At 35.6% G+C, this 990,000-nt stretch overlaps 2 protein-coding genes, 2 long non-coding RNA genes and 2 other non-coding genes across 7 annotated transcripts; 2 read left to right on the forward strand and 4 right to left on the reverse strand.

Annotated features, from left to right (window-relative positions):
• Window positions 1-59,673: 59,673 nt before the first annotated feature.
• Window positions 59,674-949,057, forward strand: LOC138690952 (neuropeptides capa receptor-like). The gene is made up of 5 exons (XM_069812542.1): window positions 59,674-59,707; window positions 478,088-479,065; window positions 539,879-540,242; window positions 880,925-881,139; window positions 944,950-949,057. The coding sequence occupies exons 2-5, from the start codon at window positions 478,544-478,546 to the stop codon at window positions 945,973-945,975; spliced, it is 2,127 nt and encodes a 708-aa protein (XP_069668643.1). The 5' UTR covers window positions 59,674-59,707; window positions 478,088-478,543; the 3' UTR covers window positions 945,976-949,057.
• LOC138690951 (uncharacterized) lies at window positions 162,475-168,293 on the reverse strand. The gene is made up of 6 exons (XR_011329719.1): window positions 167,943-168,293; window positions 166,823-166,979; window positions 166,498-166,748; window positions 166,110-166,235; window positions 165,676-165,883; window positions 162,475-165,429 (listed from the first exon to the last, which is right to left on the reverse strand). It is a non-coding gene; the product is annotated as an uncharacterized lncRNA (long non-coding RNA).
• On the reverse strand, window positions 237,003-237,075 carry TRNAN-GUU (transfer RNA asparagine (anticodon GUU)). Its single transcript has one exon. It is a non-coding gene; the product is annotated as a tRNA-Asn (tRNA).
• TRNAY-AUA (transfer RNA tyrosine (anticodon AUA)) lies at window positions 599,867-599,938 on the forward strand. The gene has a single exon. It is a non-coding gene; the product is annotated as a tRNA-Tyr (tRNA).
• On the reverse strand, window positions 691,957-694,754 carry LOC138690953 (tigger transposable element-derived protein 1-like). Of its 2 annotated transcripts, XM_069812543.1 has the most exons (3): window positions 694,553-694,754; window positions 692,712-694,022; window positions 691,957-692,583 (listed from the first exon to the last, which is right to left on the reverse strand). In XM_069812543.1, exons 2-3 carry the CDS (start codon window positions 694,012-694,014, stop codon window positions 692,102-692,104), a joined length of 1,785 nt encoding a protein of 594 aa, XP_069668644.1. In that variant the 5' UTR covers window positions 694,015-694,022; window positions 694,553-694,754; the 3' UTR covers window positions 691,957-692,101. The 2 variants fall into 2 exon arrangements, with proteins under 2 accessions (XP_069668644.1, XP_069668645.1); XM_069812544.1 differs by having other exon boundaries at window positions 692,712-694,754.
• LOC138690954 (uncharacterized) lies at window positions 903,996-904,596 on the reverse strand. Its single transcript, XR_011329720.1, has 2 exons — window positions 904,391-904,596; window positions 903,996-904,304 (listed from the first exon to the last, which is right to left on the reverse strand). It is a non-coding gene; the product is annotated as an uncharacterized lncRNA (long non-coding RNA).
• Window positions 949,058-990,000: the final 40,943 nt, after the last annotated feature.

The raw sequence follows: 990,000 nt of genomic DNA on the forward strand, positions 1-990,000 counted from the left end.
TAAATTTATAATTGTGTTACATTTGGAAAAGTTTCATTAACAAAGAACCAGATACCAGCGAAACAAACCTTAGGATGGCCTTATTTAGCGCACTTACCTCATACGCAAACAGGAGAATTTGGTGAATCGAGAAACATTTGGAAAATAATTTCTTCGGGGCGAGCTTTTTTTTTTTGCGTTACGTATGTACAGGACTGAAATAACAACTAGCTGCACTCTTCTTTCAAGATGAACAGTGCTAAATAATGTATAATCCTTAAAACTTTATTGTCTTAGTAGGTATGTGATTGAACCCGGAACTTGTGATCCACTGGAATAAAGATAAATATTATTTCGTCGAGCAAAAGTATTATAGACTCTGGACTAAATTTCTCCTCTCTCGAGTTTTAGTAATACCTTAGTTGGATACTAAGTGGCCTCTGAGGCGATGAGCTTATCACTTATCCCTCTACCCTCTGTCGGCAAATAAGTATAACTAAATTCCCTGGAAATATTAAAACTTCTGCTTTGAGGGTACCTATGCTCCGACTACGGAATTAAGGGTTCATTGAATCAACGAATGGGCAAGAGAATAGAGGTTGAACAAAGATTATTTTCAGCCTTGTCCAAGTCCATGTCTTCTCTTCTTCCAGACGATTTAAATGGCCCTTTCTTTCCTTATGCTGGGAGGTTTCAAAGCAATAGTTGATGCACAAAGACATCTTGAATGTTGAGCAAAATTTGTACACTTTACTTCCATTTTCTACCCCTGAGTTAATGTTGAAAATAATTAATCGAACACGCTTTCAAACACTAAAACATCAGAAGCACTCCTAGAAAACCTACAACACGGATGGTTTATGAATAAATTTCCCAGAATTTTGCCGAGATCGGAGTCTGGCAACTAATTCAAAATTCGTCAGATGATCGATTGTTTTAGTCTGTTATTTCTCAACGCTTTATTATCTGCTAGGTTACTTAGCGTCGATCAGATCGGTTGATAGCGAGATGGTATTTGACGAGATGTCGCAGAGAATTCGCCACGAATTTTCTGATATTAACCTTAAAGTTGGCGAAAACCTTGCAGAAAATGCAACCAGGTAATCAGCTCAAACAGTAACCGAATCTATGCCCGAACACAACTTCGGATAAAAAAACACGCTTCCGCCTGAGCTACGCCGGTGGTTCCTGCTGATTACATTACGACTGAATTTTGAGATAACAGAATAATAACATGGATAAGATTAGGAAATTTTGCTGTACGTAGTACAGAGTGAAATTATGCTTTTTATACCCCTGAATCTTATATTCTTCAGTTGAAATTCGGTACGTTCTTCAGGGAAAGAGTAGAAGGTCAAGTACTGAGCTTTCATAATGCACTTCTTCTTTACAGCGCGTGGAATGTTAATGCAAGCCGCTGCGTCGAGAACAAATCGTCCCTTCAACATGCAATGAATCGGAAGAGGAACAGATAGGTTTCATGTTCATCTTACCCGCGAAACGACAGTGTAGGGGATCTTTTTTACGAGATTCGATTCCAGAGCTACTTTCGCTCTCGAAAGTGCGACTGAATTCCAACGGCCTTTTACGTAACCTAGACATTTCTCGCTGTCATACTTGGATATTTCATGTTGCAAATTTTAAATGTTATTTAATAAACTATATTTTTCCAAGTTTAAGAAGTTATATGGAGCTATTAACACCATATGCCGGTGGACTAAAGTAGAGGCAGAAGAAAAAGGCGGTTTCTTTCATACGGAAAGTACTTATCCTACACTTTCTCTAGCGGTTTATGACCTGAACAAAGATATCTTCCTGTCGTTGCGTTCTAATGTTAGTTATTGACAAATGTTCATCTGTGATACTACTGTGCTCTTTAAACGGAAAAAGAACACATTTTATAATGGATCTTTAAGGAGCAATATATATTTTGAACTCCGGAGCCTGAAGTTCATATGGACGGACAAGACAATAAACCGCAATGTCAAGTTCGAAGCACTAGAGACATGTATAATCCCAGTTTTGCTATACGGCTGCCAAACTTGGACATTGTCCGAGAGATAACGCTCAAGTATACAAACATGCCAGAGGAAGATGCAAAGAAAAATACTGGGCACCACGCTACGAGACAGAATGACAAACGAAACACTACAAAGACTGACGAACACTACTGACGCAGAACGAGCCACGGCAACGAAGTGGACCTGGGGGGACATGTGGCGAGACTACACCAGACAAGATAGACCCATACAGTCACGATGTGGGACCCCTGCGTCGGAAAGAGAGGACAGGAATGACCACGGCTAAGATAGTCTGACATGTTTACCAAAGAGGCGGGGAAACAATGGTCGAGGACAGCAAAGAACAGAGTTTTGTGGAAAGAACTAGGGAAGGTCATTGTAAATAGATAACGTAATCAGTGTTAAGATATGGTAAATAGTAAAGTCAGTATTAGTGAAAGTGTAAGATAAGTTTTGTAAATAGTAAAGTCAGTGTTGAGAAAGTGTCAGATAAATAGTTCAAATAGCAATCAGTGTTTGTCAAAGTGCCGGTGTCAGTATAATGTGTGTAGTGCAAAAAAAATGAACAAAGAACAGAGTGCTGAGACTAGTTAAAGTTGAACAGGGTTATTAACCATGTCACAAAAGTAGTATACACGACAAGCTAGCCTGGATTGGCTCACCAAGCGAGTACACTTGAGCCATCTCTGTCGAGGGGGGTCTAACCCCATCACAGGACGCCTGTGCCCAACATGGGACATCATGGCTAACATTCATTCATTCATTCATTCATTTATTTTGAACAGGGCTTCCTTTGTAAGGAAAATAAAAGTAGAAGCAGTTCCGTAGTTAGGCTGGTACGGCCGGTATACCGTACCATCTAAAATAAAAACTTGCTGTTACCGTACCAGAAAAAAATACATAGACTCGAAAATATATTGTGTTTACGCTATAATAATCTTTAATAGATTTTTAAATGGAGGATGTTAGCTATTTGAAAAACATTTTCATTTTGATATATGGATAAAAGTAGCGGCTGGCATCTCACATCCTTTGCTTAAACGTTTGTCCATTCGTTCTTTTATCGAAAACCATGATCTGGCACTTCAGGAGTAGTTTTGATTTGTTAATTTCAACTTGCATACCGCCGTCGTATTTCTATAAGTAATTAACACCAACTGTGTGGCATGGCGCATCAAGAAATCTGCTACAGTGATTCGCTAATTTGAAAACTTGCATAGGTGCCTTCGCATGACACTAATTTTATGATGTAGCGCCCCAAGTATTCTGCTGCACTGATTCACTAATTTTAAAACTAGCTCAGATGTAATGCTAGCAGTTTGCTAGAAGGGGGAAATATTGTTACTTTTCGTGCGTTCATGAATCTTGAGTCTAGTTATATATTATAGATTTTACTGCAATTTCAACTAAAGAATGTGAATGAGCAATACTGAAATAAACGATATCTGCAATAAGAAAAGGAATACTCTTCTAGTAAAAGAGTCCTTAGGTTTATGTTCCTAAAATGTGTTGGGCCACCAATGTCAGCGTTTAATTTTTTACCTTTAGGCCTAGGCAATTCAGGAAGAGAAAAAGGAACTGGTTGGGTCACTGACTGAGAAAAAACTGCCTACTGAAAGATGTACTGGAAGGAATGGTAAACAGGAGAAGAGTTCGCGGCAGAAGAGGATATCAGATGATTGACGACATTAAGATCTATGAATTACATGAGGAGACAGAGGAAGGCAGAAAATAGGAAAGATTAGAGAAAGCTGGGTTTGCAGTGAAAGACCTGCCCTTGAGCATGACACCGAATGACTGAATGAATTAATAGCCTATGCAATTGTGGCTTCGATCTGGAAGGAGGTCTGCAGAGGCCATTGCATGACGAAGAAGTAATCTTGGAAAAGAAGTATAAAACGAGTCCATACAGAGTCTAGTCTGACCAAGGAGATTTCAACAGTACCCCATAAAATTTGTTTCCAACTACAGCACTGGGTAGAAGTCAATTTAACGAAGACTGTATGAAATATTCTGACTGAACGTTAGAAATTAAAAGGCGGCAGTTTCTTTCTCCATCCAGCTTCCTTACTTTGCTGATAGATGCCGCTGACCAACATCTAGGTTTAGACTGCATACATTTCTAAAGGTCATGTGAACAAATCACGAAACAATATGAGGAATTGGATAATGGTATCCGATAAATCTTTTAAAACTATTGTATTTGTGGAATGTAAAAGGAAAAAATTGCTATGATTACGTACATATAGAAGATAATATTATTTTAAAACACGATTAGCACACGATTAGGAAACGACCAGAGAGTCGTACTTGCGTCCCAAAGACATTGTAGGGCATCTCGATGTGACCAGTGATATTGCCTTATACTATCAATATAAGGTGGGTGCTCCTGTTATGGCTATGTTCCTGATATGGCCACCCCGCTATTGTGAGTTAGTTAACCAAACAATTTGCTAAATTGCTGCAGCATCCAGTGAAAGGCCATCCTGGCATGTCACTTGATCGTTTTCCATCCAGCCAGGTTGAGCAATATGGCGTCTGTTGCCTGTTTTGCGGTTTTCATGTGACCTCTTCTTATTTTTCTCTGATAAGTCTCCTTTGTTTTATGCATGTTTTTCAAATACTTGCCCATGAAAACCATCGTACTCCATTCAGTTTTTAATGTTCTGTTGATTGGTGTTGTCGTTGATGGCGTATCTTTTACGAGTTGTTCATAATCAAACGATTTTCGTGAAAGCTTACCTGCTCCTGATATGGACATATTAAATGTACCATGGCCATATCAAGTTCATTTCACTTTTACTTTTTCGCCTGATAAATTTACTTGCCTTATAGCTGTGATTACGCAAAAATTTTGTATTTTAAGAAAAACAACTTAATTTTTTATGGAAAAACCTGTTTTCACTACACTTTTGAACTTTAAAAAAGATTATTAAGTGTCATGTTTATTCCTTTTACACCAAAATTATTTAATTTTAGCACAACTGCGCTATCAAACTGAAAACAATCACAATTTATAGAACATGGAACAAGGGTGGCCATATCATGTGCACGTGTTTCTGATATGGCCAGTAGGTAGACTTTTGGAATTTGGGAGTTTTTGGACAATTAAAGCTATTTTTATGGGGAAAGGAAATTGTTTTAAGAAAGTCCATTAGACTAAGAACGAGTAAGAAAAAAGTGGTTTACATTTTTTTCAAAATTGCGGCTAGAAAAATTCTCAAACCTTAGCATGGCCATATCAGGGACACCTACCTTAGTATTTCTCTGCAGAAGCAGACAGTTTAGTGATCATTACTAAGGAAAGGCTCTGATGAATCCAACTAGATTGCATATAAATCACTAGTTCGTCCAATAATGGAATATGGTGCTGCATATTGGGACCCTTACAGATTAGAACATATTAATACACTGGAAAAGATTCAAAAACGGGCTATCAAGTGTTGTCGTAATAATTCACAATTAAAATGGGACACACTCACGGACCGGAGAACGCGGATTCGATTATGCCCAATGTTCAAAACATACAGAGGCGAGCCTGCCTGGAGAGAAATAAAAATAGATTGCAGCCGCCAAATTACTCTTCAAGGAACGACCACTCATAATATAAATTGAGGGAAATAAGACAGAGGACGGACACTGGAAAGTTTTCTTTTCTCAGTCGTACTATCAGGGGCTAGAATGCTTTACCTGCAGACTTACTAAAGGCTTTACCAATAACCAAAATTGTATTTAAAATTAGGCTTAAGGACTTTACTAATAGACGGTAGTATATTATACACACCACTTAAAGGGTGTAATTTATATCTTGTTATTTGAAGTATTCTACCAGTGAGGAAGTGTGTTGTGTCAGTCAAGTGTGTAGTGTCAGTGAAGTCTATTGTGTAAGTGAAGTGTGTTGGTGTCAGTGAAGTGGCTGTGCAAATTATTTGAACAGTGAAATGGTTAGAAGTGTTAGTGAAATCAGGTAGAATCAGTGCAGTGAGTGAGTTGACAGCGAAATAAGTGTAGTGCCGAAAGGTACTTGTGCAGGTATGAACCTGTCACACTCGTGGGTCTTAGTTCGAACTTAAGGTTAAGATACAAATTAGATTTACTTTAAATGTTACTTTAAGTGACCATGCTTCATTTAATTTAGGATGCTCCTTGTTATTATTATTAATTATTATTATTATTATTAATTATTGTTTTTATTAGTTGTGTTTATTATTAATTGTCATTATTGAGTGTTTTGAAAGGCATGTTGGTCCGACAAGTTAACAAGTAGACGAAAATAAAATATCATAGGTCCTTCAATATCTGTCTATTTATAAACTAATGTATAATACAAAAGAATACATTAGGTTACATACATAAAACACATATGCGACTAGCGCTTTCGCTATTAAAATAGCATCATCAGGTCTGGCTTGCATATTTTGTACAGTTATTGAAGGTCCTTTGATATTTTATTATTGAGTGTAATTAGTTACCACTGCCACCGGGTATATACCCATTTGCAGTGTGAATAAATAGGCCTACATACATACATACAACATACATACATATATACATACATATATACATACATACACATACATCATTAAAAATATTTTTATGTACTTGTTAATTGACTGTCTTCCTTCTTTCTTTTTCCCTCGTATTCTTCCTTCCTTCCTTTTTTTCTATTTTCTTTTTCTTACTCTGCTTAACTATCTAGCCTTACACACCACTGCGTGTAGGGGAGGAAGATTCATTTGATCGTACACTAGATATTTCACACATGCGAGCCTCCATGGGACGCAAGACCTTCGTTAAGACATTACAGGACAATCACAAAACAACAAACAAACACCCAGTCCCGTGAACGGAAGAAAAAATTATTCCATTGCTCACGATGGGAATTGGACTTCAAACCACTTTGATAGACAGCGGATGTGTTATACTTGAGTGTGTCAACATAAAATGAAAGTGCAAATTATAATAATTACAGTAAGGGTTTACTGTTATTTACTTTCTAGATCCGTCTGTTTCTACTGTTATTTCTATGTCTTGAAGAGTTACGAATCTGTGCAATGTGTCGCAGGTGGGAAAGTCATAAAAGGTACTTTAAAATAGAGCATATCCACTCTTTGTTTATTGGTGGCGTAAAAATTATTACAGTTTTAATTTTACAGTCAGTATTGCGTGTCCTCATTATGCGAAGTTTATATCCAGACTTCCCAGCGGCTTCCATACCTAAAACGATGTACGTTGTCTGGTTAAGTGCAGTAGGAGTTATCGGACAAAATAATGATATCCAAACAAGGGGGAGGTACACCATTGGTCTGCAAAAATTTAGTGAAATTTATTTTTTTCTTATATCTCAGCTACTATAAAAGCTAAATGAACAAAACTTTTCATGCTTAATATACATACATTACACTTATTTGCAGAGTCATCAATATCGATTATCTAACAGAAAGCAATAGGAAAGATCAACTAAATTCATTTCTAGCATATTTCAATTTAATTTACACAGTAAATTTTCCAACCAGAATGCAAGAGGATTCAGCTACTGCAATACAATTGACAACATATTTATCGGAAAATAAAGAATAGGTATATCTCAAATAATCCCAATAATTAATGGTCTTTTGGATCATAATGCTCAGCTCGTAAATATAAATATTAAAACATCATCAAAAATACCAACTAAAGTGAGAGTCATAAATATAAACAGAGAATCATTAGACAATTTTGAAAGAAACCTTAAAAATGAAACAAGGGAATCAGTATATAGTCAAAGTGATATGAACAGTAAATTCAACGAGTTCCATAAAAATTTCTAAATATTTTTAATCCAGTTTCCCTGTAAAGTGTAAAAATGCAAAAATAGATGGATTACACAAGTTATTAAAATCTCGTGTAAAATCAAGAGATCATTATACATACAGAGCAGAAAGCAGGGAAATTTTACTTGAAGCAAGTAAAGTGATTGATTTGGAAGTAAACTCCGAAAAGACAAAGTATATGATTATGCCTCGTGACCAGAATATTGCATGAAATGGATATATAAAAATTGGAGATTTGCCCTTCGAAGAGGTGGAAAAATTCAAATATCTTGGAGCAAAATAACACTAGGGGGGAAATTAAACGCAGAATAAATATGGGAAATACCTGTGATTATTGGGTTGAGAAGCTTTTGTCATTTAGTCTGCTGTCACAAAATCTGAAAGTTAGAATATGTAAAACAGTTATATTACCGGTTGTTCTCTATGGTTGTGAAACTTGGACTCTTACTTCGAGTGAGGAACAGAGATTAAAGGTGTTTGAGGATAAGGTTCTTAGGAAAATATTTGGGGCTAGGAGGGATGAAGTTAGAGGAGAATGGAGAAAGTTACACAACGCAGAACTGCATGCATTGTATTCTTCACCTAACATAATTAGCGACATTAAATCCAGATGTTTGAGATGGGCAGACCATGTAGCACGCATGGGCGAATCCAGAAATGCATATAGAGTGTTAGTTGGGAGACCGGAGGGAAAAAAGATCTTTGGGGAGGCCGAGACGCAGATGGGAGGATAATATTAAAATGGATTTGAGGGAGGTGGGATATGATGATAAAGACTGCATTAATCTTGCTCAGAATAGAGACCGTTGGCGGGCTTATGTGAGGGCGGCAATGAACTCCGAGTTCCTTAAGAGCTATTTGTATTTGTATATTATATAAGAATTAAGGTAGATACTAGTGAAGTGCTCTGTGTGGACTGTGGTATTGTATGAGACATTACGACGAAGCGAAGAGAAACGACTAGAATCATTTGAAATATGGAAATTGAAAAAAAAAAAAATGAAGCTCATATTCGGAGACTAAAAGAATGGTAGATAATAGGGAAGAATGAAGAATGCTGGGTTTGCAGTGAAGGAACTGCCTTAGGGAGTGAATGGATATAAAAAATTCCGATGTTATTTATAAACGTCTTTGAGAATATCTAGAAGATACTAGTAGATTACTGATTGCGGCTTAGATAAAATATGAAACGAGACGTTTATTGCTGGTTTTATACATTTTACCTTATCTGTCTGAAGTTAAAAGCATGCAGTTTATGGGCGATAGGTTAAATAGATTACAAACTGTTCAAAATAATATTGACATTATCGGTTCAGTCTTCAAGTTAAAGCTTCGAACGCTATTTTTACCGATGTGTAAACGAAATTAATAATACGTGAGTTATAAAACTCACTTCTTTTAATAGTAGCACTCTATGTTAAATCAATGCATGGGCTTCTATGAACTTAGTATTTATGATTAACAAAATTTAATGAAACCATTTTATTTATTTAATGATTAGGGACTGAAAGGCAGGCTTAACCCTACGTTCGTTTTATAATTTGCCTGATATAATATGAAAATAAAATTAATTTTGGTACGCTACGGTTTTAATTTTTTAGATACACATTCATTTAAAAGAGGATTTCACAAATCGGCTTCCCTACAAAAATAACTGATATAATGACTAGGTTATATTACATTTACTGTTTCTTATGTTAAAAATAGAATTTCTCATGTATTAAATCATTTATTATTTGATAATAAAACTGTTTTAAGGTCATCATCATCATTACCATCATCATCATCATCATCATCATCATCATCATCATCATCATAAGCCCTATTTCACGATGTAGATCCTCGGTTCTGTTTCGGACTTACACTTTCCTCCCATCTTTCTTACAGCTTCCTAATTCACGACGTCAGAATGCTAATGTTACCTTTACATTTTTACTTTGCTCTAGAGTATGCCATTAGGAAAGTTCAGGATAACAGACAGGATTTGGAATTGAACGAGTTACATCACCTGCTTGTCTATGCGCATTACGTGAATATGTTAGGAGAAAATCCACAAACGATTAGGGAAAACACGGAAATTTTACTTGAAGCAAGTAAAGAGATAGGTTTGGAAGTAAATCCCGAAAAGACTAAGTATATGATTATGTCTCGTAGCGAGAATATTGTACGATATGGAAATATAAAAGTAGGAAATTTATCCTTTGAAGAGGTGGAAAAATTCAAATGCCTGGGAGCAACAGTAACAAATATAAATGATACTCGGGAGCAAATTAAACACAGAATAAATATGGGAAATGCCTATTATTATTCGTTTGAGAAGCTTTTATAATCCAGTCTGCTGTCAAAAAATCTGAAAGTTAGAATTTATGAAACAGTTATATTGCCGAATGTTCTTTATGGTTGTGAAATTTGGACCCTCACTTTGAGAGAGGAACATACGTTAAGGGTGTTTGAGAGTAGGGTGTTTAGGAACATATTTGGAGCTAAGAAGGATGAAGTTACAGGAGAATGGAGAAAGTTTAACAACACAGAACTGCACTCATTGTATTCTTCACCAGGCATAATTAGGAACATTAAATCTAGACGTTTGAGATGGGCAGGGCATGTAGCACGTATGGGCGAATCTAGAAATGCATATAGAGTGTTAGTTGGGAGGCCGAAGGGAAAAAGGTCTTTGGGGAGGCGGAGACGTAGATGGGAAGATGATATTAAAATGGATTTGAGGGAGGTCAGATATAATGATAGAGACTGGATTGATCTCGCTCAGGACAGGGACCTATGGCGGGCTTATGTGAGGGCGGTAATGAACCTCCGGGTTCCTTAAAAGTCAGTAAGTAAAATGAACACTTAGTTTCCTACGTCATTAATTTGTTACACTTTTCATAAAATACATTTCTTATACGTATTATTTGAAGAAAAGTTTTCAGAACATGGAAGGGGTGAGAGTAAGAGGAAGAAGAATAAAGTGCATCAGATTTGATGATGATAAGGCGTTGTTAACAGAAGAGGAGACTATGCTAGTGGAGATAAATGACAGCTGTGAGCAGCATGACATGAAAATAAATGCAAACAAGACGAAGACCGTGCTTACTAGAAGCAAAATAACGAAGGTAAACCTGCGACTTCTAAATAAACCAGTATAGTAAGTCGACAGCTTCAAATACTTGGGGTGTACTATAAGCAGTAACATGAGCTGCTACAAGACATCAAAAGGAGGATAGCAATGGCAAAGAAAGCTTTTAATAGAAAAAGGAGCATCTTCTACGGACCTCTGGAAAATGAACTAAGGAAGAGACTAGTGAAGTGCTTAGTGTGGAATATGGGATTGTATGGAGGAGAAACATGGACATTACGACGAAGTGAATAGAAGCGACTAGAAGCATTTCAAATGTGAATATAGGGAAAAATGGAGAATTTCAAATGGCCAGACAGAATAAGCAATCAAGTTGTGTTGAAAATAGTGGGTGAAGAAAGAATGATGCTGAAATTGATCAGGAAGAAGAAAAGGAATATTTGAGTCACTGGCTGAGAACAAAACTGTCTGTTGAAGGAAGGAATGGTGAACGTGCGAAGAGTTCAGGGCAGAAGAAGATATCAGATGATAGACGACAATAAAATATATAGATCACATGCGGAGACAAAGAGGAAGGCAGAAAATAGGAAATATTTTGGAATGCTAAATTTCCAGTGAAAGATCTGCCCCTGGACAGAATTAATGATCCTCAACCTCTTTTTAAGTTTTTTTTTTTTTTTTGATTACGCATGTTTCGCTACCTTATAGTAGTGTGAAAAAGTCATAATTTTATGATATTCTAATTGTGTTTCTTTTCTTGTTTGTCATTTTAGAAATTTTCTTCAATTGACATAGGTTTTGAAATCGATTTAATTTCGTTTCTATTTCTCTGTTTCCGTTGTATGCCGTATATATACACACATATCTCAAATTTGGTACCTGTACAAAAACATTATCTTCAATTAAAATTTCTGATCATAAGTACGAAAATGACCTGTACATTACATTGTTAGATTGGTCCTCATACTGTCTGATAAAATTGAACTCTTTGTATATTAATCATTGAAAGAGAATAAGACTTATTCAGAAAGAAGAAGAAGACACGCTCTTAGTCCTTTGCTTTGATAATATCTGTTTGACGTTATTATCATAGTATATTCTCCAATATCAAGTTTTTATTTCCTGTCCACCTTATATCAGATCGTACTATTGATTTTGAGCATATTCGATTAATGTTTTAATATAATTCTGATCTTAATTTTTTTAACTCTCTTTCTTCCATTTTCTATAAATTTATTTCTACAGTGCATTCCACAATACTTTATTTAAAAAGCTCAATTCTTTTGAAATGCCATAATTTTTCCTAACATCTAATACCTCTTAATCGGCTATCGTCCGTAAAAAGTTAACCTCAACTACTTGTATCTTTCGACAATCTTCCTTACTTGAGATCATAATACTCTGTACTCATTTAGCAAGTAGCCCTATTGCAACAAGTTCCTAAAATTTTATACTCGCGTATATTCTATTTAGCTTAAATAATGTTCTTTGTAAGTCATATTATGATTCTACAAATAGTAACTCCTAGACGGCATATAAGCCTTTAAGCCTACAAGATTTGTTAGTTTACGTAATTGAATGTTAAAATATATCATTACATTAAGTAAGTTATAGTTTAAGAATTTCACGACGCTTCACTTGATGCCGAATTTTAGTGTTATTGCACCATTTTTTTTCGCAACAATTGCGGAATCCAAATAAATATTAAGAATATATCGAAACTCAAAATCGACTTATTACCTGCTGATTTCTTAAAATATGTCTGCCTTTTTACAACGGGGAACGCCTATTGAGTGACGTCAAATTTCCATGTAATTCTTTTGAGCGAAAGCCTTTTTGAGTGACTTGGAAGATTTAGAGCGATAATTTTTTAATGAGCTGTACAGACTGTACAGCAGAACCTTCATTACATCACTTTAGTATGTACGCTCTTCTTAGAGATGAAATAGATAAAACGTACTCCGTATTTGTAACCTTTTCTTCTTACGAATAATTATGAAGAAAATAATTTCGCGGGTCCTCGTGTAAAGGGGGTTAAGTATGAATTGGCTAAACTGAAATAAGTACAGATTTGAACTATCCACAAATACTTTTCTCTTGTGTTAAAGGTCTTAAGTTATTCTTCCATCTATAATGCAGTTACAGTGCTCCATAGTTTGTGACAAAGAGGTTTTGTTCAGTACCAAAGGAGAGAAATTTAGATACCTTACAATTTGACTTAACCCCCATTACACAAGCACCCGCGATTTGACATTTTATCCAAGTACATTTCTTGTCGATTTTGAATATTCTACCCATAAAAACCAAATACATACGTGGAAAAGAAATCAGGATATTTGAATACAGGTTTTATTTATAACAAGCATGGTACAGGAAAATTGAACAACTTGGTTTAAGTACACTATACATGAACAACAAAAGTCAATATGGTAAATGGCTTAGGCATACCCTATATTTGGCTTTTCCTTTTATATCCATGTGAAATTGGAGGTTATTTGTATTTGCTTTCAATTAAGACGACTCCACTTCTCCTGCTGTAACATTTATGAGATTATTTTGTTGAAAACTATACTTGAAAAAACCAACATTACCTCAAATGGAAAAACAAAACGTGTGATGATGCTCACACAGAAAATATATGGGAGTATTTCACAGCAGATTCAATTCCAATTTTCATTCTCCTCAACCAGATATTATTTTGACATTAGAAGTACTGAAAAAATGTCAGATGGAAACTTATCTAAAAATCGACGGGGTTGACGATGTTGTACCAATTAAACCCACAATGAGATCAGTGCTACAAAAACTTCAGAATTACATAAGTTATGTCAAGAATTTAATCTGAAGCTACCAGTACGTGAAACTTATATCATTTTTAATACAAACCAGTAGTAAAGTGATTTGCAAAGAATATTAGCACGTATGGGCGAATCCAGAAATGCATATAGAGTGTTAGTTGGGAGGCCGAAGGGAAAAAGACCTTTGGGGAGGCCGAGACGTAGATGGGAAGATAATATTAAAATGGATTTGAGGGAGGTGGGATATGATGGTAGAGATAATATTAAAATGGATTTGAGGGAGGTGGGATATGATGGTAGAGATTGGATTAATCTTGCTCAGGATAGGAACCAATGGGGGGGCTTATGTGAGGGCGACAATGAACCTCCGGGCTCCTTAAAAGCCAATAAGTAAGTAAGTATTAACTAATACTACAGAAGTATGCTCCTTTTTATCAACATGCAAAATTTTCACCATTCCAATGATACAAACTGAATGTCTTTCAACGTAACGTAAACATCGGTTTTGATCACTGAGGGCCATATTCATAGACATTCTTAGCGCGGGCTTCCGGTGGATGATCAGCGAACTAACGTTTTTCGTATTCATAAACCAGTGTTAGCGATATGATACATATGATATGAATCCTGTACAAGTAATCAGTCGATAGCCAGGGCTACTTTAGCACGCTCGTAGCGCGGGATAGCGAAATGTCTATGCATAGCACCCTGAGAGTCGTAAGTCTCTGAAAATGGGAAGGAAAATGTTGCGTTTAACTCTCATTATGTACAATCCGTAGTAGAATTTTAATTTTAATAGTAAATTATCGTTGCTTGCAAGAAACTTCTAACTTGGCTCAAAAGATGCTGTTTTCGCCCAAAAGATAGTCCCTTTTTACATAATGTTTGTATGTATAATTGAAACAAATTAATATAGACCTAATAGAACAATGTAACTTCATTTATCAAAATATTTCATTATAGTGATGTTGAAATAGTGAACTTTCATAATATTTTTACTTAAACTAAATAATACGTTTAATGTTTTGAGTTACAGTATTATAAATTCTATATTGTTTTAAACGTTAAATAGTCATTTAAGTAACTAATAAAACAACATAATTTGAAAAAATAAAACTGACATATGATATTCAAAATTAAACATTAAAATAAATACAATATTCAAGAAGAATTAATAAAAGACACTGACCCCGAAGTATATAACACAATTTACCGAAATTTGTACCAAGAAAATGCAGTATGTAATGAGTTCAACTTGTAATTTACTCTCTCATTTTTTATTATATTGTTTGAAATAATATTCTCCTACATTTAGTTATATTCTATTTCTTTCTTAAGTTAATGATGGAGTATATACTTTTACATTATAGAGTGAAGTAGAAGGCACAGGTGCTTAGTGCGAAACATAACAAAGTTCCGGATCTTGCAGACACTCAAAGAGATTGTCTTGTTACAAAGTTTTGCCTAATTAAAATGTATTACTATAAAAAGTTAAGTTTGAAATTCATGTAAGAAGTCTTGAAGTCGCTCGCATGTTCATTAATTCGCAATCTCAGTAATTCACATAAACACGCTCACCATCCCATCCCCCTTTACTTACTTACTCACTCACTCACTAACTCACTCATCCAACAAGATCTAAATGTAATTTTTTTAGTTGTTTATTTAACAACGCTGTATCAAGTACTGGGTTATTTAGCGTCGATGAAATTGGGGATATCGAGATGATATTTGGCGAGATGAGGCCAGGATTCGCCATAGATTACCTAACATTCGCCTTACGGCTAGGAAACATCTCGGAAAATCCAAACAAGATAATTAGACCAAGCGACAATTGAACCCACGCCCGAGCGGAGCTCTCGATAAGAAGGCGCGCGCCTCTCCCGACTGAGCTATGCCAGTAGATAAACGCGTAATGGTAGTTGTAGTTCTAATATTTATTTATGCCAGTTGATATCTGTTCTTAATATCATGTCCCTGAGCAAAATTAAGACAAGTTTAGCTACATTTAATTCTAGGAATCAAAGAATTACAGTAATCTAAATCGAAGTAATTGCTAAAATAATAGAGAACATTTATATATTAAAATAAAAATCATATATTAGAAATATTGTATTTTAGGAAAGCTCACAGTCTAAGCAGTCTATTTGACAATCGGGGTTTTGAAATTGGTAAATGTCTTACAGCGCCTTAAGGTATGTTAATATTATTTTCATACTGGAATAAACACTTTCAGTCAACAGAACTTTAATAATTTTATAAATTAACTTTCGGATAACTATAAACAATAAACAGACTATTATAAATAATTCTTTCTGTGCATGACTACATTTTATTGCCTAGGACCGAAATGAACTTCGAAGATTAATAAAGGTATTAAACTCAAGTGTAAAAGCTATGCCTATATAAAATTAAAGTTTGTGTCGCTAGAATACAAAATTATTCTATTTTGACACAAATTTTGGCAATGTTATTTTGGAACAAAAATTTGCATTAACAACTATGGTGAAATATGTATTTCGTATGAAATTGGAAAATATATTAGCAGTAAAAATGCAAATTGCAAAGCAACTTCAGCCTGGAATATTTGAGCCTGTGAACCGATTATGCCATCCCTTCTCTACCTTTGTTTCATACTTAGATCGCCAAAGGCCCCTGCGGTGTCAAGATAAGTCTTGGTGAGAAATCTGCTACCCGAATAATACTGTCCATTAATAAGACGAGGTACATAAATGACTGATAATTTTGGCTGGAGTCCTCTCAACTATGTGCAGAATTCTTTTATGTGACGTAAATAGACGAAACAGCACTTCCGATCTATTGACCTTACCAAGTTGCGAAGCTGAGAATTAGTTGACCACACAGTGCGTTCAATTTAAAACCAACCTCGGTAGAGAACATTAGAACATAAAGGCCTTACTCCCTATGTCCCCCTCTCCAACCTCTTCTCCCCCTGATCCCACCTTCATCTTCAAGACTGGAATGTCAGATATATGTGTGTGTCTAATGCCTACCCCTTTCACTTAAGGTGATTCGGGTTCCATATATTACGGATAGATGACAGAACTGTGACCCAATTATTCATTTTATTTATTTATTTATTTTTATTATTTATTTAACCTAGTAGAGATAAGGCCATCAGGCCTCCTCTTCCCCTTTACCAGTAGATTACAACTACAATATTATGAATACAAATTACAATTATAATTACAATTAATATTAAATTTACAGATACAATAAAAATCAAAGTACTAAAAGATTAACTGATTAATAAAAGCTAGACAGTTTATTGTAAAAGTTAAGAAGAGAGAAGCATTTCTTTTATTCATTAAGTACAAATTAAACCTACTCTACGCAGTAAGAAAATACTTAATAAGCTTGCTTTTGAACGCTACTAAATTCCGACAGTCTCTGGTGTCACTGGGTAGGGTATTCCACAAGCGCGAGAGCGAGATTGTGTATGATGAGGAATACGATGATGCCTTATGTGTTGGTATGGCTAGTATGCGGCTATTTTGCGTGCGTGTGAAGAGATTATGATATGATGACAGGGAACTGAAACGGGAGGCAAGGTCGGTAGGTAGGAGTAGAGGTGTGAAGGACATGGATAAGGAGAACAAGAGAATGAAAATTTTTCGTTCGTTAAGCCGTAGCCAGTTTAGAGTTTGGAAGGATGGGGTAATGTGGTCAGCGCGACGGACATCGCAGACGAAGCGAACACAAAAATTATGAACACGCTGTAATTTTTGCGACTGGTTGGCATTGAGGTCAGTCAGTAGAAAATCACAATAAATGAAGTGGGACATTACTAGTGTTTCCACTAGTATTTTCTTGAGTGATAGCGGAAGGAATTTTCGAATGATGTTTAAGGAATGTAGTATGGAAAGCACTTTTTTGGTAATATGGGTTACTTGGTTATTCCAGTTTAAATCGTATCAGAGTAAACTCCAAGGTTTTTAACACAGGAAGCAAAAGGGATTATTGTGTCGTTTAACTTGACTGGAAGAGCAGGAGTAATATTGCATAATAGACGTTGTTGCCCCACTAGGATTGTTTGTGATTTTCTTGCATTGAGAGTCAAACCAAACTTTCTGGCCCATGCAGATATAGATTCAAGGTCCTCGTTAAGATTTTGTATTGCGTCATTGAGTGAGTATATTATAAGTTGCACACCCCTTTGGCGAGCCATGTTATGCTTGATGCATATATCTATGAAGAGTTATGTCGTGTACTAGATGAGTGTATGTGTAAGTGTTCCTGTAAGTGTAATGTAGGGAATGGGTGGGGATGATGGTGAAGGTGAAGAAGGGAGAAGGGAAAACTCGGTGCCGGCACGTAGCCTCTCCTGTCGAATGCAACCAAGGGGCCGCCAGACTTAACGTCCCCATCCGACAGACGAATCACTATCAACAGTGACATATACCTTCTCTTCATATGCAATGCGGATAAATTTGGGATTTAACCCAGGCATATTGGTGCACAATCTAGTGATTAGAAATTGTACACCGCCGTGTGTCCTAGTCCTGAGGTAGAAATTTTACATGAAAATTTCTGACCCCGCCGTGAATCGAACCGGCTAGTCTGGAGGTAGACGCGCTTCCACAGAGCTAACTCGACGGACGAATGTCAAACATTAACGTTCTAACAATAGACCTATATTATGTTGAAATGTACGTATAATGTACCAGTCCGGTTTTAAATTGAATTCAGTATATGGGGAGGTATCCTTTCAATCACTGACAAAAAATAAGTTTAATGTCGTAAATGAGAGTGACCTAATTAATTTAATTAACTGCCACTTGTGACATGAGAAGAAATATATAATTATGTGAAATCCGTCTGAAAGCTCATTACATGAAAATACTGTATATACATACGTGTCCGTTCGTTAGTATCAAAAACCCGTCATTTAATTAGCATATATCGGATGGAGCTCTGAAATATGAAAAATTAATTGCAAGACGTAGTCTGAAATTTAACTAGGCTACTCGTGTGTTCAAATCGACTTCTTTGTACACAATACAGCATAGATATAAACATTGTAATTAGCTAACAGTTACGTTACAATTCCCAGAGGATATCATATTTGACAAAATTCCGAGCATGTGATTCATTTCTTTTATTTTACTGACAAAGATATGGCAAGCAAAATATTTATATTTATAAAAATCACTGAAGTAATTAACACCGTCTTCAAATCCTCCCAAGTTCAAAAATATATGAGGCTAAAAGTCTATAAAACACTAGCACGACCAGTTCTCACTTGCGGCAGCGAGGCAAGGACGATCAGAAAAGCTGATTAGAAAAGACAAACAGCAGCTGAAATGAGGTTTATGAGGTGGATAGCGGGATGTTCATTGCTCGAACACCGTAAAAATGAAGACATACTGAAAGAACTAAAAATGGACCCTATAGTTCATTTTGTTCAACAATATAGACTTCAGTGGAAGAAACATATTGAAAGAATGGATCACAGTAGATAGTCTAGAGTCTAGACAAATTATTGCCTATGTACTAAGAGGAAAGAGAAATTTGGAGACCACGGAAACTCTGGCATGAGACCGTAACGGATACAATAAGGTATAACACGTGAAGAATATGATGATGATGATGATGATGATGATGATGATGATGTTCAGTGTCGCAATTGCCACAACTTTCAGTTAAATAGTGAAAGATTTAATATGTTTGTCAAATTCAAACTAAATATTTTAATTTGTACTTAATAAGAAATCATCAAAATCATGCAATAGCTAAACTGGAGAATTGGTGTGGGACAGTTAAGATGTCAACCTAGTAGGTACGTGTTAGGAACATGATGGAATATTATATGTGAGTCTTATAACAGGGCTTATGGACGCTGTGAGTATTTTCGCATAAGACGAGTTGTTTTCGCGATCTTAATAATTTTTACTGCTTAGCCGAAGATTGCCCCTAAATATGTCTTCGTCGATTTCAACGATATTCCCTGGTGGATCACAATATATTTATCCTTTTTTCCTCTGACAACTAGAGTCCTGCGTTTGGTTACCTAAAGCCTCCAAGCAACCCGCAACAGTGTAGGTATGGAAGGAGTATAGCTTGACGTCATCCAACGCTATTTAATTCCGGTCTGTTGCTCAGTGAACATAAGAAAAAGAAAACAAAGCTAGGCAATCGGAAATGAGTGCTCCAATAGAAGAATTGGGTAGCGAGCACGTCATTAGGAAAGAATAACATGTATTTTATCAGAAATAAGGAGACATTTTGCATTTAAAACACTTGAAATGTTTACAATGTAGTGTGTAGAGACTCGTAAGACACTCAAAGTAATATTTTTTAAGTTTGAGCTGAAATATATATATATATACATATATATATATATACATATATATATATACACACATATATTTTTTTAATTTGTTAATTCCTAATTTTAAATGGATCTAATGTATCTAGATGTGTTTATGTGTTTTTATTTATTGTTAAAATCAGGGGTGCACAAATTCCGGGTGCCAGGTAGCCATGACGACAAAAATTATGTGGCTTCTGAATTGTTTCAGTTCAACTTTTATAAAACTTCGATTTCTTTTATGACACTACGGCTAATTCATAAGATTAACAAAAGCGGTTGTAGGAAGAAATTCGAATGTGCTCTTTAAACTAATACCGTTACATTTGTTACGCTTCTCAAGATAATTGTCCTACATAACTCCAGAGCGTCTCAGAGCGTGTGTTTGCATTGCATAGATATTTAATGTTGTTTTATATATTTCAGTAAATGTATCTTTATCTTAGCTCGAATGGTATCCTCATTGAATATCTGGACGAAATATGATGGCTAGTTTCGTCCATCCTGAGTAAAACTTATGTTTTGTTGCATATAAGCTGCCTTTAAATATATGCTTCATTATTGTTATTAAATCCAAGTGGTATTCTTGTTGTTCACTGACTTACACACAGCTACACGAATAAACAGATGTAGATACGCGGTACCTGTGCATGAAGGACGACTCATGATCAATGTACATTTAACTTGTATTCAAAGTAACCAACGCAGGACTCTACTGATAACGTATTATAATATGTTTAAAAATCCGTATTTTCTTTTATTGCATTAAAAAACCACCACAATACTCTCTAAACTTTCACTTGACTACCGGTGTCATTTTTTAAAGAATATAGTCACGAATTTTACTAGCAACATATTATAGTTTCTATTTTATTTCACGTGACTCGGTACGGCCCGGTCACTAGTAACGAACATAGCCGGCGCTGCTGTACCACTTGTATTGTCTAGTTATTCCTGTGCTACATTTCCTATATATAAAATACAATAACTATATATTTGTTATAGACATAGATAACAGGTACTGAAAGAGAAGTCTAATATTGGGCAACTGATTGCAGCTAGTGTAGATTTTGCACATGCGCCAAGTCGAATACAGCCTGTGGCTCCGCATTACCTGATTATTTACTATAATTTGTTTTACGCAGTACTCTTGGATATAGTTAAAATTTGTTTAAAATATTTGTTCTGGGCAAAATCCAGTGTGACGTAAAGCATATATAGAGTCTAACAAGTTGTTACTTCTTTCATATTCGGTGGAATTATCGTATGTCGGTGTCGGTAAGAGTTCCCGAGTAGCTCAATGGTAGAGCGTTGGTACGTTAAACCAAAGGTCCCGGGTTCGATACCCGGCTCCGGAACAATTTTTCCCTCGAAATTATTCAAATCAACTTTACAGGGAGTTATACCTGAAATCTTGATTTGTATCGTAGCACAGCTCGGATAAAATCATATTCATCTCTAGTGACCCTGAAATTCTATTTTACTCGTTCAAATATGTTTATAATACACAGAAACAGCACTTTTGTCGATAAGCGTCCATCATGGAATGAAGAGAAGTATTGGCATTTCCCCCACATTTCGATAGTGTACTATTAATAAACGCGATTATAATAATACAATTCATAACTTCATTATTCTTTTAAAGTTCACTGTTTAAAATTAAATTAAAGTTATGTTTAATCTTTAGTTTTAATACAATTTAATTAATAATACTAGCATTGTAATGACTGGGTTTATGGGTGTGTCACTCGCGCATGGTTCGCACAATCTGTACCCACAGAACCTTGGGGTCGATTTCTAAAACGAGGTCTAGACCACGGCCATGGCTTTAAATCGCGTTTGGGTTTTTTAAACGAGATCTTTTTCATTTTTCTGAGCCATGGCTCGAAACCATGGTCTGAAGTAGAGACCAGGGCGGGGTAGGTTTAAAAACACGGCTTCATGTATACAAGCTGGAGATAGTAGATCAGCTGGATGATTATCATAGGAAAATCTGTCTCTACGTTATCAAATCACCAGATTAGAGTGATGAGAGACAGGGATAATCCTTTGTAACTATGTAACAACGATAATTTCAGACGAATATTTCGATTTTCGAAAGAATCAACACAAAACTGAGCAAGAACGCTAAATAACAATCTGCAACGAAGTGCAAGAGGCTGCGGGTTGGCAATTTTTTTTACACCTTCTTGTTGATTTCAGGAAAGTAAGATATAATATTTTATATTAATTATAAATTTATGCCCATAAGACTATATAACTTAACTCTTAGTTTATACAGTAGTTTTGGACATTTTATTTAATACTCGAAATTGATGTGGGCCTACAAAAATATAAAGCAAACGTGATTTTGTCTTGTTATTTTAAGTTTTATGCTACTGGGGCTTTCCACGTAGTACTAGCCTAGTATATGTGAAAATAGAACCTTACTACATTTTAGTTTCAATTGAAATTTTAATCCAGTTAATATTTAGGTTATTAATTCCTTAGAACCGGGTTTTCAGGTAGCTAATGTTGGTAGTAGTTATGAACAAGTAATAAACTACAATATAAACGATCAATTTATGCGAATTATTATTTGTGCAATATCATTCTGGTACCTAAAAATCCGTTCCCTGTTAAATATTAAGTAATACTAGTATTTTAAACGCACATATATTCTGTAAATTACTAAATAAAACAACACCTTAGCTGAGAACAAAAGAATGTGACTTTGTGCAATTCAATATAAATATTAATCCCGATGTTCATTCCTTTCCAATATCGACTGTTTACAAGAATAAAAATCGATTCTAAGCTTCGTTACCATATATAAAACCCACGAACCTCGGTTTCTTCTCAAGCCGCGTCTCGACTTCGTTTTAGAAATCGCATAAGAATTCAGACCTCGATCGCGGTTTAAAAGCCGAGGTTTGGAACCACAATTTCATCCGTGTTTTAGAAATCGACCCTTAGTGTCTCGCTCAAAGTCTCGAAAACTGCTACCATAATGAATAATTCAGTTTCAGATTTACTTTATGCCTTTAAAATATATTATATAAGTCGGACCTTCTATAACTAGTTCCAACACAGCTTAAGAGAGGAAGACGGATGTACCGGTAACTGACTCGACCTCCCTCAACATTACGAATGAAATGTTTAAATACATTTTGTGACAAACAAAAATTCTGTTTTAAATTACACAGAAACAATTTATAGCTGTCCTCTATTAGTTAGGCCCTTCACACGCTGCACCTTCTTCAGGACTACTACATTCCTTTATTCAATTTCATTTTTTTTACTCCTGTACATCAAAGACATTTGCAATCTTACGTGTCGTTCCCCTGAGACACCAGCAATCTCAGCTAGTCGGTAAGTTTTTGTAGGTCATTCTTAACTTCAAAGAATTTGGCCCTTTCATCTATTTCGTTCTCTTGGGATTTTGAAATAACATAACATATTGAAAACTACCAGACGTCCATGGCCATAAGAATGTGTCGTTATGGCGAATCCTCGGCCTCATCTCGCCACATACAATCTTACTGTCACCAATTCCATCGACGCTAAATAACCAATAGAGATTATGGAGCTTCCGATGGATTGAGATTTAGAGAGCAGCATTCAAGTTAAATGAAGCTGACAAAATGGATTCCAATTATTTAAATATCTGTCCGAGAATTCTATTCCTCAATTACTTTTATTCCCTACACTTTTGATCTGTATGTTTGGCTCAACATACAGCTGAACAATTATTATCTAAGATGAACACGATCAAGCACAGGTCACGTGCTAGGAAAACAGACTATATACCTATAACTTTGTTTCAGTTTTCTATTGTGTTCTTCTAGTTTAAAACCAGATATTAACAAACTGGTTCAAAGGAAGAGGTGTCAGAAGTCTTCGAGATCATCTCCGTGTACACATAGTAAAGGTGTATTATTTATTTAAAAAACTGCCCTCCATTGAGTGTGGCCCTTACGGACTCAGTATATCCTCAAAAAGTATATATATATATATACGTATGTAAACATAGATATTGAAATTAAAAAAGAAAGAAAGAAGGAAAGAGAGAAAGAGAGGAAAGAAAGAAAGAAAGAAAAAGAAAGAAAGAAAGAAAGAAAGAAAGAAAGAAAAGGGCATGAAAAATACAATTGCTACTACCGTGACACCATGTGATTAATCAGGATTTCTTTAACACTGTTATCTCAATGCCACCCCTCAGATATGTTGGCACAGCAAATTGCCGTCGAAATTCTTCTAATAAAGCTGGAATAGCCTCTCGAGAACCTATGAGAAAGCCGAATACCTCAACGTGAATTGAGGAATATTTCAGATTGAAATACAGTAGTTGACTGTAGGCTCATAGATCGACTTCTTCTCATGGTGGACCTCAGCTGACTGATGACATCCTACTTCAAAACGTATCGTGGGGTCCACAATGATGCCTTGTTTAGTGTAAGCTAAACTAACAGTGTAGCATACATGCAAATTTGTTATATGTCCGTAAAATATTCATTTGTACATCAATATTTTCGGTTTGTTGTTAATATTAATATTTTACATGCTCTCAAAATAAGCTGTGGAACAATGGCTCAATATAATATTTTCTAATTGTTACATTAATGTTACAATCTATGAATGACTATTGTTAAAAAGTTGTTTCGAACATTTACACACGTTCATACAATCTGATTCACAATAGAAATAAGTAATTAATTACATAGTAATATGTCAGACTCAGTATTATATGCAAAAGACGTCCGTCAAAGATCCAACGAGCAAGAGGAAGCAAAACTTGTTACTTTACTCTCTTCGGTAGCCCAAAGAATAGTCATCATGGGGTGAGGCATAAATAACCCACACCTCCATGATCAGTCGCCTTTGACTGGCAATGATTGCCTTGGCCTTTCCAGAGATGGATCCTTACACTTAGGTTTATATTTATCAATTGTGCTCTCTTTAGGCCTATACGTGATAATTGTCCAAATCTGACAGTTGGCCTGAATAGCATTCATGAATCCCAAAATGATATGTGGGCTATCCTGCATCAGTCCTGACAAAACCAGTTTCCATAATTAAAGGAAGTTCACACACGGCTGAGGCTGAAAAACCAACAACTGCAAGCTTGTTATGTTGCATATCTTTACATAGAACTTCGTAGGTTCACAGCATTACTATACTACGTCGGCCTACTACTCCGTAAGTAAACAAATGAAAATACATCTTGATTACACAACTTTTAACACTGTATCACTTCGGAATATGTATGGTAAGACTTTCCTGTGTTAAATTTCAACGTAGCTCGTTAACATGTTTCGACTTATTTATGGGTCATCTTCAGAACTGGTCGTTTTTGGTCTTGGCGCCACTTGTTCTGTTTCCTGTGAGGGTGTGTTCCTGTGGTATAGTGTAGAGTCAAAGAGTGTGTGTTTTTTGAAGTTGAGTTGTGTGTTGAGAATTTCGTTGGGGTGTGTTTTTGTGTGTCTGTATATTTCATATTGTTTTAGTGTGTTTAGTTTCTGGCTTTTTGGTTGGATGTGTAGTATTTCCATGTCTGTGTTCATGTCTCTGTGGGTGTGGTTAGCATTTGTGATGTGTTCTTTATATGTGGAGGTGTTTTGTAATTTTGTTATGGCTGTGAGGTGTTCTTTGTAACGTGATTGAAACGATCTGCCTGTCTGTCCTATGTAGAAGTTGTTGCAGGTGTTACATTTGAGTTTGTATACTCCTGTGTGGTTATATTTATTTGGTTGTGTTATTTGTGTGTTGAGATGTTTTTGTAGAGTGTTATTTGTTCTGTATGCGATGTTGTAATTTAATTTCTTGAATGAGGTTGCAATTTTGTGCGTGTTTTTCTTTTCGTATGTTAGTGTGATGTATTTTTTTGTGTTCTTGTGTTTGTGTTTTATTCTTACGTAAGACAAAACATAATCACAAAAACATAATCCAAGGAGCAGAAGGAGAATGCAAGAAGAACAAGGGAAAGACAAGGCGAACAAGGGATAGAGAAAGCGAACAAGGGGTAGAGAAGGAGAACAAGGGAAAGACAGAGATTAGAATGGTAATGAAAGGAAAACAAGTGGAATACTATGGGTACAAGGGGAATGTTAAGATAACAAGGGAAAGACAAGAAGAACAAGTGGGCGTACAAGAGGAACAATAGGGATTGCATTTTTACTTGACAGTCAATTAATATGTTTTCCCCCCATACGTAGAAATTCGAAATATTTAGTTATACGTAAAAATTTTGAAGGGGTATGGAAACCTTAGCATGGTCTCCTTCACAAGATAAATAATAATGTGAGTCCCATGTGTTAGATTTGCGACATATCAAGAACCCCTTTACTGATAGAGAGCTCCAAGCAAACTTTGATGGTCATTTGGTGCCCAAGTTAAATAATTTCTAAAATTGAATACGTCGTTAAATAAAATGCAAATACTGTAGGCCTACTTGCTACTAGTGCTGCTACTATTATTACACTTTCCTGTCGGCAGTCGAGCTTGTGGCTGCTGGATTTTGTTTTACTAGAAGTACTAGCAGAACACTTTTACCGACCATAAATATACAAAAAATGTAAAATTCACTTTATATCTGCGAGAAAATCTATTTTAAGACGTTTTATCGTCTTTTAATAATTCATCCCTCTTCGCCGAGTTTCATTCTGCGTACTAAATAGCTAACGATAAGCATATTAACTGCTAAGTAACGTCACCGAAGCACATGAGAAGCAGTAAGCATACGTTCTCAGCATCTTAAGGAGTTGATAGGTCGTAATCACGTTCTAGTCGGCTTTCATGCCGATATTAAATTTTATACGAAGTTTAATAGAGATATTTTGGAAGTTACGGCTAGTTAAAATTCCCCACATTCAGCTACAATAAAATTGAACTCTGAATTCTTCAGTTCGTAGTCTATCTAATTCTGTCACGGAAATGTTACAAGTATCAATGTTTACTTTGAATATCTTTCTTTTACCATTATAATGCCATATTTTTGGCGTCAATTTTCACGAACTGAAAGAAATATGCGAAATCGAAATTTTACTATTGTGTACCCACTTGCCTGTGATCGGTAATAGGCGCAAACAAATTATTGTGACATATTCTTGGGCTTCTTTCTTTGAAGTAACAAATAAACAGTTAAAGATTAATCAGGAACCCGAACAGCCCATGAAGCATCAAGACCTATAACCCTCAGAAGAAGTGAACGATCATCCTACCAGAACGTAAGTATCGTGTGGTGAGCAGGACGATCCATCTAACCTTTATATCTGGTTTTCGAAACCGGATTCCTTTAACTTTCGTAGATCAGTATGACAAATACAGATTCTGGCTCAGTAACCATTCTCTAACGCGTAGGTAACCAAAACCTAACATGCAACTGCAAGAGTAAGATATCCTTATATTGTTAAAATTACTCAAATTGAAAACTTTGCTGAACTAGTCCTTTATAAACCTCTGTTCTGCACACTTCGGCCAGTAAAATGTACGTAGTATTTTAGGTTCTACCACATCGTCTAAACAACGAGATTTTAGCGCACTGACTGGTCATATTTTCTCCATGCCTAACAGTGTGAATTCTTCCAAAATTGTCACAAAAATGTTTCCCTTTCTCTTACAGGAACATACCAACAAACAGTTTTCCACAGCCTATGTTTCTTAATCCATTCTTTGAACGTGTCTCTATTACTTTAGGGAACGTATTTCTGTAATATTAATGAGAAGTTCTTTGATTTCGATTTCACTTCTAACGTACCCTTTCGTGGGACATCTGATGATTCTCTTACACTCCTTTTAAATAACCCATAGCTATATCCTTTAATTAGAAATAGCGTAGGGTAGCATAAGAGGTAGAATTTTACAAAATTAAGAGGGCCAATAGATGTAATGATTTTTCTGTGCACAGTTCAAAATCACGGATCGGTTGAAAAGATCTGGAACGCCTAGAACAAAATGCTATTCAGACCAACCTGTGGTTTGAAAATCTGGTGATCGTTACGGAGCTGTCTATACCATTTCTGTAATATCTTCAGGATTATAAAATTTGAACTATTCATGTTTTTACATTCCATTCATTCCCATAAAGCAGTACGTTCAGTAGAACGTAGCCTATGAGGATAGTGACAAAGGTCAACACTGCGCTCTTTATTTCTTCTACCTTTCACTGATAGTCTAACACTGTGAGACGTAATTACCACATATAACATTAACTTAGTTCTCCTTGAGACTTTACTGCTCCACAAAATGTAAAAGTTTGAGTGGAAAAATAAACTACGAATTTTTTTCAGCACGTTCGCTGGAAGACACTTGAAACCTATAAAGGATGGAAAGAATAGATGGCGTATAAAACTTATATGACAAAAATATTGTGAGACGTCAAAAAATAAGTGTTTTTAAAAATGAGGACTATAATAACAGTGAGAACTGTGAATCTCTTGATAGCAAATGAAAACCCCTGAAACTGATTCCACTTTATATACTTCCGCTTTTTTTAATCCTTGTTATTGATACCGATGCGAAATGTGGGTCACCAACTTTTCGCCAACTCGTATACTTTTACAGTAAAGGAAAAGTAAGTTCAAAGGGAAAGGATATATCCGCCCATATAAGAAGATTTAACTTCATCATATTTACGATGTTTAGTATAGGGAACAAGAATCTCCACTAAGTCACTACAGATTTTTTTTTTTATTTCAACGACCAACAATAATATAATTTTTAACATATTGCGAGAGATACATTACTCATATGCAATGCTTAATTTGTTATCCGTCTTTAAAATTCAAGTTTATCACATATACATGGATTTAGACCTACTCTTCATCATCATCATCATCATCATCATCATCATCATCCTTAACGAATTAGGCCTCTGTAGACCTGCTTCAGCCCCATCTACTCTTCTTCTCCATAACTTATATTTTTTGGATGGCGTTATCACAGAATGGCACGTGCATCTCAAGGGATGACTAAGAAGAAAAGTACACTCTTAAATACGACATGTTTGTTTCCTGCGAAGTGTCAACGTTGTATTTCCATACACTGTCTACCTTCAAAGTAATATTACACACAGATCATCACCATTACCATCATCATGAACTTCGTTTTAGACCATGCGATCTGTACCGATAATCTAGGAAAGATGGCATTGATCCCTCCATTGATGTCTTGGTCTCTCTTCACTTCTGTGTCCTCTTGGTCTATATACTGAGGCTAATCTTGGAAGTCTCTTAATTGTCATTCTTTGTACAAGGTTCTTCCACTATTGCTGATATTGATGAATTTCTACGGTTATACAAGGAACTTGTAATGTTTTTCGGATATCTACGTTTCTTTTATGGTCCAACCTCGTTTTACTCGATAACGATCTTAAGAAACGCATCTGAACAGCTTCAAGTTTCAGTGAATTTATTTTATTTAATATTCCAATTTTGCTTCCATAACTGAGTGCTGCTTTTGACGTCATGTTATGTGGTCTTAACTTTGCATCCACTGTCATCTGTTTACAAAAAAGTCTTGTAATAACTCCATTTTTTATTATATTTTTGTAATTTGACATCTAGATCAGTTCTATGTTCTGCAAATAAATTTTCTAAGTATGTAAATTCAGAAACTTGTTGTATTATTTCCCATCTTTTTATTTTCACACGTTGGATATTTTTCCCACACATTACCATTGTTTTTGTCTTTGAGGTGGACATTTTCATGCCTTATTCGCTTCCTATTTTACGAGTATATTATTGATGTACTGCAATCTGCAGTCCGTCTTCAGAATTTAATAAAAAAGTACCTGATTATCGTTAATAGTATTGTTTGGACTGATTTGTTCCTTGTTAGTTGTATAGCATTATTGACAGTTTTATTCCATTCTTTAAATACCCTGTTGGTATGTATTCAATAAAAATAGAGATAACCCATAACCTTGTTGGTCACCTTTACAGGTGTATATGGGTTCCGATATTTAATAATTTGTTAATTTTATGTGAACTTTTGAATTCTGATAATTTATTACATCATAAGCTTTGTATTGTCTTTATTAAATGTTGATCTATGTGTTCTTTCTCTAATATGTTCCAAAGTTTGTCTCGATTTAAACTGTTGTATGTCTTTTCAAAATCAATGAATATTAGATGAAATTCCCTTTTTCTCTTGAGAATAATTTGTTGAAGACTAAATATGGCATCTGTTATATATCCCTCCTTCCTGTAGTTATATTCGTCTCTTAGAATTAGTTCACTAGTTGCTGTTAGACTAGTTTTAAATATATTAGCATGAAGTTTGGAAGCCCTTGACAGGAGCGGAATACTTCTGTAGCTCTCAACATATATTAATTACTAGATCAGTTTCCCAGTATTACACACAGATAGGAACTGACTATACAAATATCTTATGATAAACACCAAATATTCTATTTTAAAAATAAATAATGTGAGAGAAAAAAAATCGTTATTAAAAACGTATTACATAAATTAGCATTGTTTCATTCAATAACATTCTTATATTTCCTACTGATATCTCATTTATTTCGGATATTAAAGTCCACAAATTTATTCCTCTAATCGAAGCGATTAAAAACATACTGAAGGAAGTAAGGAAATAAATTCTATATATTAATGAGTTTGTTTGTTTTATCACCTACACTTAAAACGCGGGAGATTGATCACAAAATAAGTGATAAAAGAGGTTTCAGAGATTCACTTACTAAAACTCTTAACAGACTTTAGTGAAGAGATGATAAAAGAAGCAGTGACAAGATATCAGATTGATGTTACTTTCGATATCTAATGAATAAGACATTTTGTGGAGAAATAAAGCAATCATCACGTGTGAAAATTACACTAGTCTAAATTGTTCTTAAATGGTTTATTTTAAGGCTATTTATCAACTAATGGTTATCTAGCGTCTGGTCGAACTGGTTGGCGAGTTGGTATAGCGCTGGCCTTCTATGCCCAAGGTTGCGGGTTCGATCCCGGGGGCAGGTCGATGGTATTTACAAGTGCTTAAATGCGACAGGTTCATGTCAATAGATTTACTGGCATGTAAAAGAACTTCTGCGGGACAAAATTCCGGCACATCCGGCGACGCTGATATAACCTCTGCAGTTGCGAGCGTCGTTAAATAAAACATAACATTTAACATTTCTAGCGTCTGAGTGAGATGGTGACAATGTTAGCGAAATGAGTGCAGGGTCAGGCGCTGAAAGTCATCCAGCATTTGTTCTAATGGTTGAGGAAAAACCCCGAGAGAAACCTCAAACAAGTAATTTATCCCAGCCAGTATTTGAACCCGGACCCGCTCATTTCGCAGTCAGACATGCTAGCCGTAACTTCACAGCGGTGGATGTCAGGATTTTGAAGAAATAGAGAACGCACAATTATAAGAATCTTAGTTAGTACAAGGGACTGGACAGGACTAGTCTATGATATTTTGTGATCCCTTTCTGATGATGATGACTACGATAATAATCTGGAAAATACGGCGTAGTACTAAAGTAACTATACTTACTATTTTATATTGTCATGTTATCAATACTGTTTATAACAAGTGAAACTTAGAAACCTCCAAAATTAATATTTTAATTTTTCTTCCCACCACACGTAAAATTACTAAATTTATTTCTCGTAAAGAAATTGAAAATAATAATATTAAATCATTATTTGAAACTACGATTTCAATTTCATTGATAATATTAATAAAGGGAACTCAAACAATCTCAGTCTTCATCGTAGCTCAGTTGCCAGAGCGCTGGATTACGGTGACTGTTGACTCGAGTTGAAATCTCAGCGAAGGCGAAGTAGCTGTTCTGATAGACAAAGCAAAGATCATGAGGGCTTTGACGTATAACTACGTATTTCTCTTTACTACATAACCTATAGAGGCATAAATTGGAATTTGACTGCCCCATAAAAATGCAACTCCCTCTCTTGTTCTCTTATTATTACCCTTGTTCTTCTTGTATTCTCCTTGTTCTCCTTGTCTTCATCTTGTTTAAATTGCAAATTAAATTACATTCATTTAAATTATATTTTAGCCTATATCAGCGTCGCCTGTGTGCCGGAATTTTGTCTCGCAAGAATTCTTTTACACGCCAGTAAATCTACTGACAAGAGCCTGTCGCACTTAAGCACATTTAAATGTCATCGACCTGAGCTGGGATCGAACCCGCAACCTAGGGCACAGAAGGCGAGCACTCTATCGACTGCGCCAACCAGGCCGACTTCGCCTTGTTCTCCTTGTGTTCTATTTGTTCCCCTTGTGTTCCCTTGTTCTCCTCACATTCCTCTTGTCATCCTTGCATTCTCCTTCTTCTCCTTACTTTCCTCTTCTTCTCCTTACATTGCCCTTGTTCTCCTTAAATTCCTCTTGTTCTCCTTACATTTCCTTTGTTCTCTTTGCACTAATCATGTTCTTTTTCCACTTCCCATGTTCTTGCACTTCCTTTTGTTTCCTTGCATTCCTCTTGTACCCTTGTCTTCGCATTATCGTTGTATTCTCGTTGTTCTCCTTGTGTTCCTCTTGTTTTATTTCTTATATGCAGCATAGTAAAGCTACGTACCTGCTGAAGTTTTTCTCGAGTTTCTCTCGTCATTCTACTAACACTTTCACCAATTCCCTTTTTATTATCATGTTGGTCTCGAAAACTAGGCCACAACTCGTATTTGTGTGACGGGAATCGATTGCCTGCAATAGCGGGTGTTGCTCACGGTTTGTCAAAATAATGATATATGGCAGTGGTGTTGGATTATACCTATATCCAGCTCTAACATAAGCCCCCCTGGATGTCTTCCCTAATTGAGGAGATCTATGAGCTAAGGCAAAACAGCGCCAGAGATATGATCCACGAATATGAATAATTGAGAGCAATATCTAGTATAGAAGATGGTGGGGAAGACTTAGTAGTGGTGCGCTACTCATTCCATCATGTGTGGCCGAAAGCCCATTTTAGCTGAACTGCTTAAGGCAGCGTTTCTCAAACTATGGTCCGCGGACCACCTGTGGTCCTTCAAAAAAGACAGAAGAAAAAATAAGGTTAAAACGAATTGCATATCACACTATAGCAGAAAATCTGAGAGTTTCAAAATGACACATGGCAATCGCCTTTCACTTTTTCTCCCAGTACTAATATTTTATGAAATTTCTTACCCTACCCGTCTACCCACTTCCCACTCTACTCTCAGCAACAAAAGAGGGATTTAAAGCACTATGAACGTGACGTTTCCCGCTATCTTTTCCCTGCATATCTGGCGCCGAGCCTGTAATCCAGCCAGGGACCACCCAAATTCATAAGATGACCAAATTATCGAACCTCTTCATGTGTTGATTACTTTCTTAATAGTTTTGCCGACATCCAGTCTGCACATTGAAATGAGCACATACTGTACATTGTATACCAATAATAGAACGTGCCAAATTGCATCTTTACTTGTTGAAAATCGAGCATGTTTCTGTATTAATATTTTATTTGTTTTTCTAGATGGCGATATAACAAATTTATAGACTCCACCTATTTTAAAATCCGACAGGTTGACTTTTTATACTTGCGTCTTTCGTCTCTATGTGCCGTTTCAATTTCATACACTGGTTTGAAAGCACTTCGTAACAAACAACGCACCGAGGTTTTGGTTCACTCTCATTGCCACACCAAGTAAATCCAAGTTCCAAATAACACTTGTTATATTTACGAAAGTATTTTTTCTTAGAATAGCTACCACTGGGACTAGATATTTCTTTAATGGCACTATAATTAATATATTTCTTCACACTCAGCTTCTGAACTATTGGCACTGCCTAAATGAAGCGTATCACCATGTTCCTTTCTTTCAAAGATCCGGATCGAAGCCAATTTTCCATTAGTTATAATGGGCACTATTTAACAGAGACATGGACAACTACTAGCGTGTACCACATAAGAAGGATTTCAAACAACCAACAGCTAACAGGCAAGCGATGAATCAACAATGCATAGAATTTGTTACAAGTTACTTGCGATTGCCTACAAAAAGCATAATTACAAAAGTATTATTATTATTAATTAATTCTGGTATTAAAATATGCTACAAGAATGATACATTTTCTATCAAAGGAAACATGAGTAAGGTGGTCCGCGGAACTGTTCTGACTTAAAAAAGTAGTCCCCACTTCAAAGAAGTTTGAGAAACGCTGGCTTAAGGATATCCATGACCTTTAAAAATTAAATATATTAACTCATGTTTCTCAATGTTTGTAAAAAAGTGAACTACTTTAGTTAATATGTATGTGGAATAATTTATATTTGACAACCAATAGCTAAGTATCTAATCACATCTCCTTTCAAAAGTTCAATACAGAGAACAGTCAAAGTAGAATTCATAGAGAAGGTAATGTTTAAATATGTTTTCTCAGGATATTTGAATTTCTCGCATCGCAATACCATCACTGCAAACTAATTAACTGTCACCTCTATCACAAGTGTAGGAAATAAAAGGAAGCATTCGTACTGAGTCAACTTTAATAGGAGACGAGTACAATCGGAGCATACAGATGTGAGCCTGCCTGGAGAGAAATAAACAATAGGTTGGAGCCGTCAAATTACTCTTCAAGGAACGACCATTCATATAAATTGAGGGAAAGGAGACAGAGAATGGACACAAAGTCTTCTTTTCTCAATCGTACTGAATGCTTTACTTGCAGATTTACTAAAGGCTTTACCAATAACCAAAAATGTATTTAAAAATAAGCTTAAGGACTTTACTAATATACGGTAGTATATTATACACACTAGCTATTAAATATGTACATTTTCTTGAGTTAACGCAGCGTATTTGAATTAGCCAGTATAGGGAAATATTCTGAACTTTTTCGAAATCAAACTAAGTCATGAATTAGTGCAATTTTGAACAAAAATAAACACGGGTCTATAAATTGTAAGATATAAACGTAAATGCCACAAATATTTCGTAATGTCATATCTGTGTTGTGACGGATGTGGTACAACGTAAATTACTCAGCTAATCAGCTCCAAAATAAAGATTTCGATTTTAATGCTCTACTGAAAAAAGTAGTTTTTTGACTAAGTCGGTTTTGGAATCCACCTCTCCATTTCCAAGAGACACTGCAACATACTAATGTTATACAGGGACATCATTTTATTTTTAATTCAATTTTTATTGTACCTGAGTTCTTTAATGTACTTCACTCCCACCCCTTCTACTAATGTAGTTCAACCGTCCTCCACACAGATCCAAGACCGCATATACTGTACAGTCATAGTAGCCTTACGGCCATAGTAAACAGTACGTTCCAAAAATATGTTCGCGTTTTCCAGTGACGAAAGAGCTTTCAATATTGAATCATTTTCCATTTGCCTACGTCGCGTCCCTGTTTCCCCCACCTGCTTCTATTCGCCTTTCTGTAAATGCTAGTGGCTGGGCTGTCTTAGCTTTTTTCTGAGAACATTAATTTCTGTTAGGAATTGGACGTCTACATAAAATAAACAACTTAAATAAAAGGGCCTCGTTAAGTAATTAACTGTCACGTGATTTCCTCCCTTTCTACGACGCTGCGACGTAACCATTTGGACGGACAGTAGATAGCATGTCTGAGTAATTTTATCTTTTCGGATCGGGCATAATGAAGATTGAATTTACAGTACGTAAGGTCTCTTTTATAGAGTAGGTACAGAATTATTTCAACTTGAGTTAGCCTACTGATACGAAGTACGAACCTGGTAATTGGAATTACGTACAATAGTCTATAGTGCGATAATATGCACATTAGAACTGAAGCCTGTATCGAAATGAACGGCCACCATTTTCAAAAATGTGTTTAAATATTCATATTATGATTATTTTTCAATTTAAATTCATTCTCTATAGTGTATGCTATTGTGCTGTAGACAGTATAAAATACACTGCATAATGAATACGTCCGAATGGATAGCTTAGTTCGTGAGTAAAAGCACTCATTGTTAATACTGTACTATATTTTGATTAAACAGAAACTTAATGAAAATTATCAAACTCAAATCGCGATATTTCCTAGTTTATGTAAGTGGATGAACTACTTTTCTTCCTTCCTATACCTAGTAAAGTGATTTGTTTGTATTTTACGTCAGTATCATCGAACTCCAGTCGTGGAAGAGTGTAGCAAACGGTGTTTCCGGTTCTTAATAGTTGATCCAAAGGTACGTATAGCCAGGTTAATATTAGAAATGTTAGTAAAAATAAAATAATGTCCCTGTACATAGGCCTATATCGAAAATAAATAAATAAATAAATAAATAAATAAATAAATAAATAAATAAATAAATAAATAAATAAATAAATAAATAAATAAATAAAATATATATATATATACTTTATTCAGGTTTCGAAGAAGATGGTTTCTCTTAATTGGTGTCTTTCCCATGTAAATTCGGCCTGAGTAGTGTAGTCGGTATAGCGCTGGCCTTCTGTGCCCGAGGTTGCGGTTCGATTCTGGCCAAGGTCGATGGCATTTAAATGTGCTTAAATGCGAAAGCCTCATGTCAGTAGATTTACTGGCATGTAAAAGAACTCCTAAGGAACAAAATTCCGGCACACTGGTGTCGCTGATAAAACCTCGGCAGTTGTGAGCGTCGTTAAATAAACCATAATTTTTCCCGATGTAAAGTGAGCTATTCCACATGTTTTTTCTTAGCGCAGTGTTTTTGGACTACTATTATACTACTCTATTCGTAAGTAAGGGGCTTACTTATTAGACTTGTCGCTGTGGAGTAACGGTTAGCACGTCTGGCCATGACACGAGCGGGCCCTGGTTCAAATCATGATTGGGGCAATGTACCAGGTTGAGTTTTTTCCAGGATTTTTTCTCAACCAATTGAAGTAGAATTGCTGGGTAACTCTCAGCATTGGACCTCGGACTCATTCCGCCATAATTAATTCACATATCATCATCATCATCATCATCATCATCATCATAGTCCAAGTTCAGTTCACAGTTCGGCGTGGTGTACTTGTACAAAGACGCGGCCGTTTGACTACCCAATCATTCAAAGAATAAGAGCACAATAAGCCTCAGGCTGCAGTCTAAGCCTTTGGGTCCCTCCTCCGTAGAAGAGAAAAAAAAAGCCTCACAAATTACTATTTCAAACAAAATAAGCTCAGCCAATTTAAACATGCATTAAATGTTATGAATGCTTGAGATATTATTATTGTTTACGTGGACCACACGTGACGTAACATTGTTAACACAGACTTCAATAAACGCAGCTATGGCTCGAAAACTGAAAGCCGACAAACATATCCATAGCAATCTTTACGTAATGTATTAGGATTCACTAAACTATATCGTTCTGAAATATATATCAAGAGAAATATTTTATCTGGAACATCGATTCTCTCTCTGACGTCATTGTAACGCCCTTATTTATCATCTTCCTGCTGTTAATGACCTATAGGATCTGTGGTTTCTATTTTGTCACGTGATCATACTTGGAACAAAGGACTCGAAATGAGGGGTTCGATGACAGGATATTTGTAACGTGGGCTCGCCATTCCGCCGCAGTCTAATCAGTCGGAACGGGGTCTGACATATTATCTGGAACTCCAGAGCGGTTCTCGTGTGAAATATGAGTGGACCTTCCTATTATTCAAACTCGTCTTGTGTATCTCACTCCAGTACTTCTATTCTAGTGTAATCTTTGGGGGATTCTGTCTATACTGAAGGATTGGCATTTACGGTATGTCGTGATTGTTATAGGAGCAGCTCATGCTTGGCACAAGTGAAACTAGTTTTCATTGATTTTTCATGAGATTTCTGATAGAAAATTGGTTATAATAATAATAATAATAATAATAATAATAATAATAATAATAATAATAATAATGGTTTATTTTAACTGGCATAGTTAAGGCCATTCGGCCTTCTCTTCCACTCAACCAATATGATAGAAAATTACTATAATGCTGTGAATATAACATAATTAATACAATACAATACAATAAAATACAATTCAAAGCAATACAATACTACAATACAAGATAATATAATATATAATTAATATAATACAATGACAATTCTTTCCATCTTCACAACACCAATAAAATAATTATGTAATAATAATAATAATAATAATAATGATAGTCATACCTAAATTAAATTAAATTATTAAACTCAATCACAATTATAACTTCAATTTGACTGCGCCCGTAAGAAATCGTTTAGCCTTTTCTTAAAAGTGGTTATTGTCTGGCAGCCCCTAATCTTGAGGTAGAGAATTCCATTCACGGGGGACTGAGACAGTAAAAGAGGATGAATAGTGGGATGTTCTATGGGCAGGAATTGCTAGGATTTGGCTCTCCTGTGACCTGGTGTTTAGATTGTGATTGGAGGATAAGTAGTTAAACCGGGAACGAAGATAATTTGGAGTAGAAGTGTGGAGAACTCGAAACAGAAGAGAGAGCGAATGAAGTGTTTTACGGTTACTAAGTTGCAGCCAGGATAAAGATTTGAACGAGGGTGTAATGTGGTCAAATTTGTAATTTGGGTTTCCTCCGAGAAATCCGGTTTCACATTCTACTTCTGTGTCAAAATGAATCATTTTCTCCCTTATGAACATTTCATATTCTGAATTCTGAATAAAACAATATTAAAATAAGTTTGAAGTTGTAGAGGTAAAAATAATTTCTCAATTTCCTCACGTGGGTATGTTGTATATCGACAAATTCACGAATGTACGGAACATAAAACAACACGCTTTCCATTTTCGTTCTGTTTACACTATTTTCGTTAGCCTCGATTGTAGGAGAGTGGCAGCCGCTAGTAACTAACGGTACAGAGAGGCTTTGCTCATTCTACAGGGACATCATTTTATTTTTATTTCAATTTTTATTGTACCTGAGTATTTTAATATGCTTCACTCCTACCCCTTCTACTAGTAAAATTTTACACGTCCTCCACACAGAAATAAGGTCGCATATGCAGTTAAAGTCGTGTTCCGGTCATAGTGAACAGTACTGAGAGAGTATAGTACGTTCCAGAAATATGTTCGCGTTTTCCAGTGATGAAAGAGCTTTCAATATTGAATCACATTTTCTCACAGGTACTGTCGTCCGTTTGTCTACGTCGCATCTCGGTTTCTCCCACCCGCTTTTCCTCGCCCCTCTGTAAAGGCTAGTGACTGGGCTGTCTTAGCTGTTTTCTGAAAACATTACTTTCTGTTAGGAACTGGACATCTAGCAACAACTGTTTAAAATAACTTAAATAAAAGGGTCTCCTTAAGTAATTAACTGTCACATGATTTTCCCCCCTTTCTGCGACATAACCACTTGGACGGACAGTAGATAGCATGTCTGAGTAATTTTATCTTTTCGGATCGGGCAGAAGTGAAGATTGAATTTACAGTAGGCCTACGTAAGGTAATCTCTTATAGCGCAGGTACAGAATTATTTCAACATGAGTTACTAGTACGAAGGACGAAACTGGTAATTGGAATTAGGTACAATGTCTGTAGTGCGATAGTATGCACAAAAGAACTGAAGCCTGTCTCGAAATGGAGGCCACCATTTTCAAAAATGTGTTTAAATATCCATATTATGATTATTTTTCAATTTAACTTCATTCTTTATATTATGCGCTAATGTGCTGTAGACAGTATAATATACACTACATAATGAATACGTCAGTGGCTCAGTACGTGAGTAAAAGCACTTATTGTTAATACTGTACTGTATTTTGATTAAACATAAACCTAATGGAAATTATCAAAGTCAAAATCGTGATATTTCCTAGTTTACGTAAATGGATGAACTACTTATCTTCCTTCCTATACTTAGTAAAGTGATTTGCATCATCGAACTCCAATCGTGGAAGGGGATAGCAAACGGTGTTTACGGTTCTCAACCGTTAATCCAAAGGTATAGTCAGGTTATTAGAAATGTTAGTAATAATGAAATGATGTCCCTGTATATACAGGGTAGGAGTAATAAGTCTATAACTAAATAGATTTTAACACTTATTCCTTGGATAGAGTAAAACAAAAAGTGCTGATACAGTATTAGTCCCAAACGAATACTCTCTCATAAAAATTTCCTAAAATATTAACACTCTTTTACTCGATAAGTACTATACGTACGATTCTGAGTTTTACTATTATATTAGAGAAACTGATAATGAATCATTTACTTATTTGTAGTTTTTCAATAAAGAGTACGGTTTTCTTGCAAATTAAACAAAAATATTAACAATATTGTTATATGCAGTTAGGAAGTCTGGAAACCCTGTTAGATTAACTGAAGGACGAACTCTGCTGTTTCGACCGAGTGCATGTGTGCTTTCAAACGTGAGCCGGCGACGCGCTGTTGCCAAAATACGCTGAATATCAGACTTATTTTCTAATTGGCCATGCACTTAATTAAAAACACTTGTTTTTATTTATTTAAATACATTCCCTTGCTCCCTTCAATCTGCATAATTATATCACTTCCATAATGTATCTTGGATGTGCTTTTGAAGTTTCAAATGAAATATATTGTCAGAAGTTTGAAGACTTTTAACTACATATAAACATAACACAATTTTGATGACAATAACTGTAAGAAGGCAGAGGATGAGAACAAAATGAAACTGTATAAATCCATAGCCATCTTGATTCTAATACATGACAGTGATGCATGACCGATCACAGAAATATGATCAGTACATTGAAAAGGATTAAAAAATATATGATAAATAGTGATATAGTTAAATAAATAAATAAATACATACATAAATAAATAAATAAATAAATGAACAAATAAATAAATAAATAAATAAATAAATAAACATAGGGCTCCTTCAAAAGATTTTCCGGTTTCGAACACATGTAATTTACGTTATAATGAATCTGAGGTACACGAAAATAGTGCCAATGGAAAGAGAAACTCAAGAAGTTTGGTTTCTTACCTTAAAGATGTTCAATGTGTCCCCCGTTAGTAACACAGCATACATCAATGCTATAGTCAAGTTCCACATAGGTATGCGGATTTTCCGATCTCCAGATTCTGAGGTTATGTCTGAGAGCCCCTTTACACTAAGCAGGCTAGAATATGCTAGTTTTACTATTTACATAACGATAAAGATTTTAGGCTTACATTGATCAAACATATTTACACCATTTTACACTATTTACAAAATAAGTAGGCTATAGTATAATGAAATAAAATACCTTTCATTGCAATACACAACACGCAACATAAGAGTGTAAATAATGTCTCATCAATGTAGGCCTACATTCTTTATGGTAGTGTAAATAGTAAAAATAGCGTATTCTAGTGCACATGGCATAAATAATATACATTGCAAATATTAGTGTAATTTGTTAAACTGGTCCATGTTTTTTTTCTGCCCAACTTGACCAAACTGGAATCGCGTAACTATCAGTCAAGCACTTCGCTTGCGAAATGCATGCTCGTTGTCTATTATTACTTAAAACTCTAGTTAATACTTAATCTTGTAGTCTCGTGGGACAAAGTACAGTCTCTACTTATCATAATTCTCAAATCTGTCCTCTTTTAGTTAGGAATTTATATATTTATATAGTAAATAAAGACCTAATTCATAATAATTAAGTATTACTATCTAGAACTGGCCAGTTTTTGTATTGCAATATGTAAATTTTTATATCGAATATAATAAATCGAATGAAATTCAAGTACTCATTTTCCGAAACAAAATGTGTCACAAACTATCTGCGCTATTATCATAAAAAAATTTCGTTGGCCTAAGATCGAACACCAGTCTTTTGTTAAAGTAATTAATAACTGAGTACGGTGGTGTATCTTTAAGGAAGCTTGGACACATTTCCCTGTTTTATAGGCCTACTCCAAGAAAGAACATTCGAAGCGCATTGAGGTGCAGCTCCACGATTTCATGGCCTCGGCACAGGAAGGGGTATTGTAGTCGGCACCACGCTCCAAGCGCCTTTTATTCCACACGTAAAGCCGACACTTATTATGACAGCAGGTTCAGTGGACCTCAAGTACGTTCTAAAAGTTTTGCCAGCGAAAAAATATCCCATCTCCAACCAGGATTGAACCTCAATCTTTTCATTTCATAGCCATTTTCTCTACCAATTAAGCTACCCGGGCTCCCTAAAAGGTTATAAGATTGAACTTGTACATTCGACTCAGACTTAACTTGATTTGTGATTATCCTTCTTCACCTTCAGAACTCAATCAGTTATGGCAAGGTATGCTTTCAAGAAACCGGTTGACATAAATTTAGCTTAACTTGCCCAATCCCAAAAATGGTGTCTTGCTGTAAGTTTTATCGTGGCCCTCAATTTTCTTAACGAAGCAAGCGGCATGTAAATTCAAAGACGCTGATATATGAACACGTTAAACACTGTAATTTTAATTTTATACTTAATTGGAAGTTATGTAGTTGATACACAGAAAAATAATCACAAATAACCATTCTGTTTACTTTATATTTTTATCTAAGTTATGTAAAATAATGAATCATAAAACTTTCACGAGAATATTATAGAAATTAACCTTGTACCTTATTTTCAAAAGTTGTAATAGTAATCATGATTTATTTTCAAGGAACAAAGTGTCCTACCCTCCTGTTTACAAAATAATAAAACAAATTAATAATAACATACTTTTCGAGACCTGAATCTTAAAATACAACAGGCATCTTGTAAAAATCACCTTTTACAGTAGTTCAGTAAAATGTAAGAAGAAAGCACTGGTTATAGTGTTCTCTTTGTGAGAAAATTTATATAATTTCAAGATATTAAATTTTATCCATGATACAAATTTATAACATATATTATTTTATTTTCGATTGTGTTCAGAGTACCATAATCAATAATACCGTCTTCTTGTGTTCTACTACTGTGAAATGGTCGGGCATCTTTTTTAAGGTATATGTACACCCACAAAACGCAAAAAATTATGAAAAATTAGAATTAAAAAAACGACTATTTTAATAGAGAATTTTCTCCTCTTTAATTTGATATAAGAATTTTCGATTTATGCCTTATGGTTTTTTAGATAAGTCCCATTTTCCAAAATGCTGCGTCATCAGCCTCGGTCACTTACTTCTGGAGTGCATTACTTTTGGAGTGCATTACTTTTGGAGTGATCTTCGTAGCAGTCAATCCCCTCGTCCAGCATTGCTTGTAAAATAAACTTCTTTCTAGTCCCGAAATAGATGCATAGATATCTGGGCATGATCATTAGATTGAAAAAAACTTTTTACATAATGAAGTAATTTATAATCTTTTACTATTAGTCATAAAACTGTAAATTCGTGTCAATGATGTTGTACGTAATTTTAATAAGAGTCCAAAAGTAGAAATTACAATTCTGAGGAGGATGGGCATAAACCCTGGGACAAACACCGTCGCAAATTTTGTTGCATCAATGGAAATAGGGACAAAAATGCCAAAAAAAAACATTCAACACCTGAAGTTAAAACAAGGCGGAGGTATTTGAGAGGCAGAAAGAAGCTGAAACTGGACAGACATGAAGCTGCTTAAGGGGTGACATATGATGATGGAGTCTTCTAGGCTCAAAGTTTATGGCTCATTTCCTGTAAATAGTAATTTTAGAATATTTAATTCTTTCAAACATATCTCAGTCAAATATGGCTATACCAAGACGATATTAGTGCCATTTTGAAGCTTGAAATGTCCCCCAGTGCCTGACAATTAGTAAAATAACATTAATATAATTAATAATTATCTATTGATTTTTACATGATTTATGCAACATAAAATATTATTGTAAGTTACATATATGGTAATATTTAAGTAATGTAAAAACAAAATAAAAAATAGCTCTATGTCAGGAATTAAAGAATAGTTTTATCCATAAAACAGTGAAAAAAACTGTAGCTCTATCTTAAAAACTGCATGAGCTGTCATGTTTCAAGTTGTATGTCAAAATTGTAAACAAAATAATTACAAAAAAAAATAGATATAATTTCAAGGGATCTATTCACTTCATTCTCTTTCTGGTACCATTCTCAATTGTATAAAAATGTTACAGAGCAAAATTATACAAAACAAAATTTGTTGTATGTAAAGGTGTACATATACCTTACGTTAACGTAAAAAGTGAAATTTATTTTAAGAATTGAAGAATGGGGTTCAATATTGATTATAACGAATTAGATAGTTTACTAAATAAATAATAAATATTATAATATTACTTGCCATGTGTTCATACTAGATGGTGTGTGTCTTTGAGCCTCACCTTATCCTTCAGTGCCTTTTGCAATGATAACATAATATGTTTAATTAAATAGAACAATAGTAATGTTAAAGAAAAATCGTTTTCAACAATATTTCTCTTCTTTCTTCAGCGAAATTCTTCCATCGTTGTTGCACACATATCATCATACCCACAAAATACATCTTTGGCTGAAAGGCTAAGAACTTTTGGACAGTTTAACAAAGATCGCACGGATCGGAAAAAGACAATCTTTGCTGTAATTGTTTTGTAACCGCGTTCACTACATATCGTATCGCATGCATCGGTTCTCGGTAAATCCGTCCACGTTTCTGGGATGGGCAACTTTTCTGATGCGTGCGATCACGACCTTCTTTACTAAATCAATTGTAATTGCTCAACTGTTGATATCATGTTATGTCATGTTCAGTGGCGCACCAAAATGGAACACCGAAAGCTTATTTCTTTTGTAGAAAACTACAAAGAATTATATAATTTAAGGCATTCTCATTACAGTAATCAACTGGTAAGGGACAAGAATTGAGAAAAAATTGCTAATGCAATGAAAATAGCAGGTGAGTAGGTCATATCAATCATTTTATGAGGAGATTTTTTTCAAAACTTAACAAGTCCAATATACGAAAATATACTTCAGAGGTCAAAAACTTACTTTTCTGCAATGAGCAAAATATGTTCTATGGCGAAATATTAAAGATTTTTTTTTTTTGCAATCGATTCGTATAAATTTTGACGTCATATGTTTTCGACAGATGCATAGGGAATCCGATGAGGTGATGAGGTAGAGATGTTACAATGAACGCACTCCACGTAAAATATCTGATCCGTGCGATACGTCCGATGAGTGCGATACGATGTAGTGAACGCTTACCTTAACAGGTCTCTTTCCTTTTAATCCATAATGTTCTCGGTCCCTCAGTGTTCTACTATGCAGTTGGCTAATATTTATAAACTTACGGTAGATTGTCGATTTCTACACTCTGTAGTTTGGCAAGAATATGTTAATTTGATCTACCTCCGTTTCTCTGGGCAATATTCCTGTACATATTATTTCATTCTTAGGCTCTCAAATTTATTCATTTTATAATTCTCTTGTTATACGAATATAGTAATAGCATATTCATTTTATTTTAAAATGGTGTTTTATTTTTAATTTTCGTATTCTTATCAGAACGCAACAAACAATTTGAATCTTTTTCTAATTGCTGTTTCAATCATTCCACATCTTATAAGTTTATTATCATGATTATAGATTGAAATTTATCTAGAACTTAGCATACAAGACATTTTAACCTAATGAAATATCTAGTTCAAAAATGTATAATTCTGTTTCCATTGGTTTTGGTTGGTTTTCGTTGGTTGGTTTTGGTTGATTATGGTTGGTTGGTTGGTTCATTTACTCACTGATTAATTGTCATGATTGATTGATTGATTGATTGATTTATTGATGACTGGGATATTCAGATATGATCCATTTCTAATTCACGAAGTCCGATAATATGGCATTGTGAAAAACTTCATGAAGACATTGTTAAGATGGAATTCACTTCCTCGATGGCTGATAATTAGCAGAATTTTATTGTAATGTGGACGACAGAAATTAACAAATCTAGCCTGAGATCTTGTGATCCAGGGACTAGATTCATTTACGTACTTTAAAATTCACCATACGGACTATCTGCCTATACTTTCCTTTAAGACAATAGCTCTAACCATTTTTATCTATCTCAAACATCTATCAAACCGATGGTGGTATCGTGATTAGCATTGCCTACCTTGTATTTTGGAAATGTGGGTTTTAATTCCGATGACAGGCCATTCTTACTTGGAAATTTCGTGATATCACAAGTATCTCTATACAAATTCCGGATAGTGTCAAATTACAAAAGGGCCGGGACCCGCTTTCTACGCCATTCTATAGCCATTAATCACCATGCTTCAATACAACAACCGTCTGTCTCGAACGTACCTCACTAAAATGGCCATTCAATCATCGAGGACAACTAAATATATATTATTTTTAATTAATATAAATGAAGAAATTTTCCATTACTGCAGGAATTTTGAAACTGTATTGCAAGATGCTCTTTTACAATAAATTAAACCTTACCAACAGTTCAATAGCAAATTCGATGACAGGATAAAGTTTAAGATCTGAGTTACTGTGAAGATCGTTTGACAATTGGTGTCGTCTTCCACAAAATAGTAAAGGAATGGTGACTTACAGTGAAGATCCAAAAAAAACTCTTGGATTAGTATCATCCTCAGAGTGGACCAATTCCATCAAGATATCCACAAACATCGCAGCAGTACGATCTGTACCATGTCGTTCTTTCCAAGATCAAAATTGTCGCAATCTGAATGCAGCGAAGTATAAACCCTTGGATAAGTTTTGGGTTATTACCCTAAACAAGAATTACTGAGCAACAATCGCCATCATATACTGAGAAGCTTCATTGCAACCACTATCCGGGAGGCATAGAAGGCTTACGAAAAAGTGAACTGCTTGGCTTAGGTTGGGTCAACCAGAAAAGAGACATTATTATAGCCATCTGCAGTCAAAATCAAAGAAGCCTCATTTTTGATCCCATTATCCTGTTTGAGAAGGATGGTCAAACCAATCATGTTAACGACGAAAAGAAATCTATTTACAGTCCATAAATTCCTCAATTTTATTTAGTAAGAGATACAGAATGAATATTAATACATGGGAAGTGAAAGGAATTCTTTTTGGTGCTAGAAGAACTTCATTTAAATTGAATAACAGAATCTCTGCTTTCTCTTAAATTTTCTGACGAGGATATTAACAAAATATTTCTAGTAGTATAATTGAAAGAATGAATGTTAATTTTACACAAACACTTATATAACATTACATAATATTATTATTTATTTGGCGTGTACGTGGCGGATTATACTGGATTGCTGTACTTCGGAGCTTCATTAGTGGCACGATGTCTTTCGCAGAATCATATGAATCGAGAGGATATCACACTTACAAGAAAGGCGGTTCTTTCATTTCTCATGTTTAGGATAAGTTACAAATATTCAGGACGCGAACTTAAATATGTACATTCTTAAAATAGATCACCTGTTATACGAGTTCAAAGAACACAGGTTCAGTAATCTTCAAAGGATGGAGAAAAATCTCAATATTTTTGCCACTCCTTTTCATGTTTAAATTGAAAATGTTATCCCAGAATTGCAGTTAGAGGTACTGGATTTGCAGAATGATGACTTCTTGAAAGCAGAATGTGAAGGTCTACTGGGGGTAAAATTTTTCAAAGATGTCCAGTACTACATATCCACTGCTTAGACAATTTGCTTCAAAAATGAGTACCGTCATTTCCCATAACCATGGTCCTGGAACATAACTATTGTCCACGATATAACTATTAAAATATTGTACTCCATAACGTAGTACCTCGTTTATCTATATTTTTGCTGTACTGTAGTTTGAATTCAAGTCACTGCAGCTATCTACGAACGGTCTATGTTACTTCTACAATGATCTTTGAATGGTTGCATCGTGGACCATAGTTGTGTTCCAGGACCATAGTTATGGGAAATGACTGTATGTATTCATCAACCTACCAGTGCGAACAGCTGTTTTCTAAAATGAAATTTATAAAGTCCAGCCACAGATCCCACTTAAGCGATGCTCATCTCCTTGCGCAACTGAAAATAGCATGCACAAATATAAATCCCAATTTCGAAGAAATTGCTTTGAAAAATGATTAATTAAATATCACGTGAATGGACTATTCTAATTGCATATGGTAGGTAGGAGTGTAGTGGCGCAACTGTCTGTAAATCCGTCACTGCACTGTAGAGTGCAACCCCTCCCACAATATGTAGTTGCCATTTAAATCCTGTCTTATGGATTGCGTTCATTTTGCCCACCACTGAACTATAGGAGCATTTTTTTTCATTACTTATATTATATTTTCTCACAGGAGATCACTTTCGATGTTTTTGTACTAGAATTGATACTGAAGTTAAATTTAAACAAGTAGGTTACTATATTTAAAAATAAAAAAAATGTTTAATTATCCTACTTCTGCTAATTTCCTTCGAACTAGTCCCTATTCACATCGTGATAACCATTACTGTCAATACTTACGACCAACTGATATAATTTATTGTTTCTACATCTGTCAAACACAGGTTAATGTCAGTCACGTGACTGAATTATTAAGCAAGTCAATTACTCATGGAACATTCCCCTGCTGTGCAACTAATACATCTGTAAAAATCATGCTAGAAGGTTGTTCTGTCCTTTACAGTACTGACTGTCGAGACAACCATGTGTTTGATAAGTTGACAAAGAAGTTTAAGATAGTGATTTTAATGTGTTATAAACGGCAAGGATGTTTAAAATTCCTTTCCACATTTTCCGTGACTTCGATACAAGAGTAGGCCTATTATAGAAAAACAAGTAGAAATTACGAGCAAATACAATTACATGATGCCGTGGTGGCTGATTCTGTTTTGTATTCTAGGTAGGCTATAAGTTTATCCTTGTTAGAACACAGTTCTTAACTCAAGGCTCTAGTAAATTTTATAATCTCAGAAACTGCACAGAAAGTCAACTATTATTTAATGAACACTGAAAAATTGACACATTTAGAGACAATAATGGTGATGGTTATTATTGTTGTTGTTATTATTATTATTGTTATTATTATTATTATTATTATTATTATTATTATTATTATTATTATTATTACTACTACTACTTACAAGTGGCTTTTAAAGAACCTGCAGGTTCATTGCCACCCTCACATAAACCCGCCACTGGTCCCTATCCTGTGCAAGATTAATCCAGTCTCTATCATCATATTCCACATTCCTCAAATTCATTTTAATATTATCTTCCCATTCATGTCTCGGCTCCATAAAGGTCTTTTTCCCTCCGGCCTCCCAACTAACACTATAAGCATTTCTGGATCGCCCATACGTGCCACATGTCCTGCCCATTACAAACGTCTGAATGTAGGCTAGGGCTCCACTAGCTGTATTTGACAGCTGTTGTGAGCTGCAGACTACTGCCTGAAAATGGAATACACGCCAAACAATCTAGGTGGCTATATGGGCAGTATTTCACTGCGCCTAACAGAATTACGGCGGCAGTGCCAAGGTCTACTGCCGGAGGAATAGAACATGTTCCATTTTCATGCCGTTATCTGTCGCCGAAGCCTGGCTCCACTGGCCCTAGTAGTCAGCTGGCAGCTGTAGTAAAACAGTCTACGTTTCGCAGTGCTTGTAGTTGTGTCACAATAGTATTGTTGATTGATTGTTTGCAATTTGTAAAATGGAGCTTGATAGTCAGCAAATAAATTATTGAAATTGAGAAATATTCCGTACTGCAAATATGGGTTGCCAACTTGTTTTGAAGAAAATACGGGAGATTAAGGAATCGACAAAATTTCGAATACAAAATTGACAAATATTCCGTTCAGTTAGCTACTAAAAACAACTTTATTCTACACTTCGCCAGCTTGGCTTAAATTATGAGTATTTTGAGACAGATTTTTCTCGCGTAATCGTTAAAGTCGACTGCAGTTTTCAGCTCTGATTTGATTAGATGGGTCGTGCTCCTGTTTCGAACGTCTGTCCAATTGTCTATAAGGCGAAACACCCCCTATGTATGAGCATTATTACTTGGTATGCTTAATTATTTACTTACAAATGGCTTTTAAAAAATCCGCAGGTTCATTGCCGCCCTCACATAAGCCCGCCATTGGTCCGTACCCTGTGCAAGATTAATTCAGTCTCTATCATCATATCCCATCTCCCTCAAATCCATTTTAATATTATCCTCCCATCTATGTCTCGGCGTCCACAAAGGTCTTTTTCCTTCCGGTCTCCCAACTAACATTCTATATGCATTTCTGGATTCGCCCATACGTGCTACATGCCCTGCCCATCTCAAACGTCTCTTCCTATTATCTCCTAATTATGTCAGGTGAAGAATACAAAGTGTGCAGTTCTGCGTTATGTAACTTTCTCCATTCTCCTGTAACTTCATCCCTCTTAGCCCCAAATATTTTCCTAAGACCCTTATTCTCAAACACCCTTAATCTCTGTTCCTCTCTCAAGGTGAGAGTCCAAGTTTCACAACCATACATAACAACCGATAATATAACTTTTATATAAATTCTAACTTTCAGATTTTTTGACAGCAGACTGGATAACAAAAGCTTCTCAATCGAATAATAACAGGCATTTTCTATTTTTTTTCTGCGTTTAATTTCCTCCCGAGTGTCATTTATATTTGAGTCATTCCATCTCAAATCAACAAAATTTCGCCGAAAACCTGTGGCGGTCAAATTCCAAATTTGAGTGAAACTTAGTCTGAACAATGATTGATGTATCATAAGAAGGGAAAAACAGTATTTTTTTTCTATGAGACAGTAGTTTTCTAGAAATGCTCAATTGAATATGCGGGGGTGTACATACTTTTGGCGCTCTGTCTGAAAGGAAAAAATTTAATTACAGATAGCTACTGCAGATAAATTCACGAAACTTCTTCCAGTTATAGTGGTGTTGTATTGCCTTATTCTGACTTGTGTGACATCTTGATCTACTGTTTGACCTTGGCTGAAATGTAAATAAAATGTATTTTTTTCAAGTATATTTTCTTAAATTTATTGTGTGAAAGGGCACATGGAAAACATTATGCAATTTTTACAGAAGATTATTCATTATCTTTAATTTCAGTACAAATAAAACTGTCTTGTATTTTCCATTCTTGGAAGAGATACAACATTTTTATCATTGACAGGCATAATTGACAATGAATTTTACTGACTCTGATCCATGATATTTTTATTGCATAGTTAGGCTTATTTCCTTAGTATACTTCATGCCTATTTTATTCCAGGTATATCAACGAATTTACATGACAATGAAACTGTGGAAACTCGCAAATGTCCGTCATCTAATGGTACATATGAGTAGTTTTTTCTTGTACCAGGAATTCGTACAGAGTTATTAAATAGTTCCATAATTTCCTCTTCCGTGACACAAATGTCTTCTTTATCGACATAAAAATATTTCACTCCGGCAATATGTTCATTTGCAAATTTGTATAGATTTTGACTGTCAAAGTTTGGTCCATATATGAACGCTGAAAGCTGCCTTTTGTTGCTAATCTTTTCGTTGTTTCACCAATAGCATCACAAGGGCTTTCCCATGGCTTGTGGCAAAAAATTCCATTTTGCATCTATTCCAAAATCATTTTTATGATGAAATAAATTAACAAAATTCTTCCTGTTTTTATACTGAGATGCGGCTCCGTTACTAAAGTAAAAACAATTGCTTCACATTCTCGTCTAATGTTTTGAGGTGTTAAAATTTTCTGAAAATGGAAAAACAGTCACTGTACATAGGCTTGGGAACAGTTGATCTTTTATCCTGGTGCACAGAAATAACTACCGGGCGAAGAGTCACCTGGTCATTTGTCCAGTGGTAACCTTGAACCACATCTTTTCGGAAAAATCAACCAGTACTACACATTCGTGTTTTTTAGTGTTTCCTTGCACTGCTTCAAATATTGGGCCTGATTATGAGCAGTGAAGCTATGAGGACGATAAATTACCCATATCTTATCAATGAGCTTTTCGACGAATTCTTCGAATGGTGTAACAAGTGTTTTCAATGTACATCGGTCTACTGTCACCTACTGCTAATATTCACCGCCCTGCATGCTTTCCTCACTTTCCAGTAAGAATTCATGTGTTTTTCCAGGGCCAGGACATTTTTCACACCGTGATAAGGGTTCATTTTGTGTAGAACAAGCCAGAATTTGAAGAAGACTTTTTCCATCCATTCCAGGAACTATCAGTATATATTTTAAACTTTACACCATGAGTCTTACATGTTGGTGTATTGCACACACGCACACTGTATGTGTTCCTTTTGCACCTGCCAGTATGCAGTGTTTTGGATGCAACTCGGCAAATTTGTAAAACCCAATAGAAACTAAGGGGTTTTTCTCGCATAATAATGTGTACAATTCTTTCAAGTTACACAATATTAAACATTTTTGCACCTAGTGTCGTACAATAGAATCTGCTGTAGTCTAACAGACACAAAGTCCTTTTTCCCAGGACATACGCGACTGTAACCATCATCTTCATAAAATTCAACTACTGCTGTCTTAACATTCTCAGGCACACGATGGTAAGTCTTCTTTGTGATGTCAAAGAACAAACCACGTTATTTAGCCTTTCTTACAATACATTCTGATACGCCATATTCCTCAACTACTTTCTTTAATGACCAGCTTCATGGCGCAACTGAAACTAGTTGTATTTTCTCTTGAACTGTCAATGCCGGTTTGTAAGCAACTTATAACACAGTCAAGGAGGTCCTTATAGTCCCTACAAAGTGCAACCAAATCTTTTTCTGAATTTTTTGAACTCGAATCCAATGTAACCTGAAGGGTTTTTTTCCAATCTACCTTAGATAGAATGATGAAGCTTGTGCTAACTTTCTCTTCCCAAGAACAACTTTTTGTTCATTGTTGAGCCTCCTCTGCTTAAAGGGTGATATTCCTACGTGAGAAATTGATAAATTTATTGACTCTCGCTCTTTGTCTGGCGATACTGAGAATGGCTGATCGTCCATTAACTCATCAGAATCATCACTATTATTCTGTAATCTTGTATAGCAATTTGTACATACACACTGGCCAGGTATGAGAGAATTTTTTCTTTCTGTCGGCGAGGTCTTCTGTTACCTGTCGTAAACCCTTCTTAATAACCGTCTTATATCTTCTATATGGATCACAACATTTTCGTCCAAAGAGATGTGTATATTTGTTACTGCAGTATATCTTCAGATGATGATAAATAGTCTCTAGCCCTTCATTTTTCTCAGTCTGCATCACATTGTCTATCTTGATCAGGCAAGGTTTTCACGTCCAACAAGGCAATAGATTGGGTCTATGTTAGTTTGTAACAACTATCCCCTGTCAATATTGTCCTACAGAACAAGAATCCATTTTCTTGGACACTATCTATTCTACTTCTACCGTCACCCATGAAATACACTGAAATAGAAATGTCTTAAGATCAAGCTACTGTAAAGTATGTACAACTTTACAAATAACAGCGCACAGTTTTAATTCACTTACCTATAACCCAACAGTTCTTCAAATGATAGATTTACTGATGATACCGCTTAATTCCGACACATGTTTGATGTATTACATCCGAAAGTGAACGTTACTGTACACAACAGGCATGGCAAATACTGTAGTTTGATTATCCCGAGACAGACAGTGGAGTGTTGTCACTTCCAAGACATGTTTAGTCATGCTCAGAACTCCGAGCAGGTTTCAACATGCATGTACGTACTTAGTTGCCCAGACGGAAGGGAGGCGAAATACAAGTTCAAAATTTTACCATGTATACAGAATGCTTGAATGTTTTTACTACTAAAATTTCGTTATTATTTCACCTTGCCTTTATTTTCAATACAATATGAAAGTATTCACCTAATTTTTATATATTTCATTTTATTTCCATTATAATATAAACTTAGTTTGTACTACTTTGTCACTAAATGGTACAAAATGTTCTCTAATATAATTGTCACTAACTTTGACAGAGAAATTTTCATTCATTTCTAAGTTATGGATTTTTTTTCCGAAAAGGCGTACACCAGTATCGAGGGATGAAGTACTGTACAAACACGTGCATATAACAGAAATGAGTAGGACTTTGCACAAAATACTTCGCCTGTACTCATAGTCAATATTAATGAATAACTGGAACAATTTTGACCAATATCCAAAAAAGTTGCGCCACAGCCAATTCGTCGATTTGACATGGAATGACTCATTTGTTACTGTTGTTCCAAGATATCTGAATTTCTCCAATTCTTCGAAGGATAAATCTCCAATTTTTATATTTCCATTTCGTACAACATTCTGGTCACGAGACATAACCATATACTTTATCTTTTCGGGATTTACTTCAAATCCTATCGCTTTACTTGTTTTAAGTAAAATTTCCGCGTTTCCTCTAATCGTTTGAGGATTTTCTCCTAACATATTCACGTCATCCGCATTGACAAGAATCTGAAGTAATCTGTTCAATTCCAAACCGTTTGTGTTATCCTGAACTTTCCTAATGACATATTCTAGAGCGAAGTTAAAAAGTAAAGGTGATAGTGCATCTCGTTGCTTTAGCCCGCAGTGAATTGGAAAAGTATCAGATAGAAACTAGCCTATACGGACTCTGCTGTAAGTTTCACTGAGACATTATTATTATTATTATTATTATTATTATTATTATTATTATTATTATTATGTAATCATTCATTAGCTCATTATTGTATAAAAACTTGCGCGATGTGGAAGGAAAGTCATGACATTTATTTCAAAATATGCCATCCTAAACTCAGATGAACAAATGACTAACAATATTTATTTTACTTTTTAGTCAATGTCCTTTAAAAATCTAATTTTTTAAGTGCTCTTTTTTCAGAGTCAGCAATTAACATGTTACGATATTTTGTGCAGAATGTTGTTCAAAAGTAATAATATTTTGTTTCCTCCTTCTTTTATTATTAATCCTTAAGTAGTCGCACGAATTGTTGACACATATAAGAAACTGTTAACTACATTATTGAGTAAGCCCGTACTTCTGAAACTTTCAGTATCTTTCTTAGAACTGGTAAGGCAACAATAACCGTAAACATGTTTGAAATCGCAATTCGCATACTCGAGATAATAACGGTTTAGTTCTAAGTGGTGTGGGGTGACGAAGTGTTACAACAAAGCTTCTATTGTAAATAGTGACAGTGACTAAATTGACCATGTTTGTGTAACAAATAATATAACTGGATGTTATGTGGTGAGTGTGTGCACAGAAGAATCAAGAAAGTGGTCAGAAAAGGGAGATAAATGTAAATTATGATTAGCAGTAAATAGACGTTCGAATACTACATGTGAACCAATATTGAAATATTACCATTACTGTACATTAAGTATAAACATTGTGTTAGGTATTAAAGTATTTAATACAATTGTATAAATTAAAAAGAGGGATATTTTAATTGTTAACCAAAGAATAGCCCATCAGAACCCATCATATTTGGGGTGTCAGCAACATCCAGCGCGACTCTTAATGTTAAAAGTTAGGCACGATTTCTTAAGGGTTAAGTTATATTAGTTATAGTTTATAAATTTATTTAAGTTATTTATTCGTCTATTTTTTAGTGTAGCATTATATGGGGAAGAAACTTGGACTTTACGACGAAGTGAAGAGAAACGAATAGAAGTATTTGAAATGTGGATATGGAGAAGGATGGAGCGTGTGAAATACACAAACAGAATAAGAAACGAAGCTGTGTTAGAAAGAGTGGGCGAAGAAAGAATGATGCTGAAACTGAACAAAAAGAGGAAAAGGAATTAGCTAGGTCACTTGTTGAGAAGAAACTGCCTTCTGAAGGATGCACTGGAAGGAATGGTGAACAGGAAAAGAGTTCAGGGCAGAAGAAGATATGAGATGATAGACAACATTAAGATGTATGGGTCCGCTATACTGGAGAATTACCACGGTATCTTTGAACCGTGCCGTTACGTTTAGCATCAAATTTAACTAAATACACAATCTCGCCAACATAAGAAGACGACGTTGGTCTGTGGCGTCATTGGAAGGAGAAATTTGTTTCTTTTCTTTCTCTGCCTCCTTCGTTCTGAACATTACTGAGAGATAGCATCACTGTTAGCTGCAATGTATATTTGCGCAAATATATTGCAAGTAGATTACGTGACTTATTACGTGACTTAGATGAGAGTCTCGAGACAAAACAGTTTTGCTATATTTCTTTTTTTATTAAATGTTAAGCACAGGAACGCCATTTCGTAATTTCATTTAAGAAACAAGCCAAACGAATTATCTTTGCATCAAAAACGGATGCTCCCTGGACCAAATTATCGTATTTTATAATTGTTTGAAACTTATTACGTGACTTAGATGAGAGTCTCGAGACAAAACAGTTTTGCTATATTTCTCTTTTTATTAAATGTTAAGCACAGGAACGCCATTTCGTAATTTCATTTAAGAAATAAGCCAAACGAATTATCTTCGCATCAAAAACGGATGCTCCCTGGACCAAATTATCGTATTTTATAATTGTTTGAAACTTATTTAGTCGGCCATGGCCTTTATGACAGTCTTCGTTTCGTAATATTGATAAACAATAATAGCCCTATAATGAAAGCGGTAAATAATTTCATGGCCCCTAATTTTTTTTTTCGTAAAAGGCTAGGTATTTTTCTCTAGGCCAGAAATAAAACAGCAACGCGGTCATAATTACATACTTAACGCTTTGGCGAACATTAAACGCAAATTTACTTTCCGTCATTTGAATGACATTCCGTCAAACACGCCTTTTTTCATGTTCATTTCCTTGTGATAACCTACTTTAAGATCTTACTACATCTGCATTTCTTTTAACGCATTCAAAACACCGCCGTTGTACTACATAAAACCTTGCACTTGATTAATGCAGTGAATTATTTAAGAATATAATCGCGAATTTTACTACCACCATTTCGATTGTGGTTTGTTTGGCACGGCTCGGTACGGCCTGGTGACTAGTGGCCAGCGAGTAAAGTCGACTATCGATATTGCTCTGCCATGGGTATTATCCAGTTGTTCCGAATTTTCGTACATTTTGTTTTCTGCAATTCTGGTTGAATTATTTTTGCAGATTAAGTTGTCTTCATTTTTACACCAACGTTTTTGATAAAATTCACGGTAATAGTAACTAAGGTCCGGATTCAAATCCTGGTTAGGACAAGTTACTCGGTTGAGGTTTTTCCGGAGTATTCCCTCAATCAATTAAGAGCAAAGTGTAACGTTCGGCGCCGGACCCTGAAATCATTTCGCCGGCATTATCACCTTCATATCATTCAGACGCCAGATAACCACAGTAGTTGATAAAGCATCGTAAAAACGCACTAAAACAGTAAAGAAATCGTAAACTTGGATCCCGATGCAATCCCTAAGCAAAGTCTACTCTATTTGATGGATGTCTTCCTCGTCACAAAATGGAAAAAGGTAATAAGACGCTTCGGACTATTTTGAGATGTTTAAGAAAGATATTGATCTGCAGCCTTCACAGATTGTGTACACTATTTTCATCAAAAGATATAATTAGACAATTAACTTTTGCACACAGTTATAAAGTTACTTAAATTTTTCACGTAATATGATGTATCACTGGCAAGAAGATATTAAGAAATTATATTTTTCATCAAGTATATTAGGGATGTTTTAAAATGTTCGTTACTCAATTTATTCTTCAGAATCTGATGCTGGTGCTATTGTGACTACTCTCAGCGCATTTAGAACTGACGGATCAAGGTCACGTACAAACTTACAAACCATGCACGATTCACTGAACTGAAAACTGTGAATTGAAGCACCGGTAATCCCTGCTGTCCCAGCTGACTAAAGTTGATCAGAGAGGTCCAGCATTGAGAGTAAGGACTTGTGGCAAATGCAGTCCATTGCTTGACCTTGATTCGTCAGTTCGAAACGCGTTGAGTACACCTGTTCTTTATCAAAAATATTCTTGTGGTGGAATAGCCTTACAATGCTCTATCCACTTCTAAAATATATGCTGCGAAACATTTTTGCCATCTTCAAAGGAATAATTGTATAGGCGATTTTAACCTCTTGATCATTTTGAGACATCCTGCAAGATTCCATATTGAAGACCGCTGTCTCCGCTCTGGATCAAACATCAATTCACCTCTCAACACATGCGATAATGCTATTGATAAATTTTAGATGAATCTGCAACAAATTTGTGCTTCCTAATGACGAGATTTAAACTATTTTTTTTCTGAAATTAATTTATCGTATGGCACCTAATTTGCACAGACACGTTTCAGTTTTTAAGAAATTTTCTTATAATTTATTGAGACCTTCTCCATTTCTAAAGAAAAATAATTATGTTGTAATGAGTAATTTTTCAACTTCTTACATGTTCATCCTTCACATTCGTTTTGCTACCGTTATAATGTTCGCAATTTGAAAACTTCAGATCTTTTGAATAAATTTTTACCTGAGATCTGAATAAATAGATAATTCCTTAAGAAAAATACAAAATGTTAGATTATGTCTTAATTTTTGGGGTGTTCTTATACTAGTAAAACGCTTAATTTCTCACAGGATTTTGGTCTCTGTATAAACATCAGGGGTTTTGACATAAGCATAAGGACAAAAGTGAAACATCTCTTTTGAAGGGGTATCCTTAAACTTTTGGTAGAAGCAGTATATCATATCATTGTAAAATGTGGTATCTATTTAAAATTAAATCAGTTGTGTTTTTATGTAACTAAAATAGTTGGATGTTTAAATAATCATAGAACATCTTTTTACAATTTTTATTATTATCATCATAATTATTTCATTGTTTTATTATTATTAATTATATTCGTAACCCCCATTAACTGCTCTTCGGACTTCTAGGGGGTCGTAGCTCCACCCACTGGTTGAGAATCACTGTTTTAGATAATACCCACTTATCAGTAACTTGATTAATATGTTTAATGTGCATGATTCTGGAATAAATTAACTCTACATACGGAAAAGAAAACAAGTGTTTATAGTAATAATTTTGAAGAAATCGTTGTAGAAAAAGGGACGGGCAACTGCATGCCAAGCAGAGAACCTGGGATGCATGAAAATATGTAAGTATTTTTTTTATTGAACCGCAATATTTCCTTATATCATATGTAAAAAAAGTGAAAATAAACTAAAACAATATTTTATAAACCCTAGAAGCCTCGTGTCCAATTATCACTATGTCCTTAAAATCTAAATCCCTTCGTTAAACTGAAAGCTTAAACAACTTCCTGTTTTTATGTTATATTTTAAAGAAACAACATTTGAATCGATATAATATTTTATTAAATGAAGACGTGGAATGAAATATGCATAAATTTATGTATAAAACGAGCACAGTAAATTATTATATTTTATGGTTTGTTGCGTGTGAGCCTAGCCAAAGTTAGGAATTTATTAATACTGAGACCTGAGGTTGTGATAGCGCAATTGAAACAGAACATTATTATTCATGTGATATTTATACAATTTGAAAAATAATAAAATAACAATTTAAATCAATCTCTACGCGTAATATAAAGTAATATACTGAAACGTCCACACTTGTATCTATAAAGACACTGCATGTTTGTCTTTGATGTTCACTTCAACACCTATAAAATATGAAACTATCTTAAAGACCTGACGCCTCAGTAGTTCAAGACACACTAAAGATGACACGACACCAGTGCCGAAACTGTACCGTCTGTCAATAAGGTTTATTACATTTTTAATAGTTTTAACACTTTTATAGTTTTAAGTTTTTTAGGAAAGATTTATATTTTATGTGTGTCTTTCCTTCGTTCTGAAATCTTTAAAAGATGTTTCTCTTCTTGCAGGACGTGTGTGGATTTACCTTATTTGGACAAATATCGTAAATGTGAGTAGAATGAAATTTGTAGTTAACACATTACTTTCTTGAACCGAACTTTAATTATCAATTTCGAGTTATAATTTTATGTAATGTATTCAACATTTAAAAATTGTACTAAATATTTATTAATGCATTATTCGTATTATTTTATTATCATTGCGTTTCATTATTAGGTAGCGGCTTGTTACTTTATTATTATTATTATTATTATTATTATTATTATTATTATTATTATTATTACATTTTCAAGCACATACGAGTATATATTTCGCTGCTGGATTCTCAATAACTTATTATCGCACTCTATTTTTAATATTTGCATTACTATTACATAAACATTCGCACATTTTTATATAATGATAATAATAATAATAATAATAATAATAATAATAATAATAATAATAATAATAATACTTTATCTCCAGAACAAAGATACATATTGATTTTTTTATATAAGAACTCTCTAGCACCACCAGAAAGAGTAAGTTACATATTCGTGCTCAGAGGGAATTCCACATAAGTTAATGTTAAAACATTTTATTGAATAACAGAGTAAAAAGTAATAAAAAAAACAGAAGAAGAAAAAACACATATCGCAATAACTGAACTTTAAACTTTCTCTGTTAACAGTATTTTTAATAGATTTTTTTAAATAAGGAACATTAGCAAATTGTATGTTTGGGAATTAATCTATTATCATGTTATAAAGCCTTGGACCTAAGCTGCTCACTTACTTACTTACCTACTTACTTACTTATGGCTTTTAAGGAATCCGAAGGTTCATTGCCGCCCTCACATAAGCCCGCCATAGGTCACTATCCTGAGCAAGATTAATCCATTTCCTATCATCATATCCCACCTCGCTCAAATCCATTTATCCTCCCATCTACGTCTCGGCCTCCCCAAAAGGTCTTTTTCCCTCCGGCCTTCCAACTAACACTCTATATGCATTTCTCGATTAGCCTATACCTACTACATACCCTGCCAATGGACCTATGTTGCTACTGTGATTATATGCTACAGTTGTAGTACATTTAGGAACTGCCAAGCATCTGTTGTCTGATCTTTTGGTTTTATATTTATGTGCATATAAATTAAATATGTTTCGGTTTTTATGTACGAAATTCTGTAATACATTGTTATAAATTCGATGGAAGTCAAATACTTTAAATTCTGAATACAACAGCTCTGTAGGTTAATCAAGAGGTTTATTAAGGCATATTCTGATTATTGTTTTCTGTAGTAGAGTTATTGGCATGAGGGAGGAATTATAAGCACTACCCCATTCTATAATGCCGTATTGTAATATAGCTGGTACTAATGCGAGATAAATCAATCATAAAGTATGGACAGTCAAGTAATTCCTTAGGATGACAAAATAGTGAATAATTTTTCTTAATCTATTGCACAGAAAGAGAGCATATTTATCCCAAGTAAATGTGATTCCCTAAGCAATGCCGGTAGGTATATAAATGAGATAACTTACTTATTTACCTAATGATAGTACGCACACCATAAGCTTTAGTCATACGCTTTCAAAATAATTATTGTTATTGTTATTATTATTATTATTATTATTATTATTATTATTATTATTATTATTATTATTATTAGTATTATTATTACTTTTATTTTTATTTTTATTATCATTATTATTATTTCTGTTATGTAAGCAAAGATCTGTACATACCTCGGAAAACAACAACGCCGTAAGAGTTGCTATGATCCATAGTCCTAAACGTTCTACCCGTCGTCATGTAATTTCACTTGGCTTGTCAAACACCAGTAGGCCTATACGAAGAATTCTTCATAAGGACTTAAAAATTCAACTAGTACAGATATTAAAACATGCTGATAAAGTAAACCCCATGACGTTTTGCCAACAATTCTTGGATCTAAATGTTAACGAAGACATTGTCCACAATATGTTGATCAGTGATGAAGCTCATTTTCATCTCTCTGGATACGTCAATAAACAAAACTTTCGAAACTGGTCATCAACTAACCCTTATGAAATGCATGAGGAACCATTACACAGTCTCAAAGTCACAGTTTAGTGTGCAATAGCGTCATTTGGAATCATCGGTCCTTATTTCTTTTAAGCCGATAATGTGATATGTGTTACTGTAACATCACAGCGATATGTCCGAATGATTCAAGAATTTTTATTTCCACAAATTGCCAATAATAAGCCTCTCATCAATAGAGATACGTGGCTTCAACAGGATGGTACGACCAATCACACGGGATTTGAAGAATGTGTGCAACGGAATGGGTCCCACCTCTGGAATATAGTGTTCAGAAAATAAGAATATCACGAGGTACAGGTAAATGATATTATGTATACTTTACATGTAAAGTGAAAGTTTCGTTTTAAAGTAATCGGTGAAATATTTATTCAAATTTTAAAATCACCCGTCTCATTGGCTCACCTTGTATTTATATATAAAACAAGAAAAAAAATTACATTCCCAAAAGTAAATCCTTTCCCACGAAATCATGTAAACAGCTCGCCACTTAGGTATACTTTCTGCACTGCATCATATAGGAATGGGATGGGTGTGGGAGAAAGGAGAGAATAACAGGAGGAATGTATGGCATATTGTGAAGATGCGTTTAATTGATATCGAGAGGCAAGAGATTGAGCTCCAATGTTCGGAAAAGTCATCACTACATTTACAATCAGATCTCATGCTTAAATGGGGGAGGTGTGACTACATAAACTCTTGTAACAAAGACAGCAGAGCAGGTTTAGCGTGGCTAAGATTGGGGGCATTGAAGGGTAATAAAATTTTCAACGAAGAAGGGGAGCGCCTTTGTTCGCTTTGCAAAGAAAAGGACTCCTATAAACATATTTTATTACAGTGTGTCGAATTGGAACATGTACGGAGAAAATATCTACCACCCTCGATGCTAAGTCAGAATAGAAGTTCGCTTGCATGTCTTGACCTCATGGGGAATAGAGAATGGGAACAAAAGACTGGATTGTTTCTCTTGAAGGCGAGAAAGATTAGAACTTCAGCTGTTGAAGTTTGTGACGCGAACTGAGAAATGCATAATAGCAACCACCCAACTGTACACGTTTATGTCTTTTAGGATAGGATATATTATATAATGTGTTTTATTGTGCCATTTCCATTTTAATATGTGTGGTCTTTTAGAGAGTAGTTGGATGTAATTATAGGTGGGGGAACCTACAAAGGAGGGCTTGTTTTGGGTACAAAGCAAGTACGGTCATGAGACCCGTGCATTGGATTTTAGAGAAAATTATGATAATATAAAATCTGTAGCCTATATATAATATTACTCAATAAATCTATCTACTACTACTATCTGCACATGGACCTTACTTCTACGCTCGTCATGCACACAACAGTACAGTCACAATTTCACATGCTCAGTTGAGTTGACCGTCGCTGCATTAGATGAAGCTTGAACGTTCTAACGACGATGCGATGTATAACCTCCAAGACTTTACTAACGTCATAAAATGTCTTATATGATAGACGCCTGTATTCCCTCGACTCTCCGTCCAATATTCTGCCTCAGCTTGTAGACCAAACTTCTCATATCTGGCTTCCTTCACTTAAAGTTTCCTTGGTTATTGTCTTTTGCAGGTGTCGAAGAAACGATTCCTCTTCTTTCTTTTAACAGAGATGGAAAATACCGTTCGAGATCACAGATGCGGCACAAGGGAAAGTTAATACGGATCTGGATTTCAGTTTTCTTTATGCGTGCTGCCATAGTAACCTAATTCCACTTTGTGAAATAATTGAAATAACGATTTGGCAGAAACTGAGAAATGGAATTGAAATTCATGCAGCCAATCTCTAAAATGGTAACTCAATCTGATTATTAGAAACTTAATTCCTTATTTGAAAACTAAATGTACCCCATGTCTGACAGATCTCCGCTCAATTTAGAATCTCTATCCGACGTTTCATTTTCCTGCATTTGTGGAAAGTAGAGATGAGCACTGGGCCGTCCGAGACACAGTGTAATTTGCGTCATCATATCATGTACGCCTATATCGTCCGTTGCCCTTACTTCGCGGGCTAAGTAAAGTACACTGCATCTCTTAAGGGGAGAGGATGGTATTTTTTAGTGAAAAATGAGTAAATTTTCAAAAAAAATTCTTTAAAATACTCTGTGATATGTATGGAATGCATAGTATAAAATTTTGTGGGTATTTGTGCCCTTATCGCATGTTGAGTCGCCATTTTTAAACTTCCTGCGTTATGGATTTTTAAATCACACGCCAACTTTTATCGGTTTCCAGTAACTTCATTTTTTTTGCTACATTGCCAGACAAAAATGGATATAATTTCTGAACTATTAAAGATACATGCATGAAATTTAGAACACATTCTTTAGACTATTAGGAAACCTTTCTCCGTAACAGAATTTTGTTAATTGATTTCATTTTAAAATTACGTCCGTTTGTTTGCAAGAAAGAAAATCAGAAAATTGTTATTAAATTTTAATTCTTTATTTTACAAACGTAGGGACTAATATCAAAATTCTGTTACAGACAGTTTGTAGAACATGCTTTTGCAAATACATTGCAAAAAACCGTTTTAATCTATCTTTAAAAACAGTTTAGATATATCGGTTTTAGTACAATCCTGCATTGAGTATATTTTTTTTTTTTCAAATTTGGCCCCCCCAATAATTTTTTTGATATTCATATTTGGTTGAGTTGCTACAGCTATGAGCTCCCTACATACAAAAATTAATATTTTACACCAAATATGAAAAAAAGTTAAAAAAATACCATCCTCTCCCCTTAAAGGGATATAGAGCTGCAAATTCAGTAGTACTGTAACTTAAAGTGAACGAAATATAATTACATTGAAAATGTTAAATTATTATTAGAATGAAATATTGTATTCACAAATAAAAAAGTGTCTGCATAAAAATTCAGTTTAAAGTTGTTTTAGTTATAAATAATGTTGTGGTGTGTGGAGAAATTTCCGGGCTTATACCGCATTGTCTTGGTGCTGGTGGCTAACGTTTCGACAGTTGCGTTGTGGTCATCTCCAGAGCAGTGGAGTAGTATGTGAGCTTGTACACAAGCTTAGCCTATTCCACTGCTCTGAAAATGACCACAGCACAGCGGTCGAAACGTCAGCCACTAGCACCAAGACAACGCGGTATAAGCTCGGACATTTCTCCACACACCATGTACACCGGCCGCGGAAGCCTACGCCAACATATAAATAATGTTGTTAATGTTATGTATTTCCTTTTTTAAGCAATGTAAAACATGCAGTTGTAAGTTAAAAAGCAACATTATTATTTCATATAAAATTTGTCTTTACTGAGCGTTTGAAAAGGAATATAAAACAGAGCTGGAGTGATACTGATATGGAGCCTAAATTATATCATTAAAAATAAAATAAAAACTTATAAAAACCAAAATAATTCTAAAAATAAATAACAAAAAAATTAATCTAATAAAACAAATTGGCATATTACTGCAGTGGCGAATGTTCATACTAATTCAATTATTTGACCTTCCAATAAAAATCGGACAATAAGAATAAAAGACGACTATAACGATGAGGAGAAATAATTCAGTGCCACGAGTAACAACTTACTTAACCACAATTTTTCGTTCACAGATAAAACGTCCACTCCACATTAGGAACTTCGTCCATTTTATTAGCTGTCTAATGTCTGTAAGTAATAAATTATCTCCTTAATTTTTACAGCTAAACAAGCATAGGCAAAGGAATTGTGTTTGAGAAAAATTTTCCGGTTATATAATAGACCTATGTATATTCAATTTTCATTAGAAAATATAAGTTTGTAAATAAGTATAATCCAGCATTTTAAAACTACAGCACGAAGAACAGACTCGGATTTAAAGCTACAATTAATCTTAGTGGAATTCAAAATTAGTTCAATAAATACCGTTCAAGTTTCGTTCCAAAAGTATGGCAAAGGGATGTATATTTCTTTTCGTTAAAACATTTAGCTTCACGAAGTAAATCTTGGACTTCGAGAACATTTCCTAAATGATGTCATTCGCATTTGCTTTCGTCGCCATCTGATCCTTCCTCTTGTTTCAATGGAAGATATAGAAGATAATTTAGACCAAATAGCAGACAGTTTTGAAGATGATGTCCACGATCTTTTTTGCATACTTTGAGACAATATATGCAAGAGGCAGAAGATTTTCACTCGCACTTTGGAATGTCTATAGCCAAGAGACAAATAGAGTACAGAGTACTAATAAATTATGTAGAAGGGTGGCACTCCAGTTTTCAAAAAAATCATTGCGACATTTCGGCACACATTGAAAAATATCGTTCGGAAATACAAACGACGATTCTACAATTATCCGCGGGACACGTAAACATCAGATACCATCTTAAAAGGTAGTGTACATCCTGAAGCAACGGTAGACCCTAACTATATCAAATATATTGTAAACATAACAACATTAAACTTTATTTGAGGATCGTAAGTTACAAAATTAAATTGTATTCGATAGAACCACAAGGAGAAAGAGAATATTGATAACTATTGGCAAATCTTTTGACGAAGAGACGATTATTCTTAACATGGAATAATAATAATAATAATAATAAAGTCTGGGAACAATGAATATGTTATTATCCAATTAATAATGAGAATAATTGTTTGTAGTGTCAAAAAATTGCAATTTAATTTATTTGTTAATTCTGTATTGAAGGATTGATGTAATGTTGCATAAACTAAAATAAGAATTTATATATATATTCGAATATGAGCAAGTTTAATGTGGCAATACTGTTATTTTCAAAATAATAAGACTAAATGACAAGATTATTTACAAAAAATATGTTATATTATGCATAACGTAAAGGAATATTGTGTTGCAATGCATTATTTGCAGAAAGAATGGTAAATATTATATAAGGAAATAGTAATAAATCAATCGATATAAGAGGACAGAAAGAGGAAGGCTATACAGTCTTTGAGAAGGGCTCGGCGTGCACACGAACTGTGGAGGAATCGCTGCTGTCTCCAGACAGGCCTGCGTGGTCTCCGGCTCACAAGTAAACATTCTGATGTGGGCAGATAAAAAAAGTTAATTTTTTTTCTTTCACCACATGAATAATGTCAAAAGAAATTCCGGTACAAATTTTGGTCACTCGACTGCAATTACAAGGGTCGTAAAAAATTAAATTCTCCAGGGATCGTTAACAGAAAGAAAACACAATTTCATTGGAAAAAATTATTGGAGCAGACGCAGCAATTTTTAAGCTGTTTTTAACATAGTCCCCACGGGAATTGAGACATTTTTCATATTATCATGGGATCGACAGAGAGGTGCAGACGGCTATCAAACGCTGGTTCCCATCCCAGGCGGCTGAAATCTACGACACAAGGATACACAATTTGATCCCATGGTATGATAAATGTCTCAATTACAGTGGGGGATATGTTGACAAATAGCGCAACGATTTGTATCTGTTTCAATCAATCTTTCTATGCAATTGTGTTTTTTCTGTAAATAGCCCCAGGGAAAGTAACTTTCTGGACGACCTTGTAATTGCGGTCGAGTTGTCAAAATTTGTATAAGCACTTATTTTGACACTATTAGCATGGTGACACTATTATCTGCCCCCATCAGAATGTTTGCTTGTCAGTGGGCTACATAGATTTCGTTGCATCGAGCACGAACACATTGAACCAAGAGTTCACGGGAACCGCGGCCAGGCTTGGCGATCTTACTACTGTAGAGGTAGTCGTTTGGAGGATCACCGTCTGCCCATGCTCATCTCTAGTGGAAAGTCATTTTTATCATGTTGCCAGGCCATACTAAGATCGTAGAAATAAGGTAACCGAGGGTAATAAGGTCCACCTAAGAAATAAAATATTCTTATTTTGAACCGGAGACATTTAGCAATTTTTAAATAATGCAATATAATATTTATATAGTAATGTTATAATACTGTACTTCAAAGAAATATTCAAACCGACATATAAATGCTGTGAGGAGTGAAAATTAGCATCATATCACTGGGTCTTATATCCTGCAGTGACAGATTATAAGGTCCACATTAAAGAATATAAGTATTGAACATAATTTGGGCATACAAAGTCTTCAGTTTTTTTCCTCAGTGAGACCTACACATTCATCGTGCACCCAACATTCACAAGAGACACACATATGCATATCTGCAACAATTATCTTCCCAGACAGAACACATCCGCGTCTCCTGAATGTTTACAGTTCTGAAGTTGATGGCTCATTCAATGCTCTTTCTGCATTAGTAATTCGATCTTTCGTTTGCTTCATGTCCTGCAAAAAAAGATTGCGGTTCAGAGTTTGAGCTTTATAATTCAGGGACTTCCATGAACTTGTGGGCGTTTCCACGTGTTTATTTCATGGGCCTTATATCCTGCTCCGTCACTTCGCGCCAATGTTTGGTTATGGAGTGCTCATATGCTCATTAGCGAAAGTTTTACGGTAACCCCAAACATTTTAATGTTTACACAATAACGTGCATTTAATATTGTATTAATAACACACAGTAAACCTATAAAGTATCTGCTTACATTTTGTAAAATTTTATGAAGAAAGCAGAAATAATCACACATAACGTCTTGTTGCCACCAGTCAGCTACAAACAAGAACGAGAATCTAATTTCTTTAAACCTCACTCGAATGCAAGAAGAAATATGTCTCAAGACTTGTTGCTTTCTTTTGCAAAAGTGTATAACTAATGGAAAAACTAGGTAGTGGGCCTTATAGCATGCTGGGCCTTAATAGCCCTAGGTACCTTATTAACAAATTAATGACAAACATGAATAAATTAAAATTCATCTATCGATGTAGCCATGCTTCGCCTGTAAAATGTCCAAATTAGGGAATTCATTTATATAGACTTATACGTGCATTTATGTTACTATTGCCCGCATACCAATGGATTTACACTGCAGTATTCAGGGAACATATCAAACACCACCCAAAATGTAAATAAACTATATACCAGAATGAAGGATGAGACAAATAGGACATATGAAACGACTTTTGGTAAAATGAGGACGGAGAAAGTCATTAAGGGCAGCGGGCTATGAACAAATACAAAAATTATGTATCTATGTATTTACACTGCAAGTGGGCAAACACCCGGTGACAGTGGTAACTTAATCATACACAATAAAAATAATACACAATCATTACAAAATACACAATAATTATGGCAAAATATGCACCAACACTTTTGACAATATCTACCATAGTATTTGTGGTAGCCGTACAAAAATTTAACCGCTGAATCTTAAAAGAATGCTGAATTGAACGGCTTATTAGTTCACTTAAATTAGATTATTAATTTGTCCTTTCCAATTTGTTTAATTGTTGCAAAAAGTCGAAAATATACTTATACATAAGAACACATAGGCACATTTTCTTGATAAACTAATGATGCCATTGGTGCTTAATTTTTACCGTATCTTATATATTGCCTCATGATAGTGAAACTCAGTTTTCATTTTTATAACTTGAACTTAGTTGTCTCCCGTTTCAGTTACCTGTTATCATATCACAATCTCTTCACACGCATGCAAAATAGCCGCATGCTAGCCATACCAACTTATAAGACATCATCGTATTCATCATCATACACAATCTCGCTATCGCGCTTGTGGAATACCCTACCCAGTGACATCAGAGACTGTCGGAATTTAGCAGCGTTAAAAAACAAACTTTTTAAGCATTTTCTTACTGCGTAGAGTAGGTTTCATTTTATCCAATTGTAAAAAAAAATATCATTCTTCTTAACTTCTACAATAAACTGTCTAGCCTTTATTAAACAGTTAATCTTTTAGTACTTTGATTTTTATTGTATTTTGAAATGTAATGTTAATTGTAATTATAATTGTATTCTTAACATTGTAGTTGTAATCCCCTGGTAGAGGGGAAGAGGAGGCCTGATGGCCTTACCTCTACAAGGTTAAATAAATAAATAAATAAATAAATAAATAAATAAATAAATAAATAAATAAATAAATAAATAAATAAATAAATAAATAAATAAATAAATAAATAAATAAATAAAATACATGCTGTGAATTTCTTTTACCAAGCTGTAATGCCTTAAAATAGTTTCTTATAGCTTTATGTATATGTAAGATCTGATAGAAAACTAGGACCAATGAGATCATTAGTTTACCAGGAATTTGTACCTACGTGATCTTATGTTTTAGTGTATTTTCGATTTGTTGCAACAATTAAACAAATATTATTTAGGACAGATGAATAATCTAAATTAAGTACGTCATTCAATGCAGCTTTCTTTCGAGACTCAGTGGTAAAATTTATATGACATACACTGCTCGAAATACATACAGGGTGATTCACGAGGATTTACAGTCCTTTACGGAGCTTATTTCCGAAGACATTCTGAGCAAAAAATGTCATATAAACATGGTTCCTATTCTCAATATTTACAGAGTTACGTTTCGTTATTGGAACGCATTGCTGTGAACGCGTGATCTTGGTCATCGTGTAGTCAACAGCCAGCGCGAGAGCTACGGAAATCAAAGATAGCCATATGCAGTTACGTACAGCGACGAGTGCCGTTCACAAGCGTGCGGCCAAGTGTACTCAAGCGGACGGCGACTTTTTTTTTTAAATGTGTTGTAAACTCTGCAAGACTGTAAATTAGGATGCAAATTGAAGTGCAATTAATTAAATCGGTGGAAGTGGTATGATTTGTAATAATTGTTGTGATAAGTGCGTAAGAATCATGTATTTTCTAGTTAGAAATAGAAAAATATGTCTGTACGAAGCAACTAAAGAGTTCACAGCACATTTTTAGTTTCATAATACTTGACAATTAAAGAAGTGATACTTCTGAATGGTTCATTCTCTATTTGTATTATTCTTTTATCTTCAAACTAAACAAAAAAAAACGTATTTTACAAATAATTTTAAATTAATGTAACTCTGAAAATATTGAGAATAGGAACTATGTTTATTGGATTATTTTACGACGCTGTATCAACATCTAGGTTATTTAGCGTCTGAATGAAATGAAGGTGATAATGCCGGTGAAATGAGTTCGGGGTCCAGCACCGAAAGTTACCTAGCATTTGCTCGTATTGGGTTGAGGGAAAACCCCGGAAAAACCTCAACCAGATAACTTGCTCCGACCGGGATTCGAACCCGGGCCACCTGGTTTCGCGGCCAGACGCGCTGACCGTTGTGGACAACTATGTTCATATGACTTTTTTTTGCTCAGAATGTCTTCAGAAATAAGCTCCGTAAAGGAAGGAAATCCTCGTGAATCACCCTGTATATTATACCAATAAAAGACGCATAGAATACATAATGAGAATGGAAGAAAATTAGATGACAACAAAATCACTTGAAATAGAATATACAGTTATATACTAATACGAGAAATTGCAAAGGGCATACACTTAACATCTAGGTATCTTACAAACATTAAATCTAAACACGAGCCATCTGATATTGATGGTGTAGTCTGTGTCGAATTCATATGGAAACATCACTTCATAAATTCTAGAAATGCTTTGTTTTCATCTTTGATCATATCTAAATAAAATTTAAGTTACCAGTAATCACTGGCATTGGAGAATAGCGATTGCCGGCCATTTCTACTCACATTTTAGAACCCTTCAACTCAATTGACACCGGAAGGAGAGTTTTACTTCAGAATCCAAATTGCTACATTTACATGGTGTTTTTTCTTAAATTGAATTTTAAATAATTTGCCTTAGCCTACTAATATCTCCATACAGACGGGAATTCAGTTCGATTGAGATTCATGTGGATTCTGCCGATATGGCTCTGTACATACTCGGCTGTGATTTGTCTCGACTGCTTGCGATAGCGGAATTGTTGCCATCAATTTAGTCATCAGTTAGCCTGCTTTAGTAATAAATCAACCAATGTGCAGTCCTCCCGCCTCTCCGTGTTCGCTCGATGCCGCTTTATTTTGTTCTGTGTTCTCCATTAATTCTTCCCGCAACCGAGTCTTATAGAATTTTGAATATTTTCTTCGCAAATATTTCGAAAGTTGGAAATGCAAACCAAATTTTTATGTGTGCGTGTTTTTTCTGTAATTTCAACTATGAAACACTTCCTTCTACGTTATTTTTCAACTTTATTTTGTAGTGTAGTCCGTTAACGAATCGACTGAATGGTAAACACACATGTAGTTCCTCCGGTTTCTGAGTTACTACTGCCAGAATGGGCGAAACGTGGTAATTTTTACCTTACGTTTGGCCGCATTCCTCTCTTACCATACGAGCGCGACTCGGTATGTCACCCACCGCAGCACGTTTACGTCCTCGCCCTAACGTGTGATACTATTACGGTCCCTTTTCGACAGTTACAATGCGAGCTACAAGCGTTTCAATGCTCACCCTTCTTTTTCGTCGTACGCACAATAATCCGTACCATGCGCGAACAAAGACGTACTCTATGTCAAAAATTGCTATCCACGAACTAGGAGTCTGTCTTCATATTCTGGTAAATATTGAGAACATACTGTTTTCGTATTTCGAGTGCCAAACTTAGAATATTTTATTGTTATATCAGTGTATAGGTATACAGTAGGCTACTCTAAGCCACTGACAACCAGGATACGTGAATAATATGACAATCACCGTAACTTCATTAAGGAAGTGAATCACCTTGATTTTTTCGTTGAGAAAACGGGATGTGTGCAATTCTTGGTTCAACTTTGGATTCAGGGATGAAATACTGCATGTAGGTCTTTTCATCCTGTCGCCATACAATGGGCAGCTTGGTACAGCGTACTGTTGGGAACTTACTTACAAATAGCTTTTAGAGAACCTGGAGGTTCATTGCCGCCCTCACATAAGCCCTATCCTGAGTAAGACTAATCCAGTATCTACCATTATATCCGACCTCCCTCAAATCCATTTTAATATTATACTGCCATTTACGTCTCGACTCCCCAAACACTCTATATGCATTTCTCGATTCGTCCATATGTGCCTCATGCCCTGCAGATTTCAAACGTCTTGATATAATGGTCCTAATTATGTTAGGTGAAGAATACAATGCGTGTAGTTCTGCGTTGTGTACTTTTTTCATTCTCCTGTAACTTCATCGCCTTTAGTCCCACATATTTTCCTAAGTACCTTATTCTCAAACATCCTTAGACTCTGTTCCTCTCTCAAAGTGAGAGTCCAAGTTCACAACCTTACAAAAGAACCGGTAATATGACTAATTTATAAATTCTAACTTTCAGGTTTTTTGGGAGCAGAATGGACGATAAAATCATCTCAATCGAATAATGACAGGCATTCCCCAAACTTATTCTGCGTTTAATTTTCTCCCGAGTATCATTTATATTTGTTACTATTGCCTGAGATATTTGAATTTTCCACCTTCTCAAACGATAAATTTTCAATTTTTATAATTATTCCATTTATTACTATTATGTCACAAGACATAATCATATACTTTGTGTTTTTTGAGATTTACTTCCAAATCTATCTCTTTACTTGCTTCAAGTAAAATTCCTGTGTTTTCCCTAATAGTTTGTGGATTTTCTCGTAACATATTCACGTCATCCGCATAAAGAAAAAGCTGATGTAACCCGTTCAATTCCAAACTCTCTCTGTTATTCTGGACTTTCCTAATGGCATATTCTAGAGCAGACGTCTCAATAGGGCCTTCTCGGAGCACTTCCTCCTCTCTCCATTTTTATGTAAGAGTGGAACAAGATGCGGGAGCAGTTCGTGTATCTCCGGATGACGTCATTGATCGCGTCGTTTGAATAGACATCTGTAACCGCTACGATGTTGTCTCCATCTCCGAGGAAAGAATGTACTTATATGTATGAAGAAGTAAAAGCAAGTTTCAGTGGGTAACTGTTACCACTTCATTCATCAAAAATTGTTACCTAATTTGAATCAAGACCAGTGTAACAAATATGATGAAGTACTGAAGGACTTGAGAAAAGAATTTCAGACCAGATTTAAGATTTGAATAATTCTAATTTAAAATAATTGTGAATTTCTAAGATGTTCTGGTTATTGCTAATTATTGAAAAGATTACGAAACATATTATTTAACTGTTATTGTAATTAATATATTAATATCGACGTATCGTAAGAATACGTACCTTAACAACAAACAAGTTTAATTGTAATTTAATTATTATTGTTTAATTGAATTTTATTTTATTAAATATAGTATAACCTTAAAACAAAGAGAAATACCAAAAATCATTTACTAGAAATGAAGTATTGTTGTCGTCTAGTCAACTGTCCGAAGAAAGATCTGAACCTCACAAATGATACCAACAAGGCACCACTTATGAGACAACTAGGCCAGGAGATAATGGGGTAAGGTGGCCAGTTCCTTGTGCTTAAATAATTACGTAACATGTATGGTTCTTCATGCTTCTTTTTACTCATTAGTCGTACATAACTAAAACATAAATGTATTATTATTATTATTATTATTATTATTATTATTATTATTATTGCAAACTACTTAAGAAATTTTATTCCTTCCGAAAACAACCGTCTATTGTGACAGTACAACTCAAAAGTGCAGCTTTGTGGAATTTCTCCCGCAACAGTTACAACTTAGCTCACTTATGCGGGTGACATGAATCACATGAATCAGCGATCGGCTATCTTCGGGTATTGCGCTTATCTCCTCAGCTGACTACGCTAACTACATTTGCCCTCTGTAACAACTTTTTATGCTTTGGCCTTGAGACGCCTGTTCTAGAGCAAAGTTAAAAAGTAAAGGAGGTAGTGCATCTCCTTGCTTTACCTCGCTATCAATTGGGAAAGCATCAGACAGAAACTGACCTATGCAAACTCTCCTGTACGTTTCACTTAAATACATTTTAATTAATCGAACTAGTTTCTTGTGAGTGCTGGAAATATTGGAACGAATTCATTCGATTTATTCGATTATGAAAATCATTCGAAATATTAAAGAAATCACTCGAATGACTTCTGAGTAATCTACCAATAGTCTTCAGTTCCCTCTGTAAAGAAAAGTAATTTTTTAATGACAAGCGATTTGTCCTTGAGTGCCTCGTTTAAATTTAAATTATGGTTTATTTAATAACGCTCGCAACTGCAGAGGTTATATTAGAGTCGCCGGTGTGCCGGAATTTTGTTCTGCAGGAGTTCTTTTACATATTAGTAAATCTACTGACATGAGCCGCTCGCATTTAAGCACACTTAATGCCATCGACCAGGGCCGAGATCGAACCCGCAACCTCGAGCCAGAAGAGCAGCGCTATACCAACTGCGCTACCGAGGCCGACTTGAGTACCTTGTGTCGAATCTTCAATCAGCAGGAGCGAAAGAAAAGGAGTATGCATTCTCTCTATGCACGAAGCGATAAGATTCCTCAAATATAGGCTATTAGTGCTCATAGGCTGTTGCATATTTGTGTCCCGAAACGTGAGCTCACATGATAATTTCACCATCCACGATGATATGGTATTTCCTCCAAACGTATATAACGCTTTTTCATTGTATTGTCAGTGAACTCACTAACTCAGTTCAGTACCAGTATTCAAATAGTAAGCAGCGAACTGCAAAATGAAGCGCACCGGTAACGTGAGCATTAAAAATCCTCGGTCCTTGAAAGTGCACTGAATGAAAGATTACATTCGAAATGTATCTCAGCAACCGAATGAATATCTCTTAACCTGCGCCACAATTTTTACAGAATTGTACGTTTCGAATGATTTCATTAGAATGAATTCATTCGAAACATTATGTATTTTAGTAATAGAATAATCATTCGATTGTAAAAATCATTCGTTTGTTCCCACTGATTTTCACTTAATACCCAGATAAGAAGTGAATTTCCACGGAATCCGAAGTAAGAGTAAAGACATGCCAACGATGTCGATATCGATGCCGGTATCGCTACTAAAACAAAAGCATAGAACTAAATGGAACACTGCACGCTAAAGCTGTTTGTCTAACGATGTCTCGCACAATGAAACATTTTGTTTTGTATGGTTGACAGCCGTGATGTCAGCGATACGGCTAACAGTATGATAAGTTTGTTAAAAGTTATCTTTCGCCATCTATATACAGCCATTGTCGATGAGAATCTATACCATAAGTATGCTTTAAAACTCCTTTGCAAAGCATTCATGGAATCTTTATCAAGATCGAGTAGTGATAGAACTTGGGAGAACTTCAGTTTTACTGGGGTATTATAATAGTTACCTAAATTATGTATTACTATTTCTTTAAGTTGAGATATTTTACAAGAAATTTACGTTTTTTGGAGTATTAGTAATGCCCCCATGATGTACTTTTTTTCAATATGGGTTTTCTTCATTAAATGTGAATGAACTGTTAATAGTATATTATGCAACGGGCCAATAATGATAGCAATTAAGACGCAACTATGTTTATGAAGAACCTAAGCGAGTTTCATAATTTTTATAACAGTGTCTTATTTATCATTATAGATAAGATAGGTCTACACCTGTGGAGTAACGGTTAGCGAGTCTAGCTGCGAAACCAAGGGCCCAGGTTCGATTCCCGGTCGGGACAAGTTACCTGGTTGAAGTTTTTCCGGGGTTTTCCCTCAACCCAATATGAGCAAATGCTGGGTAACTTTCAGTTTTGGACCTCGGACTCATTTCACCAGCATTATCACCTTCATCTCATTCAGACGCTACATAACCTAAGATGTTGATAAAGAGTCGCAAAATAACCTACTAAAATAAAAATAGATAAGATAGATACGACTGTTAGTGACATTGAAATAGTGAGCATGCGTGTATTTTCAATGTGTTCTCGACTATTGCAACAGATGGCACGAGTGTGGCTTTTCAGAGTGTTCCCGAGTAGTGCAACAGATGGCAGGCGTGTACGCCGTATTTATTTTTTGCAGACCTGGTTTAGAGATTTTAACCTCGAAGCAACACACATTAAAACACAGGAAATAAACTCAATTCATTAGAGTATTAAAATTAATATGAACTGAATTTGTTTTATTTTAAATAGGCCTACATGTCGTTGATTTTGCAGTTTGTGAAATTTATCTGGAGAATGGCTTCCAGTAGAATGTTTGAAGTTGGATTAATATTTATATGAGTGATTCGATCAATTTAACTTTCAAAACTCGCGCCTGCCCTTATGTATTGGTGCTGTCAAGGCTTCCGGGTTGTTGTGCATACGATATTAATCAATATCGTAAATATCGCTCATGCTTAATTGGAAATCGATAGCTGCAATAACATAATGGATAGCAAAACTTTAATGAATGTCATAGAGATAAAGTTACGTCACATGTAATTAGCGTATTAGTGTGGTCCAGTAAAAAAAATTGTGATTTAAAAGCGTTCAATAACGATAAATTACTCTGACGTAAACTTTTTAAATGTTGTGCCACAAATTACATTTTGGAAATCTTGCATTTATTGCAAATTATAAAATATAATAGTGCAAAAACATCTAAATTTTCCTGCAAAAGTCCTAAATTATTATTTTACGTACCAAACAGCCAGAAGAAATATTTCAGTAAAAATTGTATTAGGATTTTAATAATTGCATGCATTGGTCCATTTTTGTATCTAACTGGATTAAGAATGTAGTCAATAGTAGCTGCAGTCATCCGAAGATATTCATGTCATCTGTCAGAATGATCTTCCAGTTTCTGATACAATTGATGAAATTTACTGTAATTTGTCGCTGTAAATGCGCACACTATACAGCCTACTAATCACAGTAGTAACACTGTGGCAACTTCCAACACTGCTGGAGTATCTCATATTTGTCCGCTCGAAAAGAAATTCAAAGATCTGCACTCAATCAGACATCATGGAGACAACGGAATTTCACTTACACTTACACTTACCGTACAGCTGTCAAAATAAAAAGTGACCGCTCTCTAGAAACTAAGTTCCCTTCGGGTCTCTCCGCTACAATTCCGATACAGGCGATGTTACATGTTGTTGGACCACGTTGCCTGATATATACAGTTATAATTAAAGTTCTGAGTGTTACTGTTGTAGCGTAATGGTAGGTTTCGGGTTGGTATTCGTGAGGTCGTGCGTTCTAACATAATCTAGTGCCTTTTATGACTTTTTGTTTTTGAGAGAGGGAAAATATAATTGCTCCTGTCTCTTTTATAGCTATTTTAGTAATTAACGTCAGGTTCATGAATATATTAAGCCATGACTTTATCATTATTTATTATAACATTATGGCCTCAAACGGAAAGAAAGAAAAATTATATTTAAAAATATTTTTCGTGGCACAAACGAAACAAACTTACTGGCGTATTGGGAATAAATTTGAATAAGGAACAAAAGAAAGTTTCCTTCCCAGGCAGGATTCGAACCACGAAAGTCTTAGTTACCAGTCTATCGTGCTCTGGAGTGAACAAGGCTCTGAAATCAGCTACAAGGTTCGGTCCGGTTTTTTTTTGCCACTACTGTAGGCATGCCGAGTGGGTTGCTATCACTATCGCTAGCGATGTACTGCTGTCAAAAAAAGTGGCCGCACTCGTGAACAGCGAATATTTTCTAAGTGTCCGCATTCGTGAACAGCGAATATTTTCTAAGTCCATTTCGGATAACGGTTATGTTACATGATGCATGCGCTTATAGAAGCAGTTTCAAAATTAAGATGTTTAAGCAAGAGTCGTTCACATATGCGTCTCGTAAAGTAGTGATAGTGTGTTCGGTTAATTATTAGAAGGTTATGAGTTCGAGCCTTGTTTAAGTTATTTTTTTTATCGTTCTTTAGTGATATGAATAATACTCAAGTTATCAGTTAGGTAATTATCTATAATTACTGGTTCTGTCCTTTCGACAAAAAACATTCTAAAAACCCCCGATTTTTGCCCCAGAAATTAAATCACTTGGAAAAAAATGAGCGGAAAACATTGAAATGTCGAAAAAGTTATATATAGAAAAAATCTGAAAAATCTCAATTTTCGCAAGTAAATTCAAAATACAAAGAATTCACAAAAACAAAACAAATTAAATATAGAAAACTTCAAAAATACACTTCAATTTATAACAACGATCAACTTAACATTCCTAAGTAAATATAATTTAATCCAATCTAAATCAACGACGAAACAGTGCAGTAAGTAACTACGATTACTTACTCTACATTAATGAAGAAGTGGATACATTTCTTCAGCTTCCATGAAAAAATAATGCAGACTGACCACAATTTTCACATATGTATTTATCACACAAAACACCATGGCAACTCTTCTTCATCCTTACATAACCATTAAATTTCGTAGCACTTATACCGCAACATGCACACAATTCAACATCACGAAACGTAGAACAACACGCATCTCCCATAGTCACAATTAACCTCAAAGTGACGGACAAAAAAATCGAATGTCGAATTAATGTGACGTCATCAAATATCGACTTATATACGCCCATCTCGCAATACGATCTTGCACGGAATTGTTAATAGAAAAGCTAAACTAACCAAACCTAACCTTCGTATATACAAAATTTGTAATCAGAGCACGAAGGAAACTGCTTGATTTGATCTGAAATGTACACACGAAAATAAATTGATATCACAATACTTTAGTAGTAGTAGTAGTAGTAGTAGTAGTAGTAGTAGTAGTAGTAGTAGTAGTAGTAGTAGTAGTAGTGGTGGTGGTGGTGGTGGTGGTGGTGGTAGTAACTTAGTAATTGTGATGTTAGTGGTGGCGGTAGTAATGTTGATGGTGGTAGTAGTTGTAGTGATAGTGGTGATAGTAATGTTTGCGGTAGTGGTATTAATAGGTGATGTTAGTAGTAGTATTAGTAGTAATATTAGTCGTAGTAGTAGTAATAGTAGTAGTAGTAGTAGTAGTTGTAGTAGTAGAAGTGGTAGTGGTGGTGGCAGTAAGGTTGGCGGTAGTAAGGTTGGTGGTGATAGTGTTTATAGTGACAGTTGTGGTAGTAATGTTTGCGGTAGTGGTAATAGTAGTGGTGATGGTGATGTTAGTAGGAGTAGAATTGGTAGTGGTAGTAGTGAGATTGATTGTGGTAGTATACAGACCTGTCCCTACTGTAGCCCTTATATGCCAGCCAACCAGAAGTAAACAACAGCATCTACATGACGTAATGAGATTGTTGTGGTATGGGATTGTTGTTACAAGATAGCTATGATGACATACCACACTATCTTGCTCATCATACATTGTAAGCAGAGTTCTAACAAAGAAATAAAGCGTTTTCGGACCCTTGTTCACATAACAAATCTTCGTCCTATACATGTGAGGGATATTTCATTAAAGTTTTGGCATACTTGTTTGTTTCAGCCTGTATAATCTTGCGAGGATTCTGAGGAAGAAGCCAGGAAAGCGATAGCGACATTTGATTTTTTTAACAACGCCGAGATTTAGTGCATGGAGGAAAGAAGAAGAATGTAAATGTAGCTTCATGTTAGATATCTGCATATTTATGGAATCCAATCTGTTCTCTATAGTCAAATCACTCAAATCCCCTTGAGCAATGGCAGAATATGCGCCCCCGTATTCCCTGCATTGTACGAACAAGCCAGGACTTATTTATTGACTATGTTCAGTTCCTGCGAGCGTTCTTCTCCAAGGCTGAGGCAACCATAACCAAAAAAGAAATCGTCTGTCTCTAAAGTACTTGGAGAAGTTAATGCTAGGGAATCATGTCAGAAAAGGAGTGGTTATCTTAACTGAGGTCGGTTTTCTTAGTTAATTAGAGTTTTCTTAAGTAACGTAGCCTATCTTAGAAAATAAAATGCAATTTTTTTAAATATTGTTGATCTGTATTTGTAGTTGTTTATCGATATGAGCAAATATCTATAAGTTTCTTTGGATATGCGATATTTTGCTTAGTTATTTGCAGCTTTAGGCAATTTTATTCCGGATTTTTTACACCCTATTTGTGATAACATTTGGAACATTTTTTTGTTTTATGATTGTTATTAATTTTACTATTTTGGCAGATAAGTGCGATGGATTTAGAATCTTTGAATGTAGATTTATTCTCTAACAACTTTCTTATCTATATATAGTTTTGAAGCTACCTTAAATTCTGCCGGATAACGAAGGATAATATCGATATCGATATTTTCTTATGATATTATAGGTTTATTGATACTTGTTATGGCTTGGTTATCGATAGCAAAATATCGTATGGAAGGTTGTATCGCAACGTCGCTACATATATTCTTATAAACCTTTGGTGCTATTCATAGACATTTCGGTAGCCCGCGCTACGAGAGTGCTAAACTAGCCCCAGCTATCGACTGGTTACTTGTACAGGATTCATATCATATCATATCGCTAACTCTGGTTTATGAATACGAAAAACGTTAGTTCGCTGATCATCCACCGGAAGCCTGCGCTAAGAATGTCTATGAATGTGGCCCATAGAGACCAATGGGGCTATAGGGCTTAGCCCACTTGATACAGAACACCTCCCCTCTCCTTTTAGGTTTCATTCTTGTCATTCAGTATTTCCTTTTGGTACAGTTAACTGAGTTAACGATCTTCAACACTCCTAACCGCCACTTACAAACTTAGGCGTGGTTTAACCGTGGAATGAAACAGTAAGATTTGGAGCAATAATGTATTGTGGGGCATAGAGTACCCAATAGATTAAAAATTAATGTATTAGTACTGCGCACTTTTAATTTGGTGATAAAAATAGGGAATAACATTTTTTTTGGATTAATAACAACCTGAACAGTTACATTATTGTCTACAATTACAAAAATAAATAAATAAATAATAATACACATTTAGATTAAGAAAGAAAAGAAGTCGAAATCACATAGTATTCTTAATTCTTTTTAACACTGAGCGTAATTTTTAGTTCACTACAGATAGGTAAACTATGATTCTGGCCCGTTGCAAGTAACAGTGGTATTCGTGTCCTTAGCCCTACATGAATAACAGTACAGACCGAGTCATGACAACTCGGCGACGAGAACTAGGGGAAGTAATAGGAGTAGTGGGGAGAGTTCCGGAGTAGAGATAAGGGGGAGCGGTCAGTAAAGGAATGCAGTACATCTTAATTATACCAGAAACATACCGTTCTACCGCACGCATGACAACTGATCGCTCCGAAGGCGAATGACTAACCCAAACACCCCTTGGCGTAACTAAATGGACTCGCCTGACCAAGGCGCACATTTCCGTCAACTATCAGGACTAAATAATAGTACAGTCCTCAAAGTTACATAAAAAGAACACTTGGGTATGAGATGCAACAAACATAGCGTTACACACAGTAATGAAAAGTCAAAGAAGCTACTGAAACAAGCAACACTTAAGCTAAAAGTCACGTAGGCTTCCAGTAATCAGAGCTACCAATATTAATTTACGAAAGAAATAAAATAGGCTTGGGACAATATAACCCAAAGTTTCAATCCATGCTTTTCAACGATGCATTATCTAGTCCTTGTCACTTAACCCTAGAATGAATATATTTTGTTGCCATATCTTTGGATGGCTTTGAACAGCTCTCAAATCACAAGTGTTCTTAGAGTAGTTTCCACTCCTCAGTAGGCTGTGAGTTTCAAAGCAGTACACACGTTTCACGAGCTTCGAGGGGCAATTAGTAACCCCAGGTACACAGGTATGTTTGTAAGGTTTTATAGCCCTTTTTTGTCACTGTGTTAGTGATGGATGTAAGAGGTAATGATATAAACTGTGATGTACATTCGTGTGCTTAACAAGCTAGATTTGTTTTATATTCTCGCGCTAAAGACAGGAAAACAAAAATATTTTGTGTGAAGTGCAACAAACTGGCGTGCACAGAACATAGGAGAGATATCTGCGTTGAATGTGCAAAATGAAGATGTTCATGTCCTGCAAGCCTCAAAATAATATTAAAATTATATTCAAATTATGCAATATTGTTAAGAACATGTCTCTTATAAAAACAGTATATTCAATTTGTAAGAAAACTGTAATATATTATTACATATTTCAACTATTTATTGTACATTTTTAAAATTCTTGTGTGAAAAATAACTGTGTTACCAGCAGTCTCTATGTTTTAAATATAAAAATTATTACATAATTTTATAATTGATCAGTTACCAGCAATTGATATTAGAAGAGAAGAATTCGCTCCGGCGCCGGGGATCAAACCCGTGACCTTTGTTCTACGTACCAAGTGCTCTAACCATTGAGCTACGCCGAAGTTCAAACCACAGCACCTGATCGAATAATGACAGTGGATTTAATATAAAATGTCAACATACATTTCGAACTTGGAGTCAGGCCACAAAGGGAAAAACATTGAAGGAGATGGATTCGATCCGGTGCTGTGGATTAAACTTCGGAGTAGCTCAATAGTTAGAGCGCTTGGTACGTAGAACCAAGGACTCGGGTTCGATCCCCGTCGCCGGAGCGAATTTTTCTCCTCTAATATCAATTGTTACCATAACAAATGTATTCTTTGGACCAAAAAATATTAATCTTTACTTAGAGGTATCAGCAATTTTTCAACCACTGATCTTTCCATTATAAAAATTAAGTTCAGAAATTCTGTAATTTTGTAATTTTGTGAAGTTAAATTTTCTTTTCAACTTCCATTCTTTTTCATAATCCAAAAATTCTTGCATAATATATCCATAAAGAATATAATACTAAATAAAAGCCATGGCACACAATAGGCCCAAAAGAATATGTGGGATGACTAGTATACAACCAAAGTTGTCAAAAAAGGGTAAGGATTAATACTCTATTATTAGATTTCGGGGTCTTATGGACCAGGCCTAACAATCCTTCTAACCGACACCAAGCTACTCCTGTATACTTATGTATTCTTAACTTTCAGTCCATTTATTTGAATTCAGGCTCTTGGTTTTAGCTTTACAATTTCTTCGCTTTCCAAGCTTATGTCTTGGATACTCCTGCCTGTTGAGCTAACTTTAATATTGTTTTGGAGACTGTTGTAGCTTGCAACTTATGTCATCAAGTTATATACAATCAGGATGAGAATTTACGCGCCATCATTTTAATGAGTTGGTTTATCTCACTTTTTCACTAAATTCTAGATTGTATATTAGGATGGTCGTCGAACACAATGATATTTCGTAAACATACAGCACAACACTTCTTGTAGGAAACCTGTTTCCTAGTGAACGCTTCGTAACACTGTTACCCGGTACTTAAACTTTTTTTTTATAACCAAAATATCATATCACTTACTTACAAATGGCTTTTGAGGAACCCGCAGGTTCATTCCCGCCCTCAGAAAAGCCCGCCATCGGTTCCTATACTGTGCAAGATTAATCCACTCCCTACCATCATATCCCACCTCCCTCAAATCCATTTTAATACTATCCTCCTATCTACGTCTCGGTCTCTCCAGAAAGGTATTTTTCCCTCGAGCCTCAAAACTATAGGGGAAACTCGGCTAATTCCGCTGTACGGGTAATTCCGCAGTAGTACATATATGATTTTACTGCGGATTTACAATAGCGTGATCGTAAGTTTTGAGAGGCTTTCAACAGGAGGCATGTCCTCTGCAGTGCTATAGAAAAAAAATCAAGGATATTGGTCGACACCTCTGTCGGCAATACAGTGAAACGTCGAAAGTTGGCTGTTTGTCGTTTTTTGCTACACAGCTGTAAAGAAAGTGAGCATTGTTACATATAAATTGATCCTTTTATGTTACTTTCATAATGTATTTCATAATTATTTACGACTGCCGAAATAGCCAAGTGCTATTGCGGATTTATCCGCACTGTTGCGGAATTACCCGAGTTGTTCTTTTTCAACTATAATGTATGTACAACTAAATATATTTGCATTTTAATAGGTCTCATCTCATTTGATAATGAAAGGTTTCGGCCATGTCTACATACTATGATAATATTTTTCAATAAACATTTTGATAAAAATATGACAGACTTACTTCTTAATATTGCGGAATTAGCCGAGTCTCCCCTATGCATTTCTGGATTCACCCATACGTGCTACATGCCCTGCCCATCTCAAACGTATGGATTTAATATTCCTAATTATGTCAGGTGAAGAATACAATGCTGAACGCCGTTGTGTAACTTTCTCCATTCTCCTCTAACTTCATCCCTTTTAGACCAAAATATTTTCCTAAGAACCTTATTCTCAAATATCCTTAATCTCAGTTCCTCTCTCAAAGCGATAGTCCAAGTTCCACAACCATACAGAATAACAGGTAATATAACTATTTTATATATTCTAACTTTCAGATTTTTTGACAGCAGACTAGATAACAAAATCTTCTCAACCGAATAATAACACGCATTTCCTACATTTATTCTGCATTTAATTTCTTCCCGAGTGTCATTTATATATGTTACTGTTGTTCCAAGATATTTGAATTTTTCAACCTCTTCGAAGGATAAAACTCCAATTTTTATATTTCCATTTCGTACAATATTGTGGTCACGAGACATAATCATATACTTAGTCTTTTCGGGGTTTACTTCCAAACCTATCTCCTTACTTGCTTCAAGTAAAATTTCTGTGTTTTCCCTAATCGTTTCTGGATTTTCTCCCAACATATTCACGTTATCCGCATAGACAAAAAGCTGATGTAACCCGTTCAATTCCAAACTCTCTCTGTTTTCCTGAACTTTCCTAATGGCATATTCTAGAGCGAAGTTAAAAAGTAAAGGTGATAGTACATCTCCTCTCTTTAGCCCACAGTGAATTGGAAAAGCATCAGACAGAACCTGGAATATCATATCACTATCTAAAATAAAATTCAAAAGAACTATATGTAATAAAATCTTACGTGAAATTAAAAGAACTAAATCCAGGATTAAATAATATGTTACTTTTACATTTCCTTATACATTCCTTCGATGTGGTGCGTAAATATTATTATAATAATAAAAGTAAATACAATTTTCAGAAATTTAAATTCCTGAATTGTTTTAAAATAACTCAAAGAATTTCCACACATTCCTAAGGAAGAAAACAAGAATTCCATTTTAATAACACAGCATAGGCTTAAATTAATTAATCGTACAAATTCTCCTTACTTTCTGTAATGTAGATCAGACTGGCCTTACGTATATCAAGTCCCTGATCTGTCCAACGCTGTCACTTTATAAATTAAACATCACCATTGCTATAAGTACATGGAACAAATGTTGAAGGTCAAGATAATTATCCTTTAGTTCGCTTCCATAATGGGGATATAGGCGATTCATGTCAAGATTAAGCACAGTAATGTGAAAATAAATTATCTAAATGCTCTTTACTTAATGTCCGCACAATAGGCTGCCCAATGCATAATTAGCTAATAAGTTACATCTAACAGAAATACTACAGGCATAAAAAGTTATTAATCACCACTGTGTCCGGAAAGACTTGACTATTAATTACGTTTTTGTTGTAGTTTACATAGATAAACCACATTACTCATACTTATCATAAGCCTCATATTTGATCTACCATAGTGCAGTAGGCCTACTAAAAGTACAGCTGTAGTTCGGCAAACGTGTGTGCAACAAAAGAAATGCCCGTAAGTATCATGTACTCACTACTGGAATGTGCAAATGAGCGGAAGCTGCATTATAAGATTTTCTTTTTCTGTGATATCTTCATTATTTCTATAACTTATGTTCGTTGGTTTTCTGAGTTTAAGGAAACGTTGGACAATTGGAATCCGAATCTATAGCCAACATAAAATTTCTCTTGCAGCTCTTGCGTATATATATATATATATATATATATATATATATATATATATATATATATATACATATATTTTATTTAACGGCACCCGCAATTGCCGAGGTTATATAGCGTCGCCGGTGTGCCGGAATTTTGTCCCGCAGGAGTTCTTTTACATGCTAGTAAATCTACTGACATCAGCCCGTCACATTTAACAGACTTAGGCCTAAATGCCATCAACCTGGGCCGAAATGGAATCCGAAACCTCGGGCACAGAAGGCCAGAATTCAACAATCTGTGCCACCCAGGCCGACTATTTTAAAGTAACCAAGGGAAATGTCACGCCGAGATCAACGATTATACACGCATGTTATAGTTAATTTAAGCATACAGGGTGATTCACGAGGTTTTACCGTCCTTTACGGAGCTTATTTCCGAAGACGCTGAGAGCAAAAAATGTCACCTAAACATGTGTCCTATTCTCAATATTTACAGAGTTACGTTTCGTTATTAGGACGCATTGCTGTGAACTCGTGATCTTGGTCAGCGTGCAGTCAGCAGTCTGCGCGAGCGTTATGGTGGGTTTACACGTGCATGGATATACTGGCGCCAGTTAACACGCCAGTCGTACTTTTGCGCCAGTAAAGGTTTACACGGGTTTCTTTATTTTGCCTCGAGTGAGGCTGCTACCTGAATGTTGCACGAGGACTAACATGTCAAGTGAAGTTGAACTTATTCATAGCGCTTGCCTAATAGTCGTAACTTTGTTGGTTGAGGAGATGATTTCTAACTTGGAATCAAGAAAAGACATAAAAGAAGATTGCATATTATGGGTGAAAATGTGGATTATTCGGAGGGAGAATTTAGATATATCTGCGAGAATTGTAAAAGAATTTTCAACAGATACCTACTAATGTTACAGATTACAACAGACAACTCTGATAATCTACAACATATAATAATAATAATAATAATAATAATAATAATAATAATAATAATAATAATCCGTGGCGACACAGCCCATGAAGGGCCCAGACCATCAGCCGGCTGCTGCCCTCACGTTCGCATGCCGAAGCAGAGGTGACGATCGTCCAACCAGAATGGAGGTATCATGTGGTTAACACGACAGTCCCCAGCCGTTATAGCTGACTTTCGCAACCGGATTTCGCTACCTATCGTAACTCCCAAAGTGCATCACGAAACTGGGTGGGCACCGGTTCCATACACTGGCCGAAATTTCATGAGAAAATTTCTTCCTTTATAAGGACCAGAACCAGCGCGCATTCCGTAACGCGAGTCCTAAGCAGGATGCCTTAGACCACTACAACATCTAGTAGTAAAAGTTTGCTACCGATGACATAAAAGATGCTTTACTTCCAAAATTGAAATCGGAAATTACATTGGCATAGTTATGTACAATAGAAATAAATTTAATACAGTTATATGAAAAAAAAAAAGTGTTCATATAACCGTATTAAATTTATTTCTATTGTACATAATTATCCCGTTCATGAACACTGTTGTATCTGACCTAACTTATGTAATTTAATTACATTGGCATCTTTAGCAACTGGAAATTATTTTCCTTCATTATAAAATTTTCGTTTTTACGCTGTATGTATACATATATCTGGTGGCGTGGAAGGGCTTCAACACCACCGGAAGCTTTGAATCTCGCGCCACTATGTGGCAACAGAGCTCAGAAAAAGAGCAACAGAACGTTGCTACCGGTTTAGTCGGTTCATAACCTGCTTTTAGTATAGCAAATCCATAGTTTCACTGTATTGTTCTTTTCAAACTGTTCTTTCCAAATTGATAGGATTAAAGGGAGAGGTCATGAACAGGAAACACGATATTGCAAATCCATATCCGGTGATAGAGTTTAACCTAGCCTATTTTTTTTCTATTTTAGATGATATTGTATGAAATGTGGGGGACGGTGGATAGTTTTGGCAAAATTATTGGAAAAAACGAGACTGCCCGAGAAACACCCTCTGCAACGATCAACAGCAACGTTTACTTTTTCCACCACAATCACGACCTGGCCGTAGATCGAACTCGGAAGACCGGCTCACTAGCGCCTGAGCAACAGGCGCGGCATGATAAAAAAGATATTGACATTTGGGTCAAGGGTCTCAATTTGGTCATATCCTGTCGCCGTCTCTTAATAATAATAATAATAATAATAATAATAATAATAATAATAATAATAATAATAATAATTATTATTATTATTATTATTATTATTATTAGTATAATTATAATTATTATTATTATTATTATTATTTATTTATTTATTTATTTAATCTGGCAGAGCTAAGGCCAGTAGGCCTTCTCTTCCGCCCAGCCAGACTCTAATTCTAATTGAATACAATTGCTTACATAGTTATTACATTAATATCTAGACCATAAAACAACAACCTTTTAGGTGTGTTTGCAAATTATATGTAATACGCTTTGTCAAATCTGGCAACCTTTTCATAAGGGAAGCTAAATTTATTATTATAGTGTGACAATAATAAACATTGGTAAGAAATAGTTATAATAATAATAATAATAATAATAATAATAATAATAATAATAATAATAATAATAACAGTAATAATAATAATACAGTAATAATAATAATGAGATAATTTAAATATTTATCTGTGATATACAATATAACCATTAAACATTGAGAAACCTGAAACAGCTATTATTGTTAACAAGAATTGTTACAAAACTATTTCGTTAGCCTATTCTTAAATTGGTTTGATGTCTGACAGTCCCTAACATTACTCGGTAGGGAATTCCAAAGCCGAGGAACAGCCACAGTGAAAGAAGATGAACATGAGGATGTTCGGTGGGAGGGAATGGATAACATTGAGGAGTGTTGTGATCGTGTCTAGGTTATGATGGGTGAATAAATTTTGAAAACGAGACGCAAGATAGACAGGAGTGGAGAAATGCAATATGTGAAAGAGAAGGGAAAGACAGTGGATTTTCCTGCGATCTTCTAGACGGAGCCAGGACCACATTTCGAGGGATGGTGTTACGTGATCAGCCCGGCGAATATTGCAGACGAAACGGACGCACATATTATGAACACGTTTTAGTCTCTGCGCCGAAGTAACGCTTAGGTCAGTAAGCAGAATATCACAGTAATCGAAGTGGGGCATCATGAGTGTTTGCACTAATATTTTTTTAATGGAAAAGGGTAGAAAATTCTTCTCTTACGATACAAGATTAGAATACTGCCAATGATGTGGGGCGGGTTGAGAAAACGCAAATGATATTTAACTTCCCAACTCTGTTTATTTATCTCTGTCGTATTTCCAGCCATTAGAGTTTAAACATTTAGAACCTTTAGGACGTCTTTGAAGATAAACTGCATACATTTCACTTAACATATCAATATTAAAAATTATATAAAGTTAGAGGTTATTTACATAACTATTCTCAAGATGTGGACATGTTTCCATTATTAGTAAATACTAAAAATTATACCTGAATTTCTGAAAGGCATAATCATTTGAATTTCTTTATTTATACTTATGTTAGAAACATTGTCATATACATCAAAACTTCTTTTATATGTATCACACATTTACGTTTTTTTTTTTCTTAATCCCGGGCAAAATTCCTATACTTTCCAAGTTAATTAATTTCGGTTATAAGTATTTTAAATTCCACGAGACACCAAGCGTCATTTGTACGTTCTAAACCATTTATTCTCGCAATTAGGTTTGCCGTGAAATGGTAAAAACCCAAAAATGCAGCGCATGTTGGTGCCACGAGTTTGCGATCGGACGCAGCCAATATCTGCATTGCGCTCGCGAACTATGAGCAGACTCGGAGAGCGCAAACCTTGTGTAAGCTAGTGTACTGTAATGAACGGAACTGGTTTATAGCATGTTCTACAATTCTGGACTAACTCCTCCCAGAACTCGCGTATAGGCGCAAAATAATAATTTTCTCGTCTCTCCTGTCGCGTTTCCTTATCATCGAACCTGATACACGACAAGAGAAATTCAAATCTTTCTGAACTCATTGCCGCTTTATATCTGGGGCCACATAAATATGTGTTTAACATTTCTCGCACAGAAACGTGGTTATTTTTTAGCGCTGCAGTTAGGATCAGAAGTCCTAACAATGCCTTAATTTCCAGTATACAAGTTTTCTGCAGGGTGTTAGTTGGTGATGGATATTTTACTCTTTTTCTATTTCCTCATTTGTGTGATTCGCCATCATTTGAAGCATTTCATTAGTCATAAACAAAGAGAAGGCTTCCGTAGGACTATTTGCCTCCTTAGTATGCCCTAAAGGAGCCTGAATGAAATGAATTATATTTATGCATGCTATTCGACGAGATGTCTTTCCCACAGGGTCTGTACACCAACGATTGTTATTTTTTCCAGTTAATATTTTCTTTGGTCGCCTAACTAAACGATATTTCATACAAGTTGAGAGGATGCGAAGGCATTTCTTTCCCCTTCTACTTGCCTTGAGTCCGTCAGAAGCAGACCGGTAGCTTTAACCTCTTATACCTGCACCCCCAAGTTTTACAAACAAGAAAATAAAATCTGTTTTTATATGTATTTATTTATTAAATAATTTATTTTTCTGGTGTAGTTAAGGCCATCAGGATGACGTTGCTATACATACAGCATTAATGCCCGTTTGGGTCAGACCACGTTCAATATCAGTACCTAAGTACTAATGGTCGCTTTGTCTTCCAACTTAAACAATTTATTCTTCGACATTCTGATGTTCACAGTTCGAAACTGGAATCTAATCTGTCCATGTAGGTAGTAGGCACTGACCGATTTCGCACCTCTTCCCATTAGAGGTATGTTACTATGTAGTCGCCCTTGGAATTTCCCCGGGTTCACTTTTATAAAGATGCGTGGGAAAGGGTTAAGGACCATTATACTGTAATCCTACTTGTATTTACCCTTTGGTCATCACTCTAGTCTCTTTTTACAAAAGGAAACACTTTCTCTTCCTATTCTTCTAATAACCTCTTTTAAAGGGGTCAGAAGTAAACCTTCCTTTATCCCTCACTGCGTACACTATTCTCTTTAACATGTTTGAAACTGCCCAGGAAGTCTAACGAATCCCTTGTCAATCACTTAACGAGTAGGAGGTTTGAGATTTTGTTCTGAACATAATCTTGGAAGTTTGTTGAAGAAAGGGCTTCTTTAATTACCATTTTGGCAATTTTAAAATTACATTTTCTTGGGAAAGTTCTGGTTTAGATTCACTATATCCGAAGCGAGGGTTCACTATAAACGGAAATATTAACGTACTTTTTCATGTGTGCGGGTCGGGACTAAGGATTTAGGTTCACTGTAGCCTAATGTTCACTATTACTGAGTTAACTATATCCATAGTTAACTGTAATAAGTAGACTTCGTGGAATTGCCACAAGAATCGTAAGGTTTACTATGCACGCAGTATAGACTGTATGAGAAGGGGGCGTGGAAAGGATAGAGTATGCCTCTGATGTAAACACTGAGCAGTATTCTCCGGTTATAATAAAAGCTGTATCCTGCATTCAAGAAATATAATGAATGATCATTGAAGTAGGAAATGTCTAAACATATAAATACACAATTATTTTGTAGTGAGATATATTAACTCTTAAAATTTAATGTAATATACTCGCATCATCCTTGAATATGTGCATTGCAGATAAGAGTTACTTACATTTTGAGCGACTGCAAAGTAATCTCCTCCGATGTCACTCAAACAGTTTTTATATTGGGAAAATGTACGTTCAACATCACACGATGTAATAGGTGGATATTTGAAGAACGGAAAGTCACTACTTTTTAGTATACCAACTTCAGACGTCTTGTCGTGACCTGATGGTACATCATTTATAATACGAATTTAGCAAAAATGTTTCTCAACTTACATTTCACTTTTTCTGAAATTAGTGAATTGTTATTTTGGATAACGGTTTGTGATACTTTATACAATATATTAAAGGCTACTGAGAGTTGTATTTTAGACGATTCTAACACAGTGATGCTTTTGGACACGATTTTAAAATTAGAATCAATGAACAGAATATCTTCCAATATCTGTTCAGAAGGCAATGATTTTACAGCTGCAACAGCGGAATTGTCTGTGCTATCCAATGCATATTTTAACCTCCATTATTTTGCCGTAATATTCTGCATAATAAAAAACAGTATCCAACCACGTTTTCCAACGGGTCAAGACTGGCTGCGGGGGTAAGGGTATTCCAGGGGCAATTGTTTGGAACAGCAACACTCTCTTTGTAGCATGTTTGATTGAATTCTTGTCTGCACTGAACAAATGTTAAGCTTTGACTATTCCAACCACAGTAATGCAAAAACATGTGCTTACATAGGTATACATTAGCTGTAGCTGCTCTATCTATTTGGACCGGTCACATCTCTAAACACGAACTGCTTATACTACGAGACCGGGAGGTCGCTCACCTCTTCTATACTACCTTACGTCGGCAACCTGATTACGTGCTGCGTGTGGCAATTCAACGAAGTCTAGTAATAAGAATAATGATAATGATGATAATAATACTAATAATAATAATAATAATAATAATAATAATATTAATGCCATGTACATGCTTATGCTAGTGTTGCTGTTGCTGGTACTATTACCTTCACCACCACCAATAATAATAATAATAATAATAATAATAATAATAATAATAATAATAATAGCCGCCCTCACATAAGCCCGCCATTGGTCTCTATCCTGAGCAAGATTAATCCAATCTCCATCATCATATCCCACCTCCCTGAAATTAATTTTAATATTGTCCTCCCATCTACGTCTCGGCCTCCCCAAAGGTCTTTTTCCCTTCGGCTTCCCAACCAACACTCTATATGCATTTCTGGATTCGCCCATACGTGCCACATGCCCATCTCAAACGTCTAGATTTAATATTCCTAATTATGTCAAGTGAACAATACAATGCGTGCAGTTCTGTGCTGTGTAACTTTCTCCAATCTCCTTTAACTTCTTCCCTCTTAGCCCCAAATATTTTCCTAAGCACTTTATTCTCAAACACCTTAACTATGTTCCTCTCTCAAAGTGAGAGTCTAAGTTTCACAACCATAAAGAACAACCGGTAATAATAATAATAATAATAATAATAATAATAATAATAATTATTATTATTATTATTATTATTATTATTACAATAATAATAGTAATATTAATAATAATAATATTGCTATACTACTACTACTACTACTACTACTACTACTACTACTACTACTACTACTACCACCACTCTACCACCACGACCAATAATAATAACGTATATACAAAATAATATATAATGTAATTAGTGAGGTATATATTTTTATGCGATATGTTTAAATTTATTTCGCGTCCAAGCAATTTTGATGAAGGAGATGTGGTGAGTTATTACACGATGACAGACATATTATTTCATTGCGACATTATCGCGAAAATTGTATACTTCATTAAACACCAAAAAAACGAAGTTTCAAAAATGACAAGCGAAATTTAACAAAATTATCATCTTAAAAATACGGCTCTGCTCATGACTAAGCGTTTCTTCAGAAAATAATGTTTATGAGACAACAGGCAACAATAGATTGAAATGATAATTTATACGATGTTCTTTGTGAAGAGAACTTACTGTACAAGCCACTTGACAGCGGTGCTCGCAACTATAAAGTTAAGATGTTCTGTAGAATTATTGCCGTCATATTCTTGCGCTATAACGACTGAAGACTGAAGTCCTAAATTCATAACTGAAATGTTGACATACTAGGGAGGCACGTGAGGTCAGCAAGACGCCAGTGAGACAATACAGTACCAGTACATAAAATCACAAATAACTATTTGAGATCCCAAGTCCTTGATGCAATTTGAACCTCTTTCTTTTACGTAGCGATATAGCTGAGCGTTTAATTGAAATAACTTCGAGATTTTAAAAGACAAGAGCGTATGTACTCAACTGCTACCAACTGCAAAGCAAATACACTGGAATGATTTCATTTAGAGCACTGTAAATCAAATTGTGTGGTCTTTTGAGGTCAAGGTTTGCACAAGTGTGTTACTAAATGAAGCAGAATCATAAATGAAATAAATACACGCTCACATTATTATTATCATGTGAGAGACTGCTGCAAAGCGCATACGAAACAATTACTTTGTACAGATGTCAATTAAGAATCTGAATTCCGAGGAAAAAATCCCCTGTATTCAAGTCGTAAATTCTGCTTCTCCCATTGTCTTGATTTGTTGTTCGTATTTAATTATCTCTACTATGCTTCAGACAAGTGCTGTACTATTTCCTATGCAGCGTAATTGAAATGTAGTGCTCTGAGAAAAAAGAATAAAACGAATGAGTGTGACATTTCTTGAAATACAACGCATGTAGACGACAACGCCATTACAATAACCAACTTGATTTCCATTTATTTCTTTTGCCTTAGTTTATAAAATATAATTAATAAAGAAAGTACAATTACAGTGAAAAACAAATTTTTACTTCTTGTCTTGCTCCGAAATTAAAATAGGTGAATATTACTAATATGTGTGCCATAAATCTGAATTTAAAATCCAAATTGCTCCATCATGTACCATTTTCCGGCGAAATTCAATTGAATTTTTTTATAAAAAAAAACTTTTTTTAATTTTTCACTGCTACTGGTAAAATTATAACACAAGAGGGATTCAAAATTCCTCATAATACTTGAAAAATGTGTACTGGATACAAAAATGTTGTTACGTAGTTTAAAACACAACAACAATAAAAATATTTCATGCGTACAATGAAAAAAATCTAGGAATTTGAACTTACATTTAAAAGAATTTTCTGAATGGCTTCTGTTTATAACTAGATTCGGGACTGCGTTTACAAGGAACCAACTATAGTCTGAAAGCATGCTGGATGATGATGATCCTTTATATCGCCTTTCCATTTCAGATATTTCTCGATGAAATCTTTTCCCATGCTCGTCGCTTACCGCTCCAAGGTTAGGAAGAAAGAAATCCAAATGGGAATGTAAAAAGTGTATTTCGAGAGACATATTACATCCCATTTTCTCATATGCACTTGGCATGGTTTTCACAACAAGTTCTATGTAGTTGTCAACCCTAGAATTTCGAAGGAAATTTGAGCAAACATCTTTGAACACACACCATGCCATTTTTTCTGTAACGAAACGTTTTCCTCGAACAAAGAATCAGCCATGACTTTGTGAAATCGTGGACTGAAGAAAATGCCCTCTTTTAATTTACCTTCACTCAAAATGGTAAACATTTCTTTTAAACACTGAAAACCACACTCTTGTTTGTTCATTGCGTAGTCCTTACTTTGAACTGTTGTGAAATTTACTGGATAGAAGGGACCAATATCGGTTCATTTATTATAAGTACAAAAGAACATGCCAACAACCGGAAATAAGTCATAAACTCATAAAATGCATTAGCTTTTGTTTTGGTTTACAACCCCCAACCCGCACCAGATGTTTCCTGGGGGAACGCTTATCGAAAAGTGAAATCAAAGTACATCTTAAAAACCTTATGTGTTACAAAGAAAAGAGATCCATTTTCGGATTCAGCGTACATCAAACCACAAGGGACACACTGTTTTAAGTCGCAGCAAGATTCTTGTTGTTCAGTGTTATCTCTTAAATTTTCCAGTATACGATATTCAGGATGATGCACTGGACTTTATGTAGGTTCTGGAAAATGTTCTCGAAAAGAACGAAATTGATTTACATACAATATTACCTAAATTTTGTTAGCTTTCGAGCACTCTTTACGTCATAATTAGGCTTGTAATGCTGGGGATCGATAGGGTGCGTTACTGCGGTTTCAAGTTTACTATCCGTTCACCAATCACTACTGTAGCATGCGTACACAGTGTACCTGCTGAATAATAATGCCGATCAAAAAAATTCAGAGAAATGCAGACCCAACAGAATCATCAATGGCCAAAATATAAATGGTAATGTAATATTTGGATTGAATCCTTAAGAATATCCTATAAAATTAGGAATTACACATTTTATCTTCAACATGCTCATGTAAATAATAATAATAATAATAATAATAATAATAATAATAATAATAATAATAATAATAATAATTATTATTATTATTATTATTATTATTATTATTATTATTATAATCAAGATGCAAGACAAGAAAGTCTGTGCGACCGACCGTTGAGTCGTATCGAATGAGGATAATAATAATTTTATTTGTGGTATTTTCTATCTAGGATTCTATCCGCCCCACATCAGAAATCTTAATTCGCTCCCTGTTGGTAGTGATATATTGTGAGTGATAAATCACTTTCTTTGCACATCGAACAACTCGTTCATCCTTAACGCATCCTCATGGCTTATGGTACCGCTTACCGCTTAAACTGAAAACATGTTCCTCGTACGTGAAACATGTACGCCGTTTCAGTTTTGCGCAATGTATGCAGACAGTGTAGGAATCTGCCCAAGGCAGGCTTAAATGAATAATAAGTAATAAGTATACCACCATAATTATACGGTACTCATAATACCATCAGTCTTTATAAAATGGGCAACTTAACCCATTCTGACTCTCCTGAGAATTTTCAAATCAATACTAATTAATCACAAAAATGGAATTCACTGGAAATGTGGTTAGGATTACCCAAAGTAACCGCTTAAGACAACACAAGAAACTGTAAAAACAAGACATATTCAGAGGCGAAATTTATTGCATATAAATGTTCTTTATTGCTTGGAATCATACTTCACTCTCTTGGTTTTGTGGCTAATAAAGCTGCCTCTTGAATCACAGTCTATATTTGTACGTATGAATAAATATAAGTCCATTTTGAATCTTGCGTACACTACTTTTAACACTTGAATATAATTAATTGATTAACTAGCGGACGTACTCGTGTTAATTATGTAAGATTTGTACGGCTTACAGCTGTTTCGGTGCTTCACTCACCATCCTCAGAGCCTACTAGATCTCGGCGTCATTTCGAACTTCTCTGCCTGTTTGATTGTTGAAAGGTGTGCACACAGTGCAACACTAGCATATTTCGATATCATTAACTTATACACTAATATATCAGTTACGTTCCAACCCTTGAGGTGGACGGACGTCTCGTCTCAATCTTGTTGAGCAGCGGTGTTCCGACTACTGTGCTCGCGGTTTGTTGTTCTTGTTTTGTTTGAATTATTTTTATTAGCAATGGCAAGTAAAATCTGTAGGAAGAATACTATTAAAGCAGTGTTTAATAAAGATCAACAACGTCCTACTGCATACGAAATACACCAATGGTTAGAAGAAAATATCAACGTTCGAGAAGATGAATTGGACACATTACAACTAGTGAGTAAACAGAATGCAGTGTACATAAAATTCAATAATCAACTTAGCTACGAGAAACATCTTCAACTACACACCGGAACTTCAACAATCCAGCTAATGAATGGTGCAACAACAACTGTAAACATAACAGCAGGTGAGTTTGATACTACTACAGTTAGAATCTTAAACGTGCCACCAGAAGTGCCAAATGACAGAATTATGCATGTTTTGCAAACTTACGGGAAAGTGCAAGAAATAATAAATGAAAAGTGGTCCAAAAAATATCGATTTCAGGTGGATACTGGTATTAGACTAGTGAATATGCAAATTAACAAGCAAATTCCATCTACATTATATATTGCTGGCTATGAGGCTTATGTTGTCTATCCAGGTCAAGAACAAACTTGCTTCCTTTGTGGCAGTGCATCTCATATTCGCCGTTATTGTCCTGGTAAAGGTTCGCGTCAAATTGGGAATAATAATAACAGACCCTTTCTGATGAGTGATCTTCTAAAACCGATACGAGATTTGCCTGATGAAAATCATCCTTCGACCGTTCTTCCGATCTCAGAGGAGGCAACCACCAGTGCTAGCTCGCGTACGATTGAGCAGAATACTAGAGAAGATGGACAAGGTGGACAAGAGTTCACAAGAGAAGATGGAACTTCTACTGAAACTACTACCAGACCGACCATGTTATTAGGACAAGACCCCATACAAGACGATATAGAGAACAATCTCGTTGAAATTGAAGATTCTGATACTATAACGGCTGATGAGGATGAAAGTGACACAAGTAATGGACAAATTTCTAAAATATATATTGAAGCTAAAGAGCCTGGGAAGAAACGCCGTAAGAAAAATCCTGAACTTGATCAAGTCAAAAATGATGGTCAATCTACGAACATAGAAAAAAATAAAATACTTGGAAACTCATCACAACTGGATTCCCATATAAAAGATGATGGAAATCAAGTTAAATTAACAAAGGGGAGCAGTAACCAGTCTAATGCAATAACCAGTATACAGGAATCTCGGACGCGGATGGAAGGTGATAACTGGAGTGACGAAATCGAAATTGAAGGGAAGACAATGGAAAGTGAAGTAGACATGATTGATTCACGAACTGAAACGCATGGTTCAAAAAAACTAACGAAAGTGATTACGAAACAACGTGTACATCCCTACAAGTCTGACGAAAGCAAGTCAGGCACTTTACACTTACGGAAAGCAGATCAATATTAGTCTTCATGGCTTCGCCGCTAATTTATAGTGTTATTATGGCACTGACTTTGACTATTGCAACGGTGAATTTTAATAGCACCTACAAAAATGAAAATGTTACAGTCTTTTTTAAATGTAAATGATATAGACATTGTTTTTTTACAAGAAATCGTATGTGACAGTTTTTGCTCAATTTATGGTTATAATTCATATATCAATATTGGATCGGAATATTTGGGTACAGGGTTCTTAACTAAATCCGGGTTAAATTTGGAGAATATTGAAAAACTCCCTTTAAAAAAAAAATATATATATATACCAATACAGGACACATTACAGATACTAAAACAAATGCTCATAGACAACAACACACCACAAGAATACATCGAAGAAATCATCGGAATCACAGACATCATAACAAAGCAAAACTATTTCACACACAAATACACAAACTACACCAATACATAAACAAATTACACCCAAAACTTCAATACACACTGGCACTTGAAAACAACAACTCCATAAATTTCCTAGACATCACCATAACAAAAATTGACAACAAAAACACCTACAAAATATACAGAAAACCAACCACCACCACCACACACATACACAACACATCTAACCACCCCATACAACACAAACATGCTGCATTCAGGACAATGGTACACAGATTACTCAACATACCCATGAGCCAACAACACTACAATGAAGAAGTGAACACAATCAAATACATAGCACAAGAAAACGGTTACAATCCAAACATAATAGACAACATCATAAGAAAGACAAAAAAACTTAACAAACACAAAAACACGCAAAACACAACACAGACACAAGAACACAAGAAATACATCACACTAACATATTACAACAAAAGCACACATAAGATCGCATCTTCATTCACAAAGCAGAAATACAACATAACCAAAGCTCGGAACTTGGGGACTTGTGTGTCGTGTGCATGAGTAAGGTTACATGTACAACGTACACAAAGCTCACGCTGCAAGTGCTCAGGGACAGTCGTGTGTACTAAGAAAGTGGTCACATCGAATGACAGGAAGACGGACGAGGAAACTGTGTCGTGTCGAAGCCAGTGACATTCAGATAATTAATTAGAGGTAAACGGTCTGTTTGAAAATAAGAAAATACGTATTATTCGAATGGGTATTGTATACGTTAGAAAATATATTTCTTAAAATTTAGGTACAGAATTTCGTGGAGGAATTCTGAGGAGATACATTATTTTCTTCGAATGGAGAGTTTATATTTTGTAACTTGTGTCAAACACAAACTAGAGATTGGAAACGGGCATTTATTGAAATACATTGCAGTCCCTTAAATCGGTGGAAAATTTGTCCATAGCCATGATTTTTTATATGTATGTATGTATTTATTTACACTGCAAGTGGGCAAGCACCCGGTGGCAGTGGTATATACAATATTAACAATACACAATAAAATAACAATACACAATAAAAAACAATACACAATAAAAGTCGTCATAGTGGAACCTTCCCCAGTAGTGAGATAGAAATTGAAAACTATTTTCGAGACAAATTTAGGATACTTATCTTTCTCAGATACGAGATCAGCTAGCAACTACTGAAAATCGAACAGGAAACAGTGACAGTGAAAACATTCAATACTTTATTTCGGCCTAAGACTTTATAATACAATTACAAACCATTTTCCAAATTCGAAATTTTTTAAAATTGAAGCTTTTAAAAAATAAATTTGTAAAATTATCCACGATATAATATAATATTAACAATGTTTTTTTTTTTTTTACTTTTTATTTCTGTCTACTATATTCTTGTTTTTATTGAATATCACTGACTTCTGTCGAATTGTCAATTTATATTAAATGTGTATTTTTCTCTCTTTTTCTCTTTCTTCTTTATTCTTGCTCTTGTGTTGTATTTATTGGTTTGAATTAAGTTATTTACTGTATTTAGTAAAGTGTCCTTGTAAATTTTATGTTATATTATTGACTAAGACCACACCGTACACGAGCCTGGCTCTTACGGTAGTGGCTAGATACATTTTTGTTTTATAAATGTAATTTGTATTCACTAGGTAGCTAGTTAAAATAAATAAAATACAAAAATTAATTTTGCTCCCGTCACTTCATGTGACGTGGAAATAAGTTTCTTTCGTTTCAAATCATGTTTAACTAACAGACGAAGAAGGCATGGGTTCGAAAAATATTCGAATGTATGTAGTTATACACTGTAATAAAATATACAGAGCAGAACTGTAAATTTGATATATTTTGCATGTTTGTTTATATATATGCTATAAAATTATTTTTTTCAACCTACCATAATATTATCATTATGTTGTTCCAGCCAGGAACCACTTTTATAGCAGACCTTACAGTACCTCTGTGCTGGAAGCTGGAGTTTGTTGACATTGAAGTCCGGTCGCTTAGCCACGTTCAAAGACACAAGTCCCGAAGTTCCGAGCTTTGAACATAACATACAGAACAGAAAACGCACTACGCACTACAAAGACATCTCAACACACAAAAAACACAAACAAATAAATACGACCACACAGGTGTATACAAACTCACATGTAATAGTTGCGATAAGTTCTACATAGGACAGACAGGCAGATCATTCCAAACACGCTACAAAGAACACATTAAAGCAATAACCAGAGGACACAATACATCTACATATGCCGATCACATAACCAATGCTAACCATACATACAGTCACATAAATGCGGACATAGAAATCCTACACATACAACCCAAGAACCAAAAACTCAACACACTAGAACAATACGAAATATACAAACACACTAAAACACACCCCAATCACATTCTCAACACACAGATCAATTTCAGTACACACACACTACTTGACTACACACTTTCAACAATCAAACAGACCCACATAACAGGCAGAGAAGTTCGAGATGACGCCGAGATCTAGTAGGCTCTGAGGATGGTGCGTGAAGCACTGAAACAGCTGTAAGCCGCACAAATCTTACATAATTAACACGAGTAAGTCCGCTAGTTAATCAATTAATTAAATATAAGTACAGTATTTAAAATATAAAAAGTAAATGACAGCTGGGCTGGGGTTAATGTGTAAATGTTATTCTACCTGTACGAAAAGTTTACAGATTCAAATTTGTGACATTGAAATTTAGATTTACCACCCCATTTTGCTCTACAATACCGAACTTTTCATAACAATATACTGTCCTTGGTAAATTTTAGGTTAAGGTTACAATCATAGTAAGGTTGCAAGGAAATCGTAGACTTGCGTGTTTATTAATTTATCTCAGCAGCAGCGCCTAGGCTCCTGCTGGGAACTTCCTGTTTCTGCTTGCTCCAGTTACGAGACAAATGGGCAGATGTCAGAACTCAAGAGTCGAGTCGGGGTCAACGCTCAGCCCGTCCATCTTCTGCTCCAACGCTTTATTTCCCTTTCTTTGATGTTCCCTGTTGCATTCCCACTGCGGCGTGTAAGCTATCTCTCCCAGTTGCGGAAACTTGAGTCGATCTCTTGATGTGTGGGACACTCAGAGCAAAGAACTGAGTTTCGTTAGGTTGTCATCAAGTCATTTCTAACTCTGAAATATGCTAATGTTACCAAGAAGAAGAAATTATTATTAATATGATTTCTAATCACCACATGGCTTAGCGTACACATGTGTTTTTGGATAAAGTACTCGTATGTTGAATACATTATTACTTCTGAGACATTGGCAGAGGACCCTATATTTAATTGATTTTTGACAATGATCATTTCACTCTTATGTTTAGGAGAGACTGTTGTACTTTCAGCATAGTGTACCTTTGAACGTTTTTTGTTTTTTAATTTTTCCTGGTATCTAGAGAACTTGAACTGAAATAGATTGTAGAGAAAGCAGCTAAGTAGCTTTGGTCGTAGTTTCGGTTTGATTTATTTAAAAGTGTGAGTTCTGTGGACGAAAGAATTTTTTTTAGTACCGAAAGTAAACATTTCGTTCATTGATATGTGTTTTCTAACACAAAATCAGATTGAATAATTTCGAGGGAAAAATTGTTCCGGAGCCGGGTATCGAACCCGGGACCTTTGGTTTAACGTACCAACGCTCTGCCAACTGAGCTACTCGGGAACTCTACCAGACACCGATCCAATTTTTCCCTCTATATCCACAGACCTCAAAGTGGGCTGACAGCTGTCAAGCAACCAACGTTGGATCGGTGTCTGGTAGAGTTCCGGGTAGCTCAGTTGGCAGAGCTTTGGTACGTTAAACCAAAGGTCCCGGGTTCGATACCCGGCCCCGGAACAATTTTTCCCTCAAAATTATTCAAATCAACTTTACAGGGAGTTATACCTGAAAGCTTGATTTGCATAATACACGTCACTGTTCGTTAACAGAAAGCCACAATTTAAGTCACACAGAGTTAGTGTGCACTCAACGTTGGTTGCTTGACAGCTGTCAGCCCACTCTGAGGTCTGTGGACATAGAGGGAAAAATTGGATCGGTGTCTGGTAGAGTTCCCGAGTAGCTCGTTAGCAGAACGTTGGTACGTTAAACCAAAGGTCCCGGGTTCGATACCTGGCCCCGGAACAATTTTTCCCTCGAAATTATTCAAATCAACTTTACAGGGAATTATACCTGAAAGATTGATTTGCACAAAATCAGATTGTATTTGTTACTATCAATCAAGTACATTATGTTGCCTATCATCTGGTGAGTAATAACATATTTTAATTTCCATGATTTATTCGAATCTTTAGTTTTGGGAGCACCCTCTTGTACCTTCGACACAAAACATCTTGTACCGTGCAACATGTTCCAAGGTACACGATACTATCGGTTTTTGTTCTCTTTTATTTTAAGATCATGGCACAAGTAAGTCTGAAGTCCCCCAGTTAATCCGGATGCCTTGAAGAAAACTGTTGAAGCAGTTATTGATCCTCCAGGAAATAAAATCTCAATCAGAGAAGCCTTCCCTGGTTTATGATTGCAAATACATTTTAAATATGATTTTCATTTTTTATACCTGTATTCCATCTGTTCCAAGGTACAAGAAGATATGTTCCAAGGTATATGAACCTGTTGTACCTTTGAAAATATTACACATCCCTTCATTTTATTTTTTTCCATTATTAATAGATATGTAAAACAGGAAAATACACAAAGGAAGTTGTAAAGGAATCTTCAATAATTATTTCAAGCATTTTTTCATTTAAAAAATTTCATTTCCCAAAATTAAAAAAAAAAATAAAATAAAATAAAATAAAATTTGAAAAGTGTTTAAAGGTACAACAGTCTCCCCTGCTTATTGAGGTTAGTTTATAAATTGGTGTTCGATTAAACAATAAAGATTAAAATTAGGTTTAGCAAAATTAATAAAATTGTACTTACAACATGTTTGCGCCAAGTTATGATTTCATTATAAGACGTCTGTTTTTGCATTGTTGAGGTTTCTCACATTTCACATAACCTACACCACCCCTGGGCATAAAGGGGAAGGGACAAGGAAAGGAGAATCCCCGCCCATGTCCCTTTCGCATACACCGCTATAGAAACTAACACACAATAAGGCACTGTGCATCAGTGCTTTATTTTAGGCGAGAAGCGAGAGCCGAAAATTCGTAAAAACTATGATGCCTGCCTTATATAACACGTCTATGAGTAATATTTACCTTTCTGTCTATTCGTATCAGTCCGAAACATAAGTGTTTCAGCCAGGGAAGGTGGAGTGAGGAGTTACGGAGTAGTCTGCAGTGATTCGATTGCGGTATTAGCGACCAGACCGACCTACACAATAGAGAATAGACTAATCAGTGACGAAATATCCATGGCGTAGACCAGCACAAAGCCGAGCTTCCGCCTGAGACAAAAATAGTAATTATTATCATTATTATGTTGTTTGTTGTTAGTCCACTACTCGAAGACAGGTTTTAACCTCTCTAAGTGTCACCAATAAGACGTCACCCATGATACAACAAATCAGGAAATAATGGAGTTTGCATTATTATTATTATTATTATTATTATTATTATTATTATTATTATTATTACTAGTGTTATTGTTATTATTATTATTATTATTATTACTACTACTGTTATTGTTATTATTATTACTGTTATTATTATCTTTATTAATAATAGGCTAATAGCAGTCCTTAATTGATGATATATGCCCACCTCCATTCTACAAGAGTGGCCGAGAAGCAAAGACTATGTAGAGTACACCACAGATGATGGATCTACATTACAATCATATTGATTGAATCAATGATGAAGAAGGAGAATTTTTGGGATGCACAGATGAAGCAGATTACCCTGCGCTATCCCTTGTGTTGCTTGATGACGCCATGTGCTATGAATTTAGTGTGAATGGACTGGGATTTGAACCCAGCTTGTAAGTCCAGCGCTCTGACATTAGCCACCATGATAGTGTAGTATATAGTAGTAGTAGTAGTAGTAGTAGTAGTAGTAGTAGTAGTTGTTGTTGTATCTTCAGCATGTTCCATCTCCCGTTGACTGTTCCCTTCATCTCTTTCTTCGGCCTCCTCAGAAAGCAGATCTTTCGCGTACGATGCGCAGTGTGCAATTTTCCTAATCTACGAAATACGACCGCTCCTTTCCTAATGTAGGTGAAAGAAAATCAAATTTAGACTTCTTTAGTTAGGCATAGGTGAATAGGACTTCCATTCAGACAGGTACGCTCTTACTAATGCAACTTCGGTTTCAAGTTTGTAAAGTATTTTTTTTACAGTAGAGTTTAAATATTACAATTGAAAAAGAAATAAGTTCTCCAAATATAATGTGAGTTTTAATATAGCTGGTCACTTCAGATTACAACAATTATTTTATAATTTAATACAGCATTATTTAGCGTGATGAATCCTGTTTTAAAGTTTGCGCATTCTTGCGCGTTTATCAGTTTTTTATCAGTTTTGCGACATCACAACAATTTGGTGTCAGAACCAACGCGACGTAATATATGATGATGATGATGATGATGATGATGATGATAATAATAATAATAATAATAATAATAATAATAATAATAATAATAATAATAATAAGTACAAAAACTGTCATTTACATTAGCTTCATAAGGATATTACGAATTATATAGGAGAAAGTTAATTTCTTTAAACTATTCATTCCTATCTGAAGTGTTCATTGTCTCCAAAGCTACATATATTTCAGTATACATCCTCATCAAACATTTCATAACCTTAAAGAATTCATCCCAACGTAGCTGAATGTTTAGTATCTTACACTTGTGACAAAATTGTTAGTCAGTGTCTTTATATATTACAAGATGGAGAGTCATAAACAGACTTCAGGATAAGCTACGTCGCTTCTTTTTTTATTTTATGGCTTCAAGGTGGTCGTTATAGGAAGTGATGCTCTTTCAAAACGCGTGTTTTATTTCGACAGTCCCCTACTTCGACCTGTCTTGTGTCTAGCCACTATCTACTAGCTGTTTGCGTCATAAAGTAGCTAGAGAGAAGATGTAAATGCTGGTAGTTATACAGTCCGCCCACACTCCACCCCTAACTGCCATTACAATGCTGAGGTCGGTTTATCTAATTAGTACAGGCCTCCCTGTGCACTCACCTCTCCAGAAGCTCTTGCTTTTATGGGCATTCATCAGCTTCATGGTTAATAGACTACTATTCTGAGACCTGTTCTCAGGTATGGAAGTGAAGCTTGGACCATATGTAAATGTAATGAACACAGAATCACTGTCACTGAAATGAAGTTTTTAAGAAGAACCGATGGCTATATTACTCGTAGATTATACAAGAAGAAAAATTTGGATATTTTGAAAGAATTAAATATTGACACAATTTTAGAGAAAATTTAAAATTATAGAGAGAAATGGACATATATACTCAGGATGCTTATAACAAGGATATCACCAGGTGGCCCGGGTTCGATTCCCGGTCGGGGCAAGTTACCTGGTTGAAGTTTTTTTCCGGGGTTTTCACTCAACCCAATATGAGCAAATGCTGGGTAACTTTCGATGCTAGACCCCGGACTCATTCCACCGACATTATCACCTTCATCTCACTCAGACGCTAAATAACCTAAGATATTGATAAAGCGTCGTAAAATAACCTACTAAAATAAAAATAAATGAAACAAGGATACAACTTCAAGCATTAAATTGCTGCTCTTTTGGAACAAGATTTTTGTACCGCCCGCTGAAACGATGGGGTGAGACCGTAACAGACACCAGGTTTAATACGCAATAGGAAGAAGAAGAGAGACTATTCTGAACATTAATACTGTCAAAAAGTTTGAAACTCAAATATCAATTTCGGCGGTGACATTGAATCCGGTTTTCGTAGAAACAATCGCAACAATCCATGACACAGTATGTTTTTCATTTTCGTAGTCACCTATTCTTCAATTATAAATAGACTAACTTTAACAAAAGAAAACAAAACTAAACCTGGTAAGGTTTATTTTGTCTCAGTAGCAATAAAACCAAGTCCCTTCAAATGAGGGTGGAGATTATAGGAGGGTTGTAAATTTTCAGGATTCCTTTCAAAATCTTGTTAATGTACAGGCTGCCGGAACTCAGTTTCTTGAAAGGCAAGCTCAAGTGACGGAACTACACAGTACAAAGAGAGATATTTTGTTATTTTGTTTTGTGCTACAGGATGTATCAACTAGTCCCTTCCGTCACTGGATGGATGGACGGCACCGCTCCACTCCCCCATCCCCATAACAACACAGACGAAGTAAAACATATCTCCTTTCTCTCTCTTTTCACAGTGAGACAAGATACATCACATAGCCTTTAGCTCCAAAAATTTAAAATTAGTCTCAATAGACATTACATAAAACTAAGAATAAACAAGAAACTGAAAATAACCTAAACAATTCAAAACTAACTTGGGATTTGAACAAATGAATGCCAACCTAAGTAAACCAAAATTAACCTAAGAACCTAATTTGCATGAGTTAATACCTCTGGAAAAGGAGCATTTAAATGGGCAACAATATTAAGAATTAAGAATTAGCCATGAAATCCCGTGAAGGTCAACGGCCTCCTGACTATGCAGGGTGACTTTTCAAGCAATTCCCTGTTAGCCACTCCGGGAATGATGGTCACTTTTGTAGTGTAATAGTTTTAAGATTCTGTCTGGGTTAACACTGAAGAATCCATTGTTCACTAGTCACTGATTGGGTTGCAAGTCACTTTGTGATGAGCTTCCATTGTAGTCAATCTTTCGCTGCTCTTGACCATAGATGGCCGAATCCTGTTCTGAGTTTGTCCTCCCACCGTGTCTTCTGTCTGCCAACGTTGCGTTTGCCAATCCTTGGGTCCCACGTCGTAAGGATGTGTGTCCACCGGTTCGTGTTGAGTCGCATCACTTGTCCTGGCCATTTCTTCAGCTTGTCGGCCGTTTCTGCTGCGTCATTGAGGTTTGTTTGACTCCTTATTTCTTCGTTGCGTAGTCTGTGTCTGAATGTGACGTTAAACACCTTCATCTCCATTTTTTTGGCACTTTCGTAGCATGTCCCGCTCTCTTTCCATTAGAGACCATGTCTGTGCTCCGTACTGCAGAACTGGAAGGATGCAGCAGTTCATGACTCCGCTTCTTAATTTTAAATTGTAAGTCTTGTCTATCCGTTTGAGATGGGCAAGGCATGTAGCACGTATGGGCGAATCCAGAAATCCATATAGAGTGTTAGTTGGGAGGCCGGAGGGAAAAAGACCTTTGGGAAGGCCGAGACGTAGATGAGAAGATAATATTAAAATGGATTTGAGGGAGGTGGGATATGATGATAGAGACTGGATTAATCTTGCTCAGGATAGGGACCAATGGCGGGCTTATGTGAGGACGGCAATGAACCTTCGGGTTCCTTAAAAGTCAGTAAGCAAGTCTTGTCTGTCAGAATGAAACTAAGGCTCCATAATTTCTTCCATCCGTTTCAGATTCTTCTCTGAGTCTCGTTCTGTCGTCTATTCTAAGAAGGATTATTTTGTAATAAATAATAATATATTGTACAATATACGATTGTGAGAATTATTACATAAAGAAAATAAGTAATTTTTTTTTTTTCAATTTTCTAATTGTAAATATCTGCATGACATGATAGCAAACACCCATAATCAAGCAGGTTTTTTTTTTTTTGTTTCATCGAGAGAATTATTAGCCTTCGTTAACCAGCGATAAATATATTTGTAGTAATTAAAGTATTGCCTATTATTGTGCACATTTACATTCCTATGTCTCTGAATTCACAGAATGTAGGCTCATATAAAACGCTGAAACAAACCGAATAAATCTGAATGGCAGAATGAACACGTGTTTAGTGTACAGTAATAATGTAGCATGACAAGAGCTTTGAAGCGATGTTGTGAAAAGTATTCATTAACTTAAAAAATAATGACAATTTCAAATTATTCGTTCATTTCATAGTCTTATCAAATATTATGCTAATCCGAAGCTGTGCAGTTACAGATTAAGCCTTGAATTTTAAAAGTGTAAGTACACAAAAATGAACTTTTTTGTGAGAGTTAAGAACGTATAGAAATTATAGTGTTGGTTTATTAACACGAAGCTCTAATAAATAATAAATCAATACTTATACTACAGAGTGATCCTCGAGGAGGTATCGCCACTTACGGAGCATATTTTCGAAGACATTCTCAGCAAAAGATATCATACATGGGTTTATTCTCAATATTTTCGGAGTTACACTAATTTGAAGTTGTTTGTAAAATAACTTTTTATATAATTAGTATTAAGGGTAAAAAATAATACAAATAGAGTATAAACTTTTCAGAAGTATTATTGCTTTAGGTGGCTAGTGTAGACAATATAAGTAGCCAAAATATGAAACAATGAACAGGATAGCATTATATGCAGGTGGAACTGTGAGCAATTGCAAATGTAGGATACTTCAATGTTGTGGAATCGAGTTCAATGCAATGATATATACCTCAACAGACGAAGAGATTACCAAAGAAAGCTTTAAATAGGCCACATTTCAAGTTACGTTATCTTCAAATGCGTATATTTTCTACTACATTGCAAATTTTCGTGTGGATACTAAATTAACAACTTCCGCGAATCGCACGGAATAAGTTACGGCTGTGCTTTCTTCAAAATTAATTCTACTTTTCAAAAGTGTATATAACTGACTACCATGACTGTGGACAATATCTTTGCTATATGTTCAAGGCGACTTGAAAATAAGGTACAGAAAGTAAATTTAGTCGGTACTATTAATGTATAGAGAAAAATTAATTCATCTGTACCGTCAAGTATAATCATTATTTAACAGATTTATTAATCAGAACTGAAGTACTAAAGACAACGATAAAATTAATAGTAAATTGTAACAGTATCCTGTAATTTTGTATGCCATATAGATCCACAGAGAAGCGAGAGCATTAGAATCCCATATTTTATAGACAATCGTATTTATTTATTTATTTATTTATTTATTTATTTATTTATTTATTTATTTATTTATTTATTTATTTATTTATTTATTTATTTATTTATTTATTTAGAATATTAACGTGTAAAACAACAGCACAAGGCCAATTAAAGTTTAGCACGATACAAAACAGAACAAAACAACAAATGATGATGAGAATGAATGATGGAAAATGGCAATGAGATGAAATACAAACAAATAATAGTCTACATCAATCATAGATCAAATAAAAATTATAAAATTATACAATAAGATAATTGAAATAATGGAATAGTCTATATTAATCAATTGACCAAATGTAAGAAAAAAAATGGACAAATAATTATTAAAATTAGATCAGTGAGTTAAAACTCAAAGATATACTACACATTAAATGGATCCAAGTTGAATCCATGCAAATTAGCATAATATAATATAATAATAATAATAACAATAATAGTAATAATAATAATAATAATAATAATAATAATAATAGCAGCAGCAGTAGTATTAGTATTTGTAGCCGAAGTAATAGTAAAGATGTCAGTTTTCTGTGCTTACTGTCTTTCATTGCAAGGAAATACCCCTGATATTTATTCCTCTTAGACGTTGAAAAACCCCGGGACCTAAGTTCAATAAAAAATTGAACATCTCCTTGTAAGAAACTTTCAAATTGTATCTGTGCATAAACTGCATTCTGTTTATATTGCTATTTATTTTTGGTTTTCGTTGTTTTATATATTTTTTTCCTTGTTTTATATACCATCTATGGTGGGTTCTTATCACCAAAGCATGGTTCGTCCTCAGGTTACGAATAGAGGAGACGGCCTCCAGATATGGAGGGTAGCTGCGAATATATTCAATAAGCAGTCGTGGACAGCCGATATGGAATGGTTCTCCAGCTTGGGGTTTGGGCGAAAGGCTAACAACCCATCACCGTAAAAAATAACTTTTTACGAAACCACGACATAAGCCTTGGAATGGGACTGATTCTCTGGCACGACCACAGCAAAGACTGCGAGCTAAAGCAAGGAGATACACTATCACCTTTACTTTTTAACTTTGCTCTAGAAAATGCCATTAGGAAAGTTCAGGGTAACAGGGAGGGTTTGGAATTGAACGGGTTACATCAGCTGCTTGTCTATGCAGATGACGTGAATATGTTAGAAGAAATCTATAAACTATTAGGGAAAACACAGTAATTTTACTTGAAACAAGTAAAGAGATAGGTTTGGAAGTAAATCTCGAAAAAGAAAAGTGTATGTTTATGTCTCGTGTCCGGAACATATTACAAAATGGAAATACAAAAATTGGAAATTTATCCTCTGAAAAGGTGTTAAAGTTCAAATATCTTGGAGCAACAGTAACAAATATATAAATGATACTCGGGAGGAAATTAAACACAGAAAAAATATAGCAAAATGCCTATTATTATTCGGCTGAGAACCTTTGTCATCCAGTTTGCTCTAAAAAATCTGAAAGTTAGAATTTATAAAACAGTTTTATTACCGGTTGTTTTTCATCGTTGTGAAACTTGGACTCTCACTTTGAGAGAGGAACAGAGGCTAAGAGTGTTCGAGAATAACGTGCTTAAGAAAGGAAGGAGGAATAATAAATATTTCAGGGGTTGGTAGGACTATTCTAAGTGGAAAGGTTTATGTGAACAGGCGTCCAATTTTGTAATGAGTGAAGAGATACAGCTGTTTGAATATTACTAATAACTAGCGTTCAAACTGTCAGGGTGGAAAAACAAATAACTTCCTGATTACATTTATTACTTGCTTCCATGGTATTAATATATTTGAATACCGTAGTTAAAGTAATTGTTCTAAAATTCCACCATTGACTTCAATGCACACTTCGAATCGGGATAGGCTAAATACAAACTGCTCCTCCATACCCATTATGAACAATACTTCCCTCAGTCGACCTCAGAAGAGCAACGACTATTCGGTTGTATGTAGTCAGTGCCACGCAGTAATTTGTCTTTCCTTCATACCCTTTAAGTGTCCACACTTGTGGAGTAACGGTTAGCGCGTCTGGCCGCGAAACCAGGTGGCTCGGGTTCGATTCCCGGTCGGGGCAAATTACCTGGTTGAGATTTTTTCGCAGTTTTCCCTCAACCCAATATGAGCAAATGCTGGGTAACTTTCGGTGCTGGACCCCGGACTCATTTCACCGTCATTATCACCTTCATCTCATTCAGACGCTAAATAACGTAAGACGTTGATAAAGCTTCGTAAAATAACCTACTTAAAAATACCATTTAAGTCTTGTTATGCGTAACAATTCAACAACTATACGGGGTGTTAAAAAAAGTATCAAATATTTTAGGAGATAGTATGCATCAAAACAAGGAAATAATGTCTAATTAACATGGGTCCTACAACACATACTTTCTGAGATCTCAATACTTCCTAATAGGAGGTGCTTAATGTGACGTCCATTCATGAGAATGCATTTCTCTGCCTTACAATACAGCAGACTACCAGATAATCATACCGTAGTTGACATCCCTGGCATGGAATAATGATACGTCTCAAGTAATACTGAAAACAGAAGTCTGGTTGCGGATATGAACGGGGTCCAGCAGAGATGATGTCGTGAATTTTCGTAATCAGCATGTGTGGGCTGATGAAATTCCCCATGCAGTTAAAGAAACAAGGCATCAGCACCGATTCTCAATCAACTTATGAGCAGGCGTTCTTGGGGATAGATTAATAGGACCATACGTGCTACCAGAGAGATTAACTGGGGATCGTTATCAGGACTTTCTTATTAATGCATTAAAACAAATTTCAAAGAGTGTGTGATTCCTTACCTGACATAATTAGGAACATTAAATCCAGACGTTTGAGATAGGCAGGGCATTTAGAACGTATGGGCGAATCCAGAAATCCATATAGAGTGTTAGTTGGGAGGCCTGAGGGAAAAAGACCTTTGGGGAGGCCGAGACGTAGATGGGAATATAATATTAAAATGGATTTGAGGAAGGTGGGATATGATGATAGAGACTGGATTAATCTTGCTCAGGAGAGGGACCAATGACGGGCTTATGTGAGGGCGGCAATGAACCTCCGGGTTCCTTAAAAGCCAGTAAGTAAGTAAGTGTGATTCCTTACCCCGAGGGGGAGAGGAATGCATTGCCATGAATGGAAGTAACATTGAGCACCTCCTATGAACAAGTGTTCAGATCTCAGAAAGTATGTGTTGTAGGACCCATGTTTATTAGACATTATTTTCTTGTTTTGATGCATCATAGCACCTCCTAAAATATTGGATATTTTTTTAACACCCTGTATCTCCACACCTACTAGAAACGTGCTGTACAGTGTCTGCCGATATGCGTGGTCATTCATAATGTTCCTCATCACTAGGGCAGTGACATCGGTATATGTGTATTAGTTTGAGGTGAACAAATGATGTGGGACAGAATGTAGTTGGTGTTTCAAGTACTGTCAGCGGAAGCGAATTTGAGACACGCTTAAGGAAGCACGTTCCGTATTTTGTATACATTATTGCGTATTATAAAATCAAGACAATACAATTATTGTATATAAAGGTTAATATCGGAAAGGTCTAAAATGTTGGTGAGCTTGAGAAATCATACTTAAATTGTAATAAATGTGGTAAAACGTAAGTCTGAAAAGAATTTTTTTAGAGTTTTTTAGAAATGCCGAAAAAGTATATGGCGTACAATTTTGCTTTCCCTATATTTAACTATTACATTAATTTATTTATCACATCTATTCTGTACCTTACTTTTCTTGCATGTTGTCGCCTAGTTTCGGTTCCTGCTGCAATGAACAACATTTATTTTCAAAGTTTCAAATGAAAATCACCGCCGAGTGTCGGATAGTATAACCTTCTATGCGGAAAAAATTGTGTTCTACGTCGGCTGAAACTAAGGGCCTATATGTAAAATATTTCCCATCATCCATTTCTACATCAAGTTTATAACAAGCACACTTGTCATCTGACAAAACTCTAGCAATTTTGCATAATGTATTGAAACCACAATTTTTGTTATTACTGTGTTCATTTTCGCACACACATTTTTGCTCATATCATCATACGCCATACACGTTTTCGGCATTCCAAAAACTGTAATGCAAAACTTTAAATATTAAAAAAAAACATCTTTTCAGATTTATGTTTATCACATTTGTGACAATTTAAGTGTTATTTCCAACAATTATTCTCTATCTCAACATTTTAGATCTTTCCGATATTAACCCTAATATACTGTACAATGACTGTATTGTGTCGATTTTATATACGCAATAATCGTATACAAAACACGGAACGTCCTTGCTTAGGCGTGTGTCAAATTCGCTTCTGCTGCCATACTTGAAACACGTAGACTAAATTCTGTCCGGCGTCGTATGTTCGCCTTGAAACTAATACAAATATACCGATGTCACGGCCCTACTCATCACACACATTGCCGATGTGCTTATATTGGTTTACAAACAGACGAATGTGTGCCCTTTTTGGGGCTGGTTTATGGAATTTACGGGTATATTTGGCTCTGGTGTCTTCATATGACAAGCCACGTACCCGTGCACAATTAATAATGGCAACCCATTCTTCCGTGGTAAACATCATCCACTACGCTAACTGCAGCCGCAAAGAAAATAATCATGCGTTATCATGGATATTGTTAGGGACTTTAGAGACACGCTGTATTATACGAAAGTAGTGGTAGTGGTATAATGAATACGTCCGAATGGATAGCTCAGTTCGTGAGTAAAACACTTATTGTTAATATAGTACTGTATTTTGATTAAACAAAAATCTAATGAAAATTATCAAACTCATAATCGTGATATTTCCTAGTTTACGTAAATAGATGAACTACTTTTCTTCCCTTCTATACCTAGTAAAGTAAAAGGTATAGCCAGGTTAACATTAGAAATGTTAGTAAAAATAAAATTATATTCCTGTATTTTACGCGGATGGAGATAATAACGTTGTTTCGAGTGTGAAATTTTCTTTCATTCATCAGATTAACTAATGATCAGATTGTCGTTTATGGTGTGTAAGATATTCAAACATTTAAAAGATAGACTCGTTTCTTTCATACATTGAATATTAATGATTGTATCTTCCAGCATTACAGCATGTTTACGTGAAAAAAACACGTGCACTTTACACAGGTGGCTCCACTTTAGTGCCTGGATGGTTTAACAATTTATTTACATTAGGAACTCATAAAATTTCCTAACTTGTTACTAGCTCTTTGCATATTTTAACGAAACCTATGCATGTAATGTGTTTATAAGTAAAATATTCTTCAACATCTCATTCAAGAGCTATAACTGACATTTAACAGCATCAAAATATTCAGTTTTGGAGGATATTTTATTATAAACATTGTTCATGGTTTCACATTTTCTAGTCTGATTTACTTAGCTAAATAAGATAGTACTTATTTTACAAAATTATTATGGGTGTAAACCAAGGCAGTAACATTCATCTCTCATTATTCATTTGTTCTAATTTTGTTTTTATACATAAATATTTGAGTATAAGTAGGCTACAGCTAGAAGGCCCAAATATCGCCCATATTAGGAAATTTGTGGCTGAAAGGTGTAGGCCTACTTTAGTCACATAAAATGAAAAATAACTTTAATGTATAAATTTGTATTTTAAGTAACGTATTACAAGGTTAAAGGTTGGTTACTAGCCATTACAATCATTAACAGACGTACATTCTGAATCTATTACATTTTGCTCCTTTGAAACTAATGTTTCAAATATCGCCTATTGATTAAAAGTAAATATACTGTTCTAGTTTCAAACCAACAGATGTAATAACAGAAAATAGATACAAATATACACTGCAAGAAAATAGTTGCTTTTGAAAAAGCTCATTAAGATACATTCTGGAATAAGTTACATGTTTGAAAACTAATGACAAGAAAAGTTACTTGATGCATGTTATGCACAGGTATGATTATTTGTGCTTTTTGTTTGTTTTGTCGCATTTCTCGTGTACACACTTATAATACTTCATGCACCTTAACCAGGATTCAAAATGTATACTAATTGAGAACAAAATATGGCGAATAGCATTCAGCCTCATGACTCTCGCTAATATTACTGTTTTCATCGTCAGAAATAGAGCTGTCTGGCGTGGGCTTGCGACTTCGTTTCTTCACAGGGGGATTCTATTTTAATTTATTTGATGGTGGAGTCTTTTCTAGAGATTTGAATGGAGAACCACTAATGAGGGCAGCGGATCCTCTTCTTTGTCCATCTGATGAAGGCACAGGAAGACAAGCAACTGGTCTCTGAGTGTCATTGGTTGTGGCAATGGTCTAGCACTCTGTTGGGCCTTTTCCTTATTGATGGTTTGCTCACTGATCAGGAAATCACTTTCTATGAAAATATCTGGATTGTATGGCAAAATGCCAGTTGCTGTAAATTCATTCAAGCCACTTCCATCGTTGCGGCTTTTATGAAAGTCTTTCCTACAAGCTGATCGATTTGAAAAACAGTAACTGACCGAAATGGATGTGAAGAGAGCCAGTTTCCTACCTCCTGGGCATAATAACTTAAGTCTTGAATGGCTACATAAAGTATCTGTCCAAGTAATTTCAGCATTTTAAAATTTATTTGATGAAAATGTGGTTTTAATCTTGTGAGCAATATTTTTACCAAGCTAACAGTGTGATGGAATTTAATTTCTAATGCACTTCGGACCTAGAAGGGATGAGAGGTTTCCCACTTCAACTTCACATTTAATATGAAAGAAAGATGAAGGAAAATAACGGTAAACTTGCTTTCTGACGTCATTATCGGGTAATATCTTGTATTTAACGTGTGATAGAAACAAAATAAAAATCCCTGTTTGAATCTGCGTTTTATTTGAGAGTTGTATCATATAATCGTAAACTAGAAGAGATATAATATGATTTCGATGAACTCATATCTCGCAGTGCAGTTAAAAACTTTCCGTGACGCAATCTATACGGCATATCTCATTTTCAACAATTCATAAAATTGTTGTCAACCTTGGTGCAGTTTACCTACATCCATTCTTTTCGGTGATGATCAGTATGATCCAGTCGACAAAATCTGTAAACAATTCCTAAACTTCGGAAGAATGTAATCTTCTCCTCATTGTAGTTACTTTAAAAGTACGAATTCTCACAAAATATATTGTTTTACTGTGGCAGGATTTAAGATTAATCGTCTCATTTGTGATATTTCCTTGGAGAAACAATTGCTTTTGTATTGTATGGTGAAACTTCCATATCAAAGGCATAATTGGCTCATCTTACCCTTCATCAACATTGTAATCAGAATAAACTCTATCACAATCATCACTATCAATAACATGACTTTTCACAGAAATTCATTATATCTTCTATTAAACTGGTCTGCGTTTCAAAATTTTTTTTCTGCGATGAAGGATTTTGTAACTGATCTTTTATGTTCCTTGCATGCTGAATTCAAAAATATAACTCATTTTGCTCAATAAGGTCAGGTTTTTTACTAGCTAAGATTTTAGTTGGTATGTATTACAAAAATAAAACGTAGGTATAACAGGTAAGAAAATATCTTTACTGTCACTAAAGAGACTTTTAAATTCACATCAGATGTGCATTAAATATATGATATAGTACATAAATACAGTTAATGTGAGAGAAAGGACCTTTTCAAGAAATTTTATTCCTGTTCCAGACCTTGAAAATCACACTTGAAATTCGGGGCATAGCTTGCAACTCTGTATAGTGACAACTCAGTAGGAGAGGGAGAGGGGTGAAACCACCTTATTTCTTGAAGCTCCATGCAGTCTGGCTTGAGCTTTCTCAGTGATAAGACTGATTTAAGGAACGTTCTTACAAAATTAATACAAAGTACGAGACTCACCCAGAACGATTTTACTACATTTGTGGTAAAGTCATCATGTCACATCGAAAATTTAAAATCGCTCCTTTTGTGACAATGTACGAGTATGATGCCTACTTTGGTGTCAAAATTGATGATGAGGACAAACCTTTCGCCCATCGTGTGTGCTGCACTTTCTTCAACGCATCTGGGAAGCAAGACTAGTCTGAAACCAGGTTCACACAAAGTTCCGCCAGAAGCTCTCGTGGATCCTCAAAAATTATATTTTCGCCACTGCACATCAAATTTGGCCTAATGGAAATTTTTTTCAAGACACTCAACAAATAAAGTAGAGTTCTTGTTGCCTAAGTCAGAAGTTTCCAAACTAATAGCAGGTATTTTTTATGGTCCTCAAATCAGGGAGCTTATGAATGATGCTAAATTTGATGATCATCACCATAAAGAGAATAGAGAGGGGAACGCCTGGCTCACATTGAATTCTATTATTATTAACTTTCTGGGCTACCATAGAAGCCCAGAGTACGAACATGCTGTTGAGGAACTCCTGCATAACTACCATGCTTTCAGTGTCTGTATGTTCAGATAAAGATGCACTTCCTCAGCTCGAATTTAGATTACTTTCCTGAAAACTCTTGGGAATACAGAGAGAAGCAAGGCGAGCACTTTCAAAGAGACATTCGAGAGAAGGAAAAGAGGTACCAGGGTCGTTGGGATGTGAACATGCTTGGTAACTATTGCTGGTACCTCAAGAGGGATGTTCCAGAAGCAAACCACACACGAAAATCTTCGAAAAGATCCTTCCTTTCATAATAATGGTGTTCGTGTTTTATTCCATATGCATATTTTATTATACATAGTGATTCAATGACTAGTTACAAACACTTAGGGATGATAGAGGAGACAATATAATTATGAACAACTTTCATATAGGAACCTATGTCCGCAAACATTCCGTTTGGTAGTTACAAGTCAAGATATGTTAGTCAATGCAACCAGCTAGAATCGAACTCAGGAACATTCTTTTGAAGTTTGGTTGCGACGACCTGCTTCTCCAAACGCTGGTGATTTCTCATAAACATGGTATAAGCTAGTTGACAACGTAAATTATATTTTTACTGATTAAACATTGAAACTTCCATTGCCTTTTGCTCTTGATAAATTAAATGCATATCAGCAACTTGCGAGGACAGGCAAGATTAAATCAGTACCCTAGACTTCTTTATAGCGCATGTACTTCTAAAAGTCCATGTTACTAATATGGATTTATACTGCAAATTCTTTCGTGAACCAGTCGCTTGTATTACGTCCATATAAGTATTAGTGACTAGAAGGAATTCTCTATGCGTGTGGCATCTACCTACGTGAGATGATTCGTTGTTTAAAAGGGCAATTAATATAGAATATATATATACACAAATGTACAGCAAATGAGAACCCACGATGATGTAGTACATTCTCTTAAAATATATTAAATATTTCTGCTAATACTAAATATACTTATAGCAAACATCTATCCTGTGACCAAGATTTGGCTTGTCATACGACATCTGTGTTGTCGCTTGCTTATACATGTTCAGATTTTTGATAACGGAGACATACAATGGTCATTCGCAAAACATGCGAGATATGTTATGGGGTTCCACAAGTAAAAGTGAGAAATATTTGCAGTTACTTCGCCACTTTTTTTTTTTTAGGAAAGTAAGGAATGTTGATTATAATACTTTAATTTGCCGATCTTAAGAATTTGGTGGAAAAGACATTTGTAAGTACCTTAGGCCTATATGATTGAACTGCATAAAATTTGCATAAGCCTGAGGTAATCATGTATATGGGTGTACAGAATTATATATAAGTTATGTATGTTTGTGTATATATATAGACATATAGCAAATATACTGAATATGTATTGCAGTGTATGGGATCGATGCCCAACCAGTGTCGTTAGGAAGTTGAAGAGCTACGCTAGGTAGCGACTCCGGTTTCGAAAACGAACTAAAAGTTCTTAGGGAATCACCTTGTTGACCACGCTATATACCCTTTCTGGTTGCATGATCGTTCACATCTGCTGAAACATATGGACGTGATGCCAGCAGTTGGCTGATCGGCATTGACATTTCATAGGCAACTGGCGCCACATTTTACTATTATACCTACCAGTGGCTGGTATTTGATATTTGCGTCATTCGCGCAGTGTCCCCCTCTACGAGGCACATACAGAAACTATAGTTTTCGCGGTGTACTCCAGTTTCCCCTAACGGGATTCAATACTGTCCCATTAGTCATCGTAAATGTAATTATAACACAAGCGATATTGTGCGCTAAGTGCAAGTCTCTGCGTCAAAGAATCTACAACACATATACATACAGGCCTATATAAATATATTCAAACCTGACATAAAATATGTTTAGCAGTATATACACTATTAGAATCTGATAAAAATAGAGAGTTGCTGTTTAGCCACCTTTGGCGAAATCGAAGTTTGGCATTGGCTACCTTTAAAGAACACTTCGAAGGTGCTTTATTATCTTCTCAAGAGGTTACATTTTACGAAGAGGAATTAAAGTACCTACAAGAGTGAAGGAAAGTAATTTTTTCTTTATAACAAAAAGAACAATTTGTTTGTATACATCTGAAATTTGATTAGTTTAATATATACTAGTCAACGATGTATGGAATAGAGGGTGAAAGGGACTTGCCACCCTACCCCAGTTTCTCCTAGCTTATAAGCCTCATGAGTAATACCTTATTGGTGTCACTTATGAGGTCCCAACCTGTCTTCGGACAACTGACTAAACAACAATTCCAAAGAAAATAAAGCTCGAAAGCCTAGTGCCATTCTTCTCCTAGAATACATAAATGCGAGACACTGTACAAAATATCCGAAAACAGTAGTGACAGAAGCACAGTGTTTAACTAACTTAATAAGATTGTCATAAATAAACATTGTTCATATTGACAAATATTTTGTTTGCATAAATGAATTAGAAGATAAAAATATATCACGACATGCGGTGCGTTGTCCCTAACAATCACGAAACCAGAAATACAAATGTTTAATTTGAAATTTCATGCCATTGCGTACCAAGTGGGTATACGCTTCGGTTTGTTTTCAAAATAGGAAATGGAAAATTCCTTCTATTTTTTTTATATTCGCATCAAATTTCCACAATGTTGGTATTTATTTCTACAGGGACATCATTTTATTTTTACTTCAATTTTTATTGTACCTGAGTTTTTGAATGTACTTCACTCCCACCCCTTCTACTAATGAAGTTCCCACTCCACACAGAGACAAGACCGCAGATAGTAAGCAGTACTGAGTTACTGAATATAGTACGTTCCAGAAATATGTTCGCGTTTTCCAGTGACGAAAGAGCTTTTAATATTGAATCATATTTTCGCACAGGTACTGTCCGTTTGCCTACGTCGCATCCCGATTTCCCGCACCTGTTTCTGCTCGCTCCTCTGTAAAAGCTGGGCTGTCTTAGCTCTTTTCTGAAAACATTAATTTCTCTTAGGAATTGGGCGTTTATGTAATATTATACAGCTATTTAATTTAACTTAAATAAAAGGGCCTCGTTAAGTAATTAACTGTCACGTGATTTTCTTCCTTTCTACAATCCTGCGGCATAACCACTTGGACGGACAGTAGATAGCATGTCTGAGTAATTTTATCTGTGCGGGTCGGGCAGAAGTGAAGATTGAATGTATAGTACGTAAGGTACTCTTTTATAGAGTAGGTACAGAATTATTTCAACATGAGTTACTAGTACGAAGGACGAAACTGGCAATTGGAATTAGATGCAATAGTCTATATTGCGATAATATGCACAAAAGAACTAAAGCCTGTATCGAAATGAACGGCCACCATTTTCAAAATTGTGTTTAAATATTCATATTATGATTATTTTTCAATTTAACTTCTTTCTCTATATTGTACGCTAATGTGCTGTAGACATTATAATATACACCGCATAATGAATACGTTCGCATGGATAACTCACTTCGTGAGTAAAAACACTTATTCTTAATACAGTACTGTACTTTCATTAAAGAAAAACCTAATGAAAATTATCAAACTCAAAAGCGCAATATTTCCTAGTTTACGTAAATGAATGAACTACTTTTCTTCCTTCCTATACCTAGTAGAGTGATTTGTGTTTTACGCCAGTATCATCGAACTCCAGTCTTGGAGGGGGAGCAAGCGGTGTTTCCGGTTCTCTAAAGGTATAGACAGGTTAATATTAAAAATGTTAGTAAAAATAAAATGATGTCCCTCTATTAGTGTGCTGTACATGATCAGTAGATTTCGAAGTTCAGGTCCCGAGCGGGTAGATACAGGTTAACTGATAGCGGAGTATTTGGCGGAGGTGGGGAGAACCGATTAGGACTTGTTTACATTTTCCATCTATCGGATCTATCCATCGCGCTCTCTGTTTAGGTCTGGTTGGAGGTTTCATATTAACACTGAAACTGGGACAACGCGAAGTCATTGCGATGTGGAAAAAGAAATTCAATTTGAACAAATAATTAAATATACTGTATATTATTAAATTCCTTCAAAAAAAATAAAAAAGAAAGAATACTTACAAAGATAAATAAGTAGGCTATATCTAATTTGAAAAGCCAAAAATACAGTCTTAATTATGGACTAAAAATTTATGACATGATTTTGAAGTACCTATATCTGTATTAAAAAATTGTAACGTATAAATCCAAATTAGAAATAAGAGTTATTTGGAATACGTAATAATTTAAATTAGTATTAATATATTATATTTTACATACTACTATATATTTTAAATAAGTAACTTGTGAATTTGTGGTAGACTACCGTTACTTCGGTTTCATTCGATTCTCAGTTTACTCTATTTCGTTGTCAAATTAACCTACAAACCTTTCATTCTAATTTCTTACTAATAATAAATTCTTACTAAATATTATGTTAAGTTATTTTCATTTTGAGTATGTTATATTCACTTCTTGGTAATAATTTATTAGGCCTAGGCTAATCTATGCCCAATTGTTCCCACGAACACGAGTTTGGGGTTAGATTTATATTAAATATAACCTAAGGGCCGTATTCATAGACCTGTTTAGCGCGGGCTTCCTGTGGATGATCAGCGAACTAACGCTTTTCCTATTCATAAACCAGTGTTAGCAATATGATATGATATGAATCCTGCACAAGTAACTAGTCGATAGCCGGGACTAGTTTAGCACGCTCATAGCGCGGGCTAGCGAAATGTCTATGAATAGCACCCTAAATGTTTTATCTAAATGTTGTTTATAAATTTTAATTGTCATATATAGTAATTAGCTTATCGGCCCCATCATGCCTCTTAAATGTTGTTTGTTTTAAAATAATCTTATTATTTTCACACAAAAGTATTTCTGTTACTTATATTTTATAATTACTGTATTTATGTCGCTGTTTTTCTTTATAGGCCTACTGTATCGTAATTTTGTACGTTATTTATGTCGCTTCTTTTTCTTATATTGTAATTTTGTTTATGTACAGTTACAAAAGATGTGTGTTCTCATATCGTAATAATAAATTATTATTATTATTATTATTATTATTATTATTATTATTATTATTATTATTTATTATTATTATAAAAATTGTTACAAAGTACCTTTGTATATAGTAGTATTATCTAGTATAACTCTTTATAGGCCTAAGAAAAATGTTACGTTTCTATTCAGAGAGACGATAATACTCATACAATATATTCTGCCCAACATAATATTTACGTTTGTCTTTCAGGCGAACGTTTAATTTATTGCATCAGCTCCATTCAACTGACATGATATGTATATGAGGGGAAAGGACTACATTGCCATCTGCTTTGTGAACACTGCATTATTCTGTGTGTACTTAATTTCAGAGTAAACATGCCTTAACATCGAAGTGTAATGGTTACATCGCCGAGTCTGTTGTTCTAGTGCGCTAGGCTTTCATCAAGGCGTCCTGGTTTCAATTTCCGGTCAGGTCGTTATGGAATTTGTGGTGAAAAAACAGACGTTACAGAGGATATTCTCGGGGTAATCCCTTTCTCGTCATTCGAACAATAATCTCCGCTTTCCCCTACTTTCATCTCTCAACTACAATTCTAAAAAAAAGGGGCTGGGGTAAAATCTTGGTATTAGCATGGATTTTTGATACTGTATATGAAGGATTTGTGGCTGAGTCCTGAGATTTATCAGGTATTGATCTTAGAATGGGATCTGGTCCCTCAGGGCTGAGGTAGGATGGCCCACCTGTCAGTGGCAGATTAACCAAATTTTATTAAAATCATTTTAAGGACGTTGATAATCATCGCATATATCGGGCTCAAAGTGGGTTAGTCATTAATGGATGCCTAAGTGTACTCATCCATCCCGGGTCCGACTCTCGAGATCCAAGTCAATCGAATGGATATACTGTATGTGTATATAGTTATATACAATAGAAGTAATATAATACAGTTGTATGAACACTTTTTAATAATTGAATAAAATTAATAAAATCGGTTAAAAACCATACATGTTTCGGAGGAATGCACCTTCATCTCCAGTGGTAGTACCACGACGCTGGTACAGATATTCGACCGCGTAACGTAGCTTAAGTATGTGTATATAATGTAAGAAATCAGAGTTAAAACCTTCTGACGAAGAGAGTCAAGATAGAAATTTTCATGAAGCCAGTACTTCATTTCAATTGTTAAACATCCGCAGTGTTTTCACTAATTAAAAATTCTAACTTCTCTAAACCGAGAAACCTTAAAATTATTATTAACTTATGTTTTTGTGTTGAAGTTTTTTTATTAGTTTGGAATTGTAGACAGAACTTTATTAAACTTATTAAATTTTATTGGCTTCATATTCAGAGAAAAAGAATGACTCAGCACTTAATGTGTATCGCGATCTTGACTTCAGATCCATTGCAAAAGGTAAGGCAGCTGGAATGTTCATAATCGTAACAGTCTCGTAAAATTTTGTGAAACTAATTTCTGAAGAAAGACACAACATAAGAGAGAGAGAGAGAGAGAGAGAGAGTAATTAAGCAAATTAAAAATGTACGTAGCGACAATATATGTTTGAGAACGAGTTGCCTGAAGCTGTCATTGTCAGATGATAATGTTATCGGAGTGCGCACAAGCGAAACAAAGAAGATGAAATTGCTACATCGTCATCTCTGTAGGAGTATACCATTGGCGACTTGATCCGAGTAAATGATGCATGCTTTGTTTCAGGCCAGTAATGATGCACTCAAGACTCATCACTTGTGACTGTCCGGGCTCGTATATTGTCTCCATCATTCCTTTCGCTTGGATCAAGTAACCAAGCTGTTGTACGTTTGCCTCCGTGATAATCTCCACTGGCCGACCAATTCGGTGTTCGATGTTGTTCACCATTCATAGGATTTCTGCACCCAATTGCAGACTGCTTGACGTTACAGGCAATCCTCAACATACACCGACAGCATTCCTTTATGAACGTCCTTCGCTGCCAGAACTTTTCCCTAGAAAAATCGCACAAGGCAACGCTACTCGACAATGGTATACTCGTGTAGAGTAGTTAAAATCTCATAGCTGCTGCTTCTTTGTTTTGATTGTGCTGCGTGTACCCACATTATCACCTTGACACCTGAATAATATTGCCATCTATCGATGACAGCTTGAGGCGCCTCATTAAAAGTGCAGGTCTCTATTTCGATTCGTAACCTACTGCTTCGCCTATGTATAAGGAAACTGGTATTTGTTGTAGATTCTAACTTCTTGCTTAAGCAGTAAGAGAATTTAAAATTCTAACAAAATCGATATAAATGTTATAAATTTCTTAAGGTGTAAGTATGAAATCCATTGGCAACCTTTATGACAACTGCGAGATTAGCCAAGCGTCTTTAAACATATTCAACGTCAGGTACAATTCTAATTTAAAATCCCGCCACACAGTCTTATAACCTGCATATAAATATCATTAACACTTAGAACTATTGTGAATATACCTCTATACTTGTATATTTTCCTACCCTCTTCTTATACTCGTCTTTTTTGTATTAGTATTTTTTGCACTTTTATTTATTTTAATATTACTTCTGTTTGTGTATTGTATTTATTATGACCTTAATTTCACAGCATTAAATATACAAACAAAGAAACAAATTATCCCATTCACCTTCTCCTGGACGACAAAATCTGCTGACAAAGCAAAAGAATCCCTCACTCAATCAAATGAAGTCATATCCGTACGTCAGTGTTTTCCAATCTTTTTCGCTTTGGGGAATCTTAGACATGTTTAACTAAACCTTGGTTTCAAACACGTTACAAGGAATATATCACAGCCATAACCGAACCACATAATAATTCAATCTACGCAGAACACATCACAAACTCAAATCACAACTACAACAATATAGACACTGACATGAAAATACTACACACCCAGAAAAAAAAAACACACACACAAACTTGACACTCTAGAATAATATGAAATTTACAAACACACCCACAATACATCAACCTCAACTGAATTTCAAAACACACACCATTTTCGACACAATTATGAACACACCCTACACAACAAGAAACCAGAAGATAGCGCTGGAACTCATTAGGCTTCGGAGAATAACGCAAACCACGTCGAAACTAGTCAGCCAGGATATTAAAATAATATTAACACGATAAAGCAGTTATTTGCTTGTTGACTAAAGTATTCTGTTTGAGATATCTCACAGATTAATCCCTTGAAATTAAGCACATGATTTACGGTTCACCTCATGGACTATGTACACAGTAGTCGGCTATAGCTCGAAAACAGTGTAGGCCTAGATGTTGTACCATTATTAATATATTTTCCAGTTCCAAAACATCTCATCTCATGAAATGTGAGAGACGTTTGGAGTGTAAGTAATTACCAAAACCACTGGGTGCATTTGTGCGTGTAAATAACCAGTTATCCTAGTGCATGTAATATCTATAATTATGTAACGTGCAGTGGATAGAGGAGTGTTTTCCAACTGATGTTGACGGTTAGTTACAATGTACGATAATTCAGTCAAGTATTTGAGCAAAACGCGCTTGAGTAAACATTGCGATTATTATACGTCATGCTATAGAAATTACATAGCTGAGCAAAGAGAAACGTATCTTGTTCCTTTCAAGCAATGGTCGAATCCAAAATAGACTATATTGACACGCTGGTAATATAGAACTAAAAAGGAAACAATATTTCTTCTCCTTGTTTAAAACAATCAAAACCAGTCTTTCATTAAGAAAACAAGTTCCCCAAAAAAATTCTAAAACACATTATTCTTCAAGTTATTAACAAAGTCTGCAATCTTCAACGTAAATTGAATGTATTCTACGAGTATAAATGGTTGCCATTTCTTTTCATGCGGTTTTATCCATAACAATGAATGACTACTTTTGCACTACAAGTTTTAATACGCAGTAAAATATGTGTTGTGCATGGAGAACAAACATTTCATGGAATATAATCTCTCTTAGAGCATGAATGTTTGTTACTCTCACATTATCTCTCTACGATGCCCCGGCGTCTAAAAGCCAATTGCAATAATTCACTCGCAAACGTATATCACCTCCTTTAGAGCATGCACTGAGGTATTGTGACTGATCGGTTTAAAATGTAGTAAACGTGTTGCGTTTTTTGCAGATGATACACATACACCAGCCTGCAGAGCTAATTTTTTAATGAATTTTGTGACGAACGGAGTCAATGTCATCTAACCTAGCCTGTTTCGAAACTGTTCCGTTTCTAGACCGTTTTTTCTTTAACGCCAACTCCATTCTCTAATTTCTTCACTGACTTATGTACTGCCTGTTTCGTCGACGGTTGAGTATTCAGAAGTTTCGCAACAAACACCATAGAAACCCGGCGTGGCGAGCCGATTCATACTTATAATTAGGCCTCGGTCTTGGGTCACCGACTCACCAGACTGAAGTTTGGAACTCACGGAGTACAAATCTGATAAAGGGGGATACTTCATTTATGATGCAGATGGAATTTTGTTCCCCAGATGAATACACAAGTTAAATTATATAAGTGAATATGCAAAACTCAAAGGAATACTTGCAGTTGATGTGTTTTATTTGTGTAGAAAATTATTTCAATAAGGGTTTTTTTTTTCAGTAGGTTTATTTTACGACGCTTTATCAACATCTTAGATTGTTTAGCGTCTGAATGAAATGAAGGTGATAATGCCGGTAATATGAGTCCAGGGTCCAACACCGAAAGTTACCCAGCATTTCCTCATATTGGATTGAAGGAAAACCCCGGAAAAAACCTTAACCAGGTAACTTGCCCCGACCGGGAATCGAACCGCTCCACAGGTGTGGCCTTTCGATAAGGGTCTGAAGGTTAATTTTCATTTAGGCCTATCTCCAAACTCATTTTTATGACTTATCTCCCTTTACCCAAACAACACAGAAATGACGTCATGACCCGTGAAGTAGAGTGGTAGTTCGGGAGTAGGTTACAGTCAGTTTCGTATCGAAGTGCCTTACCGTCTATCTTATTGCTGCTTGGTGTGGTTTCGTGCAAATGAGTACTTGAGACCCTGTGAGTAAACAAGTACTATTTATTTATTTATTTATTTACTTATCCGTATTTGTGTTACTGTTAATTTCGCTATTTTTATAATTCACAGTACTGAGGAACATGTCGAAAATTAAGGGCACCAAGCGTTCCCTTCAGAATGAAGTTATAGAGAAGTTTGGAAAGGAATATTTTGGTATTAAAGGAGAAAAACATTGAATTTTACAAATTGTGCAAAATGATACAACAAATGAGCCGTTGAGAGCAGAAGTGGTGTAAGTCAAAATTGGGTAATGGTGTTTAAAATAAAAGTTCTGTAAAATAAAGCGCAAAGTAGCAATTAATATGTCATTCGTGCTATCCACTGACTATTAATAGTTTAAATAAATTGAATATTAATTGCTACTTTGCGTTGTATTTTACAGAATGTTTACTTTCTCATTATCCATTTTTGACTTGCACCACTTCTGCTCTCAACGGCTCAAATACTAGAACTCGATTCTCTGAAACACTGTAATAGCAAAAGGTACATGAAAAATATTAAATTGCACAGTCAAGACAGGCCTTCAACATCAAAATCAGACATAGAGAATCAAAAAGAATTTAATCGAGATTCGTGTATAATGTTGGTACATGCCTACATCCCTTTTAACAAAGTAGAAAATAAATATTTCAAAGTGTTTCTTAAAAAACTTATTTTGAGTGAATACAGGAGATGCTTTTCTTTTGATACATTGCGAATGTGCCTTGTAATTCGATGCAATAAATTGTGAAGAAATGTATTTTACGTATATTTTTTCCTTTTCTTCTCACACACAGAAAATTATAATTTTATGTTGTTAAAACATGTATAGTATAATGTGAATTGGAATATGTAATGCTAGATAATTATTTTCTGTACTATAAATGCAGTGCATATATTATATCTGTAAACGCGAAAATTTAGTTAGTGCCCTACTCAATGTTTACATGTTAAGTAAGGAGTAACTGCACTCTCAATATCCCATTTCCCTCTATCTACACAATACAGTCTTTCGTAACTCATGTTTTGGTATCCTGAACCAAGAACTGTTTATAATATTACTTGCACACTCTTTATTCTGGAATCAAACAGAGAATCGTTCTATGCGGTAGGTATCTCACACGACACTGCACTGACAACAATCACATAATTGCACAACACGCATGGACGCGTCCAACTTGTAAGAAAGTCGGGGACCAGAGTGCGCGGCTGCGGATAGACTAGCGACGGCTGGTTCGCATGTTGTTGATTGATAAATCAAACTAATAACAATTCTGTAGTTGTCTCTTATGCTACTCATTTATGGTAAATTTCACAATCATTGTTCGAGGAGAAATATGCGAAAAAAAAAATTAGGAGGCAAAATTATACATTATGATTTCTAATTTTAATCCAAAAATATTTTCTAGTTAAAAAAAAAGATTATTTTAGTTTCTTTCAATTCAAATCACACTGTAATTGATTATATTGGCACGATGTGATCGCCCTAATAATTGACTTCAATTCCTCCCAGTTGATGTATGTCACTCAGTTGTCAATCACCAGTGTATTTATTTATGCTCTCGTTTACAGTCGACGAGGTGCTGGTGCTATGTCATAGTCAAACTACTCCGTATTCGTGAATATTAATCTCATATCATGTGAAGTTAAATATATCTGAAGTGACATAATTAGAGTTTGGTTACCAAGCCTCCAAGCGACCCACAACATTGTAGGTATAACGTCTCTGAGAGCGTGTGTTTGCATTGCATTGATATTTAATATTGTTTAATATTTAAATATATCACCTTAGCTCCAATGGTTTCCTCATTGCATAACTGGAAGAAATGTGGTGACTCCTGAAAATAAAGGGGCTGGCTATTTTTAGTTTCGTCTATCCCTAGTCAAAATTATGTTTTATTGCATATAAGCTGCCTTTAAATATATTGTGACAGCGACGTGAGAATCGAACTCACGACCAGCGTCCCGCATGAAAGCAGATCGCACAGGCTCCACGGAACATTGAGTGACGTCGCGCGGTGGAGAGAAGAGAGAGGGTGTATTACGTCACGCGACGAGTTTGCGCGCGCATCTGGTGCTGGTAGAGAGGAGAGGGCCCTGGATTTCTCTGGAATGCCATCTCTAGAGACGGGTCGAACTTTCGAGGCTACGTCGCTGTAGTTATAAATTACGGTCGCGAAGGAACGACAGCAGTTTCAGTTTCTGAGTTTTCAGTTATTCAGTCAGTGAGAAAGCCAGAGCAAGGAAGCCAGTCTTGTGTACCGGAGTTCGACTCGAGTGTGCGTCCGCATCTGCGTCAGCATCCGAAGGCCTGAGTTCGAGTGCAGTGGACCGCAGTTGGAGGACCTGAGTTCGAGTGCAGTGGACCGCAGTTGGAGGGACCCGAGTTCGAGTACAGTGAACTGTCTCTGAAGGTCTGTGGTTCGAGATACTGTGAACTCGAGTGACTGAGATAGAAGAACTGTGAACTGAGAACTGGTAGTTCTGATTTGTAAATAGTGCTTTGTAAATATTAGTTAAGATTAACAGTTCATTGTTGTGCGTAATAGTCCAAGTCAATTGTCATTGTCGTCGGTGGAGTGCTATAACGAATACTGTGTGAGTGAAGATCCAATTGTTGACGAGAGCGTTTAAGGTGAATTGTAGAAAGGAATTAATGTTGTGACGAATAAATTACATTGTTGTTACTAAATAAAATTCACAATATACTTCTTTTTTGCTGTTATTAAATCAAAGTGGTGTTCACCGATGTACAAACACAGGTACACGAATAAACAGACGACACACGGTACCATGGCATGCGGGAAGATTCCTTGGTCCACTGAAGCGTTGAACTATTGACTTGCAAACCTGCTCTCTGTTCCAAGCTAGGGTCACATCGGCTGTATGGAAGACGTTTGAGTAACGATATATTGTTCTACTGAAAATGTGAACGAGATTAATATCCTGTGTAAATAATGTAAGTTTCCTAGCACTGTGTGTGTGCGTGCGTGCGTGTGTGTACAGTTTATTTATTTGGTTTCTACTTAGTAAACGTTTCAATATATTTAGAAAATGTATTATTCTATTACTAATCTAGGGCAAATCACAATATAGAGAACGTAGAAGCTCCGCCCACGACCCCTTCCACTTTTCCCCTACTAGCTCAACAGACACACTACGTGATAGGCGAGTGTTGTGTCGAATGCACATTTCATGTGGGTGGGGATAACTTCCCCTACTGGCGTTCGCTATATTGCGATTTATTCTTAACCTATTGTTTTACATCATTTCTGTAAATGTTACACCCTGTGTTATATTTTATAGGTGTAAATGATGTAAATATGTCAAGAGCAATATTGTATCAATGTCAATCCATATATATGTGACAATTTGTGTAGTTGTATATAAACATAATTATGTAACTATCTGTGCATTTACAAATGTCCCATAGATCTTTCTTTTTCCAGAAATGGGAATATGGGTTTGAAGACGAGTTTGTTTTCCTTTCCACTGTACCTTTCTATTTCTATGAGTAGCTGTTTTGATCGTTGACGAAGTCGCATCTGGATGGTCATACCCTGCGTAGGGCGATAGCGATCGGTACGAAGTTCCTAGACGTGATTATTAACCCCCAAGCCATGTACCTTTCCTCCTGAATTACCCTGTATATAAACATTTTGGGTAGGCTTATATTGTTTTGAAATATTCCAAGTACGGTGAAAGATTCGATAAACTTGCTTACAAATAGGCTCCGTATTCCAGTTATCTAAAGACTGATGTTAAATACACATTGGGTATATAGTACGCCGAACACAGGTAAACCAACGGATAAGAATATAAACAAGCAGATCGTCGCTGCGTGTTCGTGGAGTACAGTCAATTCCAGACATTCTGTAGTTATACTAGTAAACAGATGCATGCTTGAGCCGTGATGTTCATTTTCGTCGTGAGTTTTGCAGTGAATAATAACATGCGTTCGTAAGTTACGGAACTTGAACATATGCGATGTCGCTTGAAATGATTTTATTTTGCAAGAGCACATGGCATTATTGGTGCATGATGTAGTACGGTACATGATATTCCTATTGTCTAATATTTTCTCGTGTTTCATTTGGTTATTGCATGTTGCTCATCACTGAAAACCCACTAATTTTCTACGTACTTTTCTATTTTTATTGGGTTATTTTACGACGCTGTATCAACATCTCAGGTTATTTAGCGTCTGAATGAAATGAAGGTGATAATGCCAGTGAATTGAGTCCGGGGTCCAGAACCGAAAGTTACCCAGCATACTTTTCTCTTAATTCCCTAGAATGTAGCTTATTCAATTTATTAATTGGGATGTTGGGACTGAACATCATGGTAGGCTACACAAATCCATGCTAAGCCTCGAGTTAATATCTCCATTATTTTCAGATTTTGATGGTAGGCCTACTGGTTCTTTTGGATTACGTTCAACACACTTTCTGTGCCTTTTCGTATTGCAGTGTCTGTCAGTGTACTGCTTTTGTCACCTTTACGTTTATTTTACAGAATTTACATGTAATGTTTCCTATATTGATAGTGAAAATATTAGTTCAAATATCAACTATGCCCTGCAATATTACACACTTGAGCGTCTTACTTAAAGCATTTTACCTCTGCAATGAATCTTCAATCATCTACAAAGATTTCGTTATTTAAATACTATGACTAGCGAGAATAGTGATCGATAAGACACTATGACTGCGTCCCGATTTTGACTTTCTAGAGTAGTGATCGTCAGCATTCGCTGAAATGGGTAAAGTGTCACGATTGCATCGTAATATGCTCCGTCGTGCAGAAGGAAGAGGTAGGAAGCATACCAGTCAGCAGCCAAGGATGCACGTCAGTGCAATGTCTTATTCATGGGTAGCCCGAGGGTGCACTGTCTGATGACCGCTGTTCTAGAGGAAGAGGGCAGAGGATGCGTAACTATTTTGTATACGAATATACCTGCGCTATGACGTCACATGTACTTCGAATCAGGAAATTCATTCCAATTTATTGTTAGCTGGAATACGGAGCCTACTTATAAAAATAATTATTACTCAAGGTTTGGAACCTTGGAATTCAGTATCATTAGATTTTATTAAAGTTTTTAACTTCCTGTTGTGCAGAACATTGTTTTAACTGGGTATTATTGCACTTCATGTACCATGAAAGGCACAAAAATTGTCTTATTAAAATAATTGTTAAATGAATTGTGAAACAATTTCCTATATATTGTACATTCTTAGTCAACATTTTTATGGAGTATCACCGTCCCTGATACTGAATTTACGTATCGAGTAGTTTTCAAGTTCCTACATGAAAGAAATTTGAACTGTCCAAATAATAAAAAATCGGATAGAAATCCCTTTTATCAACTATTCAATAAAACATATTAAAGAGCTTATCTCCGTTAATATTAATATTAAAATAATATAAACTAAAAAGGTAGAACTATAGTATATGAATATATCAATTAAATTCATCGCCAATAGCTAAAGGCGGAATGTAGGAAAAAACCTATTTTTTTCCTTGATACATACAGGTTAGAAATTTAATATTTACATTTTTCATGGAAATATAGTTATAAATAAAGGGGTTTTATAGTGCCTAAAATGCCTATTTCGACGTTAGTGCATATTTTTAAGTTTTTTTCTTTATTTTTTAATCATTTTTCGTAACCGTTCACTGTTTTTCTTAACATTCTGTACCGTTTACATTCCAAGACGGATAAAACTCCTTCCCAGCAGTAAACGATACGATAGAGAAGTACCTCCGGGCCACCCCTTCTCATTCTTACAATCTTTTAATCCTAAAATTCCAACTTTCAGTCGGCCTGGGTAGCGTAGTCGGTATAAAGCTGACCTTCCCTGCTCGAGGTTGCGGGTTTTATCCTAGTCCAGGTGAGTGGCATTTAAGTATGCTTAAATGCGACAGGCTCATGTTAGTATATTTACTGGCGTGTAAAGAACTCCTGCGGGACAAATTATTATTATTATTATTATTATTATTATTATTATTATTATTATTATTATTATTATTATATCTTCCTCTGTCAGCAATTTAACACAAACTCGCTGGGTTGTACCCCAATAAGCATTCTCTTACATTCCAAGACAGATAACAACCCCTTCCTTTTTTCTCACCATTTGTAAGTATGGCAGTGAGCGATACAATAACTACAATAGATGCTGATCATCTACTGTGAAGCAAACTATGGAAAAGTGATTGATGAATAAAAAACACTATCTTAAAGACAGAATGTCTTCATATTGTGTATGCATGTGTACCCTTGTAGTCCACACCTGTGGAGTAACGGTTAGCGCGTGGCCGCGAAACCAAGTGGCCCGAGTTTGATTCCCGGCTGGGGCAAGGTACCTGGTTGAGGTTTTTTTTTCCGGGGATTTCCCTCAACCCAATATACGAGCAAATGCTGGGTAACTTTCGGTACTGGACCCCGGACTCATTTTACTGGCATTACCACCTTCATCTCATTCAGACGCTAAATAACCTAAAATATTGATAAAGCGTCGTAAAATGACCTACTACAAATGTACCCTTGTAAAATGTGAAATGTGTGGAAGTTTCTTTTAATCCTAGAATTTCGCGTTAAATAAATGCTGAATCTTATAATATTAGTGACATTTTTTATTTAAAAAACCTATTTTTATTTTATAAATGAGGGAGTTTAAGAACCTATTTTAGGCGTCTAAAATGTCTAAAATTCCGCTCTCTACTCATAACTGTAATATACGAGTATAGGCCTAGCGTTTATGAAATTCTAAGTGAATGATTTGACAAAGTGGAAGAACTTGAAAGAAAACTGACGTGACCTACTTGAAAGTACTTTCCCTGAGTCCTTCTGTGATGAAAACTCTTGAGAAAAATTGGACGGTATAGTCTGTTCCATGATTCAAATCCGGGTCTCTCGAATAAAAGCAAATACTCTAAACGACAGCTAAGGTGAGTCCGCAATTTAAAACAACACTGAATAAGAAATAGCAAAGAAATGGCATACTGAATTACAGAGCTGGGTCCATAAAAGTACTTCTTGCCTTATATAGGCCTATTCAATATTATTTATATCTGTTGAACTTGACGTCGTAAAATATATTTATGTTACTGCGAATCTTGCAACATGGACGAGTGTTTACGTAGAACGTGCTCGCACACGCTGTCAGATGACATAACGCATTTACTACTAACTGGTCAGACAGTTGTAATCGGAATATTTAGTATAGACTTCATAGCCTTGACCGGAATAAAAAAAATTTCTCGTAGTCGAACTGTAAGAATAAAACTATATTCCAAACTGATTTCTAGCATACCGGTTACTTGCTTCGCTGCTGATAGCATGCAAGTGATGTACCATGAAAGAACTGCAGATGCACAACTAAGTTCAAATACAATAATCCAGTGTTTTTGGTAAACTTTATGTATTGTCAATTTTTATTCCAAGTTAGATAATAAATGAAGCTAATAAATGTATGTTTATATTTATGTATTCAAGTGTTTGTTTCTTCGACCATTCTTCACAGAGATGAAAACTATAAAATATTTCGAAATATGTATGATAAGACTTTCTTGTGTTAAATTCTAACGTACATTGTTTACATGTTTCCACCTATTTATGGGTCATCCTCAGAACTGGTTGATGGTCTTGGCGCCTCTAGTTTTGTTTCCTGTGAGGGAGTGTTCGTGTGGTATAATGTAGAGTCAAAGAGAGTGTGTGTTCTGAAATTGAGTTGTGCGTTGGGGTGTGTTTTAGTGTGTCTGTATATTTCATATTGTTCTAGTATGCTTAGTTTCTGGCTTTTTGGTTGGATGTGTAGTATTTCGATGTCTGTGTTGATGTCTCTGTGGGTGTGGTTAGCAACACTAGAACAATATGAAATATACAGACACACGAAAACACACCCCAAAGAAATTCTCAACGCACAACTCAATTTCAGAACACACACTCTTTGACTCTACATTATACCACACGAACACAACCTCACAGGAAACAAAACAAGAGGCGCCAAGACCAACAACTACCAGTTCTGAGGACGACCCATAAATAGGTGGAAACATGTAAACAATGTACGTTAGAATTTAACACAAGAAAGTCTTATCATACATATTCCGAAGTGATACAGTGTTAAAAGTTGTATAATCAAGATGTATATATAAAATATTGTTGTTACAGTATTCTTTCTTCATAGACCATGATATCAAGCTAACCAATTTTCGTTGTAATCATGGGACATTCTTACATTATCCAGGGTTTCTTCCGTCATCCAATAATACCACGAACTCACGCTAGTTGTACAGTATAAAATTTGTATATTTTATTGAATCGGACATTATTCTTCTCACTTCAGGTTAAGCTTATGTGAAATATTACTATACAGGAGGTAAGGAGTATAAGTGCCATTATTTTAACTGATGATTATTCATGTCATAAGGAAGAAAAAATGTCCTCATAATTTTTTTTCTAATTGCAATATTTAACAAATTTATTAAACTTTACATATTAGACGTTTGGGAACGTTGCTGGATGGACAAGTACACAGTACAGCGCAAGCGGGTACAAACATACCGGTACAAAACAGATCGCCGTTGTTCCTGCAATAACTCCTATGTTCAAAATATACAATTTTTCAGTAGGAGGAAAAAACACATTTATTCATCCTATAGCAGCCGTACATAGGGGATTGTGAATTCTTACATTTTCGAAAGAAAGAAATATAATTACATATAGGAGATTTTATTTTCTGCTGTATCACTATTTATGTTATTTAATAGAGCAAAAATCTGAAAATCGATAAATATGTCACATAGGAGTTATTGCAGTAACAACGAGATGCTCTGTTCTAATATAGGGGCGAACCAGGACAGCACTGTTGTTTACATAAAATGAACAGCAAATACAAACTTTCAATCTCATTAATAGAACATTATGGTAAATTTCCATTTTATTTGACAATATTGCTCCATTTTTATTGTGCGTCTAAATATAAACAATTATGGTTTTCTGCACAAAATCACACGAACATTTATTCTAATACAAAATTTTAATCTCTCCCGCTTCCGCTAAGCAGTATAATTTTTTTGTGATTTTCTAAACGGGGTAAAAGACTCCCAGTTTCTAATAATCGTTGAGAAACTGCTGCAAAAGTTCGTCGATTAGGTAACCTTCTTTGCGGAAAACGTTGACGGTACATCCTTCTTGCCGCACTTGAATTACGACGACTTTCTCTATACATTAATAGCATGTGATATTCCTGAACTGTGAATAACATTGTAAGTTGTTTATCGAATACCTGTACTGAACTGCTATCCGCTCGCCAGGAGATCTATGGACAGGGAGCTTTAACTCACAAGGAGAGGACACGCTCTGTATATCACCGAAATAAGATTGTGTGAGATGAAAGTACAAGAACTACTGTTTAAAGTCATACCTGGTATGGGTGGCGAATGACCACTCGTTTTGGAAATATTGGCTATTGTTTGTGACATACTTCCGTTAGGTACCTAATAGGGAAGCATTAGACTGTGTAGCAGCGTAGTTCGTATGGTTGGATGCTGAGTTGTCATCCAGGCAACCCCAGTTCGAATCTGAACTGGTCCTGTATTTTTTCTTTTAATAATGATTTTTATTGTGATCACAGTTATCTATTTACATACCTATATCATATTTCTCAATGTATTGAATGGTTCATCATGTATTAAACAAATTACTAATTAACTAACATTTTGTTGTAAAGGATAAACAATGAAATACTGCTCACGTAGGAAGGCAAGATGTGTCACTGGTGTCTGTTCTATTTCTGTAGCAGCTATTCCATTTCATTTTGTACCTGATTCATTATGATGTCATAGAAACACACAAAACATACATATTTCCTGCACCATGCACAGAAAATGAAAGAAGGTTGTCCACAGTCACACACATTTTTCCGCACTTCTGCTTCGAAACAGATATCCTTCACATTCATAAACACTTCTCGTTCGTTTATCAATTTTGATGCATACCACGCATATTTCAACATGGCTTTGAATATAGGAACTGACAACTGAAAGTGAATTAAATAATAATAATAATAATAATAATAATAATAATAATAATAATAATAATAATAATAATAATAATAATAATAATAATAATAAGCTTTAGAAAATGAGAAAGCATTAGGATTCGAACTCGGGGTGCCTGGATGACAACTCAGCATCCAACCACATGAGCTACGCCGTTACACAGTCTGATGCTTTCCTATTAGGCACCTAACGGAAGTATGTCACAAACAATAGCCAATATTTCCAAAACGAGGGGTCATTGGCCACCCATACCAGATAAGACTTTAAACAGTACGTCTTGTACTTTCATCTCACACAATCTTATTTCATTCGGTGATATACAGATCGTGTCCTCTCCTTGTCAGCTGAGCTGTACGTCTGTGCAGAGTAGTCAGCTGCATAAATCCTGCTGAACATGTTGCTACGTGTCTTACGCCAGAATATTAACAAATTTAAGCATGCAATATTATTTAATTTCACGAAAACATAACAGAAGACAAAAATATTTATTTAAACTAACATTAACTCTTTGTTAGATATACCTACTGATGTAACTGTTTTCGTAGTTTTACTAACGATATAAGCAATATAATGCAAATAAAATCAGGAAAGAAATATTTTTTTTTCTGGGAAAACTATCTAGTTTTGATCCTATGTTGCATAAACATTTTTTTTATTCTGTAGCCCGTCCCCGAAGACTGTGAAAAGGACGGGGCACTTATACCTCTTACACTCTGTATAGATTGTCTGTTTAGAAAAAGAAAACAGCTGTATTCTCTACTACTACAGGGTTTGTATTCTGCTGAGCAAAAGTACAGGCGAACACGGAAAGAAAATAGCCAAGCGTGGATTCGGTAGAAGTTGTATTGTATGCAACAATTAATTTTCATTCTACAACTTCAAAAAAAGAGCTATTATTAATAAAAGTAGGCCTGTGCACAATAACAAATCTGTGTTATTTGTGACTTATTTACTGTCAGCAGAGCTGTTACAATAAGTAACACTATACTTCTTGTCCACCACTTCCCTCAACCAATTGAAGCAGAATTGCTGGGTAACTTTAGGCGTTGGACCTCGGACCCATTTCGCAATCATTAATTCACATATCATCATCAACCATACAGTACAATAGCCCGGGTTAAATTCACAGTTCACGGTGTAGCGTGCTGTACTTGTACAAGAGCGCGGCCGTTCGGCTACCCAATCATTCACAGAATAGGAATGGTAAGCACAATAAGCCTCAGGCTGCAGTGTAAGCCTTCGGGTCCCTCCTTCGTACAAGAGGAAAAAAAAAACACTATACTTTCGTAAAGAATCAAAACCAAAGCTTTTCGACGTTCCTTATAGGCCTATTATAAATTGATCAATATGCAGGATTGTCGTCTAAGACACTTTTCAATTTATGTTTTGTTAATTCAGCAACAAAATTTGTGGAGACAAATTTTCAACAAATTGTAGTGAATCAGACAGTGCTATATTTGACTACTCAAGTTTATTGTTAAAGGCACAGCATTGAAAACCTGGCCGATTAATTACAAAGTTTCATAAAGTTCTTGGTGATTTCAACTATTTCAATAGCAACCTTATATTTTCAGTGTGTGTTTTAAAGTAAAATCCTTCTCTCCTCTTTTAAATCTGCATGTCATAATTTAGAAAATATTTTTCTCCTTTTATACTGAAATACGTCCACAATTTTATACAAATGATACCATCTTCCTCGTATCTGTTTTCAACAAGATTAATCAGATGAAGTGGCAGGTCTTAAAAATGTCTGTTCATACGGTACTTGTAGTAGCATGACTTTGACTTGTTTACAGACTCGATGACTGAGGCATTGCTCGTGGAAGGGGAGGCGCTATCTAATACTCTGTGCATTGAAGTTTTCAGTCACAAAGCAATAAAATGACAAAATGATATCCGAGGACTAATTCATAACAATCACTTATATTTAATAGACCTATTAATAAAACTTAACTTTTTGCAAATTCATTCAAAGTGAATGAAAATTTCTCAAAATTACAAATTGATAAAAGAAATAATTCAGAAAATAGTAGTGCGTTTTATATGCAATTAATAACACTTCTCATATCCAGGAACTTCGGAAATAATTATCGGATAAATCTTAAAAGTACATTTAATGAAAATGACCATCTTAATAAACACAGAAATAGTTCGATAATTTGTCTCAGAAAAGGATTATTTCAAATGTAATTCGTGTATTAATAAAACAGCAAATTCACATTTATCATAATGGAAATAAAGTCTCAAATAAATATTAAAATTTTTATTAGTACATTTTTCATTAATACCTAGGGTTACACCACCGCCTCCTCAACCGCATCCATGCATGCTATGGCTGCTTATACTGCCTGCTCATTCAATGGTCAAACATGTAACATGAATATAAAAAATTGTCGCTAGTTGCCAGCTCCCAACGATCAGTGACGTCGCTTGTGGATATAGTTTTTATGCTTTATGTTTGTAGTATGGATTAAAACATTACTGTTTCGCGACTCTAATAGCTTCTTCTTTCTCTTCGTTAATCCATTATATTCTTCGATCTTGAAAGAACAATAAAACCAGAAAACTTTTTCTGTGTGGAACTTCCTTACATTACTAAGTAAGTAGAATTTTCACGAATTTATCCACAAGAGTTTCTGACACAAGTTTCTGATAGTTATTATTCCTAACACACAATATATCACACTGTCACAAAATGGAACAAGGTTTTTCTTTTTCCATAATTTCGAGCAGATATACGGATAAACATAGCATACCTACCATTTCAGCGAAAGCATTGTTAGAATGGTCTTATGAGCAGGCAGTATAAGTAGCCATCAGATGCATTCAAGCAGGTGGTGGGTTACACAAAGCCAGGACACACTTTAAATTGCTTAAACTTTGTTAAAAATTTTTATTTACTTAACTATTCTATTACGAACATTGTGGGGTTAGTTTATGTGTAAATCGTTAATAAAACTGCTATTTTTTCTTGCTTTCTCTCTTAATCTTTTTCTCATACTCTTTACGGCAGTAAGAAAAATAGTGCTAAATATCTTGGATTTAATAAGTAAAACCTTATATTTTCTCAGAATTAAAATACAAAATATCAGGCCAGTTTTGGTTTGCAGGAACGCAACTATTATCCATAGGAACAAATTCTGTAATAACGCACACGAGAATAGCTTGTAGGCCTATAAATTTAATTCGTTCCCTTACGAGTAAATATTATCAAAGCAATCGGAATTCAGCAGGTGAAGATAAGAGTATCCATCATTAATCCTGTGTGATTGAAAAAAACATTCAATTTTATGAGAACATTAATTCAACAAGGCATTCAGAAACTTAGTGCTTATACTTTCAACAATCCTTAATTATTTATTCCACTTTTACATATGCATTTACTAAAATTAAACATGAAATCAGTGTTGTTAAATCTTAATAAGGATTGTTTTTTTCTCTCTCTTTTGCGGACTGAAGGATTATTGCAACTCTTAACTATACGAAATGCACATTATTACAAATAATATATCTAATCGGTTATAACGACTCCGAAGAGAACGCCAGTTTACGTTCGTTATATCCGATAGTCCCACAAACCGGGTTTGTTTGTTTGTTTATTTTTTTGGTAACAATTCCGTATCTGTAAATTTTAGGCTGCACACTTATATGTTTAATGAACAGAATAGAGTTAAAACTTCAAGAAACGTAACAGAAATACAGTATGTAAAGTATTTACAATACAGTATTAGTGGAGATGGATTGAAGAGGAATTTTTCTTCTAATGTTTATACAGTACCTACAGCAATAATACGCCAACCAAATATAAAAACCTATAATAAGTGAGGAAAGAAGTAGCAACAATGTAAATTGTTCACTAATGTAGTACATACACGGTCTTGGCTAATGGATGAGATAAAATGTTCAGAATGTTTTAAACTTACTGTAGGTGCTGTATAGTATATCTCTTAATAGTGGTGAATGACATATTCTCGTTCCAGTTACTGTATTACAAAAATTACGAAATTAACAGGTCCATTGATCAGCAAATTATTTGCTCTTTTTCGCTTAAACCATGTATCTTTGTGCTCAGATGATCTGGGCCGCTTGATTTTTAAAGAATTGTGTTCGAAAAGAGACTGTATTTTCTCTTTCTTCTTCCAAATTGTAGAAATCGTTGAGTGTGATGCACCCAATTCCTTCGCGATGCTAACGTTTGTTTCCCCATTTTCTAATCGCTACATTACAGTATGTGTGACTTTTCTTCAGTATTAAACACTTTCTTTTTCTTTTGCGATATCTTCACAGAGATGCTTATCTTGACTGTTTAACAGACATAGGCCTACTGATTTGAAATCCACAATTTAACTGAAAACAAGAGTTTGGAAATAAGCGTTACATTGTTGTCAGTAATATCCAAATACGTAACAAACAAAAATCAACATTGGACGTTATACCCCACAAATTTCTCCGAAAATGTGATAAAAATACGTCGTTTTATACGATAAGTTGTAATAAGCGATGGCGTACTAAGCTATTTTTTTAAGGAGAGTCTGTACCCTCATCCCATCAATGTAAAGCAGAGTAATAAAAGATAAAGACAGTAATTTTAGCCTGTTACATAAATAATACTTGAAGAATAACCCCTAAAATTTTCAAATGTGTATCTTATGTAAGTCCTGAGAAAAGTGCACCTAAATTAGATGAAATTTACATTGCTGGGATAGGCAGTACAGACTCCCCTTAAATATAGTGTTTACATAGGATTTAGACGGGATCGTTTGATTTCGCCGTTATAGCCAATACGGCGTTAACACTCAAGTACTCGCGAACTATTTTGTGACATAAGTACTCGCGTGGAAGTCAAAATGACCCCCAAGCAAGAATACAAATTAAAATATAAAATTCATAATTCCATGTAAACTTTTTTGTTCATATGGGTCATTACTTGCCAAAATGTTCTTAAGTAATAATTTGCAATTATATACAACAGAAAAGTAACACTGTAATACTTGTGGACTGATTTGTAACATTAGCAGTCGCGTGGGGGTTAGAGTAACTCCCAATTAAAAATACGGATTAAAATACGAAAATATGGTCAATGTGGAGTATCCACCGCCCACTGAACGAATATTGGTTAAACGAGCGTTGAGCCACTTCCGCCGATTTTGGAATAGACACCGACGCACTTAGGTTAGGTTAGGTTAGGTTAGGTTAGTTTAGGCTTTTATTATCCCGTCAAGATGAAGGTGAAAGCTATTGAGTGTGATTTTTTGTTTCCTATGTTGGCAGTTCAAGTGCGTCGGTGTCTATTCCAAAATCGGTGGAAGTCGCTCAACGCTCGTTTCAGCCGAATATTTCACACTTTTATCACTGCTAATGTTGCGCTATAAACCAATTTTCGCAAATCTAATGTAAAAGACTGCCTACACAAGCAACAAGTTATACTAAATGTTTAGGATTAGTGTAAAACTGGCCTATGTCTCCTATAGTGGGCATAAGTAACATTCACCAAAAACATCCTGGTTCTAGCTCATAAGTATAATTATTTGCCATAATCTTCTAGAGTAAGAGATTTCACGTATAGAATCACAAAAATAACACTATACTACTTGTGGACTAATTTATGACATTACTAGTCGCGTGGTGGTCAAGAGGACCCCCAGCCAAGAAAATTTAAATTAACACAAGAAATGACAGTGAGAGACTGGAAGTTATCATGTAGTCTATTGCCGACATCCCTTCAGAAAGGTACTGATTAGCTGGGCAATGTAGGCAACAGCGTAAAAATAATACAAACCAAAATATAACACTGGGGGTCAACATGACCCCCACGCGACTACTAAAATTTTAAAAGCGATCTTGTTTTAAACTGCATTTAGATACTCAAATAACGACGAAAGAAATAAAATTCAATTTTCACAGTAAATGTAACGAAATAAACATAATTTTAAAGGAACGAAGTGGAAAATATGAATTAAGTAATTTCCTTTTGACGTTCCACCACTTCTTGTCCACAACAAAATTCATCCTACCTTGCACTGCAGGAAGATAATACGTGCCTTCTTTCTTGCAGAACTGCACGCTTAAACTTGTTTCTTTTTCACTCGCGTTGCACGGACTGCGGATCCTTAAGTCAATGTTTCCACTCCTAAATTCGTACCCTGAGCACGACATGGGCAGCGTCTCAACTTTGACTCTCGGCTCGGTCGGCAGTCGAAGCCAATCAGCGCAGCGGCCTTGTACGACAATCGGGTCGTTTCTCTAGGTTGACCGTACCGACGCAGTCTTGAGCCTAATTCCCGTAAGGAAGAGTGGAATGACAAATTATTATCCATCGGCTCATGGCCATCTTGTTCGCCTAGCATCCGGGAATTCTGATGTTGACTCCCGTTGACATATATCCTTGTTCTCGATTTTAGTTATTTTATCTATAGACGGATAGGCTATTCTTAGTATCTGTTTGATTTACACCCTTGCTGAGTCACTAGATAGGTTTTCTGCCAAAGCTTTTTTTCGAAATAATAATTAAAGTTGTACAGAGTTTATATTTAAATACATCCGTAAGTATGGAAATTGGAAAAAATGGAAACGAAATATATGTAAATCAGGGAGTGAAACAAGGTTGCCCTTTATCCCCAACACTTCTTAAAATTTATATTGACGCAGTCATTCGTGAATGCTAAAGTATACCTTTTAAGAATTTTATTATTAATAATTGCATTTTAAATATTATTTTATTTGCTAGTAATCTGGTCATTTTTAATGATTCGGAAGACGGTTTGCAATTAGCAACAAATAAACTTATAATAAAGGAATATAATTTAAAGATATCATCAGCCAAAACCACAACTATGGCCTTTATAGGTAAATACCATTTAAGAACTAATTACCTAGGGTGCAATGTATCATACTGCCAGAAAAACGATATAACTTATAAAGTGAATAAGTTCCAAGAAATGTGTCGCACTATAAGAAAGATCTTAGAACATAAAGCTTTGAAGTCCACCGAACTTATTTTTTATAAAGTTATGCCAGTCCCTATGCTCACATACGGCAGCGAGAACTGGACTTTGAATAAATGAGACGGAAGGAAAATAGAGGCTGCAGAGATGAGATTTTTGAGATCGGTTGCGGGGTTTACTCTCTTAGAACATAAAAGATCTGAAGACGTACCTGCTGAACTTAAGATTTTTAACCTCAATGACAAATTATTACAATGTAAAAAAGACTGGAAAGAACATATTGAACGTATGCATGAAGACAGGTTCCCAAAATTACTTTTGAACTACACCTCAGTTGGAAGACGGAGTATAGGTAGACTGTATAATAGATGGGAAGATTAATTTCTCTGAGAAGGAGCGGACCAAATGGCCCAAACCTTGATGATGATGATGATGATGATGATTTTCTGAAGTATTGTATTAGTCTACAAGCCAAGAACAACAAAATATAGGTCTACCAATACGCAACTCAAATTATCTGTTGTTCCCCTTTCCACTAGATACCACATATTCATCCATTCACAGTATTCTACTCAAGTGCAGATCTTTCACTGAAAATCCAGCTTTCTCCAATCTTTCCTATTTTCTGCCTTCCTCTTTGCTTCCACATATGATCCATAAATCTTAATGCTCTGAAATTTTCATCTGCTCCGAAATCTTCTCTCGTTCACCATTCCTTCCAGTGCATCTTTCAGAAGGCAGTTTCTTCTCTTCCAGTGACCCAACTGATCCCTTTTTCTCTTCCTGATCAGTTTCAGCATCATTATTTCTTCTCCCGCTGTTTCCAACACAGCTTCGTTTCTTATTCTGTCTGTCCACTTCACATGTTCCATTCTTCTCCATATTCACATTTCAAATGCTTCTAGTCGCTTCTCTTCACTTAGTCGTAATGTCCATGTTTCTGCATCATACAATGCTACACTCCACACAAAGCACTTCACTAGTCTCGTCCTTAGTTTTTTTACCAGAGGTCCGCACAAGTTGCTCCAGTTTCTATTAAAAGTTTCTTTCCCCATTGCTATCCTTCTTTTGACTTTCTGGAAGCAGCTCATGTGCTTATAGTACACTCCAAGTATTTGAACCTGTTCACTTGCTCTAGTGCTTCATTCCCAAGTTTATCTTCTTTATTTTTCTCCCTATAACCATGGTCTTCGTCTTGTTTGCATTTATCTTTATCCCATACTACTCAAAGCTGTCATTTAGCTCCAGTAGCATATCCCTTAGTATCATCTCTTCTGTTCACATTGTCATATCATCAGCAAATCATATGCACGTTATTCATCTTCCTTCTACTATCAACCTTCCCATGTTCTGAAAACAGTTTTTCACTAAATCCTCCAAGTAGATGTTGAACAGGGTTGGTGATAAAGGGCATCCTTGACATACTCCTCTCCCTATTTCACCAGATATATGTTGTCCCATTTAGAGACAGGTTACTTACATGAAAGCGATATTTTCGTTCTTTTGTCCGCCAACTGTTGCCATGATTTCTTCTGAACTTTCTTGAAATATATTCTGAAGTGTATAGAGTCTTATGACATGGGGCACAACATATGTAATCTTCATGAGCAGATAGAAGAAAAGATGGCATTTTTAATAGATGTGTTTGAGAACTGTTTATTGTAGGCTACTCTCAGAATGTTAAGTCGCAGGGGAAGTCACATGACAGTTACTTACTTTACAGAGTCCTCTTCTTTAAATTATTTTAAACTGTTGTGTAATATTACATAGACATCCAATTTCGAACAGTTTAATATTTTCAGGCAAGAGCTTAACACCCCAACCACTAGCCTTTACATAGAGACCAGCAGAAACGGGTGGGGGAAATCGAGACGGAACATAACCACTCGGTTCGACAGTACCATGAATATGAATAATAAATGTCCATTCAGGTACACAATAAAATAAAAAACGACTTAAATTATTTATATAAAGCACAAGACTTTATTAAAGTTGTACAATAGAAACGCTGCAGTAGTGAGGATTTTTATAACGATGTACCTAATATTGAAATTGTTCAAGATTTTTATAGACCTCATCTTATCACATTGCTCTCTTTTCTACCAGTTGAAGTATGTTGCTTTCCGAGCCTTTTTTTTATCAATATTGTTCATTATTGTTATTATTTTTGTATGTATTGAGTAGTATGCTTTGTCTATTATAGGCAGCCACTGATTGGGGAAGCTTGTGAAGAATAAAGTCCCATCTTCATGTAAGTTTTTGCACTAATCCAGTAGGTATCAGGCGCAGGCCTACTAAGACAAGATTGAAAGATAACATAGATGAATAATTATAATGACGCCGGTGCGCTAGGAAGTCAAGAATGGATGATTTCAATTCTTAAAGTAAAAGTATGAAACAAATTTCTGCGACAGGCCAAGGAATATTTTATTGTTATGCTGAAGTTGTGATGGTGATGATGATGATGATGATGATGGTGGTGATGATGATTACGATGTTGGCGATCATGTTTATATAATTGGACACAAAATTTAACTGTGGAACCTTCGTTCCGAAGAGTTTGACGTAAAGATGTGTTGTAATAAAATTACTTTTTAGACAATGGAGATTTTTTATTATCTTGTTTACTTTACGACGCTTTATCAACTGACATGGTTACCTACCGTCTGAGTGGGATGAAGGTGATAATGCTAGCAAAATGAGTCAGCGCCGACAGTTACCCACCATTTGTTCTAAATGGGTTGGGAGAAAACCCAGGAAAAACCTCGACTAGGTAACTTGTCCCAACCAGAATTTGAACTCCGGTCCGCTTTTTTCACGGTCAGACACGTTAACCGTTACCGCACAGCGGTGGACGACAATAAATTCCATAAATGTAGTTAAATAATTTATAAATTACACTTAATATTGTTTTCACAATTGAAAATGTCACTTTAATTTGAATTAGTTTTACTTAAAATAGATATATAATGAGTAGAGACGCGGGGTAGCGTCGTGGTTAAGGCGTAGCGCTACAAAGCCGGGTTCGAGTCCCGATGGGATCATTAATATTATCCATTGATTTAATCCTTGCGGTTGCTCTACTCAACCTCTAACAGAAATTAGTATCGGGAACATTTCCTTGCGGACAAAGCCGGCAATCACGTAGAATTTACATCTCTATTATAATTCATGCTGATTGTCGGCCTTAACCTCCAGGCATTCTGTGGATCTCCATGTGGCTGACTTTACCTTTACCTTTAACAGGTAGGGATACAATTACAATAATGTAGTTGCTAAACAATTTGTAGCGTCTTCTTAAGGCTCATTCACAATGAAAATTAAACATAACGTAAGCGTTAACTTAAGAATGTAAACGTTACGGTAAAATCAAGTCATTCACGATGGGAACACAAACATAACAGCAAACATACTTGGTAACCATGGAAACATAACAACGACGCCATTTCCTCATATTCTGTAGTATACTTCAGCGCTCCACGATTGTGTTCTGTTTGCAAATCACGTAAGCATAAGCATGAAAGTTTGGAGTTTGCAAACTTCATGTTAACGTCTTACGGTAATGTTTATGTCAATGCTTATGTGAATCATTGTGAATGATCTCATTTGATAGCCTGGGCTCAAACTTCTGTGTTTATGATACGTTTATGTTTAATTTTCATTGAGAATGGGCCTTTAGAGTAGTAATAATTTTATTATGTGGGTGAACCGTAAGTAATATCATAATTGCAAGGCGTTATTCCTTGAGTTATTTAAAACAAACAAGTTTAATACAATTTTGCTCCTTTTGTGCTTCCTTTTCGAAAAGAAAAATATTTTATATGAAACATTTCATAGTGTATTTTGGGAAAGCTCTGGAATTAATTCTCAATAGGCCTATACTCAATGAGTTTAAGAGAGGAGTGTATTATGGTAATAAATTATTGAAAGAATTTTATTTTTGTCCTTTAAATGTTGAAAAATTTGACCCAAACTAATGGACGTTTTCGTTCCTCAAAGAAATTTTAAACCCTGTTGCGCTGTGACAACACTGTAAAGCTGTCGAGGCAGATGCAGCTCGCGCAAGAGCTCATGTATGCAAGGAATGAGTGTGACAATGAGATCGATTACTATTCTGAAAATTAAATTAGGAGGTAACTATTTCTAACTGGCTGAAGAAAATGCTCGTAGTACAACAAAATGAGAGTTTTAAAATCGTTATTTACATTTGTATAATGTAAAATAAGCTTTTCGTATTGTCTGTTTTCACCGAATATTTAATTAAAATTAATGAAGTCGAAGAGTTTGAAAATAAAGTTATTATTTGTACATCAGCATTATAAACAGTCTTTATCTTTAGTGAAAATCGTGCTTAATATGCCACACTGTCGTACTAGTGCCGTAAAATTAATATTACCATAACAACCAAAACGTCATGAATTCTATTAAAGAAGGCATAACTTGTATTATAAGGTTAAAATTATGAAACGATTTGCCAGTGCTATATCCAGGCAATATTTAATATAAAGGTTGATTCATTATTACGTATAAATACTATGTGTGTGTATTGTAGAGGTGAAACTATGACTGAAACGTTCTATACAACTTTTTCTCAAAACCTTTAATTCCAGAGTCCCAGTAGATGGCACCTATATCGCAGTAAACTGCATAGGCATTACTGTTCTCCACACATTTGGTGTGGTATTGTGGAGAATCAGTTACTCGGACCTGGAGTTCTTCCTCCGCGGTTGAATGGGGAAATCTACCGCGTATTCTTGGAACCCGAATTGCATTGTCTGCTACATGATATCCCTCTTGCAACGCGAGTGAACTTATGGTTTATGCACGATGGTGCTCCTGCGCATTACTGCCGCAATGTATCTCAATGTTGCGTATCCAGATCAATGGATAGGCCGCGCAGGGCCAACTCCTTGGCCAGCCAGATCACCGGACATGAACCCTCTGGACTTTACTTTCGGGGCCCCCTGAAGTTGTTAGTGTATGCCTCTGCTGCACGTAACGTAGAAGTATACAACAGCGAATTGAACATGCGTGTGGAATTGTTCGTAATGAGATGAACGGGCTGTGTAACGTTCAGAGATCACTAAGGCGGCGAGTACAGTTATGTCTCCAAGTTGAGGAATAGCACTTTGAACATGCATTACACTAAGAATTGTGCAAATGTGTAAAGTCTAGAAGAAATTGCTTTACATTCTTTACTGTGTTTGGTTTTAGTTCACAAATCGTGCATAAGTAGACTGCCGAGGATATGGATTTAGTGACTTTGGTTGTTTTTGTACTGAAGTCCAAATTCACTGTATGAAAGTGATAATTAGTTTACATTTGGTGTGTTATCCTTTCTTTGTTTGGGAGCGCAAGTCCACGCAAAATGGCGTTAATTCTGGAATTAAAAGTTTTGAGAAAAAGTTGTATAGAACGTTTTAGTCTTAGTTTCATCTCTACATTACCCACACAAAGTATTTACACGTAATAATGAATCACTCTATATAATATCTGTCATAGTAACTTCTTTTTTCATAGATCATGATATCAAACTATACATCATTACAAATCGGGTGTTATTTCTTTATTGATATTCTTTTACTATAGTGTCGTACAAAAAATAGCGTTTTAAAATCATTTATGCTATACAATAATTATATTACACGCTTGTTTCATAATACTACTATTTTAATTTTGTTCGTTACTTCAACGTGAAATAAGCATATCGTATTTTATATTTTTTTTTCCTTTAGAGTTTTAAATGTTTTAAAATTTTGTTTTTATAACGTGAAATAGCCTATGCATAATTATTGTTCACGATCTCTATAATATTCAATTCAAATGGGAGTGTAGAAATATTTCTTAATCTTATTCATTCTATTTGAAGGAAACGTGTCTAATTGCCTGTGTTCTCTCAACATTTAATTAAAATTAGGTTATAAAGTTTCTTTCAAATTGTCAAAGATTTTCATTAACTTGAAACAAGCCGTGTTCATTCTCCGTACTCTAACACAGTTTAAACACAAAAATTAAATGGCATATCATCTAAATTTTTTCTTACGAGTTTAAATGCAATGTACATAGCATGATGGCATTAACTTCCAACAATTCAGGTGGTGGGATTTGTTCAGAGCAACACAACTCCGAGCTGGTTGTAGGGTGCAGCATTGCAAATTCTCAGAATTCATTTATTTTAAAATGCATGTTTTTTCTGGAAAACTATTCAAAATACAGCAAAATGGTATTTGACTTTTTTGTTGCTCCTTACTCAAGACATGACCAGAATTATTGATATTACTTACGGTTCAATTTGTATATTCCAAACTATCCACCTTACTTCAGATCTGAAATAATATTTAGAAACCTTGAACTATATCACAAATTTTATGTCTATTACAGGAGCTACGGGATCTTAACGGCACGTTGATGTACAGTAGTGGCAAAAAAAACCGGACCGACCCTTGTAGCTGATTTCAGAGCCTTGTTCACTCCAGAGCACGATAGACTGGTAACTAAGACTTTCGTGGCTCGAATCCTGCCTGGGAAGGAAACTGTTTTTTTGTTCCTTATTCAAATTTATTCCCAATGCTCTTCCATTTCTGGTAAAATTCATGTTCTGGGAATAATAATTTAATCAAGTACCGGTAATAAAATATCGCTGCAATCCAAAAGTATTGGGAATTAATTTGAATAAGGAACAAAAACAATTTAGCAATGTGCAACTGTGTACATTCGTAAATAATTGTCAAACATTAGTTTGTTCGATTGTCAATGAAGCAATGTTTGTACTAAGAAGAAATTCTTTCGACATCACATGATGATAGTGATGCGAATTTTAAATAGTGTATATTTATCATAATTTTGTTGTGTATTATCTTGTGACTGTTTACTATTTAATTCATATTCCACTTCACATCGTTTCGAATGTGCAAGTTTCTTTTCAAGAACATTCTTTAGCTTATTTCAATCCTTTTACTGTTATCAACGGCTGGTCATATAGAATTTGAAATTCTTTCATAACACGAGAGTAAATATTGTTTACGCATGGTTGTTGGAATTCGCAATTTTCTAGAGGTATACTTTTCAATCAAGTTTAAAATATGCATTCTCAAGTTCATTGAACGGAATATTAGGCACATGTCATCATCAGATACAAGTCACAATAAAAAGTCGACTGATGCGAAAGAATCAATAAGCAATTTCAAATGTTCTATGTGTCTTTTAGAATCACAATATTTTTGTAACTCATGATGTTTTTTTTAACTTTTATGTTCAACTTCCACACTTTATACAATAATATATTTTTGTCTTTGGCTGAAAAATAATCATATCCGGAATCTTTTACAAGCAGAGACAAAGTTACAGATTTTATTGGCAACATTTTAATAAATCTTCACAGTACCTGCCTTCACTACATCACAACTAAACTCCTTACGAAAGGTTTATTTTTAATTGATTAGGTACAGCTTACAGCAGTAAAATTTCTGGAAATATTCAACATTTTTTTCCTCCATTATTGTATCTTGTACAATGCAAATTGGTTGTGTAAAACACTGTCCTTCTGATATATGAAGAAAAAAATACGATTAAACAAAATTATTTATATGCAAAATATGCAGTTCACTGTGCAATGATGAAGCGTTTCCCTCATAACTCATAATTGTTAGCTTTTTAAAGTTCTCTCTCTTTTATGTTATGGCTGAAACACATGTTTACAATATCGTGCTCTTTCAACTACATTCCTTAATAAATATATTTTTTTCATTTTGTGTTAGAAGAAAATACTGATATTTGACCATTTTGTAAAATGAATTTATTTTTATCAGACAATCTATCAAAGATAGAGAAGTGATCTTGGATCATATTTTAGATATGACATGCATTAATACACACAAGAAATTTCATCACAGGGTGTTGGATAGTTTTTTAGTTATGTGAGAAACGCTTCATCACTGCACAGTGAACTGAAGTTTGAAAACAAAAATGTAAATAATTTTTTTAAATCGTAAAATTATTTTTTCATAGGTACAGCAGAAGGACAGTGTTTTACAAATCCCAATTTTCATTATTGTACAAGATACAGTACTGGAGGAAAAAATGTTGAATATTTAAAAAAATTTACTGCTATAAGCTATTCCTAACCCCTTAAACAGAAAATAGGCATGATGTGTCGAAACAACCTATTAGAATCCAGTAAACAATACAAAACTCGCACCCATTAAACTCCGAATGAACAGAGTTCCTTTCACGTGACGTATTTTATTTTGCATACGAACCTGAAGGTACATGAGTCAAGTAAACAGTTAACGTCATCCGATATCCTGTGTTCCTTAAACTTGTAGTCGCAATGTTTTGGTGTCTCAACTTGGTTCCCTAGTGATGTGTTAAAAGAAAGAATTTGATATTAAAATTTGCTAGTTACCAGACAAACAGTACTATTACAGGAAGTGATTCAGATGGATAAGTCAAAGGAAAATCCTGAAAACGAAAACTCGGAACCTATAGATGTTCATCTTAGACCTAAAATTTTAAAGATGTCTTCACTTCACCAAAGACTGTTGAAGATGTTAATACTGCGGAGAATACTGAAAACAGAGGACCATCATGAAAAGGAAGAGGAAAGAATGCCAAATCGTGATTATGACGACAGTGACTGTGACCCACCATAACTTGTCGCACTCAGAGAGTACGGGTAGGGGAGGAATTATCGAACCGAATTGAAATTACTTCCGGAGTCCCACAGGGGAGTGTCTTGGAGCCTCTTTTATTCCTGGCTTTTGTAAATGATCTGCCAGTTAATATCTTGCCTAGGGTTCGCTTATTCGCGGATGATTGTATGGTATACAGGGAAATAAAAAGTTATGAAGATACTACTCTTCTTCAGACTGACCTCAATAGAATAAACGATTGGGCAATAGCCAACAGAATGAAAATAAATTCTCTAAAGAGCAAAGCCATCAGCTTTATAAGGAAAAGAAATAAAATAGTCGCATCGTATACGTTAGTGGGTGAAACCATTCCGGAAGTTAACAAATGTAAATACCTCAGAATAACATTTAGCAGCGATCTCGGCTGGGGGGAACACGTTACGGACACAGCGGGAAAAGCATGGAGAGCGTTACACTTTGTGATGAGGGTACTAAGAAAAGGCTCTGATAAATCCAAAGAGATTGCATATAAATCACTAGTACGTCCAATAATGGAATATGGTGCTGCATGTTGGGATCCTTACAGATTAGAACATATTAAGACACTGGAAAAGATTCAAAAACGGGCTCTCAAGTGTTGCCGGAAAAATTCACCATTAAAATGGGACACACTCATGGACAGGAGAACACGAATTCGATTATGCGCACTGTTCAAAACATACAGAGGTGAGCCTGCCTGGAGAGAAATAAAAAATAGGTTGCAACCGCCAAATTACTCTTCAAGGAACGACCACTCATATAAATTGAGGGAAAGAAGACAGAGGACGGACACTGGAAAGTTTTCTTTTCTCAGTCGTACTATCAGGGACTGGAATGCTTTACCTGCAGGCTTACTAAAGGCTTTACCAACAACCAAAAACGTATTTAAAAATAGGCTTAAGTACTTTACTAATAGACGATAATTATACACAGTATGTAAAGGATGTAAATGATATTTTGTTATTGAAGTGTTGTATCGGTGAATAATTATGTTGTGTCAGTGAAGTGTGTTGTGTCAGTGAAGTGTGTTGTGTCAGTGAAGTGTGTTGTGTCATTGAAGTGTGTTGTGTCAGTGAAACGTGTTCCTGTCAGGGAAGCTTTATAGTTTATAGTGGCAGTGCAAAGTATATGAACAGTGAAATGTCTTTGAAGTGTTAGTGAAATCAGGATAGAATCAGTGAAATGTGTCGTAGTTCCAGTGCAGTGAGTGAGTTGACAGCGAAATGAGCGTAATGTGGAAAGGTACTTGTGCAGATATGAACATATCATACTCGTGGGTTTTATTTCGAACTTAGTTTTAAGATACAAATTAGATTTATTTTAAATGTTATTTTAAGTGATAGTGCTTCATTTAATTTAGGATATTCCCTATTATTATTATTATTATTATTATTATTATTATTATTATTATTATTATTATTATTATTATTATTATTATTATCATTATTATTATTATTATTATTATTATTATTATTATTAATTATTGTTAGTATTAATTATTGGTATTATTAAGTGTATTTTTAATTAACAAGTTTATTATTGTCATTATTGAGTGTAATTAGTTACCACTGCCACCGGGTATATACCCACTGCAGTGTGAATAAATGCATACATATTCTGAAAAGTGTCAGATCGTGAAATGTAAAAATGAAACTTCTAGTATTTGCGCATTGTCTATTGTGTTTAAAGCATTCAAGTAAGAATAGACACTGCACTTACCATCGCCCAGAATAGTCTTCTGAACAACTGGAAGAATTTAAGAAATCACCACGTAAAATGTGTTTTAAAAGTTGTTAGGAATAGTGAAATTCGAAGTGCATCTTAATCTCTATCTGTGTCTCTATACGTTGGACGGTAATAGAAGAGAAGTTGTGTTAGAGAAGACTCATCGTGAGAACAAGAGGAAGATGGCTCACAAGAAAAGAATTCTAGGTGAGACATATTCTAGTCCCTAAATGGGGAGAAAAAAACTTTTACTAGCTCGCTCATTAAAACCTCGATGCAAAGATAAAATATGTGGAAAACAATGCAAACTTCTAATAGACAAAGAAAGACAAAATATGTTTTCATGCTTCCAAGAAACGGAAAATCTACAATTGCAACGAGTGTTCATTGTGCATCATATGAGGAAAAACCTAGGAGATGGAGCAGATTAATTTACAGACTGCCTTACAAGAATGATGTTGTAAACGTAAGTAAATTAATGTTTCTGAGCTCTCCGGTAATTTCAGAAAGGACAATTTGCAAGGCACTGGAAAAGAGGACTACGGAAGGTATAATTGCCCCGACAAACGTGGAGGTCGTAATGAGAAACTGAAATTACAAGATAAGCTGCTTAGAGATTCTGTTGTTGCTGACATAAATAAGTTTCCACGAATGGAATCTCATTACTGTCGCAATTCCTTTTGGGAATACTCAGCTCCAAAACTTTCGGCTGAGAAATACGAAGATTTGTAGGAATTAAGCAATGGGTATACTATATTTTCAATAATCATTTCGTTGTGTTAATTTAAGGCTTTTGTAACTTAAAACAAATATATGCTTACAATCTTTATTAATTGATTAACTGAAGTGTAGTTTTTGTTTTTGTAATCTGAATACATATTTTTTATTCAATTATAAAGTGAAAACCAGTTTTTTTCTTTGTGTAATTTGAAAGTCGTTAATAAACATAATATTAAGTTCTTTATAATACATTTCCTACTATGTTCTTGTTTAAAATAAGTTGGTATACCTGTTTATTTTTATTTTTTCATTTTTTATAATAATATATTGTATTCATAGTATAAAATATTAAAACTTAATAAACATAATAGATATATGAATAAAATAAAGAAAAAACAATACAGCTCTAATAATAATTCTATAAATCATTACTATAAAATAATTATGTGTGTGAAATAAGCTCCTTGCTATGGTGACATATCACCAAATAAGGCATTCAATTGAGTGCGCTCCTTGTATAATGGCAATTGACTTAATAGGCCTATATGTCAACATATATATCGAACTTGGAGTCAAGCCACAAAGGAAAAAACATTAGAGGAGAGAGATTTGATCCGGTGCTGTAGATTGAACTTCGATGTAGCTCAGTGGTTAGAGCACTTGGTACGTAGAACCAAGGACCCGGGTTCGATCCCACGAATTTTTCTCCACTAATAACCAATCAAGGCAGTTTTGTTCTAAATGGTATTATAATTCTGGAGTCTATGCATAGAGCTTATCAAGAGTAAATGTCAGCCCTTTGAATCCGTGTATTAGCTATGACATATCAATTTCTTTATTTTATGTGTAGCCCTTCGTTTAAACACGGTTTTCTTTAAACTGTTCTCTTGTAAAATTCACTTTTTTCGTTTACTTCTCTTCGTCTTTTGAGCGATGAAGTATATATTTACGATAAAAGAAAAACGAAACTCTTACAAACATAACATAACGGCGTAGCTCTGTAGGCTAAGGTGCATGCCTACCGATCCGGAGTTGCGCTCGGGCGCGGGTTCGATTCCCGCTTGGGCTGATTACCTGGTTGAATTTTTTCCGAGGTTTTCCACAACTGTAAAGCAAATGCCAGGTAAAATCTATGGCGAATCCTCGGCCTCATCTCGCCAAAAATCATCTTACTATCACCAATCTCATCGACTCTAAATAACCTCGTATTTGATACAGCGTCATTAAATAACCAAGTAAAAACAATTCCTAATAAAAGACTACCATAACTATTCCTGTAATCCTGGAGGAATTAGGAGGTTTAACAGAACAAAAATCACTTTCGGGGAATATCAATCCAAAAGCCGAAGCAAGTCCACTAAGCCTAAACTTATATTTTGAAAAAAAAAAAAAATGAGGCTGTTTTCGCCATAGCTAGGATTCTATATAACCTTACGAAATATCTCTTAATTCGAGTCTACAGTATATTAGCCAGGCATCAGCCTAAGCTACAAGGGATCTATATTGAAGTTGATAAAATGCAATTAATCGTTTCAGAAAATTATGAACTGTCAAAAAGATGGATGATTTTAAATTTGCCCTAGGCTATTGTTAACAGAGATCTCAACCGAATGGACTTAGAAATGTTTCAGTTTTCGAATGTTAAATCATTTTGTCTGACTCTACAAGTAAGTAGAAACAATTGCACATCAGTTATCTCCTTATTTATCCCTGAGAATCGGGAAACAAAAAGTTTCTTACTGTTAGTACTACAGTAGAGCAGTGTGTTAATATACGTGAAAGAAAAGAAGATGAAATATCTCCCATTATAAATCATGAAGAATTTACGAGCATGGAATAGTGATGGTAAAATACATTAATAAAACTTATTTCTTAGCTATTTTCTCAACCATTTCTTGTAATTCATCTCAGTGGCGGATCCAGGATTACCGTAAGAGTTAGGCTAACATTTTGACGTGAATACCTGTTTCAGTTCGTTCCAGAACTAGGATGTTATCGCAGAAAGTCGACCGACACATTTTCAGGCCTGTCGCGCTTGTAATATCTAAACTACACGACATAATCCAATGAAGTAAACGGCAATTCACAAACGAAAAATCAATGTATCCAATTTGACCTTGAGGCGGAGGGTTCGCAAGAGAAGGGAATTTGAAGCATGAATTGGCCAGTCGCGCTGCAACCGAGGGAGTGTAACTCAAGAATGCGAAGCGATAGAATGTTCACAGTAGTGTCAAACGATTTGTAACGAACAACGATCTGAACTGAGTAACAATCATCAGTCAACAAACTAAATTGGAATCATTAGTGAGTAAATTTTTTAGTAAAGAGGGAAAATTTACAATATCGAGGCATGTGCAACTCTAATTGGAGCGGGCGTATAAGTCTCAACGCTCTGGAACCACATGGAATGAATTCCCACTGCCTATTTTTAAAACAGTTTCACCAATGATGTTACTGCAGAATCTGTCAAAACTATATAATGTAATTTGCATTTAAAAAAACTCATATTGAACGTCCTGAAGTCACAGTACTAACTGGTAAGGAAAAAGGGGAAGGCATGTTTATCCCTGCCGTACTGTTAATATCAACAAACTTGACATTCACTTTGAAGCTTCTCCATTTTCCAGTCAGACTCCAATTGCAATGACAAGTAACAAGACCAAGAATAGTCCCTCGAATTTGCTGGCGTTATTTTAGAAAATTCATGCATTTCTCATTACATTATTGCAGTTGTTGGAAGTATATAATAATGATAATAATAAAATTATTATTAAAATTATTATTACTATTATTCAATGAAATTGTTAATACTGATTAAGAAACAGTTCGTCTTATATTTGTGAACAAAGTTAACTCTAAACAATTTCAAAGAAAACGGAGATGAAATATATTTAACATTTGATGAAGTAAACGTAAACATGGTCAATTCATGCAAAGCGATAAGAGGAGCTGAGGTAGTTGTTACAAAATATTGTGAATAAATGTATTACAAATATCATTTATTGTCATCTTTCGTCATAGTTATTCATGCAGATTTAGAGTCTAGTGCCCTGTAGGGAAAATATACATTATTTGTCCAAAACTAGGAACACACACATTGCGGTCTTCCTCGATCGTGTGGCCAGCATTGCGCAGGGCCACCGCTGAGACAATACAGGATAATACACGACAAGAGACACAACACTAACCCCGTGGACGGATGATAAATCTGATGTATTCCATTACCAAGTTGGGTTCCGACCATGGATCGTTTGAGTGAGAAGTGCGTAGACTATTCACAGAACGAAGGTGGCGAGGCAAAATTAATTAATATAAGTAAATTTCTGTACTTTTTAATTTGGTTTAAAGCAGAGACTGAAATACTGGTAAAAAATTAACATTATATCGGTTCTATTCCACCGAAGTCCACTTTTCCCATTGACACCTAATCGATCACATTCTATATATGAATACAGAATGTTCAGAAATGGACTGTCAAATGAATAGACCATTAAAGCTAAGGGAAAATGTATGTATGTGTAGAAGACTCGTTGGAACCTCATAAGTGTCACCAATAAGTTATCACTCACGAGGCAACTAAGCCAGGAATATAAATATTAAAAATTATCCTCTTTCAATTTTTTTATTTTTGTATTTACAACACAAAATTTGTGCTTAGGCAGTAAATGACAATATTATAGAAGTGTACGTGTTTCTATGGTCCCTATAGTAATATAGGTTTAAAATTAAAACAAGTAAAAATCTCCATTATATAAACTGAACTACTTTTTGCCACATCAGGAGTTAATATTACACAAAAACTCAGTTGTAGTCCGTACTTAGGCAGCATAGGAAATATTATACTTCATAGTGGTAATTGATTTGATATTTTATATTTATTTATACCAAATTAATTATACAAAAACACCAGAAACATTTTAATACAAGAAATATAAAGATTAATACACAGAAATATTATACTCGTATCTACAGTGTTTATGTATATATATGTATATATATATATATATATATATATATATATATATATATATAAAACAAAAATAAGAACATGAGAAGAGACTTTATACATACTGTAGAATCAATTGAAGTAGGCTCATCGCAGATAAGTAGATATTTAATTTTACAATTGAACTTAAAAGAGGAAATTATTGAAAATTCAGGGTGTATTTTGATTATGGAGCTATTTAATCTTGGTCCTAGACTAATATTGTGTTTTAAACCTATCGTTGTAAAAATTGTTGTTCTTTCAAAGGTAAATTTACCTTATATCTTGTATTGCAAATGTAAGAAATTGATAGGATAAAGATTGATATTATCGTGATATGAGTAATGAGATAGGTTGTTTGAAAATGTATTACAATTTTACCGAGCGAGATAAAGACCGATGTTTTGCGACAACGTTTTAAGGATTGTTTGTAGACAAGTTGCTGCACAAAACCGGTCCTTCTCTTGCTGAATAAAACCGTGATAAGCTCTCAAACACAGTATCACGATATTACTCGTATCATAGTTTACCAACCCTTACCCTATATTGGCCCAATATATACATTTTTTTGGAAAAACTTCAAAACGTAGGCCTATAGACTTTAAATTCGGAAAAGATTAGTTTAAAAGGGTAATAAGTAGATTTTTAAGCATATTTTGATTATGCCTTATTGTAAAATATTTAGAGGATCCATAGATTTGTTATAAGCCAGTTATAACGGCTGGGGGGTCATCGTGCTAACCACACGACACCTTCATTCTGGTTGAATGATCGTCCACCTATGCTTCGGCATGTGGACGTGAAGCCAGCAGCTAGCTGGTCGGTCATGGTCCTTCATGGGTTGTCGGCTCTCGGATTATTATTATAGATTTGTTATGTTACATATAGTGAGGATCACGTAAGTTCAGTTCCCAAACAGCAAATATTTCCGCCTTGTCAGTGTTGCCAACTGTTACCAGATATCACCACATGTAGTAAAATCACGATCCTATGTACTGAATGACTTCTTTACTCACCGTACTTTACCTTAATGTTGGAAGGTTATTCTAAATAGTTTCAATAATAATGAGAAATGTATTGCTATGTTCTATTCTTTTATTCCTTTACATTATTATTAGTATTAGCATTAATAGGTTACTAGACGTAAATATACAACAAAGTATAGTATATAATATTCAAGAATCAAATCTGTTCCAAGACCAATTAAATTATTGTCACTTCACTTCAAAGATTCCAGCGTACATATACTGTACTTCCTAAAGGTAGATAAATTAATAACCAATTGACTTTTGGTTGGAATTCGAATGAACTTCTGATTATCTTTTGAAATTAGTAAGGAAATGGATAATACAACTATGCTAAAACTGAAATAATAATAAATCAACTTACAAAAATAATTTTGGTCCTTAAAAGCCATAAGTAATTTCACTTCTAGATACCTTTTTAAAGATTTCATTTGTTTGTAAATTGCTTAATAATGCTACACTTACACTTATTATTTCTGCAACTCCACGTCTGTCATTGAAAAAATGTATGATACATAACTGTGAAGTCTCTTTTTGGCTCTTGTGTCCTAAATTTAAATAAGAAAAAGCAAATGATTCAAGAAATGTGAGCTGGTGAAAATTAAATACTCAATTAATAAAATAATTACTACCAAAAGAATATTTTATTAATTCTATACAAAAGATGGATTACACAGAACAGATGGCCAGAAATCATAGATTTATACACAACATACAGCATGAAACGATCATCAAAAAATGCTTTTTGTACACAATAACATCTTTCAAACGAAGTGAAATAGCCAATAAGTTCAATAAATATTATGCTAATAAGTAATAACTATAATTAATAATTATCTACAAGCTGTAAAAGGGAATAAAATAGTATATTGTTGAAATTAGGGGGTTATGGTTTATTACGTGTATTTATAATTTTAATTACTTTTACTACATTTAATTATATTTTAATTTCTATTAGATTAGTTGGTGGTGTGGTTATTAGTTTTATCTGTGTACGTCAGACTATTAAGGAAAAACTGAAAGAAATATTAAATCTACTATCTACTTTATATAACAATATTTAATCAAGAACTGAATATTACTATTAATTTAATAACATAAGACCCAAAACATCTCCAAGTCCAGACAATACTCATGCTGATTTTCTTAAACATGTTGGCAAACAAGCAAACTCACTACTTTTATCTTGTAATCTCATCTAAAATACAATATCTGTCTGGAGAAAATCTATCATAACATCAATTTTGAAAAGCAATTATTCAACTAATATCTTTTCGAGTTATCGACAGATACCACTTACTAGTATGATAGCCAAAATTATGGAAGAGATGATTTCATAGATTGAATTGGTTCCTGGAATCTAGTAACTAACTTTCATTTTATTGGGTTGACTTTAGAGAATTGCATTCAACAAATGGACAGATTTTAAATTTTAGTCAAGATATTAAAGATATTTTAAACAGAAAACAAAACAACTTAACAATTTTAATTTATTTTCAAGGATCATATGGCTCTGTAGATATAAATCACTTAAGAAATTGCAAACTTAGGGTGTCCATGATAAAGTGTTACACTGGGTCAGTGACTTGATTATTTGATTCATTGTCACAAATATGTAAATAGAGACAGATTCATCTGGGCTTCCCACATTGTTGTTTTCAGGAATACATTTTCCAATATTAATGTCGATGGTCTAACTAAAGAAATAGATCTTATGATAATCTCATCATTTGCAGATAATATGGTTGTCTAGAACAAAAAATCACAGTCCACAAATATTAATAAACTGAGCCAAAATCCCAACAGACTTTTTGACTCTACTTGGAGAACTCAAACTTGCTCAATTAAGGGAAACTTTACTAATAAAACACAATCCCAAGTTATTTCAAAATGAATAGTATATAAGTTAACTTTAACAGATGATGTTAAGAAATGTGATACTTCTCCAGACATTTTAAAAATCATTAGAAACGATAAATGATCTGGTCAGTGAGTGACTACATACAGTATTTTTTATAGATGGATCCTGTTTACCAAGCCATAGATGTAGTGGTGTTGTAGTACAATACCAGTATATTCCCTTTTACAGGGAATTATATTCAAACACTTGTTTGCCCCATTTTAACCGTGACAACGCTTTTTAGCTTTTTAAACATTCTGGTTATTGTATTGTGTTTGTGTTTAGTGAAAGATTTTAGATAAGGGCGCAAATAGCCATAGTAGCTGACGCGCCCTTTTTAAACGCCACTAACTAACTAACTAACTAACTTCAAACACTGACTAATTTTGATAGTGAAAATTTAGATACACTTTTAAGCTTACAAAATCTCCAGTATCGACTTCATAAATCTGAGAAGGCTGTCATACTATCAGATTCAAAATCAGATGTTCTTGCTGCAGTAATGGACGTAACAGCATGAAATCTCAATATTTTACAGTGTTTTAATATTTTAAGCAAAATGGTCGAATTACATCGACGACTGGTACTTCCGTGGATCCATGAACTTTATGGAGTGGGAGGTAATGAGGTAGCTGAAAGGTAGCAAAATTACTGTAAGGTTATCTATACCTGCATCTTACCACACTGTTAAAAGAATAACAAGATCAGAACATGACAATGTGGTAACAAAAATCGGAATGATTCTAAAGCAAATGAAAAAATTGCAATAGGCCATCCGGCGTCTGCTCCACGATGGAGGAAAATCCTCAGAAGAAACCAACTAATCAGACCAAATGGGGGATCCAAACTACCCTCGAGTGCAGCTCTGAATTTGCAGGCCAACGAGTCTACTGACTAAGCTACATTGGTGGCTCCACTAAAAATATGAAGTACATGGCACTCAGATTATTAAATTGACAAACCTAAACAATTATTCATCAGTTAAGCTATAAAATATAATACATAGCAAGCAAGTTAATTCAATTTAAAAGTATAAACAATTCAATCAGTTGAAATATACAGAAACTGATAATAAATATCATGCAAATTACTTCACATTACAAGCATAAACAATTCATCACTTGTGGTATACAGCCTACTATTTAATTTACAGCACATACAATTCATCAGTTAAGCTATAGACCTACAGTCTACTATTCAATTTACAGCATATATAATTCATCAATTAAGCGAAACAAAAATATAGTACAATACATAGTAAAAATAATACACCTAATTTAATAACTGAACTTCTATGAAAATCTACAGTGGCAGTACTCATATTATCACAGGCCATGATTGTCTCAAATATTTACAAAGAACTGATATTTCAGAATCTCCCCATGCCATTTCTGAAATCTCAATGAAGATATGGATCATTGTCTTGACTGTTTAACTTTACACAGCTTTCAATCATCTGGTTAAATATTGGAGTGCAAGATAACAAATGACATCAACTGCTGAACACTTGGTATCAATCAACCAACAACTTCATTACATTAAAGGGGAAAAAAAACTGAAAGAATTAATTGTATATAGACACAACACATAAGACAAGGCAGCTTCAGAACAGTAATTGGCAAGGCTCTGTTGTTTTAGGATTCTTATGTAGATTCAATTTCACCTGAAAGAAAAAAGTAGCATCTATAAGTAGTAGTAGTAGTAGTAGTAGTAGTAAAGATAATAATAATAATAATAATAATAATAATAATAATAATAATAATAATAATAATAATAATAATGACTGTAAAGTATGGAAATTAATATTGCAATGTAATATCAAAAGGTGATTTCACACCATCAACTCTTATCATTTAGTACAACTCTTATCATTTAGTACAACAAATCTATTATATTCAGTTGCAATCACCAGTAGCTGTTCTTTCCTCCATTTTGTTGTTGGCTGATTTTTCACAAGTCTGCTATGATATGCAGCACTATCCATGACAATAACGCATTGCCCTAATGTTCTCAGGTCAACAACTGTGTTTGCACCCACTTCTCAACTACAGTGCTATTCATAGCACTATGGTAGTCCTGACTTTTCTTTCAATTGCATGAAAAAATTAAATCAGCACCTGCAATAAAAATTATACCTGGGCATATAATTACATCACATGAATTCACAGCATTTAAATAAAGAAAATAAAACATAACATAACATAACATGACATGACATGAGATCCTCTTTGGTGAAAGGCTTTCCCACGTTTTTATTTAGTCACCAATTTTTATATTTTTGTACCCTGATTTAAAAAATTACTCTTGCCAAATTTACGTAAAATATAAATCAATATAACTTACCGAGTATAAATCCACCTTTCGTTCCGGCATCTAATCTTCCACCCTCATTTGTTGGTCTATGAATAACACCATTCATGTCACTGGAAACTTCACCTGGTTTATTTCATGAATAAGTGGGTGATCATACTTAAAAAAACAGAGAGAGAAAAGCAATTCACATTGACACTCTAAGAGACACAAAAATTTTAAAGACAGGAAAACCATTCAAGAATTTTATAACTAACCTCTAGTTATAATATGAAACTATTAATTGCAAAACATGTTGTTCCCACCTGAATTCATTACTAGTAGCCTATATTAATTGCAATTTCATATTCCACATAAGTGTTAATCTATTTGTTAGTAAAAAATTCAATCACTCAATGTCTCACAATACATTGAAATTTACCATTCATAAAAATCCAAGTCTCATCCAAGAATACTACGGGTTTAGGGTTCTCACGCTCCACATTTCTTATATATTCTCTTAAAAACGAATAACATCACTTTCTCATACATGTGTATAAGGATCCCCTTTGCTCCATAGAAATTTCATCTCTTTCAAAATTTTTTTCACCGATGATAAGGATACTCTAAATAAATATGTTTCATAATCATCATTCATATGTTCCAGAACTTTTGCTGCTGTTAGTACTTCCCCTGTAACAGTAAATGAAAATTATGCCATAATTACATTGCATAAATCAACACAATAATTCCTGTAACTTCCCTACCTTTATGTAACTTGTCATAAATAAATCTCGCAATTGCATCTTCCGTAAAATCATCAGCATCAGTCACTGGATGTTTACGTAGTCTATGTTTTCCTAGTGTCACGAGTGGGGTCCCCTTGTGTGAATTGATCACTTTCGTGGCTGTAGTTAAGCCAAGCTGTAATAACAAACAATAACATAATACTTCTAAAAATTGTTATATCATAAAATTCATGCATAATACCAACATTTACAGCTATATGAATAGAAAATGATCAACATGTTAGGTTGGGTCTACGATAGGTTTAAGTAGGCTAATATTTACGTAATTCTCCAGAAAAGCTACACCAAAGAAGGCATAATTTTATTTTGTTTAATTGATTTCTGTGATATTTACATAGTGATGAACACGTGGTTTTAGTGCACAGCCACAAATACTTTCAGCACAAAAATCCTTTGACACTTACCTGTATATTCTAATGCATTGTTGTAGTCCCTCCCTCAAACTTGTTACTAATTACCAATATAACATGCGAGAGGTCCAGGACGAAGAGAAATGGTTAGTTTCCCAGTAGTGCGTCCTCATCCTCTCGAGTGTTATATCTTAACAAGTACTTTGGGTGGGGTAGCTTTTCTGAAGAAACACCATATTTAATATTACTTAGACCAGTCATGAATAAATTATTCAGCCAGAGTCAACGTTCCTATGCTTTATAGAGTATGTTATATAGTTATTATATAAAACTGAATTATTTTTAAGCACCATAACAGGCCAACATTCATGTAATATTTGCTGCAATATCAAGTTAATAATTACAATATGACTTGTATTTTCTTCGGCCGATGTGGCATGTAAATTGTGATCTGAACGGTTAATTTAATACCAAAAGAGAAAACTGGAAATTTACTTTCGTGCTGTTTGATTACTTGTTCGTCTAATTTGTAAATGTATTTAAGCTATCACCTACTGCAGTATTACAGTATCTTAAATGTATTTAGTTTGGCAATATGAAAATCACTGACTTGATTAAACATTAGGCCTAACCTAAAAATTTGTTTTGTTTGACCACAATCATGAAATTATTAGTGCAAACTCCTAAAACTGAATACCACTTTGAAATGTATGCTTAAGAATACTTACTCCTAATAATTGTCCTATTCTGGTTGTAATTGCTGTCTCCGTTAGCATAATTCCTTCTTCATTACCTTCTTTCTTCAACTCATTATACACGTGAACTACAGATTTCTGAAGCGTACTCTGAATGCCACACATTTTCTTCCTTGGAGGAGTCACTGCAACACTATTTCATTTTTTTGACATAGTAATAAAAATCTAAACACGAAAGAAATTCATTAAAATTTGAAATAATATTTCTATCCATTACCCACGTGCATTATCACGCCCAAGTATATTATATTCATTCGTACTTATCTGACTATTCTTGAATTATAACCACAACGCAACACATAACATAACTATAATGTATTAATAATAATACTAATATTAATTAATTATTAATAAGTTCGAATTTCACTATCTTCCAGTAACCGGCTGAGAAATCTAGTACAATTTTAATTTCATGGAACTCCAGTACCGGCAAATATTGTCGATATTTGCCTCAGCTGCCAACATACCGGTTACAAAATCACTACCATTTATAGTATTTGTCAGTATCGAAATTCGAAACGAAGTTGGCAAAAGAAAATTCAACCTTCAAACTAGAAAATCACCATAATCCACTAGCATTTGTAGTAATGGGGGAAAAATGGTTAGGTTTCACCCTTAGGGTATCAAGTTACCTGGTCTTCCCTATACACGATGCTGATGATTCGTAGATAATTCACCTCAAGAGTAAAATACTTAGAAATATGCTACATTGCGAAACTCAAAAGTGTACAACATATTAGAGAAACGCCAAGAAGATCTAATCCCACAAATTCTTATTGCATGCAATACTACTAACCAAACACAAGTAAATCAATATACCAACGTAACAAGCTTTGTTGCAAGGTTCAATTCCTGGTCACATATAGAGGATGAATCTTAACTAATGTCATTAATTTCAAGGAGTTATTCTTTGATATATTTCAAACAAAAATTATTAATATAATTTTGCTCGGTTTTGCTTTCTTTTCGAAATAAAAATTATTTTATATCAAACATTTCATAAGGACTTAGCGTATTTTGGGGGAGCTACTGAATTAATTCCCAATGTGCTCAGCTAATTTAAGAGAGCAGTGTATTATGATCATGAATGATTGAAATAAATTAAGTTTTGTCATTTAAATATGCAGATATTTGACCTGAATAGATGTAACTTTTCTCTTGAATTGACCGAGCATATTGGGAATTAAAACAATGGCTTTTCCAAAACACTCTGTGAAATATTTCATATCTAACAATTTTTATTTCGAAAAGAAAACAAAAACGAGCAAAATTGTATGGAAAATTTTTGTTTGAAACATATCAAAGGATAACTCCTTGTAGTTAATGACATTACTTACGGTTCACTCTGTATATCAGTTTGGCCATCCCCAAGTTATGAAATGGCAACATATCAAAAGAACCACCATTTTTAACGACCATTAGATGGAAGCACAGTTGCTCCATGCAATTCCACAAGGGTTATAACGTGACTTCTTTTGCAGTCGAAGTAATTATGTTATAGCCTTACGTGGTGTGTCTAAAAAGTTTGGTGAATGGTGTCATATCTGAACGGCAAATTGGCGCATGTGCTTGCGCATGCGCATGGTTCTTCAGAGACTTGGGGAGAATCGATACACAGCATGCAATGCATGTGACTGGCAGTGTAAACAGACTGCGACCAATTGAACGTAGTCAGTATGAGAGGAAGTGTCACAGCGCAATAGAACAACGTGTAAACATCAAGTTCTGCTACAAATTGGGGAAGACTGCAACAGAGACACATGGAATGTTGGTGCAGGTGTACGGGAGGGAAGACGTGAGCAGAAAATGTGTTTACGAATGGTTTAAACGCTTCAGTGAAGGGAAGGAAACAATTGAGGATGAGCCACGTTCAGGTCGGCCATCGACAAGCAGAACCCCAGAAATGATCGAGAAAATGCGACAAATGCTGGCACAAGATCGGCGACTGACTCTAAGATCGATTGCGGAGGAATTGGACATTAGCAAGAACACGGTGCACACCATCGTCCGCGATGATTTGGGTAAGCGGAAGATCTGCTCCCGATTTGTGCCCCACACGCTCACAGACGAGCAGAAAGCAAAATGGATGGAAACTTCTGGTGATTTCATTTCCATGTGTGACCAGGATCCATTGCTTCTGAAAACCATCGTCACGAGAGATGAGACCTGGTACTACCAGTTCGATCCGGAATCAAAACGGCAATCGATGTCATGGTGTTCACCGACTTCCCCGCGACCAAAAAAAAAATGCCGTCTGCAAAAATCCAAGGTGAAAACACTGTTGATCGCCTTCTTCGACAACAACGGCATCATCCACAAGGAATTTGTTCCTGCAGGTCAAACCATTAATGCTGCATTTTACCAGTCCGTTTTGAACCGATTGCTACAGCGTATCCGGCGGGTTCGGCCAGAGTTGCACAGGACTGTAAAATGGATGCCGCTCCATGACAATGCCCCTGCACACTGTGCGATCCGTGTGCGCCAATTCCTGGCTCAGAAGATGGTAAATGTTCTTGAACATCCTCCGTACTCCCCTGATCTGGCTCCTGCGGACTTCTTTCTGTTTCCCCGCTTGAAGGCGGCCATGAAAGGTGAACGTTTTGCGGACGTGAATGCCATCAAATACTAAAAAGTTCGGTGAATGCTATCAGAAAACAAACAAAACAAAGATACAAACAAATTTTCTTTATTGCCCATCAAAATAGTCGCCACCCGCTACAACACACTTTTGACAACGTTCGTACAGCTTCTGGAAAGGTCTCCTGTGGAATCGATCGCAGAACGTCTGTCACACGATCTTTGATGGCATTCACGTCCGCAAAACATTCACCTTTCATGGCCGCCTTCAAGCGGGGAAACAGAAAGAAGTCCGCAGGAGCCAGATCAGGGGAGTACGGAGGATGTTCAAGAACATTTACCATCTTCTGAGCCAGGAATTGGCGCACACGGATCGCACAGTATGCAGGGGCATTGTCATGGAACAGCATCCATTTTACATTCCTGTGCAACTCTGGCCGAACCCGCCGGATACGCTGTAGCAATCGGTCCAAAACAGACTGGTAAAATGCAGCATTAATGGTTTGACCTGCAGGAACAAAATCCTTGTGGATGATGCCGTTGTTGTCGAAGAAGGCGATCAACAGTGTTTTCACCTTGGATTTTTGCAGACGGCATTTTTTTTTTTTTTTTTTTTTTTGGTCGCGGGGAAGTTGGTGAACACCATGACGACATCGATTGCCGTTTTGATCCGGATCGAACTGGTATTACCAGGTCTCATCTCCAGTGACGATGGTTTTCTGAAGCAATGGATCCTGGTCACACATGGAAATGAAATCACCAGAAGTTTCCATCCATTTTGCTTTCTGCTCGTCTGTGAGCTTGTGGGGCACAAATCGGGAGCAGATCTTCCGCTTACCCAAATCATCGCGGACGATGGTGTGCACCGTGTCCTTGCTAATGTCCAATTCCTCCGCAATCAATCTTAGAGTCAATCGCCGATCTTGTGCCAGCATTTGTCGCATTTTCTCGATCATTTCTGGGGTTCTGCTTGTCGATGGCCGACCTGAACGTGGCTCATCCTCAATTGTTTCCTTCCCTTCACGGAAGCGTTTAAACCGTTCGTAAACACATTTTCTGCTCACGGCTTCCCTCCCGTACACCTGCACCAACATTCCATGTGTCTCCGTTGCAGTCTTCCCCAATTTGTAGCAGAACTTGATGTTTACACGTTGCTCCATTGCGCTGTGACACGTCCTCTCACACAGACGACGTTCAACTGGTCGCAGTCTGTTTACACTGCCAGTCACATGCATTGCATGCTGTGTATCGATTCTCCCCAAGTCTCTGAAAAACCATGCGCATCCGCAAGCACATGCGCCAAGTTGCCGTTCAGATATGACACCATTCACCGAACTTTTTAGACACACCACGTATGTGATCAAGGGTTCAATATATTCATTTTAAATCACTTTTCTGAACATAAACGTCGTTCTTTACTGCCCAGTGACAAAGTTCTTTATTGTAATTACTGGTGATCCGTTTGGATATGAATAAAATAAAAACACCGTAAAACATTTACTACTCAACTTCATTTGTTGAAACTTTGTGCATACAGCACTGAAAGATGGGAGATTCCTCAGAGCTCAACATGACCTCCTTTGCGCACACTGCACAACTCATAATGGTGATGCAATTCAGCCCATGTCCGTTTTAACATAAGAGGGGTGATTTGTTGAAAAGCTTGAGTAATTTTTAATCTCAGACTATCAATGTTCCTGGATTTTTGTGAATAGATAATGTCTTTGACAAAACCCTATACGAGGAAGTCAGGAGGGGTTAAATCTGGGGAGTTTGGGGGCCAAGCCAAGAGATAGTTATGTTTCTTCTGCGACGTCCTGCATATTTTTTTAACACAGAACCTGTTTCTACAAATGTTCGATACCATAACATTATGGAATCGTATTTAGGTGCATTACGCACACCATACTCTCGTCGAAATTCCCTTTGAACTCTTTGAACTCTCTCAAATTTAGCATACCAAAGAACACATTGTGCCCGCTGTTCATTTGTAGTAGCCATTTTAATTATCTACGATTTTCATTTCTCCTTTCAGATTGTTCATGGAAACTGACCCATCTTTTAATCATAATATAATCAGCAAGAAATCTTTCCTACCATAATAATAAATTAATATTATCTATAACCAAACGGATCAGACTGTACGTTAAAAAAAATTAAAAGACAGTTATATTCTGTACTTAAGTTTCTCTAGCCTTAAAAATATTTATTTATTCACTTGAAGTTCTATTTTGAAACATTCTGTATAGTGGAATAGACCAATGAACCATTTATATCTCGGAATTAAAAAATTGTAAGAATTTTTAATAAAAAAAATAATAGAATGCTTCGTCCGTTAATCGGCTCTATAAAGCGTTGGAACATCAAAGGAACAATGATTAGCTTCCGAGCCACTGCTCTTGTTCAATTAACTGAGAAAGTATACTTAGCCATACATAATAGGATTCTCCCCTTTGTTAAGCTGCCCAGAAATTTCCTTATTCCACCACAAAAGCACCTGCGGCAAACCGGTTGCATCTGATGGTGGACAGGAGCTGGTTCTAACTAGTAGGAAACGGAAAATACGGGTCAATGACGAGGTACGTAGCTATAGATAACGCTAGCCTCATTGTCTTGTCATAGAGAATTCACTTCGGATCTGCCAAGGAAGACAAGTTACAATTTCTTAATTGCAGAAATAATTTGTTGTGCTTTTCATGGCTATCGCTGTGTGCAGATTATATTTCACTATAATTCATAATGGAAGGGTTCAGAACCATAGTGGGCCAAACGCGATTTACTGAAGACGTAGAAAACAAAGGTTAAAATTAAGTTATTACCATAATTAAATGGAAACAGATAGGAAGTTATTTAAAGTATACACATGAAAACTAAATGATAGTCAATCTTCATTAAACTATGGTATTCACTTAACTTTAACTCTTGCTTTCTCCATTTTTAATAAATGGCGCTTGGCTCACTATGGCTCTGAACCCTTCAATTCTTTACCCAACAACCCTTTTCAATTATAGATACGACTAGTGTTAAAACAAGGTGATATTATACAGGGCTTTCATTGCAAAACATCCCAGTCTAAATAAACTATTTTTTAAATTTAATCTAATTTAAACAAAAAACGTCAATCTAGATATTAAGAGTGTTATTTACACTTTAGGTTTCATTCCTTTATCGATCCCTTTTCAACTTTAAAATAACATCTCTATAATATGATTAAGATACTTAATTTTGAAACACTATTCAAATGATCATACATCTCATTAATTTGTTTTCACAATATCTTTTGTTCTCTATCGTCACTTCGCACCCTGGATTGTTGGTACTGTTGATTAGGGCTGAAAAGAATAAAATTACAAAGACAATTGTTGATTACAGGTTAGTTCAGATATTTACCCAAATTAATATTGAGGAATATTATGGTTGAGAATAAATTATAAACCTACATTTAAAATTTTAAAACTTGGCAGAGGATGATAAAAGCCGAAGTTTGTATTTGTGTTATTATGTACGGTTTTGATACTATTTTAATGCTGTGTAGAACAGTTCCAAAATAGACTGTATTACTGTCTAGGAAAATTTGAAGCACATTTCCACTATTTAATTCAGTAAATTTCATTATGGAAATTTAGCAAACTTCTCAAAATTAACTGTGTTTTATCCTACAACTAATTTAGAATAACAACAATTCAAATTAACAGGCGACAATAGAGAAAAAATAAATGAAACAAACGAATGAGATATATAGGTATGGAATTAAAAAATGAGCAGAGTCTTGGCAGCGGACCTTCTCTATGTAGGTAACAAGCTTTGCAAGACTGTCCAGAAGTAGTATACATTTAGGCTCCCTCGTTAGGCACATGAATAATGCGTTGTATCTGGAACCTAGTAAAATTAAGTGGCCCAAATTTTGCTTCTGACTCTGTATATTATTATTGAATACTCTTTCAAATTTAAGTATCGTCAAATAGGGGTGTCATTTAAAATTTCAAATGGGTTGAAGATCGGTGAGGTGGTGAAACCTGAAATGCAAACACTGGTTTGAAACTTCCCTTTCAATAACAAAATTAGCGTGCTTTCATTTAAATTAAATTTAATTGGTATAAATAATTATTATTCAGAATGGGAAAATTGAAAATGAAAGCCTGGTATAACAGCGATAATGGAACATGATAAAGTGTTAATGGTAGAGAACATCAAATTGTTTCTAGACAACTGCTCCATAACCGCCTTTTCTATTAATATTTCCTCGAAATACGGGGTGATTCACGAAGTTTCACCGGCATTTAAAGAGGGCCTTCCTGAGTTCAAATGGAGTAAAATATATACTGTAAGTAAAAAATAGGGCCCATCTTAAAGTTAAGTCGCTACAGGTTATTCAAAACTCGAACTTCGAGACAACATTTAATAATATCACTACAAAACACACAAAACATTGATAAAGTTCCCATTCTTGCAACTGCTTACTTGCAGTAAACTTCATTCTGCTTATCAATTCTTAGTTTTACAAAAGGATTTTCAAACGTGTCTCCTTATACCGCCACACACTTGGTCATACCCTTATGAAACGCGCGCGTCGCATTCCTTAACTTATCCTTTCCTGATAATTTCTGCGGCGTCCATAATGCACAGAATTAATTCTTCACGTACGTTTAACTTAATTTGGTACATAAGATCCTTCATTCACATAATAAGCAATATTTAATCATAGGATGTGAAATCTGGGGGAACTCGGTGGCCAGGGATGAGGGCTTTCGCGACCAATCCAACGGTCTGGTAAATACTGGTTTTGATGATCTCTCACGGTGAGGGTGAAATGATCAGGTGCCCCATCAAGTTGGAAGTGCATATGAACATCGTCTAGTAATTGTGGCAATTCGTTTTGTAGAAAGTATAGGTACATGTCATCATTTCAGTTTCCGGGTAAAATGAATGGTCCTATTAGCTAATCATAAAGAACACCACATCATATATTTACACCAAATCAATGTTGAAAATTCGTTTTCTCCGTGACTTTAGAGTTAATACATTATCTGTCCATTCAAGTAAGTTATTAATGACATCCAGTGTCAATTGTGACTCATTATTGAACATAATATAACAGTAAAATTCTCTACTATTTCCGCTTAACCTGGTGCAGAACTCGACACGATGAGCGTGATCTTATGGCACTAAATGTTGCACTTCTTCAAGATGATACGGTGAAAGTTCATTTACATGGAGTGTCGTCCATTCATTTGACTAACACCGAGTCGCTTGAGCTATACGTCTTGTTGAAGTTCGAAGACTGCGTTGTACAGGTTTGAGAATGTTTTCTTCTTCTGCTACGTCATGTTTTGACACCTTTCATACTGGATACGAATACTGGAGTGTGAACAAGTTTGCTTTAGTGTATTAAATGTTTCACTAATAGTCTTAGAATTTCAAATTCTACGATTAGGATAACAACGGTGACATTTGGCAGCAGGAGCTGTTGCATTTCCCTCATACACACCATAAATAAATACCATATCGGGATATTCCTCATTTTACATTCTATCTTGAGACAACTAACAAGCTGCTAACTTCACAATGTATGACCGTCAACGAACATGCGACAAATGATTCTCGATGCATTGCAAAGTTAGCGCATGAGCTGATATTTGAGAGCTCTACTCACACTAACACGTTAAAAATATTAATGATTAATTCTAAATTATGTAGATAAGAAAAAAACTTTATTAGGAAAATATGTTTCAAATCACTTCAGGAAATGCTTTATTAGTGGCAGTAAAACTTCATTAATCATCCTGTATAGCTATAATGGAATCGTGTACGCTTTAGGGTCTCAGTTAATTTGTTATTTCATGCGTAACAAGCTCTCATGTTGAATAATAATTTGTTAAAAATTTTCACTTACAATAGCCTACAAAAAATTGCCAGATATTACTTTGGTTCTTCCCAAATATTTATGTCAATAACTTGACATTTGCCTCTAGTAATCGTCATTCAATATTATCATAGAGCTAATGTTGACGATTAAATCTGAATTTGAACAATAATTTATTACAAATTTTCACTTACACGCGTTTTGCCAAATATTACTTTGTTTCTTGTGAATTGTGGAAAGGTTCCTTCATAAATATATACATCAATAACTTAAGTTTTGATGAAGTTAGATATTATCTCCAGTCATTCTTACACATCCCAATAATCTGCAAATTCACGTCCACAATCACTAAATTTCGACCCATTTTCATTTTTTTTTTTTTGCAAGGAAGAAATCCAACTTTTCCATATTTGAAGCAAACTCCACAACCACAACTAATTACTAAAAATGGAGGGAATAAGCTCATTTACTAATGTCACCAACTCCCATTGTTATGATATAAATGGCAGTGGCGGACCGGGGTCCATTTGTCGCGAATTCTAAGCTCAAGACAATTTCAGAAAATGGAATATTTCCTAAAGCAAAAGAGAAACAACCTGGATTACAATGCCTGCACAAACTCTCACAATTTGTTTAAACAAATAGCAATGATTGCACAAGAATTCTTTCAGATATGTCTAACTCTATCCCAAATTCACTGATTTAATACAAACCATTCTGAAACAATTAATTGTTTTCCTACAAAATATATAATTTTTCAATCACTTTGATAACAGAAAAATGTTTATATAATGTACAGTTTGGAAGATAGACAGATTGGGGTTGCAGTAAAAACTTCACTTTTCACAGGCATTGGGCCCTGTATACACATAAGGGGGTTTCACCTAAGTATAAGGACACGAGTGAAACATCACTTATGGAGGGATGGCCTTAAACATTACAGTCATCTGGCACCGCAACATAAATTCCGATACATAATAGTGACTTCACTTCTGACTAGCTATTTTAGTTCAAAAGAGATAGACAGACAGCAAAATTTAGTTTATTTTCCACCTATTTCCTATGTTTATGTATATGCGTATCTCGCACGCTAATCCAGGGATCTGGAGTATCATGTTTGAACGCACGAGATTATTTTGCATTACGATTTAAAAATTCTTACCCGAATGAGATGGATCGCTGAAATTTATAGGTGTAAAACACGCAGGAAAAATTATTTGTTCTAAAATACATTTGCTATTCACTTTGTGTTAATTTAATAGGTACGTATAACGTATCTCTGGTACACCAGTACGCACATTCTGAAAAATCTATCGTTGGCATAAACAAACGTGCACCTCATTGTTTTCATTATCTGTCCTCTTCACAAAGGGTATTCAAATGCCGTGGATCGCTTGTCAATTTCACTCCAGGAGAGACACGCCCATGCCATAACATGATGTATATCAGTCGTGTTCAATACCTGTTTGAGTAGTGACACAGACTTGTCGCATCATGTACAGATAAGTTCTTCTTATGGCGCGACAGACTTTGCCTCCAAAATCATCTGCGACTGACACCCACTGTGTGGTTTGAGTAGGGTAGTAATTCATTTTATTTCGCCTCTGTTGTTTCCATTTAGATCCGTCCATATTCCGAGGCTTGATGACTGGTTTCTGAATATATAGGGTAAGATCATTAGTTCTGGATCGGTACTAGTTGATCAAACTGCCTATACTGTCAGTTTCTCAAGTTAGCGGCAGATGTCTCTTGTTTTACGTTTGGAATAAAGTCACTGTAGTTTGGTAGCCATGGCAGCGGGGTTTCTTGGAAGTTTGGAATGAGAGAAGACATAAGTTATGACGCAGTAGTGTTTTCTCCCAATACTAGCAGAAATTTGAAGAGAAAAATAAGATGAACAGAATTGAAAATCTGTAATTACTTATGTATATAATTCGGAGGCTCCAAATTTTCTCAAAAGATGGTCATAGGTATAAATTTTGCAGAGAAAAACTAGGACTTCACTAGAAGCTTTCAGTCTAAGCCTGCCGGTAAGATTTTATACTCTTGGAACGAGATAATTAGCAGACTGGGACGCGCGCCAAATTTAAATGCACTTCCAGTTTATATTCGTTAGAAGTAAAATATTGGAGTTTTAAGTGTACATAAATGTCTTAATACGTTTTGAATATCATGGATCTCATTTGTCTAGAGAAACTTTAGTTTTAGCAAGAGAAAGTGATGACTATTTTCTAATGCTTCTTTATGACACAAGGCACATATTCCAGCCCTTGAATGTTGGTGTTTTTGGTTCACTCAAATAGTCTTTCTCTGAAGAAAGAATTCACCAAAGTGATGTGTGAAAATAAAAAAAAAGGATATATAAATAAATACGATTTCAGCAATGTAGTAACTCAAGCCTGGAAAAAAGCAATTAGTCAGCTACAGACAAAATTTTGAGTGGATTTCGAGGAAGTGGTGTCTGGCCCTTGGAGCCTTCTGCAGTCAACACTCATTGTTCGAAAAGCAGAAATGATTCCACTCTTGTTCATGCTAGGCGAAACGATGAGACACAACCCGGATGCTCATCTAATGTAAGAGAAAGAAGAAACTCTCCAGCTCGCCAGTGGCTCAGATGATAAAAAAACTTTTTGCACCAGAAGAAGACATTGCCAAACACTCAAGAAAAATCACTATCTCGCACCGGCACTCGAACCCGGGTTTCTAGCTTTACGCGCTGGCGCTTTATCCACTAAGCCACACCGGATTCAAGTTCCGATGCCGGATTGAATTCCTCTCATTTTAAGTTCTACCGATTTTTGACCATATGGAAACGCAGAATATTACTGCACTGAAACTCCTTATTGTACTTTGGTACTTCATAGTAATATGATATCACTGAGCTGCACAAACTGAACATAGTGATATTGAGACGGGAAAAATTAAGGAAGAACAGTGCATTCGTTTTAGGCTACTAACTAACTAACTAACTAACTAACTAACTAACTAACTATCTAACCAACCAACCAACTAACTAACTAACTAACTAACTAACTAACTAACTAACTAACTAACTAACTAACTAACTAACTAACTAACTAACTAACTAACTAACTAACTAACTAACCTACCACTATCTAAATATTGTAGGACTGGTTCAAAATGCCAGCTGATGAGTGTTCCTTGATTCCTGTATCTTCCATGTTTTATACTTCTATCTTCCGTTACGTTTATGTCGTTATTAAATTAATTTACTACTACTCGGGTGATTCAAGAGGAGTTATCGCCACTTACGGAGTATATTTCCACAGACATTTTGAGAAAAAAATGTCATATAAACATGGGTCCTTATCTCAATATTTTCAGAGTTAACACTAACATGAAGTTATTTGTAAAATACGTTTTAATATTTTAAGGGTAAAAGAATATTATAGACAGGGAATGAACTATTCAGGAGTATCATTTCTAATTGACTAGTATTCTGAAGTTAAAAATTTGTTATAAATTCCATAGTTGGTTCATACAGATATTTTTTTTTCGATTTTAACTACAAAATTACATTTTTCTGACGCACTTATCACAATTGTTACAAAAATCACGCAACTTTTGGGAATACTTCAAGATTATACACTAGAACGCAAAATTGAACTGTAAATAATCAACTTCCTAAAATGTATATTTAGATTTCAGATTTTAGATTTTATTTAATGATAATCTATACTAATAAAAAATCTGTAGCCGAAATTTTTCTGGTAATTTTCGATTTTCTAAAGATAATTGGTCCTAACATATATAATTAACCACCCTGAAACCGAAAATCGCTTTTTTGAAATTTTTGTTTGTATGTCTGTCTGTCTGTCTGTATGTTTGTTATCTTTTCACGCGATAATGGCTGAACGGATTTCGATGAAAATTGGAATATAAATTAAGTTCGTTGTAACTTAGATTTTAGGCTATATGGCATTCAAAATACATTATTTAAAAGGGGGGTTATAAGGGGGCCTGAATTAAATAAATCGAAATATCTCGTTTATTATTGATTTTTGTGAAAAATGTTACATAAAAACGTTTCTTTATAAATAATTTGCGGTAAATTTTATTCCTTGAAAAATTTTGTTAGGACTGATATTTAATGAGATAAATGAATTTTAAAATTAAAATAACTGCCATCTAAGGCCGTTTAATGAATTAAAAAACAAATGACTTCTTCTATAAGGGGCCTTGGACAGCAACAATCGAAAGCTATGAAAGATAGCCTATAGAGAATGTTTCTGTGTTTGTACGAAGTAATATCGGAAGCTAAATTAACCGATTTGTATAATTAATTATTATTTCACCATTGGAAAGTGTAGTTTCTGTAGATGGACATAATGCTATAATGTTATTACAGTAACTTCTGATATAATATAATATAATATAATATAATATAATATAATATAATATAACATTATATAATATGTAATATTATATAATATAATTTAAGTTATTTGAAGGGTTGAGAACCATAGTGGGCCAAGCGCCATTTACTGAATACGTAGAAAACAAGGGTTAAAATTAAGTTATTACCATAATTCAATGGAAACCTATAACAAGTAAAATAAAATATACACATTAAATCTAAATGATGTCAATCTTCATTAAACTATGGTTGCATGTAATAAAAATTAAGAAACAGGTTAAAGGAATTGTTATTGCACCAAATGAGTGGTCTCTGGACCAAAATGATCGCATTTTATTTATTTGGATGCAATTTAAATTAAGTAACATATTAAACGATTTATCTTTCTATCAAATACGAATGTTCCCTGGATCAAATGTCCTATTTTAATTATGTAATTACTTTATATTTATTTCTAATGGGTGCAGCGGAGCGCACAGGTACAGCTAGTATATACATAAAAAACGTTTCATTAAAATACCCCGAAAGAGCAAAGCTCGTGTTCGGGGACAGTTCCGTTACATAGATATACATACAGTACTTAGTAGACAAAATACTTAAGAGAAAAGGTCACATAAATATGATAATAAAATTAGTAAATAATAATACTATTAATAACTGAGTGAAAAAAGAGACGATGTTGAGATTGGTGGATTAATATTAAATTATTATTAGGAGTATAATTAGTGCAGGTCATGTTGATATAGTAACCAAGATAAAATTGAAAAAAATATACTTGGGATAGAAATAAACTTGATTTACAATACATGGTACATAATATATAAATACAGGGAAGTCTGTCACATAAATTTTTTAATTCTGGATCTGAAAATTTCATTGCTTAAAGTAGTCAATTCTGGATGAAATTTTATTATCGAATTATATAGACGTGGACCATAATTTGTACTGTGTAGTAAAGCAGCAGATGTGAAACATTCAGGTTCAACTAATTTAAGAATTTCATTTCGTCTTGTATTATGATCATGTGGCTTAGCTACAAATTTCATTCTATTTTTATGATAGAATTTCATTAAAGAATATTTATAAATTTGGTCAATTCTAAAAACATCCAATTAGGAATGTATCAAATTTGTTTGATAATCCAGTCGCCTTTTCAAATAAATTTTGATTATACGTTTTTGCAACATAATTAGAGGAAAAAGAGCAGTTTTTGTAATGCTTCCCCATCCAGTTAGACCATATTGGATAACAGATTCAACTATAGCGAAATAAACCAAACGTAAAACATGAGTAGGCAAGAAATGGCGAAGGTTTACAAATTTGTAAATTGTTTACGTATCCTGTTACATAAAAAGGTTATTTGTTTATCCCATTTCAAGTGCTGATCAACAATAATTTCCAGGTATTTCACATCTACAGATTCTTTCAGGCAAGGGAATTTACAGGTTGTAGAGAGTTTACAAAATGAATTGTGGATTATTAATTTTAAATGAGAAAGTGATTTCAATTTGTTCAATCCAGAGACTGTTAAAGAACATGGCACCAGAGTAGTTTTAGTTATATGAGGTAACAAATTTGCATCAAGCCAGTTTTTGATCACATTTATACCTACATTGGCATGTTTATAAGTGTCCTCCCAAGTTAAACCACTGAAAATCACCACCGTATCATCAGCGTAAGAATAACAGGAGCCATTATGTACTTTCAAATCAATGTTTAATAAAGCATTAATATATATTAAAAATAGAATTATACCTAAATGATTTATAACAATCAATTTTTGTGATAAATGCGTAAGAATAATGTAATTTTTAGTTAAACATTTATGAAACAAATCTGTACAAAGCACCTAAAGAATTAAGAACACATTTTTAGCTTCAGAATGTTAGTCAATTAAAGAAATGATACTTCTGAATAGTTGATTCTCTATTTGTAATATTCTTTTATCTTAAACCAAAATACAAAAGATATTTTACAAACAAATTCAAATAGTGTAACTCTGAAAATATTGAAAATAGGACTCATGTTTATATGACAGTTTTTGCTCATAATGTCTTCGGAAATAAGTAACAATGGTGACACTTTTGATCAGAGGCTTCACATTCCCATGAAGACTGATTCCGCTATGGTTAATTGATTGGCTTGATTTTCTCCGAGGTGTTTTTTCTTCAAGCTCTAAGGTGATCGTTAGGTAATCTTCTGGCGAATCCTCTATCACATTTTGCATCAATTGATAACTGAGAATTTTATACATCATAGTTAAAAACCGATAAAGCAAATTTCAGACATCGGCATTCAGCTAATCTGTAACGCAATAACAGACTATGTGCATAGTAAACGATATACCGGTAGGTATCCTTTTGAATGTTTTTTTTTTTTAATGTTAAAAGAACGGAGCAAATAGTATCCTTCCATCTTTATCAAAAGCTTCTCTCTCTATTTTAAGGATATGAATTATACCACAGTCTAGTATATACACTCACGAAGCTCATTACGTAGTAAATATGCATCCATAGATAGTTGCTATCCACTAGGATCGCTACTATCGGCTCATCACAGACAATGTGAAATAGTACCTGCACAGTCTATTGTTCCTAGTACCCTTATAAACTCAAGCTTCGTGACTGTATATACTAGACTGTGGTTATACTGTTCAGTTGCCATGAAGACGCATGAGGGCCATGTAGATAAAGTTACATGCTTTCCAACTCGACACTGGAATGAGATTATGGGATCAGCATAACAGTGCGACCACCCTTCAACTTCCGGGAAGGACCCGATACTTAGTTTGACAGAGGACGAGTGTACCCGGAGAATTCTGAAAGTTTTTGCAATGAGGAAAATAATATTACTAGTCGAGATCGAGAGTCCATGATCTTCCTGTCGTAACCACTTGCTCTATCAACTATATTAGTCGGCAGTGTATTAACATATTGATCGTTAGAAATAAGCAGTTTTCTATACCACGTGTTGTTCCTTCAAATTCAGAATACTCATTCATAAATATAAGCACCAAAATGTTGTCTTCTTCTTCATTTGCTGCTTCCAGCTTCATTGTAATTAGTTGTCCGTTGTGATTTTGCCAGTTTTTTATCAGACGAAGTATAAAGAGAAATTAGACCAATTATTCTGTAAGAAATTTATTTCAATATTTTATATATGTTTTATTTAACAACGCTCGCAACTGCCGAGGTTGTCAGCATCGCAGATGTGGCGAAATTTTGTTCCGCTGGAGCTCTTTTACATGCCAGTAAATTTATTGACATGAGTCTGTTGCATTTAAGCACACTTAAAATTTATTTCAATATTTCCGTAAAAACTCGTCCAGTTTTTATTATCCGTGATAATCATGGATTCAAGCTAGGTGAATGAAAGTTTATGGGAAATAAAAATATCTTTTCTTCGGAAGAGAAGCAACGTTTATTATTCTATGTTACATACTACACTTTCAAAACGTAATCATTGTTACTGAATGTAAGATATCTTGACCTGTAGGCGTACAGAAAATAATTTTAATTGTGCTACATGTGTATTCAAGTTTATACCACTTTATATACATGTCTTCACTGCGAGGACACATATCTAAAACCATACTACAAAATCAATAATAATAAATTAAACGTCAACATAAATTTCAAGACAAAAATGTTTTTCGAATCTATTAAATACATGAGATGTATCAATAGTCATATAATATATTAATGATAAAATTTTCAAGTTCAGAATGCAATCAAACTTCCTTCATACTTAAATTACCTGCAAGTTATTCTATAGAAACAGATGTTCCCGGTTTTTATTGAGGTACCTTTATTTCTATTCCGTCTCCATCTTTGTATCGACTAATGAACCGTATCCATCGCAATGGTGTCGTGGTCTAAGGCATCCTGTCTAGAACTCGAGTTACGCAATTCGCGCTGGTTCGAGTTCTCATGAGAAAGAAATTTTCTCACAAAATGTCGGCAAGATATACGGGACCGGTGCCCACCCAGCATCATGACGCACTTAAGGAGCTACGATAGGTAGAGAAATCCAGTTACGAAAGTCAGTTATAAAGGCTGGGAGTATCATCTTGCTAACCACACGATACTTCCATTGTGGTTGGATGATCGTCCACCTCTATTCGGCATGTGAACGTGAGGCCAGCAGCCGGCTAGTCGATATTTGACCTTAAAGGGCTGTATAGCCATGGTTTATTATTATTAATCATTATGATGATTATTATTATTAAATATTAATATTATTAAATATTATTAGGCCTATTATTATTATTATTATTATTATTATTATTATTATTATTAAGCGACTATGTCTCGTGACCAGAATGTTGTAAGAAATGAAAATATAAATAATGGAAATTTATCCTTCGAAGAGGTGGAAAAATTCAAATATCTTAGGACAACAGTAACAAATATAAATGACACTCGGGACTGAAATTAAATGCAGAATAAATATGGAAAATGGCTGTTATTTTTCGGTTGAGAAACTTTTATCATCTAGTCAGCTGTAAAAAAACGTGAAAGTTGGAATTTATAAAAGAGTTATATTACCGGTTGTTCTGTATGGTTGTGAAACTTGGACTCTCACTTTGAACAAGGAACAGAGATTAAGGATGTTTGAGAATAAGGTCCTTAGGAAAATATTTGGGGCTAAGTGGGATGAAGTTACAGGAGAATGGAGAAAGTTACACAACGCAGAACTGCATGCATTGTATTCTTCATCTGACATAATTAGGAACACTAAATCCTGACGTTTGAGATGGGCAGGGCATGTAGCACGTATGGGTGAAAGCAGAAATTCATATAGAATGTTCGTTGGGAAACCGGAGTGAAAAGACCTTTGGGCAGGCCGAAACTTAGATGAGAGAATTTTGTTCAAATGGATTTGAGGGAGGTGGGATATGATGATAGAGACTGGATTAATCTTGCACAGAATGGGGACTGATGGCGAGCCTATGTCGGGCGGCAATGAACCTCCGGGTTCCTTAAAAGCCGTAAGTAAGTAAGTAAGTAAGTAAGTAAATAAGTAAGTAAGTAACCGTATTTTCACGGAGACCGAATAATTTGGATTCTCTAAGCGTAAATAATCTCGTTTTCGACTTTCAAAGGGTAAGAAGTAAAACTGTTGTTGGCATTCATAACGGACTCAGAATGCAAAGTTTCCGCCAATAATCTGTTCTTAGCTTTTAATGACATTAGTGGAGAACTCTGATAGAAAATGGGTGGAAACACGTAGACTCATGATTTCTCGGGTCCACAATCTGTGGATAACGTAACATACCGACGAACATGTACGAGTTACGTAAATGAAAATTTGTAAAATATTCCGCGACTAATCGTGAAGAGCCAGTAATTTAGATATTAAGACTATTTTTGATATTTTTCTGCCAAGTTAAAGCATGCTAATGAAACGAAAATTACTCGAATAAAAGTTTATTCTTAATCTGCTTATAACACAAATGAAAAACAGTAGTTTTACCAGATATATACTGCGCAACTTATATGATCATACAAAATATGATCGTTCCGTATAGCGTAAATTTTTCTACGTCCACCTGCACACGACTAGGGAATTGTTTTAATTACTTCGTTTTACGACGCTTTACCAACTGCAATGGTTATCTAGCATCTCAGTTATATGAAGGTAATAATGCCAGACAAATGTATTCAGGGTCCAGCGCCTAAAGTTACCCAGAATTTCCTCTTAATAGGTTGAGAGAAATCCCAAAAGAAACTAAACCGGTAACTTGTCCCAACCAGGATTTGAATCTGGGGCCGCTCTTTTCACGGCCAGACATTCTAACCGCTATTTCACAGCGGTGGACTGACTAGGGAAAGAATGTTTAATTTGCTCCTAATTTATCGTTTTTATGTCTTGTATAACAAATTATTCCACGTGTGTCCCAAAGCTCTCACAAAATCATACCATGTCTTCCGAAGGGGACATAGCTTAAAGTTGTCGGTCATTTTTTATATCTATGATGATATATAAATAGCAAGTACCCCTGCTGTTACAATACTTCTTTTCCATTATCATTAGCGTTCACATTACAATCAATAAAATAAAATGGAGATCTCTGACTAAATATTTCTGATTTCCTTATAAAATCAGGGAATATGGAAGTAAAACAGCGTTTTACAGAAGTATTTCTTGGTATACAAAATCAAACGTAAAGCTTTAAATGTTAACCGAATATCGATTTCCTCTTTGTTCAGGAATGTTACATTTTAGATACATTTTGGATAAGTAACTTATCTGTTAATTATTATTTTGCGACAATTGTTTTATTAAACTTATAAAATTGTCACCAATTACCAGCAGCAGAAATCCTAAACGTTTTTGAAATGAGGCAGATCTCAGTTGACAACAGATCCGAAGAAGTAGTATCTTCGTGGAAGATTATCATAGCATTATCTTACAATCAATATTTGCAGCTAACAGCACTCGACTCCCCTCAACATCAAAGTAATCATAGTTATCTAGTAGCAGATTCCATTAACATAAAGGATATACTGTTCAGCTCGATCACCTTGTCGCTCCTCACTGGTTACCAAGCGATCCTAGGGCATGATTTCAGAGATTACTTTGGTTTCAGCTGCCACCTTCATTTCACCATATTTACCCGTTGTTTTCAAATACTTTATCAACATAGGTCAACAAACGTAGAAGTCATCACACATATTACATTGAAATACAACATATTCCGTTGTATTAAATATACAGAGTGGAAGTGAAATAATCTTCCAGCTTGAAAGGGACGATAGGGACGATAGGGTACACGTAAATGAATAGAAAACCTACATTACGTTTTGTGATTACATGCACGGTTAATTAGAAGATTAAGTTTGAAGTTTCAGCAGTCCGACAACATCGTCGCTAATACAATCTACTCGTGATACAGACGTAAGAGGTCAACGAAACTCGGTGAGTCTCCGCACGTAAACTGCATTCTGCCAAGATGTTGCCACTCGCTCGCTTCGTTCAATGGCTTGACTTTAGAGGTTTTAAAAATTAAATTCACATAAAAATCATTCACGCTATTGAAATACGCCAGAGGGATACAATATGCTTTATTAGATTTCCTATCGATATGGACTAAATCACGATCCTACCCGCAATAGTTACCCAATAAGAGATTGTTAAACATTTGGAAAAAACAAAACTTTTTTTTTCTGAAAATATTATGAACTTTCCACTAATATGATATTAAAGTTTTTTGTTACATATTATAACATAAGTTATTGACTCTGGAAATCCGTAAGGCTACTTCACTTCCACCCTATATATACACAGTGAAAGTAGTATAACTGTGTGGATTTCAACAACTTATTCCTCCGATAGAGTACAACAAAGAATCCTAATACTATATTAGGCCCAAATCAAAACTTTTCTCAGAAAAAAATGTTCCCCTAAATATTAACACTGTTTTACTCGACATGTACTATTCATACGATTCTGAATGTTGTTATTAGCATTAGAGAGGCTAATAAGAAAAGATTTATCCCCCTACAAATTAAATAAAAAGATTAAAACGTATCGTTATTTCCTGCTATTAGGCAGTATGGCAATTCTGCTGCAGGAGGAAACTCAGTTGTTCAGACAGAGCGGTGTATGCTTGTATACATGGGCCGGCGACGCGCTGTTGCCAAACTACATAGATTGTCATCCTAATGTTGTAATTAACCATACAGTCAATTACAGAACGCATAAAGCTTCTCATTTATTTTAATATAGTATTATATTGTCCCTTCAATCTCTATAGTTATATCACTTCCATCCTGTTTATGTGTGTGGTGCGCGGTAAAAATTGACGTAAGTCAGAAATTGGTTGATTTGAGTTATGGCGTCCACATGAATACAAAGCAATGCACTTATTTAGATTGTTAATGATGTAGAAACGTCAGAGTTACAGCCCATTATATTTACTTTCAACTCCCATTTTCCCTATTCTTCAATCAATTCCTTCATTATGTATTAAATAACTTCATATTACCGTAATATGTCTACTTGATGTCCACCGCTTTGGAGTAATGATTAGCATGCCTGACCATGGTACGAGCGGGCTCGGGTTCAAATCCTGGTTGGTAGACTACAAGTTACCTGATTGGGTTTTTCCGGTGTGTTCTCTCAACCAATTGAAGCAAAATTGATGGACAATTTTCGGCGTTGGAACTCACACTAATTTCGCCATCATTAATTCATATATCATATTCATGGTGCGGCGTGCTGTATTTGTACAAGTGCGCGATCGTTCGGCTATCCAATCATTCACAGAATAGGAGTGGTAAGCACAATAAGCCTCAGGCTGCAGCGTAAGCCTTCGGATTTCTTCTCCGTACAAGAGAAAAAAATGATTATTTAATCAAAGAATATATTATTTCCTTTCCTACTGGCACATCTATATATTTTTACTTTTGCTTTCCAAAGTTTTAGCATTTGTTCTAGATACCTTTTGAATAAAGTTCGTGAGGTGCAGCAACCTTGTCTCAGACTTTTGTTTATTAAAATAAATTTCCTCCTACTTTTATACAAGTTGACATACCTTTATATCAATTATTCACTGTTTTTATGATTGTTTGGTTAACTGGTGTTGTCTTTCAGACCTCCCATAACTTTCTTTGTAATTTACTCGTACTATCATAAATGAACTTTCGCTCTTCCAATTTGTACTCCATTGCCACGAACTAAATTGAACCGCACTGAATGACGTTTGCTGTATAGACTACTAATGCTCTAATCTTGACGTCCCTTTATCCTTTATTATCTACCCATACTACACAACACGAAACCTTTCCATGCTCGATACATGAGAAATGTACTCACCATTTCCTCGGCAGGAGCGCTCTAACTACAACAGTCAAAGCTATACTGCGTTCACCTGAGCGAAATCAGTTTCCTAAAGGACGCTCTGTATTATGTTGCATTAAGTCCAGCACGCTTAATTATAATTCTTCATATATAGCAAATAGATTAAACTGAATCATATTAGCGCTAAGATAAGTTATTACTTTTTCGCGTAGGCTTTATTTTTACATATATCTAATTAATAAACTAACACTAGTCTTTAAAATTTTACTATTGCTGTAATTTCTTTAATGTATTTTAAATATTTGAGTGGAAGAGAAGGCCTTATATTCTTAAATCTTTCAGCGAAAATAAAGCATTCTACATTTTACGTCGCACTCTATCGTTTAGCATGTCTTCTAATAAGTTATTTTGCTTTCATTCTAGAACGTCGCATTTCAATTGAGTACCTACTCTAGATTCAAACGTAGTACGCCGCATTCCAATGCACTGTTTTACTTTCATTTCAGTACGTCACAATTCAATCCGATATGTTCCATCTCAATGCAACACATCTCATTCCACTACCAATCCACTAGGTGATATTCTAATCCAGTTCTTACATTTCAATACAGTATATCGCATTCGGATGCAATGTGTCGAGATCAAATTCAGTACTTATTCCAAAGCACTACTTTGCTTTCAATCTGGTATATTACCTTCCAGTCTAGCATGTTGTATTCACTTATATCATGTCGCATTCCACTGCATTTCCACTCATTTTTAGCTTTCCAATATATTACTTTGCTCTATAAAACATATAAATGCCTTTCAAAATATATATTGTATTAAAACATACAAATTATAGTTCCAATATGCTATTTTATTACATTAAAATACATTTCATTGTAATATAAAGGTTATTATTTTATAATGCGGTATAAAATTACAATTCGTTTACATTACATTGAATTTAAATTAAGTATATTATATTCCATTCCATTTTATTGCAACATTCCAATACATATTATTGTATTCTAGTACATTATATTTCATCCATATACATTAAATTACATTATAATATGTTTTTTCAATACAGCAGTGTATGTTACATTAGAATGTATTACATTGCCATTAGAATGCATTGTATTGCATCAGAGATACATAACCAGTTAATCACAATACAGTGTCATGTATATGGTACTCTGCCGCATGAAAATATAATTCACACCCATTAGTCCATTAGTCTACACTGCAGTCTAGTATAATGCATCAGCTTATAATAACCCATTAGTGCTCAGAATTATTTTCATTTTTTCTACATTTTTTTCAAATATACCTGATCTATGCATTGCTCATGTAATGGGTAAAATAGTAAACAAATTCAATATGCATCAGAAGATGTTAAAATTTCATGGCAACTTTAGTTTCCACTGAGTAGGCCTACTACAGAGAATATTTTCATGGCGTTTAAAATCTAGCTCACAGTAAATAAAATTATCATTGAATGGAACGAAATGAGCACACTTTTGCATACTGTAGTGCTCACTGACAACTAAAGTTGCCATACGAATTCACAACATTGTAGAATATACCCACAATAAAACTATTGTCATAAAGTAACTTTAAAATATTAAGTAAACATTCTGAAATGCATTTTAGGAAAATTTGAAGTGATGAAGTAAGATTTAATAACAGTGAATATATTCCAGTTTCATGTATGTAGACACACTCAAAATCACTACAGAATTTCGCGTCTGCACTCACAAAAATTGTCTTTGAAATAAGGATTGTGCCTGAGATGACGGGAACATATATCTAGAAGAGCTCTCGTCACAAAAAAATAGTGTCAACCTAATATTACGTTTATTAACATTTTTTCTAACAAACGACAACTAAAGTTGCCACTGAGCACTAATAGGTAAAAAAAACATTACATTTTATCCGACCACATTAAATTTAAGTGTAATGTAAACCTCGACATTTCAATACATTTCATTGGAACATTAAATAATTCCAGTGTACCAATTTTGTACTAATATAGTCTCTATCATATTGTGTTCAATTAATCCACTTCACAAGTATTAAACCATATTTCAAAGAGAGACTGGTCCACCACTGTGGAGGAACAGCACGTCTGACCTGGTTGAGGTTTTCGGGGTTTTCCCATTAGGCCTAAGAGCAAATGCTGGGTACCTAATTTTCAGCGCTGGACCCTTGACTCATTTAGCTAACACTTTCACCTTAATCTCACTCAGACGCTAGATAACCAGAGCTGTTGATAAAGCGTCGTAAAATAACCAACTAAAAATAATAGAGACTGTAATTTACTCGGGCATATTTTATGGTCCAATTACATGGTTTTATAATTGAAAGACTTTGAGAGGCCATAAGAAAGTAGCCCTGTCTCTTACTCCACGAAGCGCTGGTAACTCGAAAGTTTCACGGGAATACACCGAACGAACGGAATAGTAGAAGATCTGGCGCGATAAAGGTTACAGATTTAGGAATTATATCAGTTACAAAGAATAAATTAGATGTATCATTTTAAAATTTCAGCACATGGCTTTTAATGGAAAATACAGTATCAGAACTAAAATTATTTTAAATGAAACACCTATAGAACAGGTCACTAGTTTTGAATACTTAGGAAGTGAAGTCACTTATAAACACACAAGTGAAGGTAGAAATAAACTTCCAGTGTTTTAACAGATATGCGGTACAATAAATAGAACACTGAAGGGTAAATCAAGAAAAGACACACAAATAAAGTTTTATAATGTAACAGCAGTACCAGTTCTGTTATATGGATCAGAGACCTGGACTCTCACAAGCAATGACAGAAAGAAATTGGAAGCATCTGAAATGAAGTTCCTAAGATCGGACAAGGGTTGCACTAGGCTAGATAAAATTAAGAATGACGACATAAGAAATGAACTAAATGTGATATCACTGGAAGAAAAGATTCATAGTTTCAGAAAACAGTGGATTGAACATCTAGAGAGAATGGATAGCAACCGAATTTCAAAAAGAATATTAACATATAGACCAAAAGGAAAAAGAGACTAAGGAAGACCAAAGAAACGTTGAAAGGAGTCACTGTGAAACCGGAACAGGTTTTAAGTCTAAACCCTGAAGTGAAGAAGAAGAAGAAGATGATGATGATAATGATGATTTTGAAATCAGAAATTTAAAATTGAGATCTAAAAGTACTATATCAACTCATACCCCAGTAAATCTGTGTCTCCATATGTATCCTATTGTTTTATTGCCCCTTATAAACGCTGATGTACTATCATTGCTTCAATTGTATTTAGCAATAGAATAAAAGTCTAGCAATCAACAGTTTTCTGTGTCACTTAGCCCAGTATTCCTCCGAACTAGATGCTAGAACCGCCCAATCCAGTGTCCGAATTACAACTGGCTAACAAGCAGAAAGATGCCACCCAAGTGTTGGTCACACATCACATGTACTTTATGCGACTACGATTCTTCCTGTTGCATTATCGACGCTGCTATCCGATCTCATTAGTTCCAGGTGTTTCAAAGGGTCATGCACCTCTACACGGTTACCTACCTCAAACACAACATCCATAAACACAGCTGTGGGCGTGGTGAACACGTGAATAACTTACTAGCTAGTGATACATCTGTACTGAACTCCCTAATGTAAAAAGGGCTAAGCTGGTCCGTTCCCTTAATTCTAGTTACTTGCGAATGGGATTCTATTGCATTCCACCTCTTTCTGTATCATCAATTCAGTCATAATTTTGATCTATTTCAGCGATGTCAAGGTCAAAAGCACGTACTTGACTCTACGTGCGATCAAGTCGATAACATGTCATACTCATAAAAGACAACAAGAAATCAAAGCATGTTTTGCAGCAGATGCCTCAATAATAAATGCAATGAATTATAAAATAGTAAAACAAATAATAAACATAGACTATCCTTAACTTACACAGTTGCAGATGATAATTAGTATCTAATTAATTGTTATATGATTATGTAATTATACAATTATTAGTACATAAACATTACTGTTGTGTTTCAAATTAATATAAAAGTAGGATAAAATAAATCATATGACATTCTGAACCTATAAAAATTAAATAATAGGCCTACAACAAATTATAAACATAATTCTCTTTAATTCTGCAATTTCAGATAATGAGGCTTATCTAATTAATTGTTATGTAAGTGTTACATAATCATGCACACATTATTATTAATATTATTATTATTATTATTATTATTATTATTATTATTATTATTATTATTAACATTATTAATTAGTAGATAACGTGTTACACTCATACAAAAAGACAACAAGAAATCAAAGTATATTTTGCAGCAGATAACTCTCTAATAAATAAAATAAAATTTTAAAATACTACAATAAATGACAATTTAGACTCTCCTTAACTTATACAGTTTCAGACAATTATAATTAGTAGGCCTATATAATATTTATATCGTTGTACTTACTTACATACTTACTTACTTACTTACTTACTGGCTTTTAAGGAACCCGCAGGTTCATTTCCGCCCTCACATAAGCCCGCCATTGGTCCCTATCCTAAGCAAGATTAATCCAGTCTCTATCATCATATCCCACCTCCTTCAAATGCATTTTAATATTATCTTTCCATCTACGTCTCGGCCTCCCCAAAGGTCTTTTTCTCTCCGGCCTCCCAACTAACACTCTATATGCATTTCTGGATTCTCCCATACGTGCTACATGCCCTGCCCATCTCAAACGTCTGGATGTAATGTTCCTAATTATAGGCTATCAGGTGAAGAATACAATGCGTGCAGTTCTGTGTTGTGTAACTTTCTCCATTCTCCTGTAACTTCAACTATCTTAGCCCCAAATATTTTCCTAACGACCTTATTCTCAAACACCCTTAACCTATGTTCCTCTCTCAAAGTGAGAGTCCAAGTTTCACAACCATAAAGAACAACCGGTAATATAACTGTTTTATAAATTCTAACTTTCAGATTTTTTGACAGCAGACTGGATGATAAAAGTTTCTCAACCGAATAATAACAGGCATTTCCCATGTTTATTCTGTGAATATATCGTTGTAATGGTCTAATAATGTAATTATTAGTACATAAGCCTACTTATCTGTTTTAAACTTAGACAAATGTAAAAGAAATCCTAGAACATTGTATGTTTCAAAAAATATTTAATAGACCTGAATTAAATAAACATATAGTCTGTTTAATTTACGAGTTTTAGATAATAAAGTTTATCTCATTAATTGTTCTGTAATTTTTGTATAATAATTTACTTATTATATGCACATCATATTTAAAAAAAATAGATTCCTGACTTCTCGTCCAATTCAGAACCGCTCTTCCTGCTTTTAGCGAACACCAATCTTCTTAGTGTGCCCGGCGAAATATTGTATCCTGCAGCAATAGTAGCATTGTCCACATATTATCATCTGATAATCCTGATCCCAATTTTGATTTTATGATGTTCATAAGCGAGAAAAATTGCTCACATACGTACGTACTGCCAAATATAGAAATAATTTGTACGCAAATTTTCGTACTGCCGGATATAGTGTGGAATTTAAAGGTTTGTAAAATCTGAGACGATCTTGATATTTCAAGAGTCCAGTCAGCCTGGAACTTACTGTACGACTTCCGCTCTATCGTCAATGTCTAATATACAATCCTTGTGTTCACTAGTGACTTGTACCTGCGTGCACTACGTGCTCTGGGCAGCTCATACGGGCAGTAAGGCACGCCTGCGCTCTCGTTGACATCACCGATCTGTTTCATATATACTAGTACAACTCGTTCTACTCATTTCATTCCTTTAATGGGTCAAGTTAATTCCTTCTCCTCATTAAAGTTACTTAATTATGCAATTAATTTAAGCACATTTCCTCATTTAGCACCTATTTTACATTTATTTTATTTTATTACATTCAATAATTCATCAACTTAATTGAATCACTCATTCATCAAAATCATTCTACACATTATAATTATAGTCATTCCATTCACTTTACTGTTTTAATTTAATTTAATTTAATCACCGAAGTTTTAAATAATTTCAATACATACATGCACACTATTCAATTTAATTTATTGTAATTATTACGTAAATTCAAAATATTCCAACGATTCAATTCAATCCATTTCAATTGTTAACTGCAATCCATTCAAATAATCCAGTCAATAAAATTGCACTAATTAAGTTCGATAAATTTAATAGAAATTTTTAGTGATCCTGCTTAATTCAGGATCATGTTTCAAAACATTTTACTCATTATTCCATACAATACATTCCAGTCATCTATTTGAGTCAATTAATTTCATTACCGTACATTATTATTTTTATTTAGACTAATTCTCTTCTTCAGACGCAAATAAGCAGTGCCTCAACGCTCTTCGGTCAAATTAATAAAGATAAAAGAAGAGACTAAACTAAGTTTTTTGGTATAGGGAACCAAGCAATGATCGTAAATGCCTATTTCAGGCGCCACTAGATCGTGAACGAGAAATACGTTTGAGGAACGTTTTCGTAAACTGCTTTGGTTTTAACACAATTTCTGCAAGTGACGTTGACCATTTATTGGATCAACTTGCCCATGAAATGCACGCTTCAAAAGATACTGAGTGGCGAGCAGTAAGGGAACAACAATTATACCCCTATCACCTTCTAGTGTTCTGCAATGTTCGAAGATGCGAGAAGCAAAAAGACATTGCAAACTTGATCTTATTCCATATGAAAAACTATTTGCAGGAATCAGTTAAAACATCATAGGATTGGAGTGGAGGACAATGCATATTTTATAACGAAGTGGAACAAACACGAAATGCCTCTTTCTGCAGAGCGAACATCGGCAAATATCAAATTTTGCCATATCCGTCAAACTTGAACCGAACATAGCGCCTAGGATGCATAACGCTATCACCTACTACAGGTGCAAGCAATGGGGCCAAATTATTTCGCACTCAGAGTTCAGTCCTGTCAATCCAGTGCTGTGTTACTGTACCGAACTGCCTACAGTTTGTACTATTCACAGATGAGACCTGTTCCACCCATGATGGTCTTTTCAGCAACAGTAATAACCATGTCTGGAGTGACGAAAATCCATTTACTACCCTCGTGCTGGTAAACATCAACGATTTTATCATATCAACGCGAAGTCTTAAATTGTACAGGATCACTTAGTATAACATTATCTGCTGCCAACCCCTCTGAATGAACCACATTACCTGCAAAGATTATGTTATTGATTTGCAAGCTAGCGTCACCAAACATCGACACGGTAGGCAGTTGTTTCTTATGAAAACCAAATTAACTTACAAAAATGTTTCTCAAACGTTTTTCTCTTAAGGATCTCGTAGAGCCTAAGTAAGTAGGCATTTCCGACCATTGGCTCCCTATCTCAAAAAACTCAGTTTAGCCTCCTCTACCATCTGTATTATTTTGACACAAAAGATTTTAAACATCCGGTGTACGGGTATGTATTAATAGTGTATAATATATTCACGCAATCATCCTATTTCAGAGCGACGCGCCGAAGCTGTAATTCCTTTTGCAACCGTAGGCATTGCCCTTGATGACTCATAGGAAGTTAACTTCATGACACCGTATGACGATGATGATTAGAGCATTCATTTTTAGCCCCTTACCATTTAGTTGTGTGCACATGGAGTTCACGTCATTTTTTGTTGACATCAGATCGAAGGGGTGGAGTACCCGCTGGGACACACTGGATACGTACACTCGCATTAATATAAAGGTGAGTCACTTCTGTTAATCATTCTTGAGCGAAACAAATGAACTTCAACTGTTGTAATTGATAACTAAGTGCATGCGTAAAGTATCGAAATTAAAGCTTCTCCTGCGATCACTCAAAACAGTTTGTATTTTAGAGAAACTTCTCTCACCATCACAAGACGTAACTGGAGCGAACAGGAAATAAGGAACGTTACTGTCTTTTATTACCCCTTGTGCCAGTTTTTTTGCCACAAAGTCGAATAACCTGGGATCTTGTGTAGGACGCCTTTAAGTTTATTCTTAACTATTTCGCCAATAGTATTACCTTTTACATCTAAACATTCATGTTTCTTTCAAGTACTTCTATTAAATTAAGGGCGTCTGATACCTGCAACACTTAGCGGTCGATTCTTTGTGTATATATTTTCCAGAAAGTCCTTAAAGTAACTATTTTCGAGCTTGTGAAATGGTATATTACATTTAACCATCATTTCACATAAATCTCTGTAAAATTCCGAGTCCTTAACCTGATTGTCAGTAGAGATGGACGATTGTTCATTGCCTACCCTGGTCAACAAATTTACGTTGTAAATATGTTTCTTTAAATTACATGTTGTTTCAAGTGTTTACTTTTACTTCCCCTTATTTACGTCTTACACAGAACACATGTTATAGAGTCGACATGTGTCTTTATATGTTCATTTTAAAGTCCTCTACAATCTTATTCAAACGAATATTATGGAATATTATAGATTTATTAATTTGTCATACAGAATAATATATGAATAATAGAATTTTTCTCCTCAAATATTAAATATTAATTATTCAAACAATCCTGTAAAGAACATTTTGCTTTCGGCATTGTAAATGCACTGATCTTGTACAACTAAAGAAACTTGATACGGTACGTTCGCTGTATGCTCTACATGGACGGTCTGTCTTACAACTCCGCAACTATTTTGTATGTGATCCGTACGTACGCAAGGTCACGTGACGTTATCCATACTCCGTACAGCTAACTTAACATTCGCTGTCTGTCGTGTTATGGGGCTAAAAATGAGTGTCTAATGATGATGATGATGATGATGATGATGAAGATGATGATGATGATGATGATGATGATGATGATGATGATGATGATGAAGATTAACCGAGGTTAAGGATAGCAGTAGCACCTCGCGGAAACATAACAAGCACCTTTTGTGTCCACCATAAACTCCACTTGGACCCAGCGGTACACGAACCAGGTTACCAGGCTAGAATGCAGATGGTTTAGTCCATACCTGCACAAACAGCGCTCAACGAGCGCGTGCGCTCGTTCGGAGCGGGAGAGCTGTGTTTACCGCTCGCCGAAACGGAGAGGAAGATAAGTCAGACTTGCTATAGGTAGAGGAGAGGGAAATGACCACTCATTTATCTAGTGGAGTGCAGTGTGTAGGCCTATTCTCAGTAACTGTTTCATGTTGCTTACCTACTGCTACAGTACAGTATGGAGGAATCTAAAAGACGGTACATAACATTTAACATTTAACGATTTACAGCTCGAACTTATTGATCTTCAATGTGACTTAAGGACTAAAGATCGTTTGAATAATATTACTAGCCTGGTTGAGTTTTACAAGACTAAACATTAGCAATAATATCCATGACTACATAGGCTGGCTGTGAAAATGATTGCTATGTTTGGCTCAACATTTATATATGTGAGCAACTTTACTGTTTTCTATAATCAACTTTAATAAAGGCAGACATTGAACATCTGTAACTGATGTTTCATTACGATCAGCAGGCTATAGTTCCTTTCAGCTGCCAACAGCATAAAACCTCGTTTTGATGTACTGATAAATAAAAATATAACAAAATGATATTATACATTTAAGTAGCTATAGAATTTCTATTACTTCTGTAAAATAAATATTTCTTTATTAATTAATAATAGTCCAAGATAGTTTTGCAAACACTCAACGGGAATTCATTTCATGAACACTCTTACTAGTACTATCTTTTGTGTACATTTTGTACGATATCACCTCTTCTTCAGTCCACCCTTATACAGAGCGCAGCTAATATCTGCATTCCGCTCATGAGCTGTGAGACGGCTCGGAGAGCGCAAATCTTGTGCAGGCCTGGTTTAGTCGCTGGGCAAGTTGTTTATAGAGAGAGTTCTATGCAGACCGGTCCTACTCCAACTTCTACCTAACAAAATCTGTTGTCAGGCGGCGAGTGGCCGTACGCCGGCATACGTACAAGTCCGTGCATGCTTCCCTACGCAGACCAGTCCTACTCCACCCTCTTACCGCTTAGATTTCTCGGGACAGAACATTATTACATGGGATCGGTCTCCATAGGAACTGTCTGTAAATAGCAGTATTAGTTTTTAAGTTTTCATAGAAATCAAGGTAGTAATTGTTATTTTCTTTAGCCAAAACTTGTTTTACAAAGTTTAAAATATAACAATAATGTAAAATTAATAAGGAAAAGTTTCCGTCGTTGTCCAATGTTCACTTCTTTATCAATATAAGGCATTTATTTTTATGTGTAAAATTTGATCCACATTGAACCATACAGTTCAAGTTATAAACTTTATTTTTAAAACCTGCACTTCAAATTAATATACTTCAGTAAATGAAAATAATATCGGCGTTGGCATACTTGGTATACCTTACTTTCAAGCCATAACAGGAGACGCGCATGGCGAAAGTTCTTCAAATTAAATTCGTCCTAATTGAATTACCATGCAGACGTTCTATAGTTCTCTGCGAAGATCCATTAAAATAGTAATATAATTAGTGCGAAATCACTTACAAAGGAAGATTCAGACCTTATGGAATCTTTCGTGTAGCAGCATGCATGTGTTTACAGGGACATCATTTTGTTTTTACTAACATTTCTAATATTAACCTGGCTATAACTTTGGATTAACGGTTGAGAACCCGAAACACCTTTTGCTAACCCCTGGAGTTCGATGACACTGACGTAAAATACAATCAGATTACTTTACTAGGTATAGAAGGGAAGAAAAGTAGTTCATCCATTTACGTAAACTAGAAAATATCGCGATTTTGAGTTTTATAATTTTCATTAGGTTTTTGTTTAATCAAAATACAGTACTTTATTAACAAACTGTAAGTGTTTTTACTCACGAACTGAGCTATGCATTTGGACGTATTCATTATGCAGTGTAGACAGCACATCAGCGTACAATATAGAGAAAGAATTAAATTAAAAATAATCATAATATGGATATTTAAACACATTTTTTTTTAAATGGCGGCCGTTCATTTCGATACAGGCATCAGTTTTTGTGCATATTGAAGCACTGTAGACTATTGTATCTAATTCCAATTACCATTTTCTTCCTTCGTGCTAGTAACTCAGGTTGAAATAATTCTGTAACTACTCTATAAAACTGTACCTTACGTACTGTAAATTCAATCTTCACTTCTGCCCGATACGAAAAGATGAAATTACTCAGACATGCTATCTACTGTCCGTCCAAGTGGTTTTATCGCAGAGTCGTAGAAAGAGGGGAAATCACGTGAGAGTTAATTACTTAACGAGGCCCTTTTATTTAAGTTATTTTAAACAGTTGTATAATGTTACGCACTGCCAAACTTCGTAACAGTCTCCAAATATGCCAAAGAAAAATGCTGAGAAGGATACTAGGCTTATCACTGAGGGACAGAGTTCCAAACGAAGTGCTACAAAAGATGTCAGCAATTAAAGATCCAGCACTGCACGCCACTAACACCAAATGGAAGTGGGGAGGCCATGTTGCACGACTTAGAGACGGAAGATGGACACAGAAAGTCACACTATGGGAACCCCGCATTGGGAAGAGATCACGCGGAAGACCAAGAAGAAGATGGGCCGACCTCTTCAGTGAACGTGTAGGAAGCCATTGGTCAAGCAAAGCAAGACATAGGGAAGACTGGAAACCCTAAGAAGATAAGTGAACAGCGACTAAAACCAGTGCGACAGAAACAAGAGAATAATACCAAACAGTGCAAAATGTGAACCAAGTGAACAATTCCAAGGTCATAAACATTTCTTACGTGGAGTAGCTCACAGCGTGAGATAAATAGAGCTCTTTGCCCTTAACGGGATATTTTTAGGCTAATCTTTGCATTTCATAATGTTACGTAGACATCCAATTCCTAACAGAAATTAATGCTTTCAGAAAAGATCTAGCCTTTACAGAGGGGCGAGCAGAAGTGGGTGGAGGAAACTGAGATACGACGTATGCAAACGGAAATATGATTCATATTGAAAGCTCTTTCGTCACTGGAGAACGCGAACATATTTCTGGAACGTACTATACTCACTAACTCAATACTGTTTATTGTCTGTGACCGTAAGGCGACTTTGACTGCATACACGGCCTTAGTTCTGTGTGGAGAACGGTTGGAAGTTTACTACTAGAGGGGGTGGGAGTGAAGTACCTTCAAAAACTCAGATACAATAAAAATGGAAGTAAAAATAAAATGATGTCGCTGTACATGCGAATCTATCATCACTCCGCCAATGATAGCTCACTTTCACGTTTTTAGAAAATAGGGAAATGAATGTCAGAGGCTATACATAGGCCTACCGCTTTGGCTCAAGCAAAAGTGCTTCCAGCTATAAGAAATAGAGAAATCGATTTCGATTCCCTGCAAATGAGATGAGATAGACCATATCTCCATATGTACTGTACAACCTTCACGTTATGTGTTATTTCCTGTTTTTTTTTTTTACTGTGGGCGTGCGCCAGTCCATTATTGTAACACTTAATAATGATATTTAGGCCTTTATGATAATGATCACAATGGATTTTCTTTGCATTTGTTTAATATTACCCCAAAATTCTAGATACTTGAGGAGAAACCGAATGTAAATGGAAAAGAATAAAATAAGGTTTCATTCTTAAGTGAAAGGGCTTTAAGAATATGATAACATTATTTTAATTTTTTTACCGCAAACAGAAACTAAATACTCCAATATCTCATATCTGCTGATAGATTTGATATTCAGCGGAAAATTTGGAAAAATTAGATTTGCACACACAGTTCGTGACATCACAGTCCATGAAGAATCAATGCCGACCAGCCGGCTGCTGGCCTCACAGCCACATGATTCAGTAGAGGCGAACGATCATCCAAGCAGAACTGAGGTGTCGTGTGTTAGCACTGTGATCCCGCTGCCTTTTTCGTCACCGGATTTCGCTAAGCATCGGAGCATCCCAAATTATCATGATGCTGGGTGAGCACCGGTTCCGTATACTGGCAGATATTTCACGAGAAAATTTCTTCCCCATGAAGATTCGAACCAGTGAGTATTCCGTAACGTGAGACCTAGGCATGATGCCTTACCTTAAACCACGAGGCTACGGCGCCGACGTTTACACAGGAAACCCCAAACATTCATTACATACAAGCCATTATGGAAGCTTGAAGACTCATAATTATTAGGCTATATGAAGTTCATGTATGTTAGTATTCGAATATCATACTTTCTGATTTTGTTTTAATATATTATAGCTTTACCACAGTCTAGTACATACAGTCACGAAGCTCAAAACGTAATAAATATGCGCCCATAGATAGTTGCTAACCACTAGGACCGCTAATATCGCCTCATTATAGACAATGCGAAATAGTACCGGCACAGTCTATTTTTCCTAGCATCCTCACAACTCAAGCTTCGTGACCATATATACTGGACTGTGGTCTTACATTGTATTAAAGAAGATGTTCTAATTCATATTTGTCGCTATTTTTCTGTAGATTTACGATAAATTGATTACAAAAACAATGAGATTAAACACTTTCATAGTCGATATGTACTCTTTTCAACTCCCTTAAAAACGAAAGAATTAAACTAACAGTTGTAAACCTTTAACGAAAACTAGTCAACAAGGGATGACATCATAATTTTTACAAAACATATTTTCTTTTCAGATTACTACACTAATTATGTTAATTGTACCACACATAATATTTTCTTGGAAATTTGCAATTATTCCCGAAAAAAAGAATAAAAGAAATTCTAAAAATGTGTTAAAATGAATGAATAAATGAGCCTCTTTTATCCCGTGAAGGGTTAAGGCCCCCTACAAAGAGAGAGCTCGGTTTAGAACTAATGTGGTGAGCTAGTCCATAAGAGTTACCTATAATACATCTTGAGTATAGGCTACATCTTGAGTTATACGTAAGTACAAGGTGGTTATAATTAAACTGACAGTATTCAGTGTGGCACAGTACCGACTCTAATGATCGCAGGAGTATGAAACCTCGTAGATATGCTAATTAACCAATGCGCTTGCAAACTATGCCAAAAATAATTAGTTACAAGTCTCACCACCAGGTGTAAATATGGCGCTGTAAACAGTCAAAACATGCAATTGGCTGTAACTCTGACGTCAGTATGTCTTCAGGTTGCATTGCATTCAGCGTATTCCGAATCTCACCGGACCGGTGGACAACAATGACGTCACGCTGCAGCGAAATAGAAACAAAACTGCTGGAAGGTTCGATGGCTATCGTGGCGGCTGTACAAGTTGTTGTCTGTACTACGCTAGCAAGATTTTTCGAAATTTCCGTACTGTCATCTCGTTCAAAGAAAGAGAACATAAAAGATTTATTTTTGAACCTGTAGCAATAACTGGTCTGTTGACATGTTCGCTCATAAGCCATTAAGATATTGTTTTTAGGTTGTGTTCATTACAAACAATAGAGCAGAACCAAAGCAGAACACACCGCCATGACACAAGAGCGCGCGATGTCATTCGTCTGCTAATTCCCGACCTATACAAGAACCAATCAGATTCACTGATGGCAGCTGATGGAGACTGCCACCACCTCTGCAAGCTGATGGAACCGGTGCGACACCAGTGGAGCATCAGTGACGTCAACGTTGAAATTCTAAACATCGTGATGCTATCAGATTGCTCAGCGCTGATATTCGGAATACGCTGTATTTATCTGTTCCCTGTTACTTGTTTCCGTTAGTGAAGTGAATGTTCGTTGAAAATTTAGAAGATTGAACTTTTCCTTGTGAAAAACAATGACTGTTGAGAAGAGAGACCTTGCAATGCTAGTGAAGTTGTTTTACCAGATTGACAGCAATAGCAACGCTGCATTGCGGGAATATCGCCGACAGAAACAGTTGAGAACAGATCCCACGTCAATTAATTTGCTGAAGAACATGATGAAAAAATTGGAGGAAACAGATGAATTAGGTCTACACCAGGGAGAGGACGGCCTGACCTAAAGACTATAGAATACAAAGACATGTCGCTCTGATTTCACCAGATATGCTGCGAGCAACGTCGACCATGCCGTGTTACGGATGCAACATAGGCCTATTGCTGAAGTGGGAGGCCATGTTGAACAGTGTTTGTAACAATACTTCCTAATAAATGTGTCATTATCATTTGTTTGAGCTTTCCTGGCTTTTTCCTGCGCCCATACCACGTTCTGACAGAGCAGTGTATATTAGAGGGTACCGCATTCTCGGCGGCGGCGGCCATATTTACTTCTGGCTCGGCACAGAAGCGTAAGGAGTTATGCCAGAAGGAAGGCCATTAAAGGCGATATCATACATGTTGTGATTAATTGAATACAGGAGACAAGGATTAATAAACATTATTGTCATAGTAAAAAACTCATTAGAGATAATACTTCATTATTTATGTTCCGTCCATTTCTATAGGAATAACATCAACAATTATCTACTGCAATTCTCATACCAACACTTCGACAGCCATTGTTGTAGTGCATTTACTACAACAGACAATAGTTTCTTAACAATAAATCCATTCTAGTCCTAAAATACAGTTAAAAGGCTTTTTCAAAGGTATTATGACCAGTTGGAAACGTGTGAGTTGAAGTGTTAATGAATAAAGACTTCAAATCTTTTAGTGTCAACTTATTTTCTACCAACGTTTCACATTTTTCTGCATTTGGAATTATACCAAACACGAATTTACAAGTGTATACAAGTGATATTTCCTTGTACGAATTGAGAGTCACTAATGTGCTTACAATTTATAGATTCATCCCTGTTATCAGTTATTAGAGATAAAAAAACAGTTTTCACAAATACTATATAACTTATTTTGTTTTATTTTGTACAAAACTGATCTCAACAAATACTAAAGAGCTTGTTATTCACTCAAGTCAATATTTCTATTTTCAGTTAAATTACAATTCAGTCCAGGTATGCTCAAAATTGTAAAAGCGCCGATTACACGGATGATACTGCACTGCATAACACACACAGTGTAGGGACTGGGCACCGCAACTACATTGCATTGTACATTGCAACACCGTCCGTGGCATAGTTCTTACACTCTTACAAATACGGGTAATAAACTGAATTTGAAAATGAAAAGAGTATACACTGTAACATTCAGTTATTACATTATTTATTACACAGTAATTAATATATTTATGCTATTATTATATCATAGATAATGTTATTTTCATATTGCACCACACATTGCGGTCTATTCAACATGTGCATTCTTTTCTGCAAGTAATCGGAAATCTATTTCCAACGAATTTACTGCAATGCGAGGCTTCAAAAGATGCTCATCTGTTAATCGGGATCTATGTTTGGATTTAGTAACCTTCATTCTCGAAAATAATTTTATTTTTCGCACACATATGTCAGGCAAAGGTAGCTAACATAGTGGCAGCGAATAAGCTCATCTTGGGATATTTCGTTTTGTTCATTTTTCTAATAATTCTATTCTTGTCAAGTCATATTTCTGAATTTAGTTCAGAATTCTACGTTACTTTGTAGATCAATTAACTCGTCCTGGAACTGCACTCTCACGAATTGTACTAAATTTACTATGAAAGGATTAAAAAAAGATTAATATCACTCTCCATACGTTCAAAATCACTAAATCTATGTTCTGTGAATTCACATTTGAGCTGTTTCAGTAAGCTACAGAGATATAATTAACTATATTTTGTTCAGGCACCATACATCTCTTTACAAGTTAACCATCCGTGAAGGGTTTTAGTGCCTTAGCTAATTCTCAACATACTACATAACTTGCTCCTAAACACAGACTCTGAATTGTTCGACTCTCTTCAATGTTTGACCTTTCTTTAAGTGCTTTCAATTCTTGAAGCTGTAGTGCACGTTGCACTCCTGAAAAATTATTTTATCAAAACATGTATTTCTGCTGGAATAAAATCACTACACTAATAATAATAATAATAATAATAATAATAATAATAATAATAATAATAATAATAATAATAATAATAATAATAATAGTAATAGGCCTAATAATAAAAATAATAATAATAGGCCTAATAATAAATATAATAATAATAACAATAATAATAATAATAATAATAATAATAATAATAATAATAATAATAATAACGTTGATATATGAATACATATTACAGAAAACAGCATATTCTGGGTGGCAGACCCTATAATGTTGTTTTATGTTGCTCAGTAGTATTCCTGACAGGACCTTACAATATAGTAAACACTTAATGTTTTCACCGAACGTACAACAGAAGTAGTGTTCCTCTCACACTGTACGGAGTGATCGTTTGTCATTGTCCCGCTCTGTTCGTACGTTTACTAAGTACTTGAACTGCCTTCCGCAGTCATCCGTCGAGCTTCGAACGAGGAACAGCACGCTCTACATTGGAAGGTCGCGATTACAGAACGTAATCGGGAGTCAGAGAATGAGCATACCTGATTTAGCCTATATCAATATCTTCACCGAACCTTTCTGTTTCGGGTTTACTTACATCTGTACCATGCTTCGTTTTTGAGAAAAACTGAGAAATCGTAATGCAGTTTTGAATTCTTTTGCATCCGAGATTGGATTTATGGAACGGACAGTGGATCTATCTAGCATAAGATATTTGAAGTTCGCTTTATTAAGACAATTTTCTCGAAAATCAAGAATTGTTTTTGTTACCAGTATTATACCAGTTTTGAATGGTTTCCAACGTTCGCTTTTGCCCACCTTGATATTTTCAATTATAAATATTATGTCATTACTTTTAAGGAACTCGGAGGTTCATTGTCGCCCTCACATCAGCTCCCCATCGGTCCCTATCTTGAGCAAGATTAATCCAGTCTCTATCATAACCCACATCCCTCAAATACATTTTAATTTTATTCTCCTATCTACGTCTCGGCCTTCCCAAAGATATTTTTCCCTCCGGCTTCCCAATTAACACTCTATATGCATTTCTGGATTTGCCCATACGTGCTACATGCCTTGCTCATCTCAAACGTCTGGATTTAATGTTCATAATAATTATGTCAGGTGAAAAATACAATGCGTGCAGTTCTCCGTTGTGTAACTTTGTCCATTCTCCTATAACTTCATTCCTCTTAGCCCCAAATATTTTCCTAATTAACTTATTTTCAAACACTCTTAATCTCTGTTCCTCTTTCAAAGTAAGAATCCAAGTTTCAGAACCATACAGAACAACCGGTAATATAACTGTTTTATAAATTCTAACTTTCAGATTTTTTGATAGCAGACTAGATGACAAAATCTTCTCAACCGAATAATAACAGGCGTTTCCTATATTTATTCTGCATTTAATTTCCTCCCGAGTGTATTTATATTTGTTACTGATGCACCAAAGATATTCGAATTTTTCTACTTCTTCGAAGGATAAATTTATAATTTTTATACTGTATTTCCATTTCGAATAATATTCTGGTCACGAGATATAATCATATACCTTGTTTTTTCGGGATTTACTTCCAAACCTATCGCTTAACTTGCATCAAGTAAAATTCCCGTATTTTCCCTAATAGTTTGTGGATTTTCTCCTGACATATTCATGTCATCCGCATATACAAGCTGTTGTAACCCGTTCAATTCCAAACCCTCTCTGTTATCCTGAACTTTCCTAATGGGATATTCTAGAGCATAGCTAAGAAGTAAAGGTGATAGAGCACCTCTTTGCTTTAGCCCACAGTGAAAATATTATGCCGTTGAGAAAATCAATCATTGAATTATATTCCTTATCTTGTTTCTGACTTAATGCTAATTTTGTACAACGACAATTGATTACACATTGATTAACTGCACAACAACACGGCATCCTTCAAGATAACAATGGAATATCACACTAGCAACCTGTGTTCCTACGCAAGTCTTGCGTTGTACAGTCTTTCCGCAGGAGTAAATATGACTGCCGTGTCGGCATTTGTCTGATCAAAAGAATGCGGTACTCTCCAATATACACTGCTCTATGTTCTGACTGGTTATAGTGCCACATCTTCACCTGGTGGCAACATGTGTAACTAATTACTTTTTGGAAAATTCGCGAGCGCATTGCTTAATTAGCATATCTACGAGGTTTCACACTCCTACTATGATTATAGTCAGTGCTGTGCCATGCTGAACATCATCAAGGTGATTATAATTAAACTGACGGGGTTTCAATTGCTGCACAGTTTGAATTTTGTAGGGATATCAGTGTAAAATGCACCGCAAAATCTTATGAACTGTTGACCAGTGGAGCGACAATTCACGTGACACAGCTCAGGCACTTGTTGCAGACTTTAAGTCGTGTGTTGCAGGGTCAGCTACAGCTACAGAAACTTCGTCAACGACTTCCATGGGGATGGGCCGCCATCCTCTCTCTGTTGCGACATCTATTTCACCTGTTTCCTATAATTTTTTCATAATTTTCTTCAGCCCATTAATTGACATGGGACCTCTTCTCAACTGTTTCTGTCGGCATATTCCCGCGATGCAGCATTGCTATTGCTGTCATTCTGGTAAAACAACTTCAGTAGCAGTGCACGGTCTCTCTTCTCAATTAATAGCCATTGCGTTTCACGAGGAAAATTTGAACCTTCTAAATTTTCAACGAACTTTCACTTTACTAACGGAATCAACACGAGTCACCAAGCAACAGGGAACTGAAACACTGAGCGTGTTCTGAATCTCAGCTCTGGGCAATCTGATGGTATCACAGTGTTCCGAATTTCGCCGATGGCGTGACTGATGCTCCACCGGTGTCGCACCGGTGCCATCAGCTTGCAGAAGTGGTGGCAGTCTCCATCAGCCGCTATCAGTGAATCTGACTGGTTCTTGTATAGGGCGGGAATTAGCAGACGAATGACATCGTGCACTGTTGTGTCATGGCGGTGTGTTCTGCTTTAGTTCTGCTGTATTGTTTGTAATGAGCACAACGTAAAAACAGTATGTTAATGGCTTATGAGTGAACATGTCAACGGACCAGTTATTAGGCCTACTACCGGTTCAAGAAATAAATTGTTTATGCTCTCTTTTCTTTGAACGAGATGGCAGTACGAAAATTTCGCAAAATTTTGCTAGCGTAGCACAGACAATTTATACAGTCGCCATGACAGCCACCGATCCTTCCAACAGTTTTGCTCCAATTTCGCTGCAGCGTGACGTCATTGTTGTCCACTAGTCCAGTGAGATTCGGAATATGCTGAATAAAATGCAACCGGAAGAACATACTGACGTCAGAGTTACAGACAATTGCACGTTTTGACTGTTTACAGCGCCATATTTACACCTGGTGGCGAGACTTGGAACTAATTATTTTTTGCATAATTCGCGAGCGCATTGATTAATTAGCATATATATGAGGTTTCACATTCCTACGATCATTAGAGTCGGTACTGTGCCACGCTGAACACTGTCAGTTGAATTATAACCATCCTGTATAAGTTATAAGTTTAGTTCACACCTGTAGTAGTTTCCTTTTTTATACAACACTTTCCTACGATATTGAAGCTATCGCTACAACCTTTCCTGCTAAAACAGACACTTGTTTCGGCACTGTCAACTATTCTTCTTGCACACACACTCGCTTCTATTATTTTTAGCACAGGCACTCGTTTAGACACTGTCACATCAGGATTATTTACTCAAACAAGTTATCGGCACTGAGTAGTATGTACTTTCTCTCCGTATTTTGTCACAAGGTCTTTTGTAGACTTCTCCATTCGCGTCTACTCCTTGTTGCCCTGGACCACTGCACATCCGCGACGTTCCTGAAGAAATTGGCCCATGTAGTTGCAGGTCTGCGCCGGTTTCTCCCGCCGATGCGAGAATTCCACATGGCAGGGATATGCGTTCATCTCGAGTCTCGCCACATGGTCTCCCCATTTCCATTTTAAACTGATGGCACTTTGTGCCACGTCACCCGTGTTGACAAGTTCTCTTATCCTGATGTTGGGATTTTGTCTTTGATGGATAGTCCTAGGATTTTCCGTTCCATCTTCCTTTGGCAGACTTGGATGTATTTCTTTTGGCTATCAGCATGTATTTCTTTTGGCTATCCGTCAGGTTCAAAGTTTGGCAGGCATACAGTAGAGTCGGGAAAACGTAAGACTCAAGTGCTTCGAATGTATGCATAAATAATTATTCAAAATGATGATTTTAAATTAGTATATATGATTTTATCTTTAATTATATGTTAATAACGCAGCAGAAAGACTAACAATTTCAAGTTGTTTCATACTATATTCATCTATCAGAATTCTAAGTCTCACATAATTCTTATAAAAGCAACGGACTGCAGAAAGGGGTAAAAATTCATATAAAGATATATATGATCACTTAAGAGGTGTATTAATTTAAGTTTGGGGAAAGCATATGGTATTCTTTCGAAATTGTAACTATGAACTCCTTCGAAAATGGAAGAGTTTAAAATTATCCAAGACATGGTAATATGTCTCCTTTGATGTCTACATGAGAATGAAATGCAATATCCATGGCCTAGAATCGGACTGTTCCAATTCCATTTTACTATATTTTTTTTCAGGAGAGTTATTTTAAGCTAATGGTATTCAACGCTTCATGAAACAATCTGGAATAGCTTTATAGCAACCTTATGGAGAGGAATATTTACAATTTTGTTCGATTCATATATGCAGACAAGAAATGGAACACAATGAAACACAGATTTCTCTCTTATAAAAAGTTGCACTTAGAACAGTCTGGTTCTCAGCCATTGATATACCTCTTATGCTGACCGCATTCATACTCAGAACTTTTTCCTAAGAATTTGGGTAGTCACTAAAGAGCAAAGAGAATGGTACCACCAAGATAGTTCGACGAAAAGAAGGTGTTATTACTAGAGTCCTGCGTTTGATCACTTTGAATACATGTTAGGTATATGGTGATCATAACAGCTTCGCATGGTAAGAAGAGTACTACTAGTCAAAGCAGTTCAATCTATAGGGATGCAACTCCTCAACGCAGGTACTGTGCGCTTACATCTATTTATTCCTATATCTGTATATCAGTGTGTATAAGTCAGTGAACAAAGGAATAGTATTTATGTACAAAATACCATTTGAATTTAATAACAATAATAACTAAATATTTAAAGAGAGCTTACAAGCAATAATATATTATTTTTATAAGGGATAGAAAATACTCCAAAATTTTCAGGAGGTAGCCCCTTTCTTTCAAGATCCACTACATTTTGCTCACACATGCAACGAGAAAATAATTCTAGTTTAAAACGCGAATATGTTTATGAAACTCGCTTGCGCTCGTTTCATAATTTTCATACTAGCGTCTTAATTACCATTATAGGCAAGAGGCATACGATAGTTGATGTTCGATCATACTTAAATGTGTAAGTTTTGAGTTTTACAAATATATTACCTTGTTACTTTAATGATAATTAAATGATGTGTGTATTTTCAACGTGTTCTCGACTATTGCAACAGATGGCACGAGTGTGAGTGTCTTTTCAATCTGTTCGTGAATAGTGCAACAGATGGCAGGCGTGTACGTCGTATTTATTGATTTTTTTGCAGGATTTGGTACAGAGATTTTAACCTCAAAGCAACACACATTAAAATACAGGAAATGAACTCAATTTATTAGAATATCAAAATTAACCTGTACAAAATTTATTTAATTTCAAATACATGTTGGTGATTGTGCAGTTTGTGAAATATATCTGGAGAATAGCTCTCAGTGAAGAATTTGAAGTTGGGTTAATGTTTGTTTTAGTGATTTCATCAATGTCACTTTCAAAATTTGCGCCCGCCATTTTGGGTTGGTGCTCTGAAGGCTTGCGGGAAGTTTCGCGAACGATAGTAATGAATATTGCATAAGTTTATATGGAAATCGATAGTTGTAATAACATAATGAATAGGAGTACTTTATTGTACGAGTATATCATTAAGATAGAGTTACGTCACATATAATGAGGGTATTATGGTACGGTGGTGCAAAAACAATATTAAATATCTAGTCAGTGTAAACAGACGCTCTCAGAGACGCTCTGTGCTCTTCATAGAAGCTATACAGTGACAGTATCTTGAGATGCGCAAGAAATATAACAAAATTAATCTAAAACGCACATTCGAATTTCTTCCTACAATCGCTTTTGTTAATATCAGGGGTTTATGTATTAGTCGTAGTGGCATAAAAGAAATCGAAGTCTTATACAGGGACATCATTTTATTTTTACTAACATTTTAATATTAACTTGCCTATACCTCTGAATCAACGTCGTTTGCTACCTCCTTCCACGACTGGAGTTCGATGATACTGGCGTAATATACAAACAAATCACTTTACTAGGTACAGGAGGGAAGAAAAGTAGTTCATCCATTTACGTAAACTAGGAAATATTGCGCTTTTGAGTTTGATCATTTTCATTAGGATTTTTTGTTTAATCACAATACAGTACAGTATTAACAATGAGTGTTCTTACTCACGAACTGAGCTGTCCATGTGGACGTATTCATTATGCAGTGTATATTATACTATCTACAGCACATTAGCGTACAATATTCAGAATGAAGTTAAATTGAAAAATAATCATAATATGAATATTTAAATACATTTTTTTAAACGGTGGTCGTTCATTTCAACGAGGCTTCAGTTCTAATGTGCATATTATCGCACTATAGACTATTGTACCTAATCCCAATTACCAGTTTCGTTCTTCGTACTAGTAACTCATGTTGAAATAATTATGTACATACTCTATAAAAGCGTACCTTACGTACTGTAAATTCAATCTTCACTTCTGCCCGATCCGGAAAGATAAAATTAGCCTACCCAGACATACTATCTACTGCCCGTCCAAGTGTTTATGTAGTATGGTCGTAGAAAGGGAGGATATCACGTGACAATTAATTACCTAACGAGGCCCTTTTATTTAAGTTATTTTAAACAATTGTATGGGTATAATATTACGTAGACGTCCAATTCCTAACAGAAATTAATGTTCTCAGAAAAGAGCTGAGACAGCCCAGCCACTAGCTGGCGAATAAAAGCTGGTAGGGGAAACCGGGATACGACGTAAGCAAATGGCCGACAGTACCTGTGCGAAAATGATTCAATATTGAAAGCTCTTTCGTCACTGGAAAACGCAAACATATTTTTGGAACGTACTGTTTACTATGACCGCAAGGCTACTATGATTTGTGTGAAGGACGGTTGAACTTCATTAGTAGAAGGGGTGGGAATGAAGTACATTCAAAAACTCAGGTACAATAAAAATTTAAGTAAAAATAAAATGATGTCCGTATACAATTTTGAACTCGATAAGAAAATACATTCGCCACATAAAAAATTTAGCAGCCATTGCTACTGAAGTCCAGAATTTCTCTATCCCTGATTTTTACAAAAACTAAAACGCATCAAGATACTATAGATCTAATTAAACGTTGGAATTAACAATTAAAGAAAGAAACATAAATTTCAGTACAAACTTAAAATAAACAAATTATGTTGACTGCGTGCTTTACGAGTATCTACAAATTTCAGTGAATGAGTGTAAATGTTTTAAGTGTTTCATATAAAACATTCTCCTTCTTTCTTATAAAATACGTTTTATTCTTTCCTAATGAAGTACTGGCTACCAAATTCTTCTATTAGAACACTCATCTCCAAGAGCTTAGCTTTGTTTTGTTACCGCATGTTCAGACCTGAAATATGTAATATTGGATGCTGTCGAGCTGTACTTCATGCATACCTACACTGTCGCGGATTGCTTGGAGACTCTAGGTAACTAAACGCAGGAATCTAGTCGTTACAAATAAGACTTCTACTATATTGGCTAACTAGTGTTGGATACTACTAAAGACATCCTCTCTCTGACAGAATAGCAGAATAATTAACCTCCTAAAACAATTCCCTAATGTCCAGAAGAGAGTGATTTTTGAACATCTAAATCCCAAATACCACTAAGACAAAGTCAGGAAGCTAAATTTTAATTTTATTCATGAATGATGTACAACTTTATGTTAATTTATCAAATAGATAGGAGTGGTCAAACAAGGACAGTTGTTGAGTTCACCAGCACAATAACGTTCTGCCAGACGAGGTCCCCGAAATCCGGTAAAACGAGCCATAAGATGCTTTGAGTTGAAGGACATAAAATTAACAAACAAAATACACAGACTTAAACAGTAATTGGCGCTGAAAGATTCTGATGGGTTCTGGGAGTCGTTGACCTCCAGCGAACGATGTTTGCTTATTTTCTACGTGTAACGGTAACATTTTATGTAACCGGTTTGTGCAAATTGTGGACACTTTCAGTATACGTACCACGTGTAAAATTTAGAAATAATTTGTGACAAATTTTACGACGTATCCTTTTGTATCCTTCACATACGATATGCAGTCTTCATATTAAACATTGAACTACTATCCGGTTCTGTTCAGTGACATGTTTTATACAAATATGGAGACAAATTTAAGGACTCCGTTGGAAACATACATAGAAATGGGAGCCTTTAATGATAGTTTCCTTAAAGGCGGCAAAGTGGTTTATTTTTCTTATGCTTTAGCCCATTTCGATATTTCTTATTTTATTTACTGCATGCTCCATTACTTTGGAGTAATACTGCATGCACTGTTTTATCAACATGCAACTCATTAATTTAAGACGGGTAAACAAAAAAACTATTCGGGCTGAAATGCTTTGGAATGCTCCATTTTCTGCCCGATAAGTAGTTATCTTTATACCTCGTCCTCTACAGTAGATATTCCTCTCTGTTTACACAAAGATCGATAGAGGCACCGAAACCCTAAAAGCTTTCTATTTGCCTACAGGAAATATACATAGATCTATGAGAAACGGCAGATCACAGATTAGAAAGATGCAGAGGAATGCGTAGTGCAGCACAGTCGGCACGCATCTCATAAAAGCTTCTTCATGCTGCACTGTTTAGGGATGCTCCATGTCCCGCCCTGTGTAAAAAAACGTGCAGTGAGAATGCTTATCTAAACATCGCAATAATTTGTATGTGTTGCGTTTCACTCCAAAATATCACTAAGCTTACCACTATATTCGAGGTTCGCGGGTTTAAATCCGGCCTATGGTTATTGATTCTTATATATCTTGATTACACAACTTTTAACACTACATCATACGGGATATGTATTATATGTCTTTCTCGTGTTAAATTTTACCGTACCTGGTTAACATGTATCAGTCTGTTATGGACCATCTTCAGAACTGGTTGGTGCTGGCCTTGGCGCCTTTTGTTTGTGTTTTCTGTGGGGGTGTGTTTGTGTAGTGTAATGTGGAGTCAAGGAGTGTGTGTATTCTAAAATTGAGTTCTGTGTTGAGAATTTCATTTGGATGTGTTTTTGTGTGTCTATATATTTCGTATTGTTCTAGTGTGTTTAGTTTCTGGCTTTTTGGTTGAATATGTAGAATTTTCATGTCTGTGTTTGTGTCTCTGTAGGTGTGGTTAGCATTTGTGATGTGTTCTGCGTATGTGGAAGTGTTTTATAGTTTTGTTACAGCTGTGATGTGTTCTTTGTAATGTGAATGAAATGATCTGTATGTCTGTCTGTCTTATGTGGGAGTTTTTGCAGGTTTTGCATTTGAGTTTGTATACACCTGTGTGACTGTATTTATTTGTTTGTGTTGTGTGTGTTGAGACGCTTGTTCTGTATGCGATGTTGTAATTTAATTTCTTGATTGAATCATCAACCAGTTCTAAAGATGGCCCTTAATAGGCTGAAACATGTTAACCAGGTACGGTAAAATTTAACACGAGGAAGACATATAATACATATTCCGTGTTGTTGATTCTTTTAAGCTGAATGAAATTGTAGCAAGAGTCTTTAGGGAGAAAAAAATAAGGGCTGACGTTACCAAGCTGTTGATTTACAGAAATTAAAGACACTCCCTAAATCATATGGCTTAAGGTAAAATATATGTAAAATCAAAATTCACGTGTGTTACTTTTCATTTTCTTCCATCGCTCTACATATTATATCTTATTACAAACCATGAATAATCTATCAATCAGTCTCTTGAAATATAATAATAATAATAATAATAATAATAATAATAATAATAATAATAATAATAATAATAATAATAATGAATATAAGTGTACATTTCTTACGTAGTCTCATATTGTTGTTGTTTAGTCAATTGTCTGAAGACAGGTTTGAACCTCTTAAGTGACATCAGTAAGACATCACCGATTAGTCAACTAAGCCTTGCCTCCTGCATTGCATACATTGCTGAATAGTAACATATTTCATTAATCAGACAGAATTCAGATGTATGCAAACAATTGTTCTTCCTCTGACACATATCAAGTGAGATGAAGCACAATTTTTTGTATATATCTGAAGTCTGATTAGTGAAATATGTTATTAGTAAGCGATGTATTCACCAAAAGACTGTTGCAGTGTATTGAGAGATATAAGTATTATCTTTATTAAAACAAATTGTTTTAGGCAAGATCTAATGTCTTATTTCAAAGAACAGACTATTATCTTGGGGATCTGTTCAATATTAGAACTGCCAATTGATATTCGTACATCTTAGATGACATTAGTTAGGGCACTCGGTTATGTTTCTTGAATAAAAAATCTCTTCCCCAAACATTCGGAACTACTACTGTAACTATTAGCATGTCTGATCGTCAAACGAGAGGGTCCGGGTTCAAATCTTAGTTGGGACAAATTACCTTGGTCAATATATTCATTAAGAGCAAATGCTGAGTAACTTTAGGCACTGAATCCTGTACTCATTTTTCTGACAATAAACCTTCATTTCACTCAGATGCTAGATAACCAAAGCAGTTCATACAGCGTCATAAAATAACCAATTAAAAATATCGAATTTTTTGCTATAAAAATTATAAGCAAACTAGGACGAGCATTAATTAAAAGTGTTATGATTTGTTGCTTGAGACGCATTTCATGAGAGCGGTCTCTAGCCGAAGCCGTAGAAGTACTGTTGCAAACTTTTAAAAAATTGTGGCATTGTTAATAAAGGGAAATATCGTCTCTTGTCACTTAACCATCCCCTTAACTCAGCCAACCTAACCTTGTCACACTCCTCGCCTCCTGCCCTTGTGGTACAGGAAAAAAAATATTCCTCTTTATATGAACCTTCATTATACACTACTGTTTGTGAAAAGTGTAACACCCAGAAAGAATGGCCCGAACGACTCCAAACTCGGGAGATGTGTAGAATAGTGTACCGCCAATAATAATTAATTACGTTTCCAGTGAGATGGCGTATACATAGGTCCAACAGTGACGTCTCATGTGTCACCAGCTAGGTCAGTGTTATGCCTTGCTCAGTCAGTGCAGAGCTTCCAAACGAAGTGCAAACGTGAAAGCTAGTGCAGGTAGTAGGCCAGTGACAACACAAAGGAGGAGAGTTCTACCAGCGCTGTGAATCGGGTCTGGGCATAGTTTAGATGGTAAAAACATTCAGCGCGCCAAAAATTATTCATATATAAATCTGAAAATCACAGAAACTTTATTAAATTGTAACTACCTGCATTTCAGACATATTATACATTTTTAGTAGGTTATTTTACGACACTTTATCAACATCTTAGGTTATTTAGCGCCTGAATGAGATGAAGGTGATAATGCCGGTGAAATGAGTCCGGGGTCCAGCACCGAAAGATACCCAGCATTTGCTCATATTGAGTTGAGGGAAACCAGATAACTTGTCCCGACCGGGAATCGAACCCGGGCCACCTGGTTTCGCGGTTAGACGCACTAACCGTATTCCACAGGTGTGGACAACACATATTATACATGTAGGCTATGTGTTATAATATGCCGGAGCGCATATTTTAATGACTTTAATGTGTATCGGGTCTCGACATGGCTCAGATCATAAGAGCTCTCAGCGCGCCAAGCTGAAGGTCCTGTGTTCGATTCCCGGTGCCGGAACTAATTTTTCTCCTTTAATAAAGAAATAAATAATAAATAAAAATTCACTTTGTAGCTGGAGAAAACTGCGGAGAAAACCCAAACCAGGAATTCGACCCAAGTGGGAATCAAACTAGCATCAGAATGCAGCCCAGAATCAACATGAAAACGCGTCTTATCGCCTGAACTATATCGGTGGCTCTTTTATTTTATTCAATAGTTGAAGATTTAGTTGTCACAATCCGCCATTTCAGATATCATTTTTTACACGTATAGGTTATACCAAGGAATTTATTTAGTCTTCATTCCATACAAAGTGACTGCATATAAACAAATGCACGTGTTTGGATACCATACTATTGGTTGTAGACAAAGAAACTCTTTATGGCGCATAGATTGCTAAATTAATTAGTACCCAGTCTGAAAACAGAACCTGTTATACATTATCGAAGACTTAATAGGAAACGTGCTGGTTTTCTAAGTACGTAAAGGAAATACCGTACATGGAGCAGTTGAAAAATTAATTACTAAGACTTTGAAGAAAAAATGTAAATTTTAGGCCCGTTGTAGGGAACGTTATTGGATATAAGATGACATGCAGCTGCACCAACACTCCCAACATAACCCAAACACAGGAGATGGGAACATAGAAACCAAACAGCGGTCGGGGCGCGAAAGGTTATTGTCTTATGTTTATTGATATGCGGAGCCATCTTGTATGGAATGAAGATTGGAGTAAAATATCGGTCGATTGAACTACATTGTAGAAACGAAATGTTAAACTGTATAAAATGAAAGAGCCTGCATTGTAGTTCAGACAATAATGTGCGTTTTCCTGTTGATTATGTGGTGCGCTCGGATATGGGTTCGATTTCCTCTTGGACTGGTTACCTGCTTGGATAGTTTCCTACGTTATCCAACCTTTAAGGAGAAAGTTAGGCAACCACGTGGAAAATTTTCGGTTTCATTTCGCCAAATAACATTTCTCTATCACTACTTCTATCGACGCTAGTTAATAACCTGGTAGTTGATAAAGCTTCCTTAAATAACCGACTAAAAATAAAATAAAAAGCTCTTTAGTTTCTCTGCACTGTTTTACTAATTGATAAGAATATCATAATAATATTCCATGCGCTTCGACTGTCTGATTGACACAGGATCTTATGTCCTCTGGTCACAATTTCTTGCTTGCAGCTTCACTGCTGGAAACATAAATCTGTTCAAGTGACCTCGGCTGATACAGCTCCAGCCACTTATTTGCCAAATTGGGTAAAGGAGGGTCGGACAGGCGTCGTCCAGACTGCTGGTGTGTTAGTTAGCTCTGACCTTCTCATAGCAGACACTTCCCTTCCTACCTGTAGCGCCATTTCTCTTGAACCATTTCGTTCCCCCGCCAGTGTAGTCGATTTCTGCAAAGTGGCTTTTTATGTTCTTGCCGTTTTACTCGTGCTGTACGGCTTGGAATTTCACAGGTCCGGCTATTGGATTGCTACAAATTTATTACATCACAAAGATACCGTATATTATTTTAAATTGAACTATGTCGATTTCATTTCCTTATGTAGCAACAAAAAACCGCGCGAATGAGGAGAAATTAAGCCACTTTGTAAAGCGAATTCATGGTGCACATTTTTTCTGTTCCTGGTACTTACTTTCTTTCTTACTTATGACTTTTAAGGAACCCTGAGGTTCATTGCCGCCTTCACATAAGCCCGCCATCGGTCCCTATTCTGTACAAGATTAATACAGTTTCTACCACCATATCCCACCTCCCTCAAATCCATTTTAATATTATCCTTCCATTTACGTCTCGGCCTCCCCAAAGGTCTTTTTCCCTTCGGCTTCCCAACTAACACTCCATAGGCATTTCTAGATGCGCCCATTCATGCTACATGGCCTGTCCCTCTCAAACGTCTATTTATTTTATTTATTTTATTTATTTATTTATTTATTTATTTATTTATTTATTTATTTATTTATTTATTTATTTATTTATTTATTTATTTATTTATTTATTTTGCTAATAATTGTAACATAAAATATAATATATAAAGTAAAACTTTAGCTCGCCCCTGACAGAGTAGAACTGGTGCTCAGGAGCGGATTCCTGAATTGAAATTAAGAAGTATATAGTTGTCTTATGTCTACTACTCAGTAAGTATATATAAATTTAAATTTACAATTTTTCAATTTTTATAAAATTCATACATAACTTTTTTAATTTAATACTAAAACTATTAGATTGACAAGATTAGGATATTTAAATATAAATTTGTTATATATTCTTGGGCCTAAATTACTACTATGATTAAATATTGTAGCAGTGTTGCATTTTGGTTCAAACAATCTTAAAGAATTCCTACCTTTTGTTTCATAACTATGAGAATACAATTCGAAATTATTTAGATTCTAATGTGTGAATTTTATTAATACAATATAATAAATTTGTCTTATGTTACATAAGAACATTAAAGTCTAAAAACAATTTTTGAGATGGAAAATCAATAAGTTTTATGAAGACATATTTTAATTATTTTTTTCTGTTTTCTATTTTCTGGATTTAATGTTCCTAATTATGCAAGGTGAAGAATATAATGCGTGCAGTTCTGCGTTATGTAACTTTCTCCAATCTGTAACTTCATCACTCTTAGCCACAAATATTTTCCTGAGCAACTTATTCTCAAACACCCTTAACTTCTGTTCCTCTCTCAAAGTAAGAGTCCAAGTTTCACAGCCATACAGGACAACCGGTAATTTTTTTTTGAGGAGAATGGATGACAAACGCTTCTCAACCGAATAATAACAGCATTTCCCATACTTATTCTGTTTAATTTCCTCCCGAGTGGCATTCATATTTGTTACTGTTGCTCCAAGATATTTGAATTTTTCCTGGTAGGCTACACTGAAACTTATTTAAAGCAAAATCGCAAAGAACCAAATTTATTTTCCTACTTGGACGAGATTCCGTATTATGAGGAATATTACAGAAGTATTAAGAAATGATATGTGGATGCAGAAGTAAGTAGTGTTTTTTTCACCAAAACACTGCGTTATCTTCTGTCATTTGGTATTTATCCTTGAATTTTTGCGGATTTGAAGAACGTTTGTGCCTTTTGTGGACTAAATGGAGTGTCAAATGCAAAATAAAAAACACTTTCGAAATATTCCATTTGAATTTAATAGTGGAACTAAGGCAACGGAGGCGGCTTGAAACATGGTTGAGAATACCATCGGTGAAAGCACTCTAAGAAAATGGTTCCGTCGTTTGAATACTTAATACTGCGTGCAAAAGTCACCTAGTGTCCATCTACAAAAGATAATGTTATACGTCTGGTAGAATAAAGAACTGCTTCCCAGGAATTTAACCATAAATGCTGAAATTTAATGCCAACAACTCAGATCCCCTACGGCCACAATTGAAGAAAAACGACTGGGAACACAGCATCAAGTACTGCTACAACATGATAATACACGTTCGCACTCCGCTAACATGACGAAAGCAGCTGTTCAGGAGCCTGATTGGGTGATCGTTCCACATCCCCCATATTCTCCCGATCATTCTCAGTTCTTCACCTTTTCCGTTCTCTATCCAAGAGTCTTCTTGATAAAGAATAAAATGCATTACAAACTTGGCTTGACGAAATTTTTTAACTCCAAATCAACCCAATATTATTAATTAAGTCGTCCTATAGGTCTATGAGATTGTTACTTGTTCGTTTATGAGTAACGCTCGACGAGACTAGCTAATTTACGTAATGGCGACATAAATAACATAGTATTAATTTACTATTATTATTATTATTATTATTATTATTATTATTATTATTATTATTATTATTATTATTTACTATGCGGTCAAAGTACAAGCCGTATCAAAAACAGGTCGCTGCTGCAGCTTTCTTATCATCACTTTGTAGTTCAATTACAGACCTACCGACCTTCATGCAAAATGCGCGCGTCACCTGCAATTAAATTAACTCACGATTATCACATTTGACTATACAGTACTATAACCTTTAGTTTACTTTGACGAGTCGAAGACGAACGATAAATTACTGACAATTTATAAGTCTATGCTTTTGGAGTAATGAAGTATAAATAGTAGGCAAGGAATGTGATCAGGTGATTTAAAAGGGAAATTCGTAATATAAAATTCTAAAAGGAGAGGTATATGCAGGAAAAGATTTGTTTGTTCCGGGATGAAAAATAGACTATATATTAATTTATGGAAAGATTCAGATTAACCTGAACATAAATGGAACAGCATTCAACTCTAATTTGAGATGAATTTAAACGAACAATTATCGAAGTAATACTTCACCAGCTAACAGAGGAATTTCCTTTCATTATTCATGTTTGTTTATTTTTGGACAATATGCACCAAAAATAATCTTTTTCATCTCTGATTTTATAAAGCAATGCTGCTACATTATGATCTGCCGTTTTACTTGTCAAGCTTGTCAAGAACTGACTCACTTGACACATTTGCGAAAAATTTTAAGAAATAAAATTTACTCAACTTTTCAATTGAGGCGCTAAGAATAATAACGGCAGATCCCAATCGAAATTCAAATTGAGAAAAATGGCATTTTATGTTTGTGTTTAAAGCTCTGCGAATTTTTAACATTAAAACTTCAATTTCTCAGAATTTGTTACATATGGTGTTCAAAGTTTATCTACAATTTCTTGAGCCTTTGTCGTTATTAGATCACCTATTTTTTCTGCTGTTTATTTGAATATACTTACTTACAAATGGCTTTTAAGGAACACGCAGGTTCATTACCACCCTCACATAAGCCCGCCATCAGTCCCTATCCTGTGCAAGATTAATCCAGTCTCTATCATTATAGCCCACCTCCCTTAAATCTATTTTCATATTATCCTCCCACCTTCGCCTCGGCCTCCCCAAAGGTATTTTATCCTCCGGTCTCCCAACTAACACTCTATATGAATTTCTGGATGCGCCCATACGTGTTATATTCCCTGCCCATTTCAAACGTCTGGATTTAATGTTCCTAATTATGTCAGTTCTGCGTTGTGTAACTTTATCCATTCTCCTGTAACTTCATCCCTCTTAGCCCCAAATATTTTCCTAAGAACCTTATTCTTAAACACCTTAATCTCTTTTCCTCTCTCAAAGAGAGAGTCCAAGTCTCACAACCATACAGAACAACCGGTAATGTAACTGTTTTATAAATTATAACTTTCAGATATTTTGACAGCAGACTAGATGACAAAAGCTTCTGAACCAAATAATAACAGGCATTTCTCATATTTAATCTGCGTTTAATTTCCTCCTGAGTGTCATTTATATTTGTTACTGTTGCTCCAAGATATTTGAGTTTGTCTACCTTTTCGAAAGATAAAATTTCCAATTTTTATTAGTTGAATATAATATATGGAAATTAAAACACGTATAATTATGAGTTTTCTTTTTATTTATATGGCCTAGTACGAATAATCTATATATATAATTGAATCGAAAACTTTAAATTTTACTAAATAAATCCAAAGTGAATATTAATGTCCAGTAAAATTATTAGTGGGCACCATGATATTGACTACAACGCCATAAACTTGTAGGCCTATTGGACCCAAACAAAAGCCCACGCAGTTGGGATATGCAATTTATTCACTGAGAAAGCTTTCTTTCCCACTAAAGACTAATTTTCAATGTGGAATATGAGAGCTTTGGCATATCCCATTTATTAATTTGATACTTCATCACATGGAAGGTAAATGGCAGGAGCATACAATCGTACATCTATCTCAAAATTCGAGGTCGGTTGGGATCTGCCGTTATTACTCTGAGCTCCTCAATTGTCTCTTCCTTGTCAATTTGTCACTAATCAAAGTAGTCGTTTTAAGAAACCGAACCCTGGAGTCGCAGTACGAGAAATGTGTTAATACTTGTGGCACTATATTATGTAGTAAGTTTAACTTCTTTCTTTCTATTAGTTTCATTTAAAATATATAATAGTTAAAGATAATAATATATTAATACTAATTCAAATTACATATTCTAAATATCTTCTATTTCTAATTAGGATTTATACGGTATAATTTGTAAATATAGATACCAGTACTTCAAAATCATGTCATTATACATTTAGTCCATAACTAAGGCTGTGATTTTTTACAACAACTGTGGCGCATTTTGCTATTTCAAATAAAATTACTTATTTCTACTCTAACTTTTTGTGGAAGGAATTTAATAATGCATATTTAAAAATTTGTTCCAACTGAATTTCGTTCTCGACATTGCAATGACTTCACGTAGTTCCAACTGTCCCAGCCTTAGTGCTAATACGAACGAAACCTCCAACCAGACCGGGAAAAATAAACAAGTCCTAGCCTGTTCCTCCACCTGCGTCCAAAACTCCGCTATCAGTCAACCTGTACGGTATTTCCTCCATCGGAATCTGAACTTCGAAGTCTAGTTATGAGATAAAATTAGAACCGAGAAGTACATATGCTCTGAAATAGTCAACGTTTTATCCTGACATGGCCATTATCAGCAGCAGAACTCTAACATCCTCCATTTTCTATAGAATTTTGAATGACTTGTATTATGTACGAGTCACTGAGGAGCTGCTATGGCGATAGCACAATGGCCCCATATGAACGGCTGCAGTGCCTGTGTGTTTGTTCAACCCTCCACCCTCCAAACAAAACTTATTTGCAACTATTACCTAAGGCTTGCTGCCAGTAAATTATTGCGGATATCTTGCTCGACACAATCATGTGAACATTAAACCAGGGAATTTTTGTAGTTACAGTAAAACTTGTTTAAAGCGGAACGTGAAAAAGACTGAAACTTGCGCAATGCGAACAAAAAAGTGTTCTAATCCCGGCAGACACGAATTATTAATACTATATCGTTATTTATTTTATACATTACAAATCTGTCGAATGCAGAAACGCAAATAAATATTTCAGGTCGTTGTCGAAAACTATTTCTTAGGTATTATTATGATGTACCGAAGTAGATATGAAGTTCCAGTGCAGTAATTATGCGTTTCCATATAGTGAAGTATCGGTAGGACAGAAAACAATTCTCTCTGGCACCAGGACTCGAACCCGGGTTTCCAGCTTTACGTGCTGGCGCATTATTCACTAATTTTTCTCCGTTCTATCTATTCTTCACCGTATAGAATTACTGCCTGAACCTCTGTGCCTACTGTCACATATACTGTGACACGGTAGGCCTACACGAGGGTAGGTGAACAAAGGGGAACACAGTAGGTAGAACTTAAAATGAGAGGGATTCAATTCGGCATCGGAACTTTAATTCGATGGGGCTTAGTGGATAAAGCGCCAGCACGTAAAGCTGGAAACCCGGGTTTGAGTCCCGGTGCCGGAGAGAATTTTTCTCCGTCCTACCGATTCTTCATCATACTTCTTAGATATTTATTATAAAGCAACTAAAACAGTCCAAATACGATTTTGCATTTTCGGCAGCTCTTTTAAGCCCAGGCAAATGAAGAACAATATTATGAGCTCTTGTTCTAACATTGAGAGCTCCTGGTTATTTTCGCCACTTAGTGATATTATCTTTCCCCGTTTACAAATTGCCATTAGAATTATCGCCTTAATTTTCATCACTACTTTGTTCTGACTGTGAATTATGTTCACTTAGGCCTTCAATGATAATGTTTGGTAAACAGTTTTCATCATCACTTTCAAGAGTGATGTCTTCTCCTCTAGGTATAGTAATTTCATTCAACCACTGGCATATTTTTTCCTCTGCAGCCTCCATTCTGTCTACAATAGGACATGGAGTGTAAGGAACAATGTTTTTGAAAGTAAATAAATATAAAATAATAATAAATCCACTGTTGACTAAATATCAAAGAAATACATCTATGCATATATATTCAAAAATACTGACGTCAGTACTCGCGCGGCATACAATTGTAATTCACTCATAAACTTGTATTACTGTGGCACACAGAGCAGTAATAACTACGTTGAAACTGATGAGAAGTCTCGAGCATACTGTAACTGGAAGGTACACAAGCGCTGAAGTCAGCAACACCACAAGCAATGGAGCAGTGGCGGGATAACTAGCAGTGAATTACAATAGTAATCCGCGGGAGGACTGGAGGGTTAAAGAAGTATATACTGTTAATTTGTGATACTGGTACTTCAATTTACATTATTTTATTCTCAGTTTGCTCTATTTTGTTATCAGGTTAACCTACAAACTTTCATTTTGACTTCTCACTAATATTAAATTCTTACTAAATAGAATTCTACACTTATTCATTTTAACCATAATATTATCTTCGTTTCTTGGTAATAAGTTTTACTCATACGAGGGTTAGGTTTATATTAAATAGAACATATTGTTTTCTAAATGTTTCATCTAAATATTGTTTCTGTTATAATAATTTAATTATTTTCATCCAAGTCTATTTCTGTGACGTATGTTTCATAATTACTGTGTTTATATCGCTTCTTTTCCTTATTTTGAAATTTATGTAACCCTGCAATTCCAAATGGTATGTGTTCTGATATTCTAATAATAAAGTATTACTGTTATTATTATTATTATTATTATTATTATTATTATTATGGGTATTATTATTATTATTATTATTATTATTATTATTAAAACTGTTACAAAGTACCTTTTTAAATAGTATTGCTCTGTATAACTGTTTATAGGTCTAAGAATAATATTACGTTTCTACAACCTAGAGACGATAATGCGATTTACTCCAATAGACCAACGTAATATTTACGTTTGTCCTTCAGGCGAACATTTAATTGTTTCCTTGCTTGGCCTATATTGTTCCATCCAAGTAAAATGATGTGTGTATGAGGGGTGGGATTACCTTGCCAGCTGCTTTGTAAACACTGTATTATTCTGTGTGTACTTAACTTCAGAGTAAATGTTCCTTAACTTCGAACTTTAATCAAAACTTGGAGATTTAACTCTGTTACTGTGCGTAAACTTATTTAACGTTACGTCGATCCCATATCACATCGACGATGAATATGAATGTGAATATGATTATGGACTATTAAATTCAATACGAGCATGATATAGAATACTTCTATCAGCACGAGTGCGATTATAAGGATCAACATGAGCACCATGATGATTAAGGGTTAGAATGAACACAAATTTGGGGAAGGATATTATTTTGAGAATGAATTGATGTCCTGAATTCAAATGTCGAAAGGAATAATTTAAAAACTAACATATAAAAACTAACTGTCGAAAGGAATAATTTAAAAACTAACATATAAAAACTATTTTATTCACCGACGACCAACTACTACTAACGGAGTCAGAGAATACCAACAAAATTCAGTTATAATTCTTAATAATATAACGAAGATTAGACTATGATATGAAAATATCATTTACAGCAGAAGAACCAAATCATAGGCCATACATGGTACGTATCAAAGACGAGAAAATATGGTACTGGGTGACAAAAACATCTGAAAAATCTCATAATTCAATATCTGAGATGAAAGATAAGAACTGAATAAGTGAATGGTGATACGATAACAAATAAAAAGAAAAAGAAAGAGATTGAACGGATGTATCAAGAAATATTTTGGAAAAATAAGAGAATGCAGATAAAACAGAGATTGTGCAATACGGTCTCCTAAGAAGCCACGAAATAATATTATGGAAATTAAACATGGACAAAATCAGAACAACCGTTCAGATGCAACAAAAATCACTTTTTACTATTCTTATTTGGAAGACAGCAAGGAACAGAATCAGAAATCATGATTTTCGAATGTAGCTCAGGTTATTAAATATAGTGGCTGTAATATACAAACATCAGAAATAGTGGAAAGATCTGTCATGAGAATTTCATCTTGTAGATTTCCTAAGTTAGAATAATTGTATAAATGTAAGGCAACCTAAAATTCTGGACGATCTCAAAAGCATGGAGCGATCATATGCCTTCCTTGCGAGTTTATGTCTCGAAATATTAATTGCAATGAAGAACATGGACACTGTGTCACCAATTGGACATGGTACAAGCACACATAGCTAAACTAATTCAAAATGTATATATTATAAATATTTTAAGGAAGGAGCAGGACAAAGTCATGACACACTTCCAAATACCATAGATGCAAGATGATTACCGCGCTCAACGGTAGTTCTGTGGTATAGAAATTCTTATTGAGTTACCATTGTTTTGCTATGGAGAGCACTAACAATTTTTGCTACATTCGGGGCCGTTTTATTTGCATAAGTTTCACACACTTTTTTTCGAATTATATTACGACTAAATCAATCAATTACAAACAGATATGTTCTCTTGTTTTGATCAGACTTTTTGGCGTGGAATATTTTGCTACATCTAGCGCAACTCGTACTTCCTTAACGTACACACACGCCTGTTATTCATCTTTATAAATAAGTATATTACATTAAGTTACAACCTCGATTAAAAGAAATATCAAAATTGGTTTCCTAATATGAGGTGATAGAAATCCCTAATATGGAATGGGATTTCTAATGTGAATATGCACATAACCACAACAATTTCAATTATTGCACTAAACAATCCTCAAATCATATTATATTTTAATTTTAGGTTAACTTCGGCTTTGTATTCTGGATGCTATTGGTAAGCCGTAGATGTCGGCCAGATGTCCGAAATTGTGGAATTAGTAGTATAAATATGATCGATTGATGACCAAAGTAAAAGTCACAGGTTCAAACCTCAGCCGATAACAATAGTTTATTCTCAATATTTCAGTAACTCACTTTTTGTGTCTATAAGTTTTGTTTTCTTTTTAAAATAACATCTTCGGGTGAGGATGAAAACTCAAACTGAAAAAATGCACTTAATAGGCCTACATCTAAAGTAGTAATGTACAGATCCAACTTAATAAGTTAAACATTGATATAATCTTAGACAAAGATGATAATTTCATAGCTTATTCCAATTGAAATATGTACTTGTGATTTTTTATTAATATAATTATATGCAGGACAGTAAACAAGGAATTCGTGTTTTATAAAATTGTCCCACAAAACTTATACGAGTATAATACTTAGTTTCATTTCTTGAAAAATTGAATATATCGAAACACTAAAGCTAATAAAAATCTATAGTGTATTTTCTTTCCCTGCGTATCATGGGTGAATCAAAAGTCTGGAACAGTGGCGGCTCGTGATAAAATATTGTGTCTGTTCACAATTTTGTGGTTCCAAAATCGAAGAGAATTTTAAATCGTACGTTTAATTCAATATGAAATGTCATGATTCCAATGTTTCATTATTGAAAAAAAACCGTATATAAATTAAAAACAACATATAATAATAATAATAATAATAATAATAATAATAATAATAATAATAATAATAATAATAATACTAATAATGAAACTCAGTCTTTTTATTTCCAATTTTTCTTGGTAAGCCAGTTTACCCAGTTCTTTACTGGTCAAATTTACTTGAACAGAATTCACTGTTTACGTTTGTTAAAAATGAACCACGGTCTCGTTATTTACAAACGCGTGTGTTCAGTAATATATTTTGATTCACAACACACTGATACACTATAGCCCATACCAGTACTGTAATCCCACTCGCATGGATTACTATAAATACATGCCAGTAAATATTATTCTTAAATATTATACACTGCCATACAGATACTTAAATTCATACCACTACCACAGTCAGCCAGCACGTATTTGAAAGCCAAACTATGCTATTATGCCGACACTGAAGTATAGTAATTCACAAACTACACTCTCGTAGCAGCACTGTACACACATCCACGTAAGTAAACGTTCCTACAGTCAGATGCTGACATCTACAGGCTATTAAATTTCCTCCTCGAGATATAGCACGTGAACGATAGGCATCGCTGGACCTGACATCTGTAAGAGAGATACTCATCTTGTTCACTTAACGCTTTGTGCTCTTGACGAGTCATAAGCGGCCAGCTAAAGACAATTTTCTCCCGCGCATGCGTGAAATTCCTGTAACCAACTCGAAAAGAGCACGGCTTGTACGTGAACGGATGTTGCCAAGTTTACATAAGAAGTTTATGCAAGATGAGGGAAGTTTAAAATACTCGATTCTGATATTATACATCCCCACTACGTCAATACGGCATCAAATAACAAAACTAGTCGTGCATTAATGGAAACAAGGTGTTCACGTGCTCTTGTGCTCTTATTGACGCACCGCCACTGGTCTGGAACCATGTAAATATCTTCCATTTGCTTGATTTTCGGTTACTATAGGTGTTACCAGTATATTTGTAAGACCAAATGCTCTACCAGTGACACATTCGATTCTAGTCCTCAGCTATCTCAAAAGCCGCCATTTTGAATGCAAATTTGAAAATTTAAATGGAAAGGGGGTAATGTACGTACCCAAAATCATGTGAAATGTTCTGGGAAAAACAATGGTGCGATCCGTTTTGAGATATCTCTAATCGTTTTCAAATTATTTAAATATAACTGTCATAATGACACAAACATTAGTTACTGCATCTACAGATATTTTGTAACATGGTACAGTATTAAGGAGACTTTGAAAAAGGTGTTTATATGCAATTCTGGTAATTAACTTTTCCTGCATTACTGATTGGTTAACCTGTGACAGTTTCAATGCATTGTTGTGATCATTTGAAGCTTTCCTTAACAAATTTCTTGATTTTCGTGATGACATTATCGAAAGAGAAAAGAATTGATATCATTCTTCTTTCTAGTGGGTTACGCCACAGAAGCATTACAGCAGATTGGACTAACAATTCCCTGGACATTGGATTGGTCGACGTGGACCAGTAGAATGGCCGGCCAGGTCTCCACATTTAACATCCCTTGATTTTTTCTTTTGCGATTACATAAAGAGCTTGGTAGGATGAAGAGAATATTGAGAATGTGAAACATTAAAAGAACCGTATCATTGAAGCCTGTGCTAAAGTCATACCGGAAATGCTACAAAATGTTCTATCCACATTCTCTATTATATCATATATACAGGGTGTTTCCAAAATACGGGGCATAATTTGAGGTATGTATTTCTCACATGCAGACAATCAAAATAGTTCATTACAACATGTGTCCGGAAATGCTTTATTCCCGAGTTATGGCCTTCACAACATTGAAATTCACCGGAAAGTTTTTCTTTCCGCAGGTCGTTGCCGTCAAAGGAGACATTAAGAGGGCACTCTGACAGTTCATTCCGAGGCGAAGGTTACATTCAGTGTTGTGTAGGCGTTAGACTGTGCGACATGTATTCAAATCAAGAGCTGGCAGAGATACACTTCATGTACGGTAAGGCGGACGGCAATGCTGCGCTGGCTCGTCGTTTGTACCAGGAGAGGCACCCACAGCGACAATGTCCAGATCGGAAGACATTTGTACGTCTCCATTACCGTCTGTTCGAGTATGGAAAATTTAACTCTCCTGATTTGGGAAGGGGACGACCAAGATCTACAACTCCAGAAGTACAGGAGGAGGAGATTCTGGAGGCTGTGAACATGACTCCTTCTATCAGCACACGAAGGGTAGCGTTGCAAGTCAATGTTCCTCATACGACTGTCTGGAGACTGTTGAAAGAGTATCAATTGTATCCTTATCATTTGCAACGTGGACAGGCCCTGTCACCAGCAGATTACACTGCACGAGTTAGGTTCTGTCAGTGGTTCTTGCAGCAGTGTGGTGTAAATCCGAACTTTCCTGCCTTAGTATTATTTACAGATGAAGCACAGTTCACACGAGATGGCATAACAAATTTTCACAATCAGCATGTATGGGCGTATTAAACCCACGTGCAACTGTTCCATCTCATCACCAGGTGCGGTTCTCCCTCAACATGTACGCCGGTATTATTGGTGATCGATTAGTTGGACCCCATGTACTTGTAAACAGACTTACGGGGCAGGCGTACACAAACTTCCTGGAAAACACCATACCTCATGTTTTAGAAGACACTCCACTGATCAATCGTCAACACATTCACTTCTTGCATGATGGCGCTCCTGTACACTTCAGTCGTACGGCTCGCCGGTATTTGGATCGAAGGTTTCCTGATCGATGCATAGGTAGAGGTGGCCCAATTGCTTGGCCTCCACGCTCACCTGATCTGAACCCTATCGATTTCTACTAGTGGGGCCATTTAAAATCATTGGTTTATTCGTCTCCGGTGCCTGATTTGGAATCCCTTCGGAATCGAATTGTGGCATGTTCTGAGGACATACGCAATGCTCCTGGAGTTTGGGATCGTGTTCGCAGGTCAATGAGACATCGATGTGAGGTCTGTATTCAAGCAGGAGGTGGTCATTTTGAACTTCTTCTGTAATGACAACGACCTGCGGAAAGAAAAACGTTCCGGTGAATTTGAATGTTGTGAAGGCCATAACTCGGAAATGAAGCATTTCCGGACACATGTTGTAATGAACTATTTTGATTGTCTACATGTGGGAAATATATACTTGAAATTATGCTCCGTATTTTTAAACACCCTGTATATATATGTCCACACCTGTGGAGTAACGGTCAGCTCGTCTGGCCGCGAAACCAGGTAGCCCGGGTTCGATTCCCGGTCGGGGCAAGTTACCTGGTTGAGGTTTTTTCCAGGGTTTTCCCTCAACCCAAGATGAGCAAAGCTGGGTAACTTTCGGTGCTGGACCCCGGACTCATTTCACCGGCTTTATCACCTTCATCTCATTCAGACGCTAAATAACCTAAGCTGTTGATAAAGCGTCGTAAAATAACCTACTAAAATAATATATATATATATATATATATATATATATATATATATATATAGATTTTAGCTGATTGTGCATGTGTGGATTACCACGTCCAATCAGTTACATAGGCCTATAACCTCAACACCGCCATCAATATTTCAAAACACAAACTCCCAAGGACGCCACATCACGTGATAACAAATTACTTTCCACTTCAAAAAATCTTAACACACAACCTAGTTTCAGCTCATAAGCATAATACTAACTAGCCTCTTCTTCAAATAACTTGTTGCAAAAGCGCTTGGTTTCTTGTAACTGGCTCTAAACTGGACAGCTACTACTCCGTCGTACTGGCTAAATTGTCAATGAACAATGGAGTGAGTCCTTGCGTGCAAAACACATAAATTCATAATCAGAAATGATGCAAACGTGAATATCTGTGAAACTCTGGACTAGATATTTGCAGCATAAAATCTTACTATCTTACTAAAAGTATACAATTTTGCAAATAATTTTGAATAATTTTTCAGGAAAGTCTATGATATACAATACAAAGATTAATTGTTTTCAGTCAATGACTTTACTTTCTATATGTGTAAGGTACAAGTTCTTATATTACATAATTTAATACTGTATTAACGTTTTCGTCGGTCATGCCGACATAATCAGATACGACCTTTTATGCTGCACTATCATACTTGTGCCTATGTAATAAAAAAAACAATATACATTGATAAGTTTAAAACATATTAAAATCAACATGGTTTGGGAACATCAATATTTCTTTTCTCATGTAAATGTGCCCTTATTGTCAATTAGTTAAAAACACAAATGTGTGATTGCAATACATCTAAAGAAAATTTGCAGGTCTTCACTATGTAAAAATCTAAAACTGATAATAATAATAATAATAATAATAATAATAATAATAATAATAATGATAGTAATAATAATAATAATAATAATAATATTTTACACTTATTCCTTCAATTTGTGTGTCAGTGACCTTGTATGTCATTTTAATAAGAGTCCAAAAGTATAAATTAAAATTCTGAGGAGGATGGGCATAAACCTTGGGACAATCACCATCGCAAGATTTGTTGCATCAATGGAAAATAAGGACAAAAATGTCAAAAAAATTTCAACACCTGAAGTTAAAACAAGGAGGAGATATTTGAGAGGCAGAAAGAAGCTGAAACTGGACCGACGTGAAGCTGCTTAAGGGGTGACATATGATAATGGAGTCTTCTAGGCTCTGAAAGTTTGTGGCTCATTTCCTGAAAATAGTAATTTTAGAAACATAAAATTTACACTGCCACACGTTAAAAGCGTTAAAATTGTTTAAAAAGGTATTTACCTTCGACAGACGGCCCGTTTCGACGCTATTTGTCGTCGTCTTCAGTGTCTCTTGAACCACTGCTGATTTTGGCTCTGCGATGTGCAGTTGTCAATGGTAGGGGTGGGGGTGTGTTGTTCCTATGGTGGGGGTTGGCTGTCTGTATGTTATGACGTATTATGATGTCAAACAATGTGTGCGTATTGAACTGTAGTTGCATATTAAGTATGTAATTTGGGTGTGCTATTGTATTCTTATATATTTCATATTGTTCTAGGATATTTAACTGTAAACTTTTTGGTGTGATGTGTAAAATTTCCATATCTGTTTCTATATTATTGTAGTCATGATTATTGTCGATAATGTGATCTGCATAATTTGATGTAATGTAAGGTTTGGTTATAGCTTTAATATGTTCGTTGTATCTTGTATGAAAGGATCTTCCTGTCTGTCCTATGTAAAAATGTGGGCAACTATTGCATTTTAATTTATAAACTCCAGTTGAATTATATATATTTGAATGTTTAGTGTGGTTATTTAAGTATTTCTGTGTTGTATTATTTGTTTTGTATGCAATTTTGTACTTTAGTTTTCTGAATGAAGTTGCGATTTTGTGGGTATTCGTATTGTGATATGTTAATGTTATGTATTTATTCTCGCGTGCTGTTTGTGTTGGTTTGGTCTGTTTTTGTTTTGCCTTTTTTATTAGTGTGTCTATTATGTTAGGGTTGTATCCATTGTCTTGTGCTATATATTTTATTGTGTTTAATTCTTCCGTGTAGTTGTCTTTGTTCATTGGTATATTAATTAATCTGTGTGTCATTGTACGGAAAGCTGCATGTTTATGTTGTATGGGATGATTTGATGAATTGTGTATATGTGTTGTGGTTGTAATGGGTTTCCTATATATTTTGAATTCGTGTCTGTTATTTGTTTTGGTTATGGTGATGTCGAAACGGGCCGTCTGTCGAAGGTAAATACCTTTTTAAACAATTTTAACGCTTTTAACGTGTGACAGTGTAAATTTTATGTTTTTAACAAAGTGTTAACGAGAACTTTAATCAATGAGTAATTTTAGAATATTTAATTCTTTTAAACAAGATATCTCACCCAAATATGGCGATACCAAGAAGATATTGGTGTCATTTTTAAGCTTGAAATGTCCCCTATTGCCTGACAATGAGTAAAATAACATTATATAGTTAATAATTATCTATGGATTTTTTACATGATTTATACAACATAAAATATTAGTATAAGTTACATATATGGTAATATTTAATTAATATAAATTAAAATAAAAAATAGCTATATGTCAGGCACTGAAGAATAGTTTTAGCTATAAAACAGTGAAGAAACTGTGGCTCTATCTTAAAAACTGCATGAGCTATCATGTTTCAAGTTGCATGTCAAAATTATAAACAAAATAATTTTTATAAAGAATTTAGACATAATTTCAAGGGATCTGTTCACTTCATTCTCTTTCTGGTACCATTCTAAATTGTATAAAAATTTTACAGAACAAAATTATGCAAAACAATTTTTTTTGTATGTAAAGGTGTACATATACCTTAAATAGTAGGTTTGCTTAGCACTCCGTTATGACCGCCTTTCACTTATGGGAAAGTCTGGTACTAAATTTGACAGAAGGCTGAGTGAACTTCAGGGCTGGTCTAAAGGTTTTAGTAACGAGAGAAATCCTGACAACCAGGATTGAAGAACTGATTAAAAATCAATTATACTATATTATGCACAAGAATTTGCATTATATTACTTCCAAATAAATGTCATATCTTAGTATTTGCTTTTCAAAGGTGATGGATGCAGGAATATTCAAACTCGTCTGCGCTTAGCATCTAATTGTTTCCAGCATCCATGTACATACTAACGCCACATGTGAAACTATGCTACTGGAAAACACGAGAATTCGTCTCCTCCAGCTTACCTTATATGTATCGAATTGCTGCTCTGAACTATTTCGGGCAGAAATATCTAAAATAGTCTCCGGTGTAGGTCTGCGGGTTACAACGAATGTCAAGAATGCTTTGAGAAAGTTTATGAACTGAACTGTTGCGGCTGGAACTTACACAAAACGAGTTTTAGTAAACAGCAACTTTGTTAAAAGAAGAAAAAATTCCTGAATCGACACTTTTTTCTGTAATGGTTTCGAAAATAAAAATATTTAATTTATTTTTCTTCAGAGAAACTTAATGGTGGTAATTATAATATATTTTTTTACTTTAGTTGGTTATTTAACGACGCTGTATCAACTACTAGGTTATTTAGCGTCGATGAGATTGGTAATAGCGAGATGGGAAAACCTCGGAAAAAACCCAACCAGATAATCAGCCCAAGTGGGGATCGAACCCGCTCCCGAACGCAACTTGAAACCGGCAGGCAAGCGCCTTAAGCGACTGAGCCACGCCGGTGGCTAATTATAATATTAGTTCAAGCATATGTAACGGGAACATAGTTGAGTAATTTCGAGGGAACAATTGTTCCGGGGCCGGGCATCGAACCCGGGACCTTTGGTTTAACATACCAACGCTCTACCAACTGAGCTACCCGGGAACTCTACCCGACTCCGATCCAATTTTTCCCTCTATATCCACAGACCTCAAAGTGGGCTGACAACCGTCAAGCAACCAACTTCGAGTGCACACTAACTCCGTGTGACTTAAATTGTGGTTTTCCGTTAACGAACAGTGACGTGTATTATGCAAATCAAGATTTCAGGTATAACATAGTTTCCTTTATACAGATTGAAGTTTTATCTTAATCAGTGGTGGGATCTTCTGAAACTCATCGTCACTGGTTCTTGTAAGTATTTTGTTAGACACAGTTGATGATAGATAGGATGTCATTCTGTACATTGTTATTTAGTGAACTGTCCGAAGACAGATCTGAACCTCACAAGTGGTACTAACAAGGCAGCACTTACGAGGCAACTAGGCCAGGACATAATGGGGTAGGATGGCCAGTTTCTTTCCCCCGCCTTTCCATACATCGCCAATTAACTACATATTACACTAATCAGACTTCAGATGCATACACACAATTGTTCTTCCTCTGAAACATATCGTCAAGTGAGATGTATTGCCTGATAACAGATGTATGTATGTATTTATTCACACTGCAAATGGGTAAATATTCGGTGGCAGTGTCGTAGGCCTGCATATCAGCCAGAACGTCAATCACAGGTAATTTTTTACATTAAATTTCCAAAATCTAGTAATCTGACTGATCGCCGAAAGCACTTCAAGATAAAGTTGATTATTACCTTGAGTGGTTCAGTGTTTACTATCATTAGTACTGGGCATGAAGTTGGATTGGAACTCGGTTGAAGGCAACGTAAATCCTTACGATATTATCACAGTCTAGTATATACAGTCACGAAGCTCAATACGTAATAAATATGCATCCATAGGTAGTTGCTAACCACTAAGATCGCTACTATCGCCTCATTACAGATAATGCGAAATAGTACCTGCACAGTCTATTGTTCCTAGCACCCTCAAAACTCAAGCTTCGTGACTGTATATACTAGACTGTGATATTATCCTTGGGAACGGAAGTACAGCCTGTGAGATCGTGCCGCACAGTCTGCATGTAAAATATGTCTGACTCAGACTACATTTTCTTTAAACTTTATCTAACTAGTATGCTTTGCGAAAAAATGTCTCTGAACGCCTACACATCCACAAAAACTACAGATATCTGTGTGAAGCAATATTCCGATCAATTCTACAAAAATATCTGGTGACCAACATTCCGAATGAAATTACAAATGTATTTGTAAGCCAACGTCTCATTCCGGACAACAGTAAAAGTGTTCATACAGCACAAGGGCTCCATTTAGACATTTTAAGGTCCCTACAATACAACGTCTCGTTTTAGACTATGAATGTATAAATGTCCCTGCACCATAAGGAATCTATAGCCTATACAATGTGTAAGAGGTATAAGTGTCATTATTTTAACTGAAGATTATTCATGTCATAAAGAAGAAAATATGTCCTTACATTTTTTTTTTTCTAATTGCAATATTTAACTAAATATTAAACTTTACAATATTAGACTTTTGCAACGTTGCTGGACGGAGAGGAGGGGATTTAGAAGTATACAGCACAGCTCAAGCAGTGGGGAGGGTGTTTAGAAGTACACAGTACAGCTCAAGCGAGTACAGACATACCGATACAAAACAGATGCTTTGCAGGAGCGGACCATGAGAATACTATTGTTTACACAAAACGAGCAACAAATACAAACTTTCAATCTCAGTAATAGAACATTATGGTAAATTTACATTTTATGTAACAATATTGCTCCATTTTTTAATTGTAGGTCTAAAAAATAAACAATAATGGTTTTCTGCACAAAATCACACGAACTTTTTTTCTAATCGAAAATTTTAATCTCTCCCGCTTCCTTAAACAAATTTCTGGCTGTGTAATTTTCGAAACGAAGTAAGAGACTTCGAGTTTCTAATAATCGTTGAGAAACTGCTGCAAAAGTTCGCCGATTAGGTAACCTTCTTTGCGGAAAACGTTGACGATACATCCCTCTTGCCTCACTTGTATTATGATGACTTTCTCCATAAATTAATAACATATGATATTCCTAAACTGTGAATGACATTTTAAGTTGTTTATCGAATACCCTGTACTGAACTGCCATCCGCTCGGCAGTAGATCTATGGACAGGGAGCTTGAACTCAGCTGACTCGTACTTACAGACCGATTATTTAGTCCTGACAGCTCAGCGACGCGAAAGAGGGGAAGTAATAGGAAAAGTGGGGAAAGCTCCGGAGTAGAGATAAGGGCGAGCGGTCGGCAAGGGGATGCAGTACAGTTTAAATGTACTGGAAACATACCTCTCTACCGCACGCATGACATCCAATCGCTTCGAAGGCAAGCGAGTAACTAACCCATACACCCCTTGGCATAACTAAATGGACTCGCCTGACCCAGGCGCATATCTCCGGCGACTGTCAGGACTGAATAATCGTACTGTATGTCTGTGCAGAGTACTGCCTGCTGAACGCCAGAATATTAACAAATTTAAGCATGCATTTTTATTTAATTTCACGAAAACGTATTAGAACACACAAATATTTATTTAAACTAATACTAACTCTTTGCTAGAAGTATCTACTGATGTAATTGTTTTCGTAACTCTATTAACGATATAGGCTAAGCAGTATAACCCACATAAAATAAGAAAATAAATATGTTTCCTGGAAAAACTATCGAGTTTTGGCCCTATGTTGTATGGACATTTTTGATCCTGTAGACCGTCCCGGACGACTGTGAAAAGGACGACACTTATACTCCTTACACCCAGTATACTTAAAATGTCTCTACACAACGTCTTGCTCAGTCTGCTGAGACTTTTGTCTGCCGACCCGGAGTTGCGCTCGGGCGTGGGTTCGACTCCCACTTGGGCTGATTATCAAGTTGGTTTTTTTCCTAGGTATTCCCAATCGTAAGGCAAATGTCAGGTAAGCTATGGCGAATCCTCGGCCTCATCTCACCAAATATAATCTCGCTATCATCAATCCCATCGACGCTAAAAAAACTAGTTGATACAGTGTCGTTAAATAACCAACTAAAAATACATCTCAATTCAGACTGCAAATATCTCAGCAGCATATCTCAATTAAGATTATAAAGATCGCTGAGAACAAAGTCATATATTTGTCATTACAGATATCTCCGCAGTAGAACGTCTCCAATGAAACTATAAAGCCTTGGTTTCTCTGAACCAACGCATGCGACGTGGAAGGTGCGAGGCCCGTCTCGCAGAAATCCGGACTAGACGAGAGATAGTGAGTGGTTTCTATGGCTGCAAGGTGCGCAGACCTTGCATCTCGCAGTTATAGAAACCACTATCTCGAGTAGTTCGGATTTGTGCGAGGTGTGTCTTGCACCTCGCACGTCGCATGCGTCGGTTCAAAAAAACCAAGGCTTAAATGTTTATACAACACAACGTCTCGATTGAGGCTATAAACGCTCGTACAGCACAAAGCCTCGATTGAGAATATAAATTAATGTGCAGCACAATGTCTCGATAGAGACTATATCCCTGCAGTACAACTTCTGGATTAACACTACGAGTATAAATGAATCTGCAACACATCTCGATTGAGATTATAAATGTCGCTGCAGCAAAACGTCTCGATTCGGATTCTACATGAATATGCAGCACAGCGTCTCGACTGAAACTATAAATGAATCTGCAGTATAACGTCTCGATTTAGATTGTAATTAAAATCTTTGCGGCACAACGTCTGGATTGAGATTAGTACTCCTGCCGTACGTCTCACTAGAGACACAGTTCATTTTAACAGGAAGGAACTATTGTTGTCGTAATGTGTAAATACATAAGCCCCTCTTTTGTAAAAAGGAGACAACCAACAAATCATTAATTTTACTGTACAAGCAAAAAATTTATCTTAGCTGAACTTCTTTCTTTTTTGCAAATGAACCATTTGTGCTATCAAACTCACATAATACAAAACAAAAACTTTTCTTAGTTGCAACAATGACATCTTTCGGATTTTTTTACATAACAGGGATTATGCAATAGTGAGTTCCTCAAATTTTTCCTCTTTTATTTCGTTTATATCAATGAATGAATTAATGAATGAATGAAAACCTAATATTGAAATCAATACGTGAAAATTATGTTTGCTTCAATTAGAGAAAAATATTTTTCTTCACCGATTATTAAGATCACAGAAAGACTTGATGAAGTATGCAAACACTTTTATATTACTAAGCGAAAACACGTGCGTCTCTATCAACCTTAAAACATGCATTCTTTTTGTCGTTGCATTAGGTAGATTCTGATACGGAATAGCCTATCACTACTATCTTTATCTATTAAGTAAATCAGCGGTCGTCAGCACTCGCTGAAATGTGCAAAGGATAAGCGGAGCTGTCCCGTGTGCCCCGTCGTGCAGCAGGAAGAGGTAGAGAGCATACCACTACCAGCTACGAGTGCACCATGGTGCACTGTGTTTTCCGCGGGTAAGCGACGCTAGCCCCAGGGTGCTCTGTGCTGACGACCGCTGAAGTAAGTTCTGCAGCGGAGCCTTCTTTTAGTCTATACGCCTATTTATATGGTAATATGGTAGAATTTAATACCTATATACTGTAGTTATTGCGTTTTGTAGAGTATATCCCAGAATAACTCAATTTCAACAAACACTACATTAAGCTGATGTTGAACAAAATCCCCTCAAGAGGCCCTGCAGTACATGGTCTCAATTGAGACTATATTCCTCTCTGCAAAATAATATTCTATGATATTGTACATATATTTCATAGACAAAACGACGTAGATAAAGTGTGAAGGAATTCACCTTTAAAAGTCGAGAACTTTAAAAATCCTATGAAGGAAGAAAAGTAATTATTCATTGATTCGAATTGGGCCTGAAGAATTCCGGTCTCTAAGGCGAGGAGCTCTGCAATCTACGATTAATTAATTACACAGGCCAACAAAAAATTAACTTTTTCCTTGATGCCTTGGATTTAGACCTGTTCTTGGGGTTATTTGATGCGCTGATTCAGAAAATGACATTGGCTAGGCCGTATCAGCTCTAGTTTCTTAGATATTGTTGAATTTATGTAATAATTATATAATTTGTATTATAATTCTATTTTGTTACAAAATTATCTGTAATAATGTTTGGATGGTTTTCTTGAAACGAAAAAAATCATTTTGATGGCTTATTTTTTTATTGCTAATATCACAGAAATCAATTAAAATAATCATAATTATCCCGATCTACCGTTAGCTACGAGATATGTGCCGTACTCTCATCTTTTACTATTTCACCCTCCCATGAGTTACCACAGCTCTCAGAGGATGGATCTTATATGTCTGATATAGCACAAGGTGAAGAAAGTGGCGACAGCGACACTGATTTTCAAACAGCTTCACATATGAACGCTTTGACCAGAACAAGTTGAGTGACCTGATTAGGGACTGAATCTTTCTAAGGAATCTTCTGAATTGCTCGCCTACAGACTAAAGGAAAAGAATGTACAGTTGTCAAAAAAAAAAAACAAAAACAAAAAACAAAAAAAAAAAAAAAAAAGTGGCCGCACTCGTTAACAGCGAATATTTTCTAAGTCCACTTCGGGTCACGGCGATGTTACACAATGCATGTGCTTGTAGAAGCATTTCCAGAACTATGGAATTATTCCTTATCTGCGTCTCGTAGATCAGCAGGAGAGTGCTCGCTTAATGATTCGAAGGTTGTGAGTTCGGGCCTTGTTCAAGTTTTCATTTTATTTTTAATCTTTCTTTAGCGATATAAATAATATTCAAATTATAATTTGTATTCTGTTATCGTTCTTTAGCGTTATAAATTATATTCAAGTTATCGTTATATTCTGTTTTCGTTCTTTCATCGTATGATGACGCAGAATATCTGCATGTAAATATCATATGTACTTCGGTACATTAAAAAATATATAGTTATAAATAATATTCAAGTTTTTTATATTCTGTTATTGTTCTTTCGCGATATAAACACTCTGAATTTTATATCAGCAATTATTATAATATAACTAAACATTTTTCTTTGTAAAATAGGTTATTTTATTTAAATAATTGATTATATATTATTATAATATCTTATATTAATTAAACAAACCGATATGTATCATTTATATCATTTATATTCTGTTATCGTTCTTTAGTGATCTTGTATAAATAATATTCAAATTATTTATATTCTGTTATCGTTCTTTAGCGATATAAATAATATTCAAGTTATCATTTATATTCTGTTATCGTTCTTTAGCGACATAAATAACATAAATTTAATATTATGTTTGGAACAATACAGTTGCATAATACTTGTGTTAGTTTTATCTTCTTATATAATTACATTATACTATCTTGAAACACAATAAAATGAAAAGGAGTAACGAGGAATTGAACTTGAGACGTTGACATCTAAATTCCGAAGTTCTTCCGACTGAACTACGAGAGTACAAGTGTAGAAACATTTGCGGAAAAATTGGCCCAATTCTCCTCCAAGATTTTCTAATGATTTGTAGACGCTTGTCCGGGATGAGGGGGGAAAAGGCTGATTGGGATTCCCCGGTATCTGATCGGGACAAAAATCCTGATAGAACTAATATTTAACTCTTGCGCTGAATTTCGGTGAAGTTCAGAGGGCCCAATTAGTCGTCAAATCCACTCTCTTCACCTCCACGGTGGGGCCCCCTGGGATCTATTAAGATTCGAAAGAGACAGTGGTGTGAGGAAAGTAACGGGAAGTTAACGCATTTATCCTTTCCAAGAAAAACTACAAACACGAGCAAAGGAAGCTTTTAATAGAAAAAGGAGCATCTTCTGCGGACCTCTGGAAAGAGAACTATGGACGAGACTAGTGAAGTGCTTTGTGTGGAGTGTGGCACTGTATCGGAAAAAAACATGAACATTACGACGAAATGAAGAGAAACGAATAGAAGCATTTGAAATGTGGATGTGGAGAAGAATGGAGCGTGTGAAGTGGACAGACAGAATAAGAAATGAAGTTGTATTTAAAAAAAGTGGATGAAGAAAGAATGATGCTGAAACTGATTAGAAAGAGAAAAAGGAATTGGTTGAGAATAAACTGCCTACTGAAGGATGCATTGGAAGGAATGGTGAACGGGAAAAGAGTTGGGGGCACAAAAAGACATTAGATGATAGACGACATTAAGATATGTGGATCATATGCGGAAACTAAGCGGAAGGCAGAAAATAGGAAAAATTGGAGAATGCTGGGTTTGCAGTGAAAGACTGTCCATGGGCAGAACACTTATGTATGTATATGTGGTGCCATTTTTGAAATCAGAGAGTGAAATATACTCAGAAACATGTCTAACATTGGAGGCACCAAAGTGTGTGTAGGCCATGTTATTGAAGATGATGACTGGAATTGATGAATTTTCTTATATGTAAATGGCCGTTAAATTTGCTTGGAACGATGTAATTCAAGAACAGGAAATTTTATTGGTTACAAAATCTCCAACGTTGTATCCATAGCTTTTACATTGTGCCATAATTCCGGCTTTCACATTGATTTTTTAAACGAAAACTTCTGGTTGATAGGCCTTGTTTGCACTATACTGTATATGTCCAAACACGAGTTGTAAAGCTTTTTCTGTTCTGAGTTTTACTTTTCTTTTAGAGAAAGTCATATTATAACATTATTATTAGGGGAAAGTTGCCTTATTTGTATCATTTTACACATTTTATTTTTTCTAATTTTAACTGACAAATGTTGAATCATTTCAATAGCGACATCTTAATTCCTGGTATGTTGGGAGGATTTTCCTAAAAAGAAAAGTTTACTTCAAGTTAACATAAAGTCATTACGTTTAGTTTTCTAAATGTCTGCAATGAGTACAAATTAGGCAACTGGTTTCCTAAATTGTACCATTGGGTTCCTAAATTATACCACATACATCAGGGAATCAAAGTTCTTGCTGTGGATGGTGTGGCCATCAAGCAACAGCAATACTGGCCTTTCTTTGGTAGGATGGACGGAGGAAATGAAATGTTGCATCCATTTGACGAACAATTCAGAGTTGATGTAGCCAGTTTCCGAAACTGTAATAATAATGACCGGTAGAGCACCAACAGACAGATCATAATCATGGGAGGAACATATTGACCAGATGCACTGGCACATCGTTGTATTCACTCATTTTTCTCTGCTCGATATCACACCCACTTCTTTCTTGCTTTTCCTCGCTACGATTTTCTGTGTCTTCTTCTGTACTGTGGAGAAGCCACTTTCGTCCACATTGAAAATTCTCGTGGATTCCAATTTGTATCTTTCACTAATGTTTTCCAGCAGATCGAATAATTCATAGACACGTTCCTTGTTGAACCCTTTCGCTCGAGCCATGGGTGTTGCCTCTGTCTGGCTACACAATTTGGGATACCTCTTCAGATAGGCTGTGCATAATACCATTTCTTGAATGCTTGGTCCTTTTCACGATTGAAATTAAGTGGCAGTCCATTTCTCTGAGCTATATCAAAAGCAAGGTTCCTAACATCTATTGGAATTAATCCAAACATCATTTATTCAAACTTTAGATTGTGATTTTCAAGTTCATTTTCAATTTCTGCCGGAAATACTGTGGTTCTTCCAAACGATTTCACATCTCCATTAGCAATTACGTTTTGTTTTTCGCATGTTTTAATATTGTAGGCTTAGGCACATTGTACATTCGGGCATATTCATTTATTCCATGATCGCCATTCATATATGCAGCAACAGCAAGATTTTTGCCATTCTGGAATTAATGTAAAATGCAATTATAATTTGTTACAAAGGAAGAAACTTAAAAATGCCAGAACATGAAATGTGAAAATTATTCGATTAAATTCTAAATGCATAATTTATTGTGTTTATGTTATTTTTGTCACAGTAATTTTTATTATTTGTAATGAACGCTTCACATGACTATTTAAATTCAGAATTGAATGTGTTTTATTTCCTAAAATCAAAAATTGCAGTATTATATTCATATTGAAATGATTAGAAGTTAATAAATTATAATTTGCTGATTTAAATTAGGTATGTTTTTCTTCATACGTAACTATAATTTCAAACATATTTAATGAAAGTTCCCTATATTGTACCGGTACATTATAGGAAACTGAAGCCGGTACAAAATACGCAACCTCGCCATGTTTTCTTTGTTAAATTCTTGCTGCTTAACGGTTTCTAACAGAAGTCTGTAACTTAATGACAGTTACAATATATAAATGTAGTTTTAAATAATATATAGCATTGTGGACTTCCACTTACCTTTCGGAAGTAATTGTTGTAGCCAGGTAGCGCAAAAACTAGATTGAAACTACCTGAAACAAGTTTTTTCACTTCACGTTTGCACAAAACAACCCACAGGCTTCGTTTCTCATAAAATGGCATATTTGTAGATGTAGTTCACAATGTTTGACGTAGATGCCAACACTTATCAAGTAACTAATTTTCAAGACGGTGGTACAATTTAGGCAACGGTACAAATTACGCAACTCTCTCCTATTGTTATAACTATGATCTGAACTTATAAATCTTAGATGTAATAATATATAGGCTACATTAGTAATTGCAGTGTGTATAGAAATATTGTAATTTTTTATTCATATGAATGGGAATACTATCATTGGCTCCACAACTTGCTATTTATAATAATGACTATATCCTTTAAATTTCATTTAAATTTAGCAGTCATTCACGCCGTAAGAAATGTCAATACTCTAATCATATAAATGCTAAATGTCTCACACTGTCTAACGTAAATATACCGTAAATATTCAGAAACGCATACAAATCGCAACACCTGTCACTTCCACAAGCCCTCATACATGAATCTCGTGTCTTTTGACGTCAATGTTTATCCTGTTTTTCATTGAATACGGCATGGCCTCTTAGCCATGTGCTCTACATATTCCTTCTAGAATGTGAATGACTAGCATACCGAAGAGGTTCCCATGGATAGAAAGGAGTTCAGTGGAAGCTGTTGCGGTTGTAGTGAATTGCTCTCATAAATACACGGACCTTCTACTCTCAAACCTTAGCTCTTGTCACAAAGCCTTTCAAATGTGTGAGAAATATTGTGCAACACTTTCCCAATACAGATATTGATTAGTGATTATTATTCTTACTCCGAATCTCGACAAGCTGCGATTTTATTACTGGTGATGGTACTCTATTTCTCCGAGTTGGCTTGACTGCTTGTGTTTCTAATTAAAAATGTGCGAATCTGCGTTCGACTCCTTGCTGGGGTGTGGAATTGCAAGTGGAAGCCCTTCTCTCATCTTCTCTTTGCCCTTTGCCAGAGGTGTATTTTAGACCTGGCGGAACATGGCTGCGCCAAAGTAATACTTTCGAGGTCGACCGGCACCAGAGTACTTTTCTAATAAAGTTATCATCAAATTTTGCATATGAGGACCGTTTTTGCAAAACTTGCTTACTGAAAAAAAAACTAAATTTTACAGGAGGAACAAAACACTGTAGTAAGCAAATTTTGCTGCTAACTCTCACTTAGGAGAAAGCAAGTTTTGAAAAAACGCTCACACTTTGACACACTAGAATGAAGAGAAATAATCCAATTTTACTAAGACGCCTTTAACATCATGTAGAGACCTGCCTTATGTTAACGAATCCATCAAAATCTCAATTTTGCAAATTTTGCAGTTAGCAAGTTTTGCAAAAACGGTTCTCATATATAAAAAGTCATTTTTTATTCATATTTTAACAATTTCATAGTGAGGTCTACTCTCCAGACCTAACTAACAACCTCTTTATCTAGATTCGAAGCCATATATTTTCGACTTAAATTCCATTATTGCAACATCCCTATCACATGATAGAAAAGAATAACTACCTACTAAAAATATTTGTAACTTCTTTCAAACTAGCTGGCCGACACAATTGAAGGGTTCAGAGCCATAGTGGGCCAAGTGCCATTTATTAAAAACGGAGAAAGCAAGGATTAAAGTTAAGTGAATACCATAGTTTAATGAAGATTGACATATCATTTAGTTTGAATGTGTATACTTTATATTATTTGCTATATGTTTCCATTGAATTATGGTGATAACTTCATTTTAACCCTTCTTGGTTTCTACGGTTTTAGTATATGGCGCTTGGCCCACTATGTATGTATTTATTCACACTGCAAATGGGTATATAGGCCTACCCGGTGGCAGAGGTAACTGATTACACTCAATAATGACAATTAATAATAAACACAACTAATAAAAAACAATAATTAATAATAATAATAATAATAATAATAATAATAATAATAATAATAATAATAATAATAATAACAAGGAGCATCCTAAATTAAATGAGGCATAGTCACTTAAACTAACATTTAAAGTATATCTAATTTGTATCTTAATCCCAAGTTCGAACTAACACCCACGAGTGTGACAGGTTCATACCTGCACAAGTACCTTTCTGCACTACACTTATTTCGCTGTCAACTCACTCACTGCACTGATTCTATCCTGATTTCACTAACACTTCTAACCATTTCACTGTTCAAATAGTTTGCACAGCCACTTCACTGACACCAACACACTTCACTTACACAATAGACTTCACTGACACTACACACTTCCTCACTGATAGAACATTTCAAATAACAATATATCAATTATATCCTTTAAATAGTGTGTATAATATACTACAATCTATTAGTAAAGTCCTTAAGCCTTTTTTATGGTTCTGAACCCTTTAATTGTCGAAGAGATAATCAACATATTAGGCACGAAGTAATTTCCGAACTTCCCCGAATATCCATAGTCTCATCCCACATACACCTGTATGCAGTATTATTGTTACTGAGATGCGCCCCGAAGTTGTAGGCTAACAACTGAGTTGCCTACTACAGAACATGTTGGAATAGACTACATTAGGTTTGATAAAGGCAGCACTTGTTTTCAAGTCTATTGATGTCACAGAAAACTCACTAGCTAGTAATTTAGAATCTGCGATATCTGTAGCCATTATGCTTATTGCATATTGGTATTTTCCATAATAAAGGGTTTGATACACATGTGCTGCTTCACTAGACCCATCATTTGCTGCTATTTTTAGAATGAATTCATCACACTAGCGGCAAGTGTCCACTGTAGGCCAATGAAAAGATAGCTAAGGGAAATCCTTTTAGGGAACAGACTTATAATATTTGTACGAAAGTTCAGTTGATGGATGCGACTGTTTGAAAATACTGAATTGTTGTTTGTTGTTTAGTCAACTGTCCGAAGACAGGCCCGAATCTCAGAAGTGATACCGAGAAGGCACAACTTATGAGGAATAAAATTATGCCAGGAGATAATGGGGTAAGGTGACCAGTTCCTTTCTCCCTCCATTGCATACATTGCAGACTAGCTACATATTATTACACTAGTCAGATTTCAGATACATTCAATTATTGTTCTTCGTCTGACACATCGTCAAGTGAGATATACTGCCTGATGATAGATGTGCTTATCAGCCAGAACCTCAGAGGATAAAATACTGAATACTGTAACTTGATATGATTTAGTTTTGGTATTTCCTTTCTTCCGTATTCCCGAAACTTCATCTTCCATATTGAGCACAAATTTCATTAAAACTTTATGCACAAAATACAACCTACACGCTTGTAGATGTGACTACTATGTCGGAAAAATAGTATGTCGTATTGCAGGTAGAGGCAGCGGCACATAAACTAGCACTTTTTAAAAACTAAACATTGTATTAGTCGGCACGTTAGAAGTGTTAAAATTTAAATTAGGTTATGCACGTTAGACTGACGGCCCGTTTCGATGCCGGTGCTACGCCATCTTAAGTTTCCTACGAACTGCTGTTGTTCTTGCTGATCTTGAATTCTGCTATTTGCATTCGTCTGTTGTAGGGGTAGGGGTGGGAGTGTGTTGCTCTTATGGTGGGGGTGGTTGTTTGTGTGTTATGTATTATGATATTGAATAAAATTGTGGGCATTGAATTGTAATTGTGTATTAAGTATATGTTGTGGGTGTGTTATTCTATGTTTGTATATTTCGTATTGTTCTAACATGTTTAACTGTGAACGTTTTGGTGCGATGTGTAAATTTTTCATATCTGTTTCTATATTATTGTAGTCGTGATTATTGTTGATATGTTCTGCGTAATTTGATGTGATGTAGGGTTTGGTTATAGCTTTAATGTGTTCATTATATCTTGTTTGAAAGGATCTTCCTGTCTGTCCTATGTAAAAATGTAGGCAGCTATTGCATTTTAGTTTGTAAACGCCAGTTGAATTATAGGCTACTTATTTGTATGTTTGATGTGATTATTTAGATATTTCTGTGTTGTGTTATTTGTTTTATATACTATCTTATCCTCGTATTTTAGTTTTCTGAATGAAGTTGCGATTTAGTATGTATTGGTATTGTGATATGTTAATGTTATGTATTTATTCTCGCGCGGTGTTTGTGTAGTTTTGTTCTGTTTTTGTTTTGCCTTTTTTTATTAGTGTGTCTATCTTGTTAGGATCGTATCCGTTGGTTTGTGCTATATATTTCATTGTGTTTAGTTCTTCAGTGTAGTCATTGTTCACTGGTACGTTAATTAATCTGTGTGTATGACACTTTTTATTATCATTAATAAGAACCACTTCTGCAACCTACTGACACTTGGAACAAACGTAAACTATGCCCATGACATGTTGAACTTGACAACATCAAGAAATAAATTTCCCCAAAAATGTCACTTGGAACGTTTGACATTTCCACCCTTCAATTATATGAAATCAATAACGTTGATATGCTACCATTCATCGTAACATTCTTCCACTGTCATTTGAAAGCATTCTTTGCAGTCGAAGCCTGCTTTTTGTTTCATAACATATCACGCTGCCTAATAATACAGGGACATCATTTTATTTTTACTTCAATTTTTATTGTACCTGAGTTTTTGAATGTACATACTTCACTCTCACCCCTTCTACTAATGAAGTTCAACCGTTCTCCACACAGATCCAAAACCGCATACACAGTCATAGTAGCATTACGGTCATAGTAAACAGTACGTTCCAAAAATATGTTCGCGTTTTCCAATGACGAAAGACCTTTCAATATCGCATAATTTTCCATTTGCCTACGTCGCATCCCGGTTTCCCCCACCTGCTTCTATTCGCCTCTCTGTAAATGCTAGTGGCTGGGCTGTCTTAGCTCTTTTCTGAGAACATTAATAATCTGTTAGGAATTGGACGTCTACGCAATATTATACCCATACAATTGTTTAAAATAACTTAAATAAAAGGGCCTCGTTAAGTAATTAACTGTCACGTGAGTTCTTCGCTTTCTACGACTCTGCGACGTAAGCAATTGGACGGACAGTAGGTAGCATGTCTGAGTAATTTTATCTTTTCGGATCGGGCAGAAGTGAAGATTGAATTTACAGTACGTAAGGTCTCTTTTATAGAGTAGGTCAAGAATTATTTCAACATGAGTTATTGATACGAAGTACGAACCTGGTAATTGGAATTACGTACAATAGTCTATAGTGCGATAATATGCACATTAGAACTGAACCCTGTATCGAAATGAACGGCCACCATTTTAAAAAATGTGTTTACATATCCATATTATGATTATTTTTCAATTTAACTTCATTCTCTATAGTGTACGCTAATGTGTTGAAGACAGTATAATATACACTTCATAATGAATACGTCCGCATGGAAAGCTCAGTTCTTGAGTAAAAACACTCGTTGTTAATACTGTATTGCATTTTTATTAAACAAAAGCCTAATGAAATTTATCAAACTCAAAATCGCGATATTTTCTAGTTTACGTAAATGGATGAACTACTTTTCTTCCCTCCTATACCTAGTAAAGTGATTTGTTTCTATATTACGCCAGTATCATCGAACTCCAGTCGTGGAAGGGGTTAGCAAACGGTGTTTCCGGTCCTTAATCGTTGATCCAAAGGTATAGCCAGGTTAATATTAGAAATGTCTGTAAAAATAAAACCATGACCCTGTATAATGCGCTTCCTATAACGTGTATTTCAATTGGCGCCAAAACTCTGCAGTGCTAAGTCTCCATGGTCACAAACTACAACACACAAATAGACCATGAAGGACATCATTGTCATTCTATTATGACAAACTCAAGGACTTTCAATTGAACTGCGGCAGCCAGACAAGGGCGGTCTCTAACGGCGGCGAGAAGACCTTTACAGCGATTCCATGTAAGGAGTTCAGAACTTGTGAACAGCTTAAGAAACATCACACGTGTGGCGACTTGTACAGGGTGTACTAAAACAAACTTAAAGCTATTAGTGTTTGCAAAGGGATACATTATGTATAATTCGTTGCATAATATATCAATATGGATGATCTTGTGTCGTTCTCAGTGAACAATGCAAACTATGCTTGTTATTAAATATGATCTTCTCGGGTTACAAATTTTCTGAAGACATTTTACTTAAGAAAAATAACATTCCATACCCTGGTTTTATTTCAAAGATGTGAAACTAGAAATTTCTATCGTAGATTTACATAGAATAAATAATTTTGTTCCTGAATGACAGTTTTAAAACTAAAATTTACCATTAATTTCTTGTTTAGCTCAAAATTCAACTATCCTTGTTACTTTCTTCTCTAAGCTTCCTAATTCCGTCTTATAGATTTCCTTTGATTGTAAAAAATTACATTCAACAAATTGTCGCAGTAGAAAACCTGGTAGTTCTTTACTGCTAATATTTGTACATATTGTATCACCAAACAAAAACGCCATAAAGATTTTTTGCATCTGTATATAATGCATTTGCCTATATCTAAAAGCGCCACTGCAGTTGTGTCTCTCTCTCTCTGATATGTTGACTTTTACGAGTTAAGTACGAATTCTGTGCGATTTTACTTCCGTAGAATAAATTTGTCATGTAAACTGTCATCATATAAGCGTGGAATAGCGAAAGAAATGCTATTGAAGTTGCTAGTTATCAATATCGTCATAATCATTATCATTATCATCATCTTCATAATTATAGATTATTCTATATTACTGGCAAATCTGACTCGAATAAAATAAAACTTCCATTGAAACTATGCAATTTATTATATTCTTTTATGTCGTCCTCTTCTTTAAGTGTACTATTACGCCAATATATATATATATATATATATATATATATATATATATATATATATATATATATATATATATATTCATTCATTCATTCATTCATTCATAGTGTGCTGCCCAAGGGCAGGTCGTTCACTGCAAACCTAGCATTCTCCAGTCTTCCCTATTTTCTGCCTTCTTCTTTGTCTCAGCATATGATCCTTATATCTTAATGTCGTCTATCATCTGATATCTTCTTCTACCACGAACTCTTCTCCCATTCACCATTCCTTCCAGTGCATCCTTCAGTAGGCAGTTTCTTCTTAGCCCATAACTAAGCCAATTTCTATTCCTCTTTCTGATCCGTTTCAGCATCATTCTTTCTTCATCCACTCTTTTCAACATAGCTTCGCTTCTTACTCTGTCCCTTTGACATGCTCCATCCTTCTGCATATCCACATTTGAAATGCTTATATTCTCTTCTCTTCACTTTGTTGTAATGTCCATGTTTCTGCCCCATACAATACTACACTTCACACAAAGCACTTCACTAGTCTCTTCTTTAGTTCTTTCTCCCCAGAAGATGCTCCTTTTTCTATTAAAAGCTTCCTTTGCCATTGCTATTCTCCTTTTGACTTCCTGGCCGCAGCTCATGTTACTACTTATAGTACACCCCAAGTATTTGAAGCTGTCCACTTGCTCTACTGCCTCATTTAGAATTCGCAAGTTTACCTCCTTTACTTTTCTTCCTATGACCATGGTCTCGTCTTGTTGGCATTTACCTTCATCCCATACTGCTCACAGCTGTGATTTCGCTCCAATAGCATATTCCTTAGTAACATCTCCTCTTCTGCTAACAATGCATATCATCATCAAATCTTACACACTTTATGTGTCTTCTTCCTACTATCACTGCTACCATGTTCTGAAAACAGTTCTTCATTAAATACTTCAAGTAGATGTGGAACAAGGTAGGTGATAAAGGGCATCCTTGTCGTATTCCTCTATTTCACTTCTTTCTGACAAATTTTTTCCTATCTTGACTTTCACTTGTTGTTTCATATAAAGGTTACTGAACAGTCTCCTCTCTTTCCAATCCACGTCAATTTTCTTTAGGATCCCCCTCAGTTTGTTCCAATCCATTCTGTCAAACGCCTTTTCTAGGTCCACAAATACTATAATACACTTCTTTATTCTTCTCTAGGTCGGCTATCTTTCGCCGATTCTCGTAGCAGTCCAATTCCATCTGTCGTACCTTTTTCCTTCCTGAAACCAAACTGCTCTTCTTCCAACTGTTCTTCCATCTTAGAATATAAACGTCGATTCAGTATTCGCAGAAGAATCTTCAGCGAGTACGATATCAGGCTGATAGTTCTGAAATCGTTACATTTCTTTGGATCATTTTTCTTCGGTATTGGAAGCAACACTGTCTCTGTGAAATCTTCAGGCCAGTCGCCTTTCTCATATATACATGTATATGTGGAGTATTATATATGTATATATAACTTATATACACACACGCGCGCGCACGCACGCGCACGCACGCGCACGCACACGCACACGCGCGCGCACGCACGCACGCACGCACACACACACACACACACACACACACACACCCCCAGCACGACAGACGAAAATACATGAAATAAATAGCTCAACAACATACCATGTACATATCTTCACAGACAGCAGCAAAATCGAAGACAAAGTAGGTGCAGGAGTAGCAATATATGTAAATAGAACTCTGACAAAGAAATTTAAGTACAGACTACATCAAAATTGTTCACACAATCAAGCCGAGGCTTTAGCCATTTTGAAGTCCTTGGAACAACTACAATCTCTCCTCAACTGTACTAACGACAACAAAACAGCAGCCATTCACACTGATAGCAAAGTGACGCTTGCCTCACTGAAGAATACTGTTATACATAGCCCAATAATAGAAGAAATTCGAAGGAAGATTCGCCAACTTAAGGACCTCAACTGGACAATTCACTTTGGATGAGTAAAGGCTCATATTGGCATAGAAGGCAATGAATTGGCAGACAGACTTGCCAAAGAAGCAGCCCAAGATAGTGAACTACCTATAATCTATAACAGGAAACCTGTAACATCAGTCGTCACTGAGCTGAGGAAAGAATGTCTTCAAAAGTGGCAGAGTCAATGGCAAAACACAGAGAACGGTGCCATATGCAAATTATTCTTTCCAACAATAGAACAATGACTAAAACTGAAAATCCCCATATCTCCAGAGTTCACAGCACTTGTTACAGGGCACGGGAAAACAAAAGCTTACCTTCATAGGTTTAAATTAGCAAACGATCCAATGTGCCCCTGCAGCCTTGGAGAGCAAACTACACACCATCTCATCCAAGAATGCAAAATATTCGAAAGACAAAGGAAAATTCTGAAGAACCAGATTGTATCTAGCGGAGGGAATTGGCCAACCACTTACAGTAACCTCATAGCAAGATATACAAATGTATTCTCAAGATTCATTAAATCGATTGACTTCGACAAATTGCAGTAATACCGCGAGTCAGATGAGATGCAAATGTATCATATATATTTTTAAGTCTGCAGAATTAGAATTTCAATATAAAAGAAAAACTCAATATCACACTTGTATATAAGTATTATACAATGTATATATATCAAATAATAACTGACGTAAATATGTTTTAGTTTTACTTTTATTTTCTTTTTGGGATTAGACATATATATAAGTAACAATATACATCCATAAATTAGAGAAGGATAAAAAAAACACTACCTACATTAGATAAAACAATCACCTCCAACTTCGAAAGTGAATAAATTTTAACCGCCTCTGCTAAGATAGAACATACAGCTAAAAGAAAACTAAAACATGTAATATTACTTTTGTAATGGGGCATGTTGTGGCAAAAAAAAAAAAAAAACACACACACGCACACGCACACACACACACAGGGCTATTCATATGTCCGTGAAATATTAAAAAAAAATGTGTAACTACTAAACTACACAATGGATAACAAATTATTTTACACTAAAATAAAAAGAAACTCTCCAACTTTCGTTACATACTTTACAGGTGCTCAATGTATCCATCTTTGCTGATACGGCATACATCCATTTGGTAATCCATCTCGTCCCATACACGCTCCAGCATGTCACGGTTGACCAAAACCACGGCAGCTGTAATTCGGTGGCGAAGTTCGTGGAGTTCAGCGGAGGCTCATAGATAATATCCTTCACAAATCCCCACAAGAAAAAATCGTCCACACCTGTGGAGTAACGGTCAGCGCGTCTGGCCGCGAAACCAGGTGGCCCGGGTTCGAATCCCGGTCGGGGCAAGTTACCTGGTTGAGGTTTTTTCCGGGGTTTTCCCTCAACCCAATACGAGCAAATGCTGGGTATCTTTCGGTGCTGGACCCCGGACTCATATCACCGGCATTATCACCTTCATATCATTCAGATGCTAAATAACCTAGATGTTGATACAGTGTCGTAAAATAACCCAATAGAATAAAATAACAAAAAGTCACACGGAGTTAAATTGGGTGATCGTGGTGGCCACTTCATTAACGCGTCATCTTCTCGTCCTGTGCCTCCGATCCATCTCTGTTGAAAATTTTGATTGAGATATACTCGCACGTTGCCGTGATAGTGACATCTTGCTGAAATGTGCAATCATTGCTGTCTTCATTAAGCTGAGGCATCAGCCAATTTTGTAACATATCCTAGTAAATCATCCCAGTGACGGTGAGCTCTACAAAGAAAAATGGTCCCTACACCTTCTCTTTCGAAATCGAACAGAAGACATTCACCTAAGGTGAGTTTCGCACATGCTCTAAAACTGCGTGGGGATTTTCAGTCCCTCATATGCTCACATTGTGCCGATTAACTTTTCCGGATAGATAAAAAGTTGCTTCGTCGCTAAAGATGAGCAAGACAACGAAACCATCTACTTCAAATCTTTGACGAGGTCCTTGCATATTCTAAGAGACAGTGGAGTGTGGAGGTCCATTTGTGCAAGTCAGTGGCTGTAAGCGTAGCAGAGGCATTGACCTGTGTAATAAGCAGGGAACGGATTTATATGGACTAAAAATATATGAAATATGTAAATATATATGTAGTTATTTTTACCAAAATATGGAATTAAATATGGATTTTTACCAAAATATGGAATTAAATATGGACTTAAAATTATAAAAAAATGACTATGTACGTTAAATATTGGTACATTTTAATCAAACTAAACAAAAAATATAATGGACGTACCTTATCTTCCAATGTAGTTTCAACAAAACACAATTTTTATTGTCTGTTACCATAACAATAGGTTACAAACATTTCTTTCAAGTGCTGAAAAGTGAATCTTCTTCTATTGTCTCTGAGGATAGATTTATACTGACTAAAAGAGCGTTCGACGTCACAAGAAGTAACTGGTACATAATTCAATTTCACAATGTCTGCTGGGGATAAGTCCAAGTTAATCTTCACTGTTGATTCACCACTCATCACAGCAACAACCTTTTGTAGTTCTTCATATCCAGGGTTTTTTGAAAGTACAGTGTCCACCTTAGCTCTTACTGCATCTGCAACTTTACCTCTACCACGATTCAGTTGTTCCACAGTACTATTTATAATTTCAAAACTTTCAGATAGTGAAAGGTGCCTATTTTGGAGACTTTTGAGCGTTTTTATGATGCATGAAAATGTATGCTGAATGTGAGCTAAGTCTTTCTTCACACTTATGTCACAGGTAACTGTTTTCGCAGTATCAATTGAGACTGCATCTTCAGAGTCCAATGCAAGGAGAACATTGTTAATAGAGTCTATATGTTCGGCATAATATTCAACTGCTTCTAGCCATGTACCCCATCTAGTTAAAATTGGCTTTGGTGGCAATGGAATTTCAGGGTACATTTCTTTCAACACGTTAACTCTACTGGGAGCTTTGAGAAATACTTTTTTCACTGATGAAATCAACAAATCTACTTTAGGGAAATTGTCTCTGACCACTTCTGCCACACGATGAAATGCATGCGCCACACAAGTAAAATGAGTCAATTTAGGATATACAACAGATAATGCTTGTCCAGCTTTGACCATATAAGGGGCAGCATCGCTAATAAAGAATAACACATTATCGTACATAATACCCTTTGGCCACAGGATACCCATAGCTTCGTTGAACAGTTTAACTATAGTTTTGTTATTGCACTTTTCTAGAACATCACAATGTAAAAGAATTCGTTCAGAATATTGTTCACTTAACAAACCGATAACTACATTACCAACAAGTCTACCTTCTTTGTCGGGAGTCTCATCAATGGAAACCCAAATTGAACTATCTTTAATTTCATCTCTTATCTTCTGTATTGTCTCATCGTAGATGGATGGAGCATACGTCTTCCTAAGTGTTGACTCATCCGGGATTGTATGTTGAGTATATTTTTCAAGGAATTCCCTGAAGACCTTATTCTTTAGTTTGTAGAGAGGAATATCAGCAGAGATGAGAGAACGGCACAGGTCGATGTTAAACTCAGATCTTACATTCGATGTTGTTGGTTGTGTTAAAAACAATTGTCTCTGCTTGGAATTTAGTTGTTTGTTGGCCTGATGTTTACTAGTTGTAATGTGTTGTTGCACCAGGAACTTTTGTGTAGATGATACTGCACACTGACACAAATTACAAAATAATATTTTATTGTCAGTTGATAAACCATCTTCTTTAAATTCTGAAATGTAACTTGTTAGTTTTGATTTTAAATTGACTGAATGACGTACTTTTGGCATATTTACCGTCTTTATAGTATGATTTACAAAACTGAACCTATGTGTACTCTGACTGGCATTTAACTGTTGAGCTGCACAACTGAAGTCTGTTAAAAATTTTAAATTAAATTAATACAGTTTTGTAACTTACTTTCCCATTGTTGATAGGACTGCTAATTTTCAAATAACTCTGATGTTAAAGGGATTACTGAACATGTGTTTAAATCTCTATTGTTGAAATGTATTTTTAAAAGTTAATGGAATTTTGTTTTGTTTTATTGTTAAACCTAATATAATATGGACTGTTTTATATGAAATATGGAAAATATATGGAAATTAACGAAAATATGTACTAAACTCTAAAATATGGAAAAATATGGAAAATAAAAGTAGGATTTTTCAACCCTACACATTGTGAAACATAAAGATAATGCAAAATATAAATTATATTAGCTTTATAAGTAAATATGTATTTACATATAAATCCTTTCCCTGGTAATAAGTAAACGAAGGCGGAGTGAAATGAAGGATATTGAAATGCAACAAGATTTAGTAGCACTGAAGGAGACTATAGCGGAGATGACGAAGAAGATGGAAGAAATCCAACACAAAAATTAAGATTTCAAAAGCAAATGGGAGCACTTAGAGGCGGAAAAGAGGAGAAAGAATTTGATATATTTTGGAGTAGAAGAAAAGAAAAAGGAACATAGTAGTAAAACATTCAAGAAGATAATAGGAGTGTGCTGGGAGAGTTTTGGAATGGATTTGAGCGGCGGACAAATTGTGGATGTATTTAGAATAGGGAGAAGAAATCGAAATCGCAATCCAGATCAAGATACTAGTGAAATTCAAGAGTATGATAACGAAAGATAAGTTCGTGAGAAACAGAAGGTTGCTAGGGAACACTTCCATCAGAATGGACAATGATTGGAGTTATGAAGTAAGGTGAAGAAGACGAGTTTTGGTGCCTTTCCTGAAAGAAGCTAGGAAAAGCTTTCAATTTGCAAAACTGTGTAGAGACAAATTAAAAATTAACAATTTGATCTTTAGTGTACAAGAATGTCTCTAAAGTATTAAGGAGCCGGTAGTAGGTTCGGAAGAAATGGAGAGGAATAGAAGATTCCTGAAGGAGAAAATTAGGGGATTAGAGTCGAGGAGCATTGGAAATGATATCAGCTTGGACAACATTAATGAAAATAGCAAGGCAAGCACGACACAGAGTTCATCAGACAGACATGGAATGCGGAAAGAAGCAGCTTTAAGCGATCTAGAGAAGCCTATGACATCATCTGAGGAGGAAATATCAACACGTAGTAGAAATCTACAAACGCGTAAAATTTCCTGCAATCAGCATTTCGAGGCGATTCCAAGGCGAGTACATACGTGAGTTGCGGAGTCAGGGAAAAACAACGACAAGGCAAATGAAGAAAAATGGAACGGATCCAGGGAGCAGTGATGAAGGAATAAAAATGAATAGAAAAAAGAAACATTACGATTTAAGAAGTTGGTGTAGTGGGGACTTAGTGGGGGAAAATACAAGAAAATAGTAGGGGAGACAAGGATATCAATAGGAAGTGAAGTGAAGTGAGGGAAGGATATAAGTGTGGGGGTCAGTAGTGGTGAAGTGGGGGAATATAGGTGGATTGGCCGGTGAACGAGAGGTGACAAGATGCATTTAAAGAGAACATAAGTGGAAGAGAGAAGGAAGTAAGTTATGACTTGCATAAATTTGCTATGTAATAAGGTGGGATGGCACTGTATACAAAATATCCGAAGTGTCATCTCACCGAAAGTAAGTGCTTAACGTCAAATATATATCATATCATATCATATCATATCATATCATATCATATCATATCATATCATATCATATCATATCATATCATATTTCAACAGACAAAACATTTGCTTACGTTTAGTAAACGCCATTTTGCTACTATTGATAACTACTGCCACCTAGCGATAAATCATTGATACTAAACGCGGGCTTTTCTTATTAAAAGAACTTGGAGAATTTCTCCCTCTAACGGCATATCAATTATCATGATCTGCTGTGCACTATCTTTATTATTAAACTTTAAAATGTTTCACGGACTTATGAATAACCCTGTGTATTGCGGAGACTAAGGGGAAGGCAGAAAATAGGAAAGACCTTAATAGCAGCATTCCGTCCCTTTGTAACTGCAGTAGGATTGCCAGACTTCCTACAGTAATGGTATTAAATAAATATGTGTTTGAATTTTTATTTAATATGCAAGAAAGCCGTCCATTTCATTAAAAAACTGGAATAGGATATATCTTTCCTTATCAGTTGCTCTAATGATAAGAGTAAAAATCAGAAACGTACGGATAGTACATAGTGAGTAAAAAAGTGATAACATTTAGGGAAAAATTAATTTTTCTCAGAAAAGTATTCATTTGCGACTAATATGTTATTGCAAGTTTTTCTTTTATTCTACCCAAGAATTGAGCTGTTAAAATCTGCACCCTCTAAATTATGAGGTCGGGAAAACCCTACACAACAGTTGCTGCACTAAGCTAGCGAAAGAATTCTTCTGCTATTTTGCATTGTCAATGTTACTTAGCTGTCTGAACTGTATTAAGAAATATATATTTTTAATCGTGGTTGGATATATAGCACTGCAACGTATTTTCGTCGTTGAAACATACAGTATCAATTGAAGAAGTTTCATCAAACACTATCGCACTATCACCCATTTCACTGACCGACGTTATATAATCGCACAGTTGATACATTGTCGTTAAAGGGGACTTAAAATATTTATGTTCAGTTTTCTCAAACGTTGACAATCATTCGCCTCCAGCTTCGTCATTGATTATGTGAACAATAGTGAGACTAGTTTTTGTTTATAATTTATTTTTAACTCTATTTGTTTCACCAGGCCTTAAAATCGTACACCAATGTGAAAACTGCTTAATATATTACAAAATCTTAAATAGGGTGCTACATATTATGTCTCATCAACATTCGATTAACCAGCAAATTATGCAATAGTCATATCAATCATAAATATTATATACGAGTATATAATAATGAGTAAAAAATTGTGCAGCGTAGTTAACCTCAACTGCTGTCATGTTTTATCCATACCTGCACAAAAGTTAAGCTATCAATACAAGAAATCAGTTCAAATTTCTTTGATAGCGTTAAACCTGTGTATGCTTCATGCTTCAACATTGTGAATAGACAAAAAAAAAAACAGTAAAAACACTAACTTTTGTAAATACAATTATGAAGATCTTCACAAATGTTTTAACTTCCAAGTTTTTTCTGTGGGTAAGTTGGAGAGGGACACACACACACCAGTGGCGGCTCGTACCGGATAAATTAGGTGAAGGTCAATAGAATTCTAGGTAATTTCCTGGAATCGTTATATAGCCGTGACGTCGCGAATGCTTTTGTAACCTATACGATGGTCATATTGAATTAATGTAATATATTCACCATTTTCTTAAGTTTTATGAAAAGCACAGCATATAAAATAAACAAATTTTCAACATTTTCGGAAGCTACGTCCCCTTAATTACGAAGAATTCACTATCCCAGCAAAACTTCCGCACAATACATACCACAACATAATAAAACAACCACAAGTCCCCATGACATAAAAAAGACAAAATCTAACACATTTTATACAACACATCAAATTAAAAGAGTACACAAGAAATAGGACCCATAACAAAATTCAAAATCACAATCATAATCGTAAACTGTATTCATATTTTAAATCAACTTCGGAACATGCAACTTCCGATATAAGCTTACCTATCCAGTAAAATCAGTAGCTACAATTAAATCAAAGCAGTATTCTGTTGAACAGAAAACTTACACTTGAACGGAAAAGAAGGGGGCACTAGTAATTTCATCTCTTACAAGTTCATTGATGCATTTAGAAATACAATCAATTATTTCATTTTGAATCGTTTTAGATTTCCCAGAAAGAACAGGTCTAATTTTTTCATAGTGATTTCTAATTTTCATAGGGCCAATGAAATGAGAGCCAATAATTCTTTGAAATTCCCCCTGTTCTGTGACGAAATACTCTCATCATGACCGCGAAAAGCCAACTCCTGCTTGCTTAGAAGCAATACCGTATCGATTGCGGTGTGCATTACCAGTCTATTTAAACATACGTTTTCATTAAATTGACTTACGTATAACCTATAACTTTCCTTTAGTGCATCCGCAATGGTGTTCATGTTCTTCTGCAGGGCCTTTAATTGCAAAATACATTTAATGTGTTCAGCTGAATCTGCATGGCTGTGAAGACCGCGATTGACATTTCTGAAATCGCAAAATCCAGTTGAATTCCAAGCGGGTTTCTTGTTCCCCAGAAGAAGACAAGGCCAACAATACAACTTCTCGTTTTAGTGACTCCCACATAACCAGTTGCAATCGGCATACCACGAATCTTGAAACTGAATATTGTATGACCGACCACCACTTTTCACTTTTTTCATAGTTATATTAATGTGACTTGTTCTGCGGTATTTTAAAATATCTTGCTTATCTTCTGCACACCAACGAGAGAACGGTGTCTCCAAAAGATTACACACTTAATCGTTTAACGAATTCATGTTTTCATCGCATTAATACACGTAGTAACACCTTCACACTTCGCTGCACTTATCACAACAAAGAATACGTAAAGCGAAATCGTTGGTCAGCGCGGGTCAAATGTACAACGTAGTTTCAAATGTTATGCCAACTTTCTTTATTACAGGGTACTCAAATTATTTCAAAATCCATACAAAACATAATATTCAAGAGATGCTAACGTTAAAAAAATACCAAAATATATACGTTATATTCTAAATTTAAACAATATTTAACTTCTTTGTAGAATATTTTATGTTTTCTTATTTAGTTGCAAAATATTACAGTTTGCCACCCTGATCCAATGTTTGGACGAGAGAGAGATTCTGTCTTTCAAGAATAGAGCAAGGAGATGAATGCCTGCTCCACAGACCCTCATAATAGCCTCGCAAAAGGGACCGGTAATTCATAGTAAGCAACTCGTTGTCATGGCAACCGGGTGTGTTTACTGAAGGCCAAAAGGAAAGTCTCATTCGGACCTTCAGCTGGTCTGCTAGCCACGTGGCCTGGCTGGTGAGGGGTTCATGTGAAATGCTGCAGTGAACGTTAACTGAGCGGATTAAGCCGAACAAGATATTAAAAAATAGAGCAAAATATGGTTTAGTGAAGGATTCATTTTATTTTAATTTATTGATAAAATATATTTTATTAAAGCACGAAAAAAGGGGTGAAGGTGGCCTTCATGTACTTCACTTGAATAACCGCCACTGACACACACATGTGAACAATAGCGTCTGACATCCCTCTCGGTGCTCTTGCACCATTGGATAATGGTACGAAACTGTTAACTTGTATATAGACCATTTGTTATCTCGTGAAACCTACCTGCTCTTGAGGGGAATCAAAATGTGGATCGACAAGCTTCCCTCCCTCGCTAAGCTTCTGCCTGCAGCTATCTAGCCCATTTACTCCTACCATAAAGTTCTTACCGTAATCTACGGCGCCCCTATGTGTTTCTTTCACGAGATAACCAATGACCTATAACAACCTCTTTCTGTTCCACCGGTCTAAGCTCACAAGCCCTCAAACCTTACCAGTCCAAGCTAGGTAGTCATTGTCTTTAGTGAAGAGCGCCTGATTGTTATACGATTAGCAAACAGTCTTGTCATAAACACGTTAGTTGCACATGATTTAATCCCTTTAATCAGGTTTTAATACGAGTATAATATTGTATTATTTTCGAGTCTGCCGCTGTGGCCATGTGAATAGTATTTGCGCTTCCTAGCTTCCCAACTAAACGGCTCGAGGTTCGATTCCCGGTGTAGGCAATTGAAAAATTTTATCTTCCGTCCACGGGACTGGGTGTTTGTCCGTTGTCTCATGATGATCTGTGAAGTCTCAGCGGTGTTCCTGTCGTTCCATTAGTAGGAAGGTCGCATTTGTGAAATATCCAGTGTACGCTCAGATGTATCTCCCTCCCCTACTCGTAATGGTGTAAGTTGGATAAAATGGGAGGTTAAGCAGAGTAAGAAAAAAAGGAAGATCATTTTCGAACGCTAATTATTTTCATCAATAGAATGAGAATATTAATAATGGTTCCATTATGCGCACAATTACAATTTCATGTAAATCACAGAAAAATTAATTGCATGTATTTACTTAAGTTAGGTTATTAAAGATTGTATTAAGTTGTCCTACAGAATAACATCTGTAATATTGACAATTAATATTTGAGGAGAAAAATTCGCCCCGGCACCGGGGATCGAACCCGGGTTCTTGGTTCTTTGTACCAAGCGTTCTGACTACTGAGCTAATCCGAATTCAATCCACAGCACCGGACCGAACTCTCCTCCTTCAATGTTTCCCTTTGTGGCCTGACCCCAAGTTAAGCATATACGTTGACGTTTTATGTCCAAGTCAACTGCCATTGAATTCAGCGTAGCTCAGTGGTCAGAACGTTTGGTACGTAGAATCAAGAACCCGGGTTCGATCCCCGGTGCCGGAGCGAATTTTTCTCCTCAAATATTAAGTTAGGTTATGTTAGCTCACGATGGCTAAGGGCGAGTTAGGACGATCCTTTGCACGTCGCCCATACTGAGGCCTATTGTGCGCCCAGAATTGTATGGAATGAATGACGATGAGTGTGTACCAGCCCACTGGCCGCATGTAACCCCTCACCCGCTCACCCAATGGGAACCTTCTACCCCCCCCCTCTAAGTTCATACCGCCAAGGTGATCAAGCATCTATTCCAACTATTCTTCTAAGTTGTCGAAGCGTCCTTGAAAGTGCTCTTAAGGGATTAATGAATCCTGGCAGAGATATTGTGGAAGGCTGGGAACCCAGGAACGGTTGCGGAGAGGATGCCCCCTCCTATAAGCGGATGAAGACTTGCGTCTTGACCTGGATATCTCTATTGAATGAGATGAAGAAGATGAATGATATAAAATGAAATCAAAATTCTTTTTCTACACGGAATGGGAAGGGAAATGGACCGTGGCAATGAAAATTCCAACCCGGCATTTGCCTAAGTAACTGTGGATAACCATGGAAAAACCACAGTCAGGTTGGTCGGCCCGGAAATCGAACCACGATCCTCTCGAATGGGAGTCTCAATGTATCTACTTAAAAGTACGACGTGGAAATATAGTCAAGTTATTTAAGTTTAAAATAATGGATTTTTATTGAAATTAAAAAAAAATGTAGGCTAATTCAACTAGCTGCGTATTAAATATTTTATTTTTATCACGAAAATAAACTAAAAGCAGTAATATTAAAGATATTTTTATCAATTTGTCCTACAGAATAATATCTGTAATATTGACAATTAGGCTAATATTTGAGGAGAAAAATTCGCTCCGGCACCGGGGATCGAACCCGGCTCCTTGGTTATACGTACCAAGCGCTCTGAATTCGGCGTAGTTCAGTGGTCAGAGCTCTTGGTACGTAGAACCAAGGACCCGGGTTCGATCCCCGGCGCCGGAGCGAATTTTTCTCCTCAAATATTAATTGTAAAAGTAGTAAGTTAATATCATTCACAACATGACAGAAGAACTGAAATTATTTCGAAAAGGCGTAAAACATAATCATAATCGAAAATATGTGTCATCTTTGTGAGAGTCATGTTGGTTTTTGAACTTCACTGGGTTCTTCTTGCTACCTGGTATGAACATTTCGCTCACTCTGTACAGTACTTGTAGCAGTGACATCATTTCTTGGACTATTGTATCATTTTCGCTCGCTTGTAAATCATTTCGTAGCTAAGGGCACGCGCAATAAATAAACTTGTCTTGGAATGTTGTTTTCAACTTGTTCGGAATGCCATTAACGTAAGCCTGAGATTTCTGATAGAAGAGAACTGTCTTGTAATAAATTTTTATGTACGCTGGAGGGTGTACAAGTCCAGGAGACATGTATATGTTATTTTCTTTTTCTGACACTTTATCATTTACAGTATTAGTGCTTATTTGTCTTTCAGGTCATTTTAACCTTAGTTATTAGCTTTACTGTCGTCGTGACGTATGACGCAGCATCTCCGTCCAGCATATAAATATAAAACCAAAAGATCAGACAACATATGCTTGACAGTACCTAAATGTACTACAACTGTAGCATATAATCACAGTAGCAACTTCGGTCCAAGGCTTTATAACATGATAATAGCTAAATTCCCAAACATACAATTTGGTAATGCTCCTTATTTCAGAAAATCAATTAAAAAATTGCTGTTAACAGAGAATATTTAAAGTTCAATTATTGTAATATCTGTGTTGTTTTTCTTCTTCTTCTTCTTTCTTTCTTTCTTTACTCCGTTATTTAATAAAATGACTTACAATTTTTTGGAATTTCCCCTGAACACAAGTATGTAACTTACTCTTTCTGGGGGTGCTAGAGTGTCTTTATATTAAAAAAAATCAATATGTATCTTTGTTCTAGTAATAAAATAATAATAATAATATATTATTATTATTATTATTATTATTATTATTATCATCATCAAGTTTTTTTCTGTGTAAGAATCTTTTTTAATCCCACCTTATGGCGCTTTTTTTTTTGCTCAGTCCTCAATTCACTCAGGAGTTACCGTAATGACTTAAGGACATATAGCCTATGTCCATCTAGAGGAACTACTCTTTCCATTTGTGGAAGAATCATCCAAATCGGTTAAGTAGTTTTGAGATTATCTCATACACACTCTCTCTTCATAATATACTATATAATAGGTTAGTCTTCGGGAAATAAACATCACTATTAGCTTCCGTTGTTTCAGTGTGTCAATTTAATTATTTACACTGTTAACTTTGTTACGGTTCGTCACACAAAGTCTACACACACTAGATATCTTCAGAACCATCGTACAAATTATATTCGTTAATTATTTTACTGATTCGAATGTAAAAGACCTTTGCAGTCACATAGGAATTGCAAATGCGTTACAAAAAAACGTGACAGAGAGTATAGTACACAATTTTCAAATTCTTATTCTTCTTCACAACTAGGCAAGACTTAAACCACCAGAACCTGTTCCATTTCTCAAGACTTATCATTATATCTTCTTTCAGACTTTCAACAGTGATATCCTACATATCAGCGTATTCCGATCCTCGGCCCTGAACAATCATATGGCATTACGGAGTTCCGAATTTAGAGTTGACATGACTGATGTTCCAGCGCTTGTACATCAGTTTCATCTGCTCATAGAGATGGTTGCTAGGTTCGTCAATGAATGTGATTGGTTCTCGCGGGAATTAGCAAACGGTTTGTGTCCTAATCTGTTGTGTGTTATTCTGCTCAGTTATTTCTTGATCAGCACATTTTATGAGATTAAACCAGTTAACTGTTTACTTCTGAATAGAGCTCTGCTTTTCATTAAGAACGACCGACCGAGAGTCGTGATATATGCGCGGTCGGTCGCTCGCTCCTTATTATATGCAGTAGACTGCTTTCTGAGTGTCCTGACTCTGCAGAAAGCAAAACACTAAGTGAAGTATCACGGACACTCGCTCATCTCGATTGCTTGAAGTGTATGATAGACTCAAAACTGTCTTCGATCGATGTGTTTATAGTATGCGCTGTGGAAATGTTAAACTGCCTGATGCCCTATCACCTGATTAGTGAACCTAGTAGGTATACAGGCTATCAGATTGAATAAAAAATACAATAAATACCTACATTATAAATTAACAAAAGAATAAATTTAAAATAAAATTTTAACAAACTACGTTGTCTATAAGAAAATAAATACAAAGTATAAGCAGCACTAAGAAAAGATAAAAAAAAATATATATGTTAGTCTTTATAGTTAAACGGAACAGTTAACTTATAATATTTTGTATGTTTTATATTCGCAATGTCAGAGGACAAAATTAAATACATTTAGGAAATCAAGGAGGAAATTCTAGTTCAGATTGAACACAAATTCTTAATTTTAAAACCAAATCCCAGTTTTTCCATTGATTCTTTTAATTTTGGAATAACTTCAGCAGGAATTTTGTTTGCGCCATCCTTGATACTTCGTGAAATGATCGTTGAATGTGGAATAATGGAATTTGCATACACCTTAACATAAGTTGCCCCATCGTCAATAATTCTCTGCTATTAACTATCGCTTAATATACATTATTGTAAAAAATGTTAAACAAGTGAACATGTAGATTTGGTTTATTTTTATTAAATTCTGTGACTGAAATAGATCTTCTGCTTTTGAAGAAATTTGAGGCGCATCACAAAATCTATGTTCTTTTTATGCAATCACATATTTACTAAGCTAGCTATATTAAACATTTTCGTTACTGATATGAGTTCGACAAGATGGATGCTGAATAAAATTATTGATAATATAAAGCATTATTTCATTTAAATATTTGTATTATTTAAAAGTTATGTTTCTTCAAAGTGTCGATTGTGAATAGGAAAATGGTAACTTTATACTTCCCAAAGCCAACTTTGATCCAAAGTCACGTCAAATAACCGTCTAAAAAGACTATACGACAAGTATTAATTTTTCTTCATGATTTAAAAAGAACATTCTATCAGATAAAATATGGAGACCATGCACAGAGGATGAAAAATAACCGCATTCTACTACAAGTAAGCATAAAACGAACGAGAATAAAATATGAGACCGGAAAAATGTTTAATTATCTAATCTAAGAAGTTATTATAATGATGATTATGATGTTAATGATTATGATTACGGGGCTAGTAATTATCATTTCTATTCACCATTAGCCTACATAATCTACATTTACGGATTGACCTTTTTGGGCCGTGTATTCCTCATACGAAGGAATATTATCTACAGTATCTATTAGTCCTCCTTCAGGGGAGGGCACGGACTGAGACTGTCCTCGCACACAGGCTGCTCGGGAAGGCCCAGGATGGAAATGATGTACAGTTTCCCTAGAAAAGGATGAGACGATTGAATATTCCTAAGTCTCAGATGTAAGACACTGCGCATGATCAGAGACCAGAGCACTGATACACAAGATAACGAATATTGAGTTACTCAAATTCAGGCTATTTGGTTTGTTACTAGCATCGTTCCGAAATTCACTTCAAAAACTGCAAAAAATATGATAATATTACGTAAATAAAAGATAAATATAAACATAAATCGTGTAGTTAAATCGACAATGGACCTTCATGACTGGATCGACACTCCGCACAGAAAGGAAAGCTTTCGTGTCGTTTCAATAGCTCAGACGCTAAAACTCCTGCGTGTTGTGTAGAAGAGTGCGAGTTCGATTCCTAGTCTACACAACGACTTTTTTTTGTCCAAATAACTTTGAAATAGCTAAATAACATTGAAATAGAGTTTTAAAAAGTCCTCAGATTAAGTGTTAATGATCACATACAATATAAAATTACAAGTTATAATATTATAAACGTTAATCTAATGAATGCATTTATACATACACACATACAATGTAAATGCATATATATTAAAAACTAACAATTAAAACGAAATTAAAAAATATTCCTAAGCCAAACAGACAAACTTTTATAAAGGTTTAGAGTCCTTCGGCTATGTCATTTGTTGAGTAATTATTACAATATTTTATTAGTAGCTTTCCCATATGTGTAAGAAATGCACTCGCACAAGAACAATTTTTGTTAAAAGTGTGGCTTTGGATTATTTCATTCTCACCCCATCAGTTGATTTTAACTATTTTATCTACGTGTTTGCAATAGTGCATTCAATTTTATTCATGGGGCTAGATCTGCTGGCCGTTTGGTCGGTGTCCCTGGAAGTACAGCCGCGAGGGGGTTCATCGTTACCAAAATTCAGGGGAGGTCGAAAATCGCCCTATTTCTGGGCGTCCGCGGATTTCTTCATTGGAAGAGGATGCTCTCTTATTCGACACAGTTCGACTGGACCCCTTTCGGACTGCTAACGAAATAAGAGCAGCATCTAACTTTCCCGGCTCTTCACAGACTGTGATCAGCAGGTTGAGAAACCGCGGTATCAGGAGCCGGAGGGCTGCGCAAATGGAAACATTGGGAGAAGTACAAGCTGTCAACCGTCTTGCCTTCGCTACCAATCGAGTGGATTTCGTTTGGAGAAATGTAATTTTCTTCGACGAAACAACCATCTCGAGTGATTACGAAGGACCTGTCCCTGTCTATCGTGAGGATGGTCTCCGACATGATCAGCGCTATGTGCACCGACGTGAAAGATCGGGGCGCTTTAAAATATCGTGTTGGGGGTGGATGTCTTTCGATGGACCTGGCATTATAGAACGATCGATGGTCGGTTTAATGCGGGAAATTACGAGCACATTGTGGAAAATATATTCCTTCCTTCCTTCCTTCCTTCCTTCCTTCCTTCCTTCTTTCCTTCCTTCCTTCCGCCCGAGAACGTTTTCCAGAAGGAACATTGCTGTTCCAGCAGGGTAACCATCCCGTGCACTATGCCGCAAGCATTCAAAGATGGTTTCAAAGGAAACTCGAGATCGAAATCATTAATTGGCCTCCGAAGTCACCTGCTTTGAATGTCATCGAAAATTTATGGGCGGAATTGAAAAAGAGAGGATAGCCACCTATGCCCACCGACGCCCTCGAAATCGAGACGAATTGTGGGATCAAGTTGTTGACACCTGGGAAGATCTCGCCGGGGATCAGAACTTATTCCACAATCTCGTGACATTCATGCCGGATCGACTTAGAGCTGTAATAGAAGCTGATGATATGTGGACAAGATTTTAAGTTAACAGGTCTCTTTTTGTTTTTTATGATTTATGTTTGAGAAAGAATACTTTTAACTTCCAAGTAAGATTTATTTTTTTGACGAGGTTCAGCCCACTTGTAAGACTAAAAAATTGGGCATAAATTATTCCATATTTTTCAACAAATTAGATAGTCGAGGAACTGTGAACAAATTAATTACACTTCAATAAAAAAAAGTTTTACCTGGGATCGAACACGAGACGTGTCGGTTATACGGTGGAACCGACAAGCTACTATATGAGCTACCGAGACAAGACAGTGACAGCAGCAGTCCAGAATGTAGATCCCATAGCAGGCATTTGCCATTCGGTACAGAGAAGCAATGATATTTTGTTACCCGAGCTATATTGTGAAATCGTGGCCTTAAATGGCTGTCTTCTTCGTGATCCTTATTCTGGTCCTTGTCCTTGTGGTCCTTGTAACAATTCTTGTTCTATTTGTCATGGTACTTATCGTTACGTCGATATCGAGTGAACCGCGCTGTAGAACTTTAACTTCCGACGAACAAGAATCGTCTCATTCTTTTTAAGGGTAACTGTACATGTCCTAAGGCCCCCCACGCTACAGATCTTCCTGCATGCCGTCTCCGAACTTCCCTACAGCTCACAGTACGTGATCCCTTTATCTTTCCACGCAGGTCTCACCGCGGTCCCTCAACCCCGATCTCACGAGTTAATGAGCCCAAGGGTAAGCCCGCGGGGCAACGACAACAAGGGTTCATTAGACTCTACAGTGGAGCAAGCCCGAAACCTAGGAAAGAAACGCAGGTGATGATGAAAGAGAGGGAAGTGTATTTACGATAGCGAAAAGAATCCGAGGTCCAAGGCTGACGGTTACTCAGTAATTAAGGAGTGCTCTGCAATAACAAGGTATGTATACTTGGTCAAAATTAAAGTGGCCGGTCTCTTGAGCAGCGAAAATTTTCCAAGTCCCTTTGGGTGAGCGCGCAGTTCACTACTGTAAACCTCCGCTCGCCGCTTTAGTTAACTGCATAATACAAGGCGAGGGTTTGAGCTACCTCCACAGCATGCTTCGAATCTTCGTAGTTAATTTTTTTGTTTTGTCCTTTCTTTTATCCTTTACAACTCATTTTAGTGTAATAAAATAATTTTGCTTAAGTCAATTCATGTTACTTAGAGATAATTACAAAATTGGTGAAAATTTGTGCTTATTATTCCAGGAAATCAGGATATAGTTTGTCATCAGAATTATGATTTTTCTTCTTGTTCATAATTACTATGTTTAGGCCCTGATGATCATGGATTTTGATTACTATAATAATCATATTCCCTGTAGCACAATTTGCAAATTATTTATTGCCAATTATTTAATCGTCATCATATTTACTGAATGTTACCTAGGCAATATTGCAAAGCAGCAGGATTAATAAAATAATTAGCACAGCATTTTAATATGAAAGCTCCTAATTGTAGTCTTTAATGTTACTTCCATCTAGCGTCAAAAGTTTCTATTAACACGAAAAAAGTAATAAAGCGCAAAGTATTCATAGCATTAAAAATGACGAAAACCTGTTATATTTTCACTGATGCATTTAAACGGCAACAAAAAAAGTTTAGTAACTCCACGAAGATTTGAACTAGCAACCTCACGAATTTTTAGCTGTCGCTCTACAAACTACGCTAAGAATTTTACTGCAGTCAGAATCGCATTGTAACGAGCAATGGTCATACTCCACTTGAGAACCTGTTATACAGCATATAGTGTTCTTGTTGCAATATTCACTTTTTAAACATTCTGAATGATCTGTCTGTTTTAAATCTCGTATATGAATGATTTTCTCGAAAGATTTTAGTGATTAATAGTTGTGTTCCCCATTATAACTACTAAGAAAATATACGCAATCTTTTGAAAAAAGCCTGACTGTCCCGAGAGCTCACAGAAATACCCGATTCGAACTTAGTCTTTCAGACGCCGGCCACTTTCATTTTGACCAAGTGTACACATACCTCGGTACAGTCGCCACAATTAATGTATCAAAATAATAAATTCAATAACGAGATTTTGACGAGTAATACAAGAAACTTATACATATAAACTATCAGTAATACTAATTTAAAAATGCAGAATTGCGAAGGTCTTTCTTTGTTAATGAAAACAATGTTACTTTTACTTACTGCCAAACACCCACTTCTTACACATACATTGTTATTGCAGAGCACCCCTCAATTCTGCGTCGATTGGTTGAGGAAAAACCTTGGAAAGAACCTCAACCAGGTAACTTCCCCAACCAGGATTTCAACCCTTGACCGCTGGCTTTACGGCCAGACAATACATACTAACCGTTACTTCATAGCGGTGGATATCAGTCAATACAAATAGCAAGACTCTGTGGTCGTGTTGTAGGTTTAACTCAATGCATAGGACAACACAGTACAGTCCGATATCATGGATGAATATATAATAGGATGCGAAACTTACCGAGTTTCCCGTAACACATACTAGAGGCGCTGTTGTAGAAAATGATCTTCCTGACACCTGTTAGAGGGAGGGGCGTTATTACATCTAGCAGCGCACCAAGTAGCGAAAAGAGTAATTGCTCCATGCATTTAGCAGCGCACCTGATGACGAAAATGTTAAACTGTGCAGAAAGTATTTCCTCCCACCCTCATCGATATTCAAAACTAACCCAATTTAAAATAAAACATTTACATTTTTATTCCTCACAGCAGCTTCTACTGAAAATTCTTAACGGAGCCAACAGGAAGATAAAAGATACGATCTATTTTACACTACCCAATTAAAATATAACCAGACACAGACAAAAAAAATAAAGCAAAAGGTAAGATAATTGGGATTGCATTCTTTGGGTATTTATTGTACAGCGCAATTGAAAAGTCTGCAAGAACTACTTAGATAGTTCAATTTAATTACTATTACTTTTCAATACATTCAACAACACTATTTTACAACGTCCATAAACATCACTGTTTAACATGCATTGCTTATACACACACGTAATATCACTTTAGGTTCACTTATTAGCAAGTTTCTGTCTGCCATCTTGGCTCCTCGTCGAGTCCTCGAGCAATATCTCGAACGGATAAATAGAGAACTCTGGGTAATTTACCCAACACGTAGTTCTAATGTTCACCACCTACGACGTTGGGCGCTGATCATCTTATTTAGCCCCCCACTGCCAGATGGTGCTGACCGCAGTTTCGCATCCTATTATATATTTATCCATGCCGATGTTCTGAAGAATGAACACATGATGAATAGGACTCAACCACATTATGGTCTATGCTGCCATGTGGCCTATCAGGCTCCTGTGAAATACACATCAATATACAAAGTTGTTCACTCTAAAAGCATTATTGTAACGATGTATCCCATTCCCGAGTCTCAGCTCTGCGTTGTGTTTCGATAAGTATTAACACAAATGCTAAAATTCAGAGAGTGTTCATTGGGTTTGTAGTCATTAATGATGATTGGATAACCGATAGAATATCCGCTGTTGTCTTTTAACACTTCGATGAGTTTAGTTGTACTAGTAAATTAATTGCGCAAACACACGATGGGCTACAACTGATTTTACCCCGGATTAAATCCAGATGCCCCCAAATAATCCTTCCTGTTTGTTATGCCCATTATTTAAATCTGATGTTAAAAGACTAGGATAAATGTCAAATCATTCAAATCCTTTTTGAAAATCTTTTAAAAATAATAATTTATTTTAACGTTGAAAGTTTATATATATATATATATATATATATATATATATATATATATATATATATATAAATATATAGAAAATGAAATGACTTTTGTAAACGTTTGTTGTTAGAATCCATTTAGAAGATCAGTATCATTTTACAGAAAAAAGTTGTTTGAATAAAATTTATTTTTATTGCAGAAAATAAAGAAAAGGTCCCGTTACAATATTTGTGAACTCACTTTGCACCTTATTAACATAATGTGCAAAACTCAGTTCTTTGTCTCAAGCAAAAAGACAATCACTCTTATATTGCCCGGGTAAATCATGGCATCCAAATAATTCACAAAAACATAATCGGTAAATATTTTATAGCTATTTCTTCCATGTCACGGATGTTACAAATTAGTTAATGTTCTTCATTTTTAAAATTAAAAAAACTGTGACATTTCAAAGTCAAAATATTCACTTGAACTGTAAGATTGCTAATTGTTATTAACCCAATCTGCTTAAAATAAATGACAGAAAAATTATAGTACAGAGTAAAAAGTTCCTTGATGCTTGAGGTCTGGAATTAACAGTGTAGGCTCTCAAAATATTTTTCAACAATAACTCCTTGAAAAACATACAATAACAGCTAATCTCTCTATGAGTAAATGCTTTAGGGAAACAAAAAGTACCTATTACCTAATGTTTTAGGAGAAAAATTCGCTCCGGCGGCGCCGGGGCTCGAACCCGGGTCCTTGGTTCTACATACTCTCAATTTGTTGAAATGGCTGTTATGCGCTTGACACTAGAGAAATATGGTCATTCTTTCTGTTAATACAGTAAAATAACTGCATTGCACTGGCGCAGACAGCAGAGAACACAGACCACTGAGCTACGCCGAATTCAATCCACAGCACCGGATCGAACTTTCCTCCTTCGATGTATCCCTTTGTGGCCTGACTCCAAGTTAGGCATATATATGTTGACATGTATCCAATGTCAACTGCCATTATACTAGGAGTGCACTCAGCTGAGTGACTTGTTGTCGGGAATCCGCAGTTATTATGCACTGCTAGCTGAGAGAATATTATCTATATATTAATTAGTCTTACAGTGTTAATATTACAGATAAATTCTGTAGGACAAATTAATATATCCATAATATTCTCTCAGCTAGCAGCGCATAATAACTGCGGATTCCCGGCCAACAAGTCACTCAGCTGAGTGCGCTCCTAGTACAGTGAAACCTGCCTTTGCGGTCACTTCATTTAAACGGCCATCTGGCCAAAAGGCCAATTTTCTCTGGAACCAATTGGATTTGCCATATGATCAATACAAATTCTCTCTTTATTTAGCGGCCACCTCATGCTTCGGCCAGCGGCCGGGGTCTGTTTGGATTGGAACCTGACTCTGAGTCATTCCACGTCAAATCGCACAAAATTATACAAATTTTGACCTTCATATTTCTGATTGCGTTTATATTTTTTTTTACCAACTCTATGGGTCTAATAAACCAACAAGTATACTTTTATTTCCTCCTAAGTTTACATGTTTATAAAATATTGCATGTTAAAATTCGTTAAAAATGTCGCACAATCCAACATTTAAAGCGTCATATTTCCGAGGATATTTATGTTAATTGTTTTTAATGCATTTAAAAGCTTAAAGTACTGTCTTTTGTTAAATATTTACTAACTAATTTTAATATAATTATTACAAATATTTTTTTATGATTCAATTTTTAAAAGGTAGACATCAATGTGAAATAGCCGTATTAAAAATCTAAAAAAATGCCTACTAGGTGCACTGAAGTATTCTTAATAATTCCAGAAAAAAATCCCAATTGGATCTCTAATAGTTTAATGGAAATTTAATTACTTACGACGCAATGTGTAGCGGTCGGTGCAGCAGCAGTGGACGGGAAGCGTTGAAGCGCGCTGGGAGGTTTATCGGCGCTGGATGATCGACTGAACGTTGCTAGATTACACCCAGTACGGATCAAGTCACTCGAGGAAACAGTGCTAATTTACTTATTATAATATCCTCAAATATTTGTACATTATGCTTTTTAAACGTTTGCTTTCATTCACACTACACTTTAAATTTTCATTCGCCTATCTTCTTTCTTGAAAGAAAATTGTTTTACTAGGCCTAAATTTTCAGTTTTTGACAACGGAATGAAAGAATGTAATTTTAATGTACCAGTTATTGGTTTTAGATTGTGGTATCTGGTCTGCAAATTTTCAGTGTGGTTTTTGTGCTTACTCAATGGACAAAATATAAATGACACTTTAGAAATGTTTTTTGTGACCAATCAAACAGTTTTTTTTTGTTGATGTTGTTTTATAGGATCTTGTATAGGCTGCTCTCGTTGCAAGTCTTTTAACAGTTCCTCCAATGCCACCACATGGACTTTTAACATGCGACGTTGCAAAGAAGTGTCATTCAGCACTAATTCCATAATCGTCTTCATGTAAGCAATTATTTTTAAAATTCTTTTTGTTTTTGTATTGTTAACTTGATCCATCGGAAAAGTAAATTATTTTTTTCATATCGTTGAATTCTTGCTTTAAGAAGTTGATTGCTTCGGATTGAAAACAATGAAAGGAATCGGTGTCATGTTTCATGCTTTCTGAGATGACGACAATATTTTTGTGACGAATTTCTGCATCTTCTTTGAAATATACTACGAAAGGATGTATTGTGTCTTGGCATTTTTCCAATGCACACCTTGTACTAAATCTTGTATTACAAATGAATAATTTTCAGAAAAGTCTGCAATAAGCCTATGTATTTTTCAGATTGTACATTTTCTTTGCATTCCGTCAAAAATAAAATATGGCGACTTTTGAAGGGATGACGATGCATCTTCTACATGAAAAACTTTACTTGCTTGGAAGCCTTTTATCTTCTTAAACTTTTCACGGGGGTGTCGTTTTCGTTGTAGTTTCATTTTCTTGATAGGGGATTCTATTGACATCAAACTCTTGTTTAATTCCTCAATATTGGTGATTTCTAGCGCTGTATTCATAGATCTGCTAGAATAAGAACTGGGATAATCACTCTCTCTGCCCGCACTTTTATTTGATTCATGTTTACTATTATCACAAGAACTACCGGCTTCACATATAATTTCATCTGACCTATCTGGAAGTTGATAGATTTTTTACGGAACGAATCACATATTCGCACATTCAAAGACTCCTTTAAATTGAGCTTTATCAATAAATCGCGACTTATGCGTCTTAGTGTTTTCTTTTTAAAAGCGTGATTAGAAAGGTCAAATGGATTTAAACACTTGTTATATATTACGCGTTCTTTACCGTCACTGATGTTGTATAGAAGTCACGTCACTCCGTGAAATTCAAACCCTGATTGATTATTTTTCTCTTCTGTATTTTGTCTCCTGCCATCTGTTTACTGCCATAAAGTTTAAGTATAAACATGAAGCATTGTGAAGGGCTCCCCCTCTTAGCTGTTCTGACAATAATAAGATAACTTTTGATATTTACTGTTCCTTAAGGTATTGATCATTAGATGAATGAATGCATTTCTTTCGTAGTGTTGCGAGATCAGATATTACATGCAACGGGGGATTTCGTAAAAATTGCCGCCGACAGCCTTCTAGTCTATCTATGGCTGCAAGTAGTACATCAGCTGGGAATCGCGAGCGCGTGCATGCCTCCGGAAAATAAATTGTTGCAAATGTATGTGTGGAGATCCCACATTTCTAAATGCAGTAGTTAACAGATAATACATCAGGGAACAAGTCTATAATTTTCTCAGATTTTTAACTTGCCTATTTAATATAGTAATTATGCTTTGAAAAATAATTGATTAAAAAATACGCCAAATTTTAAATTTATTAGTGATAGGCCTAAAGTGATAAAAAATGTTACATTTAGTCTTTAAATGCGCCAAACCGCAAATCTCAATTATTTGTAGACACAGAGTTCCAAGTGAATTTATGTAACAGTGCGCGCATAATTTGCGTAATTTCAGATAGTCATAACTACACAAATAATTAATAATTGTGAAAATAAAACAATACGGGTCTCATTATTTGATGTCTGGAATTCATGAAAAAAAATTCGACCATTTCCGAGAAGGTCGTGTTTTATGGCTGTGAGATTTGATGTGGAATGACTCCTATAACAGTCACTGTCCAACGAAAAAAAATTTTCACGGATACTGTCTGACCTATTTTTTCGATGGTTAGCGGACAGAGAGCAATATCACGAGTGCAGTAGCTAAGAGCGTATTCCGAATCTTACTGGTGAGCAATCCGATGGCATCACGGTGTTCCGAATTCCACCGATGACGTCATTGATGCTCCACCGTTGTCGCACCGGTGCCATCAACTTGCAGAGGTGGTGGCAGTCTCCATCAGCCGCCATCAGTGAATCAGATTGGTTCTTGTATAGGGCGGGAATTAGCAGACGAATGACATCGTGCACTGTTGTGTCATAGCGGTGTGTTCTGCTTTAGTTCTGCTGCATTGTTTGTAATGAGCACAACGTAAAAACAATATGTTAATGGCTTATGAGCGAACATGTCAACGGACCAGTTATTACTACCGGTTCAAGAAATAAGTTGTTTATGGTTGTTTGAACGAGATGGCAGTACGAAAATTTCGCAAAATTTTGCTAGCGTAGCACAGATAATCACTTACACGGTCGCCATGACAGCATCGATTCTTCCAGCAGTTTTGTTCCTTATTTTCGTTGCAACGTGACGTCATTGATCCCACCGGACCGGTGAGATTCGGAATACGCTGCAAGTGTACAACAGTACACCCTCCATATCTTGGGGTTAGTTGGTTACTGTTTTGTGACTCTTTTTTTCACTTTCCATAACGACCCTGCACAGCTATAAATTCTTACTCGTTTTTAAAGGATTGAAACACGGACGTTTTCTATCGAAAATGTCAGAGTCTGTTTTAGGTCAGTAGTTAAACATTCGAATTTTTTTTCTCCTCTTTACATCTTTTCTATTTGGACCAGCTTTTACGAATTTTTCTTCTTTCCATTCAGTTGATTCAGAGGAACTGTAAAGTTAGTTTGAGAGAGAAATCATATCTAACAATAATCTACTGTCGGTGACTCAGGAGAAGACGAGAGCGGACTGAGGAGGAAGGGATGTGATCAGATAACGTATGACAACAATATTTGTACTGCAGTAAGCGGAAACATTAGGTCTCCTTCTGTTCAACGTAGCTTTAATTTCCATACTCATTGTTACTTATGTTTCCTGCACGAGTAATAACCTGGCTACTGGGATGCTTATCTGAGCGATGTTTATAATAATCAATAGCGATAGTCAGGAAGGTCACATTCTTTCCGCTGGCCTTCTCCTGAGTAACGGACAGTAGAGTGGTGGTTAGAGGTGAGACGAAAAATAATTGAAGAAAGTGAGAAGGGAACATCTGCGAGAAAAATTGCAGAAATATTCAAATGTGGAAGGACACAAATAAACGGTATAATTAAGATGAAATATTAAAAGAATGGGAGGAAAATAAGAGAGAATCTGTGTTTAGTAATGTGAATGATTTCGTTTCGAATGGTTCAAGTGTGCGAGGGCAAAGAAATTGCCAGTAAGTGGGCCTATGATTCAAGAGAAAGCTCTTGAAATTGCCAAAGAACTCAATGTAAGAAATTTTGTTGCTAGTAATAGGTGGTTAGAGTGCTTTAGAAAACGCCATAACATTGCATTTCGTTCTGTGTCTGGTAAAGGAGGTGACATTGCAACCAATGTTATTGAAGAATGGAAAAAAGAGACTGCCTTCAATTCTTGCGGAATATAATAATAATAATAATAATAATAATAATAATAATAATAATAATAATAATAATAATAATAATAATAAAGAGAGAATTTGTATTGATCTTATGGAAAATCCAATTGGTTCCAGAGAAAATTGGCCTTTTGACCAGGTGGCCGTTTAAAGGAAGTGACCGCAAAGGTAGGTTTCACTGCAATTATATTTTACTATTTTCTTGCCGTATACGATTAAAATTCATCACTAGGGGCCGTACTTTGTCCTAGTACGCAACGAGATTAAGTAATACTGTAGCTTAGTTTTTAAGTGAACGGCTTGCGCGCGTCTAGCAAGCGAAGTACTTGACTGCTCATGCAATTCTTGTTTCGTAAAGTGGGGTAGTACAAAACATGGACCAATTTAACAATTAAACTGATATTTACAATTTACCTTATTTACACTATGTACACTAGAATTCGCTATTTTTACTAGGCTATTTACACTATAATAAGAAATGTAGGCTTACATTGATCAAACATTATTTACACCAGTAAGATTATATATAGTGTAGTGTATTGTAATGCAAGGTATTTTATTTCATAATATTATGCCCTACTTCTTTTTTTAAAATTGTGTACAACAGTGGAAGTAATATTAGATCAGTGCAAACCTTCATACTTTATTATAATGCAAATAGTGAAAATGGCGTACTTTAGTGTACATAGTGTAAAGGACTCTCAGATTTGAGCTACTTTCAATAGCCAATTGTCAGGAAGAATGCTTTTCGTCTCTAGAATATGATCTTTTTTTCAAATGTTACTTTTATAGACTATTTAGATTATATCAATTTTCCTTCACTGTGTTAATCATTCCTTGGATCCTAATTGTCGTATTTAATACTAAATTATAATAATAATAATAATAATAATAATAATAATAATAATAATAATAATAATATTATTATTATTATTATTATTATTATTATTATTATTATTATTATTATTATTATTATTATTTCATTGTTCTCTGTATTGATGTTATTTATGCAGGGTCTTAAAAAAAGAAGGCCTATCCAATATTTTAGGAGGTGCTAGTATGTATCAAAACAAGAAAATAATGTCTAATAAACATGGGTCCTACAAACCATACTTTCTGAGACCTGAACACTTGTTTATAGGAGATGCTCAAGGTGACATCCATTCATAGCAATGCATTCTTCTGCCCTTCGGCGTAAGGAATCACGCACTCTTAGAAATTTACCATAAAAAAGTGTAGCAGATTTAGGTTTCGGAAACGAGCAGGCCAAGGTTTGAGGTCCCCCAATCAATCCAGTGGTCCTGAAATGTCAGCGTCAGGTGCTTACACACATTGCGAGAAAATGTGCTGGTGCGCCATCGTGCATGAATCACATCTGTAGTCCTGCTGACATGGCACATACTCCAGCAAGGTAGGCGTTACTTTAATAAGAAAGTCCTGATAACGAGCCTCAGTTACTCTCAGTGGTAGCATGCATGGCCCTATTAATCTATCACCAAGAACGCTTGCCCATACGTTGATTGAGAATCGTTGCTGATGTCTTGTTTCTTCAACTGCATTGGGATTTTCATCAGCCCATACATGCTGAATATCAAAATTCATAACACCATCTCTGCTGAACCCCACTCATATCCGCAACCAGACTTTTATTTTCACTGTTCCTTGTTACGTATCAGTATTCCATGCCATGGTTGTCAACTATGGTATGATTATGTGGCAGTCTGCTGTATTGTAGGGCATAAATGGACGTCACATTCAGCACCTTCTACGAACAAGTGTTCAGATCTCAGAAAGTATGTGTTGTAGGATCCATGTTTATTAGACATTATTTTCTTGTTTTGATACATACTGTCGCCTTCTAAAATATAGGATACTTTTTTAACACACTGTATTGGTATGTATTTTTATATTGGTTGAGTGGAAGAGAAGGTCTTATGACCTTAACTCTGCCAATACTAGTAAAAATAAATTAAATAAATAAATGAACAAATAATTTAAATTGTAGGAAATGTCACAGTATTATCTATCTTTATCAGTAAAATGCATTTTCAACAGCCTTCGAGGCGTAGTTTTCTAGTTTTGAATCACAAATAGAACGTCAACTGTCCCACGCACAAGATGCAAGTATTCCCTGATAGTATCTGTGCCACGCGTCGAATAATGACGTCAAGTCAATATAGGCTATGAATAACTCAGCTTATCTCCGTACGCCCTGGGAGAAAATACGATCCCTATTCATCACATCCTTCAATAATGCGACACATGAATAATTCCACCAGCTCCTCGTGTTACCTCCGTTGCGTAAGAATGTTTGTACGGCGAGCATCATATTTAATTCATAGATGGTCAGTGAAATGCGATTCCTGCGATTCCTACACAAAGTCAGCACAAAAAAAAATATGTTACGATATCTTGCATCGTAGTCGTGTAAGGCACCACTGACATTTTTAGGCTATGGTTGAGTCATATACAGAATTAAGCGTAAGTAATTAATAATTTCGAGAGAAAAATTGTTCCGGAGCCGGGAATCGAACCCGGGACCTTTGGTTAAACGTACCAACGCTCTCCCAACTGAGCTATCCGGGAACACTACCAGACACCGTAAGTAATGTCATTAATTTCAAGGATATTCTTTGAGATGTTTCAAACAAAAAAGTTTAACACAATTTTTGCTCGTTTTTGTTTTGTTTTTGATATAAAAATTGTCTTACATGAAACGTTTAATAGTGTGTTTTGGGAAAACCATTATTTTAATTCCCATTATGATCAGTCAGTTTAAGAGAGCAGTATATTATGATAATAAATTATTGAAAGAATTTTAGGTTTGTCCTCAAATGAGCAGGAATTTGATTCAAACAAATGTAACTTTTTGTTCTGAAAATAAATTTTGAAAAATTACTTTTGTGCCAATCAAATCCATGTAAATTTAGAGGACAAGCCTAAAATTAATTTAATAATTTATTATCATAATACACTGCTCTCTTAAATAGACTGAGCATATTGGGAATTAAATCAAAGCTTTCCAAAAACAAGCTTTGAAATGTTTCGTTAAAAAAACACAATTTTTTTTCTCGGAAAGGAAGCAAAAACGAGCAAAATTGTATTAACTTTTTTGTTTAAAATATCTCGAAGACTAACTCCCCGAAATTAATGACATTACTTACGGTTCATAATGTATAGTACTTTATGCATGTTTTCATGTTGGTTTCTCTGAATTGCAGGGATGGATATTTGCAAGTATTTTTCCATATTCAAACGAAGTAATTCAACTCATAAAGCTATATACAAAGTGGAACATTTATCTCACTACATAAAAAAATGGAGATTTTGCACTTACTCGTATTTCCTTCCCGCTTCTGAGGTAAGAGATGTGAAACTTGTGCAGAAAATCTGAGACAGTCTACCATAGCTTATTTGTTATTCCAATGATTGGACATGAACAACAAAATCATTACAAATATTACAATCTGCGCTTCATAAGAAAAGGAAAGGCGTTATTGGGAACCCAAATCTGCCACTAGCAATAAGAATTCTGCCACATGCATCACATATTTCTGTTCTGACACTGCAAATAACATTAATAGAGGTAGGATCATATCCGCTTCGAATATAGATAAACTACAGATTTCACCAGATTTAGAACATGAGAATCCACAGCATTTCACTCTTTTAGAATTTAATTATTTGGTAAATGAATTGATTTTTACAAAAGAAAAGAATGAAATATTATTTAGAGCAAAAATAATTAATTTAAAAAAATATTTTAGTTTCTGTCACAACCTTTTACTAATAGAGAAATCGCCAGTGAGAATACAAATTTGTATTCATAAATATGGCTTCACTTATTGATTGACTGATCGAGTGATTAATTAATTGGTCTATTGATTGACTGATTGACTAATAATAGGTACTAAAAGACAGACCTTTATTTACGCCCATCAGAAAAAGAGATGTAACGTATAATTTTGTTCACAATAGGAATAAACTTGCTACATTGTCAATTAAAGAAACTTATCAAAAAATGTTAGTTATACATTGTTTAAAATAAATCAATAAGTGAACACAAATATTACGTGTACTGTGACCTAGTATGATATTCGAACAACAAGGGTGGTGTAATAAATTTCCTTATTTTGTATGAATGGGGCAATAGAGCTAGGAAAAAATACTGGTCAGTAATAAATTGGCCCTAAAGCAAAGAATCTGTGCCGGGAACGAAGAATCTAACATGTCCCTCATTAATTCATTTACAAATACTTTACCCTTTTTATATATTAAACTAGAGATAAGAAAAGTAGTTTTTCATAGATTTCAACGGAAGTGATCATTATTATTAATACTTCGTTCGGAATTTTCCATTTTCGAATGCAAATGTGAGGAAAACCATTTTTGAAGCACATAGATTCAATAGCTCATTGCTCTATTTAAGAATACAATGAACGACTTCAAGCTTCAACGGTGGGACACATTCAAGTATGTTATCAAGAAGTTTCTGGGAAATGTTAAGGACCACCAATATGAGCTGATACAACAATATTACAATACAGCAACTGTTTTATTTTTCGGAGAAGGGCCCGACAGCTAGTACCTCAGCCTGAAGCTTATTATGCGAACTTATTATTTTGTGGGATGATTGTTGGAGTCCTTAAGACCGCATTACTGTGAGTACGTGATTGACTGATTGGTGTCATCTTATCGATTCAGCCGCAGCATCAAGTTCTCACTCGGAGACCGCGTAGTTAGGAGCGCCCCTCCATCTCCCTGTTGATATTCTGTCGCCTCCTCAGATCGATGGCATTTGTTTGCAATTCACGTACTACATTCTGCTGCATCCTATATTGACTTCAAGATCGTGGCACCATTTACCAAGGCGCCATCTATCCAAGGGAGCTACACTCTCTGGTTTACCGTAGTCCGCTATGAAAGCTCTTACGCCTCCTGGGATCTATGCAACTCCCCAAGACAGATGACATCTGTAGGCCAATCACAGAGTGCCTAATCTTCTGATCGACCTGAAACTATTGAAGATGTGAGATGAATTTGAAATTAATGAAGGTCAAAGTGAGTCCGAGGTTCAACGCCGAAAGTTACTCAGCAATTCTGCTTGAAGAGATAGAGGCGGAAAACCGCAGATAAAACCTCAACGAGGTAACTTTTCCCAACCAGGATTTGACCCCAATCCGGTCGCTTCACGGTCAACAATGCTAACCTTTACTGCACAGCGGTTGACTTGTAACAATTATGCTCAAAAAGTTACACTCTCTAGCATATTATGAGCTTGAAATTACATCTGCTGCACTTCCATCTCTACTACTTCCCAAGAAACTTGGTGACATCAGAAGACCAAGAGGGATTTAGATTCCATAATCACATGAAAGAAACGTAAATGAGGTAAGAAGGTCAATTTGACGTCTTCCTGATGGCTGACTACCATTTTCGTTAAATCAGAGATAACGCTACCGGCTAGTTGATTCGGAGCTGCGTTCGGTCATGTGTTCGATTTTCGTTTGAAGTGATAAACTGTTTAGGTTTTCCCAACTGTAAGGTGAATGTCAGGTAATCACATGGCGAATTCTCGAGTTCATCTCGCCAAATATCATTTCGATATCACCAATTTCATTGATGCTAAATAATCTAGGGATTGATATAGCGTCGTATCCATCCAAAATAAGAGATAACCCTCATCAGGATCACAAGAGGAAGTCGAACTTATCGTTCGTCTGCAGTGAAGCGGAGGAGGAAATAATTTGCTTAGGTACATTACTTTTCAAACTTATACGATTATTTAAATGATTATACAGGAACATCATTTTATTTTTACTTCAATCTTCATTGTACCTGAGTTTTTTAATGTACTTCACTCCCACCCCTTCTACTAATGAAGTTCAACCGTCCTCCACACAGATCCAAGACCGCATATACAGTCATAGTAGCCTTACGGCCATAGTGAACAGTGCGTTCCAAAAATATGTTCGCGTTTTCCAGTGACGAAAGAGCTTTCAATATTGCATCATTTTGCATTTTCCTACGTCGCATCCCGGTTTCCCCCACCTCCTTCTATTCGCCTCTCTGTAAATGCTAGTGGCTGGGCTGTCATAGCTCTTTTCTGGGAACATTCATTTCTGTTAGGAATTGGACGTCTACGTAATATTATACCCATTCAATTGTTTAAAATAACTTAAATAAAAGGGCCACGTTAAATAATTAACTGTCACGTGATTTCCTCCCTTTCTACGACGCTGCGACGTAACCACTTGGCAGGACAGTAGATAGATAGATAGATAGATAGATAGATAGATAGATAGATAGATAGATAGATAGATAGATAGATAGATAGATAGATAGATAGATAGATAGATAGATAGATAGATAGATAGATAGATAGATAGATAGATGGATGGATGGATGGATGGATGGATGGATGGATGGATGGACGGACGGACGGACGGACGGACGGACGGACGGACGGACGGACAGACAGACAGACAGACAGACAGACAGACAGACAGACAGATAGATAGATAGATAGATAGATAGATAGATAGATAGATAGATAGGTAAGGAAGTAAGTAAGTAAATAAACAAATAAGTAAATAAATAAATAAGTAAATAAATAAGTAAATAAATAAATAAGTAAATAAATAAGTAAATAAATAAATAACTAAAGTAATAAATAAATAATAAATAAATAAATAAATAAATAAGTAAGCAAATAAACAAATAAATGTATGAATGCATGAATAAATGAATAAATAAATATACAAGCAAGTAAGTAAACAAATAAATGAACAAATAAACAATTAAACAAGTAAAAAAACAATTAAAAGTAAGTAAGTAGGTATGGAAATAGGTAAACAGGTAAATAGGTGAACAGATAAATAGATAAACAGGTAAATAGGTAAATAAATAAATAGACAAGTAAACAAATAAATAAAAAAAAAACAAACAAGTAGTTTCAAGATTTTATACGAAATATCGTCGGCTTACATCTAAAGCCCCGAATTATTAAATCTGTGTAGCCAATATTTTCAAAATGCGTCAATTGATAACAACCTCGTAAGTCTGCAAATGTTTTTATATCTTATAAAGAAATACGTAACAGTGTAATATATTAAAAGTATAAGACGTTATTTTGCTCTTTTTTACGATTTTCTTAATGCAGTTACGAGGTTTTGCAAGTAAGTCGACGATATGTTAAGTTCCAATTTACTGCAGTTGTCTACATGTAAACGAGCTAAGTTAAACACGGGGGAGTTATTATGTTAGAGATATGATCATGTCCATAAGTCTCAGAGTGTTTAACCTACTTCTTGCGTTCTTAGAAGAGGTTGGAATCAAGCTAAACTTTCAACAAGAGGAATTAGCCACTAAAGACAGAATATATTAGCTTGGCTATAGTTTTAATATTTAAAGTGTGATACAACCATAAACTTGTTTCACTTTTTGGTGAGTATCGTCTTACAACTGCCACTTGAGAACACGTACAATCAGGTTTACTGAGACAATTCAACTTATTTTAACGTAGCGACTTCATTACATATCTGACAAGTGTACGTTTTTTTTTTTATTATAACTCATACTATGTATACTACGGAGGTTGTTGTAGATTCTGTAACTGGTATAGCACAGTTCAGTCAACAAAAGAGTTATTTTTTATAAGTCTCACTTTTAATATTTTTAATCATGTTTTAGTCAACAACTTTCGCAATTGCCGAGTTTATATCATCGCCGGTATGCCGGTTCTTTTACACGCGTAAATCTACTGACATGAACCTGTCGCATTTAAGCACACTTAAATGCCATCGACTTGGGCCGGGATCGAACCCGCAACCTCGAGCCACCCAGGCCGACTTCTCAATTTTAACGTTAACGTAATAACATAATGCAGTGATCATCAACTCGCGTATGAACGGGCGCGGGCAATGCTTGGTTGATGCGTGCTTACTGTAGCGGGCAAAGGACTGGTTTGTGACGTTGCGTTGTAGTGAACAGAAGCGGTTCTTGTCATCCATTCAAACAAGAGATGTGAGAAGCAGAAAACACTTCAAAACGTGGGCCACACTGAAGAAATACAACTTACAGATACATTATACAACTCACAGTAACGAAAATGGCAGATACGAAGATGAAGAGCATGCAGCATTAATTCAACAATTGAACAAAAATGAGCTAGAAGTTGTTTAAGATAATAATACTAGTGAATCGGGCATGCAACTCAGTTATAAAATTTCACTTTTAATAGTAAGATATTAGAAAGCTTTTAAAGATTGAAAATTTGAAGAATGTTTAATTACAATTGAAGAACTTTTCTCACAACAAGTATAGGAGGTACAACAGAGGTATGTGAGGTTTTAACCAATTTATTCTTACGTTTTTTAAGGAGGCTATCTATTGTGTGTTTCAGAAAGCCATTATCTTGAGCAAGAGATACAATATAATTATATTCTTTGTCATAATTCTATTTATTTAAAGGGATTGTTAGAAGCCTATCAATAGGAATCGGTATTTGCTAATTTTGTGCGTTTCTGGGTGGTTAGAGGAGTTATGAATCGAATGGTTGGTGGAAGTTGGTTTTCTGTATATATCAAAATTGAAACAAGAACTTTTTATAAAAATATGAAGGTCCAATAAGTTTATGGATCTATTAATAGCTGGCTCAGAGGTAAATTTTATGGCAGGATTCAATTCATTAAATGAGCAGGTAACATTGTCTGCATTACAATGATTGTCCTCGTAAATAAGGAGCGTGTCATCCACATATCGTAAATAAGTGGAAATATTATGCTTTTTGAGAAAGTGTTGTATGTGCTCTTTTTCTAAATGTTGCTGGAAAATTTCGGCTAAGAAACCTGAAAGGAGGTCCCCCATTGCAACTACTTGGGGTTATTGATACAATTTATTATTAAATGTGAAATAATTTTGATTTAGGGAAATGTTAAGTAATGATATTATTTGATCTATTAGTTTCTGATCCAATTGGATATCAGTAAGCATTGTTCTTATTATATTCAATGTTTCAGTAACCGGGATATTGGTATAATAAGTTAGAAATATCAAGTGAAAGCATTTTTATGTTGTGTGACGGTTTTAATTTTCCAATTGTTTTCGCCAAATGTGCAATGTTCTGTATGCTGTAGATGTTTTCTAATGGGATGTACTGTTTTAAAAAATTATGTAGAAACTTACTTAATTTTCGATTAGGTGCGTTGCGACTATTTACTATTGGTCTCATTGCCAATGGATTCTTATGAGTTTTAGGCAGTGCTTTTAGAACAGGTGCTTATGGATTGATTTGTAGGTATTTATTCGACGCATTAGACTGAATGAGGTCAGAGGAGTTTTTCATAGCTGTTTTTATCTGCTTATGAAAATTTTCAGTGGGATCTACATCGCACTTATCATCTGATAAAATTCTTGCAATTTTGCAAAATAAATTGAAACCACCGTTTTTTTGTATTACTGTGTGATGTAGAAATTAAATTGATACAATGAAATAGTTTACATATGCACCCTTCAGCTGATGTAGAACGCAGTTTTTCCGCATACAAGGTTATACTATCCGACACTCGGCGGTCATTTTCATTTGAAACTTTGAAAATGAATGTTGTTGTTTATTGCAGCAGGAACCGAAACCAGGCAAACAACATGCAAGAAAAGAAAGGTACGGAATAGATGTGATAAATAAATTAATGTAACTGTTAATACAGGGAAAGCAAAATTGTACGCCATATACGTTTTCGGCATTCTAAAACTGTAATGCAGAACTCTAAATATTAAAAAAAAAAACATCTTTTCACACTTATGTTTTACCACATTTGTGAAAATTTAAGTATGATTTTCAACAATTATTCTCAACCTCACCAGCATTTTAGATCTTTCCGATATTAACCCTTATTATACAATAATTGTATTGTCTTGATTTTATAATACGCAATAATCGTATACACAACACGGAACGTGCTTGCTTAGGCGTGTGTCAAATTCACTTCCGCTGCCTGTACTTGAAACACGTCGACTACATTTTGTCCGGCGTCGTATGTTCACCTCAGACTAATACAAATATACCAATGGCACGGCCCTAGTTATTATATTATCGCTATGAATAGTAACCACAGCTTTCAGTCACATTTCCAATAAATAAATAAATATAATATATCGTCAACAATACTGTTTAATCAATTTCCAGCATGTGCACTTTATAATTTGATATGAAAGGTTTATTCCGCAAAGAGTTGGAGTATGTTTTTCAATTTATTTTACACTTCCTATCGGAGTAAGAAATACTCGTAATAAATTATACCACCAACAAAACCAGTGATTAATTTTGTTTCAACAATGAATAGGTTTGAATATATTTCTTTGCATCGAGTCTGATGTGCTTCTTCAGATCGACTTTGATGACATCATGAATGCTTTCTCTGTGAATAAAGTGCGAAGGAAATTTTATAATTCACAAGTAAGATCCATGTATTTTGATTCCAGTAATTTATTGTTTCTGAATTGTAACATTTCATTTAAAACTAATTTAAACTACACATGACCTCTATAATAGCTGCTTATAAACTATTTGTGTGAGTTGGGGGATGGCACATTTTAGCAGTGCCTAGAGGCGGCACTATACCTAAATGCGGCCCTGATTTCGAGAATATATCAACTCTTGCACCAGGAAGTTGATTTCGGTATGTCCTTTTTTCCATCCGTTCGTGTTTAGTTTCTATTTTAGTTGGTTATTTAACTACGTTGTATCAACTAATAGGTTGTATAACGTCGATGGAATTCATGGTAGCGAGATGGTATTTGGAGAGATGCCATAGATTACCTGAAATTCTTCTTACAGTTTGGTAAAACCTCGGAAAAACTCTACCAGGTAATCAGACCAAGCGGGAATAAAACCCACGTCCGAGCGCAACTCCAGCACGCCTACCGTATGAACTGCGACACTGGTTTTGTGTTTAGATAAAAGATTACATTTCATAACCGGAATTCCAGATGAATTTATTTTGAGATTGCGAATGTGAATAAATACCTTCCACTAATTAGTAATAGAAATGGTTGAGACAGAAATTCAACATCAGAGTTGCCGAATAAGAGCATTTCCTTGAATTTTTTGTTACGGTATCTTTATTATGGGCAGTATAATACTTTCCCTTTATGCTTCTACGATGGCAAAACAAAATATTTTAACGGAAATACTGTTTTATTTTCAGCAAGATTAATGTTTCCATAAATATGAATATACATTGTGTGGTTCTATGAATATACATATATTCCGTGTAGTTGAACAAGAGAGAGGTCGAAGCATCTCGAATTGCCGTCCCACATTCCGGATTTCTTTGTTGTTTTCCGAGGCTATCCATCTCCTAGTTGACGTGAAGACGCGCTTTCTTTCTGCCGTCCCCTCTCCATTTCAATAGCAACGCGATCGTCTACAGGAGATATCGATCATCTTGATTCCTTAAGACGAGAATAGATGTCCGGCGTCTCTGCATGTACTTTATTTTCGGTCATCGGCCCCATCAATTCATTCGTCTTCATTAATCTACTAAGGAAACGCTCTCGTTACAAGGCCTATTCGCATACGAAATTGACTGCGTCTTGCTATAGTCCAGTAAAACAGAGAGACTAATTAAATAGTACTGAACAATAAATGTTCTTGAGTTATATCATAAATGAAACTATTTGAATCATATACATAGGGTATATGAATTCAATCAAAGAAATTAAAACATAAAATTACTTAGTCACACGTTAAAAAGTGTTAGAATTTTTAAAAAAAGGTTATATACCTTCGACAGACGGCCCGTTTCGACGTGATGTTACGTCTTCATCAGCTATAACCAAACCCTACATTACATCAAATTATGCAGACCACATTATCAACAATAATCATGACTACGATAATATAGAAACACATATGGAAATTTTACACATCATACCAAAAAGTTCACAGTTAAACATCTTAGAACAATACGAAATATATAAACATACAATAACATACCCACAACATATACTTAATACACAATTACAGTTCAATACCCACACATTATTCGATGTCATGATACGTCATAACACACAAATAACCAGTCCCCACCATAAGAGCAACATACCCCCATCCCTACAATGGACAAATGCACATCCCAGAATTCAAGATCACCAGTAGTTCAGGAGACACTGATGAAGACGTAACATCACGTCGAAACGGGCCGTCTGTCGAAGGTATACAACTTTTTTAAAAATCTTAACACTTTTTAACGTGTGACTAAGTAATCTTATGTTTTTAACAAACAAAGTGTTAACGAGAACTTTAATCAATGAAAGAAATTAAGATCGGAGATGCACCTTTCGCCAGTATAATTTACTGCATTTCAACATTTTTTTCCTCAGAATCTATAGATCCTCTGGAAACAAAAATTGACTTGCTTAATATACATTATCTGTACATTATCTGTACATCAATAAATAATTTTAATGTTTTTGAAAACCCAATAGTTATTTTTTTGTATTAGATTTTTTTAAATTTTAAGGATAAATTACTCAGATATTTTAATTTTTATATAATTATTCTTTTGATCTATTTTTAATAAACATGTCTACAACTTATACTAAAATCTGTAACATGTTACTTTTAAAATATCTTTAATTTTTCTTTCATTTTATACTAATTTCTTTTCGAAAAATAGTGATAAATGAAAATAAACTATTCATTTTATCTTAAAGATTTTACTAACATATATGTTCTTCACGATAGGGACCGATGGCGGGCTTATGTGAGGGCGGCAATGAACCTGCGGGTTCCTTAAACGCCATTTGTAAGTAAGTTTGTAAATATGTTCTTCACATTAGAAAACTTTACACGCATACAAAGTTTCATTAAGATAATCGTAAGTATGTTTTGTGTTGTCTTTTAAACGCTCTCCGGGTTAAAAGAAAATTTCAAACATTTTTCATAATTAAAAAAATTAACTATTGGGTTTTAAATAACTTTAAAATTAATCAGTAATGTACAGATGATATATATATATTAAGCATGGTAATTGTTGTTTCCAAATAACCTATATATTTGTGAAGAAAGAAAGATGAAATATTAGTAAAATTATACTAGCAAAAGGTGCACCTCCCCCTTTAAACGGATTGTTGAGGGGTCCTAGGAAGGTATTTTGAAGTAGTGAACCTGAGATCCACAGAGCTGATCCCCCGTCCGGGGAGGCCCTCCATGTCCTTGTGTGGTCAAATAAGTATGTATGTGATCCACAGTTTAATTCCTCTCCCGACAGGTCGCGGCCCTGTAAGGCCCGTGTGGCGTGGGTCGTGTAAATGAACCTACAAGGGAGAGGTTAAACTCAGGGAAAAAAAGAAAGAACCTGAGATCAACCGGTAAAAATTTGCACGTAATGGCGTGAAATATTTTTTGGGCCAGTACGCTACTGATTGAAGTACTGGAATTAAAAAAAAAATTAACGCTATGGGATCGAACGTACGATCTTTTTGCCTCAGATATCACGCGTTATTCGATATACCAAAAATTAAAAACAAATAAAAAATAAACCTAATAAAACGAATTGATTACAATCAATTACCTCTTATGTAAGATATATTGAATAAAGCAATACTTTTTAATACAACCTAACTTCATACAGGTAATTCTCTTCTTAAACAGGTACAATAACGAAAATGAAAGAAGATGAAACAAAAAGAACTGCAGTGGCGTACTGTTTTAATATTTTCCGAAAATTTTACATGATATGTGAAAGCAAAAATTTTGAGAACACTGTTGATTAGTTCTCAACACTGAGCTTCATCCAATTCCAATAAGATCCGAAACCATTCCATATCATTCCATACACCTATTTCATTTTAGGTACTACATTATGAGTATCAAATGAAAACATCTTTAACAACTAGTAACTTACAAGCAAGCATTCTGATGGGGGCAGATAAAAAGGTGAAATTTTTTTCTTCCAACATGTTAATATTGTCAAAAGAACTACTTATACGAATTTTGGCCATTCGATCGCAATTACGAGGCCTTTCAGAAAGTGATTTTCCCTGGTGTCTTTACAGAAAAACAGCACAATTGCATGGAAAGATTTATTGAAACACATACAGCAATTGTTGCGCTATTTGTCAACATATACCCCGCTGGAATTGAGACATTTGTCATACCGTGGGATAAATATTTGTATCCTTGTGTCGTAGAAGTCAGCCGCCTGAGATTGGAGCCAGTGTTTGACAGCCGTCTGCATCTCTCTGTCGATCCTATGATTATGTGACAAATATCTCAATTCCGGTGGGAAATATGTTGAAAAATAGATCAACAATTGCTGTGTCTGTTCCAATAAATTTTTCCAATAAAATCGTGTTTTCTTTCTGTTAACGGTCCATGGCGAACTTATTTTTACGACCCTCGTAATTGCAGTCGAGTGGACAAAATTTGCATAAGCACTTCTTTCGACATTATTAATATGGTGAAAGAAAAAAATAACATTTTTATCTGCTCCCATCAGAATGTTTGCCTGTCAGATAGTTTTCATCGGAAACCCTGGGTTCCTATCTCAAATTGCTCGTCTGCAACGTTTCTATAACCAGAAAAATGTCTTCAGTTGAATTCTGAAACATGCCTATTTAGTGAGCTAAATTCGAAAATCACAATAAGATTTTAATTTATTGCTTTTTGAGAAGATACTGTGGCAACCCTGCTAGAAAATTCTCGTTGCTTCGGGATTCTAGCACGCGTCCGGCGGAAGGGAGGGCGCGCAGGAGGCGCGAGAGACAAGGCCAGCGTCGGTGAGCACTGTGGCGCGGCGTGGAGAAGGGAAGGAAGGCTGGCCGGCGCGAAGCAAGAGGGGGAAACTGGAAGTTTCGAAAAGCTACGCTAGCCGATTGTTGTAACGAAACGTCCAGAGATGGAAAAGACGAGAACGTGTAATTTATTAATAAATAGAGGAGCGAGCGTGAAGCCAGTTTTAGTTTGGACAGCAAGTCAGTCAGTTATTGTGAAGCAGCCTTCGAGACCGGGGTTCGAATTGAGTGGGTCCGCAACTGTGACAGCGACCAGGCGGAAGCAACGCATCCGGAAGTCTTGAGTTCGAGTGCAGTGGACTGTCTCTGGAAGTCTTGGGTTCGATATACTGTGAATTTGAGTGAATGAGCTAGAAGAACTAACCAAGGCAAACGAACTGTGAATTGAGAACTGATAGTTTTGGTTTGTAAATAGTGCTTTGTGAACATTAGTTGAGATTAGGAGTACATTGTTTTCTCAATAATCCAAGTGAATTGTCATTGTCGTCTGTGGAGTGCAATAACGAATAATGTGTTGCTGTGTGGAGTGAAATACCCATTGTAGACGGGAGTGTTTAAATTCAGTTATAGAAAGTCATTCTTGTTGTAAATAAAAGTAACATTATTGTTTTTAATTACAAGTCACAATACTTTCAACACACTAATAATAATAATAATAATAATAATAATAATAATAATAATAATAATAATAATAATAATAATAATAATAATTTCGTTCATGAGAAAATAAAAATATTGAAAAATACACATACCTTACAGACTGTGATTCCTCGTGTATTTAACATCACGAGTTTCTTTCATCACCTATCAGTATTAATTAGCAATCATGGACATGTTCCATTTACTCTAATAACGTGTTTCTCGGATTCGATATGTTCGTGGAATTGCTCGTCATTTTTGCCTCTTGTTTTCCCAAGGTATGCAGGAAAGAATGCAGTGCAAGTGAAGGAAATGCGTTCCGAAACACACGTCGCAACTAATTTTGTGAGTCATCAAAATATTTGCTAGTAATTCGCTGTAGTTTAGTGCCTTTTTGTTTCCGAGGAAATTCCTTACGATTCATCGGGAAATTATCCATGTAAATTTCCTCCTCGTCCTTGAACATTCCATTCATATGTTTATTAATCATCAGGATTCTTATTTGGAGACCTACCAAAACTCTTTCATTTCACATTAAAGTAGTTTAGTTGGGAAATTTATGATAAAAATACCTAAAGACTTCTCATTTTCTTTCTATTCCCTTCGTCGTTAGGCCGAATTAAATAAATATTCGTATGTAATCTGGTAGTGACTATTTTACTCTGGTGTATCCGTGGTTCGTGGACAACATTCTTAGCTCCTGGTTTAAAGTTTTGTCGAAAGGGTCATGACTTCACAGAGAGCAATAGTATATTGTGTAACTTAGCTAAAGACCGACTTTGATGGAAAGTACTTTCAAATCTGCATATGTACACCACTTAGCCTATGTTTATCATAATTTATAAAGCTATAGCTTTCAGGGTAACTTTTCAGGAATCTGTCAAATGATGACTCTTGTGGAATATGTAGAATTCCCAGTGTATCTACAATACCATCAACATTCTTATAAATTGTAAGGTCCTCTCGTGCTGGGAAATATTTCTCCAACGGAAATGTCGAATTCAATGAACGGATATTTTAAAATTTTCTTCACGTATATTCTACTGTTTAAGTCTTGTTCTTAAGTAAGACTAAGGGCTGCATTCAGGAACTTCACTTCAACTTTACTTTCACTTAAATCCGACTTCAGTAGGTAAAAACTCAGAATTTATATTCAGAGCCACAACTTAGGCCTATATTTAATTGTAACTTAGTCTAAAGCTAGTAATATTGACGATACGTGAAGACCAACCTTAGGCTAGGGCTCCACTAGCTGTGTTTAACGGCTGTTGTGAGCTGCAGACTACTGCCTGAAAATGGAATACACTCAAAACAATCTAGGTGGCTATATGGGCAGTATTTCACTGCGCCTAACAGAATTACGCGGCAGTCCCAAGGTCTACTGCCGGAGGAGTAGAACATGTTCCATTTTCGTGCCGTTATCTGTCGCCGAAGCCTGGCTCCACTGGCCGTAGTAGTCAGCTGGCAGCTGTAGTAAACAGTCTACGTTTCGCAGTGTTTGCAATTGTGTCACAATAGTATTGTTGATTGATTGTTTGCAATTTTTAGAATGGAGCTTGATAGTGAGCAAATAAATTATTGAAATTGAGAAGTATCCTGTACTGCAAATTTGGGTTGCCAACTCCTTTGAAGAAAATATGTGAGATTAAGTAATCGACAAAATTTCGCATATAACATTGACAAATATTCCGTTCAGTTAGCTACTAAAAACAACTTTATTCCACACTTCGCTAGCTAGGCTAAAATTACGAGAATTTTCAGACAGATTTTTCTCGCGTAATCGTTAAAGTCGACTGCAGCTTTCAGCTCTGATTTCATTAGATGTGTCGTGCTCCTATTTCGAACGTCTGTCCAATTGTCCATGAGGCGAAACACCCCATATTTATGAGCATTATTTACTTGGTATGCTTACTTATTTACTTACGAATGGCTTTTAAAAAACCCGCAGGTTCATTGCCGCCCTCACATAAGCCCGCCATCGGTCTCTATTCTGTGCAAGATTAATCCAGTCTCTATCATCATATCCTACCTCCCTCAAATCCATTTTAATATTATCCTCCCATATATGTCTCGGAGTTCACAAAGGTCTTTTTTCCTTCCGGTCTCCCAAATAACATTCTATATGGATTTCTGGATTCGCCCATACGTGCTACATGCCTTGCCCATCTCAAACGTCTGTTCCTATTATCTCCTAATTATGTCAGGTGAAGAATACAATGCGTGCAGTTCTGCATTGTGTAACTTTCGCCATTCTCCTGTAATTTCATTCCTCTTATCCCCAAATATTTTCCTAAGAATCTTATTCCCAAACACCCTTAATCTCTGTTCTTTTCGCAAAGTGAGAGTCCAAGAATCACAACCATACAGAACAATTACTTCATATGCTTAGAACAGGCCTCCACAAACAGCGCTCAATTAGCGCGAGAGCTCCTTCGGAGCGGGAGAGCGGTGTTTACCGCTCCCCGAAACGGAGAGGAAGATACGTCAGAATGACATAGACTTGCTATAGGTAGAGAGAGGGAAACGACCACTCAGCTCTCTAATGGAGTGCAGCCTATCTTAGTAACTGTTTCATATTGCTTACCTACTGCTACAGTACAGTATGGAGGAATCTAAAAGACGGAACTTAACATTTAACATTTAACAATTTACAGCTCGAACTTATTGATCTTCAATGTGACCTAAGAGCTAACGATCGTTTGAATAATACTACTAGCCTGGTTGACTTTTACAAGACTAAACATTAGCAATAATATCCACGATCACACAGGCTGGCTGTGAAAATGATTGCTATGTTTGGCTGAACATTGATATTTGTGAGCAACTGTTTGCTATAATCAACTTTAATAAAGGCAGACATCGACATCTGTAACTGATGTTCCATTATGATCAGTAGGCTACTGTTCCTTTCAACTGTCAACAGCACAAAACCTCGTTTTGATGCACTGATGAATAAAAATATAACAAAATGATATTGTACATTTAAGTAGCTATAGAATTTGTATTACTTCTGTAAAATAAATATTTCTTTATTAATTAATAATAGTCCAAGATAGTTTGCAAACACTGAACGGAAATTCATTTCATAAACACTCGTAATAGTAGTTCCTTTTGTGCATATTGTGTACGAGATCCACCCCTTCTCCAGTCCAACCTTATACTGAGCGCAGCCAATATCTGCATTCCGCTCATGAGCTGTGAGCCAGTTCGGAGAACGCAAACCTTGTGCAGACCTGGCTTAGGACAAAATTCCGACATCCAGTAGAACTAAAAGAATTTAGCTGGATATTCCCTAAGTTTGTGATGCATTGCAGCAAACATGCCTTCATGTTTTCTGTTACTTAATATTGGATGGTCCACACCTGTGGATTAACGGCTAGAGCGTTTGGCCGCGAAACAAGTTGGCCCGGGTTCGATTCCCGGTCGGGGCAAGTTACCTTATTGAGGTTTTATTCGGGGTTTTCCCTCTACCCAATATGAGCAAATGCTGGGTAACTATAGGTGCTGGACCATGGACTCATTTCACCGGCATTATCACCTTCATCTCATTCAGACGCTAAATAACCTGAGATGTTGATAAAGCGTCGTAAAATAACCTACAAAATATATTATATATACAGGTTGTTTAAAAAATACGGGACATAATTTCAGGTATGTATTTCCCACATGTAGACAATCAAAATAGTTCATTACAATATGTGTCCGGAAATGCTTTATTTCCGAGTTATGGCCTTCACAACATTGAAATTCACCGGAACGTTTTTCTTTCCGCAGGTCGTTGCCGTCAAAGGAGACATCAAGAGGGCACTCTGACAGTTCATTCCGAGGCGAAGGTTACATTCAGTGCTGTGTAGGCGTTAGACTGTGCGACATGTATTCAAATCAACAGCTGGCAGAGATACAATTCATGTACGGTAAGGCGGACGGCAATGCTGCGCTGGCTCGTCGTTTGTACCAGGAGAGGTACCCACAGCGACAATGTCCAGATCGGAAGACATTTGTACGTCTCCATTACCGTCTGTGCGAGTATGGAAAATTTAACTCTCCTGGTTTGGGACGGGGACGACCAAGATCTACAACTCCAGTAGTACAGGAGGAGATTCTGGAGGCTGTGAACATGACTCCTTCTATCAGCACACGAAGGGTAGCGTTGCAAGTCAATGTTCCTCATACGACTGTCTGGAGACTGTTGAAAGAGTATCAATTGTATCCTTATCATTTGCAACGTGTACAGGCCCTGTCACCAGCAGATTACCCTGCACGAGTTAGGTTCTGTCAGTGGTTTTTTGCAGCAGTGTGGTGTAAATCCGAACTTTCCTGCCTTAGTATTATTTACAGATGAAACACAGTTCACACGAGATGGCATAACAAATTTCCACAATCAGCATGTATGGGCGTATGAAAACCCACGTGCAACTGTTCCATCTCATAACCAGGTGCGGTTCTCCTTCAACATTTGGGCCGGTATCATTGGTGATCGATTAGTTGGACCCCATGTACTTGTAAACAGACTTACGGGGCAGGCGTACACAAACTTCCTGGAAAACACCATACCTCATGTTTTAGAAGACACTGCACTGATCAATCGTCAACACATTCTCTTCTAGCATGATGGCGCTCCTGCACACTTCAGTCTTACGGCTCGCCGGTACTTGGATAGAAGGTTTTCTGATCGATGGATAGGTAGAGATGGCCCAATTGCTTGGCCTCCACACTCATCTGATCTGAACCCTCTCGATTTCTACTTGTGGGGCCATTTAAAATCATTGGTTTATTCGTGTCCGGTGCCTGATTTGGAATCCCTTCGGAATCGAATTGTGGCATGTTCTGAGGACATACGCAATACTCCTGGAGTTTGGGATCGTGTTCGCAGGTCAATGAGACATCGATGTGAGGTCTGTATTCAAGCAGGAGGTGGACATTTTGAACATCTTCTGTAAAGACAACGACCTGCGGAAAGAAAAACGTTCCGGTGAATTTCAATGTTGTGAAGGCCATAACTCGGAAATGAAGCATTTCCGGACACATGTTGTAATGAACTATTTTGATTGTCTACATGTGGGAAATACTACCTGAAATTATGCCCCGTATTTTTTAAACACTTTGTATAGGGTGTATCCGCCATTTTCTTTGATGGAATTTTCGAAGACTGCGAACCACCACTAGCAAACATACAATCACCTTGATAAATAGTGTGCTCATTTTCACTGCAATTTTTGCTTAATCTTGTAGTACACAAGGAACATCACAACGCTGTTTTCAGCTGAACAGGAGTGGAGCCGGGCCAGAGCAGAGCGGAGCAGTAGACTACGGCTTTCACACGCAGAAAATAGTAGAGCCACCTTCTTGCAGTACAAATCTAGGCAGTAGAATGCAGCTCACAGAAGCCTTCAAATACAGCTAGTGGAGCCCTAGCCTTAGGGTCGGTTGTATAAAGACTAGTGACTGGAGATTAATTTAGAATTAAGTTCAGAAAATGAGCTGAGATTACGATTTGGTCACGTTGTATAATACTGAACTCGGTTTACATTAATCTTGTTCAAATCTGATGTAAATTCTGAAAAGTGGACGTTGGAACACAATAAAACAAGTTAATTACGAAATTCGTTTGCCCGTTTGATAGTACGCAATAATTCAATCCAACTTCCAGCAGCCGTGACAGTGTAATGACTGCACTGGACGAGTAAATTATGGATGGGAATGTAACTAAGAAACAATGATCTGCAACTTTGTCGCAAAAAGAAAAGATTGAACTGTTGGATATAGTTCTATTAATATATATATATATATATATATATATATATATATATATATAAAGTATCCAATATTTTAGGAGGTGCTAAACAAGAAAATAATGTCTAATAAACATGGGTCCTACAACACACACTTTCTGAGGTCTGAACACTTGTTCATAGGAGGTGCTCAATGTGACGTCCATTCATGGCAATGCATTCCTCTGCCCTTCGGCGTAAGGAATAATGTACTATATGAAATTTGTTTTAATAAGTTAATAACAAAGTCCTGATAACGATCCCCATTTAATCTCTGTGGTATCACGTATGGCCCTATTAATCTATCACCAAGAACGCCTGCCCATAAGTTGATTGAGAATCGGTGCTAATGCCTTGCCTCTTCAACTGGATGGGGATTTTCATCAGCCTACACATGCTGATTACCAAAATTCACAACACCAGCTCTGCAGAATCCCACTTATATGCGCAACCAGACTTTTGTTTTCAGTATTCCTTGCGACGTATCATTATTCCATATTATTGGTGTTCAACTACGATATGATTATCTGGAAGTCTGCTGAATTTTAGGGCAGAAAAATGTATTGTTATGAATGGACGTCACATTGAGCACCTCCTATGAACAATTGTTCAGATCTCAGAAAGTATGTGTCCTAGGACCCATATTTATTAAACATTATTTTCATGTTTTGATGCATACTATTATCACAGTCTACTATATACAGTCACGAAGCTTGAGTTTCGAGGGTGCTAGAAACAATATACTGTGCCGGTACTATTTTGCATTGCCTGTAATGAGGTGATATTAGCGATCCTATTGGTAAGCAACTACCGTACCTAAAGTTTGCATATTTACTACGTATTGAGCTTCGCGACTGTATATACTAGACTGTGCTATCATCTCCTAAAATATTGGATAATTTTTAACACCCTGCATACAAGTTGGAAGTGAAATAAACTTGCACATTGAAAGGGACGATAGGGTACGCTCAAATGAATAGAAAACCTATGTTACGTTTTGTGATTAAATGCACGGTTGATTAGTAAATTTAGTTCGAAGTTCCAGAAGTCTGGTAATCTCGCCGCTAAAAGTCTCCTTTCGTATCGCAATACAGATGTAGGCCTAACAGTTTAACGAGCTCAGCGTACGATAACTGTCTCGCTCTCCCTTCTCTAGCTACAACGTTGCGATGTGGATTGCATCGTTCAATAGTTTGAAATTATTGGTTTTTGAATTAAATTTACACGAAAATCGCCCAAGTTATTGAAATGCGATAGAGGGATAAATGATTGTTTATTAAACTTTATATCGATATGGACAGGAATCATGATCTAATTAGCATTAGATACCAAATAAGAGGGTTTTAAACATTTCGGAAATAACATTTTTCTGAGAAAACTATGAACTTTCCACCAATATGGTATTACAGTTTTTTTTTTTTTTTTTTACATACAACATGAGTTATTCGCTCTAAAAATTTGCAGGGTTATTTTACTTCCATCTTATATGAAATATGAAAAGCTTGAAAACCCATAAGGGCAAAGGTCTCCTAAAGGAGTGTACAGTAGAGTGAGCTGCAGATCTACTACACTTGGGGAGCCAGTCCAAGAGAGCTTACATTATACTTACAAATTAAACACAGAAACAAACTATATAAACTAAACACGAAAAACTATACAAGCTAAACACATAAATTATACAAACTAAACACGAAAAACTATACAGACCTAACACATAAATTACATAAACTAAACACGAAAAACTATACAGACTAAACACATAAATTATACAAACTAAACACCCACAAAAAACTATACAAACTGAAAAAATAAATTATACAGTCTGAACACACAACTATCCACACTAAACACACAAAGAATTATACAAAATGAACACACTAATTATGCAGTTTTAACACACATACAAACTAAACACACAAAAACCTATACAAATTGAACATATAAATTATAGTCTTAACACACAAAAGCTATACAAATTGCACACATAAATTATAGAGTCTAAACACACAAATAAACTACCTAAACTAAACACACAAAAACAATAAAATTAAACACAAAAATTATACCAACTAAATACACGAACTGTACCAACTGAACACGGACTCAAACTACCCAAACTAACAAACACAAAAATAACTATATAAACAATACACAACTATACACAGTTTACATAATGTTCGTAATTTTTTCCAGTCTTTTCCGTGCCTGCCTGTCCCTCGCTGTCTTTTCTCATCCATCCTATGTCTGTGTATGTGTGCGTGTGTGTGTGTGTGTGTGTGTGTGTGTGTATGTGTGAATAACCAGGACTGAAAATTTATAAAGTCCAAAGAGGCAAATTTTATAGGAGACAAAAGACGTTGTAACTACATTACTTTCTGTGAAAAAGTAATGACTGTGGATTCATTTTATAGAGTTTTCATACTTAAAAATGTACCAGAAATATTATTGCAGGTATGTGCAATCAGGATGTATTTATGAGGGTTTAAATGACCTGAACTTGCATCTTTTCGATTCTGGGACATGATTAGTAGGAACTGTGGGTGTCATGGGAAGTTTATATTTGCACTTGATGTCTAAAGAAGTATTTTATTACTACAAAGCGAATGATTGAATACAGATTAACTCACTACATCAGTAAGTTAGGCATTACTGCCATCACTGGAGTTATTCTCATCTTCCTATGACGGTAATGAGTTGTACAAGTTCTGTGCATCCTTGCTTAAATATTTACACAACGTCTTTGTATCATCCAGTTTGCAAGACTTGACATGCTGCCTGTTTGTGTACAATGGAGTGTTTGGTAGCGAGATCACACCTATGCTTACAAATTCAGAAGTACTCACACGGCTCACCACTCATGTTCTCTGATGATTTGGCCTGAAACTTGTGTACACTAGTGTAAGTGAGTACCTTATACTTAGATATCGTTAACTTTCAGCCATGCTTGTGGTACCTATATATCATTCCATTTAAAGAAAATACAACAGGAGAATAATTATTAAGGAGCGGATTTTTCACAAAAAAAATATGTAAATACATATTTTCAGGAAATCTATTATAACACATAAATCTTGGAGTTTTTTACTTAAATAATTTTTTACAAGAACTTTTAAATATTTTAAAACTAAATCAATTATATCACTCAGAAATACGTTATCTTTTTAAGAATTCTTGGTTGCTTCGTGTTTCTATGGGCTGTGTGGTGTATCCGTGATTCTTTTTTTTAATAGTATCGCCTCAAGTTCTGAGAACTGCTAGGCAGCACATCAGTGTTATATGAGAATAAATTAACATGGACAAGAAGGAGAGATTTTGCAACACATAATTATGAATGTTTATTGTTGCTGAAGATGATTTCATTCCGCGCTTTGTTTGTGAAACACAACGGATAAGAGCTCGGGTATAAACATTATTTAATTTAAACAAATTTCTCGCCTCTCGTTCATGCCTATGAAGTGAGGAAATACATCTTGTTGTGATTCCAAGTTATCGGACCATAAGCATAAGCTGCGTAGTGTAGGCCTAGACGTGGTGGGGTCGCTATAGGAAGCTTTTCTCCGACATTGTCAGTCAGTAGCTAGAAACATTTTTTTTTACGTTAAGACGTGTGTATATTAGCCTCTTAAAATGCCTAAAATCAAATCGAGTTTAAGATAGCATCTACAGCAATATGTAGATGAATTTAACAACAGTTTTACTACCGACGGAAAAGTGTTATTTTGCCAACCATGAGGTAAATGAGTAAGTGCAGATCAGAGCTCTCAGGTAACCCAACATTTGTCTGGAAACAAGCACATTGCCGCTTCTTCACCTGTGCATTCACGGCAAAACAGTAGATATAAAAAAATGTGTAAAGTTGCTCAAGTATTGGAGGGTGTGCCTGTAGGTGAAACTGACGGTGTTTGTGTTTGTGACATTCCTCTCTTTAAATATGCACGTCTGAAGTCCTGTGATGTGGAAAGATCGTTTTCACAGTATAAGTCGTTGTTCAGAGATAATCGGCATGCATTTGTGATGGAGAATTTGGAGATGACCTTTGTTGTTCACTGCAATTCTCGGCCAACTACTAGCACTCAAGTGTGGTGGGTGAGTATCTAGTAACACTTTTTTTTCCAAGCTAAGTAAGGTATTTTTGTCATATTTAAAAGAAATATATATATTTTTTTATTTTTAGCAAGTATTTTCGTACTTTTTAGCACATAAAAAATAAATATATTTAAATTTTTAGCACATAAAAATCCGCTCCCTAAATTATTCTGAGCATGAACAAAATGTATAGAAGAAAAGAATCTGATTACAAAGCAACTTGTATCTGTAGTAACACATGGTGCTCGAAATGTGGCTTAAAAAGGTCTACTATGTTGACTAACGTGTTATTTAAGAGCGCTGGAAATAAGTGAAGAAATAAAATATTTACATCTTATAACACATCAAACTCACTTAGATTCTTTTACAATGTTCTCCGTACAAAAATATCATTAGGACTATCTTAGGTTGCCTGCCGCTACTTAGCCTTACAATCAGTATATTTCCGAATAATTATTGTTTTTAGTTCAGAAAACAAAGGTCGTGACTAGCAGACGAAAATTTACGAGTTGTATTAAGAGTAACAAATTGTGACGTATTTTCCTAGTTTGTTGTTGCACAGTAAACATTAAGGCGAAATAAAATATAATTTATCGATCTCGATTTATATTATGTCATATGTATTGTGGTTTGCGTCCAGTGATGTCGTCTGGAGTATAAATCTACAATAAGAGACTAACTAACAAACCTTTTTTTCGAGATATTGACCATTGAATTAAATTTGACCATTAAATTTAATATTTTATGCAAGAAGTATTGTAACATTTATACTACTTATTACAAAAATAGCAAAAACAATAATAAAAAGGCTGACCGATTTTTAATAATTAACCAGCAGTTGATTTAATATTGCGAAGCAAAATAATTAAATTAATTTTATGCGGAGTGCATCAGATATCGCATTTTTTATTTTGTTTCTGAAGTAATTAATAATTCAAGCAACAATTCATTTGTACAAATATCTCAATTTTTTTTCAGATTGTCGGTAGTTCTACTGTTGCATAACTCCATCAAATTATTATTATTCCACTGCTTTTCTTTCGTATTTCTAACATTCCTTTTCAAACTCCTCTTTCCACAACATACGAGTAAGTGTTCGCTTCCGAAATGATTGCAGCGAAATTTGTATATCCCTACTGTAGGCGATATTAACAATATGACAAAAATAGCGAATCTGAAGACGATGTAAATTATGATAATGTGACTAAGGGCTATGAACTGTCACTTCTTACCATCAATATGTCAATAAAAGTTCTACAAATACGTAACTAACTGGTTGTCCTTTCCTCTAATGCCCAGTTGCGTGCATGGAGCAATATATTTCAATAGATTTACTGTTGTATATGAATTAGTTTATGACTTCCTCAACAGTGAGATGAAGAAAGAGACAGACAGACGCAGAGAAAGAAGGAGAGAAGACTTGGTGATAATCGTTACGGGTGCTAATCATAGACATTTCGCTAGCCCGCGCTACGAGTGTGCTAAACTAGCCAAGGCTATCGACTGGTTACTTGCACGGGATTCACACCACACCACACCACACCACACCACACCACATATCATTTCGCTAACACTGGTTTATGAATACGAAAAACGTTAATTCGCTGATCATCCACCGGAAGCCCGCGCTAAGAATGTCTATGAATGCGGCTCTACAAATTTAACTTACATCGCTTGGAACTTTAGACCCTCATATACGGTTTTCTCCTAGCATTTTAATTCCGGCCTTCTCATCTAATTTCTGGTCATCACTGACTTCGATGGCAGTCAGGTTTATAAAAAGAATATGTTTAACATAAGGTTTGAATAAATAAAATTGATCTCCCCTCTGGTTCCTCTTCACATTTCTTAAAATATACTGCCTTTGGAGCCTTATTAAGGGTCAGTTCTCGTTTTCTAATTCCTTTGTGAGATAGGACAGCTAAAATAGTTATAGACGGCAAAAATGTAGAACAAATACAGATTTTAAATACTTTGGATGCAATGTAAGTTATTATAAATTGAACCTAGGACTGGAAGAAAACTTACAGAAATATTACACTCATAAGGAAACATTTTGAAAGATACATGTCAAAGGATGTTAAAATAAGATTTTACAAAGTTTTGTCAAATCTTACCTGATATTATGGTGTTGATGCGTGGACTTTGAAAACGCATGATAAAAGGCGTATGAAATAGCACAAACGAGAGTCTTTAAATCACTTGCATTAGTTACAGTTTTAGATATAATTAATTAGAACAGTGAATTAGGAATAATTAAAAATAATGTTGTAGAGAAATTAAAGACTATAGAAAACAGTGGCTGCATCATGTAGAAAGAATACTCTTAGATAGCCTACATTACCAAGACAAGCACATATTTATCATCCAATGGGGAAGCGTGACCTGGGTTGACCAAGGATGAGATGGAAGGACTCAGCTCAATTAATATAAAACCAGAACGAATTCCCTTATTTGTTAGATCAGTACCCATACAGCTATTAGTAACGATGATAATTTTTTATTTGGTTATTTAACGACGCTTTATCAACTATGAGTTTATTTAGCGTCGATGGAATTGGTGATAGCAATATGATATTTGGCGAGATGAGGTGAGGCCGAGGATTCGCCATAGATTACCTGACATTTGCCTTACACTTGGAAAAACCTCGGAAATACCCCCAACAAGGTAATCAGCCCAAGCGGAATCGAACCCGCGCCCGAGTGCAACTTCGGATCGGCAGGCAAGCGTCTTAACCGACCGAGCTACGCCGGTGGCTATGATGATAATGATGATGATTAATAAGAAGAAGAATGTGCAACTGCTTTGAATATGTATGAACATAATAACTCTGCATAACGATGCTGATCTGAGGGACACTTCGGATTTTCGAAGTACGTAAGCTTTGAAAAATACTCCATTCTGTCAACGTGTTTGTGCGAATTAACATTTTCAAGCATGAAATATTTGAGGAACAAGTACTGGTCCAGACTGACAAACTGCAACTTCGATTTTAGCCCAAAGATGGCACTTTCAAGTTACGAACCAAAGTTTGTGAGCAAGGCCTCACACACATTATTTCCTCGCCTAAATTTATGGTTCTTCAATTTTGAACAACATCTATTTTTACTTTCCTGGTAATATACTGTGCCTCTAAAGAAAAGAAAGGTACATCGTTGCCAATTGTAGATTTTTGAAGTACGTAGCTCTCGTTTGTAAAAAGATTGACGAACTAGAGTTCAATCTTACAGAATGAGTTTCCTCTGCGTTTTCGATTTGAATGACCATTTATTTCCCTTGTGTGATTAAGAGTAGAATGAAATCTTTTGTGCATTTTTTGTGCGTCATTCATCTTGCAAAACTTATATTCTCAAGAAATAATCAGATATTGAAATCCAATATTTTCATAGTTTCAGTTGTCAATTGTTGACATTGTTACGACTTGAAGCACACGAGTGATGAGTGCTAGGTATTGTAACACAGCGAAAGTTTGGAAACATAACATACCTTCTTTAAAAGTTCGTAAACGATATACTTAATATACTGCTCCTAAAACTGATAGTTTTCTATATTACTAGTGGCTTGTGCAGAAAATACTACAAACTAAGTTCATTAGACGATCAAATAAACACTTTTCAGATTTATTTTCAATGAAGAATACCAGACATCCTGAAAGTTATTTGCTTCAATAATATTTAAAGATTCTCTCGAGCCAATACTGAAGAGAACCACACATATAAATATCTACACCACACCGCCATTAAATATATGAAAAAGACACAACCCCACTTAATTAATAACTGTAAAAATATTTCATTTTTAATAATATTATTATCTTACGTAAGTTTTATAGCTTTCAGTAACATATAATATATATTATATAGCCGCCACTCAGTAAAATATAGAAATCAAATTCTAATTTAAGTAATTTTCTACATCTACTTATAGAACCCCAAAACGTTTCACTTTCATATCATCAATATAGTATTAATATGTATAATTAATGAAAAATAGTCACATCATGGCATTAACTACAATAATATTTCATTTCTAATGGTAATAATCTCATCAAACCACCTCAAGTTTTGTAGTTTTTAATATCCAATACACAGCTGTACCCAGAAAATTACACACCACAGAAACGAACCTGTAAATTATTTTTAGTAAGTTAAGTTTTTAATAACCAATTTAATTTGAACACTATATATGTCAGCATTCTTGCCTTCGTGTAATATTGTTTACTGTAGCGTGTGTTTTGTTTTATTCTGAAAATGCAATTAGCTAGTTCTCAAAACTGACGACAGATGGATTTTGGAAAATAGGAAAATTGTGTTGAAAAATAGACATTTCACTGAGAACTACTATTTTTCTGAAAAAACTTTGAGTTCCAAGCTTCAAAATGAGGAGTCAGTTATTAAAATCCATTAAACCGTTTTCCCGTAATTTCCATTACCAGTTCAAATTATATATATAGATGTAACACAGTGCATGAGGATCGGCAACTAAAGGGAAATTAAGAGGTGGAACTTAAACTGAGACTATTCAATCCGTCATCGGAATTTGAATCCGGTGTGGCTTAGTGGATAGAGCATCAGCACGTTGAGCTGAAAACCCGGGTTCGAATCCCGGTGCCGGAGAGAATTTTTCTCCGCTGCACCGATCCTTCATCATATGATAACGCAGAATTCCTGCACTGAAATATCATATGTACTTCGGTACATCACAATAATATGATATGCGTATATAATCACTTAGTGATTTAAGATGGCTCTCATTCCGTTGGATCCCGGCCACTTAAGTCACTCATAATAATGAGTGCACCTCTCCACATTAGTAAGTTATGTTGGGCATTGTGCCACGGTCACACATCTGTGACACTGTGCATCAGGATCGGCCACTAAAGGAAAACTAAGAGGTTGAGCTTAAACTGAGAGGATTCTATCCGGCATCGGAATTGGAATCCGGTGTGGCTTAGTGGATAAAGTATCAGCACGTAAAGCTCAAAACCCGGGTTCGAATCCCGTGCCGGAGAGAATTTTTCTCCGCTCCACCGATCCTTCATCATATGATAATGCAGAATTCCTGCGTGGAAATATATGTACTTCAGTACTTCGCAATAATCTTCTAGGATGATGAATAAAATATAAGGCGAAAGCTTCTTGTGGCCTCGCGTAATATTTAGATTACCACGAATTTTATAAAAATATTTATGATAATTTCTTCGTAATAATTAGAAAAAACGTTTTATTAAAATATTGCGATTGGTTATCTCTTGTTTATAAATCAACATTTTATTATTATGGATACTAATTAAAGACGGCCATGGTAATTTTTGGTCTCGAAAATATCAATAGGCTACTAAAGCTCCTAATGCTATGGGTCCCATTCTAAGTTGCGTGGGTTCTAATGTATCCGTGTACATTTGCCAGAATACCTACTAGTATTAAAACATTTCTGCATTATATGTTTGGTATTTCATTCTTTGTTTCCAATACATCTACGTTTGTCATTAAAAATGATGAAATTGCAAGATTCTCCTCGTGAGATATTATCTTGAGTATAACGTAAACCTTGAGCTAGGGCCTATTTAATGTTTTCAAGTTAGTTAAGATACATCCATTTAAGAACGAAGAGATTTCAATTTGCAATTTATGAGAAGCAAAAGCTTGAGTTAGTAGGTTATGAGTAAGCTCCGTATTCCAGCTACCTAAAGACTGAAGTTAAAGACACATTGGGTATATAGTATGCCGAACATAGGTAGTGCAACGAAGAAGTATATAAACAAACACGTTGTTGCTGCATGATCGTGGAGTACAGTGAACTCCCGTCATTCCGAAGCTATACTAGCTTGAGCCGTGATGTTAATTTTCGTCGTGATTTTTGCAGCGAATAATAATGTGCGTTCGTAAGCTACGGAACTTGAACATATGATTCAGCATTGTATGAGTGGATAGAATAGGTACATGCCAGTGATAATATTATGGTACCGGTATGCAATTTTATTTCAGAGATATTTTATGCTTTTCAGAGTTTAAACTTTCTGCTTTGAGACATTCTTGGGCAGTAGAGTCGGTTAGTATAAGGTAATAAAATTGGAAAACAAAAGTCAAACATCATGATGTTGAGTAAGTGTAATACTGAAAATATTAAATTCTTGCTCAGAAATTTGTCTCATTCAACATCTTCTTCTTTACGGAAGGAAGGACGCAAGTCTTACGCAAGTCTTTCTATGTCAGGCAAACAATCATCTATGAAGAAGCAATGACTTAAGAAAATTCAATGCATTGGTTTACAACATGGAGATAATACAAAGTTAAACAAACGCACATCCCTTACGACCACCAATGTATACGGGTATAGAAGTACAGAGGTGCTTATTGGGACATGTAGTACCTGTCTCTCTGAGTCGTGCAGATTGGCCCTCAGCGCAGCACTGTCAGTCCTAATGCATAAGCAGCCCAGACCACCCAAGACCAACACTGCTTGGCGCTACCGCTTCCTAGCCCGTTGTGGTGGGCTTCGCAGTCCAGCTTAGCGCACCGCACTCCTCAGCACTCGTCTCAGCACTGTAGTGACGTCATCCCACCAGTTGATTGCATTCTACTGTTTTTCTGCTTGCGCGCTAGTTGTGCTTTCGCTTGATGTGTGGCATGAGCACACCGGACACAGTACAAAATTAAAATATTTTCCACTGCTGTCGAACACAGATTTAAAAACTGCCCCTATGATACTTTTTAAAATTTTCATCCGACTCTGTGTTGTTTAACTTTCTTACTGCGATTTTCTCCTTCACTACTTTTTTTCTAGAGAGATTGTATTTTAGAATGTATGTTTTAACGGCCGGTGTCTGTGATAAAGTTTTTCCGGGCTGCTATTACACTATCAAAATTTTTTGGCAAAGATCTTTTTATAAAAAATATATTATACAATATATGACAGGTGTAATGGTTTTTTTTTATCAAAGTTCCTTTGATAAAAGATCTTTTATTAAATGTGAGTGCGGCGTGTTATCTTTGATAAAATATTTATATACCGTGAAACAAATATGGCGGAACGCAAATATAACTGGACTGTTGCTACCACAAAAATTCTGACATAGCAGTATGAAGCAAATGAAATGTAAATAAATAATTTTTCTAATATAATATTAATATTATATGGGCAAATCCAGAAATGCATATAGAGTGTTAGTTGGGAGGCCGGAGGGAAAAAGATCTTTGGAGAGACCGAGACGTATATGGGAGGATAATATTAAAATGGATTTGAGGAAAGTGGAATATGATGATAGAGACTGGATTAATCTTGAACAGGATAGGGACCGATGGCGGGGTATGTAGGGCGGCAATGAACTTGTGGGTTCGTTAAAACCCATTTGTAAGTAAATAATATTTTATAATAATTTATATAACTTTTCAAGTCCTCTCATTGTAGCTCTTTCAATAAGTTTTGATGTATACCTCTCTTATCACGTCTTGCAATCCATGGTTTAACCCCTGACCTGATATTTATTCATGGTGTTATAAACTTAACGTGTAAATAACAGTATAAACAAATCGTAAACTTAACGCATAAATATTAGCATCAACAAATCCACGGAACGCGTGTTCATTGTTGTGGAACAAGTGTTAGGAGAGATTTGTTCCTAATTTTAGATCATGTTTGATAAAATCTTCTGATATACCCCAAATCCTATCTTTTATCAAAGATCTTTGATGTAATACTTTATCATAATATTCCTTGTCAAAGAACTTTGATAGTGTAATAGCAGCCTCACAGAGACTATATTTTCTTTGCGATGCACCATTATTTGGACTCCTCTTGAAAAACAGAAATTAAGTGTTCGAAACAGTAGCTGATCGTTGATCGAACCGTACATACAAGCACAAACCCGCGCCAACTCAATTCATAAGTAACTGATAGAAGCGGAAGCTTGGGCTTATGCTTTGATACAAACAAGTTCACCGCACTAAACGGCTCCACAAGCAGTCCGCCGCGACCCGTGCGGTGGTGCAGGGTGACGGCACGGGCTAGTTCCGTGCGACACTGCTTAGCCCCTTGCGGTCAGCGGTGGGCAAGCCCGTGGACTTGGACCAATCTGCAAGACTCTGCTATCTCTTTGCGCTGCAGTCTAAATAAGCTTTTGTGTACCCGTGATGGAATAATTTATTTGACGACTATGTTGCGAGACTAAGGCGGCCTCAACATCCGACACACAAAGCATTCCTCTTCTTCATATCCATATATCATACTATTGGCTGAACTCTTCAATAAATAGGACATTTTCCCATACAGCACCTTCTTCGATCCTCTGTCTAGCCCATGCAGATCTTTCTCGGCGATGGGCTGGTGTAAGTGCTAGGTGTCGTGACTGTCTATAGAGGTCAAACCTTCTTTCCAAAGTCTGTTTATATTGTTTTATCTGACCAGTGCCTATCTGGAGGTCTTGTTCTAAATGTCCAGCTGTAGCAAATGGGGCTCTTCTTGATTGATGTAACGATTCTGTCGAGGAATAATCTTACGATTTGATTCATTATCATGTCTTCTGATTACCAAACCTGTATCTCGAATACCAGAAAGTACGGTACTCTAGAAATCACACTCTGAGTTGTACTCATCAACTCTGTTCTATCGAACTTAAGTTCACGTCGCTGCCATAATCAAACTGCAATTTCAATCTGATTCCTTGAGAGATGATGGTGGTTCTGCATGCTAAATCGAAGAAGATTAATAAAAAAAAAACAGCAGTGTTTTTGTTAAAACACAACGAAAAATGAAATTGAAACTTGGATATGTGAAACCTAATGTAGCATAGATTCATTATTTACAAAATAACAATTGAATTATGCTTATCTGGGACTTTCTCATTTTATATTGCAATATTCATTTTGGATTAGCTTATTTAGACTAAATAAATGTGTCGTAAAACATCATGTATACTACTAAAGACTGAAATAACTTTACATCACTAGTTTATAATAATAATAATAATAATAATAATAATAATAATAATAATAATAATAATAATAATAATAACAATAACAATAACAATAACAATAACAATAATAATAATACTTTATTGGCAGAAAAAGATACATAGGCCTATTGTTTTTCTATATAAAACACAACAACCCCAGAAAGAGTATGGTACATACTCGTGCTCAGGGCGCATTCCACAGTAATGTTAAAACATTTTATTAAATAACAGCGTAAAGAAGTAAAAAAGAAAAAGGAACAAAAACAAAAAGGGCCACCGGCGTAGCTCAGTCGGTTAAGGCGCTTGCCTGCCTGTCTGAATTTGCGCTCGGGCGCGAGTTCGATCCCCGCTTGGGCAGATTACCTGGTTGGGTTTTTTCCGAGGTTTTTCCCAACCGTAAGTTGAATGTCAGGTAATCCATGGCGAATCCTTGGCCTCATCTCGCTATCACCAATCTCATCGACGCTAAATAACCTCGTAGCTGGTACATTGTCGTTAAATAACTTAAAAAAAGAAAAGAAAAGAACACAGATATCACAATAATTGAACTTTAAATTTTCTCTCTAAACAGAAATTTTAAAATTAATTTTTAATATAAGGAGTATTACTGATTTATATACTTGGGAATTTAGCTATTATCATGTTATAAATTCTTGGACTGAAGTTGCTACTGTGATTATGTACTACAGTTGTGGTACATTTAGGTTGTATCAAGCATATGTTTATCTACCTTTTCGTTTTATTTTTATGTGAATATGAATTAAATAATATATTTCGGTTTTTATGTTCGAAATTCAATAAGACATTGTTATAAATTTAATGGAAGTCAAATACTTTAAATCCTGAATACAGCAGTTCTGAAGGATAATCAAGAGGTTTATTAAGACATATTTTTAATATTCTTTTCTGTAGCACAACTATTGGCATGAGAGAGGTACTATAAGCACTATCCCATCCCATATAAAGCCATATTTAATATAGCTTGTACTAATGCGAGGTAAATCGGTCGTAAATTATGGACAGTCAAGTAATTTCGTAAGATAACAAAAAAGTGAACAATTTTTTCTTAATTTATTGCACAAAAAAATAACATGTTTATTTCAAGGTAAATGTTGGTCAATTATTATTCCGAGATATTTAACTTGAGATTAATTTAGAATAGGATAGTTAAAACTATTAGAAGAACAATTGGATGCTTGAATTTTTAAATACAAGAGCGAACCAGGAGAAAATATTTATATATAATTTGAAATGGTAATGGAAATTACGGGAAAATGGCTGAACGGATTTTAATGAGTTACCCGTCATTTTGATGCTTGGCATCCAAGCATTTTCAGAAAAATAGTAACTTTCAGTGAAGCGTTAGTTTTCCTACGTAATTTTCCTATTTTTCAAAATCCATCTGTCGTCAGCTTTGGGAAATAATGGCTTTTCAGAATAAAACAAAACACAAACACACTACAATAAACAATATCACTTAAAGGCTACGACCTGCAGGATTGCTGACATATTGAGAGTTCAGATGGCTCAGATTCTCTGTCATAATGTCAATAAGTCGATCTTAATTTGTGTAACTTTTTCAGAACGTTTCTATAATATTGGATTACTTAAAACTTCAAGACTTACTAAAAAGAAATTACGGGCCATATTCTTTGGTGTGTAACTTTCTGAGTACAGCTATCTGTGAATTGATATTAAAAACTACGAAACTTAAGAATGTTTCATGACACTATTAACATTAAAAATGAAATAGGAGAATGAAGAAAGTTACACAACGCAGAACTACACGCATTGTATTCTTCACCTAACATAATTAGGAACATTACATCCAGACGTTTAAGATGGCAGCGCATGTAGCACGTATGGGTTAATCTGGAAATGTATATAGACTGTTAGTTGTAAGACCTGAAGGGAAACGACCTTGAGGGAGGCAGACGTAGATGGGAGGATAATATTAGATTTGAGAGAGGTAGGATATGATGGTAGAGACTGGATTAATTTTGCTCAGGATAGGGACCGATAGTGGAGTTATGTGAGGACGGAAATGAACCTCCGGGTTCCTTAAAAGCCATTTGCAAGTAAGTGATATAGATATTTACATGTGCGATTCCCTTCAATATTGTTTGGAGGAAGCGAAAACGTTATAATGACTAAGGAAAGACCAAAAGGTATTACTTACTGATAAAATAAGAGGCCTACAAAATGTCGTAGTGTCCCGATCACTTTAGCAAGATCTCTTAGCAGGATAAAATGATTCTACCCTCTATATTTCAAGGCAGTTCACGAAAAATGCAGCAACTATACCAAGACGCTATGTCTATTGTTAAAAAGCATGGCAAACCTGATATTTTCTTAACTCTCACGTACAATCCGCAATGACCTGAAATAGCTACTGCTTCACTCCCACGTGAAAAATAGACTGATCGTCCTGACATTGTTACTTGCGTTTTCGCATTGAAACTCAAGGACTGAAGATGTATAGGTTCAATAAAAAATATTTAGCATAAAGAAAACCATTCAGAGGGATATGGAAGCAAGTAACTTCCAAAATGTTTGGCATTCCTCATTGGAAATAAATTTGAAAATTTTTAATTTGAAATTCTAATGAACTTAGTTTGCAGCATTTGCTGCACAAGCCACTATAAAATATATAAATAACTATTTATATTAACGTTCATGTCAATTTTAAATCCCGACCTTAGCAAATATTAAAATGATGGTATAAATTATTGAAATACGTATTTTATTTTATGTTGCAATATACATTTTTGAGTAGTTTATTTATTTAGACTAAATACACATCATGTAGGCTATACAGTATTACTAGACTCTAAAGTAGTTTTACATCACTCGTGGCTTTCTTAGCCACTAGTTGTACAAATAATTACTCGTATGAACAATCAAGTCAATTTTAAATCCTGATCTTCGTAAATAGTAAAATAATACTATAAATTATTGCAATACCAATTTTTTATAAATTAGTGCAATTAACTACGCATCATCTCGTCAAAAAATTGTAGTCTTGTAAAATTTTTTACTTGTTCCACATCTCAAAGCTTCAATGCCAATTTAAGATCTCTGGAATACGATAAATTAAATGGAAAAAAAATGAAATGGAAATACATAAATCATTGTTTTGAAATGAAGTCAAATTTCTTAATTTTAGAATTATATAAAATGTTTTGTATGTCGTCAAGAAAATTAAATTATTTTGACGCACATTAAGGATTTCATTTAGGTATGTCTATTGAGTGATAGATCCAGGAAGTAAATTATAAACGTTAACATCATTCACAATATGTATGTATTTATTAACACTACAATTGGGTATGCACCCGGTAGCAGTGATATGTAATATACAATAATTACAATTACATGAAGTAAAATAAAATAAACGTAAATGAAATAAAATAAAATAAACGTAAATCTATAAATATTAGATGCAATAAACCTAGGACTATAAATAAAAACTATAATAACGTCTACGATAAGCAAAAGTAAATCTAACTTATAACTACTTCTATTTCACCCAACTATTACCAATTTAAATAATTATATATCACCTTAATTAATTACATACCAACTTAATTACATATAATCTTAATTAATTACATATCACCTTAATTTATTTACACATCAATTAAATTACATATCGTCTTAATTAATTACATATCAACTTAATTAATTATATATAAACTCAATTAGTTACATGACACAAGTTAAATAATTACACTGCACCTCCAATTACATTTTCAGTCTAATCTTCTCAACCTTTCCTTAAATGTATTGATTTTAAGAGGACCACCCTGAAAGATTGCTGCAGGTAAGCTGTTCCAGTCTACTATTGTGCGGTTAACAAGGAAAATTTTGCCACGTCCGTTCTTTGTTTTCTACATTTAAACTTCCTAATATGATCAGCCCTTCCTAAGTATGATGGTGTTGCTAATCTAGCATTGATATCGGTCCATGCTTTGTGTCCCATTTGTGACAAAGGAAGAGAATTATTGCGAATCGAGTAAAACGTATGAGAAAGTATGTTTCACCTTCGTGACAGGCATTTTTATTATATTAAAGTGAAATAATAATGTCAACAGATTGCGTCACTGTTGTTTGCAAGGACTCGGTTAAAGTAACAGTGAAAGTGGTTTTAGTCCAGTCCTCGAAATGAGTTTCTTCTGTGAATTGTGCCTTTCAGCCCTATCGCTCCGGGAATGAAACGATTCCAGCGGGATTACAGTGGATGGGTTGTCCGAGGGTTTCTCCCACACATGCAGCAGTCCCTGTTGTACAGAAGGCATGTTCTTTTTCCTAGCTCCAAAACTAAGTAATGTCTCTTTTTTTCCTGCAATGTTTAGGAGAGACGGCATGGAAAACATGCCTGGCATTTCTGTAGCGTTTAAGAGATCCCTATTGTTTGCCACGCTCTCTCTTCGTTATTTGTGGCTGCCATTGTTGACAGTGGTCCTGCCATAAGCATCCTTAATCCGCGTATAAATTCTCTAACTCTAGGATATATAAAAGTTATTCTTGTTTTTTAATGTATCTGTAGAGTCAATGAAGTCCTCTTTGGGATTTCGGTAATCTTGTGGAGCCGTATTTCATTTCTGAAGTACGGGACATGTAAAGCGGAATTCATTAGTCCCAGTGATATGATGATAAATAAGTAAGCTTACTAATTATCCCATTTCTGACAGCGACGAGGAGGATAGCAAACAAAGAAAAGATCTTAAAGGGGAGCTCTTGTATAAACTTCTCCGCCGCGAAGTTCTTCGCTGCACAGAACAGTATTGAATAACATTATGCTCAAGCATATGTAACAGGGGAAACTTATTCACTTTGACCTACCAGATTCATTACAATGCAAAGTGCATCAAAATTAATAACCTCACTACTTTCGAAACATTTAAAATTACATCAGCGTCCTTTCACAAAGCATTACAACTGACACGGAACACGATGTCTCTCAATTGAAGGGTTCAGAACCAAGCGCCATTTACTAAAATCGTAGAAAACAAGGGTTAAAATGAAGTTATTACCATAATTCAATGGAAACATATAGCAAGTAATATAAAGTATACACATTAAAACTAAATGATGTGTCAATCTTCATTAAACTATAGTATTCACTTAGCTTTAACTCTTGCTTTTTTCCGTTTTTAATAAATGGCACTTGGCCCACTAAGGCTCTGAACCCTTCAATTTTATTTGCTGACTGTTATGTTGCTGTAACTAATCAATTACGGGATTTTGATATAATTATATGTCTGCAGTATCCCTCAAATGCAAAAAATAGATATTGACATATTGTCTGTTTTATATGTACAGTGTTAGACATAAAAAATACCGTTCTCTTGTAGCGTGAATTTGTCAAAGTTCAGCTTCGGACAGCGCTTGTTTCATATGAGGAAAAATCTGTCATTGTAAGATAGAGAATTCATTCGTCCATAACTTTCTGAACAAGGGCAGATCTTTCACTGCAAACCCAGTTTTCTCCAATCTTTTGTATTTTCTGCCTTCCTCTTTAATCCATATGTCTTAATGTCTGATATCTTCTTCTCTCCGAAATCTTCTCCCGTTCACAATTCCTTTCAGTGCATCCTTAGTGGGCAGTTTCTTCTGAGGCAGTGACCCAACCAATTCCTTTTTCTCTTCCTCTTCAGATTCTTCATCACTCTTCCTTCACCCACTCTTTCCAACACAGTTTACTTTCTTATTCTCTCTGTCCATTTCACACGCTCCATTCTTCATGTCGTCGTAATGTCCATGTTTCTGCAGTATACAATATAACACTCCAAACAAAGCACTTCACTAGTTCTTCCTTAGTTCTTTTTTCAGAGTTCCGCAGAAAATGCTCCTTTTCCCATTAAAAGCTTCCTTCGCTATTGCTATCCTCCCTTTGACTTTCTGGCAGCAGCTCATGTTAATGCGTACAGTATACCGAAAGTAACAATTTTGTATGTTGAACCTAAATTTACCCTTTATTATATTTGTTATAAATTATTTATAACACTTGAACTATAAACAGAGAGAAAGAAAAACAAACAAAACAAATAAAAAAACAGAGCATGTCTTGAACCTCTCTTTTACTACGCAGCCACATTACTCATAGGTAGAGATGGTAGATTTTAGCAACTTACAATTAAAAATTTAGCACTTGAGAAATCAAATTTAGCATTTAATAACACTTTGAATGTTGCAGTTTACCATTTTGTAGAGTTTTGATATGGAACATTTTAATGGAAAGTCTGGTGGTGGAAATTCAATGTTATCAATGTGTTAACAAGTTCATTTCCAGTTAAAGATCATGGAAATAATAAATTTAACGAGTAAATAACAAATATAAAATTACAGTGAAATTGTGGACATTAAGAACATGCCAAAAGATGTGGTATAATTTTATCTCGGTCCAACTTTTTACTCAATGATGAAGACCCATTACTTCATACAATTTTATTTGTTTGTGAGTGAACACTGGACCTAAAGAAATCGCATAGGAAGCCAATATTCTACCACCCGCACCAGAACGATTGACAACTCGATATAACTGTACAGAAAACAGCAAAGAGGTTATTAGATAGGTCATATTCTTGTATTATTCATTGTGTAAAAGCTAACATGGAGGGGTGACGAAACTATTTGAAAAATGTAAGAACCTATAGGCGTACTTAAGGAAACAACTACGAGCTCAAGTGACGCCAGCTTCTTACAAGAACAGAATACCTCGGTATTACTGTTGGAATTCATCCGCGTTCATAGTACATAACAAAATATAAATGTAGCTTTTCTTTTGCATAGCGTTTTACATATGAGTCACGTTACATGTTCAATCATATTTAACAACTAGAATTCAATTTTTTATTTTCAAATAATACAAGATTATGGTTTCAAAATATGAACTATATTTTCCTGCGTTATGTGAGTGTTTCGACTGGGAGCCAATCACGGGTATGACAGCAACGTCCTTATGTTTACATTAGGTTTTTTCTTACAGCGAAAACAGTATAGACAAATTAGGCCTACATTGAGAAATTAACGAACAGTTAAGTTTTGTCAGTAGGAAAGTACAACTTGAAGTGGTATTTTAATAATAATAATAATAATAATAATAATAATAATAATAATAATAATAATAATAATAATAATAATAATCATCATCATCATCATCATCATCATCCTAACAAGTATTGGGTCTAATGCCACGTTACGGTCTCAAGGTCTTCCTAGTGTTCTCTTCCCTCTTGGGCAGTAGGTAGAAATGTGACGAGGAATGCGAGTCCTTTCCATGCGGTGAACATGTTGCTGCCAGTTAGTTCTGTAACTATAGATGTAATCCAAAATAGAAGATATTTCAAGCTCTTGAAGAACATTTTCGTTTCTCTTGCGGCCTATTCTAGTAGGCCTAATGCCAGCTGTTAGCCACCGGCGTGGCTCATCGGTTAAGGCGCTTGCCTGCCGGTCTGAAATTGCGCTCGGGCGCGGGTTCGACCCCCGCTTGGGCTGATTAACTGGTTGGGGTATTTTCGAGGTTTTCCCCAACGTAAGGTGAATGCCAGGTAATCTATGGCGAATCCTCGGCTTCATCTCGCCAAATGCCATCTCGATATCACCAATCTCATCGACGCTAAATAACCTCGTAGTTGATACAGCGTCGTTAAATAACCAACTTAATAAAAAATAGCCAGCTGTTCTTCCCAGAAATATCATCTCGTTGGCTATTATTCGGGTTTTATCTCTTTCCCTCAAAGTCGAGGCCTCACTACCAAAAGTTAGTACTGGTCTGGTCAATGTTTTATAAGCTGTAATCCTCGTATGCTTCTGTACTAGTGAGGGTTTAAACATTTGTTGGAGACTACCATTGCTCGGTTATAATTTTAAATTTTAGCAGATATGTTTAATTTAATAATCATCATAGTAACAGTAATAATGTTATGATTATTATTGAATTATCATTACGCATCAATCAACAGCAATAGGGAAAATCAATCAGATCATATATTTAAACAAAATAATATCAAATTTAGGTCTGCGAATTGAACCTAGAGTTTGCTATCCACAAGACATAAACGTAACCCAGGTGTAGTCCTGCTCTTTCATATGTATACTGCTTTAATCTTCATGAAATCCTAAGGTCCTCTTCAGGCGAGGTCACTTGGCGAGAAGGGCTGCCGCTTATGAATAATGTATATAAATTAGGACTGTCACACACAGCCACAGCTACAGAATAGTGACGCTGCAGACTGTATGAATAGTTGGCTTCGGCGGCTAAAAGTGGCGCTTCCCTTCATGATAATAGGAATTCAATTTTGTAGATTTAACACGGAGCTGTAGCCACACTATTATTTTAGTGGCAAGTCTGTGGCGCGTACGTAGCGCGACGGTAGCATTGCGGACGAATGTAGAGTCATCAATAGAGATGGCCGATATTTCACAAACCGATATTTTTTCACAGGTGCGTAGTTGTCATTTAAAACCTGTGGCTGATGACGCAAAATATGTGTGACAAAATATCGAAATCTGCTCCGTATATTAAATATTAAGTACTATGTGACTGATATTTCTATCACTTGTGATCGAAGTACTCTCATCTCTTAGGACAATGAGTATGTGAACTTCTCACAATTTTCTCCTCTATGTCGTGGGTTTGAGCATTCGCATGATATAACAGCAATCGTGCGGTAATAGGCATATTTGATTATTTTTCGTGATATTTTGTTCAATATTATCTTTAGCAAAGTGATGATTTGTTGAAAAATTATTAACGGCAACACAAATTATAAATATCAGGGTGAATCAACCGGGACTTGAACTTTGGCCCCCTCGCTTCTAAACATAACGCGATAGCAATGCGTCACGTAACGGTCAAATGCTGAGCAAAAGAAAGAATATACAGAGTATTAAAAAAAGTATCCACTATTTTAGGAGGTGCTAGTATGCATCAAAATAAGAAAATAATGTCTAATAAACATGGGTCCTACAACACACGCTTTCTAAGATCTGAACACTTGTTCGTAGGAGGTGCTCAATTTTTTATTTATTTATTTATTTTTATTTTTATTGGGTTATTTTACGACGCTGTGTCAACATCTAGGAAATTTAGCGTCTGAATGAAATGAAGGTGATAATGCCGGTGAAATGAGTCCGGGGTCAGCACCGAAAGTTACCCAGCATTTGCTCGTATTGGGTTGAGGGAAAACCCCGGAAAAAACCTCAACAAGGTAACTTGCCCCGACCGGGATTCGAGTCCGGGCCACCTAGTTTCGCGGCCAGACGCGCTGACCGTTACTCCACAGGTGTGGACCGAGGTGCTCAATGTGACGTCCATTCATGGTAATGCATTTCTCTGCCCCTCGGCGTAAGGAATCACGCACTCTTTGAAAATTGTTTTAATACGTTAATAAGAAAGTCCTGATAACGATCTCCAGTTAATCTCTGTGGTAGCACGTATGGTCCCATTAATCTATCACCAAGAACGCCTGCCCATACGTTGATTGAGAATCGGTGCTGATGCCTTGTTTCTTCAACTACATGGGGATTTTCATTAGCCTACACATGCTGATTACGAAAATTCACAACACTATCTCTCCTGAATCCCGCTCATATTCGCAACCTGACTTTTGTTTTCAGTATTCCTTGCGACGTATAATTATTCCATGCCAGGGGTGTCAACTACGGTATGATTATCTGGTAGTCTGCTGTATTGTAGGGCAGAGAAATTCGTTGCTATGAATGGACGTCACATTGTGCACCTCCTATGAATAAGTGTTCAGATCTCAGAAAGTATGTGTTGTAGAGCCCATGTTTATTAGACATTATCATTTTGTTTTGATGCATACTATTGCCTCCTAAAATATTGGATATTTTTTTTAACACTCTGTATGAGTGTAGTTCGCAGTTGTTGCTAGTGCCAGTAAGTGTAGACCAATTAGTTCGTCAGAGATTATCTAAAGTGCACTAGAAGCGGTGGGTTTACATTACACTCGTAATGAATGAATGAACGAACGAACGAACGAACGAACGAACGAACGAACGAATGAATGAAGTGTTTAGAAGTCACAGGAGAACCGAAGTACCCGTACAAATTCCCTAAGTTGCCTGGACCACAGATTTGCCCAACACAGATTATAAATATCAGGGTTGATCAAGCGGGACTTGAACTTTGGTCCTCTGGCTTCTAAACATAACGCGATACCAATGCGTCACATAGCTGTCAAATCCTGAGCATAAGAAGGAATGTATAAAATAATGTTGTTCTGATAAACAATTTACCGGCTAAGTAATGTTAAGAAGAACGTCTTGTAATATTACTACATAAAGTATATATTCTGAATATATTGGATACAGTAAACGAGATAAGAATTTAAGAAACGATAACGGTTTAAAGGAAACTGAATTGAAACATCTGAGAGAAAGAAAAATTTACGGTCTTCATTGTTTGTGGTCTTCTTTGCACTATCTGTCACTGGCTCCAGACATTTTATGATCTTAAGTGAACTTATCTGTGTCGGACATCGCTGCAAATTGCGACAGTAACAGCGAACTACAATGTAATTACACTGAAGGACTGAAATAAAACTCTTACGAGTTTGGATTTGTTTATAGTGCTGTGTTACAAATAGCCAATTACCTTCCTATCGGCCTTGTTAATCTCTCTGGCTTATGATAGGAATCATGGGAAGCTTCTCGTTACACACCGCATACCGACAAGACGAACGAGTACAACTGTAAACGAGAGGGACTTGGTGTATTTTTTTACTTGGTTATTTAACGACGCTGTATCAACTACGAGGTTATTTAGCGTCGATGGAATTAGTATTAGTATTAGTATTTATTTATTTAACCTGGTAGAGATAAGGCCGTCAGGCCTTCTCTGCCCCTCTACCAGGAGATTCCAGGTGATAGCAAGATGATATCTGGCGAGATAAGGCCGAGGATTCGCCATAGATTACCTGAAATTTGCCTTATGGTTGGGGAAAACCTCAGAAAAACCCAACCAGGTAATCAGCCCAAGCGGGAATCGAACCAGCGCCCGAACGCAACTTCGGATCGGCAGGCAAGCGCCTTAGCCGACTGGGCTACGCCGGTGGCTGACTTGGTGTGTATTATACTTAAAGATACGAGAAAAATTATTGACAATATATTCATGTTCTTATTTGTCACCTAATATATCTTTAAAACTAAAGAGCAATGGAAGCGGTGAGATCAATAACCATTCATGTCCATTTACACAAGTTTCGAGATATTATGCAAAACAATTTTTTTTCATTTCTTACCTAATCATTATTTTTGCACATAATATTTCTGGTTGTTTTAGAGTTAAAGACAAAGTAGTATACCAAGTAGACAGGACATGTAGCACGTGTATGGACGAATCCAGAAATGCATATAGAGTGTTTGTTAGTTGGGAGGCCGGAGGGGAAAAGACCTTTGGGGAGGCCGACACGTAGATGGGAAGATAATATTAAAATAGATTTGAGGAAGGTGGGATATGATGGTAGAGACTGGATTAATCTTGCTCAGAATAGGGACCAAAGGCGGGCTTATGTGAGGGCGGCAATGAACCTCCGTGTTCCTTAAAAGCAAGTAAGTAAGTATACCAACTTTTAAGTTGTAACACTTGTGGAAATATCCAAAATTTAATTTAAAATTTGCAAACACTGAATGGCCAGTAGTGGACTTGAATGGTTATTAATCTCACCGCTTCAATTTTAGAACGAATAAGGTGAAAAAATGATAATGTAGTAACAGTCAAATGTCAGAGTTTAATAATTGGTTTATAATACCGAAACCAATAACAGAATATAACGTTACTTACTGGTGATGTAGAACAAGTATCGGTGTTTCGACACATACAATACTGTGGCCGGGAGAAAAAAGGTCTTACGTAAAAATTTTATACTTTTCAGGAAAGCAGTAGAAAGATTGAAATTGGTGTCAATTATAGAGTTGTTTCAATTGAGAGTTTTTTCCTGGTTATTATTTGTTTATATTTCTTCTAAAATAGATAATGCTGTTCATTTAAGTATTTTCTTGATTATTTCCAAAAATAGCCGCACTTAAGCCCCTTTAAAACTACAAGCCAAACTGAGTAGAAGGGACTATTAAACATAAGAACTTTTTCATGTCAAATAAATGAGAAATGTAAATTATTAGGAATGCAAAATGGATCTTAAACAATTATAGGACTGTTTACCCTGGTGCTTAAAGTTTTAAAAGGAAAGGGCTTCAGTATGTGATAAAATGGCTAAAATAAAGTTAGACCTTTTTAATAAGGAAGCATGGAGAGTAAACATGTGATGGTTTGTAAGGAATAAAATATTAAATATACCTAAGTCCTTTATTCTGTGTGTGCTCGATTCAAAAAGTACTTAGGACATTTGGTAACGCTCTATAAATCCAGTCAGGAGTCTTATTTGACTTTAACCGTTTTACCAGATTGTAGAGAATTGTTTCCGCTTTTAGAATACATAAAAATCTCATTTGACAAAAAATTGACTTAAGACCTTTTTCCTCCCGGCCACAGAATAATACTTTATAAATCAATTTCGAAATTTGAAGAATATTCATATACGAGTATTACAATAGTATTGTAAAACCTTTGGTATTGTATGTAATTTTTCTTGCAATAATGAATAAATAAAATAAATAAAAATAAATAAAAGTAACAACAATATTCTGATTAAAAATGAAATGGGCTCGAAGATTAATCTTTCCCTCTACTATATTGTCTTCACAATTACCACACAATTTTCCCAAGATCGAATCCCAATCGAATTCAATACTGTGTCATTATTAGTTTCGTATTCTTAGAGATAAAGTCAATCATCATCATCATCATCATCATCATCCTCATCATTATGATTTTCTGAGGCTTCTTGGCCTGTTCCGGTTTCACAAAATTTTGTTCTATTCCTTTTAATTTGCTCTTCACCGTTTTCTAGGTATGCCAGCATTTAGTTTTCCAGTAAGTTTATAATTATACAGAGTGGCCCTCTTTAACTTTCCTGATTTTTATTGTCTATGGAAGAAAGGCCAAAGGAACAGGGAAATTTGTACCTTTTTCTTTTTTTGGCAGGAGAAGTTTAACTTAAATATCATAGTCACTGATGTGAATGGCATTGGTGATTGTTGTTTATCGTAAAAAAAAAAATATTTTATTTAACGACGCTCGCAACACATGCGGCTCGCGACAAGATCATCTTGGCTGTTTGCGCATGCGCGGAATGCGCAGACTTGGTTAGTAAAAACCTAAACTAACCAAACCTAACCTTCGTATATGCAAGATGTGTAACCGGAGCACGAAGGGAACTTCTTGATTTGATCTGGAATGTACACGCGAAAAGAAATCCAGGTAGGGATTGCGCTGGCACTGCATGAAATATCCGCGCATGCACCACAGCCAAACTGTTCCTGTCGTGAGCCCCTCCTCTCGTAACTGCCGAGATTATATCAGCATCGCCCGTGTGCCGGAATTTTGTCCTGCAGGAGTTCTTTTACATGCCATTACACCTACTGACATGAGCCTGTCTTATTTAAGCACACTTAAATGCCATCGACCTGGGCCGGGATCAAATCCTCAGCCTCGAGCACAGAAGGCCTGCACTCTACAGATGCGCCATCCAGGCCGACGTTATCTATCGATGAGGAAATTACGCAACACAGAAAGTGTTCGTAAATATGGACGTACTTATATTTTAGGCACGAAATTTAATGGTGCTCTGGGTATTTGCGAAATTTTCTTGTTAAGAAAAATATGGCAACAATGGTTTTCAGAAACTAAATCTTTAATCACAGTTGAAGCACAATTTCCACGTGTGTTCTAGAAAGATCCATCTGATCTGAAGTTGATAAGGCAATAATTTGCAACGTTTCTAGCTACAGGCAGTGAAGGAGATCGATGTATTTCTCAAGAGCGAGTAGAAGAGGTGAAATTTACCTTCGCTCGTAGCCTGCAGGCGTGCATCTCGTGAACTGGTTATGCCTCGTATTCCTCTACAGAGGTTCCTGCACTTCTGCAAGGAAGTCTAAATTTATACTCCTAAAATGTACTAAAAATTGTTCAAGAAATCAAGCCAATCTACAAACCACAGCGATAAAAATTTGCGATTGAGTTTCTATAATATATTAACAAATTGAAGATATTTTAGTCACGTTATGTTTTCTGGCAAGGCAACTTTCCTGGATTGAAATTGAGTATCGTTTGGTTATTGTTCGTGCTCATCTACAAACTTACCATTGATAGTTTCTATGAAACTGTCCCTCGCATTTTCCTTTTCCTATTGTGAGGTGCTTGAAATCAGGGACGTTCGAGAGAGCCACATGGCATATTTGCAATTCTATTATAATGGTTTCACCATAAGCACATGTTTAGACCAATAGTCTCTATATGGTACTATTTTAGTCTATAATATTAATTTATAGTTCTTTTCTTATATATTTATGATCTAGCATGGGTAGACTATGTCGCTAAAAGTCGGAATATTCTCAACCTTGATGTCAGTTATTTGTTGAATTTATTTCATGATTATGTGTTCATATTTCAGATCCATATGTTAACACTGGAATCATCATAACTTTATAAATTTTTTTGCACAATCATGCTCTTCTTGCATACTTACCATAATTATTGCATGTCATGTAACTTGAAGATAAAACACGTTCATTGGTTTCTACGGAAACGCTGGAAGTAACAGTACAGTAAGTAAATTACTTACAACACAGCTGTATTGGAAGTAAATTCTATATAAACTTGAGATACAATCATGAATTTCATTATCTACTTCATCATCGAAACTGTTGTTCATATAATCCATAATTATGATTTCAATTACTCAATTTAAAAGTTTCATGCAAAATATTCCTACAATTCAATTTCATATATTGCAATAGCTTTTTATTCATTTGAACAATGCATAGGCCTACACATAAAAGAAAGTTGTATCCAACAAATGAAACAAAAGAGTATAAAAACACTGTCACCTAGAGAATTATACATTGCCATTCACAAAATAACAAACGTTCAGTTCAAAATTAATACATAACTGAAATACATAATAAACAAAATAAAGATATAAATTATGATTTTGCAAAAAATAACACGCAACACATGGGCGTTAAGTACATAATAGAGTCTCGGGAATTAAAAAAACTCGACGCAAGCGCCTCGCTTTTTCAAACTTTCCCTCGTCTCTGTTATAGTGCACTTATCAACCTAGTGTCGCAATATACTATTGTACGAGATCGTGCGTATTTGCTTAGTTTCCGCACAAAACCAATCTGCGGAAAGTGTGAAATTCCACATTCAGTATTTCCAACCTAACACACATAACAATTTCCTTCTTCTTACCGCTTAAGTGACATATTGATTTTACTGCTTTAGGCTTTTAACATATTATTTTTAGAGACGTTCAATATAGTAATAATTATAAATTGGAAACTTACCACTGCAATTTCACCTAAATTGCACTGTTAATTATTGTTTTAAATATTTGCAAAAATTAAGTAAACTCTACAACTCCACTAAAGTTACTGCATTCGATTAAGGAAGCCGTGAAATAATCAACAAGATTCCAGATGCCGATGTTATTACTGCAATATGTTATATAAATAATATTGTTGAAAAATAAATCATTACATAACCTTACCGTTTGTTTTAAGTTCGCATTTATAGACTGGGGGAAAAGAAAGACAGACGTATATCACGGCCTGCTGGAGTATAGTAAACACAGAAAACATTTTAAAGCAACAATGTCGAAGATAGATATTTTTGTTTTCCAAATTTGCCGTCATTGAACAGAAACCAAGATGGAGATTTCATTGCAACTAATTAGAAATTCGTCTTTCAGGTATGTAATAAACGATCTTCGCACAAAATAATGTACGATACACGAGCGGTATGTTTTCTTTCAATTCTCGGAAATTAAAAAAGCTCAACTACGTTTCGCTTTTTCAAACTTTTCCTCGAACATGAAAACTTCAACATACCGCTCTTGTAACGCATATTACTATTTTAAATTTAGTTAAGGCGAACTTTTTAAATAATAATTTGCTTAAGAGTGCCTATTGATTTCATAAATATTTTAATTAATTTTCTACATTTAGAATTTTCGTTTATGATACTATGCTGCCTTAATAATAATAATAATAATAATAATAATAATAATAATAATAATAATAATAATAATAATTCAAACTAGACCCTTGAATTGTTACTTTCTATACTATGAATTATTATTTTCTACTCTATCTCGACTTTTATTATTTGAGATGTCTATAAATACCATACCTTTGTTTCAGTAACACAACTTCAAGAATTATTTCATTCTGATTTATAGGGAAGTATAGGAAAACAAATGAGCTATAGCGGGAGTAATTACTGGTATTATGATAAGAAATACATAAAGTTACGTCTTATAAATTTCGATCATAATATTTTAATTGTAAAATTGTATAATTAATGCTATTTTTTTCGTTTTGTTTGCCATTTTAGAAATTAACGTTTTTTTTTTTCCGTTTATCTGCCACTGTTATGCATTGCCGACAGTTTGGCTTAACTGTTTTTCTATGTTTTGTCATTGCCAATTTCACTTTGAATTCCTTACATTACAATTACAGTTTATAAATTTTCTAAAGCATGACCAACGAGATAAGAAAGTATATTTTAAGAAAAATCTTGTAGGTAAAATGTGGACAAGTACTTGCACAAGAATATTGGATGTAATTAACCCAATCGCTTCTGTGGTTGTGCGAGATTTGTCACACAGAGACATCTTAGTAAGACATCTTAATCAGTAAGTACCTACGTATAATTTCGGCATAGCCTCTAATAGTTTATGGATTGAAAATCTTGCTTAGTTATCTTTTTCTTAAATTCTTTTTACAGTTCACAACATATTCATTCGCTAGCTGGACATTTGAATCCGAGCACAGGGAATTTCAATAAATTAAATACGAGTCCACTGGTTTTCTTTCCTTGTGAGGAGGGAGGGAGGGAAGATCCCACTCATTACGACCTGAGGTCTATTGTACACCCCCCCCCCTGATATGCGGTGAGTTGCGTGCCCACCGATCCTCTACGCGCACCGACCTAATCACTTGACCCCCTTAATGACCGGTCCCTACAGCCAACAGAGTACCACTCCTGCTTCGGCAACCCCCCTCCCCTAAGACTCCCTTAACGGTCCGAGGCGGAAGTCCTCCCCCGAGAAGATCTGTGCCGCGTTCCGTTACAGAAGCTATCCTTCATCGCACGAATACAATCCACGGAGGCCGGTCGAGAGAGTCAGCAGCTTCGGAGGGCCGCCTTTAGAGCGATCTGAAAACCAGAAGAAGTAACGAGATGATGAATGAAAGGATGGTAGAGGAGGAAAGGAAGTGGCGAAGATGAGTGGGGTTCCAATAGTCTGATAAAGTTACGTGATATTCATCCACAGGAGTGAGGGAAAACCCCCTAAAAAACCTCACCCAGGCAACTCGTCCCGACCGGGGATCGAAACCGGGCCCTCTGGGTTCGGAGTTAGACTCGTTAACCCCTCAGCCACAACGGTGGACGTGCAATGGTTTAATAAAATACTACAAAATTCTTTGGAAGTACCAGATATTCTATTCTTACATATTTTTAGCAGAGTAAGTGGTTGACTCTGCTTTTGAAGCATCTCTGATGAACGAATTTTCCTTAGGTAAAAATGGGACTCGTAAAAAAATTTTAAGCTTATGTTCAACTTTTAATTAAGAATAATATTTTGTTCAAATTATTCAAATTTTAAATCCTTCACCCAGGCGTTACCACATATGTACACGCGATCTTTAAGTAACGCGCTGAAGCCGTAGTTCTTTTCACAGAAGTAGGCATTGCCCTAGATCATGTATGGGCAACCCGTGCTCACAAAGTGCTAAAAAATCTTGAAAGGCAGAAAGACAGACGGAGCCAGCCGCAGCAGTTACAAATTTTTATAGTTTCCCTGCAAAAGCAGTTCACTGCCACGGTGCGCTCTGGCGGCTCATGTAGGTGGTCGTGATATCTACTCCATGATTTGAATTTCAGGATGGCGCATTTTAGGCATACTCTACCTAAACACACGTAACAAAATTATATTATTTCCTAACTTTGTAAATTAGTTTAGTACTGGAAACACAAACTGAATACAACCTTTTCAATATACAACAAATATAGCTGCAAAACTTATTTTTTTATTACACTATTTGGTAATGTTTCTTATTGCATGACTTATTTTAAACATAGAACGCGAGAATTTACAAGTCTTTATACATTAAAGAGTATATATAACCTACTTGGAAGAGTTTAATATAATCCATGCATGGGTCGTTGCAATCTATTAATATATATGTTATTAATTTATGTTTGATAAGGATGTGAAACAGAATTAGTCGGCCTGGTAGCATAGTCGATATAGCGCTGGCCTTCTGTGCTCGAGGTTGCGGGTTCGATCTCGGCCCAGGCCGATGGCATTTAAGTGTGCTTAAATGCGACAGGCTCATGTCAGTAGATTTACTGTCATGTAAAAGAACTCCTGCGTGACAAAATTCCTGCACACTGGCGACGTTGATATAACCTCGGCAGTTGCGAGTGTCGTTAAATAAACCATAATTTAGAAATAAAATTATGCACAATACATTCGTAAATGTAGAAAGGGTAAAAATAATAACGAGAAAATTGTTAAACACAGACAGAGCGAGTTGCGAAATGTAATAACGGACGAAAACAATAATTATATAGACACCGGAAAAAAATGTACTTCTAGAGAATACAGAAAAGCAATGACGAATAAGCAATAAACTGTGTTTATCCTAAATCCATTACGTAATTCCTGTGCAGATGTTACATGAAATTTTAGGGTTTTCCTCAAATCCCTTGTCATTTTTTTCACCATTTCTACCGGAGGTCTCCACATTCATTACAGTCATGATAACTGTTATCAAGAGTAGGAGGTACGGAATGGAATTTTGTTCATTAATCTTTATTTATGAACTTAAGTAGTAAATTTATTACATGGAGCCAAAGGCTCCACTTCTTTTTTCGTAATTAAGATCTTTTCGCCCGTAAATTCATCACCTACGGCTCGTTTTCTTTGGCTATTTCTGAAGGTATTCCATATAGCTCCTATTTGTATGTAAAAAGACTCGCAATGTAATATAATTAGGCTGGATGACGGAAACAATTTATGGTACTCCAGTTTCGTCAATTTGACTGGCAATTCAGAAATATATGTAAATTAAAAGTTCTCTCTAAACCTAAAGAAACGTAAAGCATTTATAATCCAGGATTGAAAAATAATCCACACCTAAGCAATTTACACATTCTTAAGTTTGAAAATAAAGTGAAAATGTTTGTATGATATTTGATAAATTTTATTACTTTTTTTTAGTGTTACTAGCATTATATGGTACTTATTTTTATTGTATTTATCTGATGCATGTAACCTATAAAATAAAACAATGTAGTAAATATAAATAGATCATTTTCTTAATTAATAACAGTGTATATCTCCAATAAATTATTTCTTAGCATCGCCACAGATACACTTGATTGTACTTGTCACTAGAGAGTTCTTGAAATTTATATTTTTCCTGCCATTCATAAAATATTTTGATATGATACCTCTTGCACAAAAGGGGAGATCTATAACTGAAACTTGATTAATATATTTATTCTGGTAATAATGAACAGTTTGGCTCGTAGACATTTTGTTATTGCAGCATTAACTTCCCATGATTGTACGAGAAGAATCAAAGAGAACGGCATTACTCCCCTACTACCATTAATGCATCAATACGACGGTTGCTGTCGTCTGCGATACAACAAACTTTTCTGTTGATTTTCGAGTTCGTCATTTTTTTCCGGTTATTATATACTGATTTAAGTTGCGTTAACTCTCGCTGGTGGTTTTATATTTTATTTTATGCTCGACTATGCCGAAATGTAGTAATTATACACCTGGTAGCAGTCCTTTAATGCATGTCATTAAAGTACACCTACTCATTAAAGTACAGGTGTTTTCAGCCAATGACAACTCAGCTTACAGGTGTTCAGCCAATAACAAGTCAGCTTTGTACCGTTATAAAACCGCAAGTATCGATTATTCTCGGATATGCAATCGAAAGAGAAAGCGAAAAGTCACGGAGGCTGGAAATCCAATACTGTCGCAGAAGGTTATGTTCTGTTACTATAATAATTAGCGTTAATTGTAAATAATATTCAAATAAATTCAATTTGTCATCTCGTTTTTCAATGTCGAATTCAATAATCAAGGTTATACCAAGTTTAACGGGATTACACAAGGTCAATGACATTATTGTTCCTCGGAAAAAATAAATACTTTCGCGTCTGCGCACATCTCACAATTCACGACCTAGAACAAGGCCACTTCCGATCTTGTCAGATACAAATAAAATGTATAAGTTACATCTGAATAATTTCAAGTTAGAAATATGGTCGAGCATAAAAAGTCGTATGAAACTAGCCTATAATGGTAATTAAGAAGCTCCTATGAAAATTATGAAATTCTCTTGCGCTCGTTTTATAAACTTCCATACTCGCTTCTTAATTACAGTACTATCATTATAGGCTCGTTGCATAATGTACTATTATCCGTCTTATTATTTATTTTATTATTGTAAATATTTTTGTTTTGTCACTATTATTATTATTATTATTATTATTATTATTATTATTATTAATGAATTATTTTATATTACTATCTTTGTATCATCTCCGTCACGATTATTCTATTTTTATTTTTATTATTATTATTATTATTATTATTATTATTATTGTTACTATTATTTCTATCATCAGCATTATTATTTGATCTCTGTAAAATTTATATAGACTACTGGACTGTACCCGAGCACGAGCATATGCTCATTTCGGGTTTCTATTCATATGTATTCATTTCAAATGTAAATTGTAAATAAATTTGAATTTGAAAACTTAAGAAATAACTCGACAGCAATCAAGGTGGCCCGGGTTCGATTTCCGATCGTGAAATCAGGGAGATTTGAATTCGGATCTCTTCACGGGAATGATTGTCTGTCAATTATCCAAGTCTGTGTGGTGTCTCGTAGTGGCCACCGGGTATCCTGACCAAGTAAACGGGGGAGTCCTACAGTGTGTGCATGTGTTCAGTAGAGTTGTGGGTCTAGTTACAACAAGTCTCAGGCTACGGTGACGAAATTAGTAAAAAAAAAAAAAACTCGATAGCAAGTCGACAGAAAGTGTGTATGATGAGTCACAGTATAATAAGGTTGTGTCCCAGAGCATAATCACCTCATATCACTTTCCCTATTTATCTATGATCTATGTTAATCTAAACAAATATTTTATGACTGTCCTAACGAATTATAAAAATATCGGAAAGGAAATTCTTTACTTGAATGAAATCAGTTACTCAGGCTAGCAGAAGAGAATTCGATGATCTTGCTATGAACTTTGATTAAGGGGTTAGGTACAGCTTACAGCAGTAAAATTTTGGAAATATTCAACATTTTTTTCCTCCGTTACTGTATCGTGTACAATAATGAAAATTAATATGTGTAAAACACTGTCCTTTTTCTCTTTAAAAAAATATTTTTACGATTTAAAAAAATTATTTACATTTTTTTTTTTTTTCAAAATTAATTTCACTGTGCAGTGATGAAGAGTTTCCCACATAACTAAAAAACTATTCAACATTTTGCGATGACATTTTTGTGTATATTTATGCTTTTCATATCTACAATATGAGCAAAATCACTTCTCTACCTTTGATAGACTGTTCGATAAAAAATAAATTAATTTAAAAAAACGGTCAAATATCGGTATTTTTTCTAATACAAAATTTTAAAAAATATATATATATATATATATATATATATTACTTATTAAAGAATGTAGTTGAAAGAGCATTATATTGTAAACATGAGTTTCATTTCAGCAATAAAATAAGAGCGAGAGAGAACATGAACAAGTTAACAAGTTTATGAGTTATGAGGGAAACGCTTCATCACTGCGCAGTGAACTGTCTCTTTATTTTGAATTTTGAAAAAGAAATATATATATATATATATATAAATAATTTTTTATTCGTAAAAATATTTTTGTCATAAATCAGAAGGACAGTGTTTTACACATACCAATTTTCATTATTGTGCAAGATATACTAATGGAGGAAAATAATGTTGAATATTTCAAAACATTTTGCTGCTGTAAACTGTACCTAACCCCTTAAACGTCAGCAGACGTAAGACGTATCTTTTACAGAGGACGTGGATGCGCACTACATTCTTCAAGAATTGTATTCATTAGCAGGAATTAAAGTAAGATTCTCCATTATGGTCACGTATAGCAGACACATAATACAGGGACATCATTTCATTTTTACTTCAATTTTTATTTCACCTGAGTTTTTGAATGTACTTCACTCCCACCCCTTGTACTAATGAAAGTTCCAACTGTCCTCCACACAGAACCAAGGCCGCATATAGTAAACAGTGCTCAGTGAGTATAGTACGTTCCACAAATATGTTCGCGTTTTCCAGTGACGCAAGAGCTTTCAATATTGAATCATATTTTCGCACAGGTACTGGCGTCCGTTTGCCTACGTCGCATCCCGATTTCCCCCAATTGCTTCTGCTCCCCCTCTGGAAAGGCTAGTGGCTGGGCTGTCTTCGCTTTTTCTGAAAACATTAATTTCTGTTAGGATTTGGACGTCTACGTAATATTATACAACTGTTCAAAATAACTTAAATAAAAGGGCCTCGTTAAGTAATTAACTGTCACGTGATTTCCCCCCTTTCTACGATCCTGCGACATAACCACTTGGACGGACAGTAGATAGCATGTCTGAGTAATTGTCTTTTCGGATCGGGGATAAGTGAAGATTGAATTTACAATACGTAAGGTAGGCCTACTCTTTTGTAGAGTAGGTACAGAATTATTTCAACATGAGTTACTAGTACGAAGGACGAAACTAGGAGCCCACACCTGTGAAGCAACAGTTAGCGCGAAACCAGATGGCTCGGGTTAGATTCCCTGTCGGGGCAAGTTACCTGGTTGAGAGTTTTCCGGGGTTTTACCTCAACCTAATATGAGCAAATGCTGGGTAACTTTCGGTGTTGGACCCGGACTCATTTCACCACAATTTCACCGTCATCTCATTCAGACGCTAAATAACCTAAGATATTGATAAAGAGTCGTAAAATAACCTACTAAAAAAACGAAACTGATAATAATTGGAATTAGATGCAATAGTCTATAGTGGGATAATATGCACAAAAAACTGAAGCCTGTATCGAAATGAACGGCCACCATTTTCAAAAATGTGTTTAAATATCCATAGGTATTATGATTATTTTTCAATTTAACTTCATTCTCTACATTGTATGCTAATGTGCTGTAGACAGTAAAATATACACTGCATAATGAATACGTCCGCATGGATAGCTCAGTTCGTGAGTAAAAACACTTATTGTTAATACTGTACTGTATTTTGATTGAACAAAAACTTAATGAAAATTATCAAACTCAAAATTGCGATATTTCCTAGTTTACGTAAATTGGACGAGCTACTTTTCTTCCCTCCTATACCTAGTATAGTGATTTGTTTGTATTTTACGCCATTATCATCGAACTCCAGTCGTGGAAGGGGGTAGCAATCGGTGTTTCCGGGTTTCAACCTTAATCCAAAGGTATAGTCAGATTAATATTAAAAATGTTAGTAAAAATAAAATGATGTCCCTGTACAAAAGGTCATAATTATAAATGGAAGGCCAATAGAACTATTTTTCAGCGCGATATTTCATTGCATTTATTATTTATGTATTATCTAAAATATATCTAAAATATGTTAATTTACACTGTGTGTTAATTATGATGACATTTCAGTTTTTCTTAGGGCATAAACGCCTAATGGACACTTTTCCGGCTGCAGCTGAGGTACGTTTGTGGAAATAACGAAAACCCTATGCTCCAAGTACACGGTTGTTGTTTTTTTTTTTTAAAGACTTTATTATGCAAATCTTTCAGATGAAGCTCTCTGTGAAGCAGACTTGAATAATTTCAAGGGAAAAAATTGTAGTATTTTATAAGTAATATATAATATGTCTCTAATTTTAATAAATCAACTACATTTTTAAATAGACTTGAACATTGAATTAGATAAAGTGGAGGAATCAAGCAGGTTTCCAATGTATGCTGTATAGAGTCAGCATAGTAGGCCTAAGTAAGACTTGTTTTAGTGAAACTAGCATAATAAATCAAACAAATAATATTAGCGAAATTAAATATAATGAGTGAAACTAGCTAAACGAGTAAAACGTTAAAATAAGTGGAAGCAACATAAAACTAGTTTATTTCATAATGAGATAAAAGTATGATGAGAGAAATCCTGATTGATATGAATCTCATTATTGCCAGGAGTCGAACACAGTAGAAAATCATTATACAAGCCGAACGTAATTCACACAACGATGTAACAATATTAGTGATAGAAAGTGAAACGAATGGGCTAGGGTTCAAGTTCTGGTTGGGACAAGTTATCTGGTCGGGGTTATTTCCGTGGTTTTTGGTAACTTTCGGAATTGGACCTCGGACTCATTTCGTCATATTAATTCAAATATCATCATCCATACCACAGCTCGTGTTAAATTCACGGTGCAACGTGCTGTACTTGTACAAGAGCGCTGCCATTCACAGAATAGGAATGGTAAACACAATAAGCCTCAGGCTCCGGGTCAAACCTTCGGGTCCCTCCTCCGAACAAAAAAAGAAAAACAACAGATAGCTGGTTAGCAGTAAGAAATGTAAGTATAAAACTATAATATGGAATTGAATTAAAAGAACTCTCTCCAACACCTTCAACAATAAATGTTCATATTTTGAATTTCGTAGGCATACGTACAGTTCCCCAAAAAAGGAAAGTTGAAAGTTCAAGTTCTACAGCGCGGTTCACGCGATATCGACGTAGTCAGGAAGACATCTGGTCGTACATGCGTATGTCTATTTTCATCCTACCCCAAAGTACACACCAGAGCAAAATGTTATCAGTTGTCACTCTATTTCTGGTGTAGGTATCGTTTTACGTCCTTGATCGTTTACCTATTATGAAAGTTTGAAATATACCTTGTAACACGAAATTAATTCGCCAAAGTGGGAGAACAATATCAATCTTAAATGACAAATGTAGATCCACGAAAAAGACAGCAAGGACCACGACAAGGCCAAAGATCAGGACCAGGATAACATATTACAAGAAACACGACAAAACACCACGACAAGGATTATGATAAATACCACGACATGGACCATGATAAGGATTACGACAAAGATCGGGACCACGACAAGGACTATTAGAAAGAAAACAGGGACCGCGATAAGGACAAAGATCAGGACCACGAAAATATACTACGAAAAGAAACATGACAAACACCACGAAAGGATTACGATAAATACCACGACATGGACAACGATAAGGAATATGACAAAGACCAGGATCATAACAAGGACTTTTAGAAAGACAGAAAGGGCAACGAAAAGGACCACGACAAAGATATCAAGAACTTTCATAAGAACCACGAAAAGGAAAAAGATAACAACGACGAGGGCCACATAAGGATCACGACATGAACCACGGTAAGGAAAACGATAAAGATCACAACATGGACCACGACAACAAGCACAATAATAACTATGACAGAGACCACGGTAAGGAGAACGACATGAAACGCGAAAAGCTCCAAAATAAGAATCACAATAAGGACTTCAATATGGACCACGATAAGAATCACGTCAAGGAACACGATAATGTTCACGACAATGACGACGATAAGGATCACAACATGGACCACAATAAGGATCATGACAAAGACGAGGACATTGACCAAGGCGTGAATCGCTACATGAGCGATGACAAGGATTACGATAAGGATTCCCACCACGATAAGGACCTCGAAATTTACCAAGATAAGAACCATGACAAAAACAAGATATACCACTATAAAGACCATAACAAGGACATCAAGTGGAACGATAAAGGCCATTACGATGGCAACAAGCATTATGATAAGGATCATGGGGACAACAATAAGGACCGCTCTAATGGCTGCGGTAAAGACAAGGACACGATAAGCATCACAACATGGACCATGACGAGCACCATGACAACGATCACGATAAGGACCACGACTTGGAGAATGATAAGTACCATGATAAGGAACACATCAAAGACCATGAAATGACTATGATAAGACCCAAGAAATGACCATGAAAGGACCACGAAAGAACAACGAAAGGATTGCGATAAGGATTGCGTCAAAGATAACAATGACCACGACAAGGAGAAAGCAAAGACAAGAACTACGATGAGGATGACGATATGGGCCACGAAAACCACTTTAATAGGGATCACTATAAGGACCACGATAATGATCACAAGGAGGATTATGTTAGAGATCACAAGGATCACGATTGCGATAAGAACTATGAGAATCACAAGGACCACAGCAAGGACAAAGACAAGGACAAGGATAAGGACAAATCAAGGACAGCGAAGAGAATCATGGGCCACACGAGCACGACGATAATGACCATGAAAGGGACCACAACATTGGGCCACATTGGGAACAAGATTGTGATAAGAACTATGAGATTAATAAGGACCACTATAGGACCAGGACAATAACAAAGACAGGGAGCACAATAAAGATCCCAACATGGACAACAACAAGCACCACAAGAATGATCACGATGGGGACCACGACATGAGACAAGATAAGGATCACGGCAAGAACTATGGTAGGAACCAAGACAACGACAAAGACAACAAATACTTAATAAGAACCATGACAAAAGCAGCAAGGAAGGCGATGAGGACTATTACAATGGCAAAAAGCACCATGATAAAGACAACAATGATCACGATAAGGGACATGTTAAAGACAACAAGTTTCACGATAAGGAACATGACAAGGAAAACAAGGACCAATATAAGAAACGCGACATGGACAAGGACAAGGACCATGATGAAATTACGAAATGGATCACGATAAGGACAAAGTTCACGATAAGGGTAACCACATGAACCACGATATGGATCAAGACCACGGTAAGGACCAAGGCCACTATAAGGACCATAACAAAGACAACAACTACCACGATAAGGATCATGATAAATACAACAATAACGATAAGGGCCATTAAAATGACAAGGATCATGATAAGGACCACAACAAAGACAACAAGGACCACGATAAGAAACATGACAAATACAACAGTGACCACCATAAGGACATCAAGAACTACCTAATAAAAATAAAGGGATTAAAAAAATCAAATACATTACAAATTTTAACATTGCAACATAACATATGATAGAAAATCGTGGCAAAGATAATAAGGATCATTATAAGATCTACGGCAACGATCACGATAAGGACCACGACATGGATCACGATAAGGATCACAAGTACCAAGACACGGATCATAACAAGGAACACGACAATGACCGTGATTCACGTCGTGATACATAGGTCTTTCGTGGCTCTTGTCGTTAATCTTGTAGGAGTCCTTATCGTAATCTTTGTTGTCTTTGTCAGGGCCTTTATGCTGATCCTTTGTTGTCTTTATTGTGGTCCTTACTGTGATCCTTGTCTTTGTCGTGGTCCTTATCGCCACGATTGTTGTCTTTATTGTTTTTCTTTTCGCCTGAAAAATGAATTACAGTTTTATTGGTTATATCCTTATTCCGGGGAGATCCTCAATTATGTCTGCAGATTTAACTAGTATGTATTATTTCAGAATCGTGCATGAATATTTTATGAAATATTGCCGTCAAAAAAGTATACCACAATTTGCCTTTATATGAAATAAATATATCTAAATTAATCTTCTACAAAAGGCCTAATAGGCCTAATATTTCGTCACGTCTAGCATCGTAAAAATTGTCAAAACATATATGATTGTAAACCATCCTTGTAGTGAAATTTCAAAAAAATAGTATACACAAATGTTTGTTCAATTCCGTTAAATTAAGTTAGAAAAGCTGTCAAATAAATTTTATTTTGATTATTGAGAAGATCAGAGACCCAACATTGAGTACACTCTTTCTGTGTGACTTAAATTTGTAGTTTTCTGTTAACGAGTAGTAACGTGTATTATACAAATCTGGCTTTCAGGTATAGCTCTCTGTAAAGCTCACTTGAATAATTTCAAGGGAAAAATTGTTCCGAGACCTTTGGCTGAGCACGCCAACGCTCCATGGGCTGAGCTACCCAGGAACTCTATTAGACCTTGGCTCAATTTATTATAACCTTATATCCACATACCTCAAGTGGATTGAAATTATTCAAGTCAGTTTTACACGACCTTTACCTGAGAGCCAGATTTGTAGAATAATTCTAATTTAGCCTATTTGGCACTAAATTCCTCGTCTTGTCAGAATTAACAGATTTGTTGGCAATTAGTAATTAGTTGCATTGTCAAAATGATCCGATAAGCAGATACTATAAAACAAAATAATATTTGTATATAATTCCTTCTAATTACTTATCTTTAATATGGAAAATAAGACAACAAATCATGACCTAATTAAACATAGTCATAATGGAGCCCGGGAGGGGGGGAGGACGAACGTTTTCGCCATAAATGGCATCATCACATCCCCTGTTAGGCGGTACACGCTAAGTGAACATCTTATAGGCTAGTCGCGACCCTGTTATTCCCGGCGTGACTCTCCTCTTTGCTTACGTCTTACGAAGTGAAGGCTCTATAGTCTAGGTAGGTAGTATCGTTCGCCATTTTTGTTCTTTTGTTGCTGAGCTACCGTACGAGGAATCTATTTGCCACACCGTTAAACATTATCATGTCGTAACTCCAATGATAATAAATCAAACGCACTGTAATTCAGCAAATAATTGAGCGGCAAATAACGTCTTCGTGTGGTTTCTGCGAACGCCAACGAAAAAGCGAAAATGGCGGGCGATTATATTAAGTATTTATCGAACCTTAAGAAATGAATAACGTCTTCATAAGCGAATCACAAGACGCACACGTTTAAATGTAGCCGACCTGCAACGCGATTGGCTGCCGGAAATTAGAGCGACGGGACTGTAGTATATCTGGTTTTCATGGAAATTCTCACACCCACAAATTGTACTACTCAAAGTGATTACAGACGCCTGCACGGCAATGGAGACTTTCCTCACGTACATTATACAACTTGTGTTTTCACCACTACGCCAGGCAATTTTTTCAGATAGTGCAAGGACTGCTTAATACATTAGTAAGGCACACAGTTCGCTAGTCACGACCAGTCACCAACCTCGTGTTAAATTCCAACGACGTTTTCATATCTCAAACATAGATTAGTTATAATTTAAAGAGATCGATTGTACAATACATGTTATTCGTAGTGTGTATATGTTAGTAGTTTTTAAATATTATTTTAGTGTTTCAGTGTGCAATATCTGCATGTGCGTGTGTGAATTTCCATGAAAACCAGATATACTACGATGTAAGATGTTCAGTTAGCGTTTACCGCCTAACAGGGGACCTGATGATGCCATTTATGATGAAAACGTTCGTCCTCCCCCCCCCCCACCGAGGCTCCATTATGAGTAGCCTATGTGTAATTAGGTCATGATTTGTTTACTTATTTTCAATATTAGAGATACGTAATTAGACGGAACCATATACAAATATTATTTTGTTTATTAGTAATTAGTTTAGCTTACAGTTTTATTATTAGTAGAGATTTCAATTTCGTTAATTATTTCCCGATTTCTCAACACAGGTTGTCTAATCTAAACTATATTAAATATTAGGTTTCAAATGAGAGAAATAGACACTTCATTGAATGTGTTTTCTTTTAATAAAAACAAATTTGTTGTATTTTCATGTAGTTACTCTCATATAGAATTATATTTCCAATTAATAACATCTTGATTCAAAGAAAATCTCTAACGTAAAAAATATATATCGTGGACTACTTTCTCAAAGTAAAGTAACTTCACGGAAGTAAAGGTAAATAAGAACTATTACTCTGTGAAAATTAATTCGTTGTAGTCGCAAAACCATTCTGAGAAACTATCACAAGCTATGAATGAAATAAGATGAGGAAGGGCGAATGTCTCATTCAGAGTCGCTCATTCTTGTAGGTTTAGCTGTCCTCAGACCGAATGTCCTGTTTAGTATTGATTAACATCTTCCCCTCGCACAGTCTGAATTCACAATACTACTAGTTGTTTTGCATGTAACTGACATGTGATATATTAATGGAATACAAGCAACAGAAATGAAGTTTTTGCAAGCAGAAATGAGTACATGACAGGGAACAAAGTATGGAATATAATATGATACAGTTTATGATCAAATTGACAATACATAGTAGCTACAGTGCAGAAAAGATTAGATTGAAATAATTCAGATGACAAATGTACCAAAATTAATGTATCATTTCCAACTAATACGAAACATAAAATGAAGTTAAATAAAAAAATTCCATTCTGGGATTAGAAGGATCATTTGTACGAGTATAATGAAAAATGTCGTTTTGAGAAAATGCAATTTATTAAAGAATGCTGATATTTTTCACATTGAATGTTTTAGAAATCTGCAGCACCATATTTTCCCTTGCTTCTTCTTCCTTTTCTTCTTCTTCTTGGCTTTCTCTTTCCTAGTTTTTGACATCCTAGCCCCCTCTTGGAACCAGTATTTGACCTCTTACTCTCCTACTGCCTTATCTTGTTTCGCTTCGCTGCAATCTCTTGTGCTCCTCTTGGAAGATCATCCTTTTTGATAGTGGTCTTGCAGTGTTGTATGACACTGCATCCCATATTATACCCTTCAACAGCACTGCAGGTTGCTATGTCCAGCCTCTTTTTGGAAATACAAGGTGTTTAAAAAATACGGAGCATAATTTCAGGTATGTGTTTCCCACATGTAGACAATCAAAATAGTTCATTACAACATGTGTCCGGAAATGCTTCATTTCCGAGTTATGGCCTTCACAACATTGAAATTCACCGGAACGTTTTTCTTTCCGCAGGTCGTTGTCATTACAGAAGATGTTCAAAATGTCCACCTCCTGCTTGAATACAGACCTCACATCGATGTCTCATTGACCTGCGAACACGATCCCAAACTTCAGGAGTATTGCGTATGTCCTCAGAACATGCCACAATTCGATTCCGAAAGAATTCCAAATCAGGCACCGGAGACGAATAAACCAATGATTTTAAATGGCCCCACAAGTAGAAATCGAGAGGGTTCAGATCAGGTTAGCGTGGAGGCCAAGCAATTGGGCCACCTCTACCTATCCATCGATCAGGAAACCTTCGATCCAAATACCAAGTACAACACTGAATGTAACCTTCGCCTCGGAATGAACTGTCAGAGTGCCCTCTTAATGTCTCCTTTGACGGCAACGACCTGCGGAAAGAGAAACGTTCCGGTGAATTTCAATGTTGTGAAGGCCATAACTCGGAAATAAAGGATTTCCGGACACATGTTGTAATGAACTATTTTGATTGTCTACATGTCGGAAATACATACCTGAAATTATGCCCCGTATTTTTTAAACAACATATATATATATATATATATATACATTTTCGCAATATTGAAACATGCAAACTTTCATTTTCATTTTAGATTGATTACAGTGGTATTAGTTCGCAAAAGTATTAAAAGATGGCAGAGAAAGCATGATTTGAAGCGTCTACAGCGAAAACTGGTGGAAATTTGAATATGAGAGTCGAAAAGTAAAGATATTACACACAATTGAGGAAAAGTGAGCTTTGCACGTTTTAAAGTCCTCCACGCGATATTTTAAAAATGTCCGCCTGAAGTTTAAAAATGGTGGATGGAGGCTAAATATAGGATAAAAACGTAGACAAATGCGTAAAGTCATAATTTATCTAAAAAAAAAAAGAAACAAATTAAATTTTTTGCCAGCTTGACCAAAAAATCTGTCCTAATGTCCCTTAAAGTAATAGCACTATGTATATTCGATTTAAGAAACTTACTCGGTAATTCTATGACTCTGTTACAAACTTTTAGGAGATCTTATGAACAACTTTCATGTAGAAATATGTGTGTGGAAACGTTTTCGTATGATTTGTTATTGAACGTGATGTGTGTTGTCAGAATGCTTTCCCCAACCACAGTTCTGTACTATAAGCCATGTAAAGCGTCATGGTAAATCATTGTTTTGTCTTTAATGTAGATTTTTATTGTGCAATGGTGATGTTTGTGAACAGTACAAAGTTTATGTGAATACACAATCGTGTCTACACCTTACATTACGATAGCCAGCAGTTTAACTGAGGGTCAGTGCAACTGCAATTTCAGTTTAAGAGCAACTTCCTTTGGAGAATGACAGTAGAGTTTACTGTAAGCAGTCCTTACTTCTGTTGGTAGTTTATCGTGGAAAGGTTTACGTAACGTTGAGCTTGTAGGCCTATAAAATAACCATTTCAGGAATTACGGTGTGGTTCATCCTATCTACATGATCTATCAAGTTGTCTCTGTAATGTTTTATTTTACAATTTATTGCAAATAATAATTATTTTTTCCTATTTCTTCATCCTTGATTATCTATATTAACCTAAAAGAGATCTGATGAATTTCATTTCTTTAGTTTGTACATGGCTATAACCTGTTTTTTGCATAGTCCGGAATCAACCTTAATACAGCAGAACAGGTATCTCAATTTAACCTGGTAGAGATAAGGCCGTCAGGCCTTCTCTGCCCCTCTACCAGGAGATTCCAACTATACTATGAAGAATAAAATTACAATTAGTATTAAATTTACAATTATAATTACAAATAAAATTACAATTCGCATTAAATTTACAATTACAATTACAATAAAAATCAAAGTACGAAAAGATTACCTCACTAATTAAAGCTAGATAATTTATAAACAGTAATCACACTAGACGTTTTGGTTTATCTAGAGAAAATCAAAACTCGAGTGGGATTTAATTGACTATTACACGATTAGAAGAAAGTATATAAAGATTATAAGTAACGAAGTACTCCAATACAATAAAATATTAATTGACTTACGAAAATACAACTGTCTTCAAATGTATTATTGTACCATCTCAATATTACAAATATTACGCTAGATGCATGCTAGATGGCAGTAGTGAGCAATGCCTTCTCGTCGAGAAGTTCTCGATCTATTATACACGATGGCAATGTTACTAGTCAAGAAGCCTTTGTTGATTCAGTTTCATTTTTATTAAAATGCAACATTCCACTTCAGTTATCCGAATCCCAGTAATCAACGTCACTTGACAGATGATTTTCAATAAATCTTAATATTAAACAATCTCATACGTGACTATCCATAATATCATATAGCAGAAGCTATAACATAACCTAACTAATATACACAAGTGTTAGAAAAGTTTTAATTAACGACGATGACATAAAAAATAAACATGAATAATTTTAAAAGGCATAATTATTGAATGTACAATTTTCAAATTTGAATGTGGTTGGTGGTTCAATTGATGTTATATTGGACGTGTGCGTAATAGAAGTGGAACTCTTTGATTTAGGCCTGCATGGTGTATTCAACTTATTCAGGATTTCAGAATGAATAATTTTAAAAGGAATAATTATTGAATGTACAATTTTCAAATTTGAATGTGGTTGGTGGTTCAATTGATGTTATATTGGACGTGTGCGTAATAGAAGTGGAACTCGTTGATTTAGGCCTACATGGTGTATTCAACTTATTCAGGATTTCCGAATTGTGCTCTTCATTTATTTGTAAATCGGATTTCAGAAGATGCATAGGTATGATCAGTGATTTTTATTAATTCTTGTTCTTGAATGCCAATGAGAGTCATATTTGAAACTGCTGTGCATCGACTGGAGTGATTTGTAATTATATATATATATATATATATATATATATATATATATATATATATATATATATTTTTTTTTTTTTGACGTCCAGACCAGCGCAGTTTCAAATGTTGACAAACAAAGAAACAAATGCTAGGGACGCGATAAAATTAAACAAATGCTAGGGACGCGATAAAATTGTGCGATAAGCAGCCATGATTGGTTGAAATACGTCCTTTCGTACCGTTTTATTGGTCAAAAGTAGTATGACGTAGTGAGAGTGTAATAGTCATAGAAAAACAAAGAATATTTTATATTTACTGAATTACACTTTAAACCTAGAATAACAAAATTGTATAGTGATGAAATTACTGGATATTGAAATATTTTGTGATAGATTAAGGAAACTATTTACAAGAAATCAATTACTGACCAAGTGCCTAGTAAGTTTGCGTTTGAATTCAATTTTATTTCGACAGTCCCTGATGCTAGCAGGTAACGAATTCCAGAATCTTGGCAGGGCTATTGTGAAAGAGGATGAGTATGAGGAGGTGCGAAGGGATGGTATTGTTAGTATTGTTTCATGACGAGAGCGTGTGTTCAGATTATGGTGGGAAGAAAGGTAAGTAAAGAGAGGTGACAGGTACGAAGGAATAGAAGAGTTCAAGATTTCGAAGAGAGAGAGGAGTGAATGTAAATTTCTTTTCTTATCTAGTTTAAGCCAACCTATTGCTTCCAGGGATGGGGTAATATGATCATATCTACGAACATTGCTTACAAAACGTACACACAAATTATGAGCACGTTGAAGTTTCGTTTTGTTGTCGCTGGAGAGGTCAGTCAGTAAAATGTCAGCATAGTCAAAATAGGAAAATACAAGTGTCTGCACAAGGGACTTTTTTAAGCAAGAGGGGAGATGAACATTTATCCTTTTTAGCACATGGATAATAGAATATACTTTTCTGCAGATTTCTGTGATTTGCAGGTCCCAGTTGAGATTATTATCGATGTGAATGCCAATATTTTTTTGCTGAAGAACTGAAAGGGATATGCACTGTACTTACTTCAACGGGGGAAATGTCAAGGTGTTTTACAGATTAGTGTAATAGTTATTGTAATAGCTATTTATGCAACAAGTGGATAATCTTGATGATTATAGCATGAGTTCACGAGTGTCATAATAAGATTATCCACGAGTTGGATACAACACTTTAGGGCATCTTAGAATTAAAAATTATTCTAGGAAAGAGATTATGAAAGAAATTCAATTCGGGATCCATAGATGACAAATTGTCTTCATATGTTCGTATCGATTAGTTGCGCCTGGCCTTGGCATTGAGTAAAGAATAATGTATGATCTTGCAGGTTATGTTACTAATGTTTCTTTATTTTGTTAATAGGCTATAGTTTCTCTGAACCACAGAACTGTTGTATGTGATACAGAATTATTAAAGATTGGAAATAAATGATATGTTACCTTCTGTCCTGCATTTCATTTCTTGTTATGTCGCGCGTAGAAACGATAACCAATATAGCAAGCGTTCCGGTATTACGTCATAGCAAATAGGTCATTGTATTTATCAGCACGCGTGCCATAATAAGCCTATTATGCATTATAGCCTAGCATTATAGCTAGGATGGCATAAAAAGTATTATACAATTTTTATATTGTATCTCCACGTGTTGTTAGAGTTAATTTTGTAACGCAGCATATTGCTTCTTTAATCATATTTAATTTGATCCATTTTAAACTCGGCGAAGGAATATTACCTCGGATAATCCTCCATATTTGAGAATAAGATTTTTAACCAGATTCAAGATATAAAAATGTCCCTTTCTTAAATCTCAGCGAGATGAAAAGAAAAATAATATAATACCGCTGTATAATCTTCCATTGTCACCTCTCCAGTTCCCTTTCAAAGCATTCGAGCACCATCGGTTCCTAAATTACCTAATTCTTAATTAACGAATGAACACAGTGCATATTGATACATAATAAATGTACAAACACATGCACACATGATCCTTGACACAAGCCTGTACGGCCATTCGTGGTAGGTATAACTATGCACACTTTGAATCTTCAGGAAAAGAAATAGCAATAAAATAATAAAAATTATAAAACAGCAATAATAATAAAAATAATAATATTATTATTATTATTATTACCATCATCATTATCGTTATCATAATTACTACTAATGCAATTTCATACCAAATTTGAACAATTAATCCAAATAATAAATATAAATATAAGATGTAAAGAAAACACACAATTAACAAAAGAACATTTAAGTATACACACTTAAAAATGTATGTGTATATATAATAAAATAAATAAAAGAAATATAATAATCCTTCAATAACTGTCTTATTAACCTAAGAAATAATACAACAATTACATTAGGTCATTACACAATCAAACATGACTAGCGCTTTCGCCAATTAATGGCATCTTCAGGTCTATTAGCATATTATAGTAACGCTTTAAGCAAAAAGACATAGGTAAATGGCAAAATAATAAAATATGATGAAATGCAGGATGTGAAATTAGAGGAGATTAATATTAAAACAGTAATACATAAATAAATGTACAATCACAATGTAATATAATGATAATCACTTAGGGTGCTATGCATAGACATTTCGCTAGCCCGAGCTACGAGCGTGCTAGACTAGCCCCGGCTATCCACTGATTACTTGTACAGGATTCATAACATATCATATTGCTAACACTGGTTTACGAATACGAAAAATGTTAGTTTGCTGATCATCCACCGGAAGCCCGCGCTAAGAATGTCTATGAATATGGCCCTTAAAGTCGTAGTGTAGTGATTAAACTTCATATAGAGTCTAAGGGTGCTATTCATAGACATTTCGCTAGCCCGCGCTACGAGCGTGCTAAACTAGCCCCGGCTATCGACTGATTATTTGTACAGGATTCATATCATATCATATCATATCATATCATATCATATCATATCATATCGCTAACACTGGTTTATGAATACGAAAAACGTTAGTTCGCTGATCATCCACCGGAAGCCCGCACAAAGAATATCTATGAATATGGCCCCAAATGTTAAAATACAGAATCCATGCATTAAATAGAATACTAAAAGAACATGTGTGCAGCGTAGAAGTATGAAGATAACATAGTTAAAATGGGTAAAAATATTACAGCAGTAATCACGACGCAAAAAATGGGTAGCGTGTTATGAATCTTTAAGAATCAATAAAAAAAAGTCTAAGTAAGAAAGTAAAAATGTACGGAGCAAAGAAGAAAGTTATTTAATAAATAGAAAAACTTACAAAAAGAAATTGAACCTGTAGGAAGAAACGATGTTTCATGGCCAGTTGCGTGGTGTTGACTGGTGCATTGACATATGAAAGAACCACATCATGATGTAAGTGGAGGGGGGTACGTGTTGCAGTAAGAAGATCTCCTATTGGCCAACTTGAATAAAGAGTTATTAGGATTAGGCAGCGGTTCTTTAAGTAAAGAAGTATTATTACCGAGGAATTTAGCTATATAAAATTCTTCTGCAAATAAATTAATATTCTCGTTGTTAATAGGTTTCAAAATTTGTAAAGCATCTGACATTTTTTGAAGTTCATGGTTATTCTCTATTAAATGGGATGCGAATTTTGATCTATTACTTCATTTCTAGCCGAAATATTTTTACAGAACTTAGAAGATAATCATATCGAAAGTCTATCTTCCAGATATAATTTATTTCCTACAGCAGATATTATATTTTGTTAGTTTTCGACAGTCATTCTGACACACAAGAAGATATTTTGCATTCTTTCAATAGCTTACATCCCAACTTGAGATTCACTTTTGAACGTGAAACCAATAAATCTATTAATTTTCTAGATTTGAAAATCATTAGAAAATCTAATAAGTTTGACTACGATATTTATAGAAAGTCCACGAATACTACTCATACCATTCATAATCAATCTAGTCACACTCAATCTCATAAACATAGCACGTTCATATTTCTAATTGATAGATTACTGAAAGTTCCTCTTTCCAAGAAAAATTATCTTAAAGAATACAAATATATAGTTGGGCTTGCAATAGAAAATAGTTTTAACAAGAAAATGGTAAATAGACTTCTTTTCAAAAGGAAATTCCTCCTAAACAAGAAATCAGATACACTCACTGCTCTAACAGATAACAAAAAACCTAAATATTTGAATGTAATATTTTTCTACAATAATGTGTCTTATAAGTTACTTAACTTTCTGAAGAAAGAAAATGTAAAGGTCACCTTCAAAACTGATAACAAACTTAACAATGTTATTCCTAATAATACTGTAATTTTGATATATATGCTAGTGGTGGAGTATACATGTTGCATTGTAAAAATTGTACACAGAAATATATTGGCCAAACTAAAAGAAATTTCAAAACTAGATATTCAGAACACAAAGCAGATTTTTGTCATAGACGTAATAGATCAAAATTCGCATCCCATTTAATAGAGAATAACCACGAACTTAAAAAAATGTCAAATTCTTTACAAATTTTAAAATCTATTAACAACAGGAATATTAATTTAGTTGTAGAAGAATTTTATATAGCTAAATTCCTCGGTAATAATACTTCTTTACTTAATGAACAACTACCTAATCCTAATAACTCTTTATTCAAGTTGGCCAATAGGAGCTCTTCTTAGTACAACACGTACCCCTCTCCACTTACATCATGATGTGGTTCTTTCATATGTCAATGCACCAGTCAACACCACGCAACTGGCCATGAAACATCGGTTCTTCCTACAGGTTCAATTTTTGTAAGTTTTTCTATTTATTAGGTAACTTTCTTCTTTGCTCCGTACATTTTTTGCTTTCTTACTTAACGTTTTTTATTTATTCTTACAGATTCATAACACGCTACCCATTTTTTGCGTCGTGATTACTGCTGTAATATTTTTACCCATTTTAACTATGTTATCTTCATACTTCTACGCTGCACACATGTTCTTTTAGTCTTCTATTTAATGCATGGATCCTGTATTTTAACATTTAGACTCTATATGAAGTTTAATCACTACAACCACTACGCCTTTAAGTGATTATCATTACATTACTTTGTGATTGTACAGTTATTAATGTTTTTAAAAAAAAGGTAAAGGTATCCCCGTAACATGCCATGAAGGCACTTGGGGGGCATAGAGGTAGAGCCCCATGCTTTCCATGACCTCGGCACTAGAATGAGGTGGTGTGGTAGGCACCACGCTCTGACCGCCTTTTACCCCCGGCAAAGACCCGGTACTCAATTTTATAGGAGGCTGAGTGAACCTCGGGGCCGTTCTGAAAGTTTGGCAACGAGAAAAAATCCTGTCACCACCTGGGATCGAACCCCGGACCTTCCAGTCCGTAGCCAGCTGCTCTACCAACTGAGCTACCCCAATTTCACATCATGCAATTCATCATATTTTATTATTTTCCCATTTACCTATGTCTTTATACTCAAAGCATTACTATATGCTAATAGACCTGAAGATGCCATTAATTGGCGAAAGCGCTAGTCATGTTTAATTGTGTAATGACCTAATGTAATTGTTGTATTATTTCTTAGGTTAATAAGAGAGTTATTGAAGGATTATTACATTTATTTTATTTACATGCTAAATTGTCGGATCAATATGCCTCTTAAAATTTATATATATATATATATATATATATATATATATATATATATATAATTAAATTCAATTTCCTAGAAAAACATACAGTGAAACGAACATAATTATAAGTATGCACATTTAAGTACATTATGCAACGAGCCTATAATGGTAGTAATTAAGACGCGAGTATGTTTATGAAACGAACGCAAGCGAGTTTCATAATTTTCATACGAGTGCCTTAATTACCATTATAGGCAAGTTTCATACGACTTTTTATGCTCCACCATATTTCTAACTTGAAATTATTCATAAGTATTAATGTTATTCTTATCTGACTGGGGAGCGGAACTGACCTTGTGCAATATCTCGTAAATTGTGAGATGTGCGCAGACGCCAAAGTATTGATTTTTTTCCGAGAAACCAATGTCATTGACCTTGATATAATCTAGAGAGTAAAATAAACATTAATCTTGATATAACCTTGAAATTGATTTGGACATTGAAAAACGAGATGACAAATAGAATTTATTTGAATATTATTTACAATGAACGCTAATTATTATAATAACAGAACATAACCTTCTGCGACAGTATTGGATTTCCAGCCTCCGTGATGTTTCGCTACTTGTCTTTCGAGTGCATATCCGAGAATAATCGATACTTGCGCTTTCATATTGCTGCAATGGTGTTTTCTGATTGGTGGAACACATGAACTTTAATGAATATGTATACTTTAATGAGGTGCATTAAAGGGCTGCTACTAGGTGTATAATTACTACATTTCGGCATGGTCGAGCATGAAAAAATATATAGGCCTACACATACAAATACAATTAAATTAAATTTCCTACCAAAATTCCAATACATGATCCAAATGATAAATATAAATTTAAGACATAAAAAGCTAAAAACACATACACATAGTAAAAACAAATTGAAAAAAAAAATACACAGTGAAGCACAAAGGACATTAACCCTCAATGTACATTATTTCCATTCAGTGACAATACTATCCGTCGCAACACTAATAAATAACTCTTCCCCTTATATCCTCGGCTCCCTCCCCCTTTGGCCAGTTCCACCCTCAGCTGCCGAATTTTTGTCATAAGTTTCCCCATACTCTCCAAGAATTTGGCGTTATTTAATATGTTATAAGTTACCAGGTATCCCCTGCTAGATTTAATGAAAACTCTGGCAGGAATAGTTTCCTCTGAGTTTCTGTGGCTTCACATTCCGACAAAATATAGTGGGATGTCTCACCTCTACCTCGAAGAGTACATATTCTCGTCTCCTCTTCGTTGACTATTTTAAGTTCCCTCCATGCTCCTAGACGAAACCAGGCTAAGCCCAGCCTGCCCCCTCTGTTCCCCAATTGAGTTTGATTATTTAGTGACTACACAACTGGCTTCATATGGGTGAATGGCAAAGAGACAAGCACCCGCCATTTGTTTTCAAATTGACAACAAAAGTCAAGCATATAAAAATCCAGATTTGATCCCTTATATGAATCCATTTGTTTTAAAAGGACATCAGTCACTAATTTGCATCATATGATAATTAAGGTAATTTTAAAATATAAAATAAAAATACATTACAAATTCTATTCAAAATATCACTTACATTATTAAGAAAGCGAAAAAATACAAACAAAAATTAAATTTCGTACTATATGGGTATATAGTTTTTTTCCTACAATTTAAGTCAATTCACTAGTAATATTATAGATTTATCAATTTGTCCTACAGAATAATATCTGTAATATTAATTGTCAATTCTCTGGTGCCCTTAAAAAAATAAAAGAGTTTCATATGACCTACCAGTCCTTTTTATCTGCTTCTTGGAGTTCCGAACGCCCATACATCACTCATACAGACAACGTTGTTTGTAAATTTAATCTAGTGTGTCATTGAAGAGGTGTATTTTTTAATATTATGTCTGTAAGTTCTATAATCTCTTTGTCTTTTCTGTAATTCTATATTGTAAATCATCTTCAGGAAGTTGATTAATTGAAGATTTATTCTAGATATAAAATGTAGAGACTTGCTCTAGCCATTTGTTACTGTTAGAAATTTTATTTTCGTTTTGGTTCTACAATTCTATCATACAATTCCATTAATTGTCTTTTCCGGAAACTAACACCCGCACATTGTCCCGCCCTTAATCCGATCCGAGCCACACAGAATGTCTCGCAACCCGCTGAGGTAAAAATACATTCCGGTCATTTAATCTGTTCCGCTTTAGGATGTGTAACACCGTTAAGCAGATTAAAGCGTAACTCGGGGCAACGAACACACGAAGGCCATTAGCGATATGCGGAAATACATATACGAGTGAAAAATATTATGTTTTAATTTAACATTGTGCTAGCTTCGATAAAAGCCATATAGGCGGTTCGTTCGTATAGAATAACACGATATACCAATGAAATTATATCTTTGTAATTACAGATTGTCAGGATATATTGACCATAAATCAGATGTGAAATGTGTTAGTTGTCTCATGGAGAAAGTAACGATCCTTTTATATACGAATACCATCTCCCTCCTCTTTTATTTCACCCTTCCCTTTCTTGTTTCTCTCTTCCAATGTGTAAATAATTTCTCCTTACTTTGAATCACGAAATTCCTTTCTTATTTATTCATTCTTACTTTCTTCAAACTTCAGTTCAATATAATTTTACATCTTAAAGTCCCTATCTATCACGTCTTCTTCCTTAATTCTTTCCTTGATTTATGTTCTCAGGATAGGCTAATTTCTTTTTTTTTATTAAAAAGTCTCTCTGTTTTTTATATCCTTCCCACTTTCTAATTCGTTTCGTGTTTTCTATTCTCGCTCTCATTTTCTCCTTCCTTTATTCTTTTTCTTCTGTCCAACTCATCTTACTTCTTCCCTTGCAAATTCTTTTCTCATTTTTATGTCTTTTCTTAAGGAGAAGACAGATGAAATTTTGGTAATTTTCAGACAAAAATCACATTATCTTTTTCTTGTATATAATGACTCAGCAATCTCTTATTTATGTAGAGCAAAGTTTCATTGCTCTACGGCACTCGAAAGCATAAAAGTTACGCATTATATAAATGGCTGCACCCTTGAACTTCAATTCCATGCAAATTTAAAAAAAAGACCTTTGGGGAGGCCGAGACGTAAATGGGAAGATAATATTAAAATGGATTTGAGGGAGGTGGGATATAATGGTAGAGACTGGATTAATCTTGCTCAGTATAGGGACCAATGGCGGGCTTATGTGAGGGCAGCAATGAATCTCCGAGTTCCTTAAAAGCCAGTAAGTAAGTATTATTATTATTATTATTATTATTATTATTATTATTACTATTATTACTGCCATATAATACAAACTTCTTCAGTACTGAGAAATCTCAAAATTTCTGTGTGTTTTACATCTACATAAGTAAGAAACAAGCTATCTTTTTGGTAGTATATTCAGATTCGGGATTCTTTTCAGAATTTAGTAACAAACAAGTGACTTTCTGAAAACGAGAATGTATTCAAGATTTATCATTAGGTTAAAATGCACGTAAGACGTTTTTAGGTTGAGCTAGGTTATAGTTAACAGCAAAGGAGCCAGAAGACATGCATGAAAAGCGTTTCGCTGCTCGCCTCATCAAACGTAAATGGGAGTTTAATCTGTGGCATTACAGCTGGTAGCTTTGCCAAATTCGTTTCCACTAATTAAAATGCCTCCTGCACTCCTCCCGTCTCACTTGTTGGACCTGTATAAATAAATTACACTTTCTAATGCTGCTTTTCCTTCTTCGAACTTGTTCACGCAACAAGTCCATGTTTGTTATCCCAGTAAAGAGAAATAAATAAAATGAACTTTTGAATTCATTCATTATTCGACAATAGTTTCAATATTGAACTATTTTACATTATTTCTGATACGCGTGAGTGCAGTAACCATGTGTTTTGCAGTTGAACTAGGTCTTTATATTTGGCACGGTAGGCCGCCAACAGCTCTGTAACGATGTCCAAAGAAAAAAAGGTGTTGTAATAGAATCGCTTATAACGTTTCAATAAATAAACATAGCGAAACGAAAAGTATACTACTATGTACACAAAGGAGCATCGTAACCATAAACATCCCCACGAAACTATCGAAAACTCAGTGCCGTCGAGACGGGTGAGGTGAAACATGCCTCGAAAACTGCGTTCCTGCGGCCATTTTATGCGGATAACCCTGTGATGTATAACTGATCTGGACGTTTGAGATGTCTATCAATGGAGAGCGACGAAACAAATTAAAAAGAATAAAAAATTATGATTTGGGTAAATTATGTCTTTAAATTTCAAAAAGTAGTCATGAAAATTTGTGAACTTCCAATAAACCTCGAAATTCAAAGGTTGAGATAATTTAAAAGACGAAGCTCAAGACCACCGTTGGGAAGAGATGGCAGAATGAGTGTAAGATAACTCATGCGAGTTATGTGGGCTCTATGGCTGTAGAACGGCGAGAAGTGTCATCGCAGCCATTTATACTGGCTTAAACAGTGAATCCGGGTACTTTTAGTCTATAAGAATACTCTACTCTGCAAATCATTCATTCATTCAATAACGGAAACAATTTAAAACATTCTTTCACCAAAATTATCTGTCTATAAATTGTATTGTGGATGAAACCATCGTTATCACATTCATTCTCATAAAATAAACACAGCTGTATTAGGTACCATTCTCAGGTACCATTCTGCCAAATTTCTAAAACTATAGACTTCAAGATAATTATACTTCGATGAGGCTATCATAACATAACTGTTAATTAAAAAAATGAAACGGATACCGGTCTATATCTATCAGGAATGTTCCAAACTAAGTCTACTGGCGGGGAAGGAGGATAGCTGTTTATCCTCCCTTGCTATTTTCATGCATCTAATATATACACTATATACTTTTATATCTAAATATACGTAGTGAGTTCAGGAATGAGAACAATTTTTCTACTGCTGGACAATTTACGTGCCGGTAATAAAGAAATGACAGCATGAACGTAGCTATTATGTTTACTTTCTTATGATACTAATAAAGGGAGAATTCTCTTATAAAATAAGTTCAAAGTTCGATGTATGGACTACACATTGTGTCATTTAAATCGCTCCGCAGCGGCGAAATACTCCAAAATCCATAAATACGAGTACTTGAATGCCAGCCACATTGACGTCGTTTGTCTGCTTGCTCTTTGGTATTGAAATAGTGTAAGACCCGTTAGAATAAAACACAAAAAACACAAAATTAGACAAAATTGAAGAATAAATGAATGAATTAATCAATCAATTAATTAATTAATATTAATAAATTAAGGAACGAATCAATCAACCAATCCGTCAACCATTGAGAGAATATGTTGAGAGAGTCTACGATTTTACTCAAGACATAGAGTTACTTGTTTTTATTATTTTTATGAAAGGTTTAAAATCAAGTTTCCTTTGTCACTGAATGTGTTGAAAGAATTATTAAATGAAACTACTGCTACTATTGGGATAACGTGGAGTGTGGTAAAGCTATAAAAGAAGACATATATCAACAAACAGTCCTGCATTATACAATAGGAACCGCGTAGACGTAATAATTAATGGGGTCAGTGGAAAAGGGGTCCATGCCACAGAAACTAAATTTTGTAGATGAAGCGTTTATTCCACTTTCTTTTTAAGTGAAGAAAAGACATTTATGAAAGCTTACCATGGCTGATAGGCGCATGCCACAAGACTTATAGTTCATAAAAGAGGTCCTAGATGGCAAAATCTGTCGGATTGCCGAAGAAACTAAAAATCAACAGAAATGTGGCATGGGCCCCTTTTTCAGTGGAGTCCTCAATTATTGATAAGAGAATATTCTATAGTAATCGTTTTGTTCCGAAAAACTGTTTTAAAAATAAAACATAAGATAGATATTTGGAGGTTTTTAAAATATATCACAGTTTAACATCTCACCTGCAAGAGTAGGGAAGACAAAGCACTGTGGCTGGGATAGACGCGCTAGGCGTTCCCTTATCGGAGAAGAGCCCGAGAAAGAATGCAGACTGAAACACTTCACAGTGCGGCGTAATGAAAAGGCACTACTAAATTATATGCTTATGTAAAACGTGAAACATTGAATATATAACCTGATCATGATATGTAACAGTTCATCTGGAATTGTAGAACATGTTTGCACTTGGAATATTTGTCTTCCCAAGAGCAGCTGTTGGCTCGTGAGGTGAGAGGCGATACATCATTTTCTATCAAAATAAATTGATGCTATTGCACTTGACATTGAGAACATGAGACCAGACGCTGATGAGATCAGATTACGGGGATTGTGACTGAAAGATGATGTGGCAATACAAATCAATATAGAAGCATTCCAGATAAAAATAGCCAAACGTGTCAACATTGTATTCTGAGAGGTGCAGAAAACTAAACACACAGAATCTTAATCTCATAGCAATAAATCTCTGTCCAGTTACAGCAGGAGTGCTTAACCTATCGATCGCGATCGACAACTTCTCAAGTCGATCTTCGGTTGTCGAAGTTCTCTACCATCCTTAATTGTATCATGCAGAAGAAAGTTCATAATTATTTTTTACATGCTCTAGAACAGGCCTGCACAAGGTTTGCGCTCTCCAAGCCGGCTCACAGCTCATGAGCGGAGGCAGATATTGACTGCGCTCTGTATAAGGGTGGACTGGAAAAACGAGTGACCTCTTACAAAATGTACACAAAAGAAAGTACTATTTCGAGTGCTTATGAAATGAATTCCCGTTCAGTGTTTGCAAAACTATATTGCACTATTATTAATTAATAAAGAAATATTTATTTTACAGAAATAATAGAAATTCTGTAGCTACTTAAATGTACAATATCATTTTGTTATATTTTTATTTATCAGTACAGCAAAACGGGGTTTTATGCTGTTGGCAGCTGAAAGGAACAGTAGCCTACTGATAATAATGAAACATCAGTTACTGATGTTCGATGCCTGTCTTTATTAAAGTTGATTATAGAAAACAGTTGCTCACAAATATAAATATTGAGCCAAACATAGCAATCATTTTCACAAGCAGCCTGTGTAGTCGTGGGTATTATTGCTAAGGTTTAGTCTTGTAAAATTGAACCAAGCTAGCAGTATTATCCAAACGATCTTTAGCCCTTACGTCACATTGAAGATCAATAACTTCGAGCTGTAAATCGTTAAATGTTAAATGTCATGTTTCGTCTTTTAGATTCCTTCATACTATACTGTAGAAGTAGGTAAGCAACGTGAAACAGTTACTGAGAACAGACATTGCACTCCACTAGATAGCTGAGTGGTCGTTTCCCTCTCCTCTACCTACAGCAAGTCTGTCATTCTGACGTATCTTCCTCTCCGTTTCGGCGAGCGGTAAACACGGCTCTCCCGCTCCGAAGGAGCGCGCGCGCTCGTTGAGCGCTGTTTGTGCAGGTATGCTCTAGAATATTCAATTAAAATGGGAGAGTAGAAATATGTCTTAATATTTACCATTTACTTTGAAATAAGGGTACCTTACTGTGTGCGGTTTCTAAACATTTAATAAAAATTAGGTTGTAGAGTTTATTTCTATATTTTCCAAGATTTTATTTAACGTGAAATGAGCAGAGTTCATTCTCCGCTCTCTAACACAGATTCAACATAAAAATTAAACAGTATCATCTGTATTTTTTCTTATGGGTGGCAATGACCTTCGGGTAAAGGGATGTTCAGAACAATACAGCCTTATGTGCATTCCCTGCTGATTACACAGCATTGAACGACCTCGTAATTAATATATTTTAAAATTCACATTTTTCTGGAACAGTATTCAAAATACAGTAAAATGGTATTTGACTTTTTTGTTGCTCTTTACTGAAGGAATCATCCACCAGAATGAATGACATTACATACAGTTCACTCTGTAGGTGTACAGGCAAATAGACGACGGGACAGAAATCAGTTTTTGGGTTAATAAGAATGATGAAAAAGTGCTTTTTACGATTTGTTTCTGCAAAATAATAATAATTTCTGTTCATGCTTTGCACAATAACAAAGTATTAATATTTTTATTACGGGGGTTTGGGTTCGATCCAAGGGACCGGCAATTTTGACTTTGTTTTTCCCTGGTTTCCCATGCCTCCAGAAGAATACTGACATGTTAATAATTACAGGTGAAACGATCCATTTCCTTTTCAGTCCTACAATTCTTTATAACATTTCATATGTTATCTCATCCTACGCGACAGACTAGCCATCTGTTAGATCAGTGGCGAGCAGTGACATTTTTCAGAGGGGACCAGCAGTAATAGAACTGTCATGACGCTATTTAATAATAAACAGAAAAACATATAAAAAATATTAGGTAATACGTATTATAACGAAAATAAGTCTTACCTGTTACCACCTTCATGTGTACATCAACGAAATCCTCCTCTCTCCTTTTCGGGCAAATTTTTCTATGACGTCATCGTAAAAATGTCTTTACGGTCCACTGTGGAGGTGCTCATTGGAATTATAGCTATTAGGCAGCATAAACTTCTGGAAATGCCTCTTCTCTTAACTCGGTGTCTTTCAGAAACTTTGCTATCTCAGCCACTGTCCTGCCTGAAAAGTCTGACAACCTATAAACAGCCACTAACTCACTTAAAAACAGGATTAAAACAATAAAACTTTCAAACGAAGTACCGATGCTTAACAAGCGGTCCAAAATACAACGTTGTGACTGTTGGCAGTCATGACTGGTATCGCTGCCGGATGGCGACGATTCAGACGATACAGTTGGTAAGAGTTGCAATGGAATTGCATTTCGAAACGAGTCCCTTTCCATGTTTACTAAACAAAGTAAAACACGCAATATTTTTTTAATCCATGTTACACTTCACAGGCACATTTTCAATACTTAACCGATAATGCACAAACACAATAAACGTACCAATATATTCTTTCTAACAAGAATGGAGACACGGAAATTTTTTACGAGAGATCGTCCAACCGTATTTACTATTCACGTAGGCAAGGGAACAGCTTTAAATCTGCTAGTCCAGTCCGAGCTGACTGGTTCCTTTGGGCTGGACGAGTCCAATTCTACAGACGTTGAGCGCTGAGGGGAGGAAACAGATTGTGTTAGATATGTGAAGCAACTGGCTGAGTATGTTCTCATCTATGAAGAGAAGAAAGCTCTAGAGGCAAATGCTGAAAACTGAAACTAATAATAATAAATATATGTAGGCCTACATGAGTGTATGTACTACAAGTATAAGTGACCTCGTATCAAGTGAATTGTGCTCAGTCATCATCAGATATCTCTCTCTTCGATCATTGACAATCCTATCATTTTAACAGAATTAAATCTTAACGATCATATACAGTATAAGCTAGAGAAAAGAAAGCTGAAGTTTCTCAACTTGTACAATATATCCTTAGGAATAAGTAACGGTAATCCTTGCCTGATATATATTTCACTTAAATGGAAGTCTGCTGCAATGCAAATGATCACTAAACACGCCTTCCTTAAGTTCTTCCCTTTTTCTGATTAATTCAGATAAAAAATCATTGTTTACGTAAATATACAACTACCTTCCTGTTCACTCTAATTCTTCATGACGTGTACACGGAAAGTCTTCTTACATAGAAGCTTCGGAACATCCATATGAACCGCTGTGTTGTTCTTGTTGATTCTTTTTCGACGAATATTAAGTAGCCTACGTCTTTCTTGTGCAACAACAAATGATCACTTTTAGTCACATTCATGAACACACAAATGTCTTGTTGTGTTAAAGAGAACACCTTTGAGTATGACAGAAAAAATTAATAATTATAGACACTCGACAAGACAAGTTGTTATTAACTGCGGACATTCCTAGTCTTTAAAGAAGATGCAACAATACCGTTGAGTCTCAGAATCACATACAGGCATACGCTTAAAAGAAAATCTATGTCACTGTTACACCTCGTTTAAAGGCTAGAAATGTCAGCGCTAAACATATCTGGGTAGACAATATGCAAACATTTTAAAAACCTCTGTCTGCAAGGTGTGGATCAAAGATAAACAATTGAGCATCGAGCTGGCAGGAAGCCTGTTGGCAAGGCAACAGAACCAACAGAAGCCGCAGCATCAACAAGGCGTTTAATATCGTTATTAATTACTCAGCAGACCTCTTACTTACTACATATCTCACTGGCCTACAGACTCACTAGACTGTAAATTGCGGCCTCCTCTAATGTACCCTGCAACGTCTTGGTCACATCGTCCTCAATTTTTCGTGATGAAACGTATTCCATTACTAATTCATTCTTGGCTTTATTTTAAAAATTTAAGTGATCGTTGAACGTGGTTATGAATGGAGTCATAAACCTTGGACTGAAACAGTCTGATTACCGTGTGGCCTCGCAGGAAACTTTAAAATAAGGTTTGCCTCATTTCCAACATCACAAATTTCCATTACTGTCATTGTCACTACCACTATCAATATCTTTATGAACTCTATCTTCGGCACTACCATCGAAAGCAATACTATTATCATCAGTACAGTCCTCCTTTGGTTAGTTCGAATGTATGGCGGCCATATACAGCAGTGGTCGTCAGCACGCGCTGAAATGGGTAAAGAATAAGCGGAGCAACATGATATCACAGTCTACTATATACAGTCACGAAGCTTGGGATGATTTTTTGCAAATCTCGCGATAGTTGCTAGCCGCTTGGAGCGCTGTGAGTAGTAGGAACAATAGACTGTGCCACAGCCATCGTGTCTAATACAGGCCTTAAGGCAGACCATGATCACGAAGGGCGGCGTTTCAACCATATAAAATAGTTGGAATGCATAAAGAGTAACATATGTTTCTCTAATTGTAGTGTAATTTCATTAATACAATTTAAAACAATGATTATGAAACACTTCAGACATAATTCACTTGCGAGTTAAGATGTAATATTATTTATGGTGTGAAAATTACGTTGTTTGTATGTGTAATACCTCCTTTATTTCGATTAAATATTGCGATATTCTTGTACATTCATTTATGCACGATTCAATAATTTTCAATTGCACCGCACGGATATTTAGATATGTTGAAATTATAGATTATGTTTACTGTACCCGTTGCCCCTTTCTGTCTAAATTTAGTGATCTCCAATGCCTTGCCATTCATATGAAAATTATAGGTTATGTTTACTACATTTAACTTATATTCCTATATTCGCAATCATACATTATAATTAAGCATAATGTCATGTATGATACCCCGGACATTCAATTTGTCTGTATTTTAATACTACAATTGAGTACTGAATTATTGTATTTATCTACTACTTAAGAGACGAAGTAACACAGTCATACGTACACTAATTTCATAGGAGTGGTATGGTAAATGTTTTGTCTAAAATTAAGGAAGGTAGATGTGCTAAATTGAAATCACACTATAAATTCTTTTCTATTATACCTCAAAATAGCTTCCATTCTAAACTTGAAATGTTGACACGAATAGATTATGTTAACATGTAAAATTCTCTTCACATTAAAATAACACAGTTTTGTAATTATTTCTGCAACATATTATGCAACAAGAAGTAAATGGAACTTATGGACACATTACACTAATTAAAGCTTAGCAATGATAAACAATAAAGTTATAATATAATATTTCACTGAGCTCCATAGACTGAAATAGAAAACCCGAACAAACATTAAACGCCTGGTCTAGATCAAAAAAGCATTGACTGTGCCGTATTTCGCATTTTTGTGAAAAGCTATGTAAACTGTGAAATGTTCGTTATTGGTTGTTATAACTGTAAATGGCTAAAATACAATAATTTGAATAATAATATGGGACAAGGAGACGTTTGTAGTACTGTAAATTGTAAGAAAAATAGGTTAGAGTTATCCTTCTTCCGAAAGATCCAGGAAGGTGAGTTTATAGAATATAATATATATTTTATGAAAATAATATATAAGCCTTATGTATTTCATATTTCAATAGTGGAAGGAAGTTCAAAAGAACACGATAACGAAAGTACAATACATTTTATGGTCTGCTAGGGAAAGAGTCTGTGATGAGGCCATAGTAGCGATCCTGGTGGTGAGCAACTATCTATGGATGCATATTTTAATTGTATGTTTGCATATTTACTAAGTATTAAGCTTCGTGACTGTATGTAGGCCTACTAGACTGTGGTGATATGCCCCGTCGTGCAGCAGGAAGACGTAAAGGTCATATCCGCCAGGATTTACGGATGCATCATAGTGCAGTCTCTTTTCCGCGAGTAAGAGACTCTAGCCCGAGGATGCAGTGTGCTTATGACCACTGATATACAGAATGGCATTAATTTCAGGGGTTTATTCTTCGAGATGTTTGAAATAAAAAAGCGTAATACAATTTTAATCGTTTTTGCTTCCTTTTCGAGATGATAATTGTTTTATATGAAAAATTTCATGGCGTGTTTTGATAAAGTCATTGATTTAATTACCAATATGTTCAGTCAATTCAAGAAAGCAGTGTATTATAATAATAAATCATTGAAAAAGTTTTAGTTTTCTCTTTTAATTACGCAGAAATTTGATCCGAAAAAATTTAACTTATCGTTCTGCAAAGGAATTTTACAATTTTAAATTTATTCGGATCAAATTTCTACACATTTCAAGGACAAAGCAAAAATTCTTTCTACAATTTATTATCATAATAACTGCTTCCTTAAATTTACTATGCATATTGGGAATTAAATCAATGGCTTTCCCAAAACACGCTATAAAATAGTTAATATAAAATAATTTTTATCTCGAAAAGATAGCCTATCATAAAAGAGCAAAATTGTATTAAGCTTTTTTGTTTGAAATATCTCAGAGAAGAACCCCTAAAATTAATGAAATTACTTACGGCTCACTCTGTATAGTTTCGCTTGGTACGGAGAGCACTGCCGTTCAATGTACAGTACTGTACATACAGCAGCGGTGACCAAATCGGGTATCGTGCAATCAAAGACATTCATACTGGTACGGGAAGTTTCCTCTACATTGCTCTCTGTCTCGCTCACGTACTGATAATAAGCAGTGTCGGTACCATGTCACTCTACAAACCTTCTGTCTCTAGCAGGAACAGACGGTTTCATGCAGAATGGGAAGAGGAATTTATTAGCTGTTCTGCTCAACGGTTTAATTAGTAGTAGTATATAGAAGCGGTATTACAGGGCATTACGTTGCATACACAGGCATAACAGGTATTATTATTATTATTATTATTATTATTATTATTATTATTATTATTATTATTATTATATACGTGCCTGAATATATAGGCCTACATCTTCCCTTGAAGGATAAAGTAATTACTATACTATGCTATATCACCATTTTATTTATTTTTTAATCTTTTGATGACCATTATCGGTCATATATTAGCTATTGATTTAATAATAATAATAATAATAATAATAATAATAATAATAATAATAATAATACTATTAGCATTGCCAGTAACAGTAGTAGTAGTAGTAGTAATAATAATAATTATAGTAGTAGTAGTAGTAATAATAATAATAATAATAATAATAATAATAATAATAATAATAATAATAATAATATAGAGAAACTGATTTAATATTACGTGCTAGTGTAGTAATGAAACGAGCTATTAAACTCCAAGAACTGAAAACAGCCATAAATCATAGTCATGAAGAGAAAGATGACATACACCTAAATAAAATATAAGGAAGCCAGCTGTCTAGTGGCCAACGAAATAGCTCGTTCTCTTAAGCCTTCCAACGGAGGAGAGTTATATAAAAGCGTAATGATCAAGGTGGCTGAAGTAATTTGTGCAATGAAAGTTGTTAATTAATTTTGAAAAACTGCACTTTCTCGACTAAATATCCAGAAGAGAATTCAGGAGATTTCTGATTGTGTTCATGAGGAATATTTTAAAAAAAAAAAGCAAGAAAATTTATATATATATATATATATATATGTTACTGTAAATGTACGAAGAACGGTAAATCTTAGAATTTACCGATATAACCTAACATTTACCATTATGGTGCGGTAAAACCCCGAAATATCTTATTAGCCTATATATTTTGAACTTTTACCAAGAAATGTTGGTAAATGTCAGGATTTACCGATCGGTTGTGGTAAAATCTTATTAATTTAATTTAAAAAATCTTTACTAAGATTTGTTGCTCTCCGCACTTTTACATATCCATTTCCGATTCATCTCTTTATTTTTGTTTTAGGATCTATTTAAAACATAAATAAAAATACCTCATTAGTGACTGAAATAATTTATATTTATATTAAATTGAAATTATTTAAGTATTCTTACATTCCAATGTGATTATAATAAACAATATTCCGTATTAAAAATAGTGCAAAATATTGTAGTTTTAACCACTATCTGTTATATTATTCTGTACGAAAATTAACTAAGCCTTTATATTCCCTCAACAGTCCAGGTCCACAAATAAAGTAAAGCTAACATTATGAATGTTAATTCTTGTTACAACAAGGTTGGCTGTTGACATTTAGAATTACATAACATGGAAGATGATTTACACAAACTTTTTTGTTAAACATTTTTTTTTAAACAATTACACTTTTTGAATCCTTGTCCTCCAACAAAAGATGGTTTGCCAACCACTTCCCGTACACTAATTTCTTCTTTTCCTACTTCTTCGACGATGATAAAATTTTCTTTTCACAATGTAAATTGGTTCCTAGTGTACAATGATTTCAGTTTGCCAGCTTTGGTACCAAGTTTACAAAACTCGTCATCTTGAATATTTATGACCACTGCTATTATTGATCTTGCGTCAATTTTTGCCCGGTCTACATCGGGTACTTTAATTCTCAAATTATGTCCGACTGAAAGTTTTGGAATTTTGTTAGAAGTGGCTGCTTTCATTTTCTTTCTTTGGCAGCCTCTCGGAACGCTTCATTTTATCGATCCTGCAATTATGTCTGAACCTGCACAACGGAGGCAGAATTCTTCGTTCTGAACTCTTCGATCTAGCTTTTACCAGCTCGCATCGGTATATCCTGAGATTTGCCAACATTTTTTGATAAAAGTTCAAAATGTATGGATCTAATAAGATATTTCGGGGTTTTACCCCACTATAACGCTAAATGTTAGGTTATACCGGTAAATTCTAGCATTTACCGGTCTTCGTACATTTACGGTAATATATATATATATATATATATATATATATATATATATATATATATATATATATATATATATATATATATATATATAATTATTATTATTGGTTCTTGATGACAGTAGTGACATTACTGATACAGCAAAGCTTGCGATTTTTATTAGCGGGTTGATGAACTCAATGTTAAATAGTGCACGAACCACCACTGGTTGTAGTTTTGGTGCCAAGTACCTCTCCCCCGTCTCTTTACTTCATAGACTCTCTCTCTCTCGTGTGTAATCCCTGCCGTTCGAGTTTTGGTCACCTCTGACTTACAGAGAAGCAGCTTCCCTCAAACCCCGGTACTATTGTGATTAAATGTTTGTCTGTGTCTATAAGTCGGAGAATAAAAAAAATACTTAAGCCTATATGGAAAATACAATTTGGATTAAAAAACAATAACACAGGACTTATTAAAAAGCCGTTCAATCCACGTACAGGGAAGCAGCTTCTCGCACGCTCCGGTACTAGCCTATGTGTTTACATTTTTGTCTGTGTGATCAATATTAATAGTACTTAAATAGAAAATGCTATTCAGATTTAATAACAATATTAACAAAGGATTTATTAAAAGCTGCTTAGCCCTATGTGGAATAAAATATTACTTTTACCAGGGATAGACAAAGTTCCTCAATTTTCCAACACTTTTCCAACGCATGCAATGAGGAAACCGTTCGAGCCAATAAATACACATGTCTTAAAACATAATATTAAACAATATTAAATATCTGTGCAATGCAAACACACACTCTCAGAAACACTCTAAGCTGTTCAGTTCCTCACTGTTTACAATGCACTTACATCATGAGATGCGGAAGAATTTTTTCTAAAACCGCTATTGTTAAGATAATATATTAGAGTCTATGTGATGTATCTCGTCTCACTGTGAAAATAGAGATAAAGGAGATATGTTTTACTTCGTCTGTATTGTTATAGCGATGCCGTCCATCCATCCAGTGGCGGAAGGGACTAGTTGATACATTCTGTAGCACAAAATAAAATAACAAAATATCTCTCTTCGTACTGTGTAGTTCCGTCACTGAGCTTGTCTTTCAAGAAAAGTGAGTTCCGGCAGCCTGTAAAATAACAAGATTTTGAAAGGAATGGTGAAAATTTACAACCCTCTAATAATCTCCACCCTCATTTGAAGAGACTTGGTTTTATTGCTACTGAGACAAGATAAACCTGACCATATACAGAGTGTTTCAAATATACAGGGCATAATTTCAGGTATGTATTTCCCACATGTAGACAATCAAAATTGTTCATTACAACATGTGTCCGGAAATGCTTCATTTCCGAGTTATGGCCTTCACAACATTGATTCACCGGAACGTTTTTCTTTCCGCAGGTCGTTGTCATTACAGAAGATGTTCAAAATGTCCACCTCCTGCTTGAATACAGACCTCACATCGATGTCTCATTGACCTGCGAACACGATCCCAAACTTCAGGAGTATTGCGTATGTCCTCAGAACATGCCACAATTCTTAAATGGCCCCACAAGTAGAAATCGAGAGGGTTCAGATCAGGTTAGCGTGGAGGCCAAGCAATTGGGCCACCTCTACCTATCCATCGATCAGGAAACCTTCGATCCAAATACCAAGTACAACACTGAATGTAACCTTCGCCTCGGAATGAACTGTCAGAGTGCCCTCTTAATGTCTCCTTCGACGGCAACGACTTGCGGAAAGAAAAACGTTCCGGTGAATTTCAATGTTGTGAAGGCCATAACTCGGAAATAAAGGATTTCCGGACACATGTTGTAATGAACTATTTTGATTGTCTACATGTGGGAAATACATAGCCTACCTGAAATTACACCCCGTATTTTTTAAACACCTGTATAGTCGTAGTGACTTAAAACATCGGTCTTTAAAACTTTTGGGCCCAATAAAAAACTTCAAGCGTCACATAAAATGTTTGATGGTCATGGTTGACACCTGAGAATTGTCTACCTCTGATTTCTAGAATAATTAAAACGCCTCTAGTTATTTTAGGTCTAATTATGTCTAATTGGAATTAAGAATTGAAAAAACATAAATCTCAGTACAAACTTAATATAAAACAAATTATATTGACTGCATATTTTACGAGTATATAAATTAATGAATGTAAACATTTGAAGTGTTTCAAATAAAAACATTCATCCTCTTTCTGATAAAATGCATGTTCTTCTTTGCTAACCAAGTTTTCGTTACCAAAATATTCTTTTATTAGAACACTGGTCTTCAAGTGCCTAACTTTATTTTGTTTTCGCATGTTCGTTGTACAGCATACCTCAACTGTGTTAAGTAGAGTTGGATGTCGCTGAACTATAACCTATACATACCAACATTGCTATGGGTTGCTTGGAGACTCTAGGTGACCAAAAGCAGGACTCTAATCATCAATAACATCTTATACCAGTATGTAGTCTGTAAAAATAGTAGATCTCATAGCACACTCCATTTAACAAAAATGTTTAATAACATTCACTTCTTCAACGTATGTACTTTCATTTTAACGTAATAAATTATGTTTGTGTGATGAATAATACCAACTAATCCAGGCATGGCCTCAATGCAAACTATCCCTTAACTCCCCACTTCGGTCGGATACGAGTAGACAGGAAGGTAACCATTGCTCAGTGACGGATTATATAAGGCAGACATCTTATCTTTTACGAACTTTCGGCTTTCGCTGGTGCCGAAAATCCATCACTGATGGACAGTACCTGATTGTGCGTTTGTTTCTAAGGCGGAGTAAGCGAAAAGGACATGGGCGGTGGTTTCTTTGCTCCCTTTCACTTCCTCTTTATGCCCAGGACTGAACTAGTCAGACCTCCGATTGCAATTTAATCATTAGGCAATTTCTAGGAAGCTTTTTTACGTTAAATAAAACGAATATTACAAAGCTCATGAACAGAAAATTCGACAAACGCGTCCATATCTGCCGTCTAATATTATAAGCGATTGTGTTACTTTGTTTTGTGGTCACTACTTCATTTCTGAAAAAAGATGTGCTGAAGATTTTATCTTATTTTTAATATTTATCGCCATTGACAAAGTTTGAACAAGCAAACATCGAACCCAATTGCCCTAATGGTAATAAAGATAATCATTAGACCAACTGCAGGCAATTTCATAATAATAATAATAATAATAATAATAATATATTATTATTAATAAATTAACTTTTTTCATAAGATGTTGTGATTATTATTCCATTACACTGAATATTTTACTAAAATACTACAAATTCCAATAGGACAACTACTGAGAAACTGAGCGAACGTTGACTAAAGCCTTGGTTTTTCTGAATCGACGCATGCGACGTGCGAGGTGAGAGGTCTGCCTCGCGCAAATTCGGACTACATGAGAGATAGTGGGTGGTTTCTATGGCTGCGAGGTGCGCGATCTGTAGAGGTTCGCAGAGAGGCCTCGCAGCGTCGTCTCGGACAGAATCGCGTGGCCGGATTTGTGCGACGCGTGCACTGCGAGGCCTCAGCAAATGGCTTTGGATCTAGAGGGAAGAAACAATGGTGGGTGGTAAAGAAAAGTTGTAAATTAACATTTTTTCACTCCTTAAATTTAAAGGAATTCACAACTTTTCGATGATTGGTTCTATCTCCCTATTCAAGTGAGAAAAGGAGGAGGTGAGAAGGGTAGCCTACTCGTCGGAGCCGTTACAAACTCCTATTCTTCTTGATTAACCAACAATAGATTGTAAAGAGCGGAATATAAAATACGTAAGAGATGAAAAACGAATCTGAGGGTTCAAAAGAACGGATATATGAAGAAAATACTAACGTATCTAGAAAAAAATTGAAATTAGATAGCCTAGGTAGAGTAGAAAAAGACAGTCTACTGATCGCAAATACTGTGCATGTAGTAGTAAAACCGTATTCATTCACTGACAGTGTTCTTCCCAAAGGAAGATCTTTCACAGGAAATCTAGCATTATTCAATCTTCCATATTTTCAGCCTTCCTGTTAGTCTCCACATACGTTTCAAATATCTTTTGTTGTGTATCATCTGATAATTACTTCTACTCTGAACTTCTTTTCCCGTTCACAATTCCTTCCAGTACAACTTCCAGTAGGTAGCTTCTTCTCAGCCAGTGACCCAACCAATCTGTTATCTGTTTACAGCAGGGATGTTAAATCGCCTGTATTACGTGCTCATACTACAAGCAATACAAATTCAACAAGATTCACTTTTCAGCAAGATAAAGTGCAATCATCTCTCTTAAGGAAATGTTTTGCAGGTTCTTGAGAGCACGCAGTGCAGGCGCTTTGACATCCCTGGTTTACAGCTTTTTAAACGAGTCCAGTACTCATTATTATTTTCAGGTGTGGATACTAATTTAGTGGCTTTCTCTTGAAAACTTGCTTCAAATTTTCTTCTTTCTCTTCGTTCTTCAGTTTATCTATATTCAATTTCGTCACAAGAAAAATATTAGAATTAGATAGACCTACATATAGCGTTGACAAATAGTCTGATGAAGATATCACTGTCTTCTCCACTAACAATGCAGGATAATTTTGGCTTATTTTTTCAAAAGTGGCAAGACGGCGAAATCCATTGGACATAACAAGCGCTCAGCAACTGTTTCACGCGAACTCGCAGCATGAGAAACCACAAGCTTCTCAGCGTCATTGCGAAAATGATACGCAGCATCGGCATTGGTTTTTCTGAACCGACGCATGCGAGGTGCGAGGTGCAAGGTGCAAGGCCCGCCTCGTACAAATCCGGACTACACTAGAGATAGTGAGTGGTTTCTACAGCTGCGAGATGCGCACTCTGCGCAGCGTCACAGAGAGACCTCGCTGCGTCGCCTCGGACAGATTCGTCCGGCCGAATTTGTGCGACGCGCGCACTGCGAGGCTTCAGCAAAGAACTTTGCATCTAGAGGGAAGAAAGAATGATGGGTTGTATAGGAGAGATGTAGATTGGATTATTTTTACATTGCTTAATTGTAAATGAATTCACAACGTTTCGGAGAATGGTGAAAAAAGGAGACTGAGAAGTTGAAGATCAATATGAGAGATCGCATAAACAGATAAATTAAGAAAATAATAAAGTATATATGAAAATAAAATTATTATAATTTAGATATGTTGAGTAGAGAAAACCTCCATTCACATCCACGTCGTGGTTTCCGGGGCAGTGTAATCTGTAGTTACACTGAACAACAAATTTTTACTTTTTGTCTTGCTCCAAAAAAAAAAATAGGTGAATATTACTAATATGTGTACCCTAAATATTAATTTAAAATACAAATTGCCCCATCACGTACTATTTTCCGCGGAAAATGAATTGAATTGTTTTATGAAAAATTTCTTGTTTTTAATTTTTCACTGCTTCTGGTAAAATGACAACACACTTGGGATTCAAAACGTCTCATAATACTTGAAAAATGTGTACTGGATACAAACATGTTATATAGTTTAAAACAGAACAACAATAAAAATATTTCATGCATATAATGAGAAACATTTCGGAATTTGAATTTACATTAAACGAATTTTCTGGATCACTTCTGTTTATAACTAGACCCGATACTGTCTTTTACAAAGAACCAACAATAGTTTCCAAGCATCCTGGATGATGATCTTCCTTTATATCGTCTTTCCATTTCAGATATTTTTTGATGAACTCTTACCGCTCCAAGGTTAGGAGAAAAGAAATTCAAATTAGAATGTAAAAAGTGTATTTTGAGAGACATATTACACCCTATTTTCTCATATGCACGTGACATGATTTCCACAACAAGTTCTATGTAGTTGTCTGCCATAGAAATTCCAAGGAAGTTTCAGCAAACATCTTTGAAAGCGCGTCATGCCATTTTTCTGTAACGGAAAGTTTTTCCTCAGACAAGGAGTCAGCCATAATTTTGTGAATTTGTGGAGCGATGAATATGCCCTCTTTAATTTGCTTTCACTCAAACCGGTCAACTTTTCTTTTAAATACTGAAAACTACATCCTTGTTCATTCATTGAGTATACCTCACGTTGAACTGTTCTGAAATTTACTGAATAGAAGGGACCAATATATGTTTATTTATTAGGAATAAAAATAAAATGACAACAACCATAAGAAACCGGAAATAAGTTATAAACTCGTAAAATGCTTTAGCTTTAGTTTTGGTTTACAACCTCCAACCCGCGCCAGATGTTTCCTAGGACAACGCGTATCGAAAAGTGGAATCATAGTATATCTTAAAAACCTTATGTAATACGAAGGAAGGAGATGTATTTTCGAATTCAGTGCACACAAAACCATAAGGGACACATTGTTTTAAGTCGGAGAAAAATTCTTGTTGTTCAGTGTTATAGCAAACAGGAGAGAATGAGAGCGAGAATCCGTTCCTCACAAACTAGAATCCTCTGACTATGGGATCATACCTAGATAGAAAAGCCGGCAGGTTTAGAGGTCTTAAGGTAACAGTCCCACCACGAAACTCACTCATTGAGGGACTAATGCCCTATTTTGAGGATATTTTCAAATACTCTAAATTTTCAGGCGAAAAGTCGGAAGCGGTGGAGAGACCAGCTTTTAACCAGCGTTCAGTCTGAAGCGGAACAGAAGAGAAGGCCTAATCCAAGATAATTAATGATGAGGACAGTGATGATGATGGTGATGATGATGATGATGATGATGATGATGATGATGATGATGATGATGATGATGATGATGATGATGATGATGATGATGATGATGGAGGAGGAGGAGGAGGAGTAGGGAAATAGTGTCTCTGGATGCAAATAACCGTGAATCTGGTAGTAGAATAGCATAGGGAAGCGTAAATCTGTAGAAAAGATGTAAAAAAAACCGGCAATCATACCTCAGGATGGTTTAAACTCGGTCGAAGTTTTCAGATGTCCCCATCAGGCAATGGAGTTTAAACTTCCCTGATGTGTGCTGAACTATCATACACCAATATTAAAGTTAAATAGAAAATATTACAACGTCCTTCCAGTGATTCGTTTCGCAGCCGAAAGATGTAGGTTAGTTTATTTTACGACGCTTTATCACTATCTTAGATTATTTAGCGTCTGAATGAGATGAAGGTGGTAATGCCGGTGAAATGAGTCCCGGGTCCAGCACCGACAGTTACGCAGCATTTGCTCATATTTGGTTGAGGGAAAACCCTGGATAAACCTTAACCAGGTAACTTGCCCCGACCGTTATTATTATTATTATTATTATTATTATTATTATTATTATTATTATGCACCTGTCAACTTTTTTTTCTGTAGAATTAGGTACAAAAATTATCATTTTATATATATTTTTTCTGTTGTGAATTTCCAGTTATAACGGTGTACTGTACGTTCTCTTGTTAATGTAACACACTGCGATTCGAAACTTGTGAATGGGGAAAATTGCAAAGTCGTCCATGTCATTGATTATGGCATTAACTATATTGGAAACTAACGCATGTGTATTTACGCATGATGATGTATCGCGCGTCTATACATCGTGCAGTTCTCCTGACCTGTGTTTTCATTCATCTCTCACGCGTCACCTTTATCTTCTGCTTCTATTTTGGGAGCGACTCCAGTCAGATTCAGTTCCAGCCGAACACTGTCACAAAGCATACATACGCAGAGCTTCCAGCGTCATTTTTCTTTGACTTCATTGTTGCAAAGGTGATATTTATATCATAACGGAGTAGCGGTTATAAACGAGAAGCCTCCTGACGAATACCTCCCACCAGAGTGACGTCACAAATACCGATTTTTAAAGGGTTTCTCTTTGACTGAAACTCTGTGAAATATTGCTTCAGTCAACCGTGATCTCTCTGGGTATGGACATGATTTCTATGATCAGTTCACGTACTGTACCTCGTAACATTGTTCCACGTTTCAAGGGATTTTCCTGTACATATAGCTGTGCGCGGTAACCCAGAGGTCAGGAGGATGTACGAGATAGACAAACAGGTATATAGTAGAGAGACGAACAAATGGGTGGAGTGATGGAAAGATCGATGGATGGATGGACGGACGGATGGATGGATGGATGGATGGATGGATGGATGGATGGATGGATGGATGGATGGATGGATGGATGGATGGATGGATGGATGGATGGATGGATGGATAGATAATGTGAATGAACGGACAGATATAAGATGAGTAGGTAGCTGGGTAGCATAAATAGGTAAATAGTCGCCTTTATAGATTTCCCTTTTCCTACCTTCTCTCCTTCCCTAATTATGGAGCCGACATGTAGATCGCAGAAGCTAAGGAGTCAAAAAATAACACTTGATCCATCCATTCATTAATTTGTTTGCTTGTTTATTTGCTTGTTTATTTATTTACTTACTTATCCATCCACTAATTCATTCATTGAGTCATTCATTCCTTGATTCAGTCACTCATTCATTTGTTTGCTTGTTTATTTATTTATTTATTTATTTAATAATGGATCGATTGTCGGATGAAAGGATGTATGTTGGATGGATAAATGGATAACTTGATGAATTGAAAGATACATGGATATAAAGAAGGATGGATAGGGGCTTGAAAGGATGAAAAAACGGATGGAGATACAGGGTGATTCAGGAGGATTTACGCCACTTACGGAGCTTATTTCCGAAGGCATTCTGAGCAAACATGTCATATGAACATGAGTCCTAATCTCATTATTTTCAGAGTTACACTAATTTGAAGTTGTTTGTAAAATGCATTTTTTTTTTACTTTCAAGATAAAAGAATATTACAGAAAAAGAATGAACTATTCAGGAGTATCATTTCTTTAATTAGCTAGGATTCTGAAGCTAAAAATGTGTTATGAATTCCATAGTTGCTTCGTACAGAATTTTTTCGACTACAAAACTACAAAATTACATTTTTCTTACTCGTTTATCACGCCACTCTTGTAAATTCTTTAAGGCTGTACATTAGAATGCATAATTAATCTATAAAAAAAATCAAGTTCCTAAAGTCGTATGATTTGTAACAATTGTAATAAGTGCGTAAGAATAATGTAATTTTTAGTTAAATATTGAAGAACAAAATCTGTACGAAGCAATTAACAACACATTTTTAGCTTCAGAACACTAGCCAATTATTATATTATAAAAAATGATACTTCTGAATAGTTCATTCTCTTACCCTTAAAACTAAAGAAAAAAGGTATTTTACCAACTTAAAATCAGTGTAACTCTGAAAATATTGAGATTAGGACACATGTTTATATAACATTTTTTGCTCAGAATGTCTTCGGAAATAAGCTCCGTAAGAGGCGGTATATTCTCGTGAATCACCCTGTATATGGAGGACTGGGTAGATAATATATGGATGTATAGTTGGTTTCATTGGTGATTGTATGGATGGACAGATGGGCAGATGGATGGATGGATGGATGGATGGATGGATGGATGGATGGATGGATGAGTAGTTGTATTGGTGATTGGATGGATGGATGGATTGATGGATAGATAGATGGATGGATGGACGGACATGGGAAGGAAGGACGAAAGTAAAGCTGGATATGTCCACCGCTGTGGAGTACTATAGAGGATTCCATGTTAAGAAAATAGCATTGAACATATGGGGGCTGTTCCATAAAAAATTATAAGTGTTTTTCTTGAGAACTGGTAATTAATTTGTTTCCTTTAATTCATAGAACATAATTTCATTGAAAACTAGAACTATTTCATGTGCTAAAATTGTGATATACCTCTAAAATTAACATATATTTAATTTACGAATAACGGGATAACAGCTAAATTGATGGAATAGCCTTCCGCTTTCTTGCCAAACATCCCCGCTGATAAATTTAACAGACAAGTAAAGGTGGTACAGTTGAGGCTAAGATTTCACACTGTTAAAACACGTACAACATTGTCTGCGCTTATTATATAAAGTATACAAAATTTAACTGTCATAAAAACGACAAAGGCATTAGGTATGTAACTTAGGTTCTTGTTTGATTATAATGTGAAATTAATAACGAAAAAAGTGTGCTGCACATAATCTTAAATTTGTATTATAAGCGCTTCTTAACATTTAATAACAGAAAACTTGTGCTGCACAAAATTCTAAATTTGTATTATAAGCATTCCTTAACATTTAACAACGGAAAACGTGTGCTGTACATAATCCAAAATTTGTATCATAAACGCTTCTTAACATTTAATAACGCAAAACGTGTACTGCACAATCTTAAATTTGTATTATGAGGTCTTCTTAACATTTTATAACGGAAAACGTGTACTGCACAATCTTAAATCTGTATTATGAGCTCTTCTTATCATTTAATAACGGAAAACGTGTACTGCACAATCTTAAATCTGTATTATGAGCTCTTCTTATCATTTAATAACGGAAAACGTGTACTGCACAATCTTAAATCTGTATTATGAGCTCTTCTTAACATTTAATAACGGAAAACGTGTACTGCACAATCTTAAATCTGTATTATGAGCTCTTCTTAACATTTAATAACAGAAAACGTGTACTGCACAATCTTAAATTTGTGTTATAAGCGCTTTTAAACCTTTAACCTTCCAGTGCTGGCGCCAAGTCTCACAGACCCGGCACAATTACTTTTACTATTTACTCTGAAGTGTTGGGGGGTAGAAATCTGTTTCTCCACCTAGCTTCCTGTTTCTTTCCACAGTTGACATATGAGTGCCGACGTGGCTATTCGTGCAGCAGTAAGCGAGATAATTACGTAAAGGGTCTGTCAGACTTGGCGCCAGTGTTTGCGTTACACAGTTTCATTTTGAAGTTTTAGTGCTTAAGAATTATTTGTGGTAGTAACGAACTGATTGGTTCAAATATCAACGGATTATTCTGTTTACTGATGATATGAAACATTTTGCTAGTTTTTAATTAATATTTAGCTTACGATATACTTCAAAAATGTCTTATGAAGAAAATGAAAAACGAGTTGTGACTTTGCTAGATACTTCTAAAATGTCTTACAAAGAAAATGAAAAATGAGTGTGAGTTTGCTAGACGAGGTTGTAAGCTGTGAGAATGATAGTGATCCCTGTGATGATGACGCCGACACTAATGAAGAGGATGGTGAAGTGGCAGTATTTTATGGCAATACAGATACAGAAAAGGAAGGTGAGCACGAGTGGTGATGATGAACAATTTAAGATTCCGAAGAAAGTTCCTAGAGTTCCCGGTTTCAAATCTAAAGATGGTACGGTATGGAGACAACACTGCTCACCAAAGGCTGTTAGGACTCGGCAGTGTAATATTGTGACGCATCTACCAGGTGTGAGGCCATGTGCTAGAGAGGCTAAAACTCCTACTGATAGTTGGTCTATTGTTTTTGATGATGGCATATTAAATGTTATTTATTTTTATTAGTCATCTACGTTTTGACAATACAGAAACAAGAAACGATAGAAAATAATGGAATAAGTTAGCTCCAATTCGTCAGGTGTTTGAAATGTTTTAGAACAATTGCAAAAAAGGGTACACAATAGGTGAATTTACAACAGTAGATGAAATGTTGGAGGCTTTCAGAGGCAGATGCTCATTCAAACAGTATATGCCTAAAAAACCTAATAAATATGGCATCAAAATTTCTTTCCTTAGTTGATGCTAAGACATGGTATGTCCTAAATATGGAACCATATGTTGGTCAACAACCAGAAGGTCTATTTAGGGCAAAAAATAATCCTCAAAATATAGTCGAGCGACTTTTTCAACCAATATCAGGAACAGGGAGGAACATTACATGTGATAATTGGTTCACTTCCTTTCCACTTATTACAAGCTTGCTGAATCGCCATAGAACAACCTGTATGGGAAGAGTTCGAAAGAATAAAAGGGAGCTGCCAATAGAATTTGTGGGTTCCAAAAAGAGACCAGTGGGATCTAGTGTGTTTGGTTTCCAAGAAGACATTACCATTGTTTCTTACTTTCCGAAAAAGGGCAAAAATGTAATTTTAGCATCTAGTATGCATCATGATGACTCAATAGATTCATCAACAGGTGACAAAAGTAAGCCAGAAATTGTCACCTTCTATAACTGCACGAAGAGAGGTGTCGACGTGGTTGACAAACTTTGTGCTTATTATATTAATTGTTAAAATTTGTGCTGCCTATGACGTCGTAAGAAATGCCAGAAGATGGCCAATGGTGATGTATGCACTACTGAATATTGTTGGAATAAACTCGCAAGTGATTTGTATCTTTAACAATCAGAAGGAAAACAGTGTCCACAGGAAGTACGTGAAGGAGTTGGCCGTGGGATTAACAGATGATCACTTGAAACGTAGAGCTGCCCTTACAAATCTTCCATGTGAAGTACGAGAAAGAGGAAGAGGTTGCTGGAACATCTTTTCAACATGTTAAGGTTGATCAGTCTCCAGAGGGAACGAGAAAAATGTGCTTTTTCTTCAAAAAGAACAGTAAAACAAAATACTTTTGTAAAATATGTAAGAAATTTATATGTTTAAGTCCTGCTCAGTTTTCATGCTCTGAATGCAGTGCTTAAATGATCTTCTGTCTCAAACCAGTATTTAAATATTATTTTTACTTTTTAAGGAAAACCATAAACAATATTTCAATTGTTTGCTGATTTGAAAGTCTTTTGTTGATAAAATTCACATTAAATGCACTTTTTTTTCAATCTTTTAAAATTAATTAAAATAGATGTTATATAACAACAAACTGCTTATTATTTGCAATTCACCCATTTCAGTATATCCTATGGATGCTGTCAAATTGCTAAAATATTAATAAATTGGTTGGAAGAGTAAGAAATAAAATTAAATATATATGGGTCTACCAGACTTGGCGCCAGCAGTGATGTTCTGAAAGAGGGCGCCACTACTGGAAGGTTAATAACGAAAAACGTGTGCTGCATATAATCTTAAATCTGTATTATGAGCTCTTCTTAACATTTAATAACGGAAAACGTGTACTGCACAGTCTTAAATTTGTGTTATAAGCGCTTTTAAACATTTAATAACGTAAAACGTGTACTGCACAATTTTAAATTTGTATTATAAGCGCTATTAAACATTTAATAACGGAAAACGTGTGCTGCACATAATCTTAAATCTGTATTGATGTTTAACACAGTATTACCGTATTTTCTCGCGTAATTTGCGCCCCCGCGTATTTTGCGCACCCTACTTTTTAAGAGATTATTTTGAACTTTATTTTTGCTCCGTGTATTTTGCGCACACATTTTACGTACATATTTTTTTCAGTGTAGTAGGGATTACGTACATATTTTTTTCAGTGCAGTAGGGATTTTCCTCCCCCACAGTCCATCGTAGGTCATTCACCAGCAACTGAAGTACCTGCTTCAGAAAGAAACCCCAAAGTCCCGCTACTTTAACAATGCTTGTCCTTGGTACAGACAAGTTACCGGTATAGAAAATTAGCCCTACCGTAAATACTTACCTATACATATACTAATTGAGATAAACTCAGAAAAGGACCTCTTATTTGAAAAAACCGCATATTTTACGCACCCCAATTTTTCAGTGGCCAAAGTTAATTAAAAAGTGCGCAAATTACGCGAACAAATACGGTATTATTATTATTATTATTATTATTATTATTATTATTATTATTATTATTATTATTATTATTATTAGTGGCACAGGAACAACAGCCCGCTGAAGTCCACGCAGGAAAATGCAGAATTTATGAGCCCACAGTTCCATTCTATTTGGAGAAATATCACCTCACCTCCATTGAAGCAGTTTGGCTAATGGTTGACGCTAGGGGCACAATACCTCGCCTCTTTGTCATTTTCTGCAAGAAGCTTCAGGTGAACAACGACTTCATTCGTGATGTTTCCCTTACTGCTATCAGAGGATCACTTCCCATTTTAAAATACCACCTGTACTTTGTTTCCCAAAAAGGAAGAACTTTTGTTTGAACGTCTAGTCTGTTTGCTTAATTTGTTTAGGCCTGTTATATGTATGCTATTAATTTTCCTGTACTTAATTTCCCTTATTTGTTCGTTCCCCATATTTCTCTTTTGTGGTCTGTTTCTTTTTCACTCTGTGTGTTTGTTATGCCTTGTCCAATGAGGCAGTCCGTTATTGGGAAAGCTGAAAGAGTGTCTTTCTTATTATTGTAATTGCAGTAACTTTTCAGGTGCCTAAAAGTATATTTTAATGTCTACTTTCGATCATTATGGAGCCTAATTGAGGTATCTAAAAGTTGGGTAATGGTCTAAATGTTCGAAGTCTAGTTATAATCTATATAAAATAGGCCTATATTATATGTTTTTGCAGGCATTTTTTTTGGCATTAATAGTTCCTTTTTATCATTTGAACGGACTCAACGTACCTATCTTGTGCGATAAACTTGCTAGAACGCTGTACTTGTTAGGAAGAGAGTGAGATAGAGATACTATACCTCACTCTTTCTTCTAACGGAGGCATCTTGCGGCAACAGTGTACTAGCCAAGACCCATAAGATCAATGCTTTTTTCTTAAGCTGGAATACTCTATATAAAGTCTTGATTATAGTCACAATCTAGATTGAAATATATACAGAGGATTTTTACAATATAGTCTACTACTACAACACAAAGTTTTAGTATCAATACTTAATACAAAACAGAAATATTCATGAAGCATTGCTGAATATCGTGAATTCAACTACAGAATAGAAGGCGTGAGAAATTAGGTACTTCTTTAAATAGGTAGATAGGTAATTGAAACGATGCATGATTAGAATGATGGATGAATGGATGGAAGGAAAAAAGGAAAGATAGATGTATGGCTGATGGACCTGGATAGATATGCTACATAGGCAGGATGGTCTGGCGGACGGACGGACGGACGGACGGACGGATGGATATAGAAGGAAGGAAGAAAAAAAGGGATGGCTATATGAATGTAGATCTATGACAGTTGGATGGGTGATTAGATGGGTAGATAGATGGATGGAAAGCTGTATGGATAGGTGGATGGAAGGCCGAAAGAACGGATAGATATGTGGATGAAAGTTTGGTTATATGGATATATGAGTATTTGGATTGGTGATTGGAGATAGATAATGAAATGGTTTACGAACCTCTGAGTCCCAGTGCAATTAGGTCTGAAATTGGAACCATTGCAACCGCTTCAATGATTACTATTTATTATCGTGCTAGCCTCTATTGTAGCCTATGATTAATTTTGGCCAGGAAGAAAGCACAGAGGTTTCTATTTCAGTTTCAATCATTTTGGCAAGTAATGATTTTACGTTCATGTAATAAATTTACTGCACATATGAGTTTCCTTTCTTCATGACTGAAGATAATAAAGCCAAAATAATAAGTTGAGATCAATAACTACTCTTTTCTTAAGTCACAACAGTAACAATTGTGAATGCATCTAATGGAAAAAGAGTTCGAATATGTAATGAAAAACTTCTAACGTACATTTACAGTTAACCAAAAATTTTTGAACATTGTGGCCTAAATTATTTTTATGTAAGCCTACTCCGTTGAGCGATGGGTTAACAAGATATATCTCACGTGACGATATGTGTCAGAGGAAGAACAATTATTTATATGCATCTGAAGTCTGACTAGTGTAATATGTAGCTAATCGGCGATAAATGCATTGCGGAGGGAAAGAAACTGGCCACCCTCCACATTATTTCCAGGCCTAGTTGCCTCATAAGTGGTGCCTTCTTGCTATCACTTGAGAGGTTCAGACCTGTCTTCGGACAGTTGACTAAAAAACAAACAACAACAAATGTCAGAGAGAAGTGGAAAAGGGAGAGAAGTACGGTATGGATGCCCTTTATCACCTACCCTGTTCAACACTTACTTTGGAGGATTTAGCGAAGAGATGTTTTCATAATATAGGAGGGGTGATAGTAGGAGGAAGAAGAATAAAGTACGTAAAATTTGCAGATGATAATAATATGGCGTTATTAGCATAAGAGGAGATGATACTAAGGGATATGCTACTGGAGCTAAATGATAGCTGTAAGCAGCACGAGATGAAGATAAATGAAAAAAAGACGAAGGCCCTGGTTATCGGAAGGAAAATAAAGAAGGTAAACGTGGGCATTCTATATGACGCAGTAGAACAAAAGTGGGAAGTTTCACATATTTGGGATGTACTATAAACAGTAACATGAGATGCTGCTAGGAAGTCAAAAGGAAGATAGCAATGGCAAAGTAAACTTTTAATAGAAAAAGGAAAATCTTCTGCAGACCTCTAGAAAAAGAATTAAGGAAAAGATTAGTGGAATACTTTGTGTGTAGTGTGGTACTGTATGGGGCAGAAACATGGACATTACAACGAAGCGAAGAGAAAGAACTGAAAGCAATTTAAATGTGGGTACGGAAAAAAAAATATGGAGCGTGTGAAATGGACAGGCAGAATAAGCAATGGAGGTGTGCTAGAAAGAGTGCATGAGAAAGGAATAACGCTGAATCTAATGAGGTTTATTTTATATTGAGGTAAGCGCTTTCATGGCGTCTGTGTAATTCCAATTGCGTAAAATCCTTTCAGTTGTTTTATGTTAGTGTAGGTCGAATATACAGGGACATCATTTTATTTTTACGAACATTTTTAATATTAACTTGCCTATACCTCTGGATCAACGGCGTTTGCTACCCTCTTCCACGACTGGAGTTCAATGATACTGGTGTAATATACAAACAAATCACTTTATTAGGTATAGGAGGGAAGAAAAGTTGTTCATCTATTTAATCCATTTAATATTAATTGTAATCTTATTGTTCATGTTATAGTTGTAATCCCCTGGTAGAGGGGCAGAGAAGGCCTGACGGCCTTATCTCTACCAGGTTAAATAAATAAATCTAAATCTAATCTAAATCTAATCTAAACTAGAAAATGTCACGCTTTTGAGTTTGATAATTTTCATTAGGTTTTTGTTTAATCAAAATATAGTACAGTATTAAAAATAAGTGTTTCTACTCACGAACTGACCTGCCCATGTGGACGTATTCATTATGTAATGTATATTATACTGTCTACAGCACATTAGCGTATAATATAGAGAATGAAGTTGAATTGAAAAATAATCATAATAAGGATATTTAAACACATTTTTTAAAATGGTGACCGTTCATTTCGATACAGACTTCATTTCTAATGTGCATATTATCGCACTATAGACTATTGTACCTAATCCCAATTACCAGTTTCGTTCTTCGTATTAGTAACTCATGTTGAAATAATTCTGTACCTACTCTATAAAAGAATACCTTACGTACTGTAAATTCAAACTTCACTTCTTCCCGATCCGAAAAGATAAAATTACTCAGACATGCTATCTATTGTCCGTCAAAGTCGTCTTAGGGTCGTAGAAAGGGGGGGGGGGAATCAAGTGACAGTTAATTACTTAACGAGGCCCTTTTATTTAAGTTATTTTAAACAGTTGCATCATATTACGTAGACGTCCAATTAATTTTCTTCTTCGTCTTCTTCTTCTTCTTCTTCTTCTGCCTTTCCAAGGATTGGGGTTAATCCCGTTCCGCGCCAAAGACATTTATTCTTGAAACTGGTCTTTCCATCTGGTTCTCGGCCGTCCTATATCTCGTCTTCCATTTGGTTTATAAAAGAAAGCTTGCTGCGGTAGTCTGTCAGGGGACATTCGGTTGACATGCTCTTGCCAGTTCTTTTGGTACTGAATTGCCTCTTGCACTATACTACTTCTTACACCCAGTGCCGTTCTTATGTCTGCACTTCTCACTCTGTCTCTTAGAGATACTCCTAATAGCCGTCTCATAAATCTCATTTCTGAGCTTTCAATTTTATTTTTGTCTTTTTTCCTCATTATCCAGGTTTCACTACTATAAAGTAACATCGGTTTCGATACTATATTATGCAATCTGAGTTTGACCTCCTTCCTCATTGAATTTCCTAAGTATCTGTTAATACATCCCTTTATTGAATTATATTTTATTACATTGTTGTCAAGATCTTGGTTCAAATTGTATATGGATAGGTCGCATCCCAGGTATTTAAAAGTATTCACCTGTTCTATTAACTGATCTTTTATAACGATTTTAGCTCTTCTATTCCAATTAATTTTCTAATAGAAATTAATGTTTTCAGAAAAGAACTGAGACAGCCCAGCCACTAGCTGGCGAATAAAAGCTGGTGGGGAAAACCGGGATACGACGTAGGCAAATGGACGACAGTACCTGTGCGAAAATGATTCAATATTGAAAGCTCTTTCGTCACTGGAAAACGCAAACAAATTTTTGGAACGTACTGTTTACTATAACCGTAAGGCTACTATGACAGTATATGCAGTCTTGGATCTGTGTGGAGGACAGTTGAACTTCATTAGTAGAACGGGTAGGAGTGAAGTACATTCAAAACTCAGGTTCAATAAAAATTGAAGTATAAATAAAATGATGTCTCTGTATATGAAGAGTACACGCCAAAAAGGATAAGCATTCGAGCGCATGATGTTCCTTGTGCTTTTCTTGCGCGGAGGGAGGATTGGCAACCAAGGAGTTGTCCCCTACTCGCCTACTCCTGTAGTAACTCAGACCAAAGAGTTTGCAATGTCTTAGTACTTTGTTATGATGTAGTCATAGGGTCTATGTTATTTAATGCATACAATTTACGATAGGCTATTAATTAACTTAATAACTGTTAGGGTAATAGGCTATAATATAAGAACAGAATGAATGTGATCGGGCTAAAGAAGAAACCCAAATAAATAATTATAATATGGTCTAATATATATTTAAATCAAGCCTTTAATAACCATAAATTCTTAAGGAAAAAATATTAATATGCACTAGGTGCTTTGATACAATTAATGCATAATGTAATAGCGAGGCACTAGGTACAGTCATGAAAAATAAATTCGCATTTAAAAACAAAAGTTCATTGACTGTTCAAATTATAGGCTTACTTTCTCTTATGAGGGATACTTTTGAAATATTCCTTTGCAGCAGCTAAATTACATTATATGAAATATTCTTGTAAGTTAAAGGTGTTAAAATATAACGACGTGGACGAAATATCAGTGTGTTTGAAAACATTCATTTCTTTGCATGGGATCTCTTTCAAGCGCGTTCAGGTACTACAGGTATGCCACCTAAAGATCAACGAGGCAAACATCATAATCATCAAAACAAAAAATCTTGTGACGTCTTCGAAAGTGTGCATAACCACATTAAATCATTCAAGGGACGGAAAGGCCATTATGCTCAGTCAAAAAGTGATCGAATATATCTTCCCGACAATCTCAACATAAAAAATATTATGAAATGTATATTTCACAAGGTCGTTCCGATGTGTCTTATGAATACTACAGAAAGATTTTCAACACCAGATTTAACATATCATTTGGATATCCACGCCGTGACACATACAGTAGGCCTACATGTAACAAGTTTCAGGCTGATCTCGAAGTTTATGAAAATCAACTCTCTGATAACATTGTCTTTTCTTCCTGTAGATTACTGATGTCAAAGCAAGCGCATTTTTTCTGACCTTGACGTCGTGCGCGGTCAGCAAGCGCTAAGTATGGAAAGAGAAAGGATTGTGTATATGAATAAGCAACCTGTTGGATTAAGAAAACAGTGGTGCACAAACTTCAAACGGAACGTGAAATTTTATGTCGTTATTTTTATATGGCTTCTTTCTGTTTAATATTATCTATATTGTCTGTAAAACAATAGTACTAACACTGATTTCTTAATATTGCACTTGTGTTTTAAATCTTAATAACATAATAGAGAGTTATGAAGGAATATTCACTTAAATTCCATATCCTTTTGAGAAGATTAACTCCGTACGTAGATGAAATTATTGGGGATCATCAGTGCGGTTTTCGGCGTAATAGATCGACTATTGATCAGATTTTTTGTATTCGACAGATAATGGAGAAAAAATGGGAGTATAAGGGTACAGTACATCAGTTATTCATAGACTTCAAAAAGGCATATGACTCGGTTAAGAGGGAAGTATTATATGATATTCTTATTGAATTTGGTATTCCCAAGAAACTAGTTCGATTATTTAAAATGTGTCTCAGTGAAACATACAGCAGGGTCCGTATAGGTCAATTTCTATCTGATGCTTTTCCAATTCACTGCGGGCTAAAGCAGGGAGATGCACTATCACCTTTACTTTTTAACTTCGCTTTAGAATATGCCATTAGGAAAGTTTAGGATATCAGGCAGGGTTTGGAATTGAACGGGTTACATCAGCTTCTTGTCTATGCGGATGACGTGAATATGTTAGGAGAAAATACACAAACGATTAGGGAAAACACGGAAATTTTACTTGAAGCAAGTAAAGCAATCGGTTTGGAAGTAAATCCCGAAAAGACAAAGTATATGATTATGTCTCGCGACCAGAATATTGTACAAAATGGAAATATAAAAATTGGAGATTTATCCTTTGAAGAGGTGGAAAAATTCAAATATCTTGGAGCAACAGTAACAAATATAAATGACACTCGGGAGGAAATTAAACGCAGAATAAATATGGGAAATGCGTGCGATTATTCGGTTGAGAAGCTCTTATCATCCAGTCTACTGTCCAAAAATCTGAAAGTTAGAATTTATAAAACAGTTATATTACCGGTTCTTCTGTATGGTTGTGAAACTTGGACTCTCACTCTGAGAGAGGAACATAGGTTAAGGGTGTTTGAGAATAAGGTGCTTAGGAACATATTTGGGGCTAAGCGGGATGAAGTTACAGGAGAATGGAGAAAGTTACACAACGCAGAACTGCACGCATTGTATTCTTCACCTGACATAATTAGGAACATTAAATCCAGACGTTTGAGATGAGCAGGGCATGTAGCACGTATGGGCGAATCCAGAAATGCATATAGAGTGTTAGTTGGGAGACCGGAGGGAAAAAGACCTTTAGGGAGGCCGAGACGTAGATGGGAAGATAATATTAAAATGGATTTGAGGGAGGTGGGATATGATGATAGAGACTGGATTAATCTTGCACAGGATAGGGACCGATGGCGGGCTAATGTGAGGGCGACAATGACCTTCGGGTTCCTTAAAAGCCATTTGTAAGTAAGTAAGTAGTATAATATTATACTGTATTAAGTGGATGAAACACATCATTCATAAAGAAAGTGATATTCCAAAGAAAGAGATCGAGTATGACATGATAAGTTGGAATTTATATTGATGGTATCTTTAGCCTTACAAAAGTAATCAATAAACTAATCAAAACAATATTACAGTACAAAGCAAAGTTACCTAGGTCTGTATCTGTTTTAAGTGTAACTAATATTACATAGCAAAACACTTATCGCATTATGCTTTTAAGGTGATATTTGTGAGCAACTTCCTATCATCAGAGTATTAAATTATTTTCTCGAAATCTGCTGAAGCTATAGAGCTGACATTTTTGCAACACATGGGCACGTATCTTTTGCTTATGATGTAACAGTAGTTTGTTTGTTAATTCATTTCCTAACAAACAATTTCCATGCGAATATTTTCAAAATTTTCAATACACTATCTTCAGTAATACGTATATACGGTATATTAGATTTACGAAAACATTCTGTAAGGCTACTAAATAAATATGCCTATACCTGAAAATTTCACTTTTCTGTACGAAAAGTTGAGAAAATATTTGTTTTGAATAAAAAATCAAACTTGTAAAAAATGAGTATTAAAATTAAAACTTACATTCTTATAATGCACTTGTACTTCTCAGGCAAATCTAAAAATTATCATGGATACAGTTTTATTAAGTTCGCTTCCTTTTATCTATTGAATCAGTGCTGGCCATCCTTGAATAAAGCTTGACCAAGAGGCATATACCACCTCTTTCGTCTGTCTCATTCCTTTCCGCTGTAAAGCGCTCAGGCTCTCCTGGGCTCTAAAGCGTGCGCTTGCTCCTATGGGTATCAATTGACATGCCTGCTATAGATTAACGTATACTATACACTCGTATACTCATAAACTGACACTGTATTTGTTTTGTAACGAAGTTATTTTTGTCCTAGTCTGTACTGGAACACCCGTGTACGTATCTTATGCTCACTGTGTGTAAAGAGCGTTTGACAAAGTGAACTGAAAAATAGTACAGGAATATAAAATTAATTGCAAAAACAAATCTTACACATTCATATGTTACGAATTAGTTATTTCTCATACTGTTTTGTTTACACACACGAATCATATGATTTGTTGTAATGAACCATAACATAACTCCTTAAATTATCAAATGAAAAGGTTCTTCTATTTTCTGACAAATAATTCTTTAACTGAGAAAAGGTTCTTTCAACGTCACATGATGTGATGGGGGCAAAATTAAACCATGGAACACTATCACAATCACTGTCAATACTATTCAAAGCTTTGTCTATTAGATTTGTTACTTTATTTCTAATTTCACAAAGTTTGGAAAATCCACGTTTTTCTTGAGAATATTTTTAAAATATTGTTGCGCCGACACACTTTTTTCATCTTCACTTTGATTGTTTGTAATAGATAATCCCTCAACGTGTCTGATGGCCTCAATCATTTCCATACTTCTTGACTGTAGCAGGGTAACGGTTTTGGAAAGGTCTTGATACTTATTTGCAATTAACTTCAAATAGCTCGTTCGACACGAGCCATTTGGCTTCTCTGATTTCAGCGCTATCTTCGTCATCGAGTACTTTTAATATTTCAATTATGCGATTGTAGTATTTCCCATAGTAAATAACAGAATCCAACTAAGTTCCCCATCTAGTTACAGCAGGCTTAGACAATAAAGGAATTTTTGGCGCCATTTCTTTAAAAGTTCTTAATCTAGAGGGTGATTTCAAAAATATTTTCTTCGTTTAAGAAATAAGACGATCCACATGACTGAAACAGGATCGAAATTTTCCTGCAACTCTATGCAAGCAATGAGCCAAAAAGTCACATGGGTCAGTTTAGGATACAGCCGTTGAATTTACTTAGCTGTTTTTATCATATAAGGCGCGCCATCGGTAACGAGGAGGAAAACATTTCCACGTTTGATGCCGTCGGGTCATAAAAGAGACATTGATTTTTCAAAAAAACTTGAATTGGTTTTGTGGTTCACTCTTTCGGGTAACTCTGAAGTTAATAAAAACCTTTTCCCCGGACTGTGTGGACTGAGTATTCCAACAACATCATTTGCTAGCTACACTCTTATGCATGCTGTCACTGGCTTCATCCACAAAAACCCAAATGTTATCAGATATTTCTTCTCAATACTATGCAGAACATTTTCGTAACATGACATTAAATATCCTTTACGTAGAGTTGTTTCAGATGGGGCAATTCTACCCGTATATTTCCCTATAAAATTCTTGAAGTGGGGGTTTTCCAACTTGTTAAAAGGAATGTTGGAACTCACCGTCATTTCGCACAAATTCCGGAAAAAATCATTGTGTTTATAAGAATTTGAAACAGAAGGCGCGCTTGCTTCCTTCTCGTTACGTACAGTATGAATAATTGTAAATGAGCTTCATGTCTTTGAGTTTTGATATGCTGTTCTATGTATTTGGAACTCTCTTCCGTTATTACAGTGTGGCACACATTACATTTGATATTAATGTTATCTGTACTCTTGGAATGCTAGCTATGAACTATCAGACAACCGATCACTAGTATGAAGTCGAATGGGCAGTCTTTCGGGACTAGGAGAAGGAAGTTTCTTTACAAACACAACCAGCAATATACACTTTGTGTATCATTGACCTGTGTTTAAACTGCTGAACTCCCTAGGCTTGCAGTTATAAGCCATCAATGTATATAGGGCTAACTATGCTAGATGGCTCGTCGTGTAGGCTATTCGTAATGCGAGGCGTAATCTACAATGGTCGGCCATGTTGGTGGATGTGTAAACATGTGAATACGATTATATACTATGTGGTGATATAAATCAAAGAATCTGGGTGGGTTTACACATTGTGCCCTATATGGCCGTAATCATGGGAAACTACAGCGAAATTTCAAAAGCGAATTAAATAGTATTCTATATTATTTTAATGTAAATATGAGACACTTTTTGGTAACATTTTCCATAATTGCTTTTCAGAAAAAAAATCCCAGTCTCTAAAAGCGGCTCAAGCTTGAAGCCAAAGGGCATCTGTTTTGCTGTAAATCTATAGGCCTAGTTTAAAATGTCACTAAAATACCTACATATTATTAAATATGTTATTTATATTGTATAAAACTAGTTCATTCACCCTAAATAGACACTACACTTGATCACACTTTTCTTTTCTTGTATGATTAATTCCAGGACCCAAATAAACTGTCCTAAACTGCCCCCCCCCCCAGATTTTAGAGCATAGAACAGCGAATCGAACAATCATAAATCTTTCATTCAAGTATTTGTGGCACATTTGTGTGGTTAGAGTTAAATAAAACTGCTAAATAAATTTTCTAGGTTTATTTCACACATGACATTGTAAAAAGTTGTAAGGACAATAGATTTATAACACGTCCAGGCTAGTTGTATATAACACCACATGGTATACGATCATATCATGTGTTTACAATCCAGCAACATGACGGACGACGACTTCTTTACCGTAATCGATTTGCTACCATTCAGCACTCTCTCAAGTGTTGTATATAACTCGATGTTCTAAGTTGAGATAACCTAACCTATGTAAGATAACGTAATCTTTGGGTTACAAAGGAAGCGAACAGCAAGAATTTGACTGGTATAGAATACAAAGTACGTGGTTTTATTTTCAGACACCCAATAATTTCCACAGAATAACCTAGTACTACTCATTTGTACGTGATAATGAATGAATGTTTCCACATCTGTCGTTTCGTCTATCGAAACCCATATTTTATTATTTGCGACAGATTTCCTAATGCTGTTGATGACATGATCATAGCACGGGGATAAATATCTTTCGCGTACAGTTGACTCGCATGGAACGTTTCGCCCAGTATATTCCTGCAGAAATGATTTGAATGTGGCATTTTGTAACTTGTGTAACGGAATATTGCAACATGCCATCATATTGCAGAGGTCGTTACAAAACTCTCCCTGAGTAGGCTTATATGAATTTGCACTCAATGGTGTATCATGTCTGTCAAACAGCGTTATACTTTTTTATGTTGTTTTGACTTACAGTGCTTCTGGATGAAAATTTTTCTATGGCCGTTAAACTGTATATTACATACTTTGCAAAATATATTTACTCCTTGTATAGTGAAATACTCACGGACAAATTCCTCCACATATTGTAACAACTTCTGTTTCGTTACATCTGACATTACTGGCACTCTTGTTTACAACTCTGCACGGTCTACACGTGCCCGACCGACTGCTGTATGTATTGAGAATTCGTCGAGACGCCGCGCCGTACCCATTGCGAGTGATGTGGACGTGACGTCAGACTCTCGGTATAACCCTCGTGCAGACAACTTGTATCGCGGCAGCAGGCAATGAAAAGGCAACGAGGTCCGCGCTTTTAATAATAATAATAATAACAACAATAACATCAGAACATGTATTTGTAAATGTACCTGAATTACAGTAGGAGGAAAAGAAGAAACATGAATACAGTAGTTATAAAGTATAAGACAGAAATAAATTTGCCTTTTCTTTAATTGGTTTATTTAGGACGTTTTATCAACTGCAATAGTTATATAGCGTCTAAATGAGATGAAGGTGATAATGTCAGCGAAATGAGTTCAGGGTCTAGCGTCGAAAGTTACCCCACATTTGCTCTTAATGGATTGAGGGAAAACTTGTCTTAAAATAATACGATTAATATTAAAGAAACAACTTTTAGATAACAATTTGATCTGTAAGAGTAAAACTCGTGTTCAGGGGAAAAATTAAGCAAGATTTTGTATCAATTTCTTTCATCGTTTCCATATTGATCTTTTGGAACTTCAAGATATAGCCATTAATGTTTTAAGACATTCCTTGTTAATTGTAAATAACCATCTGTACAGCTCTATATATGAAAAATAAATTATTCATGTCGAGGATAGCTGCCGCCTAAAAATAAATTAAATTAAAATAAAATAAAAATAAAATTTAAATTTAAAATAGAATATTGTTGATCTACAATTAATTTAGGTGCTGTTACCGCTCGGTACCCATTTTTCAAGGGCAGCTATCCTTTTTGGATTCTTCTCTCTTAGCTTAATATGCTGTTTCCAAGAAAGGAAGGTAATATTTTTAAAATGAAAATAAATCGAATATTGTTTTTAGATTAGATTAGATTAGATTAGATTAGATTAGATTAGATTAGATTAGATTAGGTTGAATTGAAACAGGAGTCAGGTTAGCTATACCCAAACACTGAAGCCTTTTGGCTTATTGTATTTCTCCTGTCTTCGAGTATTGTGTTTAGTATGAATTTAATATTAGTAAGTAGTGAAAATGATAATTTTATTGGTTAACTTGATAATAAAAGAGTAAGCTGAGAACAAAATGAATTAAAATGAGATATCATAAAATCGTAAGATAATTTAAGTGAGCTGGGTAGTCTGTGTATGGCTGTTGTGTATAAGTGAAGAAATTATGCTATTACTCTTCAACTTCTGAATCTATGAAATTTACAATTTTTACAGTATACACATTATATTTTGAGGTATACTTCGGTTTTTAGATTATCTTTCTATCTTATATACTTGAATTTATATAAATTTGTATATCTGAAAAATATTAATAAAATTTAAGTTAAAAAGATAGGCATTTTAGGAACATTTTTCTCAGAACCTCTTTGCACTACAAGTTCCTAAAAATTCAAGCATATTTCCAATACAGTTGACTATATTTTCTCCCATTTTAATCACATTATGAATAGGCCTATTCGTTCAACAGAAAAAAATTGTTGCATCCAGAAAAAATTATTTGAATATTTTCATATCATTTCTGGGTGTAAAATCCATAATAATTTTGATAACTAAGTGAAAGTGGCCAAACTTCTTCAATACCATGTGAAATAGGAGTATGCAAAATTTCAGCCTCCTACCCCAAGTAGTTTCTGAAAAAAATATTCCTAAAATACCAATGTTTTTAACTTAAATTTAATTAATATTTTTCGGGTTTAACATTTTTTATAAAATCATGTTTATAGGTAGAAAGATAATCTAAAAACCAAAATATGTCTGAAAATACTGTATGTATGCTTTAAAAATTGTAAATTGATAGATTGAAAAGTTAAAGAGTAATAGTAAAATTTCTTCAATTATTTCACTCATACTCAACAGCTAAACGCTCAGACTAGCCAGTCCCCTTAAAATATCAGTCAAAAACATGATAGTAATTTAAATAGCGTATCTACATATTTCTTTTAATTTTAATTTTAATTTAAATGTTGCATATTTTTAATATGGTTGTTTCGAAATCATGTCATAAATTTTCAATCCATAATTAAGGCTTTTTTTTTTTGCCAGGAATTGCAACTCATTTTGTCTTAAAAAAAAGTATATATTTCGTCTTGTATCAGTTTTTTTTTTTTTTCGTGGATCAAAGTTAATAACGCACATTTAAAAATGTGTTCCAATTGAATTTAGTTTTCGAGATCGAAATTACTTCACGTTCTCCCACTTCTCTCAGCTTCAGTGCTAATACCTACGAAACCTTCAACCAGACCTAGACAGACAGAGCAAATGATAGATCTGATAGATGGAAAATATAAACAAGCACTTGCCTGTTTCCCCTACCTCCGTCCAATACTCAGTCTTTCCAGTTCTTTTCGTGTCTTCACTTGTTAATTAGTGATTCGTTATTAAAAGACAATGTATACAGATTCTGTATATTTCTCTCCTCTTTGTAAAGGCATTTATGTATGTACTATTATGTGTTTTCAAGTTACTGGTTCCGTACACCCGACAAAATACTGTATATAAAGTATCTGCTTATGATCACAAACATGTCGAACTACGCCGCTCTCGTTTTTGCGTCCGACTGCTTCTGTAAACGCAGAATGTTTTCGTTTGAAAGATAAATAGATCTACACATTTATTAAAGACTAATTATATGCTTCTGTAAATATATATCACGTCCATTCTATACTCAATTCCAAATTACAATTCTTGTGAAAGATACAATGTTCAAATCAGTTATTGAACGACGCTTATTACGGAATTGGTGATAGCGGGATGGCAATTTGGTAAAACGAGTCTGAAGATTCGCAGTGGGATTACCTGACATTAGCTCTACTGTTGGTGAAACCTCAGAAAAATTCAACACGGAAAAAAGTAAAACCGGGATTTTATCCTACATTCGATCTTAGGAGCAGAACATGAGTCTCACTCTCTACTCCTATATTACGCAGCTGGTTAATAAAACCATACAAAATTAATGAATTCATTAATGAAAAACAAAAGAACGAAAAACTAACAAAAGGTAATCTTTATTGCTACTATAAAACCTGAAAAATATATACATATATATACCTATATAAGCGTGCACTTCTACCAACTTACAAAGAATGTGCTACAAGCGTATGCATATGTATGATCTGCTGTCACAATAATATTTTCAATGCATATCAGACGTATCAATATTTTTTTAATTAGAACTGCGATTTATTCTAACTGCAAATAAAATGTTAAATGTTATGTTTTATTTAACGATGCTCGCAACTGCTGAGGTTATATCAGCGTCGCCAGATGTGCCGGAATTTTGTCCCGCAGGAGTTCTTTTACATGCCAGTAAATCTACTGACATAAGCCTGTCGCATTTAAGCACACTTAAATGCCATCGACCTGGCCCGGGATCGAACCCGCAACCTTGGGCATAGAAGGCCAGCGCTATACCAACTAACTGCAAATAAATACTGGGGGAGAGAATAACATGGAAATTGGTGGTCGTGTAAAAATTCAACCGTCTTCATTGTTCTTTTTGTGTTTCCATTGTCCCCTTGTGCTCATTGTGTTCCACTTGTTCTCGTTGTGTACCTATTGCCCTCGTTATGTTCGCCTTCTTCTCCTTATATTCACCTTGTTCTCGCTCTATTCCCCTTGTTCTCCTTGTGTTCTCCTTGTATTTCCCTTATTTGCTTTTTGTTACACTTTTCCTCCTTTTGTTCCCCTTATTTTCCTCGTGTTCTCCTTGTTCTCTTTATGTACACCTACCCACTGTTCTCCTTGTATTCCTCAGTTTTCGTTGTGTTTTTCTTGTTCTCCTTGTTTCACTTGTTCTCATTGTATTCCTCTTGTTATACTTGTCTTTGCATTGTTCTTATTCTCTTCCTCTTGTTCTCCTTGTCTTCCTCTTGTTCTGATTTATTCTACTTTTCTCAATATATGCCTCTTGTTCTCTTTGTATTCTTCTTATTCTCCTTATATTTTCCTTATTCGCTTTCTATTCCCCTTGTCCTTGTGTTCCCCATGTTTACCTTGTCTTCGCTTTGTCCTGGTGATATTCCCCTATTTTTCTTGCATTTCTTTCTTTTCTCAACTTCTTTCCGTTGCCTTCTCCTTGCTCTCCTTGCATTTCCTCAGTTTTCCCATTGTTCTCTTGTATTTCTCTTGTTGTCCTCGTCTTCCCCTTGTTTTCATATATCTGCCGTCTTCTTCTTCTTCTTCTTCTTATTCTTATTCTTGCATTCCTCACGTTCTCCTTGCCTTCCTTTTGCATTGCTTGTATCTCTCTCGTTATCCTTGTCTTAAAGATATTTTTGTATTCTCCTTGTTTCATTTCTCGCATCACTCACACAGTTCTACGCAAAGATATCGACAGGTTATCGCATCAACACGTATTTCTATGTAAAGATATGTAGGATAGTAGCCTAAATGCACCTGTCGAATTATGTGTCACAAATCCTGCAATATAGTCCAGGAAATTCTCTGTAGTTTTTCACAGAGATTGGGACTCAATATGAGGCAACTTCATCTATTTCTCCGGAGACAGTTTCACTGCTGTCTACTAAACAGCTCATAAATATAAACACAACAGCCCTTTGAGAACCATGGCCGACCAGCCGAGTGCTGGCTTCACATTTCTATTATTACTAGTGGCTTGTGCAGCAAATGCTGTAAACTAAGTTCATTATCAAATAAACATTTTTCAGATTTATTTTCAATGAAGAATACCAGACATTCTGAAAGTTATTTGCTTCCATAACAATGAAAGATACTCTCTCTCGAGCCAATACTGAAGAGAACCGCGCAAATAAATATCTACACCACACTGCCATTAGATATATGAAGAAGATCCAACCCCACTTGACTAATAATAACTATAAAAATATTTTACTTTTAATAATAATATTATCTTATGTAAGTTTTATAGCTTTCGTTAACATATACTATATATATATATATATATATACTATATAGCCACCACTCATTAAAATATAGAAATCAAAATCTAATTTAAGTTATTCTCTACATCTACTTATATAACCCCAAAACGTTTCACTTTCATATCATCAATATAGCATTAATATGTATAATTAACAGACATTGGATTCTAGGGCAAATGCCTATTTTGTTTCTTTAGGAGAAAAGTAAAAATAATTATTAATATTTGTGTTTCATGCAAATTGAAAGTTATTCAAAGAGTTTTATAGTGCCCTAAAATGCCCTAAAACGGTTATTAGAGCCTAATCTGTTAATATTCGCCTAAAATGCCTAACTCACTGTAAAGTTTCGCATTTTACTCTTACTTTTTATAATTTATACATGCATTCACTGCGAAATTTAAGGCATTTAAAAAGTGGAAAGTTTGCTTCACACCGGCCATGAAACCATTGATAAAGGAAACAAAATGTTTTGAATCTCACGACACTCGCAATAGATTTCACCGAATTTAACATGTTTGGAGGCATAAATGCCGACAAAGAACCAACCTTAGTTTTGAAGCCGGCAACAATCACATGTGCTGCTACCGATTCAGAGATATACTATACTATAAAAATGACTGTTTTCGGTCTGAAACCGATTAGCTGTACTACCCTTCAGAGTGTCATAAAATCACAATTTTTGGAGAAAGAGTGTTTTTGAAATATTTATGAAAAGTCGTAAAACTGCGAATTAGTAGGGTAAACCGTTACAAAATATTTAAAAGAATGGCCCTCCTAGTGTTAACACTACCAGGAAATGCAACAATAAGTGGAACTTTGTATTTTTGTCCAATTGAATCTCAATAACAACGGTTCATTTGAATGCTCGTTAACAGTTGCTCTTTTCCTCACCTTATTTGTGTTGAGAAGTTTTGAGCGGTAGGACGTTTTCCTGTGAAGTTTAACGCGATAATGCCGAAAAACATAAGTGCAAAATCTACATTGATCCGGCAATGGCTAACAGAATATTCAGAATTCACTTATGATGGAAAAATAATATTTTGCAAGATTTGTAGCAAACAGGTATGTAACAATAGTTGAAATATATAAATTCTATTCATTTTAATGAGTAGGCCTATAATATTTATGCATTGACTGAGCTATCCTGAGGTATAATTCTTTTTAAGACCACTACACTTTAACCTTTTAAATTCCGATAGTTAAAGTATTTGCAGGTCATTAAAATTTTGATTGTTCGAACCCACTAACTTTGTGATAGAAATACGGCAATACAACGATTAGGATTTTATTTTAATTCAGTTTACTTTACATTTTTAGATTTCGCAAGAAAAGAAGTGCCACCTAAAGCAGCATGTGCAAGGAGCGGCTCATAAGGCTAAAGCTCAGCAGAAAAATCAACTGCAACAAACTTTACTAACACAGCCTACTTCATCCAATCTCAGCAGCAATTTCTATGCTGATTTAACCAGAGCGTTTGTTGCTGCTAACATTCCCTGGAATGCAATTGAAAATCCGGTTTTAAGACAGTTTTTACAAAAATACTGCAAACAAAATATCCCATCTGAGTCGGCCCTAAGAAAAAATTACTTAGACAGAATATACAATGAAACTTTAGCTTCCATTCGGGAGGATATAGGTGATCCTTACATATGGGTCTCTGTGGATGAAACCTCAGATCCTATGAATAGGTATATAGCAAATATGGTAGTAGGAAAACTTAGTCCTGATGGACCTTCGAATCCACACCTCGTATGTGTTAAGGAACTTTCGAAAGTGAATAGCCAAGCCATTGCTTATTTTGTAAATAAAGGCCTACAGTCTTTATACTCAGGTAATATAGACGATTCTAAAGTTCTGTTGTTTTGTACTGATGCTGCCTCATACATGGTTGCTGCAGCTCCACTTCTTAAAACATTTTATCCTAACCTCACGCAGTGTAACCTGTCTAGCACATGGCCTTCACAGGGTGTCTGAAAAAATCCGGAATGAATTTCCTCTTGTCAATTCGTTTATTTCTAACACAAAAAAATGTTTTTTGTAAAGACCCATCCAGGATTTCAATATTCAGAGAGAACTTTCCAGATATCCCACTCCCACCTCAGCCGGTTGTTACACGATGGGGAACCTGGATTCAATCAGTGGTGTATTATTCTAAGTATTTTAAAGAAGTGGTCACAGTTATTGATAAATTACCTGAAACTGATAGTGCAGCATGTGTGAAAGCAGTGAAAGATTGTCTGAATGACTCATGAGTGAAAAACGATATGGCCTACATAACATCAAACTTTTCTTTCATACCTGCAAGCATTGAACAATTAGATCGTGAAAAACAATCTCTTTGTAGCCAAATAGCAATAGTAAAGGAAGCTCAAGTGAACATACATCCTGCTTTGGGCGAAACTGGGAAAAAAGTTAAAAATAAGTGGGACAACGTATTAAATAAGAATGTAGGATTTTCATTGTTGGAAAAAGTATCAAGAGTGATATCGGGGGGAAAGTGTAAATGTTCCATAAGTATTGATGTTTCTATTGTACCTAATTTAAAATTTGCGCCTCTCACATCAGTTTCGGTTGAAAGAAGTTTTTCTGCTTTCAAAATGATTCTCAGTGACAAAAGGCAAAGGTTAACTGTGGAGAATTTAGAAAAAATTCTGGTGGTGTACTGTGCAGATAATTATAATAAAGTCTGAGCATGGAACTGAATTTCAATAACTTAAAATAAGTAATCTTGATATCAATAATCATTATTTCATTAGTTTCAATATATTAAATTTGTGCAGCTCTGTTTATAAATGTAATATAGTATTCTTTTTTAATGTTTAAACATACTTTTTTGTGCGTATTTTAGTGTATAACTAAAAATTTCAGTGAAATAAATAAGTATGATACCTTGATGTGCCTAAAATGCCTATTTTCATTAAAACAGAGCCTAATTTTACAAATTTTGAGCTTATTTTAGGCGCCTAAAACTGCAATTTTAGTGCCTAAAAATCCGATGTCTAATAATTAATGAAAAATAGTCACATCATGGCATTAATTACAATAATATTTCATTTCTAATGGTAATAATGTCATCAAACCACCTCAAGTTTTGTAGTTTTTAATATCCAATACAGAGCTGTACCCAGAAAATTACACACCACAGAACTGAACCTGTAAATTGTTTTAATAAGTTAAGTTTTTAATAACCAATTTAATTTGAGCTCTAAATATGTCAGCATTCTTGCAGATCATGGCCTTCGTGTAATATTGTTTACTGTAGTGTGTGTTTTGTTTTATTCTGAAATGCAATTAGTGACGACAGATGGATTTTATAAAATAGGAAAATTATGTTGAAAAATTGACATTTCTCTGAAAACTACTATTTTTCTGAAAAACTTTGAGTTCCAAGCTTCAAAATGAGGAGTCATTTATTAAAATCCGTTCAGCCGTTTTCCCGTAATGTCCATTACCAGTTCAAATTATATAAATAGATGTTTCCGCAGAAGTTAACCGATCATCCAAACAAAACGGAGGTATAGTGTGGTTATCAGCCGTTATAGCTGTTTGTCATAACCGAATGTCGCTAGCTATCGTAGCTCCAAGTGCATCGCGATGCTGGATCCTATACATTGCATGAAATTTCCCTCATAGGGAGTCGTAGGCGTGATGCCTTCGACCACGAAGCCACGGCCCGGGATCTTAACAATGCATAGCAGATATGGATTAAAATGAATGGCTGCCTAGAATAACGTAGTAAGTCCGTTTTTGGCCAAATTGAGTTTCGGCTGAAAAATGTTGTATCGCACATCTAGCATCATGTGCTGTCATCGTCTTGCTGATAGTCACACTACTTCGAGAGCTGTAGTATTTCGATTGTGTTCCTGAGCTGAATAACGTTGTAACGCAAATAAAATGGCGGACAATTATACTTGTAGTGTGTCACATGAACTCACAAAAAACGAAAATAGAAAGAGAAAACGTAAGATTAATATCATGCAATGAAACGTAAGACACTAAAGGATCAGGGGAAAGAATATACTTCGAAGAAAGGTGACATTAAACCAGCTGTGAAACGACCTGAACTGGTGAGTAGAATAATGTTGTAAGTCAATGTAGGGCTATAGAGTACTAAAGAAGAATAATTAAAGGTAATAAGGTCATGGTTACCCTGAATTCTGCTATGGCTTAATAAGAGAATAAAGAAAAAAAATTCTTGTCTGTGTAATATTGATATTGTATGCCTAAACATATGATCTAAGTTGTGTAATTTGTTTCAAGTACTTATGATATAAATTTGTTTATTATTATTATTATTATTATTATTATTATTATTATTATTATTTAATGTAATCAAATGTAACAACTATAACGAATCTACCAGGAAATATGGACATTATTTAAGTTTCTTTGCTTTACAACGTTGTTCTTCTGGATTGACATACAAACGTTTTTCTACTGTAAATGTTCGAAAAGTTGTGTTATTTGGAAGATGAAAACAGTAAATATATATAAATGGTGTGCATACTTACTGAAGTATTAATGCAGATCTCACACTGTCATATTTTGTAATATTTAACAATGTTAGTATGGAAATAAACATATTTTTAATTTCCTGACAAACTGTAAAAACTAACTTACAACGTTATTCTAGAAAGCCATTCAAATACTGAACAGTATTCAGTACTGACATTTGTACAATTAGTATTTACATGTGATTAACCCTTCTGCACCAATGTTTTTTACAACTTACTATTACCAAGGGGAGGGAGGTAATACAATCACCCCCATCAAAATCATAACTTATACCAATCTTTGTTAAGCATTTTGAATATTTGTAAATGTATATATTATTGACTGTGGTCTTCAGAAAATATAAAAATTGAAAATTATTTTCCTCTTTTTAAAATACAGTGTGGTTTAAATGTTCCGTACCATTTTGTTGAAAGCGTATATTAAACTTAACTTCAAAATATGTTATTGGTGACATTAGGACAAAACATATCTGTAAAGTTAAACTTGCGTTCCTTCCATTTCAAGGCAAACCTCTCAAAGCTATATAGTTTTGACAAGGTAGAAAACAAATTTACAAACAATGAAAGTCGCAGTACTATAAAATAAATTGGAAATCATTTCAGATATTTTTTTAATATTTAAATATACAAATACCATATAACAGAATACTATAGAACCAAGAACATCTCCAAGACATCTCTTCATAACGAAATAAAATCCTGTAAAAATCGTTAAAAAATATAAAAGTAAATAAAAATATAAATGTAAGAAAATCCATTTCATTTCTATTTATTTATTTCAAATTCAAATATTGGGACACCACCTATACTACAATGATCACCTTGGAAAAAAAAACTCTACTAATAATCATTTCTAACAAAATCACTTTTAGAATAACCATTACATACATGAGAGAGCCGATGAATTGGCAAAGATGGCAGCCAACTCTGATGTGCCACTGTCGTACAATTTATGTCCGATATCATATATCAAAAAAGTAGCCAAAGAACATTATATGCAAGAATGGAACGAAAGATGGGTCAATAGTGATAAGGGAATTCTTAAAAAAGAGCTGTATTTTCCAACGGTCTATGATCGAAATAAATGTAAAGTAATAACGCCAAATTTCGTACTGACACAGTTTTTGACTGGGCATGGAAAATTCGGGGAATACTTAAATAGATTCCATATTAAAGATGATACAACTTGCATTTGTGGGGAGGAATCTCAAGATGTCAAACAAGTATTATATGATTGTCCAGTCTTTTGCCGTGAAAGATACGAGTTTGAGTTGTTACTGAAAACTTTAAATTATACATTTACCAAACCGTTAACCAATATACTTACCAACTCTAAATCATATAATCATTTCATGTCCTTCTTGAATAGAATATTCGTGAAACTGTAAAATGTTAAATTATTCCGGGAAAAAAATCGTATTAGTTCTAATCAAATATTATGAAACTGTAAGTCATCAATTTCGCATACTACAATATTGTACTATTGGTTTTAATTGTTATTTTAATTAAGTATTTGATTTCTAATTTTGAGCCATTTCTTGTAATACCTTCTTATTGCCAATTTTTGTTACTAAATAATGTATTTAATTCGTAAATTTTAAGCCATCTCTTAGTATAGTTACTTATTGCTTTTAAAATAATTCGTTTAATAGCTATTTTATAGCCATTGATATATGATATATAACCATTACAGGTTGCCATTGAAAAAGAGTACCATGAAACAATAAATATGGAGAAATGCCTTGAGGCTTTATGAAACATATTTTTGTTCTTACAGTGGAAAATAACAAATTGAAATAGATTGAAACACAAAATAATATACGAAGTAACGTCAAGAAGATGTGAATTAAAGACAAGGTCCATGTATATAATACCTGAAAATAGCTATTGATCCTTTGCGTGTTTGTTTTTAAAATAATGTGTTTAATCAGTAACTACAGTCAGTGTATTGATATTATATCTCTTTGTTGTTACCTATTGCTTTAAAAATAATGTGTTTAACTTGTGATTTTAAGCCACTTTTTCTACTATTCCTTTACTGTTTACATTTGTTTTTAAATCTTTTGTATTGCCCCTACTATTATATATTGCCCTTCAAGAATTTCGTTATTCGTTAGTTATAAGTCATTACTTGTGTTATTATTTTAATCATTGTACTTGTCCCTAATCACGTATTTAACTTGTAACCGTAAATCATTGCTTGTAATATCCTTTTATTACTCTTAACTCTTCCATTGTTCATGAATTAAGTATTAATTTGAAAGTGAAAGTCAAACTTTGTTATATTAATGTAATTACTATTGATTATCTTTTTAGGTCGTGTATTTACTCTGAAACGGTTAGATATTCTTATATATCTTTTGCATTGATTATTCCTCAAACATCTCATTAATCTTTAACAGGATCCATTCTTTCATTAAGTTGCATTCTTCTACATAATTCATGTGAATTGTAACTGTGACCACAATTTTATATTATAATTTTACTATAGTTTATTGGTTATAAAATATGTATTTTGATGCCAACTATAATCCTAATATACCTCAGGGTGAAATAGGGTTTATTAAATTGGATAATGAAAAAAAAAATTCATATTCTGGAATTTTCATGATACAGACTAGCAAGGTGGGAGGTAACAAGATCATCCCACTTCAATAATATGGATTACTTCTTAAAGTACAATACTTATTTGTCTTACTCATATTTCAAAAACCTAGTAGATCTATGACATACAAATATGTGGAATTTAAAAAATAATATATAGAGAAAAATGAAAATAATGTTGAAAAATCATCAGTGGGGTAATCATATTACCACTCTTGTTAGCAAGAGGGTTAATCTTGTCGATATTCATATTAATATTGAATAATGCGTAAGTCAAACACGGATTAAGATGTACAGTTATTTACTTCAAAATACTTCAGATAACCGATACCGGAAGAGGATAATTACCTGTTTCGGAGAGTTAATCATTGCACGCAATAGAGACCGAAAAAAGTAGCCAACATTCCATAACCAACAAACGCAACCCATATTCGAAAAAAAATTGTTCTCGTGTAGCCTACATATCCACAAATATCATTGTTTTTACTGCGAATAATTCGCCTCTGCCTTTATTTTGGAATAGGCCTATCTTGCAGGTCGAGGAGGAATCAGTATGGGAAGTTTTAAATGACAGATTGAAATAACTGTAAAATATATGTTTATACTTCGAGAGTGAGTAAGTCTCAAGTAGTCCAAGTTTTTTCTTTTTTCACAGAAATGTGTCCACATTTTTTATAGAGAGTTCTGGAGGCAGATATCCCCTGCTAGACTTTCCCCTAGTATAGTGGATCTCTCTGCATTTGTACATCTTTATGTAATTTTTAACTGCTATTGTAAGATTCTCATACTTCTTAGCTACAGTATTTCCTCCTCTATATTCCCTTGGTGACTGCCCTGTAGAGTAGAAATCTATTGCCAAAAGAGAATCGGTCTTTCGAGAAACCAGTTATCCCTTGGAAACTTGACGCACAAACATGGATTATCTGTCCATCTGTTTTCCTGATATTGTATTTAATTGACACAATTTGTTTTCCTTTCGAAGATTCGATATTCACCACCCTACGCTTTGGTGATGTGATGGTCATTAACTTAATAAGTAATTTGTCCTGATTTATTTTGCATAAAATCTTAAATTTAATGTCATCCAAGGTTAACTCTACCATTTTACACTGCTTACTTCATTAAAGCTTTTGGATTGGAGGATGAGTTTGCAAGTCCATGAGAGCATTTTATATTCGGTTCATGCTCCTTTGTTTTACGCATCCCTGTAAAAGGACTCTTCTCTTTAGTTCTAGATTTCCTACCATTTACTACTTCTTGAATCATAATCATTTCATCTTCTGGATCCATTATTCACACACAGAATCTAACTAGAACATCAAAACATTGGAAAACGCTCTTACTTAAAACTCGTCTGAAGTCATATGTGAATGAATACTGCTTTGAAAAGTATTTTACTTCATATTCGCCACTTCACTGTCAAGTTGATTGGGAGAAGTACATAAATAGTTTTCGCCTCAGTAATTTACAGTTATGCGAGAAATCCTAAACAGTGAAGCTTTAGTTTGGGAAGGGAGATCAAATAGCTTCCGTCTCAGCGATTTACTGCTAGGCGACGAAATAATAGCATTCCAATTCTGTCGGCAATCCTAATAAAATTAAATTGTTTGAAATACTATGCTGAAAAATATTTTATTTTACCCTGCACATATTTCAAGTAAGGACTCGAGCAACTATCGAGTTTTGCTTTAACTAAGTGACAGCATCTATCGAGTTTTGAAAAAAACCTGGAAGGTTTAGTAGTGTCTACACACGGTATGAATCACGTTTTGCTAAATCCGAGTTCATAGATCGATCCCGAAGCCAGAAAACATATGATATCCATATATAACTCATTTTCGAAAATTTCCGCATCTATCGACTTTTGCAAAAACGCTCCTCAATTCACGATTTTCCGTCCATTGCATCATGGCAACTGAAATGGCAATGCGTAAGGAACAGTTTGGTGGTATCAGAGTCTTATGAACTTCAAGTACGAATCGAGTTAAAACCTCCCATTCCCACGCACCAACCTGTACAGTACATATACAGGATGAAAGTAATGTAACTGTAAAGATTGAAGGGGGCAATACATTAAAATAAATATAAAAAACATCTATTATACGTTTTATATTTAAGTGCATGGGTAATATTAGAAAATTATGCTGAAATTCTGGTTGTTCGGTAACAGCGCATCGCCTGATCCCCTACGAATACATACGAACTCAGTCTGATAGCAGCATTCCGTCCCTAAGTCATTTCAGTAGCGTTGCCAGATTTCCTAATGAAGATACGTGCCAATCATTTTATTTAATTTGCAAGAAAACTGTTTATTTTATTGAAAAACTGAAAAGGGATAAATAATCCTTCATCAGTTTCTCTAATGTTGAGTAAAACTATCCTCTGATTGAGATTCTGGCTGATACGTACATCTATTATCAGTCAGTACATTCAGTACATCTCACTTGATGATGTGTGTCAAAGGAAGAACAATTGTTTGTATGCATCTGAAGTCTGACTAGTGTATTATGTAGCTAGTTGGCGATGTATGCAATGGAGGCAGAAAGGAACTAACCACCCTATCCCATTATCTCCTGACATTTTTGCCTCATAAGTGGTGCCCTCTTGGTAGCACTTGTGAAGTTCAGACCTGTCTTGGGACTAAACAACAAGAGTAAAATGAGAACGGTACAGATAGTACTTGTCGAGTAAAACAGTCTTAAAATTTGGGGGAAAAATATTTTTTCTGAGAAAAACATTCATTTTGGGCTAATATGACATAAATTTTTGTTGTATTCTAACCAAGAAAAAAGCTATTAAAATTATACATAGTTATTACTGTTTATTTCCAGTCTCGTGTTTGTAGTTTTCAAAGTAAAAAGATACTTGAACCTGAATTATAAACAGGCACGCCCCCTTCAACGGTGGAGGACTGAATGTGGCATGTAAGTCAACAAACATTTACCAGTTCTACCTACGAAACAAGAATTTAATTAATTAGCTTGAAATATAATAAATATCTTCTAGCAACAAAATCCAATTGTGAGGTCTAAGATGTACAATAAATTATGTCTGACGCATGAAAAACCACTGGTGCAAATATATATATATTTTTTATAAATTTTGGAGTCATACAGCGTTCAGATTCAATGCGGTCGATAAATGTGTTTGAATTTGTTGTAAACCTTGGATTTAAAGGCTAACAAGGAAACTACTAGACCACCGATTACTACAGGTTGTAGTAGTGAACTCATGAGTCATGAAGAATAGTCACATTTAATATTTTTCGTCTGGTTTCAAGGCTAAAAATTTGTATAAAGGCAACATATTTAATAAATACCTAATGTTACTGAACCGAGGTTGAAGTAAAGGCGCATATATATATATATATATATATATATATATATATATATATATATATAAATTGGACGGATTTCTTGCAAATTATATATACAGTATGTTTCCGAGGTGGTGTTACAAACTTTCAGAGATGATGGCGAAGGGCACATACATCAATTTGAGAAAAGGAACCCTGGTCCGGAAATGACCGAGTCCAAAGTTACAACCAAAAATAATTCAGTGGAAATGAAATAATTTTATTCCTCTATACAACTTATTTACGTGTATTTATCTGTACATCTTACACATACTGTATTCATCTGACGTTGTTTACGTTGTCTATTTACGGTATTCCATTCAATGAGCTGTCTGAGGGATGGTGGCAGGAAACTACACTAAAGCAATGCAGATAGCGTAATGTGTAACGGACATGGTCGGTCCTGATATGCACGTCTGTAAACAGTAGTGTTTGTGTACAAGTTGCAGTGTCCAGTCGATCAGTCCTAGTGAAATGGAGGAGTACACGAGAGAATAATATGCAGACATGATTTTCGAATACGGATGAGCCAATGGGAACAGTAGACAAGCTCACAGATTGTATCGGGACAAGTACCCACGTAGGAGACATCCGGCCCATATCATTTTTCCACGACTGTTCCAAAAGTTAACGGAAGGAGGGCACATGGTGCACAATTCCATTTGCACGCAACTATTTTTGCTTATAACTTTCGACTCAGTCATTTCCGGACCATGGTTCCTTATCTCAAATTGATACATGTGCCCTTCGTCATCATCTCTGAAAGTTTGTAACACCACCTCGGAAACACTCTGTGTATGTGTGTGTGTGTGTGTGTATATATATATATATATATATATATATATATATATATATATATATATATATATATATTTCAATAGTCTATACAATTGTCTATGCAGATCAGTTTCTGCAAACCTAACCTCCTCCATTATATTTATACAGAGTGTTAAAAATGTATCCAATATTTTAGGAGGTGATGGTATTCATCAAAACAAGAAAAAAATGTCTAATAAACATGGGTCCTATAGCACACATTCCCTGAGATCTGAACACTTGTTCATGTTCATGGGAGGTGCTCAATGTGACGATCATTTATGGCAATACAGCAGACTGCCAGATAATCATGCCGTAGTTGATGGAATGCTGAGGCGTCGCAAGGAATACTGAAAATAAAAGTTTCGTTGCAGATATGAGAGGGGTTCAGCAGAGATGATGTTATGAATTTTCGTAATCAGCATGTGTGGACTGATGAAAATCTCCATGCAGTTGAAGAAGCAAGGCATCAGCACCGATTCTCAACCAACTTATGGCAGGCGTTCTTGGTGACAGATTAATAGGGCCATACGTGCTACCACAGAGATTAACTGGTGCTCGTTCTCATGACTTTCTTATTAACGTATTGCATTAGCCACCGGCACGGCTCAGTCGGTTAAGGCGCTTGCCTGTCGGACTGAAGTTGCGTTCGGGCACGGGTTCAATCCCTGCTTGGGCTGATTACCTGGTTGGGTTTTTTCCGAGGTTTTCCCCACCTGTAAGGTAAATGCCAGGTAATTTTTGCGAATCCTCGGCCTCATCTCGCCAAATACCATCTCGCTATCACCAATCTCAACGACGCTAAATAACCTCATAGTTGATACAGCGTCGTTAAAAATGTTAAATTTGATATGGAATACGCATTCCAAAATTCAACTAGCACTTCTCAAAACCCGTACACAAAAGACTACAATGATATTAGACTTTAATGTACAACTCATTGCTCTGATTTGTATCTCTAAAAAAAGGCCCTATCTGGTATCCTTCCAATCTGTATATAGGAGAGGGACATGGATAGATTACGACACCCTGCCTGTAAATGAACACCATTATCAACTTCACTATCACGCTTGCTATATTGCTACAAAGTACATTCTCATCTGTGTACTGCAACAGATAAATCTGCGACGACAAAGATACAAAAAACATTGACATGTTTAACTAAAAGGTGACTTGCAGATCAGTGACTTTCGTATGAATAAACCTCTCGGTAATTACACAGATAGGTAGAAATTATGACGTCATTGCTGACATAAGTTTTTGTGTTATAAAATGGCGGTATTACGGTCGATAGTATGATAGGTGGAGTCATTTTGACATTTAAATGTATTGTAACTTTAAATTCAAACAAGAATGTAACTTTTATTCAAAACAACAATATTCACTTTCTATAATTGAATGTAAACACTCCCGTCAACAATGGGATTTCCACTCCACACAGTAACACAGTATTCGTTATTGCACTCCACAGACGACAATGACAATTTACTGGGATTATTGAGAACAACAATGTACCGCTAATCTTAACTAATGTTCACAGAGCACTATTTACAAATCAGAACTGTCAATTCTCAGTTCTCAGTTCGTTTGCCTTGGCTAGTTCTCCTAGCTCAGTCACTCGAGTTCACAGTATCTCGAACCCCAGACTTCAGAGACAGCCCACTGAACTTCGAACTCAGGTCCCCCAACTGCGGTCCACTGCACTCGAACTCAGAACTTCGGACGCTCACACAGCTGCGGACACACTCAAGTCGAACTCCGGTCTCGAAGCTGGCTTCATTGCTACACAAGACTGACTGGCTTGCTGTCCACCGACTATAACAACAACTGCTGCTAGCTCGCTTGCGTCTCTTCTTTTATAACCAAACCAAAGTTTCCAGAGAGTACGATGCTGGAAATTTCTACGGATGTCCAGAAGATGGCACCTCTCGAATTCTCTGGATTTCTCCCTTCAGTCGCAGGCGCATTATTTCCCCTCTCTGCCGCGGTAGCCGTCTCTCCTCTCCTCTCTACGGCACAGCACATGCCCCAGGGATCAGATGCGCCCGCATCTTCACTTGCCGCGCCGAACCACCGCCGACCTTGCCCTCCTTCTGCCGGTCGTGAGATCGTTTCCCGGCTGTCACAGTATTTTTTACATATTTTGAAGGTTCATTGATTCAGAGTGGTTCAGAATTGGACATGGCGTCTGATAGGCCGATTACTGTGTTCACTTTAGCTCGTAATTTTAAATATGTGGAAAACGTTTTACTTTTTGAAGGCTCACTAGAGTTTATTGCTCCGTTATATTTAAGACTTTTGTAGTTTGTGGAGGGAAGTGTAAGTTAAAGATTTGCAAGCGATCTAAGGAACGAAATTATCTCTACTGATTTATTTGTGTTGTTTGTGGAGAGAAACCAGCTACTATCAAAAATGCGTGATTTTTTGCATGTTTTTTTTTTGTATTCAACAAAATATTGCATTGATGTATGCCTAGGTGAATGGTTTAGTGTACATTGGAAGTCGCGTCTTCTCATGTTGATTAAAATATCAATACATTTTGTGATTATACATTTTGTTTTGGCTCAATAATTTTTCTTAAAATTTTCTGTACATTTCTATCTCTTGTATTTTGTAAAATAGATGGCCATGACTTATTGTTCACATCGCTAACGTTTGTTTAGCCTATACGGTGGCCATATTAGATTACTTTGATACCGTCGCCATTATCGTAAGACATTTTATGAAATCACAGGATTTTCTTGTGTGTGATGTACGAAATTTTTTATTATGTTGTGATATATGATGTTTGCAAGTTTAGTTGCTGCAGTGAATAGTTGGAGGTTTAGGGGGCGCAGCCCCTAAAATTAGGTAAATTTATGCGTTTCATTTCCTCCGGGTTTCATAAAATGTATTGCACAAATGACGACTATATTTGAATCATTATGGCTGCCGTATAGGTTACAAATACGTTCGTGACGTCACTGTCCTTTCATCGTATCTTGAAAATCACCAAGCTGTCATTTAATGTAATAAATCATTAAGGGGACACTCCACTAAAAATGACAACTTTTTCCACCCATTTTTTTCAACCAAATTTTGAGAGCATGTTTAGTTTGCAAGGGACTAACAAAATCCAAATTTTGAACTCCCAAATGTTTTCCGCTTTTAATTTTTAATTTTTTACTTGTTAAACATTTTCAAACCCAAGTTTTTAGTATAAAATTCCAATTTTGAAAGTTTTTTTTTTTTTTTTTTTTTTTTTTTTTTTTTTTTTTTTTTTTTTTTTTTTTTTTGGTTACATTCACAAGACATAGAGAATCATTTAAATGCATTCATTTTATGAAATACCTCAATTATTCACTTAAAAATTGTTTTTAAATTTTGAAATTTTCTTTCTGTAATCATGAAAAATAATAAAATAGCAGCATTTCTTACAAAAAATAAATGCATACAAAGATCAGCGACCTCATAAATACTTGCAGTAAAAATTTCATCCAAATTCATTAATATTTGGAATAGAAAAGTTGATGTTGAATCAAGAAAAATAAACTTACGGAAAAATGGATTTGAAAGAAAAATTAATATTTATGTAATATACTTTCCCATTAAAATTCTTCTCCGCTACATTCATTTAATAACTTCAGGAAGTCAACTTTAGAACAAAAAGTTACAAGATTTGTAATCAGAAATTTGTAAAAAAGAATTCTTTGACGAAAAAATAATTTTGACAGCTCTTTAAATGCCACGCTCTCTTACAACTTTAATAAAAAATAAACATTTTTAATCTGAATTAAACTAAATGCATTTGGGGTATAAAAATGTAAATCCTAAACAAGTGAAATAGCCAACAATTTTGTTTTAAACATTTTCATAATTTTCATTGGAATCTTCCCTCAATGTATAAATGTTCATAAACATGCGACGTATTAAGATTCTTACTGAATTGAAACGTAGTTAATTTAATGGTGAACCCGTAAATTAGCTGCCTTCTGCATGTGTGATTTAACAATGTTGTTTATTACTGCACACAATTTGTTTTGATGAAAACGCTCTATCAGTGCAAATATTATTACACTGTCCATTTCTCTGCTAACCACTCTAAATCATGAATATTTGAACAACTATAAACAATCAGGCTGTAAACAAGAAGTGTTTCTGCATAATGCAGAACAGGAAACTTGTCAGATAATGGCTCCTCTGTTTGTCGCAATTACAAGTGAGCTGTGTGTATATTGTTCCCAGTAGTCTCATGAATATGTGAATTTTATATAGAGCTTCAATGTCAAGCAATATCGAATGGAAGGTCACAGTTAAAAAGGAGATGTCGGTACAAAATGCTTCTAGGAATAGGACATTTTACTTTACTTATTTGCATAAGATATATCCTAACGCATTTTCTTCTCATCCACCGCTCTAGATAACATTATATCCCTTCAAAAGACACATACGTTTTGTCGTCTTCTAAATATTCTTAGGAGTTTGTTTTTATGTTGTAGTGGTTACCACTTTTTTCATTGGCATTATTGTACGAGAGTTCAAACTCAACTAAAGCGGATGTATTTTTAAGTCTATTAGTCCCTAGGAAATGTTCCTTCAAAAGGGAAGTAAAGCCGACGGTTACGTTTCATCGATTTGTGGCACTGAATAAATCTTTTCCATGAATAACAGTGCTCCAGACAAACTTACCGGCTACTTCGTACCCATATGACAATTCAATTCTAAAAGTAAATTAATTTGTTCACTTCAGAATATAAGACGCGTACTTGCTGACATACTCTGTGTAAACCATGCACTATGGAAGTTACGTGTATCATGTTTGGGAAGCTTACAGAAAGGTCTTCTGCTGCCTTTATTATATACGGAGCAGCATCCGTAAGTATGAGTAAAACATCAAATTTTGACCCCATTCAGCCATAACAACTGCAGAGATTCACTGAATAAGCGAGCCATCGTTACATAATTCGATGCTGATATTTTTTACATGCTAATAGAAAAAATGGAAACTATTTCATTATTTTCTAGCACACCTACCGTAATGTTTCCCATTTTCCTACCGCTAGAGTTCGGTGATGCTTACTCATATTTTTTATTTTATTTTCACATTGTGCTCTGTTATGTCCTGGTATATCTTCGTAACACACAGGGACATACAGGAAATCAGTCGGAGTCTAAAATCTTTTAAGTACATTCTACTTAGAAATGTTTTTATTGAAGAGAACTAGACTCTTGCGAAAGTTTCTAAACCGTCTTGAATGACCAAGTTGTTATTTTTTTCTCTTCTCTCTTGTTATTCCTTTTTATTATCTCGATATATTACTTAAGCATTTGTATCTGTATGCCATTTGGTATGATTTTGCTATTCAACATTTCTTGTCTTTAACCCACATGTATTTTTCTATTAGTATGTTAACTGTATACTATATCTCAATCGTCGAATTTATCTCGAGCAGTTTGTCTTATTAATTGTGTGTATATATATATATATATATATATATATATATATATAACTGGTTTTGATTATATATAATTTTCTACTATATTTTATATTGTCCTTATATTATATACCGTAACCGATTCTGATTATATGTAATTTTATTGTCCTTATATTACGTAACTGATCTTGACTATTTGTAATTTTCTACTATATTTTATGTAATTTCTAAGGTAACTTCTTTTGTGTTGTTTTGTACTCTATCACATAATTTTGTATTTCCTATATGTATTATTGAAACCTGGTTCAGTGGAAGAGAAGGTCTTATGGCCTTAACTCTGCCATCACCACCACCACCACCACCACCACTACCACTACCACTATCACTACCACTACTCCATTTTTCTTACTATTGATTCTTCTGGTGTCTGTATTGATTGATTATCACATGGAAGAAAAATTTTGCATAAATCTGCGTAATATTCAGAACTTTTTGAAAATGTATGTGAAGAGAAAGCTGCTTCACCTAAAAGAATTTGTCTAGTGGTTGCAAGTAAAGCGACCATTTTCTGTATATTTAGCCTACCTGCCAAATGCTGCAAGACTTGAGATCGCTGATCCGCATTTACAGATTTCCCACATTTTTGACAGAATAGAATTTTTCCGTCACTTATAAAAATTCTACTGAATTCACTATTGGCATTATATCACCAATCACTTCACTTAGGTACCGGTACTCCCTAAACGATCTGATTGACTCAAGCCAATTCCTCTGACTGGAGAACATTCGAGTCGAACGCATTGAGTCAGCCGCCATTACATAGATAAGGGTGAGAGTGAGAGACAGCACGTGCAGTCAAGATCACAACGCAATACATTTAAGAAAGATATTCATTCACATTTTCTGGATCACTATGTGGAGATTTTGGATTGAATAAAAAATTTAAAACAAATAAAATATAACAATTATTTAAATATTTATAAAATGAATTATTTAAAATATGTATTTACATAAAAATAAATATTACAAAATATATATTTTTTATGTTAAATAAAATTTCATAAATTACCATGTTCTGCTTTGGATATTTTTGTCTTATTTACATTCTTTTATCTATAAGTAGAAAAGATATTTACATAAAAATTCGTTTATTAGTTATTATACTTACATTATTAAAAATTCTTTATTGTCATAGCACACTGCCAAAATGACAAAGAAAACTATACAAAATTTACATTTCTTCGTACTGTAAATAACAAGTACATGCTACCAAGACAAAGGACCAAATGAGGATACCGGAAACTATCTGTTCGCAAACTTCGTTATTCCACTTTCATCACTACGATTGCCGGAAATAAGATAGCCAGCATATTTAGGTTGAAATGTCATAATTTTAATTCAATCTTGGCCTTACTTGGTAAATGTAACTACTCTTATAATGACCGAGTAATCGATTAAAAACACAGGTCATTTTTACGTCCCGAGAAAGTTTTTCGGGACCGAAACAAAGCATCCAAAACTGGAACCGTGGAACCGTCCCGAAAATCGGGACTTTTTCATGTTAAATATGGAACATATTACACTGCATATCTTCAGTAACTATTAGTGTGTTTTGAAAGGAATTATTCAAAGTGGCTGTAACGTGGCGCTTTCTTGAGAGAAATAATAATTGTTGGAACACAGGAACAAAGCGCTTTTTTGTCTTCCATAGGCTTATTGGAGAAATAAATGTCATTAAAAAGAGAGTATCAGTATTATTGAGACTAATGGAAATAATTAAACTGTGAAAATATCCAGTGGTGATAGGAATCTGGTTTTCTGAAATTTAAATCGGCAACATAATAGTAAAATAAAAATCAGTACCGTAAATATATATTTGTGACAAATACTTGATATTGTAATATCACATCCTTGTGTATCTGTATTTCTATTTTTAGGGACATGATTGTAGTAGATAATTATTCTTTTAAAAATACCGAGAGAATGCTAAGAAATTGAGACTCGGAACACCCATACATTTATACTGATGAACAATAATCCAAAAGGGGGAAATATTGATTTTAGATTATGTTTATTCATCATTATAGATTTTGGTGCTCTATTAGTGGTTGCGTTTTTATGTAACTTTCGGGCGTTATATCCACAAACTTTACCTCAATGTTCCGACTGGTTCTGCCTTTAACTGAATAAAGGCGTCTCTCGCACTTCCTCGTGCTCGTGGTAAATCTGCCCCATGTTCTCTGCACCCTAACAACTTCGTAATGTAATTACGTCGAAGCAATTGTTGTACTAATGTAACAATTCTGGTGCGGTTAACTTTCGAACCTAATTAGATCTCTCTCTCAAAACATTGCTTCAGTCATGGCCTCACAGCCGTCAGCTATTTCTTCAGCTATTATTTCTAGATTCAGACCACAAACTTCTTAAAGTAGGCTGTTTTAGAAAATGTGCACTATATGACAGCCTTTGTCAGTTTTGAGGCAAGGATAACAAAGAATCGTTATCAAGGAGTAATGCATAGTAAAGGTCAGTTTTATGAAGAGTATATCAGTACTGTAGACTTCGAAGTTGACACACATTTACTATGAAGTTAAGTGCACACAGAATAATACAGTGTTTACAAAGCAGCTAGCAAGGAAGTTCTCTCCTTCATACACACATTATGTCAGTTAGATGGGAATTTTGCTATACAGACCCAGCAAAGAAAAATTAAACGTTCGTCTGGAGGATAAATGTAAATATTTTGTAGATCAGAATACATCGCATTATCGTGTTTCGGGTGTAGAAACATATTTCTCTTAGACCTATGAACAGTCATATGCCTACAGCAGCGGTGACCAAACTGGGTATCGTGATTACATCGTGTAATCAAAGACATTTATACTAGTAAGAGGAGTTTCCTGTATATTGCTCTCTGTCTCGCTCACGTACTGATGGTAAGCAGTGTCGGTACCATGTCGCTCTACAAACCCTCTGTCTCTACGAGCAGGAACAGAACTTTTTGTACAGAATGGGAAGAGGAATTCATTCGCTGTTCTGTAGGAGAAAATGTAATATGTTCCTTTGCTCAACGGTTCAATTAGTAGTAGTAGAAGCGACATTACAGGGCATTACGCTGAATACACAGGCATATCAGTTATTATTATTATTATTATTATTATTATTATTATTATTATTATTATGATTATTTATCACCAAGTGTTCCTATAATTCTTATATACGTGCCTCAATATACAGGGTGTTTAAAAAATACGGGGCTTAATTTCAGGTATGTATTTCCCACATGTAGACAATCAAAATAGTTCATGACAATATGTGTCCGGAAATGCTTTATTTCCGAGTTATGGCCTTCACAACATTGAAATTCACCGGAACGTTTTTCTTTCCGCAGGTCGTTGCCGTCAAAGGAGACATTAAGAGGGCACTCTGACAGTTCATTCCGAGGCGAAGGTTACATTCAGTGTTGTGTAGGCGTTAGACCGTGCGATATGTACTCAAATCAAGAGCTGGCAGAGATACACTTCATGTACGGTAAGGCGGACGGCAATGCTGCGCTGGCTCGTCGTTTGTACCAGGAGAGGTACCCACAGCGACAATGTCCAGATCGGAAGAATTTGTACGTCTCCATTACCGTCTGTGCGAGTATGGAAAATTTAACTCTCCTGGTTTGGGAAGGGGACGACCAAGATCTACAACTCCAGAAGTACAGGAGGAGATTCTGGAGGCTTTGAACATGACTCCTTCTATCAGCACACGAAGTGTAGCGTTGCAAGTCAATGTTCCTCATACGACTGTCTGGAGACTGTTGAAAGAGTATCAATTGTATCCTTATCATTTGCAACTGTACAGGCCCTGTCACCAGCAGATTACCCTGCACGAGTTAGGCTCTGTCAGTGGTTCTTGCAGCAGTGTGGTGTAAATCCAAACTTTCCTGCCTTAGAATTATTTACAGATGAAGCACAGTTCACACGAGATGGCATAACAAATTTCCACAATCAGCATGTATGGGCGTATGAAAACCCACGTGCAACTGTTCCATCTCATCACCAGGTGCGGTTTTCCCTCAACATGTGGGCCGGTATCATTGGTGATCGATTAGTTGGCCCCCATCTACGTACTTGTAAACAGACTTACGGATCAGGCGTACACAAACTTCCTGGAAAACACCACACCTCATGTTTTAGAAGACACTCACTTCACTGATCAATCGTCAACACATTCACTTCTTGCATGATGGCGCTCCTGCACACTTCAGTCGTACGGCTCGCCGGTACTTGGATCGAAGGTTTCCTGATCGATGGATAGGTAGAGGTGGCCCAATTGCTTGGCCTCCACGCTCACCTGATCTGAACCCTCTCGATTTTTACTTCAAAATCATTGGTTTATTCGTCTCCGGTGCCTGATTTGGAATCCCTTCGGAATCGAATTGTGGCATGTTCTGAGGACATACGCAATACTCCTGGAGTTTGGGATCGTGTTCGCAGGTCAATGAGACATCGATGTGAGGTCTGTATTCAAGCAGGAGGTGGACATTTTGAACATCCTCTGTAATGACAACGACCTGCGGAAAGAAAAACGTTCCGGTGAATTTCAATGTTGTAAAGGAAATGAAGCATTTCCGGACACATGTTGTAATGAACTATTTTGATTGTCTACATGTGAGAAATACATACCTGAAATTATGCCCCGTATTTTTTAAACTCCCTGTATAGACCTACATCTTCCCTTGAATGATAAAATAATTACTACGTAATATCTCCATTTTAATTCCGTTTCTTAATCTTTTGACGACTATTATCAGTTATTTACCAATTATTGATTTAATAATGATAATAATAATAATAACAATAATAATAATAATAATAATAATAATAATGATAATAATAATAATAATAATAATAATAATAATAATAATATATAGAGAAACTATTTGAATATTACGTGCTAGTATAGTAATGAAGTGAGTTATTAAACTCCAAGAACTGAAATCAGCCTTCAATCAAAGTCATGAAGAGAAAGATGACATAAATAAATGTAAGGAAGCCAGCTATCTAGTGGCGAACGAAATAGCTCGTTCTCTTAAGCCCACCAACGAAGGAGAGTTTTATAATTTGTCCAATGAAAGTTGTTAATTAATTTTGAAAAACTTCGCATTCCTCGACTAAATATCCAGAAGGGAATTCAGGAAATTTCTGATTGTGTTCATTGAGGAATATTAAAAAAAAAAAGAAAAATTTTATATATATTTTTTGTTGATTCTTGATGACAGTAGTAACATTACTGATACAGCAAAGCCAGTTTCATATCAAAATATTGCCTCGAAAATTTACGGCTTTATGTAACGGTGTCTGTTTTTATTATGACTTGTTATGTAACAAATTGGTTGCATGAATGTAATTTTTAATGCAGGAACGTGATGGAAGCATTAAAAATAAGAAGTTTATTATGTGATGATGTAGAAACAAAAGAATTCACTTTTATATTACACTTGTTTTCCATTTCGTTGATACGTTTATTTTACAGAAAGCTATAAACGTCCATTTAATACGGTGGCACTCCCTTTCAGAGCCAAGTGACAGTTTACAGTTTGTTTATTTTTTTATATTCACCTTCGTTGTTTTAACTACTTTAGAGTACAAACAGAAAGATTGCTTTTCATACAGAGTAGGTAATTGCAGGCTCTTGTTTAAGAATAGTGCTTTCTTTAATTTTGTACATTCTTCATACCCGCTAAGAATGATATACATTTTCTTCATTATACAGTGTGATCGAGTAAGGTATATGATTGTAATATTTTGGAGTAGTTTCCTCCAAATTGCTTGAATCTTGCTAATGGTTATTTTTTTTCGAAGAAGTAATATGTTTTATCATCAAGTACAGTATCATTTCTAATCTATATAATAATAAATGAAGTCCATTTATTGATACATAAACTCATGTACACAAGATCCTTCGCACGAGCCAATACGGTCATTCGTGTTATAACGACAGTCTAGTATATATATATGTAGTCCATAGTAGGGAATATGCATCCATAGATAGTTGCTAATCACTAGGATCGCTACTATCGCCTCATCACAGACAATACGAAATAGTACCTGCACAGTCTATTGTTCCTAGTACTCTCATAAACTCAAGCTTCGTGACTGTATATACTAGAGACTGTGCTATAATTATGTACAGTTTGAAATTTCAAAAGAAACCAAAATAATACTACTAATAATAAAATAATAAAACAGTTATTATTATTGTTATCATCAATTATCATTATCATTATCACAATTACAATTAATCTAATTTCATACCAAATTTCACAAAAATAATAAAAATGAAATAAATGTAAGATATGAAATAAGAAAGCACACAGTTAAACATATATATTAACAATTCTATTCAATTCTCTATAAAAATTGCAATAAACCATTCAAATAATAAATATAAATGTAAGACATAAAAAACACACACACACAATAAAAACAAATATAAATAACACACAATAAATACAAAAGTACATTATCCCCTAATTACCTTATTTGCGTTCAGTGTGAATACTACTCATTTCAAAATTAATAAATAATTCTTTCCCTTATTTCCTCGGCCCCCTATCCCTCGGCTAGTTCCACCCTGAGCTATCGAACGTTTGTCATACATTTTTCCACATTATCAAAGAATACTTACAAGCATGTTGCTTATGGGCTCAACCATCGCTCTGCCTACAAAATATGACGATTTAACATTTTATAAAGAAGATGGTAAATCTGAAATTTTATTAGTGAATTAAAAACAGTATTCATCCAGTCCACAGCAATTGCTGAAAATTTTCCCTGTCGCCATTATATGCATTAGTACCGTCTCCTAAAATATTCTGACTTACATTGAGTTATTAGGAGCTTATATGATATATTTTTCTTTTTATAATGCTTTCCATTTCTTATAAAGTACACAGACGCAAATCACATGGGGATAGCTCGGCAGGGAGATTTCAGATTATATTTATCTTATACCGGTGTCTGTTCTATCGGGTGTTTCAAACGATTGTGCACAAATGAAAGAACTTATGTGGCTAGAATCACGAAATTGGTCAAAATATGTCCTTGAAATTTATTGTACATCTTGCTGTAAATTATACGATTTTAGCTACTAAAATAATGACAACCATCATCTTTTAATTCAATTATTATTTGTGCAAGTGTAATTAAACCATTCTTGAGCAGCAACTTTGAGTGTGGAAATGACAGTTCTGTGACGTGTCCCTGACTGTTTCTTCAGAAGCATTTTTATTGTCATTTAGCAATTAAAAGAGTGAAACACAATATTTGACAAGATTAAATGTTAACATAACCCTGTCATTTATTAGTTTACTATAAACGATAGTCATTGAATTGTTTCTTTATTGCTCTAAATATTATTTAAATCAGTCCCTAATAGTTAATGTCAGTTCTGTGACACATGCTACAAGCTATATAAGTATCCACTGACTGACAGCAAGAGTCCAGAACAGTTTCTTCAGTTGTTTGGTAAGGGTCACCGTGTAGGAGTACGCAGTGAAAAGGTTATTTGTAATTTTCATATTAGAGAAAGAAAAACATATGTAACTCTCTTCCGGTGAGGACCTTTATTACCAATCAGTTCTGAGATAGTTAAATTATCTAAAATATGTAAAATGTGACATGTAGATTTATGTTAACAGTCAGATATGAGGATGTAGGTCTACATATTAAACATAATCTTAAACAGTAATCAGTTTGAGATGTAAGGGATAACGAATCGAAAAATTATTTATATTAGTTCTGTGACTGTCAGTTCTGAGACGTCACAGAAGACGTTGGAAGACCCAGAAACATTTTTGTCCAGGATGCTTGTAGCATCTGATGTAATTCGGGAGATGCCTGGGGTGTTTTGGAGATTCCTTCGACCAATTTGTTACCAGTTCAGTCAATTTTGGCGTAACACAAAATTAATTGCTAAGCTCATGCCATCTATGCCTACCTAAATGTTTGCACAGGTTACTATGATTTAATTGGTATCACGTAGTTCTTGGCATTTACAGGCTTAGACTGACTCAGGATTATTCCAAGACTATGGAATCTTATTTTAAATTATTGGACTATATTCCAGCTCCTCTGTAAACTCCGTCAGTTTGAGCACAACCTTTTCAATCACTGTAATATTAACACATGAAGTAATCGTATTTTTATACGGGTTTGTTTTGATTTTAATCAGAGTTTAAAATGATATTATCAAGAAATTCACTGTGAAAAATGTCGTTCCCTCAAAAATTCAGTTTCTCACTGAAGTACTGTCAAATAATCGTCACTTTAACTTGTACCGTAGTCTACTCTCCGCATGAATATACAGTACTCAGTAGTTCACTATCTTTTTTCACACCAAAGTAACACTAAACACTTTTTACTTGAACTTGAAATAGCCTATACATGATTAATAATAATTATGTTGATTTCCTTTAGAAATGTCACTGTAGTCCTCCTGTCTTCAATGCTTCTAAACGGTTTCTAATTATAAACTTGTCATCCGCACGACCTTTAGCAAAATTACAGCTTGGTTATCCGTAAATAATAGAGAATGCGCCGTCTCATGGTTATCATTCCCATGTCCTCACAAGTTCGGTTCCGCATTCTTTTAACTTGTTTAACATATATTTTGAAAAGTGTAGGAGATCTACTGCGAACTTGTTGAGAATTTATCTTGATTTGATAATCTTTATCTTCATCATAAGACATGAGACATCCAAGACAATTAAAGCTATTGACTTGGTCTATATATAATCGTTTAATATTATTTTAGATCTCATAAGATACTTTCCTTGAATAGGCATAGCTTTGAATTTAGTTAATGGTACATTATGTTGAAGTGAAGAGAAGCGACTAGAAGCACTTTAAATGTGGATATGGAGAAGAATGTAGGGTGTGAAATAAACAGAGAGAATAAGAAATAAAGTTGTATTGGAAAGAGTGGGTGAAGAAAGAATGATACTCAAACTGACCAGGAAGAAATAAAGGAATTAGTTGGATCACTGGCTGAGAAGAATCTGCCTACTGAAGAATGCACTGGAAGAAATGGTGAACGGAAGAAGAGTTCGGGACAGAAGAATATATCAGATAATAGACGACATTAAGATATATGGATTTTATGCGGAAACTAAGAGGAAGGCTGAAAATAGGAAAGATTGGAGAATACTGGGTTTGCAATAAAAGACCTATCCTTGGACAGAAAACTTTGAATGAATGAATGAATGAATGAATGAATGAATGAATGAATGAATGAATGAATGAATGAATGAATGAATGAATGAATGAATGAATGCCAGTAATTAAATTATAATTTTCTGTAACTGTTAGGAGTAGAAAAGCAGCTTTATGAAGGTTTTCCTCAGAATCTGAAAGAATGATTTGGTCGGCAGCAAATATAACACTATTTAATGTAAAGTTATCTATTATAAAATGATTACTTAGCTGTTCTTGCTATTATCAGATAGCTTGCATCAGTATAAATGTTAAACAAAAAAGGGGACTGTGGGCACCCCTGCCTTAGACCTTGGTTAATAATTTCTTTGTCTTGGGATGATTAACAAACTTGATTTGTAATTGTATTTAAAACTACAAGGAAAATTTATGAGTAAGAGCTATGTTTTAGTCATTTATTATATGTCATTTTCACCACTCATTACTTGCATAGTAGAATGTAGAGGATTTTTTTTTCAGATCTGTAGCAAGACTTTGTATTTTGATTGACAACACTGACATGAACGCTCCAGTTCAGTCCATTTGGCTCATGTCTCTATTGTTATATTTCGGAGTCTTGTGAACCAGAACTAGAAACCCTCCCAACGGCCACTATATCCATTCTACGTAGTATACTCGGTGGAATACTTATCTTTTAGTAGATACATAAACTTGCGCTGTTTACGAGTAATTACATTACCGCCAATCTTTTATAATATATCGAATTTCAACGCAGTTTGGACATAAGAATTAGATTGTTTATAGTAATTCTGTTCCCATGTGTTGTGCGTCCTCATCACCACGGTATAGCGCGTCCTCAGGATGCGAATAGAGGAGTTGACCTTCAGATATGAAGGGTAACTGCGAATATATTGAATAAACAGTCGAGGAAAGCCGATCCTCCAGATTTGGGGATTGGGCGAAGGGCTAACAACCCATCACCGTAAAAAGAGGGCTTGTTACGAAGTCCCATTATAAACCTCGGAATGGGACTGATTCTATGACGTGACCACAGCAAAGGAATAAGGTGATGAGATTCCGTACTTGGAATGTCACGAGTCTTTATAGAACAGGAGGGGTAACATTACTAACAAAAGAAGTAGCTAGATATAGAATAGACGTTTTGAGAGTACAGGAAGTTAAGTTAGATGGGAATGGGATATAAAAAAATATAAAAAATCTTTTGAAGATTTTGGAAAATTTAAATATCTTGGAGCAAAAGTTACAAATATAAATGACGCTCAGATTGAAATTAAACGCAGAATAAATATGGAAAATGCCTGCTATTATTCCGATGAGAAGTTTTTTTAGCTAGTCTGTTTTCCAAAAAAAATATAGTTAGAATTTATAAAACAGTTATAATATTACCGGTTGTTCTCTGTGGTTGTGAAACTTGGACTGTCACTTTGAGAGAGGAAAAGAGATTAAGAGTATTCGAGAATAAGGTACTCAGGAAAATAAATAAAACAAAAAGCCAAATAAAGTTGCATCCAGAAGTTTGAGATGAGCAGGGCATGTAGCACGTATGGGTGTTAATTGGGAGGCCTGAGGGAAAAAGAACTTTGGGAGGCCAAGACGTAGATGGGAGGATAATATTAAAATAGATTTGAGTTGGGATATGATGCTAGTGACCAGATTAATCTTGCTCAGGATAGGGATCGGTCGCGGGTGTGAGGGCGGCAATGAACCTCCGGGTTCTCTAAAAGCCATTAATATTGTAATTAAGTATTGTAATTTTGTTCACAATCCACAGTGTCCAAGAGTTTGTAGCATTACTTCAAAATCGTAGTCTATAATTATGCTACTGCCTATATTGCAGACTTTTGTTTCCACACACTGATACCTACTTACAAAACAAGTCAGTGGAAATGCTTTTACATCGAGAATACTTTCCTTAGCATTCATTTGAAACAAGAACAAAAGTTCGGGTTGTTGTTTGGCTCCTACAGTGTCTGCAAGTCCATATTCGTTGATGAATTTTATTGTAAAGTGCGATAACCAGAGTTTAATAGAGCATTTAGTGAAAATAGATCGGATCTGAAAAATACTACTTTTTATATAGATGAATTTCTTTTTGGGTGGAGCAAAATGATTTAAAGAACGTGTAATGAAGTGCTTGTTTATGGAGATATGCATTGCTTACTTCATTTTATTTTTCAGACGTTTTCGCAGAACATAAAATGCAGATGTTAATCCTGGTGATAAATTAACCGAAAGTGGGGCAATTTCATACTGAAAAAGCCTTGATATGCGGTTTTATTGTCTCATACACTACAAAGAATCGTAAAGTCCGATCGCGTGTTTATGTTCCTTGTGCATCAGCAATCCATTTCACGCTACTTTTACTGTTGTATGCTCTCTGAAATAATAATACCAGGTCAAGAGATCAATGTACTCACTGTATTATTCGAGCACTAATTAAATATGTACATCACACAAAATAATGAATGCTACACTTGAGAGTTCTAAAATTTGGCGCAAAAAATTTACAGCTCTCCCTTAGCGGAGATTTCTTTCACAAAAATGTTCATTATTGTTCTTTCGCAAATACTTACATAACACTAGACATGCTTTCCATTTTCAACCATGCACTTTTTTAACTTGTATGAAGGCTTACACCTTAGCCAAAAGTTTATTGTGCTTACCACTCCTGTTCCGTAAATGATTGAGTAGCCGAACGGCCGAGCTCTTGTTCAAGTATAGCACACTTCACCATGAACTTAACCTGGACTGTGGTATGATTGATGATGATTATGATGATGATGATGATGAGCTTCCTTTTTATACTTGGTTATTTAACGACGCTGTATCAAATACGAGGTTATTTAGCGTCGATGAGATTGGTGATAGTGAGATGATATTTGGCGAGATGAGGCCGAGAATTCGCCGTAGATTACCTGACATTTGTCTTATGGTTGGGGAAAACCTCGCAAAAAAACCCAATCAGGTAATCAGCCCAAGCGGGGATCGAACTCGTACCCAAGCGCAACTCCGAATCCGTAGGCAAGCGCCTTAGCCGACAGAGCTACGTCGCGGTGGCCTCTCCTCTTCTTCTTCCTTACTCCTCCACCTCACTATAATCACCACTATCATTCATCGTCGTCGTATTTATTTCCGTCTTTTTGTACATTTTCATCTTTATCTTTATTTTCTTCTTTAATTTCCTCTTTTTGTTTAAAGAATTAAGATACTTAGCCAGTTTCGGTGTTCATATTTCTTCCCAACCCATACTTCTTCTTTCCCTAGGTAAATAATTCATCCATGACATTCAAAGAAAGGTCAGATAAAAACTGTAATAGATTTTGAATTCAACTTTTTTTCCTTTTCTTCTGGCCTCTAAACTTGTGAATTTTACGAAGCATTTTGAATGCTTCCTGTTCTTGTCTCTCGCTGTGGTTGAAACGATACCGTTGTTTCTAGCTATAAATTCAGCTGACCCGGCTTCAAATTATGTCCGAATAAAAATGCACCGTCAATTAGCGATGATCTAGTGCATTGCTGATCACATAATTAAGAGTTCTACTTATTTTGTATGTTAAATTTTGATACATCACATTACCAAGAGAGAGGAGAAAATGAGTCAAAGAAAGAGAGATAATTCGGTTGATGGTCTTGGTTCCCTTCTCATTTAATTTCAGAAATATTCCGTTTCTCGTTTATAATAACAGCGAGAAATGTAGATTAGATATCCTCCTTTATTATTTTCCCAGATGTTTCAGAAATCGTTTCCTTAAGATAACGGCATGGCTTTGCTTTACTGCGATTACATAACCAAAGTGCCCCCTTTCCATTAAATATTTAGGCCTACTTTCGGTTCGTAATATTGAAAGTTGAAGTCCTTATGAATGAAAAGTTATAACATACTAAATACATGGACATCATTTTATTTTTACTAACATTTTTAATATTAACCTGGCTATACCTTTGGATTAACACTCGTTTGCTACCCCCTCCCACGACTGGAGTTCGATGATACTGGCGTAAAATACAAACAAATCACTTTAATAGTTGTAGGAGGGAAGAAAACTAGTTCATCCATTTACGTAAACTAGGAAATATCGCAATTTTGAGTTTGATAATTGTCATTAGGTTTTTGTTTAATCAAAATACAGTACAGTATTAACAATAAGTGTTTTTACTCATCAACTGAGTTATCCATGCGAATGTATTCATTATGCAGTGTATACTATACTGTCTACAGCACATTAGCGTACAATATAGAGAATGAAGTTAAATTGAGAAATAATCATAATAGGCCTATGGATATTTAAACACATTTTTGAAAATGGTGGCCGTTCATTTCGATACAGACTTCAGTTCTTTTTTGCATACTATCACACTATAGACTATTGCATCTAATTCCAATTGCCAGTTCTGTCCTTCGTACTAGTAACTCATGTTGAAATAATTCTGTACCTGTTCTAGAAAAGAGTACCTTACGTACTGTAAATTCAATATTCACTTTTACCCGATCCGAAAAGATAAAATTACTCAGACGTGCTATCTACTGTTCGTCCAAGTGGTTTTGTCGCAGGGACGGAGAAAGGGGGAAATCACGTGACAATTTATTACTTAACGAGGCCCTTTTATTTAAGTTATTTGAAACAGTTGTATAATATTACGAAGACGTCCAATTCCTAACAGAAATTAATGTTTTCAGAAAAGAGCTGAGACAGCCCAGCTACTAGGCTTTATAGAGGGGCGAGCAGAAGCAGGTGAGGGAAATCTGGATGTGACGTAGGCAAACGGACGACAGTACCTGTGCGAAAATATGATTCGATATTGAAAACTCTTTCGTTACTGGAAAACGTGAACATATTTCTGGAACGTACTATGCTCACTAACTCAGTAGCCTACTTCTTACTATATGCGGCCTTCGTTCTGTGTGGAAAACAGTTGGAACTTCATTAGTAGAACGGGTGGGAGTGAAGTACATTCAAAAACTCAGGTACAACAAATTTTGAAGTAAAAATAAAATGATGTCCCTGTACAATAGCGCAACAAAAGAATAGGTATTGGTAATAAACTATACAAAAATTAGACAAAATTATAGAAATACTAAAAATTGTAGGCCTATTTTTAAACTACAGAGTGATCTGTTTAGGTATGAATAAAATAAAAAATACCGTAAAACATTTACTACTGAACTTCATTTATTGAAACTTTGTGCATACGACACTGAAAGATGGGAGATTCTCAGAACTGAACATAACCTCCATTGTGCACCTTGTGCAACTCATAACTGTGATGCAATTCAGCCCATGTCCGTTGTAACATAAGAGGGGTGATTTGTTGAAAAGTTTGAGCAATTTTTACTCTCAGATCATCAATGTTCCTGGGTTTCTGTGAATAGACAATGTCTTTAACAAAACCCTACACGAAGTAGTTAGGAGGGGTTAAATCTGGGAAGTTTGGGGACCAAGCCAAGAGATAGCTGCTTCTCGTACTGGGTTTCGCCTGCGACCTCCTGCATGTGTTTTTTAACACAGAACTTTTTCTACGAACGTTCGATACCACAACATTATGGAATCTTATTTAGCTACATCACGCACACTGTAGTCAAGTCGAAATTCCCTTTGAAATCTTTTAACACTCTCAAATTTAGCATACCAAAGAGCACATCGTGCCCGCAGTTGATTTGTAGTAGCCATTATCATCATCTACGATTTTCAGTTGTCCTTTCAGATTATGCAATGTTGATTGTCATATATGGAAACTCCCACCTTTTAATCATAATATAACCCGCAAGAAATTTTTCCTTCTATCATAACAGTTTTATAATAATAATAATAATAATAATAATAATAATAATAATAATAATAATAATAATAATAATAAATTAATATTATCCATACGCAAACGGATCAGACTGTATTTATAATAATAATAATAATAATAATAATAATAATAATAATAATGTTAGCGTCAAAACCCGAAATCAGTCAGAATCAGTTTCAACTAGTAAAAACTAGTTTAAACAAAAGCATGAACAAAAAACACATAAGCAAGGCCCACTAAAAGTCTAAACAACCAAAACTAACCTGTCACTGATTCTAGACCTTACGAAATATCGCTTTCTATCTATCTACATTTCTTTAACCCTCGACACTTACTTGGGACCTTTTGTGACCCCACACCATATTTTACTGTTAATATCTACATCCATATACTCCGAGACCTTCCAGTAAAATAGATATGCTATCCTTGGTTATTTTAGTTTCCTTTACAATTAAAATTATTTCTTGATTATATTAATTTTTTCATGTTTACTGCTTGGGTTCGTGGATGGTCCCAGCTATAGAACACATCTTTATTTTCTTGTTGAAATTATTTTGCAGTGATAGTGTTTTGTTGCAAGCAAAGTGAACATGTACTTTCAAAAGTGAAGAAATGGAACAAATACAGCATAAACTGTCATGCAGGCTAGTCTGTGAGTAAAATGTTGTAGGTTCAAGAGTAATTATTCGTAATTGTAAAATTAACTTCTTGTTCTTTCTACTGCTGCTGGTAATGAGACTAAATTAATTAATTAATTGTATAAAGATAATAATCAACACTTGATGCAATAACAATTTCCTTTTTGTGCTATATTTCAAGGAAAGTGAATGTGTCCTCTGGTAATTGAAAAAATAAAAACACAGATACAGAATACAGTCTGCCATTAAACTAATTAAATTAATTATTTATTTAATTCATTGTTTAAACCTAGTGAATAATTCTAGGTGCAATAAAAAACTTTCAATTTGCTTGTACAGTATATAAAATGCATTAAGCTATAACATATCCTAATTATTAACAACAAATATTATTGAAGTCAAAAAGACCCCAGGTAAGTATTATGAAATTCTAGAGTAGCTAAGTTGCGAGGGTTACACTGGTTTTTACTATTTGGTGAGTCCAACACTATGTACAGAAGTGCACTCGGAAGTGACTAAGTGACCGGGTTCCAACGGAACAAGGCGCCGTTTTGAATCACTAAGGGCCGTATTCATATACATTTTTAGCGCGGGCTTCCGGTGGATGATCAGCGTTTTTCGTATTCATAAACCAGTGTTAGCGATAGGATATGATTTGAATTCTGTACTAGTAACCAGTGGATAGCCGGGGCTAGCTTAGTACGCTCGTAGCGCGTGCTGCGAAATGTCTATGAATAGCATCCTAAGAGATTACTTACGCTTTCGGAATTCGAATCCGGTGTGGCTTAGTGGATAAGGCTTCAGCACGCAGAGCTAAAACCAGGGTTTGAGTCTCGGTGCCGGAGAGAATTTTTCTCCGTTCTACCCATTCTTTACCGCATGGTAATGCAGAATTCCTGCACGAAAATATCATATGTACTTCGGTACATCATAGTAATAGTTTCTACTAGTTGAAAAAGGTTTTGTAGGATTTCTGGTTTTAACGGTAACATAATAATAGGCCTATAAAGAACAAATAGAAAATTTTAAGATACTCCGTCTTGTAGTCAGAAATCAGAATAGATCTCAGGGTCTGACTCTGGATAACGCTGCGTCTTATAATTTTACTACTATTGCTGCTACTGCTTACGATGATCATGATGATGACTAGAGCCGGATATTTCTCAAAATGATTTTTGTTATATACGTCCAAATTATATACATTTAAATGTGTTTCGAGTTATTTATGAATAACAGGGCCGATATTTATTCTGCCTATTTAAGGTTGAGACCTTGCTCCTTACTTTAAAATCCAGTGCTATTTTTGTCTTTTTAACATTTAAAAATGAAATATTTTTTATTTCTTATTTTTTTTAATATTTTAACAATCAAAATTTTAAATGTCCTCGAATTACCCTTTTTATGAGCAATTTCAATGTTGACAGTTGCAACCCTTCATATAAATTATTTCATTATGCAAACGGAACTACCATTACGCTTTAAATCTCTTCCCGCACAAACAAATCATTGCATCTGGATCTTCCTTTGAGTTATTACCAGCTTGTTCGTAAAAGTCTTGAAACTGCTATCAATAATCAACGATGATGCTAGAGAAATCCATTCCATATACATATGTTTGCTTCAGATATTCTGGAGTCTCAAGTTCATCGTACTGGAGGGAACACTCAGCAAGAAACTCAGAGTAGAAATATTGGTGACCTGCTTAACTCCTGTACTGTTATATGGGTGCCAGACGTGGTCTCTTACTGCCAAACTTCGTAACAGTCTCCAAATATGCCAAAGAAAGATGCTGAGAAAGATACTAGGCTTATCACTGAGGGACAGAGTTCCAAACGAAGTGCTACAAAAGATGGCAGCAATTAAAGATCCAGCACTGCAAGCCACCAACACCAAATGGAAGTGGGGAGGCCATGTTGCACGACTTAGAGACAGAAGATGGACGCAGAAAGTCACACTATGGGGTCCCCGCATTGGCAAGAGATCACCCGGAAGACCAAGACGAAGATGGGCCGACCTCTTCACTGAACGAGTAGGAAGCCATTGGTCAAGCAGAGCAAGACATAGGGAAGACTGGAAAAACTAAAACCAGTGCGACAGAAACAAGCGAACAATACCAAACTGTGCAGAATGTGAACCAAGTGAACAATTCCACTCTTACGCGGAGTAGCTCACCGCGTGAGACAAATAGAGCTCTCCCTCTATAGGAGGAGGTCTTTGCCCTTAACGGGACGTTTTTAGGCTAATCATTTCATCATTTCATTTCATTTCATTTCATGTTATAGTTACGTCTATTTCTGTAGAATTATTTTTTTCTGTGATTAAATCTATTCAATTCGATAGAGGGCAGAATTTAATTAAATTATAAAATTTAAAAATATGCCTTGTTGTAAGGTCTAATCTCTTGCATGAATGCCATGTAAGTGAAGTGATAAAATATATCATTAATTTTTTTAAATCTAGTGTTCTTTTCATGTTTTAATTACCTTTTTGCCTGCATATTTTAAGTAGCATATTATATATGTTAAACTGCCGGGCTCTAATGATGACTATTATTATTATTATTATTATTATTATTATTATTATTATTATTATTATTATTACTATTATTATTATTATTATTATTACTATTATTATTAATATCAATATTTAAGCAACAAAATATGAACGTGGCATAAGGACAAATCCTTGAAAGTAGGTGATTGTAGTGTAGTACTACATATCTTATCATAAATGAAATCAGAATTTCCTTCGATAATGCTAACAGTTCATATTTTATATTCTCTCGAGATTTTAATAGTGACAGGTTTCTGTGGTGAACTTGCACATTTGTGTGATAGAATCTTTAATATCCCAATACACGCAGAACGGGACGTCACTAGTCCTCTGGGTATAATAAAGGCAGCGTTTTACCGAACCCCTGTCAGTAGCACTCCTCTTTATGGGGCGTATCTTATCGATCGCCCCTCTCTGAAAGAAATAGAAAAATAAGCACTTAACCCACATTTTATATGCTTGGAAGAAAGTAACGACACACACTTTATCATTATTCTGTGTGTTATACTGCATTTAAAACACCAACTGTTTACAGTGTTTTCAATTAATTAATATTTCAGTTTTCTATGCTTTCTCTTGCAATATTCTTATTGGAGGAGATCTCTACCAGCTCTAATCGCCACTCCATAAATTCATTATACAAATTTAAATCGACAATTGCCACCCCCAGCGAGTCCCTTCCTATGCTAGACGAAAGAGATATCTGGATGACTGATTTTTTTTATGAACAGGCGTAAGGTTTCTGTGTAAGTACTTTTACTTTTAACCAAACATTTTGGGCGATGTAGGGTTGTACTGCATCATTAGACACTATTTCATGAGTAATAAAGTGGAGTTAAAATATGAAGAGTCCACTGCAAGAATGATGGATGTCATTTGGAATGCATTTTGCAGGAGAAGCAATTATTGAAAGTTTGAAATGCTTAGCGCTCGAAGCTTAACTGTGATTTTCCGATCATTACTGGACAATGATTATCAGTGTTAATGCCAAATAACTCTCTATGTACATTCTATATGTCTTAAGCTATGCATTGACAGTCTTGGTTCATTTTCGACAAGTGAGTGACATCCATTCTTGCAGTGGACTCTTCAAATATAATCGTTTTTTAGTATATTATACATTTCTGCTAGTTTTTAATAAAGGTACAAAATGATATCAGGTGCTATGCATAGACATTTCGCTAGCCCGCGCTACGAGCGTGCTAAACTAGTCCCGGCTATGGACTCATTACTTGTACAGGATTCATATCATATCATATCGCTAACACAGGTTTATGAATACGAAAAACGTTAGTTCGCTGATCATCCACCGGAAGCCAGCGCTAAGAATGTCTATGAATATGGCCCTTCAAGTTTTATTTACAGTAGATATTGTTATATATCACGGACATGCTTACCAGATATGTCGAACCATAGATATTCGATATGAATAAAATCCATCTATAAAGAGATGCTTTTATAAAGAGTGCGATGTTCCATATATTTGCGACTAAACTTCACAGAGATTTCATTCTGGAAATGAGTTGAATTAGAAAAATTCTCTGCCTAGTACTGTACTGAACTATCGCGTTAGAATGGTACACACTACAGGACGGTCACTTTCTGCTTCGCCGTAAAAGTGACTCGGTTTGTGTGGAAGAATTTTATGTAGGTACTAAGTGCTGATATTATTCAAAATTAAGGTCATAGAATTTTTTCTAAAAATTTGTGCTACATTTATAGTTTCTTGGGGTGCAGAATCCAAAATTAAGCTCAGATTTTCTCTATCACGTTCCATTTTTCCACAACATGCATAGACACTTTTAGCAATGTGATTGTAGCGTTATTAAAGTTAATATGGAAAAGTGATGAAGTGAAACAAGTCCTGTGGCAAATATTAAATGTATACTTTACAAAAATCATATATTGTCATAATTAACAATTCACATTTAGTGAAATGTTTTATTTCGCCTTTTTGTCTTCATCGTGAAGTTGCGTTTATTGTTTTCCTCTTGTGTGAGGTTCAAGAGACGTTCTTTGTGGCCAGTGATTTTGTTCCCAATGACTGCTTTTTGCTCTGCTGTCCCATTCATAGAGGAAATATGGAAACTTAGTATACCCAGCTGAGTAAAACTCTCTCAGATCTCCGTAGATCATTTAGTTATGATCTTTATATTCGATCATCGTAAAAACCAGTTCAAGATTCTCATAAGTTTCTTTAAGGTGTACCGAATAACCAACAGGTAACGAAGCATACTTGTTGCCATCGTGCAAAAGCACTGATCACTGCCTTCAGACTTATTTTGAAGGAATAAATAAAAGTCTCCATTCATTCACTTCGTACTGAACATTAAACTTTTGTATCAAATCGGAATATTACTATAGTTATACTAAGGCATTCTCTTGTGAAGAGTAGGGCGTAAATTACACTTCTCTATTCCTGTACCGATGAAGAAACGTTCTTGGCGTAAGCAAATTTATTTATTTTAATCTGTAACTTAAGAGTACTGATTTTTCCTTCGACAATTCTAAATCTCGTATTAAATAATTGAGTTCAAACTGGTAAACTCGTCAGGACTTCCAGTTTCGATATCACAAAGCCTTCTAGATTAGGTTTCTGATCCCCATCAATAGGTTAGTACAAAATTTTACGTTAGAGTACCGGATTATGGATACAGAAAAATCACTAATATATTAATAATATAAAACATTAAATAAAGTTTTGTGTAAAAATGGCGCATGATCTGCTTTCTACTTTTTTATGTTATACAGGGTGGAAGATAACGTAGTACATTAATTGACAGGAACCATAGATCTCATTATTTAGAGTAAGTTTTGTCAAATAAAACAAATTGTAGGAATTACGGATAGTGAGATAATTACAAGTGTTTCGAAAGCGCTGACGGCAATGCAAGATGTCTCAACGCCGCGTAAGTAGTACCCTACACCCCATGCGGTCAGCGACTTGAAGGGGGTGGGTTAAGTTCAACTAACTTCCATCGTGTACCATGCAGCAAGTGAGGGGGAGGGCGGCAGCAAACAAAAAATGTACTGAGCTTCGGTGCAATACTTCGCGAGCTAATATGGGGATAAATCTTCACACAAAAATGGTCTACGTAAACTCCGGATAGGGACGTAACTGTTATTTGTTTAGTTTGTGAAAAAAAAATATATATATATAATCTATACATATATTTACAATGTAATTCCTGTGCTTTATCTAAATTTACTTGTTATAGCAGTTAATATTAGCCCTAAAATTGCTAAGCAAATGACGTCAGATGCTGAAATTTCGTAACATTTATTTTTCCATTTGACCTCCTCGTTCTTCAGTTTTTCCATGTTCAATTTCTTCGTCACCTGTTTTCCTCTTATCTTCTTCAGACGAATATCTACTTCCCGTATCAGGAAGGTATACTATCCGCTCCTGGTAAAGTCTTTGCATTTTTTTAAGCATTTTCGGAATCTTTCCTGTACCAGTTTATAGTCTATCTAATATCTGCTTTCGTCCCTTGGGAATGTCCACGTGTATATCCTTCGTTTATGTTTTTACAACAATCAATGCATTTCTTTTACAAAAATTCATCATTTATTTTTCCCAATCCACATTTTCCAACGCTTTTTTCCATCATATCCTTCTTCTGCAACTGCGTTCCAGTCGCCCATTAGAATTACGCATGCTCCCTTCTTCGCCTTCTCAACTATCTTGTCACAGCTTTCTTCCACTTCGTCTGCTAATCCACTATGTGAATATTATAAACTTGCATAAGCACTAAATTCATCTCTGAAACGTCTGCTTTGTTCACAAATTCCATAATGACCTGACCGGGGATCGAACCCTAGTCGCCTGGATGTAAGACCACTTGAACCACAGTCGCGGTTGGGTCTACTTTAGCTGCTGCAAATATCTCGGTCGGGTCGATTATGTTCTTTAAATATAGGTGCTACGCGTACTTAGCTACAGTGTCCGATTGCTGGCCGATATGTGTTAACGGAGTTGTGGTGCGCATTCTTACAAATGCTTCACACGGGCACACATTCACTGCTATAGATTAATTATAGTTAATCCGCCTTATTTAAATATATGTAGAAACTGTCTTGTTACTGTCCTCGAACGCAAGTAACGATCAAAGTGACGTCACGTATAAATAAGCAGACGTATTGGTGCTGGAGTATAAAACAAACTTTGATAAAGACTACATGTGAAGCTACTTTAAATCCTGGCTCCGCTTTTACGCACGCTCATCGCTTTATTTTCCTTTGCGAAGTCAGGAAACACATTCTGCTTCCATCCGCTATGGATATGAATGTCCATTTGGCGCCAACTACAGGATTTTATTTTTCTTATTCCAGAATGTGTCATCGCTACCCTCTTTGCGTCTAGCTGGCAGTTTTTCCTCCCCACCCGATATTATTAGGTCGAAGCAGATCCCTTACCATTGGGAATTTGGATTGCGTCCAGTAACTACCTCATATTTTGTCATGAGTAATTGAACAGCATGGAGTTTGACTGAAGTGTCAAATACCCGAATATTATTAGCCCTATTACATACATATTCAATGCCAAATGGACATCTGACGTGATGGTTTTGTCATATGAATATGTTTGTTCCCTACAAATTAAGAAATGAGGCAATTATGTATGTTTACTGTTAACTAAACATGTTACTCAATGTTCAGTGTATCGGATTTTCTGACAGGAGAACGGGATTCAATTCTGGCGAGTCCAAAGAAGAATCTGTGATGAAGTACGCAGAAAAAAAGTCAGAGAGTAATTTTTGTTACCAATGATAATATTTAAATATTATAATAATGAAATATTGAAATACATCATTTGAAAATAAATGAAGTAATTAAAAATAAAAGAGAAAGTGTCAGTAGAGGAAAAGGAAATAAACAGTGTTTAAAAAGAGATAATAAAAGTGAATAAGTTATATGAAAAGCACAACAGAACGAAAGAAGGCGGATCGAGAAGAAATAGACGATGATTTAATTAGTTAAGAAAAGGTGTAAGTAAAGGAAGCATATTAGATGCGTAGTGGACTAATCTAGGTACGAGAGGGGTTATGTGTTTCGAAATCTATAAGGGCAAGTCAAAAACGACAATTATTATTTTGTATCGGCGTAGAATGATCTACCAACATAAACTGTGCCCACATACCACGGTTACTGGATAGTAATATGAGACTGTTCTTAAGGAGTTAGGTATAGCTTACAGAAGTAAAAGGTTTGGAAATGTTCAACATTTTTTTCCTCCATTACTGTAACTTGAACAATAATGAAAATTGGTACCTATGTGTAAAACACTGTCCTTCTGCTATACGAAAAAAAATATTTTTACGATTTAAAAATTATTATTTATATACTTTTATTCAAAATGGTGGCAGTTCACTGTGCTGTGATGAAGCTTTTCTCCCATTACTCATAAACTTTTTAACTTTTCATGTTCTCTCTCTTTTATTTTATTGCTGAAACTCATGTTTCAACTATATTCCATAATAAATAATATCTTTTTTATTTTGTGTTAGAGAAAAATGTGATATTTGAATATTTTTTAAATGAATTTATTTTTTATCAGACAATTTATCAAAGGTAGAGAAGTGATTTTGCATCATATTGTAGACATGACATGCATAAATACACACAAAAAATTTCATCACAGAATGTTGGATACTTTTTGAGTTATGAGGGAAACACTTCATCGCTCCACAGTGAATTTTGAATTTTGAAAAGAAATATATATATATATATATATATATATATATATATATATTATATAAAAGTAATTTTTTTAATCTTAAAAATATTTTATCGTACAGCAGAAGGACAGTGTTTTACACATACCAATTTTTATTATTGTATAAGATACAGTAATAGAGGAAAAAAATGTTTAATATTTCCAAAACGTTACTCCTTTAACCTGTACCTAACCTCTTAAGATCATGGCCAACATATCAGACGAAAACGTCCTGAGCTGCATCCATCTGGTTGGCGCCTACACCACTATATTGCAAGCTCTCACTTTTCTAACATTGTTGCCTAATATTCGGTCCGACAAAACATCGAATATGCACCGCAACCCTCCTTGTAGCTCGGACGTTATTCCGTGTGACTTTTTTTTGTTCCCTCATCTAAAATCGGAACTGCGAGGCAACCATTTCGAGTCATCAACGGCAGTTCTGAAGAAGGCGGAGACATTGTGAAGACAATGTCAAAAGACTGGTTCCAGCAAGTCTTCCAGGATTCCATGTATTTTTACTTGCTTTCGTAGATACACAGCGAACCTTAGCGTAGTCAGTTAGTGTAGGCTGGGAATGCGTATAGCAGAGGGTTAGCACAAAAATCTGCAAGATTGCAGTGCTGGGTCCTAATGGTTTTATATCAGTAGGCCTATAAGTTCAAAGAATCATAATAAAATGCTTAATAAATAGACACTCGAAACCCTTGATACAAAAAAGCCACTATTATGATATAATATACTCCCTCCCACTTTGGGACTGATTTCAGCGGAGGAATTCAACTTTTGCAGAGATTGCATTTTTTATACCTACATGGACATTTCAAATCGGGTTTTTGAGAAAGCTGTATTAATTGTAAGGGTATTCGGAGTCCGTCAGTGAAATTGGTCATTGCGAGATGGTATTTTCGTAAAATGGAACTGAGGAAGCGCCATGAATTATCCGACATTCGCCATATAGTTGGGGACGTGGGAAAAAATTTCAAGCAGGCAATATACTCAAACTGGATTCTAATCGACACTCGAGAGCAGCCTCGGTTCAGGAGACCAGTAACCTCCCTCGATAATATCATATAAATTAGTTTTCTATTTTTCAGTCAATCACTTATCATGTAACATGGTAAGTGACTGACTGAAAAATAAAAAACTAATTTATATGATATTATTTCACAAACTTATCTGAATTCAACATGATGTTTCAATTTATCTCCCTCGATAAGTTATAACCTAGTAGCTGTATGTACGTACATGGGAAATAATAACGAATGTACGTTTGGAAACAGATTTCGGTCAGTAAGGCGCCGTTCGAAAAGTGACATAGGGAAGTAAGAGTCCGCTTAGCGGTGATTCAGACCGTCAGCCTAAGGCACTAAAATCTTGCCACTTATACATTACATTACAGATGTAATTTATTACTTTACCTCAGCTGTGACCAAAGCAGGTGTCGTGATTACATCCTGTAATCACTGACATTCAAACGGGTACGAGGAGTTTCCTGTAAATTTCTGCGTGTTTGATTCACGTAGGCAAGGAGTGGCTGCATCATGTCGCTCTACAAACTCTGTCTCTACAAGCAGTAAGAGGTGGTTTCGTGAAGAATGAGAAGGAGAACGTTGTTGTTCTGACGGATAAAATGTAATATGTTTACTATGCTCAACGATTCAATTAGAAGTATATAGAAACATTAATTGCCACGCTGAATAATGTATTATTATTACCGGTATTATTATTATTATTATTATTATTATTATTATTATTATTATTATTATTATTATTATTACCACTAAGTATGTGTTTCTATAATTCTTCTGTACTTGCATGAAAATTGATATTTTTAGAGCTTCTCCCTAGAAGGATAAAATTATTAGGTTTTATCTCAATTTTAATCTTCTTAATCTTTAGATGAAGGTAACTATTTATTAGTTATTTATTTAATAATAATAATAATATTGTACAAAAACTGATTCAGTATTATGTGACAATGAACTGTTAAACGCCAGAAATTGACATGTCTTAAATCATAGCCAGAAAGAGAAAGATGAGATAAATGTAAAGAAGTCAGCTACCTAATGAGGTTTGAAATATCTCTTGCTCTAAAGCCTTTTAATAGAACAAAATTTCTCAAAAGAGTAACGATTAAAATAGCTTAAATAACTTGTCCATAAAAAGTTTTTAATTTTGAAAAACTACGAATTTCTCTACCAAGTATTAATTATTCTTTATTAGATTTCTCATCGATATGGACAAAAATCGCGATCCTATTCGGAATACTTACTGAATAAGATTGTTAAACATTTGTTATATACAACATGAGCTATTCGCTCTGAAAATCTACAAGACTATTTCACTTCCACTCTGTACAAGCAACTGCTACGGCCGGTTAAGTGATTCCGCGCGCGCCCCACCACGCTCTCGAGAAGTGTTGATGGACTGCTGATAACCAACCTTCGGTCCTGGGCCCAGAAACGCATGAAGTTCAGAACGCACGGTCGATAGTGTTCTGTCGGTCGAGTGGACTGGGAGATGCAGCGCGCCGTTACTTCGTGTCTCAACATGTTAACAGTCCTTCATAGTACGGCACAAAATATATTTCACCCTGTACAGATGCAGTATATACAGTACATTCCTAGTGTAGACAATAAATGTCTACCATTAAAATATTAAGTAAGTTGTAACCTTCAATCAGGTGTCCCTACGCCGAAGCCTGTTACACGTACCGCAGCCAAGCAGCAATACACACAACGGTAATGCACATTACGGACCCACCTGTGCTGTTGTAGCCACCCCACACGGATCATGACGTCATTTATACTCCGTATACTCTAAACGTCATACTGGTTACTCTGTGTCCCTAGGCCGAAGCCTGCTGATAACTCACTTTCCAGTTAAAACTCACAGCTAATTTTTGGCAAGAGAGCTTCCTATAGGACGTAGAGGACTTTAGCAAAATTTCAAGGTACATTGGTTTCGATATGACTCAATGTTAGTTCACTTATTAGTGTAATCAGATGGTCTGGGTTGGGGCATTTAGCTAGGTATTGGTTTTAAAGACGTAACATTTGAAATATATAAAAATAAAAATAATCGGGTTGTTGCTATGTAGGGAAAACGGCCGTGGGTTTTACATGAATACGTCTAGCTTAAATCGACAATGTGACAAGATCTTTCGTTTGACACCAAAATCAGCGCGCTAACACATCGAAGTCGCGAGGTATATTGACCAGAAATTTTCGCCCGCGTCCAAAATGGACGCCAGTAACCGCTGGCCTCCATCCGCGCCTCACGTATGTGCGTCGTTATTGTAAGGTTCTGATCGCATCATAATCGTATACCCGATAGAAAGGGACCTCATTTATTTCAATCGTGTTATTAGTCACGAAGCTATAGTTTCGGAATGGATCACTCTCAAACGCTACATCGCAGTTTCCGAGCGGTACCCCATGTGTCAGTCTGATTGTAAAGACGTATTCACGTCAAAACAAAAGAACAATTCGTGGCAAAGTGCAAAACCTCGTAAGCCCTGAGAAAGTTCTGAGGACTTACGAGGTTTTTCACTTTTTCCCATGAATTCTAGTGATGATTAGGGCTAAGAATTGAATGCCGTTACAGACCGATTATTTAGTCCTGACAGCTCAGCGACGAGAAATAGGGGAAGTAATAGGAGGAGTGGGGAGAGTTACGGGGTAGAGATAAGGACGAGAGGTCGGTAAAGGAATGCAGTACAGCTCAATTGTATGTACTGGAACATACCGCTCTACCGCATGCATGACTTCCGATCGTTTCGAAGGCAAACGAGTGAATAACCCATACACCCCTTGGCGTAACTAAATAATCGTACTGTACATTGCGCTTCATGCGCCTGTGACTTTACGGTACGTACGCAATTGATTGGGGTGGGGGATTTCAGTGTGTTTCGTTGAGCAGTGAACTTCAGATGATCGGTTACATTACGACCGAATACTGCTATTCGTAACAGGCAACATTCAACGTCTTGTAAAGAGGAATAATAGCAAGATTCCGAGGACGAAATTTGTGACAATTTCAAACGAGGAAATTTGTAATAATGATACAAATTTTGAGTTAAATAATTCTTGTATAAAATATTTCAAATATTCCCCAATTGTTTCTGCAGAAGTGGAACGAAGTTTCTCTGTGTTTTCTAGCATCAGGCAATCATTCTCCTTTGAAAATTTGAAAATGTAGTCTGTTATTCACTGCAACAATATATGAAATAAAAAATTATCTAAAACAAAAGCTTAATACACCATCATTTTAACATACAGACGTGTGCAAATTATTAAACTGAAACGATAATATATATGATTTAGGTAAAATTTATTCTATAAAACTCATTTATTGCACACTGTTTGCAACAATTAATATTTAGTATGAAACGCTTTGTTCTTTATGATCAATTTTATGCGGTTTGACATGCGGTTCATGAGATTTTCACATAGTTTCTTGATGTCTTCATTACTGTGCCATTTTTGGATAAGTGTTTCTATGAGGTCCATTTTGGTGGTAATCGTCGTAGTTTTTAGTTTTCTCTTTACGATAGACCAAAGATTTTCAATTGAATTTGCGTTTGGGCTCTTATATTCGTAATTTAAATATGTATTGTATTGATTAAGGCTGGTTGAGTGGAAGAGAAGGCCTTATATCCTTAACTCTGCCAGCGAAAATAACACATTGTTGTTATTATTATTATTATTATTATTATTATTATTATTATTATTATTATTATTACCTGCCCAGGGAAGGACGTCTACATTATTTTCAGCCAGAAAATTAGTTACTGATCTGGCTTTGTGACAGGGTGCTCCATCCTGCATGAAAAAACATTCATCATCAGACAACCAGTCCCTCATTTGTGGAAAATTTCGAATATCTAGGACTTTTTGTACTGATCCTGTCGCATTGAGTCTTGCAGGATTATTTTGTGGCCAGTAATTCATGATAATTAAGAAAATGTAAAAAATGTTTTGCTGAGTCTAATAATTTGCACACGTCTGTAATTAAGTAAAAAGGCTGATACTTGTCACTGTTATATTAAGTGTATTTTCTACAGACAGATAATAAAATGTCTTTAAAACAGTGCAATTTTTCTTTAACAAAGAAAATTTTGTCTTTCAGTTTTTCTTTCGAAGTCGAAGGAGTATCTTTCAACTACTCAAATTCTTAGGACTAACTTACCGTGATTATAAGCATGAGTTCAAACGAACGAAGGACACTGCGTTAACTCAATCCAACTCTGAGACGTACTCAAAGTTATAGGCGCACGTAGCGCATTGGTAGTATAACGGCATAGATATTTCTCAGACCTAGTGATGAGGATTTAAACTAATGGCTGATTCTTGAGGCTCATAACTACTTTACTAGTCACTCTGCTAGGTCAGCTATAGTAGCCATTTTCTGCAACAGACGTTCGTCAAGAAACTAACGATGGTACCTTGTTAAACAGGCATCTATTTACGGTTTAACGCTTATGCTCATGAACCTGGTATGTAAGCTACTGTTTAATCCCTACAGCTTGACATGGATTTCATTAATATATCACGTTTTCCGTTTGCGATTTCCCTTGTTAAGACACATTAATCATTCCTGAACTAGAGCAGCCGTGGCATATCATGCACATTCTGCAAACTATGTTCACGTGTGGGCACCAGTACACGGAACTTGTTTGTAGCTTCGTCAGGAGATGTGAACACAGCGAGTCAGATGTAGGAAGCGCTTTGTTTCTTGAATGGTGTAACAATTCTTGTGCAATGTATGGCTCCGGAGACGGAAAATGAAAAAAACTAGTATACATTTGATGCCATATGAGCGACAAAACCGTGACAATGAGGGCAAGAGGTGCAATGTCTTGTACGAAAATAAACATGGCGTTTAAAAAATATAATATCAAACGTATTACACTGTATATCATTATCATTAAGCACAATATGATTATCCAAGACAGGTAGCAATAGGTAGCGACGAAACACTGTTGAATGTAGCCCGAAACATTAGTCTACGTTTGAGGAGTGGGGATGGAGAAGTAGCTTATACAAATCACTAGGTGTGACCTTGGTGGATTACGTCATTTAGTTGTTTCCAATCGCTGTTTATTTATCGAATTATCGGCATAAATAATATATAATTACACAAAATTATTCCATGTAATATTTCTCCACAGTGACTTTTTAAAATATCAATAGGCTATGTGTATTTATTGTCAACACGACGGTTGCTGTCGTCTGCGATACAACGAACTTTTCTGTTAATTTTCGAGTTCATTTTTTTCCTGGTTATTATAAGCTTATTTAAGTTGTGTTAATTCTCGCTAAGTTGTTTTATATTTTATTTTATCCGTCGTAGTATTTATTTTATTATTGTAAATATTTTGTTTCATTAATATTATTAGTATTATTATTATTATTATTATTATTATTGTTATTATTATTATTAATATTATTTCTATCATCAACATTATCATTGATCTCTGTAAAATTTATGTGGACTACTGGACTGTACCCGAGCACGAGCATATGCTGATTTCAGGTATCTTTTCATATGTATCATCTAAAATGTTAAATTGTAAATAAATTAGAAATTTGAAAATTGAAACAGCTCTTACATTTATCTACATGTAGGACGTCTCCAAATTCGGCTCCCCTCGTGCGTTCTAGTTAAGTTAAGTTTAAATACTCCGCTAACCAGCTCTCTTATTGGTTGAACTGGTGTTGTCATGGTTACCGAAGAACAGAGTGATGTAGCCGTCTCCTCTCTCCCGCTCTCACATAGACACTGCAGGCTGCTAGATGTCGACTATACAGGTTACATTATAGCGATATCTGTTATTTTTCGGTACGAGTTATTTGTACTATGTACAGTAAAGCGAGCGGGCATCACCAACTGGATGTGGTCGACTTCACCTAACTTACATCTTAGTCGTAGTAAATAGTAAAATTAATATAAAAAATAATGTTCGTCATTTGCTATAACTTATCTGTGATCTTACGTCAGCTGGAATCAGTACTGTCATATTGTGTTCTGGTAAAACATTATGGGAGGCACGGCTTCCCTTGCCTCCGCTAAAAATCCGCCGCTGGATACAATCACACATAATTGTGCCAAAATCTTGGAGTTCTATATTATACAGTACGTATCCTGTATTTTGATTCCCATTGTTCTTCACCCTTACAGTAATAATTGGCAAAGTAATAATAATAATAATAATAATAATAATCACCATCATCATCCAAACAAATGTAAGACCCATCGGTCTTTTGTCACATTTTTCTTCCTTAACATTATTTCAGTGTATTTATTACTAAATTGGTGTATTTGTTTGTAAGATTTGTTTATTTTATATAAAAGTGATACCTAAAAATGAGTTATTTTCGAAACTGTGTTTGATACCTAGATCTCCAAAATATACAACAAATATTTGCAGAGAAAAACTCGTTATTTCGATTAGCCAGAGTGTTCATCCCTCTTTATCGGCACTACCTCTACACGCCCCGCCGGTCGGGGAGCCCATTTGGTTGTACATACTGTGTACACTTCATGCACATCACGTTATCAGTTGCTCTCGTGGCTGACAGGTCTGAACTAGAGCGTAAACAGACGCTCACCCTCTTAGTGTCGGATTGCAAAGTTTATGTGCTACGGAAAAAATGTGAACTTCAACGGTGACCTTCTACGTGTTGTGTGTCTGTTTTTTTTTTTTTTTTTTTTTGCTGAAATGCACTATGGTAGTAATTCGTGCAACACTTACGTCACTGTTCTCAGCATTGTAATAGTTGCATTGCAACTATAGAGTGCTTTCGTTGCGTATTACCAGATGCAGTATGGTTTAAAGCAAATTGTGTTAAAAAAAAAAGCATTAATTCTATGAAGATGCAGATGAAATGTCTCATTAACAAAATTCTTTTCCCTAGTTCTATTAGTGTAGTTGTCGTCTACCTCCGCTCCATTATTTTATTGAGACTGCCAGTGTCATGAAAAAATAAACGATGATCATTGAGTTTCAATTGTTGAACGAGTCTTTTTAACAGTTATATTTCTTAATCAGCAATTCAAATCAATAATTTAAATTTTAAAGGAATTGTTTCAACAGTACATTTTCATCATCGGATCTAAAATAGGGAAGAAACCTTCCTTGAAACACAAAAGCCTTTTATTCAAATAGACTTGCCTGTCTGATATTTAACCCTTGCGAAGAATTTCGGTGAAATCCGGAGGGCTTAATTAGTCAAATCCACTCTTCCCACCTCCACGCTGGGCCCCCCTGGGATCTTTTAAAATGTGAAAGAGAGAGTGGTGTGCGGAAAGCAAAGGGAAGCTCCGCATTTATCTTTCACAAGAAAAATTGCAAACATGCCATGATGAGCATGTGGATATGGAGAAGGATGGAGCATGTGAAGTGGACAGATAGAGTAAGAAACGAAGATGTGTTGGAAAGACTGGATGAAGAAAGAATGATGCTGAAACTGATCACGAAGAGGAAAAGCATTTGGCTGGGTCACTGGTTGAGAAGAAACTGCCTACTGAAGGATGCACTGGAAGGAATGGTGAACGGGAGAAGAGTTCGGGGCAGAAGAAGATATCAGATGATGGACGACATTAAGATATATGTATGGATCATATTATAAGGAGACGAAGAGGAAGGCAGAAAATAGGAAAGACTGGAGAATGCTGGGTTTACAGTGAAAGACTTGGCCTTGGGCAGAATACTATGAATGAATGAATGAATGAATGAAGACTTGGCTGTTTTGATACGCTTTCTTTGATTAAGAAATCAATCACAAAATGAGAGGCCCAGTGGCAAAGGTGCCCATGCCACTTTTCTATCGATTTTTAATTTCTTCGTGTATCCGACACATCTTACCATCTAGCGCCGTTCTATGAACTTTCAGTCTTGTGGCATGTGGCACCGGACATAGTAAGCATTTATAAACGCCTCTTCTTCACTTGAAGAGAGAATCTTTGTGGTATAAAGGCCCATGCCACACTGTGTTCACCTCATAGAACAGTGACTGTGATTGGCGGAAAAAAACGCAGCCACTCAATTACTCGTAGATGCTATTACTGTCTCGTGTTTACATCGTTCATAATATGGAGGAATCGTGTAGCAATTTTAATCAGTTGGAGCAAAGAAATGAAATAGTTTCTGCGAAGAATCGTCCTCATAATACACAACAGTGAAAGGATAATGAAAGGAAGATATTAAGAAACAGTGGTAGGCAGTATATGGACGGAACAATCTGTTGTGCCTGAGGAACTGTAGGCTATATTTATTTTAGTAGGTTATTTTACGACGCTTTATCGACATCTTAGGTTATTTAGCGTCTGAATGAGATGAAGGTGATAATGCCGGTGAAATGAGTCCGGGGTCCAGCACCGATAGTTACCCAGCAGATGCTCATATTGGGTTGAGGAAAAACCACAGAAAAAACCTCAAGAGGTAACTTGTCCCGACCGGGAATCGATCCCGGGCCAACTGGTTTCGCGGCTAGACGCGCTAACCGTTACTCTACAGGTGTGGACGAGAAACTATACAAATTCTTATTCTGTTAGGTTATTTTACGACGCTTTATCAACAGCTTAGGTTATTTAGCGTCTGAATGAGATGAAGGTGATAATGCTGGTGAAATGAGTCCGGGGTCCAGCACCGAAAGTTACCCAGCACTTGCTCATATTGAGTTGAGGGAAAACCCCGGAAAAAACCTCAACCAGGTCACTTGCCCCGAACGGGAATCGAACCCGGGCCACCTGCTTTCGCGGCCAGACGCGCTAACCGTTACTCCACAGGTGTGGACGAAACTGTATAAAGACTGTGTAATATTATAGTTTTTTTTCAATATCAAAGCCCAAAACAATGACTGGAAAAGTTCATATTTACTAGTAAATGTACGGATATGTTATTTTAATCAAATAATATTCGGTATTCAATTTACTTAAATTCAATCTCCATATTTATCATATACCAACCACGATTTGGACATAGATATACATGAGTATTATAATTCAATAATAATTGACCTCAATGCACAAATGCGCAAGAGTACATAGGAGAAGCATTGACTTAAAATTGCTTCTCCTATAAAAATTAATGTTTGTGGCTTGTTCCCCTTTTCCACTGATCCACTCAATACTAAAATGATAAACGTAAGAGGGAACTGGTTTCGGTAGGTACAACTAACACTTGTTGTCGAGCTACCAGCATTCATATATTTAATATCTGGTGAATGAAAACCTCCAAATAAATTTATTATCTTCATGATATTAGAATTGAAGAAATCTTCACTCTTTTAATATATGAAAGCGCTCATAATGTTTGTGAGTATCTCTAACTCTGAATCAATCGGTGAGAGTTGCAGAAATATTCATGGAAATAAAGTAAAAACAATCTCCATATTTATCACATTTACGCAAATTCCTTAATTTTCCTTACCAATAATCATAATAAAACGATTTTAAAATTTTAATAAATGTACTGTAGGTATATCTAAATAAAAATACCAATAAATTACACTGGACAACAACTTTTAACCTTTGTTTCTGCCCTTTGGATAAAACTATGTAATTTTAACTAAATGAGAGATGCTGAGTTCATTTCTGAAAACCAAAATTTTATAACAAATACACAAATTTGTTACACTAGCACATAAAGCAACCTTTGTTTGACCAATATTCACAAATTAAAATGTATTTCTTGATCTTTTAGTTTGTAAACAGCTTCTGCAATGTCTCTGATGAGTGACCAGCAATATTCAGCCAGCATGCTTGCATTCCACCTTTCACTGAAGCGCTTTTCGAAGGTAGATATTTTTTGATGAAACCTCTCCCCATGTTCATCGCTTACAGCACCAAGTCCAGAAAGAAGTCTGTCAGGAAAGTGTTGCACCTCATAAGGTGAAAGTAATGCAACATTTAACTAACATTAAATAATTTTTATTTTGGAGAAACAGTACGTTATGAACAAAAACTAACACCAGATTCGTTTTTGCGACCACAAAATATATAGGATACACATATTTTTATAAAAAATGACCAATTTCATGTTGTACAGTTGTCAAAAGAAAAAGTGGCCGCTCTCTAGACACAAAGTTCCTTCGGGTATCTCCGCTACAATTCGGAGACAGGCGATGTTGCATGTTGTTAGACCACGTGGCCTGATATCTACAGTCAAAATGAAAGTTTTTGCGTGTTAATCTGTAGCGTAATGGTAGCGTTTCGGGCAAGTGTTCGTAAGGTCGTGCATTCTAACACAACCTAATGCTTTTTATGTTTTTTTTTTTTAGGAGAGAGAGAAAATATAATTATTGTTTGTTTTTTTATGGCTGTTTTAGTAATTAACATCAGGTTCATGAATGTATTACGCCATGACTGTGTCATTATTTATTATGACATTATGGCTGCAAATGGAAAGAAAGATTATATTCTCAACAAAAATATCTTTCGTGGCATAAACAAAACAAAGTTACAGGCGTCTGGCTTAAAAGTTAAAACTATTAAAAGTTTAGAAAAAAAAACAAAACAAAAACCCACGATTGAATATTTAGTCCATCTTCCTCCCATCTCGATCACATCTTGCAGACGAGTGGGCATGGAATCGACTAGAGTTTTCAAATACCGACTGTTCTCAGTCACGGCATCCCAGGGACCATGGACGAGCTTCCACAAATCATCAGGGCGTCTTGGAGGGGGATTGGGCCAATTTTTCTGCATATGCTTCTTTACTTGTTCCCACATATTCTCTAAAGGGTTCAAGTCCGGAGAGCGACGAGGCCAGTCTATCAATTCTATATCCTGTCTCCTCGCAAACCAGTCCCGAATCAATTGAGATGTGTGGACTGGATGATTATCCTGCTGAAATTGAAGAATTCCAACACAACACAGATACTCTACTACTGCGGGCACGCACGGCAGCGTATCTGTGGTCGAATCGGGTACCAGGAGGACGATATACAAGAGTGGGTCCTTCCTTTGTAGTAGAAACGGTGACTTCATCAGAAAAGATTACTCTTTTCCAATCCCGATCACCATTTCCCACTGCAAAGACTAAACGCTGCTCTATATTCTCTTCCTTATGAACTTCTCTAGGAATGGCACGTCGAGATCTCAAATTTGCGGCCCTTAAACGATTTCTCACGGTCTGGTCGTGGCCAGGGAAATTAGCAACTGCCTTCAAACTAGCAGGGGTATGAAAGGGATTCCTTTCAACCTCTGCCACTAATCTGGCGTCCTGTTGTGGTGTTGAAATTTTCCTTCTACCTCTCCCAGCTTTTCGGCCAAAAATTGCCGAGCGTTGATAATTTTGCACCCATCTCCGGGCTATTCTTTCTGAAACGTTGAAACGCCTACCTGCCTCGGATTCCGAAAAACGAAGATGAACCACTGCCCGTATTATACTTTCATTCGTTCCTGCACCTCTTTGTGGAGCCATGTCAGTCAAAGTCGCAGGCAGAAATGGCGTCGTGGTTTTCTCAGAGAATTAGCCTCTACCTAGGTCATAAAATAACAGCAAAACATTCATTATACTAAAAATATATATTCTTCAATTAGGAAATAATAATATAAATACTTGTTAGAGTCTTATTAATAACTATATCATTTTCAAACATAGGCCGTAAATTCCACAGAGTTAAGAAGAATTTAATTATTTTATAATCTCGACCTCAGTGTCGTAATTTGTTTTCGAAAAATCTGTATGGAACTGTATCCACGCAATACGTCCTTAATCACTGCTGCTGTTAACACTGCTGCTGTTGCAGTTGGTATTACAACTACAAATATTATTGTCATAAACGTAACATTTTTATATCATTATTAAATATTCACAATATAATTGAAATGAATGTTCAGCTGTAGTGTTTCTGACAATGGGCTGAATTACGTTAATACCAGGTAAACGACATACCTCACTCGGAAGAACGCAGGCACGTCGGACGTCGCGAAATTCGGACTTGAAATGTCAACATATCAGGCTCAAATCCTCGTGACACCTTTCAAATTTACTATGTTACAGGATAGTATAATGTAATAATATAACAGTATAAGAAGAAAAAACTAACACTCGTATTAGGCAGCTACGTATATTGTTCTAAACCTAACATTAAATTTATATTACTTATATCGCTAACGAACGATAACAGAATACAAATGATAATTTGAATATTATTTATATCGCTAACGAAAGATAACAGAATACAAATGATAATTTGAATATTATTTATATCGCTAATGAACGATAACAGAATACAAATGATAATTTCATATTATTTATATCGCAAATGAACGATAACAGAATACAAATGATAATTTGAATATTATTTATATCGCTAATGAACGATAACAGAATACAAATGATAATTTGAATATTATTTATATCGCTAATGAACGATAACAGAATACAAATGATAATTTCAATATTATTTATATCGCTAATGAACGATAACAGAATACAAATGATAATTTGAATATTATTCACGTCGCTAAAGAACGATAACAGAATATAACAAATTATAACTTGAATATTATATATATCGCTAAAGGAACGATAAAATATAACTAACTTCAATATTATTCATATCGATAAAGAACAATAACAGAATATATATGATAATTTGAATAATGCAGTATTTATATCGGTAAAGAACGATTAAAAAATAAAACTAAAACTTGAACAAGGCCCGAACTCACAACCTTCAAATCATTAAGCGAGCTCTCTACCACTGGTCTACGAGGCGCAGATATGGAATAATTCCATAGTTCCGGAACTGCTTCTACAAGCACATGCATCTTGTAACATCGCCGTGACCTGAAGTGGACTTAGAAAATATTCGCTGTTCACGAGTGCGGCCACTTTTTTTTTGACAACTGTACAGTGTTATTCATATAGAGCAGGGGTGACCAATTATAATTAACCGAGGCCTGCTCTTTATAAAATGACTAAGGCCCGGGAGTATAAGCATACGAAGTTGTTTTTAAGAGAATTGGTATGATTATGCTATGCAGTACATACATTTTATAATTACACAAATTCATTAATTGCTGTGTGTAAACCTTTCAACACACAATTACTATTCATTCATTCATAGTATTCTGCCCAAGGGTTCACTGTAAACCCAGAATTCTCAAGTTTTTCCTAATTTCTGCCTTCCTCCTTGTTTCCGAATATGATGCATATAGCTTAATGTTGTTGATCATCTGATATCTTCTTCTGACCCGAACTCTTCTCCTGTTCACCATTCCTTCCAGTGCACCCTTTAGTAGTCAGTTTCTTCTCAGTCAGTGACCCAGCCAATTCCTCTCTTTCTGATCAGTTTCAGCATCATTCTTTCTTCACCCACTCTTTCCAAAACAGCTTCATTTCTATTCTCTCTCTCCATTTTACACGTTTCATCCTTCTCCATATCCACATTTCAAATGGTTCTAGTCGCTTCTCTTCATTTTCTCTTAATGTCCATGTTTCTGGCTTACACAGTTCAACACTCCACACAAAGCAATTTACTTTTATCTTACAATAATTACCAGAGTTGCGATTCCTTTAACCAAACTATTGAAAATAGGTTAGTGATGTCTAGACTTTTTTTTATTTTAGTAGTTCATTTTACGACGCTTTATCAACGGCTTAGGTTATTTAGCGTCTGAATGAGATGAAGGTAATAATGCCGGTGAAATGAGTCCGGGATCCAACACCGAAAATTACCCAGCATTTGCTGGGAAAACCCCGGAAAAAACCTCAACCAGGTAACTTGCCCCGACCGGGAATCGAACCCGGGCCACTTGGTTTCGCGGCCAGACGTGCTAACCGTCACTCCACAGGTGTGGACGTGGTGTCTAGACTATAGCTGCAATCTGATGTATAGAGTTAGGACCGTACACTCGCAACGAGAATGATATATCAAAGGAAGTCGTCCCGTGAAGGTTTGTTTTCCTTATTCAGGTACATGAACATTTAATTTGTTACGAGCTCAAGCGCTAGTCAGAATGTAGTCTTATGTTGTTCAGAAATATGCCGAAAATAAGAAAACACAACATGCAACAAATACTGGTAAACGAATTTAGCTCCGAGTACTTTTGTGTGAAAGGGATTAACATATTTTGTAAAGCATGTAATGTGGAAATAAGAGCGAAAAAAAATGTATTTGGTCAATCACAGTGTAATTCAAGAAGACGTAGTGAAAATATGAAAATTCATGTTAAAACACAACAGGAAGAACTCCCGTCCGCCTCACGGAATACAAGTACCAAATAAGATTTTTCACCCGACTGCACCTCTTTTTCTTTGATACAATCAGAATATATATTGTAATTTATTGTCATACGGTCTTACTAATAAAAACTCTGTATACAGACGTTTAACTGTCTTATACTTATACAATGAGTAGCTCGTTTATAAGTCGTGTGTAAATTCCTTACTAATAATCACTACATACGTCGTGTATAACAGTATAACTGTTACACAGCTACGTCATAGTTTCGTCATTACTTCGTTACGAAAGATAATAGAATATCTGAGGTTCTCTATTGCATCCGGTAGAGCGCTCTAATGTGGCGTGTTAAGTATCGATAGTACAACTGGCTCTAATCGATTACCATACTATATTTTGGTCAAAGAGTACAAGCTACAGTAATATTATTCTAATTATTCTGTGCTCTTTGGTTTGTTCCTCTTTGGTTACTAGGCAACCATCAACATAAAATGACAGTCGATACGAACAGCTGTTAGAGGGGCGGCCATTTTTTCTCTATATACAACGCTTAAACAAGGGGTTTCGTGTATATAACTACTCCCATTGTATAGTTACATGCTGTTTATACGTCCATCGCTTCTGCATGGTTTATCAGTAAAGTTTTCTGTCTCAACTCTGCATAAGTCTAGTATAAAAACTATACACTGTTTATTAGTAAGACTGATAGAGATCAGTGAACCTTGTACTGGAATTTGTTATTCATAGAAGTATATTTTATTTACGTATGTCAAACTGTAATTACTAGTTTTTATTATTCATAGAAGTGTATTGTATTTATGTATTTTATTTATGTAATTAATTTTGAAAGTTATATGAAGTTTACTATGTTAAATTCCAGTGCAAATGTTGCTCAATAATGAAAAATTTAGTACACATGGAAACTTTATTTAATTTTTCACCCGATTGTATCTGTATACACGCGAGCACTGCTTCCGAATCGGAACGTAAAGGTATTCTGTCTCTGTCTTTCCTCTACGAACATAGTCGCTGCGTCGTTTACAGCACCGCGCAGGTTAAAGGAATCTTAGCACTGATAATTACTATAGAAATACATTATCAAAGTTGTTACTTGTGATCTGAGATTGTTTTTATAAAGTTTATTTTTGAATATCGATGTTGCTCCTTCAAAATCTCTCATGTCCATTTCAACAAATTTTTCAGGTTTTCAGGATTTCTCTTGATTTTCAAAGCTACTTTCGGTGTAATTTCAATCTTTACGGTACATGAAAAATTATGAAATTATGTCTAAATTAGCTTTGAAAATCAAGGCAATTAAAAATGGTAATGATTTTTTCCCTTCTACTGAAAATGTTGTTTAAATGCCAATGGTGGATTTTGGAGGCGCAACGACGATGTGCAGATTCACAAGTGTATGTTGAACCGAAAGGATACATTATATTAACACTTACTTCTGAAATTCAGGATAAAAATGGGAGGACAGGAGAACGCGAATTCGATTATGCGCAATGTTCAAGACATACAGAGGTATGCAGCCGCCAAATTACTCTTCAAGGAATGATCACTCACATAAATTGAGGGTATAAAGATAGAGGACGAATTTCGGTCAGCATTCTACTGCAAAAATTGTTCGTCACCTGGAAAAAGGAATAATGTGTGTGACGTAGCAACTGCAGCTCCACTGTTCTGGAAAGACATTTCAAATTCGCTTTGAGTTGACAATTCTTACATTAAATATTCACTCTGATCTTTGTTTTATAGAATACGCCACTTTCTTATCAAGTGACTAATGACTAGGGACAAGCAATATGAAAACATAGCAAAATCTGTTAGTTCGGTCTGGATGAACGCATCATAAAACCATAACGATTTCCATTTCGTAACATTTCACAAAGTAGACTGAAAGCGTCTTTCTTGTTTTTATGAAAAGTTTCTTTTATTATGATGTTATTAAGGTTGGCATATCGATGAACTACAAACAAGAGTACAGACATTATGATACCGATAAGTCTGTTAATAATCTGTGAGAAATATTTCCGTGTATAGCTTATCTTATTCAATAAATTTATTTTAATTTGATTTTACGACAAAAGTTTTCGCTCACCAGTGACCATCTTCAGGTCTTATAAATAGAACATGAAATGAATTAATAGTTTGAATACATAAACAACATAAAAATAACTTTATGAGCTTGGCATGTTATATGACATATTTGCAAATTTATAAAGTGGTTACAGCTACATTGAATAAAATATGTTAAAATCGATTAAAACAATATTAAAGCATTTCGTAGATAAATTTACTTACAAAATGCATCCTTATAACCAGAGACCGGAAGTTTAGGCATTATGAATCATTAAAATAGGTAGGCAAAGAGGCATTATAAATAACTAAAATACACAATAAAAGGCAATTACAAAAACCTTGCACTAGACCCACAACCTTGCACTTTCCACAAAGGGATTTCGGAAGCAAGAAAAGCTTTACATAAGTCGAATGCAAATTGAGATTTTCGACTCGATGTTGCAATTACCGTTGGAAGCAAAGAAATCTTCTTCCCAGTAGCCTTGGAAAGTGCATTTTTGTGTTTCATTGTATTGATATGTTGCGATATGAAGTCAATTTCATTGTAGCGGTTATAGAAATAAATTAAGATATACCTGTAGACAATTTTTAATAGTGAATTAATAAATAAGAGATAAATAATCAAATAAAGGAAAAAAAGCACTTATTTTGTAAATTAGGCATTTATATTAAAAAGGCAGAAAAGGGCAACATAACTCTGTGACGTTTCAATCACAAAGGAATAATTCTTACAGATTTACTTTCAAAATGAAGACAGATTTAATACATATAAAAAGGCATCCTGCCAAAGTTACGATCTCTGCTTATAACTATCAACATTCAGCGAGAATGATGCAGATGTATTCTATTATTTGTTAATAATTGTTGACAATTGTTTATGATGAAGAATCGGTAGAACGGAGAAAAATTCTCTCCGGCACCGGGACTCGAACCTGGGTTGCAGCTTTACGTACTGGCGCTTATCCACTAAGCCACACCGGATTCAAGTTCCGATGCCGCATTGAATCCCTCTCATTTTAAGTTCTACCTACTGTGCTTCCCTTTGTTGGCCTACCTAGTCACCTCATAATGAGTGCACCTCTATACTTGTAGTTGAACATTGTGTCTACTGTCACAGATATTGTAATACGGTTCGGACCGGGTAGCGCAGTCGGTATAGCTCTGGCCTTCTGTGCTCGAGGTTGCGGGTTCGATCCCGGCCCAGGTTGACAGCATTTAAGTGTGCTTAAGTGCGACAGGCTCATGTCAGTAGATTTATTGGCATGTAAAAGAACTCCTGCGGGACAAAATTCCGGCACAACCGGCGACGCTGATATAACCTTGGCAGTTGCGAGCTTCGTTAAATAAACCATAATTTTTTACTTTGACACGGTACACGAGGATAGGTCAACAACATCCACTCTGTCACACAAAGACGAGTACCTAGACACTCAAGAATATTAATTTTGTATACAGTGAACTAACACATAGTCCAGAGAAAAATGTAGTTAACGTACTAGTGCAGCTAATATATACGTTAATTTAAATATCTGGCTATATAATGTTGTTCCTCGCATTTTGCTCAGAACTTGGAATTCCAAACCACCAACGCAAAGCCCGCTTCTCCGAAACTCATTCTATATTTTCTCAAACTTCTACTTCTTATGTGCATCTCCATTTCGTATGCAAGATATTTCCCTCGAGTTTTCTGGTTTTTCCACTGTGTGATGCACTTACACCGTAACAATTTTGTTGAAAATCAAGGAATCTGGAGTGTTATTAACATTCTGAAGCAATGCTGAGGTTAAGTAGCCCTATTTTATTATTACACAAGTTCAATCCACTATCAAAGGTTAGAATTTTATAGTAAATTAAGTATAGTTTTATTTATGATTGTCGCAAAGTTTCTACGCATATTTCACCTTAAGCACACATTTCCCACATCACAAAACCAATGCAACTATCGTTACATTTCGAATACAATTTATTACATTGAAATAATTATTTATACAGTTCTGAGAAATGTTCTGTTAGATATAATTCAATTTAGCATTAAACATTCCGTTCGTCCGCCGCTGTGGAGTAACGGTCAGCGCGGCTGAACGTGAAACGAGCGGACCCAAGTTCGAGTCCTTGTTGGGACAAGTTATCAGGTTGGGAATTTTCCATCAACCAATTAAAGCGGAATTGTAATATTAGTATCTATATATATTTAACCTGGTAGAGATAAGGCCGTCAGGCCTTCTCTGTCCCTTTACCAGGGGATTACAACTACAACATGAACAATAAAATCTGCAGTGCTTGAGAAAAGTGGTATAAGTCAGTTTCCACAAACATTTTTTATTAATTTATTGACAACTTACGAAACATCTGCTCGCTTGGGAAAAGGGACATAAGTATTTCTCCCATTACAATAATTCATACAGAAGAAAATCAAATCGACATAAAGCAGTGTGAAGACAGCTTTTTTTCCTTCTCCTGTAAAATTAACATTTTTGAATTGTGCCACTTTTCCCGAGCACTACAGAAATTACAATTAATATTAAATTTACAATTACAATCACAATAAAGATCAAAGTAAGAAAAGATTACCGGTACCTGATTAATGAAAAGTAGACAATTTATCATAGAAGTTAAGACAAAAGAATATTTTTTATATTTACTGAATAACAGAATGGTATAGTGATGAAATTACCGGATATAGAAATATTTTGTGATATATTAAGAAAACTACTTACAAGAAATCATGTCTGAACGAGTCTCAATTACTGACCAAGTGCCTAGTAAGTTTGCGTTTGAATTCAATTTTATTGCTGGGTAACTTTCGCCGTTGGACCTCGGACTCATTTCGCCATCATCATCATCATCATTACTTTTTTCCTTACTTCTAAACTCATAAATTAGACAATTTTCCGAATCATGGTTATAAGAATTATATAAATTCTGTTGAACCTAAAAAAAACTAAATTGTGCCTTAAGAACTAAAAAAACTTAATCGGAAAGCGACCTAATCTACGGTCTTTACCCCTTCGGCTTTTTTTTTAATAAAGTGGTTAACGGGAATTCTGTCTTTCTTGGTATACAGCGTGCCGTCCTTCAGAGGCTTCACTCTCTCAAGGGCACTGATTGGGACTACAGTGGGACCCCGATTATCCGTCACCCTATTAACCGATTGGTGGATTATTCGACAGTCTCTCTTTTTTTTTTTTTTTTTTTTTTTTTTTTTTTTTTGCTGCATAAGAATATGAAATACTGTACATTATATTAGTACGAACTTTCTCTACAAAGTGTTTTCTTGTTTCTATACAAGACGGCTTCCACAGGTGTCAAAAGAAAACGTGTTGTGCTATGAAAAAAAGTGCAAGTAATCGAGTAGTTTGGGAAAGTGAAACTGTGGTTCATCTCTTATCAGAATACGAGATTAGAATTACAATTTGCGCGATTTAATAAAAACGAAGTGTATTAAGTATGTAAATCTACAACATGAGACGTCTACTATTTCTATCTTTCCACAGCCGTCATAAGGAGTTTGCTTGGCCATTAAAAACCCGTCGTTGGAAACGAGACTTCAATAACTGGAACACTACCTAACGTGTTAAAACGAAAGACCATGGAGGAAATTACGAAATTGTATTAAGTACTTAATTTATGAAAACCTTTTATGGCACGGAGCATACGATTTTTTCGATTAACCTTCGCTCTACCCTCTTCGTTATCACGGATAATAGAGGTCTACTGTGTATGTATTTTGGAATTTTTACTGATCGCAATTATGACATGCTAGTATAAATGTATGAAGTGACTGAACTTTCTCTTGAAGTGAATGAACTGCGAAAAAGTCGCATTGTCGAAATTCGTGAAGTTTTCGGACATGTTCATGATCTTGTGTGTGCTGGTACGAGCTGTGAACTTTTCTGAGGTGTCTGTGCAGTCTGTGTTATTCTGGTACTTCTGGTACTAAACATTCAATTTTTATATTTTGTGTTTTGTTAAGCTATGCCAAAACAAGTGAAATCATATTTATTATGACAGTGGATTGGAAATGATTCCATCTTTACCACCAAGGGAAAAGTTATATTGCAAATCTAGCTTTCACTCCCTGCGAAGCAGACTTGAATAATTTAAAGGGAAAAATTGTTCCAGGATCGATGCCCGGCCCCGAAACAATTTTTCCCTTGAAATTACTCAAGTCTGCTTCACAGTGAGCTTTATCTAAAAACCAGATTTGCATTATATATACGTTACTGGAGTACGTTAACAGAAACCACAATTTCCAGTCACACAGTGTTTGTGTGCACTCGATGTGGGTTTCTGGCGTCCTGTCAGCCCACTCGAGTTATGTGGTTATAAAGAGAAAAATTGAGATGTTGTCGGGTGAAGTTCCTGGGTAGCTCAGTCTGTAGCGCGTTGGTGCGTTCAGCCAAAGATCCCGGGATCGATACCCGGGCCAGGAACAGTTTTTCCCTTGAAATTATTCAAAAGTTATATTGTTTAAACTGCACGGAAACATACATTTTAACAATCAGGCAATTTTTGCGACCCCTTTCACGGTTTTGACCAAAAAAAGTAAAAAGAAACTATTTAACCTATTCAAATAACCTACAATGGACTTCTAAGACTAAAATTCCGGTTCCTAGTAATTACCAACAGTTTCATTTCTTTTACCAACGAATTATTGCATAAAAATTTGTCATTTGTAAAATACTTATAATTGCAAGCACGTTTTCCACAGATCCTTTGTTCTTTGTAAACATCCTTAAAAAGTGTGAAAATATTTTTAATGTAACTTAATATGACTTCATCTTCAAGCAGTGACAGTGAAGAATAATTAATCCTACATAGACGGATTAGAACATTTAGACCAATAATATTGGCTATTTTAATAGCAATCAAACACTATATTAAAAAAAACAATTTAAATATTAATAATAATATTCTTTTTTTATATTATTTCGTTTAGCCTATATGACGTCATTCCATTTTCGACCAATGAAGTGTAATGAAATTTTGAATTCCAACCAATCACAGTCATATATCGCGATAATTTTTGCAGCTAGATTTAGCGCTATCAATTTATAGCGTGGTCATTCTTTTGTTTAGTCCGTATCGCCAACTGTTCCCCCGTAAATCGATGAGTATGATCCATTAAGATGCATTTATACGGTTAAACGTTTTGTTTCAGCTTTACGCAATCAAGCAATGAATGCAAGATTCATATTTAATGCCCAAGGTTGCGGGTTCGATCCCGGGCCAAGTCGATGGCATTTAAGTGTGCTTAAACGCGACAGGCTCACGTCAGTAGATTTACTGGCATGTAAAAGAAGTTCTGCGGGACAAAATTCCGGCACATCCGGAGACGATGATATAACCTCTGCAGTTGCGAGCGTCGTTAAATAAAACATAACATAACATTTCATATTTAATTTTAATTAATATAATCACGCAGTGAAGACGACGTTCAAAACGGCGCACCATGTAAACACAAAATCTTCATGCATCTTAATTGAACGTGCGTTTTAAACTTCTTTCAATATTCTTCCCAGATTGCATGCATACGCGCATGGAAAATTTGAACTGTTTAGATGCAGCTTTAGTCCCGTTACACACAACAGCGAAAATGCGTTTTTCAAGGTATGGAAAATGCTTTCCTGTAGCACGGGGTAACGGTCGAAATGAGGCAAGCTGACATTGGTCCCGCTCCCACAGATAACCTAACAATGAATTGTAGCCTATTAAATTCGTATTACGTGAATGAAATGAAACAATTAATAGAAAGTCAGATGTTAAAATTTAGCTCATATCAAACATCAGCTCATATCAAACCCAAAGTCCTTGTATAGTATTATATACAAGTTCTTTGATCAAACTGCCTTTCGTATGGCGTAATGAAATTCGTATTTTAATTATCTATACATAGATGGATTCACTGTGTAGCAATATATGTCTCGCTGTAGTCTGAATACATAAGCATTGCTACATAGCTTAGTTCTCGGTGTAGTGTGTAATGTAATGATGAAGTACCAAATAAAGTGCGAAATTCTACTTCCACATCTACATCTTCATCTTATAATTCCATGTCCATTGTAGGCTATCTGAAAAGAATTACACTCCTTCATAAATCTTTGATATCAGCGCTTTCAACAATTCTTCATTTGATTAAAGTATGTATCAAGTTACTTGTAATTATATTATAAAATGTTTAAATTAAATTATGATTTCAGCAAATAATGAAAATGTATGTCTGTTATAATAATAAGAGAAAAACGCAATACATGTAATTGACATTGTTAAACCTGTATTTCGCTTTTTGCAATTGGCATTACTGAATAACATCCAATTTCTATATTGCAGTAATCGATATTCATCTATTTCAACTTCACAATGTCTGAATATATTAAGTATTCGGTAAATGTACAAATTATTAAGATTTTGTGAGTGAATTTTAGGGATATGTTATTTACATGTTTATTTTATTCGCGAAATAGTCCTAATAAATTTCAGAACTCTCGTGATATTACTATAGATAAATAGGTCTACTCGTACATACTATAGCTCTCTTCGTAAAGTTCGGCGAAATTGTTGTTCGTGTATATTTCCCATTGGTACTGGTCCTTACTTACTTACTTACTTACTTACTTACTTACTTACTTACTTACTTACTTACTTACTGGCTTTTAAGGAACCCGGAGGTTCATTGTCGCCCTCACATAAGCCCGCCATCGGTCCCTATCCTGAGAAAAATTAATCCAGTCTCTTATCATCATATCCCACCTCCCTCAAATACTTTTTAATATTATCCTTCCATCTACGTCTCGGCCTCCCCAAAGATCTTTTTCCCTCCGGCCAACCAACTGACACTCTATATGCATTTCTGGATTCGCCCATACGTGCTATATGCCCTGCCCATCTCAAACGTCTGGATTTAATGTTCCTAATTATGTCAGGTGAAGAATACAATGCGTACAGTTCTCTGTTGTGTAACTTTCTCCATTCTTCTGTAACGTCAGCCCTCTTAGCTCCAAATATTTTCCTAAGCACCTTATTCTCAAAAACCCTTAACCTATGTTCCCCTCTCAAAGTGAGAGTCCAAGTTTCACAACCATAAAGAGCAACCGGTAATATAATTGTTTTATAAATTCTAACATTCAGATTTTTTGACAGCAGACTGGATGATAAAAGCTTCTCAACCGAATAATAACAGGCATTTCCTATATTTAATCTGTTGGTACTGGTACTACCAGACCAATTGATTGAACATAATGTATAGAGCTGTTTCCATTTATTTTGATTTTACTTCCTCCACCAAACTGCAAGAAAAGTGTCTAAATATTAAATATCGTTTTCTTTTCTTACTTTGTCAATAAACATGATGCAAAGATCGTTTAGCGACATTTTTACAACAATCAAACACAAATGTTGAATATTTTGTGTGCTTCATAGACAATGATTAATTAAGCAAGTGCTATATTAAATAATACTTAAAACTAATTTTAATATTGCAACACTATCTCTTTTATCATATTTTAAAGCAGAATTTATCAATATGGTTACCTTTCACTTGTAAAATTTGCTAGTTCTGACAAATTAGTAAAATTGTGTTATGTAACACAAATTACTAAGACTTGTCGTATACCATCCAGATTAGTAAATTGTCACTTGTCACTAATGTCGTTTATTCAATAGGCCCCATGGGAAACAATTGACAATTGATGCAAACAGTTGAATCTCAATGTTATAAGTACTTTCCACACTAGTGTTAAAAAAAATTGTACGCTACCTTATAATAATAATAATAATAATAATAATAATAATAATAATAATAATAATAATAATAATAATAATAATAATAATAATAATAATACGAGTATTCATTTCTAACATGCTTACATAGCGGTAAATGATACAGCATACATTTTTATGAATTGCATAGTCCGTGTGCATAACTTACTCTCTTGATTAAACTTTCCATTATCATGAACATGAGCGAAATCCGTCACAAGTTACAAGCACAGAGCTACTAAAACATATCTTATTTTGTAGTTAAGAACCATAAATCTATTTTTGTATCATGACAATAGCTACATTATCAAGAGTTGTTTAATGAAAGCATAAAACTGAAACAACAGTAGTTAATTTAGGTTTCATTAAAAATAATTAAATTGCCCTGTTGGGATCTGAATTGTTTACTAATATCAATTTAGCGTTTATCAATATTAAGTTGGTAATGGTCATATTTGTGACAGTAAAATATCGTGTGCTACAATGATGTACGTTTGGCACACATTTTACAGAACTCTCTAATTACATTGATTTATAAGACCAAAGCATACTTTCGCCGTGTACCCAACCGGACAAGCAACTGTGTAGGTGTGTTTGCCTTTTATTTTAGCTAGTTTCTTGGCAAATTTGTGAGTATTGCCAACTTCTGGATTTCTAAACAACCTACTTGAACCACAATGAGCCAGTCTTTGTCGTACAAACAGCAAGTTTACTCAATAATAAACCTCATTTTTTAGTCATGACCTCCTAAATATATTGCACATTCTCTTCGTTCTCTAAATATAAAACTAGTGGTTCGTACCACAGCGTACAACTGATCTTAATTTCCATTCTCACTGCATGGCAAGCCACAAACAACTATGTTAATTGCTTTAGTCCCACCATAAAAGTTTCTAGGTTATTTAGCAATTAAGTAATTTAATAGTTTAATTTTGTTGGTTTCTCTAATGAAAGTAATCTCATAATCCTTGTGAATACATTTATGGGAATGCAATATAGACAGCAATACAGACATAGTTAGCAACAACTACAGTGTACAAACATATCGTGAAAACGATGTGTAAAATTGCCAATGTACTAACTTATAGAACACTTTTAAATTTTCTGTGCACATTAACAGAATGGCAATGTTACGAGTTTTCCACATTCCAGGCCCATGTTCAGATCCTAACAAATCCAAATTTGAATATTTATGGGAAATTACGGTTTTCTATTAAGGCCCTAAGTCATGCTAAGTGAATACCACAGACGTTCCTCAATGTGTGTCTATCTACAATAGATTACGACAACATTCATTCATAGTATTCCGCCAAGGAAAGATTCTTCACTGCAAACCCAACTTTCTCCAATATTTCCTATTTTCTGCCTTTCTCTTTGTCTCCGCATATTGTCCACATAATATCTTAATGTCGTCTATCATCTGATATCTTCTTCTGCCACAAACTCTTCTCCCGTTCACCATTCTTTCCAGTGCATCTTTCAGTAGGCAGTTTCTTCTCAGCCAGTGGCCCAACCAATTCCCTTTTCTCTTCCTGATCAGTTTTAGCATTATTCTTTCTTCACCTACTCTATCCAACATAGCTTCATTTCTTATTCTGTCTGTCGACTTCACAAGGTCCATTAATCTCCATACCCACATTTCAAATGCTTCTATTAGCTTCTCTTTAATTCGTCATAATGTTCATGTTTCAGCCCCATATAATGCTATACTCCACACAGAGCACTTCCCTAGTCTCTTCCTTAGTTCTTTTCCAGAGGTCTATTAAAGGCTCCTCAGCCATTGCTATCCTAATTTTCACTTCCTGACAGCAGCTCATGTTACTGTTTATAGTATATACCAAGTATTTGAAGCTGTCCACTTGTTATACTGTCTCATTGAGAATTCACAAGTTTACCTGCTTTATTTTTCTTCCTATGACCATGGTCTTCGTCTTATTTGCATTTATCTTCATCCCATACTGCTCACAGTTGTCATTGAGCTCCAGTAGCATATCCCTTAGTATCATCTCCTCTCCAATCTTATGCATTTTATTTTTCTTCCTCCTACTATCACTCCTCCCATGTTCTGAAAACAGTTCTTTACTAAATCCTCCAACTTGATGTTGAAGAGGGTAGGTGATAAAGGGTATCCTTGTCGTATTCCTCTCCTTATTTCAGTTCCTTCTGACATTTCTTCTCCTATCCTGACTTTGACTCGTTCCATATGAAGATTACTGAACAACCTTCTCTCTTTCCATTCCACGCCAATTTTCTTTAGGATTCCCATCAATTTATTCCAATGCAGACTGTCAAAAGCCTTTTCTAACATTATACTTGCATTTACACGAAAGTTCTTTAAGAAAAGAATCAAACAAACAAAACAAACACCATCATTATCACCACGCCCACCAACATCACCAATTTTTAATTGGTTATTTTTACGACGCTTTGTCAACTGCTAGACATTTGAATATCTAGCGTCTGAATTAGACGAAGGTGATAATGTCAGCAAAATGAGTCCAGAGTTCAACGCCGAAAGTTACACACACGGAAAAAACCTCAATCAGGTCACTTGTTCAAACCAGGATTAGAACCCGGGCTCGCTCGTTTTACGTTCAGGCATGCTAACCGTTACTCCACAGTAGTGGATCTTGTCTCAACATCACGCATCTGCTCGGTTAGGGATAAGTGGCCGTGGATCACGTGCTAGGAGCCGTCTCTTCCGGTGATTTGTGTTGATGGAGAGTGTGTGGTACGCCCGCGACGCGACGCAACAATTTATTTGATAAAGTAATGCTGTGGCGTGAGAAATGATGTTATGGCAACAGCACGCGGATAAGTAAATGGCCGTGAAAGATACGTACAGTATATTTTTCATTGACGATTAGAAAAGAAACCGTTAGAGACAAAGATGGAGAACCGTTTTCCTTCGTCCACCCACTACTTTCACTCTACACCAGCGTAACATTTCACCCACTACTATAAACGAAAGAAATAGAGAACGCCGTACCGCCGCCAGTGTGGTAAACACACGGAACCGTTGATCAATGAAATATATTTTGAAAACCTGACCTAGGACCAAGGAATGTGACAGAGCGATATATCAAATTTGTCTGTGGGTAGAGTGCTCCTTTCATATCCCGCTTACAACTAAACATTACAGGAAGAGGAAGACATCTATTCCCTCCTGCTCCATTTTAGTCTCTTCAGGAAACTCTCATTAAAGCATGCAGACCACGACCACTTCCTACATCGTTAGTTCCTCTTGGTTAAGCACAATCATCCTGTCATCTTACCAAAGTTAAATTGCGTCACAAGTTGACACACATCTGATTAATAAAACAATAAGTATGATATTTAAAGGCATTAACAAGACTTTTTGAGAATTATAGTCAGTTTTAAAAACGTAATCACACTGTGAGTTATTGTGATAACTGTAGAGCCCGGATGTTAAGCAAAATGCCTTTTTTAAACTGAGTGTATGTATGAAAGACCTATTAGAGATAAACACATTTGGGGGACAATAGGCCCAATTTTTATTTTGCCTTTTTTACCTATTTTAGCTCCAGTTGTCTATTTTATGGTTAAATGCCTTGTTTTAGCTTTTTTACGTCATTATTGTACAGTTCCTATATTTTAATGCATTTAAAATAAACCGCACATAAATTATATATATTAAAAAAAACAAAAAGAATGGTTGTAAAAATTACAAATACATATTCACCTCACACAAATATTTGCTGAGAATCTTATTCTCCAGCAATACTTATGTTTCCAAGAAGTTGTAAACTTTTCTTCCCTACCGATTCCATCTTTTATGTCACTTAAAGATGTTTGAACAGTATAACCTTCAGTGCTCAGGTCACTTCGGGGTTTACCAGCGAAAGAAAGGGGATGAGGGAAGTATTAAAAGCAAGTCTCCAGGTCCCGTTACTGTTGTCGCTTGCACGCACAAGTCACACGTACCTTGAAACCTCTAATCCCCTCTCACACCCCTCTTTTTTAGACAATATACAGTCGGTTTTTTCCGATCTCTGAAAGAAAGTATGGAATAACTGAATAATACCCACGGCAGAGCAATGTCGATAGTCGACGTTACTCGCTGGCCACTAGTCACCAGGCCGTACCGAGCCGTGCCAAACAAAACACAATCGAAATGGTGGTAGTAAAATTCGCGACTATATTCTTAAATAATTCACTGCATTAGTCAAGTGCAAGACTTCTGGCTTCTGTTGCATTCAAACAATTATAAAATACGATAATTTGGTCCAGAGAGCATCCGTTTCTGATGCAAAGATAATTTGTTTGGCTTGTTTCTTAAATAAAATTACGAAATGGTGTTCCTGTGCTTAACATTTAATAAAAAAAAATATAGCAAAACTGTTTTGTCTTGAGACGTAATAGGTCACGTAATCTACTTCAATATATTTGCGCAAATATATCTTGTAGCTAACAGTGGTGCTATCTCTCAGTAATGTTCAGAACGAAGGAGGTAGAGAGAGAAAAGAAACAAATTTCACACCAAATTGGCGTACACACCAACGTCGTGTTCTTATTTGGCAAGATTGTGTATTTACTTAAATTTGATGCTAAACGTAACGACACGGTTCAAAGATACCGTGGGAATTCTCCAGTTTAGCGGAAAGTAGAGACAGAGTCCTTCTGAAATAAGTTGTTTTAAGTTTGCTCCAATCACTTCAGTAGAAGTAGAAAGGTCTTTTTCCACCATGAAAAACGTTCTCTCTGACAGGCGGCTCACTATGACTGTTGCCAACTTAAAAAAACATCTTCTTGTGACATGTAACCAAGGCAGTGAATCAGTTTCCATGAATAATAAATGCCTAATTCAATGCTTATTTTTACTATTTTAATGCTTATATGCCTGCTTATTTTAACCAAAATAAATGTCTAAACATCCGGGCTCTAGTAATTAATGAGGGACACGTATGTATGAAGGGCAATCAAATGAAAACGGATCAGGTGGCAAAAAATATAATAGAACAATCATTAGCCTACCTCAAAAGTAATCACCAAAACTGTTTGTGCATTTATCCCACTGCGAGACAAGATGATCAATCCCATTCTTGAAAAAGCTTGTGGACTGTCTACCGAATAGTTCTTTACCCAGTCACACACGTCTTCGTCCTATGCAAAACGAGGATGTTGAAGCTTTTCCCAACCAAATATCTGAATTATACTCCTCACGGAGTTGACAGTATGTGGGAGGAGATTATCATGCAGAAAGATAACGCAGTTCGAAAGCATTTCAAGGCGTTTTGACTTAATAGCGCGTCTCACTTTTTGTAAAGTTTCTTCATAACGCTGTGCATTGTTTGTGGCCCTATACTCGAGAAATTCAACGAGCAGAACAAAGAATGTCAACATGACTTTACCGGAACTTGTGTGTATTGCTTTGGACTTTTTCGGGGAGAATCCATGTGTTTCCTTTGTTGGTTCTGCCGTTTGCTCTCCGGTTCAAAATGGTGACACCACGATTCGTCCCCAGTGACAATACGGGACAGAAATGCTTACTTTTCCTAGTGGTATCGTTGCTAGTGACCCAGTAAAGCAACTATTCTGTTTGTTTGTTTGTTGTTCCCCCGTCAGTTGTTGTGGAACCCATTGTGCGCAGATTTTGCGGTAATGTAGGTGTTTCGTCGCAATGACGTGTACCGAACCGTGAATTATTCCCACGGAACGACGAAGTTCTTCCACAGTGAGCCCTCTATTTCACCGTATAAGACCATCAATCTCAGAAATAACATCACGAGGATGGCACGATGAGCCTGTCCTAGGCGAGCATCGTCTTGCAGTGGCACGCGTCCCTCTCGGAATCTCTTGTGTCATTCCAGTACAAACGAACATGACATGCTGTGTTCGCCATAAACAGCAGACATATGATGATAGATTTCTCGTCCTCCTACTCCTTCAGCAGTAAAAAAACACACTGTACTTCGCTGTTCTTCTTTACATGCCTCCATTAGTGTTGTTGGAAGAACACACGTATCTCTAACCTCACTTCCAGCACAATAAACCAACGACTAGTGTGTAAACAGAGGTTGTAACTGTGCTTTCACGATTTGCCACTAGATGTCAGCTCAGCAATCAAATTCCAGTGGTACCAACTTGCCCACCGTGAGTTACACACATGGTGACCCGTTTTCATTTGACTGCCCCTCATATTTTATTTTCCGTTAAGGGAAATTGGGAATTATTTATGTGAATATATGCCCTATAATGGCGGTCGGATAAATCAGTCGCTAGAACAACTGGCTACGGACTGTAAATTCCCAGGTTAAATCTTGTGCGGTAGCGGAATTTTTTTTCGTTTCCATAACTTGAAGAATGGCCTCGAGGTACACTTACTTTCAAATTGAGTACCGCGTTTTTTTCTGGTGTAAAAGGCGGTCGGAGCGTGGTGCCGATCACACCACCTCATTCTAGTACCAAGATTATGAAAGTATGAAGCTGTATCGTCATGTGCTCCCAAGAGCTTTACTGGCGTGTAAAGAGGATATATTTAGGGTGAACCGTAAGTAATTAATTGTGGTGGGTGATTCCCTGAGTAAAAGTAACAAAAAAGTCAAATACCATTTTTCTAAATTTTGAATAGTTTTTGAGAAACAAGTTAATTTGAAAATACATTAATTACGACATCTTGCAACGCTGCGCGCTGCAAGCAGCTGGGAGTACACATTCAGTTGTTTTGGGCTGAACAACTCTTGCACCTGGCTTGTTGGAGGACATTGCTATTGAAGTTCATTATTTTTTAACTCGTAAGGAAAAATACAGACGATATACCATTTAATTTTTGTGTTTCAGCTGTGTTAGAGAACGGAGAATGAACAAAGCTCATTTCACGTTATACAAAATTTTAGAAAGTTTAAAATAAACTCTAAAACCTAAACTTAATTAAATGTTCAGAGAACAGAGAAAATAGGCTAAGACACACTTATTTCAATCTAAAGTGACAAGATTAAGAAATATTTCTATACTTCCATTTTAATCGAATATTCTAGAGATTATGTATACCTATTTCACGTTATAAAAACAAAATTTTAAAACATTTAAAACTCTAAAGGAAGGAGATAAAAATATGCTTATTTTGTATTAAAGTATATAAAGTATAGTTTAGCTATTATGTGAGCAAATGTTATGAAACAAAAGTAGTAAGTTCATACTTATACAAATGGAATAATTGTATCATATTATAAATGAGTTTCATATGCTACTTTTTTATACGATGCATTATAAAACATTATTAATACAGAAATAACATCAGATTTGTAATGATGTATAGCTTAATACCATGTTCTACGAAGAAAGAGCTTGCTATGACAAATTTGATATATTAAATATTATAGCACTGGCTATCCTCTGATGAGGTTCTGGCTTGTATGTAGCCTATATCCATTATCAGGCAGTACATTTCACTTGACGATGTGTGTCAAAGGAAGAACAACTGTTTTTATGCATCTGAAGTTTGACTAGTGTAAAATGTATCTAGTCGGCGATGTTAGCAATGGAAGGGGAAAGGAACTGGCCACCCTACCCCATTATCTCCTGGGCTAGCTGCCTAACAAGTGGTGGCTTCTTGGTATCACTTGTGAGTTAAGACCTGTCTTCGGACAGTTAACTAAACAACAACGTAGCACTGGCATATCGTTTCATAAAGTTAACTTTATGATACAAGTTATGCCTTCTTAATAGAAATCCTGACGCTTTGGTTGTCTTGGTAATATTTTTAAGGCACTAGTACGATAATGTGGCATATTATGCACGATTTTCACTGACATTAAAGACTGTTTAGAAGGCTGATGTGCAACACATTTTATTTTTAACTCTTCGATTTCATTTTAATTTAATATTCATTGAACATAGCAAAAGAAAGCTTATTTCACATTATATAAATGTTATTAATGATTTGAAAACTCTCATTTTGTTGTACTACGATCATTTCTTTCAGCCAGTTAGGAATAGTTCCCTCCCACTTTAAGTTAAAGTAGTAATCGGTAAACAATAAATCAAGTTTCCCGAGCCATATTTAAAAGCAATTTTGCATTACGTTTCCATTTCTCGTTGCCTCACCCATCCATTTCTTGCATTCGCGAGCTGCATCTTTTCAAACAGCTTTAAAGTGTTGTCACACCGCACCAGGTTTTAACATAAAGGTATAATATAAATTTTTTTTGGACTGAGTAGTCCATAAAAATGGGAGACATTGAAGAGGAGAAGAGGAGACTTTGAGAGATTTTGTGAAGCAAATACGAATAAATAGGTCCTTTATTTGTTTGTTGCTTAATATTGACGGTTTCGCCGTAATTTCAATGAAGATCAGTAACAAAGTTTACGACAGTAAGACGTAGCAACCGTGCATTCAGTTACGATAGAAGCAGGTCGGAAACAAGATTAGAGAGGTGGAAATGCACAGCCACCAATGCCTCTCTGTGACGAGTTAGGTTATTGGCATCTAGTGGCAAATCGCGAAAGCACAGTTACAACCTTTGTTTACAAACTAGTAGCTCGTTTATTGTGCTGGAAGTGAGGTTAGAGATACGTGTGGTCGTCCAACATCACTAATGGAGGCATGTAAAGAAGAACAGCGAGGTACAGTGTGTTTTTTTACTGCTGAAGGAGTAGGAGGACAAGAAATCTATCGTCACATGTCTGCTGTTTAAGGCGAACACAGCATGTCATGTTCGCGTGTACTGGTATGACACAAGAGATTCCGAGAGGGACGCGTGTCACTGCAAGACGATGCTAGCCTAGGACAGGCTCATCGTGCCACCACTCCTGCTGTTATTTCTGAGGTTGATGGTCTTATACGGTGAAATAGACGGCTCACTGTGGAAGAACTTCGTCGTTCCGTGGGAATAATTCACGGTTTGGTACATGTCATTGCGACAAAACACCTACATTACCGAAAAATCTTATGTAGTTCCTTACATAATTTCGAGATGATAGCGCTACTATTTCTTAAACACGTGTTGCAATCTTTTCTATTTGCCTTTTTGTATAAATATCTCACAACTCTTCACAAACGACCGAAATGATATTACACTTCCATATTTAACTCCCCTCCGTGACTCATCTCTCAAAAGGCCTCTGTTTAGTCGCATTTATATTGGAAGCTAAGAACTTTTTCTTCTCGGATTAAAATGAAATAGAATAAAAAGATGAAATTATAAAATATTGTAGAACTTGAAAGCACCATTTTCATTGATGTAACCTTACAGCAAACGTTATGACAATAACTAGTTTTGAGTCAGAAGGAATAATCTCTGTTCTGCTTAATATTTACATTCCTGCCTGGAGCTTGTTCGTCGTTCTTTGTAAAAATTTAATTACATTCGTTTTTGATGAAATATGAACATGAAGTAACCTCATGTATGATATATTTGTCAATATTAAAAATTGCACAGCACTTTCATCATTGCGCCCAGGCATAGGCTGTTGATATTCATGCATTGGAAAGTTACGCAAAGGAGTACAAAAACCAATACATTAGCTGGTTACCTTTGAAGTAATGTTTGTTCTGTTAGGAGCGTGCATATCTTTTTTTTTTTCGATATGTAGGGCCTACAAGTTTTTATTCATTGAACAATAACTTACAGAAATTTAGGTTGTTGTTGTTGTTGTTTTTAGTCAACTGTCCAAAGTGATACCAATATGGCACCACTTATGTGGCAACTAGGCCGGGAGATAAAGGGATGGGTAGTCAGTTTCTTTCACCCTCCATTGCATACATCGCCGATTAGCTACATATTATACTAATCAATCTTCAGATGTATACAAAAATTGTTCTTCCTCCGACACATATCGTCAAGTGAGATATACTTCCTGATAATAGATGTAGTAGGTCAGTGATGTCAACGAGAGCGCAAACGTGCTCACAGCCCATATGCTCTGATCAGAGCACGTAAGGCACGCAGGTACAAGTCACTGGTGAACATAAGGGTTGTACATTACACATTGACGAAGAAGTCGTTCACTAAGTTTCAGGCTGACTAGACTCTTGTAATTATATTCTGTATTCTGTGTATTTAAATTTAACTAATAATAATAATAATAATAATAATAAATTAATAAACTAACCATTATTTCAGCTTAGCATTTTTGCACAAATGCATTAACTTCTTGCAACATTATTTGAGTACTAGTCGCAAAATGTGACAAATTCGACTGCAGCTTAAATCAGTGATGTGCGTCTACCGTAGACACGTACACAATGCGCTGTAGAATGTGTAATCTATGTAGATAAATGTAATCTATTTTAGACCTGCGTAATGCAAAGAAAAACTAAACTACACATGAAAATGTTTATTGGAAGAAATAAGAAAATAAAACCAGTTGTCAAAACAATATAATTGCAGCTGCAGCACATTCAAATTACTGTTAAACATAAAAATTTCCAGCAGTTTGAGAAGTTGGAAAATAATGTTGAATCTAGAAAAGAAATGGTTATTAACCCTCCTGCTACTTAGAGGGGTAATACGATAACCCCACTGACAATATTTCAATATTATTTTCATTTTTCTCCATATTTCTTTTTGAAATTCCATATATTTGTCCGTTATATATCTACTAACAATTTTAATTAAGAATAATATAAATAGTTAATCTATTTTAAGATTTAATTCACATTATTCATGTGGGGTGATTTTAGTCACCCACTTGGTAGTATGTGTTATGAAAATTTCAAGATATGAAATTCAATCTGTAGGCTAGCTTAATTTTCTTCATTTCTGAGTTTGTCTGCTTATAAATTATTTTATTTTTTGTTCTTTATAATATGTGTATATTGTTATTTATATTATCATGACCCATTGTTCAAAATATTTATTTTTTTATTTTTCTGTGTTATGGTTTTTATAAAGGTGATTTTGTTAGAAGTAATTATTATTAGAACCTTTTTTCGAGATGCTCATTGTAGTAAGGTGGTGTTCGAATATTTGAATTTCAAGAATTAACTGAAATGATTTCCAATTGATGTTATATTACAGTGACTCTCATTGCTTTTAAATGTGTTTTCCACCATGTCAAAACCACATAACGTTGAGGAATTTGTTTTGTCATGGAAGGGACGCAAATTTAAATTTACTTCATATGTTACCTCATAGTGTCACCAGTAACATATCTAAAATTCATTAAATTTGGTCTACCTACGTTTACAACAAAATGGAACAAGTCTTTTGAATCCTGAATTTAAAAAAAAAATAGGATGATCATTGTTTATTTTACACTTTTTATAAGTATGTCGTCAATAATAGGCCCTACATAAATTGTTTATATTCCAAATGTTTAACAAAGATCGGTGTATGATTTAGATGGGGGTAAGTAGTAAGTTGTGAAAATCCTCGGTAGCAGGAGGGTTAATATTTACACTCTAATTGCTTTTTGTCTTCATCCCAAGTATTGTAGTGATGCCCAACCTTTTTTTTGTCTGTCAAGTAAAAATTTGCAATATATATATATATATATATATATATATATATATATATATATATATACAAGAATCCCTATTGGTTAAGTTCAACCAAGAAGAAATGAGCAGTCTGCATGTGTTTCAACAAAGAACTGGGATATTTCAAAAGTGATTAAAAAAATGTCACTGACTGTAGTTTCTTGGAGCATGAATTTATCTAATTTAGCTTTGGAACTTTCTGCTTTTTTGCACAAGTGTAACGTGTACGTGTATTTTCTAATTGGTGATACATTCATTCACCTGCCATAAATTGTCTATATTTTGATAAATCATCAGAACTACTGCGCATTTATTATAGTCTACTCACACAATGGATGCAGTGATTATTGACAATCATTTAATACTAACGCTTTAGGTATTTGGTATGCAGTTATTTTTTAATATATATGTATGAAGTTGTCATGTATAGAGAATAATTACCTGTAATATAAATGATTCTGTTCGTATTTCATGTAATCATGTTCAAGAATTTTTTTGTGAAAATAAATTTGGAAAAGAATAGCTCAATTTTTCATGAAAATTATTCACTTGGTTTCTTACAAAGCAATAAACTACTTATATCTATTCGTTGATAGATTACATAGCATACATGAAAAAAAGCCATGTAGGCTACAAGTAGGATTACATTTAGAAAACAGGCGTAGAAATACAATTATAATCTACGGCACGTCACTGACTTAAGCCCTGTAACAGAGTCAGTAGCTCTAAGTTCAGAAATGTATTGATAATGTTTTTCTTTTTTATTTTAAGGCGACAAACTTCGTAAGAGAGCAGAGCTGAGATATCTGCTGTGCGGCGCAAGAAACTCACATGGTGGGGCACTGCACAGTGTTCGAGTGGCCCAAATCGGTGGGCTGGCATCTGGCCGGCACATTCGATCGTCCTTGCCGCGCGCCTCTTGTCAGAGTCGCTCGGCCTGTTGCCGAAGACGCGCTCTCTCGCGGACTACCTGACAGCTCAGTTTCCCCCTGGACTCTGCTCTGAGCGGGTGTCCGATAGGCAGACAGCCCGGAGCTTCGCGGAAGTCCTTGACAGAGTGAATGTTCCGGTGACTCCAAGTTAAATGACCACAAAATCAAAACATCCTTGAAGCAGTGAATCGTGGTGTTGTGAATCACTTAACATGTGATAAGTTCAGGTTACTAGTTCAAGTGCTTCAGCCATGGGTCATGTGTGTTTTGAAAAACGAAGTAAAATAAGAATGCGATGATGGATGTGTTTAACATTGATTTTGAACAAAATGTGACTTCAGACCCCCTTTTTGACGATTATTTTGGGTTCAATGACACATTTCAAACCCTTGAACCAACTAGTGATGACCTAGAAAGTAGTAACATAACAGACTACGATGTCATATCTAAAAGAGATCCTCTTTATATTTTGATACCGATCACGGTGATATACGCGGTGATTCTACTAACTGGTTTAGTGGGGAATGTGAGCACGTGTATGGTGATCGCTCGTAACAAACACATGCACACTGCCACAAACTACTACCTGTTTAGCCTCGCCGTGTCGGATCTTCTGCTGTTGGTGTCGGGGTTACCTCAAGAAATGTACTACATTTGGTGGCGAGGGTATCCTGATGTGCTTGGAGAGACAGTCTGCATACTTCAGGGATTCGCAGCCGAAACGTCGGCGAATGCTACGGTGTTGACCATCACAGCTTTCACAGTGGAAAGATATGTAGCCATCTGTCATCCCTTCCAGTCGCACACGTTCTCCAAGGTAAGTAACAAACAGTCTTTGTACACATTTCAATAAGTCTCCTCGAGCCCAAGGGCGCAAGATTATTATGAAATCTTAAAATTACTGCAGTCACCTAGCGGGTACCTGATATGCTGTATAAAGTAGTTTAGTTGTAAGGTCCTAATAGAATAGTTGTATGAACATTATTCAGTCATATTGCAAGAAAATATTGGGTTCATTCAAAATTAAGTAAACTTCATCAAAGCGGTAGATAATAATTGAGGGGTTTGCCGGAAGAAAGGCGGATAGACCTCTACCTTCTTCTTCGGGAAAACGGTTTAAAATGTAGTGAATAATTCGCTAATTATAGTAGCGAAATTTTGTTTTTATTGTATTGTACATACCTGCAGGACAGGGCTGCGTGCGCGATTTAGTCAGTCAGTGTACAAGTAGAGCTATACCTGGTAAGGTTTATCTTGTCTCAGTAGCAATAAAACCAAGTCCCTTCAAATGAGGGTGGAGATTATAGGAGGGGTGTAAATTTTCAGGATTCCTTTCAAAACCTTGTCATTGTACAGGCTACCGGAACTCAATTTCTTGAAAAACAAGCTCAGTGACGGAACTACACAGTACGAAGAGAGATATTTTGTAATTTTATTTTGCGCTACAGAATGTATCAATTGGTCCCTTCCGCCACTAGATGGATGGACGGCACCGCTGCACTCCTCCATTGCCATAACAATACAGACGAAGTAAGACATATCTCCTTTCTCTCTCTTTTCACAGTGAGACAAGATACATCACACAGACTCTAGTGCTGCGCGTTACCGCATACTGTACTGTGTGTGTTTTCTCTTGGTAGAGACTAAGCAAATATATATAGTTCAATTTAGTCAGTCCAGTTGTTTCCTTTGACTGCTTTTTATATTCATTATTGTCCTTGCTTTAAGAGTAAACAAACTTATGAAACTCATAGATTCAGACGGAAATATTTTATGTTCTATAAAGAGATTTGTTACAATATTCAGATTTTTGGGCTTATTGTTATCAGGATTATACAAAGAATGAATTGTATTTATTTATGTTCACACAAAATGGAGATTTTATTTTTCTGTTATATTCAGAGATTTTGCTTTGCGTACTTAATGTCTACTCAGTATATCTGAAATGATGTAAATTACTTTAGAAGTAGATAATAAATGTCATAAAATGTATCTTTGTTTCAATTCCGTGTGAAATTTAAATCTGACATCTACATTAAATCCCCTAAGAAAATCATTATATGGATAAAGGGAGTATAGACCGAAGTTTTATGTGGTACAAATATAAGGAAATTTAATAATATAAATTGCCTAAATGCTACAAAACATTTATACTCGCTGAGATTTTTAATTTAATGTATAATTTTGTTCACTATCTGTATAACATTTTATTGAGGTGCGTTTTAAAATCTTAGATTGCCTGTATCTCAATTCACCATATTGACGTATACGCCCTTTTTCCGGCAAACCCCACAATTATCATGACCGCTGCGAGTATTTTCGTAGAAGACGAGCTATTTTCTCTGAACTATAATACAACGTCAAATGGCCATTCATTTTTTCTTTTCTTTTTACTTTAACGTCATCTACTGTGGTCAGATGTGAGGACACAGTAGCGACATAATACGTGACTAGCAATTATCATAGTCCTCGGTTTCCTGTCACTTAGCTATGCCCATATAACCCAATCTAATATTTGTCACATTATCTGCTTTATATCCTTAACCTATTCCAACCTTATCACATTCCTCGGTCTCCGTCACTTATACCTGATTCACACGGGGAGAGTTTACAGGAGTCAAGGCCTTCAAGCCTTTAAACTTGACACCATATTTCTGATCACATGGAGACACTAAATTTCAAATCATGTTCTACAAGTAAAGAACGCGCGCTGAATGATGTATACTTGGAAGTACACTGTTTTAAGTTTTTTTTTTAACCTTTCTGCGAACCACTTGTACATTAATGTTATGGACATCTTGTTCTTTAAGAGTCGTAACAAGTTTCTGAAATAATTCCCTCTTGTTTAATTTTAATTTGTATTATTATTGAAGTATTTCTCGTGCTGTATATATTCCACGGAAGTTCGTACATCTCATGAAATTCTAAAAATGTTACAATAAGATATATATATATATATATATTGGTTTTATTTATTTATTATGACTTATGGAAAAGTACACAGGCTAGATCCCCATCAAAACACTTTCTTCACATAAATGTACATGGACAGTTTAGCTTATAATTTATTATTGATAATGATTCACATGAGCAGGAGTTTTAAGATAGGTATATGCAACTCATTAGCAATAGAAATAAAATAAATGAAATCATGAAAGAGATGTAGCTTATAATTTTATTATTCAGTATTGACAAAAAAATAAGAAATTTTATAAATTAATAATAAATTGTAGGGCCAAAACAAGGGAAAAGTTGTGATAGTTTTTTCGATCTAGAGATATTAAATATCAAATTTATTCTATATATATTTGGAAGGATATAAACTGGAATTAGTTTGAGTATTTCAGCGGAATTCGTTTACTTTTGTTCATAATTTTCCGAGAAATATCGGGTAAGTCAATCTTCTGCCATTGAACGTACGGAAACCAAAAATTCATCTCAATAATCTAAGTAGTTGGGATCTGGAATGGACAAGGTATTTTGAATATCTTATAATATAGGAATCAAAGGAAGCTATTCTGTATCAACTCGATAGAATTAACGCTGTTTTTGCAACGAGGATTACAAATTATTGTAGCACATTTCACTTGCGTCTAATCAGGTGTAGGCCTAACCTAAAAACAGGTGGTTGCTTGAATAATTTAAAATTACAAATCCAAGTGTTTTGTAAGCAGAATTAGTAATTGTTAAAATGTGGGGTTTGAAAGTTAAATTAATCTCAAATTTGATGCCTAAATTAATTAGCTATTAATATTAGCTATTAATTTAAACAATCACACACTATCCACAATATCTGCTTGCAAGTTGCTACTTTCTACACACGAGGAAAGTGGTGAAATCAAGTTGATCACGGGATGGGAAAATGGACACAAAAGTTGACGAGTCGTCAACTCAAATCCTGCTTGACCGCCAAGCTACAACTTGACTGTCTCGACCATATCACACGGGGAAAGTCGAAGGAAAGTCAACTTGCTTCAAGCAATTGACTCCTGTAAACTATCCCCGTGTGAATTGGCCTTTAGCTAGGTCAGCTGAGGGGATATTTGAATGACGTGAGGCCTAAGAAAGCTTTGGTTGATTCAAGTGCGTTTCCTCTCCCATGTGGGGTGTTCATACAAAATGTGTAGTTGTTGTTTAGTCAACTGTCCGAAGACAGTTTTGAACTTCATAAGTGACACCAATAAGGCATCACTCATGAGGCAACTAAGCCAGGAGACTACGGAATAGAGTGGCCAGTTCCCTTCCTTCTCCATTGCATACAATCGCTGACTAATAACATATTACGCTAATCATACTTCAATGTACACCAAAATTGTTCTTCCTCCGACACATAGGCTTATATCAAGTGAGATCTTCTGCCTTACAATAGATATACTTATCAGCCAGAATCTCAATCAGAGGCATATGTGTAGTATAGATGTATTATTATACTTTATTGAAATTTATGAATTTACTTAACGATACCGCGATCATTATATTTCCTTTGAATGTCCCCACCCAAAAAATCCCTGTTTTCAACGCGGGTTCCCTAGTGTCTTTTGTTGGTGATATCGTCATCGTTTCATGTCAGCGTCATGTGACGTCATAATGTCTGTGTAAGGAGCAGGCAGCGCATTTTTGTTCCCAAACGTACAGCTGATCGAGTATTTCTTCTGGTACACCTATTACGTCACGTGGATGCATAAGCAAGGTAGAATAATTTCAAGCAAGTACGAATAGACTATGAATCATAGTGCAGTACAGGCGCTCTATCGTCAATGTTGTACATGTAGAACACCAAGTTACGACTACATTGTGATCTGATTCTAATAAGTACTGAGTAATTTGCATTTTCGTTCGGACTTTTGTGTTAATATTATTTTAATTTTTCAATCTATGTTATGTTGTATTTCATTTCGATCTGTATTTTGTATATTGTGTAAAATGTGAATATTGATAATTTGTTTTTTGAGGTTTGTTATTCTAATTGTGTCACTAACGTCTTGTGACATGGGAAGAACATTTTCTTAGCTCGAACAAATTTTTGCTGACAGTTATGGTAAAAGATATGAATTTCATAATCTCAGAGTATATATTTTTGTTTACCGTAACGGAGCTGATTTTGTTAAATGAATTAATTGTATATATAGTATTTATAGAGTATATAGTCACTGTGTATCATACTATTATGTTCTATAATATATATTATATATATATTAATTCAGTATTATCATCGATCTAATTATATTTCCTGTCATATGTAGCACTAATATTTTGTAGAGCGCTAGTTTCGCAATGTTAGTGCGTTTATGTGGTTAAAAAGTAGCTGGACAGACCATTTCAATTTAGTAGCAATCCCACTTACAGATGTCATGGTCAATTTATTATTATTATTATTATTATTATTATTATTATTATTATTATTATTATTATTATTATATACCGGACTAGATTTCACCTTTTGTAGCGTCCAAATGTAAGCATTTAAGATTAGAGTATAAATCCTGAAACTCCAGGATATACTAACCGATAACTTTCCTAACTTGATTGGGAACGAAAATGCGCTACCTGGTAATGAGGTTTCGTACGCCGGTATCATAATGTATATTATTCCCCCTAACCTGACTTTTAGCTTGTAATATTTACGGAAATACACGCCGGCAGAGGGTAAAACACAGTGAAACACGATTCCCATGATCAGGTACTACCACTAAAGTAATACAGATCGTTCATTTTACGAGGAATGCTGAGCCTAGCGCAGCGCGGCGTACGTACATTCTATGCGTGGACAATAGCGTGACTGGCCGCGTGCTGTGTTCCGTTGCTGTCGATAGATTTCAAATACGAAATACTGCGTACTTAGCAATTAAGGCTGATTCACAATAAACCGGGAACGGAAACGAGAACGAGAACGCAAATAATGTTAAAATAAATGTAGACCTATTTAAATGTAAGCATTCACAATAGTTAGTTGTGGATGCTCACATTTAAATACATTTATTTAAATAATCTTTCCGTTCTCGTTTTCGTTGTCGTTTCCGTTCCCGGTTTATTGTGAACCAGCCTTTATTTCAGATACTGCTGAAAATGACCTCCTGCAGTGAGACACGCCCTATACCTCTTAAACAAATTATATGACATCCTACAGTTCAGCTTGAGTATTTTTTGTCACTTCCTGTCGTATTGCGTCTTTAGTGATTCTAAAGTCTGAGGATTGTTTTTATACACTTTATGCCTTAAGTTTCCCCAAAGATAAAAATCACAGTAACTGAAATCATAACCTCTGCTTATTGTCTCATCTTCGAAAACATCCATCATGATGTCCATTGAACGTTCAGAAGTACAATATATGGGGGTAGTATTGTCCTGTTGAAAATAACCGTATTGTATTTCTTCGTATGTAAGCTGGCTGAAAAATGGAGGCGGTATTGTATTCACATACACGTCTGTATTTATAGTTGTGTTATAAAATATCGGCCCGATTATTCGTCTCGCACTATGCGTACACCAAACCCATACTTCATCACTGTGCAAAGGGACCAGCTGTACAATATGCGGATTTTCATCACTCCAATGCCGCACACATCGAGAACTGACATGACCATTGAGATAAAACCATGTCTCATCATCATCAGTCATAAACATTAGCTGTGGATCCAGGTGTCCATTCTAAACGTTTTCAAGAAACCAATTGCAGAACCGCATTTTAGGGCAAAATCTGTTTGATTTCTTGCACAAAACTTATTTTATATGATCGGAACTTAATTAGCCTGGTTGCTTTGTGAACTGATCCGCAGAATATGTTTGTTTTTTGAGCTAGGAGACGAAGAGATTTCTTTGGACTTAATTCTAATCGCACTTTAATATCTTCAAGTATTTCTGCAGTTAACACATGTCGTTTACGCTTCCTAGGCTTGTCACAAACTAATTCTGTTGTACGCCACTTTTTCATTAACTTCGAAATAGAAGATTGTGTAGGAATTGTTGAACTCTGATATTAAGGCACAAACTACGAATGCATTTGCTGTAATGTTTTTTCTTTACGTAACACTCCACTAGATAAACTCGTTCTTCAACAGTATACGTCATCTTCTCACAAAATACATGTACTACACCACAGCGAACTTCAAACTCAACTGAATCATGATAAGTTGTAACTTACACACCTGTGGAGTGGCGGTTAGCACGTCTGGCTGCGAAACCATATGGCCCGGGTTCGATTCCCGGTCGGAGCAAGTTACTTGTTTGAGGTTTTTTCCGGGGTTTTCCCTCATCCCAATATGAGCAAATGCTGCGTAACTTTCGGTGTTGGACCCCGGACTCATTTCACCGGCATTATCATCTTCATCTCATTCAGACGCTAAATAACCTAAGATGTTGATAAAGCGTCATAAAATGACCCACTAAAAAAATAAGTTGGAACCCAGGACATTGTACAGGACACGTCAAGGATAAGGTCACTTGCGCAACACTCATTTTTTTCCGCAGCTTGGCTCTTAATGCAAGCATTTCTCGTAAAATGAACTAGGCCCTATCTGTATTTTCCAAGTGCGGTAAATCCATTGTGCCGTTAATTACGATTTAAGATTCTCTATGAATTAAATAGTAGGACAATCATTCCAAGACGGAGCTGTATAACATATCAATGAATGTAATTCAGCCAACGGTCTGAATAACCATCTTTGCGAGAAAGTATTGGGTTGATTCCTAATTACACATGGAAACGCTAGAAAATTGCTTTTGGGTTCTTTTACAGTTCGAGACCCATCCACTATAATACTTCACGCCACGCGTTGTTACAAAATGAAACATAGACCATATTACGACTTTCGTCTGTCATTTACGTAAGTTTGTTGTCGCTTGGACTGGTGCAGTTAACATTATTCTTAATATAATTTCCTGTGTTAGAAGTTTAGTTTAGACTTAACTTACTTTTAGTGTTAGATTTTTTTCATTGTACTTCACACATTTTGTATGAAGGAGAAAATTCTCATACTTAAATTATCAGCGTTCCCTGTTATTTATTTTCTGCAGTATATTATGAGTGAATGGTTACGTAAAACTCTGAGACTGGAACTGATGTAATATGTTCCCAAAATTATTGGTAGAGAACAAGGTTGCTTCAGACACAATAGAAAGCACCATAATCTCCAACTGGTTCCCATAGTTAACGGGACAATATGTGTAGTTTTGAAGCTTTGTCTCCTGTTTACTTGTTTTAATGTCCGATTTGGTGAAGAAAAGTTAATAAAAGTGCAGTATTTCGAACTAGTAGAAACTACACAGCTAAAATATCGCAAACATTTCCGTGGACTTAAATAATAAATAAATTAATTATTTATAACAGCTATCACATTTTCAGTACTTAAGAATAAGAAGTATAATATCACGAACTTCCTATGAAAAAAATACATGAAGCATTCATTGCAGCAAATATTCCTCTCAGGAAATTGTAGAACGACAGATTTCGTGACATCCTACAGAAATACCACAGAAATACCATACATTATCAATTTCAGATGAATCAAGTAACAAAAATTTTATCTTGGTTGTTATTTGATAGAACAATTACAAAATTACGATGAATCTTAAAAATAGAGAACTGCGGTTTTCAGTGGATGAGCCACCTGATTCTGTAGAATATAATGAAACTAAGATGGTCGTAGTCCACACCTGTGGAGTAACGGTTAGCGCGTCTGGCCGCGAAACCAGGTGGCCCGGGTTCGATTCCCGGTCGGGGCAAATTACTCGGTTGAGGTTTTTCCGGAGTTTTCCCTCAACCCTATATGAGCAAATGCTGGGTAACTTTCGGTGCTGGACTCCGGACTCATTTTACTGGCATTATCACCTTCATCTCATTCAGACGCTAAATAACCTGAGCTGTTGATAAAGCGTCGTACAATAACCTACTAAAAAAAATGGTTGTAGGTACTATGGATGATGAGTAACTTTGTGACTCACTTTATGTATGATAGTGAGATTCGAAATGAAATGGTCGGAACAAAGAGCCATTGAACAGTACAAACATTTTACATAGGCTGGTTTTTCACACTCTTCTCGAACACTTTTTCCAACATGCAACATTGTTGGAAGATTCTTTCTCATATGTTCCTCGGTCACATATTCACACCTGTGCCACGCGTATTTTAGCATGTATTTGAGGACAGGTGAATGGAACTGTTGATATACAACAGAATGCAATATCATTATGAAGCACCTATCGTGCAATGTGTCTGGAAATTTTTCACAGATAATTATATGTATGAAATACTCTTCTGGCCTTCGAGTTATAATTTTATATCACCTAAAAAAATACACATCCAAGGGTTGCACAAATCTTATAGTTTTTGGAGGGATAATTATTAATTTGTGTTTTGTCTTACTATGTAAAGTATTGTTTACTCCTTCAAAAGTAAATTTAGTGTCATCTATCTGACCACTCCAGAAATCCAGAAGTAACAGTGTGTCTTTCTTAACATCCGGGAGAAATAAAACTCTTAACCATCATCTCACGTGATTCTTTTGTCAGTTTACCGGAACTACTTGCATTGACAACGACACTAAATGGCTTATCATTGTCTACAAGTTGTTTTACTTTAGGTTCAAATTCACCTTTTGGTTCTTTTTTTTAGTAGGTTATTTTACGACGCTTTATCAACATTAGGTTATTTATTGTCTGAATGAGATGAAGGTGATAATGCCGATGAAATGAGTCCGGGGCCCAACACCGAAAGTTACCCAGCATTTGCTCATATTGGGTTGAGGGGAAAACCCCGGAAAAAACCTCAACCAGGTAACTTGCCCCGACCGGGAATCGAACCCGAGCCACGTGGTTTCGCGGCTAGACGTGCTAACCGTTACTCCACAGGCGTGAACTTTTTGGTTCTTGAAAGCATAGTGTTCACAATCGTGTTCGTAGACTTCCAGCTGCATGCCTATGAATTTGGACGGACTGAAAGATGCCATGGATTACACTACTACTGTATTAATGTGAGTTACGAGAAAACAGACTAGAGCAGTGGTCTCCAAAAAGCGTATCGTCTTTCGTGCTCTCGATGCTGCCCGCCGAACACAGTGTGTTGTAAGGCTAGAAAAGGGGAAGAGACTCGTACCTCAACAGATGGGAGCGATCAGTGGGGGATCGCGGCAACGGCGTGCTTATATTTACTAATAATATCAAAAGAATAAGAAATATCATACGTTTGTGGGGAAAAACGTAATACGGCGAACGCTAAGCTCCGCCCACGACCCCTTTCCACTTTTCCCCTACAAGCTCACCACACACTCTACGTGATAGGCTAGTGCTGTGTCGAATGCACATTTCATGTGGGTGGGGATAACTTCCCCTACTGGCGTTCGCCGTATTACGTTTTCGCCCGTTTCTATATTATTTTCATATATATGAAGCTGGAGCCTTGCTATTGACACAAGCCATTGCAAATTCAACCTCTTCTGTTCTATGGTGCCTTTCAGTGCCTGGAAAAGATCTTCTCCAGTTGTATTTTGTAATTACATCTAGAAGACATTCAGACACAGTAAAATGTTCATTAACTCCTCGGATGAAAATGGATAGGTGAGCTTTGTTATTTCTCTCTGTGCTTTCGTCCAATGCAAGTGAGTAAGCTACAAACAGGTTAATTGTGGTTTCGACTTCAGATTCAATTACATTTACAATCTTGAAATTCCTTCTCTGAACTGTAATTGGAAACGGCTTAATTTTCTTAAACTCTGGCTTTGTTCTGGACACAGTATTTTAGTAACGTCCTGTATGCACGATTTTACAAATTATGCTTCTGTAAAGGGCTTCATTGATTTTCCAATATTCCAATCTAGAACATAGCTAGCAAGAAGCTTTTATTGTTTAAGACCGAGGACACGTGTGTGATTTGTGTTTGTATTTTCTTGTTTTATATTTATCAAAATATTTGTAGGTCTTGGCACTTCACCTAAAATTATACGAAACACTATATGTTTGTCAAGCGGAACTGAGTGTAAACGTTTTGTAATATACTGATTATTATGTATAACCAACAGTTATACAGATACCCCCAAAATAAATTCCTTCCGCATGCCCAACATGCCTGTAATTGTATGATATTCTTTGTGAAGAGTCGAGTATTGTCGTCGCATGTTGAATTTTAACACACCCTTTAAAACTTTCCGAACAAATTAAGCATTTCATATTCTCCCCACAAACACAAAAATATTTCTCTTCCTATTCATCCTTGAATGTACTACGTCCATGATTAGAAGACAATGTGAAACGGTGGAACACTCCGACCAACACTGATAATGGCAGTCCACCACTGCTCTTCGTTTGCGCATAAACAGTGACTACAGTACAGGTGGAGATGGGTGAGGCGGAGCGCGCTCATTATGTACTGGCTTCGGTTCCGTTCAGGGTCTTACTCGCGAGTACGCTTTTGGAAACGGCTGGACTAGATCGTTAATGTGAGAGCTGTGATACGGTGTCGCGGAACTATGAGGATCCGAGTGCGTGCAAGAACCGGTGTAAGTAGCAACGATTTTCAAGTCAATATATTTTGTAAACGAGAAAAAAGTGAAACGAACGACTATCACTACATTTCTTAACGAACGATAATTAGCTTTAATGTGCATTTTCATTAAATTCAAGGAACACAACCTGTGACGGTTCCCTTGTAAGAATGAAGCGCTGTATCCATAGATTTTCAGACACCTTATCTTTGCCCTCGATGCACCTTGGAAAGCGGTCTACGTAACACAACATGATGATGTTGATGATGACGATCACGACGACTAATGGAGCAATGATGGAATATCTTTAGGATAAATGGGAATACCCCATGGGAACCTACCTATGCACCGTCTTTGTACACCACAAATTCTACTTGAACCAGCCGGAATTTGAACCGGGATTACCAGCGTGGAGAGATTATGCTAGAACCGTTCGGATAACGGTGCATTTGGTGTGCTATTCATATACATTTCGCTAGCCCGCGCTACGAGCGTGCTAAACTAGCCCCGGCTATCGACTGGTTACTTGTACAGGACTCATATCATATATCACTAACACTGATTTATGAATACGAAAAACGTTAGTTCGCTCTTCATCCACCGGAAGCCAGCGCTAAGAATGTCTATGAATACGACCCAATTGGTGATTGAGAATGTTAATGCCCTGAGTTCTTTCACTCTTGTGTCAAAACGTGTACGAATTTGTAATATAAGTTAATTTTAATTTCTCATTTCATAAAGTAGTTATAGAGAGGTAATTGTCGTTCTGGGGAAGAAACATTTAGACATTTTTACGGATTTTTTTTTTCTATTCGTCACTCTGAGCAAGTTATTTCAGTAATGACTTCCAACTAACTGACTTGACTGACTGAAAGGCTTACCCATCAGAATGTCCCGAATGATCCATCTTCCTGACATTAATTGGTACTAAAATGAACTATATTATTGCTGGACTGCCTGTGCTGGCTAACCTGAATAATAATGTAATTTCTTACGAAACCAACTGTACTCTCACAGTGCCATCTCACCCCATGGGTCATGACGTCATGTATACTCCGTGCATTCCAAACTTCAGTCTCGCGAGTTAGTGACCCTAGGCCGATGATGATGATGATGATGATGATGATGATGATGATGATGATGATGATGATGATGATGATGATGTCTTTCAAGTAGATATGGGGTATTATTTCTTTACAAAAATCATGAAAATTGATACGGTCTATTACGAGTAAACATTAATAGTGTTACGTTATTCAGCATGGAGATGCACTATCACCTTTTCTTTTAACTTTGCTCTAGATTATGCTATTAGGAAAATCCAGGATAACAGAAATGGCTTGGAATTGAACGGGTTACATCAGCTGCTTGTCTATGTGGATGACGTGAATATGCTTAGAGAACATCCACGATTTATTATGGAAAACACGGGAATTTTACTTGAAACGAGTAAAGAGATAGGTTTGGAAGTAAATCCCGAAAACACAAAGTATATGATTATGTCTCGTGACCAGAATATTGTATAAAATTGAAATATAAAAATTTGAAATTTATGCTTTGAAGAGGAGGAAAAATTCAATTATCTTGCAGCAACAGTAAAAAACATAAATGACACTTGGGAGGAAATTAGACGCAGAATAAATATGGGAAATGCTTATTATTATTCGCTTCAGAAGCTTTTATCATCCAGTCTTCTCTCAAAATAGCTGAACGTTAGAAGTTACAAAACATTTACATTACCGGTTGTTCTATATGATTATCAAGCTTGAACTCTCACTGTGAGAGCGGAACATAGGTTAAGGGTTTTTGAGAATACGGTACTTGGGGCTGAGAGGGATGAAGTTACAGGAGAATGGAGAAAGTTACATAACGCAGAACTGCACGGATTGTATTCTTCACCTGACATAATTAGAAACCTTAAATCCAGACGTTTGAGATGGATAGGTCATGTAGCACGCATGGACGAATCCAGAAATGTATATAGAGTGTTAGTTGGGAGGCAGAGGGGAAAAAGGCCTTTGGAGAGGCCGAGACGTAGATGGGAGGATAATATTAAAATGGATTTGAGGGAGGTGGGATATGATTGTAGAGACTGGATTAATCTTGCTCAGGATAGAGACCGATGGCGACAGTGAACCTCCGGATTCCTTAAAAGCCATAAGTATGTAAATATCTTATTCATTTAAGTTAAAATACGTTAATCAGGTCAAGTCAGGTAAGATTGGGTTACGTCAGGTCAAGTGAGAGATGTGAGATTGCGTAATCGGTCAGGTCAAAGAGATAAATTAGGTCAATCAGTTGGTTTAGTAAAATTGTAGTTTAAGTAGTAAGAAATAACTGTCAGCCAGATCAGTTGGATAAGTGTCAGATCAGCAAGATGAATGTTTAGCCAAGTTAATCCGGTGACTCGGTTCAGTAAGGTTACTCACTCAGGCCAGTCGGGTAAGTCAGTCTTTGAGTTGGGTCATCAGTCAGTCGGGTCAGACAGACTCTTAATTTACATCAGTCTAAGGCCGATCAGTCAATAATTCGCCTTTCTAATTCTGCTTGGCTTGGGTCCTTACAATCATCACACGTTCTTGAGATCCTGTGAGTAAAAGTATGTTTTATTTCTTTTCATTTATTTATTTGATTATTTTTACATGCATATTTGCGTTACTGTTAATTCCGCTGTTTTATAATTCACACTACTGAGAAACATGTAGAAAATAAAGAGCACCAAGCGTTTCTTTCAGAACGAACTCATAGAGAAGTTCGGAGAGGACTATTTTCTTATTAAAGGGAAAAAGTACTGAATTTTCCTTATTGTTAAAAAAGTATACGGACAGAAGATAGAACTTGATTCTTTCATAGCTTGATTCTTTCAAAAGTAGTGTAATAGCAAATAGTACATGGAAATTATTTAATTATACAGTCAAAACTGGCCTTCAACATCAAAATCACACATAAAACATAAAAAGAATTTAATCGAGATTTGTGTATAATGTTGAGTGATAGTAAGAGATACTTTTCTTTTGATACGTTGCGAATATACCTTGTAATTCGATGCATTGAATTTTGAAGAGAAGTATTTTATGTAAGTACTGTATATTTTTTTCTTTTCTGCTCACACACAAAAATAATTATTTTATACCTATTGTTAAAACTTGTACAGTGTAATGTCAATTGAAACATATAATGTTAGGCATTTATTTTGTGTAACTAGAAATGCACTGTATATATTATATATGTAAACGTGAACATTTATTTTGTTCCCTACTGTGACTGAATGTTTACATGTTGAGGCAAGAAGTAACTGTATTCTCAATCTTCGATTTACACAATACAGTGGTCCGTGGTTCGTAACTTAATGCGTTTCGGTACCCTGCTCCATAGTCTATTATTATTATTATTATTATTATTATTATTATTATTATTATTATTAGTATTATTATTATTATTATTATTATTATTATTATTATTTTTTCAGAATTATGTCTCCATTTGAAAGCTTTAGAAAGACAGTACATTAACATGTCTTAAGGGGTTAGGTACAGCTTACAGCAGTAAAAGTTTTGGAAATATTCAACATTTTCTTCCTCCATTACTGTATCTTGTACTGTATAATAATGAAAATTGGTGTCCTTCTGCTATATGAAAACAATATTTTTACCGTTAAAAACATTATTTATATATATATTTTTTTTTCAAAATTCAAAATGGTGGCAGGTTACTGTGCAGTGATGAAGTTTTTCCCTCATAACTTATAAACTTGTTAAATTTTACATGTTCTCTCACTTTTATTTTATTGCTGAAACTCATGTTTACAATACAACAACATTCCTTCATAAATAATATTATTTTTATTTTGTGTTTCAAGAAAATACTGATAATTGACCATTTTTTAAAATGAATTTCTTTTTTTATCAGACAATCTATCAAAGGAATAGAAGTGATCTTGCATCGTATTCTAGATATGGCATGCATAAATACATAGAAAAACTTTCATCACAGAATGTTGGATAGTTTTTTTAATTATGTGGGAAACACTTCATCACTGCACAGTGAACTGAACTCTGAAAAAAAAATGTATATAATTTTTTTAAATCATAAAAATATATTTTTCATATACAAGAAGGATAGTGTTTTACATATACAAATTTTCATTATTGTACAAGATACAGTAATGGAGGGAAAAAAATGTTGAATATTTCTAAAATTTTACTGCTGTAAGCTGTACCTAACTCCTTAATTCAGTATATGGCAGGAAATAACTATTATTTGAAATACTACTTAATTCCAAATTAATTTCAGTTCCGTGCGAGACAAATTTTATTCTAAAAACGAAATGGCATTTAAAATTTGGCAGCTAGTTCCTCATCTCACCATTCCATCTCTCTAAAAATGATTATTTACTTTGTTACGCATTTATAGGCATATAGGTATACAAGATACACCACAGAGCTTCCATACGTTAATTGCGCGTCTGTTTCCTATCGGTATACCTAGTCTTCTACTACCATGTAGACACTACATTTAGTTAATTATCTACATACATAGGTTCTCACTTAAAGTATCGTGGCTGCTAGTATGTAAAAGTTGTACGTATCAAATTTACTACATTCCAGTAGACTTAGTTATGTACGTATGTATGAGTAGATATGTATCTTGTTTATAGTGACTACATTCTGATGCTAAACTAATAACTGAAATGCAATCTTTGTAAATTTAAGGCACCCTAATAAAATTCTCGTGTCAAATCGTATTGTTTCATTCATTCTTCTTAAAGTTTAGCGACAATTTTGCTTTTCTCCGTTTCTTTTCTCTTTTAGAAATTCTTCACCACTTGTTACTTAATATTCTATTTAAATTTCCTCCTCCTAAATTCCCTATTATTTGCCCTTTCGTTTCAGTTTTTCATGTTCCTTGCTTCTTGCTTCTTTCACTTCCCGTCCACACCTGTGGAGTAACGGTCAGCGCGTCTGACCACGAAACCAGGTGGCCCGGGTTCGATTCCCGGTCGGGGCAAGTTACCTGGTTGAGGTTTTTCTGGGGTTTTCCCTCAACCCAATATGAGCAAATGCTGGGTAACTTTCGGTGTTGCACCCCGGACTCATTTCACCGGCATTATCACCTTCATCTCATTCAGACGCTAAATAACCTAAGATGTTGATAAAGCGTCGTAAAATAACTTACTAAAATAAAAATAAAATAAAAAAAAATCTTTCACGTCTTTTCTTTCTTTTATTAGTTCTGTTATATTCCTCTTTCTCATTCCCTTCTTCTCTAACTCGTATTTCTCTTCTACTTCTAATTATCGTCACCTATTCTAATCCCCTTCCTTACCTTCCTAACCTCTCTCATCAACGTTTTCATTGTCCTCCGCTTTCTCATAATCCTCCTCTCCGTTTCTTATTCTCTATTCTCTTACGCCTTCTCTCTCATTGTGTTCTCCACTATTCCTCTTTTCTATATCCCCATCACTCCTTCTCCATCTTCACATGTTCCTCGTCTCTCAGTCTTCTAATTTTCCTCTGCTTAATCTTCTTACCTTTCTCCTTTCGCAATCTGATCATTTCTCTCCTTTCCCAAAATTCTACTCCTTTCGCGCACATCTCATTTTCCTCCTTTCGCAATCTTCTCATCTCTGCCCTTTCACAATTTCTTACGTCCGTCCTTCGCAATATTTTCATCTTCCTCCTTTTACAATTTGCTAATCTTCCTCCCTTCGCAATCTTCTCATCTTCCTCCCTTCGCATTCTTCTCATTTTCCTTTCTTCGCATTCTTATCTTCCTCCTTTCACAGTCTCCTCATCTTTTCGCAGACTTCTCATCTTGTCTTCGCAAACTTCTCATCTTCCTCTTTTCTTAATCTTCTCATCGTCTTCTTTTCTTAATCTTCTCATCGTCTTCTTTTCTTAATTTTCTCATCGTCCTCTTTTCATAATCTTCTCATTGTCTCTCTTCTTAATATTCTCACCTTCCTCTTTTCTTAATCTTATCGTTCCCTTTTCTTAATCTTCTCATCGTCTTCTTTTCTTAATCTTCTCATCGTCTTCTTTTCTTAATCTTCTCATCGTCCTCTTTTCTTAATCTTCTTATCGTCTCTCTTCTTAATATTCTCATCGTCCTCTTTTCTTAATCTTCTCAACGTCCCCTTTTCTCAATCTCCTCCTTTCGCAATCTTGTAATAGTCTTCCTTTCGGAATCTTCACATCTTCTTTCGAAATCTTCCCGACTTCTTCCTTTCGCAATCTTATCTTCTTCATTCTTCAAATCTACTCATCTTATTCCTTCCGCAATCTTCTTTTCTCTTTTCGCAATATTCTCATCTTCTTCTTTCCGCAATTCTCTCATCTTCCTGTCTTCGCTATCTTCTCATCTTCCTCTTATCGCAATCTTTCCACCTTTCTCCTTTTGCAATCCTCTCATCTTTTTCCTCCCGCACTCATTTCATCTTTTTCCTCCCGCATTCTATTCTTCTTATTCCTTTAGCGATATATTCTTGTTCCTCTCTTCGCAGTCTTCTCATTTTCCTTCTCTCGTAACCTTCTAATTTTCTTCCTTTCCCCATCCTCTTCTCTCCCTCTTTCCAAAGTATTGTCATATTGCTTTCCATCTGTCTGCATATCCATTCCTTTCATCTTTCGCCTTTTGTTTTTTTTTTTTTTTAAGACTATCAATCAATCTTTCTCTCCAACCAGTCTTTGTGATTTCATTTCTCTTTCTGTACTCTGAACTGTTCATCATACTGTATACCTATGGTGTGGTAATCCTATCTTTTTTATTTCCGGTTTCTACTTACTAGTAATATTTTTCTCCAACCTTGCGCTTTTGTTTATTGTCTCTCTACTTGTGCTTTTGTATCAATTCCAGTGTTGGGCCTTTTATATTTCTATAAATTCCAACTTTTATTTTCCTATGAACAGTTGTTTGTCTTAATATTATATTTAGCATTGATAAAGTATTACAATATAAATTAAATTTTAACGTCCAAACTTTTAACTTTGATTATCCTGATTTATTTTTGTATCCTCCCTCCCAAATCTTTCATATTCTTTACGATCCTCAACGGTCTTAAGTCAGGTACAAGATTGTCAAGGACACGGGCAAACTGATTAACTGCTGTCTATCAGATTGAGCGTATTCCGAATCTCAGCGGTGAGCAATCTGATGGCATCACGGTGTTCCGAATTTCACCGATGGCGTGACTGATGCTCCACCGGTGTCGCACCGGTGCCATCAGCTTGCAGAGGTGGTGGCAGTCTCCATCAGCCGCCATCAGTAAATCTGATTGGTTCTTGTATAGGGCGGGAATTAGCAGACGAATGACATCGTGCACTATTGTGTCATGGCGGTGTGTTCTGCTTCAGTTCTGCTGTATTGTTTGTAATGAGCACAACGCAAAAACAATATGTTAATGGCTTATGAGCGAACATGTCAACGGACCAGTTATTACTACCGGTTCAAGAAATAGGCTAAGTTGTTTATGCTCTCTTTTCTCTGAACGAGATGGCAGTACGGAAATTTCGCAAAATTGTGCTAGAGTAGCACAGAAAACAACTTATACAGTCGCCATGACAGCCATCGATCTTCCAGCAGTTTTATTCCTATTTCGCTGCAGCGTGACGTCATTGTTGTCCACCGGTCCGGTGAGATTCGGAATGAAAGACGTTGTAGTTATATATCTAGACACACAATTGGCGCTGGTGTCTTGTACAAATTTGAAACCTCTCACGCAGGTTCGCGCGACTTCATGTTTGGGGAGCACGAATGACTGTTTCTATAAAGCATTCGGAATTTAGAAAATACCATTGGGTATATAGGCGTTTTTTTAGCGGACATCCTCCTTCTTTGTAATATAACTAAACTTATTTACGTATTTTGTAACTTATAATATAAAATCACAGAAGTATATCTAAATACTGTAACTAAGCATTGCTTTAAATATAAACGCTTTATATTGCTCATAAACAGACTTACAATATTAGTTTATTTCTCTTTCCAATGACCGAATACATGGAATATTTTTATATATGTTATTTTATATACGTTAGAAAATACGTAAATAACTTATTTAAGTTATAGCCTATTACAAAGAGGGGGATGTCCGCTAAAAGATGTCTATATACCAAACGGTATTATTCAAACACCTAACGCATTTGAATAATAATACTCAGTGTTTTTAGAGTCAGAGGCGATATGACTCTTTAGAACTTTCAATTGCAAATATTTATTACAGTTTCCTCATTTTAACGTCATTCTCAATGGCAGAAAAATTGTGAAAATGTGATTGTATGCATTGCTAGCTTTGTTGTTAAGTCATTAAGAAAATATGGTGTAATAAATCTAAAGACTCAATTGATGGTACGTACCAGCAGTAAACAAAATCTCTTTTTTTTTAACAAAAGGTAGTAGGAGTCTTGTCATACTATCATCTGAGATTATAGAAATATGCCGCTTAAGTAAAAGAGACAGTTGACCGAGAATAATGGCATATTACCACCCAAGGGTCTCTTTACATCGTGTGAAAAGCAATGTGATCTAACAGTAGAAACTTGTACAATCTTTCTACAACTATAGGAACACATTTTAGAAAATGGGTCCCCAGATTCCCCTGACAATCACATTTTAAACTTGTTAAACTGACCATAGAATAGTACATAAAGAATTATCGGCGTAGTTTGGTCGACTAAGGCCTGCAGATCCGGAGTTACGCTTGGGCGTGGGTTCGATTCCCAATTGGGCTGATCCTGGTTGGGTTTTTTCCGATATTCCCAACCGTAAGGCGAATTTCAGGTAATCTTTGGCGAATCCTTGGCCTTGTCTCGCCAGATACCATCCTGCTATCATCAGTACCATCCATATTAAATAATCTAGTCGTTGATACAGCGTCGTTAAATAACCAACTAAAAGAAAGTATTACATAAAGAGCAGATATCACCATATAGCTTAAAGTTACCGGTACAACACGACTTTACATTAAAAAGTTGTAAAACAACATTTAACGAAGTCAATAATAATAATAATAATAATAATAATAATAATAATAATAATAATAATAATAATAATAACAATAACAATAATGAATCAATAGACTAGATGTTCTGTACACTAGGTACTTGTTTTTATTTTACAGGTGTATATTATATGACATGGAAGTAGGTACATAATAATTGTTCGTTTCTCGTCAAAGCAAACATGTGTTTACAATATAAGTCTAATGTAATGCCTTACACAGCTGGCAGTGTTTTATTACTAATAGTTAATATTAATAATTTTCTTCTTTTCCTCTGAATTATTACTACAATATGCATTTGTATTTCTGTTCGCTCTACATGTTGTCAAATAACTACTAGGGTTGGATAAAAAGTAATGGCAACAGTTCGATATTTCTGACTTGGCTTTATTTACAGGGGTACACCATTTACGTAACTTCTATATAGTCGCCCCCCCTTATTTGTTACCTTTTGCCAAATGTTAAAAAGGCGTCGTATACCATCAGCGCGTCCATCTTTGTTGATGTTCCGTATTGACCGCCCTATAGCACGGATAAGTTCATCTCTGGTATTGTACCGGGTCCCTCGCAGTGGTTCTTTCATTTTGGTGAAAAGATCGTAATCGCATGGACTCATATCGGGTGAGTACGGTGGATGTTCCAGAATCTCCCATTGCCAGCGGCGCAAGAGGTCCTTGACAGCAGCAGCGGTGTGACTCCTTGCATTGCCATGAAGAATGATGGGATTCTGTACCATCAAGTGTCGTCGTTTTCTCCTGAGGGTTGGACGAAGGTGGTGTTGCAGGAACCTGCAGTAGTAGTCCGCGTTTGCCGTCTGCCTTGGAGGTACAGCGTGGTGCAGTATTACCCCATCAATGTCATACGCCACAATGAACTCACCTTCACAGCATTTTGTGTAGGGCGCACTTTCTTCGGACGAGAACCTGGATGCTTCCATTCATTTGATTGACGTTTCAAGTTTGGTTGGTTCGTATGAGCGAGCCCAGGTTTCGTCCATAGCGACGATTCGTCCAAGAAAGTCATCTTTTCTTTGGTACTGGTCCAACAAGGCCTGTGCGACTGCATAGCGGTGTCATTGTTAAACCTCGGAAATTTCATGCGGTATCCAACGCCCTGTAATTTTGCTGGAACCCAGAATGTCTTGCAGAATGTGGAGCGCAGTTTTGTGACATACTCCGACTTCCGCTGCTAACTCACGCACAGTCCATCGGCGATCAGCATCCAACAGGGAAGCAAGGAGTTGAACTGTGTTGTCCTCCACGCGGGGTCGTCCTGTACGGAGGTTGTTCTGAACGGCATCCCTGTATTCCAGGAACGCTTTAACCCATCGTGCCACTGTGCGATATGGCAACGCTACATCGGTACATACTTCACGCAATCCCTGAAAACATTCTTGTGCACTACGACCTCGTGTCATTTTAATTTTGATCCAGGAACGTTGCTCTAGTTTTGTAAACGTGGTCTTAGGGCGCTCGCACTATCCCTATGAAAGTCAACGTTCTACACACTGCAGTAGATTGACAGAGTACTGTCGCCGCTGGCTGCACTAACTCATGTAACAGTCCTTATTCATGTCCATATAGCTGGCAGCTCTCGAACGCACCATCATCACGTGACAGCAGTGTTGCCATAACTTTTTATCTAACCTATGTATACAACGTTTTTGGTTACGGTACCGTATCAAATTGTTCCAGGCTTCTTTCGTTTAATATCAGACTAACGGTAACTAAGCTTTATTATGTCCATAACGTGGTCGCTTTAAATGTTAACCCTAATCTGCCTGGTTTTCTGACATGAGGCGATTTTTGTAATTTTTTCAACATTTGTTCAAACTTACGTCCTTACTATGGAATTAAACTCGGTTTTGTTTAAAATCATCTACTTTCAAAGATAAGGAGTGGTACCATACGGTACCGCTAGGCAGATACGGGTGCAATGTTTTATTTTCTTCATATTTCATCATTTTAAGTCGTTATTTATTGGAATGACAGAAAAACTTCACTATATCATTCACTATCTTTTATTATTTTATTTCTTGTATGATAATAACAGGGCAATGGAGCTAGATTTTACAAATAGCAAGGGTTCGCACCTCAATGCTCCTTGGTTTAGTTGCACTTCCTAAGATTTTACATATCATTTTTCAAAACATTTTACACATAGTCCCACTTCACTCGTAATGCATTGTGTGAGTATACGAGGACAGTCAGCCAGCCAGCCAGCCAGCCAGCCTGTCCTCGCAGGTTATCAAAATACGTGCAGTAGGAAGGGTAGGCTCTTCATATCATGTGATAAGTTGTCGAGCATTTCAACGAGAGGTGCTGCACATTTACCATAATCAAATTATTGAAAGTGATCATTTGCACTTACCCTCTTCCCTTGGCATATTTGAAAAGATATCAGATATGCCCATAAACAATGTTTAGGCACCATAATTAAAGCCGAACCTTTCCCTTGATGAAATGTTTGCAGGATGACGTCTATAGGGAATCATACATTCATCAAAATTCATACATTATGCCAGAATATAATTTTTTATAAATCTCTCCTTCATCAGATTTACCAGAGGTCGGAGCTTACACATTTTGTCTTGCCGATCTAAAATTTGGCATTATCGGCACAATGGACAAGTCGCACGATATTTTCAAATCGATCACACCACATGCAATTGTAAACTAATTCATTGCGTGTCCAGTGCATTTTCCTAGTAGCATCTACTGCTAGGTACAAAACTGTAGCCATTGAAGAGAAGAATTCCGATTAAGAACTTCATTTCTTCAGCTGTTATTTGTAAACCATGTACATTTGGAAATAAAGCATAAAGCTGGGTTTCTCTTACAAAATAAAATCAATAACATTACAGTCAAAGAATACTTCAAACAATTCTGTAGGCTATTTTCCTCTATAAAATGTGTGGTCAACTACAGGAAAAATGCTACTCTTGGAAGGGGGATGTTCATCATGTATCTATGAAGTTGGTTTTCGTGTGAGTTTGATTGTTTCCTTCTTGGTTACGCTTTCCTTCTGTATTTTGAGCACGAAATTGAACTACTTGTCCTCATCTCATCTTCATTTTTAGACTCAAACCTCTTTCGATTCTTCAAAGTAAAAGTTTTCTTTATGTTTTCTTATTTCTTCTAACTTTCTTTATTTGTCATATCACTATCTTCATCACAGTTAGATAAATCATATGCCTTTCACCGTAATAAAATTGATTTCCTAAAAGATTATCAAGTAAACCGCCTGTACCTTCCTTTCTATAATCTTCATCAGAATTTACTGTGACGTCTGGTGGATCAATATACATAGTACTTAGATTATTATACTGTCATCCCCTATGATTCTTACAGCTTCAATAAGTGTTATGTCCCAGGAACCATAATAAATTATCAATATAAATGCTATAAAGAGGAAAAATCGATTCCTTACAAAATGCTACGGCATCTGCCTAGTGGTACCATACGGTACCAGACTAACTCTACGTCATTTATATTTGGCAGTTCGTATATTTATAGTGAAAACATGAATTGAATGCTTTACTATAAGCCTTTTCCAATATATGAAATCAGAATGTATTCAAAATTATAATCCTAATTGAATGTATTCAAATATTTACTTCAAACCGATACCAAAATTGAGTGATTTAAGAAAATGTGTATAATTACCGAACGCCACTACGCATACCAAGCCAAATAAATTTAAAATATTGTTTTCCTAACAAGGACTGGAATGTGAGTGAGTAAATTAAACAATGAGAAATTGTGAAAATAATCATTGTTCCCAACACAGCAACTGGAAACTACTATATGTACCTGTGGTACCATACGGTACCGCTAGGCAGATTCGGGTTAATAGGCCTAGAATATTTTCATTTATCAATCCGGATTGATTTGTAAGATACACCAAACATATATGTATATTAAACATTCAACACTGCATAGTACAGCCGTCTGCTAGGCGGTGCTGCTCCGTAAATATGGTGGGGGACGCAAGCTTCAATTTGTCCCTACTCTGAATATCTACGCAGCCTCGGCTGTAGGGGCTTGATCAGATTTGACACTGCGAGCACTGTGGTATTGGTGAACGTCGTGGAGTATAAGAGAAACCCATGTTGTACAAGGAGTAAGTTACTACAGTAATGTACTGTATTTACCACAAGCTAATACTAGGTTATACATAGCTTTACTAGAATCACCTATGTAGGAAATTTATATTTCGACAATAATGTTAAATAAAATTTCTTGGTAGGTATACTTGACAAAAATTCTTAATAAAATTATTTCACATGACAATAAAAATAATTTTAAATATTAAAAGCTTTGCATATTGTGAATGACACCACCCAGTATATCCTGACATCTTGTAAAAACTTTTATATTATATTTACGTATTTTTCATCATAAAACTAAAGCAGGGCCCAATTCAAGTCTATTTTTTTACGCACATACACAAGCATCCGGGTTTATTCTTATTCGTTAAAGTTTCAATAGGCTATTGTAAATTTTTGTTGCATTCTCTAGAAATATTTCTTTCATTGTCAATCTTGTTGGATAGTATCCTCGTAATAGATTATACAAACGTGATCTTAGCCTAACTTTTTTATATTATTTTGTGAAAAGAACTGTTCGCACCTCTAAATGCTCCAACATATTGACATTACTAATGCTGCAAACTTAAGAAATTTCGGAAATTTAAACAAATAGTAACAACAATAATATTTTAATAAAAATTGTTAAAAACAAAGCGTTATATCTTCCAGTTAGATTTTCAAAATATTAGTAAAATTTTGGACTACATGCAGTTCCAAATGGTTTTTATAATCATATATCATTTTCGTAATATCGTCTTATGCGACGTTCTTGTATTCATGGGAATAATGTATATCGTGTATTAAATTTCTTATAGATAATGTGTTTTTTTACACATTGTACATTGTGTTTTTCCATCGTGATTGCGGTTTAAAATTTTGAATAACCAATCTGCATGCTAATATTGAATAATAGCTACTGCTGTTTCTAGAACTAGTAGTGTAATTTAAGTACCAATAATTTAATATGTAGTATTATAATTACGCTGTTATCACTAAGGTAATTTAATCTTATCTTCCTTTCTTTCCTTCTTTAACTCTTTCTTTCTTTCTTTCTTTCTTTCTTTCTTTCTTTCTTTCTTTCTTTCTTTCTTTCTTTCTTTCTTTCCCTTACAAGGGAAGTATCACACCCTGCATGCACTTTGAATTTATTGTAACTGTAATTGTAATCCCGTAGACTAGTAGAGGGGAAGAAAAGACCTCTTGACCTTAGCTCTACCAGCTTAAATAAAAAATAAATAAATAAATAAATAAATAAATAAATAAATAAATAGAGAAAGAAAGGAAGAAATAAGTAAATGGATAAATAAAGAAGAAAGAAAAAAGAAACAAACAAATAAATAAATAAAAAGAAATAAATAAAGAAAAGAAAGAGGAAAGAAAATTAATGAAAGAAAGGAAGAAAGAAAGAAAGAAAGAAGTCCGGTAAAGAAATAAGTATCTGAGTGATAAATAAGTAAATGAATGAATGAACAAATAAATAAATACTTGTATCGTATCAGTAGACCTATCCATTTTACAAACCGCTAGGCAAAGTTACTGCTTGGTTACGCTAGGTTTGAGTGGCCGACACTGTCTGTTGACATGTGCAGCAGGTTTCCAGCGCACGCACACTTAATGCCCTGGTCACACAGTGAGCAAAATGTCCACCATGAGCACGTCTCTATAATAACAAACCACAAATGCTACTATCAAAAATAAAGCACAATAAAACTAATATAACTACTTTAGTGCTCGGTAACTGAATAATTTCGAAATTATGTGAATATACGTGCATGTGATAAAATACCACCGGGTGATTAGAATCCGAAGCGACACTGCATATAACCCCCAGCTAGATGTATTTTACTCTGGTAAGAAATTTAAATATTGTAGAATTTTTTTCAGTTGAAGACATCATTACTTTATGTACTTTCATCTTGCCAAAGAAGTTTGTTCAATTTCGCTTCCAAGTTGGTTAAACATGTTTTTATATGGTGTGTGTGGGCGATATAATGAATATAGTAGGGCTACTTTCGAATTGCCGTTTACCGCAACTTTGTTCTTATTATTTCTGACCTACTCTTATAGTAAATATTGTCCAATCTTCATGAAAATTTGCAAACACATAGACACCACGCCTTAGATCAGTTTCAAGGATTGATCGTATATAAGTTTTGTGCCCAGAATTATATATATATATATATATATATATATATATATATATATATATATATATATATATAATTTTGGTCAAATTAATAAAAACACTTATTACCAATTTTGAAAGGAATAATTACAAAACTGAAGGACATATAGGACAAATGATATTTGGAATTACTTCTCTAACTGTTCAGCACCATATATTATTTGGCAAACTCAGAATTAAATTTGACTAAAATACAAAGTGCTCAAAAACACTAAAAGGTAATAAGTACAAATTTTTATTGAAAAACTAGGAAATCAATTTGTTTAAAATAGTAAATTTTTCAATACAATGTCATCCACACCTTTGGAGTAACGACTAGCGCGTCTGGCCGCGAAACCAGGTGGCCCGATATCGATTCCCGGTAGGGGCAAGTTACCTGGTTGAGGTTTTTTCCTGGGTTTTCCCTCAACCCAATATGAGCAAATGCTGGGTAACTTTTGGTACTGGACCCCGGACTCATTTCACCGGCATTATCACCTTCACCTCATTCAGACGCTAAATAACCTAAGTTGTGGATAAAGCGTCGTAAAATAACCTATTGAAAAAAATCATACAATGTCGATGGAAACATACTGTGAAAATTTGGTTTAAGTAAAGGAAGTTTTGAAAGTTAGCAAAGTATGCCCTTAACATTAACCTGCATGAAAGCCGTTCACTTAATTTATTATGCTACTAAATACTCGTATAAGTGTGAATTTCGATAAAGTAATGCCAGTAAATTGTGGAGAAATATTTAAGTGAATGCTGTAAAAGTGACTGAATATGTGAATTCCTTCTTCCATTCACTTACCTCCCCAACAGTGAGTTCATTCAAACATTGGCACTCATTTTGCAGTTTCCGCAAAGTAGGGCTTACACTACTTATGAGCAACTTGAGAAAAAAATTGGAGTTGTTTTATTGCATCCCTCAGTTTTTGTAATTGAATGACGTCGAGCATGTTGGCGAGTACAATGAACTGTGCCACAGTAGAGCACTGTATAGTTCTCCAAGTCAATATTCTCCCTGAAATCTACAGATGAAAGGGAGGTGATTTGGTGATTTAAGGGATAAGCTAAACTAGTTGGAGAACGCTCTGCTGCTGCAGTCTATTATGCCTGTTGATTGCAAAGTAAAGACGGGTGAGATAACAATGAGGTTCTCTGTAATGTTTCATGGCTTTTTGAACTGTGATGTAAAGTGCAATTACAGCAGCAGCTGCGGCTGTCACCAGTCAACGTCTAGAGGGTTGCTGCAATTTTCTAAATTGAATTCAGTGATGAAAGAACAAAATTTAATGTTCTGAAACGTTGTAATTGAATTATCGAAAAGAAGGGATGCAATAAGGTTGCTCGATCGGCGCACATGTACTGCTTGGAAATCGCAAGATAAATGGCGATTTTCCGGGAATGAAAGTGGACAGAAGAAGAAAATTTCACATTGTCAATTATTATCAGACTGTGGCCTAAGGTTACCGATTCGCGAGACTGAAGTTTGGAAAGAACGGGGTATGCAGGATCCATGGGTGGGATGGCACTGTGAGAATACAGTTGGTTTCGTAAGAAATTACATTACCGCCTTCCTAATTCTGCTTGGCGTAGGTCCTTCCAACACCACACGTACTTGAGATCCTGTGATTAAACAAATACTGTATATTTTATTTATTTCCATTTATTTACATTACGTAAGTGTTCTGCCCATGGGTAGGTCTTTCACTGCAAACTTAGATTCTCCAATCTTTCCTATTTTCTGCCTTCCTCTTAATATCCGCATATGATCCACATATCTTAAATGACGTCTATCATTTGGTATCTTCTTCTACCCCGAACTCTTTTCCCGTTCACCATTCCTTTCAGTGCATCTTCAAGTAGGCACTTTCTTCTCAGCCAGTGACCCAACCAATTCCTTGTTCTGTTTCTGATCAGTTTCAGTATCATTCTTTCTTCACCCACTCTTTCCAACACAACTTCATTTCTTATTCTGCCTGTCCACTTCACACCCTCCATTCTTCTCCATATCCACATTTCAAATGCTTCTATTCCCTTCTCTTCACTTCATCTTAATGTCCATATTTCTGCCCCATACACTTGGCACCTGGTCAGTAATTGAGACTCGTTCAGACATGGTTTCTTGTAAATAGTTCTCTTAATCTATCACAGAATATTTCAATATCCGCTATTTTCATTACTATAGAATTTTGTTATTGTAGGTATAATTTGTAATTCGATAAAAAAATTTCTTTGTTCTTAACTTGTCTTTATTTGGTTATTTTACGACGCTGTATCAACATCTAGGTTATTTAGCGTTTGAATGATATGAAGATGATAATGCCGGTGAAATGAGTCCGGGGTCCAGCACCGAAAGTTACCCAGCATTTGCTCGTCTTGGGTTGAGGGAAAACCCCTGAAAAAACCTCAACCAGGTAAATTGCCCCGACCGGGATTCGAACCTGGTTTCGCGACCAGACGCGCTGACCGTTACTCCACAGGTGTGGACTTGTTCTTAACTTCTATGATAAATTGTCCAGCTGTTATTAATCAGGTAATCTTTTCGTACTTAGATTTCATTGTAATTGTAATTGTAAATTCTATATTAATTGTAATTTTTTATTCATATTGTAGTTGTAACCCCCCCCCGGTAGAAGGGCAGAGAAGGCCTGATGGCCTTATCTCTACCAGGTTAAATAAATAATTAATTAAATAAATAAATACTAATACTAATACTACAATGCCACACTCCACACAGAGCGCTAAACTAGTCTCTTTCTAAGTTCCTTTTGCAGAGGTCCGCACAAGGTTCTCCTTCTTTTATTAAAAGCTTCCTTCGCCATTGCTATCCTCTTTTTGACTTCCAGGCTGCAGCTCATGTTACTGCACGTAGTACACCCCAAGTATTTGAAGCTGTTTACTTGCTCTACTGCAGCCGTGGCGAAAATGCGACTCACGAGCACATTGTGGCTCGCAATGATAGCTGTGCATTTTCCTTGCTTCATACCTACCACAATCCCCACCCTCTCACTCACTGGAGTCAAACTCCGGTGGGGTCGGTTCCGGTGGGGAATATGTTGAAAAATATCTCAACAATTGCTTGCCTGTTCCAATAAATTATGTTTTCTTTCTGTTAACGCCCCTGGCGAACTTATTTTTTTACGGCCCTCATAATTGTGGTCGAGTGGTAAAAATTTGTATAAGCACTTCTTTTGATATTATTAACATGGTGGAAGAAAAAAAAATAACTTTTTTATCTGCCCCATCAGAATGTTTGCTTATAAGACGTATTTTCGTCAGGGTTGGGGTTTACTCTAGCTTACGTATGACAGCAGTTGTATGTAAGAGTTCGCGATTGCTATCATCAAAATAAAATTAGGCCTATATTATCTGAAATGAAAATATGGATGTTTACAAAAATAAATATTAAAAAAACCTATTTAGTGAAAAAGAGAAATATACTTAGTATTTATCCCAAATAGTATATATTTGTCCCGCGCCGTGGTGTCGTGGTCTAGGACTCGCGTTATGGAATGCTTGCCGGTTCGAGTCCTCATGGAGGAAGAAATGTTGTCATTGTATGGGACCGGTGTCCACCCAGCATCGTTATGCACTTCGGGAGCTATGATAGGCAGCGAAATTCGGTTATGAAAGCCAACTATAACAGCTGGGGGATCATCATGCTAACCACACGATACGTCCATTCTGGTTGGATGATCGTCCACTTCTGTTCGGCATGTGTACGTGAGGCCAGCAGCCGGCTGGTCGGTCATAGTGTTCATGGGCTGTCTTGCCTCGGATTATTATTATTATTATTATTATTATTATTATTATTATCATTATCATCATCATCATCATTATCATCACATTTAGCATAAAGGCATTTGATGTGTCTACATGTGTACATTTGCTGCAATATTACATCAACTTCAAAGTACTCCTCCGTGTCTAGATCTTCAGAATTTAAACCTCGTAGAAATATTGTCAATAAAGTCTTATTTGCAAATAAGATTACTTTGTACAACTATTTGAATAACACATGACAATGTAAGTGAATGGAAAATGGCCATGACCATGACATTTTGTTCGTTCTTTTTGAATCAAACTTCGAGGGAAGAGAAGAGAAAATTCTCAAACTAACTTTGAAGTGTAGTTCTGGAACTCGTTAAAGCGTCTAGTATACCTTCAAACCGTATCAGTTTACTATTATGACCATACCTACAAATGGAGTTAGTTATCGAATCTGCATAATAGGATATCACGACAACAGCGATGCTGTAAACACCGACTAGAGAAGTGAGAGCGCCTCCAGATTCTCCCACCACATACATACAACGTTCCTATCAGTAGAATTTCTTATTCTTTGAGAGTGATTCTTAGTAGGGCAAAATGATTTTATTCCAGATCCAATTCTCCCATTTGTATTCCAGATACATTTGGGTCGAAACTTTTAACAGCCATAGAGAATATCATCGCTGAGCTTTCCATCATCTTTAGTTGGAAATCGCGAGAGGAATAAGTTTTCTCTGTAGATTATTGCTGATGTGGATATTGCTTATGTCTACTGTTAGTTGTGTGAAATGAAAGGGGGTCGGTATACAGTTTACCAATAATGAAATGTATAAAAAAGTTCTCATCGAATATTGAATTAATTAACAGGATTTCTTCGACGTCTATCCTGATCTCTGATAGTTTGACAGTTTGAAGAATTCTATTTCTGAAATAGGGACTTCTTTAAGATGAAATTCATCCTTCCCATTGGTATTGTAATAGGAAAGAAGTTACTACTATTACAATACAAACTCCAGAAATAAAAGAACATGATGTAAGAAAAGCTCTAAAGGATGCAAAAAGTGGAAGAACACAAGGACTAGGATATATTAAGACTGAACTCCTAAAATATGGAGGGAATATTTTAGTAAAAGTTTTAACTAATATTTTAATAAGATAGAATGTGGAGATGATATTCCAGAAGAATGAAATATGTCTTGCATAAGCCCTATTTAAAAAAAAATGACAAACGAAGATGCTCAAATTATAGAGGTGTAAGTGTTATAGCTTTAACAGCAAGAATTTTTACCAAAATAATAGTAGCTTTTAAAATTAACAACATATTATCACTTCACGTAAGGGAAGAATAATTCGGTTTTCCAGCTGGTAGATGATGTATCGACAACATGTTCTGTATTAGACAACTACAGGAGAGAATATCAATTAAAAACCAAGAGCTACATATAACATTTATAAATTTAGAAAAGGCTTATGATAAGTGTACCTTGAGAATTATTGTGGACAGCAATGTGAAATATAAAGAAAAAACGATAAGTGGATTAATATGGTCAGAAGAATATATAACATCCATTTTGAATTTTGCGTACACTACTTTTAACATTTGAATATAATTAATTGATTAACTAGTGGACTTACTCGTGTTAATTATGCAAGATTTGTGCGGCTTACAGCTGTTTCAGTGCTTCACGCACCATCCTCAGAGCCTACTAGATCACGGCGTCATCTCGAACTTCTCTGTCTGTTATGTGGGTGTGTTTGATTGTTGAAAGATGTTGAAAAGTGGAATCAAATAGTGTGTGTGTGTACTGAATTTGATCTGTGTGTTGAGAATTTGATCGGGGTGTGTTTTAGTGTGTTTGTATATTTCGTATTGTTCTAGTGTGTTGAGTTTTTGGTTCTTGGGTTGTATGTGTAGGATTTCCATGTCCGCATTTATGTTATTGTATGTGTGGTTAGCATTGGTTATGTGATCGGCGTATGTAGATGTATTGTGTCCTCTGGTTATTGCTTTAATGTGTTCTTTGTAGCGTGTTTGGAATGATCTGCCTGTCTATCCTATGTCCTGTCCTACAAAGACATCTCAACACACAAAAAAAAAAACAAATAAATACGACCACACAAGTGTATACAAACTCACATGTAATAGTTGCGATAAGTTCTACATAGGACGTGTGAAAGAAATACATAAAGAAAAATTGCTTTGGCAAAAAAAAAGTCACCCGATGTCTACATGAAATAATTTGGAGCAAATATTACAAAAGAAATCAAAATTTAAAATTTATCACAGTATTATACAGAATATTTTATTATACGGAAGTGAAACTTGGCCTTCAACTACTCAACAAAGAAATAAAATTAGGATTACCGAATATGATTATTTCAGAAGTTTACTAGAGACACAAGATAAAATTAGAAATTAAATAATTTGGACAGAAATGAAAATTAATAGGCCTACATCCATTGTAAAAAGAATAGAAAATCAAACTCTTAAATGGTATGACCATATGCAAAGAATGGGAAATGAAAGATGGCCCAAAATATTTTCCAATGGTTACCACCAGGAAAGAATAAACTTGGAAGACCAAAATTGGAAAATAAAACTCATATCAGAACTGTAATGATAGACAGAGAATTGAAAGGGGAAGGCTGGAACGATAGACGGCAAACCTTAAAGGGGGAAAATCCGAAGAAGAAGAAGAAGAAAAGCAAGAATAGTTCATAAAATCTTATTAAGTCTTCTAATTCAGAAATAAAAGTAATTCGTGGTGCCACAGTCCGCCAAGAGGTGAACGATAGTCCAACCAGAAGGGAGTAACTTGTGATCAGTCGCTACAGCTAGTTTTCGAAACCGGATTTCGCTACCTATCATAGTTCACCAAATTCATCACGACGCTGGATGAGCACTGGTCCCATACATAGGCCGAAATTTCGTAAGAAAATACCTTCCTCATGGGGACTCGAACCAACACTCATTTTGTAAGGCATGATGCCTCAGACCTCAACGCTGCTGTCCGGAATTTCATTCAGGAATACTGCTATTTTAAATGTCGAAAACGCAGTAGTATAAACATTTTAGTTTCAATCATGACATTTTTTACAGAATCTCTGATATAGTTAGAAAAGAAGTATGTATCCAGAATCTTAAATTTATTTTTATAAATGCAGAAATTTTTTTGAGTTATGGAAATGTATAATTTAAATTGTTATTTTTTCCTAAGTATGCCTTATTTTTTAATTTAGAAAATATTTATTTTATAAAAAAATGCCAGTGTGTTGCCAGTATATAGAACATGCAGTAAAAATTTCATGTTCCTAGCATCAACATTTTAAGAGCCTTTACACTTTGAACATGACGAAATATGCTGAAAAAAAGCGTGAGTTTGCAAAGTTTGCATGGAATTCAAGTTCAAGAGAGCAGCCGTTTCAATTCATTTTCTCTAAAAAAATTCGATTTTTGACTGAAAGTGACCAAAATTTTATTCGTTTCCCGTTTATTGATGGGAATATGAGATTAAGAATGGAATTATACTTCGAATTAAACGAAATAAAGTTAGAATTAAAAGTGATTTTTATATATATAATTTATACAGGGTGTAAGGGATATAAGTGCCATTATTTTAAATGATTACTATTCATGTCATAAGGAACAAAAAATGTCCTTACATTTTTTTTCTCATTGCAATATTTAACTAATTATTAAAGTTTACAATATTAGGCGTTTGAGAACGTTGTTGGTTGGGGAGGAGAGGGTTTACAGGTACACAGTACAGCTGAACCAGGGACAGACCTACCGATACAAAACAGATGCTCTGTTCAATGCAGGGGCGGACCAGGACAGCTGTTGTTTACATAAAACGAGCAGCAAATGCAAACTTTCAATCTCATTAATAGAACACTACGGCAAATTTCCATTTTACTTAACAATATTGTTTAATTTTTTAATTGTAATCTAAAAATAATAATAATTTACTGCACAAAATCACATGAACGTTTTTTTCTAATGCCAAATTTTAATCTCACCCGCTTTCGTAAAGCAGTGTCATTTTAAAAGGAACTTAAAGTTGCAGCTTGTCATATTTTAGGACATGACACTTGACGACAAATCATTGCTTACAGATAAACCATTTGTAAGTGATTGTCTAAGTTCGGTTTGTTTTCGTATCAATACGAACTCGTTAAATTACATTTGAAAATTGTACATACCGATTTATATCAGATTTTCCACATGTCCACCGTCGTTGAGGTCCACGATTTTCGAAACTGAGTAAGAGAATCCCAGTTTCTAATAATCGTTTAGAAACTGGTACAAAAGTTCGCCGATTAGAGAATCTTATTTGCGGAAAAAGTTGACGGTACATCCTTCTTGCCGCACTTCAATTACGACGACTTTCTCCATAAATTATTAACATATGATATTCCTGAACTGTGAATGACAATGTAAGTTGTTTGTCTTACTGAGCTGCCATCCGCTAGGCAGGAGACTTATGGATAGGGAGCTGGAACTCAGCTGATGTACACTTGGTCAAAATGAAAGTGCCCGGTCTCTCAAGCAGTGAAAACTAAGTCCCTTCGTGTGAGCGCTCAGTTCACTACGGTAAACCTCCGTGCGCCGCTTTAGTTAACTCCATAATACAAGGCGCTGATTTGGGCTACCTCCACAGCATGCTTCGAATCTCCGTAGTGAATTTTTTGTTTTGTCCTTTCTTTTATTTTTGCAACTATTTTCAGTGTAGTATATTCAAATAATTTTGCTTTTGTTAATTCATGTTACTTACAGATTACAAAATTGGTGAAAATTTGTGGTTATAATCCCAGAAAATCAAAATATATTTTGTCATTAGAATTATTGTTTTTCTTCTTGTTTACAATTACTACGTTTAGGCCCTGATGATCACGGATTTAAATTAGTATAATAATCATATTTCCTGTAGCACAACTTGCAAATTAATTATTGCCAATTATTTAACCGTCAACATATTATTCACTGAATGTTTCTTAGACAACAGAGTGAGAATGTAAAGCAGCAGGGATTAATAAAATAATTAACAGAGCATTTTAATATCTCCATAGCATGCTTGGCGTGGAGCGGTGATTAAGCTACTTAACTTCTATGCGGAGAGTTCGAATTCGAATCTCCGTAGTGAAATTTTTGCTTTGTCCTTTCTTTTATTTTGGACAACTTCTTTTAGTGTAATATAGTCAAATAATTTTGCTTATGTCAATTCATGTTACTTACAGATAATTACAAAATTCGTGAAAATTTGTGGTTATATTCCAGGAAATCAGAATATATTTTGTCATCAGAATTATGGTTTTTCTTATTATTTACAATTACAACGTTAGACCCTGATGATCACGGATTTAGATTAGTATAATAATCATATGCCCTGTAGCACAACTTGCAAATTAATTATTGCCAATTATTTAACCGTCAACATATTTACTGAATGTTACTTAGGCAATAGAGTGCAAAGCAGTTAGGGATTCATAAAATAATTAACACAGCATTTTAATACGAAAGCCCCTAATTGCCGTCTTTGGTGTTACTTCCATCTAGCGTCAAAAGTTTCTATTAACACGAACAAAATAATAAGGCGAAAAGTATTTTAAGGATAAAAAATGACGAAAACCTGTTATATTTTTACTGATGCATTTAAAAGGAAAAAAAAGTTTAATAATTCTACGAAGATTTGAACTTGCAACCCTACGAATTTTTAAGCAATCGCTCTACAAACTACGCTAAGAGTTTCACTGCAATCAGCATGCCACTGTAACGAGCAATGGTCATACTCCACTTGAGAACGTGCTATACAGTATATAGTGTTTGTGTTAAAATATTCACTGTTTAAACAGCCTGAACGATCTGTCTGTTTTAAATCTTGTATATGAATTATCTTCTCGGAAGATTTTAGTGATTAATAGCTGTGTTCCCCATTATAACTACTAGAAGAATATACGCAGTCTTTTGAACGAAAATAAAATACATTAAAGGAGATATGTTACAGTTGTATGAGCACTTTACAAGTTTGTTGAGCTTCTTAGTCACATATGTGTCGGAGAATGCATCTTCAATAATAACAAATTACATCGACGAAGTGGTTCCAGATGTTCGAACTCTGTTCTTGCTGCAGTTTACTTCAAATCAAGCAAGAACACACTTCAATCATCTAGAACAGTGATGTAAACTGATGCCCATAGGAGCAAGCGCGCGATTTAGAGCCCAGGAGAGCCTGAGCGCTTTACAGCGGAAAGGAAAGAGACAGACGAAAGAGGTAGTATATGCCGCTTGGTCGAGCTGTATACAGGGATGGCCAGCACTGATTTAATGGGTAAAGGGAAGAGAACTTATTAAAACTGTATCCATGTTAATTTTAAGATTTGTCTGCGAAGTGTAAGTGCATTATAAGAATGTAAGTTTTAATTTTAATGTTTATTTTTCACAAGTTTGCTTTTTTATTCAAAAGAAATATTTTCTCAACTTTTTTTACAGAAAAGTGAAATTTTCAGATATGTTGTTTAGTAGACTTACTAAAAACAATGTTTTTTTTTTTTTTTTTTTTTTTTTTTTTTGTAAATCTAATATATCGTAAATACGTATTACTGAAGATAGTGTATAAAAATGTTTGAAAATATTCGCATGGGAAATTTTTGTAAGGAAATGATTTAACAAAGCAAATATTGTTACATTACAAACAAAAGATATATATGCCTATGCGTTTGTAAAACGTCAGCTGTATAGCTTCAGCAGATTTCGAGATAATTTAATATTCTAATAACAGAAAGTTGCGCACCAATATCACCTATAAGCTTAATGCAATAAGAGTTTTATTATGTAATATTAGTTACAGTTAAAACATATATCTAGGCAACTTTGCATTGTACTATAATATTGTTTTGATTACTTTTATAAGGCTAAAGATACTATCAATATCAATTTCAACTTATCATTTCATATTCAGTGTCTTTCTTTAGGATAACACTTTCTTTATGAATGATGTGTTTAATTCACTTTTTACAGTATAGTTGTAGTTATTGTAGAATTTGTGTGAATATTCCTTCTTTACTCTTTATTATGTTATTAACATTTAAAACACAACTGCAATATTAGGCTAAGAAATAGGTGTTAGTACTTTTGTTTTACAGACAATATAGAAAATAACAAACAGAAAGAAGCCATATAAAAATAACGACATAAAATTTCACGTTCCGTTTGAAGTTTGTGCACCACTGTTTTCTTAATCCAACAGGCTGCTTATTCCCCTTAGCATTCCTAGCGCTTAATGCCCGCACACGATGTCAAGGTCAGAAAAATGCGCTTGCTTTGACATCACTGATCTAGAACCACTTCGTCGATGTAATTGGTTATCAATGAAGATGGAGAAGCATTCTCTGAAACATGTATGACTAAGAAGCTCAACAAACTTATAAAGTGCTCATACAACTGTAACATATCTCCTTTGATGTATTTTATCGATTTTATGAACACTGTAACATTGACCAAATATGTGTATTTTATCATTACTTTTGAACAAAGCCTGGCTGTCCCGAGCGGTCACGGAAATACCCAATTCGAACTTAGTCTCTCAGACGCCGGCTACTTTCATTTTGACCAAGAGTACATCTGTGCAGAGTACGTCAGCTGCATGAATCCTTCCGAACATGCTGCCATGTCTCTCACGCCAGAATATTAACACATTTAAGCATGCATTATGATTTAATTTCAGGAAAACGTTCTATTACGTTAATGATTTATGATTTATTTTAGATGGCAGAGTTAAGGCCGTAAGGCCTTCTCTTCCACTCAACCAGCAAAAAGAGTATAATAGAACACACAAAAATGTATTTAAACTAATATTAACTCTTTGCTAGATGTAGGTACTGATGTAATTGTTTTCGTAATTTTACTAACGATATAAGCACTATAACGCAAATTAAATTAGGAGAGAAATATTTTCTTTCTGGGAAAACTACAAAGTTTTGACTCTATGTTGTATGGACATTTTTTGATCTTGTAGACCTCCCCGACGACTATGAAAAGGACGGCACTTAAAGCTCTTGTACCGTGTATATAAATTCAAAGGAAGCAAAGACGAAGTTCGAATTAACAAACATTCGAATTAAAGACGTTAGGATTAGACAAATTGCACTTTATATTACGTAGACTGTGAATTTGTTTACTTTCTAAAAAAAATTCGAATCTTTAAACGCTCTTAAAATCCATCGTCCTCGTCCAGAAGTATTTCTCGAGTATCAGACCTAATGCCTATAATAACTAGTAAGGAATATTGAAGATAACCATAGAATTACAGAAATAATTGCAACACAATTTCGAGTAGCCTAAATAGTGTTTGAACTATATTTTCACAACATCTTTCGCATTCCTTTCTGTAAATCAACAACTATTCATTCTGAATCTGCGATAAAGAAGAAAATAACCACTGCAGTTGGAGTAGACGTACAGGTGATTGACTAATCAACTAATGCCAGGATGGTGAAGAGCCTCATATGGCGTGCACTTGCACTCCCTGGCTCTCATGCCATTCACTATCTACCTACACTGCCAGTCAGAGTAAATTCAACTGGATCGCCTGCGACATGAGTTCACGCAGGAGCCCTTTGTTTAACACAGAGCGGGAATAGAAATATTTTTGTGTTATTGCAGAAGGGAATGGGCATTGTTTTGTGTGTGGAACAATTATTAGGTACTCATTAAATTATAATGTGAGAAGCCATTTTATGAACATGCATAGTATAGTCCGGATCAGCTTACTTAATACCCTATGGGTGAAACCCAACCATTTTCTCTCTATTACCACATATGCTGGTGGATTATAATGATTTTCTACACGTCAGGTTGAATTTTCTTTTACCAACTTTGTTTCGACTTTCGAGTACTGACGAATAGAACTGGCAGTTATTTTCTAATTGTTATGTTGACAGCAATAATTTTGGTTAGGAGTAGAAGAATGTGATGAAATGGAAGTAACTAAGCTTGTGAAATTTGAACGCATTTAATAATTAATTAGTAATACCGGTATTAATATTAACTAGTGGCTTGTGCAGCAAATGCTGCAAACTAAGTTCATTAGACGTTCAAATAAAAATTATGTAGATTTGTTTTCAATGAAACATACCAGGTATTTTTAAAGTTATTTGCTTCCATAATAATGAAACATACTCCCTCTGAATGTTTTTTTTATGACAAATACTTTTTCTGGAACCTATCCACCTTCAGTTTTTGAGTTTCAAAGCGAAAACGCAAGTAACAATGTCAGGACAGTCATGGGTTTTTCATGTGGGAGTAAAGCAATAGCTATTTCAGGTCATTGTGGATTATAGGTGAAAATTGTAATTTTTGCGCTCTTTCGAGCCAATATTGAAGAGAATGACGCATATAAGTATATGAAAAAGACTCAACCCCACTTGATTAATAACTATAAACATATTTGATTTTAATAACAATATTATTATCTTACGCAAGTTCTGCAGTTATATATTGACATCATGGCATTAACTATAATAATATTTCATTTCTAATGGTAATAATGTCATCAAACCACCTCAAGTTTTGTAGATTTTAATATCCAATACACAGCTGTACTCATAAAATTATACCCCGCAGAATCAGATCTGTAAATTATTTTAGTAAGTCTTGAAGTTTTTAATAACCAATTGAATTTGAACTCTAAATATGTCAGCAATCCTGCAGGTCGTAGCCTTCGTGTGATATTATTTATTGTAGTGTGTTTTTGTTTTGTTTTATTTTGAAAAGCCATTATTTCTCAACACTGACGACAGATAGATTTTTGAAAACAGGAAAATGATGTAGGAAAATTGACATTTCACTGAAAACTACTATTTTTCTGAAAAACTTTGGGTTACAAACTTCAAAATGAGGGGTCATTTAATTAAAATCCGTTCAGCCGTTTTCCCGTAATTTCCATTACCAGTTCAAATTATATATATATATATATATATATATATATATATATATATATATCTCAGTACATAATTCAGTTGTGTTATGTTGTGATTCCAATTCAACACTATATTCGTGTAAGTGTAATTGAATAAGATATAACTTGTAGACCTAGGTGTACTTGATACGAAACATACTCATGACTAATGGACAGAAATATAGCCTATTTCTTAGTGTTCAGATTTTTATTAAAATGTCCAAGAGAGGAAATAGCATGGTAGCGACTTAGGGAGTATGTGCCGGTATTTTAAGTAGGGAAAACATTTGTAAGTGGTATTCTGTTTTCGGAATTCGTACTAATCATTTCACGTGATCAAGCAGGATAGATTTTTAGGTTAGGTTTCGAGAATAGTAAACTGTTGAGTTAAAGCAATGAATTTAATGTTGTCAGACAAAATACATTTTAATATTCGATCATACTAATCTACTAGTTTCTAACATAATGTGCGTAAGGTCCAGGAAGAAAATATAGGCTACTCTTTAACAAATATTGAACCATTTAGAAAACATCTCCCAACATAAAGATGAGATGTGGTAAATAAATAAGCAATACATTATTATTATTATTATTATTATTATTATTATTATTATTTTTATTATTATTATTATTTCAGTACACGGCATTCTGACTTTATCCTTTTTGGTTATATCTAGCAACACTGAAGAGCGGCCAAATTAGCCTTTAAGGGCCATATGCACAGACATTCTTAGCACGGGCTTCCGGTGGATGATCAGCGAACTAAAGTTTCTCGTATTCATAAACCAGTGTTAGCGATATGATATGAAGAGTCCACTGCAAGAATGATGGATGTCACTTTCTTGTCGAAAATGAACCAAGACTGTCAATGCATAGCTTAAGACATATAGAATGTACACAGAGAGTTATATGGCATTAACACTGATAGTCATTGTCCAGTAATGATCGGAAAATCACAGTTAAGCTTTGAGCGCTAAGCATTTCAAACTTTCATTTGCTTCTCCTGAAAAATGTATTCCAAATGACATCCATCATTCTTGCAGTGGACTCTTCATATGATATATGATATGATATGATATGATATATGATATGATATGATATGATATGATATGATATGATATGATATGATATGATATGATATGATATGATATGATATGATATGATATGATATGATATATGATATATGATATATGATATATGATATATGATATGATATGATATGATATGATATGATATGATATGATATGATATGATATGATATGATATGATATGATATGATATGATATGAGATATGATATGAGATATGATATGAGATATGATATATGATATGATATATGATATGATATGATATGATATGATATGATATGATATGATATGATATGATATGATATGATATATGATATGATATATGATATGATATGATATGATATGATATGATATGATATGATATGATATGATATGATATGATATGATATGATATGATATGATATGATATGATGGAATACAATAAGCTTTTTCACAATCCTTTCTCATACAATTTGCTGATACTCCACATATATTGCAACATGAACATCTAATAGGCTATAGCAAATTAACACACCGCTGTGGATGTCAGGAGTGTTGGGTCTGAAGTTGATTCGTGCATTGCCAGAAAATGATTACAAGCAAATCTGTTGTTTTGCAGGAAGCATTGTGTCTCTTAAGTCCGATATAAGTTTGTGAACAGTCTTTCAGCAGGCTAAACAACCAGAAGAATAATGTTCCAAGCTGTATCAATGGTTAAAATTTAGTATGTGCATTACATTTAATCAATGAATCATTCAACCAATCAATTAATCAATCTTTGAGGCGCATCAAATCTCAGAAGGTTTTTGGCCTCAAGCACAATTTTCCTCCAAGCTTCTGTATCTTCCGCCATGTACTATTTCCTCCTATTACATATAACTTACTCCAGAATGGAACCTGAGCTCGACGCCATTGTAAAAAAAAATGGCAACTTTGAGTAAGGACGACAAAGCAAATTTTAAAATAGAAATAAACAAATCAAAATAAATATTTAGTTAGTTTATTTTCTATCTAGTTTTATTTCTGTTGATAATACACGTGAGTTTTAATTTTTATTATCCCAATGATTATAAGGTTTATGTCATTCAAATAATATTTCATTTTATTATCTGATCTTCCAAGGCGTACCTATAGACTCAGAATAACACACCATTTACAATAATGGTTGTACATGAATGAGCACATAAAACATTAAAAAACACGGTGAAGAATGGGTAGAACAGAGAAAAATTCTCTCCGGCACCGGGAATCGAACCCGGGTTTTCAGCTCTACTTGCTGACGCTTTGTCCACTAAGCCACACCGGATTGCAGTTTCTATGCCGGATTGAATCCTTCTCAGTTTCAGTTCTACCTCTCTGTTCCCTTCTGCTGGCCTACCCTCATGTACTGTGTCACAGAATATGTGACAGTGGCACAATGTCCAACACTATGTACAGAGGTGCACTCATTACGAGTGACTAAGTGGCCGGGGTCCGAAGGAATAAGGCACCGTCTTGAATCACGAAATTATTACTTACGCTTATCATATTACTATGATGTACCGAAGTACATATGATATTCCCGTGCAACAATTCTGCATTGTCATGTGTTGAAGAATGGGTAGAATCCGGTGTGACTCGGTGGATAAAGCGTCAGCACGTAGAGATGAAACTCGAGTTCGATTCCCGGAGCCGGAGAGAATTTTTCTCTGTTCTACCCATTCTTCACCATATGGTAATGCAGAATTCCTGCACGGAAATATATATGTACTTCGGTACATCATAGTTAAAAAAGATACATAAGAATTGAAGGTAAAAGCACATATTGTCAATCACAAATACATAATTTTAACAATTATGTGGAGTATTTACCATATAGATATTTTTTAAAAATGGCACCTGAGTATTTAATTATGTTTTGGACAGTTTCGTCTTGAATATCTTTGCCTAATTTATATTTCCCTTTCCACGTCACAAAAATGTAGGGACTGTTCCTCGGGACACCAACAGCAGACCTGTTACTGTGACACTCTGGACGTTGTATTTGTTAAGAAAGTAAGGTATTGTTTACTCCTATATTAGAGTTCCAATGTTGCAATAAGGGTACAGTTATACATTTGTGTGTACGAGTATTTCGTTTACAAGAATGTGTTTACAGTTCTGCATTCTTTTAGATAATTATTGTTTATCGTAATATACTTCATAAGCATCATATATCATAATATTTCATATTCAATACGATTTACTATAACAATATGATATAAGCAATGCTTTAGTAAACTAAAGCGTTGTTCGTGAGACCAGGAATCCGTAACTGAAATTTTGTGTTGGCAGCATAAGCCGAGCTGTGTGCATTGAAGGTCATTGCAGGTGCATCGAAAACTTCCCGCTTCAGTGAAGCGAAATGGAAGTTGTAGTGGCGAAAGACAAAGACAGCAAAGCAGTTTTTCTCACGTTACAGTACATAGGTTTCCCGACTAGCAATTGAACAACATGAGATAACACACGTTGGGACTGCACTTGAACGAGTCAGAAAGAGACGTAAAGAGGAAAATAAATTGTCTACTTTTTTCTCAGCGAAAGAGTTCGATTTATTTCTGTTTGTGTTAAGGGGACTGTTTATGTGCTACAGCCGACGCCCCAACGTTAGAGCATTGGTCTTTTCTACCGAGGTAGTCGGGATTCTATCCCAGGTCAGGTTTCCATGCAATTTATGGTGGAGAAAGCAGACTTACACAAAGATTTTGTCAAGGTACTCCCGTGTCCTTCTATCATTCCATCAACACTTGTTTAACCTTTACAATAGTTAAAAATGGCTTGGGATAAAATTTGCTGGTTTTTGATGCTGGTATAGGAAATGCTTTGACTTATGGGTCCTGGGAATTATTAGGTACTTGTTTCCGGATGCGACTTGGCTCTATCAAAGGCAACATGGCCCACCTGTCAGCGTCGATTCGCAGTTGCCACCTAGACCACCTGTCATACTTGAACGATAATCACATACACTGGTGGCCATAATTCTGGAAACTTTTTGTTTTTGTACTGAATTATTATAACATCTGCATTGATTCACAGATTTATACAATTGAAAATGTTACTCGTGAATGATTCGTTAATTATGGGGAATTATGTTCTTGTCGTTTAAGATCTAAATATTAATTTCAGATTTCATTATAATTTCCCAATATATATTGTAATAAAAACTAGTCCATTGTTGATTTTAAGATTATTGTTGATCGGTAGAAGCACTGTTCAGCACTGGTAGCATAAAGTATGGACATTATTAATTTGTTTCTATCATTAGTCTGACTTAAGATTCCGTTAGGTGAACTTCCTATTTCTCTTTAGAAGATTTCCCTTCGATATTTCAATGCTAATCGACAAATCTACCTCACATCTCTTGGACTTACTGTAGGTTTTCCAGCAGTCCTAGGTGTTGTTTTACAAGATTCTGTGGATTTGTACCTCTGCCATACCTTCTGAACGCCAGACAATGTAGCACCATTACCAAATTTTCTTGCAATTTTCTTGATTGTGTAGCCTTCTTGTCGAAAAAGACTGCCCTAGAAGGTGTTCAGTCCTTTCGTGGAGCCATTATGATAAAAAAAATCGATAAAGTTTGTTGTAAAGCAATCAGGTGTTCACCTAAGGAAACCTTAAGTCTGACTAATGATAGAAACAAATTAATAATGTCCTTACTTTATGCTACCAGTACTCAACAATGCTTCTACTGATCAACAATATTCTTAAACTCAACAAAGGACCAGTTTTTATTACGGTAAATAATGGGAAATTATAATGAAATCTGAAATTAATATTTAGATCTTAAACGACAAGAACATAATTTCCCACTTAGTAATGATTATTTATTGTTAAAATATTCAGGATTCAATATAATACCTTTATCATAACCCCATAAGTAACGGGTCAGTCACGAATAACATTTTCAATTGTATAAATCTGTGAATTAATACAAATGTTATAATGATTCATTACAAAAACAAAAAGTTTCCAGAATTATGGCCACCAGTGTATGTAGAATTCACAATGAGCCACACATTCCTAAGTTCACGCGTTATTTCTGATTTCTGCTTACTTACAAATGGCTTTTAGACAATCCGGAGGTTCATTAACGCCCTCACATAAGTCTGCCATCGGCCCCTATTCTGAACAAGATTAATCCAATATCTACCATCATATGCCACCTCCCCCAAATCAATTTTAATATTATCCTCTCATCTACATCTCCGCCTCCACGAAGGTCTTTTTCCCTCCTGTCTCCCAACTAACACTCTATATTCATTTCTGGATTCGTCCATACGTGCTACATGCCCTGCCCATCTCAAACGTCTGAATTTAATGTCCCTACATATGTCAGGTAAAGAATACAATGCGTGCAGTTCTGCGTTGTGTAACTTTCATTCCCTTGTAACTTCATCCCTCTTAGTCCCAATAATTTCCTGAGCACCTTATTCTCAAACACCTTTAGGGCCCTTACACACGAGCGACTTTTAGCCGCCAAAGTCGACTGCAAAAAACAGTCGACCTTAGCGGCTTGTCGCGGGGATGCAGTCGGTAATGTATTTAAATGGAAAACGCCGGTTGCTTTACACACGAGCGCTGACCCCGACGGCAGACCGACTGCAGCCGCTGTCTTGCAGTCGGTCCCCGAGACCGGCGGCAGCGTTTTCTGCTTTCACACGGACGACTTTTAGCCGCCAAGGTCGGCGACACGCAATGGTTCAAAACATAAATTTAGCTGGACATAAGTAATATATTTTCTTCTATTTAACAGATTATCATGTAACTTTGTACAGTAGTTACAAGTAGTACTTCTTTTGTATACAAACTCTGATGACGTTTGTGCCTGTATAAACGAAACTACCCGCTATAGGAGGTGCGTTTAGAAAAAAATTAATAACTTTTCTCCTATTTAACAGATATTATTGAACCTTTGTACAGTTGATACAGGTAGTATGTTTGTTTTGTATACAAACTTTGATAACGTTTTTATAAGGGAAACTACCCCTTATGGAGTTCACCTAAAGAAAATTAACAACTTTTCTCCTATGTAATAGATTTTCATAAAACTTTGTGCAGTAGTTTCGGACAGTATATTTGTTTTGTATACAAACTCTGATTACGTTGGTACAATGGGAACTACCCCTTACAGAGAGTGTATTTACAGAAAAATTAATAACTTTTCTCCTATTTAACAGATTTTCATCAAACTTTACAGTAGTTACAGGTAGTATATTCGTCTTGTATAGAAATTCTTGTTACTTTTGAGGGAAACTACCCCTCATAAGGGGTGCATTTAGAGGAAATTAATATCTCCTATCTAACAGATTTTCATTAAACTTTGCACAGTAATGATAGGTAGTATATTTGTTTTGTATACTAGCTCTCATTACATTTGTATAAAAGAAACTGTCCCATTGTAGGGGTGAATGTAGATAAAATTAGTTGCTTTTCTCATACGAAACAGATTTTCATCAAAATTGTACAGTATTCAAGGGTAACATATTTGTTAGCGAGATGTTATTTGGCGAGATGACACCGAGGATTCGGCATAGATTATCTGACATTCGCTTACGGTTGAAGAAAACCTAAGAAAAAACCCAACAGATAATCAGTTCAAGCGGAAATCGAACCCACGCCCGAGTGCAACTCCGGATCGACAGGCGAACACCTCAACCGACTGACTCCGGTGGCCTGAAGTATGTTCCTAGCTTTCCTTCTCTCATATCTTTCAGAAGATTCAGAAAAAAGTTTCCTAGGTCTGCACCGTCTGTCACTTTTTCCAACAAATGATCGAATTATAACCCTGACATTAGGAAGTAGTGAAGAAAATAATGTTCATGGGTTCGAAGCTCGTGAAAAAGGCAGTGAAATTGGCCATATGCGCTTATTGAGTGAGAATCCGATAAATCCAATATTTTCTATGTTTAACACGTGTTTTTCTAGGACGGAGGAGAAATAATAAAAGTTCTTCCTCGACGTGCATTATTATAATGCGAGTGAATAATGACACACCTTTTGCAGTTCGACTGCCGCCGGAACCGACGACACACAACGCCCTTATCGACTGCAGAGTCGCTCGTGTCGACTGCTTCTGGCGTCGAAGAACCGCTCATGTCGGCTGCAGACCGACTGCCTTTTGCAGTCGACCTTGGCGGCTAAAAGCCGCTCATGTGTAAGGGCCCTTAGACTCTGTTCCTCTCTCAAAGTGAGAGTCCAAGTTTCACAACCATACAAAACATCCGGTAATATAACTTTTATAAATTCTAACTTTCAGTCTTTTTGAGACTACACTGGAAGACAAAAGCTTCTCAACCGAATAGTAATAGGCATTTCCCACATTTCTTTTGCGTTTCATTTCCTACAGAGTATTATTTATAATCGTTATCGTTGCTTCAAGATAACTGAATTTTTCCACCTTTTCAAACTGTAAATTTCCACTTTTTATTTTTCCATTTCGTCTAATATTCTAGTCACGAGACATAATCATATGCTCTGTCTTTTCGGGATTTACTTCCAAACTTATCTTTTTACTTTCTTCAAGTTAAATTCCCGTGTTTTTCCTAATATTTTGTGGATTTTCTCCTAACATATTCACGTCATCCACACACACACACAAGCAGCTAATTTAACCCGTTCAATTCCAAACCCTCTGTGATATCCTGGACTTTTCTATTGGCATTTTCTAGAACAAAGTTAAAAAGTAAAGGTGATAGTGCAACCTCTTGCTTTAGCCCGCAGTGAATTGGAAAGCTTCCGACAGAAACTGGCCTATACGGACTCTGCTGTAAGCCTACATTTCGCTGAGACACATTTTAATTAATCCAACTAGTTTCTTAGGAATACCAAATTCAATAAGAATATTATATAAAACTTCTCAATTACCGAGTCATATGCGTCTTAGAAATCTATGAATATCCTCTGATTGAGGTTCTGGCTATTATCGGGCAGTACATCTCACTTGACGTTATGTGTTAGAGGGAGAACAATTGTTTGTATGCATCAGTGTAATATGTAGCTAGACGGCGATGTATGTATTGGAGGGAGAAAGGAACTGGCCATCCTACCCCATTATCTCCAGACTTAGTTGCCTCATAAGTGGTGCTTTCTTGGTATCACTTGTGAGGTTCAGACCTATCTTCGGACAGTTGACTTAACAACAAGCAACAAATGTATGAATAACTGATGTACTGTGCCCTTATACTCCTATTTTTCTCCATTATCTGCCGAATACAAAAAATCTGATCAATAGTCTATTAGGGGAGAGTTGCCTTATTTGTACCATTTTACACATTTTAATTTTTCTAATTTTAACTGACAAATGTTGAATCATTTCAATAGCGACATCTTAATTCCTGGTATGTTGGGAGGATTTTCCTAAAAAGAATAGTTTACCTCAAGTTAACATAAAGTCATGACGTTCAGTTTTCTAAATGTCTGCAATGAGTACAAATTAGGCAACTGGTTTCCTAAATTGTACCATTGGGTTCCTAAATTGTACCATATACATCAGGGCAACAAAGTTCTTGCTGTGGATGGTGTGTCCATCAAGCAGCAGCAATACTGGCCTTTCTTTGGTAGGATGGACGGAAGAAATGAATTGTTGCATCCATTTGACGAACAATTCAGAGTTGATGTAGCCAGTTTCTGAAACTGTAATTATAATGACCGGTGGAGCACCAACAGACAGATCATAATCAAGGGAGGAACATATTGACCAGATGCACTGGCATATCGTTGTATTCACTCCTTTTTCTCCGCTCGATATAACACCCACTTCTTTCTTGCCTTTCCTCGCTACGATTTTCTGTGTCTTCTTCGGTACTGTGGAGGAGTTACTTTCGTCCACATTGAAATTTCTCGTGGAATCAAATTTGTATCTTTCACTAATGTTTTCCAGCAGATCGAAGAATTCATAGACACGTTCCTTTCGCTCGAGCCATGGATGTTGCCTCTGTCTGCCTACACAATTTGGGATGCCTCTTCAGATAGGCTGTGCATAATATCATTTCTTCAATGCTTGGTCCTTTTCACGATTGAAATTAAGTGACAGTCCATTTCTCTGAGCTATATTAAAAGCAAGTTTCATAACATCTCTTGGAGTTCCAAATATCATTTATTCAAACTTTAGAATGTGATTTTCAAGTTCATTTTCAATTTCTGCCGAAAATACTGTGGTTCTTCCAAACGATTTCACATCTCCATTAGCGACTACGTTTTTGTTTTTCGCATGTTTTAGTATTGTAGGCTTAGGCACATTGTGCATTCGGGCACATTCATTTATTCCATGATCGCCATTCTTATACTTATGCAGCAACAGCAAGAGTTTTGCCATTCTGGAATTAATGTAAAATGCAATTATAATTTGTTACAAAGGAAGAAACTTAGAAACGCCAGAACATGAAATGTTGAAATTATTCGATTAAATTCTAAATGCATAATTTAGTGTGTATATGCTATTTTTGTCACAGTAATTTTATTATTTGTAATGAACGTCTGACATGACTATTTTAAATTCAGAATTGAATGTGTTTTATTTCCTAAAAATAAAAATTATAATATTATATTCATATTGAAATGATTAGAAGTTAATAAATTATAATTGTTGATTTAAATTAGGTATGTTTTTCCTTCATACGTCACTATAATTTCAAACATATATAATGAAAGTTCCCTATATTGTACCGGTACATTATAGGAAACTGAAGCCGGTACAAAATACGCAACCTCGCCATGTTTTATTTGTTAAATTCTTGCTGCTTAACGGTTTCTAACAGAAGTCTGTAACTTAATGACAATTACAATATATAAATGTAGTTTTAATTAATATATAGCATTGTGGACTTCAACTTACCTTTCGGAAGTAATTTTTGTAGTCAGGTAGCGCAAAAACTATATTGAAACTACCTAAAACAAGTTTTTTCGCTTCACGTCTGCACATCACAACCCACAGGCTTCGTCTCTCATAAAATGGCATATTTGTAGATGTAGTTCACAATGTTTGACGTAGATAACAACACTTATCAAGGAATTAATTTTCAACACGGTGGTACAATTTAGGCAACGGTACAAATTACGCAACTCTTCCCTATATCTAGAACCACATTGATGATCCCTAATAATTTCATCTATTTATGGAGTTAATCTTCTCAAAATAATATTGAACAAAATTTTGTATGACGTCAACAAAAGTGACATTCCTAAAAAATTAATACAATTACCTAGTCTTTGCCTCTTCTTAAAGATAGGTACAATTATGGACTCCTTTCATTGTTCTGGTACAATTTACTATTCCCAAATAGCAAGTACAAGCTAGATAATGCGTTTCCACCCTCCTGTATTAATTCTGCTGGAACTTGATCGATACCTGGAAACTTGCACTTTTTCAGCTTTTCTGTTGGCGCGTCAAAATGTGGGGACAATGTACTTACCACAGTTCAGAAATCAAAAGGTCGTAATATCAGTGCTATAATCCTCATTTTTATGAGTTGGTTATGCATGTATAATCGTAGACAAAAAAATGACTGGCTGCCATCAGCTTAAATCCCCCTCTAAATACTTCGCTTGTCTCCGTGAGAGCTTAGTTTAAACGTACACTAATCTCTTATGGACGACTCCGCTCTGCATTTCCTTTTCTTGTTTTGTTCGTTCGTTGCTTTTTCTGTCTGTTTATAGATCAAGTGTTATAACTAGAGTCCTGTGTTTGGTTGGAATGGAATGAAATGGAAATTACGGGAGGGAGCACTATGCCCCAGCACTGCGACATGTTACGTTCTATTGAGCTAACCCTCAGCTAGGCGCATTCCTAAACGCACACCGACTGACTACACTAAGGTTCGCTGCGTACCCAGGTATCGAGCAAGCAACTCCCCTCGTCCCTAGGCCAGCCATTCCCGCGCATCGCCAGCCTGCGCGATCGAGGAATGCTATGGAATGATGACGAAATGGAGAAATGATGACGGAATGATGTAGATACCTAACATGGAGAAAAACGGGAGAACTCCGAGAAAAATCCCAATTGCGATCTTGTCCGCCACAAGTGTGTCCATGGATTTTTCAATGAAAAATTCCAGATCTGACCGTGACTCGAACCCGAGCCGCCTGTCCTGCGTTTGGTTACTTTGAATACAAGTTAGGTGTACATTGAGCATACTATATAGGTTCGCTTGGGACGGAGAACAACAGTTCACGCTGTCCACACGGTTCTCAAACGTTTTAAGTCACGGAGCTCTTGTCAGTGACAGTAAAAGTTTACTTTTAGTTCATCTAGTACTTCTAGTAACGTCCTGCGCCGTGGCGTCGCGGTCTAAGGCATCCCGCCTAGGACTCGCGTTACGGAATGCGCGATGGTCCGAGTTCTCATGGGGGAAGAAATTTTCTCATGAAATTTCGGCCAGTGTATGGGAACGGTGCCCACCCAGCATCGTGATGCACTTGGGGAGCTACGATAGGTAGCGAAAATCCGGTTCCGCAAACTAGCTATAACGGCTGGGGGGGGATCATCGTGCTAACCATATGATATCTCCATTCTGGTTGGATGATCGTCCACCTCTGCTTCGGCATTGAACGTGAGGCCAGCAGCCGGCTGGTCGGACTTGGCCCTTCAGGGCTGTAGCTTCATGGATTTAAGTACTTCTAGTTTTCCGTTTGTAATGTTTTTTTTTTTTTTTTCTGTCTGCAACTAAGATCGGTAGATGAAAGATGTGAATTGCATATTTAAGTCAAGTTTATTTTGTGACATATTCCTATAAAGACTGGTTTTCACTTAAACATTTCATATCTTTTGAAGTGTATAATTTTTCATGAAGATGTCATATTAAACAATTTTGTGTTAAAAACACATTTTTCCCCTACAGCCGTTTTCATTCAAACCACGTTTTGTCCAAAACCTCTTCATTCAAATCATGTTTCGTTCATTTAGTTCTTTCAGAACCGGTTTCGTCCAAATTCTAAATCAAAATTTACAAGTTATAATTTGGAAAATACTTTCAAACTTGATGTTAAACATTTTATAAGTATTTTCATAACATGGTTTAGTAATTTTTTGTGAATGTAGCTTCCAGAACAATGGAAACATACATTTTTAGCCTACTCTGAAAAATTGCATCTCTGTGACAAAACACGTTTTGAAAGTTACCTCCTTCCATATGTGTAAGAAATGTATTTGCACAAAAAACTATTTTTAAGTGTGGCTTTGGACTATCTGCTTCTTATCCCTTCAAGTACGAAATGTAATTATTTTCTTCATTTATAGAAACAATTCTGTTCAGTAAATTCTCTATAATTCGATCTTCTACTAATTCAGACTGGATTTTCCCCCCAATTAATCCGAACTAGTTACGATCTACTGTTGTTGTTTAGTCAACTGTCCAAAGACAGGTCTGAACTTCACAAGTGATACCAATAAGGCACCACTTATGAGGCAACTAGGAGGTAATAGGGCAGGGTGGACAGTTCCTTTCCCCCTCCATTGCATATATCGCCAATTAGCTACATATTACACTAATCAGAGTTCAGATGCATAGAAACAATTGTTCTTTCTCTAACACATATGAATAGTACACGGAAAGAACAATCAAAGTCCAAAAATTAAGAAAATGAGATTTTGGTGGCATATTGTAACAGGGGTTCTGGGCTACCATTCTGACATGTTTTTATTCATGAAAAAATCAATCGTAGTCCATTTTAATGAGGCGTCAAAATTTAGGGTCCTTGTGAAGAACAATCAAAGTCCATTGGTTCAAAGAAAGAACAATCGAAATCCAAATGCAGCTGAAATGTAGCGCTTTTAGCCTAATTCCTTTCCTTTACAGTACATGTGTGCCATAACCAAGATCATTGTTGTCAATAAATTAATTAATTTATAACACCACATTATTGATGTCCAGTCTGTAATAGGAAATCATGGACACGTCCACACCTGTGGAGTAACGGTTAGCGAGTCTGGCCGCGAACCAGGTGGCCCGGGTTTGATTCCCGGTTGGGGCAAGTTACCTGGTTGAGTTTTTTTCCAGGGTTTTCCCTCAACCCAATATGAGCAAATGGTGGGTAAATATCGGTGCTGGACCTCGGAGTCATATCACCGGCATCTCATTCAGACGCTAAATATCCAAAGAGGTTGATAAAGCGTCGTAAAATAACCTACTAAAAATCACGAACGCAAGTCATAATGAGTGTGATATGTCCAAAAATGTGAAGAGGAAACCAAGAATTGGTAGACTATCTGATGCTAATAAGATGATAAGTGCCACGAGTCATATTGAGGGTGAGAACTGCAATTGTCGACACTGGAAATTTCTCTAAAAGCTGAAGGGAGAAGTATAGTAACACAGTTTAACCTGTTAGGTTCTAAAGATCAATCAATCTGGAATGTCATTATGAGAAGAAAATTAATCGTCTTTGTAACACTTCCAATAACTGAGGTTTTTAATGGAAAGGAGAATATTCACACCATTACTATGAGAGAATGTGCATACAACGCAGCCTGGGTGTCACACATTATCGTTGACAGAAAGCAGAACATTCCACCCTCTGAAAGTGATCCGTGGCCGGAAATATGCTATCATACTCGTCTTCCAGTATCGGTAACGAAGTTCAATGATCTTCAGATGTTAATCTACGTAAAGATTATTATTTTTTGGTCCTACAGAATACATCTGTTATGGTAACACTAGAGGAGGGGAAGGGGTTCGATCCGGTGCTGTGGATTAACTTCAGCGTAGGTCAATGGTGAGAGCGCTTGGTACGTAGAACCAAGGACTTCGATCCCCGGCGTCGGAGCGAATTTTTCTCCCCTAATATTAATTGTAATAATAATTAATAATTCAGATGTTAAGTCAACTTTGTAGTCCGTTAGCTAAAACATTCTACAAGAACATCAAGACACATCCCGACATCGAAGATGATGATTAATTCAACTACTGTGTTTTAGACGAGCAAGAAATATTGTGTTAATAACATTGTGAATCATTATAGTTTAATTGTTATGTCGGACACTTTGATTACTATTTCCTTGTTTCTTAGCACTTTGAATATGGTGATTTATTCAATTATTGTGATTATGATTATTAATTCATCTATTGTGATTCATTCATTTAATATTTCTTCCAAGGACAAGTCTTTCACTGCAAACCCAGCTTTTTCCAATCTTACCTATTTTCTGCCTTCCTCTTCGTTTCCTCATATGATCCATATACCTTGAATGTTTGCAGTTTTTCTTCGAAAAGATAAAGGCTGTAGCTTCTCGTTGCTTTCCGCACACCACTTTCTCTTTCTCATCTTAAAAAAATCACAGGAAGCCCCAGCGTGGAGGTGAGGAGGGTGGATTTGACTAAGTAGGCACTCCAGACTTCACAGAAATTCACCGCAAGGGTTAAATATCAGTTCTATCAGGGTTTTTGATCCAATGTGATGAGAGATTATGGTGATTAATTGAACTATTGTGATTATAATGATTAATTCACTATTGTGATTATAATGATTAATTTAACTATTGTGGTTACTTACTTACTTATTGACTTTTAAGGAACCCGGAGGTTCATTGCCGCCCTCAAATAAGCCCGCCATTGATCCCTATCCTGAGCAAGATTAATCCAGTCTCTGCCATCATATCCCACCTCCCTCAAATCCATTTTAATATTATCTTCCCATCTACATCTCGGCCTCCACAAAGGTCTATTTCCCGCCGGCCTCCCTACTAACACTCTATATGCATTTCTGGATTCGCCCATACGTGCTACATGTCCTGCCCATCTCAAGCGTCTGGATTTAATGTTCCTAATTATGCCAGGTGAAGAATACAATGCGTGCAGCTCTGCGTTGTGTAACTTTCTCCATTCTCCTGTAACTTCATCCCTCTTAGCCCTAAATATTTTCCTAAGAACCTTATTCTCATACACCCTTAATCTCTGTTCCTCTCTCAAAGTGAGAGTCCAAGCTTCACAACCATATAGAACAACCGGTAATATAGCTGTTTTATAAATTCTAACTTTAAGATTTTTTGACAGCAGAGTAGATGACAAAAGCTTCTCAACCGAATAATAACACGCATTTCCCATATTTATTCTGCGTTTAATTTCCTCCTGAGTGTCATTTGTATTTGTTACTGTTGCTCCAAGATATTTGGATTTTTCCAACTCTTCGAAGGATAAATCTCCAATTTTTATTTTCCATTTCGTACAATATTCTGGTCACGAGACATAATCATATACTTAGTCTTTTCGGGATTTACTTCGAACCCTATCGCTTTACTTTCTTCAACTAGAATTTCCGTGTTTTCCCTAATCGTTTGTGGATTTTCTCCTAACATATTTACGTCATCCGCATAGACAAGAAGCTGATGTAACCCGTTCAATTCCAAACCCTCTGTGTTATCCTGAACTTTCCTAATGGCATATTCTAGAGCAAAGGTAAAAAGTAGAGGTGACTATGCATCTCCCTGCTTTAGCCCGCAGTGATTTGGAAAAGCATCAGATAGAAACTGGCCTATACGGACTCTGCTATAAGTTTCACTAAGACACATTTTAATTAATCGAACTAGTTTTTTGGGAATACCAAATTCAATAAGAATATCATATGAAACTTCTCTCTTAACCGAGTCATACGCCTTTTTGAAATCTATGAATAACTGATGTACTGTACCCTTATACTCCCATTTTTTCTCCAATATCTGTCGAATACAAAAAATCTGATCAATAGTCGATCTATTACGCCGAAAACCACACTGATGATCCCCAATAATTTCATCTACATATGGAGTTAATCTTCTCAAAAGGATATTCGACAAAATTTTATACGACGTCAACAAAAGTGATATTCCTCGAAAGTTACTACAGTTAGTCTTGTCCCCCTTCTTCAAAATAGATACGATTATGGACTCCTTCCATTGTTCTGGTATAATTTCCTTTTCCCAAATTGCAAGTACAAGTTTATAAATTTCGCTAGATAATGCGCTTCCACCCTCTTGTATTAATTCTGCTGGAATTTTATCAATACCTGGAGACTTGTACTTTTGCAGATTTTCTATTGCAATTTCGACTTAAGAAAGTGTGGGTTCCGGTATAAATGGCTCCGCAGTTTGTATTTGAATTTCGTCCCGATCATTTCTATTTGGCCTATGTATATTTAGTAGTTGCCCACAATAGTTTTTCCATCTGTTCAAGATTGAATGAGAGTCTGCAAGCAAGTCACCATTCTCATCCTTAATCACGTTTACCCTTGCCTAATATCCGTTTTTAAATTCCTTCATACCCTTATATAAATCTCGAATGTTTTTATTCTTACTATTTGTTTCTACCTCATTTAGTTTTTCCTTCAAGTAATCTCTCTTTTTATTCCTAAGTGTACGACTTGCTTCCCGTCTTTCATTGAAATAATTATCTCTATTCTCCTCAATTGGATCCTGTAAGAATTTCAATTTTGCCTGTTTCCTTCTGTCTACTACAATGGAACAATCTTCATCGAACCACGGTTTCTTTTTCTTAGTTTCATGGTAGCCTATGCTCTGCTCAGCCGCAATTTTGATATTATCTCGGATATTGTCCCACACGCTATTAACATCTAACTCTTCCTTAGCTTCGTCGGAAGTTGCTAAAGCAGCAAACCTATTTGAAATTTCAACCTGATAACGTTGCTTAGTTTCGTCGTCCTTTAATTTCAGAATATTGAATCTACTAATATTAGCTTGTTGCTCTACTCGCTTACCTACTGATAGTCTTTCTCTTAATTCTCCAATTACCAAATAATGGTCAGAATTACAGTTTGCCCCCCTGAAAGTGCGAATGTCTATTATACCAGTATGTCTCCGTTTATCTATCAAGATGTGATGTATTTGGTTGTGTGTCATTCCATCTAGAGAAGTCCAAGTATATTTATGTATATCCTTATGGGGAAATGTTGTACTCTTGATAATTAAATTTTTTGATGTGGCAAAGTTGACTAACCTAACTCCATTGTCATTACTACTTATGTGTAGGCTCTCTTTTCCAATTGTTGGTTTAAAAATATCCTCCCGTCCTACTTTAGCGTTGAAATCCCCCAATAAAACTTACTTTCATGTGATATCTAGGGAACTGATCAAAAGTGTGTTCCAATTCCTGATAGAAGCTATCCTTTATATGGTCGTCTTTCTCTTCTGTAGGGGCGTGAGCATTTATAACTACGATATCGCACCATCTACCCTTAAGTACTAAATACGATAACCTGTCACTGATAAATTCGACATTTTTTACTGCTGATTTTATTCTTTTATGTACAAAGAATCCTGTTCCTAATTGGTGATTAATGTTTCCTTCCCCATAATACAACAAGTAATCGCCTACTTGTGATATGCCATTCCCATCTAACCTAACCTCTTGTACTCCCACAAAGTCTAGTCTATATCTAGCTAGTTCTTTTACTAGAAATGTTACCCCTCCTGTTCTATAAAGACTAGTTACGTTCCATGTACCAAATCTCAAAACCTTATTCCTTTGCTGTGGTCGTGCCAGAGAATCAGTCCCATTCCGAGGCTTATTGTAGGGATTCGTAACAAGCTGTTTTTACGGTAATGGGTTGTTAGCGTTTCGTCCAACCCCCAAGCTGGAGGACCACCCCTTATCGGCTGTCCACGACTGCTTATTCAATATATTCGCAGCTACCCTCCACGTCTGGAGGCCGTCTCCTCTATCCGCAACCTGAGGACGCGCCATGCCGTGGTGATAGGGACCCACAATACATAGAACTACTGTATTGTGGTTAGAATGATTAATTCAACTATTGTGATTATGATGATTAATTCAGCCACTATGATTGTGATTATGGTTAAATCAACCACTATGATTGTGATTACGGTGATTAATTCAACTATTGTGATTGTGATTATGATTATCAATTGAACTATTGTGATTATGATGATTAATTCAACTATTGGGATTATGATTAATTTAAGTATAGTGTCTTTGACGATTAATTCAACTATTGTTATTATGATGATTAATTCAACTACTGTGAAAGTGCAGCAAGAAATATTGTGTTAATAACATTGCGAATCATTATAGTTTAATTGTTATGTAGGACTTTGATTATTTTTTCTTTGTTTCTCAGGACTTTGATTGTTATGTCATTGTAAAAAGTTACATTAACGTGCATTGTTGTTGAAAAATTAAGGACCAAAAACTGGTTTAAAGTCAAATTTTTGGTTCATAAGTTCAAGGCAGATACCAGTGCAATAGTTCTACATTGAAATAACTATTCAAAATATTAATTTAAAAAAATGGCATCGTTTTAAACTTAAAAATGTCATTTACTCAAAATTAAAAAAAAAAATGTGATTTTGATTGTTCTTTCCGTGTACCCTTCATATCGTCAAGTGAGGTGTACCGTCTCATAATAGATGTACGAGTACATATCATCCAGAACCTCAATAAGAGGTGTACGATCTACTGTACCTACATATATCTGCTATCCAACTACTTGAAGTGACTGCATATGCCTTTACAGGATAGTGTATCGTAAGGCACTGAAGTCTCTTGACGTACTGTGCAGAAAACAAAAGAAACATATGAACAGACACAATGACCTAATAGGTTTCAATTTATGTGGGACTGAACCGCGAAGGAAACCTCGAAATAAGAAGAAAAATTCCGGATCAATGAAGAAAACGGAGAACTTCTACATAAATCACGAAAGTTTCTCTCGCATTCACATTCTACGTAAAAGATTGTCCAGATAATAGGAATACAATGCAGCTTCGTATCTGTTGCAGAGTTCCATTACATCTTCTTGTCTGGAACTTGTCTTCCTCGCTTTCTTACAAAATCCATATGACTCGCATTACTGATAACCTCCATGTTCTCTATAATCATTATAGTGAACCACAAGATGTTAAATAGTTGAACAATCTCAAAGCTATTAAATTGTGAAACTATTTACATCATAATTCACTTATATGTTTGTGTTTTGTGCACTTTGTTATTAAACATCAACTAGAAATCCAAGATGAAAATAATTCTCAAACCTACTGCAGAGATTTCTAACTCGATAGATATATTAAGAAATGGGCAATCGGCCTAATTCAGTGTTATCTTATGATGACGAATAGACCTATGTAATAACTCTTCATATAATTATCATCGTGCTGCCATCTCTACCAATCCCAATATATTATAGCTGTATTCCTTTATTCGCAAATACCCTTCGGCATTGTCCAGTGTTATATTTCTCGCAGTTTTATGAAGCTGTGTGATTAGAAAAAGCAAAAAATTCAGTCATTTTTAGTTCTTATATCTGGTTTTCGAAGTCAATAGTATGCAGGTATATAAATACACATTCCTTAAGAAATCGGCTTCTCACAATACGAGTAGAGTTATATTTATGCCAAAACATCCAAATAAGGGGTTTAGTCTTGAGACGCGTCCTTAGAGTTACTCTACTATAAAACCAACCGTGAAACGCGTTATACAGCAAATTGGTTACGTCTACTGAGTCAGATGTAAAAGGTAATTATGGATTTGATCAACCTAGCGCAGTGGAAGAAAGCTGAAATAAAGCAGGGCTGGATATTTAACGATTATTGTTTAGTCAACTGTCCGAAGATAGGTCTGAACCTCACAAGTGATACCAAGAAGGCATCACTTATGAGGCAAGTAGGCCAGGAGGTAATGGTGTAGGGTGGCCAGTTCCTTTCCTCCTCCAATAATGAAATACACTGACGGACAAAAAATTTGGGACACTTAAATTTTACTTTGTAAATGTATTTAATAGGTCACCATTATGTTTTAAATAGTGATTAATAAGATTATAATCTCATTATACAAAAAAAGAAAATCTAGATGATCTCATAAAACAAACAAATAATTAAACAATATAAAAATATGATTGAAAATAACAATAAGAGTGTAACGGCTGATACGCACAAGACCTCCCTAAAATTACATTCAACTGTGCTACATGAAAATACAATATAAACTCGGCTCGTGATTAAGAAAACATACACATATGCCTATACAGTATCACATCTCTTCAACTGTGAAGTACATAAACCGCCAGACGAATCTCAAACTACTGTGACCCGCATCTCTGCTCTTAATCTGGAACATTCTAAAAATTGCAAGTCATTATTCGTTCCTAAATATGTATTTCCCATACTAGCAAAGTACCGAATATGTATCTCCCAAACTAACGAACTTGTCACGCTAGCAAACCTACGAGTATAATATGTCTCCCGCAATATCGAATTCCGGTAACGAACTTTCGAGATCTGTGTCTCTCGCAGTATCAAAGTTCCGAGTATGTCTGTTCCCCACGGTAACGAACTTCCGAGTATCTGTATCTCTCGCAGTATCAAAGTTCCGAGTATGTCTGTTCCCCACGGTAACGAACTTTCGAGATCTGTGTCTCTCGCAGTATCGAAGTTCCGAGTATGTCTGTTCCCCACGGTAACGAACTTCCGAGTATCTGTGTCTCTCGTAGTATCAAAGTTCCGAGTATGTCTGTTCCCCACGATAACGAACTTCCGAGTATCTGTGTCTCTCGCAGTATCAAAGTTCCGAGTATGTCTGTTCCCCACGGTAACGAACTTCAGAGTATCTGTGTCTCTCGCAGTATAGAAGTTCCGAGTATGTCTGTTCCCCACGATAACGAACTTCCGAGTTTCTGTGTCTCTCGCAGTATCAAAGTTCCAAGTATGTCTGTTCCCCACGATAACGAACTTCCGAGTATCTGTGTCTCTCGCAGTATCAAAGTTCCAAGTATGTCTGTTCCCCACGATAACGAACTTCCGAGTGTCTGTGTCAGACAATTAACCTAGTCAGGAAAACTACTTCCTCATCTTCTCGTTCATCCATAATTCTATGCTGCTTTAACGTAAGGATATAACAGATGAAGCACGTGCCACGAACTAAACTGAAATGTTCTCAATGGAAGTCTGCTGTATACTAATTAATGCTTTAACTTTGACGTTCCTTCGGTCTATATTATCTGCCCCTACTACGCAACACACAACCTTCCCACGCTGTATCCCCAGCAGTCGCGTATAAGGCCGACGACTTTTACCTGAGCCAAACCTGTTTCCTGGCGAACGCTCCATATTACATGATCATTGTTACTTTTAAATCTCCTCTCCACAGCTGTCGCGGGCGGTGCGGCTGGTGATGGCGATCTGGCTGGTGGCACTGGGCCTCGCAGTGCCGCAGGCCATCCAGTTCGGAGTGTCGCACCACAAGGCAGAGGACGGCACCGACGTGGTGCTGTGCACCGTGACCTCTGAGCTAGTGCAGCACGCCTTCGAGATCTCGACGCTGGTGTTCTTCGTGGCACCCATGACGCTTATCACGGTCTTGTACGCGCTCATTGGCCTCAAGCTGCGTCGGTCACGACTTCTGCCCGCAGCCAAGCGCGCGTCCATCGGCAGCAGCAGCACGGACCGCGGAGGCCAAGACCGCACCTCGTGCAAGAGCAGCTCGCCACAGAACTACGTAATCAGAATGCTCGGTAAGTACCTTTTATTCTTATTAGGCAATGGCAGAAAGGGCTCTGTTTCTATGAGCATCAGTAGAAGTTCCAGAAGATCTATTATTAAGAATACTGCAGATCAATTTTCATCTGCATCTTTTCAAATGCCTTTCAGGTTACGACAACAATCGACATAAAATGAATTTCAATAACTGCCAAAGCGATCTCACTGTTTGGAAGACAGCGTGCGTAGTGCGTTGAAAAATTACGCGGGCCATTTTTTCTAGAACGGTACATACTATAGGGACGTACGCGATGGGGTGGTTACAAGGTTTGAACCCCCCCCCCCCTTGAACTTAAAAAAACATTATATGTTTAGATTTGAATATATATTTTTTATAATCGTTTTCCCTTCTCTAATTTTTCACTGTCACAGTAATAAAATCTACATCAACATAAGACATATTCCTCCTACCCCTCTTTCAATATAATTCCTGTGCTTGGTGCTGCGGCACTCTTGAATTACAACAATGCTATCTTTATTATACAGAGATCTACCGAGATAAAATGTAACACAATATGAAATTTAACTTGTGAACCATATAGAAAAGGTTGTTTTGACAGTTCTGCAATGCAGATATTAAATATTGTGCATTGTCGATTTTAAACTCAATTTAATGAAAGTATTTTACCGTCCGTTAGAGTTCTGACTTTATTGTAAAATTGTCGATTAACGTTTTGTGTATTTGACAGTTTAGGTATATTTAATATAAATCTGTAGCATAATAATATTAATAAATATGCTATAACATAATAATAATAATAATAATAATAATAATAATAATAATAATAATTGTCCTAAAAACTATTGGGCCTAATGGTCTGTTACGGTCCCAAGCCATCTCTGTAAAGGTCTTAATAATAATAATAATAATAATAATAATAATAATAATAATAATAATCCTAAAACGTATTGGGCCTAATGGTCCATTACGGTCTTAAGCCATCTCTTTAAAGGTCTTAATAATAATAATAATAATAATAATAATAATAATAATAATAATAATAATAATAACAATAATAATAATAATACACAACATTTAAAATACCGATAATGTAAATTGTAAACACTTTTTATATTGACCCCCCCCCCTTTGACAAAATTATGCGTACGCCACTCACACAGTACATACTTATTTTAAGTATTTAGAACTATAAAATTCATCTGTGTTATTGCTATTAGGACAGATACTATAAAAAGACTAGTGTTTTAGTTTAAACATATTTGGTTAGGTGACATGAAAGTCGGCCGAAGTTTACTGTATGTAACAGGAGTATTGGTCAGAGTTCGCTATAGGGAGGGGGTGTTTGCAACAGTGGTTTTGCATACCTATCATTTTTGCTCCGAATAAATAATAAAAATGCTGAATAAGATGGAAGCGTCTAAAAGTGAACAGCGTGTTGTAATACGTATTTTAAGTGCAGAAGGGCGTACATCTGTTGAAATTCATTAAAGAATGGTTGTAGTATACGGAGATAGGTTCCTATGGAAATCAGATGTTAAGAAATGGTGAGCGCGGTTTCTATCGAACCGAACATATCTACAGCACACTTCACAACCAGGGCAAGCGTCAACCCTATCACGCCAAATTCAGTTCAACATGTTGATATTCTTGTCCGAGGAAGTAGTGGGGATATTACGATAAGCGAAATTAGTTTATTACCGGTACTGAATATAAACTAGGGAAGTATCCATAAAATTTTTAAAAGCCTGCAGCATCGCAAGTTTGCAGGCAGTTATTGCCACAGTTTTTAATAATGAGCAGAAATTCGAACGCGTAAGAATCTTCTAATGCAACCCCGGACGATATCAAGAGAAATTTGTCTAGTTTTTGTATCGCATTGGGACGGGCGGCGAGTCCAAGCGCCACACTCCTTTCGGCCTAGCATGAAATGGAATCATAACGGTTTTCCTCGCCCTGGCAAGGTCAAGTTGCAAGGAAATGCATGAAAAGGCCTTTTTTTTCTTTCGATTATTGAGATCTGTTGCTTTTGCTAGTGAAATTTCTCGAACGTTGATAAATGATCAATACCCAGCGCTATGCAAGCACGTCGGGGATTTTAGACAAAACATTAAGAAAAACACCAAGGCCATTTGAAAAGAATAGTGATTTTGTTGCATGACAATGCCGGAACTCACACTGTCAGATAAAAAAGGGACAAGTTGCAAAGGTTTCGCTCGGAAACACTACCACATCCATGCGATTTCCATATTTTTTGGCGATATGAAGAAAACCTTCAATGGAACGAAGAAGGGCAAAATACTGTTAAACATTGATTCAACTCGAGGTTACATGGATTCTATGAAGCCGGTATCAGTCGCTTGGTATCACAGTGGGAGAATTATGTTAACAACCGTGAGAACTGATGAGTATTAAGCAATAAGATTAGGTCATTTCTATTAGCAATGGTCGCGTTTCATAATGAACGACCCAATAACATGATAGAAATATTTTCAAAACTCAGTATTGCAACATTATATACTCTAAAATTGAATCCCGGAATCCGAGAGGGGCCGAAATCCCTTACATCAAACTTTTGGGAATTTGAAAAAATTTTATTGTTGCTACAAAATGCTTCTGACTATTTTCTTACTTTAAGTATATCTCCGTGATATCCTTTCATAACCATGACAATAAATGTCTACTAATTATTTTTCATCAGAAATAAATTTTCAAATTGCTTAAATATTGGGCTCCTTCGAATCCGGACCTTTTACATACAATTTTTGCATAATTGAAGACCTCCCTCAAAGAACGTTGTATATCATATGCAAAAACCGTTGATATACAACGTTCTTTGAGGGAGGTCTTCAATTTAAAACTATATTAGGTGGCTTTGAAGGTTAATTTGTGAGTTTTTACGGACAATAATGTATTTGACAAGTAATAGAGCAAAAACAACAACAACAATAATAATAATAATAATAATAATAATAATAATAATAATAATAATAATAATAATAATGAACCTATGGAAACATTGCACACAGCAGAGCAGAATTGTGTTATAAAAACAGACTCATGTTAAAATAATTATTTTTTTGAAGTAGTAGTTCCTTTAAATTATAATATCCAGCCCACACTATGTACAGAATGCGGGAAATATATATGGAATTAACATGAAAAATGTAAACAAAAGAGGAAGATCAACAGAGTATAAGTGTGCTTCATAATATCAACCGGAGATATACTAGTTCCAAACTACTACATTTAAAACACCCGATTCCAGATTCTGAAAGATCCACACTTCTTGGTGTGAACTACAGTATGAGAAAATTTTTGTAAAATTAGAATGAAACATTGCCGTTACCGTGAATGAGAGGAATTAATAATAATAATAATAATAATAATAATAATAATAATAATAATATAACAATTATTATTATTGTTATTATTATTGTTACTATCATTGTTATTATTGTTATTATAAAAATCGAGGGAGTTAAGAAGAGGTGTTGTGCAAAATGATTGCACAGTACAAATATTTATTCATAAAATAAATAAGAAAAGAATGAGGTAAAAATTGGATTTTTAAATATAAATTAATAACACAATAAGAGATCTGATAGGGTTTTAAGATATGACCGATGGAGACGCAGAACTAATAAAATACTCAATATGTAAATTACATGAATTCAGGCTTTAACAATGTAGTTTCAAAAGTAGTAACATAGTTTTTGTTGACAAACCTTTTCTTGCACTAAAAGTAGTGTATGGAATGGACTGGAATGGAATTTATGGGAGGGGGCACTATGGCCCAGCACCTCGACCCGTTACAATCTATTGCGCTAATCCTCGAGCTAAGCGCATTTCCAAACCCACATCGGCTGGTTATACTAAGGTTCCAGATGTCGAGCAGGCAACCCTCCTCGTCCCTAGGCCAATCCCATTCGTTCGTCAGCCGGCGATCGGGGAATGCTATGGAATGATGACGAAATGGAGAAATATTGACGGAATGATGTAAATGCCTAATATGGGGAAAAACGGGAGAACTCCAAGAGAAACCACAACTGCGACCTTCTCCGCCACAAGTGTCACTATGGATTTTTCAATTAAAAATTCCAAATCAGACCGGGACTCGAACCCGGGCCGCCTGCGTTACAGCCACCGCAGCGTCAATCTAACTCAGGACTCTGTAATAGAAAGTTTTTGTTCTGTAAAATATCTTACTTCACAAAGTCAATGGAGTCGGAACTAATTTTGTAACTTACAGAAATAGTACGTTGTTTCTATTTTTAAAATTTCATAGGCTCAGGTAAAGTTAAAAAATTACTTTAGTAATACATGGGCATACTCTGAAGAAAATCGATCCTTTTTTACTCCCTATAAATACCCAGGCTGTCGAAATAAAATTGACGATCACTTGTCATGAGTTACGAAAGCGACTTCAACTATCTGACCACAGCTGTTCCATAAATCACTTTTGTTGGTTTTATAATGTCAATCAATAGCACTTTAAAAAAACAACCGAAGCATTCATGGACAATAACGCGGGTCTGTGTTTTGACATGTAACCTACATGTTTCTTCTTGACTAAAAAAAATAAAGAGAGTTAAATAAAGAGCTTTAGTGGTGCTGAATATCAAGTGCGTAAGAAAAATCGTCATGGCAGGACTAAACTGAAACAGATCCAGCCGAAGCTCTTTAAAATAACAATTTGTGAACAAAGAGAAATTGACTTCGATCCTCTGCATAAAATGTAGTTATTCGTTAGTGTCGAACGCAGTAGGCCTACAGTAATATCGCCCGAGCTGTGAGTAGCACACGATTCAAAGGTTAAAGCAGAGACCTGAGACATGGTTGTTCATTGTCAATGTTGTGTCTTGTACTCCAGCGTTATGGGAGTCCCTTCCCGTGTACAGTAAACAGTGCAGTTAGTATATGAATATTATGTACACTGACGTTCAAAGCTATCTGACCCGTACTAATCGATAGTGTTCGATAATAATATGTTCGTATAAGTATGGCTTCCTTAGTTATTACTTCTGTGAATAGATGGCGAAGATGACAGTCATTGTTGCCAATAGTACATAAATATACTAACATTATGGAATTCAAAATTTCAACCCCTCTAATGATTGTCAGAATAATAATTTGTACTTACGGTCTTACAAAGAAAACTCTTATACATATGTTTAACTGTCTTATACTTACACAACGAATAACTCGTTTATAAGTCGTGTGTAAATTCCTTACTAATAATCACTACACACGTCGTGTATAACGATACAACTGTTATAGAACTACGTCATTATTTTATTACGAAATGTAACAGAATAACTGAGGTTCTCTATCGCATCCGATAGTGCGCGCTAGTGTGTCGCGCTAAGTTTCGATAGTACAACTGCGCTTGATCGATTACCACGCTATATTTTGGTCAAAGAGTACAATTAGAGCAATATTATTATAATTATTCTGTGCTCCTTGGTTTCTTTTCTGTGGTTACAAGGCAACCATCATCATAAAATGACAATCGATACGAACAATTGTTAAGGGGGGGGGGCATTTTTTTCTCAATATACAACGATTAAACGTATATAACTATTGGAAAGCAATTCCCATGTATAGTTACAGACTGTTTATACATTCATCGCTAATACATGGTTATCAGTAACGTTTTCTGTCCCAACTCTGCATAAGTCTCGTATAAAAACTATACACGGTTTATTAGTAAGGCCGTTACACTACATTATCATTACCCCCCCCCCGACACTTTTTACTGTCACAATAAAAGTATCGCTTATTGACAACCATCGGAACTATTTTTTAAAGTGTGCCAATTTGTTACATCTTTTGTTCTGACTTATCCTGTGGCTAAAGTTCGCTTACACGATTAGAAAATTGTAGGTCAGATAATCTTGAGCGCCAGTGTACAACAGCAACTGTAGCTGGAGAAGCTAAGCTCTCTGAGACAGGCTGCTCCCCGTCCCTGGTCTAGTGTCAAAATCTGACATTTTCTGTAAGATAAATATGTCTGTCGCCGACTGGCGACTCATGGAGGAGACTGACCTAGGGACGAGGGGGTTGCCTGCTCGAATCCTGGGTACGCAGCGAACCTTAGTGTAATCAGCCGGTATCGGTTTGGGAATGCGCCTAGCTTGAGGGTCCGAGCAATAGATCGTAACAGGTAAGAATGCTGGGCGTAGTGCCCTCCTCCTGTAAATTCCATTCCATATCAAGGTAAATATGCTAAAGTACGAATTTCAGTATCACAAGTGACGAAATAATAGATAAAAATATTAATACCAGTAGTTACATTAGTAATAGGAGAAATAAAAAATCAAACCATTAGTACGAATATGAAACACTTATAGTTCAACGACATGTATATTACAATCATTTACATAACTAGCGAGTTGTCACTGATAAAGTAATAACAATAAACACATCAGTATAATAATTATTGATAAAACAACTGCAATCAAGAACCTGATTAAAACATACGTACTGAAATACAGAGTCCTCCATATACGGGTGAGCCAGGAGGAAAGGCACATGGTTTGAGGGGTGATAATACTGGTGATTCTGAACAAAAAGTTTATATGAACATATGTCTTGTTCTCAACGGAGAAAACGAATGGAAACAATGAGGAAGGGAAAAGTGCAGGTGATAGTAAATTAAAACATGGTTACCTTATGTTCTGTTTAATTGTGTACTTTTCTTTACATAACATATTCAAAAAGTCCACCGTCGACTTAATGCACTTTGCAGCTCTTGTAGACAGCTATTGTGTTGCTGATCTGAGCTGATTCGGACTTCCTTTACTTGAGCACAAGCATGTAAAATGTGAGCGATAATTTCCTCCTTTGTTCTATTTTGTATTTGTAGACTTCGCTCTTAAGCCAAACCCACGCACAGCAATCCAATGGAGTAAGGTCCGGTGACCTCGGTGACCAAGAAATGTTTCCACCGCGACCGATCCAACGCCTAGGATACGTTTCATTGATCATACTACAAATTAATGTCGTTTTGGTTGTGTCCGCATATGAGTGCTGATGAAGGACATGAGATTGATGCCAGTGATTTTCAAACAGCTGTATGTCAGATACTGTTAAGAACAGGACATATGTTCATATAAAGTTTTTTGTTCAGAATCACCAATATTATCATCCCTCACACCATGTACCTTTCCTCCTGACTCATCCTGTATGACGCCAGGAGACGTACAGAAACATTGTCTCGTATAGTGGTGCTTGCTGTACACGCCGAAGTTGAAGAGCGTTTGCTTGGCGTTGCATGCGTGCAGTTCATCTCAATCTCTCAGTCCATGGATTGAAATCAACTTAGTTTTAAATTCTAATAATTACAAAAAGATTAATATTTATAATATTGTATAAAATCTTCGAATTTTTTCGAGAATGAATTGCCAACAATAATTCAAGTTCTACTGTATCAAGAAGTTTCTCTCTCTTTCTCTCTACCTCTCCCTCTCCCTCTCCCTCTCCCTCTCTTCTTCTCTCTATCGCTCTCCCTATCATCTGTCTATCTATCTATCTATCTATCTGTCTGTCTGTCTGTCTGTCTGTCTGTCTGTCTGTCTATCTGTCTCTAAACAGCATCTTATAACTGTTTACTCCTGTTGCATGAATATCTCTACCACGTTGGAGTCTTACTTAACATCGAGCTACGATACTCTTGGAGCAAAAGCTATTTATTGTTGTTCATCTGATAGTGCAAAAGATAGAAAAGGAAACAAGTATCCGACTACGTAAGGTTCTAACATGGGAGATCGTTTAGATTGTGAAGTTTTGAATTTGACATGTTTAAGATACTTCCAACCATCAATTCTCAAGAAAAATGTGCACCATATTGATCCGGAGTTTATTAGGTCAGGACACCGAACCATTTGAGAGTTCAAACGCCAGGTTACGTAACGTCTCTAAACAAGACAATAACTCAATCATTCAGCAGCTTAAACCGTTTTCGATAGGTCACGTCTTCCAGATATCTACTACCGATAATATAAACTCGAAGAGAAACCCGGGCTTTGTTTCCAACTCTTTCTGCTTCTGGAGCTACATTTTCCAGACAGTGAAACAAGATTAATTTGAAAGTAAGTTTACTGTATGCTCTGAAGCATTGCACTTCCGGGTTGAGGTAAGCTCAGTTGATCCCAGAGTCTTAAGTTGTTCGAAACTTGTTCATCCTCTTCGCTGTTCAGTTGTCATTGAAGCCTGGTTCGTAGTAACGGTTGGATTCAGGTGGTTCGCATTGCCAACTGGTACAACGTCTGCTTTAAATTAAGGAGAAGTTGAATTTATGAGGCCAGGGAGCTTGTTACAAAAAAATTCTAGAACCGTTCAAAACCTGTTGGATGGGAATTAAATGTCTTTCTGATTCGAAAGAAAGCTAAATGTATGATTTTGTAGCCAGCTTTAGTTTTACATGAAAGTAACTATTTATTTGACAGGTTTGGTAAATATCTACGTCTTCAATTTGCTGTTAAATTCAGTTTAGATATTTTAGATAGTACTGAAGTGCTTCTTTTCTCAATGGAGGAAGATATTTCAACCTGTCGCGATACGCTGTCCTATTTTCACTAATTTATTCTTATCTACTTTCGACGACCGCGAACCTGAATTCAAATCTCGTCGGTGACGGGATTGTATTTCTGGAGGACAAAACAAATTTGAGAATTTTTCTCGTATTTTCGCCTTTTTTTTCATTCTACGAACACTCTTCACAATTTCACTTCATAATCTCTGTCTCTAAAAACAGAACTCCATTTGTGTTTTCGTGACGCCGAATCGAGGAAACAATGTGAAAACACTAAACCTCTGTAAAAAAAAATCGTAAGTAAAATGAATTTCGTGCTGTTCCTTAGACATTCACAACGTTTAAGGAGGGAAATATGCCTATTTTACTTGGTCATTTTACGACGCTTTATCAAGTGCTAAGGTTATCTAGCATCTGAGTGAGATGAAAGTGATAATACTAGGGAGATGAGTCCAGGATCCAGTATCGAAAGTTACCCAGTATTTGCTCTTAATGGGTTGAGGAAAAACCTCGGAAAAACCTCAACCAGGTAACTTGCCCCAAACAGAAATTGAACCCGGACCCGCTCGTTTAACGGTCAGGTAAGCTAACCGTTAGTCCACAGCAGTTTACAATATGCCTATTAAAGCGACCTCTAATATAGGCTATGGTGTGTTCATTTCAAAACTTCCTTGAATAATTTAAGATGTGCAGGCGACACGATTTTAAGGAAAAAGATGTCGATATGGTTATCGAGGGGAAAATCAAAGCCACTGTTCATTGAATTTTCTATTCCATCCCTTGGACTCCAATCACCCCAAATTTTGAATTTCAAATTGCATCTCATCTTCAGACACGTCATTTTAAAGGGGATGATAAATCCTATCCGCCTACCGAAAAAATAAATAAATAAATAATTCGGTCCACCCGTGTCTGAGATATAGCAAGAAACGTATACATTAATGAATTAAGGTTTAGTTGTTATTAGGTTGTCAGCCGAACAGCAAAGTAGAATTAATGGGAAAGAAAGGCCAAAAAGTAAGGTCCGTGAGATAATACATTATGTAATAAAAGGAGAAGTCTGGATTCAACAAGAAGGAGGAGTGAAGGAATGTGAACGAGCCATTAATTGAATACGTACCCAGAATAGACTAATGTTGCATAATCCATGTTTAATGAATTTGAGTTAAAGGAAAAAAAGTTGCATATTCCACCCCTGTTAGAGCTGCAGTGGCAGAATATCAAATTATTAAGTGTGGGGGATAATTATAAGGCTTTGAATTTGGCAGTCCCTAAAATAATGTTGCATATGATGAGAAACATGGCGGGCGTAAACAGTACTTCTCTATCGTGCAGCTCATGAATTCATTTTAATAAAGGAAAACGTCGGAAGATAAACATACAGAAGTGGATGGATGTGAAAAAGAAAATGCTGAGGAATATCGGGAAAGAATATAAAACACGAAAGAACATTATAGTACCTGGGTAGAAACCTCCGAATGAAGTAAGTGTATAAATGTTGCATATCCAACATAGGCCTAGTATTTTATAACTTATGCAATTTTATTTATTGTTGGTTTGTTTTCATTATCTTTTCTAACTTTAAATATGTAATGTCAGTTTCTTCTGGCATTGTGAGGTGTTTGTTTTAAAATATGTGTACTATTTTCCTGCCACGTGACAGGTGATTGAAAAAAGAAAGGGAGTATGCCCTGTATATGTTCCTGAACAATGGATACATGTTATCTAGTCTTCTTCTTCTTATCTTCAAGTATTTAGGCTTATCGCCTGTTACGCCTCTATTTGCTGGTCTATCCAGCGTTTCCTTGGGCGGCCTTAAGAGGAGCATCGTTTCAAAACGTATTAAGTCCAACAGTGGACGAAATTAAATTTGTTACTTTCTATTTATTTATCTTTCATGCTGTGAAGTCTGATGGTTCTAAGTCGTCATATTTGTAAATTGTGAAACAAGTAGGTACTTCAAAATGGTTTTGTGTAGTGTTTTGAAAACTTGTCCGGTTTACGAGTAATTCAGTTTTTCGTCACTCGTGTAAAAAAATTGTAAGTTGGACATAATACGTTTTGAAACGATGCTCCTCTTCTTCCCTTTGACTTGTATTCCATTATTTGTTTCGGAATACGGTCATTATTCATTCTTTGAACTTGCTGTGACCAGGAACTTCTATATTCTTCAACTTTCTTTATTAAGTTTTCAGCATTGAGTTCCTTTCTAATAGGTATCTGTATTCCTTTTCCTATTCGTTAAATTATATCCAGCCGTTGCTCTTAGGAATCTCATTTCTGCTGCCTGTAATCTAGATATATCTCTCTTCGTCATCGTCTATATCTCACTGCCGTATAAGCATGTTGGTATCGCTATCACTTTATAAAAATTTCATTATAGTTTCCTTCCTTACTTTTCGTTTAAGTGTTCTTCTAATTGTGTCGTTGATTTTATTAAATTTTGCTATTTTTCCGTTAATGTCAATTTCATGGTAAGATATATCACATCCCAAGAAAGTGAAGCGGTGAATCTGTTCAATAGGAGTGTTATTAATGACTATCTTGGATCTTACAGGATTTATACCTTTGAATGCCATTAGTTTAGTTTTTGATGTCGATATTTTTAAATTATATGTTTCAACTATTTTTTGAAGTTCATGTACCGCTTTCTGTAAATTATTCTCACTATTGGCTATGATTACTTGGTCATCCGCATATAATATAGACATTATACTTTTTCTCCTTATGTCAAAATCATAATTATTTAATTTAATTAAATAATTGTGGTTATCTACTCAGCAAGCCAAATAAGCCATTTGTTATTAAGGAAATGGATGGATCACATTTTATAGATTTTTCGTTTCTGGACCCTCAATAAAAATTACGGTTTATTTAACGACGCTCGCAACTGTCGAGGTTATATCAGCGTCGCCGGTGTGCCGGAATTTTGTCTCGCGAGAGTTCTTTTACATGCCACTAAATCTAGTAACATGAGCCTGTCGCATTTAAGCACATTTAAATCCCATTGACCTGGGCACAGAAGGCCAGTTCTATACCAACTGTGCCATTCAGAGCGACTGGATTCTCAGTACGGACGATTCTACCAGAGCTTAAAAGTGTAAGGTAACTAGTGTTTCTAATGCGACTGCTAGGATAGCAAATTTGAATTGTTTCAATGTAATTTAGGCAAAAGAAAGTGTTTGTAATGTTATTTTATATATGACTTAACTAGCCATACCCGTGTACTTCGCTGCACTTGTTACAAATAAATATCATTGACTTAAATCTGTTATATTTCTAAATAGAGCTTTCTTATTGTTAGTGAATAATTAATTAATTTAACATTTTACAGTTTCAGAATATTCGTGAAACTGTAAAATGTTAAATTATTCTGGGGGGAAAAATCGTATTAGTTCTAATTAACTATTATGAAACTGTAAGTATTCAATTTCGCATACTATTGTATTATTGGTTTTTATTTATTTATTTATTTTTTTTTTAATTGTGTATTTAATTTCCAATTTTGAGCCATTTCTTGTAATACCTCCTTATTGCCAATTGTTGTTAGTAAATAATGCATTTAATTCGTAAACTTCAAGTCATCTCTTAATATAGCTATTTATTGCTTTTAAAATAATGTGTTTAATAACTATTTTATTCTTATATATATATATATATATATATATATATATATATATATTTCTTCCTATAACCATTACTGGTTGCCATTGACAAAGAATACCGTGATACAATAAGTATGGAGAAATGCCTTGAGGCTTTATGAAACATATTTTTGTTGTTAAAGTGAAAAATAACAAATTGAAATATATTGAAAAACAAAATAATATAAGAAATAACGTCAAGAAGATGAGAATTACAGTTATGGTTCCTTTGAATGATGCCTGAAAATAGCTATTAACCCTTTGCGTGTTTGTTTTTAAAATAATGTGTTTAATCTATAACTACAGTCAGTGTATTGTTATTAGTATCTCTTTGTTGTTACCTATTGCTTAAAAAAGTGTGTTTAATTTGTAATCTTAAGTCATTTTTCTACTATTCCTTTACTGTACTGATTACATTTGTTTTTAAATCTTTTGTATTGCCCCTAACCATTATATATTGCCCTTCAAGAATTTCGGTAATCGTTAGTTGTAAGTCATTACTTGTGTTATATTTTAATTATTGTAATTGTTCCTGAATCATGTATGTAACTTGTAACCATAAATCATTGCTTGTAATATCTCTTTATTACTCTTAACTGTTTCATTGTTCATGAATTAAATATTAATTTGGAAGTGAAAGTGAAACTTTGTTTTATTAATCTGCTATTGATTATCTTTTTAAGATCTTGATTTACTCTGAAGCGGTTAGACATTCTTGTATATATTTTACATTGATTATTCCTCAAACATCTCATTAATCTTTAACAGGAGCCATTCTTTCACTAATGTGCATGCTTCTACATAATTCATGTGAATTGTAACTGTGACCACTATTTTATATTATGTATTTTGATGCCAACTATAACCCTAATATACCTCAGGGTGAAATAGGGTTTATTAAATTGGATAATAAAAAAAATAATTATTTTTTGTTATCAGTTAAAAATCGTTTGCTCCTGAATTACTTTCAAAGTTGTATTTAGAACTATGAATGTAAGTGCTATTACTATTAAGTATCAGCACATCGTTCTCAATTTTTATTTTAGACTTAGTCCAATTTCTACTGTATAATAAAGAAAACAAAAGCTGAAAGAAAGATCTGGCCGATATTAAAGTGAATAACTGTACTTTCGGAAAAATGTTTTTAAAAGTTTTTCAACTTATGTTTACTGAAAAAGTTACCTGCTAGTTTACATATTCACAAAAAAAAAACATTTTATGCTTAATTTCTCAATAAAAATTTTCAAAATATGTACACGAAATACACTCCGTCAAGTTAAGTATAAAGCAACAAAAAGATCAAACTTTTTCAAGTTATCTACTGCACGAAACACCACAAATAAAATTAAGATCTAAACTGGTCGCCGTTAGTTTCCTCTTGTGAGGACATACATAATTCAGGAGGCCTTGTCCCACATCCAACAAGAATTGTATTAAAGAATAATCCGAAGCACGTGTAGTTTTAAATTGTAAATCATTTTTTACATTTGTGTGCCTTCACCTTGTTCAACTCAAACATCTGGCTAGTATTCTCGTGTTCGTCCACCGGCAATTCAGTACATGAGGTTTAGATGCAAGCAAAGTGATTTCACGATTTCACGGCGTCTAGTTTACAATACCAGTATGCAAATCAACTACTACACCGGCAACACTAGGACTGTAGCTTTGATATTTCGTAGAGGCCTCATTTGTGTCGCGGGCAAGTATATCTGTCTGTTTGATGTGCTTTGTTATCTAAAGTATTACCCCGGAGGCGGCCCAACGCTTTGAGTAACGGTTAGCATATCTGACCGTAAAATTAGCGGGCCAGAGTTTGGATACTGTTTGGGACAAGTTACCTGGTTGAGGTTATTTTTATGTTTTCTCCTCCAAGCAATCGAAGCAGAATTGCCGGGTCACTTTCAGCTTTAGATCTCGAATTCATTTCGCTACCATAATTACACTTCCTCTCTTGCATCATCATCTCCGTTTCTTTCAAATATTTCGGGTTTGCGTCCAATGTAGAGTCGGCTAAGAGCCGCCACTGAACTTTGACTCTGTGATATGTGCTCATTAGATGCTGGTGTGGTTGTACCACAGTCTAGTACTGTATATACAGTCACGAAACTTGAGTTGTTGAGGGTACTAGGAACAATAGACTGTGGCGGTACTATTTCGCATTGTCTTTAATGAGGCGATAGTAGCGATCCTAGTGGTTAGCAACTATCTATGGATGCATATTCCCCACGTATTGAGCTTTGTGACTGTATACACTAGACTGTGGTTGTACTATATGTCGTGGACTCTTCTATGAGGTTCATAATTGAGCTTCGTATTCCAGCTACCTAAAGACTGCAGTTAAATACACATTGGGTATATAGTACGCCGAACACAGATAATGCAAAGGATAAGAATATAAACAAACAAGTCGTCGCTTCGTGTTCGTGGAGTACAGTCGACTCCCGACATTCTGATGCTAATTTTCGTCGTGTTATTTGTAGTGAATAATAACGTACATTCGTAAGTTACGGAACTTGAACACATGCTAATGTCACTTGATATGATTGTATATTTCAAGAAATTATTTCAATAGCACATGATGTTATTGGTACTTAATGCAGTACAAGAAATTCCTATTGTCTGATATTTTTTCGTGTTTCATTAGAATATTGGATATGTCACTCATCACTGAAATTCCACTAATTTTTTATGTGTTTTTCTAGAAATTTCCTAAAATGTATATTATTCAATTTATTAATTGGGATCTTGGCACTGAACATCATCGTAGGCTAAACAAATTCATGCTAAACGTCGAATTAACATCTTCATTATTTTCAGATTTTGATGGTACTGGTTCTTTAGGATTACGTTCAACACACTTTCTGTGTCTTTTGATATTGCAGTGTCTTTCAGTGCAATTTTTTGTAACTTTCACGTTTATTTTATACAATTTATATGTAATGGTGTCTATATTGATAATGAAAATATTAGTATGAATATCCATACTAAGGTATTTTACCTCTGCAATGAACCTTCAATCAGCCATAAGATTCAGTTATTTAAATACTACGACTGATCGATAAGACTACTCACTATGACTGGGTCCCGGCTTCGACTTTATTAGAGCGAGAAGGCAGAGCGTGCATAATTATTTTGTATACGAACATATCTATACCTACGCTGTGACGTCACATGTACAGGGACATCATTTTATTTTTACTTGCATTTTTATTGTACCTGCATTTCTGAATGTACTTCACTCCTACCCCTTCACTAATGTCCTCGCTCCCGTCAAACACACAAACTTACGGCCCCTGTTGCATTCGAAGTCTTCAAGCACTGAAGTAAACACTGCAGTGTATAGTGTATTTCAGAAATATGGTTGCGTTTTCTATAGAAGAAATAACCTATATTAATAATATCGTACTAAAAATTATATTCAAGAAACGATAAATTCAATTTCAGAGAATATGCTTCAAAATGTTTTTAATAATATGCATTAAAGAATTGAAGCCTGCATTGTAATGAACGGCAACCGTTTTCAGCAATTTATTTAAAAATTCAGATTAGCTTTTTTTGAATTGAGGTGGCTAGAAGCAAAGGAATGCTAGTGACATTTGTAATAACATGAGTTAAGTGCATCCAGTGTAAGCTAAAGTATCTAAAATTTTAGTGGCAAAGGGATATTTTAATCGCATCACACATTAAAATTTACATAAAAATTTCACCGATTTTACGAAAGCTTAAATATTTAAACCCCATTTTCTCAAAAGTAACTTAAGTGCACTTAGAGCCCTTTTCTTATGACACCCTCAATTTAAATGCACTCTCTATATTGTATGTTAACACCCATAATTAATATGCTAAATAAAGTAGACATTACATAACGAACATAGCCGCCTGAAAAGTTGAGTTTTTTTTTTTTTTTTAAATGTTACTACTCTACTGTATTTTGATAAATTCCATAAAAGTGATAATCAAACTGAAAATCGTAATATCGTATTTTTCTACAACATAAATGGATACACTACTTTTCTCTCCTCCTATACCTAGTAAACTGATTTGTTTACATACTGCACTAGTAGCATCAAACTCCTGTAATGGAAGGGGGCAACTGAGTTTCCGAGTATAGCCAGGTTAATGTTAAAAATGTTGGTAAAAATAAAGTGATGTCCCTGTACTTCGAATCAGGGAACTTAATTGCAGCTTCTATTCATAAAGCTCGTGGGACCTGGGGTTGAGGCAGCCTACTTCGGTGATGCTTACAAGGAAAGATAAAGGGATCCTGTAAGCCTGTATGGGAATTCGGGCCAGCCCGCAGGGGAATCTGAAGTGAGGAGAGTCTTAGGACATGCACACCACTCTATTCCGGGTAGTACCATGGGTCAACCCAAACTGCCTAAGTTCGAGGGCAGTCCCCAGCCCGTGCCTCTCCCCTCAAGGGGACTAATAGAACCCCGGAATCGTACTACCCCCTGAAACAGATGTCTCGTTAAATCCTCTTATAAAATTTAAATGGGTTTTAAGTAAAAAAGACACTGTCAAAAAAAAATAAAAATGTATAACCAAGAAATAACCAATGAAGTACCGTAAACCAGAGTTACTTTGATCCACTGAAATACATTTTTAAATGTTCTTTTGATTGTTTCTTGTAAAAAGTTTGGAGATGAAGCTATAAAATTTTATATGCGATTGCGGGAATATTTCCTAAAAGCATTTCAGCAGTGAATGTATAAGAATTCCTATACCTCACTTGAGGAATGGAAGCACTGTAATGTTTCTTTTGTAACAGCCTGTACTCATGTGTAAACTTCCTCCTTCCCAGCTGATACCGGTGACTGAAAAAAGTAAGTCAAAATTTAGTTCAAAGCTGTGGGCCAAAGTAAAAATCAAGTAGGTAAGTGTACAGTATTTTCTATCTGAAAATAAATAACACCTATTCACGTGGATAGGGTTACATTGGCCCAAGCCAAAAGTAATCCCTAGCGCTAAAGTTTCTTTCGTTGTAACTGTATGCAGGCCATGTCAGAACACGGAAATTAAAATACCCAATCATTGGCTGTTGGAAACTTTGTGTTGGAGGTAAATGATGGTTTTGCTTTGTCCCCGAAGGAAACGGTTCTCTCTCCGCCTATGATTACAGGTGTCCAACAAAGGCCGTTATAGACAATCCTGAAAGCGGGAGTTATTCTTAAAATATCTTACTATCGCATGGCGCATAGAAATGATGATGTGGATGAAACTCGCAGTGCGAAAAATTGTTAAAACTTTTTATCATGCGTGGGCCAAAATAATACGCGCTGGGCCAATCTAACCCGTTTTACGATACCGTTGTTTCCTATATTTAGCTTGACGAGACTCAAAGAAAGTCGACTAGTGACTGTTTTCGGATATTCGAAAACCACATTTTTTAAATTACGTTCCCGGAAGTGAATCTTTGTAATGAAACATTAAAGTCTAAATATCATCTGTTTAATTGAAACCTCAATCCAGTAGCGATTTTAGCGAGTGGGCAGTATAATGATGCACCTGTGATGATTTTAGATCATTTTCTCTGCCGGAGTGGGATTTGAAACAGCGGGGAAGACTGGATGCATTTAGCAAGCCATATGATACCGTTTATGTGGTTAAGCTTTGCACTTCCAGTTAGAGAATTATTATTTCCATCATATTCACGTGCACCTGATGAACACGCAAGATGTGCTAAGGATAGACAAATTAATTGCTACATAATATGTATCTTAACAGAATGATAGGATGGAAGATGCATAGTTAACTGTCAGAAGACAGATTTGAACCTCATAAGTGACTCATGAGGCAACTAAGCCGGGAGATATTGGGTTAAGGTGACGAGTTCCTTTCCCGCTCCATTGCATACATCGCTGACTATTACACTAATCAGACGTCAGATTCATAGAAACAATTCTTGTTCTTCCTCTGAAGCGAGATGTAGCGTACTGCCTGATAATTGTATAAGGATATATTCTGAAATAAGATTTTGTCCAAAAAATACTCTTCTAACAATGTAAGGTAGACATTTGAAACTTTCTCAAATAGTATGCTCGTTACATTTTGACATCGCTTTTTCTAAAGTAGAAAGACGCTCCAGCCGTTTCCTTAGTGAAAATTAAGACACACCCATTGAGGTTCATTAGAATTATCTTATTCACAATATAGGCCTAGAAAAATATCACATGTAATATATGACATGATGAAGTTATAAAATACATTCTCAACTTATGTAGATATGTGCATAAGCATACTTATTTGTGTATACGTGTATAATTATAGCCTATAGATCAGTGGTTGCCAAACACCACGAAATTGTGACGTAATATATATGTGACGTATAAATGCAACCCGCACACCACTATCGCAGGGAGAGGGGTGGAGTGGGTATCTCCTCAGGTAATGCAGTGAATAACAGTGCAGAGACGGACTGTGACCAAAAAACGAAAGCAATATAATATTCTTCTACGTATTAAGTATACACACTTTTTTCCATGTTAATTTTTTATACTCCTGTTAATTATTTTTGTATTATTAATAAAATAACATAAATTTATTTTCTTATTTAACATAGAAAGAGCGTGTACTTTACATCAGCAGTAATTTGAAATTAGAAAAACGTACCAGGCTGGTCACGAAGTTGTAAATTACACTACATACTTAAAACATAGAAGTCAATACTTTTTATTGTTTATTTATTAATGAAATATACACATTACACTACATACGTCGAAAAAAACGTCGAAGTATTTTATCCCGATTAAGACATAGAAGCCATTACTTCTTATTGTTCGTTTATTATTCAAGTTACAGGTGAGGGCGTGGTAGTCTTCATAACAAGAAAAATAATGACAACGTACATTGTTCTTTTATACTTAATTTAAAATTCTACAACAAATTAAGTATCTCATATTTTTGCCATCTGCACAAAATAAATACTTTTCCTTCCATGCTCCTTAAAATTAAGTTTTTATTTACTATCTGTTTTCGAAAAGACATCGAAACATATTATCCTACACACTTGTAACATTACATGCGTACATCCGCTGCTGATAAATGTCTTTACTTATATAGAAGTGATGGCTGTAAACAGAGGGTGGGGATATGATGTCATGGTTACGCTTGAGTGGAGACAGGGGCATGTGTCGCGACACAGCTTTTGGCGATCACTGCTATAGATTATAACTTTCATGTAAGGAAATGTATATCGAAGCGCCTACAGTGGTCGGAGGAATGACAACACGGTCGCTTCATAAAGTTAGAACGAAAATGACAATTCTCTTATAAACACAGTATTAACTGATATCAACAAGTTATTCATTTCACCGTGATAAATGTGCTATTATAACTGTTATATAAAAGTTCAGAAACATACGAGCTATAGTTGAGCTAGGAATTCCGCAGAAAAATACACAAAACTTTTGAAGAATTTGACTGTGTACTCATTTATTTCTCTGTTGTATATCGGGCTGAAAAGTCTTCTGCCATATGGCGATAAACTTGGAATTTAGAGCCCTCTTAATCTCTTAGCTTTACCCTGTAGTTTGTGAGCGCATAATTTTAATAGAGAAATCCTTATTTGTATGACAGAGTCTGTGTTGTGTATGCTGATTTATATGAGATTGCAAGTAAGAGGTTCGTTAATTATAATTTATTTCCTTAAGATAAACTTGTACTAAATTTGCATTACTATTTTGATATTTGCACAATGTTACAGTTGTAGACACATTAATTATTAAGGTTCGGATAAAGTAGCTGTATCAGGACAGGCAGCATAGGATAGGGCCTTGACTTGCTTCAGACTTAAGCTATGGTTTGATTACGACGACCATCGTCGGCGATTATAAACGCTGGCGCGATGATAGCCAGGAAGTGGTTTCTTAATCAGAGACATTTGTCATTTATTTTGTTTCATCTTCTTCATCTACTACATATTATATGGTGAACATAGCTCAAGAACTTTACAGAAAAATGAATAGGAATAAATACAAAATATTGAAGCCTATATCTACTAGAAAAAGAGGAAAACGATAATATTTGTATTAAGCATTCCTTAGGACGAAGTAAAATACATATATAAATATACATATTATAAAGGGAAGAACTGTAATCTTGTCATACGTCCCGTAAAAATCGGGAAAGTCTCCTATTTAGGGCTAGGTGTCCGGCGTCCCCGTAATTTTTGTCGGGACTCGCAAAAATCCTACAATACAATCAAACTTTATTTCATAATGTAAAAGTCATCCATCTTCATTACACAACTTTTAACACTGTATCACTTCGGAATATGTATGATAAGACTTTCTTGTGTTAAATTTTAACGTACCTTGTTAACATGTTTCGACCTATTTTGGGTCATCTTCAGAACTGTTCGTTGTTGGTCTTGGTGCCTCTTGTTTCCTGTGAGGGCGCGTTCGTAGTGTAGAGTCAAAGAAATATACAGACACACGAAAACACACCCCAACGATATTCTCAACACACAATTCAATTTCAAAACACATACACTCTTTGACTCTACACTACGAACGCACCCTTACAGGAAACAAGAGGCGCCAAGACCAACAACGACCAGTTCTGAAGATGACCCAAAATAGGTCGAAACTTGTTAACAAGGGACGTTAAAATTTAACACAAGAAAGTCTTATCATACATATTCCTAAAAGTCATCATTTGTGTAGCTGAGCTTTACTTGATAAATTAGTGTTCAAATTATTGTTTTGATTTGTATAAATGTTTAGAAAGTTCAAAGTACTGTCAAGAGACGTAAATATAATTTGGCATGAACAAACATTGTTTAAAGGCAATAGTGTTAATTTGTTAATTCCTTGATAGACCTACATTTTTCAGTAACTTCTAACTTAAATTTCCTTACAAAATGTCGACAATCTGTATTTTCGTGACATATTTATGGACAGACTAAACTGCTAAAGACTAAAATCATATCCCACCTCCCTCAAATCTATTTTAAAATTATCCTGCCATCTACGTCTCGACCTCTCCAAAGGTCTTTTTCCCTCCGGCCTCCGAACTAACACTCTATATCAGACGTGGGCATTTAAAGAGATGCGCCGTACTACTCTAATTGCTGCAACACGCATCACCTGTTAACGTAATACTCAGCGGTGGATCGCGTGAAGTATTGAAATACAGAAGGTTAAGCAATTAAGCAGGACAAAAAGATATACAGTTTCTGAATGTTATTTTTATGAATGACAATGAAAGAAAGCAAATTTTCAAAAACAAATACAAACTATTTTACAAAAATCTGAAACATAACTGTATTTCTAATCTAAACAATTACTGTAAAAACCTTATAAAATGACATAAAACGTACAATTCCACAACAGTTAAAATGTAATGCCATAATCTGAATCTATTTGTTTTGAAAGGGCATCAATCACTAATTTGCATCACTTGAAAATAAAATTAAGGAACTTATAAAAAACAGATTCTAACAATATATCAAGCACATTACTAAGAAACAGAAAAAACAACAATTAGGCTATTTTTAAACCTATTACTGTAGTTCTTTTGTTGTTGTCAATTTACGTCAATTAACTCATGCCCTTAAAAAAAGGGATTCATTTATTCTTCTTCGTCACGTAAATCAACAAGTGTTTCAAAATTTGAAGTCATATCAGACATTGCAATTGTGAGCTGATGGAATAAATTTTCTTCTGAAATGCGTGATCTCGATTTGGATTTTACAATGGCCAACTAGAAAACAACTGTTCACAAGTATAGATTGAGCCAAACATAGAATCAATTTTCATAACAAAACTCCGAAGATGTAGATATTTTACTTTGCAAAGTTGTATATACAGTATATATATATATCGTGCAAATTAATCCGAACAACGTAATTAATTATGCAAAAACACTCAAACGGGATAAAAAAAAAAGGATCTAAGACATATCTCAGTAATCTATGTGGCCTCCCTTGTTCCTAATAACAGCTCTGAGACGATTTGGCATGGGTTCCACTAATTTCCCACAAATATTCCTCATTTCTTCATCGCGAAACCATACACCAATGAGGGCAGAAATCATCTTCTCCTTTGTAGAACAATCCATTTTTTGCATTCTTCTTTTGCAAATTGTCCACAAGTTCTCAATGGGGTTGATGTCGGGTGAGTTACCTGGCCAGGGGAGTACCTGAATATTCTTCTTGTTGAAGAGGCGTATGGCATGGTGCCAGGTCTTGTTGGAACACACGTCTACCATCCGGAAATGATTTTTGCAGCTGGGGTACGATTCTGGTTTCCAATAAGTGAATATATTTGTCTGAATTCATCATTCCCTTGATAGGTATTAATGCTCCAGGCCCTTCATGTGTAAAACAACCCCAAAACATTACTTTAGGGTGGTATTTGGGTGCTTGTTGGAGATGAGCTGCTGTTACTTTTTCGGATCCTTTCCCTACGTAAGAAACACGGTGGCCGTGGACCTCGAAATGAGACTCATCGGAAAAAAGTACATTCTTCCAGTCATTCACTGTCCAGTGTTGATGTAATTTTGCCAACATTAAGCGTTTTTTGCACATAACAGGGGTTAGCAGTTGCTTCTTAATAGGCTTACGAGCCCTTCGTTCAGTTTCCAAAAGCCTACGCCGCACTGTTGTGACGTGAATATTCGCCCCAGTGGTAGCCATTAACTCGCGGGTTAAGTCGACAGCAGTTAGTCTAGGATTTAATTTACTTTTCCTGACAATTAAACGATCATCTGCAGGTGAAGTTTTCCTTTTCCGGCCACAGTTTCCTTTTTTCTGGGGTGTGATGGATCCAGTCTCTCTGTACCGTTTTATGATCGAATTAACAGTAGCCAAACCGATGTGACATTCTGCAGTAATTTGCCTCTGTGTCATAGAAGACTGCTCTGCTAGTGTTATAATTTTAGACCGTTTTCGTGGAGTTGTAGCCATTTGTGAAGACGGCAGAATGTACACAGGATTGCAGTATTAAGTCTTCAACACAACTGAAATGCTTATAAGCACAAAACGACAGGCAAAATGTCACATATTATAAAAAAAATAATGACAGACCTTCAACAATGGAATTACACGTACTACAGATGTCAATTAAAGCGGTATGAGCAGCTGTGAGACCAACAATGACAGAAAATGTAAAAATATGTCGTGTTCGGATTAATTTGCACGCTATTGTATGTATATATATATATATATATATATATATATAAACCAGTCATATTTGTGCATTCTCACTTGATAAATATGTCATTTTCCAGTCGAAGAACTTCTAACTGAAGGTCTAATCTTACACATTGGTCATTAACGGAGAATGAATTAGCAAATAATAAAAAATTCATTCTCTAAATTCTTAAAATCATTGAATCTTTTGTCTGTGAATTCATTTATTACATTTTCCAATATTTGATAGAAGTGGCGATTTTAAAGACGGAAAATGATAAAATTCTCTGTGATTTAACTGCATCAGAAATAGACGCAGTTGTGACACAAACAGCTTTAATTCATCGTACATGTGTACGATATTTTTATCTTTTCCTTGAAGAGAAATACTGAAATCTTTAACAGTACTGGTTATGTCGCACAGAAAAGCCAAATCAAAGACCCACCTCTCGTCTGTCAATTCATTTATCGTTTCACCCTGAAAAGGAAACGCATTATGATTATATCGTCGGTTTACATGCAAAATACATTAAGTCAGAAATATTACTTCTGAGAAAAAGGCGTATGTATTGTACATACTGCATATATATATATATATATATATATATAAACTTAGAATTGGGAAATAAAATGCAATTAAAAAGAAATAACGTACTCAAATTAATAATATTTTGAGGATTCAGTTTTGTGGGAATAAGAACGCCCTTTTCTCTGACGTAATATTTTTGACTTAATGTGTTTTGCTTGTAAACGGACGATATTATTACGTTACTACTACTTACTACCCACCACCATCACCACCACCACCACTACCACTATTATTATTACTATTATTATAAAAATAAAATAAAGAATTATGTTTTATTAAAACGACGCCCTTTCATAATGTCGCTGAACGTTGCTCTTCTTCACTGCTAGTAAAATTTTGTAGCATAATAAGAACCTAACACTTTCCCCTTCTTCAAAACAAAAGAATCCATTTTTCCCTTCTTTGTGGAAGTAATTATTTTTGGACTTTTTTACTTCAAGAAATTCCTTAGAGAGAGAAATTTTTTTACTGAAATCCATCGCTGACTGCCAGTACCTCAACCGGTCTGACAGGTACCCCGCTATGGTAAACAGCTAGGGGTGTGGAGGGAGGGAGATCACGTAGTTGCGTTCGACTCAGTGCGACATGTACTACTGATGCCCACGTCTGCTCTATATGCATTTCTGGATTCGTCCGTAAGTGCTACATGCCCTGTCCATCTCAAACGCCTGGATTTAATTAGGATTGGTATTTTTCGGGCTAGAGGGCCGTGGTCTGTCGGTAATACAACCAAACGTTTCGTCCACTACTCCGGTGGACGTCTTCAGTGGCGTGGTACACGTGAGCGGAGAGATCTGCTGTGTATAGCAAGGACGACTGGACTGTTAAAATCACAGTTAAAGTCTCGGCCTGTATTTTCCTTCCATTGCATATTACACCAAGAAAATTTGTTCGAAGGTATTGTTAACTTTGCTCTAGAATATATCATTACGAAAGTCCAGGATAACAGAGTAGTCCGGTTGAGGCAAGTTACCTGGTCGAGGTTTTTTCTGGGGTTTTCTCTCAACTCAATAAGAGCAAATACTGGGTAACTATCGGTGCTGGACCACGGACTCATTTCACCGGAATTATCACCTTCATATCATTTAGACGCTAAATAACCTAAGAAGTTGATAAAGCGTCGTAAAATAACATGAAAAAGAGTAGTAGTTGTTGTTTAGTCAACTGCCCGAAGACAGGTCTGAACCTCACAAGTGATACCAATATGGCACCACTTATGATAACAGAAAGGGTTTATAATTGAATGGGTTACATCAGCTGCAGATGACGTGAATATGTTAGGCGATAATCCACAAAGGAAATCAAGGGAATGTTACTTTTTCCCTAAATTAGGGTGCAACGTATTATGAAAATGATTATACTGAAGATTCTATAAATCCTAGAAATTCCATATTTGTATCATTTTAAAGTACAATAATTGCAGTATTATATACTAATTTTTAGTGTTCAATCAAAGCATAAAATGGGCCCCATTTAGGGGGTTATATTTTCAAAATACGTTTTTATATATCAGGGGCCTACTTCTCAAAAGGGGAAAAATACAATTATATTCTTTGAAATGTTTTACGTAGAACTGCGTTGGTATTAGGATGCTAATCGAACAAGAAGTCTCTGTGCTAATAATTTACTGATGATGTGTTCGCCTCGGATTGAGTGAGACCGCGCGCCGGAGCATACAGCTGCGATAGCCGCAGCGAGAGGGAGTAATGCATTATCAGTGGTGCGGTGTTACTATATGTAAATATACAGATAACCTCTAGTTCTAAAAGTACGTAATGTCCATTGAACACTTAGTTCTGTCTAATTTATTTTTATATTATTATGCGAAGAACAAAGTATGTACTGTCACCTTCAAATTGAAACAAAGAGCAAATCTCTGTGGTGATTATTAGTGGAGATAATCACGTTTAACAATAATGATGCGCGAACTATTTCAGAATCTTTGATAACACATATCTACTATAATAATCGATATAGACAACAATAATAAAACACGTATTTATTTTTTCTATCCATAAAATATGTAAAATTTGTTTTATCTAAATCAGAGACATGAAAGTCAATTCGAGTTTAAATTTGTGCGATTTGACGTGGAATGACTCACATGTCCTCCTTTGTAGGCCTTTGTCCTGGGTCTAGGCTCATATTAAAGGTTGTTCTGTATGGTTGTGAAACTTGACTTCTCTCTTTGACAGAGGAACAGAGGTTAAAGGTATTTGAGAATGAGGTGCGCTTAGGAAAATATTTGGGGCTAAGAGGGATAAAGTTACAGGAGAATGGAGAAAGTTACACAACGTAGAACTGCACGCATTGTATTCTTCACATGACATAATTAGGAATATTAAATCCAGACGTTTGAGATGGACAGGGCATATAGTACGTAGGGCTAATCCAGAAATGCATATAGAGTGCTAGTTGGGAGACCGTAGGGAAAAACACCTTTGGGGAGACGGAGACGTAGTGAAAAGAATAATATAAAAACGAATCTGAGGAAGGTGGGATATGATTGCAGAGACTGGATTAATCTTGCTCAGGATAGGGACCAATAACTGGCTTATGTGAGGGTGGCAATGAACCTCCGGGTTCCTTAAAAACCATTTGTAAGTAGCTGAGTATAGAAGCATATCATTGATTTATTGCTTTAAATTGTTTTTCTCATATTTGCTAGTTATTTGTGTTTGTTACAGTATGTTGTTAGCAAGTAAGTTTTCATTTCTGTACATGTAGTTTACTGATTATATATAGTTTTAATGGGCCATATTCAGACATTCTTAGCGCTGGCTTCATGTGAATGATCAACGAACTAACGTTTTTTTGTATTCATAAACCAGTGTTAGCCACATGATATGATATGAATCCTGTACAAGTAGTTAATCGATAGCCGGGGCTAGTTTAGCATGCTTGTAGCGCGGGCTAGCGAAATGTCTATGCATAGCACCCAATATGATTTGTATGTTCCACATGAACGTAGTGTGTTAAATGTGACGGAAAGATACCAGAATTATAACTATAATAGCATATGCCTTCCTTATTCGTAATACACTACGATATTATTACTACGTTTGTACTTTTTTGCCATATGCCGCTGCTTTGCGTTGCGATCTGCTTCCACCCGGATTGCTACGGTGAAAAAGAGAAGCCCTCTATGACGTCACAGGTATCCAGTTCGAAATTAGTGATCTAGATCAGGGCTGGGCAGCTAGAGCGGATTCTACTCTCTCACTGGGAGCCATATGATTTCTCTTCAACCCCTTCCTTCCCCGCCGAACACCGCGCAGCGTTGATTCAGTGACGGATGAATATTAAGCGTCCCCGTTTAGAGTCTAGTTCCTCTCCTGATCTAGATAGAGGTGTGTAGGAAAAATAAAAGTTCACAGCGAATTCTCAAAAAGACAAAAAATTTAGTGTTTTCTCTTTTAACATCGAACTCTGTGAACAGGTAACTTTTTCGTTCAATGGAGAAAGGAAAATAAACGAATTCGACACTACTCACAAAGACGCTATCCTTTGCCACAATGATATAATAATAATAATAATAATAATAATAATAATGATTTATTTTAGCTGGCAGAGTTAAGGCCGTAAGGCCTTCTCTTCCACTCAACCAGCAAAAAGTGTATATACATATGCATGAACTTACAAAGAATCCAACAATTTGATTGAGATGAGAGTTACATGTATACAAAAGTTATTTACAAATTAAACAACAAAATACTATGAACTATTAATTAAACACTGAAATAAACTGTGTAGCAGAATTAAACTAAAATACATAGAATGTTAATATATTTCAAATAATATTAGATAATAGAAAGAGATTATTACGAGACAATTAAAATACAGCACAATCAGGATGATGTCTAAAGAAAAAAGTAACAATGTAGTCAGTGATAGTTTAAATCAGTATGATTGGAGTGAAATGCTAATAAGGTTATCTTTTAAGCTGTTCTTAAAGGTGTTTGTTGTCTTGCAGCCCCTAATACTTTGTGACAAGGAATTCCATTGACGCGAGGTGGATATTGTAAAAGATGATGAATAACAAGATGTTCTATGAAGAGGTATACTTAGCGTGCCACAGATAAGTGATCTGGTATTTACATCGTGGTTAGAGTATAGATAAGAGAAACGAGACGAAAGGTAATTTGGTGTAAAGGTAATTTGGTGATATAAGGAGTTCGGCAAAAAAATAATAAAGACAAGAAGTGCTGGTGGGAATGTAGAAAACACAATGACAAAATGCACGTGTTGAAAGCCGTCGGCAGCCTTTGGTGGTTCTGTAAGCAACATGCGAATACACTGTGTGGTGTCGGCGTATCGTTTCAAAGTATAGAAGAAATGAAGACAATATGAATAGTTCCAACGAATTAACGCAAGTAATGCACGCTGGTTGCCTGGGAACTTTTTTAGTAGGTTATTTTACGACGCTTTATCAACATCTGAGGTTATTTAGCGTCTGAATGACATGAAGGTGATAATGCCGGTGAAATGAGTCCGGGGTCCAGCACCGAAAGTTACCCAGCATTCCTGGGAACTCGAGTAATAATAATTATTTAACACTTTCTTTATTAATTCTACAAGGTTATTCAAAGTAAATTACATTTTGACGTCGATATAACACCCTTCTTATCTTTTTCCTCTTCAATTTTCATTTTTCTCCTCTCTCTCCCTAATTTCTCCTACATTTATTCTTTCCCTTAATTCCTGCCACTTTTCTTCTTTCGTATCTATATTTTCTATTCATATTTATCGTCTTCCCCTTATGTCCTCATTCTTTTCCGTCTCACTCTTTATTTCCTACTGCTTTCTCTATTCTCTATTCTATTCTCTCTATTCTGTTTCATGTTATTGACTTTTCTCATTTTTTTCCCCTCATCTAACACCTTAGTTCTCTGTTAAAATTTCCAACTATGCTATCTGGGATTTCAGTATGTCACACGTGAAAAGTAAATACAAAATTGCAGATACAACACGTCTGTTCCCATCAGGGCAACGAAAGTTATACAGCCACCAGCATAGCTCAGTCGATGGCGATTTTGTCAGATTGTTCGAGCCCGTGCTCAGGTGTGGGTTCCAATCCGGCTTGGACAGATTGCCTGGTTGGTTTTTACATAGGTTTCTCCCAACCGTTAGTTAAATCCATTGCCAATCCTCGGACTTATCTTGCAAAATACTATCTCACTATTACCAATTCCACCAATACTAGATAATGTTGGTCGTTAAGTATCCATTTAAAGAATCGTGCACAGATATTTAACTTGTAACATTCAAGTGGCAACTCACTCAACGCCAACGTGTCATAAAGTTCTGTGTATTTGCTTTAAGGAACTGTATATGCGAGCTTGTGCACGGGTGTGTTGCATGTAGAACCTCCCGACTTGGTGTTGTGGAACATGAGGTTTATAGATGTGGGAGAAACTTATTTATGTAGTCTAAGTTTAGAGGAAGGAAATGTAGCAAATGCTCTTGCTTCAATTGCATCCATGTTAACATTCCTCGACCTAATGCGGATTAACAACAAACTCTCCTGCTTGAAATGCTGCCATTTATTGCTTTCTTGCGATGTAAAATATTTTAGTACCGGTAGTTCCGTGCCGTAGTCGCGTGTCTTACAGCGTTATATCTGACTAGCTACACGGAATGAGTTCTAGTTCGAGACCTCATAGAGGAAGAAATGTTGTAAAGAAATTTCCGTCAGTGTATGAGGCTGGTGCCCAATCAGCATGTGATAAATTTGGGGAGCTACATTGAGTAGCGAATCCGGTTTCATAAGTCAAGTATAACGACTGGGGGACAATCATGCTCCACATTTTACCTCCGTACTGGTTAGATGATCGTTCACTTCTGATAAATCATATGAACGACGACGTAAATTTGATGAAGCAACAGCGTTTATAGCTAGTATTCAAGTTGTAGGCCTATTGAGGACAAGTAAATTACTGTATAGGTGATTATTAGAGCCCAGATTTGTATACGAAATGCATGTTCTTTTTTATAGGGTAGACCAGGGTAATTGTAAACACTTTTCACTGATTTCAAATAAATTTGAACGTTACACAAACCTCAGTAACGGTAAGCACGACAAAGAAATATTGTGTTACTTTTATATCTTTCTTTTCCCTGAAAATGGGTTTAAAATAATAAGGTTGACCTCCCTAAATCCTCTACAGTGTAGGCGAGTGGGAGTTTCTTTGATTACTGAAAAGTACGAAATGTAACCATAGTAAAACATGTTTACAATTACCCCAAGCAATTAAAACTATGGGGCAAATGTAAACACGTCATAATTTAATGAACTGATGTTATGGGAGATCTCAAAACCATTGTAATAAATGTTAACTACTATATATTACTCATAAAAACAACACATTCTTAAACAAATAGCACTGTACGTTTATTTACAATGCCAAAAATTAAAGTGAAGCAAAATTCTTTCTACATAGTCCACACCTGTGGAGTAACTGTCAGCGCATCTGGCCGCGAAACCAGGTGGTCCGGGTTCGATTCCCGGTCGGGGCAAGTTACCTAGTTGAGGTTTTTTCCGGGGTTTCCCTCAACCCAAGATGAGCAAATGCTGGGTAACTTTCGGTGCTGGACCCCGGACTCATTTCACCGACATTATCACCTTCATCTCATTCAGACGCTAAATAACCTAAGCTGTTGATAAAGCGTCGTAAAATAACCTACTAAAATAAAAAAAAATCTTTCCACACTTTTTTTGTAGACTCTTACAAAACATTCGTTCACAACTTAGCAGTTACTCCTATTTGGAGCCAAACTGCTTTGTAGGTTAGCCAACATTTTGATTTAAATATTCCCCTAATTAAAATTTTTATATTGACAGTTTTGCATTTCTCACAGCATTTGTTTACAGTTACCCTCATCTACCCTACATTTAAAAGTATGCGGAAATGATATACTTTGTAAGTTGCACCTTCACAGACAATTTGACCGGTGTTTGATAATGCTTAGAAATACATACTCCGGGAGAAAACGCATATTTTAAATTTTTATGCAAAATGCACATTTTACTCATGAATGTTGTAATGAATTGTAATTTTCCCCTTTGGCTATTTACTAGTAATCAGTAATGTTTCTGGAATCAATTGAAAATAAAACATAACGTGTGTATTTACATCTGTGTATAGGTATCGCCACCGTTCTTGAAGAATGTCCAACTAGCGAGTCTCTTTAGCATCGACATGATGCTACGAAAACGAACAACGCTCTCTGAGTTAATTTCGACGTAAATACAGTCTGAGTTATGAATCCCATAGCGAAAGGACAACGTCTTATAATCATCCAAGCAGGTGGAAAGCAAAGTTTAGTACCAAATATTCTCCTTATGTACAGATCTCTTCTGAAAACAGGAGATTTTATAAACAAATGAATGCCGAAAATTACATTAAATGGCTCCGTGCCATGCCGCCCTCACATAAGCCCGCCATCGATCCCAATCCTGAGCATCCAGTGTCTACAATCATATCTCACCTCCCTCTAATCCATTTAATATTATTCTCTCATCTACATCTCGGCTTCCCCAAAGGTATTTTTTCCCTTTGACCTTCCCACTAACACTATATATGCATTTCTGGATTCGCCCATACGTGCTATATGCCCTGTCCATTTCAAAAATTTGGATTTAATGTTCCTAATTATGTTAGGTGAAGAATACAATGTGTGCAATTCTACGTTGTGTAACTTTCTCCATTCTCCTGTAACTTCGTCTCTCTTAGCACCAAATATTTCCCTAAGCATCATATTCTCAAACACCCTTAGCCTCTGATCCTCTCTCAAAGTGAGAGTCCAAGATTCACGTCCATACCGAACAACCGGTAATATATAACTGTTATACAAATTCTAACTTTCAGCTTTTTCGAGAGTAGATTGGATGATAAATGCTTCTCAACCGAATAATAACAGGCATTTCCCTTATTTATTCTGCGTTCAATTTCCTCCCGAGTGTCATTTATATTTGTTACTGTTGCTCCAAAGTATTTGAATTTTTCCATCTCTTCGAGAAATAAATTTCCACTTTATATATTTCTATTTCGTACTATGTTCTGGTCACGAGACATAATCATATAGTTTGTCTTTCCGGGATTTACTTCTAAACCTATCTCTTTACTTGCTTCAAGTAAAATTTCCGTGTTTTCCCTAATAGTTTGTGGATTTTCATTTAACGTAGTCACCTCATCCACATAGACAAGCATCTGATGTAACCCGTACAATTCCAAGCCCTCTCTAATATCCTGGACTTTCCTAATGGCATATTCAGAACAAAGTTAAAAAGGAAAGATGATAGTGCATTTCCTTGCTTTAGCCTGCAGTAAATTGGAAAAGCATCCAACATAAACTGATCTATATGGACTCTACTGTACGTTTCACTGAAACACATTTTAATAATTATTCGAACTAGTTTCTTGGGAATACCAAATTCAATAAGAGTATCATATAAAACTTCTCACTTAACCGAGTAATGTGCCTTTTTTAAATTTATGAATAACTGATGTACTGTACCCTTATACTTTCATTTTTTCGCCAATATCTGTCGAATACAAAAAATCTGATCAATAGTCGATATATTACGCCTAAAACCACACTAATTTCATCTACATATGGAGTTAATCTTCTTAAAATAATATTAGACAAAATTTTGTACGACGTCAACAAAAGTGATGCTCCTTCAAATTTACTACAATTAGTCTTGTTCCCCTTCTTAGAGATAGGTAGAATTATGCATCCTTCCATTGTTCTGGTACAATTTCCTTTTCACTGTATAGCAAGTACAAGCTTAAAATTTCGCTAGATAATGCGTTTCCACCGTCTTGTATTAATTCATGCTGCAATTTGGTCAATACCCGGAGACTTGTACTTTTTCAGATGTTCTATATCTCAAAATAATCGCAGAGCCTAAAGACTTCCAGTTCATCATCCAGACTTGAATCCCATCGAGTTAGGTCTAATTTTGTTAATTTGTTTTTGCATAATATTATGGTGTATATTTCACTATTTGTTTGTGCGTACGAATCCGGGCTCTAGTGATTATAATAGAGTAGGCCGTGATTTTGCATGATGACAGTGCTAGAAAATTATAACTAACAAGAAATATGAAAAATATCAATATTACCGGTAGTGACCTTAATGACCTATCATATAATAATGAAACTTCTGAGCATTTTTAAGGGGTAAGGTTTCATATTGACAAGACATTTTATTGACCACTGTTGCAACTTGTAGATCTACTGCCACACAGCTCGAAAACATAGGCCTATATCTTATTTAATAGTAATATAATTGTTACCTTTTCATATTATTGATTATTATTATTATTGTTATTATTCGCGAAATCATCTGATTCAAATATAATGGGAGTTCTCATCTGTTTGGATAATTCACTCGCGCTGCACAGTCCGATCAATTTATCATATTTAAAACACATAGATGAGTCATAGAAAACAATACTCTTTTTCATATGTCAGGTAAAACCAGCAGGGATTTGTATGAATTATTATCTAAAGATAAGTCTCCTAACTTACTAATTTAGCAGCTAAGATACTAGGAATCCATGGATCCACATGTGTCTGCGAACAATTCTAAAATGAACCTGATGAAAAATACTACGCGTACACGTCTAACAGTCCATCATCTCGTAACGCTTTACGTTTATGTAGTATTAGTATTCATCCTAACAGCCTATAGACGAACTTGTGACCTAACAATGTAGGAGATTTAGAGCTTATACGTGATTATTTATAATAAGTGCTAAGCCATAGTGGCCATATGAATGTCTTTATTACGTATTTGACTTGATTTGAAATGTTTAATGTAATGACATGCCGCATTAGTTTTGTACTGTACATTCCTAAGCGCAAGAGAAACCAAATTCATGTAGTTACTCGTTCATGTAAATACATCACTTACCTCCGAAGTATTGTGGAGGGAGTGAATTCTATCATCTATACCTCCCCTCCTTTATACTCATGCTTGGTGTAGCGGCTACTCTGGTGATCGTTGGATCCTAGGTTCATAGGTTCAAAACCGGTTCGAGGGTGATGTAATTTTAAAGTAAGATTAAATTCGTAGCGTGACTTCCTCCGAGTAGAAAATAAGTCTGTGGGATCCCGTGTCGCAGATTTACGGCATATGAAAAACCCTGCTCCTCAAAGAGGGCTTCGGGGAAAATTTGTGGAAAATTTCTCACCTACATTGGATTTCGACGCGGAACAAACTCTGCAGTTGGAAGCATCGTTCAATAAAATTACTTTAATTTCGCATACGATTTATGCATCAGCTGGCTTACCTGCTTTAAGATCGTACATAGTTATGATCTATAATATGACAAATGTTTCCTTCATTTAGGGCCGATTTCACCAACATGTTACTTAATCCATAATTAACTAATTGTTATTTAACTGAAATATGGAAGTCAAACCATATTTAAGTCGTTTGCATTTCACCAAACTGATGCGCATTTAAAATAAAGTCAATTAATTTAATTCTCAAATAAGTCATCACGGCCTTCGGAATCACAGTAAAATAGTAATTTCCAGGGTAATGTGCCTTGTTAATTTAAGGAGTGAGTTCATTTGCTATATTATGACAATTATATGTCATTATAATAAGAGAGAACCTCAAAACATATTAAAATCGTCGAAAACAAAAAATATGGGTGGGCAGAATTGAGAAGAAAACGCAAAAAGTTGGAAATACAATAAAAAAACCTCATCCCAGTGTTTTTAGCAATATTAAAGAAAAAACGCGATAATATGAAAGTATATATAAGGGCATATCATTCAACAAGCAAAAAAGCTACCGGTGTAGCTCAGTCTGCTAAGGTGCTTGCCAGCCGATCCGGAGTTGCGTTTGGGCGAGGATTCGATTCCCGCTTGGGCTGATTACCTGGTTGGGTTTTTTCCGAGGTTTTCCCCAACCGCATGGCAAATGTTAGGAAATCTATGACGAATCCTCGCCTCGTCTTGCCAAATATCATCTCGCTATCACCAATCCCATCAACGTTAAATAACCTCGTAGTTGATACAGCGTCATTAAGTAACCAAGTAAAAAAAAATCAAAATCGAAAGATTTCATGTATTATTATGCTTACATGATCAATTTGTTATTCATATTACTTTAGTTCCTTATTTTAGGCAACAGAACATTGATATAACGTTTCTTAAAAAATTGTACCCTATCATTTAAATAATATAATTAAGTATTTAACCATCAGTTGAAAATTCTGAATCGCCTTCTGTACTATTCAAAATATACAATGCTATTGTTTTGCTTAGACTAAACCGCATTTGCAAATATTTTTCGTCTATTGTATTAAAATAATCTTCTCTTTCGGAAATTATCCTCGCCCGTCTTGGTAAGAAATATCAAGTCCATTATTTTCAAATATCGAGTCCATTATTCTCGTCGCCATGATGAAAATTATTGTCGTTATTGCAGGATTAATTATTTAAATGACCAAATATTGACCAATTAACTTAAATGTAGTTTAATGAGAGCTTAAGGCCCAATTTTTGTTGGTGAAATACATTGCCCTTTTAAGTGTCGATTAAGAAGACTTTTAACACTTAAAGTTAAATATGTTTGGTGAAATCGGTCCTTAATTCCAATAGTCATATGGCTTTGCAAGCGAGCACAAGAGCACATCCCACGTACAATGGAGATTATATCATATTATCTACTTGAAGTATAGGCCTATCGAAATTTAAAATAGAAAATTGTACATTCTCAATTTCCAAACAGAAAGGACTGTAGAAGCCTTTGAAGATAATGGCAAAACACATTTCCTGTCATAAATTTCTCTGCCATTTGTATCCACTTAGCTTCCGTTAAACAAAAGCTTCTTAATCCTTAAATATTTAGGGATGTAATTCATTTTGGAGTGAGAGCAAAATGTAAATTTCAAGCCAGCGAATAAATGCTTTTCTACAATTCAAACGACTCGTCTTGGTACGTTTGGCTATTGTAAAGTGTTTGTATTGCCGTTAATCTGACAGTTATTGCTTTTGAACACCAGAAGGCGTTAGCAGTTAAAAACAAAAAAAGTTAATCTCTTACTGCGTGGAACACTTCCGACTATCAGTTTTTTGTGTGAAAGTCGTAGCCTTGAAAAGTATTAACGAAGCGGGATATGTTCTTACATATGAAATGTCGGCGTTATCTATACACATAATTTGTCTTGTAACAGAACACCACTAAGAATCTTCGACTACTGAGAGTAGAAACTGTTGTTTTAATTACTGACAAAGCATGTTTGGCTATTTAAATGTCTCGTCAAATAATTTAGATTAGTTTCGTAACATACATGTTTATTATCTTATGATTTTACAAATAAATTGATTTGTCAGTTAAATTGCGCAGATGCGTAGATTTGACGTTGCATGATTGTAATCGTCGCGGATTCGATTCTTGCGGTGGGTATGGAGATTGTCCGTTATTATGTAATGGTTGGGCGTTGTGTCCATCTAGACCAGCCGTGGCGAAAATGTAACTCACGAGCACATTGTGGCTCGCAATGATAGCTGTGCATGTCTCTTGCTCCCCCAACCCCCACCCTCACTCACTGGAGTCAAACTCCGTTCCATTTGTATTTGTCTCTGACCTGCGAGTGGCTTATCGAAGCAATGTCTCTCTTGAAACCATGTACCTCTACAAAAACGAAAGTTTCAAGTAGGATGGGAGGACGAATTTTTTTGCTGCCAATATGGTGAGAATATTAAATGTATGATTTGTTCACAAGTAGGTATTACGAGGAAACGGTTGTATAACATAAAACGACATTATACTACATGTCACTCATGAAACATTAAAAGATTGTGTTGTTATTATTATTATTATTATTATTATTATTATTATTATTATTATTATTATTATTATTATTTCGATCCTTTTTCAGCAGATGTACGAATAATGCGATTAGGTCTTCAATTTAAACTCACAGATTTAAAATGTAATGTTAGCCTACAATGAAAGCTAGATGTAAGGACTTGACAAATGTTGAACTTTTCAAATCTTTGCCAAAAAATAAATATCCGAAGCTTCGTTCTTTCGCTTGCTCTGTTGAAGCCATGTTCGCTACAACTTACGTTTGTGAAAAATTATTTTCAACAATTAAAATTAAAAACCTAATTTAGATTACGACTGATACACAAATACCTTCGTGATCAACTACGACTGGCAGTAAGTGACATAATTCCTGATTTTGAAACTCTGTCGCAGAGACATTCTGAAGACAGTTAACTTTAGATTGTGATAATGTGTCCTATGTTTTCTTGTTAATTTCTTTCTTCGTTACGCGTACTAAACACTAGTTTGTAACCTTATACTGTATAAAATTATATTTCAGTGCTTGACATAAGGAAAATGAAAATCCGTTAATAAGTCAGACAGTTGCTTTACTTCCCCCTCGGGTGTCCGCCTCCCTCTATAGGTGCTATGCACGTTGCAGGTTACACAGTGGCTCGACGCACGATTACATTTCCGCCACGGCTGATCTAGACAACAAACAGTCTGCCATTATTCTGGTCGAAGAAGTCCAAACTTGGCCGAATACCTACAGGTAGTGCTACATGAAAATCCTTCCTCTCCTTTTATGGCACATCAGCCCGATGTCGAGCTCTGGTTTCCTTTATCAAGTCTGTCTATTCTTCTCTACCCTTTTCCAGTTCCTCACGCTACGGATATTTTTTGTATACTCGACTGCATCGACTATTTCTTTGTTTGCCTACACCTCCGCTAGTTGTGCTGTAGACAAATTTCTTTAGGATATCCCTTTTAATTTTATGGTAATCCTCCCGCATCATTGTCAATTTTGGATCCTTTACATACGAATTCAAATGTTTCTATTGTGTCCCCGTTTATCTTTACATTAAAGTTTATATTTTGAGCCTAATTGATTAAATAATTACTTTAGTTTTATTTACATTCACCTCTAAATCTGCTTTCTTGTCCATATTTTTAACTTATTTATGGGTAGGGTTACCGTCCGTCCGACAAAAGGAGGACATGTCCTCTTTTTTAATCATTTTATGCTGTCCGGAAAGCATTTAAAAACAATTGAAATGTCCGGCATTTCGCATTTCAGCTATAATTAATATGAATATTGAACAATTTGTGATATTATGCATAGAATATCTAAACAAATGGTGAAAACCTATGAAAGACTTAACTGTTTTCAATGATTGAAGCTGGAGCACATAAAAAACATAAAATATGATGATCTATTGACATGCGTTACATTCTTACACTCTAAAACTGTCACTATTCATGATGCTAAGCTGTTTTATCAATTTTGTTCTGCAATATACGAAGATATGCCAATGAAGTTAATTTTGACAAAGATTTAACTTTAGATAAACAATGGTGAAAATTTTTCAATTTCAATAGTTCTGCGAGTACTGAAACTTTCTCAGAACTTACAAAAATATGTCAATTCTATTCATCTATCCCAAGTCACAATGGAAGTGTTTGCTCAATGGACAAAAGAACGAAACCGCATGCTAACGTAGACGGTCAGAGGTATCATCATGGTGAAATATAATTTCAAGGACATGTCCTGTGAACAATTCCATAGTTATTTGTTACAAGATAGAAGTTTGTCTCTTTAGGCTCTCGTGCACAAAGGGGGCTCCACCGATAGGTAGGGTACAGATATACTGATCCAGCAACTAGTGAGAAAACTGACTAAGGTGAGCCATTGTTTTTGTCTTTAATTGTTCATACCAATTTTTAAAAAGTTCTCCTTTTTCAGCAATGTCCTCTTATTTTAGATTCAATGTTCTCCTATAGAATTTCATATTATGGTAACCCTATATATAGGCTTCTTTCATTTGTGTCAAGTATCGGGAAATGCTAACATTGTCAGTCTATACCATGATTTTTGTTGAGTCATATACATTTGTTCTCTTTTCGTCTATCTTACATTGTCTTACAATGTATTATTAGTAGGTTATTTTACGATGCTTTATCAACAGCTCATTTCACCGGCATTATCACCTTCATCTCATTCAGACGCTAAATAACCTAAGATGTTGATAAAGCGTCGTAAAATAACCTACTAAAATAAAAAATAAAATAGATAGAGCCTATGTTAAATTCCCAGTACTTCTCTGTTATTTGTTTTAGAACAGAGAGACTGTATGTAGTCGACCAGCCTTAACGGAAGCCTGATTGATTTTCTCGTGTAATCTTTTCCACATATGGCTCAAATTGTTTTTTATGATCTTACTTAATACTTAATACACCGCTGATAGTAGCTATGGATATATCCGTATAGTTACTACATGTCAGTTTATCTCCATTTTGTATACAGTGTGTCCCGAAATTCGCTCAACAGACTACATCATGAGAATCCTGAATGGAAATGGAGACAGAAATGTTAGTAACAAATTTAAATGTACAAATGGACACACTGCACAGTATAGAATGGATTAGTAGTCTTCTCTAATGTAATGTTTACATGTGTATCCTTCTAATTAATAAGCAATAAAATTTACAATATAAACAGTTATGTAGTTACAAATAACATAGTGTCACACAGAAATAGTTAATATATTACAAAAGATAATTAATATAAGATATTAAAAGAAAAAGTGATAAGAAAACGAGGCAGTTGGATTGAACCATGACAATTTAATTTTAATTCAGCGTACAGATAGCTTAAGCCACGATCACTGGAGTAATATTTATTTACAAAATACAGTGTTTCCATATTGTGCGATTAAAGATTCTTCAGAAGAAGTTTCATACAGCATTCACATAATAAAGTCCATATGCTCGAATTTTGGGACATGTGTATAAGAAATACGGTATGCTTCTTTTTCAGTCTTTTGGTAACCTTCTTCTATTCACACTTCTCCATAATTCTATGTGTGGTTATTAGATCTTCTTTTCCCCTTGCTTTTAGCAACTTAACTGGTATGTTGTTTCTCTTTGGTGATTTGTTTAGTTTTTCCCATTCTAAAATTTCTTCTACCTCTTCTGGTGTAGAAAGTTCTAATTCATCAACTTCTTCCTTCTCAATAGTCACTATATTTCTGTATTGTCAGGTGTCTATTTTGATATGAAAAATCCCTATATTTACGTTATACGAAGTATAAAGAAAAGTAAAATTTTGTTATTATGTTCTTTAAACATTATTTCAGAATTTTTAAAAAGAGTATTCACAATACTTCAAAATATTGTTTTGACTCGTTACCATTCAACGTCATAGAAATAATACAAAGCTATGAAAGGAAACATCACGTACAAAGCTTTAATAGGAAAAGTTACATAAATTTGTTGAACGGACAATCAGAACCTGTCAGTTTTTGCTATTGAAATTAATTTTAACGAGGTGCTTCCGAATGGATCGATGAATTCAACGACATTTCTCGATATCCCAGCCGAGTTGACATGAAAAGGTTTCAAAATCCATTTCCTTCCCTGGCAGTTCTTATCTTTCGATGTAAGTAGCAATCAAAGTATTTTTTTTTCAGTGCGATTGCGAAGATTATTCGAACCCTGGTTTCACCTTAAGATTGTTAGTAAGGCCAGTAGCATACTGCATCCGGCATTCTTTCTCGGACAGGACGGTTTTGTGCCGCATCGTCCGATGTGACGGTGATTATACGCATGTTAAGCCGGGATTTGTGTTATGTTTCGTTACGGTGAAGTTCAAGTTTGACAAATACAAGTTCCGTGTATTAACGTTAAAATTAAGGAATGCAAGACTGTGGTGATTCGACATTACCAAAGTCTAGCTCCCACAAACGTAAAGGAACGTCATCCAAACGCGGCGACGCACTTCATTTATTTTCACATCTTCTTTCGTCGTATATGCGGCCACATTGCTACTGAAATATTAAATAAAATAATATTAATTAAAAATTACACAATACGAGGAACAATGTTTGATTGAATATGTCAGGTCACATGAATATTTCCTCCATATGGGATTAAACACATTTTACGCAGGAAACATGAAAGCTTTCATAATATCTAATTGAAAAACAGTACAATATAGTTTTATTTAGTATATTGGTAAAGTGAAAGGCAGTGGTGTAATTGGGCTCAGGTTTTGAACCTTATTAACGTTTTTTCTTTATCTTTTTGATAATCTATTTACATTATTTTAGATAGTTCTTTATTTTAACTCTAAATAAAGGAGATTTTACTACATAAATAATATATCCGTAATTCACACTAGTAATTTAGTAGTATGTGGTTTCATTATTATTATTATTATTATTATTATTATTATTATTATTATTATTATTATTATTTATTTTCATTAGCCTTTGTCATCCAGTCTGCTGGCAAAAAACCTGAAAGTTACAATGTATAAGACAGTTGTATTACCGGTTGTTCTGTATGGTTGTGGACCTTGGACTCTTACTTTAAGAGAGGAACAGAGATTAAGTGTGTTTGAGAATAAAGTCCTTAGGAAAATATTTGGTGCTAAGAGGGGTGAAGTTACAGGAGAATGGAGAAAGTTACACAACGGAGAAGTGCACGCATTGTATTCGTCACCTGACATATTTAGTAGTACTGTCGATCGATCAGAATATTTAATCGATTAAATATTTGAATTTAATCGAGTTGAAAAAATGTTTTATTATAATGTAATAGACAATTATTGCTAAATTTAACTTGTGTTCGGTGATAAGCATAAGTATTAAATGTTTATATATATTTTGTATCGTTATATTGCAAAACTATTTTAATTATTTACTAACATATTTACTATGAAGCTTATAATTTATTGTGTCAATTTCTCAGAGAATTTTTGAGACAAACTTAAATAACAAAAAGTACTATGAAGACTCACCTAGTTAATGCTGCTTCATTCATGATTTTAAACATGTGAGTCCATTCACATGCTACGAATTAAGTGCTGCTCTATGCTCTACGCTTAGTAACAGTGTTTCCTGCATCACTAAACACGAACAAACTTTTTTCCTGTCAAGCACTTCTCCACGATCGTTCAATTTAAATCCAGCGTTTCACCGAGTTTACCTCTCAAATTCTCATATCACATAATGGAGTTTACACTTTTCACAGACCACAGAAAACTGATTTTGTTTCTTTATCAAACTAAACACACAAACATCACATACAAACTCAGTACATAATCTGCAAACACCTGCAAAAGTACAGCGGTCGAAACAGAAGACTGGCCCCTATTGTAATCCGAATTACCAGGTTTAAAAAAAGAAGATAGTTACCCTCTCATTTGCACACAGTGTAGATATGGTTATTTTATAAGGAATGAGGGGGAAGAATTATAAAAATGTATGTATTTCATATGCTAGGAAGATGAGCTGACAACAAGTTGGGAGTTTTCTTGGAAAACCTAAAACTGAATAAGGGTTTCGCATTGTGTTTCAACTTTCAATAGAGGTAGACTAGGCCACTGTACTCATATCTCCATCTCTTTCTGAAGTGTTTGTGGAAAGATTTTCCCTACGCTATCTAGTTTACAGCTAGAAAATAACAGTACTCTTGTGCTTTTAAGTAAGCAATTTCCGAGAAAGAAATATTGTCAGAATTTTTAGTATGAACTTATATTAACAAAATAATAATTAATATCAACTACAACCGATTAATTTTCATCGACTCGATTATTCGATTAAATATTTTTTATCGATTAATCTTACAACAGAAATTGATCGATTAATCGATTAAATCCCACAACACTAATAATTAGGAACATTAAATCCAGACGTTTGAGATGGGCAGGGCATGTAGCAAGTTTGTGCGAATCCCGAAATGCATACAGAGTGTTAGTTGGAAGACCGGAGGGAAAAACACCTTTGGGGAATCCGAGACGTAGATGGGAAGGTAATATTAAAATGGATTTGAGGGAAGGTAGGAGATGATAATCGAAACTGGATTAATCTTGCACAGGATAGGGACTGATGGCGCGTTTATGTGAGCGCGGCAATGAACCTGCGGGTTCCTAAAAGCCATTTGTAAGTAAGTAACGAAGTACCTTTGGTTTACTTATTTTTACAATGCAGCTAAATATTATGCCTTCAGATGCTTTTGTGCATGCCTGAGAGAATGTTTTCATGCGCCCAGAGACAATATGATGTACGCTGTCTCGGAAATCCTAACAATCACGTTAGCCCAGACGTAACAGTTTCCACGCACGCTGGCGCAGTTACTGTGTCTTGTAACTGTCGGCTGTATTCAGTGCTTCCCTTTTTTGTCTTTTATCACTTTCAGTCTCTCAAAACTTGTGAAAATTATGCAGTCCAGCACTGAGGGGTAACATTTAACACGTCTGACCGTGAAACGAGCAGACTCGGGTTCAAATCCTTGTTTGGACAAGTTACTTGATTGTGGTTTTTCTGGGATTATTACTCAATCCACCAAGAGAAAATTGCTGGGTAACTTTCGGTGCTGGACCCTGGATTGATTTCGCTTGCCTTATCACCTTCATTTAAGTCAGATGCTAGATAACCATTGCTATTGATAAATCGTCGTAAAATAAACCAATTAAATAAATATGGATAGTGGATCGAATTATAGGGAATGAACTTTTAAAATAATATGTGGAAATATAAATTTAAAGTTCGGTTATAGATATTTTATTTGTTGTTGTGAACCTGTGCCGATATCTAAGTACTGTAATACAGAGTGGACAGCTAAAACAGTCGACTAAAAGTCTAAATTCCGCTTAAGTTGTAGAAAGGGCTTTTTTAGTGTTTATTTTTTCTATAATGTGCCGATATCTGTAAAGCAATTATGGATAAGTAGAAAGAGAATCTCGGTAAATAGAAATATACTTAGTAGACAAAATAAAGGAAAAAATTATTTGAAAATTGAGAGAAAAATTAATCTAGCACTATCCACCCACATCTAGTACTTTTTTTTTCGCAAGTTTGGTTCCTTTTATTTTTTACTGATGGAAACCCTGATAGGAACTTTCGTCGGATGCAATATGCTGCAGCTTCATAACATTGTGTGTAGTCACTGTCAAATTGGACGGTCCGAGACAAAACCGTTCTGCCTAATGGTTTGAAATGCTTCACTGCAGTCACTCGTAACGTTTTCAGTTTCATAATAGAATATTTCCTTTAGCTAATCTGGAATTGTAACGTAAATTGTGAAAAATTATTTCTGCTTTGTATGTCCATTACAGTCGGGTTGAATTTCCTGGTTGAGGTTTTTCAGAGTTTTCCTTCAACCATAAGGCAAATGCCAGGAAATTCGGGCCACAACATCCCTGAAATCACCGGCACCGAAATCATATTAATAACAAATCAGTAATACATATACAGTCGCCATCTAGTTCACAAAAATAGAACTAGTCTCAATAATAATACACAGGCCTTAGTATTTCACTCAAAAGATTAAATCGCGATATGACCAAAGATGTTAAAGCGAGTATAAATAACAGCGAGAAAAAAAGTCCATTATGAGGTTAATGCATAAGTTCGTAGCGTTTTTTTCTTTTTTTTTTTTTTTTTTTTTTTTTTTTTTGCAAAACATTTCTTCGAGATGTTATCATTTCTTATTTAATGTCCTAGTATTGTATTACTGAATACATTTGATTTTTTAATTACTCATAAAGTGTTTTAATTATAGGCTAAAGAAATTGGAGTGTCAATTATGAAAAACAGATATTTCCGAAATATTTTGATTTTAACCGAGGAGTAAAAGCATCAGAAATCGCTAGAACCACTTGTGCCGTTTACGGAGTGACCGCCATAGGGGAAAGTAGAGCACAGAAATTGTTTCCTTGTTTCAAAGACAGTAATTTTACATGAATGATTCTTCTCGTTCAGAAAGACTCCAACTTTAGTGTAGAGCAGCCCTGGGCACAACGGGGAAGTGGAACGGAACTCTAAAACCCCCTCCCGTATCCTTTCCGCTTCACTGCCTTATAAACAAACGCATAGTGGGCACTGTGCATCAGTGGTGGATTCAGCGAGAGCGAAAGTTCGTAAAAGCTATGATGCAATCCATCACTGAGCAGTGCTTAAGTGCCTGTCTTCTCGTCTCAGTCGGGGAAGATGGAGTGGGGAGTTAAGGAGAAATCTGTAATGATTCAATTAAGCTAATAGCGCCCAGACCTGGTGTAGATCTTTTAAGACAGTGGTGGGCAAAATGAACGCAACCCACAAGACAGGATTTAAATGGCAACTACATACTGTGGGAGGGGTTGTACTCTACAGTGCAGTGACGGATTTACAGACAGTTGCGCCACTACACTCCTATCTACCACATGTAATTAGAATAGTCCATTCACGTGATATTTAATTAAACATTTTTCAAAGAAATTTCTTCGAAATTGGCATTTATATCTGTGCATGCTATTTTCAGTTGCGCAAGGAGATGAGCATCGCTTAAGTGGGATCTGTGGCTGGACTTTATAAATTTCATTTTAGAAAACAGCTGTTCGCACTGGTAGGTTGATGAATACATACCGTCATTTCCCATAACTATGGTCCTGGAACACAACTATGGTCCACGATACAACCATTCAAAGATCATTGTAGAAGTAACATAGACCGTTCGTAGATAGCTTCAATGACTTGAATTCAAACTACAGTACAGCAAGAATATAGATAAACGAGGCACTACATTATGGAGTACAAAATTTGAATAGTTGTATCGTAGACAATAGTTATGTTTCAGGACCATAGTTATGGGAAATGACGGTACTCATTATTTTTGAAGCAAACTGTCTGAGTGGATATTTAGTACTGGACATCTTTAAAAAATAGATAGCCCCCAGTAGACCTTTTACATTCTGCTTTCAAGCAGCTATCATCCTGCAAATCCAGTACCTCTAACTGCAATTCTGGGATAACATTTTCAATTTAAACATGAAAAGGAGTGGCAAAAATATTGAAATCTTTCTCCATCCTTTGAAAATCACTGAATCTGTGTTCTATGAACTCGTATAACAGGTGATCTATTTTAAGAATGTACATATTTAAGTTCGCGTCCAGAATATTTGTAACTTATTGTAAACATTAGAAATGAAAGAACTGCCTTTCTTGTAAGTGTGCTATCCTCTCGATTCATATGATTCTGCGAAAGACATTGTATCACTATTGAAGCTCCGAAGTACAGCAATCCAGTATAATCCGCCACGTACACGCGCAGTATTTTCATGGAGTGGGGGAAGGGGAAGGTAGGGGCTACGTTTGATGCTTCGCTGAGGTCTGACGTCACTGCGGCAATGGCGCAGGAATGCCCACCATTGGTTTAAGAGCTTTAATTCACGATGATCCACGTCAGTCGAACTCGGGAATTGGCCAATATGATGAATTATTACCAAGAAACCATTGTACGAAATTTGCATTCGATGAAGGAAGTTAAAAGTTCGATGTATGAGTGCCGTGCAATTATCAAAAAAGGTTTGTGGAAACTGACTTATGTCACTTTTCCCAGGCACTGCAGAATTATGAATTCACTTGGAAAATATTTGAGACAATTATTTGCTTCTTAAAGAGACAAAAGTAGATTACTTTTAAAGCATTGGCTTAGTCGTTAGGATGTAGAACAGAGTGACATAAGTGCAACAGGTTGTTATTGAAAATATTTGCCAGAACATGAAGTTATCTCTCATCAAACAGACTATGAACATCATTCTTCAGTGCAGGAACCCCATTCGACAGTGAAACGCCACGTTACCTTTCCCAGGCTTGGTACAAAGCCAATAGTTTATTTTTAAAGCATTGAGCGAAACACTGTTGATTTAAAATTTGAAATATTGCATATAAGCAACAAGGGAACACACTTAGAGAATGTAATGCTGTGCAAATCTGGCTTTCAGGTAGTAGCTCCCTGTAAAGCAGGTTTGAATAATTTCAAGAAAAAAATTGTTCCGGGGCCGGGTAGCGACTTACCTGAAAGCCAGATTTGCATAATACATTCGTTACTGGAGGCACAGAAAGCCACAATTTAAGTCACACAGCATTTGTGTGCACTCATAATTGAGTTCTGGCGTCTTGTCAGCTCATTTGAGTTGTGTGGATACAAAATAAAAATTGTGACGGTGTCGTGCATAGTTCCTGGGGTAGCTCAGTCGGTAGAGCGTTCGCGCGCCAAGCGAAGGGTCCCGGGATCGATATCCGGCCCCGGAACAATTTTTCCTTGAAATTCAAATGTAATGATGTGTTTTTAACTGGAAAAGAGAATACGATATGAACCAATTTAATTTTAATAATCTGACATCTCAGAAAAAAAAAGATGGTCTGATCATCTTTATTCTAAACTCTATTGAGATCGGAACAGACTTTTGAAGTTTAATTCTTCACATTATTATTATTATTATTATTATTATTATTATTATTATTATTATTATTATTATTGTTGTTGTTATTATTATTATCATTATTACTATTACTATTAATAATAAGTTGATTACCTGAGTTATTGCGTGAGCTGTATTACACTAGAATAAGATGAATTATTACATAATCTCACGTAATATTTTGTCATATTTCAAGAAATAGGACACCTTCGTTTGTATTCAGATCACAAGCTGGTAAACTCCCATTCATGTTACCATCTAATCATCCTTCATAGCCCTCAACTATACAAAGGTGTCCTTAGAGGTACTAAACTGATAACTGTTCCATGTGTGCTTGTAGACAAAGGCAAATTGTTCTGTTATTGTGTTTTGTCGCTTTATTGTTATCTTCCTTTGGAGCGAACTTTATCAGAAAATCCGTCCTAATATCTGTTGTAACGTCATAGTCAACTATTGGCAGTAATGTGCAAAAATAAAATAATTGTGCATGAACTTTTTCATCACATTAAAAAAACTTTCCTATTAAAACAATGGATTATCTAGTTATCAAATGGCTTATTAGAGTGAAATTCATGACATTGTATGGTAAATATTGACATGGAAAGATTTTTATTTCAACAAAAGATTTTGACTTTTGAGTCTGGGCAGAAATCGTAAGATTTATGGTGCACAGATTCAATTAAGACAGGTCTTAAGAGAGTAATTTGGTTTTTGCTAATTTCGTTGTAATTGTTCTCTATATAATTACTAGGCCTATATCAATTTTTAATAGCTTCTATAACTTAAAAATGAAGTTAAATAAAAAGTTACCTGTAATTTAAAAGCAATCACATACGAAGTGCATGTAGAAATTAAGTTCCTATTATGTATGTGCTACAGGAATATAGCAATGTTTGAAAGTCATGTCGACTTGAGATGAAATCTGTGAATTGATTACTTCGAAGTGACATACGTCAAGTTAATCATATTTAAACTATAAGATCGGTCCGTTATTTGTGGACTACCAGTAGTAACATTACGTTCATGAAGTTTACGAACAAAATGTGAGTGAAGAAAGAGAAAGTAGGTTAGGCAGTGTAATGAGAGAGGGGAAAGTCTAAAACTCAGCAGCTGTTTGACAGTTAAGTTGGAACCGGTGTTCGATGTCCCATACAGCCCAGACCTTGTTTCGAGGGAGTTTTCTTGACGGTTGGAACTTGGAAAGCGACGAAGAGGAGAAGGAGAGCATTGAGACAAGCTGATGTCATGGAAGGCCAACCTCACTGATCAGGGTGTACAAAACTTTCTACTTCGATATAAGCGCATCAATTTAGGTGGAAAGTATATTAAAGCCTGTGGAATTTTATGCAAATGGAATAAATTTGAAATTAAAAGATAGCTAATCGGCGCTTTCTGGATGTTTTTCCAACTTGCTATTCGAAAGATATTGTTCCGACTCCAAATTCGGTAATTCTGCATGATTATCGAAACTGATGTTGTGACATAGCAACTTCGTTATTCTAAAATTTTTCAGACAAATTTAGACATATTAATAAATTGTATAATTCTGCGTAATATCGGCAGAAATGATGTCCTATCTGGCTGTTCCGTCAAGTGACCGCATCATGGTTATTTCTGGCAATGAAATTAATTACCCTAATTAACAATTTCATTTTCTCTATTTACATTTCGAAATGTCATCTTTTCTTATGGCCAAATTGTCTACAGCTTACATATTGCTCTTTCGTAACGAAAATAAAAATAGGGAAGGACAAGGTCGAGATATGAAGTTCGTAAGGCCAATTGTTGAATGTAGGATTATACATCGCGGTTGGAAAAACGTTCTCCTCTTTTGGATCTCCTTGGTTGGTGCTTGCTGTAAAATAAGGCTGGTGGAACACCAAATCCAGCATTTTGTCTCGCAACGAAACATTCTGTTGTAGCATGTTGCAGGCGTGTCGGTTGCCATAACATCAAAAGAAGTGACCCTCACTGTTTGCAGCGGTATTGAGCAGTTCTTGTAACGCGTTGCGATGTTGGGCTGCGGGTGTCTTGCAAGAAAGCTTAAGACGTTTGAAACTGCGCATGCGCGAGGATAGAAAAAACGATGCCATCCGTTCCCTTCAGGCTTTTTTAAGTAGTTATTTACGGCGCTTTATCAACTGTTATGGTTAGCGTCTGAGTGAGATGAAAGTGGTAATGCTAGCGAGTCCAGGGTCCAGCGTCAAAAGTTAACGAATAAAGTGCTTAGGAAAATATTTGGGGTTAAGAGGGATGAAGTTTCAGGAGAATGGAGAAAGTTACACAACGCATAACTGCACGAATCATAATCATATACTTTGTCTTTTCGGGGTTCACTTCCAAACCTATCTCATAACTTGCTTCAATTAAAATTTCCGTGTTTTCCCTAATAGTTTGTGGATTTTCTCTTAACATATCCACGTTATCCGGATAAACAAGCAGCTGATGTAACCCGTTCAATTCGAAACCATCCCGGTTTTCCTGGACTTCCCTAATGGCATATTCTAGAGCAAAGTTAAAAGTGAAGATGATAGAGCATCTCCTTGCTTTAGCCCGCAGTGAATTGAAAAAGCGTCAGACAAAAACTGTCTTATACGATCTCTGCTGTATGTTTCACTGAAGCACATTTTAATAAAATTAATCGAACTAGTTTCTTACGAGTATCAAATTCAATAAGAATATTGAGTTTCTCATAAAGTAGAAATTTATTTGGTTAAAAAATATAATGTTCTAACGCAACTCAGAGAGAAGTAATAGAAAGAATGGAAAAAAAGCTTCTACAGGTACTAGAGAGTTGACAAAATTTTGGATTAGAACGGTTTTACAGCGCTACTCACTGCAGTGATTTCAACCCTATCAAGAAGTTAGTGAAAAAAGAATAGCAAACAAAAATGTTGGCAACCTCTCACTCGCGGGTTTGAAAGAACATTACTGACCTCACGAGCAATAAGTCACGTCAGCAAATAACATTTAAGTGAAGGCATGCAGTTTGTTAAAGATGGAAAGTGACTAGGAGTGTCGAAAAAATGAAGAGATTGAACAAATTATGATTTAACACAGATGTGGAGAGTAGTGATGAAAATGTGATCTCTGTTGTGCCTAGAATAGTAACAATGACGTCAGTAGCACAGATACTGCTGATACTGTGTTTGATCTGTGCTTTAGACAGTGTGCCCAACTCCATAAACACGAAATCCACCATGAAGGTGCCAAAATTCCGCTAAAATCCTCTACGGTTGTCAGTACTGAATAAGGAGAAATAAGAAATAAGGGATCATAGAAAGAGTTTTTATTGGGTGTGCTTCCTGACACAACTCTTCCTTTTCATATTACTCAAACCAGCTTTACAGGAAGCTAAACCGGGAAGCCAAGATCGGCACAATAGTAATTTACAGTATATTGTTTGAAAATCAAAGCTGTGAATTATATTCATTTTATTTCGTATTAATTCACAAATGCTTAAACTTTAGTAAAGCCATGGTATTTTGTAAACAGGAATGTAAGTAGGGTCTAGTGGTATTATTTCATTGAATCATATTTATTTCATAAAGACAACTATGAAAGCAAGTTGCTTTACTTATTTTTCTCTCTGCAATAACACACTGAAAATTTAAATACAGCCTACTTGTATTATTATGTAATGTTACTTACATTTGGAATACATATTAGGCCTAATAAGCATTTTCTAATGCGTTTCTTTACCTAAAGACCCTAGAATACACAATGCATATTAAATTTATATTTTTATGTTATTAGCGAATGGCTCTATTACTGAAAAAAGAGTTCATGTGGTCCTGCATCTGTAAGTATATATATTTATATATAGGGTAATTCCGGGGGAGATAGCCATGCGGGTGAGACGACCAACCGCTCTTATTTTTATTCTAATCATCTGTTTCGAATGAAAATCGGTTTGCCTCCAGATGTTAATTAAACGAAGTGATTGTTGCACCTGCGAAAACGGAAGGTTATTATTTCCGCGTTTTATAGCCGTTCGTGTGTCTGCGAGCAAGCAATAATTTTTCACCTTCTGAAATAACAATAGAGACATACTGCATTTTGTGAGGAAATTTGCTGGAAACATTATTAAAGAGGTAAGGCATCTTTAAACATTCTATCTTTACTGTATTTGTTCTCTTCACTGCTGCCAGTTTTTATTACGCGGTATGGCCATCTCTCCCGTAAAAAAGAAGAGACCTACCTTCTCATCGTAAAATGGTTAGTCCAAATTTTGCCTCTCGAGTTTGTATAACTTGCGTTCTCTCGATCTCGTGTGAAACTCAGGGAGTTTTCTGTCCAATATTGGCATGTTATTCCAAGTAATAAAATCTGTCGTCAGGGCTGCGTTTGTGCATAAGGGATCGCCAACATATATGGGAGCAATAGGCTATGTACCTGGAGCACACAGTAGTATTCCACCCCCTCTGTTGGTATGAAAAATTTTCGTATTTTATCTCCTAGCACATTTACACATATGCGCGCGTGCGCACAAAACACGAAAAATGTCTTGTACAACTATACCTGTCAGGTCGGGCGCACACCAAACGCAGCATTTTGTCCCGCAACGATTTTTTGCGAGGTAAAACATTGCATTTCGATGTGGTGGGTGTAGAACTGTAGAGAGATAAACTCTTGCGAAACAAAATGTCTCGCAACGTCAATATAGCTTTCAGATATCCTACTAGTTGTAAGATTTCAGAGATCTGAATACATTGTTTTATTGGTTATTGTGAGAAGTTGTTTTTGTTAAGTTAATGAGTTGCAAAAGATATGGGAAGTAGAGAAGTTGGCCCAGACGTAGCTGTAGCTGTTCTTTTAAGACAAATTATTCAGTGATTGGAACAGACACCAGAAAGAGATTATTGTGTTCTCCCAGTGAATGGAAAAAGGAGACATTGCTAGTTTCATCGTAGATGGCCCCGATAGGTTTACAACTACTATATCCGCCGAGCTAGCTCTATGGTAGCGCATCTGCCTCTAGACTAGCCGGCTCGGGTTCGATTCCCAGCGGAGCCAGAGATTTTAGTGTAAAATTTCTGTCTCGGGACTAGGAGAGGTAGCAGTGCACAACAACTAATCACCAAGATGTGTGGGTTAAATCCCAAATCTCTCCAAAGTGCATATGAAGAGAAGGCATATGTTATTGTTAAGTGTTTTGTCCGGGGACGTTAAGCCTGGCGTTGTCCTTGGTGCCATTCGACAGGAGTAGGCTGCGTGCCGGCACCGGGTTTCACCTTCTCGCTTCCTCATCTTCGTCATCCTCCTCATACACACGCATCCTCCTCAAACGCACGCACACCGGGAATCGAACCCGGGCCATCTAGTTTCGCGGCCAGGCGCGCTAACCATTACTCCACAGGTGTGTACTTCTCAAAATGTTAAAGAACATGAATTCATATTCACCTATGCCTAACCAAACTTGCGAGACAAAATGCTGCATTTGGTGTGCTCCCAGCCTTATTTTACAGCAAGCACCAACCAAAAGATCCAAGAGAGGCGAGGGTTTTTCCAACCGCTATGTCTAATACTGCATTCAACAAATGGGCCTTACGAACTTTATATCTCGACCTTGTCCTTCTCTATGTGTATTTTCGGTACAAAAGAACAATATCTGAGCTGTAGACAATTTGGTCATAAGAAAAGATAACATTTCGAAATGTAAATAGGAAAATGAAATTGCTAATTAATTGCTTTCATTGCCAGAAATAACCATGACTTGACGGAACAGCCAGGAAGGCCGTCATTTCCACGGATATTGCGCAACTGCGGAGAATACTGCATGCAACTCCAGAACAATTTAGTAATCTTGTATACAAAGAGGAGGTGAAATAAATTTTCTGTCTTTAAGATTGGAAATTCCGAGCTATTTGACTCACATTCGGGACGGTCCGGGTTCAAACACCGTGACCGACCAATGTTACATGAACACAAGTCATCTGTAATACACGGCAACAGAAACAGGATCTCAATAAAAGTAAAAACGGCTTACTGATTACCCTAAGATTCTATGCACAGGTATTAAAGCGTGTATAAATAAAAAAAAATTGGAAACGGATCATTTTGTGTGTTTGTTCACTTCGTGTGACACGAAAATAATAATATAGATCAGTGATGTCAAAGCAAGCTAATTTTTCTGACCCTGACGTCGTGCGCGGGCATTAAGCGCTAGGCATGCTAGGAGGAATAAGCAACCTGTTGGATTAAGAAAACAGTGGTGCACAAACTTCAAACGGAACGTGAAATTTTATGTCGTTATTTTTATATGGCTTCTTTCTGTTTGTTATTTTCTAGATTGTATGTAAAATAAAAGTACTAACGCCTATTTCTTAGCCTAATATTGCAGTTGTGTTTTAAACGTTAATAACATAATAAAGAGTAAAGAAGGAATATTCACACAAGTTCCATAATAACTACAACTATACTATACTAAGTGAATTAAACACATCATTCATGAAGAAAGTGTTATCTCAAATAAAGGCAATAAATATGACATGATAAGTTGAAATTGATATTGATGGTATCTTTAGCCTTATAAAAGTAATCAAAACAATATTATAGTACAAAGCAAAGTTGTCTAGGTATACGTTTTAACTGTAACTTATATTACATCATACAACTCTTATCGCATTATGCTTTTAGGTGATATTGGTGCACAACTTTCTCTTATCAGAATATTAAATTATCTCGAAATCTGCTGAAGCTATAGAGCTGACGTTTTACCAACACATAGGCACATATCTTTTGTTTATGATGTAACAGTATTTGCTTTGTTAATTCATTTCCTTACAAACATTACCATGCGAATATTTTCAAGCATTTTAATACACTATCTTCAGTAATACATATTTACTATATAATATTAGATTTACGAAAACATTGTTTCAGTAAGGCTACTAAACAAACATAGGCCTATCTGAAAATTTCACTTTTCTGTAAAAAAAAAGTTGAGAAAATATTTCTTTTGAATAAAAAGCAAACTTGTGAAAAATGAATACGGTATTAAAATTAAAACTTACATTCTTATAATGCACTTATACTTCTCAGACAAATCTAAAAATTAACATGGATACAGTTTTAATAAGTTCTCTTTCCTTTATCCATTGAATCAGTGCTGGCCATCCCTGTATATAGCTCGACCAAGCGGCATATAATACCTCTTTTGTCTCTTTCCTTTCCGCTGTAAAGCGCTCAGGCTCTTCTGAGCTCCAAAGCGCGCGCTTGCTCCTATGGGCATCAGTTGACATCACTGATATAGATCATTAAGTAAGAATGACATTTCAATTTTGGCTTGTTTGGCATACGTTTAAATTTGTATTAATTTTACAACACAATTTTCTAAAAATATGATTAACGGTTTGTTGCCATGACACTTCAAATTAAGTATTGCATTTTCATAATTATGTCGACAGTGAAATGAACAAAAGTTAATAACAGGAGGCATCAGTAATGGTGTGAATATTGTTGCATTTGTACATACGTTCACTAGTATCTCGGTGTAAATAAGGAATGACTGTAAAGAAAAATACTAAATCGCGCGATATTTTGCTGTGTTCATTGTGATAGATGAGACCTGTAAATAAAGTAGTGAGACTGTTTTTTATTATTTTTATGTTCGAAGTAAATTACACATCCAAATTGTCTCCTTCAAAATAGTCCCATTGGGAAGATTCACAGCGCTTGTAACATTGTTTCCATTCTTCATAACAATGCTGGAACTCCGAATCTGAAATCACTTTCAGCTGATCGGTTACGGCTTTTTTAATGTTCTCTGTTGTCCTAAAATGGTGTCTTTTCAGGTGACGTTTCATCCTCGGAAAGAGAAGAAAATCTCAAAGACTTGGGTCCAGTGAATGAGCAGACTGAGGAACAACGGAAATGTTTTAAGTGCCAAAAATACATTAATGGAGAGCGCAGTGGACAAGGCGCATTGCCGTGATGCAGCCACTAGGTCAGGCATGTCAAAACCCTGCACACTGTGCAGTCGTGCACATTGTGCAGATGTCTCTGTGCAATGTGCAGTTCCTATTCCCCTACCTGGAGGGACTGAATCAGGTTGGAGGGGCGCGCGTCAGGGCTATACAGTATCTGCAGCAGCAGACCAGATCAGTACGGGTGCTGGTTGAGCTGTGACTGTGAATGCGTTATGAAAAATAAAGTGAGGACTCCACAGATATAATGAAGGAGAGAAATCACGAATCATATCACATAATTGTTATGTTTTCCTCAGCCAACAATAATTATTTTAAAATGAAAGTCTTTCATCAACCCATGTCGAGGTAAGAGCTTTGTGACAGTTTAGATCAGATTAGTAAAGTTCTCAAAATATGATATTCGCCAGCGCTTATTTCTTAATCAGTACCCTCGCGGCAAAACTAATTTGACAATGGCGTTGTTTTGGAGTCTGTACTAATACAGGCATCAAAGATTAGGCGACTGACGACTTTTATTTCATAAGCTGCTAAGTGATGAGAATATAGGGAGGAATACATATGAGGCTCTTGAGGTTGTAAGGAGCGAAGAAAGCAACTATTTGCAAGGCGGAAAAATTTTCTGGAAAAATATATAATGGGAAATTTTCCATTTATAATATGTTAATATACTTACATTAATAAATCTTTAAACCTGACATAAAGAGAGTATCGTCGCTTCACAGCTTGTGAACTACACTTCTAATTTCTTTCAGTAACGCTCCCGACTTGTCGATACTTGCTCTCAAAGTTTTCCAAATATGCTATAGGCCTATGTGATTTTAAATTCTAAGCTTAATTTATATCATTTATTAATATTATTGTTAATTTATATTGACATACAGCAAGGAAATGATTTCAGTGTAAAAATTTCACAATGTTCTACTGCATGTAATTAATTGTAAGTAGCCTATAATATTTTCTTCAACATTTGTGTACCAATGGTCCCAATAAATAATAATGCTTGAGAAACAATGAAAGAATATGGTCTATTACTTTAAAATAATTAGTACCTACTACGTAAAATGAAATACTTATTCATTTTTTGTTGTTTCCAAATTACTGCAATATTTTTTTCTTCAAATTCCATATAAAAACCATGTTAATAAATTATGCTTTACAAACCACTACTTTATAAAGTATAACTGAGTAAGCCTAAAGTTTCTTGTATTACACGTATCAAACGTAGACACTGATAATAACTGTTTTTTTTTTCTTGTGCTAAGTGTGTTTGTGATGAACAAATGCCTATTTAATCCAACCCTAGAAGCGCAGAATAGATTATTGTACACCCCTCCAGCTAAGAACTGGTAAGAGCAACGCCTGAATGATGCAGTCCGCACAGACCGGCGATCCGCGCACATAAATGCACAATCAATGCCTCATTTCTGACATACCTGCACTAGGTGGTCGCAATTCCTAGTCTCACACGAGCTCCTTTTTCAAAGCCTTTCGAGAACTTCGAGGTAAAAATGCTGATTCACCGTTTGTCCCTATGGACGATCCCTTGGATATCAAAAAAGCAAATCAGAATGCATTTGATTTCTGATTTGCTCATTCTTGCTTTTTGTTTGGCTTTAGTGAGGTTTTCGTTTGCCATGCCTGGCTTTGGCGCTTTATCTTCGTGTTGTATTATAAAATTCATGATTCGTTATCGTAATGACACGATCAAAAAAAAAGGGGGGGGGTCACTTTTCCTGTTGTAATTTTGTTGCTGAGAAAGGTTCTTTGGAACCATGTCGTCGCAGAGTTTCCTCATCCCCAATTCACATGTCAGAATATAATGAACAGTGGTGTGGTTCAAATTCAACTCTTCCCCAATCATTTGTGTTATTAATCGACTGTCAGAACGCTCAAGGTCTCGGAATCTGGCGACATTTTCATCAGTTCTCGATGTTATTGGCCTTCCACTCCGAGGTTCGTCGTCAATCGATTCTCGCTTCGAAAATGCCCGAGTCTAAAGCAAAATTTTATAGCACAACCTTGCTCGAACTTGCTATCACCCATTTCAGAACACATTAGCAACAAACACCTTTACAACCATAGCCGCTACGGTGCACTTTGTGACGCTAGGGAGTTCAAACTCTCACTGACGGCACGTGGAATGTTGACCTGCCTCCGCTTTCAAAGATAGCCAAGCAGTATTGCAGGGTGTAATGATATTCGTTCATTCTCATTACTTTATTTACAGACCTCGTACGCTAAAAGTTAAAAATCTGTTAGTTCAGTAGTTACAAGGATTACCATTCACTAACAACAGTAGAAATAGGTACCAATCATCTAATGTGGATGTACAAAAGCAGTTCTAACCTGGAAAAATGTAAAACCATATTACTGTAATTAAATTTTCGGGAACATTTATCAATTTAAAGAATTGTTTTGTTTTTGGCATAGAATTTTCTCCTTAGGGTTGAATTATAACTTCTTTAATATATAAAAATCTAAGCCCTTTAATATATGAAAATCGAGTCGCGGGCGTAACTTAGGCACTTTCTTCACCCACTCTTTCCAACACAGCTTCATTTCTTATTCTGTCTGTCCACTTCACACTTTCCATCCTTCTCCATATCCACATTTCAAATGCTTCTATTTGTTTCTCTTCACTTCGTCGTAATGTACATGATTATGTTCCATAAAATGCCACACATCATACAAAGGACTTCACTAGTCTCTTCCTTAGTCCTTTTTCCAGAGGTCCGCGGAAGATGCTCGTTTTTCTATTAATAGCTTCCTTTGCCATTACCATCCTCCTTTTGACTTCCTGGCAGCAGCTCATGTTACTGCTTATATACATCCCAAGTACTTCAAGCTCATATGCTTTATATAGAGTAGTATTAAGAATAACAATGTATTGTTATTTATCATATCTCATATTTAAATTGCGAAGTACTTCCCAAATAGTTCAATAATTTATGAAATAGTATATTTTCCTTCTGGAGTCTCGCATATTATGTTGGTTATTAGGATTAGTATTATCTAATATTAAAATTTATTTTATCTGACATGAAATTTATTGCTTTGACTAAAAGTGTACGATTCATGAGACCTAACCTAAAAATGTATTTAGTTTGATTACGTGAAATAATTAGTACGAATTACGAAAACAGAATACCACTTGGAACTGTATAGCCTAGGTACTTAAAATACTTACAAGCACATTCTTTCTTGGAGAAGTCGCTACCATGCTATTTCCTCTCTTGGATATTTTAATAAACATATAAACACGAAATAAATTCATTAAAACGTGAAATATATTTCTGTCCATGTTTCATACCAATTAGGTATATAAGCTATATCTTATTTAATTACAATTACCTCAATATGGTGTTGAAATGGAATCACATCTCAACAGAACTGAATTCTATATTGATATTAATATTAATACTAGTATTACAAATTAATTATTAATTCACAAGCTTAGGTACGTGCATTTTCATCAGTGTTCTTTACTACAAACCGAAATTATTGCTGCCAACATAACAGTTAGAAAATAACTGTAGTATTTGTCTGTACCCAAAATTCGAAATGAAGAAGCAAAAGAAAATTCAACCTGACAACTAGAAAGTAACTATAATCCACTAACATATGTAGTAAGAGGGGAAATGGATAGGTTTTACCCTTAGGGTATTAAGTAAGCTGATCAGGGCTATACCCGCAGGTATTGTAATTTTAACAATGACATAGCTCTGGATGGAGGCTTCGGCGGATATGTATTCCCTATCTCAAACGGCTCCAAATGTCCTGACCTAATATCTCACAATTTTTTTTACACAATCTTTTTTAAACATTCTGTATAATGATGAAAGAGTGATGGAACGGAGAAAAATTCTCTCCGGCGCCGGGATTTGAACCCGGGTTTTCAGCTCTACGTGCTGATGCTTTATCCACTAAGCCACGCCGGATACAACCCCGACGCCGTTTAGAATCGTCTCAGATTAAGCTCCATCTCTTGGGTTCCCTCTAGTGGCCGCCCTCTGCACTACGTCATAGATGTCTATGAACGCAGGACCGAAGTCCATACATGTGTTGAGGTGCACTCGAATGAGTGACTGGTTGGCCGGGATCCGACGGTATAGGCGCCGTCTCAAATCACAAAGTGATTTATTACGCATATCATATATATTTTGATGTACCGAAGTACATATGATATTTCCATGCAGATATTCTGCGTCATCATATGATGAAAGAGTGATGGAACGGAGAAAAATTCTCTCCGGCGCCGGGATTTGAACCCGGGTTTTCAGAATATCTGCATGGAAATATCATATGTACTTCGGTACATCAAAATATATATGATATGCGTAATAAATCACTTTGTGATTTGAGACGGCGCCTATACCGTCGGATCCCGGCCAACCAGTCACTCATTCGAGTGCACCTCAACACATGTATGGACTTCGGTCCTGCGTTCATAGACATCTATGACGTAGTGCAGAGGGCGGCCACTAGAGGGAACCCAAGAGATGGAGCTTAATCTGAGACGATTCTAAACGGCGTCGGGGTTGTATCCGGCGTGGCTTAGTGGATAAAGCATCAGCACATAGAGCTGAAAACCCGGGTTCAAATCCCGGCGCCGGAGAGAATTTTTCTCCGTTCCATCACTCTTTCATCATATGATGACGCAGAATATCTGCATGGAAATATCATATGTACTTCGGTACATCAAAATATATATTCTGTATAATGTTTTATTAACCAGTTGTTTTGACTAGACAAGTTTTTTTATTATACACAACATAAGAGTGATTATGACCCTGAGGACGAAGTCTTCAGAACATCGAAGAAATTAAATCTCCGTATACAATTTGAGACATGGAGATCAAAAACTCACTAACTCCAATTTTTGACAAAATTGAGTTATGGGCTGGATGATGCTTTTTAGTTTGTCCCGCATGCGTGGAAAGCAAGAATACACTAATATCGACATTCATCTGCATTCTGGGGGCTGTTTTAAAACTCGTGGAAGTCAGAACTCCATTTACTCCATGGAATAAGAGAGTTTTTGCATTCCAAGCTTAATTTCCCGGTAGGTGGCAACATTATCGCTTAACCAGCTGAGTAAATTGATACGATACGGTATTCAGAATGTCACAAAAATCTATGAAATCCATGTAAGTAAGACTATTAAAGGCACAATATCGAGTCGATTAACTTCCAGAAACCCAATACAGATGCATCATTCCCCAGTCAACTAAAGTACAATTCAGCATTGCCATTGAAAGAAGAAAGCAAAAGGACTTGCAAAATTTAATGCAGTTTATTTCTGGGGAAAGTAGGATGAATTACCAAACTCTGTTTGCCGACAGTAATAATCTAGAATCTAGATGAACCGGAAGAACATGAGAGTGAGAGAAAAAACAGAATTTGTAACATGAATGACATTGTGTTAATATTTTAATATTGTTTGTGGTTTTATTTGTGTATTTTGATGTGCTTTATGGTAATTTGTGATTTTGTGTCTCATATATTTGAAATTAAAGAAAATATAGCAGTGTTAATCTAATAATAAACTTCCATTTTCTCATATATTCCAATTTTTCATAAGGGCCTCATGATATAGGCTACTTATCTTTTTTTCTTCACATGGCTCATATTTATTCACTTTTCTTAATTCATATACTGTGGAAGTCAGAAAACCACTAACTTCAGCAGTGTTCATTTCCAATTTTAGCGTAAGACAATGTAAAAATTTAGGTTTTGAAGTATTTAAAATAAAGAATGTAATTTTACACAATATTAATAGATAAATGTATAACATTTAAAGTTAGTAAGATAAATAATAAGTTTTTTTCTCTCTCCTGTAAAATTTGTTTTTTTGGAGTTAGGGAGTTTTTGATTTCCCTCTCTCAGTTTTAAATCCCAAAGCAATTTTTACTACTCAATCTGTATGAGACTGCATAATCTTATAAAGTTCTGTAAGGATTCATTGTAACCCAATATGTCTTTAAACACTGAAAACCACCAGGTGGTTCTGGCTGCTTCCAATTAAGGTTTTCCAGTCTGTCAGGTGTCCGAGTGGGCCTCAAAGAACAGAGGATTACGCATGGAGTCGAGTTTGTTTCCTGTGCTGTTAAGAAAACTGTCATACATCTAGAATCAGTTGGCGCATTTCCAGGATACAGGCGTAGCAGCGATCATAGATCTTGATAGGGCGTAACCACAAATTTATGTCTTCACAGACAAAACTAAAATTGTTATATGTATACAAAGGCCAATAAATAAAAGTTTTTGCATTTTTAAAACAGAAATTTTGATTTCTTTACGGGTTTTTAATGCAAATCTGTTCTACAGACCTTCCCAATATCATTAAATTGCACTTACGAATTCAAAGTAAGATGTGTGTCTCAGGAAGTAATTTATTCTTATACAAACGGACTTGTTTTCAAGATACTTTAAATCTATTAAATACTGTATTATAGTTCCTCTATCGTCGTGTATAAGACAATAGTACGCCTGCTGACAGTTTTCATGAAAGTATGCTTTTATATCGCGTTACTAAATAGTTCTGCCTTGAAAAGACATGGATATGGCGCAATTGTCTGAAGTATTCAGGAATGGTTTCACCTTGAACCTTGGTCTAGGTCTGTACTTGAACATTTTCTGTCCCTAAAATCACAAGGCATAACAACCACGGCGTGGGGTAAGAAACGTGCTAGATGTGTATATAAGATAGTTAGAAACACCGGATAGGATCAAAGTCCTTTATGTTTATTTTATCATTACAAACGTCTGATTTCGTGAGTTTGTGACACATTGTCTCCTTCCAGCTCCATATCTTACGAACCAAAATTTAAAATTCACAATTAGTGAAATGTTTGCACCATGTGGTCAGTCCGGTACAAAACCATCAATTAAATCAATGCAAGACTAACATAATGCAACTTATAGGCTACACATTCCGTTCAAATGGAAGTGAAATAGACTTACGTACGTTTCCACTTCTACTAAGGAAATCAAAATCGAGTCTGCTATATTTGTAAATGGGGATGCTTATCGGTGGTGTTATTTTTCTTTTCCTTTTTAAACTCTTCACGCAGTTCTTGCTTACCCTGTAATTATTTCAATTTTATTCATTTGCATATCGTAAATATTGCATACGTAACTTACGAGTTCTTGAATTAATTAGGTAAAATACGAAATTTGTAGAACATATAGAGAATATTGATTCATCATGTAATAATTCATTTTTATTGTCATATGACACAAACCTATTGACATTACAATTCTAATTCTAATTCTAATTTATTCACAATTTACATTTGAAATGATACATATGAATTGATACCCGAAATGAGCATATGCTCTTGCTCGGGTACAGTCCAGTAGTCTACATAAATTTTACAGAAATCAATAATAATATTGATAATAGAAATAATAATAATAATAATAATAATAATAATAATAATAATAATAATAATAATAATAATAGAATAACCGTGACGGAGATGATACAAAGATAGTAATAGAAATTAATTCATTAATAATAATAATATAATAATAATAATAATAAAACAAAAATATTTACAATAATAAAATAAATACTAAGACAGATAAAATAAAATTTAAAACCACTTGGCGAGAGTTAACACAATTTAAATAAGCATATAATAGCCAGGAAAAAAATGAACTCGAAAATCAACAGTAAAGTTCGTTGTAACGCAGACGACAGCAACCGCCGTATTGACATGTGTTATGCATTATTGGTAGTAGGGGGGAGCCGAAGGTCTGCGTAACTGCCGTTCTCTTTGAATCTTCTCATACAATCATGGGAAGTTAATGATGAAAAACAAAATGTCTACGAGTCAAACTGTTCATTATTACCAGGATAAATACAAATAATACTGAAATATATTAATCAAGTTTCAGTTATAGATCTCCCCTTTTATGCAAGAGGTATCATATCAAAATATTTTATGAATGGCGGGGAAAATAAAAATTTCAAGAACTGTCTATTGACAAAGATAGTGACAAGTACAATCAAGTGTATCTGTGGCGATGCTAAGAAATCATTTATTGGAGATATGCACTGTTATTAATTAAGAAAGTGATTTATTTATATTTATTACAATGTTTTATCTTATAGGCTACATGCATCAGATAAATACAATAAATATTAGTAACATATAATGCTAGTAACACTTAAAAATAACAAAAAAATTTAATAAACATCATACAAACATTTTCACTTTATTTTTAAACTTAAGAATGTATAAATTGCTTAGGTCTGGATTATTTTTCAATACTGAATTGTATACTCTTGGTCCATAATTCCTACTGTGTCTTAATCCAGGTGTAATGTGGCATTTAGGTTCTGCCAAAAGAGTTGGGACATTTTTTCTGGTGTTATGTATATGTTTTTCAGTTATAAAATTCATTCCATTTTTGTGAAAATAAATTAGTATTGTATGTTTATATATTTGCTCAATTTTTAGTACTTGGAATTCAGAATAAATAAATTGTGTCGGATAATCAAGTGGTTTATGCAGACAAATTCTGATGATACGTTTTTGTAGTAATATTAATGGAGTTAGGATAGTCTTTGTCATTCCACCCCATCCTTTTATTCCGTATTGAATGACTGATTGAAACAAGGCTAGATAAACAACACGAAGAACATAGATAGGCATATATGCGCGAAGGGTTACAAAGTTGTGAATTGTTTTCCGTAACCTATTACATAAATATGTTACATGTTTATTTTATCTTAAATGTTGATCAGTGACAACACCTAAATATTTTACTTGCGTGGATTCTGTCAAGGTAGAGCAATTGCAATCAATCAAGTTTATGTTACAGCAAGTGTATATTTTAAAATTTGTATCCTTATCGAGTTTGATTTTTCTCAGACTAGAAGCCGTTAATGTAAAAGGAAATGCAGTTGTTTTTGAAATGTTCAGTGAGAGAAAATTTTCAACTAACCATTTCTTAATTATATTTATACCTCTATTAGCATTTAGGTAGGCATCATTCCAATTCGACCCACTAAAAATTACTGCTGTATCATCGTCATATACGAGTATATTTCCAGAATTGAAGATAAATTCCGTTGTATTCTAATTTATACACAGCTTATTATTCATATGATAAGAGAAATAAGATCTCTGTATTATTGAACTTGGATTACGTATTTCAAACTAAAGAACTGAAATATGAGAGTTACACGAGTGATCATACCTTAACCATACCATTATAACACATCGGCAAACAGAAGACAGACTTATGTTTTCTGATTATAGAAAGAAAGAAACGTTAATTTGCATGTTTTCCTTCTTTATTTGCACCACATTGTGATACATAAAATATGTCTATATAAAAAAAAATACATATACGATTTGGGAAACTGTTCTTTTTGAAAATCCGCCTTTGTACTATCTGTGAATAAAGTACCTACTGTTCAGATTATTTTATAGATCTTTTCAGTAGCTGATTGCCTATCAAGGTTGTCACTGAATACGGCGTTCTCAGTATTAAATTAGGCCGAAGACACACGATTATTAAGTACCGTTAAAATTTTCAGTTTTGACTTCCTTCAGCACATATGAGACAACGAAAGAGACTGTTTCTCGTCGCGCTAAGTTCCTAACTTTGCGGCCGGTTTCATTAATTTGTGGGCAATGTTTTGATTATTGTTCCCAGGTAACACATTTAATTTAAAGTGAAATCTTTCTACTCTAGGATCAAGTGGACAAAATATTTCTGAAGTTTTATCATCTGACGTCATTCACTTAGGAGAGGCAGTTAGTTGAAATGCCTTAAAACACCTAAAAACCGGAGCCCTTGACAAAAAAATTCTCTCCATACATACTTTTTTGTTTGAAATACCTCAAAGAATAAGCCCCTGAAATTAATGACATTACTTACGGTTCACCATATATATTAACATAATACAACAAAATAAAACTAGGCACTCGTCAAATTATAATATTTATTTTTCAAGAAGGTGTGCTATTTATTTCCTACTAATTGAACCGAAGTGTAATACCGATTCTGATCTGAGACATAGCTCTAATTTCGGCCCAAGAATTCTTTTAATAATAATCATCCTCACTTAGCATTAATGAATGAATATGAGTTGAAGAATGTACTGTACATATTATTTCTTAAAAATTTTACCTAACAAAAAAATTGGACTCTTAAGAATATTTCCGGCATTTTTTGTTATAATTAATTGTATTTCCTTTTGTAATGTACGCTTATATTTGTATATTACTCCCTCTGTTCCAAAATATGGTGTAGAAAGATGTCATTAATTCTGTTCCAAAATATGGTATAGATTTGTTAAAGTTCTCAGTAATATGATGTAACTTTAATACATCTTCTAGATACCGTACTTATTTGTTTGATAAATTAACATCAGGAAAACATAAAAATGAGGTACATTTCATTCAGTGTGATGTCAAATTAATAAAAGAGAAAACAAAGATTGTTTTGAGAGAGACAAATTAACATAAAAACTGTATTAAACTACAACCCGTTTTATACGACTGTTGTGCCTTTGATATTCTATTCAGCATTGACTGTGATATTCTATTCAGCATTGACTGGGTTGTTGTTACATTTTCTGCAACAGGAACACCGTAGCAAGTGCCCATTTGATTTCTGTTCATAATGAACTATGTAAATATTATAGTTTGATGCACTCCAGAAGATTAGAAACATTCACAACACACTGTCTGATAGTCCTTCGACTACTGAACAAAATACCACACTGCGAAACATTTCGCGCACGTATGCGCAATAATCAAACATGTTTTGTTTGTTACTAGCCTATACCATATTTTGGAACGGAGGGAGTATCTTACTGTACTTTTGTACTTACTAACCAAGGACACTCCCGAGCACAAACTTTGGATTTTTCGGGAGTAAGCTAATAATAAATTATATGATTTAAAATTTTGTGTGAAAGAGTTCAATATATTTATATAGGTACTCCGGGAAACGTATTATTTGTCTTACTTGTGTTAAATTTTATATTACCTCGTTAACATGTTTCAGCCTGCTATTGGCCATCTTCTGAACTGGTTGTTACTGGTCTTCGCGCCCCACAGGAAACAAAACAAAAGGCGCCAAGACCAGCAACTACCAATTCTGAAGATGGCCAATAGCAGGCTGAAACATGTTAACGAGGTAATATAAAATTTAACACAAGAAAGCCAAATAATACGTTTTCCGAAGTGATATAGTGTTAAAAGTTGTGTAATCAAGATGTATATTTACATAATTTTATAATTTATATATATATATATATATATATATATATATAGAGAGAGAGAGAGAGAGAGAGAGAGAGAGAGAGATAGAGAGAGAGCAGGCCCGGTAAACTCGGCTTCAGTTGGGAGCGAGGTCATTTACTTGACGTTGTTCTGTCATAATATCCTACCGTGCTAACTTTGAATACTAATGGGCTACATTCTACAAATTACATCAGTCAGGTTCCAGTGGCGGCACGTTTGTCATAGCTTTGTACTGTGTATGATATTGCTTATGTAAATAGCTATATATAAATGCTATAGGTTTTGATTATAATAACAAATCATAAGCAGTTATTAATTTCTAGTGAAACATTAATTCAATCAAATTGATCTCAAAGTAAATATATGATGTCAGTATTTACAAATTTACAGATCACTAAAGAAAAACAACTATTTTTTCAAGTTCTTTATCCTCTGTATTTAAGTTGAAAACAAAGTAATTAGTGAAAATTCACATATGAAAAATAAATAAATTAAATAACTGTTTCTTATCACATCTTTAATTATATCTTCCCCATATTCTTGCGCGTGTGTGTTCCGAAAATGTCTCCTGTTGTTAAAGTGATACGTATAAGCAATTACTGTTGAACAAATTAAACAGAGAGCCTTTTGACCGTCTGGCACACACAAAAAAAATTATTTCCACTTACTGTGAAATAATGGGGACTTACTTCGTGCGCTCATACTGACGTGCCGTCACTGACATGGATTTGTTTTGATTTTGACGCCCTGACTACACTACTGTCGGTGACTTAGGAGAAGACGAGAGCGGACTGAGGGGGAAAAGATGTGAACAGATAACGTACAACGCGTGCAATATTTGTACTGCAGTAAGCGGAAACATTAGGCTTCCTTCTGTCCTGTTCAACTTAGCTTTAATTTCCATACGCATTGTTACTCATGTTTCCTGTACGAGTAATAACCTGGCTACTGGGATGCTTATCTGGGCGATGTTTATAATAATCAGCAGCGATAGTCAAGAAGGTCACATTCTTTCCGCTCGTCTTCTCCTGAGTAACGGACAGTAGCACTCCCTTTCTCCACGTGCAATGTCGCTGCAGAGGAGTGAGAGAAGGAGAAACAAATCGCTCTGAGAGCGCCTCTTTAGCATGCCTGTTAGACAATGCAATCACTTAATATTGTAAATTTACACACACAGATGCCGCATTGGACCAGAAAATTGTTTTTCAATGCAACTTTACTATAAACGAGTAAATTTAACACTGCTAAGACCGACGTGATATGGACACGACTGCAGTTCATTGTTACTTCGAACACACCTTCAAGAATTATTTATTGTGCAACATGGCTACCGTTGTGGCACTACATAGTATTTCTGCTACTTCAAGTAAGGATTAAGTACATTGCGTGGAAGAATAGGTTTGCCTCGTATATCGTTATGAAGAGCGAAATTATAGCGTGTACCTACTGTATATAATGCAAGTTCTTGTAGGCCTATTTGTACGAATCATGGCTCTAATCAATATGAAAAGAAGTAAATTTTCAAACATATAGAAAGGAATACTTACCAAAAATATTTCGTTAGAAAGAAAAAAATTCACCAGTGTCGAACGGGGGGGGGGGGGAAATATATAGACAGAAAGACATGTGGATTTATTCAGAAATTATACATACAAAGTAATAAATGCATTGGTAACAATGTCTGGTTTGAGACTGCAAGTACTCCTGACTGCTGAAATTGAAAAGACCTTTCCAGATAAATAAGAAAATCACGTAAAAATTAAACATAATCACCTTGACTTGCCTTTGGAACACTATAAATAGTATTTTACTGCGAACAGTAAAACGATCAGTGGAATTCTTAGCCTACTATGTAATTTATGCCATAGGCGTACCTATGAAAATATATACATATATATATATATATATATATATATATATATATATATATATATTCCATTTCACTCTGTCTAAGCAGTCTTCTCGAAGTTCTCTTTTCTTCATAGCTTCCATTATACGTATTATATCTCCAATTGGATATTGGCCTATCTTGTACCTACTTCCCTGTTAGTATTCATTTTATTATCTTCTTTGGGTATCTTGATTTCTACAATCTTACAGTGTGCCCATACCGAACTATAACTGCCGTTTCTTGACTTCTATGATGCATCTATTCATTTCCATATTTTCCCTTATTACTGCATTAGAAATTCTATCCATTCTTGTTTTTCTACACCATCTTAAGAAATTCATTTCAGTAACCAATAGTTTCTTTCTAAATATGTGCTGAAGATCGAGATGATTTAGAATATATTATGATTAGAAAATTTCAAGAAACGTAAGAAAAAGCTGGACTAAAAATTAGTTACAAAAAATCAGAATGTTTCGTAGTTTCAATAAACAATCTCTCACTAGAAAATTGAGAAATACTTGGAGTAGAAAAATGTAAATATCTATTGACTTATATTTAACAAAGACGGAAATAAATAGAATAAATAGAGGCAAAAGATTAACAAGATATTGAAATTATATTCTGTGGGAAAGGAATGCACGGAAGAGTATAAAGAGAAGAATTTATAAGAGCATATTCCAGAGTGCAATGACTAGAGCCAGGACGTTCATGCCCTAAAAACCTATTAATATGCATGCAAGTATGGCTTTAAAACTCTAAAATATGCCAATAAATATTCACTAATTAAATTCTGTACACCTCTGATTGAGGTTCTGGCTGATATGTATATCTATTGTCCGACAGTACATCTCACTTGACGATATGTGTCAGAGGAGGAAGAATTGTTTGTATGCATCCGAAGTCTGACTAGTGGAATATGTAGCTAATCGGCGATGTAAGTTATGCATTGGAGGAGGAAAGGAACTGGCCACCCTACCCATTATCTCCTGGCCTAGTTGCCTCATGAGTGATGCCTTATTGGTGTTACTTATGAGGTTCAAACCTGTCTTCGGACAGTTGACTAAGCCGCGGCACACTACTGTGCCGTGAGATTAGCTAAGTGTGCCGCGAAACATTCAATACTTTCCCCGTAAAAATAATAATAATTTCACTAAGTACCGGTTTTCAAAAATAGAAAATGATGCTTTGATTTTAAAAATCGAAACTATGCATTTTTATGCAACATAAAATGGCTTTAATTTGTATAAAGAACGAAAATATGTCACAATAATTTACATATCATGACATACTATGCATTTATAAAAAAAGGCCAAAATATGAAAATATATGCAACATAAAATTTTATTTGACAAGCTTAAATGTTGATGATTTGTGAAGATAATTAATCAGCAATTAATTACAGCCTATAAAAAAATATATTCAAATGCATGAACTTCCTGGCTGTAGTAATGACATATGAGGCGAAAGTATGGGGATTAAAGCACATATTTTAAGTAGGAATATGAGAGCTGCAAAAACCAAAACAGTGATTGTTTGGAATTTGTCATTTTAATTTACCTTTTATTTATTATTGCCTTCTTTTAATTAGGCCTATATAGTCGAATATACATGTACACTTAGCGGCAAAAAGAATGGGCCGGCCGACAATTTCTAAGTTCCAGAGACATAACATTGCGCATGCTCGTCTCGTCAAAGCCATAGTTCACCAGATAAAACATAATTAAACCATTTAAATTTGCTGTATTTTGTTTAAGAGTCTAAAATATGTAATAAAATCGAATGGTGGGTTGATTCTAGATACACCAGGGCCCTTGAAGAGTGAAATAGTAATAAAATTGATAAATACAAAATCAACAGGAGCGAATATGAACAGGAAAACCACGTATTATACCGAACTGGTATTAACAGTCACAGTAGCGCAAGTCGTTACGGCATTCGTCAATTGAACAAGTTGATAGTAGTAGCTTAAGGTTCGAATCTCCCACAATCTTCTTTTTTTAATTACAAATTTGCCACCATATGTGTCTCGCAAAGATATAATTATGTGGCGATATCTCTTAGAATATGCCCAAACTCTAATATATAATAAACTCTCCTCTCTCTTTCAAGCAATACTGCTATCTGTTAATACAACGGAAAACGATATCCAGAAGGAACACTTTTCTTCCAGCAGGATAATCATCCGATAAACTACACACCGCCAACCGGATCCAAAGATGGTTTACGAGAAGACGTGATGTCGACCCAGTCGACTGGCCTCCAAATTCACCAGATATGAATCCGATTCAAAATTTTTGGGCTGCAGTCAAAAGGATCCTACGCTCTATTTGGGCAGAACAACCACCCGTTCGGACACCTGAGGAATTGTGGGACAGAGTTCTAGATGCGTGGGAGGAGATGGCCAAGAATTTAGACTGTACCATAATCTTGTGGACTCCATGCCGCACAGAATGAGGGCAGTTGTTGACGCAGGTGGTTTGTGGACGAGATACTAGACCCCATCACAGGCCTTGTTTTGTTAATATATTAAAAATTGTTTGTTTTTTTAATTTAATTATTTATTTTTGTTTGATATGCGTCCGGTTTTTTAGGATGTGAAACAAGTATTTTTGTTTATACAGGCCAGGTCTCACCTATTAATAGCCCACAGGTGATGTGCAATAATATTTTTACAAGGCAGGCATAACGAGTTTGTTAACAAATGCCATTTCACATTTAAACCAATAAATTAAGTAAAAGTTAAAATAAAAAAAATGATAATTTTACAGTACTGGGACGCGAACTCACAACCTTCGGTATGGATGTCAGACTTATGTCAGACTTCTTACAACTGGGCCACACACTGCTCGTAGGGTTTATTACATTATAGACGGACGACTTTCAATGAAGAGACACCACAGCAATGCCTTGCAGTGGGTTACGTTTACACGAGTGAACCGCGCGATAGAACTTAGCATTTCTATCGACCAAGAGTCGGCCCATTCTTTTTGCCGCTAAGTGTACCTAGTTATATTCAGAAATATTAGTACAGTGTGACTGTAATCGAAAACAATGTCTTCCATTACAGTGCAAGCGATTTTTTTTAACCTTTTCCATTGAATAAGACGCCGCGAAATAGATCTAGACTTTTACAGTAGGAGAGTCTGTGTTATGTATTAACTTCTTTGAACTTTATTTTTTAGCTGTGCTTTTAAATTTACGAGTAGAGAAAGGGACAGGCAGAATTTACAGAATAGGAAAAGCTAATTTAACACATGTTTACTGAAAGTAGCAGTTTTTATCTATTTTCGCATGAAAAACATTATTATGTTTCTTCTTCCGTGCTACGGTTTTAATAAACTGCACAATGAACGAAAGACCCTCGTGTTTTAAAAGCATACTGTGTCGCAGAACTTTCGATTAATTAAATCTCTTGTTGCTGCACTACGTAAAATGGAGAGAAAAATAGCGTTGGAGATTCACGAGTAGGTCGTCTTGTTTAAAATGCAAAGACGCTGAAGTGAGCTGTTAAATGTATAATTTTGTCTCGTAACTTTGTTCTTACTTCTTACTTAACTCTGATGCTGCAGCGCGACGTGAGATGTTCTCTCTACAATTAAGGTCACTCAAGAATTGTCTCTATGTCTCGTCCCTCGGTCAAGGTCAAAAAGCAGTGACATAAACTTCAGACAGTTTCAAGGGTAGCTCAAAACTTGGCGTCTTTCTGCCATCAGAAAACATGACCGAAAGCAGTATCTTTTGTTCATACTCCTTTCACCGCGTCTCGTCGTCTTAAAATTAAAAAGCTGAAGAGATTCAGTCGTGCTTCCGTCATTTTCTCTACTTTGTGCAAGAACTTTATAGCTTGTGATGAGGATTCTTTCCTTTTGATATCTGTACTAGAGTCGTGCACAACCGCTTACGAAAAATAGAAATTATATTATTGCTGTTGAACGCCTGGGTGGTTGGCAAAGGCAGACCACATTGAGCCATGCAGGAGTTACAAGAGCCCTTGAAAGTACACGTTTATCATCGTGTAGGCCTACCATTTAATTGATCATTCTTCCTCTCTCAGTACATTCAATCAATCATTCATCGATTCATCCACCCATCACTCGATTCATTGATCCATTCACGTATAGATTGATTGATTCATTCATTGATTCACTGACCGATTTATTCATTCATTGATTCATTAGTTGATTCATTCATAGATTCATTCATTGATTCATTCGTCCAGACCAGGTATTGCAGTTGGGTACCTTCAAGCACAACAACATGCTTCGTGAAAGTACAAGCATTTGAGCTTCAGAGTGCTTTACTTTTTTGTTAATAACTCTCTATCTTCTTAAAAAATGATTTATTAAGGGAACCGGGTTGTGATGCCTGTACGATTAAAGTATTTCAGTACAAAAGTTTAGTTCAATATATCTAGGCGTTTAGTGTTCAGCGTAGAATAAAAATTGTCATGGTTATACAATAAATCATTCTGAATTTAGTGGAATAAAAGACAACTTATTAGCTTATTACGAAAGTGTAAAGAAAAGGCCCTAACTGATAACTTGTTTTTCCCTCTTTGCTAAATGTACCTCAAACTTTAAGTGCATATTAATTGTTAAAAATCTTTATTCATATCCCTTGTATTTTTTTAAGATGTCAAGTAATGTTTTTTGAAAATTCTAAACCAATATTTAGTTAAATATTGCACCATTAGTCAAACAGAAAAAAATATTATACTTTGATTAATAATTGCTATTATTTTGTTCATTGCATACATATTTTTTTCTTAAGTTATGTGTGTGATATTCATAAACGCAAAGGTCTACTTTGTAGAACATAGGCCATAGAAAACACTGTAAAAATTTCATGCAAATTTATTAATTTATTTCAAAGAAAAATGCACTCAAGTGTGAAAATTTGTAACTTACGGAGAACTGAATTGGAAAAAAGGAAATGTATGAATTACATGCGTCGCTGTATTTAAAGAGCTCACATAAATTGCTTATGTGCAGAGATACCCCCACAATATATATTGTTTTAAAGAGCAAGTTTTGTACTCTTTTTTTTTCGAAACACAAAATAAAAAATCGAGTTTTTCACCACTAATCACTACCCAGTCTCCTTAATGTAATGATAATACAGCTCTTTAGAGTAATTGAATGGCCTCATGCAGATAGGGCTTCAGTTTTGTGGTGGGGGGAAACATTCTGTACACTGTATTCCTTTCTTCATTGAACTCTGAGCCTGACGCTTCAGTTTCTATCTTTCCAAGTATTGGACTGAATACCTTTCTGCATAGGCCAATGGAGCCACTCATAAAGATATGATTTTCATCGATATCTTGTTTTTCAAAATTTGTGACTGAAGCCCTTTCTGTATGGGACGATTCAATTAAAAGGCATTATATATTAACTACTGTTTTAGAGGTATGCATTATGAATGTAGAACTATGTACTTATTTGCTCTTCTCTTTAGTAGGTAATTGTAATTTCTTTTATTCTTGAATTTCTTTACGCAACAGATTTCATATTCTGCAGTACACTTATTCCTTTGTTGTTACCAGTGTCCATTTGTTCTTTTATTTATTAGTTATCCAGATAAGTGTATTAAAGTGTCCAACCATTAATAATTGTAGACCTATATCAAGCAAACACATTTTTTAATGAGACAAAGTAAATTTCCTTCAATTGTTACTCCGTTTGTATACTTAGAAAATGTCGGTTTCATGTATGGTGAAGTGCGCTTGGTGTTCTGTCTACCTGTAAAACTTAAGGGCTAACCGGTTGAAAATTTGATATTAGGTCGGTTGCCCGAACTTGACGAATGTTCTCTAACCGATCGAATCTCAACCGGTTGTAAGCGCAATTTTGCAGCTCTCTAGTCTGTGCTCTCAGAAAGGATAGCAACTAATAACAGGGTATTCTAATTATTTGTTTACTTACAAATTATTTTTGAGGAATCCGCAGGTTCATTGCCGCCCTCACATAAGCCCGCCATCGGTCCCTATCCTGTCTATCATCATATCCCACCTCCTTCAAATCCATTTTAATATTATTCTTCCATCTACGTCCCTGCCTCCCCAAGGTCTTTTACCCTCCAGTCTCCCAACTAACACTTTATATGCATTTCTGGATTCGTCCATAGGTGCTATATGCCCTGCTCATCTCAAACGTCTGAATTTAATGTTCCTAATTATGTCAAGTTTACAAGTGAAAAATATTGTGATCGTACAGAAGAAAGACATTTGCACTTGGTTTTGCAGTTCTGTGTAACGATTTAATCCCGTCTTGCCACTTTCTATATTATCCCAATTTCTCGATTTTGCCACAAGTTCAAAGAAGGAAATATTATCTATACTTCTTCTATATCATGCACGCACTGAATTAATCTCGTATGGTTATTTCCATAAAACAATTGTTCATTATAAGTTAAAACTGCAATGGAAATAATCAGGCAGTATATCTCACTTGGCGATAGGGCTTACGTGTCAGAGGAAGAAAAATAATTGAAAAAAAAAAGAAAGAAAGAGATAGCTCCACTTTTATAAGGTTATAGAAAACGATAATAACATTCTAAAAATTTCAAATTTTAACCGAAATTTTTTCCTTTTTCAGAGTATGTCCTAGATACCTAGGAGTTTCGTTTTTTCATTTACTAATTTATTACAATAATCAATTTAGGGCGGTAAAATATAAATAAATAATGAAGCTGCTCCCTTTCTGCAATAAAAGTGGGTTTATTTGGCCACATTTTGAATTGACCACACACATATTGTGCGAATATCATAAATACAACACAAGATATAGCAGATGTTTGTGAGTGGGTGAGTGTATGCGTGTATAAACAGAGTGAACCGTAAGTAATGTAATTAATTTCAGGAGCTTGCTTTTTGAGATAATCCAAAGGAATAATTTATTATAATTTTCCTCATTTTCCTTACTTTTCGAGATAAAAATTGTTTTATATGAAACAATTCATAGCATGTTTTGGGAAAGCAGTAGATTTAATTCCCAATATGCTCAGTCATATTTAAGAGAACAGTTATTATGATAATAAATGATTGAAAGAATGTTTGTTTTTTCCTTTAAATGTGAAGAAATTTGATGCCAACAAATGTACGAGTAACATTGTAAAAATTCCTTTGCAGAACAAAAAGTTACATTTGTTCGGGTCAAATTTCTGCACATTTGAAGAGCATTATTATTATTATTATTATTATTATTATTATTATTATTATTATTATTATTATTATTATTTTTATTACTATTATTTATTATTATTATTATTATTATTTTTATTACTATTATTTATTATTATTACTATTACTATTATTATTATTATTATTATTATTATTATTATTATTATTATTATTTCAGTATGGTATTGTATCTTTACCTCTTTGGTGATACCTGTTGTTTATTGGCTACACTGAAGAGATGGCCAAATTAGCCTTTTAGGAACTATTCTTATGTGATAGTCACTATTGTATGGGTTGGGCTTGGGGCTCCGGGACCCTGGGGATTATCAGGTTATTCGTATGCAGACGGAACCTGGCTCTATCAGGGACTTAGGCAGGAAGACCCACCTGACAGCGTCAATTGATCAGGAAAGTGTCGGGTCTCCAGGCCTCTGGGGCTCATCAGGCTACTTGTCCGAGAGATGATACCTGGCTCAATCAGGGGCTGAGGCAGGATGACCCACTTGACAGCGTCGACTGAGCAGGAAAATGTTAGGCCTCCGAGTCCCTGATGCCATCAGGCTACTCGTCCGAGAAACGGTACCTGGCTCTATCAGGGGCTGAAGCAGGATGGTCCATCTGTCAGTGTTGGATTCACAAATGCCACTATTCCACATTACCACAAATATACTCAATTGCATTCAAATCGGGGTAGTATGGAAGAAGTCTTACAGGAATGAAACCTTTATGACCCAGTAAGCTTGTATGGTCTAAAGATAAATTAGATTGTGGTTCGAATAATGCCTGTTTCGATTTATCTTCTACAAATGCAATATTTATTCGAAGCCGATTTTTAATGCCACTTTTAAAGATGTTGTATCTGGTGTTTCATATTTCTTCTTGTTATGGTAAGGCGCGTTGTGTAATACGATCATGCATCCAGGGAATAGTCATGGAATTACTTGCATAGTAATCCACTTGATGATATTGTTCGCGTTAATTTTGTTATGATAATTACCTGATTTTCAATTTCGTTTGGTATAAAACCTATTCCATTACTTCACGACTTCTCTGTCGTGGACTGTTATAAACTCCTGATAGCTACGTATGTTTACTCCTTGCCAGCACTTATGATTGGTGTAGTGTGCGTGAAATATAGCTGCGTTTTCAACTCATTCTAGAGAGTTGATCTTCCTTCCAGGTGGCTCGGGTTCGATCTCCAATTAGATCATGATGGAATTTATGCTGGCATAGCACACGTTGCAGATGTTTTTTTTTCTCGAAATACTCCCGTTTCCCTCTATCATTCGACCCACACTCTCCACCTCCTCACTTCATCCATCACCTGAAATAGTAAAAATTGGCTGAGGTGAAGTCTTGCGAGTAGTACGGGTATCCTATGCTGACATAGAAGGGCTTGGATGGAGCTCCGGGCCCTGAGGCTTATGCTGCTCGTCTGCGGATGAGACCGGGCTGTTTCAGGGATGAGGTAGGATAGACATTTCCGGGTCCAGCATTCGAAAAGAAAAGACAGGTGTGTCAAATACATGGGTTGGATAAAAAGTAATCGCAACAATTCGATATTTCTGACATGGCTTTATTCACAGGGGTACAACATTTACGTACCTTCTATATAGTCGCCCCCCTTATTTATTACCTTTTGCCAAATGTTTGGAAGGCGTCGTACACCATCATCGCGTCCATCTTTGTTGATGTTCCGCATTGACCGCCCTAAAGCACGGATAAGTTCATCTCTGGTATTGTACCGGGTCCCTCGCAGTGGTTCTTTCACTTTGGTGAAAAGATCGTAATCGCATGGATCATATCGGGTGAGTACGGTGGATGTTCCAGTAGTCCGCGTTTTCCGTCTGCCTTGGAGGTACAGCGTGGTGCAGTATTACCCCATCAATGTCATACGCCACAATGAACATCTCCTTCACAGCACTTTGTGTAGGGCGCACTTTTTTTTGCACGAGGAGAACCGGAATGCTTCCATTCATTTGATTGGCGTTTCAAGTTTTGTTCATACGAGCGAGTCCAGGTTTCGTCCATAGCGACGATTCGTCCAAGAAAGTCGTCACCTTCCCTTTGCTACCGGTGCAACAAGGCCTTCCCGGAACGCTTTAACCCATCCTGCAACTGTGCGATATGGCAACGCTGCATCGCCACATGCTTCACGCAGTCCCTGAAAACATTCTTGTGCACTATGACCTCGTGCCATTTCAATTTTGATCCAGGAACGTTGCTCTAGTTTTGTAAGGATGGTCTTAGGGCGCTCGCACTATCCCTATGAAAGTGAATGTTCTACACACTGCAGTAGATTGACAGAGTACTGTCGCCGCTGGCTGCACTAACTCATCTAACAGTCCTTGTTCATGTCCACACAGCTGGCAGCTCTCGAACGCACCATCGTCACGTGACAGCAGGGTTGCCATTACTTTTAACCAACCTATGTATTTCGTCCAAAGACATCCTTTGACACGGAAATTGATCACTGTTCAGAGACTACGCCTCACCTCGGAATAGCTCGGGAATCATACGTAGTGTAAACTGTGTTTACACGCGTGCTTTTTACATAGAGAGAGATTCGAACCCCGGTCTTTGAAACAAGAAGAAAGAGCTCTACCGCTAAGTCATAAAGACTTTGTAGAGAATATGTCGTTTCGTGGCATACAATTAGTCGTTGATACGACTTGATTTCATCCTCTATGCTTAATTTTTGTCGTTTTGACGGTGAATCGCGCGTTAACCCGAACGACACTTAGATAAATCCACTCTACAGGAGAGCGACCATTTTCCGTGTCAAAGGCTGTACATCACTGGTCTTTGTTCTTCCCTTTCATTTTTTCTTATGCATCTGAAGTAAGCTGTCCACTTAGCAATAATGTCAGGACATTCTCTCAAGAAGTGACTTTATCCTTATATTCCTTGAACAGAAATTGCAATGGTTATATTGCTCTTCGTACTGTTTTCTTACAACATTTCAATGCAATTCCCTCGTACAGTATCGCAATAACTTTAGTAAATTGAAATTTTCTTTCCGAAGACAAAAATATGTTGGCTAGAGTTGTTCAAATAGTTTTTGTCACAAAACCTTAAGAAAACTGATGTATGTTGCTGAAGCAGAATCTAACAATTATTCGTGAACTCTGTCTTTTCTGAAGTAAAGAGCTAAACTTAGATTATTTTAGAATTTAAAAAATGACAGTTATTTTTCATGAAGTTAGAGTTTCACACAGTAAGTTATAGCTCTTAACGCGTAACAAATTAATCAGACTAATGCACTTTCAAGACAACTGTCATCAATTTCACGATGCTGCCATCTAGTGACTGCAAAAGAAGTCACATTATAACCCTGATAGAATTGCATGGAGTAATAATAAAAATAATAATAATAATAATAATAATAATAATAATTATTATTATTATTATTATTATTATTATTATTATTTATTTATTTAACCTGGCAGAGATAAGGCCATATGGCCTTCTCTAACACTCAACCACTCAACACTAATAGCTTGGAGCTGTATTTCCATATAGCAATCGTTAGCAAAAAATTCATTTTCGATAGTGGATATCCTGGTGTTTTTTCTCTTTGATAAGTTGCCATTTCATAACATGGGAATGGCCAATCTGAAATATACGTGATCAGGGGTTATAATATTACTGTTTCCAAAAATAACATAGCTACCCACATGTATCTTCCGTTTCCCTTCATCTCGTAGTCGTCGCAGATCCGGTGACACAATGAGACACCTGTCTCATACCAAAGACCTTCAGCGAGGCTGGAAAGTCTCGAAGTGATGAAGTTCAGACTCCTGGATATGGGGTGGGATAATTCCGAATTGTATCTCGACATACATTTATGTAGTGGAATACTGATCAGGTTGAAACTCCAAAGAGGCTTGTAAACACAGGGAGAGTCTGTCAAACCTATCCGAAGCAATATGAGAACTGATTTGTGTCGCGCATGAATAAAATTATTATTACTCTAAAGGAGGAGGGCGAACTCCAGCATCACGTCCGAGAGAACTTCTATGCTGATCCGCAGCCAAGCGCATTTTCAACCCACACCAGCTGACTATACTAAGACTCGTTGTGTATACAGGTTTCGAACAAGTAACCCCACTCGACTCTAGGCCAAACCCAGCCGGCGAAAAAAAAAGTACAGTCAGTCTCGTTGTGTAAAGACAAATTTCATCAATAATGATACCGAGAATGGAACACGAGCCTTGTTATCAGAAAACAAGCTCGTTACCACTCAAACATCACTGTTGAAACAAAATATAACGAATTATAAGTTAAAATATTACGACAGTTAATTAAATAAGAATTTTCTGTGAATATATGCAAATATATAGATCATACCACTTTAGTAAAAAAATGCCGATAAGAATTAACGGTCAATGTTGATCCTTTTACGAATATGAAATTCGCCATTCTTTGGTTAATGAGTTCTCAACAGTAAAATGTCGCTCACTTCCTTTCAGGAATGTACAAATGTCCTTTTTTCCTTCACAGAATAGGCTGAGTGAGGTGTTACAGATATTACGAGTCTCCGATTCCAATATAGGATTTAAGAGCCAGTGACTCCAGCCTCTGGGGTTCCGAATTAAATTCCCCCTGACTTCACGACCTGGGAAATCTGATCCGGGCCACCTTGATCAGGAGTCTAGCACTCTACCTCGAGACCAAGGAGGCGGACCATATTGATACTTAGTCAACTTACGTTTGTTCATTATGAATTGCAAGGTTATTTTTAAGTATTCCTTTCTGTTTAATTTATTCGTAAAAATAACAGCGCATGCATGAATTTACGTCTTTAGAAAGCACACTAACCTAAAAATCAGCTGTTATTGATCGCCTCCTCACTGAAAGACCTCTCTTTCGTTGCAAGTGGAAACGAATCCTTTGCTTCTTACTAGAGGGCGCGTCGTATGCATGGACTGTGTTGCTACCAGAGGTCTGCATCGGACGTTTTCGCTCGAGCGCCAAGTAGTTCATAGCATAATCCGATAGGTGCGCACATGCATGATGGGTAAAATTGTCACGAGCGATAAATCCTCGAACGGTATAAGCCGAGCGTTAGACATTCGTTCTTGTTACAGTGATGAACTGTGTAGTATCATCATAGATGTTTACCATTTCAAAACTTTGCAGTGTTTAACTAACCTCTCCATAGTACAACTACAAAACTTGCTTTAAAATGTAATACAAATGTTGTAGGTAAATGTTTTTTTTTTTTTTTTTCCACACAGGAGTGATTTTATTTTTGCCACATCTGATAGATGTTATTGGATGTAAATGTAATTATTATAAACGGAGAACACAATCACGGCAATGCAAGAACTGTATCAAGTTTTCTAGTAATAATAATAATAATAATAATAATAATAATAATAATAATAATTAGTGTATCAATCTTTGCGTCTGTAACAGTTGTGCAGCATGATTATTGGTTTTATTATATTTTCTGAGACGTTATCTCTGTACTAATATTGTTATTAATCTACTGCTATATCAATAATATTTTGTAAAACGTTTCTACATTGTCGCAGTATATAGGCGGAACACTATGTATGGACCTATCATATTATATATGTGGTAAATCAAATATTGTGTAAATTTGTTATACTGAACAACAATGTAATTTTATTATCTCAACAATAACTCTTCACTCTCTACAATTTAATTTCACTCCCGTCAACAATGGGATTTGCTCTCCGCACAGCAACACAGCGTTCGTTATTGCACTCCACAAACGACAATGACAATTTACTTGGACTATTACGAACAACAATGAACTGTTAATCTTAACTAATATTCACAAAGCACTATTTACAACACAGAACTGTCAGTTCTCAGTTCACTGCTCGTTTGTCTTGGCTAGTTCTTCTAGCTCAGTCACTCGCGTTCACAGAATCTCGAACCCTAGACCTTCAGAGACGATCCGCTGCACTTCGAACTCAGGTCCCCCAACTGCGGTCCACTGCACTCGAACTCCGGACTTCAGGCTCCACAGTTACTGACACAACTCAAGTCGCGCTCTGGTCTCGAAGCTGGCTTCACTGCTACACAAGACTAACTCGCTTACTGTCCAAATCTGGGTTACTGACTACTGACTGACTTTCACTTGCGTCTTCTCTTTTATATAACCAAACCATAGTTACGAGAAAGTTCGCGGTCAGAATGGCATTCTCGAATAATCTGGATATTTCCACTTCTCTGCCGCGGTCGCTCTTTCCCCTTTCTCCCCACAGCACATGCCCTAGGAAGCTGATGCGCGCGCAACCTGCCCGTCACGGCCGACTTAGCCCTTCCTCCGTCGGTCGTGAGATCGAACCTCACGTGGCCGTCACAATTGAATAATTATTAATTAGCAATAATAACTGTATATCGAAGTTTTTCATACTATTGTATTTATAACTTCATGTTCCTGTTTTGGTACATTCCATTGACTGTTCCATTAAACGTTTGTCATAAACGCAGAAAATAAAGCCTTATTTTTACCGTGTGAGCAAAACATATGTGTATCTTATCTGTCGCCTTCTATACAAGATAAGACATGTCGGTGAGATGACCTTGTACTGTGTTTCAATTTATTACGAGCGTATCACGACCGATCGTAAAATATCTCACTCGAGGGTGCGATACTCGACCGACAAACGAGCGATTTAACTCTAATGCAGCACTCTGGTTGCTACTGCTCGCGTCGCGTGCCTCTAACCTGTTTCGTTTTCTAACCGCAAACAGATCCGCCCTCTAATTAGTATTACTACTTCATTAGACTTCGTACTTCCACCGCAGCTATTAACAAAGAAGCATTGCGCTGTTGCAACGTATCCACTTCCAATCTCTCAATAGAAACTGAATTTCCCCAATAATAATTACAGATAGAGACACGATTATTCGAACTTTTCTAGTAGTTACATTGATATCCATTACTAGTTCAAATCAATGCAGTTATACCCCTTTCAACCTGTATATATAATGAAAAAACAAGAATAAATGGCAATTAAAGGAAAAATAAGGTAATAAAAAGTAGCAAATAGAAGTGATGTGGACATGAACAAATGAAGCAAGGAAATAAATTAAAATGTGAAAAAATTAATAGAGGAAAATGACAACAGGAATAAGGAAAAAGAGGAAGGAGTAACATTAAATTTATTAATTTTGAATAGTGATGTTGTTGCATTTTGAATGTAAATATACTTAAGTAGTTTAATAAACAGGAAGAGAGAAAAATGAAGAGTATAAATAGAAAATAAAGATCAAAGGAAAAGAAAGATGTTACGTTTAAAGATAAGTAACGAAGGAGAAAAATATTATTCTATTTTTGGAGTATTTTATCTCGCCGAAGCTATTTCTGTGTGTACTCTTTTCACATAGCTAGCTAGACTATATCATGAGATGAGTTTTCCATTGAAAGGCTCTCTTCGTACAAAAGAAAAAATAAAAACCTTTGAATACTGAAAAATATCGGACTGGGACAATTTTTTCTCTGACTTAATGATCTTGCAACTGTATATAAGTTCAGAATCATTAACCAGGCTTTTCTGCCAGACGCTAATGTCAGCATGGAACTACTGGCAACTGGCAGAGAGGACTGTGTTTACTGATTAGTTAATAGCCAACATAACTCAACCGAGTTGCTGCCAAACACTCAAAGAGGAAGAGAGTCCAAAAATAAAGCAGAATAACCGCTGCTTGTAGTATTATATTTTATTTACTTGCAGCATACTATAACAAGATTCCTTAATAAAACAAGTCATTTATGTGGCAGTAGAACTAACAAATATTTATTTTGTAGTATTTTTAATGCATTAAATTATACTTTCTATTACACAAATCTAACTTTCAGGTATAGCTCCTGTAAAGATGACTTGAGTAATATCATGGGAAAAATTGTTCTGAGGCCGGGCATCGATCCCGGGACTTTTGACTGAGCACGCCAACGCTCTACAGACTGAGCTGCCCAGGAACTCTACTAAACCCCGACTCAATTATTCCCTTTTTACCACATACCTCAAGTGGTTTAACAAGACGTCAGAGAACGAACATCGAGTACACACTTTCTGTGTGACTTAAATTTGTGACTTTCTGTTAACCTGAAAGCTAGATTTATATAATACATATTACTGTTCGTTAAGAAAAAACCACAAATTTAAGTCACACAGAAAGTGTGCACTCAATGTTGGGTCTGTGACGTCTTGTCAACTCTCTTGAGGTATATGTGGATAGAAAGAGAATAATTTAGCTGGAGTCCTGGGTAGCTCAGTCAGTAGAGCTTTGGCGCGCCCAGCCAAAGGTCCCTGATGCGATGCCCGGCCCCGGAACAATTTTTTCCTTGAAAATATATTTTCTGTTGTTTATAAATTTTCTAGTATTCCAGACATAAATATAAGAAAATTTCAAGCTTCCAGAATGATATGCTCATTATATTGACCATATAAGTTAGCCTAATTTCCATTTATTTCTCTTGTTATAATTTACAAGCACATAATTGTAACTTATTAGGCCTATAAGTAAGGAATTTATTAGCATGAATGGCGAGGACGTTGAATATTGGTTTACCATTTAGGCCAGAACAAAGAAAAGTACTGAAGCAGATAGAAGGGTAAAGATGTCCGCGTTTGTGGCTCAGCGCTAGAGCGCTGGTTTTCCCGTCCGGCAGGCCCGGGTTCGATACCCAGCCTCATCATAATGGAATTTGTGATATACGAAGCAGATTTTATAGGAAGTTTTGTCTAGGTGCATCCGTTGCCCTCTTTCATTCAACCAACACACTGTCTCCCTCTAACGTCATCTATAATTGTAATAGTTAAAAATAGACTGGGTGGGGTGTTACAGATAATACGAGTCTCCGATTTTGATATAGAATATAAGGGCCTGTGACTCCAGCCCCTGGGGTTCTCAGGATCTCGTCTAAGAATGTGACCTATCTCTGCCATAATGGCCCACCTGTTACCATTTGATTCACGAATACCCAAGCTATCTTTCATAATGCAACAAGTATCGCATAATATAGGACATACACTGGCGTTAAAAGATATCTGACCTATGATTTTATGATCGTGTAAGCGAATTTTCCAACCACGGAATAAGTCAAAATCAAAGCTATAAAAAAATTGACAAACTTTAGAAGAGTTCCGCTAGTTCTCAATAGGTGGCACCATTATTGGGGCGGCTAAAAATGTATCGGGGAAAATAATTATGTAGATTAAGCATAAATTATTGTCGTAATTGAAAATATCAGCGGTTTCCAGCTAAACTCAGTGCTTTTACAACAGTAGAATGGCATGAAAAATTGAATTCTATAATGCGGTTACGGGTTCGAATCCCGGTCGGGGCAAGATACCTAGTTGAGATTTTTTCCCGCGTTTTCCCTCAACCCAATATGAGCAAATGCTGGGTATCGGTGCTGGACCCCGGACTCATTTCACCGGCATTATCACCTTCATTTAATTCAGACGCTAAATAAACTGAGATTTTGATACAACGTAGTAAAATAACCCACTAAAAATAATGCGGGTATATTTATGTACGATTGGCAATGCGACTTTTCTTCGCCATCTATTCACAGAAGTAATAACTAAGGAAGCCACAGTTACACCAACAAATTATCGATCACTATCGATTAGTAGGGTCAGATATCTTTGAACGTCTGTGTACAATACGCTGGTGTAAACCTAAGTACAGATATGGAATTACAATTTGGAGCGAGTTTTGATGGGAGTTTGCCTGTATGTAGGCAACAATTTCGCACGACAGTCCAAAAGTAGCATATATATATATATATATATATATATATATATATATATATATATATATATATATATATATATATAGGGGTTCTTGTTTACTGCCCATGCTCAGCGTGTTATAAGCGAAACAATAAGGTACCAAATTTTATTTCCGTTTCAGTGCATGAATCTGTTCGGGTCCAGCTGTCGGAAAGTCAGCAAGTCAAGGGTATACATAGAACTAGAATTAGATTGAGAAATAGCAGCAGGCAGAAGCATAACGGAAAGATATACATACAGATTTATACCTGTGTTTAAATATATGATGTTTCGATGACTCAGATGCGGAATTCGTTTGCTTTTTGCATGAATGGAGCGGAACTATAAAATAAAAAATATGTAACACTTTTGGGTATATGCACAGATAGGCCTACTGGAATGAAAAATAAGTCTTCTTTATAACAATATCTACGTTCCCTGTCGTCTGCTCTTAGAGGCAAAATCAATAGTAAACTGTCATGCCCTTATGTGACTTCCATAATATAGATTATAATATTTCTCTCTGTTGTATGTAACTTCCCTTGACAAATGTCTGTGCTCTAACCTTTAGCTAGCGACAAAAACTTTAATCGCCCGACAGCACAGGTCATTACAGCAAACTAATGTAGTTAAAATCTACGCGTACACTTATCATGCTGGAAATTTCTACCACTTTGTGTAATGCATTTCTCACATCTCATGAATATGTTCTCAGCTATGTACTATAATAGTTTCACTGATTAACTTTATAACTTCATTCCTGTATTAACGTTTTAGGAAATTACCTGGCTAACTAGTTCCGAAGTGTTATCCTTCATTGCACAAAGCCTAGTGAAGGTCAAGGTGGACAAGATGATAATGGAGGATAACACTCCGAAACTAGTCAGCCAGGTAATTTCCTAAAAAGTTAACACAGTAAAGAAGTTGTAAAGTTAATCAGTGATTATAAAAGCGTTATAAATGTATATGGAACAACGATTGTTTTTCAAATGCTACAGTTTGTTTCACAGCCTTGCCTTTAAAATCTTCCAATATGTGAAATTAATAAGGATTAAAGTTGAGAGAGCACGGTACTTACAATTTACGACGTTTCTGGTCATGATAATGCAGGGATATCATTTTATTTTTACTTCAGTTTTTATTGTACCTGATTTTTTAATGTACTTCACTTCCACATCTTCTAGTAGCAAACTTCCACACACAACCTGAGCCGCATGTGCAGTCAAAAGTAGTCTTATGGTCATAGTAAATAGTACAGAGTGAGTATAGTACGTTAGCATTTTTCAGTGAAAAAAGAACATTCATTATTGAATCATTTTCACACAGGTACTGTGCGTCCGTTTAGTTACGTCGCATCCCGGTTTCCCTCACCCGTTTCTGCTGGCCCCTCTGTAAGTGCTAGTGGCTGGGCTGTCTTAGTTCTTTTCTGAAAACATTTGCTGTTAGGAATTGGACTTCTAAGTAATATTATACAATTATTTAAAATAATTTGAATAAAAGAGACCCTTTCTAAGACCCTCCTACATAACCACATGGACGGAGAGTAGATAGCATATCTGAGTAAATTTATCTGTGTGGATCGGACAGTAGTGAAGATTGAATTGACAGTACGTAAGGTACACTATTATAGAGTAAGTACAGAATTATTTCAACAGGCGTAGGATTAAGGCTCCCCATGTCGCCTGATTTGAGTGCTTTGCATTATTTCTTTGGGGTTACTGTGTAACAGTTGCGTCTGCTAAACATCCTACAACAATATAAGAAATAAGTAACTATATTCAAGAAACCATAATTCAGTTTCAGAACATATGCTCAAAAAATATTTTTGATAATACGCACAAAAGAACTGAAGCTTGTATCCAAATGAACGACCACCATTTTCAATAATGTGTTTAAATATCCATATTTTGATTACTTAAATTAAATTAACCTATTAGTAAAATATACCGTAAATATTGTATGCTAATGTGCTGTAGACAGTATACTATACACTGCATAATAAATACGTCCGCTTGGATAGTTCAGTTAGTGAAAAAAAAAACACTTACCGTTAATACTGTACTGTACTTTAATAATTTATGTATGTATGTATGTATGTATGTATGTATGTATGTATGTATGTATGTATGTATGTATGTATGTATGTATGTATGTATGTATGTATGTATGTATGTATGTATGTATGTATGTATGTATGTATTTATTTACACTGCAAGTGGGCAAGCACCCGGTGGCAGTGGTGAAGCACCCGGTGGCAGTGGTAGCACCTGGTGAAAATGATCAAACTCAAAATTGTAACATTATCTAGTTTACGTAAATGGATACACTACTTTTCTTCCCTCCTATACCTAGTAAAGTTATTTGTATTGTATTTTACACTAATATCGTCAAACTCCGGTCGTAAAAGGGTGAAGCAAACGGTGTTTCCTGTTCTCAATCGTTAATCCAAAGGTATAGTCAGGTTAATATTAGAAATGTTAGTAAATACAAAATGATGTCCCGGTACAAATTCCAGCACGCGCGCCTGCGCCCCCCCCCCAATACACAAACACACGCACGCATAAACGCACACACACACACACGGATTAGTCGGCACTGTTTGCGGTTGGACTTTCTCTTGGAAAATAAGCTCTTGGTCTTTTATCAGTTAATTCATTAAAGAATATCCTTAACGTAGATCCCTGCGCTTATTTTAAAAAGTAATTCAGGAGGAATAGTAAATATTTTAGGGGTGATAGTATGGATTGTTCTGAGTAAAAGAATTCGTATAAATGTGTGTCCAATTTTCAATGGATATTGCTGTTTGAATGTTACACGTAACAATCCTTGTAAATAGTACGAAGGAACAATAGATGACTACATACTATCTGCTATATATAGTGTACACCCTTTGACACGAAAATTGGTCGCTGTTCAGAGACGAAGTCCCACCTCAGTATAGTTCGGGAATCAATGTGTGCGCCGTGTTCACTCGCGTGCGTTTCTTTAATTTCGGTGTCGCTTTAATCTCAATGCGGCCTATGTGAAACGTGTATTTCATTCAAGAACTATATTCCATAACTTTATTATGTACCTAGAGTGGTCAAAACGCATGGTTTATAATCATAATATCGTGAGTTCGAATCCTCTTTATTTGAAAGAGGTTTCTGTTCTTCTTTTCATTACCGATTTTAATGAATTATGATTTCGTAACTGGAAAATTATGACAGGTAAACTCGATAATTTTATACCAAGAACTCAAGTTACAGATTTTAAAGAGAAGGTAATCTGCATCATCACAGAATAACTTTAGATAAAAATAAACATTTAATATCAAATAAAGGGCCTTTTTCCATAAATTAATAAAATATTGATAGTAGTTCTTTAAACTTTTCTCTGCAACTACAGGGCATGCAGTTGTGGTCGAAGGAAAAGCGTGCATTTCATTCAAACACGGTAGGCAATAGACCTATGTCCTATTATGTACGAGTGGTAAAATGCATGGGTTTGCAATCAATGATAATGTAAGCTGTAATGATCTGTGCCTGTGTGTTGATTGTTATTTATTGATGTTATTTCTGGCATCCATTATTCTTTTAGAGAATATATAATACTTTTTGATATGTGTGTAACTTACATATGAGAGGGGTCAGAAGAAAAGGGGTACAAGTGGCATTTCTAATAACACGAGTTAAGTGTATCCAGGGCAAGCTAAAACATTTAAAATGTTAGTGGCAAAGGGATACATCTTTTAACCACACGACGCACTAAAATTTAAATAGGTCATTTCACGGAATTTATGTAATCTTAAGTAGTTTCAACCACATTTTCTCACAAATAACTTAAGTGCACTTATACTTCTTTGCTTCTGATCCCCTCATTGTTTCACTCCATACGTAGTGATTTTTTTTTCTGCATGTTATTTTTCCTTGTAGCTGCAACCAAAAGTTGGTCTTTTGATGTAATTATTTTATTGAATTTATTAAATTTTTAGGTATCCCTTGTCTGTAATATTCTCCAGACCGTGTTTCTATCTGTTCTGTCGAACGCTTTACTAAAGGCAAAGAGAGAGACCTCCCGACAGAAAACCCTAGCCTGGCGTACGGCTATAAGGTGACAACCCCAGCATGGGTCTGCATCTTGAGTGACTGGTATCCATTTAAGGGGGTTCTTTAATTTATATTCACGAACTCCAGTCATATAAACAGGTCGGTTTTAATAATAATAATAATAATAATAATAATAATAATAATAATAATAATAATATTAATAATAATATTTATTGATATTTATTTATTGATATTTATGTGCTGGACAACAGCCATAGGCCAATAAAAGTCTAGCACAGTGATACAAATAATGCAATAAAATGAACAACTATGGTACACATTACATAATAGAGATAACAACAAAATAAAGAACATAGATTACAATGATTAGTTTACAAGAATTAATACTATTATATTTTATGGAAAGGAGTTGATTCATACAAAAGTATTACCAATATGTGTAGAAAGATAATGCAATTAATAATAGCAAAGACATTGCCATGTTCTAATACTTCTATACATTGAATAGATCGAAATCGCCTACATGTAAGTTAGCATGTTTAATACATCTGGAGACCGGCGAGGAAGATTTAGAATTTCTAATATAGAAGAGTTTGTGATGTCTCATGTCCTTCATAGGAATACGAAGGCTGACACTGTTTAAGAAAGATTGACAATTAATGTCACCTTTAAGGACCTTACATAAGAATAAGTAATCGAGATCATGACGTCTGGCATACAGGCTTCGACATTTAAAGTGCTCGCATTTTTATCGTAGTTATACTCAGAGTTATTAGGCAGGAATCGGTAAGAACATAATGAAATAAATTTCCTTTGAATATTTTCCAGTTTTGCCGAATCAGAACTAGTAATAGAGTTCCAAACTACAGATGCATATTCGAGTTTCGATCTCACTAATGTATAGTATAGTATTAAAAGAGAGTCAGGTGTCGAAAAAGAATTATTATTCCTAACATTCTTATTGCATGGTTATAAATATAATCAATAATAATAATAGTAATAATAATAATAATAATAATAATAATAATAATAGGAGGTACAAACACTGACGCAACACCTGTGGAGTAACGGTCAGCGCGTCTGGCCTCGAAACCAGGTGGCCCGGGTTCGAATCCCGGTCGGGGCAAGTTACCTGGTTGAGGTTTTTTCAGGGGTTTTCCCTCAACCCAATATGAGCAAATGCTGGGTAACTATCGGTGCTGGATCCCGGACTCATTTCACCGGCATTATCACCTTCATATCATTCAGACGCTAAATAACCTGAGATGTTGACACAGCGTCGTAAAATAACCCATTAAATAATAAAAAAAAATAAAACATTGCGAGCATTCTTCATTTAAGCTGTACGCTATTTCCTTCTTTAATTAACCTCGTCCTTAGTTCAACAACGTGAAATTACAAACTTATAAATAAACTCAAGCGCCAACGTTCCATATGCACTCCATCGTCAGTCGACCTATGAAAACTAATGTGTGATGAAACATTTTAATCGGACTTTGGAGAACCCTGAACGATGAGATAAAATATGTGCAGGCGATCCTGTTTACTCCACTCCTTAATGATGATGAATCTCAACAAGTGGGACGTGTGGACGGGACGGCTACTGTCCTGCCCGCTCTCCCCTTTAATTAAAACGACCGGCTCCCCGGCGCGGGTGTCTGTGTGCGAAACCAGGCGGCACCATTTCCTAGGCCACCTGATCTGATTGTAGTCGTTTTGAACCTGTGCCAGCACTGCAGCTGGATGACTTACGGCTCTGCGTGTATGATGAGGCCTCTGCAGGTGTGAAATTGGGTGTGGAAGGAGGTAAGATGACGCTGCTAACGAGATAACATGGGAAAGGATGCTGCGAGGGTTCTTAGAGTTTGAGCAAGGGCATTTTGCAGTTTGGGGGGTGAGGAAGGGTTTGTTTACGTAATGAGAATGAAGGGGATGTCACTTTCTCGCCCTCATCAAAAATATGGTCTCTTTCACAAAATGAAAAAGAAAAGAAATAGGTGTTTCGAAAGTAAAATGCCTACCCTTTTGTAGGAAAAATTAAAATGTATTAATAATTATTGAAATCGCTTTAGAAGGTAGTTACGATGCTTAGATCCGAGATTCACGCGTTCAATCCGACCTGAGGGCAATAGTTTTAATGATAATAATCCTTAATTCGTTAGTAAAGTAAATAATGTGTTTTTCATGTCGTAGTAGATTTATGACAGGTATAAGAACACTGGGGGACACGATGTGGCGTGGCTGTTAAGGCGTAACTCTGCAAGCCGGAAGGTCTTGGGTTCGATTCCCGATGGAATCATGGATTTTCTCCACTGATCTAATCCTTCCTACGCACTATGGCCCTGGGGTCTACTCAGTCTCTAACAGAAATGAGTACCATGGACATTTCCACGGGAGCAAAGGCGGAGGGCATGTAGGAGTGACATCCCTACTGTCATTAATGCCAATTGTCTGCACATATGAGAACCCCTCCAGTCACCCTCTGAACCGATCTGGTCTGTCATGGGGTTAACTTTACTTTTACCTGTACAAGAACTCTATCCCTAAATGAAGGACTAGAGACAAAATCAACCAGTTGTTTTCCGCTCACAGAATTTTACAGTTTCAGAATATGTCTCTGCAGGTTTCACACGGCAAGTTGGGAAATGAATAAGGCTGCAGATTATTTTGATAATGAATCTTAACAAAAAGTACAATAATAAAGTAAATAGGTCTAGTATTGTTACGAAGGCCTGAAAGTTTTTAGAGAGACACCGGCGTAGCTCAGTTGACAGAGGCGCTTGTCTACTGATCCTGAGCTATGCTCGGATGTGGGTTCGATTTCCGCTTGGACTGATTACCTGGTTGGGTTTTTTCGGAGGTTTTCCCAAGTCATAAGGCAAATGTCAGGTAATCTACAGCGAGCCCTCGTCTTCATCTCACCAAATATCATTTCGTCTTCAAATTCATTGACGCTAAATAACATAGTAGCTATTACAGCTTCGTTAAATAACCTACTAAACATGTTTTTAGAAGGTCTTGAACATTTTTGAAGGAATAGAATTGGTTCTGACCTTCTATCATATAGGCCTATATGTAGCTAGGGTCATGAATTATATATGGACAAACGCGCTTTTCCGATAGCCTACTGGTATATACAGGCAGTGCGGTCAATGCCTAAACACCTTATTGATATAAGACCATGTTGATTAAAATAAAGAACAGATAAGTGCATGAATAAACAAGAACAGTGAACAACTTTGATATTCTAATGTATTTCCGTAAGGACTATTATAGTGTATGTTCATATTCATTCGCAGATTTTCGAACAAATAATTTCTTCGATTGTTGGTGAAACAGGATCTGTATCGCAAAAAATTTCTATTGTCACATGAATGACAGATAATAATATAATGCGAGGCGCTTCAGCCCACGAAGACCCAAGACCGACCAGCCGGCTGCTGGCCTCATGACCACTTGCCGAAGCAGAGGTGGACGATCATCCAACCAAATGGAATATCGTGTGGTTAGCACGATGAACTCCCCAGCCATTAAGCTGGTTTGCATAACCGGATTTCGCTACCTATCGTAGCTCCTCAAGGGCATCACGATGCTGGGTGAGCACCGGTCCCATATACTGGCCGAAATTTCATGAGAAAATTTCTTCTCCCATGTGTACTCGAACCAGCGCGCATTCCGTAACGCGAGTCCCAGTCAGGATGCCTTAGACCACGAGGCCACGGCTCGAGACATGAATGACAGCTACAGACTTTAAAAACTGCATATTTGCATTGTCAGTTCTTTTGTTCAATTTTTAGAAATTTCCAGTTCTTATTTTTGAAATATTGGAATATTGCACGTTTTTCTATATGAACAAATCTACCAGTCTTAGGGATTTATGGATTTCCATGGTACTTGTATCTAACAGTGTAATAAGGTTTGGATCAATCTTTGAAGTTGCGTTCGACGTAGTAGGTGTTCTGTCAGTAGATGTTTGGCTATTGCAATTGAAGTAACCGCGCACTTTTTTTTTCCCGAAATACATAAGTGAAAAATACGAGTACGCGTCTTATTCGAAATGAATTTGGCAACAGTGCCCGATTTTCCTCCCATGCAATTCCTAAGATAATAGCGTATACCATTATCTTCCAGCACGGGTATTTCAATTATTAACAATGTTAAATGGCGTTCGGGTTAGCACTACATAAGTCAGAATCAGTTTCAAGTGTGATAAGCTGGTAAGTATACAGTTTGTGCGTCATATATTTTCAATAGATCCGTGATGCATGGGCACGCATATCGTTCGTTCTCTCTTATTTAAAAGAGCTTCAAAAAGTGTAGCATCTCCAATCACCTGGATGGAAAGAGTACGATTATGTATGGATGAGTGAAAGTGAAGACGCATTGTATGCCCAGGCTGACGACGATAATGAAAACATCGCAGAAAAAAAGAGGTTAACAGTGATAGCAGGTATTTATATAAGAAACCACATAGTACCATACAAAATGAAGGTAATTAATTTAAGGAAGCGTGCTATTAATATTGCAGGATATCGTGTTAACGGCCGATTATTAAGAAATACAACTGACATGCATACAGTGCTTGCTCATAGGATGGGTTTGAAAGGTGTCCTGTTTCAGGATAAAATTTACTGTTAACTGAACTGTTGTTGTGTTTAATTGTTTTTAATTTGTTGTAAATACATTTGTTGAAAGTTTTATTTTTGTATTTTTTTTTTTTCTTTTTTCCCTTATTAAAAGTGGGGTGCACGGTTTGGAGAGCGTGGGGTATTCAAGAAAATACCGTAACAAGGACCTCGAAAAGGACAAAGAAAAGGGCCACAGTAAGGATCACGACAAGAACCAGGACCATGATATGGACTATGAGATGGACAACAATAGTCACGATAAGAACCACGGCAAAGAAAACAGCAACTACTATTATAAGGACTACGGCAAGAACCACGACAAGAACGACGACATTGACCACGACAAGCACCACAAAAAGGATCACGATAAGGGTTAAAATATATAGGACTCGAATCTGCTCCCTTCGGCATGATAAGAAGAAGTTTCAGCCGACTGAGCTACTGAGACGAGACGGACGGTCTTTCTTCTCCCGGGCATGTAGATCTCGCCATGAAGGCCCAACTTTCGATGCTACTACAAGGTTATTATATACTGTATATTTATCTATTTTTACAACACATTAATTTTTTTGCAGTTTTTCAAGTAAATTTCGGAACTAGTTTCAAAATCAAACCTTATAGATTGAATTTAATTAATTGAATTACGCTTTACCTTGTATATCTGGGCTACGAGCTTCCGATCATGCGCAGTATCTTGTATCTGGGACTTAGAATAATTCGTCTCATTCCTTTTTTGGGGAACTGTACATTACATTAATATAGGCCTACCTCTTATTAAACATCTAATTTAACCTATATGTAGATCATTAGTTATCTCGTGAAACCAAATGCATGCGTGTACCGTATTTTAAGAACCTTATGCAGGGGCGGCCGGGTAGCTCAGTTGGTAGAGCAGCTGGCTACGGACTGGAAGGTCCGGGGTTCGATCCCAGGTGGTGACAGGATTTTTTCTCGTTGCCAAACTCAGCCCCGAGGTTCACTCAGCCTCCTATAAAATTGAGTACCGGGTCTTTCCCGGGGGTAAAAGGCGGTCAGAGCGTGTTGCCGACCTCATTCTAGTGCCGAAGTCATGGAAAGTATGGGGCTCTACCTCCATGCCCCCCAAGTGCCTTCATGGCATGTTACGGCGATACCTTTACCTTTTTTTTATCATGGGAGTGAGCTATGCATATAACCTTTACAGCTTTGTCAGAGTGCGTTACCTCTTACATTTGTTCGGATCAAATTTCCGCACATTTAAAGGACAAAACTAAAATTCTGTCAATCATTTTTATTGTAATACTCTAGTCCCTTAAACTGGCTGAGCATATTGGGAATGGATTCAGTAGCTTTCCCAGAGTACGCTATGAAATGTTTAATATAAGTAACTTTTTTTCTCGAAAAGAATGCAAAAACGAGCAAAATTGTATTTTTTGTTTGAAATATTTCAAACAATAACCCCTCCAAATTAATGACATTACTTACGGTTCACCCTAAATAGATGCACAATGGCAGAAAGCGTGTCTAAGTGTACGGGCCCATCCCGAGTCTATTCCTCGAAATGCTAAGCCTAGGATCTCTCATTGTGAAACTGGGTAAATTAAACGATCACATGTCATTCCTACTCATACATTAACACTGAATAGCTGTAAAAGTCATTATTGAATAATTATTACATGAGATTTTTTCAGCCTATTGACTAGTTTTAAAAAAACAGTGAATGCAGCTATATTTCTACACATTATGCCGTTTATGTACACGTACTGGACAGTAATATTTTTTCATTATTTTCGCACGAATGTAGATATTTTTGACAGTAAAATTAAAACATAACAACAAAACTAAAAATACAAATAATTCAAATCTTGAATATCTTGCATCCCAGGCTGTAATAGTTGTACTAGCATTTATGCTTGTATACGAGCATCATTTTATCAGGGCTCCTTCATAAAAAATTATGTTTGAGGAAAAATTTTCTCACAGTCCTACTCTGATAATAATCTAATATATTGGAATATACTTGTTAAGCTATATCATATTTTAGATACTCATTATCCCTTTGCAGCATAAATTTATTTTTATGTTTTTTATATCAAGGATCATAAGAAAGCCTCGATCAATTGTTTCAAAATTTTAACTCTACACACAATTTTAAACACAGATGGCATCTCTATGTATTCTCAAGGGATGGTTGCATGGTGGAACATCTGTGCTATAATTGCAGAGAAAGAAAGAAAGAAAGAAAGAAAGAAAGAAAGAAAGAAAGAAAGAAAAACGGTGGTTCTTCTGAAGAACCACTATGCTGTAAAGGGTTAAAATGTCTCATTTCCAAATCGCGCATTCCTTTGTTCAGGATTGCTTCCATAAACACGGAATTACGTCAACTAGATAATATTCGCGTGTTATTATTTGGTCTGGGTGCATGGTGGAGCAGCAGGCTAGAAGGCTCGATACATTTTTAGATCGAGGCCTTGACACGCACGCAGTCTTCGCCTGAATTGAACGCTGATCCGATGCGCAAGATTGCTAGAGTGATGGAGTGTAACATTAGCGACGATGCATTAATGTATTGTACAAGTCTGTGCTGATGGGTTATGGATTTAGGTACTGATGTCACAAGTCAGGAAGCCCGAGGCGATTGGTTGCTACCATTACTTTGTTTTGTTAACAGTGATATCATTTATGTACGTTATTAACATAGGTACGAAGTTCGTACCAAAACAGTATATTTCAGTTGAGTACAACGAGGAGTATAGATGTCATCCGCGCCTCGCTCTGTTCTCGGCTCGCTACAGACGATACACAGTGGCATTCTGTGGAGCTGTGTACAGTCGTGAATAGTTTGAAGAATATTGTTAGTTTACATTAATATTTTAGGTGCTGAACAAAGTGAGCTATTCTGTTTATTATTTTATTATTTACGTAATGTTAATATTATGCATGATTCAAAAAAATAAACTCATCTATTATTAAATAATTATGCAAACAGGAGTGTGTAACAAGTTTATTTTTTCCCGGATTATTCTTCGTTACACATTGACGTCTCGTGCTGCTATCCATTCGGTTACGTTACAATCCAAGTTCAACATCGAAATTACGACAGGAACTTTTTTTTACTTGGTTATTTAACGACACTGTATCAACTACGATGTTATTTACCATCAATGGAATTGGTAATAGCGAGATGAGGCCGAGGAATCGCCATAGATTACCTGACATTTGTCTTACGGTTGGAGAAGACCTCGGAAAACCCAACCAGGTAATCAGCCCAAGAGGGAATCGAACCCGCGCCCGAGCGCAACTTCGAGTCGGCAGGCAAGCGCCTCGATACGAACTTCCTAGCTGTCACTACAATAGAAATGAGGCCACCGGCGTAGCTCGTTCAGTTAAGGCGCTTGCCTGCCGATTACCTGGTTGGATTTTTTCGAGGTTTTCCCCAACCGTAAGGCAAATGTCGGGTAATCTATAGCGAATCCTCGGCCTCATCTCTCCAAATATCATATCGCTATCACCAATTCCATCGACGCTAAATAACCTCGTAGTTGTACAGCGTCGTTAAATAACCAAGTAAAAAAACAATAAATATATATATATATATATATATATATATATATATATATATATATATATCGAAATGATAGCCGTCCAAATCTTGGATTTTAAATATCGGCATCCTAATCAATTCAAATGAACAAAAAAGAAAATGTAAATTAATGTTAAAAAAATACATACTTACTGGCTTTTAAGGAACCCGGAGGTTCATTGCCGCCCTTACATAAGCCCACCATTGGTCCCTATCCTGAGCAAGATTAATCCATATTCTATTAAAAAAAACTGCGACAAGATGTGGTAGCTATCAAAACGATAAACATTTATTGAAAATAAATAATATACATTGAATATTATAAAGATGAATAGAGATGGTAATTGATTATGTTCAATGAAGATTTTAAAATGGTTGATGCAATTGTCTGAAGAGTCTTTTCAGGAACCTTTCAGGAAAACTTTTCTTGAAAACAATAGGTTTAATATTATGTGCTACATACGTCATACACTATTAGATTCACAAAGTAGTTGTTCACCTGATGATAGAAGAAATGCTGTATCATATTTCAGATTTGCTCCAGTAATGTCTTGTGACGTAGAATGAGTATTTTCAGAGTACAAATATTTTTTTTTTTTAACTTAAAAGGAGTATTTCTTTTGATGAAATGAAAATGTAATGAGGCTAGAATCATAATTGTATACTTTGTATTTATTTTTATATGTATGGGTAAATTATTTTAGTTTTGGAGTTAAGAAGTTTATAATTACAAATTATTGTTTTTTTATATTACGTGTTCATTATTTTCTTATTCTAATGCTGTGAACAATTGAAACACATGTTTGCTTACCACCTGACTGTAGAGTTTGTCCTTGTGTTTCACTGACATTGACAGATGCGCTATTAGTTTTCATTCGGTAGATATATAGTCCAATTCCACACAACTTAACAGTATTGGTACCAATGTCCTACCTCTGTTATTACAATTGAGGAGCTCATTTTCTTTCAAAACGTCTCTTGTTCACCTGAAAATAAGCTTCCTGTGTCCATGCATTCTTCAAATATAACTTTACATACGACTGTCATGATTTAGCTTAAGAACGCCCTCTAAATCATTAAAAATTATTAAATTATGTCCTATTTAACGACGAACGCAACTGCCGAGATTATATCAGTGTCGCCGGTGTGCAGGAATTTTGTCCCGCAGGAGTTCTTTTACATGCCAGTAAATCTGCTGACATGAGCCTGTCGCATTTAAGCACACTCACAGAAGGCAAGCACTATACCAAATGCGCCACCCAGGGTGACAAATTTACTAAAATTTTGCGTTAAAAGTGAATATTGGAATCAAACTTTCTCTTGTAAACAGCCAAAACTGCGACAAAATATTAGTCCCAGCTTTGGAATAAAAGGGCCGTATTCATAGACATTTTTAGCGCGGGATTCCGGTGGACGATCAGCGTTTTTCGTATTCATAAACCAGTGTTAGCGATAGGATATGATTTGAATTCTGTACAAGTAACCAGTCGATAGCCGGGGCTAGCTTAGTACGCTCGTAGCGCGTGCTGCGAAATGTCTATGAATAGCACCCATAGAGTCTAAATGCACCGAACATCTTTGTTTTCATAATGTCTCTTGCCTAGCTGGTAAGAAATTTTAGACCTAAAAACGTTTTACTACAAATTTATGGGAATGGACAAGGATCGTTTTGAAAATAAGGTCCTCAACTATAATTAATGAAGAGCAGAGGGAGGAAAGAGTATAAGTGCCAAAAAATTAATATTATAACAACTGTACTCGTATCGTTCTCCATGGACTCAGCTGATGGAGTTGTACGATTTACTGAGCTCAGTATCAACTGTGTAGTCAGATGACAGTTTATATGAGGGGAGATGGAGAGTGCTAGTGGAATAGTAAAGGGAAATGGGAGTACCCCGAGAAAAATACTTTGCAACGTCTACTTTTTCTACGACAAATAGGCCTACTATCACTATCTGACTGGGGATCGAACCGGAGCAGCCTGGATTTAACACCAGTGTTAGCACATGAGTCACAGACGTGACAGTACTACTGCTACTACTATTACTACTATTACTGCTGCTGCTACTACTACTACTACTACTACTACTACTACTAATAATAATAATAATAATAATAATGATTATGATTATGATTATGCTGATGGTAATGGTGATGGTTTGTTCCAGTCTGTATCTACGCTTTGTTGGGATCCCAAAAGGGATACATCAAAAGCTTCATTTCCAAATATAAAAAAAAAATAACACATTTTTGTACAATATTACAAGAATATATTATTATGTAAGTTAGTGTGAATTTTAATTAAAATATCACTAGAAATATAAAATATGTCGAACCAATAGGACCTGTGTGATATTGATCTATCCAAAGTCTACTGTTTAAAAGGGGGGAGGGGGAAAAGTGTGTGAAAAGACGGAAAAAAATAGTCTTGCAAATAATGAGAGAATTCTGCCCGCAAGTCCCGCTCATTATTATTATTATTATTATTATTATTATTATTATTATCATTATCATTATTATTATTATTATTATTATTATTATTATTATTATTATTGTTATTTGTTAAATGCACGCTTTAACATCTTAGGCCATATCGCATGTCTTATTGCTATTGTTTTTATTATTGTTATTGCTATTATCTTCATCTTCTACCACTATCATCATCGCCGCTATAGCTGCTACTACTGCCAGCAATAATATTCCTAGTACTAATATTACTAGTGCCTAATGACTGAAAGGTTCAGAGTTTAATCCCAGGTGATGGCGGAATTTTTCTTCCATAACTTCCAAAACGGTCCCAAGGTTCACTCTGCCTTCCATAAAACGGAGTACTGGGTTTATCCAGAAGCTAAAAGACGGTCGTAGTATAGTGCCGACCATACCATCGCATTGTAGTGCAAATGTCATTGCATGGAGCTCCACCTTCATGATCCCAAGCGCTTTCATGGCATATGGAAGAGAAACCTTTACTACTACTACTACTACTACTACTACTACTACTACTACTACTACTACTACTACTACTACTACTACTACTACTACTACTGCTGCTGCTGCTGCTGCTGATGCTGCTGCTGCTGATGCTGCTACTGCTACTGCTAGCATTCTTGCTGCTGTTGGAGCACACCGCTACTATTATTCCTAACATAACTATAAGAAGCATATTTCTCACAACTGTTCCATGTGCGTACCTACCTGACCACAGAGATTTTCCTTTATTGTTCGCCTATTTTATTTACTTGACAGAGGATAGCCACCATGGAAAATTCTGAAAGATAATAAAAAAATTTTGTGTCCATTTTGTGAATTACCAAAAGTTGCTATAAATTTTCAATCCTTCAATACAATAATTTAAATCGTTTAGACTTTTTTAGAATAGAATATTTTATTTTCGCTGGCAGAGTTAAGGCCAACTCTTCCACTCAACCAGCCTTAATCAATACAATAGTGACATACATATTTAAATTATGAATATTTACGATACACTTAAAAGATTCTTCCGTTAAGTTTTAACGACTAGTACACGGTTATTTAAATTTAGATAAAACCTATAAGAAAAAGTAATAATTTAATTTATGAACTAATAACTAATATAATTCAATTCAGTTTATACCCAATATGTAAAGAAGTATAATTAAGTTGAAATAGCTAATTGGTTAAAATGATGAGAAATAATATAATAGAAATTTACTAGAACTTTATCGCAACGGTACTCACATTTGATTCGCACATCTGGCTACTTTGTCACGCAAAAATTTTTTGAATGTGTTCTCTGACACGAAGAGCGTCCATTGTACTTAATTTTTAATTGGCACACAGCGCGAATAACAAATGAAGAACAAGCTGACTACTGCAAGTTGCTAAGTGGACCCATAAATTTAGTCGATAAAAACGAGAGGAATCCGTATCTTAAGTTTCTCTTCCTCAGTATGAGAAACAGCTTTCGTGTAACGGTTTTGGCTAGGGGAGACCGAAGTTATACGTTGGTAACGTAGGATCTTCTTCAGCTGACAATGCGGGTGGTGGGAAGACAAACGTATTACCGTATTCACTCGCGTAATTCGCTCACTTTTTTTTTACTATACTTTTGTGTTCTAAAATGGGGGTATGTGATTTACGCGCGGAAAATTTCAGAATACTACATTTTACAAGAAAAAATTAAGATCCTACACTGGATTTTATCATATGTTATTTATTTGGCGAAAGGAATGACAACTTACAGTGATGCATTATCGTCGTTTGAAACAGAGACTCCTTCTGTTTTCTCCAGTGTGTGTATGTATGTATGTATGTATGTATGTATGTATGTATGTATGTATGTATGTATGTATGTATGTGTGTGTGTGTCTATTTATTCACTCTGCAAATGGGTATATACTCGATGGCAGTGGTAACTAATTACACTCAATAATGACAATTAATAATAAACACAATTAATAAAAATACAATTAATAATAAATTAATAATAATACTAATAATTAATAATAATAATAATAATAATAATGACAGGGAGCATCCTAAATTAAATGAAGCACGATCACTTAAAATAATATTTAAAGTAAATCAATTTGTATCTTAATCCTAAGTTCGAACTAAAAACCACGAGTATACGAGTATGTTCATACCTGCACAAGTACCTTTCAGCACTAGACTCATTTCGCTGACAACTCACTCACTGCACTGGAACTACGACACATTACACTGATTCTACACTGATTTCACTAACACTTCAAAAGCATTTCACTGTTCAAATACTTTGCACTGCCACTATAAACTATAAAACTTCACTGACAGAAACACACTTCACTTGCACAACACACTTCACTGACACAACACACTTCTTCACTGATACAACACTTCAAATAACAAAATATCAGCTATACCCTTCAGATAGTATGTATAATATATTACTGTCTATTAGTAAAGTCCTTAAGCCTATTTTAAATACATTTTTGGTTATTGGTAAATCCTTTAGTAAGCCTGCAGATAAAGCATTCCAGTCCCTGATAGTACGATTGAGAAAAGAATACCTTTCAGTGTCCGTCCTCTGTCTTCTTTCCCTCAATTTATTTGCGTGGTCGTACCTTGAAGAGTAATTTGGCGGCTGCAACCTATTTTTTTATTTCTCTCCAGGCAGGCTCACTTCTGTATATTCTGAACATTGCGCATAATCGAATTCGCGTTCTCCTGTCCGTGAGTGTGTCCCATTTTAATGGTGAATTATTATGACAACGCTTGAGAGCCCGTTTTTTAATCTTTTCCAGTGTCTTAATATATTCTAATTTGTAAGGATCCCAACATGCAGCACCATATTCGATTACTGGACGAACTAGTGATTTATATGCAATCTCTTTGGATTTATCACAGCCTTTTCTTAGTACCTTCATCACAAAGTGTAACACTCTCTTTGTTTTTCCCGCTGTGTCAGTAACGTGTTCCCCCAGCCGAGATCGCTGCTAAATGTTATTCCTAGATATTTACATTTGTTAACTTCCGAAATGGTTTCACACTATAACGTATACGATGCGATTATTTCATTTCTTTTTCTTGTAAAGCTGACGGCTTTGCTCTTTAGAGAATTTATTTTCATTTTGTTTACTATTGCCCAATCATTTATTCTATTAAGGTCATTCTGGAGAAGAGTAGTATCTTCATAACTTTTTATTTCCCTGTATACGATACAATCATCCGCGAATAAGCGAATCCTGGACAAGCACAGTGAATTCCGTAATTGTGATTTCACGTCCAGCTGCTCTGTTGCCATGCTTTTCAGCGTATTCCATGACTTTCGATTTGAAACTCGCTGTATGACTTGAATATTTTGTTTTATTCATGACTATTTTCACTAATGTTGTGGGATTTAATCGATTAATCTGATCGATTAATTGATCAATTTATGTTGTAAGATTTATCGAAAAAAATATTTAATCGGATAATCGAGTCGATTAAAATTAATAGGTTATACTTCATATTAATTATTATTTTGTTAATGCGAACTCGGACTAAAAACTTGACAAAATTGTTACTAAACGTAGAGCGGCACTTAATTCGAAGCATGTGAATGCACTCACATGTTTAATATCATGGATGAAGCAGTATTAACTAGGTGAGTCTTCATACTTTTTTATTTATGTTTGTTTAAAAAATTCCCGAAGAAATTGAAAAATAAATTATAAGCCTACATAATAAATATGTTAGTAAATAACTAAAACAGTTGTTCTGTAATATAACGATACAGTATATACATATATACAATATTTAATACTAATACTTATCACCGAACACAAATTTAACAATAATTGTGTATATTGCAGTATATTAAAACTTTTTCAAATGGATCAAAATTCGATTAACCTATCGATTAATCGATTAAATTCAAATCGTTAATCGATTAAATAGGTAGATCGACAGAACTAATTTTATCTGATACTATAATCTTCGGAATATAAAGTATATATATGCTTTCACGTGTTAATGCTTTATATTCCAAAGTGATATAGTGTTACAAGTTCTGTAATCAAGATGTATGATATTACAACACACTCTTTTACCGACATTTCTCGTCTCACTGCCAGCGCACTATCATTACAACTGAACACGAACAAAACGTGGTCATCTATAATCCGCAGGTACAGAAAATTCTCAAACTTCCTTACAAGGATCTCATGTAAGCTGTCGTGCAGTTGAGGACTATGCTATTAGCGATATAATGGATTTTTTTCGTGAGAGTACCGGCCACAAAGTAGCACAAAAATCGGACGGGAGCCTGTCGCAAGGACACCGGGTTTAAGACCCTCAACTTAACGCATCTTCTAGTGTTGCAGGTAGCAGTGCTAAATCCACCGTCGAAAGATGTTAGAAATCCCTATCAATATGAAATATGCTTGGAAAAAAATTACATGATATTACTGGTAAATGCATGAATTATTCAAGGATATATAATTTTTAAAAAATTCAGATTCGTGAATTGTGCGAGTCAATACGGTACTAAGATTTTGTAAACGGAATCTTAACAGAATATGTACGTTGCTATGTATATTCACTTTTTAACGGGCACATTCTTATAATAATGGACTTAGGTGTTAGTAACGATTTATTTAATTTATCATGGTGCTCTTTGCAGTTTATAGTTAATTTCCTTAAATTATTATTCAAAATAAATACACAAACGAAAGAATTACTATGCACTCAAATAAGAATTTAAACTTTCAATTCTGGTTTTGTTTAAGAGACACTAGGACTGAGTTTTTGGCCAAAATTTCCGAAATAAATATTGTTGTTCTTATTTTGTAAATAGACACCTTATGTACATATTTATTTAACATTTGTCCTATACTTACCCTCCACCCGCCATTGATTTTGTTAAAATGCTACGCGCAGCTCTTTTAAATCCAACACACCCACTAAAAGTTGCATTTTGTCAAAACTACGTTTTTAGTCAATAAAAAGGTCCACAGCGACTTAAATTTGCTCCGATTTGAATTAAACTTTGCAAGAATACTCAGGATACTCCAATACACAAATCTGTGCATGAAATCAGCTCTTTGCTGAAAAATTTTTATAATATGAATTTTTAACGTTTAAAAATGAATTACAATTATAAAGCAAAAATTAGGATTTCTACAATAAAAATTTTTATCTCTTTAACCATTGCTGGAATTTAAAAATTCATGCGTAGTTTTTTTAATCATGAAATGTAGGCTAAGTCCTTCAAGAAAATGTTAATACGCAGTAACAATTCTGAAGCTGTCAGGGATGTTTTGAAATTATGCATAATTTAATATAAAAGTGAAAATTAATATCTAAGGAACTAAAGCATGAAATTTAATTAAATTTGGTACTATTATTTAAATGTACAGTTACAAGACCACCGATACAATTACCAAGCAAAAATTAGGATTTCTACAATAAAAATTGTATCTCTTTAACCAATGCTCGAATTTAAAAATCCATGTGTAGTTTTCTTAATCATGAAATGTAAGTTCTTCACAGAAAATGTTAATACACAATAACAATTCTAAAGCTATCAAGGATGTTTTGAATTTACGCATAATTTAATATAAAAGTTAAAATTAATATCTAAGGAACTAATGCATGAAATTTAATTAAATTTGATATTATTATGTAAATGTACAGATCTCCGAATTTGGAAGCTATTGACAAAAAACGTTAGAAGTTTCAAAACTCAGTCAGTGTCCCTTAAAGACGGTTTTCTTTATAATCTATAAGGCAATAAATTAATTTAATTTCATTCGTAAATTGTACAGATTTACATGGCAGTGAGTACATTTTATGTCTAATATTATCTTACATCTATGAAACTAAGTATTTAAAAGTGATACCAATGTTAAAGTAGCGGATATACGCCTGGAAACAGATTTCTCTCATGGGAAGGAACAGCACGCTTAGCAGTGATTCAGAGAGTCTGATTTTGGGAATAAAATCTTACTATTTATACATTACATTTGATCTACACATGACATTTGTTTTACCTTAAAATAAGTACTGTAACTTTTTACTGCTGGAAATATAACACGCTGTTCTAATTTGTATTGCATTGCCGCGAACTAAACTGAACAGCACTGAATGGAAGTCAGCTGTATACTAATACTCTAACCTTGATGTCCCTTCAGTCTTTGTTACATGCCCGTACAATACGATTATTTAGTCCTGACAGTCGCCAGAGATGTGCACGTGGGACAGGCGAATCCATTTAATTGCGCCAAGGGGTGATTGGGTTATTTACTCGCTTGCCTTTACCGACCGCTCGCCCTATCTCTACTCCGGAACTCTCCCCACTCCTCCTATTACTCCCCCTCTTTCGCGTCGCTGAGCTGTCAGGACTAAATAATCGGTCTGTACTACGCAACGCAACATTTTTCCACTTTCGATCCAGGAGAAATGTACACACTAGTTCTTCGGTAGAGGCGTTCGATGTACAGTAAAATGCCGACGGATTTCCGTGAGTGAAACCTGTTTCCTATCGAACGCTCTTATGTTACTAGTATTTGATGAGACTCTTGCATCTGTGGAAATTCATTCACTTTTAACAACGGGGAATTAATTTTCTTATCATCTTTCAATTACAAATACAGTAAAATTAAATTATTTATTTGTGTATGATCAGTATATTTAATTTAAAATGGTCACGGATTTACAGAAAACATTGCGTGAACTTTGGAATTAACAAAAAACACTTTAAAAGGGCTCGAGAAAAACAATATATACTTTAATTAATTCCTTTCCAAAAAATACCGATAAAAACCATTACTGCAGTTTTCTTTCTTTCATTCTTTTAAATTTGCTGTTATAGATTTTTGCCTGTTCCAGCTTCACAGATCTTTTCATATTATCTCGAGTTCTTCCTCATTAGATCGAAAGAGTAAGTTATTTTAAGAACTAGAAGTATTTTGTTCTCGGTAAATATTTTTGGGATGTTCTAAAACTACTCATGAATTTATTTTAAATTATTTCATAAAATCTTCCTTTTTCTATCGACTTTTCTGGAATAGGCACAGCCATGGCTTTATATAAATTTATTTTAATACTTTTCTACTTCATTGTTGAGAAAATAAGATTGTAGAATTTTATCTGTACAGCTATGACAGAATAAATTAATTTTAATACCTCTTTTGATATCACAGTTCTGAAAAATTATATTTCATAACCAGACACAGCATCTTGGGGACCGATGAGTGAAGTTGACTGCAACACGGAATATACACTGAGGCTCCGTTGCTAGTGGCAGAAGATAGAGGTATACAGAAATATCAAAACTGAAGGAGCGTTGTTTACTGTTGAATGTGTGTTGATATTGTAGTGCAGAATCAGGCAAGGATCTTTGAGTTTTAATGTTATACAACTATGATGGTCTCCTATAAACATAAACTCTGCTACTAGGAACGATGAGTTACATAAGGGCATTTACAGAAAATTAAATATATAATATATTAAAAATGAAAATAACCTAAACACATGTCTTATTTAATGCAATGTACTATTATAACATATATAAAAATAATTTTGCCCTAATGTTATATAGATTGGGAACTTTTTGTTTGTGTATTTTTCAATATAGACTTTAAAGGGAGATTTTTTAGTTTAAAGAACGGGAGCCAGCCTTTACCATAATCTCTCACAAATCCAGTTAAAATTGTGGTTGTATATTTGAAATGAAATTATCTGTTGGCAGATCTTCACTTTCTTTTTCGATGCAAATTTTTATTTTCTGTGTGTTTTCTAGTGTTACAATGTTTCTATATATATATATATTGACGTTTGTCATCCCGCATATTTATGCTACACAGTTTGCAAGTAACATATTCCCCATTCACTTCAATACACTCGCCTCCAAAATTCTGTCACAGATTGTTGCTTCTTAGATCCCTTTTTCTTCGTCATGATGTACTACAGATGCACTATCTATGCAGGTAAGTAGCGTACTGACGGGTATTATAAACTACATGTGTGTCGTGGTGAACAAACAATTGTTTATTTCATAATGTTCCTCCCTACATAGTCTGTTGTGTAACGTAAGTGCAAGTTTGAACCAATAAATTATTGAGATTTGCGATAGATAAATTAGTTTAGGAAATTGTATATTTATTATGTAGAACTACATTTGTATATAGATCTTTTGTTAAATTATTAAGTTTTGTACTTTTGTGAACAATATCAATAAAGCTAAAGCTAGTCTGTTGTGTACATGTGCCGCTCTTGCAGCTATACACAAGCTTATGCTCCAGCATTCAGTTAACTTATTATAGATTTATCAATTTGTCCCACAGAATAATATCTGTAATATTGACAATTAATATTTGAGGAGAAAAATTCGCTCCGGCGCCGGTGATCGAACCCGGGTCCTTGGTTCTACGTACCAAGCGCTCTGACCACTGAGCTACGCCGAATTCAATCCATAGCACCGTACCTAACCCTCCTCCTTCAATGTTTCCCTTTGTGGCCTGACTCCAAGTTAGGCATATATGTTGACGTATTATGTCCAATGTCAACTGCCATTTTACTAGGTGCGCACTCAGCTGAGTGACTTGTTTGGTCGGAATTCCTCAGTTACGTGCACAGTAATCTGTACAAATATATGCACTGCAGCTATGAGAATATTATAGATTTATCAATTTGTCCTACAGAATAATATCTGTAATATTGACAAATATTAATTGTCATTCAGCTGAGTGAGCTCCTAGTAAAATGGCCGTTGACATTGGACATATATACGTCAACATATACGCCTAACTTGGAGTCAGGCCACAAAGGGAAACATTGAAGGAGGAGGGTTAGGTCCGGTGCTGTTGATCCCCGGCGCCGGAGTGAATTTTTCTCCTCAAATATTAATTCAATTAACTTGCATGCACAGTGTTCCCCTCAGTCGGTCCCCAAGATGCTATGTCTGTTCATAACATATAAGTACAGCTATATCTTTATATAAATTCATTTTAATAATTTCTTTTGACTTAATTGTTGTGAACATAAAATCGTAGAATATATTACAAAAATGACTTTGTATAAATGTATTTGAATACTTATTTTGACTTCATTGTTGTGAAAATTAAATTGCAGAAATGTGTTTCAACACTTCTTCTTCTTTAATCATTGTGAAAAATATAATTAATATCAGTAGCCTACAATCATAAATTTGCAGAAATTTGTTTTAATGCCGTTGTGAGAATAAATACATAGTCTCTTACGTTGCATGTTCAACATATACGTGAAAAAATCGGGAAAATTTGATAAGTAATGACGATTTTTATTTTCAGATGAGAAGCGACAGGAGAGTAGCAAAAATGACATTCCAAGAGATAAATATTATGTCCATCACTTTTCAACTAGGAATTCTGGTCCACTAGAGCAGCAGCTACACACGCTATAATTGTGACGTATTCTATTAATTATACAATACGTTCTCGTTACATGGGGTGCAATTGCCGACAGGGTAGGAATCTCGATACCTAAAGCGATACGCTATTGCCTGATCAACAGCTTGCTGGTACAGTATGCGTCAAAACAAATAGTACTGAAATTATTGCTCATCTACTGTCCACGTTTCCCTAGCAACGAAGTATTTATTTATTGTATACAATAGTTTGACGTGTCGTGAATTCAGTGTTGTGTTGATTTCTGCAATTATAGTTCTCGTAACAGAGGAAAAGGTGTTCATTGTCGAACATTATTTCCGGTCATACAGAATATTGAAATTACAAACATACAGTACTCTGAAAATCAAGATAAGTCATTATAACATGCAAGGCGACAACAACTGATCCCTTACGACGGAACTTCTTGACGATAGCTAACATTGTTGTGTTATTTGGTGCCGCATTGCTAAATCATTCCTGGTACTACGCTTTAACGTGGCTCAAGCTCGTCCCATTCTGATGTCCCACTCTGTATAACCGGAAATAATGCTCGACAATAAATACCTTCTCCTCTTTTGTGAGAACCATCATTGCAGAAATCAATACAACACTGAGTTCACAATATGTCAAACTACAGTATTGTAATACAATAAATAAATACTTCGTTGCTAGGGAAACGTGGACAGTAGATGAGCGATGATTTCATTACTGTTTGTTTTGGTGAATAGCGTAATTCCCTGACTTAAAAATCAGACTTACTTGAACTTAACTTTAAGTGAGGACCTTCTTTCTGAGTACACGTATAACAATAATTTGTAAGAATGTTCCCCAGCAATACGATAAAATTATTACCTCCTCAGATTAAATATTTCAATAGTACTGTTTTTGTTTTATTAATTCCTTAAGCTTTTAGACACTGTTCACATATACAATCTCTTTAAAATTTATCAGCAAAACTAAATTCAACGTGCTCATAATTTGTGTGTACGTTTTGTAAGCAATGTTCGTAAATATGATCATATTACCCCATCCCTGGAAATAATAGGTTGGCTTAAACTAGATAAGAAAAGAAATTTACATTCACTTCTCCTTCTCTTCGAAATCTTGAACACTTCTATTCCTTCGTACTTGTCGTCTCGCTTCACTTACCTTTCTTCCCACCACAATCTGAACACACGCTCTCGCCATGAAACAATACTAACAATACCAACCCATCGCACCTCCTCATACTCATCCTCTTTCACAATAGCCCTGCCAAGACTTTGGAATTCGTTACCTGCTAGCATCAAGGACTGTCGAAATAAAATTGAATTCAAACACAAACTTACTAGGCACTTGGTCAGTAATTGAGACTCGTTCAGACATGGTTTCTTGAATGTAGTTCTCTTAATCTACTACAAAATATTTCAATATCCGGTAATTTCATCACTATAGAATTTTGTTATTCTAGGTTCAATTTGTAATTCAGTAAATACAAAAATATTCTTTGTTCTTAACTTCTATGATAAAATGTCTAGCTTTCATTAATCAGGTAATCTTGTCGTACTTTAATTTTTATTGTAATTGTAATTGCAAATTTAATATTAATTGCAATTTTATTCTTCATATTATAGTTGTAATCCCCTGGCAGAGGGGCAGAGAAGGCCTGACGGCCTTATCTCTACCAGGTTAAATAAATAAATACTAATACTAATACTAAATTAATAGTGATAAGATCTGGGAATCGTGGTGGCTATAATTCCCGGTCATCATTTGGAACTAGCCACTTTATCCTCGAATAACTTGCTACTCTCTTCACTGAGGAATTTTAAGTTCACAAGAGTGACTTTTAGTATAAAATAGCTGAAAGCTTCATCTGCGTCAGTTCACTGAAGAACAGAATAAATAATACATGCAGTAAACATATCTCTCAGAAATCAGTGTCTCTTTGAGTAACATAGGTCCGCACAGCGATTCGATGTTCTTGTTATGTGACTCCCTTGACACTAATTTGTAAAATAATAGATTAACTTAGTAATAAAATATGCAAAGCAACTGTATAAATTAATCGCGGTATTAGACAAGGTTGTCCGCTTTCGCCAATTTATCTGATTTATATATGAACTGTTTCAGTAACGGAGAGAAAAAAATTTAAAGGCGAAATTTATTATAAAGGAGATTGGTTTAATTATGTACTTCTTGTAAACAACCAGGTCATACTTATTAGTTCTTAAGACGAGTTGCAAGAAGCAGTCTACGAACTTCATAATACAGCAGAACATTTTAATATGAAACTATAGTAGTAGTAATTTAAATTAAAATAATAGATTTTGTATATAACACACTGACCACAGTAATTCAAAATAATACTAACCAACATTTATCAGAAGAAATGGATAAAAGTGCATTTTTGATCGTTTATTTAAGGACGCTGTATCAGCTGCTAATATAAATCAGCATCAATGGAATTTGTGATAACGAGGTGATATTTGACGAGATGATGTCGATTACCTGACATTCGTTTTAGAGTTTCGGAAAACCCTCATCCAGGTAATCAGTGCAATCGGGAATCGAATTCGTAATTCGTCAATATAAATAACATAAAAATGCATTGGTCCTCTGTGGTCTAACGTTTACCATACTGTGTGATCTGAGGTTCACGGCGTTCAAGCCCAGATGAATGTAATAGACTTAAAGGTCTGTAGCCGAAAATTCTTAGTATGACTTCCTCCACAAAGGCAGTAATTTTGGGAGGCTCGTGTCCTAGTCTTACAGCATGTAATCTTTAGAGGTAAATTTTCTCGACGGATTCTCGGTCACCTTGGATTTTGACGCTCAGTTGATGGCGTCGTTGAATAAAGCAATACAACTATTGCTACAATTACCAGAAAATGAAACTCCTTGCTTTACAAGAACTTTAATTTGTAACTACAAGAACAGCGTTCCTCAAAATGTGTTCCGCGAGTTCTAAATTGTTTATAAACTGCATTAGAGTGGTTTCAGGAAATAGATCCACGGAAAAGTACACCTCATTCTCAAGGCTGTTGAGAAACATTACATTAGACAACTACTTGAACACTAGATTTTTGTGTGCTGATCGATATTCCAACTAATTGTAGAGAAGTCTGCTGTGATTCGAATCTCAGCTTGTTAAATTTCTATACTCGTATTTCTATTCATAAGTTCGCTGCCGTTTTCATTTCCCAGCGTGTATATTATTCTTCTGCTGCTAACCCTTAAATTGACAAAGTATCCTATAGAACACGACAGGTTAATAGCCTATATGCTATAATTTTAATAGAATAATATAAAAAATTGCTAAAAAAAATTAAAATTTCACAAGAACAAATAGATGATGAAAATAAGTCACTCAGCTGAGTGCGCCCCTTGTATAATGGCAGTTGACTTGGACGTCAACATATATATGCCTAACTTGGAGTCAGGCCAAAAGGGAAACATTCAAGGAGGAGGGTTCGGTCCAGTGCTGTAGATTGAATTCGGCGTGGCTCAGTGGTCAGAGCGCTCGGTACGTAGAACCAAGGACCCGGGTTCGACCCCCGGGGCCGGAGCGAATTTTTCTCCTCAAATATTAATAGATGATGAAAGATAACAGAATAAGAAAAAAGGTAAACAAGTACACAAACAAACAAACAAACAAACAATGGCAGTTTACAGAATAAAAAAGTTACAAGTAAAGAAGCAATGAAAGCTAATAAGAAAAAGAAAAAAAATGATAATGTTGCATCAGTTTGTTCAGTACACTGAATTAGAGTCCATATAGGTGGTTCCGTAAAAGTTTGACTGACTCTCTAATTACTAATTCTACAACATATAAAATATGTGCATTGCAATAGTTGTTTTCTTTACAGTCCGACACGATTTAATAAACTAGTGTGAGAAATGATGTTTTGCCAATTTAAGGGTTAAAGTTGATCCCTTCATCGGAGTAAGCATGTAGCTTCTGTGCCCCTATTCAGTCGATGTAATAAATAATAATACTAAACTTCCCCCCCATTGAGGGTAGCCCTTACGGACTCAGTATATCCTCAAAAAAATTATTATATATATATATATATATATATATATATATATATATATATATATATATATGTAAACATAGGTATTAAATTTAAAAAAAAAAGGAAACAAAGAAAAGGGCGTGAAATATTACAATTGCTATTAATGTGGCACCATGTGATTAATTAGGATTTCGCAGGATTTTTTTAACACAATTATCACAATGTCATCCCTGAACGATGTTGGCAGAACAAATTTCCGTCGAAATTCTTCGAAAAAAGCTGGTATAGTCCCTCGAGCACCTATGAGTAAGCCGAATATCTCAACGTGAATTAAGGCATATTTCAGCTTGAAATAGTTGACTGTAAGCTCATAGATCGACTTCTTCTCAAGGTGGACCTCAGCTGACTGATGACATCCTACTTCAAAACGTATCGTGGGGTCCACATTGATGCCCTGTTTAGTGTCAGCATTGTACGCTAAAATATCTACTCGTCTCGTTGACCCATTTTCAGCTAGACAGGAGATCTCTTCTTCTACTATCCAGCCCTTAGTTCTTAATGCGGCAGCAATTCTGGATCTTACAAGATGATGTCTAGAGTTCCTCAAGAGCAATCCCTGTTCACAGAATCCCAAGACGTGTGCTAAAGTTTCGATCTCCGGGCAGCCATGTCTGCACCGAGTACCGTCGAGAGATATGCCGGGGACGGAACGAACAGCTGCTAAATTTGCTGTCATTTTCAGGCTAGATATCCATTCACTAGTTGAAAGTCCTTTCTTGTTTGCAATCCAACTGTTGGAGGCTGTTACTTCGCTATACATCTCAACACCTTTTCCCGTCCTGAAAGGGTCTTCCATGATTCATATTCACGACCTCACAATTCTTCTCGAAAATTTCGAATTGTAGCTTTAGTAAAGTCTTCGGGACTTGAGTTCGACATCTAACTGTCTCATCATGTTAACATGCGGATTATCTGCTCTGATTAATGATAGACAGATGTTACAATGTTGAAGAAAAGCTTCCCACGAAGAGCGTATTAACTGAAGTCCTTTTAACTTTTTACTAGCGTACAGCATGCTATTTGGAATATCAACCGGGAGGAAAAGTATGTCTTTCTGGGAAATTGTTTTAACCCATTAACCCAGAACATTTTTTGTGGGTTTTAGAACTAACATTCATATTCTACCATCACAATGATATGAAACGAGCATCTGAATATTTTTCCAGATAATCCGGACATTATTAGGCTATTATGGGCCTATTATTGAAGTGGCAGGATTTCCTACCACTGGGAAATAAAGACATCTAAAATATACTTATTAAGTTATTATATTCAAAACTTCGCTATATGTTTGCAAAGTATACATGTTATGAACTTTTCCCTTCATTCACATAAGATATACATCGTACAAACGCTACGGATATTTGAAATAATTGTTTACTTGGGGAAAATATATGAAAAAAGAAGAAGAATTTTACAATGTGCTGCTGAATTTTCAGTATGATAGATTTTCTGGAATTCTGGATGCAGTGGTACATTACATTTTTCACATAAGAATGTTGTACGACGTCCACACTGGTCCACGCAGCATTTAGACCCCATGCAAACAAGGGCCACCACCATTTCTTGGATCTTATTCTTATTCTGTAGGTTGCTACATATTGATCGTGGGAATCCACACCACCCATATATCTATTATACAGTGCAACTGAATGTGATGGCTTATTTGAATCGTCCTCTTTGTCTTGGAACTCCAACCTTTAGCTCTTCCAATAGGAGCCGTTTTAGCAATATTGCTGGCGACTGTAACTACATTGTTGCCATTCCATCGGAATAAAATTATATCATCTACAACAACAGACTCCATAGCTCCTCTCTCTTGTTTTGCATTTTTAATTTGTTTGTATACACCCTGTTGTTGCAAATTGTTCCTGTTGTTCCAATCCCTCAGCACCTAGGTCATGCAGAAGATCAATGGACGTGAAATATTTATCAACAGTAATCTCACTAGAGGCTTTGATTTATCTAGAGAAAATCAAAACTGAAGTGGGATTTAATTGACTATTACACGATTAGAAGAAAGTATATAAAGATTAGAAGTAACAAAGTACTCCAATACAATAAAATATTAATTGGCTTATGAAAATACAACTGTCTTCAAATGTATCAACTATCGCATCTGACGATGTCATATCCAGGCCTTGTACACTGGTTTCTGACAAATATGTACCATCTCAACATTGCGCTAGATGGCAGTAGTGTTTTGTGATTATGTTTTCTTGTTACCGGTATCAGTTGTGCCAACTATAGAATCATCATTGAACTCTGTGGACTGTTACTAGTCAAGAAGGCATTGTTGATTCAGTTTCATTTTTATTAAAATGCAACATTCCACTTCAATTATCCGAATCCCAGTAATCAACGTCACTTTACAGACGATTTTCAATAAATCTTAATATTAAACAATCTCTGATACGTGACTATCCATAATATCATATAGCAGAAGCTATAACATAACCTAACTAATATACACAAGTGTTAGAAAAGTTTTAATTAACGACGATGACATAAAAAATAAACATGAATAATTTTAAAAGGAATAATTATTGAATGTACAATTTTCAAATTTGAATGTGGTTGGTGGTTCAATTGATGTTATATTGGACGTGTGCGTAAAAGAAGTGAACTCGTTGATTTAGGCCTACATGATGTATTCAACTTATTCAGGATTTCCGAATGAATAATTTTAAAAGGAATAATTATTGAATGTACAATTTTCAAATTTGAATGTGGTTGGTGGTTCAATTGATGTTATATTGGACGTGTGCGTAATAGAAGTGAAACTCGTTGATTTAGGCCTACATGGTGTATTCAACTTATTCAGGATTTCCGAATGGTGCTCTTCATTTATTTGTAAATCGGATTTCAGAAGATGCATAGGTATGATCAGTGATTTTTATTAATTCTTGTTCTTGAATGCCAATGCGAGTCATATTTGAAACTGCTGTGCATCGACTGGAGTGATTTGTAATTTTATATATATTTTTTTGACGTCCAGACCAGCGCAGTTTCAAATGTTGGCAAACAAAGAAACAAATGCTAGGGACGCGATAAAATGAAACAAATGCTAGGGACGCGATAAAATTGTGCGATAAGCAGCCATGATTGGTTGAAATACGTCCTTTCATACCGTTTTATTGGTCAAAAGTAGTATGACGTAGTAAGAGTCTAATAGTCAAAAATAAATTACTGCTCTTTTGGATATCAGCCTTCTTCAGAAGTCCAAAAACAACATCAAACACTTGTCCTTTCCCTGAAGTTGGTAAGTTCGTATACTATTGCCACAATATGACTCCGCATGCAGCATATTGCCATCTGCGGTACAAAGAGACCAGAGCTTCAAACCAACCCTTATTGGTTTTGCTCGATTGAACTGTTTGGTTCAATGTCTCCCATAATACGGAACAATTGTTTCACCAATACTCAGGTGTTCTGGAATGTCCACAGATTTTGAATGAGTTATTTTTTATTTAGTATATCGAAAATTGGCCTAACCTTGTAATAGCGATTATTAGAAATTGCCTTATTATCAGCAAAATGCAGTCGTCTCAAAATATAGTCAAAAATATTCCACCTCATTGAATCAGAAATCAAAATGTTATGTAAATCTGGTAATGTACTCCAATAAAGTCGCCTGTGTGGGAGTTTATTTTAGCCAGAAATCAAAAGAATGCCAAGAAAAACTAAAATATTATCTTTTGTTGTAGAGTTAGTAGATAGATTTTTTTGCAAGAAGTAGGTTCTACTTCGGTCCACGATCAAGTCTATGAACTCTGTCGGATACAATAGCTGGAATGCACCGTAGCGTTTCCTTGAAATAATCCATTTGGTTGAGATGGTATGAAATTTTGAATGCCGAAATTTTTTCCCCAATTCTGGAAAAAAAATATATTGGTGATGGTGGTGGTGGTGGTGGTGGTGGTGGCGGGAGCGGCGGCGGCGGCGGTGGTGGTGGTGGTGATGGTGGAGATGCTAGTAATGCATTACTTTCGTTATCAGAATCAGAATCATATTGGGCGTCACTCACTGAACAGGATCATTTTCCACTTTATCATCACTCCTTTCAGAGTCTTCATCTGTTTCGGCCTCAGATTGCTCTCGTGGAGGAAGAATGGCAACATTCAGTCGTCTGCGATTCTCATTACCCCGTATTTACATCATATCACATATTTCATCGACATTGTCCAGCCATGAACTGAAAAAATATTCAAATCACTATAGGTATAATATAAATGACTATGTTATATCCCAGTGGTAGGAAAACTGCCATCAAACTTTAGGCTATAATAAAGCACATAATAAATTACGAAATAATGTCAATCACAAGTTATTCAAGTAATATGGTTTATTGACTATGTATTTTCATAATCAGGTGGGATTTATTACTTTAAAAATGTGTACTACTTATTCACTTTCTATCTGGCTGCAAGCCATCTTTTGAAGAGAAGTTGAATCGTGACTTCGAACCCATGTACTGATGCAGTCAGTTCACTTACGTCATTAAAATTCGAAAATACCGTGCGGAGCATATCTTAGAACCCACTGTTGCAGTATTCATGACAAAAAATTATTTATACATTGTTCAAAAATTTTAAACTTTCTTGGTAGGAAAACCTGCCATGGGCATTAATGGGCTATGGTCTCATTAATTATTTAGGTTTCGAAATGCATGCATAAAATGCATTTTGGTGCAATGTACAGAGCAATATAAAGCATCTGTTTCAACGCTGAACGTGCGAGGAGATGTTCAAATTAGCTTCTACCACCTCTATAACACGTGTGTCAACACCGACCTCACCATGGAGAAATAAAAATGACAATTTATTGCTGCTTATTTCTCCCCGCGCTCTACTCTCTGTCATAATGCTGAGCATGCCATATCTCTTACCTGGCGTCCAAATTTAAAATCCAGATCAGCTCTTGAAACTATGAAACGGGGGGGGGGGATATTTACATCTTCGCGAAATATGTTGAAAGCAAGTTAGGTATTTCACAATCAAAACAGTAAAGTCACAGTAATGTTTGAAGCCCGAGCAAACAACCGTAAATCATACGGTGCACGGTGCAATTCTCTTGACAACTCAGTTGAGAGTGGTCTGAAATGTATTCCAATTTCTTAATCTTCACTTGTTAATTTCGTCTCCTATTGAGTTTTAATTTTTAGCACTAACAAGCAAACATTCTGATGGAGACAGATAAGAAAAGTTAATTTTTTTCTTTCACCGTGTTAATAATGTCAAAAGAAGTGTTTATACAAATATTGGCCACTCGACCGCAATTACGAGGCCGTAAAAAAATTAATTCACAAGAAAACACAATTTCATTGGAAAAATTTATTCGATCAGACATAGTAATTGTTGAGCTATTTTTCAACATATTTCCTCCCGGAACTGAGACATTTGTCATAAGATGGGATATCGACAGAGAGGTGCAGACGGCTGTCAAACGCTGGTTCCGATCCCAGGCGGTTGACTTCAACGACACAAGAATATAAAATTTGATTCCACGGTATGACAAACATCTCAATTCCGGTGGGGGATATTTTGACAGATGACACAACAATTGCTGTATCTGTTTCAATAAATCTTTCCATGCAATTGTGCTTTTTTTTTTTTTGTAAATGACCCCAGGAAAATCACTTTCTGGACGGCATCGTAATTGCGGCCGAATGGCCAAAATTTGTATAAGCACTTCTTTTGATATTATTAACATGGTGGAAGAAAAAAAATTAACTTTTTTTATCTGCGCTCGTCAGAATTTTTGCTTGTAAGATGCCCAGAATAATCGTAAAATAATTCCCACAATATATTTTGTTTGTGTTGTTAGGCCTATTCATTTATGGTTAACGACACATCTGACAGATTATCATCATCATCGTCATCGTCGTCATCATAATCATCATCATCATCACTTTTGTCATGTAATCTCAGGAGTATAATTTCCATTGAAGTAAAAAGTACATTGCTCTCAAGGTCTCGTATCTAATAAATCCTATATCTAGCTTCCTTAGACATTTTTCAGATAGTTTTCAAGTGAATGTGTTACATTCTAAGTTAATTAAATAACTACTGTCATGTCATAGTATATACAATCACGAAGCTTGAGTTGTTGAGGGTAGGTACTAGGAACAATAGACTGTGCCGGTACTATTTTATATTGTTTGTGATGAGGCGATAGTAGCGATCCTAGTGGTTAATAACTATCTATGGATGCATATTCCCTACGTATTGAGCTTCGTGACTGTATATATACTAGACTTTGTTATTATCATCATAATAATCGTCTTCATCGTTACTGCCCCCTGTAACATAAATGATAGTCTTTCCACCTAAATACTAGGTCATTCGATAAGTAATGGCAACAATGCTGTAAATCAGTGCTCCTAGCGGTGACCATTGAAATCTTGTACTACGTAATAGAACGGCGATTGTTTCATAAATTCGCAATATTTAAAGTCTCCAAGTATACCTTATTTTATTTCAAGGAGTGCAGTTCGGTGGCTCCTTTGAACACTGAACTGCACTCCTTGAAATTTTAAATACAGTGGCTGTTTCTGATTTGTAGTAAACAATACAGCCATAAAGATGCCTGCGTTCAAAGGTGCTTCATAAAAATCCAAGTTGCAAGAGAAAAGCATGCAACTCAGTGCTTTAGGACATTACAAGAAGCATTTGGGAGAGAAGTTCTACCATACTATTGCAAGTTGGGTAGAAGAGAGACATTCGCTTTCAATCAAGAGTTGACATCCGACGAGCTTTAGATTGTTCAATGAGAGAAATATATTTCATTTTTTTATTCTGTATTTTTCATTTATATCTATATCATTGTCTTTTATTTACGGAATACGTATTTGTCTGTGTTCTTTTTTCATTTGTATTTAAACTTGTATCTTGTATTTGTATCTGTTTTATCTCTTTGTTTCATATTATCTTCAATTTTATGTTCTAAGCAAATACATCTATTGTAATTGTGGCTTTGCCCTGTTATAGACATAAATAAATAAATAAATAAATAAATAAATAAATAAATAAATAAATAAATAAATAAATAAATCAATAAGTAAAGTAGTAAATAAGTAAGGAAGTAAGGACATAAGTAAGTAAATATCCAGAAATGCTGCTTCAGATGGAGTCCGCAGACTTCCAAGAATTTGGCAACATATATTTCACATGGCGGGAGACTATATTTGTAGTGTATAATGTCAAAAGTAACCAAAATAAATTTAGTGTGAAACAGTAAATATGTTGCCATTACATTTCGAATGTCGCAGTAGCCTACATAGTCAGTCTGGGTTCGCAATTCGATGTAACTAATCTGCATGTGTACTTGTGTTTGTTCAGTGTGCCCATAATCACTGGCATAGATTTCAAACCTATCTAGATCGCTAACTAATTATCTATAAGCGAGACCGAAAGCCGCCATTTTAAAGCGGGCAAGAGACTGTGTTCAGATTTCTGTTATTCATTCATTTCATTTAGTGTTCTACCCAAGGGCAGGTCTTTCAATGCAAACCCAGCTTTCTCCAATCTTTCCTATTTTCTGCCTTCCTCTTTGTTTCCACATATGATCCATATATCTTAATGTTGTCTATCATCTGATATCTTCTTTTGCCACGAACTCTTCTCCCGTTTACCATTCCTTCCAGTGCATCCTTCAGTAGGCAGTTTCTTCTCAGTCAGTGACCCAACCAATTCCTTTTCCTGTTTCTGATCAGTTTCAGCATCATTCTTTTTTCACCCACTTTTTCCAACAGAGCTTCATTTCTCATTCTGTTTGTCCACTTCACACGTTCCATTCTTCACCATATCCACATTCCAAATGCTTCTACTCGCTTCTCTTCACTTCGTCGTAATGTCCATGTTTCTGCACCATAAAATACCACACTCCATACAAAGCACTAGTCTCTTCCTTTTCCACAAGTCCGCAGAATATGCTCTTTTTTCCACTAAAAGCTTCCTTGGCCAATGCTATCCTCCTCTTGACTTCCTGGCTGCAGCTCATATTACTGCTTATAGTACACCCCAAGTATGTGAAGCTGTCCACTTTCTCTACTGCCTCATTTAGAATTCGCAAGTTTATCTTCTGTATTTTTATCCTTTAGTATAATTTCCTCTTGTTCTAATAACTCCATATCATCATTTTTCTTTCTCCTACTATCACTCCTCCCATGTTTTCAAAACAATTCTTTACTAAATCCTCCAAGTAGATGTTGAACAAAGCAGGTGATAAAGGACATCCTTTGCGTACCCCTCTCCCAATTTCACTTCTTTGTGACATTTTTTCTCCTATTCTGACTTTTACTCGTTTCATATAAAGATTACTGAACAGTCGTCTCTCTTTCCAATCCACACCAATTTTCTTTAGGATCCCCATCAGTTTATTCCATTCTATTCTGCTAAAAGCCTTTTTTATGTCCACAAACACTACATACACTTCTTTATTCTTCTCTAGGTATCTTTCGCCGATTGTCCGTAGCAGTCAAATTGCAGCTCTCGTACCTTTTCCATTCCTCAAGCCAAACTGCTCTTCTTCCAACTGTTCTTCCATCTTAGAATATAAACGTCGATTCAGTATTCGCAAGTAAATCTTCGCCGCGTGCGATATTAGACTGATAGTCCTAAACTCGTTACATTCCTTGGTATTATTTTTCTTCGGTATTGGAATCAACACTGTCTCCGTAAAATCTTCAGGCTATTCGCTTTTCTCATAATATTTCGTTGTATAATGATAGAATTTGCTTCTTATCTTCATCCAAGTATTTCACTAATTCAATGGGTATTCCATCAACTCCTGTTGCTTCCCCATTCTTCATTTTCTTAAGCGCTAGTTCAACTTCTTCGCTTAAAATAGAAAATCCTTTTTCGTCTTTTGATAAGGCTTCTTCGTCTTCTATAGCTAAGTCATCTGGATGATTTCTTATCTCATATAGGCCTAACTCTTCTACTTATTTCGTCCATCTGTTTAGTATTCCTTGTTTGTCTGTTATTTCATTTCCGATGTTGTCCTCTATCAACCACGTGGATTTCCTATTCTTATTTGTGAAGTCCAAACATTTTACTTCGCGATACATTAAATCATATCTTCCTTTTCTATCTAGATCCTCTATTTCTTCACACTTCTCTTTCATCCAGCCTTCTTCTTCTTTATCAGTTTCTCTTCTTAGTTCGTTGTTTAGTTCCTCTAGTTTCTTCTACCTTCTTCTGTGTTGATATTTTCCTATTTTCTCCTCTCCTCCATCTTCTCCAACATTTTCCCTGTGACCCAAGGTTTCTTAATTCTCATACTTCTGTGTATTCTATTGTTTCTTCTGCTGTTGTCTGTATACAACTTTTTAAATGAGTCCAGTACTCATTACTATTCTCAGGTGTGAATTCTAATGGAGCGGCCTTCTCTTGAAAATTTCCTTCAAATTTTATTTTTTTCTCTTCGTTCTTCAGTTATCATACATGAATTTGCAGTAGGCTTTACATACTCGTACTACTATAAGTGTGATGTTATCACATAATGCCGAAATTATGTGCCTCTCGGATGCACAAACAACGGTATTCAAAACTACCGAGATATCTAACTTCGCATTGGTAAGTGAGATCAAAAGCCGCCATTTTCAAAGCGGACAAGAACCTGTGTTGGCTTCACAGACTTCTACCGGGACATCATTTTATTTTTACTAACATTTTTAATATTAACCTGGCTATACCTTTGGATCAACGATTGCGAACGGGAAACACCGTTTGCTACCCCCTTCCACGACTGGAGTTCGATGATACTGGCGTAATACACAAACAAATCACTTTACTAGGTATAGAAGGGAAGAAAAGTAGTTCATCCATTTATGTAAACTAGGAAATATCACGCTTTTGAGTTTGATAATTTTCATTAGGTTTTTGTTTAATCAAAATACATTACAGGATTAACAATGAGTGTTTTTACTCACGAATTGATCTGTCCATGCGGACGTATTCATTATGCAGTGTATATTATACTGTCTACAGCACATTAGCGTAGAATATAAAGAATGAAGTTAAATTGAAAAATAATCATAATATGGACATTTAAACAAATTTTTGAAAATGGTGACCGTTCATTTCGATACAGGCTTCAGTTCTAATGTGCATATTATAGCACTATAGACTATTGTACGTAATTCCAATTACCAGTTTCGTCTTTCGTACCAGTAACTCATCTTGAAATAATTCTGTACCTACTCTATAAAAGAGTACCTTACATACCGTAAATTCACTCTTCACTTCAGCCCGATCCGGAAAAATAAAATTACCCAGACATGCTATCTACTGTCCGTCCAAGTGGTTGTGTCGCAGGGTCGTATAAAGGGGAAAAATCACGTGACAGTTAATTACTTAACAAGGCCCTTTTATTTAAGTTATTTTAAGCAGTTGTATAATATTACGTAAACGTCCAATTCCTAACAGAAATTAATGTTCTCAGAAAAGAGCTAAGACAGCCCAGCCACTAGCCTTTACAGAGAGGCGAATAGAAGCAGATGGGGAAAACCGGGATGCGAAGTAGACAAATGGACGACAGTACCAGTGCGAAAATGATTAAATATTGAAAGGTCTTTCGTCACTGGAAAACGCGAACATATTTTTGGAACGTACTATTTACTATGACCGTAAGGCTACTATGACTATATATGCGGTCTTGGATCTGTGTGGAGGACGGTTGAACTTCATTAGTAGAAGGGGTGGGAGTAAAGTACATTCAAAAACTCAGGTACAATAAAAATTGAAGTAAAAATAAAATACTGTCCGTGTATTATAATGCTATACAGGCATTTAAAAGGTTTGAAATTAAAATTGAATGCGGGAATTTTGGACAAGAGGCTCAGACATTTTAAACCACGTATTTGGAAAGGAATATTTCTATGGAAAGAAAATATTTTTCGTAACTCCTGTTGTGCGTGTTATGACGTCAACGAGGGCATTAAAAAGCTTTAAATGACGCTTCATTGTCTTCTAATGTCATGTGAAAGAACACCGTAAGTAATGTCATTAATTTCAGGAGATTAGTCTTTGAAATATTTCAAACAAAAAAGTTTAATACAATTTTCCACGTTCTTGCTTCCTTTTCAACATAAAAATTGTTTTACATGAAATATTTCATAGAGTGTTTTGGGAAAGCCATTGATTGAATTCCCAATGTGCTCAATCAATTTAAGAGAGCAGTGTGTTATGATAATAAATTATTGAAATAATTATTTTAAGGTTTGTACTTCAAATGTGCAGAAATTTGATCTAAACAAGTGTAACATTAAAAAAATCCTTTGCAGAACAGAAAGTTACATTTGTTTGGATCGAATTTCTCCACATTTCAAGGACAAAACTTAAAATATTTATTTCAGTAATTTATTATCATAATACACTGCTTCTTAAATTGATTGAGCATATTAAGAATTCAATCAATGTCTTTCCCAAAACACACTATGAAATATTTCATATAAAACAGTTCTTATCTCGAAAAGGAAGAATAAACGAGCAAAACTGTATTAACTTTAAATGAACACAATATAATATTTTATTACTCAGTCAATGACAAATCAATGTAAAATAATGACTTATTTTATAGTCATTAAGTTTATATACATGAATTACAAAATTGCGAACGTTTTCGCCTATTCAGGCATCCTCAGGCAGAGTTATACAATATCTCAATGTCACATACGTAGCTGTTGGTGGTGAGTACTATTTGAATTAATGATGTGCAAGCCATCTCCATTAATAAAATGTAATATTACAGGTAGTAAACTTAATAATGTTAAAAATGTTAAAACCATTTAGTAATTAAACTTCATAATATGTGGAACTCTTGTTCAGTCCAATGAGTGGTGAATATCTGAAATGTATAAAAAATATAATAGAAATGGGAATATCAAGTGTAAATTGTAATCGAATTGGATATTTAAAAGTACTCACGTCGATTTAAAATGTGACAACTGCATAGTTAGCAACTGTATGGATTACTGTAACATCCTGTGTTTAATGTAAATTATCTGTAATGAAATAATAATTAATATCAATTTTAGTAAAATTTGAAAATTTAATTGGAGGGTTAAATTATGGAGGTACTTACGTAGTGGTGAGACGACCTGCTGCTATTAGGACTGTAACTGGTATGACGTGGGGGAAGTGTATATTCGTGTAAACAACTGTTTGTTTGTATATCTCAAATAATAACCCTCTGAAATTAATGACATTACTTACAGTTCACTCTATATTTTATCAGTAACTTCTACGTATCTAAACAGGTCTTTCTTTCACCGTCCTTAGCAACCTAAATAATGGCTTTATTCATAGCAGAGAATTAAAATTTTTTCCATAACAACCAACACATTAGCAACAATAAAATCATACATACATTCGTTAATTTATAACTTCTTCATAAACAACACATTACAGAGAAAAGGCGTATTTAAAATGAAATTTAGATACCAATAATGGATAATATAATGTATAGCACAAGAGAGTAAACAGATTTTATGCGATCTTGGAAAATATCACCCTCGGCTTCGATTCGAGCCTCGTGCTTAAATCTTTCCACTCGCGCAATAAACATGCACTTACCTCACAAGTACCATAAATAACTATTTTCTCTCCGTGAAATAGAATTTACATTAGATATTTCAAAAGAAGCTGCCTGTATGTATATTTCAGTACTAAATATCACCTTATAAAGTCCAACCCTTGCTGGACTTAATTGAAGATGACTTTGATAAAAGGTTGCAGATCATGTTTTCTGAATTTCACTTCTATTCTGTTCATAGTTGAATGAGAAATAGGTGGCCGATTTGAATGAGTTTTGTTAAAAGTGTACATATCGCTTCTGTATACGTCTTCTGTCACCAAATATTTTTCAACCGGTTATACGATGATTTCTCGACGCTTTATCAATTGTTTTGGTTATATGACGTCTGAATGAATGTGTTAATGCCTGCAAAATGAGGTCAGGGTCTAGCGCCAAAAGTTACCCAGCATTTACTTTTAATGTGTTGAGGGAAAACCGCGGAAAAACTTCAACCAGGTAACTTGTTCCAACCAGGAATTGAACCCAGGCCCGCAGTTTCGCAGTTCGACATACAACCTACTACTCCACGTCTCCACGCGATGAACTTTCGTTTCTTCTTTTTCACCTTTCACACTTCCCTTTCTTTCCTTCCTTCTTTCTTCCTATTTCTTTTCCTTTCTTCACGCTCTTTGTTTCCCTATACTCACGTTATTTCTTTCTTTGTTTCTTTTCCTGTATTTTTTCTTTTCTTTTCTTTTAGTAATTAATGAAAGTTCTGGCTTGCGTTGTACCTAAGGTAAACTAGGTAGTTATTGACCAGTATACGGTGACTGACCACTTCCTTTTTTCAAATAGGCCAATATTGTGAATGAACCACGATTGTGATTTCACTTTTTACTGCATATACCTCTAGTAACAACCCTTATTTGTGGCTAGTTGTCACTGTTCATCCCACTGAGTTAGTGTCTGTTGTCTGAGAGGACTGAAATCGATTGGAAATGCAACTGAACGTAAACAAGTGTAAGTAACTAGAGTAATTGCTAAGAATAATGCACACAATAATTTATTTATTCTGCAAAGAATACATAAATTCTGGTGCTCGTTTTCACACTCATAGTGTGAGAAAAGGTATAAGGTTTCCGTCCACAGAATATTATTTTGTGAAAGTTTTTATATGACATAAAAATGCCCCGTGGTCAATCACTGTAAAGTGAATGTCTGCAAACTACAGTGATTGGTCGTTTATAAATTATTTGTTAGAATAACGACCAATTTGCTTCAATTCTATATATGTTATCGGTTAAATGATGGGGATTTTACAAGACTGATACTATATTATAATGCCTAAGCCAGGTAAAGTGCATTTTACAGAGGAAGCTTTACGAAACGCTATAGAACCTGTCCGCAGTGGAATTGATTTAAATGAAGCTGTCAAGAAGTTTGTTTTCCTGAAAGCAACCTTAGCGTCCAGAAACAAATATCTCGTTGAAGGAAAAGTATCCTTTGGTCCTCGCCCAGTGCTGGAGAAGCCATTTGTAATAACATCAGATACATGGCACACACTTGCTTCTGATAAGGCACAAAAGATAAAAATGGAAGAAGAGGCAAGAGAAGAAAGGAAGCGAATAAGAAATGAGAGAAAAGGCAGCGAGAAGAGTTCTTTTTTATTTTTTTTAACTTGGTTATTTAACGACAAAGTATCAACTACGAGGTTATTTAGTGTCGATGGGATTGATGATCGTGAGATGGTATTTGGCGAGATGAGGTCGAGGATTCGTCATAGATTACCTGACATTTGCCTTAAGGTTGGGCAAAACCTTGGAAAAAACCCAACCAGGTAATCAGCCCAAGCGGGAATTGAACCCGCGCCCGAACGAAACTCCGGATCAGCAGGCAAACGCCATATCCGACAGAGCTACGCCGGTGGCGAAGAGTTTTTAATGAGAAAGATCAGAACAAGAGAAACGAAACAGACAAGAAAAAAGTGAAAAATGTGAAAATGTGTTGCTCAATCACTAATAAGTGAGTATTCAATAACCGTGCAGTAGACGGTCAATCACTAATAAGTGTGTGGTCAATAACCATGCAGTAGACGGTCAATCACTAATAAGTGTGTGGTCAATAACTGTGCAGTAGATGGTCAATCACTAATAAGTGTGTGGTCAATAACTGTGCAGTAGAAGGTCAATAACTGTAAAAGTGGACTTGTTGCGTTTATTTAATTTATCTTTGCATTAAAATTTTATTTTTTCTTTCGTTTATTGATTTTGATTTGTTTCTGAATCTTCACTTGACCCAATGCCTTTAAATTTCTCTCAATAAGTTACCACTGTTTTTCGCGATTTCATTGTTTTATTATTCATTAGCTTAAGTGGTCAATCACTATACAGTTTACCCTACGTCTGGGTAAGTTAACAAAGTCTATCTTATATTTTGAGAAAACCCGTATACAGTGAGTGACCTAAATCCCATAAACATTTGACCGTTGAAATATATACAGCATTGAAAACCTTGCATTGACTTCATTGCCTTTTCGTGTATGGATCGGATGAAGAAGGAATTCTCAGCACGGAGAAAGTAGCATTGAGAAAAATGAAATAAATGTGTTCTTTTCAGCAAGAACATGTTGTCAGCAAGGCCACAAAGTGGTGATGAATGGGACCGATACGGAATTATCTTGGCACAGGAGACACCTGCCTCATGACTAACAGAGCTTTTGGTTCGCATCCAGGATTCGACACGCATGTTTACTTCGCGTTAGTTTCAAATCCACGGTTCGTTAATTTTTGTTGCTAGTGATTATCATGATTTTCCATCTTGTTACGTGTGAATTTAACTGACAACGTGCTGTATAATTATAAAACCTAACAAGCTTCTGTGACTTCTTGTAAGAAAGAGTTAGTGTTGATTATATTGACGGGAATTTTAGTATCTTAAACTGTACCTATTGTCGCCTGTTTTGTTTGCTCTACGCTGAAAATTTTTCTGATGGTATAAAGCATAAACTAATTTTACGAGTATCATGATGGGTCATATACAAAAGCTCTGGAGGGCGAGATTTGGTTCGCAGTCTGCAGTTTGAGCATTCGTACAGTATTTTTGTTCATTGGAGATCCTGCGTCACTGGAAACCGTGTGTTCATTTCGATTTGGACTGTAGGTAGAGCGGAAAATGAAATATATCTAAGGTACAGTACCAAATAACGCTACCTTAACACTTAAGTCACTGTTGTTCTAGAAATAAGTTATGTACAAACACAAAAGTTTTGACAAAGAAAGTTTAATTTTATCTTTAGAAAATAGCACAATGAAAATGTTGATATTATACACTGGAGAAGAATTACAACTCAAATAGGAAAACTTCGTATACTGGCGTTATTAGGAAGAGCTTGTCCAATCAACGCCACCTATTTTCTAGTAACCTATACACTTATAATTGAAGAGTCCACTGCAAGAATGATGGATGTCATTTGGAATACATTTTGCAGGAGAAGCAATTGAAAGTTTGAAATGCTTAGCGTTCAAAGCTTAACTGTGATTTTCCGATCATTACTGGGCAATGACTATCAGTGTTAATGCCATATAACTCTGTATGTACATTCTATATGTCTTAAGCTATGCATTGACAGTCTTGGTTCATTTTCGACACGAAAGTGACATCCATCATTCTTGCAGTGGACTCTTCAATTATTAATGAATTATTTTTCCTAAGTAACACAAATTGAACTAAGCAACTAAATTTGAGTTTCTGTTAATAAAAGGTACCAAATCACTCAATACTAATCAAATATTCTTGATCTGAAGCTGAAACATCAGATGGATTAGGAAAATACTGTATGTTTTCCGGTAACTTCTTACTTTAAAAAAAAAAAAAAAGACGACACAACAGTAGAAAGTTATAAGTAGAAAAGCATTAACTTTAGTTAAATAGGAATGTTTTCCCAGAAGTAAAACAATAAATTAAGAGTTTGATAAGGAATTGAAGCAATATGATCAATGCGCACATTCTGGACATTTGTAAGTTGAAAGATTAGTGCAGGGCTGGGCACATTACGTGATTCTGAGAAATGAGCGCTGTGTGCTTTAAAGAGCGGGTCTCGCGATCGGTGTGACGTATGCATACTGTACGTCATTCAGTGTCGGTGCAGTGGTGACTCTGCTGTATGATGGCGAACTTTGAAGACGGAGCTTCCGCTCATACATTAAAGCGGCCCGCTACTCCAAATGCTTTTAATGTTTCATGGGATGAGGAGTTCTTTTCATAAAGAGAAGTGGATTAGCAAAGTGTTTAATTTGTCATAAAACACTCCAACTGATTAAGAAGTTCAATATCCAACGACATTATTCTTTACAACATGCTACTGAATATGACAAATGTGTTGGTGATGAACGCCATAAATTAATACAACTTAAAGAAAATGGTTCTCAGGTACAGAGTATCTATTTGATATTTACATTGCATTATAAGTTATTATATATTTAGTAATATATAATTTTAAATTATACAAGTATTATGATATATAATATATCATATTATATATCATGAACTGTAATATACTATACTATGATATATCATAATATTTGTAGGCTATAATTTAAAATTATGTATTATAAATGTACTATAATAACTTATAATGCAATATAAATATCGAATAGATACTCTAATATAATGTACCTGAGAGACTTTTCTTTAAGTTGTATTAATTTATGGTCATATCATATCTTATATCGTGTCATATATCATATCATATCATATACCGCATCGCATCTTTTTTATATTATATTATATTATATTATATTATATTATATTATATTATATTATATTATATTATATTATATTATATTATATTATATTATATTATATTATATATTAACAGGATGACAATAATGCACTTAGTGAATCGGCTATGAGAATTAGCTACAAATTTGCCACCGAAATTGCAAAGGAATTGAAAACATTCAATGAAGGAGAATTCATCAAGCGATTTTTAATTATATTGGCAGATGAACTCTGTCCACAGAAAGTAGGGGAAGTGGAAGCCATACGCCTGTCTCGTAGAACCGTGGTGAGGAGGTTGCAGTCTGTGCGTATGGGTTATGTAATAAGCCAAATGATTTGTGTGTGTGTGTGTGTGTGTGTGTGTGTGTGTGTGTGTGTGTGTGTGTGCATAGAGCGAAGTTTATTCCATTAAATTATTAAGAGTGTTATAAATTCTGTAATGTACAATGGATTGATGTAATATCCTTATAAACTATTATGTACCCACAGACTGAATGACTAGAACAACCGTGGCTCTTGTTATATTAATGCAGGGAAAGTAGCTGTAATACGAGTCCGCCACTGCGTGAGCGTTCTGCTCTGGCTTGGAATTGAAGTGCCTTGCGGAGCGAGAGCAGCTCTGGCTGACTAGACTGAGCCGCTCTCATGCCCGGCCCTGGATTAGTGCTTTTCCTGATGTTTCCACACTAATCATGTAAATACTTCACACAATATGAATAAAACAGCAATGAAAATACTATTAAAACTGAGGACAATCGTTAAACAAATGAGCACCTTACTAACATAACCTAAAATTTTATGTGTAGACCTTTAACGCCACGTGGCGTTAAAGCGCTACTGAGTACTTGATAACATTACACTCCTGTTTTTCTAACATTTTCAAATTTTATGGATAGCAAATACTTTTTCTGCGTAAAAGAATGTTTAAGGATCACGAAAATATATAGTTTAATATATTTATTATTTGCTCAACACACAAAATAAAATATTGTCTCTCACCTTGATGTAAGAGCAGCCTTTCACTATCAACACACAATTGCAAAATGGTGGAATATAATGTCACTCGTAAATGTTAGCGGACAGCTAGTAACTCATTTCATCACTACATGGCAAGCGAATGCAGGCTACAATAGTGCACTACCAAAATCTGGTGCAATTAAGAAAATTAATAGAGTGGCGTTAAAGATATACATGGCGTTATTTGTCTCAGGGACCTTAGTGTATTTTCTTTGTATAATCGGAACCAGAAATATATATGAAGTCATGTCAATGATTTATTTTACTTCGTTTTTGTGTTATAGTGGTACTTTGAAACTATGCAGCGAAGTTGTTATTGGCGGCGTAGACGTCGTCATTATCACACGTACGACATAACAGCGAAATAGCAATAAAAATATAAATCTTACATGAAATTCAGTAATTTCATCTTGAAGTGATGGAATGAAACAAAATATAAACTTTTAAGTAATTAAATTAGAAAGCGCATATTTTACGGGAATAAATATAGGTAAGTGAATGTCAAAAGAATCTAAATTCACTTACAACATAACATATGTCTCGAAATATCCAATAGTCACACATTTTAGCATGTGTTACATTTAAATAACCATACGATCTTTTGTGTATGTTTATTTATACACGCTATAACATCTAGGTCATATTGCGTTTATAGGATATTTAGGTCGTGAATTAAAGAGATTATGTTCTTATTGTTGTATGTTATATATAGCTTATATTCATTTTAAATGGTTCAGTTTTATTAATGATTTGATAACGATGATTAAGGCCGAGATGAATCACGGTATGTAAATTTTCAATCCGGTATATGTCTTTGTGACTGAGGGAAACCATGGAAAACTGCGATCACATTCGCCGTCCACGGGATAAGTTTCCGTATCATTTAATGCTGGGAAAATAAATGTTAAGCAAAAGATAAGAAAAGAGAGTTAATAATATTATTTTTGTATCACAAAAGAAATATATACAGAATACGGAATATCACTCAAATACGTGATTCATGATTAATATAAACTCACTTTACATTCACGAAACTTTCATTCTTTGTTGCATGTTACTGATAATGTGATTTTGACAGCTGAAGTCCTCACATGACGTTTTTATGTGGATTCTGTCTTTCAATATTGCTATATTCTATTTTCGTTCCTTAAAATACACATTGGTGGGTCTGTGTGTGTGTGTGTGTGTGTGTGTGTGTGCGTGCGTGCGTGCGTGCGTGCGCGCGTGTGCGTGTGCGTGTGCGTGTGTGTGCGCGCGCGCGTGTGTGCGCGTGCGCGTGCGCGTGTGTGTGTGTGTGTGTGCGCGCGCGCGCGCGTGTGTGTGTGTGTGTGTGTGTGTGTGTGTGTGTGTGTGCGCGCGCGTGCGTGTGTGCAATGTTAATGTCTAAATACCGATATTGAAAGTCACCAACTATAAGTAGGTACCAAGAGTATTTTTCTTACACAATTGATGACAGTCATATTGTTCCCATTCCAGCAAAAAAAAAGTAATTAAAAATTACGAAATTAATAAAACAATTCCGCAAGACACAGTTTACAGGTGTTCTACTGTATTTTACCTAAAAATTAGGCACAAAACACAAGATATAAATGTAAATATAAAGTTGTGCATGTTTGTGTTTGTAATAATTCCAAAATTAAAAGTTCATTGGCTTACAGATGTTTTGAACTATTTTGTTCTTCATCTCTCTTATTTTAATGATCTCTTCGCTCCTTTAAAATTGATTGTGAAAAGGCCTGTAACTCAATATAATGCCTTCGTTTTTTCATAACTTTTGCACTTTAAATTCGATGGAAGTCTAACTAACCGTAAAGTCCATGTAATACTATTTAACAAGACATTAATTTGGTTTAGTACTCTTTTACGTTAAAGTTCAAAGCTTTTTTCTACAGTTGTTCTTCCAAGCGAAAAATCCTCAGTGTTAATGTCTTCGAAGTATACAGGTCTTGCTCATAGAAAGAGAAGTTCCGGGGTGTCTGTCTCGAAGGAACCCGACGTGTTTATATACAAAGCAGCAGAATATTTTGCTTGTTGCATGGCTGGATCCCTCAAAGACCTGTTGAAGTATGTCCGGTGCTTCACAAGTCAACGTGTGTTGAATTCCTGCCAAATGGAGTTGAGTTTAGATCCTGTCTTCGCTGAGACATACCGATATTGACCTTCTGCCCTCAGGGTCGTGTAAACAGTTTATATATTCAGGGCCATAAAAGAGGAGTGCGGAATTTGTGGATGTTTGGGTAAAAGTACTAGAATTCTACGAAATGTCGAATATTTTATGGTAGATAACTACAGTACAGTTAACACTTCGTGCTCTCTCTCTTATAGGTCTAACAATGTCTCTCATGCTCGCCTGAGCTACAATACCACATTACAGCTTTCTCTGTATTTGAAATTTCCAATCAAAATTTGATCAGTTTTAATCGATCTATTTTACTGTTTCATATCTTATAGTTAAATAGGTTTTTAAGGGGTTAGGTGCACTGGTACAGCTTAGAGCAGTACATTTTTGGAAATATTCAACATTTTTTCCTCTATTACTGCACCTTGTACGGTAATGAAAATTGGTATGTGTAAAACACTGTCCTTCTGCTATATGAAAAAAGTATTTTTACGATTTTTTTTTTCAAAATTCAAAATGGTGGCAGTTTCCCTCATAACTCATAAACTTAACTTTTCATGTTCTCTCTCTCTTTTATTTTATTGCTGAAACTCATGTTTACAATATCATACTCTTTCAACTACATTCCTTAATACATATATTTTTTTTGTGTTAGAAGGAAATACTGATATTTGACCAATTTTTAAATGCATTTATTTTTATCAGACAAGCTATCAAAGGTAGAGAAGTAATCTTATATCATATTGTAGATATGGCATGCATAAATAAACACAAAAAATTTCATCTTAGAACTTGGATAGTTTTTTAGTTATGTGGAAAACGCTTCATCACTGCACAGTGAACTGAATTTTGAAAAAAAAAAAAAAAAAAGTAAATTATTCTTTTAAAATCGTAAAAATATTTTTTTCATATAGCAGAAGAACAGTGTTTTGCACCTACTAATTTTCATTATTGTACAAGATACAGTAATGGAGGAAAAAATGTTGAATATTACCAAAATTTTAATGCTGTGTGCTATACCTAACTCCTTAATTTTGTTGGACAACATGTTTGTAACAAATTGCAGCAATTAAATACAAATTAAATCCATATTTAGCTTGCTTGTTAGGCATGAACATTTCGAAACTACGTCGCTCTTTGAAGATCACAAGCTGGCCATCTTGTGTTATGTAAGTTATCCACTGGGAACGAAATGTTTTCAAAAACTTTGCACAAAAACGTCAGATACTCCCCTAATGGCAGGAAGTTTATAAATTAGTTCATTCCCCTGATCTGGTCATTGACATTGTCAAATCTCAAAACAGCATAGCAAGAATCGAAATCTGTTATATGACTTTGCTGCATAAATAGTCTGTATTCCTATTCAATTTTTATGTATCATATATCATAAACATTCACTGTTGTACAGCATATCAGCTGAAAGAGACAGGCCACATGATCCATGTTCGAGACTGCAACAGGACTTCGTGTCTGAAGAAAGTGACGATAATCTGGGCTTGACTTTTCATAAATGAGGCGTGGTTCCACCTGTCAGGGTACACCAACAGTCAAAACACTCGTCTGTGGTGTACTGAAATTTCCCGCGAATTTAAGGAAATGCTTCTCATCATCAGAAGGTCGTACCTGCTATTGAATTAAAAAATAAAGTAGGCTCGTCATAGTTCATGTTGCCGCTCATGAGATAATATAAAGACAGACACAGGTCCGTGTGAAGTATTTTAAAATCACAGGTTTCCCTGTTAAGAAAGGCGTCAGTAACTCTAACAACGTCTTTTACTTACATTAAATACGAAAGTCACATACAGAGTGATTCAAAACCTCTACGACAAACTCTGAGGGGTGATAGATCTAACAATAAGGAATCCTTTTTGTTAAACAATCTATGTCTTTTGACGCGTCGTTTCGAAGTTCCAGTTGAAAATGTTTTTGCGCGAGCGTATGTCGATGTAAGCTTATGCGAATGTGTGCACCCCGTTTGTTTGTTGAGATGTTTGTAAGAGACGAGAAGGGTTGTTGTTGTTTATTACGTTTAAAGTTCAATACTTTTTCCTTTCAGTTCAGTCTAATCATCAACTGAGAATGGATGTCTACACTTTTCCCGAGTTAGCCGAAATGGTAATGTGTTATAGGGAGGCTCACGGAAACGGAAGAAGAGCTCTCCACATGTACCAACAACAGAAATCACCCTCACCACACAATGTTTGCTCGACTTTCTCAGCGCCATCGAGACGATGGGTCTCTTCGTCCCCGGCGCATTGGTGGAAGACAGCGTAGACATCCATTCTCAATTGATGATTACACTGAACTGAAAGGAAAAGGTATTGAACATTAAACGTAAACAAACAACAACAACCCTTCTCGTCTCTTACAAACATCTCAACAAACAAACAGGGGTGCACACATTCGCAAACATTGACGTACGCCAGCGCAAAAACATTTTCAACGGTAACTTCAAAAAGACGCGTTAAAAGACATAGGTTGTTTAACAAAAAGAGTTCCTTATTGTTAGCTCTATCACCCTCAGAGTTTGTCGCAGAGGGTTTGAATCACCCTGTATATTGCTATTCCATTAGGAAAAAGTTTTCATAATCGGTTTAAACCAATATTTTGTGATTTAAGGAGTTGGTTACTTGTCAAGGTAAAAAGAAAAATTATACAAATTTAATATATTAATATTTGTGATTAGTTTGAATCTTATCAGGCTTCCTCTGTCACGTCTTTTGATTACTTTCCATTGCCACGCTCTGTCAAGTAGTCTCTTCTTAAGCATAGCTTACTGAGGTTCATCGCTGTTTATTATTTTTATTTAAGGTACACAACGTGTCCCAAAATATTACTCTGATTTTAATATGATATATTTCGGTAAGTATGTAAATGGTACCAATACATTTTCAATAGACAGCTAATATGATCTAGTATAATTATTAAAGCTTAGGCTACCATATACACATGCACATAGTTTTTTCTGTCTTATATTTCACATTCTGTTGCAACTGCAGAAAAGCAAGACGTGTCCATTTTTCAGTAAGATGGTGCACCACCTCAATTCCACCATTATGTCAGTGGGTACCTTAAAGAGCATCTTCCTCAACGTTAGATTGGCTATTGGACTAAAACTTGACGAAGTGGCCTCCTACTCACCTGACCTAAAACCTGTGTTTTTTTCTGTGGTATGCGTAAAGAACAATATTTACGTTTCTCCTTGGGTGAATGACCTGCAGGAGCTACGGCTTCCTATCACAGCTGCGTTGCAGGCGATATACTGTAACTTGCTGTGCAGTGTGTGGGAGGAAAATTTGAATATCGCCTAGATGTGTCCCGTGTGACCAGACGCTTACAGATCGAGAACTTGTAGTGTTTTAAACAAATATTTCAGAGATTATCTTCTGGGTCTTATTGTGTTGCTATAGCATTAATAGTATTGCAGAATTCGAGCAATCAGTTTGGGACACGGTGTAGGCTATAGCCTATTTAATATTGGAGGAGAAAAATTCGCTCCGGCGACGGGGATCGAACCCGGGCCCTTGGTTCTACGTACCAAGCGCTCTCATCATTTAGCTACGCCTAAGTTCAATCCATAGCACCGGATCGAACCCCTCTCCTCCATTGTTTTTCCCTTTGCGGCCTGACTCCAAGTTGGGCATGTATGCTGACATTTTATATTAAGTCAACTGCCATTATACAAGAAGCGTACTCAGTTGAGTGACTTGGTGGTCGAGATTCCACAGTAGTATGCACAGTAATCTGTACAGTAATATGCACTGTTGCTCGAATCTACGTAAAGATTATTATTTTTTGGTCCTACAGAATACATCTGTTATGGTAACAATTAATAATAGAGGAGAAAAATTCGCTCCGGCGCCGGGGATCCGGAATCCTCCACCGTGACGGCTATTATTCGAATATATCTAGTTCATTTGTACATGATGCTCAGTTTTATTTTTCTTCTAATTGTCACTCTCAATCAGGTTTCAAACCGCGTTCCTTGGATCCAGATGCAGGCACGGTAACTGTTATACCATCCAGGTGGACTATTATTTCAGAAGAGAAACTCGTTATAGCTATTTCATACAATATCACATGATATTTGTAACTCTTAACAAGTTCGGTATCCCTCACTCTTTGAATCTTAGGCAATGAAATAGTGAGAAGGCAGTGAGTAATGCTTCTGTCGGAGAGATATCAAATTTGTCATCTCGATTTTTTCAAGAGGAATGTAATTTTTTACGTTCTCAATTAGGTGGTAACAGCGTTTGCAGACATTGTGATGATATAACTGTCGATTTATCGTAGTCGTAAAGCCAGAGGTTACACAGCTGTTGGCCACACTTATTGTACTACAGGGGTGGCAAATATTTCAAGTAAACAGTTAACGTGCCCATCAGGATCAAAATACTGTGTTATCTCAGTTAGTACAATCGGAGTAAAGTTTAATTCTGAAGGAAAATGTACCTGTTTTCATGTATGTATATTTGTCTGAGCACGTTACAGCTGTCAAAAAAAAAAAAAGTGACCGCTCTCTAGATACTAAGTTTCCTTCGGGTATCTCGGCTATAATTCCGACCATGTTATTGGACCACGATGCCTGATATATACAGTTATAGTTCAAGTATTCTACGTGTTACACTTGTAGCGTAATGATAGCTAGTATTCGTGAGGTCGTGGATTGGAACACCACCGAGTGGTTTTTTATGTGTTTTTTTGTTTTTTGTTTTTAAGATGGAGAGAAAATATAATTGCTGCTGTCTCTTTTATGAATGTTCTAGTAGGTCTAATTAGCAACAAGTTCATGAATGCATTATGCCATGACCTTATCATTATTTATTAGAACATTATGACTGCAAATAGAAAGACAGTTTTATACTCAACAAAGATATCTTTCGTGGCATAAACAAAACAAGCATACTGGCGTCTGCCTTAGAAAATTGAAACAATTAAAAGTTAAAAAACCAAACCAAAAGCCACGATTCAATATTTAGTCCATCTTTCTCCAATCTCGATCTCATTTTGCAGTCGAGTGGACATGTCCTGGACGAGCTTCCACAAATCATCAGGACGTTTTATAGGGGTATTGGGCCAATTTTTCCGCATATTATGATGATTCGTTACTTGTTTCCCCGTGGCTCAATTGGAAGAACGTCTGAATTCAGATAACGTCTCAGGCTCAAATCCTAGTTTTTCCTTTCCATTTTATTGTGTTACAGGATAGTATAATGTAATAATATAAGATGAAAAAACTAACACTAGCATTACGGAACGTTATTTTTCCAAATCTAACATTAAATTTATATTATTTTTATCGCTAAAGAACATAACAGAATATAAATGATAAACTGAATATTATTTATATCGTTAAAGAACGATAACAATATAAATGATAACTTGAATATTATTTATATCGCTAAATAACGATAATAGAATATAAATGATAAATTGAATATTATTTATATCGCTAAAGAACGATAGCAGAATACAAATGATAACTTGAACAAGGTTCGAATCATTAACCGAGCACTCTACCACTATTCTAAGAGACGCAAATACCAAATAACTCCATAGTTCCGAAACTGCTTCTACAAGCGCGAGCATCTTGTACCATCACCATGATCCGAAGCGGATTTAGAAAATATTCGCTGTTCACGAGTGCGGCCACTTTTTTTGACAGCTGTACATATGACCCCGAGAAAGACACTTTTTGTGTTGCATTGTACTTTCAAACGTTTCCATAAGCTTATATCTACAGTAGTACAGTATATTGAGTTACGGCTTCAGATTCTAGAATCTTCTAAAAATTTGGCATTATGCGCAAGTTTCCAGTAAATGAAATCAATGTCTCCTCAAATGTGATACATAGATAGTTGATGTATGGGAGAGTTGGGTAGTATCGGACATCGGGTAATATCGGATAGTGAGTTTCTTTCATTCTCAACCAGATGATAGTACCTGAATGACATGGTTATGTTTCTGTGATGTCGCATACAGTTACGTAACCACGTCATTTAGGTACTACCATCTGCGGTAGATGAAAGAAACGCACTGTCCGATATTACCCGATGTCCGATACTACCCAACTCTCCCCTAAGCATAGCGATGAAGTTATTGAGTTAATTTTATATTAAAAAAACTTTGTCTTTATTTTTAAGAACAAGATAATAATTGAGCCGTTCAGAGCAGAAGTGGTGTAAGTAAAAATTTGGTAATGAGGTTTAAAGTAAAATTCTGTAAAATACAGCGCAAAACTATTAATAGTCAGTGAATAGCACGAAGGACATATTAACTGCTTCGTCCTTCGTGCTATTCACTGACTATTAATAGTTTTGCGCTGCATTTTACAGAATGCTTTACTTCAACCCTCATTACCCATTTTTGACTTATACCACTTCTGCTCTGAACAGCTCAATTAATGAATCTTATTCGGATTTCATTTACTAGTGGGCATTGTGCAAGGCATAGGAATTCTAGTTTTTTTTTTAAGTTCAAACATCGTCACCAGAGAATGTGTCTAAATATCAAATCAAAACCCAAACTTTTTAGACCGTTGAAATATTTCGTTTTCATTCGTTGCCCAGACAACTTTTGCTTGGTCTTTCTAAAGACCTTCTACCTTTTGGGTTATAAGCAAGTATTTTATTTGGTAATTTAGTAGTAGGCATTCGTTATAGATGTTCCTGCCACTTCCTTCTTTATTATATAATGTTCTCGTTTATACTAGATCTAGGCCTATATAATATCCTGTTCATTTCGTATGTCTTGCTTTTTTATTCTGTCTGTCCAGTATCTGAGGATGTCCAAAGCAAATCACGCGAACAATCCAAAGTTTATATTATGATTATGATTATTATTATTGTTATTATTATTATTATTATTATTATTATTATTAGCAGTAGCAATAATAGTAGTGGTAAGTGGTGGTGGTGGTGGTAGTAGTAGTAGTGGTGATAGTGGTGGCAGTAGTAGTAGTAGTACCAGTGGCAGTAGTGGTAAGTGGTAGTACCAGTGGCAGTAGTGGTAAGTGGTAGTACCAGTAGTGACAGTATTGGTAAGTGGTAGTACCAGTAGTGGTAAGTGGTGGTAGTGGTAGTAGTAGTAGTAGTGGTGGTAAGTGGTAGTACCAGTAGTGGCGGTAAGTGGTGGTTGTGGTATTGGTAGTGTAGTACCAGTGGTAGTGGTAGTACCAGTGGTACTGGGAGTGGTAGTACCGGCAGTGGCAGCGGTGGTACTGGTAGTAGTACCTGCAGTAGTAGTGATAGTAGTACCAGTAGCAGTGGTGGTAGTAATAGTAGTAGTAGTACCAGCGGTAGTGGTAGTGGTGGTGGTGGTAGTAGTAGTAGTAGTAGTAGTAGTAGTAGTAGTAGTAGTAGTAGTAGTAGTAGTAGTAGTGGTGGTGGTGTTGGTTCCTGGTTTTGTTTCACTTTCCTTTGGTTCATGATCCCTTCCTCTTAATAGCATACCTGATATCCAGCCCTCCTATAGCTGTTAGTATCATAATACATTTTTTGCATGATCGTGTTTTTGTTGTATTTACAACTATTGTTGTTAGGTGTTGTAAGTTGTAATTCCCACACAGAAACTTGTTGCTAGGGAAATCATTATTCATAACATAAAACTATACTGAAATAGACACATTATAGTGCACTTATTGTTACTTAGTTACCATTACAGTATAGTTTTGCGAAGGCTTTGGAATAACATTGCTCTAAATTTTCAATGCGAAATATATTGTAGGTATTTGTAATTTAAAAAATATGATCGTGCAAAAAATGTTGTACAATACACGTTTGTGAAGTACATTACAAAATTTCGGAAATTGAAAAACATGTTCTGCTCATTTTTCAAACTTTCCTTCGATTTTGTGGAAAGAATTTCCCAACCTTGTATCGTAATATACTATTTATATACTTAAATTGATATAATATATGTTATTGGTAAATGATTTCGTTTAATTTGTAGCGAAATTATATATAACATTCGAAAAAACAATATTATTGCATTGCTGTACTGATTTCTCTTTTACGATCTGATATTTGCGAAGCAGAAATAGATTTCTCTCGCTTGCTGACTATCAAAGTTTAGCAGACGATGTCGAGTTATTCAATACCCGGGAGGCATGGGGTGAAGGCACGGATGACGAGTATGCCCCTGGGATTAATATCATCTCTCTGACGCCCTAGTTACAGTTGCAACAATCCGCTGTTCTGGCAGTAGTATACAGATGAACCAGTTTGCCGAGTTACGTGGCCTGTATAAATGCTCTACATTTTGATATTCGTTTGTGGGATTTGTAGAGTTTTCCATGTAATGACGTTTTAAACTCCGTTAAATCCCTTCCATGATATTCTGGCTCTTGTACCTAGTATCACATCTAATAATCATCCACTCTGCTCCATATTGCACAAACATTTGTTGGGTTTAGTGGTGTATATTCTGAAGCTTTAATCCGCAATGCGTTATCTTCCTGTCCTCTGTGCCCATTTACTTACCACATTAATTTATAACGAAGGATGTGAACATGAAATATATGTTAGTACGTTAGCAATAATAACAATATTATTATTGAAATCACAGTTATCATGATCATCATCGTCATTACGGTCACCATAAACGTCATCAAAATATCCGCAAGGATGTTACAGCATGTTTGTTTGTCGTTGAAAGAATTTAATAATCCTCGTCACTCAGTTTCAAATAATTTCCTTCTCTTCATAGACCAAATTTTCTCTGATCCTTAAAAGGGCCGACATATGTTAATATTGCTCCTTACCCGCCTCAGGTTCGCACATATTTTCTTGGCCTTGAAGTGTGCCAACGATATGACCTAGTACGATTTCTGATAGCACTCCCCCATTTCAATTATCTGTTCATAATCCGTAGCGCGACAACTAATGTATGGTCATGGCTGACCAGTCAACGGCTGGCCTCAAGTTTATATGTCTCACCAGAGGTGAACGATCATCCAACCAGTACGATGATATAGCACGATCATCCCCTCCATTTGTTATAGCTGATTTTCGAAACTGGATTTCCCTAGCTAGCGTAGCTCCTTTCATCACAATGATGGGTACGCACCGGTCTCATACACTGGCCGAAATTTCATGAAAAAATTCCTTCCCCATGAGCACTCGAACCAGCGCGCATTCTGTAACTCGAGTCCTATGTATGATGTCTTTTTTTCCTTGTTAGGAGGGAGGGAGGGAACATCCCACGCACTACGACCTGAGATCTATTGTACACCTCTCGATATGGAATGAGTTGCGTGCACCGATCTAACCACTTGACCCCTTTAACGACCGGTTCCTACAGCCAACAGAGTCCATGTACCACTTCTGCTTCGGCAACCCCTCCAAGGCTCCCTTAACGGTCCGAGGCAGAAGTCCTCCCCCGAGAAGGTCTGCCCCGGGTTCCGTTGCAGAAGCTATCCCTCATCGCATGAATACAATCCACGGAGGCCGGTCGAGAGAACAGCAGCTTCGGAGGGCCTCCTGTAGAGCGATCTGAAAACCAGAAGAAGTAACGGCATGATGAATGAAAGGATGACAGAGGAGGAAAGGAAGTGGCGAAGATGAGTGGGGTTCCAATCGCCTGATAAAGTTACGTGATATTCATCCATAGGAGTGAGGAAAAAACCCCGAAAAAACCTCACCCAGGCAACTCGTCCCGAGTTCGGGTTAGACTCTCTAACCCCTCACCCACAACGGTGAACTATGTATGATGCTTTAGACCACGAAGCTACGAGGCGAGATCATTTCAGTTAGACTATATGCCTATTCTACACAATTTTTTGGTTATCAAAAGAATCAACATATTTGATTCAGAAAGGTAGCTAATGGCGATTATTTTCCGTTGTCCTTGCAATTTCTCAACACATCATAGACCCTAGGTTAGTATAAAGGTAAAAAACTGGACTCGGGCATCTGGACTGCGCTGGATTGTAGTTTTGAATCTCGATTGAACTAATTGCATAGTTCGAATTTCAAAGTTCTCACACAACTGTAAGGCAAATGTCAAGTAATCCCACGACGAATCTTCTCACTCATTGTGTGAAAATATAATTTTGCTGTTACAAATTTCGCCGGCGCTAGATACCCGTGTAGTTGGCACATAGAGAGTTAAATAGCTATCAAAAAGAACACTGTTTACGGACTTAACCCCATATTGATTTCGACGTTCATTTCTAATAGCTTTTCCTAACAGATTCAACAGATAAGTTGCCTTCTCATGTTTTCTCTAATGAAGGAACTGATCCGTAAATTCGAAACGACAGATATTCCTGCACCTGTGACACGGTACACGAACTCAAATCATATCATCCTCAATACTGTCACCTTCTTCCAACATCATCAATATGTTCTTGTTTCAACGTCCTCAATATCATCACCTTCTTTTTTCAATATCACCACTTGTTCACGCTGCGGAATAACGGTTAGCAGGTCTGACCGTTAAAACGAGCGGGCCCGGGTTCAAACCCTGGTTGGGACAAGTTACCTGGATGAGGTGTTTTCCGGGGTTTTCCTTCAACCCATTAAGAGCAAATGCGGGTAACTTACGGTGCTGGAAGCTGGACTTAGATATCGCTGATATTATCACTTTCATATCACTCAAAAGCTAGATAATCACAGCAGTTGATAAAGCGTCTCAAAATAAACCAATTAAAAGATATCACCACTGTCTTGTTTCAATACATTCAATATGTTCAACTTTTTGCTTCAACATCCTCAGTATCATCATCTTGTTTAAACATCCTCAGTAGTAACATCTTGTTTTAACATCTTCAGTATCATCTCCAGACAAATGATTTTCGGTCCCGATACTGAATATAGGTGTACGTCACTTGGAGAGAGGTCACTGAACTCATTGCTCAGCTCTCTTCGTAAGCCAAGGGACGTGACGTCTTATCGCTATGTAGAGACCAAAAATCCGCTATCATTATAGGGAACGAAGTCTGGACACCAAAACGTTGCCTAGAGGCGGCTACAGATTTAAGGAACACTGGCTATAGAATGACGTTAGTTGTTAATTTTACTGATATTACCTTCAGATTCATATGCAAAATGAAAGATGTAGCGTGAAAGAGCTCTGTTCATTCGAAGTGTAGTGAGTGCGGGTTGTATATTATTTACTGCATTATAATAGATACTTTCGACACAGCTCTCCTATTTCCTGTTTAAAATGCAAACCTTTCGTAAGGAGTTCAGTTGTGATCTAACAATGGTACTGTGAAGATATATTAAAATGCCACGAATAAAATCTGAAACTTTGCTTATGCTTGTAAAAGACTTTGGAGATGACTACTTTTCAGTCAAGGACGAAAATATATTGTAGTTTAGAGTGTGAGTTGGACATAAAAGTTATGAAGCGCCATGATTTATGAAAACATTATGACTCTGAGAAACACATTGAACATTTTAAATTATTTAGTGATTTGATTTCGAATCAGTCCACTTTTTATTATGACTTGTGTCTGATGCTGATATTTGTGAATATTCCGTTCCATAAACTTCTCACGTTTATCCACATTTTAAACGCTTCATTGAAAAGTATACGTCTAGAAAATTGCCGACTCTAGCAACTTCATGTTATAGTTGTAATCCCCTGGTAGAGGGGCAGAGAAGGCCTGACGGCCTTATCTCTACCAGGTTAAATAAATAAATAAATAAATAAATAAATAAATAAATAAATATTATGAAATAGCTTTAAATTCTATACGATCAGCTGTTTGTAACAATAGAAGGGTTAAATTAAACTGAAGAATGTTTTTGAAAAAAAAAGCTTCATATTCTAAACTCTGTGAAGTGCAATATGAACTAAAAGGTGAACAAACACTAGATTATAATAATTAAAAACTATTTCAAAATCGCACCAAGAACATCATGTGATGTCGAAAGAACATTTTCTTATTTGAGTGACAATCGAAACAGATTTATGTTTGACAATTTACAAATGTACAGAGTTACACATTGCAAGAAAATTGGAGACATTCTTAGCATGGGCTTCCAGTGGATGATCAGTGAACTAACGTCTTTCGTATTCATAAACCAGTGTTAGCGATATAATATGATATGAATCCTGTACAAGTAATCAGTTGATAGCCGGAGCTAGTGTAGCACGCTCGTAGCGCGGGTTAGCGAAATGTTTATGCATAGCGCCCTTAAAGTACACCATTTTTATTTAAAATGTATCATCATTTTCTACAAAGAAGAGATTGAGTAAATGTGTGTTATATCCCTATTTGTTTTAGTCACCTGATAAATACCGAGCAATGTTTTGATTCAAGTACATATAGCTGTGCTCTGTCCCCGTACTGAGTTGATGTAAACAACACGACTTGTATACTACGCGACGTAATTGACTTCGTATGTTCGGTGTCCGAACTTTCATCACTAATTAGGCTATCACTGAGGCCGTGACACATGTGCCAGCGCACTGGAAACGTGGCCCTTGCGGTTCTTGCTTCGATCCTTGCTCACCATCTAGTTAAATCCTTAGACACATTGTACACGTTACCCATCAGTGTTTACCTATAGACGGAGGAAACAAACCATCGCTATTAGTACAAGCACGCCAAAAGTCTTCAGTACAAACAATGTTCGAGTATAATTAAATTACAAATTGTGTTTCACAATGTCGAAACAGTCAGTTTCTCTAGCAAAGTGGTTAGTGTTATGTGAAGATATGGTGAGCATCTGGACTTTATTAGTCTGGATACTGTTATGTGAAAATTTTGCAAAACTTCAATTTCATGCAAACGAACGTATAGTTTACACAGCACGAAAATACAAGATCACTCTAGAAAGAGTGCAACAAAATGAAGAGTTAGGGACCGAACATCACTCTAATAAAGAGTTTTATTCAGATATTGTGAGGCATTTGCATCTGCCAACATTCCTATAAGCAAACTGCTGAATGGGAAATTGCGAGAATTTTTTAGCAGGCTAAATATACGCAAAGTTCAATCCCAGATCTCTCAGCTTTGCGAAAATATTACGTGCAGAAATGTTACGATAAACGAATTCATTACACAGTGGAACTCCACAAATAGACACAGCAATGATCCGTGTGCGAGACGAGGTACGAACTCTGTCTTTCTATGGAGTACTGCGGACATTGGTAAACATAATGGCTGTACAATGTCTTTTATGGTGTACGGACTGAAACATAAATAATTAACGTTCATAATTTTAAATAATATATTGTAGTATATGCAAAATATATAACAAAACAACTTCGTGATTAAATAATATAATATACGTGATACATTTGAAACATAAATAAACTTCTGGAGCAAAAATTTTCTAAATGTATCTACATACAGGGCTTTCATTTCAAAACTTCCCACTCTAAGTAACTAGTTATTTAAATTGAATTCAATTTAAACAAAAAAAAAAACACTTAAATTTAGATATTGAGGGGGAAGTCTTAAACCAGGCTTAATTGCATTTTAGATTTCACCTCCCACCCCCAGCCACCCCCACTTTGAAATTTAAAATAACACCCCTATATTTTTATACTTTAATATGAAAGAGCATTCAATTGTTTGTACACCTATAGTCCCGTCGCTCTAATTTCCTGCAACCAATCGCGTTGCAGGTCACTACATTTAAACGTGTACATCTTGTGATTCGCTGATCCATTTCTTAAGATCGATAAATACTTAATATAATCGCCCGCCATTTTAGCTCTTTCGTTGGCGTTCGCAGAAAGCACACGAAGACGTTATTTGCCGCTCAATTATTTCCTGAATTACATTGCGTTTGATTTATTATCATAGGAGCTACGACATGATAATGTTTAACGGTGTGGCAAATAGATTCCTCGTATGGTAGCTCGGCAACGTAAGAACAAAAATGGCGAACGATACTACCTACCTAGACTTTATAGAGCCTTCACTTTCTAAGATGTAAGCAAAGAGGCGGAGTCACGCCGGAAGTAACAGCGTCGGGACTATAATTCATTTGTTTTCGCATCTTTTCTATCATCACCTGGCAACCTGGATTATTGTTATTGTTGGTTAGAGCTGAAGTGAATAAAGCTAAAAAACTTACTGAGAATTTTATGTAGTAGTTGTGTTTGCGTATTAAATTATTTTAAAATGATGTATACCCTTCGAGAGAGAACATAAATCATGCTTATTGATTAAATTTAGGAAATTACACAAAATAAGCTGTGTTTTCATCCTGAAATCAACTGATAATAACAACGCTTCTTATCACTACAGAATGCCTCGTATTTAGATGAATTTTGTTTTATCTCATGCACTGTTCTGATCGAAAGGTCAAATTCTTGAGCGATGGCTCTGATTCATTCATCTTTTTTAAACCGTTCCAATATTTGTAACTTCTGCTTCAACATAAGTACACATTTTTGTTCCTTGCCATGCTGCCAACGTGTACGACTATCTGCACACTGCTGCACTGGTTCAACTGGTTAGCCCTGTGCAGCGCGGGATGAGTTGACATACCTTGTATCGTGAAGTATACGAGAGTGAGCGTCTTTTTGTGGAGTGTCTATTTGTAGAATTGCACTGTATCAGGGAAAACATTAATGGCAACAATATATGGATTTCGATACATATACAATGGATTTCAGAGGACGGCATGTGGCGTGATCGTTGGGGCTATGGATGTAGGCATTCCAAAGAGACCTACTTTGTTATGTGTCAAGAACTAGATCAAGACAAATTCCTCTACAATTGTTTCGCTATTTAACAGTGCCTTGCAATTCCTATGCTCTTCATGTGTACAATACATCATGTTTGTTAGTGATGCGACGTCTTACATGGTCATAGTAGACACGAATTTAAAACCAAATACAGAAAAATTATTCACGTTATTTGTCTCGCCTATGCCTGTAACATAATTGCGTAAGAAGTACAATTTCAGTTTTTAGGCATTGATCGGCTGATTTCCAATTTGAACGAAGTGTTTGTAGAGTCGCATTCTGGTGTGTCAGCATTCAATATACAATGTCCTAGTATCCCTTCTCCAACTCCTGTACTTACGCGATGGGGTTTCTGGTTGGCAGTGTTATCATTGCGACAACTTCGCTAATCTTCAGAAAGTGATCAGATACTTTAACAGTGACAACGCAGCTTCAATAAAAGTGTCACAAAATCTTCTGAATGATTCAGTCATAAAAAGTACGTTAAGAAGATTAAAGTCAAATTATGAATTTCTACGGTTTTGCATTGAATGCTTAGAAAAATCAGAGGGAAAACTAGTCAATCATGTCGCATGTATGGAAAATATTGTACAAAAACTTAATAGCGTGTAAGATAAAACAGGAAAACTTGTATATAACAAAATTAAAACAATACTGAACAAAAACTTTGGATACAATGCTCTGCGTAAGATTTCTAATGTTATTTCTGATCAGAAATATGCATTATGCAAATCTGGCGCTCAGGTAGAAGCTCCCTGTGAAGCAGGCTTGAATAATTTCAATTACAGTTCCTGGAGTAGCTCAGTCGGTAGAGCATTCGCGCGCTAAGCGAAGGGTCCCGGGATTGATACCGACCCCGAAACAATTTTTCCCTTGAAATTATTCAGAAATGAGCATTACTTGAACTCTATTTTGATATTAATTATGTAAAAAGTTTCACATACGCACCCGATATTTTATCTGAAGTGGAACTAAGCTTTGCAGCATACAAACATATTGCATGACCGACGTCATTTTTGTTTAAAAATATAAATGTGAGGCTTGTGTACTGTAATAACTCATGGCACTATATTCAATATGACAAGAATAAAGTATGTCAAAAAAGAATTTGTTACTTTCAGTTGTTATAAGTCTATCTTTTTAATATAATCCAAAAGAGTAGTGCGTGTAATTTCTCTTATATATTCAGTTGTACCCAGTATTACATTCTTGGTGGGATAGAGTAACACATTATGCTGTAAAAAATGTAAAATACTACAGAAGAATTGAATCGGTTATTTGTAATAATTTCCGAGAAAAATATAAAAAAACGATCTACAATTAATGGATTTTATGTTATGTCTGTGCAATTTTTGCAGGAGGACCACACATTAGTATGTCTGATTAGAAAAGCATTATCTCATTTCGTTACCTCAGAACAACAGTGGGATATCTTGCAAAAATCACATTTTAAATAATGAGTATAAAAATGCTATTGAACATCAAGTGCAATGTGTAAACAAACTTTTGATTTAATATGAAGCTAAAACAACAAGAAAATGTTTTAAGTTTTAGGATTCATGTTGTTTTAGCAAGTACCAATAATAACTTACAGTGTGAAATACATTATTATACAGTTTTCAATCAATTTATTTTGCTAATTTTATTTCAGATTCAAAATGGTTTATATCATTCACAAATTAAATTCAAAATTTCATAGCTGATTTCATAAAAGTTATTTCCGAGTATTCGTTTTCAAACCAGTGTGTCACATTTTTAATGGAAATGTATGAATACACACATCTTTAGTTAACAATAAGTAAATAACATAAATTGCATATTATCCCTCCAAAAAAGACTGTTTTTTGCTTTGAGAACTCTTTTCGAGGACGTTTCGTCTTTACATCACGCACTTCTACAAGTCCTTGGAGGTACAAATCTTGCTAATTTTTGGTTTCAACTGACGCAAGTTTGTCCATTCTATCTGGTACAGGTATTTTCATAGAACACCTGAAAGCAACAACAAAATGGCAATATTAATATCTATGCCATACATATTTCTGATCATAACCTTACTTAATTTCACTTAAATGCTTCTCTTTGACTGGACTAACAACGAAATCACTGTGACTATATAACATAGTCCCACTAAAATTTCATACCGATAATATAAAATAAACAATAATATTGTACTTACATACATGGATCTCCTTGCTTCCTTGCAGCTATATCCTTCCCTCTATGATTAATATTAGTATGTGGTTCTTGACAATGCTTTATTCTTATACATATTTCTGTTAATGACACCTTTTTCGTATTTTTAGTTCCACAAAACCCTTGGAACTACATCACTGTCCAACATCTTGACAAAGAAGTGCATGATAGCAATACATCATGGGTGCATTATGGTATTAAGCGTTAAAACCACATGAGTCAGGGACTGATGTGGTTTTGAAAGGAACTCAATATTTTAAGATATTATAGAATGCTTAGTAATGATAGCACTCATGTTCTTTCGACTGGAAATGATGCATCTACCCATATTGTTTGCTAAAGCACCGGTAACTCATGTTCGTAAAAATATGGAATTGTATGGTTTCAGAAATGACCGATTCAATTCAGAGAATTAGATAACTTTAATTTTATTTTTTATATCTACAGGGTTATCCTCACTTACGAAACAAATTACTTAAAGTGCTTCATTTTATCTTTTGGAAATGACTTATGTGTGAGTCTCGCATTTATGTGGAGAGATATTTCGTTGATGTAAGATATACTCGTACTTTCCCTCTGTTAGAACACAAGGAATTCTTCCAAGTTGTCTTTATTCATTGAGTTTATATATTTTTAAAAGCATGTTTTGAACTGTAAAGATATTTTGTATACGACATAAATTTCTCGAGTTCTGTAGCAAATGTAGGCTTATCTTTAACGTAAGAAACACTTCAGTTACATTACGACAAAAGAAGACGTACCTGAAAATGATTGACTCTTATAACAAGCTTTGAAGCTTTAATAATTTTATTCTTCTCATTCTTATATCTTCTGCCTATGCCTCCTCCCGTATTTGTCGTTCCTTTCATACTTATTATCTTTCTATATATTCTCTCTCTCTCTCTTTGTTACACCTTCAATCACTCAGATCATCAACTCGCGTATGGACGGACGCGGGCAGTGCATGGCTGATGCGTGCTTACTGTAGAGGAAAGGTGGTGGTTATGGAATACCATTTTGTTTTAAAGGAATAACTTGATACTAACACATGGTAAATAAGAACTAAGCATACAGTTTTGTATGAAATTTAATGCTATTCTAAATACTGAAAGTACATTTTGCTAAATTCAATAGAATGAACGTAATTATCAAAATAATGGAAAAAGAAAAAAGGTAAGGGATATGGAATAGTGATGGGGATATGGAATACTATTGGAAAATTCATTCTTATTTGCAGTAATCGCATACATATTGCTCCCTATCACAACCAGCACACTCTTCATGTGCCCACATCTCGCACTGTACGCATTGTACCCATAATTCCCCTCTTACGTCTTCCGAAAACTTGGTACCACAAAAAACACACTCTGCACTGGTATTTTGTGGTTGAGGATGGAGGGTGCCAGTGTCTTCATCACTGAAATCTTGGAGTTCCGCTATGTCAGAATCACTTGAATCTGAAAATTGCGGTTTGCTGATTATTTTCTTCGTTGTGGACAACTTTTTCCCCCTACCACGTCCTCTGGTAGAGTTTACCGCCTTGCGAATATTTCCTCTGGCCTTAAATGAATCTTCCAGACTTCGTTTGTAGGGTGATGAAGTGAGGATTTGTGCAGATCCTTTAGGGCGCCCACGTCGAGTTGTCTTCTTCTTTGGCGGCACTGGCGAAATATCATAGGGAGACACCATCACTGTGGCAGTTGACGGTCCTGAAACAATTAAAACCAGGGTAGATTTAGATTTTTGGAACAATGAAGTTATGTAGAATCTGGATTCATATTAAGAAATAGAATGCTATTAGACTAAATAATGGAAATAAATTGTGAGAGCTACTCACCTGCTATTGGTTCAGTTGCTTCCGGTAACTGTCCCACTTCCTGTGCTATTTGTTGCGCATCTTCAGTTCTCCCAAGAGAGGCTGCAATGAAGTCATGCTCACTGAATACGTTTCTATTTGGTGGGAAAATTCCTGTTACCTTGAAACCGTTTACGGCTATTTCACCGCTTTGTGATTTCAGATAAGCATTTCCAAATAATTCAACAATATCAAATGGCCCCAAATTTCTGTCACTTTTGCGCAGCCATGTCCGGATTTCCTCACTATAATATGATTTGAGAGGAGACATGAATGTCCTATCTAGCGGTTGCATTTTATGTGTGCAATGCGGCGGGAGGCTAACCAAGTGCACATTATGTTCTCGGGCTAATTCTATGACATCAATGTTTCTTGTGTGGCTGTAGTGTCCATCCATAATCAATAGAACTGGTGAATCATCACTTGGCTTCGTTTTCTCGATAAAATGTTCAAACCATTGTTTGAACAAGTTACTCTGAACCCAGCCGGATGGATGGCATGCAGATATGGATCCAGGTGGTGCTCCTCTCATTAGATGTTGACTCATATTCTTTCGCGGGAATATTATCATTGGAGGAACAAAGCTGCCGCCAGCACTCATACAGACAATTACAGTCATAAGAGAGCCTCTTTCTGCCGCAGTTAAGGCTCCTATTTGTCTTTTTCCCTTCAGGCCTATAATCTGTGGAATCTTACTCTGGACTACAGATAGCCCCGTCTCATCTACATTAAACACTCTCTCTGCAGAAAACTGGTGTTGCGCAAAGAGACTGTCTAGAAGATCGAAGAACTTATGAACTTCTTCTCTATTGAATCCGGTAGCTCTGGCGTGTGATGTGCCCGTAGGTTTACGAATGGCTAACACATCCTTATGCCTTTGCATAAACCTCCGTAACCAGTCCTTTCCAGCAATTCCGGATTTTCCAAATGGATTATCAACATTATTTCTAACTGCCAGCTGGTAGGCCATCTGACGGACGTCAGTTCTAGTCAAACCATAGAAAAGTGATTCCATTTTTATGCAGTAAGCGACCAGCTCCTTTTCTAAAGCTGTTGGTAGAACAGTTCTGCCCCCTAATTTCGTTGCGGCAGCAACGTTTTCGTCAGGCTCTTCAGACTTTGCCAGGCGAAATAATGTAGCCCTGGGTATTCCAAATTGTTTAGCAGCCTTAAGGTATCCCATTTGTTTGTTTCTTACACATTTAATAGCCATTGCCATTTTTGATGAATCCCATGTCTTTCGTTTTCTTTGATCTGGTGGGACGAGCTTGCTATGACCCGGCATAATTCAACCTGTGAGAAGAATTTTTTTATCAGAACTAGTGTAACAAAACATTAGTCTATTATCAATTAGTAGTCTATTTCATTCCTATTACGCCATAATATTTTAAACTACGTCACTCGTAATTTATCGATCAAATCAAAACCCCTAGTGAGATTTTCTACAGATGAATCGACATAAGTTATTTTGTTTTATTTAAAATATTTAAATTTAATAATTTTTATGTGCGAAATAATTATATTTTATGGCTTTCGTGCTACATTGTTGATAATATTCATTATAATAATAATTATAGAAATAGTAAATATTATTTAAAAGGTCGAAAATATTGGCTGGGGTTATGGAATACTTTCAAGCAGAAGTATCCCATAACCCTCTCCCGTAGCCATTACGAAGCAACACAAAGAATGCACACACATTTTGTCACGAACGGGAAATGTAATTACATCACTAAAAAGCAGAATTCAAACACTTCAGTTGAGTGCTAAACTTTCAGATTAATGTTAAACACTTTACACAAAATTCAATAAACAATACATACCTGTAGAACTTTCTTCGAAGCGAAATATTAAATATATGCTCCTTCTTCCACACGAACAACATTAACAGTCAATCGCCATGTTCTGACGTCAAACCAGAGAGAAAGTTAGTAGTTGTGATGACTAGTACAAGAGTGCAGCACCTCCTTGAGGGGATATGACCGTATCCCATAACAGCACCCCTATTTCATAACCACCACCTTTCCTCTACCGGGCAGAGGACCGGTTTATGATGTTGCGTTCTAGTGAACAGAGGCGGTTCTTGCCATTCATTCAAACAAGAGATGTGAGGAGCAAAAAACACTTCAAAACACACTGAAGAAATACAACTTACATATTCATTATACAACTCACAGGAACGAATATGGCAGATACGAAGAGAAGAGCGTGTAGTATTAATCCAACAATTGAAGGAAACTGAGCTAGAAGTTGTTTAAGATCACAGTGTTAGTGAATCGGCTGTGCGACTCAGTTATAAAATTTCACTTGTAATAGTAAAATATTAGAAACCTTTTAAAGATTGAAAATTTGAAGAATGTTTAATTACAAGTGAAGAACTTTTCTCACAACAAGTGTAGAAGTTAGAATCTATCAGTTTGTGTCCTTCCACCATGATGCATCCCATCCGAGGTCTAGCCGAGGACGTTCAGGTGCAATTAGTAATTGAGGGCTTTGCCGGAAGAAGGGCGGATAGACCTATACGCTCTTCTTCGGGAAAACCGTTTAAAATGTAGTGAATAATTATAGTAGCGAAATTTTGTTTTGATTGTACTGTACATACCTGCAGGACAGGGCTGCGTGCGTGTATAACATTTTATTCAGGTGCGTTTTAAAATCTTAGATTGCATGTATCTCAATTCGCCATATTGACGTATATGCCCTTCTTCCGGCAAACCCCTCAATTGTTTGTCAGTCTTTCATTTGTTATTCTTTGGCAGTAGATGAAAATACTTATGTAAGCGATAATCACCAATTGGTGATTTTTGTAAGAGGCGCTATTGAAAGCCTTCAGATTAAGGAGAGTTCTTATATATTATTCTCATAAAAGATACTACTACTGGTTCCGATATTTTCATGTAGAGGCTGTAGAAATTACTATGGACTCCCTTGGAATAAACTTATATTCTTGGCAACCAATGGTGCTCCTTCCATGGTTGGAAGTAAAACGGGTGTAATAAGGAGTCTAAGGGACGAAGTGAAAGGCGTTAATTTGTCCCATGAAATTATTTCTTAGCGAAAATAGCGATCTGTCATAATATAGTAAAGTGCGGTGACTAAGTCGTGGCAAATTATTGGATAGGTTCTTTCACATTTTTCAAAATTAACAACGATATAGGCATACTAGTTTCTTAAGACTTTGTATTTCGAAGAATATATTCACATATCATGCGATCTGCGCCAGGAATTTTATTCGAGATTTAAAGACTAGGAAAAGTTTCAATTTGATTTTCGAATGTTATTTGTAATTGGAACTTTTTGATTTACTTTACGATAGTGAACTAAAGGACAAATATCAAAACAAAAGAAGTTATCTGACTTCTATATGAACTTTCCATGTGTTCGATTTCCCCGATTGTACAGACATACATTTTCGGATTCACATATCTGTGCGAACAGTAATTTTTTCCTATAATGAAGATAAACAAGCCATGTCATGGAAGCCAAGTATCGAATCACAACTTAAAATGTGCTGTCACATTATTCACTATACGAATAATAGTTCCAAACGTTGAGAAATTGCTGAGGGAAAAGAGAATTAAACAAATCCCGAAAAATCAGTGCTAATGCCATGTTGAGTGGACTGAATGGAGTTAATTTCTGCATTACTATTCCTAGTGTTTTTATGTGTTTTGTTCAACATTTTCCCTAACAGAAACAGTTTACACATTTACAGTAATTGCCATGCATTGGCCGAATAATTAACACGAAATGTGTATTATATCTCTGAAAATAATTATAAACTTATTAACTTCTAACTTTGTTGAAAATAGGCTACAATGTTTTTTTTTTTCAAATTGCTTAAGATAGTTTATTTAGTTATTTCTATTCAGCCAGTATCTCTTTTCATCAGAAAACAATCATAAACCTATGCAGTAAATTCAAATTGTGGTCCCGCCGCTGAACGTCTTACCTGCCCTGTTACGACTTTCCGCGGGCGAGCGGGCAAGGCTTGATGACGACACAGTGCTCTGAGTTGGGGACCACTGACTGAGACCCTTTTTTCCTTTACTTATTATAATGTGCTTTCTTATTCCCATGCCATTACTTCTGCTTCTTCTCTTCCTCTACTATTAGGTCTACGACTTTCCATCCTTTCTTATTTTCATTCTCTATGTTTATCTTTATTCCGCTCTCCATTTTATGTCTTCTCTATCACTAATTTTCCTACTATTCCTTTTCTACTAATTATTTTTCATCTCCCTTTTCCATACAATCTTCTCTGCTTCCTTCAGTTTCTGCTGTTATTTTGCCCTCCTGCGTCGCTTTCCTTTCTTCCTCTTTTAAAGTCTTATTTCCTATTGTCTTTTCTACTCCTATTTCCATCTTCTTTCTTCCCCTTACACACTCCTCCTCTTTATTTTCTATCATCTTGTTTCATCTTTTCTACTGCTTATTTTCCTTTTCTTCCTGCATTCTATTAATTATTACTTACTCCTCTTTCCCAAATACATATTTACTTTCTTCCTCCCTTATTTATAATTAGCTTCCTCTTTTGTCTCCATTTTCTGTTACTTACACTTCTCTTGCTTTTCTACAAAACTTTTTCCGTTTCTATATTTCCCACTTCCTTAATACTATTCCTTATATTTTTCCCTATCTATCGTCTTCCACTTCTCACTTTCTTTGTACTTTCTTCTTTCCTTGCCTTCTGGGCACTACTTCCCTTTCATACTTGTCATTTTCTCCTTTTTTTCTTTTATATTGTAATGATTTCCAATATTAATTATATCATCCGAGTCGAAGATTTAATCAGGAAGTTTGGACTGGAATTTCTGGAAAGGCAGACTTTCCAAGCACAACAGTACAGGATTAGAAAACCAGTAGCAGCATATATGAAGCTAATTTAAACCGTAGTCAAGACAGAAACTCCAACAACTATGTGAAGAGCAGTTACGTTCGAAACTTTGGCTGAAAGTGTTTCTGAGGCGAACTGGGTGCATGTTTACACAGACAGACGGTTCCGCTACAGCAGCACGAGAAAATGCAAGAGCAAAGATATACTCTACGTAGCGATAATAACCTCCGTGGAATAAGGTTGGATGTAACACTTTGGCAACATGTTACATCCCACTTCTTTTCACGGAGATACTCAATTCTAGCTCGTTGTCGCTATGGGATGTCTCGCGATTAACTTCGAGGGAGAAGTGAAGGCCATGTGTCTTACCCTAGATCTAGAGTTTCTAAAATCCAGAAATTACAGGATTCCAAAGCAGCTATTTTATCCGTCACGAGCACGGTTTTCAATGAGCATTCCCAAGTAAAGTCTTAGAAAAAAGCTTTGTTGCAAAGATAATTCCTAAGTCCTAGAAAGGAGGCAGTGCGCACACAAAGCTAATCTTATTAGTCTACGTAAATATTATTTTTTGTTCCTACAGAATACATCTGTTATGGTAACATTAATATTACAGGAGAAAAATTCGCTCTGGTGCCGGGGATCGAACCCGGTTCTTCGGTACTACGTACCAAGCGCTCTCACCATTGAGCTACGCCGAAGTCCAATCCTCAGCACCCGATCGAACCGCTCTCCTCCAGTGTTTTTTCTTTCCCTTTTGTGGCCTGGCTCCCAGTTGGGCATGTATGTTGACATTTTATATTAAGTCCACTGCCATTATACAAGGAGCGCACTCAGTTGAGTGACTTGGTGGCCGGGATTCTTCAGTAATATGCACTGGACACAGTGGGACCATATTAGTGTTGACTTAGTATATCTCTTAAATATAGTACATCAGAATGATAATTTTACGTCAGTAATCTTTATTCCCTGCATTAAAAATGTTCGTTTTTAATTATATTGTCATCACTAATCGAAGTTTGATTTTATATTATATTATTCATATATTTTAAGTGTGAATAATTTTGCGTTTACTTCCCTTTTTATATTGTATAAAAATAATTTATCTCAATTTGAGCTTGGTAGACTGATAAACGGAATTAATCAGAATCATAAATAGGCATATATATCCTTATACTACTCGTACATAAGTGAGATTAACTATTCTTATTAGCTGTTTGCCTTCAGAGATTGGGCCGTTACTCTCGTGAGGATTATGATTCAGTATTACATTATCACGAATAGCTGATTTCACGGTCATATTATCAGTATGGAGCAACAAGCAGCATTAAAGGATTTCATTAATTATTAGAAATTTGATTTGCTAACTTTGATTTATGATTGGTAAAATTTGTGCCAGCACCTGAGGTTATACACTATAGAGCGAATATAAATGAACGCTTACAACAACATAAAGAAAAAGAAAAATACACACTCAGATCTAGACTTTAATGAAAAGACATTAATTTCAATTCTGCATGGAATCGAAACAGTGTTTACTGCATATGCAGCTGGAAATGACTAAATATTTTATATTACGTGTAGGAAAGATAATAATTGAGAAATATTCTCAATTTTATACACATTATAACACTTAATTTGCCATTTTTTTTAAGATTACGTAGGGTCATGGTAATCATATCAGTTTACCTTCCAAAAGAAAACCAGTGACATAGGCTATAAAAGAAAATATCATATCATCATCACACTCAGCCAACTTATGTATTAGAAGAAGTCGTAACATACATCTTGTAGTGTAAACAAGAAACAGCACAAACTATTCGCAGGAAGCTACAGAATTTCTGATTATCCAAGAAGGAAATTCTAACAGCAGTTCACATAGGGACTGGTTGCGAATTTCTTGTTGCTGTTTACATGTTTGAAGAAGTTGTTACTGTCATGTACTGGGACCATAGCCAAATGTGTAAAAGGCGGAAGTTCAACTTTGCTGAGAGTGAGAAGAAGAATGGCTCCGAACTGAGTGACTGAGTATTAAATCAAATAAATAAATCTATATTTTCTAAATCAGCGGTAACTTTCATCTCTCATAAAGATGTCGCGAGTTACAAATTGAAATATCGGTGAATTACATTAAATTTAAGTACTTTAATGCGTTTCCAAATTAATCTTAAAGTAACCTTGTATAAGAAATCAAGAGTGCTAAATTTTTAAAAGCAATGTAAATAGTCGTGGCACAGTTATTTGTTGTGTTAATTTTTCTGTTGTTTCTATCATATTAATTCACGTTTATTTTTTTCATACTTCCCTTTTTAAATTTGTTTATTTTATGACGTTTTATCAACTGCGATGATTATCTAACGTCCGAATGAAATGGTGTCAATGTCCACGATCCTGCGTCGAAAGTTGTCAATAATTTACTCTTGATGGGTTGAGGGAAAACTCCAGAGAAACCTCAACCAGATACCTTATCACAACCAGGATTTGAATCCGGGTCCGCTCGTTCCAAGGTCAGACATGCTAACCATGACTCCACAGATGTGGACTACTTTCCTTTCGTCTGTGCAATACATGTGAGATCAGACTTCTATTTTTTTAATATTTCTTCGAATTTCCGTTATATCATTTTTTACTTTATTCTGAATTTAAGTAAAGACTTTCTTGCTAAAGTTTTCGATAACACTTCTCGATTGTTATATATATTCCCACTCATTTTTCAATAAATTTCCAAGTTTCGTATCCACATTCTCCATAATTCGGAGGTAGTTATTTATTTTTGTGTTATTAATCAATTGTTACTGCACGAAAACAGAATTAAAATTAAACGCTCGCGTGGACTTTTTTGTTACATTTGTTATTAATCCTTTATTAATCTTCTTGTCTCGTAGAAGAATCCATCAACTTGAATTAAATAACCGGATATTTTAACTCTGTTGTACTGGTGATCTGTGTTTATTTATCATTTTTCCATGTTTGTCGAAATTCGACTTGGACAACAAAGGGCCGAGAAATTTTGCTTGGAGAACTTTACTGAAGACAAGATACTTTGAGATGCCGTAAATTAATGGCAAGTTTATTAAAACCGAATACCTTCGCAGTTAAAAGAGAGTTAAAAATATGTGGAACGGTATAGCGACAAAATTCTGTGTTAGATGTACACTTCTTTCTAACTTCTTTGGCTAATTTCCTTCTGCAAAATATTGTCTTGTTATTCTTGCAGTAAGTCGAGATTTAAATATTGCATTGTTTCTAAAATTATTCTACATTTCTTAATTTTATAATGATTTATCTACTTTTGTGTTTAATTGTTTAAATATTGTTATAGATAGTAAACAGACTAGCAAACGATTGAGTGTAAAATATATTGTGTTCAATTTTCTTCGTCTTGAATATGCCACTCAACATAATACATTATCTGGCCACATTAATAGAATCTCCTATAGCTTTTCAAATATTTTATTTTAATTCTACATTTATTGCAATTTTGTATTTGAAAAAAATACAACTACACTACACTCTCACAACACATTTTGAACAATATTTACACTTTCATATTACAAAATGACAGAATATTGTTGTTTAAGATTATGTGAAGTTCTTAAATTTTATTGGCCTCCTTTTGCTTTAATAATATCCTCAACTCAATCGCTTTGTAATAACCTGTTTAGGCATTTCCTTTCTCACAAGTTTTCATAAATTCTCGATTGGGTTCAAATCCGGAGATTTTCCGAGCCAAGCCCAAAACGGGATGTTTTTCTGATAGAAAATTTTCACTCTTTTAACACTGATAAGGTGCTCCGTCATGTGTAACTGTTATTTTGTACGTAAATACAGGGTTTCTACAAAAGAACTCCGGGGTTTTAAAGAGTCATAACGGAAGAAATAAGTGAGATGAAAGCATCCTATTTTTCACTTATGTTCAGCAACTCAAAATGTTTGATGTAGTATGCATGGATCGTTAATTGGCATACCTAAAGAGGAAATGTACAGGCATTTGTTTGCTTTTACATAACTCCTCGCATGGTGGCGCGCACATGAGAACCAATTGAATATCGTTCGGATGTATGCAAAGCTATGAACGAAGTGCATATTGAAATTTACTAAATGCCAAAAAATCTTCTGTATATAGCTATGTTTTCCTGTCATATATAATTATGTAAGTTGGCTTTTTTGTTATTAGTGTAATAAACTTTGTCTGAAAGCCCGGAGTTCTTTTGTAGAAACCCTGCATTGTTCCAAATTTGTTCTGAAAATGTAGTGGAGATAATATAGCTGTATTTTTATAAATAAAATAGCTGTAAATGTAAAATTAATATAAAGTATTTTTAAAATTATGGGTGATTCTACTAATATGGTCAGATATTTTATAGCATTATCATTTCGCATGAGTGATATTACTTTTATCTCCAATACGAGTTTACCCTGCGTAAGATTTCCTGATACTAGCAGAAGAGATTATACTAAAGGATATGCTACTGGAGCTAAATGACAGCTGTGAGCAGTATGGGATGAAGACAAATGAAGGGTACACGGGAAAAACGAACAATGTCACATTTCTATTAAGTGTGAGATAATGATTTATTTCAGTATATTACTGCAAAATTTATTGGTGTTTCTACTTGAGAGTTTCAGTAGTTTTAATACTCCTTTACCACTTTTGGTAAAAATAATACTAAAGTTTGTAGTAATACAGAGAATTAGATAACGACATCATCCTTAACAGAATTGTGATCTTGTTCGTTTTTCCCGTGTACCCTTCAAATCTGAATAAGGCAAATACCATGGTCTAAATAAGGCAGTAGAACAATTGGATAGCAAGTTCTAAGGGTTACTATAAGCAGTAACATGAACTGCTGCCACGAAGTCAAGAAGAGAATAACAATGGCAAAGGAAGCTTTTAATAGAAAAACGAACATCTTCTGCGGACCTCTGGAGAAAGAACTAAAGAGGAGATTAGTGAATTGCTTTGTGTGGAGTGTGGCACTGTATGGGGCAGAAACATGGACATTACAACGAATTGAAGAGAAGCGAATAGAAGCATTTGAAATGTGGATATATGGAGAAGAATGGAACGTGTGAAATGGACAGACAGAATAAGAAATGAAGCTGTGTTGGAAAGAGTGGATGAACAAAAAATTATGGTGAAACTATCAGGAAGAGAAAAAGAAATTGGTTGGGTCACTGCGTGAGAAGAAATTGCTTTCTGAAAGATGCATTGGAAAGAATGGTGAACGGGAGAAAAGTTTGGAGCAGAAGAAGATTTCAGATGATAGATGACATTAGATATATATGGATCATGTGCGGAGACAAAGAGGAAGGCAGAAAATAGGAAAGACTGGAGAAAGCTTGGTTTGGAGTGAAAGACTTGCCCTCGGGCAGAACACTATGAATGAATGAGTTTATCATATTCCGGTAGACCAAATTTCCTTTTCCATAGACGACATAAACTCTACGTGCTGTCTACCGCACCCTGGCGTCTGGGATCGCTCTTGGTTCTCCATATATTTGTTGTGTAAATTTCGCTTGATATAATTATTATAGTAATTTATTGGCAACAGTCACGTGTGGTAAGTAATACTTCGCTAATTTGTTGGAAAATTAATCAGTTAACATCAGACTCGCTTTGTATGCACACAATCCAATTAAATTACACTGGAGCCTCGTTGAATTACTGGAGTGTGAGAACAGCTAGTGACGCAGTTTATCAGTATGGAATGCATTGTGCAGCCGATGATGGCTGAGCACTCTCAAGACAGGATCGATCACTGCCACTTGGTGACTTCGCTAAGTCTTGGAAACACATATCCGGCTTCTCTCGAGACGAGATTAATCACTGTGCCGCCGCGGAATCACGCATAAGGCACTCCCACGGTTTCCCATCAATCACTCCAGTACGTAGGACGCACCTCGTAATGCAGTTCATCTGGGAGAGAGAGGCAATAGGGGACGACCCTGTAAGGTGACAGCGATATCCAACCTGAAATCATTTTTATCGAAATTGCAATGTGAAAGTTATACAGGGACTTATTTTATTTTTACTTCAATTTTTGTTGTACCGAGTTTTTGAATGTTCTACACTCGTAAACTTCCAATAGTTCTCCACACAGAGCCAAGGCCACTTATGTGCAGTCAGGGTCGCCTTGCGGTCACATATGCAGTACCGCAGCCGTGGCGAAAATGTGACTCGCGAGCACATTGTGGCTCGCAATGATAGCTGTGCATTTCTCTTGCTTCCTACCTGCCCCAACCCCCACTCTCTCATTCACTTGAGTCAAACTCCGTTCTATTCGTCTCTGACCTGCGAGTGGCGTATCGTCGCAATGTCTCTCTCGAAATCTCTCGAAACCATTATCTCTACAAAATCGAAAGTTTCAAGTAGGGTGGGAGTCCGCATTTTTTTTTTTTTTTTTTTGCTGCTAATATGATGAGGATATTAAATGTTTGATTTGTTCACGAGTATTACGAGAAAACGGTTGTATAACATAAAACGACTTTGTAGACTTTATACTACATGTTACTCATGAAACAGTAAAAGGTTAATTGTTATTATTATTATTATTATTATTATTATTATTATTATTATTATTATTATTATTATCTCTGTACGACGATACGCCGATCCGTTTTCAGCAGATGTACGAATAATACGGTTAGATCTTCAATTTAAACGTACAGATTTACAATGTGATGTTAAATGAAAGCTAGATGAAAGGACTTGATAAATGTTGAACTTTTTAAATCTTTGACAAAAAATAAATATCCGAAGCTTCGTTCTTTCGCTTGCTCTCTTGAAGCCATGTTCGCTATAACTTACGTTTGTGAAAAATTATTTTCAACAATGAAAATAGTAAAAACCAAATTTAGATCACGACTGACAGATAAATACCTTCGTGATCACCTATGATTGGCAGTAAGTGACATAATTCCTGATTTAGAAACTTTGTCGCAGAGACATTCTGAAGACAGTTAATAGGTTGTGATAATGTGTCCTATATTTTCTTATTCATTTCTTTCTTCGTTACAAGTACTAAATATTAATTTGTAACCTTATACTGTATAAAATTATATTTAAGTGCTTGACGTAAAAAAAATGAAAATTTGTCAATAAGTCAGATAGTTGCTTTACTTCCGCCTCCCTCCACAGGTGCTATGCACTTTGCAGGTTACATAGTGGCTCGGCGCACGATCACATTTTCTCCACGGCTGCAGTACCAAGTGCGTTCAGTTTAGTACGTTATAGAAATATGGTCGTATTTTTAAGTGGATAAAGTGCATTCATTATTGAATCATATTTTCGCACAGGTGCTGTGTCCGTTTGGTTACGTCGCTTTCCGGTTTCCCCCACCCGTTTCTGCTGTCCCATCTGTAGCCCATTGTCTGGGCTGTCATAGCTCTTTTCTGAAAACATTTGCTGTTAGGAATTGGACGTCTACGTAATATTATAAAGTGTTTAAAATAATTTAAATAAAATGGGATTATGACCCTACATGTCGACTGATTTGAGTGCTTTGCTTTGTAAAACTCTTGTGTTTGCTAAACATCCTACAACAATAGAAGAATTAAAGAATTATACTGTCCACATCTGTGGAGTAACGGTTAGCGCGTCTGGCCGCGAAACCAGGTGGCCCGGGTTCGATTCCCGGTCGGGGCAAGTTACCTGGTGAGGTTTTTTCCGGGGTTTTCCCTCAACCCAATACGAACAAATGCTGGGTAACTTTCGGTGCTGGACCCCGGACTCATTTCACCGGCATTATCACCTTCATCTCATTCAGACGCTAAATAACCTAAGCTGTTGATAAAGCGTCGTAAAATAACCTACTAAAAAAATTAAAGCATTACATTCAAGAAACAAAACATTAAATTTCAGAAGATGTGCTTAAAAACGTTTTCGATAATATGCACAAAATAACTGAAGCCTGTATCGAAATGAATGTCCACCATTTTCAACAATTTGTTTAAAATACTCAGATTTTGGTTATTTTTTCAATTTAAATACAATCTCCATATTGTATACTAATGTTCTGTAGACAGAGTAGTATGTATTGCGTAATGAATACGTCCGCCTGTATAGTTCAGTCTGTGAGTAAAAACACTTAAGGCTGGTTCACAATGAACCAGGAACAAGAACCAGAATGAAAACGAGAAGCAGAGGATCTGAATATGAAAATTTTTGATTCACAATAAACCGAGAACGTAAACGATTATGCATATCGATATATATGTCAATAACGATATGTAAAGTCGATATTACGCATTCTGATGTTATTTGTGTATAATTGACCAATGGCGTTCTCTCATGAGTACAAGGCAGCCAACATAAACACACGTTAACCAACTTCGAAATTTCAACTGAAACATTTCATTAGGTACGGTACTATAAATATGCCCATGCATCTTTATTATCACAACCTATTTTAAGTCTACCATAACGTAAAATATTTAGAGAAGAAACATTTGTAATAGAACAAAAATGAACACAACAGTAGTTATTGAATTGAAGCATGAATATGTAATGTGTAATACAAAACCAATACAGTAATAAAATATGATTCGCTTCCGATCGGTGTTCAAAGATGCAGCTATTGAAAGCCACGTATTCCCCTTCATTTTTTTCATCTTTATACGAGGCGCACCGCTTACCGTAAAAGTGAGGATTTTCCTCAACACTCAATATTAGAATCTCATCAAATAAAACTTGTTCCATGATGCACAGCACAGAACAAAATAATGCATAGGTTACGTCACGGTCTTCTTGCTACAAAATATACGACGACAAAATAGCTTTTAGATGGCAATAGAATGAATCTAGTAGGCTGTGATCGGAAACGTGAACGCCAAAGTTGAAACTTGGCCAACTCTCCGTTCCCGATCTCGGGCTCCGGCAAGCTTTTCGTTAATTATGAATGCTCGCATTTAAATGTATACATTTTACCGTTTTCGTTTTCGTTTTCGTTTTCGTTTTCGTTTTCGTTTTCGTTTTCGTTTTCGTTTTCGTTTTCGTTTTCGTTTTCGTTTTCGTTTTCGTTTTCGTTTTCGTTTTCGTTTTCGTTTTCGTTTTCGTTTTCGTTTTCGTTTTCGTTTTCGTTTTCGTTTTCGTTTTCGTTTTCGTTTTCGTTTTCGTTTTCGTTTTCGTTTTCGTTTTCGTTTTCGTTCCGATTCTCGTTTCCGGTTTATTGTGAACCAGCCTTTATTGTTAATACTGCACTATATTTTGATTAAATAAAATCCTAACGAAGATTATCAAACTCAAAATCGTATTAGTTCCTAATTTACGAGTATGTAAATGGATGCACTATTTTTCTTCCCTCCTATACCTAGTAAAGTGATTTCTTTGTATTGTATACTAGTATCATCAAATTCCGGTCTTGGAAAGGAGTAATAAACAGTCTTTCTGGTTCTCAACCGTTACTCCAAAAGTATAGGCAGATTAATATTAGAAATGTTAGTAAAAACAAAATGATGTCCCGGTATTAAGCCTTCAGTGTTATATTATGCAGTGGTTGAGAGTAAAGACGCAACAATATCATTTTGTTAGCCTAATATTGTGGAAATTATAGACTCAATGAAAATTACTGTGTTATATATGCTCCGATAGACGGTAGTGTGTATACTTAATATTCAAACATTGCTGATTTTTATGTACATATAATCCATCCGCTTTTATAAGCGACATCGCACCTCAGCAGAATCTAGCAGCAGTACGTCCATTCAAGAGAAACAAATCCCCGATCTCCTCTCATATCCCAGCTACTGAACACGTAGCTGCGGTGTAAGGAATGTCCAAACATTTAAACTCGTAGCTATTTATTGGTTTTATCATCAGCCACGGGAAAACATACATATTTTAACTTTCTTTCATAATAATTTAATACACAATATAAATAAAATACATAAAGATTTTGTAATAAATAACATAAATATGCATTAGGCCAGCTCCTGGACATAAAAATATGGATTGTTTGCTCCATAAACTTAATAACACAAATCACATTGCTTTGTATTAGGAATTAAATATAACCACACATAGTCTGTAACAACATTGAACATAATATTAATGGAAAACATAAATACACCGTGTCCCGCTTAGAGGGATCGAGAAATAAATGCTAACCATTTAAAATCAGGTGAAGATATTGTTTTGATTTACATCTGACAAGATGCAGAAACTATCAAAGTTTATGCACCAATGGTTTAAAAACAGTTGCATGTTCACGCGCATGCGCACTAACATTTATCGTGGAAACAAGCCTGGCGCCAATCAGTAGAACATTCCGTCATTGGGCCATTCTCCTTCATCGAGGCGACAATCACAAGGAATGTGTATCTGGACTTGTTGCAGAACTTTTTTTGTTGATCAACTTCTCCCAAAATCGGTTTTTCAGCAATATGGGGCTCCACCCCATTACTATGAAGCACTGCGTGGCTTCTTGAATGCAAACTTTTCCAATAGCTTGATCGGAAGAGGAGAACCCTTGCCTGGAGACCTAGGTCAACCGACTTGACGCCCATTGACCTTCCTCTGGGGCTTTGTGACAAATATTGTGTACCAACGTGATACAGTTGACACTTTGCAAAAGCTGAGACAACGCATTATAAATGCAGCCGCGTTAATCACCCCACAAATGTTATGGAACACTTGGCACAAGGTTGAGTACATTTTGGATGTCTTCATGGTAGCTCGAGGCGCATACATCGAGTTGCATTGACCATTCTCCGAAACTCGGAGAGTTTTTACATCAAGTTATACAAAAAGTTATGTTATAAAACTATTATTTATACTTTAAATTCGCGGGTGCTCGTGTAAAGGGGGTTAAGTCAAATTGCAAGGTATGTAAACTTCTCTCCTTTGGTACTGAACAAAACCCCTTTGTCACAAAATATGGAGCACTGTACCTGCGTCATAGATGGAAGAATGACTTAACCCCTTTAACACAAGAGAAAAGTAATTGTGGATAGTTCAAATCTGTACTTATTCCAGTTTAGCCAAATCAACTTAACCCTCTTTACACGAGCACCCGCGAATTATCACTTATTTCTCGATCCCTCTAAGCGGGACACTGTGTGTAAATGGGCTATATATAAGCCTATCAAGTCTTTCAAAAATGACGCATAATTGCAGTCAAAATTGTAAGAGAGGATCTTGGACAATAGCTCAGAGAAGTCAAACCTTGTATTTAGGAAGGAATTGTTTATGGAAACAAAATATTTTTGCGACTATTGTTGCGAGAGTTACGTCATCGAGAACATTTGTAAATGCACGCTATAGCATTTTTAACATCATGTGAAAGAGCATATTTTGTATGCAATATTTCATTTGTTTTGTAAAAAAAAACTATGGTGGTAGTTTGGCCTAGCTTTTACAAAGGCTGGATCTGGAATGGGTCCCTTCACTTTGTAAGGCAATCTTTTACCCATCGTGCGCCCAATATACGCGATGACTGCCCAAGTCCGATAGGTAGCCTACGTAGCATTCGAGAATTCGATGCTGATAGATGAAACATCCTGCCTCAACTACTTAGTGACAATAAATTATTTCACTTTATACCGATTCGCTTTACATTAAGAATATATTTTAACACAATACAATTTTGAAGTTTTAAATTTGAATCATACTTTAAACAATAAATTAAATGAGGATCAATAGTGAGTTGAATGTAAATCGAAATATTTAACTGCATTTCCGCTTGCTCCACACGATCGTATGTGGGTTGAACCCCGGTTTCAAGTGATAACACAGTTGAATCAGGGATTGCAGAAACAGCACATGTCACTATTTGTGGCGAAATGAGTTTATTCGAGTTTCATGGACTGTTGATTTAGGGCTATCATTCCATGCAGAAACCACATATTGTCAATATAACCGTCTCACACTTGGAGATCTATGAAATCCTGGAAGAGCGCAGAAAAAATTCATGTCAAAGACATGTGCCGACACATTGGTTCCGATTCCAGACGGCAGACATCTACGACACAAGGATTCAAAAACTGATCGCACGGAATGGCAAAGTCTCAATTCAGATTGAAAAATAACTCAACAATTGCTATATTATCTGTTCCAATAAAACTTCCATGAAATTTTGTTCCCTTTCTGTAAATGGCCCCAGAAAAACTTATTTTTACGGCCGTCATAATTGCATTCGAGTGGCCAAAATTTGTGTAAGCACTTCTTTTGAAATTATTAAAATGATGGAAGAAAAAAGATTATTTATTTATTTGCCCCCGTGAGAATCTTTGCTTGTAAGTACAAAGGAGAATACCATATTCACCTTCTTCATTGGCATATCCAGACAGAATCGTGCCAATTCGAAGAGAGAAGCTTGACGATATACGCAAACTAATGTGGTACATACCATATGAATATCAAGAATTTTACAATAATATTCTTCAGTGGCCTATTGTGGAAAAATAAGTTCAATTATATGCTGAACTTATGTATTAAGTACACAGTAGGCCTATGCGTATATTATTTCCCTAATTTGACAAATAAACTTAGTTGAACTGAAATTATTATAGCCTACTACAATTTTGATTCCTTGCAGAAACAGCACATGTCAAGCTAATATATATATTGATTTATTTCATTAACAATTCATTGGATTCCAATAAATTTGGTATAAAACTACACATCTATTAGGCTTCTGTCTGAAGAAGCCAGTACTATAACCGTGGTATACCACCAGTAATAACATTTTTTGTGCCTACTGAAAAATTTAGTTTTCTTGACATGTGCTGTTTCTGCAAAACCCGACTCAGTTGTGGTTTATTTATTTATTTATTTATTTATTTATTTATTCTGGTGTAGTTAAGGCCATCAGGCCTTCTCTTCCACAACACCAGGAATACAAATACTATACTCGTATGCAAAGTAAAGCTACACAAGAAATAAAGACAGAGAGAAAAAACACTATAAACAAAGTAAAGCCACAGAAAAATATACACAGGTTGCAGTCACACAAACTTTAAATGAGTGATTAGTATCATAATTAATTGTATCCTAACTAATTAACTAACATAAACAAGAAACTTGCAATTTTAATCTAGATTAAAAAAGAAAAAAAAAACAAATCAATACTTCTAGCAATACCTAAAAACATTAACTAAGACAAAATTTTCCAATTTAATTTTGAATTGTGATAAAGTCCGGCAGTCCCTGACGTCATTAGGGAACGGATGCCAGAGGCGAGGTATTTCTATAGTAATAGGAAGATGAGTATAAAGACGTTCTATGATGAGGGATAGAAAGAAGTACTTGATGTCGGTTTCGAAGAGTTGTAAGGAATTGAAAGCGCGATAACAGATAATTCGGAGTAAAAGTATGCATGATTCTAAACAGAAGAGACAGTGAATGTATTGTTCTTCGTTCCTTCAGACGCACCCATGAAAGTAACTGGAGGGAAGATGTTACATGGTCAAATTTACGAGTATTGCAGATGAATCGTATGCACACATTGGTTGATGTCTTTTAGAGAAGGAAATAAAATAAGCTAAGAATAGAAAGAGCGAAGTTACACTATCTTGCTGAATTTCAGTTGTAAAATAAACTTCTTTCACAATTTTGTTACAGACAAGTAGTTTTTTGTCAATCATCAGTCGATGTTCCGCGCGAAATTTCTTCTCAGTTTCTAACGTCACTTCGTTTGCCTCACAGTTTACAAATATACCAAGAGACACTTAATATTTTTTTTTCTGTATAAATGCACAGGCGCACTGGTGTTACACTTTTATGAAGACGAATGGCATCATAAACTGTCCCTGTCTCTTGAGACGCGCTGTTAATTTCCTGTACAGCAGCCGCACGACGCGTCGGATAATTCTCTCGCAAATTGCTTGTTGCTATCTCCTGTCTATACGTGGCTTTATAAGAGTGTGTAGAGGAGGTCTTAATGGCCATTTTGTTCCGCAAGTGACTTGTAAGTCAAGTAAATAAATGAAAACGACCTCGTGTATTACATCAACGGTACTAGAAAAAGGCGAGAGTTTAGAAATTTCGTTCCGACTAATTTAGTCTCCACTATTTGCAATTAAATTTCCTAAGAATAGTATAAACTGCGAGGAGTAACTAAATGATATCTGTTAAATGTGTGTGCATGTACGAAGCACCCACATTGAATTGTGCCCGCTGATGCTGCGATTTATTTAAGAAAATTTGGATAAAAGTTGTACACAAAAATTCATTACAACAGGGAACTAATTTAGAGTGAAGTGTAGGGAATACTGTTGTACCTTTAGTATAGTGTACCTTTGAACATTTTTTGGTTTTTAATTTTTGCTGCTACTTAAAAGGGAATGGTTTCGGCTCGAATAGGAATTCTTGATTAAAAATTTGTACAGAGGCTTACCTCACAATGGTGATGAAGACCGTAAAAGTATTCATTTGTGTAATTCTTCGTTTGGTTGGTGTTGGTCAATACACTTCTTTAAAAATGTACAGTACATTTGAGGATTCACTATAAAATGCATGAAACAGTATGCAGCAGAGCAATAAGCACAATACGCAGAAACAACACCTGAACAATCTTCTGAACCACACTCCAGTGCTGAAAAATCAAATGCCATATGAATTACATTTTTGAAGTCCGAGACTTGTTCAGGATTCACGTAACGAGCTGACTGTCAGGAATACTGAAGCATAGGGCGGTATACTGGAGCAGACAACTGGTTATGAATAACAGAGTGCATTTTCACTATAAACACTCGGTGTCCCAAGTTAAGTTCTGGATTCTCAGCAAGAGTCCTTATGCAATCTGTTATCCTCCGAGCATATATTTTGTATTGTCTAAGGAAATAGATATCCAGAGGATGGACATATTTACTTGTTTTAGGTGGAATGATCATACATTCTGGAAATAGATATCCAGAGGATGGATATATTTTCTTGTTTTAGGTGGAATGATCATACATTTTATGTCCTAGACTTGAAATTATTCATTTATTAAGGTTGTGTCCTTGTGCGCATTCAATGAATCACACAACAGTGTACACTTCTGATTAGATGCAATATTTTTAGACATAACGTTGAAGAAAATTGTTCTTAAATGGTCTTTAGACATTATACCACTCGCACTAGCTTCTAGACTAGGCTAGGCTTACGGGTAAGGTGTCCCACTCCCTTAACTTATGCATTGCTCTCCCCACTCCTCAACTTGTACAGTGCTCTAATAGACAAACCATACATTACACAAACGAATACTTTTGGGAGCTTTATAAAGATGTGAAGATGGGCTTCTATACAAATTTTGGATACGAAATTTCTGTTCGAGCCGAAACCCTTCCCTTGTTAGATAACCCAAACTGAAGTAGATTGTAGATAAAGCCGCTAAGTAGCTCTGGTCGTGGATCCGGTTTGATTTATTGCAAAGTATGAGTTCTGTGGACAAAAGAATTTTTGTCAGTACCAAAGGTAAACATTTTGTTACTTGATATATGTTTTCTAACACGAAACCAAATGGTATTTGTGACTATCAATCAAGAATAGTGTGTTCCCTATCATCTGGTGATTAATAACATATTTTAATTTCCATCATTTATTCGAATGTCTATATTTGTTTATACGTGCACCCTCTTGTATCTTTGAACACAAAACATCTTGTACCATGGAACATGTTCCAAGGTACACGATCCGATCGATTTTTGTTTTTCTTTTATTTTAAAATCATGTCACAGTGTAAGTCTGGAGTTAAGAGGTTCCCCAATTGATTAATTGATTCAGATGCCTTGAAGAAAGCAATTACTGTATTGCTCCTCCAGGAAATAAAATCTCAATCAGAGAGGCCTGCTCTGGTTTATGATTTCAAATACATTTCAAATATGATTGTCAGTTTTTACAGATATATTCCCACCTATAGGCCTATTCCATGTACTCCAACTTACAGGGGGGTATGTTCCAAGGTACATGTACCTGCTGTACCTTTGAACACATTATATATCTCTACATTTTATTTTTTTCTATTCTTAATAAATCCGTAAAACAGGAAAATACATACAGGAAGTTGTAAAGGAATCTTCAATAATTATGTCAAGTATTTTTTATTTTAAAAATTTAATTTCTCAAAATTAAAAAAAAATTAAATAAAATGTGAAAAGTGTTTTCAAGGTATAACAGTTTCCCCTAATCATAATTCGGTAGAAACAAATGTTTGTAATTAGCATTAATTTTATTTCACGTACGTGATGATTGAGGGACAGGAGAAAAAAAATTCAATAGGAGGAGAAGGAGGAAGAGGAGAAGGTTAAAGGTTAGAGGAAGACAAGGAGAGAAGGAGGCGCCAAACAAAGGATACAAGGAAATCAAGTAGCCGAGGAAACGTATCGAGAAGATAAAAGAAAAAGAGCCGAGGAAAATTGAATCGAAGAACAGAAAAATAAAGGGAAGAGAAAGAGCTGAGAAAATTGAAAACTCAAGGAAACAATGATAAAGCAAGGAGAAGAAGCCGAAGAAAATGAGAAAGAGTAGAGGAAGAGAAAGACAATGTTAAGAAAAAATTCCGAGGAAAATAAGTAGTCGAGGGAGAGAAAGACGAAGAGAAGAAAATAGCCCGAGGAAAACGAGAATTAGTCGAGGAAAAGAAAGATACAGGGAAGAGAAGAAGTCGTAAAAAATGAGGAGTCGAGGAAGAGAAACACAAAGGGAAGGGAAAGAAGAAGCCATGGAAAAGGAAGAGACGAGAAAGAGAAAGGCAAAGGGAAGAGAAGAAGTCGTAAAAAATGAGGAGTCGAGGAAGAGAAAGACAAAGGGAAGAGAAAGAAGAAGCCATGGAAAAGGAGGAGTCGAGGAAAAGAAAGACAAAGGAAAGAGAAGAAGCCGTAGAAAATGAGGAGTCCAGGAAGAGAAAGGCACAGGGAAGGGAAAGAAGAAGCCATGGAAAAGGAAGAGTCGAGGAAGAGAAAAACAAGGGGAAGAGAATAAGCCGTAGAAAATGAGGAGTCGAGGAAGAGAAAGGCAAAGGTAAGAGAAGAAATTGTGAAAAATGAGAAGTCGAAGAAGGGAATGACAAAGGGAAGAGAATGAGGTGAGGAAAATGAGGAGTCAAGGAAGAGAAAGGCAAAGGGGAGAGAATGAGCCGAGGAAAATGTGGAGTCGAGGAAGAGAAAGGTAAAGGTAAGGGAAGAAGCTGTGAAAAATTACAAATTGAGGAAGAGAAAGACAAAGACAGGGGAAGAGAAGAAGCCGGAGAAAATGAGGAGTGGAGGAAGAAAAGGCAAAGAGAAGGAAAGAAGCAGAGGAAAATGGGGTCGAGGAGGAGAAAGGCTAAGGGAAGAGAAGAAGCCGAGAAAAATGAGGAGTAGAAGAGAAAGGCAAAGGAAAGAGAAGAAGCTGTGAAAAATGAGAAATTAAGACAAAGGAAGAGAAGAAGCCGAGGAAAATGAGAAGTCGAGGAATAGAATTACAAAAAAAACGTGGAAAATTGAGAGTAGAGGAAGAGAAAGACAAAGAGAAGAGAAGAATCTGGAGGAAAATCAGGAATCGAAGAAGATAAAGTCAAAGAGAAGGAAGTAGGCTGAAGATAATATAAATGAGTCGAGGAAGAGTAATATAAATTAAATAGAAGGAGCTCGGGAAAATTAGTCGAAGAAGAGAAAGACAAAGAGGAGAAAATAGGCAGAGGAAAGTGGGTAGGAGTCGAGGAAGAGAAGGAAAATGGGAATAGGCAGAGGAAAATGAGGAGTCGAAGAAGAGACAGTCAAGAGAAGAGAAGTCGAGAAGGAGAATGACAAAAACGAATAGAAAAAGTCGAGGAAAACGAGGATGAGTCGATGATGAGAAAGACAAAAACGACGAGAAGGCGAAAAAATGAGTGGATAAAGATAACAAGAAAAAGTTCAGAAAGAGAAGCAGGCGGAGTCAGGGAAAATGAGTGTGAATGAGTCCGAGAGAAAGAGGAGAAAGTCGTTTAACGATCATTGAGGCAATGCATGTGGCTGAAATGCTGGCATACTGGTCTTACGTCCAAGTATCCCGAGTTCGATCTTCTGCCAGGTCGTCATAGAATTGTAGTAGATAACGTGGATGTAGTAGAAGTGTTTTTCGGATGTTTCTATTGCCTCTATAATTCTCCTTCACTTCATTTCATATATCATCTGCAATAGATGGAAATAGGCTGGGGTGAAGTCTTGGGGCCAGTACGGATTTCCGATGCCAATATAGGAACAACTAGGAGTTCCGGGTCTGGAGCTTACCAGGTACTCACCCGAGGGTGGGACCTGCCTCTGTCAGAGTTGTGGCAGAATTTTCTACATATCATTATCGGATTCACGGATGACCCCTGGGCCTCCTGTTGCACTTGGATAATCATCGCGTATACAGGGCACAAAATGATCGTTCGGTGTTCGATCCTCGAAGTGCCAAGACAAGCCACAACAAAGGCAAAGATCATCCCCTATCGGTTCTGGCTAGTTCGTAAAATTGTTCGTGGTAACAAAATGTCCAGTCTTTAGTATCCATGTCTCTATAGCGGGGTATTATTGAAGAGTAGGTGCTATATTCCATATTCGAGCAATATGATAATATAACACGTAGATTTATTTATTTACTTATTTATTTATTTATACATTTATTTATTTATTCATTAATTTATTTATTCATTAATTAATTAATTAATTAATTAATTAATTAATTTATTTATTTATTTATTCCTTCATTTATTGATTTATTTATTTATTTATTTATTTATTTATTTATTTATTTATTTATTTATTTATTCCTTCATCTATTTATTTATTTATTTATTCCTTCATCTATTTATTTATTTATTCATTTATCTATCTATCTGTCTGTCTGTCTGTCTGTCTATCTATCTATCTATCTATCTATCTATCTATCTATCTATCTATCTATCTATCTATCTATCTATCTATCTATCTATCTATCTATCTATCTATCTATCTATCTATCTATCTATCTATCTATCTATCTATCTATCTATCTATCTATCTATCTATCTATCTATCTATCTATCTATCTATCTATCTATCTATCTATCTATCTATCTATCTATCTATCTATATCTATCTATCTATCTATATCTATCTATCTATCTATCTATATCTATCTATCTATCTATCTATATCTATCTATCTATCTATCTATCTATCTATCTATCTATCTATCTATCTATCTATCTATCTATCTATCTATCTATCTATCTATCTATCTATCTATCTATCTATCTATCTATCTATCTATCTATCTATCTATCTATCTATCTATCTATCTATCTATCTATCTATCTATCTATCTATCTATCTATCTATCTATCTATCTATCTATCTATCTATCTATCTATCTATCTATCTATCTATCTATCTATCTATCTATCTATCTATCTATCTATCTATCTATCTATCTATCTATCTATCTATCTATCTATCTATCTATCTATCTATCTATCTATCTATCTATCTATCTATATCTATCTATCTATCTATCTATCTATCTATCTATCTATCTATCTATCTATCTATCTATCTATCTATCTATCTATCTATCTATCTATCTATCTATCTATCTATCTATCTATCTATCTATCTATCTATCTATCTATCTATCTATCTATCTATCTATCTATCTATCTATCTATCTATCTATCTATCTATCTATCTATCTATCTATCTATCTATCTATCTATCTATCTATCTATCTATCTATCTATCTATCTATCTATCTATCTATCTATCTATCTATCTATCTATCTATCTATCTATCTATCTATCTATCTATCTATCTATCTATCTATCTATCTATCTATCTATCTATCTATCTATCTATCTATCTATCTATCTATCTATCTATCTATCTATCTATCTATCTATCTATCTATCTATCTATCTATCTATCTATCTATCTATCTATCTATCTATCTATCTATCTATCTATCTATCTATCTATCTATCTATCTATCTATCTATCTATCTATCTATCTATCTATCTATCTATCTATCTATCTATCTATCTATCTATTTTCACGAGGGCTGAATCCGGGATGAATCCTTACGCTTAGATTGTTTAGGCCCGTTGTATGTCCTATTTGCGATGATTGCCCTATTCCGACGGATGGTCCGGATGACATTCTTGAATCCTACGCTGAAGGTATGGTCCCATCATCTACCGACGAGTCCGACCCCAAATTCCGTGCCCTTGGAACATAAATTAGAATTGGAAAACCGTGCTATCCCCAGATAGAAATCCAGTCTGATTTCACTATTATAGATGTTAGATGAAATAGGGGGGGGGGAATGGATTGTGTTGGGGGAATGAAAGAGGGAACGGGGGATCCACGAGAAAAATCCTCTGCAACATTTGTTTTGCTCAGAACTGACGGAGGATCGAACCTGGGTCACCTGTGTGGAAGGCTAGCAAGCTAGCACTGTAACCACAGACGCGACAATGTGATATGTTAGCCTTTCAACATACAGCAGCTTGTTCATCGTTCAAACGATACGGCTTTTAAGAACGATATACGTAGCCGTCCAAGCGCGTCTCAAAGCACGAGATGAAAGGGATGTCTATCATATGCAAACATGAATTCAAGGGATGTGAGAGCAGATAGAGCCTCAGACAGTCGGAAAAAATATATATTATAATCTGTATTTAATACAATTATGTACAAATTTTTGCTTTTTTATTTGTTCTGGAGGACTTGCTCGAGACCTCGCAGAATGAGTGTGATCGTGGAGCACTGATGGAATATTGATGATACTAGTGAGGGGAAGCGGGAGAACCCCGAGAAAAACTGGCGTCCGCATTGTCCACTGCAAATTTCTTCGTGGCCCACACGAGGATCGAAGCTGGTCTGCCACAATGGAGGACAGAGAGGCTAACCACTCGGCCAAGGACGGAGACTGAAAAAAATAAAATAAAATTATACTGTACAGTAGGCTATATTACTGAAAGTACACGAATAGGAACTTCAGGCTGAGGAACAGTTTTAAATGTACATACTGGCAGAAATATACAGGGTGATTCTGTTACTTGGTTACAAATTTTAGGGACGATGGAGGAGATTATTACAGGACAATATTCATATAGGACTCTGTGTCCGGAAATGTTTTGTTTGGTAGTTCCGAAAAGTGATGTGTTTTCTAATTGGACTAAGTAACATTAGACGACGATGGTAAAACAAATAATTTTGTTTTCCACAATGTACGCCATGATGTTTTCCTGGTGATGTTCGTAATAATTACAAAGTTCATGCGAATACAGAAAATGGTTGTAGCGCACATCAAAATAGCTAACTGGCATCCAACTTACGTTCAATGCATAGAAACCTCACTTCATTTTAAATGTAGCTATCTTTATATGCATGATGTTAGGTTTATTTGGGTTAAACGTTACATATAGACAATAATTCTGGCTTCTTTAGTTTCTTATTATCACGGGAAGATTCAGATTGAGATAATTTGCTGATACGCATTTCATTTATGGAAGAAAATTTGAAGAAAGACTACAAGACTTTATCACTGCAAATAACATTTACTATACCAGCTTGTCCATGCCATGTTTATAAAAATGCACCAACTTTTACTGGAAGGAGGAGTCTTAACTAGTTACAAACTTCAGAAAGGTTGGCTTCACTTCGGTGCTAGCTGGCTACACTGACTTATCAATGCTTGTAGAACGGATCGTGTCCGGACATACGTTTCTATATCAAACTTATTCATATTGATTACCTCTATTACCCGTAAAAGTTTGTAACAAAACCATCGGAATCAATCGGTATAACACAACTAAATGCTAAATGTTTGCGAATATATGCATGTTAGATTTAAGTGCAGTTCATATTCAATGTTAGACACAAAAATTGCGTCAAAGAATTACAACAGCTGAAGGCACAATCCGCAACAGAAGTTTAAGGTCATCTGTGTTAGTAGGATATATCCTATATATCCTATAACATATATGTTTCTTTCTGATCCTAACTGTATGTTACACTTTCTTGTTATTAATTTGAAGATAATGCTGAAGGACATACATTTTACTAGGAGAGTCGTATGAATTGAGCAAATGGACTTAGAAATGTGATTTTTTTATTTCTTTATTACACTATAAATGTAACATATTTAAACATTACTGGCTGCTGATGAAATGTTAGAACAGAGGTCTCCAAAAAGCGTATAGTCATTCGTGCTCTCGATGCTGCCCGCCGAACACAGTGTGCTGTAAGGCTAGAGGAGGGGGAGAGACTCGTACCTCAACAGATGGGAGCGGTCAGTGGGGGATTGCGGCAACGATCTGCTTATGTTTACAAATAATAACATCAATAGGATAAGAAATATCATACGTTTGTATATTATTTTGACATATATGAAGCTTATACTTTTGATTGGGAAACATTCGTGAGCGAATGCAAACATGGAAAATATAATAATTCATTTCCCATAAGCTGCACTTTCCAAACATCTAGCATTGCCACAAACCATGTAACACGATTGTACATGTCGATTATATTCTGATTGTGTACTTGCAGATGACAATTCAAATTGTTGAAATTTTCAGAAATACCAACAAGGAATGTTAAATCAGTAACAAACAGTTCATCTTCCAGCTCCTGAATGTTCTTCCCTTGTAAATTAAAGGGAACAATTAGTTTCAATGAACAATGTAGATATACTGAAACAATATATACAATAAAGCATATGCATAAATATCTTATCTAATCTTCATATTCCTCTCTTAGGCCTAATTGCTCTAACAGCTTACGAAATTTGCGATATTTTAGGAAGGAACCATTAATTGTGTTGACCGATCGTACGACGACATCCATCATCTATTTCATATTTACTAGTTTACTCCACAGTGCTTCCTGGTGAATTAAACAATGCAAATATGTTACATTTACAGGCACTCCCTTATCATTCAACCATTTGTTTAGCCTGGCCACCATTCCCGTCCGTTTACCAGTCATGGCTGGAGCCCTATCTGTTGCTATTGACACAAGCCGTTGCAAATTCAACCTTTCTGTTCTATGGTGTCTTTCAGTGAAAAGCATCTTCTCCAGTTGTATTTTCCTCCAGAGTAATTACGTCTAGAAGATATTCAGACAAAGTAAAATGTTCATTAATTCCTCGGATGAAATTGGCAAAGTGAGCTTTGTCATTTCTATATGTGCTTTGGTCCAATGCAAGTGAGTAAGCTACAAACTAGTTAATTGTTGTTTCGACTTCAGATTCAATTACATTTGCAATCTTGCAAATCCTTCTCTGAACTGTATTTGGAGACAATTTAATTTTCTTGAACTTGTGACTTTGTTCTGGACACAGTATTTTAGTAACGTCCTGTATGCACGATTTTACAAATGCTCATTCTGTAAAGAGCTTCATTGATTTTTCAATATTCCAAGTTAGAACATAACTAGCAAGAAGTTTTTTGTTTAAGACTGAGGATACGTGTGTGATTTGTGTTTGTATTTTTTTTGTTTCAAATTTATCAAAATATTTGTATTTTACCTAAAATAAAACGAGAAACTATAAGTATATCATGCGAAACTGAGTGTAAACGTATTGTAATATACTGATTATTATGTATAACCAACAGTTATACAGACGTCCCAAAATAAAATATTTTTACAGTCCAGCATACCTGTCATTTTATTGTATGATATTCTTTGTGAAGAGTCGAGTAGTGTCGTCGCATGTTCAATTTTAACAGACCCTTAAGAATTTTCGAACAAATTAAACATTTCATATTCTCCCCACTAACACACACACATATATATATATATATATATATATATATATATATATATATATATTTCTCTTCCCTTTCATCCATGAATGTACTACGGTCATGATTAGAAGACATTGTGAAACGGTCGAACACTCCGACCAACACAATGATAATGGCAGTCCGCCACTGCTCTTCGTTTGCGCATAAACATTGAGTATAGTACAGGTGGTGATGGGTGAGGCGGAGCGGGCTCACTACATACTGACTTCGGTTCCGTTCAGGGGCTTACTCGCGAGTACGCTTTTGGAGACATCTGTGTTAGAATAACTAAGTGGATAATGTATACCAGTACTGAAATATGATGCCAATACATTATCAAATGCTCGAAGCCTTTTATGTATTGTAAGCCCCTCAGTAGATTTAAAATAGAATAGAATGTTTTATTTTCGCTGGCAGAGTTAAGGCCATAAGGCCTTCTCTTCCACTCAACCAGTCTTAATCAATACAATACATATTTCAATTATGAATATTTACACTACACTTAAAAGATTCTCAAGTAATATTCTGCAGTTAAGTTTTAACGACTACATAGATAAACCTATAAGATAAAGTAATAACTTAATTTATGAGCTAATTTAATATAAGTTTACTAGAAAATGATGAGAATTAATTTAATGTAAGTTTACTATAACTATGTTATAGGGAGAAAAATATAAATCTAAAATATATTTATATAATGAGAATATTAGTCTAATGAAATTTTTCCATTAGAGGTTTTGTATTCTATTTAGATAAATTAATGGTAAATAAGAATGGATATATGTTAGTTTCATTATAAGTAACAAATATTAATCAGTAATTAATCTGTTAAGTAAGAATTCATGTAATTTTGACCTAAATGAAGTTATTGTCCAACAATGTTTTTAATAGATTTAATGTGTGCGAAGGAATGGTTTAAAATTATTATAAATATTCATTATCTTATATCCAAGAATCAGAATGAGTGAGTGATACTGGTATTTTTTCTATCCATTACTTTTTGTTGGATTTATAATTTGGAAAAATACTGGTCTCACTGGCACATTCAGATTCTTGGGCATAACAGAATGAATTTTATAGTAATTTCTATACCATTTTTTTTCACCATTTTAAACATATGTATCCTGTGAGATACTTAGAATGAAGGGCTTATAATACTTAAAAATACAACCGAAACATCTGGTAATTCATTGGTATCATATTTCAGTAAACATTAACGTCTTAATCATTCTAGCATTTTAATCAGCATCCAGTAATTTTTAAATTATATTGTTAAATTTGTAGTTTTAAAAGAATACGAAATGTTGATTTCAACAATAATTGCTCAATCTATATGATTCTTATACTAAAATGTGTGTCTTTCAGCATTATCTACAATGAAATGGTTATAAATGAAAGCTTAACATAAATATAAGGCCAGGAAGAAATACACCGAGTCTGGCCTATAAATTTAACATTTTAAGAGAGAATATATTTTAAAGCAAGCTATACTTAATTAAAAAACTAATAATGTCTGATAGAAAAAGTCATGCCATTTACGATACATTTCAAATAATCTCAACATGTGCACCAGCAGTGGCCCGAGAGATGTCCAATCTACGAGTATACTCCACCTCCATTCAGGTATTCAGCAACATTTGCGGTGTGATGTTGGCGATGGCTTGATAAATATTTCGTCGCAAATGATCTTAGTTCTCCACAATAGTGCTGTACACTTAGTCCTTCACAAAACCCCATAGGAAAAAGTCCAGTGGGGTCATATCTGTGGAGCGTGAAGGCCAAGCGAGTGGTTCAACCCTTCATCGACCGGGGAACTCTTATCCAAAAATTCTCACACCTAAACCAAAAAGTGGGGTGGGATCCCGTCTTGTTGGGAAATGGTTCCAAAAGGTAATTGAGGCACAGCGTAATTTTCAAACATATCAAAATAATTTCTTCCTGTCACTGTTTTCTCAGCGAAAAAAAAGGGCCTATTATTCTATTTTTCATTAGCGCACACCACACATTTAGTTTTGGTGAGTCTCTTTCGACCTCACGAACTTCACGAGGATTTTCACTACCCAGATATGACAATTATGCCTGTTAACTTTTCCACACATGTGGACAGTTGCTTCATCAAAGAAGCACACTTTATCCAGGAAAGCAAAGACTTCTTCCAATTTCTTCAAAATGTCTGCAGCAAACGTTTGTCGTTTACGTTTGTCATCAGGATAGATTTGCTGATGTAACTGAATCTTGTAGGCCCGTAGACGTATTCTCCTGTGGACTACATCATGAACTGTGGACCGTGGAATGCCGATCTCTACACTGGCGCGTCGAATTCACTTCTTCGGGCTTCTTACGAAGGCCTTTCAAATTCTTTCCACGGACACATTCCGTTTGCTGTACTTCCCACGAGTAGATAAAAGACTACCAGTTTCTCGTAACTGTCCGTCCCATTTCACAATGCTCACATAGGAGGGAACATCGTCGTGACACCGAAAGTTAAATTCACGACGAAATTTTCATTGTACACCCTTCACAGATTTCGTTTCAGCCAGTCCAAGAACACAGAAATCTTTTTGTTGTGGTGTCCACATCGCCATCTTTGCACATTTTGATCTTGTGATCAATTTTGTCATTTTTGCAAGCATAAATTCCATAAATTGCAAGAGACCTACTAGTCATATATGGAAAAATTTTTATCGGAAGCTGATACAACGAAAGTTATGAAAGTTTGTAAAGTTAAACCTATAAGTCGGACACGTTGTATATCCACTAAGATAGGTGGCCATCAACTTTTGTTAGGGACTGCATTTTGGCATTGGATCTTATACTTAAATCTTTCACTCGCGTCTAACGTAATGCTGTTCCTGTCGAATTACCCCTCCCCATGGACATATTTACATAAAAAACGTGTGTAGTCCAAACTTTAATTGTCGATGTGATCTTCCTTCACAATTTACATAGCAGAGACTTTATTCTAAGGGACCAGCCTGAAGGTTACTGTGCAATATATTTCGTTCATTGTAATAAAAATTTGAGGTCAGGTTTGTTTGATAAAGCGGAGAGTTTCTAAGAATAACCAGAGGCTTGTGTACACAGAGTAGTGTAAGCATGCAGAAGAAAACCAGAGATCCCATTCAAGATGGTCATGTGTTTTCGTTAAAACGGAGCGATAAACAGTTCTAAATTTTTAATATACCGAACTGCACATGCCGCTTAGAAATCAAGGCGATTTCAGGGTAGATCTACACATTTAAATGCATTTCGAACTCATACCTTCTGATTTGTCCTCAAGTTTCTCAGCTTCAAGTTCATATGTCTGTCATTTTTTACATTAATATTATTTTTGTGTCCTTGTTGAAGGAACTATTCTGTGTTCGTTTTATTCACAACCAGACTTCGGCCTAGGGACACAGAGTAACCAGTATGAGGTTTAGTAAACGGAATATAAATGACATCATGACCCGTGTGGGGTGACTGCAACAGCACAAGTGGGTCCGAAATGTGCATTACCGTTGTGTGTATTGCTGCTTGACTGCGGTAAGTGTAACAGGCTTCGGCGTAGGGACACCTGATTGGAGGTTACAACTCACGTTAATACTTTAATGGTAGACATTTATTGTCTACACTAGGCATGTACTGTATATACTGCATCTGTACTGGGTGAAATATATTTTGTGCCGTACTATGACGGACTGTTTACATGTTGAGACACTAAGTAACGGCGCTGTCCATCTCCCAATCCACTCGACCAATAGAACACTATTGTCCGTGCGTTCTGAACTTCATGCGTTTCTGTGCCCAGGACCGAAGCCTGTTCATAACATAGTATTAATGTTATGTTGTGACGTAGTAAACTTACTGAATCGTAACTGCGTAAATTATTTAATTTTTCAGCAAGACTACATTCAGTTTCGTTGACTTTTTCTCATCACACTGGCCTAGCCTGCCATCTGATTCATACCACACTAAACGAATTGGCACACAGAAAGCAAAATAAAGAAATGCCTTTGGTAGTTTCTCTGTTCGTCTGAAAGAAACAAATTCAGAATACAATATAATAATAAATGTGGTTCGACTTCGTCGTCATGATCATCATCATAACTGTTGTTATAGTCATCATAATCGTACATTACTCTTGGTATATCTTGAGTGCTGAGTGACGTCAGTAGACGTTGAAATAGAAGTAAATACGGTGCTCGTATAAAGAAAAAATAGAAACATTGACCACATACGGTATCTTATCTGATACAACTGATGTGTTGCAGCTGGAATGTAGAAATCATTGTAACTCATGTGCGATACGTACTACACACTTCCTGTCTAGTTGTATTTATCGTTCAAAATACGAGTATATTTTACTTCATACTTACTGCATATTTTGAGTGATAGCAACAGTTATATTGGACGTGGGTGATACTTTGTCCAGCTCGGACCCGGGCCGGCTATGGCATGCATGCATGTTCCGCGCGCGATGTAGTAGGTCAAGGTGTTTATTCGGCTCTGGCCCGGGCAGGCAGACGCACAGAGTCACAATGGGAGGAGAGTTGATAACTCATCTCGAGGCCACGCAGCCAGTGTTGCCAATATAGCCACTTTGTGGCTAAATCTAGTCATTGCGAATACTGATCTAGCAACAAATATTTCAAAATGTCACCTGTGGCATTTTAGCTACTTTCTGTGCTCCATTTAGACGTTTCTGGCTATTTTGAATTTTTTTTAGATACATTCTAAAGCTTATTACTCATACGTGCATTAGTGTATCTACTTGTCGACTTCCGACTTTTCAATGGTCACTACCGTTACACAACATTGCACAATAGCATGCAATCACGCCATGCACCATCGGTATTCGATACTTCCCCGTTAAATGATAAATTTCCTTCTCTCTCTTTCCACTGAACACGCGATGATGTCATGAACTCATGATGTATTTCATACCATTCAAGGCTGCATTTGTGTTGTGATTTGTGTCTGTAGACTGTATTGCATTGTATTCAATCTTAAAATAATAGTTGCTATGTGGTAGTTTAGCTCAAGTATCGTGTTGTGATGTAATGTGATGTGATTGAAATTAGTGAATGTTTTAATTAAATATCACGTGAGTAGTCCTAATAAAAATATGTCATTAATCATGTCGAAACCTAAATATACTCAAAAGTGTTGACAAGAATTGGAGAATTTAGGGGACAATTCTGAACTTCATGCAACTAGATACAACCTGTTCCTACAGACAATACAAACGCTTTTTGTCAATTCTGTAAATCAAACTTTTTCATTAACTTTGCCCCATTCGAATGATGATGTAGAGAGAGTTCTCAGTCAAGTCAGTATCGTTAAAAACAGACTGAGGAACAGGATGAAAATAAAAACATTGTCGGCTATTTTGAACGTCAAGTTTGGATTACGTCGTGTGCAAAAATGTTGTTATTCATGTGAAGTTCCTTCAGAAGTTCTTCGCCTTGTGGAAACAACTGCAACCTATACGTCATCAGAGAATGATCCTAGTATTTCTTAAAGGGTGTTGGAAATGAGGAATGAGGAAGAATGTTATGTTATGTTTTATTTAACGACGCTCGCAACTGCAGAGGTTATATCAGCGTTGCCGGATGTGCCGGAATTTTGTCCCGCAGGAGTTCTTTTACATGCCAGTAAATCTACTGACATGAGCCTGTCGCATTTAAGCACACTTAAATGCCATCGACCTGGCCCGGGATCGAACCCGCAACCTTGGGCATAGAAGGCCAGCGATGAGGAAGATGGCATCGTTGATGATGATGATGATGATGATGATGATGATGATGATGATGACGTGAATTTCTATTTAGTGAGTTATAATTAAGAATTGCCTATTTCTCTAATGCCTTCTCTCTGAGCTTATTATTGCGATATAATACTGTATACATTTTAATGTGTTTGTACCTGACATACTTAGGCCTATTGCTTTTAGCGATTTAAACATTAGCCACTTTTGACCATTTTCGGGATCATTTGTAGCCACTTTTTTTCCACTACGTATCGGCAACACCTGACTCAGCCACCAAATGTGTCAATTGCTTGCTTCTTTGTGCACACACAATTATCGCTTCGTCGTCCTCAAATTCTTCTTTCAGTAGTCGATTCGCTTTACTTGCTCTTATCTAAACGTGATTAAAATTACAAATATGAAATATGGAAAGATTCTTGAAAGTCTTCCTCTCCATTCTGTAAAAATTCTTGAACTTCTGAGGATGTAATTGGAAGTGTTGGGAAACTACTAATGCACTCAGAGTATCTACATTATCGCGTAAGTGTGTAAGAACCCACAGTCTCGCTCCTGCCCTCTTCTTTCTCCTCGTCCTTCTCACGGCACAAATTAAAAGCAACAGTTTCATCATTGGACGACATCCTAGCGGCAACTGAAGGTGCACGCTACGCGGAGTGAAAAATGCGAAACTGTGAACTTCACGATAAAAGTGGCATACTACTTCGGTGTGAAAACAGAACTCTGAGTTGCACCAAACCGATTTGTAGCGTGCATCCACGTAGCACTCGTACGTGGCATGCAACATGGGTGTAAAAACCGCCTTAGGCAAGATAGGTCTAGCAAATTCAGACTACAATCACTTGATTTTTACGTTTTCATTAGACAAAGTAGCAATTGTGATCCCGCAAAAAATTGATTTTAAGATTTACCCGAAAATAGCCTACCTTTTTTCAGCATCTCTGATGCATTGAATTGTCGGTTCAAATCCGGTCTTAAGGGGCGATAAAATCCTATCCATTTGAGAGACAAGTCAGACATTTCGCAGCACGCGCTACGAGCGTACTAAGCTAGCCCCGGCTATCCACTGGTTACTAGTACAGAATTCAAATCATATCCTATCGCTAACACTGGTTTATGAATAAGAAAAACGCTGATAATCCACCGAAAACCTGCGCTAAAAATGTCTATGAATACGGCCCAATAAGTTTCCGTGCCACAGGCTTGCTGCTTGAAAAAGAATCCTGGAACAACGTAAACATCCAAACGGGGTCAGTTTATTAACTGAAAGGAAGAAGATGACTATCTCTTAAGAGAGTTTATGATAGCGACGTCTAACCGAACGAACTTTAGATTTTTAAATGTATTATGATTATGGTGATGGTGATGACGAATATACGACGAAAGAAATCACACCCAAGGTAAAATTGGTGATTAACTGATTCCGGCTCAAAAAGTTATCTTGTTGTGGGACATTTCTCTACTAGCAAAGATTGGATTGAGAGTGCAGAGGTCATGTAGTAGAACGCCTTGTAATATGACACTTGTATTAACTATGATACAAAACGCCTAAAACTGTGTAGAAAAGAGTTAGTTATGTTGTAATAGACCTCTAAAGATCATCATTTTTAAAGGACTAAGAAAGCCGTTGCTATGCTTTGCTACGTTTAGATTTCGTAAGCCTACATCTGAAGAATGTATCCTATGATCGGCCTTCCATTGCTTTTGGAATGTTCTATGGTTAGGATGCCTTTGCCAAGATTTTGTGATTGAAGTATATTACTGTAGATTAAGACTCTAAACAGACACCATTTCTGTCACGAAGTTTGAAAATGACCTGCCAGTAATTACGAAATTTTATACTTTCTTGCTCATACTTTATGAAACTTCTAAGTATAGGTTTGGCGCCAGTCTTGATGTAATAACTCAACTAAATATAAATTCACGCTCTGAAGGTTGGTAGCAATAAAATCCAGTAACTACATACAAAGAGTCCATTATTCATATCATTGGTTCCTTGAGAGATATTAAAACGTGGATTGTGGCTATTTCAGGATTCTGCCAAGATCGTAAAGTTGTACACTTAGAGATGCTCTCGTGCATAACGACAAACGTATTAATTAAGAATGCATTTAATAGTTGACTGACGATAGTGGGGAAATGATGCTACGATTTCTTATTTCGACGTTTCAATTCTCGAATTAACATCCTTACACACTTGGTGTTGGACTTGTAAAATTATTGAGGTCACTGTGGCCTCGAAATATCGTATAATATTATTTTTATATTGTCCGTTTCATTAGTTCCCTCCTACTGTTCTCGTTTCTTTTTCTACCATTCTTTTTTCTTTTTCTGTTTTGTAATTGTACTTTTATGAAATATTGTAAGTGGTGTTACAAAAATACTTTTTCATTACGATTTTTCCTAAAATTTTTTCAATTATTTTCCTCCTTCCTATTTCGCTTCTGATTCTTCTTTTTCTTCATTCTCTTTCACTCCGTTCTCCGCTTCTCATGTCCTTTCTCCTTTTCGTTTCTCTTTCTTTCTTTTCCTCTTTTGCTCCTTTCTCGTCATTCTGTTTCTTTCCCTCTATTCCCCACTTCTCCTGCCCTCTTTCCCTTCCTTTTCACCTTTCTTCTGTTCCTCTTCTCCATTCCATACTCTTTCCATTCTCTTCATCTACTCCTTTTTCCCTCGTTTCTTTTCCCTACTCTTCCCAGTTTCTATTCACTTACTCTTTCTCGTTTTCCTTCAACTACTCTTAATTCTATTCATCTTCACCTTCTTCCCTTTCCTCTACCTGCATCACCTATTTTCTCCTGATCTACTCCTCCTCCTCTTTGCTTTTCGTCTACTCCTCCTTTTCTGTTTACTTACTCCTTTTTTCTCTTCACCTACTCTCTTTATCTCTTCACCTACTCCTTTTTTCTCTCTACCTGCTAATTTTTCTCTTCATCTACTCCCCTGTCACTTTTCTCTTCACTTACTCCTTTTTTTCTCTTCATCTACTCGATTCTTTTTTCTTTACCTATTCCTCCTCTTCTCTCTTTACCTACTCGTCATCTTCTCTTTATTTACTCCTCTTTTTCCTTCATCTACTCATCCTCTTCCCTCTTTATCTACTTCTCCTTTTCTCTCTCTCTCTCTCTCTCTACTCATACATTAATCTCTATCTGCTCATCTTCTTTTCTCTTTATCTATTCCTCTTTTTCCTTTACCTACTCTACTTGCCCTTTACCCTTTTCTTTATATCTTCTTCTCTTTTATTCATATACATTCTTCCTTTCTCTTTATCTACTTTACCCCTTTCTGTTTATCTACTTATATTCTTTTTTCCTTCGTCTACTCCTTCTTCTCTTTCCGCTTTTCTGTGTATCTGCTACTCCGTTCTCTCTCTCTTCCCTTCCTTATTGTCTTTCTAGTCATTTTCGTCCTTTTCTAAGCGTTATCATCAGGGGTCTATATAGTAATAACGCTTGACAATTCCAATTTCTTCCTTATCCTTATTTAGTTAATTGTTGTATTTGTATATTTGATCGATATTAACCCCCATTTCAGTTTGGTTGATAGACCTTTGCCCTCTACTCACACTCTACCATCAGTGAAGGGGAAAATGCTATTGTCCAGCTCACAGACGTTCGACTAATTGACTTTCAAGTGTTTACCGGTAATCTATATTTCAAAAATCTATAGTAAGCGTTTATATTTCTTTTATTGCTGTTTTTATCAACTGGCACATTAAAAAGCTACTGAGAGCAGAAGATAAATGTTTTCTCCACCGCTAGTTGCTACTCTGCAACACACACAAAGGGACAATCTGCATTGTGTAATCACCCCCCCCCCCCGACTTCATAATACAAACTAGCATTCCTTAACTTAATTATTAGTTGAAAATATTGTAAGAACGACACTAAAATATACTCAAACATATAATCGTCAAACATCCGTGTCACTGTATTTTATATTCACTTATGTACTTTATTTAATATTTTATTTTCTTGTGTGTACAGTTTGGGGGATGCAGGTATAAGAGGTAACAGCTGCTGGTCTGTCACTGACGGACTCAGGGCTAGTAGAAGGGGAAAGAAATACCTTCACATCCTCTCAACTTATATGAAATGTCGTTTAGTTTCTCAAGCAGTGAGCCTGTACACTTAGCGGCAAAAAGAATGGGCCGGCCGACAATTTCTAAGTTCCAGAGGCATACATTGCGCATGCTCGTCTCGTCAACGCCATAGTTCACTAGGTAACACATAATTAAACCATTTGAATTTGCTGTATATTGTTTAAGAGACTAAAATATGTAATAAAATCGAATGGCGGGTTGATTCTAGATACATCAAGGCCCTTGAAGAGTGAAATACGTAGTAATAAAATTGATAAATACAAAATCGACCTGAGCGAATACGAACAGGAAAACCACGTATTATGCCGAACTGATATAAACAGTTGTAGTAGCGTAAGTTGTTACGGCATTGGTATATTGAACAAGTTAGTACCGTAGTAGCTCTAGGTTTGAATCTCCGCCAATCTTCTTTTTTATTATTACAAATTTGCCATCATATTTGTCTCGCAAAGCTATAATTATGTGGCGATATATCTTAGAATATGCCCAAACTCTAATAATAATAAACCTCCCTCTCTCTTTCAAGCAATACTGCTATCTGTTAATACATATAACGTTCTGTCTCGTCATTACGCTTGAAGATGGCACAGAAACAATAACTCATTGGCCTGGTTCGCATAGGTTATTCTTAGTATGCTACTCTCTGACAGGACTTCGATTGGAGAAATGTCATTTTCTCCGACCAGGTAATTGTCTCCAGGAACATTCTGTGTATGCTACTCTCCGACAGAACTTTGTTTGGAGAAATGTCATTTTCTCCGACGAGGTAATTGTCTCCAATAGCAATGATAGTACTGCAATAGTTTATTGTATGAATGACCACCGATACGCTTCGCGTGAGGGTCGCGTGTTGGGGGTGGATGTCATACGATGGGGCAGGACTTCTGGAACGCATCCACGGTCTGTTTACGGCAGAAGTCTACGAACACATTTTGGCAAATGTAATGATCCCTTCCGCCCGAAAACGATATCCAGAAGGAACACTTTTCTTCCAGTAGGATAATCATCCGATACACACTACCAACCAGATTCAAAGATGGTTTACGAGGAGGCGTGATGTCGACCCAGTCGACTGGTCTCCAAATTCACCAGATATGAATCCGTTTCAAAATTTGTGGGCTGCAGTCAAAAGGATCGTACGCTCTAATTGGGCAGAACAACCACCCGTTCGGACACCTGAGGAATTATGGGACAGAGTTCTAGATACAAGGGAGAAGATGGCCAAGAATTTAGACTTGTTCCATAATCTTGTGGACTCCATGCCGCGCAGAATGAGGGCAGATGTTGACGCAGGTGGTTTGTGGACGAAATGCTATTCCCCACCACAGCCTTCTTTTGTTAATATATTAACAAATTGTTTGTTTTTGTTAATTTAATTATTTATTTGTGTCTGATATGCATCCGTTTTTTTAGGATGTGAAACAAGTATTTTTGTATATATAGACCAGGTTTCGCCCATTAATAGCCCACAGGTGATGGGCAATAATATTTTTACAAGGCAGGCATAACGAAGTTTGTTAACAAATGCCATTTTACATTTAAACTAATAAATTAAGTAAAAGTTAAAATAAAAAAATTATAATAATTTTACCGCACCAAGAGGCGAACTCACAACCTCTGACACGGATATCAGACTTCTTACCACTGGGCCACACACTGCTCGTAGGGTTTATTACATTATAGACGGATGACTTTCAATGGAGAGACACCACAGCAATGCCTTGCACTGGGTTACGTTTACACGAGTGAACCGCGCTATAGAACTTAGCATTTCTATCGACCAAGAGTCGGCCCATTCTTTTTGCCGCTAAGTGTAAATTTCTGCGTCTATGTGGTGCCTGCAACATACGACATTTCAGTCTCTCTCTCTCTGTCTCTCTCTATCTCTCTCTCACTCACTCACTGTAGATGAAACCAGTACGGAGTAGAGAAACGTTAGATATATTGTCTTCTTTTTTAAATTCGTTATTTAACGACGCAGTATCAACTACTAAGCACGCTGAAATTTGTGATATTTTGGCGAGATGAGTGCTAGGAATCACCATGTGATTACCTGACATTCGCCTTACATTAGGAATAAAACAAACCAGGTAATCAAGTCAAGCAGAATTCGAACCCACTTCCGAACACAGACCATAGCCCGAGTCCTGTTCGGCACTCTTGGCCAACAGACTCTTTCACCATCTGAGTGATACATCTAAAATATTATTAAAAATCTTAACTTTGTGGCAGTGAAGAGGAAAGTATAAGGCAGTGTTTCTCAACATTTTTCATGATGAGGACCCCCCCCCCTTTGCTCACATTAATTTATTACGGCTCCTTGGCCCAAAATGTAGAAAAGTGCTTCTTAACAGGGGGCGCTGCTCTCTCGAGGGCTAAAGAGCTGTTAATAAGAGTGGCAGGGAACAAACTAATAATAATAATAATAATAATAATAATAATAATCATAATAATAATCATAATAATAATAATAATAATAACAATAATAATGTAAGGTTACCAGATGTCCCCGTTTTCCGGGGACAGTCCCCGAAGTTTGCATTTTATCCCCGAACAAAATCCCCGGAATATCACCGAATTTAATAAATTGTCCTCAGATATCCCAGAATTTAGTGTTAATTATTATAATATTATGAAAATGTTGTTGAATATCACTTTCCCTTTGGTATTCATTTACAAGATAAGACGTCTGTGGAATATATATTGTTGAGATCTCCTTCAGAAGAAGAATTGAAGAGACATTCCATTACCGTATTTTTCTTCCAATGTACAATAGATGGACTTCACCTGGATTGAATAATTTATTTTATGAAATTTCTTGCTTGAAGAAATATGTGACCTAGAGAAAATAGCAAATTTGAATGAAGAAAATGTTGATCTTTATTCAAAATGGAATGGAATTTTTAAAATGTTCTCCAAAATAATTTATTTTCTATGTAGGCCTACAATTCCAGAAGAGCCACCGCCGTAGCTCAGTCGGCTAAGGCGCCTGACTGCCGATCAGTAGTTTCGCTTGGGTGCGGGTTCGATCCCCGCTTGGGCTGATTACCTGGTTGGGTTATTTCCGAGGTTTTCCCCAACCGTAAGGCAAATGTCAGGCAATCTGTGACGAATCCTCGGCCTCATCTCACCAAATACCATCTCGATATCATCAATTCCATCGACACTAAATAACCTCGTAGTTGATACAGGGTCGTTAAATAACCAAGTAAAAAAAATTAAAGAAGTTAATCGAAATATCTCTGATCTTCCTCAAAGTAATATTCAGTGAATTTTTTTTTTCTTCTATCAACATGATGTGGAGATTAAAAAAATTCAGAATGAGTTTAGAAACTGTTCCAGCTATGCTTGCTATCTTAAGAGACTGAAGTACTGCTTGTGTGGAATTTTGTTGCAAAATTGAGATTCAGAGAAGACATGCTTAAAGAATTCACTCTTCTCAAAATACCTGTAGTTTAAGTAGTAGTTAAATAGAATGAATGTTTTAATATGTAAATAGAATGAGTATTTTATTCCTTTAATGTGTATAAAAACAGGCTATAAGAGAAAGGCACACTAATAGAAATGTTAAAGGTAGTTTTTTCACATATCGATATCTGTCCCCGGAAATTCTGAAAAAAATGTGGTAACCTTATCCTAATGATCTAATTTTATTCCATTTAGGTTGTTGTAATATTTAAAAAAAATCCAATTTCATATTACTATCATTACTCATTATTAAGTTCTACATTCTACACTATAGGCCAGGAAGCCGCACTGAAATAATGTAAGGATAAAGTGGTTTCATCATCCAAAATGCTGAGAAACACTGGAGTAGAATGTATAATAGAATAATATGAAATTTAGTATAAATTAAAACAGTAAGATAAAATAATTACATTATGTTTTATTTGATGTAAAATAGTTGTGGTACATTTAAATTTTCATAGAACAAATTTTAGAAGTTAATATTAATAATAATACATCTTGATTACACAACTTTTAACGCTGTATCACTTCGGAATATGTATGATAAGAACTTTCTTGTGTTAAATATTATTAACGTACCTTGTTAACATGTTTCGACCTATTTTCGGTCATCTTCGGAACTGGTCGTTGTTGGTCTTGGCGCCTCTTGTTTCCTGACTCTACACTTCGAACACACCCACACAGGAAACAAGAGGCGCCAAGACCAGCAACGACCAGTTCCGAAGATGACCGAAAATAGGTCGAAACATGTTAACAAGGTACGTTAATAATATTTAACACAAGAAAGTTCTTATCATACATATCCCGAAGTAATAATAATAATAATATAATAATAATAATAATAATAATAATAATAATAATAATAATAATAATAATAAGTAATGTAAATGTCCGTTTAATGACTTAATTTTAAAATTAACCTAATTCTTGTATCCAATATGTTGCTCTGTCCACTAGCTTATTCCAAATGTGTTTATATTAGAAAATTATTGAATTATATTATAGGCTGCTAATATATTACTACTACTACTATTATTATTATTATTATTATTATTATTATTATTATTATTATTATTATTATTCATCATCATCATCATCAACCACAGGGATTAGGCCTATTGGCCTGTTCCGTCTTCAAAGTTTATGTCGTCTATCCATCTTGTTCTTGGTCTACCAACATTTCTGTGTCCTCTTGGTTCATAGTTCAGTATTACTTTAGGTAACCGGTCGTCATTCATTCTTCTTATATGTTGGTACCAATTATGTTTTTGTTGTTGTATTTTCTCAGTCAAATTAAACATATTTAGTTGTTCTCGTATATTTTTGTTCTTTTGATGATCTAAAAGAGTGAGACCAGCAACACTTCGAAGGAATTTCATTTCGCTGGATTCAATTTTCTTTTTAGTTGTTCGGTTTATAGACCAATTTTCTGAACCATAGGTTAATAGTGGGACAGCTAACGTTGTATAAAATTTTAGTTGTGTTGAACGTTGTGTTTTATTTTTTAAGGTCCTTCGTATTGTTCCACACATCTGTTGAAATTTACTCATTTTATTTTTGACGTCTTGTTCTTTTACGTATGATATATTGCAGCCTAAATAGTTAAAGGAGGATACCTGTTCTATGATTTCATGATTTAAAACTATTTTACATCTTCTGTGATCAACTCCTTCAAATGCCATTGTTTTTGTTTTATGATTAGAAATTTTAAGATTATATTTTTCCATTATTAATTGTAGTTGATAAGCTGCCACCTGTAAGTCATCCTCCGATTCTGCCATCAAGATCTGATCGTCAGCAAAAAGTATGGACTTCAATAATGTCGTGCCTATATTTATGCCGGTTGTTATTTTATTCTGCCATTCTTCTGTGGCTTTATCTATGTATATATTGAATAATGTTGGAGATAAAGGGCAGCCTTGTTTAACACCCTGATTTACAATTATTATTATTATTATTATTATTATTATTATTATTATTATTATTATTATTATTATATTTCGTATCCCTTGAATATTCCATGTTCCAGCTACATGCTTTCCTTTCACACTGCGACCAGCGTACGGCTGCTCGCACGCCGGCCGCAGCAGGTTGGACTCCCTCCGAAACAGTTATAATATTCCCGCCGCCCGCGCATAAGATTCGTTCCTATACCATGCGTTTAATTGTACAAGTTTTAAGTGCCAATTAAGTTACGAGTGTTATGAGTTTGTTTCGTTCCTGTTCCATAGGTATATGAAGCCATTGACTAGTTTGTTTCGTTCCTGTTCCATGCGTATATGAAGCCATTGTCTACTTTGTTTCGTTCCTGTTCCATGCGTATATGAAGCCATTGTCTACTTTGTTTCGTTTCTATTCCATGAGTATATGAAGCCATTGTCTACTTTGTTTCGTCCCTGTTCCATGCGTATATGAAGCCATTGTCTACTTTGTTTCGTTCCTGTTCCATGCGTATATGAAGCCATTGACTAGTTTGTTTCATTCCTGTACCATGCGTATATGAAGCCATTGTCTACTTTGTTTCGTTTCTATTCCATGAGTATATGAAGCCATTGTCTACTTTGTTTCGTCCCTGTTCCATGCGTATATGAAGCCATTGTCTACTTTGTTTCGTTCCTGTTCCATGCGTATATGAAGCCATTGTCTACTTTGTTTCGTTCCTGTTCCATGCGTATATGAAGCCATTGACTAGTTTGTTTCATTCCTGTACCATGCGTATATGAAGCCATTGTCTACTTTGTTTCGTTTCTGTTCCATGCGTATATGAAGCCATTGTCTACTTTGTTTCGTTCCTGTTCCATGCGTATATGAAGCCATTGTCTACTTTGTTTCGTTTCTGTACCATGCGTATATGAAGCCATTGTCTACTTTGTTTCGTTTCTGTTCCATGCGTATATGAAGCCATTGTCTACTTTGTTTCGTTCCTGTTCCATGCGTATATGAAGCCATTGTCTACTTTGTTTCGTTTCTGTACCATGCGTATATGAAGCCATTGTCTACTTTGTTTCGTTTCTGTTCCATGCGTATATGAAGCCATTGTCTACTTTGTTTCGTTTCTGTACCATGCGTATATGAAGCCATTGTCTACTTTGTTTCGTTCCTGTTCCATGCGTATATGAAGCCATTGTCTACTTTGTTTCGTTTCTGTACCATGCGTATATGAAGCCATTGTCTACTTTGTTTCGTTTCTGTTCCATGCGTATATGAAGCCATTGTCTACTTTGTTTCGTTCCTGTTCCATGCGTATATGAAGTTCCAGGTTTATCTATCCCACATAGAGAAACCGTACGAAGACTTCTGAACAAATTTAGGGAAACGGGATCGATTAGCGATAGAAAGCGGAGAGTAATACGATCCCCTAATTTAACTGTATGCTATTTTTTATCCATGGGGGAACTTAAAAAGAAAGTCTATGCAACAAACTCCCATACATTGGAGAAAGTAAAAGAAAATATCAGTAGAAAAATTGAATCCATTTTGGATATTGAACTCTCGAGTGTGAATGAAAATTTCCCGAGGAGATGCCAGAAATGTGTGGATAGAGGACAACATTTCCAACCCATCTCTTATGATAAGGTATGTGCTTTTTATCAACAGTAATCTCACTAGAGGTCTTGATTTATCTAGAGAAAATCAAAACTCGAGTGGGATTTAATTGACTATTACACGATTAGAAGAAAGTATATAAAGATTATAAGTAACAAAGTACTCCAATACAATAAAATATTAATTGACTTACGAAAATAAACCTGTCTTCAAATGTATTATTGCACCATTACGCTAGATGGCAGTTGTGCCAACTATGGAATCTTCATTGAACTCTGTAGACGGTTACTAGTCAAGAAAACTTTGTTGATTCAGTTTCATTTTTATTAAGACAGTTGCATTCCACTTCAATTATCCGAATCCCACTAATCAACGTCACTTGACAGATGATTTTCAATAAATCTTAGTATTAAACAATCTCTGATACGTGACTATCCATAATATCATATAGCAGAAGCTATAACATAACCTAACTAATATAATGTACACACGTGTTAGAAAAGTTTTAATTAACGAGGACGACATAAAAAATAAACATGAATAATTTTAAAAGGAATAATTATTGAATGTACAATTTTCAAATTTGAATGTTGTTGGTGGTTCAACTGATATTATATTGGACGTGTGCGTAATAGAAGTGGAACTCGTTGATTTAGGCCTACATGGTGTATTCAACTTATTCAGGATTTCAGAATGAATAATTTTAAAAGGAATAATTATTAAATGTACAATTTTCAAATTTGAATGTGGTTGGTGGTTCAATTGATGTTATATTGGACGTGTGCGTAATAGAAGTGGAACGCGTTGATTTAGGCCTACATGGTGTATTCAACCTATTCAGGATTTCCGAATGGTGCTCTTCATTTATTTGTAAACCGGATTTCAGAAGATGCATAGGTATGATCAGTGATTTTTATTAATTCTTGTTCTTGAATGCCAATGCGAGTCATATTTGAAACTGCTGTGCATCAACTGGAGTGGTTTGTAATTATATATATATATATATATATATATATATATTTTGACGTCCAGACCAGCGCAGTTTCAAATGTTGGCAAACAAAGAAACAAATGCTAGGGACGCGATAAAATTAAACAAACGCTAGGGACGCGATAAATTAAACAAATGCTAGGGACACGATAAAATTGTGCGATAAGCAGCCATGATTGGTCGAAATACGTCCTTTCGTACCGTTTTATTGGTCAAAAGTAGTATGACGTAGTAAGAGTGTAATAGTCATTGTAATTGTAACTGTATTTATGAGAACGTGAAGCGGTAGCGTGGATATTATAACTGTTTCGGCGGGAGTCCGAGCTGCTGCTGCCGGCGTGCGAGCCGCCGTGCGCTGGACGCCGTGTGAAAGAAAACACTGTAGAATTGTCCTTTTCCGTTGTTTCTTTTGTCTTCGTAATACTCAGTTTTTAATTCTTTAGGCTTTTTAGCATTATGATTTTTTCTGACGAACAGGGAGCTGGCTTGATGTATCAACCCCCAACTTGGAGAACCAGATAATTTTTTATCAAGGTTTTCTTCCTCTATCCTTCGTGGAACCAATGACTGACTCCAAGGCAACACATCTGTAAGCCTAGACAGGGGCCCTCACAGAGTACTATCAGCCGGCCCAGCTGAACCCAGGTTTTTAACAACTTTGTTACTCCTTCTCAGTTTCCTTTTCGAGCCTGGATTGGGACAGGCTTTGGGACAGACATATAACAAGGGAAAATAAATTACAAATATACAGGGTGTTAAAAAAGTATCCAATATTTTAGGAAGTGCTAGTATGCATCAAAGCAAGAAAATAATGTCTAGGCTTAATAAACATGGGTCCTACGATACATACTTTCTGAGATCTGAACACTTGTTCATAGGAGGTGCTCAATGTGACGTCCATTCATGGCAATGCATTCCTCTGCCCTTCGGCGTAAGGAATCACGCACTCTTTGAAATTTACCATAACGAAAAGTATAGGAGATTTAGGTTTCGGAGACGAGCAGGCCAAGGTGTGGGGCCTCCCCAATCAATCCAGCGGTCCTGAAATGTCAGCGTCAGGTGTTCACGCACGTTGCGGTTAAAATGTGCTGGTGTGCCATTGTGCATGAACCACATCTGTAGTCCTTGCTGACATGGCACATACTCCAGCAAGGTAGGCAATACGTTAATAAGAAAGTCCTGATAACGATCCCCAGTTAATCTCTGTGTTAGCACGTATGGCCCTATTAATCTATCACCAAGAACTCTTGCCCATACGTTGATTGAGAATCAGTGCTGATGCCTTGTTTCTTCAACTGCATGGGGATTTTCATCAGCCCACACATGCTGATAATGAAAATTCACACCATCTCTGCTCAACCCCGCTCATATCCGCAACCAAACTTGTTTTCAGTATTCCTTGCGACGTATCAGTATTCCATGCCAGGGGTGTCAACTACTGTATCATTATCTGGTAGTCTTCTGAATTGTAGGGCAGAGGAATGCATTGCCATTAATGGACGTCACATTGAGCACCTCCTATGAACAAGTGTTCAGATGTCAGAAAGTATGTGTTGTAGGACGCATATTTATTAGACATTATTTTCTTCTTTTGATACAAACTATCGCCTCCTAAAATATTGGATACTTTTTTTTAACACCCTGCAAAATTCAATAATCGAAAGTACTGTTACATATGGTGCTGAAACATGAAAATTTAATAAAAAGTTGGTATCAAAACTCATGACAATGGAAATGGATTTTTTAAGATCAGAAAAACATTCGAAATTATAAAAACTAGAAATACAGTTATACGAGATGAAATGAACATTCAACATTCTATTTTGGATTATGTGAAATATAAACAGTTGACCTGGTATGGGTGTGTGAGAAGAATGCTAGAAGAAAGGTTACCTGAAATGCCGCTTGAATGGTGTCCACCTGGGAGAGGAAGAAAAGGGAGACCTCGAAATTCATGGTTACAAGAGATCAGAACAGGGATGAGAGAGTGCAGACTGATTGACATGGATTCGATGGATAGAGAAGAGTGGAGAACAAGAATAAAACTTTAAGACTTCAGGCAGAGAAAGATGTGTAAACATTAGAAATCTGTATATAAATAAATAAAAATTATTATTATTATTATTATTATTATTATTATTATTATTATTATTATTATTAGCCGTACCCGTGCGCTCCGCTGCACCTCTTAGAAATAAATATAAAGTAATTACATAATTAAAATAGGACGTTTGATCCAGGGAACATTCGTGTTTGATAGAAGGATAAATCGTTTGATAGTTACTTAATTTAAATTGTATTTAAATGCGATCATTTTAGTCCAGAGACCACTGATTTAGTGCAATGATAACTTCCTTTAACATACGATGAAAGAGTAATGGAACAGAGAAAAATTCTCTCCGGCACCGGGATTTGAACCCGGGTTTTCAGCTCTACGTGCTGATGCTTTATCCACTAAGCCACACCGGATACCCATCCCGGTGTCGGAAAGAATCGTCTCAGTGCCGGAGAGAATTTTTCTCTGTTCCATTACTCTTCATCGTATGATGACGCAGAATATAATATATATATGATATGCGTAAATCACTTCGTGATTTAAGACGGCGCTTATTCCGTCGGATCCCGGCCAACTAGTCACTCATAACAAGTGCACCTCAGCACATAATTATGTGGACTTCAGTCCTACGTTCATAGACATCTATGACGTAGTGCAGAGGGCGGCCACTAGAGGGAACCCAAAAGTTGGAACTTAAACTCAGACGATTCTGTCCGACACCGGTATGGGTATCCGGTGTGGCTTAGTGGATAAAGCATCAGCACGTAGAGCTGAAAACCCGGGTTCAAATCCCGGTGCCGGAGAGAATTTTTCTCTGTTCCATTACTCTTTCATCGTATGATGACGCAGAATATCTGCATGGAAATATCATGTACTTCGGTACATTAAAATAATATTATATTCCTTTAACATGTTTCTTATTTGTTATTACATGCAACCATAGTTCAATGAATGTACAAAATAGCCTATTAAGTTTTCTGTGCATAAGAAGTAATTTTAATCTTACCTGTCCTCGATTCACTCAGAATTTACTGTAATAACATTATAGCATTATGTCCATCTAGAGAAACTACACTTTCCAATGGTGAAATAATAATTAATTATACAAATCGGTTAATTTAGCATCCGATATTACTTCATACAAACACAGAAACATTCTCTGTAGGCTATGTTTATATCTTTCGATTGTTGTTGTCCAAGGTCCCTTATAGACGAAGTCATTTGTTCTTATTTCATTGCACCGCCTTAGATGGCGTTATTTTAATTTTAAAACTCATTTATCTCATTAAATATCAGTCCTATCAAAATTTTGCAGAGAATAAAACTTATCGGAAATCAATTTTAAAGAACGTTTTGTTATGTAACTTTTTTTACAAACATCAATAATAAGAGAGATATTTCGATTTATTTAATCCAGGCCCCTTATAACCCCCCTTTCAAATAAAGTATTTTGAATGCCATATAGCCTAAAATCTAAGTTACGACGAACTTAATTTATATTCCAATTTTCATATAAATCGGTTCAGCCATTATCGCGTGAAAAGGTAACAAACATCCAGACAGACACAGACAGACAGACAGACATAGAAACAAAAATTTCAAAAAAGCGATTTTCGGTTTCAGGGTGGTTAATTATATATGTTAGGACCAATTATTTTTGGAAAATCGAAAATTACCAGAAAAATTTCGGCTACAGATTTATTATTAGTAATTAGGATAGATTATTAAAGTAAACAGTATTATTATGATCGTTATATTTTTTTTTGTTCGCGGCTCCCCCTTAACTCTTCTTCGAACAGACTGAGTGCCGCGACCGCCGGTTGAGAACCAGTAGTTTAAGGAACTTAGGCTAGAGCTAACCTTATGCTTCTCTTTAGCGGTCACTCTTGAAAGTCGCATTATTTATTATTTAGAGAATCCGGTACGAATTATAACAAAGACGCGTTAACTGTAATGACAGGAAAATATTTAGACATTTCTCCGTTTAACTAGCAGGTTTTAAAATATGGGCGCGATACATTCTTGTTCTTGCCTTTGTAAACTGCCTGCAGGTTGCAAGCGCTGCAGTCTCGATAAATAATCTTTGCACAGCTGTCTTATTTACGGAACAGTTCTGTTTTCTAACCTTGCGATGTTTCAACCTTCCTTTGAGTTTTAAATTCATGGTAGAGGAAATGTCTTTGAAATGTAGTTCATCTGTCGAAGGGATAAATGTAAATACCGGCACCTAAAAGTTTCTCAATTAATTTTTCTGATGTAAGATTATTGCTCTACATGAAACTAATTGTGCCGTTCAGAGCAGAAGTGGTGTAAATCACGAATGGGTAATGAGGGTTGAAGTAAACATTGTGTAAAATACAGAGCAAAGTAGCAATTAATATTCAGTTTATTTAAACTATTAGTAGTCAATCGATAGTAAGAAGGACATATTAATTGCTACCTTGGGCTGTATTTTAGAGAATTTTTATTTTAAACATCATTACCCAATTTTGACTTACAACATTTTTGCTCTGGACGGCTCAATTAAGAAATTAAAAGAGTCGTGGATTAGCATCTTAACTGAAAATATAGTGGCAGACTGGCACGAAGATGATCAAACGTTGAATTTCAAAACGGGTCATAAGGTACGAACTTGAATAAACATTTTATACTCTGTGATGATATAATCTTATAAATAAATGTCTCATTGGAATTACATGGAGTCGACCTCGCGATGTGGGCGATCCAGATCCATTTACGTGCTAATACCGCCTAGGAGGCGGAGGCCAATAGCCTTGTCGTGTACGTAAACCACGCGTGAGAAATAAGGGAATTTGTGGAACCTTGCGTAGGAGTGTCGCCATGGAGGCAGCTTTTATAAGTCAGTGGAAATTTCGCTTTTACAAAGCTCGGTAAAGCGCATTTCTCTAAAGCTAGTGATATTAAATTTCACATAAATAGCTTCATGTAGTCCACGCGTATTTGTAACGCTCTGCGGGTTTGCAACTTATTTTTAACACATTCAAGCTACGCTGCGAACCGTATAACAAATCCTATCTACGTACTTGTATTGAAGGTGGAACAAAATAAGACTGCCGAAGAGATTATTCATTTAACTACAAATAACCTTCATTCTGAGAATTTATAGCTACAGCTGATGTACGAATGATACAAACGAAACACAAGAATTACGTATTATCGGTGCTGATGTACTTACAAGGAATGCTTTCGGGAAGGAACACTCGAGCATAGATGAAATCTGACTCACTAATTTGAGAGCACTGAGTGACGTGATGATCGTCTTTCCCATGTCAAGTCAACCGTTTATCCTGCAGTACCATCCGAATTTCAGAAATTCGATTATACTTTTAGCTTATTTTGAAGGAAAACGAATTTTCGAATATGTTCTTAATGGACACGAAAATTAATTAATAATGAGAAAAATACAAATCATATATTCCTAATTGTGTAGGTGTTGAATGTCAATAAAATAATCAAAAGTAGGTAAAGGAAACAAGTTGCAATCGTAAAGTTAGCATATTCACTTTCATCAGCGTCTTTCCATCACCATACGAGCATTCCACTTTGAAACACTTCTATTATATTTCCGAATCAGTCCTTTTCTATTGTTTTACAGCCAGCTGCTTACCATACATATAGAATCATAGATTGGTATACCGGTGCAAATAAATGATTATAAATAGACCACGAAACTTTATGCACTAAAAAACTGAAAATATTCATGCAACTGTACACTGAAAACTGTTGAAATATGCGCAAAAACTGAAATATAAGTAATAAAAATACATTTTAGAGACTTAGTAAGTGTTAAGTATCCATATTGCACAAAAGACGATTTTCCCATAACCCATTTCATCAATAAATCTTTTCTGATAATTTTTCTTTCGGCATATCGTTGGTTAAACTTGTAGGCAGATCGATCATGTACTAGGTTTTCGCATGATTGTGCAGCAAACTTGTTGAAAAGAAAATTTACACTCCACGTGACGTCACTGTCGCAGGTGTTTAAATAAATGCAGTTTTGTTGCTATGAAATCAGAGCGCACTAGCAGCATTGTCTACGCAGCAGTTTTATGACCTCAACAATGCATGACTTTATTGCTATAGATGTCTAAATATAGTACATTCGTTTTTGGTTCTACGAACTCAGAGTAAAATTCTGAATGACATTTAGGCGATGCGTATTTTCGCCCTGGCACCTGAAACATTATACTTACAGTAGACCTATGTAGATACAGTTGTCTTTCCTCCTTTCTAAGAAAGAGTACCCCGGGACGAGACATGGCAATTAAAGCCACTTTGATCTGTATCACAAATTCATTCAAAACAAACCCAGAGTCAATTGAATTTTTCTAACTTTAGATGGTACTGCTGGCTAAACGGTTCACTTGACACAGGAAAGATTATCATCTCAAGTCTCAGCGCCCTCAAATAAGTGACGTGAGCCAGGTTTCATTTGTGCTCGAGTGTTCAGAACCAGGAGCATTCCTTCTTAGTATAATTTTCATGAGATTCAAGAACTGAGGGTTCAGACTTAGTTGAGGGTGACTGATTGCTCAAAAGAGTGTGATTCGTTATGATGGCTTTTATAGGAAGGAGAATAAACTCGGGAGTTGGAATCCGGTGTGGGTTATGGATAGAGAGTCAGCACGTAGAGTTGAAAACTCGGGTTCGAATCTCGGTGCCGGAGAGAATTTTTCTCCACTCCACTGATCCTTCATCATATGTTAACGCAGAATTCCTGCACTGAAATATCATATGTACTTCGGTACATCGCAATAATTGTATTTAAATAATTAAAATACGATCATTTTGCTCCAGAGAGCACTCATTTTGTGCAAGGATAATTCCTTTAACGTGTTTCTTAATTGTTATTGTATGCAAATAATTAAAATAGGACCATTTGGTACAGGGAACATCCGTTTTTGGTGCAAAGATAATTCGTTTATTATTTTTCTACATTAGTCTTGAATGCATCCTTCAATAAATCACTCCAAATTAATGTAAATATAGAGTGGATTGTGTACGAAGATAATTCTTTATGTTGGCCTCACTGTGCATCTTTGTTTTTTTGTTAAGCATATTTATACACGCTTTAACATCTGTGGTCACGTCGCGTGTTTAGAATGTGTGGGTATATCAGCAGGCCGTTTTTACTCTTGTTGAGTTCCTGATTTCTATTGTGTGTTGTAGATGGCTTGTGTTCACGTAACTGATTATAGGTTTTTATTATTGTTTATCGTATTGGTAATTGAACCGGTGATGAATCATGGCACGTAAATTTTCAATCAGGCATTTGCCTTCATGACTAACGGAAACCATGAAAAACTCGTCAGATTGGTCGGCCACAGGGTTTGAACCCGTGACCTCCCGAATGAGAATCTCAAACTCTACCGTCTGAGCCAACTCGCTCGGTTGTGCATCATTGTTTGTGTGAATAAAAAAATGAAAATGAATGTGATATATAAATATTATTTTAAGAAACACAGGAAACGAATATGATGTAAATTATGAGCGCAGAAACGCCATTTCGCGACACTTTGTAAAATAACTTAGCTCCAATGAGCTCAACGGTAAAATATTAATTTTTGCTACATATGTGTTATATTTTGGTCCATTAAAATACTCATATTTACAAAAAAAACTGTTAAAATACTATTATGTTCTGTTGACAAAAAGAAACTGAAGTGTATAAAATAAGAGTATTTTATATGGACCAAACATCTTATTTTAATTATGTAATTACTTTATGTTTAAATGCAGCGAAGCGCACGGGTATGGTTAGTATTAAATAAATAAAAACTTGTCTTGAGAGACAGTAACTTTCTTCTTATTAGGCTAAGAACTTACTAACACCGCACCGTATATTAATACTATTCAAGTTCATTTTTATAGTGATTTCCTGTGAAGCTCATTGACTTTATTACACGATTAGGTTCATTTGTCATCAGTTTTCGCGAGTTTCGCTTTTATTCTCCTACATATTACAGATGTGATTAGTGCAGTATTTAGTACAGTTTTAGTTGCACGTGAACAAAACTTCTGTATGTTTCACATCTGATCGAGCTATTGCACCACATAGGCCTACTGTATAATTTGAGACTAGGTTTCCTGAGAAAGGGATTTTTTAAATTAGGTTTCTCTTGATAAAATTAAGTCGATAGTAACGTAGAAACGTTTCATTCATGAAGGATGAAACTTAGTTTGGCCGAGTTTCAGTACGCCCATTTTATATCAGACTAATCCGAGATATCTAAGTTTCAAGATGAGTCTAGTATAACCACAAACTTGCTTTTGCAGAGGAAGGATAATTTTGATTATTTCAATTCACTTACACAGGGAAAGGATTAACGTAATCTTGTATTGTATTGTGTATTGTAATTATATATATAGTGTATTAATGGTTTATTGTGTATTAATTGTTTATTGTGCATTAATTGAAATTACTGTGTGTAATAAAGTCACCACAGCCACCGGTTGTTTTCTCACTTGCAGTGTATATAAATATATACAATATAATCTCTTTTATTTTCTTCTTATTGTGCAGGAGGAAACATTTTATTATTTCTGTGTTAAAAATTGTGGAGCTAGTACAGATCTAATGTCTTACTAGAGACATAACAATTTTACATGAGTTCTCAGGTCACTTCAACGTCCAAATCTGAATTTTTGCGTACATGTGTCAGAAAATGTCTTCGCAATTCTATCAAATTGAAGGTAGGCTACCTTAATAAATTGGTTTTATATCTGGAACTACCAGAATATCACTAAAAAGCAATATAAGAATTTATACACAATGTTTTATAGGGTGATGTCAGTGTCAGTTACTACGAAAGGTCAATGACGAAAGCGACAATGAGGGCAATGACGACGAAAACGGGGAGAACGTGTACATGACGGAAACGACGAGGATGGGGAAGATGAGTCGAAAACGACGTTGACGAAACGGAAAGACGAGAACGGTAACGAGACGGTACGCGGACGGTGACGAGACAAACGACAAGGATGATGACTAGACGAAAAACGACGAGAATGGTGACGAGATGAAAACGACGAGGCCGGTGGAAAGACGGAAACGACTAGGACGGTGACGAGACAAACGATGAGGACGCTGATGGTACGGAAACGACGAGGATGGTGATGGTGAAGGTGACGAGACGGAAACGACGGGGACGGTGACGAGACGAAAACGGCGATGACTGACGAGACGGAAACGCGATGACTGTGACGAGACGGAAACGACGATGACTGACGAGACGGAAACGGCGATGACTGTGACGAGACGGAAACGGCGATGACTGTGACGAGACGGAAACGGCGATGACTGTGACGAGACGGAAACGACGATGACTGACGAGACGGAAACGCGATGACTGTGACGAGACGGAAAGGACGATGACGGTGACGAAAGTGTTGACGGGAGAAACGAGGACGATGACGACGGAAACGGGGACTTAAGTGATGAAAAGCCATGAAAACTGTGATTACGAAAAAGGACGAGGATAGTGATGATTAAAAGGACGAGTATTGTGACGAAAAGCAATGAGAGCGGTGACGAGGAGGAGACGACGATAAGTTCTGCGACGATAACAAAGAACACGACTGTGATATCGTTGAACAAGAAAGAACGTAGAAGTAAGACATACAAACGAGAGGTGAATTGACCTACGAGACCAATATAGTAGACCTATTTAATTTAATGAATATCTACCAATAAATTTCAATTAAGTCTACATTGTATTTGAACCTTCTTCTACTTCCAACATGCATCAGATCCATCGATACTTACCGGTTCCTATGCACAATGTCATTTCCAACTGGTTTGCACTACAGGATCCTTTTGAGCAATCCAATTCACCAATTCGTTTTACGTGTAGCCTGTTTTGTAATATTTCCCTTCAAGTGCCAGATATTAAATTATATATTATGCCTATATCTTCATTTTTATTCTTATCTTTCCTTATGGCACTCATCAGAGATAGTCAGTATTCCATTCCCATGTATTTTTATTTTAAAATTCAGAGTAATTTCCATAGCTGAACTTATTACTTTGGGCCACCGGCGTAGCTCTGGCGGTAACGCGTTTGTCTGCTGATACAGATCTGCGCTTTGACGCTTCCATTCCCGCTTTGGCTGGTCCCCTCCCACAGATTTTCTCCAACTGTAAGGCTAATGTCAGGCAATCCCATAGCGAATCCTCGGCCTTATTTTACCGATCCCATTGACGCTAAATAACCTAGAAGTTGAATAACCAACTAAAAATATTAATTAGGTGAATACATACGTTTCTTATTCGAAATTAATTTAAACGTTACCGGTATAAAGTGTTTCAATGAATTCACTTTGGAATTTTTCACTGGAATTTGAAAATTTAATCTTTGTGCAGTAAGTAATTATTGTGTAATAAGTATAATTTTCCATACGTCTTTGAAAATGACAATAGTTTGTTTTAGTTTCTTTTCTTCGATATAGCAACACCACGTTATATGTAAAAATCAATAATATTAAAAATAGTATAATTCTTTGTTACTTCGTAGCGTCTGTAAAATAAATAAATACAGGAAATTATTTGTACTAGTCATGGATTTCAAGAATACCTGGAATCTGTCTCTAGGATGTGTATAAGTTATAAAAATAAATCGAAACAGATTTAGTACCTTTATAATTCACAAGAAGGTTAAATTCCTACGTAGAACATATGGTAAAGAGGAACATTCTTTATGCATTACATCAAACACGCATTGCCGGGCGTTGGTATCTATCTATCTTACATTGTAAGTAAATGTCTGATTGAATGAATGAGATGAAAAAGGATAATATTCCATTAAACAAAGCTTTCCAGGAAACACAAAAAGCATTCCATTTTGTTTCTGAAGGGTTTTATAAAAAAATTAGCATTAGTAATTTGTAGTATAATGAGAGGCAAATGATGTGCATTTAAAGAACTGCTTATTTTTTTTAACAGTTAACGCCAGAATTCTACTTTAAATATTGCGGAATATTTTCCTTTTTAACCTCACTGAAATGAAAAAAATTGTTTTCTTAAAAAAATTGAGACAAATGTATTATCACTCACAATAAGCACTTTGGAAATAACATTTAATAATATTTCAGTGTTAAAAAACAATATATTATATGCCATAAAATCCAATAACATCTTCAAAAATTCTAGAAACTGCTAAGGAGTCAGCATAGATTAGTTCTCTTCCTCACTGACTCCACTGACGTACTGCTGTAATGGATTTCTTTCCAATGGGATTGTAGTGGGCCTATTCAATATCTCATCATAAAAACTCTTATATTCATCTGAGATATAACAGTATATTTTGGAAATGTCATAAGGATTCTTGGAAGCTTTCCAGTATATGTTTTTGTGGATAGCAAAGTAATAGGACCTTTCTGTTTGTTCAGTTTGAACTTAAATGACAGAAGTGATGAAATCAAAGGAAAGCCGTAATATATTCTGGTTCACTGGATTTACATACCATATGACTGTATTTGCTGATGTTGAAGTTTTCATGCTTATCCAGACTTTTTCTAGTATTCTTGAAGAAATATGTTCACCAATCCTTGAAGTTCAAGATGCTTTCTCTTTGGATTGATTGGACCAAAAACTTTGGTTCCTTCTTTTTTTCTTCTCTGATCATAGCATTATACTGCTCTGGAACATATACTCGATCCTGACGACACTGAGATGAAGAAGGATAAAATTCCTGGAATGTTATGCTTTTTAATCTCATCTGATGAAACAACCTGCAGTAGGCTTATAAACCATAATGAGTGAAGGAATATTACCTTTCTTTTGCTCATCAGATAGAGAATGAATTAATTAATAACTTGGCTATCTCAGTTGTATTTTGCCAAAAAGTATAACTTCATCCTTTTTCATCTCATCGATTCAATTTTTTTCGAACACCGTTCTGTACTTGTATTTTTTTCCTAAAAAGGACAATTTTTATGATGTTAGCTTTCATTCAGCTCTCCATTCTGGTATTTATTTGAGAGTATGCAAGTGCTCCATACATTTCGAAGAATTTTGACGGCAATTTGCTTTGCCAACATCTCTGAGGGATGACATTGTGATAAGTGTTAAAAAATCCTATCAAATTCTGATTAATCACATAATACCATATTAATAGCAATTATAATTTTTCATGCCCTTTTCTTTGTTTCTTTTTTAAATTTAATTATCTGTGTTTACATATGCGTATTTATTTTTTGAGGATATACTGAGTCCGTAAGGGCTACCCTCAATGGGGGCTTTTTGTAATTAATTAATTAAGACAAAAATAAGGGATTAAATAAAGAAAAGTATAAAATGTATTTGTTTTCAAATTTATTGAATACATTAGGTTTACACTACATTAGGCATTGCAGCCCGAAGGAGTAGGAGCTCGTGCTCGGGCGCAGTTCCGATCAATTATACAAAATATGTCACAAAATTAAGAGAGTTCATTGAGCACGAAAACATTAATATATGGTAAAATACATACAGCATGTAATAATATACACAAATATAGAGAAATAGAAAAGTGGATGAATATTAGAATAAGTATAAATTTTTAGCTCACTTAGCTTAAAAGAAACACAAAACATTTAAATAATTAATCTAATTTGTTTCCTAAGTCTATGTGTTAAGTATACTTAGTTCAGGATAAGCTCTAATTATTGCATTATATATCCTGTGTCCAAAATTTCTACTGTGTTTTAATCCAGCAATTGTGTAGCATTTTGGGGTGAAAAGTATTTTAAATAAATATAATTTAGGAAGGGAAAAATAGGAAATAACTGAAATAAGGAAATAGATTATAGAACGGAAATTTAAAATCCTAATGATAAAGGAAAACAATTTCTTAAGGGGTTAGGTACAACTTACAGCAGTAAAATTTTTGGAAAAGTTGAACATTTTTTTCCTCCATTACTGTATCTTGTACAAGAACGAAAATTGTTATGTGTAAAACACTGTCCTTCTGCTATATGAAAAAAATATTTTTACGATTTAAAAGAAATTATATATATACACATTTTTTTTTCAAAATTCAAAATGGTGGCAGTTCACTGTGCAATGATGAAGCGTTTCCCTCATAACTCATCAACGTGTTAACTTTTTCATGTCCTCTCTCTTTTATTTTATCGCTGAAACTCACATTTACAATATAATGCTCTTTCAACTACATTCCTTATTAAATGATATTTTTTTTTATTTTGTGTTAGAAGAAAATAGTGATATTTGATCATTTTCAAAAATAAATTTATTTTTAATCAGACAATCTATCAAAGGTAGAGAAGTGATTTTTCAGCATATTGTAGATATGACATGCATAAATACACACAAGAAATATAATCCATAGAATGTTGGGTAGTTTTTGAGTTATGAGGGAAACTCTTCACAGTGAACTTCCACCATTTTGAATTTTGAAAAAAAATATATATTAATAATTCTTATTATTGGTAAAAATATTTTTTTCATATAGTAGAAGGACAGTGTTTTACACATACTGAACTAATTTTCATTATTGTACAAAATACAGTAATGGAGAAAAAATATGTTCACTATTTTCAAAATTTTACTGCTGTAAGCTGTACCTTAAATAAGAACTGAATGTGCAGAAATATATTGTAGAAATATAAAGAAACAAATCTTACAAATAAAAACATAAATTTTTATAAATGAAAAAATACAATGTATAAATGAGAAGTAAAGAGCGAAATTGTTGAAAGAAAGAAAAATAAAATATTATTGAAACAAACAGAAGTGTTAATGGCAGGAAAAATCGGGATAGGCTGCATTGGAAATAAAACCGCAAGTTTTGTGAGTGAATATGTCTCTGAGAGTCGGATGATATCCGTTGCTTATGCGTTCTCTCTCATTTGCGCTGCATAATTGAAGACCTTCCCGGAATGAGGGTGTAACCAACAAATTCATAATACAGGTTTAAGGAGAAATGAAATTAATTTCAGAGGCATATTTTGTTAGGCCTATATTTACTAGCAAAATCGTTTGATTAACAAATGATAGAAATTCATTTAGCTATTGGATGCAATATTTAATTGTTATAAATAAGTGCTTCAAAATTACTTTTTTTGCCTGAGTCACATATTTAATTAATTTGATAGTACACCCTTATTCCGGGGAGATCTTCAATTATGCTTCGACATTGTGAATTTTCTCTCTTCACTCAAATACACTCGCGAAATTTTCGAATATAACTTATCGATTGCTGAATGCTGTTCAATTTCGATTGTAGCATGGTTCGTTAAAATGATTTGATACCACTACGAGCGTTCTGTCGCTTCACATTCTCGAGTTGCATGTCTCGGCTTTCGAGCGATCCGCCAATTCGTGCAACTTCCTCCTTCCCGCTATCGCTAGATGGCATCATCCTCTCCAACTTAAGTTCACGTTAGAAACATTGATTCTTCGTCTATCGATCGCCGTTTCCTTCATTGAAATATATCTTATAGTTTAGAAATTACAGGTGCAAAGAAGATTGGCTTAAAAATGTGTTGGTCGACTTTCTTGTGTGTCATTCCACTACTGGACGTATTCACATCAAAAGTAAAGAAAAAAATGTTGAGGGAGGTAATAATGAAAGAAATCGTTCAAGAAAATAATTAGAAAGTATTAATAGTAGCATAAGTATGAAGAAGAGACAAATACATTTATTTTTGTCACAATATTTTTACGAGTTTCTGAACAATTCATTTCCTTTATAATGTTGATATGGCATTACTCTATACAGTTTGTCGTGAACTATTATTCAAAAGACAAACTTACAAAATGAAACCATTTAATATACAGAAGATGAATATTCGTTTTCTGGATTACATAGAAAGTGATCTAAAAATTACAAAAATATTTGACTTCATTTTATAAACTGCACAGCTTAAGTAGATACAGTACACTCTTGCTAATCCAACCATTCCTCGCACAGAGGGGTGCCGGCTTAGCGAGAGTGCCGGACTACTGATAATGCTTAAAAAGTCATTAAATTTAATGTTATAAGCTGCGCCAACCACTCCAATTGCACACCTAAATCGAAGTTACAACGTTCCACACTTGGCCGGTATGTCTATAGGTAGGCTATAGCCTGTAACTGAAATATATACGTGTCTAGTGTATTTTGCCTTATTATTTTGTCACTAGCTTATAGCCTATAATATAGCTTTATACAGGTTATTTAAGATGAGAAAAAATATTTTACAACATAGAATAAATTTGTTTTAACAATAGTGTCTTGAGTCCGAATATCCCATACCTTCTGCCATCCGGAAGCCACCGTCGTAGCTTTGGCAGTAGCTCGTTTGCCTACTGATCCAAAGTTGCGCTCGGGCGTAGGTTCGACTCCCACTTTCTCGAATGTCAGGTAATCTATGGCGAATCCTCGGCCTCATCTCGCCATATACCATCTCATCACCAATTATACGACGCTATATAAACCAATAGTTGATACAGCGTCGTTAAATAACTGAGCAAAAAATAGCTACCCCTATATTTTTAAATAATTCACAACGAAAAGTAGAAATTATTCTTCATAATCGTAACATGACTAATTTTTAGAAAATTTAGGGTTTTAGTGATGCATTAGCTTTCGTAATAATCTTAGTCCTGATGATGCTATCTTCAATGAAACTAAAAATATTATCATAATCTGTACTGTAACAGTAAATATTTAGGTGTTTTTATTGACATTAGAAAAGCATTTGGTACTGTGAATCACCGTATATTATTACACAAATTAAATAAAATAGAAATTAATAGAATTGTTTGAAATGGTTTGCTTCTTACCCTAGTAACAAAACACATGTAACTAAAATTGATGACTTCAGTAGTAATCGAAATATTAATATCGGTGTCTCACAGGGGACTGTCCTTGGTCCTATTTTGTTTTAAATATATATTAATAATTTCCTGGAAATTAATTTAAAAAAATTCAATGGTGAGTTATTTTCGTATGCGGACGACACTCTTGTTATTTTTGCACGTAAAACTTGGGATGATACCTACCTTAATGCAAATAATGACATCATTTTGATTAAGAATTCGTCTGATTTCAGCTTATTATTCTTAAATCGTACTAAAATTACCGGTTGTGCTATTTTCGTTAACATCTGTTGGCATGAAACCTCCTGATTCGCTTGTATTTAAAAATTCATACATCTAATTGTTCTTCTAATAATATAATTGTAACTACAGTATCCTATTCTAAATGAATTTCCTTTAGTACCTCGGAATAATAATAATCCAATACTTACGTTGCAATAAACATGTTCTTTTCCTTTGCAATACATAAAGAAAAATTATTCATTATTTTGTTATCCTACGAAATTACTTGACTGTCCATATTTTACAATTGATCTACCTCATATTAGTACAACCTATATTACAATAGGGTATTACAGACTGAGGTTATGCTAGTACCTCCCTCATGCCAATAACTCTGCTACAGAAAATAAGAATAAAATATCTTAATAAGTCTTTTGATTATCCCTCAGAACTGCTGTATTCTGAATTTTTAGTATTTCATATCCATCAAATTTATAACAATATCTTATTGAATTTCATACATAAAAACCAAATTATGTTTAATTTGTATTCACACAAATATAAAATTGAAAGATCATACAACATTATTATGCTTGACAAAACTTAAATGTACCACAACTGTAGCTTATAATCACAGTGGCAACTTCGATCCAAGGCTTTATAATAAGATAACAGCTAATTTCCCAAACATTCAATTTGCTAATGCTACTTATTTTAAAAAATCAATTCAACAATAAGTGAGAAAATATAAAGTTTCAATTATTGTAATATCTGTGGTTTTCTTTTTCTTCTTATAATATTTAGTCTGTTACTTAATAAAATACTTACCTTAAAATTTTGATGAATGCCCCCAGAGGAAGAGTATGTCGTCGTTGTTCCTGCAATAACTCATATGTGCAAAATATACAATTTTTCAGTACGAGGAAAAAACACATTTATTCATCCTATGGCAGCCGTACATAAGCGATTGTGAATTCCTACATTTTCGAAAGAAAGAAATATAATTACATATAGGAGATTTTATTATTTCCTTTATCACTATTTAAGTTACTTAATAGAGCAAAAGTCTGAAAATCGATAAATATGTCACATAGCAGTCATTGCAGGAACAATGACGATGTACTCATTCTGGGGATGCTAGAGTGATATTTATAAAATGTAAGCTATATATCTTTGTTGTAGTAATTCACTATTATTATTATTATTATTATTATTATTATTATTATTATTATTATCTTCGTGTTAAGCAGAAACATAATTTAATATAAATCGTGAGAAAAGTCTTCAAAGTAATCATTTTGGTTTTTTGATATCAAATAAAGACACCTTTTTTAGTATAATTATTTAGTTTCATTGCGTAATTTCCGGATTAATTGATTTGTAGATAGACTAACTGAATTGGAACAATATCACTGTGTACAGACTGGCAGCATGCCAAAAAGTAATGTTGAAATCTTGTACTTGCGAAAACCCTCGAAACAGACTTTATTCAGCATTAGGCCTATAATATTTCTATAAGAAGAAAGAAGGCCTAAAAGGTAAGAAGGAGAATAAAATATAGCTAGAAAAATACATTTGTTCAAAGACTTCGCACATGACTTCTTCCTCATTTTGGTACATACAGTAAAAATAGCATAAACTATGTGTTCGAGTTAACACTGGCCGTGTAACTCTCTCATAGATTATTTTTCTTGCAAAAGTCTACCAACGTAATCCGGACTGCAAAGGACATTATTTTGTTAAAATTGTTCGAGTTTTCAAGGTAACTTTACATTTCCGGGTTTTACTAAACAGGATCCGTTTCATATTTATTGTCTAACTGTTAATCTCCATAGTAAATCAGTCAGGCTTTATGTTCCAAGACAATATTGACCACTATATAAGATTTCTCTTTTATTGGACATAGTCCATTTAAAGGATGGAGATGTTTTGTTCTCGTCATTTTATCTCAGCGGGACAGCATGGTCACGATATAGATATTTAGACACTTTGAAGTTACGAACTTGGGCTTCATGGCCAAATAACATACGATTATAAATTGAATATGTCATACATTGGTATCAGACTGGTTATATGTAGTCAGACTAGCTTATTTTTATTTGGCGGTCTCGGCGTTTACGTCATGCAGATCCACATAAAGCGAATTCCGTACTAAATTCTGATTTTTATGAGTCACTTATTCACTATCGTACTTGTATTATTATTTTTCTTTCGTAATGTACTGCATTAAACTCTACTGATATATGTAATACAAGATTTTTATGCACTCAATATGAGGTTTTCCTATTGGTGATCTGCATGCTTGAGAGAGGTTACATAGAAAGCAATCTTTAAGGGTATACATAGTGAAAATTTGTCATTTCTAGTCAAAAATTACGATTTTACATTATCATCATTAAAATTACTTAAGATCTAAAATATCACTACAACCATTTTCATGCTCATAGAGCTGTCCAATCTGTTAATAGAAGAAAATGAATGTGTGTGCCTTCATCTACACATTTCCAAACCATTCAAACTCATTTCTCTTGGCTTAGGTTTTTTTGTACATTTTCCTTTCCTAAAAATGTTACTCTTCCTACAAATATTGTAGAAGATGCATGCTTTCTTTTGTAGATATTCTTGAATGTATGCTTGAAACCCAGATTTGCCTGAAATATTTTTTTCAACATTTATGCATTTTACAAATTACATTTAATGTAATATATAATTGAAGTACGTGTATGGTGTCGAAACATTCTTGTTGTAAATGACTGAGCTAGAAACAGGTGTCCAATAGGCAAATGAGCATACATTTTGAGGAAGAATTGTGTACTATGCTTAAATGAAAGAATGCAATATCACTGTTGTAATTTACAAATATTATTATTGTAATTATTATTAATATACTGTTATTTTATTATTGGTTCTTTATTATTGTTACTAATATTGTTCTGAAGATTGATTTATTGTGGCTACAATCTTCTTATACATTTTTATACTTAACATTACATGCACAGCATCGTAGAATATTTCGGTTCTCCCTTAATGTTCCAGTTCCATTTAAATTTCTCCTACGCATTTCTTCAAGTAGGGATACGGCAGTAAAGAGATTGTCAGAAAATAAATGAAATGGTAACAGTCCAACTTTCTGCTGCAAAATATCGCAATATTTGAGTATCATAGATAGACCATGACCAAATGATTTATATTCATAAAAAAACATGTATTTGCTCCTTGATAAGGGTCCAACTATACTACGTAGCCATTTGAAGTAGCACCCATCCAAAACTTGTATCCATACCTCATAGGTTTACCGGGGATGAACTGTTTACATTCATGCCTGCCAAAGTATGGTACCTACCATTGCCTATGAACACTTTGGTTCTCATGATGCAGCGCGAACCTTTCCCTCTCCTCTTCAAGAAGGCTATGCTGAAATACTTTTGCCACGGACGACTCTAGTAGAGTCGATCATGCTTCTGCTCTTGCTGCAAACTGTGAACCGGATAGATTACTAGATATTACATCGCGTTCGTCCCCAAAATCCTCCTCTGTTACGTCTTCAGTGGCATTTGTAGGTGGTATTATAGCGATATGTCTGTGTTTGAGATAAAATTTCGCTCGTAGCATCATTTTCAAACATAGACAGCATTTCATGCAGGGGAAATCCACTAAATTTTGAAAAAGAGACATAATTTTAAAATGTATGTCCTTTTAAAAGGACACATTAGTTCTCGCCATTCTAATGTCGTAATGAACAGATATCTCAAACGTATTATGGTATGACGTAATACTTAAGTTTATTAGGAGTCATTTGATGTATAACAAACTTACAAAATAATTTCTAACTGTAACAATATTTAGCTTTCATATCTGACTTGCGTTTCGGATGCCATAGCTAAAATAATCATACCACTCTCACGTCCACACTTCAAACGCAACAATAACCAGAACTCACATTACCACACCTAGCAAGCCTCTAATTAAGACCAATAATAGTGACACCTGTGAAAAAGCAAAGTAAAGACTGACCTTGACATTGACCACTGTTCTTTTAAAAAAACAAAAGGCAGATCTGGGTTAATAATATTTACTGGCATGACTTCCCTTAAATCTCGTATTTCATTGTTATATTTATTTTTTAAATACTTGCAATTTTTGTACTCTATTCCATTAAATAATTTTTCTTTCTTTTTTTAGAACAAGGAATAGAAGCACTTGGCAGCAAGTTTTGTTTCTAAGAGTTTAACAGGTGTGTAGACAAATGTTCAGATAAAAATTTTGGAGTTTTATTTTTCAAAATGTCATTTAAATTTACAAAAAAAAGTGAATAATTCATATATTTCTTAACCAAATTGGATGAAACTTTGAACAGAGATTATTTAAACGTAGGATGATATATGTACAAATTTATGGTCTTTAGTTTTAGTGGATCAAACAAATGAAATTTCACGTCGGTGTATCGTTAATAAACAAAAGTAAACAAATACAAATCGCACGTGTTTATAATTGTCCTGTCAGAATTTCAATTTGAAAATGATTCTATTATTTGCATTTGGCAAAGAAGAACAACTTGTATTGTCATATAAACCTCGCGAAAACTACTGAAGTACTACCCACCTAAAATACTAATCATTTTTTTAATTTAGTGGGTCATTTTACGACGCTTTATCAACATATAAGGTTATTTAGCGTCTGAATGACATGAAGGTGATAATGCCGGTGAAATGAGTCCGAGGTCCAGCACCGAAAGTTACTCAGCATTTACTCATATTGGGTAAAGGGAAAACCCCGGAAAAAACCGCAACCAGGTAATTTTCCTAGACTGGGAATCGAACCTGGGCCACGTGGTTTCGCGGACAAGACGCGCTAACCGTTATTCCACATGTGTGGACTACTAGTCGTTGACAGGAAATAAAACATAATCATAAAGTTCAATGTTGAGGTCAAAGCTAAATACTGTAAAATTTCATTGCCTTTCAATTCTTTATTCTTGACTTGCGTCAAATATAATCGATGGAACAGAGTTTCCATATTAGTAAAGCAATGGATTTCGATTGACTGAAGACGGATAGCAATTGCAGAATAATTTTCAATTGAAGGAAGTTCGGCTACCAGTATACTGAGATCTTCATTCACGTAGACCTGAGTCTAATTTCCAGGACTGGTGAGAATTGGTAGGCTCATTTCTAGTTCCAGAGCGGCTACCACGCAACAGGCCCATTGCGTCCAATTCTCGTACGTGAATATTGTTCATTCAAATGACGTCCCATTGCACGATGGTAATGTACAGGTTCTCTATGTTGGAGTAGCCACAGTTTCAGCCACGTTGCCAGCCAATTGCTAGGGTAGTTCTGTCTGCAAAATGTGTAATTACGAGGCACCTGTTAATCGTGCGGGAAGTTCAAGAGGTTTCAATAGTAGGCCTATATCCAAACTACTCCTGCCCACCAGATATTGATGAATTCAGGTTGAGAATGGGTTTATCAAATACCATGTGAATTCTGGTCTGCTTATATGTGTCTGTTGTGTTGATTAAAAATGCCATTTCTAGTCTATCTATCTATCTATCTATCTATCTATCTATCTATCTATCTATCTATCTATCTATCTATCTATCTATCTATCTATCTATCTATCTATCTATCTATCTATCTATCTGTCTGTCTGTCTGTCTGTCTGTCTGTCTGTCTGTCTGTCTGTCTGTCTGTCTGTCTGTCTGTCTGTCTGTCTGCCTGCCTGCCTGCCTGCCTGCCTGCCTGCCTGCCTGCCTGCCTGCCTGCCTGCCTGCCTGCCTGCCTGCCTGCCTGTCTGTCTGTCTGTCTATTTTAAGACGCTTTTCAACTGCTATGGTTGTATAGCATCTGAAATTATTGTAGAAAATGCATTTCATATTGTAAAATAATTTTCCATAGCGCTATAATTGACAAGGAATAGGATACTTCTACCAATGTTCGGAAGATAATGTGACGAAAGGATATCATAATTTGCAGCACTCGAAGGCAAACAATCGTACGTCGAGAGCAGCAGAAAATGTGCGAGACACCTTTTATCAATAATTTTAATTGAAAGTAATTTAATGTAAGAGAGAAGTAAACAAGAAAACGAAAATGCAGATTTATAAAACAGTATATTTACCTGTACTCCTATATGGTGCTGAGACTTGGGCAATGATGGATAAGCATAAAAGTAGAGTGACGGCATCAGAAATGAAATATCTGAGAAAAGTAGTTGGGAAAACTAAGAGAGATAGAGTTAGAAATATAAATATTAGAAATGAACTACAGCAGGCACCAGTGGTAGAACAAATTGAAAGGAAACAACTGAATTGGTTTGGACATTTGGTTAGAATGGGAGATGAGAGGAAAGTGAAAGAAGTATTCGAATCAAGAGTAGAAAGTAAAAGGAGGAGAGGTAGACCAAGAATAGAATGGGAACAATACGTTAATGATGTGGTGAGGAGAAGAGGGAAGGAAATCCGGGAAATAAGAAGATTGGCATTGGACCGGGAGAGATATAAGAAATGAGTGGAGGACCCGACGCTGCAAGGCATAAGGGATAGATGAAGAAGAAGAAGAAGAAGAAGAAGTAATTTAATGTTTGAGTAATCTCATTATCACGGGTTTTAAAAACAATAAACATTGATTAAAACCTATATAATTACATATTTACTTATTTTAAACTTAATTGAATATCCCGTACTATCAGCTACAGAGTTCCATTCTTTGTCAATAGCTAAACGATCCTTGTACTGAGGGTTTTTTTGTTCCACAATACATTTCTTGTTTATACTTCGGAAATTAACACTTCAATTGCTATTGCTTGCCGGACGACATCTGCGATGAAAATCAAACCTTTTTAAACTCCAAACAATGCGTGCGGTGCGGCTTCACAGCATCGTATGAATCGCACGCGTCTCGTGTTCACGTTGGACAACTCCATTTATTACACACAGATTAATTGTGAACGTCAACCGCAGTAAACGCATCGTACCGCACGCACCGCCTTGCCCGTCTTAACCTTGGACATGGCGTAACTCCATTTTTCTCTCTTACGGAACAGCGATTTACTACGAGTACATCACAGAGCTCTGCTAGTGGTTCTCGCCATATGCAGGAAGTTTGAATTTCAGAAGGAGAGCGGGAAATAATATGCCACATGCGACAGACTGCATGTCCGCGATGACCATACGCAGTGATTAGGGTCGGGATGGATGAACTATTTTATCATTTATTCACAGGCAGTTTGTATAGAATATCATAAACCAGCGCGATAAAACAAACTATCAGCTTCACAAAATCCGCGATCGGCCATTTGGTCAGCCCTGTTCAAATGCCCAGAGCGACTACTGTCATATATACTTCGGTCCAATTATTTCTGATATTTTCTTGTTGATATAAATAGAAGTCAAGAAATATTATGAAATGTGTTTCAGCAGAATATTAAAAAATTCCCTGGGGATAAATTAATAACTCTTGAAAATGCAACATTACAACTACACTAAACATAGATTCGAAGGTTAAGAATATAAAAATACTTGAAAAACGCATGGCTACTTTTACAGACTGCGCTAATAGAGATTATAAATTCAAACTTTAATAAAATGACAGGTAAGAAAGTGATTTTGGTATTCGGTAAGTGGGAAGAACTGAATGTCGCTAGACTTTCATAAATCCTTCAGCAAAATAAATATGTTTTCTTTCCAAACAACTCGTTTCTGAACTTGGAAACTGCGAAGTTTTATTTATTTTAAGAATTCATGAAGTTAGAAAAAAATAATCTATGACCACAGAATGTTTTAGTAGTGTCGTAGTGTCTTTAATAAAATACATCATAATTATTTGCACAATACTCTAATCTGATATTTTTCACTACAAAATAATACCTGTCCAAAAATTAGAGTAGGTACATATATACACAAGTGTTCTGTCCAATTATAGGTCTTTCTCTGCAAACCCAGCATTCTCCAATTTTTTTCTATTTTCTGTTTTCCTCTTAGTCTCCTCATATGATCCATATACAATGTCATTTATCATCTGATATCTTCTACTGCCCTGAACTCATCTCCCGTTCACCATTCCTTTCAGTGCATCCTTCATTATGCAGTTTATCTCCCAGTGACCCAATCAATTCCTCTTTCTCTTTCTGGTCAGTTTCAGTATTATTCTTTTTTTACTCGCTCTTTCCAACACAGCTTCCTTTCTTATTCTGTCTGTCCATTTCACACGCTCCATTCTTCTCCATATCCACATTTCAAATGCTTCTAGTCGCTTCTCTTCACTTCGTCGTAATGTCAAGGTTTCTGCCCTATACAATGCTACACTCCACACGAAGTACTTCATTAGTCTCTTCCTTAGTTCTTTTTCCTGAGGTCCGCAGAAGATGATCCTTCCGTGATATCTCCATCTCATCTTATGTTACTTTGTATGTAAACTAAAATTATGACTTGCATAGGAAAAGTGAAAATATAAGTGCTTGTATCTGAAAACAGGTTTTTTTGGAATTATCATACCTTATCAATTATTATCTGACGTACTGTAAATTCAATCTTCACTTCTGCCCGATCCGAAAAGATAAAATTACTTAGATATGCTATCTACTTTCCATCTAAGTAGTTACGTCGCAGGGTCGTAGAAAGGAAGAAGGTCCTTTTGTTTAAGTTAATTTTAAACAGTTTTATAATATTACGTATACGCCCAATTCCTAACAGAAATTAATCTTTTCAGAAAGAGCTAAGACAGCCCAGCCATTAGCCTTTACAGAGAGGCGAGCAGAAGTAGGTGGAGAAAATCGGGATGAAACGTAGGCAAACGGATGACAGTACCTGTACGAAAATAGGATTCAATATTGAAAACTCTTTCGTCACTGAAATATATTTATGGAACGTACTATACTTACTAACTCAGTACTATTTAGTATCACTGTAAGGCATTCTGACTGCATACGCGGCCTTGGTTCTGTGTGGAGGACAATTGGAAGTTTACTAGTAGAAGGGGTGGGAGTGAAGTACATTAAAAAACTCAGGTACAATAAAAATTTAAGTAAAAATAAAATTATGTCTCTGTACTTCACTGAAATAGCACTTGACGATATCCTTTCTAATGCTGTGTTATTAACATAGAGTGAACATGAGAATTTTAATAAAAGTTGAGAAGTTTGAACTTTTCTGAAGTTGAATGTAAGAGGCTGTACGGGTGATGACATAAGACTATGCAGCAGGGAGCAGGACTTAATGAAGTTTGGAATATATAGCGTTTACGAACCAATATTTCAAAGCAGCTTTGGTAGAGAAATAAGTCTGAGCAACACATGGTGAGGCCTCTACAAAAACAAAAGTTCCGGACTGAATAAACTCCTTCATAACAATAAGAAGAGCAAAGGGAGAACATACATATTTCATAGTTTTATAAGAAAATGTATTTCTTACACAGGTGTTTGCGAAAAGAATCTTCTTTCGTGTCGGAAAATATGGGACTATAGAAGTTATTTGACACTGCTCATATTGTAAGGTGTGTCGAACTTAAGGGTATTGCATGGTTTTTATATGGTGGAAAATGAGTGAACTCTAAAAAAATTGCTTTAAAATTGTTAAAAATAGATGTGTTACATATAGGGTCTAATATAATCGGATTTTTATATTAGTTTATTTTACTTTATTTTAAGATGTGAACATAACAGCCAACAAATTAACAATGTTCATTTATAACTACAATACAATTTATTGAATACAAAAATTACACACACACATATGCGCGCGCCTACAAAGTTATGCGGACAAAGACAATCTAATGATATAAATATAAGAAACATAAAGCATAAAGATATACGGGAACAAATGTTGAAACGACAAAGTCAAAATAAAGTAAATATAAATATTAAAACAAAAGTTAATATGAATTAAATAATCTTAATACAGCAATAATATTAATACAAGGCAACAGAATGTAATACAAGCTATATCATTTTCAGAAATTGATTACAGATATATTTGAATTGTTTAATACTCATATAAAATATCTAATTCTCCTAAGCTATGCAATCTGTGCAATCTGTTATAAGTGCGAAGAACTCTATAAATAGGACAATAATTGTATGAATTTGTATTTAATTTTTGGATAAAAAATATTACATTTGTAAGAAGCATCGTATGGGACATAATAAGAAATACCATCATGTATATTAATGTAATTTATTTTATTATTTATTAATTTGTGTAGAAAGTAATGCATTACAATCTCTTCTATGTGGTAAGGTTGAAACGTTACAAAATTGAATAATCAATTATATGTTTCATACTGTGGATAATAATTAAAACTTAAAAATTAGAGGTATTTTAGAAATGTATGTTTAACTTGTTCCAGCAAATTTATATGTTTGTCATTGGATTCCAAAAAAATTTTTGTAAGATAGGTATATTCAAATCTTTAGACTTACGAAAGATAAAACCTAGCATTTTATATGCATTACAAACAATACTAATAATATTCTTGGAGAAGTTCATGGTGAATAATACACCCAAGATTATAATTTCTGAAACATGATATAAAAAATCTTTTGAACTTCTGGAGAATGTAATTGCGTTACATTTAGTTATATTAAATGATAATTTATTAAGTTCGCTCCATGTATTTAATTTATTTCAATCTCTTTGCAGTTCAATACAATTATCTTAATTATGAATTGCTTCAAATATTTTTAAGTCATCTGCAAATAAAAGAACATTTGAAGAAGAATTTCATTGATGAATAAAAGAAAAAGTAAAGACCCTAGGTTAAAACCTTGAGGAACATCGAAATTTGCTTTCATTTTTTTGGAATATTCAAATTTATATAAAAAAAACAATCTGTGTTCTCTTACTTAAATCTGAAATTATTGACGAATGGTTAAATATGGTAGAAACCCAGTAGAATAAAAAACATTGCTTTAGATCAATCTTAGATATGTGAAAAATATATTACATAAAATTCAATGCTCTTTTTATAGTTTTCATAGCTGCTACTTCTAAATTTCTGGTGAACAGGATTTTTAAATGAATCTAAACTGTGATTGTAATTATCCGTAATTTCTACGTTTTTCTTTATTCTCATACAAAAAAGTCATATATATATATATATATATATATATATATATATATTTGTAACTATTAACGCTACATACATGATATTTGGGAAACACATTATTCAGGTTATTAGCAAACTTTTCTCTGTAACAGAAATTTGTTATGTTTTTGCATTTGACATCTTCTTCTGCCTCAAAATCTTCTCTCGTTCACCATGCCTTCCAGTGCATCTACCAGTAGGCAGTTTCTTCTCAGCCACTGACCCAACCAATTCGTTGTTCTTTTCATGATCATTTTCAGCGTTATACTTTCTTCACCAACTCTTTCCAGCACATCTTAATTTCTTATTCTGTCTGTTCATTTATGGTTGTGAAACTTGGACTCTCACTTTGAGAGAGGAACATAGGTTAAGGGTGTTTGAGAATAAGATGCTTAGGAAAATATTTGGGGCTAAGAGGGTTGAAGTTACAGGAGAATGGAGAAAGTTACACAACACAGAACTGCACGCATTGTATTCTTCACCTGACATAACTAGGAACATTAAATCCAGACATTTAAGATGGGCAGGACATGTAGCACGTATGGACGAATTCAGAAATGCATATAGAGTGTTAGTTGGGAGGTCGGAGGGAAAAAGACCTTTAGGGAGGCCGAGACGTAGATGGGAAGATAATATTAAAATGGATTCGAGGTAGATGGGATATGATGATAGAGAATGGATTAATCTTTTCAGGATAGGGACCAATGGCGGGCTTATGTGAGGGCGGCAATGAACCTCCGGGTTCCTTAAAAGCCAGTAAGTAAGTAAGTAAGTCTCTTCATTTCATATGCTCTATTCTTGTTCATATCCATATTTGAAATGCTTCTAGTCGCTTCTCGTCACTTAGTCGTAATGTTCATGTTTCTGTCCCATATAATGTCACACACAAAGCACTTTACTAGTCTCTTCCTTATATATTTTTCCAAAGTTCCGCAGAATATATTTATTCTTCTATTAAAAACTCCTTTTGACTTCCCGGCAGCAGCTCATGTTACTGCTTATAGTACATCCCAAGTATTTGAAGCTGTCTACATGCTCTACTGTCTCATTTAGATTCGCACTTTTACCTTCTTTAGTTTTTTCATTCCGATAACTATGGTTTTTTGTCTTTTTTTCATTTATCTTCATCTCATACTGCTCACAGCTGCCATCTTGCTCCAGTAGCATAACCCTTAGTATCGTTTCCTCTTCTGCTAACAATGCCATATCATCAGCAAATGTTACGTACTTTATTATTCTTCCTCCTATTATCTCACTAACAGGCTATGTGATAAAGAGCATCCTCGTAGTACTGTACCGCGCAAAATAGGCAATGTAAGCCTAAGTAATAACATAGATCCGTTCCGGGTGCGGTTCTCGAAAAGCCATCCAGCCGTGGAGTTGTTACATCCGACAGGAGTACAGCACTGATAATACCTGACAGCGTCCATTGTACTAACGCCAGACTGCTAACTGGAGAATTAAGGGAGTGGCGTCTTTGAAGCATGCACTTCTAAATCACGTGATATCTGACCACCCGTGAATAATCATGCGAAGATATTTGCATGATGATGTAGCGTAATACTTGCAGTTGTGCAGAAATATGGGCGGATGAGTCTATTTCTCTCCGAAGTAATTCAACTTATCTTCTAAAACAGTGGTCGTCAGCACTCGCTGAAATGGGTATTGGGTATAGAGAGCAGGGAAGCCTGCACGTCCGTGCATGCTTAGAGGTAGGGAGAGGGAGGAATCTGGCCTTAGCTGATGCGGACGATCAGTGGAGACTAGAGTAGTAAGTACTAGACACTTGTGAGTGGTTTGTGTACGTACACGATGGCAGGAAGTTCAAATAGTGATTTACGTAGATCTTCCACCCCTACGTTGTTTAACCCTTCATGGGAGCAATTTTTTTTGCAGAGTTTGAAAATGCAGCAAGATGTTTAATTTGCAGTAAAATACTCAATGTGATAAGAAAATATAATCTGCAGCGTCACTATGACAACTGTCATGCTAATGAATACGACAAATTAAAAGACGGCGAAAGAATCGAAATGGTGGAGAAGTTAAAAAAACACCATTATAAGACAGATATTATTATTATTATTATTATTATTATTATTATTATTATTATTATTATTATTATTAATTCCGATACTGATGTGCAGTTACTCAGAGAACGTTTCCCTAGGCCCGCAAAATACTGCATCGGACATCGTGTCTTGGACGAGACAAGTTTCGTCTCGGACCGTCTGATACTGAACAAGACTGTTTCGGTCTTTCTAGAACTGTCGACAGTCTCGAACAGTTCGCCACGACGTACGTAGTTTGTTTTCCATACATTGCTATTCTCAATTGCGACCTGATAGCAACTGACAATAAAATCGTAATAATTATCGATTATTTTATGCGTTTAAAAGAAGAAGATCACATAAATTGAAATTTGTTCTATTCATCTTCCAAACCCAAAAATTTATGTACTTGGTTTTATAAGTACATAAATTTCTTTCAAAACTTCTTCCTGTACTTTATATATTAGGTTTCTCCTAATGGTTTTTTTTTTTTCAAAATTGAGTGGTTCAGTCAGATAAGAGAATAAACCACAATTAAAATATTTACATAAATTTAAATATTCTGCCGTGTGTGCTCATAAATTCCAAATTTTACACATTTTAAATATAACCTACCATTAGAATAATACATCATAGAATTTAGTCCAGAGATATTATTTCCTCACATTCCTGTGAAATACAAGGATTTGTGGCTTGTCTCCTCCTTTGAATGGACTCCACAATTTCAGAGGTGATTTTTTTTTAAGTTATTTGGCATTGAAAAGGGAAATCCTGACTATTTATTGACTATGTGAAATATGCTTACTTAAATACACATGTGAACATTGGATGCTTCATTACACTATTAGTTCTATTGAATTCCAATGAGTTACGTAATTTATGGTACGAACGAAAAGCCGCCACTGAAGTATTGCTTACCCGTCCGCTCCCATAAATGCACTAGAGGGCTAGCGGGTAAGAGACGCTAGCACGAGCGTGCACTCTCTTGACGACCGCTGTTCTAAAATACCTTCGAAGTGTTGCATTCTAAACAGTTTTCAGCCCTTACGCGTTTGAATTAGTAGAGTGCACTGGAAATAATCAGGAGAATCGCTCACACAGCAAGTGCCGTCTATAAGAAATAAAGGAATAGAGCGAGAACCCGACACATCATGCCTCTTATAACAACACTTTATTTTGAACTATTTTATCATTGCTTATTTATAATCTTCAACATGTTTCATTTTATTGTAAAAATGTTTACTTACAGTAATTAATTGTATTATGATTGTAATTAATTATTGTTGCAAGTTGAGACTGCGAGTCTCGCATAATTGGTTGATTGCTGATACATCGAAACAGAGACGATACAAATAAAAGAAATGAACGTAGGAGGAAAAGCTGTCACTTATTAATTTTGAGCAGCATACTTTTTACTAATCAGTGTTATTCGATGCTCATTGGTCAATCTAGCGTCAAGGAGTTCGTTCATTGGCTGAGAAACGTTCAGGTGGGATTAGCTAAGAAATATGAACAAAAGATCTTTATATTGGTTCAGTAATAACTACCCAAATTATTTACTAACGGGAGAAAAAGTGGAAGAAAATTGTCTGAAATATCCGCTTTTCTTGCATCTTTGCAAGATGGTATGATATTTGTATGAATTGCGATAATCATATTTGTTATGGAATTGGATACTGATAATGAAGTCTTGTGCCCAATTGGCATTTCAGATTTCTCTTCCAAAGAAGAAAGATAATTCTCAAAAATACTGCGACAACGATGTGACTCACTAGAAAACATAAATGAATTAGAGGCAGCCTATTGCTAAGCGCTGTACCTAGGTTATTCACGAAGAATACGAAGTGAAGAGTAAAGTGCCAGCAGACAATTGCTGCTGTAATTTGTGTTGTGCGTCTCATTAGAATTTAGATGGATGTCGGGTGACTCATGCAGAGCAAGGTTCATAATCCACTTTAGCTGAACGTGTAGGTCTCAAGCGGAAGTCCACGATAATTGAATCGTTATTCATTACAGCGCATTATGAAACCTCCGTGATGACAACAACATTTAATTCCTTACAAGTTATATCCGACTATTTTCTTCCTCGGAGGTAATAGCGTATTGGTTATGGTTATTTTAGTTCAGTTTTAATTACTTTAGGTTTGTTTTAAATTGTTTCGGTTAGATTTAATTTGTTTAGGTTAGTTATGATTTGTAGTTAATTTTAATTTGTTTACTTCGGTTTTAATTTGTTTAGGTTATTTTAAACGATTCAGGTTAGTTTCAATTTGTTTAGGCTAGTGTTAATTTGTTTAGCTTAGTTTTAATTTGTTTACCTTAGTTTCAATTTGTTTCGGTTAGTTTTAATTTGTTTGGGTTAGTTTCAATTTCTTTAGGTTAATTTTGATTTGTAGTTCATTTTAATTTAATTACATAAGTTTTAATTTGTTTACATCTGTCTCAATTTTTTTAGGATAGTTAAAATTTGATTTAGGTTAGTTTGGGTTCCTTCAAGTGAGTTTTAATTTAATGGCGTTATTTTTAGTTCCTGTAAGTTAGTTTAGATTTACTTGCGTTAGTTTAAATTTCCTTAAGTTAGTGTTTCTTTCATTACATTGTTTTCGATCTCCTCAAGATGCTTTTAGTTTCATTTGGTTAATTTTGATTCCCCTGGCTTAGGTTTGGTGTCAGTATGATTACGGTTAAAGTTGCCGAGATCTGTCTAGGTTGGTTATGGTTTCATTGTGGTGGTTACGGTATGCTTAGGTTGATTACGGTTTACTAAGCTTTTGCTTGTTCAAATTAGTTTTGTTCATTTTAGTTCTTGTCTGTTAGGGCTAGTTTTTGTTTGTTCCGTTTAGCTTCTTGTCAGGGGTTGTTTTTTATTCCAGCTTGGTTTCGTCGTTGCATGTTAATTCCAATACCTTACAGAGTGTGGGTATTCCGTGTAATTTCCGATACCAAACGTAATGCTGTTCACTTATGCTGTTGTTGCCTGGAATCGTTGTCTAGAGGGCAATGTTTACAAATACCCATAGGGAATGTTGAAGCGCTTTTAGTAGCTGTTCGTCTTCAAACATGGAAGTCGTTGACATATTAGTAACAACAACAATTTTTTTTTATTTCAGTATGTTATTTTACGACGCTTTATCAACAGCTTCGGTTATTTAGCGTCTGAATGAGATGAAGGTGATAATGCCGGTGAAATGAGTCCGAGGTCCAACACCGTAAATTACCCAGCTCGTATTGGGTTGACGGAAAACCCCGGAAAAAACCTCAACCAGGTAACTTGTCCCGACCGGGAATCGAACCCGGGCCACCTGGTTTCGCGGCTAGACGTGCTAACCGTTACTCCACAGGCGTGGACAACAACAAAAAATAAGCCATCTTATGTACATTAAGGTTATAAGTAAAACGTAAGTAGACGAAATAAATCTACGACGAATTGGTTGTATGAAAAATATTACAGTGTAAAATGCAGAGGAAGAATTACAACAAACGAAAATCACGAAGTAGTGTCTGTTGGTAGTGAACACAACTGTATTGCAGATGTAGCAAGAAGTGAAATATAAAAACTTAAAATTCATTTGTAAGAAAAGGGCAAGATAAGAAGTGACGCCCATGCCAGCAGTGTATAGAGAAGTATTTCACGAAGTTTCGAGTTTAGATTATGAGTTTGTGACGGAAATTTCCAAATTCAGTTCTCTAGTAGTCTACAATTCTGACTTTGTACTAGATTAGCTATGTTATAATTATTATTTACTATTTATGACGTATGTGTCAAAATATACGGTCATTGTGATAAACAGTATTGGAAAATGACAGTAATTGCAGAACCATAAACAGACAGTATTGGAAATGACTAGTTTTTTAAGTAGTGTTGGAAACATAAATATTGGAACTAACATACGCTTATATTCGTTTTTGTTTGTTTCCTCTAATTTTTTTTGTATGGGGTAGTTTTATTTTTTCAGGACTAGTTTTTATTTGTTCCGGCTACATCTAATTTGTTGTGGATTTTCTCCTAATATATTCACGTCATCCGCATAGACAAGAATCTGATGTAATCCGTTCAATTCGAAAACCCTGTCTGTTATCCTGAACCTTCCTAATAGCATATTCGAGAGCGAAGTTAAAAAGTAAAGGTGACAGTACATCTCCTTGCTTCAGTCCGCAGTGAATTGGGAAAGCATCAGATAGAAACTGGGCTATATGTTTCATTTTAATTAATCGAACTAGTTTCTTGGGAATACCAAATTCAATAAGAATATTATATAAAACTTCTCTCTTAACCGAGTCATATGCCTTTTTGAAATCTATGAATAACTGCCTGATAATAGAGGTTTGAAAATATGTCAGTGCTTATTGCATAGATAATCGCAATAGTTTTGATTGAACTCCTTCCATATACCAAACACATTAGCATGGTGAAGTTTCGCAGCAAAAATTACTTGAACGTTTTAATCTACTTTCAGGTGGCACGATTCTGTTCTTTTTGCTATGTGAATGATGCTACTTTCATGCAACCTAAAAATTACGCAAAATGAAAATGAAATTTGCTGTTTCTTTACTTGCACCGTTATTTACAGTGAACAATTCATCTTTCCCTGCGCAATTCAAAATTCAAGCAATATACGTTTAATCGTGGACAAGTAGACCTACCTACTTGACAATATGGAAGGAAATCTGAAACTAGAAAAACTATTTTTAAGTGTACACAGGTGCACTATGAGATGAGATTATAAGTTAGGAGATACACAGGTGTATACTGTCTTGATGAAAATAAGAGTTAATAACAGAAATCGAAAAGGACGTATTCATAGAATGGACGAGAATACGCGAACAAAACAAATATTTAACTAATACGAAAGTCAAGAGAATTCTACCCTGCCGATGCAGACTGTGTTAGTCTATTTTAATACAGTAGACTTAGGTAATCCGGTTATTCCTTGCAAAGATGAGTGCCGGGTTACTGAGAATATTTTAAAACGCCACTAAATTTGTTATAAGCTGCGCAAACCACTTTACATGCATTTCTAAATCGAAACTAGAACATTCTACGCGTGCCAGCATGTCTAATATACAAATATAAGGTTATACGCGTATATATAATATAGTATAACACATGAAACCAGTGAAAATTTCCTTAAAACTATGTATTACAATATAAATGATAGAAAGTACACTAGAAGGAGGCCAGGTAATTGAGAGATCGGATCAGCGAGAGTCTAATCTCTAGTGGAGGAACTGGCACAACGGAGAGTAGGTAAATGTGATCCTGTTCACCCCTTTCACAATATTTCGAACGTGTTTATACCACATGAACTTGGCTTTTCTTCCGCTTAGGGCTGTACAAATCTAATGCGGCATGCCATTACATTAAACATTTCAAATGAAGTCAAATGTAATATAAGCATTTGTATGGTCACTGTGCCTTAGCACTCATAAATAATCACTTAGATCTAGATCGCTTATAATGTTTGGTCAGGACGAGTCTGTCTGTATTAGGATGAATACTATTACTACATAAACGTACAGCAGTTACGAGATGATAGACAGTTAGACGTGTACGCGCAATATTTTCAAACAGGATTATTTTATATAAGAGGAAAAAACTTCGCTCCGGCGCCGGGGATCGAACACGGGTCCTCGATTCTACGTACCAAGTGCTCTAATCATTAGGCTACGCCGAAGTTCAATCCACACCACCGGATCGAATCCCTCTCCTCCAGTGTTTTTTTTTCCTTTGTAGCCTATGGCAGTTGACTTAATATAGGCCCTAAACTGTCAACACATGTCCAGCTTGGAGTCAGGCCACAAAGGGAAAAACACTGGAGAGGGATTCGATCCGGTACTGTGGATTGAACTTCGGCGTAGCTCAATGGTTAGAGCACTTGGTACGTAGAATCAAGGACCAGAGTTCGATCCTCGGTGCCGGAGCGAATTTTTCTCCTCTTACATAAATTGTTACCGTAACATACGTATTCTGTAGGACCAAAGAATAAATGTTTACGTAGGTTCATTTTAGAAAAAAAAACTTTGCAGACATAAGTGGATTAAAAAATTGCCAACATCTTAGTTCTGACATCACGTAAGTTAGGAGACTTGTCATGAGGTAATAATTCATAAAATTCCTTGCTGGTTTTACCTGGCATTTGAGAAAGGGATTGTTCTCTATGACTCGCCTATATGTGTTTGAAATACGATAAATTGATTGGACTGCGTTTTCAACTAGTAGTGATTGTGGGTTAGCTTTTCCATTAAGAAATTATTCTTGTAGATTCTTGAAAACTTGTGGAGGGAGAAATGAAAAGATGGAGTATACAATGACCGCGCGGGAACATAGTGCCCATTCCTGGTCTAGTGTATTAATTTTCTCATTAAGCATGTTTTATAATGACTAGGCCTTAGAAATATATGCCGTTATACTACAAGTGCGCTTCGTTCGCCTCTATCTTTGAGTAGTCTCAGAGTTGGGTGAGTTAACGCAGTGACTTTCATTCGTTTGAACTCATGCTTATCATCACAGTAAGTGATTTTGGTGGTTGAAAGCCACTCCTTTGACTTCGAAACACAACTATCTGCTAAAGAAAATTTAAAGACATAATTTTCTTTGTTAAAGAAAAATTGCACTATTTTAAAGACATTTAATTTTCTGTCTGTAACATTGACAAGTATCAGCGTTATTATTTCACAATGTTAATATGATGGTTATTACGATATTTTACATAATTTTTCATTTCACATATTGTTGCAGTAAATAAAAAACCACATTTTCAAATTTTCAAAGAAGAATGATTGCCTGTTGTTAAAAAACACAGCCTTACATCCAGAAGAATTTCGTTCCAATTCTAAAAAAACAATGAGGACTTATTTGAAATGTTTTATACAAGCATTATCTATCTCAAAATCTGTATCGTTATTAATAAATTTCCTCATTTGGAATTGTCACAAATTTTAAATAGAGCTAAATATCCATAATGTCTATCCAGTATTTTTTTCATCTTATTTGCTACATTTGTTCCTATTTAATAATAATAATAATAATAATAATAATAATGATAATGATTTATTTAATGATTATTAGGGTTCCAACTATTCGATCCGTCACAATATCATTGACTACATGTTATTTTATGTCTGTAGAAAATACACCTAATATGACATTGACAAGTATCAGCCTTATTATTTCACTGCGTTAATATGATAATATATTATGTTTATCTTTTACATTTTTTTTAAATTTCCTACATTGTTGCAGTGAACAACAAACGATATTTTCTAATTTTCAAAGGAGAATGATTGCTTGTTGCCAGAAAATACAGCCTTATATCTAGAGAAATTTCGTTTCACTTCTGCAGGAACAATGGGGGAATATTTGAAATATTTTACACAAGCATTATTTATCTCCAACTCTGTATCATTATTACAAATTTCTCCATTTGAAATTGTCACAAATTTCGCCCTTGGCATCTTGCTATTATTCTTCTTTACACGACGTTGAATGTTGCTTGTTACGAATAGCAGTATTCGGTCGTAATGTAACCGATCAACTGAAGCACAAAGCTGAACGAAACACACTGAAATCCCCCATCCCAACGCAATTACGTACTGATACCTAAAGTCAGAGGCGCTTTAAGCGCAATGTAACGGCATACAATTCTTAGCCCTAATGATGACACATCGGTTCACAGCTATAAAGCCAGGTTATGAACCGACTAAACAGGAAGTAGTTGGCAGGGCGAGAGGAAAGTGCGGGTTAGAGGGGTAGCTTGTGCAGCCATGACACGTTGAGTATGGCGGGGCGAAAGTGGGAAGGAGAACGGAGCTTTTCATTGGACCTCACGTGAAAATGTCGTCTGCTAACGAAAATCTGGCAACAGAATCACGGAGACAGTGTAGCCAAACTTCCTAGTTCATTTCCAGTACCACGTGCATTACGAGTCGCATTTCGTACCAGCGTCATTACCTCGCGCTTTCTTAAAAACAGTAATTTTAATTACTAATATTGTTGATAGTGTTATCGAGAACTATATACAGTAGTTATTTTAAACATATCGGTGACAAACGCTGAACATGCTTTGAATCTCGCGCCACTATGTGGCAACAGAGCTCAGAAAGAAAGCAACAGAACGTTGCTTCCGGTTTAGTCGGTTCATAACCTGGCTTTTAGTATAGAGACATCGTAGTTTCCAACCTGCTTTGCTAGTACATCTGCAAACCTTAGTCGACGATTAATCTTGAACCCAAGAGTAGCGCAGTAAATTGTGATGTCGCTCTGTGAGAAGAAAATGTAAGGGTGGAGTCGAGCTCTTTGTCATCTGAAGTTCGCGGTTTGATACTCCTGTTGATATTACCTTACCAAATGGACACAACTGAATTCACTTAACCTTCTTTCGTGTCTGAGGAGCGCAACTTAATTAATTACAGCAGCACGTATCTCCCCCTACTTTTTATGTTTATTCATGGCACTACGATGTCTCTGGCTGTGAACCGAAGAACTGAATTAATGGCGGTGTGTCACGATTTCTGCTACACAGATATTTCACATGTTCTGCGCAGCAGAATTTGCTGTCCGAGCGACGTGTTTAGTCCATCCACTTTAGGCGAGCGACCGTTACGTTCTGAGGAAACTTTCAAATATAAAACCAGGTTTTATAACTCTATTGGTCTGAAATTGCTGTTATGCATCTGGCAGAAAATATAATAGATTGTATACAGTGATTTATAATTTATTGTCCACAGCTATGGAGTAATGGTTAGCACAGTTGAACGTGAAACTAGCGGGCCCGGGTTCAAAATCTGGTTGGGACTAGTTACCTGGTTAGTTATTTTTTCCGAGGCTTTCCCTCAACCCATTATGAGCAAATGCTGAGTAACTATCGGTCCTGGACCCCGGACTCATTTCACCGGCATTATCACCTCCATCTCATTCAGACGCTAAATAACCTGACTGTGAGATGTTGATAAATAACCTACTAAAATAAATAAAATAAACACAGTTTTAACACAAAAATTAAACGGTATATTATCTGTATTTTTTCTTACTATTTTAAATGCAATGTACATCGCATGATGGCACTGACCTTCAACAACTCAGGTGGAGGGGTTTGTCCAGAGCAGCACAACTCCCAGCTGATTTTAGGGCGCAGAGTTTCAAGTTCTCATAATTCATTTATTTCAAAATGCACGTTTTTTTTTTTCTGGAAAACTGTTCAAAATATAGCAAAATGATATTTGACTTTTTTGTTGCTCTTCACTCAAGGAATCACTCACCAGAATTTTTGACATTACTTACGGTTCATTCTGAATAATATAATCTATTTATATATTCTCTGTAATCTATATTATCTATTTGTATTTTTCCATATAATGAAGGTAACTATCTCCTTTTCTGTTCTTTGCTTTGAACATCCTTGTATTTAAGGAAACATTATCACAGCAGTTGTATCACTGTAGATATTTGTGTGTCATTTTATTTTTCATGGTAATATTTTTAGTGTCGCGTTTCAATCAAGAAAAGTGCTAAATCAGCTCGTAAAGGAATTCTATTAGTAGGAATTCGTAGAATGCTTGAATATCTGCTTTTCATTCTTTAACAAGGGCGAGTTAATACACAGTTATGTTAGTATCTGCTGTTGAGAGATAAATTATGAACTTTTACCAATTACGAGGTAATGGCTTCGTAGAATTCTGGTCAGACTCTGTAAAAGAGCGCTGTTTATATACCCGAGTAGCGAGCTACGAGGTTTGCTTAGTAGATTAATTTAGTGGAGACTCAAGTTTCAAATATTTTCTGAACTAATTTGTCATAAATTTTGGTCTTCGTAGGGAGGAATGGGGCTTTTCGAAGTTTTAAGCAGCTGTTCTTGGAAATGATGGAATCAATATTCTCTTAAAGGTAAAGTCAACCCCATGAGAGGCCAAATCGGTCCAAAGCTTGTCGAGGGGTTAAAGCTTCCACCTTTATACACAATCGGCAATTTATGGGAGTAGAGATGTCAGTACTACATGCCCGCCGCCTTTACCACCAAATAACTACCCCTGATACTCATTTCTGTTACGGAATAAGCGGACCCCACTGCCATAGTGCGGCTGGAAGGATTAGATCAATGGAAAAATCCACGATCTCATCAGGAATCAAACTTGCGAACTTCCGGCTTTACTGCTTATCCGCGACGCTACCGCGCGTCCCAAATATTATTTTTCTCGTTCCAATTTATATTCAGTCAAATAAATAACAAAAATTTCGAATATTATAAATATTGTATGGTATTACTGGAATTAGGATAGTGCAACTTTTTTCTTTTGTATTTACATAGTCGTCAAATTTTGAGGAAATGTTATGATGTTTTATCCATTATGAAATTGATTTTCAATAAATACTGTTGTTTTAAAAAATGTCTCCCCTAGTGCTCGAAATCCCTTATTAGTTAATTCTTTAGCTCGGATAAGTAATGACCAGGCTTATGATCCGAGACAACTTAAGAATGAAGTGAAGTTAACATTCAGCGTATTCCGAATCTCACCGGACCGGTGGACAACAATGACGTCACGCTGCAGCGAAATAGGAACAAAACTGCTGGAAGGATCGATGGCTGTCATGGCGACTGTATAAGTTGTTGTCTGTGCTAAGCTAGCAAGATTATGCGAAATTTTCGTACTGCCATCTCGTTCAAAGAAAAGAGAGCATAAGCAATTTATTTCTTGAACCAGTTGTAATAACTGGTCCGTTGACATGTTCGCTCATAAGCCATTAACATATTGTTTTTACGTTGTGCTCACTACAAAAAATACAGCAGAACCAAAGCTGAACACACCGCCATGACACAACAGCGCACGATGTCATTCGTTTGCTAATTCCCGCCCTATACAAGAACCAATCAGATTCACTGATGGCAGCTGATGGAGACTGCCACCACCTCTGCATGCTGATGGCACCGGTGCGACACCGGTGGAGCATCAGTGACTCCATCGGTGAAATTCGGAACATCGTGATGCCATCAGATTGCTTAGCGCTGAGATTTGGAATACGCTCATTGCGACGGAGTATGTATGGAGTGAAGCTGCGCGGTGAGTTCTGTTTACCTGTGCGTTAGAGTACAACCCGGTTCGTGATCAGAGGTACAGTATTCTTCCGTCTCTCCCTACGAACCGAATTCAGACCATTACAGTGCATTTTCAATTCATAGTGAACAATATTTTCGAACTAGTTGCAAGTATGTATATGGTTGTTCATTTGTAACGCTAACGGCTTCAGAGTCGCCGAGGGACATGAAAACTTTTGAGGTATTGTCAATAGATTGTACTATTAATAGTAGAATATAAACGCAGCACATTGATGTCGTTGTTTACATCCACAGTAGGTATGTCTGTCTACTATGTTCAAGGAACTCTATAGTCAAATTGTGCGTACATTGATTGCTAAAGTGTCCCGGATCCTGAGCCTGGTAATGACATATAAAGCAGTAGTCGCGGGCTTTTATGAAGTCGACCCTAAATACCTCTTTTATACATGAGCCCATCCCCAATGATCACATGGACTCGCTCCCGTACAGGTATTAAACATTTTCCTTCTCATTTTATGCAGACTTAGGACTACCACATGGGCTCGTTCCGTATAAACATTTTCCTTCCAATTTTATGCAGACTTAAAAAATGTTTGATACAGAAATTTACTTGGTGCAGTCACTTCGTAAAATAGGGTATGGTAAAATATAAAAATGTAAAAGTTTGAAAGCAACGCTTGTAACAGAGTCGTATCTTGTTATTGAATGTGTTTTATATTCCATCATTTTATGCAAGATGAAGTCTCTTTTCCATGGGTTTTATTACTCTGCTTTTTCGTTTTTATTTGATTAGAAGGTGCGTATCACTTTGAATGTTCTTTAAAATTTCAATTAACTGAAAAATATATGGGTGCGGCTTGGCAGAATAGTCCATTCAACTTAACAGTTATTTGTGTTACGGACGAAGCTTTCTGAGAACTGTGCCCACATTTCTGGAGGGAAAGTATTGTTTTCATCTATGTAATTTTGTAATACGTAGTCCACGACCTTCTAGGGGAAGGAGTTGGAGCGAGTTCATAAACAATGTAAGACACCTCAAGAAGGTAAATAACTTCTGCGCGGGAGCGACTTCACTTATCGTTCCTTTCTTACAACTCCTTATTTGGTGTGACTTTGTTAGCAGCCGTAGTCGCTTGGTCATATGTCTTGGCATCATTTCAAGGGGATAAACAGTGCACGCCGCTTATTATGATCACTTTAGAATGATTTTAGTCTCAAAACATTTACCGATTGATAACAATGACCGAAAAAAAAGTTGTTTTAAGTTTTCTAAGTTACTTATACATACAAACAAGCTTATTCACTAAAATAAAGTAGACTGTAATACAATATAATATAAATCTGGAAGACAATATTATAAATGATTGATTAAATGGCAAACTTACTAGTGTTAATTATATAAGCATGTGTGGCTTACAACTATTTCGGTGTATACTGTACACCAGGCATGTCAAAACCCTGCACATTGTGCAGTCGCGCACATTGTGCAGCTGTCTCTATGCGATGTGCGTTCTTATTCCCCTAACTGGAGGGAGTGAATCAGGTTGGAGGGGAGCGCGTCAGGGCTATACAGCACGTAGAGTAGCAGAGCAGCTTTTGTTTCGGTAACACAGATCAGTACGGATGCTGATTGAGCTGTGACTGTGAATGCGTTATGGAAAATAAAGTGAACAGTCCACAGATATAAGGAAGAAAAGGAATCAGAAATCATATAACATAATACTGTTATGTTTTCCTCAGCCAACAATAATCATTTTAAAATGAAAGGTTTTCATCAGCCCATGTCGAGGTAACAGTTTTGTGACAGTTTAAATCAGATTAGTAAAGTTCTCAAAATATGATATTCGTCAGCGCTTATTTCTTAATCAGTACTCTCACGGCAAAATAAACTTGACAATGGCGTTGTTTTGGAGGTTGTACTAACACAGCCATCAAAGGTTAGACGACTTACGACTTTCATTTCATAAGCTGGTAAGTGATGAGAATATATTGGGGAATACATGTGAGGCTCCTGAGGTTGTAAGGAGCGAAGAAAGCAACTATTTGCAAGACGGAAAAATTTTCTACAAAAATATATAATAGCAAATTTTCCATCTCACGTTACTATATTATGTTAATATACTTAGGTTAATAAATCTTTAAACCTGACATAAAGAGAATGTCGTCGCTTCATAGCTTGTGAGCTACAATTTTAATTTCTTTCAGTAATACTCCCAGCTTGCCGATACTTGCTCTCAAAGTTTTCCAAATAAAAACTGCATGTGAATTTAAATTCTAAGTTTAATTTATATTATATATTAATATTAATGCTAATTATATTGACATACAGCAAGGAAATTACTTCAGTGTAAGAACATCACATACTACATGTAATTAATTGGGAATATAATATTTTCTTCAACATTTGTGTACCAATGGTACCAATAAATAATAATGCTCGACGAACAATGAAAGAGTAGGGTCTATTACTTTAAAATAATTAGTACCTACTACGTAAAATGAAATATTGTGTTCGTTTTTCGTTGTTTCGAAATTACTGCAATATTTTTTTTCTTCAAATACTATATATAAGAATCATGTTAATAAATGATGCTTTAAAATCACTACTTTGTGAAGTATAACTGAGTAAGCCTAATGTTTCTTGTATTACAAGTATCAAATGCAGACAGTGATACTGTTTTTTCTTCTTCTGCTAAGTGTGTTTATAATGTCCAAATGCTTATTAATTGAACGCTAGAAGCGCAGAATAGGTTATTGTACCCCCCCCCCCCTCCAGCAAGATCTGGTAAGAGCAACGCCTGAATGATGCAGTCCGCACAGACCGGCGATCCGTGCACATAAATGCACAATCAGTGCCTCATTTCTGACATGCCTGCTGTACACTATCATCAGAGCATACTAGATCTCGGCGTCATCTCGACATCGCTGCCTGTTGTCAACAAAACAAAACAACACATTCCTCACAGTGCAACACTAGCATCTTTCGATATCACTAACTTATACACTAACATACCGATACAAGACAAATTACAGATACTAAAACAAATGCTCACAGACAACAACACACCACAAGAACACATCGAAGAAATCATCCAAATCGCAGACATCATAACAAAGCAAAACTATTTCACACACAACAAATACTACACCCAAACAGATGGATTGCCAATGGGATCACCCATAGCTAGCATATTAGCAGAGGTATTTTTACACAACATAGAACAAACATACATACTCAACAATGAACACAACACATATGCAGACAACATAATATACTGGCACAGATACGTAGACGACATATTCATACTACACAAAGGAAACAAACGACAAATACAGAAACTACACTAATACATAATGCGCATACAGAACAAAAAATACACTACAAAGACATCTCAACACACAAACAACACAAACAAATAAATACAACCACACAGGCGTATACAAACTCACCTGCAATAGTTGCGACAGTTTCTACATTGGACAGACAGGCAGATCATTCCAAACACTCTACAAAGAACACATTAAAGCAATAATCAGAGGACACAATACATCTACATATGCCGAACACGTAACTAATGCTAACCACACATACAATAACATAAATACAGACATGGAAATCCTACACATACAACCCAAAAACCAAAAACTCAACACACTAGAACAATATGAAATATACAGACACACTAAAACACACCCTAATCAAATTCTCAACACACAGATCAATTTCAGAATACACACACTATTTGACACAACTCTTAATCACACGAACGCACCCACACAACAGGCAGCGAAGTTGAGATAGCGCAGAGATCTAGTAGGCTCTGAGGTCTGGTGTCAAGTAGCACCGAAACAGCTGTAAGTCATATATGCTTACATAATTAACACGAGTAAGATCGCCATTTAACCAATTAAAAATATACAATACATAGCAAACATATTAAGTCAATATAAAACATATTTAGATGAACTATACAAAATTACATACATTTCATATCATATGGAATAATTCAATTTACAGCATAAACAATTCATCAGTTGTGTAGAAGATATGAGTATGTAGAAATTTGATTAATTTTTTTAAACCTTTTGTCATGGGCCTTCAAAGCTTTAAGATAATTAGGCAGTGCATTGAATACTGTTATACATGAATAGTGAATTCCTTTTTTATAACAGCTTAGACTAACAGAGGATAGATGAAGATCTGTTTTACAGTATGTCTTGTATTAAAATTATGAATGTCTTGATTAGTACTAAATGTATCTTGGTTTTTAATATAATACATCATTAGGGAAAGAATGTATTCAAAATGTAAGGTCAAGATTACTAAATTTGGAAAATATTTTTACACGATCTCCTTTTATGTACACCAGCCATTATTCTTATAATTTTTTTTTTTTTTTTTTTTGTAAAATAAAAATGTGTTTAGCTTCAGACCAGTTACCCCAGAATATTAATCCATATCACATTATAGAGTGTGCAAAGTAAGACATTTTAACTATGTTTATATCACCAAGAGGAGAAAAGGTTCTTAATGCATAAAACGCAGAGCCCAATTTAGAAGTAGGCCTAATACTTTCTGTGTGTGTTTTCCAGTTCAAGTGATTATCCAACTCTAAACCAAGAAACTTTGTATTTATAGATTATTTCAGATGAGTTCCATTTAATCGATTACTGTAGGAAACCAGAGCACTATTGTGTATATTAAATTTGACTGCACTGGTTTTTATCAACATTAAGTGCTAGTTTATGTGCATGGAACCATTCATTCATTAGATTAAGCACTGTATTAGAAGGGTTTATAAAGTAATAGTATTATTTGCTTGTAATAATCACACTTGTATCATCTGCAAATAAAATTACATGGGATAAATTGTTTACTGTCAAGGCTAAATCATTAATACAAACTAGAAACAACAATGGACCTAAAATTGATCCCTGTACTTAGGATTTTATTTCATGATTGTAAATTTACTAATGAGATAATCACTCATTATTTATCATATAGGTATGCCTAAAGATATAGAATTTCCATTGAATGAGTAGAATGTTGGTTTAAAGTACCATAGTACCCGAGTTCAGATCCCAGCGATGGATAAATATTCTGTCGAAATATGCTTCCCCAATGTACTCTCATGTACTCTTACCATTTCTTCATGAAGTCTCTGCCATCAACATTAGATACATTAGAAAGTGTCCCGTCCTGTTAACCAGCACATGACATTTTTCAACTTCTAGCGGAGGCTGCAAATCTACCTGTAATCTGCCATTTCAGCGTAAAGACGATTAACAGAGAAAAGGAGAGTTGTTTTATGGAATTTGATATGAACTTCTATTGGATAGAGGTAGAAAAGAATTTATTGCTTTCATTTCAGCAGTTTTGTGAGGATTAGTTTCCATATAAAGAATTATTAATTAATTTTCCATACTATGAAATAATTAGCCTTTAAATGTGCTTGCTCATTAGCTGTTGCTCTACAATCCTGTTTCCTTTCATCATATTCAAAAGCTTATTTTTAGCTGCTAGGTTTTATGATCCTTCAATCGAGAAGCAATTCAATACATTTCATTTGATGTTCACAGAACATATTTCTATTTGACATCAAACGTTTGTAACAAGCTGTAATATATTTAATTCTGTAATGGTAACTTTACGCTATTTTCTAGTAGTTCGACATAAATCTGGTTATCAGGTATCAAGTTATCATACCAAAATTATTAGCAATATGCTATAGACAATTGCATGTCATGTTAGGTAAAACCAATGTATAGTGAAGATTACTTTTTACCTTTAATTTATTGATATGGTATGTGATAAATTGTCGTAATGTAGCTCACTTCAAATAGACTAACTAATTAGTGTGGAACAGTTAAACAGTCAGCTCTCCAAGCCGGGATTAGTGTTTAAATTGCTAGCAAGCATAGGTGGAATTTGTTTGGATAAAGACAATATGGGATCATGTTTATCAACAGTAACCTCACTAGAGGTTTTGATTTATCTAAAGAAAATCAAAACTCGAGTGTGATTTAATTGACTATTATAGGATTGAAAGGAAGTGTATAAAGATTAGAAGAAATAAAGTACTCTAATGCAATAAAATAGATATTAAATTGACTTACTAAAATTCTATTTCACTAATGTTAGCTTCACCAAAACGTTTGAAAGGAGCCGCCATTTTCAGTTGACTATCTATGATGAAAACAAATGACGATCGCAAAACATGTTTTATAGTAACGTAAAGAATTTGCAGTTTGAAATATTGGCAAACAAAGAAACAAATGCTAGGGAAGTGATAAAAATAAATAAATGCTAGGGAAGTGATAAACTTGTAGCGATAAACAGTCATGATTGGTTGAAACACGTTCTTTCGTACCATTTTATTGGTCAAAAGTAGTATCGTAGTAAAAGTGTAATAGCATAATTCAGTTTCTTTTTACGTCATGGTGTCATTATTCTATAACTGACAAAGTCATTCTCATGATCTATTTTACCTTCATTTTAAAATATTTAATTGTTTTATGAATGCAATCGTTCGTATTAAGCGTAAACATACATTTTAAGAGATTTTGATTGTGATGGCAAGAACTATGAGTCTGCTGATCGAATTCCAATGTAGCTCACTTCAATCTCGAATTGACTTTGAACACACGATCTGCCCAGATCTGTAACTCAGGACATTGTGCTTCAGGGATAAGTTATTAGCGATGTACTCTCTCTCCTTTTCGTGACATACTAGGTTGTCGTCTTTCTGGATTTTTACCTTTCAAGAATAAACTATGATCTTACAAGTATTACGAATTGATGAAGAAATAGTGCAATATTCCTTTTTTGCTCAAACATTTGTGGGATCAGTTTATTGCAAACTTATGAAGACTTATGCGATATTCTGAGCACAAAAATATAGCAAAGGTCTATTTATTCATACGTTTACAATAAAATAATATGAAACAGTCTCTTTGAGCATTGTATAATGTACACAGCTATTCCAAAGTACGTTTATATCGCTAGGGCCCGCTCGCGGAAGCTAAATTATGCGGCATTGAACAGTGCAGTTGTACATACGCGGGCAGCTAAACTGTCGATTGTGACTCACGAATAAGAGAGATAAACCGTAGAATGGACTGTTTTTACGACATTGCTACACTTTTGTGTTCACCACAAAAATAATTTTCGCTGTATGTACAATGAGGCTCGTTTGAGATGGGCAGGGCATGTAGCACGTATGGGTGAATCCAGAAATGCATATAGTGTGTTAGTTGGGAGGTCGGAGGAAAAAAGACCTTTGGGGAGGCCGAGACGTAGAGGGAAAGATAATATTAAAATGGATTTGAGGGAGGTGGGATATTATGATAGAGAGCGGATTAATCTTTCTCAGGATAGGGACCACTGGCGGGCTTATGCGAGGGCTGCAATGAAGCTCCAGGTTCCTTAAAAGCGAGTGAGTAAGTAAGTACAATCAGGCATTTTTTTTTAATCGTTGCTGGCATTTTTACAATGCTAGAATCTTCTGCTTAAAGTTGAGAAACAATTTCCTTATGCCATACCTCTCCATTTTTCGTATTTTACTTTCCGGTGGAGGATTAATATAGATTGATGTTGAGGAGTTAGGTCTATCATTCATAGCTAGTTATTCTGATGGTAGGAAGTGTTCCTAACTTTAAAGACGATCCTTGGACACCTTCATTTTTCATTAATTTTCTTTTCAGTATTTCACCTTCACATCTTATACGACTATTGTATGCATAATATCATAAGGTTAATGACTTCAGCACATTGATCATATCATACGGAACCAATAATTCAGGAATGTGCAGACTATATTGTATTCGATTTACTATTCTATATACTATTTTTTCACTTCCTAATTTATCCATTATCTTTATTTCTTAAGATTATACAAGCAAAGATAAACAGAAAATTTAACATAACCATTAATGTCTAGCAAATTGTTTTAATGTGATTGTTGATGTTACGACAATGTTTCCGAAATAACTCCGCAAGGAAATATTTCCATGTGTTTATTATTAAATAATGCATATCTCCCCGTACGTTTACTTAACATGAGTCAAAGTTTTGCCGCGTACTTCGACTTACATCTTTTATACAATGTAAATAGCTTAGACAAAAAAGTCATTCGCCATTATACATATTCTATAATAACTTATAGTCATCATCTTTCACGATTATTAGACAAGGTGTCCTTTTCTGGTGTACAAATTAATGTTATCTGTCAAATACATCGCAGATTCCAAATTCTTAAGTCCTCTGTTCTTCCTTTCGCGGTAGTTAAAAAATTGTAGACATAATCTGTGTTCATTCTTGTAATATCTTATGCCTTATTTGCTAATTTTGCCGAAAATGACTTGATTTGTAGTTTTTTTATTTAATAACGTTGAATCAACTCCTTGGTTATCTAGCGTCGATGGGATTTATGATAGCAAGATAGTATTTTGCGATACGAGGCCGAGTATTAGTAATAGATTACCTGACATTCACCTTACGGTTGTGGAAAACCTCGGAAAAATCTCACCAGATAATCAGCCCAAGCCGAAATCTAACCCACGCCTTAGCGCAACTCCGGATCGGCAGGCAAGAGCCTCAGCCGATGAGCTACGCCAGTGGCTTTGAGTTGTAGTTCCTATAAATCAATCTCTTCTGAAAAGTGTAGTTAAATATCGTTTTTATAAACATTTAACGGGTCTCTGTTTGACAAATAAGACAAAATGTCTATTCAAAATCGATTCCAACTATTTTTAAGACCTTATGTGATAAGTTTCAAATTAAATTTGAAAAGGTTGTATGCCCTTAAAACCTTTGTTCCAAAAAAAATGATTTTGATACACCTGTTAAGGAAAACTCGGTTAATTTCGCAGTATTACGGTTTTCTGTCTATAGTCTAGTTATATCCAAAAATGCTTAAAAAACTTCCTTCATGCGGCAGTTAATCACTAGACATTATTTTATTGGTTGGTTCAAACATTTTATTTTTAAGTGTATCTCAACAGGGAATATCTCCATCTAAAACGTGAGATGATATGTGTGTGTTTCAGGAACTCGTGTAACTTCGCAGTACTGCTCGGGAAATTTCGCAGTCACACTAGTGCAATTTTCAAGAATACTCTTTTTAGTTCAAAACATGTTTTAATGTAATCTAAATATCAGTACATCTTTACACACATGAACTCAACACACATTATTAAACTAGTTAATAAATGTAGATCAACTGGGCTTCAGTTACTAACACTAACAACAGGAAAAGGCTCGCATATTAATTGTAAATTAATAAATTTATCTAAAACATATCTGCATTAAACATTATGCCAAAGATAGAAAAATCATTATGAGAACTATTTAGGCCTAATCCGAATCCGCTTCCGCAGCAAGCCAATTGTTGTTCCTCCTTTCTCTGCCATTGTTTGAAGGTGGACAGACTTTGCTCCTTTTGGAGACACAATTTTGTTAGGTTTGATAACCAATGAAAACTCTGTTTCATTTAAATTCCAAATGAGATTAGCCTTGTACTCGGTTCTGCTTTCTCATACACACTTCCTAGCACATCATGAAAATCGTTCAAATTCAAGCGAGTTGAGGCTGCTGCTCTATGGAGGACAGATTTTCTGGCTAGCGCATAATTAGTCCATAGCGCTTCTTGAAGGAAGTTAGAATCTGCGTGCCACTCAAACTGCTCTGCCGGCAATTAGTGGAAACTAGTTAAGAAATTGAGTACCGGTAAAAGCACATTACGAACAAACTATATTAGATAAAACAACAAGCAAGGGTTCAAATTAATCATAAGAATGTGGAGAATTCATTAATCATTGTGTGATACATACAGTACTGAATATTTCGACGATATAATGTCCAGAAACACGACACTGCAAATTCACTACGATATCTCAGCAAACTAAAACAGATAGTTGTGTAACTTTCGGCAGAATGCGTTGCAATGGGATCTTCCTGCATGAAGCATCCCCGATAGGTTCTGTAATTTATCTGTAATTTTTGTAAGCTCAAACGAACACAGACAACTCCGCAACAAATTAATATATGAGATAGTACTGCGAAATTAGGCGTACTGCAAAATTACCCAAATTTTCCTTATATCTCGAAAATGCTTTCAGATATTTTCAAGCATACTATAGAGATGTATATAAACAAAATGTGAAAATAACATCATTATAGTCGTTTAAGAATGGAGCAATAAGTATCCTGCCTGTATACTGTATATAACTTTTCATTGGTGTAGAAGGTAGCAGAGCATGGAATTTCTTATCTTCTGTCTCTTGCAAGTGTCGATCACATATTCGTGAATGTTTAACATTTTTTGTTTTGTTAAGTTTATTTGTAGCTACATGCTTTAACATCTTCGGTTATGGTCATATCGTGTGTGTAGGATCTTTGGGTATATCAATAGGCCACTAACTGTTGTCGAGTTTTTGTTTTTATTGTTGTGTGTTATAGACGACTTGTGTTCATGTAACTTTTCTTTTTACTAGAACATGTCTAAGATCGGTCCAGTACTAGGGTGTCATCCCAGAAGGTCGACCGACAAATTTTCAGGCCAGTTTTTGTCGCTCTTGTAATTTCTACAATATACAAGAAATTCCAATGAAGTAAACGGCGATCGATAGGCGAAGAATCAATGTGCCCAACGTGACCTTGAATTACAGCGGATGACATCATCTGGCGATATACGGGACGGGAAGAATTTGAGGCACAATTTGGCGGGTCGCGCTGCAGCAAAGGCAATGTAACTCGAGAATGCGAAGCGCTGGAACGTTCACAGAGATGTCAAACAATTCGTAACGAACCAGACTACAATCTCTATTCAGGAACAATCAGCAATCGATAAGCTAAACTGGAAAAATTTGCGAGTGAATTTAAGTGTAGAAAGGAAATTTACAATGTCGAAGGCATATGCAACGCAAATAGGAGCAGGCGTGTAAGAAACCGATTCCTTGCATTCAACATTCCATTCCGAGAAACTTATTCATTCATAAACCTATCGATTGTGTTTCCGATACAGGCTACCACGATTTTTTGTAATTTTTATGGTATTGGTGATTAAGGCGGTGATGAATAATGGTATCTAACTTTTCAATACGGCATTTCCTTTTGTGACTGAGGGAAACCATGAAAACCCCAGTCAGATTGTCCGATCAAGAGATTTGAACCCGGGACCTTCCGAATACGAGTCTCAAACGGTGCTTAATCTTAACTTACATAAAACAAGTACCACAATGTGAAATTTGTTATTTTCGAAATATTCATCTACTTTTAGTACTGTTGTCTTTAAGTAATGATGTCTGTCATAAAGCAATAGTTTATCAATTATATCCGTCCTATTTTTCATATCGCTTCTTTCCAGACTATGTGTCACCCATTGCATCACAAAAAATCCCAGTTGTTAGGGTCTATCCGCCAAAACTAACAAACGGTCTAGGCATGAAACGTGATTACGTTGTATACTTGGAAATCACATACTTGCAGTTCAAGTTACCGTACTTCGTGGAAGTATTTTAGAGCAAATAAATTGCCAGTCAGACCTTACAGCGAAGGAAAACACCAGTCGTATTAACATGCTACCCATTGAGTACCTAGACGTCAAATACTAGTTATCGGTAAACGTGATATATTAGAAGCTATTACAATGTGCGAACAATTATTTATGTGAACTTGTACAAAACTAATTGCGTACATGGATTCAATATACCGTATGAAACATTTTGGAGCTCTAAAAGTATCTTTTCTCTCCAATAGTGCATAAAGTTGCATTTTACCCACTGTTATCAGTGTGTAAAGTGAGCCCTTAAACACAGTAGTGCGTAAAAAAGTAAGTCATCACTAATAAATTGTTAGCGATAAATCTAGCTGCAAAAATTATCGTAAAGTGTGACTGTGATTGGTTGGAATTCAAAATTTCATTACACTTCATTGCTCGAAAATGGAATGACGTCATATAAACGAAATAGTCGTACTAAATTTTAGTCGAAAAAAGAATAGCCTATATCTGAAGTTTCAAAAGTACAGTTATTTGAGGTTAATATCGTGGGTTGATCTAGATTAATCCTTCCGTAAATGAAGTGTAGAATGAAAAGGAAAGAAAGGGATAAGGAAGAAAACAAAAGGGAGACGATAGAGTTAAAGATACCTATGGAAGATACTTTAAAAATTGTGTATATAACATAGAAATGTAGGCTGCAAAAAGTTATTTTTGAAGAAAGAGTTGAAGAAATGAAGCGATATGTAGAGTATGAAACGCCAGTATCATGGCCAAGAACTAATGTTTGCAGAATGTCAAGAAAAACACACAAATATTGGGGCGAGGCCATTGTTTGGTTCTTTTCGTCCCGCAATGAATATAAAGAGATCATAAATTGCGACCGTTTGTTCCACTCGACACATAATGGATTCAGCCCCAACTGATTCTAGTTGACCTCGCAAATATTACCAAAGAAGTCTCCAGAGTCTGAAGCCTCTCTTGGAAGGTTTATTCAAGGTTGCGCCAAGAAGTTAGATAAACTTAGAGGTAACACAAGACTTTGAAAGCTATCTGGCGAACTCAATGGAGAAAGTTGATCATATCTTGTGTTTACGTTCTTAATTTTAATGCAAATATGTTAAACTTCAGTAATGTGTTTACTATTACGCACATAGTGAAATATAACAACGGAACACTGTACGTAAAGTGGAAGAGTAAGTAATAATATAATATATATATTTTTTTTAACTTACATTTTGTTTGTTTCTTAACGTACTGTAAAATATAAAATTATTCAGAAGTCCAAGGTTTGAAAATCCTCTACCGTTGTTAAGAGGCGAGTTTATAGAATAATAATAATAATAATAATAATAATAATAATAATAATAATAATAATAATAGTACATTTTTCTCATAGAAGAATTGGGTTTGTTCAGGTATAAACAAATGTCAAAACTTTCAGATACGGTCGTCATATCTTCTGTCATTAGTAGCCTCTCTTGTAAGGAATGCACAGAATTCGGAGTATCTTTAAATATTTCACAAGCTTCCATAATAACTACAAAGTACAGAGTTCGTACCTCATTCCGTTTAGAGTTCTGAATCTACTCAGAACACTAAAACAATCTCTCTTGCAGTTACCGTATAATAATACTTAAAGATGCTATTTTTCTGTTTTGAATTTAAAAATAACAGCGGCACACATTAATTGACTGAAGTATAAATTGAATTGCCGTTTATTCATTTCATTTTGGATAGCAAATGAAATAATATTTCCTGAGTTTCGTAATGCTAAACTTTACTAACTTTCTGTAGTTACACATGTATTGTGTATGACGTCTGTTTCGCGATCGTGTCAAAACACAACTCAATATCATTATTTTTTAATATATACAGCGTGATTCACGAGGATTTACCGTCCCTTATAGAGCTTATTTCCGAAGACATACTGAGCAAACAATGTAATTTAAACATGTGTTTTAATCTCAGAGTTACACTAATTTGAAATTGTTAGTAAAATATCTTTTTTCTTTAGTAATAAGTGAAAAAAATTTACAAAATAGAGAATGAATTATTCAGGAGTGCCATTTTTTTAATTGGCTGGTGTTCTGAAGCTAAAAGATATTGTCAATTGCTTTCTACAGATTTTTTTTTTTTCAATTTTTAACTAAAATTTACATCATTCTTACGCATTTATCGCAAAAATTGTTACAAATCATACGACTTCAGAATCTTGATTCTTTACATTTTAGTTATGCATCCTAATGTACTGTTTTAAAGAATTTACAAGAGTGGTGTGATTTGTAACAATTTTGTGATAAATGAGTAAGAAAATGTAGTTTTGTAGTTAAAAATCGAAAAAAAAAATCTATGGAATTCACAACACATTTCTAGCTTCATAATATTAGCTAATTAAAGAAATGATACTCCTGAATAGTTCATTCTTTATCTGTAATAGTCTTCTACCCTTAAAACTCAAGAATAATGGTATTTTACAAATAACTTCAAATTAGTGTAATTCTGAAAATATTGAGATTAGGACAAATGTTTATATGACGTTTTTTTCTTAGAATGTCTTCGGAAATAAGCTCCGTAAGGGACGGTAAGTCCTAGTGAATCACCCTGTATATACTGGGTGAACCTAAGTAACGTCATTAATTTATTCTTTGAGATATTTAAAATAATAAAGTTTAATATGATATTACTCGTTTTTGGTTCCTTTCCGAGATAAAAATTGTTTTATATGAAATATTTCATAGCGTGTTTTGGGAAAGGTATTGATTTAAATCCCAATATGCTCAGTCAGTTTAACAAAACAGTGTATTATGATAATGTATGTTTGAAAGAATTTTAGTTTTGGTCTTTAAATATGGAGAAATTTGATCCCAGCAAATGTAACATTTTAAAATTCCTTTTCAGAATGTAAAGTTACATTTGTTCGGTTCAAATTTCTGCACAGTTAAAGGACAAAACTAAACTTCTTTCAATCATTCACTGTCATAATACACTGCTCTCTTAAATTGACTGAGGATATTTGGAATTCAATCAGTGACTTTCCAAAACACGTTAAGAATTTACGTAAACATCAGTTTTTGGTCCTACAGAATTTATCTATTATAGTAACAATGGTTATTAGAGGGTAAAAATTCGCTCCGGCGTCGGGGATCGAAACCGGGTCCTTGGTTGTACGTAACAAGCGCTCTAACCACTGAGCTACGCCGAAGTTCAATCTACAGCACCGGACCGAATCCCCTCTCCTCTAGTGTTTTCCCCTTTGTGGCCTGACTCCATGTTCGACATACAATGTTGAAATATATTAAGTCAGCTGCCATTATACAAAGAGCGCACTCAATTGAGTGAATTTGTGGCCGGGTTGCCACAGTATATGCACTGTTGGGCGAAGAATCTACGTAAAAGATTAATTTTTGTTTCTACAGGATTCTTCTGTTATAGTTATTAGTGGTTATTAAGAGATTAATATTAGCATTTGGGTAGGGTCGTCATATCTTCTCTGTCATTAGTAGCCTCTCTTGTAGGAAATGCACAGAATGAAAGAAGTTAATGAGGTAGAAAAGAAGAAAAAAACAGAAGGAAAACTTGAGCGAGAAAGGGAAAGAGAGCATGATAGAAATTAAAAAGTAAGGATAATGAGGAGAAAAGAAAATGGGTAATATATAAAAACAGAAAACGAAAGGAAGAAAAAAAAAGGATGAAGAAAGCAAGATGAAGTTCAAGAAGGTAAGAGAAAAGACAATAGGAAAGAGAAATGGGAAGAAAATACGTAAGAAAAGTGAAGGGAAGAAAGAAGTAAGATTATAGAAAGAATGGTAATCACTGTGAGAGGAACAAAAATAGGCCTATAGGAGAAAAATATTGAGAATGAAAGAAAGTAACGCTAAAAAATAAAACTAAGAAGATGAAGGTAGGATAAAAGTAAAGCAGAAAGCAAAGAGAGAATAATTTTAATTGTTTTTTACGGCGCTTTTTCAACTGCTATAGTTATAATATAGCACCTCAATGAGATGAAGGTCCAGGGTTCAGTGCCGAAAGTTAGGGCCTACCCAACATTTCTTCTTAATGGGCTGAGGTAAAACCCCGGAAGAAATCTCAACCAGGGAACTTGTCCAAAATAGGACTTGAACCCGAGCCCACTTGTTTCACGGTCAGGAATGCTAACCATTACTCCACAGCGGTGAATAAAGACAGAATAAGATAAAGAACGAAGGAAGAGGGAAGATGAAGGAAATGAGTAAAGTAAAATGATACAGGAACTATTGAAACGAGGAGAAAAGAAAATGAACGTAATAATTGCATTATTGGCGAGAAAGAGAAGATGAAAGGACCCTGAAATAGCATACATTGATCATATTTTCTGTGAAACGTTATAACTAGAAAAAGTCGTATAAATATTGTTACACATATTTCCTAGAACTTCACTTCTCTTTGAAAGACCTTGTGAAAGAATTACGTTCAAAATAAATTGGCGTAGGTGATTCTTAATAGCTTTATCTCATACTTTGTAAAGAACTACTTGCTAACACTTCTTAGTCACTTCCTTTGCTGAATATTTCCTTTCTATGAATCATAAGAAACATTAACATTAAGGAATTTATTTTTCAAATACTGTATATAAGGTTGAATTGAGTTCCTAATGCTATTTTAGTGCGATCATTTTGTGCGCTTCATTTACGGGATGCAAGAAATAAATCTGAAAGAAATAAAAGCAAGTAATATTAATTTTTCTGCATAGAAAGCGCAAACACAAGTTAATCGTGGTAATATGAGTACGTTCCAGTAATAGCAGTTCGCACCGTTACTTAATTCTTGGAATTTACGGTCAAAATGTTGCGGTTTCTGGTACGTTTCCCAAACACATAAGTAAATATATAAATAAATTTAACCAATGACTAAATGTATTTATTTATTTATTTATTTATTTATTTATTTATTTATTTATTTATTTATTTATTCATTTATTATTTATTTATTTATTCACTTAATTGCTTACTTATTTACTTACTTATTTATTTGTTTACTTATTTATTTGTTTGTTATTTATTTATTTATTTATTTATTTATACTGGCAGAGTTAAGGCCATAAAGTTTTCTCTTCCACTCAACCATTATTAGAACAATACCAAATATAAAAATTGCAGAAATACTGGAACAATATACAATTAATAATAATAATAATAATAATAATAATAATAATAATAATAATAATAATAATAATAACAACAAAATGAAAACAAGTTTAGTTGCATGAATGATGAAGAATATCGGGAAGTGTTACGATGAGGTATACTCAACGTACTGGTGAACTGAGATCGAGTATTTAGGTTATGATTTTTTTAGTAGATTATTTAGCGTCTGAATGAGATGAAGGTGATAATGCTGGTGAAATTGGTGAATTGATTCCGGGGTCCAGCATCGATAGTTACCCAGCATTTGCTCATATTGGGTTGAGGGAAAACCCCGGAAAAACCTCAATTAAGTAACTTGCCCCAACCGGGATTCGAACCCAGCCACCCGGGATTCGAACCCGGGCGCGGTCAGACGCGCTAATCGTTTCTCCACAGGTGTGGACTTTAGATTTTTGTTGGAGCATAAATACACAAGACGAGACGACTGATAACTTGGGGTTGAGGTGCGCAGAATTTGAAATAAAGACGGTGTAAAGTTCTGCGATCGTTGAGCCGGAGCCAAGATAAAGATTCGAAAAATGGTGAAATATAATCGTATCGTCGGACATTGCACACACTCACACACACACACAGATATATAGAGAGGAGAGTCGGGTAGTATCGGACATCGGGTAATTTCGGACATTGAGTTTCTTTCATCTACCACACGATGATAGTACCTGAATGACATGGTTACGTTTCTGTGATGTCGCATAGAGAAACGTAACCATGTCATTCAGGTACTGCCATATGGTGGTAGAAGAAAGAAACGCACTGTCTGATATTACCCGACTCTCCCCTATATATATATATATATATATATATATATATATATGATGATGAACATGTAATTTGTTCGAGAGTTCGGTACTTAAGTCAGTGAACAACACGTCACAATAGTCAAAGTGTTTGAACTAATGTCTGTTTCGAAAGAAATGCTTGAACCGGCTTAACGAGTGAATAGACTAGCAGATTTTTTTACAAGTGTGCTTTACTTGGTAATTCCAAATTAATGTATGTCCCTTGTTTTGTGTTCGCCTGAATTGTCTTTAGTAAGTGGCTTTTCTTCATGATGAATGCATTGCCAACCTCGTGGCAATGAAAGCGAAACTTAACAAAGAACTCAATTTTTTATGATGTCTTTGTCCACCGCATTCGCCATTTATATTCGCCGGGATTTGTGTATGGTTTCTGGCGTCGACAGCCGACGCTTTAGCTAGTCTAGCCATTCGAATAATGGTGCGCATTTTTGCAAATATATTGCATTCGAAATGGCATTTTTCAAAACATTCTAGCTTCTTCTATTTTTTTAAGACCAAGTGACGTAATTAGATTAAACGTCATGGAGTAAATACTATGGTGTTTTAGCATGCAAACTCGTCCCAAAATAATTCATTTGGTAGTAGTATCGCGGTCTAAGATATGTCTGGTCTCGTGTTAAGGAATCAGCGTTGGTTTGAGTTGTCACGGGGGAAAATTTTTCTCATGTAATTTCGACCAATGTATGGGACTGGTGCCCACCCAGAATCGTGATGAATTTGGAGAGCTACACTAGATAGCTAAATCTGGTTTCAAAAACCAGCTATAAAAGACTGTGAGAGGTTGATCGTTCTGATCACACGTTACCCTGGTACTTAGGCAACTTCAATTCCCCCCCCCCCCGCAGGCAATGATGGAGCAAGTTTTCTGGGTACACTCTTGCTTCGCTGCGCATTATTCCACTATTCCTACATAATTCATAACCATCTTTATCATCGGTGCAGTAACAAAGGAAACTACTGCCCTCTATAATTTGCCAAAGACCAGCTAAGCAGGATCCATACGGCTAATAATCAACAAGGAACGACCCACCGGCTTAGCTTAGCCGGCTGAGGCGCTTGCTTGCCGATCCGAGGTTGCGCTCGGGCGTGGGTTCAATTCCCACTTGGGTTGATTATCTGGTTTGTTTTTTCGGAATTTTTTCCAAACTGTAAGGCGAATGTCAGGCAATCTATGGCGAATCCTCGGCCTCATTTCACCAAATATATCGCTATCACCAAATCCATAGACACTAAGTAACGTTGTAGTTGATACAGTGTCGTTAAATAAGCTGATTTCTATTCAGTACAGTTCGTTTTAGTTCCTTGTAATGCAGTACATATTAGGACAACGAATCTTCATTTAGAGTACGGAGATTACGAAGAAATCGTACCAAAAGTGTCGTCATATATTTATTCCCTGGCATTCAACAACCATCCGATTCAACAATCTATGATTTAGTAAAAAAAAAAAAAACGAGAGAAACCTGCTCATTTTTAAATAAAAAAGAAGTCGCATATAGCCTATCGCTTTCTAACCGAATGATATAAACTACAGGCTACAACAGTCTTCCACGGAATCGTTAAGAAGATTATCTCAACAGGCAGGTACAGTATATCCAAGACATCAGTTTGGAAAGCGATGACATTGTTAAAACTAAAGCATTATAAGACAAAAGTCGTTTCTAAATTGAGTAAATTGAACCGTGTGCCTAGGGTTACATTTTATCAATAGTCACGGAATCGAGCTTTTTTCAAAAGATGTGAAATGTGCATTAGAGAAAATGATCGACAGTTCCAACATTTAGGACGTACTGTAAGTTAATTCAATATACAGGATGATACGTTTGGAAAGACAAAATTAAAGCGTGATAAAATGAGAACTGTTGCTACTTACTGTTAAATAATTTGCACATGCATTCTAGAAGAATGGGAGTTCTGACCTAAACGTGCTCACCATTGCGAATACGAAACAATTATTCATATCTTGAGCTAATTTCACTCATGTGTGGCCTAACATCTCAGGGGTAACTTTCTCAAAAGCTGAGAAAATATTTGCTCCGAGATCATGAATAACCTGGGTCGCTGTGCATGCTCATCATTCTTCACGAAACCCCAGAGAAAGAAATCGGGCGATGTCAGATCTGGGGAATTTGGAGGCCACATAATTTATCCTCCTCGAGCACACACAGTTGTTACCAAATGTGTCGTCCAGATAATCACGGACGTCTGTTGCCCAGTGAGATGGAGCGCCATGTTGTTTTCCTGTTGCAGTTGTGGTTCAAAAAAGTTTTCCAACATGTCCAGTATATGGCATATTAACAGACACAGTTCCTTCAAACGTATGAAACCATAACATTATTGACTTGTAATTCGGAGACCTCCGAACACCATACTCTCGTTGAAGAGACGTTACACTTTAAAACTTAGCAAACCGTAAGACACATTTCGCTCGTTGTTGTACAGTAAATAGCATTTTATTTATTCGGTCGTTGCTGAGTAACTTCTTTTATTTCTAATACGGTAACAATGATAGAAAACTCCTGTATTAGGCTACATTGGAACTGAAATGAATTCTACAGCGCCCCCATTATAAATTTTATACCGTAGTCATTTTATTTTATATCTTCCTAAACGGATCACACTGAGGCCTAAGTCGCGAGATTTTACTGCCAAAAGCTGACACGCTGCATCACCACTACCTAGACGAGTCGTTACTTGCCGTTGTCACTTTTCGAAAGGCGCCGTACTAAACGAGGCCAATTTACATGTGAATACTGTTATTATACAATTATAAAGTGTCAGTAAACCTCAATAGTTTATAAAATATGAATATATTATCCACCGTTTGCTATGTGGAAAGTTATATTATTTTAATTACAAAGCCAGCGGACCAGAATTTAATGTAGGCAGGAAAGTAGTTCTATTCTGCTGTCAGTATGAAGTGGGTGTATGTCCTTTTATTTGTCTGTTCTATGCTGCCTTAAACGTTGTTTTTTCATCATGCTCATAAATAGAGAGAGAGAGAGAGACAAAATATAATATTTAATTTTCTAAAACGTTTTTTAAAGCGGTATGGGATCAAGGATTTTCAAAATTCACATGAGTAGAATGCACTTAGATCTAACGCCAAAAATATTGTCACATGTAATCATATATTTGTAAAATTTTCATATACAGAGTGTTAAAAAAAAGTAAGCAATATTTTAGGAGGTGCTGGTATGCATCAAAACAAGAAAATAATGTCTAATAAACATGGGTCCTACAACATATATTTCCTGAGATCTGAATCTTGTTCATAGGAGGTGCTCAATGTAACGTCCATTCATGGCAGTACATACCTCTGCCCTTCGGCGTAATGAATCACGCACTCTCTGAAATTGACCTAGTTGTTCTTGATAACCAAAAGTCTAGGGGATTTAGGTTTGAGGAACGAGCAGGCCAAGGTGTGGGGCCTCCCCAATCAATCCAGCGGTCCTGAAATGTCAGCGTCTTGTATTCACGCTCATTGAAGAAAAAAATGTGCTGGTGTGCCATCATGCATGAACCACGTCTGTAGTCTTTCCTGACATGGCAAATACTCCAGCAAGGTAGGATATACGTTAATAAGACAGTCCTGATAACGAGCCCCAGTTAATCTCCGTGGTAGCACGTATGGCCCTTAATCTATCGGCAACAACGCCTGCCCATAAGTTGATTGAGAATCGATGCTGATGCCTTCTTTCTTCAAATGCATGGGAATTTTCATCAGCCCACATATGCTGATTCACAACACCATCTCTGCTGAACCCTGCTCATATCCGCAACCAATTTTTTTTTTCAGTATTCCTTGCGGCGTATCATTATTCCTTGCCAGGAGTGTCAACTACGGTATAATTATCTGGTGATCTGCTGTATTCCATGTGTAAGATCCATGTTTATTAGATATCTTTTTCTTGTCTTGATGCACAGTATCACCTCCTAAAATATTGGATACTTTTTATCACCTATATTAATAAAATCTTCATATATTTGTCATATTTCATATGATTTTTACTTCTCTGTTAATGAATAACTAAATACCACTGAACCGGGCTTTTTAAACATTATGGCAATACAATTGAAATGTTTTGCAGGATATAATTAAAAAATGTAAGTCACCTATTTCATCACAATTCCGGAATTCTCAAGGGCAAATTCTCGTGTAGCATCGTTGAACTCCTAGCGTCAATGAATTTGAGAAGCCAAAACAATGTAAATGATTCCTGCTCCACCATTTCTCATTCTCTAAAATCCAGTGAAATTCTTTTCAATGTTGCAGCGTCATCTTATATGTGTGTAAATTAATGTTTTAAAAGGGATTCAGTCATCAATTTTGCTGTCTTCTTAATTTCTCCTCGTTTTAAAACTTTTTGGGGTTTCCATCGTACAAAACAATATTAACAGACAGAAAGTCTAACCTTTTGTTAGAAAATATAGAAATGTACTGACCTATGTTGTGCTGTACGAGTAGTAACCAGTATTGAATCAAGCGAATACAAGAATTATTTGTGTGTGTGCGTGCGTGTGCGTGTGTGTGTGTGTGCACGCGCGGTTTTTTGTGTAAAACGTTGAGTTCTTGCATTGAGGCAAGGATTTGATGATGCTCAAAACCTGTTTAATTATACAGATTTATTGAATTTATGTGTTAACATATTAACTATAGATAACTTTTAATCCCTTAACCCTTGTTTCGTAAATAATGATGTAAATATATTGTGCCGGTCTCTACTCATAACATTTCCTAGAGATTCTTTTGTTTTTGAACATAGAATGTCGATTTATAATCCTCCCATCAGTATGGGGGAAGCGTGCTAAATAATCTAAAACCTAGAAAGGATACAAAAAACACCCAAAAACGTAAGTATATGGCAGTAAGGATATAACCCGACGACTAATACAATAGTGATACATGAAAATGATCGCTAACTGAAATGGAAATTAGAAACCCTGATGATAGTTCAACATTCGAAGCAGAGTTACTAGCTGTAAGCCTATAAGAAGGAATAAACCTTATTATACTTACGGACAAAAAAGACATATAAATAGTTACACATAGGAAGAGTTCAATTACCAAACTATTAACATTTTATTTGCAAAACCAGTAATAACAGAGTAAAGAAAATTGAAGAGTGCACTGCAAGAATGATGGATGTCATTTGGAATACATTTTCCAGGAGAAGCAAGTGAAAGTTTGAAATGCTTATTGCTCAAAGCGTAACTGTGATTTTCCGATCATTACTGGACATTGACTATCAGTGTTAATGCCATATAACTCTCTATGTACATTCTACATGTCTTAAGCTATGCATTGGCATTTTCGTTCATTTTCGACAAAAAAAAAGTGACATCCATCACTCTTGCAATGGACTCTTCAAATGTAAGATTCCAACCTTATTCTAACATACGTATAGAACGGATACTATCTCTTAGCAGTGCAGCAGTCAACACTCTACTGTAAGCGTATTTGGTCTGAAGTGCCTAGTAATGGTCCATGTTTCACTCTGTATGGAATGAAATGGAATTCACGGGAGGGGGCACTGTGGTCCAGCACTGCGACTGTTACGGTCTATTGTGCTAACCCTCAAGCTACGCACATTCCAAAACCCACACCGGCTGACTACACTAAGGTTCGCCGCGCACGCAGGTTTTGAGCAGGCAACTCCTCTCGTTCCTAGGCCAGCCCTATCCGTGCGTCGCCAGCCGGCGATCGGTGAATGCTGTGAAATGACGAAATGGAGAAATGGTGACGGAATGATGTAGATGCCTAATATGGGGATAAACGGGAGAATTCCGAAAAAAAAAAAACAACTGCGACCTTGTCCGCCACAGGTGTCACTATGAATGTTTCAATAGCAATCTCACTAGAGGTTTTCTTTTACGAGTATCTAGAGAAAATCAAAACTCGAGTGGCATATAATTGACTATTACACGATTAGAAGAAAGTATATAGACCTAAAGATAACTTACTTACTTACTAACTTGCTTACTTACTTGCTTACTTGCTTACTTACTTACTTACTTACTTACTTACTTACTTACTTACTTACTTACTTACTTACTTACTTACTTACTTACTTACTTACTTACGGCTTTTAAGGAACCCAGAGATTCATTACCGCCCTCACATAAGCTCACCATCGGTCCTTATCCTGTGTAAGATTCATCCAGTCTCTATCATCATATCCCATCTCCCTCAAATCCATTAAATATTATTCTTCCATCTACGTCTCGGCCTCCCCAAAGGTCTTTTTCCCTCCAGCTTCACAACTAATATTCTATATGCATTTCTGGATTCGCCATATGTGCTATATGATCTGCCCTCTCAAATATCTAGATTTAATTTCCTAATTATGTTAGGTGAACAATACAATGCGTGCAGTTCTGCCTTGTGTAACTTTCTTTCTCCATTCTCCTGTAACTTCATCCCTTTTAGCCCAAAACTTTTCCTAAGAACCTTATTCTCAAACACCCTTAATCTCTGTTCGTCTCTCAAAGTGAGAGTCCAAGTTTTACAACCATACAGAACAACCGGTAATATAACTGTTTTATAAATTCTAACTTTCAGATTTTTTGGCAGCAGACTAGATGACAAAAGCTTCTCAAGCGAATAATAACAGAAATTTCGCACATTTACTCTGCATTTAATTTCCTTCCGAGTATCATTTGTATTTGTTACTGCTGCTCCAAGATATTTGAATTTTTCCACTTCTTCAACGGATGAATTTCCAATTTTTTATTTCCATTTCTTACTATGTTCTGGTCACGAGAAATAATCATATCCTTTGTCTTTTCGGGATTTACTTCAAAACTTATCGCTTTACTTCCTTCAAGTAAAATTCCCTGTTTTCCTTAATAGTTTGTGGATTTTCTCCTAACATATTAACGTCATCCGCATAGACAAGAAGCTGTTATAACCCGTTTAATTTCAAATCCTCTCTGTTATCCTCAACTTTCCTAATGATATATTCTAGAGCGAAGTTAAAAGGAAAGGTGATATTGCAACTCCTTGCTTTAGCCCGCAGTGAATTGGAAAAGCATCCGATAGACTCTGCTGTACGTTTCACTGGGACACATTTCAATTAATCGAACTAGTTCTTCGGAATACCAACTTCTATAAGAATATTATATAAAACTTCTCTCTTAGCGGAGTCATAAGCCTTTTTGAAACCTATGAATAACTGATGTACTGTACCCTTATACTCCCATTTTCTGTCCAGTCGAATACAAAAAATCTGATCTATAGTCGATCTATTACGGCTAAAACCACACTGGTGGTTCCCAATAATTTCATCTACAGACGGAGAGTTAATGTTCTCAAAAGAATATTGGACAAAAGTATATAAATATTAGAAGAAATAAAGTGCTCTAATACAATAAAATATTAATTGATTTACGAAAATACTAAACTATCTTCAAAATGTATTATTGTACCATGTCATCATTACAAGTATTTCGCTAGATGACACTAGTATGTTATGATCGGCTGTTCTCTTGTTACCAGTTGTGCCAACTATACAATCATCATTGAACTCTGTGGACGATTACTAGTCAAGAAAGTTTTGTTGATTCAGTTTCATTTTTATTAAAACAGTTGCAGTCCACTTCAATTATCAATGTATATATTAAATCTCTGATACGTGACTGCCCATAAACTCATACAGAAAAGCTATAATATAAACAAGATAAATGATGTAAAAGTCTTAATTAAGTGTGATGAAATAAACATGAATCATTGAAAAGGTACAATTATTGAAAGTACAATGTTGGCGAAGAAAGAAACAAATGCTAGGGAAGTGATAAAAGCAAACAAATGCTAGGGAGGTGATAATAATTATAGGATAAGCAGCCATGATTGGTTGAAACACGTCGTTACTTACCGTTTTATTGGTCAAAAGTAGTATGACGTAATAAAAGTGTAACAGTCAATGAAAAATTCCAGACCTGACTGGGATTCGAACATGGGCCGCCTGCGTGACAGGCCGCAGATCTGACCATTCATCCACCGCAGGGGTTATCATGTGAGTACCTCTGCATCATTTCAGTGAAAACAGGGAATTGAATGCGATTGCGCAGATTGATAAGTTTGCGCTCTTGTAGCTGAGGGACGTACTATAATGTAATATTTGGAATAAGAGACATCCGTCTTTTGTCACATATTGAATTTTAGGACCTCGTAACTTTGAATGTGGGTGCAAGAACTCTAAATCTTTAAACTTAACTGTTCCCAGCCGTCCCCCGATGTTTACCAATGCGACTTTGTTCTTGATTGCTCCTTCGTCTTTACCTATCTGTAGGTGATCGTTATTCCAGTCTCGTCTTCTTCTATTCTCTTTATTTGATTCCTACTTTAAATTCTCCTTTTGTGTCTTCGTACTGTGAAACGGCAATAAAACTAGTAGTCTTAAACTGCTAAAATATCTGTTTTTAACGTTTATCTTGAATTATTTCTGTAGCTCTTAGGTAAGCCCAGATTGTGGGTTTTGCGGTTATTTTACAGCAGATAAACTGTAGAAGATTGCTGGAAAAGCGCAATATATATTATTTCTGATGGGCTGCAAGAAACTGAGAATCCACTGGGAGTATTTACGAGTAATAAACTGTTCCAATAAAAATACGTTTCCTTTAATGTCAACTTGAAGGATTTTATGAGGAATGTAAAAGCTTCCTTGTCACATTTCTAGCTTCCAGGTATGATATATAAGATTGTGATTCTGCTGATTTATTAATTTAGTTATTCTTTAAGAATATTTGGATGTATGTACTCGACTTACTAAGGAGAAAACTGATTATGCAACATGTTACGTGAGATATTAAAGTACTTTATATCCATAACTATATTCCGCTTTGTAGTCCATGTATAGAAGTTATTCAGGAAATAAGGATGACTTTTGTCCTTTACGGTGGTCGAGTGGTAAGTTCTTCGGCCTGACACCCAAGTGGTCCGAGATCGAGTCTCGATCAGGCCTGGTTACAATTGTGGTAACATTGTTGCATTTGGGGGTTTTCTCGGGGTTCTTCCGTTTCTCCACGTTAGACACCAACATCATTCCGTCCGATTTTCAATCCATTGTCATTCCATAGCTTTTCCCAAACGCTGGCTGGCGTCGCACGGAGGCTGGCGTAGGGACTAATGGGTTGCTTGCTCGAAACCTGGATACACAGCAAACCTTACAAGAGAATCTTCAAAAACCTGTCATGTTGTGGATTTTATTCAATTTTCGTATAAAGAAAGATACTGGAGAAAAAGAGCGAATACAAAAGAAAAGTTGGCTTATTTATGCGAACTACAAGGTCTTCGACAGGAGATTTAAAAATCTTGAAAATCGCTTGAGTAACCCAATGGCTCTACACGGACGGTAGGCTTTCCGAGCGCCTGAAGCTCTCTCTCTCTCTCTTCCTTGCCATTGTGCCTAGCTTATCGTGTCAGGCACTCTGCAAGCAAAAGTGTTAATAGTTCTACAAGTGTTTATTTCAGTCAGTATACGATTCTACATTGTCGCATAATGATGTAAGACCTAATGGTATAAAAAAAGTTTTTTTAATCATTCAATTGGAAATCCCCATTTTTGTTATTCATAAAAAGAATGAAATGAACATGAAATGAAGGAATATTATGATTTGAAGTTTATCTAATCATGCATTTATAATGCATAGGCCTACATATGTACATATTTTTAACATTCATTGTTTATTGTTGTGTACTCAACTGTTCGAAGACCGATCTGGACCCCACAAGTGACACCAACAAAACATCACTCATGAAGCAACTAGGCCAGAAGGTATTGGAGTAGGATGGTCAGTTCCTTTCCTCCTCCATTGCATATATCTCCGATTAGTTACACATCACATTAATTGGACTTAACATTCATTAAATTGTATTATTTTTTATTATACAGAGTGATTCACGGGGATTTACCGTCCTTTACGAAGCTTATTTCCGAAGACATTCTAAGCAAAAAAGTCATATAAACATAGGTCCTATTCTAAATATTTACAAAGTTACGTTTCGTTATTGAAACGCATTGCTGTGAACGCGTGATCTTGGTCAGCGTGCAGTCAACAGCCAGCGCACGCGCTACGGAAATCAAAGATAGTCGTATGCAGTTACGTAGAGCGACGAGTGCCGTTCACAAGCGTGCGGCCAAGTGTACTCAAGCGAACGGCGACATTTTTTAAAATGTGTTCTAACTCTCCTAGACTCTAAATTAGGATACAAAATTGAACTGCAAATAATTAAGTCGGTGGAAGTGGTGTGATTTGTAACTATTGTTGTGATATGTGCGTAATAATAATGTAATTTTCTAGTTGAAAATAGAAAAATATGTCTGAATGAAACAACTAAGGAGTTCACAGCACAATTTTTAGCTTCATAATACTTGTCAATTAAAGAAATACTTCTGAATGGTTCATTCTCTACTGTTCTTTTACCTTCAAACTAAAGGAAAACGTATTTTATAAACAACTTTAAATTATTGTAACTCTGAAAAAGTCCATGATTTTCAATATCATCATAGGCCTATCTTGTTTTAATGTTAGGTGTATATTATTGAAATTCAGTTTTAATATTTCCTTGCTAAATAATTATCGTACAAACTATATTTACTTGTTGACTCGTAGACCATATATTATTTACTTACTTATTCTAGTACTGTATATACTTATATACACTTGTGTTCTTATATAATATCCTAACAGGCCTATACAGTATAATCTAGCGTTGTGCATTATAGGCACTAAGTTCGGTTCAAGTTTGTCGAGTACGGCAAGTTCGATATTCGCCGATGTTCGCTCTGCATGAGAAGGGCTGTCATGTTGGTTTCATCTTGTTATAAAAATATTCGTTATCTTTCATGTTTCAATTGTTTAAGAATTTTAGCACACATCTTGCGATTAGTTTTTAATATGGAATAAGATGAATTTTTAATGTCTTGGTTGCTTCTCTCATGTTCGATAATTACTATTAGGTAAACGTAATACATTGTCACTCCCATATGGTGACTAAGATTGTTTAAATCATCTACATACAAATTACTCGCAGCTTATAAGCAATTTTATTTATTTGACCATGTTGTGCATTCTTACATACTTTGATTATGGTTTATTTTACGTGTGAATATAATTCTGTTTTGTAATATTGTTTTATTTGATTATTAATATATTTAGAATAGGTTTTCCTGCGATGTTGAGGGAGGAGCAAGAGACGACATTATCCTCTATATTCAAACTTTGTCTTGAAAACTGTACGAGGTTTTGTAACTCAAGAGTTAATCTGTCTATCTGTTCAATTTGTAGAGTTATTGTAAACATCTTGTAAGTTTCGGATCCCCATGGTCAACGTAAACGTCATGTCAGACGAAGCGAGTGCGTGTCTCCTTAGTGTGAGGTTACTCATCCTGCTTCCAGATTAAATTGTCCACTTCAAAATGGCCAGAGGAAAATGCTCACAAAAAACATATGCAAAGCAAAATGTTACCTAAAAAAAAAAGCACTTGGAAGTGTAGGTAATGGGCTAATTTTTAGTTACATGTCTTTTCTTAACAAGAGGTTTCAGTGTGCAAAATTTGGAAAAGTATCCCAACCTGACAAAGTTGAAGGTTCCCTTGTTAGTGCAGTCAGTCGGTGTCGTGTGCGAATTCGCTTATAATTTGAGAGTAAACGTAGTAGATCGGTATTAGGTCATAGCGCTGGATCGTAGTGCCCCCTCTAAAATACAACATAATGCAATACAAAAAGTACACTTTAACATAGTGAGATCTCATTCAGTGTTAACACTTAAACATAACGTTGATATTGGAGAGATGAACTACGTCAGTAACTACATTGGTAGTACATAGTAATAGTACTCACGCACGATCAGACGTTTTTTAGTTGCAAGCTTTCGTATTCAAGTTTACACCGAAACTGAAAATTAGTTGATAACATTAATGAATGAATGAATCAATCAATCAATTGGGAAAATGTACAGATAATCAATTAAATTATAAGCGAAATCGAGTCCTTGCAAGGGGAATTTAGGCTTAGAAGAAGTGTCTATGTGAGCTCCAAGCCTGTTTGCCACTTGTCTCACTCCGATGTCCGCCATTCTTTGTGAAGGAACATTAAATAGTTTCGAAGGGGAAAGCCGAATATCGACGTAACCTTCTGACTTCGGAAGATGAAAATATAATAGAACCAGCGCAGTGAATATTTTATTTAATATTATAAATTACGTCGTTATTTTCGACTTCCGTTACATTGTGAACAAAACATTTTTTCGTGAACGTAAAATCGATTCCCTCAATCGATAATACTATTCGAGACCTATGGAATTGAATGACTCTCAACAATATTAGTAATGAGCTAATTAATTATATATTTGTCGGAATGGAGATTATTATTATTATTATTATTATTATTATTATTATTATTATTATTATTATTATTATTACAATTGAATAGCGTTATGCAAAAACAGACCAACTAGCAATGTTATAAGAAAATGAAGTTTCTGTGTCATCTGCAGGCAAATAGTTGAAACTCTCTTAAAAAAAAAGCACCTGAACACGTGGTTTCTTATTTTCAACTCTCAACATTGAGTTTCAAATTATTGCTCACTTGCTTTTCCTTCATTTTTCTTTTTGCGACAACAGACCAACACATAGTATGTTACCACAAAATGTACATCGCTTTCATATTTAGAACCAGTTGGATTTGGAAAAAAATTGAGAATATGAATGCATTATTAATTTCAACTAAACACGTCAATATAATTTTCTCAAAAGAGAATTTTTCCAGTTGATCTGTCGTCGCACAACTCTGTCCAATAATTATTACTGTATATCGTTTTGGATTTGTTCGGTGAATGACGCAAAGTCCTCGCCATTGATGTAAAAATATAGACTTTTGTTACTGTTTTAATAATTTTTCTAATTTACATGTCTGTTTAGATTCGCAATCTACACAATATTATTTCTCACTTGATATAATTATGTATATCCGTATACATGGCACGACATTACACGGAGGTAGATTTCTCTTCCTTCATTAACATTGGCATTAGAATGAGACGTTGTGTTTTAACATCACGTTCTGGCCATTTTTAACCTCCAGGAAAGTACTGAGCTCTGCTAGATTGGACATAGAAGATACTAAGTGGGGCACAATACGCCTAATTTGAGGTCTGTGCAACGGAAACCCTCTGAGAGCTCGTATCTGGAGAGAAAACTGAGTGGATTTAAAGCTGTTGTGACGTGTAAAATGTTCTGAGAATCAATTTTACTGGCTTTGCTTCAAATTCTGTGTAATTCAGATTGTGGCATTGGCAGTTACCGGGCGGGACGCAATTATTCATAAACTATACAATTCAAGTAGGCTTTTTGTGCGTCCGTTATCGAATGAGTTGCTTGTCGATTGATCGGTTACATCGGCTTCACTATCCACCGCACCACATATTCTATAGCCAATGGTGACAGTCTTCCATACCTCAGAGATTCACCTAATAGTCAACTCTTTAATTCCCTGCCCCGGAGATTCTAGGCTTGCATTTAACTGTTGAGTTGAATCGTCTAGAACCCACTATCATTGTCATCTACCAACCTTTGAACAAACCACGAGGAACACCATTCAAAGCAGATGGCTGATAACACGCTGAATAAACACAAGTAGATATCGTGTTTTTTTTTTTTTAATTAAGATGATAATGAAATGAGAATTGTGGAAAGTGTTGGTACAAAAGGGGACAAGCCTAAGGAAAACACTAAACCTTGGTATGTAGCCTATACCACATATAACACTCCGCCATCGCCAAGATTTGAACTCGGTTGCGTGGTTGTCTCAACCCAGTGCTCTGCGAGATATCAAAGTGACGTAATTTGATTTACCTGCGTTAGTTTGGAAATGGATACTTGTCCATCGTCATATCACTATGCTAATAGCATTCATTACTGCACTGAGTACAATATGTAAATGATTACCGCACTGAGCACGATATGTAAATGATTACCGCACTGAGTACGATATGTAAATGATTACCGCACTGAAATGATTACCGCACTGAGTGTGATATGTAAATGATTACCGCACTGAGTGCGATATGTAAATGATTACTGCACTGAGTGTGACATGTAAATGATTACCGCACTGAGTGTGATATGTAAATGATTACTGCACTGAGTGCGATATGTAAATGATTACTGCACTGAGTGTGATATGTAAATGATTACCGCACTGAGTGCGGTATGTAAATGATTACTGCACTGAGTGTGATATGTAAATGATTACTGCACTGAGTGCGATATGTAAATAATTACTGCACTGAGTGCGATATGTAAATGATTACTGCACTGAGTGTGATATGTAAATGATTACTGCACTGAGTGCGATATGTAAATGATTACTGCACTGAGTGTGATATGTAAATGATTACCGCACTGAGTGCGGTATGTAAATGATTACTGCACTGAGTGTGATATGTAAATGATTACTGCACTGAGTGCGATATGTAAATGATTACTGCACTGAGTGTGATATGTAAATGATTACCGCACTGAGTGCGGTATGTAAATGATTACTGCACTGAGTGTGATATGTAAATGATTACTGCACTGAGTGCGATATGTAAATAATTACTGCACTGAGTGCGATATGTAAATGATTACTGCACTGAGTGTGATATGTAAATGATTACTGCACTGAGTGCGATATGTAAATGATTACTGCACTGAGTGCGGTATTTAAATGATTACCGCACTGAGTGCGATATGTAAATGATTACTGCACTGAGTGTGATATGTAAATGATTACAGCACTGAGTGCGATATGTAAATGATTACTGCACTGAGTGTGACATGTAAATGATTACCGCACTGAGTGCGGTACTAATTTACAAATCGCAATCAGTCAGCGATCGCTTCATGAACGCATTAAACGCACTATTAAATAAACGCGAATAAAATATTATATGCAATTACTGGTATGAGCATAATTACCGCTCTCATGTAATTATAGAACTCAGCTTACGCCTCGTTCCTGCAAAACACATTCGAGTTGTAATGATGCTCATATCCCACTTGTTGCATAAATAACTATTATATTTACGAGTAGATACCTAAGACTATTTTGAGGAATTGTTCCTTTTACGTTATACTTAATGCATTATTACGAACAATGTCTCTGACACGTTTCTTTGAATTTAGATTCCCCATTCTGCAAATTAATGTTTATTCACTTTCTCTAATTTTTTTCTTGTTACTAGACTCCTCTAAACTTAACTTCGTGTCTTTATATTCTTTTTTGATTTTGGAGTAACTTCTGCGTTTTATATTTTAAATTTAGGAATATGTTTAAGGAAGCCACACTATTGTTACGAGATGCCCAACGATCAGTATGACCAATTATGAAAACTTTCGTTGAATATTTTTCGATCAGTGTTTCATTGGCCCTATTGCAGATTCCGCCAAATGTTTTTAAGTCCGAACTACTTTTAAGTCCATTCCAACTTTTCCAATAGTATTTTTGTCCATTTTCTCTATTATCTAGAATTCTCAGTGCCCACTGATTATTTTAATTCATGCATTGAACGAATGAAAATGTGATATTATACTGTAATATATGGTAAAGGATACTATACACTTATACTAAACAATTTTGAATGGCTTTTCTAATTTACTGCGAGCTAAAGCAAGGAGATGCACTATCACGTTTACTTTTTAACTTTGCTCTAGAATATGCTATTAGGAAAGTCCAGGATAACAGACAGGGTTTGGAATTGAACAGGTTACATCATCTGCAGGTCTATGCGGATGACGTGAATATTTTAGGAGAAAATCTACAAACGATTAGAGAAAACACGAGAATTTTACTTGAAGCATGTAAAGAGATAGATTTGGAAATAAATCCCGAAAAGACAAAAGTATATGATTATGTCTCATGACCACACCATAGTACGAAATGGAAATATAAATATTGGAAATTCATCCTTTGAAGAGGTGGAAAAATTCAAATATCTTGGATCAACAGTAAAAAATATACAGTAAATGATACTCGGGAGGAAATTAATGGCAGAGTAAACGCAGGAAAACGCTTGTTATTACTCGGTTGAGAAGCTGTCATCCAGTCTGCTGTAAAAAAATCTGAAAGTTAGAATTTATAAAACAGTTATATTACCGGTTGTTCTATATGGTTGTGAAACTTGTTCTCTCACTATGAGAGACGAACAGAGGTTAAGGGTGTTCGAGAATTAATATTAGCATTAGTATTTATTTATTTAACCTGGTAGAGATAAGGCCGTTATGCCTTCTCTGCCCCTCTACCAGGGGATTACAACTATAATATGAACAATAAAATTACAATTAATATTAAATTTACAATTACAATTACAATAAAATTAAAGTACGACAAGATTACCTGATTAATGAAAGCTAGACATTTTATCATAGAAGTTAAGAACAAAGAATATTTTTTGTATTTACTGAATTGCAAATTAAACCTAGAATAACAAAATTCTATAATGATGAAATTACCGGATATTGAAATATTTTGTGATAGATTAAAAGAACTATTTACAAGAAACCATGTCTGAACGAGTCTCAATTATTGACCAAGTGCCTAGTAAGTTTGCGTTTGAATTCAATTTTATTTCGACAGTCCCTGATGCTAGCAGGTAACGAATTCCAGAGTCTTGGCAGAGCTATTGTGAAAGAGGATGAGTATGAGGAGGTGCGATGGGATGGTATTGTTAGTATTGTTTCATGGCTAGAGCGTGTGTTCAGATTGTGGTGGGAAGAAAGGTAAGTGAAGCGAGATGACAGGTACGAAGGAATAGAAGAGTTCAAGATTTCGAAGAGAAGGAGAAGTGAATGTAAATTTCTTTTCTTATCTAGTTTAAGCCAACCCATTGTTTCCAGGAATGGAGTAATGTGATCATATTTACGAACATTGCTTACAAAACGTATACACACAAATTATGAGCACGTTGAAGTTTCGTTTTGTTGTCGCTGGAAAGGTCAGTCAGTAAAATGTCAGCATAGTCAAAATAGGGAAATATAAGCGTCTGCACAAGGGACTTTTTAAGCAAGAGGGAAGATGAGCATTTATCCTTTTTAGCACATGGATAATAGAATATACTTTTCTGCAGGAGAATGTGCCTAGGAAATAATTCTGGGCTAAAGGGATGAAGTTACAGGAGAATGGACAAAGTTACATAACGCAGAACTGCACGTATTGTATTCTTCACCTGACATAATTAGGAACATTAAATCCAGACGTTTGAAATGGGCAGGCCATGTAACACGTATGGGCGAATCCTGGAACGCAAATAGAATGTAGGTTGGGAAGCCGAAGGGAAAATGACCTTTGGGGAGACCGAGATTTAGGTGGGACGATAATATTGAAATGGATTTGAAGGAGGTGGGATATGATGGTAGAGACTGGATCGATGGCGAGCTTATGTGAGGACGTCAATGAAACTCCGGGTTCCTTAAAAGCCATAAGTAAGTAAGTATTAAAAATTGTTCAGAAAAGTATTTGTGTTATTTTCATTGTTGACTTCTTTTGGATTACTATGTATTTTCAAACGATATTATATAGCCCGGTGGTATTGTTTGATGTTTTCGTTTTCCTTGTATCGAAGATAGTTCCTTACGATTTGCTCGATCTGTTGCTGATTAATTATGTATTTCTTTGGCGAAGGAAGTCTGTATTACAAATATCGGCCTCTTTTTTGGGAAACTACTGTTTCAGTTCCTTCTCGTATGACTATATATTTAATACCGTCCAAGAAGAATCTTATATTGGCAGTATGTGGCAATCAACTTTCCAGGATTGGAATGAAAGACTCTACAACATTATTTGTTCTTTGTATAATCGCTTCGAATATACAGTTAGACTTACTGCTTAATGAATAGCTTTACGTTTTCGCAAAAAAATATTAATACACGATCATTATTAATGTTAACATTTCATTAAATTTCTCTTGGAAGAAAAATCACAATAGATATTAATGTTTTGTTGACAAAGAAGTTTTTGGACTTATAATCATGCACATCTATTAAGTGGACGAATATGTTTGAATAAAACTTTTTTGGACGCAAGTTTCTGATCTGTCGTCGTTGCATCATAACCCAAATATGAGAAAACTATAATAATTCAAAATAATAGGTCATTTTAACACAATGATTCTGTTCTGGTAGGTTGTGTAATATATTCGGAACAAAATTTATCGATTACATTTTATGTCTCCTCGTCTAACATACTCGTAGATAGGGAATCACATTGGAGAAACTCTCGAGAACAACGCTTACCTTAAAAGGTGCCTTAATTCTTTCCGGTCTTTGGAGAAATATTTTAGATCCTGACTGTGTGTCGGCGAACAGATATCGGGGTTGTGAATCCGTTGGCGGATTCTCACTAATCGTCGTCCAGTGAGTTTAATTGCTTCCACTGATAAGTGAAGCAAGAATTTTAGAAGAGAAAAAAGAGTTTGAGAACCCTGTGAGAGAAGCTATGTCTGTCCTGTGCTTTAAACATGTGAAATTGGATGTGTGCGTGTGTGTTTTTTTACGTGAAACATATATGTTCGAATGTCAAATGAATAAAATATTACGAAAAATTTCTGACGTCAGTTGCTCAGAAACGACAATAAGTTACGTTGCTTTTGCTACGAATCAGACACTTGTATTATGATGTTTAGTAGAAGCATAGACTTACGAGTACTTTCTTGTAATAATTACCGGCACTGTATATTTCTTATTTCCATTATTAACTAATCCAGGTGAAAAACATTATTTCTATTGTAAATACTTGTACAGATATAGGCCTATGATAATATAGTACATGGAAATAATTATGAAATCTTTCTTCCTTTCTTATTTTACTTTATCTTCTCCTTTATGAAACTTACACATCACATTGGGTATGAGAGGGCCATTCATAGGGATCGTACACTAGACGTCTAACAAATGCGGACTGCCTTGTTCATGGAATCGACATGACGTAAGATCATCGTCGAGATATAACAGAACAATCACAAGACAACGAACGAACAATCAGTCCCGTAGACCAGTGATGTCAAAGCAAGTGCATTTTTCTGACCTTGACGTCGTGCGCGGGCAGCAAGCGCTAAGTATGGAAAGAAGAATGGTTGTGTATATGAATAAGCAACCTGTTGGATTAAGAAAACAGTGGTGCACAAACTTCAAACGGAACGTGACATTTTATATCGTTATTTTTATATGGCTTCTTTCTGTTTAATATTATTTATATTGTCTGTAAAACAAAAGTACTAACACTGATTTCTTAATATTGCACTTGTGTTTTAAATCTTAATAACATAATAGAGAGTTAAGAAGGAATAGTCACTTAAATTCCATAGTAGTATAATATTATACTGTATTAAGTGGATGAAACACATCATTCATAAAGAAAGTGATATTCCAAAGAAAGAGATTGAGTATGACATGATAAGTTGAAATTTATATTGATGGTATCTTTAGCCTCACAAAAGTAATCAATAAACTAATCAAAACAATATTACAGTACAAAGCAAAGTTACCTAGGTACTGTATCTGTTTTAAGTGTAACTAATATTACATAACAAAACTCTTATCGCATTATGCTTTTAAGGTAATATTTGTGAGCAACTTCCTATCATCAGAATATTAAATTATTTTCTCGAAATCTGCTGAAGCTATAGAGCTGACATTTTACAACACATGGGCACGTATCTTTTGCTTATGATGTAACAGTAGTTGCTTTGTTAATTCATTTCCTTACAAAAAATTTCCATGTGAATATTTTCAAAATTGTCAATACACTATCTTCAGTAATACGTATATACGGTATATTAGATTTACGAAAACATTCTGTAAGGCTACTAAATAAATAGGCCTGTACCTGAAAATTTCACTTTTCTATACGAAAAGTTGAGAAAATATTTATTTTGAATAAAAAAATCAAACTTGTGAAAAATTAGCATTAAAATTAAAACTTACATTCTTATAATGCACTTATACTTCCCAGGCAAATCTAAAAATTAACATAGATACAGTTTTAATAAGTTCTCTTCCCTTTATCTATTGAATCAGTGCTGGCCATCCCTGAATATAGCTCGACCAAGCGGCATATACCACCTCTTTCGTCTGTCTCTTTCCTTTCCGCTGTAAAGCGCTCAGGCTCTCCTGGGCTCTAAAGCGCGCGCTTGCTCCTGTGGGCATCAATTGACATGCCTGCCGTAGGCGGAAGATAAATTTCTTCTATTGTCCATGCTGGGAATTGAAACTCGGGCTGTTGGGTGAGGAAGTGCACGCGCTGTGTACATAGCCACAACGGCGTAGTCAAATTGGATTAAAGTTATTTCAATCTCTATCATATTCGCAATCCTTAATAGTTATAAGTGAGAACCAGCTTTTTAAAAATCTAGACATTACAACACCTAAACGAGTTCATAAACGTTTGACACAATTATTATAAGGATCCATAGGCTCCACTGTCACTTTTGTTTACAAAATAATACTGTTAAAATGATAGTACACGTGAAACTATACATCTTATTTATGTTAAATCAAAGTTGTATATACATTTCGATAATTTTAATATCGCCGTAATCAGACGAAAAAATAGATTCAATCTTAATGGCAGATTATATACCAGGGAAACAAGCTCTAATTTAATTAGTAAAGTTTTCTCTTAAAAATTTCGTCAAATGGGAGCAAAAGGTATGATCCAGTCAGAGATTCATTATCAAGTGCAATCCAGGAGTACTATTGATTTCGAATACGAATATTTATTTATTTATTTATTTATTTATTTATTTATTTATTTATTTATTTATTTATTTATTTATTTATTTATTTATTTATTTATGTATTTATGTATTTATTTATTTATTTATTTATTTATTTATTTATTTATTTATTTATTTATTTATTTATTTATTTATTTATTTATCTATCTATCTATTTATTTATTTACTTCATCAATCATTGTTCGCGTCATGGCGGATTAGATGTATTCCAGTTCTTAATCCGCCATCATTCTCTATACAAATATAACAAAAAATTAATATATTTGAACTTATAAGTAGGCCTATCCTCTGTTTACAATAATAATACTCCTAATAATAAAAATAATAATGATAAAAGTAATAATAATAATCAACTAATAAGTATACCTCTTTTATTTAAAACTCCTACTCTTTTAAGAATTATTCTATTACTTCAATGACTACTCTTCGTAGTTTCTTATCATGTAACTCCTCAACATTTATAATTCCATCTCCGTTAGAGCTTTGACTTTCTCTTCCCATCTAATTTTAACTCTAAACAGAAATTTTCCTAATTTATGCAGATTGCTTGCGTTTAGGTGACCATTCATTTTTTATAAGCTATTATAGAGTTTAATTTCGAATACGAATAGCATTTCGATTATTCTCCGTTCGGAGGAGGCAGTTTCGAACGTTGAGCACATTATCTCGTACAAACATGCTTCGTCAGTCCATGTTATGGCGGTAGAGAAACGAGAAATCGTACGATTCCATTAGTATGACCTTTCTGAGGATGAGATGTATAAAAGTGTTTATGCAGAGAGCTAAAAACAGAAATTCTCCTTTCCTTCAGTTGTTGATGTATGAAAGATTACACTTCTACGAACGATTCATGAATAAACTGTATAAAATCTTCATCCTTCCATATTGAATACATTTACTTCATAGTAGCAACAAGATAAGAAGACCGCATTGTTAGCCAACTGGCATTTACTCTAAAACATTTCTGCTGTGATCAGTTGATTTTAGATAGGGCTAGACTCGGGTTTCACAACAGTAATGTACTGTAATAGCAGTACTGTACCAAAGTTCCAGCGGTAATAAATTCCTCCTGCGCGCAGTCAATTTTAGGAAAGTTCGTGCTTAAGCTACACAAAGAGAAGCGCCCAATGTAATACTACTACTACTACTACCACTACTAATAATAATAATAATAATAATAATAATAATAATAATAATAATAATAATAATGCAAGACTAGTTTCATATGATAAGGAACTTTTGTTGTTTCGTGAACTGTCCGAAGACAGGTGAGAAAATAATTAATTCCACGTAAAATTTCACTCGTTGTTTCGAACTTTGAATCACTTGACATAAAGTGTTGCAGTGATTGATATGACATTTTCGGAACGCTGCGTTGCGTTGCAAGTGCCTGTAAAGCATTTCGAAACGAAGCCAAATGGATTCCTGAGAGAATTTAAGATAAATTACTACTCTCTTTCCTTGGGATTTGCGCTGCTTATACGTCTTCTTTTTTTCGAACGAAATATTCTTGTGTGTGCAAATGAACACATTAGTCTTAACGTTAAACTGTAAATAATAGCTTGTTTTATACGGGAGACCTACTTTTTCTCAGAATTAAAATCCAGACAGAGTTCTAAGCTAACGCAAGTATGACAACTTGCAACATTTCCTTAGTTTTCTTCCACATCAATAACTTACTTACTTACTTACTTACTTACTTACTTACTTACTTACTTACTTACTTACTTACTTACTTACTTACTTACTTACTTACTTACTTACTTACTTACGGCTTTTAAGAACCCATAGGTTCATTGCCGCCCTCACATAAGCCCGCCATCGGTCCCTATCCTGAGCCAAGATTAATCCAGTCTCTATCATCATATCCCACTTCCCTCAAATGCATTTTAATATTATCCTTCCATCTACGTCTCGGCTTCCTCAAAGGTCTTTTCCACTCAGGTCTTCCATCCAACACTCTCTGTGCATTTCTGGATTCGTCCATATGTGCTACATGCCTTGTCCATCTCAAACGTCTGGATTTAATGTTCATAATTATGTCGCGCGAAGAATACAATGCGTGCAATTCTGCGTTGTGTAACTTTCTCCATTCTCCTGTAACTTCATCCCTCTTAGCCCCAAATATTTTCCTAAGAACCTTATTCTCAAACACACTTAATCTCTGTTCCTGTCCCAAAGTGAGAGTCCAAGTTTCACAACCATAAAGAACAACCGGTAATATAACTGTTTTATAAATTCTAACTTTCAGATTTTTTGACAGCATACTAGATGACAAAAGCTTCTCAACCGAATAATAACAGGCATTTCTCATATTTATTCTGCGTTTAATTTCCTTCCGAATGTAATTTATATTTGTTACTGTTGCTCCAAGATATTTGAATTTTTCCACCTCCTCGAGGATAAATTTCTAATTTTATATTTCCATTTCGTACAATATTCTGGACACGAGACATAATCATATACCGGTACTTTGTCCTTTCGGGATTTATTTCCACATCAATATGAATAATACTAATTGAAATGTGTACCAAAATCACTGGATGTGTGTATCAATTTCAGCAGAAAATGTTGTAGAAAGAAAATAGCGCCATTCGATCTGTGGGAATGTTTGTGGTCTAAGCTAGGGCTGGGGACGGAGCGGTTCGGTTCGGAGCAGTTATTGTGACGTCATTACTCAGTTGAACCGAACACAGTACCGAGTACTAATTTGTGGCGGTAGATTTAAAATTTAGATAGATTGAGTCGATTTTAGAACGTACTTTGAAAGTGAAACCAAGCGCGTTTTAAAAGCGTTGTAGTAAAGCGCTTTTGCTTTGCCAATTGAGTAAAAAGTGCTTCTCTTCATTGCAAAATGGCGGTTGCAAATTTCATTTGCGTGATTACAACTATTTGTGGAGTTATTTTGTATGAAAGGCCTATTTAACTTTCAATGTTGTTATATATGAGAGACGAAATAAAATTGATAAAATAATCTGTAATACTAACAGTTAGTAAATTAAATTATAGTCATGTCATCCGCATAAACAAGGAGCTGATGTAACCTGTTCATTTCCATACTTTATCTGTTATCCTGGGCTTTAATATTAGTAATATTAATATTAATAATTATTATAATAGTAATAATAATAATAATAATATTATTATTATTATTATTATTATTATTATTATTATTATTATGTACAGTAATATGTTCAGACTGTCAGCGTTCATTAGGCCCAATTGATAAGTCATATAATGAGATGAACTCTTCAATACTAGAGGCCTTTCAGTCCGACTTGGGGATAAGGAAATAATTTGTCCTGGAGCAGAAAATATTTAAATACAACAGTAGAGCTGAGACGAGATGTTATGGCACCAACATGCGCGAAGTTTTAAATTGCCGGCCAGCAGGGTAGAGGAGTAGGGGTTGTTTGGGTTACGGTTCTCAAGCTCAGAGCGGCAGGCATATCCGTTTCATCTCTTTCCAAAAACATTCGTCTTACCTTAGTGTCACCACTTTCCTACTCAAGAGTTCGAAGGTACCTAATGGAATTACGCCCGCTATTCCATCTTTATATTCTTATTATCCGTCCGAATCAGACGACTGATCTGTGCTGGAATCAGATATCCCTAAGTTTATGGAAATGTTCTCCAAAATACTGTCCATCACGTGCTCACTTTCAATGTAATTGTTCTCTACTTTCTTCACATAATCATAAACCGATATCCATTCTTGGAAGAAGCGATTGCAGAGTCGGCCTCTGCTTATGCGTAGCGTAGAAATTATAAATGAATCTTCTTATGACTTCCTCATCAAAACTGTCTACAGCTGCAACAATCTTCTTCTTGGGTTGTGATTTTTCCGGACTGGAGAAAGATCTGCTGTTCCTGCCTCAATATTTTCCCCTTCTTTCCTGATTCTTGCCAAGGTTCGCTTTGAAATACCAATGGCAGCCAGTACCCTTGCACACACGCTTTTCAACAGAATTGGTATTCCATTTACAACCTCTTCTGACATGAATTTCCATACATTGTATGCTATTTCATGTCCTTGACTATGAACTACTCTATGATTTCACACCTTAGACAATGCCATAATGAGGGCGCTCAGAAGGATAATGTTTTCAGTATTAGCAATAGCGGTAGTAGCAGAACGATCTGAACACTCGGAATGCTAGTAACCAACTGACCCAACACCCCTCCAGTTGAGTGTGAGGGCGAGTCCAAGCAAACGAACTAAAATGCGTCCCTCGCGCCGATGCCATAACTTCTCGTCCGGGCTCTACCTACGTTGTTGGCTGCTGCAATTAAGTAAAACACGTGAATTCTGTTTGAACTGACCGGTAACGGCTACGGTTAACCGAGTAAAGGCTGATACAATAAACCGGGAACGAAAACGACAACGAGAACGAAAATGGAAAAAATGTTAAAATAAATATATTTATAAGTGACCATTCACAATAGTTAATTGTGAATTCTCACATTTAAATACAATTTTAACATAATTTCCGTTCTCGTTCCCGTTGTTTCCGTTGCCGGCTTATTGTGAACCAGCCTTTACTTCGGTGCTCCGCTGCCAAGCACGTAAACCGATAGAACCGAGTAACTCAACAGTTCTACTCGCTCCGTCCCCAGCTCTAGTCTAAGCTTCCAACTGTATGAAAACTGCAATCGCGGGTTTGAATCTCACTTTGGATATTGAAATGTGTGTGTTGATAATGTGTGTCCCTTGTTATCGAGACTTGGCGTTATGTAGACGTGATTTAACGGTGTCCCAACTGATTTGAGTAGGTAAAACGGGTAAAGTTAAAACATTGGAAAGAATAGAGTCTAAAAAATTATGGTAAAGAACATATAGCGTGAGTATATGTGCAGTGGTTTATAATACAAATGTTATAAGCTCTAAATTTTTGAAGTGATATCTTTCTTTTCTTGCTTTCTTTTCTCTCTTTTGTGCAAAAAAAAAAAAAACGGTAAGTTGAATTGGCAAAACTTCATCCCACATTTAAGGTAGTGTTGATGGCGAAAAAGAGAGGGATCGACTACGCTGATTGAGAGAACGAACTGAAAAATTGTATTTGTTCGCGTGCAAAGCAACGTCATATGGTGTTACCAAAATAAAATGAGGAAAATATAAGATATTCTCTCACTCTTTTGGCATGTGATCTTTCTTGCCGCGGTCAAACCATACAAAAGGGTTGTGGTTCTTGCAACTTACTACCTATAGTCAGCAGTAGTCATCCCTCTACTCTGAAAGACACTCCTACTTACCCTGCTTAACTTCGATTTGGTTTTCCGGTGTTCACTACCTTGATTCCCAGACACATTCCCGAAGGCAATCATCCGCAGAACAGCGCTTACAACCGGTTTATATTCGACCGGTGGCAGATCAACGGGCGAGGTTGGACATTCGTTCGAACAGCCGGCTTCGAAGAGGTTGCGCCTGGCTAGACAGAACCACAGATATAGAGGACAGAATACCAAGCGCATTGCACCATACAGGAACTCTGATGACATTTTGTAACGACATCAAATGGAGTAATTGAAGGAAATTTACTTTTTCTAATTAAAAAAATGATTAGCTTGAAATTCTTAGGAAAATATTTGGGGCTAAGAGGGATGAAGTTGCAGGACACTGGAGATAGTTACACAACGCAGATGCACGCATTGTTTTCTTCACCTGACATAATTAGGAAAATTAAATCCAGACGTTTGAGATGGGCAGGGCATGTAGCACGTATGGGCGAATCCAGAAATGCATATAGAGTGTTAGTTGGGAGGCCGGAGGGAAAAGACTTTTGAGGAGTCCGAGACGTATATGGGAGGATAATATTAAAATGGATTTGAGGGAGGTGGGATATGATGATAGAGACTGGATTAATCTTGCACAGGATAGGGACCGATGGTGGGCTTATGTGAGGGCAGCAATGAACCTCCGGGTTCCCTAAAAGGCATAAGTAAGTTAGCTTGAAATAGGGTTGTAATTGATTGGACACTTTGGTACATTTACCTTCATGACTAATATATAAATCAACTAATGAAGACCGGTAACAACAAAGGAAATAACCGTAATTCATAGATGAAATCTGATGTGTAAACAAATACAAGAATTAAATAAATTACAATCACTTACAAAATAGAAGAACAAATACGTACACACTTACTAGTGTAACGTTCATACTTTAAACTCAAAATGCATGGGTTACCTCTGAAAGAATAGTTGTTAATATAGCCTATGTTTTTTTTAATTATCTTAAGTGAATGTATTATTATTTCTCTAATAAATCGTTTTTAGGGAGATAAGTTATGAACAAAAATAAAAGCACTCTCAAGTTTAATGATTGTAGTTTCATGATGCGTTCTTCAATCAATGAGAGAGGAGGAAATATAATTTGAAAGGACGATTCTTGGAACTCCTGGGGCTCAGTATTATCTGTTTTTCATGATCCAGAGCCGTCCAACCGAGTGAGACTCGGACATTCGTTAAACCGAGCATTGGACTACTCCGCGAGACGGAAGAGCTTCAAATACTGTCTATAGCGCCAGGCGTTCAGTAACAATCTGTCTTTTCTATCTTTCGTATACGGTTATGCAGGACTTTAATTTGAATGTACAGTTCCCCGAATTAGATTTTCCGAATTGCCTTCCCGTGATCGACAAATTCCAGAAAACTAACAACGCCGAAAGTTTTCTAAAATATTTTGCATACGAAGAAATAAAAATTCGGATGATGTTTGAATGAATTTGAAAACTGTTATGCTACCCTCACTTATATGGCTAGTGCGATGCATATTTTCCAGTTCGCATTGTGCTGGCTCCAGAAAGTCGTAGGGAAACGTGGAAGTTTGTTCAATTAACTTCAAATTTCAAATACCATACTTAAAAGACAAAGAATGCTGTCAACGTAAGAGTTATTTTCTGTCTGTTGTAATATTTGTCAGTACCGAAATTCGAAACAAAGTTGGTAAAACAAAATTCAATCTGACAATGAAAAAATCACCATAATCCACTAACATGCTGTATGTATTAATAAAGCGAAAATGATTAAGTTTTACTCTTTGACTATAAAGTAAAAACACCAGGAATATAGTTCAGAGTTTCTAGTATTCATGAATCATTCTTGTGGAAACGGAGGAACTATGACGAGGAGACGATACTAAGGGATTTGCTGCAGGAGCTAAGTGACAGCTGTGAGCAATATCGTATGAAAATAAATACAAACAAGACGAAGACTATGGTTATCGGAAGAAAAAATAAAGACAGCACACCTGCAAATTTGAAATGAAGCAATAGAAGAGATGGACAGCTTCAAATACTACGGTTGTACTATAAAAGTAGTAACATGAGCTGTTAACAGTAAGTCAAAAGAAGGATAGCGATGGAAAATGAAGCTTTCACTAGAAAATGAAGCATCATCTGCAAACCTTTGGAAAAAGAACTAAGGAAGAGACTAGTGAAGCGATTTGTGTGGAGTAATTCACTTTATGGGACAAAAATTTGGACATTACGGCAAAGTGGAGAGAAACGAATAGAAGCATTTGAAATGTGGATATGGAGAAAATAGATCGTGTGAAATGGACAGACAGAATCAAAATGAAGCTGTGTTGGAAAAAGTGGGAAGAAAGAATAATCCTGAAACTGATCAGAAAGAGAAAAAGAAATTGAGTCACTGGTTAGAAAGAAACTGAAGAATACATTGAAAGGAATGGTGAACGGGAGGAGAGTTCGGGATAGAATAAGATATCAGATGATATACAACATTAAGATATATGAATAGTAGGCGGAGACTGAGAGGTAAGCAGAAAAAAGGGAAGAGTGGAGAATGCTGGTTTTGCAATGAAATACCTGTCATTAGGCAGAATACTGTGAATGAATGAATGCTAGTACTGTCCGACAGAGTGATTACGTCTCATCTCGGTCCCCTCACCCTTTTCTGCTGGCCCTTCTGTAAAAGCTAGTGGCTGTGCTGTTATACTTTTTCTGAACATATTTGCTGCATGGAATTGGAAATCAACGTAATATTATACAACTGTTTCAGTAATTTAAAGAAGTAAGTGACTCCCATGTGATTTCCCCGTCGACCCTACGACATTACCACGCGGACGGACAGTAGCTGATCATTGTTTCCATCTTGAGGAGTTCACCCGGTACGGGAATTTCTCGAAACGGGCATTTATTCGAATCGATTTCTTGCGGACAGTAATGTACATACGGTTCGATTTTTTCCCATGCATAATGAAATTTATGTTACATACGGGAAAAAATGGAACCGTATGCACACCGCTGTGAGCACGAAATTGATCCGAATAAATGCCCGTTTCGAGAAATTTCCTTGCCGGGTGAACGACCCCTTACGCGTCGTTTTTGTTCGATTTTCACCACATGAAGGTGACCCTGCAGTGCACCAACAATTAAGAATATGAAGGGAAATTTGTGAAGTGATAACAGAAGCCGGAGTACTCCGTGGAAACCTGACTCGCATACCAACTTTGTTCACGAGATGTTCTTCTTGAATACTTCTATATTTAAAAGATATCCTGCATGAACTTTAGACATAGCCGCTGATCTAATTGTGTATAAATTTAATATAAGCATTCGTTGTCTATTGAAACCTACTTGCGAGTAAGGGGAAGATTTGACAAGCTTCTACTTGTAGCTAGCTACCTCACTTACCCTCACAATAAGCTTCTTACTATACTAGGTACAGCGCACTCATTCATTTGGTTTGACGAGGTAACGAATGATCTATACTGTTCTTCTCCTTTAATAAGGTTCTTGACAGCTGTGTTTCAGATTTTTTCAGCAATCGGAGAAACATTTCACTTTGAACTGGAAAATTTTAAGAGATACCTCTGCACAAGTTTTGCCACTAGTCGAGAGCATTTAAAAACATTCGTAAGGACTGTGAACATAATGAAGTCATTTTCATGAGTCATTGTACACCTGCACGCATGAAAGATGGAATAAACCCTCCTGAAAGAGGACGTGTTAATCCTCAGCTATTTCACTCACACGCTTGGCTTGCGGCTTTAAGAGATTCCGGAAGTTTAAGTATAAATACACTGACTGAGCGATTGACAAGATATAGCAGACCAGATGTTCTGTGGCTAGCCAAATGTATTACACAGTTCTTTAATCTTATAAATTCCTTAAATACGAAGTGATTTGCCTTGACTGATTAGACTATCTATAAGAGCAAGTAACACAGAATGTCATTATGAAATACGAGCACTAACAACTATATGCTTAAGTTATATGTTTTAAACATTGATTTTTGTTATAAAGGAAAACAGTATTAAAGGCAATACAAGAGCAGATGTCATGGGGAATGTATTTAACTCTTAATAATATGATGGAACTATAAGTAGTAACGTTTCGTTTGCATTCTAGGAAAACGTCTCTTCTTACTTCAATGTATTGCAAAAGATTTCATTGATGTACACACTGACATACAACTATGCATTTCCTCTCTCTAGGTATTGGAAGGGATGAGGGGTAACTTGGGAATAGACTGTCACATATAATATAAATACAACCACCTCTTGCCGCTGCTACTGCAAATAAAAGAAACTGAGAGATAGTTAATACAATGTTGAATAGAGGAAGGAAAACTGAATCAAAGAAGATACACCTTCGAATTCAAACTTCAGCTTTTCAATAACATTCAGATTTGTATCCCAAATGTTGCATATTATAACATCCCACATATTTTTTGTCCGTGTTCGTTACTTACGTCGCCTTAAAGCAGCCATCGGCAAATTTGTATTCATGATGACATCACTGGACGCAACCCGTAATACATATGTCTTAATATCAATCGAAAAGTATAGAGCATTCCGTTCGGGTCCCAGTGGCGGACTTTCAACACGAACATTTGATGTAGACTACACATTAAAAATGTTATGTTTTATTTAACGACGCTCGCAACTGCCGAGATCATATCAGCGTCGCCGGTGTGCCGGAATTTTGTCCCGCAGGAGTTCTTTTACATGCCAGTAAATCTACTGACATGAGTCTGTCACATTTTTAGCACACCCACGACCTCGGGCATAGAAACCCAGCGCTATACCAACTCGCCTACTAGGACGACGACTAGGCTACACATTACCGGTAATGATTTATAGATGGACAAATTATATTCTATTTCACCTTAACTTTTACTGTGCCACATCATCTTTGGAAAATACGTCACAATTTTCCATTCTTACTACAATTCGTCAATTTTCGCCTATTAGTCACGATATTTCTTTAGATTTTACAAGTATTCGTTTAGAAAGCAATTGTTCGGAAATATACTGAATGTACAGCTAAACATAGCATCTATGGATGTTAAGTCATATTTCTAGCCCCGACTGTTACTACAGATACAAGTTTCTTTATATTTAGGTTTCTTTCTTCTATTCATTTCTTCTTGCTTGGAATAACTCTTCTCCTGTTGTATTTCCTTTAAGTGGAATGACATCAAGCAAATATTCTTATATGGAGATATCTTTCGTAACTCCGCGGATGAAATTACCAATTCTACTCTATCAATATTTATGTTTTCACCTATAGTCAAAGAATAGACCACAAATTGATGCGTCTTTGATTTTATTTCTTGTTCAGTTGCTGTTTCAATGTCCATTATCCTCCTTTGTATTGCGAATGTGGATTTCATATTATTTTTAAAACGTCAGAGTATTAGGGACTACTACTTGAATTTCGTTTTTGAAAAGTTGTAATTGTTTCGCTTCGTCCAGGCCTACGAAAAGAAAGTTGTTTTTATCCTTATTGTCTGCTATATACATTTCCGTTTACTATTAGATTAGATATGTTCGTGCTTACCTATGATGTCGTGATAATAATTATCGCATGGTCATAATGTCGCTCAAGTGGGATTTACCGGTCTCTGATCAGGTCAGAAACCCTGATAGAACTGATATTTAACCCTTGCAGTAAATTCCGTTGAAGTCTGGAGGGCCCAATTAGTCAAATCCACTCTCCTGAACACCACGCTGCGACCCCTGGGGTCTTTTAAGATACGAAAGAGAGTGTGGTATGCGGAAAGCAATGGGAAGCTACCACATTTATTTATCTAAAGAAAAACTGCAAACATAGCATGATGAGTTCTTCCACGGTAAAATATTCCGGACGTAAACTATCACCCCAATCGCATGTCCGGGAGGGAGATGCTGGGGAAGAACAAAAAGATATCAGATGAGAGACGACATTAATATACAGGGTGTTTTCGAAGTGGTGTTATAAACTTTCAGGGATGATGGAGAAGGGCACATGTATCAATTTGAGATAAGGAATCATGGTCCGGAAATGACTGCGTCGAAAGTTATAAGCAAAAATAGTTGTGTGAAAATGTAATTTTAATTTCGCACCACGTGCCCTCCTTCCCTTAACTTTTGGAACAGTCGTGGAAAAATGGTGTGGGCCGAATGTCTCCTACGTGGATACTTGGCCCGATACAATCTGTGAGCTTGTCTACTGTTCCCATTGGCTCATCCGCATTCGAAAATCAGATCTGCTTATTCCGCTCTCGTGCACTCCTCCACTTCACTAGACTGATCGACTGTACAAGTTGCAGTGTCCAGTCGATCAGTCCTAGTGAAATGGAGGAGTACACGAGAGCGGAATAAACGGACCGATTTTCGAATACGGATGAGCCAATGGGAACAAGCTCACAGAATTTTACTGGAAGCAAGTAAAGAGATAGGTTTGGAAGTAAATCTCGAAAAGACAAAGTATATGATCATGTCTCGTGACGAGAAATTTGTACGAAATGGAAATATAAAAATTGGAAATTTGAAGAGTTGGAGAAGTTCAAATATCTTGGAGCAACAGTAACAAATATAAATGATACTCGGGAGGAAATTAAACACAAAATAAATATGGGAAATGCCTGTTATTATTCGGTTGAGAAGCTTTTATCAACCAGTCTGCTGTCAAAAAATCTGAAAGTTACAATTTATAAAACAGTTATATTACCGGTTGTTCCGTATGGTTGTGAAACTTGGACTGTCACTTTGAAAGGGGAGCATAGGTTAAGGGTGTTTGAGAATAAGGTGCTTAGGAAAATATTTGGGGCTATGAGGGATGAAGTTACAGGAGAATGGAGAAAGTTACACAACATAGAACTGCACGCATTGTATTCTTCACCTGACATAATTAGGAACATTAAATCCAGACGTTTGAGATGGGCAGGGCATGTAGCACGTATGGGCGAATCCAGAAATGCATATAGAGTGTTAGTTGGGAGGCCGAGACGTAGATGGGAAGATAATATTAAAATGGATTTGAGGGAGGTGGGATATGATGATAGAGAATGGATTACTCTTGCTCAGGATAGGGTCCAATGGCGGGCTTATGTGAGGGCGGTAATGAACCTGAGGGTTCCTTAAAAGCCAGTAAGTAAGTAAGTAAGTAAGTACTAAGAGCATATGTTGACATAAACCTTTAATACCAACAAAATGTTACAAAATGAGACTTATGGCAAAATGAACATTTTACTGTATTACGATTTGCATTTCACCCAGACACAAGTTCTAAAAGCAAATGAAAAACAAGTTTTTCTTTTTAATAGCTTCTCAGGGACTAAAAATTGTAGAAAAAAAGTGATTTGCGTTACATTGACCATGTACCGAAGAATTATGAAAAAAAAAATAATAACAAATAAAAATTTTACTTTAGTTAGGCCTATATACGATAACCTTTAGACCTCTTGCGGCTTAGTGAAAAATATAACCAGAGATCTAATTTTTTTACTGGTTATAGTAGAGACTACACGACAACTTTTTTTCATCCTTACATTTTGAATTGCGGATTTTTGTTGATACGCCCTAGTGTAGACCTACAGGCCGACTGAGAGGGAACACGAATGTACTCACAGCCACAGAAGATAACAGTATAGTTCGCAAAACGCCGGGTCCTCACTCGCCTTGGACGGGTAATACATATAGCTAATCAGAACATATCATATTTCTCTCATCGTTTGATTATATTACTGCTGACCCCTAGCAAATACATAGGCCTATAGTATTTGCCACTCTGTAAATGTATAATAATAATAATAATAATAATAATAATAATAATAATGATAATGATAATGATAATAATAATAAATAATTTTGTGCAATTTCCAAACACGTTCAGTTTAGCCTACTCTTTGACCATTTATCCAATGTTGAATCATATTGATATTAAGATATTACTAAACCCTACTTTACGATTAATTGAAACAAAATTACTATTTAATATTCATGACCTATATTTCATGTTTCACTAACAGCATTTATTGAGAATCTATAATTGTGCTTTCACGGAAATTATATTACATGTAAACAGTTAAACAAACTACGAGTATGTAAATATTTATGTACAGTAATTATGTATTCACATGAACTGATAGACATGTAATATACGGCGACATTAAACATTACAGTGTGTTTCATAAGTAATAAAAACGTGTGTGTGGAATGATTTGTCTGTCTTCAAATTCATTTGACAAAGTCCCTGAAGCACCCTCTGGCTAGCGTCTTTTACCCGCGCATATGACATTGCATGGCGTGCATCCGCGGCTGCTGGCGGGTATGCTTTCTATCTCTCCCTTCTGCACGACGGAGCATGTTACGTTACGATCACTGTTCTAAGGTGTCCCTCAAAGTTTGTCCGTAACGGCGGATTTTGAGGAGATTATTATTATTATTATTATTATTATTATTATTATTGTTATTATTATTATTATTATTATTATTATTATTATTATTATTATTATTATTATTATTATTATTAAGAGAAGTGAATAGAATGATTTGAAATTTGGATATGGAGAAGAATGGAGCGTCTGAAATGGACAGACAGAATAAGAGATGAAGCTGTGTTGAAAAGAGTTGGTGAAAAAAGAATGATGCTGAAACTGATCAGGAAGAGGAAAAAGAATTGCTTGGATCACTGGTGTTCCTGGTTCGATTTTCTGCAAGGTCTTGATGGAATTTTTTGTGGTGGACAAAGCAAACGTTGTAGAGGATTTTTCTTGGATTCTTCCATTCCCACCAACACCCTCCACTTTTCCCCTTATTTCAGCTATCATCTGCTTTATTTAAAAATAGGTTGGGATGAAGTCTTTGGGTGTAATACGGATTTTCGATGTTGATATAGGTAGAGCTTGTGATACTAGGCTCTGGGCTTATCGGGTACTCGACTAGAAATAGGGTATGGCTCTATCAGAGATGAAGCAGGATGGCCTATCTGTCAGTATTGGACTCGTGAATACAAATCTATTCACATGTCGGTACTTGGATAATCATCGCTTATACAAGGCACACAAGGACCAACGTGGGCCTAAGTGTAAGGATCCGTCCTGGGTTCAGTCCTCGAAAAGTCAAGCCAAACAAATTATGAAACAAAGAATTCTCACAGTAAAAGAGTGATAGGACTTTACGCCTATTTTAAACATATCAACCGTTCTGAGAAGTTTAATTTTGTCATAAATTACGGTACTCTTATTACAGTTCAGATTAAATGTATATGCCTGTGTGTAAGCAACATAAAAATTGTGGCCATTAGTGTTGCACATCTAGCATTAATATAATCGATGAAAACTATTTTTATTAAATTATAGATAGATGGATTTATTCAGCAATATTATACATATAGGTGCACTACACTATCAGACTTTGCCCTTAAATCCAGTGCATGGGTGTGTTTTGAATGTACGTGCTTTACAAAACAAGTCCTTCTTTGTAGGTTTCACCCCTCTCACTTATGATTAAATCCAACCACTCTCCATATAACATACAGATTAATATGAAAGTGGTACAAACAAAACACATTATATCATATATCCTAACCTAACATACAAACAGGCATAAAAGTGTATAATTCAATAGTTCGTATTATCCTTTCGTCAGCTCGTATCATAAACTTAAACAGCTGATGTTCTAAGCTGTCTTGCTTTGAAGAGAGACAATCCAGTCTTTTGTTCGCATTCCCTATTCCTCAAGACATGCAAACGAATCCCTATTCCGACTTAGTATCGAGAGTGGTAGATATTTTCTTCGGAGATGTTCTGTTTTTCAACACCGGGCTAAAATGTGTTCCCATGTCTCTTTTTCCACACATAATGGACAGATGTGATCTCCGATGACAATTTTATTATCCGTTCATGCCCCTAATCCTAGCCACGCCAAAGCCGCGCTACTATCTTTCCTACAAGAATTTATTTAGTCACACCTCTCCCAATTAAGCATGAGGTCTGTTTGTAAATGTTGTGAGGATTTTCTCGAACATTGGAGCTCAATCTTCTTTCTCTCGGTATCAATTAAACGCAACTCAACATTACGCCATAAATTTCTTCTATATTTTGCTCCTTTTCCCCACACCTAACCCATTCTTATATGATGCAGTCCTCGCTGCAGTTTATCAATCCATTCTTTCCCCATCTCTCTCTTTGTTGAACTCTGTAACAAATCACAAATAAAAGCGATTGGTCACCAAATATAATTCATAGCTGGTCTTTTACCAGCCTGAGATTTCATGTTAATTGCTTCGTTTTGAAGTCCAAACTCCTTTAACACACAGAAATTAATTGTACTTTTATTAATCCATTCCTTTCTCCACCCCTCTCTTTGTTCAACTCTGTAACAAATCGCAAGTAAAAGCGATTGGTCACCAAATATAATTCATAGCTGGTCTTTTACGAGCCTGAGATTTCATGTTAATTTCTACGTTTTGAAGCCCAAACTCCTTTAACACACAGCAATTAATTGTACTTTTATTAATCCATTCCTTTCCCCACCCCTCTCTTTGTTGAACTATGTGACAAATCGCAAGTAAAAGCGATTGGTCACCAAATATAATTCATAGATAGTATTTTACCAGCCTGAAATTTCATGTTAATTTCTTCGTTTTGAAGCCCAAACTCCTTTAACATCCCGCAATTAACTGTGCTTTTTTCAATGTCAAGTATTTGTTTTAGGAAATCCGTTTGTTATGTATGCATACAAGTGAAATATGCGTTCTCTCGATAAGTGACGTTTGCAGGCGAAAGGGCAATTACTGTCATTGCTATTACTTGTAGCGGCGCGGCGGCTGACTGAGAGGTAAAGTCTTGTTTTTTCTGAACCGACGCATGAGATGTGCGAAATGCGAGACCTACCTCGCACAAATCCGGACTACACGGAAGGTAGTGAGTGGTTTCTGTAACTTCGAGGTACGCAGGCCTCGCATCTCACAGTTATAGAAACCACTCACTACCTCTCGTGTAGTCTGGATTTGTGCGAGGCGGGCATTGCACCTAGCACGTCGCATGCATCGGTTCAGAGAAACCAAGCCTTCAGCGACGGAGATTTGCAGCATATATCCAGCTATTACACAGGAATCTCAGTTTATCCGATAGATCGTCACCAAGACTGAGGGAATAAATTAGCAGTATTTCATAAACATCCTATAGACAAATATGTATACCTATCAATATGAAAACAATCGTGATTGTTAGTTCTCATAGGCTCACCCATGCTAACAGAAATACAGAAATATTATCATTTATAATAAACCACTATCGTGATTTGCTACATATTCTCCATGAATATGCAGCTTTCGCATTTTGACTCGTTCCTCGCAATGATGAGAGCTCCTGGATTTAATTACCCAACTGGCGACCTAGATGCATAGCAATAAGCGGCAGCCTTGTTAATGACTTCCACTGCCAACCTTGTATAACATTTTACCACGTGCAGTGATTCAGTCGCACAGCGAAAATTCAATTCAATATGGTAGCTAGACTTTTATGAAAGTTCTTCAAGGACAAATTAGCGACAGTATATATTGTGTAATCAACCTTATTTCTCAGATATGTAAATTTAGGCAATAGGTCTAATGTTAGTTTCTGAAGCCATATTTTCTAAAGCTATATATCTGTAACGGTCTGCCGCAATAGCTTAGTAGAAAGCACTTGCGCTTCACAAAAAAGCGGTCTATGATTCAATTTCCGGCATGGGCGAAGATTTATCTACATTTTACTGATCCGGTTGTTTTCCCTTATTTTGTGCTTGTCATAAGACCTCTACGCGATAGCTCTGCATCGTGCTGACCACAGCTTCAAGAACCTCGACATGTGAGAGAGCCAAATAGGCTTACTGAATCAAGGAAAGGCCAAAATATCCTATATCTTCTCCATATGGTAATGCAGAATTCCTGCACGGAATTATCATGTATTTCGGTACATCATAGTAATATGATAAGCGTAAGTAATTCAAGACGGCGCACAGTGATCCTTTTTCGCTATCTGGCCGCGCAAAATACAAAAATTAAGTATCACATATTTTCATGCTTTATGGAGGTTTTAATTACTATAGTATCCAAGGATGCGAGATTTGTTACAGTTATGCTTATTTGTGCAGCTCTTGTGTTGTAAAAGAAGTCAGAAGTATGGCGTTTCTTATCGCATCCCGGGCCTGAAGCCGAGCTCATAATTTAAGTTCGATAACTGTGCTTGAAAGGACGTATTTTTTTCGGACAGTTTTAATCGATTACTGGTGTATATGGGAGACCAAGGTATGTACTCTGTTTGTGGTATTTTAAAAATCCCACACAACTTACTACGTTAAAGTGAAATTTGTTTGAAAACTTAGAAATTGTTGCTATTTTAACTTCTAGTTTTAAGTATTTTTACACCCGGAAATCTAGAATTGTCAACGATTGGCCAAAAATTTTTTTAGAACATTAAAGCCAGTACCTTATTCTTTCTCCTATATAAAAACTAGCTGCTACTTTTTGGAACCTTGCCTTTTTTTCAGGTTTTTGTACTCTCAGAAGAGGTATCGCGTAGCGATCTTTTTCATCTTTGTCGCCATACAGATGACAAAGCAGAAAGAAGTGATGAACTATTTAACTGTTTACTGTAAAATAATGATTTGAAAACTTACAAATAATCAGTTTTAAAGATACTGTTAAGATTGTTAATTCTGCTTGCTTGTCACCGAATCCTGAGTAAATTCTAGTTACAAAAAGAAGTGGCTAGAGAGAAATTTGTTTTATATGAACAAAATATAGAAAAAGTTTCCATAAGTGGCTTGTCATCTAATGCTGAATATGCTTTTGGTGTCGTCTGATTGTGTAATAAGCAGTCTCATAAACAAAACGCGAAAGTGAAATGGAACTATACTCAATGAAGTTCTTTGTTTATCAAGACACTACGCCTGCTTCGAGAACTTAATCTGAAGCTTACAGCAGCACTGAGAACTAAATATTATTGAAAACACTTTTAACACTGAATTACATTAAAGGAAAAATTAGTAATGACAACTGTTCATTATCAGTGTACGTCTTGTCATCTTCCCCATTACTTTATACTTGTAAAATTTTCCTCAAAATTTATAATAAAAAAACTAGCTATATCATAATAGAAAACACTGAAGTGATAAATGTGTGATACATCCCTCAAAATGAATGTTTGATTACGATACCACCCTTCTTAGGACCACATAAGTAGCACGTAGCTGTAGGAATGGCACGCGCCTCACTGCTATTGTAGAGGTGAAATCATTATTGTGAATATACGTGTAAATATATGTAAAGAATATATAGGAATAAACTCACGTGTATCTAGTTTTAATGTATTATGTATTTTGTTATGATAAACTTGTTAAAATTTAAGGCACCACTACTTTCTTTATGGAAAGAAAATGTACTTACTGATTGTAGGGAAATATCGTACTTGATTAACATAAAGGAAACCATGTAGTGTTTTTATTGAAATATTATGTCATGTGTAAAGTTAAGAGTGAAATTAAAATAAAAATTATAATGTAACTCTTTTCTTCCATGTATTTTACTTATAATTGTATTTCATACATGCAGTGATGAAGACCTAAAGTTCTACAGTGTTGTTGCCTATAGAATAGGTCTACCTATATGTCTGTGATTGAAAGTTAATATTAAGCCTAAATTGAATTCGAATCATGTCGATATGGATAAGAAAAATGCTTAACATATGTACAAATTTTAATGTGTCTACATCATTTTAATACTGAATCGAATTTTTCGCGGCCAGATACCGTAAAAGGATCACTGTGTGGCGTCTTGTTCCGTCGGACCCCGGCCACTTAGTCACTTGTAATGAGTGCACCTCTGTGAATAGTGTTGGACATTGTGCCACTGTCACATATTCTGTGACACAGTATATGAGGGTAGACCACCAAGGGGGACAGAGAGGTAGAACTTAAACTGAGAAGGATTTCATCCGGCGTCGGAACTAGAATCCGGTGTGGTTTAGTAGATAAAACGTCAGCACGTAGAGCTGAAAACCCGAGTTCGGGTCCTAGTACCGAAGAGAATTTTTCTCCGTTCTACCCATTTTTCATCCAAGATGAAGATATAGTGCTTCAAAAGAAGAAGTGAAGAATACTGTATAATAAGTCAGGGTTTGAAATGGGTTTGTTTACTCTAATATAGGCCTACTGTACCGATCTATGCTTTTGCTTCTTCATTGCATAATAAAATAATGCGTGGTGCGACAGCCCATGAAGGGCCAAGGTCGACCAGCCAACTATTCAACTTACGTTTCCATGCCTCAGCAGAGGTGAACGATTAGCAAACCAGAAACGGTGGTATCGTTTGGTCTGTACGATAATTACCCCAGCAGTTATAGCTGGTTTACTAAACCGGATTTCGCTACCTATCGTAGCTTCCCAAATTCATCATGATGCTGGGTGTGCACCGGTCCCATACACTGACCGAAATTTCGTGATAAAATTCCTTTCTCATGAAGATTATTGAACATTTATTGTTATTACTGTTACGTATTGTAGAAGTGCCGGAGAAATGATTACACTCTCACTGGAAACCACGCTGGCAGTGGGCCACGAGTCACCCGCCGTTTTCTCGCCTCACGTCATAATAATGTCTCTGTATGTCAATTTCGATTTATTTAACAGTAGACTATTAAAATGTCTTGTTTCGTCAGTGCTAGCATCTACCCTAACACGCCGTAGGCCCTATGTTCACAGACTAGCCATATTTGTTTCCGATGCAGTATTCCTATTAACGAGCCACGCTCGTACAGCCGGGTGAAGAACGACTTGTTAAGTACCAGTCCATTACTCGCAAAAAAGTAGCCAGTGATGGAATTCCCAGCTTAAAGAAATAGGGCAGAAGGAAAAATGTGAGTCGGTCGTAATGTATTCAGTGAGTGAAATGCGCAGCTTTAACGTCACGTTGAAGCCACAAATGATGTTTGTCCATTGTCAGTATAATGTCTTCTGCTACCTTCAGTGGAATCTCGGAATCGTGCTAACCCAACATCACGTAAGTTCCTCACGTGTCTGTGCAATGTGAGATTTAAAACCTTCAAACATGGACCAAGTGTAAGTCCTGATATTTATGAAAAAGTAGCCATAAATACATGTAAGAAATCCTTTGCTGAAGAATATACAATAGAATATACAAGGTGATTCAAAAAGGACGGTGCAAAAGTAAACTTGATTTATTCATGACTAAACCAACTTAACACTATTAACATGGAAAGACGCATTAACCTACAAGTTTTACCCGTGTACTACAAAAGCTCGATTTGAGTTCCGTTGGCGACACGGCAAATGTCGAGACGGTACTCCAATTTTTTTCAGACTCATGCCAGAATGTATTCGGATATTGACTCAACTGATTTTGTGATTGCGTCGTCTCAGGTCGTTCAGGTTCTGTGGCATAGGCGTGAAAGATACGAAGTATTTGGCATACCCCACAGTAAAAAAATCGCAGGTTAAGTCTGGCGATCACGAAGACCAGAGTGACATTCGTGACTCGTATCCTGCATGGCGCATCCAACGTTCTGGAAGGGTATTATTACGCTTCTATAAGATGTCATTCCGTGGGTTATGGCACCTGTAGTTCCCTAATAGCATGTCTTGTTGACCTGTTAGGACTACGTTTCGAACACGGCTGCTATCCTGTTCACTGTATCTGCCAAAGTCTGTGGACAGACCGGATATTTCCTAGGACATAACAGCCACCAGTTTCGAATTACGTCATCCAGCGCGCAATGCAATTTCAATGTGGTTCATTTTTACCAAAATCAATCCTAAAGTTTCATTGTACTGTCATAATAGCCCCCCGTTAATGCGAATTCCATGACTACACTACGTCTCTGGTGGTGATAATATGATAACATGGACTAGCAAATAAGCACACAATAACATGAGACCTGTCGTTTTCACTATTTTGAATAATTGATCTTTTCCCACTGTTTTCACCCTCGCTGAGGACTTTACTTTTGCACCATCATTTCTGAATCACAGGTAGGCTATATATACGCGAATTCGATTCTGTGAATAAAGAAATCCTGCACCTAATCGTTGTTTATTCAACTGTCCGAAGACAGGTCTGAACCTCACAAGTGATACCAACATGGCACCACTTATGAGGCAACTAGGCCAGAAGATAATGTGGTAGGGTGACCAGTTTCCTTCCCCCCTTGCCTACATTGCATATATCGCCGATTAGCCACATATTACAGTTATCAGAATAGTTTTTGTATAGTTTTTGTGCACAAATTACACGTGTCGTGGTTCTTACATTCCCTAGCGCGAATGACTGGTTCAACACAAGAAATCATAATTGGAAGTAGAGAGGCTGGCGAGTGGGAGGCCGATATTAATAAAGACTGTGAGGAAGCATGTGAATTGGAACAGCGTGTCTATTCCTGGAACTGCTCATCACAGACTCCGCTGCTTTCAATGGAAGCGTAGTCGCTCATTCCGATACTACAAGTCTTAACTCTATTCACAGCCCACGCTCTCTGCCAATTCTATTGCTATCATACCTTCATTATATGTGGTTATCACCAAAGTTCCTAAACTACGTTTCAGGAAACATTAAACTTTTTTTTTTTCAAAGACTATCTCCCACAGAAAAGTCAATTTATATCATAATAATCGAAACGGTCCATTAGATGTTTCCTCAATTGTTAAGAATTTTATTGTACTCATATTTATTTTACTTATCCGTGTATAGCAGATTCAGAATAGCCTATTTAGTACAAGAATCCATATAAATAAATATTATATTTTATTTAACGACGCTCGCAATTGCCGAGGTTATATCAGTATCGCCGGTATACCGGAATTTTGCCCCGCAGGAGTTCTTTTACATGCTACTAAATCTACTGACATGAGCCTGTGACATTTAAGCACACTTAAATACCATCAACTTGGCCCGGGATCGAACCCGCAACCGTGGGCATAGAAGGCAAATGTTATACCAACTGGGTCAACCAAGCCGACGAATACATATTTAAATTAGAAAAAAAAATATGTATAAAACATCGTTCAACAATATCTACAAATAATACCAAAACTAAGGAACTGAGAGGAACAAGAAAATAAGTTCCAAATAACATAACAAAATTATAAAACAAAATTTTTTCAATTGCCTGGGATGGAGGCCTAAATTATTTTATGAAGCAGACAAATATATGACAGTAAAACTGTCCAAATGTTTGCAAATCGCGGTTACAAGGTGCCTCAAATAAACGGACTTATTTAATTTGCTGAAACTTTATTCTTGTGATGTTGTCAACAATTTGTGGCCATCATTTGTTTTTATTAATACTACGCCAGAAACATAGATCGATGGAGTGGATCTCAACGAGCAGTAGCTGTTAAAACTTTGTTTTATAAAAATGGTGATAGTGCTGCCACTGCTCGAAGGAAATATAGGCGTTATTTTAATGTCCGAAGAAATGATCCTGTCCCACTGTAACATGTCAGGTATGCCAATATGGTAAAGACATTCTTCCTACGAGACTTGCTAGATTTCCTACATAGTGACCATATTGGTTCCAGTAAGACGGGAATACGTCGCATTCAGCGAGAATTTCAAGGCAAGCAGTGCGCCAAAATTTCCACAACCTCGTCATAACCAGGAATGGTGATATTGATTGCCCCCCAGGTCTCCTGACTTAACTTCTTGTGATTATTTCCTATGGGAGCACCTGAAAAGCAAAGTGTGTGGAAGTCGGCCACACACCATTGAAGGAATCATGAATAACATCCGTGTTGAAATTGAATATATCCTCATTGCGATGTCGTAACGTGTCATGATAACCTCCATCACAGTCTCTTTGAGTGTTAATATCGCCAAGGTCGTCACCTGTCGGACATAATTTACAAACCTTGAATGTGCCACGACACCAGCGCCAATTGTGCGTCTAGATATAAAACTACAACGTCTTTGGTCGTGCATGGTCTTGCTTTATCGCGAAGGAGGATTACGCGACGCAGTTGGTGAGATCTGGACGCATATTTTTAAGTTCACGACTCACTTCTTTAATGTCTCACAGTATCCGTACACGTTGAACATGTAACCATGTCCGCAAACGAAGTAACTGGGAAGAAAATCTATGTCAGTAGGAAAATACTATCTTATCTACTGTCCTCAGTGCCTTGGGGATTTTTTCGGTATTGGCATTGTTTCCACATACGTGTACCCTATAATGTCTGGGTAATGAAGAATATTTGCACTTCTAGTTGTATTTACATGAGCGAGAATCCTTTCACACATCTTAAAAATCTCAACTTATTCATTTTAGATAAATTTCCATATTTGTACTGTATAGTACTACAACTATCGGCATTATATTATATAACTTTAACATAATACAATTATCATTCTACATCTTTTTTACGCCGTGCTTTAAGATGTTCCACAATGATTCTGAGAGATTTGTAGGCCTATTTTGTTTTCATATATTGCGCCACTATCACACATCTCACCTTAGATATAGTTATCATTTTTTCCAAAATAAATAGATAATAATAGCAATAATAATGTAATAATATAATAAAATAATATAATTAATAATTACACAAGTTTCTAACATTCCCTCAATAGTTATTTTATGATTTTGTTTGGAACGAGTGTAAAGTTTGTGAAACGAGACGAAGGCGAGGACCAAAAAGATAATTTTACGAATGTGTATCACGCAATGTGTTTTCCTAAAATAGCATAAATTTACATTAAATAAATGTTCCAAGTTGGAGAGGTTATAAGATCACGATATCATGGCCGTCTAAACTCAGAATCATTAAGAAATAAGTATTCATGGAATTACAGCCTTTTATATTCATGATCACTATTTCAATCAACAAAATCACAATCAACAAAACGGTTAGAAAAAGTTGATTGCATATCTTTTTGCAATGAGTACTAAAAATGTAACTTCTGAATTATACGGACTAAAATGTAAATGTGTATGTTAAATTTGTTACTTATTTGTGTTACGTGTAATATTTACGCCATAAAAGATCGAGGTAATGCATTGATTTTTTACTGAATGAAGATGTACATTGAATATTACATTTTCTTTGGTAGTGCGTAAAATGGAATGCAGTGTGTTACGTGATTTTGACGCACTAGTGTTTTAAAGGCTCACTTTACGCACTCAGAACAGTGGATACAATGTAACTTTACGCACTATCGTAAAAAATTGTATATTACGATATAAGATTGGGAAGTGCTTTTCACAAAATATAGGAAAAGTTTGAAAAACGAACGGAGTTAGTTTTTCAGTTTCCGAGATTTTGTAATGCGCTTCACGAACGTGTATTGTGCTGTATTTTTTCCACAGTAGTATATGTTTAAAATATTTTTAAAAATCTTACTATACAATACCTACGTACGTTAGACTATGAACAGCTGACTCATTCTCAGCAAGAAGTTTGTCATAGTTGTCGGTAGATGGCAAGAGTAGTTTCAATTACAACTCTAGAGCAGTAATTTTTATATTTCAGCATACTTATCTAGATTTGCAACTCTGAATTCAGTAAAATCAACTTCTAATAGTGGATGCCGTTTGCTGTAACGACGAAAAAACCCACTAGCGTGCAAAAAGGTATTTTAACGGCAAACAATGGAAACTACATGTAATAGATAACGGACAAATCTATTCCGTGAAATAAAGGACTGCGATAATGATGGTTGATGGTTGTCGTCACGAACATCGTCATCGCCATCAACATCATCATCATCAGCATCATCATCATCATCATCATCATCATCATCACTATCATGTACAGCAGGCCTAATAGGTACAATGCATACAGTGTTTGCCCACTAGAACTATTGTCTTAGAGAATATACAACACTTGCATGCAATATAAACCGCGAACTTTTGTTGCACACTCCAATATGGAAGGTTGCTTGCAGTCCAGTGAATTATTAAGCGACATTAGTCTTGTTTCGTTGTTGGTGTTAAGTGTGAACTTGCAGACCTCGGTATCTGTTTTTCTGCGTACTGCACTCGAGCATGTGAATTTATGTTCTTCGGACAGTTGTAAACATCTATTTAAAGGTCGCTCTAACACACAGTTACACTAGAATCTAGTTTGTTCCTTTTTATAGCGCATGCCGTGACGTAAACATACAGCTTACTATGTATCAGCTCGACTCTCCATTTCCGGCACTTCTGCGTTACAATTGGCCAGTAATTGGCACATTTATGACTTTTCTCGAAGTTGTCATACGCAGCCTTCAATTCCAGATTTGTTTTCCACGCCGGAGACCCAGGTTCATATCTGGACAAGTTCGTTTGAGGAAGATGTTAGTGAATTACTTAAGTTTATCCTACATATCTTCATTTCGAGGAATATCACTTTTGTTGACGTACAAAATTTTGTCCAATATCCTTTTGAGAAGATTACCTCCATATGTAGATGAAATTATTGGGGATCATCAGTGTGGTTTTAGGCGTAATAGATCACCTATTGACCAGATATTTTGTATTCGACAGATAATGGAGGAAAAAATGGGAGTATAATAAGGGTACAGAGCATCAGGTATTCAAAGATTTCAAAAAGGCATATGACTCGGTTAAGAGAGAAGTTTTATATGATATTCTTATTGAATTTGGTATTCCCAAGAAACTAGTTCGATTAATTAAAATGTGTCCCAGTGAAACGTACATAAGAGTTCGTATACGTCAGTTTCTGTCAGATGCGTTTCCAATTCACTGTGGGCTAAAGCAAGGAGATGCACTATCACCTTTACTTTTTAACTTTGCTCTAGAGTATGCCATTAGGAAAGTCCAGGATAACAGAGAGGGTTTGTAATTGAAAGGGTTACATCAGCTGCTTGTCTATGCGGATGGCGTGAATATATTAGGAGAAAATCCACAAACGATTAGGGAAAACACGGAAATTTTACTGGAAGCAAGTAAAGAGATAGGTTTGGAAGTAAATCCCGAAAAGACAATGTATATGATTGTCTCTCGTGACGAGAATACTGTACGAAATGAAAATATAAAAATTGGAAATTTATCTTTTGAAGAGGTGGAGAAGTTCAAATATTTTGCAGCAACAGTAACAAATATAAATGATACTCGGGAGGAAATTAAACACAGAATAAATATGGGAAATGCCTGTTATTATTCGGTTGAGAAGCTTTTATCATCCAATCTGCTGTCAAAAAATCTGAAAGTCAGAATTTATAAAACAGTTATATTACCGGGTGTTCTTTATAGTTGTGAAACTTGGACTCTCACTTTGAGAGAGGAATATAGGTTAAGGGTGTTTGAGAATAAGGTGCTTAGGAAAATATTTGACGCTAAGAGGGATGAAGTTACATGAGAATGGAGAAAGTTACACAACACAGAACTGCACGCATTGTATTCTTCACCTGACATAATTAGGAACATTAAATCCAGACGTTTGAGATGGGCAGGGCATGTAGCACGTATGGGCGAATCCAGAAATGCATATAGAGTGTTAGTTGAGAGGCCGGAGGGAAAAAGACCTTTAGGGAGGCCGAGATGTTGATGAGAAGATCATATTAAAATGGATTTGAGGGAGGTGGGATATGATGATAGTGAATGGATTAATCTTGCTGAGGATAGGAACCAATGGCGGGCTTATGTGAGGGCGGCAATGAACCTCCGGGTTTCTTAAAAGCCATAAGTAAGTAAGTAAGTAAGTATATATCTTCATTGCTATCGCTTTATTCCCATTCAACATACATAAGATCCAAGTTCTTGTTGCAACCCGAATAAATTCGAACACGGGAATACAGTGGTTTTTCTACAGTATGTTAACGCGTTGTCCATAGAAGGAAAGACTGAGGTTAGGTGAAAATAGAAATACACGTATAGCCCGTAATGAATGTTTTCGGCTCAAGTTCATCAATAAAAAATCTTAAGTGACCTCACTTGCAAGGGAAATAAAGCAAAATCTCATGTTGCAGATTTTTTGTCGTATAAAAGAGCACCAGAGTTTGGTATTTCCAAGAAACTACTTCGATTAATTAAAATGTCTCAGTAAAACGTACAGCAGAGTCCGTATAGGCCAGTTTCTGTCTGATGATTTTCCAATTCACTGCGGGCTAAAGCAAGGAGATGCACTATTACTTTAACTTTTAAACTTTGCTCTAGAATATGCCATTAGGAAAGTCCAGGATAACAGAGAGGGTTTGAATTGAACGGATTACATGAACAGATTGTTTATGCAGATTACATGGATATGTTAGGAGAAAATCTACAAACTATTCGGGAAAACAGGGGAATTTTACTTGAAGTAAAGAGACAGGTTTAAAAGTAAATCCCGAAAAGACCAAGTATATGATTATGTCTCGTGACCAAAATATGTTATGAAATGGAAATCCAAAAATTGGAATTTTAGCGTTTGAAAAGTTGGAAAAATCCATATATTTTGGAGCAACAGTAACAAATACAAATGTCACTCGGGAGGAAATTAAACGTAGAATTAATATGGGAAATGCCTGTTATTATTCGGCTGGGAAGCTTTTGTCATGCAATCTGCTTTCAAAAAAGCTGAAAGTTAGAATTTATAAAACAGTTATATTACCGGTTGTCTTGGATGATTGTGAAACTTGGACTCTTACTTTGAGAGGGGAACAGAGATTAAGGGTGTTTGAGAATAAGGCGATTAGAAAAATATTAGGGACTAAGAGGGATTAAGTTACAGAAGAATGGAGAAAGTTACACAACGCAGAACTGCACGCATTGTATTCTTCACCTAACGTAATTAGGAATTAAGTTTTTGTTAAATTTCACTGCTTGTGTATTTTGTAACCTGGTAGAGTGTAAGAGAAGGCCTGCCAGTATAAATAAATAATATTTAACAATAATAATAATAACGATAATATTAATAGTAATTATTATTATTATTGTTATTATTATTATTATTATTATTATTATTATTATTATTAGGAACATTAAATTCAAACGTTTGAGATATGCAGGGCATGTAGCACGTATGGGTGAATCCAGAAATGCATGTAAAATGTTAGTTGAAAAGCCAGAGGGAACAAGATCTTTGGGGAGGTTGAGACGTAGATGGGAGGATAATATTGAAGTGGACATACATAGATCTGCCTATAAGAAATACCAGCCTCCTCTTGGAAATCCGTTTCTTGGACATAGTTACATTCAGTAAGTAGTATTGGAAGAAGATTTATGTTGGTTTGCTTCCTTATCTCCAAATTTTTATTTTAAGACCCTCCTCCGGAAGTTGATAATCAATGAAGGTGAAATGAGTCCGGGGTCCAACACTGAAAGTTACCCAGCATTTGGTCATATTTGAGGAAAAATCACTTTTCCCGACCGGAATTCGAACTCGGGCCATCTGGTTTCGCTGTCAGACGAGCTAACCGATACTCCATAGGTGTGTACTTCCCATACTATTTCGCAACTGCCAAGATGAGAGCAAACTAGAGGTGAGGGAAAAAAATAACCGTTACGTTATTGGAATACACTACGTTCGAAAATAACATTGTTGTTCTGAGCTAATACGAAATATTTGCTGTTACAAAATACTCGTTTCACTTTGAAACTACATTACGACAACGCCTGTTACATAGAACGAAACTACTGTAATTTGTCACTATTGGAAGCGGTGGCGCCAACTTGTTGAAAACACTGGGTGGGCTGAAACACTTGAGTTATAAGTTAAGATAAATAAACCTCATAAGTAATAATAATAGCACGACAAATTATTGGATGAGCTCGGGCCTCACGTGTCCATATAAGTTGGTGCCACTGATAAGCAGAAGTGGGAATATTTTCGTCACACTGAAAAAAAATGTTGGAAGCTAAAGTTAAAGATAGATTAGTAAAGTATGAAAAACTTCTTTGAAAAAATCTACAAATTATCTTGAAACTGAAGTTACTGAGTATAGGATTCTATAAATGTATTATTAACACAATGCTTGTATTAGAGTACCACTAACTGTATTGTGAATTTTACCAAGAGAGATTAATTTATACAGATAAAATATTATTTACAAATATGTTTTCCAGTGTAGTTTAATTGAGAGAGCAGACAGTGTTGAAGGTTTTTTATTTACAAAAATACAGAAGTCATATATTTTCCTGTTTTATTACAATGAAATTATTACTCTTCATGATGGTATTATGAATTTTAGCATGGCCAAAATATATATTTTTTTATTTAACAATTTATTTGAGAAATTGAACACCATTGTGAACTTGAGTTGGACAAAAAAGGAAGAATAGCTTAGGCTCTATTTATCATTGGGATCCACTTCGATTTCGTCAGCAATTTTCAAAATAAATAATTTAAACTTACATCAAATTTCCTGCTTCGAACAAACCTGAGCTACGAATTCCGTTTGGTAATTAGAAAGCATTTCTTTTCCACGAATATTCACATTTCAGCTCATTATGACACCATACTGCAATACATGATATACAAGGAAGTATGTGGTCATTTAGCTTCCGAAATACCACTGTTCCATTAGATACTAGCCCTGATCACATAATATATAACAGATTGGCCATCCCCATGATAAAAACGGTAACACGTAGAAGAGAACAACCACCAGGGTCACCACTGTCGTTAGTAACGACCGCTAAATGGAAGTACAGTTGCTCAATGTACGAGTAATTAAATGGGAGTTATAACGTGACTTCTTCTATTGTCGCTAGATAGCAGCACAGTGAAATTGATAAAAGTTGTTGCCTTCAAAGCCCATAAGGGTGATCAAGCTGTTTACATGATCCAAGATACCACTGTGCACCTGTGTAGCTATTAGGTTGATGCATAATTCCGTAGCGATTTTTTGTAAGTTTATTAAACACATCAGAAAAACGTAAGAAAGAAGTTAATCATCAAAAATAATATGTTCTCCTTCACTATTTGTAACAGTCTGCCAACGCTGGAGTAGTTTTTCGATTCCACGCCTGTAGAAATCGCGTTGTTTTTAGTTAAAGTAGTCATCAAGCCATGTTCGGAGCGCATTTTCATCCGAAAAGGAAGTTCCTTAAAGGTTGTTCGATAGAGAGCGGAAAAGGTGAAAATCTGAGGGCGCAATGTCAAGTGAATAAGGTGGGTCCGGAATGATTTCCCAACCTGTACAGTGTTTTGTGTCAGATTAGCAGCGTGCAGACGGGAGCTATCGTGGAGTAGCATCACTTCTCGCAATCTTGTTGCTCGATTTTCTTGGATTGCTTGTCCAAGACGTCTTAGTTGGTGGCAATAAATGTCGCACGATGGTGGAATGGTCACAGTTCATCACATTTGCCAGTCTTCGGGTACACTGACGTGGATCATTGTGAATTAATGTGTTTATCCGGTCTTCATCAAACCCCGAAGGTCTCCCTGAACGTGGAGTGTCACTAATGTCAAAACGGCCCTTCTTAAAACGAGAAAACCATTCTCTTCCCGTAATCTCTCCGATAGCATTGTCCCCATACATGGCGCAAATGTTTCTGGCCACTTCCGCTGCTTTCGCCCCTCTATTGACCTAAAAAAAAAAGAATATGTCGGAAATGTTCCACTTTCTCCACTTGACATTCCATTTTCTAGCGTCCACTGCTCCACTCACTATCTGCATAAATGAAAACTCCAATATATAAACTCAATCACAACAATTGAACTTCAAATAAAAAATGGCAATCGATAAATAAACCCATAGCAACCGGAGTACCAACACGCGAAACAAAAACGCTACGAACTTCCCATCTCTAGAGCAAATTGCAATAAAACTCCACAGTCACAGAAACCAAGCCTACAGACTCATAGCCGGTAGCAATAATTAATCAATTCAGGGCTCTCGAAAGCTGTGATATTACCGTGTGGTAAGAATGCGTATCGTATTTAATTGTTTAATCAATGACGTTTTCATTTAAACCTCACTTTAAAAACCGCTATTTTCACTCAAAACCCTCTAAATTTCTGTATAAAAACATCCAGATTTTCCGACGACTCTTCTACGTTCAATTTTACCGCAGTGAAGAATCGAAAACCGCCAGTTTTAGCGGGAAAACGCTGACATTGGCAATTCTGCCTTGTGGGATTTTATGGCCTACAATGAGAATGACTTTACTTTTTTCTGTTATATTATTGGCTAATCGCTGTTGGCTAGCACAATAATTTCAAAGGCATGTTGGGTCAGATAAGTATAATAATAAAATTTCAAATATGTATGGATTTATTACCGTCAGAATTACTTATCAATAATCAAACATTTAAACGATTAGATTATTACATAAAATGGTACATAATGAGCGACGAACGTTTTCGCCATGAATAAATCCATACATATTTGAAATATTAGCACAATAATGTTATTTCCGTTAAGCTTCTTATTATGCACATGTCTGTATTTTTAATAACTGTTCAGACTTATTTCAGTACTAAACTTCCATTAAGTACAGGGACTCCCTACTAATGTGATTAATGTGAAAAACAGAAAAGAAACACGAGAAAAAATATAGAATTCATTCATTCATTCATTCATTCATTCATTCATTCATTCATAATTTTCTGCCCATGGACAGGTCTATCACTGCAAACCCAGCATTCTCCAGTCTTTCCTATCTTCTGCCTTCCTCTTTATCTTCTCATATGATCCAAATATCTTAAGTTCCTCTATTATCTGAGATATTCTTCTGCCACGAACTCTTCTCCCGTTCACCATTTCTTCCAGTGCATCCTTTAGTAGGCAGTTTCTTCTCAGCCAATGACCCAACCAATTCTTTTTACTATTTCCGATCGATTTCAGCATCATTCTTTCGTCACCCACTCTTTCCAACACAATTTCATTTCTTATTCTGTCTGTCCACTTCACACGCTTCATTCTTCTCCATATTCACATTTCAAATGCGTCTATTCGTTTCTCTTCATTTCGTCCATGTTTCTGCCCCATAAATTGCCACACTCCACACAGAGCACTTTACTAGTCTCTTCCTCAGTTTTTTTCCCAGAGGTCCTCGGAAGATGCTCCTTTTTCTATTAAAAGCTTGCTTTGCCATTGCTATCTTCCTTTTGAAAATATAGCATAATAGGAGAAAAATAATGCACCTGTATCGAGATGCGATCCAGTGTTGGAATATTTATAACCAAAAAGTGCGGAAAATAAGCTAGAATGGAGAAGTTTCAACTTTAACAAAGCATTTTGAATTATAATAGAATATTTGCGGACGAACAATGGAAGAGTTATATTGATTGGAACGTATAAAGGAATTTATCAATCCCTCCCTCCAACACGTCAGATTCGTAATGTAATAGAAGGAAGGAACTAAAAATGAACTTTGAACGTTGACAAAGCGGTACTGTGCCACCGGTGAAGTGCGTCCGGTGCTTAATCTCCGTGTGGGTGCGATCGTGTGCATAAGCGATAAAGACACATCCTGTGTTGATTTTGACAGCAGCCGCACAAAGCTTCACAAGGCCAGCTTGAAGTGAACTCAAATTATCCGTGATAAATACATGACATTAATAAAATTTAAAACTACGAGTTTGTTACATTTTGGTATTATTCTTTACATTTCACACCGGCTTTAAAAATAACGTTTATGTCTTCTGTTTTGACCACGTACGACCACGTGTGTAATATAAATATTGGACAGATATAAAACAGTAGATTCCGAATTTTTATACAAGTGCATATTGCAAACAAACTAATTTTATGTGTGAATAATAATAATAATAATAATAATAATAATAATAATAATAATAATAGAAAAATATGACTAAATAAGTATAATACTTTGTAATAAAATTATATTGTGCGTGCGTTAGAATCACTCTGAAGTTCTAAATTTTCACAGGGGCGACTGTAAATAAATTCAGAATGTGTTCAGTTTTGGGAGGCAATGGGTGAAATTTGTATCATATATATTTTTTAAGCTGGAGACTTGAATTTTTATATGCTTACTCCTATTGATATCAGTAATGGCGTTTTAAGTTTCGTGTTTATAGACTGAGTAGTATAAGAGTTATTTCAGTGTAAAAATAATTTGAATATTTTCAAAATTTTTCTTGTCCCCCACATTTTAAGTATAACGTCTCAATTTTTTCAATAGGCGTACTTTTTATCTCTTTATAAAGTTATCATGTTCCCACATTTTTTCCCCGAACTGCATCGTCTGAATCTTGAATGAAAATGGAGATGAAATTCTTAGTGCCAAAATTACTTCAAAATAATTGTGGCACACTGAGATCAAGAACGGGACTAGATATGCAGAGGTCATTTTCAGGAGAAAAAAGAAACTTCGGAGACTGCATTGTATTTACTTTAACTCCCTTGTTTTTGGTATTGTTTGAATTTTTGGACACTTTGGAGATGTGAATTGTGGACAGAAATCAAATTATTGAATAAAAATTGAAAGTGCAAAAGTTTAAGTCTAAGAACAAGACAGAATGCTGAATTTAAACGAATTTCAGCCCCACAATTAGTTGTCTCATTACGTTTAACAGAATCATGAGCTTGATTCCTACTGATTCCGTGAGAATGCAAAAGAGACTACTCTCGAATACTTGTATGTTACATTGCATTACTGTTTCATTATGACCGTATCATTATAATCACTGTGGTTAAAAATAATTATTTCCACTATATCTCAAATTGTTACCTTTCAATTACAAATCCAAAGGACACAGATAAGTGGAAATTGATGTATGGGTGCCCCTCCAATACCTTGGTATTGAGATGCTAGATGGTTATTTCGCAAACTTGAATTTATGTCTGAAATGTTACGGTTACTACTAATTGTAAATATATTGAATGTGGCCTTTCCGGAATTCTTTCGTTTCTTTGAAGTTAAGAATTTTACTGCATCATTATTCTTGATTTCATTCTTGACATTTCCCTTCGTATTATTTCATCTCGCCAAATTGTATGACACTAGATCAGCGCTCATCAGCACAGTGCGCCCTCGGGCTAGCGTCTCTTACCTACATGCAGGTCTCTTACAGCACCAGCGTGCATCCGTGGCTGCTGGCCGGGTATGCTTTCTACCTCTCCCTTTTGCACGAGGTTGCACCGCTTACCCGTTACCCATTTCAGCGAGTGCTGACGACCACGAGATGGGCTACAAGCTTATAGTACTTCCGCTCAAATGAGAGCCACTTCGAACGTGCGATTGGACACACTAACCGCAGGGAGCAAGCAGGCACGCGACTCCGAACAGATTCCATGTAAACAACGCTGCGTTGCCATCTCTCTCTTCTGAAAACTGAAGTGAACCTTCGTGTGGGTCTTGTAAATACAGAAATAAAACACGACCACCTCCTATTCAGAGTCCGTTGAGTTAATTACACAAGATTACAAGGTAGCTTCTAAGGAGCGATAATCACTTTCTTTTGTCTTTACATGTTCGATATACTTTACCCAATGCTTTTTATTATTAATGTCATTCATCACATTTACTATCAAATCGCGTACTTCTTGAACAGATTTGTTTCCCAATCCATTTTCTGATAGGACATTTCTCTTCAGTTCCGACCAAACGAATCGTATGGCAATAGTGGGGGGAGGGGCGGTTGTAGTACAACATGGCCGTATTTCGATGATAGTTCGTCAATTACATACATCTTTTTTTCTGTAATGGCTACGTTTTATCTCTTATAGCAGATGTAACTTTGTTGTTGGGACTGGCGTGGGCAAAGGAATGTTATTTTCACGTTTTAATGACATCTATTGTTACTCTATATTCCGTAAATACGAATAGGCCTACCGCCACATCCGTATTCGTAATGAATCCATTGCTGCTGATTGAGATCCATGAATTTTATATTTAAACCCCATTGAAAGTAATACTTCCATTAAAGTATTTCTTTGATACAGAAACTCATATTGGGTAGCTTGTGTCTTATTACGCATTGCGTTGAGAAGTTTATTTGACGTTGGAGCTATTTTATTTTTGATTTACATTATATGGAACAGAAAAGCCACAATATACATTTACGGTCTTCTGCCTTGTTCTGAGCTAACTGTATTATACTTGCGTGCTCCTCTGAAACCGAATACTATATGAACTTGTTCTCGGGGCACCGACTTAGATCTGTCAACAGCGCTGGCGTAGCAACAACCAGCCGCATGCTTCAAGACTGAAACACCTGACGCCTCCCGCTCAAGGTAGGTGCAAGTGGCTCTCATTTGAGCGGACGTACTATAGGAGGTGCCGGAATAAAATGACAACCGGCATTCAGATTATCGCTTTTTGAGTGACACGACCAGTGGATGAAATCCGCAGGTTGAGTGAGTAAAATTCGCTGGTATATGAAGAAGTACTAACCGGAGATCCCAATCGGAGAGACCAGGTATCATATGAGGTTGGTCTGTAATTTCTGGAGACCGTTATAAAACTGCCTGAGACAATTTTCTAAGACCTTTCGGGCTTCAAATCCACCAGTAGAGAAATCAAACTTTCCAATCTTTTCTCAGAGTTTGTACACGGAATTAAATGAACTGTGTTATGAGTGAGAAGAACATCTGTTAGCTCCCAAGTACACAGAATAGTGGTTATATGTTAAGCCGTCTAGAATCCTAGTTTATCGTGTTGCAATAAGATTTTAAATTTGGGTCTGCTGGAATAGTAATAGAACTTACAAATTACCCCTGTCATTTTTCTAGCACAGTAATATTTTACAGCAGTACAAGCATTCAATTCATCGCAAGAATGCAAGCCTTTGAAATGCAACTAAACGTTTAACAAGAACAAATTGCTTACATTTCTGTCGCAATTCGCGAGTCTAAATAAACCAACATCTATTGAAATAGAAAAGAAAAAATGAAAGCATGAAAGTGGATCGTTTATCTCTTTCTTTACTGTCTTATATCTTAGTTTCCATAGCAACATTTTCACGATTGTTTCTTTACTCTACATCAGTCACTCTCTTTTGAATTGCATTATATCATACCTGCCTTAGGCAATGTGTGTTTGGCCATGTCTGTCTGGACCTATCACAAATAAGAAACAGAAGTATTGAATGAACGAATTGTTGCATTCAATTGTATTCTCGTTTGTTTTTACACTCATTGTCAATATCAGTATCAACACGGAAACTGCACATTCTGTGGTATAAACATGCTAAGAGTTAAGGTATTAATAATTGAAAGGTAAATAACAGCACAAGTTGCTGAGACTAGTTACTTGGGAATATTTGATTTCATGAATAGCATATTGTAAAACTAAAAGAAATTCACAAAATCAATGGAATATATTTAAAATAAAAATTAAATTATATAATAATAATAGTTTTATTTTCGCTGAAAGAATTAAGACTATCAGGCCTTCTCTTTTACTCAGTCAGGATCAAAGCACATACAGGAAAATACATACCGGTTTACAAGTAATTTTACTTACTTTACTTATGGCTTTTAAGGAACTCGGAGGTTCATTGCTGCCCTCACATAAGCCCGCCATCGGTCCATATCCTGTACAAGATTAATTCAGTCTCTATCATCATATCCTACCACCCTCAAATCCATTTTAATATTATCCTCCCATCTATGTCTCGGCCTCCCCAAAGGTCTTTTTCCCTCCGGCCTCCTAACTAACACGACATGTCCTGCCCATCTCAAACGTCCGAATTTAATATTCCTAATTATGTCAGGTGAAGAATACAATGCGTGCAGTTCTGTGTTGTGTAACTTTCCTCATTATCCTGTAACTTCATCAAATATTTCCCTAAGCACTTTATTCTCAAACACCCTTAATCTCCGGTTCCTCTCTCAAAGTACAGTCCAAGTTTCACATCCATACAGAACAACCGGTAATATAACTGTTTTATAAACTCTATCAGATTTTTTGACAGCAAAGTAGATGACAAAAGCTTCTCAACCGAATAATAACAGGCATTTTAATCTGCGTTTAATTTCCTCCCGAGTGTCATTTATATCTGTTACTGTTGCTCCAAGATATTTGAATTTCTCCACCTCTTCGAAGGATAAATTTCCAATTTTTATATTTCCATTTCGTACAATATTCTGGTCACGAGACTTTACCTTTTCGGGATTTACTTCCAAACCTATCGCTCTACTTGCTTCAAATAGAATTTCCGTGTTTTCACTAATCGTTTGTAGGTTTTCTCCTAACATATTCACGTGATCCGCATAAACAAGCAGCTGATGTAGCCCGTTCAATTTCAAACCCTCTCTGTTATCCTGAACTTTCCTAATGTCATATTCTAGAGCGAAGTTAAAAAGAAACGTGATAGTGCAACTCCTTGCTTTAGCCCACAGTGAATTGGAAAATCATCTTACAGAAACTGGTCTATACGGACTCTGCTGTACGTTTCACTGAGACACATTTTAATTAATCGAACTAGTTTCTTGGGATGTTGATTTATTTGGAATCTGTCGACCTGTTTATTTCTGCAAGAATGTACGGAGTATGTTATTTTTTATTTGAAGAGTGGAATGTTGGAAGAAATAAATGCATTGCGTAAATATGTGTTAAAGTCTTATACAGTATTATATGAACCACTGTGCTCTTGCTGTAAATTCTGAACTTTTGTTTTTTCAAGTCCTTTTCTATGTTTATCCGAGTGAATATGACGATTAACATTGAAATTCTTACAGCCTAAAATTTCGATATTGCAAAATTTGCATAACCGTTTATTATTCGCAACAGCAAACACATTGTCACCATACTTTGAAACACATGCTTTCAGTTTATTACATGCATTTGGTTTATGTTTCGGCATTGTAATGTACAACGTCTCGTAATATGACTGTGCTAATTGGGAAACTTCAAACCTGTGTAACAGAAAAAAAAAACTAAATTACAAAAGTAATAAGAAATAATGATATATTAAATGATAAATTTATTGCACGTACCTTTAATAATCTTTGTATAATATAGAAATTGTGTAATCGTAATGTATTTAACGTGAAAGTAAAATAAATAGCTTGTACGTTGCTATTTCCTTCACACAACTGTATGCTTCAGAGTTTGGTTACTAAGTAAGGGTGGCCTCTGTGTACAGTACAAAGTGCATGCTATCTACTCGCGGAACCTGTACATGTCTTGCGACGGATCAAAACATTGGCTGTGTACATGCCAATCTTAGTGTTTAGAGCTCTCTATGCCTTGCCCAAATTATTAGAATTTCATATCTCCAAGCATTAAAACAGTGTTGGAAATTATTTACGAAAGTAATATGTGATTTTCGACGTACGAAAGTACTTTACTGGGGATGTGGCATGAGAAGGACTGGGACCTCATGGTATTGGAAAGCTCTAGTAATCGGATTTGAAAGATATTATTTAATCATTCCGTAACATAACTATTTCATGCTATATAGAAACTTCATGGATAGTCTGACGCAAGTCACACTCTTAATTAGACCAGGAATGAAGAATATGTGCAAGAGTCAAATAAGCTTGGTGTACTTACTCAACAACACTGACAGTAGCGATAACTTCACTTCCTTCTTTCCATTTCTGTTTTTGTAGAAGATAGCACCAGTGCACTGAAGTTATGGAACGCAATAAGAGTATAATTTATTTGGATCTATTACTATACTCGTAAACTAATAAAGTGCAGACAAATGCGTGCGGAAAAAAGAAGCGTTAATAGTTTAGTAGATAAAGCTATATTTAATTAACATTAGCCAAAATAATCTTCATTGTATGTCAGATCAAATAAACTGATGAAATTAAGAATGAATAAATGTGTTTATATGTTTTAGTCGGTTATCTAACGACGCTATAAATTAACTACTAGATTATTTAGCGTAGATTGGGGTTGGTGATAGCGAAGTAGTATTTGGCGAGATGAGGCCGGTGATTCGCCATGTGATTACCTGACAGATGAGCACATTCGGATATCGAACCCACGACCGAACACAGATCATGATTAGTAGGCAAATGCGCCTACAGTCCGAGTTACGACGGTGGCTTTTTTACGTGTTTATCAAGAAAAAGCCAGTTTACAGCCAGCTGAACTTCAAAATCTGTCTGTACAAATGTGCTCTCTTTTTAGTCTCCACTTTACCTGTGTTAGGATTTAAGTTTGTGGAACATAACCCCAATATAGACATAAGTTGTAAGTCCATTATCTTTAGACGTGTCATTGATTTGACAATACTCATTTTAGAAACCATCTGCTCGCACATATAGGTATTAAAATATTCAGTATTTTCAGATGTGATAAAATTCGTTAAACAAGAAAACAAAATCTAATAAACATGGATCTAAAAACTAAGACCTTCCGACATGTGAGTATTTCATCATCATCATCATCATCATCATCATCATCATCATCATCATCATCATCATCATAGGATATGCTCAATGTCATTTATATTTTTAAAAATTCTGTATTTTGAGAGGTGGTAGAATTGTTCGAAACAAGATAAAAAGTCTAATAGACAAGGGTCCTAAAATTAATATCTTCCGAGATATGAGTAGGCCCTACTTGTTCATCAACATCATATCAATATTTTAAGAGGCAATAATATTCATCAAAACAAGATAAAAGAATTTACAATTCATTTTGATATGGTCAGCTAAGCCCAATAGGCCTACTAATGTTGCTATATATCAATATATTAAATGTTTATCAATCTTATGGCTTAACACAATATATAAAACAAATTAATCGTTTAGTATATTTACATTTGTTGTATTATTCTACGAATGTATACGCTACACATACATAAAGAAAGATCACTTGTTTTAAGAACAATATGCTCATAAAATGAGATAGTTAATAGTTAGCTACGATAATTTATTAATGCTACATTAAGATTCAATTAGATTTCATATAACATATTTAATACTAAATTATACATATATTTTATTTCAACATATTGCATTCTATGAACATAACACACAATTAATAGCCATTTAGGCTTGTGTATACAGTATACTTTAACTCATGTTTTGCCATAATATATACATTTTTTATGTTCATTTTAAATATTTTATTCAAGTGACATTCTACATAAATTGTACTTTATTATGATGAACACTTTTGAACATGTGTTCATATCTTTTATAATTGATTTTAGATATTGTAAACTATTGTAACTGATGATGCCACTTGGAGGGCGGAAACATTCATAAAATAATACGACAAATGTAAATATACTAAACATTGAATAATTTGTTTTGTATATTCTGTTAAGCCATAAGATTGATAAAAATTTAATATATTGATATATAGCAACAAGATAAAAGAAGTCTAATAAACATGGATCCCAAAATTAAATTTTGTACGAAACAAGGACTTTGAAATTGATGTTGTAAGAACAGCGTATCTTCTACTCGTTTCTTATTGGACATACAGTATCATATCAGATATGCATCAAACAAAAGGTAACAAGGTGTGAATTCTTAAGATATAGGGCAGAAAGATGAGTTACAATGAATGGAAATCACATGACTATCCCCTATGATATTGACATGCATTTTACATAATTTTTTATATAATGTTTAAATTTCTAAACTTTCTAAATTGCATATTGCACTATGATTACTACCTATTGTATTGACATATTTCTTATTTCTCTGTATTCCATATATGTAATTTTCTTAAACTGTTTTTCGGACTTATACGGTTATGACAGGCGAATGTATTAATAATCATGCCTTGGAAAATATTAATTTTAGGATCCATGTTTATTGTACCTTTTTCTTTCTGTTAATTAATAGACTACTATTACTTCTCAAAGTATTGAATGCCTTTTAAATATCCTGTATAAGTAGATTCATGCAATGCTAATAAGCTGCCAGCACAACTACGAAGAAAACGCCTTCGTGTTAAGAGGAACACAGAAATACTTCGATTTCCATTTCTTTTTGATCACATACTTCTCTGGATTATAGTGAGTTTCGATTCCGCCACTGGTACAAACATAGGCCTAATGTTTTGAACGATATACCAGCGGTAATCATCACAGTGCACTCTCGGACTAGCGTCTCTTAACCGCGGTTAAGTAGTAAATATTTTGAATAGCAACCACTTTTAAAACTAATTTTCATTAACTGAATTACTGTAGAATTCGGTATCCGCGTACAATAATGTCATAAATGACATTATGCTTGTCTTATGAACAAACTCCTCGAAAAATATTAATTAAATCAACAATATTAATTTTCCACCATAATAGGTAAAGAAGGCCTTTCAACAACGCGATATTTCCACAAATCATTCTTTTGTGAGATAATTGGAAAGAACACAAGTAATAGAGGTGCCCCTGAACATCTTTCGTACAAACCTATTTACAAACACTACAAATTCCACTTTCGACTCACCACACATCGATCTTCTGATGTTTCGCTAGCTGTTCGCCTGTTAGCTCATAGAAATATTTTACATTGAAATATAAATTCTTGATGAGATTATTTTAGTATCTTTCCATATTCTGCAGGTCTTTTATTTAGCTCTCTTCTTATTCATACTCTTATTTTTGTTACTTTTCACCAATTTTATTTTATTACAGTCTTGTTGCAGCCTGATGGTCTGCATTGGTCTTCGTAAAGGTAAAGATATTCCTTTTATATGCCATGAAGGCCTACAGAGTACCGGGAACTTAATCGGCATTAGTAGCATTAAGCATGTTAGTCCTATATGCTTCCGGCCTTTACCCCCAAGGAATTGTCCCTGGTACCTCATTTCTACTAGAGACTTAGTAAACCCCAAGTGCCATAGTGTCGGAAAGATTAGATCAAAATCCATGACTCTATCGGGAATGGAACACACTTTCAGCTCGGCGCCTTAACCACTGCGCTATTGCGCGCCCCCTTTGGACTTTCTACGTATCAAACTTGTCTTAGATTTTGCTACTGTTGATCAAATGATAATACTCTTCTCTACACTTCAGTTGTCTGTAAGTCGGTGGTAACACAAGATGAAGTAAAACTGTCAAAGAAAGAAAGAAATATGACAGTAAAGAAAAGTAAAATAGAAAAGAGAACAGTTTGAAATATTCTTGGTTTTCAGCATATTGTAAGATTTTTACATTTTTGTGTCATAAATGTCCAAAGTTTCGTAGCCATGTTTCGTTTTCGTTATTATCTCTTCTTGCCTTCCCTAAAGATGAATCGAAAAGTTTGACATTTCTACATCTATGACAAGAGTGCCGAAAGTGATAACTGGGGGGGGGGGACGGATTTTAGCATATTTGCATAAGATTTTGACAGTTGTCACAAGACCGCTGCAATATGATAGGCAGGAAATGTTGATAGACTTCTTTGCGCTCGCTAAACTCGAATTTCCCTGCCGTCAACAATAATATAGGCACGATAATGCAATTTTCTGTCTTCTTGCCGACGTGGCAAATCTGAATATTAAATTGTATTATGGTGACAAGTCAGAGAAAATTCGATAGTGTGTAAAGTGAATTGTATTTTAGAACAGCTTAGCCGCAAGAAAACCATCAATTTCGAATTAGTTTTATCAACGATACCAAACGAAAATTTACCACAAGTGTACTGCTTAATTAAGTAGTGGGTTGAAGAACACGCAACTTTAACAACTGATAGTGTCTCAGTATTCTTATACAGGGACATCATTTTATTTTTACTAACATTTTTAATATTAACCTGGCTATACATTTGGATTAACGTTTGAGAACCGGAAATAAAGTTTGCTACCTCCTTCCACGACTGCAGTTCGATGATACTGGCGTAAAATACAAACAAATCACTTTACTAGGTATAGGGCGTAAGAAAAGTAGTTCGCCCATTTACGTAAACTAGGAAATATCGCAATTTTCATTAGGTTTTTCTTTAATCATAATACAGTACAGTATTAACAATAAGTGTTTTTACTCACGAACTGAGTTATCCATGCGAACGTTTCATTATGCAGTGTATATTATACTCTCTACAGCATATTAGCGTACAATATAGAGAATGAAGTTAGATTGAAAAATAATCATAATATGGATATTTAAACAAATTTTTGAAAACGGTGGCCGTTCATTTCGATACAGGATTCAGTTCTTTTGTGCATATTATCGCACTATAGACTATTGCAACTAATTCCAATTACAAGTTACGTTCTTCGTACTAGTAACTCATGTTGAAATAATTCTGTACCTACTCTATAAAAGAGTATGTTACGTACTGTAAATTCAATCTTCACTTCTGTCTGACCCGCACAGATTTAATTGCTCAAACATGCTATCTACTGTCCGTCCAAGTAGTTATGTCGCAGGATCGTAGAAAGGGAGGAAATTACGTGACAATTAATTACTTAACGAGGCCCTTTTATTTACGTTATTTTAAATAGTTGTATAATATTACGTACGTAATAGTTGTATAATATTACTAGTCTTTACAGAGGGGCGAACAGAAGCAGGTGGGGAAAATCGGGATGCAACGTAGGCAAACGGACGACAGTACCTGTGCGAAAATATATATGGTTCAATATTGAAAGCTCTTTCGTCACTGGAAAACGCGAACATTTTTCTGGAACGTACTATACTCACTAACTCAGTACTGCTTACTATATGCGGCCTTGATTCAGTGAGGAGGACAGTTGGAACTCCATTAGTAGAAGTACATTCAAAAACTCAGGTACAATAAAAATTGAAGTAAAAATAAAATGATGCCCCAGTATATAACACAAAAAAACCGTCAATAATAGTAATTTTCTTAAAATAAAATATTTTTTTTTTATTTTAACAGTGCATACAGTAAAACTTTGCATTACGAGCATAATTTGTTTCGAAAATGTGCTCTTGATCCAAAACACTCGCATATTAAAGCGACTTTGTCCATAAAAAGCAATGCAAACTCAGATTAATTCGTTTCACAATTTATTCATATAAAATACACTATAATTATATATAATATTATATATACTAGCCGTACCCGTGCGCTCCGGTGCACCCGTTAGAAATAAATATAAAGTAATTACATAATTAAAATAGGACATTTGATCCAGGGAACATTCGTGTTTGATAGAAGGATAAATCGTTTAATATGTTACTTAATTTAAATTGTATTTAAATAATTAAAATGCCATCATTTTGGTCCAGAGACACTCATTTGGTGCAATGACAGTTCCTTTAACATGTTTCTTAATTTTTATTACATGCAACCATAGTTTACTGAAGATTGACATCATTTAGATTTAATGTGCATATTTTATTTTACTTGTTATAGGTTTCCATTGAATTATGGTAATAACTTAATTTTAACCCTTGTTTTCTACGTATTCAGTAAATGGCGCTTGGCCCACTATGGTTCTGAACCCTTCAAATAACGTAAATTATATTATATAATATTACATATATTATATTATATTATATATTATATTATATTATATTATATTATATTATATTATATTATATTATATTATATTATATTATATTATATTATATTATATTATATTATATTATATTTTATATTATATTATATTATATTATATTATATTATATTATATTATATTATATTATATTATATTATATTATATTATATTATATTATATTATATTATATCAGAAGTTAATGTAATAACATTATAGCATTATGTCCATCTAGAGAAACTACACTTTCCAATGGTGAAATAATAATTAATTATACAAATCGGTTAATTTAGCTTTCGATATTACTTCATACAAGCACAGAAACATTCTCTGTAGGCTATCTTTCCTAGCTTTCGATTGTTGCTGTCCAAATCCCCTTATAGAAGAAGTCATTTGTTTTTTAATTCATTACACGGCCTTAGATGGCAGTTATTTTAATTTTAAAACTCATTTATCTCATTAAATATCAGTCCTATCAAACTTTTTCAAGGAATAAAACGTATCGCAAATTATGTTTAAAGAAACTTTTGTTATGTAACATTTTTCACAAAAATCAATAATAAGCGAGATATTTCGATTTATTTAATTCAGACCCCCTTATAAACCCCTTTTAAATAATGTATTTTGAATGCCATATAGCCTAAAATCTAAGTTACAACGAACTTAATTTATATTCCAATTTTCATTGAAATCCGTTCATCCATTATCGCGTGAAAAGGTAACAAACATACAGACAGACAGACAGACATACAAACAAAAATGTCAAAAAAGCGCTTTTCGGTTTCAGGGTGGTTAATTATATATGTTAGGACCAATTATTTTTGGAAAATCGAAGATCACCAGAAAAATTTCGGCTACAGATTTATTATTAGTATAGATTATATATAATATTATATATTATTGTTATTACTATTATTATTATTATTATTATTATTATTATTATTATTATTATTATTATTATTATTATTATTATTTAGGTAAAATTCAATACAATAATGTAACATAAATTACTTTACTTTAGTAGGTTTTTCAGTGTCTTTCACCTGTTTTGCTGCCTAATAAACTCCTTGAATATTTAAAGAAAATATTTTCACTATCACTAACGGAATCACTTCTGACTGCTTGACTGACTGGAATATTTTGCTTTGACTAACAACCTATCCAATGACACCTGCTTTTGCCTCGGTTTGAGAATTTTGCGGAAATGTGACATTGTGTTGTCGTTAAACAGATTTATCGCACGCACTGCTACAGCCTTATCAGGATGGTGAATTTGAACAAAATTTTGTACTACTTCACATTTTTATACACCTCTTTAATATCATTTGAAGCGAGGAATTCGTCCGCTCTTTTCTCCTTTTCATCCTCAGACGAGATCCCCTCCATTGTCTCTTGCTGTTGTTCGCAAACGAAGCAAGTTACGTACAAATGGTGCTGCTCGTATTGCAAGACATCTCTCGTTTATCAAAGAAAAATGTTTCCTCATTGTTCGCTCTTTTTGCAAGACACTCGCAAACTAAGTCACTCGTAATCCAAGATTTTATTGTATTTTGTTATTTTTAGGTGCATATATCCTTGTTTTTAAGAGCATACGTACTTGCACATTATGCCGTCTTTTAGAGCATATGAATCTGTCTCCTAGTGATAACCGATTACCATCCGATGGAGAATAGGTAGAGACTTCAGTTCATGGAAAGAGAAATCATTGCAAGATGTTCATTATTTGAAAGTGCGTAGTAGGTATCGTGGCGATAGTGGTGCTAGTGGTTATTGTTGTTGATTGTAAATACGCATTGAATTGTTATCTAAAGAAATAAATTATATAATCTTTAAAGAAAATTTATTTAATAAAAATAGAAGCATGAAGAAACATAATCTCGGTAAACTGATTGAATACAATATGTTATCTCAGAGGATAGTGTTAGTTACTTCACCTGTTTGTGATACAATGAGGCATAACATTTATACACACTATAAATGAAACGGAGTGAGAACACTACATTTTCTTTCTTTAAGTGTAAAACGCAGAATAAATATGGGAAATGCCTACTGTTATTATTCGGTTGAGAAGCTTATGTTGTCTAGTCTGCTGTCAAAACATCTGAACGTTAGAATTTATAAAACAATTATATTACCAGTTGTTAGTATGGTTGTGAAACTTGATTTCTCACTTTGAGAGAAGAACAGAGATTAAGGGTGTTTGAAAATAAGGTTCTTCGGAAAATATTTTTGGGCTAAGAGGGATGAAGTTACATGAGAATAGAGACAGTTACACAACGCGGAACTGCAAACTGCACGCATTGTATTCTGACATAATTAGGAACCTTAAATCCAGACGTTTGAGATGGGCAGGGCATGTAGCACGTATGGGCGAATCCAGAAATGCATATAGAGTGTTAGTTGGGAGACTGGAGGGGAAAAAACCTTTGGGGAGGCCGAGACGTAGATGGGAGGATAATATTAAAATGGATTTGAGGGAGGTGGGATATGATAGAGAGTGGATTAATCTTGCTCAGGATAGGAACCGATAGCGGGCTTATGTGAGAGCGGCAATGAACCTTCGGGTTCCTTAAAAGCCATTTGTAAGTAAGTATGTTCTTAGTATAGATTTGCAGTTTAATTAGTTCTTGTTAGTGGCATTGATCTATTGCTTGTTTTCACGTCTGTTTTGCAAAACATTAGCTTGTCACGTGAATATCACGACCTCATGGATAGAAGCCTTATACAGCTTCTCACGTCTAAATTACTCGTGTAGGCCTTGCTTTTGCTCTGCAACATGTATTACAATTCCACCCGCTGTTAGTCAGATGTACCCAAAAATAGTGCCTTGATAAACATTCTGACGTCAATTGAAACGAACGTTTACTGTAATTTATAGAACCCAGATTTATCAGGAGAAAAATTCCTTTCTAGCCGAGTTATGCACACCGTCTACGCCGCAGCTTTAACGCCGCTCCTAGATCATGTATGTTTATTTTCAATAGTGTACTATGTTGTCTCATATAGATGCTTGGTTTTGAGATGACTTCACGTTACAGGAATTTTATCGTGTTTCCGTTTATTTTAAGGTAGAGGGAAATCCTATTATTGATTCACGCTAAGGATATGAGCGGTGAGAGTTATACCTGTTTTTTTTATGGGATATAACAGTTAAGCGGCCGAGCTTGGAACTACAGCCCTATGTTGTCAATATGAACTACCACACTGTCAGCTGGTGAGATTAACGTTAGATGGCTGACGTTAAAACGTTCATTGACGATTTACGCGAAGGTAAAAAAATACTGAAAAAAATAAACAAAGAATGAAAACGAAACTTACCAATGCTAATATTGTGTGCACAATAAATGTCGCTAACAAAGCTACTGAGCACTCACCACGTGGGAATGTAACTTTGGCAACTCAAGCGTTGTTACCATGGCAACAGGCCTACCACGGTATGTGACATTCAGTTGTTTTTCTGATCGCAGCGCGTATGTCACACACTCAAAAGAATTCGAAATTTCCTTCCGTTGGTTCTCAAGAAGAATTTAGTGCAGTCGCTCTTGATGCCTCATTTTGATTACTGTGACACTTTCTACACTGACCTTAACAGACAGACTACAGCGTGTTCATAATGCATGTGTTCGATTTAACATGATACTTACAAACTACAGCGTGTTCATAATGCATGTGTTCGATTTATTTGCAACGTCCGTAGATCTGACCGTATCACCCCTTCACTGAATATGGTGTCCTGGGTCCGTCTCAAAGAGCGAAGAACTATTCAGTCTCTCACTTTACTCTTTAATATTCTTCAAAACTCTAACCCAAGCTACTTAGCTTCTCGTTTTCAACATTTGTCCTCATACCACGAAATAGATACTCGCTCACAACATCATTCCACACTCTTCATTCCTAAAAACAGAACATCCTTCTAATCTTCATCTTTCACTGTCTCTGCAGCTTATCTCTGGAACCCTCTACCACAACATGTCAGAGACTGTCGGACATTGTCTAGTTTCAAAAATAAACTAAAATTGTACTTTTTCAATTCAGATTCCTTTCTATTAGGCCTATAAGCCCTTTTCGCTGCAATAGTTTTGTTATATATATATATATATATATATATATATATATATATATACATATATATCTTTTCCTTCCTTTCCCCTTTTTAGTTCTCTTGATTACCAGATGAATTTATTACCATACCCTTTTTATTGTGAATTTTATTTAATATTCGTATTTATTTTCTTCATTATTATTATTTTATTACATTACATTTTGTTATTTCCATATTAACTATTTGTATCAAGTGAGTTGTTTTACTATATTCCAATGTATTTTACTTTCTTTTTTCTATTATGGTATTATTTTCATGTTCCTTTGTGTCGATTTTGTTATGCTATTATTTTTTTTTGTAATATGTTAGTATTCTGTTCTTTAACTTTTTGTTAAATTTTCACTGCTTGTATACTTTGTGACATGGTAGAGTGTAAGAGAACGCCCTATGGCTTAACTCTGCCAGTATAAATAAATAAATTATTATTATTATTATTATTATTATTATTATTATTATTATTATTATTATTATTATTATTACGTCATGTCAAATCTTAAAAACAACAGGTATAATTCCTCTATTGAAGAACTCAACTCTAATACGTATTTTCAGCTCGCATGGAACAAGGTGATTTCACTATTTATTTGAATCTGTTTCCCTAGAGTTTGATGTGTCATTTCACTACAAGAATAAATTATCCATTCTGGGATTCGTATATCGAAAAGTGATTTCACTGGAGCCCTTAAGCTTTTATCGAGAACCTAACTGTACATTTTCCGTGGGATATATTTCCTTTACAACTAAGGAAAGAAAACCTACCCGATTTCCTCAGTCGATGAATCCCCACATTAATAGTGAAATATGAGAAGTTTCCTCTCACATATCCAGCCGATCTCTGTCAAACGTTGTGAATATTGAGATACATAACACAGCTGACAGCTGTGAATTTTCTTTTCTTTGGCGCACTGTTACACTTTTTCATGTAATAACTTCTCTCGGTTAAATCGATTTTAAGGGAAGTCATTTCTTTCATTACGTGTTGTTGTCTTCTCTCGTAAAATTACTATTTTCACCATCACCAATATCGTTAAGATCGCTCTCAATCAGAATCCTATCCTTCTTATCATCACAATCACCATATTTGTCAATGTTTCGATAATATTAAGGAAATATGTTGTCTTTTGCACTTCAGACACTGTTACTTTTGTGTGATTTTACTAGTGATGAGCAGAATCGAATAATTTTAAGAACTGAATAATCTGTTTCCGAATATTATTAAGAAACGAAACATCTATGGCAAGGGATAGAAAACCAGATGATTCCAGTGTAGTGTCTTGTATGGAGATAAACTCAACTGTAATAATGAATACTGTGTGAGAAGTATATCATATAGATATGCAAATCATATGGTGGACCAACAACAACAATTATGTACACCGATGGTTCAACAAGCAGTAGTCCGCACTTCATTCTAACATTTTATTGATGTATATATACAGAGTGTTTCAAAAATACGGGGAATAATTTCAGGTATGTATTTCCCACATGCAGACAATCAAAATAGTTCATTACAACATGTGTCCAGAAATGCTTTATTTCCGAGTTATGGCCTTCACAACATTGAAATTCACCGGAACGTTTTTATTTCCGCAGTAATAGCCATCTCATTAAGTGTTCTTAGAATCCATCGGATTAGCTCAGACGGTAGCGACTTGAACTCCAGATATAAGGCTGAACTCCGGCAAGGGTTTTAATACCCCTTGAGCTGATTACCAAGTTCCATTGTTTCCTAGGTTTCCCCCAACTGTAAGGCAAATGTCGGATAATGCCATGGCGAATATTCGGACTCATCTCGTCAAATAGGCTATCACTTTGCTATCACCGATTCCATCGAAAAGCATAGTAAGCATTCAGACTTCAATGTGTTCGGAATACAGAGTGTGCCTTTCAGTTATGATTTTATAAGTTTGTATACCGGATTCACTAGTAGATAAGGTGAAATCCTTAGTACTCTTTGGAATATTAGTGTTGCACATACGAAGAAACTTACTTAATTTCCTTGTTATTTTGACTTCATCTTCATGATACAGGTACACAACAGACTTCCCACTTTTTAGATTTGAATATTGAAAGTGTTCGCCCATACTTGTCGTCCATAGAATATTTTTGGATTAAAATGTTCGGTAAAGGAAGATTTCCTAGAAAATCAAAAGTTTTAGCATCCACGTCTTCACCTTCAAGATGTGTGTCGCGACACATTGGTGTGTCATGCAGCCCCATGGAGTGTGTCGCGAAATTCGGAATGAAAAATAAATGTTATGCCATCCAGAAAGTCTCTTTACAACCCATTTTCATTTACAACGAAGTCTTTGATATGGTACATTTTATTTTGAGATAGACTTTACCAATGAAACGTGAACACCTGCAACATTGCTCAGTTCATTTTTTCTGTTTCGCGATAATTCGAATGAAAGTGAACACCTGCAACAATGCTTAGTAATTTATTTACTCTTCCCACTTAGTAATAAACGGAGTTTAGAATCGTCAGAACATACTGATCAGTTTCAGTACTTAGGGTGAGCGGGTGATGGTACGACTATTTTATTAAAAGTGCTTTATTTAGATTTTATCATGGTCAAATTTATAATTCGAAAAAGACACTCTGAATCAAGTTCTGAGTTAGATGACAGCAGTGTTAATTCAAATAATATGAGCGAAAGTTCCCTTCAGGGTTCACAAAAACGTACTGCGTTTCGTAAATATAAATTGATGAATACCCCCAATATGGTTTTACGTGAATATGAACAAAATCCCGAGTGTTTTATATGCGGAAATGTTTTGTCAATCAGTAGATGGTGCCGAATAAACTAAAAAAAAATATATTTAGCAATTAATCATTCTCATGTAGCTTTCTAGGGGTAAATCAATGATGCGAGTAATAAAGCTTCAAGACGAGCTTCTTTTTTTTTTTTTTAGTACGAAAAGCTAGAGTATGTAAAACTTTTGGGGAAACTGGCATATCTTGTCGAAATTTTCGAGAGACTGAAGTCTAAATACAAGCATGCAACACAAAATAGAAACTATTATTTCAGCATAAAAAAACGGAAGTTTTGGAGTCTTCGGTTATATCAGGCAAATTATTGTCCTTTTCTTTAGTCAAGAGGTTTTAAAATCGACTTGCTAAATATAAAAAAGAATGCCTAAAGAAGTTAATAGCAGAACACCTAAATGCGTTATAAAGTTCCGCCATATTTTTGTTGCATTTTTCATCATGGAACCCAAATACTGTACTTGTAAATGAATTCCATTTAGACCTTGAAAGTCTTAGTTGGACGGAAAAGAAGTTAAGAATGAACGACATCCGTGCAATGAAGCAATTATTATCCCGTCCGCTCTAAAATATTCTACACAGACTTCCGCCATCTTTTTATTCAGAATAAAAACACTGGTTGTTATTATTACGTTATTATTAAAAAAAAAAACAAATAAGTGTGTCGCGATATCGTGGGCGTTCAGTAAAGTGTGTCGTCAGTCAAAAAAAAGTTGGGAACCACTGTACTAACTGCATGTAAGAATGTAAAACGTCGTGCGCAATCATAAAGGGAGCGAAAATTATTTAAGGGCATAGGGTTGCGAAAGCATAAAAAAATTATGGCAAAAAAACATGCAGTAACCTTTTTGAGAATATCTACCACAAGATTTAATATAGCCATAACTTACATAAATTTTACCACTGAATCTTGAAATAATGCTGAATTGAATGGCTTATAGTTCACTTAATTTAGTTTATTAATTTTTCCTTTACATGTTTAATTGCTGAAACAAATCGAAAATATACCTAAACATAAATTACATAGGTTCATTTTCTTGGTAAACTAACGATACTATTGGTCCCAAATTTTTACTATATCTTACATATTGCCTTGTGATAATGAAACTTAGTTTTTATTTTTATAACTTGAAAATTAAGCTAGTTTCATAATTTTATACATGCTATGAAAATTATACTTTCCTAACTAGAATTTTTTTTAAATATCACAACACCGACAAATCTTTCTCGAATTAAGTAAAAATTGAGTTTCTTATAGCTGTATGTATAATATAAGATATAATAAAAATTAAGACCAATAACATCATTAGTTTCCGAGTAATTTGTACTTATGTGATCTTATATTTCAATGTATTTTCGATTCGTTGCAACAATTAAACAAATTATTTAGGACAGATGAATAATATAAATTAAGTGAACTGTGTGTCATTCAATTCAGCTTTCTTTCGAGATTCGGTAATAAAATTTATGTATGGCTATCGTAAATATTGTGGTAGATATAGTCAAAAGTGTTGGTGCATGTTTTTCCATAATTTTTGTATGCGTTCATAGCCCGCTGCCCTTAACGCTGCTATATTGAAGATAAAGAAATACAGCGCTTAAAAGTAGGTAGTCAGTGAAATAATGCTTTCGTCCTCCGTACACACTCTATGAGGGACGATTTCATGCACAAGGAGTAGTATAACAAAATTATTTCCTACGCCGTTCTATAAGGTTCATATTCGAGCCACTCATTCTATAATATTTTGACATAATGTTTTTAGCGCCGACCGATTCAATTGCAATACGCTTTAGCCTCTCCTTTCTGTAACTCACGAGTGGTTAAAGGTAAGAGACGCCTTTTCATTAATAATAAGCCGTTATTAATAAATGCATTCGAAAATTATAAATGTCCATATTCGTATTCGCAAACAAATAACATTACTATTATAAATTGTAAAATAATTAACATCTAGCGAGGTCGGACGATAAAGTGGAATCTTAACAGCAAAAACATACCGTATATCATTATCATACCTTAGTTGACATTAGTTATTGAAAATGTCTGACAAACAACCCTTTGTGTGATAAATAATTAATAACACATAGCCCTGAAAATATGTGACAACACATACATAAATTCTCGGTAACAGGGATGAAAGTTCAGCCAAATTTGGATATTCAATTAAGTGAGAAGCAATTCCATTTCTACTTCTACGTATGGATCGTCAACCTTGACCGGTTGCATACTAGCTCTCCAGTGTAACAATTCAGAAAAATACAGTCGAGCAGTTAAAGTTTGAAGTTATATTAGCACATATTACTTTCGTCACTGCTAGTAAAACTAAACCTTTAATGAAGGTATGAAGTTCGTTCCCAAACATTCTTTCGTCTCATTTATTTAATCAAATATTAACAATAATTGCTCCATGCATTCATTTCACTAAGGAACACGATTATTACCTACGGAAAACTGATCATTTTTTTTTATCAATTTTATATGTAGAAACAGCATAGCCTATGTTGTTTAAATTGGCCTATCGGGTCTCGGTTTTTATTTATATTCAATTCCCGACTATGGTAAAATTAATATCAAGTACAGTAAATACTAAGACCTTGTTACTTATATTTTGCAGGATGAATACTAAAAAAATATTTATACGCAGTTTAAAACATAACTTAATTCTTATACTTCATAATGTTTGAACTTGGTGGATTCCCTAATCCCCAAACCTATTGTGTGTGTCCTGTACCACGCAGGTAGAACTTTATTACCGGATGTCTCTTGCCTGGAATGGGAACGCCCGAGCAGAAGAATTTTTTTTTTTGTTCAAATTTCAAATTCAAATTCAAATTTATTCACAATTTTCATTTAAATGGTGTGATAGTTATCCGAAATGAGCATGTGCTCGTGCCCGGGTACAGTCCAGTAGAGCCTACATAAATTTTACAGACATCAATAATAATGATGACTGGTAGTAATAATAATAATACTGATAAAAAATTAAATTGTTTTGTATTGAAAAGAAGTGATATCTTAAAATATAAATATACTAATAAACATCGAGTTACTTCTTTTAAAATTATTTTGGGTGAAACTTTCTTTTGGAGATTTGGTGTGGTGAATTAGTACAGTGCTGTTATTCTTTGAAGACAGTAGTGTCTTATTGTTAGTCGGTGCCAGTAGTGAATTTGTTTCTGAGTGATTTTGCATCATATTGTAGATATGACATAAATTCGCACAAGAAATTTCATAACAGAATGTTGGATAGTTTTTGAGTTATGTGGGGAAACATTTCATCACAGCCCAGTGAACTACATTTTGAAAAAAAAAATGTAAATATTTTTTTAAATCATAAAAATGTTTTTTTTTTTCATATAGCAGAAAGACAGTGTTTTATACAATACATACTAATTTTCATTATTGTACAACATACAGTAATGAAGGAAATAAATATTGAATATTTCCAAAAATTTTACTGCTGTAAGCTGTACCTAAACCCTTAATGCAACACAATAAAGAAAATGATTTAAATATTAATCTTTTAGGGCATTTAAATATCAATCGTTTCATTTTATTGTTTCTTATACAGATTGATTCATTTTTAAGGGTAAGAGAATGTTACAAATAGAGAATGAATTATTCAGAAGTATACTTTCTTTAATTGGTTAGTATTCTGAAGTTAAAAATGTGTTGTTAATTTCTTAGCTGCTTTGTACAGATTTTTTTTTCAATTTTTAACTAAAAATTACATTATTCTTATATACTTATCACAACGATGTTACAGATCACACGACTTCTAGCAACTTGATTCTCTACAGTTCAATTTTTCATCCTAATGGACAGTATTAAAGAGTTTACAAGAATGGCGTGATTTGTAACAATTGTTTTGTTAAATGCGTAAAAAAAATGTAATTTTATAGTTTAAAGTTGAAAACAAAATTCTGTACGAAGCAACTATATACTTAACAACACATTTTTAGCTCCAGAATACTAGCCAATTACAGAAATTATACTTTTGATTAGTTCATTCTCCAAATATTCCTTTACCCTTAAAACTAAGGAAAAAAAAATATTTTTTAAAATTTCAAATTAGTGTAACTCTGAAAATATTGAGAAAATATAACAAATGTTTATATGTTATAAACTTTTTTTTGCTCAAAATGTCCCCGGGAATATGCACCGTAAGTGGCGGTTACTCCTCGTGAATCACCCTGTATGTGTTATGTCAATAATATTTTTAATTTTTATGTCATTAATATCCAGTTAATCAGTTCAACAATTCTATTGCCACATTCTGCGAAAACATACTTGAAGATTCTACGCCTAAAAATCCTTCGCTCTCGATTGGGTTCGAACAGGCGATACGTTAGTCCTCAGGAAAGCACAGCAAACACTAGATTACAGACAGAGAACATTTTATGAATTCATGTTTTTGGTCATCATTTTAATTATATGAAACATGAAATAAAACTCAATTTCGCAGAACTGCAAACTTTGTCACAGTCTGTGAATCGCACTGTAAAAAAGGTAAAGGTAAAGGTATCCCCGTAACATGCCATGAAGGCACTTGGGGGGCATGGAGGTAGAGCCCCATGCTTTCCATGACCTCGGCACTAGAATGAGGTGGTGTGGTCGGCACCACGCTCTGACCGCCTTTTACCCCCCGGGAAAGACCCGGTACTCAATTTTATAGGAGGCTGAGTGAACCTTGGGGCCGTTCTGAAAGTTTGGCAACGAGAAAAAATCCTGTCACCACCTGGGATCGAACCCCGGACCTTCCAGTCCGTAGCCAGCTGCTCTACCAACTGAGCTACCCGGCCGCCTGTGAATCGCACTGTAGGAACTATAATTTTAGAAGCAACACGGAAATTCCAGTTGGAAACTTCTCTTAATCTAGAGAACTTGGAAGCTCGAAAGGGAGGAAATCAACACTTGAGAGTTTTCCGCGAGTTCTGTACATGGCCTTAAGCGAATCGGATAAAATTGCAGGGAGGGACAGACCCTTGCCAAATTAGAACTGCTAATACCAGAACACACAAGAGGAGGGTGTAATACATTGCACGGCAAGAAATACAGACAAACATCGGAGGCGTGTTGTGATTTAATCGCCGTAACTGTGCAACATGGTTCTGTCTTCAATGTTAAGCGGGAAGTATAACTTCGTGTTATTGCAGGAGTTTTTTTTTTTTTTTTTTTTTTTTTTTTTTTTTTTTTTTTTTTTTTGACCGGCCAGAGGCCTTTTTCCAAAGTTACAAAGTTATCTATTTTTGTTTTCTGTTTGTTTCACCTTCGGTTCCTTTGTTTTGTTTTTTTTTTACTTCTACTAATACAATCACAACACCCATGCCCGAGGCGGGACTCGAACCCACAACCCTTCGGACCAAGCGATAGGGACATGCCGTGCCCCTACCGCTTGAGCCATCCGGGCCGGCGGGAGTCGGCACGCGTGCAGCGAAAGCGAGTTTATGCGGGGAGCTGCGGGTTCAGTGAGGAGCAAGTGAGCTATTTACGTCATCTGGACACTAGCAGTGGCGGGTCTGTGATCTTACAAGTTTCCATGAAACGATATATTTTGCATAAACGTGGAGTGACAGATATGCAATAATTTTATTTCAACTTTCCAACCATAAATTAAATTACCGGTACTTTATTATAAAATAATGAAAAAATGTTATTAATAATATTGTTGATAAATAAAGGCGCGTCTCCACTAGTAAACATTTAACAACAACATGTTAAATATAACATGTTGAATTTAACATGTATATGGACATTTCAAGTCCCAATTGACTTAACATGTTAACTAAGTATGTTGAATTTAACACTTTTAACATGTTGGCGTGTTTTCCAGCAGAAATGGAAAACATGTCAAGTCAATTCATTTGCTCGTGCAGCGTCGGTACAGTTCGGCAAAGTTCGCACAGTTTCCACAGCAACAACTACAAGTTCCGATTTTGTGGCGCGTATCTTTATCATTTTTATACTATCATTGATCCTTAGTGTTGGCTGTAAGTTGTTCGAAATAATGGAGTGGACGAAAGAAAATACATTAGAATAAAATTAATGCACTGATGGAAAAGCCTTGTTTGTGGGATGTGTCTGCAAAAGAATAAACGGCAAAAGTAAGAAAGCCGACTGTTTTAGAGAACTGGAATTATTATTTAACTGTTCGCGAGAATACAATAGAGAGTTTTCGCACTCTCATCGTACGCTAAACGTTAATGCTATGTTGACGTCAGTAATTGTCGTATTTGGTGACGTATGTTAACGTTCGTAAAACTTCGGAAAGAATAATTATACGATATTACCCACTCCTTTAACATCTATCATGTCGTAGGTCCTATGATAATCAATCGCGCTGTAATTTTCTTAATTGAGATGAAATGTCTGCTCTTAAATTGTGTATTTCTTTGATGTAACAGGAAGTATTTTTGCAGCACTATATTAAAATAGTGTTCTGACATTCTAAGCAAGTTTTTGAATCCAAATCGATACTGTATTCAACTTTAAGTTCGTTTAGAATGTATCCTGCATGGTGTCTTTTACCAAGATATTGCCGCATCTACATTCTCATTTTCTTCATTTTCAAAGCCTTGTAACAAGCAATAGAGGCAATTACAAAAGTCATATCATCATCTGAGTCCATTCTTCAAGGTTTGAAAATAAAACACTATCTATATTAAAATCTCATAGACTGTTTATGGTGGACTACGCGAAGAAAGTAGAGTTTAACATGTTTAACAGTGTGGACAAAGTGTTAAATGAAATTAGCATTAACATGTCCAATCAACATGTTGAGATGTTAACGGTAAACAATTTAACATTTAACATGCTGTTGTTAAATGTTTAATAGAGGAGACGAGCCTTTAGACACATAAATACATATAACATGATAATTATGTAATTTAAATAAAATATTTCTGAACAACAAAACTCTTTACCCATATATTATAATAGACTAATAATGCAAAATAAATTGTAATTTAATTAACTCTTTATTAACACAAAGCTTTCAATGAGCGTTTCGATCTGTTCACATATGAACGTTATAAGTTTTTTTTTATCCTGCAAGGATGTGGACAAAAGATTGAAATGATCTGTAATATCACATAAAAACGGGTCCATGGGCTCCGAAATGCGTTTGTATTTCATTTTAAGGAACAATCTTATCTCTTTTCTAAAATAGAAAAATCGTGCAAGATCATACCTCGACTCAACCATATCACACAGTATGTGATTATTCGACAGTTTGTAAAAAATATCTAAATTTTCTGTGCTTTAGTCCCGCAGATATAGGAAAACTGTTTTGAGTAGGCTATAGTTTCAATAATTTCTTCGCATTTAAGAACTTTGGCGAAAAAAATGTCTTGATGAAGTAAGCCTACATTGTGTACCGGCTGACAAAATACTCGAACCATAGATACTTAAGTGTTCTGCCCATGGGCAGATCTTTCACTGCAAACGCAGCATTCTTCAATCTTTCCTATTTCTGTCTTCCTCTTAGTCTCCGCATATGATCCACATATCTTAATGTCGTCTATCATTTGATATCTTCTTCACCCGAAACATACTTATGCTTGTAATTTTATATTACAATCGGGCAATAAGCCAGTTTTTCCAATCATAGCGGGAGTTACGTCTGTAGCAACAGATAATTTTTTACGATATCCTTAACAACTGCAGAAATATCTTATCATAGCAATAAATCTTCATAAAACTATTACTTGCAGTACTTGAGCATGTTCAGAATGGGAAATAAGCCAATTTTGTCAATCATAGCTGGAGTTACGTCTGTAGCAACAGATAATTTTTTACGATATCCTTAACAACTGCGGAAATATCTTATCATAGCAATAAATCTTCATAAAACTATTACTTGCAGTACTTGAGCATGTTCAGAACGGGAAATAAGCCAGTTTTGTCAATCATAGCTGGAGGTACGTCTGTAGCAACAGACAATTTTTTACGATATCCTTAACAACTGCGTAAATATCTTATCATTATAAATGTTTCGACTAAAACCTGTGCTTCAATTAGCAATAAATCTTCATTAAAAATTACTTTCAGTAGGTACTTGAGCATGTTCAGAACGTCTGCGCAGTCTTTATAATACGTAGTATCTAACATATTCGGCTCTAAGTCAAACCAACCAGGGTTCGATTCCCACTGACTAAGTAAACATTTATTAGTGTTATTGTGGTCACATGACCAGAATGTCCCTCCACTTGGGTATGTCTAGTTTTGTGTTAGTTCAAAATCCCTCCAAGATAAGAGTAGCAAAAGAGTAAATTATACAGACTAAGGATATATTTAGTCCACCTCCTCGGTCTTGAGGTAGCGTTCTGGACTCCTGATCAAGGTGGCCTGAGTTCGATTGCCGGTCGTGAAGTCATGGGATTTAATTCGGACCTCTTCACGGAGACTAGTTGTCTGTCCATTGTCCCAATGTGTGTGGTGTCTCGCAGTGGCCTCCGGGTACCCCGACCCAGTAATTATTTCCTATAATGTTTATTTCACGTTTACGCTTTAAGAGTATTTTAATGCGTTAATTATAATAAAGCACTTTTAGTAATGGATGTTTGGCAACGCTGTTACTGAAATATGTACTCGTGCTTCACCCTAATGCCTGAGTACTGCAGGACGTAGAGAGTTTGTCAGGGAGAAACGTGAAGAGGCAGTGATATTTTTTACACTTCCTTCCTGCAACATGCTGCCAGGGCGGTGACTTTTTATTCAGTTCCTTCGACGGGTACGATTGTTTTATGAAATAGATTTTAGATTTTTTTCTTGGTCAAATCATTTAGTATTTGTTCCATTTATTTATTTATTTATTTATTTATTTATTTATTTATTTATTCATTTATTTATTACGTAGTTTTCGACAGCTGACGTATTTAGTAAAGTGGCCTTCAACGAAACGACTGATGTAAATAATATTTAATAAATTGTAATTGATAATACTGTAAACAACCGAGCGATTTGGCGCAAATGGTAGCGCTTGTGACTCTTATTCGGAAAGTACCAAGTTCAAACCCCGGGCCGACCAATCTGACTGGGATTTTCCATGGTTTTCCTCAGTCACAAGAGCAAATGCTGGTCACACTGAGTTGCGTGTCTTGCATCTTGATCATAATAATAATTATATTCACGAGCAGGCTTAAAATAAGATATGAAATTCTTAAGTTATTGATTGTTCAGCAAATCAAGCTTGCCGGTGATGATAATACCGGTACATCAATTTCATTTTTTTTTTTTTTTTGCTTACTTTATACGTATTGTACTTTATAAAGTATACTTGTATTAAAACAATTATATTTTATGAGGGGACATAGAAATTATTCCTGGCAGGGATGTTAATATTAATTTATAAGAGGGGGATAACGTTCCAACAGGGGGGAAATCTCCCCCATTCCCTCATTAATTCGCACCCTGCCCACAACAATCAGGTTATAGCATAAGTGTTGCCTGTATAAATATATTTTTTTCATCAATCACACCAATCTTCTTTCACGTCTTGACTTAATAGCAAGTGTTACTTTGGAAGTTTAAATTAAAGATACGAAATCCCTACATAACTTCGTTTCAACATTGGTTAATTTCTTTTGCAAACTAATGGACCAAACTTTCCATCTAAAAATATTTTGTTTTCTATTCACGTAGATTTAAGTTAGAATTATTTCACGACTTTCTTTTCAAATAGTTAATACGTACTTCTGTAATATAGAATTTCATTAAAAATAATAAAGTTAATTTCTTGCTTTCCTCACTTGAAATAGTCGTAGGCCTATGTTTTCCTCTTTCCAAATACATGAAATACAAAATTTACAACGTTTGTTCGGTGTTCGTCCTTAAACTTGCTCAAGAGGCATTCTTGAATCTGAATATCAAACTTACTGTGATCTAAATGTAACGTGACTACAGCCCACCACATTGCTGTTATGCTGATATAGGCATAGAAATACACATCAGTTTCCCATACTGACCATACTGAAAACAACTTACTGCTGAATGTTCATGTAGCCTAGCTTTGTGTGAAATATTTGGCAGTTCGTTGCTCCTTTGGTTCTCACAGCGCTTTTCTTGGACATCGACTTTCTAATAAACGTTATTACATTACATTGCTCCGGCGATTTAGTAGAATGCGTTTGAGTCTAAAGAAAGCAGCAAAATAGTACAACGTGGTCAGTTGTGACGAGAATTCAATCCCCCGCATACCGGTCACAAACACGTTCACATCTGAGTATTTCTGACAAAGTAAATATTATTCAACGCCTTGAACACGACGCAAATGTTAATGATAGCACTGGAGAGTTTAAGGTAATATTTATTTACTTTTCATTATTTATAGTTTTATTTATTTGTATCTATATTTCGTTTATTTTATTTCATTTATTTTTATTTATTTATTTTCATTTATGTATTCAGTTCTTATATCTTTATTCATTTATTTTTTACTTCTTTGCGTTTTTATTTATTCATTCATTTATTATTACATTTAATAGATAGATATATTCCAGGAAATAAAATTAATTTGTATTAATATTGTATCAGATTCACTTTTTTTAACGAATTAACAACTCTTAACCACCCATTCCGACATCGTCGATATTTTACTGTCCATAATATTCCTGGATTTTCATGGTGTACCTAACCATGATGCTTGCCGATTGCAGTAACTTGCTCCGCGTCATATCTAAGTAGGTAGATAATGGCTTTTTCCTATAACGGAATAGTGTATAATAACTACCACCATGAATGTTGAATTAATTTCAACATACAGCATACACACTAGTTCCCTGATAGCGGAGAGTATTGTATTAATCTGATATCGTAACGTGAAGGAACTTAAGAACCAGAATTAATGTTCAAGTCGCTGTTATTTTTAATATTTATTTATTTATTGGGTTATTTTATGACGCTGTATCAACATCTCAGGTTATTTACCGTCTGAATGAAATGAAGGTGATAGCCTAATGCCGGTGAAATGAGTCCGGGGTCCAGCACCGAAAGTTACCCAGCATTTGCTCGTATTGAGTTGAGGGAAAACCCCGGAAAAACCTCAACCAGGTAACTTGCCCCGACCGGGATTCGAACTCGGGCCACCTGGTTTCGCGGCCAGACATGCTGACCGTTGCTTCACAGGTGTGGACTATTTTTAATATCTTTGTTGAAAAACGAATCGGAAACTGATCAATCTTTTGTGGTAACGAAATTGTCTACAAAATTCCTCAATAGAGCATTCTTTTTCAAAGAGTATATTTCAAAATGTGTAACATGTCCACAATACCACAACCAATTTCCTATTGCCACTAACTGACTACATTGCTCGATTTTGTTAATTCCTTTAATAACTTGAGCTATACACATCACTTCGTATAATATGTTATAACGACTGCTAGACTGTATGCCCAATACTCGATGAAACGGGACTAAATAGAATAGTTTTGAGATATGAATAGGGAGCCAAGTTAAACATAAAAGTCTAATATCGTTGTGGTCGTTTGTGAACAGTTTTTGGGATATACGCACAAATAAAAACGAAAATATTGCAATATGTGTTCACGTAATAGTAGCAGTTGAGTCGCGAAATTATGTACGTAACTTCACGAAATGTTCAGTGATCTAACTTGTCAAAAAAAAAAGTTAATTTACTGAAGACTCGCTCACAGAAGACCACATTGCTATTAGACTTTTATGTTCAACTCACTGCCCTGATTCATCTCTCAAAAAGATCCTATTTAGTCCCCTTATACCTTGCATAACTGCACCCCTGATTGTCTTCAAAATCATTTGAATTTACATACTCCTCCTCCACCATTATAAGAGCTACGGCGTCTATGTTAGATCAAAACAAATGTCTATTGTGACTCGCACTATATTAATAACATGCTTGTATTGAAATGATATTTTCTTCACTTGCAGTTGCGGTGGTGGTTGCGTTTTTCATCTGTTGGGCACCGTTCCATGCTCAACGTCTCCTGGCGGTGTATGCCCGAAGCAACAAATCAGACAGTCCCGTCCTTTTTACTGTATACAAGACACTCACCTACACTTCCGGTATTTTGTACTACATGTCCACAACCGTGAATCCAGTGCTGTACAACATCATGTCTCACAAATTCCGGGAAGCCTTTAAGGTAAGTTCACTTCTTCCATCAATAAGTCTTACAGGCTTAGGGGCTGTGCCTCAAACGGTAGCTTTCCTAGCTACAAATTTAGCGGACCAAGGTTCATTTCCTGGTAGGGAAGTGTGTGCTTTCCTCACTCCCATAGGAAGTGACTATGTGTTATCTCTATTGTGTTTGTCACCTGTCTTGAACAGAGGTCTTGTAGTCTTAGAAAAATGTTTTGTCGCACAGATACTTTATCAGGCCTAGAAAAGAGACAGTGCGCATGATCAGACATACAACGAAACAAAACCGATTTTATAACCTCAACTAGTCGTTCTCTTGTGAACCAGATCGCTCGTCCTCTGATCATGCGCGCTGTCTCCTTTCTGGAACTTATGAAGTATATGTGCGACAAAACTTTTTTCTAAGACTGTACACTAGATTTCATTATGTTCCTTAGTAGTACTGACCATGAAACTTCTTCTTCCGCTTCCAAGTCTACCATGCACGTAAGACTTAAGACTCGCCTGTATTGTGTATTCCGGTTTTCAGTGGTGTTCATGCTGGAGTAGTAGCTACACAATTAGAACTCGTTTGCAATGTAGGCTATGCTAACATTTCAAAGGTGCAGCGGCACGCCACTGCTAATAGGAATAGTGTCACCTCTTTCTACAACTTACTAGCATAACAGTGCAAGGGAGATGGAGTTCTATAACTAACTGTAAATACGACTTCAAAAATGTCACATCATTAATGCAGCTCATATTGCCAGATAATTCCTGAATGACTCATAAACTTCACAAGCGTTTAATACCAGAAGTACGATGATGATGATGATGATGATGATGATGATGATGATGATGATATTAGTGATAAATTACAGAATCCTCTCACATGTCAGAAGGTTTAACCAGAGCTCAGCTGAAAGCTTCCCGCTATGGAAGACGGAACAAGCATCATAACCATGATCACCATATAAAAGTTTGAAGCATAAGTTCATAGCGTTTTTGTTTTCTATGGAATAGGGCCTTTGTAAGAAATTTGTTTGGAATTTGTCACCTGTCATTTTAATGTCATGTATTGTGTCAACGAATACAACTTGAATTTTTCAATTTTTAAGAAACTTTCTGTTAGTTATGGTCCAAAAAATTGTGTCAAATAGTAAAACACGAGCATTTCCAAAACGTTCCTTCATTTGAGTTTAACCGACGAGTAAAGGCATCAGAGGACGCTAGATTCAATTGTACAATTTATAGGTAGAACGTCATTTTTGACATGAATGATTTTCCATGTTCAAGAAGACAGTCTGACTTTTATGAATACCACTTAAACGCTTTCATTCACTGTTAGCCATCTTCTTCAACTCTGAAATAGAACAATATCATGAATTGTGATCAATCAACCATCGTAAGACATTTACATTCCATGGGTAAAGATAACAAATTGGATGTATGAATACCGTTCGTTTTGAGTGAAAACAACAAAAATCAGCGTGGTACATTTGTGCTTCTTTGCCAGCTGGTTATCGTTCAGCTCGTCAACAACATCGATCACTTTTGTCTCAGATTGTTACTGGTAACGAAAATATCTTTACATCAATATAGAAAGAAATAACTGAGCCTGATGTCCTTCCATAATGTTATGCACTGTGGGACAAAGAAGGTGTTCTGTACTATGAATTACTTCCGAAGAATGTAACCATCATTCATGACATTTATTAACAACTTAGTCGCCATTAGGCCGCAATTCAGCAAAAACGACCGAGAATACTGCATCAACTGATTTTGCATCATGATAATCCTCACCCCATATGTTGCTAATATTACAAAAGCGTTTATCAAAGAGTTCGTTTGGAAAGTTATTCCACATCCACCTCCATTTTCTTAACCTTACTGCAGGAGATTTTCTCTGTCCTACAATTTCCAGGGAATCTCCTTTAAAAATTAGCTGTTCTTCAAAATTGACTTGACGATTTCTTTAAATCAAAGCTAATAAGATTTATCCAGACGTGCAATCTAAAAACTGCCAAGAACTTTGGAAGTCAGTCATAAAGAATGAAGGAGATTATCTTATTGATCAGTTTTTGTATTTTATGTAAAATGAATTAAGTTGGATTTAATAAAAATAAGTACGAATTTATGCATTAACCTAATAATTATTAATAATTATTTTTTCTTGAAAATTCATTTGGAGGCTGAAAATGTTCATTTTCACTAACTTAACTTCTTTCTCACTGAATTTTAATGTAGGAAATGATCATTAATTATTTATTATTAGTGTTATTATTATCAGTATCACCATTAATACTTACGGTACTTACAGCTTTAAAGGAACCCGGAGGTTCATTGCCGCCCTCACTTAAGCCCGCCATCGATTCCAATCCTGAGCAAGATTAATCCAGTCCCTCAATCATATCTCACCTTCCTCAAATCCATTTTAATATTATCCTCCCATCTAGATTTCGGCCTCCCCAAAGGCATTTTTCCCTCCGGCCGGCCACGGCCTCTCAACTAATACTCTTTATGCATTTCTGGATTCGCTTATTATTAGTATTATTATTATTATTATTATTATTATTATTATTATTATTAGGCCTATTACATAATATTATTATATCTATTGTTACTACTACTACTACCACCACTGTCCACACCTGTGGAGTAACGGTTAGCGCGACTGGCCGCAAAACCAGGTGGCCCGGGGCAAGTTACCTGGTTGAGGTTTATTCCGGGGTTTCCCCTCAACCCAATATGAGCAAATACTGGGTAACTATTGGTGCTGGACCGCGGATTGATTTCAGCTGCATTATCACCGTCATCTCTCATTCAGACGTTAAATAACGTAAGATGTTGATAAAGGGTCGTAAAATAACCTACTAACTACTACTACTACTACTACTACTACTACTACTACTACTACTACTACTACTACTACCACCACCACTGTCCACACCTGTGGAGTAACGGTTAGCGCGTCTGGCCGCGAAACCAGGTGGCCCGGGGCAAGTTACCTGGTTGAGGTTTTTTTCCGGGGTTTCCCCTCAACCCATTATGAGCAAATACTGAGTAACTATCGGTGCTGGACCGCGGATTGATTTCAGCTGCATTATCACCGTCATCTCTCATTCAGACGTTAAATAACGTAAGATGTTGATAAAGGGTCGTAAAATAACCTACTAACTACTACTACTACTACTACTACTACTACTACTACTACTACTACCACTACTACTACTACCACCACCACTGTCCACACCTGTGGAGTAACGGTTAGCGCGTCTGGCCGCGAAACCAGGTGGCCCGGGGCAAGTTACCTGGTTGAGGTTTTTTTCCGGGGTTTCCCCTCAACCCATTATGAGCAAATACTGAGTAACTATCGGTGCTGGACCGCGGATTGATTTCAGCTGCATTATCACCGTCATCTCTCATTCAGACGTTAAATAACGTAAGATGTTGATAAAGGGTCGTAAAATAACCTACTAACTACTACTACTACTACTACTACTACCACTACTACTACTACTACTACTACCACCACCACTGTCCACACCTGTGGAGTAACGGTTAGCGCGTCTGGCCGCGAAACCAGGTGGCCCGGGGCAAGTTACCTGGTTGAGGTTTTTTTCCGGGGTTTCCCCTCAACCCATTATGAGCAAATACTGAGTAACTATCGGTGCTGGACCGCGGATTGATTTCAGCTGCATTATCACCGTCATCTCTCATTCAGACGTTAAATAACGTAAGATGTTGATAAAGGGTCGTAAAATAACCTACTAACTACTACTACTACTACTACTACTACTACTACTACTACTACTACCACTACTACTACTACCACCACCACTGTCCACACCTGTGGAGTAACGGTTAGCGCGTCTGGCCGCGAAACCAGGTGGCCCGGGGCAAGTTACCTGGTTGAGGTTTTTTTCCGGGGTTTCCCCTCAACCCATTATGAGCAAATACTGAGTAACTATCGGTGCTGGACCGCGGATTGATTTCAGCTGCATTATCACCGTCATCTCTCATTCAGACGCTAAATAACGTAAGATGTTGATAAAGGGTCGTAAAATAACCTACTAACCACTACTACTACTACTACTACTACTACTACTACTACTACCACCACCACCACTACACCTTTAGAACCTCGGGAAAATCCCACTTCTACTACTACTACTACTACTACTACTACTACTACTACTACCACTACTACTACCACTACTACCACCACCACTGTCCACACCTGTGGAGTAACGGTTAGCGCGACTGGCCGCGAAACTAGGTGGCCCGGGGCAAGTTACCTGGTTGAGGTTTTTTCCGGGGTTTCCCCTCAACCCAATATGAGCAAATACTGGGTAACTATTGGTACTGGACCGCGGATTGGTTTCAGCTGCATTATCACCGTCATCTCTCATTCAAACGCTAAATAACGTAAGATGTTGATAAAGGGTCGTAAAATAACCTACTAACTACTACCACTATTACTACTACTACTACTACTACCACTATCCCTTTAGAACCTCGAGAAAATCCCACTACTACTACTACTACTACTACTACTACTACTACTACTACTACTACTACTACTACTACTACTACTACTACTACTACTGTCAACACCTGTGGAGTAACGGTTAGCGCATCTGGCCGCGAAACCAGGTGGCCCGGGGTAAGTTATCGGTTGAAGTTTTGTCCGGCGTTTTCCCTGAACCCAATATGAGCAAATGCGGGTAACTATCGGTGCTGGACCCCGGATTCATTTCACCGGCATTATCACCTTCATCTCTCATTCAGACGCTAAATAACCTAAGATGTTGATAAAGCGTCGTAAAATAACCTACTAACTACTACTACTACTACTACTACTACTACTACTACTACTACTACTACTACTACTACTACCACTACCACCACCCCTTTAGAACCTTGGGAAGTCCTGGTTCGTTTCAGTCAGAGGTAAACTATGGCTGTAAAGAAAGTACACTGCGCGTCTCTATGTGTGTTAATGCTAGAAAAATTATTTTTCTATATTATCTGCTATGGAGTCCTCTGGACTTGTTCCTAAAATATCTCCGTTGGCATTACTGTTGCTTTTTTATGTTCTTTATTCATTGTATTTTATATACGTACTTAAGACCTTACAATTGTGTGCTTTTATCACTTCAGTTTTTTTTTCTTACTTTGCTTAATGTACCCTTTTACTCTGACTTACACCCCACTGTGGATATAGGAGGGATATTTATTTGATCATACACTAGAATCCAGAAATGCATATAGAGTGTTAGTTGGGAGGCCGGAGGGAAAAAGATCTTTGGGGAGGCCGAGACGTAGATGGGAAGATAATATTAAAATGGATTTGAGGGAGGTGGGATATGATGGTAGAGACTGGATTATTCGTGCTCAGGATAGGAATCAATGGCGGGCTTATGTGAGAGCGGCAATGAACCTCGGAGTTCCTTAAAAGCCAGTAACTAAGTCTACTAGAATCTTACAAATACGGGCCTTCCTGATCATGGGATTGGGATGACGCAGAACCACCGCAAGGACATCGCAGGACAATCACAAGCAACGGACAAATACCCAGTACCATAGACGGAAGATAATAATGTATTACATTGCCCATGCCTGGAATCGAATATCGTACCATTTATTGGAAAACGCATGCGCAATCGGCATAGACACAGCAGTTAATTACTTTAGCAATCACATTAATCTTTATTGTGTAGGCTGTTACTTATACATAATTATGTCGTTACTTTAATCATTATTACTATTTTTGCTGGCATTGCATGTATTAATACAAACCGTGTCTGGCTGTCTATTAAACCAGCTGCTCTCTGAAACAGGAAACAGTATCCTTCGAAGATAACACCGTCATATACAGTGCGATCAGTTATGCTTTCCCCCGCGGTGCGGAGATTTTCCTATGAGCTTGCCCCCACTCGTTTGCTGCGCAATGTAGGGAGTAGCCTGCTTGCTTACTTGTTGACCTTGCCGAATATCGCAGTCTTAGAGTAGCTGTTCCCGTGTATGTGTTGTGTTGTGTTGTATAAATAAAGTGTATTAGCCTATGCCTTGTGAGTTTACAACGGCACAGCGTGTCTTTATTTACGATTTATATATGTTAACTCAGTCAGTTCGTGAAATTCAAAGACGGTTTCAAGAAAGATTCCCGAGTGTAGACGCTCCACAACGTAAAACAGTCCTTACTCTTAATCATAAATTTCAGGAAACTGGAAGTGTCCAGCCTAAAAAACCAAAAGGCAGCGTAGGGTTCTCACCGAAGAAAGATTACATAACATTAGTAATCGTTTAGAAAATTCTTCTAGAAAATCTCTTCGTCATCTTACACAAGTGAGGCTTTCATATTATGGGTTTGTGCAAAAGTCTACTAAATTACTACACTTCAAGCCGTATAAAATAACTCTGCTACATGCTCTTCAGCCAGATGACCCCGTACGTAGGCGCACATTTTGTGAGTGGATTCTGGAAAATGTGATAAATAATTTCCTGAAGAATGCGAAAAATATGTGGAGAATGAAGGCAGGCAGTTTCAACACCTCATTTGATAATTTGGTAAGTAATGAGCCTCTTCAATGTGTCTGTGTATTATTGTATGGTTGATTTGTCTTATTGTTTTACACTCCCGCTAATCACCGAGAGTCGGCCTGGTTGGCGCAGTTGGTACAGCGCTGGTCTTCTATGCCCGAGGTTGCGGGTTCGATCCCGGGGCAGGTCGACACCCTCATGTCAGTAGATTTACTGGCATGTAAAAGAACTCCTACGGGACAAAATTCCGGCACATCGGCGACGCTAATATAACCTCGGCAGTTGCGAGAGTCGTTAAATAAAACATAACATATAACATATTATCACCGAGACCCGGTTAACGAGCGGCGCGCTCGCCCATAGGCTAAACACTCCAGCGGAAAGCAAAACTGATCGCACTGTAGAATACATTATACACTCATGTATGCACACGTTCGTACACACATACACACATGTACATAATATTTAGTTTAAGGATGGATACATGTAAAAGAAATACATCTTTCCTTTTCAAAGTGTTGGCGTAAAGTTCTATGACGCAACGGTCTACTCTACTGTGTATAAACTGTTCTCCAAAAGTTAACACATGATACATAGAGAACAGGAAGAGCTCTCACATACTAGCTGCTATCATAAAAGAAGCCATTACTCTTAGGGGGAAAAATTCAACCAAAGGCAGAACACAGTATGATGTGTAAGAACTCTTCAGTTTCGTGATGAGACTAGAATATGTCGACTCTTGTTATTCATGGCGACAGAGCAATGTCGCTTGTAAGGACGTTACCGTGCAAACCACTGAAAGAATGTTTCAACTACTGTCGAGATTCGACGAGTAAAAAATAATATGAAGACAGCATCGGTTTATAGTTCGTACTCGGATATATGATATAGAAAGATGCTAACACGGTAAGGACTTAGTAAAGCTGCTCGTAAAACAACGAGCCTAAACTGACTGTGAGGATATACCCTTCGAAAATTGTGCTGATAAGAGTAATGGATAGCTGTTTATACAGTAGTCATTTGCACAAAAATGAAGAAATGTCAATGAACTGAATTGAACTCCACACTCATTCATTCTTTCTCTGCAAATCCAGCATTCTCCAATCTTTCCTATTTTCCGCCTTCCTCCTAATCTCCGCATATGATTCATAAATCTTAATGCCATCTAAAATTTTATATTCTTACTTCTATAACTTGTGACAGTGAATATTTCAACTCTCGATTATTTGACATCATTTGACCTCGAGCGTCCCTATCTCGGAATCGCTTACCTAATTGTATAACACTTAGGACCAATTTCACAAACGTGTTATTAATCCATCCAGAATTAAATAATTGTAATTTAACTTAATTACGGGAGTTAAATCATATTTAATTTGTTTGCATTTGACCTAGCTAATACACACTTATATTAAGACGTGTATATATTAGGAGAAAATCCACAAACGATTAGAGAAAACACGGAAATTCTACTTGAAGCAAGTAAAGCGATTGGTTTCGAAGTAAATCCCGAAAAGACAAAGTATATGATTAAGTATCATGACCAGAATATTGTACGAAATGGAAACATAAAAATTGAAGATTTATCCTTCGAAGAGATGGAAAAATTCAAATTTCTTGGAGCAACAGTAACAAATATAAATGACACTCGGGAGAAAATTAAACGCAGAATAAATATGCGAAATGCCTGTTATTATTCGGTTGAGAAGCTTTTGTCATCTAGTTTCCTGTCAAAACACCTCAACGTTAGAATTTATAAATAGTTATATTACCGGTTGTTCTGTATGGTTGTGAAACTTGGACTCTCACATTGAGAGAGGAACAGAGATTAAGAGTGTTTGAGGATAAGGTTCTTAGGAAAATATTTGGGGCTAAGAGGGATGAAGTTACAGGAGAAAGTTACACAACGCAGAATTGCGCGCATTTTATTCTTCATGATTAGGAACATTAAATCCAGACGTTTGAGATGGGCAGGACATATAGAACGTATGGGCGAATACAGAAATGCATATAGAGTGTTAGTTGGGAGACTGAAGGGAAAAAGACCTTTGGGGAGGCCGAGACGTAGATGGGAGGATAATATTAAAATGGATTTGAGGGGGGCGGAATATGATGGTAGAGACTGGATTAATTTTGCACAGGATAGGGACCGATGGCGGGCTTATGTGAGGGCGGCAATGAACCTGCGGATACTTTAAAAGGCATTTGGAAGTTGTAAGTATGGTACTTAAAGTCTTTTAATTGTCACTTAAAGGGGCAATGCATTTCACCAACATAGATTGGGCTTTAAGCTTTCATTCAACTACATTTCAGTTAAGTAGTCAATATTTGATCAGTTATATAATTAATCCTGCATTAACGACAATAATTTTCATCATGGTGAGACGAATTATGAACCTGATATGTGAAAATGTTTTCTTACCAAGACGGGCGAGGATAATTTTCGAAAGAGAAGATTATTTTAACAGAATGGAAGAAATGAATTTGCAAATGCGGTTTAGGCCAAGCAAAGCATAAGCATAGTATATTTTGAATAGTACAGAAGGTTATTTAGAATTTCTAACTGATAGAACAACGGATAATAATAACTGTTTTATAAATTCTAACTTTAACATTTTTTGATAGAAGACTAGATGACCAAAGCTTCGCAACTGAATAATAACAGGTATTTTCTATATTTATTCTACGTTTAATTTCCTCCCGAGTGTCATTTATATTTGTTACTGTTGCTCCAAGATATTGAATTTTTCCACCTCTTAGAAGGATCAATCTCCAATTTTTACATTTCCATTTCGTACAATATTCTGGTCACGAGACATAATCATATACTTTGTCTTTTCTGGATTTACTTTCAAACCTATCACTTTACTTGGTTCATGTAAAATTTCCGTGTTTTCCCTAATCGTTTGTGGATTTTCTCCTAACATATTCAGGTCATCCGCATAGACAAGAACCTGATGTAACCTGTTCAATTACAAATCCTGTCTGTTATCCTGAACTTTCCTAATGACATATTCTAGAGCGAAGTTAAAAAGTAAAGGTGATAGTGCATCTCCTTGCTTTAGTCCGCAGTGAATTGGAAAAGCATCAGATAGAAACTGACCTATACGGACTCTGCTGTAAGTTTCACAGAGACAAATTTTAATTAATCGAACTAGTTTCTTGTGAATACCAAATTCAATAAGAATATTATAAAAACTTCTCTCTTAACCGAGTCATATGCCTTTTTGAAATCTATGAATAACTAATGTACTGTACCCTTGTACTCCTATTTTTTCTCCAATAACTGTCGAATACAAAAAATCGGATCAATAGTCGCTCTATTACGCCCAAAATCGCACTGATGATCCCCAATAATTTCATCTACGTGCGGAGGTACTCTTCTCAAAGAATATTGGACAAAAGTTTGTACGTCGTTAACAAAAGTGATATTCCTCGAAAGTTACCACAATTAACCTTGTCCCCCTTCTTAATTATGGACTCCTTCCATTGTTCTGGTACAATTTTCTTTTCCCAAATAGCAAGTACAAGTTTATAAATTTCGCTAGATAGCCTAATGCACTTCCACCCTCCACCTTCTGGTGGAATTTGATCTATACTTGGAGAATATTTTAAATAGAATTTTTCACAGAAGTTAGTACGAAACCTTGTAGAATGTAACGTTATTCCCATTTTAATTTCTCATTAACACTTAAATTAAAATAGGTATTGAACTCCAGCAGAATTTCGAAACAGTACTGGTTTCTTGGTTTCGTAACAGACTCCACACCCCTACTTCTAGCGAAGAAGAAGCAGTTTGCAAGACAGTCTATACTCTTAGTGCTCTGTTTCACGACACTATCCATTGATGCTTCTCAACATTATATTATTGTCGCGTCTATGGCTCAAGTGTTAGTCTTACATCAAGGGAGCCTGAGTTCCATCCCTGGCCAGTCGTGATGGAATTTGTGATGAAAAAAAACAGCTTTTGCATAGGATTTTCTCGGGTACTCCTGTTTTCCTCTATCATCCCATCAACATTCTCCACCTCCTCCTAATTTCTTCCATCATCTGCAGTAGTAAAAATAGGTCGGATTGAAGTGTTAGGAGGTGTATAATGGCCCACCTGTCAGTGTCGGGTTCACGAATGTCATCCAGGCCACCTGTCGGACTTACACAGTGTTCACATAAGAGGGCGCACAGTGGGCCAAATCGTACCTACTGTCCGTTACTCAGGAGAAAACGAGCGGAAAGAATGTGACCTTCTTGACTATCGCTGTTGATTATTATAAACATCGCTCAGATAAGCATCCCAGTAGCCAGGTTATTACTCGTGCAGGAACCATGAGTAACAATGCGTGTGGAAATTAAAGCTAAGTTGAACAGAAGGAGACCTAATGTTTCTGCTTACTGCAGTACAAATATTGCACGTGTTGTCGTACGATATCTGTTCACATCCCTTCCTCCTCAGTCCACTCTCGTCTTCTCCTGGGTCACCGACAGTAAGTGTACGATTTCGTCCTGGGTCCAGCCCTCGTAAAGCTGCCTGGGCAGCAGGCTGCATTTTTATTTCTTGAAAATGCTTAGGTTTAAATGTAGGCTTTCACACGTGCAGAAGTAAGCTCATTTGTTTCCGGACAACTCCTTTTCAACAAATTTTCTGCGAACGTTGGCGATGTTGAAACACCACTTATTTAAGTGGCGGATTTTGAAAGACACTTGCATGACAGATTTGTCTGTAAGACGACCAGGCGTTCGCAAATTGCGTGTGAAATCAGTGGAGATCGAAAAAGTAAACATTGAATTGCATGCTGGGATTTCTGAACTCATACTTGAAGTGCACACTGGCGCACCCTTAGACTTCTCTTGGATGGGATAGGGTGGCCAGTTTCTTTCCTCCTCCATTGCAAGCATCGCTGACTAGTAACATAAGTTATTATACTAATCAGATTTCAGATGTATACACACAATTGTTCTTCCTCTGACATGTACTGTCAAGTGAGATGTACTACCTGATAATTAGAGCTAGGACAAGTATTCACTGAACCTGAAATCAGTCTGAAATCAGTCTTATTAGGTACACACAAGATGCCTTTCTTACAAATAACGAAACCACGTTTCTTGCAGGCTCCTATGATTTTCACGTAACTATACTTGGCGTTGGAAAGGGTTATGTACCCTTCCCAAAAAGGCTCGATTTCCTTGGGCATTGCTACTGTGATACACCGTGCACTCTGATTATGAAATCACTCAGTACTGATCTGTCACGTCTCGCCGCAATTCAGCTGTCGGTGTAATTCCTGACGCACATGACATCATTCAAATTCATTATCAGAGATCGGAAACAACCATGTTTATCAGCCAGAACCTGAATCAGATTTTGCTCGCTGGCTTGGTTTTGCGAGGGCTGGAACCGGAACGGATCCGTACACTTAAGTACGTTTTAGCTTATTATACGTCCTATACATGGGGTGATTGTCCAAGTCCGACCGGTGACCTGGAAGGCATTCATGAATCCGACGCTGGTAGGTAGACTATCTTGCCTCAGCTCGTGATAGACCAGGTCCCGTTTCGCGGAGGAGTAACCTGATAAGTCCCAAGGATCCGGAGTCCCCAGCCCTTTCTAATTTTCCGACGTTGTCAGGTGGACCATCCTGTCTTAGTCTCCAATAGAGACAGGTCCCGGTCCTCATACGAGTAGCCTGATAAGCCCCAGGGGCCCGGAGTCTCCATCCCTTCCTGATTTTCCGACGTTGTCAGGTGGACCATCCTGTCTTAGTCTCCAATAGAGACAGGTCCTGGTCCGCATACGAGTAGCCTGATAAGCCCCAGGGATCCGGAGTCCCCATCCCTTCCTGATTTTCCGACGTTGTCAGGTGGACCATCCTACCTCAGCCTTTGATAGAGCCAGGTCCTGGTCCGCAAACGAGTAGCCTGATAAGCCCCAGGGATCCGGAGTCCCCATCCCTTCCTGATTTTCCGACGTTGCCAGGTGGACCATCCTGTCTTAGTCTCCAATAGAGACAGGTCCCGGTCCTCATACGAGTAGCCTGATAAGCCCCAGGGATCCGGAGTCTCCATCCCTTCCTGATTTTCCGACGTTGTCAGGTGGACCATCCTGTCTTAGTCTCCAATAGAGACAGGTCCCGGTCCTCATACGAGTAGCCTGATAAGCCCCAGGGGCCCGGAGTCCCTATCCCTTCCTGATTTTCCGACGTTGTCAGGTGGACCATCCTGTCTCAGTCTCCAATAGAGACAGGTCCCGGTCCGCATACGAGTAGCCTGATAAACCCCAGGGATCCGGAGTCCCCATCCCTTCCTGATTTTCCGACGTTGTCAGGTGGACCATCCTGTCTCAGTCTCTAATAGAGACAGGTCCCGGTCCTCATACGAGTAGCCTGATAAGCCCCAGGGATCCGGAGTCTCCATCTCTTCCTGATTTTCCGACGTTGTCAGGTGGACCATCCTGTCTCAGTCTCCAATAGAGACAGGTCCCGGTCCTCATACGAGTAGCCTGATAAGCCCCAGGGATCCGGAGTCCCCATCCCTTCCTGATTTTCCGACGTTGTCAGGTGGACCATCCTGTCTCAGTGTCTAATAGAGACAGGTCCCGGTCCTCATACGAGTAGCCTGATAAGCCCCAGGGATCCGGAGTCTCCATCTCTTCCTGATTTTCCGACGTTGTCAGGTGGACCATCCTGTCTCAGTCTCCAATAGAGACAGGTCCCGGTCCTCATACGAGTAGCCTGATAAGCCCCAGGGATCCGGAGTCCCCATTCCTTCCTGATTTTCCGACGTTGTCAGGTGGACCATCCTGTCTCAGTCTCTAATAGAGACAGGTCCCGGTCCTCATACGAGTAGCCTGATAAGCCCCAGGGATCCGGAGTCTCCATCCCATCCTGATTTTCCGACGTTGTCAGGTGGACCATCCTGTCTCAGTCTCTAATAGAGCCAGGTCCCAGTCCTCATACGAGTAGCCTGATAAGCCCCAGGGATCCGGAGTCCCCATCCCTTCCTGATTTTCCGACGTTGTCAGGTGGACCATCCTGTCTCAGTCTCTAATAGAGACAGGTCCCGGTCCTCATACGAGTAGCCTGATAAGCCCCAGGGATCCGGAGTCTCCATCCCATCCTGATTTTCCGACGTTGTCAGGTGGACCATCCTGTCTCAGTCTCTAATAGAGCCAGGTCCCAGTCCTCATACGAGTAGCCTGATAAGCCCCAGGGATCCGGAGTCCCCATCCCTTCCTGATTTTCCGACGTTGTCAGGTGGACCATCCTGTCTCAGTGTCTAATAGAGACAGGTCCCGGTCCTCATACGAGTAGCCTGATAAGCCCCAGGGATCCGGAGTCTCCATCCCATCCTGATTTTCCGACGTTGTCAGGTGGACCATCCTGTCTCAGTCTCCAATAGAGACAGGTCCCGGTCCTCATACGAGTAGCCTGATAAGCCCCAGGGATCCGGAGTCCCCAGCCCTTCCTACATCATAACCATGGGCACAAGAGGGGAAGCATGCAGGGCGAGTGAAGACCCCCACCCTCCTCACAAGCCTTAGTGTGTCTCTACTGAGACGCTCGCAAGGATTCGCGGAATACGTTAACCGTGCAGCCATACACAAGAGAGCTAATCTAACAGTGGAAAAACATTTCAGTTTTTTCAGCACACACAATATCTGTTTAACGTAAAAACACCACAATATGCATTTTTTTTACAAAATGCGTTCTTTTTCTGGATTTTGTTTGCCAGCATGAATGCGCATCTTTTGATATAAAAACTTTACATCTAGCATGACTGTAACATGTAAAATAAATTGGACAAGAAATATGCATTTATTGTAAAAACCCCACAACTAACGTCGCATATGGTGTTTTTCAAATAAACTAGTCTGCCACACTAGCTGACAGCAACACTGTCGCACCCAACAGCTGATTTCAGTCACAGCCAGATTAGTGTTTTGTTCTGCCTATTGTTGATTAAGAGTTGCCCTTATTAATATTATCTGTTTTGAGTATTTTGTTACAAGATGGTTAGTTCAAGTGATGAAAATGTTGCTAATGACGATTATTGAGAACTCGTCTAAGTTCAAGGTAAAACGAGTCACAGCTAATGATCTGGGTAATTTCAAAGCTTGGTGGCGAAAATTTTATAAGCTATCTAGCATATCTGATTTATCTTATGGCCGTGGTGTACGAAAGGATAAAAAGGTGCATTTTAAAATTTCTACGGTGAATGAGGTTTTGTCACTGCAATGAACAAAAAGGTAAAGCTCTTTGTAAAGAGTTTATTGACAGAATTGAACAGGCAGAAGTATTCACCATTCGAATTCCTTAGGAAAGTGTTTCTGCTGAAAATGTACCGTTTGAACTGCCAACAGACCTAGCTTATTACATCTCGAGGCTACCAATCAATGTTAAAAAATGTAGAATCTTAAGAAGATTTTGCAGTACATACCGGATGAAGTGAAAGGATTCTACACAGAACTGTACACATGGCCTACCACCAACAAAGATACCGGTAGTAATGACAGTGGAAGCGAAGATTAGAAAAATAATAAGTCCTGATGAGAAAAATGTCTGTTGCAACAGAAAAAATTTAATTTTTTGTGATTTTATACTGTAGTTTTTACATAGATTATAACGTTTGTTCATACTTACTGTCATTCACTCTGATACTTGGAAAAAGGCAATGTTTTGCTCAGTTTCAGTTTGTTTGTTGGAGAAACCCCATAACATCCTAATTAATTTACTTTCTTTGGGAACTTTATATATGTTATAAAACACAACTAATGGTGAATAAACGTCATATTTAGCAATTAATATCACTTGTTAAATACATTTTGACAATAAAAATAAAAGTAATGAAACTAACAGTTTTTATTGGTTTCCCAAAAGTTTTGTTTATGTCACTCGTGGGGTTTTAGAAATAAACTATTCATCTGATGTCTTAATTAAGCATTTTATAAGAGTTGTTTAAGGTGGTGTCCGTCTAGATTAGTCATGTTAATTGATGCCCATACGAGCAAGCGCGCGCTTTACAGCTCAGGAGAGCCTGAGCGCTTTACAGCCGAAAGGAAAGAGACAGACGAAAGAGGTAGTACATACCGCTTGGTCGAGCTATATACAGGGATGGCCAGCACTGATTCAATAGATAAAGGGAAGAGAACTTATTAAAACTGTATCCATGTTAATTTTTAGATTTGCCTGATTAGTATAAGTGCATTATAAGAATATAAGTTTTAATTTTAATGTTCATTTTTTACAAGTTTGATTTTATTGTTCAAAAGAAATATTTTCTCAAATTTTTTTATATAAAAGCGAAATTTTCAGTTATAGGCCTATTTATTTAGTAACCTTGCAGAATGTCTTCGTAAATCTATTATACCGTATATACGTATTACTGAAAGTAGTGTATTGAAAATTTTGAAAATATTCGCATGGAAATTGTTTGTAAGAAAATGAATTAACAAAGCCACTACTGTTACATCATAAGCAAAAGATACGTGTCCATGTGTTGTAAAAATGTCAGCTCTGTAGCTTCAGCAGATTTCGAGAAAATAATTTAATATTCTGATGATAGGAAGTTGCTCAGAAATATCACTTTAAAAGCATAATGTGATAAGAGTTTTGTTATGGAATATCAGTTACACTTAAAACGTGTACAGCACCTAGGTAACTTTACTCCGTACTGTAATATTGTTTTGATTAGTTTATTCATTACTTTTATAGGGCTAAAGGTATCATCAATATCAATTCCAACTTATCATGTCACACTCAATCTTTTTTTTTTTTTTTTTTTTTTTTTTTTTGGGATATCACTTTCTTTATGAATGATGTGTTTCATCGAATTAGCAGAGTATAGTTGTACTGCTACGGAATTTATGTGAATATTCCTTCTTAACTCTTTATTAACATTTAAAACACAACTGAAATATTAAGAAACTGGTATTAGTACTTTTGTTTTACAGACAATATAGATAATATCAAACAGAAAGAAGCTATATAAAAATAACGACATAAAATTGTGCACTACCAGGCTGATTATTCATATACACAACCCTTCCTCTTTCCATACTTAGCGCTTGATGCCCGCGCACGACTTCAAGGTCGGAAAAATGCGCTTGTTTTGACATCACTGGTCTAGATTCAGACATTCCCGACATCTTTTGATTAAATTATTATTTACATGCCAAAGTTGTAATGCTTACAATTTCTCTTTTCATATTATTGTCTCTATCTTCGTCTATTTTGTGGGGGTAATTCGTGTATACTCTACTTTTTAGGGTATGAATAACAATTTTACCAAAATATATAGAGAATGTATGAATGCAGACGGATAAGTCTTTGAACAACTTCTATAACACAGATTACTATGCATTATGAATAAAAATATAATTATGTGCATCCTATCATTAATGAAAGTCACATGAGTAAATATACGCTTGATGGAAAATGGAGTAGTCTACACTCTCCATGTAGGTAAGCATGTCCAATGCGATTGTTCCCAACTGAGGGTCGAGCTGAACACTCAGTATAATTATATTATATGTAACGCTACTGAAATGACTGAATGATAACTCGCTTAATAGAGATAATTTGAGTAGCTAGTAATTTTATTGTAGTCGAATAACAACCATTATCGTTTGCTCTGTATGTGGCATTCGAGAACCAAACACACACCCTTCTAAATAAACATGAAGAACAGTAGCCTATAGGGTAAAGGTGCCTAATTCCGTGATACCCCTAATCCCGTGATAAAATTTCAGTTGACTGCCATGGAGTTGTGGTGTCTGACTTTTAAGTTTCTGAAATACCTAACAGATGCCAGGAGATGTCTTCTTTTCAATTCTATTGAGTACCCGCCTTTTGAACAGAAGCAGTCGATTGTAGAAACTTCTGTTCAGTAAAAGATGGTTGCCCAGTAAGTCTTTTTTTCTCTCTTGTGACTGCTCCTGAAGAAAAAATTTATATTTGAGGTAAGAATTAATATAGAATTATAAAAAAATGATATATTACTGTATATTATAGTCAGCTGAATCAATGTGTATGACTATTTAAACATTGTGAGACAATAACAATGCTACAGGAGCTTTCCCATTTTCGGATTTATTTTCATATTTCTCCTTCGATCAGTGTGAAAATTAATGTCTATGAAAGAAAATAGTTTGCGGAAATAATAATAGAAATAAGTTATAGAAAACATCAATTATAATTATAATAAAATAATAGGGCATATATTTAACTTAATTACTGCTGTTGTTAGGAATATAAATAATGAGAAATAATTGTGTTTTAATTCAATTTATTCAAATTTAATTTTGTATTGAATTTAACTTTCAGTTTTTTTGTTTATAATATATTAATATGTAATATGTATTCCTGTAGTTACACAATTATTTTCCATGAAATTTGTCACTTAGGCCCTTTCTCTATATTGTAATTTCTTGCTTAATCCATATTAAAACAATATACCATGACTTTAAAGTGTTTTTCCAAATACACGTTTGTTTTGTGAGCAGTTAATGAGATTATTTTAGTATCACGGAATTAGGAAACCACTCACACGGAATTTGGATCCCTGTCGCGGATTTAGGAGCCACTGTATAACAATGAAGAATCATATATTATATATCAAACTTGTGAAACTGTTGACACTGAATGTTGTAAAAACTGTAGCTGAAGGTTCAAATAACGTCATTTAGGTGTTATTTGAAATTTTTATTACAAATTTGGCATAAATATAGACTTTATTAAATATGTCACGGAATTAGGCATCCTTACCTACTTAGTTCTCAGAACTGTGTATTTCTTCTTCTAAAACGTAACTGATTGGGTCTCTGGAACAACGTTGCATGTTAGAAAAGTCAAGTTTGCAGGAGAGTATATTGAATGGGTGTTCCGGAGAAGCTGCCTAGCTGATACGGATTTGCACATGCAAAGTTTTCCATGGAAATTATAAAGAATAAAATTGACTTCTTTTCGTAAAGTTTACGGTATTGAACAAAAACTGATATTTCACTTTTTAAACATTTAGTTCAGAATAATATGAATACATGTAATTAAAGACAAAATTATTAACTTAATTTAAGAAGAAACTGAAAAAAACACATCAGATTTGTCTAATGACTTGGTATATTTTCATAAAATTTGGGATGTTTAGGGTCCATCAGGTAATAATTTGTCATGTCCAAAAGTTCTCTCTTTCGCAACGGGCAGGGGAGCTGAATATAAAGTGGTAGATCATTGTAATTGTGTTAATGTCTCAGTAGGTGTGGTTAGCATTTGTGATGTGTTCTGCATAAGCAGACAAGGAAATTCTACACATTCAACCAAAAAGCCAAAAGCTAAACACACTAGAACAATACGAAATATATAGACACAAGAAACACATCCAAATGAAATTCCCAACACACAACTCAATTTCAGAACACACACACTCTTTGACTCCACATTATACTACACAAACACACCCCCACAGGAAAAACAAACAAAAGGCGCCAAGACCAGCAACAATCAGTTCTGAAGATGGCCGATAACAGGCTGAAACATGTAACGAGGCAATGTAAAATTTAACAAGAGAAAGACATATAATACGTTTTCCGAAGTGATATAGTGTTAAAAGTTGTGTAAACAAGATGTATAATAATAATAGTAGTAGTAGTAGTAGTAGTAGTAGTAGTAGTAGTAGTAGTAGTAGTAATAGTAATAATAATAATAATAATAATAATAATAATAATAATAATAATTTACATCATTCTGATTATGCAGATGACATATGTAATTATGTATGAGGACCAGTATAAATAAATACAATACAATAAATTATACCCGAAGGAGCAAAAGCTCGTGCTGAGTGCAGTTCAGTTATTATACTTTTTTGAACGACAGTGTGTTTTCTCGTCGTCCAGCAAACGGACGCCACGATTGAAAGTTGATTTTACTGAATTCAGAGTTGCCAACCTATATAAGTATATTGAAATATTACAAACAACTGCTCTAGAGTTGTAATGAAAACCACAGCCTTCTATGTATGCTACAGTCCTACAATGCATGCAAAATTCATACGCAGAAGATAATGTTAATTATTAATGTACATTATACGAAATAAATCACTGCATTTGAAATGTACTCAATTTTATTTAAATAATTCAAACTTCACTTAACAAAAAAAATAAACGTTGGCCAGCCTGCTAACCTTCAGTCAGCTGTTCATTGGTTAATGTAGGGCCTACGTATTGTATATTAAGATTTTTTAAAATATTATTTTCAAAATATACTATTGTGCAAAAAATACTGTACTATATACGCTTCTGAAGTGCATTACAAAATCTCGGGATTTGAAAAACTTGCTCTTCTCGTTTCTCAAACTCTTCCTCGATTTTCTAAAAGCACTTCCCAACTTTGTTCGTAATATACGTACTAATTGAATACAAATAAAATACCGACACATATTACAGTGCATACAAAATGAATTAGAAACAAGACAAGGATAAGAGGGAAGGTATGATGTAATATATAAAATACAATATAAAAAGCCACCAACATTGTTCAGTTAGTAGCGCGCCCGCCCTCAAATTAAATGTGTAAGATCTTGTCTATCCCTTACTTCTAAGAGAATTATATTATAATGTGAAAAAGTCGATTGACCATAGAAAGTAAGGTGGCTAGTACCTTATTTGGACTAGTTCTCCACATTTAGGTATAAGGTCAGTCTTGTTTACGAACAGAATGTGAGAAATGCAGCTTATCAACATAGAAGAAACGAATGCTTAATGCATGAACAAGGATTTGGCATGTTTTATTAGCTAATTGTGTTGTAAGTTGCGGATCTGTAAACAAAATATAACGCAATACAAATACTAATACGTAGGTTTACTATCTTCACAATTCCCACCGGAATCACGGATAAATTTTCTGAAATTTATCACAAAGTAATTCGCTATGTCATTCCTGTTAGTATTATAAATAGAGACTAAACCAGTAGGTCACAGGCTACCTCACCGAGAGTGATTCGTGCCGAGTCTGTGCTCGATCATGGATTCGAATTCTGTTTGGGGTGATTAATTTTTTTTTCAAAGTTTTCCAATTATGGAACGAATGTCAGATTATTTTATGGCCAAACCTGGACACATCTCGCTATCATAAATTTATTTGATAACAAACTTAATAACTGCATATTTAATATGTACGGTACCTGTATTAAAATATATGGTAGGACTATAAATATAATGTAATAATAATAATAATAATAATAGTAATAATCCGTGGCGCTACAGCCCGTGAAGGGCCTAGACCGACCAGCCGGCTGCTGGCCTCACGCCCACATCCCGAAGCAGAGGTGGACGATCATCCAGCCAGAATGGAGGTATCGTGTGGTTAGCACGATGATCCCCCCAGCCGTTATGGCTGGTATTCGCAACCGGATTTCGCTAACTATCGTAGCTCCCCAAGTTCATCACGATGCTGGGTGGGCACCGGTCCCATACACTGGCCGAAATTTCATGAGAAAATTTCTTCCCCCATGAGGACTCGAACCAGCGCGCATTCCGTAACGCGAGTCCTAGGCGGGATGCCTTAGACCGCGACGCCACGGCGCGGGGCATAAATATAATGTATAACTAAAAATTTCATGATAATTATGACACTGTACAGAATTTATATTCTTTGTAAATTATTATTTGGTTCCTATTTTACATTATTTTGATAGTGCATTTAAATTTTATATTTAAAAAACATTTCTTGTTTAAACTGTATATCTCCCTGTTTCTAGAGTGCAAAGCATATCATAATGAATCTTGTTCCTTTCAAACCTCAAGTTTATTTTATGGAGAAACCGGAACGTTGCTTAAGGGTAATGGTCACAATAGTAGTATTGTAATCAATTTGGTAATTGATGCTCTTGTAAATTGGTAATTCTGTTCTTTTAAATTAATTTGATGTACGTTATAATTTAGGCCTATACATTTACATTCAAAGTATAGCTGTTAATGCTGATACGTTTCTAATAACATAACAAGTTTAGTAACAATTTGTAGCATTCGCCTTGGTGGCCACATATCCAAGGATATTGCCTATTAGATATTCAAGACAGGACAGCCATGCGAGAAAAAAAAGATTGTGTTAAATTTGAGAATGAAACAGACTGATGACCATGTGTAGCGAAAAAGGCCTGAAACAGCATTTCACCGTGAACGTATAATTCACAAATAAGAGTATTATAGGATTTACACAAATAAGTGAATTATATTTATTATTTACAATTAAATAACATATCTCTCTGCAGAAATTAAAATAACAATCAACTACTGTTTCTCATCGGTTTCCAAAGCGGCCACTTTTCATGAACTTGATAATACTAATTTAATGAACAAACGATTTCGACTATTTGGTCCAGGGCGCATGCATTTCTTATTGAGAACCAGACGAGAGTTTTTATTTGTGGCATAAATTCAACATCTTATCTCCATTGCATTGAAATAAATTTGCTCTAGACTAATATATTACACTTCAAATATCTCGCTTAATATAGCTGTGATTATTTGAGAAGTTTATTTTCAAAACCATCCTTGTCCATTCCCATAGCTTTGTGAGAAATCACAAAAAACGTTTTTAGGTCTAAAATTTTTTAAACCAAAGAGGGTGGATACATTTAGAATGAAATGGGAGCATTTAGACTCTTTGATTCCAAAGCTGGAATTAATATTATGTCGCAGTTTTACTATGGACAAGAGTCAGCTTGATTCCAATAGTCACTTTTAACGCAAGATTTTTAGTGGTTTAGAAGACGTTCTGGTCCACACCTGTAGAGTAACGGTTAGCGCGTCTAGCTGCGAAACCAGGTGGCCCGGGTTCGATTTCCAAGTTACCTGGTTGAGGTTTTTTCCGGGGTTTTTCCTCAACCCAATATGAGCAAATACTGGGTAACTTTCGGTGCTGGACCCCGGACTCATTTCACCGGTATTATCACCTTCATCTCATTCAGACGCTAAATAACCTAAGATGTTGATAAAGCGTTTTAAAGTAACCTACTAAAAAAAAGGGGCGTTCTGAAGCCAAATAATGACAGCTGTATGTAGAGTTATAGTTGAAGAATGCATGAACTCAGGAAGTTCATTTTCGTTATCAGGTGGACAAGAGACGTTTTGAAAATGAGCTCATTTATTGACTTGCTGCTGTAACAATTCTTTGTGGATTTGCTTTTAAAAATTATACGATTTTTAATATATTTTAATTTCGATAATATTGTTATATTTAACCGTATCTGTAAAACTTAGAAAGCACGTTGGAAATATTCAGATTGTCAATTAATATAGATAAACACAATATAATATTTGTTACTCAGTCAAATGACAAATCATAGTAAAATAATGACTTATATTATATGGTCATTAAGTTTATATACATGAGCTACAAATTGCAAACGTTTTCGCCCATTCAGGCATCTTCAGGCACAATTATACAATATCTCAATATCAAACTATGTAGCTATTACATTGGTGGTAGATAAACTGTTTAAGATTAATGGTGTACAAAACATCTCCATAATTAAAATGTAATATTACAAGTCATAAATTTAAATAATGTTAAAAACCACGTAGTGTTGTAATTAAACTTCATAATATTCTGTGAAACTCTTGTTCAGTAGAGTCCAATGAGTGATGAATTATGTCTGAAATATATAAATAAATACGAAATAGAAATAGGAAATTATCAAATGTGAAAGTGTAATCGGATTGGATAATTGAAAGTACTCACGTCGTTTGAACGTGGCAACTGTATAGATCACTATAAAACATCCTATGTTTGAAGCAGTTATCTGTAATAAAATAATAATAAATAAATCAAAATTTTGAAGAATTTGAGAAACTAATTGGAAGACACAAATTATGGACGTACTTACGTAGACGTGAGACGACCTGCTGCTGTTGGAACTGTAGCTAGTATGACGCGGGGGAAGTATGTATTCGTGTGAGCAACCAACGCGGAAGGATATTGCGTAGTGATCACTACGCAATATCCTTCCGCGTTGGTTGCTGCTCTGACCATCTCTTCGTTGGTCTTCCTCTCTCTCTCTCTCTCTCTCTCTCTCTCTCTCTCTCTCTCTCTCTCTCTCTCCCTTGCGGTTATATTTTAACATCTTCTTGGGAATACTATAGTGTGGAATTAGGAGGGCACGATTATAATATCTGTTCTGATATTGATCTGTGTTATCGTTTAAAGTAGCAGCCCTATCACTGGCCTTGCCCTGCGTTTTATTACTGAATTGCACCAACAAATAATCCGGACTGCCTGGTTTTGATTGAAACAAAATACTTATATTAATAAGCATGCATAATTGAATCTATGATTGCAGAAAGGATCTCAGTCACTTCAGTAGAGTTTTGTGATATAAAAGAAAAACTGTCTGAATGTTTCCACGACATTTTTGTATGAGTGTGGTTAATCCTCCTGGAAAGAATACTTCAAGATACACGAGAAGGGGAGGAGTGGTCAGTGAAAGAGATAGAGATGAGTGCTGATAAAGATTGTTTTATTAGGGAAAAAATGACTATTTAATGAATAGTAATTTTAGAGTAATGAGTGACCAATTTTAGTGAACTAGTACAAAATCAATAAAAGTGTAGTAGGAAGTGTCTAGTGGTACTATGTAAGGTTAATATCAAGGCATCAGAGTAACGAAGGTGTGAATAGAGGAATTATTGAGTGGTGTAAATAAGTTGTTATAGCAAATAAAAAAACTGATTAACGAATCGGCTATAAAAGTGAACTGGTATAAATAGTAAAACTACTGAATAAATAATGAATAGCAAAAATTATCAAATAGATGATGGACTGAGTAGGGAGAGGGGAGATAGCTAGTGGGAACAGTGCAAAGAAGTGTTATTTGTGATGGTTGTTAATGGTTGTACTGTATACGTGAAAATACGAGGTCCACCATCACATGTAATGCTGTAACGAAATAGGATACATCATACCATAATTATTATCATATCATATTTCCATTTGTGCAGAAGTCTTCATTCAGGTGCCAAATTAAAGCTTAATCATGTGACTTTGTTGTAGACTAAAATAATTATTATGCATAGGCCTAATTTATATTAATAAAATTATAAGCAATTTATCACAAAATTAGGTATAAAATTATAATTTTTCTAAACTACTCATATAATATAACATCCTTTTTAATTGACTTATTTTACGACGCTTTACCAACTGCTATAGTTATCTAGCGTATGAGAGATGAAGGTGATAATGCCAGCGAAATGGGTCCAGGGTACAGCGCCGAAAGTTGCCTAGCATTTCTTCTTAATGGATTGAACGAAAACCTCGGAAAAAGCCTCAACCAGGTAATTTCTTTCAATCAAGATTTGAACCTGAGCCCGCTCGTTTCACGGTCAGACATGCTAACCGTTACTCCAAACCGGTGGACTGTAAAATCTTATATACTGTCAAAGATAGATAAATAATTTTAGTACGTAATATTTTCCATATGTAGCGGGGATAATTTTGGCCGAAGAAATGTCTCTCTACATTAATTTACAATGTGTAGTTAGGTCTGTGCATTTTTTTTTTTATTTTTTTTTTTTTAAGATATAATTTGTCACAAGATTTGATGTTCACGTTTCAATTGTATAAATGGCATACTTTAATCCCAAGAAGCATATAACCAAATTTGAAAAATATTAACTAAAAATGTGGAATTTTGTCGTAAGGGACGATGAGTAACTTAAGAGATAAATTGATAAAATAATATTTTTGAAAATGGATAAGAAAGAAAGTGCCGTTTATACCGCTGAAGATGAGAACTCGAGTCCTTAAAAAATGTACAGTTGTCAAAAAAAAAAAAAAAAGTGGCCGCGCTCGTGAACAGCGAATATTTTCTAAGTCCACTTCGGGTCACAGCGATGTTACAGATGCATGTGCTTGTAGAAGAAGTTCCGGAACTATGGCATTATTCCATATCTGCGTCTCGTAGACCAACGGTAGAGTGCTTACTTAAGGATGCGGAGGTTGTAGATTCGGGCCTACTTCAAGTTTTCATTTCATTTTTTAATCTTTCTTTAGCGATATAATATTCAAATTATCATTTATATTCTGTTATCGTTCTTTATAGATATCAAGTTATGTATATTTTGTTATCGTTCTTTTAGCGATATAAATAATATTCAAGTTATAATTTTTTGTATTCTGTTATCGTTCTTTAGAGATATAAATAATATTCAAGTCATCATTTGTATTCTGTTATCGTTCTTTAACGATATGGATAATATTCACGTTCTTTATATTCTTTTATCGTTCTTTAGTGATATAAATAATATTCATGTTATCATTTGTATTCTGTTTTCGTTCTCTAGCGTTATAAATAATATTCAAGTTATTTATTGTTCTTTCGCGACATAAATAATCTGTATTTTATGTAAGTAAAATTTATGACACAAATAACCATTTTTCTTTGTGAAATAGATATTTATCATTTATATTCTGTTATAGTTCTTTAGTGATACTGTATAAATAATATTCAAGTAATAATTTATATTGAGTTATCGTTCTTTAGCGATATAAATAACATAAATTTAATATTAGGATTGGAACAACAGTTGCATAATACTGGTGTTAGTTTTTCTTTTTATATTATTACGTTATACCATCTTGAACCACAATAAAATGAAAAGGAGTGACGAGGAATTGAACCTGAGACGTTGACATCTAAATTCCGACGTTTTTCCGCTGAGAGCTACGAGGGCACATGTGTGGAAAAGTTTGCGGAAAAATTGGCCCAATCACACTCCCAAGATTTTCTGATGGTTTGTAGAAGCTAGTCCAGGATATTGGGGGGGGGGGGGAAGATAATTGGGATTTCCCGGTATCTGATCAAACATCCTGATAGAACTAATATTTAACCCTTGCGGTGAATTTCGATGAAGTCCGGAGGGCCCAATTAGTCAAATCCACTCTCCTCATCTCAACGCTTGCGTCCCCTGGGATCTAATAATATTCGAAAGAGACAGTGGTGTGCGGAAAGAAACGGGAAGTTACCGCATTTATCTTTCCCAAGAAAAACTGCAAACAAGAACAAAGGAAGCTTCTAATAGAAAAAGGAACATATTCTGCGGACCTCTGGATAAAGAATTAAGGAAGAGACTAGTGAAGTGCTTTGTGTGGAGTGTGGCATTGTATGGGGAAGAAATATGGACATTACGACGAAATGAAGAGAAATGAATAGAAGCATTTGAAATGTGGATGTGGAGAAGAACGGAGCGTGTGAATTGGACAGACACAATAAGAAACGAAGTTGTGTTGGAAAAAGTGGGTGAAGAAAGAATGATGCTGAAACTGATTAGAAAGAGAAATAGGAATTGGTTGGGTCTCCGGTTGAGAAGAATAATAGACGACATTAGGATATGCGGATCATATGCGGAGACTAAGAGGAAGGCAGAAAATAGAAAAGATTGGAGAATGCTGGGTTTGCAATGAAAGACCTGCCCATGGGCAGAACACTTATGTATGTATGTATGTATGTATGTATGTATGTATGTATGTATGTATGTATGTATGTCCAGAATCCTGGAATGTCGTGTCTAAGAATAGTCGCCATTTGCAAAGACTAGTCGATTCCATGCACAATCGACTGCAAGATATGATAGAGATACGGGGAAGATAGACTAAATACTGAATCGTGGCTTTTTGTTTTGTTTTTTGAACGCTTAATTGTTTGAATGTTCTAAGACAGACGTCACTAAGTTTGTTTCATTTATGCCACGAAAGATATTTTTGTTGAGAATAATTTTTTTCTTTCCATTTGCAGCCACAATGTCATAATGATAAAGTCATGGCATAACACATTCATGAACCTGATGTTGATTACTAAAGTAATCGTAAATGAGAAAGGAGGAATTATGTATATTTTGTCTCTCTCTATCTCTTAAAAATAAAACAAAAAGAACATAAAAAGCACAAGGTTGTATTCGAACGCAGGACCCCACGAATAAGACGACGTATCGCTACCATTAAGCTATCAAATAACACACAGAGTACCTTAATTATAACTGTAGATATCAGGCAACGTGGTCTAACAACATGTAACATCGCCTGTCTCCGAATTGTAGCGAAGATACCCGAAGGGAACTTTGCTTCAAGAGAGCGGCCACTTTTTCTTTTGACAACTGTACTTTTTTATTCTTCAATTAAAATATGTCGTGCAAATTGGCGGTAACTAGATTATATCTAAAGAGTAATTTATGCTGAGTTCAAATTCGGGACCGTCGAATACAACGTGATCTAGTTAGACATCCTACAACAGTTATGGCCTACGAATACGAGAGCAATATCGCCTTATTATACGGTTTTCCGAGCCTCTGCGCCTCATACATAGCTCTGCTTTCCACGTGTTACTTTTGTTTCAAGCAACGCAAACTGGAAACGGGTTGTTTTGTCAACAGAGAGTGAAGTAGGTGCCGGAGAATCTTCGTTAACAGTCGGGATTCGAACTGAATGAAAGTGTATCGCAGTAAGTGAAGGCAATTACCTCTGACAAGACTAAATGAGACAATAACTATTTATTTACGATGTTTTGGCTGAGGTCACATTGAAATGTTCTCACTTCTTGTTTGTCTTTCTACCTCATGCTTCGCAGAGAAGTTACTAAACTTTCTCCTCATAGTTCTGTAACATAGAACTCATAGCTTTATCCATAGAAGTGCGGGAATCTTCTCCGCGTGCGAAAATTAACGAGCAAAAATTTATTTAATATATAAATAATTACTGTGTTCCACCATAATGTAGTGTATTTCTCATTCTTGACATGTCATTAGCCTACTAGATATTGCTCCTCGTCTTTTTATTTATTTATTTATTTGTTTATTTATTTATTTATTTATTTATTTATTTATTTATTTATTTATTTATTTATTTATTTATTTTTTATCCTTTGCTGGTCCTCAAACGCCTTATATCTTCTTTATTTTCTCCCTTGTACTTCTAAAATCTCAATTTCTTTTTTTCTAATATTCGCTGACCTCTTCTTCAGTTCTCTCTTCAGCGAAGTAGAACCTGCGTTACACATAACACATATATACTTAAAGTTCGGTTTGTATGTACTTATGCACAGGTCCTTGCAAAATTACATTTTATTACACATAAATTATTTCTGAATTGCACGTAATTGATTTGTACGTAATTCGAATTGTATGTAAAAAAATTTACTTTGAATTCTACGTATTTTTGTTCGCTTTGATATACAAAGTTTCATTCTAACTTCACATTATGTATCGTATGACCAGACAGCGCAGTTTCGTTCCCAAACGTACGGCGGATCGAGTAATTTCTTCTGGTAGCTACATCTATTACGTCACGTGGATGCGTAAGTAAGGTCGAATTGCAAGCAGATACGCATGGGGTCATTAAATAATAATTGATGTAATGTACCGGTATTATAAATAGCCTATGCCTCTGTAACGTCATATGACGTAGAAAGAACATTCTCTTAGTTTAAACAAATTTTATGTGATGTTCGTAAAGATTTACATTTCATAACCTCAAAATATATGTTTTCGTTCACTGCAACGAGATAGGTTTTGATAAACGAATTATTTGTATATATTGTGTAAAATATAAATATTGATAATTTGTATAGGTAATGATTTTTGTTATTATTATTTTGTCTCTGTAACATCATGTGACGTAGTAAGAACATTTTCTTAGCTTGAACAAATTTTCAGCTGCGAGATTTCGGGATATGAATCATGTCACAGTGAAGATCGCTGCCTCTGAGTGACCTCAAGGTTGCAGAACTCGTACCGATAAGACAGCAAACTCACACAGCCCAGGCAAATACAGGGCCGACATGCTCCGTCTTTACAAGCTACCTTATCTTCTTTCTCACAGGACGTATTCTAATCATTTGGAAACAGTTGCAGGTCACTCGGTATCAATCATATCCAACAGTGAAAAGAAGAGCTACTCGCTACAAGACAAAGTTGATTTATGAAATATGTCCAGGGAGATCCCAACAAAACAAAATCTCAAATTGCAAGAGCCTTGTAATAAATATGTGTAATATAAAAATATATGATTAAGATATTACCATGAAATCTGAGTTCATGATTGAAGAAAAAGTTTCGTAGAAAATATATGGGTATCTATGGTAATGCATTTACATTAAATACTCAAATTTCAGTCACTTTAAATTGTTAAATATAAATGCGGGGAGTATGAAGACAAATGAAAGGGAATATCATCCACAACATCCTTAAAATTCCAACCATGCTCACAACAATAGTCAAGGACAGCATAAAGCAGGGGTCGGGAACTCAAACTGAAGGGGAAAGACAGTGGCACCCTCACTCCAGTTTTTGTTAGTGTACACAACACTAAGTCAATGAACAGCCTCTCGACTTAAGTACAAGTCTGCATCAGTGGCGTAGCATTATTATCTGAAAAGTTAATGACACTAAATATGGCTAATTGTGCAGTATCTTTATTAACTCTACTTTCATCTAATGCCAAGGAATACCATTTCATAGTTTGTATTTTATTCATTAATTGTGCCTCTACATCAGAACTAAGTACTATTATCCTGCCCGCAACTGTGTGAGGTGACAAACTGATGCACTTGAATTGTTCGACTATATTAGGCAAACATCTGCAGCTAGAACTAAACAGTCTTCAACATTTTCCCCCCATTGCGAATGGTTTCATTCTATCCTCAATATATTTTGAAATGCGGTAGCTGACAAGAATCAATTCTTATGATGTGGTTTATTCACTATCTTGTGCGATTTTTTCAGTGTTTTGTCTTTTTTAGACTTTATAGCAACTACTTCCTCTCGTCCTATGTTGATACAAAGTCGTATAGAATTACATGACGCTAATCGTTAAATTTGGAATTGAACGGGTGACATCAGCTGCTTGTCTATGCGGATGACGTGAATATGTTAGGAGAAAATCCACAAATGATTAGGTAAAACACGAGAATTTTACTGGAAGCAAGTAAAGAGATAGGTTTGGAAGTAAATCCCGAAAAGACAAAGTATATGATTATGTCTTGTGACGAGAATATAGTACGAAATGGAAATATAAAAATTGGAAATTTATCTTTTGAAGGTGTAGAGAAGTTCAAATATCTTGGAGCAACAGTAACAAATATAAATGATACTTGGGAAGAAATTAAACACAGAATAAACATGGGAAATGCCTGTTATTATTCAGTTGAGAAACTTTTATCATCCAGTCTGCTGTCAAAAAATCTGAAAGTTAGAATTTATAAAACAGTTATATTACCGATTGTTCTTTATGGTTGTGAAACTTGGGCTCTCACTTTGAGAGAGGAACATAGGTTAAGGGTGTTTGACAATAAGGCGCTTAGGAAAATATTTGGGGCTAAGAGGGATGAAGTTACAGGAGAACGGAGAAAGTTACACAACACAGAACTGCACGCATTGTATTCTTCACCTGACATAATTAGGAACATTAAATCCAGACGTTTGAGATGAGCAGGACATGTAGCACGTATGGACGAATCCAGAAATGCATATAGAGTGTTAGTTGGGAGGCCGGAGGGAAAAATACCTTTAGGGAGCCCGAGACGTAGATGGGAAGATAATATTAAAATGGATTTGAGGGAGGTGGGATATGATGATGGAGAATGGATTAATCTTGCTCAGGATAGGGACCAATGGCGGGCTTATGTGAGGGCGGCAATGAACCTTCGGGTTCCTTAAAAGCCAGTAAGTAAGTAAGTAAGTAATCGTTAAATTTATTAGTAAACAATCATTCGACGCAGCTAAATATTAACTAATAAGTTAATTCCGTAATTTATTGCATGTTTATTTCATTAGAGTTACAATAATTCTACAAAAATTACATTTCGTAAATAATACCTGAAATTATACTTTTCCCATACTGCTTCGTATTGAAGTGTCGTCTGATGTTAAAATGTGCAATAAAGCGAATTGGTACACAACATAGCAAACAAAACGCTTTTCCATTTTGTTAAACACAAAAATAATCTAATCTTTACGGAAAGAATATTTTCTCTTTAGCTGTGCCATACTCCTTAGGTAACGCAGTACATCATTGATTGCTTCAAAGCTATATAATGTTACGTAACCAGTGCGCGTAGCGGGGTGAGTTTGAGAGAGTAGTAGAAGGGGTAACGGAGGGGAAATACTTTATCCAGCGGTCATCAGGACAGAGCACCCTGGGGCTAGCGTTTCTTACCCGCGGAGAACACACTGCACTATGGTGCATTCGTAGCTGTTAGCGGGTATGCTCTCTACCTCTTCCTGCTACACGACGGGTCACACGGGACGGCTCCACTTACCCTTTACTCATTTCAGCGAGTGCTGACGAACACTGCGTTTATGCCAGCTCGTGGTCGCTTGCATGAAGTTTCACTCAATTACAGGAATTCGATTAATTCCCTGCCAGTTTTATTCTTCATCTTTCGTTACATATTCAACATCGCCTATCTTCGCCTCTTTCTGCTCTCTCTCCTCTTTCTCATTAGACATCGTTTTTAATCGGTTATTTAACGACGCTGCATCAACCACTAGTTAATTGAGCATCGATGGGATTGATGATAACGAGATGGTATTTGACGAGATGAGGCCGGGGATTCGTCATAGTTACCTGACATTCACCTTATGGTTGGGGAAAGCCTCGGAAAAAATCCATCCAGGTAATAATCTCAAGCTGAAATCGAAGCCACGCCCGAGAGCAACTCAAACCAGCAGGCAAACGCGTCTGTCGACTAAGCTACATCGGTGACTCATTAAACTTATTACTCGTGACATTTTTTAACATGAAACGTTTATCATCGAGTGTTAAATGAATAACATGTTACGAAAATGTCAACATCTCACGTCACTTGCAACAGCAGTCAGTGGCGTCACACTATTTTAACGTCACTTGCTTAACAACGGATCAGGTTCTTACATTAATGTAGTGTTTGCTAGGGAGATACACTTGCTTCCTTGTAGGAATTATATTTCTCATTTCTCTTATCATAGACCCATACTAACAGTCCTCCAACAAACCAATTCAGATGAAGAACAGTAATTCCTTTATAAGTATTTTTACAGGTAATAATAATAATAATAATAATAATAATAATAATAATAATAATAATAATAATAAAGCCGTAAATCCCTAGTGGGGCAAGGCCTCCTGCTTGGGCAGGGGTGGCTCGAGTCTTGACCATCAGAAGAGCCGATCTGATGGCCTATTTACATTCCTAGTTTTTTTTTTCTTGTCTACAATTTCACTAGCCCTGGTTGTTGCTGCCGCTCAAAGTTTGTTGACTGCGTCCTTCCACCGTGTTCTTTGGCGTCCTATTCTGGTCCACAGTCCTAGCTGCAACTTGAACTCGTCCCCCATCTGGTTCTCGGTCGCCCACTGTTTCTTCAGCCAATTCTTGGCTCGCACAGTGTTGCCGTTTGCACCACGTGTCCTCCCCAGCGCCATTTCATCCTATTAGCATAGTCTAGTATATACAGTCACGAAGCTTAATACTTAGTAAATATGCATACATAGATAGTTGCTAACCACTAGGATCGCTAATATCGCCTCATTACAGACAATGTGAAATAGTACTGGCACAGTCAATTGTTCCTAGCACCCTCACAACTCAAGCTTCGTGACTATATATACTAGACTGTGCTATTAGCTAGTGTGACCACGTCCTCTATGCCGCTTCTTCGCCGTACTTCTTCGTTTCTGACTCTGTCCTTCAGGTTTATTCCGAGTATTTTCCTTTCCATTCTTCTTTGGCATCTTCCTAATTTTAATGCCTGTTTCTTAGTGTGTGACCAGAATTGCGCCCCATACAGAAGTACAGGTGTAATGCAGCTGTTGAAAATCTGCCTCGTTCTGCAATTTCTGGCTCTTGTCCATTTATGATATAATTTCCATGAATAAATGTAAGAAAAGAATCAGTAATAATACAACATACAAACTGCATTAAATTTATTTTTCTCTCAAACATATTCACAATCTTTATAAATAAGAACCAATTCTTTATAAAAATCTAAATATCATAATACTACCCAACCGAGAACATAAATGTTTCACACAATACAAATGGATTCTATGAATCACCTGTCACTATTTCAGTTCTTTCTTCGTTCGCGTTAACCTGGTACTGTCGACGTCAGTCACTATGATATCGAATTCGTATCTATGATAACAAAGGGCATCTCGCAGACAACAAAACAATATTATCCTCATCTCGCGCTGGATCAAAAACTCTCATGTGACGTCGACGCAGCGTCTAAAATACAGCTTTAACCTTTGTGTACACAATAGTCGACCAGAGCAATTTACCCTTCGGTGAAATTAATTTTCTGGAAGAAGAATCGGACATCGCAAAACAAATGATCATCGAGTGGAGAATTCCTTAAATACGGCCTTGACTTCAGGTGCAGCTTTGACCTGATAGGCCTACAAGCTGAAATCGAGATTTACGAGTGTTAATTTCCGGTCTTTTCCCAAAGAATTTATTGTTAACTAATAAAATTTACCCGTTACACGAGAGAAAATACTGCCAGCGCATCTGCTATTAGGATTTGTTTCTTAACTCGTAACACAGGTTGTTGTGGTTTATTGCTGAACGGTGTGTATTTTTAATCCTCACATTACAGTAAATCCATCGGACTAAGTCCACAAACTTACATTCATTTCATTTTATCTAATGTTCTGCCCAAGGGCAGGTTTTCACTGCAAACTCAGCTTTCTCCAATCCGTCCTATTTTCTGTCTTCCTGTTGGTTTCCTCATATGATCCATATACCTTAATTCACATTCATATAGATTTATATTTACTTTCACTTTCGATCATACGATCTGTGGACACATAAGTCACGCTACAACTTTATCCATGTACTTCATTTCGTAACTGACGGTGAATGGGTCAATTCTGGGATTATGACAAAAGTAATGGGAGTACTAGAAGAAAATGTCTACAAATGCCACTTGAACTAGCCAAGATATAAATCTTGGTTGTCTCACGTAAAAATGCACTGCTCATTCGATTTCCCCTTTTTACAACTTAAAATGAACTACTTAAAGATAATTTTATATTGCGGTAGTAGTCGCAAAGCTTTAAATGATCCTTATAAGAACTCCTGAGCATCTCTTCCAAACACTGTTTTTGTGGTGACTTCTACCAGAGCTTCATCCATCAGTAGTTGTCATCATAAATTAATAATTTTGTTAAGTGTCATCTTGATCCTTAGGTCAGTAGACGCATTTTACCCATCTATTGCAAAAGAAAGCCATTAAAATGGTTCATTAATATATTGATGAAAGCCATTAGAATTCTATGCCAATCAAACTGTCTTGAACATTGTCGACCACTTTTCAAATAATTACAGATATTAGCTGTCATAAATTTATATATATATATATATATATATATATATATATATACGACCTAGTCCTTTACACTCGACAAAATATAGACAATTACTTATTAGTAGCCAATATACATGATCATGAAATTAGAAATAGTGAACAAATTAATATTGCATACTGTAGATTACATAAAACTAGTTCAAAATTTTCTGTTGTGGGGATGAAATTATATAATAAGCTTCCTAGTCAACATTATAAGTTACCAACCAATAGTTTCAAAACTATATTTTATATTTGCCTTTAATCCCTTCTACTCTGTAGATGAGTTTCTTAACATAAATTCATACGAAATTGCTTTTTAATAAATAAAGTTAATTACATTTAGTTATATATAATACATTAAGAGTGAAGTGATTTCATTAATTTTTAGAGTTTCAAAAGTTTTGTGTTTTCATTCTAACTAAACTTTACTATTTTCGATGAAAAAGTAATGGAACGGAGAAAAATTCTCTCCGGCGCCGGGATTTGAACCCGGATTTTCAGCTCTACGTGCTGATGCTTTATCCACTAAGCCTTACCGGATACCACCCCGGCGTCGGACAGAATCGTCTCAGATTAAGCTCCAACTCTTGGGTTCCCTCTAGTGGCCGCCCTCTGCACTACGTCATAGATGTCTATGAACGTAGGACCGAAGTCCACACATGTGCTGAGGTGCACTCATTATGAGTGACTAGTTGGCCGGGATCCGACGGAATAAGCGCCGTCTTAAATCATGAAGTGATTTACGCATATCATATATATATATATATATATATATATATATATATATATATATATATTTTAATGTACCGAAGTACATATGATATTTCCATGCAGATTAAGCTCCAACTCTTGGGTTCCCTCTAGTGGCCGCCCTCTGCACTACGTCATAGATGTCTATGAACATAGGACCGAAGTCCACACATGTGCTGAAGTGCACTCGTTATGAGTGACTAGTTGGCCGGGATCGACGGAATAAGCGCCGTCTTAAATCACGAAGTGATTTACGCATATTATATATTTTTTTTAATGTACCGAAGTACATATGATATTTCCATGCAGATATTCTGCGTCATGATACGATGAAAGAGTAATGGAACGGAGAAAAATTCTCTATTTACTATTTTCGATTTATGTGTATTTTCAAATATATGTTTTTCCCCCATCTGTATTTGTGACTAAGCCTATCACTGTATGTTTGATGGCTTAATAAATAGAATTTAATTCAGTATATATGTCATTTGAGTAGGGAAGTAGTGTAATGATGGAAGAAAAATTTACAATGCCTAGAAGAAAAGAGCTCCAACACCATATCTCTTTCTTAGAAATACAATATATATGGTGATTACTTTCACGTGTTAATATTGGCACAGATACGTAGACGACATACTAACACTACACAAAGGAAACAAAATACAGATTCAAATGTACTCCAACACATAAACAAAATACACCCAAAGCTATACTACACATGAGGAATCGAAAACAACATATTCATAAACTTCCTAGACATTACAATAACAAAAGTAGATAACAAACATCTTCACAATCTACAGAAAACCCACGACAACCACACACACACACGCAACACATCCAATTACCCAACACAACACAAATATGCTGCATTTCGAGCCATGGTACACAGACTACTCATCAATATACTAATGAATCAGCAAGACTACAAAGAAGAAATTAATACCATCAAATACATAGCACAAGAAAATGGATACAACTCCAACATAATAGGCAACATAATAAAATAATACAAAACATAATTACAAGAAACATACGAGTAGAAACGTAACACAAACACAAGAACACAAAAAATACATCACTCTAACATACTAAAACAAAAAAACACACAGAATCGCATCTTCATTCAAGAAATTAAACTATAACATCGCATACAGAACACACAACGCTCCACAAAAGCATTTCAACACACAAACAACACAAACAAATATAACCTAATAGGTGTATACAAAACTCACAAGCAATAGCTGCAACAACTTCTACTTCGGACAGACAGGCAGATCATTTCAAACCCGTTGCAAAGAATACAGCCGTAACCAAATCACACAACACTTCCACAAACGCAGAACACATAACAACGCCAACCACAGCTACAGCAACGTAGACACCGACATGAAATTCTACATATCCAACCGAAAAACCAGAAACTAAACACACTAGAAACACTACGAAATATACAGCTACTCGAAAACATGCCCACAAGAAATCCTCAATACACAACTGAATTTCAGAACACCACACTATTCGACTCCACACTATACAACACAAACGCGAAGACACTGGAAGATGCAAGGACCTCACCAGTTCTGAAGATGGCTTCCAAGCTGAAACTAGTCAAATAAGGTATTTATGAACATAGTTCAATATTTATTAATAAATGAATGTAATCACCATATATTATATTACTAAGTGATATACAGTGTTAAAAGTTATGTAATCAAGATGTTATATTATATTTGCAGTCAGGATTTAAAGTCGTGTCTTAGGTACAGAAAGCCAAGACTTCAACAGATCAACTGATATTGTGCAGCAGGTGATATTTCTATGAGCCACCGGAAGTAGTCCTGTCGGCTAAGGTGGTTTTCTGCCGATTCGCAGTTGCGCTAAATAACCTCGTAGTTGATACAGAGTCGTTAAAAAGCCAAGTAAATAAATAAATATTTCGTATGTTAAGGAAGTACGAAAAGTCTTCTCATCCTTTCTTTTCTGAAAATGTTTGGCTATATTCTAGCAGGATGGGAACAACGTATTCTGCCTGAAGCGTATACAAAACAACCGTGTGGCAGGTTTTCTCCAAGTACGTTAGTCCAGCATGTCGTTATCATTTCATTATATATAAATCAGATCACCGTCTAACTTCTTTGTAGTTTAGAAAGAATGGTACATAAATAATTAACAATAAAAGATCCGGGAACTAATTTGATATCACTGAATCAAAATAATTTATAATGGCGGTATCCTTTTAGCTTCCATAAATCTGTGGCTGTCAAAAGCCTATGGCATTGCATATTTTCTACCTTGTTGCTTTCCCATCAGAGAGACTGCGGTTTCACAATAATTTACTCTACGAAGGCCATCTGCATTCTTAACTAGTTGTTAAAACTTAACTAAAGAATATTGCTGGACAATCTTTTAAGTGTATTGTAAATATTCATAATTTAAATATGTATGTAACTATTGTATTGATTAAGGCTGGTTGCGTAGAAGAGAAGGTCTTATGGTCTATTCTAACCGAGACATTCGACCGAAAGGACTTCTGAAAACTAGGCAGGGAACTTCATGGAACGAGAAATGTATTGATGGTAATTTTACCTATGTCAGGACTCTTGTACGTGATGTTCAGACATATGATTCCTGGCTTTACTTCCTTTCCGAACGAAGCTACTGTGAGGGTTTTTATTCGCTTAATTTTACAGAATTTCTATTTCTTACAATTTCCGTCTATTTCTTCTTCCACTCATTTTCATATCCTCAGTTATCCCAGTACATTTCTCTTGGTAGATCATTCATCCACGCTAGGTCTCCCATGTCTCCTTATCCTTTCTGAAAATCATGTAAAGATATTTTTTGGTGTTATTTCTCCTTGCATCTTCTTAAAAATGTGCACGTTTAAGCTTATTGTAAAATAAGGTCATTCAGAAGTAAATTCAAATATTAAGGCACTTCCGTACTACCGCATACACTGTGTCTGTACACAGTTAAAGCTGGTTCACAATAAACCGGGATTGAAAACGACAACGAGAATGGAAATAATGTTAAAATAAGTGTATTTAAATGTGAGCGTTCGCAATAGTTAATTGTGAATGTTCACATTTAAATACATTTATTTTAACAATATTTCCGTTCCCTTCTCGTTGTCGTTTTTATTCCCGGTTTATTGTGAACCAGCCTTTACTGTTCTGTCGGTCGCCTTTTGGAACGTCCCATAACTTCTCTTCCTTTCAGGCAGTAGGCATATATGATCGGAGTTTATATGCCCTTATTCTATTACCATATGAAGTGTATTCTTCACTATGCTTTATAATTTTATTACTCCCAACATCATCACTACCATCATCTTCTTCATCTTCATCCTAGTAACTTCCAGGGCTAGGTCCCGTGAGACTTTTCTTTCTCAATCTCGTGAGGATTACCTATTAACCAACACAAGACGTTTAAAAGTTACAGGATCTCCTCGTTATGTGATCGGTATAGCGCAATGTCAACGCTTGAGATAAACCGAGAGCGAGAGACATAAGTAGACTTCGAGACTTGGGACCCGATACAATACATCAGCCGTGGCGAAAATGTAACTCAAGAGCAAATTGTGGCTCGCAATGATAGCTGTGCATATCTCTTGCTCCCCAACCCCCACCCTCTCACTCACTGGAGTCAAACTCCGTTCAATTTGTATAATATGTCTCTGACCTGCGAGTGGTGTATCATCGCAATGTCTCTCTCGAAACCATGTACCTCTACAAAAACCAAAGTTTCAAGTAGGATGGGAGGACGCATTTTTTTTTTTTTGCTGCCAATATGATGAGAATATTAAATGTATGATTTCTTCACAAGTATGAGGAAAACGGTTTTTATAACATAAAGAAGCATTATAGTACATGTTACTCATGAAACATTAAAAGGTTAAGTGTTGTTGTTATTATTATTATTATTATTATTATTATTATTATTATTATTATTATTATCCTTTTTCAGAAGATGTACGAATAATACGGTTAGGTCTTCAATTTAAACTCAAAGATTTACAATGTAATGTTACAATGAAAGCTAGATGTAAGGACTTGACAAATGTTGAATTTTTCAAATCTTTGCCAAAAAATAAATACCCGAAGCTTTGTTCTTTCGCTTGCTCTGTTGAAGCCATGTTCGCTACAACTTACGTTTGTGAAAAATTATTTTCAACAATGAAAATAGTAAAAACCTAATTTAGATTACTACTGATAGACATATACCTTCGTGATCAACTCTGCAGTGCTTGGGAAAAGTGACATAAGTCAGTTTTCACAAACCTTTCTTGATAATTTATTGACAACTTACACTGGTTTATGTCGATTTGATTTTTTTCTGTATGAATTATAGTAATGGGAGGAATACCTGTGTAGTTTTTTCCAAGCGAACAGATGTTCAGTAAGTTGTCAATAAATTATCAAAAAAGGTTTGTGCAAACTGACTTCTGTCACTTTTCCGGAGCACTACAGAACTATGACTGGCAGTAAGTGACATAATTCCTGATTTTGAAACTCTGTCGCAGAGACTTTCTGAAGACAGTTAATAGGTTGTGATAATGTGTCCTATGTTTTCTTATCCATTTCTTTCTTCGTTACACGTACTAAACATTAGTTTGTAACCTTATACTCTATAAAATTATATTTAAGTGCTTGACGAAGGAAAATGAAAATCCGTTAATAAGTCAGACAGTTGCTTCACTTCCTCTTCGGGTGTCCGCCTCCCTCCATAGGTGCTATGCATGTTGCAGGTTACACAGTAGCTCGGCGCACGATTACATTTTCGCCACGGCTGCAATACATTTACTGTGCATGGACTACAGGTTGTTGACTCGCTGCAGGTAGTGAAAGGTAGAGATGTGTTGAGGTAACAACATTGCTATTTAGAGTAATGTACGATAGTATGGGGAAACCCACATATGTACATTCTGAAAGTAAATATACATTACACAATGAAAATGTCAAAAGAATGTGAAAAGCATTTATTCTCCTGTCTTTTATAAGCATTTGTGTTTAATAATACACAGTGTTAATGGTAGAAATAAACATGTAGCAATTTTAATTTATTCATTTATCCTATTGGTCTTCTTTAGAAAGTGCAGTTACAGTACCGAAATGCAATGTACTACAATATACATTTTCAGTGTCTCAAACGTAAAACATTTTCGGTTATCTGCCAAACACAGTTTGTATTGTGAAAAGCTGCGCTCTACGTCGCATGACGTGATAGGAACAAAACGAAAAAACCCTAACATCATTGCAGTCTCTGAGAGACAGTCCTTCATTCTCTGGTGACTCTATGACCACTAAAGGGTGTAAATGATATGTTGTTATTGAAGTGTTGTATCAGTGAAGAATTATGTTGTGTCAGTGAAGTGTGTTGTATCAGTGAAGAAGTATGTCGTGTCAGTGAAGTGTGCTGTGTAAGTGAAACGTGTTCCTGTCAGTGAAGCTTTATAGTTTATAGTGGCAGTGCAAAGTATTTGAACAGTGAAATGTTTTTGAAGTGTTAGTGAAATCAGGATAGAATCAGTGAAATGTGTCGTAGTTCCAGTGCAGTGAGTGAGTTGACAGCGAAATGAGTGTAATGTTGGAAGGTACTTGTGCAGATATGAACATATACTCGTGGGTTTTAGTTCGATCTTAGTTTTAAGATACAAATTAGAATATTTCAAATGTTATTTTAAGTGATCGTTTCATTTAATTTAGTATATTCCCTGTTGTTGTTGTTATTATTATTATTATTATTAGTATTAATTATTAGTATTATCATTAATTGTATTTTTAATTAATAAGTTTATTATTGTCATTATTGAGTGTAATTAGTTACCACTGCCACCGGGTATATATCCACTGCAGTGTGAATAAATACATACATACATACATACATACATACATACATACTAATTTGCTGTTTATATTACACAATGTTCTATATCCGTTATTTTTACATAAAATTGATTTCCACTTCTGTTTTACACGTTCAATAACTGGTGTACTTGGTGTCTCATTATTTCTCTGTGTCATTTCCTCAATTAATTTGAGGACTTTCGGCATCTCTTGCTCTGACGTTTCTAACCATGTAATAGTTTCAGACACAGTTTGAAAATAGGTTCGTATGAAAATCAAATTATTCGTCAGAACCTTCAAATCCAGAGCGTTTTTCTTTGCGTATTTGTTGGTATTCATTCTACAGTACCCCCACCCACTGTAGCCTACGCTTTACCACTATACTCAGTACGTCGTTATGCGGATTTCCCACTGAACTGCTCTATTGGGTCCGAAGTCTCGAAGCCTGGACATAAGAGAAGGGGTACATCTGAATCCAGACGTTTGGGATGGGCAGGGCATGTAGCGCGTATGGACGAATCCAGAAATGCATACAGAGCAGGCATGATAATTGGTGCCCATAGGAGCAAGCGCGCGCTTTAGAGCCCAGGAGAGCCTGAGCGCTTTACGGCGGAAAGGGAAGAGCCAGACGAAAGAGATGGTATATGCCGCTTGGTCGAGCTATATTCAGGGATGGCCAGCACTGATTCTATAGATAAAGGGAAGAGAACTTATTAAAACTGTATCCATGTTAATTTTTAGATTTGCCTGAGAAGTATAAGTGCATTATAGGAATGTAAGTTTTCATTTTAATTCTCATTTTTCACAAGTTTGATTTTTTTATTCAAAAGAAATATTTTCTCAACTTTTCGTATAGAAAAGTGAAATTTTCAGGTATAGGCCTATTTATTTAGTAGCCTTACAGAATGTTTTCGTAAATCTAATATACCGTATATACATATTACTGGAGATAGTGTATTGAAAATTTTGAAAATATTCGCATGGAAATTGTTTGTAAGGAAATGAATTAACAAAGCAACTACTGTTACATCATAAGCAAAAAATACGTGTCCATGTGTTGTAAAAATGTCAGCTCTATAGCTTTAGCACATTTCGAGAAAATAATTTAATATTCTGATGATAGGAAGTTGCTCACAAATATCACCTTAAAAACATAATGCGATAAGAGTTTTGTTATATAATATTAGTTACAATTAAAACAGATACAGTACCTAGGTAACTTTGCTTTGCACTGTAATATTGTTTTGATTAGTTTATTGATTACTTTTGTAAGGCTAAAGACACCATCAATATAAATTCCAACTTATCATGTCATACTCAGTCTCTTTCTTTGGAATGTCACTTTTTTATGAATGATGTGTTTCATCCACTTAATACAGTATAATATTATACTACTATAGAATTTAAGTGAATATTCCTTCTTAACTCTCTATTATGTTATTTAGATTTAAAACACAAGTGCAATATTAAGAAATCAGTGTTAGTACTTTTGTTTTACAGACAATATAGATAATATTAAACAGAAAGGAGCCATATTAATATAACGACATAAAATTTCACGTTCCGTTTGAAGTTTGTGCACCACTGTTTTCTTAATCCAACAGATTGGTTATTCATATACACAACCCTTCCTCTTTCCATACTTAGCGCTTGCTGCCCGCGCACGACGTCAAGGTCAGAAAAATGCGCTTGCTTTGACATCACTGATATAGAGTGTTAGTTGCGAGGCTGAAGGGAAAAAGACCTTTGGGGAGGCCGAGACGTAGATGGGAGGATAACATTAAAATGGATTTGAGGGAGGCTGGTTTAATCTTGCACACGATAGGGACCGATGGCGGGCTTATGTGTGGGCGGCAGTGTACCTCCGGATTTCTTAAAAGCCATAAGTGAGTAAGTGAAATTACCAGATCAGCAACATAAAGTAAATAAATATAATTATTATAGGAATATAAAATATTGCTTTTACACGTGAAAAAAGATTTCACGAACCATACTAACAATAAGACATATCTTCTGTCGCAGGTGTCGAATATTTTACGTGGTGGTTTCACCTCACACAGCAGTTGCTGATAATGGATTTAAGACTTTTTAAATCTTTGCAAGAAGTATGTGTATAGGACTGAAATAAAAATTCATATTACGGAAATTAAACCTAGTTTAATCAGCTTGCAGTTGATCACTAAAGTGCCGCAAATAGCTTTCTCATAAAATGTGTGAGATTTCTGGAAGTTTTGATGAGCAGGTTTCCTCCGAATAGCCGACTTCAGTTTAACGCATATTCATTCTGTGAATATCTTATTTCACTATAGATATTAAATAATGACTTTTAAATAGGCCTACATATAAGTTGCATAATGAATATTGTTATTATTATATTTTTGTGTAAGTCATTAGCACCAAGATTATAGAATTTAGACCCTACTGAGAGCGTTGAGTTTTAAAGTTTTCTATGAAAAAATCTTTGGCACGATTTATTGCCAAATTCAAGTACAACTGCGAGGCCAGTAACGTGGATTTAGGATATTTAAAAGAATATAAATCAGAGAGTTCTAGATAAACATTACAAGTAATTTATTTCCTAAAGAGAGATTCAGCTCTCCTAAAAAACATCCGCTCCAGTGAACCTATAATGGGAGTTAGTAATTCCACCATATAAATGCTCCTACTTCAAGAATAGGCCTATAATTATTCATATTTCCAAATTACCAGAGTTTAGAAAGGTCTTCACTGACATACCTGTAGCCGACCACATATTTACTTCATAAAATCAAATTTTACGTAGTATTGTTTCCTTCCGGTGACGTCACAATAACCGGCTATAAGAGGATCCCATACATTTGCGTCATTTAACGTTTAACTACGCATGTTTTAATTTCTCATTTTGATCTACATGAAATGGAAAAGAGGTGACTTGAATGTGTCTCTGATTATTATTAAGTCAAAGGATACCAAAATATAACAGCGAAGAAGAGAAGAGGCGAATTTACCTGCACGTCACTGCGTGTTTGTTAAAAGAAACAACAAATATAGTTTTCAAATAATTACATTTTTACCGCATGCTTTAACGTAAGACCACGTCACCATATTGTACGTTTTAGGAAATACACGCTCTAACGTTTGCGTCAAGATCATGCTCTATTGGAAAATGGAACACAAACTTTCTCCCGCAGAAAATAATAAAAGGGTATACACTGAACCATGGCTTAATGACAAAACGCCTTTCCACAAAGTGGTTCTATCTACCTCAAAATAGACTACATAGAACGAGTGTACTGTCACTGGGAAATGGAAGTTGTTGTTTTTCGTTACAAACTACATCCGCTTTGGAGTCTCCATTCTAGAAACTTCACCGCGCAGCTACCTTTTATACAGAGTGAGATGAGAATAGCGTACTTGGAAAAATATTCAAAAGTAATTCTTTTCTTAATAAATTGGGCCTATACTTAGCTCGTTCAGCTCTCTAACGCATCCTCATTAAGGGGAGGAGGAATTCGATTCTAAGCAGATATTGTGAAATTTATGTTCAACGAAAGCCTTGTGGAATAATCTTTCCATAAGAACTTTGGATCTTCCCCATGATTCAGATTTCACAATTTCCAGCGCCTTTATATAACCTTACTTACTTACTTACTTACTTACTTACTTACTTACTTACTTACTTACTTACTTACTTACTTACTTACTTACTTACTTACTTACTTACTTACTGGCTTTTAAGGAACCCGGAGGTTCATTGCTGCCCTCACATAAGCCCGCCATTGGTCCCTATCCTGAGCAAGATTAATCCATTCTCTATCATCATATCCCACCTCCCTCAAATCCATTTTAATATTATCTTCCCATCTACGTCTCGGCCTCCCTAAAGGTCTTTTTCCCTCCGGCCTCCCAACTAATACTCTATGTGCATTTCTGGATTCGCCCATACGTGCTACATCCCCTGCCCATCTCAAACGTCTGGATTTTATGTCCATAATTATGTCAGGTGAAGAATACAATGCGTGCAGTTCTGTGTTGTGTAACTTTCTCTATTCTCCTGTAACTTCATCCCTCTTAACCCCAAATATTTTCCTAAGCACCTTATTCTCAAACACCCTTAATCTCTGTTCCTCTCTCAAAGTGACAGTCCAAGTTTCACAACCATATAACCTACTTATTTAAAACGGAATATTAAGTAAATATTTACCAAATATCATAAACAATTGTATATTCGAAAAAAACATTTATAAACATATTGCTTTATAAACTGCAAGTTATTAGTTTATATAACAATGTCTTTTCGTCTTAGCCCTTCTGAAGTTCACTAAAATTTTATGCGCAATTTTTTCAGGACATTTTCTTCTATAAAATCCACACAGGAAAGCAGAAAAAAGAGTTATATGGAATAAACCAGCCATCGGCAAATTTGTACTCACAATGACATCATTGGACGCAAGCCGCAATACATAAGTTGTAATATCAATCTAATAGTAATATAGTAATATCAATCCGTTCGGATCCCAGTGGCGGACTCTCAACCCAATCATCTGACGTAGACTACACAATATTGATTTATAGATGGGCAGATGATTTATATTTTATTTCACCTTTATTTTTACTGTGCTACAACAATCTAGGAAAACACGTCACAAATTGCCACTATTAATACAACTCGTAAATTTTCGTCTGCTAGCCACGATCTTTGTTTAGATATTAAAAGTTTTCGTTGAGAAACAACTGTTCGGAAATACTGTAGGGCTATATATATTGGATATAGATCCAGAAATAGCAACTATGTAGTGTAGCGGCAGGCGACCTGTGATAGGACTACACATAAGTTTTTTTTTTTTCTATGGGAGCATTTTAAATGAATCTAAGCCAGTCTGGTGTGTTACACAATGACAAGGTTTTATGTTCTCACTTATTTCCAGCTGTCTTAATAACACGTTAGTCCATCTAATAGACTTTTGCAAAGTCGTATTTCGAATCCCGTATGATACTATAGACACAAGTTGCTTTATGTTCAGATTCACTTATTTTACATATTTTCTTCATGTTTGGAATAACTCCTCTCCTGTTATATTTTCTTTAAGTGTAGTGACATCGAGTAAATATTCTTATACAGAGAGATTCTTGGTAACTCCGCGAGTGAACATTAGGCCTACCAATTCTACTCTATCAATAGCTATCTGTGTTTCCACCTAAAGCGAGAGATTGGACCACTGTGTATGCATCTTTGATTTTATTTCTAGTTCAGCTAGTATTTCAATATCCCTCATCCTCCTTTTTATTGTCCGTGTGGATAATTTCATACTATTAAAAACATCAGATTATTCGGGACAAATAATGTTAGCAACTTTATTCAGATATGTTTTAGTGAACTGTCCTTCATTATAGGAGTTCGATGATTTTGCGATTTCCAAAGCAATAACATAACTTGCATGGAGTTCCCTTTGACTCATAGCGTGCTTCATCATATTTTAGTACCGGAACTATAATTTCAATTTAGTTTTTTTATGTTTTAATTGCTTCACCTCGTCCAGCCCTACGAAAAGAAAATTATGTTTGTACTTATTTTCTACTGTATACATTTCCGTTTACGATTACATTAGATATGTTCATGCTTAGCAATGATTTCGTGATAATCTTATGACGTGTCGTAATGTCACTAGATGTTCGATTTATAAGTGCCTATTCGAATAGAACACAAGAGGCGTCTACATTGTCATCATATGCACAACAAATACTGTTCCTCCCATTCTTTCTTAAACACACGTTTCCGAAAAGACGTTGAAGGTTTTGGGAAAGAAGCAATCTAAACCTATCAGGTAATCCACCACTGATAGATGCCTGTGAACTGGAATTGTAGGAGAGTTGGACGGAAGGAAGGGGGTGAAGCAAAGACAGTTTACAGCGCTGCCCCTGCGACGTCACTACTGCTAGTGATCACGATGACATTTCTGCCGATCCCTGGAATTAACTCTATCCCTACATATATACAACATACAGAGCAGTTATTAGAGTTCGGGGCCGTCAGACGTAGTTCCGTGCATGCTTTATACCTCATGTTGCAGCCGGGGAAAGGGAGTCAACGTCACCGCTAGTATGTATAAGAATATTTACTGTCATCAGCTGTTTCATACATATATCTACATGTAGTGATGGCTCTCACATTTCTATATACGGTGCCATCATCACATTTATTTACATTTCCATTGCTATCATTTCAACACTTCTTTGTATTTCTATTACATTTATATCCACTTCCCTTATAGTTTCCCAACTTTAACACCTACTACGATCTCATATTCTAAAACCCTTAAACCTTATCTACACTCTACTTTCTACTTTATTTCTTTTTTAATATTATTCTATACTCTCTACTTTACTACAATGCCTACTACTTTTTATCATTCGTATTCAGATACTAATTTTCCTATTCTTACTATTTCTCTTAGCAATCACTTTTATTATACTCTCCATCCTAAGCTCCTTACCTAATGTTATTGATTTTCTTATTCTTCCGTTCATGTCTATATTTCATCACTTATCTTCTGTCATTCCCTCCTTGCCTACTATTATATGCTTATCTACTTTAATTCCTTGTTTCCATACCCATTTCACTTAAACTACTTTCAGTTCCTTCTCTCTTTGTCACCGTCTCTTTGTTTATTCTGTCACTTTTTCTACTCCTGATTTTTTATATTCATTTTTTCTCGCTTTCTTCCATCGCCACTTTCACAGCACTAAGTATTCTGTTACATCATCGCTAATAATAGCACGCGATGTAAACATTTTGTTACTGAAAGCATTAATTGATATTTAAAACTAGATGTATTATAATGAGCACTAACATGTGCTACAAGAAATTGTTGATGTCCCTAATAAGCGATAAATTCTCAATAATAGCGTACAAAATTTCCGTTAATACTCATAAACTCCTTAGGCTCTTGTCTTTTAAGTTCCCCCACAAATAAAAATCGCAAGAAGTGAGATCTAGGCTACGAGGAGGCTACAACCCAGTGGTGACAACTCTATCCCAAAAAAAAAACTTTTAAATAAGACGCAGTGATTCATAGTGTATGCAGTAGCAGAGTCCTACTGAAAAAATAATTTCTGGCATTCAATAGTTGTTCTAAAAATGTCAATACTTTTGCTTGATATGTTGCAGCATTCATTGTGCCGTCGTAAAAAAAATAGTCCCTATTATCCCTATCTGTATCGAAACCATACTACACACCATCATGTAGTGCAGCGGTGCATATTCAAGTCCGTACGGGCTGAAGCACGCGGACGGGCAGATTGCTCTGCGCGCGTGTTAACTTTCTTTCCCTATTAGAACGCAACGACAGAGGGATAGCGGTGCAAAGGTTGTCCAATGTCCATGTATACGTTAAGTATAGCAGCGATGTATAGAAAAAGAAAGAGACATACTGTCCTTAATATGTGAGGAAAATAATTGCATTATTAAGAAATGAAGTATTCAGAGACGCTAAGTGGAAATGATTCAACACAAATTAGATCTATTCTATCGTTCACATTCCTTCAAATCCAGGAAAATTTCCTCCAGAGTTGCAGTTAAAATTAATTGATCTTTCACATACTGCACTGCAAATGTACGTACAGTATAAGGACAAAGACTTCTTTAGTCTTTACAATTCCTTAAAGCAGTGGTCGTCAGCACTCGCTGAAATGCGTAAAGGATAATCAGTGTATTGCAATATGCACCGTCGTGCAAAATGGAGAGATAGAAAGCATACCCGCCAGCAGCCACGGATGCAGACTAGTGCAATGTCTTATCCGCGGGTAACACGCTAGCCTGAAGGTGCACTGTGCTGATGACCACTGCCTTAAAGTATGAACTGTGTTAGAGAATTCGTCAACTTGCAGCGAAAATTTTTATATTACGATTGTCAACAGCACATACGCACCAGTTGGTTTTCATGAACCCAGCAGAGCTAGATTAAGGGCCAAACTATTTAATCATGATAAGTAAGCTATGCTTAGATTTGCTTCTTTAAATAACATTTTGCGAGACGTATTAAGGGTAGTGTGAGGCGAAAATCGAAGAAGAGATTCTGGGAAAATTTTATCTTAAAATGTTTAATTTTAACTATATTGATATTATGACGAAATGATATAATATTCCAGCATTTGGAAAGTTGTACACATGAACGCAGTTATGCTGTGAAATAATTGTATTGCATTTGTTAAAAATGTGTAAACAAAAGTATAACGAGTTATTGCATCTCGATTTCATAATTTTAATTTTGTTCATCCTTGTTTTTAGATCGCTCCTATTTATAGAGCATATTTTATATACTGCTGCCAGGAAGGACGCGAAAGACTCTAAGATCGTTCGCCCGCTATTTCTCATACATCTATGATGTAGTGCAGTCGTGGCGAAAATGTGACTCGCGAGCACATTGTGGCTCGCAATGATAGCTGTGCATTTCTCTTGCTTCCTACCTCCCCCCACCCCCACCCTCTCACTCACTGGAGTCAAACTCCGTTCTATTTGTATTTGTCTCTGACCTGCGAGTGGCGTATCGTCGCAATGTCTCTCTCGAATCCATGCACCTCTACAAAATCGAAAGTTTCAAGTAGGATGGGAGGACGCATTTTTTTGCTGCCAATATGTTGAGAATATTAAATGTATGATTTGTTCACAAGTATTACGAGGAAAACGGTTGTATACTACATGTTACTCATGAAACATTAAAAGGTTAAGTATTACTATTATTATTATTATTATTATTATTATTATTATTATTATTATTATTATTACCATCATCATCATCATTATTATCATCTCTGTTCGTCGATCGTTTTTCAGCAGATGTACGAATAATGCGGTTAGATCTTCAATTTAAACACACAGATGTTAAATGAAAGCTATATGTAAGGACTTGATAAATGTTGAACTTTTGAAATCTTTGCCAAAAAATAAACATCCGAAGCTTCGTTCTTTCGCTTGCTCTGTTGAAGCCATGTTCGCTACAACTTACGTTTGTGAAAAATTATTTTCAACAATGAAAATAGTGAAAACAAATTTAGATCACGACTGACAGACAAATACTTTCGTGATCACCTACGACTGGCAGTAAGTAACGTAATTCCTGATTTTGAAACTCTGTCGCAGAGACATTCTGAAGACAGTTAATTTTAGGTTGTGATAATGTGTTCTGTTGTCTTATTCATTTCTTTCTTCGTTACACGTACTAAACATTAGTTTGTATCTTATACTGTGTAAAATTATATTTAAGTTCTTGATGTAAGGAAAGTAAAAATTCGTTAATAAGTCAGACAGTTGCTTCACTTCCCCTTTCTGGTGTCCGCCTCCCTCCATAGGTGCTATGCACGTTGCAGGTTACACAGTGGCTCGGCGCACGATCACATTTTCGCCACAGCTGATGTAGTGGAACTTCATGCCGGTGATTTTCTGCGCTCCAGTAACACTTGTTTTGTCAACTAAAGTGACCATGTAGTTCGAACCATACTTCTTCGAAAATGAGATTAATTTGCCAGAAAATATACATAAGTTACATTTGTTATATTGTAACCAGTGTTACAGTAAGTCTAAGTGTAAAACATTCATTTATGTTATTGCATTCCTGATCCCATATCACATATTGACTTTCGAGGCAATTTCAGTGTGCCGCCATCTAGCGACTGCAAAAGGAATCACGTTATAACTCTTATGCAATTGCATGGAGCAATTGTACTTCCATCTAACAGTCGTTACCAAGAAATATATTTTCGATAGTGGAGGCACTGATGGTTGTCTCATTTTATGTTGTCATTTCAAAACATGGAAATGGCCAATGTGATATACAGAGTGAACCGTAAGTAATGTCTTTATTTTCAGAGGATTATTCTTTGAGATATTTCAAACGAAGAGTTTAATACAATTTTGCTCGTTTCAACTTTTTTTCAAGATTAAAATTGTTTTATATTAAACTTTCCATAGCATGTTTTGGGAAAGCCAATATGAAACAATTTTGTCTCGAAAAGGAAGGAAAAACAGCAAAATTGTATTAAACCTTTTCGGTTTTAAATATCTCAAAGAATAACACCACACATTACTTATGGTTCACTCTACATATCTATGAGTGTAAAGGCCCCTTATGTATCTCACTTTTTCTCACAGTAAATTATTTAATTAATTCTTTCATTATGTTTTAAGATATTTAAAAACTATAAACATTAACAAAATTCGCAACATGATATAAGAGCTGAATTCTTGCGAAGCGCGTAAAATGGAAGAAAAGTACAAAACGCTGAAATTCGTCTTTACTACTTCCCTTATCATCCCGATATTTTCTTTATCATAAAGGCCTATTGTCTCATCATTTCTTTTCAATTATAAATTTTGTCTTTCCCAAATGCCAAGTCTCTTCCTTCATTATATTCACAACAGATTTCCCTATTTACTTCTCTTAGTTTTATGCTTCCCTGCCATTCCCACTAGTTTCTAATCTTTAAATTGAATTTCTGTTTCATTAGTACATTTGCAATTATCTTATTCTGTGACATTCCAGTCCAGAATACCTCTACTAATTAAATACCTTGTGCGTCGAGATACGTCAATAATATCAGCTGTTTGTTCCGTGATATTGGTGACAGATATTGATGGATTTTCAGTTTTCAGCGCTTCATATTCTTCAGTGAAGAACTTATTAACATTCAAAACAATTTCCATATCGCATTACTGTAAAGCGTTGCCCTTTTCTCCAACACAGGCTTGAAAATTCACAAATACATATGAAACCACCGGTATTAAGTAAATAGTCTATACCATAATCCTATAATATGTACTGCGGATTTGTGATGCTTAGAATATATTTCAACTTAAAAAATGCTAAAATAACTCACAATGTGAACACCACCACTGATAACCGCCAGCTGACTGGCTGAAGCTACTAGAGGAAGTTGTGATGTTATGACAACAGCGTTTAATTCTTCCGGAAAATTCTGAGCCTTGTTAGGAGTTTTGCATTTTGCTTCAATAGTGATGGAAGCAAGTCTTGGTGAGAAAAAGAACTTTCTTTTCTAACCGCCTGTGCTAACATAAACCAGAAGAGGTATAATATTAGCCAACTTAACCCTAGAATGCATACCGAGGTGACGCGTCACCTCACAGAAACTTATATTTTATTGCCACATCTTTGGATGGCTTTGAACAGCTCTCAAATCACAGATAGGCCTATACATTCACCATTTAGAATAGTTTCCCCTCCTCAGTAGACTGAGAGCTTCAAAGCAGTACACACGTTTTACGAAGTTCGTGGTGCAGTTAGTAACCCCAGGTATACAGGCACGTTTGTAAGTTATTATTAAGGAGCGGATTCCTATGTAATTAAATATTCTTTTTGCGTGTGATAAAACACAATTAACAAAGTTAAACATTCCGAACATGAAGTTTCAAGTTTAAAACCCGAATTTTATTTCACATAAAAACACATATTTTCACAAAAAATTATGTAAATACATATTTTCAGAAAATGTATTATAAATACATAAATCTTGGAGATTTTTTATTAAATAATATTTTTACAAGAACTTTTAAATATTTTAAAATAAATCAATTATATCACTCAGAAGTACATTATCTTTTTTAAGAATTATTCTTGGTTGCTTCCATTTTTGTAATAGTATCTCCTCAAGTTCTGAGAACTGCTAGGCAGCATATTATTGTTATTGTTAGAGAATAAATTAACATGGACAAAGAGGAGAGATCTTGCAACACATAATTAGGAATGTTTATTGTTGCTGAAGATGATTTAACTCCACGCTTTGTTTGTGAAACACAACAGATAAGAGCTCGGATATAAATATTATTTAATTTAAACAAAACTATCCCTCTCGCTCATGCCTATCAAGTAAGGCAATAGGCCTACATCTTGTTATGATTCCCTGTTATCGGACTTCGTCAATCGATATCCTTGAAGATATACTGAATGATGGTTGTTTAAAAAACGATTTGGCTTTCCTATTAGCAAATCTAAACTTTTTGTGTGATACCATAAAAAAAACTCGAAACATCCAAAAACCTGTTGTCTGAAACAGGGAGGTGCGTGCCGTGGAAATTAAACTAGACTCGCTACCAGGTTCAGAAGTACAAGTACTAAGGGACAAATTCCATAATGTGTTTGGGAAAATCATTGGATATAAAAAAATGTGTAAACTTGCTCAAGTATTGGAGGGTGTGCCTGTAGGTGAAATTGACGTTGTTTATGTTTGTGACATTCCTCTCTTTAAATATGAACGTCTGATGTCCTGTGATGTGCAAAGATCGTTTTCACAGTATAAGTCGTTGTTCAGAGATAATCGGCATGCATTTATGATGGAGAATTTGGAGATGACCTTTGTTGTTCACTGCAATTCTCGGCCAACTACTAACACTCAAGTGTGGTTGGTGAGTACCTAGTAACATTTTTTTTTCAAGCTAAGTAAGGTATTTTTGTCATATTTAAAACAAATTTTTTTTTATTGTTATCAAATATTTTCGTAGCTTTTAGCACACAAAAAATAAATATATTTAAAATTTGTATCACATAAAAATCCGCTCCCTAATTATTATAGCCGTTTCTTGTCATTGTATTAGTGATATGATGATATAAACTGTCATGTACGTGTCGGGGCATGATTGAAACAAATGAAACCAGCTAGATTTGCTATATGTCCCCACTCTAAAGACAGAAAAACAAAATTATCTTTTTGAAGTGCAACAAACTGGCATGCTCAGAACACAAAAGAAATATTTGCACTGAATATGCAAAATGAGGGTGTTATTATCCTGAAAGTCTGAAAATAACACTAAGATTTTTCCAAATTATCAATATTGTTAGAAACATATCTCTTCTAAAAATAGTGTATTCACTTTGTAAACAAACTGTATTATATTTTATACAGCCCAACAATTTGTTATACATTTTCAAAACTCAAGTGTGAAAAATAACTGTGTTACCAGCAATCTCTATGTTTTAAATATAAAAATAATTACATAATTTTATAATTGATTAGTTTGTTGATTTATTTATTTAAATTTATGTAATTTATTTAGCTAGCTAGTGAGTATAAATTACAATTATAAAACAAAAATCAGTTATCAGCAATTTTAAAGCACTGACATTTCCATTATAGTTATTAAGTTCAAAAATTTTGTAATTTTGTAATTTTATAAAGTTAATTTGTCTTTTCACCTTCAAATTTATTTTTTCATAATTGAAAAAACCTTGCATAACATTATCCATAAATAACATAATACAAAATACAAGCCATTGTACACAATAAATCCAAAGGAATATGTGAGGTGACTATTAATCCCAGGTACACAACCAAGGCTCTCAAAAAAAGGGTATACAGTCCAGGTTAATCAGGAACATTTCTACCAATCTCATCTTCATTTGAATACATTCTCTCTAAAAATGGTCAATGTAATGGAGTGGGGAACATTTTTTGTGGTATGTTCTATTCTTATCAGGAATCTCGTAACAATTGTCCTTGCTTATGAATAACAGATAGTTCAGTGTACAGCAAATTTCCTTGCTTTTGAATAGCTAGTAATAGTTCGTGCACAGCATGTTAAGAAAGTTTCTACCTTTGTCTTATACCAGGTTAGAGAAGTTACAATGGCAAAATATAGCATGGAACATGAAATTGATGCCAGGTTTCAAGATCAACAGGTGGTCAACTTGTGGTGTAATTGAAGAGGTGGATTTAAACTGACCTAAGTCAAAATGACAAGTTAGAGGAAAATGATAAAAACTGATAAAACAAATTTGACAGTCCTAGTAGCTATATACAGTATGCTTTTTTTTTCAAACGGATCTAAGTTAAGACTTAGGAGAACCCGAACGAATGAATGGGGACGAAGAAAGAATGAATGATGTTTAAAATGGCAGGCAGGGTAAGCATCCCATGCCTCCATTGGTTCCTCGACAAGCAATTCGCTAACTTTAGATCGAGGTACCCAGCTATGAGCCGTTTGCCCTCTCATCTAACAGTAGTGTATTTCCCCTGTGAATGATTTTATGAACATGTACACGCTATCAGTTGAATTGTGAATGAAATGAATGAAGTGAAGTGAGCACCATGCCTCGCAGATGTTAATGAGAGGTGGAGAGTCCAGTGCTCTGGTCAGTTCTGTCCTAGTCACGTTTTTGTAGTGGCGCTAGGGAGACTCGTAACCTGTTACCAACAAAGTGGTGGGCTACTCGTTTCCGTAGAAGCCGTCTGGCTGCCTGGTTGGCTGTGGCAAGTGTCGTGTGTCGTTTCGTGGGGTTTGTGTCTGTAGTGAGTAAGGAAATAGTGAATGTCACTATTTCGTCCTGTAGTCTGTTTAGTTGCCGGTCAATGTAGGATTCTATTTTCTGCATAGCAGAACGTAGAACCCCCTCGACCAGCTGTTCCGTGGTTGTTTTGTCTGTCTGTGGATCGTCTGTAGTGGTTGTCTTGGTTGTCGTAGTCTTAGCTGCATCCGCATAAGACAATTCGGGTTTGGGAAGTGTTGGTTTGAAGACGGACTCTGATGGTTTGGGTATAGGTGGCGGTATTAGTTTGTGGGTGTCTATGGGGACATGCGTGGGATCGGTGGAGGTTATGAGATTAGTCCTTGGATATTTTGGACAGCGAGCTTGGCCCGTATAATGGGTGTCGCTGTTGCACGTGGCGCAATACCTGATCTGGGATAGGCGGTTGTGGTTGCAGAGGTCGGGATTTTTGCCGCACTTAAAACAAGTCTTGGGCTTGTCACAGTTTGTCCTTGTGTGGCCGTATTGTGCACAGTTAAGGCACGGTCGGTGGAAGATTGTCTCGTGTGATGGCTCTACTCTGTAGTATCGTCCTGCGAGTTCAAGTCCTGCTAGTAACTTGTCTGCTGTGGTGATGTCATTTGTGAATATTCTAACTAAGTTGGTGGGTTTGTCAGTCTGTGCGGAGATAATTCTCTTAATGCGTGTGATACCTGGATGTATTACAGCCAGGATCTGCATTAGTTCGTCCTCAGAGATCAGCGTGTCGACATTTTTCATGACGACACTGATCTCTTTATTTCTGGTCAGTTTCTGTCTTGTTTCACTGGGCGACGTAATGTTGATTTCTGCGGACGGGCCGAAGTTGTACAGGGGAATTGCCCTAGCGAACTTCTCCGCGTCGTCAATCGTGGGGAATGTGAGTGTTGTTGTCTTGGTAGTGTGTGCCCAGAACTGTCGTGGGGTTTGGATGTCGAGTCGGTACTGTTTGATTAGTCGCTCTATGTGCAGTGGGTTGTTGCCGTTTTTTGTGTGATTCAGTATTTTCAGTACTGTCCTTGTCTTGGGTCCTTGTGCGGTATTAGAGGGAGTGGGAGAAGTGGGGCTTGCCGGAGTCGAACCGGATACATTTGTGGGAATAGGTTTGCGCCTGTTGGACCGCTTCCCTTCTGAGGAATCGTGAGACGAAGCCTCAGAGCTGGGAGGTGGTCCGTTGGGAGACTTCTCTGCTGTGGGTTTTGGGACAGGAGACCTCTCTGCTCTAGGTTTTGGAGTCGGCCCTTCTGAGGGCCCCTCTTGTGGATTGGAAGTGGCCTCTGCCTCTTCCTCAGAAGAAGAAGAAGAAGAAGAAGAAGATTCACTGTCCAATAGAGAGTGGGGTGGGGTGGAGGAGGGATGGGATGGGTGGCCTGGTAATTCCCAAGGTCCGAGGAGAGTGGCTGTTGGTGGAGTTTGGTATCGGGCGTGCTTCCCGAATTGTCGTGGATGCATTAATGTCATCTGACGTAAGTTCTCTCGTGAGGAAAATACGTAGGCTCTAGTGGTGGAGTTTATAGTCAAGGTCGTTGTGGGTTTTCGTGGAGTCACTGCGTCCAGTAGGTCGGGGTCGGCGTTTGTGATCACTACTGCTCTATTAGCAGTGATCGGTGCCATGGTCTTTAGTGTATTTAAGTCGTCGATCGTCTTGGTTGGTGAAGCGCTGGACTTACCAAATGATGATGGTTGTGGTGATGATGTTGCTTCCGGTGAGACAGGTTTTCCGGCGGCCGTCGGTTTCACCGTCTTCCGTCTCGTCTTCCGCTTCCCCGGTGGCTGGCCTCCGTCCGGCCGAGACTTGTCGACACAAGGCGGCGGCCGGCTCCCGCTGTTCATGTTGGTTGTAAGCTGGCGACTTTTACCAGTGAGTGTCTTGCTAGATGAGAGTATATTAAATAAACTTATATAGTTATATATAGACTTGAAAAGGATAAATTAAAACGTGAATAAAACAGTTAAAAACTTAAAAAAAATGACTTATTGTACGTTTCACGAGTAGACAGAGTTGCCTCGCCTGATTTTTAAATCAGTAGCAGGTCAGTTTTCAAGAAGGCAAGAAGACTACCGAACGTTTAAAAATAAACTTCATAATCCTAGTAGAGCACTCATATATCATGTATAGAGTTATCCATACCAATCATAGAATTAGGTGGAATATTAGGTAAAAGCTGCTCCTGAAATCATTTTTTATACGGTCACTCTCCATTTCTTTGTAATAATTCTTAGCTGAACACGATTTGAACACCAATAACCCATTTTTTTACAAAACCCTATTCACTACCGGGGTGGGTTACTACAGCGCCTTCAACTTAAGACGCAACCCAGGCACCGGCAGGCGGGCAGTACTCTCAAGCAGTAACGCCCAGCTGCGTTGTGCGGTAATTAAACTGCTAAGGAGCACGGCATGCATTCTTTCTACCCGTATTTAGTGTTAGTTTATCTTCTGTGAAATTAATTTAATGCTGTTTATTTCCTTGCCTTAAGACATAAGATGTTCAAAATGATCTCCACCAGCTTCAATACAACGCTCACACCGGCGAAGAAGATGCTGAAATACGCGATCCTGCCTTGAAATGCTGGAGATCACGGCCCAAATATATTCTTGAAGTTCCTTTAATGTATGAGGATTGTTCACAAACACTTTATGTTTTAACATAACCCAAAGTCACATAGATTAAGATCCGGGGAACGCGGGGGCCAATTAACGATCACTTTTTCACCAAACACACGCCTTAATTCCTCCATAGATCGCTCGGCTGTATGGGCTCTTGCATTGTTTTGCATAAACCATCCATAATTTTTTTATCCTCGTTCATTTTTTCAAAAAATTGAGACAATATGTCATTGACGTAACGATGAGAATCTGCTGTGTCATAATGGAAGATTGATCCGATTATTCTCCTGGAAGTGATCGTACACCACACACCAAACTTAACATCATGGAGAGGTGCGTCATGAAGCACATGGGGATTGTTGTCACTCCAATAGCGATTATTCTGTGAATTTACATATCCGCTTAAATTCAACCATGTTTCATCGGTGAAGAACAAAGTTCGGGATTGATTGATCGTGTATGGGATTTAAAAGCCAGTTACGGAAATTAATTCTAACATTATGATCAGGAATGTTCAGTTTGTGAGCTTTTCTAATTTTATAAGGCTTTAAATGTAACAATTTCGTGGTATTATAGCTGATCCTACAGACACACCCACCTGTGCAGCTACACGCGAGATAGATTTTTTCGGCTCTGTCTCTAAGAGTGCTCCGATACTATCAAGCTTTTCCTCTCTTAGTACAGTGCATCTCTTGTTTTTATTTCTGTTTAAAACTGAGCCAGGAAGTGGTACAAAATTTCCTGAATAGTCTTGAAATCGTGGCCTTATTTGGGACAGTTGCATCAGGGAATTGACGACGAACTTTTGTAGGCTTTCTTCTTCGAAAAGTCAAAAGTAGAATCACTCTCTGTTCAGTGGTAAACACCGTGATAAATTTACACTTAAACAGAGCACAACTCACCAAACACATAAAATGAAAACTATAACTGTCCAAACACGTACACATCTTACAGAAGACAAACTAACACTTATTTTGCATGCTGGATCTCACAACACCGCTGGGTTTTCCCGCTTGAAAAACCGGTATATCCGCCCGCCTGCCGCCGCACAACACCGCTTGGTTTTCACGCTATAGAGAATGGTCTATCGCCCGTCCTCCTGACGACCAGGGTTGCGTCTCAATTTGAATGAAGGCTGTGTATAATCCTGAAACTTTTACATTGGCACGCGGAACTGAGTCGTCATCACTCATTGCCCATAGTTTGCATTTTGTCATGTTCACATTTATCCATGTTTCGTCGAGAGACTTTCGGTTGATCTTATATCTTTATTTGTTTAAAGAAACTGATTACGCTACACAACTACGTATATCTTGACGTTCCATAAAATATTTCCGCGCCATGTTATTCTTCTCATAGCGGAACCCAATGTTTCTCATTATTCGTCATAAAATGATCGAGACACAGGGAAACACAACTTCTCTTTGGCTCTTTTTGATATTTCATTCAAAATTGAAATGTAATCTTCTCCACACAAACTAAAATATTCCTTCTTAATGCATCACTGTCGAAATTAGCCACATTATTTTCATAACAATTCCGCTGCCGTTTTTTCTTTGAACTTTTCAATTCGCCTTTTTGTTTCTTCAAGAATTCTACTTTCCACTAATTCCAGTCGCTTTAATAGTTCTTTCATACATTCATACGCATATCTAGGTTTACCGCTTCTCGCATCGTTATATTCTTTCTGAAAATACTCGTGAATCCGGTATGTAAACTCTTTATTTTCGAAACGAATATGGCTCCCTCTTCTTCCAATTGAATAAGACACTACAATAAGGGTAATATAAAAATTACACTTAAGATTTCCATTGTTCACATCAAACTGCTTGAAATAGCAAACTGGTTATGGCTGCACCATCGTATGCAATAGCAACTACAAAAACATCAATGACTTTATTTCCACCCTCCCTATACCTGCGTCAGAAACAGTAACGTGCAAGTTTGCAGGAAAATTGCCAAGTAGCCTCTTTAGGCTATTGAGGTCAACCCTTTCTATTCGTGAAACGCACTATAGGATTCTTTGGAATCCACCTCTTCTATTGTCATGAACAGACTGCGGCCCAGGTTACGCATTAAGTTACGAACCACGGACCCCTGTGTTGTGTAGATCGAGATCGAAAGTACAGTTGCTATTTGCCTGAACATGTAAACATTCAATCACAGCAGGATATAAAATAAATGTTCACGTTTATATATAATATACAGTGCATTTATAGTAAAAAAAAAATTGCCCAACATTATATGTTTTAATTTACATTATAATCTACAAGTTTTAACACTATAAAATAATCATTTGTATGTATAAGCAGAAAAGAAAAAAATACACAGTACTTACATAAAGTACATTTCTTCACAATTCAACGCACCGAATTACAAGGTACATTCGCAAGGTACCAAAAGAAAAGTATCTCCTACTTCCACTCTCAAAATAACTTTTTTCAAGAAATGCTTTGAAATATTGTTGAAAGGGATATTGGCGTTCTTAGGAAAATATTTGGGGCTGACAGGGATGAAGTTACAGAAAAATGGAGGAAGTTACACAACGCAGAAATGCATGCATTGTATTTTTCACCTGACATAATTAGGAACATTAATTCCAGACGTTTGGGAAGAGCAAGGCATGTAGCACGTATGGGTGAATCCAGAAATGCATATAGAATGTTAGTTGGGAGACCAGAGGAAAAAAGACCTTTGGGTAGGCCGAGACGTAGACATAGATGGGAGGATAATATTAAAATGGATTTGAGTGAGGTGGAATATGGTGATAGAGATCGGATTAATCTTGCACAGGATAGGGACCAATGGCAGGCTTATGTGAGGGCGGCAATGAACCTCCGGATTCCTTAAAAGCCATTTGTAAGTAAGTAAGGGATGTTGGTATGTACCAACACTATACATAAATCTCAATTAAATTCTATGTCTGATTTCGATGTTGAAGGCCAGTTTTGACTGTATAATTATCTAGCATGTACTTTTTGCTATTGTCCCGCGCCATGGCGTCGCGGTCTAAGGTATCATGAAATCTCGGCCAGTGTATGGGACCGGTGCCTACCCAGCTTCGTGATGCATTTGGGGAGCTACGATAGGTGGCGAAAATCCGGTTTCGCACACCAGCTATAAAGGCTGGGGGGATCATCATGCTAACCACACGATACCTTCGTTCTGGTTGGATGATCGTCCACCTCTACTTCAGCACGTGGACGTGAGGCCAGCAGCGGGCTAGTCGATCTTGGCCCTTCAAAGGGCTGTAGCGCCATGGATTTATTTTACTTACCTTTACTATTACACTTTTTTGAAAGAATCGACTTCTATCTGCCTTTATACTTTTGTAACAATTTGCAAAATTCAATGTTTTTTTCCTTTAATAAGAACATATTCCTATCCGAACTTCTCTGTAAGTTCGTTCTGAAGGGAAGGCTTGGTGCTCTTAATTTTCGACATATTCCTCAGTAGTGTGAATTATAAAACAGTGAAATTAACATTAACACACATATATGCACTCACAGCATCTCAAATATGTATGGTGATTGCAAGAACCCACGCCAAGCAGAATGAGAAAGACGGTAATGTAGTTTCTTACGAAACCAACTGTACTCTCACAGTGCCATCACACCCCATGAATCATGACGTCATGTATACTTCGTGCGTTCCAAACTTCAGTCTCGCGAATCGGTGACCCTAGATCGCAATCTTGTTACGTTATAATTCTGTGGCCGGGAGGAAAAAGATCTTAAGTCCATTTTTTGTGAAAATGAGATTTTTATATAAATTATGCTGAAAGCGGAAACAATTCTCTACAATCTGGTAAAATGGCTAAAGTCAAATAAGACTCCTGACTGGATTTATAGATCGTTATCAAATGTCCTAAGTACTTTTTGAATCGAGGACACACAGAATAAAGGACTTAAGAATATTTAATACTTTATTCCTTACAAACCATCACTTATCTAACATATATTTTAGCCATTTTGTCACATAATGTTGCCATTTCCTTTTAAAACTTTAAGCACTAGGGTAAACAGTCTTATAATTGTTTAAGACCCGTTTTACATTTCTAATAATTTACATTTCTCATTTATTTTGACATGAAAATGATCTTACGTTTAAATAGTCCCTTCTACTCAGTTTAGGTTCTAGTCTTAAAAGGGCTTAAGTGCGGCTATTTTTGGAAATAATCAAGAAAATTTTTAAATGAGGAACATTACCTATTTTAGAACAAATATAAACAAATAATAGCCAATTTCATTTTTGTTTTGGTTTTCCGAAAAGCTTACTATAATGTAATAAGTTTTGATTTGACCATCTATGCTTATCTTATGTTACAATTGTGAATTTTACATTTATTGATTTTTCACATTAACGTTTTCGGTACGTTGGTGTACCATCTTCAGATGTGTACACATGATACTGGTTAAGAACCAAGCCAATAGGCATATGTATTATAGATTTAAGTGATCTGTGTTTATGTGCTTAATGTACATTATCCATGATGTATTACAGTGATTACATAATAACCTTACAACACTTGATATGCTATTAGGTAATAACAAACTTTTAAATTTAAAACTAATTTGTTTAAAATCAGTGTTTAAAACAAGTATTTAAAAGCAATATTTAAAAACACATTGATCGTTGCTACTGCGTCGTGTCCTTGATTACATGATATTGTTGGATGTTATGATGTTTAATAGGGCAACGAGTTTTTGAATTTCACTATATTTGTTTCACTTTTAGTTTCACTGTATATTGATTTATAAAACCTTATCTGATACGTCTTGTCACTTCATGTTCGTATTTTGCACACGCTAATATTGAAACTACATATGATGGATCGTTGTATGAAGTACACTGATGTTAAGAATTATGCACGTGAATTAACTCGATCGTTGTACATATTTAATTTACAATTTGTTTTGAAGTAGTTTTAAATTTAAAAGTTTGTTACTACCTAATAGCATATCGAGTGTTGTAAGGTTATTATGTAATCACTGTAATACATCATGGATAATGTACATTAAGCACACAAACACAGATCACTTAAATCTATAATACATATGCCTATTGGCTTGGTTCTTAACCAGTATCATGTATACACATCTGAAGATGGTACACCAACGTACCGAAAACGTTAATGTGAAAAATCAATAAATGTAAAATTCACAATTGTAACATAAGATAAGCATAGATGGTCAAATCAAAACTTATTACAAAATAATATCCAGGAAAAACCTCTTAATTAAAAAAACTCTATAATTGACATCAATTTCAATCTCTCTACTGCTCTCCTGAAAAACATAAAATTTTTACTTAAGACCTTTTTCTTCCCGGCCACAGAATCAGCAACATGCTATGAATTTACAGGTTTAATAAAAATGCGACCAACTATGAAGTTAGAGGTCTTGTTGCAGTTACTTACCAACTTCTGTTTTTGTTTCAGACAACATTAGCGGAACCTTGCGGATGCGATAGGAGGAGCACAAGTAAAGGACGCAGTTACAGCGTACTACGATGTCAACAGAACAACAGGCATCAGTTGCAGCATCATCAGCAGTATCAGCAACAGCAACTCCAGCGTCTGCAGTCCAGTCATCTGCAACGCCAAAGAAGTAACACCTCTAACGGAACCGATGAAGTTGCCAAACCTCTGAGAACTGCGTCTCTTCCAACCACAGATCAGCACAAACATTCAGACAACCAAAACGCTCATCCGCAATGCAACAAGCACAACTCTGTGCCCATAGGGGAAGAGGAGCAACAATGTGTCGCTCTCATTGAGAGGAAACTTCCACCAAAAGCATTTCCAGTCCAGTCCCCTGCAGACACAGCCGCGGTGAACTCGTGTCCCCATCGCTCCAGAGGGTCTTCGTACTCCAGTCAAACAACTCTAACTACATCAGTTGGTAAGCTTAGCTTGAACGAGGGAAACAACAATTGTCGACCTGAGATCAATACTGAAGAAACTACTGGCAACGGACAAGAAATAAAACTTTCAAAATTAGACATTGTAAGTAAGAAAGACAATCTTTCCGGTAAAGATGGTGAAGATAAGAATGGTATTGTGAATCATGGAAGACGAAACATTATAAATGACACCAGTGCTGAACAGCAAATTGGTAATGACGTAACAAAATCCAACAAGTGTTCTTTGTTCATGTCGTCTCCACGGGCGGCCACAATCGGAGTTCTTGCGAAAAAGTTGAGGTCTCTGCCATTACCAGGCACGACAAAGAACTTATTCGCCCCACAACAGAAGATGGATCAGCAGCGTGGAGATCATGAGAGTAACGGAACGCCCCGCACCAACAAACCTCCTAACTATAGACTTTCTAGCCATGTGAGCATTGACAGTGCTAAGAGCACTATAAGCAACTCAAGTCTGCAGGATCTGGATGAAACTGAATTTATAGGCTCGGAGCTTGCGCATTACATGGGCGAACTCAATCAACAGAGATTAGTCCGCTGAGAAGTGTCTGTAACAGAAAACTGTGATATGACTGTGTTGTATTAAGAGCTCAAATCTGAACTTTAGTGTAGGCTTGTTTATTCCAATTATCAGAATATGAATCGTAATATCTTTTTTTTTAAAGCATTACACATTAGGGACTGCAGTTGTTGAAGTCATCTTTTCATAAGTCTTACGTTTCCTTTTCTGTTCAGTCCATAATTAAGAATCATTTTCAGATGTATCTTATCAGTAATTTTTCTATTACGATCTAGTCATTGTTTTCTGTAATTTTTGCAATCGTTCTGTTATTTCCTCTAATCCTAATTATAGATCTTCAAAATTTCTTTTCCCTTGTCTGTAATCTACTTCTATTACATTTCTGCCTCGTTATTACTGGAATTTGTATACTTCATATACTACGAGAAACGTGAATTATGTAATAATTTCAAGGGAAAAATTGTTCCGGAATCGATATCCGGCCCGGGAACAATTTTTCCCTTGAAATTATTCAAGTCTGCTTCACAGGTAGCGTTACCTGAAAGCTAGATTTGCATGAATTATGTAATTTCTTTTATAATAGCCATCACCATCAAAATCATTGTCATCACTTCCATCATATTCATCTTAATCCTCCTTTTTCCAAGGTCTGATACTTTGATCCGTTCCGTCCCAGCTCGTATGAATCATTAGATATTAGATAGTGGTGGAACTCTTTAGTCAAGTGGTCAGCATGACACAAAGTCACCGCTTGAAACACGACAAGACACATACCTACCGCTCATTGTCTATGGGAAAATGGGAAGAGAAACAAGGGAATTTGTGGGTGAGAAAATTGGTGAGCTCTAATCCTGTTGACCACTTGTCTCGCTCCGAGTTTCGCCGTTCCACTGAAGGAACTTTAAAGAATTTTAGAGGAGATAGCCGAAAATGGACGTAAACTAATAGCTACAAAATGAGGGTGGGAGAATCATGACAAAACAGCAACAGATCAGGATCACCGAAGATGTTAGAAGCCTGCAGATAGATTGGGATTGCCGTAGTTCTCGCAAGAGAAGGGATCCGGGTCTTTGCATGTGCGAGTAAACTCGCTCCAAGAACCGAAGGCAATATGCGACAGCAAAGGCTTATATTTCGAAGGCTAATTTGGAAAAAAAAACTTACTGGACTCCAACCCGCATCCACTAGGCTTGTAGTTAAGAAGTGTTTTACTTGATTACACAGTGCAGCATGACTGCCTAAATTTGGTTAATCATCACAGTCGCCAACACCATGGCTGTCATCCATTTCATAATAGTTTTCAAGGATTGAACTCACGGGACAGCTTCGTTCTTATTTTATGAAGATTACAAATCCGCATTAGATATCCAGTGATAATGTAATGTTCAGAATGACTCAAGGTTACAGCTGAAAACACAAGAGAAACTCAAAACCACATCATGAGAGAAAGATGTACGGGACTCACCTCACCAGCCCTGTGAAGAATGGAAAAGGAATGCATCAACTGTTACTCACTTCAAAACTACTTGAAACCACGCCCCTATTCGCCAATGATAACTGATAACGTCCACAGTACAAGCTTCATAAAAACATTAACGAATCACTATACCTGTATTAACCCCTGCAGTAGCGGAATGGTCAGACTTTTAGACTATCAACACCTCTTATCAGTTCCACTATATCCTATATGCCCACTCCCAGCTTCCCCTGTGAAGTTCTCTCCGGCCAGGGCTAGTGAGCTCAGTCCCACACTGTATATTCCCTCTTCTCCGCCTGAAATCAATTGTATCCGCTAGATTTTCGGTTTAAAACATTGCCGCATGAACCACAGCGGAGAATTGTACTGTTTTTCATTATTTGTGAACTAAACAAGCATTACAAGATACATTATATTCAATTTTGTTTCAAATATATTAAAGTGGTGTGCATTTTGAAACTTCCACCAGTGTGATAAAAATTTCGAAACTCGATTTATACTCTGGATCAATTTTCAAAACAGCCATCATGTCGTATGATGTTCTAACATTTTCGTATAGGTAATTTTATTCTCAAAACTGACATGCCATTCTTCTTTTTCTGGCAATAAAAATACACTGCTTTTAGTGACTCAGAGTTTCTTATTCTGAAGTAAAACTGTGAACCTCTCGTTAGAGGAACGACATCCAAAAAAGCTTGACTTTTCAAATATACAGTGCAGAAACAGTCCGAAGTTTAGAAACAGATGAAGAGATCTACGGACGTTAATCAGCATACTTTGTCTTATTTCATCGTCCGCATAGGTAAAATAACCTTCAGAATACGGTTGCATTCTCCTTAGTCAAATGTTTACAATGCAATTCCAACTCCATGGTCGTAACTAACATGGAACGTCTCTGTGAGTTTTGTGACATGAGGGATTTATTGAGTTCAAGATCAAGCGAAACCAGAACTACAATACGTCAGCAGTGCGTTGTAGTGGAAAAAATTAACTTATAGAACAGATACTATTCTTAGTGTGTGTATGTGTGTGTGTTTTTCATTTATTTGTGATCAAAATATCACAGGAAATATTGTATAGTATCTATGTATTTGCATGAAGATATGAATGAAATTATCGTGTGTTTAAAACACGGAGACATGGTTTGAATCTGAACTGCATCTTTTTGTAAAATACTGACTTTGGTCAAAATTCTTAATTGTATAAACAGTATAAGAATGATTAATTCTTGAAGGCAACCGAGATGGCGTTAAAAGAAATATGTTATTTACCCATCTCAAAAGTTGGTGAACGAATGACTGTGTACAACAGAGAGCATCAGCATATAAAATAGTTTTAACTTCTGTTTTATTTGTTTCTTGTGTTATTGTGTACAAAATGCAAAATGAACTTTGTTATGTAAGGGACTTTCAGTTTTGAAACACCCAAGTGTTGGGCAGGAAGTGATTCACGTTTAATGTTATCGTAAGAGAAACTATATTTTTTCTTTTACTTTACAGAATTTTACGAGTGCATTTCAGTCCTAGTCATATATTGTGCATTTTTAAGATTGATATGTTTATATGATATACATAGATTGTTCAGAAAGTAAGTTCCAGTGATTGTAATTAAAATACCAATTAAGTCAAGAAAGAGTTTTCTCTGTATAATGTATACAGTGAGTACGAACAATTCCGTCCAATAATCACAGGCCATGATAAAGGTGATCAAGACAATTAAAATAAGTATAGGAACCAACCCTCTAACTCGCAATTTTCACCCCACGTCAAATGGTAATGTATCTGAATGATAGAAGCTATGCCTTATTTCTGAGGAAAAATCTGCACGTCCTCCTGAAAGACATCTCTTACGCGATACGATGTAAAATGTGGGTTCAGCATGATGGTGCATCTCCTCTTACTATACTGAGTCCCGCCAGGAGTTGAATAGGAAATGTCCAAGACGATGGATAGGTTGCGGAAGGCCTGTATCTTGGCCCCCGAGGTCACCATATCTGAATCTGCTGGATTACATCCTTTAGGGTTACCTCAAGGAGCTCGTGTACAGGATGATCCCAGAGGACGAGGAAGATCCCATCGCTCGCCTGCATGCGGTCGTTACTACCATCAGAGGAGATGAGGTGCGCAGGGCCCCAGGGTGTTGTGCGTCGAGACAGGAGATGTCTTGAGATGGATGTAGGCATTTTGAGCATCTTTTGATGTAAAGCCCAGTTGTCCATACTGTATTACCGTATGTATCATAGAAATAAAAATCATTATTAAACCTCTTTCATTGATTTCAATAGTTTTGGCAATGTGCCCCATTTGAACGACAGATTCTTTGCGATATGTTCGAAATTATGGAGTGGAATGTTGCTTCCTGTACTTAAATTAATCAATATAATGTACTCTATTCTACAGTGCTGTTATAGGACGGCATTTTTCGTACACTCTGTATACAAGGTGTCTACAGGAAACGAAAGTAACCAAGAAGTAACTAATTAAAGTATGAGGTAACGAAGGTAACGATATGTAACGAATTAAAAAGACTCAAATGATCATGGATAACGAAATTATACATAATGTTCTGCTTCACTTATTTCATCTTGGCGGCTCTCCTTGAGCTGCTGTCAGTAGAGTCGACGGCAATTGGGAAAGCGATCGTCTGCGCCAAGAGAGACACACAGCGTTCAACATTGTCACATCGTAGTTCACGTGTGCGCACAATACAAATAGCATAGGAAAGAACTTAATTCCCAAAGATAATAATGACTTTAGCCGCTGATTACTGTAAGCATGATACCAAAAAAAAACCTCTTCCCTTCACTAATAATATGCTTTGCATGGTTCTCAATCTCATACCACATGCATCTGCAATCGTTGGTTTCTTGCGCGTTGACAACGTTGCAGCCAGCACCATGATGGCCGGCAGCATTCTGCTCGTCAACGTTTTTTAAACAATTCTACACCTTAAACACTATTTCCCGAGCCTGCCTGTGCAGTACTTGCCTTTTTACAGTCTCTCTTTCCACTTATTTATCTTACACAAACAGTATGTTTGTTTTACTTTTTCAATGTATTGAAACACTCACACGTGAACAAACGAACTCGGGAAGCATTTGTTACAGACTGATTCCAATTGATTCTAATGTACAAGCTTGTGACGTCACATACCACAAACGCAGAAATGCTACGGCGCATATAACAGACGTCCGCTTTCCCATATGCTGTCGACTTTAGTCAGCGATACATGTCACACAAGTCTAATGCAGTCTAGAAGTCTGGGAGAGAAGTTCGCTGCGCGTCCATTGAAATGAAGATCAGAGAACTTAAGAAACAAGTGTGATGACAGATCGTGAGGTGACAGAAATGTTTAATTTGTTTATGATTAATTATTAACTTACGGTAACTAAAAAGTAACTTTTTTTTTACATTTTCGGTAGACACCCTTATAACAACTTCTAAGAATGTAAATCTCTGTTTTCTGGACCTTGATACCAGGAGAAGTCCACACCTGTGGAGTAACGGCTAGCGCGTCTGGCCGCGAAACCAGGTGGTCCGGGTTTGATTCCCGGTCGGGGCAAGTCACCTGGTTGAGGTTTTTTCCGGGATTTTCCCTCAATCCAATACGAGCAAATGCTGGGTAACTTTAGGTGCTGAACTCCCGACTCATTTCACCGGCATTATCACCTTCATCTCATTCAGACGCTAAATAACCTAAGATGTTGATAAAGCGTCGTAAAATAACCTACTGAAATAGAAAAAATATATCAGGAGAAAGGATGTATAATCAGTACCATGCTCCGTCCGTCTTTTTCCCTTGATTAGTTCCCATACTCAATATCATAAGAAATTGAATGGATACAGGATACTTCATCTGGACGGAAACATCCAATAAATAGTCTTTAGCTCTATCGACAAAAATAACTCACTTTCCAATTATTTCTTCGTCCAAGTAGTTTCCATTCTGAAACAAGTCTAATTTCTCCATCTTCAAAATTAGAATATACTGTAATATGATGCAATAGTAACCAAATCTTCTTGTAAAGACTATAAAAAGTATACTTGGAACTTACTTTCGAACAATGTCCAAAAATATGATAGCGGTTTTATAGATCTTGAAAAACTGGATCAAACAAGAAAAATTAAATTATGAAAGTGATCTTTACTAAACTTAGTACTTTAATGACATGCAAGTGCCTAAGAAAAGGATGTAAGGAAACTTGCAACCTGATTTATTGGAAACAATAGATTCAACTATTAAATATTGTAATTGATAATTAGTGAACAATATATATACCGCATTAATACCACTGGAATCTATACACAATTATATTTATCACAAAAATAATTGTATCTAATTACAACATATTCTGTTTACTGTTAAAACCATAAGATTCAAAATCATTTTAATTGTACGTGAAATGCAGGATATCCTTGGACAGTGCACCATCTTCTGTTATTTCCTGTGAACTATTCCTGTCTTTCGGTTTTGAGCTTAATTTAATGTAACTTTATTTTACAGAGTGTTTCGGGCTTGTGTAGGAATTGATGGACTTGCTCCTTTGCTAATTCTAACCAAAACCACATACATTCAAAGTACTGTGGTTAGAATTTTACTGTATTTTGTGTACAAGAAGTTTGAAATTACAAGACTTTGTATTGTTGCCATTAAGTAAAGGCTCCAAAGAAACAGGTTTTCAAAATTACATGTCATGTATTGCTCTTACGTACATGTTACGAACATTAATACAAATGCAAAACTTGAAACAAAGCTAATGGATATGAACTTAGATAATATCATTCACATCCTTTTAAGCGAAGGTTGATTCATTATTATTATTTTTTTTTCTTTTGCAATTTTAACAATATTAGACTCTGAACTGATTGATATATAGGGTGAACCGTAAGTAATGTCATTAATTTTTCAAACAAAATAGTTAAATACAGTTTTTCTTATTATTTTTTTTTTCTTTTTCGAGGTAAACATAGTTTTATATGAAATATTTCATAGCGTGTTTTGAGAAAGCCATTGATTTAATTCCCAATATGCTCAGTCAACTTAAGAGAGCAGTATAGTATGATGATAAGTGATTGAAAGAATTTTATTTCTTCCTTCAAATGTGCAGAAATTTGATTCGAACAAATGTAACTTCTCGTTCTGAAAAAGAATTTTAACGTACTACGTTTGTTCTGATCGAATTTCGGCATATTTCAAGGACAAAAGTAAAATTGTTTCAATCATTTATTATCATAATATACTGCTCTCTTAAACTGACCGAGCATATTTGGAACTAAATCAATGACTTTCTCAAAGCACGCTATGGAATGTTTCATATAAAATAATTTTTATTTCGAAAAGGAAGCAAAAACGAGTAAAATTGCATAATATTAATTTGTTTGAAATATCTCAAAGAATAACTATCTGATATTAATGACATTACTTACTGTTCACTCTGTATAAATTGTTCATATTCCGTCAACTTAAAGATCAATTTTGGCTTTAAAATATACGCTTTCGTAAGACATTGTATGAGTGGTAGTCAAATGAAAATGGATCAGATGCCAGAAAGTATAGGCTATTAGAACATTTACAGTATTACCTTAAAAGTAATCTCCAAAACTATTTATAAATTTATCCCACTACGAGACAAGACGATCAATCCCATTCTTGAAAAAGCTTGTGGGCTGTCTACCGAACCAGTTCTCTACCCAGTCACTCTGGCATCCTTATGTATTCTAGTACAAAATCCCCCCTTTCGACATTTTACCCTCTATAACTGTGTATCCCTTCAGGGAGACGTTGTATCCCGGAGTGAGACAAGTGACCTGTGGACTTGGAACTCACAAAACTATAGTCCGTCTCAGAAATCTGTGGAGCAACGCCGTCCATGGCAAGAGAAGATGAGTGGGCGGAGTCAAGCAGTGCGTGCTGCCGGAAATTTTTGGTAGTAACTTTAAGATCGAAGCAGTCATATAAATTTTGCGATAAGGTTTATTATATTAATTCCTCTTCTCCTTCTCTCCCTCTTCTATCGGCGTACATCCGATACAGACTTGTCGCTCTGAAAGGTACCCGTACAACATGTGCAACAATCGTCATATCTACACACTTGCTCTTTCTGGACCACAAGACTCCAACAATAATTTGCTCTGTTTAAAGACATCCCACGATTATTATTTTTAACTATATGACAGTGGCAGTTGCTATACTAAAACTTCGTATGAATTAGCCTCCGCAGTGCTTCCAGTTCAAATTCATCGAAGTCTGAAATGGCGGAGCATGATTTTGGCGGTTCTTACACGACGTTTCCATGAAGAGTGTTTCATTCCTCTCTTTTGACACTTCCACCTCCTTCAGTATGTTGTTTAAGTAGGTTTTTTCAACGCTCGTAAGAGCCGTCTCCGCAACACATTCTTGTTTTGCTGTCAGGTGCAGACAGATTCTCATACAGCTCATTGCTATACGGCGCTCTCATGATACTGTCTAAGCGACGACACCCCGGCAGGAATTCGGCATGGAACCCGGTGATGACGTAACATTGTACTGAGTCACGTCCCCCCGCTCCCCACTTCCTCATACGGCGCGGTTTCAGAGCCGGTGCTCAGTCCCTGCTCTACGGCTTTACATGTTACTGCTGCTCACAACACAAATGATTAGAGTCCGGATTTGTATGCACAATCAAATAGTAACATATGCACGAAAAATATGGAAAATATGCACCATAATATAAAAGAAACATATAAACAAAAATCAAATTAACTACTCCAGTATTTGTTTTATAGGTAATCTTACCTTATTCGTGGCTGTTATAGTAGATAAGAAACGTTTTCCTGAGGTTTTCTTGTGTGAGGCTCCTATGTCTATCAGTGAAGAAGGTTTTATACAACGAAAATGTTTTTTCCAAATTGCATGATGTCATAGGTGCATGTGAAAGACACAACTCTTCTTCAGTGAATTCTTTTTCTGTCACAGTTTTTTCATCATCACCAGACAGCGTTTTGCTAATTTGATAGATTGTTTTGTAACAAGGGTTTTTATTTATTACGTGACTAAACTTATCGAATGCAATTTTAGCAATACTGTGAGATTCTGAAAACGATAAATTTGAAATTTGATCTATCAGAGAAAGTAAATACTCCAAAGAATTCCTTCGAGCCTCCAAATGTGTCATAATTTCCAGTAATTTAGAGAAGCACTTACGAATATACTGGATCTTTTTCTCGACGCACTCTTCAGAAAAACATTTCTGAGCTATCGCAATGCTAGATGCATCTTCCACATTTAAGGAATCTAATACTGTTTTCACTGCACTGAAATGATCCGCATAATATGACACAGCCTTTAACCACGTAATCCAGCGAAATCTCCTGTTTTCAGACGAGATCTGCACATAAGGAGAGCATTTGGTACGAAACCTTGCTTTCCACCTGCATGGTCGATTATAAGACGTTCGCCTTCCGCTATGGGATTACATTAATTCAGACTATTTACGTGCAGTGGAGTGTAACTCAGAGAGCGGTGTTTGTTTTCGTAGCATCATGTGGACATGGGCGGATATTTATTGCAACGAAGGCGAGAAGCTAAAGAGGCTCGCTAGTTGGATAGTGAGTTAAAGGTCATCCTTCAAGAACGATGGCGATACCTATACACAGATGTAAATACACACGCTATGTTTTATATTCAATTGATCCCAGAGACTTTATTGATTAAGTACTAGTAATTACATAAAAGAGAAAATTATAATTTAATAAAATATTCACAAGTAAAATATGCATTTTCCCCCGGAATATGCATTTATATGCATTAGCAAACACCGGTCAAATTGTCTGTGAAGGTGCGATGCGACATACAAAGTACAGTCAACTGTGGATATAGTGAACTCGGTTATAGTGAACATTTGGCTATAGTGAACCTAAATCGTTGGTCCCGACCCGCAAACATTAAAAAGTACATTAATATTTATAATGAACTCTCGCTTCGGTTATAGTGAACCTTGTATCCTGAGATTTTCTTATTTGAAGTCAGACCTTCTTGTATAAAATTTAAAGAATGTATTGAGAACAACATTCTAAATTTCGTACTCCTTTAGTCAAAGGACAAAGATAGGATTAGTGAGTCCACACCTGTGGAGTAACGGGTAGTACGTCTGGCCGCGAAACCAGGTGGCCCGGCTTCGATTCCCGGTCGGGGAAAGTTACCTGGTTGAAGTTTTTTCCGGGGTTTTCCCTCACCCCAATATAAGCAAATGCTGGGTAACTTTCGGTGCTCGACCCCGGACTCGCTTTACCGGCATTATCACCTACATCTCATTCAGACGCTAGATAACCTAAGATGTTGATAAAGCGTCGTAAAATAACCTACTAAAAAAAAGGATTAGTGATTCCTAAACAGTGACCTGTACTGTAAATCCAAATAACGCGTGGCGACCCTGCCTCACTCCACCATCGAAGGGTTGACATTCTGTTCTCAGGCACACTACTCCACTGTTATTTCTAATCCTCCACCATCAAAGGGCTATCTTTTGTTCTCAGAAACATTTCAATTATGACGAATAGCATCGAAACAACAGAAAATGAAATTGCCTTGTTTTATTAAAAGGGGACGGACATTATGTTCAGATATAAGATTTCGATGGCTTTCAAACTCCATCAACCCTCTACCAGTTTCCATTAACCCTAGCACTACTAAGCTTCGATCTGTCACGTGGATGGCTAAGGGGGGCAAAAATTGCCCGCGCTTTGTTTTGATTTTTTAATAGACTAAGAATTATTTTACTATGTTACCACACGATTTTCTATATCAGGAACATTAAAAAAGACACAATATAAGTATTTATGAAAATAGTCTTATAAAAACGTATATTTCTCACATAGGCTAATGCTTTGGATATTTAAACATCAGACTTTTCTGTACTAAGTAATGAACAAAACATTATTTTAATATTTAGCCTACTACACAATTGTCTATATCAGGAACATTCCAAAAGACACATACAGTATATGAGTTTTTGAAAATAGTATTATAAAAACGTATATTTCTCATATAGGCTAATGCTTTGACTTTTTAAACTTCAGGCTTTTCTGTACTAAGTAATCAACAAAACTATTGTAGACCACAAATAACAAAACTAAAAATCAAAGTCACAAATTGCTCAATTGTCAATAGCTTTTTTTTCACTCACTTTCACTTTCATTTTCACAATTGGTGCATATGATTGTTTTTGCAGAATGAGTGGAACAAACATATTTACAGCACCTGCAGCAAACTATAGACACTTTTGTCATTTTTTATTTTTCCCTTTTTAGAGCTTTTTGTCTTCAAGCAGAGATGACATCTTCCCCGCGAATACGATGCACCAGAAGGAACAACTACACTAGTACTGGGAAGCGTTTTCCCTAGAACACTTTCTGTTGCAGAGATGATAGGCTTTTGCAAACCTATAATATTCTTGGCTCTCTCTTCCACAACTGGCCTAACTAGTTGTTGGCCCAACTCTAGCATATAGAGCCTTCTTACATTATGCTTCTTCTTATTCCAGTCGGGGTTGTTTTTCATGAAAATTGTTCCACCATTGAGACATGCAATATCTATCAAGGTGAAAAAATATAGATAGTGGCCACCTTCTAGTCCCCCGCTTCACAGAGTGATGTCGCGTCATTTGATCAATGCTGTCTACACCTCCTTTTGTTTCATTATAGTAGAGATTAACATCTGTTTTCTTTTTCTCTGTCGACTCATCCACTTTGCTATCATTATGTTGTGTGGATAGAAGTAGGAGATTCTTAGTGGGCTTGAGTCTGGTGATGTATGAAACCAAGGTAACTGGTGCCTTGCCTGTTTTCGGGTCTGTGAATAAGAATCTAGAGGAATATAGCTCTCGACCCTGCGTCTTCTTTAGCTCTTCCGGTATGTGCTTTCTGTTACTCTTCAATGTCCCCACCAAAGTCAGCTTGTCATCATTGTAAAGTTCCTCGCTAGCTCGATGGATGTATAATAACGATCCGTTCTTACATTTCTTCCGGTTCCTTCCAGCGGCTTCACTAGGCGTCTAACAACTGCCTTTGCACTCCGTTCCTCGGTGGGTCGCTCGTCCTTTCCTGCATAGACCTCCATTTTCAGAATGTACCGGGTGTGTGCATCCGATAACATCCTAATCAATATGCCATATTTGCCTGGCTTGTCTTTCATAAAGACTTTAAATGGACATCTTCCTCGAAAGAGCGAGAGCATTTCGTCGGTTGTTAGATGTACACTAGGTATGTAGTATTTTACAAACAATTCGTCAATTTTATAGAAAACTTCACGAATGGGGCAAAACTTATCTTGCTTTCGTCTTTCAGTCCTTGTTTGCTTATCATCAAATCTAATCAAGGACAGAAGACCTCCAAATCGAATAGACTCATTGTAGCTGTGTAGATATTCTTGCCCAGTACTTTTCCCCATAAATCATCAATTGGCAGTTCACTGTCATTATTTGCACCCATGAGTATCAAAATACCAATGAAGGCATATAATTCTTCTGCGTTTGTAAGTTTTAGATTCCTAATACTAGCTTCTTCGTTAGTATGATGCACAATAATGTTCACTATTTCAGGAGTTATAAAACTTTTTGAAAGATTGTGACGCATTAGAGGTCAAACCTTCATTTGTCAAACCTTCATGGAAACTCACTATATTCTGTACTGACCTGCGGACTTGCCTTGGAGGTGCAGTAGTATATTCCCTACCACTTCTTGCTATAACAGCGATGTTAGAAGTAGAAGCGTGCTGCTGATCAGGGGATGAACTTCGCGAACTTGAGTCACTTTCAATTTCTCTGTGATATTCAGTGTCACTGTCGTATGTCACAACATTATCATCTTCATCTGGATCACTTGCATCATCTATATTATCTTCATTTACCATAGTTGTCACCTCTTTTTCTGTGAGAAAACTCCGAGACATTTTGACACTCTGATTATTACGAAACGTTTCACACAACTAATTTCCAACTGTTCCAGTTTGAATAACAAGACAGTTATTACTTTAAAAGCAACAATGACAACATAATTTGAATTAAATTTGTATATCCAGTGGTACCAACAATCAAACAATGTATATTAATCTGATTATTGATCAATATTTTCAGACAGAAAAATTGTCACACCCATGTCTAAGGGGGGGGGGCAAAAATTGCCCGCAATATAAATGAAGATGGTAGGCAGATTTAAATAAATCATAAAAATTATAAGTCCATGTTATTATATACATGAGATATTAATCTACAACTACCTACAATCTTGTTTCTTCAGGTCAACAATTACATATTCTACACAAATAAAACAAATAGTGCGGGCAATTTTTGCCCCCCCTTAGCAGTGCTAGGGTTAAGTGACCCGGGAAATTCCAAGACTGAGTACGCAGTCACACCATAACAGCGTTTGTCATTTCTACCTGATCTAGTGTTCCAGCAATGAATGTACTGTATAAAAATGTCGAAGCGTAAAGTTTTTTCTTTGGAAGAAAAGGCGAATATTATAAGTGACATTGAATGTGCCTCATGGATATATACAACTCAATAGATATTTACAACTACATTCATTACATTTTGCAGAAGATTTAGCTCTAGTGGCAGCCTCATAAGATGAATTACAACGTTCAATTTTTAATTTTAACAAAATTGGAATTAAATATGATATGAAAATCAATAAAGAAAAAAGTAAAAGTATGGCCTTCTGCGGAAAATACCCTGTGCCTAGCAAAATATGTTTAGATTCAAAATTACTAGAAAGAGTAAATTATTTTACATATCTCGGATACACATTATCTTTTTTTTGATGAAGTAGACATTTCACAGAAAATTTCTAAATACACCGAAACAACGGGAATAATTAACAACATTATGAAACCTTCCTAGTACAAAGGCATACTAGAATTCGCCTATACAAGACCTTGGCGAGACCTATACTTTGTTACGGCAGTGAGGCATGGACATTGAGGAAGAAAGACGAAAGCAGAATAACGGCTAATGAAATGAAATTTATGAGATATACAGCGGGATATACGAAATGGGATCACAAACGCAATGAAGATGTAATGGAAGAATTACAACTAGAACCTGTAATTAATCACGTAAAACATTATCAGAACAACTGGATAAATCATCTTCATCGCATGGATAGAGATAGAATCCCAAAAGTCATGCTCCACTATCGTCCAAACGGGAAGAGATCTCTCGGTCGTCCAAAGAAGTGCTGGATTGAAAATTCAACTGAGAGATCGTAACAGGCCATTTGGCCTAATACTTGAAGGGAAGAAGAAGAAGACATTGAATGTGGTCTTTCGCAAGCGGACTTGGGGTAAGAGCATAGTTTAAGCAAATCAGTCGGCAGAGGTTCACTATATCCGGAGTTGATTGTATATCATTTTTGCATACTATTAAATGAGGCATTGACATGGGAAAGGTCGTAACTGCCAAAAATTCGAATTTTTAGGTTTTTCATTGAGAAGGTAGTAAATGGCCATGCCAATGGCACAGAGTAGGTAGTATGTCCGTATGTAATGAAACGAAGTTGGAAACGTAGTCACTAGATGTTGTAAGTTGTATATGCACAGCTGTTGGCGCGGAGAAGTTAGTAACTCCTTTTACAACATCAGAGTGTGTCTAGACAAATATGGGCTGATAACTGTGCAGGGCAGAATAAGAATCGGATGATTCTAAGGTCCTGATTTACATTATTGCCAAGAAACATTTTGATTCAGTGGGCTTGAAATTCCTGGTTTCAGAACTTTCCTACATGCCATGTGATAGGGAATTTGGCATCATATAGAAAAGAAAAAAAAGATGCAAGACCATGCATGGTTCCAGAAGAGGTAAGGCCTAATAATATAATAATGAGGATTTCTTCAACTTTTCTGCAGAATGTGACAAGTTTCTGAATACAACTCCTATCAAAATCAGAACCCTCAACTGGATTAGACTCTCAAAAGCTGATTTTCCTCTAATAAAAACAAGACAGTCATTTAATGACCTTGAAATGTGGACAGAGCACAGGATTTTTAAGAAAGGACAGTCGTTAACGACAATCACTAACTTGCATTGCTTGCAACGCCTTGAAAGAAGACCAGTCGTCCCTGATGCCAAAAAGAGAGACTTGTTATCTATGTTAGACTTCCCGATGAAAAGTGTCATGCATTTTACCGAAAAATTTGTGCATAATGTATAAATAAGTTTAATTCTCAGTTTGGCTAAGGAGTGATTTCAATGTTGTGTTTTCATAAAATAGGATTTCACAGATAAATCTGTGCCAGACTTTTCAAATTTCATATGTAACACAAACATGAACGTATGCCTTTCATTTAAAGCAGTTTCTGTAATAATGTAAGTGAGAAAGTGTTCATAAATTTGTTTTTTGCTTTCCCTGAAAAATTTTGTTTTTGGTAGTTACTACCTTTCCCATGTCAGCGCCTCAAATGTACAAAAAAAATAACATGCATTTCGCATACAAATCCGGTCTCTACGAATGATCCTCCCTCTGCTGTCGAGTTGTCCCCTCCATGCAACCCTTCCCCCAGTCACGCGTTCCTAGGACCAGCCATCCCGTGTCACTACTTGCGCAGAAGACTTGTTTTCGTTCTCTTGCCCCACAGATTTCCGAGATGGACTTCAGTTGAATTAGCCGTCTAGAATCATTCTAAGATCACGATAATCGCACAAACTTTATTTCTTAATTTATTCCGTCATACATTATTCACTGAAACGGTTCGTCCGATGTTTCCTTTCGTACGAATTGAAGCTTAGCGGCACTATCTTAAAGATGAGGCCATCACACTGCAGGGCCCCCGTATGAAACAACATAGGACATCACACTAACAGCGAATAAAAATAAACATGCAGAAAGCGTGAATTGAAACCATACCACGACCTTTGTACAGCTTCAGAGCTTCTTTACACTATGGCCCCCATTCGGCCATACTGTAACTGTATTCATAATATACATAAATGTCGAGAATCACAATTTTAAACCTAACAGCACTCAGAAATCCTAGTCAAAATATGTTTCCCTCAAAACTATGGACAATTTTAAGAATATTTCATAACTCCCACAAGACTCTCGTCCAATTGAAATGTATATTACAAATGTAGATTCTTACAATTTGGTAATCACTGAATATCTGTAATAAATGCAGTGAACGCTCCTATGGCCTGCATTAATAACACTGGTCAACAAAATTAAACATATTTTTTGTTAAAGAACACGAAAGGGTTATTCTTACAGCATTTTTTGTTCTGATTTCAAATCTGTTTTCAAAATGTTTCTATCACCCAAGATTTTTGAGTAATTAGATTAAATATAAATCAGACTTTTCTAGTGTTAATATCTTGTAAAATTTTACCTAAAATCATGTTTACTTATCTGAAACGTGTGTAAAATAGATTTTAAGCTATACTTAGCTTGAGAAACATCTCTTTTGAAAGTCCAGCAGTAGTCTGTCAGAATATTTGAATTCAATTTTTTCTGGTAGCACCTTTCCTTTTTAGAAAAATCCTGAAGAAAACGCTCCCCATGTTCATTCGCTTACTACCCGAAGATTTCGAGGACAGAAAAAATAGATGGAAATCCAAGAAGTTATTTAGAGAGACATATTACACCTGTTCTCTGTAAACTTCTGATCTGTGTTTCCTAGAGAGTAACAGTCTGTTGAATGATCCTTAGATTCCCGGCATATCATCATTGGAACTGGAAAAGGCATATGACGGGATCCTTTCAGCCAACCAGTTAATAGAATTACATGGAGCACAACAGATTTCAGGGGCCCAATTCCTGTCCTCATCTATTTTGTAATCAAAATAACACTCGTAGGCTCTTTTAACTAGTATAGTAAAAATTCACCTATTTGCTTTCAAAGTTTACTAACCACGAACGTAACAAAAATTGTTTATGTGATTTACACAGTATTTCGAGATGTGTTTCACTTTATAAGATACTTTTATCATAATTGAAATTAGGATAAAGAAAACACAGGTTATGAAACTTGTTTCATGTAAGTTCCAACTGAACTGAGAATACTAACTTGAGGAATAAAATTCGTTTTTATGAATTCTGATTTCACAGGCAACAAACAATAAAATTATCTAAAGTTATAGGTCAATTGTTAAAGCAATAAAATGAAATATTTTCTTTCCATTAGTATGTTAAAGACTATATAACTATAGGAATAATAATAAACCAATTTTTACAAAATTACAAAAACATGGTGGGTGGTAGAAAATTTCTGACTTCATTTTTGGAATCAGCAGATGAAGAAATTTTACATTTAACAAAATCACTGTTGATCAGTGTAATCATAGTTGTATATCAGGACAATAAGACGGAGATGTTGAACTGTCTCACAAACAACCATATTGCAAATACGATCCAGAAACCAAAAAAGAAAAAAAAATACTCCAGTTATACCGCTGTGTGAATGTAATGTAATTCTTATATTATTACTCTTTTATGGATTAAAGTAAGATTGTTCTTGTACGAAACCACGAACCATGTAATTACACAGAGCAACACTGAAGTAGCTCTATGAGGTATTCAGAAAATATAATAAAGGGTCCGGCAAAAAGATCTGACGCTTTTAAGTTGGCAATAATTGCGACTAAGACAGTCGCGCAGCGGTGGGAGGATAGAAAATGAACACCATTATTAATGCCATTTCAGTTTCAATGGATCCGTGGGACGCATCGCGTCGGGCGTTTGTTTTTCGAAACAAATTATTCAGTAGTTCTTACGCAGCGTAGGTTCCGGCAACATTTCAATGTGTGTCGACATGGACGACTTCCCAGCCGTAACACAATTTTATTGTAGGCAAACTATTTCAGAACGATTTCTTGAGCATCAAAACGTAAGTCAACAGGAAGGTCAAGGACTGTCTGTACGCCAGAGACTGGCAGACAGAGTGTCAGGCTTCAAGAGCAAAAATGGACGTAATTTGGAGAGTGTAATTTTAAAAGCCTAGTTTTGTTGTTTTGCATCAGTAAATGGAAAGAAAAATAATAAAAACCAACTTGCATTAAAATACAACTGTGTCGTCTCATTTTAAAAAGTCGGATCTTTCTTGCCGAACCCTGTAGTGCAGCCTGTACAATATAATTGGTTTGAATGTTTGCATAATACATGGACGAGGATGATCGACTATTGTTTTGGATTCGACTATGCGTAGAACCATTTCCTATTGCTTGCAACATCACTGCAGCTATATCTGAAGTTGTGACTGATACAAAACGACCTTAGTAAGTGTTTTGATTTCACAAAACAAATTCTGCCACTGAAGTGCAAAGAAACCAAAAAGAACATTCTCAAAAAAATCGATTAACTTTCTGTACCCTTTAGAGTACGGTACTTCTACTGTCAATTCAAACAACTTCGTATAAGATATTATCAGACTGAGCAGTACTGTACAAGAAACATGGATTCATTTTATATGTATAGTTCTTTATTCTGTGACGTACACGCATATTTGCTTCATTAAGTTTTTTTATGTCTTCAATTTGTTTAGTGACACTACTTGTGGTTCACACACACACACACACACACACACACACACACACACATTCATTCATAGTGTTCTGGTGTTGTTCTACCCAAGGGCAGGTCTTTCACTACAAACCCAGCATTCTCCAGTCTTTCCTATTTTCTGCCTTCCTCTTAGTCTCCGCACATGATCCATATATAAGGCCGTATGGCCTTAACTCTGCCAGGTTAAATAAAACATTATTATTATTATTATTATTATTATTATTATTATTATTATTATTACTAATTCTTAATGTCGTCTATCATCTGATACCTTCTTCTGCCCCGAACTCTACTCCCGTTCACCATTCCTTCCAGTTCATCCTTCAGAAGGCACTTTCTTCTTAACCAGTGACCTAGCCAATTCATTTTACTCTTCCTGATCAGTTTCAGCATCATTCTTTCTTCATCCACTCTTTCCAACACAGCTTTGTTTCTTATTCTGTCTGTCCATTTCACACGTTCCATCTTTCTCCATATCCACATTTAAAATGCTTCTAGTCGCTTCTCTTCACTTCGTCGTAATGTCCATATTTCTGCCCCAGATAATGCTACACTCCACACAAAGCACTTCATTAGTCTCTTCCTTAGTTCTTTCTCCAGAGGTATTCAGAAGATGCTCCTTCTTCTATTAAAAGCTTCTTTGGCCATTGCTATTCTCCTTTTGACTTCCTGGCAACAGCTCACGTTACTGCTTATAGCATATCCCAATAAAACGGAGGAAATCTCGTCAGTAACGTAACATAAAACAATTAGATCATATCGTGAGTTTCGTTAATGTAATTAATATCATCTACACGGTATTTTTGTGTACATGTTCATAGCGAAGAAATCTGAATAATTATGTAAGGACCGATTCAGTGGCGATTATCGACTTAAAATATGACAGCTTTGTAAGATCTAGTCAACAATGCTTTAGACTTGTCTGAGTTAATACTAATATCTCGTCTAAATAAAAGTCCTATGCGACTAGTAAACTTAATATCTTAATGGAGGTTCTTTTGGTATCTAGTACGAAAGTATGTTCACAGAATTTGTTTTATGAAATAAAGACATGCACTAAACCTGTTCTGTGTAGAATTAGTTGTAAGTTAAACACTACTGCAAAACAATTTCCGGTACGAAAGTCTGTGATTAACTTCGTAGCTCATTATCTATGTTGATGTATTATGCAATCAATTATGTAGAATAAGTTATGTTTTGTTAATATTTGTAAAACTACTGTAGACTAGTAATATTTTAAATTTAAAATACGTTGTGTTTTATTTGAAGACCTCACTGATTTTGATATGTATTGGAGACTGAAAATTATTGAGCTGTGTCACAGGATCACAGCTGTTCCTGAATTCTAAGCTTATATGAAAGAATATTACAACATGAGAGTTTCAGCGACTAGAACAATACGATGAAGTGATTATATATATTTTTCTAAGTCCCTTCTCAGTATTGTGTACCATTGTAACTGTCTTCTGGACTTAGGCTTTCCATTGTAACCATAGCATGTAAAACTGTTATTGTGGTTATTTTAAAGAATACTGCTATAAAGGATAAATCGCATTTAAATTCGCCAATGGTTTATGGTAAAAATATTATGAATCTGTAGTAATAGTTCCTGACTGGTCTTTAGGAAAATATAATCTAAATTCCTAGTCAAAACGCGATGCATAAATCAACATTTATACAGCGTTTCGAGATAAATGAATATACTTTTCGCAGCTGTTCGATCACTAATGGGCAGACACAGTCGACAGTGTAAATCGTGGCCCACCATGGGAGAGACTCTAGTGTTAGAGTCTTGAGGTTGTAGTGTGTGATGTAGACGAAAAAGATCGATAAATACCGTAACTACCATTAATATCGGTTTTAATAGCCGCGCTCCGAAAACATCCACACAAGTTCGGCATATGAAAACACTTTTAAGAATCAGAAATACGCATACATATAAAATAAATTGAGGACCGTTTTTGCAAAACTTGCTAACTGAAAAAAACTAAATTTTAGAGGAGAGACAAAAAACTGAATGAAGACAAATAGGTTATAGGTGCAATCATCACACTTTGACACACTATAATGAAGAGAAATAATTCAATTTTTCTAAGATAACTTTAACATTGTGTAGAGGCCTGCTTTATGTTAACGAATCCACCAAAATCTCAATTTTCCAAATTTTGTAGTTAGCAAGTTTTGCAAAAACGGTCCTCAATTATTGTACTAGTCCTATTTCAAATGTCTATTTGCCGTAAATACAGGAAATTACCCCAACAGAAATTGCATATTTGCACAAAACGATAGAACAGAAAATCTATTTCAAATTCGAATTCTTTTAACAAATCATAATCCTGCTTGTTTTTCTAACAGCGACTTCTGTTAAACTGACCACAATACATCACTGTCATTGTTTACGTCTGTAGTATTATACTCATTTTTATATAATCTAATAAAATCCAATCTCCTAAATGTTTCCACAAAAATGAAACGAGTTAATCTTTTTATTTCATGAATATGTTATTATTTACCCCTGTATTTTTTTCTGGAGTACTCGTCACATCATACAGAATAAAAACAATACTCTGAAGGTAAGTGTAGAAATACAGTGCACTGTTAATTTTGAAATTATTTTGACGTTATTTAAAGTCATTCGTAGATTTTTGTCCTAGGAATGAGAATATTATTCGATAATGTTCGGATAAAGGGAGGTTAAGTCATGTTTTGTGCAAATGGAGTTTTGTTCCCGGGATGAAGACACAAGTTACAATTTACAAGTATGTTTGCAAAAAAGAAAAGAATACAAGCATTTGGTATGTTTTATTTGTGTAGTACAGATTTGCAATAAAGTTCTGAAGTATAATTTTCATTTATCTCAAAACTCATTTTTATGACATATCTCCCTTTATTAAAACATCATCGAATTATGTTGCATAGCAAAATGTATTGTTTATTGAAAGATAATTTTACCACAGTCTAGTATATAGTCACGAAGCTCGATATGTAGGGAATATGCATGCTCAGATAGTTGCTAACCACTTCGATCGCTACTATCGCCTCATCACATACAATGTGAAACAGTACCGGCACAGTCTATTGTTCCTAGTACCTTCAACAACTCAAGCTTCGTGACTGTATATACTAGACTGTGGTTTTACTTTAAGTTCACAGCAAACTATAAACTGAACTGAAGAGGAGAGGAGGGAAGGGGAGGGGAGAGGAGATATTTTTTTTAATGCATGACTATTCCCGATCTCACACTGCCCGCTATAATATGTCGCAGTTCCTAGAGGAGTTGAGGTTGAATCGTCACTTTGAACTGGCCAGCACGAAGTCCTGACCTCAATCCCATCAAGCATGTGTATTCGGACATCGAGTCCGTCGAAGGATTTTTCACACGCTGGCTGAGATGCGGGCAGCTCCTTTGGAAGAATGGGACACGCTTCAATGAAGTTACATGAACGTCCTAATTACCAGCATGTCGAATGGGATGCAAGCTGTTATTCGTTCAAATGGCAACAACACCCGTTCTTGAGTATGTAGAATTGTATTCAAATGATTATGAATTGAATTAGTAACCAGAGATGTGGCAAAGTCAGATATCTTGTACAGTTTTCTTTATGCCTGTAACTTATATTTTGCGTCAGTAGCCTATATACATTTTCACAAAGCCAAAAATTAAAATGATATCGATGACTAAGAAGTGATGCCTCGTGTCTGCAAATTTGCAGGTGAATAAAAAATATGTTTTAAGATTAATTTTCCTCAAAAAAGACAAACTTTTTATATATGTTTCTGTTTTGCAAAATCTTCTACTCGAGGACAAAATATTAGTTAAGTGTCAAATTATGTTAACATAATATTAAGTTATGTATTCTAAATAATAATAATAATAATAATAATAATAATAATAATAATAATAATAATAATAATAATAATAATAATGTAGTTAAATTAAATGATCATTTTTGTAGATACGAGGTATCACTTCTTAGCCATCAATATATAATACGAGTAAAATAACTCAAAAAGTATTAAATGGACACTAATGAAGCTTGGGGATATTAATAGCCTACTAATAGCAAGAGGTTGCTGCACAGAAAAAATTAGATCACTAGCTTAAACAATAATTATAGAAGATAGACATTTTTACCTATTTCATCCCTTAACTGCTCTTTGGCCTTCCAAAGGGCTGCGGTCCCCCTGTTGAGAATCGCTTTTCTACTCTACATCTTAGGCCAGGAGGCCACCTTAAAGTAAAGGGAAGAAAATGGGATCTCATCGTTAAAAATGTTGAGAAACACTCGGCTAAGGTATTATGCCTAGGACTCGCGTTACGAAATGCGCTCTGATTCGGGACATCATGCGGAAGGAATTTTATCATGAAATTTCGGCCAGTGTATGTAGCCAATGCCCATACAACATCGTGATGAATTTGGGAATCTGCGATAGGCAGCGAAATCCGATTAAGAATGCCAGCTGTAACGGCTGAGGGGATCATCATGCTAACTACACGATACATGATATCACAATTCTAATTGGATGAACCTTCACCTCTGCAGAGGCATGTGGACAGCATTCGGCTGGTAGGTCTTGACTCTTTATGGGCTGTCACGTTTCGGGATTATTATTATTATTATTATTATTATTATTATTATTATTATTATTATTATTATTATTATTATTATTTGCCCAAGCTAAGGACTCTTAATATTTTTTTAAGTTGTGGCACTCCAGCATTTACCTGCGAACCTGTAAAAGGCATGTTTTAACTACTGAAGACATTTTCCTATATCAAGAGATGCCCTAAGTCAGCCGTCATCAGCACAGAGCACCATGGGGCTAGCGTCTCTTACTCGCGGAGAACACACTGCACTATGGTGCACTCTTAGCTGCTATCGGGTATGCTCTCTACCTCTTCCTGCTGCACGGCGGTGCAAACGGGACGACTCCGCTTACCCTTTACCCATTTCAGCGAGTGCTGACGACCACTGCCCTAAGTTATTTTTTTAAGATTTTAACTTGCTTTATTCACGTTTTAATTTATCCTTTTCAACCCTATATATAACTTAAGTTTATTTAACAGACTCTCCTAAGTCTTGACTTAGTGTCTGTATAAGTTTTTTTTTCAAACGGATCTAAGGACGTCAAATTTATTTTATCAGTTGTCATTTTTCTCATAACTTATCTTTTGGACTTACGCCAGTTTGGAATCCACCTCTTCTTATGTGGATATTAATGCACAGCATTTTAATATCCACATCTGTAGTTCATGTACAGCCAATTTTAAGTCTGGAAAAAGTTGGGAAGGTAACAGTGTGCAATTCTTAACACCGGTGCTTTTGATATACAGTATATTCAATACGAGTATATTAAATCTGGCACTTCTGGTACGCCAAAAGAAGAACACAGAGGTATTTTCCTTACGCCATTGTTTATCCTACCTCCTATGTTTCAAGAGTACGAGTATAATGATGCTATCTTTGTGTTATCAACTCAGTATTCAATCATGAATGTAAGTAGATTACACTTTCTTCCCCAAAGACTGTTCTACGTTCTTCTTTGAGTGAATCGAAGAAAAAATATCTGTGTAAAAGAGGAGAATAAAGTCGGATGCTTCATTTACAATATGGAATAAAATTAGCATATTTTGTCTTAACATAATACACGTAGCCTACCTGTTAAATACATTTTAGCGGATACTTTCATACTAATTACGTTAGAAACAATCTCTCGGGTGCCTGTGCGGACAGTGAAATTATTTATTACTTATTAGTTTAGTCTTTCAATTTGAGTCAATTAACTGAATTAATTTAAAATAATTTCTATTGCTATTTAGACACTTTTATTTGCAGGTGGATCCTGATTACAAAAACTTAACGATGTAAATACATCTAAGGCTCATGACGTTTCTACAGCTGATAATCTCGAAAGTTTCATACTGAGTTCCCGAACTCATTGACGGAAATGTGAAGGCATTGAATGAAGGTTAGTTAATAAAAAAACATGTACGATTATGAATGCTGAAGAAATTTCTTCCGACTTTGTAGATGTTTCTCAACCTTTTAAGTCCTCCTAGAAATACATGACAAGGCGCATTACAGAATGTGGCGTTGGCACAAAGAAGATGAGAGTAAGAAGAGGCTTAAATCTCAGAATATTACATTATACAGTGTGTCCGCAGAAACATTCCGGGGTTATAAACGGCTATAATTCTGTCACTATGTGTTTTACGAAATTCATACCGGTGTCATTAGAAAGAACAGTTCAAAGAATTTCAGGAAATGCGTAATTGATCATTGTTGACCGAAACAACAGATGACAGTACAAGAAGAAAGAAAAGAACGCTGTTTCTGCTATTTCGCTTGTCATTAAGGCATTGTTGGATTTAAGCAAATTGTGTTAAATGATCTGAATGTTAAATTTTCAAGTCTGTGTAAATTCTGTGTTTTGTGGGAAAATTTATTGACACTAATGGCGGATGATGAAGACCTTTCAGCCAAATTCATTTTTAGTGACGAGGCAACGTTCCACGTCAATGGAAAAGTAAACAAGCACAATGTTAGAATTTGGGGGAGCGAGAATCCACTTTTCATTTTGGAAGTTGAACGTGACTCCCCTAAGCTAAATGTGTTTTGTGCCGTTTCAGAACGGAAAGTGTATGGTCCATTTTCCTTTCAAGAAAACACTGTGACCGGTATGAGTTATCTTGATATGCTTACTGAGTGGCTGTTTCCACAATTGGAAGAAGAAGGCAACGAATTTCTTTTCCAACAAGATGGAGCGCCTCCTCACTGGCATATTGATGTCTTGATGTACGGAATGTTCTAAATCAACAACTTACAGGAAGATGAATTGGGCGCGCTGGGAACCAAGATAACGTCTTCTGCAGCTGGCCTCCGACGTCCCCTGACTTGACCATCTGTGACTTATTTTTATGGAGTCACATAAAGAATCTTGTCTATATACCTCCAGTACCTCAAAATTTTCAAGAACTCCAACTTCGTATCACTGCTGCCATCGAGTCCATCCCTATAGATATGTTGGAATGTGTGGTATGAGTGGAAATATCGCCTTGATGTCGGCAGCGTGACATGTGGAGTGTCTTTGACGTAGGTGCAAAAATTTTTGAGTTTCTCTTTCGTATAAATCCGGCAACTTACAGCGACGCTATAGCAGTTTATAACCCCGGAATTTTTCTGCGGACACACTGTACTTTGTTTGATCACATAAAAACTGAAGAAATAGCTATTTTATACTTCATTTATTTCTTAGTTTATTAATAGTAATACTGGTAGTTGTTGTAACTATGTACTTCATAAAGAAATAAAAGAAAAATAATTAATAATAAAATATATACATTATAATAAATTTATTTGTCTCCATCACATTCTCAACCTTTATAAATACGAACATTTAAATATTACAATAACATCCACTCGAGTACATAAACTTTTCACGTAATTTCAGGAATCCTATGAATTTCCTGTGAAACATATCGAGTTGGACAGGAAGCATCCCAAAGCACTTCTGCCCAAGTAGGCTACTACAAAATAACTGCAATGTCTACCTCTGGATCAAAGTATCGCGGGTTCGAAATCAGTCAGGGTGATAGGTTTTTAAGCGGAAGCAGAGTTTCTGCCGGATAGAATGTAAAGCTGTTATGCACATAATTATAGTAGAAGAGTACTGCGTTAAAAAGATTCCACCTTCACTCCGTTCTCAATCGTAGTAACAGATATCAGGACTACGATTATGGAGGTCTCTGACAGAAAAGATTGTCGATTAAATCACAGTTTTATACATAACAATATCAGTCAATATATAGAGTGTAAACAATATAACCTGCCAAAATTATACAGAGTGGAAGGGAAATTATTTACATTAATTCACAGAGATAATAGATTAAGTCAATGCCAACAACTTTTGTGAAATAAGTTTTTTGATGCTTCAATAGTTTTGAGAATACGCAATGCAACGTGTTGCAACGCTGCAAACAGTAGCAGTGTTCCTGGAGATCATTGCTCTGCTGTGGAGGTGAGTGGAACTCCACTCCGCAAGACTTCAACACATAGGCCTACCAATACACAACAGACACATAACAGATTAGGCCTATATTTGATATTTTCATACTGTATTTATTATTATGTCATAGAGTTCAAAAGAGTGTAGACAAAGTCAATAGTAACAGGTAAAACACAATAAAAACAATAATAATTCACCGCTGTGGAATAACTGTTAGTCCGCCTGACCGTGAAACGAGCGGGCCCGGGTTTAAATTCTGGTTGGGACAAATTACCTGGTAGAAGTTTTTTCCGGGGTTTTACCTCGCCTCATTAAGAACAAATGCTGGGCAACTTTCGTCGCTGGATCCTGGACTCATTTCGCTGGCATTATCACCTTCATATCATTCAAAGATAATCACAGATGTTGATAAAGTGTAGTAAGATTAACCAATAAAAACAATAACAATTTTAAAAACTATTGTTTAAATCATAAAATCCATTAATGTTGTAAAATGTCTTCTTGCTCAGTCAATCAGAGACAATTCGTTTAAAGGCATTCTTTCCAAGATCAAAATATATTTTAATAGGCAGCTTATTGCATATCTAAGAGCACTGAACGATTACTTATTCATTGTCTTTGACAGTTTACATTTAGGAATGTCAAAGTAATCATTCTTCCTAAGATCATAATAGTGTGAATAGATTAGAATTAGAATTTCTCATTACATAATTGCTTCCAGGATATAATTATAATCCAGCTATATTCATAATTTTTTTCTTTTATAAATAATGGTTTTCTTTTAGAGTAGAAGTTATGGCTCTTATTGCCCTTTTTTGAACTAAAAATATCTTCTAGATGTGACAACTATTACCTCAGATTAGTAAACCATATTTTACAATGCTCTGAAAATAAGCAAAATGAGTGGTACAACCGTAGTTTTAGTACTGTTTAAGACAAGTAGGTTGGAATCAAACCATTTTAATTAATTTAATGCCATTATTAGCGGTAAGGTATCATTCCAAGTTTTACCTGCGAAAATGACAACAGTGTCGTCCGCATACGAATATAACTTGTCATTGAATTCTTCTAAATTAATTGCCAGTAAATCATTAATATATATTAAAAACAAAATGGGACTGAGCACAGTCGGCTGTGGGACACCGATAGTTGTATATCCATGTAGATATTTATATATTTACTTATTTGCTGTAATGAAAATATTAACATAGTACTTTATTAAGTTATTAATATTTCAAGTGCTACTAAAGTCATTAGCAATTCTGGTTACATATGAAGGGTTCAGAACCATAGTGGGCCAAGCGTCATTTACTAAAACCGTAGAAAACAAGGGTTAAAATGAAGTTATCACAATAATTCAATGGAAACATATAGCAAGTGATATAAAATAGCCTATACACATTAAAACTAAATGGTATGTCAATCTTCATTAAACTATGGTACTCACTTAACTTTAACCTTGCTTTCTCCGTTTTTAATAAATGGCGCTTGGCCCACTATGGCTCTGAACCCTTCATATGTTCTGTTACTAAGGTAAAAAGCAAACAATTTCATTAATTCCTATCTTATTTAATTTTTTCTAATAATGTAAGGCGATTCACAGTATAAAAATTCTTTTTTAGTGTTGGTAATTCTTTTTTCAATGTAAACATTATATTATACAAATAAATTAAATTATTTTGCTAGGAAAAAGGTTCGTTTACAGAATAATAATTACGGTACTTATACAAAAGTATACTTATATAATGCCTATAAGTATAAATCGACGTTGAATTTCCATTGGCGTATTGCATGGTATAGGAATTGAAATGTGTTTTTGTAGAACCCCACGAACTGGAGAGGCGATTGAACCCATACGGTGACCTGAGAATAGTGGTCACGAGCAACTGTGGAGCTCCCTTGATTAGTTTCAGATGCAACACAGCAAAACTAGACGATGAGACACTGGAAAAGTGTAATTGAAACTTTCCGAAGAACTCGATGGGGCGATGTCCTCCTTAAAGTCGCTCTCATATCTGTTCTGTTCTTGCACAGACGACCACTTATCCAGTTCTAATCAGATTGGAGTTCTAAGGTTATAGCACATCTTACTCCTCCAGAGCCGTAAAGTTGAATGTCTTGTGTCGCTCGCCTACTTGTTATCTACATTGGTCTCTTAGCAAGGGATGTGTGATTACTGATTAAATTTATAATGAAACATCTACTTAGAAAGCGCTATTTAACGACACCTATTTTAATTTTGTAATGCAAAGATTTCTATGCTATAGAATGTATTCGATAGTTTTAAAAGTAAAATAGTCTATTACTAGAGTACAGATTTATATTACAATTTAATATTCTCGAAGTAATGTAAAACTAAAGATAAAGATATACCCACAAGCAAAGCACCTCTGCATGTGTAGGACTAGCTTTCTTTATGCTTATTACTTGTCAGGAAAACTATTCCTGCCATTAATTTAAGGGTTCAGAGCCATAGTGGGCCAAGCGCCATTTATTAAAAACGGAGAAAGCAAGAGTTAAAGTTAAGTGAATACCATAGTTTAATAAAGATTGATATGTCATTTAGTTTGAATGTGTATACTTTATATTACTTGCTATATGTTTCCATTTAATTATGGTGACTATTACACTTTTACTACGTCACACTACTTTTGATCAATAAAACGGTGCGAAAGGACGTCTTTCAACCAATCATGGCTGCTTATCGCACAATTTTATCGAGTCCCTAGCATTTGTTTAATTTTATCGCGTCCCTAGCATTTGTTTATTTTTATCACTACCCTAGCATTTGTTTCTTTGTTTGCCAACATTTCAAACTGCACTGGTCTGGACGTCAAAAACAGAAAATTACAAACCACTCCAGTTGATGCACAGCACTTTCAAATATGACTTGCATTGGCATTCAAGAACAAGAATTAATAAAGATCACTGCTCATAGCTGTGCATCTTCCCTGAAACCCTATTTACAAATAAATGAAGAGCACCATTCGGAAATCCAGAATAAGTTGAGGGATACACCATGTACATCAACGAGTTCACTTCTTTTACGCACACGTCCAATATAACATCAACTAAACCACCAACCACTAAAACATTCAAATTTGAAAATTGTACTTTCAATAATTATTTCTTTTAAAATTAATCATGTTTATTTTTTATTTCATCATCGTTAATTAAAACGTTTCTTGTTTATTTCATCATCCCTAATTAAAACTTTTCTAACACTCGTTTATATTATTTAGGTTATGTTTGTTATAACTTCTGCTATATGATGTTATGAATAGTCACGTATCAGAGATTGTTTAATACTAAGATTTATTGAAAATCATCCGTCAAGTGACATTGATTACTGGGATCGGTATAATTGAAGTGGAATGCAACTGTTTTAATAAAAATGAAACTGAATCAACAAAGTCTTCTTGACCAGTAACCTTCCACAGAGTTCAATGAAGATTCCATAGTTGGCACAACTGATACCAAGAAAACAGCTAATAATAACACACTACTGCCATCTACTAGCGTAATATTTATAATGTTGAGATGGTACAAATTTGAAGACAGATTTGTATTTTCGTAAGTCAATATTTTATTGTATTGGAGTACTTCGTTACTTCTAATCTTTATATACTTTTTTTCTAATCGTGTAATAGTCAATTAAATCCCACTCGAGTTTTGATTTTCTCTAGATAAAACAAAAACTCTAGTGAGATTACTGTTGATAACTTAATTTTAACCCTTGTTTTCTACGGTATTAGTAAATGGCGCTTGGCCCACTATGGTTCCGAAACCTTCAATTATGCCTTGGATACAAATTGCGTCAATTTGATTGTACTGTTGTGTTCGTGCGCTGCCGGACATCAGTTATGTTTCAATTTTGATTCTAATTAAATTTGCCGTACTATGAATTACGCTGGATGGTTTGTGAAATGGTTTTCAACTACGTTCAACCACCCGGCAATACTATACTGTCCACCGCTGTTGAGTAAAGATTAGAATGTCTGGCCGTGAAATGAGTGGGTCCGGATTGAAATCCTGATTGAGACAAGTTTTTTAATTGGTTATTTAACGACGCTGTATCAACTACTAGGTTATTTAGCGTCGATGAGATTGGTGAGAGTGAAATGGTACTTGGCGAGATGAGGTCGAGGATTCGCCGTAGATTACCTGACATTTTCCCTAAGTTTGGGGAAAACCTCGCGAAAACCCAACCAGGTAATCAGTCCAAGCGGGAATCGAACCCACGCCAGAGCGCAACTCCGAATCGGAAGACAAGTATCTTAGCCGACTGAGCTACGCCGGTGGCTTTGAGACAAGTTATCTGGTTCAGATTTCATCCCGGGTTTTCCCCTCAACCCATTAGGAGAAAGAGAAATACTGGGTAACTGTCGGTGCCGGATCCTGAACTCCTTTCGCTGGCATTAATACATTAATTTCACTCAGATGCCAGATAATCATTGCAGTTGATAAATCGTCATAAAATAAACAAAGAAACGGTAACTATATTCATTTATTCATTTATTAGCCATACCCATGCTCTACACCGTTCTTGTTAGAAATAAAATTGACTTAAATCTATTTATACAATATGCGGCAAAACAACACTGAAATTATCGCTCATCTGCTGTCCATGTTTCCGCAGCAACCAAGTTTTTAATCTATACTAATAATAAATCTGTAGCCGAAATTTTTCTGGTAATTTTGGATTTTCCAAAAATAATTGGTCCTAACATATATAATTAATCACCCTGAAACCGAAAATCGCTTTTTTGAAATTTTTGTTTGTATGTCCGTCCGTCTGTCTGTCTGTCTGTCTGTCTGTCTATCTGTATGTTTGTTACCTTTTCACGCGATAATGGCTGAACCGATTTATATGAAAATTGGAATATAAATTACGTTCGGTGTAACTTAGATTTTAGGCTATATGGCATTCAAAATACGTTATTTAAAAGGGGGGTTATAAGGGGGCCTGATTTAAATTAATCGAAATATCTCGCTTATTATTGATTTTTGTGAAAAATGTTACATAACAAACGTTTCTTTAAAAATGATTTCTGATAAGTTTTATTCTTTGAAAAATTTTGATAGGACTGATATTTAATGAGATAAATGAGTTTCAAAATTAAAATAACTGCCCTCTAAGGCGGTGTATTGAAATAAAAAACAAATGACTTCGTCTATAAGGGGCCTTGGACACAACAATCGAAAGCTATGAAACATAGCATACAGACAATGTTTCTGTGTTTCTATGAAGTAATATCGGAAGCTAAATTAATCGATTTGTATAATTAATTATTATTTCATCATTGGAAAGTGTAATTTCTCTGGATGGACATAATGCTATAATGTTATTACAGTAACTTGTGAGTGAATTGAGGACAGGTAAGATTAAAATAGCTTTTTATGCACAGAAAACTTGATAGGTTATTCTGTATATTCATTTCCTGTATTTCTTAAAATAATGTTTATGAACATATTCATTTTTATCTCAGAGAATTAACTAACAACGAGAGTGTATTGATTTAGTATGCAGTAATAGTACGTTAGCTTAGCAATCCATTATTGTGTAATTCAAATTTTAAGTATGCTCAATTGAATCGTGTTAAAATTAATCAAATATATATGCAATAAATGCAATGCAAAAAAATTGGGTAATGAGCCAAGCAGATTATGTTGCGCTGTTGTAAAAGCTGTTCCTCCTGAGATTCAAGAGCTCCCACAACAAATTAAAAACTTTCTAATTCGAGTACATGCGTTATCAACACACTTTTTACATAATATAATATAATATAACATAATATGTCCACACCTGTGGAGTAACGGTCAGCGCGTTTGGCCGCGAAACCAGGTGGCCCGGGTTCGAATCCCGGTCGGAGCAAGTTACCTGGTTGAGGTTTTTTCCGGGGTTTTCCCTCAACCCAATACGAGCAAATGCTGGGTAACTTTCGGTGCTGGATCCCGGACTCATTTCACCGGCATTATCACCTTCATTTCAGTCAGACACTAAATAACCTAGATGTTGATACAGCGTCGTAAAATAACCCAATTAAAAAAATAAAAATATAATATAATATAAACATAATAATAAATCTGTAGCCAAAATTTTTCTATTAATTTTCGCTTTTCCAAAAATAATTGGTAATAACAATTAAGAAACATGTTAAAGGAATTGCCATTCCACCAAATGAGTGGTCTCTGGATCAAAATGATCGCATTTTAATATTTTAAATACAATTTAAATTAAGTAACATATTAAACGATTTATGCTTCTATCAAACACGATGTTCCCTGGATCAAATGTCCTATTTTAATTATGTAATTACTTTATATTTATTTCTAACGGGTGCAGCGGAGCGCACGGGTACGGCTAGTATTTTATATGATAGTTTGACATATTTCATATTCAGTGTTAGAGTTAATGCTGCATTTATGGTTCTCACAACAGAGGAGAAGGTGTTTATTGTGGAGCATTATTTCCGTTCATACGGAGTGGGGCATGAGAATGGGTCGAACTTGCGCCACGTTAAAGAGCAGTACCAGCAGCGATTTAACAATTCGGCACCAAATAACACAACAGTGTTAGCTATCGTTGAGAAGTTCCGTCGTACGGGATCAGTCTTATGTTGCCTTGCATGTTACAATGCCATCTTTATTTTCAGAGTATGTTTATAATAATTTCAGTACTCAGGTTAGAGGCTTTGACAGGGACGTACTCTTGCTTTGCTTCATTGACGTCACTGTGTTCGTGTGTAGCAATAACAAGCAAGGGATGATGCATACCTGAGCTTTACGAGGACGCAGGGGGGGGGGTTAAGGGAAGTTATACATTAAAGTTGCATAGTGACTACAGAGTGAGTCGCGAATCACGTAATAGACAGCGATGAGTTATTGGATAGAGTCGTTTTTCAATTATAAGAACTGTATCCATAAATGAGAAAGCTCCAGACAAAAAGTTATCTGACAGTTCTCGCCTACTAACATCAAGATTCAATTACGTTAGCCATTATTTTCGTCTATGATACTATGATCGGGAGATAATGAATCCAGCCTTACAAGTGTCTCCAGCTAAGAAACAGAATTTTCCACAATACCAACGGCATTTACTATATAAGTCTCTATTAAAAAAATCCTAGATAAATGTTATGAATTCGATGTTGATATCCACATTTTATTTATTGATATGAAACAGGCATTCAATAGCATTTACAGAAATAAATTACTAGAACCATTGTCGAGATTAGGAGTTCCAGAAAAATTGATCAAGTTAATAAAATTAACCTCTAATGTCAATAAAAGTAAACGATGATACAAGGAATATATTCAGAAGAATTTGCAATACAAAAAGGATTCAAACAAGGTGATAGCTTATCTGCACTCCTTTAAAATTTAGCATTAGAGACAATAGTGAGAGCTATAACTAGGAGAAGGAGAAAGTGGACTGAGAAGCTTCCCTCCCTCGCTAAGCTTTCACTTGCAGATAGCTAGCTCACTCACCCCACCATAAAGTTCTTACTGTGAGATACGGCGCACGAATGTGCATTCGTTTTCACAAGACCCTGGAGATACTATTTTCAACAGAATGATACAATGCTTAGCACATACGGACGATGTTGTACATACTGATAGGAAGAAGAATTTACGACAGAGGCAGCCAAGCTAGGATTGACTATTAATAACTTAAAAACTAAATATCTAATAATATCCAGAAATATAAATAGATGGAATGGTGTGAACTACCCCACAAAGGAAAGGGCGTTGAACTCTTCGCGGAACATCCCCCTGCTAATCGCTGTATAACTCATCATAAAGGCCTAATATGCAGCGAATGGCGTCACGCTTTGAAGATGGCTGGTAACATAGCAGCAGTTCGTGCCATACCTGGAAGAACCATGAACAACCGCTGCCGTCGTTGCGGCAGCGAGATAGAAACTCTCCCACACGTCCTCGGTTCTTGCCCGCATGGCGAGGCTTTGCGCAATACCAGACACCACAAAGTAAGAAGCGCCATTGCTCAAGCACTACGGTACGTAATATGGGGTTTGCTGTTTTCGAAGAGGTTCATGGTCTATCAACCACCGGCAGTACTCGTAGGATAGATATGATCGCTTTCCAGGATCATCGGAGAGGTTTTATAATTGACCCTACAGTTTGTTTCGAGACTTGCAAGAGCCAACCGCAAGATGTCCATAAGGAAAAACAATTCATCTATGAACCAACAATCCCGTATTATCAAGAGAAATATCAATTACAACAGATAGAAGTAATAGGCTTGGTGGTCGGAGCAAGAGGATCCATTCGGAAGCAGTTTGTTGATTTTTGCAAGGCTTTTCATTTGCCATCATCTATAATTACCAATGTTTGTTTACTTGCGTTGAAAGGTTCGAGTGCATTGTTAAGAAATCATCTCGGATAAGACATTGCACTGTAATTTATTTCTTTCTCTTTCTTGCATTGGCTTTTATATTCATAACAAATTATCCATGTAATATGTACTATTCAAAATTTTGTTTTGTAAATGGTATACTTTGTCTTCTAAGCAATCCCTGTTTAGGGAAAGTGTTTGATGAAGATGGTAATAATAATAATAATAATAATAATAATAACAATAATAATAATAATAATAATAATAATAATAATAATAATAATAATAATATTGAAATAGATGGAATTGTATTTGATAGAATTAAAAGTTATGAATATCTGGGAACTATTCTCAATGACAACGACGATATATCTGTTGAATTCAAAACACGATTAACCAAAGGAAGTAGGTGGTATTACTCATTTAACAATGTAATTAAATCCAAAAATTTATCAAGAAAGTGCAAACTTAATACATAAAGAACAATTATACGGTCGATAGTCATGTATGCATGAGAAACATGGAGATTAAGGAAAACAGATATCACCATTGCAACTTTGAAAAGGAAAATTCTTAGGAGAATTTTTGGCCAGAAGAAAGGTTACAATACTTGAAAAATAAGAACAATATAAATAATGAAGTTCAAAAGATGTATGGAAATCCAACTAATATAGCAGAAATTAAAAGCAAAAGAATCTCGTTGCTGGGACATGTGACAAGAATGGAATATAATACAGTTGTTAAAAAAATTGTTTGATGGCTAACCTGGTGTAGCAGTAGTAGTTTTATTTTGCCTGGCAGAGTTAACGCCATAAGACCTTCTCTTCCACTCAACCAGTAGAAGAAGCTAGGAAGATCAAGACTTACATGGATGGACGATGTAGAAGACGACTTACGAAGAATGAATATCAGAAGATGGAGAGTGAAAGTTAAGGGTAGACGAGAGTGGAACGGAATCATAAAAGAAACTAAGATTCTAAATTGGAAAGTAACGCCATAGAGTAACAGGCCTAATAGTACCAGACTGGCAGGTCCTAGAAAGTCGACCATATCAGGAAGTGATAGCGACTAGTATTTTAAAATTATAAATATGGCAGAAAAGATGCGAAAGTTAAGGTTACAAAATTACTATCCTGACATCGCTATAACTTTAGCGTTCATTAAAGTGGTAAATAAAACATTTTCCATATTTAGTAAAAAGGACAAATACTCATGAGAATCCTAACATTTTTATTATTTCTGCGATAGTAAATTTCAGACGCATGAGCGCATAACTGCGGAGATTGGAGTTTGAATATTATTCAAAACACATGTAAAGAACGGCGCCGACCTTGTGCGCATAGGCATTCGCCATAAACTTGAGCAAAGTGATCCGTTTCCATTCGCGAGAAAAACTTAGTGAGACAGCCGAGCGACTGGGCGACTCCAGTCATTTGTCCAGGCATGGAAACCTAACCAAAGTAATATCCCAACCCCAAATATAGGCATCAGCCGCTTCCTCGTATGGAAACGAGAGACTGTGAAAACACGTGACTTGGGACAAGCTGTTGGCTGAAACATCTACTGATGGACTAACGAAAAGAAAACAACTCTTTGTTAAGATACGTCCAATTTAACTAGTTTAAATTTAGTTTCTATAAGTAAATACTCCGATTACTGAGTCAATGGGTGGAGTAACTGCTGTTACTGCTGTTAAATACTGTACTTATATTGTAGTGACCATTACACTTTTACTACGGCATACTACTTCTGACCAATAAAATGGTAAAATTTTATCACTTTCTTTTTATCATTCCCTAGCATTTGTTTCTTTGTTTGCCAACATTTCAAACTGCAAATTCTTTACGGTATTATAAAACATGCTTTGCGATCGTCATTTGTTTCCCGCATAGATAGTCGACTGAAAATGGAGGCTCCGTTCAAACGTTTTGGTGAAGGTAACAGTAGTGAAATAGAATTTTATTAAGTCAATTAATACCTATTTTATTGTATTAAAGTACTTTATTTCTTCTAATCTTTATATATATATATACCTTCTTCTGTTTTTATCACCTCCCTACATTTGTTTCTTCTTTCTTTGCGAACATTTCAAACTGCAGATTTTTTATGGTACTATAAAACATGCTTTGCATTCGCCATTTGTTTACCGCAGAGATATTCAACCGAAAACGAAGGCTCCGTTCAAACGTTTTGGTGAAGCTAACATTAGTGAAATAGAGTTTAGTAAGTCATTTAATATTTTATTGTAGCCTATTAAAGTACTTTATTTCTTCTAATTTTATATGCAGAGTGTATGCAAATGATTCATCAGGTTTTGACATCGTATAGTTTAAAATTTATAATGTACTCATAGCCAATAGAAAGAGCATATTCTTGAATTTGGTATCTCTCATTTCAGATATCATTCTGACTCTTCAGTGACTCACTAGTGGCGGTTGGTGAAATGGTGACTGATCAACAGAAAGTATTTTGTGTTTTGGAATATCAGAGTGCTCAATCCATCGTCACTGTGCACCGTGCGTTCCGGAGACAGTACAGAGGAGACCCACCAACCCACCAAAGCATTCTGCGGTGATATCGACAGTTAAAAGACAAAGGGTGCTTGTGTAAAGGAAAAAGCTGAGGACGACCAGGTGTTTCAGCTGAAAAGGTGGAGAGAATCCGAGAGCATTCGCTCGTAGCCCACAAAAATCAACACATAGAGCAAGTCGCGAACTGGATATTCCTCACGCAACTGTGTGGAAGATTCTGCGAAAGCGATTACGCCAGAAAGCGTATCGCATACAACTGCTGCAACATTTACGGCCAAACGACCTCGTCATCAGAAACTAATTTTGTTATTGTTTCCAGGCAGCGTTGGAAGATGACGAATTTGCCTCTCGACTCGTGTTTAGTGATGAGGCGACGTTTCACCTGAGTGGGAAGGTGAATCGTCACAATGTCCGAATATGGGGCACAGAAAATCCCCGCGTTGCAGTGGAAATTAAAAGACATTCTCCAAAATTGAATGTTTTCTGTGCTGCCTCAAGGAGCACGGTTTACGGACCCTACTTTTTTTGCTAAGAATACCGTGACTGGTGCGACGTGCCTACAAATGTTGCAAGACTGGTTGTTTCCTCAACTGATAAATGACAACCCAAACTTCATCTTCCAGCAAGACGGAGTTCCGCCTCATTGGCATAGAGAAGTGCGTCGGTATCTGAACGAGGAATTTCCAAACCGGTGGATTGGGCGATGTGATCAGGATGGTTTGGCACTCCTCAGGTGGCCCCCACGGTCTCCTGACCTCACAGTTTGTGATTTTTTTCTTTGGGGGTACGTGAAAGAGAATGTTTACACACCACCTATGCCGACAACTTTGGCTGAACTCCGGGATCGCATCACTGCTGCGCTGAGGAACATCGGCAATGACATGCTCCAACGTGTATGGGTCGAACTGGACTACCGCGTAAATGTGTGTTGGGTAACACGAGGAGAGCACATAGAACATTTTTAATGATATGTACAGAACTTGAAAATGTGCTCTTTCGATTGGCTATTAGTACAAATGGATGGACTTGAAGACATACGATGTCAAAACCCGATGAATCATATGTATACACTCTGTACTTTCTTCTAATCGTATAATAGTCAATTAAATCCCACTCGAATTTTGATTTTCTCTAGATAAATCAAAACCTCTAGTGAGATTACTGTTGACTATTTCGTTTATATGACGTCATTCCATTTTCGACCAATGAAGTGCAATGAAGTTTTGAATTCCAAACAACCACAGTCATACATCGCGATAATTTTTGCAGCTAGATTCATCGCTATCAATTTATCGCATGGTCGTTCTTTTGTTAGTCGGTGTCGCCAACTGTTAATCCGTTAATCGATGAGCATGAATCCATTAAGATGCATCTACATGGTTAACTTTTCTTTCAACTTCACGCATTCAAGCAATAAATGCAAGATTGATATTTAATATGACATGACATTTTTTTTCTAGCACATTATTATGATCATTCACTATCTCAGCTAGCTTGAATGTACCTTTTATGTTATAGTTTGATTTTTAATTCCTTTTGATTCATATTAAATTATTTATAATAAACTCCGTAGGAAAAATAGTAATAAGATGTTCAGAAATATTAAAAAATACTGATACTGTGAATGCACTTTATAAAAAAATCATCTAAAGTATTGCCAATTCTCCTAACTACGGGATAGATAACTTTGGAATAAACGAACGTCATACAACACGAAGCTCCATTTATTCTATAGTTAGACTATTCCACGAATAGCTATTCCAAGATTTATTTCGCGGTTGTACAACTGGGCCTTAATAGAACTGAAGGTATATCTACAGGGACAGCATTTTATTTTTACTTCAATTTTTATTGTACCTGAGTTTTTGAATGTACTTCACTCCCACCCCTTCTACTAATGAAGTTCCAACTGTCCTCCACACAGAATAAAGGCCGTATATAGTAAACAGTACTGAGTTAGTGAGTATAGTACGTTCCAGAAATATGTTCGCGTTTTCCAGTGACGAAAGAGCTTTCAATATTGAATCATATTTTCGCACAAGTACTGTCCGTTTGCCTACGTCGCATCCTGATTTCCCTCACCTGCTTCTTCTAGCCCCTCTGTAAAAGCTAGGCTGTCTTAGCTCTTTTCTGAAAACATTAATTTGTTAGGAATTGGACGTTTACGTAATATTATACAACTGTTTAAAATAACTTAAATAAAAGGGCCTCGTTAAGTAATTAACTGTCACGTGTTTTCTCCCCTTTCTACGACCCTGCGGCATAACCACTTGGACGGACAGTAGATAGCATGTCAGTAATTTTATCTGTGCGGGTCAGGAAGAAATGAAGATTGAATTTACAGTACGTAAGGTACTCTTTTATAGAGTAGGTACAGAATTATTTCAACATGAGTTACTAGTACGAAGGACGAAACTGACAATTGAAATTAGATGCAATAGTCTATAGTGCGATAATATGCACAAAAGAACTGAAACCTGTATCGAAATAAACGGCCACCATTTTCAAAAATGTGTTTAAATATTCATATTATGATTATTTTTCATTTTAACTTCTTTCTCTATATTGTATGCTAATGTGCTGTAGACAGTATAATATACACTGCATAATGAATACGTTCGCATGGATAACTCAGTTAGTGAGTACTGTATTTTGATTAAGCAAAACCTAATGAAAATTATCGAACTCAAAATCGCGATATTTCCTAGTTTAAGTAAATAGATGAACTACTTTTCTTCCCTCCTATACCTAGTAGAGTGATTTGTTTGTGTTTTACGCCAGTATCATCGAACTCTAGTCGTGGAAGGGTGTAGCAAACTGTGTTTCCGGTTCTCTAAAGGTATAGCCAGGTTAATATTAAAAATGTTAGTAAAAATAAAATGATGTCCCTGTATAAGCGTGAATGTAAAATTCTAATTTTAATACGGTGTAGCCTTAGTAAAAATGAAGTAGCGGAGACTATCTTAGTTCATAACAGTCAGTATCCCCAATTTGTCTTTTAGTATTGTGATGTTGTAAAAAGTCGATTTCACATTTTCGCAAAAGAGAATATCCTTTTTCAGAATTTCTGTTACCAAAAATGTGATGTTGAGCATGTCGTCTATTAAAAGGAATTTTGATCTTATTCAGCGTCTAAAAGTCGATTAAACCGAGAATGATATACGTGAAATATGCAATAATTGATATGTCTTCACTTCAAATCAATTAATGTTTTATTTAACGACGCTCGCAACTACAGAGGTTATATCAGCATCGCCGGATGTGCCGGAATTTTGTCCCGCAGGAGTTCTTTTACATGCCAGTAAATCTACTGACATGAGCCTGTTGCATTTAAGCACACTTAAATGCCATCGACCTGGCCCGGGATCTAACCCGCAACCTTGGACGTAGAAGGCCAGCGCTATACCAACTCGCCAACCACGTCGACACTTCAAATCAAGAACACATTCATATTTTCTCTTGCAGAAATCAGACAGCTATTTATTCTTATCTTGATTAATCAACAAGATATACAAGATGTAATCAGTAACGCCTTTTATGTGATATCATTAGTAGGTCTATACTTGGAGACATTTAGTCATGAGGAATAAATCTATGCAATAAATCAAGTCTCTTCTAGTTATTAAAATGCTGCGACCATTTTATTAGAATCAGATATATGTGTCCCACGTGCAAGGAAATACCGCCTTGCCCACATCTCTAACACTTCGACCTCAACAAGATCGCCAACCTACTTACCATTTGTGTGCTCCATATTGCATCTTTCATGTTTAAGAGGAAATACATACCTCTGATGAATATACAACTTTGAAGAACACGTGGCGTTATATCAGAACAACACAGTGTATATAAATTGCATCTTCACTTATATTAATGTAGTTTTTATTTAAGAATTTTTTTAATTAATTTCGTGTTCTACCTGTATAGGTGCAAAACAATTTGAGATAGTTGTATTGGGAACAGCATTACAATATGTTGTTGCATAAAAATGAAAGACTTCAGAAAATTTTATTGAGTTTTAAAGACTATCTAACCCAACCATGGGAAAAAATGGCCCCGAAGGGCCACTGCACTCAAAGCCTCCTTACCTCACTCCACCGACCATCCCCTCCACCTACCATCTCCTCCGCCTGGTGCTTCGTAAAGACACGCGTCATTCAGTCGCGGATATGGCTTCGATCTCGGGACGTCAGTTTCAGAAAGAGTTTCTTGTTACTTACAAAAAGAAGAAAGTGTGCTGTTTAATATCCGGATTTAAACTTGCGCATATAAAACGCTTCAATATTAAACGTCACTTTGATCGGAAGCATAAAGCGGACTTTGGTGATCTTACAAGTATTTATTTACAATCTGAAAAGCTGTTTTCGTAATATTTGTGAAAAGATACAAAACAAAATATGTTTATGGTATTTTCGGCCTTTTGGGGTTTAGTTACTTATTATTTTATTACGTATCTGGAACTGAACTTACTTAGTTAAATCTTTGAGTGCATATTAGACCTATTTGATGCGTTCTCTTTCCAATAATGATTTTCAGGAGTAACTGCAATGGACAAGGAGATGTGCCTGTTCAATAATCCATTTGTATTTGATGCTACCCAAGCAGCAGAGCCAATACAGGGTTGCAAACGAGCATGCCAGTAAAGTATTTGAGAAAAAAAAAAATGAATTAGATCTCTTTAAATACCTACCAGAGAAGCAATTACTTAAACTGCGCACATTTGCAATGCGTATTGTATCTATGTTTGGCTCAACTTACTGTTGTGAGCAATTTTTTTCCAAAATAAATATGACCAAAAGTATCTCAAGGTATAGGATCATAGACATGCATTTAGTTTCAGTATTAGAGTTGAGTTAGTCCCGCGCCGTGGCGTCGTGGTCTAAGGCATCCTGCCTAGGACTCGCGTTACGGAATGCGCGCTGGTTCGAGTCCTCTTGGGGGAAGAAATTTTCTCATGAAATTTCGGCCAGTGTATTGTATTGTATTGTATTTATTAACATTCCATGGTATTCATACATGCTTACAGCTAGAATATGGAACAAGTCAAAAAACTTAATACTATTATAAAATCTTAATTTATAGTCACAGTCTAGATGAAATATATACAGACGAGATTTACAATATAGTCTACTAGTACAACACATAGTTTTAGTATCAATTTCATGAAGTGTTATTGAATGTCATGATTTCACCTACAGAATAGAAGGCGTGAGAAATTAGGTACTTCTTTAATTTGGCCCTAAATAATTTTATGTTTTGAGTTTCATTTTTTATATCGATAGGGAGGCTATTAAAAAATTTTACTGCCTTATAACGCACTCCTTTTTGATAGCACGATAGACTTGCCGATGGAGTATGAAAGTCATTTTTTGACGTGTATTTATGCTATGAACTGTTGAATTAGTTACAAAGTTTTCACGATTACATACGAGGAAGACTATTAATGGGACCAATGCCCACCCAGCATCGTGATGCACTTAGAGAGCTGCGATAGGTAGCGAAATCCGGTTGCGAAAGCTAGTATAACGGTTGGGAGGATCATCGTGCTAACCACACGATACCTCATTCTGGTTGGATGATCGTTCACCTCTGCTTCGGCATATGGACGTGAGGCCAGCAGCCGGCTGGTCGGTCTGGGTCCTTCATGGGCTGTAGAGGCACGGATTATTATTATTATTATTATTATTATTATTATTATTATTATTATTATCATTATTATTATTATTATTATTATTATTATTATTATTATTATTACGGTTGAGATGTTCTATTTTAGTGCCAAATATATCCTGTTTAGTTAATAACAAGAAACTCCGAGGGCCATAAACAACAAAAAATGAAAACTGGTAGTATAGGCCTACAGTAGTATTTCGTTTCATTCATATCTCATATATTTTGTTTAATATGTTTTAAAGTTTAATGACAATGGAGTTTAGTTACTTTCTTTAGTGTTTTTACAAAGAAACAATTATTAATTATATTGATCATTATATTGTGTTTAATATGTTTTCAACTTAAATGACAATGGAGCTTAGTTATTTTCTTTATTGGTTAAAAACAATTTATTACGTTGATCGTTATATTTTTTAATATATTGTACAGTTAAATGACACTGGAGCTTTGTTTTTTTTATCTCTTGTTTTTAAAAAGAAACAATTTATTATGTCGATCACAAGGCAGTTAAAGAATTTTTCGTGCACAGGAATGGTTATGCAATTGAAGAATATGTAATTTGCCTAATCACAGTAGGCGGCTGTAATAATATTATTGCATGACACATGTACTTCATACAAACGAAAGACTGTAAAGATTTTGAAAAAAGAACTAACAGCGGAGAAATTACAGATGCGCACTGCACTTGACTTAGCAAAACAACTGCCTTACCCCTCGCCTGCCAATCAAACGAATGTGAGATGAGTAGGAAACGTGCCCTCCCTACTTTGCTGATAGTCCCCAAAGCTGATCTAACCCTTGATTTATTAGCCATAGGTATCAACAACCAACAGTAAGAATTACACTGGTATGCAACTATTTTGCTACAGAGAAATTATTTATATTTTTCAGTTCCCCACTGTGGATAGTTACAAAGTCCATTATATAGTTTCGTTTCATAATTTCCAATTTTCTAAAATTAACGGTTTTTTTTTTCGAAATTCATGAAAATGTCTAAATATTGAAATAATAGATTATATTATTATTACGTTGAAGCTAGTAATTTAGACATAATGAAATCACTAAAATGCTATAAAATAACATAAATTAAAAATTGTGACCAAAGTAGCCTATCCCTAAATTTCATTTTTCTTGATTAATATTGCTAGGAAACTTAAAACAAATTAATTTCATTTCTACAGTACTTCGTATGCCAGCACTTGGAACTGGCAAGTATAAGCCTTAAATATGTGTTTATTTTGTGAAAAGAAAGTCTCTTAAGTGGCGCAATAAAATTACTTCCTCTTGAAGTCCACCGCCAAAGAGCAGAATTCCAAAAGTAGGCTAGGTAATGAATTCAGGATCAACCGCAGTGAAGTATTGGTTGCATGCGTAACGAATTCTACTATCATAATCATTTTTATTTATGTGTTTCTGCTTTATCATCAGTTCACACGTAATTTATTTATCATTTCTCAGTCAGTGTTTAAG

This window comes from Periplaneta americana, chromosome 16 (genome assembly GCF_040183065.1).
Source record: "Periplaneta americana isolate PAMFEO1 chromosome 16, P.americana_PAMFEO1_priV1, whole genome shotgun sequence".
In the NCBI taxonomy this organism is placed as follows: domain Eukaryota; kingdom Metazoa; phylum Arthropoda; class Insecta; order Blattodea; family Blattidae; genus Periplaneta; species Periplaneta americana.

Excerpts from the sequence above, each read along its gene's own strand:
- LOC138690952 (XM_069812542.1), top strand. The coding sequence starts at position 478,544 with ATGATGGATGTGTTTAACATTGATTTTGAACAAAATGTGACTTCAGAC. Across the intron at positions 479,066-539,878 it reads AGTCGCACACGTTCTCCAAG|CTGTCGCGGGCGGTGCGGCT; the intron begins GTAAGTAACAAA and ends TCCTCTCCACAG. Across the intron at positions 881,140-944,949 it reads AATTCCGGGAAGCCTTTAAG|ACAACATTAGCGGAACCTTG; the intron begins GTAAGTTCACTT and ends TTTTTGTTTCAG.
- LOC138690953 (XM_069812543.1), bottom strand. The coding sequence starts at position 694,014 with ATGCCGGGTCATAGCAAGCTCGTCCCACCAGATCAAAGAAAACGAAAG. Across the intron at positions 692,584-692,711 it reads AGCAACTGAACCAATAGCAG|GACCGTCAACTGCCACAGTG; the intron begins GTGAGTAGCTCT and ends TAATTGTTTCAG.